Consider the following 1,084,160-nt stretch of genomic DNA (forward strand, 5'->3'; position numbering starts at 1 on the left):
CAACAACAGATCGGTTGCTTTCCGAAAACGATGATTTTCCAAACGTTATTTTGTCTCGTTAATTCAATTATTATACTGTGGATTCATCCGACAAAAAGAATAGATAAAGTACGAAATGGAATTTCGACAGCCAGAGAGTGTTTGCGCGATTTCGTATCCGAGTATGATAACAGATTGACCAATTCTCGAGGATGAAAACACAACTGAGCAAAATACGCAGACGGTTATTACATAAATTATCGGGTGAAAGAAAAACATTTTATTTCTTGCGTTTCGTTTTTAAGAGCATTTCTTCTTTTAAGGGATATGTCAAGTACAAATTTAGTCACTTTTGAAAGAACCGAATTGATTTTATTTCTATAAATGCACAAACACCGTGTCTTCGAAATCGCATGTTATATTCGATTCATCAATAACTTATGATATCACTTGGAATTCTTTCTTGAAAAAAGAAAATTTTAGAGCAAATTAAAAAAAATTAGCATAAAAATATCAAAGTTCAATCTCGAAATAACCACCATAAGATTTCATTGTTAGTTTTGAATCGTGTGAAAAGTTTTGTCCAAAAAATGTAGGTCGCGATTGAAATAACGTTTCATTGCCAATGAAAATAATGATTTATTTCAAAATTGCTCTTGGGTGCAGAAGTCAAACGATTGCGATATGGAAGATGAAATCTATAAATCGAAATATAAAAACATACTTACACAGCAAATACGATAACGATAGTGTGTTTATAAAATATTTTTCATCGAGGGGTTCCTTCATGTTGAATGATGCAAGTTCTGCTGGGGGTCTCCGATCTCGCAATAAATATTGTTTCAGCAATCATCTTAGAGGCTCCTCCACTTTTTTCTCTCTGGTATTTAGCTCGACATTGCGATTTATATGTATTATCATATTACACTTTTTGTCCTCGAGTGAATTGATAAAGTCTGCCCGTAATTTTTTCTTTTCGTGAAGTCGGTGACGCACCAGGGTTCATTTGACTCCTTGCACTCTTCGGACGTCGATATATCTTTTAATGGAAAAACGTAGACGAGAGAAATAAGCCAACGTGAATATCCCCTGCGAAGTTCATTATCTTATCGCACTCCGAAGCATGGAAAATAACACGTTTGACGTCGATCGCGGTGAAGAAACCGATCAGCAATTGATATTGCACATTATTTTGAGAAGTTTAGATTTAAAAAAAATGTTCTTTCATTTATCATTTGAAGTTAATTTACATGTAATTAGATTCAATCAAATCAGGCCTTTAATACTCAGCGGAAAAGTATTTTTATCAATGTGAAAACTGAACACACGTGTTATTCTTTTCGGATCCTCGAAATAGTATCGTCATTTTTATTTTTGGCTGTTTCTGCGTAAGCCTCTCCTCAGTTAACGATCTTTGGAATTCAGCTCCCTGGGATTCTGTTTCCCGTGCACAGTCTCCAAATCTAGATGTGATTTTCCCGGCATCGCTCCCATAACAATCTCAACATAATGTTGGGCTCTTCCTATAGCCTAAAAATAAACGAAATTTATCGAATACAAGACGCCGTTTTTTATATGGGAAAAGAGGCAAAGTTTGTTTCGCAAAAACGATCGAGAAACGATATAGCTTTGCGCTTTGTTTTCGTTTCGATTTCACTACATCGTATCCACTTAAAATAACTTTTTCTCGTTTCGTGCTGCGTCAGAAAAAAAGAAGTTTGCTATCGAAAAACCGAACCACGGTTTTTACGCTCGAAAATTTATCGTCAATTTGTATCATGTGTACAAATCACAGTCGAAAAGCAGATACGAGAGAAAAATGGTAAATAGTGTGACACAATTGAACATTCAGCGAAAAATAATTCGATATTGGAAAGAAATTGTACAACGAGAAAATTTCGACCAATTATCCTTAAAAAAGAAAAACTAAAAATGCCTACGTGAGCCATGTAATCATTTATACGAAATTCAGAGTTCAATCTTAAAAATGTTATCCTCAACGCTACCCCGACCGTTTTTCTTCCCCATTCTGTGGCGGACGGTATTTCGAATTGAATGCAAAACGAAGACAATACAGCTTGTTTGATATGCGAACTAAAAGAGAACAAATATTGCATTCTGACGCCCGTCCCTTATTTTTATTCCAATATGGAATTTATTGTTTTCTTACCGTGCTATGCGCCTGATCTTCGCTGCTATAATTTTTTATCGGGAGAAACTCTTGACGATAAGAGCAGCTGCACGAGCAAATGTTTCTCTCTTCCTTCCCTCCCACCGGTCCAGTGTTACGTCACGCAAAGTACGCTCGTTATCGCGCGACCGACCACCAGCAGCTCGGAGAGTCAATAATCATTGTGAAAAAAATACATCTTAGTTGAAAATCGTGAGAAACATTTTTTCTTCTTTTCGGGATCCGATTCGTGTTCACTTATCTTGTTTTAAGGTATTCCTTTCACGAACCCGAAATCCCTACAAAAAATTGATTTTAATTTACAGTAAAGTACAACTGCATCCAAATAGATTGGCCAAATTTCAGGTCAGGTTATTGATCATTTAATGAAGAATTAAAATTAATGTTAAAAATCGTAAAATTTCTACGGGAGCTTATGGAGAATCCGTCATCACCACATTTCTATTCAATAATTCGTAGACTGAATAGCTCTAAATTCCTGATACAAACTGTCTCACGAATAGAAAAAAATGTAAGGAATCCATAGCAACGATAAAAATAAAGGGTTATCGAATGTTTAAAAAAGATATCAACGATGGAAGTTGGAAAAATGGCAGAAGCAGAAGCTTTTCCCATATAACAGCGACTTCTCAGAGGTTAGGAATCAGTTCAAATTTCGAGTGCCCTAGTTTGCGACACCAAAAAATACAGCCCTGCGAAAGGAATACCTTAAAAGCAATATCAGAACATTCTTTACGGTGGCCAGAGACAAAAAGTTCCACAAATGATTCTAAATCGTAATACAATATGAGCATAGTTTGATTTGCGATAAAAGGATTTGCGATTTGAGTGAAGAATGAAAACTGCAAGACGAATTTAGTGAATCGCGTTGATATATCATTTTCCAACTGGTACCATTTTCAAAAGTACATCGAACAAATAAAACTTGAAATCCGTTGATGTATAAGGAATTGAGCGAAATTGGGAAGTACACAGTGGTTAAATCAGCCCGTGTAACCGAGGGTCATAGGTTATCGCTCGAGTTGTGATAGAATAACGACGATACTGGTATCGTTGAAAAGCAGTAAACTCGATGAAACCGGTTCAACCAATGCGAACCCAAGACCCGAATCGAGGATATATTGGAAGCACGAACCGCTTTTGCCTCGCGCTTGTTTTCTTTCCGAGATAAAAGGATAAAAAGTCGATGAGCTATTGTTTTTCTCACATGATCGGAATTAGCTGCACTGAAATGGTCGGCAGCCTGACGCACGTATCTCGGTTTTGTGCCGAGAAATGAGTTGATGATAGGCGATATTGAGATGAGAAAAAACGATATGCATGCAAAATACACTTTGTGTGTGTGTGTGTGTGTGTGTGTGTGTGTGTGTGTGTGTGTGTGTGTGTGTGTGTGTGTGTGTGTGTGTGTGTGTGTGTGTGTGTGTGTGTGTGTGTGTGTGTGTGTGTGTGTGTGTGTGTGTGTGTGTGTGTGTGTGTGTGTGTGTGTGTGTGTGTGTGTGTGTGTGTGTGTGTGTGTGTGTGTGTGTGTGTAGAATCCGGTGATTGCCCCAAGTGAAGTCGGGACAACGGAAAATTCGACTCTGTACATCCTCAATTTTTTTCTAACCTCTTCCAACATTTCACATAACATTGAAAACCAAAACGGTCAGAGTTCTTCTTTGCTCGCTCCAAATGCAGATTTGTTCAGATATTCAAACATTTCGAACATGTCGATCAAAGGTGATTGCTTTGGTTAGTTTTCCAATCAGCATGCACAATACCTTCATGAGTTTGCATATATCGCGGCTCGATTATAAAAGTTATGATACAATCCAAAGAGTTATCCCGAATTTCCAAGCACACTTGGAATGTTTCAGATATTGAGTTATCAAGGGACGAGGGAAGAGACGTTGTACTTAGATTTTTTCGAAAAATACTGGAATGATTGAATTGCTTTTCAGAGAAAAGAGGCGAATGTATTTTCAAGAAAACATAAGAGAGCTGGTGAATTTTTTTTTATAATGAGGCAGAAGTTTCATGCTGTGATTCGATCTTTGAAATCTAATATAACCACTGAGGAAAAATAAATGAAAGAGAAACGACAGATTTATATGAATTTGTATTCCTATCGGCTGCAAGGGTTTCGGTATTCCTAGCGGTACGCTGACCCCCCCCCCCCCCCCCCCCTCCATTGATGCAGATACAGAAATTACCATGCGTATGCCTCCACTAAGAACATTCAATGCATTCATTACCTAGTTAAGGGGGTGATCAAGTTTTCAAGTACTAAGGACTTTCACATTGTATGGTGTTGATTAATATGGACTGTCTTCATTAGGGTGGTTATTAATAAGGTTATCTTCTATTTTTCCCCATCGCAGGAACTTGAATGGTTCTTTATCGATAAAAAAGAAACCACACTAAATTTCAGGTCTTTATCTCAATCCTAAGTCATGTCCCCGGACTGTAAAAATTTCCCATTTAAACAACACACGGTTTTTTGGGTTTCATCTCCATCTATTTGATTCATGGCTGCGTTTTGTGATATCATCTTGTAAAACTACGCTTGATTTTTAGATTATTTTATGCTTTAAAAAATCTGTTTTAGGGTTTTTTTTGTCACTCCAATTGCTTTACAGATATATGTCTTGAAAGTCATTCTAATTTCGAAAATTGAACTTTTTTCCTACTAATAAGGAAGTTGAGGCCGTAAAGTCATTTTTTTACACAAAAGTTATGATCTGTACCTTGCAAAAGTTAGGTCACTTTACAGTTTGGCAATGTTGCATACACAGAAGATTTGAGAAAAAAAACGAAAAACTGGTGAAAGCTTAGTCGAAAACACGGACGGTGACGATCCTAGCCTCAAAAAACTCCACGGGAAACAGATTATTATTATTATTAATATAATCTCAGCAAATCTCCTAATAAATCTGAAAAAATTGACATTATTCAGCAAGCCTTGTTCGTGTTGCCAAAAAATTTCATATTTTTAGCATCATTTTTAACAGAGATATCGCTGAATGTGTCTTGACTTCCATAAGGTTACATGTTATTTGGCCCAAATTGTTATTGATTTTTCTCAGAAACGACGCTCCTAAACTGTCTGAAAATTTAACTGATTTTTTTTACACTTCACTTTATAAGATGCAATCAGTTTAAAACCGATGACATTATTTTCATTCTAATACCTCAACTTCCTTAACCAAGGGCCCTCTTCTAATTGAAAGTTAAAGTTAAGTTTTCAAGATATATTTAAGTTTAAATTTAATTCAAAAGTCGGTAAAAAATTAGTGAGTTCTTTTCATCGGGCGTTTATTCAACTTTTTCTTGCCGCGTGCTTAATTGTTTTTTAATCCATGTTAAAAATTTTCTACTATTTGTTCCAATTTTTTTTTTTTTTTTAATCGATCTATTTTTCCTAATAATAAGAGTAACTAAAAAGAAATTCGAACCGGTAAAAGAAGAAAGCTCCGGGGAGGGGAAAATATAGAAAATGACGTTATTAAGAACCACCCTAATCTTTATGTATTGTTTTTATGATTAATTCTATCCTCTAGATAGTATCGCATAATACGTGCAAGATTCTAAATGTCGATTTTCTCTTGTAGTAGAACGAACTTATAGGAATTTAATTAATAAGCTTAAAAAATATTGCACTTGTAAACAACAACGTACGTACAATACGTACGTACTAAGAAAATCGAACATTTAATTTTGTCTGCAATGCATCGATTCACTAGAAGAAGAGCAACAACCACTGTTCTCCCAGTTCGAAACTGCGAAACTTTTTATTTCTCAGTATTTTATTGAAGCATAGGTTAGGTTTCAATATTAACATTAACGATTCTATTAAATATAGATTAGGGCATTAATTGTTTAGTCCCTTCAAATCGTTTCGCAAAATAATATTAGTATTATTTTATGCAAAGTTCCAACTGCTTGGAACGTCAACCAATTCGAACAATAAACTGACGAGGAAGAATGTAATGAAAAATTTGCAAAATCGAATGGAGATAATTCAGATTTCACTTTCCGTCTGTGTAACACACACTGTTGGGACTAAAATTTTTCAAGACACGTCGTTTATCCTATCGTTCGAATTTTCTCTACCAAGCACGCAGAGATATACGAGTTCGATGGCGCAGAGGGACGATAAATTACCAATGGTTATATATCGAAAACGAGGAGAAAGAAAATAGCAAATAAAAAGAAATTGTACGGGTCCGAGAGACTTACTCGTACGATCACGACCCACGCAAAACCTGAAAACTCTCGATACCGTCCAGCCTCGCAGCGATGTTGCATACTTGGATCTTCGCCAAACAACTCCAAAAATCCCACTTCCGAGATCACTCTAACAATTCGTGGCTTGAATTCTTCATTTCTTTTGTCCATTTCAGCCGCGTGCAGTTTCAGATGGCTAGCTTACATACCATTAATTAAGGAAACCTTATACCCTTGAGTTTTTATTTTCCATAGCTCTTTGGTGTACTTTATTACTTTTTGACAAATCTAGTCAATTTCATTAACTGCTGTTTTTCTTTAGCGAAATGAATTTCTTGACATCAGGTAATTGAATGTCGTAATTCTGTCGCATTATTATTAATTTACAGTCTGAGTCCCCACAATAAAAAAGACATAAATATAAACATTTTTTTGGATATAAAAAAATGTTTTCAGATATGACATATTTGAGGACTCTTGCAATTTAGTGAAATATTTGAGAGAATGATGATCAAGATTATTTGAAATCTAAAGGCATTATCGGACGGAGACGTATTGCCGGAAATTCGAGAGTTTCTTATTGACAACAATGTTACTCGTCACTATGAAATTCACGTAAAAATCATAACCGAGGGAAATTTTTCCATATACGGAATTTATGAAAACACTCTTGTCAAAAGGTTTTTTTCGACGCGCATATTTTTCCTCAAGCGAGATTGATTTTTCTATGCGAAATTTGATGTGCTTTCTTTCCATATGAAGTATCAAGTTATATTGCTGAAATGCACGTATTGTATGTCTCATGTGTATACAGTAGATTCATGTCTCATGAATAGTAATACCTAACAGATTTGAAGTTAGCCAACAAAAAAGCGCAACTTCCAAATTTTTGCATACTGTGTAATCCGACTTACGTCCTTTTATTCAGAACAATTTTCTACGTGTCGTGGTTATCGGTCTCGGAGGGAGAAAATCTTACGACCCCGTTGAAAAATCTTCTTCACGATGTGAATTTATGGGCTTTGATGCACTGTTGCGAATACAAACCCAGTTTACTATACTATTCTTTCATTAGACTCTTCTTATACTATGCTAGTTCAGTCACGTGGATTTCAAAACATTATTAAAACAATTAAAACAAGATACTAGATTAATGAGCAATCTTTTGAATAAATGAATGAATTATTCCAATCCTTATTAAATGGGGTTGATGATAATTTCGATCGGTCGATGATCATCTCACTGGGATTGAACAAAAAATCTACATGGTTTTGTATCGATCATCGAAAATTATTCAGAAGATTAGCTTTCCAATAATTTGACGTGGGTTGGTTACTTTCGGAAACTTGAATATTGTTTTTTTTTTTTTTTTCGTTTCTAAGAAAAGCTCATCGAGATGTAAATATGAATCGATCGAGTTTTGGTATTTTCGTTATATTAGCATCTCAGCTAACAAGCTTACGCAAAAAGGGACAACTTCGCGGAAAGATGGTTTCTGGTTTAGGTGAAATGTTGTTCGGTTGTTTATTCACCGAGTGTATTTTAATAAGGAGATTTCGCGGGTGAGAAAAACCATTTTTTACACTCCAGGTGCACTATACTTTTCGATGGGAGCCATGTTTGCTGGTGAAATGTAATATTCGGTACTCGTAAACCTCGAGGGGTGAATCTATTCAGGGTGGTAAATAGACGGATCTCTCTTGAATTTAATCGATGTTTTACAAATATAGAAGAGGATTTCTCACAGTGTACATTTCCCGTGGTGAACACGCTCATGTCGCTACCCAATAATATGATCAGAAAATATCAGAATGAAAGAAACAAGAGTAAAAATGAATTTTGATGAAATGAAAACGAAAAAACGCACTGTAAAGCTGGAGTTGAACCAGTGAATTTGTTAAGAAACTTGGATCTCTGAATAATAATTACATCAGTTTTATTTTTAGCAATAATCCGAATTTGATTGCCAGCGAATTCAGTGTAAACAATTACGAATAGCAATCCATGCTGAAACACATAAAAGCGTAATGAGTTTTTAAATTTCAACCCTATGTTTTGAAATTCGACACCTTGTTGTGTTGAGTTATTGGAACGTTGACGACTTCTATGTTGTAACGTTTATGATTCGAACGACATTTATTGAAAATTCAAAATAGAATAAAAGGAATCAGCAAAATGTTCGTATAACCGTAACAAGTTCCTTCCAAATCGCTGGCGACGAAATATCAAACATTCGCTGAAGGACCGTAGCGTGACGTTCTAGAATTGAGAAGAATTTTAGTATCAAGCGAAATTGCTATCTTACGGTGGAAAGGTGTCAATGTTCGTGTTTCGTGAACTTTAATAAAATACACTGCTATAGTGCGAAAGCTTTTGAACTCGATCGACGTCTTCTAAGGGAATATAGGTATTTTAATGCTTTTACGAAGCATATAATTCAATAAAATATGAGAATGACATTATCGGAGGACTTATTCGTCTATAGGAAAATGTGCATCGATATATTTTTTTCTCGTTTATTTATTCATAAATCTTAGAATTGAAGCGTAATGAAATTTAAAAAAAACTACTTTCATTCAATGCACAATTTTTTTTTGTGTTCCGAACTATAATTTGGATACTTCTCATTAGCTTTTTTCATTTATTCTCAAATCAGCTCAATGGAAGCATAGCGCTTATATAAATTACTTTCTTCATTTGTAAAGTAATACTTTGAAATTTAAACTTATAAGTCGTTGAACGTATAAAACGAATCAGCTCATTGTCGTCAGGTCAACAAACATGTCGAGAATTTTCAATTCTCATCATCACCGCTTGGTTCCATAATATTTGATTAGCGGAAAAAATTCTACGCGGACATATTACCATAGCTAAAATAACCGAGGACAAAACAACTGCGGACTAAATATCTGCCACCATTTTACATGTATCACAATCAACATCATTCCAGATCGATTCGTATAACGATAGTATATTGGAGAATCGGTGGAATCATTGGACGCGTGGAAATAGTAAGGTGGGTATTTATCATCTCGAGATATCTGCGTGGAATCGTTGGACGCGTAGAAATAGTAAGGTGGGTGTTTATCTATCATCTCGAGATATCTGCGTGGAATCGTTGAACGCGTGAAAATAGTAGGATGGGTGTTTAACATCTCGAGATGCTGCGTGGATTACATGGAAACACATATTATACATAAATACATGTTCTAATCAATAGTCGAAAATATATGGGTAGCAATAAATAACAAACTACTGTCAATTGATTTGCGAATTGAAATAAATTACAATCGATTATTGCATATGTCTTGTGTAATTTATTTATGGGTGTTGTCTTCAGTTTACTCTCTTATATTAATATAATGTGGCGAATATTTTATAGACGGTTATTTTTTTTACACTTGTTTTGTCCTTTGTTATTTTATCTATGGTTATTTTGTCCACAGTTATTTTGTTGCGGATCAAACTTCATGACGCGTTACCGCTTCACACTTATATATAGTTTTCGAAAACCATTAATATCGTGAAAAATGATACCGTTCATCATTCATATGAATACTGACATTTCATCAGAATCAAGACCTACTTTATAAGTACACATGATAATAACTAAGCATCACGCGAACCATCGATGAATGGAAATCGAGATTTGCAAATTGAATACGAAACTGATTGATATACGAAAATGGATTTTGTTTGAAATGTGTGGGCTCGTCGATGACGTTCCAGCTTAGACGGGTTAGAACGTTAGTCGTATATTGGAATGTCGTAACGTTTCATCTATGTCCAGAAAATCCGATTGATGGTTGGCTATTAGCGTGTCAGTCAGTCCATCATTGAAGGGTGCAGTCAAAATGATTCTGTTCATTTTGGCACGTATCGTATGGAACTCACCTACCTCAGGACTTCTATAACGTTGACATTGATTGAACCAATCAGTGAAATTTGGTTGTGAATGCACGCAAAGTACTGTTGTGTAGCTAACAATTAATGGTACGTATATTCAATCGGATCTATTGGCTCCATTTTGAATCTACAATTATCACTAGAGAGTCAATAGCTTAGCTACGAGTGATTGAATTTCTACTGCAAATATCCGAGAGAGTACGCATTTCTAGGAACAATTATCGTGTACACAGTTGTATATTGGGTCTATTGGAACGCACGGAGAATCCGACATACTCGCAGTCTTCCACTGCACAAAGGAAGAGTCTCTTTGATATCGGTTTTGTAGATTTACTCGAAAAAGTACACGCATGCGGCATTTGTAATATTCGTGTACGTGTTTATTTATGCACCTACGTCGTGTACGCTCGAACGTTTGCAATCACAAGTTCTTGGAAAGTTTGAAAAACTTTACTAGATACCGGTTCGTACGAATCAGGTCAATGATGATGCACGTAAAAATTCTTGCTCGTCGTTTAAATTGGTACAACGATTATAATCATTGAATTATTCTCTCTCTCTCTCTTTCTCACTTTGAAATACTGTTAAATGTAATTTATCAATCATTAAATATTCATTATATCAATCAATATAAATTTAGAAAGTTTGAATGTTAGATAATAAAACTATGCTTTTATCAGTTCATAACATTTTCGTGAAGCGTTATTTCCGGGCCATGAGTTTTTTTTAAGAGCATCGATTTTGCATAACGTATTAAGCATTTTGGGATTTTGTGAAGCAAGATTATGTCCCTATATCAAATGAGAAATGGTCAGCGAGAATACACGCACTCAACTTGCATAAATTTGAGAAGTGTTGAGGTAATTTTTTATGAATTCACCAATTTCTGAAGCGCTTCCACGGGTAAACAGCGTTTAAGATAACAAATTGAGAGTAAATGCGATATTTCCATTCGGAATGAATCATTTGAAAAACTCTATTTAACAAAGAACTATTGCTCCGAGTATTAATTTTTTTTCCTCGGTTTCTTCCTCCCCCCCCCCCCCCCCCCCCCTCCCGGTGGTAACACGAGATTCGTGGCTTTGTTCTACCTTTGTTCCGTACAAGCCTCCCTAAAAGTCTACTCTTTTCATACTTTTTTCTACCTCGTTTACAATGTACAGTACGACATATTCGTTGGATAAAGATGACACATTGCTATCTTTCCTTAAGAGCCACAAGGACTATGCGTTATTTTAAGAACAGCGTGAGTAACTCGCCGAAGATCCTATCGTATCTTTCAACTCGAGAGCCTTTTTCATCCGTCATAAATTTCAACAAGACACTACCTACATTCAAACCCTCGAGCATCAAGTTCTCGTGACGCATACAAAAGGAAAAATCATGGTCAAAAGCGTTAGAAATTCGTTATATGAAAACGAACATTTGCATAACAGTAGACATTTTCTCGAGATAAAACTGACTTGATTTTCGTAACAATTATGTGATAGATTTTTACCTCCTATTAGATTTTTTTTTCTTCAAATTTGCCCAGACTTTTTGATGGCAGTACCTTTGAGGTTCCAGATTCTTCATTGGAATAAGATGATTTACGAATTAGAAAGATGCTTGACGATGCTAATAACAAAAAAAAATAAGGGAAATAACGTTTATGAGGTGGATGCGTGAAAATTTCCACTTCAAAGAATCTTCTATTTCCAATTGCCCCAAGTGGACGCCACATGTCGGCCATAAACCCTCTGTCCGCCCAGCCCTTTACCTGCGCTGGGCCTAGCGGTGCCACCCCCCCGCTCCGGTCTATCTTTACAAAAAAAGCGGCGCGTATTATTTGCGATGCAACACTTTTAGTGGCTCGATCGATGGAGGTATTGATCGAAATAGTCGAAATTTTCTTTTTTGAGAAAATGGTAGGTCGGGAAAGTGAAAATTTCGATTTTCAAAACCAATTTTTTCGTCGTTAGATCGTTAAAGTGAAATATAAATAATTATCGGAAATCTTATTCCTTCGATAAATACCTGAGAAGAATGTGCTTAAATTTCAGACGAATCGGTTGAGCCGTTTTTGAAAAATGGTGCTTGGCAACTTCGAAAATACCGTTTTGAGAAAAACACGTTTGAAGCTTAAGAGTATGGATCAGTCGACTAACCTCACTTGGAATTTTTTAAATTGAAATTCTTTGAAACAATTTGATTGATTAAAAAAAGGCTCTGTCAGCCTACGCAGAACGATGGCAAAAATGGACTGACAGAGCCTTTTTTTAATCGGTCAAACTGTGTCAAAGAATTTCGATTTCGAAAATTGCAACTATCTCTCTCGCACTGACGGTTGTGATATACCGACTGATCCATCCTCTTAACAGTACCTTGTAGTTTAGCAGCAAATCAATTATTGAATATCGACTTTTCTCTAACACTCATTACTCCGGCACATGAAAGTTGTACACACATGAAAAGTTATTGAATTCTTTCATTAGTTATATCCAAGATTTCGCAAAAAAATATCGATCGCTTTATTTCGTGCATATATTCAAGAATACATACGTATTTTAGTTTTTGAAGCTTACCGTTGAAAATCTGCTGAAATATTAATTATATTTCGCGCCTCGTTCTCGAGATTGCAGTGTAGTTACTCCCCAAGTCCGCTAGATGCCACAACGTTCAGAGTCTTCACATAAAAAAACTTTGCAAAGGGGCGCTCGTCCCACGAGGTGCCCTCGTGCTTCATATTCTTTCGTTGTTCGCTAGAGTTAAAATTAACATCGAAAAGAGGTTAATTCTTTCAGAGAAATTTGTAAAACAGTGGTGAAAAAGTTGAGAATAGAAAATTGTCGAAAAGAAAACGCATATAGAGGAGTTTGATGAGATAAATAAAAGATTAAGGTCATTACAAGAGTCATTAAAGAAGCCACAAGAAGTGGACGAGGAATAGGACGAGAACGATACACCCGAACAAGGTGACGAGGAGAAAAATGGCCGACAAATCGAGTTGGACGGTGACTACGCAATTATAGATATATAACACATACACCCATATAAGGAATCAAAAAATATGGTAATACGAAAGCACGACGAGCCTGCACGAGAGGCAAGACAGATCGTGGTACTATCCTGATGAACTTATATGAAAGATAAGTTAGATCAGAGATCCCGCTAATGAGCAGGCACGAGAGGCTTGTCATATCAGACGAAAAAATGGCTAAACTCGTACGAGAGGCATGATGGCTAGTCTCCAAGAACCGGTAGAGTCGAAGGAAAAGAACCTTGACATAGCAATTCTCCAAGTATTAGGCAAAGACCCGTCAGTTTCTAAAGCGATAGATCTCGATTTGCACACTTCTTTAAACAACGGGTGGAACCCTAGCGGATTGTACGACCAGGCATTGGTCTAAAAAAGTATAAAAACGACCGAAATTGGTCGAAAACAACCGAAAAACGACCAACTTCGATCGTTTTTCTACTTTTTTTGACCGATGCCTGGTCGTATAATCCGCTAGGGAAACACTTTGTGTCTCACGGCATTTCGAAAGACGAAAAAGAAAAACTATTGGAAAAATACGCAAGGAAAGAGGGACTTCCAGCTCCAGAGCTAAATCAAGTGATTTTGGGCGTATTGACGGAATCCGGGCGAAAAAGAGACGGCTTCCTAGTAGAAGCCCAACGACTCGCGGGCTCAGCACTTATATCACTCGGAATAGCGATTTCCTCTTTGCTAGACGAGGAAGAAAGTATTGATAAACTAGCTTTCCTCGGAAACCTAAACGAGGCAGCAAAATTAGTGTCTGAGATCTATTTTCAACAAAATGAATCTCGAAACGTTTTCGTCGTACCGGGAGTCAGCAAACAGGTAAAAAAACTGCTAGGCAAGACCAAATCTGACAGTTTCTTATTCGGCCAAATTTGAGGGAAAAAATGAAAGAGCTTAAAGCCCTCGAAAAAATTGGCTCAAAAAGCACATACACGCAAAGAGGTACCAATCGGAGCCAAGGACCGTCAAGGACAAACTTCCAGATCGAGACCAAAAAGAAGCCAATAAATAATAAAGTAAGTAAATTAGCTGGCAAGTTAAAAAGCTTTAGAAAAAATTGGCAATCTAAATACAACTCACTCGCAAGAGAAATTTGGCAATGGGCAGAAGAAAGGAGAAATTTTTTATTTACATCATATATCTGTTCGGCAGAAAACGTAGAAGCAGATCAGCTATAGCGAATAAAAAATACAGATACAGAATGGGAATTGGCGGAAAAAATATTTTAAAAAATCAGTTATTCTCTAGGAGTACCAGAAATAGATTTGTTTGCATCGAGCACAAATGTCAAATGTAAAAAATTTTGTTCGTGGTTGCCGGAAAAAAGTACCGCGGCAATTGATGTCTTCACGATAAGTTGGTCGAATCTCAGTTTCTATGCTTTCCCCCCACTCTCCTTGATTCTAAGTGTAATTGCAAAAATAAGGAGAAAAGTACTAGATTGACCTAACGTTGGTACCCCATATTTATGAGTATCTATGTAGAAGAACTTTTAAGATTCGGTCCTGATGACCGTTTATTATTATGCCCATACAGGCGAATGAAACGTCTAAGAGTACAAAAATTGATTTTGCCTAGCGGCCAAGGTCTCCGCAAGGTTTTCTTAGAAAAACACGTTCCCTCAGAAGTAATGGAAATTATTCTGTCATTTTTAGCGTCATCTACAGCCAAGCAATATCAAACAGCGTGGAAAAAATGGGAAATTTTTTGCAATAAGAAAAATTACGATTCTAGGCCCCCTCGACAGACACTCTTTTAAGCTTTTTAACTGCCTAATTTAAGAAAAGAACTTCTTATAAGAGGATCCGATGATTAAAAGATTTATAAGAGGCCTATTCAAATCTAGCCTGTCCAAGTACTCCTTAACTTGGGACGTGGCGGTAGTATTAGATCATATGTCATCAGTACATACATTAGAAAATCTATCCATAGAACAACTGATTCAAAAAACTATGATGCTGTTAGCACTGAGCACAGCCAATAGGGCGCAGACGCTCATGAGTATAGATGTTAGAAATATTGTTAGAACTAATAGTGAATTAGAGATACCAATCATAAAACTATTAAAAACATCTGGACCAGGGAGGAAGCAACCCGTACTCGAAATTCTCCGATTTAACTAGAAATTAAAATTGTGCGTTGACATGTGCGTGGAAAAATATTTAGATGTAACAGCAACCTACTGAGGCGAAGAGAATAGCCTTTTTCTAGCAATTAAGAAACCATACAAAAAAGTTGGTGCTCAAACGATCAGCAGGTGGATTAAGAGTGTCATGAAAAACAGTGGCATTGACATTTCGTTATTTTTGGCACACTCCACCCCTCACGCTGCTACTTCTGCAGCTTTCAAAAAAAGTGTGTGCTTTGACACTATCAGAAAAACGGCAAGGTGGTCCGAGAAGTCCCAAATATTTGCGAAAACTTATCAGCAACCCATTAATGACTAAGAGTTAAATTTCGCTAATAATATTTTTAATAACGCTTAATTAAGTATTATAAAAACAAGAAGAAGATATATTTAACCAATAAAAAACGGCAACATGTGCAATGATGTTGCGATGGTTAAACGGATTGTTGTTATCTCTAAACAACTACACTGTATTCTCGAGAACGAGGCGCGAAATATAATTAGTCGATCGAGCCCCCCTTCGGCGACTAATAAATATCTGAACTATCTGAAGAGAAATCATTCAGATTACTATACAAGTGGATTGGTAACGGTTGGCAAAGTTACATTAAATATATTTTCACATGTGACCTTTTGACCCATGTGTCAGTTCGACCTTTTGATCATATTTTATCGATCGTTTCTTTCACCGCGTTTTATTGTCAGTTTTTACAAAACGACCATTTTTATACCAGTTAACTTTTTAATCGTTCATTTTTTCATTTTCCTCCACTGCAATACTACTTTGGACAGTGAACTCACTTCATAACCCGTAAAATTTGTAAACAAAACTGACAGCGTGATATCAACAGCAGCGGCAGCTGTTGCACCATGCTAGTCAAAATGAACCCTTCAAACGTTTTTTTTATAATAAAATTGTATAAAAATGTTGGCTCTATCGATTATATTTCTATAATAATAAAATTATTATTTTAAAGTGAGTTTCGTCTTTTGAAATTTTCGAAAAATATAGTTAGTGCAAAGATCACATATCCGTCACCCATCTACCTTAAAGATTTTTTCTTTCAAGTTACACGGAGTCGTTTATTTCAGGGCTATATAAGATAAATTTTCTGCGTCATCAGCAGCTTCCAAAATCCTCATTTGCATGGTGTCGTCTGTGAGTCGTTCTTCCCTCGCCCGCGTGCTTTCGAGCGCTCTCGAGTCAGATACTGATTGTAGTCAGATTGTAACACAACAGCGATTTTGTACTATTAAAAATGCCAGCTGCGATGAAAACTGTCATTACCACGATTTCCTCTCTCTTGGGCGCTTACTTTGTTGTAGCGCTCCGAACGTCCTTTCAAATATGTGTGTATTTTCTAGAATATTCGCTGAATCGGTTTGAAATTTTAACGGAATATTTTTCAATTCGATAATGCACTTTAAAACAATAATTTTTTTGATATTTTTTCATATGCCCGTACCTCCGAAAATATTCGCTAGATTGATTCGAAATTTTCAGGGAATATAATCACCTTTTTGTACATTCCAAAAATCCAAAAAAATATCCAATTCCAGTTTAACGAGAAAAACAGTTTGTATGAACCAACAGAAATTTGTTTACTTACCTCGGAAGGACTACGCATTAAAGATAAACGAAAAACTAGTCTCCAACTGTCTGATGTAGACTTTTATTTATAACAAAGAAAAGTTTTTCTTTCCGATACAAGTTCTTTTTTCTTTCGAGAATCCCGCGCGTTTTTTTTTCAACATATTCACTGAAGCCTCTCAGCTCAATTATCGAAACTCTAGAAGAATTTTGAAATCAAAGAATTGTAGAAAGAGTCGACAACGTTTATGTTTGTTTCTGCACACTCTATTGTGAGAACAGCACTACACTACCATCGTACGCGCAGCATATTTTTGGGTCCCATTGGGCTGGAAATTTAAATTATTATCTTATTTGTATACAAATTATTATTTATATACCTATACTTGAAAAATAATGTGTACATTTTTCGTTCAGGAATTTGAAAACATTGAATGACGCTTTTTGTTACCCGGTTTAGTCTGGATATCCAGCATCAACATTCGTTTTTTATTCGTCGTTAATTGCACAATATATATGACGCTGAAGTTTCCAACGTTGGAGTCCACCGAAATGATCTAAAAAAACTCATAAATAATTCCAATAAATCTCCAATCTTGTTCCCTGCCGCATTTTCAATTCGTAATTTTTCAAGCCACATCAATAATTCGTGAAATAAAAAAATAATGAATTATAATGTTTTTTTCCTTCATTTCGTTGAACTCCAACGTTGCAAACTTCAGCGTCGTCAATATATGTATACTACGCTGGTTTTTGTTCTTTATGTTACAGAGATTCGAATATTGAGGGCATAAATGGAAGGAGGCGTAACATGAGAATAACACAGAATATCCGCTTATTGATTTTTATCGGTCAAAAGTCTCATTGAAAATCAAATATGTATTTCTAAATATTTGGAATTCCAATATTAAATTCGACGAGCAATCGAAAATGTATCCTTCTATACGCTATTGTGAATTAGTGTTGGCTCGAGTATCCAAATGAAATTCTATTTTTCATGGAATACTGAATGGTTTTTATAGCCTTATCGACATCAAGACTTTTCGCTTGAATATATCTTTTCATGGACCATACCAAACTGTCATACCAGACCGAACCGTTATCATTCGTGCGTATTAGCAAATGATATGCAGTAATATATTGCGATTTGAGTGGAAATTCATGTTTCTAATTACATTTATTTTATTGCAGAAAACGAATGCACTTGCCTGAATTTCCTTGTGAACTTTTCCTTCAAAGTTTTCATCAAGAATCTTAATTCTCGTTTTAATCGAAATTCTGGAGAGTTGTAAAAGTTGCAAACTTTGTATAAGAACTATTTTACCTCGTTTCTAGACGAATTATGTGCCTTCCGAGATCATGACATTAGTAAAGAACTGTCTTTCTCACCCTATCAGAGTTAAGAGTATTTTATTCCAGGAAAACCGTCACGTACTAATTCGCTTTTACTTCACAGCTGAGAGTGTAAAAGGAAACCCAGTCTCGTCAGATTGGCTTTTCTCCAAAAACCTGACCATAACAATGAAATTCATTCCACGTCGTACCTCGGACTTTTCCATATTTCATTTTTTTTTTAATTCTGAAGGAAAAAAGTCGTTGGAATAATAACTTGCAATAATTGTTTAAACATGTTTTCCATACAGATTTTACAAAATTTTATCATCGAGCATTGCTCTGTAAGAGGAATTGGAATAAAAGCATAATTCGGAAAAAACCTAATTCGATGCATGACAAACTAAGGTTAATAGTGAGACGTAGCGAAAAATGAATACTTAAAATGATTTTAATCCAAACATGAATAATTTGTCTGAGTCTTAAATAAATATTTAACCGCATTGAATGCAATACTTTCCTCTTGAACTTAACAATTGATCGAAATGGTCTATAAATTGCGATCGTCCATAAAAGTGATATCTCATAGAAAATTATACATACAAATGGGAATGGAAATTTTAAGAGGTGCAATTTCTAGCACAGTACCCATATAAGATAAACTCTTGTAACGTTTCGAAACTTTATCCATAGATCCTCTGATTTAGCATGAAATTCAGTTGGTCAAAGGTGAACCAGGTTAACGCCACCTTTTGTTTGAATGACCGTTCAATTATTATCCGCTCAACTTGATAATGCTCATTTCAAAGGAGAGTATTTTCGTTTCACGTTAATTTTTTTTTTCTATCTTCGTGAGATAAATTAACTTACGAATACTTATAACTGTTTTCATTTTATTTTATACCATCATTTAAACCGTTGAAACTTGCATCTGATCAACCGTGTTCACCCATTCAACAGAAAAGTCTTCGAAATAATCACGGTCAATAACAAATTCTCCGCGTTCATCTCGAATGATTTTTTTCAAAGCTGTTAAACATGACATTCTAAGAATCGCTTGATGAACAGTTTTCATAATTCAAAAAACATCCGACGAGAAACATTTATACATTAATTGTTGACGTTCGCTGTTTTTTAAAGTCAATACTCATTTTTAAATAGTTATACTAGTTACGAATAAATAAAGACTTTTTCATATATTATTATTAGCTTTTCTCTAGTTTTAATTATACATCGTGTCTCGCCGTCGATATTACAGTTATAGTACCGCTATTTCTGCCTACTTAATGCCACGATTTTGAAATTATTCAAATTTGGCGCGGCCCCGCTCGGTGACGCCACCACGCATTCTTTAACACTTCTTCGTGCGGAAGACACCACAGGCTAGAGTTTTTCCATACAAGTTGAATCACGCATTCGAGCTTAAGGTAGTTCTGTACGTACACGTACAAGCTAAAAGTTTGGGCCGCGGCGTACAATGAAATCCAATGTTTATACGGTCTGCCGGCTACACGGTTTTGTCAAAGTTTGTACACTCTGCCTGTTTTACACAATTACGCCTCATGCACGAATAGGTCCTTTACACGTACAGAAAGTGGCACTGTAATCGTGGCAACAACGCCATTCTCCAGTATTACTATAGCATTGCGCGTCAAAATGTCAATGTTTTCCAAAATCTTATTTATTCGTCACAAAAGAAATTAAAAAGTGTTCAAAAGGCAATTCAATCGAGAAAGGTGGTCGAGCATTTGAGAAAAAAGCTTAAATTCTGTTTTGTATTGCGCCTATTAGTTCGCCGCACTGTATACTGTTGCTTGTTCGTCATTGCTGTTTAAGTTCCTTTCCGCATCAAGTAAAATTGCGTTCATTCATTAATCGATATTTCCCAAACTAGATGGTCAAAAATTCCCATTTAAAAAATCATTAATCGTACAATAGTACTGAATACACGACTATGGTTTTATTCTATAGTGGTAAGATCCGTTTAGCGTCGGTAGTAAAAAATGTAAACAAAGTGCTATCTAGTGACGTGTTAGGTATAAACATGGCGTACAAAATGATCCATTTTCAATCGCGAATATCTCGAAAACTAAATGGTGAATCGATTTGAAATTTCGACAGTCGGTCAATTAAGGCTATAGGTTAATACGCCATATTTGAATTTCAGCTGGTTCTTAAGATTTCAACAAAAGTACAGAACTACCTTAAAATGATGGAGGAGATACTGAGCGGCATAATCCGCCAATCCCAACCGCCTTCAGCTAATAATAATGTTCAAACCCTGGAAGAAAAAAAAACATAGCAACTGCATCGACAACAATATCAGAAACGATTGCTGCTCTGGATCTTTCAGCCCAAAACAGTAAGTTTGAAATTAAATTTCATATAGTTCGTGTGAATAAATTGATGGTTAAGGTTATGTTGAACATAACCCAAAAACCGATAAGTCTGACAATCGAACTTTTATGGGAGAAAATCATTGCGATACCAGCCATAACTCTCAGAAGATAGTCCATTAGACGAGGACGTTATGAAAATTGGGATTGAATCCAATGCTAAAAAAGATGATTTGGTCTTGTCTCTGTCGGTATGTCTTTCAGCCATGTTCACCATCCAATGTTTTCGACTTTCAATATCTTAATTGCCTTACTAACTAATTCAACATTGAGGCAATACAACTCATCTCTGAAAGAGCGGTCGTATAACTGTGAATCGAAGCAACACGACCCGTTTGATACGAGTCCCAATAAAGTATTAGAGTTTTTAACCAAAAAATTAAATGATGCAATCCCCCCTAATAACGTCAAAAAATATTTCGATAAACATTCATATTTCACGATTCCTGAGGGAGAAAAACGGCACCATTGGCCCAAGCTCGGTGCAGTACAGCGCCAACTATACGCGATGGTTGGACGACCGTTGGCGATACAACTTGGCCAACCGTAGAACCATGATTGGAGTGATAGCTACGATCCTACGGTAGGCTAGAGCTCGGGACCAGTATCGGCCCAGCGTTAGTCTGGACAACGGCCCAACGCTGGGCCGATGTTTGCTCAATGCTAGCCCCACATTCACCCAGCGTCATTCCCCAGCGAATGCCTGTTATCGATTATTCAATTAAATAATATTTATATTCAATCATGCTTATTTTATCACTCTATACAATTATCCGTCATTGTGAAAATTTTGATTAGTTAAAAAAAAACAGTTTCGTATATTTTCTTTAGAGTTGAAATTCTTCAGAGGGGATTTGAACTGCCTACCTACAACTTTCCTACTTAATGCCTGCCTAGTTTGTCCGAGACGCTAACCACTACACTATCGACTACTTCCTATTTTTACATCAACATTCTCCAAATAACATTTCGGGCCCATTCTGGTATTGTATCATATATGTATATATTGAAATAACTTTTCTAATTCTCAACCAATTTAGACCAAATTTGGTACACAACCATAAAATCTCCGGAAACAAAATTTCATGTAATTCGATAACTTATTAGCTCGTACGAATTTTGGTAAGAAAACTAAAAAAAGTTTATCACTCAGCCGATTAACTAATAAAGTCGAAAAAATTAAATGAGTAATCTGTATATTATTAAAAGATACACGGCCCGTCTTGACTCTTTTTGCCTACACTTAACTTTAATACTTGGCGTTAAGACGCTGCCGCGTCTCTAGATTATTATTATTATTATTATTATTATTATTATTATTATTATTATTATTGTTATACAAAAATTTTATTTCGTTTGCAATATCAAAAAAATGAAGACAACAAAACATGTGTCCACTAAATATTATATATACTGAAAAAAAAAAATTACTTCAAAGATTCGATTATTTTGTTGAGTGCGAGCAACAACATATTCTTGGATTAATAACAAATTGATTGATGAACAATAAATGGATGACCAGAAGTTAATCATCAATGGCTGCCGTTTGCAAGACAGTGTTGGCTGAGCCTAGGCTGATGAGCAGATACCGATTATGTATCTAAACCCGAGGTACGGAACAATGACGGCCACCAATGGTTGGCTGCCAGTCATGAACTGACACCGGCCAAAGGGTGGACGATTATCGGGTCCCAATGCTCAAGTTCGGCATTGGCTATAAGCGTGGGCAACTATACTGGCCCGTGCTCGGGCCCAACGCCGAATCCCAACGGTTGGTTGCCAGTTATGAACCGACACCGGCCGAGAGTTGGCTGATTGTTGGATCGCAACGCCCAAGTTTAGCATTGACTAAACGCGGGCAAACATGCTGGCCCGTGCTCGGGCCCAACGCTGAGTCCCAACGGTCGTTTACCCAATATCGAGCCAAGCATCGGCCATTAGGTAAACATCGGCAATTTTTTCACGGGTCGTTCAAACTGCGCTTAAATAAACCTAAGTACGACTCAATCTGGGATACCAAACCCGTGTTAGAACAATTAGGAAAGCCTTTACTCTGGAGACATTGGAATAGCAAATTCTTACCGATAAAACTATCACCTTGCTGGCAGTAGCTACATCTCACAGAACTCAGACTTTTCCTTCAATTTCAATAGACAATTTCACTTTTATGAATTCTGATTTTGAAGTCGAAATTCAGCACAATATGAAGATGTCCAGACCGAGAGCTTATCAACCACTATTGACACTTCCTTTTTTACGAAGAAAGACCAGAGAGATGCGTTGCTAAAACTGTTCTGAGATACCTCGAGGTTACACAACTCTTAAGATGATGGATCAGTCGGTAATCACACCTCGAATTTTTGAAATTGAAACTCTTTGACATCGTTCGTCCGATTAAAATAATAAAAATGTCATCGTACGCAGCACGATAGCAAAAATCCGATGACATTTTTATTTTTTTGATCAGACGAACGATGTGGAAAAATTTCCTTTTTAAAATTTGCAACTATCTCTCTCGCACTCACGGTTGTGATTACCGACTGATCCATCATCTTAAGGTTGTTGCTAAATCTTTTGAGAGGGTGGGGGTAAGGGACGGAACTCCTATGCTTATGCATTGAGTGACGTCAGCAATGCCAACTTATAGATAATGAATGATTATTTTTAATTCAGATGAACAATGCGAAAATTTTTAACTCTGTGAATGATAATATTGATTATAATTCAGAAATACGTTCATTTCAATCACCCAAAGTTGATAGAAAATTTATTCTCGATGATTGAAAATTGCGTTGAAATACCAACAAAGTTTGGCAACGGTGCGTATGATTTCTTCATATGCAGCTGTTGGATTGGATGCAGTGAGACCTATGCCTTTGTGTTTTCGTGTCATTTTTTCGCCCGGCGATGGAGAAACAAATTCAAAAAAACCTCAAACTCATCGATGGAATGATCGATTTGTCAGTTCTCGCGTTTATAAGCATCGCACTATGCTCATCAAAACTGCAAAAAAACGAAAAGTGATTTGTGACGAGAATGTCAAAAGTTTCGAATCAATTGATGTCGAGGGCCGTCGCATTGTAAAAGTGTGAATCATGAATCTGTCACGGAGTTGCTCCCGTTAAAGTCGTAGTTGCAACGTTGCCGCATTTCTACACGGCAGTCTCAGTTAACCCGATATGATCGTAATGCAGTCACATATTTTCGGTGATTTCTTGTTATTTTAGTCGGTAAACTATCTGTTCTTTTCAATAAAATCATTCTATATATCGTCCTAATCCGAACTGTCGTTTTTCAAATGAATTTCTTCATTAATAAGAGTGATATAAGCAAAAAAGTGTGAAGGCAACGACTCTGTCCCATTCAACAGATGTAATGAAATTACAATTTTGCTCAACTTCAACGTTTAATTTCTCCGAAACTAGTTCGGTAACCTCAGTTTTCCTTGAAACAGTGTATTTAGGAAATACGTATCAACAAATGGGAAAATTTTCATCAATATCTATTCATCTCAAAAATTTTAAGCAACAACCTTAACCTCTCGACGGACCGGAAAGTCGAAATATCGGCTCGTCCTGTGATATGAACTTTGTATATAGTTGATACGCGATACCAGACATTAATTTGGGCACTTTTCAAGGGCGATTTCAACTTTCAAATCCCGGACCTGTAAAAGTTAAAGAAAACAGTAAAGACACTTTTCATCTCTACCCGTAAACCTCATGGTGCAGTTTCCTCTCAGACTATAGGAAGATGAATAAAAGATTGCTTAACACGGTTTGGTGTCAACAAAAGTTCAAAAAAACACAACGTGAGACATGCAGCCACTTCAAAAGCGACAGAACGAGGAGTTTGTATAGAAGTTATCAGAAAAACAGTAGGCTGGTCTAAAGAAAGTTTTTGCAATATTTTATAAGAGGTTAATATTTTGGAATATTTATAAGAGGTAAAAGAGAATATTTCTTTTGCTTCCCCAGTACTTCAAGTACTGATAAAATAATTAAATAAATAAGATTCTATCTAATGTATCAATATGTTTTTCTAAAATATATATTGTGACAATTTTTATTTTTGACGGTTGTCACAAATAAAGAATGTGAGAAAATAGGACTCGAGAAGACAATTTCCTGTCTCGTTAGCTCGTTACTTCGGCCACGCATCGACTATGCAAATCTTTTGTAGAATTAAAATTATGGTAAACAACTAATTAATCCTACGCGATTTATTTTGTTTTATTTTCATGCGAGTCGTCCCGATAAATTAAAACAAGGATCGGAATTTAGTCAGGAGTTCATGATTTGAAGGACAGAACATTTGAAACGTCGGCGTACTTCGAGCAGGGCTCGTACGCAAAATACAATCACGTCACACCAACACACACAATTACAGATTACTCGCCACGGAATGTTCCCGAAAGTTCGAGAAGATCGAGAATTTGAAATTTGTAAGGAGTCATCAACATCGCTACATCGAAAACTCAGGGGAGTTCCGTCTAGAGGGGCGTCAGACCTTTTGAGAGTTTCAGGATCTTCGACAAAAATTCGAGATATGACGTCGGAATATTCCTCCTTCCCGTTATTATTCGCTATAGTAAACATCGAATTTGGGATAGGGGTTTTAGAAATGGTAAAAAGATCGAATGATTAATCCCGCGAAAATTCGGGGCCCTGTCTAACGCCCATGGTAAAGATTTCGTGCGACGTACCGGTCGTCTAACGTATGAAAATTTGGAACGAAGAGGGAAAGGAGGGATGATAACGCGCTGCGTAACGAGGATTGATATCCTCAGATTTTCGTGAAGTATCGAGCGGGTGAGACGTGTGATCTCGAGGGCGTGTAATGCCGTGAGTCTTACTCTATTCATTGTCCGTTTTGTTCAGTGAACTCTCGAGGAATGATTATCCCGGAAATTATTGTCCTTTTTGACAAATTTCGTAATCTTTTGGAAACGGGAGAAATTATTCACGATCGATCCCGATATGAAATTGAAACTCGAGGAAAACGCGGTCACGGTGGCGATTCAGACATGTGTGATTCAGCCAGTAGTATTTTTGCTCGTGTTCCGATCTCGTGGATCTCCCGAGAAAGATTGTTGTTCGGGCTAATTGCGTGGCCGACTCGAAAATTTCAAATTTGGTTAATAATTGTTTTGTTCGAGCAAAGTCGTGGGAACGAGTCGGGAAAAAGTGTGGAAGTGCGAGTGAAAAAGAATGAGTGGATCAGGATTGCAACCGCGTATGAAGAGTAATTAATGGCTCGGCTGAGTAACCGAATATCGGGGGCTCGGTAATTTTGTTCATCCCGTAATTGTTTAACATCAAATTTTCCATCTTAAATATTTTCTGACCACGAGTAGACCCGTGACAGAAAGGAACGAGCTCGGTATAATTTGTAGAGTGTGTAGGTTCCCGATCAGAAAGGTGTGTGTGTGAGTTCGCGACTTTTTCTCCCGTCTTTATTTCGCGGTTCTCCCGGTAGAATTCTCATCGAGAATTAATTATTATAGAATTTTGAAAAAGTGATTGTTAATTAGTAATTAAAATATCATCCATTTAATTTTTGTTTTGCCAGTTATTCTCCAGTTCACCCCGCCCATTGCGCTGTAAGCCAAGCCGGCAAATCATCATTTTCCTTCGATCATACTGTGTCACTTCGGTGGCTGGCGCCCATGAAAATAAGATCTTTTCTCGAAAATATAAAATAGTATGAGCGGAAGAATTTGATTTTGTGGCACTTGAAAAATCGGTCACAATATGTATATACAGGGTGATTTTGAATAGCATATAAACCCGTGACCAGCGTGTTCGGGACGCGATTTTGAACGAAACTGCAAAGGGATTTTTTTTTCAGAGCCATAGTTTTTAAATGGCAAGCATTAGAATTTGCGCTTTTTGAACCAATAGGAAGACCGCTTTCATCGATAATACGCGATGCCTCAGTTAGACTATACTCACACATCAAAGACGAAGAGTCTTTTGTTTGAAAGGCAACGTCTCGCGGTACACCTTCCACGCGCAAAACTTTTGTCCTTCGTGTAGAGTCAGCATGGAAATTAATTGACGATACTGACGTAACTCATCATCGGTTGATGTTTTATTTTTAAAATCACCCTGTATATGAATATATATACTTTGAAAAAAAAGAGAACAATATTTTGTACTCTAAAAATCTACAACTACTGTAATCTCGATGGCTAGACACGACGTATAATTCAACGATCAAACGAACTTTTCTGTACATGAAGTTCGATCGTAATTATACAAGGGTCAAGCCAAATTTGAACAACCCGAAAATCGTGGCATTAAGTGGGCAGACATAGTGGTACTACAACTGTAATCATCTTCGGTAAGACCCTTGTATAATTACTATCAAACTTCACGTACAGGTACGTTCATTTGATGATTTAATTCGTTCATCAGAAATTTTCTACTGTCTGACGACGGCCATGATTCTCTTGTTCGTTTGTATTTCATGCTGTTTTTTTTACAGATTCTCAAAATTTAGACCTCTATACTTGAAAAAGTTCGTTTCTTTCCTCTGGTCCATCACCTAAAAAAATTAATATTTGGTCACAGTTTGCTATGAAAATAAACACCACGTGCAAAAACTGAGAATGAATTACCTGATATCTGAAAAATGATTTCAAACACTCTATGGGCCTAAAATGGAAACACAAAAAATATGAGATACCACACTCACAGGCGAAAAGTGTTTTAATAAACGTTAAATTCTTTCGGCACAATTTTCCAGTCGTCAATTCGTCCTTTAATCTTAGAGAATGTAAAATTATTTGCACTCTTCAAACTCTCCAGTACTTCCACATAAAGTAACTTCAAAACTCAATATACATATTTTGTTCTTATTAGGATTCCACTATATTCGAATACTATTGTTCGTTGCAATGTAGTAATTGAATTACAATACGAGAAAACATTCACCACATATTCTGAAATATCAATAATAAAATACGGTACTGGACATTATTTATAAATTCGTGGCTGCTCAAATAGTCATTGACATGCTTATTCCACTAGAAATATCGGTTCTATAGATATTTATGTCTATTTTCGTCATTGACAGAAAGCGTAACTGCACTCGTATACGTATGTATAAATGGATCAGCGTCAGTGAAAGGTGATCAAATTATTTTGATAAAAATTACCACATGAAAATTGGCTCGATACCTTGTGAAATTTTCACGAATTTCCTAAAACTTCATTTTCAAAGATTTCATTTGTACCAGGCGGAGTATAGTAAGAGATTTGATGCAGTGTGCATTAAATTCGTGTTCGTATTTGCAAAATTCAATTTTGAATTATGCAAATGATTCGGTTTAGAGGTAGTTAGGAGAAAGCATCGGTCAATATATCAATATTAAATGATAATACTGCGGGTATCACGGCGTCTGTGGCCACCAAAAATCGTATGATAGAATATGATTTTTATTCGGGAAGAACTTAATATCACGGAAAAACGCATTTCCATTTTTTTTCATCTTTCAATTTGATGTCCACGTATGACCGATGTTCATCTCCAACCCCGCAAACGAAATATGTACTGACGATATGCAGTCTTAAACGTAACACAGTTATCACTATAATTTGATTAATATCTTGGCGATACACCCTGGTTCATAGAAACACGGATGGATTATATTTCAGTGGACGATTTTTCCTTGTCCGTTGATTCATTAGAAACAAAAAAATTGGACTTTTTTAGTTGTGATCTTTGGTATAAATCGAGACACAAAAACTTCTGTCTTAATCATTATATATTCACAATCTCGTTGTTTTCGAATGATGTTGCTGTTGATAATTATCGTCAGACGGGGATTCAATCGTGTCGAGAATGCTAGGCTTCATATCGGCCATGTTAAGGCCGTTTAGCGAAGTTCACGATGGCTTTCCAATCGTATTTTGTCTCGTCATGGTATGCGTCGTGGATGGACTATCGTGGGCCGAGCTCAATCGCACTACCGAGCTGTGAGGCACGTGCGTATTGTGACCATTCTCAGTGTGCGCTTTGTCACCTCCTGTACATCCCATTCTCAAACCTCTGCCGGGACCTCTGTTATTGCAGATTAACAATTCTCGCATACCTTTGCGAAAATTTCGCGAAAGAAATGCATACAGCAACGGATTCAGGCAAGAATTCATGTACGATATGAGAAACGTCGAGAGCGTAAATATCGTACTGAAATCAGAGCCGCTGTCGTAATTTGGATCCCAATGTAGCCATACTATGCGTGCTTGTTGCGGTAAATTACATACTGCGAACATTATTACCACGGCAATCAGCATTCTGCAAAACAGAACGTACCATTACTGCATCATTGATTCATCGAAATGAAGCTTTTAAATGGTTTCATTAAACCGCTTGAAATGAGAAAGAAAATGCAAAATGAATCTTGATGATTTGCTTTTTACATGATTTTTAACTATAAAAATGTATGGCTCTAACGAGGATTCGATTACCCGAAAAATGGCCCAGATACCAATCTTTTTTCTGGGGAAACGTTGATTAGAAAAAAACAAGTATTTTGTGCCACAGAGATGGAGATATCATGTCAAACCGGTGGACTTTTTTCTTGACCCCCGCGAATTTGGTAAATTTTTTTTAACATTGAGTCTAAAAGGCATTCCGAAATTTTCTTAGATTTTTTTGGATAGCTCTTATTAAAAAAAAAAAAAAAAAAAATCAAAATAAACCTTTTTTTCAAAAACTGAAAAAATCCGCGATTATGTGCAAAACATTTTGAGCTGTCGCTCGTAGTTGAAGTACGATTTTTTCTGTGTGTTTATGGGTCATTGGCATTGAAAAAATTCCGAATAAATCGAAAACTACTCATTGCGGGCTGGTAATTCATTATTTTGGTACTCAAAACTAATATCCTCTATGATTAACGCATATAATCAAATCAAAATTATAGACTACCTACGAATTTCAAATAGTCATAGCTACTAATTGATGAAAAAGAAAATAATTTTTGCAATTTTTTAAATAGCCCGTTTTTCGCCAGTCTTGCGCATTTAAATTTCCTTCAATTATATTCTTCAATCTAACTTTTTGCCTCCACGTCTTATTTCCGGTCCCTTGGCTTGTAATTTGGCACGAGTATGCTTCAATCTATTTTGCTGTTCAGTCACTCCGCTGAAACTGGATGTTATTGGGCAATTTAAATGGAAACTTTACATCAAATATTGCGAGTTAGTGTGAAACCTCCGAAGTTTTCAAGTTGGTTGATAGTCGATCAATCAGATCGAGAATCTAACTATAAACGGAAGGACAAACCCTGTGCTTTGTGCGGAACGCAGGATACGGTGACGTTCAAGGGTGTGATTTCGTGCAACTACAGCCAAAAAGTTGATAGAACTCCGAAATGAGAAACGTTGTCAATCGATGTTGAAGAATAAACATTTCCTTTGAATTTTTTTAAAAATTGTTTCGGAAATTTCAAAAACATTCTTTTTTTTTCGTTTCTAGAAAAAATGTATCAAATTGAGAATTATTGCTAGAATTAGTAATTTTTTTCCGTTTTTGAGAGTTGAAATAAAAAATCATTCTAGACATTTTGGAAGTACCCTGCTTTGCCCCGGTCTCCCTTTTACATTTTATAATAGTGTGCATTAAAAAGATGATGACAGTTTTCTGATTTATTGTATGTTTCCATTTAAATTCAACGCCACTCATCAATAGAAATGATATTAAGTGAGATCATCGACGGTGACTCGTATTTTTGTTAACTTTAATAACCAGTTTAATTTGTACAGCTCAAAATTCATCCACATATTTAGAAATAGTACATTGTGTATCAAGGAGGCAAAGCAGGACTTTTAACGCCGAGTACTGAAAACATCGCGTGAGGCATTAAGGAGGGTGGCTACGTTCGTCGAATTGATAAGAAATTGATCGAATTTGGTGATAATGTTCTTCAACATCAAATGCGAAGACACAATTTTTTTCAAAATTTTCTTCTGCTTAGTTATCGAGTAATTACGCATTAAAGCAGATTTCTTATGCCCGGAATGTATATCTATATATATGGAAACGCTATGCTTATACACGTGAACTTTAGTGATCAATTACTCGATAACTGTACAGAAGAAAAATCTTAAAAAATTTGTATTTTCAAATTTAACTCTAAAGAATATGTTCACCAAATTTTATTAAATTCTTATCATTTTGAAATTTTTAATGTATTTTACATGGTTTAGCATGGCAACATTGTATCGTCCCTAGCCACCCTCCTTAAAAGCCCTTGCCTCCGAGGTGCACACGATACTTCATATAACCAAACCACATTTCCGAGCTTTTTCCAGCGTACCGCTGGCAGGCTCGAAAAGCGAGGAAAACGTGGTTGCGTTATATAAAAGTATTTTTTTTCACCATCGGTTTTCTGGGAACAAAAATTCAAAATGTGACCATTTTTCGGACCTTCTTAAGGAGTTTCGGTACAGGCGATACAATGTTGCCATGCTAATCCATGCTAAAAAAATTTAAAAATTCAAAAAGTTCAGAATTTTATAAAATTTGGTGAACATATTCTTTAGTGCCAAATTTGACAACACAAATTTTTTAAGATTTTTCTTCTACACAGTTATCGAGTAATTGATCACTAAAGTTCACGGGTATAAGCATAGCGTTTCCATATATATAGGTATACATTCCGGGCATAAGAAATCTGCTTTAATGCGTAATTACTCGATAACTAAGTAGAAGAAAATTTTGAAAAAATTTGTGTTTTCATACTTGATGTTGAAGAACATTATCACCAAATTTCATCAATTTCTTAATATTTAGATTTCTGTACCGAAACTCCTTAAGCTGACGTAACGCCTCATTTCCTGTCATTTTCTATATATAAGATACGTGGAGTATTGCAAAATGCTTGTTAAACCAAAATATTGCAGATGAGATTTTATGAAGTTTAAAAACTTTTAGCGATCAGTAAAATCTCTGTACGTTATGTGAATGAGTAATGTTAGCTGATCGAATTTTCTAATTACTTCTGACAATATATAGCCAATTTTATATATAGTCTTCGTTGATATTGAACTAAACACAAACTAATTACACGCCAATCCTATCGTAAGTATCCAAGATTTAAGAGTAAAGCAATCCAACTTCTCTAACCCTTCTTTTTCCTGTAATATTCTAAAAACAGCTGCTATTTGCGAACTTTCTCACATCCCTTGGCTTCTGTTTCCAAGTGGCTGTTTAACCCAGCCACCCTTTTCGGATCTTTCACCCTAACTCAAGGAAAGTAAAAGAAAATCGTTTTTCCGCACGCGCGCACGCACGCAAATAACTCGACGCAGCGTTCGGAGTTCTGTCGACTAAAAAATACGAAAATTCATCAATAACCAAGTGTTCACTCGTTTATAGGGCCACGATACGAAATATGAAAAATGACGGTGAGGGTACGCGGAGATTTTCTAAACGACGTTAAAGTTCAATAACCAGTATTTCATGTATAACTATATTTTATCGTATAACCGTCTAAACTAATCGGATACAGTAAAAATACGGCTACGAAAGAATTATTGAAGCCAAGCTTTCGGTCATGATCGTGCGATATGAATTTTCAAGAATATTTCATCTGACACTTTTTATCAACATGACGTGCAACTTTACCTGATGACTCCTCGTCGTGCTCGCAGTGCATTTTTACTGGAGGCGTGAACATGTTGAACTCTACCATTCCGTGTTCTCGCAACGAGGCCTGGTCTTCCGAATGCGGCACCACTTTTCCAAAGACCAACCGCTATTTTTGTGTACAGACAACACATAAGTATCAACGGAAAGAGATAAAGCAGTATCAAATTCACCGCAGCGAGAACATTCCTATTGTGCTTTTTGATATTTGCAATGCACATTATGTCGATGTTTCCGGTATTTAACTTATGAACGATCGTCTCGACGTATATAAATTTAGGAGCTGCGTAAATCGCAGCGAGAATCCACACGATACCAACTATCGCACGTAAACGTCCTCTCGTTCTCATCGAGCGACATTTTATCGGATGCACTATGGCGAGATATCTCTCCGTACAGACGACCACTAAAATCATTATACTTGCTGTGTACGATAACGCGTTTACGAACATATAAGTTTTACACAGAAAATTGCCTAATGGCCAACTCGGCATTAGATAGTTCGTCAGGGTTTGATACACGCAGAAAATTCCAACACAGAGATCAGCAACCGCCAAATTAGCGAGGAAAAAATTTGTGATGCTCCGTAATTGACGTGAAAATGTTACCACGAGGATCACCACCAGATTCCCTGCAACAAAAATGAGAATACGATATTCGTGAATGCTTTTCATAACCGTAAATTCAAACCGTTATTTTTTCGTTGAGTCGTCCATTCGGATCAACTGATATTTGGAGTCTGTATGCTATCTGTGAAGATATTCATTGTAATTGGCTTGTTTGGAAGTAGCCATCCTTTATTATATTTTAGTTCAGAATTTCATTGAATGTTTTCTCGAACTAGTATTGGGATAATAAAATCTTACACTTATCCCATTATTTTGTTACAGCAGTGGCAAAAAATACACCGACTCTTGTCAAACTAGTGTTCAATTATTTCTGCTAAACGAGAATATCCCTCGCTCTGAACCAACTACTTCCGACGCAATCTAAACAATCTCGTGATAGAAAATGATCGGATTATGTTATCGAATTCGAGTAACGACGTTAGAAAAGCAATATTTAGGATCGATATGAAGTTGGAACCGAACGAGGAATTTCAGGGGCTGGAAAGCTGTTTGTGTTCTCGAAAATGAATCATTCTTGATTGTAGAGCCAGAGTATTGATGACCCATCAATTCGATAATCTCCCAAGGGCGTGGAACCCGAGTACACAAACGAAGAGTGAACGAGAAATTATTTTACTGCACTCATAAGAAACGAGCGCTCATATTGCCAAGTCCTTTTCTTTCCTGCGAACGATTGACAGACAATTTACAGCTTCGCTTCAACTTCACCGTGTAAATATACGTAAACTAATATAAAATAAATTGTTGAAAGGAAGATGAGTCAGACGACAAACCGACACAATAGAATTGAAAGAATAGAAGAATAAGAGGATATTATATAAAATTCTTTTCTCTACTTTTCACTCTTCGTATATATTCAATATTAAACTTTGTGCAGTACGGCGCAGTCTTCGTGATCTCCTACTAGATGAAAGTTAAAATGAAAAAACTACAGAAGATGAATGCATCAAAGTTACGAGATATTCGGATTACGGAATAAATATAACTGTATACATTGGCATGAAAAAATATGGTTGACTTTTTCGAAAAAATATTCCTCTGAATGGGACACAGAGGAGGTCGGAGCAGGTGGTGATACAATGAACAGCGCTATCTTCACAATTGCAACAGCGTATACATAATGTAGTATGTAATGGAACGCCTGAATTCAACGTTGGATCAACCCTACTTGTGGCAAGGATAATGCGATTATATCTGCCCGCATTGAAAGGCTTCGTATCGAAGTTGTTCTCGTCGGGAAGGTACCCTCCTGCTTTATCACCTTATACATATGTGCAAGCACTCGAACATGTCGACTTTATTAGCTTCCGTCCGAAGCTTTCGATTGAGCTTTGTCAGTAAATTGAATAGATTCCAATTCAACAACTTTTTTCATTCAAATCAAATGATTCTTGTGACTGATTTTGAAAATGATGGGGCATAATAATAGAAATCGAAGGAAAGTTTCGAAATTCGTAAAACTCCAAGTTTCGTTTGTCCATGAAGTAGAATGTGTAGTGTTTTTCGCATGAGTTTCTACGAGGTATTTCTTCATAACAGCTTCTGCTTGTTTTCGCAAGACGACCTAGATATATATAGAGCAACCTTACCGAAAGAGGCCGTACTCAAGTCACTTTTTGATCCAAACCACTCAAGCTAGAAAAGAGGATCGTTTACCGGACTACATTACGAAAAAATATCGTGCTTTCCAAAATTTGGCTCCATAGTTTTTGGTTGATCTTAACCACTTTGACTGCACGAGTAGTGAAGGTGCTCAATTCCGTTGATTTCTATAAATATATTATTCTGAACAACTACTAGATGTCAACATTAGACAAATGTCTAATATGTAAGACATTATCTGACTATATATAGTAGGGTAATTAAAAAAAAAAATCGATCGGAACCAAGCTCGAAAGTTTGGTTTAGGTACCAGAATATACCAGTTAAAATATGGGCCCTTTATATTAATATTAAGTTAGTGTGAATCTCTCTTGCCGATTTTCCATAAGGATAATACAGGAGTAGTAATTTTTTTTCTTTCCGATTTTTGTAACTCATGAACGATACGTTCTACGGTAAAGTTCTTGGCATATTTTTGTAGAGAATCGAACGCTCTACAAAAAAGGTCTGATGTCACTTTTCGGTAAATCAACTCCGTCAACGGTTATTCGGGGTCAAAGACGAAATTCACGGTCAATATACCCTTTTCTTCAAGAACTCTCAGATTTTTTAATTCGAAGGGCTTAAAACGGACTGAAAGTGTATTTGAAAGTTCTAAAAATTTGAAAAAACACAACTACCGATAGTACGATCTGGAAGAACTTGTAAATGATATGGAAAGAATATTCTTTCAAACGATTTGAGCTCGAAAGTAGCAGCAAGTTCCAAGAATGGAGAACGAGGTATATTGACCGTGAATTTTGTCTTTGACCTTGAATAACCGTTAACCGAGTTGATTTACCGAAAAGTGACATCAGACCTTTTTTTGTAGAGCGTTCGATTCTCTACAACAATATGCCAAGAACTTCACCGCACAACGTATCGTTCGTGAGTTACAAAAATCAGGCGGAAAAAATTGGTTCTACTATGTTATCCTTATGGGAAATCGACAAGAGCGATGCGCACTAACTCAATATTAATATTAAGGGCTTATATTTTAATTGGTCTATTTTGGTACCTCAAAGAAATTTTTGTGTTTGGTTCCTGGTTCCGATCAAAAATGATTTTTTTTTTTTAATCACCCTAATGTATACTTATAATTCGAATGGTTAGACAACTTATTCATTTTTAGGGGAAAATAATGAAAGCAATTGATAAAAATGCAAGCACGAAATGCATAACTGAATGCTTGAAATGATTATCCTCATAAATGTTGGTAAATAATAATAATCAAGGTTCCGTGCAAGTGACCTGTTCTAATTCGAATCGCTAGAATGAAAAAACACTTGTGGTAAAGCTCTATCAGTTGAACTTTTGTAAAATCTATTATTAAATTTCCAATTTCCATCGCTATAGTGTAACGTAACATTCTTGCCTACCTGGCCTGAACGTCACCACGCATCGGTTCGAACTACCTTAAAGTTAAGGAGCAAGTATGAAAGAAACGTGAGAACGTGGAATTTTAATTTTGAAAAATTTAACAAATTAAGTTCATTCAAATTAAGACAATTTTATACACGACAACTTTTTTCCTTTTTATCAGATTTGATTTCTTTTTAATTTTTCTTAACAGTTCGTGATCGCCTTCGTCGATTCAGCGCTCGTTTCAAAATGGAGATTCAAAATTGGAACTTTTCAAAATTTTACAAAAATACAATTTATCGAAAGAAAAAATCTCTGATTTTGCTAGAGTAAAAAAGAATGATATAAAAAATGAGGTCAAGTTACGAATGCGAACCCTAGGCTACAGGATCGAAACGTCGCCGAATCTCTCCAACATCCGCGAGGTTAGGTAATTTACTGTCCACGAGATATGGGTTCGGAACATCGCCGAATCGCTCCGATATCTCGTGCAACGATAAACTGATGTTGTTAGATCAGATGTTAGAATGGATCCTGGACTACGGGATGAGAAGATCGCTGAATCCCTCCAATACTCTAGGCATCCAGGAAAATGTAGGTTAGGTTTTAGTTTGGTTGGATCAGAGAAATAGGTTGAGGTCAGACTTATTTAACTCCGAGTCAGAAAACTGAGGAAAGACTGTCTCATGAATCATTCGCGCACCAAATTTTATACTCCGCTCAGTCGTGACTTTCGGCGTCCGAATTTCAAGTGTCAAAAGCCAATATGGCTGCCGCCGCTTTGCATGATGTACTGAGAGCTCTAAACAAATTGTTCTAAGAATCAAATACAGTCCTTCATTTTTTGAATAATTTAGAAAAACTGTGATTTCAAAGATTTGATTTCATAGAAAAAAAATTTTAACATAAAATTTCCCGTATATCGCGTAATATGTCTTTTTTCATATTCGCACGTTACAATGGTATAAGCAGTCTAAAATGTTGATCCTCCGGTGCAGCTTTGCCGCGATTAATGCGAGTTCACGGTGGTCACGGTTCGCACTGTCGGATAGTCATAAATTCCCATGCTTCGAGAGCAGCAATAATAACAGGTTTTTGGGCTGTGATAATAACAATGGATAAGTTTCAACTGTATAGCGGCTGACTTAATGCAATTGTACACACACATACGCACGTGCGCGCTCGTATACTTGTTGCTATTATGATAATACCCAAAGGATTTCTCCTTGGTACCGTGCCAAACGCTTCAAAGATTCTCTTCAAGGTGAATCTTCCTGATTCCTTCGAAACCTTGTTTTTGTACCAGAGAAATCTTACAAATCGCCTCATTTAGAATAAAATCGTACTTACATAAGAAACAATATCATCTGTTCTTGCTTTACAGACAGAAAAACAAATTACGGCATCTAGAGTCGCTACCGCGACTCTACATACCGTCAAATAAGTACATTTTTGTTTAAGCGAGTTGCTCCTACAGGCTCTTTACAAGAGCGATAGCGTTTCCAATTGTTTTGAAATTTTCTTTCTGTAATAAAAAAAAAAAAAAAATAATTACACAAGTTTTACGATATTGCAAGTTCCTGTATTTTTTAATTTTTTTTCTATCGATTGTGAGCTCTTGCAAATCTGTACCTTAACGCATTCGAAAGATAGTAATTATTTATTTTTTAATTTCATCAAAAAATACACAACATCAAATAAGGCAGTAGGAATATTCTAGCTCCATAACGCATACCTTCATGTGTCCGCGACAGCGTCCTGACGCTGCCGCGTCTCTAGATATTTTTCTTCTACCTATACACTGTATACTATATATTATATATAATGACGGATGGTGAGGTTATGCCTACAGATATCGTGATATGTCTTGTATAATTTTACTAGGGTGGTCCTTACTTGGGGTTGAAATTATTTTTTCAAATTCATCGCCTGGTTTGACTCCAAATCACTAAAAAAGACACCACATAAAAGCTGGGGTCAGTGAGATGATGGGAAATGGTGCCGGCAAGTCCGGTCATTGTTTTTACTTCAATCAAACCTTTGGTTGCTTTTTCTCTGGCTGCTATTTTTTTTTTATCTTGAAAGCACGTCGAACCCTCGAACTGTACTCGACGCCTTGCTCAATCGTCATTAAGAACAATCATTCAAATATTTATGTAACAAATAGTCATTGAAAATCGAAACTGTGTTATGAGTATTGCCAAAATCTGAGAAGTAGGCACGTCGTGTGCACACCTCTGATTATTTTAATTGATTATCTTTTGGTAATGATGTAGAAGTGGGGCACCACCTTATATAATTACCGAAAGTGGTCCATATATTTGACTAGAGCCGATACTATGTATTCTGACACGCTGAATTTCAATCCGGGGTTAAATTGTCTAATACACCTTCAAAACATTGAATAGATCGCAACAAACGGTGAAAGTGGACGAAAAATTCGGAGAACCGCAGTTATGAGTATGAGCGAAATTTTATTGACACTGATCAAGTGCCTTTTTTTCATGGATTTCGTCACATATAATCCAGATTCCGTGAATGCTAGTCATGGATACGAGAGTGAAATGCAATAGTGATATTAATGAGGCGAGAAAAGAACTTGATGAATCATACACCGTCCTTCTTTTGTAACACATTCTTTTTTGCTTAGAATAATCTATGCAGCGGGTTTTGCTATATCTTTCTATTTTCTCTCTATACCTCGTTCCAGCGTCCAGTAAAAATCTACCATCGTGTTGATATTTCACTTTCCTTGATGCGGGCTCTCCATTCCACTCGTGTCTTGATGGTTTGGGTAAATTTTTGGAGCAAGAGAGATAAGAAGAGAAAAAAAAGAGATATAGGAGTGCTCTGGTCATTTGAAGAAAAAGAGTGCGTTACAAAAGAAGAACGGCGTAAGATCAATGAAGTTATTTTCTCACGACATCTCTAGAGCCACAGCATTTCACTCTCGTATACGTGATCAAGATGAGCCGACTCTAAATTTGGATTTGGAGTGGGTCAAGCGATACATGAAAAACATACATAGGCTAATTCAAAACAACATTCTCATATCCACTACTGCTATTTTTCACAATTTTAACGCATTTCCACTGGTTTTCTGCAACTTGACCGAAACAAACATACTCTGGATTCGAATTTAGCGCCTGGAAAAACAACAAAAAAAGTATTCGATCCGAGTCAAAAAAATTTTTCGCAATTTTCACCTATTTCCACGATATTTCGTAACTTAAATGAAAGTTTATAAGTATATTGGTCAATCTAACCTCTGATTCAGTTTTACACTTTTATATGTTGAAATAAATATAGAGAAAAATGGGTGTAGATGAACGTGTAGACTGCTTTATTTTGTGTGCCAGTGCTATCTTCAAAATTTCGTAACATGGCGAAGAGATTCATAACTCTCCACGATCCTTGTCTCAATTTTTCAATATATTTCATAAAATTTCAGACTGAGAGTGCACAAAGAGTAGTCAAATAAACCTGAAATACAGCATGAATGTTGTAAAAAAAACTAGAGACAAGTACATTTATGCCCTTAGGGCAGTCACTGGTAAACTGATGAAAATCAATAGTTGTAAGACTCTCAATTCAAGAAAGAAAACATTGTCAAATAAATGCAGAAATAGTCAAGCACATCGGATTACGAACAAAAAAAATTACATAAGAAGAAAAATTGGACTCAAAAAATTACAACCACAAAGTATGCAGAGAAACAGGAATAACTGTAATTTCTGTAGTAGATTGTGGAATTTTTTTAATATTGGTAAGAGCTAAAAGTCTTTGAGCTGTTGTAAGAATAAGCAGGTTCATCAATTTTTCAGTAGCCTCTTTCAACTTTAATTCAGATAAAGAATGTAATTTTTCTATGCAATTGAAAACCAGAGTTACACTTTGACACAACCGATAATAAAATTATCAGACGTAATTTTGTTCCATCTTCTGTTCTTCTTCTGTTCTTGTTCTGGGTATTTGAAGTTTCCGTGATCCTGTGATCTTAGAAAAGATTTTCGAGTTACTTTTTTCTTGATATCTGAACAGATTTTTTCTATTTCTTTCAATTCTTTACTTTTCCTTTCAAATTATCACCATAAAGCTACACATAAGAGATTATTTTTTCTACTACTCGCTTCACATTTTTCTTGAGCTGTGAAATGATGAACGATTTTCTGGCAACTGACAGTTGATAAAAAAACGTCAGATAGAATCTGTTCAGCATGGTTTATATAATCCGTGAGAGTTGGCTCGTCAACTCCTTCTTTAGGAGGATCGAGAATTAAAGAAACTGCTGCCCCCATTGCAACTATAGCAGTGCCGACGCAATTTTGTGTATCCAAAAAATGTGCATCCCTTTTCTTGGCATTATCCGAAAGCAAAGGCACAATTACTAAATTTAATTTTGCGGCTTCAACGAAGAAAGAACCCTTCACGATAGTATAACCCCAAAATTTCATTTTTATTTTACTCTGGGAGCCCCTCATTTTTCCATTTTAACCACATGTTGGTCAATCCAGGATGATATTGGGTTTCCATTAAATGATAATCTTTTGGATCCGTTCCCAAAATTTTCAAAACATCGTCCTTAGATGAATTATCATCAGTAGAAAGTTCCGGATCCCACAAAGGATTCCAAATCTGCATGCTCTTCTTGCTTTCCGGAACTTTCTTTCAAACTTTCTTCATTATCTAAATAGCAATGGAATTTGGGATATCACTTATCGTGAAAAAAGTGACTAAAAATTCTTGTTGAACAAGTCACCAGGAAAATTTTTTCTGAACTGGTCGTGAAGACCCGACAAATCGTGTGGGCATTGTCTCTCGACTTTCGTATAGAAAGAAGAGATTTTCACTTACCGATTATATATCCTCCTCGGCCATTTTTTCTAATATTGAGACAGATTGACTTGGACTTTGAGTAATTTGTTTTTTTTTTGAACATTTACTAGCGTTTCCACAAACTTTGTCAATCTGTCAATCTGATTTTGAAATTGCGAAAACTTTTCGTCGAATTTCCGTTTGGAATGATGCTCTTTCCGTGAGCTAGATCTTGAACGTTTCTTTTTCTTATGCTCCGGCATCTTGTAGACGAAAAAAAAAATACTTTTTATGTCTTGAAGCTTCGGCATAACAAAACAATATGAAAATAGAACCGCCTCAATAGCAGTACGAAGATGGTTATTCATGATTCTTTTACTATAAAGTGGTGTTACGGTTTAAATGTTATTAAGTTTTCGACGTGACAGGCATGACTACAATTTTTATCGTCGAAAACGAGATACAATATATAATTTTGTATTGAATCTGCATTGAATTTCTACAAAGATCCAGCAAATTATAGAAATAAGCTTCCACCTGGTTAAACACTATCAGAAAGCAAAATAAAACTATCTTTGACCCTCAATTATCTGAAAGATGTTCACACATTGATTTAGCACCCATTCGCTGATTACAATCAGTCTGATGACGTAGAACAAACTTGAAGAGTATAGAACAATATTCTATTGCACGATTGGCGGAGATAATTAATTCTATCTTTCGTGGAAAAAGTATCGAAACTGCAAAGGATAGCCAGGCTGTGATTTTTGAATTATGCGACTGTTTGAATAACTACTCAAATCCATGCACCTATCAATGAACGTTTGTATTAGTTCTTTATAGGAATGGGAAATCCCTCCGATATTTGATTCCGCAGACATAGTTCTCTTCGAACTCAAGGCGTGTTAAAGCCGTCGATAGATAAACGATATCGTCAAATTATCTTTTAATCAGTACATAGTTTTGTCAACGCTCAGTAAAAAAGTAAACTAAAATACAACGTCAAATTTAGAGTTCGAAGAATAAATATTGATGGAACGTGTTCCCGAGAAGTTTTTGAAGCAGGTCGACATCGAATACTGTAAATTTTTTATTCATCCATGTACAATTTTTTCGAGAGTGGATTATTGATTTTACCTTCGCGAGTTATGAAGCAGCAAGATGTGATATATTGTTGAAAAGTTTTAATCGTGTAAAAGCACATGAGTATTACATACGAGCTTTACACTTCCTGTAATTACTATTTACCGACACATGAATTTTTGCATGTCTCTCGATCCAATTCGGTTGATTTCAGAAACAGCTCAATACCTAATTTTCTCACTATTTTATAAAATCGTTCTGCAAAATAATTCCGATTGGATGAAACCCATTATTTCGAAACATTTAAAGTTCGTTTTTGATTAAAAAAAATGGCACTCTATAGAATAAACATTCCCGTTGAGCTTAAATTTTGAACATTCATTCGATCTTTTCGTAGAACAAACTTTTTTTTCAAGATGCATTATTTGAATTCCAGTAGCATTAAGATGTCTCGCTATGAGGATGTTTACAATATATGAGGTTTGCGTGGATGCGAAAAGAAGTGAAAAAATTTAATAAAACTGCAATCTGAGAGTTTAGTCATCCGTTTTCAAATTTCCATTGTTGCGGAAACAATTACGTAGAAAGATCAAAGAACAGGAGCTGTTGACAGTGGTGGGAACTAAAATGTTTTCTTTCAATGGCCGTTCGGTATATTATTTTTATATATTACAATCTTTCTTTGCACACCGACATTTTTTTATCAGGCGATGTTGTAGCGGCTCGATTTTAAGAACAGAAAGAAAAAACTTGCTGCATTTTCGAATATGAGTGTTTCCGAGCCGTTTGTTTTTCAAATTGTTTGAACGGCGAAGAAGTTTGATAAAATAATGTGAATGCAAAGGACGTTTTTTTTTCGATTTTACTTTTTATATCAGTGGCGAGTCAATTCGTGCGTCCAATCCCGGCGGGATATGATAAAAATTGTGCATTAAAATCGACTGATTTTGTCAACTTGTGACATCACTCACAGTACATTCACTGTGCGATAAAGACTTGTCGTTACGTATGTAAATACAAACATGTTGAAGATTCGTCATTCTCACTGAGCTTATAATGATAATAATTTTTGAATATATAATCGCTCCCAGTTTGTGAAAATTTATAAACAAAAATAACCACTCTTTGCTAACGATCATGTTTTTATACGAGATTGAGTTCAACATTGTTATCATAGTTCATTAACACATTTTCAATACACCAGCTCAGCGTAAAGAGCGTTCGAAAGTGGTAATTTAATATGATTTAAGAGAGAAAAGAATTTAAGCTGTTTTAGCTGTCGTAAATGTATTATACAAAATATCGAGAAACGCACCTCATTTGTGCACAATTGCGCTCTTGAAAACTCCTTACTATGTTCTCGGTAGGGACTTCATATTTTTTACGTTCATGTATATCCATATATATTTTCTTCTCAGATTCAATTAGGAAGACTCAGGGGACTACAAAATACCGTGTGGCAGTTGGTGTCCCCGAATTTCGAAGACAAAATTTTCAAAATGATACACTTAAGTAAGTCCTGCGTTTGGGAGATTGCGTATATGAAGAAATGAGAAAATTGGGGAACGTCGGGAAAGTAATATGATGAAAAATATGAGACGAAAATACGAAAATTAAAAAAAGGTCAGGTGTTCGTACGTGTTTTCTCTTTTGTAGCCGTTATTGTTAGTATTCATTGGTAGCTTTCATAGCTGTAATTGTTCGTTTTTGTTAATTTTCAAACTATGAATGTGTTATATAGTAAAAAAAAGCTCCTATATTGGCGAATAGAACGAATCGTAATCAAATAATGAAGTGATGCAAAACACGTTTTTTCAGTGGGAGCTTTAATTGAAAACTTTATTTTGGTCACAAAAAGTTTGGGAACAAACGGTTGGAGAGAACAAGTTCCTATAAAAAAATTAAAAATTCGTGGATTGTTATAAGCGCTTAGATTGTTACGAGGTCGACTTTTGCCAAGAGCCGGCACATTCTGCACACACAGAAGTCGTTCTCGGCTACTATTCTCTTATATTCTTCCACCTCTCACTTTTCCTTCTTTCTTCTAATGTTATTTCTCACACTGTTCACATTTGAATCTATACAACTCCATTCGCACCCACAGAAAAAGGGTATGGAAAATGAAAAAAATAATGACAAGAAGTAAAAGAAAAAAACGCGAACTCAGTGATTTTCTGCATTTCAAAAAATTTTCAATTTACTGCACGTCAAGTGCTCGTGCAATGCTGTCCCACGGGATAATCCCAACCTCTGGGAACCCCGTAGGGTGCGAGCTCTTTCACGCGTTTCCCTAGTGTTCCGTGCTATCCCTGGACCTTCAACGATTTTCCGTCACGTGACCTCAGGGCTTTTACGACACTACCCTGTGACTAGATGGAAAATGACCAGAATTATATCGTTTTCGCATCCGTCCAAGCAGAACTATGGTATACCCTCTAAAAAAGAAAAACCTCACGCGGCCAATTACTCATATTGTTCGAGGGGAAGCTGTACTTGAATTTCTATAAATTTCAGCTTCTCTTAGAATATTTCATAGTTGAGGTAACGAAATTACGGCAAAAGTTGATTCAAACGTATTTAAAAATTAATAACCCATCATTGAAGAGTACTTGATTAATATTTTTATAGTTTCGGCTTCATTATTTCCTTTCTTATCGTCTATTTTTTTGAAGAATTCATACATATATTTACCATCAATGCACCAACCAATATTAAATAATTTGGTTCAACGGTCCCTTGTATTTGTCGTTAGGCTTTCTTTTTTTTTGTTCACTGAGACATTTTAGCCATAAATCACTCACCGTCAAAATACTTTATCACGACATTCACTGTACGATTGGATAAAATAGAAAGACGGACCTGGATGATAAGCAACCCTAAAGCAACCATTTCCTGTGATGCATGGAACGGAGTATCTTGAGACGTGGCGGCCTCTCGATACCAAGTATATTAAATAAAATGAAAACGTTTGACAAGGCAGTTCAAATTTCCCTTGACTTACAAAACTGAATTGGTTGTGTCATTTATAGAGAATTGGTCCGGTGAAAAAAATGGCACTATCCCATAGCATAATAGGATCAATATAGGATTCTCAGTAGGATCATCAGTAGGATAACTTCCGGAAACGTGTTAATTTGCAGATGAGATCATTGTGGTGCACACGACCTTCTTTTATTTTGATGATTGATTTATAAAAAAACAAAAAACGGAGGAGCCTTTCATTAGAGAATTGAAAGGAGAGCTGATGGAGCTTTGAGGTTGCTTTATATTTCGCGGATCGGGTTTCTCACAGTTCGGTTAATGTCTGTGACCATTGATCGAAAAAGGACCGATTGTGCGTCCCACACGCAAAATATAGAATTATCTCTTATTCTATTATTTATATTTTTTTCTCGAAAATGTACAACAAAAAAATTTCAAGCTTTCGAACAAAATTCTTGTTCTTTTTATAGTTTTTCATCATAAAAACCTGAAGCATAACATCAAAAACACCATTAAAATAAATGTGGAAGTAGTAGGATTCGCAGATTCACGGAGTTCATAGCATCAAACCCAAAAATGAAGTTGAAAAATAGTCCACATTGAAATGAACATATAATAATACCACATATATCGAATACCTGGTATGAATCCTAGACATAAGCTAGCGGGAGTTTTTAAGGCTGGAGTTTTCCGTATGTCACGATTACAATTACTAGAGAATCATTGATTTTTTACATAACTAGGGTATATTAGGGCGCGCTGAAGCTCGCGTATAGGGGTTTATTAGCGCTGCTGCGCCCAAGGAAAGCTTATAACCACTCGCGTATACACCACTGCCAAATTGATAGTAAACAACTGTGAAACTGACCGCAAGACTCCGAATTTGAAAGCTCCAGCGACCAATCACAGTACGAATAGAGCGACAACAATGCCCCTCGTTGGTGACCAACTTCGGACGTTACTCACCAACTTTTTAGAAGGGGACTTCATTATTTACAACTCTATCGTTGCATCATTCAATATCTGTTAAACAAATTTATATCGTTCTATAAGAAAAAATATGATATCTCCAACTAAAACTTTTAATCAGTGGAAAAAAGAACACCAAAAGTATTAAAACGTGGCAACTTTATCCTGTAGCATAAAAACTTCATTCAAACATAACTTCTATTTATTCCATTTCTCTTAAAAAATATAATCATATCATTTCAAGCAAGCCTTCGGATGTTGTTTTTTTTATTCCTCTTGAAAAATAAAAAAAAAATTTTAAGCTTTTGAACAAAAAAATGCATGGTTTTGCAAACGAATCAATTGTTAAAATAATTTCAGTGAAGAAACTTCCGAACGACTTGTAACAGCAGCGACTTTTAGGGAGAATTCGTTTTCTCCTAAATGAACACTGAACCCCAAAAAATGAAAAGAAAAATCAAAATAGTACAACGAAAGTAATTTAACTCATTTTAATAGACGTATTAGTGGGTCTTCTGATTTTCAACAGATCAAAATAAAATAAACAAGTCGATATTTTCGAAAAAAAAATTTCCTGATTACAAAAAATCGTTAATTTTAAGAAATTTTTAATAGTTTTAGATTTACCAGGTGATCTGATATGTTATGAAAACATAAGAGGGTCTTCACCGAACTCATTTTGAAAAATGATGCACGCCAGCATTCAATTTTCTTTGTAAATTTTTCAATGAAAAATAAAAAAACCTCACCCGTACTTGGTTTGTTTAAAATGGTATGATTTCATTTTCGTTAAGAAATAGAATAAATAAAAGTCACGTTTGAATGTAGTTTCTATTTGAAAATGATATTAATTATTTCGAGTAGTAATATTGTAGATAAGGTTGCGACTTTTCAATACTTCGCGTTTTTTTTTATTTTTTTAAAGATTTTTTCAATCCTGAGAAGTAATGAAACTGTTTAGAAGCTTTCTTCCTGCATTGAGCAATCACTGGATTATCCGCGGCATTGATAGCGTTTGTTCTTATGTCTCAAATGTTCATTACCTGTGATCCAGTATTTATCGTTAAGCTCCTGCTATTGTTCTTATTTTTTGATCTTCTCATTCTTGTTAATTTATTCATGAATGTTTTGAAATGAAATGTTTGCGATCTTATTTTAACAGTATATTTATGCCAACCGATCTATCTCGAAAGTTTTTAATTTCATTAGTTCATTTCATTCATAATTATAGAATAGAAATTTATCATTTACTGAAAACTCTGAATTTTTTTAACGAAAATGAAGTGTTACAAAGAGTTAATATTTTCAACAGCAGAATTGGTAGGGTTGGTTACGATGAAACGATAGTCGCTCCACCTTTTGAATCGGTAATATTTCGTGTCTGTCTGCTTTAGCTCGTGCATATAATAAAAAATACTCTGAGTACGTGCTAATTGCCTTTTCTCGCTTTCTCTCCGGTATACAAACTTCAAAATTCAAATTCTTAATCACCGTCTTTGCATTTCATGTGGGCATTCAGTTTTTCTTAAACTCATAAATAATTATTTTTTTTCCTAATTGCAAGTATTATTACAATTCAATTCGTTCATTTACTCAAGCAAAAATTTGGTGCAATGGCATGTTCAAATATTTACTATTGAAGTATTTTATACAGTTCTTTAGCTTGCATTTTCCGACGGCAAAAGCGATGTGATCGGGAAAAATAAGTGTGCTCAATATAACATAAAAATTGTGGGCTCCCTTTCTATGTTTGATAATGGTATGCTTTGTATCTTGAACATGTCACCATTTGCTACACCGAACCTCGCGAATAGACGATGAATGAAACACCTTTTCTATTGCGCATTGCGGTTCTTTCATGAATGCTGCCTACGTGCACGCTTTACGATATATGTATAAATAACAAATGCACGTATTTCCATAGTACATTTCGTACCATCAGAATATGCTACATTTTCTATTTCTGGTGTTCAAGAGCTTTGTAAAGAAAATAAGAAGCTCCTTGTGCAACTTAATTTGTTTGTTCATTCGCTTCTTCCGATTACGTTTTTCATTTTGTTATTCAGAATTGTAAGTATATGAAACGATATTTTGAAATTGGTGTTCGATGCGAAAACCATTGAATTATAATTCACATCTCGATAATATAGAAGTTTGCGTAGATCAATGTTATTTACATTGATAAAAGAACGAGACTAGTCTCTTATACCGCTGGGTATAATATGTATTACAAAAGAGTTTTGCGGACTGATGTAGAGCTGGGCGAATGGTGTATCAGTAGTGGAAGTCCCGGTGAGGTCAACCCACTGCATTTGGAATTTTCATATACTCTCGAGAGGGGAAGAACTAGGAAAGTCGATGTTGCATTCGGAATGATCGCTTCGCAAGTATAGAGCACTGCGTTTCACAGCAGTAAGGGCATTTGCGTTGTATGTATGCCCAGAGAATATACTCTTTGTCGTCAGATATATAAAGAAGGCAAATATCTTATTTCTCACGCGTGCACAGAGATAGTGTAAAGAAATAGAGGGCCGTAAAGATCGTAGAGGGGGACAGTCTGCGTGAGATGGAAGAAATGCATAGATGTTCTCAACATAGATATTACTTACGGAGAAAAGATACTGCTTTGATTGAAAATAAAGGTCATGCGCATGTCAAATATCCGAGCTGAGGAACATCTATTCGAACTGCGCGCACAAAGCGAACTGCGAATTTATATTTCAATTATAAGAAAGAGGTAAATAAAAAAATGATGCTATGGGGATGAGATTTTATTGCATCTAAACGATAACTCAATTGTTTTTTAAGTGAAGGGTTTATATTAAAAAGGGTACATAAATACGAAACATTATACTTACTTAGTCAGCGTCCTAATCATTATTTTCTCAAGTGTTTCCTTCCCCTTAAAGGATAGACAGCTCAGAGGAAACGTGGAGATTTTTCGAGACTAAAAAATAATTACTAGGAGCGTAGCTAATTAGTAGCGTACATCTAAAGTTACGTAATTTAACCCGAGCAACCAGGAAAACTTCATCAATTTTCCGAAGAATCACTAATGATTGTTTACTTAGCCGCTTTTCTCATATTTTCAAATTAATTGTAATATCGGTAGGAGAAAAATAAACTTACGAATCAAAAACTTTAGCTCTTGCAATAATCGCCTGAAGGGTTTTTCTGCTATATATTCTATGTATAGTTTAGACTCCTTCGTTTTACTTTCGTAACTCTAGTACACGTACCGTTGTTGAAAAAAAAACGTTGTTATTTTTCATAATTCGATGAACATGAGATAAATGATTACGAGATATACATCTTGAAAAATATTGGAGCGTATTACGACATGCATGTGAAAAAATGTCTTGTTATAACATCTTTCGTATACTTTCTAGCCAATAAGACTGTTGCTTTTCCAAAAACTTGAATCCTTCCTCAATTGCAATTATCATTGCAATTGACAAAAGTCATTGAAATAGAGTATCAGCGATCTGTTGATTTCGGTTTTTACTCGAATTACAATTCATTCGACTGATCAATTGAAACACAATTAAATGTACCACATCTCTAACTGTATAAAATCTGTAAATATACAATAAAATAAAAAAATTAAACAAAATTACGGTATTTCCTGTTTTTTAAGGTAATAAAATTACGTTATTCTCTAAGTTATGTCAAAAATTCTACTTTTTCACTCAGATATACTTTTTCATGCATCAAAATTCTTAAAATGAAAAAACTCTATCGAATGATTGAGATAAAAGATCCGTGTTTTCCAATAAATTCTAATGCTACGACATTGCTCAGAACTTTCAATAAGTTGACACTGAATTTCAAGTACATAGTACCCTCATCATGCATCTTGTCCGACTACATAGTGATATATTCCACTAACGCTCTAGAATCTCTAGACAGTTGCGAATAATACCCTTTATATATTCTAGCCATTATCAATATGTGTTACATACAAGCAGAGTGTTTGAACATTTTTTTTTTCCGTTCAGTAATTGAAGGCTCGAGATTCTGGAAAGCCTGGTATAATTGAAATAGGCAATCTACCGCTGTGAAAAAATAGAAAAAAAATAAAGGAAATAAAAATTGATATTAAAGTGCTCGATACTTTCGCGTAGAGCCAGGAATGCATAAAGGCGTACGATGTGGATAGAGGGTAGAGGTAAATCGATTTTAACGAGAATACCTTGGCTCAGCGAACACGTGAAAATGGAAATTTAATGTACCAGTACCAGCGCAGAATTGCAATGGCTTTGTCTCTTTGGGGTTTTAACGTTTTTCTCTGACGATTCGAGTCCCACTCCGGTTTTCATGTGTAAGTGTTTTTAAGTATTTTTGTATTCTATGGCATTTCGAAATTTGTTTTCATGATCTAATATCACACAAGAAGTAGTGTACCAAAGTTAGAAAATCTGTTTCGCATAATTTACTGTATTACGTGAGTGTTGCAATGGCAGAGCACGTATTCAACGTTTACTAAGTTTCTCTCACTGGCGTCAACTAAATTTCACGGTACACCGGAAACACAGTCCTGGGATTTGCGGGGTAATTTCATATAGACTTTACATAAACTTTTTTGTATCATTGGTGTAGTGGAATAAAGCTATATTGCATTCTTACCCAATTTTTTCGAGGCATAACCCATAATGTTTAGACCATCATTTAGTTTTCTAACTGCACACTTTTTCCATTTTTATTAACATGCATGGCTAACTCGATAACCAAACTTGTAGTTCCTTGTATATCTTTAAGAGGATGGATCAGTTTGTATATCGCAACCGTGAGTGCGAGAGAGATAGTTGCAAATTTCGAAACCGAAATTCTTTGACACAGTTTGACCGATTAAAAAAAGGCTCTGTCAGTCGATTTTTGTCATCGTTCTGCGTAGGCTGACAGAGCCTTTTTTTAATCGATCAAACTGTATCAAAGAATTTTGATTTCGAAAATTTCAAGTGAGGTTATATAGTCGACTGATCCATACTCTTAATAAACGTAGTACCTTGCACTGGAGGGACGTAGTAAGTCCACGTTTCAAATTACGTGCCTATGAGCCACGGAAATGTATACATGGAGTAATAGGTTTTGTACACAGAATTAAACGAACGCGATTGATATGTCATAGCCAATTATTAAGCGAATTCACATGATACTTGTTTCACGCGACATTATACTGTATATCTTGATCCTTTCAAATTCAGACCTCTTGAATTTAAGCATGACGTAAGTTTCATAAAACCTTAAATATACCATGAACGCTGCAAAAAAAAACTAGAGACAAGTACATGTATGCCCTTTGGGCAGCCACCTGTAAAATCATGAAAATCAGTGGTTGGAAGACTTAATTCAAGAAAGAAAACGTTGCCAAATAAATATAGTTACCAAGCACATCGGATTATGAACAAAGAAAAATTAAAAAGAAGAAAAATTGAACGCCATTAAATTGTAAACCAATAAAATTTATTATAATATCTTCAAAAGTGATCGATTTATAAAACTAAAATGAAGAAGTGAATAAATTACGTGATTGTGTGGGGGTTTCGAAGCAATAATGAACACCTCACAATATATATCTGATAAACTTTATACTTTATTTGTACACTTTATACTTTGGTTATTTATCACCGTAAAAGACTGTTTTATTTTTAACTCTGATTAATCCGCCGCAGCTTTGGCTGTATCTTATTTTGGCGGGATCAATCGTCAATTAATCGGAAAGTGATCCGTTGTTTTCGCTGCCGCTTTTTCGACGGAGCGCTTTCGTCGACGAGCTGATGCTGACGCTCCGCGTCAAACTCTAGAACTTGTGGCGAGGTTGCCACAATTGTGATATTAAATTCTTTGCCATTCTCCGACATATAGATATTCTCCGCCGTTGTACGGTCACGAATGACTTATTTGTATATAATGTAGAATTTACACACTTGGCCACTTGGCCACCACTGTCGAGTTGAGACCCTACCTTAAAAACAACAGCTCGAAGTGAAAGTAGTAGCGAACAACTCTGTGAAGTTGTCGGTAATTAAGCACTACGGTTGATTCGATATGGAAAAATAAGTTTGAACGTAAATATTAGTTTTCTAAGCGAGTTCACCATAGATTTTAACAAACTATGTCTTAGAACACTGTCCGTCACATGTAGAAAACACAAGCAAAAATTGGTCGAGGACAAGTGTGACTGTTCCAAAGAAAAGTTGCTTCAAAGAAATCCCCCCCCTATCAGCTGATCGCAGTGAAACGCATAACTCCCGTCTTGGTTTTTTTGCAAGCCTGCGAGCAAGATCAACGATTTTATCTCGAGTAGTTGATAGGAAAATTCCCAACATTTTCGGCAGTACGAATTCCGCCGACCTCGTACTCTTTTCATAATTGATGCAGCGGAGGAAAAGAACTTGCAATACTTGGTAAGAAACAATTTGTATATCTTTCATAGTAAGATTTTTAACGGTATACTAGGGGCGAAGGGGAGCCTATTCCATTCACTTGTCTTGTATAAATAGTAGACTCGTCCAGTTCGAATGATTCAATATGAAGTCCATTTCATAATGGATATTGCATATATTGCAAATATTCCGGAGTTATCGATTTTTGCTTAAAAAATGTATATCTCTGGCTATAATTATGATAATGTCACTTTATAGGGGTTATTTTTTCTTTTTTATAGCGCTCTTCCTAAATAAAAATAAAAATTTGAAAAATAATTTTTTTAAACGCTTTTTCGGCTATATTCACTCAAAAAATTATTTTATCGTTCAATGGGACAGTTTTGATTTTTTTCAAAAATATTCACAAAATTCTACGTTAAAAAACTACATTTTTGAGCCGTGTTGCAAGATGAGCTTCAAATAACTTCTAGTAAAAAAAATTTTTTAAATAATTTTTTTTTCTGTAATTTCAGTTTGTTTTACTTCTAAGATCACGTAATTTCTTTATTTAGTCTCAAAATATATAACTTTTCTCTTACATTTCACATCTTATTTGATTCACTAACTTTACAGACTTTTTCTTTTATTTCTTATTATTTTGAATACTATGCGCTTTTATTCCCGTTGATCTAAAAACTCTTTTTACGGTGACACGACATAATAGCACTTGACAAAATATCACACAACAAAATATTATAATGACTATTCATCGAAGCCAGGCATGCATTTTTCAAATCAATTGATGTTTGATACTGTGTATACGTGTGAGTGGTGTGTATAAGACAATGGTTAACGGTACGTAGGTATGCGAGAATGTCGGATGATCCCTGATACACAGGGGCTATCGTGTGTAAATGATTGTACTGAGAATTTAGTATTAAATCTATACTCGATTGGCAAAGATGCCATTGAAATTTCTGAATTAAGAAAACAAACGACATGTAAAAAATACGATGATGTGAAATTATAATTTTTTGAGCATATTGATGCGGTCATAATGTGTGCTAATTTGTAGTGTTGCTCTGCATGTGTGTGTGTGTGTGTGTGTGTGTGTTTGTCTGTTTGGGTTTGTTTAGATTATTATGATATCATGTTATGATGATGTTGATATCGTTGTTGATGATTATTATCATTTGTAACGATGATATTTAGTCGTATAATATTTTATTGTGTGATCGAACGTCATAGAACCTTTTTTACACCAATTGTGTTATCGGTATTGAGTGTGGCAAAATGAATTTGTTGTTTGTTGGGTATTTAGAGGAAAATTTAACTCTTCATAGTATCTATATATCTGACATTTAAATGAACATAAACATTAAGTATCGGACCATTAAAGAGAACATAGCAAAAAGTACTCCAAGGTATACATATTCTTTTGTGATTTCAAGTGGCGCATCCTTATATTTTATTGGTTTAATTTTTTTTGTATCTATCTGCTTTTTGAAAGATCATTACTTTTGTTTTACTCGTGTTGACTTCCAGTTGGTTTACGTTACAATTTTGCTCTAGTGTGCTGAGTTTGTTATGCAGTTCAATTACATTGTTGGCCGGAAGAATGAGATCATCAGCAAAAAGCAGGATTTCCATTTTTTCTACAATACGTGTATGTTCGTTGTTTATAAAGAACTCTCAAATATCTGCCAATAATAGAGAAAAAAGATTGGGCTCGCTGGGTCCCCTTGAAAAACACCCTGTGTGATAACCCTATATCGTCTTTTTTTCGAATTTCTTTTTTCGAATTCATTTACTTTATAGAGTTTGTCCCAAAAAATACCATGCCTAACCCAGTCAAAAGCACGCCGAAAGTCCACGAACACTGCAATTAACTTGCCTTTAAGACGATGGATCAGTCGGTAATCACACCTCGAATTTTTGAAATTGAAGCTCTTTGACATCGTTCGTCCGATTAAAATAATAAAAGTGTCATCGTACGCAGCACGATCGCAAAAATCCGATGACATTCTTATTTTTTCGATCAGACGAACGATGTGGAAAAAATTCCTTTTCAAAATTTGCAGCTATCTCTCTCGCACTCACGGTTGTGATTACCGACTGATCCATCATCTTAAGTTGCGATAGCGCTAAGTCAATTTTTGGCTTTAGCGTGAATATATTATCTTCACAAGATCTATTTTTACGTAAGCCCGACTGTGATTCTGCTAGTATGTTATGCATTTCACACCAATCTTGCAATCTTTTGGTAATAAGCATTGTAAATAATTTGGAGATTGTGTTGACGAGAGCAATGCCCCTGCAGTTAAGCGGGTCGTCCGCTTCTCCTTTTTTATAGAAGAGTATTATTTCGGACTTGCTCCAATTTGTCGGTACTAGACCTGTAGAAAAGACTCGATTAAATAGAGCAGTCACATTATTTAACCATTTGGGTGGAAGTGCTTGCAAAAACTCCGACGAAACCCCATCTGGACCTGGTGATTTATTAGATTTAGTTCTTCTGAGGATACTTTTAATTTATTCGACCGAAAAGTTTTCATCCAACGACGGGTTCACTCGCTCTACATATAATTTTTCTGCCGCCTCTCTTGGTGGCATCAGCTGTTTGTAAAAATTTTGCCATGTTTTTATCGCAATAGGACATTGATTGTATGTTTTTCTTTTTAATTTCCTATATGTAGTCCAAAAGGTTTTGGCGTCTTTCGAGTTTGAGAGCTCATTCTGGATTTGTAGCATGACTTTTCTTTTTCACTTTGATCAGCGTGGTGTAGACATTTTTTGCTGTTACCTACTCTTTTTCCCAATCAAGGTCTCTATTCCTTACCCAAGAATGATATGTCTGCTTTATGCTTCTACGCAATCCCTATCAAACCACGGTTTCTTTTTGTTGTTATATGTATTTTTAGCTACATTAATCAAATCTAGCTTATAAGCGGTTGTCCAAATTATGTTCAAAAGATTTTTACTTACTGCATCTACGTCTAAGTCACACCCTTCTGCGGATGTTATGGCGTTTATTTCGTTCCAATACTCTTCGTGTTTTATTTGATTTCATTTCAAAATTGGTACACGCAATTTATTCTCGGATTCTTCTTTTATCGGACATTGCACAGCAGTATCTAGGTCTACTTTTACTGGTAGATGATCCGATATTCTCTCATTTAATATTGAAAAGTCATTGCAGATATAAAATCTTGTAATATTCGTCCAGACGTAATCAATTGTAATGTTACTTTTTTCGAAAAACGTTAACCCCCCCCCCCCTTCCCCCCCTCCCTCTTGATTTGATATTGATCGTCCGTTCAAGACAAATAAACCAAGTGCCTCAAATTCGTTTATCAATAATGATCCATTTCTGCTTATTTGTGTATCAATTGTTTTTCTCATTTGTGAGAAACTTGTGTCTTTAATAATTGCTTCATCCCGTTGGTTGAGGTCACCAATTCGATCATTGAAATCTCCTCCTATTATAATGGCTGCATCGTATCTTTTGTAGAGCTCGTAAATAAAATCTATTAACATTCGCAGCCTATCCTCATAAAAATTGTTTCTCAGATATATGTTTAGCAATAGCACTTTGTGATTCCCAATGTTAAATAATCTTGCAATCCTGATATCACTTGTGTCTAATATGGTGAAAGATGGCACTTGTTCTTTATTAAATTAGCATGCATGAACCTCCACTTGCCCGAGTAGCCTTGCGTGTGATAAGTTCAAAATTATCCATTACCTTTGGTAACCTCAGTTTATTCTCTGTGCTCCACGTTTTATTTAAATAAATTATTGCCGATTCTTGCCAAATTACCTCGGATGGATTTGTAATAGTATTAACGAAATTTTGTATCCCATGTACATTCCAAAAGATGATGCTCTGTTTAATAAAATTTGGAGTATTAATATTTTCCTCGACATATGTGATATTCGATGCCTCTACTGCATCTTCATTCCATTGTGATTTTTGTACATTAGGCTTGTTTTTGAACTTAGCGCATCGCTTATGAGCTATCCGCTTGATTTTGACGAAAATTCTCCGTTAGCCCCACGCCTTCTTTCCAAGTGTAAGGCGTGTTGTTGATCCACAGTCTTCCGAACCCAGTTTTTATGGCATGTCTTTTTGCCTCTTCCTTCTTCGCGATCCTATGGATTTCTCTCTGCATCTCTCTCTTTCATCAAATGTCAAATCATGCTTTATGGTGATGTTTTGGAGGTTGACGTTGTTTTTTTTTCATCATCAAGTGTTTTTTCGCCTCAGAATTGTTTATTTTCACTGCTAGCATGATAATTTTTCCTGCTTTTCTTGTGGGAGTCACTTCTTTTACACAATCTCGCATGCCCATTCCTGCACTAAGGAAGTCCTTCACTGTCTTTTTCGGCGAATCCCCTATGATCACCAGCCCTCTGATAACCACATTATTTTTTCTGCTTTGTTTACTGCTAGCGCCACCAGCGCCTTGGTGCGTATTAACACCTTTAACCATTTTTTAACCTCACTTTTGTTCCGAGAATATACATCAAAGAAAACAATGCAATTAGTTTTAATATTTCAGAGACACTTTCACTGGTTCCCCTCAGCCCGGTCTATTCGGAGACACTAAGACCAACAATTAAGATATTTTGCTTCTATTTTTTGGGCATTTATATGATAGCCATTCAACGATCTCCAATTACAAATATGATTTATTAATTAAAATAATTTACAAGAAAAGGAAGTTTCCGGAAAATCTAACTGGAATGAGCCATTCAATATTTCGGTTATCAATTACATGAAATTCAAATACAATTGTCTGTTAACGATAAATTCCAGTGACGTGATGGATCGATACTTAAACATAATTTTCTACACTTTACGATCAAACGTTCGACTTAAACTATGGATCTCGAGATTGAACCAAAAAAAAAAAATTTTTTTAATTTCTCTCGGCAATTCAAACTAATAAACGACAACGACGAATTGCGAAAGATCAAAATCACATGACAAGGCGTAGTTAGAATTTCCCAGACGCATGCGTACCTCGAAACAATATCGCTCTTTTTACTCTCAAAATTTTCTCAAAATGTTACTCGCGAGTTCAACAGAGTTCTATCAGTTACTAAATAAAACGATACGAAATAAGAGCGAAATGACGGCTCTCACCGCTACGGTTTCAGAAGAACGAGAACTGGATAAGAACCACGGATTCTCTCCATCGACGATTCGGGGCGTCGAATTTTTGATCGGGTACGGCAACGGTACGAAAAAAAAACATCTTCCATTATTGCTGTTCAAAACTCGAGTCTTCGATAATTGTACCGAGAGCACGTACGCAAACCGAGGTTCTTACCTTCCACTCTTAGCCTATACTCGCGAGAATTTCAACCGTGTATTTTAGAATTTTCGAGAGCCTTCTCTCGCTGACCTGACCTCAGCGATATGTTTTGAATTCGATGACTCGCTAGCAGCAATTCTGACGTTACGCTAAGCGCCCTTTTCTTGTTTCGTTGAGCGGCTATTTCGACGGGTCGTTCCGTTTTATTGGAGATTCAGGACGAAGCGCGAAAGTCCTCTAAATACTGACATGAGAGACGTATCTTGAGTTCGACAGCTAGAGTGGAGGCGTGGAGTTCTCGTTGACCTTGAATTTCGCTAGTTGAATATATGGATCTTCAACTGATGACTTCTTCGCATTGTCGAATTTTCGACGATATTTTTATGGCAACCGCCGTTCGCTCGTGCAGCATTAAACATAATTTAAAATAAAATTAATAATCGGTCCATTTTCACTTATTTTGTAACGTGTGCAAAATTACCACGTCACATTGCACACACCAATGAACTGATCAGTTTTCAAACGGTCGAAGTAATATACTCGCTGTGTATCTATACTCGAGATTTGATAATTTTTTTTTTTAGTTTTTCACGCAACCTAAAATTTTTCATGACAAGTTCATAAAATAAAAAGAGGGTAACAAAAATAGAATTAAAAAATATGGATTCAAGGGTTTTTCGATGACAGTTCTTCCAGAAAGTTGGTTTTTACACTGGCAATTTTTTTCCAGTTCTGACAATTTGCAACGAATAAGGAGAAGCTAAGAAAATTTCAATTCCGAGTAATTTCAATATGCTGCAACGTCGTTTTTTACAGGATGCTTCCTTCATGGCTTCAAGATTACCCTTTCGATTAGCGTAGAAATCTATGCTGATCTATTTCCTTTGACTTAGAATTCTCTTCTATTTTCAGACTTCTTCCTTCTATCAGTTATCCTTTGACTCCATCTAGCTTCCCTTACCCTTACCGCTTCACGTGCAGAATCGACCATCTCATCTATAACTCGTAGTATATACATGCCATTTTCTACTACGAATTTCGAACTCTTGTTCTTATTTCTCTATTATTTTCCATCTTCTAGCTCCTACCAATCCTTATTCCGGTTCCTCTTCTTTTTACCCCTCTTTTATCCCTCGTTTACCCTTGACTATAATGTTTAATTGTCTGTAATTCCCGTCTGCGTTCGACACGTACCTGTCGTCTAATTGAACCGAATACTCCTTGCGATTTCTTAATTGTCGTCCAGTAATTATTCTTCATCGATCGTTTAGTCGGTAAATTCGTTGGGCAAGCGACGTAGAAGAGGAATAAGAAAGAACTCTAAAGTAAATGGAGCTCCGGGTTTCATTCGAGTTCAAAAACGGTCTTGAAAGATGCTGGAAAGGCGAAATTTAGACTCGCAATTTTTGACCCGTTGGAAGATCAATTATACGGATTATTTCGCTGCGATCAAAAAGTTGCGATGACTTTTCCCTTCCGGACTTTGCGCCTTTCGAAATGAAAATATTTTAGGGAATTTCCTGTTTTTTTTTTTTTTTTACATTATGCGGATAACCCTTCACAAAAAGCGTCGGCTATATATCATGTCATGAATAATGCCGTTTTGATGTAAAATCATAATCGCATCTTTTCGATCATCTCTTCATCCCTTCGAGAATTTTTGAACTAGAATAAAATAAACTTTACACCGGGCGTTGAAAAAAACTAGATGAGGGGCATAATAGAATTTCAGACACAAAAGTCTGCTGGATTTATATTCGACAGACGCTAATTTTTTCTTTCAAATATTCCAATCCATTTTATAATTTTCTATTCGAAACATTTTGCCGCACACTACAATTTCTTATAGTCTGGAAAAACCTATTTGAGTCGAGAATATATATTTTTTTTCAGTTCTATTGAAATCAAAGTGCCACTTTTGTAGTTTATTGGACACGAGTACGATTTCCGGGGCGCCAAGTTGTGACGGTTGTTTTTGAAATTTTCGACAAAAATCCAAACATTTGTTAGGATAAAATTTTTGCTGTTTCAGCTTCTTTAAAAAGATATTAGAGTTTTCAATATAGAAAAGCAAGCGTACGATTTTCAGAGCGCCACCAATATTTAATGGTGAATTCTGTTAAGTGTTATTAAGACAAACGAAATCTCAAGAATAAGGAAAATCGATAACTCGATTACTTTACGAGTTTTTTTTAGAAAAGCGAAGAATATGTTATTTTGTCGTTTTTGCGGATTAATATTCTCTTATTGCGACGATACTAATTCTCACTACGTAGTCTTCAACTTGAATCCAAAAAGACACTTCTCGAGAATAGCCGAAATCAAAATGTCACCTTCAAAGGGTGAATGGAAATTGATCGGAGATACGGCACATTAAAAAACTATGAATTTTCGAATATTTATAAATATCGAAAAAGACAATTTAGAGAGATAGTTTCAAAATTGTTTCAGTAAGCTATCATAAAGAAAGAGAACAGTTTTGGAAAAAATAGCCTTTTTCTAATGGCTAATATGAGGATTGTCGGGTATTTTTTTTCCTGAGTATAGCCTTTTTCACGTGTCCGATTTTTATTAAAATCGATTCAGCTGTTGTTGAGATTCTTCTTTTTTTTTTAATTTTTTTTTGTTTTTCTCGATTTATTCCAAAACTCAAGTTGATAGAGGTTTGAAACTTGTAGGATCTTAATATCACGTTAGTACCAACATTCCCTCAAAGGATAATCCACATACCTTTTTGGGGCCGATGGGTTGTGCTTAAATAGTCCTATGGCCTTTTATTCTTGAAAATTTTTCTATTTTGGACGAAATATTCCGTATGAACCGTCAAAACTTTGCGCCCCGAAAATAGTACTGTTTATTGCATTGTTCTTCGGAAGTCCACCTAAATTGTAAGGAGGTTTTTTTTCGAATTGACGATGATGAAAAATGCGATAACGATGATTCGAAAATATCGATATTCCTCGTACTTCTTCTATCGATAATTTTTGTTCAACACAGTTTTTTCAGTGGATATGTATGAATAGCAATGTCTACATTCCGACGAGCATAACAATTTTTCAACCCGGACGGCCAAGAACACTGACCGAATTCACTTACCTGCATCAGGGAATAAGTGCTTCTGCGGAAGTTCTTGCATTTTACGGAGTCCGTTCCTCTCGTGAATATTTCGACAAATGAGATTACCTTCTTCCATTGTATATAAAGTGCACTACGTGGAAACCCCTTATTTTATCTACTCCTCCGTGTTTAATGGCTTTTCTGTTCAGCTATTTGAAATTTAATTTATCATTTGTGTTTTTTTTTTATTGACCCTTCTGTGGAATCTACGTTGGTTTGAAACCACTTTTTTGAACTCATATCAATCAGACCAAACAAATCAAATTGTCGTCAAGATTCAAACGAATGCGGATACATATATTAACAGGAATTAGAATGCAAAAAAAAAATCATCTCGAGAAGATTGTGAACCATGAAAATCAAAGCAATAACTTCAAGCGCCACGTATTGTGTGTCTTTTTGAACGGAACTTGTTTGTGATTCTCGTTCTTCATCATCCCTGAGGGATTCTCCCGTTCGCGGATCCGTCAGTTAGAAATTGCTAAAAGTCGTTTTATATACTCTGCCAATTTCAATAATGAGTATTACAACTCTGAATTTCATGATATTTAAATCCTGAAAAAATCACTAATGGACAGATACGTTTTGGAAATTGTCAGGGTACAGAGTTCGTCTGCCAAACAAAAGTTGAAGTCATTCATGATTCTGAAGCCGATATCCTAGAAAGTCTTACCAGCAGTTGGATGAAGTACCTGCGAACTATAGTGGATTCACTTGTTGCTATTACATTTTTATTGCACGTTATCATAATAATCTTTGTAATAACATGTACCACGTGCATAAGTTTGTTGACCGTAAACAATGAAAATCTCTGTATGAAGCTCTGGTATGTTTGTAACGCGGGGATGCGTGCGATGATTGTGAAGTGAACTGCGTGTGCTGCAGTTTTGCGTCAAATTTTATCGTAGGGAAAATTACTATTCTCGTGTTCTCTGCTTGATGATATTATAGTGAGCGGATAATGAAATTCCATCTTAATTGTCGGTGACCGCAATGTAATCGACGTTAATCTACCAAGAGCTTTCTGGGTACTCTACTACTCGATCTAATTCTACTTTAAATCTCTTACACCGTGTCTTCGTCATTTTTTCAAACTACTTATCATTATCATGGCGTAATGAAAAATTATCATTGGTTGACTCAAACATAAGTTTTGATATATCTTAGCATAAAGATCAGATGGTGTGTTCTCTTTTCTCCATGATTATCTCAATAATATTTATCAGCTCATCAAGAGTCAAATCATAATTATTTATAAAAAAAAAAAAAAAAAAAAAAAAAATAATAAACAAGTAATTTCAAAAAATTTTCTAATCGTTTCTGTGTTCGTAACTACACTTCATAGCTTAGTTATACACAATGTATATGAGATGCAATTACAAAAAAGCACCACTGGTAATACTGATCATTCCGAAACCGAAAAATGATGAAAACACGAAACAGCACATTTTTCTCGGTTGTTTCACGAAGGCGACGATGAAATACTAATTTATCGCCCAGTTGATTTGATGGAGTGCTCACAAATTCAAGTATTTTTTAATCGTAGTGCAATATCGATTTTTACAGTGAAACTCGACAACGCAATGTTGAAGTTGCCGAACACACTGCTCGATGAGCATTTCACGGCAAGTTGTTATTTTTAAATTGAGAATGCTCCCAAAGGTGGCATAATGCACCGTTGGAAACATCAAGAATTTTGTTACAACATACTCATAACGGTAGTACGCAAGGGAAAGCTATAAAGTTGTGATATTTAAATGAGGAAATAAACCGGAGAGTTCTCAACATATTGAGAAGATAGAAACAGCAATAGTTCGTGTAGGGTTACTTTCATTAAGCAGTTATTAAGGATTTCGTTCAACAGTAAGTACACGTGTCGCATAACCGCCGTTTTTCTTAAATGAACGAGCACCTTAAATGTACATTTATCTTCAACGGATTTCTAACCATCTGAAAAATACTTCGGACAAATAGGTTGTATAATATAACGAAGAAGACATTCGTAACAACGCTTGAGTTGTCTACGTTGTTCGAGAATTCAAGGACAATTACTGCAATTAAATTTTGCTTTGCTCTTTTTGAATTAGCTCTCCAGCATCGCTTCAACATTTAAGGGGGTCACTCCATGGGACAGTCGCATTTTTTAGGGTTTTTTCGCGATTTTTTTGCTGCCAGGGAAAGAGACTTTTGAAATATATAAGGTTTATTTATTGGTATTTCAATTCTATGACAGAATTTTCTAACTTTGATATCTCAAATAGATTCGGTGTTACACTATTCCGATTCTGGGGGATTGGTTTATCTGAAATCAAAAAACTAAAAAACGTTTTGATTTATAAAACAGTGGCTATTGCCTTTAAATTACAAAATTTCGATTTAAGAATTAAAACTTCGTGTTATAAGGCGCGAAAATCCTTCAATTTTTAATATTTCTGCATGATTTTAGTTTAGGCGATAGTCACTGTTTTATAAATCAAAACAATCTTTGGTTTTTTGATCTTATGCAGATAATGCAATCTCCCGGAATCGCGGAGACCATCAAGAAACACATGGGTTCCTGTGGAGTAGTGTAACACCGAATCTACTCGAGATATCAGAGTTAGAAAATTCAGACATAGAGTTGAAATATCAATAAATAAACCCTACAAATTTCAAAAGCCTGTTTTTTCCCCCGCCATTTTTCCATAAAATCCAACTGGATTTTTTTGGAAAAATCAACACCATGGATTATTTACGAACCATTTTAAGAATTACGTGTGCGTCGTACTAGTCAGTTGACAGTCTTTCGATATATTTTAAAAAAAATTAGCCCGGTCATTCATATATAGAACAATATTATTAAAAAAAGTTTTCTCTTAATTTTTCATTTGTAAAGAATGTTTAAGGTAGCTTTGTATCTACATGTACGAACCAAAACCAGAGTACGAAGAAATTCAATGCTTATACTGCGCTGGCAGCTACACGGTTTCGTCAAAGCTTGTACACTCTGCCTGTTTTACACAATCACATTTCATGCACGAATAGGTCTCTTACATATATAGAAAGTCGCGCTGTAATCGTGGCAACAACGCCATTCTCCTGTGTTACTGTAGCTTTGCGCATTAAAATATCAGTCATATCAGTGTTTTCTGAAATTTTATTAATTCATCGCAAAAGAAGTTAATAAGTATTCAAATGACAATTCAATCGAGAAAGGTGGTCAAACATCTGAGAAAAAAGCTTTTACATTGTTTTGTATTGCGACTATCAGTTTGTTGCGTCCTACATTGTTGCCACGTCGTCACAGCTGGTCATACACCTGTTCTGTGGTTCGTCAGTTGATATCTCCGAAACTAGATGGTCAAAAACTTCCATTGAAAAAAATATTAATCCCACAATAGTAGTGAATACACGACTGACTTTATATTAAAGTCTTAAGATCTGTTTAGTGTCGGTAAAAAAAAGTAAACGAAATGCTATCCAGTGACGTACAAAATCATCACGTACAAAATGACACATTTTTAATCACGAATATCTCGAAAACTAGATGGTGAATCGATTTGAAATTTTGCCAGTCAGTGCGTGAAAGCTATTTATCCATGTTTAACCTTCACCATATTTGAATTTCAGCCTATTATTGAGATTTCAACCAAAGTACAGAACTACCTTAAGTTGAGTTCATTCTAGAACATATTTCACTCCGAGTCTTTCACACGATTTAATAGTACATTACGAAAAAACAACGTTTGACAAAGTTGAATGTAATTAGTTGACAGATTAGATCAGAGATAACCATATATAACCCTAAAAAGTACAGTAGTCACTTTCATTGACAATATATGATATAGGTTGCGCTATATATGATAATTGCAAAATTTCAAGATTCTATAACCATTTGTCGTTTTCAACTCAACATTTCTATTCAGATGGCCGTTGACCCCCTTTTTTTAATGTACCATTAGATTCCTCGCGATTCAATTCGTATAAGTAATGTCTTTAATCTTCGACATTTATTTTAGAAATATATCAAATTTTGAATTGCAGATAGTTGAAGGAACCAATAAGTTATTATGGCCATAAGCGACATGTTAATTTCTGTAATTTTCGACTGTTAATCCTTATCGACTGTAAACAGTCGATAAGGAGTCTTAAAAAAACAGCCCTCGCGCCTGTACATTCTTAAGGTTTATCATCAATCGGAACGTAAAAAAAGTTAGAATTACGTTTTCGTCTATGTATGAGCCTAGCGTATTGGTTTTTCCTATTTCGATAATATTCCACTGAGGAATTTCCACCTAGATTTGAGCAGTTTCAATGATTACTGCGTCTTCGAAGCGATTACTCAGATTCGCTGAATTTGTATATTAAAGTTGCATACCGAGTTAACTTTGGGTGTATGCCTTGTCTACTGGAATGAATATCTTTCACGTTGTACGACTTTGCCCATGCTAAACTGGAGAGCAAATTGGCTAATCCATTACATATGTAACAACTAGCCGACGATGTTACCAACAGTAACACTGAAACGCTTGACTGGCTTCGACTCCTCTTACTCCTTCTACAATTTAACAGGCCCAACCACTAGAATAAATTGCACTTCTACCTCGATGTCACAAGACCGTGCACCTTGGACGCGGTTTTTCGCAGAGGAGAATTATTGCTCTTGATACGAAACCTTACATTGTTCGCGGTGAATATTTTAGGCAACGAATTATTCAATGTCCGTATGTGTATGTACATATAGAAACGCGGTTCATCTTTTCTTATTAAGCCATTCCAATTCCTTCTGCAGTAACCCTAAAAATATGATTAAACGTCGACTTAAACTACTAAGAAAAGAGAAGCAAACAGCAGCAGAAAAAAAGACTGTGCTCAATCGTTGTGAATTCAAAATTATTTTCTTAAATCGAACTTTTACTTTCTTAGCCAATTTCACAAATCTGTGTTTCCGATAAAGGGAAACTTCGCTCTTAACAGGAATATTTCACTTACTTTCTACATACCTTTTACTTGAATCAAAAGAGATCAAGTAACTATAATATTTAAAAAATCGTTCGTGATGTTGAGAGATTATACTCTGCCAACGATGTGATGGCCGAAGAGGGTTTTATGAATGAATGAAATGGATAAGAAATAAATTTTTATTCGTTGACTTGGTATTGTTGATGAGAAAGTGCACGGGTTAGTGGTTTGGAAGATAGAGATGAGCTGAAGTGGGTTATGACGCTTGTCGGGCAGTCGAAAGTACGGTCCTTTGTTCTTGCATTAATTGTATCACTCTGCAAAGAGATACCAAAGCGGCCGGCGCATGTCAGGCGTGCGGCGGCTGGTGAGGATCGAGGATGAGCTGAGAAATGTGTTCCCTAAGGTTGATACGTGGGAGACGAAGTTGCAATGCTAGCTGGGGAGTGAATAGAGCACATTTGAGGTTGCGGGTGTAACGTGAGAAAGGATTTATGAGGATTAAGTTACAATAACAAATGAATATCATTGTATTCAATTTTCATCGAAACTTCATCTTTATTTATTATTTATTGCTTCACCGAGAAAAAAATTTGCTTGAATCACTTGAAAAATGTTCAGTTCAACTAATAGTACATTATAACACTAGGACGAAAAATCTTTTTCTGACGAGTGTGTAGGCCGAGCCGAAGGCGAGGACTGCAATCACACAAGTCAGAAAAAGTTTTTCGTACGCGTGTAATACGAAATTTTATATTACGAGGTGCGGAAATGGGGGTTTTGTGTACGCGAAGCGTACGCAAAAGTGTCCATTTACGTACCGCGTGATATAAAATATTTAGTCCCATATGCACGACAAAATATTTATTAAATTTCACAAAATATTTAGATAATGATTCAAATAGATATCGATTTGGATTAACAAAATTAAGAGTTATATGACGATATTTGGGTTACTCTAACATTATATTTTGTTGCTATGAAAATAATTGTATTTTGATTCTCCGTAGACTTTGTTGTAGTAAGAAAACATTCAGCTGAATTAATAAAATGATATGCCATTCAAACAAACATTTTATCTCTGTTAACCAAAAATCTACAGTCCTTATGTAAAGATAAAATCATCAAAGTGACAAAATATATATTTACTATAAAAAAGGATCCTGTCATACAGCCTGAAAATACTGTTAATCGAATTAGTAAGTCATGCAACTTTTAAGAACAAATCAAGACTGTCACATTCAAAAGTTTCGTGGTTTTAACATACGTTGCTTTAACCTCTAAAGGACCGGACAAATCAATATATTGGCTCGCCCTGTGATTTGAGCTTTGTATTTAGTTGATACATGATACCATATTTCTGATCATTTTTCAAGAGCGATTTCAAACTCTGATATACGTTTTGTAAACAACATGTCAAATGGGCAAAGTGCAAGGCTTTTACATTTGACATGAGACCTCATAAAGTAGAGGACTTATGCTCCTTTACCTGAGGAGGAGAATAGAATGATTGGAAGTCTTATAGGCGTACGGGTGGTGCTCCGCTGGCGCGAAAGCGTCCCATCCGTAGCCCTCTAGCGGAATTCTGCCACACTAGAATTCGTACTAGGCTATGCCGTTACAATTTACTGTTAAGGATGAAAAAAATAACTATTTATTCCAACAAAAATTTTGTTAGGTCGTTACAAAAATAATAGTTATTCTGAACTAAATCATTGACAAATTAATGGAGCTCTTATCCATGCTAGAAAATTCATATGGACTAATTATCTGTTTAATTATTCAACGCGCTTAGTTTCAAGTAACAAAAATAACTATTCGTTTCAACAAGAATTTTGTTTCGTGATCACGAAACTTAGGAATACATATACGAAAAAGGTTTTTCGTATGAACAATTGAAATAAAGAAAATCAACTATTTGATCAGGCAGAAATTTAGTTAGTTAAAAAATAAGTAAACCCGTTTAACTAAATTATACACAAAATATACTGAGCTTTCTTTCGAGGCAGACATCTGTACAGACAATTGATTTGGTTCGTTATTGATAAGATTTAGTTAAGCTGCACGAATAAAAAATCTGACTATCAAAATTATTTGTTATTTTCCACAAATCATGTTGGCTAATATAATAATACATTTCGACAAATTTTGGGTTATATTGAACTGATCAGTATAATTCGATTTACAAAATATTTATCATTCTTAACAAAACCGTTTAGATACATTAGTACTTCAAATTCAAATAAATATATCATAAAAGTGTATGTGAATTGAGTAAAAATAAACAAATGTTTTGAGTTCTTCGAACAAAAGATTTGGTTTCACCCGTTTAGTTAATTCACATAAACAAAAACTTAGTGATTCGGTTAAATGAACTATTCCTTATTTATCGTAAGCGGATGTTAGTTAAATCAAGCAACAAAAATATCAACTAAAGACATTTAGTTGTTACAACGATTTTTTTTTCTCAGTGTAGTCAAAATCATCATTAGATCATCGAACGCCTATCGCTAGACAAGGAGATTTTTGAAGTACACTTTAACAGAAAATGATTATCATGAGCATTATATAAAAAATAAAAAAATGTTTATTTTATTGAATTGAATCGAATATAATCTAATTTTCAATGATACAAAGATTTTGGTACCGAGGGTAAAGTGGTACCGAAAACTTCCTTCCTCGTTTCAACACTTTAAAAGCTTGGTTGTATATCAAACTGTTTCAAGCCTCGACTTTCTCCGAGATAAGTGCTGCCCGCCTAGAGAGGAACTTCACCTACCATATTTTTTGCCACAACGTGAAAGAAAGGTGGCGTACTATAAATGTCGTTTAGTAGTCACGTGCAGAAGCAGACAGGTTTACGGTGCAGTTTTAGAGGTTAGATGCACGTGCACCATTTAAGGTGTACGGTGGAATTTACACGAGAGTAATATGAGGACATGCATTATATAAATGAAACTTGTATTTATTGTTATTCATGTTTTCGAAAATATTCTTGGAATACAGAACACACAAGAATACAAGTTGTACAGTCGAAACGTGTGCATCGCGAAATACCATGGCAGTGTTTGTAATACTCACCGCGAGGAATTTTTTTCAGGACACAATAAAAAAAACTTTATTATTACAGAAAGTATTCAACAAGATCGAAGATGAATGGAGTTTACCTACTGTGACGTAGGACAGAAAGAATTGAAACAAATTTCGGTCCACAGCCTTTCGCAATGAGAACAAGAGTCCTACGGTAATATAATATCCGGAATAACTAGACTCGGTTCATTAAATTATATGATATGGGTTTGCGAGAAATAACGATGCTCAGGCTTTCCCAAGTTGAAACGCGAATATTCAACGAGTCCCTAGCATGCCTTGCCTTGTTGGAGGCACCTCATCATTTCTGCAGACTCCAGGTTATGTTTGCTGCTCTGACGGACAAGAAATTACTGTATGTCCTCGTTTCAAATGCAAGGTTTAGTGCAGATTTTTTGTTCACACGCTACATTTCTCTATTGAATTCTCAATAAAATTAACTGTTATGCGTAACCCTATTACGCTAGGTGAGCCAACAATAGAAGAAAAGAGGTTTTGAATGTTCAAAATAAGTATTATGCACAGTTATTCGCTTTTTTAAGAGTTTTCATTGTTTCAATTTTTTCACGATTGCCAAACGTGATTTTTTGTCTCACCAGACGATATCAAACTCAATTAACTCTTATAAAGTATCTCGCCCCATTGTAGATACGACTCACTAGCCTTAGAAGACAACACATTAAGGATGGTTATTGAAACCATTATCCAGTTCCAATGCGCCCAATTTGAGCTCAGAAGAGTTTTGTGAACTTTCATTTTGATTCGTTCATTTTCTCGTTTTGTACCCCTATCCAAAGTTTGTTCGCATGACCGGGAAACTTGCTGAGGTAACCTGCACAGTTCCATCTTATGCACTGCATCTTGCCATGGATTTGCATTTCTCGCTGCAAATGGAAACGAGCATCGAAGTTCGTCGAATCACAATACTATTGCTACTGTGTAATTTGACATAGTAGTATGCTGTTTGAAAATATTTACATTGAAAATATTCAGATGATTAAAAAATCGTATTTTACGGTAATTGAATAATTTAACGAACTTACCAAGTGAAACTCTATTAAACTTGAAACATGTTAACTATGACACAGTTTGACCGATTAAAAAAAGGCTCTGTCAGCCTACGTAGGACGATGGCAAAATTCGACTGATAGAGAAGTGCATTTCTGTATTCTGACGTTACAGTCAATTTTGGATAAAATTAAGCTTGCTCTGATAAAAAAATTGTTTTCTGTGACTTTCTAACATTGCTTGAAAGTTTATTGGTCATTAGCTATAGCATTATCTTAGGTTAATTGATACTTATACATTTGCGTTTCATGCGAAAAATAGTAGACGTCTTAGTTCTTTCTTTGTCGAATGTTCTTTTCTTCCACGTGAAAAATGCCTTCATTTTCCATTGTCGTTTAATAAATATATTTGAAACGTATCTAGCTATCCTTATGCACAAGGAAAAGGAATGACAATCGCGGAAAGGGGAGGAATGCCGGTATAATAATGACAAAAAGCACAATTACTATTTTGATAGTAAATCATCTCGGATTTACAGTTTGGAGAAAGTTCAAAGTACATTATCAAGTACACTCCCGACCAAAAATTTTTACCCACACTAATAGTTCGATAGCTTGGTCAAAAATCAATGGAATCGAATTTAATAAACGTCATTTTGAAGGGAATAAGTTGAGCTTCAATTTGCCGCCTTTTAAATTTTTTTACAATTTTTTTTTTAGCTGGCACGCGTTTTAGAACAGCGCCGTTTTTCGACAAATTTTTGGCCTTCGTAAACCGGCTGTCAATGTAGTAGAAATTTTTTTCGGTACTTTCCTCCCAGCTTTGAAGGGGATAGAAAAAGCTTCATTTTTATTTTTTTAAAAATATCGTACGATTTTTTTTCGCACGGTTATCTTAATCTCAGCAAAAAATTAAGAGTTTCAGAAATTGTGGCATATTTCGAAAACTTTGGGGGTTCCGAGGAAATGTCAAGAGGGTAAAAAGTTGTGTCGGTTTATAATATACTTTGTCCAATTATTTTAGATTACGTTTTTGAAAATTTTTTTTTTTCATCTTTTTGGTCAGTTCTCGACTGACAATAACTCGAGAAATATGGGGTTTGGGCTAAAATTTCAGAAGGGAAGAAAGTTTCAATTTTTAATTTTGAACTAACTGACATTTTTTCAAATTTTTTTGTTGATTTTTTCAAAACAAGTGAGGTACTTGTTTTTAGATTTCATCCCAATCCCCATATCATTTCGATAGAAAACATTATTCTCTTAGTCTCTTACCTTATTTACACCTGTTTCTTATCGAAAAAGCCGCCTTTGGATTTGAGGACTGCATTGACGAGTCGTACCATTCGCTCGATTAATTTGTTATAATTATGTGGCTTGGTCCAAACTCGCCCAAGCGTCCTCAAGCTTTCGCCACAAATCGCTGGCAGAAAAAGGACAGGTTGTTCTAATTTTCTGATCGAGCTTCTCCCACAGAAGCTCAATCGGATTCAATTGAATTGATCTCCTAACTTAAGTTAGGAGATTATGATGGTCAAGCCGTATTAATGATAGCTCCTTTTTTTCTGAGAGCACGTTCTTCTGACGTGAACTCGTCATTGAGAATTGAAAAATAAAAATTTGGGTTCTTCCGTCTACGTAGTATATTCCTCCACTGACACACTTTTCATCCATGATGTTATAGCACCCATTGGTATAGTCTTTTTTTTTATTAACTAGACGCAGTAGCGGTTTTTTACAACAATACACTGCTGGTGTCAACTAAATTTGCCAAGACATAATAAACAAATGAATCGAGCGAAACAGGTGTAAATAAGGTAAGAGACTAAGAGAAAAAAAAGTACCTCACTTGTTTTGCAAAAATCGACAAAAAAATTTGAAAAAATGTCAATTAGTTCAAAATTACAAATTGAAACTTTCTTCCCTTCTGAAAATTTATCCTAAACTCCATATTTCTCGAGTTATTGTCAGTCGAGATCTGACCAAAAAGATGAAAAAAAAAATTTTCAAAAACGTAATCTAAAATAATTAGAACAAGTTTATTATAAACCGATACAACTTTTTACCCTCCTGACATTTCCTTGGAACCCCCAAAGTTTTAGAAATATGCCACAATTTCTGAAACTCCTCATTTTTTGCTGAAATTAAGATAGCCGTGCGAAAAAAATCGTATGATATTTTTAAAAAAATAAAAATGAAGCTTTTTCTATCCTATTCAAAGCTGTTATGGAGGAAAGTAGCGAAAAAAATTCTACTACATTGGCAACCGGTTTACGAAGGCCAAAAATTTGTCGAAAAACGGCGCTGTTCTAAAACGCGTGCTAGCTAAAAAAAAAATTGTAAAAAAATTTAAAAGGCGGCAAATTGAAGCTTAACTTATTCCCTTCAAAATGACGTTTATTAACCCTTAGTGTGCATCTGGGGTCAGGTTGAACTCAAAATTTTTTTCTCACATGAATAGCATTTACAGATGAGCATCTCATAAGTAAAACTCCCAATATTAAGAAATCATTATCTCTTCTCTAAAAGTAGGGAGCATAGCCACTTCATACTCCAAAACAAATACACTTTTTGAAACGGTTGCAAAGTGGACTATTTTCCCCTTAAAGCATGGACCCTTGTCTGTAAAACTCTGTAGGGATATTTTTCAAAACTCAAAATTTAATTTTTTACGAGAGATTTAACCGAAAAAGTGCTTTTTACGCGCACTATCAACTTTGAGCACGTTTTTGAGCAATGAAAAAAGATTTTTTTGGAAATCCGACTCTGCAGCCTTAAAGTTGGATTAATTAACTGCAAAACGTGACTAAATCTTTTATTCCGAAAAGCGCACAGTTGCCGAGATATTCGATGTCAGAAATGACCTGGGGTCAAAGTGACTCCATGTGCACGAAATGTCTCGCTCTGAAGGTGTGCACACTAAGGATTAATTTCGATTCCATTGATTTTTGACCAAGCTATCAAACTTTTAGTGCGAGTAAAAATTTCGACTGGTAAACCCAAACTTTTGGACAGGAGTGTATATGAGAACCAGACATTGCAAAATTTTACCATTATAAATGAGTATGAACTGACCATTCATCTGTAATCGGAGCCTATCATGTACCTCTGACCATATTTTGTGGAAATAACTTTGATTTGAAAAGTTGTATATCGAAACAAACTCGTGTATATAAAGACTCGTAAGCACGAAAGGTTTATTGTACGCGCGCTCATGAGTTTTCGTATGTATTCTTGACTCATTTTTTATGTTCCCTTTGCACGTGGCCTGGTGTATTTTGAGTGCATTGACATCGTTTCTGAGAATCTCATTGCCAAAATATTGGTTCTTGAAGAATCCTGTTTTACATGCTGATACTACACTGATCAACTGAATTGCAATGAACCAACTATTGGCTATACAACTTTGATTGAAAATCGTAATTCAGGAGCACCGCTATGGTGTCCTTCGATTTTGATAGCGTATATCGTGTTATTAATCTATTTATCAAAATAAAAATCAAAATATTCTACGAAAAAATGAATCATTAATAACTTTATACCGGTTTGCGATTCTCAAAACAAATTCAAAATATTATATTTTAGACGAAAAAAGCTACCTCGTCGAAACATTAGAGATGTTTATCATAACGGTACTTCCCAACGTAGATAAAAAAAAACTAATATATCACCAGACTATGTAAGTAGTTATGAAACTGAGATTAATTCAATGCAGATCAGCACAGCCTTCAACTTTTGAGTTTGAGCATTTAGGGGACTCATCCACAGGGATACGATAATAAACGTACGAAGAAAAGGGATTCATAGAGAATTGTGTAAGAGAGTAAGAGGTGAGTAATTCTTCAGCAAAGATAGATATATAAGAAGCTAAGATCGGGAAATTAAGCCGTTCCTTTCTTTCAAGCGAACTTCTTCATCAGTTGAAGCACAAAAGCGCATGGAAGGTGAAAACTTTCAGGTGCAGGGATCAACTATAAGAGATCGGATTATGGTAGCGAATAGTTCACTCTATGAAACAGAGCAAACTTTCAAAACTATACAAAGTTGTGTCCTGCTGAATATTTTTATTCTCTTAGTCGATATCGTTTTGTTATTAGATTTTCTTCGTGTATTCCATCATAATAAATAATTTGATCTCGAATGGCGTAACGGGTTATGTCATGAAGATTCGCGTAGGACTTTTATGATAATTGGGCCATCTATATTTCTTTTCATTTTTGCTAGTATACTCTTCTTACCCTCAGTTTTTTTTCAATTTTTGCATCTACCGATTTTCAATATGAATGGATGTATTTCCATATTCATCGTGGACGTTTAACTCTGCATACATCATCCGCAGGAGCTTCAAATAATGTAAATTCCTGATGTGATTTGACCCTTCATATTCCAATAGAAATATGGAGTAGCTATTGAGGCTAGTAGCAACACTCAAAGCAGCTTCGTGGAGAGTTTTCATATCCCTGCGTTCTGAACACGTAAAATCCAGTGAAAGATCTCTCATGAGACTTCATTAACATTCAAAATATTTTTCAATTTCACTTTATCGGCTGGTGAGAAGTTTTTTAACGTCCAAAAACTTCATCTGGAAAAATAAAATCACGTTTAAAAGCCCTACGAATATCATAATATTTTTGCCTTCGGAAAACGTAAACAATTTCAAAGTTATAGAAGAGTGTCAGTTATTGAAGTGAAGCAGTGCATCCTGGACTCAGTGTACGTATTGACTACTTTATGTCCTAAATGGTATTGCGGCTGTTCCAAACCACCATTTGTATAAAAAGAGGCATGTATCATCGGGAAAGTAATATTTTCATTCCGTTCTCACGAAATGATATAGTTTACAAAGAGGAATAATAACTAAAGTAAAAGAAGTTATAAAAGGACTTCAGAGGAGTGGATTGGTGGAGCTTTTATCTCTCATTCCAACATGCCCTTCCAGTTACGAGGGGGTTAAATCGAAAAGTTTCAACAGCATAATAACCTCAACCACTGTGCGAATCATCTCGTTGCTTGGATCAAGCAGTTCAAAACTTGGTCGTCTTGCTATTCTTTCATTCTTCTTCTCAGTCCGTCTTAACAACTTTTTACTTTTTTAATTCTTCCTCTCCTTTGCTGTCATCGCACTACCAAGGATAATTTTAAGTACTCTCTCCTTGATTCGACGACTCGATGAGAATTCTATCTCGAATGATTTTCTTTTCGTTCGCTTTTCGTTTTTGCATTTGTTCAGAGAGCTCGAAGTTTCTCAGCGGCACGATATTTTATATACAGTGTGATTCCGAGGGAGAATTTATTTCACATTAAGGTAAGGCTTTTTCGTGTATACGTATTTATGTAGTACTCGAGTTATCTGAGGAGTTTGTATGCATAATACTATACTAATCGCAATAATGGTAATTTCGGAACGTAACTCATATTATGTACAGTGATAACATTTGACTTGAAATATTCAAATACTTATCGTTCTAATACTTTTCATTAGACACACTATTCAGAAATATTTAAATACAAGTGTTTCCAAAATGAAGTTACGGGAGATGACCTCAATAACTCATTACCCATTCTTATTTCGAACCAATCGTTTTGAAATACCATTTGTTTCGATACGAAGATGTACCTATTACGAAAAATAATTCTACCGAAAAAACAATTAAAAGTACACATCAATCCATGACTAAATTGGAAACGGAACCCGTCGGAACCTTAACGCGACGTCTAGAAAACACGTATTAACGTTTCGGTGTACATTGGGACTTAAGGATTAAGGGGGTCACCTCATGTGGCAGCCGGATTTTGGGGGTTTTTTTGCGATTTTTTTGTGCCGAGCAAAAAAAAAACATAAACTTATGAAATTTGAAGGATTTATTTCAACTCTATGATATAATTTTTTAATTATATGATATCTCGGATGGATAAGGTGTAAAACTACTCCACAGGAACCCATGTGTTTCTCCATAGTCTCCACGGTTCTGGGGAATTGGTTGATCTGAGATAAAAAAACCAAAGAGCGTTTTGATTGAAAAGCAGTGGCTATCGCCTGAACTAAAATCATACAGAAATATTAAAAATTAAAGGATTTTTCGCGTTTGGAACCATTTTTGAAAATTGAAATGGTGTGTTTCAAAGAGCGAAAATCCCTTAATTTTCAATATTTCTTTATGATTTTAGTTACTGCTTTACAAATCAAAATGTTCTTTGGTTTTTTGATTATGCAGATAAACCAATCCCTCGGAATTGTGAAGACCATCGAGAAACATATGGGTTCCTGTGAAGTAGTGCAACACCGAATCTATCCGAGATATCAGAGTTAGAAAATTCAGTCGTACAGCTGAAATACCCATAAATAAACCCGTCAAATTTCAAAAGTCTATGTTTCTTTTTTTCGGCGTAAAAAAATCACGAAAAAAACTCTAAAAAACTCGGCTGCCACACGCGGTGAATCCCTTAAGCACAAATGCAAATGTGTAACGCTCACACACGTAGGCGTAAAAAAAGATGAGAAACACGCAAGGGGTGAGCCCAGAGAAGTTGTCGTACGAATACGTGTAGACAATCGAAATTGGACAGCATCTCCACCGAAAGACATTGCAATATCCCCCAGTATGGCTAAAGATCGACCTTTCACATCACGTGTCTCGAAAAGTCGAAGAATTTCAATCGAGCTTGCACGAATCCTTTGGAGCATAGAAATGCTCCTTTGCTTCCGTTACATCCTAAGAGTAGAGTGTTGGGATCTTGTTGAGCAACGCTCCGGAAAACTGACCGAGTGCTCTGTATATTTACAGAACGTTTCAATTCATACCTCACTAATATATGTTTATATGTATCTATAAAATCGATATGAAAATTTATGCATGAATATCTCGATCGGGGATATGTCTACTCGCCATGTATTTGGTTCACGATTCTGCCAAGCTCGATGGACAATGCGTTACGATGATACTAAAAATGACGCTCTTCCCTTTAGTTTTCTATGCACACGTTTCAAACTGACCGTTAAATTGAAGTGCAATGGGGTATTATTGATACACAATGAGATGTATGGTATTACTTCACTCATGAAATACACATAACAGCATCAAGAAAACTATCTTTTTGGGAAAAATTACCGCCGTTTTGAAATAACTCAGGTGATATAACAAAATTTTAATGACTAATATTAACATTCCTGAATTGTTGTTTGATACAATGGATATTATTCCGTGGTTCATTGTTCAAAATTATTAGTACAGCTAATCAAGAGAGCGATATTTTTCGTAGAACTAAGAAAACAATAATGATAATTTAATTGAAAAATAAAAACAGGGACTCCATGACGTAAATGCGTATAAAAACTGTAACAACAAAAATGCATGATGAAATTGTAATGCAAACAAAATACCATTTCAAATTTTCTATAGCATTGATCTCTCGAATTCAAACTGGCTTTTGAATTCTATCGATCACCTACTGTTTATCTACAATATTGAATTTCCACTCAACAATTCCTATCCTAACCGAATCTTCGTCTCTAGGTTTGAAATGTAAATACGCTATAGAGTTTTGTCAAACAGCGGGACCGGGTACATATGGTTTTAACTGTGTTCGGTCGTGTTCAGAACTACTAAGCCGAATTCAAATTTACTGGTACTTTTTTTTTGCAAATTGCGCTGTGACGTATATAAACTGAAGTTGCGTGTACAAGCTTGGAATTCCCAGGTTGAAAACGACTTGACAATTTAATGAAGTAATCAACGGATGACAACCATAAATTTACATTTACGGAATTCTTATTTGAAGAGTAAATGAAAATATTTATCATGGCATAATGAATGTGTTATGGAAAAACGGCTTTAAAGTTGGCGGTCTGACATATCACGCATTATCTATAAATGTTAAAATCAGGAATTTTTAAAAATATTTTTCGAAAGTCAATATATTCAAGAATATTTTCTTTAAATTTTAAATCGATTTCAGCAGTCAAACCGTATTTTCCGACCCTTAAATGTAACCATCTGAGCGCGGTTATTCGCCTTTACAAAAACGTTGGAGGCATTTATCTCGAAACTATATTTTTACAACGCTTGGCGCTAAAATTTCCGAAACTACGCAACAGATTCTTATAAAATTTTTACCACATATTCTGAACACCAATAGTAACCGGCTGAACTAGGATTTAAAAAATAGTGGAAACATACAATTTTGTTCTTCCAGTTTTTTCGCTGCTATTTCATTATGTTGCATGTATATTAAAAATTCTAATTCAGCCGGTGCATAGTGATATATCGTATCTAAGAATTCAAGATTTTTCTGCTTCAGATTACCTATTTTTGAAACTTCGGTAAATATTTAGTATCGCGGCATCACCCATAGCCGGCTTGAAAATTGTTTTCAGACTTCGTTATGACTTGAAAACATCGCTCATAAAACTAGTCACGTTATGTTAGCGCATGACCTTTTTATAATTTTTTTATTTTTTATTCATAAGCTGAACGAAATCTTATAACTCCATGAATATAATATTTTTTGGCATTTACTGAGCATCAAAATTGACGCACATGATGCTGAAATAAACATATTCCAATACAATTCGAAATCTCAAGTTTATATAGACATTGATATGTGTATGCAAAATTGAGATTTCAGGTATTCGTAAATCAGTGTCCTCATCATTATCGGTACGGGTTTCATCACAATCACTTGTGCTATAATATAACTGTCTAACAATTTTGTCTTGCTTCTTCAGTATCTCAATTCGGACTAAATAATTTTACTTCCGCATCCTGGTTTATGCTTGTATGGAATTGAAAAAATACCGTTACTCCTATCGTAAACTAAACCTACAAAATCTGTTACCTTTGCCGTATTTTATATAAAGATAATTTGTGCACAATAGAAAAGGGTAGTTGTCGATCTGGCGCACTGTCTCCGTATGGCGCGGTTGGTGACCGCCGCTGTCTGCCTGCTTTTAAGAAAATAAAAGTTTTTGCGCTCTAAATATGTAACCCTCACATTTTTGAAATTTGTCAATTCTGTGAAGCTTAAAATATTCCTGCGGTTTCAGCTGATGGAATCAAAAATAAGAAAAAAAGATTTTTATTTTCAAATTTTCGCGTACATAAGGCCTTATGTAGTGCTTACTGAATTTTTTCTTTCGTATGATAGGATTGTTCATGTTTTTATGTCAGATTGCCAATATATTCCAAAATTTGTTGAATAATGAACAATCGGAAAAACTACGAATGGAATGATCGTCAGTGAGTTTTCATCGCTGCGATGACTGATGCACTTGAATACGTCTTAAGCAAAAAACCGGATCAGAAATAGATTAGCCTCCCCCCTGTTCACAAATGGTTTACGAATGTGAACTAATGATAACGATAAAAATTTCCGACTGACTCGAGTTTCAAATCTATGATGGCGTTATCTAAAATAAAATATGAGAATTACCCGATGCCCAAAGATTGATCAAAGCAACCAAACGAATACAGTTGATAATATTTTGTAAAAAGTTTTTATACTGGATCTTGTATCTCCGAAAATTCTTTGAAAATACGACATTAATTGTTCCGCTGAAATGCTATTCAAGCAGATAACTAACGAAGTATTTTGAACGTGACAGCTGGCACTCATTAGATCTGATTGGAGGATCATTAAATCTTATTGGCGTTAGTTTCGTATCAGGTAACACAGGATATATTTTGTCTCGCTTGCTTTCGCCTCATTATTAATGAAAAACAGTTGGAAATCGATTACTCTTTCCATCGCTTTCTCGCCCGCTTACCCTTTACTCATCCCATCGAAAACAACTCCCGTATAACTTCTGACGCAGAATGAGAGATCGCAATAAAAATAGTTAGCAATCAGTCAAGAGATGATTCTCTCAAAATTTGAGCTGGGAAGAAAAAAAATTTTAATGTCATCCCAACGGCTTTCAAAATTTTTTTTTTCAATTTCTTGTAAAGATCTTGATTTAAAAAGATGATTCTATTGTGTCGCAGATTGATATGTTACCATTTCATGAAAACATTATTTTCCCAAAGTTTTAATCGCCTGAAGATTTTTTTAGAGGTGCCGCCAGTGGAGCTCATATTTTTTCGTAATTTTGGCAGTAAATTATAAATATCGTTTTGTTCATGTATCAACTAGCAAATATTAGAACTAAGTGAAAAAGTGGTATTTACAAAATTTTGTTCCTCTAAAACAATATTTATAGGGGACCCCACCGAATTTGAGATTGCAGTAAAAAAGAAAATTTACCCATTTATTGATTTCCTATTGTGTTTCAAGCAAAATCAAACTTCCAAAAAGCAGGATATTTCCTCAGATATTCCGTTTTACCCCGGTCTCTCCTATCATGTTTTGAGTTTTCATGATTTTTACAATAATTGACTTCTAGCTACGCCTTCTGATAAGAATTCTCGTGCAAGTGATAGAAGCACACGTAAAGGATTGTCATAGCATGAGAACCTGAATAAAAATCTCTTGAAAAAAATGTTAACAAAAATCAAAATTAGAAATAAGTTTAAATCGAAATGAGAAAGTGAAATCATTGATGATTATTTTCAGTAAAATGGGTATATTACATTTCGATTGACAATCGAAAATCTGCATCAACCAATTAGCTTCATTTTATAGTCTTAAGGTGCATTTAATTTGTATCCACTGCAGTTACATCACGTTATACAGAGTGTATAATTTGTAATCTGGGACAGTAGTACTCGATATGTACATGTTTAACGTGGAATACTCGTGGGACAGTGACTTATGCGCCACAGGGCACACATACGATACGATTTATGCTTTAAGGTAGATGCAGCTGTAAAGGCTCTGACGTGAAAATTCCTTTGTGTAAATCCCAATGTGAAAATCTCCAGAGAACCGCAACATACAGGTCGTAGAAATTGTCTTTTTTACTGTTCTGTTTTCTCATTTAACCTGTTTCGGAAAACGAAGGACAAATCGCTAAAAAATGAATTATTTGGAGGTGCATATCAAAAGCTTATAACTATAATCGATGGGCATGAAAAAATATTCCAAATATTTAGCGGAAGGAATTCATTACGATCATGGGATAGTCTATTGATTTTATTGGGCAAGGAGGAGAATTGCATCTCACAGCTTCTCTACCTCTTTCGTCATCATCATCCGAGAGCGAACACTTTTTCATTAATTTTGCTATTGAATCGTTAAACGTAAAGACAATTGCCCCACATGTCAGGAATCGGACAAAAAACAAAATAGCATACATGTAAATTTCACTTGTGTAATGAGGAGGAGAAAGAGCTTATTTATCAGAAACGCTGCATCGGCTGAGGCGACGAGCCAACTTTAGAAACGTTTCTTCTTTATGCGACAGGCTTCCTTCTTATGCTACGAAAAAGAAGATTCTCTTTCACGGGGAAACTTGTTCTTCCGGAGTGACGATGGATGGTTAGACTTACGTAACTACTTTTTTGTGCTCATTAAACTGAAACAAGGATTTTTCTCTTACAAATTCACGTGGTTCACTATAAATATGGTTAAATATTGCCACTTCAGAGAATACAACGTCGGATCCTGTCTAGGTTTGCTCCAGCGTTTTCATTATTTTACTTGACAATATTTTTGGTAAATATTTGCTTTATTCACTTTTCCTAAAAAGCATGGAAAATTATTTTTCGAGCATTATTAACAATAAAAAATAATATTGCGATCAATTTTAGGGAGGGGGAAGGTACAAAAACCAAAAAAAAAAAATATTTTGAAAAAGTCCGAAAGAAACTTCAGTTTCTTCGCTATATTCAAAGATGTTCCGGAGTCACCCAACAACAATTGTTTGTTGCTACAAATACAATAGAATAATATGAACGATAGTAAAGTTTACGTTGTATCATTCAATGGAATGAAAAAAAGTAAACAAAGGCATAATGTTCACGTGTCTGGCCACAAAGTATGAATGTCAACGATTTCAATTTGAACAGTATATACGGAATAATCATGTGTGACGGGTGTTCCTTGTCGCTTACAGAAGCAATCGTTAAATTTCAAACGGAATCTGAAAGTATAATTTTTTTGGAAAATCACGGGGTGTTTGAACGGGAAGTGATCCTGCCGTGCTCGATAAAAATAACAGATTTTGGCGTTGCCAAAAACAGTTTACAAACTAAGGAATAAAAAAATCATATGTTGTTTTTTCCCGTTTTCCCTCCTTAAAATTAATCGCGATAATATTTTTTATTGAGAATAATGCTCGGATGTGTGTGCGGAATCGTTGGATGGGTTTGAATATAGGGAAGAAACTGAAATTTCTTTCGGACTTTTTCAAAATTTTTTTTTTTGGTTTTTGTACCTCCCCCCTCCCTAAAATTGATCGCGGTATTATTCGTTATTGATAATAATGCTGGAAAAAAATTTTAAGACTATTTTGAGCAAAAGTGAATAAAGTAAATATTTACCATATTTTTTAATAAAATTTTAAGTTCTGGAATTGATACGTCCTTTTCTTATATGCCGTAGAGATGATGATTGTAGTATTCCTCACTGCCTTCTTTTTCTTGCGGAGATTGATTTATAAAAAGACCAAGAACACAGGAGCAAAATTAAGGCAAAACTGAGACGGGTAGATTTTACTGAATGTAATGAAAATAACGAGATTGTACAAAATTCAATAGATATCGGTCAAGCCGCAAACGAACACTGTCGAATCGAAAAGTTTCATAACGGTATAGTAAAACACTTGAACTATTTTGCACCGTCTAAATCGAGTCTAGCGACCGTTTGTTATCAGCGTATCAGTAAGTACTTAACAGTGGAATCATTCAAAGTGACTGCTAGATAGTTTTCAACACTTTGTTCCAAAATGTAGATCGATGGGGTTATAATAGACACATTCATTGCCTCTAAGATTGACGACTGGGATAAGGTAACGTTTATATCCACCAATGAAACACCGCTCGTGATTGGTATTATTGAAGAAAAGAGTGACGAGGATAGAAAAATATGTAAAACTACGAAATCGGTAGATGGGAAATTGATGATGCCCTTTAAAAAAGATAGTCATCGGCGATTGTTAGTGACCGATGTAGTACAAAACATACATATTGGCACAATTAAAATAAAAAAGAAGCAATCAAGTATATAATTTTTATTCATCTATTAGAAATATCTGAAACCTACAGAAATTACTTCTTTCTCTTATCAAGAGACACGGTAGCGGCTCGACGCCAAGTATTAATTTTTCAATATACACGTCGCATCATATGCCAAGTACATATCTCTTAGTTTATACTAGCATATTTATTGTTACTCAGTTTCTGGTGTAGTGCCAGCTGCTGTTGACAGTTTGTAATCCAGGACGAAGAGTTGGAATCCCGTACGCACGCAGCTCACATTTCCGTATTTTCAGTAGGAAACACGAAAAACTTTTTCACAAAAGCTCACCACGCACACAGCTCGAATACAAAAAAAAGAGAAGATCCTCTACACATTATATAGTTAACCTGGTGTACAAATACTTATGTTCTATGTTCCACCTTCATCGCCAGTGGAGTACGTTAACTAAATTTGTAAATATGTTGATTCAATACATTGATGCACAAAGTGATGTCGAATACAATGTACTGAACCTTCAAATAAGTTTCTTCGGCACTTTGAATTGTTTCTAGCATAAGAGTATACATATTTGTAATTAGAAATGAAAACACCTCATACATAACTGCAAATTAATGAAATAAACAAATCAAGTCAATTGGTTTGTTAGCCTCAATAGTCTTGACTGTTTTATGAATTTTCTGTAGCCAACCGATAGACTGCAATGTATTTTTCTATTTTTATCAGTTTTGAATATTGAAAAGAGTTTTTGTCCATGAATTTAATGTCACCTGAAAATATTTTTTCGACTCCACATATTTTTGTCCGAACGTGTATCTACTTATATGATCATAAATATTGAGCGCAGCGTACACGATTTAGAGCATTCAAATTACGAACCCTCAGTTCAAGCACTTCTTATGAGAACATGACCAATATCTAAAGTCCTCCCAATGAGAATTTGCATGAAGAGGCATGAATTCAACCACTTTGCTCCACCGTACTTGAGTCACTATCAATCGACAAAAAGCATATCAACCTCTATCAATTATAATTCCTTCTTTCGAAAGATACGAAGGATTCATAGGTACACAGGATTCGATCTACCTTACCATGATTCTTGTAGTTTTCAATCACAAATAAAACAAGGCATTTTCTGTTTTCCCAATATTCCAAAAGATTAGTTTGTTGTTTGAAGAAAATCTGTAGAATTCTCAAACATACTGGAATTTCCTAAAAACCTTCTTATCAACGATTTTCAATTATTTTTATATGGAACATGAGAAATCTGTTTTCTTGAATCGTACAGGAATTTCTATAGAATTCGTCCATGGGAATGGCTCGAAGTATTTTCTGAAAAGTCTTGCATTCTTCAGAAAAGTTTTGGTGAAATTTTTCTGTAAATAATTGCAGAGTTTCAGCTGCAATCTGTCTCATCATATACTTTATCAATATATTTATTCGTTTATTTTTTCGATGTATTCTTGGTTGTCTAAGTGTAAGTATTGAGCAATATTTATAATGGTGGGTCGCAGCTAAAGCAGATATTGAGGACAGATAAGGAACATGAGAGGCAGAATCATGTTCATTTAAGGAGTTTCGGTACAGGCGATACAATGTTGCCATGCTAAACCATGCTAAAAGCATAAAAAATTTCAAAAAGTTCAGAATTTTATAAAATTTGGTGAACATATTCTTTAGTGCCAAATTTGACAATACAAATTTTTTAAGATTTTTCTTCTACACAGTTATCGAGTAATTGATCACTAAAGTTGACGTGTATAAGCATAGCGTTTCCATATATATAGGTATACATTCCGGGCATAAGAAATCTGCTTTAATGCGTAATTACTCGATAACTAAGTAGAAGAAAATTTTGAAAAAATTTGTGTTTTCGCACTTGATGTTGAAGAACATTATCACCAAATTTGATAAATTTCTTAATATTTAGACTTTTGTACCGAAACTCCTTAATATGATTGCGGGCGAGTTCGCATCACTCTTAAACATTCCAAACCTTTTTCATTTCCTTGCTCAAAACACAAGTAAAAAACGAACAAGAGCAAGCATCTTCCACGATATGCCATTTGGAGAATAGCGCTTTTTTACGTTATCAAATATTTTGCAATGCATTCGGGATAATACATTCAGCGGTATACTAAGAGAGCGATTTGAATATTTTAGGAATTTTTACCGTTCGTCCTGTTCAAAGCAATCCACTTTACCCATATTTTCGGCTACCGAACGAAATTTCCCATTTTTACATCATACAAAAAATGCTAAAATTATGGGAGGCCTCGAATTTAAAAAAAATTCCCATGTGTAGAGAAAGTGTGGTCTGTTTTGAATACTGCAGGTGGTACGGAATACTTGAATTTTGAGAATACTACTAGTACCATCTCTGTTTTTATGACGTAAACTTATTGAAGTAAATATAGCTACTCAACAGAAAGAGCCGCTTTTATGATATTCACGACGTGACGGATAGAAGAAAACAGCCTTGATGTACATCATTTTTCGGGAAGAATCCTATATCCATTTTGACCACTCAAACTATTCTGCTAAATTTATCTACAAACCGTTTAAGCTATTTATTACTGTTATAACTTTGTGGCTTAGCCCTGATAGTCTAGTCAAAATGCAGGAACGGAACAACTTTCTAACAGAAATCTGCAAACTTGCTCTAAGACTAATTTGATGAAGTTGAATCAAACGGTGTAAATTTTTTTGCATTCAACTCCTGGCAATATTGAAAAAATAAGGGTTGAAAGTTTAAAACGCGTATAACTCAAAAACTATTGACATTTACGATTGACCTAAATTTTGATGATGTTCTTAATTTTTGTTTTTCATTGCTTAAAGTTATTAAAGCTTGATAGTTTTTAAATGATTTCATGCAGCTTTTATTATCTCATTTTGCTTTTTTGTAATGCTTTTCAGATATTTCTTAAAAACAATCTGGTATTTCAAATAAAGTATGCAAGAACTTCTTCTATTAATTGAACTTCGATTCTCTACGTCGGGAGTACAAATCTGTAATCAGAAATTCTTTATTCTTAAACAGCTCTGTCGTCAATGTATTCCATTTTAGGATAACTTTTTTCTGCTCTCAACAGCTCTGTTCATATAAAACAAATGACAGTTATCAATTCTAAATACGTGAAATAATTAACAATCGTTAATTATCAATTGTGCATTTATTCCATATAAATGTAGTAGTTCTGTCACATAAATTACTATAATTATTTTATTATTAATGAAACAAAATTTGGAAGTTTTCGAAAACAGTTGGAAGTGCTATCGCTCCTGTAAAGAGTCTCTAAGAGCGACTCGTCAGAACATAAATATACTTGTCTCCGTGTCACTGCCGCAATTCTCGATATATTTATAAACAGCGATTTCATAATGGAGATTACCATGAATAGAGATATTTAGACTAGAAATATATTTATGCACGTCTTGTCTCAGTCGGTCCAAAATTTTCTGTATCACACTCGGCGTCAAAATTCTGCCGTGTAGAAATTTCAACATAACGATATTCAAAAATGTAGTTGTTTAACCCTTTCGGACCGTATGTTGCTTCTACGCAACACGCGCTTCTAGCCCCAATAAAACTGCATCGGTCAGTAAGGTCGGGGTTCTAACTGCCTATTTCCATGAAGCAAGGTTAGATTGCACTTTAGATACTCCTAAACCAAGAGATAAACTGCTTTAACTCATCGAAATATCAATACAAAGTCGGCGTTTCATGTTGAGTTGGCGTTGTGTGAAAAGGTGCTTTAGTTTTCGCAAAAGAAAAGTGGGTATAAATTTTTTTTTCGTACTCCAATCGTTATTTCTTTTCAAAGGGAAGCTAATATGATGTATTTAAGGTATTCGGTGCTAGACTCATTCGTAAATGTTCCTGATTTTGCTCCTCAAGGACCTGGTGCTGCACGCAGCGAACATTCAAAAATTCATATTTCCCAACAAAAAAACCGAAATGTCACAATGGATTCGGAAACTAGAAAGTATTTTGAGATAAAATTATGAAGGGAATCATTTTCCGTCAACGCGAAATAGGTCTCGGTCTGAGAGGGTTAACGTTATATATTTTTGATTAGTTTAATTCATTCATAACTTGATAAATTTCATGTGATCTCTTCATAGAATCTTTTTTTCAGTACATCCGACGAAATAATTGATATTGAACTTTCTGTATCATATCCTCTCAATTCGATACATTCATATCCAGAGAAATCGGCCTTTCGTTGCTCATTCATGCGCAAAAGGGTAAAATGGAATGGTTTACAGACAACCCCTGGGTCTTCTTTTTTTCAGTGTTTTTTTTTTCGTCTAGGAAGATGTGAGCTCGATTTCCCATCACTCCAAGATCTGTTTTCGTTCGGTTTAAATTTCAAGAGCATCCTCCTTCTTTTCCTTTGAGAATGATACCGTAGTGGTCATAACTATATCATTTGTATACCCTCGACCTCGAATACATAGTGATATATTTAATCGAGGATTGAACTGAGAATGGAATAAGTAAATGTCATTGTTTTCATGACGTTGTTTAAAAGGTAGGAGTCGCGCGACAGTCGATATTAGATGAACTCCTGATTTTTAAATTTTATAATTTTTACGTGATAAATTTTCATATGGCTGAAGGATTTAATACGTTACCGAAGATTATATCAAGAAATTTACGATCAAAAATGGAAATATAGCACGGCATCTTATGAAAAACCCATCCCGCCAACTGATTGCAGAATTCATTTCCTTATCGATCAGATATAGTTTATGTTACAATTGCTCCTCATAGATTATATTATAAAGATTCCAATGTGACCATAAAAATATAGGACCATCGACTCATTCGAAGAGAATTTTTAAAATAATCTTGATGAAAACTCAGAAAATGGCAGGAGATTGACCACCATGAAGTGGCTCGATATACTTGGCAATGTTACGTGTAAGCATATATACGCGCATGAGAGCGTAGATCGGCCATGGACGTCCAAGAATGTATACATATATGTATACTTTTCGTGATATACTTTATATATTAGGGTGTGTCGAAAAAAATCGATATTTTTTTTCGGGCTCCACAAGCATTTTTCTTCTTGTTATGCCAAACGATGAAGCTAGCCAAAAGGACAGCTGAAAATAAAATTATTTCGGCCGACCCACCGCATACTTCGATTTTCCATAAGAATAACACGTGAAAAAAAATTTTCGGTAAACATTGTTCCATATCATCTGTAAAAAAAATTGCACAGATATTCTACTGACGTATTTTTGTAGAAAATTGAATTTCCTGCAGGAAAAGTCGTTAGAGTCATTGGCCTAGAACCAATCGTTCAACGATTACAGCAGTTTGAAGTTTCTAACGTCACCTAGCCAGATTTCGCATGTATCATTCCCTATTTTTGAGGTCACTCCTTTTAATGGTACTGTTTAAATTGGACTGAAAACTATTTTTAAGTATAGTTTTTCAAAAATAGCTTCTAGGATCGTTATCTAGGCAAAAATATCGGGTACATACTGTTCTCATTTGTTTGAACGAACCACATAAATTGTTTGTCTTTCCACTATTTGTTTGAATAAATTATAAAATTCAATTAACCAAACCAAATACACAGATACAAATATACATAGGAAAAGAGAGAGAGAGAGAGAAAACAGTTCAATTTATTTCCCGTGCTTACTATTGAATTGATTAACTTATTATAATTACATGTTGGCGTAATACCGAACTGTTTGAGCGCTGTAAGCGCACACGTTGGCGTAATGCCGAACTGCTTCAGTCTTAATTTTTTTTAAATATAAAAAAACATAGGCTTTAGCCCAATTTAAACAGCACCGTTAAAGGGAGCGACCTCAAAAATAGGAAATGATACATGCGAAATCTGGCTAGGTGACGTCAGAAACTTCAAACTGCTGTAGCCATTGAACGGTTGATTCTAGGCCAATGACTTTAACGACTTTTTTTGTAGGGAATTCAATTCTCTACAAAAATACGTAAGTAGAATATCTGTGCATTTTTTTTTAAAGATGATATGGAACAATGTTCACCGAAGTTTTTTTTCACATGTTACTCTTATGGAGAATTGAAGTATGCGGTGGGCCGGCCGAAATAATTTTATTTCGGGCTGTCCTTTCGGCTAGCTTCATCGTTTGGCATAATAAGAAGAAAGATGCTTGTGGAGCCCGAAAAAAAATATCGATTTTTTTCGACACACCCTAATATATATATATATTGAAAAACCGAGTCAAATAATCATTCATAAGATATTTCTAATCATAAATTATTAAATATGATCTTGCATAAATTTATACGAATCCTCTTCTAAAAAGTTGGTGAGTAACGCCCGAAGTTGGTCACCAACGGGGAGCATTGTTGTCGTTTTATTCGTGCTGTGATTGGTCGCTTTGAAATCTCGAATTTAAAGTCCTGCTCTTAGTTTGATAGTTTCAACTGTCAGATTGACAGTTCGTGTATGCGCAGTTGATTATATCAATCAACAGCGTTTAATTACATGGCCCACAGAGAAACAGCACATTCAAATAAAAAAGTATTCGTATTCGAGTGTAAAATAACATAACCCATGTTTTTCAGGCTCCAGTTTTTTTCAGCACGAAAATAGGAAATAATATTTACATTGAATTGAAATGCGAATTGCTTTTTATTTCGTACTTCGAATGGTAATAGATTTATCGTAGGATGATTATGAAAATATACGAATTTTCTCAAGGTCCGAAATTTCGTGTTAATTTTACAAATTTCAGTGACGAGGTCGACGGTTTGTGGTAGTCAAAATCCAGGTCGACTTAATAGTGATTTTTTATGCCCAGATCGACAACAACTACATGGCTTCTGTTGTCTAGGTTGACGACTTCATGTTTTTCGATGCCCAGGATGACGTTTCTACTTCCTGTCTACGTCGACGGCCCCAGATTCCACTATCTAGGTCGACGGCTCCATAGTTTTCAATGTCTAGGTATATTTTTCCTTGGTTTTCGATGTCTAGGTCAACGGCTCCATAGTTTTCGATGTCTAGGTATATTTCTCCAAGGTTTTTGATGTCTAGGTCGACGGTTCCATAGTTTTCGATGTCTAGGTATATTTCTCCAAGGTTTTTGATGTCTAGGTCGACGGCTCCATAGTTTTAAATGTCTAGGTATATTTTTCTTTGGTTTTCGATGTCTAGGTACATTTCTCCATAGTTTTTAACATCCAGGTCGACGACTCCATAGTTTTTTATGTCTAGGTATATTTTTACGTGGTTTACGACGTCTAGGTCAACGGCTCCATAGTTTTCGATGTCTAGGTATATTTCTCCAAGGTTTTTGAAGTCTAGGTCGATGGCTCCATAGTTTTCAATGTCTAGGTATATTTTTCTTTGGGTTTCGATGTCTAGGTACATTTCTCCATAGTTTTTAACATCCAGGTCGACGACTCCATAGTTTTTTATGTCTAGGTATATTTTTACGTGGTTTACGACGTCTAGGTCGACGGCTCCATAGTTTTCAATGTCTAGGTATATTTGTACGTGATTTACGACCTCTAGGTCGACGGCTCCATAGTTTTTAATGTCTGCGTATATTTCTCCATAGTTATCAATGCCTAGGTTTGATAGGTCTCGATATCTAGGTACATTTCTCCATAGTTCTCGATGTCTAGGTATATTTCTCCTTGGTTTTTTATGTCTAGATATATTTTTTCATAGTTTCCGCTATCGAGGTTGACGGCTCCATAACTTTTGATGTCTAGGTATATTTCTCAACGGTTTTCGATGTCTAGGTCGACGGCTTCATAGTTTTCGATGTCCAGGTGTATTTCTCCATGTTATTTGATGCCTAGGTATATTCCTCCAAGGTTTTCGATGTCTAGGTCGACAACTCCATAGTTTCCGATATCTAGGTGTATTTCTCCATGGTTTCAGATGTCCAGGTATACTTCTCCACAGTTTTCGATGTTTAGGTATGTTTTCATACAGTTTTCACACAGTTTTCGATGCCTAGGTATATTTCTTCATGGTTTTCGATGTCTAGGTCGACGGCGGCAAAGTTTTTGATATCTAGGTCGACGGCTCCATGGTTTTCGAGGTCTAGGAGGTCGACGGTTCCATAGTTTTCGATGTCTAGGCCGACGGCTTCATAGTTTTTGATGTCTAGATATATTTCTTCATAGTTTTTGCTATCGAGGTCGACGGCGGCAAAGTTTTTGATGTCTAGATCGACGGCTCCATGGTTTTCGAAGTGTAGGTCGACGGCTCCATAGTTTTTAATGTCTAGGTATATTTCCCCATAGTTTTCGCTATCTAGATTGATGGCTCCACAGTTTTCGATGTCCAGGTATAATTTTCCATAGTTTTCGATGTCTAGGCCGACGGCTTCATAGTTTTTGATGTCTAGATATATTTCTTCATAGTTTTTGCTATCGAGGTCGACGGCGGCAAAGTTTTTGATGTCTAGGTCGACGGCTCCATAGTTTTTGATGTCTAGATCGACGGCTCCATAGTTTTTGATGTCTAGGTATATTTCCCCATAGTTTTCGCTATCTAGGTTAACGGCTCCATAACTTTCGATGCCTAGGTATATTTCTCTACAGTTTCCGATGTCTAGGTCGACAGCTTCATAGTTTTCGATGCCTAGGTATATTTTTTCATATCTTTTGCTATCTAGGTTAAGGACTCCGTAGGTTTCGATGTCGAGGTATATTTGTTTATAGTTTCTGCTATCTAGGACGACGGTTTCATAGTTTTCGATGACCAGGTATATTTCCCCATAGTTTTCGTTATCCAGGTCGACGGCTGCAAAGTTTTTGATGTCTAGGTCGATGGCTCCATGGTTTTCTTGGTATAGGTCGACGGCTTGATAGTTCTCGATGTCTAGATACATTTCTCTACGGTTCTGGACGTCTAGGTCGACAGCTTGATAGTTCTCAATGTCTAGGTATATTTCTTCATGGTTTTCGACGTCTAGGTCGACGGCTCCATAGTTTTTGATGTCTAGGTATATTTCTGTACGGTTTTCGATCTCTAGGCCGACAACTCCATTGTACGTATATTTTTCTATGGTTTTCGATGTCCAGGTATATTTCTTCATAGTTTTCGCTATCTAGGTTGACGGCTCCAGAGCTTTTGATGTCCAGATAAACTCTACGGTTTTCAATGTCTAGGTCGGCAGCTCCATAGTTTTTTATGTCCAGGTATATTTCTGTACGGTTTTCGATGTCTAGATCGACGGCCCCATATTTGTCGATTTACAGACATTAGGGTGTGTCAATAAAAAAATTGTTTTTTGTCTTCAAAGAACATCCTTCAATTGTTCCAGTGTCATAAAATATGATGCCTGTCCAAATTTCAGCCCTTTAAAATATTTTTTAGAGGTCGCTCATCCCGATTCTCTCTGTTTCCCATGTAAATAACCCGGGGAGCACATCGCTGGCGACTTTGGAATTTTGCAACCTGCAGACTGGTCCATGTCTGATCATTCCCAAAACAGGTTTTTGTAGGAAATCGAACGCTCTATAAAAAAAATCTCTTATCATTTGGTAATAAATATTCTCTTTCAACAGTTATTCACTGTCAAAGTTGAACCGATAGTAGATTTTTAACTTTTGCTACTTTTCCAGCGAAGCTGTTAGATTCATCAGAATACATTGCAAGAACTTTTTTAAAAATCACGTCATTCTCATCGAAATTATCTCAAAAAAAATTCAGATTGTCAGAAATTAATAATTTTCTGCTTTCCGAACTCATTGTTTGAAGGCGAATGGCGTTTATTATTTGGAAATACTTTGTAATGTTTACTATGGATGGAGATTCTAAAAGACGTTAGAATTTTTTTAATTCTCTGTCAAATAATTTTTTTTATTATTAAAAAAATCGCCTGGAGCTACACCGTAAATGTAGGTCCTATGTTATCGGCGGAACGGAAAGACTTATTGCTTACTTCACTCCACTTCACTTTACGCGTTCGCTTCGGTTGACTTTGCTTTGTTCTGATTTATTAGAAAAAAGTTTAAGGAAGGATTTAAGTGAGTTTGTATCTAAAGATTCGCTGACATTTTTCAAAACTTTCATGTACCCCACGACTTCCTGGGAGTCGATATTTCACTGTGGTCTAACCACAAATATATAAAGAGAATGTGGAATTTTTTTACAAATCTGAGGGTGGTGAACGGTGTTGCAGAGTGTAGTATTGCGTCAATAGAACGATATAATCATTGTTTAATGAATCATGAGGAACAATTGCAGCATTTTATGAAGGTTGTTCAAGAACACCGCCAACGTTTCCCAGATTGTTAAAAAAAAATCTGAAATGAACATTCTTTTTTTCATATGGGCGTTTGTTATGTTTATTCATTTCTATATGTACGCTTGCAGATTTTCAATAATGCATGCTGTCAAGATGACCCCACTCAATGAAAAAAGTCATTCCCCTCCAAACAATGAATTCGGAATACAGTAAATTATTAATTTATGACAATCTGAATTTTTTTATGAGATAATTTTTGTAAGAATGACGTGATCTTCAAAAAAGTTCCTATAACGTATCGTGATAAATCTAACAGTTTCGCTGAAAAAGTGGCAAGAGACCTTTTTTATAGAGCACTCGATTTTCTACAAACACCTGTTGTGGGAATTATCTTACATTGACCGGTCCACGAGTTGCAAAATTTAAAAGTCGCCAGTGATGTGCTTCCCGGATTATTTAAATGGGAAATAGAGAATCGCGATGAGCGACCTCTAAAAAATATTCTAAAGGGCTGAAATTAGGATAGGCGTCGTATTTTATGATACTGGAAATTGAAAGATGTTCTTTGAAGAGAAAAAAAAAAAATTTCGACAATACGGTAAGAAAGAAGAACGTGAGACGTTATTTCTAGAAATTCCTGCCAATGACAAATAAAAGTTGAAAAAGTGCAAACATCATTAACTCATTGAAGGGAACACTTTTCTATTGAAATTTTTTCAAAACTGATAGACAATCTAACGCTTTTTGGGATCGTTAATTACGATTCTTGTATCAGGATTGAAAAATTTAAGATGGCGGACGTAATATGGAGACTGTTAGATCAAGTTTGAATTTTGGAAAATTTGAAGAATTTTTTTGAAAATTCGAGCGTGCGGAAAAAACTTAAAAAAAATGATGGTACTCAATATCAAGTACAGGTAAAACAAATTTTAAGCACTTGGAGACTCCTTTTAAGAATAACCCAATTTGTTTTGAAAAAAAAACATGTATTTTATATTTAAATTATTTTTTCTCATAAGTATCTCATAATATATGAGCCCTGAAGAATCTATAAAGTACTTAAAAGTATAAATGTATTGCAAAATACAACGAGAAAAAGGAAAAAACTTGAGAAAGAACGTGGTACATATATGTACCTTCCCTCAAAGTGTTAATGTAAATGAAAAATAAATACAATAAGATTAAAATAGATTAAAATAGCGATCTAGATGACGCTTAATGAGAATAATGGGCTATTTACATTATTTTTTGAAGTTATCGAAAAAATGGTACACAGGATCTGAATTTTAACCTCGAATATTGGTTTGATAGTTAAAAATACGTAGGAAAAGTATTACGGTATCCGCCGCACATCCAACTTTTTTATTTTGTGTGCCTGTGTAATTAAACATATCCGTAATATTGAATGAAAGGCAGAATTCTATAATAGAAAAATTTCCTCTTCTTTGAATCACAAAAAGTGACAGACAGCTTACATATAGAAAAATATTAGATATTGGGGTGATAAAAAAAAAATAATTTTTATTTTCGTTCGAAACCAAGCTCACAAGTTTCGTTTAAATATCAAAATAGACCAGCTAAAACATGAGTCCTTAATATTAATATTAAGTTAGTGCGCATCGCTCTTGTCGATTTCCCATAAGATACCAAAAAGTTCTTGGCATATTTTTGTAGAGAATTCAACGCTCTATAAAAGACGACCGATATCACTTTTCGATAAATCGACTCGGTCAACGATTATCCAAGGACAAAGACAAAATTCAAGGTCAATATATTTTTTTCTTCAAAAAACTCTCAGATTTTTGAGTTCAAAGAGCCTGCAATGGACTGAAACTATGTTTGGAAGCTCCAAAAATTCGAAAAAACACACCTATCGATAGTGTGATCTGGAAACGCCAGACTTTTGCCAAACCGTAGCTGAGTATCAGCCACACCGTGGACCCAAAGACTCGACATACAGTAGTCACTTAGGAGTCAGAGGGGAGCCAAGGTGTAATTTTTTACTTGGGTAGATATCGAAAATTGTGGAGCTGTCGACCTAGCATCGAAAATAGTAGAAGAATATGCCTAGAAATCGAAAAATATGGAGCCATCCCTCTGTACTCGTGTTTATTCTTATTGAACTGCTCCGAAATAGGTTGGCTTCAAGATGCTGTCGCAATAAAAGGAGCGGTTCAGCGCTACCAGAAAACCGCTCGCGCGCTTCAGCGCGCGGGATGCACCCTAGTACAGTTTAAATTGCCCTAAGATTTATTCAATACAGAAAACCTTTCTTATAACCTATTTTATTTCGACGATTAATAAATAGTCATTTGACCATAGAGTCGCGCGACTCTTACCTTAAAAGATTCTCAGATATTCATTCCCCAGTTTTTAATTTAATATTTTTATGTTTCTTTCGGGCTCACAATCAGTGAAATTCATTGTCATTAGACAATTAGCCCTAATTTAGCACCATTTTTTTACATGAGTAAAAATGTTTTACCAACACGAAGATGAATCTCAAACTCGTGAGGAAAATTCGAAGCTTAAAAGTTCCAAGCTAATTTCTCAAAGTTCTTTTTACAGATAAGAAACGAAAAGGATTGTGAAGTCAAATAACGGAACTTCATATCTTGAAGTTTTTTATTTTTCATAGTTTGTTCGATTTTTTCTGTTTTGCCGGGAATTCATAACGCTGTGTAAACTAATCAATATGTTTTCGAACGAATCAATCCAATTATGAAATTTTTTTCAACGAAAACTTTGTTGGGTAAAAAAATACGTTGCCTATTTTATTATTAAAGGCCAGATACGTGTTGTAAAAATATTTTCGGAATAATTATGAATGAAGTGTGCTTATTCAGCTCATTTTCAGATGTCATCGCTGCATGGAAAACTGCCCTGGAAAAAAACCTCCACCATAATTAAGGAAGTTGAGGCTGTACAGTCATTTTTTTTACCCAAAAGTGATGACCTGTACCTTTCAAAAGTTAGGCCAGTTTACAGTTTGGCAATGTTGCATACACTTTAAAGAAAAGTTGGGGGGAAAAAAGACGAAAAACTGGTGAAAGCTCAGTCAAAAACACGAACAGTGACGATCCTAGCCTCAAAAAACTGCACGGAAAACAGATTATTATTAATATAATCTCAGCAAATCTCCTAATAAATCTGAAAAAAATTGACATTATTCGGCAAGCCTTGCTCATGTTGCCCAAAAAATTTCATATTTTTAGCATCATTTTTAACGGAGATATCACTGGATGTGTCTTGACTTCCACAAGATTACATGTTATTTGGCCCAAATTGTTATTGATTTTTCTCAGCAACGATGCTCCTAAACTGTCTGAAAATTTAACTGATTTTTTTTTACACTTCACTTTATAAGATGCAATCGGTTTAAAAGCGGTGACATCATTTTCATTCTAATGCCTCAACTTCCTTAAATCGTATAAAAGCTAATACAGTGAGCTGGGGTGGGGGGGGGGGGGGGGGGTGAAAAAAGTATCCAATTTTAAGCATTTTTTTAGACGCTACTGATAATACAAAATAAATTTAAGTTATCGGTAGCGTCTAAAAAAATTCTTACAATTGGTCCTTTTTTCACCGAATTGACGAACCCCCTCGCGAACCCTTCTCTTAAAATAACTAAAAATGACAACGATCAGTATTTTTATTTCTTTTCTCAAAAGGTTCGAGAAATGAAGAAATTAATTCTTCTCACCTCCCAGGTAATCAATTCAAGATGCTGATATATAATTATAGAAGATTGATTTTTGAAATATACTAGGACATTTAAATCACTGAACCAGGAAAAACGAGAATGCGGTGCAGTCCGTTTTTTACCCTCATTCGAATTCTGATACCATTACACATTTCCCAGATAAATGAAATCCATATTTATTCCTTCGATGACCTTCAAATTCATTTATGTTAAACTTAAAGGTATATACGGTCTACACGAGGAGGCTTTATGCAACGAGTTGAAGGAATGCTAATAAGAGATTTCTATCGCGTGTGTTGAATTTCAAAGGAACTAGTGTAACACATTTTGTATAAGGTATTGTATTTTACAGTGCTGATAATGAAGTTGCAGTTGTAACACTTGGATTTATGGTGGAACTTTTTCAAATTTGTGGACTTCTTGTTGTGGAATAGTGAGCTTCTTTGAGAAGGCTTTTTGCCGGATGTTAAAGTTGCAATAACCCTTACGGCGCTCCGGCCTATCTGATTCGCACCATGTCAGTCTGCATACCGTATCCATACACATGTATTTTTCGAAGTAATCATTCACCCTTTTCTATGGATCGCAGGTACCTAAAAGTCCATATAAACACATTTAAATATAATTCTTCACGCATATGTATTCGTTAATCTGTTAGTTAGGAGGGCGGGGCATTAAATCTTAACGGACGAGGGACTTGTCCAATTACCTGGTTGCGTGCGTGTCTATTACGCTCATATATCGACGCTATGCCCACTTTTTATAAGTAGACATTATTAGATAAAGTAGCGTGCAAAAGTTTTGGGCCACTTTTCTATGATACGTAGATTGATATAAAATAGCCACTGTATACAATTCAAAAGTCTAACTATTCATCCTTTAAGGAAGTTGAAGCGATATATATAGAACATCATACGAAAAATACATTAGATTACAATACATTATTCCAAATTAATGAATTGAAAATTTACGTGAATCTTCTTGAATAGCGCTTAATTATGTGTGAAAAACTTGGAGAGGTTTCACCGCCTGGTAATCGAGATATTCGTTATTGAAAATGACAAGGTTAAACATGGGCTCTTATGGAAGCTTTCAAAAAATTGCTAACTTCAACAATAAATATCTCAATTTCACGACGGTGAATCATCGGCATATCCCGCCAGAAGTTTAGTACTGTCTTAAGCCTTCTGTTTAAAAAATTTTAATGTGCAAAGTTGGAAAATAGTTTTAACATAAGATACACTTCAACCTCCTTAATGTACCGTTTCTCAAATTGCTAATATTCGAGGTGGCTTTCAGGGTACACTGTACGGAGAAATTTACTTTTTTCCCCTAAAGGAATTTAAATAATAATTCCATAACAAACATAAATGTTTTTGAGGAACAAAATTCATTTTTTTCCTTGTTTAACGAAAATAAATCAAAATTTCTATTTCATAACTTTGATTCATGAATTATGAGAGAAAAGAAATTTTCCAAATTAAAGTGTAGTTTCCTCGCCTTTCCGTAGCGCGTCGCGTCAAGGACTTGAGCGCTGATTCTCTTGGCGCGCGATTTGAATGTGATATTTAATACAATTAAGGTAATTCTATCGCTTCAGTCTAGTCATACCACTGCTACTAGTTAAGACTTATAGTAATTAATATTATTGACATATGGAAAAAAATTATTTCTTATACGCAAAATTTTCCATATGTAATCCTTTAAATGAATGTTTGTATTGAATTATAAAAATTTAAAAAAAGTTAGTCCAACGATTCACGTAGTTTCCCCAGATTTATGTTTGGCAACACCGGTTCTCTCCGTCTTTTTCTACTCGACCACACGTGAGTGTTTAACCTCTTTTCTGCTGATCTGTCAAATTGAGGTTAGGACTACACTCAGCTGATCCCTTACTGTCATGTCTCTTTATCATAGCGAGTCGTAGGAAATCCAATGCCGAAAGTTCAAATTAAACTTAATATTCCGTAAAAAATAGGCCGATAAGGGCAACTTTTTTTGGGAGTATTAGATTACTACAAGTGTTAAGTATATGAATTGCAATTTTTTTCCGGAATTTTATGGATTTCTAGGCAAATATACCCTTTTGTAGCAACCGGAAGTTAGGTTTTTGTATGCTGTTTTGAAATTCCTTCACGAAAACCACCAAATTTAATAATTAATTTCTCTGAAATTAGGTCGATAACCGACACTGAAATTTCACACAGCCCTTTATTAAAGGTTTAAGTACAGCATAAATTTTTTTTTTTTTAATCTTATGAACTAAGCCTGGCGATAGAATTACCTTAAAAGGGTAGTGCGGTTTCAATATATCGAAGAATATGCGTATCCACATGTATTTTCTCTTGAAACTTTTCCATACAATTTAATTTTCTTTTTAAATACAAGTTAGAGTTTGATTTGTTCGGACATTAATTTCACATTTTGTTGAATAACAGGATGACGGAAATTCAATTTTATGTCAATCGTAGCGGTCACAAAAATTCTTAAATTTTGATTTTTGTTATAAAATAAAAATATGGTAAAAAAAAAATATTGCAAATTTGATCATTTTCTTATAAAATAAAGCTAAAATTCATATAAAAACGAACTTTTGCGTATCTTACGGTCGAGGCTTTACCCTTTATTGCATTTTACTTATACAATTCTAACGAGTTGGAGCCAACGAGATGGCTCCAAGCCATGAGCTTGGAGGCTCAACATTGTCCACGGGTGAGATAGGTAAAATGTAGTAGCACTAAAGTTGTTGTTCTGGCTTTCAAATAAGCTGATCTCATTTCGATCTCCATCGAAAAATTCAGTCGTGAATATTGATTCAAATTTGAATCTGAATTATTTCCGCTATAAAATTTTTTTTTCCTCTCGATTTGGATGAAAATGAGTGTGATGAGAACGGGCGCTTGTTTTTCTTCCATTGATAAATTTCGTTTCAATCTCTGGCTTAGTTATGTAATTATAGATCATCAGGATTGCCTTCATTTTATAAAACACCTGGAACTGCTATTGTTTTATTGAATTCTTGTTATATTCATTTTCCGTGATGTTACCAAAAAAGCAAAAGAGCTGTGATTTTCCTCATTTCCAGGTGGGTATCTTCAAAAATAGAAAGATACTATGAAGTTATCGTAAATAAGATAAAATTGTATAAATATCACATATGTTTGAAATATCTATATATTTTCAATGATAATAACTATTTCACGCCTTATCTTAAGTCAAAAGGTCAATTTATTGATTGAAAATAAACATTTCAATTTTAAATGAAAATGTTTTTTTTTTAATATTAAGTTTTCTATGCATGTTCTTAGCCGAATAACGAAACACATGAACAATGCGGGGACTAACTGCCCGATGACGAACTGAGACCCTACCTGACAGTGGAAGACTCCATTAAATGTACGGTAAAATATTCTCGCGTCAATATACGAAAAACGCGTTTTGGTGTAAAAGTACGTTGACTTGCGGTTTCCGTACGCTGAAACTATTGACTTAACGAAAAAAAATGATTAGTATACATAAATTGTAGGAAATTTCCTCTAGTTTATTTTGTTACATAACTATTTTCACCGTAAAATGAGTCGGAAATGAGATATTGCCGAAAAACTGATTTTAGGCGCTATATTTTCAAAATGGCGGCGCGAGCAAAGTTAACCCTCTCAGACCGAGACCTATTTCGCGTTGACGGAAAATGATTCCCTTCATAATTTTATCTCAAAAAACTTTCTAGTTTGCGAATCCATTGTGACATTTCAGTTTTTTTGTTGGGAAATATGAATTTTTGAATGTTCGCTGCGCGCAGCACCAGGTCCTTGGGGAGCAAAATCAGGAAAATTTACGAATGAATCTAGCACCGAATACCTTAAATACATAATATCAGCTTCCCTTTAAAAGGAAATAACGTTTGAAGTACGAAAAAAATGTGTACTCACTTTTCTTTTGCGATTAACTAAAGCACCTTTTTAGACAACGCCAACTCAACATGAAACGCCGACTTCATATTGATATTTCTATGGGTTAAAGCGGTTTATCTTTTGGTTTAGGAGTATCTATGGTGTAATCTAACCTTGCTTGATGGAAATAGGCAGTTAGAACCCCAACCTCACTGATCGATGCAGTTTTATAGGGCCTGGAAGCGCGTGTTGCGTAGAAGCAACATACGATCCGAGAGGGTTAAAGGTTGATCGCAGTGGCACAGTCAAAATTTGAAAAGAGGAGGTCAAAATTTATAAGTCACCAATTTTCAAAACTCCCGGAAAACTTTCCAGGTAGAACTATACCAAATGACTAGACCATAATGCTGGAATTCGCAAGTATTTTCCCGAGGTTAGTTTCTCGTCATAAAATTAACGAAGAACGTAATAAATTGTGAAATTATGAAATAAAGCAGTTTTGTTTGTGAAATATATTTTGATAAATTAGAGTGATCGAAGTGTTCAATTTTAGATATCAAAGCCTGACCTTGCCCATCCCTCCCGCTGATTGCCAAGCCGACAAAAATGATAGTTTTCTTTCAATCGCATTATGTCGCTTCAGTGGCTGACCCCCACGAAAATAAAATCATTTTTCGATTTTAATAGATAATGTGAATAAATGAGTACGATTTTTATGACGCGTGAAAAAAATTTTGCTTACAATACATATGATAGAGGTAATAATAGTTTATATTTGTCACTGATAGTACATCGAAGAAAAAATTTAATTATTCGATATTGTTTTTCCTGGATCAGCAAACTGTAGCGATCAAATCAAATTTGTTGATGCAACAAAACTTCTACCGATACAACGACGCTTTCGTCATAATGCACAACGTTTGTGTGAGTTAAAAAGTCATCGGGTAAAATGAACGATCGGGTAACCTCAACGTTTATTTCATTTTATTCACAAAAAATTTGTTGATCAAACAAAAATTTTGTTACATCAGCCAGTTTGCTTTCTCATAGTGTACGAAATATGGCTTGTGCACGAATAAAGTTTAAGAAAATTTAGTTTATTGGATGTTTATTATGTGAAATTGGGAGACATCTATCTAATTGATGATTTTTCCAATGTCCCGGAGTTTCGCATTAAGCTGTCAGCATTGAAACTGTGATTCGTATGTTATTGAAAAAATCTTTATTCGAAATACTAAAATGGAGTAAGTATTGATATTTTTTTGTATTATTTTGGATATAATGAATCCCTAAATGGTATTTATAGTTAAAGAAAAAATTAGGAATTTTCTAATTAAGCCTTCTTAATCCTTGACAATTGGATGGTAAAATCGTTATAAAATAAATCACGAATGGTTTAATGATCATCAACTGAAAATAGACCATTACTTAAGGGAGCAGCACAAATCTGGCAGATACTCAATATATTAGTGGACGTGTGATTTACTAGGTATTACCGAAATTTCACCGAAACACGTGTGGTTCGCGAACGATAAAACGAGATATAAGAGACGAGACTGGAAGAGAAAAAACACGGCCAAAACGAGAGAAGCTTGATGAGCTAGATTTGCTCTACGGCCAATGGATCTGCGGAAAAATTGGAAAAACGTCAGAAGACCGACAAAAATACGAAGCCAAATTGATGTCTAACGCACAGCAGTGTTTATTTTTCTCCTGATCGATCACAATGAAGCAATTATTTTCTCCACGGTCAATCGTGATAAGGAAAGGCACTGTAATGTTCACTTCAAGCTCATCTACTCAAAAAAAAACTAAAATTTCATTTGCTGGTCCCCATTATAATATTATTACAGTTTCCCTCTCTTGCATGTCTAATTACTAAATTATCTTATTACTAAAATGAAGATATTATGTTCCCTGACGTCGATCGTCCTTTGTAATAAACAAGATAAAGACACGTAAGACGGGCAGGGTGTCAGCTCGACCCAGAGCTACTCTCTACTGTGTCAAACTGTGCCGCGCAACTCGCTATTTTTCAACTCTCCAAGCGTAGCAACTGTACCCTGTGCAATAAGTGCCGCCGCTCGAGTATCCCCACTTTCCACCGACTGGCTCAGGTACACATGTACCGTGCCCATCGCCTCTGTGTAGCAAGTCACTGCTGAAACTCTCCAACTGTAAGCAACTCTACCCTGTGCGAGATGCTCCATCGTGTAAACTCTCCCATACACCAACCCCCTGATACGTAGCAATTCAACATTTCGAACAAAATCGCCCGTACCTAATGAGCAAAATACAGCAGCAAGTAAATTCGTCTTATATATGTTTCGACTAGCCGCTCCATCAGTTTTCAACTTTATCGATTGGTTTCACATGATAATCGCATGAACTGCATTTTATAATGCTTTTATTATTGAAGAATGCCGTGGATAAAATAGTTCCGCTATCCCTAAATCATTATCGATATTGATACATTGTAATAAGAGAATTGGAAAATCATAACCTAATCGTTCGAGAGAAATTATCCCACGAATAACACTATCGTTATTTTATGTTCTCGTTAGAAATTCTAAAGTTAAGTAGAGTAAAATTCAATTTTCAAGTCCTGGTTCAAGTCAATAACGATTTGTTGCCACCCACAGCGAATTGCAATAAGCAGAATACATACGTAGGGGAGAGATATATACGAAGCGGAATACTCCCCCCCCCCTGCCCTCACAACCGCAAAGTACATTGTTCGAAAAAAAATCTCATATATTTTATCATTCAACTAGTGCGTTGAAAAAAATAATATTCATTGGAATTGCCGATATTACTGAAATTGAAAAAAAACTATAAATTCATAGATAAAAACATTGAAGTTCAACAAAAATTTGTTCATACAGTGTTTTTTTATTTACAAACTTTAAACAGTAAAAATTCTTCACACCGTTCGTCTGATTGGCGTCCAAACTTGTATGTCAATTATTTTCACCATTTTTCTTTGCGGGCTAGAACTTTTCGTATTTCTGTTTTTACCGGTGGTACCAGATATCTTCCAGGAAGTTCAAAACAAGAGTTTCGGAAAAATTAAAGGATGACTCTTTCATGATTTTGAAATCGTCATTCATGTTTTTTTTTCAAACTCATCATGTCGATCTTCTTTTCATTACGAGCTGCTTAATATAACGGGATCTCGGAATAACACTACATTTTCTCCGTAGACCCAGTCCTGCGTGGGCGCGAATGGGCAAAAAATTGATCGGAAAAATCTCAAATTTGAATGTGTATGTATATTTTAACGTAACGCTCGTGCCGACCCCGGCCTGAACGCCACCACCCGTCGGTTCGAGCTACCTTAATAAAAAGGAACAAGTACGAAAGAAACGTGAGAACGCGCAATGTTGATTTTAACAATTCGGATTAATTCAAATTTTATCGATTTTATAGGATATTCCGATTTGGATTGATTATCTTGAAATATTCGCGATCGCGCTCGCCGATTGTGGGAAATTTTGTTGCGCTCACCGTTTTGAATTAATCAATTTTAAATTACGCGATTTTCGCTTGTTTCCAAAATAAAAAAAATATAATTTTCGATAACTTAAAGTGTGTTGATTTGATACAATAAAAAAAATTATTATTAAGTTAAAGCGATATAACCTTAAATTCGTACCGCAGTCTTTTGAATTATTGACAATTTACAAAATTTACAACATTTACAAGAATCTCGGTTTTATCTGACTCGGACTCGATTAATTTCAATTTTGAATTTAAAAAATCATAATCAAAGAAAATTTACAGAATTCACAAATTAACAAATTAATTTACAAACAACAAAAAAAATCATCCCTGATTCTAGCAACGCAAAAAATAACAAAAATTGAGGTTATGTTAAGCATGCGGACCCCAGACTACGGGATCGATACGTCGTCGAGTCTCACCAATATCCTGAGCATCCGCGAGGTTAGGTAATTGATTGTCCACGGACCACGGGATAAGAACGTCGCCGAACCTCTCTAATCTCCCGTGCAACAACAATTCGGAGATTTTTATAGGTTAGGGATTGAATCCAGGTCTACGCGATCGATACGTCGCCGAGTCTCACCAATATCCTGAGCATCCAAGGAAAATGGGATAGGTTTTATAGGTTTGGGTTGCTAGCATCAGGGCTAGCAACCCATATCAGGGCTAGCATATTTGGTTGAGGTTAGCCTTATTGTTCCGAGTCAGAATTTTGAGGAAGGACTGACTGCCGAATGAGTCGCGCAGCGCTTCTTATACCCGTTTCCTCACGATAAAATCATCAAACGCCAAATTTCTCCATTTCTGACCTGTTCTACGCATCTTTTTGTAACGTTGTTCTGGATTAGCCCGCTGCTATGATTCAAAGATTCTGATTGGTCGCTCGTATTTAAGTAATCTCGACCACATGATACGCGAAATACCGCTTTTATGATTTGTATCATTATTTTACAATGAAAAAACAAAAATTTGACTGAATTAATTATTTAACCATTTTTACAGATATTTTATCTCATAACAGAATTCAATTGAAGAAGATTTAATTTGGTAGAAAAAATGTTGTTTGCTACGCGGCTTGTTCGAGAAGATTCGATCTACGCATGCGCAGAAAAGCACATTTTCATTTATTTGTTTTCAGGAATTTATTACAAAAATTTTATGTCGCAAATATCTTTCCTCGATTCGTTATAGTTTTCCGCTTCATTTCCGCCTAGTTACATAATTTTCCGAAATCGCTTTGAATTTTAATTGATAAAAGAAAAAAATATTATCGTTCGAGTTTTTAATACGTGGCTCCGCTAGTATCGCGCTCCACCACTTGTATCGAGCATTTGTATTGCCCACCAGTACGGCCACTGCCGACCAACACTGACGTGGTCCGCCGGTAGCTGTACGCGTTCGGTAGGCAGGGTGTCAGCTCAACAGTGACGCGGTCCGCCCGTAGCTGTATGCGTTCGGTCGGTAGGCAGGGTGTCAGTTCGACCTAGAGCTACTCTCTACTGTGTCAACTGTGCCGCGCAACTTGCTATTGTTTAACTCTCCAAGCGTAGTAATTGTACCCTGTGCAAAGTGCCCAACCGTTTCAACAGCACCTAGCTGTATCTGGAACTTTGTATTTGGAGTATCGACGACAGTCCAGCAACTGCTGAAACGCTGCGACTGTACAGCCAGGACTTGGTTCCAATTGTAGAACTGTACAACAAAGTTGTCAACTTGTACAACAAAGTTTGTTGATGCTGCGATACTCGCTGAGCACAGGAAAGCAAAAGATAAATTTCAAATCCTCCTGACCGATCATAAGTTGTGAACATGTACTACAGAGGCTTTAAAGGTGCAACTAAACGGTCGAAAAATCCAAGAAAATCATCTCTATTAGAACCATCGAAACAAAAACTTGTGTATGATATCTTTAGTAACAATGAAACGACCACGAACAAGCGCACAAGAAAAAAAGAACGCCGAGCCCGATCATCAGATGACGGAGATCACTATGAAAAGCAGGAAGAAATAAATCAGCTCAACGATTATCGCAGCATCAGCAAATCCTGTTGTAACATTTTTCTTAAACGAGTGAGTTCTTGTTTCAATACAATTCTGCGATTGTATCATCAGGACTTGTTTCCAATTTTACTGGCATCTTTGTATCTGGCCTATTGTCGATAGTCTAGATACAAAGCTCCAGATACAGCTAGGTGCTGTTGACTCAGCTGGGCACTTTGCACAAGGTAGAATTGCTCCGCTTGGAGAGTTAAACAATAGCGAGTTGCGCGGCACAGTTGACACAGTAGCGAGTAGCTCTGGGTCCAGCTGATACTTTGCCGATCGGTAAAAACATCGTGCCGGGTCGCGATGTATTTCAGGGTTATGTTTGAGTTCGAGTCGATTCGAGTTGATAGAGAAAGTGTTACGCTACAATATATATATATATTAGCGTGGTCCTTATTTGCTGTTGAATTCTTTTTTCTCAAATTCCCCCCTTGGTTCGATTCTAAATCACTAAAAAAGATACAACAACAAAGCTGTGGTTAGTGGGATGATGGGAAAAGGTGCCGGCAAGCCCGGTCGTTGTTTCTACTTCAGTCAAATTCGTGTTTGCTTTATCTGTGGCTGCTATTTTTTTATATGTATAAATCACGTCGAGCTATCCAAGTGTACTCGAAACCCTTGTCAATCATCATTAAGAACAACCATTCAAGTATTTATTTAACATATAGTCGTTGAAAATTCGAACTACAATATTTTCCCGTATGCCCAGGAATAAATCATCAAATGATTATTTATTCTTTGCTCCTGAATTTCGATAATAGACAACTTTTCTATCGTTTTTCTATTCTTCGAGAGAATTATATTTTCTAAAATTTCTAGATAATTACTTCCTCTGATATTTTCTACATGACCTGATGTAAACGGTTCTATTTGCATGCTATTACTGAATTTATATATCTGTCGTTTTCGGGATCCATTGCTCAAAAACAGCCTTTTATGAGGGCCGATGAAACGAAGTAATCTTGTTTCGTAGGCTTATGTCAGTTTGTCGGTGTTTTGAAGTGAATTCTTACATCTGAGGAATTTTTTTATAACGTGATAGTCAGGCGCTATGTTGAGAGACACGGAATAAAAGAACTGTTTTGAGAGTTTGTTTGTCAAAAGAAAGTCGAACGCAACGCCGAAAGAGTTTTGATGAATAATTCGCAATAAGATGCAATTCCTGAACCATCGGATTAGCATTTTATATGAAAGTTATTAAAGAAGAATGATTATTTAAGAAGATTAATATTTAAGGATAGAATTTGTAGTTAAAGTGGCTTGGGCTATGCCGGGAAAACTTAAAATATATCAGGAAGAATATCGTGTTAGGTAGACGCTGTGCCACGAGACATGATATTCGGAACGGCATCGGCTTTCCCAGGGAAGTGTGATAGTTGGACTCTATGCCGCAGAGACTATAATAGGAAAACACGCAGAGATTACAAAAGGAAGAAAGATTCGAATAAAATGATAAATAACCGGCCCCAGCAGAAAAATATCACTTTTATATAAAATGCCTTTTTTTCAATCGATTCGGACTTGCCGGCACCATTTCCCATCATCCCACTAACTCCAGCTTATTCGTGGTGTCTTGTTTTATGATTTGGAATCGAACCAGAGGGGGAATTTAAAAAAAATTTTTCAACCTCAAACAAGGATCACCCTAATATATATAACGGTGGCTGTGCACTGATTTTGCAGCACCACACTCATATATTTTTTATACTCATCTATATTGCATTATTCTTATAACATACAATAATATAACATATCTTGTATGCGTTAATAATAATTTATATTATCTTTTCATTCATCACGAATTCACACCAGCATTTTTTTTAATTATTATCAAATATCACGGAAAACAAAACTGCACCGTGCGTTTTGCTGAACTCAGTGTTTGTAGAAAATATTGAAAGCTGTGAGACCGTCCAATTCATTTTGCCGCTCACAACGGTTATAAATCGTACTTTCCATTGACATGAGTAAAGTACGTATTTGGTTTTTTCTTCTATTATAAATGGTAAAGATTGGCTCCATGAGCTTATTTTTAATTTTTTTTTCAAATTTTTGGTTTCTACAACGACAAAAATTGATTTGGAAAGTTAGAAAAGTTTCTCTGTCGGACAAAACTCACAAAACAATGTTGAAAAAAAAAAAGAAAACCAAGACAATGTTACACAAGCAAGAGAATTTCACGGAGAAAATGAAATGTGTTTTGTTTTCAACAAAAAAACATCTTATTAATAAAAGCATCAGAGAAGAGTCATTTTCAACAATTATGTAATTTAGCTTTGATAAGTACACGAAATATACGAGAGGATAATGGATTCATTTATAAAGGGATAATTCAACATCGTTCATTCTTTGGATTTCATTTTCATTTTACTTAATAATTCACAGCCATTTTTGCTCACAAATCTGTCAGCAATACAAAGATAAAAAAATATTTGTTCTCAAGTATCGTACGTTATAGTACGTTATTAAAACTTTTTTTATAAAATGAAGCACCTCAACTAATACCATACTCCAATGGCCGTCGTGTATGCAGTACGACAAACAGAACATGTTGGTGTTGGCTGTGCATATTCCTCAACATGGATGATGAAATTATTAAATAAACGGGCCTCGTTTTCGGCTTTTACTTCTTTATTCCGTTGATAAGACCTATCGCAAAACGCGAGGTGTCCACATGGAACAAAAACCATTACTGGTGCAGCCCCCATACAACCACGACATACCGTCAGTGGAAAAGTAACGTTTTTTTCTTGCTCAGGAGGGTGAGCTGGGATTTTTTGCTGTCCACGAGCAGCCGGAATTTTGCCAATTTCTAGATAAACGGGCGGTTCGTCGTAATGAGCAATATTACCTTCCGGCTGCAAGGGAACCATGGGTGGTTCATTATAATAAGGAATATTATTTCCCGGCTGCTCAAGAACAATCGGTGGTTCATCATAATGATCACCATTACCTGCCGTTTGCTCAGGAATCATCGGCGGCTGATTGTGCTGAACACCTCAGGGCCGTTCGGGTACAACTGGTGGAATTTGAATATTTGCTTCACCTGCTGAATAGACTTACGAAATAAATGTAAATGACGCTATAATAATTTATGACATCCTCATACCATGTTGGCTATAATTATTTATTGTTAGAACGTACCTAGGTTTTCACGCCCTTGTTCCGATTTGTCCGAACTGTCGTTTTCTGTGAATCATACATAGATGAATGGAGGAGGTTTTGTGCTAAATCGTATGAACGTGCGTGTAGATGAAATATCTCTAAGTATCATTATTCAATATATACTCTACTGATGGAATTTTTGGATCAAAGTTCCAAAAATTCTCTGCGCTGTTTATTGTGCTATTTTGTGACATTTTATTTATTATTGTGACATTTTATAGAATTCATTTTATAGAATACAATTTAAATTTGCGTATAGACAAATTTCCCACGATTTTTATACGACCAATACGTGATTTTAAAAACTGCCGTTTTCCGGATTTATACATATTTTTACAGCTCGACGGAGTTTTTAGTTGAAATTTTCGGTTCCCATCTCTTCAACTGAATTCTCAGAGTATTTTCAAGGGCTTTCTTCTCGATTAACACGATGTGTTTTAAAGGTCTTGAACGACTCTGTCGCAATCGTTTTTATGGTCTTTTGCGAGTCCAACGTTTCATCGAGAAACTTATGACTAAAAAAGAAAAAAATATTTTTTGTTGTTTTTGAAGTTTCGATTTTTTTTAAATTTCAATCAAGAACTCGAGAAGAAGAAGGAAGAGGATCGCGAAGGAATTTTCTTCGCGTACTCGTGAAGCCACAGCCTAAACTTATTTATTCGCCATACGTAATTGCTCGTCACAGGTTCGTGGCAAAATCTCGATTAGAGAGCTCTTAGTGAAAGTAGCGATGAACACGCAGCCTTATGTACTTGACCAACGAATAAAACAAAAAATAATGAGTTGAAAAAATAATACTATTTAAGTGAAAAAATATATATGTTGAGTTCTTTTTTTTTAACTTTCTCAACTTTTATCTGCATTGTCTTTTGTTTTCTCTTAAATTCAAAAATAGTTGCCGCTCGACAGTAGTTAGTATTTTGAAATTTTCAATCTTTGGAAGGATAATTTGTTTAAAGTTATTGTGCAACGACTGCGGAGTCATATGCAGCAAGGACTGAAAAATATAAAAAATTACAAGTGCCATTTCTAAATTGGAATTACAAGGAGAGATGAATAAATCTGTTCGCTGTTTGCGCTAATTTCGCAACTTACCCCGTCATCGGTCATCTGGCGCCATACAACTAATCCCTTCGCTTTGCTGACTTTGCCTTTCTTGAGCAAATATCTTATCATTATTTCTTGTTCACTGATGCTGAACGGGCCGCCCCTCTCACTGTAATTGAAATTTCATGGATTAAGCATCACAAAATTCATCCAAGTCATAAAATTATTCCGATTCACCAAAACTTTGCTGGTATCAAAATTTTAGTGAGTTTACTCACTACTCTCACTACTACTCATTACTATTGGTCTGAATATACATTTCTTCAAATTCGATTATTTTTTAAATTCACATATATTCATTTTCATGAAAAAATATACCGCGAAAATCTTAGGTACGTCAGTTTTTTTCTGGATCGTGTTTTATTCCATGCATCGTCGTCGTCGTCATTGTCGTCGTCAAGCTCATGATTGTGATCGTTTTCGGGATTTCGAATGCCGCTCGGGCCCGCTTCGCTCTCCTCTTCCTTAAACCGTCTCCTCGTCGGACTCTTTGGAGGTTTTCTTTCTGCTCTGTGAATAGTTCATATTTTGTCCATGTTTATTGTTATGTCTTTGGTTCATTTTTTCCTCTTTTTCATAGTGATCTTCGTCATCCGATGATCGGGCTCGGCATTCTTTGTTTCTTGTGCGCTTGTTCGTGGTCGTTTCATTGTTACTAGAGATATCATACACAAGTTTTTGTTTGGATGGTTCTGATGGAGATCGTTTTCTTGCATTTTCCGACCGTTTAGTTGCACCTTTAAAGCCTCTGTTGTAAATGTTCACAACTTTTGATCGGTCAAGAGGATTTGGAGTTTTATCCTTTGCTTTTCTGTGCTCAGCGAGTATCGCAGCTTCAGCAAACTTTGTTGTAACATTTTTCTAAGACGAGTGAGTTCTTGATTCAATAGAATTCGAATCGCTGATGACTAACAACTGCTGAGACGCTGCGAGTGTACCGCGCCAGGACTTGTTTCCAATTTTACTGACATCTTTGTATCGGGACTATCGAAACTACGGCAAGGTGTCAGCTCGACCCAGAGCTACTCTCTACTGTGCCAACTGTACCGCGCATCTCGCTATTGTTTCACTCTCCAAGGGTAGCAACTGTACCCTGTACAAATTGCCCAACCGTGTCAAAAGCACCTACCTCCAGGTACAGCTAAGTGCTGTTGACAAGGTCGGGCACTTTGCACAGGGTACAGTTGGTACCCTTGGAGAGTTAAACAATAGCGAGTTGCGCGGTACAGTTAACACAGTAGAGAGTAGCTCTGGGTAGAACTGACACCCTGCCGTAGTTTTGATAGTCCAGATACAACGATGTCAGTAAAATTGGAACCAAGTCCTGGCGGTACATTCGCAGCGTCTCAGCAGTTGTTAGCCATCAGCGATTCGAATTCTATTGAATCAAGAATTCACTCGTCTTAGAAAAATGTTACAACAAAGTTTGCTGAAGCTGCGATACTCGCTGAGCACAGAAAAGCAAAGGATAAAACTCCAAATCCTCTTGACCGATCAAAAGTTGTGAACATTTACAACAGAGGCTTTAAAGGTGCAACTAAACGGTCGGAAAATGCAAGAAAACGATCTCCATCAGAACCATCCAAACAAAAACTTGTGTATGATATCTCTAGTAACAATGAAACGACCACGAACAAGCCCACAAGAAACAAAGAATGCCGAGCCCGATCATCGGATGACGAAGATCACTATGAAAAAGAGGAAGAAATGAATCAAAGACATAACAATAAACATGGACAAAATATGAACTATTCACAGAGCAGAAAGAAAACCTCCAAAGAGTCCGACAAGGAGACGGTTTAAGGAAGAGGAGAGCGAAGCTGGCCCGAGCGGCATTCGAAATCCCGAAAACGATCACCGTCATGAGCTTGACGACGACAATGACGACGACGACGATGCGTGAAATAAAACACGATCCAGAAAAAAACTGACGTACCTAAGATTTTCGCGGTATATTTTTTCATGAAAATGAATATATGTGAATTTAAAAAATAATCGAATTTGAAGAAATGTATATTCAGACCAATAGTAATGAGTAGTAGTGAGAGTAGTGAGTAAACTCACTAAAATTTTGATACCAGCAAAGTTTTGGTGAATCGGAATAATTTTATGACTTGGATGAATTTTGTGATGCTTAATCCATGAAATTTCAATTACAGTGAGAGGGGCGGCCCGTTCAGCATCAGTGAACAAGAAATAATGATAAGATATTTGCTCAAGAAAGGCAAAGTCAGCAAAGCGAAGGGATTAGTTGTATGGCGCCAGATGACCGATGACGGGGTAAGTTGCGAAATTAGCGCAAACAGCGAACAGATTTATTCATCTCTCCTTGTAATTCCAATTTAGAAATGGCACTTGTAATTTTTTATATTTTTCAGTCCTTGCTGCATATGACTCCGCAGTCGTTGCACAATAACTTTAAACAAATTATCCTTCCAAAGATTGAAAATTTCAAAATACTAACTACTGTCGAGCGGCAACTATTTTTGAATTTAAGAGAAAACAAAAGACAATGCAGATAAAAGTTGAGAAAGTTAAAAAAAAAGAACTCAACATATATATTTTTTCACTTAAATAGTATTATTTTTTCAACTCATTATTTTTTGTTTTATTCGTTGGTCAAGTACATAAGGCTGCGTGTTCATCGCTACTTTCACTAAGAGCTCTCTAATCGAGATTTTGCCACGAACCTGTGACGAGCAATTACGTATGGCGAATAAATAAGTTTAGGCTGTGGCTTCACGAGTACGCGAAGAAAATTCCTTCGCGATCCTCTTCCTTCTTCTTCTCGAGTTCTTGATTGAAATTTAAAAAAAATCGAAACTTCAAAAACAACAAAAAATATTTTTTTCTTTTTTAGTCATAAGTTTCTCGATGAAACGTTGGACTCGCAAAAGACCATAAAAACGATTGCGACAGAGTCGTTCAAGACCTTTAAAACACATCGTGTTAATCGAGAAGAAAGCCCTTGAAAATACTCTGAGAATTCAGTTGAAGAGATGGGAACCGAAAATTTCAACTAAAAACTCCGTCGAGCTGTAAAAATATGTATAAATCCGGAAAACGGCAGTTTTTAAAATCACGTATTGGTCGTATAAAAATCGTGGGAAATTTGTCTATACGCAAATTTAAATTGTATTCTATAAAATGAATTCTATAAAATGTCACAATAATAAATAAAATGTCACAAAATAGCACAATAAACAGCGCAGAGAATTTTTGGAACTTTGATCCAAAAATTCCATCAGTAGAGTATATATTGAATAATGATACTTAGAGATATTTCATCTACACGCACGTTCATACGATTTAGCACAAAACCTCCTCCATTCATCTATGTATCATTCACAGAAAACGACAGTTCGGACAAATCGGAACAAGGGCGTGAAAACCTAGGTACGTTCTAACAATAAATAATTATAGCCAACATGGTATGAGGATGTCATAAATTATTATAGCGTCATTTACATTTATTTCGTAAGTCTATTCAGCAGGTGAAGCAAATATTCAAATTCCACCAGTTGTACCCGAACGGCCCTGAGGTGTTCAGCACAATCAGCCGCCGATGATTCCTGAGCAAACGGCAGGTAATGGTGATCATTATGATGAACCACCGATTGTTCTTGAGCAGCCGGGAAATAATATTCCTTATTATAATGAACCACCCATGGTTCCCTTGCAGCCGGAAGGTAATATTGCTCATTACGACGAACCGCCCGTTTATCTAGAAATTGGCAAAATTCCGGCTGCTCGTGGACAGCAAAAAATCCCAGCTCACCCTCCTGAGCAAGAAAAAAACGTTACTTTTCCACTGACGGTATGTCGTGGTTGTATGGGGGCTGCACCAGTAATGGTTTTTGTTCCATGTGGACACCTCGCGTTTTGCGATAGGTCTTATCAACGGAATAACGAAGTAAAAGCCGAAAACGAGGCCCGTTTATTTAATAATTTCATCATCCATGTTGAGGAATATGCATTGGAGTATGGTATTAGTTGAGGTGCTTCATTTTATAAAAAAAGTTTTAATAACGTACTATAACGTACGATACTTGAGAACAAATATTTTTTTATTTTTGTATTGCTGACAGATTTGTGAGCAAAAATGGCTGTGAATTATTAAGTAAAATGAAAATTAAATCCAAAGAATGAAAGATGTTGAATTATCCCTTTATAAATGAATCCATTATCCTCTCGTATATTTCGTGTACTTATCAAAGCTAAATTACATAATTGTTGAAAATGACTCTTCTCTGATGCTTTTATTAATAAGATGTTTTTTTGTTGAAAACAAAACACATTTCATTTTCTCCGTGAAATTCTCTTGCTTGTGTAACATTGTCTTGGTTTTCTTTTTTTTCAACATTGTTTTGTGAATTTTGTCCGACAGAGAAACTTTTCTAACTTTCCAAATCAATTTTTGTCGTTGTAGAAACCAAAAATTTGAAAAAAAAATTAAAAATAAGCTCATGGAGCCAATTTTTACCATTTATAATAGAAGAAAAAACCAAATACGTACTTTACTCATGTCAATGGCAGGTACGATTTACAACCGTTGTGAGCGGCAAAATGAATTGGACGGTCTCACAGCTTTCAATATTTTTTACAAACACTGAGTTTAGCAAAACGCACGGTGCTGTTTTGTTTTCCGTGATATTTGATAAAAATTAAAAAATATGTTGGTGTGAAGTCGTGATGAATGAAAAGATAATATAAATTATTATTAACACATACAAGATATGTTATATTATTGTATGTTATAAGAATAATGCAATATAGATGAGCATAAAAAATATATGAGTGTGATGCTGCAAAATCAGTGCACAGCCACCGTTACATGTATTGTAACGGAACACTCGCGCGATGGCCCGAGCTCGTTAAAACTAACGTAACTCCGCGATCTTTAGATCGCGGACAAAACATCGCGGCGACCACGCTCGTCATTGTTGACAGGTGGCGGCCATCTTAGGTCGGTAGGCATGAGCCCGAGCGGGGCAACCGTCACCGCTCTGAACTTAGCCGCGCTATATTTTACTGAAATTAATTCTTTTTGCATTTTTGTCATTTTAAGTCGCCCAAGCACGTAATTACAATCAAAATTATCAGAAAAATAACACGAGTTTAAGAAAAATGATTACAAGTCAAATTAATAACATAAAATCTAATCACAATGAAAAATGTAAAATTCAACTGCGACGCATGCGCGAGCAGAGCGTTAATGGGCTATAGGACGCGTACGTGACTTTTAGCGATTGTAATTATTCGAATCATATTGAACGAAGTAACAATGCCAAAACAAAGAAGAAATTAAATAATAACTGATCAAATCGAAGTTATTGTTATTGAAAATCGGAATAAGCTGAAAATCATAAAAAGCGGTAGTCCGCGCATCGTATGTGAGCCCGCTCAACCAACGGGCGAGCGTGAATCATGGCAACTGGCCAATCAGAGTAGGCGTTACAGAAAGGTGCGCAGAACCGATCGAAAATGGAGATTCTCGGCGCTCGAGAATTCTATGGTGGGGAACTGGGTATAAGAAGCGCTGCGCGACTCATTCGTCAGACAGTTCTCCCTGGCTAAAAGATCAACTCCGACCTCTCGATCGTAGCGAGGTATTAAAACAAGCCGATTGAAACCACATAAATAATCTATCCGGTACATACCATGACCCAGTTGGAAAATTTTATTTTATAAAAAAAAACACGTTAAAAAATTAATTTTGCAACTTTTTGTCATACAACCTTTTAAAATTGCACAGAACATGTAACTCTGATTTTTTTTCGCCGCTAAATCTTAAAACTGGTAACTTAAAGCTTCAAAATGCTTTTATTTACACTTTACTACGATCATTTTTCACTGAAATACACCATTCTGAAAAATTATTAAGAATTCGGAACAATTTTTTGATTTTTTAATATATGACATAAGTGTAGATTTAAATTACCCACTGAAAGTGCACGTGGCTTTCTGTTATTAAATAATCCACGGAAAACACACCGTTACCAAAAATAAAAAAAAAACAGAGAAAATTCGATTGTTAAAACCCGAAAAACAAGGAGATCAAAAACCATTGCATATGTCAATGGGAAACTTAAATTTTCCTAATAACAAAAGTTCTATTCCACCTGAATTTTATTTATACATGGGTGGAATAATGTTCGGCGAATCTTGAAGAGGGATAAATGTTGAACTACTGTGTTTCTCGAAAATTTGATGATGTTTTATAAATGTAACATAATGATTGCATTACTCTTAGGAAGCCGGTAAGGCAGAATGATTTGGGCAACAATGCGCTTCAAAGGTTACCATAATAGCTAGATTATTACAATTCCTTAAAACCCTTGAAAATTTTTTTTTGCAAATTTTTGCAAAAAATAGCGTGCTCATGATGGACGAGGAAACTATAAAAACGTCAGTTGCGAGCGACAGTTGTTGGAAAGACATCTGAATTTTTTTTTCACTCGCCCTTCATCTCTGCAAACAACCAAAAACCTGATAAATAAAACGAAAGTCCCATCGCTAATCACTCATAAAAAAAGTATGTTGAAGCGTGCGTCCTTTTTTTCTGAGCTTCACATTGATTCTATATTATAACGGCGGAGTGTGTGAGAAAAACTTATTTTTTCTCCTTTTTATCCTTCCAATCCGTTTACTCGATGTTTCAACCTTTTCCAGGCCCGTGCTTTTTTCCCTGACAGTGTAACACATTTTTCTTTTTCGCTTTTTTGTATGTCACCACAAGCTGCTCGGTATGATCGGCACGTTTTGGTGAAAATCCACTTGGTTACTTCGTCTGAATGTTAATTATATGTGTATTTTTCTTTTTCCCGAGCAGTGAAAATATAATTCACTGCATAGATTCAGATTGAACAATATGCATAGATATTGGATATTTTATCACCAGTCATCATAACATTTTATTTTCATTTTCTTAGAGCTCTATGCGTATTGTTCATTCGTATTGTTTATTGACCTTTTAGAAGGTCAAGTTAAAGTAGATCATGCCCGTAAGACCGTATTTTACGGGTGTCTAAATTCGGTCGATTTTTACTTCCAATTTGAAGATATAATTACTTTAAATTAATCAGAGTTATTAATTCGAAATTGAAAATACATTTTTTCAACTTATGTTTTAGCGAATGAAATTACAAAAGCCATTAATTATTTGAGGATCCGCTACTTACTGATCGCAAAATTTTATTCGTTTCTAACGAAAATACTACAGTTTTTTACGTAAAAAATCGCATTAGCGAGAGTTAAGGGAAAATACAAAGGGAAATGGATCAAGAAAAAAGTTTTAATAAAAAGACAGAAGGCTATGACAAGAATGGTCCAAGCCAAGAAGAAACGAAATAAGCAAATGTGAGGTTGTGTGTGAGGTTATGAGTGCTCATTTTACCAATTTCATTCAATCTTTAACGTAATGTATCTTTATTACTATTAAGACAATCTTCTCGAATTTTTTCCCAGACTTTCATTATATACTTCATTGTTATTGTGTACGTTTTTCATAAACTTCTTAAGAAGCGTTCATTCGTTATATGGAAAGATAAACGATTTTTTACGCATAGTACCTATAACCCTGTGCATTTTCTTCATATTCAAACATGTTTATCTCAATAACCAATAAGACGAACCCTTTAAAATTTGAAAGTCGACTACCCATTTAAACTCTGTAAATTTCAAGACTTTCTTAAGAAAATCGTTTCGTGTATGGACTACTTTAAAAGTAACTAAAAAATAGAACGTTTCAGTAAAGATCATATTTCAAAAAAATCAAGTCATAATTAATTATTCAAAAATTGAGGGCTTCAACTCAATTCCGTATCAGATAATTCGATATCTTTATTAGTGTATACAAAGCATACTGGAATTCGAGCTTGAAAATGAATTAAAAATTAAGAAATATGGCGCGGCGGTGAATGTTATTGCGACATTAATCGATGTAATATGAATGTAAATACAATTGCAGCACGATTAGCTCAAAACAGGATCGATAAATCTTGTAGCAGATGAAGAAATATTTATCGATCGTATGACATGGTTTTCAATATCGAGGTATTTCCCAAAAAAAATGAATGGATTACCCAAACATCTCGGTTGATTTTACTTTATTACGATGTTGTTCTCCGATAATACCAAACTAAAAGCATCCAATCTATTTATTCGACAGCAGATACCGCGATATCAAAGTAAATGATAAAGTGAAAAAAATAGCACTGGACCCGATTCACCTTCTTTCCCTACACATAACTCGGTTGTCATTCATTCGAAGCTCTATCGTATCATGAAAGCTCAAACCCATGGAACATTATTAAATGTGCTGTATGAAAATTTTGAGAATGTGGAGTTCAAAAGTTCTTTCAAGTTTATCTACTTAAGAAACGCTGGAAAGAAAATAAAATTTGTAGTGAATAAAATGCTTGTTGAAGATCATGAAACTGCGATTTTAAGAAGTTGATTGTTAAATCAATTGTTAAACGAAAATAATATTCCGATGAATAAATTTATACCTCCTTTCTCGTTATTTCAGTTCACTTTAGAATGACTGATAATTGTTCGTTCAAATTTACATTGGGAAGTATCGCGATTTTCACAGGCTCTGAATTTAATCTGAAGTTTCTGCTATTTAATTACATATCACACAGTAAATGATCATGACAAGTTTTACCACATAGATTTGGATTGACACAATATATATTACAGCGGATTCTTTGCACAAGATAAAGCTCCAGTCGCTTCAACATGAATCGAATGCTTATTTAACGAATCGGATAAAAAACGTGTGTTAATCTTGTTAACGAGGGTTCAATACCGACAGTCTGAAGAAGCATTGAGTTGAGTGGAACGAGATGAATTGGAAGTGACGGTGCACCGTTCTTAAAGTCGCTTTTCATTGAAGAAAGATTGGATTGCTTACTCAACCGGATAATCTACGGATAAGCATTCTTTCAATCATCAGGGGCAATAGTATCGTACCTTTTTGAAATACTATATGATTAAAAAATAGATTTATAATATTCTCCATCGAGATCTTTGGAATAATTTAAATGGAAGCCTAGTTGAGTACAATTTTAATTCGTGCTTGACAAACATTTGTAAAAAGTATTTAAGAAAAAAGTTAGTGTAAATGTATCTTGGTTTGCGGCTTTTGTACGCCGAAACTATTGATTTTACGGATAAAATGGTAAGCGCATAAACAATGGGAAATTTTCCCTAGTTTAATTTGTTGCATAACTAATGTCACCGTTTAAAGTAGTTCTGTATGTACGTAGTTCCGTATGAGCTAAAAATTTGAGCCGCGGCGTGCAATGAAATCCAACGCTTATACGGTGCTGTTAACTACACGATTTTGTCAGAGCTTGTATGCTCTGCCTGTCCTACACAATCACGCCTCATGCACGAATTGGTCTCTTACACATGTAGAAAATGGCACTGTAATTATGGCAACAACGCCATTCTCAAGTATTACTAATAGCGTCAAGCGTCAAAATGTCAGTGTTTCCCGAAATCTTATTTATTCGCCCCGAAAGAATTTAAAAAGTGTTCAAATGTCAATTCAATAGAGAAACGTGGTCGAACATTTGAGACAAAAGCTTTCGTATTGCTTTGTATTGCGCCCATCAGTTCGCCGCACCTCACACTGTTGCCACGTCGTCACAGCTGGTCATGCGCCCGTTCCGCGTCATGTAAAATTAACACAATTCATCAGTTGATATTTCAGAATATTTCAGATAGTCAAAAATTCGTATTTTTTTAAAATATGAATCCCACAATAATAGTTCATATACGACTGGTTTTATTTTGAAGTAGAAAGATCCGTTTAGCGTCGGTAATAAAAAATGTAAACAAAGTGCTATCCAGTGCCGTGTTAGGTATAGGCATCGCGTATAAAACGACCGATTTTTAATCGCGAATATCTCGAAAAATAAATAGTGAATCAATTTGAAATTTTGACAGTCGGTCCGTGACAGCTATCTTTACACCATATTTAAATTTCAGCCGATTCTTAAAATTTCAACAAAAGTACAGAACTACCTTAATGAGTAGGGAAGGTGATAGCGCGACCAAAAAACTGTTTTTGTTCGCCATTTTTCCGATATGGTGGCGCGAGCGGCAAAGGTACGAGGTTTTAAAGTGAAAATTTGAAAAGAGTAGCTATATCAAGTCACCAATTTTCAATACTTCCAGAAAAATTTCCAGATAACTCCCTTTTTGAGCACCACCAAAACCGATTATGGAAGCGATTAATTTTACGACATAGAAATTAGAGAATATATAGGCCAACAATTTACTTTTTATCGCAGGATCAACTTCGCCGTGGAACGATATATTAGATGGCTGAACAAATTACCTCATCGCGAAAGAGCAATTGACCTGTATCAACTTCTCGAAAATCTTTGCTGCAGGTAATTTTCGAATTTCGTTCCTGATATGTCTACACAGTCTTTTCCTTCATAATCGTTATATTCGTGGGTATAAACATTAATAATAATATCTATAGTATACATATGTCATGGTAGTGTTATATGTCATGAAATATTCCTTCCGCTGAAATCTATCCAAAATTTTTGGCGACACCAACCCCTTTTTCAATATCAACCTCATTCACGATATTTGCAATTCAGAATCATCCCATATGCTTTTATATTGACTCTTTGATTCCATCATTGGAATACTGATCAATCAATTATTTGAACAAAGAGATTTTATTTGAAGACGCATCGAGCGTATTCTATTTACATTATTATTTCATACCAAATCGATGATGTGGACCATTTATTAAATAACTGAATTAATGTAAATTGATCCAACTCATGCAATCTTCTACAACATACAATTTTCAGATTGATAAAACTTTCAAAAAGATTGTCCATTTACGACATATCTTATTTAGCTTATTATTTCTCTATTTCTCTGAAAGAGGGAGAATTCAAAACAAACATTGCTATGGGTTTCAGAAATGTGTATCATCGCTATCGCGGGCACAATAAAAAACGGGTTCTACATACTTCGATGGATTTGTCTACAAATCGAAGCTTTTTTTCAGCAGAAAGCGAACGTCTGCACACGTGGAATACACATAGAGAAAAACTTAATCAGAAAATAAGTCTGAAATGTATAGTGAGAAAGAAATCCTCGCAATATTCGATGGCGAATGCATCCTTCATTTAGTTGTTTGTCGAGGTATCGTAAATGATTGAGCTATAATCTGAAACGTTCACCACGCCTGAGCGCTCAAAGTTCCGCTCTATACGGTATCCGCAGACCGCATTGGAGTATACATTCAACGTAATGATACTACAGCAAGAAGGAGGAAAACAGAGCAGGAGTTGCTGGTTATCGAGCACCCTTTCATCGCCATTTAACATTGGGAAGCATTGGCGCGGTTTAAAATTAGAATCACCGCAAACTCTTACTCCTAAATTTTTAGGAACACAATGTTTACACATTTACACATCGTGTTGGTCGTCTATCATCATCAACATTAATACAACCAGGACGTCGCCGTCTCATGGCCTTTATCTGCGATAAGTATATCATAGTTTTAACAAATAATTATATCAGGTATGAAATAATCGCTATTATCGACGCAGGCATAACCGTGAAAAGCCATAAAACAAGAAGACGAATACTTTCTCTTTTTCTCTCTCTCTCTCTCTCACTTTCTGTGATTTAATCAGTATCGTTAACCCTCATTTGCTAACAATCACTACACGTAAGAGTATGAGAACACAATCTAGACTCTACATTACGACTGTTTCTTGTGCAGAGTATGAGACTCATCACCATTCCAAGATCGTATAATGAACCACCAGCGAAAGAGCTTCGATAGCTGATATCTCTCTCGATAAACCAGCATCACCACTCTGTCAATCCCTCCGTAATCATGCACCAGACTCAATTAATCGAGACGATAATGTTGATACACCGCATCTTTTACCAATACGGTTTTGTTATTCAGCGTCCGACCACATTTCAATAGCATGTAATACAATTTGGGTTGAATTTTCGTGTGGAAGTAACATGGAGAATAACGAGTTAAACATCAACGATGTATGTAATTGGTATTCTGTTTGAATTATAGCTTTAGGAAGGTCTGCAATATTAATTAAGATCGAATTTATATGTACGTAGTCCAATGGCTGTAGTAAAATTATCGATCGTCCTTCACCAAGTCTGCAGGGGACGGGTCCAAGTTTTTGACGCACTGTACCGCCCCTAAAATTCCCAAGTGCTCGAATCCTTGGTGCTTTAATATCCCTGTTCAATCCTGTCGAGTCCAAAACCCTCTGAACTGTGTCGCATGGCTTAAAGTCGCAGTTCCCATTTCAACACAAACCAAATGCCCACGAAATATGGATATTCTCACGCCATAATATGACGGCAAGAAGAACATTTATATATCCTGGCCAATCAGGAGACTGGACTTCTACTGATGTCGAATTGGGACCCTGCTTTGAGGATTCACAGAGAAAAAAACCGATCGCTCCGACCTCTCACGTTCTCTAGTCTTAATTCGATTCCCAGCAAAATTAGAGCACACTCGCAAGTGTTGTACATTAATTCAACATGTTGAAGCAGTAAAAAATCTTTACTATAATGGACTCACCGAAAAAGCAGCATACGAAAACGATCGAATAGAGCGTAATGAATATCACTTTGACATCAGTCCTATCGAAGATATAGTCGTCCCTCATAGACACATTTCCAAAGTACATTGGAATTGTCTCATTCAAATCGGTCGCATTCTCGTAATTATCCATTGTTAATTTCCTTATGTTATTCTGAAACAAGAAGAAGAGAATTCAATGGTTTCATACATGTATCATTGTATACAACTTGACAATCATGTGCCACAAATTAACTTATATGTCAATGAAATAGGTGGAAAAAACTCGCACGAAGATTATTCTTTACGCTTTCAGATGACGTAAAAATTTTTCCTAACTTTTTGATACTTGAATAGTTCCACAATGTGTCGATGTTTTTTGTTATATTCTATATAGTTATCTTTATAGTTGTTTCGTAACTATTTGATTTGGAGTAGACCAATTTAAAATCTCATATATAAATATCGTCTGATTCGATATTGGATGAAGGACATCATTTTATTATGGTGTAATTTTTTTGAATCACTCATCTGGACCAAGTCTTTCAGAATGAAAACAGCCACTTTTTTTAAACTTCTGACTGCTTGCAGGTCTAAAAAGTTGGAAGTTATGCGTTTCACTGCAATCAACTTATAGGGGGAATTTCTTTGAAAAAACATTTTTCTGGAACGGTCACACTTGCCTTGACCAAGTTTTACTTGTGTTTTCTATATGTGACAGACAGTGTTCTTAGACAAAAATAATAATAATATGGTCAACTCGCTTAGAAAACTAATATTTATGTTCAAACTTATAAAAAAAAATATAATCAAACATACTTGATTATCGACAAGTTTACAAGTTGTACGCGGCTACTTTCACTTCGAGGTATTGTTTTCAAGGTAAGATCCCAACTTTACAGCGGCGAAATAGCCGAGTGTGTCAACTGTACATTATATATAAATATACAGTGAGTGATGAAAGTATTCGTACAGAGGATATGTTAAATCAAATGTCCTCTGAACGAATACTGTCGTCGCTCATTGTACCTATATATATTGTGACGTGACATTTTGCCCCGCCACTCGTACGTCGACCAGTGGACGGGGTTTACGGCCCATTTTGACGACCTTTCGACTCATCGGGTGTTGGTCGGAACCGAACTCATCATTGCGTAATTTATAGATTTAATTTTGAGAAACCGCCTACATTACCGATCTGAGAGATTTTAGTTATATTTAGCTACCTTTTACCTACGTGGCAGGAAGAGAGAGAATTTTGTTGTCTATTTTAAGTTTAATTTGACGTTTATTTAGAGTAAAAGTTTCGTTGTCGTTTTGGGATGTTTGGTGTCGCCTTCGCTGCTAGCGTTGCGAACCGTCTTTTATTGTGACAATGCTTTGCTGTTGCTCGACCCGATCTTGTTCGCGAGAAGCACCCTCCCACACCGTCTTGGAGTAACGAGTATCATTCTTGACCAGCGGACGGCTGAGAGGACACGCTGGCATAGGCCATTCGTTGAACGCCGCCCGTGCCTTTCCCGCTGCTGTAGCAACCGAGAGTTGCACCGTCGGCTACACCGTAAATCCGGGTGCCATGGTCCGTGCGATACGGCGCCTCGTCAGGTGGGATTCGGAGGAGTTTTCTGAAGCCAAGGTGCTGTATTGCCTGGTGGTTTTTGTCGTGGGTCCACCACGACTTCTATACGTCCGAAGTCGTAAGAGAGGCCTCCCCTCGGTCTTTCAGAGCTGCCCGCCGGATCCCCAAGAGGAAAGGCACCCGAATCACGGTAATCCAGTCGGGAGGAATGTTTCGAGTGGACGGGAGAGGCGAGAGCAACAGGAAGGTAAATCATCGACGTGTCGCGCTTCGTAATTTGAATTCCCGCGAAAGCGTGGACCATGAGCCCGTGCTCTAGTTCACGCCTAGCGGGTAAGCGCTGCGGTTCGTGGACCAAGTTGTGGGGATGGCGCCGAATATTGAGGACCACTCGTTCGCACAAGGAGTCTTGTTCCGATCACCTCACCGGCGAGTCAGAAGTCGAAGCCTGCTACCATCGAGGCCCTCTTTCCGTTTCCAAATGTGCGACGAGTGATCTTCTCGGTAAGCCCACTACTCTTTCTCCACGAGTTCTTTGTTAGAGTTGAGCCTACCTTTTTCGGAATTTAGTTCCGTTTTTTCGAGTTTTGTTGCCTGGTGGCCTTTTCTTTTGAGGGAGACATGTGTGAAGAAGTATCGTGCGAGATTGGAGCCGATACTTCCCGTGTCTCCATTTTTCGTATAGTTTATGCAGAAGCTCAGCTCTATCAAAGAATTCATCCTTAATTTGGTTCAATCCCGTATTGCATTATTTCGAGAAAGTTATAGGGACGATTATTCGTTCGATTTTGAGTAAGCGCTGCGTATAACGCACAGCGAATTTCGAGTTATCTTTTGTCTTTCTCTCCCTGCAAGTGTTGATGGCTCTAGCGAGCGCGCTCGCCGCGCGATGTTTTCGTTGCGTCTCTCTCATTCTCATTGTCGCGTTCGGAATGTACGGCGGTTAGACAAGCCGTTGTTTTTCAGTATTTTTCTTTCGAGTCTTTTGTATTGCGCCTCCTTTCTGATTTTCTGCTGTAATATTTGTTGCCTCACGATCGACGACTTTTCTGTTATCTTTTTCAAGTATTCTATTGTGAAATTCTGTTAATTTTCCTCGTCGATCATAATTTCGCCTAACTTTTGCCTTTCGCGTTGCGCCTGAGTATTGTTCCGAATCGCGGAGCGCTATCTTTCGCGATCTTTGTCGCCGTGGTGTAGGTTAGCTCGCGGATGAATTATTGGGTAAAGAATTACCAGGTGTCGATTACCTTTTGCCTTTGCGCTACCTACGACACTGGCGTAAGTTACCTGGGATTGTTTCGCAATGGTCACTTTGTTGCCTCCCCTGCCGTAGTGGCCGCCGTGTTACAATTTCCGTCATAGCAGTTACCTATTACCTGTAGTTACCTTGCGAACTCGGGTAGGTCGTTTGCGGCATTTCGTTACCTGCGTGTAATTAGGGTTAACGCGAAGGCAAATCAAAAATATTGTTCCTTCGAGTTATTATTTTGTTAAATGGCGAATCGAACTATTGTTTTCTGAATTATCATTCTGTTTAAAATTAACTGGCGTGATTTCCCATTTCTCTCTTTGTATAATTTATTATCTCATCTAAAGTGTTAATAAATGGCAAATACTGTTCTGAATTTTATATTTTGTTGTTGACTATTTCTTTTGTGCTTCGTAATTGCTACTTTGCCCCAAGGATCCCCCCCTCTACCTTGTGTATCTCAGATGAGCTGAGTAGTCGGGCCGCCCTCGGTCATTCGTTCCCCTCGTGTACTCTAAGCCCTAGTTTTGCGCTGTGTTACTATCTCGAGAATCGACAAAAATAAAGTCGACTAAATCGACGGTACTTTGTACCTGGCTCCCAGTTCATTCTCGCAGCCGGAGAGTCATACGGGAAGGAGCGGGTGAGCCAAGAAGAGACTCGGTCGTACCTCCCCGGGAAAATCTTGTTACAATATAGGGTAATATGGGGCAAAATGGACACTTAAGGATTTAAGCAAGTTTCATTGAGGAGCATATGGTCTTTCAACTATTTTTGAGTCCCAAAATCGATGCCCAGTCCTTGTTTCCCGAATTTTATAAAACGGATACAACCTTCAAGAGGCATAAAAATCAAAATACGGAAATTTTTCAAAATGTAGCATTTTAGCAGACAGAAAAAAAAGCTCACCAAAACAGCTAAGTCCTCGTCTTTTGAAGACGTTTCTTGCATTTTTTGCGAAGGGTCATATATTCGTCGTCCTCCGAAGATTGGATTTCCTGTGTAACATGCAAAAAATGGGCACACACCTCGTGCACAATTGTTGAAGACGAAGATGTCAACTATGAGTAATAAAAAACCTTTTTTCTTTATTCGTACTTTGATTACTATTGTGGTTTTTAAAAATGACTCAAAAAAGCGAATAGATAGTGAGAAAGTAGTTTGGGATCTATTTTGCTCTGAAACTTGAATTTTTTGGGGATGTTACCGTGGAATTCAACAATTTACCATGATTTATGGTCAGGACATGATTTGGAACCGAAAAAAATATTTTATCCATTTTATGAAATTTCAGTTTCGGGAAAGTCCGTTTTGCCCCGGAATTCAACTTTATGGCGCAAAATGGATACAGTGTCCGCTTTGCCCCATATTACCCTATATATAAAATGCAGTGCACAGCAACCGTTATATATATATAACGGTGGCTGTGAATTTTGCAGCACCACACTCATATATTTTTTATACTCATCTATATTGCATTATTCTTATACATACAATAATATAGCATATCTTATATGTGTTAATAATAATTTAAAGAATAGTCTCGGCGAGGGCCTCAGGCCAGCAGACGACAGGACTGTCAATGTACTTGTCCCGAGACTGTACCGAGTCTCTTGATATTATCTTTTCATTCATCACGACTTCACACCAGCATTTTTCTAATTTTTATCAAATATCACAGAAAACAAAACTGCACCGTGCGTTTTGCTAAGCTCAATGTTTGTAAAAAATATTGAAAACTGTGAGACCGTCCGATTCATTTTACCGCTTACTACGGTTGTAAATGGTACCTTCCATTGACATGAGTAAAGTACGTATTTGGTTTTTTCTTCTAATATAAATGGTAAGAAATGGCTCCATGAGCTTACTTTTAAATTTTTTTCAAAGTTTGGTTTCTACAACGACAAAAATTGATTTGAAAAATTAGAAAAGTTTCTCTGTCGGACAAAATTCACAAAATAATTTTGAAAAAAAAGAAAAACAAGACAATGTTACACAAGCAAGGGAATTTCACAGAGAAAATTAAATGTGTTCTGTTTTCAACAAAAAAACATCTTATTAATAAAAGCATCAGAGAAGAGTCATGTTCAACAATTATGTAATTTAGCCTTGATAAGTACACGAAATATACGACAGGATAATGGATTCATTTATAAAGAGATAATTCAACATCTTTCATTCTTTGGATTTCATTTTCATTTTACTTAATAATTCACAGCCGTTTTTGCTCACAAATCTGTCAGTAATACAAAGATAAAAAAATATTTGTTCTCAAGTATCGTACGTTATAGTACCTTATTAAAACTTTTTTTATAAAATGAAGCACCTCAACTAATACCACACTCCAATGGCCATCGTGTATGCAGTACGACAAACAGAACATGTTGGTGTTGGCCGTGCATATTCCTCAACATGGATGATGAAATTATTAAATAAACGGGCCTCGTTTTCGGCTTTTACTTCGTTATTCCGTTGATAACACCTATCGCAAAACGCGAGGTGCCCACATGGAACAAAAACCATTACTGGTGCAGCCCCCATACAACCACGACATACCGTCAGTGGAAAAGTAACGTTTTTTTCTTACTCAGGAGGGTGAGCTGGGATTCTTTGCTGTCCACGAGCAGCCGGAATTTTGCCAATTTCTACATAAACGGGAGGTTCGTCGTAATGAGCAATATTACTTTCCGGCTGCAAAGGAACCATCGGTGGTTCATTATAATAAGGAATATTATTTCCCGGCTGCTCATGATCAATCGGTGGTTCATCATAATGATCACCATTACCTGCCGTTTGCTCAGGAATCATCGGCGGCTGATTGTGCTGAACACCTCAGGGCCGTTCGGGTACAACTGGTGGAATTTGAATATTTGCTTCACCTGCTGAATAGACATACGAAATAAATGTAAATGACGCTATAATAATTTTTGACATCCTCATACCATGTTGGCTATAATTATTTATTGTTAGAACGTACCTAGATTTTCACGCCCTTGTTCCGCTTCGTCCGAACTGTCGTTTTCTGTGAATGATAGATAGATGAATGGAGGTGGTTTTGTGATAAATCGTATGAACGTGCGTGTAGATGAAATATCTCGAAAGTATCATTATTCAATATATACTCTACTGATGGAATTTTTGGATCAAAGTTCCAAAAATTCTCTGCGCTGTTTATTGTGCTATTTTGTGACATTTTATTTATTATTGTGACATTTTATAGAATTCATTTTATAGAATACAATTTAAATTTGCGTATAGACAAATTTCCCACGATTTTTATACGACCAATACGTGATTTTAAAAACTGCCGTTTTCCGGATTTACACATCTTTTTACAGCTCGACGGAGTTTTTAGTTGAAATTTTCGGTTTCCATCTCTTCAACTGGATTCTCAGAGTATTTTCAAGGGCTTTCTTCTCGATTAACACGATGTGTTTTAAAGGTCTTGAACGACTCTGTCGCAATCGTTTTTATGGTCTTTTGCGAGTTCAACGTTTCATTGAGAAACTTATTACTAAAAAATAAAAAAATATTTTTTGTTGTTTTTGAAGTTTTGATTTTTTTTTAATTTCAATCAAGAACTCGAGAAGGAGAAGAAGGAGGATCGCGAAGGAATTTTCTTCGCGTACTCGTGAAGCCACAGCCTAAACTTATTTATTCGCCATACGTAATTGCTCGTCACGAGTTCGTGGAAAAATCTCGATTAGAGAGCTCTTACTGAAAGTAGCGATGAACACGCAGCCTTATGTACTTGACCAACGAATAAAACAAAAAATAATGAGTTGAAAAAATAATACTTTTTAAGTGAAAAAATATATATGTTGAGTTCTTTTTTTTTAACATTCTCAACTTGTATCTGCATTGTCATTTGCTTTCTCTTAAATTCAAAAATAGTTGCCGCTCGACAGTAATTAGTATTTTGAAATTTTCAATCTTTGGAAGGATAATTTGTTTAAAGTTATTGTGCAACGGCTGCGGAGTCATATGTAGCAAGGACTGAAAAATATAAAAAAATTACAAGTGCCATTTCTAAATTGGAATTACAAGGAGAGATGAATAAATCTGTTCGCTGTTTGCGCTAATTTCGCAACTTACCCCGTCATCGATCATCTGGCGCCATACAACTAATCCCTTCGCTTTGCCGACTTTGCCTTTCTTGAGCAAATATCTTATCATTATCTCTTGTTCACTGATGCTGAACGGGCCGCCCCTCTCACTGTAATTGAAATTTCATGGATTAAGCATCACAAAATTCATCCAAGTCATAAAATTATTCCGATTCACCAAAACTTTGCTGGTATCAAAATTTTAGTGAATTTACTCACTACTCTCACTACTACTCATTACTATTGGTCTGAATATACATTTCTTCAAATTCGATTATTCTTTAAATTCACATATATTCATTTTCACGAAAAAATATGCCGCGAAAATCTTAGGTACGTCAGTTTTTTTCTGGATCGTGTTTTATTCCACGCATCGTCGTCGTCGTCATTGTCGTCGTCAAGCTCATGACGGTGATCGTTTTCGGGATTTCGAATGCCGCTCGGGCCAGCTTTGCTCTCCTCTTCCTTAAACCGTCTCCTCGTCGGACTCTTTGGAGGTTTTCTTTCTGCTCTGTGAATAGTTCATATTTTGTCCATGTTTATTGTTATGTCTTTGATTCATTTCTTTCTCTTTTTCATAGTGATCTTCGTCATCCGATGATCGGGCTCGGCATTCTTTGTTTCTTGTGCGCTTGTTCGTGGTCGTTTCATTGTTACTAGAGATATCATACACAAGTTTTTGTTTCGATGGTTCTGATGGAGATCGTTTTCTTGGATTTGGCGACCGTTTAGTTGCACCTTTAAAGCCTCTGTTGTAAATGTTCACAACTTTTGATCGGTCAAGAGGATTTGGAGTTTTATCCTTTGCTTTTCTGTGCTCAGCGAGTATCGCAGCTTCAGCAAACTTTGTTATATCATTTTCCTAAGACGAGTGAGTTCTTGATTCAATAGAATTCGAATCGCTGATGGCTAACAACTGCTGAGACGCTGCGAATGTACCGCCAGGACTTGTTTCCAATTTTACTGACATCTTTGTATCTGGACTATCAAAACTACGGCAGGGTGTCAGTTCGACCCAGAGCTACTCTCTACTGTGTCAACTGTACCGCGCAACTCGCTATTGTTTAACTCTCCAAGGGTACCAACTGTACCCTGTGCAAAGTGCCCGACCTTGTCAACAGCACTTAGCTGTACCTGGAGGTAGGTGCTTTTGACACGGTTGGGCAATTTGTACAGGGTACAGTTGCTACCCTTGGAGAGTGAAACAATAGCGAGATGCGCGGTACAGTTGGCACAGTAGAGAGTAGCTCTGGGTCGAGCTGACACCCTGCCGTAGTTTCGATAGTCCCGATACAAAGAAGTCAGTAAAATTGGAAACAAGTCCTGGCGGTACACTCGCAGCGTGTCAGCAGTTGTTAGTCATCAGCGATTCGAATTCTATTGAATCAAGAACTCACTCGTCTTAGAAAAATGTTACAACAAAGTTTGCTGAAGCTGCGATACTCGCTGAGCACAGAAAAGCAAAGGATAAAACTCCAAGTCCTCTTGACCGATCAAAAGTTGTGAACATTTACAACAGAGGCTTTAAAGGTGCAACTAAACGGTCGGAAAATCCAAGAAAACGATCTCCATCAGAACCATCGAAACAAAAACTTGTGTATGATATCTCTAGTAACAATGAAACGACCACGAACAAGCGCAAAAGAAACAAAGAATGCCGAGCCCGATCATCGGATGACGAAGATCACTATGAAAAAGAGGAAGAAATGAATCAAAGACATAACAATAAACATGGACAAAATATGAACTATTCACAGAGCAGAAAGAAAACCTCCAAAGAGTCCGACGAGGAGACGGTTTAAGGAAGAGGAGAGCGAAGCTCGCCCGAGCGGCATTCGAAATCCCGAAAACGATCACCGTCATGAGCTTGAGGACGACAATGACGACGACGACGATGCGTGGAATAAAACACGATCCAGAAAAAAACTGACGTACCTAAGATTTTCGCGGTATATTTTTTCATGAAAATGAATATATGTGAATTTAAAAAATAATCGAATTTGAAGAAATGTATATTCAGACCAATAGTAGTGAGTAGTAGTGAGAGTAGTGAGTAAACTCACTAAAATTTTGATACCAGCAAAGTTTTGGTGAATCGGAATAATTTTATGACTTGGATAAATTTTGTGATGCTTAATCCATGAAATTTTAATTACAGTGAGAGGGGCGGCCCGTTCAGCATCAGTGAACAAGAGATAATGATAAGATATTTGCTCAAGAAAGGCAAAGTCGGCAAAGCGAAGGGATTAGTTGTATGGCGCCAGATGATCGATGACGGGGTAAGTTGCGAAATTAGCGCAAACAGCGAACAGATTTATTTATCTCTCCTTGTAATTCCAATTTAGAAATGGCACTTGTAATTTTTTTATATTTTTCAGTCCTTGCTGCATATGACTCCGCAGCCGTTGCACAATAACTTTAAACAAATTATCCTTCCAAAGATTGAAAATTTCAAAATACTAACTACTGTCGAGCGGCAACTATTTTTGAAATTAAGAGAAAACAAAAGACAATACAGATAAAAGTTGAGAAAGTTAAAAAAAAAGAACTCAACATATATATTTTTTCACTTAAAAAGTATTATTCTTTCAACTCATTATTTTTTGTTTTATTCGTTGGTCAAGTACATAAGGCTGCGTGTTCATCGCTACTTTCAGTAAGAGCTCTCTAATCGAGATTTTGCCACGAACTCGTGACGAGCAATTACGTATGGCGAATAAATAAGTTTAGGCTGTGGCTTCACGAGTACGCGAAGAAAATTCCTTCGCGATCCTCCTCCTTCTCCTTCTCGAGTTCTTGATTAAAATTTTAAAAAAATCGAAACTTCAAAAAAACAAAAAATATTTTTTTCTTTTTTAGTCATAAGTTTCTCAATGAAACGTTGAACTCGCAAAAGACCATAAAAACGATTGCGACAGAGTCGTTCAAGACCTTTAAGGAGGGTGGCTACATTCGTCAAAATGATAAGAAATTGATGAAATTTGGTGATAATGTTCTTCAACATCAAGTGCGAAGACACAATTTTTTCAAAATTTTCTTCTGCTTAGTTATCGAGTAATTACGCATTAAAGCAGATTTCTTATGCCCGGAATGTATACCTATATATATGGAAACGCTATGCTTATACACGTGAACTTTAGTGATCAATTACTCGATAACTGTACAGAAGAAAAATCTTAAAAAATTTGTATTCTCAAATTTGGCACTAAAGAATATGTTCACCAAATTTTATTAAATTCTTATCATTTTGAAATTTTTAATGTATTTAACATGGTTTAGCATGGCAACATTGTATGGTCGCTAGCCACCCTCCTTAAAACACATTGTGTTAATCGAAAAGAAAGCCCTTGAAAATACTCTGAGAATCCAGTTGAAGAGATGGGAACCGAAAATTTCAGCTAAAAACTCCGTCGAGCTGTAAAAATATGTATAAATCCGGAAAACGGCAGTTTTTAAAATCACGTATTGGTCGTATAAAAATCGTGTCTATACGCAAATTTAAATTGTATTCTATAAAATGTCACAATAATAAACAAAATGTCACAAAATAGCACAATAAACAGCGCAGAGAATTTTTGGAACTTTGATCCAAAAATTCCATCAGTAGACTATATATTGAATAATGATACTTAGAGATATTTCATCTACACGCACGTTCATACGATTTATCACAAAACCACCTCCATTCATCTATGTATCATTCACAGAAAACGACAGTTCGGACGAAGCGGAACAAGGGCGTGAAAACCTAGGTACGTTCTAACAATAAATAATTATAGCCAACATGGTATGAGGATGTCAAAAATTATTATAGCGTCATTTACATTTATTTCGTATGTCTATTCAGCAGGTGAAGCAAATATTCAAATTCCACCAGTTGTACCCGAACGGCCCTGAGGTGTTCAGCACAATCAGCCGCCGATGATTCCTGAGCAAACGGCAGGTAATGGTGATCATTATGATGAACCACTGATAGCTCCTGAATGGCCGGGAGATAATATTATCCATATTGATGAACCATCGATTGTTCTTGAGCAGCCGGGAAATAATATTCCTTATTATAATGAACCACCGATGGTTCCTGAGCAGCCGGAAGGTAATATTGCTCATCACAACGAACCGCCCGTTTATCTGGAACTTGGCAAAATTCCGGCTGCTCATGGACAGCAAAGAATCCCAGCTCACCCTCCTGAGCAAGAAAAAAACGTTACTTTTCCACTGACGCTATGCCGTGGTTGTATGAGGGCTGCACCAGTAATGGTTTCGTTCCATGTGGACACCTCGCGTTTTGCGATAGGTAAAATTCTGATCATTTTGAAATTTTTTCTGTTTTTCGCATAGTTTAGCATGGCAACATTGTAAGCCTGTACCAAATATCCTTAAAAGAGAAGGCATAGGCCGGTTGTCAAGGTCGTCAATATTGTCATCGTCGTACATCGAACTTTCGAGCAAGGGTCGCTAGCTCGAAGCCCTCACCCGGACCTGTCTCGCCTCGCGATGCGTCAAGAAGCATCGGGAATCTTCGGAACATCTCGGCTGTCAAGGATCATCGTTTGTTGTCGATCGTTCAACCGAAATTCGAAATTGAGCGAAATTAAAAGCTTCAAGAAAAATCTAGATTCCCGCGGGTAGGCGAAGAGTGGGTGGCTAGGACTCGAAAACTATAAAAACGCGATCCTGTAATTGTTCGAGGACTTTCGTTCTGGAGCACACCGTGACTTGACGTATCCTCGTCGCCAACCTGCCAACCTGTCAAGAATTCGACATCATCGGAATTATTGGGGAAAACTCCGTGGTCTTTTCCGGAGTCCTTCTTGTCTAAAACCGTAGTGGTGAGCTATCGTTTCGCTTTTTTTTGTGTTTTATTTCGTATTTTTCGTTATTGAAAGAACGCTCTAAAAATATTGTGAACTGAATAGCGTATCGATTTCGAGCTCGATATTGTTTCGGGGTAACGTTGGCACTTGAGAGAAATTGTTTTATTATCGTTTGGCGCGGTAAAATATCCACCGCTTTTCGCGTTGTTAATTTGAGAATAGCCGAGAGGAATCCATCTTCTTGTTCCGCAGAGTCCGTAGGTTAGGAAATCTGAAAGTTAAAATATTGTAACTCCGTAATAATTATATTTGAAACCAATAAAACTATATTTATTGTAAACCAAACTTTCCGTAAATCACCTTTAATTGAAAATTAACAAATCAGTTATTTTCTTTTGTTTTCTTAGTTTGAATAAATTATTCTTGTAATTCCGGAATATTGTGTTTTGCATGTGAATTACTTTTGTCTCCGTTTTGACCTCGCCCCTCTACGACTTCGTTATTCTTATACCTACTACCAGGAAAACCCTAAGATCTCATTCTCGAGAAATTTCAGATAAAAAATTTGTTCGAGAAATTCTCGAACTGGCGCCCAGGGATTCTCGAGATTGAGGCATTTGTACGATTCGTGGGAAAAGTCGTTACAATAGATATACGCGAACAATGCGGTGGCGAGTTACCCAGTGTCGAGTTGACACCCTTCCGGTTATCCTTATAAAATAAAATGATGAATTTTAAAAAATGTGAAATAAAAAAATATTTGAAAAAAAAAACATAAAAACTCACGAATGAAAAACACCTCCACTTAAGGAAGATCTTGCGTTACTTGTGAATCAAAAAAGCAACTGAACTTTTTTGCTCTCTTGATGATCAAAAAAACGATTAAAATTTATTCTCGCAAGTATTAAAACTTTGTGTATCTTATTTGTCAAGATTACTAAATTTTGAATATTATGATAGCGGTTAAAATACTTTCGTAAAAGTGTGACAAACAAAGTGTGACAACAGCCATCTTCTATTTACATGCGTATGCATATCTATATTTTAAACCAACTGGCTCATGGGATTGTCGAAACTTCCGCTGTTTATGCCGTTATTACTCGTTAACCTCAAAAAGTGTTTTTTTCTTTTTCCATTCCCAAGTTATTTTCAACGTTAACAAGGGTTTTTTAAGACATCATTGGTCTCTAAAAACATTATACTTTCTTATTTTCGTTTTTGGCTCTTCAAAGTTGAGAGGATCCTATTATATTGAATTCAAAACATCACACAAGGAGTGTACCTGTCATAAGAGTCTGTGTATAACCCTTCAAAAAATGTGATTTTTGTTCATTGATTTCTCGATAACTAGACGGTAGATCCTCTAATAATTCCGGGAATAGACGCATGGTGTATATTTCTAGCATATTTCAAAATGTCAAGTCTTAAAGTTGGAATTTTCGATTTCCATTAGATTCGCGTTAACTTCCTTAAGGAAATAGTGGTAAATTTTTAAAAGCCTGAAACAAAATAGATATCGGTATTTTCGTCGGGAGACACTCTGATCAAATCATTGAATAAGAAGTAAAAATATCTCCCGACGAAGATCCCGACATCTATTTTATTTTCTGACTTTTTAAAGTTTACTGCTACTGTTTTCTTAAGTAAAAGAGTTTTGCAGTCGGGAGTTTTTATGTTTTTTTTTTTAACATTTATTTGATTACTGAATCTCCTCGATTATGGTGAAAATAAAATTGAGGCTCCGTTCAACTGGCTCAAGATCTCTGACTCAGAGTACCTCTATTGATAATTTTTCAATTTAATGCATGAAGAACTTAACTGTAAAGTTTCTGAAGGCAGTCGCAAAGATTCATGCAGTCCTGCTTATATTGCGTCTAGGGTTGAAAAGATTTATGCTGTCATGTATCAAAAGATACAGGTATCTCTGGACAAAGGAGTTGAAAAGAAATTACTAAGCATACGATATGTCTTGAGCCTGTGTCACATTATGCATAAATCAACCTCTAAAGGAAGAGGTGTTAATTTTTCGAAAAATTTACGGTGGGCAAACTTGAGACATTCGTTGGCGAGTCTTGACAGTAGTTTCCCTCATTCCTTTGCAACTTCAATTACGTGACCGCACGTAGAAGTTCCGAAGGAAACTTTTGCCTCCCTCTCAAGACACAGCTGGCCGGAAGGCCTAATGAAAGTCTCTGCATCTTACCACCTCGCTAGTCTACAACACAAGCACTGCTTTCGTATATAATAACTAGCATCATCGTTCACATATCACACAAACTTGAACTCAGCTTTATGTATTTTCTTTACCTGTTATAGGGCATAGCATATATATTCAAGTTTTTAGATCAGATTATATGAATTATAGACCTCTATACGAGATAATGTTCATCTTTCGAAATTAGTTTCGCTACCTAATACTCGTATCTAATTAACTACGATTTCTTAACCCTCTCGACCCTCGCATCTTGAAACACATGAGAACGATATTAATTACAATCTTAAGAACGCTGTATTTGCAATACCATGAATCATTTATTTCACTCTTGGTCAAGCACTTTATTACAGCAATTCAAAGTAGTATCATTTTTCTTATGTTTTCTAAATAATCAGAAGACGCGACTGCAACTTTCTGAATAACATTAATTAATCGATTCTTTTGAACGACGATCATAGGAGCAGTGAAAACTTGAATTTCCACATTGCACGATGGATGCTGAAATTAGTCTCCACGTATTTTTTATTTTATTTTCTATCGATCGCGAACTTTTGCGTAATCTTCTGTAGCTGTAACGTCTGTAGCTTAATGCATTGGAAAGATATTAATTATTTATTTTTTTATTTCATCAAAAAATTGTACATTTTTTCGCACACATTTGTGTCGTTCACTTATTTTAGCGACACTAGGGATATTCTAGTTACATAACGTTAATATATACCTCAGGTTGCGTCGAAAAAAATATCCAGCTCATATCATACATAAAAAAAAAATTTACAGATATTTTACTGACGTATTTTTGTAGAAAATTGAATTCCTTACAAATAAAGTCCTTAGAGTCGTTTGCCCAAAACTAACCGTTCAACGGTTACAGCAGTTTGAAGTTTCTAACTTTACCCAGTCAGATTTCGCATGTATCAATTTTTATTTTCCAGATCGTTCCTTTTCATGGTGTTGTTTGAATTTTGCTCAATTCTAGCAAAGCAGAAAAAAAACAAAAAAGTGAGGTTAGGTTAAGGATGCGGACTCCAGACAACGAGATCGATACGTCGCCGAGTCTCACAAATATCCTGAGCATCCGCCAGGTTAGGTAATTGATTGTCCACGGACCACGGGATGAAAATGTCGCCGAACCCCTTCAATGTCCCGTGCAGTAATAATTCGGAAATTTTTAGGTTAGGAGTGGATCCTGGACTATGGCATCGATACGTTACCGAGTCTCACCAATATCCCAGGAATCCAAGAAAAATAGGATAAATGTTATAGGTTAGGTTGGCTAGTATCAGGGAGAATGGTCAAGGTCAGCCTTATTAGTTCCGAGTCCGAAATTTGAGGAAGGACTGCCCCTCGAATTAGTCGCGCTCCGACTTTTATACCTCCCCTCAGTCGTGACTTTCAGCAGTTGAAAAGTCAAACGTCGAATTTTAATCTCAAACCTTCTTCTGCGTATGTTTAATCACCAATTTTCAGATTTTTAACTGCAATGGTTTGTACGTGAGAACAGTTTGAAAAATGCTATGACGTCATAAATCGACATATTCGCGTATATAAGAGTACGGCAGGGCTCGCGCTGGCTTTTCTTTTACACTCTCGTTTTTCTTTTAATACTTGGCGTGGAGCCGCTACCGCGTCTCTTGATGATTTTACGATTTTTAAAGTAAAACTTCTATAGGTGCACTGGGCTTGGGGACTAAACTGGTGAAAGTGTAACGGAAGTGTTACGAGAACGTGTTACGAAAGTAGTACTACGAAAAGTGTGATTGCGCATGCGCTTGTATATTTTCGTTCTCTCTCACACTCATCGCCATGGGCTCGTGTGATTGGGCGAGGCGAACGATAATTGAGATACGTTGATAGAGATAGAAATACCTAATACACAATGTAGGCCCATCGTCCCAACTCTTACATTTAGTCTTGAGCCCTGATCTGGAAGCATTGTAGAAGAAAGAGAGGGAGTGGTGCGCACGCACATTTTCTTTCTCTCTCTCATTTACGCGGTGTTAGTGAGTTAGCCTGCGTTATATGAACGTTCATAGAAGCCCTCTTCGCTTCGTGCGCGTGGGCGGAACCAAAAATCTAATACTACTACACTAATAGTATTAGTGCATACTGCCAGCGCCACCATAAAGGGGGCTCCGGCGTTTTTGGAGGCATACAGCACTATACGTATACACGACGGGGACGCTCACTTTCAAAGTAGTACGTGTAAGCGCACAGAGCAAATAGGAGCAAGCGATAGAAATTGCGGGAGGATATTTTCTTTTTCTCTTTTTCTCATTGCCAGTTCATGAAATATATACATCTCAGTAAAGCGTGTGTGAGTTCTGAGTTCAGTAGCGTTAGACGAACGATACAAAAACCAAGCACGAAACAATAAAAATGAGTGGTTTTATAAAAAATTAAAAATTACAATCTACAATAATTGAAATACTGTTTTAATAAAGGGAGTAATCCTCTACGAAAAAACACAAAGAAGTTTGATTGTGAAACGAAAACTTTGATTTTTATAGCTTATGAAATTTTTTTTTTATCGATTCAACTTTTATCGATCAACAAACGGTGAGAGCACCAAAACGGTTGCTCCGAGCTAATTGTTCATAAGTACTTTTTTGTTGGGGAATCGATTTTCTGTAAAAACATATTCTTGTGGTTTATGTGTGATTTTTTCCCCGATAGATATGATACGATTATCAGAGGTCTCAATATTTTCCTAGTTTATTCTGATGGAAAATTTTCAAACGCGATGCGTCGTTCGAAATAATGTTTGGTGAGCTCTGCTTTTGGAAATCTTTTTTTTCACCTTAATTCGACTTTCTCGGTTGGATGCAGAGGGGAAAAAAATATCCATTTTTTCCGCATTTCTGTACGTTGCGAAAAAAGTTTTACTTCAAGTGTGTGGTCTAAAGCACGCTCACTTTTTTTTATTGGCTTAGCACCCGCGCTTTGTGACATTTTAATTGGTGCGCCGAAATTTTGTAATCTCGAAAGTTCGTTTTTTAAGTTTTTGGAATTATCTTACAACAAAAAAATCAAAATTGATTAGCATAAAGTATTTAAAGGTTTTTACAAAAGTTTCATTTTATAATAAAATTTAATTATAATTAAATTTAATTAACTAAATTTATTATAATTAAATTTTGTTAATTTAATTAATTATAATTAAATTTTATTATCAAATGAAATATGATCATCATCATCAATAAAAAATGACAAAAACAATGTTACTCGCGTTGCGACTTATTCGAGAACGTTCTATCTGTGCCTGCGCTGTAAAGAAACATTTTTATTATAATAATTTTTCGAACTCATTGCCAGAATTTTATAATGGGATTATTTCTCTTTGATTCTTTGTAATTTCGTTCATCATTTGAGCAAAAGCGACCGATTTCGGTCGTTTTTCTACTTTTTTCGACCGTTTCCTGGTCGTACAATCCGCTAGGGTAGTTAAATTATTTTCTGAGATTGCGTTGATTTTACATTAATAAAACAAAAAAATGTTTTAGTTCGAGCTTCTAACACGTGGCACGTAAAGCTTTCATAGGGCAAAAATGATATAAAGCACTTAATTTACGTCATGTGATTTATTTTATTTTATTGCTCATGCGAGCAATTCTCGGGAAAGGAAAAGAAGTTGGAATTAGAAGAGCTGAGCGAAAGACTGGAGAGGAGAAACATTCGAAACGTTGGTGTACTTCGAGCAGGTTTCGTACGCAAAATCATAAAGAGGCTACAGAAACATACAACCATACCGCTCTTTTCATCGAATATTCTCGAAAATTCGAGAAATCATCAACTTCGAATCAAGATATCAGGGGAGTCCCGTTTAGAGGGGCATCAGACCATTTGGAGTTTCAGGATCTTCGGTCGAAATTCAAATCGTGAATCGGAATATTCTCTCTTCCCGCCCTTAGTCGTCGTAATCATCATTATACTCGGGCTAGGGTTTATTGTTAACATCGTAAATTAAATAATTGGTCCCGCAAAAATTTGGGACCCCGTCTGACGCTTATTTGCCGAATAAATGCAGAAGTTGCCAAGTACATCGGATTATGAAAAAAAAAAAAAAATGACGAAAAAATAAAAATACAAAACATTACAAAAACGAATGCCGACCAAAAAAATTTCGAAAATAAGTTACAAATGCAAAAAAAATTATAAACCAAAAAAACTGAGACAAAGAAAAATTCGGCCGTTATACTTAGAGAATTTTTTTATTCTTAGAGAATTCGAGTATAACGTCAAGTACAACGGCCAATATTTTTTCGTTTCAATTTTTTGGTTTATAATTCTCTTCCGTTTGTAATTGTTTTTGGAAATTTTTGTGATCTAAATTTTTTTGGTCGCAATTTGTTTTTGTAATATTGTGTCTTTCTATTTTTTTTAATTGTAATTTCTTGCCTCCACTTTTGTTTCTTGAATTAATTAAAATAATGCTGTATTTCAGGTTTATGAACTACATTTTGCTGTATCGTTGCAAAACCATGTCATGTCCATCCTACGAATTTAACAAGAGAATATTGGAAAATCGACCCGTATTTATCTTAAACTATACGTATTTTGAAGTCTCGCTTGAGCTTGAAGCTTATCGATTTAAGGTAGTTCGATATTTACGTGCCGTATAAAAAATAGGGTGCCCTATGTGTATGAACATTATTCGTTGTGAGATATGTTTCAAAAAGCGTTCAAATTATCGTTAATGACCAGTAAAAAAATATATGCTTACGATATTTTACGAAAATTTCATAATTACTCGTGATTTTGGAATTTTTATATTTTTTATTCTTCGCATGCCCCTGCTAGAATACATTTTCATGCCATATGCACATATACGAGCATACAAATGATCGCTCAGAAGCACGTGAATCGTGGCAACACTGTACATAGGCAGCTGTCCAAGACAAGGGCAGCATCCTAAAGTATAGCGATATCCATGGCTTGTCTCACACGACAGTGTTGCCACGTTGCGAACCTTGAAATTTTCCCACGCAAATTCTCATACGATTTTTATCACAATCATCTTTTTCTCAAAAACTAGACGGTAAATCATTTTTTTTTAGAAAATACTCTAGCACTGTGTTTTTTAAAATCAAAATCGTAAGAACCGTTCTCGAGTTATTTCAATACACATTTTTGTTTCACGATTACCATGTGTTACGATGGAGAAACTACAGAACTTTAACTTGCAATATCTGTAAAACTATATGATAGAACTACTTTTTTTTTTAATCGATTCGTTAGATTTTTTTGGCGCGACGAATATTTTTTCAAAATCTCCGTAAGAAATCGGGTTTTGCTATTGAACAATCTTAAGTAACAGTTACGTTTTCAATCACGAACTGATTGAACCATAGGCGCGATGCTGTGGGAATTTCAATCAAGAAAACAAAATTCTCAATAACTAGCGTTATACAATCATTCTCCTGTAAGAAGCAGACTCTCCGCACATAACAAAGGGTGACGTAACTCGAAGGTTGATATAACCATTTTGAAAAGCACATCAAATCACCTTGACAACGTCGATAAAGGACAAGGATTTTCAGATATTCGTTTTATCCAATTATCCTTGAACTCTTCCTAATGGTTCCACCCAGTCTCCCTATATGAAAATTTTTGCTATACGGTGTGAGAGTGACCTAAAGCTCAGCCAATTACCAACTCGCGTACAAAAACAAACGAATTAACGTTAAGCGTAAATAGAGTAATTAGAAAGATACAAGGAAAATGAAAGAATATTGCAGTTTCTTGCGGCAGTCACAACCGTCTGTTATTATTACAGAGTCACGTATTATTTTTGGAATATTTAACTAAAGTGAATAATAAATTTTTCCGAGAAACATCTGCACTGGAATTTTAAAGAAATCTTTTTAACACGGTCTCAACTCATTCGAAGAACATATATATGTACTTGCATTTCAGGTATGTCGATAAGACCCCGTCGAAGTTGAGTTTCGAGGTTAATCGGATTTACCCGTAATCCACAAGTGCATCACATACTCCATGTGCGCCTTAACACGCCCACGACGAAAGCTCTACGTTATCCGTATGTGTCACGTTGCGTGCAAATGGATCGTGTGCCCTCTAACAGGTACTGCGAGTTTCCAACAAATCCGCGTTGCAGGAAAATAAAAGATGAAAGACTTGAGTGCACGCGAGAAATTACATTAGATTTCAAACATCCAAATCCCGGGGGACTCTTGAAAAAACCGGCCTCGGTAAAATGTATCATCTTACGTGAAAAATTCATATCATTTTCTGTTTGCGGTTACGAATATTTTATCTTAAAAAATTTGGAAAAATAATGAATCATGAATTTAAATGAAGTGAGCGATGGAGGCAAATAACTTCACTTCTAACCTATCTAAAGACGCGGCAGCGTCTTGACACCAAGTATAAAGAAAGTGTTTGACAAGGCAAATTAAGATGGGCTAGTGTATCTGTACTCGAGATTGGCCGATTCCCCGTCACTTAAGAAGTTGAAGTGGTCGCCATTTATAGAGAATTAATCCGACGAAAAAAAATTAAACTCCCATAACATGATGGGATGGATGCGCTTCCGATTATAGGATTTGTTTTTTGTAACTTCCGGAAATTTGTTAATTTGTAGTTGTGGGAAATAGGCGCTTCGATTACAATTTTTCTTCCCCAGTATACGGTCACTTTCTGTTCCTCCTTCACCTGTATTCCGCAAAAGTAAAAACCGAGAAGAAACGCAGAACCGCAAAAAATTGCGAAATCGCAAAAAGATGCATTACGACGATTACGCAAGATTCATCCTTTTCAGAAAAAAAAATCAAAACTTCTGAAAAGTAAAAAAAACGCCAAATATTAAAAAGTCACAACTTTATTTATAATATTACTACTCAAAATAGTAGTTAATATCGCTTTAAAAAAAACTACATTTAAACATAAATTCTATTAATTTTGTTTATTTACAAAGTAAAAGTAAAATCATCATTTCAACTAAACCAATTATGGATTATGTTTTTTGTTTAATTTTTTATTGAAAAATTTACAAAAAGAAATTCAAGCTTTTGGACGTGCATGATTTTTTGGCCAAATAAATTCCCAAAACCATTTCGGCGAAGAAACTTTCCATCAGCCTGGTACCAGAAGTGATTTTGAGAAAAATTCGGTTTCCTTCAAATAAACACTGTATCCGGAAAAATAAAAGTAGCAGACAAAACAGTAAACTGAGAATAAAGAGCACAAAGACTCGTAGGAATCTTGAGCTCTGATAAAAAAAAATATCACATTCCTAGAAATAAAAGTAAGACTAAAAATATTCAAACAAAAATAAATGAACTAATATTAATCGGCGTACTACCAAGAGTCCTTTAATTCCGAATAGCACAGACACGAGGCTATATGTATTGAAACGAAAAACTCATGAGATGGCACGAACCCGCCATAATTTCCCGAAACATCGCGACAACCCGGTTCGATCGCGAGCAACAAACGACCTCGTTCGTCCTCATTGACATGCGGTGGCTGTCTTGAATAACGATACAAATGTCCGAAAAAAAACCTCGAAGACGGTTGTTTTTTTTTCTTGAGAGGCATATTGCCAAATACAATGACAATAATAGAAAAACTGTAGGAAAAAATGTATCACTGCCTCTCAAAGGGTTAATTGTAAAATCACGCAGAATCGAGGGAAATTTATTTCGATCCTGATTTTATTCGCGAAATTAACGAAACGAAAATGTACTTTACAGCATATGCGCAGATATCGAAGGTCCGAGAAGGAATTGCTGACGCGAGAGCATTATTTGAATCGTTTTCAATTTTAAATATTTTAATTTAATTGCGAAATGAAACGCGTTTAAAAACTAAATTATAAAAAATGTTGCCTAAAAGCAAAATTTGACGTCCGTCATACTGGATCCGCCATTCTTAACTTTACAAACCCAATGCCGGATTCGTAATAAGCGACCCCTAAACCAATTTTTATCAAAATCGGTGCAGACGAAAAATTCGTGACTGAAAAGGTTAAAAGTGATATTAGCTATTTCGAGTAGTAATATTATATGTGAGGTTGTGACTCTTCAATACTTGGCGTTCTTTTTTCCACTTATTAAAGTTTTATTTCTGGGGATATTTCAATACTTCAGTTGACCATGTGAAACCGTATAGATTAAAAAAAAATTCAAGCTCATTTTTTGTATTTAGAGCAAAACGTACTCTTCCCGCAGACTCAAAAAGTGTATAATAATTACTAACCAAAATTACACTCTTAGTTCTGGTAAAACCAAATAGGTGTAACTCAACCGTTACTATTTATAGGATTGAGCCACGGTTTGGGGAGCATATGCATGAAACATGTTGAACTGGAGACTATTCGGTTTTCCTCAGAGCGTGATCCTTTTTTCTCGCTTTTACCGCTCCGATCATGATATTCAACGGACCGTAAAAGTGTCTTTCTGTAATGGATGATCGATTTATTAAAAAAGAAGCATAAAGGGTATTTTATCCAATATTGAGCTCATATTCTCACGCCGAAACTCCTGACATTGATGGCCAACGGTTGAGGAGATTCCATGAGCAACGTATTTTACGAAGAAATAATACTTGCTAAGGGTTAGGGATGAAATACAAGATCAAGGATTCAAAAATGCATCTGGAATTGATGAAAGCAATTGAAAAAAACGATTCGAACGTATATTAAAATATTTCTTCGTCTGAATTCAACGCCTGTTGTGAAATTTTCTCTTCACTCAATTCGCATCAGGAAAAAAATGAGTCTGAATTCGATGCAAAGCAAATGGAAATCTGTTTCTCTGGTATTTACCTCTTTAAATTATTCTTACCACGATCGTATATAAAAAAGTGTTTTGTATACACGTACTCCAACGCCATGTATTTCATGGCGATGGAATCATTTCTTCAAATTTTTTCTATCCCTCATAGCAAATGGGTCAACTATCTTGTTTCGGTTTTCTATCTCGTTCCAATTCTTCTTTAGCTCTTTTTCTTCCATTTTTCGAATAGTAATATCGAATAATCGAAGACAAAAAGGAAACAGTAGCAAAGACGAGAAAAATTCTTTAGCGTTCAAAACCGATAAGTTGGGTACAACGAAATCAAGGGATTATACTCGATCACCGGTAATACGAGCAGCAAAAGACTTTATGATTGATTGGAATCGAAGGATAAAAAATTGAGAGGTTCTGCTAGATGACAAAAGTTCATGAGTTGTAGCGATATGCTACATGAGAGTTAGAAAAATGTATGAGCAGCTACATAAAAAAATACTGTAAAAAAAGCAGCACATTAGCTGGAAACAACAGTGCTTCTTTTCTTTGATCCTCGACCCTACCATTTTTTTTTTCGTGTCACGGTTTCCTTCCATCCAGCCGGATTGATTCAAGCTACTTTGGAGGTCATAACTTTTAATACAATCAATATTTTTTAAGACGTTTCAATCGAAAAAACAATTCAACCTTTCACAAAGGAAATAGTATTAATGGCAGATAACTGGTTTTAGTCTGTTTCATATTTTTTTTAAATCGCCTGTTTTTCCGTTCAAAAGTTAATTCAGTTAAAGCTCATCGTCAGTGACTAATTGAAAAAGTGATGTTTTTCTTTCGAATACTTCAGATATTGATTAAACGACTGGTTTCCGGGTTCATGTAAGATTGAAACTTCTCATACAAAAAATCGAATCCAATCAATCATGCTTATAGCCCGGGCTTAGGTTTAGCGAGAAATCATTCTGTGTCAGAAAAGTTGTGATGATAAATTGAATGGACGCGATAAAAATGTTACAAAAAATCAAAACATAAACCATGGTTTCTCCTTCAATACAGTGGTATATTTCACATCAAAATATGACGCAATAAATAACAATCAATATTTTTAAACTGAACTATTTATTGATGACTCAATCAAGAATATATATATATTTTTTTACTTTTGAGCTGGGGACTATAAGCTGCTACATGTGTTGCAATAAATAGTTGTGATGTCGAGCTGGGTCGGGGTTTGTTGTTAGGGGTTGCATCCAGCAATGCACGTTACCCTATGTTGCTTTGGTTGCGTTTATTCAGTCCGGAATCTTTCTCGTAGATCCAGTGGTTTGAATCAACCAACAATATAACCAAGATATTCCATTGATACGGTACTAAAACGTAAATGCCAATCCATGATTCTCGAACCCACTGGACTTGAACTCTTTATCATAATTAGTATGTACCAAGTCCAGTTAAGTTCCCTCTTAACTTGTTCTTTATTCTACAAGATGAAGTTGATTTTGCTACTTTACATTTTTTACTTTAGATACGTTCGTTTTTACCCACAACATTTGGCACAGGGCCAGAAGGGGCTATGAACGTCTGCAGCTGGTCTCTTCGGCTGATATATAAGATTTCTGCACACATACAAATTACATGTAACGTTGGACACGATTAGTCACTTACGAGGGTTGTAGTGGAAAGGAAAAAGTGCAAGAAGCCTCGTGAGCGTTTATCGTGGGATTGGAAAAATACGATAAAAATGTTATAAAACTTAAAAATTAGATGAACCTACTGAAAATACTAAAACCTAATTAAATTAGTGAATTTTGAGATTAAAGATTGTAAGGAAACAGAAAACGTAAGATTATTCCAGAGCTGAATGATATAGTTATGCTGCGGAATTGATCAGTGTAATAAACCACACCGAAATCACGAGCCATGATTAGATCATAATAAACACGTTGACATGCTACAGGAAGCATATAAGCTACGATATTGGACAACATGTGATCATGAATTCAGAGTGACGATTACTGATGGTGCATATTGTGACGTGACTCGTAACGTTGATGACGTCGCGTCTGGTCGTCGTCAATCTCTCCATAATGCGATGACCTTGATTCCGTTTCCCATCATCTGAAACCTCTTTCTTCTATGAGAACGCTTCTACGATTAAAAAAAAAAATATAATAAATGAACGAGCGTTTCAAAGTATGTATAAAATATTTCAGCAGTAAAAGTTGTAAATCAATTTTCAATCATGAATTTCTTCAAATATGTCAAACTTACCGTTCCGTTCGGTCCTTAACGAGACTTCGATTTCGGCCAATTCTTTTCTATGACAAAACTTATCTGGATTCTTACTGTATAATTACATTTTTACTCTATAGAAATATTTAGATTGTTGGGGCGTCAAAATATGTATGTTAAATGAATCCAACCTTTGCAGTATTTTTTTTTTTTTGCATTTTATACACACACACACATGCGCGCGCGCGCATAGATGAACAAGTTTAGAATGCATTTGCAATCTCACGAATGTTTTCTGATAAACGAATTCGAATGCGGTTGAGCATGATATAGTCTGAAGACGAGTGGAGCTTTTTGTTGAAAAAAACAAATCGATCGCACCCCTTCCCATTTGCGTGTTCGATCGCACATGTATGAGTAGAGCTATATATAAGACAAAACGCAGCCCTATACGTATGTATGGCTGTATAGTTGGAAAGTATATCGAGTGGTAAGGAACGAATAGACGTATACTACATGATTTAACTCGGATACTGGTCGTAGGTTACGTCTATTCGTACATATGTTTCTATCCAAGTACATATATCTCTATCGGTACATAGATATATGTATAGTGTATGCACTCAATGCAGTTCATACCCGCAGGAACGATGTGGTCAAACGGAAGAGAAATAGACGTTCGTAAGTGGATTCAGAGATGCTCGATATGGGTCTACAAAGATAAAAGTTTCAGTCCGAGGTGACTGATATTTCACCCTCACATGTCTGCTTCCATCACCGAAAACTCTCAAATGTCAAAAAATTTCAAACTCGTAACGTTGTTTGCGATGAAGCTTCCAGAATTTCAAACACCTCATGAATTAATTTCGTCTGTACTGATTCATAAATGCTGACAGAAACTCTCTAATGATGGAATCCGGATCGCTATCATTGATGACACGTCACTACTTGGTAGGAATGATACTCGTTTGATTGCAATAGTTTTTTCTCATATTTTTGATTATTACGTGCTAAATTATTGTTCATTTCGATAATCCGATTTGAAACTACTTCCGATTGTAAATTTTCTCTTGATTAGAACGAATATAAATTTTTATTGTGTCTAATCATATAAATGTCGTTTTCACGGGGAATTCTGATGATCCAAACCAAACTGGTTTAAGCCGGTAAATTTACTATTGCTCATGTATTTACTTTCTCCGCTGGCGATATATTTTTACCCAGCTGCATCAAACATGTACATAAATAGTTTGGAGTCCTTAGATCCCTAGAGAATTTTTCCTAGACAAAACCTATTATACTTCTACGATACAGTCGATGTAATCAGGTGGCTAATAAGACTACTGGGAAATGAAATTGGCTGGATAACAAGTTCATCCGTATGTGCATGGTGTTATCACAAATTCAGAAGACTCGATGTATCAACATTGCAGTAGCTCAATCAAGATTCTTTTATTGTTCCTCAATGAAATAGCCCGATATATTGGTAAATCTGCATATATCATTTTTCACTACTTTCTTGATTTTTATTTACATTCATACCCCCAATAAGTCGGGTTATTCCATCAACCAGAAATGGGCTCCTATTCGATTTGTCTACATTTGAAATCCCCATCATGTGCAGTTACTTATTTTCTGGATTGATTGAAGATTTTAATGGTAATTTTAGGATTTATCATTATTTTATGTAAAAAATCCATTAGCCGCTTTCAAAAAATCGGAGTATTAAATTTAACCTTTAAGAAAATTCTTCAACCGATCCATTTAACCAAAAGTGATTTGAAAGTAGGTATGTTATTTTTATGACATCCTGATGTTTAATGAACAAATTGACTTCAGAAAACTCTTGGTGTGTGTTAAAATGAACTCATTTTGTTTAAAGCATTTTTTGACTTCTGAAATGAAATAAAAGGTTAATGAGAGTACAGCAATTAAATTGGAAATTTACATGAAGTTGATCTGGAGCAAGCTAAGCTCACACGAGAAGAGAATCATCACGAAACTCGTGTGAGACGATGATGTACTGTGTCTTGCTCAATGATGAGAATTTAAGAACTTGTTGATGAGATATATCACTATAGAGTTGAGGTAATCTATTTGAGAAGTTTGAGAAAGAAATTCATTACAAGATTAATTGAAATAGAGAATAACACGAGTGATCAACTAAATAGAGAGTAGAGTTTGTCACACACACAAACGAAGTAATATTGATCTAACAAAAGTACAAATGATAACGAAAACATGTTTAGATTATCTGATGACATACACTGATGACACAATTCTTTAGAGTAAATGGATAAATAGAACTGAAGACTATCGTGATTATATGGATTGATTGAATATTTCGATGACGTTTTCTTTACGTCCTTTTTTGATGATCGTCAGAGAACAACTACTGTCTCCAAGTAAACAATCTTCTTCACGTCGTTTGTTCTTTTATATCTATATTTCTCAATATATATCTGAACTACTAGTCAAAAAAAACAGTGTGACTATCTTCACTGTCAGCGCCAATCGATAAAAAAAACAACACTCAATTCAAAGAAAGATCGGATCATCAAACGAACAAACTTTTTTATTTTATAACATTTTAAACAGGGTGTTTCGGTGACATCTTTCTTTGCAGGCAAACGAAACATAACCATAGTTGGCCATAAAGCATCGATAAATAAAATGTGATCACGGAGTATAGAAAATTATTTTTTTTCCTCTGGTTGTTTTGTTCTTTTTCTTCCGTTGAGTACTTTATGGACGGATATTTGAGTTTTATTTTTTTTTATTCTCTATCGAACTTTGAGCACATGTATTTTTTTTTAACAAGAAGTGAACCTTCGTTTTAGTGGCTGCCGAGTTTCGATGGTGTTTCATTTATACAATGAACGAACTCAGCTCCAAACTTGCGGTTCGAAGAAAGTAATCAACATTGAGCGGAGAACCAGACTTTTGCCAACTTTTTTCAACTTTTTCCCGAGCAACGAATTATGAGGTTATATACTTTTAAATATTTGTGTTAATTAAAAAATATCAACAACTGTAATATGTCAATATCACTTCAGCTTAACTATTCGGTCTGTTTATTCTTGACGCATGCCCCAATTATAGTGAAATAAAATAGGAGAGCATCATTGCCAAATGAAAAATTTATTCACAAATAATATTGTCCAAATAAAAGCGAACCGTTAATACTTTAATTTTTCCATGTATTAATAGTTTTTCATTATATTTTATCATATCCCACTTTCATCAGAATGATTCATCTAAAAACTGAACATTTGCAGGGAACGAAGATGAATTACTAAAGGGATTCTAATCTATTAAAAATTTGGCACTGTGCAGGACAAACATGCATTTGGCATTTGGCAATTGGAATACAAACGTGTGGGATCGTAGAAAAAAATAAGTTTTCAGTGAGATCTTCAAAACGACTATGAGCCTGAGAAACTTAGTGATCGATATTCGAGAGACTGAATTAACCCTGTAACAGGCAGAGATATGAAGATTATTTTTTAGTTTCAGTTACCTCACGCGCATCGTATATGCCAATGTATGTATTTGGTCATATAAATGCATTTCGCATGTGGGCGTTCCGAGGCGTCTTATCATGTTACCATCCATGTAAACATGATATAGCCAAAATATGTATGTATATGTTTGGTTTCATGCCTGATGAGATAACAATAAAATAGAAGATTGAGTCAATCCGTATTTGAACATTTTCAAACATTTTGAATGCTTTCTTCTTTTTCCCCTTTTTCGTTAATGTCAATTCTGCCAAACAATTGCGATCCGTCCGTGGTAAAAAAACGTGATATAAAATATTGCACGATGTATAATATTGAATGTAATGATCTCATGGCAGGAATGATAAGGGCAAATAAACTCCGCAGTATTTATTATTCTCTCACTTATTATTGTACGCGGTAAACAATTTTAATGCCGTGAAAGATCTCCGATAGACATCGACTGGTTCGTTCTCTCACATAAAAACCGTCAAGGTTTCTCAATACGTGTCCAACGATAATTTCGAAAAACTTCGACCGCTTTTTACATGAAATCGGAGCACACGTATAGTACTTTAGAAATATTATTTTTCAGTTATATTGCGTTGAAAATTGTTCGTTTACGCGCCGTCGAGCAAATGTGAATGTCTGATTTTTATCACTTCAGGGTTTTCAGATGTTTATGAACTGTCAGTATTCTAAGCCATCACTAGGCACAAATCGACTATGAGAACTTGCACATGACCGTTTGTACACTTTCACTGCCTCATCGCCTTTCCATTTGATCAAAATAACGAAGATGATTCATACTTTTGAAGAATATTTTATTTTCAATATGATTTCGATATTTTTGAATACATTAAAATTTGTTGCAACGCTCTACATGTTTAAGGTAGTTCTGTATGTACACGTACGAGCTAAAAGTTTGAGCCCCGGCGTACAATAAAATCACATTTTATTTTAAAGTCGTAAGATCCGTTTAGCGTCGGTAATCAAAAATGTAAACAAAGTGCTATCCAGTGACGTGTTAAGTAAGGAATGGCGTACAAAACGACCGAGTTTTAATCGCGAATATCTCGAAAACTAAATGGTGAGTCGATTTGAAATTTTGATAGTCGGTCCATGAAGGCTTCCGCCATATTTGAATCTCAGCTGATTCTTAAAATTTCAACAACAGTACAAAACTACCTTAAATACAGTTCATATCAAAATGACACGGGCATTTCGTGAAAGAATTCAATTGAGAAGTACGATCTTTTTTCACATACATATATATATTTAAACCTATTGTAGGTGTGGGGTTTTTTCGTCTCTTCGATGTAACTGGATGGATGTTAGTGTCGCAAACTGGCGTTTACGAGTTTACGTTCCCATCTAACAGACATTCGAATGTCATCGTGCGCGTTTGACGAAGAAATTCAAGTATCCACCAGGGAAAATGTACTTACCTTCAGTACGAAAATAGTGATGAAAAGTGGGCTAATAGCCAAGTACAAATTTTGTCGATAATATTTAGCACGATAATCGAGGTTCACACTACAGTTACATTAAAAATCGCCTGCACTATTTACTCCACGTGGAATTGTAAATTGTCTCCTCGTTTTTGCTCTGATTTATTATTTAGTCGACTTACGATTCGCAATAAAGCATTCACAAATGTTTTATTCAAATTTAATCACGGTATTTGATCCGCTTTTGTTGAACTTTAGCGCTAATGATTCTCGTTTGATTGTGTAGTTCTGAGACATTTCAACACCCGCTGGCTTTTGCGTAGGAAAAATAGACTCTCTTTTCGCAAGTGTCACATGAAATACTAGTTCATCTCTCTTTACCAGATCTGTGTGTGCATAAAGTTTCTCTAACTAAAGCTATGACGACATCGAACGACATAAATTGCGATACGAGACCCTGGCATGCTACTGAAATAAGGCGATTTGCGTTTACCCAATATACGAAGTCTCTAGGATAAATGCGGACACGAGCGGAAATACAGAATCACATTGCTGTGATACGCACAAACGCATCATTTGTTCAGTTGGAATATCTCGTATGGCAGATATTAAAATCGTATACGAGCAATTACGTAGCACAATGAATAATTATGAAAAAGAAACGAAGAGCTCGAATTTGCCTTTTTTAGTCTGGGGAAAAATATGTTTTGTTAGCCATCACTGACAAGGGAGGATATTTATACCAATTTGTTGGGATCCTTTATATTTCGTGTTTTTTTCTGAAAATGTATCAATGCCAAACAATTGGAGGTTATGTTTTAAAACTTTTCAGAATTGTCAATTTCGATGGATAATTCAAATGATTTATGGTTTATTTATTTGATGGATAATTACTTATGTTAACGACAGTTAATTTTTCATTATTCCAAATCCTAGGCTTCTTCAATATGTCGTGAAATGGACTATCCCTCTTATGAATATGATTCTACCGCGAAGTTTATCCATAATCGTAAATTTCTGACAGCTTCATTCATCCGTTCCGTTCGAAGTTTAGATAGAAAATTATCGAGAGCACATCGAAATTTATGTGCTCCGAGACGTGTGAGAACTAAGGGAAATCCCGAGAGACGCAAAGAGCGAAAACTTGTGCAACACTCATTTGGTTTAAGAGTGTTCAAATTATGGTATATTTTTGGACAGAAATGGCAAGTTTCCAAGTACATTTAGTGTATTTATTGCATATAGCACAGCATACAGATGGTACTTTTCTTTACGTCAGAGCGAGATTCAGATATGATTTAATGGATTTTATGTGAATGGCCTGGTATGGATATTACTTACGCGTTAATATAGATTTTTTTTTTATGAACTTTCTTCGGAGTATAAAATACTATAAGCGAAATAAGCTTCCTGAGTAAATTATGCCAGCCAAATCGTTTAACATATTCAAAGCTTTTAGGATTGAAAAGTAATATTCTTCATTACTATCGCTCCTACGTCAACCATGGACTAGCGAAGGGTGTGGAAGAGATATTTGTATTAAGTTTGTGATAAATACTCTCGCAGAATGTCAGCCTTGACAATATTACTTTCATTATCATTATATGAATAATCTTTTTGTTTTCCTCTGTGTTATAATAATCAACTGAATAACAGAATACAGAATTGTTAACACATATACTTACACTACCGACCAAAAGTATGGAATCACTCAATAACAATTCGAACCGCACTAAAGGTTGATAACTTTTTGAACAATCAAGTATTTGAATTTAGCAAACGGCTTCTTGAAGAGGACAAATTTTCTTTCATATCCCTCGTTCCAGATATTTTTTATGATTTTTTTTTTGTATTTGGTACGCTATTTTGAAAGTAACTGTTTTCCGGTGTTTTTTTGTCTGTTTAGAACTGGATGCATGATTTATGCAAATTTTTCCCGTTAATTTTCTTTATGACAACCTTAAAGGGAGGAGCAATAGCTTCAATTTCGTTTTTGACAAAGTTTTGTACGATTTTTTTCGCAGAGTTATCGCATTTTTACCTGAAAATGACCACTTTTTCAAAAATATGGTTAAACCCGAAGATTTCGAAACTTAAATGAAATTGTCAAGAGGGCAAAAATTTGCAGAAGATCGTTCTGAATCGACTGGAATTTTATCAGAATTTTCGTTCGATATTTCTTTTTTTCGGCAATTATATATCAACCCATTACATAAGTTGTGACTTGACTTTCTATAGTGATGAATGTTTCGTCTCACCTATTTTGATGAAAATTGGTATTCGAAAGTTTTTGGGATTACTGATTACGAATCCGATTACAAATTTTCAAAATTTGTTAAATTCAACATGGCGGATCCAATAGAGCGGATGACATTTTCAGAAATCGATCCATTAAGCATAAAACTTGTTACTCGGTGGTTTCGGAATCGCTGATGACGAATCCATTCTCAGATTCTCGAAATTCAAAATGACAGATACAATCTGGCGGACGAAAATATGCTCACTCCAGAAAATACGCTCCAGAAAATGACGACTCAAACCTGTACGGGGTCATTGTTCACAAATCTCATATGAATACTTTTTAATAATGATAATATAAAAAAACAAACGAATTTGAAAAAAAATATGTAATTAGTGTTCTTTAACCTTTCCGAGGTTGATTGTGGTGTCTATGATCGTAGATACCGTTTCTGACTATTTCGTCCGCAATATTGGATCTGTTATTTTTAATTTTTTAAATCTGACGTAAGTGCATAATATGATAATATCGAGTCACGATGATCATGATACGGGCTGCAAGTCGAACACACACTGTGAGCGCTCTCAGCGCTGGAGAACATACGAGAGGAGAAAAAATAAAAAAAGAAAACTATCAAATAGAATAATAATTGTTATACCTGTGTCTCATCTCTCTGCAGAAATTTGTTATAAATATAAAAAAAACATGAAGGTAACTGTCGAGCCTATTGCGCACTGCTCTAGTTCTGCAAGCCGTCTTTGAGAAATCTTCAAGTATTTTCAGACAATTCGTCACAGACTCCTCAAGTTCAGAGGAAGATCTGGATTATCTCGGTATGAAAGTTGAATTTTATAGAATCCCAAAATAATCCCAAAACTATTTGTTTATGAGTGAGTTTTTTTATATTTTGAATCACCAACGGTTTCAAAACCCCCTGAAAGAAGCATGCATATGACCAAACAGGAGTTTTTTCAAAGGTCACCTTATTATCGAGGATTGATAGAACAGGAAAATAAATTGAAAGAAAACTGAACAACACCAAAGATACAGGTAGATAGAAAAAAAAGAACGTCTAGCAATGTGAACACCGATGTTTATTTTGTAACAATTTATATTCTGTATCCACTGAATCATGGATTCTGTGTCGAAAGTGGTGCAGGTGGACCGGGTGGACGTATGATTCTTATGCAGCGGTGCATCCAAAAATGAAGCATGGGCTCCAAAAATATGTCTGTGATTACTGTACACGGTATAATGAAAATGTGAAAATTTCTATAAAAATGCTTTTCGACTTTGGAAATGATACGAAAAAAAGAGAATTTTGAAAAAAAAAATTTAGAAAAAAATATTTTAACTCAAATTAGAACAAGAAGTTTTGAATGAACTTTGAAAAGCTGATAACCAAATTTCGAGCTGAAATTTGGCATACATCTTCGTTTGATACAGAAAAACTTCACTCCAGAGGATTTTTAGCGCAATTGAATATTTTCCGAGATATCGAATTTTTTAAATTGCTTTCCAGCATCGTCAGGTATATATGTATATGTCATGTCATATCCCTCGTGTGATTAATATATACCTAGCTCTTTGATCACACATACACACACACGTGCGCGCACACACACAGCGAGATCTTTAACACGTAGAATTGGTTTGGTAGGTCCGGAACATCTTTCGATGTGCACGAATTTGTAATTTTTTTCTGTTCATTGATTTCTATATTTGTATTTATAGAAGTTTTGTACCTGTAGAATTAGATAAATTTAATGCGTGTTTTTTGTTCATTTTCGGACAAATAAAATAATTTAAAAAAAGGGACAAAAAAAAATCCATAATTTTTCGGATACTCCGTTTAGTCCCGGTCTCCCCTATAGTTTTGATATACATATGTCAAATGTCAATGTTTTCAATGATAGTAACTATATTTTATGGTTTATTTTCAGTCACATAGATCGATTTTTTTAATAAAAAAGAATTCCAATTTTTAAGAAAAAAATCGTTTTTATTTACGGTGAATTTATAGTGAATTATAGTTGTCGAAGCACATCCTCAATCGAATAACGAAACCTTGCAATTTTTCACTGTTCAAAAAACATTTTTGACATTTTTGAATGTTTCAAAAAACATTCTCACTTTGGGTTTGAATAAATAATTTTGCGTAGAATCATCCTCACCAATTCTTTGATATTATCAAAAAGAGGATCAAGAGAATCTACTAATAAAGGAAATAAATACATTAAGAAATTCGACTTTATTCGTGTGATTATATAGCAGTGACCACTTTTTTAAAATTCGAAATACAGGCGAAAGATTGGGAAGGCAGAAGGGGGAAGGGAAAATAGGTAGAAAAGAATGTAAAAGTCGGTAAAGCAGAAATTGACAGAGCACAATCAGCCATCAACTACCTGAAAACTGAAGAGAAAAAGGGGCAAAACATAAAAAAAAAAAGGAAGGAAGAAAAAGAGCATGAAACGGGATAGAGAGAGGGAGAGAGAGAGAGAGAGAGATGTTACGAAAAGCAGAAATATGGGGCTGAGAGGAAACGGCAGATAGAGATTTCTCCCTTCTGAATACCACGAAGTTCGTGTACGAGCCGTAGGAGTCGCACACATCAGTGCCAGGATGAACGTAGAAAACAGAAACAGTCGTTAATACAGTTGGATTAAAAAATAACATTAGGCAAGTTGATTTCCTTAAGTTTAATTTTTCATCACATTTTTTTGTTCTCCATCCCGGTCAGAATGTTACGAAGTGGATATACTTATGAACAATTGTTAACAAAAGTGTGCACATAAAAAATGTGGAGTATATTATTTGCCAAATAAAGTAGCTTCTTTCCATTATCTTCTTATACGAAGCAGGTGGGCGAGTTATGCACTATTCATCCCGATTAGCTGAGTTTTCGATTTTTTACGTGTGGAACACTGCGTGAAAAACTGGGAAAAATTCACTGATCGAATTTAAAAAAAACTTCCAATTTGCGGTGCTAATGGTTCTCATGAATAACTGAATACGACCACATGCGTATTGATAGATATATATGACGATGATATAGATAACCTGTTGAATATATAACGAAATCCGCAATAGTGTCATCGTCGTCGTGATGTCGGTGTATTCTCCGTGATGGAGAATAGCTTAGTGCTGAAATGAGTGGTATGCACAAATGAGGAAAGTTTTTTACTTCGTAAACATAACCTCTAGAAATTCATAATCGAATTTCTGTGTTAAAAATTGATTGATTACGAGAATTGGGCATTATTAATGCAAACGAGAGTAAAGCAGAAAATTTATAACAATGTTGATTACAACACATGGTACGACTCCATCGCACGTTGCACCATTTCAATATTGTACTGGAACAAAAGGAAAAATTATTCGACACAAAATGTATAGAGTTTCAAATTATGATTGAGTTTGAGCGTCGTCGGAAAACTTTTCGGGCGTTTACTCAACATTGGACTAATCGAATTCATTCGATTTGTGATTCAAAGAATTTTTAAAGTTCAACATTTATAGCTGTCAAGCTCGTGCTTCTTTATTGATTAAATATTTTTCACGACAATCGAATTAATCGAATTCCAGAAGGATTGGGATTTTCCCAATACGTGCCACTACTTTGACTACTCGATTCTATATATACAATATGGTTTTAAAATAGCTGATACTTTGAATCAGACTCTACAATAAAATCGTTGCTGTTCAGTCTCCCCCCTCATCGAGATTACGGACTGCGTGCCCACATATATTTTCATGTACAAGTCTTCCACTATACAGATAAGAACCTTGACACTCAAGCCTATGTTTCAAGCGTTACAGCACGTCTCGTTCGTGGAGATGCTGTATCACGCATGCACCGTGTAAAACAGTTCAGTACAGTTATAAAACGTTGAACATTCGTGGTCTATTATTTTCTAGTATCCAACGTGGCTGCCGACACGTGCTCGTACGCCTGTCTGTAAACATGTGTATTCTACGGTGTAAGGAATTTACTACTATGAGGTATACGCTTTAAGTTATGAAACGAATCTGCAACTCAACCTCAAAGAGCGAACGTTTAAAAGTGAAATAAGCGAAGAAAGAGAGAGATAGAGAAAAGTTAATACATTAATACAATTAATACAGGTGTGGCAAAATCGTGGAAAGTTTTGATATGGATGAAAAAAACTGAGTGCATCGTCCCACAGGTTTATGAGTGTGCGAAAAAATGTGCTCATATAAAAGCAATTTGCTGTGCACACTCGTTATATTTTACACGTTAAGGGCATGTGCGTGTGTTCATTATGTCAAATACAAAAATTCGATAATTAATGAAAATTAATAATGTATCAGTTGAAATATGCAGGATTTGCTTCTAAAAGCTACAAAACGCGTTATTTTCATTCAGGAAATTCCGCTCCGAGTTTCACCTGGTCTGCACTTACAATAAACTCGTATTCTTAATTATTTCAGCTTCTTGCAAGAGGAAGCTCTCAACATCATATAAAATTCTGCCAGAATAGCTTACAACTTTCTACTTGTAGCTTTTTTCTTAATTCGTATAATCCTTTGTTTTTTCCTTTTAAACTTCAAATGTTATTAATATTTCTGAAAGATTGCTGAAGAAAACGTGAAATAGTAACTTGTTTGAATTCGGTTAATTAAATGACCCTTCGAATGATTAATGATCAATATAAAACAAAATTAAACCAGAGTTTCAGTGAATTGACATTTCATTTATTTCATTCGGTACATTGGGAATATATTTTTACTTTACAAAGTTATTATATATCCAATATATATATCGAGACATTGAAATTCAAATAAAATTTTAAAGATTTCATTTGAAAGATTTTATTTAAAGATTTTTATTTTTTTCAAGCTTTTCGGTAAAAATTCGTTGTCATTTCAATTTCACTATAAATATCTGAGCTTATGAGTTCTCACACTTTTTGTGCGATGTCAACATACACGTGACGTATATATGCACTTTATATCGAATGGTTTAAGCGGCTTAAATTACATAAAAGTTCTACGCCATGTGCGAGCTTTAGCACGAGATGACAAAGCTTCGTATATCAAATTTTTGCGAAATAATCGCCCGGATTATGCAGTCACATGTGAGCATGATCGTGTACCAGTGAAAATGGATGCTCTTTTCTCACAGAAGGTTGAAAACGTCTCTCAGCCCGAAAAGTTTGCGAAGGTTGAGCTTTGTTCGAGAAATCCGTTTTGCGAATATTTTTTAGCATTTTTTTCGGACTTACAGAGTACCTTTTACATATAAAGAAAATAACGATAGAAGGAATTGTTTGTGCTCGGGCGCAACGATTTGTAACGCTCCGATTGCCTAAAACAGATAAACGAAAATGTTTTGAAATTTACGCGGTTATATGATTAGAAGAACTCACCACCGTACGAGTAATTAAAAAACAATCAATTTCTAATTAGTATGCAGTATTTCAAAATTTTTATGTTTTATCGATAGAGACGCCTTCTGACCACGCGTTCCAAGTTTGTGGATAGTACATATAAAGCATGGAAGCTTTACAAAATTGAGAATCATTTTTACCGTTTGATATTATACGATTCGAAAATGCATGTGAATCATACGGAGGCAGCGATGAAATTTTAATACATTTGTTAAGGCAACACATCTCAAGGTGAATTCGAGCCGTCGAACACGCAAAATCAAAAAACGAAAACGGTTATTCGTCAATGTGAACACACGCAAAGTAAACGAATATTGAACTCGAATTGAATGGGGCTGAAAATGCAATACTCATGAGCCATTACTTATGGATGTGGTTGTTGACAAAGGATTTTTAAAGGTGTTAAAAGTGATTTAATGGTGTAACGGGTATTGTCAACTTGGATTCTGAAAGCAGTTTCGTGGACGAGAATGAATCCCGACTAATTGGAAGAGAATTTCATGAAAAATCACACCAAGTGATTTGACCGTAAAACAGAAGTCGAAAGAGCTGAAAAAATGGAATTTGTGTGAATAAAGGAAAGTTTGAAAGATTTCACGGTTCTTTGAACAACGTTCCCATCGGATGCTGCTCGCGCAGTGAAGTATATGGATGTGAGCTTATCAAGGAAGACCAAACGAGATATCTCATCGTTGACGAATTTTAAAAGTACACGAGGAGACTGAAGAATTTTGATTCTCCATTAGTGACACCTATTCGTACGATTTTTTTTTTCGTTATTCTCAAACAATATGGCAACTGGAGGTAAGTTCTTACCTACGTACACGTCTCGTTTATCCTCACAATGTCTTCCTCATTTAGTAAAAATCAAAAAAAGAGCACAAGATTGAGATTTAAGGCTCTAAAGCCGATGGTAAGCCATGTAAAAGAGAAAAGTCAATAGTTGTTTGATTACTCCCTGCATGACCACTAAGACCATTCAAAGATGCTCCAAAAAGGGGGAGGTCACATGATAGCAGTAAAAGATAAAATGTATTGACCGTCACATGGTTCGGCAGTGCCTAGTATTTAAAAAAAAGGAATAATTATCATTTCACCACTTTTCTTACCATTTATTGGTGATATCCCATGAGGACATGTAAAAAAACCCAATTTCGAACACACAAGATATCAATTAACAAGAGCAATATTTTTTCTCAAAAAATGAGACCCCTTTGAAAGGTATGAAAATAAAAGTTGTATCTTTTGAATGTTACAATAATTCTTGTCGTCGAGGTTGGCGCTGTGACAAAAACCAGGTTCTTTCAATGTTAATAAACGTCTATATTCAAAGTTGATATTTACGATGGTAATGCGCTTAACATTTTTTCCAGTCAAATATCGGAAATTTATAAGACTCGGTTTAATGGCTTCGTTTTGAGAGAGCGGCGACGAACACCGCAGAAGAGCTCCTAAGCGCTCACTGTGATAGAGCTGCAGCTTCTCCCATTAAAGCTTTAACAACTCATCTTTGATCATATTTTGCAAAAATTTCCTATTCCCCGAGTTATTTTAAATTCAGAAAATACGAGAGAAAATATTACAGTGTTAATAGACGGATTGAGGAATATCTATGGTACTATGACAAAAAGTCAACTAACTAATATCACTGATGTCTTCGATCATAACTACAAAATGGGTCGTGATTTACTCAAATGTTCAAATTCGAACGATTGAAAAGTGGATCAGAAATTGATGCCAGCTGGAACGAAATATAGTGATGAAAAAACGTTGATTGAAGACGGAATAATTTTTTTTTCGCATCCAATCATACATAGATGATCGTAATTTCCAAAAACAAGGTAAAGTGAAATGGAACGAGTGCATCGACGTTAATGGGGACTTGCCTAGAAACATAGCAGCTAATGACAAAAATCAAAAGATTCAAGAAAAGGTATATCAAAGCACGTTGAATAAGGTGGAAAGGAAGTTCACGGAGGGGGGGCACTCTCACGGATCATCCGGTCTCGTAGGGGTTGAAATAAACGTTTGCACGTAACCCGTCCATCCAGTGTACCTTCGTGCAAAGCTCGCTGCGTCACGAAAGGGGCTGAAAATCACGACACGCCAAAGGCTAATGTTGACAAATGGATCTGTCCCTAAAGCTTAAAATGAAAATAAAATATCATTGACCATCCTACGAGAAATATTAAAATAAATGGTTTTTTCTTTGCAAATTGAAGAGTATGCCTTTCGCCATTCATTTCAACGTACTTCATGCTCACATAACTCCTTCTACGTATGTCATCGTGCAACACACAACGCGTCGCCAGTACCAATAAAAAAATCTGTTAACACGTCTAGCCTGTTATTATGTTTGATCCAATTCATTTTTTTCGGGTCGATTATTCAACCATTTGCTTGTACGGTAACCTCATAAACCAAAAAGCAAATCTCCGATGTCACGCTCGTTTTCAGCAGCTGTTGGAAAATATATTAAATTTTCGATCTATATCTTATACGTCCTATCAATTATTTCTTTGGGTGTGATTTTTTTTTATTTGGGTTAAAAATTATTTGGTCGCGTACGAAGTGAAGTTGATCTATTTCGACTGCTATTATTCCAGACGGAAAATATCCGATATTGAAATTTCGTAAATATAAGGGCTAACCGTATCTCAAGAATTTTTCCAACAGGGAAAATTTCTCGGAACCGATGATATCTTGTTCCTGTTACGCAATTAGTCGGGCAATTTTTATGCGTATATCATTAAATGAGAGCTTTCCAACAAATAAAAATATAAAATAAACAAGCCGGATTCCCGCATTTTGATGATTAAAGTAAGCGCTGTATTCGCATTTCTACTCCGCATTGTAAATGAGATCATGGAGGGACAGGAAGTGAAGAAAGTCAAATAAAAGCACTTTCGAACTTCGAACCCTTATCTAAAACGACCAGGACGAAAAACAAGTTAAAGACAGAATCTCCATTACACGTAATGTCTATCCACCCCATCTGGCCTATTTCAGGCTTAATTATCTTGCTTGTCCCACCAAAACGTATACCTGAGTATGTAAATTGTTATATGGTTGTATACAACAGACTAATTTCAGTTGCTCTGCTCGGCTCAGTTCGATCTCCTTTGAGACATAATTAAACCCGAGTAATTTCTACTACAATAAGAATTTTAATCGTTCATGTTTTGCCAAATCATATTTTCATTAGTTAAGAAAAAAAACGTTTCGAAGACATTCTTCGATCGTTCATACGTTTCTCTTGATTTTCAATATATTTGAATTCTACATTTTCCTCGTGCTCGCATGCTTCTATTTGCTGTCTGCTATCTCAATTTTATATAGATATATGTGCCGTTGAAAATCTTGCCATCAGCACACGTACCGCTAATCAGCCCGATACAGCAAAACACGAGACGCAAGAATATTTTTACTGAATGCTCGCTATATTTGTGTGAGGTTGTGCGCATATGACACATATCGAGACACATGTTTGTATTTGTAATGTATTTTGTGACGTCACAACGCAACTGCATGAACGTCTCGATAATAGAAACAGTTTCATGGATTTCCTCATTCAACATTTTTTTTGAAAAGAATATTTATTCAGTGAATTATGAATTAGTGCAGATCGGGTCTGTATTGGTATTGGAATTGAAAAACTTACGTACCGAATGAAGAAACGAAATTACTCATTTTGTTACTCCTTGAAGACGTTCAGAGTTCTGGCGACGCAAGACCAAAGTTTTTACATCGATGATTTGCGTCACTCTCTCTCTCGCTCATGCTGTTTCTTCCCGAAGGTGCCGAGTAGAATGGAATGGAATGGATTTCTTGAAGTCGAGGGAAATATTGAATTCCATTTTTCACTTCCCAGTCAGCCGGTTTATCAAGATACGAAAGAACGTGAGAAAGATAGTTAAATTCTTAGGTCCGCTTGATGGAAGATGAACGGGTCTCCGCAGATCGATGTGTCACACTTTCGGATTTTATTTTTATGCATTTTTCCAGACACTGCACTTCATCTGTATTTTATAGTATGTTATTGTCAAGAGATTTCTAAGCACGCCTTCGTATGCGAGTACATCATCAAAATTCGGTTATTTTAAAACAATCTTCGTTTTACTTGTTTTGATTGTTTCCTTGATCCGTGTATTATTTCAATGAAGCTAGTTTGGCGGACGGACAATGAAGTGTATTTTCAATATTTTCAAACGAATTTATTACCGGTAGAGATAAAATCATTCGTCGTGGAAATACGGATATGAAACGTTCAACGTTGTCGTTTTAATATAAAAATGAATCAATTTAGAGCAGAAATATATTTAAGAGCTGTCTGTGCTTCGTATAGATACATAAATTGCTTCGAATTGAAATCAGAGTATACTTGGAAAACTGTCGCGTCTCTTGATTGATGTCTCCCGTATACGAAGCTTGTGCTTACAAAACTTTTGTCGATTCACTAATCATTTTTTCCGTCTCGCAGAGCCCTTGTTAATCTTGTTAAAATAAATATGAATAAATTAATTTTTTTATTCCACATCTCGTTTAATCCACTTCCACAAAAATCGCGTTGCCGACGTCCAGAATTATGTTCACACGACCGCGCGTCCAATGGTCGTTTCGACGAACATGTTGGCTCCGCGTAATAAGCTTGTGTGCCGCGTGCTCGAAGAAAACGTTCTTTTCTTCAAGACCGTCTTATCAATGATTTTTCGCGAGCAATGCATACAGAAAAGAAGAACGCGATGATGTAAGGGAGTATAAAGTAGATCCTCTTACAGTTTCCCTTGATCACGGCTAATGCACGCTGACGCAAATGTAATTGAGAAAGATATTTTTCTTTAAATTTATGTTTCAAAGATTTTCCATGCTGATGCTACTCTTTTAACGAGTCACTTGTTTTCTTTTTTATTTTCTCTCCTAATCACTCGCTCTCTCCCTTCGTCTTCTTCTCATCATTTTCTCACATCCATGAACATCTCGGAATGGCGTCACATAAAATTAACTCAATTCGTCTCTTCTTGCTCCGTCTCGGTTTCCCGCTCTATCTCTTATTAGTTTATTCCGGAGGAGTAATACCTCACACAACTAACAAACCCGTCGTTCCGGTCAAGTCTTTGCTAAATAAGATCTCATGACCACACCGACGCGTCACTTTTATTTTCTCGATATCCTTGTAATATCTGCTGAATACATTATTTTCGCAATATTTGCACTCTTCCATTCTGTGATTTCGATTAGTTTTTTTTTGTTCGTGGGTTAACAATTTTTGTGATATCATAATACGACGATGGGGATTACGCGCAAAACGGTTTGGGAACATCAAACATTTTTTCGTATCTATTTTATCTAGGACACTCAAAATTCACGCACGAGTTTTGGGATTAAACGCGCATTCGTTGAGAGTTTGCCGAGAAGAGCCCTTACTATTTTGCGAGCACAATTAATGTTTATTCCTTCAATATCGAAGCAATTATTCATTGATTCTCCTCAACATCATTGATGCAATTGTTGCACCATACTTCAGCTCACTTTTTATGAGATTTTAGTTAATGAAACATATAGTTGGGATTAATCTACTGTGCGGTCGAGATGATACTCATCATGAATTATCTAAAACTTTTACCTGTTCGATGGTTTATTTATTTTCGCATAGCAATTCGAGCATCCACGAATTTCAAGTTGAACTTATTTATTATTCCCATTTCAAATATCTTTTCAGTTATCCTTACCTGTCACAATCAAGAATTGCTCACTCGGAAAAATTGACAGCTGTGACGTTTCTACTCAAGAAAGACTTTAAGTTCTACATGGGTTGGATCGAAGACAAAATGTTTGTTAGTATTTCAGGATGGACAAACCTATAAGGAAAAAATTTTAATACACTTAAGTGGTTGGAACATAATCTTATTCGTAATTCGCGCCAGACATCAATTTATCTTTGAAGAAAACCTCAATTTATGTAATTATTTTCGATCAACTCAGAGCGTGGTATTTCAATATGATACGTCGTTGGCCAAACAATCAGACGTCAATGAGGACACCAATAATAGCGTTGATCAAACTCAACCCAGCTCAGAATCTGACGGTGATCAGAACACGAATAAAACTACTTTGGTTTTCATTATTACTATTATTACCATCATTAATATTTTTAAAGATACAAAAAAGAAAGCTATAAACGGGTCAGCTGTCCTACGAAGCATTTTCATCGCTACATTGTTTCAGCATTCAAGTGTGTGCATGCATTATAACAATATGTCAAAATGACGATCGTTATAATAATCGCAATGTCAAAATTGAGTTTTTTATTCGGTTATTAATATATGCCATAACCCCTTTATATATTAACGCATCATGATATTTGAGGTTTTATAACACGTGAGCTCAACGTTTAGAATAGAAAATAATAATTTAGATGACGATTTTATGTTTTTGTTGCAACGTTAGGAGCTGCAACGCGACAGTATCTCAGAATTAATCTCCTATTTTTATTTTGTTAAAGCTGTTAAATGAGCCCCTGTTTAGAGCCAGGCCCGCGTCGAGTTCGCCGTTTCGCGCGGCACTGACGGAATCCTCGGGCACGCTTTCCTGCATTCTATTTCGAGGCGAAAGTTTTGTCTCGCGCACGCGCCTTTAATCATCTTGCTCCTCACAAATACACCGATGAATTAAGGTGGTTCCTCCACGAGACAGTTAAATTAGGAAATTATTTAAATTTGGCATACGTATTGTTTAACATATGAACAACACCTCTATAAAATTTTAACAAGTTTCACCATCCCGAACCCGAGATATATGTTATTGAAGTTGACTCAATTAACACGTAACATATGGACCATGCATAAGCAAACGGCACATTATTAATTCTACCGCTAGTACTAAAATTAGGAAGTTTATAAAAAACGAGGAGGAGTTAGAGCAGGATATCACAGATATTGTGAAAAAAAATCAAGGTGATTGACCATCTAGTTTGACAGATATAGCCTCGAGAAGTACGAAGGTTTAGGCTGCATACGATATATTTTGCAAGCGAACAAGCGAATGTCGTCTGTATAGACAACCTTTTCTGTGTGTTGAAGCGTAACCTGGATAGTTCCGTCAAAAAATTTACTCACGATGTCGGATCAAAAATACTTTTAGAATAAATTTTACGAAAGCAAATGATATTTGTACTATATCTGCTGGCACCGAGTACGTATATAGGCTCTTTACAAAGTTATTGATTACGATCCGAACGAATTATCAAGCCTTTTAATATGCAGACAGTACATAACTTTTGGTTGGGGCTGTCGCAGAGGATCAACCTTAATTCCATCTCTGGACACAATAAATTATCTCACCCCATTGAAAAAAATGTACGTCAACGTTATAAAAAACGCGCGAACGTTTCGTTTCACTTATCAGCGGAACTCAATTTGTCGCTGAATGAAAATCCTTTTCGATGAGCATCTTAAAAAATGACATATTTCCCACGCCATTCCAATTTATGAAGAAGATTATAGATTTTTTTATATAGGCAATTTTCAGAGCTCTGACTTTCAAAATGATTTAAAAATTAATAAAAATATGCCATAATACTGTATTCGAATATTTTTAAGAAAAACCTGCTGTATTTTGAGTACAAAGCAAGCCATCGTTTTTCCCATAATTGCAATCCAACGTTCAACAATAATGATCGAATCTATGTTTCATCAATTCATCGAAGAGAAAGAACGTAATTACGATAAACAGAAAGCTGGAAACAAAGAAACATCTTAGCCAAATCTCTTATCAAACAGAGCCATTATATAATTATTTATTAATGAACGATTTTACAATATCTCGCTGATTATCCTTTCGGATTTCACGTGTTTGGTTCTAAATGTTATCGATGGATTTCAATCCGCACGTTTCACGCGATTAAATTTTACCGGTTTCAATCACAGGAGCTCAAGTTACCTAACGATTCAAATCGTCATTGTTGTATAATAAAAAATTACGTAATTATTTTGCGTTTTATTCACGCGAGCAATTCCGTTATGCACAAAGTTAAAGCCACCCTAGAGACCGAAAATAATAGATTTATTGCGGATCGTTTTTCAGGGATACTACGAGTGCAACGAATTTACAAAAACGCGTTTTTATTCTATGTATTCATGCCTGTTGACACCAATTTTAATAAATCGATTCATTTTCAAATGGTGGTTGTGCAAAATGGCACAATAGATCATTAATTTGTATTGGTTTCAACGTTATAAAACATTATTCATATTCTTAGATTTAGATCGATACAAAATCATTCGACTTTCGTTTTACGAAAAAGCAATGGTGTTTATTCAACCTCTGAATTCCTCCGTGGGGAATTCGAAGAACTCAACGTGCAATGTAACGTACAAGCATCTTGCGTATTCGTCACGCACGCGAGAGCGTCTGCGGGAGCTTTTTCGTGTCTCTTATACCCGCGTACACGTATACAAGAATAAGTTTACAGAGTTTTATAACGACTTACTGAGGAGGCCACGAACTCCCCGAAAGGTCTGTTTCGAATTTCGAATGTCAAACATGAAATCTTCTGAGGAGATGGTTCGACTCTTCTCTCTTTCAATACTTTATTCAATCAAAATTTATCCTTGCAACGAAACAACAACACGAATAAAGCAACAATATATAAGAATCTTTCAAAGCAACGCTGAGCATACGAATCGATTTATAAGAAAATTGCTATACTTTTCCTTCTTAGGAATAAACAATTTTCTATCGATTTTTCATATATCGGGAGTTTTTAAGTTCATTGATATTTTTTCGCCCGTTCGCATGAGCTCGAAGATAAGACCGCAAACATAATTATCAGCTCGGGATGAAAAATGTGAGAAAGTGAAAATTTTCTTCAGAAAGATATTTTACCACGAGAAAGTCAATTTCATTTTTAACAAAACTTTTATCACATAAGGAAGCACTCAAACGTAAATATGCATTTCAAGATCAAAAGATCCAATCAACGATATAGATATAAATAAGATTATAGCTGAAAAGATGAGTACTCGAAAAAATGAGATATTAATACTACGAATAAAGAAAAACAGTCAACGTTTACTTGAAATTCGTCGAGTTCGTTTGCAAAAGTTATCTACCCCCCTTGGAAAACCTTTGCTACCTGATGAATAAAAGTTGTTTTGCTGATTACACAACGTGTCCGATCGTCTTAAAAGATCGACAAGTTTATTCTGATAACGCTCAAGACGGATTATCAAGAGAAGCGGTAGCGGCTTTATATACACGCGAAGCACCAATTAAACGAAAGGGACTTTCAGTTCCTTCATCGTATTGCTTGGAGACAGGCCAGCGATCTTCGTACTCAGCGCTATCAATTAATCGAGCTCATTCTTATGTCAACTGTTAGCAATTATTTTGCATCTCAGTATATCGAATTGTGTTTTCATTACTTTGTACAGTTTTTTTTTTAGATCTGTTATAAACGGAAACAAATATAATCAGAGGATTAATTTCGATTATATTTTAATGTATGAAAGTACAAATGTTTGAAACCCTTTGAAATTTTATAAAACGGTACCCTTAACTTCCCAAAGTGCCAGTGAGTATACAGACACGTTGCTTTTCTCTCGATCAAGAACATCATGAAATTGAAAAATCCCGACGGTAAATCTCATTAGCAATGTAACTGAATGACAAATGAAACATCCATCGTATAATTTGAGAATTGTTCCGCATTTCTGTTTTACAGTGAAGTTCGAAATTTTTGGATTCGATTATATCAAACGACGTTTACCATTTATCGATTGGTCACGAAGTTACAAAAAAACATGGATACTTCAAGACGCTTTAGCGGGCATCACGGTTGGGTTAACCGCCATCCCCCAAGGCATCGCTTACGGTATCGTTGCCGGTCTCAACCCCGAGGTATCTTTGTTAAAAATCAAATTCAAATGAATAATTATACACAGTAAAGAGATAATCGATGAGAATACAGAGCCGGGGTAACCGAGATTTCACGCCCAGGAAGTTCTCAAACATTTGAACAAAGTTCGACCCGCGTAATTAAAGTTCTGAAATTGTCAGCTCTGAGGGGCTTCCATATTCGGAGAAGTGGGTGTAACAATATGTGAAAACACGACAAAATAGAATTTCAGATCGGGAACGAATATGGAATCCAGAAATCACGAAAATTCACTTTGCGTATTTATTTTATTCCTCTTTCCAAAGTTTTTTACTTCATTTTTTGTGAAAACGTCGCATCGTTTGTTGTTGCAAAAAAAACGATAATTGTGTTCCCAGTATGGTTTGTACTCTGCGTTTATGGCTTCGTTCGTCTACATATTGTTCGGATCATGCCGAAACATAACCATAGGACCGACAGCAATTATGGCGCTTATGGTACAGCCCCTTGTTTCGAAATATGGGCCGGACATGGCGGTCCTTATTTGTTTTCTCAAAGGATGTATCATCACGATTCTGGGAATTTTCCATCTCGGTCAGTATCCTGTAAATCCTTTGTTACATGAAAAACCATGCAATCATCTTTTGTACGTATTTGGCCGATTTGATAAAAAAAAAACCTTCAAGGAGTTTCGGTACAGAAATCTAAATATTAAGAAATTGATCGAATTTGTTGATAATGTTCTTCAACATCAAGTGCGAAAACACAAATTTTTTCAAAATTTTCTTCTACTTAGTTATCGAGTAATTACGCATTAAAGCAGATTTCTTATGCCCGGAATGTATATGGAAACGCTATGCTTATACACACGTGAACTTTAGTGATCAGTTACTCGATAACTGTGTAGAAGAAAAATCTTTCAAAAATTGTATTGTCAAATTTGGCACTAAAGAATATGTTCACGAAATTTTATAAAATTCTGAACTTTTTGAAATTTTTTATATTTTTAGCATGGTTTAGCATGGCAATATTGTATCGCCTGTACCGAAACTCCTTAACGAAGACGGTATTGGAAGGAAAAAACAGTTTTGGCAGTTGGAGAGTTTCTGGCTACATAGCTGTGTAATTTAGCAACACGCAGTTTATATGTACATTGACTAAATCCTAGTGAAAATAATGAGTCGAACTTTAACGATCCATTAGTCTCCTTTTCACGAGCGAAATCACTAGGCTTCGATCGACTGACCTTTTATTAATTCCGATTTTCGGTATGTACACTCTCGAGAAAACTTTCGATTAATTGCGATCTAGGCAGCCGACTATAAAGTGACTAAAGAGAACGGATGGAAGTATCAATCCACAAAGGGTGAATTTCCATGCTTTACATTACTGATTGATTTGCTCAGGTTTCTTATTGGATTTTATATCGTTGCCCGTTATTACCGGCTTCACTTCAGCTGCGGCAATCAACATCGCTGCGTCTCAGTTTAAATCCTTATTGGGTATTCCTGGAAGAGCTGAAGACTTTCTCGACGCTGTTAAAGCAATATTCTCCAATCTCAATAAAATAAATCCTTGGGACACTTTACTCGGCCTTTGTACGTTAGTGATTCTCGTGCTTATGAAGGTAACCATTATTGTCATTATCATCATCATCGTTGTTGTTGTTGTTGTTGTTGTTGTTGTTGTTGTTGTTGTTGTTGTTGTTTCATTACATTTCTGACAATAGTTGATTTTTTTACATTTATTGGCACGTTGATCACTCAATAATGTTATTGCATTTTCATATTAGTCATAAACTTGTAACGCAAAGATATTATTACACAACCTTATAAAAGGTTCATCAACAATTCAAAAGTTAAGATACTTTCTATGAATTAGTTTCCACACGGCAAATTATAAAAATAATACTTTTCTGGTTTCATCGACCATCAAAGCTGTGTGATCCTGATCGCTTATTCAACAGTTTTTAATTGATTTTCACTGCTCTCAATTGCATAAACTCATCTTTAATTCACATTTAATTTAAATATATGTTTTTATTTAGCATTTATTTATAATTGATTGTTAATACAGAATATTCCTGGTCGAAGAATGGGTACGAGTTTACAAAAAATCGGGTGGATCGTTACCCTCGCCCGGAACGCTATCGTAGTCATAACTGGTGCGATTATAGCTTACATCTTTTATGTAAACGGGATGGAACCTTTCAAGCTAACGGGTAACAAGAGTGAACTTGAATTTTATGCTATTAAAAAATGTATAATACAATTAGAACCATGATAAGGATTCTATTGGAATATTCATTAAGGTACGATGGGTCAAGGGCTTCCACCTTTAGCACCACCTCCGTTTTCAACCACATTTAATAACGTGACTTACCAATTTTTCGACATGACGAAGGCTATGGGTACGACTCTTGTTACAATGCCTATCATCTCTACTATTGAACATATAGCCATTGCCAAAGCTTTCGGTAAGTATTTCATCAAAATTACGTGAAGAAAAACGATAAAAATTCCCTTGATACAAATCCTGAAAATTCATTTTAATAAAATCAAAATTGTGCTTGAAATGAAATAAAATTTTTCCCATCGAGCCATTTTTTCTCATAGTCGTATTTGAATACTGAATTAAAATTTTAACATGACGATCGCAATGCTGTGTAGGACAAATGAAAACAATATTTGTCCATACGTGCCAATGTATCGTCTTGAATTTAAGCTCAAAATTCAAAGCTCGAAATCTATTCCCGTGCAGTTTGGCTCGGATTGCACGCGTGTATCACAAATGCAAAGGATTTCTGATAATATGAGTTTACGCGTATGACCATTTTGGAATTAAGTCGATTGCCGAGACTTAAATTTTTAAACGTTTAATCATCGAATGAAAGAGTTCACAAAACGATTTTTTGGGTCACGAAATGAATAAAAGTTTCCCGTTTTCGCATTATTTAAGGAAATATGAAAATCGTTGTAACATCGCTCGAACGAATTGATCTTGATGATGCGACGAATAGCTTCCGCAGCATAAGGTTTGGAATTTTGTACAATAGCTGAGAGTCTGTTAGCGCTGCTCGTGGTAGCACTTCCGGTTATACATCTCTTGGCCAAGAGGTTTGAACTTTTTATCTCATGGATATGAAATCTTGCCAACGATGAGTAATGCACCAACATTCTGATCCTCCCTGCACATGTTGAGAGTATGAAAGGAAAAAGAGATGGGAATAGGAGGAGTTCATAGGTATATAACTATTTAAAGTGAAATTTTATGTGGCTCAGTAGTTTTTTAGAGGGTTCACGAATGTAACATGTTGCGCCATATACTCTCTCGACTCGATGAATTCATGAATTCATGCGTAGCATATCCATTGTCGGAGCGGAGCAGAGCGATTCATCTCCATAAACTAAATCAGCCACACGGAGAAAACGGATTCGTTTTATATAGCGAGGAATATATTTTTATTCAAGAATTTTAAAAGTATTTCGGCATCGATTACAAACAGCATAGTATTTTTTGAATTTTCCAATTTTTCATCCCTTCAATTCTAAACAGCTTCATGAGCATAGCAAAAAGTGATGCACGTGCGAGAACTATATTTCGTTTTGTTTTCGAGTTTTATTCATCATGTCCAGACTAGCACTTACTGATAAGTGGAAATGGATTGTAAATCACAAATTTTCACTGTCAGCATAGTAAATTCTATGATAAATGCACGAATATACACCGAATACGTGTGACATTTTACCATACACATCGTTTTTTTTTTCAGGGTTGCCCGAGCATACTTTACAATATAAACATTTGAAGTGACTGAAAAGATTTTTTACTATGCTTATAGAGAAAAACACTCTTAAGTCTTTTGAATAAAAGGGATGAGTATTGGTCTTTTTACTATGGTGGATAAAACACTTCTTATTACTGCTCTTTGAAGTAATGCTGCAATCCAGTTCTATACTGTCCCCGAGATACTATATTCTTAGTACTTTCCTCTAGAATTTTCAGCCTCGTTTTCTCCGTGCACCAGTCCACCAGTGAATCGAACTTGCAACTAAAATTTTGAAATTTTTTAACTCTAAAAAGTTGTAGACTTTCGGTAACTTAGTTATTTGTTTTTTAACCCTTTCTAGTGACACCTCAAGTTTCTGGCGTAATAGTCACACGGGGTCCAAAGTACCCCACTCACTTTGGGGGACGATAAATAATTGAAAAACTGTAAAAATAATAAAATAAAAATACTGCAATGTATTTAGAACCTTTAAGAAACGACCATAACGATTTTATTCTATTCGTGTTATTTTTAATATTAAAAAAAGTGTCAAAGAAACGAATGCAGGAAAAATCAACTCGTTCTATAAACCTGAGAAATCACGTTTTCTGGTAGTATTAGTTAAATTTTCCACGCTGGGGTGGATCGGACCCCAGATCTTCGATCTTCGCACGGTCTGACTTGATCGACTACCAAAACTAAACTAACGGTCCCTTTCAAATAATAATGATGAGGCTCTCTTTTCAAAGGTTCGAACTTTCGACCGAGGGAACCACAAGTCCCATTTTCTCTAAATTTCCATTTGATATCGTCGGTCGAAATAAGGCTGGGGTCCAATATATACCCCGTGTGACTATTGAGGGTTAATTGTATGAGTTATCATTGATTACTATAAATTTTCTCATCTTGACATTTGGACAGTGTAACGATTCTCTCATTATTTCTTGTGTGTTTCATATTTCACCAGCAATGGGTAAGTCCTTGGATGCAACGCAGGAAATGTTGGCTCTTGGAATATGCAACATCTTTGGTTCGTTCGTAAGGTCGATGCCAGTCACTGGTTCCTTCACCAGAACAGCGGTGAATCATGCGTCAGGTGTGAGGTCACCATTGGGAGGAATATTCACGGGTATAGAATCTCAGAATACAACAATTATGGTTTGCTTTTCTCAGATGGGGTGGATATAATAAAGAAAAAAAATGTCTTCAGCTTCCAATCTATTTTTCAACAATTCAAAAGATTACCGAATTTCGTTCTTCTTGCGCTGAGATATTCCACTTGATCTTAACGTTTAAATGAATTTTTCAATTTTCAATACGACGCACGAAGCGAAACAAAAAAAAATACTTTTTTCAATATATCACTGTTCAATTCCGCGGAAGCACGAAAAAAATTATTCCACCGTATGTTTTGCAGGTATTCTCGTTCTGTTAGCGGCAGGCCTGTTGACTTCAACGTTTCGTTTTATACCCAAAGCCACCTTGGCCGGTCTCATTATATGTGCCATGTACTATATGTTGGATTTCAAAACTTACAGCTTACTATGGCGAGCAAAAAGTGAGTCAGAACTGTTTTTGAAAGCATGATTTATATATACGTATATAAAAATTTTAGTGCTAATAATCACTGGCAAGCTACATCAGCAGCGTCAAATGAATTGCAAGTTATGAATAGTTTTCGAAACTTCATTTGTCAAAATTAGTGTACATGCTTCAGATTTTCAGAATTATTTTTCTTCTCATTCCTTACATTTCAATATGAAAAAAAAAATCGGATAATAAAATGAATTGTCATTGAGAGCGGTAAATGCGTAATCGCGGCAGATGGCTCGAGTAATCTCCCAAGTTGAGCGGTCCGCCGGGGCCTATACCTGACTGGGTGACTTAGCTATGTACCGGGTTCCCGCATCAATCCCTGAGCGGAAGGTAGTTTTTCTGAGCTTTAGATGATCCGAACATGCAAATGCGATACTATTTACCAAAAGTTGGGCGCTGAGGCGATGGGACGGGCTCTTATGCACGGAGAGACTTTTAAAGCAAAAATGACCATGTTTTTATAGTAACGTCGGACCACATCGATATTATAATAATAATCGCTACAGAGTGTGTCAAATAATGGAAAAGTTTGGGGAACCATTACCACGATTCATAGTAAATAACGCGCTGTACTATATCAAAAATTAATACCGAGGAAATTTTCATCAAAAACATAGTAAATAATGAAATGATTTGATGAAAATTTCTCTGTGCTATACGAAAAATTGCATAGTTTCGTATTTTCCCTTTTACCGCACTGAATTTTGCTCAATAACATAGCAAAATTTATGTGCTCACCAATTAAATGAGGCGTTGCGAGTATAGACATGAAAATTAACCAGTGGCACATAGTAAAATTTCAAGCAATTTGTGCAGTCCAATTCACCAATTTTTAACATTTCGCCAAAGACACGAACGAGTGACATTCGGATATCGATACGTCGTTCGATGTAAGAATGTCGCAGACCTAAATTTTGCCTGTCGTACATAGTAAAATTTGAGAGAACGGCTTCCGACATCAAAATTACTATGCACTTTGGTGAAATGTAATAGAATAGCGATATATAACAGCGCTGCTACAAAACATAGCAAATTTTTCTAGCAAATTCATCCGAAATATTCGTATAAAAGTCTCTTCGTGTGATGGAACCCGAAAGCGCATGTCCAGAAACAATAAAAATATAACAAAATGAATTTACGTTAATTTGTTAAAAATATTTTCTTCTTCCTTGCAGAGCTGGATTTTGTTACTATGCTTGTGACTCTCGTGACCAGCGTCTTCCTCGGCCTGGAGATCGGTGTTATAATCGGTATAGTTTTGAATCTAGCAACATTATTGTACTACTCAGCCAGGCCATCAGTAAATATTGTAATTGAAACGGTAAGTCCAAGGAAACCGAAGCAAACGGTTATTAACATGCGACATTTAATAAATATCAAACTTTATAATAAAACTATCGTATTAGCCGAATGAGAAACGCAATGAAAATAATCACAAAGCCAAAATAAAAGGAACGAATGAGAATTCTTTCATTTCCGCATATTTAACTGCCAACTCGGTATTTTTCATAGCTTCTACACCATATTTTACAAACTTTCAATCACAATCCTTTTTGCGGCTCTGTGACCTGAATCTAGTGAAGTTTTCAAATGGAACAATTTTTTTCATGTTTATTTAAAAGATCGATGAACGAAGCGTAGTACACGTCACACCGGAAGAGGCAGTCTCTTTTCCAGCCGCGGAGAATCTTCGAGCGAGTATAATGAGCCTTTCGGAAAATAATCTGGGCAACGTGATACTCGACTTTAAGAACCTGAAGCGGATCGACGTTACTGTTGCCAAGGTAAGCTCCTCAGGTTACCCATTTTTCACTTTTTATTGCCTGATTCAAAATCACGAATCAACAAGGAACAGGTATATAAATATTCAGCGGTAATAGGCAGATCTATTAACTGGGGCATCGCACGTTTCGTCGTCCTTGACGACCCTTATTATGGTTGCAATCAGACAAGTAAATACGGGAAGCATATGGAAATGAAAAAAGTGCTCCGCTGGTAAAAAATTGCTTCACTGGAACATCGGTAATCCGTAATTGAGGAGTGCACAAGCGATTAATTGGAGAATGGGTTCAATTCACATTTCATTGACGACCGAAATATTTTTTACAATATTTCGTTTTATTGAAAAATCAAACTTATTAAATTTTAATCGAGTGATCTTTGGTTTTGTTTCGCCACAGAAAAATGCTTGATTGGCTAAGATCAGAAGTAATAATAAGAATACGGATATTAGTGATGAATAACCATAGAAAAATAATTCTGTAATTAGTGATGGTGAGAAAAAACAAAGAAGCTAACGGCAGTAATCGATATGTCGAATTTGGTTATCAAAATCCAAAACACGTGCAGAAGTGCGGTAAAGTTTTCAACCAGGTCATCGGGAAATATGAAAACTTTTTGTTGAAAATGTTATATTGAACGAAACTGCTAGCATGAACGTGCAATTCTTTTTTGTTCGCTGACTTACGTAAAGCTACGTCATTGTACAGCGAAGTTATTGAATCCTTGTGATACCATCAGTTATTGCACAATAAAGCACCGCAATTTCTTTGTTTGTCGAGAGTATGTAAGACTTTTTCTTATTTTTTTTTTTCAGAATATGAAATTGCTCGCTCACGATCTCGATTTAAGGGGCTATCAACTCATATACGTAAATTCTACGACCGATGTGAACGACGTGATGAAAATTGTTGCTCCTGAATTAAAGAATGTGTTCAGGATAGATAATGAAGAAACTGCGGGAGACGATCCATAAAAATGAAGATGAATTTCTCGCTATTGGTACGAGACAAAATATGCCATTAACGTTGTTATCGCGATATTTCTCATTTTATATCCAAATGTTTATTTATTGGCCGGAAAGTTCATGCTCGAAAAAATCGTAACGATGAGGAAATTACGTCGGATCGGCTTTTTCACTTGGGTTCCGGACAAAAACGTTCAACTGAAAATAAACGATGAAGACTTCATTTTTTCAGTCGAGGCTCACGGGTTGATAATTGCTCCGATGCGAGGAGCATCGTTTTCAATGCGCAGAACAAGTTTTTCGTTCGACTCATCGAGTCATAAATTTTTCAGAGTTATTCAAATGGAACGAAGACTAAACATTTTCACGATCTTTCAGCAGTTTATTTCGTTAGATTGCAGTGAAATTCATTTTTACGATAAAAAAATGAAATTACGGAACCAAGTGATTTTTTGAGACTTTTCACAACTCACCGGCAAAAACAATGTAGATAACGAAATTTATTGTCTGCACACGATTTAAAGCGAGTACAGCGATAAAGATGAGGCGTCGGATCGTGATTTAATTATAAAATGAATTTCCGTAGTCCTCCAGGAATGTGCACTTTATTGCGATACATTTCTCTGTTTAATTTTAATTTTTCTAGAGGCACGATAATGTTATTATTTTAAGTAACAATAAGAAATTGTCTTTCCTTTCGGATGTAAAATAAATGATGTACAAAAAAATCTCAATTTCTCTTTCTTTCTTGATAGAAATGAATGATTCATGTTCTGTAACATATTAGTATAAGCTTAATTCCGAGAAAAAATTGACACTCAATTATCGGAGCGAGCTGGAATTGTAGGAATTGCTGTTAACAATCCTGAATGCTTTTTGATGAAATGATTCTCCATCATCTCACCATCGTCAAGGATCCAATAACACATTTTGCAGTATTTCCGGTGATGAGACTTCACGTGTGTCGAGAGGGAGAAAAGAGTTGCTATTTGTTCATGACAAAAATTGCACTCGAAGTTTGAAATCCGGTGCACGGAATAATTCTAAATGAGGAAACGAGTGTTTTCTTTTTATTCGTCCATTTTTTAGCTATAAATGTAGTTTAAATTTAAAGTTTAACTTAGTAAAGAATTCATAGATTATCATTCGAAAAAACATTAAAACTGTTATCAGATATTGTTTTTTATCTTGGCCCAGTTTGTACACTTTCCTTGCGAATATGTCTTTCAGAAGGAATTGGCTGAGATGAAAAAAAAAATCAATAAAAACACCAGCTCCCCTGGTAAACTTCAAGCTGAAATGGAAAGCTTCGTTGTATCGAAACATTTACCATCGTCGCATCTCCACCAGCCTCGATATAATGATTTTTCGCGATTGGTGATCGAATTGTTATTTTAGGAATTTTACTTTGTCGAAGATGTTCTGGAATGTTGACTGTAATAATTCTTGCTTGCTCCACCTGTTTAAAAAAAATTGACATTAACAATGTACATAGCGATTGTTATGCACGTTATAAACCTTCAATGCGTTATAAAATCAACGTATTGAAGGCAGTAAGATTGAAAAATAAATGAATGTCTCTAAACCTTTTTCCATGGATTTGCACATACTCGATCAGCAAGTTAAGATATTTAAAAATCATAAGCTAATGTGAATCGATGAAAAAAGTACGAAAATGCTTCAAACTTTGTTATCCCCAGGCGAGTTAAGCTCCATAAAGTTTCATACCTTATTGGCAGCCTGAAGTGGCCGACGAATGTCATAAATGAAATCCTTCTTCGTCATCTTTTCACTGAGGCTTCGGTTACATCTCAAATTATATTTCGAGACATCGGCACTTTTTCCGCGATTTACTTGTGATTGGTATTTGAGATCCATTGCTGACAAAGATTCGCTTTTGAACTCCTCCTCGGGCTATTGGCTTGTTTGCTTGTGATTTCTAGTACTTTTAATATATTTAGTATTTCATCTGTTTTCGTTTCATAGTAACTTGGAAGGAGAAGAAAAACGGTGTCGAAAGAAATGAAAATCGATGTAAGAGAAGAGGAGAAAAGGGGCAGAAAAATTATTTTATCATATTTTGTTTTGTTTTATAAAACAACGCACGCACGCACGCATGGATCGAATTTTGTTTCTTTAAGATGATGGATCAGTCGGTAATCACAATCGTGAGTGCGAGAGAGATAGCTGCAAATTTTGAAAAGGAAATTTTTCCACATCGTTCGTCTGATCGAAAAAATAAAAATGTCATCGGATTTTCGCGATCGTGCTGCGTACGATGACATTTTTATTATTTTAATCGGACGAACGATGTCAAAGAGTTTCAATTTCAAAAATTCGAGGTGTGATTACCGACTGATCCATCATCTTAATGCACACCACCATGATTTAGGGCCGCACAGAAATATGCAGATTATTACTTTTCATTACGAAACGTATTTTTATTCGCATTGAAATTGTAAATTACACGTGATTCTTAGAGGTAATATATATATATATTCATCGGTAATGAAATGAGAGAAAAGTTCATCATTCGAATATCAGTGAAAATAATCAAATTGTATGTGTCTCCGGTGAAAAAAGAGAAACCTGCTGACGTTGTTAAATATTTAATTGAGCTAAGCTGCATCCAAAAAAATGATGGTATTAGTAGAAATTTTGCAATTAGCGCGATAACATAAGTAACATTAACATCGTACCCACAAACACTGCTTCAATTTATAAAACATGTATGAGTTTGTGTGTGTGTCTGTAAACCGATGCCCAAATGAAACCAAAAGTTTTATACAATGAAGGTCGAATTAAATATATTTTCTTGTTCGTTATTTGTTTCTTTTTTCAACATTTAGATCTAAGACAACCTGGAAATTCATTCAAGTATTTCCCGTTTAGTGTTCCCGTACTTTATCTCCCCGCCACTTTCTTAGATAACGTAATATTGCGCGTTTTACAACGGTCACGGCGATACGATTGTTTTTTCTTTCTCAACTCGTTTTTATGACATAACAAGTGGAACAAACGTCTAAAAAATTATCGTATATACAAAAAAGGTATATCACTCAAAGAAAAATCAAAAACTCTCATGACTTTACCCATTTGTCTATCTGTCACAATCAGCTGCATAATAAAAATTTAAAAAAAAAAAAAAATCTTATGAAATCGTCTCTCTCGCGTTACAAGGATAAAGGCATGACTAGATCGATCGGAGCATTAATACAACATCGCGCCGAAAATTCACCGTACTAATTTGTCTTTCAATTATAATTATTTATAGTAATGTTGATAGTAATAATATTAATAATCGTGAAAATGGTGATCGTAGTGATATCCCTCACATCCTGCAGAACTATCATTTATAAATCAGGACGATGCAAGCATGTCCGACAAGATCTAAGTTTTGTTGTATTTTTCGTTGAACCTAATTGTTTTTTTTATTTAACGAAGATTACCGATGTGCCAATTTTTCAATAATTTCTATAATCATCTATTGGCCGTGCTACTGCACTGTCACAATAGTTCTTAATCCAGGAAAATATTCGTAGTTCGTAACGTGGAACGTAAAATAAAAATACAATTTCGATATTGCACAGTGTCAATATTTTCCATTCAAGATTCACATTCCTCTTACAGAGTGTGAATTCGTCTTTGACTAATACAAATAAGACATATTTTTGACTTGAAGGTAAAAATTAGTTTAATCCAAAGGTACTATGTGGAGACGCTGGAAAATGTAGAATTTCTCGGATTACTCAACTTAATTCCAATAATACAAATTTTTCAAGAAGAATTTCGCACTTTGACACCACAAAATAATTTTATGGACATAAAAATATTGATTTTCCGTAGTAGATAAATGAATTTTCCACGAAAACTGTGCGTTAGTGTCATGGTGTGAGATTTTGTTAATTGTATTGTATTGAAATTAAAAAAAAAATAAAATAAAATAAAATGGTACGCACTTCAAGTAATAATTCTTCTAAAAGGAAGAATGCAACCGGGTTTTTATCGATCAGAAGATTAGAAGGCTATCTTAAGGATATTTGGTACAGGCGATACAATGGTGCCCATGCTAAACCATGTTAAAAATATTAAAAAATTCAAAATGATCAGAATTTTATAAAATTTGGTGAACATATTCTTTAGTGCCAAATTTGACAATACAAATTTTTTAAGATTTTTCTTCTGTACAGTTATCGAGTAATTGATCACTAAAGTTCACATGTATAAGCATTGCGTTTTTCCATATACATTCCGGACATAAGAAATCTGCTTTAATACGTAATTACTCGACAACTAAGCAAAAGAAAATTTTGAAAAAAATTGTGTTTTCACACTTGATGTTAAAGAACATTATCACCAAATTTGATCAATTTCTAATTATTTAGACTTTTGTACCAAACATCCTTAAAGAAATTATCTTGAGATGTCAAATTATGCAACGAATGGTCACAAAACCCGCGAAAAGATTTGACTCGGAACGGAAATAAATGATAAATATTACACCGATTAACTCAACTTTCCGACCTTTGTAAGAAGTTTCCCAGACTCCTCATAGACAAAGAATTTATCAACTCAAGATCATTTTTTAAATAAATGTTCCAGTATAAAAATATTTTTGAAAATTAAGAATACTTATGACAGTACAATATTGTAATGTTGTCGCATAATTAATAACTCGTGAAACCCATGAACAAAATTTAATATTTCTATTCTTCGTAAAGCAAATCGTAATTGTCTTTTCCATTTATATTCACGAACAAATTAAGAAAAAATCCACTCTATTCTTTCTCATTATATTCGGAGAGTTTAAATATTTTCCTGATATTCTATTCCAACTGAAATTTGTATTTCGAATGACGTAATTTTTCCAATGGTTTTTTTTCGGGATCATAGATTCCATATAAACTTAATTGTGTTTTATTTTCTTTTCATCGCAAAAAAAGGAGCGGTACTCGGATGCACATATCATTAGGCTCTTTATTGATCGTTGATTTTTTCCCTATCTGGTTTCACTTCTTCACTGCTTTTCGATTCTTGCATTATCGACGAATAACAAGAGAGGCTAAATAAACGCTCTGAGCCACGCACGCTATATCGTCTATTAATCGTTCGCGAATGCCGTAACGAACTCGAGATCGTGGTTAAAGAAAAAAAAATTCGGCTCTCTTTTTCCTCTTCTTTAATCTTCAATTCATTAAGGGGTTATCTTACCGTGATAATTTCATCAATTGCATTATAAATCGAATAAAATTGAAAAGAAACGTTGAATTAAAAACTTAATTATCAAGAAGATTTTGAAAAAAAACCTTTCAAGAACTGCTATTTGAAGTGATGTGAACTTCATGAATTTCATTCCTGTTGACCATTGTAATGAATAGATGAATAGATGATGTTTTATCTATTTCAGAATTTAGGCTTCACTATGTACATTCTTTAAATCAGATTTTTTTTTTGAATATTCGTACCATCGCAAGAATTACTTGAAAAACGAACTGAACATGAAATGAAGTCGTTTTTAGACAATTGTATCCAGAATATTTGACTTGTTATCCGAGCATCACGGTAGAACAACCCCTCAACTTGTCTAATCTAATTTATTAACGTATATTCCACTCGACCAAAAACACGTTTTTTTGATCGTTGAGATTAAATCACTCGTAGTCTCAGTGTATTCGTTAAATGGATAAAAAATACTTTATTCCTTGAATAGTTCATCATTGCACCAATTAGCTATTCTGTAGCCGAACTTTGTGTTTTGATGGTGCTAGGAATTCCGTGCGTTTCTTATCGACGAGTCTTGATGGTGCAACAACGGCGCACGCTCTTGTCTTACTTCCGGCAAAGTTGCTAATTCTTGGACTGGATTTCGTTGCCATATACTTCGCGTTGCCATTTCGTGATAGCCCCGTCTTCTTACCTGAAAGGCAAATAACGCTTTACATTTCCGGTTCGGTACAGTTAGGAGACAAATGAAAATAATTTTCATCTTTAAGTGACTCCAAGGTTAGAATTGCATGTTTTTTCTTTCAAATGAGAATAGCTAGATTCAGATATTGTACATTCTTTATACATTTCAGAGTAGAATATTTTTCGAGGCTGTACTTCCGGATAGCGGTTACCTCTGATTGGCTTTAAATTTGGCACAGACCTTCTTTTTGACTTCACAAGAGACCCTGTAAAAGGATTTTTGGTGCATCGTAATATTTGCCGAGATATTTCATTTTTCTTCGGAATTTTATTCTTTTTCGAAATGAAAATAAATGATTGTGGAAGTAAACTAAAAATTTAAGAACATTTTTTTCAAATTTCTTTGCAGGAAATTATTATTTTTTTCTTCAAAAAGCCTGCGGATCTATTTTTCAAAGATATATATTTATTCGAGTGTCATAACCGTTTTAGAAAGCAATCAAATTGAAATAGTACTTCAAATGAAAAATTATGTTGAGCTTGGGTTGTTATATTTTTTTGCTCACGAAGAAATTTGAAATACAGAAATCGTTAATATCCCATGAACGAATGATGAACAATGGTGAAAAAAAAACAATGGTACCGGTTCAATTTTGGTAATGTAGCACCGGGAAGGGATGGTCATTATTATGAGAAGTGCCAATGCCGTTTTTCCAAACAATTTCCAATTTATCATCAAGTACACTGACCCCTAACTTCATAAATTTTGGCATTCTCCGTTCCGGCAAGCATTAGGATATTCTGCAAACTATACGGATGCTCTTGGGTACTGAGATATCGGGTTTTCAATACAATTTGATTGAAATATTTATCATTGACGAAAAAAAGTTTGCCAAAATATAATCCAGCTATTTTACATAGAAGATCATGAGAAGTCGAAGACATTGATAATAGCAAAGATAAAATATTATGGCAATCGTATTTATTTCAACGTAAATCTTGACCTACTTGTCTATGGTGCAATTCGTGCAGGTACAATGTAGATAGGGACATATCGGCAGCTGTGAATTCAACGGGTACGGAAAGATCGGAGGTCAATTCATGTCCGGAGCCAAAAACGGAAGCTCCGAGAGATTGATTCGACAGTCCTTGTTGAAGACCATATAACAAGCCCCGTTCGTTGTGGAACGGTCCCTCGGCACGATTCATACCTCGTCTTATGACGTGGGGAAAAGCGTCAGATCTCGTGCTTGCCGAATCGTCAACACCTACGGATGTCGCTGACATACCACCGCCTTGATTCGCGAAATTCATGCTCGGCACGCTTACGTGATTTATCATCGTGGTCCGCACTATACTTGCTACGATATCGTTGTACTAAAAAAAGAACAAGGGGAAAATCAATTATTTCTTTTTTGCAACGTCATTGTGAATCGTGAGTCGTAAAGAATTAGGGGGAAAACTCGCATCAAGGGATATTGGCAAGATTTTGGCACCTGTCGTGAATAATAATTCATGAAAATACACATATGTGATATCTCATGTGGTACCGGCGGATTTTTTCCCTGACCTCCGCCACTTTGGTTAATTTTTTTTTTTTTAATATGATTATATTAAGTCTAAAAGTCACCCTGACGTTATTTTCAGATTTTTCGGAACAACCATTATTTAACATAAATCCCAAAAAAAACGCCCCTTTTTGAAAATCTGAAAAAAAATTCGCAAAAGATGGTGACCGTATGCCAAACATTTTAAGCTATGTTGGAAAACCCCGAAAAAAAATCGAGAAACATGCACTCCGGGCCAATAGTTAAATATTTTGGTACTTAAAACTAATTTTCTTTACAATTTTCGAAAAATCAAATCAAAATTATAGACCTTGATCAGCTAGAAATTGCCAATTCCCAATATAAAATGATTAAACGTACAATATTTGAAGCTATTACACTGGTCATGGGAGGATCGGAAGGAACTTATTTTTTTGAATGAGCAAAGCCAACGTTGTGGCAAGAAAATTGCAATGATATTATATTGGGAATCGGTAACTACTAGCTGGTAAAAGTCAATAATTTTGATTTCATTATTCGAAAATTATGAAGAAAATTAGTTTTGGGTACCAAAATATTTAACTATTGGTCCGGAGTGCATGTTTCTCGATTTTTTTCGGGGTTTTCCAACATCAATAGCTCATAAACACACAGAAAAAATCATACTTTTACTACGGGCGATGGCTTAAAATATTTGACATACAATCACCAATCCCAATCACAATCACAATTTTTGGGAATTTTTTCAGATTTTTAAAAAGGGGCGTTTGTTCGGATTTTTTTATTTTTTGTCGAAAATGGCTGGTCAGAACAATCTGAAAAAACGTCGGGGTGTCTTTTAGACTCAATATAATATTATAATTATATTATAAAAATTAACGAAATTGGCGGGGGACAGGAAAAAAGTTCGCCGGTTTCACATGGAATACTTCATATATAAATGAAAGAACAATGGGGAACGTGAATAACTCAATGTAAAACCAATGTAATCTAAACGCTACAAAACGTAATATGAAAAGTAACAGATATAGAATGAAAATTTTTCGAATGTACCTCAGGTCCTAAACTCGAAAGGCTATTGAGACTGGTAAGCAATGGATTCATGTCACCAGGAAGAACGTTGACATCCTTTTTAGCGCGTTCTCTCAGGGCAGTGACAAAATTTTCAGCGTGACTCGGTGGTTTCCATTCTGGATTGGTGAGAGTAAAATGTATCAGTGACAATTCAGTTTTTCCATCTTCGGCTTGCGTGTACTGATTTGACATCGGTACGTTGAGTCCGCGCGGAGGTTCCTCTTGGCCGTAATTATTATCGAAACCATCTGTACGATCACCGTTCGGCGTAGTGGGTAATGTTTGCCACATTGGATTTCCGTGTCTACGTACATCCATCTGTGCAAAACTACACACATCACCGACCCCGGTGACTTCAATCGTGAAATTTCGATAAAAATCAACTATATCAAGCGCTCGCTGACGCATGTGAAAGCACAATATAAATGGTGTGAGTAACGGTGACAAGAGTTCTTCGAGAAGATGTACAGCGCGATATTGAAATAGCTGAGCCATTTGTGCACGTGTCATTTGCGTATGAGCGTGGCCTTTCCAACTGTCAGGACGATAGTGCGTGTGTGCCAAAACAGCTGTCAACAACGTTTCCGGACACCAAACGAGATTCTCGTCTGGTATGAAAGCCCGAGAACAAGCCACGACCGCTCCGAGTATCGTCATTGTCGTGAACACATGCTCCACCGTTAAGACATCCTCGTCGTAAATCGTCAGTATCAGCAACACCACCAATATACTACCAGCCACAAATGCCACGTTTTTCGCTATAACTGTCATTACCGGTGAAGTGAATATACTCATGTATTTTGAGGCTGGACGATAGGCACGATTCAGGCGTGCGTTCAACTCGTGATCGAGCTCGTTGAAGTGACGCAAATACAAACGACCGTACAAGGACCATGTTCGCGAACCCAGAGTTCCAGGCTCTCGTTTGATCAACTGATGTAAAACAAAACAGAACGAACATTTTTCTCATTAGCTGCTCCTTCCCACTCGTCTTTTAAGAATACAATTTTTTGTCAGATCTTACCTCACCGTAATTAAAAAATGAGTATAGAATTTGCCACAACAGTATGAGCGGACAAAGTATCAGATTAGCTACTCCAACCCACAATATGTGTTTGGATAGTGCACGCGCTAATTCTTGTCGTCTATTCAATTTTTTGTAATCTTCCTTTAGATGCCAGTTGTTTTCAAATGGTGACCATGGACCCCCTGTTTCGAATAAACATTTCAAACGTGTTATGAGTTTCATTAAAAACAAAAATTTTTCTCACTTTTCTCACAATATAAATTTTAAACATAAAATTTTGTTTGCTTTGAACTTCTAACTCTTTATTTTGTTGCTAGAAGTAGCTTCATTTATGTCATTAACTTAAAATGAGACGTGTTCGAAATTCAAAAACGGCAAAGTGTGCCAAATATTTTTTTAGTGTTGGCTGAGGAAAATGATTGAGCAATTAGAAGCATCAAGGGATGAAAAACATTTTACAAACTATGTTCTTTTGAAATCCGTAACACAAGATGAATAAAATACTAAATACTTTGTGGAATCTCTGCTGGAGAACAATTAAAAGTTACTTACAGAACAACAGGAGTTCCATGTTGTATTTGAGCCCTCTCGTCATGAATATAACTTCACCGATGATGGGAACTTTGAGTCGGACCGGCAGAAGTGATTTGTTAATCATAGCGACGAGATAATTTTTAAATCTCAATATTCTATGATAAATATCTAGTTCAGAGAGTTCACGTTTGTGTATGCACATTTCTTGTTCCTTTTGAACTTCCCGTACACGTTTTTGTACCTCATGCCAAGTAAGATTGTCGAGATCGTTGTCATCGATCTTGAGAGCAATATTAAAAAACAATTTAATGTCCCAAAATTGAGTCAAATGATAAAGTACTTTGACGAAACGTAGGATCCAAAAGATGCCTGCTACGAGTATACAGATCCAAGTTATCAAACCCATTGATGCCAGACAAGCACTTGATGACAGAATAGCATCACTAATTGTTGTTTTGTGCGAATTGTCTACTTCCTCATTTCTGAAAAAATATCAGACAATTAATATATTGTCTTAAAAAACGTGAAAGCCCGATCAATCTTTAATATTTATTCTTTGCCTGAACTGAAAATGACAATTTCAAATTTTTGCACATTCAATTTTTGGGCTGCAATTTTTTTTCTTCCTACAAATGACTTTTAATATACTTTTTTTTTTAAATTCGACTGATTTTATGATTTTTGTCATTTCTGAACTTACTTAAAAAGCACCGCGTAGTCTACACAATGAAACAGGAACGTTGAGAAAATAACAACGAAAATGAATTGTCCTAGTTCGAAGAATTCTTGGAGCATCATACAAGCAAAACCGTGTTTTTGATGATAATGATACATTCTCGTGAAAAAGGAATCGAGATCCTCTATATGATTCCATCGTGCTTTTCCACCTTCTGGCACAACATGTATCATCACACCAGAGTCTTGAGGTGTTTCGTCTCGATCCTCATCACCGGTCTCATCATCAATGTCCCTGTGATGATCGAGCTGCTGGTAGCTGCCATCAAGTACAGTTGTCATCTGCAAATCCAATAAATATAAAATAATATCATTAACAACAAAGACCATACACAATGAAGGAAGGAATAATAATTCAGGTTGCGTTTTCATTCTTTGTTTCTTTCTAATTTCGAACATTGAAAAATCCAACATGAGTATCTGAGAAAACAACATATATTGACATAAGGAATTATTCTTGACAAGGGATGACAGAGTGTATACATTATATTGCTCTTATTAGTTATTTTATGAAGATGAAATAAATGAAAATTCAATCTTTCAGGCAATTCTACTAGCCTCCCATTCACACTCGTTTTTTCCACATCGCCTTAAAGGGTTCTCTCAATTTAGGCTACCGCACCTATAAAAAAATCACAAATAGTATTCCACCACCAAATTATAATCTATGATGAACCCGTTTTGTTGAAGTGCAAAGTAGTTTATTTATTAATTTATTTTTTTTCAATAGAACCCATGTCCTATATGCACTAGAGGAATAAACTGTTTTCTCATTGCAAAAATTCTAAATGGAAGCACAGGAAAAAGGTGACATAAAAATTACGCATATAATGAAAAAAAAAAAAAAACAGAACATGCAGATGGGGAATGAAAGGCGCGAAAACCAGAGAAAAAATTCGTATAGGCTGTTTCTTCAATAAAATAAAAGCGTGTGTCCAATTGGAACAAAAGCAGTTCTTTATATTTATTCAAATTTTATTTTGCATCGCTAGCTATGAAAAATTGATAGCTATAATAAAATATGGTATTCTATTCGATTTACCATAACAACTAATAGAAATATCGATAATCATTTAAACTACTGAGGAATTGCTGCAAATTTTTACCACTACGAAAAAATTAACTTCATTGATATTTTTGTGGATGAAAATTCATGAAAATTTTTAGCTAGATAGAAAATTGATCATTGATTGGTATTCACATTTATTATTTAGTTAACCATGAGTTTAAAGCCAGTGAGAATTTTTAATCGGGACAAGCTTCTCGCTAGAGCCTTACCGTTCTTGCTCTGCGGTTTGGCTCCACGCAGGTAATGACAGTGTCACGTTTCATTCTCTCATGTCATTTAGATTTTACTTAATCTACTCGGCAGTTCGACAGTCTCGCATCTCCATACATCTAAAATGCAATCGCCATGTATGAATGCCTCATTGGCAATGGCGGATCGTCAAATGTTTTGTGAATGATCAGGCAATTTAGAGACAAAGCATTTGAGACTAATTTTTTTTAGTCATGAATGTGTCGTCATAGACGAGATGAAAATAGACGAGTACTAAAATGTTACAGGAAAATTTGTGTACAATGTTAATTATTAGTACGACAATGGAAAAAACGTTCTCCAATTCGTAAATGTGTTAAGATTCAACAATACTCAAATATTAATACATGTTAGAACTGAAAGAAAAAAAGTTTTCCTATTCTCTTTGTTTTTTCATCGCAGTTGCATTTTTGTTACAACACAAAAAGTGTAATTTTCAAAAATCCAATTTCATCCGAATTTCTGATTTCAGAATTTTCCAGTATCACATATTTCTCATGATTTTTTTTCTTTCAGTATCGTACACTCAGCAAAATAATAAATTCATCGATGAAAATAGAAACGAGATGATTCGACCGACGTGTCATTTCGATGTTGAGAAACAGAAGTGACACGAATGTTTTGGCAATACAGCTGATCTCCATAAACAAAGCGAGTAGAAGCTCTCCCTACCTTCGTTCAGCGATCACTTTTTTATTGTTCCTTTCTCACGTATTTATATCCAATTTTGTTTGTCATGCGGATTATCGTCACTCACGTATTAATTGCATGACGTTAAATTTTATTTTACTCGTTAATTTAGACATTTGATGTTTTAATCAGAAGAGCCGAGGTTGTTGCGTGCGTCTCATCATTTTTCGCGTATATACGTTCTTTTTTTTTGCTAGCTTGTTTCATTTTTTTTTATGATGATATTGACATACAACGATACAAGTGACTGAAACTGAACACTAAGTTGAAGGCTATCTACTATTCCGCTTTCATGGTAAAACGAACATTTCAACTAACATCTGTCGGTAATTTGGTTATTCTTTTTACCAACTGATGCAATCTGCATAATCATAAAAATGAATATAGAGGGAGATCACTTTTCTATGGAATTTTATTATGGTTTTTGGTCTGAAAGCCAGGCAAAATGGCATATTAACTACAAAGAACTATTCAAGGTATGACTTCAGGAATTTGATGGTGACAGACGATATTGTCGGATTTTGCTTCACATACACAAGACATCAGCGATTACTTATGTGGATAAAATGGGAAGTACAAGATGCCTAACATTTTTTAAATTGGTTAATTCGAAAAACTTTGCAATAAAGGAAAAAATAAATATTACCCTGATATAGCCTCATGCATTTCGTCAGAAAAAAACATGTATGCAGACGAGTTATCTAGAAAGAAAAACATTGATACAAAATGGGTGATTAATTTAGAAGCGTTCACTAAATATACAATCTGAATAATAAATGTTTTATGCCTTTACAATTCATCGGTCGAGTTTGAGTTATTTTAATGCTTTTTCGCCGTTTTCGGTAATAACTCAAAGTACTTATTAAAATAACAGAAATAGAATAGATGGGATTCTAGTGATGTTTGATCGGTCAAATCAAGTGTCTGGTATTAATTTTTTCCTCTTCCTCTCACTCTCTTTCTTTCGAAGAGATTATAAGCCACCTTGAATAAAAAATTGAATCCCAATCCCTCTTTAAAGCATATGAAATGGCAGTGGATGTGATGATAGGAGCAGAATCTATGACCCTCGCTTTTTCATTCTTTACTATTTCACTCCATACGCTGTGGCCATCTGGTGGACTCGAGAATCACTACGTAATTGTAATCACTTCCAATATGATTTTTATCAGAAGCAAAGCTACGCTCGATTTAGTCATATGGAATCGAATAATAAATGGAGAAGGAAAAAATGGAAGTAGGATTCTCAAAAATGAGGAAATCAACAACAAAGTTGGTTAACTTAACTACACGTTTAATAGAAATATTTACACAATTTCTAGATATCTCGGATCAATAGAAAAAAAAATAGTATAACATCAGGCACTTGGGCATTTCGATCTGAGAAAGATAGTTAAGGTATCGTAACGCTTATTACAGGTTGGGCTACTGGAATCATATATGTATACGCTAAACGTCGTTTAGTAACTTGTCGTCGAAGCGCTGATGCGTCCCTCGATAACGTGTAATCGAAATTGACTATTAAATAAAGTAACTCACACAAGCGATGTATAATGAAATATAGAATGATAGTTAAATATTATTGTTATTGTCGTCACCATTCTTATAATTGTTTCACGATGTGTTACAGTATGCTTTGATTTAGGCAAATGCACCGTGAACTCGCTTTTTCTAAGACAATAACAGTCTTCCTTGGGTCAGGCAACACTTGAACCGTGTACGCGGTTTCAAATCGCATATTGTGTTTCTGCGTCGCATCTCTTTTAGCTGCAACGATGTAATTACTTCATTTCTCAATACAGAGCAAGCCGATCTCGCTTCATTGAATTGTGATTACAGAAAATTGTAGTAAAAAAATGTACAACAGATTTACGAAAGTCAATGGTCCAATCTTTGCCTGTTTCCTCGTTCCTGACCAGTATGACCTCGCTGTATAGATTCTCGCAAAACGTTATTTTTCGGTTCTCGAGAACTGGAGCACTCTCCTTGGGCATTTTGTAGTAATGTTTATCTTGTGTAAATCAATAGGTATAATCATCAAGTAACCGCAAACTCGATTATTCGCCACAATCAGTCTATTGGGCTGATGATTTTTTGTCGTGGACCGAAGATTAACTAACCGGTCCTACTCGAAAAATGATCAAGCCAGGTTCGTAAGAGTTCGATAAACCGCTGACGAATTATACCAAAATACGTCATCACTCACAAGTACCTGGATGGATTGCTAAGTTGTATTTATTTCCCGATATATAATCAATGATTTACTGCTCGAGTACTCGTGGTGAAATGAAGGTTTTATTCGACCGATGGTCTCTATTCTCGAGAAATGAGCTGTCCGGGACGTCTCGGAGCTATCCTGCGTCTAGGTGCCAAAAGACTACTGAGACTTCTGGTTTCTTCGTGCTTCGTGCTAGCAGCGGTACTAGTTTCCGGCAGTGCTGCTTCTGTCGCTTCGACTTCAGAAACCGTTTCTGGTGCTGCTTCATCCTCATAATTCTCGGTTGTTTCGGTCACTGGGGCTTCTGTCGTTTTACGTCTCGGCAGAAGGGGTGATCGTCTATGAGAAACGGCGACCGGTGAACGAGTCGTCGATTTTGGTTGAACTTGGAGCCGATTCCTCGAGCGCAGTTTATTCAAGGGATTCGCAGTAGTTTGACGAGCTGGTGGATTGGTTTCAGCTGGAGCCTGTGGAAGCAATTTTTTTTTCTAAATATACCATTACAACGCAATCTAAGATCAATTGTCATCGATTGGTTAAGTTGTCAAGTGTTACTAAAATCAAGATGGAGTTTTTACTGAAATGTTACAAATGACTTAGAGACTAGCTTGATGATAGAACATTTCTTGATGAAGCCTAACCCTCAAGACGAAACACTGACTAACAAAGTAACGTCGACTTTAACGAGTTTAGTCATTTTCAGCTGCCTGAGGCAAGTCTTATTGCAATTAGTTGCGAAAAGAGCAACCGGTATAGCTTCTAAAGGAATGTGACGAGATTTCGTTATTCACTTCGGTTTTATTAGCATAGAATCTTTCGTGACGGCGAGTCGACATAATGGATGACCATAACTTATCGTTGCACCGCTTGGTATAACGATTAAATTGGCGACTGGAAGCATTAGATGAAAAAGCCACCGGTCCGTAGACTTGCGTGAAGCCAAATTGAAAGTATATGTATTTACAATGTCTACCCTGGCTCTTATGAAGTCAGAGACTCTGAAGAGACGAACCGAACAAACGGAGAAGCGAGTACTTCATACGTTCGCAATGACATTTTCAAAGGCCATGCAGTGAAAGTAACTCTAGTAGAGAATCTGCCCCGCGTTTGTGTCAGTGTTCGCGTAACCTCGGACTTAATCTCGTCTATCTTTCTTCGGACCGGGATAAACTTCGTGGTCGCCAATAATCTTATGATAATACAACGTCAAGTCATTTATCACAAATCTGTCACTGCTGGGTGAACCGCGTGAAATTATTTTGAAATGAACACTTATTTTTGCATCGTTTTTCCAAAGTTGCAATCGAAATATGCAATTCAAATAATATACTGTATTATTACACTAGTGTAAGAAATCGAGAATGATCCAAATTGAAAAAAAAAATTCAGGAGAATGTCCAAAGCAAAAAGATTTATAATTTGGCAGTACAAAATACTGACCTCATGTGTCTCCTCCTCGGTGCCTTCACCGGCTGGCTCTTCAATAGATCCTTCGGAAACTTCAGGTGCAGCTGTAGTCGAAGTCGTGCTTTGTCCAGGTCTTGTCCTTAGATTTACTCTTGCGCCGGGTCTGACAGGCCGTGGTCCAATACCCGGAAGTCTTGCTCTAACTGAAGATTTCGGAGTCGTAGGTGCATCTTGGACAGTGTCCGTTTGGACATTTTGTGGTTTTTCCCCAGTGTCTTGAGACTCTTCGCTCGTTGCTGGCAAAGGGGTTGATGGTCTTCCACGTCTTCGATTGACGTTAAGTTTGTTGAATCCTGGTCGTGAAATGCCGGTATTTCCATTCGCAGGAGATGACAAAGTCGAAGGAACGGATGTGGTGGTTCCTGACGTCCTGGGCGCTGCACCTCGGTACCGGTTTCGTCCTGAAGATGGCTTCTCAGCATTTGAAGTGCTCGTTGAATCTTTTTGTATTTCTTCCTCAACTGGCTGCTTTTGGCCTGGCCTCGGCCGCTTGAAACCACCCGCGGCGGAACTTCCGAATCGATTCCTAGTTCGCGTGGTTGGTTCTGCCGGCGCCTCGGTTGTCGTCGTTCCACTTCCGCTCCCATTAGGCTTGAATCTTAAAAAGCAAACTCACGTGAAAAAGGTATAAATGAGAACAGATAAAAGTTTACCAACTTTTTCATATCAAGTTATTCGATTTTTAGGGACAACTTATAAAGTCAATTTTACCGATTTCTCGAGCCAGCACCACCTGAAAGACCAGGTCTCTTGAACTTTCCTCTGCCAGGCGGTTGACTCGTAGTCGTAGTTGCTTCGGTGGTAGTGGTAGTTGTCGTCGTTGTTGTTGTTGTAGCTTCTGTTGTGGTCGTAGTCGTAGCCTCAGTTGTTGTAGGACTAACTTCTTCAGTCGTAGTTGGCACATCGGTCGTAACATCTTCGACATCAATAGTCGAACTTTCATTACTTTCATCAGCAGCCCCAGCTGCATCTACGAGATTGCTTTGGCCTTGCTGAAGAAAAGCATACAGATCAAGCGCTACTTTATCCATGGCTGATGAATATTCTGTTGTGGGAGTTTCAACAGTTATCCCTTCCGTCGTAGATTCTAGAGGATGCTCCCGGAGTTTATCGTCGCTATTGGGTTTATCAGAATCTCTGAGCGTAGGAGATGACGACGTCTCAATCTTTTCCTCTTCATCTTCCGCGCTGTCAGGGAGAAGAGGCCTTGGAGGCTGTCCTCGGTTTAGCTCAAGTTCAACGGCTGGTGATTCACTGATTGGTCTCCTTCTGGTAACCGGAACAATGTCTTCCGATACTTCGACGACTGGGGCAGGTTCCTGAACCCTCTGTGGTCTCCCGCGTACTCTTGTAACCGGCTTTTCGTCACCATTCTCGTTCGGTGTTACACCTAGGAATCGCACGGGTCCTTTAGGTAAGCTCTGCGGAAATTCTGGACCTTCTTGATGAGTTCGGAAACTGCTGGAGTCGACCAGATCAAGACTCGGCCTCGGTCGGTTGCCACGGGCGCGGGTAGGTTCAGTTGTTCCTGTGTTATGGTTCGATCGAGATCTGTATTGTTTTACAAAAAGAATATACATTCGTTACTTTGCGTCGATAGAAGTAATCGGTGAGAAACAGTGGATGCAATAGTTATTTACAGTGATCTCGGTGGGAAACGGGTATTCGTTGGTAACCTTTCTTCAGATACATCTTCATTTTCTCCCAATTGTCTGCCACGGTTACTATTCCTATTGGGAATCACTTCGTTGGTCGCCGGTTCTACAGTCGATGACCTTTCAACGTTATTATATTTGCTCCTGTTGCTGTTGGACCCACTACGCCTCGGTGAAGTTGTAGTTCCCCTCGGGCCTTCCTGTTGATTGTTCGTTGAGGCGCTCGCTTTATCCTCTTCTTCTTCGTCATAGTAGTAATATACGTACTCGTACTCATAATCTTTCCCATTAGGCCCTTTTTTCACCTAGAGACGAACAAATTAGGGGAAAAAGTTGTATATTTTAAGATAAAATCAATAAAACGTCATGTATTTAATATATGAAATCAAAGTAATTCATCGAACACTATTTTTTCGAAATATTATGTTGAGTTGTATAAACTCACCTGGATACGTGAATTTGAACCAGCGGGGACAAGACTTACATCACCAATATCATCGAAATTACTATTGGCGTACGGGGTCCAATTATTCTTGTTATCCTCGCGGATAATATTGACCGGAGCAAAGTCGAAAGAACGATATTCCCTTTCTGTAGTCAATACTGGTATCATTGTCGTTGGATACTCATCACTATTAAGACAATCGATCTTTAGTATTTCATAACGCATTTAATTCTATGTACATATGCTACTTTGATAAATTATAAATTACATTGAAAAATATTTTACCTGACTTGAACACCGGGAAGTAATGAGTCTCTGTCGTCCTCTTCATCTTTAGCTCTGTAAGTGTCTAGTTTTCTAATCCCATCTTCTTGTAAAACCCCAGCACTGCTAAAATTCTCGAGTTCTATGCGTGCTTGTCTTTTTGAGTTGTTTTTCTCATAATCATCAATATTATCAGCTTTTTCAACTTTCGTATCTAGCTTTTGGAAGGTTTTCACATCTTTGGCATGCTCGGCTTCTTCAGCCACGACTCCCCTCTCATTTAACTTTATCACTCCTTCGGGTATTTTATGGGATGTGACAAATTCTTAAAGAAATAATAACAAAAATAATTAATTTGCTGTAGATTGATAGACACGTTCGGAACAAACTTATTTGTATTAATCGTATCTTGTTAGTTGCAACATTATGATTAACGTGGATTACCTTCAATGGAAATCGGTCTCGTCTCACCACTAGATGATCGAATGTCCACGTATCCTTGTCCGGGTTTCAATTTCTTCGTTTCTTCTTTAGCGAGCACACACGCCACCGCGCAACATATTCTAAAAATAAGAGATTAAATTCAGTTTTTTATACGAAAAATCAACATTTTTCATACTTTAACAATTTAAATTTGCGTGTGATCAATTAATTGTTGTAAGAACATAAACCCCAAGTGAATGCCTGGAAAGAATAAAGGCAAAGTCACCACTGAGGTGCTTGCAATGCAATGCATAGGATGTGTCGCTTTGTTAAAATATTAAGCCCATGGAATGTTTTTGCATGGATGCCTGCAATCGAGCACGATGTAGAGAAAGTTAACGTCTGGTTCGTATGCCATGAGTAGCCAAATCAGTAGCGAAAACCGTATAATAGCATCGTCCTCGTGTATACAAGTCTGCGGTAGATTAAGTTCATTAAGAACATGATTTCTAAAACTTTGAGCTCGAAATCCAGACGTGAGTTGAATAGAATTCCAGTAAGTTTTCCCCACTCTATCTTTAAAATAACGTTTATGAATTCTGCAAAATTTAATTAAGGAGGGTGGCTACATTCGTCAAAATGATAAGAAATTTATCAAATTTGGTGATAATGTTCTTCAACATCAAGTGCGAAGACACAATTTTTTTCAAAATTTTCTTCTGCTTAGTTATCGAGTAATTATGCATTAAAGCAGATTTCTTATGCCCGGAATGTATACTTGTATATATGGAAACGCTATGCTTATACACGTGAACTTTAGTGATCAATTTATTACTCGATAACTGTACAGAAGAAAAATCTTAAAAAATTTGTATTGTCAAATTTGGCACTAAAGAATATGTTCACCCAATTTTATTAAATTCTTATCATTTTGAAATTTTTAATGTATTTAAGATGGCAACATTGTATCGTCGCTAGCCACCCTTCTTAAATTTTATCCGTTGAAAACATTAAGGAGGGTGGATCACAAAATCGAAATAATCAGAATTTGATAAAATTTGGTGATAACATTCTTTGGCATCAAATATACAAGTACAATTTTTTAAAAATTTTTTTACCACGTGGTTATCGTATAATTGAACGTTAAATCGAAGTTCTTATGCACGAGATGTATATATGTAAACTCTATGCTTGTACACGTGAACTTTAGTGTTCAATTACTCGAGAGCTACGTGGTAGAAAAATCTAAAAAAAATTATATTGTCTTATATATTTAAAAAAAATACATTAACCAAATTTTACTAAATTCTTATCACTTTGAAATTCTTAATATTTTTAACATGGTTGAGCATGGCAACATTGTATCGTCGCGATCCACCCTCCTCAATGTGCATTCCATTCGTGTAACGATTTAGAAGTGTGTTGACATTTTGATTTTGTTTTTCGGCGATTTCGTAGTCTAGACCAACAATCTAAAGTTACAAAAGTTGTAAATTCCAGCTCTGTTATTATTTCTTCGAGCGGCTACTTGTGAAATTGTCGATATCGTCAGCTGTGTCTTATAGATGTCATGAAAGAGGCAAAAGATTACGATTCCAACCTCGACGTAGTAATTGCTTTGCGAGACGAGGCCGTTTACCCTCGATCGACCAGACGTTCGACCGTTCGACCTCACTCTCTTTTCAGCCAAGGCTGATAAATCGCGATCCCATACGCTCCGAACGCGTACGTATGTTCTACAAGCCCCTCAAAATACACCCATGTGATGGGAAAAAGTAATGTCACTCGTGAGTTATTTCCATCCATCTCCCTTCTTGTAATCACTGCACAATCGACAAAATGTTTTATCGTTTAATCATTTCCGACAAATACGTGGAACTAAAGTGAGCTAGTACACAAAGGAGCCATGACACTCCTTATGTATAGTCGAACAAATATTCACAAGATGGAATTTTAGAATCGTACAGTGTGCTTTTCAGCCGACTATGAAATTAATGAATAAAAAATTCTTGTCCGCTTTACTGATTTTGGAATGTCTAATGTTTACAATTTTGGAGCTCAACGAGTTCAATCAGAAACATTTGATTTACACTTATAATTTTCACATATAAATTTGAAAATTTTTTCACAAACAACGATTAGATAATTCCGTCAATTCCTGTTTAGTTTAACTCCTACTAGCTCACTTCTGTATGCGTGGGAAATATTTTTACAATTGGTAAACTGTTCGTAATCAAAATGAACAACAGTTTGAATTGAATAAATTGTCTACTTTATTGTATTCCCGTATGCACTTTAATAAACTTACGTAAATTAAATAAAAGTCTTCACATTTTTAAGTACGACCTCATGTTGCGATTCGACTTTTTAATGCTCAAACATAAATTTATTCAGTATATCATTTCGTCACGAGATTTACAGAATTTCGGTTGCAGTTTTATATTCAAATATATCTTGGGCGTTAAAACACGCTGAGAAGTGAAACTGCATAAGAGATCGTTTCCATGGACGGACACGAATGGGAGAGACTCGGCAGCAAATTTACATGTTTCATATAAGTATATACAACGCCCACGATCGTCCAGGACTCTTTCACCGGCATGCTCTTCTGTCTTGTTAGTTCTGTGACAACTGGAAGTTCAGAGAGTAAAAAAGGTGGTACGAGAATTTTCTCGGGCCACCGTGGGTTAACCACACGTAAAGATAGAATGTTAACAATATTTATTCGCTTCGCAGCATAGTACCCGCGCGAATCATTTGGAGGCACAAACTCTTCCGTGAATTTCTATCGATACTTTTAATTATCGTACATAAGAATTTTCTTCCATGAGGTTTTTTCGTACAACTCATCTAGAGAAGAATTCCTTATTTGATTTCGCGTCAAATGAAAAACAAATTGACCGAAATAACAAGGGTTGTAAGAAAAAGGAAACAAATTTCAATCGAATACGAATAGTAGTAAACGCTCAATCGACTTGAATCACGTTTATTTATTTATTTGTTTATTTTCATTAGTTATTTTTGTATATTCATTATGGTACATACTGAAATAGTAACTCTACCCATCCATGCTAACTAAATCATCGACTTATTTGCTCATTTACAAACGATGCATTTCTGTTGGTAATTCACAGTATTGAGAATCTCCACTGTAGCTGCAAACTCGACGTAATTGTTGAATATTATGGTCAATAAATGGAAGATGAGTTTCTGAAAGCTACTGTTTACACGGTTCTCCACGTTTTTAGCATTAACGTCGAAAGTTTGACCCTAATCGAATTTTCTCTATTATGATGATTGAGTACAGTAGACCGAACAGTATTTTTCCTACTACTTTTCATTTTACTACGTTCTTAAAACACAAAGCAATGTCGTTGGTAAATGTGACTGTCTCGTACCAGTAAACACGTAATAATTCCGGTTTCGAATCAATGCCATATAAAACCTCTGCTTTGATGAAATCTTTCGTGCAATAATAAACGCACATACACTTTTACTATGAACGCATCCTATATGTGTGCAGCTTCCGGTAATCGGATTCAAGAACAGCTAGATGTAGCATATCACACCTTTTATGCGGCACTGAACAAATAATTACGATAAAAGCTTGGAGTAATCGGTATTCAAGATACACATTCGATACATTGCATGTAAGAAATATGCTTTTGCATCAACCGATAGTGTATCATCACGGTATCGTACGGAGAAAGCTGTGTCGTAGAGGATTATCACTCTCATAAATAAATATATATGTATACATTTGCATACGTGTAGAAATCAACCTGTGTTGTGAGTTTAAATCTTCGTGCTCATGCTTTCTGCATACTTAATACAGTTATTGCAAATATATCACACTTGCATTAAATTCAGTGTCAATTTAGGGACCATGTCCTCGACGTAAGGTCTAATTTTTTCCTATTGAATTAACTACTCCGTGCCTTGTGTATAATTTGTACTAAAATTTGTCTTCAGTGCTCCGCACGGTCTGTTTAATTTAAAATCGAAATATTACATGTGCCATTGGATATGTTCTTCACAATTAAGCAGATACATCAACAGGGAAAATGAAAATTGTAACGATTGCCACAATCTTTCTTTTCAAGTGTATCCCTCTATCGATATGCATCGCGATTTTTTCATTTATATTTATCATGTAAATCTGTACAAACATGAAAAACGTAGACGCAGAAAAACTTGAGTTAAATTGGCGTTTACGATAGAGCTGCTCAGCCTTAGTAAGATTCAAGCAAGTATCGTGATCGCACCGCAGAAACCTCGAACCACAGTTTCGTTTTCAATTTATCTATTTCTCAATAACGCTGGACTGCAACTTTACGAAAGCAGGAGACAGTGAGTAGAGCGTATATCAAAGGGTGTGCGTACCAACCATGTTCACCATAAAATTTTTACTCGTTTGATATAATCGACAGAATGGATGACGAAAAACTTACTAGCTTGATGCTAGCACGTAGAGCGAACGAATTTCAACTCGACGATTGTTCAGCACGACCCAACGTCTGCTGCAATGAATTTATATGGATCATTGACCGCTCGATAATTCCATTCTTTCATCACTTTTTACCACTATTCGTCAAATTTTATTGCGTCAGATCGTGAACACGATGGTTTATAGATAGATAGTACAAACTGTCTTTTGATGTTTTTACAGCTGGTATATTTGCGTTGATTGTTTCACGTGTATTATCCCATTATTAGCAAACAAAACTTTCTTATTCTCAGTCATTGTAAACCAATAGGTTTACAGTGATTGTTTAATGATTTGTGCACTGGAAAAAAATTTTGTTCATCAAACATAATCCGAGTAAATGGACAAAAATATAGGAGATTCAACTGTATATTTTTGTGAAATAACAAATGATTTAGTTTATTCATCAATAATGACACAGTAGGATCTACTATATCTTCAACCAACTGAATGGATTTCGTTCGACGAATAAAATTATTTCTCAGTGAACTAAAGATTACTGAATAATGAAGTAAAAAATACATTTCTTATGAGTGTCGGTTTAGTTGTGAAACAATGAAGCTTCATGGACTGCAAAAATGGAAACGATGTGGTTTCACTTATTTATGTTACCGTGAGATTTTTCCGTATATTATTGAATGGGATTAGGTATAATGACGAATATATTCGATCGTTTTGATAGACTCATATTGACTGTTTTAACCCTTAGTGTGCACACCTTCACAGCGAGACATTTCGTGCACATGGGGTGAGACATTTCGTGCACTTTGACCCCAGGTCATTTTTGACATCGAATATCTCGGTAACTATGTGCTTTTCGGAATAAAAGGTTTAGTCATTTTTTGCAGTGAATTGATCCAACTTTAAGACTGCAAAGTCGGATTTTCAAAAAAATCTCTTTTCATTGCTCAAAAACGTGCTCAAAGTTGATAGTGCGCGTAAAAAGCACTTTTTCGGTTAAATCTCTCGTAAAAAATTAAATTTTGAGTTTTTAAAAAAATCCATACAGAGTTTTACAGAGAAGGGTGCATGCTTTCAAGGAAAAATAGTCCACTTTGCAACCGTTTCAAAAAATGCATTTATTTTGGCGTATGAAGTGGCTATGCCCCTACTTTTAGAGAGGGGATAACGATTTCTTAATATTGGAGGTTTTACTTATGAGATGTTCATCTGTAAATGCTATTCATGTGAGAAAAAAATTTTGGGGTCAACCTGACCCCAGATGCACACTAAGGGTTAATCATATATGAATTGGTAGTTCCATAGTTTCTATAATGTTTTCGTTCCGTGTCTATACAGTGGTAACACGAAATAGAGAAATGTCATGGGCCCCGGGGGCTCATTTTAGGGTACACCGATTTGGAATTATTGTCGATACCCGGGAGGCACGTTTCTTTTAGAATTCGTAATGCTATATGATAGCCTGAGTTAATCCTCAATATTGCGTAAATATGCGTGGTCACCAGCAGCATCACGGAGCGCCGAGGGCGCCTAATTCTTTTTGCGAGTCGTAAAAACGTGGATTCTCTAATTTAACGATGGTACTGTCCATTCGAATGGTTGAGAAAAAATAAGTAACCGAGTGCTCTGGGCTCCGCTAAGAATTTTCCCAATAGACCGGCCCCGGTCGCTCTTTCTCAATATTGTGAGTAGTGATTGGTCAAGACAAATCAACGATTAGACCGATAGTTTATTACGTGAAAAGTTGAGCACAAACAATCATTGCCATCGAATAACGTACAGGATATAATTTACTGAAATATCGGATATGGTTCGCTCGTTCTTTACTCCTAGACTCGGCGTTGCCAATTTTTAGATATAAATTTAACTGAATCACACTCATCATTCCTCAAATGTCGATAAAAACATGCATGATCGACAGACATGACCGATAGCAATTGATATACATGTTTTTGTTCAGTTGTTGTTTTCGAACTGCGAAGCTTCCGGTATGAATGTAACTTAATCAAGTCCATAATTTGAAAAAAATGATTATGTACATGAACGTCAAAGGAAAGGTAAGTATTGCTACTCTTGGATGTTTATCGGGGTACATAGAAAAGGTGGCGGATTTAAGCGTCGCTCTCGAGGAATTCAATCTATCGATAGCAAAGTAAGAGTCCGTTAATCCACATTAGAAATCGCGTGGATGGTGGTGGCATTTTATTGACCTTGGACTCTCGGCTCGATTTGTAACCGGCAAGCGGAGCACAGTAGCCGGTAGATTATACGATACGTGTACACTGCTATCTCTGACTTTGCTCACATGACGACGGTGACTATCGCCGCCTCTCACCTCATTCACCCGTGAAACGTCACCGTCTCCTCCACTTTCTTGCAATCGTGAAAATATCGTTGCTCACGCATTCACCTTCGAGCTACGGAGAACTTGATCGATTTCATCGAACTGTGGAAAAAAAAATCACCAAGAAAAATCTATCCCGCCTTCCTGTTTATCGTGGATAGAGGTTTTTACAAATTGCTTTGACTTCTATACTCCCTTATATTTGTCTTCCAAGAGTCCTTAATTGTCGCGGTCGGAATTTAATTAGAACAGTTCAGGAGAGACGTGCGACTATTTCCCCATCAAAAATTTCTGACGATCCAATAATTTGATGTTTATATCAAGTTTTTTTTCCTGCTTCTCTATTTCCCATATCTATAAAATATTATGACCCATTTTGACCTTATGATTTTATTCAATTTTTTTCTCATCACATCCGCGTACTATATTCGTATTCCTTTTTCGCTCCAATCTCACTCGATCAACTTGAGATTCGAGGGACTGTGATCAGCGAAAGTATACCTCTTGCGTGAAACACGAGTGGCTCTTTACTGGACCGATATTCTACATATATTCACGAATATGCGGTATAATATATATAGCCGATGCGAGAACAGGCATAAACTGTACCGAATATGCCTTCTCCTCTCGTGTGATATCAAGGAGCGGTAACGCTGCTGGTGAAGTGAACTCTCTCTCTCATACGCGCGCACACACACACGCGCGCACACAAACGAGCCCAGGAGAAAGGAGTGTGCGGACAAGAGTAGAGGAATAAGTCGAGGAAAAAAAATTCGTATACACGTTCGACGATCTCCGTGCAACGTTAGGTCGGCGACGGCGGGGTGGGGATGAGAGAGTGGCGGGGGGGAGAGCGAAGAACAAGGCTTAGTGGATTGATCAACGTATAGTCAGACATGAATATATCAAACTTCGTTGTCAAATCTTCCGCATCCATTTTTGTGTTCCATACGTATAGTGCATTACATCACATTTCAACCATGCATATTTGTAAATTTAATTATGGAATCTGATGATAATGAAAGTAATGAGAAGTTTCTAAAAACACCAATAATTGTTACTCTGGAATACAAAATGTATACAAACTTTTATTCGTTAGTGCGGACCCGTTTCTTGTAGAAGCAACGTTTACACCAACGAGGAGGAATAAAAAAGTGTATATTGACCGTTGGTCAATATACTCAAAGGGGTTGTAGAAGCTGGTGAAATTTTGAAAAATTTTACCATATGCTCTCTGATATTTTTAAACCATTTACCAGTACGGGATTTTGTTTGGTCAAATTTCGACTTCTTTCCCGACGTTTAAAAGATAAGGTATCATCACTGGATGAAATTAGTCTTTTATATTCACATAAAATGTTTTGATATTCATGATTGATGAGACGCATGAATTTTTAAGGAAGAGCGTGCCTCCTTCTAGCATATAATAATTATTGGTTGGAATGGAAAGCTTTTTATCTCGAATTCCTAAGCACTTTCATTTTCATTGAATACGTAAGCGGATGAGTGGATCTCTCGGCTGGAGCCTATTTACCATTTAACTTTGGAATCCTGTTTTCTGGCAGCTACATTCAACGTATCGCATCGCTTCTTATAACGTATGCGTAAAAATACGTACGTAAATGTACGCTCACATATGAATAAATAATTCGTTTTATTGGCAACTTCTGAATTGGGATCTCGGAGAAACTATATCTTTATTTCAGATGTTATATAAAGAGTAGCTAATCAATGAAAGATGCTATTGTAATTTTCACCCATGTCCAAATCGTAATAGAGTTATTAAAATAAACAAATTTTTCACTCGAAAACGATTAATAAAATGTTTTTGCAAGTACTCACAGAATGGGGCTCTTGAGCCACATATCTCCACAGAGCACTACTGATAAACAATATTGTTTAGTCTTCACTCCACGCTCGTATCAGCTTCCAACGAATTTTTATTTTGTTTAAAAATTTCTCGACGGTTCACCGATTGTCCAGTGGGATGCCAATGCCGTCGATGATTACTCTGACTCGACGGGGATGAACTTTTTTTAAATACACTTTCTGTCACTGTTAGTTCATTATCGTTATATGAGGCACGATTTACTCATCGTATATACTCCGGAATTCGGCACGAATCGATAGGTAACGGCAAATAATTATCCCGATAGAAAGAGAAGGAAATTGTACTTTCTTGTAATCATATAGTTATGATTTTGAGTGCTATTCCCGACTGACCGATTTGCAATGATAATCGCCGTAAAATTCGTTAGAGTTTGCCACCGTAACGAGCGCGTTATATCTGGAGGAGATTCGCTGTGGCGACGACGATGATGGCGACAACGACGACCAAGTCGTTAAAAAGTAAAAGTAAGAGGCAGTCGAAGGACGTGGTGAGGGTATGAGAACGCCGGCGAACGGGGACCTCTACTTATACCGCCACCCACCACGACCCGTCGTCGATCGGGTAAACCCCACCAGGAGGCCCGTGAAAAGTCGACCCAACATCGTTGGAACATTCGACAAGTCGATTCCGATGAGGCCCATCGGTTCGCCTTATTACGATTGAGTTTCAAGCAAAACTTCAGAATCGGAAAACACTTTTTGAAAATAATACTTCGGTAATCTGACGATAAAAGTAACGACGTATCGAGATATCGAATTATCGTTCTGATATTTGAAGTAAAGACCTTGCCGCCTCTCCTGATATGAGTATACAGAGCAAAAATGATAGTCAGTGAAGTTCTTATGGAAGTCCTTCATATCCTTCAAATACACAGTCCGAGTAGAATCTGAATTCTACCAGTGCTGGTCCTACCTTTGGTTCCAAGTGGAGATCTTTCAGTTTTCCGGATCTAGTCGTGGTCTAGTCGTGGTTGTATAATTGTATAACGTCAACCCAAGTCCACGTGTTCGTCAGAGAGTGTTGAGTGCAAACGAGTATTACAGGTATAGCAATCATCATCAAGTATTGTGTGATATTTGAAAGTTATCAATTTTTAATGATGGTTGAATCGTGGCAGAATTTTTTGTAAATATTTCATACGAAATGCGCTGAAATTACTGCAAAAGATCGGTTCTCCTTACTGGGCAGGAACTGCCGAGCACGAATGAGTGACACCCAACGTCATAAAATGACCGATTACTTGTTATTTTCGTTCGGTATTTTATTTTTTTAAGCTTGAAAATGAAATAAGAAAAGAAAAGGTGAAATAAAAAATCGCACAGTCGATCGACCTTGGTCCCAATAAATTTGTTGCCAAGAACAATCTGGTTTTACGAAGAATCTGCTCCCTCGTGTGTCTCCGAGATACTTTCTCATATTATATTTCGTTCTCTCCGCCGCTGTATATATCTTTCTAGTATCGGAGTGTGTATTCAACTGGGGAAGAAAGGTTCGGTGTGAAACATGTGACGACTCTTTATTTGCCAAAATTTGGAGGTTTGTCGTTGGCACACCGAAAGAGATGTTTTCGTTAAGTCTTAGTTGTGGCTTGTGGAACCAGTTTTATTTCAAGAATCGAATAATCTGCTGCTAGCTAACTATACGAGAAGACCAGTTTTGGAAGTGTGATGGTTTCGCTGAATCTTTTGTGCTTATCTGCTACCCCCGCATAAATTTTTTCTTTTTCAAAAAAAAAATGTACCCTCGGTTCGCACGATCATTTAAATCGGTCAACTACGATTCTGTACTTCAATGATAACTCTTGTTTACGATGGGTAATTAATCAGATGCTGAAAAAAGGTTCTTCTGCACGTCTTTTTCCCAAGTTTCATTGAACTAATATCTGCAATCATGATTCTTTCAGTATCTGCTTCAGATGTAGTTATTAAAGTAATAATATTTTATTCCATTGCGTTGGCATTGTTCTAGCATAATTTCTGTGAGTTATAATCGTCTTTCGGATGTGTAGATGAATTTGTTGAATGTATATAAATGCAAGAATACACGCGGAGGGCGTTTCCTACCCACGTTTTGTCGGTTGTCTCGTTCCCGCTGAATAGAATGACGCCGTGGAATGGGATTATGACTAAGTAAGAACTCGCCTCTGTATTCGAAAATGAGTCGAGTCCGAATATATTAATAGGATGAGCGCGATCGTGCTTCACCTCACGGACTCGCGTTGCTTCCCCCTTAATTCCCCTGTCTCTTCTGAAATGAACTGCAGTTTACGATAATTTATTCCAATCGTATAGCAATGTACATCGGAGACGAAGTAACAACTGATTGATATTCCGCTACTTACTTTTGTGACATATCCGTCCGCAGGTGGTACGAGAATGAAGCGTTTTTTCCTGGATGAACCATCGCGCACACATGCTGTACGGATATTCACTGTTGTTTTTTTCTCTGTCGAAGGTTGACTATGAAACGGTCATTGGCTGCAACCATGTCAACTGAACGATTTAACCATATTTCCAGGAGCTCAAACGGAGTATAAGAGAGGCTGAAGAGAATGCCTCAAAATACTTAACTTCTTTTCTCTCTCCGAAACTCATGCATTCTTACCAATTTCATGGTGGGATAATGATATAGTAAGACTTGGATAGTGAGAAATGAGGTTGAAGACGAAGGCTATTTCCCCTATTTCCGAAGGTTTTTGAACAAGCGATAGCAGAACAAAAATAAAATTTTATTGATACGAACATCTTACCGAACTTGCCAAATACTCAATTTTTATTCAAACATTCCAGCACTGCATGTTGAAATCTGTGACCGTCAAATCACATATACGTTTATGTGACAGTTAACTTTCGGCGAATAAGATGCAATATCGATCTAGGATTCAACCTTTCCAACTGAGGAGATCGAGTGAGGCTTATCATTTCTCGTGTAAACGAATTTCATGGTGTGCGATAAACAATTATATCCGTTGTCTCCTCCCCCCCCCCCCCCCCCCCCAGTTACTTCCTTCACTCTCCTATCGCAGAGGGACAAACGTATTGAGTGAGAGTTTGTCGAGAGAGTAAAACAGAGCGGGAGAGAGAAGGAATCTCATGACTTCTGGAATGCAGCCTCCGAGCTCGAGCCGACAACGCTTCGTCGTGAGCTCGCAATGCCGTGTGGCTCGAGTAGTATATGACGCTTGCCTTGTAGAACCCGGATGTAATTTGAGGGCACATGAGGTGAGTTGCAAAGGTAAAGCTCTTGTCACACTGAGGTCTACCCGCGGAAAATTGTCCAAATACAAGATTCGTTATGAACCATTCACCAGAATTACAACAAATTGCAAAAAATATGGCCATTTTATTCGAAGCATAAGTAAACGAAATAAAATAATGGTACTTCTTTTGAAAAACTATCTTCTATTGATTTGCGAAGATTTTAAAGAAAATTCTTTCAATTGTGGTGAACAAAACGAAACAGATAAAGAATTTCGGTTAATCTGATCACTTTATTTAGTGGCTCAATCAGTTGCTCACTATGACGAGGAACGCGTATGGTTGAAGCAATAAAGTTCATTCTCCTTCGCTACGATTTGACTCGAGAAAAACGTGAGATGATAGTGGTCTTGATAATATGAAACGTTACTTCTTATTGTTAGTGAAAGAAGAAATTGAATAATATTTTTCCGCAAGCGAGAAGCTTCAATTTTTCAACATGAATTATTATAAACATACGCATATAATAGCGTTAAATTATACTTTCCACGCAAGTGACACTCTACTCTTTACACGATTGCCTTTTCAATGTTGATAACGTTGGTCATATTTTTCGTGTCTAATGGGCTGTGAGTGAAATGAAAGAAGGCTGCCAAAAGCGGTTCCAGCGTCGAATCCGCGATCACAGTAGAAATGGAAACGAGAATACGTGATGGTCAGACGTGCGTGTGGCTCTCCGATTCTCGAGACAAGAGAGCCTCCGACGATTCGAAAGAAGGACCTTGGCTGCACTTTCGCGGAGGACGTGGACTCGCGCACTGAATCCCAATGGAAACGACATCGATGAATATCTGCTTTAGCTTTTTTTGCGTACTTCTGACTCGACACGTTGCGGCCAGCGAGCTTTCTGTACTATCAATAAAAATCCACAACGCTCACTTTTTCATTTCGTATTGTATTCCGCTCAACGAGCTTAACAAATAGCTTGACGATCAAAAATGTTCCATCACAAAGCTTTTGAATATAAATTAAAAAATATTATTTATATATATATGAGAAAACTTGTCAGCTTTTTATAAATCCCAATCAATTCATTTAACCATATAGATTTAATCTGAAGATCCCGATATGATAATGAAATTCGTAATGCATTGAAATGAATGAATCTCCTCGAAGACGTTATTTTTTATGGCGTAATTTTTTTATTCTACAAAAATCCAAATACCAAAATGGGGCGTTTTTTTCATATTGATGATTGGTAAAAAAAAATTATTTCCGCGTCAACCGAGTATTGGTTAAAATGTAAACGTATTTGGTGTTTCTAATTTTTTCGATATAAACGGATATCTTTGTATTATCAGAATAAACATTTTGAAACTTTTATGAATTAGATTTCATAGGATTTTATCGAAAGGTATTTCTATAATAACATACTTGGCTTCAGTTCGGTGATTTGGGAAAAGAGGGAAATGAGTCTGTTGAAGAACAATAGGGGATACGCGATTATCATAAATATACACATATGACATCGAGCAGAGGAATTCCGTACGACAAACTTGTTGACTCCAGGGTGCGAAAAAATATGAGCACCGTTATCTGTATACGTTCATTTGACGCAAATACAAGGCCGCTGCCGACACACTCAATCGCCGTTACAATTGATGGATATACAGATGCATGGAACACAGATGTAAACGAAAACGTCCACGTGTCCACACGACAAATTGTAATTTGACTTTCTCCAAGTTCCGTCGTATAGGGAGCGTATGTATAAAGTGGTTATGTGCATTAGCAGCAAAGTCACAGCTTTTGTGCTGGATTTTGTAGGCAGAGAACACGTTGGAAGGCGACACAATGGGGATTCATCGTTCGATGAGGATTAATCATGAGGGTTAATAAATCTACCCAATTTTTTTTCTACACAACACGGTAGCGTGCTTTGAATACTCAATGTTTTATTTATAGTAATTAGTATAACCGAAATTCCAGTTTCAGTGCTTTCCTACGGGTACAACATTTATGTTTTTGACTATGCATGTATTGAACTTTTGTAAATGCTGGGTGTTATGGATTCCAAGTATAAGGAAAAATGAAAAAAGTCCTGAGTAAAATAGTTCCATGTCGAGGGCAGCAGCACTATATGCTTGTCAAAGTAGGTGAGTTTGCTAAATTGTCGTATTGATTCCAATGGCATAAAAATAATATTCAATAAATTTCATTCATTTAGGATATTTCGAATAATGCAGTGCTGGTCTATCATCCATCGACATCGGTTTTGCAATTGTTTGTGCCGACGGATTCACTATAATTTTGAAATAGGTTTGGTTTGTCTCAATTCGTATTTAATAAAAATGTAAAAATTAAGAAACTGTCAATTTCTTTAAGTTCCTATTTATTTATTTATTTATTAGATAAATGATTTTTTACCTGAGCAATTTTCTAAATCATGTTCAAATGAGGTCGCAAATATCACATTTGCCATAACACATGCTATTGTTACATATAATGATGGATGAACACCTCTTGTTTACGGATATTTTGAGATTATTTTTCATTGCAGTTATATGGAATGTAATACTTTTGTTTGAAAAATGCTTTCGTAACAGAAGAGCTAAGAACATGAGTTTTTCAGATTAATAATAGCGTGAAAGAACCCGAGAACTTATCGCTTCGTTGGTTTCTCATCGAATTAAATTTCGTTGAGATTCACGCAACTGTATAACACGCACAAATGTTGGATAAATTCGTTATTTCCGTGACTGGATCGCGTACAATTTATCTATGGTACAATTTTTATTTTGCAATTTCATTCTTCTAATCCGCATACATTTTTGAGAAACTATCACGTAATATTCAGATTTAAAAAAATTGCCACGCAACCAAAATTTTCGGTGTTTCCGCTAATAAATCACGTAATAAAACAAGTAACGTCTCGGATAAATTAAACGATGGATAAGCATGTATTCATTATTTTTACGTACGTATTTTTTACGGAAGGGAAAATATTTAACACTTGTTGAATATTGTTGAATAATCAATGATGAAAAAATATAATTATATAAAAAATATCTCAAAATTTATCTAGTCAAATATTTGTCAAATTAGGTGCGAACGATAATAATGAAGTAGAACTAACTTTCGATCAATCGATCCTTTATATAGTCTCACTATAATTCATTAAGGGGGCATGAACAATGGAAAATTAATAAAAAAAAAATAAAAAAATGTTCTCTCATATAAATAATTAGTTAACATCCCAAAGAATATATATCTCAATTTTTAAGTGAAAATTCGAAAATTGTGGCAAAAACCTCGTGCACATGATACACTTGATTTTCAACATGAAGTTGTACGACTAAAAGCAATACTGGATGCTATTAAGGCACTTATCTCTGCCCGGACGCTCTTTTCGATTAAACTCTTCCAAAATTTCAAAAGTAAAAAATTACTTGAAGTCTTTTTTTTACCGCGTTGACAGCCAAATGAAGAGAGTTTTTATGCTAGCGATTTGATTAAAAAAGAATTTTGTAGGGAAAACGTTCTTTTTCAGCCGGACCTAATAGAGTCTTTAGGAAGGTTTTTCGATTTTTTTTCTCATATAAAGAATTTTCTACTGGAAAATTCACGAAAACCTTTCAATATGTGAGCTTCAATATTGTATAAAATTCAAGCATGATTACATAAAACGCTTTCGAGATATTGTTGGTCATTGATTACTGCAGTGCACACACAAAATATAGCTCGATCGAGAGGTGATTTCGCGGTTCTTTACTGCGGGATTTCTTTGCGGAGCCGGATATCAACTTGACCCACATTCATCGAATGGACAAGAGAAGCGCCAGACCCAATAAGATTTGTTTTCATTTTTTTGCGCTCTTATTCTCTCTCTCTTTCTCCCTCAGTCTCGATCTCAGTCGATCGCTCACTCGCGCACTCAGGAGCGTAGATATAGTAACCTTAACATTGAAGTTCATACGACGTTCCTTCTGCTATTTCACATTTCGCTTAATCCCATGTTTTGCTCTCTCTCTCTCTCTCTCGCTTTCTCTCTTCCTCTTTCTCACTGCATACCGCTCTTTTTATGTCTACTAATTATTGAGTTATCGCGAAAGTTCCGTTTGCTGTCTCCATACGGCTTTTTTATTATGCAGGAACAAAACTTTCGCAGGGCAATCGAGAGTTATCCCTGCAGTTCATTCAATCCAATTGTATTAATTATTCTCAATTATTCATATGTGAGCAGACATAATTTACATCTGTTTAAGTAGGAGCTCATGCATTTTCAATAATAAGGATATGCTTCTCAAAGATTATAGTTTCAACTACATAATAATTTGAAAATTCCGTGGCATAAAAAGCATCCTCTCATCAGAAATGAGGGGCGGTTGTCATTACCGTTCAGTAATACCGATACAATTTTTCTAGCATTAGCAATTATTTATTCTTCGTATTGAAAGAATTGGCTTACTTTTTTCTTCTATTGTACTGTGAATCAAAAAATTTTAGATAATCTGAAAGTAGCATATTAAATTTTTAACGAGGAAATTCAGTTGTGTACTGACCGAAGATCCTTATAGTCTGCTCAATGTCAGAAAATATCCTTGTATATGGAAAAGAACGATTGCTTATGTTTAGGTTTAATAACTTTACATTAATTGTAACGTTTGGCAATTCATATTCAGTGCTGTCGTAACAAGTATTTATATTAGTAAAATAGAAATATAAATTCAACTATTTTTAAAGTATCCATCCCATGTTAATGAGCTGATCTCAAGTGAAAGTTGCCTCGGTATTACAGGTTTTCAATAGCTTGATTATTTCCAAATTACATTCGTGTGCCATTCGATCCAAATGTCATTGCTGGATCGTACAGAACTGCTGATGATCCCTCATAGGTAGACCGATTTTTTGTTAATATCGTTTTACCACACGTTGAAAGAAAATACAATTTTTTCAATTGCGCCTTTGAAAAAGTATTTCAGATAGTCTGTTCTTCAATCTTCGATAGATGAAAAAAGTGAGCATATTTCGTATGCGGTTTTACTCTTTGACTTCAATATTTTAATTCGATAAACGTACTTTGGAAAGGAAAAAAATCGTCACCGCGAACTGGGAAGGTTAAAAAATTTCACTACGAAATTTCCTTCGATCGAACAAACGCTGAAATGTATTTCAATTAATTAGAAATTATTATTATTATTCAATGTGGACATGTTTTGCATCATGATTCTTCAGTAATGCTATCCTTTAATTTATAATGGTAGAAAGTTGAAAGTTTTTTAGTTTATTAGACAAATTATTGTCATTATAAAAAATGGTCGTATGAAAATGACTCAGTTCATTCGGGGATCGTTAATGAATAATTCATGTGTGTACATTGTCTTTGATCGATATCCATTTTTCAGTCTTGTGAACCGCCGTATATGAGAATCTCTCACGGTTGAATCTGCTCGACATGATATTGTTATAAATTTGTGTCGATATGTATCTGTGTGTTCGTGGGATCGAATTCGAAACAGCATGATCATAGATAAAGACTGGTCTTTTCTCATTTTTTATGTAATTTCTCATCTTTTTCCATCTTATTTAGTCGAAGGCAAATTAATTTAAATATTGTGTTCTGATTTAATGGGAAGTTATTTTTTTCTCCATTTTCAAAATTCTTACTATCAAAAATAGGAGAAAATTTTCTACAAAAATGTTGGAAATTTTGTCCAGAAACTAGGCATTTTTTTGTTTTATATGCAATTACATAACGGTGTATATTCAATTTATATGCAGTGAAGGACGATTGAATGGCGCGATTGGAAGCTTTGACAGTTATCCTGCAGTGTCCCACGTACATATTTATATATAGATGAGTGTATCAGGGAAAGCGAAAATAAGGATCTCCGCCCGCGGGAGAAAGTCCTTTGCACACCTCCGCAAAGCATTCTGTTTCCCTTCCTCTCTCTCGCTCTCTCTTTTACTCATATACAAGTCCGCGAAAACACATTTTACTTCTCATTTGTATTCTTACGTTTTTGCGCATTAGCTATCTCCGTTCGTTTGTTGATTTCACGCAGCGAGGTCCGTCAAGATGAGTGCGCGAATGGAATTATTGTATAGGTGTAAAGTGACATTCCAGAAGCAAGAAACGATTCTATATTCTATAAATTTGCAATTCAATCTTATTGGTATAGTGAAATCGGTGATATATTAAATAAAAAAATGTGTATAATTTGATATACCGGCTGTTGGAACAACTGTTAAATTGAGAAAAAAAATTAGGTGGTAAATATCAACTATAAAAATCTTTGGATTTTTCATTTTGTCCCAATACCGGAGTACATTGTTAGGCGCAAATGAGTCTCTGAATGATCTATTGGCGTTTTCAAATGGCGATTCTCGAATCACACCGAGTTGCTGTAACTCACAGAAAATCATAAACATACAGAATTCATTTATTTTTTTTATAGATAATTATGCTTTCAATAAGTTAACAGTCTACTAAATTGCGTGAAATCAATTAGAAAATAGATGGCAAATTGTTCTAACGTCATACAATTCATTCTTCCATATGCACGATTTCATTTTGGCAATCGTATTTCTCCTATCTATTTTAAAGTGAAGTACCATCAAAGCAGTCAAATCAAACAGAAACGCTATGCTGCTATATGAATATATAGGATATATATTATTTATAGAACCTTTACGAATGAGGAAATAATTGGCAATTTCTCAATTAAGGTAGTCGGGTGAATATTCGCTATCCGAGATTATACGATGACATTTTTTGTAGGTAAAAATGAATACGTACTGGATGGATTGGCAACGTTTGGCAACGCTGTATTCAATATATGTTCACATATGTGACGGCAGTTCGATCTTTTGGTCATATTTTGTCTTACGTTTGCTTCGCCACGTTTTTTTTTCAGTTTTTACAAAGCGACCATTTTTATCCTGGTTAAATTTTTTATCGTTCATTTTTTTCATTTTCCTCCACTGCAGTAAACCTCCACTTTGGACAGTAAACTCACTTTAGAACTTATGTAATTGGTTCAAAATGAACTCTTCAAACGTTTTTTTAATAATAAGAATGTATAAAATAGTTGGTTTTCTACCAAAATTACAATTTGTTTTCCATTATCAAGGAGGTAGTGGTTCGAAATGTTACAAAAGGGCGTTTCACGCCAAATCGGACCATTTAAAAAGTTTTTATCATTCGTTTCCTCAATTTTTTGATATTCTTTAATTAAAAAAACCTTTTTGTTGAATTTTGGGATTTTTAAAATCACTTGTTCAAAGAATATCGATCTAAAAAAAAATCGCTCTTTTTTGATTTTTTCTTCATAACTTTCTTAATAATATGTTCCAAATTGAAGCTTTTTTCAAAATTTTCGTTTTCAAGTGGCCTTCACCGAAAGAAATACAAAAAAAAAGTTGAAATGTTTTTAATGATTTCCATGGTTGAAACATTAAATGTTGTTTTGGGAAGCGTGCATCGTGGGTTTTTTCTTTTTTTAATTTTCCATTTTAAACTGTTTTTATACTTTTAACAACTTTTGAGACCGGCCCGGTCGTGGGCCCTCCGTAATAACTTTTGTTTACGATTTTCGAATATATGAAAAAAAAAAATTCTTCCTACAAACCGTAATATATAAGTGTTTAAATTCGGTAAGTAAACTTTAAGTCCGTTAATTTTGTGTTTTTATTTGGAAATGAAGAATAAATTTTTTATACTTATTCATAATTATTGCTATGCATTGAAATTGGAAAACTATGTTGCAAGAAACATGGAATGAAACTTATCTCCTGAAGATTTTTAAATTTATAGAATCCGAGCGGTTTTGATTATTTGTTGGTTATCGTGTAAAGAAAACAATGGGATCCTCAAATTCATTATTACCTTTATCGAACTATGTTTTCCAATTTCCATACTTATACAAATGAATAAATTACGTAATTGTTGTTACAAAGAAACAGCAGCGCCACCACGTGAGAAAGCCATTCGTAAGGTAAGCAACGCTTTTGAAACTGAATGGCGATTCATAAAGATATTATTTCAGAAATAAAAAAAAATACTTTGCGACAAAAAATAACATTGTAAATAAAGTTTTGAAACAATCACGTTAATTACAATACGTTTGTTATAATTGTTAATAAATAAATTCAACGTTCACTTATTAATTTTATAGACCTATTAACAATTCAAAAGTATTGAAATTCATTGAAAATGAGTAAAGAATGCGTGTACGGTGTTTTCAAAAGAGTTTAAAAACGTTTTCAAAAAAATCGCGCGATAAACTGATATTAAAAAGCAGCAATTAATATTCCAATAATAAAAAAAAAGAATAAAATCCACTGTTTTTTAAAATATTTCTTTACATAAGTGTCATGTATAAAGAAACATTTAAAAAAAAGTTTCATTTTGGACAGGTACTGAACAAGTAATAAAAAAATCTTAAAACTCAACAGAAAGGCTCTTTAGGATACTAAAATATATTGAAATATTGAGGAAATTAAAAATAAAAATTTTTCAAATTGTCCAACTTAGCGTGGAATGCCCCAAATATATAACTTGTTACATCGTTTCATCCCCGGCGTTGAATTTATCATCCGATTCTCCGTTGCGTGTAAGTTCTTCGATTTCAGGTTCTTCGATCAGTTTAGCACGTAACACGACACTTGAGTTCTGGCATTCGTATTGTAAGTGTCGTAGCAGATAAATAAATCCATGGCAGCGAATGAACAACAACATATGGCAACAAAAATCGGCTTCAATGTGTGGTTTGTCGAAATATTTTTTTTAACGAAGGAAAATTCTAAAGGAAAGCGTTAAAGATGTGCTGAAAAACAACTCTCCATAGATCGCAGTCGATTTTTTGCTCGCTGCACACACCTCCGAATGAAATGACAGCGAGAAGAAATAGAGCAGTGCATAATGCACCGTTAGCTCGTGCAATAGAAGATGATAATAACTTGGCCACGTCCCAAGTGTGCTCTCTCAGCGTTGCACCCTACAATTTCATAATTATTTCCTCATTTCGCAATTTGCTCGATAACTTCTTCATGTTCTGGGTCTTATATTTTCATATAAGTATTTATATATTTAAACACGTAACGCGTGTGCAATACGACAGAAAAATTTCTCACCAATCGAATTGGCATAGATAAGATTAAAAATTAACACGTTCTCAGACCGAACGGTAGTAACAATTTTGGCGTACTAACATTCCTGCAGTATAAAACATAATTACTGTATTCTTCGTCCCTTTTATTTATCAATTACTGTACAGGATTTTACACGGCGAGTGAATTCATGATATTTCATTTCTTTTCTGGGAGTGAAGTATTCTATTTTCTTATTCTAATGTAAATTTTACAGCACAATGAAAGTACACGTTATCTCGTATAAATCTGATGAAAATAAAATGTTACATAGACTTTTCGTGATCATGCAGTGACAGAAATACACGGCGGTTATGAAATTCGTTACCATCGTATTATTTTTGCTCGCCGTATATATACGAGAATGAATTCAGCGAATATGGCTATTCAGGCTCAGACAAACCGTCGCAAACTTTCTGAATTTGAGAACGATCGATCGAAGAAAGATTTTTTATTACTTTTTTCATGCCTCATCACACAGGCTTTGACCTGGTCTTACCATCCTGACATTACGGAAAAGGTCAGAGAAACTTGTACCTCCTCGTATTTCTTCCCGTGCACAAAAGCGTTGTATACTATGTACGTATACATAACATGCCCCATCATCCCTATGGTGCATACGCTTTGTACCTTGGCGATGCACGATACTCAGAGTTCCTTTATTCATGGATATAAAGCGCGATCGCTTGGATTCATCACAAGCGAACGCTTCATCGAATTATGCAATCAAGAGTTTTGCCGTTCCCGCTTTCCATTCTGTAAATCTCAGTACATAATAATGAACTTCTAATAAGTGGACACTTAACATTAGAAAAATATATTTATTCTATTCAAATACAATTTGATGCTCTCCAATGAATTTTTATTTAACGTAGTGTAATTTCGGCCCAAAATAATGAATTCAGCTTCCATTCAGCCTACCATGTTGCATAAGAAACAACGAAGTTTATGTATTATTTTGAAAACCCCATGGAGTCAAGCATCATCGTAATAAAATCGAATATGGTATAAAAATTGAAACTGCATAATTATTTGCAAATTGACGCAACAATGAAAGGAAAAATTTATAATAAGAAGACAATGTGTCTCTGCAAAGATTGGTTTGCGAGTCGAAGAAAGAAATTGTTCGAGTAAATTTTTTTTTTCAGTTCCACGAGATACATTGAAAGATCGATTATCGATCGTGTTCACTATGCAGTCAGATAACTTCTTTTCCATTACCTACTTGCAATGAAACGTGACTAATTCTCTATTATACGATTGAACCATATCATTTTGACTTCGGAGTTGGTGGCGTCACGGTAGTACAATGAACGAGCTAAAAATAAAGGGATTTATTTAGCATGTCGAGGCTCCGTGGTTGAGTTCCTCTTCCAACTCCGTTACAGATCTTCTACATTTCAAACGTTACGAGATATTATCGAGAATGAAACGGGAAATGCATGACGGAATGTTGTCTGCGTTGTCAAGGATGACCGCTTAGAGAAATGCAGATCTATGCGAATGTTTCTTTATAGAAGTACCAGGATGGATAAGTAATGTCATTATATTATATAGAGGCAAACGATTCACACATCTGTCAATAGATACGGATCTTAAATGATAATGGTGCATTAGAAAGACATGCGTGACTGGATGCATGGAATTTTAAACTCACAATTCATTAAGGAATTTCACGGAGGAATCTGAATAAAATTACGCAAATGGTTGGTCTTTCATTCCTCCTGTCGGTCTGACATTTCAGGCATTTCTTCGAAAGCGTTCAGAGTGAGACGCGATTGCGAATTACATCGAAATTGTTATCACATTATTTCACAGAAATGCTTCATTCTTTCGTGAAGTGAAAACCATCTTGGCCACTCGCCTGATTCCATTTCGTGACGGTAATCAAATTGATTTTTTTTTTTTTTTATTGAATGATCGATCAATTGCATCGTTATTTATTTTCGTTCTTCTTCGCCAAATAGTAGCTTCACAGCTATTTATTTAATACCGACACATAATATTTTATCATTTAAAACGAAGGAATTCAAAATGGTTGGGGCTCTGGTTATTCGGTGCTGGAATGGAATGTCCCACACGAAGGCCTCACCGACTTTGTCGTCGTCGAAAGTGAGAAAACAAATGGCAGATGCTCTTTGTAAGTGAAATGTTCGTCGGATGCTTCCCTGGTGCTCAAGGCCGTCGGGGTCTCTCCTTTCCTCTCACTTTCATTTCTCTATATACCTTGCGCTACAACACACACTACACATATCTTCAACTTCATCGTGTTCTCCATATCGTCTTATCCCGCATATTTTTATTGCTGCTCGCGAAAGAAGAGACACCATATTTTTTCATTCGCAATTGAGAAGGTCCTGCTTTGGGAGTTATAAACACATCAGTTATAAATTCACCACTCTCCATGTTTTCAATCGATTTCTACCGATAGATTAATTAGTCAATTTTATGGAGGCTGGAAAGTTTTTGTCAACTGTACAAATAGATTTTTTGGTTCCAGAATTATTCATAGTTTTGAAGATAAAAGTTTCTTAGTTTGTGAATGAAAAAATAAGTTATGGAGAGTGAGCCATTAACGATGGATGGGGATTTTCAAAATTAGATAATCTGTGGAAAACGTTGTTACCGGGATGCGAATTAGGAGAAGCAAAATTGGAAAATGTAAAATTTATAAATTTGGAAACATCAAAAATCAACAGTGAAAGTTTTTATATACATATTTTTTTATCCGGATTCCATCATTTAAAAAAGTCTTAATGGGTTTTCTTCTTGATTGCAGCCTTTCCCGGATTTTTCATTTATTCTTTCTCAACCGTTTTTTTCATGTATTCTGAATTAATTACGATTCGGGCTTCGATTGTACGAATATGTGCGAAAAATGACTCAATCCGTAGTCAGATGAATTTCCCGATTAAATCGGTTTCTCGAAAAGTGAAATATAAATTCATTTTATCAAGCCTGAATGCGAAAAAAAGTGCTGGAATTTATCACTGTAAGAAACATTTTTCAAGTGTGCATTCGAACGAAAAAAGTGATTTTTTAAATGCAGACGTATATTTTTTAAAGTCCATCAGTGCTTCGAGAGTGCCTAAAAATGATAAATATTGTATACCATGAAAACGGATTTTTGATACTTCAAGTATATCATGCTGAAATCCTGAGTATTATATTTTTTTATGTAATAGAAATTCATCAGGTGTACATCTTCGTTTTTCAGAATAAATTCAGAATGAATTGCAAGCATGAGGTGAGTAACAAATCGACCTATTCGATTATTCGATATCAGAAAGTTTCCATTGTTCCATATTTTTTTTTGATCAGGCAAAAAAGTTCATGTCGAAAGATCATGAGTGTATACTCTCACCTTTTTCTCGATCCTCGAATCATTAAGCATTCCGTTCCGTCCCATTTTTTCGTGAATATTTTATTTCGTCACATCCGATAAATGTGTGACTGAAATACCGTGACTCCTACGTGCTGAATAAATTGCCGTTCATTGTGATCACCGTATCAACAAAAGTGTACAGGTCTTAGGAAGAGGAGAACGCGCAGATGGATCTTAAAAAGGTTTCATATGAAACGCCTCCGGTGTGCATTGCCAAAACTAATTAGGTTTTCATACAAGCTATACATTTTTTTTCTCCTCTTTTCTCTCGTTTGATACATTCCCGGAAAATGAGCCTAAAAAATTTATGAATTTAATGACGACCCAATACACCCATTTTTCTTGAGAATTCCTCTCATCAAATCCACTAGGCTAATATTACTCTCCATTGCTTTCAACTTACTTCATAGAAGAAAAACGCATTTCCAAAAGTATGAGGATTCTATCAATTCTGTTAATTGCCGAAGAACCTTACGCCAATAGATTATATTTCAAATAAATACAACGAACAGGAATAAAAAATTATTCACATAATCGTATCGGCGATATTTTATGTTCTGAATGTGTACGGTTTCCATATTTTTTTCACGCAGTAATCGGAAAATTTCGATCGATGTTGCCTTAAAAAAAATTTTTTGAAAAAAAGCTCTGAAATGTTTCAAATCAGAATACTCGTTGAAGAAAAGAAAAAAATTCATTCTCATTTATTCGCTCAGACATTTTTCCGTTTTATTCGTTACCAGTTAATTTATATTTATACAATAATTCACGTGGTAGGTGATTGGTAAAATAATAACCTATTGATACATGCGTTCCGCGAAATTACAGGTGTTTTCATTTGTACAAACTGCTACATTGCTAATCGTTCATTTGCTATTGTCGCTCCACATCTTTTTTTTTAAACGTCTCAGGCAATCGTGTCAACGAAACGTTCCCCAGCGATCTGTGTTTACCGCGAAGAGTGTACTTTAATGTACTGGAAGTTTATACTTCAACGATAGCTTCAGCCTTCTCGATTATTATCATTAAAAAACTACTCTTTCTTATTCTTACGTATATCCGAACATTTAATCAATGAAATTATGAATCTCTACATCAGTCGGAAAGTTGGCAATTAATTAGGACCTTCCTCCGAAACTTCTATCACAATTATCTCACGTTGTGGAAGAAGAAGATATGAGCTAATGAAAAAAATAGAGATATGTGGATAAAATTGATATAAAAAAAAAACCAAGTGATGTATTTGTAACTTTCGTTGGAAAATCACGCTTGAAAAGAACACTCTTTTTTTACTGTTAATTCTTCAAAATTGAATTTTTCTCTTGAACGATAAAGTTACGTTTTTTTCTTCTACATTTCCATTTAAATGTTCCCTCTCAACCTCTGCGATAAGGTTTAGGTTTGACTTGAACTTCCTCATGCTGAGTTTCTTCCACCTCCTCTTGGAGAGGTTTATTGCCCCTCGTGTTACCACCGAATTTGCCGCGAGTTGATGTCCTTGACGATGCTTCAGCAACTGAGCCATTCCGGCTGCGACCACCTGAAGATGATCTGGAAAACGAATAGAAAAAACGCTCATGATTCCCTTAATAGCGCTTTATTTATTTGGACATCGCTTGGAAAATCTCATGTAAAAACGATCAGGCTTACTTAGATTTCGATGAGGTAGGTTCGACTGATGATTGCGTTGTCGATGGTGCGTGAGTGATCACTCCAACCTGAGCTCTCCTCCTTTTTAGAGCTGCGAGCAAGTCATCGTTCGATCTGTAACCAAAAACAATGACAAAATTATAAGCTATCGTAACCAACAAACTATCAGTCATTTTATTGACAGCCCTGTCGCCTGTCGTCTGCTGGTAATATATTTTATAAAAAAACAGTCGCTGTCATCAAAAATGCGCGTCCTTTCTGTACAGATTGTAAAAAAAAGAAACAGTTAATGACTTTTGGGAGAGTCTTTTCAACAGCGTTACAGTATTGTCCTTTTAAAAATCACGTTGATTTATTTTACCTGAATGGCCTGATTCCACCAGCGCGAAGTTTTTTCGCCGACTCTGTTGTTGTAGTTTGAGCTTCTTCTTGCTCCTGGCTATCTTCGAACTCTTCGTCATTTTTTTCGTCCGCTTCATCGGCTAATTGTTCCACTGGTTTAAGTGTAGTTGATGTCGTCTGTAAAACAATTGAAAATATTTCTCATCAATGTGATAGTTGCAGGTACTTACATTGGTACGATCATTCATTTGATAAGAATGAATTCATTTTATTCTGGTCGAATTGAAGAAATACGAGTCGATGCAAGCATAATAGAAATTCCGTATATTTTGTCACACTGTTCAGGAGCGACTAAATCAACTTGGAGATGAAAAGATTGAGCGCGTTGATATTCCAACCCGATTCAAAATATTAATTCTTGCTGTAAAACTTTAATCGCGATATAAGAGTACAATTGTACTTACGGCTGCAGGCTTCCTCACTGCAGGTGCACGCCCTCGCGGAGATAGAAGGCTGCCAAGTCTTCCAGCTGGTCTCGCCGGTGCTTGAGTCGACGAAACTGGTGATGGCTCTTCCTCGTAATCATACTCCTCCTCGGCAGCTCTGCACGCAGCCACCAAACAGAGAGCCAATAATCTGCAAAAACAACAATAAATGGATTGTTGTTGAAAAGGAAACGCTCAATCTTGTGATACCAAACTTTATCCGGATGCGATTTTCTTGCAATTGTGGTCAACACAAAGTTGAACGTTTGAAGGACCCAAACACGCACCGCAACCATGGCAAAAATCATCTAGCAGCCGTTCTAATAATAATTGAATCCTATTCTGTTTGTTTATTCTCAAGCTACTTCTACTCTATTGTTTCGAATCGTTTCGTATGTGTAGGTAGGGATGTGAGTTTTTTCTGATTGAAAAGTAAGAATTTTCACGTTCGGCAACATCATCGCTCGAGCACTATCACACGAATGAGATGCATGGTAGTTTTTGACCTGTGACATTCACGTGCCTCCAGTACCTCACTTTCTCTGGTTGGCCAATCTTGTGGTACGCGATATAGCAGTCTCAGCATACGACTATATACACTTTTACAAACACAGACGGAAAAAGATATATGAAGTAACTTCAGATTCACGACATAACTCGTGAATGTCAAGAGAGAATTTTGTTTTTTTTTTATGACACAGACGAAGCTATCTTTAAGAGGATGGATCAGTCGGTATATCCCAACCATGAGTGCGAGAGAGATAGTTGCAAATTTCGAAATCGAAATTCTTTGACACAGTTTGACCGATTAAAAGAAGGCTCTGCAGTCGATTTTTGCCATCGCTCTGCGCAGGCTGACAGAGCCTTTTTTTAATCGATCAAACTGTGTCGAAGAATTTCGATTTCGAAAATTCCAAGTGAGGTTAGTCGACTGATCCATACTCTTAAATTATTCAATTCACATTAAGACTGAAGTTTTTGCTTCATCATTTCGATCATGCGTGGCCAGCTTGAAAAACTTTGAAAAACTGATTAATTATAATAATATATTCCGAGAACGGGATCATTTTGAAAATAAATTCTTGACATTTTTGTGTCTGTGGAATTAACGAGATCGACAGGTCAACGTAAAGAAAAACTTTTACCGCGATCCTATATGTACATTTAGTTTCAGGTGAATCTTTAATTTCTTGGCGCTTTCACTGCGACCATCATGTATTTACACGTGTGTGTCTACGAATTCGTGCTAAAAATTAGAATAAGATTCGGACGAGCGTGTACGTAGCTGCTACATTTATCGAATCCGGGAGTCAACACGAGGAAGAATATTTTTCACCAATGTACGAATATTGGATCGAGCGTGGGAAGAAAAAAAAACTCGAGAAACTTTGGTCGTTCGATATCCACAATTAATATTTGACGGTTTTTCAAAGATTTTTCTCACGAGATATCAGATTAAATTAATCCACCGAATTATTCCTGAGCAAAGAAAGGGAACGCTGCGACGTTTGAATTATAAATATACCGTGCTCCGATGAGTGCTGCAATTAAATGAATTTCCATTTGAGTTCATCACCAATGTAGCAACGAAATATGAACTATCGCGAGCATCTTCCCTAAAAATTATTCTTGGAATTATTTCGATTAAAAGTGAAGAAGCAAAATTGATGAAACTTGAATTTAAAGACACTCGCTCGGACACCTTTTACTTTCAGTTTCGTTAAAAATGTCAACTCCATACGGTCTCTTCGTATGCGACAAATACCCACACATGCATGCTCGGGACTAAAAGTTTCTCGAAGAATTGTGAAACGAGAGCCTCAGGTTGGGAAAATGCTAGTCAAAGTGAGGTTTATTTATTCATACACATGTATAAGCTGCTAATAAACCTTTTCAATATAGTACTATAGATACAATATTCGAACGCTATCACAACCAGGATGCAATGGAAACGTTACTACAATTTTTAAGTTTTCATTATATTCGTGCAATAACCTTAGCCAAATCCCAATATAATCTCAGTAGCAGGTTCTTGATGAAATCAATTTTCTTAGTTATAAAAAACTTTCGTAATTTTTTATATATTAGCATGACTTTATAGCACAACCGAGGCTGTCAGATAAAGTCGATTGACAGATCCACTGACGAGAAAACTCATCGCATAATAAAGATTATTTTCTTTTTATAATACACGCGCATCGTCGCTTGATGAATTTTTTCCTATGTGATTTCCTAATAATCTACGAAACCTCAAATACATCATATAAAAACATGAATACTGGTTTATGTACCGAACTATTAAAACGAAACTGGTTACACCATTTTTATGGCGTGGAAGACTCATTTTGAATTTTTCATTAATTCACTATAATTCGTGAATGAAGTCGCAGTTTGGAACTGTGATAATTATAATTGAGCTACCGCATCGATATTTTTCCATAATATCAAAAACCGACGATCAATTTGTGACGATTTATCGTCAACTGTCGTTGATTCATCGAAGTGATGAAAAGATGTACGAGATGATTAAAAAAATACTGAATTGAAACTCGATTCACGTACGTACGCTGATGATCGTGATGGGCCCTTCAAAAGTGTCTCGCTGGTACACGAAGCGCGGTTATGCTCGTGTTGGTTACAATCGAAATTACGTCACGCGGAGTAACGGACACTCAAACCTTAACGGTTAAAACTTCCATATATTCAGCAGCAGTATTTATATATATATGTATACGTTATAGTATGTATGAGTACGAATACCCACGGATTAACAATGAGTAAGCATCTACACATCGGTATACAAGAGTCACGTCTATCGACCAATAATTTGCTTAACCTTCTCACGGCGTACGAAGGAACGATTGTTATTGCAAATTGAGATTGACCTTTCGAGCTTCGATTCTGTTCCGACGACGACATAACAGTTTTTCCGATGTATCCCTTCACAGCTTGACCCGGAATGCAATTTGAATTTTCAAAATGCAAAAAAGGGGCATATTTAGAACTTTTACGACTTCTATATAAACGTGAAACGTGGATAAAATAATATATGAAAATTTCTCCTCCGGAATTGAAACCTGAGACTCAGTAATCTTACTTTCTCGTCGATCATTTTCTTCATTGATTCTTAACCATTTTTGGAAATCATAAATTGTTTGACTATTTTAGCACGCTTTACAGCAGGGCGACAGAGAATTATCTCGACGTAAATCTTTCATTGATATTATATTGTCGATTCATCATTTAGTACTCTTTAATTTGCATAATTAATAAAGCTATCTAGATGGACTAATGGTATTTATGAGAGTTGATATACGTTGATACCGTGATTCTTGCTACCAGAAGCAATAATGTCAAGGAAAAATAACGGCAGTTCAGCTTCAATGATAAAAGATTCATCAATCTTTATATTTTTTATCAGAACGATGATCAGCATACGGATAAATAAAATGTAAGTTCGTTGACGAGATTTTCTATTCTTCCACATCGGGAAAAAAGTATATGTACACCGGTATATGCAATATTACGTCGTCGTTTCCTGCTGGTGTTCGTGGTGCGCCACGAGAAATAGCTTTGCTTAAGTCGATAAAATGTTGTTAATCGTTATTAAACTGCCACACCAAGAATGGATGATTAAATGTATACTTAGCTACCATTTGCGACAATAGAGGATAATTGTATTGTTTTGCATCCATAACTCCCGTAAATCGAAAGTTTCAAAAGCTTCTGGAATTTATCAGATTATCAGAATCATGGTCGGAACAAATTTTCTAAATTTCCTGCTCTCTTTTAAGACCGAAAATTACCGTCACCATTTTTTTCAAAACAATGTACAAACATTTATTTTATGATCAAATGATGCAGCGTCAATTAACGTATATCCCCGTTCATCACAATTCGAGGAGTCAATGACCTGGTACAAGCATAGAACATGCCCATTTTTGGGTATTTGTACGTGGCGAGACTGTTAATCTCATCATATAAAGTATGATGAGTGAATATAGCCTTTATTCCAACAGAAAGCGAGGTCGATGCTCTTCGTTTAATTATTAATATCTCCAATATTTGTAAATAAAATGGAAAACTTTGACTGAGATGTATTTTGAAAATTCGATCTGCAAAAGAAATGTTCAATTATTTATCGATTCTCCGATGAACAGTGATCTAAATCGTATGCGGTGTTTAATTTTAGGGCGTTTCCCCAAAAATTATTGATGTTGAAACTCGATTCATGCACAATATTTCATTGCGAAATTTTTTAATTTCTCCAAGAACGTCGAGAGTAAGTTGCAAAACTATCTTTGCTCCTCTACAATTTTTCAAACAATAATGCTTCAATGGGAGAAAATATTATTGAAATCACTCTCATAGTTCCGTACAGAGTATTATGATCAACTTTTTACATTTAACTCGTAAACTCAGATAGACCGTTTCAAGAAGTGGTAAAAACATAATTATTGCGATAGTATGTTTATAACAGACAGCAAGTACAATTTTTTTTCGAAAGTTACCGTTTCGTACAGTCTTATTGAATTTTATTGAAACACTATTCAATTTTCAGGCTTCAGTTGGTCATATTATTTACACATTCCCCAAGAGACTTGAAGTTCAATTATGAATATTCATCTATATATTCTCAATTCGCAATAAGCTGTACAGAAAATGTTTCGTAGCCATGTCGGCCTTGAGTCATTCGTCATATTACAGTAATCTGACAGTAGAACAGTTCACTCAATGGTCAGACCGAGTCGTTCGGAGACACTGACGCTATAAGGACCTTGACAGTTCTATGAATTTTACGTTTCGCGTAAACATTGAGTGGAAAGTGACAAATATCTCTGTATTTGCAAACATCACAATTTTTCATGGGAATGACAACGGGGATTATTAGCCAAGATCGATGCAAGAGCTCTGTATGATCCATGATGAATTTATGATAAAATTGTGCCGTGGAGCAACAATGCAGTAAAAATGTCACATTCGATTGAATACCGTCATAAACGCGGGAGATGAAAAGTGTTGTTTCTTGCTACTCTTCAAAAAACTTTGTACCATCCCATATTAATGCTTCTGTCTGTAAATGTCTGTGAAAACGCATTGTCTTTTTAACGTCATTATACTTGATTATCATTTCGTCTCAAAATTATTATTTTCGTAAAGAAATCCTTTCATGAGGACATAAATTACAGCAGCTTACAAAACGGGTTTTAAAGATGTAGGAATGTAGAAAATCGCGTCAGAACATTTTTGCATATTATTTTGGCCGTTTTCATTGAATTTCAAAGTCCGTATATTGTTCACCTAATATATCGTGCCTCAAGGACTTGCCAATGAGGATCTTCAATTCGTTAGGAAAAAGGTATCAATGAAGCGTGCTATCTTGTGAATGACTGTGGATGAGCGCAAGAATGAAAACCACCGAAGCATTTTACATGTTGAAATTGAATATTGAATCACGTGATGCAATGAAAATTATTCCGACCTCGGTAGAGTGAATTTTTTTTCTTGATTTCGAACATTTTTTATTCGCTCTGCCCAAGTTAATTTCATTCGTTCGTTTCGCCATACAGCCGTTTAATACGGGAGATAAATTTTTTTTTCTTCGCAACTGCAACGATATAAATTAACCTAGAGAGTAATACGCGCCATAGCCAGCACAGGACACTAGAGATCTTTGTATCGCTATGTATGTTACAATATACATGTATATTCCACTTTATAATGTTGGCCACACCAGTATACATAGTTCGAGAACGGCTCTCTGAGACGCGAGTTTGATTTTCAGCTAAAACCACTTTCCATTTTGCTACACAAGCAACCATATGTTTTCACTATCGTGTATACCGTTCACTCGACTCTTTGGCCATATCTCGTGGTCTCTTTTATTTATACACTTTATTATATATATGTATATACGTGTGTATGTATGCGTGTGGGTAAGCGTTCTTACTGGGCAGCGACTTTATAATTAAAGAAAACGATGGAAACTACGAAAAAAATAGAAATAAAAAAAAGAACCATCGCGTCACACCGCGTAATAAATCGAGAAATTATTCGTCGTAATCCTTGTCGCGATAACAAACGAGCACAGCCGATACGATAATAAGGCGACTACTTCCGGACAAAATAGAAAGAGAAAATTGACGTGAATTTTTCTTTCCCCGGAGAAACTGCATCCGGATCGTTTATTCGAAGGCTCCGACGGTTAAATAATAAAATTAATATAAAGAACACTCACATATTACGATGCTCATTTGAGCTCAAACGGTGAAATTTTTGCTCACATATCTGGAATTATGTATGCAACTATTTTTTTATTATTAATTTCTAATGTATAAATACTGGAAATTCGTATTGTTTTTCGACCCATGAACATGTTGAATAATCTTTTTTCATATACAATAAAATTTCAATCATGCGTGCATCCTTCATTTTCATTTCGATGTTAAATTATCGCCGCGTTATAAGGTTCGAGGGTATTCCGATCGTTGAATCGGCGAAAAGGCTTGGATGAGATTCAACCCAACAGGATTAAAATGATCGTTGCATTTGTTATTGAAATCGCGATAAGTGATAAAGTTACCAGCTTATAGGTTTATGACATTTTTCTACTTTCCCTTTTTTCTCAATAAATCGGAAGAAAGAATATATAAAAACAAACATGCAAAATGGTACTCACACAAAGAGGGTCGGTCTCATGATGCTGCGAGGTCCCGGTCTCGGTCTTGGTTGCGACGGAAATGACAGTCCTTTCGTGGAAGGAACTCACCGGCCCGTAACCACGAAGGTGGAGCTCTCCCCAGGTGAATATAAAATAAAGAAGAAAAAAGAACGAAGCACACACCACTGCAAGCGCGGAGGCTGTGTACTTTCGAGTGCCGTGGCGAGTTTCCCCTTCTCTCTATATATATGGTACACGCTACCTCTACACTCCGGGACGACCTACACCACCAAATCGCATGTATATTAGTACACAAGACTGGTATGAAACCCCATGTGTTACGTATTCCTCAAACTCCTCGAACTCGATCCTACCCGAAATTCCTCCTGCACAACTTGTATAGCTGAAGATACAAATTCTTCGACATTGCATTCGTTTTCGAAGCTCCTGCTTTCTACCCTGTTTCTATTATTTTACGTTCTTACCATTTTTAACACTTGCCCAAGATATTTCGAACAACGAGAATATCATGGCGGCTTGTGGCTCCATTTTTCTGTTGTCGAGATCATATTCTTTCAATTACATATTAGGAAATAGTCGTTTAAAACGTTTGTATCACGATGAAATTCTAAAGTCATCTATGAAGCTCAAGCAATCAAGGATTATTCTCAAAACGTTTGAGGAACCAAAAATACTTCCAACACGTGAAAAACAAAGCAACCGTATCGGACTCCAAAGTACAGGTATACGATTCAATGAATCATCTATTTTGGCATTACCCAGTGAAATTAGAAAAAAGAAAAGAACACCGAGTCAAGGAGCTCCCAGTGACGACTTGACTTGGCTGGAACGCTTTTCTTGATTCAAAACGTAAAGCCAGTGAAAGTAAAGATACGGTTTCGTAGATTGTCCGAAGGTAAAAATTCCATGACACAGTGTGTCTCTCCTGCCCCGCGATCATTCATTTCGATTTCAATTATGCAAAGGCGAACGCGCGTTTGCTACAACTGGCACTATTATATATAAAACACCGCTGTATATATGTAAACATTTATCATAATATATCGCGCGGTTATTCGGAAAAACCCAAAAATACACAAATATTTTTATAATTTGAAGTCAAGACTGAGTATCAAGATCGTGATCCTAGAGACTTGAGTGTCTGCTTAGGTTGGTCGTTCTCGAAATCTATTTATAACTTATATAAATGAATTTTAACAAAATAACTTATTTGATTTCGGTTTATGGTGAGAGAAAGAGAGAATGAAATTTCAAAAGAACAGAGAAGATGAATATGGAAATTTCAAGTATATAAGATGATCGTAAACTGATTGTATTTAAATTCAATTTATTGTGAAACGGAAAGTATAGAAGGTCAGATGAGTTTGATTACTGCCGGGAAGTTACGATGAGCGTGCATATAAATAACCGAGTAACATAACTTGCTGAGTAGTCGTGCACCTTCTAATATCAGCACGGTTTTTGATAAATCCTTATGTTAATATCATTGATTCGTTTTCTATGAATATTATGAACTAAAAAAATGTGATAACGATTTGATAGTGAGTTTGGAATAGCTTCAATGTAGTGTTAAAATAGCTTATTTGTGCGCTCATAACGACTTGTTACACGACAGTGATGAAAAAAAAGAGAAATTTATTACTTTATCGAATGATGCCAGCTTCCTTATTGATCGAATGATCAACTATTCTTACCGTTTTTATCTATTCATTCCTGAATAATAGGAATTGGAAGAAACTATCACCGAGGACGATGTGTATGTCTCGTTACTTATTCTTCAACCTTCAACCAAACACTCGTTCAGTCTTTATTCCATGATAATATAACAGCTTTGACATTGAGACTAAATGAAAATTTACTGATTGTTTAGCGAATACTTATAGAATTGGAGAGTGAATTTATTTCTCTGTTTAACTTCAAGAATAAGTGAAAATATACTTGGAAATTTACGCTCCGTTGTACGATCTTTTTCAATTTCAATATGTGAAACATTTAGTCTATATTTTGATCTACTAATGGAATTTTTATTGCATTTCTTTGGAGTGAAAGTATTTTGAGATTATCATTTTGAACGCATGTCTTATCTTTCAATTCCAACCTGAGGCAAATCCTTGAAATTCCACAAAATCTGGTATTCCGAAAGTTCGAGACCTGAATGCAGATAAAGAAACAGGATGCCGGACGAACGATGCAAAGAAAGTAAATGGAACAAAAAACGATGAGGCTGAAAGGACGAATGCCGGGTGACGCGGCTCGAAGAATTTTTTGATGGACGATGCTTCTTCGATTCGCGGAGCCGACGAATCAAAAAGTATCGTCGAGGAGAATAATTCTTTCGTACGCCAAAGTCTGCAGTGGAAATCAGTGTTACTTGATCTTCCTCGATGATATTTAAATTGGCATTGAATACTTGGCTTATTCGTCGGCCGTGTTTATTCTAACCTTTCCTCATTACTCGACTATGTTTACGAATAAAGCACGAGACAAGGAGAGGTTCCACGGTCCCTTTACCCTTGCATTCGGGACTGCATTTCGCTATCATGAAATTTTTTGTGACAAAAGTACCAAATGCTAATGCTTTTATAAACTTACTGTGTGTGCATACATGAAACATTCTGAATGCTTGTGTGCCGAAGCAACTCAAAACCTTTGAAAAAAAATGTTTCAATTGCACTACGCAATTACGTATTGAAAGACGAGAGAGCCGCACATACTACCTCGTACAACATGGCCGACCTATGAGATTTCGATCTTTCAATTCATCTCCCTTGCATGTAGTGTCTCTCAGAGATTTTGGATGTAATATTTTTTATTATTTTTTTCTCTTCAGCTGGCAGATTACATTTCTCCGAGCCCAAGTATGCGGCGCCAGTACACGACGGGGCACAAGACTACTCCTTCGATCTCCTCGGGCCATAAACGTATATGTATATGTACATATGCGTGCTACGACAATATGTTTAAAAATAACAATGATAATAACAATAATTCCTGTTATAAATGCGACCTGTTACCCGCTATCTTTCGCACACGAACCTGACCCGTAAATTCGAGCCCATTCCTTTTTTTACTTTTACACCTGTACTGGCGCCAGCTTACGAAACCAATGGAACAAAAAAAACAACCACATTTTTCAGACGTTGATTTGAAACATGTTTTTTGCGTGTTCTATCTAATTAGAGTGAAAGATATTTTGGAAAGTAGATCACGTGAATTCTTCGCGACATATTGAACATTGAGCATTCGTCTTATTTTGGTTAATTATTGCCATATACCGATGAGGGTAATGTAAAGTTACCGGATTTTCAACATACTTCGAATTGTGCTGAGAATTTCAGGTATGTCTACCCGAAAAAATTGAGTTCACCTCAAATATAAAAAACTTTTTTTAAACTGTTTTTATACATTAAAAGATTATTATTTAGTTCAATTAATGAATACATGTACGATTCATTATTGATGAATAAATATTCTTATTCAATGCAGATCTTGCAGACTACCGAGTATCATGAATCCTATTGTGATACATTAATACTAATGTAGGTCGATGAATTTCGATGTAAAAAAACTTTGATCGGTAATTAATTAAAGGTTCCGTTAAAAAAATGTCATGCAGTCAGCGTCATCTGTCGTCCGTGGCTATCTTTATCATGTTCCGCTGCTGGTAACTAGAAACTTACTATCAGTCGATAACTTAACTCGAAAGTAGCTCAAGTCTGTTTTTATCTACTCTAATGATTAATCCATATTTCATTGCAAGAGATCCTATTGAATAGTTAGTCAGGACGGTAGAGAATTCGAGCGATTTACCGATAGAGATCGCTCTGAATAAATTGGATATTTTAAATCTTTTACTGTTTGAGTTAGCTTTTTTTTTTAATATTTATTAATGTCTATTAACGTTTGACCAATCGATCTTCGGTTCCAGTTCTACCTAGATAACTGATATATTTCGAAAAGTCTCGTTCCAAAAATCAACCGTACCGTGAACAGCACGTTTTTTGTTCATCGACACGTGTTTTAGCGTCTCCATTAGCATTAAACGCGATCGATGAATTTTTCATCGACGGAGTACGATTGTAATTCCAATCATGCATTTGTCGATAAAAATATACACCGTTGTATGTGAGGTCGTGACGTTTCTACCTTGAAAATAGAATGCGAATCGGTGGATCCTTGGCAAACGGAACGATCATTGATCATGAATTGAATATGCCAAGACGCAATTATCACGTTGATCTTCGAATATGTGAGGTCAGCCGATGTACGAATGAAGAATATCAAACAAACGAGATTTAATTTTGCTCCCTAATAACATAATGAAGATGCATTATGACGTACGTATTTTGAATAAATTATATTATATACGCGTATCAGTCGAAATGAATAAACGATAATGGGTCGTTGAATTTTTCTCTTTCAATATTCTTCAAGTATAGAATCACACGTGAAATATTCGCTTATTTTATTATTTCTGCTCCCCCATGAACTTTTATTCCGAATTTGAGTAGTTATAGGGTATAGAAGCAGATACAAAAATTGAACACAGTATTCGAAAGCTCTCCGATCAAGAATTTGACCAAATCATTCCCACTGGGTATCCAAAAAAATGTACTATGCTTTAATTTACCAACTATTTCGGTCGTACATTCAATCGTATTATTTTATACTTCTTGCGTATAAAGAATAGTGTATTTGATCGTGGAAAATTTGATTAGTCGCCTCGCGAAACGAACCCACGATGAATGTATGATAGACCATGAGAATTGTGTATGAGCGTTGAAGAGCCGATTCAACTCATGAAGGTGAATTCGTGTTCTTCGAGAGAAGAAAGAAAAGGAACGTACTTGAATCAAAGATGGAACGAGCGTGTCTACCCACATCGGTGTGCACAGAAAACAAGCACAAATTACGCATTATATGGGTCAACGTACTACATAGGGCAATAAATGCGAATTAGAATCATCAATTACCTGGCGATTTATGCCTCGTTGCACATATACTGGCGTCACTTTCATTGAGATTAGCTATTTTCCTCTCGAAAATTATTCAGAAAATAATCATTACTCGCTAGTGCGTGGGCCCTCGATACCAACCAACCCATCACTCTGACAACAGAATCGCGTCAAATGACACCACAATAATTTTGAGTTATTATAATTTTGCAAACTAATAATTATGTATTGAAAATTTGCGAACATTCGTATGTAATGCATCCGATGGGATTTGGCTTCACGAACTAATATAATGACGAATTGCTAGAAGGAACTCTTATCGCCAAGAGCATAAAGCACAGAATATCTTCAATAGTTTTTATGAAATAATCATGAGTCATATCGTCTCAAAGGATTATCATCGAGAATATGGTACAGATACGTAAATTAAAAATATCATCTAATCGTAAAGAATTCGTGTAAAGGAACGTGTGTAGCCCAATTCTACGCACGCGCATCGTCGCACCACGTCCGAATATTTACCCAACCTGAGGCTGAGCAATTCTCCCGTTCAGTATATTAGTCATACATTATTGGTCAAGTCACATAGGTTAAATCCGTCCTAATTCCAATGTACAGAATGACTTAATTAAGCATTATCATTCCACATATTGTTAGTTTGATAGACGAATGAACTAACAGAAGATCGAAATTATCCTCTTTTCCGTGACTCTGTCATTATATCAGGTAATCATCCATGTATGCATAGATTTCAATGTTGCAAAATGAAAGAAGACCTTGTAGCAGTTCGGGTACTGGAAGTAAAGCAGTTTTGTTGAACGAATAAAACAGAATTATTCTCGTATCTCGTTAGATGAAGATATAATTCATGTGGGTTTTGAAGGCTTGTCAAGGCGCACGTCAAAACTTTACAGAAACTATGAAGAAAGCAACTGCGCATACACAATACATACAGGGCATTCCACACTCCGCCGCTCAGAGCAATATACCCCAATCATATTTCATTTGGTCGAGATTTTTTCTGCTAATATATTGCTGCTAGATGATAATATTTTCGTTTTTAGTTTTTATCTCAATTATTTTTAAAACGATTTTTTTTCTTGGAAATGTGAAACCAAAGCTCGATGGGTTTTTGTCGTGAATTCGAGTTTCATGCACGGTCTATAAAAGATCCTTCTTTTAATTAATCATGATTCCGAAAAAACTATTGCCAAGAAAAAATCATCGTCTGAAATTCAAGTCTCCTTTTATTGGTACTTAAAAATAATAAATTCTTGAAACATAGAAAACGGTCAGGGTTATGCACTGGATGGCTTTGTATGTAACGCCCCATATGTGTGTGTATCGAGTTCGATCAGCCCGAAAGGGCGTAATGAACAAGAATTAATACAGCGAAAAAGTCTATTTCTGTTCTTTTAGCTGTTAGCACTAGATAAGTATGAGGAATATGATGAACACGCTTTGAACGATATTCTAATGGATTGAAACACGTTGATAACAAAGCATTCACCAGCTTCCTCAGCCCCTGGATGTGCCATGATGGTGACAAGATAGCTGTGTCAACATCGCGGCAGATTTCGTAGTTAGTTCGTTTTTGTTTCCGCATGATTTATACGAGATAAACGATGATAACTGAAATAGTGACTGAAATAATACGAAGAAAGAAGTACATCTATTCAAATGCGGATACTCTATTGAATCACATCTCATTATAGAATTAATAATGGTTCAACGTAAATTTAAGACTATCGCTTAGTAATTTCACGTTATGCATAATCTACCGAATTATTAATAACTTTTTTTCATACTTGTTACACATCCATGCTATAACGATTCTTTACATTTCGACTCTTCCAATACTACGGAATAAGTTGGAAGGTTATCGTATCAGTAAATATCCGACTAGCACCTGTCACTGAGTATTTGGATGTACTACCAACTTATGCTTACTCGAACTGCCGGTTAATTAACTCAATAGCACTTCAGATGTCTAGATTCGTAACGAGCTGGACGATGTTATATGGTGCTCGCGTCGTTCATCCAATGACTCCAGCCCCTCTTAACCCTCCTCCATGTAATTGATCTCCACGGCAGAATGCTTGAGGGAAACGTTCATATGAGTCCAAGAGCAGATATTCGCGTCTCGAGATGATTCGAGGGGGTTGTACCTAATACGAGATGATGGCGAGTATAATTGGATCGGAAGGAATAGAGAGAAGAAGAATTGGTTGATATAAACTAAAACCAGAAAGTTTCATTCAAAACCGAATTAGTGAGCGACACTTTTATTTGTTCTTAAATTTCATTGAAATTTGGTTGAGCGAACTTAATCTTTGCTTCTTGACCAATGTTTCTGAATGTTTTTTATTCCATATATATACGATGATAGTTTGAGCTCAGCAGCGCTATGTTATTAAAAAAATAAAAAATAATTTTTCTTCAAATCTCATAAAAATGTGTCTATTTTTATTTGATAACAAGTGAAGAATGTGACAAACACTGGTAATTTGAGAAGCAAATATAAATGGAAAATCACGGTCATGGTAGTTATTGAAGAGTTAACATTTTGTTTACTTTTCGATATACAGCTCATGTTAAAGAATGCCGGATGAAAAGAAATCAGGTGACCGGAATTCGTTGGAATTTCCCATTTGGAATGACATTATCTCTGACCTAGGGGCTGGGTACAAATGGAGGACACGAGAAAAAGCAGGCCGAGAGAATAATTTTTGCAAAGCTGTGGCAAAGCTGTTGCAAAACGTCTTGGATTGTTGTAGAAAAAAAAGAGCGCATGATTAAAGTTCGAGAGCTGGTCACGTGCAGATAAATGTTAATTATTTCGCGCCGAGACGCTCCAGTGTTTCTCGAAAGCGAAAATAAAACTCGCTGGAGTGTTGTGTTCATCCGTTCGTTAAGGTTAACAATCTGTGAGTAATTGACCGAAGAATTCGTTACAATATTTGCTATGTTCTCTTGATTTTTTTGGTTAAGTTGTTTCGAAAATAAAATAATAAAACCAGTCTTGCAAATAATTGAACCGCTAGGGAATGTTTACGAAATATCCAATGTTATGTCGAATGTTGGATTACAGAGAATGATGTCATTGGAATAATGAAATGATCTCGCAAAGAAAGTTCAAGGATGAACGTCAAATTTTTTTCATCTCACATGGCTTCGGAGACCCCATCAAGGCTGACTCCTACATCACGTTCACTGGATATGTGAAGGTATCAGAAACAATGATTTACATATTTCTAGACGCATTCTCACTCACTAAATATTGCCGAAATAACATGTTTCATAGATGGAACAAGAATTATTTCGTACCTTACGTTGACTTTTCAGTATTTTCAAATATATGAATGAGCATCAATGAATTTAGTTCACGTCTTCTTTTTTGAGATTGCTTCCTTTTTTACTACAATTCTTTTTTCATAAAACCAAATTGTCAGCCCAAATAAAAATTAGTGGGGAAGGTCAAAATTTTATTGTGAACTCGACAGGTTGTAATATGGTTAAGATCTTTGGTGACGGCGACATGACATGATTCTTGCTTATCATATATTATTTTTTTCTCAGCCATTACTATTACGGAAGTATGAGATTTTCTGGTACCTAACCAGAAGCCTCAAATTTCTATATTGGATTTTATGTCGAATAACTTTGTATTAGACATTTGTAAGATAAAGATATAGTTTTGTTTATTAAAAAAAAAAAAAAAAAAAACAGTTACACAACAAGAAAATTTTACATTTTCTAGCACTCCACAACCGAGTATTCCAATGATTGAATTCACAAACTATTAGAGAGATTTCTAGAAGATCCTCTGTAGTAGTTTTCGGGATATTCGATAAGTTTATAGTATCGACACAGTCTTGGATACAAATATGTAACAAGAATTTGAATAAAAATGACGAAGAGCTCAGCATCTCCACGAGCCTCCATAATTTAAAGCCACAAATATTAGTATGTCCAGACCTCTCGCTGGTGATACCTACAAACACCATTCCATATTTGATTAAATAATTTTTTGACGTTTATGAGAACATTCGTGATAATAAAAATGCTCACGCTCGACTGATTGCAGTATACAGGATAGAACTCCGGTCTGTTTGCCTTGCGGGTAATCGAACGTTATAAATAGTAATACATGCATATTTTAATATACACGAACCCGTATATTGTTAATGTATAGTGAAGTAGTCATCCCGTCTCAGAAGAACACGATCAAAACTGGTTTACCCATTAACAGTTGTACTAATTCGCACCTAACGGTACGAATCCCTATTGGCCATAGAACGCTTGTTCGACTGACCTGATCTAGAATACGTTGATTTTTCGAATGTTTTAATTTTTTTATCCATCGGTTAAGTTCGCAGATATGTAGAGTAGCCTCTGAAAAAGTGGTAGAAGAACGATGGGAGCACAGAAATATGAGTACGACGAAGTTAACAAAATCCCCACGGAGCCGGATGTAGGATGTATCTGATGAATGCTTGCAATTAGGCCGCATGGAAGTGTGGAAATCACGAATAATTAATTCAATTACAATAGTGTGAGTTAATGGTACCACGTGTTACGACAATACCACCAATTTCTTGTTATCCCTAACCTAATACCGATTATAAATGGCCTGAAACAACGGAACATCAATGGATACGATGTGGGAAAAACTGTCAAGTATCACGATGTATAGGATGTGTTGTGTTTATATAAATTCATTGATGAGTAGTTGAGTAAAAAGATCGAAGCGACAAAATGAAACCAGCAATGAATATCACACAACTGAGCATCATCTTTCACGTTGAACTGAACTCTCAATCGTTTTTGTTTTTTTTTTACAATGATCAGCAATTACGCCTCTAGTATATAATAACTTGCTTTAGGAGCAAAATGAAGATTATCATATGGATTTAGGGAAACATCGCTCATTAAGAATGAGGCCATGAAAACACTGGAGTATTAATATGAACGAGAGACACCGCGGCAACTTACACGGTAACTTATTCGTCATGTGCTATAAGGTGATTTTCACATTTTTTACAGAGTGATTCAAAACTGAATGTGCATTTGTATGCTGTATCATCGGAAAACAACAAGAGTATCTTCTGGATAATTTTGTATTGGTACGAAATCGGAAGTTTCAAAAAACTGCGGAATTCGTGGTAAGTAAACTGTTTAGAGGTGTTCAAAACAGTCGTTATTACTGTACTTGAGCAACTCTGTACCAATGGCCCGAGCCTGGAATCAGAAAAGTCTGACTTTCCACACTCCTCATATTCTATTTTAGGATCTCATGAAAAGAGAGCACGTACTCCCCATCAGTTGACGATAAAGTGAGAAAAAGAATGCATAAAAAGGCTGAACGGACGTTAATTCATGCGGTGAAAGTAGCTTCTTGTTCGTGTCGAAAACGCAGGCACGTATTTATACTTATATACGAGCAACAGGTAGATAGAGGTTCGTACCTTTGTGGCGCTCTTCGATGTCTTACGATGAATTTAAAATTATAATCTCGGGCTCAAAAAGGAGCATAATGAGCATTTACTATTGCGATATATGTTTCATACATAATAATCGGTCCAAATATGTCAGTGCCGAAGATAAAATAGAAATATATGCTACCACTTTTTATCGATATTCATTCAAAATGAAATCTGGAAAAAATCATTGAGCAAATTTTTATGTAGTCATATCGCGTATCTCCACATTTCCTGATTTACTACTTGAATAGAGTAATTCAAGCGAACTTTAGAAATGCTCGACAATATTAGGTCCGTGCAAGCTTTTGGAGGGGATAAGCGAATCTACCCCAGCGCCGGCGGTGGTGAAAAGGAACAATAACCCTGGAAGTTCTCCGGGCAGGGTGTCAGCTCGACCCAGAGCGACTCTCTACTGTGTTAACTGTGCCACGCAACTCGCTATTGTTTAACTCTCCAAACGTAGCAACTGTATCCTGTGTAAAGTGCCCAGCCGTGTCAACAGCACCTAACTGTATCTGGAGCTTTGTATCTGGACTATCGACGATAGTCCAGATACAAAGATGTCAGTAAAATTGGAAACAAGTCTTGGTGATACAGTCGCAGCGTCTCAGCAGTTGTTAGCCATCAGCGATTCGAATTGTATTGAAAAAAGAACTCACTCGTCTATGAAAAATGTTACAACAAAGTTTGCTGATGCTGCGATACTCGTTGAGCTGTTTCATTTCTTCCTCTTTTCCATCGTCATCTTCGTCATCCAAAAATTAGGCTCAGCGTTCTTTGTTTCTTGTGCGCTTGTTCGTGGTCGTTTCATTGTTACTAGAGATATCATACACAAGTTTTTGTTTCGATGGTTCTAATGGAGATCATTTTCTTGGATTTTCCGACCGTTTAGTTGCACCTTTAAAGCCTCTGTAGTACATGTTCACAACTTTTGATCGGTCAGGAGGATTTGAAATTTTATCCATTGGTTTCCTGTGCTCAGCGAGTATCGCAGCACCAGCAAATTTTTTTGTACAAGTTGACAACTTTATTGTACAGTTGTACAATTGAAAACAAGTCCTGGTGATACAGTCGCAGCGTCTCAGCAGTTGTTAGCCATCAACGATTCGAATTGTATTGAAACAAGAACTCACTCGTCTAAGAAAAATGTTACAACAAAGTTTGATAATGCTGCGATACTCGCTGAGCACAGGAAAACAAAGGATAAAATTCCAAATCCTCCTGACCGATCAAAAGTTGTGAACATGTACTACAGAGGCTTTAAAGGTGCAACTAAACGGTCGGAAAATCCAAAAAAACCATCTCCATCAGAACCATCGAAACAAATACTTGTGTATGATATCTCTGGTAACAATGAAACGACCACGAACAAGCGCACAAGAAACAAAGAACGCTGAGCCCGATTATTGGATGACGAAGATGACGACGGAAAAGAGGAAGAAATGGAACAGCTCAACGAGTATCGCAGCATCAGCAAAGTTTGTTGTAACATTTTTCAACGAGTTAGTTCTTGTTTCAATACAATTCGAATCGCTGATGGCTAACAACTGCTGAGACGCTGCGACTGTATCTGGACTATCGTCGATAGTCCGTACGACTAGCATTGTGTTATTTAAAAAATGATTATTCTGAATTGTTTTTAAACATTTTCTAACACCCAATCGTGTAATTCATTTTGTTTGAATATGAGAATGATATATTCATATTCACTGACTACTCGTGAATAACCTAAAATGAATCGTACAAGTGTCATAATAACATATGTATGAATTATACTACACTTATTTATTTCATTTTGAGGATAATTATCGATTAATGGCTGTTGATAAGTACATGTAAATTGCTTCCAAAAAAGCCATTTATTTGAATCAACTCCATTTTTTATAAAATTTCCAAATGGCTCGCAGCTAAAGTTTCCAGATTTTTCGCGTTTTTGAGCTACCAGAGGTCGCCGCCGCTGACTTGAACGAAGCGAATACGGATATCTAGACGTTGGCCGATGGATAGCATCATGAATATTCAACCAAATTCCGGCCGAATCACGTGAACTCAACGAGTATCATTTTTTTCGAATCAAACCCACCGTATACCATTTGGAAGAAAAAAAAGAATTATGAAAGAAAAGGAAGATACCCGTACCACCGCAAATCGTTTTATTCAGAGAAAGTATAGTCTCGGCGAGAGCCTCGGGCCAGCAGCAGACGACAATGTAGTTATCCTGAGACTCTACCGAGTTTCTTGCGCATATTGACAAATTTAATTTGAAACGAACCGACATCATAAGTTCTTTGACTATTGGCTAGTTTGAGGAACATGTTCCACAAGGAAATAGTTGCAAATTTTATGAATCTTCCAACAATAACCATCCTTTCCCATTATACTTTTTCTTCCGAACGACAGTTTGAATATAATTTATTTGACACAAAGTCACATTGCTACATCATTGCTTAGTCTATAAATTATAAACTTTTTTGAAGTTTACAGAATCTTGAACTTTTTTAAAAAAGCTGATATAAATCATAAATTTGTCAATTTTCTACACAATTCATGAATACATGAACTGAATCGATGCTGGTTAACATAGTGGATAAAAATGATGATAATGAGCCGCAATCACATTATAACGAGTAAAACTTAGTAAACAATATATGCTAAAGATCCATATACTTTATTTTATTACAAGGAGTTTCACAAAATGTACTTGAATATTTTTATATTATTTATATCAACTTGTCGATGGCCGGTAATACGATTATAATGGAATATTATAATTTTAAAGACCCGTCCAATATCGCTTGGACTATCGGGGTAATGCTATCAGAAGTACGTGGAGGTTCCAATGTCGCATGTCGCTTTACAGGTGGAACTTTTCCGGGCTTACTAAAGAAGAAAAAAATATCAGGCTATCAGCAATATCCGAACATATTGTCGGTAATACCATTTGGGTGTATTGCTATTTTATGCGACGGCTGAATGCAATGAATCAATCGCATCCTGAATTATCGTTTCCTCCGTAATAATGTTCCAAGTGGACGTCACGATTTAATCTCATTCAATAAAAGCCATGTCACAATGGAGAAAAAGTATGAAGTTTGTTTTACGTCGTTCTTTTTTTTCCAAACATTGATACTCACCGGTCATTTTCACCGCATTTTGGACAACGACAGACACACAGGCCCTCGATTAAAGTATAATTTTTTGATGCATCTGGCAAACAGGTATTCAAGCAGCTCTCTTTCGAGTCGAAGTAATTTTTAACTGAAGTATCACCATTCCATACGTATTCCACGCATATATTTTTCTTATGATTGAAGCCCCATTTTTGTACGTTAGTTCCATCGGGGAATCCAGGCTGGGGTATTTGGTAACAGTATGCTACAAAAAAATCGATACTTTTACATCTATAGGCTTTCACGAGCAGAATCAATTTCACTGAAATGTGAAGATTTTTTGAGTAATATTTACCGGGTACTTCCGCCGTGGTGAACACTGATGCGAAAGCGAAAACGCTTACGGCAACCAACACAAAAAGGTTTGCGACCATGTTGATAGAAATGTTTTAAATTGCTGTTTTGATACTTAATATACTTCTATTTCACATATGAATCGTACTCCTTACTGAGCTCGAACAGCGTAGGTCGATCTTTTTATACAGCTGTTGCGCGGAATATCGAACTAAAAGTTTAGGACCTGTTGTAAATCAACGAGAACGAAAAATCGGACTGATTTGCACAGCGATAACGCCTTGATCCGCAATTTGAGCTTTTTCCAGGTACATGGCAATTCAACCCGAGTCGCTATACCCCAATTTAGCTAGGAGTCTGAACCATTATAAAACTTGGCACCAAATGATTATTTTCCAATTATTATTACACGTGTTACAATTTCGGCATGAGAAACGCGCTTCGTTATGAAAGTATCTCAAAAAAACTTTTAAAATTTGTTGTTTTTATGAATGCGAATGTTTGTTTCTCACGAACGAGTTCAATGACTACGGTTATCCAAGGAGAACGGTTGAACTTTCATTAGAATGTTACACAAAACCGTATTCGACAACAACCAAATAACGGCTTAACATGCTCAGATGAAAACCGTTCGGGATTCATACTTCGATTGCGGTGTAGTAAAGTTACAAAAAATACATAAGAAGTGTATCAATGTAGTTTTCGAATGATAGAGAATATAAATTCTGGCTAATGGATAGTTTTGATACAGCAATAATGAAATCTGACAAAAAATCATCGCTCGAATTCGCTAAGTCGAATCTTACGTATTTTTTTATTGCTTGATATGCTATCGTAAGAGTAGCAAAATCTTCACAATTTCTTAATTTGCTAACTGAGAAGAGTAAATAGAATGCGAATGTCAGGAATATACTCACGTTTGATTTTCGTTTGCCAGAGGCTTCGTTTCGTCGTTGAATTTAGCAATGGTGACGATAACGAACTCCACGTATACCGTGATTTTGGCGATTGGATAGCATTATAAATAATCGACTGGGTTCAGGCAGTGAAATAAAGGTGTGCAAAAAAACGAGGAATTCTAATAGTTTTCGTTGAAATAAAAACATCGTCGTAAAAAAACGCTTGTCCGAAAATTTGATGCCAGAAAGCTTGAGAAAGCTGTTCCACAGAAATGTTGAATTCATTTTTATTTTTCGAAATATTTTGAACGCGGCTACAAATCTATATTAGGGTGGCGCAAAAAAAATCAACTATTTTTTTTCAGGGTCTCCTATGAAATTATGTTAATTTATCATGTTTCAAGAGCCCCCTCCAAAAATCAAGTCGCGTCGCGATGTTTTTCGAGGTTAGGTTCGGGTTCGAGTGTTTCGCCACAATATTTTGAGTTAAAAATTTCAGAAACTCATTGGTTTTTCTGTACAAAATTTCACTGTATTGAGCAAAAACATATTTAAATAAAAAAAGTCAAATTTTGACTATTTTTGGAATTTTTAAAAATTTTGAGCGACTTTTTAAAAAAATTTTTTTTGAATTGATTTTTGGAGGAGGCTCTTGAAAAATGATAAATTAATATATTTTCATAGGAGACCCTGAAAAAAAAATAGTCGATTTTCTTGCGCCACCTCAATCTATATTAATCTCGTTATAACTGATAATACAATTTTTTATTTAAACTATAAGTGTGACAAAATTCATCGGTTTCGAAGAAAAATTTCTTGATACTTCCATATATTAATAATAATCAACTCGATGATTTGGATTGATGCATTCGTCGAAAAAAATGTTCTGAAAACAACTCAATACCTTGAATGTAAGTCCACGTAACTTCTGAACTCTCGTCATCGACGAATGTATATTCCTTGTTCGGTCATAGCGGTCCATCAATAAATTGAAACCTAACAGTACCGATAAGAAGATGAGGAGATTTTTCCCATTAGCCCCCCAATTTTCCTTCGATAACGGCACATCGGACTACTTCGAGGCTTGATGGTAGGGTCTGATAGCAACATAAAAATGCATCGTTTTCTTAAAACCGTGTTTACGACTGAGCGTGAACTTGTTAGGTTCCGATTTTAAGAGAGATTTTTCGCGAATTACTGTCCAGTGCTTTTTTTCTTTTTTTGACGACGCGTCGGTCAGGTTTCTGTGAGAAGGTGTGAACGATCTGGGAAGAAGTAAAATCGTCAGTGCTAGGAAATATGGTGGTGGTATGATAGTTGGTTTATTATGGTCGTAATATGAGAAAATGAAAATTTTTTAGACGACGAAAACAGTCGAAAGATATAGTTTTATGGCCTCGCCGAGGCAGCCGGTCGTGAAGGATGGTTAAGAAAAGTTGTGGTTATAACGGGCCAAGAAATTAAAAAGAAACAATTCGAACCTAATATAGATCAAAGTTTATTAATTTCTTAAATGACAGAGAAGCAGAGAAAGATAGTGTGAATAAGTTTGTGATTTTTCATTTAGGTCTAGGGGAGAGCAGGGCAAAACGGGATACCTTAGGAAATATTGAACTTTTCAGAAGTTTGAAAAGCTCCGTCTATTTTTTACTCCCAAAAACCAAGAAATGTAATGAAATTCTTTTCAATTTCGAAAAACAAAATTTTCCGGGGCAATTTCCTTAAAAAAATTGAGAAATTTGTTTTTCCCATAATTTTCATTCCATGCACCTTGGGGGCTTTTTTATTTTATAAAAGTTTGTATTCTTCATTAACCAAATTATGGATTCAGTGTTAAAGTTGTGCGGAGTGGGCACATGATTTGTGTGCACGTGTGACCACAGATAATGGTCCGCCAAAATAGAGGCAAAGTGGCTGCGAGGCAAAGTGGCCACTCGAGGCAAAGTGGATTTTTCTGAAATTTTAAAATTTGAGACAAAGTAGATTTGCCAAAAGCAGAAGATAATAATAGAAATAAAAATAGAAGATAATAAAGAAGTTTTCAAATTTTTTTTTTCAAAATCAGGATGTATCTTTAAGGTTTAAGAAACTGAGATGTTTGTTTCATTCGTATGAATTTGATTTTAATTGCATCGATAGCTAACGTCATCATCATCATCATCATCATCATCGACACTTACGCGTTAGGTGCATGAGAGCCCACTTTTGACATGACGTGCAGTGGATCCAATCTTCGATCGATTTCGACTAGAGTTCTTCGCTAAAAATACAGGAAACGTCTAACAAAGAAAATTTAGCGACTCTCGCAGTTGTGTTCTTCTTGCCAACTAACAGTTAATTCGTCTTGATATGACGGCCAGAATTCGAACGTAACCTTCAACAGTTCTCGGAATAAGCTTTGTTTCCGTACGCACTCGCATGTTAAAATATTAAAATGATAATACGGACTGTGACGACGTTCTTCTTCTGTTAAAATAAAAAGTCAAGAAAGAAAGAACTTTTAACAAAATTTAAAATAAATTAAAAAATGGGGCGAAGTGACACCCAAACAAAATAAAATCAAAAAATATTATAAACATAACAAAATTAAATCATCGTCGGGAGAAATCTCTAATCAAATCAAAGAACTAGGGACTTCTCCCGACGACGATTTGATTTTGTTATGTTTATAATATTTTTTGATTTTATGTTCGATTCCATTTTTTTAAATTTTTATCTTCATTCTTTGTACAATCATTCAACTTTGACAGTTACATATATTTAAATTTTCATTTTTGTATATAAATGACTTACCTACCATCAATCAATATAAAGCACAGGAATCAAATCTCGAGGGAGTTGCACTTAACAATTAAATAGTTTCTTACCTATCTTAAATATACTTCATCTATTTTATTTCAGTCTTTTTAAAGTTTACTACGATTTTCTTAAGTGAAGGAATTTCAAGACAAATCATTTTCTGGAAATATATATATATATTTTTTTACAATTTCGTTATTTTCCAACATTCATTTTTTTCGTTCTCCTAAATGTAATTTGATTATTTTTGTACTACTTTCGTTGATCTTATATCGATCTAAAATCTTATATTTGATGAGCTTTAAGATAACTCCTGTACTGTATGCTAGTCAAATGAGTGCTAAATTTTCAAAACGCTTTATCGTATCGATTAAATTTACTGTTAATGGATATGCGTTCAAGCATATTTTATTCACGTGAAAAAATATTATTAAAAATGATAGTTTTGCAAAACTATTAACTGATAAATGCAAATTTCCACGATAACACATTTTCACAGGTATTTTTTAACCGATTTTATTGCACTAAGTATTATTTATTACCTTAGCTGATCCTCTACGAATTCACCACGTAGATTTTTTCTTTAAATGAAAAAGTTTCTTCGCTTAACGAACAATTAGCTACAACAGTGAAACGACTAAGTTAAAAAAAAAACTACATGGTGAATTCGTAAAAAATCGGTTAAGGAATGAAATGAGACTTGTTGCAATAAAATCAGTCAAAAATGCAGATAATTTTTTGAAAAATACCAGTGAAAATGTGTCATCGTGGAAATTTGAATTTATCAGTTGATTATTTTGCAAAACTATTGTTTTTCATATTTTTACATGTTAATAAGATATGCTGTAATACAAATCCACTAACAATGCGTTTAATCAGTACGTTAAACTTGGTTTAAAAGTGTTTTGAAAATTTAGCACTCATATTTGACCAGCATGCAGTACAGTAGTTACCTTAATGGAGAGAAAACTTTGCCGCTGGGGTATAAGCCATATTATTGCAAATTGTAGCATAGCCACCCCAGCGGCTTAGTATAGTCATTGACTTAATGCAGTCTTGGGAAGATATAATTCCCTGTGCTGGATGCAAACTGCATGGAATCCATTGCAAGTCAGCCATATCATCTAACATTGTGTGTAGCTTGTTTAAAGCTTTGGCTCATAATTAATCAAATTCCAGGATGTAAATGAACTGCGTATAGCTTCAAAAAAACATAACCTTCAATAAAAATTTTTTTGGAGTTCCGAGCAAGCGACAACCCCATGAAGTATGTTACTGAATACAGTCTGGCGGCATCATCTGCTGTTCTATTGGTTGAATCGATGCGATTCAACAGTTTCATTTTGTTATGCTAATCATTTTATAAACATACATACGATCGTATTGAATCATTGCTAAGAACCATGCCCACCAGTAATATAACATATATTCCAAAAACGGTTAAGTAATGTTTGGCCGTTTGGACAAAAATTCTGCATGAAAAATTTGTAAAAATCAGCTGATCGTGGTCAAACGTATAACGGCAATAACTCCTGGCTTTTTGCCCGTGCGGGCAGTCGGGAGTTGAAAACCAGATGAAATGTCCTCTCTCAAATGAAAAATATTTAGAGGTCGCGCCGGCGACTTTTTTACATGTTTCCCCCTCAATAATATTACGTAAACGCCGTGATACAGAAATACGATTTTGTTTATGTCACAAATTCATAAAATATTCTAAGGAAGAGTTTTTTTCATAGAATTAAAATCACCTAAAAAAATGTTCACAAACACTTACAGTTGATATTCAAATTATAGTAAAGTTATTGGAAGTGCCTCCAAAATTTTTTTAGAACGTCCCAATTTGGCAGGGATCACTAAAAATAATCACTTGCATACAAAATGTATGTATTCAGAGCCGATGACCGACCCGTTATATAGGTGTGGCCCGTTTCCAGTGTCGGCAATATAGATAAAATCAATATGTATATGCACGTGTACACGCATTGATGCACGTGAATGGTTGTACAGCTTTGAAAGTTGAACGAGGTACCTTTCCAATCTTCCCACAAACTAAGCCTGCGTCGAAAAGTTTTCATAAACATTATAATACACTTTCATTGAAAGAAATTTATCGTAACTAATCGAAGTATTCGTTTTTGAGACAAATACATATATTAGCGTGATCCAAAAAAAAAGTTTTTTTTCCTATCATCTCAAAAGTTTGTAGTATATATTACAAAAATTCTCCGGCAAAGGTAGTTTCATATTTTGATTCTACGAGACGCTCAACGGATTTTGGTTTTTCCATATAAATATAACACGTAAAAAATTTTTTTTTCCGCTTTCTTCGAATAAAACTATTGAAATTTTTTTTCCACAATTTTAATGGACGTGTTTTTGTCGAAAATTAAAATCTCTACAAAAAAGCTCAGATGTGATTTTCTCATAAACCTAATAAACTTAATAAATAAAAAGTTGCGTAAGTAAACGTTTCATAAAAAAATTGTTTGTGAAACGAAAAATTTGATTTTTACAGCTTATGAAAATTTTTTTTTTATCGATTCAACTTTTATCGATCAACAAACGGTGATACCACCAAAATGGTTGCTTCGAGTTAATTGTTCATAAGGACTTTTTTCTTGTGATTTTTTTCTAGAGAGTTATGGTACGATGATCAGAGGTCTGAATAGTTTCCTGGGTTCTTCTTATGTAAAATCTTCAAACGCGATGCGCCGTTCGAAATAATTTTTTGGTGAGCTCTGCTTTCGGAGATCTTTTTTTTCTGTTCATATGGACCCAAATAGACAATATCGACAGCGGGGATAACGACACGCAATTCACGTCACAAGGACAATCTAAACGACGCGTTCCGTGCTTAATTTGTTGATTAAGCTGATAAACAGATGCAACAAAAAAAAGTGAGAGTGAGAGAGAGAGAAATATACCAATCTTATGGTATCCACCCAACATTCGTTCGATCCATTCTAAATGCATCGGATTCTGTCAAACTCTTCAAAGTTACCCGTTACAACTTCAATATTTTATTCGGCCCTTGCAAATCATTAAAAATCTGCATGATTTGTACACTGAAGCAGTACCATCAACGCGGTTTTCCGAATGTCGTGGGTACGAGGTCTTACATGCATACGACTGTAAATCGCAATCGTTAAGTTTAATTGTTAGCTAGAACAGTTGCGCAATCGATAGTAACCAGGTAGATTTGTTTCAGTAATCGCTTTTGGGTATTTAACTAATCTTTGATGTGATATTTATGTAGCATTTAACGCTAAGACAAAGATATGAATACACATTCATAAATGACTGATACTGGAATTGACGCAATTATAGTCAACTATTATTCATAATTTAGATTAGTTTTTCCTGACAGTATGAATATCCTGCTTTGTTCTTTGCTCAGTTTCCCCGACTTGCTTAGGTAACTGAATGTTTTTTTTTTTTTTTCATTTTTTGCGGATAAAGAATTTTAAAAAGTTGAAAAAAAAAAAAAAATTTTTAAAGTGTTCAATAGGTGGTTGTATTCAATGGCAGAAATTATTGCCTAGATTCACGTGGGAGTACCGTAAATGCATTGATCTTTATATACCTCTCGTTTTTATGTATGCGAATAATAAAAAAAAAAAAAAACATTAAATTGAGTAGTTTTTTTTCAGGCTCACGCACGCATATCCTCAATAGGATTATTTCATGGTTTGTGTAATGACAATTTTAAATGGAGACAGCATCTGAAATAAAAAATTTATTTGTTGGTAAATTCCGCAGTACGTTTCAATATTGAGTAATATGATCGATTTACGATTCATTGATATTGCAGTGTCCTACTAGTTTAATTAAACATTTATTATTAAAATATGCATGACGATAAAGTACATATTCGTCATTGCATTTTATTTTAATTTAATAATAAAAAAAAATCGCAGCCGAAACTTCAAGAATACTTAGCGAAACGTATGGCGAATCCCTTGTATCTGAACGTACGTACCAAAAGTGGTTGCAGTGATTTAAAAGTGGCGATTTTGATTAGACGACAAACCTCGTTCTGGTAGGTCTCTAACCCTAAAAACAGTTGAACACAGTTGAAAACAGCAAGCCTTGCTGAATGAAGACCCAGCTCAGATAACGACAGAACTTTTTGAGAAGCTTGACGTCGATAAGTCTACTGTGAACCGTCACTTACATGCCGTTGGAAAAGCCCCAAAAGAAGGAAAGTGCGTGTCTCGCCAACTATTTGGGAGATCTGTCCTTCAGAGATTAAACATCTGTCTATCTTTGCTCTCTCGTCATCGTGAAAAGTCTTTTTTATGGAAAATAGTGACTGCGCACGAGAAATGGATCTACTTTAAAAAATCATGGCTTGATCCGGGTTAGTCCTCAACATCAACGGTAAAGCACGATACTCAAGTCCAAAAAGCTCTACTCTCTATATGGTGGAATGACAAAGGGATACTTTATTACTACTCGTTGAAATCTGGTGAAACAATTACCGCAGATCATTATAGTGCATAACTAAAAGAATTAAATAAAGAAATCAGTGAGAAACGACCATTTTCTGGGCATGGTACTCGCCCAGTCATATCGCTTCCTGATAATGCCCGGCCGTACGTCGCTTTCATCACTAAAAAAACGATATTACAACTAAACTATGGGAAGTTCTACCACATCCAGCGTATAGCCCAGATATTGCTCCAACTGATTAACATTTGTTTCGATCCTTGCAGCATTTTTTGTCAGGATAAAAATTTAAAAACGTTGAAGAAGTAACAAAAAGTAGTGGATGATTTTATTGCATCTAAAGATGAGAACTTCTATCGCCGTGGTATACATTTGTTACCCGAAAAATGGGCAAAGGTTGTAGAAAGTAATGGAGAGTATTTCGATTTAAAATTGTAATTTTATTTGATGTATTTTTGTGACATAAAGCAATAAATTTGCAGCGACGTATTAACAATGTGAAACTCAGTAAGCAATAGTACTGGTGTATGTGCAAATGTGCATTATTTTATTTCGACGATTTACAGAGTGTGTATGTATAATTAGATTATTCATATCGAGTTGTCGATGTTTCATACTAATAATGAAATTTCAAATTTACGATGGAACCCTTAGAAAATCAAATATGCTTCCAGAAGATTTTGTGGGTTTCGGTGTCGTTGGTTGTTTTGCGCTTTCCTTTTGGGATATACTGAATAAGAAAAAAAAATAAAAAGAAAAAAATGTTTTTATATACACCAATATTAAGTATAAACGATAAAACCTAATTGTACTTGAATATGTGTTGCTAAATCATTCTAAGTGCTAGATGGATGTAATCAATCAATCTCAAACTGAACTATCATTCTCTCCTTAATAATGACTTTGGTAAACATCACAACTTAATAAATACTGTCAGTGATACTCACTTGTTGGAATTGCAACTTGGACAACGACAGACGCAAACCCCCTGAATTATAGTAACATTTTTCATAGCATCCGGCAAACAGGTGTTCAAGCAGTTCTCTTCCGAATCAAAGTAATTCTTAACTGAAGTATCCCCATTCCACCAGTATTTTACGCATTTGTTCTTCGTGTGCAAGAAGCCCCATTTCTCCACTGTAGTTCCATCAGGGAATGCGGGTTGGGGTATTTGATTACAATATGCTGTAATAAGAGATCGGTACTTAAACTTCTTTCACAAAGAAAATCGATTGCACTGAAATCGCGTTAGGTTCCATTTTTGGATCATATGAAAGCTTATGTCCGTATAACTTTTTTAAGCTCATATAAAATGAATGAAACAGGGCAATTTGAGGAATATTTTAAGTAATATTTACTCGGTACTTCTGCCATGGTGAATACCGATGCGAAAGCAAAAATGCTTGCAGCAACCAACACACAAATTTTTACATCCATATTAATAGAATGAATTTTGAATCGCTGCTTGATACTTAACGTTATATATCTCTGATGCGAATTGTACACTTCACTGAGCTCCAACAACGTAAGTGGATCTTTTTATACTAAATTGTTGCGCGCAAAATCGACCGAAAAGATTAGGACCCGCTGTAAATCAACGCGCACGGGAAATCAGACTAATATATAGGGTTCTACAATTTGACATTTTTCGAGGTAAAAGGTGATCCAGCGCGAGTTTGCGCCTACATTTCAACCATGAGTCTAATCTGCCATAAATCTTGAGACCATCTAATTATACTGCAGCTATAACTATGTGTGTATCATTTTCACGTATGCTGGGTTATTGTATAATGTAGAATGACGACGAACGCACTTCGCTATAAAACTATCATGAAAAACCTCTATAAGTTGTTTCATGTATCAATTCAAATGTTTATTTTTTACGAGCAAGGTCAATATAGTTATCGTAATACCAAGTATAGATGCTACAATGTTTATTGTTACCGTTGGCATTCGTCGAATCACGGGCTCGCATGTTTGAATGATATAGATCGTGATAAGCAATGTACACCCTACAGCGGAATACCTAAGCGTTGTCCTTCGGGGTTCATACACGCATATTCCTTAACCTTCTACAGAAGATTTTAAAAATAGAAAAATAATTTTCATCTCTGAACTGAGATCTTACTTCTTTTATTATTGCGACGAGAGGTTGGGTTTTTCCATATGTGATTGAGTATATTTATAATGCCAAATTCCTTGGGCTCGACGATTAAAGAATATACGACCAACAAAAACTTTTTAAAAGTGGAAAAAATTACGCCACATATTTAAAAAATAATGATATCATTTCAATAAAGCCAAATACTAGTGATAATCGTTTTTATGTTTTCTTGAAAAACTTGGAAAAAAGAATTTCAAATTTTGAACAAAATCTTGGCGTGTATACTTTTATTTTTCAGAATTTAGTTTTCATTTGAAAGAAATAGAATTCTCCCCAAAATCGCTGCTCACACGGGTGCACGGGGAGTTTCTTTGTCGGAATTATTTTGGAAATTAATTCATTTGAAAAACCATGCACAAAAGCTAGAAATTTTTCAAGAGAACATAAAAACAAATATCACTCGTACTTGGCTTTATTAAAATGACATCATTGTATTTTTAGTATACAGGGTGTCCCATTTTGATCTTACATCTGACTTTTCTCGGAAAATATTGCTCGGATCAAATATTGTGTGGAACAAAACTTTTAGGGGTTGAAGGGGGACGTTTGATAAAAATTGGTTTGTGGATCCAAAATTCAAAATGGCGGCGTTAGAATGGCCGACATGTTTTTTTCGAATAGAAACATAACTTTTTTTCATCACCAAAAAATTTTTCAGCGTAAAACCAACAACTTTTGTTGGAAAAATTTTTTGATTAAGTTCATATTTTTTAAGTGAGAACATCATTTTCAACTATTTTAGAGGTATCCAGGATGCACCGCGAAGAGGTCTTTAACGTACCAAGTGCAAGTGCGTTTGCGTGTGCGTCTGCATATGCGTGCATACGTGGAGGTGCATATGTGTGTGTTTTTTATTTTCATTTTATTTTTCAACTTTTTTTAAAAAGAGGGGCATGCAATGCCTTTATGCCCATAGGTACGAGCTCACAAGGATTAGGTCTCTGCGGTTCGTCACTACCGCAGTATTTTCGGACTCCAAACCCTCCTTGTGAGTGTACTCTGATCCCTCCCTAGAGATGTTCAAAGATCCCTCCATTCATGTTTAAACATGCCTGAACTCTTCTCTCAAAACCATCAACTGGGCGTAGGAGAACATCTCTCGGGATCGCACGGCAGGCAGCTCTTATCCGCTCCTTCATGTTCTCTCGTGTTGTTGGAGCTTGACGGTAGACAGCGTCTTTTAAGTACCCCCACAAAAAGAAATCAGGAGACGTAAGATCTGGTGACCTTGGAAGCCAATTTACAGGACCGTCGCGACCAATCCACCGTTGCCCAAATGTTGTATCCAGATGATTTCGAACAACATGAGCCCAGTGAGCGGGTGCACCGTCTTGCTGAAACCACATCTGTTGATGTGTTTCCAAATCCAGATCTTCTAGCAAAAGAGGCAGTTCATTTTGTAGAAAATCAAGGTAACGGACAGAGTTCACATTTCCCTCGAAAAAATGGGGACCTATTAATTGCCCGTTCACAATACCACAACATACGTTCAAACTCCATCGATGCTGGTAATCGATCTGTCTCAACCAATGTGGATTCTGATCAGACCAATACCGAAAGTTCCATCGGTTCACTTGACCACGGTTGTTGAAAGTGGGTTCATCACTGAACATAACGTATCGAATAAAGTTCCTGGATCGCTCGATTTGTCTCGACGTCCACCGACAATACGCCACCCTTCGCAACGGATCTGGATTAGGAGTGTCTTGGTGGAATTGTAGTCGGTACGGGTGAAGTTTCGCACCTCTCAATACACGCGCGGTGCACTGTCGATTTGGGAAACCCCAGTCGTTCCGAGATCACTTTGGCACTCAAATGAGGATCAATTGCTATCATGGCTAAAATAGCCATGTTTCGTTCGGGCTTCATGCAATCCACCAAAATTATTGACGTTTGGGAAATGTCGACGGTGGCGGATCATCCGACCTGCCCTCGCTCGCTGCTCAAGGGTTCGGATTGTCTGCCGTGATGGGTGACGACGATCAGGATATTCACGTCGATACAAATTTTCAGCTCAGAAGTAATTGCCCCGACACCTCCCTAAAATAAGGAGCATATCAACGATTTCGTTGCGACTGAAATCAGCCATTGTTGCTAATTTTCAGAATTTTCCTCTAATTTAAGAACTTTTAAAAATTTCGAGAATCAAGAATTTTTCTCTGATTTCAGAATCTTTACAAATTTTCGATTTCGTCTCTTGCTAATGGCTGCGGAGTCAGAAGATAAACGTTTCAATTAATTTTTCATCCGTGGGCGATCACAATGACTTCTAAAATAAAAAATTCTTCTCTGATTTACAACTCAAAAGTAAGCGTAAGTCTCGCTTACGTGAACTTATCTTTAAGCGTAAGCCTCGCTTGCGTGTACTTATCTTTAAGCGTAAGCCTCGCTTACGATTAAAGGTAAGTTCATTTTGTAAGAGATTAAAGAAAACATCATTGGTAGTACTGACGTAGTCTGACTTTGCGTAGTTCTCTTACTTTAGAGTTTTAAATCAGAGAAGAATTTTTTATTTTAGAAGTCATTGTGATCGCCCACGGATGAAAAATTGATTGAAACGTTTATCTTCTGACTCCGCAGCCATTAGCAAGAGACGAAATCGAAAATTTGTAAAGGTTCTGAAATCAGAGAAAAATTCTTGATTCTCGAAATTTTTTAAAGTTCTTAAATTAGAGGAAAATTCTGAAAATTAGCAACAATGGCTGATTTCAGTCCCAACGAAATCGTTGATATGCTCCTTACACGCAAACGCACTTGCACTTGGTACGTTAAAGATCTCTTCGCGGTACATCCTGGATACCTCTAAAATAGTTGAAAATGATGTTCTTACTTGAAAAAAATGAACTTAATCAAAAAAATTTTTCAACAAAAGTTTTTGGTTTTGTGCTGAAAAATTTTTTGGTGATGAAAAAAAGTTATGTTTCCATTCGAAAAAAAACATGTCGGCCATTCTAACGCCGCCATTTTGAATTTTGGATCCACAAACCAATTTTTATCATACGTCCCCCTTCAACCCCTAAAAGTTTTGTTCCACACAATATTTGATCCGAGCAATATTTTCCGAGAAAAGTCAGGTGTAAGATTAAAATGGGACACCCTGTATACTTGTCGTAATTTTTCCACTGTTAAAAAGATTTTGTTGGGGATATCATATCTTTTTGAAATTTTTCGCGTTTTCTCGCGGTATTTCCGAGAGATTTCGATTATTTGCGGTATCGATTTTTCGCTTGTGATGATTAAGTCCGCTCCTCCGTCAGGGCTCCGCCTCCTGGACTCCTGTTGGGGGCTCTGTCCCCCGTCTTCCGCGTTTGGATTTTATATACCTACCCTGTTGGTATATTCATTCAAATTTCAAGTATTCCGCGCAAGGCGTAAACATTGTCGTGTAGAAGAGGAACGAAAAGTAGACACATAGTTAGACATTTTTCGATTGTGAAATCGGAGCTCTTATGAGACTATGCTTTTATGAGACTATCATATTTTTCATCCGACCGATTCTTTAAATTGGCGACCACTTCAACTTAAAAAATCAGGGGAAATCCCCCAATCTCAAGCAAAGATATACGGCGCCGTCTATACTCGTTGAATTCGTTCACTAACATCTACCAGTAATTCTCAAATATATAAAAACTTCCATCATACAATTGCAGAGTTAATGCGAATTGAAGTTACGGAGTTCATCAATGCCTATAACATGTCTCCGTGTACCGAAACTTTAATGAAAATAGAAAGAAGATGGATCAAGACAATTCTTTTCTGCATGCTTAATCCCCGTCAGATAGAGATCAGAATATACCACCCTTGAGATGTTCGATTAGTGGCCTAAAAAACGCGCTTTTGCGGATATTTTTTTAGGATAGAAAAAAATGAGGAAATATATCTAGGGAACTGTTTAGATTACTAGCAACAACAACGATTTTGATATCTAATGATGCTTGGAAAAAATTCAGCCATAGCAACGAATAAACAAAATCATTGTAACGAAGAGATGCTTCACATTTCGATATGTCAAAATGTCTTTTTCGGAAAATTGAACTTTCGATGCATGTGTTATGAAAAAAATAGTATTTTGTGAGAAACATATTCAAACGCAGCTGATTTTTGTATGCAATCATCCAACACTTTTCAATTGCAGTCTCTAATCGGTGGAAAAGATGAAGCTGGTAATTTCCGTCGAAAAAAAAAACCAAACAAAAATTGTGAAATTCAAAATTTTTTCATGCGAAAAATTTTCAATTTCATATTTTTTCTGGTTTTTCTTAGTTCACCTAGAAATAAAAAATATATGAAAATTAAAATTTTCTTTGGCATTTTATTTCTGATGGAAATTATAAGCTTTATCTTTCCCACCGATTGGTGAATGCAATTGAAAGGTATTGCACAAATGTGCATAAAAATTGGCTGCGTTTGAATATTTTTCTTTGAAAAAATTATTTTCAATGTTCAAATATTAGATTTGAAAAAAATGAAAATCTCTTCAGCTTACTAAAAAAATGGTTCATCATTTTTTCCCATGAGCCTTTTTTGTTCCAGATAAAAGAGAATACTGAATCGAAGCTTGAAACTAACAAGCCTTGGTTCGTTTTGATTGGTTGTTTAGTTTTCTTGCAATCACGTCCGTTAGTTCATAAAAGTTCAGTGCTATATTTTTCAAGATATTGCAAATCAATTCCTATAATTCAAAATATATATTCTTAGACACAATAGAAATAGATTTAAGCAGTGAAATATAAATCGATTTTTTGAACCCTCTAAAGCAGGATTCTGCCTTAGTTGGAGATACTGGTTCAATTGAAACACCAGTTATACATATATTAAGCACAAGCGTTCCAGTTGAGCTAGATGGGTGAATATTCGCTATCCAAGATTACGCGAGGATATTTTTGGTAGGCAAAAATGAACACGTACTGGATAGAATTGCAAAATTTCGACGCACGCTTTTTTAATAATAAAATTGTATAAAAATGTTGGTTCTTTACCAATTATATTTCTAAAATAATAAAATTATTATTTTCAAGCAAGTCTTATGAAATTTTCGAAAAATATAGTTGCTGCAAAAATCACGTACTCGTCACCCATCAACCTTAACCCTGGACAATCATAATATCGATTTTTCTTATAATTCATATCTTAATCAACCACGAAAAACTTGAGGCTCTATGACGTAATGAGTGTCTAGATAAAACATACAGTTTTATTTATTTTTACTATTAGCCCCCTTGTTTCAAACGAAGACTATTGATATTCTTATTCCTCAAATGCAATCTACTGGTAACTTTTCTTCTTTGCCAATCGAGACTTTGCATTAATAATTAACCGAGATTGCCTGTAATTACACTCAAACGATTGGATCTTGTGACGACTGAAGGTCGGACGCATGAAGTGAAAGACGTCGTAATTTGGACTGCGGTTGGTTCGCGGCGCCGGCTCGATAATATTTCAAAGATGCGTTCAAAATAACGCGCAATATTCGACTACCGCAATACTTGGCAGAATCAAGGTAACCGAAAGAAAATACATTGCGACCATCGTTGTTAGAATAGTGACGGGACCACATCACATTTACGTGCACTAAAAGGATCAGGCTCCACGCAAAGACTGATTGATGAGGGTCTCATAATGAGGAATATCGCAAACGCATCAGAAACATATAATGAAATCGTATCCACACATATAAATTCGATAGATTCATTCACTACGATATGGTTACTGGAGAAATCGAATACTACTGTTATGAATAAAAGCCAAGTGAATTAATTAAAAGACATCGGATCATGCACTTTGGGAGTTGGCTGCTACATGATCTATCAGCGATATTGTATCTGTAGCTTCTTTGAGTTTCATCACTTAGGTTATTTTTCCGTACCGAAAATCATAAAGTTTTGATCGCACCCTGCAGTCTCCGTAAAAACAGTTCATGGGTTCATGAGTAAATGAAATAACATATGAAACGAACAATCGTACAAATAGGGGTCCGTATTACCACATTATTAGCTATATAGCATCCAAGAATCGTTTCTTTATGTGCAATTTAAAATAGACTATTCAGGATGATCTCGGGGAGAGTAATTGTATCGTCGTTGTAGATAGAGCCTGCTTCGATATTGAAATTATTCACTGCACATTTCAACATGAGCGCATGAATGTGCGTGTGAATATGCGTGTGGATAAATTAAAATAAAATAAATACACTGGCATAGTACATATTGTCGATTGATTTTGACGACCATCGTGAGTACCCGAAAACTAGAAACAAGTACATTTATGTCCTTTGGACAGTCATCTGTAAAATCATGGAAATCAATGGCCGTAAGACTTTAAATTCAAAAAACAAAACGTTGTCAAATAAACGCAGAAGTTGCTAAACACATCGCTCTACGAACAAAAAAAAAATAGAAAAGGAGAAAAATTGGACGCAAAAAATTACAACCACAAAAAATACAAAGACAAAACATCACAAAACAAATTGAGACCTAAAAAATTAAGGTCACAATAATTTAAAAAGACATTTAAAGAAAAATAAAAAAATTCTTGATTACCTCTTCTTTCGGATCAATAGAATCTTTGCAAGTCCGTTTGTCTTTTTTACTTTTGGGCCAGGCAAATTTCCGGATCCCTTCCAATTGTACAGCGAGACTCTGCAAGACTGAAGTCGAAAAAAAATATGCACTAGTTTAGCTGATAACCCAATTTTCCAAAACCCAATCACGGTGTCGAGGACGAGATGAACGGTGATGTGGGAATCGTATATCGACTCGAGGAAAATACGAGACATTCCTGTTTGTCCAATAAAACTCGAATGAACGAGGAATTACTTATCACAAGAAAAGCGAGTACAAAGTGTATCTAACAAGTTCTCATACTTTGGGAATCCATGAGCTTGGTTCGTTACGTCAAAGTCTCCAAAACTTGTGTGTAAAATGAAAACAAAAACTACCAAGCGGAACCATCGATGCCAATTGACACAAAACAATTTGGCAGTGCCTGGTATTACTCTAACTCGATTACATACCATGAAAAAATGACAACATTGGGGATATTATTACAAGATTCTGCAATTGAAAACATCCAATTACTGTTTCATTTTGGAAAAACGTTTATCAGAAAATCTTTCAATCACAAATCATATTACCGTGATTGGATTCCATCCAATAGTCGTAAGCTTTTTAAAAGTCCTCTTTAAATTCAGCCTTTGACTAGAATTAAACCTTTTCCTCAGTCAGTGTTTTTCCAGACAATGCGTTTGCTTCTCGGCTCGATATGATGTTCGTAGTCCTTGATCTCCTTCGTCACTTCTCACTCCTGTATTGGGTTATTTTATTTATATTTTTCAAGAGAAACTATCCAATTTTTGGTAAATAGCATAATGACAATAATAACGATCATCTACAAGTCTGATAATATTCAATTTTGGGGAGAGCTGATGAAAATTACTGCCATGATAAAAATACAGTGGCATGTTTTTTTTTTCAAATGTTTCAGAATCCAGACTACATTTTCGAGGTAGAAAAAATATCTAATTCATTCTATTATATATTATATTTTATTTCACGGTCGATCCGAAAAGCATCGGGAAAATCATTGGGAACAACTTTTTTTTCTGTCTTGTACACAAGCTGGCAGTCTCTTCTGTAGCGCAGTTGATTTTCTATTGCACACAACACTCTTGGATTCCTCTGTCTTGACGTTTCGTTTTCTTTTTCACTTTTTTCTTGCCACTTTCATTGTGGAAACCTTAAAAATATTGCTCTGATTGTCTATATTTTTTTTCACAACCAAAAAATCATGTATCTAGAGTCGCGGCAGCGACTCTGAGACAAGTACATTTATAAGATATGACGAGTTGCTGCCAGAGACTCTTTACCGGAGCGATAGCGTTTCCAATTGTTTTCGAAAATTTTCAAAATTTCGACATATCCGTGCGAACTGTCATATCCGCGATCTTGATAACCTCATTAGCATACACAAAATAAACGCATCACTAAAAATACCAACGCTGCACGGTAAATACACTACCAATTGCTAATAATATTATTTTTGTCGTATGGAAAATCCAAAAAAACATTTTTGAACACAACGGTGAGCCGTCACTTTACAATTATGATGATATTTTGAAGCGTGAACAGATTCACGGAAATACATAAGTACACAATGTGTATTATGGCACCAGATTTGTCACTAAACGAAAAACAAATAATCATCAAAAATGCGTGCGAAAAAATGCAACATTTTTTGATGAAATTAAAAAATAAATAATTAATATATTTCCAATAAGCTACAGAGCTCGTAGAGATCGCGATCGAAAGAAAAAACAAAATTAAAATTATGCCAACTTCTGGTACTCTCTGAACTACTGCAATTATTTAATCATTAAAGAAATCAATTTCGAAAGTTATAGAAAACAGTTGAAAAATAAAGACTCTCTGGAAGCGACTCGTCAATGTACCTGTCTCACAGTCGCTATTGCTACTCTAGATAAGTATACAAATACATACGATTCCTTTCTTTGCGTCACGAATGATCGAGCTAATCGATTGATGGATTTAAAAAATTACGTAGCAGGATAAATTGATCGACCATAAAAATAATGCGCTGTTTGCCAAAATCTGCCCTTCCTACCCTCCACACGCAGTTTCCTTTTTTTAATGATATCAATATATACCCTCGGTACACCTAACCGACGAGAAAATCTTCCTTGACCTCGAAGCAATTCTCAAAGACTGAGATAGAGAGGATCCGATAAGGCTGATTAGTCAGCGGTCCGCGCTCTCGATGTTCAGCCACCACATCGAGAGAGCCACATGACGAAGAGACCTCTCTGTTGCCGTTCTGAGCCTGTCTCAATTGTGTATATAGCCAATTCCGTAATGGGATACGCCAACGCGAGTCTCACTCCTGACTATATAGTTTCCCCAGGATCTCTCCAACATGAGCCCCGACTACGCGTTATTCCGTGAATAAAACCCTCCAAGGCTAGGCGTTATTAACATTATCGTGAGAAATACAAGTCCTTGTCTCCTCTTCATTCACAAATAAAATATTTTTACGTTCGTACTATCATTAGTTTCATCATTGATACAATATCACATCATTGAGGTTGTGGTTTTTGAACGCGATACTTTTTGAATATATCGCGGCGATAACCGACCACGAAACATTGCTAACATTTTCTCATGTTATCAGCAACGCGATCAGTGGGCATTTTTACCTCTTTCTAGTATATACGTTCAAAGTGAAACTTGAACAAACCAACTTTTGGCTTATACGGATTTGCCGGTGAAAAAAAAGTAACAACTTCCTCCAGTCGACTCTATTTCAATAATCACAACGCGAACCTGTCTGTTACTGTGGAACAACGTAATTATCATTGTATCGAGAGTAGATTTAGACTTTCTGGTGATATATATTTCGGTTTAACAAGCGTATGGGATTTAAGTTTAAAGGCAACCGGGGAAGGCTGAGTCAAGTTTTTTGGCGTACATCAAGTTTTTTGGCTTTGATTTTTTCTTTTCCAAACACCTAAGCATCGAAACTCTGCTGCGTCCTTTTTTCATTACTTTTGCGTACGATAAAGATTCTTTTACCATTTCTTCTTGAGCACATTCTTCAGCTGATTTTTCTAGCAACGAGTTCTTTGTGAATATGTCGATTTTCTTCCATATTGATTTTTTTCTACTATTTTACGATGGTCCAGGTATCTTAGATATGAGTATGATCAGGAAAAAATCTGTGCATAAAAATAAAATCACAAATGACGAGGGCTTCTGCAAGCCATATTTTTACTCCGCGTACCGATATTTCCATTACGATTCACACCCACATGGTTGTGGAATTAGGATACCTGACTGTTTCAAACAGGATTCTTCATCTAATTTGGAGTTCATAGATTCATTCATTCTTCATAATCAGAGTGCATTTTTCAAATTGCCATGGAATGAAAAAAATAAAGAGTATAACAAGCTTTATTCTCGAACGAGAACATACCTGTGAAAGAGTGAAATTTACGCAGTGCAACGTGCGATATTCAATCAACAAGTTTTTTTATTTTCTCAAGCAAAGTTGTCTCAAGATTCACTGCGGAATTGTATTAGCCTTAATCTATAATCTCGCTGTATATTCTTGGATAAATTTGAATTTTCCGAATGCTCGAAGAGGCACGAATCTTCCGATGAAGAAAAACGTAGAAAATTGAACTCAACGTGACTTATTGAATGAAAGAGAATTGATGGGTACGATGGAACCTAATCGGAATGCTACGCAAGCACGTTTCAAAGTGGTGAGTTACCTAGCTACTTAATCCACAGAAAATAACTCGATGAAATGTAAGTAGGCCCCTGAACGCCTGGCGATATAAGAATGCAAATTGTACAATGGGATGCGATGAAGAAAAAAGAGATTTGAAAACTGGAAAAAGTACAATGAGGACGATGGACGGGTGATGAGAACAGAGGACATTGACCGGATGCCATCGTGTTCGGAGGCGCGAAATTCCCTGTGACATCTGATGATGATGTGTCAGATGAAGAGAATCCGTAGTGAGTCCGAGTCCGCGCGTGAACTTTACCTACAACACCATCACCCGTCACGAGTGGCCGAGAGGGAGAAGAGAGTTTAAATACGGTGAGAAGTGCTCGCGCTTGTTCAGTCCGGCAGAAACGCTTCAATCCGATTCATCCGGATCGTTGCGCCTATTTTGCCGATATATTTTATTTTTCATTTTACCGATAATATATCAATGAAAAAGGATAATATTAATTAAAAAAAAAAAAAAAAACGTTTGAACAGCATGCGTTAATGAAAAATCGTTCAATCTATGACCAAACAACGCTGCAATTGTTCTTTTCGATTGACCGTGTGTGCTCGATCGGTGTTTCATGTGTGTGGTATGTGGTAGTGTCAAAGGAAATTTGAAAAACTAATTCTACCTCCGGAGAAGAGATATCGAGGGTGGAAAATTACATATCGACTCTACGCGACCGCTATGACCACTAGTATGAAGCAGACAGTCATCAAGTGAGTTTTTTTTCTATTGAAATGACTCTTTAAATATCTCCTTCATATCCTCATTAAAAGGATTAATTAAGATTATAATTATGAGCAGGCAAGTTTTTTCTAACGATTCAATCAATATTGGCTGAAAGATATCTATACCGTAGTACAACGTTTATGTTGTTTTCCATGGAAGTTCAAAAGTATATATTATTAGGGTCCCTAAATAGCTAAACCATTGAATTTGAATCTAGTTATAGTCATTAACAGATCTACGTGACCAGTGATAATTCTTGCGGCGAGCGACGCGTACGGGATTGACTAAATTTGGTTAGATTAGTCCGTTATTTTTATTGTTATGACAGTACTTGTACTGACACCGATATTTTTTGCCGGGGCAAAACTGCATAAACAGTTAATCCAACGTAAAATTTTTGAGTTTTTAAACATCTAGAGAATGGGTTAAAAAGTTCTTTATTCGACATCGAATGACCCCATTCGACTACTCGTATGATACAAATTGGCTCATTATTTTTTACTGCCGAGGAAAAATGAGTTCACGCCATCCACTTTGAATGAAACTCGAGCGTTTGTTTTTGAATGCACCACAATCGTATAAACTTTCAACGTTCAGATTCAACAACGCACGTGCATTTTTTCATTTGGCTTCGATAAACAAGTTTTGTCTACCAATTACTTTGTCGATGCGGAATGCATGACTTTGTTTGAACACTCTTGGCTTTGTCAACATCCTTCCATTCAGTTTCATCGATGAAGATACACAAATTTCATTTTCGTGTAACATCCTTGTGACGAGTATTGAGGAGCTCAACTATTGCGGTGATTTTTTTTAATAATAATTATTATTTCAGATTTAAAAAATGGTTGCTTCATGCACAGTTACATACGAGATCGTTGTTCAATTGAGAAGAAGAATGGTTTAAAAATATTTTCAATTCCGTAGCATTTCAAAGGACAAGTCCCGCCTGATCTCGAGATTATGTTGAATTTTTCGATTTTTACTTTTTCACCGGCAAAAACATGTGAAACGATAGAACTTATTTATTGTGAAAAGTCAAAGAATGAACTTGCATTTCTTTTTATCGAAATAACTACCCAGTTATTTTGAGTAATCATTCCCACAATCGCCCATGGAAAACCGGTTTGTTTTCAAAATCTCCGATGTTCTCCAAGTTTTCTCCATTTTCATTCGTTACAAACGAGTGCGATTTCAATTCTCGAACCTATGTCAACATTGTCGTTCTCTGTTGTTAATGAAATAAAAACAACTTACAGTCTAAAGAATAAGTATCGGAATCACGAGTGTAATCCGCACTCAAAGTTCTCCATCTCAAATCCGTTGCAACGTCTTCCTCAATTTCATACATTAAATATAAAAAAATACGTTCACATTTCCGCAACCAATCATATCTACGCAGAGTTACATCAAAGGTTACATAGTGATTCTGGGAACCACTTGCGGATGTTCCGCAAGAACGGTGATAATTTTGAAAAACCAGAAAAAGAAGGGTGTCAATTGAAAATTTATATTCACAAATATAACCATTTACTAATTATCTTTCAATAAGCGAGGGAGTGATAGTCTCAACGTGCAAAGTTCAATAGTCACATCACTCTTTATAATCATACAGGTGTTTTCTCTTTTATACATGGATTCGGAATTTTTTCGAATGTAATCGTTCATTTGATATTAAATGACACACCGATCTTGACTCGATTTGTTTCGTTTACACTGTCGAATTAATATATTTTTGGGAATCGAATGAGAAATTGTTGGAAGGACACAATGGTATTGACTACTTACATATATCGATAGTATACATGCAAATGAGGTATATACGTAAGTCGAATGAGTAAACGAAAATCACATTAAAATTTCATTCGTAACCAGTCTGAAAAATGAACCGTCATTGTTGTTTGTCGGTATGTGTTTTATTGTTTTTGTAACACGTGTATTTGAAAAAAAATTGAGAAGTTGCGGCACGGTAAAACGAAGCGTAAGTCTTATTTGTTGTTGAAAACAAAAAATCAATTCGTAACATGTTGTCGAACCATTGTGCGTGTTATTTTTTTTTCCTCTACTTCTTTTAACTGCTTGATTGCATAATGTTCAGGAATAGCAATGTCTCCCAGGAAATAATACGTTGTGGTAATGGTTTCCAGGAAATAGTTGTCAGAAATCATAGCGATTTTCAAGTGTTGTTCAATCTTCCCGACTATCCAAAGCAGGAAGAAATGGTTACGTTGTCTCTGGATATTGTGGAATTACCATGGATGGGCTACGGGAACGTGTTTATACTGCAACTGTGTTTACTGCAAAGTTGAAATTGAGAATCGGGCAAAAAGCATGTGCATCAAGATTTGTATACTATAAATTGCCCATTTTGATGGCGAAACTGGAAGCATTCAGAATTTTTTAAAACTATCTTCAATTACACTAAATAATAACAATTATAAGCTTAGCGGGCTTGTATATAGCTATGATCTTTGTGCTATGACAGATTATTTGTCTCTCAAGTTTCGCGTTGCTGGTATATAGTTAATGCGATTTCGGAACGAAGCTGATTTCAGCAAGAGACATTTATCGTCTGCTCATTAACGTTAGCCAAAAAAACTTCGTGGACAGAAGGAATGTCATATTTTCCAAAAGGCTTAGCTATTTTCGTTGATAATAAAAAAGATGGAATGTCATTTGACGATCCACACAGTCCACCGCAGGCAATTTTATTTTCGAAAAAACCTAAACATTATTAGATGCCTTTACCGTAAAATGTACAACGGATTAAACATTTGAGCGTGATGATTTATTGACGACTACGTTGTACACAGGCGTTCAAAATGTATTATGCAAATTTCCTTTCGTGTTTTACCGTTAGCTCGAAGTGTGTTACGAACGGTCCAGCCGAAGAATTCACCGGGATGTTCCTTAACTGGCAAAAAACATCGAGTGCCCGTGGAAAAAAACCTGTTGTAATGGGAAAAAGTATCCTGTTATTTTCTTTTCTGACCCTAAGAAATGAAAGTTCTTCAGAAGGGATTGAGTGCCCGGCGCAAGATGCAGGCATGTTTCAGAGGTCGGTGGCCGCAAACGGCACGGCGGTCGCTCCGTAGATTGTAACTTGCAGGAGAAGGGAGCTAACCTAGTGTCAGGTGCACCTGTATATATACATACATACGAATCTGCAAGTGCTCTTAGAAGTTCGAGATTGCCATCCATCTCGACTAGAGCCGAGATACCGTTCGTCCGTTACGCAATTGTACACTGTTTAATAACTCTGTACAGACGGTTGTTATCAGCAAAAAAAAAAGAATGAGAAAAAGTGAGATAGAAAAATATTAAACCTTAGTTAAGTAGAAAAACTCAAGCTCGCTTTCATCCACTGGTATCGATATGAGTATATATAATAAAAAAAATCTTTCCTGCTATTCATTATTCTTCGATGCAGTACTACGTGGCGGAACTTTTTTCATATGTTGCATAATATAACTTATAATATAACTCGTTACATGGTTCACTTGTTCGACAGAGTTCACGGTATATACGTGATTAATTAAAACTTTACTTTAATACGTTCACATTCACTTTTACTGAACGTGTAATCACCATTTATGTCGTGAAGAATACAAAAATTGCATTTACTCTGGACCTGAGTAGAACGGGGAACGGGGATACGTAATCACCCAAGGAGTAATAGTGACACTTTCGAAAATTTAGCACTCGTTGCTAAACACAATATCGAACGGAACTGAAGAAATTTCGAAAACAGATGTTACCCAAAATATTCGAAGTGAGTTTGACAATCCATAAAATTCTATCCCCTCTATTTGTAATTATATTTCAAGTTATTCACGTTTTGTCTCGTACGCAATAGGCATCGCGCATTTATCGCACCGATAAACTACTAAAATCATTCACCGTTATACTTATCAGGTCTCCGCAGCAGCGTCGATTATGTAAATAACGGTTTTGTTGACCGCCCATAAGGAGCGATGAAAAAAAAACGAATGCCGTAGAATGTGGGACAAGTACATGGAATGAGCCTCTGTCCCCCTCCTCTCTCTCTCCCTTGCTCCCACCGATGACGGTTCAAAAGGATTATTGCCAGTAAATTAACGATAAGTTTGCTCCCTTCGGATGCAACGCCTCTTGATAAATTGTGATGATTTTCTTTGCTGACTGTATACAAAAGAAGAACTCTATTCTATTAAAAAATGAGAAAAAAACGTTGAGCACATCTTTCTCACGTTTTGAGCTCGAACAGTGTTCAAATTGCTTGTGACTTCAATATAAATATCTTTTGGATTTACACACTCTCCAAAGATACTGGTCAAAAGACACTTAATTTCAGGAAAAAAAAAAACAGAATCCCGTTGTTCTATTCAGCCGGAAATAGTTTAAACATACGTTCGAATGTTTTTTTTTTTTTTTTAATGATTGAGAATAGAGTCCCAATTCATTTTCAATTTTATATATTATTATTATCAAAGTATACGATAATAATGGCTACTATATAATTCAATGAGTCTAGAAAACGTACTGATAATACTGATTTTCACTGACGTATTGCATTTTATCTTTGTAAATGCATCCATATTGTAATTGCGTCGTTAATTGTTAAGCGCGCTCCTTTTCGACAGAACGTAAATAGCACTTGAAATGTGACGAGCTCGCGAAGTCTGGTGTAAAAAAAAATCTCGTGGTGAGGTGAATCACGAACAACTGCGGATCGCACGTTCAGTCTATTAAACTCATAGTTGCCTATAGGCATTAAGTGGAATCTCGAGCATTTTGCATAATTTACAGAGATTAACGTAATCCTTTCCGTTCTGTATCGTTGCATGTTCAAGATTTCGTTTCGAGCGTTTCCCTGGTATCTGACGATACAATCCGCATGCCACATGGATATTTTATCTATTCAACTGTTCACATAATGTTGCACTGATCATTATTTCGTCGTTGAACTATGAAATTAAATTTGTACTTTTTTGGTGCTTGGAATTCACCCATTTTTCATATTGAATAATTTATTCCCATCCGTACGAAATAGAAAGCTTAAGGTGGTTCCTCCACGAGACAGTTAAATTAGGAAATTATTTAAATTTGGCATACGTATTGTTTAACATATGAACAACACCTCTATAAAATTTTAACAAGTATCACCATCCCGAACCCGAGATATATGTAATTGAAGTTGACTCAATTAACACGTAACATATGGACCATCCATAGGCAAACGGCACATTATTAATTCTACCGCTAGTACTAAAATTAGGAAGTTTATAAAAAACGAGGAGGAGCTAGAGCAGGATATCACAGATATTGTGAAAAAAAAATCAAGGTGATTGACCATCTATAGTTTGACAGATATAGCCTCGAGAAGTACGAAGGTTTAGGCTGCATACGATATATTTTGCAAGCGAACAAGCGAATGTCGTCTGTATAGACAACCTTTTCTGTGTGTTGAAGCGTAACCCAGATAGTTCCGTCAAAAAATTTACTCACGATGTCAGATGAAAAATACTTTTAGAATAAATTTTACGAAAGCAAATGATATTTGTACTATATCTGCTGGCACCGAGTACGTATATAGGGTCTTTACAAAGTTATTGATTACGATCCGAACGAATTATCAAGCCTTTTAATATGCAGACAGTACATAACTTTTGGTTGGGGCTGTCGCAGAGGATCAACCTTAATTAATATTCACTGATACCGGAAGAGGAAACGGAAGAAATAGACTTCACGATCGTGTGTTACATCTATCTTCTCGTATGTATCAATTTGCGTGATATTTATATTCTGTGGTTGATTCAGAGAGTAGCTGAGAAGCACGGATACCTCGTTACGTAAAACAGTACTAAAATTACCGACCAAAATATGGGACACACGTGAAACGAGGAGTAAAAGAGAAAAAAGTCCCATTGTGTTTCACCGAGTTGGCGTCTCTCATTCGCAAATGTTACATTACATGCGGTAACTGTATTTGAAACGTGTTTTCATGAATCTAGTATAGCATTATCTATACAGATTTTTTATCGTTTTTACACTATAAGAATTCATCATATATTCATTGCACATATAAGCTTCTAGCTTTTCACAGACGTAAATTAAACCATGAAAATTTTATATAGCAGTAATTATCTGTAAGATCATGCGATTGTGCACTGATTTTTATTATAAAAGTGCCGCTGAAAAAGATTTTTTTATAACCCCTTTATCTAATTTGACCGACGCGATAAAAACTGAAACTATCTTTATTTCGAATAGTACTGAGAGGGTGATAGAAGCTCGTGAACAATGCCGGAAATGTACTTCCCTCGTAGAAACTAACTGAATCCAAATCTACAAAAGTATATGTATGTGCCTGTAATATGAAAGTTGGCTCGAACCTGTGTTCACGGTGTCTCGTTAATAAACCATGCAAATTCTTCCAAACATTTCTAAAAAGTTCTCAAATCAACGAAATTAAAAATAAGTTTGATACGATTCCAATCCAATCAACTGCTATTATTGCTATTGAAATTCACAACACAACGATTAGGTTGTTTATATCAGTAAAATTGAAAAAATCATATGTGGTTTGGACAAGCAGATTAATTGACTGGTGGATGAACAAGTGAGAAAAACAAGTGAAAGTTAGTGTAATTTTTGGAACAACGCCTGTATTTCAGCTAGTCGCGGTGATAGCCAACAATGTAACCATAGTTAGCGTCACGCGAAAACCAAGATTTACACTACGATGTGTAGCACTAAAAAAAATTTATTTTACATTTTCCTGACGTGACGTATTATTGAGAAGTTTGCATCCATGGACACAATACTATACTTCCAAATAATATTTAAGACAAAAGGGATTTTAGATTGTTTCCTTAAGATTCTTTCATTTTTAAGAGTGGCGAGTCATTAATTCCACTTGTAAAAAAATGAAGTTTTTTTTTTAAATACAATTAGTCAGTATTGACAGCCATGTCATCATTATTTGGCTTTATTCTAGATAAAAGTTGAAACGTTGATCTGAAAGATCGCTGGCTCAAAGTCATTGTCAGGATATATGGCGGAACGTGGATAGTGTGGATACGATACGTACAAGCACTCAAAGTAAACCACTTGCAGGAAGCGTTGTGCAATGAAATCCATCGTAGAAATATGATGCTGTGCTTCTTCGGTCACAGTATAATCAGACCAATTTGATAATTGAGCGCAGGAAATTGTGGCGAAAAACAGCATTCCGTCGCCGTTCAACGTGTTTAAGATTTTCTTCGTATGTGCGCTCGCTGCTAAACCGCTTGAAGCATCTACAAAGTCATGCAGGAAATAAAACATCGCGATCTATAACGAGAAAACGCCTCCACATGCGAGTTTCCTTCTTTCAGCAAATAATCTCAAATTACCACTATTGAAACATCCAACCAGCACGTGCAAGGACAATGCCAGCTAAATATAATGCTTTACAGGATTATGGCATGATCGTCAGTTCATTCTTTTTTATGCGGTAATTATGCAATTTGAGTACTTTACCGAAAATCGATGTAAACTGTTTTTTATTCAGTATAGGCCGCATCAATTAGTCACCACTAATGATATTCCGTCGGGGGAGGCTGACATTTTTTATTATTTTCATGACTACAAAAGAATATCTTTTTGTGCACGTGTGCGCGTGCGTATATGCGCGTGTGCGTCTGTCATAAAAAAGCTTTTAGATATGCTAAAATACTCTATTGTATCATGTATTTCTGGAAACTTTGAAATTTCATAAGTTATGATGGAAATAGTAGGGGGGGGGGGGGGAGGAGGCAATTCATGACGAAAAAAAAATTTAACTATTTTTCGAAAAATAAACGCTCGATAGCATCTCGGATAGCTGAAGTAATGCACGTCGACGACAATTGGGGATATAGAGAAGATAATAATATATCATATATCACTTTCATTATTTAGATACTAAAAACTGGATCATTGATGGTTACTCGCCACTATCGTTATAACATAACAAAATAAAACGGCGGTAATGCTTTGGTCAACTAATATTTGTTCATAACACTTTGCTCTACTCATTTGAATAAATGGACCAGGCAACGTGGTTAGCATAATAATATCGGGTATCGTAGCTTTACAAACAAAAGATAGCATTTCGTTCCTACCGTGAAAAGATTTTAAGCTCTTTATTCCCTCTTTTTTCTTCGCAGTTCTTTTCGCGCATAAGGTAGTTAATGCTGAAAAATTCAAATCTCTGTTTGTCTTACATTTATTTACACCTTACTTTATCTTCCAGGAAATCGTGACTTCGTCATAAATATTCTTTTCCAGACACCTCCACATCTGACTGTTGAAGAATCTTAAACGACTAAAGTAAACGTAAAAACACAAAGTGATTTTACGGTAATAAAAAATTGAGAAATCCATTCCGAAGCTTTCATCGACTTCAGAAACACCTATGACCAGCAATCATGATAATTAATTGCAATAAATGACGATGATAATGTGCATAAAATGCGTCACTCTTTAAGAGTGTGTTCGCGGGTACATGTGTGAAGGAAGCAATCATGAATTTGTGAGACTCCCTATCTCTGTTTTGATATCCTGAAGTAATCAAACTTTCGGTGATGGGCTTGACACGATTGTGCGTCTAGTGAAGCGACTAATTTGCGATCGACCGGAGCTTAATTTTCATGTCCCTGAGGTTGAATATCCAAGCCATAAATCAAGTATAGATTGACCGATTAGATTGGGTATTACGCCGGGATTGGATTACAGAAGAAATCCCTGCATGTGCATATTCGAATATTATAACATTTATAATATTTTACTATAGAAGAACCAAGTCGAATAATGGAAAAGAATGCTGTGCCATACTTTTTAAGCAAACCGTCAGTTATTCTGTATTCATGTCAACGGCTGGCAGATTCGAAAGTTGCGTTCACGACGTTGGCGACTGCGATCGTGCGTAAAAATACAGGTTTTCTTATACAAGGCTCGAAAAATGTATCGGATACAAAACATTTCTAACGGGCGAATAAATGGACTCGCACGTTTATTATTTTATCACTAGAATCATTTTATAATTTAAAAGGCATAGTGCAATTTACAGCTTGCACGGGAACATCAAAATCGTAAAACAGACGAAGCGCCATTATTATGGCCCTACATATTATTTTAAATTAGTCCGCTGCGTCAAAGTATATAAATCTTAATGGGATCGTGTGGTACTGTGATAGCATAGAGCGAATGATGAATTATTGGAATGTTTCATAAAGCATTTGAATCAAGAAGCATGAACGAAATTTCGAGAAGTTTTAATTAATCGGTTCGATTCTGCGTGAAATGTTTCGTATATAATACATAACATATAAACAGACGAGGTCGATACACTCATTTTATATACCCTGCCTCTCCTCGAGTCGCTCGACTTGCACCATTATGTACTCTGTTCGATTGGACCGAGTACTGCACACTTAATACACTGCGTTTAAACTGTTTACCCGTTTGAGTCTCGGCACGAGTCGCTGGCGGGTTCCTCATCGTCTTTCTATTGTATATACGTGTTTACAAAATACCATCGTTAAAATACTGTATGAGCATACACAGACTGTAGTCAGAATGAATTACACCGTGGGAGAATCTTCGAGTCTGACATCTCGTGCTCTTTTCCATATACCTTTTCTATAACGACTAAACAACCCTAATGAGAAAAGTACTATATGCCATAGATTCGATGTATTCTTCAAGATTGTTTAGTTACAATTTTCACCGATTTCTGCTAGCTCATTCGCAATACAGTTTTCCTACACAAACATACAATAAGAGAATTTGAGCTATGTAACTGCCCGCTGATTAGGTCAAGAGACTCATGGCCGTTTGCCAATGTTAAAAAAAACTTCATGTTTTTATAATGATTCTTTGTTCTGGAATAAGTATCGATGATAAGTGCGTATAAGTATACAGAGCACTCGAAATGAAAACTTCACACCGTACCATATTTTGGCTCAAACACGCCCTCATGTAAGATTCCTGTATGTTTGGAAGATACGGAAATATGATGATCTCTATGATGAAGCACGAACCCTGAAAGTACGTTTTTTTTTTTATATTTTCAATTCCATATGGACAGTATGAAAATTTTAATTCTATATTGGACCTACGTAATCATTGAAACCTCATTTAATTAAGAATGCTCTCAACAAGAGGTGAGAAAAAAAATCACATCCGTGTAGTAATTAACATAATATTGAGAATTGAGAAACCGCAATGGAAAGAATTTATATTCAAAATATATATGTATATATTTATTTATATCATATGTAGTATTGTATGAAAAGTATAATCTGCATAGATAAAAAATATATATTTTTATGATTTACCGAATTCGGTATATTAATCAGGTATTCTGTAGTTATTAATGACATATTTTTTAAATATTTAATATACATTTTTAATAAATAAAGAATACATTTTTTTTCAATTTTGGATAATTTTTTTTTATATAAAAAGTATTGTAATAAGCGATCGAAAATACGTTTTTTTAAAATATAAAATATGTATTTTTTTGTATTGAAATGACATTTTTATTGAATTGAACATATATTTATCATATACCAAATGTGTATGATTAATCTATGGAAAAATATATAGTTTTGATGTTTACATGATAGTTTAAGGTTACATGTTAACGTCTTAATGTTATCTAAAAATTTTAGAAATGATAATATTTATTAATCAAAAATGTTTATATTTAATATAAAAAATATATATCGTTAATAACAACACAATACATTATTAATGTACTGAAATCGACAAAATCATTGATAAAATAAATACATGATTCATATATTTGTATGCATGAAAGTTTAGAGAAAATATATTTTTTGTATATGCGGAATATATACTTTTTATACAACACTACATATATTTTAAATATAAATTCTTTTTATGGGGGAAATCACATGTCCATCGAGAAATTTTAGCTATATTTTGATTGTAAGGTACCGAGGTATGATCAATTATCTTCGGGCGCCCAATGTTCTTTCAAGAGACTCGGTAGAGTCTCGGGTGTTCTTGTTTGGTGAGAAACATGAATTTCGTATAACGTTTTTCAAAATATGCTGTTAGGCCTTCTAAATCGATAAAATAATCGATCATTTTATAACGACCCAGACATTTACGACAACGTTTTCATGTGTATTTAATTGTGCACAGCGATGAAACGTTCACGGATCGCTCACATATGTTGCAACAGTTTACGAATTTTATCCGTGATGCTCTGTTACGCTGTTGATATTCAATAACAGTACGAACCAAAATGCGAGCATTGAAAAACGCGTCATAAATTAGCACGAAGTTCAATTCATTTTCTCAGATTACAAGCCTCGAACAGACTTTTTCGTATTTTTTTCGAGATGTGATACCATATCGTGTTACAAAACTACTGAAATATCCCCTGTACAAGTGACTAAGAAAATTAGAAGTCTACAGATTGCTTAAAAACATGTTAGAAATTTCGGAACGATTCAGTGCCCAGTGATCTTCTACGTAAAAAAACTGAGCCAACTTTTGTTGTCTCCAGCTTTTCTAATCCCGGAGAATTCATTCCTAGAAAAGAGTTTATCCCTTTTTGAATTTCAATCAACCTCGTAATCTGCTTAGCATTACGAATCTATTTGAATAAAAACGAATTTTGGCGAAAGGTTTTTCAGGCATTTCTACCTTTTTTGTCTATTCTTCACTCTTCATTTGTCTTGTTCATCTGTCCTTTCTCAACGTATTGCATATGGAGAGAGAAAGAAGCTCGCGTAAATTTCAAGGACCACTAAATGGTACTAAGTGCTCTTCCGTGGCGCCAGCCATTTCCTCTAAGTGAAATTTTATAGCAAACGATAATCCACAGCTGGGGCGTTTTGCGTTCTACTGGCTCGTACATGCATCGTAATGAGATCATAAATTAACGCTCTGCAAAAGATCGATTTTCTACTTCCCTATAGCATACAAGATGTAACGTACTTACGAATTTTCTTGTGTACGGATTTTCCGCACGTGCAAGGATTTTCTTTTCATATTTAACAACGAGACTTGAAAAATATGAGGAGCTTTAGACTCATCGGGGGTCGTGATATGAGACTACTCTTTTACACTTCTATTGCAACAATGATTGCTCGATATTCTTTTCTATTTTCACCGGAATTATTTTCCTGTTCAATGTTTCAATCACTTTTTCGAATATTCATTATTTTTCGAATTCCCTTTTTCGTAGTGTACAGAAACATCGGGCTTTTAAAGATTATAAATGTTTTAAAGTTATAATCACTGTGCCGGAATCGTACCGAGTTCTCATTTATCAAATTATAAGCTCTTGAAAATGATAGTAAATCTCTTGTCACGCGACAAAAGTGTCGAGTGTTCCTAACTCAATTGACGGTTTAACATCGCTCATCTCCATAAGGCGGTCTCTCCTTGAGAGAAAATTTAATCTAGCTTATAGTTTTTGCATTTAGTTAATTATTACGTTGCCAAGTATGAAATACGTTTTCCTTTTCGATGATCCTTACGAAATTAGTCCACTATACCAAAGAAGGTGAAAAGATTTTTTTGTGAAAATACTAGAATTATTGAATGATTGATTAATCTTTATGGTTTAGAGTTTTCTCAAATAGTATTTATACGCTTATTGATGAAGTGCTATGTTGTCACAACAAAATTATATCCCCTAAAGAACAGCCATTTTTTTATTTCACATGACATGTCCAATGATAGTTTTTGCTCTCGTGACTATTTGCAAAATCGATGTGATATAGAAAAACAGCAATAATTACTTCTGACAGTTTTTTTTATCCTATCGTTCAGTTGTGTTATTTCGTTATTTAATCCCTAAATATTCAAAGGACATATTCGCTCATTACGCAACGATGATATTGTTTTAGAAATCCAACATGGTGGAAGCGCCGTTCAGCCCTAGAACGAGGACTAACGGTGATCGCCGTTTCTGGCATTCTTTTATGCATTGCCCTTGCAGTTGGCATTGCAGTGGTCATATCAAATTCTGGTTCATGTGACGTTCCAGGTTCCAGAGCAGGTATGACAAAACCAATTTTATATCATTACCATTTTGTTTCATTTGTTCATTATTTTGAAAAATATAATGCTTCATTTGAAATTCGCAACATCTAAATCACTAAAAATACAATAATGAAACCTTAATATAGATAAATTCAATAGCAGAACGAATATTGCGATCGGTTTCTATGAACTTTTGGTATGGACGTCTGAAAGGTTCAGAAAATTAAAAAAAAAAAAAAAAAAACAAACAGTGTTATCAAGATAAAAAGGATCGAATAAGAAAAAAATGTTAGATGAAATAAATAAATGGCACAATCCAGTGATATATTAGGTACATTTTAGCTGATGAATCATCTTCGAATATAGATATACATCAAACGGGTTGCGAATTTTTCCAAAATCCATCGGTTCTGTAAACCAAACAGATCAGTTAGTTCGATTTACATTGACGTAGAAACTCGTATGATATACGCAATAGATGACCCGACCACGCATCGAGATATTATTATGAAATGACTAAGTTCATTGAAATATACATTTTTTCGAATACCGTAATTCCATCAACGCTCCAATAGCCATACTGCACTGTAATATGACGTCATACGAACAAATTTAGATCTCTAATCGAGACATGAAAATCGTTCCTATACATATATACGAATGGATTATTTATTTTGTTTGAAGAGCCACCCCTAAAGCACCATCTCCTAATAGTTTACGTTGCCCCACTTTTGAGTATGCAAATATCTGTGCTGAGTCAGCACTAAGTAGCATGGTCAAGATCGTTTTATAAACTCGATCAAGAATCATATTACAACTTTGAATAAGATTCGGCAATATTGTTAATCCAAAATGTCTGTCTCAAACTTGACTGTGAAACATTTAAAAACCTTTCCTGTAAAATGAAAGACGTGTCACTAATAATAGAAATGTAATTTCACCATAGCTCGCTAATATTAAAGAGTCGACATATTTCGCTTAAACCATAAATTATATGTATTGCATGACTGTACAATGATACAATTTTTCATAATATACATGCGCATATTATGCTTTTCATTTCATGCCATAATAAATCACCTTGTCACACTGCATCTGCACATCCACACCATCGCAAAATTCGACGATTAGTACCTGCTAAAACAGAGATGCTCCCATCCACAGCCGAAGCTCTGGGAGGTCAAGGACCACGATACGGGATACAAACTGTTTGTAAACCGGGAGAATCAAAAAATGAATGTAATTCAACGGGTTGCATTCATGCAGGTTCGTAAAAGTGATTCCAAACTGAATGATCGTATTCCATTATTGAATCTTGTTTTCTCACTGATATTAGACACTCATTGGACGAATAGACAAAAAGTTTATCTTCCGTGCAATTAAATCTTTAGCATCCCGGATCCTGATGAACATGGACCCTGACGTCGAACCTTGCGATGATTTTTATCGATTTGCATGCGGCGGCTTCCTCAAGCGAACGGTTATACCCGACGATAAAACCAGCGTAAATACTTTTAGCGTTATTAGTGACGAGTTGCAAGAGCAAATAAAAGGAAGTATCAAGGCTGAAAGCGAACCCGGTGAACGCAAGCCGTTCAGACTCGTTAAGACTCTCTATAAGTCTTGTATGAACAAAAGTAAGTTTTGAGGTTCGATGCATAGTTCGTAAATTGAAATAATTGCATGTCAGAGTTATTCATGAAGCTGAATAACCGTCTGTTGATGTACGCACTTGAATCGAATTGCACGTACTACGTTAAAAGCTGTTGGAAAAAGGTAATATTGATGAGTGAAAATAAAATTGTAGCAGCGATCGAGGCCGAAGGACTTCAACCTCTTCATGCGACTTTGAAGAAACTCGGTGGTTGGCCGGTTCTCGATGGTGATTTATGGAACGATGGTGACTTTGATTGGAGAAGCTCTGTATACAAATTCCGGGATGCTGGATACTCTGTCGATTATTTCATCGATTTCAGCATCGGTGTAGATTTGAAAAACAGCACGAAACGAGTTATCGATGTATGTCTATATAAGTTTCTCCAGAGCATCGTTTTCGATGTAAATGAAATAAAACAATCCGCTTTATTCTATTTTCCTGTTTATTAGCTTGATCAAGCAGCTCTGGGACTATCTCGCGAATATCTGTCGAAGGGTTTCGAAGATAAAATCGTCGCAGCTTACTACAGTTATATGGTGGATATCGCCGTTATTCTTGGAGCTCCGAAAGAACGTGCCATGCAAGAACTCAAAGAGTCATTGCGTTTCGAGATGAAACTTGCGAACGTGCGTACTCATTAACAGTAATTTATCTTCCAGCTTATGAATAACTTAAGATCCATGATCTGATAAATTTGATAATTTTCTAACATCGTCGCATAATTAGAATTGAGTATGCTAAAAGTTCGAATAGTCCAACAGCAGAGGCTACGAGATAAACTTTCACTTTCTTTTATATTTTTATAGATTTCATTGCCGAACGAGAAACGGCGTAATGCAACTCAACTGTACAATCCGATGACACTTACGGAACTGACGAAAAACTATCCAAGTATACCTTGGAAGGAATACTTTAGCAGATTGTTACCACCATCTATCACCATTGAAGAAGACGAAATTGCAATTGTCGACGTACCGAGTTATATTAGCAATTTTGAGAAGTTGATATCCGAGACTCCAAAAAGAGTTCAAGCAAATTACGTGATGTGGAGGGCTGCAGCGGCTTCTGTAAGCTACCTGAACGATGATATACGTAAAAGGCAGTTGGCCTATTCTACAGCAGTCAGCGGACGTACGGAACGTGAGTCAAGATGGAAAGAATGCGTTGACATAGTTTCCGAAAGTCTTTCGATTAGCGTCGGCGCTATGTACGTACGGCAATACTTCAACGAAGACGCTAAGAAAAATGCCGTCGAAATGGTGACGGACATCAGAGAACAATTCACAAAAATTTTGAAAACGGTATGTACGAACGAATCTACTGACCTCATTCAAATAATAAAAAATTTTAAATTACAATAGTTATAAAAATTTTCCAACATAGGAAGTAATTCTTTACGAAAAACTACCCAGAAGTTTGTTCGTGAAACGAAAAATTTGATTTTCACAGTCTTATGAAAAAATTTTCTTATCGATTCTACTTCAAACGGTGACAGCACCAAAACAGTAGATCCGAGCTACTTGTCCATAAGGACTTCTTTTGTAGTGGAAATCAATTTTCTACAAAAATATATTCTTATGATTTTCGTGTAATTCTTTCCTGGAGAGTTACGATACGATGATCCAGAGGTCACAGTAATTCTCTGGGTTATTCTTATGAAAAAACTTCAAACACGATGCGCCGTTCGAAGTGATTTTTTGATGAGCTTTGCTTTTGGGATTTTTTTTTTCACCTTAATTCAACTTTTTCGACTGGATGCAGAGGAAAACAAAAATATCGTTTCTTTTCCGCACACCCTAATATATATATTTTAATGGCAACGATATATTTATATATATAGGTCGACTGGATGGATGAAAAAACACGTAGAAGCGCCCTCGAAAAAGCAGCATCTATGTCCAGTCATATTGCTTATCCCGATGAGTTGTTAGACGACGACAAGATCGAAAAGTTTTACGAAAATCTCGAACTCTCCGAAGGCAATTATCTCGAAAGTATTTTGAATCTGACGCTATTTGGAACGGAATACTCGTTCAGTAAACTGCGCAAACCTGTCAATAAAACTGATTGGCTATCCCACGCGAGACCGGCGATAGTTAATGCGTTTTATTCTTCGATCGAGAACAGTATTCGTGAGTATTCATCTGCTGTTTTTAACTGTTGAACATTGCTGAATATGAAACATAGATCAATACTCAATGACGCATCTCTCGACAGAATTTCCCGCTGGTATTCTCCAAGGTGCTTTCTTCGATAACGATCGGCCAAAATACATGAATTATGGTGCCATTGGATTTGTCATCGGTCATGAAATAACCCATGGATTCGACGATCAAGGCCGGCAGTTTGATAAAAATGGCAATCTCGTAGATTGGTGGGAGTCATCAACCAAAGAAAATTATCTCGAGCGTGCGTCGTGCATAGTCAATCAATACGCAAATTACACTGTCGAAGAAGTTGGCCTCAAAGTGAGTACTCTCACTCAAGTTTACCGGGTCCAAAAGACCCGGTAAGAAAAGGAATTTTCAAATGAGACTATAACAGTTGACAACTATTTTGTGTTGGTATAATGGCTAATTTGACCTTTTTTTTTTGAATTCTTTCAGTTAAATGGTATTAACACGCAAGGTGAAAATATCGCGGACAACGGCGGAATTAAAGAAGCATACCTTGCATACAATAGTTGGGCTGAGAGAAACGGACAGGAAGCAAAGTTGCCCGGCATCGATAGGACGCCACAACAAATGTTCTGGATAAGTGCAGCGAACACTTGGTGCTCGGCATACAGACCGGAGGCATTGAAACTTCGTATCACTACAGGCTTCCATAGTCCCGGCGAATTCCGAATTTTGGGTCCGTTGTCTAATATGCCCGAATTTGCGAAAGATTTCAATTGCCCTCTGGGGTCCAAAATGCATCCTAAGACGAAATGTTCCGTTTGGTAAATATTTTACCTACAAGCTCGTTTGACTCGGCTTGAAATTTTTTTAAAATGACGATAACATTCGTCAATGAGATGTTATCCTCTTTTGTAAAACAACTTTGAAAACAATATCATCGTATATTGTACGAAATAAGTTTACGATTGTTCATGAATCGAAACATCATAACGATTCTTTCGAAATATAAGCAAAGGTATTTGTGAACAATTTTTGAGAGATAAACAATGCTCTTTCGTTTAAGTTTGAATGACACTCCGCAATCAATTCAAAACGAATAGCCAATTTTGTAAGTCGACAAACGTGACATCTTTCAACCTATCCTAAAAAGTCTTACATATTACGTTCTCCAATTCGATGTCGCCTTAGACTTTTTTCTGTAACCTCGAAACTGTACAGAAAATATCTGTTTGAAAAAATGACATCGCAGAACTGTTTTCTCTACTAAGGGACATCGCATTATTCTGACCATTAAAAAATGGAGGGAATCTCAGTTATGTCAATTTCAGCATAAAACTTGAATTTTTTGGACACCGACTATTCTTTAGCAGATACACGAAATATGAGAAGAAATCCATTATGAATGTCCCTTCGGCTCCAATTTTTTTTTCGCAAAACAGTATTTCGAGTTGCGGAGCTTTACCGAAATTTTGTCAGGATAATGATTGCACATACAATTACCGTTTTATCCAATTGAAATCGAGTTGAAATCTATATTTGTAAGCTAAAAGTTGATGAATTTTTGTCTCTTAGAGACGTTTATCACATATTATTCTGATCTATTTGAATGGGAGCGTTCCATTCTAAGTACGATTAAAAGTCGACAAAATGAAAAATAATTACGAAATGATATTATTTTTCGCACTGATGGAAGAAGGAAAAATCAATGGACTCGTAATGGCGAAAAAAAAATTGTCTGATATGACTTTCATCGAAACGTAACCACGATAGATACATGTAAATAGTATGAATGAAGAAGGAAGGGACGATCAGTTGAATAACCGATGCATTACGATTTGGTGAAAATAACGGTTCCATAAGTACTACAATTCGCGTTATACGTGACAGATCTCCGAAAATGAACTTTCGGAATAATACAAAAACACAAAGACGCACGTGTATATACATACGTGTATTTACATGTTATTTTGGTAAAATCACAAGACAAATGATTGTCTTTAAACATTGTATGTGGGTTTGGCTTGGCCGAAAAGAAAATGAAAAAGCGCAAACCGTTTGACTGAAAAATTGTTGGAAAAAAGTTTCGAGTTATCGCTTCGCATGCACAAAAAATTAAACATTTTTCTCATAAGTACTTAGAAAACGTAGTATTAAGTTGTGAGTCGATGTAGCCATGAATTACATAAGAAATGTATTACATGGTTTGAGCGCATTGTAATTTGATCCATATATTTCGTATTGCCTTCTACAATAGTTTTTCTTTGTGGAATAATACATTATTTCGTTCTTTCATAGATTCAAGTTTTGTTATTGTTCAAGGTGCAACTGCAGTATTCATTACAATCAACTTGAAGCGTTCATCATCAAATGTACCGGTAAAACGGAAGCAAGCTGTATCTATTTCACTTTGTACTTGTTAGGAGACATTTTTTAAGGGTACAATAAAAATAACTCGAAAAATACCACTTCTCACTTCGAACCGTTCCCATTCCTCAATAAATAACATGGGTATTCCATATCAAGTGGACCACCCCAATTTTTTACAATCTCAAAATGACTTCACAAATTTTTGGTGTGTCGTTTGAAGTGTCAGAAATATCTACAAATAATTTCCAATGTTTAACTGCTCAATTTTACTTACAGTTTTTGTTTTTCCGTTTTTCTTCGATTCTCTGTGTATTAAAAACTGATAATTACACAAAAAAATGTCAAAAAATAAAATTTCGGTTTTTGCACATACTTTCTAATTAAAACAATTTTCTTAATGGTCCACGTTAATTTTCGCGCAATGTTCAAGAAAGTTAAAAAATTTTATTTATTTTTTTTTCATTAAGAAAGACCCTTTTTAGAAAGCTGAAAATTTGAGAGGTATTTGTTTTTCTTGTCTATAAACCACGAAAAAATTGGCGCTGTGGCAAATCAATATGTACCCACTGTTTTGTGTGTTGTTACGGAAAAAAGCTTCTGATTTTATTATTATTGACCCTTTCCGTTATGGTAGGTCACCAGTGACCCACCTTGATCTTACCAGTTTTTTATTCTTAAAACGATGTTCCGATCGTTCATAATTTTTTTTCTACTGTTTTTGAAAAATCTATCGCCGAATCCACTATTTTGAATTGAAGAAATCTAATATCGGATTCGTAATCAATGAACGAAAAACCCTCTACATACAGAATTTGAGAAAAATTGATGAGTTTTTAGAATTTTAAGTCCAACATGTTGGATCGACGATTTTGAATTTTGAAAATCCAATGCCAGATTTGTAATCAGTGATCCAAGAAACCTCTAGATACAAAGTTTCCTGGGAATTTGATGTATTTTTAGCATTTGACGTTCGCCATATTGGATCTGCCATTTTGAAATTTGAAAATCCATTACTGGATTCGTAATCAGCGATTTAAAAAATCTCGGATACCAATTATCATCAGAATCGGTGCAGAGGAAAAAAGGATGAAAAATTTTTTAAAAATCCAAAAAAAACGCTTAAAAGTCTTGCAGGTTGCAAATGATATCTTTGTGAGAGACGCAACTCTGCAAAATAAAGAAAGCTATTTTTTTTTAATCCATCGTGGCTGGATCGAAACATTGTTTTCATTCAACCCCATAAAATATTAAATAATTGATAAAAAAAAGTTTGTATAAAAGAGAAAAAATATGAGGAATAGTTTCTGAGAGGATTTAAAAAAAAATTGAGAAAGTCCCTTCCATTGGAATCGACATTTTTTTGCTTCACGCTGATGAACAGTAAAGGCGTTCGGCATCTATTTTTTCATGCTTTTTTTTCGAAAAGTGCAATAAAAACCCAAGATTAAAAAAAAAAAAACTTATTTCGGTCCATTATTTCCAAAGTTACAAGGGTTTAAAAAAAAATCACAAGCTTTTTTCCGCAAAAACACACAAAACAGTGTGTACATATTGACTTGCCATCGCGCCAATTTTTTCGTGGTTTTTAGACAAGAAAAACAAATACCTCTCAAATTTTCAGCTTTCTAAAAAGGATCTTTCTCAATGAAAAAAAATAAAATTTTTGAACTTTCTTGAACATTGCAAGAAAATTAACATGGACCGTTAAGGAAGTTGTTTTATTCGAAAGTGTGTGCAAAAACCGACATTTTATTTTTTTTGTGTAATTATTAGTTTTCAATATACAGAGAATCGAAAAAAAAACAAAAATTGTAAGTAAAATTGAGCAGTTAAAAATTTGCAATTATTTGTAGATATTTCTGACACTTCAAACGACACACCAAAATTTGCGAAGTCATTTTGAGATCGTAAAAAATTGGGGTGGTCCACTTGATATAGAATACCCCAGCAGTAACCGCACGATGAGTTATTGTATTTCCAGTGAAGCGATTTAAAATGTGGTTCACCTCAGAATCAGCTTCTAAACTCTTGTCAGCTTATTATGTCAACGAGAAAAAAATACATAGAAAATTGAAGTAGAAACAAAATCTCAATTTTTGCAACACTCTTTATCTCTGCTGATACAGTTACGTTAATTTTTTTGGTCAACCTCTTTTTTTCGAACTTTTCGAGTATTATCAAGTGTATGAGAGTCGTTAACAAATTCGAAATCCGAAAATTTTAGCTTTTTTGGTCTACTACAACCTGACGAGTGTCATCGGCGTTCTTGAGCGTCATCTATTCGATGGATTGGATTTATCGTTTCGTTTTATCTTCTGAATTGTGAATTATCATTTCAAAAACATGCTTCTCCAAAAACAACGAATTTTCAATAAGGACACCTTCAGATTATACAGACAGATAGCGGCTTCTGTTCTTCCATTCAAATCGTTGTTGAAAAATATACAAAAATGGGGCCATGGATGAGGTGTTGTTAACACGTTCCGAGATATCCAATATCTGCAGTGGATTCGAATACATGAAAAATACACGTTTCGAGTCATAATCCGACGAGAAGAAAGAAAAAACGAGTTATATTTGCACGTGGAACGTTTCCCAGAGGAGACGCCTGTTTTTTTTGTTTGCGTATACTATTTGCAAAATATTATAACAATAGCGGCGCATTGTTAGGAAAAATTCACATTTATTCTATTATAACAACCATGGTATAAGAGACGTTTGTGAAAGCGAATAAAACATACGTAAGTACAAACGGAAAATCATTTGAGCCGCATAAATGAAAAATATCTATTTTTTATTATAATTCAAGATATATCGAATCGTCTTCCGCACGATGTGTAAAATGTGTAAAATTCTTGACTGGATCGTTTAAAATCAAAATCATCGAACGTCACGTTAGTTATCATCAAGATTACTAGTAAGGAAAAACAGGGGAGAGTAAACTTTCCCCATGTAGATAAAAATTAATATTAAATAATATAATCATTCAGCATGCTGGAAGATCATACAAGAAATCAAGCTCGATACTTCGGACAAAAGGTTGTTGAAGATCTCAGGGCAAATAGTTGGAAATTGAATATTCAATCACCTCGGATTGCTTGATTTTTCTCAACATTTTAATATTTCGAGATGTATCCACATGTTTCAGATTTTCTAAGGGTTCAAAGATGAAAGCTTTAGTCCGTAGTCTCACGGGAATAGAAGTATCAATTGTCTTTATATTATGTATTTCCTTAATGACAGAAGAAACCGTAACCAATATAAACAACAACTTCAACTCGACTGCAGGTTGGTATAAATAAACTAAACTCCATAACTTATGATACTAATTCCGTCTATTGCAATAGTACTTTTAACCTGGCATGTTGCTTCCTGAAAACAGTTTGGTAAAAATTTAATAGACTCAAAAGTATTATATCCGAGTGTATGAGAGTATGACAGGGCTCGCATTGATTATTCCTTTTGGGCTGCTGGCAGAAATATTTGCATGATTGCATTCTCGAAAAACATCAGGATGAAAAGAAAGAAAAACTCATCCATTTATTGACAAATTGTTTTATTGTTGCAGGTTATCATGAAAATTTGTGCCTGACGCCGGAATGTCTTCATACTGGTACGTGACAAAATATTACGAAAAGTACAATGATTAAAAACATTTGATTTTTTATTCGTGGGCGCCAAGGATTGAAAAATAAGTGCTTTAACGATATTTCATTATGAAAATTGTCGTTATGAAAATTATAGGGATTACATTAATGAAGTTTTTTTTTATCTCGACGATTCGCTCTCCAGCATCTATGATCCAGAAGAATATAGATTCCAGTGTCGACCCGTGCGACAATTTTTATGGTTACGCCTGCGGTGGGTTCATTAAGAACACAATCATACCTAACGACGAAGGCAGCGTCAACAGCTATATGATCATTCATAAAATCGTACAAGAAAGACTCAAAGCAATCATGCAGGCTGAATGTGTACCAAATGAACCGAAACACTTTGGGCTAGTGAAGAAACTCTACAAGGCGTGTATGAACACGAGTAAGTAATATGATATATTGTTGCGAACCATAACATTGTTCCAAAACTTGGAAAAAATAATTAAATTATTCGTTATAAATCGTACTATATTGTAATATCGCATTTTTTTCCACATTGTCACGTCGATATTATTCCATATAATGATTGCTCTTGTAGCAACACTCAAAGCATTTTGTTATGCGTAATAAAACAAAGGGATTTATATTGTATATATTTCCATTCGGAAAAAAAAAAAAAAATTCGAGTATACAAATTTCCAATGAATAAGAAATTGCTCTATTTCCAGAAGTGTCATATTCGGTGCAATTCAATTGCATAACAAAAGAACAAGAATGGTAAAAAGTGGAAGCCTCACTTTCCACAATAAATACGCGGAAATCGTTAGCGATAAGAATCGGTCGTGTTCATAAGAAAGTTAAAAAAAAAGTGTTGAAAGAAAGAAAATATGGGTAGTAATGATGAAAATGAGATTTTTTTGTAGGAGCAATCGAAGCAAGGGGATTCGAACCTATTCTCAAGATTCTCCGATACTCTGGTGGGTGGCCAGTTCTCGATGGTAATTCGTGGGAGAGTAATGAGTTTAACTGGATGAAATCGATCCATAAACTTCGCGAAGCCGGTTCTTCTTTCGATTATTTCGTCAAGTTCGACGTTTCCGCAAATCCGGTAAACAACACTCACCGTGTCATTATTGTACGTTTATACTTTTCGTATGATCAAAGTAAACATACTGTACAGTGGCATGTGTCATATTGTTTATCATTGTATTTCGCAGCTTGATCAACCGAGTCTTGGAATCGATAGTGAACATGTTACAAAAGACTTTGACACCGAGACGCTCAAGGCTTATTACAATGAAATGGTGGAATTTGCTGTAATGCTCGGTGCTGATAAAACTCGAGCAACGAAGGAACTCAGAGAGTCGTTGATGTTCGAAATGAAACTGGCAAAAGTAAAAATTTTATTAGATTTTACTTTTATAAGGATACAATTGAGGAGGGTGGATCACGAAATCAAAATAATCAGAATTTTATAAAATTTAGTGATAACATTCTTTGGCATCAAGTATGCAAATACAATTTTTTTACTACATGGTTTATCGAATAATTGAGCGTTAAATCGAAGTTCTTATGCACGAAATGTATAACTGTATATATGTGAACTCTATGCTTATACACGTGAACTTTAGTGCTCAATTACTCGAGAGCTATGTGGTAGAAAAATCTAAAAAAATTTATATTGTCTTATATATATTTGAAGAATACATTTAAAAAATTTTTTTTTTTATTTTAACTTTTCCAGCGTTAACTATAAGCTGCTATCAATATAGCATTAAAGATATTTGGTACAGGCTTACAATGTTGCCATGCTAAACCATGCTAAAAACATGAAAAATTTCAAAATTATCAGAATTTTATAAAATTTGGTGAACCTTTTTTTTTAGTGCCAAATTTGACAATGCAAATTTTTTAAGATTTTTCTTCTGTACAGTTATCGAGTAATACGCGATCACTAAAGTTCACGCGTATAAGCATAGCCTTTCCATATATATAGGTATACATTCCGGGCATAAGAAATCTGCTTTAATGCGTAATTACTCGATAACTAAGCAGAAGAAAATTTTGAAAAAAATTGTGTTTTCGCACTTGATGTTGAAGAACATTATCACCAAATTTCATCAATTTCTTATTATTTAGACTTTTGTACCATACATCGTTAAATAGTTGTCTTGTCTTATTACAATGTTTTGGTTTAGAGGGCATATCCATTGATTTGCACTGCTCTACGTATCGAAGAATACATTTACCAAATTTTATTAAATTCTTATCATTTTGAAATTCTTAATATTTTTAACATGGTTTAGCATGGCAACATTGTAACGTCGCGATCCACCCTCCTTAAGGTACTTGAATACTGAGCCGGTTGTACTTTCAATTCGCGTATAAATAGGCAATGGTTGACGTTGGGTCGATGTTGAATTTTAACGGTTCATTAAAAGAAACAGGGCTTGTGGGTTACCGCTGAGGACCCCAGCATTCACCGACGCACGCACAGATTATAGAGCACCGAATAGATTTTCGGATTATTCAACAATGCTAAACTGTTTCATAACGAATTTCCCACCATAATTCCAATAGATTTCATCGCCACGCGAGAAGCGTAGAAACGCAACACAACTGTACAATCCCATGACACTCTCACAACTGTCGAAAAAGTATCCAAACGTGAAGTGGAAGGAATATTTCAATAGATTGTTGCCATCATCGATTATCGTTGACGAGGAAGAACTCGTAATCGTATACGAGCCGAGTTACATAGCTCATTTCGACAAGTTGATATCGCAAACGCCAAAAAAAGTTCAGGCAAATTATGTTATGTGGAGAACTGCCAACACGTTGAAAAATTACATGAGCAAAAATTTATTTGCCGGATTAACCGATCGTAATACGAGAGCAGAGGAATGTATTCCTACGATTGCTGAACTTTTACCGAATGTTGTTGGCGCTATGTATGTTAAGAAGTATTTCGATGAACGATCTAAAAAAAATGCTGCCGAAATGGTTATGGATATGAGGAAACGATTCACTAATATTTTAAAAACTGTGAGTACCTTTGCTACAGCTATTCGTATAGCTTATTTTGGCTAGAATGATGCCCCACACTCGAGTGTTATCAAATATAAATAACATGGATCGTTTACGAACTGGAAATATTACTGTTCTACGTAGAACTTTGATTCAACTTCTTGTCATTAAGATAATTTTATAGTTAGACTGGATGGATGAAACGACACGAACAGAGGCGTTGAATAAAGCGACAGCAATGCAAAGTCATATCGCGTATCCGGATGAGTTGTTGGACGATGATAAACTCGAAAACTTTTACGCTAAACTCGAATTGTCTGGAAACCATTATTTCGAGAGTGTATTGAAGGTAACTCTCTTCAACACCGAATATACGTTGAGTCAGTTGCGAAAACCTATCAACAAAACTGAATGGTTATCTCATGGATCAGCGGCCGTCGTAAATGCGTTTTATTCTGCAGTAAAAAATAGTATTCGTGAGTACTTTGATTCATGTACATTGATATATACAGAATTTACATACAATTCATATACAGAAGCATGACATTTACACGGATTTTTCATTCTAAATTATGCACAGAATTCACTGCTGGTCTCTTGCAAGGGACTTTGTTTGCGAGCGATCGCCCTAAGTACATGAACTATGGTGCCATTGGATTCATTATTGGCCATGAAATAACACACGGCTTTGACCGCGAAGGCAAGCAGTTCGACAAGGATGGCAATCTAGTTGATTGGTGGGCACCGGCGACTGAAGAAAAATATCTCAAACGCGTACAGTGTATAATTAATCAATATAATAATTACACCGTTCGAGAGGTTGATTTAAAGGTTGGTCATTTTTTTTATTTTGAAAAGTTTTTGCTTGTATACTTAATGGATTAAATATGTTTTACCTTCCGCAGCTAAACGGTGTGAATACGTTGAGTGAAAACATTGCAGACAATGGGGGGATCAAAATCGCATATCAAGCCTACAGCAGTTGGGCTGCTAAGAATAACCCAGAAAAACGATTACCTGGAATTGATAAAACTCCGAAGCAAATGTTCTGGTTGAGCGCTGCAAACGTTTGGTGCGCCAAGTATACACGTGAAGATTTACGATCACGTGTAATCTCAGACGTGCACAGTCCTTCCGAGTTCCGAGTTCTCGGCTCATTTTCGAACATGCTAGAATTCGCTAATGACTTCCAATGTCCTGTCGGTTCGAAGATGAATCCCATTAAAAAATGTTCATTTTGGTGACTAGAAATTGTACCTAATCCCCACAACTATCGATCCACGAAATCCGTTGGCATCACACTCTGCGTCCAAGCATGAGTGAATTACTATTTCCATGGATATATTATATTACATGAATTTCCGCGTGTTCTTGTAAATCAAATAAATTTATCATAAATAGGGTAATGTGGGGCAAAATGGACACTTAAGGATTTAAGCAAGTTTCATTGATGAGCATATGGTCTTTCAACTATTTTTGAGTCCCAAAATTGATGCCTAGTCCTTGTTTTCCGAATTTCGTAAAAAAAAAATTTCGGGGCAAAACGGACACGGCCCCTTAGAGGCATAAAAATCGAAAAACCGACATTTTTCGAAATACAGTCGTTCTAAGCGACTGTTCCCGAATAGAATGTCAACTCGGTAATATGGGAAAAGAAATGGGACCACTCAGGCTCCATTCCTTGGATGTAAATGAAAAGAAATGAGTCAAATCTTATATCCCATTTCTTTCATGTTTTTGAGGAATGCAAAAAATCAACTTTGGGTTCACCGTGCTGGGGTATATTCCGTGTTCGCACTATATCAGAGTCCCACCATTAATTCATGGCCCTAGTTTCCGGAATTTCTTCAAAAAAATTTTCCGGGGCACAACGGACACAGAGCCTCCAAGAGGCATAAAAATCAAAATATCGACATTTTTCGAAATGTAGCAGTTTAGCAGACAGAAAAAAAGCTCACCCAAGACAGCCAAGTCCTCGTCTTTTGAAGACGTTTCTTGCATTTTTTGTGAAGGGTTATAAGGGAATGTGGGGCAAAGTGGGCACCCTAAGCGATTAAGCTACATGTATCGGTTTACATATGGTCTTTCGTCTACTGTTGTGTCCAAAAACTGAATCCCCATGCTTATTTTTCATATCCTTAAAAAAAAGAATTATGGGGCAAAGTGGGCACCTGCTCCGAAAAAAAAAATGCTCAAATGACAATTTAAACTAATTTTCACACATGTACAATCAAATTGGAAGAAATTTGAATTTTTGAAAAAAAAATGAAACAATACATTTATTTAAGTGCTCACTTTGCCCCGGGTGTCCACTTTGCCCCACATTCCCATATTCGTTGTCCTCTGAATATTGGATTTACTGTGTAACATCCAAAAAATGGGCACACACCTTGTGTACAAGTGTTGAAGACGAAAATGTCAGCTATAAGTGCGATTTTTATAAAAAATGAATAAAAAACCTTTTTTCCTTATTCGTACTTTGATTACTATTGTGGTTTTTAAAAATAAGTCAAAAAAGTGAATAAATAGTGAGAAAGTAGTTTGGGATCTATTTCGCTCTGAAACTTGAATTTTTTGGGGATGTCACCGTGGAATTCAACAATTTACCATGATTTATGGTCAGGACATGATTTGGAACCGAAAAAAAACTGTTATGCATTTTAGGAAATTTTAGTTTCGGGAAAGTCCATTTTGCCCCGGAATTCAACTTTATGGGGCAAAATGGACACTGTGTCCGTTTTGCCCCATATGTCCATTTTGCCCCATATTACCCTAATTAAATTACTTTGTTTCAAAGTGGTGCCACCAGATTTAATCTGATGGCACGTGTTAACCGACTCTTAAAATAATACATTTTACAAGTGAACTACGTTACGATCTAATATCGAGAAAAAGTTGTGTAAACCAGCGGACGTGTTTTTTTTCTTTTATATCCTCCATTATCGAAACGATTACGAAATTGATACTTAGCATGCAGAAATTAAAAAGCACGTTTTTTCGTTCTAGATAAGATTATTGAAAAAGGTATGGAACCATTCTTGATAACGTATTAGCAGGGAAAGACGAAACGTGCATTCGAACAATAAAACTACTCGATTGTACGATAAAAAGTTGTTCAAAAAACGAAATAAAGATATTTTGTCATTTTCAGTAAGATATCGGACGTAAAAACGATCAAGTCCCTGAACAAAAACCGGAATACATCAAACTTGAAAAACATCAGCAAAAGCACGTTTTGTCTCCAATAAAACATTTTTCAAAGGAGTTCTTCAAAATTCATATCATGAAGATGTGTCACGTTCTCATTACCCCTACTTACAAACTCCAGAATAATTTTTTGAGAGTTTACCTGTTGGTTCCATTTCTTAATCACGTATAAGTGCAATAGCTGACGATCCATGGCTGTGTATGAGTAACAAATAGCTAATCTACGATTTGTGTGAACTAGTTTCACTCAAATACTATCAGAGAAGTAACATCCATTCAAAAGCAGACCCGGATCGGAAACACAGAATATTCGAGAAGAATCGAATCTGCCATTCGGACGATAAATATCTACGTACGGTGAGATATCAACACACAATGCTAATTGACGATCCGCGCTAGGGAAACGGAACAAATACATTTTCAAAAAATTTCTACAAGAAGCAGATATGAAAACCGACAGATCAGCGATCGTTTGATTATAGAGCGGTTTCTCAAGCTCTATCTTCTGCCAAAATTAAGATAACTATAGAAAAAAACCCGAAACCCTTTTTTTATACGGATATGCGGGAAAGAAATAATTTTAAACTTTTAAAAAACTACAAAAAGAATTAATTTTTTGTAAAAATATCGCTATCAATGTGGACCTTTTCCCTAGTATCGTTTTGTGGTGACCACTAAAAAATTTAACTGAATCATCCGCAATCAAAAAACCAAATAAAAATCTTTAGTTTAATAATAAATGTAGTCCTTAATCGTAGATTAAAAAAAAACATTAACAAAATAACGGCTACTGACAGAAAATTTCCGATTTTCGACCAACAAATCACTTGTTTATTATTTAACAAAAAAAATCATTGTCAACAAACATGAACATCCTACGAGTAAGGACTAGTTGTTGGAAGTATTAATAAGGGGAAAAAATTGCATCGAAATCCATCGAATGGTTGTTAAATTTATATAGTTGTCACCGACTTGAAAAACATAGTTTCGAGAAAAACTTTTACGATGTAGCAAAATAAACTCATAGTTTTTGAGTTATAATTTCTTTTCAATTTCTGAAAGAATTTTTCAATTTTCTACACTTGATTTATGTATAGAATTAATAATTAAATAATTACTTATATCGAATCATCAATTCCTGGCTCAAGAAACTGGGCTTCTGCCGATGTAGAAGCTTCCAGAATGTCTATTCGCTGTTGTCATCAAAGCATTCTGTATTCCCGGGTATTATCATTTACGCGTTTTTCAGCCACATGTCTATACACTAAGAATCTATCTGGGTACTCGAAGTCTCTCCACTAATTATGCGATATCTCGGAAACAATTCATCGGATTAATTTGAAATTTTCAGAGGGTATTTTTGAAACATAATACTTGAAGAAAATGCAAAAAAACTAAATCGATTTTTTGAAAATTTTGACTACATCTCACTTCTTAATAGAAATATAAAAAAAAATTCCGTAAAGGGCCGTAAGTCCAACAACTATCTGAAAATTTTCATCCAGAACTTTCGCCCCATGATTCGCATGCTCATTTTTCCGCAGTGCGCTTAATTGACAAACCTGCACATTTGTGCAGGTTTGATATTTAGATACGCACAATTTTAATTCAACATTGGAAAATGCATCTACGTTTTGGAAATGACAAATCCTGGAAATCAATGATTTCGGCTCGCTGGTTGTCTGAGCTATCCATGCTCATTTTATGTTGTACACCATCACTTACCGAAGGAAGATCGGTGAAAAATCCTCGCAACGTCTCGTATTCAACTATAGGTCTGTACATATAAAACATAAAGAATCAATTGCGTTTTATCTTCACTCGTGCATCATATTATTCTGTAATCGAACATTTGTATCTGCATATCATGTACGATATGATAAGTAGCAAGGTATTTAAGACTGTATGAACATCTGTAAAGAAGAAAGAATTCTTCAATCATGTATCGAATTCAATTCGATTCTGCTTCAACGGCAGAATAATCCTCGTTACGTCTCTACTCGAAAACAACTCTGCTCCTAAAATCTTCACTTTGGAATGCATAACATCTCTATGTCTACTTATGTATGATCCATAATCTTCAATATCTTATGATAAGATATGCTCTTAAATCATCATAAGTAGAGATATTGGTGATTAAATATCACGCCGGGGTAAATATGTTAAAGAGGGTAGCTATCGTGAATGGCTACCGATAGAATTGTTAGCTAGCCCATGTATATAACTATACTCGTCACAGCTCTATTCGATAACAAATTCGCTCTTTATATATATTTAGAGGAGAACTGTTGTTGAATACATTAACTGACAGTAGAATTGTTGACTTGCTGCAACATTACTTAAACTCTCATAAATCTACTCAATAACATGTCCACTCTAAAGATATTTATTTCATGCACGAATAATGTCTCTATTCTTTAACATGTCTAAACGGATAATATAGTATTAATTTTGCAAATTTGAGAGTAGGACTTTTAGGAGCAGCGTTGTTTTTTTAATAGAAACTGCTTCCGACTTTTAATGATTTCAACGATGCACAAAATGATATCACATGCGCATCCATTCAAATCCATTTACTGTAAAGATCACAAAATTAATTGTGATGGAGGTCGATGTAATTTAATTTTCAAGATTTTTTATTTTTCGCTATAATATTTTGTTACTAGTTATGCCATTGCTTCATGTATTTAATTGACATCCTTGCTGAATTTATTGTATTATTTCAAACAATTTCATGATGTGCGACGTCATCAAATACGACGTTCTTTTATGCTATAAGCTCGATCCGATCGAGGTGAAGTTTCTGAATCCCAATTATATCATATCCCAGCTAATCACCAGGATGAGTGTTCAACACCTGAATGTATACATACAGGTGTGTGATAAAATTCAAATAACTACCACAATAATGATGGTGATGATTTGTTAGTGACAATTATAATACTAAAATGATTAGTATCACAGTTAAGTGGTGACTGATATGAATAATTCAATCTCTTTAGCTTCCATGATCCTGAGGAATATGGATTCCAACGTTGACCCTTGCGATGACTTTTATCGATATGCTTGCGGTGGTTATATCAATAAGACAGTTCTTCCCGATGGTGTAAGCGAAATAGAGCCCACTCTTCTTATGTATGCGAAATTGCATGAGCAAATAAAAGCGATGATCGAAACAACAGTTCAGCCGAATGAACCGCGACATTTTAGATTGGTGAAAGATCTCTACAAGATTTGCGTGAATACAAGTGAGTATATTGTATTGTTGCAATATGCAGAGTATCCAATAAAAATTCACCTATCTGCCCTAGCACGCTTGAAATGAATATTTTAATGAGGACTATTGACTTCTGGCAGAATTCTATAGAATCTTTTCAACCATGGCGGGCTGTCAAAAAAAATGCGTTATACACGAAAATTCTTCAAACTTCAAAACCAAAATCCGTATTCGGGGATTTTTGGAGTCGCTAATTACGATTCCGCCCTCAAAATTTTGAAATTCAAAATGGCGGATCCAATATGGTGGGCCGAAAATATAAAGAATCCTTTGATGCAAGCGAAAGTGGGTACTCGGGGGTTTACGGGGTCACTGATAACAAATCTGCACTCAAAAATTACAATAAAAACGCACAAGTCTTCACTTACATTTTATCTAGTAAAAGGGTTAATATTTGAAATTTCGGATCCGCCATTGTGGATTTCCAAATTTTAAGTGCAAATTTTCCGACCGTTTAATTGCACCTTTAAAGCCTCTGTAGTACATGTTCACAACTTTTGATCCGTCAGGAGGATTTGGAATTTTATCCTTTGTTTTCCTGTGCTCAGCGAGTATCGCAGCATTATCAAACTTTGTTGTAACATTTTTCTTAGACGAGTGAGTTCTTGTTTCAATACAATTCAAATCGCTGATGGCTAACAACTGCTGAGACGCTGCGACTGTATCACCAGGACTTGTTTCCAATTTTACTAACATCTTTGTATATTTGGACTATCGTTAATAGTCCAGATACAAAGCTCCAGATACAGCTAGATGCTGTTGACACGGTTGGGCACTTTGCACAGGGTACAGTTGCTACGCTTGGAGAGTTAAACAATAGCGAGTTGCACGGCACAATTGACACAGTAGAGAGTAGCTCTTGGTCGAGCTGACATCCTGCCCCCCCCCCCCCCCCCCCCCCCGCGTACCAATTATCGCTTTCGATTAACCATTTTTTCTATTTTTGGTCCGCCATATTGGATCTGCCATTTTGAATTCCGAAATTTTTAGGGTACAATCGTAATCAGCGACCCCGAAAACCCCCGAATACCAAATTTCAAGTTGATAGTAAGCAAAATATCGTCGACCCGAAATAGTCACGTCATCCTCAAATGCTCTACCAGTGAAGGGGTTAATAAAATTGGAAAATCCAGTTTCAAGAGTATTCTGTAGTCTCGGTATAGAATCTTTTTTAAAAAGTTGGAGAATCCGGTATACGTTGAAATATGATTTCAGCCGCTATAGAGGCAGCAGGACTCGGAGCCCTTCACGACCAATTGAAGAAACTAGGTGGGTGGCCAGTTCTCGTTGGAGATGCATGGAAAGAAAATGAATTCAATTGGCAAAGCACAATTTACAAATTTCGAAAATTCGGTTATCCTTATGATGTCCTAATTGGTTTCGGCATCGTACTAGATTGGGAAAATGGCACCAAACGCATGATCGAGGTATGCGTGTTTTGCTCAATAAAACTATTATGTATTTGCTGTATATAATTACACAGCCACACAAAAAACAATCGATTTTTAAATTCGGGGATGAGACAATCCTATCCCGTGGTATTTCGATCTGCTGATGACGAATTCGGGGGTTGTTTAATCTGAACGTGTCAGGATCAAGGTCATTGAAAGCTCTAATGAAGTAAAACCATCAAAGCTACTAAAAACTACTAGAAATATAGGGTTTTGGGGTCGCTTAATCCGAATTCGGAAAATAATTTTAAAAAGTTCTCAGACGTTCTGGTCTGCTGAGGGCCTGTGATGGCTTTGTTTGAGCGTGTTCACAATGCCACCAGGGGAAATTAGGCAGGAACTGGCTGTATCGGCGAAGGTTTTCTGCAGTTTCCCTTCGACCGATCAAGCAAAATTAATTTCAATCCATGATGAATAACATACCTAAATCAATCATTTTTTTAAATACTCATAACTACGATTTTTTATAGTTATTTGAGGTTTCTCGCTATTTGCTCAACGTAATGATGATCTAAGGTCATGTCAACCCTGGATATTGATCTAGTGTATTAAATTATATAAAAATCATGCATGATATAGGTCAGAACAAACTTTTGAATACTGAAATAGTATATTACGCACCTAGGGAGGGAAAGTAGACTACTTCAAACCACGGGCAGAATTATCACCCGAGCCGAAGGCGAGGGTGATAAGCACGCGGTTTGAGGTGGTCTAATTTCACTCCCGTGGAATGTATATTATTTTTCACCACACATGCACCGAAAATTCAACCTTCCGATTTCGGAAAGTTGAACTTTCGGCGCATGTGTGGTGAAAAATGCTATTTTTTGACATTTTCCGTGGTTTTCGCAATTTACTCAAAAATTGGTGGATGTAGGCGTTGAATTGGGCCGAAATTCGGATTCAGCGCGTCGAAATACATGGAAATTGATGGGTCCGGTCAACTGACTACTTTTTTGTGTGCTGGTGAAATTGTACAATCCTGTAATCAATTTTGTTTTTTCTTATATTTCATATAGATTGATGAAGGAACTACCAGACTTCCACGTACTTATCTGTTGGAGGGCTTAAAAAATGAAATTGTTGTTTCGTATTACAAGTATATGGTTGACGTAGCTGTGTTGCTCGGGGCTAATCGACGTCGCGCTCGAATAGAACTGATAGAATCTTTGCTTTTTGAAATGCAGCTAGCAGACGTATGAGCTTCTTTCAATATAATTCGTAACCTGTTACATTGCCATCACTGAAATCATTTAAGTTTATAGTATTTAATTCGTCTTTAAAACCATTGTAATCTTGAAAAGTAACTATAACCATGATTTTTTCTACATTATTCAACAGATTAGCTCCAGAAATTACCACAAGCAACTATACAATCCAATGACGCTCAAGGCATTGTCGAATATCCACCCTCGTATACCGTGGAAAGAATACATCACCAACTTATTGCCTTCATCAATCACCGTCAAGGAAGACGAAGTATTTATCGTACGCATATCGAGTTATATTACTAAACTGGAAAAACTACTGTCGGAGACTCCAAAAAGGATACAAGCTAATTATTTAATATGGATCGCCGTAACGGAGTCGATAACTTATCTAAATGATGCCATAAGGAATAGGAAACAGCAGTTCCCAGATTTGACTGTGAAAAATACCAAATTGCCAAAAAATATGGCAAGGTCAACCGAATGCACCAAAACTGTTTTTGAGTTCTTTCCAATTATTACGAGTGCTATGTACGTTCGAAAATACTTCAACGCTGAAACGAAAAAATCTGCTGCGGAGTTAATAATGGATATCAGAGAGCAATTCAAGATTGTTTTGAAAAAAGTACGTATGTCTTGTTCATCTTTATCGAAAAAAAATGAACAATCGATGGAACAATCGCCATCAGCTACAAAATTAGTATAAACATTTTCCACTAGATTCAAGATCTTTAGTTAAAAGAAATACGTAAATAAACGATCATAAAATACTTTGACAATTTGTAAACTAAACCGATATCATAAGAATCACGATGTTGAAGTTTGCAACGTTGGAGTCCAACGAAATGAACAAAAAAAATTTTCAATTCATCAATTATTTATTTCATGAATCATTGGTGTAGGTTGAAAAACTACGAATTGCAAATTCGGTAGGGAGCAAAATTGGAAACACTACTGAAATTATTGGAAAGTTTTTCAGATCATTTCGTTGGACGTTGCAAACTTCAGCGTCATTGACTACGTTTACACGGCTCTCTTATTCCGGTTTTGTATATACAGACGGGCATATTTATATATATCGACAGATATGCATTTTGTATATTTATATTGATATAACTAAACCGGAATAAGAGAGCCGTGTAAACGTAGTCATTAAGAATCGTGGTTTTACAATACCTCAAAGTTACGAGCAATCATTGGAAATGCGTGGCCAATCAGGAATGCGGAAAAGGAACAAATCAACATGCAAACGGTGCATCGGAATAAACTAAACTAATTGTACGGACCAGAATTAAATATGTAATTAATGATTATGGCTCTTTTATCTACATCGCTGATCATTTTTTGAAATTTTATAACAATAACTATAACTATAATTTAAGAATATTTTGGAAGATACGATTTTTTAAAGAAATAAGAAAATATCTTGAATAACGTTGTCAGTATTGAACGTCGTGTCTCGATCGTGTCACATTAAATTTTATTCGAATTTAAAATTCAATAGGTCGATTGGATGGATGTAAAGACACGAGAAAAGGCGTTAGAAAAAGCTACAGCGATGGTCAGTCACGTCGCCTATCCTGAAGAACTGTTGGACGATGAGGTGCTCGAGAAGCTTTACGAAAAACTCGATTTGTTCGAGAACAATTATCTCGGCACTGCACTCAACTTGAAATTATTCCATACTGACTCGCTGTGGAAAAAATTTCGCGAACCCGTCAATAAATCTAATTGGATGAATCATGGAGTGTCTGCCGTGATAAATGCATTTTATACTACAGACGAGAATAGTATTGGTGAGTACATCAACTAAAATAATTTTATACCATTCCGTTGAAGATAATTAATTTTCCCAATCAACACTAAATTGGTGGATGAGATGAGACACTGCCTGGAAACCGAACTTGGTTATTCAACTGGTTCGTAGCTTCAGGTTTCTCAGGAGAATTCAATGAATTTCTTATTCAGTCGTACCTACTGGAAAACCTCTATAGTAGTGGTGTTTGTGTTATGTGTTATGTCTATACCCACCCAGACATGGCCATAATTTATTTCAAATGATTTTGATTAGACGTTTGCTACATAGACGCAAACTACAATTATTCGTCATCACATTTTGAAAATGACATTGAGTATTTCCAATGGCTGATCATATTCGGTTATATGGCCAACCGCGCCGTACTCTATATTGCCAAATAATTTAGGCGGTGTTCCGTGATTTTATAGACATTTATCCTCCGATTGTTTAAGGCATAATTCTGTGACTCTTCGAAAAGTTAATCAGTCAAGTCGCTGTCATTTTACGATGATGGCACTGACCAAGTATTTTTCATATTTTGATCGCAATTTATATAAAACCCGCATATAATAAAATACTATTGTAGCACCGCCTACATCAATATATTATATCAATATAGTATATGATAATTTACCAAGTGTAATTGAAGCCTGCACGAAAATCCGAATTTGTATTGTATACAGAATTTCCTGCGGGTGTTCTACAAGGAGTTTTCTTTCACAAAGACCGACCGAAATATATCAATTATGGTTCAACTGGATTTATTGTTGGTCACGAAATAACACACGCATTCGATAATGAAGGCAAGCGATTCGATAAAAATGGCAATATGGTCAATTGGTGGGTTTCGTCTACGGAACGAAATTACAATCGACGTGTAGAGTGTATAATGAACCAGTATGGAAACTATCACGTTCCGGAAGTCAACCTAAATGTGAGTTTTTTTTCTTTTATTTTCTCGTGAACTTGGACCCAATTTGACCAATTGATTTTATCGAATATTTAAACAACCGGATGAAATTTTGTTTTCAGTTGTTTAATAATTGATCCTATTTTTTATACATAATTTAATTGCAGCTGGATGCTTACAATACGCGAGATGAAAATGTGGCCGACGTAGGGGGCATCAAAATTGCATATTTAGCATATAAAAGTTGGGTGAAAAGGAATAAACCTGAGAATAAATTACCCGGAATTAATCGGAGTCCGGAGCAAATGTTTTGGATAGGCGCGGCTAATGTCTGGTGTTCAAAAATAACACGTGAAGCTCTCCTTGAGGGTATTATCTCAGAACCGCACAGTCCCAATGAGTTTCGAGTTCGTGGATCCTTTTCGAATATGCCAGAATTCGCTAAGGATTTCAATTGCCCAGAAGGCTCCGCAATGAATCCCAAAAAAAAGTGTTCAATTTGGTAAATTCTATACGTGTTCTGAACCGTCTATCAAGCATATCTAACTTTACATTTTTTTTATTTATCCTAAATCGAACATATTTATGTCGAGGTGGACAAGTAAATGCGACAACACCAACCTCATAACGCATTACCAAACATAAATATTCGCTCTTTATCACCGTTTAATCGTAATTTATGATATAAGTAATCGTTTTGAAAAACACCTTTTTTCAAGATTGTATTCCTGGAACAGATTTTTTTTTATTCGTCACCGAATTCTCACCTAAATAAAAAATGTAATGAAAATTCCATTAAAAAAAAATGTGAAACCAACTGTGAATAATTTTAATAGAACAATTCAAAAAAAATTCTGAAAATGAAAATTTGCAAATTGCTTCCTCAAGATGATCAAGATGCACGGTGCTCAAGATGCACGATGCTCAAAGCTTACTCTATGAGGTGCTATATTTTTCATTTTGGCTTCCTCATAGATGAAGCTTTTAGCATTGTTCTAAAAGCTTGAGAAAGCAAATTGTTACTTTTAATTTTTTTTTAAATAAAATTTCAACTCATTTATCGACGATTAACTTTTCCAAATTTCAAAAACATATATCAGCTCTATGATTTTTTTCTAAATTTGTATTTATAATTCAATTTTTAAAAGGTTTATTACGCAAAATTATATATAAAAATATCGTTATATTATTTTACATTTTAGTTAGTTTTTATCCAAATATGTTCATGATAACTATGCACATCCCCAATAAGCATTTATAACGATATGTGTAAAAAGATAGGATCTCTGAAAACTGTAAAGCAAAGTTGAAAAAAATACCATACTTGGTATTATCCAAATACGATCACTATAATTTCAATTTTTATATTGTTTAATATTTTCTCGTTCAATGTGAACGTGCTTAAAATGTCTTACAATTTTTTAAAATAATATTTATAAGATATATTTTCCTTTGTGAGTGTCTGTGTATATTTGTGTACTATAAAATTGAAACACATATAACTTTGTTTTCAAGCTTCTGTTTTCAAGAGATGTTAATCTTTACAACTTCTCGAATCTCTGCATTTTTTTAACATAATATTAATACATCACGAATTTCACGTCATTTTATGGGAAACGCAAACTTTTTTTATATTTTGAAAATAACAAAAAAGTATGTGGTTACTTACAATCTCGGCTCGGAGTCGCAGTCAGTTTTTAAATACAAGTCGGTTTTTCAGTTTCGTTTTCATCAACAGTTTTTTTAAATAATTTTTTCCGTTTGTTTGGGTGCTTGTTTAGTGAAAAGATGATAAAATAAAAAGTATAGCACCTCATAGAGTAAGCTTTGAGCACCGTGCATCTTGACCATCTTGAGGGAGCAATTTGCAAATTGTAATTTTCAGCTTTTTTTTTGTATACAAGGAAATAATGTATTTTCTCTGAAAAAAAACAGTTTACAACTTTCAATTTTCATCGTTTTTGTATTTCCATTTAAATAAAATAACTCCGACTACTTTGCTGGAAAGTATACATGAAGTACCAACTTATACACGATACCTTACAAAATTTCCAAAAATTAAAGCGGTTATATGATTGTTTGAAAAACTCATATTTTTGTAAAATTCAAAAAATCATAAAATTTAAACCGCTCAACCGATATTTCCCAAATTCAATATCAACCTTCCTATTATGATAATCTATTTATAAAAAAAAATAGTAATAAATCTTGAAATTTTCGGAAATTAGAGCGTCGAAACCCTTTTTATGAAAATCTCAAAACGTCATAGGATTCGTATTTTTTTTACAAATTCTGACAAAATTATCAGAGAATGAAGAGCTTGTATAAATTAATATCTGTGCAAAACGGTAGCCCTGTATCTCAAATCGTTTTCGAGTTATAAGCGTTTGAATTTTGCAGTGCCATACATGCACACGCACGCACGCACGCACACTCACACATCCGGACATTTTTGCTAGATATGATTTTTCGATGTTTTGGGATATTTTGAGCACATTGACATTGAAAACTGGAAAAAAAAAATTCATCATCACATTGCTTCTTCTATGAGAAAGCAAAATGAACACAAAAACACCTTTTATCCTTGAAACTCGTCTTAATGGAACTAACATCATGTTTGCAACGATCAATCGAATTTATTTCCATAACTGAATTTCACTCCCCAGTGCAAGTGAACCCGATGTGCTAAGATGTAAATTGAGCTTTAAATGTTCGAAATAATGACCCCTGGAGAAAAAAAAAACTAAAAATTAGTGTTGAAATATGCATAATATACATTGCATATATTGCTCAACTACAACGGAAAATCTCCGGACTCATGTTCTAAAAACTTTTCAATCCCGAGATCTTTTCTTTTTTATCGAAACTATTACGAATTTTCTTGCATTTATGTTGAACTTGGAAATAAAAACATTGTGTTTTAAGTGTAGAAATTTGCAGACGATCTTAACGTTTTGTAAATATTTTTTAAATTATCATCGGGGAAAACAAACACTAATTCAAACTAACACGCTCCACATATACGTTTTTAATGACAACGTAGTTTTACTTACTTTTGTTGTCATATTTGCGGCCACCCAACTCATATAGAAAGTTATTCGGACTCTTATCGAAAATGACGATTGATCACATTCACAAAATATAACATTCCAATAAATTTCCAAGATCGAAACTTTGATATTTATGTAGTTTTCGGTCATTGGTCTCCCTCCCATAGGCAAGTATTTCAACATGCCATCCTCGACACTCCCCATTTATCGGATAATCCCACTTCACTGAGGATTTAAATAGCGTGTGAAAGGTTCTCATTGTTGTTCATTTCGGTAAAAACGTGTAAGAGCAACGAAATAAGTGTTCATGATTCCCAACACCGATCAGCGTCTCTTAAGAATCATTAATTTGGAATCAAGCGATACGAATAAGCAACTGTAGGGTGCAACTACTGAATAAACGTAAACGAATGACGAACCTACCAGCGGGAGCAAAAATGACCATACGGTAAGTTTTTTAATCAAAAAAATTTGTATGGTTCCTATTTCCCATTCGATTTCCATCTTCATTCGCGATTTCTTGGTGGTCACCTCCGAATGATTTGCCCTGCGGTTGCTTTTTCTGAATGTACTACGATGTTACGTTTGCGCGAAAGTAAAGGAAAACTGAAAATCATGGTACATGAGGCTCTTTGTAATAGAATTTTGCTTGAATAGCACTATCAGGAACTTAGAAAAACTGCGTTCCGATCGGCGATTGACGTATGGCTGTAAGCATTCATCAAACCAAATATCGGCCAGACTTAAGAAAAGAACGTAGATAGATGCTCACAACGTTTTTTTTCTCACTGATACACCAAGTTTCATGACCATCGAGATGATAAAAAGTTCGTGTCACATTGCCAACATTCTAATGTAAATTCTCATTTCTTTTAAAAAGGGGTGAATGAATCGGAATGTATACACCGATATTCAGAATCTTCGAGTTTTCTATTCGTGCATGAACAGTATTACAAAGTGCAAGATGTCGTGCCGATTGTAATTTAAATAATTGTAATATTCTGGAACCCGAGCCGAGAAGCAAATATTGTTACCGCGCGTAACATGAAGAAATACTGGAATTCAGAAAGTGCCGAAATCCCACGTATTATAAGTGGTTTTTAACTTTTCTTATGGAGATTTGGATTGCTTACATAGTAAAACCAGTTCAATATCATAAAGTTATTATTCATTGAACATCAATGGAACTTGTGAGGATTCTAGACCAAGTTGTTATGTATCGTCTTGCTCACAAAGCAAAGAATCAATAATGACCAATGACAAAAGGGGTCTATAATTTAGTATGCTGAAATACTGTGATTTTATTAACACAATTGAAAACGTTTATTAATTTTTTCTGTCCTCCGGGCCGAAGTTGCCGCATTCCGCCTGCGTCGGACAGAAAAATCGTATACACACCTCGGGCAGGAAAAAGTAAAGCCTCAGACCACATGTTTGTCAACCTCGGCTTCGCCTCGGCCGGCAATTACATGTGATCTGAGACTTTCCTTATTTTCCTGCCCTAGGTGTGTAATATACTATTAACCTGTTTAAGCTTCAGCGGTTCAGTGTAGTTTTCGGATCTAATATTATAGCATTACTGTTACTGGTTATAGAGATAAGTGTGTTTTCATTTTTGAAGAAAAACGAAAGCATGATATTCGCCTGAATGCTTATGTGGAAGTGGGACATGCCACCACCGAGCTTGGCAAACGGCTAGATTCCTAATTTAGTAATCTGAAGATCGCGACGAGTACATAGAAAATTTTCGAAAACAATTGGAAACGCTATCGCTCCGGTAGCAACTCGTCATAACATAAATGTACTTATCTCTGAGTCGCTGCCGCGACTCCAGATTCTTGTAGAATAACAATCGAGAAATATATACCAGAGCTCGATACATTTCGTTAATTTTTGGTTGGAGACTGATAAAATGAAAACTTCAAAAGGAATGAATAGATTCGAATAAATGGAAAATACTTTTCCAAAAACTCTTTTAAGTAGTAACATTTGTTGTTAAAATATTCTCTTTGTAATATTGACCCAAGATAAGAAAACCCAATAGGATCATCGTATTCTTGGCCCATACGTTCGCATGCGCTTCCCATAATAGGAAACGATCGAATGGAAATTTTTATCGTAGAGCATGATAACATTGCTGTGTCGCCGCGCAAACACTTTGACATTAGAATTAAAATCGTTCGATCATAAACATGCCATGACTTCATAAATCATAAACCTAAATATGAAAAATAGTGTATTACGAGGCCATTAATTTCTCCAATTCATATATGAGCACGTTACCACTATCAGAAAATTCATTGGATTTCATATTGCAACGTAACACTTCCCGAACGACTCGAACGAACAAAAAACCGGACCCAACCTCCAAAAACATTGGGTCGCGTCGTGATGTTTTTGACAATCACGTACAGCGGCCGCGTCATGGCCTCTGCACATTGCGCGCAAATGATCGGCGAGCGATAGCCAATGAGAGCTCTGCTTTTTCGGACGACGTCTGGAAAAGTCAGAGGTGGTAGAAGCCATCACTTTTGGCATGTGGCGGTCATAACTAGTGAGTGACAGTAGTGACACACGGCCCGAAACAAAAAACAAGCCGTGGCGTGTGACACTTGCGGCGCCAAGTATTAAGAGGATGGATCAGTCGGTATATCGCAATCGTGATTGCGAGAGAGATGGCTGCAAATTTCGAAATCGAAATTCTTTGGCACAGTTTGACCGATTAAAAAAAGGCTCTGTCAGTCGATTTTTGCCATCATTCTGCGTAGGCTGACAGAGCCTTTTTTTAATCGATCAAACTGTATCAAAGAATTTCAATTTCGAAAATTTCAAGTGAGGTTACCGACTGACCCATCCTCTTAAGGAAGTTGAAGCCGTACAGTCATTTTTTATACCCAAAAGTTATGACCTGTACCTATCAAAAGTTAGGCCAATTTACAGTTTGGCAATGTTGCATACACTTTAAAGAAGAGTTGGGGAAAAAAAGACGAAAAACTGGTGAAACCTCAGTCGAAAACACGAACGGTGACGATCCTAGCCTCAAAAAACTGCACGGGACACAGATTATTATTTATATAATCTCAGCAAATCTCCTAATAAATCTGAAAAAATTGACATTATTCGGCAAGCCTTGCTCATGTTGCCGAAAAAATTTCATACTTTTAGCATCATTTTTAACGGAGATATCATTGAATGTCTCTTGACTTCGATAAGGTTACATGTTATTTGGCCCAATTTGTTATTGATTTTTCTCAGCAACGACGCTCCTAAACTGTCTGAAAATTTAACTGATTTTTTTTACACTTCACTTTATAAGATGCAGTCGGTTTAAAAGCAATTACATAATTTTCTTTCTAATGCCTCAACTTCCTTAATAACTTAAACTGAAGCATCGAAAATTCGTTTTTTTGTTTCATTAATTAAAGTCAATGCGATTGTTGCGTTAATAATTAATTTAAGTAGGCTCAAATAAAGTGGAAAAAATGCTGCAAATTAAAGTTGCAAATTGCTTCCTCAAGATGGCCATGATGCTCAAAGTTTACTCTATGGGGTGCAATATTTTTCATTTTGGCTTCCACATAGAGTAAGCTTTGAGCACCGTGCATCTTAACCATCCTGAGGAAGCAATTTGCAAATTTTAATTTGCAGCATTTTTTTTGTATACAAAGAAATAATGTATTTTCTCTACCTTCTTTTACGAATTTTAATTTATCTCTTTGTTCAAATTCATAAAAAAAACTAAATGACGAGCCATCAGAAAAAACAGTTTGCAACTTTCAATTTTCATCGTTTTTCTATTTACATTTAAATTAAATAATTCCGACAACTTTGCTGGAAAGTATAAATGAAGTACAGACTTATACATAATATCTTACAAAATTTCGAAAAATTGAAGCGGTTAAACGATTTTTTGAAAAACTCATAGTTTTGTAAAATTTAAAAAACCATAAAATTTAATCCGCTCAACCGATATTCCTCAAATTCAATACTAACCTTCCTATTATGATAGTCTAGTTATAAAAAAAAAAATTATTAATAAATCTTAAAATTTTCGAAAGTTAGAGCGTCGACACCCTTTTTATGAAAATTTCAAAACGTCATAGGATTCGTAATTTTTTACAAATTCTTACAAAATTATCAGAGAATGAAGATTAACATCTGTGGAAAACGGTAGCCCTGTATCTCAAACCGTTTCCGAGTTATAAGCGTTTTAATTTTGTAATACCATAACACGCGCACACACACCCACATCCGGGCATTTTTTCTAGATATGATTTTTCGATCTTTTGGGACATTATGAGCACATTGACATTGAAAACTGGAAAAAAAAATTTTCATCATCACATAGCTTCCTCTATGAGCAAGCAAAATACACGAATTCGAGTAAAAATATGCCTATCATAAAATTTTGAAAATAATTTTGTGAAAATATTGAAACAAAAATGCGCTTTACAGCGCAGTTTGAGAACACATTTTGCAAGTTCTTCGATAATTCAAACGGATGCGGTACAAATTTAAGAGTATATCGTGACAATTAGAACAAATAACAATATTTTGTTGTATAGAACACTTTTGAATTGTCATTTTTTTTTTACATTACTCTCTTGAAACGACCGATTATAAAACGAGCAAAAGACGCGTAATTACAAATTGATTTAATCCATAACGACGAGCGCAACATAATTTTCGACAATCGGCGAGCGCAATCGCGATTTTTTAAATAAAAATTAAAAGAAACAAACTAGCATGAATGAAAATCGCTTAAAATTGAATAAAATCGAATTGTTAAATTTTTGAAAATATAAATTCCGCATTCTCACGATTCGTTCATACCTGCACCTTTCCATTAAGGTAGCTCGAACGGACGCGAGATGGCGTTCGGTCAGGTCGGCAAGAGCGTTACATTACAATATATTATTCAATAATAATTTCCGAAACTTTTGTCTGAAATCTTCTCTTGAAAATTTCATAATTCGACTAAGTCCACGAAAGTTAAATCGATATTTCGTGCACATCTATTAAACGTTTTAAGTTACACTTATATATGTTACAGATATGAGAAATGTCAGAAATCAACAGCCGTGAGCCGGTCGTTTGTGGTATTAGTGGTATCTCTACTCCCTTTGATCAGTACTATCTCCCTGGTAGACGGAAGAATCGTGAGAGATCTTTGCATCGACTCGAATTCAAGTACTGGTTTGAAATCACATACTAATATGACCGTAACCTGACTTATGCATAATTTTTTTTTTTTTAATCAGCTGTATTCTGTTGGACGAATTAAGCAATAATGTCGCGTAGAATGCAAATTAGAGTCGTGATTTTGAAAGTTGCTGGCATATAAGACGCAGATACTTCGTGGGCGTATCTCATTCTATGATGTAATTCGTTTCATGTAAGTCAGCAGATTCCTTAAATTGGCCAAATCATCCTTTGCCCATGGGATCTCAGAATTGAGACTGAATAGGTACGATAAGATTATTTGTGGACGGAGGGGATAGTGGCTCGTTCGACTGGTGGAGGTTGATTTTTCATAGTCGATCATACATTTTTTTACTTTCGATTGCCTTGGGACTTTGTACTCTGAGGTTTCTGGAGTTTTTAATTACGATTCTGCACTCGAATTTCGGAAATTCAAAATGGCGGATCCAATATGACGAATTAATAACACAAAAAATCGTTTGACAACAGTAAAAAGTGGTACTGAGAAAAGCATTAGGGATCGCTGATTACGAGTCTGCATTCAAAATTTAAGACAACGGGATCCAATGAGAATTGCGGCAACGTTTTTTTGTCGTCTCATATCCATGATTACCGTAATAAAATTTCGGTAGATTAAATTTTTGTGAAAAATTTGTAAAGATTGTGGAAGATTTCTATCCGTGAATTTTCATTAATAAAGCTTTAGCGGAAAAATAGAAGTATACATAGTGTTGTGATAAACAGCGCAGAAGTTCAAATATGAAATTTTCAAATACCTCTCAAGAACAATTTATTCAGGAATTGTGCATAATTTAGAAAACTCAAAAATTTACAAGTTCACATTTTTTATCGCTATTTACAGTAACTATAATATTTGTATCCGCGATCGTGAATTTCTCCTAATCATTTTCGATCTTGAATTTTTTGAAATATGATTTTTAATTAAACGGAAAAAGATAGGAAAGTGGAATAACGAAGTTGGAATTATTAACGAAATCGTTTTAGAAATCGATGTTCTGTCGAGAAACGGTCAATTTTCATAATCCCGTCAAATTTTCTAAAATTCAGGTGTCAATTTTGACTAATAAACCTATGACGCATTTTTAATTACGTGAATTTGACATTAGATTCGCAATCAGGGAATCCAAAAACCTCACAATAAAAAAATTTTCATCAATATCCTCGCCGTGACGTTTTGCCATTCGACATCTTGAATTTCGAAAATCCGACATTGGATTCGGAATCAATGACGCCAAAAACTCACTTCAACTAAATTTCGAGTTGTTGCCTTGGATAGATTCTTGAAAGACGAGTTTTTCCGACAAAAGACGTCATTTTTTTACGCCAACGAGACTATATTTTCATGTTTTTTCACACCATTAAAGTAACTAAAAAATTCAAAAAACCGGATCTGAATACGTTTTTCTAGAAATAAATTGGAAAAGGTTAAAAAAATTCAAAGGGTTAGAGCAAACTCGGGTCAATTTGACCTCTTATTCAAGGAAAGTGAAAACTTTTTTTCCATGGAATGGTAGTTACCGTGATTCATTGACATCGTTGTAATAGGACAAACCTATTTAATTATTAAAAAATTCGAAAATAGATGTTAGTTTTTTTCTCCTAAATAAGTACATATATACATTCCGTATGCAGGTGAATCCATATATTTATTCCGTATAAATGAAATCCGTAAAATTAGTTATTGAGCTACTTTGTTGGAATTGTTGGAAGAAAGCCTAAATTCATCATGACCTCGTTTGATGCACCAGATCATGTGATTCGATAAAATAGACTTAATCTTAATATTTTTTTCCAATGCACAATCTAGGCCATCTCATGATGCATTCATCGATTGAAAAACTTTTATATATGTATAAAGATTTTGTGATATGTTTGAGACTCAAACGCTTATCATGTTGTGCAAAAAACTTGAATTTCACTGAGATATAAGTGCTGAAATTCAAATTATGGCAATTCCAGGTTATGATGATGATATTTGTCTAACACCGGGATGTATACACAGCGGTAAGTGATAAGATCTAACTCCACAAAAAAAATGAGTTTTCAACTATATCAATATTCGTGGCAACCGTTGCGAGGTTTGATGGTTAAAATTAAAAGTTAGTTTCCATCAACATTATTTGTTATCCGTGGTTGTTTTATTATGTTCTCTATAACCAATTTTAGTAAACATTTTTTTAATGCAAAAACTTGAATCCTTAGCATCTGCGATTCTGAAAAACATGGACTTTAGCGTCGATCCTTGCGAAGATTTTTATCGATACGCATGCGGTGGCTTTATCAACGAAACTATCCTTCCCAACAGCGAGTCTAGTGAGGGTAGCTTTTCGATTGAATATAAGAACGTACTTGAACAGATTAAACTGAGACTCGGAGACGAAACTGAACCCAACGAACCGAAGCACTCCAAGCTCGCAAAAACTTTGTATAAGCTCTGTATTAATAAAAGTAAGTATCACATTGTTTCAACAGGAAAGTTTTTCTCCCCTTCGTGAAAAAAAAATTTTGAAAACTACTTCCGTTCTAAACGGAATTGCATGAGAATATCGACCAATACTTTTTCAGAATCACGTAAAGATGAAGTAAATACATGAAACTCACGAAATCAACTCATCTTGATTGTCTTCTTATAGATTCAAAACTACGAGGATATTACTAGAATAAATCGTTGATCCCATATATTTCATTGAAATTGGAGATTTTGTTCTTTTGCAGCGGAAAGAAAAGCCCTCAAGAAATAACAGATTCTTATCGTGAATCCTTATCAAAGGGGCACGCTTTGATCATACGAAAAACGTTCTCTTTTGTTATGAATTTCTATTGAGCAAGTTTTTTTTGTAAAAATTAGTTCAGTGGCGATAAGCCCTTATAAGAACTGTGCTTAAATCATCAAGCACAATATAAATCATGGAAGCTTGGAATCTTGTTATCATTATGGTCGTTTTTCTTCGTAGCTAAGATAAGGTAACTGCAATTATTTATAACAATATAAAGTGTACAACGAAATATTTTTGTAGCCGCAATCGATGCTGTAGGATTCGATTTTCTTCGTGGACAACTGGATCAAATGGGTGGATGGCCAGTTCTCCTTGGGGATGCATGGGATCAAAATGAATTTGTTTGGACAGAAATGATTTATAAATTTCGCGAAGCTGGCTACGGTTTCGACAGCATCATCGATTTTTCCATCACACCGGATGTGAAAAATAGCACGAAACGAGTAATCTATGTACGATTACGTTTAAGATGGGCAAAAATTCAATCAACATGCTCCAAATGATGCTCCATTGTAATTCGATTTTTTTCTCTTCCGAATTCCATAGATTGATCAAGCATCACTCGTACTGGACCGGCCCGTTTTCATGGAGGGCTTTAACAATTCCATCATTGATGCTTATTACAGTTACATGGTTGACATAGCCGAGATGTTTGGTGCCAATAGATTTCGTGCCCTGACTGAACTCAAGGAATCATTGGCTTTCGAAATGAATCTAGCAAAGGTTTTTGTCTCTGTTTTGTAAAATCAAATAGAAGGTTTCAAAACATGCGAAGGTGTGCGACACATTATTTCGCCAACAGAAGTGTTCAGCCGTCTTTATAAATTATATGCAACAAAATTCTTGCCAAAAAATATATTCAGAAAAACTTTTCTTTTTCACTGAACAGATTTCAGTACCGGATGAAGAACGTCGTAATGTAACGAAACTTTATAATCCGATGACAGTTTCGGAACTGACGAATAAATACCCAACTATACCTTGGAGAGAATATTTAAGCAAAATGTTACCATCATCGATCACTGTTGAGGATGATGAAGTCGTGATCGTAATGGCGCCGAGTTATTTCGACAATTTGGAGAAGTTACTGGACGCAATTCCAAAAAGAGTCCAAGCGAACTACCTCATGTGGAGAGCAATCGCGGAAAATTTACGTTTTCTGCATAATGATGTACTCAACAGGCGGCAGCAGTTCTTCACTGTCCTGTACGGAAACACTGAACGACAAGCAAGAACCGATGAATGTACTTCAACCGTTGCTGAGCGGTTATCGATAAGCGTCGCTGCTATGTACGTTAAGCAGTATTTCAAAGAAGATGCTAAGAAAAATGCGGTCGCTATGGTGGCGGACATCAGAAGACAGTTTTACCACATCTTGGGTCGTGTATGTATTCATGAGTGCTACACAGAAACTCAGGAGCGGATATTTGCCAGAATAAAATTGAATCGACATAATTCATCAGTGAAAATGCGATTTTACTGAAGCGATAATATATTTTTTGAATAAGTTCAACAATTCATTTTGTTTTGAATCATGTAACGATAGATCGACTGGATGGACGAGAAAACACGAGTAAAGGCGTTGCATAAAGCCTCAGCGATGGTCGCCCATATTGGGTACCCCGATGAGTTGCTGGACGATAGGAAGGTCAACGAGTTTTACAGGAATTTCGACATATCCGGGGACAATTATCTTGAGAACATATTGAACCACAATAAATTAGAAGCTGACCGGACGTTTGGCACATTACGTGAACCCGTGAACAAAACTGAGTGGATTAATCATGCTAGATCCGCCGTCATAAATGCGTACAACTATCCTCAACTCAATAGTATCGGTGGGTATCTCGATTTATGATTAATTTGAAAATTGTTTATTATATTAATTTGAACTAACGCGCGATAACCGTTGCGCGCACCGACATTTTCGATATTCTCATTTTCACAGAATTTACCGCCGCTATTTTACGAGGTGCTTTCTTCGACAACGATCGTCCGAATTATATGAATTACGGAGGCATCGGATTTATCATCGGCCATGAAATAACACATGGCTTCGATGACGTGGGCAAAGGATTTGACGCAGATGGTGAACTCGATAATTGGTGGGATGCAACTACTGATGATAATTTCCATCAACGGGCACAATGCATAATTGAACAGTATAGTAACTATACCGTTCCTGAGATCGGCATGAACGTGAGTTCTCTTCCCATTATACTTGAAGAAATAATCCACGGGTATGCCGAAAAATAAAAAAGTTCTCGGAATTTTATACGCAGTATAGGCGTAAACTGAATTTTTTTTACCAATTTTTTGTGGCTTAGAATCGTAAATTTTCTGCCATTTTTCTCTTGTTGTGTTTTGCAGCTGAACGGCATCAAGACCCAGGGTGAGAACATTGCCGATAACGGAGGTATCAAGATCGCGTATCTGGCGTACAAAAGTTGGGTAGAAAGAAATAAACCAGAAAAAAGGTTGCCCGGAATTGATAGAACTCCGGAACAAATGTTTTGGTTAAGTGCTGCCAATGCTTGGTGCGCGAAAGTGAAACGCGAAGCACTTGCCATGGATGTCGTTTCAGAGATGCACAGTCCTGATGAGTTTCGAGTCTTCGGACCGTTTTCAAATATGCCAGAATTCGCTAACGATTACAAGTGCCCGAAAGGTTCAAGAATGAATCCCGAAAAGAAATGTTCCCTCTGGTGAATTATCACTGGGTTCTGGTTCCCAAAACGAATAATAATGTAGTACTTTCGTGAACGAGGAAACTTCTAGTAGTGCCGTTTCAACTATTCCAGTTTATGGTTTCTATGTATTTCAACGTAACCCCAAAAATAAAACTTTTTTATTGCACTTTAAGTTTTTAAATCGTTTTCCAAATTTAAACTCAGCCGCCGAAGTTTGATATAACGATCAAACGAGCCCGCCGAAGGCGGGCGAAGTTCAATCGTTATTATACGAAGACGTCTCGTTCGAAGATGATTAACAGTAGTAGCGTCAACTATGCCCAAATCCACAACGTTTAGAGAGTTTTATCCCAGAATTTTTGTTTCCTCCCGTTATATCAGCACTCCTTTGTTTCTCGTATGAGCGCCTCATTATTTTAGAGACTTCATTTTTTTGAAGAAATAAAAATAAAAAAAATGTTAACATTGATTTGATGATTACTGGGTCGTTTTGGGTATCATTTTCTGGGAGGGAAATAATCATCTTCGAACGAGACGTCTTCGTATAATAACGCCTTCGGCGGGCTCGTTTGATCGTTATATTATACTGTGACGTCTCGTTCTCGATGATTATTACATATATACAGTAGATATTCAGAGCTCATGTTATTTTTTTTTTTTATATATATAGCTTTTTTATTGTATCCAATCTCAACGACAACGAAACATAGTGAAACAATGATAGTGAGTATTTTATGTTTTAAGAATTGAAAGAGCAAACGCATTGTTGTCGTCTTGAATAGGTCTGTTGTAAAATTTTCCGAAAGTGTTAGATTTTTGAGACCATCCAACTGTGCGTCGAATCGTATCAACGTTTACTCCCTTGGTCTTTGCCTTTGAAACAGCAGCGTGTTTTGCACTGTATGCAGTGAACTCCGCTGTATTGACTCCAGCTTTCTTTAAAAAGGTTTTTATCCAATGACCTAATGTTTGTGTGACTAACTGCTTTATAAGGCTTAATGGTTGAGATGAAAAGACGCTTATTCTCTTGTCTTACTTCTTTGGTCCGATCGATGTATTGAATAAGAGTTCTTGCTACGCACAGACTTCTATTTTCCTCAAAAAAGGGTAGAATTAAGTTCGGTTGATAAGCTCCAGGTTTCGAGGTCTTGATTAATTCAGGAATTTTTATTTCAATTCCTGACTTTGTTTGTTTTATATTTTCAATGTTGATTAAAGACATCGTCTGTAGACTATGTGCTGTAGTCAAAACCATCAACGTTACTGTTTTTTCAGCTAGATCCTTCACGCTTAACTGCAGTCCGTCAGGCAGTCCCTCAATGTAGTGAAGTACTGGATCCACGTCCCATGTGGCATATTTGGCCTTAGTGGAACGTTTCCTAAATATGCCTCTCATAAAACGTGACATTATTTTTTCCTCTGAAACATTTCGCAGCGTAACGAGTGCTATTGCTGCTCTGTCTGAATTTAATGTGCCAAATTTTGCTCCATTTTTGAAACGTTCTGTAAGGAACTCTATGACTTCTAGTTCATTTGTATTGAAAAAATCGTAATTTTTCTCTTTTGCAAACTTCCACCACTGTTTTAGTGAGCATTCGTACTGACTGCTTCATTGTAGATCCTGCGATCGAATCGACCATAATATCTGCTTTATCTTGTGAGAGTCCCTTGTTCAAAAAAGCCTGCCTAATAGCCTTCCTGCCACCAGGGAAAGCGACTTTGCCAGCGGGTGTGGGAGTGTTCTGCACGGAGACATCAAAAGTTTATTTTCTGGATTGAAAACAATCGGTGGTCCCCTGAGCAACAAGTTAAATAGAGGATACCAAGGTTGAGTGGGCCAATTCGCTACCACGATTACCCCCTCGGCTTTGTCGTTTATACATTTTTTTAAGGTTGCTAAAATTATTGAAAAAGGAGGAAACGCATAGAATTTCTCATTTGTCCAGGAAATTGTAAATGCATCTACAGCATGTACATCAGGATTAGGGAGCCTAGAACAGAATTTTTCGACTTTCTTATTCAAATAATTTGCAAATAAATCAATTGTGAATGGTCCAAACTCCTTATTTATTTTATCGAACGCTTTGTTAGAGATTTCCCATTCTGTATCTATATTTGTGATCCTGGATGCTGCGTCTGCCTGATTATTTTCTCCCGACGGGATGTAGGACGCAAAGATACTCAATGAGCTTGATTTGGTCGACTCCTTCCTCAGAATCTTCTAACAGTAGTGACACAGCCGCTCCAAGCGAAGGAATAGCTGTGCCTACCGACAGTTGAGTTTCCGTAAAGTGTTGGTCTCGTTTTTTTGAGATTTCAGTGAGTGCTGCAGCCACTTCTAAATTTATTTTTGGTGGTTCAGCGTACAATTCTCCCTTTCTCGAATATTTTTTAAGTAATGCCTTTTTGGTATCCTCTAACAGCCCCTCCTTTATCCATGTACTCCATCGATTTTTAATCTCACTGTGGAGCTTAATTGAATTTACAGGCATCAGATTTGGATCTTCCCCTAAGATCTCCAAAATTTCACTGTCAATTTTTGTTTCTTCTATGACTTCTCCTGTTCTGTCTATATTGAAGGTTAGTTCTGCATTGTCACAATTGTTTTCAATGTCAAATTGTTTTCCAGCGTCAGGCTGTTCCTGATCGTTTTGTTCATTGGAGTCATGAATTGGGAAATAAAACGTAAGGCTCCTTATTTCAGTACATTGAACTATTTGTTCTAAGCTCAGTAATATTCTTTGGCCTTATTTAGGCTTAGGTTATTTCTAATTGAAATAAAACCCGATCTATATTTTTCTCGTATGGAGATGAAGTATTATTTCTTTGAGCTACCTGCCTTTATTAGGCGTACGTGAATCGTGTGGATTACGTACCATGTTTTCTCGTGTGGAAAAAACACGTGTTTCAATGTCTTCTTATGCCAGTTAATTCTTACCTCAAGATTTTTCGTTAATTTGTTCCAGATCTTTCTTATTAACGAGGCAAAGCAATATATCAGACAGAATCTGGATCTGTTGTTGCATCTTTTCGAGTTTTTCTTCAGTATCTCCATATTTTCTTTTGTGATCTCGTGATCGAGAGCGTGATCGTGTACGTTTTTTATCCTTTCCCATTTCTTTCGTTATACTAATTAGAATAGGTCATTTTCCTCTTGACGTGTGAATCGTTGGACACAACGAAACGTAATGAGGCGCTCATACGAGAAACAAAGGAGTGCTGATATAACGGGAGAAAACAAAAATTCTGGAATAAAACTCTCTAAACGTTGTGGATTTGGGCATAGCTGACGCTACTACTGTTAAGATGATGGATCAGTCGGTAATCACACCTCGAATTTTTGAAATTGAAACTCTTTGACATCGTTCGTCCGATTAAAATAATAAAAATGTCATCGTACGCAGCACGATCGCAAAAATCCGATGACATTTTTATTTTTTCGATCAGACGAACGATGTGGAAAAATTTCCTTTTCAAAATTTGCAGCTATCTCTCTCGCACTCACGGTTGTAATTACCGACTGATCCATCATCTTAATCATCGAGAACGAGACGTCACAGTATAATTCGAGCTCGAACATATGATCGCCCATATATATAGTTTTCATGCAAGTACCACGAACTTGTGTTTCAATATTGAAATAACCCGAGTACTACTGAAGTTAAACTAATTATACTCAAATTTTAAAAGTTTATAAACTTGTATTTCAATGAATATTGAATGGAGAGTATATTATTTTCCTGACTTGAGTAAAAACGTGGCAGTGCTCATTTCACTCACCGCTTATCGTTCGAGGTAGTTGGTCAATGGCAATATCCGGATTCGCCGACTAGTTATATATTCAGTCGTAAAATTGTCATAAATATCGGATCTCCTTTGAAAGACAGTGGTTAGAATAGTTCAGAAACATTCACCGCGATGGAAGTCCCAGCAGCACCGAAGACTGATCTTTTGAAACGCATCTTTATTCGGTAATACCTTTGAAAATATTTAAGAATCCGATAGCTTTCAGTCACGCATGGTCGTATTATATTAATTTGTAGGTCATCACGAACGAACTATCTACACAAAATAACGGTTAGAATATCATTTCGAATATATAACGATGTATTCATCATGCTTTTCAGCAATGATTCGGAAAATGGACTATATCGTCGATCGATACGTAATGGACTGTGGATCATTGCAATTTTAGCATTTATTGTTTGCCTTGCTTGTGTCCTCATGAACTGTGTCATAATTACGAAATTTCGTGAGTAAAAATAGTCGTGTTCGTACGAACACCGATATATTTATTTTCATTTTCATTTATATTGTAATTCGAGTGCTCTATTTTCATATTCATTCGATAAGAAAATCGGAGTTGAATTTCATTTAAATATAAAATTGGTGTGGATGATGTGGGACATATGCGAAAAGTCGAAAAAAGAAAATCGTATTTATTAGAATATTGTTTGAGTTTTGCTGACCAAACCGAAATTTAATGGCTCTTCACACATATATCTGTCATGAATTTTTTGTTTTGCACGTGTGCGATTGCATTTGTACAGTCAACGCAAGTTCTCTCCCTGTTGGAATGAAGATAAGTACACCAGGGAAATACACGGAAATTGTACATTTTGTGGACACCCTGAGTGATAACTTGACCGATGTTTGCTTTGAACCGGAATGCATTAAAGCAGGTAGAAAACGGACGAAAATTGTCGATAAAAGCGCATATGAGGTATTCCAATGTGGAACCGGTGGACTTTTTCCCTGATCCCCGTCAAATTGATCAATTTTTTTTATATATGATTATATTAAGTCTAAAAGACACCCTGACGTTTTTTCAAATTTTTCTAAACAGTTATAAAAAAAAACCGAAAATCGCCCCTTTTTAACCCTCTCGGACCGTATGTTGCTTCTACGCAACATGCGCTTCCAAGCCCAATAAAACTGCATCGGTCAGTAAGGTCTGGGTTCTAACTGCCTATTTCCATCAAGCAAGGTTAGAGTGCACCATAAATACTCCTAAAGCAAGAGATAAACTGCTTTAACCCATCGAAATATTAATATGAAGCCGGCGTTTCATGTTGAGTTGGCGTTGTGTGAAAACGTGCTTTAGTTATCGCAAAAGAAAAGTGAGTACACATTTTTTTCGTACTCCAAACGTTATTTCCTTTCAAAGGGAAGCTAATATAATGTATTTAGATTCATTCGTAAATTTTCCTGATTTTGCTCCCCAAGGGCCTGGTGCTGCGCGCAGCAAACATTCAAAAATTCATATTTCCCAACAAAAAAACTGAAATGTCACAATGGATTCGGAAACTAGAAAGTATTTTGAGATGAAATTACGAAATTATGAAATTATGAAAATTATGAAATTATGAATGGAATCCACAAAAATCAATGCTAAACATTTTAAGCTATCACCCGTAGTGGAAGTGTGATGTTTTCCGTGTATTTATGAGCTATTCACGTTGAAAAATTCCGAAAAAGGTCGAGGAGCGCTCACTTCAAGCTAATAGTTAAATATTTTGATATCTAAAACGAATTTTCTTCATAATTTTCGAATAATCAAATCCATATTATTGACCTTGATCAGCTAACGTAGTTATGAATTCTCAATATAATATGATTATACGTACAATATTTGAAGCTATTACACTAGTCATGGAAGGATCGGAAGGAACTTATTTTTTTGAATGATCAAAGCCAACATTGTGGCACGGAAATTGCAGTGATTCCGTATCTCAATTAATGGCCGCTTAAAGCTAGTCCGGCGTGGCACTCACGGCGACAAACTCGGATGTACTAAAGTCTTTGTATACAATACTTCAAAAAAATAAGCACCACAAAGTTTTGAAAATTCAAGTTGAAAAATGAATAAAAATGTGTCAATCTATTTTTTTTTCCAAATCTAGAATAAGATCCTTCTATAATCGGTGAATTAGCTTCAAATATTGTGCAGCATATACAATCATATTATATTGTGAATTCGTAATTACTAGCTGATCAAAGTCCATAATTCTGATTTAATTATACGAATATTGTGATTGAGATTTAGGTATAACAATATTTAACTATTGGCTCAGAGTGAGTGTTCCTAGATTTTTTTTCGGAGCTTTTCAACGTTAATAGCTCATAAATACACGAAAAAAAATCATACTTCAACTACGGGCGCTTGCTTAAAATGTTTGGCATACAATTATCGATTATTGAGTTTTTTCAGATTTTTTAAAACGGGCATTTTTCAGATTTTTTTCAAAAATGACTGTTCAGAAAAATCTGAAAAAACGTCGGGGTGTCTTCAGACTTAATTTAATCATATGAAAAAAAATTAACCAAATTGGCGGGGTCAGGGAAAGTTCAAGGAAAGTACCTCATATACACCATTCTAAATCTTCCAATTGGAACACATCATCGTATTTGAGATGCGATCGTGCGTTATCAAATTCTAGCATCTTCGATTTTAATGAAAATGGATCATGGCACGAAACCCTGTGACGACTTCTACAAATTTGCTTGTGGCAGTTTTTTGAATTCAACGATTATTCCCGATGACAAAGACAGCATAACGTCTTTTACTGCTCTTCGTGATCAGGTAGCCCAGCAATTGAGATGGATCATTGAGGAACAGGAGCAAAAAAATGTATCAAACTCGGTGAAACTGGTCAAGAACTTATACAATTCGTGTATGGATAAGGGTAAGATCTGAAGAGCTTCATGTGATTGACCTACGATTAAACCTATTAACGAACGGTCGACAAAAAACAAATAATTTCAGTGATTGTAGATCAAAAGCGTAAAACTAAGCGAGCAAAAAAAATTATATCGATTATGGCATTGTTGAGTATTCTGAAAATCTTTTGAAAATCCTTCTGTCAGGTTTCAATCTTGCGTACAGAATATCAGATTTTTCAAAACTCGTATAATAATAGTATCAATTCAAATTCAATCATACGAATTTAAAGATCAATCTGCTCACTCAAGTATCGGGAATATCGGGAGATTGAAAATGTCTTTGGTCATTCTCATATTCAAACATTTTCCGTTCATTTCATACTCTTTTTTGTGCAAGTGTTTGAACTTCGAAATGGTTTACAGGTATGATCGAAGCTCGAGGTTTAGAACCCTTGAAAAATACACTAAAAACACTTGGTGGGTGGCCGGTCATAGATGGTCCAAGATGGGATGAGTCGGCCTTTGACTGGGTGAAAGCAATCGAACCATTCCGTAAAGTCGGACATTCTACGAATTTGATAAATTTGAAAATCATTACTGATCCAAAAAATGCAACTCGACACGTTATTGCGGTAGGCTGAGAATAGACTCTTAATTCTTCGCGTTCAATAAAAAAAATACAACGACGCTGAAGTTTCCAACGTTGGAGTCCAACGAAATGAATGAAAAAAACTTTGTAATTCACCCATTTTTTATTTCACGAATCGTTGGTGCAGCTTGAAAAACTACGAATCGCAAATTTGGCAGAGAACAAAATAGAGAAATTACTGGAATTATTGGAGTTTCTTTCGATCATTTCGTTGGACTCCAACGTTGGAAACTTCAGCGTCATAAAATACATATATAATGAGTGTATTTAATGTTGATTTCCCAGCTGGATCAACCAAGTCTCGGACTTTCTCGAAAGCATTTGATTCAAGGATTACAGGGAAAGGCTGTCAACGATTATTACAATTACATGGTTGACATTGCTACAATTTTAGGAGCTTCGAAACGACGGGCAATGAACGAACTTCGAGAGTCTTTACTATTTGAAATTGAACTTGCACGAGTACGTAGAACAATTTTTATGGATCCAAACTATTATGTTATTACATGGTTCAAATTACTTCGGTGAGACCCAAAGTCAGCCCAAGTAATGCGTACAAAAAAAAGAGTAAACTACGATAATATTCATCGTCACGAAATTCAAATTCATCTCGCACCGAAAGATTATTAAAAAAACAACTCGATCATCAGAGAAAAAATCGTTGTTGTAAGTTGTGTTGACACTTTTTTGATCGATTTACACCATCATTTGTTTGAGGCAGGAGCAACGTTATAGCGTTGATATAAGTATCACCTGTACGTTTTCACATAATTTTCTTTTTTATAAGAACAAAAAAGGTTGGATCATTTTTCGTTCGTAGATAAACGTGCCGAAAGAAAATCTGCGTGATGCATCGAAGCTTTACAACCCAATGAATTTAGTCACTTTGGAGCAGAACTATCCTCGTCTTCGATGGCGAGAATATTTGGAAAATAGTTTATCAGAAAAAGTTCACGTCAATGATGAGGAATTAATTGTGTTAGCGGTGCCACAGTACATAGCCCATTTTGATAAACTTATCGCTGTTACGTCGAAAAGGACACAAGCCAATTACATGATGTGGCGGGTAGTGAAAGCTTTAATCGTCTTCCTCAACGATCGAATAAGCAAAAGACATCTCTTTTACACGAAATCTCTTAACGGCAGGAGCAAACCTATGCCGAGATGGAAAGAATGTGTTAAAATTGTCTCACAAACTTTACCAGTCAATGTTGGAGCTTTGTATGTTAAAAAATATTTTAACGAAGCAGCCAAGAAGAATGTTGTTGACATGGTCATGAATATAAAACAAGAATTCGAGAAGACTCTTGAAAAGGTGAACACAAAATGAAAATAAATAATAGTTAAGGAGGGGGGATAGCGACGATACAATGTTGCCATGCTAAACCATGTTAAATACATTAAAAATTTCAAAATGATATGAATTTAATAAAATTTAGTGAACATATTCTTTAGTGCTAAATTTGACAATACAAATTTTTAAAGATTTTTCTTCTGTACAGTTATCGAGTAATTGATCACTCAAGTTCACGTGTATAAGCATAGCGTTTCATTCCGAGCATAAGAAATCTGCTTTAATGCGTAATTACTCGATAACTAACTAAGCAGAAGAAAATTTTGAAAAAAATTGTGTCTTCGCACTTGATGTTGAAGAACATTATCACCAAATTTGATCAATTTCTTATCATTTTGACGAATGTAACCAGCCTCCTTAACAAGTTTATTGTACGGAACCAAATCACTAATTATTCTCGAACACGAAGCTTAAACGGAGAATTGCTTTTAATGAACAAATACGTTATCCATCGATTCAAATTGCGAAATTATTTTCAGGCAGAATGGTTAGATGAGAAAACGAGACGAAATGCTTTAGAAAAGTCAGATGCAATGACGCATCACGTTGCTTATCCGAATGAAATTCTGGACGATAAAAAAATAATAGATGAAATGAAAGACCTCGAACTCTCACAGAATCATTATTTTGAGAATATATTAAAACTGAAGAGCTTTAAAATTGAGCGAGCTCACGTGAAATTGCGGAAACTTGTAGACCCAAATGATTGGATGAGACACGGCCGAGCCGCCGTCGTAAACGCATTTTATTCGCCGGACGAGAACAGCATTCGTAAAATTTTTTTTTTTCTAAATTCTAAAATACCATAAAAAATAAACAATCTCTAAGTTAAAACATATTTATCACGTCGTAGAATTACCCGCTGCTATTCTTCAAGGCGCATTCTTTAATCACGATCGACCGAAATACATGAATTATGGTGGAATCGGTTTTATTATTGGTCACGAGATAACTCATGGCTTTGATGATCGCGGAAGACAATTCGATAAGAACGGAAATTTGTTCGATTGGTGGGAAGGTTCTGCAAAAGATAAATATCTCAAACTTACCAGATGTATTATCGATCAGTACGCCAATTACACTGCCGAACAAGTTGGGCTACACGTAAGTGCACTCTCAACTTTTATTTACGTCAACTATAAATAAATATATTTTATAATAATACAAGAAATATTATGAAATATCAGAATGAAATCGCAGTTGCATATTGAAAGACAAGAATTGTCCGGAATTGAGGAAAATTAAAATCTTCGGCAGTTTAGCTAATGGAGAGAATACTTGAACCGATTTATACGTTATTCATTCCCTACGTACCTAATCCTATTCTGGACAGTTGAACAACATATTAACCTTTAAAGGACGGATCTGGTCGAAATATCGACCACTAGTTTGGTCAGGCACTTCACTTGAAAAATTCATCGATATTATGCACAAATTTCGTGTAAAAAGAAAGGTCGATTTCATCGTAAAAATCCCCGTCCTTAAAAGGTTAAATCACGAGATTATGGTACCGAAGAACAAAATACGGGATAGCAATGAACGTAATAAAGAAATGACTTGATACACACACAGGTGAACGGCGTTCTCACTCAAGGTGAAAATATTGCGGACAATGGGGGTGCAAAATTATCTTATCACGCTTATCAGAATTGGATTGCACTAAATGGGCCCGAAAAGAAACTTCCAGGACTTCCGTACACACCAAGACAAATGTTTTGGATAAGCATGGCTAGCGCGTGGTGCTCGAAATACAAGAATGAACAGCTTGCGCTACGTATCAATGAGGATTATCATAGTCCTGCCGAGTATCGAATCCTTGGAACTCTATCAAACATACGAGAATTTTCAGAAGATTTTCATTGCTTACTCGGTTCGAGGATGAATCCAGTTCATAAATGTATTGTTTGGTAGATTTTTATTTGACAACACTGAATGTTCGATGCTTTAAAAGTGAAAATGTTATTTCCTTCATAAATAAAAATACATGATCTACATTTACTTTCGATAAAATCTTTCAGTTCCAGCTTTTTGGTATTTTGTTTTTATTATATATTATATTTAAGATTCTCGAGACTAGTCAAAAGAAAATCTTTTCATTGATTGAAACATCTGATATTATCTAATTTCGACTGGTTTCTTCTTATAGACTCTTCATTCCCAATTTCATGAAGGACTTACTCTGAAATTTATGAGCTAATAATATGTTCACGCAAGTAGAACGATGATTTTGGAAAAAATTATTCAAATTAGGATCCACAGAGGGAGGTTCTCTTGAATAAAAACGAAGGATTCGATTCAACACCTTTATATGTATATTTGAATCAAAGAATACAAGACCCGAATCTGTAGTAAAGTAATCTCAATGAAGAGAAATGTGGTTTGGAGCGAAGGGAACTTAGGGGGATCAATGAACTGACACCGATTCTTGTGAAAGCGGTGCAACGGTTTATTAATAATGAATTACTAATAAAACGTGTATCAACAGCAGAGCTGCCGGTTGAACTTAATTTTGTTGCGCAGGAGGTTTGGACCAGTCGACGCTGAGGATAAGATGATCATATCCATAACCATTGAGATGAGAAATAGCACGAGCAGCTTCGGCTTTCGTTTTGAAATGCACGTAAGCGAAACCTTTGCAAAGATTCGTAGTGCGATCCTTAGCAAGAAATTGTTTTTGAACGTATCCGAATGGCTTAACGAGTTCTTCGAGATCAGCTTCGTTGGTAGACTCGGAGAGATTGGAAATACGAATAGCAGTGGTGTCATCGCGACGCTGTGTTTGCATTGCATCACCACGGCGATTACCTCCATCTCTCATACTTGGTGGAACGTACTTGCTGCCTTGGGCTTTGCCTATGTCGCTTATAGCGCTTGGAGTTCCACCCGGACCCAGAGCAGGTTTCTTGTCGTCCGGCACTTTGCCACCAGCCAAAACAGTGTCCTTGTAAGGACATTTTGAAGTCCAATGCTCACCATTACAATTACGACACTTGACGATACCCTTGTCACCCATGCTCTTCAGTTTGTCCAAAGAATCATCCTCAACTTTATTTTCTTCCTCTTTGCTTGATATAAACTGCATGAAGACATCTTCAGCTCCAACTGTTGTAGCTGGATTGGGACCTGGTCTATCATCCGCAGAGTCTCCAAATTTCGCCCAATTTTTCCTGACCGCTATTGTCTTCGATACTATTCTTCTTTCAACCTTATATGTACGCACAACCTTCACCTTTTTGTTGTCATCATTGAACTTGTACTCGGTTAGTATCTTAAAACCATTTTCATAAACTTCTGATGGCGGCGGTAATGTGTCTCCTTCATCGTCTACCTCATCTGCCCAACTTGATCCTATTTCGTAAGCAACCGGCATTTCTGTGGAATCATTATTATATGTCTTGAATAATATATGCAATATTTCCCAATTACATGGCTGAATAATCTAATATAGATTTTAATAATTGTATTCGGTTCACAAAATATTCAATTACTATAGTATCCCTTAAGTGACTTGCAAAAAGTATAAACTAATCTTTTTAATATTTTAATATTTAATATTTAATAAATGATAAAGTATTTTAAATATTTTTCTTCTTGTGAGTATTGGAAAGCATTTATACATGTTCTAAATACAGATGGTCTATGTTACTGTTAAGTTTAATATGTACAAAACTCATTTCTTTTACCATATTCAAGCATATTCTGCAATGATCAATATTAGAAATTGAGAATCAACATTGAGAAAGCAGTAAAACTCCAGAACTACTTCTTGTCATAATCAACTTCGAAGGATTTTCAACTCGTTGCAATATTTTTTTTATAGGGATGGTACAGATTTAATAGAGGGCAGGTAGAAAGTACTCGTGGTGCCTTTAATGTCATAAATTATAAGTTTTTGGGGTAGCACTTTCAATACTTTGAAATATAATCATAATAATTTAATATATATATAATAATACAATAATGATAAAAGATTCCCAAAAACTTTCACTTTTCATCACTAGTGGCGCGGTAGTCTACTTGCACCATCCCTATAGTTCATTAAAAAGATAAATGCATTGAATTTAGAGGCTCATTGCTATTAATGGGCTAGTAAAAATTTTTGGAACATTAAGCCAGTTTCGTGATAAGTACGCTGGATGGTACATGGCTAGGTAAGCTGTCACCCGCACAGAATTCACAAATTCAAACGTTAATGAAACATAGGACTGCATTTTAAAGCAGATTGCTCAATAAGATTTTTGTAAATAAATAAATCTGCAACAGAACCTCTAATAATTAATTTTCACTTGTAAGTCCAATTGATCCACTGGTTCCAAACCAATGATTAATAAACAGACAAGTTAGTAGCGATGAAATGAACGGATATCATATTTTGAATAAACAAATTACACTGCTGGTCAGTCTAAAATTTTGAGTTTGACAATTTTTAACTATTTTGTTTTCTTTGAACACTACTGCAGCGTAACAAGTGACTGATCAATCATTAGTATATGTCAAAATTATCATTGAAGTTGATTAATGGTTGCAAAAAACACATTTATCAGGAAGATATAGTCTGAGACTTTCTATCAGTTCTTTTCAAGCTGGAAAATAAAAATACGCCCGGAGTTTCGTCTAACGACCATTGACAGAATGGATGTTTTGAGGTTATGAAACAACGCATATTCTTCGATCTTACGTCAATTATGCACAACACAATAAAATATAGATAAAATAGGTAAAATTTTAAAGTCCAATCTAATTGTAAATTTACCGTAGATACTAAGAAATAATGCTTTTTGTTACAAAAAAAAAAATAGAATTTCACGTGCTCTGTTTCAAGTTATACACCGTTGAAATTTTTTGAACAAAGCAAACGTTTTTTAAAATTAATATACAGTCCAAAGAAACTTACCGGATTGATTCCTTCGAAAATTGTCTTTTCCAAGCGTGCGTTCACACCGTGATTCGGGAATAAAGTTGTGAATTAATATAAATGCAACGTCTCGCCTGCGTTACAATCCACGCAGTCACAGGTACAGGCGTCACGGGCGAAACAGTAATGGTTTAATGGTGGATGACGAATGCCACCATGGCCGCAACCGCAAACGTGGTGAACGGCGCCGAACGGCGGACTACTGAAACTGAACAATATACACAGTGACTACGTTTACACGGCCCTCTTATTCCGGTTTTGTATGTACAGACTGGTATATTTATATATATCGACAGATATGCATTTTGTATATCTTTATTGATATAACTAAACCGGAATAAAAGCGCCGTGTAAACGTAGTCAATGACTACGATCTTATATCTACGACGCTCTTATACCAGTTTTGTTATATCAATATAGATATACAAAATACATACCTATTGATATATATAAATATACTCGTCTGTATATACAAAACTCGAATAAAAGTGCCGTGCATGTGCCGTGTAAACGTAGTCTATGAATTGCGAAGCATCTCTTCTTCAGCAGCCAGAGAGGACTACCGGAGAACAACGTGAGCGCCTCTAGCGGGAATATACTAGATTCATTCACCTCTTCCTTCCCTCATCTCGTGTTCGTGTCATGGCGGATTGGCGGATGGCGGCGCGTATCTGCTTTTGGCGTTGCCCTTCTAAAGTTAGGATTTAATGAAATGTGTTGAAACAATTTTAAAAACAATTAAAAATGTGCCCCTTGGTGTCAATCTGATAATCACGACGAATGTCAAAAATTGTGCATTTTTTTCGCGCTAATGCGTAAAACTCAAGATTTTACAATAAAGAACGCAACGCGTGATTGCTGACTGTTGAAATGGATCAAGCACCGGGAGGTAAACACGTATACATGGTGATACCATATCCTTTTTCTTTTCACTCGCCGGGAATCTGACAATTTTCCGGTTTATTTACTGAATTTTCAACTTGAATCTCCCATTTTTCATTCAATTTTTTCACTTTCATAAATTTTTCAAATGCTCTTTTCCATTTCAATAGTACTTTTACTGTATTCAGCGCCGATTTTTACAGTTTCATTGTCGCACTATTTACTAACCACAAAAATACGAATTCCATTGAAATTTCTGTTCCAAGAATTTCTAGCTATTGTAGTAAATTATTTTTTGTAAAACAAAGATTTCATTGCTTATTAAAATATATCGTTTATGATTTCGATTTTTTCAAATAGATTAACATTAAGAATGTGATGTATGTTGCTTCATCAAGTTTGTATTTTTTTTGAGAATAATTATTGAAAAATCGTTATTTTCCATCATTAAAAAACATAGTGACGGGAGTAATTTGCGTAAATGCCAAAAATAATATTTTCTTCGTTGCTCCATTTTTTTATCATGTGAATAGAAAAAAATCTCAAAATTATTTCTTCACTACTAACAAACATCTGTTTTCTATATCTCATATCGCAATCAAATATCAAGTTTTACTTTCGGAAATTGAAGGTATTTGAAATTTTAATGAAAGAAACTCTATTGATATGTGTTGAAATTTCAATTTTAACTTCCATTTCTTACGACGCTGAAGTTTGCAATGTTGGAATCCAACGAAATGAACAAAAAATAGATTTACAATTCATTATTTTTTAATTTCACGAATCATTGACGTGAATTGAAAAATCAGGAATTGGAAATTTGTCAGGGAACAATATTGGAGATTTACTGCAATTTACTAATTTGGAATTATTCAAGAGTTTTTTTTACATCATTTCGTTGGATTCCAACGTTGCAAACTTCAGCGTCATCATTTTTTCTCATTGTTAAAGCGCAATCAATTTGTATCTACTGAATATTATACAATAATTTAAAAATCTTAAAATTACAGATATAGAACTGCGCAACATTATCGACAAGCTAGCACAGTTTGTGGCTCGTAATGGTCCAGAATTTGAACAAATGACCAAAAATAAACAGAAGGACAACCCAAAATTTAGTTTTCTGTTCGGTGGAGAGCACTTCAATTACTACCAATACAAAGTGACTACGGAACAAGCCAGTAAGTCAGAGAGAGGAAAGCTGTTTGTCAGCATCATGAGAATCGTGGAATAACAGAGGCACCCTTGTGGTTTTAAATATATCGTGAAAGAATGTTATTTATATTCTATACAATGAGCGATCAGATAAGATTTTTATAATCTATTTGTGAATTTTTAATCCAATTTTATGTCCTCTTTCCTTTCTCTACTTGTTATGATTTGATTATATGAATTACAATTTAGTTGACTACACTAAGGTAAAACAAACAATGTACTCTTTTTAGTTTGTAACAAAAAATGTTGAATCATTCAACTTTATAAAAAGTGAAAAAGAACCTGTTTATAGAAGCCGCAACAGCTACTGAGTTGAACAAAAAATATAATAATTTATAATAAAAATGTATCAAAAGTTCACAAATGGAAGTATAGTAAATGAGTAATTGATATAAGTATTTCAAAAACTACAAAGGTGATGAAAAAAAATGGGACAAGACTGACTATTGGATTTAGCACGAATGATGGAAGCGATTTTCCTTTTTACAACCTTATATAAAATAATTCCATTTCTCTTGTTTGATTTGATTCCTTCATGTTGAATGAAGATTAGTGGGTAGAAAAGAGGTAAATTGAAAATTGAAAATTTATCCAAGCCACATAACTAAAAAAGGAATAACGTTCGGCTTAGTAAACACCTAAAAACACCCGGATCTGAATACAGTAGAAAAGTCTCTCGCTCAATGACGAACAATGATATAAGAAAAAGAATAACTCTGCTTTTTGTTACTACTGTGTTGTGTATAAAAGTGTACTTGTATGTATGAGCGTGTGCATGCGCGCGTGAATATTTTGTTTCGTCGATGATCGGTAATTATTCGATTATTTTTCGTATGACCTCGATCATCTCAATAACAAACTGTGATTCGGCTCTTCGTACACCTCACAATAATCCACCGTCATTCGTTTACAGTTTTAAAGCAAAAAGGAATAAATCCAATGCAAAATGCAGACCCACGTTTAAACGTTTCGCAGCAGCAGCAAACAACGGCTACGGGATCACAGCCACTGAATAACGTCAATCTAACGGCGTGCCCGAATACACAGAACAACGGCTTGAGCCAAGTTCCGGTTGGTATCGGATCGTCGGTTAATTCGGGGAGTTTGCAATTGCCGCCGGTTGTTGGTGGACAATTGGTAAGTGGACGAGCTGGAAATGCTGGTGCAAATTGCGTCGGACAAGGCGTTCCTAGCTCGATCGTCAACGTCAATACGCCGATCGTTCCTAGTGGAGTCGTGGGAGTTCCCACAGGAGGCCGAAATGTTCAAGCTGGTATTAACGTCAATGGGCCGCCCGGCTGGCTTCAAAATGAACTCGCTAATCTACAATCGCAGCAGACAACGTTGCAGGATCAAGTACGACAATCGGAACAAAATCTTGCGGCTCAGCATGCCGCACTCATGGCTCAACAACAGGGAAGAGTCGAGGATGCCGTTAGACAAGCTCAAGAAACTTCCTTGCAGACTAATGCCTGCGAAACGAATACAGACCTCGCCTCATTCGATACCGTCTTACAACCGATCATCGAAAGCTGCACTAAGGATAGTATAAGCGCGGGCAAAGCATGGATACTTCAAAATTCCATCACTGCCTCCAGCAATAGGGTCATTGCTGAGCATCTGCTCAAAAAGTAAGTTAAGCTTTCATCGACATTTTCGTAACTCTTATTTCTAAGTTTCATTCATTTGTTTATTGATATGACGAAAGAAGTGCATTTTTTCAAGTTGCTGTTTCAGTAAATTCGGCTTAACCGCTCATTATTAATTTCCCCGTACAATTACAAGCCCCAGAATATGATGGATGAAAATAAAAATCTTGGTGTGATCTTCGAAAAATTGAAATGAATGAAAAAAAAAACCAAACAAAAGCAATATGGTGAATCAATGGATTAGAACTGATATTCCCTTGCATATAATTTGAGGATGTGACAGAGACAAGACTGCACCTGTTATGTTTTTTTTTACATATATTATAATACGATGTTGGTAAAAGTTGTACTGCTTGATATTTTGTACTGAGAAAACGTGTGTTTTAGAGTCATACAAGGGGCAACGTTTACTCAAAAACTTCATGTCATCTACTTGGTAAACGATGTTTTGCATCATTGGTGAGTCGTGAGAACGTCATATTGTTTATGAAGACATTACTTTCTCTTTTTATATTTTTTCCTGCCTCGTAATTTTTGTTTCGCTACTGGGCACCAAGATGCTCCGTTTAACACGATTAATTCTTCAGTGCACGAAAGAAATCGGTGGATCTTCGAAAAGCTATGGAGAGTGTCGTAGTCCCAATGTTCTGTAATACTTCACTAGCAGCCTCGGAGGATCAGTTAAACAAGCTGAACAAGTTGTTGAGTCTATGGGAATCAAAAAACAATTATTTCGACGAAGGTATAGTCGAAAAGTTGAAACAACCTAGTGGCTCGTGGTCCGAATATCAAGCAGGTCTCGTTGCCAAATATGCCAATGCTATTACACCCATAACAACATCAACCAAGCAGACATTTGATAACTATCAAGCTCAGCACCAGGCTTTCGTGACACATGCCCTACGACAGATATCTACTATTGAACAACAAAAAATAGCTATAGATCAACAGTTGAAGGCACCTCCGCCATCGGCACCTACAACAGCCCCGATGGTAAACAAAAGATTTTCTATCCAAACTGAATTTTTCGATGTTCTAATAGAATTTCCGCTAACGCATTTCTCATAAAAATTTATTTTATTCTAAATCGTTAGATTTTTTATTGACAAATACACACGTTTATATCGTCTCAAATCTCTTTACTTTCGTAATAGTGACATTATTGCCTGATACATCGCGGGGTCCGAAACGACTCTGATTATACATTTTTAAAAAATGAATATGAATTTTTGGGTTGATCTCTGGTTGAAATATCGTAAACTGGGGAATCATTTTTTTTTTTATACTTTCAGAATCCACCAAATATGAACCTACCGCCTACACTGACGGGTCCACCGCCACCGCCGTTGAGTGGCGATCTAAATTTTAGTCAACCACCACCTGGTTGGGGGGTCCAACCAACTGTACAACCACCACCTTTTACGAACGTGCCACTGCCTGATTTTACGAAACCTCCGCCCGGATTTGGTCTGCCACCGATTATCCATGAACCATCGGTCGAGGATCTTATGCCTAGTATGCCTTATTTCGAATTGCCAGCCGGCCTAATGGTTCCTCTTATAAAATTGGAAGACGGCGAGTACAAACCTCTGGATCCGGAAGCTATTAGATTACCACCACCGGCACCACCCAGCGAACATTTGGTTGCTGCTGTTGAAGCGTTCTATGCTCCACCAAATCACGACTCGCCGAGAGATAGGTAAATGTGAAATTTTTTCAAAGAATTATATCTTCCCAAGTATTTTTAGAGACTATGAATATATGGAAAGGTGACAGGAGCAACAATTGATTCAGCGTCTCAATTTTTTATTTTTGACAAGTACGTCGTCCGATGAAACAACAAATCGCATTTGATTTTTATTAAAAATTTTGTGTGGCGACAGATGTTCCACAATTTTATAGTATCGCTATCGTTCAGAAACTCGAAGTTCGTTCGAAATGTCCAAGTGAAACAATTTTCTGATTGTATCATCCAAAGGTTGCGGATATACAGCTATACAAACGGTCATTTTCAGAGTAACGAATTTTTCAGCTATAGGGATGGTGCAGATTCGATAGAGGGCAGGTCGAAAGTACTCATGGCGTCTCTAATGTCATAAATTATAAGCTTTTGGGGATAGCACTTTCAATACTTTGATGGAAATATAATCATAATAATGTAATATATATATAATACAATAATGATAAAAGACCCCCAAAAGCTTTCACTTTTCATCACTAGTAGCGCGGTAGTCTACTTGCACCATCCCTATTGCGAGCAATCAGATAAGCCCCAAAATATGAACAGTCACTTCATAATTGTATCGCTGAATTGTACGATTAAAGTGTAAACTTACAAAATTCGGTAGGTTTCTTTTCTGCGAGCATGCTTACGATTAGCCTGACACGTGCCTGTACGTGCAGTTTTCCCAAATTTTTCAATTAATTTTATGTTTTCATAATAAACATTCAATTGCATGATGGAAAACAATACGCGTTCACTGAGTTCTGACTTTTTCAAGAGCCTGAGAATAAAACATTGGTCACTTGGAATAAAATAGGGAAAAAATAAAAATGGATACGATTGCAACATTTTTTTTCATTAAACAGTGACGGTTGGGAAAAATTAGGACTTTACGAGTACTACAAGGCGAAAAATGCAGCGAGAAAACGTAAAGAGGAGGATATAATGAACGGTGTGAGAGATAGATCCAGATCGCCATCACCGATAACGAGGCCACGATCGAAAAGCCCCAGTCCGCCAAAGAAACGTTACAGAAGTAAGTCGCGAAGCAGGTCGCGATCGAGATCACGAGGGAGAAGTCGATCGAGGTCACCCACGGCCAATCATCGGCGTAACAGTCGAGCTCCTTCCCACACGAGCAGAAGCAGACGACGGCGAAACAGCAATAAGGAGAGAAGTCCGGAGAGACGTGGCGAACGTCAAGATCGTAGTCCGACTCCACCAAGCTTCTTGTAAGTAATTCACGTCCGATTCATATAGCAACAGACTTATTTCGGAGTGTTAATATTTCATTTATCGAAATTTCGAACAACACTTGGAGTACAATGGGCGATGAAATTATCGAAGCCTCAATTGCCTCAATGAACGATTAATTGTCAAATAGTTTGATGGTGCTGAAGTATAAGAAATTTCAGATGGAACATCATTCCGAAAAGTTGTGAAATCCTCAGTGTACGAACAGTATAAAACTAACGCAAGCAAAAAATTCCATTTGTCTGAATTTCAACAAAATTGAGGTGCTTTAAAATTTTTCAAAAAAGTTCATTTAACATGCACATTTGAAATGAAAACATTGGAAAAAAAACGAGATGTTTTCAACGCTCTATGGTCAAATATTTTTCACAAATTCTCTATTTCATCCTCCATTGTTATTGATGTTGAACATTATTATAGATCAATTGAAGAAATAAAAGAAAGAACATTCATTAACACGAACGAACGCGCGTTTCGTTCGTTTCGTTTCGTTTCGTTTCCAATCATTTTCAGAAGCAGTACTTATCCCGGTAAAGGAACCCAAGAGGCGACATTGGACGAGAGCAACAAAGGTCATCAATTGCTACGAAAAATGGGCTGGGGCGGTGCGGGTCTGGGTGCAAACGAGCAAGGTATCGAGGCTCCGATATCCGGCGGCGAAATAAGAGATAAGAACGATCAGTACAAAGGTGTCGGTATAAATCTTAACGACCCCTATGAAAATTTCCGCAAGAGCAAAGGTCAAGCGTTTATAACAAGAATGAAAGCTAGAGCGGAGGAGCGTGCCGAAGAACGAGGTGACCGCGATTGATGCACCGATAAACCAAGGTTTTATCGCGTGATGGATGAACATTTTTGTATCAGTGATAAATCAGAAATCAGCAACCGCGAAAACTACTGTTTTTTTTTCTTTCGTTTTTCATTTTCTATTCCTCTTCCGCATCGAGTGACAAGCACGAGGCGCGAAGACCAAAAGACAAGACCACGAGGAGCGGTGTTAATTATTTACCAAAAACACATTTCCTTGCTCTTTCTCGCGGAAGATCGTCGTCCGGGACGAAGTTATTTATTTTTTTAAATTCTTCGTTCAACCGTTAAGTTCCGTTGAAGAGCATGAAGCAGCAACAATCTGTACTATACATGCAATGCTTTTTTTTCTTTTACGAGTACTAACATTTACGGACGATAATCGCCGATCCAACAGTGTGTTTACCAGTTTCGTTTAATCGTGTTTTAATCGGTTTACCTATGATATTGAATAAAGTGAGAAAGTGCGAATGAAAAAAGGACGAAATCAAAATACGTGCGCGCCCCCGTCGCCCCCCTTCACACACACGCGCGGGGACACACTCAGGCGCGCGCGCTTTTTCGTTTTACGAATTTGATGATTGGAGGACACGTGCATGCAGCTGAGAAACATCCAAAATTAGATTCTTGTATTCCATCTCGTTTATACTAGATAGTTTCAACAAAGAATTTTCTTCGTCAAAAGCGTTGGATTCAATTAACGGGGATTGAAACATAACGTTATTACACATGTACATTTAGAAATGACAACAATGAAAGAACGATATCGAGAAACTGTAAAAAACATTACGTGGGAAGTATGGAAAATAAATCGACGAGAAGTTAACGAATATTTCACTACTCTGTATTACTGCATTAGTTAATAAATAATTATCATATTGAAACTCAATGAAAGAGGAAAGGCAACAATCATATTTATTCAGACTTTTCCACAAATTTCTAACTTAATTAACCCCTTCACTGATGAGCTCGTCATATGCAATGCCGACTTGCTAATACCTGGTGAAGGCCCGCAATGTGACGAGCCGTCCAAAAAACTGGTTTCTAACCAGCATACAATATTGGTTATCAATGGTATTCCCGGATTTTTAACATTGCTGATTAAGATTTTGCTAGAAAAACGAAAAATAAATTGTGAACATAAAATTTCGCATAATTAAGGATATTATTGATTGAATAATGTATCACGGTATTTTGTGCATATTCATTCGTTTCTTCCGATATCAATTCGCAATTCTCAAACGACTCGAAGTGTGCCACTAAGAGGCTATACGGTATGATTTCACTTTTTATTATTTTTCCATTCTGTTTTCAATTTTGGTTTGTTTTTTTTTTTCATTTTTTTCATTTTTTTTATTATCGAGGGAATATTCTCGATTTTGGAATTTGGAGGGAATTTCCTTTCTTCCGTTCACTCTCAACAATGCTCCATTACGAAGTTACGAGCAGAGCTCGGATAGAAACCCAAAAAAGTACGTGGAAAAAAAACCGAAATGAAAATTTCAAAAAAATGAAAATAAAGAAATCATGATTTTGCTTTTCGATCTACTACCTTTCGGAACACATATATGTTCCACGAGTTGAAAATTTTTTTGCGCCGTCGTCTCGAGCTCGAGTACCAAAAATGTCCACTTTACTCTCAAATCGTTTAGCAGTGAAGGAGTTAATTCTAACCAGTTCAACACAAAAGCCAAAAAAACACGTTTGATAAACGCTTGCCCTGGCTACCTGCGGTTCATAGTCGATTATAAAATGAATATGAATTTCATCAGAGTTTTTATGAATATCGAAGAATTTCCTTAAAAACATGTAGATCTCTTGTATAGTATATTTTCCTCACACCTCAATTTTCGTCGTAATCTTCGTCATGTAAATTACTGTTCATTCTCCGAAGGACATTCTCAAATATGGATGTTGCAGTTTATCTGCACTATTTTTTTCTCCATATTTAGTCAACTTCACCGTTTCACTGTTTGTCGCGAAACAAAATTGATCCGTAGATAAATGGGAATTTTAAATGATATACTGAATAAATGGCATTGAAGTGTCAACGCACGTATACTCCACACGATGACTTATTTTTTAGATTCTTGGAACACTGGTAAAACGTGTTATCGCCATCGACTCGTCGGTCACGTGTCGCATGAAAAATAAGGAGAGAAAAAGTAAAAAATAAGGATAGAAAAACGTTCTGAACGCGATCACGAAGAAGGCTATATAGTGCGTTGAATTGCAGGAGGGGATGAGAAAGTTGTTGCAACAGCGCCACGCGTGGGAGATACACGGTACAGAAAAGTTAATCCCTACCACGAAACAATCCGAGTCTTGAGACACGAGCCAAATGTATGACGTTGAAATTATTGCGCTCGAAAATTTTTTTTAAAATTATTTTTACAGTATTCAACTGGTTTTTTGGGCCTTCGATGCATCTGCGTTATGTCTCGCATCTATTTTTCAGAATTAGTCCTCTTAGAAACAAACAAAAACATTATAACTTGTGTAATTATTATGCTCATTGTTATTATTATTATTGTATTATTAGAGGGTGAGCTTCAATAGAATTGATTCATTTCTCTAGGGAGATACTTTTCAATGTCCAGGATAATTTTAATTGACAATCTTCAATGCAGATGCCAATTGCAGTGAAATAATGGCCCACTGATCAAACGTCAATATTTACCAATCCTGGAAGATTGGTAAATGAAGAAGGATACATTCACTGTTGGTATGCCTTTTTTTAGGACGGGAGAGGGAAGCACAAGTCTAAAATATACAAGACTGTCAACAAAGTCGACGAACCGACATTTTATTTCGAAAGTTTTTTTTTATACGATGAATTGTTTCCAAATTATGACAGAGGTTTCACAAGGACCTCGAAATACTGACCTCAGTGAAAACGATTGCGCACAAGCTGTGCACAAATTACGAGTGCAGACTTAGAAACTGGCCTTCAAAACTGAAAAAAAAAATAAAACAACAAAATCTGTCATCTATCGAATCATCAAAATTATCCAATGTTATAGTGCGTAACAGATTGTAATTTTCAAGTAAACAAAGAGGAAAAAAATATTGTGAGCATGCCTGAATAACTCTGTGATTAAAACTCGTTGAAATTGTTTCCAATATTGAAATTGAACGAATACATTACAAACGCGTAGGTCTCGGGTAATTAAATTTGTAATGAAACAAGTACCCACAATACCAGACATTCGATCGATGCGAACTCGAGTTTTAATCGACATTGCCTTCTTGAACCCCCTACCCTCCCCCAATATAAGTGTTGATAATGAAACTGAACAAATCCGGAGTGAAACCAGTTTTGCAACGATAAAGACCTCTCGATGCCAAGGAAGCTTGTAAACAAAGCAATGATCGAAATATAGTTGTGTCAATTGACGGGAAACTAAAAAAAACAAGTGAATAAAAGTAATTTTTATTTTTCATTTCACGACACGTTTATTGTGCTTCGCTTTTCATGATGGTACATTCATTTTATTATTTAAACCAGTAGAATTTTTATTTCAATTTTATAAGACCGGAAACTGTCTTGAAAACTATTTTTTATTTATGATTTTCAATTTTCGCGCGGAAACGCTAGCCGCCATGTTGTTTCGGTTTGTGACGTCACTCCGTTAGTAAACAATACAATTGCGAAAGACCAAATAATAAGATTTGTAAAATTAATAAGTTATAGTGGTATATCATTGGTGTCTCGTGTCTGAATGCAATTAATACAAGTGTAAAAATGCTACAAAAATTGTGGATTCATCGCCACCATCACCATATTTATCATTAGTAGATTTGTACTTTCTGCTTTCACAAAACCTTTTTCCATAATGCGATTTTAATCACATGAATGATAAAAGTCCACAAACGTGCATAATAACTTGTAAAATTTCAAAATAACACAGAGCGCACAATAAGAATCTAGATTGTTTATTATCGGAGTGACGTCACGTAGGAATCCAATATGGTGGATGGCGTTTCAGACATTTGAAGAACAGATGAAAAAAGACGATTTTTAAAATTGAATTATAAAATTTACATTGCATTTTTGTGAATAAATATTGACGTTTCTCGTTTACTTTTTACGAAATCTATCATAATCATGCATTTTTATATATTTTTTTACATGGTGTAAAATACCCTATTCAATCATTTTATTTCTAAAAACAAAAGGAACGTCTCACACGTTTGTCAGTCGAAAATTTGATTTCGACGAATACATGAAAAAACAAGGATTTGCATGAAGCACGAGAAAATCTAGCGAGCTTCGAAACGAATATTGCTGTAAGGTAAACTACTTAATGGGTGGCCCTCAATTGAGGAAAACGTGCTTCCCACTCGTACACAGAAACAGAGGCTGACCAATGGTTGGGAGTCGTCAATTACAACGATTTCCTCATTTGGTGATATTAATTCCGTAAAATTATAACACTGTGTTTCGAATAAAATATTTTTGAATATAGCTTCCAGAGGGACTCTGCGAATTGGGGGTCTTCCCTATAACATCTTCAAAGTTGATGAAAAATGAACCCAAAAAATGATTCCGATAACAGCCAATCATCCGGATTTGAGATATCGAATTTTAAAATATTATATCCACTCTTACTATATTTTTATCGATCGTACTATGTTCTTACTATACATATACGTCAATGTTCATTTTGATTACGATTATCCTCTAATAAAAAGTTCATGAGCTCGAAATGTATCGAATTATATCGAAATATCGAACTCTTGAAGCCTCTTTATTCGTGCTGTGATTGGTCGCTTTGAAATCTCGAATTTAAAGTCCTGCTCTTAGTTTGATAGTTTCAACTGTCAGATTGACAGTTCGTGTATGCGCAGTTGATTATATCAACCAACAGCGTTTAATTACATGGCCCACAGAGAAACAGCACATTCAAATAAAAAAGTATTCGTATTCGAGTGTAAAATAACATAACCCATGTTTTTCAGGCTCCAGTTTTTTTCAGCACGAAAATAGGAAATAATATTTACATTGAATTGAAATGCGAATTGCTTTTTATTTCGTACTTCGAATGGTAATAGATTTATCGTAGGATGATTATGAAAATATACGAATTTTCTCAAGGTCCGAAATTTCGTGTTAATTTTACAAATTTCAGTGACGAGGTCGACGGTTTGTGGTAGTCAAAATCCAGGTCGACTTAATAGTGATTTTTTATGCCCAGATCGACAACAACTACATGGCTTCTGTTGTCTAGGTTGACGACTTCATGTTTTTCGATGCCCAGGATGACGTTTCTACTTCCTGTCTACGTCGACGGCTCCAGATTCCACTATCTAGGTCGACGGCTCCATAGTTTTCAATGTCTAGGTATATTTTTCCTTGGTTTTCGATGTCTAGGTCAACGGCTCCATAGTTTTCGATGTCTAGGTATATTTCTCCAAGGTTTTTGATGTCTAGGTCGACGGTTCCATAGTTTTCGATGTCTAGGTATATTTCTCCAAGGTTTTTGATGTCTAGGTCGACGGCTCCATAGTTTTAAATGTCTAGGTATATTTTTCTTTGGTTTTCGATGTCTAGGTACATTTCTCCATAGTTTTTAACATCCAGGTCGACGACTCCATAGTTTTTTATGTCTAGGTATATTTTTACGTGGTTTACGACGTCTAGGTCAACGGCTCCATAGTTTTCGATGTCTAGGTATATTTCTCCAAGGTTTTTGAAGTCTAGGTCGATGGCTCCATAGTTTTCAATGTCTAGGTATATTTTTCTTTGGGTTTCGATGTCTAGGTACATTTCTCCATAGTTTTTAACATCCAGGTCGACGACTCCATAGTTTTTTATGTCTAGGTATATTTTTACGTGGTTTACGACGTCTAGGTCGACGGCTCCATAGTTTTCAATGTCTAGGTATATTTGTACGTGATTTACGACCTCTAGGTCGACGGCTCCATAGTTTTTAATGTCTGCGTATATTTCTCCATAGTTATCAATGCCTAGGTTTGATAGGTCTCGATATCTAGGTACATTTCTCCATAGTTCTCGATGTCTAGGTATATTTCTCCTTGGTTTTTTATGTCTAGATATATTTTTTCATAGTTTCCGCTATCGAGGTTGACGGCTCCATAACTTTTGATGTCTAGGTATATTTCTCAACGGTTTTCGATGTCTAGGTCGACGGCTTCATAGTTTTCGATGTCCAGGTGTATTTCTCCATGTTATTTGATGCCTAGGTATATTCCTCCAAGGTTTTCGATGTCTAGGTCGACAACTCCATAGTTTCCGATATCTAGGTGTATTTCTCCATGGTTTCAGATGTCCAGGTATACTTCTCCACAGTTTTCGATGTTTAGGTATGTTTTCATACAGTTTTCACACAGTTTTCGATGCCTAGGTATATTTCTTCATGGTTTTCGATGTCTAGGTCGACGGCGGCAAAGTTTTTGATATCTAGGTCGACGGCTCCATGGTTTTCGAGGTCTAGGAGGTCGACGGTTCCATAGTTTTCGATGTCTAGGCCGACGGCTTCATAGTTTTTGATGTCTAGATATATTTCTTCATAGTTTTTGCTATCGAGGTCGACGGCGGCAAAGTTTTTGATGTCTAGATCGACGGCTCCATGGTTTTCGAAGTGTAGGTCGACGGCTCCATAGTTTTTAATGTCTAGGTATATTTCCCCATAGTTTTCGCTATCTAGATTGATGGCTCCACAGTTTTCGATGTCCAGGTATAATTTTCCATAGTTTTCGATGTCTAGGCCGACGGCTTCATAGTTTTTGATGTCTAGATATATTTCTTCATAGTTTTTGCTATCGAGGTCGACGGCGGCAAAGTTTTTGATGTCTAGGTCGACGGCTCCATAGTTTTTGATGTCTAGATCGACGGCTCCATAGTTTTTGATGTCTAGGTATATTTCCCCATAGTTTTCGCTATCTAGGTTAACGGCTCCATAACTTTCGATGCCTAGGTATATTTCTCTACAGTTTCCGATGTCTAGGTCGACAGCTTCATAGTTTTCGATGCCTAGGTATATTTTTTCATATCTTTTGCTATCTAGGTTAAGGACTCCGTAGGTTTCGATGTCGAGGTATATTTGTTTATAGTTTCTGCTATCTAGGACGACGGTTTCATAGTTTTCGATGACCAGGTATATTTCCCCATAGTTTTCGTTATCCAGGTCGACGGCTGCAAAGTTTTTGATGTCTAGGTCGATGGCTCCATGGTTTTCTTGGTATAGGTCGACGGCTTGATAGTTCTCGATGTCTAGATACATTTCTCTACGGTTCTGGACGTCTAGGTCGACAGCTTGATAGTTCTCAATGTCTAGGTATATTTCTTCATGGTTTTCGACGTCTAGGTCGACGGCTCCATAGTTTTTGATGTCTAGGTATATTTCTGTACGGTTTTCGATCTCTAGGCCGACAACTCCATTGTACGTATATTTTTCTATGGTTTTCGATGTCCAGGTATATTTCTTCATAGTTTTCGCTATCTAGGTTGACGGCTCCAGAGCTTTTGATGTCCAGATAAACTCTACGGTTTTCAATGTCTAGGTCGGCAGCTCCATAGTTTTTTATGTCCAGGTATATTTCTGTACGGTTTTCGATGTCTAGATCGACGGCCCCATATTTGTCGATTTACAGACATTAGGGTGTGTCAATAAAAAAATTGTTTTTTGTCTTCAAAGAACATCCTTCAATTGTTCCAGTGTCATAAAATATGATGCCTGTCCAAATTTCAGCCCTTTAAAATATTTTTTAGAGGTCGCTCATCCCGATTCTCTCTGTTTCCCATGTAAATAACCCGGGGAGCACATCGCTGGCGACTTTGGAATTTTGCAACCTGCAGACTGGTCCATGTCTGATCATTCCCAAAACAGGTTTTTGTAGGAAATCGAACGCTCTATAAAAAAAATCTCTTATCATTTGGTAATAAATATTCTCTTTCAACAGTTATTCACTGTCAAAGTTGAACCGATAGTAGATTTTTAACTTTTGCTACTTTTCCAGCGAAGCTGTTAGATTCATCAGAATACATTGCAAGAACTTTTTTAAAAATCACGTCATTCTCATCGAAATTATCTCAAAAAAAATTCAGATTGTCAGAAATTAATAATTTTCTGCTTTCCGAACTCATTGTTTGAAGGCGAATGGCGTTTATTATTTGGAAATACTTTGTAATGTTTACTATGGATGGAGATTCTAAAAGACGTTAGAATTTTTTTAATTCTCTGTCAAATAATTTTTTTTATTATTAAAAAAATCGCCTGGAGCTACACCGTAAATGTAGGTCCTATGTTATCGGCGGAACGGAAAGACTTATTGCTTACTTCACTCCACTTCACTTTACGCGTTCGCTTCGGTTGACTTTGCTTTGTTCTGATTTATTAGAAAAAAGTTTAAGGAAGGATTTAAGTGAGTTTGTATCTAAAGATTCGCTGACATTTTTCAAAACTTTCATGTACCCCACGACTTCCTGGGAGTCGATATTTCACTGTGGTCTAACCACAAAGATATAAAGAGAATGTGGAATTTTTTTACAAATCTGAGGGTGGTGAACGGTGTTGCAGAGTGTAGTATTGCGTCAATAGAACGATATAATCATTGTTTAATGAATCATGAGGAACAATTGCAGCATTTTATGAAGGTTGTTCAAGAACACCGCCAACGTTTCCCAGATTGTTAAAAAAAAATCTGAAATGAACATTCTTTTTTTCATATGGGCGTTTGTTATGTTTATTCATTTCTATATGTACGCTTGCAGATTTTCAATAATGCATGCTGTCAAGATGACCCCACTCAATGAAAAAAGTCATTCCCCTCCAAACAATGAATTCGGAATACAGTAAATTATTAATTTATGACAATCTGAATTTTTTTATGAGATAATTTTTGTAAGAATGACGTGATCTTCAAAAAAGTTCCTATAACGTATCGTGATAAATCTAACAGTTTCGCTGAAAAAGTGGCAAGAGACCTTTTTTATAGAGCACTCGATTTTCTACAAACACCTGTTGTGGGAATTATCTTACATTGACCGGTCCACGAGTTGCAAAATTTAAAAGTCGCCAGTGATGTGCTTCCCGGATTATTTAAATGGGAAATAGAGAATCGCGATGAGCGACCTCTAAAAAATATTCTAAAGGGCTGAAATTAGGATAGGCGTCGTATTTTATGATACTGGAAATTGAAAGATGTTCTTTGAAGAGAAAAAAAAAAAATTTCGACAATACGGTAAGAAAGAAGAACGTGAGACGTTATTTCTAGAAATTCCTGCCAATGACAAATAAAAGTTGAAAAAGTGCAAACATCATTAACTCATTGAAGGGAACACTTTTCTATTGAAATTTTTTCAAAACTGATAGACAATCTAACGCTTTTTGGGATCGTTAATTACGATTCTTGTATCAGGATTGAAAAATTTAAGATGGCGGACGTAATATGGAGACTGTTAGATCAAGTTTGAATTTTGGAAAATTTGAAGAATTTTTTTGAAAATTCGAGCGTGCGGAAAAAACTTAAAAAAAATGATGGTACTCAATATCAAGTACAGGTAAAACAAATTTTAAGCACTTGGAGACTCCTTTTAAGAATAACCCAATTTGTTTTGAAAAAAAAACATGTATTTTATATTTAAATTATTTTTTCTCATAAGTATCTCATAATATATGAGCCCTGAAGAATCTATAAAGTACTTAAAAGTATAAATGTATTGCAAAATACAACGAGAAAAAGGAAAAAACTTGAGAAAGAACGTGGTACATATATGTACCTTCCCTCAAAGTGTTAATGTAAATGAAAAATAAATACAATAAGATTAAAATAGATTAAAATAGCGATCTAGATGACGCTTAATGAGAATAATGGGCTATTTACATTATTTTTTGAAGTTATCGAAAAAATGTACACAGGATCTGAATTTTAACCTCGAATATTGGTTTGATAGTTAAAAATACGTAGGAAAAGTATTACGGTATCCGCCGCACATCCAACTTTTTTATTTTGTGTGCCTGTGTAATTAAACATATCCGTAATATTGAATGAAAGGCAGAATTCTATAATAGAAAAATTTCCTCTTCTTTGAATCACAAAAAGTGACAGACAGCTTACATATAGAAAAATATTAGATATTGGGGTGATAAAAAAAAAATAATTTTTATTTTCGTTCGAAACCAAGCTCACAAGTTTCGTTTAAATATCAAAATAGACCAGCTAAAACATGAGTCCTTAATATTAATATTAAGTTAGTGCGCATCGCTCTTGTCGATTTCCCATAAGATACCAAAAAGTTCTTGGCATATTTTTGTAGAGAATTCAACGCTCTATAAAAGACGACCGATATCACTTTTCGATAAATCGACTCGGTCAACGATTATCCAAGGACAAAGACAAAATTCAAGGTCAATATATTTTTTTCTTCAAAAAACTCTCAGATTTTTGAGTTCAAAGAGCCTGCAATGGACTGAAACTATGTTTGGAAGCTCCAAAAATTCGAAAAAACACACCTATCGATAGTGTGATCTGGAAACGCCAGACTTTTGCCAAACCGTAGCTGAGTATCAGCCACACCGTGGACCCAAAGACTCGACATACAGTAGTCACTTAGGAGTCAGAGGGGAGCCAAGGTGTAATTTTTTACTTGGGTAGATATCGAAAATTGTGGAGCTGTCGACCTAGCATCGAAAATAGTAGAAGAATATGCCTAGAAATCGAAAAATATGGAGCCATCCCTCTGTACTCGTGTTTATTCTTATTGAACTGCTCCGAAATAGGTTGGCTTCAAGATGCTGTCGCAATAAAAGGAGCGGTTCAGCGCTACCAGAAAACCGCTCGCGCGCTTCAGCGCGCGGGATGCACCCTAGTTCATATAAAATGTACACTTTGATGATTCCTGGTTATTTTGAGGACATTCATCAATATACTCACTAGGGTGCTTAAAAAAAAATCGATTTTTGTGGGCCGAAGATGAATTTTAGTACATGTAAAAAAAGTGACTTTCCCAAAATTTAAGATTAAAAAAATATTTAGCGCTCCCTCAAACGACTTTTCTATGTTTTTTCCTATTTTGAGAAAAATCATCATGGAAAAACTCTAAAAAAGTCATATGAAATGTTATGCAAACATAAAATGCACTTTTTTTCTATTTGAAATTTGCGAAATTATGTTATTCAGCTGAGAATATGCTACAAAATATTAAAATTGAAACAGATGTTTTCTTTTTTTGAAAATTGTAGTATTTTTTTTAATCAATAAATTGGTCCATCAGCTCAAGATAAGCCGTGGAATAGCGACATAAAATGATGACTGCGACACCGAAAAATTCATTTGTCGCAGTTCAAATTTTGCGTGTGATATCGTTTTAACCCCCTCTTCACACATGAAAAAGCTCGATATTGAAATCGCAGTGTCTCTTCCGAAAAACAGCCATTTTCTTTCTATTTTTTGGAAAAGTCAAACGATTGCAGTTGTAGAAATGTTCTCAGCTCCACTTCGAAATCTTATCTCGAAAATCGTCTAACCGTTTGTTGAACAATTTTCTTTCGCATTTCAATAGCAAATAATTCGATTAATATTTCAATAAAATCGATTTACTAAATTGTATTATCTATATCGAGTTGATCGATTCGTTAGTGAAAATTGAATTAAGGTATAACTGGATGGATAGCTCGACCAAAAATTATATCTGATTGGAATTTCCGTACTTCGTGATGCAATAAAAATCTGAAAAAATTCAACAACATTTGGAAAGCTATGAACAACAATTATCAATAATAATATTGCCCAAAAGTTAATAACAAATTGTTTAAACAATTAATTATTCAATAATTTTGCGGTGACCTATTGTTTTTTTTTACGAATCAAATGTGTGTATTTTTCCGAATGCTCATGATTTTTTTTAGAATTTTCGTGGATTTTTGAAATTTCTTGAAAAAATTTTGGAAAAAATTTTTAAAAATTTGAATTTTGGATATGTTTTAGAAGACATATTTACAATTAGTTTTGAAAAGTCTCAAGATTACTGAATCAAAAATGTACAAATAGAGCCACTTAAAAAATTGAAAAAAGGGAATTTCAAAAATCCACGAAAATTCTGAAAAAAATCATGAGCACTCAGAAAAATGCGCACATTCCATTCGTGAAAAAAAAAACAAGTGTTTACTGTAAAATTGTTAAAAAAATATTTATTTAAACAATTTATTAATAACTTTTGGGAAATATTATTATTGATAATAGTAGTTCATAATTTTCCAAATGTTGCTGAATTCTTTCAGATTTTTATTGCATCATGCAGTACGGAAATTCCGATCAGGTACAATTTATCGGCTGGGCTATCCATCCAGTAATACCTTAAGTATTTAAAATTTTTCATAACAAAATATAGATGATGAGTATACGTGATTCAAGAATATTCTTGTGATCCGGCTTTTGAACTTCATATTTTGCATCGAATGGTTATAGGACGTGTTGTCATTCCATTTTTTTGTTCCAATGTTTGTCAGGTTTTGATCAAACGTGATAAACATTGAGGGAAAAAGAACAGCCGATATTTCATACCCATGCATGACATTAATTGAGGCGAAGGAGTTTCCGATGATTCAGAATCGTGAAACACGTGTTACCACATTTTGAGTCACATTAACCTAAAGCAAAATTTTTTGATAGTGAAAAAAGAATGCAAAATATTGAAAAGGCGCAACCTTCCATATAAAATTATCACTCCAAATCGTTGATATCACTTTTAAATGAAAATCTGTTGAATAAAATCTGTTTTTTTCTTTTTTTTTCAACAAATAACCCCAGGTCATTTCAATCAAGCCAAGTACGCGTGGTGTTGACTTTTCAAATCTTTTCTTGAAACTTTTAAAATGAGGCGAGGCACGTTTGTAAAAATCATCCATGCCAAGATTTGGTTCAATAAATTATAATTTTTTTAGTAAATGTTTCGAAAAAAAATTTGAAAATAAAATATCACGCATACTTGACTTGATTGAAACGATGTGAGTTTATTTTTTCGAAAACAACAATAGACTTTGTAAAACAGTTTTTCTTTAAAAGTAGTAGAAACTAGTTTGAGTTGTAATTTTATAGAAATGTTTGCGGGTTTTTAATATATACTTGATGTTTTTTTGTTCACTTTTAAAAAGTCCTCTCCTCGCTCTCAATTTTTGTATTTAGGTTCATTCGCGGTTCCGCGACCTCCCGCGGTTTCGCGGATTTGTGATGTCCACGCAGTTTGGCGGTTCATTGGATATCGCAGACCTGCTTTTTCTTACGTCTTTTCACGATTTGGCGGCTTTTCACGGTGTCTCGTGCCGTTCCACGATTTTTTGGAGTTTCTCATGTCACGGAGTTTTCGCTTCTGCGTCTTTTTACGATTCCGCGGATCTTTGCAATTCTTCGCGGTTCCAAGACTCTGTACGCGTTTTCTGGTTTCTCACGGATTGAAGGGATCCATATTTTTGCGATCCATTTCGATAGATCCCGCAAAGTCGACGTTGTTACACTGTCTCACGTTTTTCCGGTTTTATCGAGGTTTTTCGCGAGTTTTTGCGGCTCCGCGTTTTTTCGCGATTTTTTTTCGCGCAACACATTATGGGATTATTTGATACTCATGAATATTAACTTGAAATTTTAATCGTCACTTTAGCCCTTCCTAGCTAATACCTGCGGGTAGGCTCTGCAAACCCGTCCCTCGGGTTTGAATTTATACGTCAAGTATGTACATTTTCTTCGAATTATATCGCGAGAGGGGAATGGAAACTAACTTTCACAACTACAAATTAACTTATTTACGGAGATTAAAGGAAAAAAAAATTATCATCGGAAGTACATTAATCTCATTCTATTGTGGGAGCTTAATTTTTTTAATCAAACCAATTCTCTATAAAAAAGAACGATCTTATGTCACTTTTTTCCCGTCTTAACAATTCCATTCGTGTTCCGAAATTTTCGTGTTTGTCCATATTTTCTAAAAATAATCTTTTCCAGGCAAAAATACAAAACTCTGCAAAAAAAACGTATATGAAATTTTTTTAAAAACGGAATTAAAGCCATTGCTCCTCCTTTCAAGGTTGTAATAACAAAATTTAACGAGAAATCGGCCATTTTCAAAAATGCGTACCAGATAAAAAAAAATCGTAAAAAATATTTGGATGTATATTTGTCCTCTTCAAGACGCCGTTTGTTAAATTGAAATATCTTGATTCTTCAAAGAGCTATCAGACTTTCTCTGCGTTATGGATTTTTCTCCTGTAATTCCATACTTTGCTCGGCAGCGTACATCTTGAGGATTGAACAAATTATTTTTTGCATTGTCTATAAGAGAACAACATTTATTTAACGTTGTTAATGAATGAAAGAAAATAAATAAATGAAAGAAAATTATCGGAAATTTATCGACTGCTACAGCTTTCTCATTTATTTTTGAGCATTAAATCTGAATGTTACGAGTTTTATTTCAAATAACTGCATTTATCAAATGTTATAATAAGTTTTATTTCTATATACATACGTTGTGCGATAATTTATATAGTAGGTATTTCGACAGAGTGAGAGTGCCGCGTTACATTCCACGTGATCAGGAGAAGGGCACGCCTCGGCTGCAAAGTCACGCGCTCGATCACGCTTTACCCTTCTCGACACGCGCGAGCAACACGGGCGCACAGGCGCTTCAATGGAACAGCATTTTGTAAGAAATAAAAAATCAAACGTTCAACTTCACGTATACTTATCCGCGTGATTAACGAGTATTCCCGATATTTTGGGTTATTCATATAAGATTATGCCTCGTGCATTTCAAGTATGGACAAGGTAGAGTCTGAACAGTGCATCTAGTCTCAGCAAAATCACTGTGCTCATAGTCTTGAAATTTTCTACATCGATTAGGCAAGTTCCTCTCATACGATGCTATTTTTCGTCTCATTAGCATGCGTCATGTAGTTTTATACCGGGTACTTAGGCTACTCGGAATAGAAATTACACGGAGAGACTTTTATACTAATATTTCGGATGAATTTGCTTGAAAAATTTGCTATGTTTTGTAGCAGCGCTGTTCTATATCGCCATTTCATTACATTTCACCACAGTGCATAGTAATTTTGATGCCGAAAGCAGTTCTCTCAAATTTTACCATGCACGACAGGCAAAATTTAGGTCTGCGACATTCTTACATCAAATGATGTATCGATATTCACAAATGATGTGCCACTGGTTGATTTTCATGTTTATATACTCGCAACGCCTCATATAATTGGTGGACGCATGAATTTTGCTGTGTTATTGAGCAAAATTCGGTGCGGTAAAAGGGAAAATACGAAGCTATGCAATTTTTTCGTACAGCACAGAGAAACGACTGCTATGTTATCTCCTAAATTTTCATCAAATCATTTCATTAATTACTATGTTTTTGATAAAAATTCGCTCGGTGTTAATTTTTGATATAGTACAGCGCGTTATTTACTATGAACTGAGGTAATGGTTCCCCAAACTTTTGCATTATTTGACACACTCTGTAGCAATTATTATTACAATATCGAAGTGGTCCGAAGTTGCTATAAAAACATAGTAATTTTCGCTATAAAAGTCTCTCCGTGTAGTATCGCGTGTGTCCAAGAGGTTTTCAAATCTGCCAAAATATTATTTTTTTAGTAACTTTTTGAGTTTGGCATCATTGTCGTCTGTTGAATTTATTACGAAGAATTTCACTGTTTCGTGATATCTCCATGTTACAAGCGTTCCAGATTTCAAAGAAAGAGGAATGTGTTCCATTACTGAGTATGGGAATGAAAAAAGTTGAAAATTTTTTATTAATGCAAAAAAAAAAGCCTGGGTGTGTACGTCTTTTATATTGCACTTTGACGTTATTCATCGACTCACGAGAGGTGTACTATCGACGAGCCCTGATCACGGACGAATCTTGTTTAACCTGTCGCAAAATAATGGAAAACAGGGCGTACTGTGCGAGGAGAATGTGACTTACTCTATAATTACAAGTGAATGTTCCAATTGAGTCAAGGCCATCTCATCCTAGTTGGGCGATCGTGAGAAGTGCGATTGTATATTTCATTATGAAGAGAGACTCGCGATCGCGATTAACGACAGAAGCCCCTTACTTTTGATTGAATTTATTGCACGATCGACTCGCCTTACACAGCCTTTGCACAATTTGCAACATATTTCACAGAAAATTTAAAAGCTGTAGTTTCATTTTCATCCATCCCAACGCTTGATGTAACATTTTGTAAGATGGCATTATTCTCATTTATTGACGTGGTGACAGTCTTTGCAAATGTAGACGTATCAAAAATTGAAAATGTACAAATTTTCTTAAAGTTAACATTCGATATTTACATTTGGTGTTTTGGAGTGTTTTCGAGGTTAGAAATATTTTTTTTCCGACAATTTATTCTTCAAACAAAGTGTTTCCAGTAACTACTACATTTTATTATGATGCTTCGTGGACGTTTTGATATGAATCAAAATTATTAAGCAAGTTAAAGCATTAGAATGAAAATCATATCATCGCTTTTAAACCCATTGCATCTTATAAAGTGAAGTGTAAAAAAAAATCAGTTAAATTTTCAGATAGTTTAGGAGCGTCGTTGCTGAGAAAAATCATTAACAATTTGGGCCAAATAACATGTAACCTTATCGAAGTTAAGACACATTCAGTGATACTCCGTTAAAAATGATGCTAAAAATATGAAATTTTTTGGGCAACATGAGCAAGGCTTGCTGAATAATGTCAATTTTTTCAGATTTATTAGGAGATTTGCTGAGATTATATTAATAATAATCTGTTTCCCGTGCAGTTTTTTGAGGCTAGGATCGTCACCGTTCGTGTTTTCGACTGAGCTTTCACCAGTTTTTCGTCTTTTTTTCCCAACTTTTCTTTAAAGTGTTTGCAACATTGCCAAACTGTAAACTGGCCTAACGTTTGAAAGGTACAGGTCATAACTTTTGGGTAAAAAAAAATGACTGTACAGCCTCAACTTCCTTAAAGACGAAAGTGGGAGATATGATATGACTTTTTTTCCGGGTGGCACAAGAAATAGAAAACATTTCATGCACGTTTACACCTATCCTTTTCTGAACGATGGAATGCTCACCTTCTTCTTCGATTTTGACACATTCACCCATAAATAGGTCTTCGCAAATACCGCAATTGTTCGTTGATGTATAAACATGAAAACAAATCATAAAATCATTCGTAATTAACACAATAATCATAAAATTAGAATTCACCGAAAACTTTCATTTACGATGTTTTTTTTTTATTTTTTTCTCGAGTTTTCATTGAAACTAAATATTATTTATATTGAAAAATAATGTAGACGTTCGAATAGAGTCGAAAGAAAAATCAAACTCTTCGAACATTTTTCTGAATTTTTTTTTTCGTTTAACTGATTGATGATGAAACGTTCGAGTTCATGAACATTGAATATTTCTCACGAACACCAACATCATAAAAATTTTTTACCAATCAATGTTTCGGGAATCCAGAAGAAAGGTATTCTATGAAAGCTAGACTTTTATAAATTATGACTGATTCGATGCGTTTCAGAAAAAGTTGACATTTTTTATATTTCCTCAAGTTCCGTTACCAAAAGTAGATTTTTTCTCTTCCAGCTCTCCAAACAATGTGCATCGATAAAATCTTAAAATAATGGGTGCATATTTTTGTTGAATCGGACCCGCGAAGAAAGTAGGAACTATTTAGCGCATAGCATGCACAAAACGTTTTTCAAACTGACTGGATTATTCGCGATTCCTGCAATCTCACTTTTGTAATAATAGTTGTTAGAGAGGTCGCTGCAATTACGTTATCACACGCATACCACATGCGTCCAAGTATTGCAGGTTATGTCACCCGGAATCCCCATGGAAGTCGCCTGTGTGAACAGCGAGGAGCTTTCTCTAATTGTCAAAGTGAATGATTGCGTACGTGTGCTGTATATGTGCAAATTTCAAGACTACTTAAGGAGTTTCGGTACCGGCGATACAATGTTGCCATGTTAAACCATGCTAAAAACATAAAAAATTTCAAAAAGTTCAGAATTTTATAAAATTTGGTGAACATATTCTTTAGTGCCAAATTTGACAATACAGTTATTTAAATATTTTTCTTCTACACAGTTATCGAGTAATTGATTACTAAAGTTCACGTGTATAAGCATAGTCTTTCCATTTATATAGTAGGGTGGAACAAAAAAATCGACTTTTTTTTCAGCGTCTCCTGGGAAAATATGTTAATTTATCATGTTTCAAGAGCCCCCTCCAAAAATCAAGTCAACAAAAAAATTTTTAAAAGTCGCTCAAGATTTTTAAAAATTCCAAAAATAGTCGAAATTTGAATTTCTCGATACACCGAAATATTGTCCAGAAAAACCAATGAGTTTCTGAAATTTTTAACTCAAAATATTCATTTTAAAAGGTCGCTCATAATTAATTTCATCTTTTATATGCTTTGCTTTCGATGCTTCGAGAGACCTTTAAATATTTATATCGATTATTCATTTTAATTTTCACTTTCAATAAGTAAGATAATGGTTAGAAATACATAGTGAGATGGAGGAAAAATCTGACGTAACAAGATATGATTTTACAATAGGTCGATATTTTTATTTAAACAATTCAAACAATTACGAGAGCTAGTTAGCAGAGAAAATGTAATTATGAATAGAGCATGTCCGTTTAATCAAAGCATTTATTGACTATCATAATGAGTGAATTTGGTACAATACTGAGTGATGTTTTGAACAATTTGTTTTAATAATTATCAAGTAGATTTTACCAACAAAAATACTTCGGATTGTTTGCGAACAAGTACTTTATAATTGAATGAAAGCAAAAATAGCGCAGGCTCAAACACGGTTTGCTAAACCGGTAAAAAAATTTCCGTGTTTCTGGTCTATTACCTCCATTGTTATATACGATTTTTCCTCAGTTTCGTAGTGCATTTTCATCGATTATCTTACTAATTGGAACTCAAAATTCAAATTGATGAATTCAACTCAAATGAATATTTTGAGTTGAAAATTTCAGAAACTCATTGGTTTTTTCGGTACAAAATTTCGCTGTATCGAGCAAAAAAATTTTTTATTATAAAATTATTATTTATAAAAATATTTTATTTAGAGCTGATTTTTGCAGGGGGCTCTTGAAACATGATAAATTAACATATTTTCATAGGAGACCCTGAAAAAAAAAATAGTTGATTTTTTTGAGCCACCCTAATATATAGGTATACGTTCCGGGCATAAGAAATCTGCTTTAATGCGTAATTACTCGATAACTAGGTAGAAGAAAATTTTGAAAAAATTTGTGTTTTCGCACTTGATGTTGAAAAACATTATTACCAAGTTTGATAAATTTCTTAATATTTAGACTTCTGTACCGAAGCTCCTTAAATTCGTACGCAAGTGCGTATGTTTGGCTCTCACAGAAGTCCATGTCAGCGTTAATTGGGTTACACACCGCAAGATTTTCGACTACATAGTACCGAGCACCGAAAAATGTTGGAACAATGCTCGAATCATCGAATTACTTAAGTAGGGAGTTTTGTTTTTGCGAATAAATCGATCTCGAACTCCTGCTCGGAAGAATCAAGCATCGCCACATTTTTCTTCACATTCCATCATTCCTCCCATACAACGACGAATAATGTCTGTAAAAAAATGTTGCGTTGATTTTCTAGCGACCGTAACGTGCGTGGTTTCGAGACAGGTAAAGGAGGGAGCACGGCGCAGCAAGGCTCGATTTATTCCGAACGATGTAAGACGACGGTACAAAAAACGAGAGAAAGAGAGGGAGAGAACGAGGCAGGGAGGGTGAGAGTAGAGGACAAGACGAAAAAAGGAGGGTTACGGCTTACGGAGGCCCGAGAAAAGAGAGGTGGATCCGAAGCGCGTGACGGTACACGTGACCAGAAGCACACGGTGCTCGCGTGACCGGCTCCATGACGTCACGCGCACGTGTCAAATAGCGTGGTTGGTGAAGTTGCGGAGCGGGTTTTCCTTCCCCTCTTTTCAAACGATGTATATCGTGTGAGCGGCGGCCTCAGTATCGTCTCAAAGCTCTTCAGCGCCGCCGTCGTTATCGCGAACACCTTCCTTTTTCCCTCACTCGTATACGCGTTCCGCGAAGCAAATCTCCGTTCTTGAAGCGAACTTTCGTCGGGAAAGCGAAACGAGACGGCTTGTTTTTTTCTATTTTTTGTCATCACCCTGCCAACGAGTTTTCGGTACATTTACTACGCGCTCGAACACGCGGCACTACCATTTTTCAGGGCCATTCGATTGCAATTTCTTTTGGCCGGACCAGACCTGAATTAACAAATGAAAAATAGAAATCGCAGAGAGATTCCTCATGTTCCAATGTGGAAGAGCTCTTTTTTTTCGGAAATAAACTTTAGTGGTCGATTTCTCATCGTAGAAAAAAAATTTACGAAATTCCGTTTCTGAAATCGAGGATCGGCTACTCACTACGAAAATTTTCCCGCCCGACTTGATGAGCGATTCGCACTGATGAGACACATTTTGGCCGTGTGGCGCTTCTCATAAAATATCACGAGGGTGAGAGACTCATTCCCGACACTCGACTCGCAATCTCTGTTTTTATTTTTTTTTCGCTCGGTAAACATTCGATGATGTTGTACGGCTCATGTTAATAATGCACTGGATAAAGAATTTCGTTGATTGAAACCAATCTCGTCTCCTTCATTTAAAATATTTAGTTCCATACGAGCGGCAATAAATTTCTGGGTTTTGCAAAATTTTTTTTTTGTTTCATTTCAAGACGAAATCATTTTTACAGACATGCATGTTAAGGCAGCAAAATATTAATAAATGTTCTCCCGAACGATTAGCGCTCAAGTTTTTACGCAATTGAGATTAAAGCGAAATAATTATATGTCCGATCAAATAAATTCTACCAATTGATCAAACGACAGCTTTTGGCTTATGGGATTGGCTTGATTTATAGGAAATTTTCATGAGGTCGTTGAATGAACTAAAGTATTTGCCATGCAGCATGAAAATTGTTAAAATCGTCAAATTCTCGTCCAACAAAATGGATTTAGTGCTATGAAAACAAAAAATTACTGAGCGAGGAAACCGACAGTAATTGGTTGCAGTGATTATAACATGATATAGAAACAATATGAATGGAGATTTGAATGACTAATCTAACGAACGTGCAGTAGAATAAAAAAGTTTATACGAGCTTCATTGTCCTTTCATTGTTATCAGCTCCAGACAATCGACGATGAGAGAGTGCAACGTTTAAACGTTGCTTATCGTTATACAACTGAATACAATCAGTGAAACGACCAATTTAGTATTTTATAACGAATGAGGTACGCCATCATTTCAGGAGCAAAGAAATCTAACAAAATTTTCCGTTACTTTGTAATTTTTTTTCCATTTTCATCAAAACACGTAAATAATATCTCTGGCAACAAGAGTGTTCATCTCAGCTACCATCCTACACCATGAATAACCTTATGAAATGATTAATGTTAATCGCGCGAATGATCAGCACCGCATTAAGGTGGATGAAAAGGTGGTGGAAAATTTCAAACGACGAAACTTGCTTGGAAACAATAATTTTATTATTTTAGAAATATAATTGGTAGAGAACCAACATTTTTATACAATGGGCATGAAATTAAACGAATATTTAGTTGTACGAGATTGATGATTTTTACAATTGTATTTAGACGGAGCTGTGACTTTGGATCAAGCATCAATCGCATGGCCCGATAAAACACGTTGCCGTACCTGCGTCTCTTTGGAATTACTCCTACCACAAAGTTGTGACGACGATTCTTTTCTCGCTCATTCCCTCTCGTTCTCACTCTGACTCTCTCCGGGGCTTTTTGCTTCTCATTCCGTCGCGTATCCCCCCGACGGTATGGGAGAATTGAACTGGGCCGCGACGATGTTATACGTGCACCGCAACGTGCCGGGGAACAATACGCGTACGCACACGAATCTGAATTTCCATTGATCTATCAAACGCTCATAAACGAAAGAAAAAAGTTGTCCAGTCACCGGCCGTTTCTGAAAAAGGGCTTTTATAGTATCTCGATGATTCAAGGTCGTTTGAGCTTCGAAGCGCCATTGACAGCGATGTCCAAGTAATTGGCAATGTTATCGATCGAAAAAAAGAAATATCAAATTTCAATGACAGACTGATGAGAATCGCGAGTGCGTGAACCGAGTGAATCGACGTGACGAAGAGAAAAAAATTTCGTTAGCTCTCCCGCGAGTAATTGGAGTTGAAAATTGCGATTTTCAACTGAGGGACTCGTTTTTTTTGCTGTACGAGAACACGCGGAAACACGTGCAGTAGAAAGTGAACTCCAAACTTTGGTCATAGGTTTGCTAGCAGTGATGCGAGTCGCTATTATTAGTATAGCAACGATCGCCCCCCACTTGGAATTCATTGAAGAGAGAGAACATATTTGGAGCTCGGATAGGGACTCTTTTTTTCATTTTTCTTCTTAACCCGCCTGAGCTGTGAAATTCAGGGCTGATGATGAAAAAACACTTGACCATACCACCGGCCGAACTTGCCCCGAAGCCGAACACGCTGCTCTCGTCGTGTTAGTCGTCGTAGATGTATCGAGGAATTTCGCGGGCAAAGCGGAGTCAACGGCCTTATCGGGTGAACTCGCGACGAGGGCTTCCTCCCACCGCCTCTCTGCCCCTCCCCCTTAATGCTCCCTGCCTCTCTCTCTCTCTCTCGCTCACTCTCACTTGAACATATCTGATCACGTGAAAAGGTGTATAATCTGCAACACGAGCGACAAACCTTCGAGAGAGAACCAGTTCAACGGAGAGGAGTAACAAAAAGACGAGGAAGAGTAAGAAAGAGAGTGATACAGAGGTCCCGAGTGGGAACCAACATCACGTCACGAATTTCACGAAAGTTCGATCGAGCCAAAAGTGATATTCATGCAGAATCATAAACACAAATCTGGGACTTTCCATAGTATTTTAATGAATCACAACTTTTTTTTGCCTTCTTCGTTTTCGACATTATAGCAACGAATCTAACAGCTTCCATCTTAAAACGAATGGAATTCAGTTTCTGAAAAAAGCAGATTTACTCAAAATATTCATCGATTTAAATATATAATTCCTGCCAGTTTGCTCGAGATAGAAAGATTTCGATCGCTAAAAGTTAACACATTTCGTTACGAGGGTTATCAACGCTTCATTACGGATAAAATAAATCTCAGAATCGATAAATGTCAAGCGATAAATTCTCATTTTGAGTTCTAGGCTTAGTTTGATAGGCTGAAAAGTTCAAAAGCAAGGAATAACTGCAGAGCGAAGGGCTCCAGTACGTTAATCCTTCTTTATAATAGGTTCGAAATAATAGGTTGAAATAACGATACCGACCGAGCTGTCTTTAAAGCGAAGTGAAAAAAGTGAGACGAAAGAGTTTGGGAGCGCGCTGGCGCGAGAGAGAGTCGCATTCTCGCCTGCGACTCCCCTCTCAAAACTCCTGAAGTAGATAATGCGACTGTGCGACAGACGTGACCAGACGCTCGTAACCAAGTGTGGTGGAAAAGCTCACGAGCGCGAGTGTCAACGATATCAAACATCGAACGTAACGACCGTTGACTTTTTTACTCGCGCCGAGGAGAGCGATTTTTCGTACTCTTTCCGTGCTACAATATCATCACAAATATAATTCGTTCATACATATTTGTCGAACAAAAACGTGTATAAGAAAAAGCTCTGTATAAATGCGAGAATTAATGAGTGTGAAAGGGAAATTGAAGATCGATATTCTATTTTGATACTTTTGTTATTTTATCACCGAGCTCCTGCTAAATCTACGCTCCGATTTGTCATGTTATTACATTCAAAATAAACATAACAATTCAAATACCAAATGAATAATCTGTGAAGAAAAATATCGACAGAACTGAAAGAAAAAACGGATTTTCGTAGCCACGTAGAGAGTGAATTTAGTGAGCAACGTGAGGAGAACCTTTCGACGCGTGCATCCCAGTGATAACAACTTTGAAAGTCATATATCGATATATTATTTTCTTATATATTAATATATACATAGATATGTGTATAGATATTTACATGTGACAGGGCGATATTCTACAGCGTGTGCGTCAGCAAAAATCTGCGTAGTGGACCAGTGCACAAAAGTGATTTGATTAATCAATGGGAACCCAGCACCCATAGTGAGAGTGTTGCTTTTTTTTTTGCTCACGTATTTTTAGTTCTCGTTCAATTTGATATCAGTGTCGATGGGTGCTGGTTCATTTGTGTAAACAATTTCAACGTTATTTACACACATTCTCGTTCGATTGCGATTTTGAATTCTGAATTTGTCCGCGATTGTCGATCGGATATAGTCGAGCCCTTCCGTCTTTGAAGATCGAATCGAAACAAAGATATTTTCTCGACGTTATCTCGTTCAGTATTCGTGGAAATACTTGATGTCGTCTTTAATTCTGTGATTGCGTCTTCAAAGACAAGCAGATATAACGATTTGGGCGGATTTCCAAACAAGTGTTTCGATCTGGTGGTTTTTACGAGCCCACGGCTGACGCACGTGTGTCACTTCGATTAGACGCTTATCGGATATACCGACCGTATTCCACGAGCGACATCACCGTTCTATGCGGCAGCATGATGGAGACACAGAATTATTGGGATGAGAACTCGACCCACTCGATGCAGGTGAAATACGAAAGGTGAGATCATCATCTTCGTATACTTTCACGTTTCGCAGTACACTGTTATCGAAATTATTTCAATATTATTGTTCATATTTCAATACAGTTTATAATATATTCTCGGAGTATTAACGGAGCAAGGTCAAACGGCATTTGAAAAAGAGGGAAGACTAAAATTTGATTTTCCGTTTGCAGTTTTGTCACAAAAAGGTGATTGATATTACCGTTCGCCATGATTTATCGATCGCGTGAACCCCCGAAATTCGAACCACGCGTAGAAAGTCGGAATTCACGACAATCGTGCAATTTATAGCGTCCTTGAAACTGTGTCTAGCCATTGCCACAATACGGAAATTTATTCCGGGGTTGGTTTAAATAATAATAAGAATTGTATGACGTAGCGCAATTCACATGGCTGTCGTCGTTCCAGGGTTAAATCTATTTGATCCTGAAATACCGCACGTCGTTATCACTGCTTTTTTCTCTCTATTCGTCAATACATCAATTGGCGCTATGAAACAATGATTGCAGCCCCATGTACGATCGATATTGAGATTTTGAGGAAAAAGTAAAGTATGTTTCGCATTCGGGAGGGTAGTAAACTGCCCAGTCAATAACTCCGCGAAATAACGTCATGTTTTTTTTTGTTTTACATCATCGCTTATTTATTATTTCAATCAAAATTCTTCCCCCATCGCCCGAGGACGCGCTGATCGTTGGTTGGTAATTTCAAAAATGCATTGCCAAGGTGGAGTCCGGTGTACGTTCCACTAACAAGGTCGCACATACACACAGGCCAATGACTCACAAGCAAATCGAGTGCTGATAACGAGCTGATAATTTTTTCACAATATTATCGTCTACGCCGAATAATCCGTGGATAAATATATTATACATTAACATAGTATGCATGCGTCAGAGAAAGTTTGTCATTTTGGGTTGACCGAGGTAATATTTTGAAAAACTTGATTACTGCTCGTCTATATGACTGATTGACTATATGGTTTTATGGTTGCTGTTCATGTTAGCTTTCATGATATTGACCTATACCAACACGGAGAAAAAATTTCACTGAAAACTACTATGGTGCCATAGAAGTAGGCTTCTATATCGATAATATTTATTAATTCTTACGAATATACATAGTAATTTTTTGTGAAGCGACTCGATGAAAATTGATGAGTGATGTCAAAATAAATACATCGGTACACATGTATACCGGTATATTATCGTACAATCGCGAATGAAATTCTGCTATTTGCCATAGTAAATTTCTAAACACTTTGGCGTATGATCGATGCTTGTGTTCGAGCTCCTAAAATTTTACTATGTTCAACTGTAAATTTCAATTATGAAAACGGTATAGCAAAACGGCATAATAATTCTACTTGACAGTTCATCATCGAGTGAACATAAATTTTACAACTTTTTCTTGGTGAACTATGTTAGGAAAAAATAGCACAGTTTAAACCTTTGTCACAACAAAATACGGAATTAAAAAATTTTCATTCAGAATTGACTTGGGAATTACAATATTTTTGGTAAAAACCTTCAAAATGGGCGATACAGAACTCCAATACCATGGCAGCATAGTAATTTTTACTATTTTTTTCTATCCGTGAATGACTGACCGAGCAGGCATACTGACATTAGGGTTAATTTTTAACAATCATTTCGACGATCTCCATTTTCTTTTCAAATTCGGAGTGACGATTAATGAAAGTCTCAGGCCTTGATCTTTTTGTCGATGCGATAAAAAATAAGCGGTAAACTTTCGACATCCTTTCTTGCGATAACAAAAGTTAGTATGATATGAAAACATTTCGCGAAAAACTTGGAGTTTCAATTGAGTTATTTCGAAGGATAAAATCTTGGTTGTCGGCCGATTGCGTTATTATTTCGTTTCAAGATCGTTCGATCAAATCTCGCACTTTGCGTTCGAATCTTATTCTTTCTCGTTTTGTTACCTTCGCGTAGTTATTCACGTGACATCGATATTGTGTATCTTTCCTCTGAAATAGGCAGCCATGTATGGCAGGGATAAAAAAAAATCCCGTAATTTTTTCAACTTATCTGGCGATATAATTCAACAGCTATCCTGAATCCGGAGAATCTTTTGTAATGGTAATCCGAAGGAGTCCTCGATTATTTTGCTCTGGATCTTACACTTTATATAAAGAAATTTATCAAAAAATTGGCACTTCGAAGTACACAGGTGGCTTCTCAGAGACTCAACTTCTTTATCTCAAGATAAATCCACATTTTTATTCCGTATTTCGGATAGAGTTTCATCGATTTATGAACGTCAATATCAACATGAAATTATACATAAAGCGGACATTATATTAAAATTCACATACGGTGTATGACCAACTTCAACGAGATATAAGTCGAGTACTCAGTCGTCGTATTATCTCGATGACTTTGACAAACCTTATTGATGCGAATCAATGCACGATCGTGTTTGCGATAAAATTTTGCAGCGATAGAATTTTTTCATTCAAAAAAGTTGACACTACGATAATCGACTTTGTTTTTCATAGAAATTATATTGCTATAATGACAGGCAGGGCTTTTGGTTAGTTTGAAATAAGAAAAATGAAAGAATGTCATTTGTGTGATATATTATGACCTTCGTAATAAGGAGGACTTGGGTAAGCAATCGCACCTCTTTATTGAAATTCTTTCCCAAGGAAATCCAGTGCTGGCAGGATGCCGGATGTATTGATCACTTCCCAACCTCTTTGTTGTTTCATCTTTCACCGCGTTCATCGTTTTGTTTTCCTTATAATACGTTTTTCCAGTATTTTCCTTCAAGTATGGGCTCAACTCTGCGAGACTTGCACGATTCGAATAAGGTTATAACAAACACTCGGGAATGATTGAACCGATTCTGTCGTTGGTGGGCTGATAGCTAAATCAATTTGAGCGTATCGTCAATGGGAGATGATCTTAGATAAAGATAAGAATCAACATTCATTGATATTGACGATTCTGAATTCCGAACGAAAATGCGCCTGCTGTGAAAAATATCCATGCGCACATTATCGATTAAAAGGGAGAAAACGGTGAATCACTTGTTTCAATATATTTGTCGATTCGTCGATTCAGCAAATGTCAACGCATTTTCATCGCGATTCTACAATAACGAATGCGTCATCAATTCTTTTGATTTCTGTTCGCGTACATGTATATGTGACAAAGTGTCGCCATTAAACTGGTTTCCTCTCTCTTGGACTCATCCCATCGCGCGACTCATGCCCGTAAGATTTGGCCATGATACTCGTGCGCGAATAAAAAGCTTTCACGAGGTCAGAGAGGGATGAAAAGGCGACTTTTAAAACGTGTGCGAAGTCGTTTGGATGAGTGACGCGAGTCGTACATATACAACGACGCTGCGACGACGACGCCCAGTGTGTATGAGAGACGATCAGGGACAAATAAAAGAAAAGGAGCAGAACAGATGCCAAGCAATTACGTGTTCAGGCGTCGCTACGTTTCTGCAGACCCTTTCGACGATTTCATATATATGTACATTTAAATGTAAACGTATGGGCTCATTAGGCTAATACGGAACGACGCGGAAAGCGCGGCCATTGACACCGCGGCGACTTTATGGATCGATCGAGCTCTCGATTTATTCGCACTGAGCGTCGTCTCCCCAGGATATTATCAGATAACGTTCGACGTAAATTTTATCGTTCGCTCTGCAGAACTTGCGAAAATAATTGAGCCTCTGAAAGCTCATGGTCGTTGAGAAAGCTCGTTTTTTATTTTGTGTGCGTTCCGGTCTTTCGACGGAGCCGTTGATTCGAATGATTGAGCCGCGTGATTATTCTCCGAGTTGAATATTGGAGAGTGATAAATTTGAACCCGAAAGGATTCTGTCGCCCGAGACTTCTTCCACCGATATTAAATAGACAAACGCTTGAAAAATGTTCCATGGCATACTGGAAGATTTGATTCGATATTTTAATAAATTCAGACGCGTTATACGGGAGCTTTTGGTATCGAAAAGGTCGAGGTGTAAGAATTCTGGATATCTCGAGATCCAGATATACGGCGGACTACCTATCGAAGAGTCTAAAAATACAAGACCATCATCCAATCCGGCATGCGACGGAGAAAGAGAGATAGAGGAAGAGAGCAAAAGAACGATTAGGATACACATGTTTGATGCAGAAAGTACTGACGTAAGTGGAGAAGCTCACGTGCGTCATGGAAAGACTTCGCGACAAAATTGCTGAGCTCTGGTAACGAAATTCGTAATATATATGCATGTATTCTCAGGGAACAATATACGTAAGTTCAAAAATACATGAGCGTGAACGAAACAGCTTACGCACATTCGTTACAGTGAGTAAATCACGGTGACAATATCATACTGATATCGATCCTTATAATTGTTCCAAAGAGTTAGAAATTCGGCTCGATTCCTATGTTGAAAAAATATATCTTTGGATGCATTTACACGAGTAAATATGTGAAATATATTTGTTGTTATTGCAAAAAATATATTCGAAGATAAGTTTGCATCCAGCTCTTCAGGGATACGTGAAAAAGGCGTGGGTTAATGCAAATTAAGATCATTGCAGCACCGTCCTTATTATACTACACCGTCTTGTTAATAATTATTATTCACTGAAACTCACGAGATACAATTACCATATCCTTGAGTAAACATTAATTGGAATGATCGTTCTGCCAACGAGAGCTATTTATAATTATACGTCTGTGTTTAAACTTAAAAAAATGTGCTATCGTTCATCGGTGCGTTTACTTTACACAAATAAGAGAAGAAAAAAAAACATTCGATGTATTTTCTGTACCACTGAGCCATCCAAATAAATTTACGTTCAACTTTTCCGTGTACGAAACCGGAGAGAAAACGTGCTTCTGATACGAGCGTGACATCTTTGATAGCCCAAAACTTTCCGTTGTTATCACGCTACCACACCTCCTTAAAATAAATCCGATAAGCAGCTCGTCTCTTTTTTCCTGTTTGTGCGTATTTTCTCATTTTCTAGATTGTATACGCTTCGCAACTTCCAACCTATAACTTTTTGAGATACTTTCTATAAAGAAGAGGATTATAATGTCATTAAAATCGTAATGGGGAAACAAAATTTTGCAAATTTTATGGTAAATTTGGATGAATGACTTGGCATGGAGAAATTTCGTAATTTATCAGTACAATAATAAAACTTCATTTTCTTCCTATTATCTTCATTTGGGTTTCAATATTTGAAAAAATAAAATAAAAACAATGAAAGTGATTCTTTATTCACCTCGACTCAGTGTTTAAAATGCGAAGTTCTTCGGAAAAAAGTTTTTGTTTTACGTTCACGTTACTTTAACGAGCGTTTTTCGTTCTATTTTCCATATATCTTCGCAGGATTATTAGACTCACGTTATTCCCCGTCATAAATGGCGTTTTACTTTTATGATTCGCTGTAACAACAATAATGGCTTCCTTGTTATTACTGATTTTCCGGAAGTTCTGCTTCCTGGTAAAAAGTTACTGCTTTAGAAAATGGCTTTGAAACTTTGTTGAACTTGGAACTTTGCATAGCCATAAAAAAAAAAAAGAAAAACGAGTGTCGGCACATTTTTTTCGTGATCGGTATTTCATTTTCGTAACTCAGCTTCTCATACAAAATCGAAAAGTGTTCCGTTCTATAAACAACAGGCGTGCAATTTTGATTGTTTTCATTCATTCAGTATCAGAGTGAAAAGTAATCGAGTCATTTCACTCTGATGATTCGTTACAGATAATCCGACTCAATATAAATGTAGCGCGAATAAACGATCATAGATCACTCTTACCGAGTAATTTTTTGGGTAAAAACGTCTATTTTTTTATATGTGTCGGCTAGGTTTCAACATGCGTTTGTTCTTCTCATAATGCGCCTGATATTTTTTTTCATGAAGAGTAGAATATTCATGCGATGTTCGCGTTCTAACCCACGTCGTCCGATCGATTGCCATGAGCTTATTATGGTTATTTTCGCCATGGACACAGGAGCATCGGAAGATTATAGATTTTCCGCTCAGCCCGTTTTCAATGCTGCGGAAGCACGAGCGTGGAAAAATCAGTACTGAGAAATTGTCGCCAACAACTTTCGCTGACACATGTGTACCAAAGCGCTAGCTTTTAAATTGAAAAAAAAGAAATAGAACTGCAATGAGAGGAGGAAAAAGTCATCTGGGCATATCCGCACAAGCCAATGATCCGTATGGAAACATTCGGTATTGCGGTTGTATGAGCATCTATGAAAGCATCGATAAAAATAAGTTCTAATGGATTATTTAGTCGTTTGATAATTTTGGTTACAACATAAAAAATGTACATTCGCAACGACTCGCATGCATTTCCTTCACCTGCAGTCAATTTTGTACGATGTGTGAGGATTATGTTTTGCTCGACTGCACAGTTCTGAATTTTTTATTGAAGAATTGAAAACACGATAAAGGCACTCAAAATGGGTTATCAAAATTCTTCAGGTGGGGCATACTCGACTTTTCCAATGAGAACTCATTTGCTGAGCGTACATGAGACGGAAAGGGATAAACAAGCCTTTTGAGATTTTTATAAATTGCGTGCTTGGTTTTGGCCCCCCCCCCCCCCCGTTTTTATCTCGAAATAATCAGATCTCACAGGGAGCATGGAAAATTTAAGAGATAACGAAACACTCGTCGGTTCCTGTGATAAGCGTTTGCGCGACGACGTCAAATGTACACTTCTTGTGGTGTGAAATTTTAATCGCTACATGGAAATGTACCTGATCGAGTGCGATCTATAGCTCCATTTGTTAAGTGATCCATTCGAGTGCTGTGATCAATAACGACGGATATAGTCGGAGAAATGTAGTAACTTGAAGCAAAGTATGAAAAAGAGATGTATAAAAGTGCGATTCGTTAAAAAAAAAGCGCAACAAACAACCGAACTATCTATGGACATTGGTTAATTTTTGATCGTGTTATTTATCTGATCGGGTGTTCTTTTTCATTTGCTCCACTTGATTCCACTTACTTCAAATTTATTTCCCTTTTTTTACACAAAATTATTCGTTGAGAGCTAATGTCTCTTTGTGCATCAACAGTTTTCATCACGATTGTTTGGAGGCAAATCCATACAGCTCGACTATCTAATTTCTATTGTTGCTAAAATATTATAAAAAAGGAAATAGGTTATGTAAATTATACGCTGCTGTAATATTTCTCTTTCATCATATGTTGCCTCTCGGATTTTCTTAAGACATCGTTTTTTTCCAGAAAATGGAGAACCCAGACACACCGCTCACATATTTTTACATTATTATAAATATGCTCCTGCATGTATTAGTATATGAAAACGGATGCCAAATATATTTAATATTTAAATGAAATTAAAAAATATTCAATTTGGTGTGTCAGAAAAGTGAGACGGGCTTGATGGTTATATCGAATTAACGAAACCACCGTCATCTCGAAACGGGATCGACAAAATCCAATTTTAGTCAGGCCGTTATATTATATATTAATGACAAAAATTAAAGGATTAAAAAGCAATTTTGAAAAGTCGAGTGAGAAAAAACGTTGACGATTTTTTTCCTTTTTTTTCAAGTCCACGGTCTTCAAAATTTTTGTTCCAATTGCATTGTGACTTGGACCGGATAGTTTGTTTCTTTAGTTTTAATTAACCAATCGTCGCGTAAAAAATTTATAAAGGTATTTCTGAAAACTGGAAAAAACCTCCCAGCAGGCTCTGCGGCGATCTTGAAGAATTTTTTTTTATTTCATCCTTGACATGAACTTGAAAAAACATGAAAAACGGTCGATTAGTTGATTAGTTAATGATTTTTTAGAAAGTCAACAGCTAGTTTTGCATGCAACGATCATGAAATGAATAATGTTAAGTGTGCATTTTATAGCTTAATATTATACCCCGAAAAACCCTGCGAAGTTACATTTCGATCAAACGAACCGTTTCCTCGTCACAAACTGTGAAACTTAAAAAAAAATTAATGGGTCACTTTTTATTTACTCATAAACATGTCAGAACTATGATTAAGTTGAAGAAAAACTTTGAGCATTTCCCCTTTTTATCCACAAATACCGTTAAAAATGATAGAAAAAAAAAATTAAAAAAAAACGTTATGTCGAAAATTGAATTTTTTTAAGTATCCACTACCGTCAGCATCACCCAAAGAGTTTTTCGTGTCATATTTTCATTGCAAACAACGTTTCAGACGATTAAAGTGAGTAAAAATAAAAAAATTTTCAAAACTCTTGATTTTTTGTCGAAAACAATTTTTCAAACACTGTCCAATCATTTTCAGCACGATTCTCCTTTACCGTCAAATGTTTTTGATCATCATAGCTTTGAATTCAATTAAAATGGAACTTTTAATGTAATTAAAATAAAAGTAAATAACCCAAATCGCGTTTCGACTCTGATCCGTACCTGTTGAGGAGACAAATCTTTGATAGGTTGTCACATGAATTGGAACACTTGGAAAAACAGTTTTTTTCAAAATTGTCATTTTTTTCGTTGAACAAGTTTTCCTTTCTCGTTTTTTTTTCGATTTTATATCATGCCAACCCTTCAATTGTTACGAATATGTATAATAAAAATTCAAAAAAAAAAATGTCTAACCCTCTAATTTCTGCCGAATGGTTGTCGAGTGGTTTTGCACGAATGCTTACCGGGGTAATATCAACAGAATTCAAGATCCGCCTGTCCTTAGGCATATTTTTCGTATAGAAGTATCTACATTAGGCAGGGAAGCCTCATCGAGGAGTGCGCATAGCGTGAGGTTAGGCAACGATTATTATCAGAGCTCTCAATAGTCGGCTCGGACGATCGATTGTATCAATTCACAACTGAGGCAAATTCCATAGTGACTGGGTCATCGGCGATTGCCAACTTGTAAAAAATCTTGTTTCCCTCGTGTATCAGTGAATACTCGTATCAGAAAGTGAGCAATTCGAAACCTTTTTATCTTCAGTTTATGAAAAAATAATAAGAAAGAAATTTGGCAATTCTGCTTGTTGGAGTGGTAAATTGACCAAAATACTGCTCCCTCAAAAGTGTTTGCGCACGAAGGCAATTTTCGTATCGTTTCACATTTTTGTATAAGAGATTCCAGCATTGAGTCGAAGTGGAGTGCGTGAAACGACAAAATAAGCAAACATCTATGGATACATTCATATTTATTTTTATATATACAGGAAAGTCTTATGCATCGATTACGTATCCATGTTTTTGTGCTCTACCAAATACGTTAAAAAGACTGCATGAATTATTTCGAAGATCTTAATTTCGAAGTGGAAAATTTTTACCGCGCCACGTGTGACATTAAACGACAGTTAAGGCTTGAGAGTTTGATACAAGAATAGTGCACGGGTATTGGAGATCGCGCGAGATACTAACGTAGTAAGTGGAAGCGCACGTTATACTGCACGAGAATTACCCGCTCTCTGGTGGGGACTGTATCCTCGATGGTCACGTTGCTTGCCACGCGCACTCCTATATATGCACATTTATGTAGGTTACTATACCTCTCATTTGTTTTTTTACTTTTACGACGAACGGGCTCGATATTCAAATACGATTCGTATGGTCGATCCACGCTGTTCACTTGTGCTTACAGTATGCTTACATCAACCAAACTAACAATAAAAGTATAGATTAACCAGATTTCCTATGTTCGAGCGGTAGACACTTTTACATCCTGAGCTTTGTAGGCTAACAATGCCAGTTGAAACATATATTTACAACGTAATTATCACGAATTCAAAGATTCTTGTTAAAGTTTCTCTCTAAACGCGTTCAATTATTTATCATTCACCGCCTTGTAGAAAATAATATGCCATTGTTGAAAAAGTGAATGTTAATATTATTAATTGCAAACTCCAAAAATGATACTTCAACAGACACATATATATATAGAGAGAGAAGGATGAATTTAGTTCAATTTCACCACAAGGGACGTGTAGACGAAGTGAAAGTTAACGATTAATCATCGTATAACCCATGTAGATTGGTCATAATATCGGAATAGGTGTTAGCGTGTGTATTTAGTAGAAGATAGCAGATTAATTCATTTGCGGAAGATGATATTTGCGAAATTCAAAATCGTTGCAGTTTTCAATGATTTTTGTCACGGGAAATAAGATGAAAATAATGTTAGAGAAAAAAAAATATTGAATGTTGATGAGAGAGTTGGATAAACTTTTGGAGAATATGGTTGCTCTTTAAATGAGGAATGAAATCTATTTATTCGAATAGTTGATTATTTTGAATTCTCTGTAAATGCGTGTATAATCATGTGAGATGTGAATGGTCGCGATCATAAATATTTTGGTGACGATACATGACGTATATCATCGAACTACTGAAACTATAGGCGGTTGAATTGCATATGCTCTGCTCACATATGCTCTACCCGGCGTCGCGTATCGATCTCGCTACGAAGCAAAAAGTCGTATGTACAAATGTATATGAAAATCTTACGATACTTCGGTGTGCCGCCGCCTCTTTTCTCTAAATCGCTTGGACGCCCATGAGGAATGCCGAGACGTTCTGACGCGTGGACGTGTTGCATTTGACATCGGAATTCACGAGACCCTGAGAATTATGGGCACTTCGACGAGGGGTTAAAAATTTCCCCCCGATCCAATCAAGCGTCCTTCATCGACCTTTCTTGAGTCTGTACGTACACGCACTATTGCAAACTGCTTGAGCGCCCACTTGGTAAAAAGAACGGGCCATTATTCCCCGCATACGGCCAAGCCTCACTACGACGATAAAATGAGTGATGGTCTCCGCTTTCATTCTTTGTCGTTCGTTGTTACTCCGACAAAACTGGTGCATTGATATAAGGGCAACAATGATAAAAAATGCAATTCGGAAGTATCCGTTTTTTTGAATTTCAATAGTTATGAATTCACCGAATTTCAGTGAAAATGGAGAGCACTTCCGCACAGACTATTAGTAATAATCCTATTTTTTCTGGTATATATTCAATAGGTAAGGGTAATCATGCACTTTTTCCGTTTTTAATTTTTCGATTTATCGTTGAGTCTAATGCGAACCCATCGAAGGGAGTTGAAATAAGAATTTTCTCTCATCAAAGTTGGCACCCTCCTCAGTGCTGGATTCAATTTATTGTAAGCGAAACTTTGGATGCGACATTATCAAAATAATACCATTATGTGCCACTCGCAAAAAAATTCACTCAGGGGTGCATTTTTTGAGGATTGTGCATCGTATTACAGATTAAGGAGGGTGGCTACATTCGTCAAAATGATAAGAAATTGATCAAATTTGGTGATAATGTTCTTCAACATCAAGTGCGAAGACACAATTTTTTTCAAAATTTTCTTCTGCTTAGTTAGTTATCGAGTAATTACGCATTAAAGCAGATTTCTTATGCCCGGAATGTATAATGCTTATACACGTGAACTTTAGTGATCAATTACTCGATAACTGTGCAGAAGAAAAATCTTAAAAAATTTGTGTTGTCAAATTTGGCACTAAAGAATGTGTTCACCAAATTTTATTAAATTCTTATCATTTTGAAATTTTTCATGTATTTAACATGGTTTAGCATGGCAACATTGTATCGTCGCTATCCACCCTCCTTAATACAAACAGTCGCATTTTTATCATTATCCATACCAGTTCCGATCTATTTCTAGACTACTTGAGTTCATTTCTGTCCAGTAAAGTGTTTACAAACGATTTAAAGTCCTATATATATGTATATATCAATGACCAATGTAGTCTCACGTCAGTGGTGAACTTGCAGCATATATTTTCTTTTTACCACGGCCTCGCATCGCGATAAAAAGACCTAGTGATCCTGCATGTGCCTTTTTACAACCTCCTCCCACATTTTTCGTGACGTCGCACATTGTCGAGACGCCGTAGCAGTTGTTGGTTGCGCATATTCGTGGCAAAATAATAGTTCGATGGACGACAAACGATTTTCTGATAAATCGCGTGAAATATGTGAAAGCTCGTCGCATTTGTTTCTCAATTTCTTACTGTACGTCTGCTTACCGGCACTAGTCATGTGAAAGAAACGTAGGTAGTTCGTAAATTTTTACTAAAGTTTAGTAACGTGCGCATGATTATCGCCTCGTGTTTTCACTGCGATTTTTGCTCATTGTATGGATTAAATTGAGCTTCCCAAAAACTGATGCTACATTTTTATATTGATCAGTTATATTTCCAAAGTATTCTCTTGGCAAGATATAATTAATTGAAATTCCAATGGTTGGCAGCGCAATTTTAATGCCCATAGTTTACTTTACATTCCATCGAATTTTTTCGTTTTGCCTGCATATAGTTTCCACTCAAATAATTACCGCAATTCAAGTAGAGCGAGTTCATCATTTTATGTGTTAACAATCTCTTTAGATGTGATAAAGTTGCTGTGTAAAATCTATTTGCTGTCAGGAAAGTAACATGAATAAATGAAAAGTTCGAACAGTATAGGAGTCGTAGCAGCAACGGAACGGAACGGTGCATGGATGCTTCAACTTGTCTGTTCTTCATGTAAATAGGCTTCAGTGGATTTTCCTTATAAAAACTGCATCGCCAGGCGTATTAATGTCGTCTATATTTAGTACGGAAATGATAGAAAATGATAGGAAATGCTAGAATTCTGACTGCAACTATATCCTATCGTTGTATGTTCCGCTATCTTTCTCTTTCCCATAAACTTTATTTCTAAAGATTGTATAGGTGTCCCTTTGTTAGTCCCATTAGTCCTTTTGTATAACAAAACCATAAATATGTATCAAGGTGCGTCAAAGAAATTTTTTTTTCTTTTTTCTTCAAAGAACATCTTCCAATAGTTCCAGTATGATAAAATATGAAGCCTGTCCAAATTGCAGTTCTTTAAAATATTTTTTAAACCGGGGACCCTATCACTGACGACTTTTGAATTTTGCATGCTCTTTTTTGCATTTTGAATGCTCTAAAAAAGGTCTCTTGTCATTCTGTAATAAATTTGCTCTTTCGACTGTTATTCGCTGTCAAAATTGAACCGATAGTAGACTTAATTTTTGCCACTTTTCCAGTGAAACTGTTAGATTTATCAAGAGCCTCAGTAGAATCTCGGGACCAGCACATTGACAGCCCTGTCGTCTGCTGGCCCGAGGCTCTCGCCGAGACTATATTATCTCTGAATAAAGTAAATTTCGGTGGTGGGTCATAATAAATTGGAAGAACTTTTTTGAAGATCATTCGTCGTTCTCATAGAAATTATCCCATAAAAAAATTTAGATTGTCATGAAACTGATGATTCTGGAACAAGTGAAGGATGTTCTTTGAAGAGAAAAGAAAAATAAATTTCTGACGCATCCCAATATGCATACGGAAAATTAAGCGGAGTTTTGAAGGGCAAACAATATTTCGATCGGTGCTCTTGAGAGTTCGAATTTTGAAACGCTTCGACTTAATAACTTTTTTTCAAATTTTCAAGTCTGTCTTCAGTGGCTGGGATGAAAAATTGAAGATTCAAAATGTACGAACTGAACAATCATAATGGTATTTGATGTGCATTAAACCAGGACGTTGGAGATATAGTTGGGGTCGTTGACTTGTACAAACTTCTCAGTTTTGTCATTTACTCATCGTAAAATATCGTGATAACAGTCTTCATTTCCATTCTTCCAAAATTACCCATGATATATAAAAACTCACTTGAGCAATTATTACTACGAATAACTATTGTATGTCTATCAAAAAGTATGATATCTAAAAAACTATAATACCCGTGATGCATACCATATTGAGTCACACGAGGAAACATTCGATATCTGTATATATATATATAATGTATATACATATTTATAATACCGATATATATAAATAGGAGTGACATATGTCTCGCAGAGCCAACGATCTGTTGACACGCCGAGTCTGTTCTTTCAGATTTATGACGATACTCGTGACTCCTGCGTTGGCTGATTAGATAAGCCACGGACAAGTTATGTACCTGATATGGCTGGTCGGAAAATTTTCTGGAGTAAAAAGTCAAGATCCTCCACGAGCTCTTAATTCTTTTGATTATTAACCAAGTTTTCATCCTTAATTCATGCTACAGTGATTTGTTCAACATGTTTATTTTTTTTTAAAGTTGACGTTCCGGCAGAAAAGTTTTACACTTTCATGTAATTTCGAATGTTTTTTTTTTAAAACAAATAAATTTAAAGTAAAAATAAAAAGTATTGATTTTAATTCTCATGCCTGCTGCCAAGTGGAGGGCTTCATGATGTCTCAAGTGCTTTCTGTCATATATTATTTAGACAAAATTTTCTGTTTCCAGCTTGGAGGGTAGATCATGCAAAGATGAAATTTATCGGATGGGAATTGGCAGCAGCTACTGCGAGGGGAACCTCAATTTCGCTACCGCCTCCGAAGATGATGAGGTTTATACGAAGAAAAAGGTTTCCAGGGTACGTAATGATTGAGAAATATTTTTTCGATTGCACGCGGTCTACGTTTAGACACTTATTTCATCATAACTGTAGCTGACCGTACGTTGCATTTTAATCGTTCATACGAACGAAGGATTTAGATGAAGTTAGTTAGGCCATTATGTATTATTGAATATATCTCTTCGAGTCCTAGGTTTTTTCCTTCTTAATTACTCACTTTTCATCAAACCAATAACAATATTTCTAGAGACATACTTTTTAATAGCTTTAAAACCCTTAGTGTGCATCTGGGGTCAGGTTGACTCCAAAATTTTTTTCTCACATGAATAGCATTTACAGATGAGCATCTCATATAAGTAAAACTCCCAATATTAAGAAATCATTATCTCCTCTCTAAAAGTAGGGAGCATAGCCACTTCATACTCCAAAATAAATACACTTTTTGGAACGGTTGCAAAGTGGACTATTTTTCCCTTAAAGCATGGACCCTTGTCTGTAAAACTTTGTAAAGATTTTTTTCAAAACTCAAAATTTAATTTTTTACGAGAGATTTAACCGAAAAAGTGCTTTTTACGCGCACTATCAACTTTGAGCATGTTTGTGAACAATGACAAAAGATTTTTTTGGAAATCTGATTTTGCAGCCTTAAAGTTAGATTAATTAACTGCAAAAAGTGATTAAATCTTTTATTCCGAAAAGTGTATAGTTACCGAGATATTCGATGTCAAAAATGACCTGGGGTCAAAGCGACCCCATGTGCACGAAATGCCTCGCTCTAAAGATGTGCACACTAAGTGTTAAACCTATCGAGAGTAAAAAAAAAACATTTTCATTTGCTTCTGAATTGTTTAACAAACAGCTGAGAAAATATGAATTTTCTGAGAAAAGTTAATTGAAATTTTTTATTTCGGTTTCCAAATTATCTGCAAGTATCAATATGGAGGATCGTATGCTCGACGGTTATCCTTTTCAAAATACATAAGCGATTGGTATTTTTGTACCTTTACAAAATTATTATACACGTGCAGGCAGCTTATCGGAATTTATCGATCGTATAGTTCATCTCATAATCGCCTGAGGCGTATTTGGCGCCGGAGTGTACTGACGCGACTAAAATGTAGAAAATTTTTCGCATTCAGATATCGCGGTGGATCGTATATTCATATACCTACGTAAATGAGCGACACCGCTATTGTGAAATGAGAATTTCTATTTCGGGTGTACACGAATCTTCTCATTGATTTCCGCCGTGACGCGTATCCTGGCTGACAAAACTTTGGCAAACCTGCCAACTTTCATTCACGAAAATGCAAAGCCTTATAAGTAGTTTCGTTTTCGTTCGTTTTTCGTTCTTATTCACGACGAAATATATATGTATTGTTATTGAAATTGCAATACCCATCAGAGTAACATTTTCTTCAATTTTAGCATTCGAATTCTTGCTCTGATCATATTTCCGTGAATTTTATCGCTTTTTTTATTCTCGAATATTTTTCATCTGCTCAGCAAGGAAAAATATTGAAACGAAATTGAAAAATTCAGATAGACAACAAATGAAAGTTCGCCATGGTATTATATTTCTTGATGACGGTAAAAATTGAAAATTTCATGGTCCAGTGAAAAAAAGTAGCTTTATGTTTGTATAACGCGATCGATCTTTGATCCTACTTTGGCTGATCGCGTATGCAGTGCGTAAACGATGACGTAATATATAACAATAGCACGCACCTGAAATTAATCATTAAAATAAATTAATGGGAGTGAATGATTTTATTGGTTAATAAATGTAATGTGTATTCGGGGCGTATTCGCCTACAAAACTTTCTCATTTCGCCTTCATCGTGATAAAATATATTTATATCTGGAATCGATCGATAAGTTTCGGACGAAACAAGAGTATTCGATGAAAATACGATTCTCGTATACAACCGCAGCAGTAGACTCTAAATGGTTCAATTCCATGAGACATCTTACATAATTTCATTTTCACAAATGCACAATTATATGACGATGGTGCATTTTAAATAGATGGATAGAAAATGGCGAACGCCCATGAAATTTCGAGACATTGATTACGTATTCAGAGAGATCGTATAGCGATAATAAATATACTTCACAAATACTGCAGTGTTTGGTCGCTTTATTTACTACGAGAAGAAATAATTTTAGTTTTGTATTTTCATTTTGAAGAAGCTGAATCTAAAAACTCGAGCGTGCTTTCAAATATAATTTTGGTCGAACTTTGGTCCAGGAAACGTTCTCATATTTCATCTGGACCAATCCGTGTTAGAGCATTTCGAAGCCTCTGCTTCGAGTTCCGTAAGATAATCTCTCTCCGCGTAAAGATCTCATTCTGAAAAAGAACTGTCTTTTAATCTCGTTCGTTTAATTCGTAACCGCGTGTGATTTCTACATCGTGTGTCACCGACCACGTTGCAAATAATGTGTTACCGAAACGAACGTCGCCGCGTCTATAACCTGCTGCGGCTTATGTAAACTGATCGGGGAGAAGTGCGACAATCGTTTTTTCCCCTGCTGTACATCATCTCTCTCATCCTCGCTCTTTCACCGATGCATCATTAGTTATGTTGCGCGATGCTTAGTAAATCGTATCGTTATTCCTGTGCTGCTGATGAAATCAAATCGACGTTGGAAAAAAATGTGGAGGAGAGAAGTAATCTGTAAAATAATGTACAATTTGCTACTTCGTAAGTGCGATATGAAAGTTTGAAAATATTTTTTCGTGAATTATTGGAATTCATTTTGAAATAACGAATAGGCCGCATTTCATTGAGATTGGGTCGACGGAGGTGCATGAACGAATGAAACCTCCTATTCGACGGTCGATTAATCAAGCGTCGACGATACTCTTGGGCTTTGTCGGTCATGGCTCTGAATCCCAGATTGTCCATGGTCATCGTTTCATGTACTCGATTCACGTGCAAATCACGTTTAACGAAAAGGAAAAGTCACGTTTTCTTTGGACTGCTGAAATTAATTGAGAAACTCGTAAATTCAATGAACCTGTTAAAAATCAGTCTGTCCAATGAGAATGGAATGGGATTTTCATTAGACGAGTATCAAGTTATCCAAAATTTGACGATTCGTAACTTTTATACATTTATACTCACATTCAGTTTTTCATTCATACATCGCATTCCAGATTATAAGTTTCGTACGTAAACAAGTGTTCGTAACGTCCGACATATTTTTCTCCTCGCATATATTATCAAACTCGAAGACAAAGTTGCCCGTTACATGCGGAGAATCATTGTTAAGGTCCGATCTTTCAAACGTTTCATTGACTCCATATATTGTGTAATTAAAAAAAAATTAAAGTCTCGAAGTTCTTATTTAGTTGAAAGGCCACTGAATTAATCAGAATTCAAGTACAACGAAGTGCAAGGAATACATCGTTGTTTGTGGATAAAAAATAGAAATAGAAATGAATAATCTACTCGATTTTATTTTACATCGCGAGAGCGTCACTAGCATTTCAACAGCGCAGTAATACTCAAGAATACTCACGCATAGTATAAGCACTTACGAATGTATTCACAATTGGATATATATACGGATATTTAAAACCACTCAAACACTCGAGAATTCATTCGCAAACGTTTTTCCATTCGCAGTAATATTTGCAGATGTGTAATAAGCTGACATGTCTTTGAGAACACTCGAAGTACTGTACAAATGCTTGAGTATGGTGTTGCAGATGTTAACAAGCGCACGAATTTAACTTTTAGCAAGAATTTTCTCGAAAATGAATAAAAAAACAGACGAATGTGTATGCGCGTTTGCGTTTATTTAAAAACAAATACTTCGTGTATTTTTGAGACTCGTTTCATCTGTATATTGGACTGAGTTCCGATTCAATAATAATTCACATTATTAAATTTCCCATAGGTGCTAGTTTCACATTCAAGAAGATGAAAATCATTCGCTTGACGACAATAATCATAACTTGGTCTGCCAAGCATCGTGGATTTTTTATATGTTTGTTGGTCGTGCATGCATAGTCACTATAGTTGAGGCCCATGTGACTTTTATTATTCTTTCGATGAATCGGCCCCGGTGTCTCGCGTCCATTAATAAACGTATATAATACAAAGATGTTTGGTGTCGAGACCTTCTACAATTCCCCCGTTGTCTCGTATTCGTTGGTGTGACAAATATAAATTTCGTGGTCTCGCTATACCCTGCTCTGCTGTCTGCTCGATGCAATTGATATTCATCCTCGCAGTGATTTGTTTCAATAAAAGCCTTAATAAACTAAACCTCCCAGCACATGTTGACGGTTTTATTTAGAATATTTTTTCTAATCATTTCTCGTTGCGATTATGATGACAACAATTATAAGAATTTAATAACCGATCGAGAAAACAGAGTGGCCGAAAATAATGACTCGAACACCGGCGTAAAAGATTTATTTTCTCGAGGAATGAATTTCGTTAAGATATTCTTGCTTTTGTTCGGGTTAAAAAACGATGTGTGCCCGGGTATACTGTCCGTGAAACGTGTCCTTGCATACGAATGTCCTGTCGATGAATTCACTAAAAAAAAAAAGCATCGTCTTATTTTGCACTCTGTTCAGGTTTCTTTCTGGCCAATCGCGTCAACAGGCAGTGTATAGCGTGTCAATATCAATTCTTGTGTCCAAAGACCACACGTGTATATCACGACTAAATATGTACTCTTCGTGTGCTTCTTCTTTCCTTCTAATTCTTTATTCATCGTCATTTCTCACGCGATGTTCAAGCGACATCTAACGGCCTTGTACTCAAATTGGCATATGCTTCCTCCATCATTGGAAAAGAGACGCTCTGCATTTGCATCTTGGAGTCAAAGGGGCTTATTTAAAATGCAGGAGGATGAGAATTTGTGTTTCTTTTTTTTCGTCAGTCAAAAGTCGAACGAGTCAAAAATAAGTAGCAAAACTATACTCGTCGAGCATGCAGTGTTTTCCGACGCTATTTTTGCACGTTCACGTGATCGATGTCATATGTGTTCGGTTCAATATTTTTTCTGCAAATGCTCAAGGTTCGTCGGTCATATACAACACATCATTGCACAAAGCATTATTTATATCTGTTCTGTTTGAAAAAATAACGATGCATAACGTTAGTCGGACGTTTTAACTTTCGCACAGAAATACAGTAAAATAGTATTTTTCGACGTAAGTGGATCAATACGCTTTGGGGAAAGCTAATTTTACACGGAAGCAGTTGATATTATTAGCCGTATCAATGAGACGTTATAGAACTTGGAAACGAAAATCAATTCGAGCTTGTCCTGGACGAAAATAACGTGTGTGTTTCAAATGTATGAATGATCATAGTAGCGAATGAGTCAAACGACAATTTTAGCCGTTGTCATTTGCCGAAAAACGTCACAGGGATGTTGAACGTTGGTGGATTTAAGCGGGTCTCGCGATGCTACTTTAAAATAGATGTTTTTCGGGAATAGTTTAGCGTATGGTAAAAAACGGGACAAGAGATGCGGGAGAGAAAGACTGTACCGTTCTCGTATGAAACGGTCGTGGAAATTTCTGAAAAACGTCAACGGCGGCAGGGGGGAAAAATATATGTTTTTCCTGACGTCAGATTTCAGTTCAAGATACCACCGAACTCGAATATGCTTCACCGGGATTTTTGTTTTCAATCGGAATGAAACGTTGATTTTTCTGTCGAATGACAGAGTACCCAGCACGTATATATCCGAGTCGCATTTGAAACTACGCGCTACGAACAAAATGTTTTTCAAACATTGTCGTTCGATCTTATTTTCCGAGGAAGAATATTTGACGATTGAATAATTGGGCCATTTTATGAACAAAGGAATTCATTACGACGATTTTTTGAAATTTTGCTTTTCTCGCGGATCAATCTCGTGAATTATATTTTCTCGGAGTCATACACCGACCAAATTCTTCGATTGTTATTATGCTGGTGTCCACATGTTCTTTTCAATTCACATCTACCATTTTCGCTTCCTCATAGAGGAAGCTATGTGACGATAAAATTTTTTTTTTCCAGTTTTCAATGTCAATGTGCTCAAAATGTCCAAAAGCATCAAAAAATCATATCTAGAAAAAATGTCCGAATGTGTGTGTGTGTGTGCGCGCGTGTGCGTGTGTGTGTCATGGCACTGCAAAATTCAAACCTTTATAACTCGAAAACGACTTGAGGTACAGGGCTACCGTTTTGCATAGATGTTAATCTGAACAAGCCCTTCATTCTCTGATAATTTTATCAGAATTTGAAAAAAAATACGAATACTACGACGTTTTGAAATTTTTTAAAAACGTGTGTCGACGCTCTAACTTCCGGAAATTTAAAGATCTATTACTAATTTTTTTTTTATAAATAGATAATCATAATAATTAAATTTTATGATTTTTTGAATTTTACGAAAATATAAGTTTTTCGAAAAATCCGCTTTAATTTTTGGAAATTAATTTGGAAAAGTTAAAAGTCGATGAATAACTTAAAATTTTATTAAAAAAAAATTTTAAGTAACAAATTGCTTTCTCAAGCTTTTAGAACAATGCTTAAAGCTTCATCTATGGGAAGCCAAAATGAAAATTATAGCACCTCATAGAATAAGCTTTGAGCATCGTGCATCTTGACCATCTTGAGGAAGCAATTTGCAAACGAGCATTGATTTTGCGACAGATATGCAGATATTCATAATATATTCCCGAAACCGCGACAAATATTTTTTTATTCGTCAGCGAGCCAACGACTCTGGAAACCGATACAAAGATCTCTTGGTAACTTTTTATGAGTCAGCACTTTTTCTAGTATATCGACCAAAGTAATCGTTAAGCGATGTACTGTCACAACTTCGATTCGCCATTGATTACACGCGAGTATCTCGCTACATCTCATGGAATTGAGATAATCTTTTTAAATGTTAGTATTTACATAATTAAAATATTGTATATTCAATTCCAAAGTTCTAACTAGAAAGCTCGCGGTCCTGAAAAAACTAAATTCCTATATTTTTTAGTTTTCGTGAAATTTAGTTTTTTTTTTAAATCCTACATTAACTAATGATAAATGAGATCTGAATGTATGACGTAAATATTATTTTCAAGAACGCTAAAGTCCAACACTGATGAGCTGATTATAAGTATGCTCCCAAATGACGAAACCTTCCGTTGAGTTGAGTTTATATAAAATATTCGATACCAAAAAACGAATATACGTTTCATCAAATATGTAAGACAGCAACTTTGTAGACCTCAAACATAATTATTTCTCAATGAAAACTCTATGGAAAGCATTTCAAACAGTAGTTCCAGTTTTTTTCTTACTTCCGGAACGACATTATTTTTATTTGATGTGATCGATTCCGCGATGGGAGCCACCATGATTCTCACATATCTAGAAAGTGGGATGGGTAAAAATTTTACAAAAATAAGTATTAAAACAGGTCATTCGATTTCCCGATTTGTAAATATATTTTATTTATATAGTCATTTTGGTGCGGTGTACCGATTTGAAAGAAATCTTTAACCCGGACGGGTGTCCTTCTCGTATGCTATTTCTCGTGGACATCTTCGTGACGATGAGCGTCATATCGTATACAGAATAAAAACATTATTAATTGAGAAGCACGAAGATAATCCGATTATCGCAGATTGTTACACACACCGTCGTATCAATTATCGTTATCTTAAATCCTTCGGTTATCAGGTAGGTTTAAGAAAAACGGGTTCAACCGAACCAAAGTTTGGGAACTTTTGATTTCGGGGTATATAAATACGTGTTATCGCGTTAACTATTCTTTCCAGAAGTTGTTTAATGCCAAGAGCTATGTATATTCGTATGCCTACGTCACACAGCCGCCACAACAAGACAGGTGGCCGAAGACTTTCCGATCACACACGTTGAAAAGTTCGAAGAGTTTATATTGAAGCGGCAAGGTCTTGTACGACCTGTACAATTGTATTTATAAAACTTGTCATTATTTGCGCGACAAAGATAGAACTTTATTTGTACAGAACAGACTGTCGCACTTGCTTGTTTACTTTATATTTTTCTCTCTCCCTCCCTCCTCCCCGCCTCTCTCTCTCTCTCTTTCTCTTTCGCACACACGCTTTTCAACTTCGCTCCATTTTTCCCTCCGCCCATGCGGTGACACACTCCGATACATCCGTATTTACGTCAGCAGACATTGGAGCTGATTGTAACAATTTGTTTCTTATTTTTGTGGTTCGCGTCGTCGTTTTTTTTTTTTTTTTTTATCGTTCCTCGTGGATAAGCAATTCTGGTAATCATGCACGTGATTCGACGGCGGTAATGAAGTGTGGAACCATGCTGCAAGTATTGATAGTGCGCGCGGTATGGATAAATGACGCGTAGTCACGTGATTGGCATACAAGCCGTATTGGTGCACCAACGTTTGTCTGTCCACTTCAGTACAAAAGCGGGATGTTCCACACTTGCGTCACTTTTGCTTTAACTTTCTCTCGGACTTTCTCACTCTCTCTTTTTTTATCTGAATCATGGTCACTTTCCATCAATGCAATAAATCAATGTACTCGCGCTCACGTTAATTGTTCAATATGTTACGTTAACAGCCTAAGAACGAAATTTTGACGAAAGCGCGAGAGTCGGAAGTAAAGCCGGAAGCTAATCAAATTAATTGCATTCCTTTTTCCATATCTTCCTCCCTTCTTTTCCAAAGTTTGACCTCCGCCCTGTACTTTACCAGCGTCCCAACAATCTTAAATTCCAAGCTCACGCTTATCCCTTGTCGAACGAAAACGAACGAGCCACGAAAAGGAGAAATAAATCCTCCGATAAAAACGCCAGCGAAACTGGAATACGCGAGACACGAGATATCCCTGAAAATGTTACGGGAAGAACTGAAGTATTCGTGAAAATTTTGTATGAAAAAAAAAAACAACTATACCTAACACTGTATACGTCTTGGAATGTATCTTATCGGGCACGGTTTCAGCACATCATCGGGCAGTTGGACCCCGCACTGTTCTTGTATATATATATATATATAAATATAGACATACGCGAACAATGCGGGGTCTAACTGCTCGGTGACGTGTACTGAGCCTTTTATCGAGTGTTTTTGTTATTATTGTTATTTTAACAAGGAATCCGGTGAGTCCCGGTTATCATTCGAAAATACTCCGTGGTCGTCTGGGACCACCGCGGTCATCTCTCCAGTTATACGAAGAGATAAGTCTTTCGCTCATTCGTTTATAACGCGTGCAGAGTTCAACCGGACTGGTTATAACCGGAAAACTCGATGATAAGTTGGCCCCGATTGGCATTTTTCAATCATTATTTCTTTCTTTCAATCATTATTTTTTTCACATTAATGTTCTCCGTGTCAAGTATCATTGCTAACGTCATTCCTTCGGATCGTTTTTACTTTAACCTCTGCGCTACCACCCCACCGAATATGGGTACCTTTTATTTTTGTTTTGTGTGTTGGCATTCTCATTACCGTCACGCGCCTGCGTCTCGCGATTCCGCGTATTTAAGGTACGTCGATAAGATTTATTATCAATAGCGAACATTTAGCAAATGTATCGTGTCTTTTATACGATACGTATCTTATGACCACAGATTATCAAGAATTCGTTATTGAATGAATCAGTATACGTTTTGTTTATTCATCACGTATCAACATATTCAACAACTCGATAAAAAATACTCATGGAAAGAATACGCTGGAAAAATCTTTTCACCCTGTTTCGTGCTGTCTTGTAAAATCGATAAAGCACAATGCGATAGCAACGCTCAGTTGTTGAAAATTGGCTGAAAATTCAATTATGACAAAGCTACGCTTTTGTATGCTCAATGAAAGGTTGACCTCGTTTATTGACCACGTGTTTCGTAACACTAGGCACACACGTGCCAATTTGATGAATATTTCAATTATTACATGATCAAAAACTTATTGCTATTGAAATAAAAATAGTTTCTATAGCATAAAATATTTATTCAATCGAAAAATATGTTTTTGAAAAAAAGAAAACTTTCGCACATCTCGTGAGAGCAAAGATTCACATGCAGAGAGTTTTAAGAAGTCACGCGTAAGTTTAGTTACAAGGAAGCGCAAAGTCATCGGTCATGACATTCCAGTTATATCCGGAATTAACGATAAACTTGTTTCTCGACATCAAGAACTCTTCTTATCGTCTCGACCTCGGTGCTTTGCTGGGGCTTTTTTCTCTCAGAACTCTCGCGACTCAAGATCCACTCGCGACTCTCTTCTTCGTCCCTCTCGGTCTTATAGCTTCAACTTTTATTCCGCCCTCCTATAATGGCTTGCCGCGGACACACAAAGATGTTGTGATGTAAGGTCGAAATAACAATGCTCGGTTTGCCTTTTAAGTCGATGAAAGATTAATCGAGATGTTAGTTTTTTTCGGCAACTCGTCGACGAAAATAGTTCCAAAAAATAAAGTCGATTTCATGGAATCTCATTTGTTGAGTAACGACCTTGTTTCATTAGTGATAATTTGTTCTTGAACCCTGGTTTAACGAACTCGTATTTTCTCTTCTCATGATACACTATTGTTTCGTAACAATTTGTTCTGTAATTAAATGAACAAAGTTTCATTTTTGTTCAGTTCAACATTTTTTTCGAAATCTCTTTTCGGGTCAGAAAGACAACAAAGCGTGTTGCTTAAACATGAGCACCCGGAATTAACAATTCATAATTATCGGCTGAATTTTTAAATGGAGCTCAATTGAGTTGTTTGCGATGTACTCGAACGTAACTTTTGTTCAGGTTTGATCAAATTCCAAGGTGTGTAAAAATGAACGCGTGTCTGACTCTTCGAAACATTTTCTACTTCAAAGTAAAACTGCATTAATAGTTTCCACGTGTATTTGTAGCAACGTGCTGCGGAAAACTTTCATTACCAAGCAGCTACATTCGTAGGTATTCCATTTTGTTGGAGTGTAGCTCTCCCACAAACACTTATGTGTACGTGAGGAAAAAAATCTGAACGTGTATAAAAAGTATGAGAAGTTTGGTAAAAATCTGATGAAGCACGTTGGAGATCGCTCGTGTCGTGATCGCATGTCGCACATGAAATCATTTCCAACGCATCGGCCTCACGTGTTGTTCGTAAAGTTGTCGCAGAAAAGGTACACGTGATTTTCTGAATGAAGCGAGTGCTCGAGGGGGTGCGGGGGTTTTTAAACCTCGGGAGTATTAAGATGACGGTCGATGGTCGTAACCGACGTTATTCCAACGATTCAGCAGCTAATGCACGACGCATCGATATACAAATATACAAGTCTTACGTAGTCGAACTGTTGGAAACGGATGGCGCAAAGGTTGAGAACCCCTTGCTCTCGTCCGATATCGTTCGAGACTGATGCATAACTTCGTCGCTAGCTCCACGCGGTCTTCTTCAGTGTCACTCTCGCTGTCGCGACCGAGCAGCAGACAAAAAGCTCGGTGCAGTTTACTGAATTGACACTCGGTTCAGATGCCGGGAATAAAAACTGATAAATAGCTTTGAATATAAATAAATAAGGAGGATCGTCGAAAATATTGTTTGTGCATTTCCAACAAGAATAATGTCCAATAAAAAGTTTTGAAATATCTCCTTCTCGTTAAAATTGCTGATACATCGTCGACTTGTTTGTTGTATCGTCTAATTGTTTCTGGTTGTGTTAGTGATAATTAACCGGCAAGTACCTCGCGGTAAATGATTTAAAAAAACTATTTCGAGTGCGCTTGTCCGTATGCAATTTTCATTACGATCTTTTGCATCTTTATTCGGTTCGGTGACGTTTTGGCTGTGTAATTCGCCTCATTTATTCTCAACATATTGAAAGTGTTTCTGACTCAATTAACGCGATGGTCACTCACAGCATGGAAAATATTTTGAACATGCAATATTACGTTCCAAGTAGTAATAACGAGGCCTCAGTGTACTCGCCACCTTCGAGAAAACGGCGATGTTTAACCAAAGAGGTGTGATTCTTTGCATATTATTTTTATTTTGCTTCGAGAAGAAAATATCTGGTTTTGTTTCTCCGCATTTTTTTCGGTAGTCTCCGCGACGATTGTGTCTTTTTTTTAGCATAAAATTTTCCAATGACGTCGTTCAGATATGTCGGAGACGGTGCGAAAGATGTTATAGAAGTTGCCCGTGCGCGTGGGCTCACAATAACATAACTTGCCACTTACCGAGTTGAATATCCTCGATGAAATTTGTGATGAAATTTTTTCAGCTATTTCTATGTATATGGCGATATTTTTTTTTGCCCTCAACTAGTTTGTTCTTTTTATTCCCCGTTCATTCGTCAATTCATTCAAGTTTTGAGTACAGGAGTGTTCGATAAAAAATTAATTCATCAAAAAATTGAGATACCAGTAAACAAATATTGAACATATACGAATTATATTTATTCGGAAATTTATTTTTATTCTGAATAAAATTACTCACAGAACTGTGTTTTTTTGTGTTGCAGCAAGACCCCATGTCTCACAGAATAATAGAGAAACGGAGAAGGGATCGTATGAACAATTGTCTTGCCGATTTGAGCCGACTCATTCCCGCGGATTACTTGAAAAAGGGTCGAGGACGGGTTGAAAAAACGGAAATTATCGAAATGGCAATTCGTCATATGAAACACCTCCAAGGACTCCGTCAAGGTGAATGGATTTTCATTATTTTCATGAACTACGGATAAAGATTTTTTTTTCTCATTTTCATCCATTGCGGTTGCAAATTTCGTTTTGTTCTGGATATCTTTTATTTCTTTCTTTTTTTTTTTATTCTCATTATCATCGAATTATGCGATTTTTGTTTGTTAGATACGAAACATAACCCAAAAACGCCGATCCATTCGCACGCCGAAGACAGTGTTGACAGCATTTCGCATTCGGCCACTTCGTCCTCAGCGGCTGAGCACTACAGGCTCGGTTTTCAGGAATGTCTCAACGAAACGATGCATTTTCTTGTTGATGTCGAAGGATTTTTCGCTCAGGATTCTCTGTGCGTCCAATTGATCGGGCACCTTCAGCAGCATTGCGAAAAGATTATTGCAACAAGTGAGTCTAGTCTCAAGCTTCATATATTTTTTCTATCATAAACTCAAACTGTCTCTTATTGAATTCCTCGATACACTTGTGAATTTGTGCAAAACTGTGTCTTCCTCTCTTCATGTTTTTTATTTTTATTTTTATTTTTTTTGATAATGTGAATTCTGTATCAATCCATGATATTTCTGTGATTTTCTCGAAGGTGATAGACTCGGTTTTCCACATTCGGAGATGCCAACGTTGAACGGTTCGTCGAATTCTGGTTTTGCTCACAGCACCATTCCAACGTTGTGTCCGCCTAACAGTCACTCGGATCATGGGTCGAGTTCGGGTGTCAGTTCGTTCGGTGATACGGAACGTTCATTAAGACCGATCATTCCACCGCCAACAATAGTCAGCGACGATAGCAATCACAGTACGCACTCACAGATTCCACCATCAACTTCTAGACCAACGAATTACAAATTTAAATCTTCGATTAAGCAGAGATTCTCGGCCGAAAGAATAAAATCGAGTCCGCCTCCTTGTTCTGAGAAATCGCACGGTGTACCGATATTCGCCCTTCACGATGCTGGCTCCTTTTATGTACCACTGACCATCGAATCCTCGCTCTTAAGGCCACATCTCAGTTTCCTACCGGATACAGGACCTGACCAGGTACTTCATCCGGTCACCATATCCGTCAACTTCAATCACTCGTCACCACCTGCCTGGTCGCATTACAGCCCAGTCCATCACAGTTTAACCGACCACGAGCATCTCTAATAAATTTATATTTTCGCGATAGCTGTAGCTTCCGCGTTTATAAAATTGTCTCGCTGTTGTACATGGGTGACGAATGAGCGCATGGGACTAATGAAGGACGTTATTTTATCCGATATTCTCTAACTATTGCGTGAAATATCGGAGAACAGGTTGAAATTGCGGTTAAATATTGTACAGAGAATCTTTCAACGGAACATGTGCGATGATCGCTTTTCCTGCGATGGCTGAAACATTAAGTCGATCGAATGGAGTTGTACGAGTTTAAACGAGCGTTTTTAATTATATCGGATAATTTACCGAATGAACTGATTACTTACTCTTGTAAGAAACGACCACGTTGCCCAAATAGAGAGTTTCACGAGTGTAGCTATACTTCAGTTGACAAGTATTGCGAATTTTAACGCATAAGTTGAAACGATTAATTTGACGGTCATTGTTGCTTCGTCTCTGAACTCGATTGAATATTACGAGCGTAAATTTTTGAATGAAACATCTGTCGTGTAGAAAATGCTGATTGAACGAAATCGCCGATTTCGCAGGGCACTCTCAATCAAACGAATCAAATGATTGTACTTACACAGGGAAAATAAACGATGAACCAAGTGTTTTATTGAATAATTGAATTGACGAAATACTTTAACAGACAATTTGAATGATCCAAATGTGATATATTGCCGCACGGAGACGTTTATAGCAAATGTATTTGTCTTTCATACAGTTGTCACGCCTTGTTTTTTTTTCTCATCGAAACCACCGAAAATCATAAATTTACTATTTTTTATAATTTTTCGATTTTTTTCCTTCCATTTGTCCGAGGCGGCGGATTCAAAATGGGACACTTACCGAACAGTATTAATTCAACACGTCCACTATTCGTCGTATTTCCCGAAAGATTCGCCACGCCGTTATCAGCATGTTATTCACCGAGTTATTTCGGTATGTTTACTAGCGCTCTAATGACTTTTGGGACAGATCAGTGCTCCACGATTAAAACTTTTTCTAACGGTGATAAAAACGAGACACTAACGAAGTTAGCGAAAGTTTAATACATGGCGGGAAAATAGTATGTCGTTTCTGGAGTAATATTATGGGAGAGAAATGGGGCGTGCATATTACAAAAACAGTTTATAGTTTACTGTCAATACCGTCCATGATCACTGAAAAAAGCTCGAACTGAACCGAACTGAAATAATGTAAAAAATGAAACTAGGCAGCTAATGAAAAAAATAAATAAATTTGTAAAATAAAAACAAATTACTATGAATTAATTGCTATGAATGATCGTCACAATTGTGAATTTGTGAGAATTGAGAAAGTGGCAACTATAAATTTTTTATCTTGTAAAACCAATGTTAAGCCGATCATACGATTTTTCGTTTTTGTTTGATTTTCTTTCCAATAGGCTCTTCGAAAACTCGTGTAATGAATGTGAAGTAGTAGGTACTCGGCACAAAAAAAAAACTTGACCGTACTGTTTTCTTCAATCATTTTGTAATAAAAAAAAATGCAAATATAACATACGACGAAACGACACATCGATAAGAAAAAAAAACGGCCCGTTCCTCCAGTCGCATTCGTATATCTGATGATTAAATTGCTTCCGAAACCAAAAGCGCGTTACAAATTGCATGGAAAGAATGAAAGTTTGATCTAGAAAGGGTAAAAGTTTGCTTGACGCTCTGTACTCGTCGAGGCCATCAGCAACTGAAGACTGACTGAGACCTGCATTACATATTAAATTCTTATAAGTTCGTTACATAACACGCCTAGTTGTGATCTTGAAGAAGAATCCATGAAATATAAATTATATTTACTGCAAATCTGGTGTCTTGTGTCCAATTGGTCATTCAACGTTGATCCTGAAACAGTAAAGTTAGTACGTCGAAACAATTGATTTTTTATAAATGCATCGTTGATCGAATTAAAAAGTTTTAGTAAAAATATAGCGATGTCTACTTTGATAAATAAGTTTTTGCAATTATCTCGGGCCTCCATCGGCGATTGCTGTGCAGAAGAGCATTACGGAGGAGTGCGGTTGTCAGCGACATTTATGAGGGATATGTGAAAAATAAAAATTAGCCATTGAAGCAGACGTGGCATCAGTAGAATAGGATCTGATCGTCGAAGCTTGAAAACGGTGTTCGAATATTTGAAAAAAGACCAAAAGTATGTCTTTTCGAGAGCTCTCTATAGTTGACCAAGTAATAATTTTGTTACTGCAAACGAATGCTTTACGGCAGAATGATCGAAGCGGTGTTTTTTTTTTTTTTTTTTTTCGAAAATCAAGAATGTTGTGACTGCAAACCTTTAGCTGAAATTTGTGAAGGAATGAAGATGCATAGATCGGTAAACATCTTTTAATGAAACACTTATAATAGTATTTATTTTGACGATTTATTATGAGATCTTAACAGTTTAAGGGGTGGAAAGAATCACAGAAAATGTCACCAGCGGTGATCTCGCTAGAGTCTATAGTTTTTTTTAGCAATTTCTACTGGTCCGGAAAATATTGTTTCCAATGTTAACCAATTTTCAACATAGAAAGCTAAAAGTCTTTTTTCTACGCTTTGGGTATTGATTTTCTCGTTGAAACTCAATCGTTTCGAAATATGCGAGTAAAAAATTGATGGCGTGATCCAGATTGGTTGATTTCCCAAGATTTATAAATGGAAATGCGATTCATCGTTATCAGACTACTGGTCTCGATATAAATGTCGTCGCTCCAATATTTCAATTCCACCTCGAAATTTTCCATTTTTCTAATAAGCGATGAGAAATCATGCTTTCGATTTACTTGTTTTGCTCAGCCTCAACGCTGTTGTAAAGTTGCTCTCATCGATTCATTCTTCCTTCTCAATTTGACAGAAACAACAAAGTAGTCTCAAAGCAGTAGTCTCGGATAATACTGATTATACAACAACCGTATACAAAGACATTCAATCGATAAAGTAGAGTTTTTTGCCTTTTCATTTATTTCTCCTTCTATTCAAATTCAATATGCGACTTATCGTGAATTTTAACATATGCACGGAGTACGCGGAGCATGAGTGAATTGTATTCGAAGATTCGGATAAATACGAGGATTCAAAACTACGGGATAGTTCAAGAGTGGTCGTAAGGTACACATTGAGATGCCACCTTTAGCGTTTGAGTGATGCGAGTTAACTGGGATGGCAATGATTCTCGTTCTCGTTCTTGCAAATTTGTTCATTCGATTGGATAATAACCAAGAGGAACGAGTGTCTTGCTGCTTCGAACTTCCGAGGAAGCTTGATGGTTACTTTTTCTTCTGGGCTTTTTCTGCGGCTTTGGTTACTTTGCCCTGAGCATCCTTGAAATTAACGCTCTGAAAAGAAACAAACAAAAAAAAAAAGAAAAATTGAATCTGGTGAAAATGTAGAAATCATGGCTTTCTCGAAAAATCATTATTATAAAATATTATTCATGCATATATAAAACTTTTTCAAACGAATATAATTCGAATTTCACTCGTGAAGTGAAGAAAAAAATAAAAAATAAAATGATAGTACACGGAGAAAACGAGGCCGAAAATTCTAGAGGAAAGTACTAAGAATATATAGTATCTCGGGGACAGCATATAACTGGATTGCAGCATTAATTCAAAGAGCAAGTAATAAGACCTGTTCTATCCACCATAGTGAAAAGCCCAATTCTCATACCTTTTATTCAAAAGACTTAAGAGAGTTTTTCTCTATAAGTATAGTAAAAAATGTTTTCAGTCACTTGAAATGTTTATATTGTTAAGTATGCTCGGCCAATTCGGAAAAAAAACTATATGTATGGTAAAATGTCACACGTATTCGGTGTATATTCGTGTATTTATCATAGAATTTACTATGCTGACAGTCCAAATTTGTGATTTACAATACATTTCGACTTATCAGTAAGAACTAGTCTGACACGATGAATAACACTCGAAAACAAAACAAAATATAGTTCTCGCACGTACATCACTTTTTGCTATCCACATAAAGCTGTTTAGAATTCAAGGGGTGAAAAATTGGAAAATTCAAAAAATACTATGCTATTTGTAATCGGTGCCTAAATACTTTTAAAATTCTTAAAAAACCATACATTTCTGACTATACAAAACGAATTCGTTTTCTCCGTGTAAAGAAGCAGTTACTCTTGCCAAGATAAAAATATTTGCCTAGGAACAAATAGTATCTCTAGCATATTTGATATTTTTAAAGAAATTTTACCTTGATGACACCAACAGCAACAGTCTGACGCATATCGCGAACAGCGAAGCGTCCCAAGGGCGGAAATTCTTGAAAAGCTTCGACGCACATTGGTTTGGTAGGTTGAAGCACGACTATCGCCGCGTCCCCGCTTTTTATACTTTTTGGATTTTCCTCGGTCGTTTTTCCAGTACGACGATCACATTTTTCTTTTATTTCAGCAAACTTGCAAGCTATGTGAGCGGTATGACAATCAAGCACTGGGGTATAACCGTTACTTATTTGTCCTGGATGATTGAGGACGATAACCTGTGCCGTGAAATCGGAAGCTCCACGAGGTGGCTGATTTTTTGAATCCCCCGCCACGTAACCTCGCCGCAATTCTTTAACCGAGATGTTTTTCACATTGAAACCAACGTTGTCACCCGGCATTGCAACTGTCAAAGCTTCGTGATGCATTTCTACCGATTTCACTTCGGTCGTCAAAGCGGCTGGTGCAAAAGTAACCAGCATGCCTGGAATTATCAAGTTGTATGACTCAGGGGGTTATTTCAGAAACGTTTCATATCCCCGCTACACGGCGGGTATAGACGTCGATCACAAGTTACATAGTTGTCAAATCGTATGTTTCTTTTAAAAATGAATAATTTTATTGGGAGCTTGCGTATAGGGAGATTATTCTCACAAAGTGTATTTCTCTATCTTTAAAGGAAGTTGAGGCATTAGAATGAAAATGATGTCATCGCTTTTAAACCGATTGCATCTTATAAAGTGAAGTGGAAAAAAAAATCAGTTAAATTTTCAGACAGTTTAGGAGAGTCGTTGCTGAGAAAAATCAATAACAATTTGGGACAAATAACATGTAATCTTGTGGAAGTCAAGACACATCCAGTGATATCTCCGTTAAAAATGATGCTAAAAATATGAAATTTTTTGGGCAACATGAGCAAGGCTTGCCGAATAATGTCAATTTTTTCAGATTTATTAGGAGATTTGTTGAGATTATATTAATAATAATCTGTTTCCCGTGTAGTTTTTTGAGACTAGGATCGTCATTGTTCGTGTTTTCGACTGAGCTCTCACCAGTTTTCCGTCTTTTTTTCCCCAACTTTTCTTTAAAGTATATGCAACATTGCCAAACTGTAAACTGGCCTAACTTTTGAAAGGTACAGGTCATAACTTTTGGGTAAAAAAATGACTGTACAGCCTCAACTTCCTTAACAGTCGGTGTCACATTGTGTTACGAAGAAAAACCATTTTCGAATGAAAAAAATTACCTGGTTTAAGAATGCCGGTCTCGACACGACCAACCGGTACAGTGCCGATTCCACCAATTTTATAAACATCCTGAAGTGGAAGACGGAGCGCCTTGTCGGTTGGCCGTGATGGTGGTAAAATGGCGTCAAGAGCTTCTATGAGTGTTTTGCCTTCACCATTTCCATCTTTTCTTTCAACTTTCCAACCCTTGAACCAAGCCGTTTTGGGTGATGGTTCGAGCATGTTGTCACCATGCCAACCGGAAATTGGCACAAATGCAACGGAAGAGGTATTGTAGCCGATTTTTTTTATGTAAGAGGAAACTTCCTTTTTAATTTCATCGAAGCGCGTTTCCGAATAGGGCGGTTCGGTCATGTCCATTTTATTGACACCGACAATGAGCTGTTTTACGCCAAGAGTAAAAGCTAGCAGAGCGTGTTCTCGCGTTTGACCATTTTTCGATATTCCAGCTTCAAATTCACCGATTCCGGCTGCCACTATTAGCACAGCGCAGTCAGCTTGACTCGTGCCTGTTATCATATTTTTTATGAAATCGCGATGCCCCGGTGCGTCAATTATGGTTATGTAATATTTCGCCGTCTCAAATTTCCACATTGCAATATCAATTGTGATGCCACGTTCTCGCTCGGCTTTCAGTTTGTCCAGCACCCAGGCGTATTTAAATGAGCCTTTCCCCATTTCCTGAGCCTCTTTCTCGAATTTCTCTATTGTGCGCTTGTCTATGCCCCCACATTTGTAAATGAGATGTCCTGTCGTCGTTGATTTACCCGAATCAACGTGACCAATTACCACGATGTTGATATGTATTTTCTCTTTCCCCATTTCCAATGAGGAACGTTTGCCTGAAAATATGAAACGAAATTAATCATCTTTCGTTTGCTTTGTTTTCGATCAATTATTTATTATTCTCCCTCATACAGTTATGCGACATCATTGTACAAAGGCCGCAAAATACCGCACGTCCATTTCTATCTTCAAATCACTAGTCATTTCCCGCCATGATTACTTTTGAAAAATCTCTCGGTCGTCTTTGATAAATAATTTTTTTTTCTTCAATACTCGAAACAGCATTAGAAATTTTATAATTTGACTATAAGCCGACTATTTTTACAAGTTCTTTAAAAATCATCGAAGAAAGCGATTCATTTCTTCGTCACTTTTATTGCGAATTGAATTTCATCACTTTCAGTTGCATTAAGTTGCATTAAGGGGGGGACTCGAATCTGTAGTAACCCCGAATTTAAAATCGCGCACGTTTCATGTAAATAATGTGTAAAAAATTACATCCATCATAACACAATTCTATGTATTATCAGAATGAGTATGTTTTTCAATGATAAATTTCGAAAAATTTTCATTTTACCATGACATTTTGGAATATGACTATATCTATTGTTTTTTGGATGCTTCTTACTATAAATTCTTCGAAAACGGCTATATAGCGGTACTTGTCAAAATTCACCGCTCTCTCAAATGAGTTATTATTAGTGTAGAAAATTAACTGTATCCGGTGATTCGAACTTTCTCGATTAACGAACTTTTAACCATTTTCTCCGTAATACTGATCCATCCGGATTATCAAAGTTAATTTGAAGAATTGTCAAGGCATTAATACTAAGTGTGTGTGTGTTTATGTGTGTGTGCGCGCGCCCGCGGGCGTGTGGGAGAAAAGGAGAGGGACATGGAGCGAAAAAACGAAGGGATACAGCAAAGACCCGGAAATCAATATGACGTGACGGCCGGTATATTCACGAGACGGTCATATGCATAAATTCGATCCACAAAATGTGCCCTCGATTTTGCCTGATAAGAAACTAACAAAACAGTAACCGAGGAAAATGACTTACCGGTTGAATGTTCGTTGGTGTTTTGGAGACGCAAGAAAATATCAAATAATCGACGTTTTTAAAAAAAATTAATATCGAATCTCCGATTGCACTACTTCGGGTACGTGAAACAACGACGACACTCGACGAAAACGCGCTAAGAGAGAGAGAGAGAGAGAGCGAGCAAGCGAAAACCTTCAATGGATGAAGAAAAGCTTTCTGACCGCCGAACGACAATGAGAAAGGCTGGCAAGATATGCGCCGACGCGTCGAAGATGGCCGTAATATGCCGCTATGCTTTAAACACTTTTCATTGGCTGGATTTAGCCCGGATATATTATTTACTTTTTCCCCATCTTCTACAAATCAGCACAGGTGCAGATAATAAAAAAATTTCATAAAAAGAATTATGAAACCAATTGTAAATAATTTCAACAGAAGAATTCGAAAAAAATTTCACAAATCTTGAAAAAACATTACATTAAAAAAAAAATAAAAATTTGTAATTATTTTGTTAAGTGAAAAAAAATCGAATAAAACATGATGAGAAATAAAAAACCGAAATATCGCGCTTGAAAACATTTTGAAAAACGATGCCCCGTTCTTCTAATCTTATTGTAACAACTAAATCAATTAAAAAAAAAATTTCATCCAAGTTATGTGCACCATTAAAATTTATGATATCAATTAGAGGCCAAGTATTTTCTAATGAATTGAAAAAAGTGACCACTTGAGTTACGTGCAGCACTAAAATTTATCATATCAATCAAAGGACAAGTATTTTATTAGTAACTCCAAATTTTAACATTAGGAAATTGTTCTAAAAACTTTTAAATCCAATAAAATCACATGAAAGCTAGTCATTTGTATAACTCTATGGTGGCAGGACTTATAAGAAAATCGATTGTTTTCAGACTTTCAGGATCTCTGGTATTATTCACAAAATTCGACGTCGATTTAATCGATACAATGTATAAGCGAACCGACCAATCACAGAACGAATAAAACGACAACAATAACTTTCGAGATATACATCGTTACTTAGAACTTTTTATAAGAGGATAAGAACCAGGATTGCAACAAAATGATGTCATAAATAAATGTAAAGTCAATATATATCTACAAGGAGAAATTTCCCAATACTAATATACATGCTCTATATCAGCAAACATTCGAGAACCGATTGCGATCGGAGTAAACTAATCCGCACTGTTTTCACAAAACTTATATAATACATTTTTTTTATTGTCATATAAGAACTTTGAATCGAATTTATACATCTGGCTCTGTTTCTCCGAAATTTAATTATTAGATGGCTGTTGTTATTCGTTTGCTTATACCATTAAGGAAGTTGAGGCTGTACAGTAATTTTTTTTACCCAAAAGTTATGTCCTGTACCTTTCAAAAGTTAGGCCAGTTTACAGTTTGGCAATGTTGCATACACCTTGAAGAAAAGTTGGGAAAAAAGACGAAAAACTGGTGAAAGCTCAGTCGAAAAAACGAACGGTGACGAAGGTGACAAAAAACTGCACGGAAAGCAGATTATTATTAATATAATTTCAGCAAATCTCCTAATAAATCTGAAAAAAATTGACATTATTCGGCAAGCCTTGCTCATGTTGCCCAAAAAATTTCATATTTTCAGCATCATTTTTAACGGAGATATCACTGAATGTGTCTTGACTTCCATAAATTGTTATTGATTTTTCTCAGCAACGACGCCCCTAAACTGTCTGAAAATTTAACTGATTTTTTTTTACCCTTCACTTTACAAGATGCAATCAGTTTAAAAGCGATGACACCATTTTCATTCTAATGCCTCAACTTCCTTAAAAACTGACAGATGGTTGTACAACCGGAATAAAAGCACCGTGTGTTAAAACGTCACATAATCCGCTTCAGTTATTCTTCGCACTGTGATTTAACAAACATCACACAATTCTGCTTCATTTAGTTATTCCTCGCATTTTGATTCAACAAAGGATTGTTTCGATTTTGTACACTTATCGAAACCTCAAAAAGTTTCGTTGACATGCACCGCGTTGCATGTTAACCGCGGTCACCTCATCATATTCATGATATCATATGATCTAAGTTAGTGTTGGTACAGTCGGAACAACCAATGAGAGTCCAAAGGGTTTGAATGAACGTTTATACAGACACGCATTCTTCAATGTGTTTCGGAAAACAACCAGCAATGACAAACCTTAGAGAGCCGCGAGGCCTTTGATCATGTGTATAACGTGAAACATATTTTTCACCTGTGCAAAGTTTTTTCTCAGCAATTACGCCACTGATCATGTTGGTTCAGGACTCATTCGATAGGCATTTTGAAAATTATTGTCCGAACCAATTTCTGCCTCTCGATACATCTCGTAGGCTCTGTAATTCTGGAAAATGACATGCCAATTTTACCCCCACCACCGCGAATCGGTTTATTCCGAGATAATATAGTCTCGGCGATCTCGGGCCAGCAGACGATAAGGCTGTCAACGTACTTGTCCCGAGACTCTACCGAGTCTCTTGATGATGAAAAAAACTTTCCTAGATCTTGTTCGAAGTGAAAATCCGCTGATGCAAGTGTCAGCCGAGGCTAACATTTTTATTTCTCACGCGGTCTTTGTTGAGTTCGTCGTCATTTTCGAACAACATTATAAGAGGATGTCATAAACCCTTCGACGATCTAACGAAAGCATTAGACCTGATGATGAGGTTTTTATAATCGAGGTTTCTTTGATTAACTAATCTGCCGACCCTTCATTGAAGCAATCTCCTGCTCATTCTTTATTAAAAGTGGATACGAAATTAGAAGCAATTCGAATAATTTTTGAACCCTACATTTTTTTATCAATTCACTGAGAACATTGCAAACAATGGAAACTGTGTGTTCTAAATGAGAATTAGTTCAGGCTTGGTTTCGCTCGATTCATCTTATTTTATCTTCTGAACTCAAAATATGCGACCCCAGTTCCGAACCATCTTTCAATCGATATATTTACATTAAGCATTTTTCATTTAGCATAATCGTACATTAAGCATAATCGTAGTGGAAAAAAAATTAAATTATTCAATGTGGTCACTGACATAAAGCCGTCAGTGGTACACTGAAAATGTTTCTTCAAATATTAAGTATCATTCGCGCAGAACTATATTGACCGATATAAACTGATGGAAAAGCCCCCATTTGCGCATGCTTCAGGGTCGGTCGAAGATATATCTTTATCGAAGCTTCGCTCTTTGAGCAAAAAAGACGACGTCGCGCTCCCCGACGTTTTTCCACCTCATACAAAAACTCCGGTTCATTGTGCAATTAACACCGTTCAATGTTACACTGAATGAACAATTATTTCTTTGCTATAAATGAACGCGAATAATCGAGACCGTGGATTAGTACTCGCATACAAGTGAACAATAATTCCAGTTTTTTCCTTATTTCACAGTAAACAATGCCAAAATAATAAATTGTTGAATATACTTGCATTTCGTCGTTTGTTCTAATCCCCTTGAAAAATTAATTGTGCTGTTTCGTAAAATATTTTTGCTATACCTGTTTTATTGTTATTTCTCCTCAACCCGAGAATAATTAGTACGAAAAATGTCACCTACTTCAACAGTTATGACGTTGTCGTCATCGAGACACACAGTTGAGCGTCGTGCATCTGACCAGTCAAAATATCCGCAGCAGATTCCCTGACTAAATACCAATGATTATTAATGTGCAGTCTAAATTTGTCGACGTGAATAAATGGGAGAGGATCGTACGATTTTAGATTTCTCCAATCTTCCCACACGACCAAAAACATCCGTACTATATTTGTGACATTCATTTATCGTGGCATTATAAAGTTTATTTCTAGAACGAGTTCGTATTTCAGGAAAGAACCCACACACTTTGACTCTTTCACTAGGAAATTTCTTATCGTGTACGCGTCATTTCGCATTCTCGCACTCGCTATAAATCAAATGCAAAAAATCATCCACTTTTTCTGTTCCTTTCTTTCTTCGGGATTTTCTCGAACGCACAAATCTCGAAGGCGCGTGTCAATGACATTCCAAAATTCTGAGTTTATTCGCGGACGAGTATATTGTCGCTGTCACACATGTCACGCCGTCGTCGCCGCCGCCGTCTCTCCGTTCTCCAAGAATTTTTGGCACTCTTCGTTTCCGTGTGTGCAATTTTCACTAGAGATATTAGTCACGACTGCCTCTTCAAGTGCTCGACATACAAGCCGGCACGATCGTCGACAACGAGTATACACGAAACTTGTGGGGGAGATGCAATCGTATAGCTTTTGTGTGACTAACACGATCCGTCGCATTATTGTCCGTCATCTGGAAACGAGCCACTTTTTCAATGTCAAGGAGAAAAATTGAATGCCCCACGAATCTGTCGAAACTTAAAGCTCTTATCTGGTGCAATTTATTCTTATTACCGGAAAAGACACACTCATACCATGTTGAGAAAATTCTCTTGCGCGAACCCAATCGATGAGATTTTTCAATGAAAGCTCCTACAGCGTTTTTTATCAAAAATGGATTGCGAAAGTTATGAAATTAAAATAGTCTGAATGCATTGAGAAACCAACTGTTGCATCATTTTATTTATTTTTTTCTTATTCATTATTACAACGCCCTCGTCGAAGTAAGTTTTTGTGCACGCGAGTGGAGGCGAATACGTTATTTCGTTTGATATAAAAGCGACCATTGGTTGGGAAACAAAACAAATAAAAAATCCACTGAAGTGTTTTTCTATCAGCGAAAAATGTTAAGAATTTGTACAATTTTATTTTGAGGTTGCGACCCGAGTGTGTTCAAAGGGTCAACGAGCACATGAGAGCAAATTTTTCGCCCCCGAAAGTTTTGAGCCGCAGTGGCCCTCTCGGTCGCCAGGGCCACGCTTTCCTTGAAACACTTACGTTGCCTCTGTTTATCGTTTATTTTAGAGTATATTTAAAACCCCCGACGACTCTGAAAAAATCGTATAAGCTGGAAAACTTGTTTCTATCAAGGTCGCTCATCATCGTCATCATGAAAATATTTTTGAAGAGCTTTCAGTTTGGAAAAGCAAGGAGTGTGCGCTGCATGCGAGTTCTACAACCGATTGCTAATCAATGAAATCATTAGCTTTGATCAAACTCGGAAACTTCATCAGCCATGCGAGTGAAATGTTTAACGTAAAATATGAGGATTTTTATTATTATTTTATTTTTTCCCCAAAATTCGGTACATTGCACCGGAGCATTGATCGAGTAAAAAAAAGGATAACAATCGTAAATAAATGTGCATTCTCTAAATTTCCGGAGCGTTTTTATCTGTAAATATTATACGTATCGAAATAGCGAGCTCGGAGCTATTTTTTTTTTTCGAATATTCCTCATCGTTTGGTTAATATCAGAATTAAGAAGAGCCAGAAGACATACAGAGTCCATACTCGCGGATTCGCATAATTACTCAGGTATTATTCGTGGGTACTGTGCCAACCGTTAAGCCGAGAATTGTAGCTGCGCATTTTGTTACGTCGAACGAGGAGGTGGCTACACTCTCTTCGTGAATTTTCACGCTCTCTCCTCTGGCACTGAATCCACTGGGAAAAATAATTATCTTTCTAGATATATATTAATCCGTGCGAATATCCTCCGTATTACGTAATATAGCGCATTTTATCAACTTACGATATATTATTCTCAATATACTATTTCAGACTTCTCAATATAGCGGAGACTGCGTCAAACTGGAGTACCGTTAAAATAAAACGGGGTAACTCAAAAAATTGTGAAAATTTTTCATTCTTGCAATTTGGCATATTTTCCAAAAAAAAAAAAAATACTTCAAAAAGTAAGAAATAGAAGAAATTTAGAAAAAAATGAAAATTGGAAAAAAGTAGAAATTCTATAACATTCTAATATTACTTTTCCGACTACTTTTTACAAGGAGCAGTGAAGGTGCATTGCATTAAAATTCCAGTGGAAAAAAATTACAGTAACTTTTTAAGGGTACCCGAATGGTTCTCAAGAAAAATTATTTCTTTTTTGTTCGAGAATAGTAAAAACATTACAGTACGATTTTTTATGTTTTTATTTAATTAATATTTATTTAATTAATAGATGAAGCTTCTCAAACTTCTAAAGAGCAGAATATTTGTCAAAAGCAGGGAATAATATTTTATACATTTTTAATAACGCAATTGTTTAACTTTTTGTAATCGTAACGAACAGCTAACGATAAATCAATATTGATGATGATACACAGAATTGTGTCTGTTACGATGCATCCTGTGACAACAACTAAATTCCATATTAGCCTCCCGTTAATTATTTATTCGTTGAGCTGTTTATAGCATGTTATGGCAAACGTGATCTGTGGTTTACCAATAATGCAAGTAAATTTTCTGAATTAGGTTGTTTTATAGTCGATGCAACATATAAGCATAATAATGGACATGTGATGTTCCATGGCAAACGTGAAAAGTTGTCAATAGTTAACTTGATCCTTCCTTGTTTCTTCCTCCTGTATGCGCCACTGCCAGACTTTTTGTGCTTTTTAAAGTAGTTCGGCCGTTCTATGACTAGTCAAGTTTGCAACCACTTCATGTTGATTAATTTTAAGTCTAAATTATTAATCAAATTAATAAATACTTACATTGAGAATATTTTTATCATAAAAATGTAATACAATGCTTTAAAAATATCATAAAAGATAAAATTTATACTCCAACTTGACTAGTTAGTGATCGAGTCGATACCGGTGACACTTGAAATACACATAACTTAGAGAACATTTTTATTGTGCGAAAGAAAGTTTATATCGGTGTCACGGCACCGAGAAAAAGGAATGGTCAATTCATGAAATAAAAGCGAAGCTACTAGACGAATAAAAGCACGTGAGTCAGTCTCAAAAATGAATTTGATGAAATTCCCGCGATTCCCGAATTTGCCCGAAGTTCAATCAGCCGTTACCAGCAGTCCCAACGTAATGACTGGCATCCGGTTTCGACACCTCAAAAACTCAAGTTTTTTCATGTTTTCTTTCTCAAAAGCCCCGTAAGATAATGTTTTTTTTTTTAAAGAAATGGAATCTGTGATAAATTTTCTTCGCGATAGAAACTTTTTCGAAGCTCGAACACCGTACAATTTTTTCACAATTAATATTATTGTGAGTTCTCCCATAGGGTACCGTGTTAAAAACTCAAAATTATAAATGAAATAATTCAAAATTTTTCCCCGTAAGAGGTCCCGGAACTGTGCTCATCGTTATCAGAGGACCTTAAAATATCATTTACTGCAAAAAAAATAGACCTTCACCGTACTTTATCGAACGGCCGAACTACTTTAAAAATGGCACCACGGAATAAACGGTATTTTTTCTGTCTTGAAAACGTAATATTTTGTTTGGCTACGGCACCATTAGATCTATCGCCCGTGAGCGTTCTTTTGACCTGAAATTGCAAAATTCATTTTTCGAGCAAAATGTGATCGCGTTGAAATACTGAATCTAACACATCCGCTTCAAGCGCAGATGCAACATTTTTAATGGTGTTATTGATATACTTTTTATTTATATAGCACCGTCGTAAAGAAACATTGGTAAAAAAATTTCCATTTAAACGGACGACGATCTTCGTGATTTTATGAATTTCTAGTAAAGGAGTTCTTGCAAGTGAATCGTGTAGCTGAGCGAGTACGTACGTATATTTACAAATAAAAGAGACTTCAAACGTATTTCAGTTATTTCAAGTGTTCGAATTAGTAATGAACAGTGGCACCTATGATTTTTATAAAATTCTTTTTGCATGGTGAAGCAGTTAGCATATTATCAAAGATTTAGGTAGCAAATTCGCATAGATTTTTTATTTTCGATCTCATTTTATTATTCGTTAGCTCATAAATTATTTTCCACTGCACTGTACAGGGAACCCGGTATGTAGGAAAATCGTTGATGTTGACATTCATAGCGAACGTTATTTTTGTGGATCGCCGACGACTGGGGAACATCGTGGCGTATTTTCGTCATCCACAATACGCATCTCTCAATGAAACGCACTGCTCCACGATCTACTCCAACAATATTCCGTTTGAAGAATTCACCGAATATGATCCTAATATTTAAGGAGTTTCGGTACAAAAGTCAAAATATTAAGAAATTGATCAAATTTGGTGATAATGTTCTTCAACATCAAGTGCGAAAACACAAATTTTTTCAAAATTTTCTTCTACTTAGTTATCGAGTAATTACGCATTAAAGCAGATTTCTTATGCCCGGAATGTATACCTATATATATGGAAACGCTATGCTTATACACGTAAACTTTAGTGATCAATTACTCGATAACTGTGTAGAAGAAAAATCTTAAAAAATTTGTATTGTCAAATTTGGCACTAAAGAATATGTTCACCAAATTTTATAAAATTCTAAACTTTTTGAAATTTTTTATGTTTTTAGCATGGTTTAGCATGGCAACATTGTATCGCCTGCACCGAAACTCCTTAAAGCGACGAATAACAATACGAGTATTGTCGTGTGCTCTTGCAATGTATGCGTGAGAATTCCACGCCAAGTTTGGTCAATTAAATCTTTAGTATAACAAAAGGTCAAAAACTCGTTTGCTCGAGAATTTTGTTTTCAAGAGACGATTCTTCGCAGCGTTAGAATTATTAACCTTTCATGTTTTTCCGCCCGTCCGCTGCTAAAAATCGACGGTTCAACTGTTGTTCAAAGTTGCACGCGTGGTGGATTGATCAATCTTAGCAATAGGTAAATAGAATGAGCTTTTTTAACATAACGAGACTAACGATTTTCCATCTCCCCTGAATCATCCTGTATATGAATGAGATACGAAATTTATCGCAAGAGCGTATAAAATGCTCTTGGGATCTCACACTGGAATTATTTATAGAGGCGAACCGCGCGTTCAACACGTGTTGCATGAGCTATCTTAACGATCCAATTCCTCGCCGGCAGATCTCTTCTGAACCACGAGCTGGACTAGCTTACGGAGCTTACATCTCCCGCGCGGGGTTCAACGCAATTCGAGTTTCATTTTAAATATTCCTTCGTTTTACTCATCATGGATATACGTGACTCGAAATCAATCAATTTTAAAGAGCAAACGAGGACGAACGCATTTGGAGCAGATCTCGCAGGCTTCTGCAGTTATAGTTATCGCGAATAATCATAGATCGAGATCAGCTTTCAGGATCATAAAGAAATATGATTTATTACCGTTGCAAGTTACATAAATATATATGAATTCTACTATACGCAAACGACAACGTAATTAAGAGAGGGAGAGAGGAATATTGAAAAATTAGGTTGGCAGCGGTGCGGCTAATCTACATGTGTATAAGCATACGCCTTTGGATGCCCCGCGCATTCCACAATGTAGGAGCATAACTTCCTTAAAGACGTAGAAAACAGTTGTGATGTCTCAAGAGTTAAACTAAAAGGCGAATACTTGAGTGGCGTTGGAGGCTGCGGACTATAATCATCATTGATTGGCCATTACTGGGGCATCCGGAGAAAAGAGGCGGGCGAGATGTTCTACTTTATCTCAAGGGTTATATCTATATTTATTTTTCAGTGTATATAAATAGGAGTGTAACGACACAAAGTGTGAACTTGGTTTCATAGCGCGTTGAATTTAATCGAAAGTCAAAAATTTTCTCATTTTCAATCCACGCACTTTTGAAGTATTGTTAAAATGATCTCATTCTTGTTCAGAGCAATTTTTTGATTTCTGAAATGAAATAAAAGGTTAATGAAAGTACAGTAATTAGATTGGAAATTTATATGAAATTCATCTGGAGCAAGACTAAAGCTCACACGAGAAGAGAAACAAACTCAAATATCACGAAACTCGTGTGAGACGATGATGTACTGTGTCTTGCTCAATGATGACAATTTAATAACTCGTTGATGAGACATTACTATAGAGTTGAGGCAATCGATTTGAAAAGTTTGAGGAGAAAATTCACCACATGATTAATCGAAATAAATGAAAAACACGAGTGATCGACTGATTAAAGAATAGATTCTATCACACACAAACGTAGTAGGATTGATCCACCAATAGTGTGAATCATAAAGAAAAGATAAGGTTGTTTACATTACCTGATGAAATCCTGACCAAATGTAAATCAAGCACAAATCAACCTTTATCACTCGTTAGCTCGATTACCCAGATATGCGCAACGTTGATCACCACAAGAAATCACCTTCTCGATTCTGTACAACTTCAATACAATTTTTTAGTAAAGAAGCAAATAGAAGTGCAATAATCGATATTATGTGAATTAATTGAATTAATGACTAAACTTTAAGGCTCTTTTCTTCGGTCGTTGAAAAACAACTGTCTCCAAGTGAACAGAACTTCTTCACGTCGTTTGTTCTTTTATATCTATAGTTTTCCAATCTGAACTGCTAGTCAAAAGAAAACAATGTGACTATCTTCACGGTCAGAGTCAATCGATAAAAAACAATACTCAATTCAAAGAAAAATCGGATCATCAAACGAACAACTTTTTTTTATTTTATAACATTTTAAACAAGTACACTTGTTAATTATTTATAACGATGCCGCGTGCAGTAGCGATTGGTACTAAAATCTTTCTATTAACTGCATCGCTGATGCGCATTACAAATGATTTATATGTGGCGTATTTTTGTAGTTGAAGTTGGGCAATAATTATTCTTTTTGATGTCAGTCATTGCTTGCAAGTGATCGATGATAGTTAATTAGAAAATGATGTTGAATTTTTTGGAACATGAGATTGAAAGTAACCTGTAACGTGTGCTGGTGATTTGACGAACTTATTTATTACGGAAGTTCTTGGTATATGATGTTTTCGAATTTTCATAAGACTATATTTTCCAAAAATGAATAGACCCTTGTTCGTACGAGTAAAATTCTCGTTTGCCCTTATTGCTTTGCTATAAGTCGGCGGGTGAATATGCACTCGAGGAATTTGCATTTACTATTATAGTAACCGCGCTTGGCTCGTGTTTTCCGCTCGCTATGACGTCACGTTCATTCAGACGCAGACGACGGAAAAACAAGATCTAATTCAGGATTTCCGGCCAGACGTCCACGCATAAATGATTCTGTATCAAGGTATCTCGATCGAATATTTCTTCATAAAACAAGTATGTGGATGCGAAAGAGGATTTTCTGCCCTTTATAAGGCGTGCCTGTGTGAATTGTCATTCGACAATCAGTATATTCGCATTATTTTATGTAGATTTAGCATTCGTCGAATCGATGACGTTGGTTGTTTAGAGAACCTGCATATTTTCGTTTTTTCTGCCGTTCAAAAGTTTCAGGCCTTCGTTGTGGGAAATCTGACAATGGAAGCAGTGAGAAAAGTATGCGCGTGAAGCGGGACTTACACAAGGTTGAATCTTTGTTAATAAAAAATGACTATGTTTGTTCTCTTTCGCTTTCGTCTACATGGAAATTAATTCTTCAGAATACCATGATGTTTCATTGAATTTTACGAGTTGTTTGTCGGTAAAAAGATTTTAGATTTTCTCGCTCAAATTTTTTAACGACGGCTTTAGAATCGAAAGAATCTTTTGACGAAGAACAGTTTTAAAATGGGCGAATTCAAACGTTTTACAGCTTTGATTTTGAAACAGTGTCAAGAAACTACGAAAATATATTTTCGCAGAATGTTAAATTTCACGATCGGAAATCATGAACGAAAACGTGAAACGCGTAGTTTCTTCGCACTATTTCTAAAATTTTAGAAGAACGAGACAGAAAGAGAAAAATGAGTGAGCATGAGAATTTCAAGAACACACCAGAAGATCTCGAAGCATTTTTACTTTGACTCAGTCACGTGATTTAGGGAAGCGATTCGGTTTGGTATGCACGGTGAATCTCCGTTTACATCGTCGTTTATACGTTTCCGAAATTGTAAATTGCAAAAAGGAATATGATGATTCGGTCGGGGCAAGAGATTTGCCACACTCGGGAGGATAACGGTCTCGTGTCAGATACTCAAAAAACTTACGGCCACGCAATAGTCACGTGACTTTTAAAGGAATGGATGGTTTTGCGCTTGTGCCAGAGGGCCAAATGCTGGCCAATCCTGAACACGTGTCTTCGTATAACATTATCGAAATACATGTGCGTGATTCGACACTAAAATATTTTGCAGAATGACTCTATAGATACATATTTTATGAATCCACGGCTCTGATCATTTCTACACTGACGAAACGGCGTTAAGCAATGAGTTCAATTCAAATAATGGTACATATTTACCACTCTATTTTTGTCAGCGTTCCGGACTTTACGAATTTATGGTACCGAATGATTTATACTCAGCAATTTTATCAAAAGTTTTGACATTTTTAAAGAATGCGTTCGCGTGCACGAACAAGTGAGAAGGGTTCTTTTTTCTCCATTTCCGATGTCGACATGACTCACGTGTTTTTTTTTCTCTTTCAATTGTACGTAATTTTTATTGCTCGATTATAGTAGGCTTCGAATAAATATTGGAAAGGTTGCCGATGCCGAATTTTCTAAACGCAAGTGCATTGCCTCACATCGCAAATTGCCACCAAACGACACTGAGTATTTGGAATGTTTATTATTATTTTATGAGTCAATTCTTCGAGGCTGACAAATCTTTCTCATTGTTTCAAAGCGACGCTATGACTAAAATTTCGCTAAAACTCGATACAGCGGCTAACCGATTCATCGACCCATCACAAAGACATAAATCATGATTTATAAATCATGCTTCAGAGTCAACGATTTTTCGATTTTAGTAATTATAAAAGCGTTATAATTGATGATTTTTCGCGAGGCGCCGTTGTCTCTGTCTTGTGAATTGTGACGAACGGCTTCCGGAATGACCACGAATTTTTGTTCGTTGGCAACCGATCAAACGTCACGGGAGAATTTCGTTCAAAATTGGCTCCGAAAAAGCTTACCTCTTATCTTGCTCCCCTCTTTTTTCTCAGTGCCTCTCTCTCTCTTTCTCGCTCCCTCCCGTTTTTTACGAGGTTTTCCGTGTCTCACTGTTTCTCTTCCCACCTTCTCACACGTGGTGCACACAGTTCAAATATTCCGTGTTTGTGGGTGCTCCGGACTTCGCGATCTTTTCAGTGCGGCAAAATTTACCGGACCATGTGAGAGTCATAGAGAGGGGGAAAGTTTTTGACGGAGCTTCCATATAAAAAGACGATGGTCCTCGAAGATACCTTATTCACGGGACGCGCGTCGTTCACGCGCCACACAATTTTAGCACCATTGCAAAGAAAAAATTGAACGCGCCAATAACATAAACCATTGGAAACCCGTTCGTTTACCGATAAATCTTTACCGGCTCGTGCGCGCTCCAATTAACTCGTGATTTATTCCATTTCGTACAAATTGAAACAGTATTTTTACCATTTTCGTTGTCTATCTATTTTTATCAGATATACGTCCAACGAATTTTCTTTTGTAAAACCTAACACTGTAAACTCCGTGCAAACATGTCTTCGGCAATGTTCGTAAGTAAAATTAATTTGAGCAATAAATCATGAATATTTGTGTGGCTCATCGATCACTTTCAATCGATAAGAAATCCAATGATTCTCTGAAACATTAATAATTCTAATGTCAAAATATCTTTAGCGTCGAGCCGTGTCAATAGAAGTTCTGAAGCCCTGTCAGGTGATAATAAGTTTGACGTATTTTCGACTTGACTGTACGGATCAATTAATTCTTTCGAATTCTCTCTCTCTCTCTCTCTCCCTCATCTTTACTTCAGTCATCTGTTACGATACATTCTTACGACTTTCTTTTCAATTTTCCAACCTCTTTTTTTTGGCTATTCATTTCCCCTGTGCGTCTAATCGGCTGTCGATATCTGAACGAAACGAATTTAGTATTGCAGAGTTTTTTTTTCGTATTTTTATGACGCGACGAAGAAATGTCTTTATAAGCATTACCGCGAAATGAGTTACGTCTTCAGATGAAAAGCTCGTTACTTTTTGTCACTCTGCCACCGCGGTGTCGTTTATGGTCAGGGCCACAGTCCGATGTCCCGCCGACAACATTGGAAACTTTCCAAATTATTTCGGATTCTTTTTTGTGTGGTCCAATAAGTATGAAACAACTTTCAAGAGCTCGTTCTTTCTCTTTCTCTTTCTTCATCTCTTACTTTTACCTCACTACGCCGTAGATCGAATTAACATAGCTTCGCAAGTTGCATCCGTTGACCGCGAGCTTCGCTGTTGCATTAACCATTCGAGAACTGACAGCCCATCTGATAAACGCAATTGTCATTGTCGTCTTCGCAATTTCTCAGTCGTCGCGAATATTGCACGGCTGTGCAACATCTCGTGCCTTTGTGATCGTACGATTTCCTCGCGCACACTCGGCGATTATTATTCTGGTTTGTTCGTTGTTTCTGTTAATTTAACAACTATTCAAAGTTTGATATTTCATTCTTAAAGTGCTGGATATTTTGAGCAACTGAACCATCTGCTCAAGCTATCTGAACTATGGGTCAAGTACTGACAGTGAATTGACTCGAGAATCATTCGATAACAATGTGGATTCAGTTTGATTTTGTTATTAGACGTTGGATTGAGTAACTAAATCTCGTCAGGCGATGAAGAACCGTAATTGGCTCACCTCGATTCTCCCAATACTCTGCTTTCTTCCTCTCGCCTTCTTCTTATCTTCCACCCTGTCTCTCTGCGAAACCAGGAAGTTAAAATTATCGACAGACTTATATCATCGCGAATTAGAGAAGCCCCGACAGTTTTCCAAGCCACGTTGCTTTTTTATACTCGTGATCACGGTTACGCTTGCGTTCTCATAACGAGACGAAACGTCGTGTCTAAACTCCGGTGTATAGTTCGGCCCGTGTTGTGACATTTTTAGTCTGGTTCATAGTCGCAGCTGAAACGTTGCAAGAGAATATTGACGAGTGCGTTGAAATAGATATGCCGTGACATTTCCATTTTATTCAACGATTCCTTATCGTTCATTTTACATAACCTTGTGCAATTGTCCAGAATAAATTTCAATTTTGAAAGAGTTAAATTTTAACAAATGTTATTACAATTACTGGAGTTTTACAATTACACAGTAATCGAGCAGAGTCGCATCGATTAATCCGAAGATTACGACATTCTTCTATCCTCTCGAACATTTATAAAATTTTACCCTTATTCTGCAGGCATCGTTTTTATATTCACTGTCACAATGTTCTCGGTGTTTTGTTTTCAGGCCTTCAATACATACTAAATTGAATTATGTCTTACATTACGTAATTGATATTTGTTTTGCAGTGTTCCCTGGGTGATAAAGTGGCGATGTTCAATCAACACGCGAGCAAGCACATGGACGGCCAATCGAAAAATCCCTTCACCAGTGGTCTAAACCTTGAAAAACCAAAGTTTTCAAAAGAGGAATACGGAAAGTGAGTTTTATACAAGGCTCGTACGCATTCTCTTTTTGAGGGCGAGAGAATATTCGAAAAACATAAATAAAAATGATTTCTCTTCGTTCTTGAATTGTTGCGATCCTTTTTAGGCCAGCAGCTGGTTCTCTCTCAGACATTCGCGGTCGCAAAGCAACTGCTCATGTTCTCAAAGAAATTCTCGAACTGTGCGACATCATTCATCAGAACGGTACACCTTGTAAAGACCAACCGGAAATAACAGCTATAAGATTCGGTGACCTCTTCAATATTTACGTTGCCATCAGCGACAAATGCGTGGGCTTGCTGCTCCGAGCGAGGAGACAAAAACTGCTCGATTTCGAGGGCGAATGTTTGTTCCAGGTACGAAATATTTTTTGTTACGATTCATTTGTAGAAATAGGAGTTTGTCATCGATTCAATGACAATCTCTGTTATGCTATACGGCCAGCTACAATCTCATGGAAACGCAAAATATCTTTTGAATGATTGTATATTCAATGCTTATTTTTTCTACAAATTACAGAGGAGGGACGACGACGTGCCAATATTCCTCGTCAAACCGATCGGTGAAATCCGACAAAACTTCAAAGAACGAATTGAAGAATTGAAAAAAGATCTGCCGAAATATTGAACTCGTGCCTAAAATTATACGAAAGCGCCATTCACTTCAGCCTTTAAGTAAAGTTTGATGTTTCGTGCACGAAGAACTTTTTGCCCATGCGAAGCATTCGAATGGTGACTGACGACCCTTCCAAGAATCTTGTTGATTCAATGTACAAATCATCATCACTTATCATTTTCCGATCTACAAATAGCATGAAGAAAAAAAACACGTTAAGAATCGAAATTGTATTATATTGAAAAAAAATAGATGTCAGCAGTTTCTAGAGTTTGATAAAAGCAATGATGCAAGTATGTAAAAGTTTGTACGTTGCGTGACTGAAGTCGAGAGCATGTAAGAACGAATGGTAATTAAATTTAGGTTGATTCAAAGAAAGAAGAGAAAAAAGCCAAACAATTGATGTAAATATTGCGATACAAGTTACGTAATGAATGTGATATATGTATAGATGTATTAGTAGTAAAGAAATTTTCATAAAAAGTTTCTTCCTAACTTATTTCCTCGTTTACCTTACAATCCAACTTTCAAAATTGATATATACTCAGCAAGAAAAATTGAATGCATTACAATCCATTCCTTTCAACAATGAGCTGTATTATTGAATCTTGTTTCGAATTGCTTACTGGGGCACCGTAACCCATCGATTAATGATCCACTTTCACAATCATTTTTTTGAAAAATGATTGTTCCCAATAGGGATGTAACGGAAGACTCCCAAAGAAGGGAATCAAAGAGTCAATCTATTGCATAAAAAGAAAAAATATACTTTTTCGAACATCGATCGAGCATTTTTACAAATGCAGCAAACGCCCGCTTATATATATATCTCTCTCTCTCTCTCCCTCTTTTTGTTATAATATTAGTATTACTACTATTATAATTCTCACATAGTTACTTTCCTTCATGCGTTCCTTTATTCTTGCTAGTATGATTACAGTATGATTATCTTAAGTTGTATGAAATTGTTATTCGCTTTTCTATTGCTTCATAGACATTGTCTAAGGCATAATAAACTAATCAATCAATCAATCAATCTTTCTAAAAAAAAAACACTATATTTGCTTATATAATTAAAATATGAATTCACAGTTGTTTGTACATTCCTCGTGTTTGCAAGGAAAAGTCGCATTTTGATCGCGATTCTCATGAAAAGAATATCAATTTTGTACCACACAACAATTGAAAAATTATATAGAAATTTCATACTTTGGTGTCGAAAATGAGAGCTTGTACGAGCATCATTTTTAAAGATACGCCAAACGAATACAAAGGAAACTTAAAATTACGCTTTACCGATAGATTCTTTAGGTATGAGAAAATTACTTCCAAATTAGTATTAGGTTGTTAACCCTTTTAAGGGGTGAATAGATCTGAAAATACGAATGGATTCCTGTAATATATTTTTATCACTGAGAGGGATTTTTTTCTGAATCGCGGGGAGTAGTATAGTTAGGCTGACTCCGCCTCATGTAGGAATTTACCGTACCGACCGTCGGTAAAGTATACTCTCTGTTCTAACCCAAACGGTCGGTAATAAAGATGGTCGCACTAACCCAAACAAACCCAAACAGGTTATCGAAGTGAGCTCTAACCCGAACAACCTCAAACAGGTCATCGAACTAAGCTCTAACCCAAACAAACCCGAACATGCCATCGAACTGGGATCAAACCCAAACAGACCATTGAACTGCGACCAAACCCAAACACTTCAAAGCTCGCGCGCTGGATAGTTCGCGCAAATGCCGATAGGTGGCGATTCGGGTAGTGGGGATCTCGTGTGCGGAGCCTCGGCTGGCCGAGCATATAAGGCAGTGAGTAGCGCTTGGATTTCAGAGAATTTCCGGAGTTTACAATGGTAAGCCTATCACAAAATAATTTTCTCATGTACCTTTTTTGGTGACACGACATAATATCACACGATAAAATATCACCGCGACAGAATATCACACGACAAAATATCACCGCGACAAATTATCATACGACTAAATATCACTGGGATATAAAATATCCCGCAACAAAAAATTACAATGACTATTTATCGAAGCCAGGCATGAATTTTTCAAATCGATTGATGTTTGACACAGTATATACGTGTGAGTGGTGTGTATAAGACAATGGATAACGAACACAATACAACATTGTGTGTGTGTGTGTGTGTTTATGCGCGTTTGTGTGCGTGCGGATGAGTGTTTGTGTCTGTGTATGCGTGCGTGCGTGTGTGTATTTGTACGCGTTTGTGTGTGTATTTGTGTTTGGGTATGTCGCGTCAGTGTGTGTGCGCGTGTTTGTGTTTATGTGTGTTCGCGTCAGTGTGCGTGCGTGTTTGTGTTTGTATTTGGGTGTGTTTGTGTTTGTGTGTGTTTGTATTTATGTGTGTTCGTGTTTGTGTGTGTAGTTTGTGTTGATGTGTGTGTTTGCGCACGTGCGTGTGTTTTTGCGCGCGCGCGTGTGTGTGTGTGTATTTATGTGTATTTGTGTGTCCGTGTTTTTATTTTTAGTCGTGTGATATTTTGTCGTGTCATATTTTGTTGCTGTAATATTTTGTCGTGTGATCTAATGTCATGGAACCACCTTTTTTATAATCCTCATCTTTTGCAGGTGTACAGCAACGTGTGTCTGTGTGGAGGGCATGGGTGGGAGCCCCGCAAAAGCTGGCAGCGGGAGGTCCAGTACTTGCCGCTGGAAGCAGGGGTCCCACTCATGCCCTCCACACAGACATACGTTATTGTACACCTGCAAAAGATGAGGATCATAAAAAAAGTACATGAGAGAATTATTTTGGGATAGACATACCATTGTAAGCTCCGGAAATTCTCTAAAATCCAAGCGCTACTACTGCCTTATAAGCTCGACCAGCCGAGGCTCCGCACACGAGATCTCCACTACCCAAATCGTCATCTATCGGCATTTGCGCGAACTATCCAGCGCGCGAGCTTTGAAGTGTTTGGATTTGATCTCAGTTCAATGGTCTGTTTGGGTTTGATCCCAGTTCAATGACCTGTTTGGGTTTGAGCTCAGTTTGATGATCCGTTTGAGTTAGAGGGGTCATCCTTTTTTACCGATGTTTGGGTTTGTTTGGGTTAGAATGGTCATCCTTTTTTCAACGACGTTTGGGTTTGTTTGGGATAGAGCAGGGAATCTACTTTGCCGACGGTCGGTAATGTAGATTCCTACATGAGGCGGAGTCGGCTTAGCTATACTACTGCGGGGAATATTTTCATCGGTAGAAAACCATGAAAACACATAAAAATATTTTTCAGGTACTAACTTCAGAAGCTTGCAAATAATAGGTGCTCGAAATATGAATCAGCTTTACTAACACCATTGAAAAAAATATTCAGTCAAAAAAAATCTTTTTTGAGATTATCTTTGTTAAAATCGAATTTTATTTTTATCGTTTCAATGTTGCTCCCATTCAATAACTCATCCCCCTATTTAAAAATGATTCGCGTTGTATACACATAAAAAAAAACAGTACAATAAAGTCCGAGAACGCGTAGTTATGAGGAAAAAAAACACACCGATGAATCGTTTTAAGTTAATCGCATAATTTATATAGATATATATGTATATCTTTGTATATACATTCACTTTACAACGCGCATTTTCCGTTTACACATTATTATAGCTTCATTAGGTTTCAAGAGTTTCAACAGTCACAACATACCATGACAGTATCAAAGTAAAAAACTAATTAGGAGCACAACAGAGAATGATCTCTTCGCACATGATTGTTCGGATTGTACACAACGAAGATTATCGGTAAGCCGTGTTGAAACAAATAGAATTCACTTCATTTTTATATGATTCATATTCTTTCGGAGATGGTCAAGATTATGGGATCATGTAGGATTAATATATAATCGAGCGATATAAAGTTTTACGATCGATTCATTCGGCAATCTTGAAGTTGATTGTGTAGTTATTTTTCTTCTCTTTAAAGATTATTTAAATCGGCAGTAGTAGTAGTTTATTTCATCATAATATACGATAATTTTTCTCGCGTTAGCCAAAATTAAATACTTTTTTTTCGCCTTTATCAGTTTGATTGACCATCAAGTTTTTTGGAATTTTATTCGACGAAAATTAACGATTTCGCTTGACGAAATTGATGTTTAAATTGCAATAATATTAATTCAAATATGCAATAACGAAAAACATTTCTTTTCTCTACTGCGGCTATTTGGAATTTGCTTCGTAAATGTACATCCATTTACTAGCTGCACGATAAATGATTATTGGAAACTTCGAGGAAGTAGAATAAAACGAACAAATCAATGAGATCATCTCGAAATTTATAGCATTTTCCCGTTGTTCAGGCCTTGTTACATTCCTGAACGATACGGATCCCTTTAATAATTAGCGGGGTTCGTGGTGCGATAAGAGCGCGTTCGCTTATATTTATCATCATTCTTTGCTCAATAAATAAATAGTACATGTAACGTTTTTGTTCAGGATAATTTTTCATGCTTTTTTAAACATGTGATGTACGTTTTTGAATCAGTTATAGTGCTCGATCAAAGAATTTTTCGTATCTGACAAGTTTTTCTTAGTCGATGTACATAGGACAGAGTAGAAATGCTTGTTTTTCGTAAACACTCGTGGTAATTAATCTACGTTGTGAAATATGCTCGTGGATTGTATTCTATAATTATACGTGTTTTCTATTCCATTCACGAATCCTATTTTATTCACAGGATTCATATTTTCCAGATATTCCACGCAAAGAGGCCAATAACGTCGAGATCAATATTCCTTTTATTCATGAAATGTTGCAAAACACTTGTTCACGTGAATCAATAAATATATATAAAATTTCAGCATATGAAACTTCGCATAATGTCACATTTTCAGTTCATAAAAAAAAAAAAAAACAATTGGAGAGATGAACGGAATTGCTCGCCTTTAGCGTCGTTCGTCCATATTTTGATGGCTGAAATATAAAAATTAAACAACTCTTGTATTTGAATCTCATGTTAATTGATTGAAAAATTATTCAGATCGATCAATATAATTACATCCATTGATTTAGAAATTATGTTTGGTTTTCATATTCCATGTTTTATACGAGAGCGCCCGATTAACCAATTTAAAGTTCAACATTCTTTGTCCAGCAGAAAACCAGGTTGAGATTTAGCTTAAATTATAACAATAGTGATCAACATAAAATCGAATAAATTGACGAGCATTCGATATGGAATATCCGAAGAACATTTTTTGATGACTGGACAAAGCATATTCTACGTGAACGCTAACGAATTATCTTCATCATTCCCTTGAGGTTTGAAGTAGAAAATAAGTACCTTCGTCAAGATTCAATAGAGTATCAAATATAACGCATCGAAATCATGTTTTTTTTTTTCGTATGATGCGTCGTTAACAAATTAATCCTCGTTACACTTGCACGCTTACGTTAATGCAACATTTTTTCCCCCTTCGTGTCAAAAAAAAAGATAAATAACCACAAGCGCATTCTTATGATGACATACGCAAGAGTGATTTTTTTTTATTCGTACATCAAGAAAAATTCGATTATAAAAAACCTTCGACTGAATCTTTGACTGAAATAGCTGTGAATATTTGTTCCCACAAATTTATAATTTTATATACTTAAGAGAAGAGACCTGCATGTGTTCAAATGGAAATATTTAAGTCGGGAAAACGAAGGACAGTTGTACTGTAAATTCATGAGTTTTGTAATAAATCAAGAGACCCATATATATATATATTTATATATATATTTTTTATCTACGAAAGGAAACGCGCGATTATCGTGATCTCGTATTTGCTAATCGCATATAATGTTATATTTACACCATTTTCGATTGAAAAAAAAAAAACAAAAAATTATTATTACGACGAAATTCGCTTTCAAACTAATTCGTTTTTCTCAGGATCCAGGGTAGAAATTGGACATACATCGCACTTAGCAATTATTAATTCTCCTGTGTTTTTTATCGCTAAGAAGTATTATATTTATGGCTTTTACGGACTTGGGATAAAATGTATCCTTCGAGGTTCTCCATTAAATGGAATGATTTTTTTTCTATATATAGGGATCCATCTATATATTTATATATATATATTTTTTATAGTGTAGGAATAATAATTATCATGTCGTGATATCGTGTATATAATATTCTCTATATAATCTTTGCGCAATTTATAAAAAGCTTCTCCTACCTCAAACAATGTTGTCTACTGGCATAAATCAACGGTCGATTAAAATACATATTTATATAGATCATAAAATTCACAATGTTAGATTTAACTTTGTTTCGCTCGCTCTCCCTCTGGAATCCTTTCTCTCTCTCTCTCTCTTTCTCGGTCATTCATCGGGTCTTTTTCTGCCTACCGCGTCTACCTTACAACCAAACATAACACCAATTTAATTTCTCTTTTAAAATCAATTTTATACTGGTTGTTTCGTTTTTATTATCGTTATCGTTTTTTCCGTTGTTAACGTTAATATTATCATTGTTATTATTATCAATATCGTTATAATAACGCAACTTTGTTCGTATTAGTCAGTCTTGGTATATTACATTAAATAACATTTAGGTGCGTTTTAGCTTGCTTACGATTCGCTCAAAAACGTATCTCCTTGCGTATTCGATCGTTCACGACCTTCGCGTTGTGCCGTCAACTTAATTTGCTCATTTATATTTATATTCAACACTTTTTCTTTTCAGAAGTTTTGTTTTTTTTTCGAACTCTTAAAATCCGTACGTATATGCATCCGACACTGTATTGTCGTGGAGACTTTCACTTAAAAATATATTATTGTCTTTTAAAGGGAAACTCAGTTCACTCGAGTTTTCCTGTATTTTCATTTTCTTCTGTCCTTAGGCATGAACATCAAGAATTTTCGTTTTTTCCGTAAAACACTCTCGATGGGAGGGGCAGTATTCTTCGTTTGAGTTTGAAAACTCACGAAATATGACACAATTTTATCATTTCCTATTCGTTGTCCTCCTTTTTGGGAAATTAAGGTGCTTCTTCTTTTCTTATTTAGCGAAAGAAACAAACTCTTTTTTAATCAGTGATTCGTTTCAATACAAGGTAACATCAGGGGACATATATTTATATATCGTCCTTTTCATTCACTCGACGAGTATTTTATTTACCGCAGCGCTATTATTACCTCTTATTGTTGCTGTATGTATCAATAATTATTATCATATATTACCAGTGATATGTATGCATAAATATGTGTTCGTGTAGATATATATAAATATTTTATATATACGCATCACTGGCATCACTTGTAGAATAAACAATGTCAATAAATTTCCTTCTCTTCACGTTGGTATTACATTTCGTTAACTGGCAACGTCATAGGCTTGTCTCGTTGTTAATGAAGTTGATGTACCGAGTGATCTTGTCAATGAACTTGGAAAGGACGACATTATCGGGGTCGATAACGTTGGTATTACTACTTGGTATCATACATCGTTGTCGTGACAAAAATCTATCTTTCGCCTTGTCAAAGGTAACCGACGTTTGTCGACGATGAAGTCGGTAACGCAGGCTTTGATACCACGATGACCGGGCTTCCCGCCAACAAATAATTTTCCATTAGTCATCAGAAGTGTCGTTTCGGTCGTTATTTTGACGGGTGACTCGTCATCGATCTGCACGATCGTTGCTCGTCTCCTTCGAAATGCTTTCACATGATGAAATACACCGTCGTCAATTTTTTCCTGTAAAACGAATGTTGCTTTGAACGAAGTGTAATCTTTTTTCTTATTAAAGTTGGGACATGTAACAAACAAGCGTATGGAAAGTAATAATGACTTTTTGACGCAACAATGAAGACTTCTCTCTTAAACATTTGACGGCAATTATATATTCTGTCGAGTCATCACTATATTTTTGAATCACGTTTCACGTTCCCGGTAAGTAGCTAAGTAACGTTTTTGTAACGACACTTCCAAAGAAAAATATTGAAAATAATTGTAACAAAATAAACGATAGAGCTTGGAAAATTATCGTATCGAGTAATAAATCAAATGATAATTGTTGCCTAATTTTTAGAGGATTTTTATGATTGGTATCACCCGAAATCGAAGGGATTCGTGAAATATTCAATGAATCAGGACTCACCCTGCTTTTTAATGAGATCTGTTCACTTTTGCTTTTATAGGTGAGAACCACATGGCCCTCGTGCAACGATAGTACGAGATGTTCGACTTTTCCCCTACCCATCCAGGCTATTAAACCTTCGGGGTGAGTCGTACGTATTCTTAGTTCAAATTTGTTCGATTGTTGTCCTCTGCGTCTATACGGATGAACGGAAACAATTGTTCGATGATATATCTTAATAGTGATAAAAGTTTCAATAACTTTATAAAAAATTACACGCAGCGATGATTTTCTAAGGGAACGGGAGATCTTCTAATGTATGAGTTACTTTGAAAAAGTAAAAAAAAAAAAAAAAACAGTCAAATTTCGTTAGTAACTTACTCAGCGTAGTCATAATTTTCATACTCGAAGTCGAGATCTTCCTCGAAGTCGTAGTCGGGGTAGGTCTCGTCAACGTACTCAGAGAGGGTAGTGTTAGTAGCAAGGGTAGTGTTAGCACTATAGAAAAGTAATTGAAATATAGTGAAATAAATTAGTAACTACTTTTTTTTAAGGAATCAAATTTAAGGGAAAATCAATTGCATGTTACAGTTTTAGATTCGAATATGTTGATCATATTCAACGTGTATACACGTTATTTTCCGAAGCTGAAAACGGTAACTATTAGAATTAGAAAGTTTGATTCAATATCTTGTTTTGATGGTTTTCACCAAACAACCATTCCCTAATTGCGTGTGTATAATAACGTTTAACTATATATAACGCGAGAAAATTCTAAAAAAGAAACTAAAATCAGAGGTAAACAATGGTTTGACATTTGGCTTTTGAGTGCAACTCGTTCATTCACTAGGAACTATTGAATAAATACTAATTGCGAGAAGGAATTTATAATTGAAAGAGGACGTACCTTCTGCCAAATCGATGTTTGAACTGTAAATAATTGTCACCATCGAATCGTACTGGTCTCTCGGATATTTCTCCACCAGAAACATCGTAGCCCATAACTGAGTTTGATTCAATAACAAAAAAAATCATAAAAATGCGATAAATACCATTTTAAATGGCGGTATTGTTTGATCATTGAATATGCAATAAGAGAATGATGAACGAAATGCTTACAGAACTCGCAATGAAGGCCGTTGTAACTGCTGGCACACTTGCAGAGATAGCTATTCAATAGTGGCAGACAAACGCCACCGTTGTGACATGGATTCTCATTGCTAGGACAGGGTAAACCATCGTAAATCTCAGTATTGTGTTGGGTCACGTTTACTGCAAGATTTTGATACGTCTTCCCGTTGACCATCAATCGTTGTACAGCACCATCCAATCCAGTCCAGGCACCAGCTAAACGATGAACTTCTCTCCAATGTCTGTTTCGAAAAAATCGTTTTGATAAATTACAGTCGTCGAGTCGAGTCCCACTTGAAATTTATATTTGGAATAACGTTTAATGGATATGTATATGAAATTTGACAATTGAAACGTAACGGAATCTGACTATGGAGCTTCGGGAATGAGGGAATTTCCTGTTAAGCAAACGATAGCATAGTGCTATGATGAATCGATGGTTATGAGGTTTAGGAACGAAACAGTCGAATTTCCCTTCAAATTAATGAGAGTTCGAAACCTACAGGAGTGAGGGTACGTAAATCTCAGACAAAAAATCGGCAGATTCATTCTTTCCTAGCTAATTTAATTTGCATCGCATTGAATTTGAACGCTCGAACAAAAGTTGCCGCTGTTTTGAACGACGCATTTGATTGCAACTGCATAAAAATGGCATCTGATTAATATGGGACTCGTAAAGGATCTCGTAATAATTTATATAAATCACTTCACTCTATTTGATAGATTAACCGAAAATGTAATAAAGACAACTCGAAACTATGGTGTACAAGAAGATGAATTATGGAATCATAGAAGCGAAAAAATGGTGTATAATGGGGTGGAGGAATAAATAGGAAAATAGAAAACTGTAAAGACTCACTTGACACCTCCAATGTAGAGTGGCATTTCTAGATTAAGCTCTGTGAGTGGATTCCCTGAAAATCCTCGAGCAATCGTACCGTCGTCCAATTGCAATAGACCCTCCCGGCCCAATCTGCTTATTCTAACGCAATGCCACGTATCGAGAGTTACCGTATCGGGGGATGATATATTGGCTATGCCACTGCCAAGGTTGAATCGGAATTCCAATTTACCTCGTACCATATTTAAGCTTATAAAATCACCTCGACCGCTGCTCAATTGCCCATTATACAGTAACAGTCCGTCATTGGAACGACTCAAAAACCATAGTTCGATGGAAAAAGCTTTTGCCACGCCGTCGAGGCAGGGTAACTCGAGGAAACCATCACCGGTTAATTCGGGAACAAGTAACTCGGTCAGCTCAGAATCCACTGCAAATTAGAGATGGATATTTACTGTATTTTGTTGTTCATCAAAGCAAACGTAGGTCTGACCACTAATGACATTTCATTACAAAAGTCATCAACAATGGTGAGATTATTCATCGTTAAAAGTCTCGAAGTTTCGATTTTTGATGAAATTTCGATGGAGTAGTAGTAGAATACTTACGAATTTCGCAATGTTCACCTGCTCTGCCAGGTGGACACTTGCAAACATAGCCACCTTGTGGCAAAATGTCGCAGGTTGCACCACCTTGACAGGCATTATCCATGCAAGGGTCCAACGATTCCTCGCAATTTTTTCCGGTATATTGAGGTGGACAGATGCACTTGTATTCAGGTGGTTCGTACTTAGTAACCGCGTAATTATCACTGTCATAGCCAGATTCATAATCAAGCTCATACTCATAATCGCAATTTGAACCGGTGCATCGTAACTTTGATGACATCGTCGTATTCTTTTTCTTCGATCTTTTATGTTTTTGTTCATACGTCGTACAATGTGGACCTTTGCATCTTACGATATTCATCCCTCCAATTTTATGTTTACCATTATTATTGGTCCCTTTTCTTTTGCCCTTGACTCTCAGTGGGCTAATTTTACACTCACGTCCATTGCACAAATCATCTTCGAAAATCGGCGAACATGTGGCTCCGTTTTGACATGGTAGAGCTGCGCATGCGTTGTCATTACATTCTCTGATTCTGTAAGTCTCAAGAATTTCTTTGTGTTTTCCCATGTGAAGGTCCACCGTGACTCGGTCGATCTTCAACTTTCGAATACAACCGAGAAAACCGTGACTGGTCCCGATATTCTCGTACAGTCTGAAAATAAATTGGTCTTGGATTCGTTTATTGTTTCACAACGTTTTTACGTTCGAATAATATCATCATCCTCCGTGCACGGTGCACCATTTTTCCCTGCAATTAGAAGTTGTTTGTTGTTATCAGCACCACATATAATCGACAAACCTGGTGTAATTAGTAGGTACATTTCCAATAAATGTGTCCTGATTGAGATCCAACGATTTCAGCATTCCCTGACTTTGACCGGCAATGTCGTCACCGTCGTTAAATATTAAAACTCCGTCTTTATGATATCTTTTCGCAACGATCCGATGATAATTTTTCATCGTCACTTTTTCTGGTGACGTTAAAATAACTGGACCATTTCCAAGATTGTATCGGAACTGGACGAATCTGATAGAAAAATAATGCGACGATTTTAGCAAAACATTACCAATGTTTCTTCCCATTAATTGCGAAATCGAATTTTTTTCTTTTTATTTTGAAGACTGACCCATCGATTATGGCAAGCGATACGAAATCCCCTGTTCCATCGTTCTTCTGTTGATTATACAGAATAATTCCGTTGTCCGCGTACGTTTTGAATTCAACTTCGATGTTGAATTTGTGATAAGCTTTCAGTCGAGACATACGAACGTAACTCTTTCCATCGAATGAAGGTACCTCGTAGTCTCTCTTGTTTATTTCCTCGTCGCAAAGGAGCCCCGTATAATTCGGTCGACATATGCAGGCGAAAGTCGAACTTGGCAAATCGATACAGGTCGACGACTTGTGACACGGGTAAGAGAGGCACGCTTTGAATTCCTCGATCGGTGTCACCGAATCGTAATTTGCTAAAAAACGAAATAAATGTTAATGTTCAAAACGTCATATGATCTTGTGAAATTGATTAAAAAAGAGGAACTTTGTAAAAACTTTATGTTTCAATTATTCTGGGGCGATTAAGAAAACTTTTCCTTCAGCTATTTCCTCTAGCTGCCGAATGAAAAATCTTAGGTCGTTTCATGGCTTTATCGTCGTTTTGTGAGCACACAGCTTTATCATGGTATATTAAATTCTGCATCTCAGAATGTCAATATTTCTTTACTCCCAGTCAATTTGTATGATGGACGGGAAAATATTCGAGACTCCAATTTTCTATCATCCTTGATACGTTGTTCAGTGGAGGAGAAATTTCGTGACAATATTTACCGAAACATTCTTGTCTGTCGCTTGTCTCGGCGAATCCCTCGGAACATATACATCCACCGTTGATACATTCGCTATTTTGTATAGTGCAATCTTTGTCCTCGTTACACAAATCACCGAGAAGTGCTGTGACAACCCGTATGGTAGCGGGGGTTGGTCGCGAAGCTGCTGCTATTCCTGCGATGCAGGAGATACAATAAAACGACTTTGTACAATGAAAACTATGATCTTATCGATTTAATAGTCATTTTCATCACAATCTACGATTATTCAGTTGCGCATCCGTTAATCATCATGAGTTTTACATGAACACAATCTATAGATGCGAATGATCCAGTATGCGAAACACAATCTCAACTAATCGATTCAACTTATTCGAGTTTATCAATCAATGCACTATAATCATTCCGTTGAATAATTCTTCCAAATTCTTATTTATTTGAATTTCGATTTTCTTCTTTAATCTTTAAAGAACAGGTTTGGTCGAAATATCGACCACTTGTTTGCTCGGGCAACTCCACTTGAAAAATTAGATTGGAAGGTTCATTAAACCATACTAAACTACTACTGAATGTCGGATTTCATTCAATGAGTACGAACAATATTCTCCTTTGAATTGAATTAACCGCTCTGAAGGAAATGAAAGCTTTCGAAAGTTCAATAATTCATGAAGATGTTGAATGTTGGACTGCGGTGACATGAAAATAACGAAGTTTTCTAACCGAATATTGAATCGATTAATGAATTGATCGATTATACGTGCTTTGATTATGTTCGATGGTGTTATTACCGTGCTTGAGATTATCACGATCGATGGTAATGGTTTCTTGTTGTGCACGATGGGTGTAATAGTAACGTGGATCGGGTTCAGGACCCAAAAGATGCCTCGTTGATTTAGATAATGGTGATATAGCTGCGGCTGGCTGAGTATACTGAACCGCGGTGAATCTCTTTACTGGGAAATCCGTGTTAACCGTAGAATCGTCTGTAAGCGTTTTTCTTGGTATTTATCAATTTCTTAACGTTCAATTTTTCATATTTTCTAACGTTTCAGCAATTCACAGATCATTGTACTGACATTGACCACGTGTACCGACGGTACCGACGGTACATTGTCAGTTTCAAAGCTGGCAGAATCGAGAAATGCAATTGAGTTGGCATGAATGTTGGAATTTTTTAAACTGGATTCGTAGTGCATAACGTATTAATCGTTAAATCATAATACCCACATACTTTTTCCTACAATCTTTTATCTACCGAACAAACGTGACATTTCATATGGGAACGAAACGGTTTTCTACTCTGTTTGGATTCAACATGACATTCATTTAATTATTTTCTCAATTCTTTGGATACATCTAATTCAACGAACGTGTTCTAGTGACTGGGTGCTTCCACTGCAGTCATGGACGAATGGTTCATTTACGATTGAGCATTATTGAGCCCTATCGAAATATATGAATACAATCCATTGAGTTTCGATGCTTTTGTCAGCTTTATTCATTATGCCGTTTCTGGTGAGAGGCGTATAGAAAGCCAGTTGAATCAATGGTATAGGGATCTATCTGTTTGCAAGATTCAAAGTAATCCATCTGAGAGTGTATACCACGGGCTGAAGAAGAGACTTTTGCTTTTTGTACCAGGAATCCTTACCGGAATTTGAAGCAGACGAATTGTAACCATACTGGACAGGAATTGGAAAAAACCAGATCAGAAGGACGAAAGCTCAAAGAAGATTCTCAAGAAAATTGATTTCGACATCTGTGTCAATTCCTCGAGGGTAAAAAGCAAAAACATTCACACTCTATTCGCAATACCAGTGATACGTTTGATGTCGTCGTTCCGGGTTCTTTTTCTTTGGTTCATCGTACCGTCATTATGATATACTTGCTCGGTCGTCACGAGATCAAACGATACCAGGAATATACCGGCCGTTAGATCTCTTTCTCTCTACTTTTTGAAAGGAAAAAACGTTTTTTTTTCTTCGAGCTCTCCCTGCTCCGCGACAAAATGGCTGCTGTATATATGTGTACTTATGTATAGTTTAACAGCCCCACGAACCGCGACGGACCTGCGCCTCTGAAAAGTTTTTCCTCTTCACCCCAAACGGTTCATCCCCTATTTTCCTCGTCTCTCTTTCACAAATTACGTCATGCATTATTTACACACTGCGAAGTGCTGAAGAATGGCCAAAATCTTGCGATAAGTCAGTACCGGCTTTCTCCACTCTGCTTCATCCATATATAACTCTAGCTCTACCACTCGCTAGTTCCTACCGCGCAGTTGTTGGCCATCTTTTCTATATAAAAGCTTCTTGTTTATGAATGCTCTGCAGACGATTAGAGGAAAAAATAGTTGGTGGGAAGGTTCAATTGAGTGAAATTGTTTAGATCATTTGTCAGCTTCCAATCATTTTAGTTACCTAGTGATGAATCGGTCTTGAAAATGTCAGCAAAAATCGAATCTCCATCATCCGAAATATCAAATTTTAGACATTGTTTCTCGAAAAAGGGTCTAACCTTACTCACCTTTAACGCCCCTTTATTTATTCAATTCGTCAAAAAACGATTCAACTTTGTTTGCGAAATTTTATAAAAAGTTTAAATTACGATTAATGAGGGTGAGATTGGAAATGAGAACAAACTTGAGATTCATTTACACTCATTGAAATTCAATTTTTTTCCTCCTGTCAACGAACTGGCATTCGGTTGAGATTTTTTTGATCGAGTAGTCTTTCACTAAGTTTGATTTTTTGCAGACACGCATGGAAATTTATCCGTTATCAAGAATTATTTGTTAAAAAAAAACCCATTAAAATTATTAGTTGCCAATTACCGATCACGCTTATAATATCAACTTCCGCTTTACATAGTTTTCCTCATTTTTATGGAAACTCATTCTTTAATTGAAACGATGTCACCTTTGCATGAAACTTAAACCCGTTAAACTCCGATAAAGTTTACGAGGATTTCGTAATTGCATGGTCCGTCCTGGCCACGGAACTCGGTTGAAATATTTGCATTTCGTCTGGTTCTTTCAATTTTCCTTCGAGGTCAACATGCACGACCGGGGGCCCAAAAGTCCACCGTTGTGTCCCTTCTGGTTTGGAGTCAAGAAAAATACGAAACTTTCAACTCGAATCATCTTATTTCGCGTGTCTCTTGGCAAAGCTGGGATTTTCTCATAGAGTCCCGTATAGTTTTGTGTCGCCGGTGGCAGATTTTCCTTTTTTTTCCCAACCCTCTGGGAAAACCGCCCTCGGGGTAATGTAATTTGCGATTAACTTGCAGAAGGCCGTGGCTCGGTCGAAAAGTCTTTCGTAGGCAAAAGTTTTTAAAAGATTGACTTGAAGCCCCTGTGGGCCCTCGAAAGAACGAGAGGAACAGGGAGGGAGAGAGAGAGAGAGAGGCAAGAAGCGGCTGTTGAACCCTCTGTCGCTTTCGCCATCGAAAATACGGTATGGCCGCATGTAGCGTACATTCGTAGAGTTTAATAGATTCCATCGGAGCTGATGTTTCGTAGCATAGACTCGACGACTTTCCGTCTCCGTTTCTCTTCTTACTCTTGTACTGCTAGACTTTCAACGAGACGAAGTATACCAAAGTGATTTTCTACGTTTTGGTGGGTTGTTTCTTTTTCTTTCTTATTCTTCTTTACCAGCCGTTTTGTAACTTCGGCGAAGTTAACGAAAGAGGAGTAAACTTTTCAGGACGACAATTGGCTAATCGGTCAACGTGTACACAGAAGTCACGACGCGACGTAATTTTACTGGTGAATTTATTGCGAACCCACTTTTGCCCTCTGAATAGCAATTTATTTCCCTTCTTTCCTCTTGATTTGCCTCTCTTTGTGCGATCGAAGAATACCACTTAGTTGTGCATTTATTCATTATGTACATCCGGGTACACGAGTCGCTTTTTTTTGGGCTATGATGTCACAAATTTGCAACAATTGCTAACCGCTTAAGTTATAAATACTTTGGAACCTTTACGTGCATTTCAATCCAGAGTGAATGTTAACTACTCACTCTGAGAAAAATGAATGATTTAGTGTCAAGCTAGGTCTTCTAGTTCTACCAAACCTTAGAAAGAAATATTTAAAAAACATCTTTGCTCTCTGCCAGAGAGCTTATCAATGTCTTCAATTTTCGTTCTTTTTATATTATCGACAGAGTTACGAAATGCTGACATCAGAAGTCAACGGAGAAGAGACCCACCATCATTGAGAAGCAACATCGGAGCTTATAAAGGCTTGGTAATTTCCTTAAAGCTTTTTCCCTTTGAGGACTGAGTTCCTCGAGTTAACGTCATGAATTTTGAACGATTTACCTACGACCTTATGCGCTATCCTTAAAGACGACGGCGGCTTTTCCTTCATCTCTCCAATCCCCTGTACTTCGGCAAGGTGAAATTACTCTACTTTTGCGTTATCTTATCGACCATCATTCGTTTAGTAGAACTGCACTGATTATTCATGCGTATGAATACTGATAAAAGTATTTTCAATAAGAGAAAAAAAAACTAACCAAAAGAATCCCGCGAGAGAGTAAGAGTTCAAATTTTGATAACAATAAATTTATCGTAATTATTTGAGTATCTGCGTAAAAAAATTATTCTGATTAAGTCCCAGCAAGTTTCATTTTGATATTATGAAAACTGAAATTTCACAGAAGACTTCTAACATGATGATAGAAAGTTATTAGAAAATTATTGTTCACTAGATGTGCGTCATATGAGTATTCACAAGTTATGAATATTCATTGAGGGATAGTGAAACACACAAAGAAGTATCATGCGGAACAACGAACGTGTGTATGATATATCAAGTAAAAACTTTAAGAGTTTTATTAGAATAACTGATTAGATACAATAATAACGTCGTAGAGTTCTTGTTTTTTTTTTTTTTTGGAAAATACCCACCAAAGGTCGATAAATGTACACGCAAATCGAACTCGTGATTTTTCTCCTCTTTAAAGTTTATAATAATATTTTCTTTTAATGCTTTTCTTAAACCTCGGTTACAACGATCACGTTAACAATTTCTATTCCGAAGACAAGCTACAAGAGACCAAAATGCATTACGTTCCTAAATTATGTATCAAGGAGGTTATATGTATATATTATTTATAGATGAATACGTAGGCCTGAGATTTCATCTACCAGGTTAGTCCGATTAGTACGTTATGATTAATTACGTTGTTATTATTTTCTTGATACGCTCTGGAACGTACTCTTCTCGAATAGGGCATAGATAATTTCTTCGTCAATGACTTCAAGAGTCAATTGAAATAATCAAATATGTGCTCGTATTTATCATATGCTCTTAAAAAATGGCTCATTTTCGTATCGTTTTTTTAATAATGCAATATATAAGGTGGCATGTACGGCGCACGCTCGGTAAACCCACCTATGCAATGACCAAAGGCCTGTGTTACGACGTCAGTTTGATGACGACAGGCGTATAGCCGTAGCTCGCATTCGTTATCGTACGTCTGCCCATCGCTGCCACAGACTGGCACTGAAGGCAAATCTGTTGGACAGGCTGATGGACAGACGCAATGAGGACCACCGATCTCAGAACAATTACCACCCGAGTAACATTCCAAATCATTGCAAGTAGTTGGTATCGTGGGGCTCGTGTCAGCTGAAAACAGAACAATGCGTTACTCATTTTTCACACTTTTTCTATTAACATATTTGATGATTGTTTATCAATGACTGTAACTCTATTTCGGGAGCCCAAAAAATATCAGTTCGGAACAGGGTAATGTAGAAAAAATTACAAAATAAATTGTTGGTAAATTATTCAGAACAGTTATTTTAAAGATTTTCTCGTTTTCATCGAGATCTATTACAAATTTCCTCCTCCAATGTTTATGCTCGTTGAACTGTTACACAAACGGACACGAATGAACTGTTACACATACGGGGACTCTGATTCATCGCCCATATATTGATTCGGTAACGTTCTGTCTATTCCGATTTCGCTCTGTTACCTGAATAGCATCCTGTAGGTGTCAGCATTTTATTATGATCACTGCAAATGGTGCACTTATGCCCTTTGGTTTCTGGTTTACAAACACATCGACCAGTCATCTGTTCGCAGTCTTCCCTCACCGAACCGAACAGTGAACAACCACAGGCTGTAGAAAATATGAATGTTAATGTTTTAGTTAAGATTTTCTAGGATTTAACGAGTGAAATTCACAAGGGACCGGCCCTAGAACGTTATTTCTAGGTTAATTTGATTGCTTGGTGTAGTTATTTTCCAGCCACCACATTTCCATGCTCCGAAAACTTTTAATCAATTCTCGACTCACGTATGCATCCTTGATGACCTTTGCTGATTTTGGGGAGACCCCAATATCCAGGCATACAATGATTGCACTTGAGACCACCAACTCCTGGTTTACACTCGCATTGTCCCGTCTCGGGATTGCAAGTGTCTGACACGCTGCCCAACCGATTGCAGTTGCATACGCTCGGACAACCCGCGCCGTCTGGTCCCAGAGCGGGAGACTTACCGTCGGGACAACAACCATGCCATGAGTCGATACACTTCACCACTTGGATTCCCTGAACTGCAAAGTAACAACAATCATGGGGAGTTGTAAATCACACGTTGAGGTATACCAGTCTTGCAACAGGAGCGTTCAAAAGTTAACATTCCGGTTAATTTACTGTGAGAACTTGCATATATCTCACGGGATTATATCACAACGATCGCGGTGAAACCTTACAGAAATTTGAAAAGACAATATTTCCATTTAGCACGATTACCGTGGAGAGAATTTTTTTTTCATACAAAAAGTGCTTATTAATAGTGGATGTCGGGTGTCAGCATAGGCAACAAAGCTTGCTGGATGATTTGAGATAATTGTTTTAATTGTGCCTCGTTTGCCACAATTAACCCACCTTTTTTACAGCATCGAGCAAAGCGTGGTGTTTGATGACAGTAGGAATTACTAGGACAATCTTTTCTGTTGGGTCCACTTCCACAATCGTATTCCTTGCCATCGGCATCAGTTAACGGTGTATCACCGTTGCACGGTTTAACTTCCATGCCTATTACAGAGATATTTATTCAGATTGGGCACAAGTTAAAGCGACAGTGAACGATTAGCTGAGCTGAAGATAATAATGCATAATATAATGATCACGGGCCAAGTTATCATGCAGTGTAAATCAGCGATTAGCGTGAGAGGAAGAAAAAAAACGATAAAGAAGTTTGGGTCACGTATTAATAGGATTTTTCTGATTCCATCGAGACCTGAATTTCGAAGACCACTCGTTATTCACTGTTCATTCGGACGATTTGATTTTTTCAATCAATTGTTGAAAACCATTATTTTTTCGACAATTGAATCTCGATTAGTCGTTTTGACGAATATAATACAAAGAAAGCAAGCAATTTATGGGCAGGAAGGATTTTGTTGATGTTTAGGATCATAGAAGTATTCGATATTCTGCAAAGTCCATCGAACCTTGACAGAGGTCCAAGGGTCTGAGCCGGAGTTCTTGCTGTCTCTGACAGGCTTCCATCTTCATTGCGCAAATCGATGGATACGTTTTGAGATCGCTTCCACAAACGGGTATAGCGTTCTCAGGTAATACCGAGCCACAATCAAACTTGCAGCTACATCTCGGAAATTTGTCCGGTCCTAGCTCGCAGGTCGCTTCAAAGTCACAATGGATGTCCTTACAGGCTTCACGCTCCTGCGTAACTGTAACCTCGGCTATCGTCGTTGGTAGTCGTGTTATCGTTGGTGTAGACATGGTCGCTGTGATGAAGCGAAATGTGCCGGTTGTTAATGGGTTAGTGCTTCCGTGATGATCACAGGTTAGTGCTAAGCTTTGGCCCGTGTCTCGAAGTTAACGAGGCATTTCGCATCACGTGCGCCAAGAACCCATGAAACCCATATGGATCTGGATCTTGGCTTCATTGTTCACTCGTTAGGCTTTATATGTTTTGGTAGATCTTTTAATATTATATATGCGAATCATGCGCAATATTTAAAAGATAATTGACATCGTTGTAAAATATATATTAAATTTGGAGTTTTTTTTTCATCGTTAAAAATATTCATCTGAAGTATGAGCATTGCATCAATATGAATTACTTCATTCGATCAGCGTTCTAGGATCCTATTTGATTGTGTACTAAATCAACGGAATTTTGCTGAATCAATAGCACTCGAAAGTATGATTTTCGCGTGGTGAATTCTACTTCAGAATTTGATAAAGCGGATGAGAGAGAGAGAGAGAGAGAGAGAGAGAGAGAGAGAGAGAGAGGAAACACGTCTTCGTGAAACTTACTCATTGCAGCGACGGCAATTTTCTCTCCGCATTCGCCGTAGAAAATAACATGGAGAGGCGGAAGTTTTGGATCTCTTTCGCAAGCTGCGCGTTGTAACTCGCACTCGGATCGATAAGTTTTCGCGTCACTTCCACATGCCATCTCAGTTGTGGATTCCGGACAACTCTCTGGGCATATGCAGTTGCCTGCTACGCAACGTGCACCATTCTCGCAATCGACGTTCGAGCATAATTCTACCACGAGAGAAATCGATCAAGTAAATAATTATAATTTCGTCACCATTTCTACAAAAGTATTATTTGCTAACAACTTTTCAGAAAGAATCAAATGTGTCTTTTTTCTAATCAACTTACCACAGTCACCTCTGTAATTAACTGCAATGTGCGTTTGGGAAGCGCAAGAGGCTTTCTTCATGGCACACTCACTGACGTAAGTGACACCATCGGTACCGCATACTTTTGTATCGGCTTCATTGTCCGTTGTCTGAAAAATGGAAATTAAACAAATAAGGAAAAGCCACGTAACCGAATCAACTATGATAATAAGAATTATATGGATTATAATTATATCAATGTTCAATAATCAGCTTTATTGTTTAAATTTATTTTGATGACACTATTTAAGTATAAAGAAAATTTTGACAAATTTTGAAATTTGAATCGTGAAAGGATAAATTCCGTTTTCTGAATGTCCGTTATTAATGAAATTTAATGTTGCTTTAAACGCTTGGTATTTGTCATTTCTGCCTTTACACATTTTGTGAACGATGAAAGAAAAAAATGCAAAAACTGCATACGATATTAGGTTAGAATCGCTGAAATCTGTGAGAGATTTTGTTTGTTGACCCGGATGTCTAGGTCATCGTTTCTTTATTGCCAAAATCAGAAAGATACAGGAATATGAAATTCTATAGTAATAGAATTCTGAGGGGTAACAGAAAAGAGATCAAACAACGGGTTTTCCCTCAACAAAGTTGAAGGAATTCGATGAAAATGCTGACAACGACGAGAATACCGTCTATATGGTATTGAAAATCTATAAGGATCGACGAATTCGAGAAGCGAAAAATGTAGTCAGCTGCTGCTTTTCTCACCGTTTACCCTTACGTAAAAACTGCTTTGAAAGTTATTGAGCAAACATTTTTTTTATGATTTTGCACCGCATACATTTCGAAAGAGTAGATCAAAAGGGAGGAACGTTGCTGTATTGCACTTGCTATCCCAGCGAGTGTAATAAAATGTGACTTTAATCAATGATTATGCGGAAGTGAGCAGATCATTTCTTTAGAATTCGGTTCTATCAGTTGATTCAGGAATTTCAGTATTTCAGGTTTCTTATCGTGCTCGATCAGGAATGAGCACCAGACATAATTTTTACAGTCGGGTTCTGAAGCTTTTGGGAACTTCGAGGGGTTCAGTTTTCGATTATTTTACACTCGATAAGCATTCATTGCAAGTAAGCTGACTCAGTCATATACCGATAGAATGAAGGGAGTGATGTGGATAAATGTGTATTACCTCAACTACGAATGAGATTCTTATTTTAAAGTCTGTTTTGGCAGAATTAGCATCAAATACGATGGAAAAAACGAATGGATTTGGACTTTTTTGAAATGATAGTTGCGACGTGAAAAATAAAAATAATCGAGATAGATTTTTCAGGTCGACGTTTAAGTTTGACCAAAGCGTATATTCAATCGTTAATACATGAAGAGCAGGGCGATTTCGGATTTGCAACGTTCTGCAAATACGTTTTACCAGAGGTGAATGGCGATTCTTTCGATCTGGCTCTTTTTCCAGTTCGAAGCTCCAAATACACATGCGCCCACGATTGGCCTGTCTTTCAATCTCGTTCCACATATACGTCTTTCTTTCGTACGTTCGAAGAATTTCCAATGACTTGACAGTATAGACAGATATGAGTGGAGAAAGATAAATTGTCATTCTTGATAAAAATATTGAATACCACAAAAGCATAGCAATGAAAATCTCGAGCAAGATCGAAGGTAAAAAAGGATTGGTTTTTTTCTGTAATTTACAGAATTGCAGCAAAATATCATTAGCAATAGAATTCAACGAATGAAAATATGTACGAAGGAAAAATAAATGACGAACCGCAAAAAAATATTCTCGTTTAAATATTAATCGAGGGTTGCTCAGGGCTTCGTATCAGAATATACAGAGTTGCTACGTACAATATGTAAATGACTTTCGAAACCGTCGAAATTTTGGAAACTTTCAAATTTGCATTTACATGCATACGCAGATATTTTCAAGGCAGTAGAAATATATGATAACGAGCCATTGTTGTTCTCAAACAACGCTTCGTAATATTTATATATGTATATCGGCATATATGCCTAAAGTTACCACAAAAGCAGTAAAACTTACCGGCTCGTCGCACTTGCTTGGACAAACGCATTTCGCTTCGCCACTACTGTCGCTTTGACACTCGCCATAATACTCGCATTTCTTGTTCTCGCACCCGTCTGAAAAAAACAAATAAACCGTTTATCGTTTTAGTCGTATCGATTTCATTATAGGAGATACCTTAAGCGTGGAACATACACGGAGTCAAATGAAAATTCACTTCTGATGAGAAAGCAACTCATTGATGACTCGAGCAGGAGATGTAGTTTTATGTAAAAGTGATGAGCAGATTCAAGTATGGAGCGAAGGTAGATCGGGGAAGAGAAAGAGGGAGAGAGCGGTGGGTGGGGAGGGGGAGGAGGACGACAGAAAGAATGGAAAGATAGAACTGTTGATAAGGGAAGAGGAAGTGCACAGTAGGGTGAGAATGCAGTAAGCAGAGGGAAATAACTGACAACGCAAAGGTACTACGTCAGTGGAAGGGATGGAAAGAGAGAATGGGTACGGGTGCGAGAGAATGACGGAGAAATGTGAAGATTTGAAACTAGAACGAGACAGGAGCAGCGGGTGGTAGACAGGTGGAATGGAAGTCGTGAAGTTATCTTTAGAATTCATTGAAATCCGACGGAAATCTCCGGAGGGTGAATTCAGTGTAGTAGGTGTTTCTGTGTATATATATTTAAAACTTATATACGACGTGTCCCAAAAATCGCGCTAAAGTTTGCTGTGAGGCTTTGTTTGATTGTGAAATTCCGAAGAAAAGGAATCGCACCATTTTCATCTTTGATGAATTCTTGATGAGATATTAACGAAAATAAAACTTTCTATCCGGTGCAGTACTACGATGAAAAATAGAAAGTAGAGGACTGTATGCATACAGCTATGGGTTTTGTCAAAACATATTCTATCTTGTGTTCCATTCACTCGTTTAAATAAGTAGCCAATTAACTGGTATCGTTTCATCAATGCGCAACGATAAATTATTTTGATTCCTCGATAAATCCTTGAAATACCCTTTGTATATGGAAAAATATAGGTTAGTTTTGCGATTCCTAAAAGCAGACGGTTTGGTTCTATTGTTGCCGAGGGGTGTTGAGTCACAAGAGTGGCGCACCCGTGATGCCGCTACCGTTTTTCCCTTATGTGTAGTACGTAGAACGTCGTTCCGACGCGCTGCTCTGGGTTTGTAAGCCGTAGTGTGGTCCGCATCACATGCATATGCAGCATGCATGCCTCGAGGTAACAACTCATAGCGGTGGCTGAACGCGCGCACTCTCTGAGGTTCAGAAAACCCAACCTTATTGCTATCACTGCTGGTGCTGGTGCTGGTGCTGGTGCAGCAAACGAACGAACGAGAGAAAGTCTCCATGCATCGTTATACACATGGATCCACGTTTTAATTTACAGAGTAATTTACTCGAAATGTCACACACGTCTCGACAGTTCATCATGAAGTATTCAATGTTTTTATTTGCACTCGTGGAGAATAGTTGAAAGCTTTTAGCTAATGACGCCTGATCGTCCGCACCATTGGAAACGCTGAAAATCCATTTTGACAATTGTCAAGCAATGACAGATACGATATTGCATGGTAATCGTTTATTTCTCAACCGAGCTTTTTTAAAATTCTAAAAAATATATAATAATTCGTTCCATCTCTTTTTATTTCGAACAAATTCGGACTGAATTTGTCAAAATGTTGAGTGCTCGGCGAAATGAAACAAGAAAGAAGGAATGAAATACAAATCATATACAGCTGAGCAGAAAATAGATTATAGAGAGTCTCCTTATTTGAATAAATCTCGTTTCAAGGACTTGACATATTTTTCGTCATGGACCTCTTTTCCTTTGAGACCGATCTTATACTTATTACTGATAGATTCGGAGCAATTACTTTGCTTTCTCATATCCTGAATACGCCATTTTCTATTCATTTATTTTTACACGTTAAATTAATTGCGATGTTTTCCAGAGATAATTATGTTCTCATTAAGATAGCACGCACATGGTTTAAAAAGATTTGAAGCTACCTTGTGCTATTTGCGGATTTCCTGAATCCTTTTGTTACATATTAAGTCTGGTATTTTCTCAGTGCGCTCCAAATGTGGATCATGTTAATATAGAATATAATCTAGCGGGGATGATTCGAGTCCCAGCGGATCGGGTGAATGTCGTATAAGATTATTTCACTAGCGTGTATCTCTTGTGGAACCGTTCTGAACGTATATAGTGTTGCATGTGTGTGTGTGTGTATGCATATGCTCGTCTTACAGTGCTCATTAGCCATAATGAGTGGAAGAAATTCCCGGAACTCATGAAAAGTGATTTTTGTGAAATATTATACTAAATCTAGAAGATGCGAAAACGTTTTCGGATTTTACGAAACAAATCGTTGAGAGTTGATTGGACTAGCTAATTGTTGGCATATTTACCGTATGCGATACGATTTGTTTTCTTCCCAGTTGACTAAATCAGGAATTTCAAACTTTCAATCGAGTTAATACGATGGTACACGCCAAGGACACAGAATATAACGACATTTAATAACGGTATTAAAAGTAACATTTTATCGGAAGCTCTTTCAAATACTGTTACCTGCTTCGGCTATGAAAAGAATGTCACTTTATGTTTATCAAAAGAAAACTAATAATTGTACAGAGTGTGATAAGGTTTCTCCTCTTTTAACATTTCGAAGTTGGTTGTTAACGAGTGCAAGCGATGTATGTGTGGTGTGTGTACTTTTCATGACTTTTTACAACGAGTACTCTCGAAGCCTCGTTTGACCTGGCATTTATACAGCTCGGTGCTGTCCTTCTTTCCTCTCTCAATCCACGTTTTCATGTGCACTGATATCCTCGAGAATTTTTTTTGCCCATGTAGTGAGACTCAAATGAATCGTTATATATAAAATTGAAATTTTGTTATGGAAATTGTCGTGTAAAAGGGACAAGAGGGAGAGGGGAGACAGCAATGGAAAAACGTAAAAATGAAAAATCTGTTGAAAAAAAGTTTGGTCAATAGCACATGCGGAAACTCTTGTGAAACTTTACGAACGCTTATTATACGTATTGGGTTAGTTATACAGTTAATCATGATTTAATACCATTGAAAGGTAGTGTCTACTCGTGTAGATTCACAACCAACTCAAGGATTATCGATTGTATTTCCAGTGGATCAAACAATTCGCAACCTCTATTATTCAGTAAAAAACAGTACGTTTTTAGTTAAACTCTTCGAAAATCGTATAAATGCGATTTAATACTCACTGCAAAGCCCTTGATACAAAACCCGTATCTCACGACGATGCTGACAAGCTTCGAGCCTGAGCTTGCACTCGTTCCCGTAACTGATACCGTCATCACCGCAGACCGGATGAAACTCCACTGAGCACGTAGGACACTCGCAGGTAGCTGTGTCACCATTTTCAGCGCAAATTGCTCCCCATTGGCAGATCTGCGAAGAACATCGAGATCGGACACGAATATGTCTTTAGACCTTTTGCACCGTGAGTCTTAAACCTGACTAAAATTCACAGCTCAGTGAGACGTGCTTACGACTTGGGCGAATTTTCGTTCCCAAAGAATGTGATAAATTCTTTTTTCAACATTTTCAAGATTCAAACACATACATGTGTTAAAAAGATTTTCTTATGGTCAACGGTGAGTGAAAATAAAAAATTTCAAATTTACGAAACCAAAAAAAATATGCGATAGATCGATGAAACCAACCATAATCGACGTAAAATTATTTCGATAGATTTCTAACAGTTGAGAATATTTGTTTTTCATTCTCCTGGATATCGAGCGACAGAAATAACTCCGGTCAAATGAATGCGATTTTGAGTTCTCTGAAAAATTAATCTGGGTGCCTGATTCGTATGAATCACAATGAAGGGTTGAAAGTGGATACGTTCGGAAATATAGATGACGAATCTAGCGTAGCTACACGTAAATATTTTCACTTTGCCTATAACTTTCTATTTTATTTGATATCATATGATTCATACGATTCTACTCGAGTGTAGCGCTTGTAAAAACCAGTTTTTAATTCCACGTTATTTTCTTTTTTTTTGTACGCGATATCCTCACCGCGGCATTTTCAATCGGGATAGTTCATTTTTACATTGGTAATCCGTCGATACTTCGATGAATCGTAAAACAGTTTGGTAAATTATAATGCAGCTTATTCACGTTTGTTTATTGTTTTTTCATTCCAACGAAAAATTCACGTCGTAATCATTTGCGGAGGACATGTTTTATATATTCTCGAACATATCATGCAACGGTGGGTTATTGATGATGAGACGCTCCGATACATTAAACCTGCTAACTATACATGAGAAACGATATTTTTTCATACGTATGTTGAAGACTCTTGAAATGAAATTGTGATCTCTCTGGCGTATTCCGATATGTAGCATCGATGCATTGAATCGCTGTAATTAAAGTGACATTTCATGATTCGCTCCGCGCTTGCGTTCTTCGTGTTTTTCGTCACGAACACGCATTTACCCTCAAACACTCTTCCATGCAGAGATCTTCCCGTAATACAAGTTCTCACAGGCGTTTCACTTCGATACATCTATCGAAACCCTCGAGTCTGCTAAATTATGTCGTCGTCGTCGTCGTCATCGCCATCGACGTTGCCGTCATTGTTGAGCGATTTACACGTCGCTTCCTAAATATATTCATGCTACTCCGAATTCGAGTCCCATCGACGCGACAAATTTAACGACAATAAAAATCGCATAATGGAATACTTCATCAGAAATATGAATGATGCCTGAGAATATGCTTGATAATTCTGTTTCGTTGTTTTTTTTTCTTTAAGAAGGGTGGATCACGAAATCAAAATAATCAGAATTGAGCATTAAATCGAAATTCTCATGCACGAGATGTATAACTGTATGCATGTAAACTCTATGCTTGTACACGTGAACTTTAGTGTTCAATTACTCGAGAGCTATGTGGTAGAAAAATCTAAAAAAAATTGTGTTGTCTTTTATATTTTTAAAGAATACATTTACCAAATTTCATTAAATTCTTATCATTTTGAAATTCTTTATATTTTTAACGTGGTTTAGCATGGCAACATTGTATCGTCGCGATCCACCTTCCTTAATCATGCCTGTTTTGAGCACGTGTTTATATAACGAATGAAATTACAAAGAAATCATTGCTATAGTGTATTTATGTCCGAATTTTATTTTAGCTCATTCGATATTTCTTATTTAAAATAATTGTATTAATAACATGATAAATAATCTAGGATACCTCAATGGACCTTCAATTATACATAAAATAGTGTATATATCCCGACAGATATAGACGTGCCATGATTTCAAGATTCACCGACCAGATTTGTCCTCATTTTGTATTCGAGTTCGATTTTTCCGTAACTCATTAATCCAGGGCGTTTTAAGGATAGAAAAGTCTCCATAATGAAGGGGATACGAAAGGAAGGGAAAAGGGTCAGAATCGACGTTGCACGAAGCTAAGAATAAAGACGGTTTCCGGAGGGTAGAAAGATCTCATCGTTACAGAACTCAAGGAGAGACCAAAAATAAATGAGTATCAAGGAGAGAACGAGGACAACGAGAGGCTCGATTTAACGAAAGCAAAATCTCTTGAAGCAAGCTGCAGCAAAGCTCGAAAGAGGAATATTTTATTTTCGAAATGCTTGACCCGGAAAAATGAATAACTCTTGAGTAAGCATTTCATCAGAAAATCAAAAATAAAACTCATCCATTGTTATCAAAGACACGTTGAATTGTGATAATCATAATTCATTGATTCATTTTGCAAATGTAGACAATTATTCCATAAGTGTGCACTTGGAATAATAATCAATTGTACTCTGTAATAACTACGTACAAAATGTCAGCGAATTGTTCTGGAGAGTGTAGATATTAGGGTGATGCAAAAAAAATCGATACTTTTTTTTCGAAGCTCCAACGGAAGTCGTTAGTACATAAAAAAAAGTAATTTTTCCAAAATTTCGGATTTAAAAAAAAATTTTTAGATAGTGCTCATGCCACTTTTTGATATTTTCTTGTTTTTTTCTCAAAAATCACGAAACAAAAATTTTTTTATCGCTTTCATAGCGGAACGTGTTAGTGCTTCATGGAATCATAAATCTTGTAGAGATTTATCACTCTAAAAAAAATTTTGAGGCTACCTCGCATAATTTATTTCTTTTTCGTCTGTATATTTAGCTATAAATTTATGGGTTAAAAAACGTGTGGCTACAAATAACTAATTCTTGTCGTTCTTCCAAATGAAGGGGTGAAAGTGTTTTGCAAAAACAGTTTTTCAAAATTTTGTCGAATTCAAATGCACTCATTCAAAGTCTGGTATTTCAATGCAGAAGACATTATAACTTGTAAATTTTCTAGTTTTCCCATTTGTTATAGAAATTAGTGAAATATTTTGACTGAATTTTGATGGAAAATAAATGTATAGGCTAATGAATACAAAATGGCAAACATTTTTAGTTCAAAACTGTTTATTTACAATCAAACTATTTGAGTTTGTACAGGATGGCAACTTTGTATAATAGATTTATTTCGGTCTTGTTAATTAACATTTTTTTTTATATCCGCAAAAATTACGAGACTGATTTTGGAAGTTTGATGAAAAATATTTGCGATTTTGCATCCATTAGTCTCCATTTTTTTCTCACAGAATTCGGTCAAAATATTTTTCTAATTTTTATAACGCATGATGAAATTGGAAAATTTCCAAATTTTAACGTTTTCTGCGGTGAAATATCAGACTTTGAAATAAAAAATTTGAATTCGGCAAAACACAACTTTATTTGACATGTTGTCATTATTGTACGCTGCCCTAGCAAGTTTTCGTGCATAAAAAGAAACATATTATGTGAGGTAGCCTTAACATTTTTTTTGAGAGTAACCAAATTTTATTAGATTTATGATTCCATGGAGCACTAACACGTTCTGCTATGAAAGCGAAAAAACAAATTTTTGCTTCGCGATTTTTGAGAAAAAAAACAAGAAAATATCAAAAAATGGCTTGAGCACTATCTAAATTTTTTTTTTAAATGTGAAATTCAGGGAAAATTACTTTTTTTATGTCCTAACGATTTCCGTTAGAGCTCAGAGAAAAAGAAATATCAATTTTTTTCACATCACCCTAGTAGATATATTTTTAATATCAATAAATAAATATTATTGCTATATTTTTTTCTTTAAAAATAAATTACTCTTTGATATGCGTGATCATACACCTGGATGGCATTAGTGGAAAAAAAAAAAATAATTGAGACTTGCAATTAATTTGTCTTGAGCGAGATCGTTACTATTGCCAGTTTTTCATTACCTGGAATTTCAACACGTTCTCGAAAACCTGTCACGTCACGAAATGCATGCGATTATAAAAGTGCGGATATTGATATTTTTCATAATACCCGCAGTTCAATGAGACTCAAGAGATCGTGGTTCAAGCTCTACTGTGACAGTAGTGTTCACATCTCCTCTCGCATCGCAATACCTAATTGATCATTAACGAAACAGAGAACTTTCATTTGTCAGGTGTTTTTATCCTATAAATAAAAATTGGTTGGACCTTATACACATTTTTTACATTCTCCAAAAGACTGTAAAAAAAAAACTTTTCAATTTTTTTCGTGAGATTTTTTGTACAATGATGTGTTGAATCGGCGTGGACAGCAAATCTCAAAAATTCAACATCTGAGGATATAAAACCAAAGAGATTCTTAAAATTGTTATTGACAAAATGGAATTTGAATCAAGTCGTCGGGATAAAAAATCTTTTCGTTTTGCGGTCAACGCCGATTCAAGGAGTGTTGTTTGCAACATACCATTGTACAAAAAAATACCATGAAAAAAATTTTTCTCCAGTCTTCTGAGTATGTAAAAGATTTGTACAAAGTTTTATGTAAATCCATCGAACCAATTTTTATATACAAAATACATAAAAATAGACAAAAAACACTTAAAATTTCAACGTTTACACCGTTCATAGCCCTTAATAGAGTTTCGCTTCGTAACGTTTTTGAGTGGCAGGATAACCCCTAATTGCTACACCACACAGAAGTCTGTCGGGTGTGCTGACGAACTGAAAATTCAGGTAATTCAATTGGATTGGCAAATGTAACAGAAACACTGAATTCTGACAATTTTACCTACAGTCACGCAGTTCAGTCTAACAGCACTGAAAAAATTGATCATCTTCCTCCGGATTAGTCTCTGTCAAATCCTTCTGATTCTTCAGACTATTATATTTGGCGACTTACTTTTTAATGATGAGTGGACGAGTACTTTTATTCAAATTCTTTTGCACATTTTTCCATGCGAATATCGATAAAAGTTAACAAAACTGATTCCGACTCTCTGGCGAATAAAGCTGGTAGATAATTTCGGCTGACCTATTGATCTGCCGGATGCGACAGAAATACTCCTGTCACGTTCAATTAATCTTGCCAATCCCTCTCTTAATCTTTTATTATAATGGACCTATTCCGGTAACCATTTTTTCAACTTTTACGAATATTATATAGCAAGGCATTAAAACTAGCAACCAATAAGAGTTGGTAATGAAAAACTTTTTTTCGATCTGATTCATTGTTATGGAGCTGTCGAAAAGTTCACAACAGAGAAAAAATGCTTCGAATCATAATTGAAAGGCACTAACATATTTCGATGTTTCAGAATCTCAACGGAGGCATTTGCATTGAGCTGTTATCAAATCGGATGTTCTGATCAAACGTACTTGTGTCATATGACCAAATAAGTTCGTTCAAAGGTGAAAAATATTTATCGAGTTTCTAATACGATCATCAAATAAAATTTTTTACACACTCGTATCTAAAAAAGACACCCATGTTTGAACTCAGACACTTGTATTCAAATGAATCGCTCACTGATTCTGAATCTGTACTCACTATTTTCCCACTAAATAAAAATTTTCAGTGACTTTTTTTTCATAAGTGATCAATTTGGATAGTGTTGAAAAAAATAATTTCGTTGTTTTTTCACTGCAAGTTAAAACCAACAATAAAAAAAAATAATAATATTTTCGTTAATACACGAGTCCAAAGTGCAGCGTGTCATATCAATTGGAATGCCAGAATGGATAAGTTTGAAAAGTAAAAATTTGTATGCCACAAAATTCTTAACACATTACGTTCAATGTAAATAAAGGAAACAAAATAACCCTTAATCTTACTTTTTCGGAGCATGGTCCTCTAGATCCACAATTTCCGGTATAGGCCACTTCGATTGTAGTGTTCATTGAACAAGCCTGTCTTTTGAGATCGCATAGCGAGGGATAAGTCTTCCCACCTTTCGCACAAACGGGTCTCATAACCGGTTCGCACTCGGAACCACACTCGCATTTCGCGATTCCATAACGATCAATGGCACACTGCTGGACTGTACTGCATTGTGCTCTGTCACAAGGATTTGTGCCTGCAACGATTAAACGTTTACGAAACAATAAAAATATTTTGAATGATTTGGCTGTTACAAAATAAGCTCGTTGATATTGTTCTTATGAAAATTCGTTCGATAAAATTAGATCATCGGGCTTTGTCGGAAACCATGCAATAACCAATTAGCAGGTCAATCTCGTTTGAAGGACAAAATATTTGTTAATTAAGAGAAACGTGTCAAAAGGAATAGAAAAAAAAAACATACAATTAGTTCGAGAATACTCACCGGATTTACAAGCACCGGGATAAATTTTCCTAAGGGGCAATCGTGATCTACAAGCTTCCTGCCGGAGGCTGCACTCATTCGAGTAAGTTTTACCGTCGCTTCCGCAAACCGGGGAAAACTCGAGGCTACACTGCTCGCCGCAGCGACAGGCGGGCTGTCGAGATGAGTCCAGCTGGCAAACTTCCGGCTCCGAGCACTCGACGTTCCCGCAAGGATCTACAGACATCAAGTACCCGAAGCAAACCCTCGTAATTAATACTAATGAAAATCTGTATACACCATTTCTTAAGTACAAGCAATATAATGTCATCGATAAATCTTGTTGAAAGAAGAGAAATCTCCAAATGAAATACAAGCAATGTTTGTCTCGAAATCTGAACATATTTATATAAATGCTTGTCCCCGAAAACGTGAAAAATCTTCACTTTGGTACGCTGAATAATTCTCAATAAATATGCACTCTTGCAATAGTGTCAGCTTCAAAATGGCATGGATTTTAGTCACGGGAAATTTAAAAAAATATCGTTGACGCCATGATTTGAGGTTAGTTTATAAGTTGCGGAGGGTCTTAAACATTACTCGTAAAGCATCACGCGATAAGAAAGAAAGTCGAATTTCGTTATCCAACCATAAGCAGAAGTGTTTAGTTTGACATGTGGTTTTCCTGTGGTTACTTGGCTGAGGCAGCAAGTTCCTCGAGGAAATACAGCTTTGCTAGCGCCCTTTCATGAAGAGAGGCACTATTGCTATCCGAGGCAGTACAAGTCTCTCATAGTTGTGTCGGTGGTGATGCCTACGATGTTTCTTGGGTTAGTTTAAGTTACGGTCTAGTGGAGCGACTAAACTCTCATCTAAGGATAGCCAAGGCTTTGGCTGTTTTTGAGATGAGCTATATGTTCTCTGTAAATCTTTACCAACCCTGTAGAAGCCTTATGCTTATATAATCTTACACCGGAAGCTCAAATTACAGTACATCAAGTTTAATCTGAATATATGCGCGTACGTAATTAAAAGCGTCATTTATTGGAAGTGAACCATATCAATTTGAGGTTCCATTAATTGTACGTGGCATTACTCTGTAATCGTAACCAGCGTATCCTCTAATAAAAAGTTCATGAGCTCGAAATGTATCGAATTATATCGAAATATCGAATTCTTGAAGCCTCTTTATTCGTGCTGTGATTGGTCGCTTTGAAATCTCGAATTTAAAGTCCTGCTCTTAGTTTGATAGTTTCAACTGTCAGATTGACAGTTCGTGTATGCGCAGTTGATTATATCAACCAACAGCGTTTAATTACATGGCCCACAGAGAAACAGCACATTCAAATAAAAAAGTATTCGTATTCGAGTGTAAAATAACATAACCCATGTTTTTCAGGCTCCAGTTTTTTTCAGCACGAAAATAGGAAATAATATTTACATTGAATTGAAATGCGAATTGCTTTTTATTTCGTACTTCGAATGGTAATAGATTTATCGTAGGATGATTATGAAAATATACGAATTTTCTCAAGGTCCGAAATTTCGTGTTAATTTTACAAATTTCAGTGGCGAGGTCGACGGTTTGTGGTAGTCAAAATCCAGGTCGACTTAATAGTGATTTTTTATGCCCAGATCGACAACAACTACATGGCTTCTGTTGTCTAGGTTGACGACTTCATGTTTTTCGATGCCCAGGATGACGTTTCTACTTCCTGTCTACGTCGACGGCTCCAGATTCCACTATCTAGGTCGACGGCTCCATAGTTTTCAATGTCTAGGTATATTTTTCCTTGGTTTTCGATGTCTAGGTCAACGGCTCCATAGTTTTCGATGTCTAGGTATATTTCTCCAAGGTTTTTGATGTCTAGGTCGACGGTTCCATAGTTTTCGATGTCTAGGTATATTTCTCCAAGGTTTTTGAAGTCTAGGTCGATGGCTCCATAGTTTTCAATGTCTAGGTATATTTTTCTTTGGGTTTCGATGTCTAGGTACATTTCTATATAGTTTTTAACATCCAGGTCGACGACTCCATAGTTTTTTATGTCTAGGTATATTTTTACGTGGTTTACGACGTCTAGGTCGACGGCTCCATAGTTTTCAATGTCTAGGTATATTTGTACGTGATTTACGACCTCTAGGTCGACGGCTCCATAGTTTTTAATGTCTGCGTATATTTCTCCATAGTTATCAATGCCTAGGTTTGATAGGTCTCGATATCTAGGTACATTTCTCCATAGTTCTCGATGTCTAGGTATATTTCTCAACGGTTTTCGATGTCTAGGTCGACGGCTTCATAGTTTTCGATGTCCAGGTGTATTTCTCCATGTTATTTGATGCCTAGGTATATTCCTCCAAGGTTTTCGATGTCTAGGTCGACAACTCCATAGTTTCCGATATCTAGGTGTATTTCTCCATGGTTTCAGATGTCCAGGTATACTTCTCCACAGTTTTCGATGTTTAGGTATGTTTTCATACAGTTTTCACACAGTTTTCGATGCCTAGGTATATTTCTTCATGGTTTTCGATGTCTAGGTCGACGGCGGCAAAGTTTTTGATATCTAGGTCGACGGCTCCATGGTTTTCGAGGTCTAGGAGGTCGACGGTTCCATAGTTTTCGATGTCTAGGCCGACGGCTTCATAGTTTTTGATGTCTAGATATATTTCTTCATAGTTTTTGCTATCGAGGTCGACGGCGGCAAAGTTTTTGATGTCTAGGTCGACGGCGCCATGGTTTTCGAAGTGTAGGTCGACGGCTCCATAGTTTTTAATGTCTAGGTATATTTCCCCATAGTTTTCGCTATCTAGGTTAACGGCTCCATAACTTTCGATGTCTAGGTATATTTCTCTACAGTTTCCGATGTCTAGGCCGACGGCTTCATAGTTTTTGATGTCTAGATATATTTCTTCATAGTTTTTGCTATCGAGGTCGACGGCGGCAAAGTTTTTGATGTCTAGGTCGACGGCTCCATGGTTTTTGAGGTCTAGGTCGACGGCTCCATAGTTTTTGATGTCTAGATCGACGGCTCCATAGTTTTTGATGTCTAGGTATATTTCCCCATAGTTTTCGCTATCTAGGTTAACGGCTCCATAACTTTCGATGTCTAGGTATATTTCTCTACAGTTTCCGATGTCTAGGTCGACAGCTTCATAGTTTTCGATGCCTAGGTATATTTTTTCATATCTTTTGCTATCTAGGTTAAGGGCTCCGTAGGTTTTGATGTCGAGGTATATTTGTTTATAGTTTCTGCTATCCAGGACGACGGTTTCATAGTTTTCGATGACCAGGTATATTTCCCCATAGTTTTCGTTATCCAGGTCGACGGCTGCAAAGTTTTTGATGTCTAGGTCGATGGCTCCATGGTTTTCTTGGTATAGGTCGACGGCTTGATAGTTCTCGATGTCTAGATACATTTCTCTACGGTTCTGGACGTCTAGGTCGACAGCTTGATAGTTCTCAATGTCTAGGTATATTTCTTCATGGTTTTCGACGTCTAGGTCGACGGCTCCATGGTTTTTGAGGTCTAGGTCGACGGCTCCATAGTTTTTGATGTCTAGATCGACGGCTCCATAGTTTTTGATGTCTAGGTATATTTCCCCATAGTTTTCGCTATCTAGGTTAACGGCTCCATAACTTTCGATGTCTAGGTATATTTCTCTACAGTTTCCGATGTCTAGGTCGACAGCTTCATAGTTTTCGATGCCTAGGTATATTTTTTCATATCTTTTGCTATCTAGGTTAAGGGCTCCGTAGGTTTTGATGTCGAGGTATATTTGTTTATAGTTTCTGCTATCCAGGACGACGGTTTCATAGTTTTCGATGACCAGGTATATTTCCCCATAGTTTTCGTTATCCAGGTCGACGGCTGCAAAGTTTTTGATGTCTAGGTCGATGGCTCCATGGTTTTCTTGGTATAGGTCGACGGCTTGATAGTTCTCGATGTCTAGATACATTTCTCTACGGTTCTGGACGTCTAGGTCGACAGCTTGATAGTTCTCAATGTCTAGGTATATTTCTTCATGGTTTTCGACGTCTAGGTCGACGGCTCCATAGTTTTTGATGTCTAGGTATATTTCTGTACGGTTTTCGATCTCTAGGCCGACAACTCCATTGTACGTATATTTTTCTATGGTTTTCGATGTCCAGGTATATTTCTTCATAGTTTTCGCTATCTAGGTTGACGGCTCCAGAGCTTTTGATGTCCAGATAAACTCTACGGTTTTCAATGTCTAGGTCGGCAGCCCCATAGTTTTTTATGTCCAGGTATATTTCTGTACGGTTTTCGATGTCTAGATCGACGGCCCCATATTTGTCGATTTACAGACATTAGGGTGTGTCAATAAAAAAATTGTTTTTTGTCTTCAAAGAACATCCTTCAATTGTTCCAGTGTCATAAAATATGATGCCTGTCCAAATTTCAGCCCTTTAAAATATTTTTTAGAGGTCGCTCATCCCGATTCTCTCTGTTTCCCATGTAAATAACCCGGGGAGCACATCGCTGGCGACTTTGGAATTTTGCAACCTGCAGACTGGTCCATGTCTGATCATTCCCAAAACAGGTTTTTGTAGGAAATCGAACGCTCTATAAAAAAGATCTCTTATCATTTGGTAATAAATATTCTCTTTCAACAGTTATTCACTGTCAAAGTTGAACCGATAGTAGATTTTTAACTTTTGCTACTTTTCCAGCGAAGCTGTTAGATTCATCAGAATACATTGCAAGAACTTTTTTAAAAATCACGTCATTCTCATCGAAATTATCTCAAAAAAAATTCAGATTGTCAGAAATTAATAATTTTCTGCTTTCCGAACTCATTGTTTGAAGGCGAATGGCGTTTATTATTTGGAAATACTTTGTAATGTTTACTATGGATGGAGATTCTAAAAGACGTTAGAATTTTTTTAATTCTCTGTCAAATAATTTTTTTTATTATTAAAAAAAATCGCCTGGAGCTACACCGTAAATGTAGGTCCTATGTTATCGGCGGAACGGAAAGACTTATTGCTTACTTCACTCCACTTCACTTTACGCGTTCGCTTCGGTTGACTTTGCTTTGTTCTGATTTATTAGAAAAAAGTTTAAGGAAGGATTTAAGTGAGTTTGTATCTAAAGATTCGCTGACATTTTTCAAAACTTTCATGTACCCCACGACTTCCTGGGAGTCGATATTTCACTGTGGTCTAACCACAAAGATATAAAGAGAATGTGGAATCTTTTTACAAATCTGAGGGTGGTGAACGGTGTTGCAGAGTGTAGTATTGCGTCAATAGAACGATATAATCATTGTTTAATGAATCATGAGGAACAATTGCAGCATTTTATGAAGGTTGTTCAAGAACACCGCCAACGGTTCCCAGATTGTTAAAAAAAAATCTGAAATGAACATTCTTTTTTTCATATGGGCGTTTGTTATGTTTATTCATTTCTATATGTACGCTTGCAGATTTTCAATAATGCATGCTGTCAAGATGACCCCACTCAATGAAAAAAGTCATTCCCCTCCAAACAATGAATTCGGGATACAGTAAATTATTAATTTATGACAATCTGAATTTTTTTATGAGATAATTTTTGTAAGAATGACGTGATCTTCAAAAAAGTTCCTATAACGTATCGTGATAAATCTAACAGTTTCGCTGAAAAAGTGGCAAGAGACCTTTTTTATAGAGCACTCGATTTTCTACAAAAACCTGTTGTGGGAATTATCTTACATTGACCGGTCCACGAGTTGCAAAATTTAAAAGTCGCCAGTGATATGCTCCCCGGATTATTTAAATGGGAAATAGAGAATCGCGATGAGCGACCTCTAAAAAATATTCTAAAGGGCTGAAATTAGGATAGGCGTCGTATTTTATGATACTGGAAATTGAAAGATGTTCTTTGAAGAGAAAAAAAAAAAAAATTTCGACAATACGGTAAGAAAGAAGAACGTGAGACGTTATTTCTAGAAATTCCTGCCAATGACAAATAAAAGTTGAAAAAGTGCAAACATCATTAACTCATTGAAGGGAACACTTTTCTATTGAAATTTTTTCAAAACTGATAGACAATCTAACGCTTTTTGGGATCGTTAATTACGATTCTTGTATCAGGATTGAAAAATTTAAGATGGCGGACGTAATATGAAGACTGTTAGATCAAGTTTGAATTTTGGAAAATTTGAAGAATTTTTTTGAAAATTCGAGCGTGCGGAAAAAACTTAAAAAAAATGATGGTACTCAATATCAAGTACAGGTAAAACAAATTTTAAGCACTTGGAGACTCCTTTTAAGAATAACCCAATTTGTTTTGAAAAAAAAACATGTATTTTATATTTAAATTATTTTTTCTCATAAGTATCTCATAATATATGAGCCCTGAAGAATCTATAAAGTACTTAAAAGTATAAATGTATTGCAAAATACAACGAAAAAAAGGAAAAAACTTGAGAAAGAACGTGGTACATATATGTACCTTCCCTCAAAGTGTTAATGTAAATGAAAAATAAATACAATAAGATTAAAATAGACTAAAATAGCGATCTAGATGACGCTTAATGAGAATAATGGGCTATTAACATCATTTTTTGAAGTTATCGAAAAAATGGTACACAGGATCTGAATTTTAACCTCAAATATTGGTTTGGTAGTTAAAAATACGTAGGAAAAGTATTACGGTATCCGCCGCACATCCAACTTTTTTATTTTGTGTGCCTGTGTAATTAAACATATCCGTAATATTGAATGAAAGGCAGAATTCTATAATAGAAAAATTTCCTCTTCTTTGAATCACAAAAAGTGACAGACAGCTTACATATAGAAAAATATTAGATATTGGGGTGATAAAAAAAAAATAATTTTTATTTTCGTTCGAAACCAAGCTCATAAGTTTCGTTTAAATATCAAAATAGACCAGCTAAAACATGAGTCCTTAATATTAATATTAAGTTAGTGCGCATCGCTCTTGTCGATTTCCCATAAGATACCAAAAAGTTCTTGGCATATTTTTGTAGAGAATTCAACGCTCTATAAAAGACGACCGATATCACTTTTCGATAAATCGACTCGGTCAACGATTATCCAAGGACAAAGACAAAATTCAAGGTCAATATATTTTTTTCTTCAAAAAACTCTCAGGTTTTTGAGTTCAAAGAGCCTGCAATGGACTGAAACTATGTTTGGAAGCTCCAAAAATTCGAAAAAACACACCTATCGATAGTGTGATCTGGAAACGCCAGACTTTTGCCAAACCGTAGCTGAGTATCAGCCACACCGTGGACCCAAAGACTCGACATACAGTAGTCACTTAGGAGTCAGAGGGGAGCCAAGGTGTAATTTTTTACTTGGGTAGATATCGAAAATTGTGGAGCTGTCGACCTAGCATCGAAAATAGTAGAAGAATATGCCTAGAAATCGAAAAATATAGAGCCATCCCTCTGTACTCGTGTTTATTCTTATTGAACTGCTCCGAAATAGGTTGGCTTCAAGATGCTGTCGCAATAAAAGGAGCGGTTCAGCGCTACCAGAAAACCGCTCGCGCGCTTCAGCGCGCGGGATGCACCCTAGTTAATATCAAACAACCGTTCAAAGCGATATCGACGAATGTATATTTTCCACCGGTATATGATTCCCTTAACCTTGGATAATATTTATACATAAATATCAGATCAAGCAAATATTTACGTTGTATTTGAGACGAGAGATAAAAATAAGACTCAGATTTTATTCCGAAATCATTTGAACCGACATATAAGTTGACCTCTTTTTTTATTTTCCCGTTATTTTTTTCTTCTCATGAGCTCATAAAGTTTTTATTGTTTGTTGATGATAAAATGTGTCATTATGCGTGACAAAACGAGAAAAAAGTATTACGCTGATCGTTAAAGCGTTGAGAGAGTTGGCTAAGATAAATGCTGTTTGGATTAAAATAATTTTCCGGCAAGGCTAATGTGAAATTTTTTTTTCGATATTATTATTCGTGGCATAATCACGCAAATCATTTATAAGGAAGCAGCAGACATCGAAAAGAAGGAAAATTGTATAAAAAGTGTCGTACGAAACCACCGGAGAACTGCATAGCAAACACAATTTGAATAAATATCCTAGACAGACAGACAGACTGCTTCTTTCAGGAAGCAATTCATGACACTAAAGGAAAAATTTTCATGATTTTCGTGATCAACCACAAGTAAGTCAATTTTTCCAAACATGCCAAACGATTTTGCTTCGAACAATAGTCAATATATGTTTGCGTTCTTATATCTTTTAGTAACTTTCATAAAATATTTCATTGAATCTTTATGATAAATTTATTGGGATCGATGTTTCATTGCATCAATATCAACTTGTACTCAGATGATTCGTTTTATATCGAATACTTCATAAACAGTCAATAAAATTCAAAACTGAAGAAAAATGTATACAATCTTATGGGGTGCAACTTATTTTAACTGTTCAGAAAAATAAAGTTTTTAATATCTGGCATGGAGATATTAGGTCTCCAAATATAAAAATTTTTCTATTCACGAAGTAATATGGAGCACCAAACGATAGAAGCTACCTTGCATGGTCAATACCAACCATACTGGGTTGCAACCTCTTCCGATGCTACTATATAGAGCCATCATCCAAGTACATGCCTACAAGAAATTCACTAGACCAAAACTTGATTGATCCTCGTGGCTAGCTAGTCGTGGCTAGATACATACGTATCTGGACTTGTATAGGTGCTAGAGCAATGTTAGATAGATTCGCAATCCAGTGTGGCCACACTTGCGGTTGGCCAGTCGCAATCTCGTTTTATGCTTTATCGAGAACTCCATTGGCTTCTTATGAGTACCGAATTTACCGCTCTTACGGTTAGCCAGTGGTGGATCCGTTTCACTCGATATCCGAAATCATTTTCAACGATCATCATAGAGAATCATTATTAAACCTAGAATGACCGATTGAGGAAACATCTCCTTCTTTAAACACTGGAAAAATTGCTATTATTCAATTCGACTTGACCAATTCGTTTTTCCGAAAAAAAAGATATTGAAAACACGAACTTGTGTAATTACGAAACCGTTTTATTGTTTCTCTAATAATTGTAAAAACACGGAAACCCATCCTTCCAATTCATTGCATATATTCAATCTAGAGTCGCGGCATTGACTCTGAGACAAGTACATTTATGTTATGACGAGTTGCTGCCAGAGACTCTTTACCGGAGCGATAGCGCGTTTCCAATTGTTTTCGATATTCACCGAAAGAATTTGCTTTTCTGCAGTTATTTTAATACTTTCTACAATATAGAAAAAAAAAATCTAAATGTTAACACTCTATATACATTATGTTGACATAAATGAGACTCATTGTTCGCGCAGCGCGCCGTCTAGCATCAGCTACGAGCATGAAAATACTGTAAAAACTATTTTGAAAGGAGTTATCTTACAGACTATGAATTGACTTTATATATATATATATATATACTTATTATCGTATCCCCGTATAGGATTGAAAATTCTGCTTATAACGCATGTGTACGTGCGCGCGCTCGTATATGCCTCGGCATGAAGCATTTTGCAAGACATTTTCCTCGAGCACGCGCGGAAAGAGTAAAATTCATGGGAGATTTAAGAGAGCACACATTTCGAATCAGCGGAGCACCGGAACGAAGGAAAATGCATTGGGTTGTCCCTTAAGGGTACATTTCCACTTCCGGTTCCGTGAGATACGTCACCGGTTTCAGGAAATACGAACCGAATAAGGTCGAAGGGGAGAGAACGATAAGAAGACGGAATGAGTGGGAGGGACAGTTAGCTTTCTATTTACCTTCATATGGAGACATATGAAGGTACGTGCGCGTATGTGCTGCACGAATGATGAACGCATCCGGTAATAGGTGTGACTGGTTTGATGTTAACAAGAGCTCGGATGCTTCCGGCTGAGCTATGTTCGCACTAACCCACATCCGTTCGATCTACCTCCTCTATCGAACTATATATACACACAAGTATGTTGCATATAAGAACATATGTCTACATGCGACAGTCAAACACGTGACGTTCTATATACACACCTGCTCTGTTCCTATTATGCGTAGCGAGAGGGTGAATTCTCAAACCGAGTCAATCTGTGGAATACAATGGTGGATACGAACGTTTCGTACTTTGCAAGTTTCTAAGATGAGCCAGTGGAGAAATTAATTTTGCCTGAAGCTTCGTCACCTTGAAACCTCATTTTCTCACTTCCCCGTTGGTAAGTTGAGTAAAAGGATTAACACAAAATTCACAGGATTGATGGATATTTCGTGGAAAATATGAGCTACATCCGGATACATTTCCTTCTTTCATGGGCAGCACAAGATTAAATATTTAGGCTTATGGATGATGTGATATAGTATTTTCTGTTAGATCAAGGCTTTTTCCAAATTAAGGAAGACCACGCGAATCTAATGGAAATCAGAAATTCCAACTTTAAGAGTTGAAATTTGGAAATATACTAGAAATATACACCGTTAATTTATTCACGGAATTATTATACATTTAGGCTCTTACAGCAGGCACGCTAATGAAATAGAACCCTCCCAACCTTAAAGAACCAAAAACGAGAATAAGAAAATAGAATGTTTTTAGAGATCAATGACGTATTGAGAAACCCTTGTTACCGGTTAAAATGACTAGGGAATGGAAAAAAGAAAAACGCTTATTTGAGGTTAACGAGTAATAACGAAATTAATAGTGCAAGTAACAGGTTTAAAATATAGATATAGCATACGCATAGAAACAAAAAATGGCTGTTATGTCACCCTTTGTTTGACGATTGTACTATGAAAGTATTTTAATTGCGAGAAGGAATTGTAATCGTTTCTTTGATCATAAAGAGAGCAAAAAAATTCAGTTGCTTCTTTGAATCAGGAAGTAACGCATGACCTTCCTTAAAAAACATCACGTAAAATTTTTCATCACACGGGACTAAAAGCATGGCGATAAAGTTCTATGATTCTCACATCGTTGAATATTTACCAACAGGGCTCATAAATTTTCGATCAATTTGAGTAAAATATGCTTAAAACGTAATCATAACATCACCCTCATTACGTCAGTGACGCGACTCAAGAAAATTTTCAACGGCTATGGTAACGTCTGTTCAGTGCTATACGTTCTCCACTGCAAAATATTCTACCTGTAACTTCTAAATCCGTACCGGCCCTCGCGGTGGTAAAATTATATATGCTCATTATCACGAGAGAATTACTAGTATGCTACAGCCATACTTTAGTTTCGAACGAATTGTTATTGGACTCACTCATATTAAATTCGGAAACGAAAACAAGTATACTCGCCATTACTATTCTGACAGTAAATATAATTATCTAGCAGTACATGAGGGAAAGCATGGAATTAGTACTTTGCAGAATAAGACCGTACTAGCTACAATCGGATTAATTTCTCTTCTTACCGAATCCGAGTTCAGGATTTTAAATGATTCAGATGCACAACGAAACTCCCTCTCTGAATGTATAGTCACAGTGCTGACTTTGAGCAACAATTAAAATCGTATGTTCGTGTCTACACTCAGTTAACGTGAGTATTTTCACCTGAGCTTTGTAACAAGGAATTGTAACGCTTCAAATTTAAGTTCCCAATCACTTGTTCTCCTTTCTACTTTCGACGAAGTTTCCTTTCTAGATTCTCATTCTTACTGTTCTGAGCAAAACCGTACGTTGTAACATTTTATTTTTTTCAAAATGGTCAAACTTGATATGTTCATTTGGAAACAATTTCGTGACTAATCGATTGTTTGAAGAAACATTATTCGAAAATATTAATGTTCACAAATAATAAGAATACTCGAAAATATCTTAATTGTTGAATATTCGTTCTCCGAAAAATGTTGTATCAGAAATTTATATTTTTTTCCCATACTTCCCATTTTTCCCAATGATTCTGAATATCATCTGTGTCTTCTGCATTCCTATTCTCGGAAGATTTCATCTATTTGGACACTTCTCGATTTGTGAGAAAATAATTAAAAATCGAATATTATCGAGCATTTCAATTATCAGTTTTGTTTCTGCACGAATAGCGGCGAGACCAAATGAAGAAGAGTTTAAAAGTGAATATATCGAAACAGGAATGTTTCAAGCATACACATTAAATAATTGGGTCACAAAGAGCACAGTTAATCAGCCTAAGAATCCAAGTCGTAAAAGAATACAAGAATGACGAATAAAGTTGTAGCAAGGCTATTGAAACCCAACTTAGAGAAATATGACATCTGGCGACAAAGGGTGAAAAAAGAAGGAATAAGAGTGGTCAGTTAATACGTGTGTTCTTCTGTGGATTTTAATCAATTGCAAGTCAATTTGTACAAGCTGTAAAAATGCTTCCTGTAAATATTCGTCGCGTGCATGACCGAGAAAAAAATTTTGATTAGGTTGTACACGGGTGTGACATTTCATCCAAAAAAAATATAGAGTTGAGCTTTCTAGGTTCATAGTTTAAACCACATTATATAATATTATATAATATTTTAAAAACTTATAAACATTCTGACAGAAAATGAATGTGACACCTAAGAGATGTTTATGTGTCACTGGAACTTTTCTGCGCCATATTTAATAGACCCCACCCAAATGTTGGATCCCAATAAAAGGGGATATCTGGTCACAATTTCGATGGATCATCATGAGATGATGGAGTGAACAGACGAACTGGGTGATTCCGGCAAACACGTGTGTTAAAAAACTAATAATACCGGTGCGATGCAAAAAACAGATTAATTCGAAGGTCGCAAAAGTTTGTTCTTCAATCTGGTTCTATTTCTACATATACATATTCCCTTACGTAAGAACGCATAGAACATGAAAAACTTTCGTATACGCGTCTTATTATCCATATTAGTATTGTAACGACTTGCTCTGTAACTACTTTGAATGTATAATAATAAATTGAGTTCGTGAATTATAGCGCTTGAAAAGTTTTTCGATGAATGCAACATCGCGCAACTAATACGAAGGTCCAAATTCAACTTAGGAGCAACACACCCGAGACTTCTGTTCGTTCAAAAGTTAATACCTGTAAATACATGAAATATTGCTACTTTCTCTGAACACGAAAAAATCTCATACTTTAAACTTTGGATGCGCGTCGACGGGGTTTCAATAAATGTAAAATAGACGATTGAACATTTCTTTAACAAGTGACTGAATGTCAACAGGCAACATCTTATACTACCGAAGAGCTCTTCGTCCGTGTTTCTGAACTTCGAGGAGACGGTTTCTTCAGCACTTATAGCACAGTGGATTCAATTTATAATTCTTAGCGAACAATCCATAGCACGTTGGATGTTCGAAACATTATTAAACGAAACATTTCGAAGACTAGAATATTGTGACTAAAATTTTGTAATGATTTAAACATTAGTTTCCGACCAGAAAATCTAATGAGGGCTGAGCGAGGCATGAAACAAGCGAGCTGGCGCCATGCAGTACCATATCAGAACGCCTCGCGCAATTGTGACATGAATATTTTACTTGAATTCTTATTAAAATCTTCGTGCAGTGATGTTGGTTAAAGTTAAATTGAATTTCTCATGTTTCTCTCCAGGAGTGATTAATGCTTCCACGAAATCTGAGCAGAGTTTAATCGAAATGAACATTTTTTCGCCGCGGTGAAAAAAAAGGTAATGCATAGTGCCCGGAGCAGGCTATTTATAAGGAACGTCCCAACGCACGAGTGGGTTCTCCATGTCGCTTGTGATAATTTTTTTCTATTCTCCTATTCCGTTCCGGAACACAATTATTCGTGTTTTTACGGAGTGTTGTATAAACTAGATAAACGTAGTTGAATATATTTTGATGGGCCAGCTATTGAATTTTCAGCAGAATTGAAAAATTATTTAAATTCAATTTTGCTGTGTCGCAAGTTCACTGTTACTCAAGTTAACAGTTACGTAGTTGTGAAGTCGTGGCATAGTTGCTTCGACATGAAATATGACTTTTATTCCTATTGCAGTTGAATAGAACAACAAAAAAAGAGTTCAATAAAATTTTTTTTTTTTTAATATTAAGTTTTTGAACGATGTTCTCAGCCGAATAATGAAATTTTTCAGATTCCTCTACAGTGGAAGACCAGGTTTTCAATGAATGGTGAAATATTTTCCGTTAAGTATACGAAAAATGCATGCTAGTGTAAATGTATCTTAATTTGTGGTTCTTGTATGCCGAAACTATTGATTTTACGGAAAAAATGGTGAGCTCGTAAATTATAGGTAATTTTCTCTAATTTAATTAGTTGCATAACTATTTTCATCGTAAAATGAGTCGGAAAGGAGATGTCGCCAAAAAACAATTTTTGGGGGCCATTTTTCCAATATAGCGGCGCGAGTGGTAAAGATACGGCGTGGCAAAGTGGAAATTTAGATTAAAAAGGCAGTGGACTATTTCACAGGACCGGCCGACGGCAAGCAGGTGATCTAACTAATAGATCACCTTAAGTAAACGCAATGTAACCAAAATAGCACGAAATAAGAAGAAAAAAAATACCAACGACATAATTGCGTTGAAGAGATCAATGTTTTTTCATTCCACTATTCTCTATACTATTGCGTGAGAACAAGAAGGGCTAGCCAATGCAGATGGAAAATTGTTCAGTTTTCCCTCAAAGATAGGTTTTGTAATCCACCCAAGCGTAACTAATCTTTCAGAGCATGGTGCGTTCCTTTTTTCATGCTCACGACCTTTATTTCGATACGTTCGAGCGTGAACCGCCCTCAATGTCTACCGGTTGGGCTCTCGTCCATGGCGTGGGCAGGCCCATTTATTTGTAAGCTCAAACTCGGATCCGATTCATAGCTATGCTCCGTTGGATGATAATATAAGGTGCCCAGGATAAGAAGAGGAACGTAAAAAAATGTAGGGAGAGCAAATCGTTAGCTTCTTTTGTTATTTTGAGAGAACGACGATCGGAAAATAACCTCGTTCATTCCGTGAAAATTGGAAAAATAACCATAATTAAATGATCAAACGAACTTGCATGTAAGGAAGTTCGATCGTAATTGTATGAGATGCCTCTTCCGATAGATCATGTTGTAGTTCCCTCTATCATGACCAACATCTGCACACATTTCACAGCTAACTAGCAATGTTATGTTTGGACTGTTGCCCCATCAACTGTTGTTATTTAATATCATTATTTTAAAGTGTTGCTACAATTGTGGGTAGACATCTATGCGATGACAAGGGTAAACAGGTATCTTTCACGTGTATTGCAGGGTGGGCTATGATTTATCGGAAGAGGCGTCTCATACAATTACGATCTAACTTCCTTACAGGTAAGTTCATTTGATCGTTTAATTCTATTTCGAGTCTCTTCCGATAAATCACGTTGTAGATATTTACAGCGAAGTGTGGCCACTAAGTACCTATAAAACTAAATAAAAAATTCACGTGTTTATGAACTGTTGTAACATTATTATATTTCTTTAAACGTCGCAATTAAACATAAACTAATCTCCTATAACTGCTTCCGCGAAACTTGAGCTGTTCGAAATAATTGGTAAATCATAAAATCTTGCAAACGTCTTTGATGTTTCCGTCCATCCTGCTGCTTTTTTAATATTATCTATATTGACACCTTTTCATTTTGCGACGGAAAACGACGCATGACCCGTACTATGCGTCGAAAAAATATTTGTATCTATGCCACTCTTTCCCAGCATACTTTTTATCCATTTGGCGAGCGTTTGCGACGAAATTCCACTATTTGTTTTCTTTCTCGAAATAAAAAGACTTTCATAGTAATTTTTTACTTTCTTTGTCCATTCTATATATGGCCCATTCTTTATGTGATTTTATACATGTAAAAAAAAGTTTTTAGCTAAACTTTTAGCTCATCTCCACCCGTTCCGGAGTTATCAATTTTTGCTTAAAAAATGTATAACTATGATTATGATAATGTCACTTAATACGGGTTGTTTTTTTTTCATTTTTAACGCTCTTCCTAAATAAAAATTTAAAAACTGAATAATATTTTTTTCAATACTTTTTCAGAATTTTTTAGTCAAAAAATTAGTTTCTCGTTCAATGGGACCCTTTCAATTTTTTTTCAAAAAAATTCACAAAATTCTGCGTTAAAAATCAAAATTTTTGAGCAAGATGAGCTTCAAATAACTTCTAGTAAAAAAACTTTTTTTTTCAATCATTTCGATTTATTTTTCTTTTAAGATCACGTACTTCCTTCAATCAGTCTCAAAATACATAACTTTTCTCTTACATTTTACATCTTACTTGATTCACTATCATTGCAGACTATTTCTTTTATTTCTTATTATTTTGAAAACTATGCGTTTTTATTTCCATTGATCTAGAAAGTCTTTTTAGACTAATTGTGTTATCAGTATTCGGTGTGGCAGAATAAATTTGTTGTGTGTTGGGTATGAATTGAGCACTTATAAAACAATTCAACAATTTTTTCTCCATTGATTAATACTCAGTTTTAATTTTAAAAATACTCACGTCCTTACGTGAGTATTTTTTGTGGGCAAGATAACTCTTCCATGAATGACATTGTATAGTAATATCCGTTTTAATTCGGATGTGTTTCAGTGAAGCACTTTTTTTAGCTGTAGTGTGTTGAAAAATAGAATAACAATTTATTCAGTTATGATACCAATTTTTGGATTGGAGAAAATATTTCGTTTGAATTATTCAGACTCTTTCTTAGGTATGAAATTTTAATTTTATTTCGCAACACTAAAGTCGCTTTTTTTCTTGGTAAAGAAATTTGCATTATCCCCTCATTTTTTCAAACCGCATTCTTTATCGTGTGATTCAAATGCCTTTTTTAATATTTCTATCCCGTTCCCCTCCGTATTTTTTTTTGCATTCGAGGTGTTGAAAGTTTATACAGCCGATCTCACTATCTAAATTTTTTCTGACCATAAGAGATAATAGAGCAAACTGTAAAATACGATCAAAGAATTTTCAATATAAAATCGTTTAAGCAATAGTAAAAGCGCTGGTCATTCTGTAGAGCGGAAACGGTAATTTTTGCTCACAAGTTTGTGCTCGGCGAAGGGTGCCAAGCACGTTTGCACTCGAAGATTATTCTATGAGTACAAAAAGTATGTACCTTTTCCAAACTGGTATCTGTGAAAAGTCGTGAAAATAGCGTGCAGCGTAAAGAGTCTCCGTCGAGATGCTCACGAGTGCTTTGCGGAGGGAAGCTCATCTTCTGTGAGAACTTTTGACTTTGTGCTAAAGCTAATTTGATTTATCTTGGCATCGTCACTTAAGATTCAAATCCCGTTGGCTCAGTCAAGGGGCCTCGGTTACTCTTTTTTCTTATTACTCTCGCCCTTTCTTGGGCATAAATTTACGAGGAAATGAATAATCGAAGCAAAGTCGATTGACCTTTTTCTGTTACGTCGTATGGGTAATATACTTTTATAAACGATTAACTTGTTAGAGTCTTAGATTTAAAAAAACGAAACCAATATTAAATTTGACTAAATAATTTATTTCGTTTGTGCTTACATTTTTTCAAATAGTGATTTTCAAGTAACGGAAGATGTCTCTAGTCGCGTATTCGTCAGTTTTCTAAAAGTCAAATTCAAGGAGTGGATGGGGATCTCGTTCCTGTACAAACTCGGGGCATCCAATTTAAGTAGGCTGTAAAGAGAAAACTGAACCAATTGTTATGGCAAAAGAAAATGCAAAAGAATCAAGACTTATTTCACCGAGGAGCAGGTTAACTTCTCAGGCTGAAATAACAAGACTTAAGGATGGCCTGCATAACCTTTTGCGCAATCCTACAGCCAGAAGGTGTGCTACCAACGAAAAATTTCTTTCAACTGCTCGGATATTACGTTTTAAGGTATAGCACAAATCGTCTGACAGAGCGATTTTGAGAAATTCGATAAAAAAAAAAAATTTCCGTTACCATGGGAGTAATCTTATAATTATTCCGAAAGAAATGAATGGATCGAAATTTTGGAGTGTCAGTCGAAGCGCAAATACAAAACGGAGATTTTAAGCCTTGTTGCATTGAAATCTATGTAAAATTGACGTCAAATTTCCATTTTTAAATTTTGGTCGAAAAAAGTGATCGACTATACACCGGTTTCGTCAAATTTTGGTTAGCCGGAACTACGTCTTACTGCGCGATCGTCGTATTCTCAATCATCGATTGCCTTGCTCTCACGAAGGTAGCCCTGAATCGTTTGACAGCCGAAACTGCGAGCTCGTCCGGCAAGCATAAATTTCCCGGTTTCATTACTTGAAAAAAATCGGGATGTTGCTTGCGTTGTGGATTATGGAGAAAAGTGTTGTGTTGTGCGGAAACGTAACAAGTATTGAACCGGGATTTGTAGAAACGATTATTTGTGCAAACAGTGCAGGCAATAAACATAATATAATGGTTAAGCGCTCGAAAAAATGTATATCTTTTTAAGGTTGATGGGTGACGGTTACGTGATTTTTCCAGCAACTATATTTTTCGAAAAAAATAATTTTATTATTTTAGAAATATAATTGGTAAAGAACCAACATTTTTATACAATTTTATTATTAAATAAACGTTTGAAGAGTTCATTTTGACTAGCGTGGTGCAACAGCTGCCGCTGCTGTTGATGTCACGCTGTCAGATTTTGTTTACAAATTTTATAGGTTGTGAAGTGAGTTTACTGTCCAAAGTAGTATTGCAATGGAGGAAAATGAAAAAATGAACGATCAAAAAGTTTACCAGGATAAAAATCGTCGTTTTGGAAAAATTTACAAAAAAAAACGTAGCGAAGCTAACGAACGACAAAATATGACCAAAAGTTCGAACTGACCTCATATGCGATCTTTCATTGAATGCAGCGTTGTCAAACGTTACTGATCCATTTGTCGTGTATTCCGAATGATTTTTTATTAGATATTTTTTCATATTTCAGCCGATTTTCAATGGTAAGCTTTAAAAACTAAAATACTCATGTATTCTTGAATATCCACGAAATACAACGATCGATTTTTTTTTGCGAAATTTTGGATATAACTAACGAAAAAATTCAATAACTTTTCATGTGTGTATGGCTTTCATATACCGGAGTGTAAGTATAAGTGTCAGAGAAAAGTCGATATTCAATAATTAATTTGCTGCTAAACTACACGGTAACTAACGTCGAAATTTTTCAAATCTATCCAGTACGTAATCATTTTTGCCTACCAAAACTATCGTCGCGTTATCTTGGATAGCGAATATTCACCCATCTACACGTTCAACATCGCTTATTGAAGCGAGAACCCAGTGGTTTATTACCGCTCGAGATTCCAATTTTTATTGAACTACCCAACGATAGAAATCGTTGGAGATCTACAGAAGAACGATCGTTCTTTCTCATAAACAATATCATTTTTTTATTTATTTACACCGCTTTCTCAAGCGAGAACCCAGCGGTTCGCTGAAGATTTTGATTCTTATTGAATTACTCAACGATGAAAATCGTTGGAGATCTATAGGTGAACGATTGTTCTTCAGATCTAAAACGTGTAAAAATTAGATCCACAATAGCATGAAGAGAAAGCAGTTGGATGGGCACATCCAACCACCTCTTTTCAATGGCAGCATTTACAATTACGATTACGCTTACAACAGCTTCTTCTTATCCACTTTCATCCCTCTTTGTCCGTTTTTTTTCTTCCTCTTTCTCATATCTCGGACCTTCTTAATCCTAAGCAAACTCTTCTTAAGGTACCCAGTTCCTAGCGAACCTAACACTGTCTGTCTCTGATCAAACATTTGTCTTTACTACTCGGTTGATTAAACACCTCGTGAGTTTGTACTGCGTTCCTAGACGAAGTGGGCGCTCTCGTCTTTCTATCGTCCTATCGCACCAGCACCGTCAGAGCCTGTTGAAACGAATGAACGTTGGTGCGAAGGTAGGAACTACGGAAGAAGAACACTCGGGTGATTCAGATGTGGAGCCGCGATGATGTGGATGCCGGATTATATTCTTGCGTTCTCGTTCTGATAATAGAGGAGGATGCATTTCGAGAGTTGAGCGGTAAATCCTGGCTGCTAACACTGCCTACGACAAAGCACGAAGCATCAAGTATGCGTGGTTATTTCCTATTCTTGGCCGCGTTACGGCGCGCTGGATATTCTCTATAGATCATATTTTCCTCAATGCTCCGACTTCGCTTAGATTTTCGAAGGCCGCATCAGTCGTCCGATTCCATTATAATAGAAAGTGGGTATGCATGAAACAGGATCCCAAATCTTGTCTGCGGATATTGTTAGTGTAAACATGTCATTCTAAGCCAGGATTGAGGTCGCTCAATACAGATATTAAGATGTGTCACATAACAGCCTGACGTCTTCATTAAAATAGCCGCAGAGTCCCTACGAATATGACACTCGAAATGTGGAAGATTTTGTGTATAGGACTAATTTCGCTCTCGGGTATTCTATTAAACAACAATGGCTTTCTTAACTAATAAAACGGGTTTTCGAATATCTGCAGCAAATTAATACGTCCAAGGAAGAAACATTTCTACAACCGAAAATGGGAAATCGAAAAACTGTCTCCGTCCCGTTTTTTATCAGAACCTCCTGGATCGAAATCCCAGAAGTATAAAGAAATGTATTTAAAAGCGGTTTAGTTATAATATATAGTCGATCTACTTTTACGTGCGCGAAACGAGGAGTAAATGCAAAATTGGTATAACGAGCTTTCATGATAAGTCTGTTCGAGTGAAAGAGACGCAGCTAGTGGCAGCTCGAAGAGTCGGTGCGAGGCGTAAGTAGTATGAGGCCGAGTATAGTCAGACTATGGTCAGGTGCTTGTGTTACGGTCGCCAAACGAATCCCTGTATAATTAGCGAATCGATCTTCATGACTACGATATACCTGTATTTTCATTTAATTATAGTTCCGATCGTGTTCTAACATCTCCGGGCACCAACGAAACTCCACTTATTCACACTATCCCTATACGTATAAGTGTACTTATCTATATACATATATGCACATGTATTGGATGGATGGTACATGTCTGAGTGGACCTGTTCTACGGTACATGCGTACGTGTTAGTAGTCTACGTTTGGGTCCACGACTGATACGAAAGTACTAGTACACCACACCGCACTAACTCTCTCGTAGCCTCTATCTAATACCTACTACTCCTCCTCCTCCTCCTCCTCCTCCTCCTCCCCTTCTCGCCCATTTCCCCAGACCTTGCCACGTTGTTCGTACCGCTAATTTATCATTGTCCGCCTGTATGCGAACGAAAGGAGGAGCGTGGGACACGCTATATTGCCGATTTCAACGTGTTATCGTCCCTCGTTGTACCGTTCACGGCTTTAACCAGGATTCCGCAACGAACGAGGACTCGTTCGTTTTCGAACTCGAACAGGGAAGAATCAATAATATTCTTTATTTTTTAAACTGCACATGGAATACGTTTTATTTTTTTATCGAAATTTTCTCCAAGAAATGTAGCGATAAAAACTTTTGTTAATGTTGTAGAGAAGTATCTGGCCTACGATCGGAATTAAGGAAAGGCATGAACTGATGAGAAAGAATTTTTTATATTGCTAAATTCGCAGGAAACAGAGCTCAGGTTTAAACGAGTAAATTAAGGAATCAGTCATTATCGCTGGTTTTTCTGTGTCCTTACTGCAAAGGTTTGAGTCAGGATTGGAATTTTTTATTTTTATATCAAACGCATCATAGCTCAACATTGCCACATCGATTTCCTTCAAGTTCGGAATATTTAATTTGTATTCAAATATTGAATAAAATAAAAACGATTTTTTTTTCTCATTTAGTTTTCTAGATAAGAGACGCAGATTATACACTTTTGGAGCAAAGAACCACACTTATATAAACAAATAATCGTTACAAAAGAAATAATCGAAAACGTTAAAATGCCAACAAAGTTAGAAGATTCGATTCGCAAATTAGGAAATCATACATCTCGAATTGTATGGATCACCGTTGTGTAACGCGTCACAATTAATCGTCACTAGATACTGCAATACGAATACAGTACATATATTCGAAGTAACATTTTTTTTTACGTTCCATCCCACCCACCAGAAAATATAGTGTAACCATGCCTTCAGGCAGTAAAGTTATCGGTATTAAATTCTCCTAAATAAGTAAAAGTTTATGAATTTATTTCTTTACATAATATATACTATCGTCTCAATAAAGTAAAGGATTAAACGCTTTTGCTAGGGTTGTAGAAAATCGCAAATATTGATTTTTATGCAAAGGACGCTTATCATTGTACAGTGTATAACGCTTTAATACAGAAGATAAATGTACCTGGTGGTGCAAAGATAAAAATTTTAATCAACTAATGGGTTATTCGTTGCATGCAACGTCATATAATCGTTTCTTCCGCTCGCGCGGCTTGAGGAGATACGCTTCATTTTCGATACTAATTAATTGCAGAACTAATCGAATCGTAGAGCCTCCTACCCTTCTGCCGGTAAATACTGGATGCCAATTGTTCTGATGAATCGACAGAGCGTACTGATTTCTACTAATGCTTCAACTCAAATCAAATCACGTGAAGCTATTTTATATTTATATGGTTTTTTTTTTATCTCCGTAGCGTCACATTTTTATCATTCCGCTCTCTTACCACGCGATATCGCAGCATTTTTCTTTGCAATCGCGTGTCAGGTCCTACAGTTTTAATACTATCGAGGTTGGTTGTCGAGGAAACGACAAAAACAGCACTGTGCGCCAGGAACGTAAATGATGATTGGTACATTTTCAAAATGAAATCATTTCTTATTTTTTTTCTTATGCATTAGAATGCCTCACTTTGTTTTGTACTACATGAAGAATAAATAAGGGCATTTTCATTTCTCTTTACATTCACGTACACTGTGTTTCATTTTTTATAGAATAACATTTTTTTTTCTCGTCTGATTCACGAACTAATGTTATGTAATGGCGAAAATCTACAGCTTCAATATAAAGTGAACATCTGAGAATTGAAATCATCCATCTACGATTAGAAAACTAATGCACGTGCCGATATATAAAAAAGCTGACAATGAGCGAGTCCGTCAATTATCTGTCAAATAGCGTTAAATTCCGCATGCATCTCATCGAATATGGGAACCAATAAAAGCAATCAGAGATGCAATAACGGCAGATTATTTAGCCGATTCGTGGGTGAAGTCAGAGACGAATTGTGGACTATGTGAAAACAACGGACGCTTGCTGGGTGGATTTTGTATTGTCAACTGGTGACGTTCCACGCATGTATATAGAACTGCTCTCGTATTTTGCTCTTATCTGTAACGTTATTTTTGTTGGTTGTCATATTGTAAAAAATAGCTACTCTACATTACGTTGATTTCATTTATGAGATAATATATGGAACGAATGTGTGGATGCATGGTTTGGACTAAAAATCTGTATCAACTGTGATGCAGGCGTCATCGCGTCCATGATTTTGCAATTCGCAAATATTTCATGTTGAATTACGGATGTGATTGTGATACAAATGTATCCATGCAAATTTGCTGCAACGTTACTAACCTCGGGTAGATTTTCTCATTATTTGACCTTCATTTGCAAATATTTGTAATCTTTATATTATGGAGAAGACGATTTATCGTCCATGGTAGCTTCACAACCACAAAAAGTTCTTTTCATAATTTGACTTTAGGCTAAACTTGAAGATTCCACACGAGCTAAAGAAGAATGGTGTGCATGCGCAATAGCCACAAGTATCTTTCACATTTCAACCTATGTAGAAGGCTACTCCACTATCTGTCAGTTTAAAATTTGTATTTCTCAGCTAAAGTTTTGCTACGTTGGAACCATTTATGAATTGATTGAATTATTACTGATTCGTTGATCTGTGGTGTGACAGGAGAATAAAATTTCTTTGAGATCAACGCTCGACTAAAACTCCTCGAATGTGCCGAACTTGTGTCCACACATTGTCAATAATATTAGGCAAAACGAATTTATTATAAGTTCATGAAATCTCACGTTCATCGAAGACTCGGCGCGTCGCTCATATATTAGAATTACATCTTGACCGACAAGTGCTCGAAGGATAGAGAAACAATAGCGAGAATCATCGCTCGGACCAGAATAAAGCTAGTTCCAGGGTTGACATATGCAATTATTGATTTTCGATGACTGGGGATCCAGCTATCGAGAGCGGGGAGAAAAGCGGATCACCAGCATTTGTTTCTGGAAGAAAATTAATCGCTTCGGTCTGAATCTGATAAACTGCGATCTAAATCCTTGAAGACTTCGGTCTCAATTCTTGTAGATTTCGGTCAAAATTTTCGCAGAGTTTGGACAAAATTTTCATAGATTTCGATAAGAAGTTCTTGCACGTCGGTCTCGGTCGAAGTTAAAATTCGACATTCTTCTCGTCTGTTGGGCGGACGTTCGAACGATAATAGATCTTATTGGTCGAAAGTGATTGTCAAACCATTATCTATTAATCAGTTAAATTGTGAACTCGTAAGAAAGAGTTAGGCAACCACTGTTTGATGGAATTTCGTCAACTCTCGAGGAGTTTTTCTAACATCAAAAATAATTTCAAGGAGGAATATTATGAAATAAATTGTCAAAGTCGCCAAGGCGTGTCTTCTTATTTTCTTGTCGTCAACAAAAGTTTATAAGTCTCTAAAGAAAAGTATGATTTGTCAGCTTTGGATACCTTTCCTTGATTTGATGATTTCCTTGTGACTCACTTTGATTCATCAGTCTCGATAATTCAATAAACATTATAATTGCTAGAATAATCTAGCTGGCGCCCGACATTAATTTTATAATTATTAATAAAAAGCCCTGACAATAGAGGGACCACGGCCGCGCCAGGTGAAGGAAAGTATTCGGTCTCATCAGAGGATTCCGTATTCTTTTTCGAAGATTGCTCGACTTGAGTATTATTTCAAATGTCGTTTCACTGGTGAAGCACTTCCCTTCGGGTCGAGTATCGATTCCTCATAATTGTTTATATTTGCAGAACAAATCTGTATTGAATTGGGTGAAGCTTGTAAAATGGGTCACAACAAAGTAATTTTTTCTTCTACCGTTCATAACGATTGCAAGTATATGCAATGATTGAATGTTTAAGTTGAAGGAATTTTAGTTAAGATTTTTCTTGATGGCTAAACTAAATTGGTTGCACAATTTCATTTCGAGAAAGCAACATAACTTACCTCATAAAAAAATATTAATTCTTAATTGTGCTGTGCAAATTTAGTTGAAATAAGCGAGTAATAGAAAAAAATAGAATACATCTCACCGCATTTTCCGCGAAATGCGACACTGACGTTGGCTCCGCGGGCACAGGCGGATCTGTTCAAGTCACAGACTGTAGGATAATCGATGCCATCCGTGCCACAAACTGGTCCAGATCCCTCGTGATCTCCGAGACTTGGACAGCTCTCGAGACACTCGCACTTTGCTTCGGTTCCATCTCTGCTTCTGACGCATTGCGACCCCTGAGAACAGTTGAGTTTGTTGCACGGATCCTTGAGCTCTGTAATGAGAAAGGAGTGAAGAAAACTGTTTATTCCAACAGTTCCGTAAACTTTTTGAATTGCGCACTCTGCCAATGTTTAAAATTAAGTTTATAAATTTTTAAATACAGTCATGGCAACGTTATTATTCATTAGTGCAAAATATTCCTAGTTTGCAAGGATAATTAAAAATCTCTAGGATCAAAAAGTTGCTTCTCGACTGATGGATAGCTTCAAATGTATGTAAAGATTATTATTGAATGATCATCGGTCGGGGCATTGATCTTACCAGTATTCTACTTTGAGTGACATTTAATCGTAGATACCTTTTGGAAATACGTAGCATCCCTGTGACACGGACAGGGTCGCAGTAAGGGCCAGTACAGCGAACATGTTCTTTAGTTTTATGTTAAATTTAATCACAAAACTGCAAAAAATACTGCAAATTATTCAGAAATCGAACTTAAAAAACACTAACTATATTCATATTAACCAAAAAATTAATAACAAGTATCGAAAGTTTTTTTTTGACGGTTACAGGAATCGAATAAACGTTGATATTTCAAAATTCACATTCCGTATCTCAGTTCGTGTAAATTATATCTCTATACGCTGAGTGCTTTTTTCTATTTATTTTAACAATAGTGCAGCCGATTCTCAACATTTTTTTTTCTTCTAAATGTTAGCTCGATTGAAAAAAGGATGCATTATAGAATAACGAATAACAGGCATTGTGAATCGCTATTCTATATAATAGACAGGGTGGTACTTTATTACAATTCGATCGTTCGTCATCTTATATTGACATACAATCCGTTCGTATGTCAATTCAAGCTAAATTCAATTTTGTTAAAAAGAATATTTTAAATTTGCAAACATTAATTGAAACTTAATATGCCAAAATGAAGGAAGAATCATTGCTTAGGAAAATTGGCCGAGAGTCCTAAATAAAAATGAGGCCAAACAAAAGTTTCGGCAGATTTGTTTGTGAGCTGGAGCATCGTAGAAATCATGTGTGCCCGATTATTCGTGTATGTGTATACGTGACATGTTGAGCAGAGGTCAGGGGAAAGAATAATTAGTAGTTGTCGGGCTAGTGGCTCGAAGGGATGAGATGGGTAAGGGTTTAACCATCCTTGAGGGGCGAAGCTAGTGGTAAGGTAGATTAGCGGTTGGACGTGACCATTAAGTGGCGGGTAACGTTCCGCCAAAAACTACAGGTATACTTTATGTTAAGTAAAAACGATCTCATCGGATATCCGATGGAGACTTCCCTCGAGCTTTTTACGTGAAAAATTATACCACCATGAAAATAAATATTTTTGTATGAGAATTTTTATTTCTCTTTTCTATCTTCAAGTTGGTCCATTCGGTAAAATCTCTGATCGCCTATTAATATTCCATAAATATACTTATAATAATATTACTATTTTACCAAATTTGGTGTTCTTGCTTTTTCATAATAATTTTCAATATGAGTTTCTCTGGGAATCAATAATATTATAGAGTATGAAGGGCAGGGGAAATGTTTGATGAGGGAAAATAATTTTAATTTCCAAACTTTTTAGTCGATAATATACATTAATTAGCCACATGAATGATATGTAGATATATATAAAAATATAAAATTTTTAATTCGCATTTACCATCAGAAATAACTAATAAAATTTGGTAATCCATTTAAGAACATTTTCATTCTCAGGCACATCCTACCACAGCGAAGCCTTATGTATAAATGAATTTTTTATCTCGAGCGTATTTCTCTATTGTCTTTCTTCTATTTTTTAATCAGTTATATTTTGCTTCTGCACTCGGTTATAGTATAGAGATTACCATATATATGCATGTGACACAAAATGAGCGACAGCGGAAACATTCGGTCTAAATGCATCGAAACCAGGAAAGAGGTTTCATTGAAAATCGATAATCAATCCAACTCGGAGCATAGTGGACTGGTAGTATACCACGACAAATTTCATATTAACGACCACTCTGTGTGGTAATATATAATATAAAAATAGCATAAAGTCCGAGGTTCAATTTGTAGAGGAAATATGATAATTAGGCTGGAACATATCAACGATCACGTTGAGTTGAGATTATCACTCATTCGAATCGCTCACTTTACATTAATTTGATAAAGATCTATAGAGGGTTACTTACTCTGCGAATCCACAATTTCATGCGAGTATAACATACATAGCCCATAGAAAGGTATCGTCGGTTGAAGCGACCTGGGATTATAGCATGCACACAAAACTTAAAACTTCAGTTGCCTCGGTACTCTCTCTCTCTCTCTTTCTCTCTCTCACAATTACGTCAAATCCTTATTTGTATACATTAATTAATTAAGTACTACTCGTAAGCATTATTGATATTCAGATTACTTTAGTGTAGATTTTCTTCGAGCTCTACCTCTAATTTTGTGAAATGTGAACTTGCTCTATTATTTTCTAACTCGTCTGTACTTCATTTTTATTTTATACTTATTCTGTAAGCTTTGCCCCATAGCATTGCTAGGGCATAACAAACTATCTATCTATCTATCTATTTATCAATCTATCTATCTCTTTCTCTCATCTTGGATTAATTTGAGCACCGGGTTAAGTGGGTGCGAATAAAATGAAGAAAAGAATAATTAGTTATTTACGATAACGAGACGCATTAACTCCTTCCGTTGGAAGAAAAGAACTCGGGATACCTAAAAGTGTTTATAGTTTTATGAAACCAGGTAAATATTCAGCTGTAAATAAGCCCTTCCCTATAATGAACCTTTGAAACGTTTTAGGGAAGAACCATCATAATCGATGGTTTGGCTGAAATAATTTCTATGATATTTCAGGTAGATGTATCACTGCAATACAATGAAGAAAAAACTGCATCAATACTTTATTGAATTCATTACGAATAGCTTTTTCACCTTACTTCGAGGTAGACAAAAAAGATTTTGGTGAAAAGAACGTCATATTTCACTTCCTCGCTGCATCGTGAATTATTCTTTATCTCATCCGTGTGAAAAGATGAAAGATTATTAGTGGAAAACCTCGAGTTTTTATCTAACATGTTACTCAAAGTCTGTGGATGTGGAAAATGAGATAAAAATCAGAAGTGCTGGATGTTCAAAATCTGATAGGATTGACACTCACATGCACTGTGTGGACGACTTGAACATATCAGGGATCGGAGCTTGTCTGTGTTTTATTGTATAAGTACGTAGTGAGGCTATGTACCTACCAAGACGTGTCAAATTAGCCTCATTAGAAATAAACTTTGAACCGAAGTTGCTATATGCATACATTTCTGTTTTGCATACATATGTATATATCTATATAAGATCTAAAATGCATCTGTGGCGTTATTGGAAAGTGCAGGGCAGAGAGAAACTTGTGCGCATCGGTAATGGAGCCTCATATTCATATGTCTCTATCTGCTTGAATCTCTATATAAAATGTATTATTTCACTCGCTGCGTATAAGGTTTCCGATTTTGACGAGGGTTTTTTCCGTTTCAGACTTATGGCCGAGGGGACAGGACAAGGGACGCCGTTTCGGTAATCGAACATGTCCATCATCTTAGCCGTGTCACCATCGAGAGTATTCTATCTTATATATGGAATCAAATCCTTGTCAATAAGTTTAAATATGACGATATTCCATGGTATGGCACAAGAAATATTGACACTAGTATTTTTAAAATAGAACTTGAAGATAACTCAGTCTCTGATGATATGCAATTCTCTGTTTCCATACATACCTTCCTTTATATCGATTTATAACATTTATTCGAGAAGTATTGAAATTGATAAGTTTTGGAATGGAATTAACAGAGATATAGGATGAAGTTAAATCTCTGTTTTTTTGTTTGTCGTTGCATGTGTATGTGAATGTGTCTACCGTGAATGTGAATGAATAAACGCAATGTGAGCGAGGAAAGACAGCACATTTGCGTATCTCGTATGAAGATTGCAGCTCCGCGACATAAATTTGATTTTCATTCTCAAAACCGCTCAAAACTTTGCTTTGTACACGTATATCTAATATCAGGAACAAAGCATACAGGGTTGAAAGGGTGGGCGGATGAATTCTCCACAAAGAACATTTTTGTATCCGCTGACACGCGGATCACCATTTCATGGAAGATGAGAACGCCTTTTTACTTTGTGATGTAATTTGTTTCAACCCTTCTCATTGCAAATTCCCGTACAAAAGAGAAATTATTAATGCAACCCGATGGACAAATTTTTTTACCGACAGTCAGCCTTTGAAGGCGCGTCGAACATCGCATTCATATTAAGGAGTTTCGGTACAGGCGATACAATGTTGCCATGCTAAATCATGCTAAAAACATTAAAAAATTCAAAAAGTTCAGAATTTTATAAAATTCGGTGATCATATTCTTTAGTGCCAAATTTGACAACACAAATTTTTTAAGATTTTTCTTCTACACAGTTATCGAGTAATTTATCACTAAAGTTCACGTGTATAAGCATAGCGTTTCCATATATATAGGTATACATTCCGGGTATAAGAAATCTGCTTTAATGCGTAATTACTCGATAACTAAGTAGAAGAAAATTTTGAAAAAATTTGTGTTTTCGCAGCTGATGTTGAAGAACATTATCACCAAATTTGATCAATTTCTTAATATTTAAACTTCTGTACCGAAACTCCTTAATGAGTACAGATAGAAAACTAAAAAAAAATAGAATTTCAGCTTATTTTGTGCAAAGACGAGGGTTACGCAGATGTGAAATGATACAACGAGAAAACCCGATCCAATTTTTCTTTGTACTATACTATTATTGGAAAAAGTTTTCAATTTTACATAGTTTCATCAGTAGGTTTATCTGTTTCATCTGATGTAGGTTGCGGTATCAGCGTTTTTATTTTTTTGGGCAATTCGATCATTTAGATTTTCCTACCCTTGATTTTTAAGCTGGTAAATGAGAAAAGAAAAACTAGATTACAAACATGCCTGAATAAAGGTTCATCACTTTTTTTTTGATAAAAAAAAAGTTTTTCGTGAAAGAGGAACCATAAATTGAGAGCGGGATGGGACGGGAGGAAAAAATTCAGATGAAAATTCCACCAATGTGCTTCACCGAGTCTCGGGTGTCAGAAGGGTAGATGATGAACGAGCCTGATCGTGAAAATGCGCAATCGGCCGTTCTCGATGACCAGTTGCGAGCTCCCTGCAGATTTCTCCCTCCCTCTCTCCCTCTCTTTGTCTCGTTCTCTTTCTACTTTTCCTCGATGACCCACATGTAGTATAGTTTGAATTCACATATTGTTCAACACGAAAATGCATGAATGCGCGTCAAGGCGCGGGGAATATTGATTTTATTCAATGGTTCACAGACCACCGACAATCGCCCATCATACCTCTATAGGCCTTTCATTCTTTTTCTTTCTCATTCTCTCACTTTCTCCCTCACTCTCTATCCTTTTATTAGTTTATGCGTGACATCTTTCGCTCTATTTTCACTGGTCTTCAACTTTTTTTGTTTTAATCGCTTGTCATCCACCAGAAACCGCAGTTCACGCTTCAACGCGTCTATCCAGAATATATTCTGATTTTCACATCTTAAAATCGTGCCCGCTGAAAACATTTAGAACCGTAAAAGTAGCTCTTTCGAAATAGTTATGAAAATCAATACGGGAAAGATCATTTTCACAAACGAAATTTAAACCGACTTTTTTTTTATTACTGAGCGATGTCTTTGGGCGATGAGATTTCAATAGAAATGCAGATGGTTTCAAGTATGATTACTCTGAAATGCAACGTTGATCCGTCAAAAATCATGATAAATGCATTCGTATAAATCAGCAGAAATAATGTTATGCATTGAAAAAAAACGCTTTCCATCAATATCAAAATAATCGGAATATTTTAGCAGGCAAACACAAGCGGATACAGCCTTTTTCCGAATGATCGATATCTCGTAATTCGTACAGATAGCTAGATTCCTATGGATTTCATGTTATTTTTTAGATAAATAAGGTGAAAACGTTTTTTTCTCTTATTCATAAATATCTTTAGAAAAATAATATTTTGCAGAAGGATTTCGATGATAACGGAGAAAATTTATGGGAGTACAAGATCGAACACTTGGTTCATATAAACGAATGTAAACTTGATACGAATATAACTAAACTTATAGAGAGAGGACTAATGACAGGAGACTAACTGTCAAAAATGAATACATGGATCTTGAGAAAAAGTTCCGACATACACCGAAATCTAGACATATAAAAAAAGCATCGCAATTACGGAACAGTCAATACTTCGAATAAAGTATTATTATGTTTCTCATTAGCGCAAGTTTGCATGATGAAGAGCAAACGTGATTTCGTTTCTAGAAGTAAAACTTCAGAAATAACTGACATAGATGGTTCGTAAAGTGCGAAGCTTAATCCTTGAGTGTAGAATTAGCATCGCGGTTTCTTAACTCACGATTTCTTTTCAGTCCGGCTCATATTTCTCGCAAATTCGCCATCGTCAAACGTTATTTCTTTAGGGGTAATTTGCTGAAACATGCGCCAAAATTTTCTGAAACATTTGTACACCAAGGTGCTGCTGGTATACATAAAAAGAGAAAGTTCGCTTGCAAAATTCTGTCAAAACCTATATAAGTAAAGGTGTTTCAACAGCAAAGCTCTTTTCGACGACATTATTCGGACGTCAGACAAATGCACATGTTTTCACAAACTTCACGAGGTAGCCCTGCAAAGCAATGAAACAAGATAATGGCAAAACAAGAGGCCTCAACGAATTTGCCAAAAGTAAAAGATGCAAGGTGCTTGAGATAAATGAAGGGGGCAAGGATCGAGTAAGTGAGACCATGATTGTGGTCCATTTACCATTTATATCTTTATCTTTACTGCTGCAACTTTGACCATCTTTTTTACTCAAGTTCTCGCGGTCTTTTAAGCCCAATGCTGCAGTTATGTATCCGTTATTCCATTGAATACCAAGTTAGTGAAAGAACTAATAGCCGTGCAACGCACACAAGATGTTGACATACGTCCCCGTCTACGTGACTCTTGAAGTTTGAACTAACTCGTTGAATGTATTTCCTTCACAAGTTGGAGTCAGAAATCAGTCAACTTCTGCACGAGACTTATCGCATTTGACCACATCGGTGCTAGTTTTACTTATCTCAAAGCTGTATCTCTGTCTTCTTTTCTCGCTCTCTTCATCTTTCTTCCCTTGTCACTTCTCTGCTGGAGGTTCACTTTGTCCGTACCTTTAGACTACGAGAGCACACGCTCCGTGGATGGGCGTTGCACACCATTTAGTCGGTGGGCTTCTTATAGATCGCGTCTGAGTCAAGATACCCGCTTCTGTATTATCTATGCTAATCAGCGTAGCACACGCGCAAGTTGAACATTGCCAGATTCTTGATGCACCGCACACCGGTTGCAGTCATCGGGGGGCCGGCAGAGAGGAAGAAAGAGCGAGACAATGAGCAGAGAGCGAGGCAGAAGACGAGAACCGCCCGAGTTAATAGGTTCAAGCATTGCCAGCAACTTCCGGAGCAGCTCAACCAAGATTTACGTTGGAGCGATTCCTACTCGAATGGGGAAGGGAAGGTGAAGCTTCAAAGTATAACTTTTGTGCCCTATAATATACATGGCATACGTGTTAACAACAATATATGCATATAAACATTAGAGTGTCTCAAAAAAATCGAATGTTTTTTTTTCAAAGAACATTGAAAAATCGTCAGAGTATCTCTATAAAAGAAGACCCTCTGAAAATTTGAGCTCTTAATATTAATATTTAGAGGTGGCGCTTTGTAACTTTCTATTTCCCATTCAAATAACATGGCAACATTTTTTTTCAAACTTTGGAATTATGTAACCTGATAACGAGCTACTTCACAAGTAAGACAATATCATTCCTTATAGGGAATCGACTGTTCTACAAAAAAGGTCTGATTGACATTTTGCATAAGTCAAGCCGTTTCAAAAGTATTGAGCCTCAAACATCAGAATGTTTAAAATTATGCCTTCTTTTTCTCTTAAACACAAAAATATCAATTTATATGTATTAAAGGCCCAATATTATTAACTTGAGCATAACAGTATGCATACATTTGATAGAATACAGATTCAAAATTCTTAATAATTTGACAAATGATCATTTTTATTGATTTTTAGCAAAAAATATTTACTTATCTAAAAAATATGGTAGAAGTTGAATATACATTCATTTATATTATATATCAATAATATATTTACTGATAATATAGTCATATATACTAATGTGTTAATAGTCCACTTTACTTCATATAAATTTTTTTTCTATTATTCTTAAGTTAATAAGAAACCTGAAAAACAGCATGAATGCTGTAAAAAAAATAGAGACAAGTACATTTATTCCCCCTGGGCAGTTACCTGTAAAATTATAGAAATCAATGGATTCATCAAAAAACAAAATGTAAAAAAAAATGCAGAAGTCGCTAAGCGCATCCGTTTACCAACAAAAAAAATTACAACAGAAGAAAACTTGGACGCAAAAAATTACAACCGTAAAAATTACAAAGGCAAAACATTACAAAAATAAATTGTGACCAATAAAATTAAGATAACAAAAATTTCAAAAAAAATTATAAATCAAAAAATTGAAAAAAAAAATTGACCGTCGTACTTGGCGTTTTACTCGGCTTTCGAACTTTTGAGTATAAGATACAGGTAAACTAGATAATATTAAGTAGAAAAAAGGTATATAAAATGTATTATGACACCAGATTTGGCACTAAAGAAAAAACATGTAAACATTAAAAATCTGCTCGAAAAAATGCAACATTTTTTGATGAAATAAGAAAATAAATAATCTATATCTTTTGAATGCGTTAAGCTACAGAGTTCGCAGAGGTCGCGATCGAAAGAAAAAAAATGAAAAATTCGTAAGCTTGCAGTATTCTCTGAAATGCTGTAATTATTTAATTATTGAAGAAATAAATTTTGAATAATATCGCTCCTCTCTGGAAAACAACTGATCATAACATAAATGTATTTGTCTCAGATTCGCTACCGCGACTCTAGATTGGGCTTTTAACGTAGTTCGATAGCTAAGTGCCGTATAAAAAATAAGGCACAGCCCCCTTCCTACGTGAGCATTATTCGTTGTGAAATATGTACCAAAAATCATTCAAATTATCGTTAATGATCAGTAAAAAAATATATGCTTATGATATTTTACTAAAATTTCATAATTGCTCGTGATTTTGGAATTTTTATATTTTTTCTTTTGCGTACGCCCCTGCTAGAATACATCTTCATGCCGTACGCACATATACGAGCATACAAATGAACGCTCAGAAACGCGTCAAACGTGGCAACACTGTACACAGGCAACTATCTGAGACGAGCGCAACGTCCTAACATATAGTTATAAATAATCATTGCTCGTCTCACGCGACAGCGTTGCCCTGTCGCGAATCTTGAAATTCTTCCACTCAAATTCTCATACGATTTTTATTACAATCATTTTTTTCTCAAAAACTAGACTATAGATCATGTTTTTTTTTATTTTTTCTTCAGAAGACGATCTAACACTGTTTTTTTTTTTTTTTTTTTTTTTTTTTTTTTTTTTTTTTTTATAAAAATGGTAAGAACCATTCTCGAGTTATTTCGATACACATTTTTTGCTTGATGATTACCGTGTGTGTTCAGATAGGGAAACCACAAAACTTTAACTTTTTTTTGTTTCATCGATTCGTTAGATTTTTCTGCTCGACATATATTTTTTTCGAAATTTTTGTAAAAAATCGGGTTTTGGTATTGAACAACCGTAATAGATATAAATTGATTTTATTGTGTTTAAGAAAAAAAGAAAGTATAATTTTAAACAATCTGAAGTTTGAGGCTGGGTATCTTTGAAACGGCTCGACTTACGCAAAATGTCAATCAGACCTTTTTGTAGAGCATTCGATTTCCTATAAGGACTGATTTTGCCTTATTATTTGTGAAGTAGCTCGTTATCAGATTACAGAATTCCAAAGTTTGAAAAAAATGTTCCCATGTTATTTGAATGGAAAATAGAAAATTACAAAGCGCCACCTCTAAATATTAATATTAAGAGCTCAAATTTTCAGAGGGTCTTCTTTTATAGAGATACTCTGGAGATATTTCAATGGTCTTTAAAAAAAAAACATTCGATTTTTTTGAGACACTCTAATAAACATAGCAACAATACCATCATGTTTACTAGTAGCTTTGACAAAAAAGATCTATCTCAAATCTATATATGTGCTGACATACGTCGTCGATGACAACAGCGATAAAAGGGTAGGCGATATTCTCGTACTGTTTTTCTGAATGGTATTTGCCAAAATGGGCATTCGTTGTGTCTTATTCCATTCAGTTGAGGTAAGACACGACGTGAATACTCGTATAGCAGAAACAGTAAATGTACCGTTGGTAAGACACATATCTATGAGTCGTTATGTATGTAGATGTGTAATGTGTTCATTCACATCTTCTAATATTTTGAGGATCCCTGTGGAAAGATCCACTGGAAAATATGAATGTCTTTTTTTTTCTTTTATTCATTCATATTTATTTTTTTGTCTTCGTTCCTTTTCTTTGTCAGTAGACCGCACATGTTGAACCAGCTGTTGGAAAATAATGTTGAACTCGTTTGTTTCGTCAGACAGTGATTCGTCTGAGTGCTGGGTCAGACGTGAGAAAATGGTGGATTCTAGCATGTCCTCCATAATCCTACAGAAAAAGGTAAAAAGATAAAAGAGAAATGAGAGCGAGAGATACACAAAATATAAATGAGAGGAAAAACTGAGCTACAGAAAAAGTGCTTGCACTTTGTACCTGCATGCTTAGCGTAATAGTGTCTGGTATGTCCTTTTTCAGTATAACAAATGCTGCTCCTATCTGTATGGTTGTAAATGTATGTTAGAATAAGTGCGTTCAATGTATATAACTTGTAATTGAAATCGGCAAGATGATATTTATATTCATGATCATCGCGAAATTTTTGGCATTCTTTCTCAACCAGTTTGACAATTTTATTATTTTTCGAATAACGGGAAATTATTTCAAATATTTTCTCACACCTGCAAGTACGTAATTTTAAAAAGGGAACGGTTAAGATCGATCGTATACATGATATTTAATCGAAACTGGAATTTCATATGTATAATTATTCGAGTATATATTTAGGTTGTACCCTCGAAAAGAAATATTCTACGATAGGACGTATTATAAAAACCGGTCTGACCATACGCGAATATTTTTACTTCTACCGACTGTAACCGCATAACACATAATATTACACGTCATTTTTTTAAAATGAATATGTTTCGTGTGTTTTGGTGAATCTTACGAATCTTATTTGTAGATCGTTATTTTTCTATTACAAGCAAGAATATTTACATTGATTTCCAAAATTTCAAGAAAAATTATAAGAAAAGAATGAAAAAAATAAAAAATACTCACGCGACCCAATTTTCCTAATTTTTGAAACCTCGTTAGTTTTGAATTAGAGAGCATTATCTTCAGTACTACCCTGTCCCATCCATGCGGTATTATTTCACATTGAAATGATTATCGATAGTTCTAATTAACTGAACCTAGCTTTTTAAGCTCCTCTATTTTCTATCGATTGCTCCTTGCATTACCAAATCCTGCGAAACCTCTCATTTATCTTTGATCATTTTTTTATCTCTTATTCCCACTTTATATTTCCAACTAGAAAAAACTTCGGTATTCGTTGCAATGAAATATGCAAGCTTTTGGCCTCGAGCTATAGAACCGCGAGAATTATACATGGCTGTATATCTCGAAATTTAATACTATACCTATATTTATACTGGAGTGCTGGCAAGCTGTTTTATTTTCATTCCGGTTTAGTATCACTCTATCAATTAATGGAAGCTGCAGGGCGAGATACCGAGGAGCTCATGGCTGAATTGGAGCTTTCATTGGAAACCACTGATTTGCTTGATCAAACCCCTTTTCTAATCTACGTTTAAAGTAAATCATAAATACGTTTGCCTTATATACGTTGAAAATTTAACGGTTATTTTCCACGTATAAAATGTTCGATAAGCTTTTTCCTAATTGAAATTGAACACTTTCATCAGTTCTATAAAGAACAAGAATCTCAACTGCGTAGTTGCGATAATTGTGGAGATAATATATTTTCTAGTCGGAGATATATTGTTCCTTTAAAAAGATGCCTGTAGTTTTGTCTAATTTGTATTAAGAAGAATTTGCCTGTTCATACTTGAGTTGCAACTGTTTTTAATAGACGTGATGAGAAAAGTGTGAATAATTTTGATTGTTTTATTTCTGTAACATTCTCGTATGCGAATTCCGATATCTTCGTTTTCTTATAATGCTCTTATACATTAGAAAAAAAAAGAGAGAGAAAAAACGCAGAATCTCCAAGCGAGCTAATTTTCTTCTTGATTTTAACAGAGTAATTTCGAGATACGGGTTGAACGATTGTGTAATTAATTCAATGTTGGTGCGAGTTAGTGTTTGAAACACGACGACATTTATTCGATCGTCTCGCGTGACTTAGTACAGTTTTCCGCACTCGCGAGGGATGAAGCACAATCTCAATCTTCGTTTTCCCACACACGGTGTTTTCCGTATGAAGGTTGTTTTTTGTGCTTCATTCGCGTTACGATAAATCGTTTCTCTCTCCTCGGCATCGGCTGCGACGTACAGAGTTCGCCGTAATACGGGTAATAAAGGTGAGCAAAAGCAAGAGATCTCGCGTGTTTTTCCTTAATTTTCGTCGCACAGTCAAGAGAGAAAATATACTTCATTATTTTAGGGTCTCTTTTTTTCTCTGGGAGATGAAGCGAAAACGCTTGTGCGAGAGAACAACCGAGATATGATCGTCACTTTTGAATCACCCCCGATTATATACGTCGTCAAGATTTGCGTGCTATACGCTGAACCGCCTACCATAAACTCGTGTTTGCATCGAACCTACTATTTAGTTGATTTTCTAGCGGTTTTTCCGAATGTAATTTCGCGTTATAATTACTGTCAGCTGAGCGCGATCGAATTTCCTATTTACGCGGTGCAAATAAGTAGCTCTCTACGCGGAATCGTATTATGAAGCGAACATTATTTTAAAGTTTTTATTCTTATATCGATTGATTCAAACAACAATGATGCATTTTTGAATTCCCAATTTCATCAAATGATACGTCAGTTTTATCGATAATTCGAAACATATTAAATATAAAATCGGTTGATTATTTAATACTTTTGACAAAACATACACCGCGATAATAATGATTTTGGATTGTGAACGCACAAATACGAACTCCTTGAAGTATTATGATGATGCATACTTCAATTTCGTAATTGAAGTATCATCATAAACGTAAATAAAAACATTTTTTTCCTCGATATATGTACAACCAGTCTGCGCATCGAAGTTACATGTGCACATAAACGTTGAAGCGAATTATGATTATCGACGATGAATCCATATTTTTCTCATTATATAACATTAATATTTGTCTGTACTAGAAATCCGAAGGAAATGATTCCATTGTATGCATAAGTATTTATTTTCACTTTATGAAAATTTCCTCTCAATTATTCGTCGATAAATATGATAACGTTATTTCGCTGAATTTTTGGCTCAGTGATCAGGGGCGATGATTAAATTTTCCTCACTTCGATTAACGAGCCTGTTCATTAATCATTGTTCATGCTCATTCGTATCGGAAGCACATAAATAAAATGGAAAAATAAAACGAATTCGCGTAAGAAGAATTCGTAAAAGACTTCAGAAATCATAGTTTAGTGGATATTTTTTTATTCCTCAGTCCGATTCCTATGGTTGTACGTCAAGCTACGCTCATTTTTCATATGTATTGATACGGATATCTTTGCATGAATGTCCCAGTACTTTAATGAGACCAAATTTACATCTCATTATGAGAAGCGTGATCAATTTGAAGAGAATGTGAGTAGAGGAAAGAAAAACACAAACCGGATGATGCATGACTTGTGCCAACACGATATCCTCAGATTTTTCAAAAAGCTCGGGGCTTGGAAACGCTTGGTTCGAAAGGGGAAAAGTAAAAAAGCATTAATTCCAGAAGAATCGACGAGGCTTCAAGATTAAAGGGAAAGAAGGGGATGGTATATAGAAAGTATAGAGAGACGTTTTGTACGTGAGATGTGCATATATAAAAGTTGAGATAGCGTTTAATTGTGTTTTAGTCAACTCATTAGAAATTGTCGGAGTACATACTTGGTCGCACAAGTCTTTCGCCTACGGTAGTATTCTACTGCTGAAACACTTTGAGCTCACTCGGTGACTCAAAGCTTTGACCATACTTTTCATATAACGCGAGGCAGCATTCCCGTTTACGTACGGTTTCATTCTTTGCTTTGCTCCTTCCCCATCGTTGAACGTTTCGTCGGTGGAGTCCGTTAGAGTGAACTTGGCTCGGGGTTATCGAAAACGTTGAAAGAATATATACTCAGAACGTATGAATGATCTATCCGCGTGTCACAACATCATCTTTTGATCTCATTCAATAATTGAAAACGGTAGTCGCGCTCGTTGTGACATTTATTTGTGGCTTTTGCGTGCAGAATTTTATTTAACGAAGTTCGACTAGAATGGCTACGTGTCAAGAAGGCGGAATGATTAAACTACTTTTGGAGGGGGGGGGGGGGGGGGTGGGCGTGCGCACGAGATGTGAGAATCGGAAAAGGCAACGTGCATATTTTTATTTATCTGGAATTTTTGAAATTCTTTTTCAATATTGCTCATTTCATTTCAGATGAGAATTGGAAATATTTTCACAGCTTGTGCAAATATTTAACCCTTCCAGAATGAAAATTCAACACGCACCGTTCATTCACGAGCGAGTACGCTCGGATAATTATTGTTCATTCCCGTTGTTTTTACGTTCACGCTTTTTTTCTTTTGCACACACGTTCGCATATCGTTGATTGTCAGAATGATGAAAAATAGTGGCTATACAGAAAGGGCGTATACAGAGGTGGAAGATCGTCATAATTATATCCCGATTTTCGTGCCAACAACGCGGGGATATAACAGTGTTGGGAATCGAGGATTTGCATAAATCAGAATTTTCATTGTTCAAATATTTAACGTACGCGCGAATCGCTTTTCCTCCCTCCGAATCATCTATATCTGCGGATTCAATCCTATAGACAAGTTAAGCACGAATTCCACGAGGTATTATTTAATGATATGGTGGATATGTGTGTACTGCATCAATGAGAAATTTCATCTCAGTTTTACCAACATTCTATCACCTCTGTGCTCAAACCGCTTGATCAGTTTTCGATCGTTTGTTATAGGACGGGGAGAGTATATGCACACTCAACGGATTTTTTATTCGTAGAGTTTTTTTTTTTTTTTAAAGAAGAGCAATTGTTCCGAATGAACTTGTGGACTAATTTTCGAGTGAAAATTACTTGGTAAAACAGACGAGATCCGAATAAATCACTTCGTTCCCACGTAGCGTATTATCGGTATGAAAATTTAGGTAAAGTGAAGAAATGTTGTGAAATGTTTAATGAATTCGATAGTTGTTACGTTGCAGAACAAAACTTATGCATATCCAGGTGACGAATGATATGATTAGACGTCGATTGGATCGATATACACATTTGCAGCCTTTCAAGGGATGATATATGTAAATGGAGGATTTATTGTGCAGAAACAGAGAATTTATGGCAGAATAAATTAAAGGTATCGAATTTCAAACGGAACAAATCCACACCCTCCATCCGATTAAGTTGAGAATATTGGCATAAGCGACGAAAATTATCCCGCTCTTCAGTCTGCATTAAATTATCATTGCATTGTTTATGGAATTGTATACTAGGTATACAGAATTAAGAGATTCGAGCAGAATCGAATTCTCGAATATACTGCGGTATATGATCGATTCGACTCGCCAAGTGGACTGGAGTTTGTGCTCAATTCCGGATTAAAAAAAACTCTCAGTGATGACAAACCTACTTTTTCAACTTGCAAATATTCACTGATATCACCCATGATGCTATGAATACTAACTGGATCGTTTGTTATTTCAAAATTATAGGATTCATCAACGAATCTTTAATAGATACGACACGCCTATAGTTGATGTGTGTTAACGATGGGCATGGGGACAAATCTTGAAAAAACATAAAATTTTTTCCTAATGATATGGAGGAAGCCGTGCATGACAAAAATGGTGGATGGTATGAGTCAAAATCATGGACACTTAGAGTGATTGTGTTTTAAGTATATAGTTATAGGGCAAGTGTGTTTTGTAATATTTCCTGTTAATTTCGTACGGTGACGTTTTTAACGCCCCATTTATTGAAAATTTGAGAAATGCTCAAGTGTTTCAAGTAATTTCCGGATAAAATATTTCGAAGCAACGTGAGTTTTGGAAGAGAAATAATGTTGACTCTATGGAAGAGATAGACTGTTGTGTATCACGAAAGCGTCGAACGTTATCAATTTCGTACGAAGATAATTTATTATAGAAATAGACTTTGTATCATGTTATTCTTTATTCTGAATAAAAGTTTGTCCATTGCTATTCTGTATGTCACTACGCGAAAAGTATACGTTAGAAAGTTTAAGACTCTGAAAGGCGTATATAGGTACGAGTATTTCACATGAAAAAGCAGCCAAAAGTATAGACTGCTAATGGAAGACACGTGACGAGAGGATTGGGATATTCACCGAGAGAGGTCACGGCGTTCTTTCAAAATGGCGAAAGCTCGTTGCACGAGGTGAGAGAAAGAGATATATGACACTGGGACGAGCGTGGAATACAACATATCGGTTTATGCTGGTGGGATTCTTACTCAACGTAATATATAACAATAGTCCAATAGAAAGACGTTTTTGGGGCTTGAGGGAGAGCGCGGAGGGGGTCAGGGGGCGAGAACCACCCCCGTTACAATACAGAGTGTCGTCCGGCTTCTTCAAACCTTTTCTCCATCGTTCGTGTACGGGTAGAGATCGGCGTGCACACACAAACTCGAGACACACGTGACGTATTGAACTCGTGTACAGGAAGTCAAACAGAAATGGAAAATAAAAATAAAAACATAAAATAGAAAAGTATAAAGAAAAGAATAAGAAGCGAAAGAAGTAAGGCGAGAGTCACCCGCGATTTTTCCGAGTGTCGACGACGAGTTTTGTCCCACCACTCACTCTTTCTCTTTTTCTTCGTCTTTTAGGCCCCTTATATCTCTATATCTATTTCCTTCTCTCGCAAGTTCCAAGCTCGTGGATCTTTTGATACCGCGCTCGCGTCGTCGCTCGTAGCCAACGGGGGGTTTTCGCTTCACGTATTTTCGTGGCACTGAGATTCGTCGTCTTTGGCGAGCTGCCCCCGAGAGGCGCTGCGACCCTCCAATATTGATTTTCTGACAATGTGGAGAATACACACACACACACACACACACACACACACACACACACACACACACACACACACACACAGAGGAAGAGGGAGAGAGAGAGAGAGAGAGAGAGAACCCTATGCCGGTATAGCTGTGGCTCGCTTGCTATCGGCCTCTTCTCGCTCCCTGTACGGATGCTGCTCTCACGCGGTGTGATGCTGCGGTATCTGCCGCTGCTATGTTCCTCCTATGATATCCTGACACTGCCAGCGCCTTCGATTACACAGTCGCTGTCATATTATATATTGTTGCTTGTGCTTCCAACTCGATAATATGTTTTCATTATCCCCAGGCTACTCAACGAAAGAATAATTCAATTAATAAATAAACTAAAGAAAAATTATTTCGATTATCTTCCCCGGTATTTGCTTGTACGTTTTACAAATTTTTTGACAATTTTGCATAGACTGACAGAGAGAAAAAAAATATTGGCTGAACAAACGTCGTCTCCGATGCATATTATCTATTAACTTCTCGTAATTCTCATTTTTCATGGAAATCACTGACACATATAGTTGTAAATCCCGTAGAAATTGTTTTCTGGATTTTATGAAGAAGTGATTTCACGCTAGTGGCACAACCATCAACGCCATTAACAACCAATAAAATGTTTTTGATGCTATCATAAATGCAGATAAATTGCGCGAAACAACAATATGGGATCATACAAATCATCATTCACATATACATAATTATAGATTTTTTTATGTTAATATGTTATTGAATTAAGAGAGAGAGGGTGAATGTTGAGACAACGTTTAGACGAAAATTTAACTTCAATTTTTGGTAAATTATTCGGTTGAGAAGCCCATTCATAAAACTCTTGTGTCGTTGTGACTTGCTGATTAAAAGGTAACTGAAGATTTGCTCTGCTAGCAGCCATCCTTTTCACTATCCCACCTACACCATTACAAGGCCCCTTACCGCATATTAATGTTAAATTTTCGTCTAAAACTCAGTATAAATTAATGGAGAAAAAATTGTTGAATCGTTTTATGAGTGTTAAATCCATACCCAATACACAACCACAATAAATTCATTCTGCCACACCGAACACTGATAACACAACTATATCGTAAAAAGACTTTCTAGATGAAGGGAAATAAAAACGCATAGTATTCAATATAATAAGAAATAAAAGAATAAATCTGTAATGATAGTGAATCAAGTAAGATGTAAAATATAAGAGAAAAGTTATGTGTTCTGAGACTGATTGAAGGTAGTACGTGATCTTAGAAGAAAAACGAATCGAAATGACAGAAAAATATAAGGTTTTTAATATTTTTACTAGAAGTTATTTGAAGCCCATCTTGCAACATGGCTCAAAAATGTTGTTTTCTAACATAGAATTTTGTGAATTTTTTTGAAAAAAATCGAAAGTGTGACATTGAACGAAAAACCAATTTTTTGACTAAAAATAGCCGAAAAAGCATTAAGAAAAATTATTTTTCCGTTTTTTAAATTTTGTTTAGAAAGAGCGTTAAAAATAAAAAAAAAAATTACCCGTATTAAGTGACATTATCATAATTATAGTCAGAGATATATATTTTTTAAGCAAAAATCGATAACTCCGGAATGGGTGGAGATAACAAGCTAAAAATTTAGCTAAAGACTTCTTTTTACATGTATAAAAACATACTAAAAAATTTAAAAAATCGGAAAAGGTCACCGATGCAACGTCGTTGAATTGACATCGAATCATCTACATGTATCCTTTAGGATACACATTTTAAGAGTGACTCTTCCATAAGACCTGCGTTAGAAACCTAGACTTTGACATTTTTTTCCTTTCTCAAATGATCTGAAATTTCGCATGCGTCAATATTGTTAATTCAACTATAAATACTAAAAAAACTTTTTTCTGGTCTGTAGGCATTTGTTATCGAGGATTCTTAAAAAACAAAATTTTTACGCTAGACGTTGTAGATTTGAGCACAGCAGACGCTACTATTTGGAATCGTCGAAAATCCATTGCGTATGTGTGTCTGCTACGTTCATTCTAGATACAGTATAGAGGTTGTTATTGAATTTTAATGGAAGGAAAGTTTTTGTAACATTCATATGAACAAAGCTACATACGGGTTCAATGAGAATCTATTGAACTTTGTGTAATCATTAATCCAATAAAAGTGGAAATAAACCGTAGGAAAATAATTTGCTGATTCAAATAAAATATCAATGGTGGATATGACTGCGTGTGGAAACTTTTATTATTGGTATGATTATTATTATTATTATTATTATTAGACCATTTTAAGCAGCTTGGTACAATAAAATTGAAAATGGGAATTTTGTTCATATCGCTCGAGTAATTGGTATTGGAAACTTATTCAGAGAAATGACAAAAAAGCTTTTAGTTCCAACAGATTAGCTTTTGTGCACCAAATGGTGACGTATTTATTCAAGATGATGTATCTCACATTGAGTTATATATACATATACATAGACATAGGAGGATGCATAAATACTCATACACCTGGATATACGAAAGGTCAAGCCCACAACCCGATTCACCCCTTTCCGCCTATTGCTCGACCGTTCTCAAACCATAATCCACAACCTCTGCTCTCAACGTGCAGCCTCCGGGCGAATATTCTCCCTCGTTCCTTTCGCATTCGTGAAATTTTTCGAAGCACACACTACAGGGAAAAATTGCACGGTCAGTATATGCGTCACTCCTGTAAGAGGACTGGGGATAAAAAAGGACCGGTGTGTGAGACGAACTGGCAGAAAATACTGAAAATTCTTTTCAACCATCCGAGAAAAAAGCATCTTTTTCCCTCTCTTTATATCCTGATGGAAGTTTTTTCTCTCGTCGTGCTTTGCGAACCAATAATAATCTAGGAAACGTTTCATTGCTTCTCGTTTTTTTTCTTCTTCCAGATACTTTTCTTTCGTAAGACCGCCTCCCCGCCCCGGGTGCTACTAAGATCGACGGAAATATATTTATTCGAGATTGATACGTGTTTATTTTCGATAAAGAGGCAATATCGAGCATTAAACTTCGACGGAAATTGAAATATCATTTTTCCCTCGCTATATCTCCGTACCCGTATTTTTTACGTGTGTGGAATAGCGTGATAAGAAATACCGTCGAAAAATCCACCGGTTCATTATCACAGCAATTTATACGACATTCGAGTACCCTAATGAACGATACTAGTATTTTAGATGTGAATCTATCTATACCTCGTGTATAAACTTCCCTGTATTTATCAACTTACATTATTCAGTACTATTCGTGTGCACATACCCGGAAAAATCTCTCTCCGAGTATTGAACATTAAAGTTGAAAGAAAAGCCATAATGAGCCTTTCTGTGTTAATTTTCAACTTCGACCCAACACCATACGAAAACGCATCCACCAATTTAAATTCTAATGTGATTCTACGAATTTAACGGGAGCTTTCATTTTATTAATGTAAGATGTATGTTGAACTACTTATAAATGTTGTTCACATAAATTGTAATAAATAACACATTTTCATTCGTCTATTTTGATATTTCTCTCGCTTCGACGGCCTCTACAGGAGATTCAACGCGGTTTTTACGAATCGGAAGACAAAGGCACTTGGCTATTCTAAGTAACTGCCTTGCGGCTTACTCCTCTTTTCACCCTACGCTCGACCCCATCTCCTTTTCATCCCGACCTCCTTCCCGTCTATCTTTCTCTCTCACGCTTTTTGTCAGTGCCGAGTTCTGGCAAGCGGAAGTTCAGTGAGAAAGTTGCCACAGAGCAAAATCCCTGAATCGTCGTCGTTCTCTCACCGAGACGGATTACAACTTTTGTCGCACGGGGATGCACGAGCGTCGGACTGAACGTGAAAGGGACACACGCCATTGCCTAACGACATTAAAGACACTCCCTGGTCCTACGGAAATTTCCCGCACCCTCTTTTTCTCACTAGAGAACTTCATTATGAATAACCTTAAGTCTCTCACAGTTTGAACACATGCGTCCGAATATCCTGAGAAAGTAAATAATCTTTAGCTTGTTCGGGCAAGAACTTTTGACATTTCATAAATGCTCGTGGGAGTATTTGTGAAATTAAATATATGCGAATTATTATTTTATATAACGTTAGCTGATTGAAGCGTGTATTCAGTACACTCGTTGGCTTACACGAGGAGGAGATATCCCTTTACAGACACTACAACGCAAGAAATCTGAGAGCAATTATTCATAAGAAAAAGACATTTGAGAAAACGTCAAAAAGTCAAAAACTCAAACATTATTGAGATGTAAAAGATAGAAATTCATTTTTTTCAGAAATCAATGAAAATATGAATTTCTTACGAAACATTGAATGAGTTTACGACAAATCTGACGATATTAAGAATACTTATTTGTTTAGAAATATAACGGTATCAAAAGCCACGTTTCGTGACACAAGAAAATCTGAATATTTGTTTTTTGAACGCTTTTGAATGCTGGATTTCAAAAGCTTTATCGTTCACTGATATTTTCCTCGTCGCTTTTTCATTGGAATTGTTCCTGCGTTTAAGCAAAATATAGATACACGTACCAACTTACACGGGTCAGCGCATTTATGTCACGAGACAATATTTCTGCGGGACGAGGACGAATAAAATATGTTGCTCTCCAAAGATGTATCCTTCTGGGAGAAGCTGAGGGCAAGGACGGAATAAATCCGAGGAGATCGTAAATATTTTTACACGAGCAGGATAAAAGTCGTAATTTTATATTCACGAGTCTTAAAGTTTATTACGAATTTTTTGCTTACATTGAAACGAAAGAATCTTTTTGTTTACATCATCAGTTCATATTCATAGCGAAGATTTATCTCTCAGTATTTTTATAATTCGATCGAGATTCAATGAAAGATCATCTACATAGTTTTTGTGATTTTCGGACATATGTCCAAGGTAATGATGATAACGTGTGTACGTAGAATATTCTTTTGCTCACGAAACTCATGACTTTTGGTGTGCAACTGATTTAAATAATCAGTAGGTCGAATTTTCACGCACATGTAAAATAACAGCGATGAAGCCCAAAGTTGCCACGATTTTTGACTTTTCTTCAGCGATATCGTGCCCTCATTTCACCAACGCAACGATAGTACAATCGGTCCAAGCTCTGAATCTGTATTCAAAAATGTTTATAATGCTATGGATATGAAACTTTCAGATAGCAACATGAACGCTTTGTATTACCGTCGAATGGTATCTAAATCAGTTTAACATATGATGCATAATGTAAACGGTGAATTTCCAAGAAGCCGAAGTAAAAATGTCACCGTGTGTGTACTTCAGCTTCCGGAAAATTACCGTTTTCTCGGGTGTAAAAACATTCTTCCTCTTTTTCGCTATGAGTGTTCAACTTTCTGTTCAGACGAGCGTTCAAATGCGAATTATTCACGTACTTTATTTGCCCGTCAACGCTCACGGAAAGAGAAATGTTGGGACTACGGTGAGACGCGGGTTGGAACGGATGACGAAGATACGAGGGTGAAACTTCTCTGGAAGATCTTTTCAATCAGGGCGTGAACTATAACTGCGTCTTCGCCCTTTGCAGACGGTGTACTTTTTTCTTTGGCACTCGGTGTTTTTAGTTTATGAAATATCTAACTGAAAATAACAAGCTTTGGTGATTCACTTGAAGTTGAAGACATTTTTATTACGTTACAATTCAAATTTTCTGAAGCATTTATCGTATAACTATAGAGCGATACGAATCGAATAAATTAGAATCCTTTTATAAGATTATCTACTAGTGTATACCGAAAAGGAATCCTGCGATGAAAACTTCGTGTAAAACTCTTTCGAAACAATTTTATCCAATTGGATCGTATAATTTTTGTAATACGATGATTGCCGTTTTAAGAGATACTATTAATACAACGAAACCGCATTTGAGAGGTTACCATGAGATGAGATCTCTCCTCTTACTGGCAAGTTAACATTTTATGATTCGTGGATTTTTATGTCGATTACACCGGCACACAAAAAAAAAAGTGGTCAGTATCTTGACCCTGACCCATCACTCTCTACATATTTTGGCCCGCTGAATCCGAATCTGGGGTCAGATTGGCCAATATACCTCCAAAATTTCGAGTAAATTCCAAAAAACCGCAAAAATTGCGGAAAATCGCTGTTAAAACCAAGATAAAAGTTCAAAATGGGTCAAAATCGCTACCATGAGTATGGGAAAAGTTTAATTGATCTAGGCAGAGTAGGCTCTTTTTGTATTTTGATGCGGTGAAACCGAATCCAGAGTCTATTTAACTCGTACGTCTCAAAAATTTTGCGTCTATTTAAAAAAACGGCTAAAAAGATTTTTTACGAATTTCGAGGGGCCCAAACCGAATCCAGTGACTAGTAGTCCCGTTCATGTATACTTCCGTCGAAGATCGTGAAAAATAGCAAAAAAATGTCAAAAAATAGTTTTTTAAATGGTTTAACCATGCATGATTCGTCTTCAACTGTATAAACAAAAAAAAAGATCTATAAATTTTGTATGCAATAAACTAGAAACTGGGAAAAATTGTATAAAAATGTTGTATATAAAATTATTACAGCCATGATTGTTCTTTGATTTGAATTTTGCTTAATTGATTTTTTTTTTTTCATTTTCTGCAGGTAATGAGAAGAAAAAAATGGGTGGGGGTCAAAAATTAGAACGACAAAATAGCTTCTGTATATCTATAAATGCATATATAGATATACAGAATGCCTTGTTCGCTATTTTGTCGTTCTAACTTTTGACCCCCACCCAGAAAAATCTTCATCGATTTTAAATCGTCCTCCTCTTGTAACGGATTCTTTTCTCTTTAAATGACCTATGCAACGGGTTTCCCTTCCTCTTTATACAATCTGCTATCAAATTGACACTTCACCTTCCTTGATACCGATTCTCCATTTCGCCGATGTCTTAATGAAATCTTTCTCCTAGTTCTTCATTTGGATCTCCAAGGTTTTCAAGAAAGTAGTCGAGGTGGGAGTGCAGAAAGTGCAGTTTGAGATTTTCCAAATTTTTAATTTTCTAACAACTCTTCAACAAAATTTTGGTAATTCTCATTTTTCTTATTTCCCAGAAAGTTCTGAGAAACGTTTTTGAAACTTTGCCATGTTGCCTTTTCAGTATCGTTCATTTTTTTTATGAAATTTCCCTCTCCAAATAAAGTACGAATTTGTGGTCCATTAAATATAGCCTCCTTTAATTTCAGATCACTCATCGCGGAAAACTTTTCTCCCAAATACTGGAAACAATCGCCATCTTTGTCCAGAGCTTTGACATACTGCTTTATAAGCCCAAGCTTAATGTAGAGTGGTGGTAGCACATATTTCGAAGAACCGATCAATGATGTTCGTATGACATTGTTGCGGCCTAGATCGAAGTTTGTTCTTGTTTGCCATCCTTTCTGAACATAATATGTTCTTTCCTGTCTCTACTGTTCCATAAACATAAAAAGCAGGGATTTTTTGTGAAACCCGATTGTTGATCTAAGAGCAGTATTGCAATTTTGAGATTGCCACAAATTTGCCATTGATGTTCCGAGTACTTTATTTTCCCCAATACGATTTATTAATTTTCGTAATTTTTTTTCAGCTTGGTCGAGTGAGTTATTGGAATAGGAGCATATGTATTTCCGTTGTGGAGTAGAATGGCTTTAGGATTTCTTTTTGACGAATCAATTAAGAGTCTCCACTCATCATTTTTGTAACTCTTTCTCCCTGTCACGATAAAAGTAAGCTGATGTTCTTTTTGATGGCAAGTTTTTCTTTTTCAATCCTAAATCTTGGCAGTCCTAAATCTTGTATGATCATTCAATTCTTCTTGGTTGAAGGATTCGAGAGCTTTGCTTTCATCATCTGGGAGATAATCGCCATGCTCGGAATTTTCAGCTTGATAGATCTCGTCAACTTTCATTGCTATCTCTTCATCAGAAAGTTCCATATCCATCGGTTCAATAGTTACGATTTCGTCCATAGCCACTATTTTTGCTGATTTCTGGACTGAAGAAACGTTGGCGTGCACAATTTTCACTTTTGGAATTTTTCATGAAACCAGTGATATGGGTCATACAAAAATGGGAGTTCTCTTGACCACTTTTGATTGGTGATTGGTGCAGACCACATCATAGGTTTTGTGAATTGCAAGTACTCTTGCTTTCTGGACTAGCGTATTAACATTGTCTTACACCGACCACGAACTGTATGGGGTATCCAGACCGCATTTTAGTCTGCTATTTTAATATCGGAACAAATCTCAGATTCAAATTCAGCAGATCAAATTACATGAAAAACAAACCCGATTAAGATCGACGACAACTTTTATCATGCTTTTAACAGCGATTTTTCGCAACTTTTGCGGTTTTTTGGAATTTACTCAAAATTTTGGAGATATATTGACCAATCTGACCTCGGATTCGGATTCAGATTCAGTTCAAGGTACTGACCACTTTTTTTGTGTGACGGTGTTATCAATAACCCGTGAAAAACGGCACCATTGGCCCAAGCTTGGTGCAGTACCGCGCCAACTATACGCGATGGTTGGACGACCGTTGGCAATATAACTCGGCCAACCGTAGCACCACGGTTGGAGTGATAGCTACGGTCCTACGGTAGGCTAGCGCTTGGGACCAGTATCGGCCCAGCGTTAGTTTGGACAACGGCCCAACGCTGGGCCGGTGTTTGCCCAATGCTAGCCCCACATTCACTCAGCGTCATTCCCCAGCGAATGCCTGTTATCGATTATTTAATTAAATAATATTTATTTTCAATCATGCTTATTTTATCACCCTATACAATTATCCGTCATTGTGGAAATTTTAATTAGTTAAAAAAAAAACAGTTCTTTATATTTTCTTTAGAGTTGAAATTTTTCAGAGGGGATTTGAACTGCCTACCTACAACTTTCCTACCTAATGCCTACCTAGTTTGTCCGAGACGCTAACCACTACACTATCGACTACTTCCTATTTTTGTATCAACATTCTCAAAATAAAATATTGGGCCCATTCTGGTATTGTATCATATGTGTACATATTGAAATCACTTTTTTAATTCTCAACCGATTTAGACCAAATTTGGTACACAACTGTAAAATACCCGGAAACAAATTTTCATGTAATTCGATAACTTATTAGCTCGTACGAGTTTTGATAAGAAAATTGAAAAAAGTTTATCCTTCAGCCGATTAATAATATTAATAATTAATATGACTATATTTATAATTATGACTATATATTAATATAGTCAATTATATTAATATATATAGTCAATATATATTAATATGACTATATATTAATGACTATATTAATAATTAATAAAGTCGAAAAAATTAAATGACTAATCTGTATATTATTAAAAGATACACGGCCCGTCTTGAATCTTTCTGCCTATACTTTACCTCAATACTTAGCGTCAAGACGCTGCCGCGTCTCTAGATTATTATTGTTATTATTATTGATATTATTGTCGTTATTATTATTGTTATACAAGAAATCTTAATTCATTTGCAATATCAAAAAAATGAAGATAACACAACATGTATCCACTAAATATTATATATACTGAAAAAAAAAATTGCTTCAAAGAGTCGATTATTATTTGGTGAGTGCGAGCAACAAAATATTCTTGGATTAATAACAACAAATTGGTTGATGAACAACTAATGGATGACCAGAAGTTGATCATCAATTGCTGCCGTTGCAAGACAGTGCTGGCTGAGCCTAGGCTGATGAGCGGATACCGATTGTATATCTAACAATATAGCAGGTACAGATTTTAAAAAATAAGGCGAGCAGTATTAACCCGAGGTATGGGACAATGATGGCCTCCAACGGTTGGCTGCCAGTCATGAACCGACACCGGCCCAAGCGTGGGCGATTGTCGGGTGCCAATGCTCAAATTCTTCATTGGCTATAAGCGTGGGCAAATATGCTGGCCCATGCTCGGGCCCAACGTCGAGTCCCAACGGTTGGCTGCCAGTTATAAACCGACACCGGCCGAGGGTTGGCTGGTTGTCGGGTCCCAATGCCCAAGTTTAGCATTGACTAAACGTGGGCAAACATGCTGGCCCGTACTCGGGCCCAACGCTGAGTCCCAACGGTCGTTTACCCAGTATCGAGCCAAGCATCGGCCATATGGTAAGCATCGGCAATTTTTTCACGGGAAGTGCGACCGTGCTGGCTATTGGGAATATCTTTGAATAATTAATTTGAATGCCCCTTCGCCTCAATGTATGAGCAACCTCTAAATGAGGACGTGTATCACTGCGCAAACGATTTCGAAAATTCAGTAGGGAATATTGATTGAGTTGAAATGGACATAAACGTGTAGCCTTCCACTATTCACATTATGCCATATATTACAGGCATATAGAGCAAAGCACAGCCTATAAATAATCATTAAATGTGTATACTCATAATTTTGGTGGGTGGATTGAAATAAACTCAAACACACACGAGCCTATAGCCAGCATAATTGGCATTTAATGTGACAGGGTTCTTTTCCTTCCAAGAGATACCGGAAGTAGCACTAGGTATTGCAATTATACGACTTAATTCATACATAATGAATATTAATTGCTATGTCATGAAAGTAAGTGTCTTTGCAGATGTTTATCTTTATTTGTATTTTTTATCGTTAATTTGCTCTTTCCAACATCAAAAAAGATGGCGGTTGAAGAAGTTCGAGAATATTTTATTCGTATTGGTCGTCGATAAACCATTGATACTTGAGAGAATGGTGACAAAAATGGTTGTCAGGAACAAATTAAGTTAACTAATCATTTGTTATTTCATTGTTCGATCAATTTTCAGTCTTCTTCCTCATCGTCTCTAACATAAGCCGCCTAAATCTGCTTGAACTTGTGTTGCAGGGATTTGTGCTTCATATATCTCTTACTTATCCTGATCCTGAGCTTACCTAAACTTGACCTTACGCAACTGCGATTGAAACGCAATCGCAGCGACCCCTGTTAGGTCTAAGTCGGTAATAACAACAGATCCTGGGCATAATCATATTCCTAAACGTACGAAAATTCGCGCAGGACTCCAAACATCCATAACGTTAAAGTCAGATGAATGAATTGTTTACTTACTCGTACTCTCCTTAACTATCCTAACCTTCAATGAACTTTCGTCACATCCATGTTTCAACGAATCGTTTCCAGACAAATCATAGAATTTTCGAATTCAACGATAGAACTGAGTGGACTCAGATGAGCGTTTATATCGCTCAACAGTTACTCAAACCCTCAACGACCGGTGTCATTGACCATATACGACCGGGCGGACACTAAAATTTTCAACCACTTGATCGCTTCCGTACACGTAACTACTGCGGCTATTCAGATCTCGTTGAATATATATTTGTTTGCGTACACATGCATGTCCAACGAGATCCGGGTACCTACTACATAATTCCTGAGCTCTCTGTAGCCGTGCTAAGACAAGCTTGATGGTAGTACGTATATGCATCTACGCTTAGCTGAAATGTATGAGTGGCAAAATGCATTCATGTACGAGTTGTTTTTGAATAGATGACTTGCCACTTGCTGAACTGTTGACTGGATTCAACATACCATGAAATATTATTTTAAAATCGTGTTCTATCTGATCATGTAACGGATTTTGCGCATATTTTTTCTTTTTAATTTGGCGAAGTTCAACACCGAATATTCGAAAAAAACGCTCAACGCGATCGAGAATCACGGGAAGCAGAAAAGTACTGCCCACTCCAATACGGAGAATAGTTATTATTTCATTCAAAACATTTTTGACGAGCGCATGCAATGATTGAGGTCTCGGACAAACTAAGGAATTGCTCAACCGAAACTGGCAGTCAAAATCCCCTACTATTAACGAATATATACTCTGAAATACTTGATGCACGTTTTCGTTTAAGTCCCCTTAATTTACGAGGAGGATGCGACATCCGCAGTCGTTTGGTTATCGATAGTTATCCAATGTTTGACCGGATACGACATTAAAAATAGTAAAGAGTCTCTCTGCATGACTGAATAACTATGCATACACACGCATTAACATAATATGTATGTATGGATTTGTATCTGTATACACACATGTGTATTGGGTGCCCCGCTTAGTATGGGATACATAGTGAGGTACCAGAACGAGAGAGGATTCATCGCCTGGTAAACTGCCGCACGCTTACGTTACTGCTCTACGTGAAGTTCCCCTTTCCGGGAACACAGCTCGAGTCGTGTACATCGAAATTGGACGGGAAATTTAGTGTTCGTAGCGCTAGCTTTCTCTCTCTCTCTCTCTCTCTCTCTATCTCTCTCTTTCTCTCTTTCTCTCTCACACACACATCCCCTGCACGAATCTCGGGGATTCCCTTGCATCTCTCAGGTTCTTCCCTCTTTCTTACTTCTCTTTCCTAATCTCGCTTGCCCTCTCTTTTTGTGCGCTATAAATGTCTCTTCCGGCTCCAGCACCTCATCCATCCCACCGCCTCGGTAGCGCTCTACGCCAGTGCAGTGCTGCAGTATCACGTCGTCTTTTCGCACGTTTTCGCGTTCTTCGGCAGGGCCATGAACAAATACGTGTGCAGAAGGAATTACGAAAGGTATGGTGATACACACATTTGGCATTCCTCACCAACTCTACCAACGTTCTGCCCTCTCGCCCCAAGGGAATTCGTCCATTATTTTTCACGTCATCGTTTCAAACCTCGACGACAATCATTTACCTTTTGTCACTTTTTTTTACTCGTTGACTTTTAGAGTGATTTTTCTATTATTTACAGCCAGATTTCTTCCAAGTCGACAGAAGAGACTGTCTCCCTTCCAATCTCATTATGTTCAGATTCTATATACTGGAGTTATGAACTACAATTGGATACACTGGAATAATAGTGCAGTCGAGTACAATCGAAATCTATAAATCAAATATTGTTCGTATTGATTGTGAACTCGTATCACGTGGATTTTCCTCCCGTTTTCTGTACACGAACGTACAATTATGCAAACAAATGAGTATTCAGTTGCATATCGATAATCTTTTTGCTCGTTAAGTGTACACTCCCTACGCAGTCTTTTTGGCCGCTCAATTTTCTTATCTCTCGAAGAAATACGAGAACGACGTGTGGCATGAATGATTATTCCCTATAGCAATTGCGATCCATTCAACTAATCGTAAGTCTTTATGAAGCTTTGATCACAAATCGTTTTGAGTCATAATTAATATTATGTAATCATAACGAAGTTTAACCGTTGAGCAAAATGTTTTCAATTGTTGCGGAACACACCGTCGCAAAATATGATGATCGAGATACTTTTTGTAAATATTGAAACGAAGTCGAGCACGCGTATAAGGGTTTCTATTCGTTTTGAAATTGTATTGAAGGTAAGGCAACGTTTGACGAGAATGCATAATTTCGTCTTCAAATGAATGGAAACTTTAGAATAAGCTCGGCATAGTTTTAAATAAACGTTTTCAGACAGAATATGAAAAATTAGCTAAGAGAAAATTCGACACAGATATAATGTAGTTCGACGTAAATTCCTGCGAATTTAAATGGTTCACATCTCATGTTAAAGATCAATCTCACAGTGAAAATTCACTGAAAGAGATTTAGAAAAAGGACGGCATACGATAATTTCTATTTCCTATGAGTACTCTTTGAGAAGAGTAGCTTTGTCGTGAAATACATGTGTAGGTATAAGCGACGCTGTTAGCGCCATCTGCGGAGTTCACGCCATCTGCAGTGAGATTAGTTCGGAAGCAAGCGTCGTTGTAGCAACAACGTACGAAGTGTGTGCAGCCTTGATTGTACGCAATAAAGAAAAGAGAAGAGATAAAAAGCGTATTAATTGCCACCACCTAGCCTCATCGAAAATCCCTGAAAGTCCTACACTCTTCCATGCGGCCAAATAATCTTAGCCCTTAATATAGCTGCTCCTCTTCAATATCACCGCATTGCGTTTGATATAATAACACTTTTTCTTATCCAGACCTGCTCCGATCTTCTCGCTACTTTCATGAGACTTTCTCGCCGGACATCCAAGAGCTTTCCGCAAGCATGAAAAACGGGTTCCAACGCGATGACGGAGGGTCGCTTCACTTCCGGAAACGGTAGACTTTTAGCAAGTTACACAGATACTCACAACTGGGTATTTAACCCCTCCACACTACTATAAATCTAATATAAGTGAGGGAATATATATATTTACTTGAAGATATGGGAGTCAAAGCACCCTCAGTGTTTGGTGAGTTATTCGTCTGCTATATTTTTTATTATTTCGCTCGTTTTCTCCGTTACCGACGAAGCTTGCTCTCCTGAACCTCTTTACGAATCGAATGACCGGTAAAACTTCCACATACTCCTTTCGTTGGCGGGTTTGAACTAAAACCATTGGATACTTCTGGAAAGAAACTCGAGCAAAATTTACGACGATCATTTCAGACGCGCAATGTATATACGAGCTTCGGGTACGCTTCTACGACAAAATGGCCGTCAACAAAACGGAGATCGGGTTACGCGAAATTACCCCAGTTTTGTAGCTTGACCTCTCGTCAATCGGTAAGTAAAGTGTATATTAGAGACAAAATGAGTTCATAAAGATAATTACTGATTGTGAGAGACGTATACTAGTCAAACTATGCCTTCGTATCATGTATATAGATATCGTATGATACCGAATAGTAGTTCGTCAAGTTGATGGTGGACAAAATCGAATGAAATTTTTTGTGGAGCAATAGAAATCTTTGAAAAAATCGAAAAAAAATCGCATTAATGTGAACGTTTTTCAAATCAGCTAAATACGACTATAATTAGAGTTTTTAAATTTTCAGAGACGCGTGGCCCAGAGATGAGATCATTTGCAGTTTTCTGTCCGAATAATTGGACCAGGATAAATAGCTTCCAAATTCACTCCCAGCATAAATAGCATAAATAGTAAATGCACAAATTAACAATCCACCATATAAGTACAAAGTCACCAGCATGAGAGGTAATGTGGACCAAATTTATTTAATTCATTAATCTCATCGATCGTTGACTCAGTCGGGGAAGGCAGCTGAGGTATCGCACACAGATTTCCCACCTTATTCTCCAGGTATGTACTATGTAATTTATTCAGGTGGGCAAACCCACATACATTCCCTCTCAGGAGTTAGCGAGAAGTGGATATGTGTACGTATATATTATATTATATATATCTGCTACGTAGTTTAGTCACTATAGTACGTAATGTAAATATACGACATTACAAGGCCATTGTGCGAAACATAAAAAAAAAATTTTTTTTGTCGGTTGTAGGTTTAGCCATTCAGTTACAATTTTGTCGAGGACAATAATTACATTTATTGAGAAAACTTTAAAGATTTCGGATGTTTCTTATTCTTTTTCTTTTTTCAGGAATTAGCGAGGTTTCGGTGCCGGCGAGCGCTCTCGGGATCGAGCGCTCGCGCCACCGCGGGCGTCGCTAGCTCGCGGGCTCGGGAATTTGGGAAACGTGAGACAATGGGCATTTTCGTGCTCTAGTTCTCACGCTCCCGCGGGTGTCAGCACGTACTGGACACGCAATTCGGGTGCGATCGACGCGACGTGTGGCGCAAGCCCACGGCGCGTCTTCATCGACCTCCATATTGATTTCATCAGTCTTTGATCTGGTCGTACAGCGTGCTGACGTGCTCCGTGTTCTTTATATTTCTTTTCGGTAACATTTCACTGATTTCGGGTTCTCTTTCTAAAAATATTGTGCTCATCGCATTCGAAACTTTATCGGCTACAATTTAAATTTATTTTGGGACCTTTTCACACAGGATTTCTCATATATATTTCGGGATTATCTTTCGGGCAAGCGTGAGCACGCGTTGGCTTTTCTTTCGGTATCGTAGAACGTGTGTTCGATGACGACGACCGGGTCACTTCTCACCGGGCTAATATTCGGGCCAATTATTTATTGTCGGGATATTCCTTCATTGTTCTTTTCATCATCAACATCAAATAAAGAACCATCTTTTTACACATTTTACACCGACCTGCATTGCGTCATTTATTTTCCCACCAACGCCAGATCTTCATGTAACATTATTCCTATTTACCTCCGATTCTACGAAATGTTGTCTGAATTAATAAGATAATCCCGATACGAATATTCCAATATTACGTAATGTTGATTTATTCAAATTCTTCCTTTAACAGTGTTCAGTCAATTCACATTAGAGAACTGATTAAAGAGGCGACACTTTTCATCGAGAGTTCCTTACTGACATAACATGATGGCCGCACGCCAGAATTTTATCCGAGTAATCAAATTTTCAAAATGACGTTCGGAGCCTCTGGATGAACACGAAATCTACCAGACTTTTATGTAAAACTTCGTGAATTCGGCGAATCATCTCTTAGAGATAATAATGTCGTTTTTAACAAAACCGACATAGGTGTTTAATTGATTTTCTTCGTAGGGGCATGATTGGTTTGCCGAGTTGATCCGAACTTTGACCAGCATATACGCTGTAAACTGAAGCTAAACTAGCCCGATTACATCCTCGCCAGCCGCAACCGGGTAGCGTATTGAGTACATATAGACGACGTTCGCAGGAAGATGGACCTACGATGGGTGGTTGGCCTGACCGATATAGAAGCAGAAGGAAGGAGAAAGAATGATGAAGATGCGAACAAGTAAAATGATGAAGAGCGAAGGAGTAGTGAAAATTAGTTCACGTTTGTCTCCTGTTCTAAAATTGATGTATTAATCGGTTCCTTTTGTTGAATGTTTGATATAAATATATCTAATATTACTGAATAAACGTACATGAATTTATAAAAGTAGTAAGTCAGATATGGAACCATACCTGGGCAAAGGTTCAGTATGTAGAGCCTACATTAACACAACTTAATAATGTATGTATGATAAAGTGAGTTATCGATGTGTGACGATATTTTTGGTGACCCCTTTACGATCAGTGAAATTCAATCGAACTCGAAGTCGTTTTAGCTCGGCAATAAGCTCACCGAAGGTTTCAGGCTGCAAATTCATCATTGATTGAATTGTTCACATATAGAATATAGAGTCTGATAAAAAGCTGATGTACGAACAAGGATAAAATGAAATCGGCAGATTTGCATGGTTTTCTAGGAAAAAAATGTATTATTGTGAAATTCTTACTGCGACAGTGGCATTTTCTCGAGGTAAACGGAACTTTGTTAGATGAAATGAAATTGGGACACGATGTCGTTGAAGTGCTCGATATAGTGACTACACTGTTCTAGGATCATTAACATATAATTTCATACAAAATGGAGCTTATAACTTGCATTTTAACAATCCGTTAGTATGAGTAGAAGATCTTACTATTTGATTTGCAAATTAATTTCATATTAGATTCAATATATCGTAGAGGTATATGAAATATAAAGATTTTTGAGCCTCAGTTTCATTTATTCTTCTTATTATTATTGAATTTGTTGATTCTAACCCTTTAAATAATACCGGATTATGCTTGTCCTACCCTACGAACTATATACTATCGGTGAGTTTTTATGCATGCGTGAAGTGTGAGTAAGGATTTCCGGTTGAATCTCACATACGTTCGTGATAAACGGATGTGAATGGTGAAAATGAGAGAGGAGAGAAAGAGAGCCCGAAGCACACAAGGGAACGCATGGCGCGGCATCAGACTCGGTAAACGATTGTAGACGAACACGCTGGAGGGTGTCGCGACCATAAAGGCTATAGCTCCATTTCAGTATTATACGGATCGTCGTGGGACGTCGAAGGTAAATGCTAGCGATGGGCACAGAGAGATAGAGAGATAGCAAAGTATAGGTCTGTATGAGACAGTACTATCGAGACGGATAGCCTTTTGGAACATTGAACGCATCCTGTCCTGCTAAACATCCTCTATTCCGACGACGCTACCGATCGTACGGGAGAATTCCCAGGGAAATTCTATTCCGGCCTTTGGGAATATCCCTCGTGTCCACGGAGCTTGCAAACTCCGTTTGTCACTGTAACGCTATCGTTAAAGCAACCAGGATACGTTGTACGAAAATTTTCGCAAATCCTTCCGACGGATTTCAATTATGTTCGCAAACGATAGCTGAATACATTGGCCCTCAAAATATACGCACTCACCCGAGCGATTGAAAATTACTCATATTTTCATGTTCTATCAACATTCGAATTTATTATGAAATTTATTAAATAAAATTGTTTTATTGTTTCTTCCTGGCGTAGGTGGCAATGAGATTTCATAAAACTTGCTTTTTTTTCTCGACTGCAACACTACATGCATCTGTGATGATAACAGTCGCAAGCTATCACAAGCTCAACGCATACTATATTCTATAGAAGAAAAGAGTACTCGAAATGAAGGAGTGAATTGTTGAAAGAACAAAAGGTTCTTGAGACAAATGTCAAACGACATCTTAATTTGTCCTTTTTTGTTCTGATAGATCGTTCACATCGCAAGAGAGACTATAAGCAAATAAGAATGTTGAAGTCAATTCAGTATGTCAGCTTGCTCCATCTGTGGAGCAAGAGACGTAGTTATGCTCAACACAGAGTAAGGCCTCAAGAGAATGAGGGTTATTCTTCTCTGTATAGCAAAGCTGGGTGCTGGAATTTTTTTTGCTCTTGGTAATCCTCAACTATTCTCCACAAAACCGGAAGAAACTTAACAGTGTCCCTCCCTCCGTCCATCTCTCTCTCTCTCTTCTGCAATCAGGGAACTACTGAAGTTCCAGAAGTCTTTATCATCAGCGAATAGTGTGTATATATTGATATACATCTATATATAATACGTATATATATGTTTATAATGTATATGTTAGTAACGAGACGGAACGTATAAAACCGGAAAGGAAAGGATCACGAGAGACGAACCGTTGGGAGGTTAGATCTCATTGTTCGCGAACGTTAGCGAGGATTCGGAGACCGAATGAAAAAGCCAATGGTTAGGGGCAAGCCACGATCCGGAAGGGTCTCATAGTTAGGTTGGTGTTCTCCTTTCCTGGCATCCGTTAACTTGAACTCCATTCCGCATCGTTTCTGACGAATTGAACCAATCGACTACAGGGTTCCTTGCCATCCAATGCCAGCTCATTTTCGTGATCGGTGTTCGTAGTACACTCGCGGGAACCTCTGTGAATCTGTGGTATGTCACTATCGTACCACTTTCCTACAGCAGAAATCTGTTGAAAGAAAAAACTCAATATCGATTGGATCACATCCTCGCACTACCATTTTGACCAGGGAAAATTGAAGAAATTTTTCAAACTTGGTAGCTGTTCCAACCGAGTTGACGGAGACAGAAGAAAGGGGAATTGAGTTTGAAAAACAGTTCCGTGGATAACGATGCGTTTTTTATTTATCTTTCATTTAGCATCAGCAGAACTCATCTGAAATGGATAGTCAGAAGATTCTCTTAGACATCGTTTGCTCGATTTGTTTTTACTATTCAATGCATAGTTACTAAGAACAAGTTAGATTTAAATTCTCAGAAAATACTATGAAAACCTTTACAATTTAAGGAAGATTCCGAATAAAAAGTGTAATGCCATTGTTCCGTAAATTTGAATAAATGTTTAACATTTACTAACTAGTTGCCTGATCCAACTTAAGGTTCGTCAAAAACTCGTTGAAAGAATTTGATTTAATTCAAGGTCGCTAATGCATCATGATCAGCACGAATGAACTTTGAATGACCCACCAATGACTCTAACGAATTATTGAATGCCCCATTATTTGTCTCTCATGATATCATCAATTTATCGAATCTCATTATAAAACATCGTTTAATACAACTGTGAAAATCTTTTTGAGGCGGATTTTTTTCATAACGAGACAGTAGTTGAGGCCAATTTCAAATGTCGGTATCACGCGCCCCCGTTATTTAACCGAATAAATTGTATTTTCACACAAAACTAATTAATCGAAAACCGTTGTCTTGAGAGGTAACATTTCTGAACTGCAACGTCGCTGGAAACTTCGAGTCTTTCGAGGAAAACTACAACGGGTAGAATAATTACGTGTCAGAGAAAGCAAAAGAAAGAGATAGAAAGAAAAGGGAGAGAAAGAGAGAGGAAAAAGGGAGGGTGACGCAAGACTTTTTGTTCCTTTGAAATTACAGACCCTTTGTTTTCCCTTCTATCAAATGTTCTTTCGGAGATCTCTTGCAACATATATATAAACTAACTACTTAACTGTTTCATCTCCATCCCTATCCCGACGTCTTTGTTTTTTGTTCCTTTCATTCTTTCACACTCTTTCATAGTTCACGAAGGCTTCGTCCTTACGCCGTTAACAATTTTTTCTTGTCGGCTTTTTTTCCTTCCCTTTGCACTCTCTTCCATTTTTTTACCCTCCTCATGCCCGGTTCTCTCGTGGAAACTGCCGACCAACAACTTTCGGAGCTACGCCGACAAGTTAATAGCAAGATTTTTTCCGACCTCTCTCTCTCTCTCTCTCTCTTTCTTCATCGACTCACTTCATCGTAATCCCTGGGCTTTCTGTTCACCAATAATGGATGATATGAAGGCCGAAAATATCCATGCGTTGCTTTACGTCCAGAAACTCGGTCAACTCCATATTAAATATCGATTCATTTGGTTGTGTGTCTATAGGAGAACGGACTTCGAAATCCAAATTTAAACACTTATTTGAATTTTATAAGACAGGCTGTCAACTCGACACCGGGGAAACTCACCACCGCATTATTCACGTATATCCATACATATGCGCGAACAATGCGGTGGTCAGTTGCCCGGTGTCGAGTTGACACCCTGCCTTTTATGAAATACAAATTCATCTTAGAGGAACCTCTGAGATTGGAATAAAACGTGAAAACAAACGCACATGTTTCTCATTTGTATTTTTTCTTTAGTTTTGGAAAGAAGAAAGAATGCTCACAGGGAAGAAAAAAGAAGAAGTTTCAAAAAATATGTATTTGCATCTCAAAGGGTTTCATTCTACGATCAGTACGAGAGATGAGATCTAGAGTCGCGGCAGCGACTCTGAGACAAGTACATTTATGTTATGACGAATTGCTGCCAGAGACTCTTTACCGGAGTGATAGCGTTTCCAATTGTTTTCGAAAATTTTCAAAATTTGTTTCTTTAATAATTAATTAACCATAGCATTTCGGAGAATATTATAGTTAAAATATTTTTTTATTTTATTTTTTCTTTCGATTGCGACCTCTTCGAACTCTGTAGCTTAACGCGTTGAAGAGATATTAATTATTTATTTTTTAATTACATCAAAAAATGGATCTTTTCATTTACTGTTATGGAGTAAGTACTGATCTCGATAGTAAATGGTTTGGAAAGATTATTTTGATTGTGGAACCTTCGTAATCATTATTATTTAGCAATACAAAAATTGTGGTTTTCATTTGCGACTCCACTTGACGTGAGCTCATCCTTACAAAAAACCCATCACAAATGTGGACGTCAGATGGAGATACGAAAAATCCACATAATGAGACTCGAAGGGATTTTAACGAGTTTGCGATAGCGCGGCTGGTAACATCTTTAGGGAAATCCTAGCGTCGCTTCTCTTTTTTCGTGGCTTCGATAAAAATAAAAAGACAGCGGAATAGCGGGACGATGAAGAGAAAGGGAGGAAAAGTAAGAAAAGCATATCTGCATTTTCTCCCGTAGGACATACCGACGAACCATATACACTCAGCGAAAATTGAGGATCTCGAGAAAACACTCGAGTAGTTCGAGCCAAGAGAAAACGCGAAGATAGTCCAGATAACACCCCTTTCCCAACCTTATTGCTCCCTTTTTCCTTTGCCTCTCTTCGTAGATCTCAAGATAATAGAATAAATTCACTGTTTCATTCGCTACCTAACGGAATATAATGTGAAAACGAAATATCTGTTTTCGTATTCTCGAGAATATTATTTCCATTTGCCACTTTATTAAATTATGCAATTTATGCAGGTACCGAAGTAATTGGCAGCTCTCCTAAATATTTTTAACGTTTTATTCGGCTAAATGTACCTAGAAATTAGTTTCAGAGCGGTTCAATTTTCATCACGCACACGTCTAGTAATCCTTGTACTTTTGTATTGAACAAACCATGAAACTGTTTTCCATGCAACAAGAAAGTTAGAATAATACAAGTCGAAGCATATGGAGATCGAAAATCATAGCTTATGCAATATTCGTTTATCCACTAATAAGAAATATCATCGAATTGAAACACTACGTTTCATAATAACTACGGTTTCATAATAATAATTGGTTTCACCAATACGTCGTAGCTGGTTTCGATACTATGTTACCATCGTTCTGGGCACTATATTGTGCTGCATTTATGATTCAACTTTTATATTTCGAACAGAGATTTATTTTCCTACAATTTTTTTTTCTAACGCGTCCAAGATATTTCACTGAAATTGAGAAGATTGTATACTGAATATTTTTCGAAACGATGTGATTTCTCATTTCAATCAAAAGTTCAATTAATCGTAGATGAGATTTCAGTTTAAAGCATTTTACTTTTCCGGAATCTCCACGGCATAATATAGCGATCAGTAGTGGAGTGCGATGAAAAATACTATAGTTCTCGATTCGTAATCGATATAATCATAGTTGGTAATTGTAGCTAGTATATCGATATACAGAAGTTTTGTGTAGTACTGACGGCAACGACATTAACTCAATAGCATAAATAATTACAATCGCTCCTTTTGCTAAACATCTATTTTTTTTTTGCATAGAAATATATTTATTTGATTCCATCAAAATTAATATTGGAGTTTGTTGAGGAAGATACTTCATCGCTTAAAAAAGTTTGTTCTTCTGTATTTTTGCATGGAATACATTTTATTACGAAAATTGAAACAGTTTCCAGCAAAAGCAGCGATATTGTAACAATTTACCACCCAAAGCGTTCCTGATAAAAGCAGCATCAATTTTACGTGTAGTGTGACACAAGTATACATCTAGACAATATGAAATTGAAAGTTAACTCAACTATGCGGAAGTTTTCGGACAATATTCCTCTGATAAAATGATGTAGAAATTACTCGTTTCATAAAGGACTTTCGAAACGAAATACCTCCAATATTATTGATACAAGACCTTTAGTAGAATGCTTTATGAATTTTTTTTTATTATATGATGTTTTCGCTGTCGATGAGTTCACAAACATAAATATCAATAAGCTCATGAATGCATTTCTCCTATGTAATAACAATGTGAGAACAATGACTTCTGCCAAATTTTCATTTCAATCCTGTGAAGGATTGCAGATATTCGACATCGTCATGTTTCTTCTACAGCTCACAACATTCCCTATGTAACACACACCTTTTCTATAACCAGTGTGAGATAAAACAGGGAAAAATAAATTCGATAATTCGATGAAAAAAAAAAAATCATAAAAAAGCAAAAACAAAAAACAGAGTGAGGGATATTGTAGAACAAACCACAAGTGTCAGGTAATACACCTTAGAGCACTAGATTCGAAACTTTGTGCAATTCAAATCTCTTGCGATAAAAATTGTTGTTTTTCTTTTATTACTTTATGGTGTAGCTTTAAAATTTTATATTTGAATGACCTCTGCCGTAATGAAAACAATTTTTTTTTTCATCCGTGAGAATATTACTTCAGTGCTTCCGATGTTTTGGCAGTCAATTTTTTATAGGCTTTGTGATTGTTACGAGGAAAATTTGAGATGTTTTTCAGTTAAAAAAATTTGAATTTGTCTGTAAAGATATGCTACGTGTTTGTGTATAATACAGGAAAGAGAGGTATGCATACTGAGTGAAATATAGAAGCGAAAATGGCGACAGAAGAGTGATGTGGGCAGGAGGTAAGGCCATTCTGGAACATTGGCGTTCGGACGACATGACGATATGACGTAAATGTCGCACCAGCTGCCACATTATACAAACACATATATCCACCCCTTGATATATCTACGTTATCCTCCTGAGTATTAGACAAAAAAAATAGTTATTGAAAAGTAATTGTCCATTAATGAAACCGTACAATTTCTCCGGCCCAATACTCATTGTCAGTGAAGCTGACAACCTTAATTTGCATGTGAAATATAACAAGAAAGGCAAAACAATATAGACAAGGTAAAAAACAATGGAATGTCATATTTGACTGGTCTAAGGAATAATCATTCTGGGAGAAGATTTAATAAATTAATAATTAAGATATCCCGGAATTAATACCGAAAGGATAAATAAATCTCGTTTCGGTCAAGATATATCACTATTCAGCGGTAATAATTTTTTTTTTGTATGCTGATGTGATTCTTTTAAACAATATAAATGAGATTGGAGGCTATTTAAATTTATTTAAAATCCACTGAATCTATATTTCTTGATTCAGTGTGTTATTAATGAGCTCCTGGTTCCTACCGGATAAATTGTGATAACGGCGACGTGGCAAAGTTGATTTAGAGGTCTCGAGAGATCGATGCTCCGAATGAAGCAGAGGATCGAATCGCCGATAAAGAGGGGGCCTCGAGTAAGTCTCAAAACTGGTATAAAAAGTGAAAAAAGGACCGAGGGGGCTAAAAGGAAAGGCGAAAGAAGGAGAAAAAAAAGAGAATTCATCGAGACCTCCTGGCGAGACTCTCCACTCTCCGCAGGAGGTGCAAAAACTCTCTTACGCCTCGACTGTAATTAGTTTCCGAGTTAAAGTGGCGCGGGTTTCTGTTCGAGGTCGAGAAGAAAGGAGAGAGGTTGCGCCAGAGAAGGAGGAAGAGCACTGTGTGGAAGAAAGAACGAGAAGGAGATAGGGAAACAGAGAAGGAGTATCAACTACTTGGGGGTGGAAAAAACGCTTAAAAAATGAAAAAAAAAGTGAGGTGAAAAAAAAGCACCGGGTCACGGGAGATAAGGCTTTTTTGCGTTAGTTCATGCCAAGTCGAAGTTCCGAGAGTGGCCTGGTATGATCCTCTCGATGGGTTTTCTACGTCCCCCGTGCAACCACTGACACACACGCGGGCGCGCACACAAACCCTCACAGTTCTCTCAAATTCACGAGAGTCGAGGGTGGTGAACGGAAAGTTTTTAAGAGAGCCTGAAGATACAAAGACTATGGAACTATGGACAAGCGCATACCACTGACATCGTTGGACTGCATAAAGTGTCCCCTCGCCCATTATAGTTATATCAATTGTTATATAGCTACTTCAGACTTTTCATACCTATGACTGCACGTCGGAACAGTAAATATTCATGAATTAATACAATCAATTTATTAGTAGGCAATTAATTTTTTTCCCCCAACGTTTATTATAGTTACAGGCAACTTCGAATGAAATAATAAAAACTTATCATAGAATTCATGAACTCACCATAATGAATGTTTTTTTCGATGGACAAATTATTCTAGCGTTTAATTTGAAAGGTTATTACACACAATATTACATGTGGGAAAATACTTTCAATAAAAAATTGACAGCCATATGAAGCGAGATGTGGCAGAAGAGAATAAATATGATGAGAATAAAAAGAGGGATTGCAAACCTACAAAAATGTCTATGGCTAGATCCTTTGTAGGTAATCTATAAATAGACTTTGAGTAAATTGATGCAGTTTTACAAATTTAGATATGAAATCGCATGAAATGTTGATAATTCTTATCCTGAAGCAGTACAAATACATAGCCCGTGCTCACTCGTATCATTAGTTCTTGTGATGAATGTTTTTTTTTTCTATTCTGTATTTCTCTTTGAGAACATGATGTTTTTACAGCAGGGCTTTGACTCCTGGATGGTGTACTCCTCACCCTTCTTCAGGGAATCTTTGCTTGCAGCGTTGGATGCACCGGGATTTCCGCAAGAGTCTACAATTTGAGATCTACGGTAACATTAATTTCACGTCTTGCCGAGAAGGCAATTGCCAGCCACCGTGCGCCACAGTCTCCAACGACACCGTCCCACCAGCCTCTCTTCCTTAATGGTTCTCTTCGCATTCGTTCCTCGCTCATTCCTTGCTCGACTACAGCCTCATACCTTTAATTTATCATTTCCGTGCACGCCAACCATACACACGTAGAAATGTTTCAATTAAGGGTGAAATATTTTTATCATTGCTGCAAATATGCGTACGTCTAAAATGTCGAAAGATTACTAACAATTTCTTTAGTGATTAATGGATTTCTTTTGTTTATGCTCCGAAAATAAGAAAACCGTTACTTTTTGTTATTTCGAATTTTGTTTCACTCATATTAAACATGCCTATTTGTTATTATTTTGCTCTCATTTATCATTCTTATAACAGTGATTTTTTCTAAAATCAGACAAACAGAAGACTCAATAGATTTGTATTGATATTTGGAATTTATTTTTATTTTAACCTTCTTTGCTCTCATCGTACGATTCAGTTTTTTTTTTCTACCGACAAGTAGAAAATGAAATTTTCGTATCTAATGAAAGGAGATTTTTTCCAACCTTTCGACAGACTTGTTATATATTTTTCTATACCCACTTTGAAAGACGACATTATAGCATTACGAGAATCGGTAAGATGCTTTTGGCTTGTTTTCCGAGTACTAAGTATGCATAGCTGAGCTTTCGGGGGTTGTGCGCACAGAACGTTTCGACTTCAACCTCGCTGCTTCGTAACTAAGTTGGCCAAGCGCCATGCATATAGAGAGGGCTCACGCCAATATAAGTGTACACCTTTCCTTTCTTTACTCCCTCCATGTCACTGACATTCACAACGACGGACTAATATTCCTCTGGCTGACAAATGCTTTAATACCTGCCATCACCCATACTAAGCTTCTCCTACCACCTCTGCAACTTTTACCTCTATAATTAGTATTTCCCCATTTCTATATTTCTCCTTCTATTGGGTGTCTCGGAGCTGTGATCGCCACGCAGTTTTATGAGAGCTGATGTATGGAGCCGAATAAAAGATTGTCATAGATTTTCCATCAACCCGTGTTGATTGAGTGTCACTCGATACTCGATGATCGAAACTGATCTCAAGAAACAATGACGATGAGTTTTTCAATAATTAGAATCTAGATGCTGAGGGTTACATCGAGGGGAGCTTATCGGAATTGGAGAGGACGCAACACGGGTATGACTTCTCTTTCGGGTCAAGCCAATTAAGCCCTTTATCCAGGGACGAAATTCTCGTCTCTTGGTATGGAGAGAATGCCGGGGACGATGGTCCGAGAAGCTTCGGATTGTGAAATATAATGAGGAGTTTTAAGAAAAAGGTTTTGTTACTCACGTCGGTTATTTGTCCTTGTGGTTTATTATTATCCACTGAGGTTACACAAAGTTGATTACAAGTTTACACCAACGCGTATTATATTTAATATAATTTAAATATAGTGATATTACTTTGGCGGGTGAGGTACGATATTTAGTTCAGGTACAAATCACAGTTTATCGTTGTACAAATGAGATAAAAGAAAAATATATATTCGCGGAGTTTTGTTTCGGGTTGTGGTGACTGACCAAGTCCACCAGAAATGTTCGCAATCGACAAAGTTCAAACTGGAAGATTTTCCCGGAAACGACAAAGTTCAAACTGGGATGTTCCGCAAAAACGACAAAGTCCAAAATAGAAGGTTTTTGGGTGTCGTGAACGGGGTACCGATGGAGCACAACCTCCGACAGGTACGCTGACTTGAAGTAGAAGACGCTCCGGTGGCCCGGGGTGGTCAGTTTTATACTTGAAATCCCTTCCAAGAGTGCCTCTGAAGATTCCTACTCTTCTTTGTTTTCTTGGTGGTGGGAAAAGATTCCTAATCGTAGATTTGCTGATTGAGTCGCGTGATATGACTAATTTTTGGTACAGCCCATCTCTCCTTGGTGGTGAGAAAAGGTTCCTGCGCGGATCGAGTCCTGATGTGACTAATTTTGGTTCTATCCTTCTTTCTTTGGTGTTAGGAGAGGGTTTTTGATTGCTGGTTTGCTGATAAGTCGTAAAATCGAGTCGCGATCTGGCTCATTTTTGGCGTTGGTCCTCCATCCTCGAGGTGGGAGACGGCTTTATCCACTGATTTGTGGATAGGTTATAAATTCGAGCTGCGTTCTTAGTTGTGCGCAGAGTCCAACGTTCTCACCCCCAACAAGGATTTTGTTCACATGTAGTTGTTGAAGTGAAAAGTTAATGGGGTGGTTAGGAAAATGGTATATTAAGGAAAGTAGCGGATTACGTCATCTCCTGACTCTAATCTTGTCACGTCTGTGTGTCGCCTGCCTTTTTAATGACCGTGTCGTATTAGAGTGGTGACTGAATGACAGTATTCTGATTCTTCTTGAATATGGGTCAGTAGGGAATCACCTATTGTTCCCTTTTTTTTTTACAGATTTTAGATTAATTTTTATTGCAGTTTCCCATGACTGGTTCGAGTTTTATAGCTTTCGGAATCCCTTCGAGAGTTTCCGAACTTTTTCCTTGTTTTCTCCTTGTTATTATTGTTATTATTATTTATGATTAAGTAGTATATATTATTGGATTTACTGTTTATTATTAATTTGTTAAATTAAATCGGAGTGATTTGTAACACTAAGTACACATGAAATTTATAATGATAAATCTAAAATATACAACATTACATACGGAGTAATAATATTTCGTATTCCGAAGTTGATGAGTTTAATAAGTCAATAAATTTAGTAGACTAGAAAACAAAATTCTAAAAAATACAAAATCTCCATGTTAGTGAAATGGAAAAAGGATCGTCTTTTAGGCAAGGCTTGAAGACATTTGTATTTTTTTATTTTCAAAATTGTTTTTAAATTACACACAAACGATTTAGACCGTACCCAAGCGAAAAAAATCAATTTGCGTAATAACGGGCACACTAACTTACAGCTTCATTCTTGTACGAATACCCGATAAGTAGTTGCCCAAGTAAGTAAATTTCTTTTTCGAGGATTTTCCAATTCCGAAAGCTACTAAGTGGATAAAACTTAAACTACAATAAGATTGATGTTGTCTCGCTGTTCTAAATGAGTGAACAGTAAAATATACAAATGATGACTACCTTCGACGTTTTTAATAGTATATAATTTATAGAAGAACGAATCGAAGAAAAGGAGCAGGTTAGGGAGAAATAGTTTCAGAAAAAAACTGATAGTACAACCGATTCGCATGTTGTAGTCTTACAATCGCTTGATCGCGATTAAGCTTCTGTGATCGAGAGAGAAAGATAGTACTAATTAGTTTTTTTTCCTTTCTAGGGGAACGAACTCACGCAACGCAAAGTTGCGAGTTTTGGTCTCACTCAAGTTAGAGTGGAGAAAAAAATAAAAAATCTCATACCCAGTACATTTTCCACTTTTCATCACTACACTCTTCCCCAATCGTTCTGTACCCCTCTGTCTCTTGTTACGGAAAACTTCGGGTTAGTTGAAAATCTCGTGCAATAAGTAAAGTGAGAGTAAAAGAAAGTAGAAGCAAAAAAACGAAATAAAGAATTGAAGGGTGGGATCAAGTTCCCAGTTCAGGTCGATATACATATATACACTTCAATGCAAGGATGGATGGTGAGTGAGCGTGTGCCTGAATGTCTTCATTTTCTGTTGAAAACTCTACCAATGCCCCCTCGGAAATGCCGATAGAACTGCAAGAACACGTAACGAGGGAAAATCGTGTAGGAGAGTTATTATCGACAGAAAATCGTATCGCTACAGAGATAACTTTATTACATTCCATATACTTTTCCGATGCTTCTACGTATCCTACTACTACAAGTGACCTAGACAGAGACAGATAGAGAGAGAGAGAGAGAGAGAGAGAGCCCGCGTTTCTTTCATCCAAGGAATTTCACCCTTTTAAACACAATTTCAACGTATATATTTCGTGTGGTGTATTTCTAGTATATAATATCTAGTTTAATAACAATTCCGTTGAAATTGAGTTTAAAAATAGGCTATCAAGTTGGACGATGCGATGTCGATTTTTTCGTTCGAGCAATCAATTTAACATGAACGTATGTATACATATGTATATTTCTATTAGATACTGCTTAAATGTATATTATTTGTTAAAATCAAGTCAGGATTGGGCAGAAGACGTTTTTCATAAACTCTGAATATATTTGATTTTAATAATAACATTTTTTTTGTTTTTATCTTTTGAATCGTACTTGAATTATATCAAGATTGTTCTCCTCAAGCAGGAATTCTTTGATTCTATCGTCAAGTATGTTTTATTATTGATCAAGAACGAATAATGATGCATTTCTGTTAATCCATACACTTAAAATATGGGCATAAAAAACTTGTTGGTTATTGCTAAGATTTTCTCCATAAATTGGTGCCGTTAGTCGTGCTCTAACGATTAAGTATGCGCACGTAAAAAAGTCAGGTATACATAGCGACGAATTCGGGTTTACGATGGAGCCGAAGAAAAATCGCAAAGAGCAAAAGTCGTTACGAGAACGCATAACTCACCTCCTTATTGAAACTTCCCCGCTCTGAAGAACGGATTAAAAGACTCTTTCACCGAAATTTGTTGAAATTTTGGGCCGTGAAAGGCATCATTCACTTCCTTCCGCAGACTTTTCCTTTCTCTTTTCACATGCTTGAGTTTTTTCTTTCTCTCTAACTCTCGTTCCTACCTCATTTTCGGCAGCACTGCGGAAAAAACTCTGGAAACGCATACAGCATTTTCTTCTACCCGCCTTTTCTCCCTCACTGAACACTCTCTGCCCTTTCTGATCGGAAGTATAGGCATTTTTACAATCCTCTGGTGTATGAGCAACGAAAAAATGTCATCATTTTTGTTTCATGTGTATGCAAAATGATTTCTCATTCCGATATATGCAGGAAACCTATTTCCATTGTACGCTTTGTGTGTAGGAAAAAATGATAACATTCCGTGAAGCACGGTCAGTTCAGAGAATGTGTCCATTCTTTCGAAATATTCTCGATTCTTGTTGACGTGAAAATCTCAAGGTCGGAACACCATCAACATTTTTGATCATACTTTATAGGATATTGTGATTTTTTCAAAGCACAGATGTTGAGAGTCAAAATAACGGAAAAGTTATTTCTTTGCGAATATTTTAACAATATTCATGTTCTACAATATTATAAATAACTTTATCAAGTTTCTGTTCACGAAAAGAACAAAAATAATAATATGATAATAATCAAAATAGATTATTAATAAATTCATCATCGAGAAAATTGTAAGACGCGTTATGTAAACTCTTCACTAATAAACAGAAATATGGTTCAATCATAACAATGATCTTATTACTCTGCAACATTGCGTTCACTGCATTCACATGCATCAAAAACCAATACATTTACATTCAAAAGCACCAGAGGAAACGTGGCATTTTATGCAAACAAGCAAAACGTTGATTTACTATATACGCAATCCCTTAACAAATCGTTGTAACGAACTTTCCTGAAATGTTTAATTACAGTATATACCGCATCTCGTTATATTTGCATTTCATTGTGCGTTCGAACAATGTTTCTTCCGGGCACGTACGCAAGATCTCGTATGTAGTGTAGTTTGCTTTTATGGTTGCAACGGAAAATTTGTGTCGGTAAATTGATTTTTTTTCTGGCAAAATGGAATTTGCTATAAGAAGCTCAGGAGTAAAGAAATTTTCTTTATCAATTTTCTAAGCCTGTCTGGTAAAGCAATGAAACGCTTTTTGAAACGTTTTCGAGAATTGCTGTTTCTAGTGATTTTTTATCTATCCACAAAATAAGTTTATCCACCCATGAAAGTAGAACTGCAATCATCTCAGTATTCACAATATTTTATATAGATTCACAAAAATGGTTGAAGGCAGAAAAGTACATAATATGATTTTTTTTCATTTTTATATGCCGAACGTAAAAAATGTATTGGAAAAATGAGAGGCGAATGACGAATTTTGCTATGTCGAAAAACTCATGCAAGCATGAGAGTCATTAAACTAAAATGAAAAAATCGTTCTAATCATCGTCATTCGTAACATATTCTCAATATCAATTAATTTTTTTCTTTTATTGGGTCTTCCATCTCGTATACCTCTGGTTTTTAGGATCCCCCGTGCCCCTATTCCACTTTTTCCCTCACTATCCTTCTTCCCCTATCCTCCCTTTTTCCATTGCGGCTGCAGCCGACTTACTCCACACTGTATCGCATTTGCCGAGGGCAAAGGGAAACTGCAGAAAACCTTGCCGATACAGCCGGTACTTGGTTGATCCCCTCGGGTGGCAGTGCGAGCACGCTCAAGCGCGTCTACCAGAAGTGCTCAAACATGCCCCTCCTTTACTGTGATACATTGCACCAGCCAGTGCATCGTTAGAGAGCCATAATCCACACGATGAGAACAGTCTACGGAGGCCCCCGAAGCCGTATACCAACCGCACACGTATCACAGAGAGGTGTTAGGCCATGGATTTATAAAGGTGAAGCCCATCTACCCGGGCACAGCAGAAACATTTAAAAAATGTTTCATTGGTGTCTTGGCTGGGATTCGAACCCAGAACCCGTATATTGCGAGCCCGAGTCCTTGTCCATCGGACCAACCACTCTCCCCCAATATCAATTAATTTATTCACTGCATAATTAATTTGTTTATTCAATCACACAATCGATGGAATAATTGTTTTATGAATATTAAAGGTCCACGTAGACGATTCTACATTTAACAACTTTACCCTCTGATTCCATTCTCTCATATTCATTAAACGAATAAAACGCTACTTTCCGTGACAATCGAACATGATCCAAGCAATGCTGACTAATGTGGAAACAGTGACTATTTTGCATTTTATATCGAATCATGTAAAACGATTGCAATCCTTTTTTTCCAATGATATTTTTTTGTGTTTATTACGGAATAATAATTTTCCAGAAAAAGCTCACACGTAATACGTTAATGAGTTTTGAGATATTCCGCTCGACATTATTGGTTTGTCGTGCTGACAAGGAAAGGTACTTTAGTGTTCCCCTCCGATTTTGATCATTTTTTTATATGTTATAGTCCATCGAAAAATAAGAGACACGTATTTTTTTTATTGGCTCAAAATTATTTTTAAGGGATGAAATCAACCCCTAAAGTTGGGCATGTTTTGCATCTGTTAGAGTGTTTCATCTAGAAGCACTTAACCGATCGAAACGAAACCAATTGCAAAATGTTCTACGTGTCAAATAACCTATATTACATGTCTAACTTCTTATGCACCCTTACTGCAAAGGGGTGAACCACCCCCGAATATCCACATTTTTGTCGTATAAATATAATAGGCGTCGAGCCACTATTGCAACTCTTGATATTTGAGATTTTATATCTTCGTAAATCGTTCAAAATAGAAACTTATATAAATAGAAGAGATAACACTTCTGTATAAAGATGAAGCATGCCAAAATATTCAATTCTCTATCTGATTATGATGGCAGCCGATGTACATGCGAAATAGATATTATTTAGTATATAAGTCGATACGCAATGATAATGAGACCAAAATGGAATACGGCGCGCAATATGAAATTTGAGATTTAAGGGGTGTTTCATCCCCAGAATTATTACTATCGGAAAAATCTAAAGACACGTCACCTTTAATTTTTTGCTCTTCAAAATGTTGTCTGTTCCATTGAAATCGAACGACAATTTTTTTTTTATACCAAAAAATTATGAATGTCAGAGGGTGGTTTACCCCCCGCAGTAAGGGTGCATAAGAAGTAAAAAATATTATACAGGATATTTGATGTGAAAAACATTTTGCAATTGATTTCGCTACGATCAGTTGAGTGCTTCTATATGAAAAACTTCACCAGATACAAAGCATGCCCAACTTTTAGGGTTGATTTCGCGTCTTAATAATTAATAGCTTAATAAAAATAATCTTGAGCCAATAAAAAAAAAGTGTTTTTATTTTTCGATAAGCTGCATTTCGTAAAAAAATATTGCAATCGGAAGGGGACAGTGCTCGAAATAAAATTTGACATTTTAAGGGTGTTTTACTACCTTAATTTTTTTAATTTGAGAAAAACCCAGAAACACGTCAATTTTATTTTTTTTTCTCTGCAAAATGGCGTTTGTTTTATTGAAATCGGATGGTAAGTTTTTTTTATACAAAAAAAAATATGGATATTCGAGGGTGAATCATCCTCATGTAATAGGGGTGCATAAGAAGTTGAACATGTCATATAGGTTATTTAACATGCAGAACATTTTGCAATTGGTTTTGTTTCGATCGCTTGAGTGCTTCTATATGAAACAGTCTACCAGATGCAAAACATGCCCAACTTCAGGGGTCGATTTCACCCCCTAAAAATAACTTTAAGCCGATAAAAAAAATACGTGTCTCTTATTTTTCAATGGACTATAACATATAAAAAAATTATCAAAATCGGAGAGGAACGCTAAAGTACCTTTCCTTGTGAGTCATATTGATAAAAAACAGGATTTAATTGTATTTTGAAACTCAATCCTAAACCCGGAAGGACGAAATATTACTTCACGTATAAGTAACGCGAATGCGGGGGATATATTCAGATTAAACTCGAATCGCTATGTTACATGACTAAATACTCCGCACTGAATTTTCTCAATACACTTCGTGCCGTGATGTGACGTATACGGTTCTCTGCACGACACCGTATCGCATTGAGTTGCCGGCATTTGTAATGCTTACGTGCATCACGCCGCGTGTGTACCAGGAAGTTGTGTGGGATGTATCACTTCCGGTCGCACCGGCGTCGTGCGTTGATCGTTGGACTAATTGTCCCTTCTACTTGAGTACATATGTGAACTGTATATAGTGAGCAAGCGAAATATATACCAAACTCAAAAGAAACGTTTTATCAATGGCGATTAGAACGGATAGCTGCGTATCAACAGTCTCGTGACACTTTAAGCTAAATTAAAGACCAATATTTTTATCTGCGGTTGAAAAACTACATCGGGAGTAATAACTCACTTTTAGGACATACACCATCAGAGAGCAAGTTAAACTCCTCTCTGTATTCTTCCATTTTTTTCAGTTAATTAAAAGTGAATTCCGTTACGAAGGGGAAGACTTTGATATAAATTTTAGTCACGATAACGGACTCAAATATATTTAATGTTATGAGACTTTTTAAAATCCGCGTAAGTATCTGTCCAAGCTCTACTGAATACATTCAAAATCTCTGTTTCCTTTCGACTCGACTGAGCATGATAATTGCTGGTTACTTTTTCTAATTAAAAGTCTGGCGAAGCGTGCGGTTCGGTGATGTATACGTCTCTTCGCAAATCGCTGAAAACGAGTAGTAAGATCTCCACGAAAAAACTGCAAAGTTGTGAAATTTCTGAGCATTTGCATTGCAAATATGAACTTTCGTACACGTTAGTTTGTTGAGGAGATTATAAATATTCTTCACATCAAATAATTAAGCTGAAATATGTATTCCAATTAAACGTACGTTGATTCCGTCCCATTCATTGCTTAAAGACGATAGAGCGATATGGTTTTTGACAAAGGCTATCAATCCTCAACTGAAGACGTCTCTCTCTTTTTCTCTCTCTAGATGTACACCTATTAAACCCAATTTTTAAAAACCTCCAGCTCTATAGAAATTATCTGAAAAGAAGTCTGTATTTATACTTGACTTTTTTGCCACGATCATGCACGACTATGGAGAAGGCTCATTGAATTCGAGGAAGGGAAAGAGAAAAAGAATTCTTAAATTAATTTGCGGAGAATCTCAACTTAGTGAAATCTTCTTTTAAGAAGCCTATCGATTATGGGCTCTTTGTTTACATATCCAGCGTGAACTTTCATAGTATAGGGTGTCTATATTTAGATATCACCCTTTTTAAGGTGCACGCGAATCGTTTTCTGTTTATGAGGAAACCACTAGGATGTTTTCACGGATGAACTTATGCGTTCTGCGAAATATTTTTGCTACTGGAAAGTCCGTATTCACGAGAAATCTGGAAACTGGAGAGTGCATGTGGTATGTCTGGATGAGAATTCGTTTGCTTTTTTGCGCGCGCGCGTGGGTGTGTTTGTATTTTAGTGTTTGTATGTGTGTCTATATATGCGTGTCATCCTGAAAGATGGTCGGAATGTTTGTCGCTTCTCTCGAGACGACGACGAGGACGACGACGACGACGACGACGACGATGCGATGTTGAGAACGAGAAGGAAGAGGAGACGACATCGCTTTCCTTCGTTCTTCTCCATTCAAGGAATGAAGATGTATACGAAGAATCATGAAGGAAGGAAGGAAGGTATATGCAGGGTTTTCCTTCGTCTATGCTGGTGTGTCATGGACAGAGCCTCGAGCAGCTTTGCTTCTCTCGTCGAAATGGAAGAACACGAAAATGCTTCGTTCACTGTGTCTGACGATTCGTTTGTGTCTACGTGTATCCGTGAGAATATACACACGTGACCCAAGTATGTCTGTGTATTTTGGCTGTTGCTCTCGGAACAGACAGATCCGGGCTTGCGACGAAGCCATAGGCGTTTATCTTTCTGACCCTGGGAAAAGCCTCGTATGTCCTTCGCACGTGGACGGTTTTAATCTCAGTAGTGACAAAAAGAATCAGGACTTGCGACACGAGCATTGATATACAAGGATTTCTTTCTGTCCACGCTTTCGCGATGCTGTCAAGCTTCTCACGGGCAGAAGAACTAATATGATATCCGAAAATGCTAGAGAATATAAATTTAACACTATTTCGAAAAATTATATTACGCACAGTAGATTTCAAATTCTTCGTCGATTCAGGAATATAAAAACGACATCAATTTGATTCCGCGTATCGTAAAACAGTTTCAAACAGTCCACTCGGTGTTGGTTGATCATTTTTTCATCTGAATATAAATTCCTCCTCATTTTTCTGCTAGCCCATAATTGGGAATGTTACTTCTCTATTTTGCCTCTCTCTCTTCATTGCATTTTCAACTTAAAAAGCTAGAATAGTACGTATTACTCGATTCAATTTGTGCGATTTCAAAAATAATGATAAACTCGAAAAAGACGTCGATTTGGTCGAAATTCCTTCGTGCTACGTAACACAGCGTATATTTACCAATGATGTCGTATTATCCGCGGAATAGCATACGCAGAAGAAAGTGCAGTGAATACGTAGAGCCATATCAGCCGTATTTTGGTATGATCTTCTTTCTCGTCCATTACAAACTCCCTAGAAACGTGCATTAGTTTTCCGTTTAAAATACACAGGAATTTTCTGCGTTCGTGGTCACTATTTTACTGTAGGCCTAAATATGTATGGAAAATCTTGAAATTTTCAGAAATTACTTTACAAGCATGTTGTTACACGGAAAATATTTCTAAAACTCCTACCCTCAAAATCTTGTATAGCATCACCATACTAACCTATTACTGCGCAAAACAATAATTTTGAACACACAATTTCAAGTACACAGTTTTAACTGAGGAACAAAAGAAAAATTCTTCAAAATTTGATATAGGCGGTTTTGAGGGTGCTCTTTTAGAATCTAGCACTTATTTTGTAAAATTAACTTAGAATATTTATAATTTTTGCATTTTTATCAAAAAAGTCAAAAGCATTGTTTGAAAAATCTGAAAAAATTGCAGCATTACTTTTTATGTATTTCGAACCGATTTAAGGGGTGAAAAGGGCAAATAAATTTTCACTCCAAATAAAGACCACATTGTACATACATATATACACGAGAACTGACTGGAGTATGCTAAGTTTGCGTTACCAGGTCTCACCAGGTGAAAAGCTCTTTGCGATAAAAGGTGCTCTACATGCCGAGATGATCTACAGCTTTTTTCATTTTCTGCTGGTACGAAAAACGACATCCATACTGCTGGTCATTCAGCTTATCAGAGATTCGCCTTACATTAGTGTCTTGCATATATGATGTATGTACAGACTTGTTCCAAAAGTGACGCTTAAGATCCTATTGAGACCGGGTATTATTCTCTCGTTTACATTTGACGACTTTACCCTCACCTGACGCGGCCTGGGTTAAGGGCTGTCAGGGCTTAGTTTAAATAATATTACTTGAATAAATATGTTCGGTGCCAGCTAATCCCGTCGGGAGTTAGCAACCAATAATTAATTTCATTATTTCGACTCTATTCCCAAGGTGGGAAGTTGAAGACCCGAAATGAGAAAAATAAGAGGAAGGACAGATTTCGAAGAGAGAAAAGAAGAAACTTAGACAAGTACTAACAATATCTCAGTATAATATATTGGACTTCTAGTTATTTCTCGTTGACAAAATTTCTATGACTCCACTTCGACGTAACGTGGACGGTAAAATGTTTCGATATATATTACACAATTGTATTTAGCGCCTCTTCCTCAAGATCAATGTGTAGTACCCCTACTCGTACTGCTAGATAATCACGAGTTTTTAAAGTCTAAAGACTTTTTTCCACAGCCTCCTGTGATCTCATGCTCATGCTCCTGCTGATATTCATTCTTCTTCTCGTGCTAGAAGATCACGGTTGTCTGTTTGTTATAGCTTAAGAAAAATTCGAGATTTGTAGTAGAAATGGGGAAAAACGTCATAGGGATCGTTCTGAAGAACTGAGGAGACGCGAGGAACAGTTGGAGAAAAGGATTCGGCGGTTGGAACGCTTTGAGAATAAGAAGCGGCGACGTAAGTGAAATTTTTTTTTTTTCAGATAAGCAAAGGAGCTCCATGACAACGAGTCTGTGTTTTCTGGGTAAAGGCTAGTATAGGTTCTAACCTGTCTCACTTTACCTGGTTTACACATTCAAAACTGTGGATGTTCGAGTTCCTTCTTACATTTAGAGGTAAAATCTTTTCATTTGGAAATGAAAGAGCGCTTGGAGAGGTTCTAACCTGTCAAGTATTTGTGACAGGAAATCAGTCGAGAAATGCTCTTCCTCGACGTCGACACAGGCACCAATTCCTCGGGCGCGAAAATAAGAGACAGCGCGTATATAAATTTTAGTACTAAACGGGAAGGGATAATCCTTCTCCGTTGCGGCCTGATTACCCGGAGGACCGATACGAAAGGACACTTTTGCCCCGGATCTCGACTCGAATTGTTGTTTGTAAAGACCGAGGGTAGGGTCCGCGAGCGAGGAATTGTGCTCTTGATATAAGTAGTGATTATTGTCAGCAACTGTCGCGTCTTGTGCAGTTAACATTGTGAAAAAATAGTGCATTCCGGAATAAAGTGGGTTAACAGGAAATACATGTAAGTCTGTCAGCGAGTATTTTCTCTCCTTTCCGTGTGGCTTATATTTTGCTTCTCTTGGACCCCTTATTCCCGCTAAGTTACATTAATTAATAGGGTCGTTTCAATCGAACCTCCCCTCTTTCTACCGGGGCTAGCTTCTTTAACATATTACATATAGAGTACTCGTTCTCTCAAACGAGTTGGCGCCCTAAAATTTAATCGAAAGTATTAGTATATCTGGATGAGCCCTGGCAGCCTCTGACCCTGGCCGCGCCGGGTGACGGCTTAAAAAAGAAAAAAAGAAAAATTTAAGGAAGCCTTTCTCATATTTCAACAAAATATGCAACTCAAAAAGGTCTAACCTGATTGAGGAAGGGCGTAGCTCGTGCATAATGATCACGATAAAAAAGTGCCGTTCAAGTAGGACTAACCGAAGAACGACGGTTGAAGGTTATGAGACTATCTCATTTTTAACAGGTCACCATCACAACTCCGATTCGGAAATGACGTATGACAGTAATGTCAGTCACAGCGGGGATGAGCGTCGTGTAAAGAGTCGTTATTATGAAGAAAAAATGGATAATCTTCACTTGACAGATTCGGATAATTCACATGATCAGTCGCGATCGCGGTCGGTATCGCGATCAAATACTCCACTTCCAGAGGTCATAGAGGTACAAAAAATTACTGATGGCGGAAAACAGAATGAGTCGCTAAAAACGACGAGTTCGAACGAGGAAAATTTGGATCCTCGTATTGTTGAGATTTTGGGAAAAAGAATAAAAGAAGATAGACAGTTAGCCTCGAAGATTCCAAATGAATTAATGGTTCGCTGGGAGGAAATTTTGAGAGCTGGGTTACCAACAGAAGAACGAGAGAACCTCATACAAAAATACCCGCCTCCAGAAAATGCTATTTTCATCATCGATCCTCCAAATATCAATCCTGAAGTCAAGATATCTCTTGGTGAAAATTCCTCAAAAAGAGATGAGAGAATTGTTAGCAAACAAAAAAAGATTGCAGCTGCTCTGGTAATTATTGAAGGTGTTTTTCGCGAGATTGTCAACAGTGGAAAAGGAGAACTGAACGTTATCGAAAAGCTTAGTGACGCAGGACGTATTCTCGCAGATTTGCAGCGAGATGAGTCTCTAATTCGTCGAAGTTTAATATTAGTAAATATTAATACATCTTTTAAGGACGTACTTAATGCTTCGGAACCGGACGAATGGTTGTTCGGTAAACAAATCGAGGATAGAGTAAAAGCGGCAAAAACCTTAAAAAATACTTCGAAGGAATTTAAAATCTCTCGGAAAACGATGAATACAAAGAACTCAAAAAACTTCAGGATCCCGCTCCGTTGCACGACAAATGGTTATCACCAGGAGACGTCGGAACAGGGCGGGAGGAAGCAAGGTTTTTCAAAACGTCTTCGGAACCTTCCGAACACCTCAAAGAGTCGTCGTCGGGAGGAATCCAGTCGTCCGAATTACAAACGCGAGGGTCTAACACGTCGGAGGTGGTGAAGAACTCTGTAAGTTCAATTCCTGGTCGCTTACGTTTTTTCAAACACAAATAGAGTGAGATCACGTCGGATAAATTGATATTATCATGGATAGATGGTTATCAAATTCCTTTTGAGACAAGGCCTTATCAAAAAAGCTATTCTGAACCTATAAGATCTAAAAAAGAGTATTTGGAATTAGAAAAATTGGTTAACGAATTGTTAGAAAAAGGCGCTGTTGTAGCATGCGAGCAATCAAAAGGACAATTTGTTTCTGATATTTTTTTAGTTCCGAAACCGGATGGGAGAAAACGATTCATTCTTAATCTGAAGAAATTAAACAGATTTATTAACACTGAACATTTTAAAATAGAGGATAGAAGGACTGCAGAAAATCTTATCAGCAAGAATAGTTTTCTCGCGACATTAGATTTAAAGGACGCATGTTATACGGTTTCCGTCAGGGAGAGTGACAGGAAATATTTGAGGTTTTCTTTTATAAAACAATTATATGAATTAGTCTGTTTGCCATTTGGCTTAGCGACAGCACCGTATACATTTACAAAGATTTTGAAACCGGTGATAGCATATTTGCGTAAAAAAGGTTTTCTTCTGGTTACATATCTTGATGATATATTAATTATCGGAAATTCTTTCGAGGGGTGCCAAAAAATTGTACACAAGGTTTATGCAACTTTAGAAAGCTTGGGTTTTGTTTTGAATGAAGAGAAATGTCAGCTGTTGCCTGAAAAACGATCAAAATTCTTAGGTTTCATTTTCGATACCGAAAAGATGAATATAGAACTTCCATCAGAAAAAAGAATGAAAGTGGAAGGAAAAATTTTAAAAATTTGTGAAAAAACCTCATGTACCATTCGCGAATTTGCCGAATTCATTGGTACAATTGTTGCATGTTGTCCAGCAGTGAAGTATGGTTTGGGTCATACGAAAGCTTTTGAAAGAATTCGATACTTGGCATTAGAGGAAAACTTTGGTTGTTATGAGAGTTTCATGCGAATTCCGAGCTCATTACAATCCGAATTCTCCTGGTGGTTAAAAGTCATTCGTTAAGCTCATAATTCGTTCAGAAATAAAAAATACAGCTATGAAATTTTTAGCGATGCTTCGCTCTCAGGTTGGGGAGCAGTATGCGACAATGAGAGAGCACATATGGATTTTGGAATCAAGAGGAAAAAAAGTTACACATTAATATCTTAGAGCTGTTGGCAGCTTTTTTTAGTTTGAAATGTTTCGTAAAAAATGAAAAGAACTGTAATGTTCTTTTACGAATGGACAATACAACAGCTATTGCCTATATCAATAAAATGGGTGGCGTACGATTTGAAAAATTCAATCATTTAGCTCGAGAAATATGGGAATGGTACGAACAACGTGAAATTTGGTTGACAGCATCATATATTAACACTAAAGATAACACCGAGGCAGATTTCGAATCACGAAGACTTGAAGACGAAACGGAATATAGTTTGGCTGATTGGGCTTTCGGTAGAATAGTTGACGCATTGGGGAAACCAGAAATCGATCTCTTCGCCTCTCGTGTTAATACGAAATGTGAACGTTATTTTTCATGGTTTCGAGATCCTTAGAATGAAGCGATAGATGCGTTTACGGTCGACTGGTCTGATTTTTCTTTGTTTTATGCGTTTCCACCGTTTGCACTTATTTTACGTGTGCTAAGAAAAGTCCGAGAGGAGGGAGCCACGGGTATCGTGGTTGTGCCAGACTGGCCAGTCCAACCATGGTACCCACAGTTTCGATCTCTCCTTATTAGTGGAGTAGTAAGATTTGTTCCTAGACAATCTTTGCTTTTGTCTATCAACAAGGATCCACACCCGTTATGGAAACAACTTACCCTGGTGGCCGGAATTGTTTGTGGAGAGCTTTCGAATTGAATAATGTTCCAGAGGAAGCCAGAGATATAATGATTAGTTCAATACGAAATTCTTCGTTAAAACAATGTGACAGTGCTCTTAAAAAATGGTGGAGATTTTGCGTTCAAGAAGAAATTAACCCATTTAAACCTTCGATAAAAAATGTTTTAGAAATATTAGCAAATGAATTTAAGAAAGGAGCATCATACAGTTCGTTAAATACTCTTCGTTCGGCCATTTCATTAATAGTGGGCCCACAAATAGGACAAGACCATAATATTCGAAGACTATTCAAAGGAATTGCTGAAGCTCGCCCAGCTGAGCCAAAGTATAATCATACATGGGATCCTCATATAGTTTTGGACTACTTAAAGAGTTTAGAAAGAAATACTGAGATGCCTTCAGAAAAGTTGGCAAGAAAAACAGTGACGTTGCTTGCTTTAGTAACAGGTCAGAGAATGCAGACATTGGCATTGATTCGTATCAAAAATATCAGGTGGCAAGGAAAAAAGATATACATAGAGATTCCAGATACTATAAAAACTTCGGGTTTCAATAAAAAACAACCTCTTTTGACGCTACCCGTTTTTGAAGAGGAAAAGGTAATTTCTCCAGTTACAACATTACAAGATTACGTGGAGCGAACAAAATAATTCCGAGGAATGTGTGAATTCCTTTTTATCACGGCAAGAAGACCTTATAAAGCTATTGGAGCGCAAACCTTGAGTAGATGGGTCAAGATTATGCTACATGACAGTGGAATTGATACAAAAATTTTCTCAGCCCATAGTACCAGACACGCATCGTCTTCTGCTGCAAAGGCAAAAGGAGTTAATATTGATAACATTAGAGCGACAGTAGGTTGGTCTGAACGATCAAAAACATTTGCGAAATTCTATGATCGTCCAATAATGCGATAATAGTTTATATGCGAGGGCAATTCTAGAGGGTTAAGCTTAATTGAATACTTATGTTGTTTACTCAGTGTTAATAAATTTAATAAATGTAAGAACATATACAGACAATTAAATGGGCCACAATGACTTTAAACATCTACACTTCTTGAGGAAGGGATCTTGAGGAAGAGGCGCTAAATACAATTGAACGATTAAACGAACTTACTTGTAAGTGATGTTTGATCGTAATTGTATGTTGCGCCTCTTCCGAAAGATCAGAATCCCATCCCGATTTTATACGAATACATAAAAAGTTATGGATCAAGCAAAATACCCATCTCCTAATAGGAGATTTTCCCAATTGATTGTGGCCATACTTTGAAGATGAATATCAGCAGGAGCATGAGCATGAGATCACAGCAGGCTATTGATCTTTCGGAAGAGGTGCAACATACAATTACGATCAAACATCACTTACAAGTAAGTTCGTTTAATCGTTCAATATTATCCGATAAATTCTGACTGACAAATCGGGCCGGTATATTACCCGTTTGAACTAGAAGTCCCCAATTTGACAATAATTATCTCTCTAGTTAATATATCTTTATATAACAAAATGAGCTCTAATAATGTTCTCGTTCAGACTGCCGATCGTATACAGTGTCCTGTGTGTCGCTTTTCGGGAATATTCGGACTAACATCCCCTCTAGTAATTGATTAGACCGCTGATAGACGCGCAAGCGCTTATGAGTTTGACGAAATCTGTTCTGTTCTAGGGTAATATCTTTCAAGCCCTTGCAAGCAATTTCAACCCTTGGAGAAAGTTCAACTCTAGCTTCCTGTCACTATAATAATGCAGAGATTGCGATTTTTTATATTAAAAAATGCCCATGATTTTTCAACTTTGGTGAGATATTGATAAGAATATTGCTGCATGAAAATATCTATTCCGGAGAATTTAATAAAAAAAGCGTACATGTATGATAGGTGTTGTAGAAAAGCGCTCAGAACTTTAGCTGGCTTGCTTTGGATTTCAAATGAATCATGACTATTTGAAAATGGCTCGAAAAGATGGCTCGAACAAAAAGTTAATAAGCGATCTTATTTTTTGACTGTTCTGTTTATCTCAAGTCAAACGTCTTGATCAACCCATCTATATTGATGTCTGTCACCAAAGTGTTTTTATTCTCAACTAAAATTGAATTTCCTTCAACAAATAGAATTTATATCTTAAATGGTGAGAGTTTTTTCCAAATATGTCTTCATGATAGTTTTCGAGGAACGAGAGAATAGAACAACTGACAACTTTTATCCTTCAGTGAAAAATGAATGAATAAGAGGTCGTGGAAACGAGAGAGAGAGGGAGAGAGAGCCCACACTGTCTGGTAATGTGTGAAACCGGCTGGCCCATCTTTTATCCCGTGGTGAAAGAATCGGAAAGTCTGTCCTCCATAATTCAGGTGTGCGAAATGGGAATGTCGTCTAAGTACGACGTGCACAAAATTGGCCGACGTAGAGGATACGGTAGTAAACTTATGACGAAGACGAAGAAGCTGTACGAGCCGTTAAGTATAGCACTCGAGAAAGATGGTTCGAGACTTTCCGTACAGTATACCATATTAGCCTCTGCACGCGCGTGTGTTTATATGTGTGTGTGTGTGTGTGTGTGTGTGTGTGTGTGTGTGTGTGTGTGTGTGTGTGTGTGTGTGTGTGTGTGTGTGTGTGTGTGTGTGTGTGTGTGTGTGTGTGTGCACGTGTGTGTTAGAATTGAATAGATTTTCCATTCGTCAGTTGGCAGTGCTTTACGAGACATTTTTCGAACCCTCTCGGCAGAATATATGAATTATGCTCTTTCTCCTGATCGTTTCCAACTTACAACTATTTCCTTCTAACAGGTATATATAGCTCTCTTCTATGGTCAAGTATTTTCGTTCTTTAGGAGCGATTTGCACTGATTTCCCTTTTTAGTAAATATTTAACGTTTCAAGATAATATAACGCAATTATTATTTCCATGATTTTGAATTTCTTGTCATTCATTTAGATGAACGATCTCCATTCATACGTCTAGTATCATAGATCAGAAACAAAAAGGAGTGAACTAGTATAATTCTCTACAAGTTTGACCGTGATACAGATTAGTTCTACCAAATGCTATACACTCGTGATAACTGGAATCAATACCTATACCCGCGGACTAATAAAGGCAATTTCCCCGATAACATCCAATTATCTCCATTCTCGATTCTTCTCGCTGAATTGAATTCAATCTACTTTTGTTCTTCCGAGTTGCTCAACGAGCGGGTACGCTAGTGACTCCCTATAGGATCCACTACTATATAGCTTATCTGAAAATGCAGCTAGCGCAAATAGATTGTGTTCGAAGACGATGCGAATCTCTCTCACGCTCCCTCGTTACCACCACATCTTGTTCCTTCGATCGTAACTTTACTAAAACAGAGTACTTCCTCTATGCTAGACATGCTTATCGATATCTTTCCCGTGTCCGTTAATCCACATCTCTGAAGAGCTATAACGATTTCATATGTATATATACATTCTATCTAAATCGGTAACTTCGATGTCACTTGTATGGGCAGTCCTTCGTGCTCTAATGGAGGCTAACTAAAAGCCCTAACTAATTAAAGCAATTCAGTGGCCAGTTTGCCGTGAACTCTGCAGGTTGGGAGATACTAAGATTGAAGTGCCTTCGGTCTACTCTTATTAAACCGATAAGTGAATGAGGTGAATGTCAGTGCACATAGAAAGTAAAAGTTACGTCAAAGACGCTGACCTAATGTAATTAACTCGATCACAGGTTTAATTTTGGCAGTTTGAGAATTGGACGTCACTTAAAGACATTTCGATAAGATTATGATGGAAGTCACTTCTAACAAAATATAGGTGCCATCTTTATATTTGTTGTGACGTTTATCAACGAATACATCAGCAGAAGCAAAACTTATGCATGTCGATTGCGGAATGAAGAGGCAACAGGATATGTGCTGTCCGCTGTACACGTAACGATTACTATCGATGTGCTGTGGCGCACAGCCGATCAGAATTCTTCGCTTTTATCGATTTTAACTACTAGTCCAGGAGGTAGCGTTGCATTTTAGTTAGTGTTCTGATGCCAACCGATTGCCATCTTTTTCAATAGATCTCGGATATAGCTCATAAGTAAAACAAGGGTCAGCTGGCGCACCTGCGCTGGGTGTGGGTGTGGGAGGCTGCAGAAGTTGTAAAAAAGGGGAGGTAAGAGACACTCAGCGATATTTGCCTTCCTGCACTAAACCATCTTTGGTCATGTTTGCAATTTTCAACAGCTGACCCATAATCCCCCACCCACAATGCAGCTGACCATTTTTTTTTATTCATTGAGATGTCAATTATTAAAAAAAAAAAAATTCAGCCGGTGTTCTATTACTTAATTTTTTTTACAACTTCTGCAACCTCCCACACCCACACCCACCGCTACTCGATCAGCTGACCAGTGGTTCTTTTATCAGTCATGTAAGAGCAACTGTCGATATTAATATCAGCTGGCTTCCGATAACTTTTTCAAATGCAACGCTACCTCGCGGACTATACACAATTATTATCGACAACCACTGAAATGACAGTTTTATTTTTTTGTTTAATTTTCACTCCTCATTATGGCAAACTGACTCACGATGTGAAATTCCATACAAATGTGAGTTTTATAATAAAAAAGAGAAATCATTGCCGTATATGATCCTTTCAATAGAGTGGATGAATGCTTGCAGCAATAACAAAGATATTTTGATCACAATGAAAATTCCGCACCACGCTGTATTAGTAGAAACACAATTATATTGGCCATTCAGTATGAGCGCATTAGCTCATTGGTACAAAACGAATTGATAGTACTTGTGTGCGTATACGACCGCGTAAGTACAGGCAACAAGCTTAGTATTATCAGGTGCGTATTTAATACCCAGATCAATCTGTACATCGAGTGATAAAGGATTTCATACTATAAGGATCAAGCTCTTCTCCATCCATGGGAGCTGGACTCGTTGTTTATCCTAGTACCAAGTACTGCAACGGTACGATTGTGTGAGAGAGCTCACCGTTACGAATGAATTCGAAATTTTTAATGAACTAGCTCGGGCGCGCGCTACGCGCGCGTTCTAGCAAGTTTTTTTTAGACAAATATATCATGTTTGTCAAATTTTTAACAAACAAAAATTTAACCGAACTTACACCAGGCGATTTTGATAAGAATGCTCGAGTAATTTCAATCAATAAATGCTGCTTTCTAATGTATTTTCATTTTCCTTTAATGAAATTTCTGACAACACAACTGTTATTAATATTTCTTTCTATAGTTATTAATGAGTTGAATTATTAAATGTAAATGAGACCTGGTAAAAATAAATGAAAAGTAACGCTATGCTAGACGTCTGTGACTCTCTAGTTATAAAATAACCTTTCTTATCTATATGTAAGTGTGTGAGGATCAAATAAAATGAGTGTCACCACATTATCGTCTGAAAAATGGATCCCATGCCGAAAAAATAATAAAAATAATTTTGATAAGAACTTTCTTGACAAGTTTGGTTTTGAAATTACCCAAGAGTTTACATCTGAAATAATATTTTCACCGAGAATAAAACAAACGACTCTGTAATTGCCCTTCGACTACGGGGATTCTGTTCCATCACTTTCTTACACAATTTAATGTTATATCGGCTCGACAAATTCGATTTCACAAAATTCATCTCTGTAAATGGTTTTTAAAGTTAATGGAAACAAGCTCCCTTCACTTTCAATTTTTTCCAAACTTGCATATTTGTTTCTAAGCTGAAATCGTGGTTAGGAAAGTTGTAGTTGGTTAGATATATAGTACTTCCAAGCATAAAAATTATAATCCGACCAGAAATATTGTCAGTTAACTTCTCATGACAGCATATATCTGTCAAGTACAAAAGCTGTATATAAAAAACAGCATATTCAGAGATATTAGAGGCCAATCAGAATACCAATAAAACGACAACAATAAAACTAATAAAATTCGATATTGCGAACACGGATTTTTTTAGTTAGGATAATTAATGTGTATAAAAAAAAACAATTTACGAAGATTTGAATCGGTTTATAATAAATAATTTGTTTAACGTCCTTATAAAAAAAGAATAATTTTTAAGACTCCATATAAAGTACGCAAATCTCATTTTTTTTCTTATTTTATATAACTTAATGTGTTTTGATACATTCTATAATAAGTGAATAAGTTGAATTCTCTGGGAATTCTATGCCGGAATTTTCACCTAGTTTATGAGAAGAATATCGCCTTATAACCTCGCCTTTTATCTCGTCAAAAATTGTATCATTTAATCGATAATAAATCAAGCCAAAACAAGTAAATAAAACCCAAACCCCTGTTCTAGGCTAAGCAAATAAGGTTTCATTTTTGGAAAAAATGATACAGATAACGGTTGATGCCATCACATGCGTAATAGCCCCCAGAAGCTAACTGACCAAAAACGTACTCAAGATTTCTATTTGCAGTCTTTTTTTTTTATTAATAATTTAGTGCAAAAAATCGCATTTTTTGGATTTTTTGCTTAAAAAATAAAAACTAATGGAACAATGTCAATGGTTTCAATGGACGAAATAAAGAGAACTAAAATACGAAGAGAATGAGACCTGAAAAAACCCGATTGGTTCATTATTAAGGGAGAAAACCTGAAGAAAATTTTAAAAAATGGGGTTTTTTCAAAAATTCGTAACGCAGCCTTTTTTTGAGTTGTAGCGCACGATTTTCGCGAGGAAGACGATATTGATAGGTACTTGCTGTATGTAAAATCCAGAGGCTGTCGGATTATTAGTTTTTCTATAATTCCAGTTAGAAGTTTTTTACATCATATTTTTCAACGAGGCTGAACTCTTCTTCTTTCCAAATCTGTTTGATAAATTCCGATCGGACTACTTCCAGAGCATCCAGCCTCGTTGAAAAATATGGTGTAAAAAACTTCTAACTGGAATTATATAAAAGCTATTGATCCAACAGCCTCTGGGTTTTACACACAAAAAGTACCTAGTTTCGTAATTCAAAAAAATCACTTGCCAATTTTACCCCCACCACCGTGAATCGTTTTATTCAGAGAAAGTATACTCGGCGAGAGCCTCGGGCCAGCAGCAGACGACAGGACTGTCAATGTACTTGTCCCGAGACTCTACCGAGTCTCTTGATAAATGTCAACTACTTCGCGAAGAGCCCGCGCTACAACTCGGTTTTCTCCCTTAATAATAAACCGATCGGGTTTTTTCAGGTCTCATTCTCTTCGTATTTTAGTTCTGTATATTTCGTCCATTAACATTGGTTCCATTAGTTTTTCTTTTTTAAGCAAATTTTTTTGCACTAAATTATTGATAAAAAAAAAAACTGACAATGAAAATCTCGAGTACGTTTTTGGTCAGTTAGCTTCTAGGCGCTATTTCGTATGTGATGGCATAAACCGTTATCCGTTATTATTTTTGTCAAAATCTGGTGATTTTAGAACTCTATTGCTTGGCCTACTCGGATTTGTTTAGGTTTGTTCGAGTCTGTTGAGATTTGTTTGGGTTCAGGTAGATTTCTACATAGTGGGGAACCGATATATCTATACGACTGCCACCGATTTTAACAATTATGCGCAACATGTTGAGTGCTACAAATTTTGTAGTTCGTCTCAGTATGTCCAAACTCTTGCTGTGCTTATGAATGGGAGTTCAGAGAAAAATATTATTTCAAATATTCAAAACCATGTGCTTGAACGGACCATTGTTTCCATTTTGAAAAAAAGAAAACTTTACTCTTGATTTCAACGTTGAAGCAAAGAGTTTGTAGAATTGTTAAAAACATTTTTTTTTCATTTTGATATGCAAGTTTTTCTGTGGAATGTGCAAGTCAATTTACGAGAATTTTCATTATGTGCTCAATCAAGGATTTTTATGAATATTTATAAACATTCACGAAGCTTTTTTCATTTAGCACTTAAGTGCGAAAGTATTTTTTCATTATGAATCTCTTCCGCTGGCGTTGAAAATGAATGAAAGCGGAAAAAGGCGAATACGTTTTACCGGTATGACACCCCCGATAAAACACGATTTCCTATTATTCGTCGTAAAAGTACACACGAACCGCATAGCCGTTCTAGGTAACAGCTCGATACAGAATTTTTATCATTATCAAATGGGGAGTGAGAGAGACTCATCTCAAATAAATGCTTTACTATACACTATCCATTCACGAGATTGTGGGGAGTTTTTATTTCTCGTTGTACGTTCAAGTATTCGTATAATATTCATATTCTTTCTTCGTTTATTATACATTGATATTCCGGTTCCCGCAGACGCAATTTTATTCGAAACATTAATTGATATTAATAGCCCTGTATTATACCCACGCATGTTCAGAGTGTAAAAATCAAATGAATAATCGCGATCTGTTAATTAGAGAATTCTACCGTTAATTGGGTTCCCTTTCATGACGATATACGCTATAATAATATAATTATTTATTTCCAAATTTTTCCGATGCATTAAATTACGGCACCGTACTGCTTGTATAATTTGTAATCACCTTTCATGTGATATTGCCTGTATGCAGTGTGTGTTGCCCTTTCTGGGGTTCGTTGTCAACCGAAACGTTTCATATTCTTTCGATACCGCTATACGATTCGTGAGCTAAATCGAATTAATTTGAATATAAAAGATCCGTAACAAACATCCGTAACTTCATTATATCCTTTCAGTGAATTATCAGCAGAACTGTATTCACTTGACAGTAGAATTCAGTCAACTTGTCTTATATTTTGAAAGTAATTAATGGGTATTTTCTGCCGTAACTTACAATTTCTGCTACGCAACTATCTCACACGTTTCAAAAACAGCTCATTGTCAGTGTAAATATTTTATCCGTATATAATCTCTCTTCACTCCCCACTCTACTTCCACTTTACGTACCGTGCTGCTTTTTTGAGTGTTTTCAGTTTCACTTATACACCTGTGTATGAAGACTCTTTTTCCTATCCTGCTTTTCTCCTATGTGGAAGGAAAGCAGACTCGATAGCAGAGCAAACTTCATATTTCCTACTTCCTAACCAGGGATTCCTGTATGATTCGTCTCCCCTTTACCCCCCCCCCCCCCCCCCCCCCCTCGCCATTCGCTCCGTCTCACTCTCTCTCTCTCTCTTTTAGAGAGTTATCTAGATATATTCTATCCGTATAGATGAATATGTATAAATATGTATAAGCTAGTATGTTGAAGGAATGTGAAATAAAACGAACGAATTTACAACATACATACATACATGTATCTATACATATATATTACATACAATATGTGTGAATATAGTACGGCAAACGTACAGACCGTTCATTTTCGAATTACGTTGCAGCAAGCTTCCTTTTTTCGACCTCCAAACCACAAGCTAATCCCAGAGAATTTTTTTTCGTACGATTCTCTTTTACTTCGGCAGCATCCGAACTTTTTCATGTTTTCTTTCTTTCCCTATGCACGTCGGAGCGGTAGACACACGTAGCATAAACCCACTGACTCGAATGCACGTCGTACATATTGATGGCAAAATAAAAAACAGCCTGACAGATAATCATGTGAGTATTATTCTATCCCATATCATCCAAAAAAGCTCTTTTTTACATATCCCGTACAACGTGCAACTAATTTTGTCTGATATATTTTCATTTTTGTGCTTTTGAGCAATCCTCGTTTCTTTTTACGTTTCTTCCTCGCCATTGTTCGCGATGAAGAGTCCGACTACATTTTTTTGGCCTCTCTCTCTCTCTCTCGGAGCAAAAGATAAATGTATGGTGTCCGATATTTCACAATTTTGTTGCTCTAAGTAACATCTTTTGAAACTAAACAGGCGTTTCGTTCAGAATACAATTTAATAAATCAACAAATTTCAGATACGGCCTGAGACGAGTTTAACAAGATTTTGTGAAAATTTTCTGCTCCTTTGTTTACTTCAAATATGACCTCCTACCTCGAACTGAGCTTTGTAGCAAATTTCGAATTAGCTTCTTTCTTTAGCTCCCATTCGACCCGCTATGAAAATTTAAAGCTGTACTTCAATTGTCATTCGATGCTGGACGGAATATGAATATCTCATAAACGCGGGGTATTAACTTCAGGCACACCTCGCAGTGGAACTTTATTCCAAAAATTCAACCATTATTTCTTAACGCACTACAATTTTTTTTTTTATCGCTCGACCAAAGGTTATATTCTCATGGAACAATAAAGAATACCATCAAACTTTTTTATGCATCTGCAAATTTTCTCTGTTCTAATCACGTCGTTAATTCACACTTCTAGAAAAGCTCCCTCGTATATCTAAAATTATGTGCTATGAAAACTGAAGAACGAACTTATGGCGATTTTACCGTTAATACTTGAGAACGTTACAGACATAAAATGAAATAATGGTTTTTTCCCCTATGTTCCCTACTTTTTGTTTTCTCGTTAGATGAGCTTTGTTTTTACGAAAAAGAATTGAGATTTTCATAGTGGAATGTTCAACGGGTTTAGAAGTTGACGTTTGATTTTTTTTTTTATGAGTGAGATCCAATTGAGTATCAATCGGAGCCTTTTGAATTTGAGTCAACTGATACAGTTCAAGTAGATTTTTCATCGTTCCAAATTTTCGCAATGCTTATCGAAATCTCATGAGTTTTTACCGAATATATCAAATATTTGATATTGGAATGAATAATTGGAAAGTGACCAGAAAGTTGAATTTTCACCCTCATCATAATTACTGATAGAAAAAAATTGTCCGTCGATTATTTTGTCGAAGAAAAAATTTGAAATAATTTATCTGTTTCGTATTTTTAACTCGCGCAGAAAATAATTTTTCGAGCATCCGGTACCGCTTGAGACTCGCGAGTGCCTCATTCGCTGAAGAATACTGAGAGTCACACCACCTCTTCGAGCACAGGTGCCTTGCGTGGCACAAAACCTCTTATAAAGAACGGTTGAAACTCGTACTTTTGTGTCGTGAACTCAGTGTGTGTACTCACTGTCGAGTTCTCTTTCCTCAACTCGGTTATCACGACTTCCGAGATGGGACGGCTCGTAAAATTTACCCGTTATCGCTTACAGCCTTCCGGCTTTCCGTTGACTGCTGTCCTATTTTTTCTCATCCCGAACCTTTTCTATCTCCTTCCCTCTTGAATTTTTTTACCTTACATTTTACTCTGAATAATCGCTCTTTCCGTTCCGATACATTGACATTTTTCAGCAAAATTTAATAGTGTTGCATGCTAACAACATAAATGAACTTTATTTTTACCCGGTTGAAACATTAATAATTTCTTTCAATTATTTGAGAAATTAATCAATGAACCAAGCCTCGATGTTCTATGCATTTTACATTGCGGAATTTGTAAAAACTGAATGCCGTCACTGGAAAATATGAATTTCCAAAGACGACATGCACTCAGCGAATATGCCTGACAGCCTGTACAAAGTAGCACAGGAAAAATAGTAAAACAGTCGTGTGTTTCGAACACATGCACCAAGATAAACATCGAGGCTCATATTGAAAGTAATACTTGTGTTTTTACGAGAAAAAAAAATCGCTTCGACGAACGATGCCCTTCCAAAGGATCTGAAACGCACGCTATCCTTCTGCATTCACTCACGAGTGGTGTGTCGTCAATACCTCGGTAGACATTCATACCTTCTTCAATTTTGCAACACAAACCTAAAAATATGAACGACTTTTACACGCGAATATGTATATGTATGCACATTATGGTTTCATATACATTAAGTACAATGTATTTTCAATACTTAACGATATACAACTTAATATATAGGCCCGTTAAAGTTTATCGATTCAATTACAATTTGAATTTGTTAATTTTTAAGCCTGCACTCTTTGGCTGGATAATAACTGGAGAGAAATAAAAAATTACATTCGACTTACATATTGATTTACGATTAAAAAGCTCTGCATGATCGAATGCCGATATATGTGCAGGATTGAAAAAAGAAAAATTTAAAAAATGGGAAGACCCAATGGCTTGGTCATGCGTGTAACTTCGCAGAGAGTTAATGGCTCGGATGTAAAGAGAAATACCGGTCGAAAAAATGTGTCAAAAGTCTATGAAATTGTTTGCTGCTCTAGATAGTAAATCACAAATCAAAGCTCTCTGCGATATAGCTTTACCCCGTGCATTTGTCGAATTGAACCCATTTACTTTTTGAGTGCCCGAATGAAATGAGAGAGTAGAATAAAAAGTGAACTAAAAATAAAAGTGACTCATATACTGTGGAAAATGAAAGTGAAAAACGTGGTGATTCAATGAAAAATGTCCATATACTTGGTTGCTCGGTAAATTGATACAGATTCCAAATGAAATAGTACTTTATTATTGCGTATGGTGTTATTAACGAATTTTCCCGAGTTGCAAATCAGTTTCTATATGGAAAGGTTTTATTTTCTAGGGAAGCACGCGCAGGGTTACAACGTAAATCATAGAAATGACATTGACAAGTGGCAAATCCTTTGGTCTCGTACCATAATTTCGCAGTATTAAGCTGTTCGTTAGATGTTCCATGTTGGGGATGTACAGAAAATACAAGGGATTATCGCGGGTATTAGACAGTGGATGGAAATCCAAAAAGAGAAAACGTAGTTTTCTCGAAACGCTCTCGTGTTCTCGTAATACAGATGAGATGGGTATATGTGCCACTGACAGTGGTCAAACGTCCTTCTCGTTCAACACAAAACATACACACTAAGGTGCAAAATATCCACGCACATGTATGTACGTACAAACCTACAGAAAGAGACACACGAATTCACACATAAAGCTCTCGCTGCAGAACCAACGTTGAGAGAGATAAAGATAAAATATGGTAGTGGTCCAATGTCGACGAGTTTGATGTGCGCCCGATGCAGCACACAGCATAAGAGAGAGAGAGAGAGAGAAAGAGAGAGAGAGAGAAGATCGTCGGGGGGATTGTTGGCGTCAGAGTTGATAGCCTTTGCTAAAGGGGGTTTTAACGAGATACGACAGTGACGTGGCACTCACCGCAAGCACCCTGATGCTGAACCCTTGTGTTCTTCCGCCTTTGACAGCTCGCCTGTCGCAACTGACAGTGGTTCGTGTACGTAACATCGTCCGTACCGCAAACAGGCGCTGGGATCGTAGGACAGTCAACGGGACATTGACACTGGGCACGTCCGCTTTCCGACACAACGCATATCGCACCCCAGGCGCAATACGTTTTCTCGCAAGGCTCTGGAACATTAAAAAGGACAAAAATTGAATGAATATTTCCATCGGTCTTTGCTCAATCGTTAATCAATCTTAGCTTTCTTGGTTCATTCGAAATCGAAAAAATAAACATCTTTCCAATGAGGAATGCTTATTCGAAAGGGATGCCGAAGACACAGCTGATTTTCTATGGAAATATCTACAGTTTTGGATATTCTGTACTTTGTAACTAAGCATTTAATCTATCAATCGAACAGATCTCCCTGAAAGCCGAATATTCTTTACAAATTGTATAGTAGAATTTTTACTGGTTATATGTGAAACGTAGTGTTCGCTCAGTACGTCTGACAATCGAGTCACGTCTTTTAACTTTCTCCTGCTTTTTTTTCAGTTTTCTCTCCCTTTAACTCGCTCTCATCTAGACAATCTTGGGATAGTCTTGAACGAGAGCCAAAGGACTTTTTATACCAAGCGAGCCGCACAGTTTACTCAAGGCGGAGCAGAGCAGAATCTGGACCCACGAGGATAATCCACGAGTAGCATGATCATTAATATAGAAGACCAGTTGATCCGACGATAAAATCTCTTGACTTCCGTCTGGTTCGGGTCAATAGCTTCCCAAGCGAACTTTTTTTTCTTTGTCTCACCCCAAGCTTTTTCTTCGTTTTGTCTTTTTTGCGTCTTTCTTTTCACTGCTCTCGTCAATTTCATTCGTTTCTTCGGAGTTCTTTCAGAAAAATCACTGAGCCAGAATTAGGGGCTTTTAATTCTCTCGTACCTGCTCAGCATTGTACGCAGATATGGTCGTTAAAACCAACAGCTGCATCTACGAAGAACGACAGCTGTTCAAAAGAATTCATTTTTTTTTCACTCATTACATGGTTGTAGTCTCTGAAACAAGAGAGCTCTCAATTCTCTTTTTGAATGCAAATTTTTTTCTCGTTAATAACTGTACATGTAAATCGTAGAATTTTTTGAATGTACTTCAACAATGTGTTTCATCATGGTTATAAACGGTTTTTATTCATTATTACATTTTTTTCTGCATTTATCAGGATTCCCAGTGGTATAAGTCGATATATGTAAATCTTTATTGGAATACGAATATTTTGTATCCAATAGCGACCATCGCTGATGGGATCTTGCGTCTGACAATCGAGGATCAGGGAAAAAACGTTTATATTTTTGTTGTAAAAAGTCGTACAATAACCGTAATTATACAAAATTCAATGACACCACTATGATGAACTGTTGCTTCTTAGTTTTGAGGAAACAGCGTATATTTTTTTTTTCAGTGTCACAATATCAAAGTTACAAGTACGAAGAGCAATTTCTCAATTGTCTAGACATGTGCGTACGAGCGATAAACCCGTACTGCAACATCCAGCGGAAATCCGACCGACATGGCTGTGGTCGTAAGTTCGTGAAGTTTTTTATTTTCTTCTTCTATGTTAAACTCCGGATGTGTACGTTACGAAAGAGGGGTGGTTCTAATTCTTGCAAAGAGACCTACTGTGATGTAATCAGTGCTGTAGGTACAAGCAACCGCCATATTTCACGTAGTTTACAACACTGAGTAAAACCTGTCAAGGGTGTGCAACCACCAGCGCTACGATACAACAACGGAAACGGTGTTTCCGCTGTGGATCGACGGCATTTTACGGCGCTGCGTGCATGCACCTTCGGTCAGCTGCTAGCAGTCGAAGTAGAAATGGTCGGCGTGCGGTCTGACACTCTTTCTCATATTCACTGCACACGGCGAGGTTAACGTTCAGCTCGAACGTACTTGATCGTATTATTCGATTATAGAATGTTTTTAAAACTTATCAATTAAACAAATCAACAGTAAAATAGGTTCAAAACGAAGGACTTTTATGGCGGCGGCGTGGTTTGGCGAAAAGATGTGCATCTTTCGATCGCGGTTATTGACTAAAAATGCTGTTTAACGAATCAGTTGATAATGGAACGTGCTGCAATCAAAGACCTCGATTCTTCGCATTGAACTACAGTCCGCATAGAATTATGCCTGGCAACTCAAAGATCCATGGCGTATTTTTTCTCCATTTACCAGAGCGTTGAATATTGCGGGTAACCGGGCTTTTATGCGTTCTTATGAAACGCGAAATTCGAAGTATTCGAATGTTCTACATACATCTAACTAGATTGTGGAAGTGCAAAAAATGAGATCCGAGGATGAGCGAGAGCGAGAAGTCCTGTGGGGAAGGAGAAAAGGAAACGTGCATTTTGCACGAACGCTTGACGAGGCCATAACCTTTCATACTTTGTATATCTGCTCTCACTTTTACGATCATTTTAAAAGCACGTCTAGCGTTTATATCTGGATGAGTACTACGACTTTCGAAATATACTTGAATACATACACAAGTGTGTGATAACGGACTATCGCGCCCAGTAAACTTTGATGTATACGTGTTGAAGAGAAATAAAAAGCCGTATCCATTCCACCGAAATCTCAAAAAAATCGGTGATCAAAAATTGTGAAGCTCTTAATACTGAATAAACTACTTTCGTACGCAGTGCAATTGCAAATATATGCAAGTTTTTGCAGTCGGGTAGTCTGATTATTATTTAAATGAAAACGATAATACTAAAAAGCGTCCCATGAGATACCGTCTACAGAGCTAATTATAGTTACATTGAAAAAGCTGACAGATCATAATAACAACAATTATCTTATGAGTTATTTGTATGAGCGATTTATAGAAAAAAATGGGAGGAAAATTGAAATTAACAGCGTGCATAGTTCGAGGAAAATCGGCAAAGATGTTTCTCAACTGTATTAGTACTCGATTTTTTAAATATGCAAGAAAAACGTATTGTGAATAAAAGAGTTTCGGATTGGTCGCGGACCATAACCTACATTTACTAATTCGAACTTTTTCTTGCGCTGCTCAATATAACTTTCAGGCTGCAGAACTTCTCAATGTAGTCATAAGAATGTACGTGTACATTTTCGATTAATTCTGTTACAAAAGTGTTTACTCAGTTCACAAGCTTATCCATATTAGCCACACACTTTTCCTTTTATTAGACTTTCCTTTGGTAGCTAACGCAAACGTTCAATTGAAACTTCAGACATATTAAGGCTAAAGATATCTCTTCCTGAAATTAATTAAAGTATTTTAGCGCATTCCTAGTAGCTTACAGTACCTAATTATTGGAGCTCCGATGTTAAAGAGTTTTACGTGACTGTTGCTATACAATATCGGATCACGATTTCGACAGTTTGATCTTTCTGTCCATTTCTGTTTTCGTATTTGAACTATAATTATATATACTAGTTACCGTGACTGTCTGAGGTTATGAAATTTTGGTGTTCAGTGACATTAAACTCTGTATTATTTAATAGCATCAACAATTTCGAATCTCTACAAGTTCTGTGTCATCTTATTATTCGAATATAAAAACTCTTAAACTACCTAATTAGTTTCCTTTGATGGGATTGAATTCGATAAATATCGTGACAATGGAATATTACAACAAAACTATAAAATTTTTGAATCATGGAGTGCAGACGAAAATAATAAAATTTATCTGCATAAAATTTAAGCGGTTGTTATAATGTTCTTGAATGCAGTTACGGTTGTTTTACAATCCAAACGCGCATACAGATTATTTATACAAAAATATACATGTAAGTATCGTGTGCACGTTTCATCCCTTATTACTTCCCTACGAGCGACAGTCATTCGTCATGATCCAGTTTGTCCGGTGCTCGATGCAATTACTTATCTCAGTCGAGTAAGAGAAATTAGGAAAAGTAGCAAAACAATTTTTCGAGTTCTCCGCTGTACCACAGTTAAGGAAGATGATTAGAAAGTTCGCGTAAAAAAATAAATTCACTGTACCAGGAAAAAAAATTTTCCTGGTACAGTGAAATAGACTGGCTCAATACACTGGAACGCCTAATACAATATTGTTAGGAGGGTGGGAAAATAGGACATATGTGATCAATTTTTTTGTGACAGTCAATTAAAGAACTATTCAATTTCAATCATCAGAGTGATTAATATACGAAAATATCAATAGGTTTTTTTTCTACATCGTGATAGAATAAAACGTTTGCTCGGAGACAAAGCTTTATTGTTTATTAAAATTTATAGAAATTTGATCGTTCGTTTTCCATCAACTTTTAAAAGTTAGAGTTGTCACTAATATAGAAATATGATAGTAAGATAACACCGCTCGAGATGGAAAGCAATGAAGATTATTGTTACAAAATCATCAAAGAAAACCGAATCTTCTCTCGTCCTCTTTCGCTCCGAAATCGCCGAACCGTCAACTTCTTTCAAGATTTCGCTCAACGAATTTCATTCGCCAATACTCTTCGAGATCAACGGGTATGGGAACAAGCTTGGCCAGCGTCTATCATCCGTTCCGAGGTCGTCCAATATAAGAGAGTCATCGTCATCATGAATTCAAAGGTACCAAAGAACGGAGTCTTTGGAGCGAAGAAGGCAATGAGAGAAATATCTCGCAACTTTTAGATTAGTAAACTGATGCACGAGATCTCATTGTTATTCGATAGCGACTTTCAAAAAATTCCAAACTCACATATATAATTATTTTTTGTGATGAGTGTGGATTAGGGTGATTAAGGTATCTCTGTATGTACACGTAAGAACCAAAAGTTTCAGCCACTGCGTACAATGAAATTCAATGCTTATACAGTGCTGTCTGCTACACGGTTTTGTCAAAGCTTGTATACTTTGCCTATCCTGCACAATCACGTTCCATGCACGAATAGGGCTCTTACACATCTAAAAAGTGGCGCTGTAATCGTGGCAACAACGCCGTTCTCTAGTCGAGCGTCAAAATGTCAGTGTTTCCCGAAATCTTATTTTCTTCATACCACGGTCGAAAGTACGCACTTTCGGCCCCGATTTCAGGGCCGAAAGTTCAACATTCCTGCATTGGTAAAAAAAATACGCTCGCTGTGACAGCGGGCGCAAATAGTATATTACACTACGAGGGCAGAAGGTTTGATAACCCTGAATTGCGCGTCAAACTTTCTGCCCTTGTAGTGTAATATACTATTATTCGCCACGAAAGAAGTTAAAAAGTGTTCAAATCACAATTCAAACGGGAAAGGTAGTCGAACATTTGAGAAAAAAGCTTTCATATTGTTTTGTATCGCGCCTATCAGTTCGCCGCACCTCACACTGTTGCCACGTCGTCACAGCTGGTCATGCGCCCGTTCCGCGTCACGCAAAATTAGCACAGTTCATCAGTCGATATCTCCGAAACTAAATGGTCAAAAATTCTCATTTTTTAAAAACGTGTAAATTTTTTTAAAATTTTTGGATCGCATTTCCCTCGAGTTTTTCAACGTTTAAAAATTTTTTAAATACCGTTATATTCTGAAAGTTTACGATCAAACAGAAAAATGTTTCAGACAAAAAATTACAGTTTTACATATATTTTGTTAAAAAAATTTTGTTTGAACTTTTCGAGTTTAAAAAATCACTATTTTCGTAAAAAATGTACGAAAATAATTTTTTTCTGTCGGTGAATTTTGATTCATCTCAAAAAATTCCAGAAAGTACTCAGAAATGTCTACAACCAGGTAATTTTTTAATGATGGCTCTATTTGTTGTTCTAGACCTATGCTTTGTTTTATTTCCAACGTTTTTTTTTTAATAAATAAAATTAAATTATTTTCTCCCAAATGGTTTCTTTCAGATTTTTAGATAAAAGAACACTGACGATAATCATAGCAATGTTTTGGAGCTAATTGGAGTATAATTCATCGGTAACGTAAATGGAACACCATTGAATTCGTTCATAAGCTGCACTGTATAATGGCTTGTTAAAAAATTATTCTGTCCAAACATATTTTTTGTTACTGTTGTTAACGTTAATCTCAATGTAAGAACTGGGAATATTTTTTTTAATTACCCTAGTGTGGATGAATGTATGTGATGTAGACAACGTGTAATGTTCCAAATAAATAGATTACATTACAGTCACGTATTACTAACCAACACTGTTCTACTAAAAACGTCATTTTCTAATCGAAATCTTGTTGACAATTATTTTCGCAGTTATTTCATAAATACAATTTGCAATCTGTCGTCCGAGCAGCCACCGCTTCAAATTTATGCAAAGGTTCATTTGCATAGGCCAACTTATTTGTGAGTAAAAGTGAGTAAAAGAAAGTAAAAGTGAGTAAAGAGAATTCTAATGCAATGACTGAGTGAAAGTAAAAGGAAAAGTGCATCGAACATCCTCCCTTCAAAAATTGTGTTCAAGTTGAGTGAGCTACGTTACAGGTGAAGAAACACGTCGGTGTTACGCCAGTCAGTACGAGTTTGTGGCTAGCCAAGAATAAGGACATAAGCGCGAGGGCATAGTACTAGCAAGGTTAGATGTGGTCGGGCGTTCTAATTTACCCAGTGATCCAACAGTAAACACAAAGGAGCATTGCTATAGTTTACTGTGGTAGTCTGACAAGTACTGCTTCTCTACAATCCCTTTAATCTCCCTTTCTGACCCTCTTCACCTTCCTCCACAATTTGATCTTCGTCGTCTGGAATCCTTTCTACTATGAATGGCTGAAGTCCTTGATCATGGTATGTAGTCGTCTTCCATTTTCAGACAACGAGAGAAGCACTGAGAAGCTTGAAAAATACGAGAATTAAAGCTGAATGAAAAATCAAAAATAAAATCATCTTCAGTGGATAAAAATAATAATGAAAAATGAATACAACTGTATTAGCCTCCGTTCCCGCACCTCATCCCTCAATCGCGAATACGTGATATTTGTATGCCATATTGTTTCATTCAGAAGGAAAATAATTCGTTTATTTCCTTCAACATATTTACACTTAGGGCTAAAATTGGATAGGAGAAGCAGATATTAATGAAGCTTCTACCGCTCAATGTTCCAGAAAGCATTGAGTACTCGTGCTGAAACTTTTTGGCCGATTTCCATACACAAAGGATGCGTGGATCGGATTTTCGGTACTTTTCTAGCTGATTCGTCGTGATGCTGGTACATGTGCAAGTTCGATCTATATATGGACGACGAGAGCTACCGTTGAAAGCGAATATAACTATTTTGCGTAGAGGTTCATTCAAGGTTTAACGTATGAATTGCCAGCAGTTACTATTCGCTTGTGGTACGTATAAGCGCTTCATGTATTGTATACGTTAATATGGGTGTATACGCATAAATAAATATCCACGTCTATGTATGAAGAACCCGAGTTGTGGACACGATTACTCGACTGTTCGCTAAGCTCTCAGTGCAGATCCATGTTTCTATGAGAATAATTTATCTTACATTATTCGTACAGAAGTCACGGAGCTCGTGATTAATTCAGCCGATAAATCTATCAGTCAGAGAGGATAAGGAAAGAAGGTAATTCAAAAAGGGTAATTCAATTTCTTAAGATTTTTTAGCATCAGGTCAAACAAGTCAGGGTTTTCGGAAGTTCTCAATAATATGTGTGCGCGTTTGGTGTATGTCTTTGTAGTTCGATGTCTATAGATAGGACCCTGAGTGGTTGGAGTGTAGATCGAATTGTTAGTAGACCCCTGCTATAGAGTCAAACGAAGAGAGATACAATCGCTGAGGAAAAGTACGATGTTACTCGAGACAGTTCGAAACGGAATGGAACTTAATTAGTGACAGTTGAGCAATCGAGTTGTACACAATGTATATACTACAAGAAAACTCTGTATTGAAAGTCGAATTATGTGAACACGAGATGGAAATAAAGAACGGAATGGAAGAACACGGTGATAAGGAAATGAATAATTGCAAAGCCTGCAACGTTGTGACAGAGCCACATTGCTCCGCGTCGTCGTGAAAACCATCTTTATATGAGCGACTCTTACCCACTTTTATAGAAGCGACAAAATCGTTATTTTATTTTCATTATTGCGCGCCCCAGTACCATACTTTCATATAATTTTCTCGAGTCATAATTTTTTCGCCCCCGTCGATGCGAGTCGTCATCGGCCAGCGATCGACCGGAAGTCGTTAGAAAAAATTGCACGGCCGAACAACACAAAGCACGAAAAATAACAAAAAATGCCCCTCCCCCTCTCCTTTCGAGAATATATACATCTATCGAGGACACCCACCTTGCTTTCCTCGACCAAGAGAAATTTTTTCCTCCTCATAAAAAGTCCTCCTCCCAATACTCCTTTAAGTCAAAACTGCAGGTGGATCGGAGCCGAGTCACGGAACTAGTTTGTAACATTGAATTTCGTCGAGGCCAGGAATCATCTCCGCCCCGAGGAAACCATCAAACGAGTTCCCTGGCGTCACCTGGCGAGGTTCCGAGTCCCCGTCAACAGCTATGATAAAAAATATCGTCGAAACTTTGCGCGCAAGCCAAGCTTGGTCCAGGCGGCGTCATCGATTGGACTGGCCGATAACACACCTCGCGATCACCGATCAATCGCCAATCAATAGTCTGCAACTAGCCCTTTTTTCTTTCCCATCCTCATCACCATATCGCATATATCATGCGCGAAAACTGGGTAATCGATAGAGAAAATCGGAATGCGTATGCGTGGATAAATTATTTGGATGGACGTGCATTCCCCGAGAATCAGCGAGGACGAAAATCGATCCTTCACTATACGATCACGATCTCGGAATGGGTGCTATGGCCCTACAGTTTCCGTAATTTTTCCGCGATTCCGGATTCACTTAAATAAGTTCTTGTGCACTTTTTGTTGATACAACAACCACCGTGGTATAAGTGAGAAGAACCGCGAAAGGAATAATCCTCTCAAGTAAGTCGTGCTCACTTCGTGCCACGACAAAAATCACGTGGTCCGCTAGCTACTTTTCTTCGTGACTCGCCGTTCGATTCTCCCGGACAAACATTTTGTTCGTTCTAATTCATCCTAGCTCCTCTGACTCGCGAATGACCTCCTTTCCCTATTTCGCCGCCCGTTTATCGTAATCGATTTTCCGTTACAATTCATCATGCTTACGCGAGTGAGTTCTGTGGTGCTAAAATTGGTTCAAATTCAAGTCCCTTCTTTTTTTTCGAACATCACACGGGAGTTTGTGAGACGCCTGACGCGTCAGACATTCGCGATCCTGAGAATATTTTTTCCATTCTACCGAGTATCTCTGGCCGTTATTTTTGCTTGACCGGGTGAGTCATTATTTACTTTTCGTGCCAATTTTCGAAATTTACTTTTTTTTGCGTTGGTGTTTCATTTATTCATTCGATTTTTCTGCTGATTTTGAGAAAAAAAACTGTAATAAGACATAATAACAAACTATTTAGGAATTATATTAATTGGTTATCAATCGTTAGCTTAAAAATTTGTAACTGTGCGATCCACACGGATCGTGACGACGAATAGTAAACTTAAATTTCGCATCCCGTATCATAGGAATGACAGGGGCGATGTCTTTGCGCCCCTATCGTCCGTCAAAAGAAGGGCACAACAACACCGCCGAGATACGTAACTCTATATCTTTCTCTATTAGTATCTATCTCGATGGCAAAATGAAAAAAGGAAACGACAAAGAAATTATATTTTTATTTGTACCACGGTTTTGGGGGGGGGGGGGGGGCGGGTGCTCGCGCGCGTGTGTGTGTGTGCAGAATCGTACTTATTTGGAGAATTTAATGATCGTGAAGATCGATTTTTATGGTGCTGTACCACCACGAACCGCAAATCGAGTTTCTACAGGAAAGTCGGGAATTTAATTTTTTACAATAAAATAACGCAGTTGGACTGGGCAAACCCACAGCTTACAGCTCGAACGTTTATTGAAAATTTAATGTACAAACGAAATATTTGTATTTACAGAACGTTGCTGACGCATGTTCTTTTTGAAATTCTGAATAAATTTGACTCTTATAATAAATGAAAATTTGAAGGAAGGTACAAAAACAACAACTAATCCATCAAGGGAGGTCAACTAACGTAGCGGACGCGTCGAAAAAAACGAAATCCAGAAAAACCCGTAAAGCAAAAAAGGGAGTTTTTGTTTATGACGGGAGTAAGTGTAAGGCAGGCGCAAGCCGAAGTTCATACCTTCCTCGGCGCATGTGACATTCAGATGGTCCAGAAAAATTTTAATTGTCTATCCCTAGAATATAAAAGGCGCTCTCGAGGTAAGCCACTCATGGGAAAGTCTCGATTTGAGCAGGATTCGAGATGTTATAAAGTTAAGAAAAAACCCGAAGAGTCTGAGAGTCCCGCTACGCTGTGACCAAAAGACTACATTAATAAAATAATATAAGCGATGCGTGATGCGCGTTGCAACAACTCATTAGCTGATCAATATTGACTTTCGAATTTTTGAAAAACTAAACGAATTTCTCTTGATGCAACGGAGCTTAAGAGTATGGATCAGTCGACTAACCTCTCTTGGAATTTTCGAAATAAAAATTCTTAGACACAGTTTGATCGATTAAAAAAAGGCTCTGTCAGCCTACGCAGAACGATGGCAAAAATCGACTGACAGAGCCTTTTTTTAATCGGTCAAACTGTGTTAAAGAATTTCGATCTCGAAATTTGCAACTATCTCTCTCGCACTCATGTTTGCGATATACCAACTGATCCATCCTCTTAAGCGTAAGATTTGACACTTTTACAGAGCCTTAAGAGTATTATCATTTGTTTTCATATACTTCGGTCTTTCGTTGGTTTTCTGGTATACGACTTCCCTCCTTCCTAACCTACAAAAATCTAATACAAATTTAATGCCTTCCGTACATGCTGTAGGATGTTATATTATTCACGGCTAAGCAAACTTTCCATCAGTCGATCTTTTTTGAAATGGTACGGTTAGCTGCAATTCGTACGCTTTTGATGTGTAATAATCAAAGAGCTTTAATAGGATAAACCGTGCATCAACATCTACTTCCTTGTTTTAACAACGTCTTCAGCAGACTGTGTGATCTTTCGCGATCCCATAAGTGCTTTTGGTTATGAGCCGAACAGTATGGCTCTGACAGACTACTCTCCGATAACAACCAGCAGATATCTAACTTTGCATTATTCGAAGTTTGACACCGGGGTATATACGCTTGCTTGAGTTCCTATATCATCTACACTGACGCGTGGGTATTGAAAATATGTCAAAATTTTCATAAATTCGAAACTTGCGGATATCGTGATTGAAGCGACGTATGAAAATGAGATTATCTCAAATTCCTATGACGAATTATGAAATATAATGTATTGGATGAAAATTGCAAGCTCAGAGTAAATATATACACATTAATTTGCTATAAAAAATTTCGATTTATACTGACTGTGATTGGAAAAAGCATCCCTGAAAAACAGATCATATTACTGCTGTAAGCGAACAATAAATTTTTGAGTTTCCCTCATTCGACCAATGCCAGCTCGATTTTCATAAGTTCATTCACACTCTTTCTGTACCACTGTAGAGTGGATAACTATGATTAGCGAGTAGATATCAAACAAAAGGTAAAGAGCGAAAGGATGAGATGTTGATCCTTTCGGGGTATTTTCTTCCGTATTTGACAGCGCTTCGACGTTGTTTCGACCTGTCGGTACTAAGTTTTAGTTAGGGTGAAAATATTTACAACGCTTTATCGATGGCTCTAGCTTGAGTGTCCTATTTTTTTCGATGTTTCTAACGCAAATGCAGTTTCTAACTTTGATAGCGAATTAAAAAATATTCGCAGGAAACAATATACAGTCGATATTTTTTGCGATAGTCCCTCAAACATAGAATGTCATGGCGAAAACGGGATTGAAAGCTTTAGCCATGGTTCCCTACTGTAACGTAATATTTCATTTTGCGAGGTGTCAAGGAGCGTTCGTGTCTTTTGTGTACTATGGGATTATGGATCAGAAGGAGATTAACCGAAACGTGCGAGTCGACGACGCCGTCGTCGGGACTTTGCCAAACATTGCGTTTTATTGTGGAAGAGCGATGCGTCGGGAAGGGGAGGCATATGTTCGTTCTCATTAGAGATAGGCTTATGAAAGTTGCTGGCACTTTGTATGAACGAAGATGCCAATGGGTCTATACGTTATTAACCGAATCAAGTGAACCCTACCAATATTACCCCTACCCAAAATATCTGCACCCAAAATATCCCGCAGGTAAATACCCCCAAGTTAAATTAATATTGATCACAAATTATCATAATCATGATTTTTTATTGTATATATGTATGTATATGCATATATATAACGCATATCATAACAGCAGTTTCCAGGACCTTTTCAAATATAAAATAATAGTTTCTAGGACTATAGACGGATGTGAGGCTGTCCTGGATTTAAAAAAAATGGAAAAATTCTAGATTTAACTCTTTATTTTATTATCTCTGTGCTTCAATATTTATAAACTATGCCAAAAATAAGTATGCTTAGATTCTTTAATTAGTTTATACATATCATTTGGGGATAGTTTTTAAATTACTCAGCCCGTTCTTGATTTACTTATTTATTTTCGATGTACGCATTTTCAAATCGTGAAATTATAATTTTCTGGTCTGGTGAAATTCCAATTCATCATGAATGAAAGTTTAATATTTGGTTACTTTTAATTGATGTATCTTTGTTTTCTATATCTTGATCTATGTTTTATCCACTACAATAATTTATTCGCATTTTTATCGAATTCTATAACGTTTCGGACTAGGGATAGAATTTTCAAGGCATATTTCAGAGTAATAATTATTATTTGGGAAATATCCGAGTGTCATGTTTTTAACAATGTCGATTGGAATAGGTGCGTGAATTTTTCACGACTGTCCACGACATAATAATGGGAAAACAAAAGCATTACGGGAACGTTCCACGCTAATCGAAATATGGAGTACTGAAAAAACGTCGACCGTGATAAAGAGTGATTTTCTATCTCTTTGCTGTTCTCTCATCAATATTACTGTCAGCCTTTTGTTTTGACAGAATATCAAGCATTCTGCTTAGAATTTTTGAATATGAGTACTAGGGTGGTCCTTATTTGAGGTTGATTTTTTTTCAAATTCCCCTCCTGGTTCGATTCTAAATCATTAAAAAACGACACCACGAAAAAGCTGGGGTCAGTCGAATGATGGGAAATGGTGCCAGCAGGTCCGAATTGATTTAAAAAAAAGGCATTTTATATTAAAGTGATGTTTTTTTGCCGGGGCCGATCACCTATCATTTTATTCCAATCCTTTTTCCTATTATAATCTCTACATATTTTCCCATTATAGTCTCTACGGCATAGAGTCCAACTATCATATTTCCTTGGGAAAGCCCACCACGTTCCGAATATCGTGTCTCCGGGCACAGCGTCCAACTAACATGATCTTTATGATATTTTATAAAAGTTCTCTCGGCATAACCCAAGCCACCTTAATTATAAATTCTATCGTTAACTATTAATCTCCTTAAATAATCATAATTCATTGATCATTTTTATATGAAATGCCTACATAGAACATCCGATGGTTCAGGAATTGCATCTTATTGTGAATTATTCATCAAAAATCTCTCCGCATTGCGTTCGACTATCTTTTGACAAGCAAGTTTTCAATCAAAACTATTCTTTTATTCGGTATCTCTCAACATAACGTCTGACGATCATGTTATAAAAGAATTCCTCAGATATAAAAATTTATATCAAAATATTGATACATCGATTTCTCTTCAATCGGTGATGACAACAAAGTACGTCGAGCTCCGCTTATTTAGACAGAACATTGAGATGCTCTTGATATTGCTTCCTAGATACATCTCTTTCATTATTCTTGACAAGCTGACATAAGTCTACGAAACAAAATTATTTCGTTTCATTTGCAATGAAAAAAAGGCTATATTATTAAGCAATGTAATGGAAAATTCAGTAATGGCATGCAATAGCACCATTTTTCCTTCAGGTCATGGAGAAAATATCAGAGGAAGTAATGATCTAGAAATTTTAGAAAATATAATTCTCTCCACGAGTAGAAAAACGATAGAAAAGTTGTCTATTATCGAAATTCAGAAGCAAATAATAAAAAACCATCCGCTGATTAACTCCTGGGCATCCGGGAAAAAAGTGCATCACAGACAAAGCCAATCAGTTGAAACTATCGGAGGTGGGCGCATGATGCGCTTACTTTTCAGAACTTGGCAATAAGCATAACGTAGTTTCAATTTTCATCTACTATGTGTTATGTAAATATCTGAGTGGTTGTTCTTAATGACGATCGACAACGGTTTTAAGTACATTTGGAGGGGATTTGTGATTGGCGTGATTTGTAGATAGAAAAAGAATAGCAGTCAAAAAGAAAAAGCAAACACAAATGCACCTGCTTGCTGGCACCTGTTCCCATCATCCCATTGACCTCATCTTTTTCGTGGTATCTTTTTTAGTGATTTGGAATTGAACCAACGGGGGAATTTAAAAAAAAGCCCAACCCCAAATAGGGATCACTCTAATGAGTACACTTTAACACGCTTGAGAGATTGGGCGTTCATGTACGATATAACCAAATGATTATTTACCGGGACTAGTGCATTTTTGCAGGACAATAATTTATTTGTTCTTGGTACTTGAATTTGATGAAAAAAATGAGGTATAAACAACATACATCGAATTATCAGAGTGCCTAGCACGGTATAAGGCACTTTAATTGAAGGGTTGAGAGGGGAGGTGCTTTGAATTTCGCGATTCTACGAGTAGTAATTAAGCGATACCTCTCGTCCATTGGCAAATTACAACGTTCGGTCGTTAGAACTTGCCAGGAGGGCCTGGAAGAATTTGCGTACAGCAAGTATGAGCGCTGAGTTCGTATATGTACTTTATATTTCATGGTCTGACACGCCATGCTACTGCGCACACTATATAGTATATTATCCTGCTGCTGAAGTTAAAAATCGATTTTACGGGAGAGTGAGCTCGTAACTGATAGAACTAAATGCTGCTCAAGGGTTTCTCATATATGTCTACATATTCATACAAAAAACAGCAACGTTACGTTGAGCTCTCGTGCTTCGAGGGCTTACTTTTGTCGTGAAGATTCGTGCGTGCACTTTATTTCAGCTCACGTGCACGAAACGTTTATGTACAAGCATAAAGCATCATATTGATGGGAGGCACCTCAGTGATCGCCGGTAAAACAACAATCCACGAGTGAGGATTCATTTTCATGAAAACCTTTATGTTTCAAAAAAAATTCCACCGAACACTCGTCATACTTTTTGTCACGAAGAAAAGGTAAAGATAGTGGCTCAAGATATTGGCAGTGATCCATCGCAGAAAAATTGACTTTTGGTGTTGCATAGGAAATATCCACTTTAGAACTAAAATATATGTGTCGAGGACACAGATTTCAGCAAACTAACTCTCGGTCAACCTGTGAAGGCTTTTTCTTGATTTTCCACATGCAGTCATTTTTATGACACTGATGTAATATTTTAATTTCGTTTTATCGGCTGATCTGCCATTCATAGTCACCAACAAGCCGTGGAACTAATCAATGAATAATGACTCGTAATATAACCTTCTATTCATTTATGCTTAATTACCGTTATCAAAGCTTGGTTAATATTCGTAGAGTTTGACGGATAAGCGGGAAACTATTATACAGCAATCGCTATAGCAGCAGGTATATTGAAGTGAATACCACGATCTCTCGCTAACAATCTCGTTGACGTTTTGTCATTAACAGAGTGACGAGCTGGTCCAGTAGAAAGTCAGCGTCGTAGCGTCTATATCATTATATCGTCGGTTTTCAATTGTAAATGGCCGTACAGTTTAATTGACCGAAAGGCTATGAAACGCATCGATCTCTATGGATGTTAAATGATATGTGATGTAAACATTCAGGGCATTCCGTAGCGAATTGATCAACTAATGTGCGCTACTAATATCCTCTTAGGTGGGTATATTTATATAAGTTGAAAAATTAAATTAGAAGTAATATCTAGAAAATTCATATATATTACAAGATTGCAAGACAAGTAAAGAAGATGTTTTTGGAGAGTATCAGTATCATGTTCCGTGAAGCATTCACGAAAATTCAAATCCATATAATCCATATTTGATGGCATATCGCATCAGTTACTACTAATGTAATCATCTTAACGTCATCGCATTCAATCAACAATTTATCAGAAAATGAATGCCGTAAAATGTTTTTCATTTAAATGGCATTCTTTAAAGTCTAAATGAAAATGATGCTTTCGATATAGCAGTAGCAATGTATTGGAAGGAATTTGCGATTATAGAAAGGGCATGATGCGTTGGAGATGACGGGTCCCATAGCATTCGTTGTCGTACTGCATACTTTATATGTACGTGAGCTCACCACTCAATTTTCCAGGCGTAGCTACTGATCGTGGAGCAAGGGCCACTAATCAGGCTGTTTCCACTTAATTTGCTGGGGTAATTAACCATTTCATTCGCTGTTGCGAATGCTCGTGCGAGTAGTCTTCGCATCATTCAGAATCCATACTTCTCTTCATCTCTCTTGCTTTTAGGTCCCTAACCATTCATATCATCTCAGTCAAACTCAAACCAAACCTAAACCCCAGATACCCCATTATTATTCATGGAGGCCTATTGTATTCGAGAGGACCGCAAGGAACGTTAAACGCGTTATATATCGAAAACTTGAGCAGGCATATACCTATTTCAAAGTGCGCACACAGAGAAATAGGGATGCAAAAAGGGGGAGGAAAAAGGAGGGACATAGTATAACGACACCGAAATATAAAAAAGGGGGAAAACAGACCAAGAAAAGTATAGAAGAAATTGAAGAATGATGAACAGTATTCTACTTTATCAAAAGTGTAACATAGCAAAAACTTTACCACAGTTTCTGCTGTGGAATCACAGAACAATAAAATGGTGTTTTCTTTTGTTCAAAATAACAACGCTTTCAAATATTGACTTTTTAGGACGTTTTGTCTTTGAATGGAATTTTCAGAAAAAAATATCAAAAGATCATACAAATTCATCTACAACGTTTTTTTTTTGAGGTTTTAGATAAAAAACGAGAATCTTAGTCGGGATGGGGATAAAATATCAGAATAACTAAAATTTCGGACTTGAGTTTATAAACTTCGAATGACAATATAGAGACAGATTCGATTAGAACTTTGAATGTCGAAAATAAATAAAATAGAAACTTCAAGTTTCGAAGCATGTTTACATCCAAAATAGAATGTAACAATCTCCTGCAGAACAACGACTAAAATATCATTTTTCCGAAAATTCGACTATCACTCTTTCGATTTATAAATGTCTACAATCGGCAATACTGTGAATATTCACAATTTCGAAAATATAATAACGAAAGACCAAATATTACTGAGGTTGAAATACTGAAACACCAAAAAGTCGAACGATCAAAATGGCGAAACGTTAGAAAGTCGACCCGTGAAAATAAAGAAATGCAACAAAGCTCAAAATATACGCATCGCATCACTTGCTTACTTACTCGGACTGGTAATCTCCAATTTCAAACATCGCCATTTTAACTTTCGCCTTTTCGAGCCATCGCCATTCCGCATATCTAAGTTTTAGAGGCTCGAAAAATTCACTTTCGACTTTTTGCTACACTATATTCTGGTCCATCTATAAAACAACTACTCTCCATTTTGAATTACAAAATAAATATGAACTTTTGACTTTCGTATGGTCTGTTAAAATTGCATTTGAAATGAAAACTATCGAAATATATATTTTCGAGTAAATACGGATTCAAAGAAGGAATATATAAACGCGTAATTTGCTAAATAGACGATCGAAAATAAGAATTTCTAATTACTTATTTTTCTCCAATCTGATATTACAACTTTAAAAATTTCTAAATATCGACCGTTCTACAATTTGGTTATTTGACATATTGAACCCTACCCCATTTTAGTATGATTATCATTTTTCATTTTTCTTTCCTCCATAAGAAACTTTGAGATTTGCTACAAGTTCTCTGAATTTTTTAAAGTGGGATCTTTTCGCTTTCTATTCTTTTGAATTTCAATCCAGCTTATCTAGAGTCGCGGCAGCGACTCTGAGACAAGTACATTTATGACGAGTTGCTGCCGGAGACTCTTTACCGGAGCGATAGCGTTTCCAATTGTTTTCAAAAATTTTCAAAATTTATTTCTTCAATAATTAATTAATTATAGCATTCCGAAGAATATTATAGGTTGACATATTTTTTATTATTTTTTTTCTTTCGATTGCGACCTCTTCGAACTCTGTAGCTTAACGCGTTGAAGAGATATTAATTATTTATTTTTTAATTTCTAATAACACTACTCTGAAAACCTTTTAGGATATACCTAAATGTCCGAATAGGTCAATTTTCGAAAGCGTTATGTCACTTTTAACAAAATAACGCCATTTTTTTTTAACAATTCATAACTATTTTAGGGTCAGGAAAAACATTTGAAAACATTCTGAAAAATTTCTTTGGTACAGTAGAAAAAAATAAATAGTATATTACACTACAAGGGCAGAAAGTTTGATATTCCTGCACTGCGCGTGTGGTGTATACTATTTTTCTTCATACCCGGTCGAAAGTACGATTAAGTACAATAGATTCACGGCAGATTAATGATTTGATGCCTGCCCCGACATTTGCGGCACGAGCGAAGCGAGTGCAGCTGGTCGGGGGCAGGCATCAAATCACCAGCTTTGGGGGCAGCTTTGAAATTAGAGAAAACACGGTTAGAGACAAGTCATCGATGACAGTTACGGCAGCTTTACATACAGATGTGCGTGAAAAAAGTTTTTGCTTCCGCCGTCACTCTGTTGTTTTACCAACGGAAGAATCTCGGTCTTTCTGCATCGAAATCGATGCGGGATGTACGTCCTTGCGACCGAAGTATAAAGAAAAATCAAATATAATCATGATTCAGACAAAAAAATATTAATTCAAACTTGTACCACTTTTTTAAATCGATTTATTTATTTTTTTTATCGGAATCACATGAATAATGAAAATTGTTGACTGTATTCTTATGAAATATACGCAGTTTTTGTAAGCATGAGATCGATTGCTTGAGCAAGATTTCGATGTTTGCTCCGATGAATAATAAAAATTATTCACAATATTCCCATGAAATACGCAGTTTTCGTATACAACGGATGGGCTCGTTGACAAAAATTTCGGGATTTGTTCACTCGCATGAGTCGCAGTTTCATTTTGCGGTTGTTCAGTCTCTGATTTTTTTGAAAAAATTTTAATCGGCGGTTTCGTTAAAAAATGTGTTGGCAGTGTCGATTGGCGATTATTGATCACAATTTTTCTGTTGTTCGCGGTTGTGAAAGACGGTGTCGGTGAACTATTTAAAACTTCCGGTTGATCCAGATTATCAATTTGAGCTAGATCCTCGTCATTAATCTCGAATTTATCCGAGAAGTTAATTGGGTTTATTCCTGCATCTGTAGATTCGTTGTCATTTTTGGTCTTCGGTACTTTCGGCGTTAAGTCGTTTGTTGTCGAAGTTGATGGTTGTGAACGAGTTGGAACGGATATCGATGCGTGAGTTATGCTCTCGTAAATCTTTTCTCTGTTTTTTAAGGAATTTTCCACATACCCTATAAATGAATAAATTGTTTATAAATAAAATTTTAATTGAAAAAAAAATATCGTTCGGATATTTAATAGAGAATTGAATGTAAATATAATTTATTTGTTTGTCAATGAGTATTTTTAACAATCTAATTAAATAAACATAAAAGTGACCTTGAGCAATTCCAGTCGACTTCCATCCGCCTAGTTGCTTAAGCATGGTCGTATTGGCTCCCGAGTTAGCAAGAAGAGTTGCGCCAGTTCTTCGGAAACAATGCCCAGTATAAGATTTTGAATTCGGTAAATTTAAACAGGAAGCTATAGCGTGCGGTATTTCTCTAATTTTATTTCTGCCGATGACTTGGCGTTGAATTTTTCCATTGTGGTACTGGATAAACAATCTGTCCGTAAATGATTCGTTGAGTCTCATCAAGATGCATTCCTTGGCTTTTTGATAAAAAAGTTTTCCAATTATAAACTGGCGAGGAGCATCATTTTTTGTGTCATTGATGGACACAAGATATTTGTTGCCAAGATCTTCAACATCTTGCACCGTCAGTTTAGTGAGCTCATCACATCTCAGAGCCCCACAAATTCCAAATACAAGGATAACCATAAATTAGTGTAACAAAAAAAAATATAAATTTATTAAGAAACTCATACAAGTAAATGACAATACTCACCTTTGAAACTAAATGGGTGTGGTCTGATGCATCATTCATGAATTTTGTAATTTCATCCCACGTGAACACTGGGGATTTTTTCGGTTGATAACCTTTAGAATTATTTTTCATCAAACTTTTAAAATTTTGGAACTTGGTTAAATCGACATTGTCTCTTGTGTTTAAAGTTTTTTTTAACATCGACCAAATGCACCATAAAGTTGACGGCTTCAGTTTTTTGGTCAACTCTTTAAAATAAACAACTAAATTCGTTTCTTCTGAATTTGACAAAGAATTTTGATGTTCTATCTGCCATTTTTTGTAGTTCTCGTAGACGAGTTTGTACCGATCAGCCGACTTTTTTGGTAAAGTTTCCGTTTGTATAATTAATTCCGCCTCCGCGTCAAAATCTCTCAACACCTCTTCCTCGTCCATGGAGTCATCAGTGGAAATCACTTCGTTCATTATTTTATTTTAAACACTGATTCTAATTCCAAACTGAACTAATCTAATGAACTGCTGAGCTGATGAATTGCTCTCAATTTCAAGAGAAATGACAGCTTTGACATATTGAACGAAAAAACACGGTTAGAGATAAATGATCGGCGGCAGGGCAGGAAAAAATTTTTGCGCCCGCTGTCACAGAAGGCAAGCGTGTTTTTTTTTTACCAATGCAGGAATGTTGAACTTTCGGCCCCAAAATCGGGGCCGAAAGTGCGTACTTTCGACCGAGGTATGAAGAAAAAAAGTTTCAACCAAATCGAAAGTCGATCGGGTTCAAAAGTGGTCCATTTGGCCTGGAATGCCCCATATATAAAGATATAGAATATCTATCTTACTCTAAATTTGGGTGGAATCGTCGAGCTCATATCTAAAAAAGGACTAGTTCAATTCAGAATCCCAAATCGATTCTAGACATGAATTCCATGGACCAACGTCAGCGGAACACCAGGAGAACCGATCTTATATGATCATATATAATCAGGGTTTCTCTTCGTCCGCGGTGGTTGCTATCGAAGCTAAATTAAGACGCCATATAATCGATCGTGAATCAACACCACAGCAGTTTGTGCCGAAAGGATAAATGAGATAAGTGTGATTCCAACAAATATGAAAAATGTAAAAAGGAATATTTCGTAATTCCAGATTTTTGTCGAAAAAAAAATTACGGTAAATAACGAAGAAACTCGGTGTTTCACTAAATGTGAACCACGTGCACCAACCTGTGCGCGTAGGTTTTCTACTGTAAGAACCGGAGATGGTAAGAAACATATATACTGGGAACAAAGCCAAGTAGAACTAGAGATATAAAATGCTACAAAGATTTATTCAGGATAAATAGGACGAAGGAGAAAACTCGGCACAGCTTTTCCACCTTTTGAATCTCATCATTTATTTTTCAAATAAGAATCAGTTCCTGTGTATTATACTAAACAGTCACGCACCGGTGAAAAAGAGTCACGAGCTTCAGTTCTTCGGAAATGCGCAAAAAGACTGCGGAGATAATATAAATGTCTAGAAGAAAACTGTTGCCTCCTCATATCATGCGGCAACTATAATCATGAAATGGAGTTCTAATAAAAAGACCGGAACACATAACACGTATGTATACATGTATTAGATGATATTAAACATGGATATTTTTGAAAAGTGATTGCTGTTTTCGGAAAAACTATTTCGACATTGTAAAATTCACACGAAACGTATTCGAATATGTTTCGAAGTGAACGTTTTGAATCTATCTCTTGAGTAAATATTTTTGAACTTTTGTTTTGCTTATTGTAGAAATGAAGCTGTATGTTCCTCTGATGTAATGAATTCTCGTACATAGCATGATGTACAGCAAAAAAAAAATTTACGACACGCGAAAAGCGACTTCTCAGAACCTGAGTATCCTTTTTTCACTGTATTCGAGTTGTGTGCATACTTGCATAAAACAGACGGGTAAAAAGAATGTTCCGTTTTCCACAAAATATACAGCGGATATATACCACATAGTGAAACGGTTTGAGTGTGTGCATCCTTGCTCGTTTAAGCAAGAAGAAGGATTCGCTTTGCTTATTATTTTTATTTTCTTTTTCTTATTATTATTCTCACATCCAACTTTAAATGTTCTTGCCTGTGAGAAAAAGAGTTTTAAGGATCTTTTACGAGCTTCGCACCATTCATTTCTTGCACCCCCCAGGTTCATAGAGTTAAAGAGGGTGATACGGAAAGAAATAAGGGGTGCAATAAGGCGTTAGAGAAGGAGTGAAAAAGAGGGAGGGAAAGCGGAGGGATTGAGAGAAAAACGATGGAGTGAGTCGTTTTAGAAACGCGGATGTGTAAGCTGGGTGTAGTGGCAGAATATCCGTTATATTCGATAGGTTCTACTATACTTTCCCTTGACTCCACTCCTTCATCTCTTTCTCTCGTATATTATGTACCGACCATGGATACGAGAATAATATCCGGGTTTATATAGATATATTTGTATATGAATATATGAATTAGGGTGATTCTTAACAAGGGTGTTTTCGAATTTCTTTGCTCCCAAGGGCTCAGATGCTCCCAAGTTGATAAAAAATAATTCCCTGAAAACTTGAGCTCTTAATATTAACTCAAAGATAGTCAGATTCTTAGGGAAATAACATGAGAAAGATTTCTTTCGTTCTTTAGTATTATAGAACTCTGGGACAAATAAATTCGAAACTTCGAGTCATACATATTTTCATAGAGAATTTGACTCTCTACAAAAAAGGTCTCTTATGATTTGTAGCTACGTCTATCGGTTTAACAGTTATTTGAGCTAAAATTTTTTTATCATTATCAACATTATTAAGGACATTTATCGTTTTAACCACTTGTGTTATAAAAAATATTACATATTTGTAGTAATTTTTTTGTATTTATAACCAATATATACGTAAATACAATTTCGTTTTTGGAATTGGTTTACCTGTATCTTCCACTCACAAATTTGAAAGTCGAGTAAGACGCCAAGTACAATGGTCAATTTTTTTTTGTTTAAATTCTTTGGTTTATAATTTTTTTTCGTTCTTAATTTATTTTTTAATTTTTGTGATCTTAACATCTATTAGCATTATATTAATATGTTAATAGTCCACTTCACTTCATACCAGTTTTTTCTGTTATTCTCAAGTTAACAATGAATTTGAAATACAGCATGAATGGTGCGTAAAAAAACGAGAGACTTATACCATTTAGGCAGTTACCTGTAAAATCATGGAAATCAATGGGTTCATCAAGAACATCGGTTTAGGAACAAAAAAATTACAGCAGAAAAAAACGTGGACGCAAAAAATTACAACTATAATAATACAAAGACAAAAAAATACATTACAAAAACAAATTGCAACCAACAGAATTAAGATCACAAAAATTAAACAATTAAATACGAACGAAAAAAAATTATGAATTAAGGAATTTAAACAAAAAAAAAATTGACCATCGTATTTGGCGTCTTACTCGACTTTTAAATTCGTAAGTGTAAGATACAGGTAAACCAATTCCAAAAACGAAATTGCATTTACGTATATTGGTTATAAATACAAAAAAATTACTACAAATATGTAACACAGTGGTTATTTGATGAATATCCTTGATAATATTGATAATGATAAAAAAAATTAAACTTTGAGCTCAAATAACTGTTAAACCGATAGACGTAGCTACAAATCTTAAGAGACCTTTTTTGTAGAGCGTCAAATTTTCTATGAAAATATGTATGACTCGAAATTTTGAATTTATTTGTCCCAGAGTTATAAAATACTAAAGAACGAAAGAAATTTTTCTCATGTTATTTCCATAAGAATCTTAGGTTGAAATGCGGACTATCTTAAACAAATTTTCGAGGAATTATTTTTTATTAACTGGGAAGCATCTGAGCCTCTGGGAGCAAAGAAATTCAAAAACACCTCTGTTAAGGACCACCCTAATATGAATATATGCATTGCCTTCGAAAAACAAACACCTGACCATTGATGGTGTTTAGCAACTGAAAAACTTTTTACAAATCATAAAAAATTCCCTTCTTGCAACCGTGAAGGTTGCAAGATGTATCTTAAGAGGGATCGCAAACTGTCCGAGTATCTTCATGATGGTATTTCGGATAAAATTATTTACGATTCCTATTGTTCTATCTATATACAATTGTTTCGATGTTCAAGCACTTCGTCAGTCGTTCGCGGTACTTTTTTTTCCTACTGAGGAATAGTATTTACCACGTATTGGGAACAAAGACGGAACAAGGGAGTCAATTGACTCCCTTGTTCCGTCTTTTCCCGTCTTGTAATTGAATTCAGTTACATATCACATTTTTGTTTTCAAAGTTTGATGTTACATGAAGAATACTAATTGTTCTAATAGAATTGAAATATGTACAAATTTCCCTCAGACCAGGTATGAACGAAGGGACTACCAGCTTACGACACTTTCCCTTTCATTTATTTCAATGACCAGATTTTATTATTTCTCCATTTTGGCTGTCAGCTTAAAACTGACGGACTTTTCACGATACATTTTCCCTTGTTTGGAAAATTGCAGCGGAATAATTCTTGTCTTTTTAACGGAATAAAAAACTCGAGGTTTATAGTCACGATCCATCTCTCTTTTTTTATGTTCTTACATGAACCATCGTAAAAAGAAGTAGTAGTAGGACCGATAAACGGCAAGAAATGTTTTCTTTCTACCTCCCCCCCCCCTTGTTACTGGAGCGCTTGTTCCATTTTTTCCTCCCTTCCGCCCTCTGTTTTAATACTCTGCACGATATCTCTTGCGTTTTCCTTCACCACTTGGGTACCTCACTCAGAACCGACGGCATTTCCACTCACTATAGTTGGACTGTTTCTACGAAGTGTGCGCGCGAGCGTTTGCGTGTGTGTGTATTGCGGCATGCGCACGTGTTGGTGCGCATAAAAGGCATTTTTTTCATTTCAACTGGTCGTTGTGGAGGTAACGAATGATTTTCCCGATGAGGTGTTCCACTTTACCACCAGTAGCTTCTTCATTTATTCCTCCCGGAGTTTCTTCTATACTTTCTTCCATTACGTCCTGTTAATTTTTTTTTTTTTTTTTTTCATTCCGTACTCACCCTCGTCTCAATTACACAATGAGTTTTACCCGCTCGTCTCTTAACCAAGAGTGTACGAGCTATACCATTCACATTGAATCTCCCGTGGCTCGGTTTCTCGCTCGTGCCGCAATCGACGCGTTTATTTGTTTACGTGAAATTACGAAATTTTATTAGAACGCATTTCGCATCTTCATGACCACGAATGTACATGTCTGCCATGTTCATACTACTCATAAATTTCATCTCAATATGTCAATTTATATATTTAAGAGGGTGGTTACATCGCAAACAATCACTAACGAAAACAAACGAAAATTTCTTAGGTGTTATTTTTATCAGTCAGTCGAACAAATTCGTTCCCGGAATCAATGGTATGAAATTTTTTAAAAATTACAACGTTTGTATCATACCGAGAACAAGGCACGTATTGTTACGTCATCGAGTATATGTTTTGTCCTAAACGCTCAGTATTTCGACAAGGTTTTTTGAGTTGAAATTGACTGAGAAGTTATCATGGTTGAACTGAACAAACTTAATTGATGAAGATTTTAATCCTGTGGCTAACGTAAATGACAAAGTGTTGTTAGCTGCTGATCAAAATTCTGATAGCACATCGGTACAGAGATATAGAAAGCGAGGAGAATGAGGAGGTAACACGGGAAGATGGCTTGAGATTTGTACAAGAGCAAGGAAAAGAATGTAGAAATGTACAAGGGGAAATAGGAAAAACGATTGTTGAGATTTATACACGAAGATGGATATACAAACATAAATAAGAACGACGCGGCTTTACCATGAGTATGAAAAGAGACAAGGACAATACTCGATCTTGGGCTCAGGCAGAAACCCAACGATAGAATGAAACGAAAAGGGGAAAGTCCAGCAGCATATCTATCTCGCATTGTAGCAAGAGCGGCATCAGCCACCAAGTAGAAGCATCAAGAAGCGAGCTCTCATGGCAAAGCTTCGAAGGCAGACTTACCGCACCTTACGTTTTCTTCTTTTATTCTCATCCTTCTTCTATCGCTCAAGTCTTGAGAAAGGGATAGACGGACTTTCGCCGCATCCACGACCCTCGAGATCGATCGGGTTGCCTTTCGTGTGTATACGGCTCGGGAGCACCAGTAGCAACATCCGGTGTACACATTCTATTTCGCGCTTTGTTTGCTTCTCAGCTTCCGCACGAGGCTTTACGCCGGTGACGTGCACGCGAGAGCACCTACGCGCTTATATTTTCTCGAAGAGATAAAGCCCACAGTGTCTCGGATGAGGAAAAAAGTGGGGAGAACGAGGCGCGTCTATTCGATAGAGTGACAGGACCATCAGCCAAACGTTGGAGTTATCACAAGTGAATGTCAGCGTGAAATAGCGTCGCAACACGCATATAGGAGCAATTTATGCAGACAAAAAACCAGACCTCGTTACGAATTAAAATTGAATTCCAGTTCAACACTGACGAATTGGTTTTATCAAGATTGGCAATTTTTCCGGAGGAATATTAATCGCACATGAACTTTTTCAATTCCATCTTATCTCCCCTGTACACTTTTGCGTTTTTTCATTCTATTTCAACAAATGCTAATCTGAATTCTGATTATTTATCCACCTAGAAAATTTCTTAGGTACCTCTTCAGGGTACTGTCAGGTTACCGTGCTGCCTTGTTAGGGCGCTTATAAGGCCACTTGATGGTGCCTTGTTCAAAAATGTTACGCCCTGACACATATGACCGGGAACAAGGTACTTGGTCAAGTCCTAATCCGGCTAACCAAGATGGAGTCTGATTAAAATTTAAATTATTAAAAAAATATTTAATTCACCATTCATATTTTTTCCAATTGTACACAGTTACTTTTTACTTTTTGGATTACTAATGATAATCAATTACGCAGAAAAATTTTCCTACCTAACATACATTGGAATTCGATATCACTTCGGTAACTAAAGATCTAAACTGTGTACGCACTCTGTCACTATGCTATCGCCTCATTCTAAACGACATAAAATCAATAAAAAAAAAAAAATTGTTGAAAAATATCTCCATGATATTTCATAATGGTCGTTTATAGCAATATTGAAGTTGACTAAAAGATGGAGTATAAAATCAACAGGGTTTTGTCAAATGGCAATGAGAAAATGTTCAGAAGAAAAATATAGATGACATGTGGTTGTACGAGTGAACAGTATGCGATCTTACAAGAATTGGTTTTCGATAATACATAAGTGGGTCGCCAATAGAATTAATTTTATTAGCTTAGTTGAGGATGACGTAGTTTAGGATAGCGTCAGTTTAAGAATATTTGGTACAGGCTTACAATGTTGCCATGCTAAACCATGCTAAAAACATAAAAAATTTCAAAATGATCAGAATTTTATAAAATTTGGTGAACATATTCTTTAGTGCCAAATTTGACAATACAAATTTTTTAAGATTTTTCTTCTGTACAGTTATCGAGTAATTGATCACTAAAGTTCACGCGTATAAGCATAGCGTTTCCATATGTATAGGTATACATTCCGGGCATAAGAAATCTGCTTTAATGCGTAATTACTCGATAATTAAGCAGAAAAAAATTGTCTTTTCGCACTTGATGTTGAAGAACATTATCACCAAATTTGATCAATTGCTAATTATTTAGACTTTCGTATCATACATCGTTAAATCATCTTTTTCAGCCAAAGAACAAGCGAGATTTGCTAACGTACAAATTTCGAAGAATGAAAATAGAAAGAAAAAACCTGATTTTTTATAAGTACCTTTTGCGCCCGTATAAATCGAAGGCTACAGTCATAGAGTGTCAGCTTTTGAGCTCAACCGGTCGTTCCTTTTATTCTTATCAAGCTTCAATTCCCTTTTTATAAAGTAAGGTTGTGACGCGTGAATTAGCTGTTCATTGTCATCGCTTTTCCACGATTCCGATTGGTTCTTGAAACACGACCATTGCGGGGTTAAATTAATTCGGAAAAAGCAACGTTCATTCGTCCCGTCAAAATGACAGCTTGGAATTCAAACCAATACATTCTTTCAATAGTTATTAATGAGTTTAATTATTAAATGTAAATAAATCCTGGTAAAAAAAAGGTACGCTATGCAAGAAGATGACGCGCGCGGAGCACGGCGTCTGTGACTCACCTAGTAAATTCATAAAATTTAGATAATGTTTGGATGATATCAAATATCAAATTTTATCATATCCGAATTATAATTATAACAAATAATGAATATAAAAATTAAAAAGGATACGTTCTCCAATCTCAAACCGTGGCGGAGAGTTTTTTTTTTTGGCTGAATGGAAATAAAGGTTTCATTTAAAAAAATACGAAGATCCGTTGACCATCCGAAGACCCGAATGTCCAACTAGAATATGTCTTTCACTGTTTATAATCCCGTGTGTCATAAAAAAATAAGATTTTGGATTAAAGTGAAACGGAACAAAGAACGAATAAATCAACTATGTATTTTATACAGATATAGAACTGGAGTGGAAGAGGCGAGAAATTTATGTATGATGTATATACATATTCATTGAATAATATGCTCAAAAGCACGTGCGCGTTTTACTGTTGCTATATATATAGTGACGTAGTACTGTGCTGTGAAACAGGCACTTCGATTATCCAAACGTTAAAATTCAACGCGCGACTGACCGTCAATGCTGAAGGTATTCTAGAATAGTCTCGTTCCCCAAACCTTTTCACGTATTTTTTTTATGTAACCTCATCCTGTATCTTCTTGGTTTCTGCACCATTTCTATTACTAAAGTTCAAAATGCCAGGTTGAATCGAAATTAGCATGAGAATTGAACAAGATTTTCAGCTTTCATATATGGAAAAATAATGGATGTTTCGAGATTCGTTCACGTTGCAACAGTGACCTCATCGTTCACGTTACCAAGGGTACAGATGAATGTGAACTAGAACAATTTTAGAATTCGTCATACACACACTTCGGAAATGTACAATGCTCTTTTATTATCAAACTTTGCTAGATGGTTAGAAGGATAATTTTCTATGTATTCCAAAGATTTTTCTCTTGTTAAGGAGGGTGGATCGCGACGATACAATGTTGCCTTGCTAAACCATGTTAAAAATATTAAGAATTTCATAATGATAAGAATTTAATAAAATTTGGTAAATGTATTCTTTAAAGATATATAAGAGAATATAATTTTTTTTAGATTTTTCTATCACATAGCTCTCGAGTAATTGAACACTAAAGTTCACGTGTATAAGCATAGAGTTTACATATATACAGTTATACATCTTGTGCATAAGAACTTCGATTTAACGCTCAATTATTCGATAACCAAGTGGTAAAAATATTGGAAAAAAATTGTATTTGTATACTTGATGCTAAAGAATGATATCACCAAATTTTATCAAATTCTGATTATTTTGATTTCGTGATCCACCCTCCTTAATCTGTAGTGATCATTTTATTAGTCACATTTTAACGATATTTCTGCACGTGAAAGAATCCCGCTTAGAAATTTTTGAGTGTTTACTTATTTATGATAAGGTCATGATCAGATTATAGAATAGGCAATCTTATAAGTTGTTGCCTAATGTGGTTATTATCGGGTTTTCCAGAATAACTGTAAAATCAGGTAAATCGGAAATGGTTCTGATCGGGGTTGCCAGAATAAGGCTCTACCAACGGATACTTCAATAAAGCAAGGCTCTCGTCTGAGGCTGGGCCAAATCAAACCGTACTCAGGCATATTTTATTAAGCCTGATTGCATAATAGTGCCTGATTAGAGCTTAGCACAATAGGCCCTTCCAAGGCCTGCCTGATGAATTATACAAATACAAGTGAACAAAAAACTTTGCGTTGTCGAGTCAAGAATATATATATTGTAGCGTAGCACTTTTCCGAACGACGCGAATCAACTCAAACCCGAACGTAAACCCAGAAAACATCGCGATCCGGCGCAATGTTTTGACCGAGCGCGTACAACGGCCGATGAGCCGCGTCACTGTTGGCCGGCGGCGGCCGTACTGGTGGGCAATACAAAGGCCCGAAACAAGCGGTGGAGCGTTTACAAAAAAATTGTACGAAATTTTGAAAAATTTATTGTGATCAGGTGGGTTGAGGTGGTTTCCTGTATGTTTAGCGAAGAACTCTAGTCGAAATCGATCGAAGATTGGATCCACTGCGCGTCATGTCAAAAGTGGACTCTCACCTAGTGCGCAAGTGTCGATGATGATGATGTTAGTTATCGATGCAATTAATATCAAATTCATGCATACGAATGAAACAAACATCTGTTTCTTAAACCTTAAAGACACATCTTGAGTTGGAAAAAAAAAATGTTGAAAACTTATATTATCTTCTACTTTTGTCAAGTCTCCTTTGCCCCAAAATTTCGAATTTCAGAAAAATCCACTTTGCCTCGAGTGACCACTTTGCCCTAGTTTCCCCATTTTGGCGGACCATTATCTGTGCTCACACCTGGACACAAATTATGTGCCCAATCCGCACAACTTTAACATCGAATCCACGATTCGGTGAATGAAGAATACAAACTTTTATAAAATAAAAACGCACCCAAGGTGTGTTGAATGCAAATTATAGTAAAAAAAAATTTCACAACTTTTTGAGGGAAATTGCTCCGGTAAAATTTTTTATTTTTTATTTTCTGAAAATTGAAAAGAATTTCATTACATTTTTTGGTTTTTGAGAGTAAAAACTAGACAAAGCTTTTCAAACTCCTGAAAAGTTCAGTATTTCCTTAGGTATCCTGTTTTGCTCCGCTCTGCCCTATGCACAGTAGTGAATGAAGACACAATAACGTGTGCTATTCACTTCAATAGAATAGAAAATATCATTATGAATTTTCTTACTTAAGAAAAAAAACAAATAAAAATAAAAAAAATAACTCAGAATCAGTGATATTCACGCTTAATAGCCAATTGATTGGTTCTTGTATTTCCGTTTTCATTAACATGGATTTCCAAATAACCCAATCGCAAGACAAAGGGATGGAACGCGGTAATTTATCGATATAGTCATTAACGCACAGGACATTGTCGATGCTATATGCTGTGAAGGATTTTGGAAACGTCAAACTAAAGCGCTAGACGGGCTGTGCTTAAATTCGACCGAAAAATAGACATAAAGGTGGTAAAAGTGTAAGGTATATTCACCCCGTTCGTTGGTAATTGTGCGACCCATAGAAAGCATGAGGTATAGGGGTTACATGAGCTAACTCAGCACTTGGGATATTTCTTTGAATAGAGATCTGTGCCGTGTGATAGCATGAAGAGTACCTTAGAGATGATCGTCCCTCTCTTCCTTTCACACTCTCTCTCTCTCTCTCTCTCTCTCTCTCTCTCTCACTCTCTCACTCTCCCTTTACCCCTCTGTAGACATATGTTTCCTATCTGGATTTTTCTTACTCTCTTTTCTCCGCCTTCGCGTAGCCTCTCAAAACCCCTTTGCCATTTCTCTTTTCTCTTCTTTCAACCCTTTCGCTCATCTGACTCTTGCTAACGAATACTCTCGTCCTCTTTGCAAAACTTCCCTTACCAGCTCTCATTCGCTTCGTGGCCTCTTCATTTCTCGTAAGGTGCTAAAGCACTGTATTCTCTATATCATGACCATACGTTTCTCATAGCTAGGGAAAGAAAAGATCAAACTACATGAATGGGAACATAGGTGGATACATACGGTGGAGCTGCTCCACATACTCCTCAGAAAAACTCATTATTTTTGAGTACCTTCAGTTCTGAATAAAAGACTGTTAGTGTGCACATATGCCTGTGAAAGCAGTTTTCATTCAAGGCTTTGGGAACTACAGATGCTGGTGAATATCTATTGGTAATACACTTTATGCGATTCTAGTAGTTTCTAATAATTCAATAAATAATTTTTTATTTTATTCATGTTTACTAAGTATATGTTCAGAAATTTTTATGAGCTCGCTTTAATCTCACTTTTGCTTAATTTCACCAATATCCATGTTCTTGTTGCTTTATTGTTGCTGTAGGGTATTTTAGAAATTTCGGTAGACTGAGCAACGTTATTGAGCAGCGACCCATGGAAAGATTGGTTTAATTTGAAGCTACTTAACTTGAGAAATCGCCGGAACTCCACGTCCATCGATGGCAAATGAAAATTCGATCTAAATGACTAGTAAACAACCGTTAAACGTAAATACAATCATGCTAGCCTGAGTTTTGATTGATAGACGATTGGATCCGAAGGCGAATTCAGAATATATTCGTGACCAGATGATTTTGAATATTTTTAGTAATACTCAAGTGGAAGCAGCGTAAAACCGTAGCGCTTACCACGTAGCATACGCAGACAGACCCCTAAATATCAATCTGCAAAATCTCATTAACGATAATTAGGCCGCAATCTCTGGCTGTGATCGCCTCACGGATGTACGGGCATGCGGTTAACGCACCAGTACCACTTGCAGTTGCATTCCCCGGCTAACCGACGCATGTACAATGCACACTCTGAGTCTATACCACTTCGCATTTGGCTACGGTGAACAGCAGCCTGCATATGTATCTAATGATCACGAACGGAAGAGCCTAATTCACACCAGGTTGCGCGTTAAATTCCAGGAGATGCGCCCTTCCGTATGTGGTTCATGTCCACGTTTTAGGTAATCCTGACCTCATAAGTGATCTTCATTATATTACGGTACGTTACCGTGTTCATATATAATGCATACCAAAGTCACATCGGCCATTGATTTTCATGGCTGCATCGCATCATTTTTCGTAGAGCTAAAAGAGTTTGCATATACGGGAAAAGATTACTCATAATTGGAAATCTGAAAAGTTTATTTGGATAAATTTAGGGTTGAACATTTGCAATGAATTTTCGAATAACATTTTACTCATCATGAGACGTTACCTGATTTAATGCCATCCTAACAGCATTATTGCAATGTCTCGACATCGTTGACATGAATAGTACGCGAAAATAATGAACGAGCTTTAAACGTCTTCTCGTAGTAACCACTCTACGCTATCCGTGGCAATAGGAGTAATTTTATTATTACATTTCAACATTTGATGTTTCGTGTCCACATTACTCATGTGAATCGGCTTCTTGCTTTTCCGTTACTTCGTTTTACGACTGTTTTCCACCGTAAAGTGTCCCATGGCGGATAACGCGGTTACGTCATCATCACGGACACAACACAATGAAAAGAGGGTCCCGAACGAGTGTAAAACTATTCGTTTGTCCGAAAGTGCCGCTAAGGGAGATCTCAGGTGCGCCCGATGCAACGATCGAGTGAGAATCAACCAAATCGTTATCGCATTTACACTGGCTAGTTGTTTGCCCACCTTTCAATCGACATCTATATTTGTTTCATCCTTAAATAGACGTATTCAATGGATTTTGAATGGTCCACCTTGTTTTTTAAATTTCGTTAATTTTTTTTCACACAGTTTGATTTTTCATTATTTTTTCATTTTTTATTTCAATTTTATTTCAAGTTATCTGCTTAATTATAGGTTATTGCCAGCAACAAGTTCTTTGTAATTCCTTCTTCCCGTGTTTTCATGTACGAGTTTTAGGGTAATTAACGAATTTTTACAAGTTTCACTGAGACGCATTCTAAGTTTGTTTGCAAACCTCTACGACTAGAACAAAAGCGTTAAAGCGTATGCATATGAATATAATTGCCATAATACGCTCTTTCAAACTTTGAGCCCCTGGCTATCATCTTTAGTATATACCTGAAATGCTCGGAATAAGAGGCAAACAAGATAGTCACGAGGTACGGGTCATATTAAGAATGCCGATATTATCGTTGACATTTTCGTAAAAGTGCTTGAAACCCTTTTGGTGCACAATTTATTAACAAGAGAAAAAGTTTGAGGCTCCATATCTCTTCGGTTGTTTTTTACATTTTATCATACCCGAATCCGAGAAACATCTACGAAGAATAAGTATAAGTGCTAAAGTTTATAAAACATATTGAAGAACTTGGATCAAACCTGTTATTATTATCTTTTTTTTTTAATTGAAATAAGGATCGCACAAAAAGTCCGTCGTTATATAATTCATTAATGAAAGTAGATATAGCGATGCCAAGTCTGATTGCATTCTCCATTTGATGCAAAAGTCTGTTTCTGTTGTTTCTGATTAAAACAGAACCTTTGAGGAGATAAAAAATGTCAATATAACCGGTAGGTCGCTGACGAACATCGCTGGTTTAATTGCCGATCACTTCAATATTGCTTTATTCAATCTCGTCTATTATACTCTATAGGGAGAAGATAGTTTATAAACGTTGCTAGTCTCATTCCAGTTGTTGACTAAATAATTTGTATTTTGTATAATTCAGATCTTTCTCAACTCTTTGCGCGGCATTCATTTGTTGTTCTTCGTGACGTGACGTATATTTACTACTCAGGATGCTAAATACTTTGCTTTCTCGCTTTGCGTTGTCTCGTTGAAAAGTTTCGTGTCCCTGGAACATGGAATTTCGATGTTTCACTGATAACACGATTCCCCAAGACCAGAAAATCCGTTTAAACTTTGAAGCGGTATTGCACGTCAGCGAATAAGATAAAAAAGATTGACAGAAATTTGATTGAGCATAGTATGCAGCGAAGCTCATTTTTATTAAATTACGGACGGATTATATTATTGAGTTATTTTATCGATACTTGGGATGAATAGATTACGGCTTATAATTGGAGGAAGGAATTCTGTAAATCGGATTACTCATACTCGATAGAAATGTTCACCGCAGCAAGTAGATCCGGTTCAAGAGCGATACGTGATGTAATTGTCATATTATATCAGATTTTCCTACTACCCCTACGAAAACTATGGTTCAGAAGTTTTGAAAATTCAAACTCTCAAATCCGATTATCGTGACGCGAATAATTTTCGGACTCCATCCAATGTTTTAAAAGACACCCGTAAATGATCAGGATGTATTTTGCTCGTTAAATCGAAAAAAAAAATAGTTGAAAATTAAATATAGATAAATTTTGGAATATTAAAGCGTGTAGTAATATTTTAATTTATAAATATTTGTTTTCACTTTATATTTTTGTATGGACGATATCGATGTCAATTTTTATTCGGTTTTCTCTTTTGCAATTTTCACTCTAATTCGTGAAATTCAACTAATCTTTGAATTGAAACTGAGTCCCCTTTGGCTCTTGTCTTTTGCTCGAAGACTCCAATCTCCTCTCGCAGCTGTTGACGATGATTTCTCTTTATTGTCTTGAAGTGCAATATTTTTAGTTGGCCAACCCGCTGGTGTTACTGATTTCTCGAACGGAAATCGATCAGTTGATTGTCTGGAGTGAAAGCAATAGAGCTAACGCAAGTGGATGCCCCGAAAATCAAGTGATAGAAATCAGCAGATACTCCATAATCACTAGAGCTATTAATTTCATGGATTCGGCGGGTGTATTTTGATATTCGTGTTACAAGCTTTACAAGAAAGCAACAAGAGCGAGAGTTAAATTAAAAACAAATTATCAGAGAACTAGAATGTTAATTTTCTGAATAGTTGTGCATTCAATCGTAACAAAAACTAAACGATTGTTGAGAAGCGGAGAAATTGGCTTTTTGGTATCGAGCAGAAGAATGATCCGTTGACGATCCCTATAGAGATTGATGCGTAAATGGATAACCATTAAATTCAACATCAATCACTGTCAACGGCCGAGAATGTAGAGCACTGAAGAACGAAAGGGATCGAGCAATAAACCGAATACAGGAGAAAAAAGCAACGTTCTAACATTTCTGTATCGACGAGCTAGGAGAATCCTTCCAAGTTTCCGAAACCCTCAAGGCATCAGATACGAGGATATTGAGGGAATCAGAGACAAATTGTTCATTTTTAAAGGAGCAAAAGACTGAAAACCGACAGATTCTCAAACGTTTAACAATTTTTCAACTTTCAATTTCGCTAAAATTTTTTCCTCCGGGCGTCGTGGTACCAATTCGATCGAAACTTTCTACACATAATTTTTCGCATCATCCTGTCATTTTTAAAAATTCTATAGAAATTCTAAAAATAAATCTAGATAGTTTGCCCGGCTCTCCGCTTTTTGCGGTCATAATTTGAGGGGTAGAGATTTGCCAAATTTAGTATTATTTAATGCGGATACTACGGTGTGCGGGAAAAAATCGATATTTTTTTGCCTCTGCATTCAGCCGAGAAAGCTGAATTAAGGTGAAAAAAAGATCCCCAAAAACAGAGCTCGCCAAAGAATTATTTCGAACGGATTTTCCCTAAGAACCCAAGAAACCATTGAGACCTCTGATCATCATCAACTTTCTTGGTAGTTTTTCGTAGAGTTTTTTGTACCTTCTTTACTAAAAAATTGTTATAACCATGGTAATTTAAAAAGTTTTATAAAATCACTTATTTTTATAATTTTCGTAGTATTATTTTGGATCTTACAATGAGATCCAAAGAAATGATCTTGTGTGCGATAAAAAAATCGGTCATATCCCATTATTGAATCACTAGAGGACAGGTCGAGACAAGTATTGGAAACGCGGCAAGCTTTAGAGTTGAAAAAATTTTCATGGAACCAATCGTTTATTGATAACATTTAGTCATGAATAAGTAAAAAAAATGACGAAAAAAACGGACTGGACAGTTTGAATAACCATGAGATTAAACAGTGAAAAACAGTTTCGAGTAAAAATTGAACGAAAAAATTCAAAATTCCAAATAATATAGTACGGAACATTTCTCCACGACGAGACCAGTGGCAATAGTTCTTAAATTTATCAAAGTTTTTCAGAAAATTCTTTGAAAAAACTCAAAATAGGTAATCAGCTTGAAAATAGATTTTTTTGCTTCGAATTGAAAAAAAAACATGTAAAGCAATAGTTGTTGTGCTGGTTGCATTTTCATTGCTGAAGTGCTTTCATAAATAAAAAAATTCATGAAAAGCATGCATTGGGGGCATTTTTGAAAGAATTATAAAGATTTGAAAATCGGCATAGTGGATTTTTAATTAAACAAATTCCGCAATAACGGGCGGGCCAAAAAAATTGAAAAAAATTGAGAAAGTTTCTCACATAATATAAAAATATAAGAAAAAAATTTAATGTAATCGAAGGAAGTCCTGTCAAAAATTGAGCGATTTGATGTGACCCTATATACACATTTATATAAAACTTTGACCATAATTGGGCTCAGAAATAAGATGAAACATGTAAACATGAACTGCAAAAAGATCATGAGATTTGAGTGGTATTATTTATTTAATGAGTCATCCTAACGAGTGACGAACAGTTCATCGAACGGCATGAGAGAACAATGTTTGTCACGGAGAAGAATAAAGAAGGCAAAGTCCACTTGAGTAACGAAATATAGAGAAAGAAAGTGAAAACCTAAAGGACCAACCGGACTGTCGCTGGAACGGGTGTAAACTCCCGTCTGACTGGCAAATCACGGAGTTCTAGATCGATAGAATAATATACCTCTATATATTTGAACGCGTATGGAGTTGATTGTGATCGAGACAATTGATCTCAAGCTGTGGTTTGAATACTAAAATACGTATCTGAATATCACCCTAGCATCTCATTTTCTCTCGAAGGATTCTCTGTACATGACGTATTGCTATGTCGAGAACCATTTTCACATTATTGTAATATTGACTGCGAATAATTAATTGACTGATGATTGAACAGTGCTGGTGAAGTGCACTCTGACAATAGCTGTTAACCGGATAAATTTTGGATTTATATATTTGGCTATAGATAAAATAATTCGAGTATTTCATTTTATCATGAGCCGCCATCGAAGTGATGAAGAGACTTGACCATTGTCAATTGATGAAGGATTCTCAATCAATTTCGAATGCAGCGTGGTTGTAAAAACTAGTTGGATTCGTGATAGCATTTCTGTGAATGGAATATCCGATGAACTTGAAGAGTCTACTCAACGAGAAGCGTGCTGAGTGCTGCACCGGATGAAGGACTCTTTGTCTCCAAATGGAACATATGATGAATTAAGATTCAGAGACTCTTGTCACTGTCATCGACAGCAAAACGTACCCATGAGCTCAATAACATGAAAAATGCTCTTAATCGAACAGAAAATAATGACGGAATAGTTGATAGCACGAACATTATTATCATGAAATTTATAACTGTTTATTCTATAAAGATCACTCGTCAAGATTGCGGACATCTTTCGAAGAATCTACATTCGGAAGTTTTTTTATGATTCAAACAAAGGAATAATATGAGGAATAATATCAAGGTCATTCCAAGATAAATAAAATAACATTGAGGTCCACTCGTTTTTACTCCCATGAGACAATGCGTTAAACAAAGACTTGACACAATGAGTTACATGAATACAACTGAGATATTTAGAAAATGTTCTTCGAGATACCTCACCTGAAGCGTATGTTCGTTCTTGTTACACAAGATTGAGTTGAAAAAAGCGAGCGATTCCAGTCAATTAATTATATATATGCCTTGAGGATGATTTTGAAATTCGTCCTCTCCTGTAATTGATTCAATGCGAGCTGAACAAAATGAAATATGGAAACGACTTGGCATGTGTAATTCAAGACTCGATTTGCTACACATCTCGCGATGCGTTAGATCGATAACTCTCAAGTGTTCGATTACTATTCTTTTCCTTTCTACTTATTTATTCTCGTTCAATTTTTCCTAATAACCTGAACTGTTGTTCCACAATGCAGAGAGCTTCCGAAGAATGCGTCAAGGGCACGATGGTATATAAAATAATCGGGGACGCTTGTACGATATGATCTCGAGAATGCACTATGCTTTATATAGAGGAATGTGAGTAGATAGAGAACAACGATTGGTGAGGGCGTACGAGTGAGACAAGTCGATGGGAACGACCCTTCTGGAATTGTATTGCCGGCACTCCGTCATTCGAAGGGTCGTGCACCTGACGTTTACTGGCGTTCGGCTTTCGATCGTACGCGTGAAAGTGTATGCGTCCACGTCCACGGTCGTGTATGTGCATGTGTGTGCGTTTGCGCGTACATGCGATCGGAGTGCGACGCTTTGTCGAGTGACAAGGGTTCTATCCATCGAGAAGGGAAGGGGCGGAAAGGGGAGGGGACAAAACAGGGGGATGACGCCCGAGTGTAGACCGAGAAGTTTCGATGCCTGGTCCATCGGTCTCTGCATTGCTTGCAGTTATCGAGAGATCCCGTATACCCCTTTGAAGCCTCCAATTCATACGTACACACGCGCGTGTACAGATATACCTCTTCGTATTACCAGGCATGTCCGCATTCCACGAGTTGGGCCTGTCAAATTTTGAGATTCGATCATGCGATGACGAGCCTGTCCTCTGCAGAATATTCTCAGCTCTTGTTCCTATGGATCAGCCTAATATGCAAACTTTACCAGCTGGTTGCAAGTATATAACCATGATATCCATTGATCATCAATGTTGACATAAGAATAAATGTTCATGAGTGGATTATATTTTGAATGTAATCTTTTAACCCTCCAATGACGACAACTATAAATGATTGTTAATACTATTACAACTGTCATCAGCTATGAATTTATATTCATGAAACTTCTCGTTGATCAGGTAAAACAATATTGAGTTGCAATAGAGAAATACGTTATCTAGGAAATGTGTCAATTAGGATAATGAAGAAAGTTATTGTTCAGTTTTAACAGTAGTTGTTTGCAGTTATTTATGTACAATTTAATTATTTGAATCCGATTATGTGTTTGAATATTGAATGTGAATTTTTCCACACCGTTGGACATGATTGATTCAAATGATAGTAACTGTTTAGCCCTTACCATTTCAGGACTCACTTCGAGAACTCTTTCAAGGAATATTCCTGAACATCGTTGGAACAATGATCTCAGTTCAACTTTCGGAAAGTATCATGAACCAAATTCCTTGAATAAAGTAACGGCAAATATCTAAAAATTATACGAAGAGATCTGGATTATGAGATTTGTTAGCTCAAACGGTTGATAATGCATTCATGTAATTATTCCTGTTTCGAAACGCGAATTATGGAATCGAATGAGATTGGGATAGAATTTCGGTAGGATGTAGTATGGTGTACTGTGGAAATCGAATAATTAAATTAAAGAGTTGTGATTGAAGGTAGTAGCTATGACATTGAAATTATTTGGAGTTGATGCAGGAATTACAATAAGGTATCCATGCGAGTCTGATATTAACTCGGGACCTCACATCATAGCGCCTTCTCAATAAAAAAAATCGATTGTTTTATGAAATATTAAGATTGTAGGTATATAAAATATTTTCCCGCAGTGAAATATAAAAATTTTAAGGAATTTTGATCAAATTAACAAATCATGATAAACACATAAACATCATGATTAATTTGCATGTTCAACAAGAAACAAAGATTTTAGAAAGGGAAATACACGTTTTTAGTTACAACGTATAAGAATTTTATGCAAAAGTAATTTTCTGATTCTGATATTTGCTGAATAATCTTGTATGTCGCATTACTTAAAACTTCCAGAAGTACACGTGCATTGAAAATGACAAGGAGAGACTTAACAGTAACTGTAAAATTTTACGGGTGGGGTAACTTAACTCACGGAAGTGAGCTGACTACCCTGACCCACGTCGTCGACATATCTCGTGGAATTCAACCACCTCATTTGCATTTTTTTCAGAAGTTCGTGCAGTGCTTGAAGAGTCCGAAGGATTCTCGCAAAGGGCCTTACTTTTTATATGAAAAAACGTGCCGACAGCTATTACGAGCCCCTGAGGTTTTCTCTAGGGAAACGCAATGGAGCAGTCTGATGCGATCTGCCAAAGGACTTCCAACAAATTAAATTTTAAATTGTCAAACTCGAATACTGACTGAATGAATACAGAAAGCAGGACTGTTTCTGTTGGCTATAAGTCCGTGTAGCTGCGTTGAAGCTCTTCCACGTTGAGTACAGTGAAAATGGAAAAATAAAACCGGCAAATTTATGAAAACGGATTAAGAAGATTTTTTAGACTCAGTTGTGAAACCCGCAATAGAAAAATTTTCTAAATAGTAATGATCATTATAACATATTTGAGAGTCGGTGTAGCTTTTCAATCCTGGAATGACTTATGTACATGATAAATACGGGTCTGAAAAAATCGGTGCACGAGTAGATGAATTCACGCACTACTTCAATTTGTTCAACTGATTGCAAGTATAAAAGGTGCAATCATTTTCACTAAAGTTTTCTGTATTTTGCATAGAGATGCAGCAGATTAGCAAAAAGCATCCGAAAAACGTAATTCTTTGTTAGCCTTTCAATTATAAGTGCATCTTAATTGTGTGGTTTCAAGATATCTGGCCCTGCAGTTGCGTGACTCTACATTATCATATTTAGTGTTATCGCAAATTAACTTATCTTGTTAAGTATAGAAGGGTTCTTTGAACTATACAATCAAGCTGTCCTTCGACGACGCGAGGAGAGATGTAACGCGTTTAACTATGTAGCCCTTTGTAGCTCCCACACAATGGTTGAAGTCCATGTTCTCTAAATACATAGACGCTGTAGACCAAGGTTTATATCCTCTTGTCTTGCAATTTCGTGCTAGCTATGTACGAGTACCTTTGTTCACAACCAATGCTATAACCCCAGGGTCCTCTAAGACTATGCTTACTTTTCTTTGCCTCTCAATATTCGGAATTTCTATTGACCAGCTAAAGATATTAACTATATCAAGAGACGCGGTAGCGGCTCGACAACAAGTATTAAAAGAAAAAAACGAGAGTGTAAAAGAAAAGCTAGCGCGAGCCCTGCCGCACTCTTATATACGCGAATATGTCGATTTATGACATCATAGCGTTTTTCAAACCGTTCTCACAGACAAACCATTGCAGTTAAAAATCTGAAAATGGGTGATGATTTTTTTTCGATTTTTCTCTTTGAATTGATTCTTGTTGCAAGTAAATCTGTTCACTCAATCCCGAGATCTGATGATTTAGACGATTAAAATCGAGTGTTTCGGTATGCTCTAGTCGCTTGGAGTCAGAAAGACTTAAGTAGCATTTGTTTACATTTGGACATACGTCATTTGCACGAAACATGACTTTTGTCCCGTTTCGTTTCGCCCAGTCCACTGAACGCGACTATCCCCTCTACTTGCGCCCGATCTTCTCACGCTCTTTTTAATGGTACTGCACCGCTGGTTTAGATATTTGCATGCAACAAGGCACATTTTAAAAGGAAGGCATTAAGCTTTACTTTGGTGTATTCGAAAAGTCTCTACGATTTTTTTTACGGGTACTATGTCATTTCGAAAAACATTAATCTTTTGGCTCGGTGGATTTTTTTTTTCAATTGGGCCGCGAGTTCAGATAAAACATTTTGTCCTCTATTTTTCATTTTTTTTTGTTTTCATTTATTTTCCAGTGCAACCTCGAGTACATTGATCGTGGTCTCTACAACGAAAGGGTTTTTTGAAAAATTTGGAGACAGAAAAATCTTTTACTTCTCCAGTTCCAACGCATTCGAACTTTCTCAGATTTTTTTGCAAATTTTTTTCATTAAAAAATTGCTGCTTTGAACGTTGATACATTGATCTGGGATTTTCGAGAACTATAGAGTCGTGTTAGAATATCCAGAGTGGAAAAAGTTTCATTTTTATATTTGATTTTTTTCATTATTAACCGGTTGACTGGTAAGCTTTTTTCAGTTGGTACGGATAGGAAGGAATGAAATTTTGGATCCCTGGAAAAATATATAAAATATAAAAAGCATATTTCATTTGCTTATGTGGGCAAATGTCACTAGTAGCATACACATAATTTCAGTTTACCATCGTTAAGAAGGTAAACTTGATATGAATGATAGTGATGGTAATCATGTTAGGGATCTATTAGTTAGTAGGTCAGGAAACCCCTAGAATATGATCATCATATATATATAACGATCTTCAGTATCCACGACGCTCGATCTCTATTGTAACAAGCTCTCTAGGGTTCAGGTCTGACAGGTAGCTTTGATGTTTCAGCCTGTAGTCGAATCTGATGAAGCATTCAGTCGTGGAAATTAGCTCTTATGGGAATTTCTAGTGGTGCTTCCTACATTGTTCCCTTAAGAGCCTTCCAATGAAGTTTAGCCTGAATCGACGAAAAAACAAACTTCCTTATATTGAAAAATCATTTTCCGTATATACACTCATGATAATTCGTATCTTCACACAAATAAAGTCATGAACATTCTAAACCCGGTAAGAAAACAAATGTCGACAATTAATCTGGATAGGCCGAATTTACCCGGATCGCTGTGATCGGCTCGTGATGAATTTCAAAATTCTATTATTACGGGTTAATGGTTATTGTTAGGTTGTATACTGTTTTTACACAACCTATTAATTTGTATTAACATTTTCAATTACTCCTGCATGTGTAAAAATGGCATATCTGTGGCTGTTAGTTTTTTGTAATATTTTCCAGGTACATCTCACGTAGGATAATTCATATTCATTGAGGCTGAAATTCGCATTTCATAAGCATAGCAGTACAAAAAAATCATTCGACCAATTTAAAAAAAATGTAGTTTATTTTTGTAACGAATTATTGAATCTCCCAGATAAATTCTCAAATGGGAAACTACCGAGCAAGAAGTGTACGGTAAAGAAAATTCCGCATCGCAAACATAAATTACCAAATATCAGAAATGTCTGTCTTTTCCTAGAAGCTCGGAAGAGCGAAATCATTGGAGAATAATTTTAAGAACGGATCCTTCGACATTCCAAGAAAATATTAACTTTTGCATTAAAACATGGTCCACGACTTATGGACTTGTTCAAGCCAACATTATGTAGAGTGTCGATTTGTAAGTAATCATAAATACAGCCAATAACACTCTAAAAAAACCGCAGTTCGTTTGCTAGAGGGTTTCAGTAGGTAATGAGGATTTTTTTTTACAACAGCGAACCTCGTCAATAGTTCGTGAAGAACTTTCATTTTTTAAACCAGATCAGGTTTACGTAGCTCGGAAAAGCCAGAATGACGATTCATACTGGGCGCGAAATTTGATATTGTGGCAGTGGTAGGATATATAGCTCAGCTATTTATGTACATCCAGTCATATACATGTAGATCGGGATGCTCAATGTCTCAGCTACATTCATAGTTGTAAATATACGACAGGCTCTCAGTTTCCCAGGGCACACAAGAATGTTCATAACAGAGCGAAGGGAAAGGAGTTTGTTGTTTGCTCATCGCTCTATCTCTCATAGACTGTGTATATCCCATTCGGGAACATCGTAAATGTGTATAGCCTGAACATCCGTTGTGGAATTCCTTAAAGATCCAACCGAATATTCGACGGTTTCACGAGATTGTGCTATATTGTACGATATCAAAATACCACTTAACAGATTTCATAAAACAACTATGTAAGCCTTTACAAGTAACATTATTAATCAAGATAGTTCCGGCATTGCGAAATTGACGAGACTACGATGGCGCGTTCCAACTTATTCTCCTCTTCTAATATTCAAGCTCTTTTTCTTGCAAAAACTCTTTTAAAATTTTACGGCTCCCTAGACGTTATTACAATACTGGAAGAATGCTCAGAATAATTAAAGTTCATTCTGTGATTCCCAATGCTGATAGTCTTGAGCATCCACCGCAAATTATTATTGGGACGCAATCGAGAATAAAACAAAATCCTGTTGGACCATCGATAGTAATATTCTGATAGCTGGGGGTCTATTCTCGACTCACGGGAAACGTTTTCCGTGAACGGAATACAATCCGTGAACGGACGTAAAGTTCCGTGTATCACTTCCGTTGACGGATTGAAAGTTGCTTCGAAGAGTCATTTTTTGTAGCGTCGATTCGTTAACGAAAAAGTTTCGTATGGGGAACAATTTCGTGGACGCAGCGCTCTTTGGGAAAAAAATTATTTTCGTTCACGAATACTATTCTCAAACGTCGAGAATAGCCCCCTACGGTCACATTGGTCATCCGAATAGCTGGGATCATCAGTATCCTTATTTACTAGTGAATGTAAAATGAATGATTACCGTTATTTACTATTCCAACACTGACAGTTATACAAATACTGGATATCTGCCAGCATTCATAGATTTCACCGTTGCGTAACATGGTACAAAAAATGCTTATATAGAAACAGGGGCGGCGTTTCTTGAGGAAGTGAACTTGGTGCCTTGAGTTGGGTGGTTCAGTCAGGATCCTTGTTCGCAATGGAAGTTGCACAGTTCAGGGTGGGGGGAGGATGTAGGAACTTGAAGTTTATTAAGATTAAGCGCTTCATTCGTAGTAATTCAAGCTCGGTTTATACATAAATATACACCAGAAGGATTTAAGGTAGTACAGGTTGAGAATGTACCTGCGTTCGTACCACAAGTAAGAAGAACAACACTATAGTAGCTTTGCCACGTTTTATACCAAGCAAGAAACACCACCAACCACGGTCATAATTATAGCAAACGTGAGGTGGAGAAGGGGACACGGGAAACACGGCGTAATAATATTAAGAACAGGCAGGGTAACAGCGTGACAGCACAATTTCTCATACCTCGAGGTGAACTTTTATTGGCTACCAAGGCCTGTAAATGTTTTACGAAGGAATTTCATCTGAGATACATCGGAGTAAGAATAGCTTGTACGATTTCATTATTTACGTTTCAAACTTCTTTTTGACTTTTACAAGAGTTAAATGAGAGAACACACTAAATATGAAATACCAATTTTTCAGATGTCATACTGAAAATTCTCATTGTGGTTAGATAGGCTCAGTACATACGAAGTTTTTATCTTCGACACTTTAATAATTTGTCCATAAATACCCCCGTGATCTAAATTTCTGTCCCAATAATCTCGAAGGTAACTGACACGACGAATGCTCATTGAAGTAAAGAAGACTATGTTGAGTTTACGCGTGAAGACAGAGTTGTGAGGTATCATTCAGCTTCCCTTATAAATTTAATGGTAAAGCATACAATGCGTGTAAAATTATAGAGGTCAAAAGAAAGACTAGAAGACAATGGGTGACAGGGGCAGAGGGGGAGGGGAGATATTCAAGCCAATAACTTTATATAAGCATCTTCCTTACATTCTACCCTTCATATAAGTTAATATGTACTACTTAAAGAAATTTTTAAGAAAACATCAACGGTGAAAGGAAAACGGCAGAACGGTAACAAGCTATGTTTGATCTTGGGTCAAAGGGTGCACAGAGTACTGAGAAGCATTACTTTCGACGAGAACTTCTAGCTTTAAGCATTTAGTAATAATTTACTTTTCATTTGAATTTATTAAATTTCTCAATTTTAAAATCTATGAAGCTTGGAAAGATTACTAAAAAAATTGTCATCGAATTCAGTACGGTGTCGTAAAAAAAAAATTTGGTTTCCTTTGTGATGTCATTGAATATCAGTTATGCGAGTTTTTGTCATGTCTGTTATTTTTGCAATAACTTCTCGTACATGTATGATTTCGTGTGTCACGAACCTCAATCGATACTGAAAATTAAACCCTGCCAAGGGTGATATGCGAAACGGGAACGATGATGTACGTACCCTCAAAGAAATTGTGAAGTCCATTTTCCTGACTCGAGGCATACAAGGCCTTTGTGATACACGCCTCGGGATATTTCAATAGATGACTAAAACACCGATGAGGATTCACGTACTATATACTATGACGGAAAAATTGTTTTCGAGGGACGAAGGCAGAAACATAGAGAGCGGACCCATAACAGCTTTTCATGTGTTTACAACTAAAATTTTTTTCGGTTATATATAGATTTTCGGTTCACGATGCACTTTTTTTCTTAAAATGTCTTCATATTTGTGGCGTTATCCAAATAATCGTCCTGTTCATACAGCCCAGGTGGACTCTAAAACTGTCGTAATGTGAATTTCAATATGTGGCATTGGTATACTTTTTCACGTAATCAGTTCAGATGACAGGCGACTATCATAGTACATATTGAAAGAACTAAAATTGGAATATTATCATGATAGCAATGGCAATGAGGGACACTCTGAAATATTTCAACTTTTAGCAGCAATAGTCAAAAACCCTATCATTTGAAGTTGTTCCTCGTTTCCTTTGTTAGCAATACTAGAATATTTCACTTTTGAATTTTTTCGGGTAGACTGATCGGATTTTCGGATATGCTTCGCTCTTTATTGGTTTACTTTATGTCTGGATACTCCTTCGCCATACATTATTTGTCTTCCAAATGAATTCAGTTTGCTTTTATAGCAGTCGTTTATTTTATTCTACCCTCCCCGGCGACGCTGGGCTTCGTTAAAACGCTAGATATTTTAGGCCAAGAATGAAGCACACCATGGAAGACAGCACAATCATTAATTGAGGAGAATTTCAAGTATTCGAGTCCTCATTTGGTTCGAGACGGATGCACATTCAAAAATTATACTGAAAAATAATGCTATTAAAAATTTTTAGTGATATCATCGTTGTGACAGTTTTCTGATGGTCTGACGAGTCTACGTGTTTATACTTTGAAACTATGGAAAAGGATGTACTACCATAATTGAACGACGTCAAGACATCAAAAAATCAGAAAAACGAAGTTGTTAAAATGTCCATTTGAGTACTTTTAATTCAGATAGCACTATTGGGATTGAAGCGTAAATGGTTCAATCCCAATGCGGGAAAAGTTAAATATTTTCATTAAATACTCATAATCATCGTCACTTCTATTCTTTTGACCGAATATTATGTTCGAAGTGTATTGGTTTATTATCTTCATGGAATATTCGTTTTATTCTTTTGAGTGGATATTGTGCTTGAAAATAGAGCCTTTTGAATAATAATTATTGATTCATTTGAATTAGAGAAAACTGGGACTTGTTCAGAATAACTTGTGTATGTAATCGACGAAGTAATTGCTCGATAGATCGGCACCTAAATTGAGAAGTTCTAACATTTTAATTAGACGTGGTTTGAGAAAATTTCTGACTTTTATCTCTTATGTCTGCCGAAGACTTTACGATGCCAATAACGGTAAGGTATGGGAGAAATAATGTCCTTATATTTGCAATATACATTCACGCTTATGTTTATTAGAATTTAGTAACAAGTCAAACTGCAACATGGCTCCGCATACTTGGACTTCGTCCTCGTGTTTCACGAGTAATATTATACAGAAGACATATAACGCATCTACAACCAGCTACAGTACTACGATTTTCAACTATATCGTGAAGTTTGTCGACGCGAGAATAGCCCAACAGCAGTTTGGAACCATTCGCAGATAATTATGATCCAGGGTTCTCTGAACCGCTCTCGTTCTCTGTTTTCTTATCCCAGCCTCTGCTTGTTCCTTCATCTCTTTTTGTCAGTTCGTCTGTATTTCTATGTCTATCTTGCTCTCAGTATACAGACTTGCTGTTTGTTACATTACGAGCGAGAGAAATTCTTGACGTTGCCAGATGGTAAACGGAAACAAGGAAGCCAGGAATTGTACTGTTCCTTATGGACGAGAAATTCTTAAGAAAACGTCATAAAAGTTAAGACGTTGTACGATGGGTACAATGATACTTGTCCCATGCACAACGAAAGATTTTGCTTGTCGTATGCAAACGAGCACTCAGCGCTACTCCAACGATAAATTCGTTATGACTGAAATATTAATAATATCTCGTTTTTTATGCATAGTAGTTTCAGGAGGATGACCCAGAAATAACTCCTATACATCTGCCCAAAACGCAGAAACTCGGATTCTTCGTATCTTGTTGATTCTTGTCGTATCCAACTAATTTATATTATGCTGTGTATGTTATTATATTCATTATAATGAATATTTTTTATCTATCCTAATGAATACTGTAAACGTGATAATTCTCACAGTGATAAATCGTCGAGTAGTTTCTTTTAATAACTTATCATAACTTCATAAGTATACGTTCGAATAACCGTATTTGAAATTATATGCCAAATATTCGGGCTATTTGGACTTTGACAGCGAGCTCTGAGGGCTCGAATTTTGAATTTAAAATTGAATTTGAATTTGAATTTGAATTTTGAATTTGAATTTGAATTTGAATTTGAATTTTGAATTTGAATTTTGAATTTGAATTTGAATTTTGAATTTGAATTTGAATTTGAATTTGAATTTTGAATTTGAATTTAAATTTGAATTTGAATTTGAATTTGAATTTAAATTTAAATTTGAATTTGAATTTGAATTTTGATTTTGAATTTGAATTTGAATTTGAATTTTGAATTTGAATTAAAATTTGAATTTGAATTTGAATTTTGAATTTGAATTTGAATTTGAATTTGAATTTTGAATTTGAATTTGAATTTGAATATGAATTTGAATTTGAATTTTGATTTTGAATTTGAATTTGAATTTTGATTTTGAATTTGAATTTGAATTTGAATTTTGAATTTGAATTTGAATTTTGAATTTGAATTTGAATTTGAATTTGAATTTTGAGGCAGCTACTGAAGGTCAATACTGCTAACGTCGTTAGACGACCCCTAACAAACCCGGTCAATGTTGTCCGAAAGATTTTCATCGCAAGTGTTTAGTTTTCGAGATATTAAAATGACAAATTTAAAATCAGTCAACCTGTGTAGAGGCGAGTACATAGACATCCGATCATCATTTTATTTCACCCTACAGAAGTATATACAGTTAAAGGTTTTAGCTGTACAATTCAATTAAAATTAATTCAAGAGGCTGAAGGACACACCGCGATTCCCTCTTACTCCGAGTATAATTATCGTAACAAGTAAATCAATAATTATTGAGAAATAATTATGTCGGCTGCGAGTCGGCTATTGAATTAAATGACAATGAGAAATATCATTTACAGTTACGAGTCAATAGTTTATTTAGACTTAGTAAATATTTAATTAACATACATATCAGAATTGAAAAATCGAACACAAAAGTGCGGATCAACCTCATTCTCGTGAGTGAGAAAAAAATATTCTAGTACTTGCAGTTATATCTTGATAATAATGGAAATATTTTTCTTTTCTAAATTATATTTCAGTCGTATCTTCCGTATCGTAAATGAAGTTTTTCTATTCGAATAAGACTTTTCATTCGCGTAATATAAAATGAGATGATGTATAGAAATTTTGTGGTTTATCGCAAAGTCTCGTTCCATATTATGGTGTAATTCAATTAAGGTATACACATAATGTTAGTTTACGTCTTACAATAAAATGCTAGCGCATATACATCATACTTAAAGTTTTTTATTCCTAAGTAAAATGATGTAAGGAAATCAAAAATTTACTGTGTGTTAAGTATTCACCTAAGGTATTACATCTAAAGAGAATATTAATTTGAAATAATAAAAGAGACTCGTAGTAACCGCAAAAGGTAAACGTAGGAACAGTTGGAAATATAAAAAAAAATTCTCCAATTTATAATAAAAATTTGGTTATATATATAAACAGCCGATGAAATCCAATTTCTCAAGTATCTCAGTTATTTTACTTCCTCATTCACTATTCCTGTTCACCTCCAATTGTTGCGTGCAGAGCAGCATAATTTAATTTAGAATTTATATTTCTCACTCTTTCGTAAATTTAATGCTAAAGAATCTGTTGAGCCCATAGTGGTGCGTCAGGTACGGCAAATTCTGCGATACCTGATGGCCATAACAAGGGTCTATAAGCGCTTTGTGGGAATGCGAATGCACATATTTTGTATAGACCAAAACAAGCAACTGCAAAATTTTTTATATCTATCGTTTGATGTCCTTTTTATTATTTAGTAAATATCCGGAAGTGCGGCTTTTCCCAAAAATTTTTGAGAAAAGCTACACTTCCGAATATTTACCTGTTATTTTCTTACATTTTCTCGTCAAAACGCTCTCCAGGCATCAAAAACTTATTTTGTTATTTGGCGAATTTAAGTTTTCGTATTGTGTTAAATTGAGTGCACAGATTCATAGTTGAAAAAAATTTTTTTTTTTAAGTGTTAACCACCGATAAGTTTCAAACGACTCTTTCATCGCGTAATATTAATTTGGCGCATGGATTCCCGTTAGCGTCTGGTCCTTTAAATAAAAAAGAGATGAGGGAGTGACATACGGGACAGCAATGGATTTCGTAAAATTTGGACGCGTGTATACACGAGTGGCTAAGCCATGTCTGTCCTTTCAGCTCTTCTGCCTTAACAATAACTGTAATTTGTTTGAGTTGGAAGTTTTAGATCTACAGAATGTTGTATTTGGACTATGTTGGAAACATAGACCGTCGTAATGATTGCAAATGTTGCTGCGTGCACTACCTCTCGAATGGGCAATCACCATAGCTGAGTATAGTTTATTGTTACCGAGTTTTGTAATTCGTATTAGTTCATACAGTCGTGGAGCTTGTTATTCGCAAAAGGACTGTTAGATAATAGGAGATGAGCGTGAGTTCCCTCGTTACCACACTGTAGACTTTTCGATGTTAACCCACTACGTCCGGCAGAGTGGTTAGTACACTCTAGGCGCTCGAGCGTATAAAATGTGAATAATCCACTTAGCTCCGTTCCGTTATAACCAAGCAAAAAGAGAGAGACACAGAGAGGGAAATATAGAGAGACTATGCGTAATGCGCTCTTTATTAACGTCAGTATATATTCGGTACTGAAGGTATCCCTTTTGTTCTTTTCTCATGTTACTCTATTAAGGAAGTATTACATTCATCTCTGAGCAATAACCAAGCTCCAAACTTCCTCGGTATGAATTCTCCATTCCTTTATAATTTAATTTTCAATATTGGCACCGTTTTTATTGTCCACATGCGGATACTGTAGTTTCACGAGTTGATCGATTATTGTCATAAACATTTTTCAAATATCGATAAAATTTTCGAGTATTCGTAACAAGTACGATAAATAACTCTAGAATAATAGATGTGTTCTTTTAAAAATTAAATGATATTTGGGAAGCAAAACGTGAATTATTCATTAGGATAGTTTAGAACATACGATGTGCAAATACCTGAGAGCGGTACACGAACGTCACTGATTGATGAGTCACAAGGTCATTTAAAGCCTGTGGGAAGCTTACGAAAACTAACGAAGATGGCAAATGCTTAAAATCGATTTCAAATATCCTATATGAACTGCCTTTCGTATATATGCTATACTATAACATCGCATAACAACCGTAAGGATAATCCAAGATTATTCCCTTGAATGATGGAATCGGAAAGGAAAGCTGCTCCAATGCTCGTTTCCAGTACCCAGATCATTCATCGCTCTCTAGCTCTCTCTCTCTCTTTCATTCTCTCTGCTACCTCTTTGTCATGTGCTTCGACTATAATCCATATACCATGGAAAGCCGGTACAGACGAAGAGGCTAACGCTTTCGTCTTCAGCCGACTCCAGAAATTCTAATAATTCTCGGCTGACTATCTCTTGCCATCGTCGTTATCATTTTATAAGCATCCTAGGCGTTTTAGACCCCGTTCAAACCCGTACCGTATATATAAAAATAGCCGAAACCCTCATAGGGATAATCCAATTAAACTTTACCGCCTATGGTTCCTTACAGAATTACTTTTTTTTCCATATTTAAATGGTATTCACACTGGACTGTAGCGATAAAGTTTAAATGGACTTCGAGTGTAAATTGAAGATTAAATTTCGAACGGCTTTCAGCACAGATTAAAAAGCGTACGGGAGTTCATTGATGCGATGAAAATTATAACCTGAATATTAGAGTGCTCGGTGCTTAGTGTTTCAAATGTTTCCTTGATTATTTTTAATTGTTCTGCACAAATTAGAGGATAGAATCGAGATTTCACGCAAAGCATAATAATCAGCGATTTATATTCAATCAGCAATAGAGAAAAAAACGTGTTTTAGTGATTTTTTTCTATGGAAACCTTGTTCAGAGTTGTCTTACCAGGGAAAAAATCAATTGTACTACTATGAATTTTTTATTTCCATAGTACTGTTTACAGAGCTATATTATCAAACTGATACCCAAATATTATGTTAAATATATAATGAATAATATGTAAATATACAATTTTCATGATTCACCATAAAATCAGTTAACTTATGAGTTCCAAATTAATATCTTTATTCTAATTAATATTATTATATGATGTGAGAAACTCATCAAACCAATTCAAAAAGTCTAAAAAGATTTAATTCCATTGAAACAAAAATTTCTGTATATTATCGGGATGTGTTTGTAATCATACATACCTTAATAATACTCAGCAATACTTACTTTTTAATTAATCAGTGAGTTCGTAGACTGTCGGATATAATCATTGATACCTTTGGGAGTGTATAAAACATAGATAGCAGCGATTTGGAGTACCAAACAAAGATGACATTCGCAATATCGCGCATTCAAACATCAATATTGGACTTCTCAATCGCTCGAGCGATGGTCTATTGTAGTATGGATCCTGCTGATTCTACAGTAACGCATTGGTGTGTTTAGCCTCTACGACTTCTCAATGATCGATATTAAGAAAAAAAGTCCATCATATGAGCTTCATATGTTCGGTCTTGTTCATACAAGTCTTCCGAACATTTAAAAAGAAACGATTAAGCAGATGGGCACATAAAAAAATTTAGGTTCTCTTGGAACGATGAAAATTTCCATTGCTATTAGCGGCTCGCGAGAGTATACTGTTCTTTCGATTAAGCTATTTCTAAGTTTATCAGTGAATAATTTGCAATCCGTAGATAAATTGCTTCGACTATAATGAAAACCATAGTCAATTTGATCAAAGTTCAACTGTATATGATGTCTTTGTGAGTACCTCGCTACGCGAGTGTTCGAGAATTTTAATCAATAAAGAGCGGGCGAGAAAGACAAACGAGAATGCGGCGTTTTTGAATACGAAAATAGTAAAATATGCATTCAATAATAATTCTCCGAAACTTGATTTACAATAGTACAGAAAAATCTGCTGTAATTGCGTATTTTTGTTTCTTTTCGTTATTATGTTTATACTCTGATAAATTTTGTAATAAGTGAGGCATTCTTTTGTCTTCTCCCCATGTAAAAATTAAAAACTTTCATTTAATTATTAAATGAAGTGATTAAAACAAAATATCAAATTTTCACTTAGAAAACAATAAGCTAGAGATAAAGATAAAATTTACATCAGAAATTTATAAATAGAGCGAATCCGAACTATTCCGGCCCTCCTTATATAAAATAAAAGAAATTCTAACCAAAAATCTCGAAACCCAACGTAATTGAATGATTCCGGCCTTCTTGGATAGAAAAAAGATGTAAATGAGGTTAGGTTCTAGTGTGAAAAGGATAGGAAGGTTGTATCTTATTATTTATTATTTCCTAAGTGTTCATTGCGTATGCGAGTTGTGTATCAGAATTTGAGACTGTCTGATGGAGCTTTCGCACTCGGCCTTTTATACGCGTTGAAACAGAAAGAATAGTAATAATAATAATTTTCTGGAATTTGACCAGTTTTATGATTCGTTCCACAGGTTTAAGCTAGCACCCGGGATTCCCCATCTGAATTCGTTTATTGCTACATGTTAGTCAGTACGTGTAATACTTAATGTATCACCCAAGTTATATTCAAATCGAATACATTACTTTGAATGAATAAATAACAGATAGACAGCAACAAACAGAGCGTCGTGCGTTCACAGATACAAATAAGATGTGTGTGTTTTTTTCAATCCGTGCGTGAATTCAGCAAAATTTCTTTTCCATTTCTTTGAATTAAAAGACGAAAAATATTATTTGTCCTGGATCCCGGAAAAAAAACCCAAAAGTTTCCAATTTACTACCTCTAATTAGATAGCTCAGATTTCCATCAAATTAGAGGATTGTTAATGTCTTTTGAATACATCCTTGCCCTGGCAGTGACCCATGGGGCAAACGAAGCTTACGACACAAAAACATAGTGAAATCATAACAATATAAGTAAATTATAATAACTATGGCGCATAGCTTAAAACGTACTTAATAGCAAAAATAAATTATATAATAAAATAATAGCAAAATGAATAATGTAAAGTAACGCAAGATTAATGACGCATAATCGAAATCAAAATAACACACAATGAAAATGAAATACAAACACAAAATATAACAAAATAACGCAAAAATAGAATACAAAATCAGAATAAAATCAATAATACTAAATATGACAAAAAATAACTCAAAATGCTGATTAAAGCCAGAGAGAGAGAGAGAGAGAGAGAGAGAGAGAGAGAGAGAGAGAGAGAGAGAGAGAGACGTGGAAAAGCGAATATACAATATGACATGAGAAAGGGACTGGTAGCAAACTGGGTCGAACAATTCTCTCCCATGTAATAAACGGTTGAATCTATCCAGGGTTCGATGTAGCGTAAAGTAGCCCGAAGCGGAAACCAAAAGTTTGTCAGTGCGCTTTCCGTCGGTCGACACTGATCGGTATCGTATGCTTAAATACATCGAAGCTTTTCTACACAAATCTGGTTTATAGAGAGGCTGAACAGAAGAGATAGAGAGAGCGGAGAGAGGAAAAGGTGCGGCCATGTGGCTAACCTTACACCCTCAGGCCTTCTGGAATTTCAATCAGAAGACTGGAAGTACTCTTGAGAGGATGTTTTAGTTGTACGATTAACGAGTGAATCACAGTATACACATGCATATTAATATTCGTATATATCTGAAGTTTTAAGTAATAAATATAATAAACGTTTTTTATCATATTTTTCCAAAATGCAGTATGTGGGAAGGAAGTGGAATTGTTACTGTTATACATCAACTCAAGCTGCAACTTTCTTAGCTAACCTCACAGCGATAAAAATGGGATTGAGTTATATGCTTATGTTGTAGAGTTTTCTTTCACCTGGTCTGGTAAAACAAACAGAATCAATTGGAATCTTAATTACCAGTAAAAAGAAAAATCAATGAAAGGTTCATTTGAAATATTGAATTATAAAGTGTTTATACAAGCAAATATAACCTCGGAATAGACCTGTGCAAAGCAATTTTCTCATTATTTTGTGTCAAAGGTTCAACTGAGTTTTGGTTACTTCAAGTAGTCGGCTCATAAATTAAAACAGTCTCAATAGAGATTTGTGAGCGAAAATTACCCAGACTACTTAAGTAACGAAAATAATGCACAATTCTCAAATGTAACCAAACTTGGAATCAGTCAGTTCATTAGCGAATTGATTCTCAAATAGGCGAAATGGATGAAAGTATTTCATTGACTCAGTGACAATTAAATGCCATGTCTGAAGAGCGAAACGAACTCTACTCAAGGCTCGACAGACAGTCATGATGTCAGAATATGTTGAGATCGATAGTTATATTAATATGTCATGATGTAAACAGGTTACCTGGATTATTTTGGATAAATGAATCGGCTCCAATAATAGATTTTGATGATAAACTTCTGATCTTTTGTTAAATTCAATAATTAGAACAATCAAAACCTCACTGAGCCAATGGTGATTTTTATTTTCTTCAAAACAATTTTAATTAACAAAGATCAAACTTTTTCTCGGGAAAAAACAGACAGAACTAAAACAAAACTAAAACATTTTCAACACGAATAGAAAAAATAAAGAAAATACAAACTCATTTCTCTTTTTCTATGTTTTCAATCAAAACTCGCCATCCACATTCACCTTCTTTTAACAGCTTATAACACGAAGAACAATATTCGTGCAATTAGAAGGCAAATTATTATCAAATCAGAAATTGGATATCGTGGTGAGGTCCCGTAGTGACTGCATTTTAAATAATTAGAATTTCTTTCCAATCGGAAAAATGTACATATAGATATCAATGTAAAAATGCACCTTGTACAGCAATTGAGTTCTTTCAGGATCAGAAATTAGTGTTTTATTAGAAATTTTCATTTAACTTTTTTTCCATTTTTTTCAATTTTTTTGTCATCCGTTATACCTGGCTAAGTAAGTTCATGGCTATATCAGAACATATTTTACTGTCGTCTGACTAGATAGTTAAAAGGAAAAGATTTTATCGAACAGAGAGGCGGAACTTTGCAGCATATTAATACTGCCATTATATCCACGACTTTGGGAAACTCGTAGATCTTGTCAAATTCGAACACTCGCGACGTCCTACTTTCGATAGGGTACACATACGTATATACAGTAATCAAGTGGATTCGTCTTAAGTTCGCCGGTAAAAAGTCTTCGATGGCCGCCAGATCTCGCAGGGAGTGTTCCAAGATTTCCTAAGTTCTTGCGATTCGTAACGCTTGAACGAACTAGAAATGCCGTTTGGTCGATCGATATGGCGGGATAGGAAGTCAGGAATGAACGGAGAAATGAGGTGAATCTTTTCTTAAACCCTGTTGCCATGCCAACTCTTGCGCAATTTCATGAACAAAAACTATCATAACGAGATTTGCATTGAACCTCTGAAGCTCAAAATCCCAAGACGGTAGGTATAGATTGCCGCTTTAGATCATTTTTATGCTACATATCGCAACGCGCCGAGGGGAAATATCTCAATACTGCAATCAATATTACTTGTTTTCACCTATGTTGAGCATACATTGTGGTTAATGAGGAAAAAACGAATGCCAGAAGTAGTCCGTTGCACTTTCTGACCCGTTGCTTTGGTTATCTTCAGCAGTCAATATTTATACACCCCGAGCCTGCTGCAAGAGGTCTCTTAAATGTTCTGGCTGGCTGCAGTTGCTGCTGTAAAAGTGAGACAAAAGCTCTCTGCGCATGATATATATGCCAAGGTATATCGTGAGCCTGCATACACTCCACATGCCATCATTCCCTTTCTCTACCGTTACGTTTCATCATCTCTCTCTCTCTCTCATTCCACCCCCCCCCCCCCGTCTCTTTGTGTCTCCTTTCCTCTCATTTTCTCCTGCTGACTATTCGTTTCTCTCTCCCCTCTTTTCCTTTATCACTCTATATCTCTGTTTCTCTCCGTCTTTCTCCATCCTTCCATCTTCTCATATTTCTGACAACACGATAAAGCAGTACTAGAGATAGGTTGAAGGGCATAGGGTTGTTGAAAGTCTCGGGAACTCCTTAAGTGTTCTTCGTCTTTGCGGAAGATTCGTGCGGTTCGTAACTTGGATCGTCTCTCAAGATCGAACATAGAGCAAAGATTTTGCATGACGCTGAGACAGGTCGGTGATCGTCACCAAATCTTTGCAAGAAGTTTCCACTACATGTCTGTCGTCTTCTCTTCTTTACCTTTCTTTCAAGAGGAATTTTCCGATGACGCAGCATAAGATAATTATTTCTTGGCAATATGTGGGCAAGGACCCTCTATGTGTAGATGTTCTAATAAAAAAAAATTAAGAGATACTACTTAATATTTTATTTGAAGATAGGCTCAGTAGACGAGGCTCATATGAAAGAGGAGAAAAACGAAAAGCCAGATCATGGCAATAAGAAGAGATTTAATTATGTCGAAAATGAACTTTACCTTCGAGTTGTGATGAGAGTTATTAAGTTGGCAAGTGAGTTGCTATAGGAAAGCATCCATCATTTGCATAATATCAAGGAAATCCATGTCAAGAAGTTTATCGAGAGCTTATATTTTAAGAAATGAAATTTGTTGTAATAACATAAATCTTTTTATCCAAACGATTCAATCTTCGGTATTGACGTGGGATTATACTCGGATTTTATCCGACGTTGGAGCTTGCTTCAAAAACTCTCTGCCTCCCTGCACATATATGTATGTATATACATTATATATAATACATGCTTCTACAGAAAGCACTTCAATCCGTTCGGAACGTCACATCGGTCCAACTTTCTGAAATCTGTTTTCCTTCTCCCATGTTTCGACTGCTGTGCTCCATATCTCGCTGTAGTTCGTTCACAGTCGAATATGTGTTTATATATAGATATAGGTATAGGTATAAGATGTAAACAAATGTGACACATTACGAGTATGGTCCAGAAGGACACGCTTGTTTTATGCAAATTAGATTTGACAGTTTGAATCAGAAAATTTAGATAACAAAATATCGTCAGCTTCGGCATTTTGAACGGACCAGGGTCTCCACGAATACATCTGTATCGAGTACACATCTCTAACCTCAAGAATAGGTGAATACTTCATCCGGCGATTCCCCTCGTGCTCAGCGTACTGGGTCTCGCCTACACATACTATATTACATTTCCACATCCCTCATACGTTATTCTATACATAGCCCAACAAAAATGCATACATACATACATCTGAGCAGATATACTGACACACAGTTACAACTCATGGTGGATCAAGAATCCGCGAAACTACTTGAAATTCACTATGTGAAATACTCTAGCTAGCTCACCGTTCCGAAATGTTTCCCTTTCTGCCTGAAAAAGTCTTCGCGTGTGTGAACATGTTCACCAGAACAACTTGAAAGAATCCTTCCCTTTTTCCAAGGCTTAATATTACGAGATATCAAATTGGAAACTTGATTTTCCCATCTTTCTTTTTATCTTTCTTTTGCTCTTTTGCTGTGAGCTCCCGCTGTTCTAGGCACAAAACCAAAAGTTTCTCATGAAATATATAGTTTTATGAAAAATGGCAGCAGTTCATAGGTGTACATTAAAATACGAACTTTTGGGCTGGTGTGTTCCATACCCGCGTATGAAATCAGCGATGGTTATCCAAGCGTGAGATCTTTGTTCACTTAACTCAGCGAAGAATAATGTTGTGGAACCCGATCTAAAATAAAAAAAATACCGATCCGAAAAACCTGATCCATAGTGAAAAACGCCGAGGCCCGATTCGACCGTTTTTCACGATGGCAAACAACGACCGACTGAGCGCGTTGTTGTTGATAGGTTGTGGTCATTTTGGTTAGCGATGCAGAGGCCTGCAATAAGCCACAGCGAGCGAGAAATCTATTAAATAAACCGTTTAAAGAAAAAAAGGGACATTCTAGCAGAAGTCGCTAGACATTTTTAAGCGATCCCAGATATTTTGAAGTATTGACTAATATCATCCTTCGAAAGTATAAAATAGGTCAGTGAATAAAATGGCAGATATATAACTCGTAGAAGTATTTTTAACATGTCGGCGTTGAAAAATGCGTTTTTTTCGTAGTTTCTCCCCAATGAACGGTCCTGAATCCGTGTTTATTGATTCCTACAGCGTTGATACTTATGGCCTGATGTGAATATACGAATATCTGAGTATAATGATGCCTACGGACCCTCCCAGAGCGATCTAGTTGACACTAAACGAGAATATTGGGCTATTCACATCTTTTTTGAAGTTATCGAAAAAATAGTACACAGGATCTAAATTTTAACCTCGAGTATCGATTCAGCAGCTTAAAATACGTAGGAAAAGTAAAGCCGTATCCGCCGCACAGCCAAATTTTTTATTTTGTGTACCTGTGTAATTCAATTTTTTATCTTTCCGTTTGTAAAATAAATCGGTAAAGCATAAAAATAGCATTTTCACGTATCTCGCGGTCGAGATTACATGATACCGACGAATTTTCATCCTGTAGTCCTCGGTCCATTCTAATATATTTTCCGATTTATTGTTGCACGGGGGGTATCTAAGCGTTTCGACGACGTCCATAGCCCATGGACAGTAAATTACTTAACCTCGTGGGTGCTCAGGATATCGGAGAGATTTGGTGACACTTCGATCCCGTAGTCTTGGGTTCGCATTCTTAACCTAACGTAACATTTCTTCAAATTCTCTTTAATGTTTGCTAGAACCAGGCGATAGATTTTTTCTTGTAAATAAATTGTATTTTCGTAAATTTTGTAGATGTTTCTTGTGCATACTTTTTATTATTATTTCTCTTTTCAAATTACCAACAATGAATCCCGAAGCAGACTTGATTATTTTTGTAAAATTTGGAAATTTTGTAAAATTTTTATATTTCAAAAATTTTTTTATTTTCAAAATTTTTATATTTCAATATAACCGCAAATGCGGTTCAATATAACCGCATTTGCGGTTATATTGCGACAAGTAATCGAATAAAAATTTATTCTTGTATAAAATCAAATACACTTTTGAGTTATCGAATATTAAAAAATTTTCATTATTTAAATTTTGGATTTAGCGTAGACGGCGTAATTGAAAATCAATTTGATTTGAAACTGCGAGCAAAACATAATTTTCGATAATCGACCAACGCGATCGCGAACTTTTAACAAGAAGAAGAAAATTAAATCGGTAAAATAGAAAAACAAATTGTCATGTGAAAATCGCTTTAACCTGAATAAATTTGTTGTGTTTAATTTTACGAAAATTTTAATTCGGCGTTCTCACGATTCTTTCATACCCGCTCCTTAACTTCAAGGTAACTTTAGGGATGATTGTTCTAATCATACAATCGCCTTCCGAGAAAGATGGTATTTATTGTAATTATCTTTTTTGGCGTGAACTGCTCAATGTAGATCGACTTTGATTTGTTTTCAATTCCCTAAAAAGCAGTTTCACACTGGTTCAATCATAGATAAAGCAAAATAACGAACAGACGTATATAAAGGTTGGCGACAGCGCGGAAGGATTTTACAGTCCTGGATTTTACCCTCTCGTTTTTCTCGGAAATCCGCTTGTATTTGGGATTCTGCACGTTTCATTGTATTCCAGTTCCAATGTTGGAAAAAGGTAGTCGTAGACACAACTCCTAAGTTTCCACGCATACATGGCATTGCACATTGAGTGGTTACATGCACGCCAGGAGATAAAATTCCGTCTTGTATTTAATGCATGCAAATTGGCAGGTGGACCTCCGGGGTTGAACCTCTTTGTCACCCCCTGCCACCATTTTCTCGACGTATCCCGATGGGCTCACATATGCATGTTGTGGGATTGTGCTCAAACTACTGCAATTCAACCATTCTATCGTGTAATTCGGAATCTGAGAATTTTCTGGACAAACACTGAGTGTATATCATTTTTATATTTATATTTTCATGCTAGTACATATATATCCATGAAAATATTACCGAGAACGACGAGTGTCGAACAAAATTGTATATACCTGAGCCAATTGGACTGTCTTTTATCCATTCTTTTTTATAGAATTTAAATAACTGCGCATATTTATGCCCATTGTTCGAGTGATATTGTGTACTGTATCTCAACATACGCGTACTCGAATGATGTATATACATGCAAATAAAACTCGGAGATTGGATATAGAAAGTGCTCAGCTAGTTGGTAGCTCTCTCCCGTTCGCATTCCCAGTAGAGATTCTCCACGAATTTACCTCGTTTCCTGTATTTCGTTCGGGTCTGTACGTTAACAACATACTACCATACTATATTTGCGACATTGTTGTAGCGAAGAATGCAGAATAACCGTTGAGGCTGAATGAATTCGTTGTACTCGTGAAGCAGAAAATTTACATGAAAATGAAGCAAAGGGATGAACGCAAAATTTTCTATATAAGTGTATAATAAAGTTTTCACTCATTTTAAAAAGTTCTTTTTTTATATTATTATAATATTGCGAAAGTAAAAGAGGGTGACAGAGGGAAAAAGGAAGAGAGAGAGAGAGAGAGGGAGAGATAAGTACATGAATACATCGCAGCAACGAAGCTGAACTAAAATAGGAGAGGAACACGTAGATGTCAACCGTAATTAAAGGCCATTTACGAAATTCGGGACATTCCATGGACACCGAACTTCATCAAGTTAGTTGGAGCAAATCGAAACAATGGCGAGTTTACTCAAGGGATTCCATACCCTTCGCTCTTGTAACATACCAGAATGAGAAGTGTGCTTTCGAATCATATGTGTACTTTGGCTTGTACCGTGTCCTCGTCTCTATTTGATTCGTTTAATAATTATGAAAGACGTTATTAAAGATTGTTCACTTTGTTCCCAGTGTGGCTTTCTAATATGTATTTATACATTTGAAAGTACATTGCTAAGAATACAAAAATTCTGATACTCCACACCAACCGTTAGCGTTATTGCGACGGCGTTAACAGATTAAGCCGTTGATTAAATTGGGATATACGATCTCAAGTTTCTTGGTAATCTCTCATGTCACTTCCTGTATCTTGATCCACCAAATTTCTAGATCTCCTTTTGTGTGTGTACAAAGGAACGAGAGTTCGCTATAACTCAACTAAAGTTGAATTCTGGATGTACGATGATAAGTTAAGACGACGAAGAAGCGCGGAGAGTCAGAGACATCGGTGATGTCTTGCGCCCGGGTGAAGTGACAACGAACTAAATCAAACTATCACTGCGGCTTACCCAATTCTGACGTACACTCCGTAAACATACCTTCCCTTCGAGACTTAATACGGTGGGAACAAACGAATACGGAACTCCGAACCCTAGATATCCGTCGTATCATGGTTAACCCTCGATGACGAGAAAACTAGTAACAAGATACGATCCTACTGTTAACTATAAGTTTTCATTTCATAAATTCATACATATTCCAGTATATAATCTCAAAAATCAATTATGAAAAGTACCAGTTCATCCTCCTGTTCAATGATTAGTTGGTAGTGTAATCCGAGTTGAAATGCTTCTTAATAAAACTTGACAATTTGCGAATAGCAATTGTCGAATAGCACAGTAAAATATTACGACTGCAGTATTCGAATATAACAAACATCAGTGTCGAAATATTTGAACATTTATTATTTTTCAGCCATTAAAAATCGTGCTATCAGTGAATAGAACTAATTTGGTGATGAAATTCAATTCTCGAACGAGTAACGTATCAGCAACTTTCTGTCGATTATTCTTTTCTTTGTGTGTCCTTTTTTTAATTCTAACAGCTGAGCATGCGTCAGTCAATGGTTCAAAACGTTAATTAGCTGCGGAGAGATGATAAAGATAGCCGTACGGGGATAAGTTCGAATTTCAACCGGATTGCTATCATTATCCATACTACTACGTGCAAGGGGACACACAAGTAAAAAGCTCGCAGGACGGATCGCCCGTGGCCATTGTTCACGGGACGATGGGTCTGCATCCGGCGAGATGCTTGGAATTACCCAGGAAGCACACCACAGCTCCACGACGGATTTCCGGTACCGGACTAGGCCATACTTGTGCTCAACTGCGAGAGTTAAATTTCGAGAGTTTCAAAACTCGTAAAAGTTGAAGAGCTCCTCAACAAGCTGCCAGTAGTGCAGACGTATCACATAAACCTATCGCGACTTCAACATCGTGACGTGAACTTTTCACAGTTACAAAATCGGATCGGGCAAACAGCAGGCATATTATACTAGGCTTTGTATGATGTGCCGTTTAGGTGCGACATGGTCTTAAGGAATTATCGAATTCGACAATGAACGAAGCTCATTTCATTTGAATTAACTCAATTACCTAAATGTCAACTTTAAATGAGTTCAACCAGTCTACGCTGAATAGCCGCTTAAATATTTTTTCATTGTAATGTAAAGTACAGTTGTTGCTACTCAATTCGAGAGTGGGCCATGTTTATATTACTTTTATTATCCTTGTTATTATTGTCGCAATGAGATTCCTTTTCAGACATAGTTTTCTCTTTTAGCCACGTCCTGAATACTGTACCAGACATGCTTACTTTCTATGCTATCTTCCACACCACAGAAACAATCTCTAGGGTATCCTCGAGTCTAATAACCCGTAGAAACAAGTACGTATATATGTACGTTTGGACGAACAAGTTTTGCGATAAAATTCCCCTCGGTGAACTTCATAACCAAAAGAGAATTGAGAATGCTCCACCGCTTGTTAATTCCATTTTTTTTTTTACTTTCAATTTTCTTTCTTTTATTTTCTTTCGGCTTTTGATTACGTTCCTTTGTCAGTACAATATCTTAACCTCGAGGCTCATAATGGATGCACATACTGTTTGCCTCATAACCGAGTAGAATTGATCAAGAAAAATTTTACACTAAATCAAAAAACTTACTAAAATTCGTTTACTCTTGAATTTGACTCTCTTGTTTATCGTTAATGATCGAACGGGTCTTAATCCTTCAAGAAATGAATTTTTTGGGTCTCAATGAAAATTATACGTCAGAAATGTAATCGGAGTAGGGGGATAATATATCTGCTGTCTGAACAGTCCCAACCGACTGCCAATAAAGCATACGCTATTAATATGTCAAAAAATTTATTCCGATTTCAATAAAATTTTCTTCGCCGTGCTCAACAAAACAAACAGCTCTCATTCAATGAGTTTTGGTTCCATGCAATAAATACACATTTTTTTGTATTTAGGGTGACGAGATTTTTGTTTCTTTTAAAAAATCAGGAAAACCATATGACATAATTAACAGCTTGAACGAATTAAGGGGGATCGGCTATCACGCAAAGATAAAGATACGGACTTGAAATTTTTATGAGTTATAAACAAAGACTATACGCAGCTATTCCCGAAGTTTGAGCAACATTGACCGTTTCGTTCGTTCGTAATAAATTCCCGAAGTTGTCCATTTTACTGTATGAAACACGTCCCCTTATGGAGGCAATCGACGGAAGTTCAGAAATCACAATTTTGACACTCTCACAGTAAAGTTAGGTAATCCAAAAATCGAATTTCGGTAGATGAGATATAACGAATGTTGTAAAAAATCGAGAGATACCGATTGACCGTCTCAATTAATTACAACATAACAACAAAGTTTCACTTCGCCCAATAATTGTCGGAGAGAGAAATAGTGGGGGCTCAGTAAGCCGCGCGGGACATGAGCTAGACAAAGACAGCCTTATGCGCACGCGCAGGCCCGCGTGGCTCACGGAAGCCAGCCTAACAGCTGATGCGACTCCCAAGTCGTTGAGAATTTAACTATTCATTTTATTTCGACTAAATTAATTATTTATCAAGAAGTTGGGACATTATAAGCAATCGTAATTGATAATATGAATGTTCAACATAAATCAGGATAACCGTGAATAACTTTAATTTAAGCTCTTTTTTGACTTCAGAGAAATAGCCGATCCCCCTTAAACAAGAAGTAATTAATAATTCCCATAATACTTGTGATTGAACCGCGAACTGTTGAACTTCATTAGCCTCATGGATCTTATCGTAATTACGAAAACATTAATTATCGACACGTCCCACGCTCTATAAATTTTCATAATAACATTGATTCCTATTTGGAAATAAATAGACAATCTTGGGGCTTCTCTAGGAAAAAATATTAGACGTTCCCATTGTTGACATGTACAAGGACAGTATTGGAATCAAAAATCAACAATAAGTTTGTTGAATATTGAACTAATTAGGGAAAGAGTTTCCAATCCGATGTCAAAGTGATGATATTTCGTTCCGTCTGCACGAGAATGCTGATGTCTCTAGCTGAAAGTGGAAGTTACAAAATCAGTTACAAAAAAGTTTGCAACGTTGGAGTCCAACGAAATGATCTAAAAAAATTCTCCAACAATTCCAGTAGTTATCCAATTTCGTTCCTTGCCGAATTTGCAATTCGTCGTTTTTCAACCTACACCGATGCTTTGTGAAATAAAAAATTGGTGAATTACAAATATCTTTTTTTTCGTTCATTTCGTTGGACTCCAACGTTGCAAACTTCAGCGTCGTCAAAATCACATCATGAAGCGCGATAATAGTCATCTTCTAATCAAATTTGATTCCGTTCGAATAAGACAAGAAATAATAGTTTCAAAGACGTAGAATTGATGAATTAATAGGTTAGATGAAGTAAAAACATATAAGTATACCTCTGAAACGTCAATTTTCAGAAGAATGTCAAACCTTTATTTTTCGCAATATGATTATTCGGCATTTTTCGACGTCAGAATATCCGTGGTTTGAACGTGTTAAGTTTCAAAATGGCTAAAGCCTTGCGTGAATCTGGCTCACCTGTGCGCGAAAAAGGGAACGAAAGAGGCGATATCAGACGCTCACGAATTCTCGAGCTGACGCCATAAGATGCAAGGTATAATGGATAGAGATAGAAGTAGTGATGTAGGCTCCTGGACGATGTTACTAGCAGCGACTGAGAAGGACGAAGCATACATATAAATCGAGTAACTTAAGCCGGTATAATGGACTATCGATTTCGTGGCAGAGCAGAAACGCCGCTAGCACACGAACAGCTAAAGGCATGGCAAAAGGGGTGGTTCTCTACTACATCTGTAGGTATACAAACATATATATGAATCAGCTACGACGTTTACACACTACCGAAGCTTCTCTCGTGAGAGCGTCGTTCGACTCGCCCCCGAGCGTTTATTTACTGGAAAATTAACCGTAAGTCGAGGTTCCGTGCCTGGACGGATTAGAAAGAATTGCTTTTCGTAATAGTGTCGAAGGCACTCCCCTTGCTTGGTTCATCGTATACTACGAAGTTCGACTATCCGTTCCAGAGCTTTCTATATTAATAGTTAAAATCAGCCCATTATCTAAAAGCTTTATAAAAAATTATTACACTTTCATTAGTTATCAACATAATATAATGCCTGTCAAAAACCTTTATAATTTAATAGTTCCTAATATAATTGATCCGAAAACAAGATAAGCATTGATCATCTGGGTTGTTATTTTCGTTAAACTGATATTTTTTTTACTGTGTTTCATATCTGAAATTTCTATTCTACCATGTTGCCTAGACAAGGGATTCGTCATAATTTAAAATGGTGCCTGTAGCAGACAGAAGACTCATCATCAGTAACTAATCATTTTTAGTGGAACGACGCTAGAAAAAAATATAAACAATTTTTCATTTTTTCAATATTCTGCAAAAAACCTATGATCGTTATTCATTTATAATGTTGAAACCACAAAAAATCAAGAGACTCGGTATAGTCTCGGAACAAGTACATGACAGCCCTGTCGTCTGTTGGCCCGAGGCTCGCTGAGACTATACATTCTCTGAATAAACCGATTCGCGGTGGTGGGGGTAAAATTGGCATGTTATTTTCTCGAATTACCGAGCTCAGTAAAGCGACTATTGGTTTGGACACTAATTTTTAAAATCCCTTTTGAATGAGCCCAAAATCAACACGATCAATGGCGTAATTGCTGAGAAAAAACTTTGCACGGGCTCAAGTTTATGCAAAAGTTACTAACACATACGGGTTCGACGTGTGCGTATACGCGTTCGACGCAGCTAGTGGTAGTAGAGTTATATCTCAACGCATTCCGATTGGCTCACCGATCTCCGCTCATTCCAGCTGACCGACCATGTTCAGACTTCATTAACATACATACAAGGTGTCCCATGGGAATGTGTGAAAACCAAACGAATGATCCCCACCCTGTCGACCCTCTTAGAGGCCCTACATTTTACAAGTATATACCTGAGGTTTGTTAGTTTCATTCTAGCTGCGATAGAAAGCGAACGGCGTTAGTGAAAACGAGTGAGCTTACCATCGAAAAAAAGTTTTTTCTCATTGAGTGCTTCTACGCAAGAGGAAAAATTTACAGTGGCATTTAGAGGTTTCCGTACTAAGTAAGTTCGGAACTAAAAGAGTTTCAAGCGAAACTATTCTTAGAAGGTAAGAATCACTTTTTTTATATTGATTTTTCTATAACACTCGATAAATAATTTTTTTCTCGAAGTTTCCGCAAATTCTAATATTGTTCTTTTTTACAGAGAAATTGATAATTTATACAATACGGAACTCTGCAGAACCGTAGAAAAGATATTTACCAGGCCCTTCAGTCTCGGTAACTACGGGAGACGATCGATGAAGTTGAAAAATATTTTAAAGAAAATCCACATTCTTCGATTCGCAAGGCTGAAAAAGCTTTGAAACTGAGTCAATCAACTGTGCACAGGATTCCACATTATTTTCTAAGAATGCACCCTTACGAAATAACCACGCATCAGTTGTTAAGTAAAGATATAAAAGAAAAGAGAAAAGAGGTCTGCAACACGATTATGCAAATGTTCGAAAATTAAGAATTGGGTGAAAAAGCAATCTTTTTTGTGACGAAGCGCATTTCTGGATGAGAATGGTTACGTCAACAAACAAAATTATTGTTTTTGGGGCTCGCAAAATCCTACAGTCGTAATGGCAACGTCTCTTCATCCCCGAAAAGTGACCGTGTAGACAACCGTATCAATGAAAGGTACCTACCTGTATTTCTTTGAATCTACTGTTACCGGAGAGGCATACAAAGGAATGTTACAGACAAAGTTATTTCCTTATGCGAAGAAAAGAGGTCTCGTTAAATTTTTTTATTTTATGCAAGACGGAGCAGCTCCTCATAGCACACAAGAAGTTTTTGAGTCTATCAATAAAGTTTATGGTGATCGAGTTATTGGTCTAGGGTATCCACGCTTTGCTAAAGGAACAGGATTAGAGTGGCTACCTTATTCGCCAGATCTCAATCCCTGTGATTTCTTTTTGTGGGGCTACATTAAAGATCATTGCTATGGAAATTACCCAAAAACAATAGATGATTTAATTAAAGAAATTAAGAAAATCGTCAATGGCATTTCAAACGATACATTAGAACATGTTTTTGATGGTTTTAAAAAGTGTTTGAATATTTATGCCAAGTCAAATGGTTCTCATTTCGAAAATATATATCATTAATATCTCACATTCTTTACTGTATTTTTTAATTAATAGTTTGTACTGATAGTTCTTCGTTAATATAATAAAATAGACGTGAAATTAAAATGATGACTTTCCTTTGTTAAAAAACATTTAAATTTTCCCAGTCCCTTCGTTACTTAAAAAATAATGATTCATTAGTTTTCACATATTCTTATGCGACACCCTGTATATCTGTATCTATATATTATACAACCATCTATCAGTTTTTGATGGTACATATAAACAACCGTAGTTTCGACATAACGAAGTGCGGTATAAATTTTAAAAAATGTTCGTCATCTACTGAAGTGCATAATATCTATATAATTTATTAAAAATGGTGGTGTGGTGTCATAATATTAAGAAACCTAAACGTCTGGTGACTTCGACGTAAAAATTCGACGGTGTAAACGAAACTCTTCGCGTTTCCTTTGAGTTAATCAAGAAACTCGGTTGAGTCTCGGGACAAGTACATTGACAGCCCTGTCGTCTGTTCCTATTAATTTACAACACGCCGAGGGGCGATAAATATTGCACGTACTTTCCGCGTATAACCAACAAAATGAAACATAACCTGTGTGTGGGATCCAAGAACAAGTAGCAAATTGAACACATTCAGGACACACTACCAATATGAAAACGCTCGTTGTTAACAAGAAAAGTTGTCAATGTTTGTCGGCGAATTCGAACGGCACGAAAAAACTCTGCCACTAAGCTGTCGCAGCAATGATATCGAGTTGTAGGGATAAAAGAGTATCCTGATTGTCACATTTTGTCAAGAACCTCCATCGACGATGGCTCTGGATGAAACGAGTATTTGAGTCCCAACTAACAAAACGACTATCGATAAATGGGTAAGTTTAATGCACTCATTCATTCTAAATTCAGAATCCATGACCATCATACGGGGTCTCAGTGATTCTAATAAATCTTCGCAAACAATCTTTGTTTTGTTGTAAATTTACATGTTCAAGCTGTTTCTGCATCAATATGTAATTAGATTTTGTTCATTACAGTAGTTGTTTCATCATTCAGACCGTACAATACAGATTATATAATTCATTGACTGTTACTTCTTTCCAGAGTATGACTCAAAAAGGTTAGTAATGCGGTGGAGATTATTGTGTCGATAGCACGCATGAGGGAGATAGTGGTCTTGCAGCCTGTAACAGAACCAACATCAAGGATATAAGGAAGACCGGTCATAAGGCTTTATCATATGTTAAACTACAGGTGGCACGTTTTGTCAGGCACAGCTTTCCTTATGATGTTTTAAAAGCTTATAAATTCGAGGACCTTGGACCCATTGATTTCAATCAAGAAATCAAAATACTTATAGCTCGACGGTGTTCTTACCATCCTGGTTCAACGTGGATCTGGAAACTGAGGTTTGTTTCTTTACATTAATACTTTCAATGCGTTAGAAGATTTACAGAATAAGAAAACGTAATTATTCAGGAATTTATAAAACTTTTGCAAGATTTCCGTTTAAAAAATTTGAGGCGGAGTCATGTGATTGTCATGTATTTCCATGTTTTTCTCTATCATAAATGACGATTGTGATTTGAGATTGAAACTTTATAATGGACCAGACAAGTACTTTTAATACATATTCAAACATAATTTGTACCGATCCAATCGACGTCGAATTTTGTGAATAATACCAGAGGATCTTGAAAGTCTGAGAACAATCGGTTTTCTTATAAGTTTGTGCCACAATATAATAACAAGTGACTTTACCTTTGATGTGATTTTTTTTGTATTTAAACGCTTCTTAGAACAATTTCATAATGTTAAAATTCAGAGTTACTAATAGAATACTTGTCCTCCGATTGATATAATAAATTTTAGTGCTGCATGTAACTCAAATGATAACTTTTTTGATTCATTAGAACTTTCTCAAGTTCCTGATAGTTCCCGTAGGAATGGATATTTTGAATTATCATTAAATACTTGGCCTCGAATTTTGATCTCAGATAACCCAATCCTCCAGAATCGCATAGAGACCATGAAGAAACATTTGAGTTCCTGTCGAGTATTTTTACACCGAATCTACCTCAGATATTGTAGTTAAAGAATGCTATCATAGAGTTGAAATACCAATAAATAAGCCTTTCAAATTTCAAAAGTCGATGTTTTTTCCTCGCCACTAAAAAATCGCGAAAAAATTCCAAAGAATCCAGCTACTCCACGAGGTGACCCCCTTTAAAGAAGAGACTAAAAACTCAAAGATATAAGAAGTTGAGCGATGCTCTAGCTCTCTCTTTCTCTCTCCCTTCCTCTGGATTTAATTAATCCATTGAGTAGATGAAAGTGGAATTATAATGGACGGTGGTTTGATTGCTGCAAACCTTATTTATCTGTTTTACAAACGAATCAACGTTGAAAGCTCTCGAAATTGGATCCTCCTCTATAGCTCGATCTTCAATTTGTCGGATGAAAAATTTCCTTAAGGAGTTTCGTACAGGCGATACAATGTTGCCATGCTAAACCATGCTAAAAACATAAAAAATTTCGAAAAGTTCAGAATTTTATAAAATTTGGTGAACATATTCTTTAATGCCAAATTTGACAATACAAATTTTTTAAGATTTTTCTTCTGTACAGTTATCGAGTAATTGATCACTAAAGTTCACGTGTATAAGCATAGCGTTTCCATATATATAGATATACATTCCGGGCATAAGAAATCTGCTTTAATGCGTAATTACTCGATAACTAAGTAGAAGAAAATTTTGAAAAAATTTTTGTCTTCACACTCGATGTTGAAGAACATTATCACCAAATTTGATCATTTTCTTAATATTTAGACTTCTGTACCGAAATTCCTTAAGCAATTTTTTAGTCTATTGACATTAGATGTCATCAACGAATTGTTTGGTCCCGTAGAATTTGAAGATTGCAGTCATGAAATATTCGCGTCACTGTAAAACGTGTTGAGACTCATTCGATCAATCATACGATTCAGAATATTCTCCTGGCTTTCCGGAAAGCTTGAAACCTGCTTGACTCGTTCGTGCTTCTGAATATAAAGATAAATTTTACTCATTAGAGTGACTGTGCACAGTTCATACCACTCGGTATAACAAAGCTGATTCAAAGAGGAGGAGGGAAAAAATCCTCGGTGGAAATCGCTGTTTCTTTTCTCAGTATATTGCCAATTTTATTTGAATCATTGATACACCTGGCATTCAGAAACCCAACGTCCACTCGATTCAGTGCATCCTGAATATACCCTATCGCCCGACGGGCACGCTCTAATTGATTTCCCGTTCCAATTAGACTCCGCAGAGATTACAAAAAAAAAAAAAACGAGCAACCCACACACAGACCTCGACAGCGGTTCGTACGGTACTGCCACTAGTATATTTATATTAGATAGGTCGAAGTCTCAAATGGGATATTTTAACACATGCTTTCTTTTGATCTCTCGCATTTCTCGCTTTTTCTATCTGAATTCCGTCTTCCTAATCCGGTCTCATTTTCATGGAATTCTCCTTCCGAGATACAATTCTTATTCCACGGCTATATAATGTAGTATGGAAAACGAAAAATAAATTTAATCATTGGATATATTTGTCTGAGATATAACGCGAAAAAATTACGATGTTAAATCAAATGAATTAATCGTAATTGAGGTTGACGCGGATAAGAAATCCCAATTTTTTCAAAATCAGGAAAAAATAATAAGAAACAATTGAACAATAAAAGACGCTTACGAATTAATCATTTAATCAATTTCAAGATGTATTTGATGGCGCCTAGCTGAAATTAAACAATTCAGTCGACACATTTTTTACAGTTTTTCTACAGTTTTTTTTCATACCGGACGTCTTTTGCGAGCTATAAACAAAACATTGAACACTCCGTTATATTAAAACGGAGAATGGATTGAACGTTTGCGATAAAGTGATTGCGAATACGAACACCAGGTATATGCATAGAAGTTGTCGGTATCACAGACCTTTCTCTCCATGGTCTTTTGTGCTAGGGATATAATGAGGACATTCGTATGTGCATTAGGAAGTACCCGCGTACAGCTACATGAGGGTCACTTTTCAGTGAACCCAATATTGTATACTCACACACGCATACAACAGAAAACCGAACACTGATATATGCAGCTTCCTTCTGTGCAGGTACGTATAAACTACAGCTGCATTTCGAGAGACGCAATACACAAAATCCCGATGAAAGAGGTTACACACCAGCAAAACAGATGCCAGAGAGATCGTTCAGGGTGAAAGAGCGTAAAGTATTGTATACTCATGAGATATAGGTTTCTGCTTTTTCTCCTACCGTTCCGAATCCTAATCTTTGAGCTTTCCGAAAAACGTGGATAGCTTCTCGAGACTTGCTTTCCCATCGTCGGAGCCCTCATTCCTCCGTTCCCTTCGATCCCAAACCTCACTCTATTTCTTTTTCTTGACTCCTTCTTCTCTCTGTTTTATATTTTTTCGCCATGAATATATGTTTCAACAAATCTAAATATACTTATTTATGTGTATTAGGGTAATGAAAATTTTTTTTTTTCGATGTCGCGACAAAAATATTTAGCCTTTAGTTAAGAGTTGATTATATTGCGACGTCTCGTTCTCGATGATCGCGTAGTAGCGAAAAGTCTCTAGAACTTTTTTTACGGGTACTACGTCATTTGGAAAACGTTAATTTTTTAGCTTCATTTTTTTCGTTTTCAACTGAACTACGTTCTGCGATAAAAATTTTTTAGCTGGAAATGAAACACTGAAACTTTTTTCCATCTTGAAGTTTTATTAAAAACCCCATCGTTATCGAGTTAAGAGAATTAATGTACTTGAGGTTCCACTAAAAAATCGATGGAAAAAAATTGTGAAAATTTTTTTTTTCATTTCCATTGGCTGAAACAATCGCAGACGCAACTTTTTCACTTTAGAAACATCCTATGAACTCTAATAGTAGTCTTGGTACGCGGCAATGTTCAAAATTCGTCTTTTTTTACTAAAAACGAGATAATTCTACGAAAAAAAATTGTATTAACCTTTAAGGGACGGGTCTGGTCGAAATATCAACCACTAGTTTGGTTGGGCATTTCACTTGAAAAATTCATCAGCATTGTGCAAGCATTTCGTGTAAAAACAATGTAGGTTTCAACGCAAAAATCCCTGTCCCTGAAAGATTAGTTTTCGAGATATTCAAAAATCAATCTTGGAAAATTCGTATAATTGTAAAGTTCGGAATTTTGCATAACTTCTGAAAAAAAAATTTCAACTTTTTCCCTTTGGCAGGACTTTGTTTCATAATAAAAGAAAACTTCTGACATAAAATCATTCAATTAAGAAAGGGTTAGTTCCAACCATTTGTCGATTCGACATGGAATTACCCATATAAATGTTTTTCTTCAACTTACGATGGAAGACCAACACTTAAGAGGGTTCATTCAGAACCCATACTCTTGCTCCAAGAATATATATCCTGCCGAACTATACTGAGATTAAGTCCGCGGAGTCTAATCAGCTGAATTGACTGCAATGTACCACCCTTATCTGTGTCCTTCATTTGCCCTTCGTTGAGAACGGGAGCTTAAGTGAACGAGCACAAGCTACCACCAATCTTTCTTTCCATCCCTTGGTGGTATCCGTCGAAAAATGACCTGCGGAATCTCTCCAATGCACTGCCATTCGCTCCAATAGGAATTTATGAATCATCTAAAATTAGATTCTTCTCAATTTACATACAGAAGTTCGATTATTTTCTCTTAAATGTATAGATATAAATAAATGATCAGGATCGAAATTCAGATTGAATGACTTTAGACTTTATCGTAGACAATTAAAATTTCACTTCCTCATAAATGACATATGAGTATTAGTCGCGGAGAGGGTGGATCTCCCGGTAAATTAATTGATTTTGCAGATATAGATTTTAATCTTCATGATTCTTGGTTCTTTCGCAATGCTTCCTCCGGTCTGCTTTCCATTTGAAACTAATGTTAGGCTTATACGTTCTACTCTAGATGGACCATATTAATCTACTCGGTACAAAACGAAGTAGGAATGGTTAGAAAAAATCACTTACCCGCGTTGTTACTGGCGAAATTTAGATCCTTACCTGCAATTAGAGAAAATTTAACACATAAATATACATTACTGCTATCGCATAGTTGCTGTATGTTATTATGCTAAGTTACTAGAACCGAACAAATTCTCTCGCAATAAGTGTGATTAGTCTCGCAATAATGAGACATTCAGTTAAGATAGTTCTGTATGTACACGTACGAGCTAAAAGTTTGAGCCGCGGCGTACAATGAAATCCAATGTTTATACGGCGCTGCCAGCAACACGGTTTTGTCAAAGCTTGTACACTCTGCTTGTCCTACACAATCACGTTTTATGCACGAATTCTTACACATATAGAGAGTGGTGCTGTAATCGTGGCAACAACGCCATTCTCTAGTATTACTATAGCGTCGAGCTTCGAAATGTCAGTATTTCCAGAAATCTTATTATTTATTCATCATCATCGAAAAAGTTAAAAAGTGTTCAAATGGCAATTCAATAGAGAAACGTGGTCGAACATTTGAGAAAAAAGCTTTCATATTGTTTTGTATCACGCCTATCAGTTCGCCGCACCTCACACTGTTGCCACGTCGTCACAGCTGGCCATGCGCCCGTTCCGCGTCATGTAAAATTAACACAATTCATCAGTTGATATTTTGAAAACTAGATTGGTCAAGAATTCTCGGTTTTATTAAAATATGAATCCCACAATAGTAGTGAATACATGACTGGTTTTATTTTGAAGTCGTAAGATCGATCCGTTTAGCGGAGGTTAATAAAAAATGTAAACAAACTGTTATCCAGTGATGTGTTAAGTGTAGGCATCACGTACAAAATGACCCATTTTCAACCGCGAATATCTCGAAAACAAGAAGGTGAATAGATTTGAAACTTCGACAGTCGGTCCATGAAGGTTATTATTACACCATATTTGAATTTCAGCCGGTTCTTAAGATATATATCAACAAAAATACAGAACTACCTTAATTGCATTATCTTCCCCGATGTATAATATAAAAATTGATGTGACTGATCGTTACGGGAAAATATTGTGAGTCTTTTAGTTAAATATATTAAAACAGGATATTCAAGATTTCTAATTTTCCAGTCATTCAAAATAAGTTTCAATCGATTTTCATAATACTCCCTGATCTATACAAGATTTTAACCTCTCCTTACTACCGATTTTCGTTTGTTTTTAAGCATCCACTGAAAATTTTCTAAACATCCTGATCTGAGAAAATTCAGTTCCTTGAAAAGTAGGATATTCGGCAAGGAATGGCTTATTTCTTCGCACGACAAATCGCTTTCCATTGATCTCCGAAAAACTCGTCTATCTCAAGCGAAGGACGGATATCAACGACCCCTTATCGAGAGTTTCTCTCGATGCACAAAACGGGGTTTAAGACTGTTTTTCGGCATTCGAGATTCTGACAGTGGAGGAAGCGATATAAAAATCGGTGCACGACCAATTTCGGAGACAGTTCCTTCGACCTAAAAGACCACTTCGGATCTCCTGAATAGATTTAAGCAATACACTCTGCTCTCTGGAAAATATGAAATCTTTTCTTCCTCATTTACCCTTCGGATGCCTGGAGTACCGGAGGAGTTTGGCGACGTTCTCATTCCGTGGTCCAGGGTCCAACCTTTAAATTTTCCGATTTTTTTCGTTGCCCGAGATATTGGAGCGGTTCAGTGATGTTTCAATCCTATAGTCTGGGGTTTACATCCTAAACTGCGTGGCGAATGGGTATCGACGGCATTCGGCGACATTTGCAGCCCAAAGCCTGAGACACGTTCTCACATTTTTTTTTTTTACTTTTTTATGTTGCATTGAGCAGAGCTAAATGATTAATCATAATTTTTTTTTAATTATTAAATTCACCTTTAATTGACATTTAATCTGCATTGGTTGGGTCAAAAACAAATTAATTTATTCAGAAAAAGTATAGTCCCGAAGAGAGCCTCGGGCCAGTAGACGGCAGGGTTGTCAATGTACTTGTCCCGAGACTCTGCCGAGTCTCTTGATGGAGAAAACGAGGCCAAAAATTCTAGAGAAAAGTACTAAGAATATAGTATCTCGGGGACCGTATATAACTGGATTGCAACATTAATTTGAACAGCAGTAATGAGAACTGTTCTATCCACCATAGTGAAAAAATCAATGCTCGTACCTTTTATTCAAAAGACTCAAAAGTCTTTTTCTCTATAAGCATAGTGAAAAATATTTTTTCAGTCACTTCAAATGTTTATATTGTAAAGTATGCTCGGACAACCCTAAAAAAAAACTATATGCATGGTAAAATGTCACACGTATTCGGTGTATATTCGTGTATTTATCATAGAATTTACTATGCTGACAATCAAAATTTGTGATTTACAATACAGTTCTACTTATCAGTAAGTGCTAGTCTGACATGATGAATAACACTCGAAAACAAAACAAAATATAGTTCTCGCACGTGCATCACTTTTCGCTATCCACATAAAGCTGTTTACAATTCGAGGAACGAAAAATTGCAAAATTCAAAAAATACTATGCTGTTTGCAATCGGTGCCTAAATACTTTTAAAATTCTTGAAAAATAATATATTTCTCGCTATACAAAACGAATCCGTTTTCTCCGTGTTGAAAGGAAGTGAAATTTCGATTATTCAAAAGCTATTACAAACCAAAAGTAGTAATCAAAAATAAAAAAACCAATCTTTGAATAATTTATTAAATAAAAAGTGAACATACACATCCAAGAGGCAGTGGCATGAGTTCGAGTTTGTGTAGCGTCTAAAACGATAAAACAAGAAAATTGTAAAAAGCAGAAAAAACTCTTGGATTTCGAAGAAATAAAATTTATATTTAAGGGGTTAGTGTGACCAGGACATCGTTAAACATGGGTCAATTTCGTTTATTAATTTTTAAGTCACATAAAAACTTGATTCAATCGTTGAAAATTAGTTTTCGAAACACAGGAGACACAATTTGGGTATTTTTTATGCACAAAGTGGCAAACCTTAATTTATAAAATATAGGCGTACGGGAAAATAAAAATAAAGCGTAAACACAGTGAATTAAATAAAAACGGAAAAATTCTTTATCGTTAAAATAAGTCATTTTTGAAATTCATTTATTGAATGTCACACAGAAAATTGCACCGTTTCTTCGAGTCTTTCGTGTTTTCTCGTACCTGATTCGTTAAACAACGCGGACAAATAAAAACAAAAACAAAATTTTTGAAATAATTGGTCATGCGACCGCGATAGAAGCGCATTTTGTAAATTAAGCCAAAACAAATTATCGTGTAAAAATCAATCTAAACGGAATAAATTTAATTTTTCAAAATGTTGAAAACACGAATTCCGCGTTCTAACGTTCCTTTCATATCTGCTCCCTTTTATTAAGGTAGTTCGAACTGATACGTGGCGATGCTCGGCCAGGTCGGCAAGAGCGTTACGTTACAATATATATAAAAAGAAAAGGTGCAAATTAGTAGATACATGCGAAAGCGTGTGAACTATTGGATCGTGAAATTACGCGAAATTGAATTAGTTTTTTACATTGGATCTTATGAAAAAGCATTGGAAAACGCAAAAAGCATTGAAAAACTACCGTTAAAAAAATCGCTTTTTGATAAAACGAACACAAATACATGAACCAAGTGTCAAGATAACTCTAGCGAAATTCATAGCGATTTAACCGTACCGAATATCTGCAATATACAAAAGAAAATTAATAAACGATGTTAAATTTATCTCCCTTTCTCTCTCTCTCTCTTCTGGCGGAAATAGCTCTACAAGCGTAGCAACATCGTATCGATCAACGCGCTCTCGTTTTACTTGCGACTTACACTTACAGATTGCCCTCGAGCTCAGGCCGAGTAGGGTAGCCAACACTTAAAAACGGAAACTATAACTTGCATTGCTTCTGTCAAAGTAACTATTGTGTAATATTTACAAAAATTATGAATTCGATACAAAATCGATGTCACTGGGAGAGGCTTGTCGGTCGTATGACCATTTTTTTTCATCACACCGAGGCCGCAGTTTCATCTAGAGACGCGGCAGCGTCTTGACGCCAACTAGGAAAAATTTGTTGGCAGAGCGAGTCAAGACAGACCGTATATATCTTTACTCGATATTGGTAAATTTCCCCTTACACGTAAAGTTGAAGTGGGACCGCTATTTGTTGGGAATTTGTCGGATTAAAAAAATGACAGTGCCATATGATAATGTGATTTATGCGCTTCCTATGATGGAATTTTTTTTTTCTGTGACATTGGGAAAGGGGTTGAAATGCAGTTGTAAGAATTAGAGTGCCATTTCAAGATCGAAAATTTTCTTCATCAATATATGTCTATTCTCCGGCCCCCTTCCACGGGAGAAAGTTTTGCCCTTGCGAGAAATTCTCGGAATTTGAACTCGAATCCCCTTGCGCAGAATTCATGGAATTCGAATGAACATATCAACACATTTATTTACGGGGGTCCAGGGCGCGGAGCTCCTGGCGGGGGGGGGGGGGGGGTCAGGGAGCCCCCGAGAGTGACGAATAAAATTTTAATTTAATCATCCGAAATATCGAATCGCGAATTCATCCAAAGATGCATATTCCCCCCCCCCCCTTTACTCTGTCCACTACAACGTGACCCCGTGGAACCGTGAAATACCACAAGAAAACGCGAAAATCAGCAAAAATATAAAAACGCGCATACAGAACGACTCCACAGGTTTTGAAAGTCCATGATACGACAGACCGTTCCAATCTGAAATTCCACATCACCGAGAGAGAGAAAGAGAGAGAGGTGTAATAGTTAAAGAATCATTGATTTGTTTACTCAATTTCATAATATAGAAACGCGGTAGTGTTTTGACACCAAGTATTAAAAATAATTTTTTTTTTCAATTTGTAACTTATTAGTGGAAAAATTACGCCAACTATTAAAAAGTCGTAACCTTGTTTATAATAATATTTATTACATTTTTTCCTTTAATTATTTATTTTGTTTCTTTACAAAAATAAAATCATATCAATTCAATCAGGCTAAGTACAAAGGATGTTTGTTTTTATTTTTTTCTATAAAAATATAGAAAAAAATCAAGCTTTTGAACAAAAACTTTGCGTGTATGGTTTTTTGAAATCGCTGAGTCTGCACAATAATTTCGAAGAATAAACTCTTCATAGGCCTGTGTCAGCAGTGACTTTATTGAGCTTTATATTTCATTAAAATTAACATTAAATTCAGAATAATAAAAGTAAATGTCAAAATAGTAAAAACGAATGTAACCGAATTCATTTTAAGGAAGTTGAGGCCGTACAATCATTTTTTTTACCCAAAAGTTATGACCTGTACCTTTCAATAGTTAGGCCAATTTACAGTTTGGCAATGTTGCATACACCTTAAAGAAAAGTTGGGGAAAAAAAAGACGAAAAACTGGTGAAAGCTCAGTCGAAAACACGAACGGTGACGATCCTAGCCTCAAAAAACTGCAGGGAAAACAGATTATTATTAATATAATCTCAGCAAATCTCCTAATAAATCTGAAAAAATTGACATTATTCAGCAAGCCTTGCTCATATTGCCCAAAAAATTTCATATTTTCAGCATCATTTTTAACGGAGATATCACTGAATGTGTCTTGATTTTCATAAGTTTGCATTTTGTTTGGCCCAAATTGTTATTGATTTTTCTCAGTAACGACGCTCCTTAACTGTCTGAAAATTTAACTGTTTTTTTTGCACTTCACTTTATAAGATGCAATCGGTTTAAAAGCGATGACATCATTTTCTTTCTAATGCCTCAACTTCCTTAATGCGTGTAATAGACTGATAAATGTAATATTTGGTAAATAGAAGTTTGAATATCCAAATAAAATTAATAAACTTATTTTAACCCGCATGGTATTTAGCCCTTAGATTTCGAAAATCATAGACACGAGACTAGATGCATCTATATAATTAAATTCAACTTTCCTTCAATTTGCCTCTGATACAGGATGATGGAGAACGTGCTTATCGAATTCATTTTAAATAGGAGCAAGAGCAACAAAAAAGACGTAAAGTAGGAAAATTTGAGAAACTGGTTTGCCTGGCCTACTTGGGTATATTTTGGAAAACCATGCACGCCAAGTTTTTGTTTAAAAGATTGATTTGTTTACTAAATTTTTAAAGGAAAAAATAAATACAAACATCACTTATACTTAGCTTGATTGATTTGATATGATTTTATTTTCGTAAAGAAACAAAATAAATAATTAACGGAAAAAATGTAATAAATATTATTATAAACAAGGTTGCGACTTTTTATTACTTGGCGTAATTTTTCCACTTTTAAACAGTTTTTATTTTGATGTGTGTTTTCGTTCAATAGATTATACCGCTGTCTCGGTCAAATATTCCACCAGGACTCCTAGTGATTATGCATCTTTTCTCAAAAACACTGATCGATATTTTTATTGTCATTCTATCTCTCTAAAAACTTCGTATATAATTTTTGGGAAAAATCTCAGAATGAAATAATCACCAAAAGACGGAACGTTTCTGCAAACATTGTTGCATTGAGAAAAAAAAGTATGACGTCGACGTGAATAAAGAAAGAAGATTCACTGAGCATTCAACAATAAGCCACCTTAATGATGGCTCCGAGAGTAGCGATTTCTTTTTCAATAGGTTAGATAGCGCAGCAGTAACAGCTAGTAGAGAAAAGTCGATAGAAAAGATCGCAGGAATTGAAGAAAACAGAATAAACAGCCGTCAGGCATTCCCCTCTGCATCGACGTTACTGTCTCAGATCCCAATGTCCTTCCGAATTTTCTATCACCAGACTTCTTTTCACCTTTTCTACTTTTCGTTTTTCCGTTTTCCTTCCATTCTTTTTCCCTCGTTCGTTCATACTACTTTTGACCACTCGATGGCCCAAGACCAGTTCAAGCTGTCTTCTCAGGCTGATTTTAACTCTAACCGGCTTCAACTTGACGCCATTTACGGTTAAGGAGCTCCTCTCGTTGCTCCAAGTTATATGTCTATACATATAAATGAATATATATATATATGTATGTGAGACATTCCACATCAAATCAGACGGTTTGAAGGATTTTTTTTTTTTTTTTAATCCCGACTGCAAAAAAAGACAGAAGGACCAAAAAGACGGAAGTTATGCATTTCACTGTGATCAGTTGATAGGGGGGGGGGGGGGGGGGGTATTTCTTTGAAGCAACTCTTCTCTGGAGCGGTCACACTTGTCTTGACCAATTTTTGCTTGTGTTTTCTATGTGTTTGTTCTCAGAAATAGTTTGTCAAAAACTAAATGAACTTGGTTAGAAAACTATTTCACTATAGAAAACTATATAAACACAACTATAGAAAACACCATTCAGAAAAAAAATTTCTTATTTTTGTATTTTGCAATATCGTAGTGTTACAATATATTATAGTTATAGATATACGCAAACAATGCGGTGGTAAGTTGCTCAGTGTCGAGTTGACACCTTGCCGGTTTTCCTTATAAAAAAAATGAGAAACTTTAAAAAGTGTGAAATAAAATATATGTTGGGATTTCCGTCGGAAGGGACTCCAGTCAAATGATTAAAAGATGCAAAGATATCTCCCGACGAAAATCCCACCAACTGTTTTATTTCAGACTTTTTAAAGTTGACTACTATTTTCTTGCGGAGGAATTTTTCAATGAAGAGTTTTCATTTACTCAATTTTCCGATACATTCTGGTACCCTTAAATAAAACAGCTGTTTTGTTAAATTTCGAGATATTTTTCACAGAATATCGTCAAGGCGTCAAGGCTACAAAAATGTCATCGGTCAATAAGAATAGAGGATTCATGGCAACAGACCAAACAGACCAATTTGTTCGGCATTCGAGATTCTGACGATATAAAAATCGGTGCACGACCAATTCCGGAGGCAGTTCCAGAGTTGAAATCGCCCTTGAAAAGTGCTCAAATTAGTGTCTGGTATCACGTATCAACTATATACAAAGTTTATATCACAGGGCGAGCCGATATATCGGCTTTCCGGTCCTCTATAAGTAAAATTTTCCGATTTTTTTGTTGTTCGCGATATTGGAGTGATTCAGCGATGTTGCAGTCCCATAGCTGGTGGACATAAAATGACCCCACCTCGTAGATGCTCAGAGTATCGAAGAGATTCGGCGACATTTCGATCCCATACTAATGCAAATACATTAAACCTCGTAACGTCCCCGAATCGTCTTTAAAATTCGATTTATTACAAACATAATAAACGGAACGTGAGTTTTAATGAAATGGATCTAAGCCGGTGAGCGTAAATCATTTTTGACACTTCGAAAAAATAAATACTAATAAACTAATGTTTGAGAGTGAATGAGAACAAACTTCATTATTAGACTCTACTCTCACTTGCTAACCTAGTTAATAACCCACCTTCAAAACTTATACAATTGTGAAATATTGAACTTCAGATAAAAAAAACACAAAATATACGAAATCGACATGAAAATATTGAGCCCCATCGTATTTAGCGTAGGTACATGTTCCGCGGAGCAGAAAACTGCATAACACAGTATACGTTGCGAATGAAATGAATCGACAAGTGACTGGTAGTCATTCCGACAGGTGTCAACAAATTTAGCCATTTATTCGACCGTGCAACCAGTAACAATTGAGCGTTCCGTCGTGCTCGAGTTCAACCACCAATTTGTCCAATAAATTGAATTGATGAGAATGGGACCGTTCACACTTAAAACATACAAACGTCTGTGCGAAGTTGGAGACATCGTCACTAGCGAATCAAGGGTATGTCGAGGAGTTGTAAGACGCGACGAAGTCTCTTGAGAACTTGTGATTTGGAAAAAAAAAGCTGAAGGAATAGGTAGTTGGAAGACATTGCGCATTAGGAAAGTGATGAAATTGTGGCGCTGCGAGAGCAAGGAAACAATTCCATTCTTCAACAAAAGATTTTTATCAATAACTTCTGTCAAGATTTTCATATTCTACGGGTAGGAAACTTCTATAAGGATTGTCTCTGCAGAAAAAAGCTTTGCATCTGCGAGTACATTTCTAGAAGTACTGTCTAGAAATGTCTAGAAGTATTGTCTCCCAAATTCTATATTTTATATGTTGTAACGACTTTTCTTGTAAGTCGCACAAAGTACTCACTATCGATAATTTCTGGGCGCCATCTTGCAAGATTTCGTAAACAAATTTTATTCAAAATTATTGAGAATGAGTTTTTCCAATTTTTCCGGTCGTAGCTGTAAGTAATAGTCAAATTGGTAGAGGGACGAGGTCTTAGACATTGATAAAAGTTTCAAACTGAATTTCCAGAATATTTTCCAGAATTACAAAAATAAAAGTTTATTAAATTAGATTCGATACAATTTTGATGAAAAATTCAAGTGTTCCGGAAAGCAGTTGGTGACAGTAATGCAAGGGTTATTTTCAATATATCAATAATTTAAGTTGCTTATAATTTGAACTGATAACTTTGACTGTCGGATTTCAACAAACGTATGTCAATAACTTACAATCTATGGACTTCGCGGAGCTAGAAAAAGACGAATTCCTCTCGGCAATTCTTGAATACTACAATGTGAAAAGCTGTTGTGTTTTTACTGTGCAAAACGTGGGAACTTATTCTCCCAAACGCGAACATTACCCCGAAACGATATGGCTCTTTTACGGTAATTTCTCATAACGAAATAGCAAGCTCTTTTTCAATGAAAAACACAAAATATTCACGAAAATGGAAAGCGAAACGATAGCTCACCGCTCCGGATTCAGTACGGGAAACTCCGGACAAGGACCACGGAATATTCCCTCGAAATTTCGGTGATCCTGAATTCTTGACGGGGTCGGCGACGGCTCGATAGAAAGCGTTGAGTCAAAGTTGCGCTCTAAAACGAAAGTCTCCCTTGATTACGGGGTCGCGCTTTTATACTTTTGGGTCCTAGCCTCCCACCCTTTGCCTACTCGCAGAATCTAGATTCTTCTCGAAATTTCGCTTCAACTTGAATTTCCTTCAATTCCCAATTTCGCTAATCGTTTCGATGATGGTCGTTGACCGCTGCGAGCCGAGATATTCCGAAGATCCCCGATGCCATTCGACGCATCGCGGGGTGAGACGCTTCGAGCTAGCGACCCTTGTTTGATGTTCAACGATGAGAATATTGACGACCTTGACGTCTATGCCTTCCCTTTCTCTCGTTCGCTCCATAAAATAAAATAATCAAAAATAAAATTACATTAAGGAGAGTGGCTAGACTCGTCAAAATGATAAGAAATTGATCAAATTTGGTGATAATGTTCTTCAACATCAAGTGCGAAGACACCATTTTTTTCAAAATTTTCTTCTGCTTAGTTATCGAGTAATTACGCATTAAAGCAGATTTCTTATGCCCGGAATGTATACCTATATATATGGAAACGCTATGCTTATAGACTTGAACTTTAGTGATCAATTACTCGATAACTGTACAGAAGAAAAATCTTAAAAAATTTGTATTGACAAATTTGGCCCTAAAGAATATGTTCACCAAATTTTATTTTATTCTTATCATTTTGAAATTTTTAATGTATTTAATATGGTTTAGCATGGCAACATTGTATCGTCGGTAGCCATCCTCCTTAACGCTGAATTCTCCAAAAAAAAGAGATGTTCATTTTTATCTTGTTACAATGTATATTTTTCGATACTCGTATTTTTCGCTAAACAAAAATATAAGTATTAATGAGACAATAATCAATATAAATGTTTTCAACATTTCCATGACAAAAGCTGCTATTTATTTTTCTAAAAATATGCATGAAATATCAGTGGAACAATATAACCGTTATCTAAGCTGTGTCACAGACGACGAGTTAATTGTTCCGACTAGTCTGCTATTCGGAAGGTAATGAGTAAAACTCGACTTTTTTCCAAGAGTGATACCGCGAGTAAGAGCAGAAATGAAAAGAGATAGGAAGGAGTTGATGACGCACGGTATGTTTCATATCGGTTTGGCCTTTCTATTTTCTTCTTGTGCTCCGCTCCCTCATCGTCCGTTGTGCGTTGAAGTAGAGTGAGAGGTGAAAATGAATTTTATTATTTTTCGCGTGATTGTCTGAATGGGTGGAACACGCCGGCTGGAGATTGGGAGTAACGTGGTTGACGGCACCTCGTGTGCGAAAGGGTCCTCGAAATCCGACGACGTTAAAAGGATAATGCAGAAGTTTAAAAAATGTGTGGAGGAAGCATAGAAAATCAAAGAAAAGAGATGGCAAAACGAGAGAAGGGAAGGAAAGAAGGTCGAAAAAAGGGAGAATGAGGAATCGAAATGAACAGGAAGTGAAACTGATGTGGTGAAAAAATACAAAAGCTCAATGAAAAAAAAGTGTGACGGTTCAGAAAAGAGGAACAATAAGTGACAAAAAAGTAGACGCGTGAAAACGAGCTGCTGAAAAGGTGTGAAGTTAAAACGTCCAGGCATTATCTGAAAATATATAATACATCAACCACGTTTAAGTATGGACGTGAAATATATGCATACGTAGAGAATTTTTACCGGTATAACTACCAGAAATCATTACATATGTTTTTTCAAAGTATATAATGTAATGTCGGACGTACATAGTATTTTCTAAAATAGTATATAGGTGCCGATATCGTGGGACTCGAATGACAAGATGTCTATGGATGAGCAGACATAGGCAAGAGCCTCGTACAAATTCCTACAGACATTTTTGTATCTACGAATTCACGGAATACTATATTGACATACGAATATACGTACAATAATACGATATAGTATCAAACTATCTCCGTGATATAGTTGAGCGACTCGATGAAAAATTGAATGTCTTTCGCGTCCATTGTTCGCAGCATCGATCGTCTGACTGCTGGAGTTCAACAAGGTTTTAGTTAGGGGGAAAAAATGTCGAGATGGATAAAACGAAGAGCGAGGAGACGTCGAAAAGCGTGCGATAAAGTAGCTAAGTGAAACTTGGACGGTGAAGGAGCACTTTTTTGTGCTTGCTCTTCTGAGAAAAAACAATATCTCCACGTTGTCCGAAACTTTCGATGGGCAACTGCACAGTAATTCGTAATAATATGATCGCTTCGCCAATTAAATTTACATTCTCACATATTTTTTATCAAATTGAAAAATACTTTTTCATTATCAAGCCAATTAGAAATGAAGCCTTTTTTACAAACTTTCCAATTTCAACTGATTAAGTAACGGGCATAAAATGCACTTTCGTTTCACATTCTTCCTTTTATCAATCGAGTCTCGATGAAGAAGAAAAAATTATAAATGTCGGTATATGTCTCTCGCGAAAACCGTAGTATTTCAGAAATTGAACCCTTCTCCGATTGAGCTACTTGAATCTCTCTGCAGATTCGATTACATTGACTTCTACCTCTTTATATTCTTTGTGCTGCTGGGATCTCTCGCAGGAATTTCTCGAGAACGGGAAGCAAAAAAAAAGTATTTTTTTCATCAATCCATACCACTAGCTCCTCGTTTCATAGTTTCCAAACCAATGGAGAATTGCAAGCTCGCGAATATGACAGTTTTCAACACTGGCAAATATATATCTATGGATATTCGTGTTACTCTGTATATAACATAATATATTACCATGGACCGGCATTAGTATTTTTCGTCTTGGGAAAAAGATAGATTTTGCGATCGGTTTGTAATCGTATTCGGTTCATTCCAAGGCTTGATGTCATTTTGATTCTGGTACGATTCACTTTCTGCTTCATTGCCGAAGCTGTTTTTTATTTCGTTTCCTGTTGGGCTGCTTCATTTCACGTTCGCCCGACTTTCATTCCCTAACCAATATTCCTCGGCGCCGTTCCTTATTCTTTCATCGCACGAATTCATGGACGTCGTTTCAATTTCTAAATATTCTCGGTATTAAAGGTTTGGTGACTAGAAAATATATTGTAAAATCGCGCTGTTTCGATCGCGCGAAACAGTCTTGCGCAGTCGAATCACCCTAGCGACGATGCCTAGCTTTCCGCAGGAGCGGCGAGGGGAGAAAATTGTGCTTGGACGACGCAACGAGAATGCACGCTTTACGCAGCAGGACATTAAACACCGTTTCAGTGAATCTAATGAGATTGACGATAACATGTATACTGTTAAACGATCACAAAAACAGTACCGGTTCTAGATTCTCGGATTGTTAACAATTTATGTTTTTACCCGTATGATATAGAAACAGCTCGACATCCTTCCAGGTATACTCCTAGCACAGTCAAAACTCATATACGCAAACCCGATAGAGCGAGACTAAGGCTGATTTTACGCTTTATTCGTTGTTAAAAAATGATTAACTCTTAAGTGATTGTATTCGTATAAACGGAGGTTTTTATGCTTTTAGGCTTTTTCCAAAAGAGCAAAGAAATTATCAACCGTGTTTACGGCTCAATCCATTGAGCCGAACGACATTCGATCTAACAATAAATATTTTCTTCGAGAATCCGAAGCTCCATATTTCCATCTATCAAAAACTTACACCGATATATATGGCTAAAACTACTGATTTTTTTCTCACGTTTTCGGTTGGGATTCTTTTAAAATACCGCTTCTCCCTCTCTTTTTTCAATATATTGTAACAACGCGGTTCAGCCTTTCGATCAGTATAGTTGGAATCCTGACGAAACCCACATCGGTGTTATGTTCGACTGTTTTCTGTATATGTCAATGGATGGACGAAAAAAGAATAAAAAAAGTAACAACTTTCAGAAGCACTGAAACGGCCCTCGGGGATCGAAAGATTCCTCGTCGCGCCAATTTTCATCCACTTTTCCATCCAACACAAGAAACGAGACTCGCCACAGAACAGAAAAGTCGATTTTACTCGCACAGAGACTGTAACGGATTTTCTCTCCCTCCCATTCACCATCACGGTCTTCAATTTGCTTGGTCTCTTGGTTTCGTATGTTCGCCAGGATTTTAGAATAAATCGTCGCACCCTATACGCATGCAAATTCATCTTTTATTAAGTTAGGAAGGTTATAGAGAAGTATACAACGTGATTTAACATTTCACCTCTGAAGTAATTTGATTTTGGCATGATATTCGTATATCTTTTTTCAAATATCGTCGACCTATATCACCTAAAAATTGGAAAAAAATTTCGGTAAAATTTCTCAGTCGGCCTATTTACAAAATACTTTTTTTATTACTAGCAGTCAATATATATAAAAGAAAAGCTCGAGTGACAGAAAGCTTTGGCTCGATGGTCCAAAAAATTCGACCTTGGAATACCTCTGATCGTGGCGATGATAGTTCGACCCTGCTGGGAAACAAGATGACCGGAAGTTGGTTGAAGGAAAATAGTGAAAAGGGTCGTCGACCTCGTCGATCTCTCACGCTGTTGAACAGAAGGAGAATAGCGACACTCCCACTGCTAGCAAAATATAGGTACGTGCTCGGGTGAAGGTAATAATTCGCGGTTTTTGCCGGTCACCAGAGCGGACTAGGACCCGCAAGTTCACCATCATGCTGAGCCGAGAAAAGCACCATCGTGCGCGCAGTGCGACCGGTGGAAACGTTTAGATAAAAAATTGTTACGACTCCCAGGGCTCTTCATCTCCGGGCTATGGAACGAAGAACGAATGGCAAAACTGCTCCGTAGAAATATATATATCTTTCTTGTTCCGTATTTTCTTTTTTTCACCCATCTTTCAAATTATTTGTCGCCGTTGGGCTAGGAGAATTTTACACGTAGGAAATGGACTTTGATATTCAGGGATGACTTGAAGTTAGTATATCTTTGGAAAAAAGTTATACGCGTAGCAGTAATCAGGAAAATAGAAGCTGCTCGAAGGACCTTTTCAAAAAACTATACTGAACCGACGTGATGCTAGTTACAGCGTTTTTTTTTATGACAACAGTCTTATAGGAACTATATATAAGAAGTATTTGTTGTGTCGACTCTGTAAATTGTAATGGGAATTTATTTTCTTTTTTTTGAAGAAATCGGTTTCTTTTCGAGTCATTACTTTTTATAGGGAAAAATAAATTTGATGCATTCATGCGCCTTTTTATCGTCTATACCAATCGGATTCATGATGTTAATCATGATCGATAATACACTTTGAGAATACTTTATTTCTCGTATTCTTTTTGTTCCCTTTCGAGTCATTACTTTTTATAGGGAAAAATAAATTTGATGCATTCATGCGCCTTTTTATCGTCTATTCCAATCGGATTCATGATGTTAATCATGAACGATAATACACTTTGAGAATACTTTATTTCTCGTATTCTTTTTGTTATACTGAGTCGGATCCTCCGTTTTATCCACGTTTCGCCATATAATCGTTTTACTTCGATAAATCGTTTTCTTCAAGGGGAATTTCTCTTGTGGATCGTGGAAACTTCGTAGCAGGAGAAACTTTGAAACTATGTTATAGCATGAGAAAGCGGAAGAGAAGGATCCCGGATTGTTCATCTGAATAGCAAACCGAGACGAGTGAGAATGCATCCACGGGCAATCGAGCGTTATCGATTTGTTTGTATCTGCGAATATTTGACTAACGACTCTATCAAGTCTAATAGCAGAGGCATTCGGAGTTTGAAATATAGCTATATGTTGTCACCACTAGCCCCCGTGCCGTTTTGTAACGTTAATTGTGAAAATAATTAGTGCTCGATGCCGGTGAAATTCGTTCGATAGACAAATTCTCGTTTGAAATGGTAAGGTATACAAAGTGACCCGCCATTGTACTTGTGGAGGGGGAATGGTCGGGGGAGGTCCTCCCGCTGCAACCCCGATGAAAAAATAACAGTGGTCACCCCTCCCTCCTTCCTCTGATTTTTTTTATATCAAAGTTATAATTCGATTCAAAGGTACACGGAGAGACTTTTATGCGAATATTTCGGATGAATTTGCTAGAAAAATTTGCTATGTTTTATAGCAGCGCTGTTCTATATCGCTATTCTATTACATTTCACCAAAGTGCATAGTAATTTTGTTGCCGAAAGCAGTTCTTTCAAATTTTACTATGTACGACAGGCAAAATTTAGGTCTGCGACATTCTTACATCGAACGATGTATCGATATCTGAATGTCACTCGTGTCTTTGGCGAAATGTTAAAAATTGGTGAATTGAACTGGACGAATTACTTGAAACTTTACTATGTGCCACTGGTTAATTTTCATGTTTGTACTCGCAACGCCTCAAATAATTGGTGGGCGCATGAATTTTGCTATGTTATTGAGCAAAATTCAATGCGGTAAAAGGGAAAATACGAAACTATGCAATTTTTCGTGTAGCACAGAGGAACGACTGCTATGTTATCTCCTAAATTTTCATCAAATCATTTCATTATTTACTATGTTTTTGATGAAAATTCGTTCGGTGTTAATTTTTGATATAGTACAACGCATTATTTACTATGAACTGTGGTAATGATTCCCCAAACTTTTGCATTATTTGACACACTCTGTAGCGATTATTATTATAATATCGATGTGGTCAGACGTTAATATAAAAACATAGTAATTTTTGCTATAAAAGTCTCTCCGTGTATATAATTATACGAAGTGACCTACTCGTGGTGGGGGGAAGAGAGAAGCCTCTAAAAGATACACGCGCGCGCGCACACACACACACACACACACACACACACACACACACACACTGAAAGTGCTCTGAATCCACCCAATGATTCCGTACACGCGTTGGAAGATGTTCAAGATCCACTCGACGATTCCACACAGACATCAACGGGTGGGGGTCGAAACAGCGAACGATCAAAATAGCGAACAGGCATTCTGTATATCTATATATGCATATATAGATATACCCCCACCCGACATCAGCCCACCCGAAGATTTCGCACACATCGTGCGTGTGTGTCCTGAACATCTTTCGTTGTGTGTATGGAATCATTGGATGGATTCGGAACACTTTTGATGTGTGTGTGTGTGTGTGTGTGTGCGCGCGCGCGTGTGCGTGTGCGTGTGTGTGTGTGTGAGTGAGTGAGTGTGTGGAACCGTCGGGTGAGTTCAGAAAATTTTTGATGTGTGAGCGGAATCGTTGAGTGGGTTCAGAGTACTTTCGATGTGTGTTCAGACCAGATGCGTGAATGGGGGGGAAGGACCTTTCCCTCGCCATACGTAAGAGAAGTCAACTTGTATAATTAGAACTTAAACATAAAAAATCAGAGCAGGGACGGTTGACCGCCGCCATTTTTCATCGGGGTTGTGGTCAGGACCCTCCTCCCACCATTCCCCTTATCGCCCCCCCCCCCAAATATGGAGGGTCACTTTGTATACCTTTAGCTCTTTCAGTGCAACGCTCCTTTCGTATCGACATAGTAGAGATCTCATTGGTATGGACTCATGTGTTCTATCAGCGTTAAATTTTTAATCATTTCTGCTCGGATCACCTATGGCATCGGTCACTCAAAGGAATTTTTTTTATTTGACACAGTTTTTTATCATATATCGTCGATAGGCCCGTGAATTCGATAAAGATAAAAAACTTGAAATTTTCGCAGTTTTACACAGAATACACTAACCCTTCGATTATTATGATTTTTTATGATTTCTAATCGTTACACAGAGTGGTTGTTTTTCATTGGCAATCTCACTATCTCTTTTTATTATATCCAGGATAATAAACTTATTTTAACATTGTCATCGATAAACGTGCTTCTCGTCATTCCTCGTTGAACACCAAAAGAAAGTAAAAAAAAAGCAAGTACCATTTTAGAAAGTGGTTTTATTCATATCCGATTTTTTCAATAATTTTTGTTCATTTTTCTAATGGTGAAATCCTCCAGAGATTTTTTTATGTCTAAAGCTGGTTTTATGAAATATAGTCTGCAAGTTTTATTACAAAGTTCTACTCCATTTCCAAGAAATACAGAAGACCATTTCATTATTTCGATTTTCATAAACTGACTTGTTATCATATCTTCACGTTACCCTCGAATAATTCCATTCATTTCGTCATAACCTTTTATTTTCCACAGAATCCACAGATAATCATGCATAATCCGCACATTTAATATATCTAACAGAATTTTGATGAAATTCTATACCGCTTGATTTTTCTTCAACGCGGTTGTTGCTTGTAGAGTGTCTTTTCTCTTATTTTTCGCTTTTCAACCCTTTCCCGAAGTCAGTAAACGGCGAATAATCGTCCGTGGAAGTGGGTGTCGCTGGAAGGGTTGATCCTTTTGTTAACCTACGAACAATGCGCGCACCAGCGGTCTTTTCCGCGTCTGACCGCAGCCCGAGCGTTACTACTTGGAAATTTTCCGGTTCACACACGACCATGCCTGAGCACAGAGAGGCGGATACACTTCTGAAAAGCTTTTCTGGCGATGCTCGTTTTCCGTATGCGGTTTAACCGCGAACTTGTATCCTCCCTGAGAAATGGCTGCGAAACCGTTATCGTGTGCAGTGTAATCGTGCACGGATTTAAAAAAAAAAAAAAAATACAAAAAAAGTGTTTAGTGGAAGTTTAGGATAGTCCATTGGTTCCGATGATGGACAAAAAAATTTTCGATTTTCGTTGCTGCACTCAAATAACCATATTATTTCCAGCAAAGCTGTTCTTAATGTCTGACCTTTTCAGAACACTGGTTATAAACATTTTTTTCTCATTCAGTTTTAGCAAAACAGAATGATGTAAATTTTCATGATTTTTTTTCTCGAAAGTCTCAATTTAACAAAGAAATGTTACGGAACAAAGTGTTGAAAATCACCTAAACAATACGTGTGATTTTTTTCAAAAATTTTCTAGCTATTTTTGTATTTTTCAATTTTGACAATTTTTTGAAAAATTTTGAAGAAATTCACACATTTCTTTTGGATGATTCTAAACATTTTTCGTTATATAAAATTTTTTTGTAAAGTTGAAACTTTTTGAGAAGAAAATTATGAACCTACTTATTATGCGATGGAAAATAAATTTCCATTTTTCGAGGGTAAGAGGTTTGGAAATTTTTTCCGTGTAGCAACATGTTTGTAAAATAATTTCTGACAATTTTAAGATTTTCCAAACGTATTGAGGCCCACAGTAAAATCGTGACCACAAACGCAGAATAATTCCATGTATTTTAAACGGAAAACTTCAACCCCCGTGGTCGAGGGTTAAGCATTGTTTTAATAATCTAAAAAAATTACAGCATTACTTTTCATGTATTTTAAACCGATTTAGGGGGCGGAAAGGGTAAAATAAATTTTGACCCCAAATAACGACCACCTTAATGTATATATGTCGAGTACTAGCTAGATCGCCTCACCAATGATTACTATCTTAAAGTTAGTATTATAAATATGTTATAAAAGTCAATCATCAGACAAGGTGAAAGTTGGATGCGGATAAAGGGAACGCACTCCATATAACCGGAAACACCCATACTACGTGAGTTTGACTTCGCAATAATGTGCCCCATTTCACCTTTAACATGTTCAGTGTTTTTTTTTTTTTTTTTTTTTTGGAAAAACTCATGGGAACACCGAATTCATTTCCGTACTTCAGCGTCCATTGAGCAATATGCGTGTACGATGTACAACTGAATTCTCGTATGAGTGAGCGAGTGCGAGTGTGAGCTTTAGAATAAATTACTATTCCACCGGGAGTAGAAGAGAATATAATGAATAATGCCACATAAATATGCTCCCATGTGAATGAGCGGGAACAATTTACGAAGAGGTTTAACGAACGATTTGTTGTTATTGACATCGACTCTTGAATAATGTAAACTTTTAGTCGCTTTCTTATCTGTGAGTATTTTACTTTAGCTCAGGTACTCAACTATAAAGTAAATTAAAGGTGACCTCGGAGAATGAAGAAAAAATAGTCGAAAATTACTATCACTCTGTAATTTTTACAATAAATCATATAAAGGAACGATAATTAAATGCGTTTGGGTATGATTCAATATTTCATTCCGAGTTCTTAGATCACTTTTAAGTTATTAGAATTTGTATATCTACTTCTCTTCGATATGATACAGTTTCTGCGCCTTATTATGGAACGAGTCTGTACCGTGGAGTAGAACCTTGTACGTTTATTTACATAATTCAAGCCCTATTATCAGGAGCATCGAATCTTGGTTACAGAAAACAAAGGAAATGAATTATTTTTCAATTATTTTTAGTACACGAGATAGTTTGCAAGTGATCAATTTCCCAACGAAAAATACAGCTCACCTCCTTTGGCATACCCACTGAATTGAATATTCTGAATTGTCTGCTGATAGATTGAAATTAAATTGAGAATAAATGGGAATAAAAAACAATCGTTATTGGCTCATTTGAATATCTCGGGATCTGCGACTCTAGCGCACCAACCCTTATCCCAAGGCCCTTGATTATACTTTCTATATGCGTTAAGTTCACGCTCGCTTCATCCTTTCAATGCCATATCGATAATATCTTTTCCAGACGAATTATTTTATTTCCATTGCCCGGACATATTACGTTTGCGTATTATATCCGAGGAACATCTGCGAACCGTCGTATGCATTCGTGGTAATAATTTCAACTCATCACATTATCATTTCTCGTCAAATTTTCTTTCAACGATACGAAGTATAAAATCGAGTAAGTTATTCAAATAATTCGATCAATGAGAGGAGAAGCCGCTGTCTCATCTCTGTCAGCCCCGTTTTTTTTTACGTCATTGTGAAAGATATTATCATACGTATATGTTATAAAATTAGAAACCTCGAATCACAAAAAAAATATTTTTATGCCAATCAAAGTATAAAACAGAAAGGTGCAGAAGAAAATAATTTACTAATCAGTTTTCAAAACAATATCGAAACAGTTTTTGATCTTAATATAAATTTTCTGGACGATCGGAAGACCAAAACCCGCAAGGAAAGCTCATTTTATAGGTATATTATTTGGAATTTGTAAAATTTTAATCTCAAGAAGATTTTCATTCCTCGAGTAGTACGAAGCATTACTTTTTTCGTTTATTTGCATCCTCTTCGTGTTGCGTAAAGTTTATTTTTGTACACACATCATAAGGAGGATGAATCTTGACAAATTTTCAGTGATCTCAGGGGAATCTTGGCGTTAGAAAATCGAGGTTCGTGAAAATTGATTCTAGAGAGCGAGAGAGCGAGAGAGAGAGAATATAGTGTGAGGACGAGGATGAGAAGAAGGGAGAAGAAATGGGCCGCATGTGTGTGTGGCCTTGTTTACTTGCACCGACTAAACGGTATACGGGATATAAGCGGTGATACCTTTATCGCACCCCTAATCTTCGGGGGTCGTAAGCCCAATATTCTGTGGGTTGCCATGTGGCAGTGAAGGTTTTCCCTGAAATCCCTGTGCGGTTTAGCACTAGTAGGTTTCGACTACGATGTATCATATAGCGTTGTTCATGTGCTAAATCTGCGTGTCAGTTTTGCACATTTTCGAGTTCTATTTATCTTTATAAGAAAAAAAATATTTAGCAATCAATAGAGCAGTATTCAGCTAGACAAAATTCATTCATTGTGAAGACCTTGATACGTAATTCTATCAAAAAGTTAAGTTTCAGCTTCTGTGAGCTTTGAGTCAGAATGATTCTTGTATAGTAGGGAAAAATCACGCATAAACAATGCATCAGTAAAATCTATCAAAACGATAGAACAGTCAAATGAAATTTTCAATGAGTGCCAAACAAAAAGGAACCGGAAAACATAGCCAGAAGGGAGCTCGTTTTTTCTCTCGTCATTATTTGTTATACCGGGAAGTGAATTTCGACGTGATCACGTCACCAACTCTGATGACTTTCAAATTAATTACGGGTACGGGTTACACAGAAACGAAATGCACAAATACGCCCTCGCTGTAACGTTCTCGTATATATCGATATACGTGCTTGTCGGAGTGACTGATAATTATAAAGTAGTTTAATTAAAAACGTGACCAGTGTGTATTCGATGCACATAGTTCAGTGACGTTGCGAAACACGAGCAGGGGCGATAATTATACGAGAGCGAACGCGGAACGCCGAATTTTACCGGCATATTTTCCCTGACTAGAGAACATCACGGTTCCCGCCGGTCTCTGCAACGACCTCTTCCCTCTCTCGCCAGTACCGCAGTCGGTAATACATAATTTATCTTCCGTATACGAGCTCTGGGCTAACTCCACCCTTAACTCCTTTTACCACTACGCTCTCCATTGAACGGTTGGACATTACAACACATAGTGGCTGTCCAACGTCGACGAGTCCTATTATATGAACGTTGAATAGCACGAAATTGCCAAAAATAGCTGGAATCCGTTCCGGTCGTTCATGCACCATTACGAATACTATAAATGCGTTCGCTAGACCAAGCGAACCGTTATCTATTGCATTGCATATGTACATGTGTATACAGTTCCTACGTAAATACGATATAACTGTTATTGTCATTCAGTTCTGATTCGTCCCTCAGTGAAAATACAGAAAATTGGATTGCGAATCGTTCGTCGTCAACGTTGTTGTCGTTGTTGTTCCACCACGTAAAATTAGTTTCAACGGCATCAATGTTCGCAAAACGAATATTCTGATTTGAATTTTTTAAATCGCGACAAACTTTGTGCCAGTGGTGCCTTTTGTTTGTATTTCAAATGTGTGTTGCCTAACGAGCGATGAAAGAACTCGTTATTCCCAATAATTTGAACCAATCAAAAACCACGTGTCCATTAGAATCTATATCTATTATTATTTCATAACTAAGATCGATAATTTTCTTTCACACCTCCGTAAGATTCTTGAGGATGTCTCAAAAAGTAGGTTTAACGTTACTTTCCGAATTTCGAGGAGTTATTCTACCAAATCTTCAAAGCCCCAAAGAACTGTCTTTAAGATACCTAATCGGCTTCGCGATGATACCGCGTCTCTAGATGACATTATCGTCAATACCAGTAAAAAAATGAACACTACTCATATTTTTTAAATGCAATACTTCAAAAGCATGATAAAAGTTTCATTATAGAAAACTTGTAACATATTCTGTATTCACAATCCACCTTCTCGATGGGATACAACCATCATACAAGTTGACATCATTATATTTATACACGACCGTGATGAACTACGTAATACTAGGATTGTCACGTGCTCTCTTATAACTCGCGCATTGTGCACACTCGAAAACTTCGGAAATAATTACAGAAACCCCTCGGCAATTGAGTCGGATAGTAGCTCACTGGTTAGCTTTTTAGTCTAATAGGGGCTGCTTCAGACGAACAAGTATCTCACGTTCTTTCTCTCTCATTTAAACCATCGCCCATCCACACTCCACTACTCACCCCTATTAATGGGAAAAGTTTGTTTTTATCTTTTAAATGCTTCCCGCAACACCGCTAGTTTCAGACTTCCAACTTTACTTTAGTGCTTTCCATGTAAGCAAAAATGTGTAGTCACACACAGCCAGTTAATTTAATGTTATTGCCAAGGTGAGTTACAAAAAATCTAAAAACAGGGGATATAAATGCAGTGTTATAATTACAACAGTTCACAGCCTGCCAACAGTTGCGTCAAAAAAAAACGTTAAAGTTCAGGAAATTAAACATTCGGAGACCAGTTTACTAAATCTCATATGCTCTCAGGTAAATCGAACGTCAGCTACGTCGCGGAAGCGAATGTTTTTGTGCAGGTGTGCATGAGCATGTATAGGTCAAAATCTTCGTGAAAAGATGGTGGAATGTCATAAATTAACAAATTATAGGAATATATATTCTGGATTGTTAACCATGAAAAATTGTCTTTTATCTTGTGTGTGATATCAACAAAAAAGTTTACGCTTACACCACTTCAAATAATGGATTGTAGATGATTCTGTTAGAGTCATTATAGAGATTCAACAAAGTGGCAGTTGGGTAACATCGAAATAAGCCATAACTCAGAGTCCTTTGCCAGGTCTCAACGATTATCCTAATCGTAAGACTCTACCTTTACTCATCCTCTCTTGCTCTTTACTTCGTACAGTGTAACCGCCAGGCACTGTTAATTAATCTTCTCGATTTCATCCGCAAGATGATCCTCGTCGAGAGATGCACTGCTTCCTCATCTCGAATCCCGTTTCTCCCGAGCTCTCCCCACACCGCTACTTTTCTGGCGATTATTTAGTCTTTCCACTGGATAATTAATAACATGTGACCTAACGAGGGCTTTCGACAAAATTTTCAATTCAAGTGTTCCTCATAAATATACACTCAAAATTCAAATCCTTGAAGTGGACCCACCCTTGAAATGGTACGTCATAGAAGTGCGTAACAACAGGAAAAATGCATTTTCAATAGTCCAATCATCTCAATTTGGAGTATTTAAAAAAAACAACATAATGCTATGAATATAGGTTGTGGACCATATGATCAGAACCAATTCTGACGGTTATGGACGAGACAATGTATCATGTGTAGTTTTGCAGTTAGAATTAAATTCACATAGCAAGGAATCCCACAACTGGTCTTATCATCCACCGGTTGGTTATAATGGACTGCGTTCCAGATGACAAGCATTTGGGTTTTATATATATAGACTTTTTCTCCAAAAGTAGATTATAAAATAAGACGATTCCCCAAATTTATAATTAATTCATGCAATCTGAGGTGGCTGTAATTTTTGAAATTGTTATAAAGTACATTTTTTAGCCATTTTCATGATTTTCTCATGCGAACTCTATGAGGCTTAAAGACTCGTATGAAGCGGCATTTTTCTTCTTCAATCTTCCATTTATGAGAAAAAAATCGTTTTTCACTCCAAACAAAATCCTCTTTTCTTAAATTATTATGGCTCAAATTCATCATCTAGGTATATTCTGTCACTGCAATACGAATATTTATGCGGTATTCTTTGTAAGACTGACAGACTTTTTTCCCTGATCCCCCCCCCCCCTATTTTGGTTAATTATGTTTTTTATATGATTATATTAAGTCTATAAGACACCTTGACAGTTTTTTCGATTTGTCTGAACAGCCATTTTTGAACGAAAAATCCGAAAAACGCCCCTTCTTAAGAATCTGAAAAAGTTCCCAAAAACCGGTGATTATATGCCAAACATTTTAAGCTTTCGCTCATAATTGAACTATGATTTTTTCTGTATGTTTATGGGCTATTAATGTTGAAAAATTCCGAAAAAAAACGAGAAACACGAAAAAGCGAGAGCATCGGCAACGTTATCCAGACTATTTAAAAGAAAATTTAAATAATAATAGTTTATATTAAATTTATGAATAAGTTATGAAAAATTATGAACAAACATTCTCTGACAGACTAAATTTAAGATAAACATAAATTTTTCGGCAATCTTTTCCAATAAGACCATTAAATCCGCTGAAATGTACTGAAAACGGTTAAATTTGCGATAAATTCAAATTCAACCTCTGATAACCTTTGAACTATTGGGTTTAACGAAAAATCATTGCCGTGAAATTTTTACAGTTCTTAAATACTTCATACAAAGACATACCCCGTTTCCAGAATTTTATTATCTTTTGCGATTTAGGGCTCAATATCCTGAATTCATCAGCGGAAATAATTTGTCACGTCATTAAACTGAGTACAAGTATTCACTTCCATGGCATGTGATTGCACACACCCTACGTTTTTTTATGTTCTCATTTTAACTTAATTGATACAAAATTAGAGTAAATTTATTATGTGGAATTCAAAATGTCACTAATAATGTCATAAACGTGAAAAAAATGTGAAGAACTGAAACATTTCAAAAATTCACAGCTCACTAACCGGTCAGAACTCATTCTAAAAATTTGCAGTGTTTTTTGGGTATAGAATGAGGCAGAAAAAATTACCAGGTGTTTGAGAACAGAAATTTTTCAGGAATCAAGTAGTTTTGAGAGGCAGTGTATAAAAAGGAACGTGGTAATATATAAATATTCATATATGTAGTGATAGAATATATCTAGATGAAAAATTTGAACCGTCTTAAAGCCGTCTACTTGAAAAATTATCGCTGCGGCAACGTTTAAAAAATACGGGGAAAATTTTGTAAAATCAATAATTTAAGATAAGGGTGCTAATTCAACCGGATTTTTGTTTCGAGTAAAAAACTGTTTTTTTTTCATATAAGTGGAAGATTGAAGAAGAAAAATGCCGCTTCGTACGAGTCTTTAAGCCTCATAGACTTCGCATGAAAAAACCATGTAAATGGCTAAAAAATGTACTTTATAACAATTTCAAAAACTACAGCCATCCTAGATTACATGAATTGACTTTAAATTTGGGGAATCGTCTTTTTTTTATACCCTGCTTTTTGGAAAAAACTCGCCAGCAAAATCGCTGACCCAAGCGCGCAGACTGCGGTCAAAAAGTAATAGGTCTACCCATATATATTCGTTAACTTGACCATCGTTATATCAATATGGACTAACGAGCCATTGGTGAACGCAATCGGTATTTTGTATGATTGAGCCATACAATGAACGAGAAACGATCGTATCAACGACGAGTTAACAAAATCCTTATGGGGCTCGCGTCATAAGATGGCAGGATAGTAAAATTTTCAATAGTCGAGAATCATTCCAGACGCCCGGTATCTCAACTTTTATTGAGGCGCTGTTGATCAAGGAACATCTCTTGTAGAAAAACATCCCTTAAGGAATACTTCAGGACACTTGGAAAGTAGGCAAGTACACTCTTGGGCGTGTGATCATCATTGAGCAAGTAAAAACTAGAACATTTTCTCGAGAACCTATACACGCACATGTAAGATAATTCTTGTAAATACCTATATATGTAACCCTTATTGCGGTATGGTAATTCGTGCCACGATGTACACCGCAAGCCTATGAAGGTAAGAGTTGCATTCGCATATCAGGCTTAACATGTATTAACATACGTAAGGCGCTGTCTTCTGTTTTCCACAGCGGAAAGGAAGTGTGAAGAGGAGAAGAAGGCCATGGAGCTATAACAGGCAGAGCCACACCAGCTGTACATTATAAAGTCTAATACAATGTACTTATGGCACGGGTGAACTTAACACCGGAGCGAGCACCGGAAACGTGCCGCACGTTGTAAATTAATTGCTGTGCAAGAGGCCCATCTCTCTAGCTATCCTTATACCTCTGGTCCTCGTCAAGGCAATGCATGGAATACAGAGTGGAAAGATGTTGCAAGCTCGGAAGGGTACTAACTATACCAGAATACTGTTTCGGCCATACAAATATTTCATAAGTGCATATGAAGAAAACGAGTACGCGTGGTACACGTGTTTAATATATAAATATACACATATTTCTACCTTTTTACGAAATCTTTAATACTATCTGTATTATAAGTGAGGTAATGCCAGCTATCGGCCAGCTTGCCAACAAATGAACTTGAACCTCCACAACGGAAATCGTATCGAGAAGTTAAGAGTCAGTTTCGTGCACCGTCAATGTGGGAATGTATATAAACATAGAAAGTATCTGTTCAGGCTCGAGTTACCGTTACCGTCATTCTTTTCTGACGGCAGTACGTAGAAGACGAAGGGTAAACGAAGGTCAGGTATTTCGAAAAAATTATGAACGGAACAAGGAAGACATTTTCATAAGAAATTATAATGGCACGTAATTAAATAGATGTTATTTGTGATTGACGATGAATTTTTTCTTAAACTATACCTATGAAAAACCGTACGACCTTACAAGCTCCATAATCCCGATACTTTTACGATAGTTGTGACGTGATTACTTTTGGTATTCACAGGACATCGTGTTTGTATGAGGGGTAGGTGGTAATAGAAAGTGGGGTAACACTATCACGGAAAAAACCTCTCAGTGGAAATCGTGTGAGCGAGAATCTCGATATTGCTGGTGGCTCGAAATCCCATCGGTAAAGGAAGAGTTACACATACGAAGTTTGTGTGAAATGTCGTTACGGGGAATGCGCCGCTGTGACGAAATATAAAAGTAACGTATGTGAGGAACTTCCATGAAAGTAGTTGAAGTGGAGCAGGATATTCGAACTGAAGACCATGATGAGAACGAGACAACGCAAAGGTGTGTATACATATGGATAAATGAAGGCGGTCCAGAGAAAGAATGGGTCAGAACGAACGGGAGTTAAACTCTACAAAAAAACGAAGATTAACCTTTTGTCTAGTAGTCCGCTCGGGTCTCCCTTTGTTCGAGTTGAGCACTCTGTCGCAACACCCTGGTTTTGTCCATGAACCCCACCGTTCAACCAACTTTGCCTGCTGCCCTCCTCCCTTCTACTCGCCGCTACCACCACCTTTCTTTTTCACGCAGTTTACATATAGCCATGTTTTCATCCTTACACTCAGGCAGCTATGGCTAACTTACATTCACATGTCCGATAGTGCACCTAACACGAAATTTCGAACACGGAACTTTTCTGTTCTCATAGTGGATCTTGACTCGGATACATCTACAAACCCTGTTTTAAAGTTAAATCCTGTCGCGACTTTTCGCACAAAGCCTCTCTTTTTCCTTACTCTCTAGTCTCACATCCACTTCTATTCAGTATATCCTTACTCATGTTCAAAGAAAATTTATTTTTACTATGGTTACGTTATTTTTTTTATTATTAATTTGATATTTCGTCTAGCGTATTCTACGTATTTATAAAAATACTAAACATTACTAATCTCTATGTACGTACTCGATGTATTACAGTATAATTGAAGTTCCTCAGTTCGTTGTGTTGAGTCAAAGATTAGTAGTTAATTGTACGCAGTATCGAGGGTATTTGTAAAGATAAATCAATACATGAGTCGTAAAAAATGAAATGTTCCCCTCTGAGTCAAGTCCAATTCAACGGGATGACTAAAGCAATTTCGCAATGTTGAAATATTGGATGTTACCTTCGTGGCTAATCATCGGACGATCATTAGAGCTTTTGCAGACAGCTGAGAGAGGCAGAAAGGTATGAAAAACTCAGCTTGCCAAGTAACCAATTTCAGTCATGCCAGTGATCCCACAGAAGTGGAAACCCCTGGAGATTACTCAGCAAATGAGCTCTTTTATGGTCTGAAATCATCGTACGCCACTGTTACTTTACTCCCTGTAGCACATCCTCTCAAAAGCTTGCTTTTTACCACTACTTCCGTCAAAGCTTATAAGTAAACTTGATCATTTTTCCATTTGATCAAGAGTTCCTACCGAATTGAAAGATATTAATGTAAATTTTGAAATCAATTTACGAAATATTCAATTCTCAATATAATACAATTAATATTTTATTACATGTCAAAAAAAAATTGATAGCGGTTATGTAGGCATCTCGAATTACTTCCTTTCTCTTTTCTTTCACTGTACACCTTCGGTCGGAAAGCATCGTACTGAAATAAAGTTCACGCTAAGTTATAGCGTTGGGAAAACTAGCTCTATTTATGCGAAAGTAGGAGAACGGTAAGAATAAAAAAAACAAGATACAGGTGAGAGCCCAAAAGAGACGTGAAAGGAGTGGTAGAATTTAGTGTGCGGTCATCACCATTGGTATAGATTTTTGGTCCGAGCTTCCCATCACAAGAATTCCACTACTACGTAAAGTCCGATACATTCCACTTAGGACTAACTCGGGCCAAGGAAAACCACTGTGATATCCACGGGAAATTCATCGCCTGACGTTTGCTCGAAATAATCCGAGATGGTATGTTATCATACAAAGTATTTTTACCAGCTTGAACGAAGATCGTAGTGAGATTGATGTAGTATACAACTGCTGCATAACGTTCAAATGCGTACTCGTAAAATCTATCTCTGCCTGACAGCTATAAATATAATCTTGGCCATTATCCCTCAAACGGTCGACCCTTTCATTTGTTATTTTTTCCTTCGAATATTCACCTCGCCACTCCAAATTTGCTAAACCACAACGTGGTTTCGATTCTCAAGCATCCCCTAGAATTTTCGCATGAATTCGTGGGTGCGTCAACGAAGAAGATTCATGATGACCGAGCGACTTCCGGAATACGAATCGACATTGACGCGTTTTACGCTCACGAGCCACATTCGTTTTCGGGTGCAAGTTACATACAAAACACACCAGCTTTCAAAGGATGGTAGAGTTGAATCGGGAAAAAACTAACAAACAAGCAAACCACCGGCAAGGTCCATCGTGTAGAAGTTGTAGAATGAAAAAAAAACGAAAAAAAACAACCAGAGTGAAATACGGCCTAGAAAACCGAACGGTCTTCATAAATCCAGCACGTAAATCAGTCTTTATGGAGTTCTCCCTACCTTCCTGAATTGGACGCTGGAAGTTATTTGAAACGCTACGCGGCAACGACCACCGGAAGTGCACCGAGTCGTCTGCCATCGCTGTTCTCTACCAGTGTTTGTTCCTGTTCACCCTCTTACTTGTGTGCCTTCTCAATCTGCCTTCATGTATATAACGATGTTTTTTTTTTCCTCGTATATTATAACGACTCCTTTCGGATCAAATCGAATCAAATGATCGACCAGTTGAAACGAATTTTCAAATCGATTTGCCAAACTTTATTCCGGATGTGTTTCATTGAATCTTACACAGAAATCTATTGGATTAAAAACAAAATACAGATGTGTGGTCCGGGAGATAACTTGTCAGTTCGGAGTAAAAAAATGAAAGTGAGCTTTATATTGAATGTGAGACTGAAACATTAGAAAATCTAACCTACAAACTATTATAATAATAATATGATATATAGAAAGGAAGAAAGAAACTAAAATCAAGTAGCGTGTTAGAGGTTCGATTATCATGCACAATTACAAAGCATGACGACGTATTACAGGGATATATGTTTTCAGATCTTTTTTCGCATAATTTCGATGCATGTAACTTAGATTTTGTAGCCTTATCCACGTGGTCCGAATATAATTATCGAAAGAATTTTACTCGTAAGGCTCGCTGTAAAGTGCTATCGCTGATTGCTCCGGTTCTCGTTCTCTCCTTCGCATCGTTCCATTCAAAGCATTTTGGTTTCATTCCGAAGCGCTTCAAATTATCTCAGAATCTTCACGTACGACGTCAAGGTCTTCGAGTTTAAATATGGACACGGTTTGTGTTTTTATTTATTAACCCCCTCATTGGTGAGCCCGTCATACGGCGGGCTGTCGAAAAAAATGTGTTATATAGGAAAATTCTTCAAACTTCAAAACCAAAGTCCATATCGGGGGTTACCTGGATCGCTGATTACGATTCCGCCCTCCAAATTTCCAAATTTCCAAATATGGCGGACGATAAATTAAAATCATTCGATGAAGCGAAATCTGGTACTCGGAGGTTTCGGGGTCGCTGATTACAAATCTGCACTCAAAATTACATAAAAACGCATGAGTCTTCACTTACATTTTATCTAACAGAAATATCCACATCAATTTTGAACCATTTTTACTAGTAAAAAGGTTAATTTTTTAAATTTCGGATCCACCATTTTGCATTTCCAAATTTTAAGTGCACATTTATAATCAGCGACCCCAAAAATCCCCCGAGTATCAACTTTCGCTTTCATTTAACGATTTTTTGTATTTTCGGTCCGCCATATTGGATCCGCCATGTTGAATCCCGAAATTTCTACTGCATAATCATATAATCAGCGACCCCGAAAACCCCCGAGTTTCAAAAACTATTGCACCGACAAAAAAACGCCTTTGCAGTTTTGCTTAAAATTGCGTTCCGAACACGCCAGTAATGGGTTTTCCACTAATTCTGAATCACCCTGTATAGTAAGCAAAATATCGTCTACTCGAAATGGTCACTCCATTCTCAAATGGTCTGTCAGTGAAGGGGTTAAGGCACGTAATGATGGTTAAATGAAATGTAGCATGAGAGAGAAAAAGTTTCTATTACCGTAGCGATATGTGAATATAAATATAATGAATACGATTGCAGCATACGAGATATGAGAAAGATACGGGAAATAGAAGGAATCGCTGGAAATACATCCCGATCGAGTCAGGGACGAAAACAGTACGGAAATCCAGAGTTAGGGAAGTTTGGTTCTACCTATACACTTCTGTACCGTGGAACGATTCATCATCGATTAAACGGACGTAATGCGGCATTGTTGGCGGGAAGTGCCGCCATGGCTATATAGGGCGCAGAGAGATAGGTTAGATATATATTTGCGGGAGGTCATGCCGGGATGCAAGTGAAATCGGGGTATTGAGTCGCAATCAAGCGTGCACGTAGACTCGACTCGGGCACGGTTTTACCTCTTTTCCATGGGTACTGTTACAGCTATCGATATGCTGCAGGGCCATCCGAGCCACGAACCGATACCGAGTGCATCGCCTCCCTCGTCGCGATTGGTGAGCAGTGAGCACAGAGGAAATATAGAGTCTATGTGCGTCGTTAGATCCCAAAGGACATGTACTATCATGTACAGTCATTTCTATCGTAGACCTAGCTCTCGTATGTGCGGAAACCCTATGCTCATTTTCGAGCTACAATCAGCTACATATCCGTGTATTCATTCAAAGTCAACGACGATTAGACAATATATGCTGGCATATTAACGAAATATCGTTCGTCCTTCGTTCACGAATGCTTGTATATTGAAGGATGATTTGGGTGGTTTCGACTTCAACTGGATCGGATCCTGTCGTGGCTCTTGATTAAGAGGCTATATGTCAGCGTTTGAATGTAATGTTAACGGATCGCAAATATACTGTAACGTAACGCTCTTCTCGTTCTGGCCCGAACGTCTCTACGCATCGGTTCGAGCTACTTTCATATTAACGACCAGGTATGGAAGAGACGTAAGAATGCAGAATTTGAATTTTGAAAAATTAAACAAACTCAAATTATTCGAATTTAAAACGATTTTACACACGACCATTTGTTTCTTATTATTTTTGTTAAAAAATTCGCGTTCGCGTTTGTCGATCATCGATGATGATATTTCGCACTCGTTTATGAGAAAAATCGATTTTTACTTACGCGTTTTACGTTCGGTTTTAAATTTTGATAACGTAAATTCGAAATCATTTGATAATTCGAGAGTGTTTTTGATTTTATACAACAAAAATTATTATGTAATTATTCGTCGTGATATAACTTTAAATCCGTATCACGACCTGTTGAATTATTTAAAATTTACAAAAATTACAATTAAATCCAACACGGGCTTTGTTTGCTGAAAATTGAATTAAAAAATAATAATAATTTTACACAAGAAAAAAATATAAAATTTACAAAAATACAATTCATATACAAGAAAAATCTTCCCTGATTCTAGCAAGTATAAAAAAGAATAAAAAAAGTTAGGTTAGAAGGAGGGTGGATGGCGACGATATGTTGCAATGCTGAACCATGTTAAAAATATTAAGAATTTCAAAATGATAAGAATTTAATAAAACTTGGTGAATGTATTCTTCAAAAATATATAACTCGATATAATTTTTTTTTCTAATTTTTCTACCACATAGCTCTCGAGTAATTGAACACTAAAGTTCACGTGTATAAGCATAGAGTTTACATATGTACAGTCATACATCTCGTACATAAGAACTTCGATTTAACACTCAATTATTCGATAACCATGTGATAAAAAAATTTGAAAAAATAGTATATTACGTCCCTAGGCCCGAAAGTTGAATTCGCCTCGGCCTTCATATTGCACATGCCAGGGCATCCAACATTTGGGCCGTGGGTTGTATACTATTTTTCTTGATCCCGTAGCCGAAAGTACGTTCAATAATTACTAGCAATCATGAGGGGGGGAGGGGGGCGCCCGAGGCGAAGCCAAGGTTTTGCTGGTCGGGGCGGGCATTAAAAACATAAGCAAAAAGTAAAAAAACACACACGAAAATATCACACAATAATACAACAATATTATTAGAACAAATAAACAATTCGCTGATAAATGTCTGATTTAAAGTCCCATGATAGTTAACAATTTCTATGTGAATATTTCCCGCTATACTATTTATATGAATATGTGCTGCTTTCCTATGAACCTGGAATCTGGAAATACAACACTATTCCGGACGACCACATTCATTTTATTAGTCCGGTTACATTATTTTCTGTTTTTGTATCTGGACGAACAAATATGTTATTCGTCCAAATGTATGTTATTCGTCCGGGTTCATGGCAGTACAGCGCATAACATGAATGATGAAAGCTACGCTATACGCGCCTGCTTGAAGCAAATAATGATGCTTGGCAACGAATAAACAAAATCATGGCAACGAATACAGGCTTCACATTCATATATCGAAATGTGTTTTTCTGTCCTCTGGGCCAAAGTTGCCGCATTCCACCTGCGTCGGACAGAAAAATCGTATACACACCTCGGGCAGGAAAAAGTAAAGCCTCAGATCACATGTTTGTCAGCCTCGGCTTCGCCTCGGCCGACAATTACATGGTGATCTGAGACTTTCCTTATTTTCCTGCCCTAGGTGTGTAATATACTATTTTTAAGAAAGGATCACCGGCCGCAAAAATATCGTCAGAGCGCACTGAAGTTAGCCGAGTCAGCCGGCCACGAAAAATGCTCTTCCCGGGCTGAAATGCGGCCGGAAAGTGCGTACTTTTGGCTAGGGGAGCAAGAAAAATTGTATTTGTATACTTGATGCCTAAGAATGTTATCACCAAATTTTATCAAATCCTGATTATTTTGATTTCGTGATCTACCCTCCTGAAGGATGCAAACCCCAAGCTATGGAATCAAAATGTCGAAGAATTTCTCTGATACCGTGACCATCTGCGAGGTTAGGTAATTTATTGCCCACGGGCTATGATATTGGAACATCGCCGAATCGCTCTGATACCCCGTGGAACAATAAATCGGAAAATAGATTAGAATAGATCCTGGAATACGGGATGAGAACCTCGCCGAACCCTTCCAATATCTTAGGCATCCAAGAAAAATTAGGATGGATTACATTGTTTGTTAGGATGAGGTAGAATGTTTGAGGTCAATCTTATTTTGCTCTGAGTCAAGGAACTGCGGAAGGACTAACTCACGAATCAGCTGTGCACGGAATTTTATACCCCGCTCGGTTGTGACTTTTAGCGTTTGAGAGTCGAATGCCGAAAAATAATCTCGAACCCCAATCTGCGCACGTTTTTAATTTCTGATTTTCTACTGATTCTGCGCTCGCGTTCTTGATCATGATTCGTTCGCCACTATTACGTAATTCCGACCGCAATATGCGTGAAAGTGTTTTTTATGTTTTACAGATTTATTTTACACCAAAAAGATCAAAATTAAACAGTATCAAGTATTTGATAATTTTCCGAGAAGTTTTATTCAACAACAAAAACCACATAATAAGAATTTCGATCGATCGAAATAATGCGCTCGCGCGTATGCGTTTTATTCTCGAACATTCAACTTTCGCATATGCTCCAAAGTCCATTTTTAGTTAATTGATTCCCCAATTTTTCGAATAAATTTGAGGTAGTTCTGTACTTTTGTTGAAATCTTAAGAATCGGCTGAAATTTAAATATTGTGTAAGATAGCCTTCACGGACCGACTGTCAAAATTTCAAATCGATTCACCTTCTAGTTTTCGAGATATTCGCGATTAAAAATGGGTTTTCTACGGGATGCCTATACTTAACATATCACTGGATAGCAGTTTGTTTACATTTTATATTACCTCTGCTAAACAGATCTTACGACTTTAAAATAAAACCAGTCGTGTATTCACTACTACTGTTGTTCACTACTACTGAGAGAGAGAAAGAGAGAGAGAGAGAGACTCGCGTACGAACGAAAACGTGTGTTAATTCGGTGGCCAGAGCCTTGATTCTTACGTTTGATCTATAAGTAGGAAATTTATAAGATATCACGGCGTCTATCCATAGATATATATAAATCGATCACATGTGTGCAGTGCATACATATATTGTTTAGTACATGTGAGACACACGGATGTGGTTCGTAAATCTCGAGCACCGTGGTCTCGAGGGAACTATGTCTCAGTCACACACCGACCCCGACCGGGAAGACTTAAAGCGTTCTAGATGGCACAACCCCTCCGTTTGCCTTTGCCCCTTGAGCTATTCCCAGACTGCTCTCGACCACTCGTCAATCCTTTCTCTCTTTCTTCTTCGTTGATGCTCTTCTTCGCCGCGTTCATCTCTCACAGTTCTCTTTGCAGTTTTGAGCTAAGTTAATGCTCCTCTAATCCGGTTATTCAAACACTCGTGTGCGAAACTCAGTTGAAATTGGAAAAAAGTTTTGAAAAAAGGGTCAGGGAAAAATCAGGACATTTTGGTAAACGAAAAAAGAGGAGTATTACTTGCGAGCCCCTTGGGACGTTATTCAACTTTTGTGGAGTATCTCTTTGATTGCATTAATGCGTATATTTATATTTATATATATTGTAACGTAACGTCCTCCTGAACGACCCGAATCGAGACGAACCGAACATAACCTCGAAACATCGCGACGCGGCGCGATGTTTTGATCGAACACGAACAACGACCGGCGGCCGTACTGGAGGGCAATACAAAGGCCCGATACAAGGGGTGGAGCACGATACTAGCGGCGCCGCGTATTAAAAACTCGAACTACAATATTTTTTTCTTTTGTTAATTAAAATTCAATGCGATCTCAGAAAATATTGTAACTAGGCTCAAATGAAGCGGAAAATTATAATGAATCGAAGAAAAATAATTGCGACATAAAATTTTGTAGTAGAATCCTGAAAATAATAAAATAAAACTGTGCTTTACTGCGCATGCGTAGATCGAATGTTCTCGAACCAGCCGCGACCCAAACAATAATTTTTCGACCACATTAAATCCTTTTTAATTGAACTTTATTATGAGATAAAACGTTTGTAAAAATTGTTAAATAATTAATTGAGTAAAATTTTGATTTTTTCATTGTAAAATAATTCTGTAAATCATAAAAGCGATATTTCGCGCATCACATGATAATTCTCTCGGCCAATGGCGAGGTACGAATCATGGCAACGAGCCAATATATAGCGAGTCCCGTTATGAAAAGATACGTAGAACCGATCCGAAAACCGAAAATTCGGCGTTTGATAATTTTATGATGGGGAACTGGGTATACGAAGCGCTGCGCGACTTATTCGGCAGGCAGTCCTTCCTCAAAATTCTGACTCGGAACAAAAAGGGCTGACCTCAAACATTCTTCCTGATTTTGGCAAGCAACCTAACCTATCCTAATTTTTCCTGGATGCCTGTAATCTCGGAGCGATTCGGTGACGTTTCAATCCCAGAGCCTGGGGTTTGTTCCTTAACTTAACCTATTTTTATTCCTTCTTTTGCTTGCTAGAATCAGGAATGGTTTTTTTTGTAAATTAACTTGTGAATTTGTAAATTCTGTAATTTTTTTTGATTACAATTTTTTAAATTCAAACTTGATACAACTGAGCCCGAGTCAGATTTCATTTTTATTTTTGTAAATCTCGTAAATTCCTCAACATCATCGATAATTCAAGAGGTCGCGGTACGAATTTGAGATTATATCGCTTTAAATTAATAATAATAATAATAATAATTTTTTTTATTGTACAAAATCAAAAAACTTTGAATTATCGAAATCTTTTTATTTTTTATTTTGAAAATGAGCGAAAAACGCGTAAATTGAAAATTGATCAATTCGAAAACGGCAAGCGCAATTAAAATTTCCCCAATTGGCGAACGCACTCACAATAACAAATCAAAAAAACCAATGATCCTGTAAAATCAATCAAAATTGAATAAATCGGAATTGTTAAAATTTTCAAAATCAAAATTTCGCGTTCTCACGTTTCTTTCACACCTGCTCCTTTTCTTTAAGATAGCTCGAACCGACGCGTGGGGGCGGTCAGGCCCGAGGTCGGCAAGAGCGTTACGTTACAATATCTTATCTTAGTTTTTTTCTTTTTTCTGTTTTAAATTATATTTCGTGTTTCGTTCGAGATGATTAACTTGTAGTACGCCTTCTCTCGTATGATGTCACCACTAGATTGAAAGCTAGCAGACTTAATCTCTTTGAAAACACACCTCTTTTCATACTTTTTTGAATTGGAAGACCCAAATCGACTCTATTAAAAATGTTTTACTACAATTAACTAAAATCGGAGCTACCATAGTTCTCCATAAGCTCATAAGCTAGTTTTTTAAAATGCTCCTATTTAGATTTTTAGCGATTTATATAACTTATACCACTTCTTATCAGTAATACTTCTTGTTTGATCCGTCATGGAAACATGTTTATTTTATATTACTGATGTTATGTCTCATACTATATTTTATTACGCATTTCTATATATTTCATAGTTTACCTTCTGTTAGACTTTATCTTTACCATATTGTTACGCATTAGGGTGGTCGTTATTTGGGTCACATGTGAATTTTGCATGTCCCCTCGTAAAAACACAATCAAGGTGTATAAAAAATAAGGTATGCAAATTTTTAAGACGCCCGGAAAATTTTAAACTGTGCCTCTAGAGGCTTGAATTTTGAAGGCAAAAATACATGTATTTTGTCATGCTCTCACTCCATCGTTTTTCCTACGTTTAATATTGGCGAGAAAAATCTAAAACTCAGCACATATATTGCGAATATTATAAGGTATGAAATTTATTTTTTTTAGATTTTTCCAGCAACTATTATTATAATTACCAGCTACTATTACCAGCTATTATTACAATTACTTATTTTTTACTTTTTAAGTCATTCCCGTCAACCGTTGCTGGTTGTGTCTGTTGCTATTTTAATAAAAGTTTCGACTATATCTATAAAATTCCTTACCTAAAAGTTCAATTTTTGTGAAAGCCCTGGAAATTCCCTAGAACTAAATTTGAATTTCAAATTTAAACAAAAAGATAATTTCAAATAAATGAAATAAATTATTGTAATTAAAGATTCAACTCTTATGGACAATAAAATTACATGTGTTATATTTTTATACATCGAATTATGAAAAATCATCGAATTTCGAATCGTACGAAAAATTAACTATAAAATACCATTTGGTAATATATTTCCACGTAAACGTTTGACGGACCTCTTACTTGGAGCTGGTATCTTGATTTTCTTTACAATGAGTTTGTTACAGGTGATCTAGAGGTATTGAATGTAAACAATGTTTAAAGCGGTCCGTCAAACGCTTACGTGGAAATATATTACCAAATGGTATTTTATAGTTAATTTTTCATACGATTTATTTCATTTATTATTTTTTTGTTTAAATTTAAAATTCAAATTTAGTTCTAGGGAATTTCCAGAGCTTTTACAAAAATTGAACTTTTATGTACGGAATTTTATAGAAATAGTCGAAAATTTTATTAAAATAGCAACAGACACAACCAGCAATGGTCGACATGAATAACTTAAAAAGTCAAAAATAAGGTTATCTGTGTAACGCTGCTAATTATAATAATAGTTGTTGGAAAAAACTAAAAAAAAATAAATTTCAAAACTTATAATATACACAATATATGTGCTGAGTTTTAGATTTTTCTCACCAATATTAAACGTAGGAGAAATGATTGAGTGAGAGCATGACAAAATACATGTATTTTTGCCTTCACAATTCAAACCTCTAGGGGCACAGTTTAAAATTTTCCGGGTATCATAAAAATTCTCACACCTCATTTGTTATACACCTTGATTGTGTTTTTACAAGGGGACTTGAGAAATTCACATGTGACCCAAATAACGACCACCCTATTACGCATGCATATAACTCTTCTTTGGTTTTTAGCCCTAAGGACATTGTCCAGGACAAATATACATTCAATCAATCAATCAATCTTAAGTCCCAAAAATGATTCCACCTTCTTGTTTCCCGAATTTTGCGAAAATAAATTATAGGACAAGGTGGTCACTCCCTTAAATTGCGATAAAAATCTATTATTGCCAACTCTCATTAACGGGCTATATACAGTTTCAAGGCCGAAAAAGTCGTTTTTCACGATTTTTTTCTGGGAAAGGGCTTCGTTTGAGTAAACGGAAAATTATTAGGCAGTGTAGAGGCATTCATTAGCTTCAAATCGAAATTTTTTGGCAATAGAAATATTCATTTATATTGTTCGTGTAGAAGATCTCCTGGAGGCCCTCGAAAAACAGGCGTCCGGCGGTGAGCACGATATCTCGGGTTTAGGTTATCTGAAACGAAAAAACCAAAAAGATTCTTTTAGGGAATAGATGAATGCAGGTAATGAACGAAGAAAAAATTGAAATTTTCATTTTTGAGAGAATGGTGGCTTCGGAAAGTGGAGACTTTGATTTTTCACTTATTTTTTCATGTTTAATCGTTACAAAAATATAGAAATAATTATCAGAAATCTTATTCCTTCGGTCATTACGTGAAAAATATATCTTAGAAGATTATGTCCAAATTTCAAACCTATCTGTTCAGCCGTTTTCCAGAAATCGTGCTCACCGACTTTAAAAACACCGTTTTGAGAAAAACGCGTTTGAAGTTTCAACATTGGTTCACATATTTTTGGAAGCTTTTTCTGTCAACTTACATAGAGTCATCTGATCCAGGGCCATATGATGAATCTTTCTCGTCGTCAGCAGTGTCCAAAATCCGCAAATGTTGACGTCTGCGAGCTATTCCTCCCTCGGGCGTGCTCTCGTGCGCTCTCAAACAGGGCATTCTGATGCGCTCCGCATCCTCTTTTTGACGTAAACATGGGTATTGGGCCCAATTGACAATCCCAATGCTACATTTTACTCCCAAGGAAACGATAGACCCTCGACGTTATTGTTTTTTCTCCGAACACAACGAAATGGATCAACTCAAGTATCGCGCGCCAAAACAATAGCTGCTACTCTCCTTTCTCGAGCGCTCGCTTTGTTATCGCACTCCGAGCGTCCTTACAAATATGCGTGTATTTCGAAGAATATTTGCTGGATCGTTATAAAATTTTGAGGGAGTATTCTCATATAAAAAAAAATCGATTTTTCGAAACTTTTTTTATGTACTTGTATTTTCAAAAATAGTTTCCGGATTGATTTGAAATTTTCAGAGAATATAGTTAGGGAATATAGTTAATTGTTGATACATGCCAAAAATGCAATAAAAAAATCGATTTTTTGAAATTTCTAACCGTATATAACCCCTTACAGATGCTGTAATTTATTGCTCCCGCATAAAACATTGAAGACTACGATGAAACTAAAATAATATAGGGATGGGACCCTCCCGCGGATGGGACGACAAAAAAAATCAAATTCTCGATATATTTTCCCCAATTTATTTCTCATGCTCAAAATGGATATCAACTCCACTTCATTGAAGATTGAGTGATCCGTTCGACTATTGTTGGGCCCTAAAATTCTTTGTCCTTCCTTTTTTCCCCAAATCTAGCTGAATAATTATTTTGGGGCAAAGTAGCTACCTTTTTCCATCCGTCGTATCGCACAAATTTAGTGAGCAGAATACAAAAGACCACCGCAAAAGAAAAATTCTCGTCTGCAAAGTACATTGCTTGTATTTTTTCTGATCAACTTTATTCGTATCTGTCCGAAGACTGGATTTACTGCGAAATACGCGTTAAATGGGCTCACACCTTATGCACAGATGTTGATGAAGATTTCCTCACTCGTTAATGCGATTTTTGTCAATCAAAATGAAATAGAAATTTATCAGTAATTCGCATAAAGATATTCATCTTCTGTCTTGAATAGCTACAAGTACCTCGAAAAACAAAAAATTCTTACTGGCCCTATGCCCCAGAAATTGGAATTCCGTGTGTGGTCACTTTGCCCCAGAATTCGAAAAAACTCCAAAAAAGTGGGTAGCCACTTTGCTCCATATTCCCTTACTTTTAAAGCCTGACACTATGCGAGGTGGTTTCCGCGACAAACCGTTGCTATTAAGGCACCAATCCATAACCAGACCCACCCCTCTGCAATACGTGCTAGCAGCAGTGTGGTTCTTGCTTTTTTAAAAATTCTCATCGTATGCGGTCCATTTTGTCATCTTAGTGAAAAATAAATTCAAATTTACTTCAATACAAACGGTTCTAGTGATTGATATGAATTCAAATACCTGCCGCCATCAAATATTGCAAAAAGAGGAAGTTGAATTCAAACGTAAATAGGTGCACCGTATTATTGAAAATCAATGCAATATTGAATAAACGCTCTGGCGTTTCTGACCGATTTCTTAACCCATTGAACTGTCTTAACAGCTGTTCAATTTTTTTTATCACAACGGTTCTTATGAAAACCGGTCGATATACAAATATATTTGAATGAATCTGATGATGTCGCAATTCTATCTTTAGTCTTGTTTCATCAAAAGTTTCTACCATGCTTCAAGAAACCATGTATAAAAGATTTATATGAACATTAAAAAAAAAACTAATGGGATAAAACTGGAGATTTGTCGCCTTCTTAAAAATGAATAGAAAGGTTTAAATTTGTCGGATATTTGGTTCGCCCATTTACCAACTGACATGTGGTACGTCACATTCTCATCCTCAGCAATGTAACCCCTTCGTTTTGGTCTCAGCCGCTATGTTGCGCGTTTGAGCACGTTGGAGCTAGGAGGGTGGTTGGTTCCGCTATCGCTCCCGATGTAAAATTTATGACCGGAGAAATAAATTCACTATCGGAAACTTGAAAGTCTCGTCGATGTGGAATGAGATGAGAGAAACTAGAGATGACTATACATTCATCGGTGCCATGTGCACCAATTCTCCCGTCGTATGTCCACTCTATTTACTGTAGTTCTTTTGACACATTTTTAACAATTTAGCTGTCGCTCTGAATTATGTTAACTGCTAAAGTGCCTAGCAATAATAACTCTTTCGACTTTGTTATTTTCAATCACCGCTACAGTTTCATTGAATTTTCTCCCAAGGGGTCGGTTGAAAATAAATAAATGCAATTACCTAGTGGCTCAAATTCAAAATTTTAATTCCATCCAGTGCGATTAGAAGTGCGGTACGCATGACTACATTTCATTCCAAATAGACGCAAACTATATTCCATCTTATCTGATTCGGATGCTCCGATAATATTGTGGTTTGCATCGATTAATGGAAATGAAATATCAGTTCAACAAGTTTATCCCCGGTGTATCGTCTATTGACGATATCCTAACCTTCCTTTTACAGAGAGTTAGGTGATTGATATGAATAAATTGAATAAAACAGTGGAATTACTTTGCAGAAAAATAACAACAACTATTTTATTTGGTATATAGTACAAACTGCTCCAATGTGGACAGCTTGAAGTTCCTTATGACTCTGATTTACAAAATGCTTAAAAATAAGGAAAGAAGAAAAGTACCCCTTCTTACCAACTAACAAAAAATTTTGATTGGCTACTGTAATAAGAAGAGAGGAGGAGGCAAAATCTATGTTCAAAAAATGTAAAAACTACAGAATACTCAAATTCTTTGCGTAGATTGCCGAAACGAGACATACCGACTTTCGCGGAGCTTGACGATGCTAATAACAAAAAAAAAAGGAAAAAACGTTTATGATGTGGATACGTGAAAATTCCTACTTTAAAAAATCTTCTATTTCCAACTGCCCCAAGTGGACACCACATGTCAGCCATAGACCCTCTGTCCGCCCAGCCCTTTACCTGCGCTGAGCCTAGTAGTGCCACCCCCCGCTCCAGTATATCTTATATAGTAAAAATATAAAAATATAAAAAAGCGGCGCGTATCATTGGCATTGCAACACCCGGATATATGTTTCAGGGCATACCATTTTTGAACAAGGCATCGTCAGGTGGCCTCGATAAGCGTCCTAACAAGGCACGGTAACCTGACAGTAACTTGAAAAGGCGCCTAAGAAATTTTCTCGGCGGGTTATTACTTTTATTACTGTGTTTTTTTTAAACTTGTTTCTTATATTCGATTCACATATATATAATATATATATTGTATATATATTGTCAAATAATGTGATAAAATTGTATAAATATCACATAAGTTTGAAATATCTATATTTTCAATGATAGTAACTATTTCACGCCCTATTTTGAGCCGATAGATCAATTGATTGAATGAAAAAAAAAAAAACACTTCAATTTTCGATAAAAGTGCTATTTTTTTAAAAAGTATGTTCTTAGCCGAATAATGAAATTTTACAGATTTCCAATGGAAAAAAAATGTTCTAAAAGGCCACTTAGCCCGATGACGAACTGAAACCCTACCGAGTCAGTGGGAGATCGAGTTTTCAATTCATAGTGAAATGTTTTCCGTTAATATATGAGAAACGGTTGTATCTTGGTTAGCGGCTCTCGTACGCCACAACTCTTGATTTTACGGAAAAAAATAGTAAGCATATAATTTGTAAGGAATTTTCTCTAGTTTAATCTGTTCCATAACTATTTTCACCGTACAACGGAGATATAGCCAAAAAACTCTTTTTAAGTTTCATTTTTCCAGTATGGCAGTGCGAGTGGGAAAGATATGAGGTGGCAAAGTGTAAATTCAAAAAGATCAGGACGAAATCTATGAAGTAAGCAATTTTCATAACTCCCGGAAAACTTTTCAAGTAACCTCCTTTTATACCACCAAACGACTAGACTAAAGGTAGTACGGACTAAATTCAGAAATAACTTCTTGAATAAGTGAATTCGTTAGCAATTTCGTGAAATTCCGGTGGATCAGGCCAGCTATAATAAATACACCGCGATTGAGTTTTTTTCACAAACGGGAGTACCTATAGTTTATCGCACGTTTGCAGATTTTTGATAAATATATCTAATTGCAAAAAATGGGTGGTCCGTATTGCAAAAACAGTTTATTAGATTGAATACTACCGCAGCAAAACTACACGATACTAAATTTGTTTACTGGAAACCCATACGCGGATGATTCTGCAATACGGTGGGTAAATATTAATACAATATGGTTTGGGAATTTTTCTTTGAATTTTCTTGTATGCTTTAGAAGGGTTAGAAAATTGTTTGATTTTTGGATAAAAATGATGGCATTTGTTGTAAAATATTCTTAAAAGTGAACGAGGAAAAACTTACCCTCGACTACGGGATGACGTGGCTTGTAAGACATGTCTGGAATAGAAAAAGGATTAGTGATTAGTATAATTAGTTCATAGATCCCTTTGTACATGAGTTATTTCGAGCCTCATATATATTTCTCATTTTTTCATCTACATTGTACTTTGAAAAAATTTTCTTTCGTGATTAGTAATCTGATAAAATCAAAATTCGTTAGACCGAGCAGCTTGCTACTGCAAACTCAAAGACTATGATTTATTATTTGGTTTTGTTTCCTATTACCGGTGGAAATTTTTATACCTTAAATATCTCGGTAATTATTATCGACGTCGCGAAAAAATGTTCTAGACAAAAATTGTACGGGGCGAAGGGGATCATCATCAAATCCGACCAATTTTTGTTTCATTTCTGTAGAGACGCCGACGTACAGTGAAGGTCACCTTCACCTTTTTAAATGGAACGATACATTTTTTTTAATCATCTTGTAGAGCATTCGCAAACTGCATAAAAAACACTGAGGAGTTAAAGTCGTTCAAGATAATTTTCATGATCAGTATCGATGAAAATAAAATCGATATCAAAAATATTTTCAATTATCCATTCTATTTTAATAGACGTTCAAAACCTCGATACATTTTTTAAAGCGGTAAATAAATTCTTGCTGCACATTTTCAAGTTGTTCTGGAGTAATTGATCTACAATCACGTAGAACCTTTTGTCACATGTTTTCTAGTGTTGTGAGAACATCCTCATAAACTTTATGTTTTAAATGTCTTGCACTTCGACTTATTCAACTTGAAGAAATTTTGCTTATACTGTTTTAATGCCCAGTTACTGAAGACACGTCATTTTTCAAAATCGTTATCATCCAGTGCTTGATGTAACGAACCATGGTATGGATAGAATTTTTTGGGATTAAAAATTCACCAAACGCTTGTAATGGACAAGATGGACTCGGATCTAATTCATCGACAACTAATATGTGGATTTGCTTGTACTACATCCAAAACTGCGATTTCAGCTTCTTCATTTGATTTACATTTAATAAGATTTCTTTTCTGTAAAGTGACACTACCTGATTCGATAAATAATTTTATTATGCTTTCAAAATTTCGTCTGGAAGGAATGTGACGATCAGGATATCTTTCTGCATATAACCGTTGTGTGCGTTAAGTTCCTTCCCGCTCTTTATAGAATAAGACCATTCCATCTTTTTCTGTTATAGTATACATCATAGATATCGCACTGATATCGATACTGTAGCTTGTTATACTGATGCTGATTGTAAAGCGATAACCGCCGGCTAAGATTAACACTTCGATAATAATGGTTGTGTTTTACCCGATAGAATGAGAATGCGTAGAAGGCGAACGTCTGTGTACAAGCACCAGGGACAATTAAACCGTACACTGTTCCAATGAAATTAAAATTTAAATAAAATGTAAATTTAAAAATCTTTTTGGTACCGATTCGATTTGCATCGATACTGATCTTAAATTACCTCGAACGACTTTGGCCTCCGAGTGTTTTTTATGCAGTTTGCGATACTCTATAGGATAGTTGAAAAATAAATGTACCGTTCCATTTAAAAAGTGGATGTGATTTTCACTGTGCGTCAGTGCCTCCATCGGAATAAAGAAAATTGTCGCATTTGATGACTCCTTTCGCACCGTACAACGTTCGACTGGAACATTTTTTCGTGGTATCGATAATTACTAAGATATTTAAGGTGGTTAAGTTGGGTGAAATACCCTGTATATTGAAGTTTCTAACAATCCAGGAAATCAAACAATCTGACGAGATGTAATACATAGTAGAATGAACTGAGTACAATTTATAAAAACCGATAAATCTATCCATATTTCTAATGATACCGACAGACCCCCACCACCAATCAAGTCACAAACGATTGCATTGCCGAAAAAAAATAACTCGTGCAATTTTTTTTTTCTCCGATACCATATGAGACTTGATGGTTCGAAAATTAACGTGTCTACTAGAGAACCGTACACGATTCCCAATTCACCGAATTAATGAAAAAGCCAGAATAATCCTAAGATATCTAGTAGGGAGCGAAGCAGTGTATAAGAATTGAAGCAGTGGGTGGGAGATTAATAAGACATCAGAGTACGCCAATGTAAGCCGTTGAAACTTGGAATAATTATCCCCAGCCGAGGGGGCGGCCCTTGATGCAGCTATGACCGAATTCTCCGTCTAATGAAGAGACTCGCTCACCTGCAAAGGGGGTTGAGAATGGGGATCCGTAAGCGGCGAAGGGTAGAAGGTAGAGATGAGAACGGACGTGCATGACGTGGAAAATAATTGGAAGTTTTGCGGGGTGGAAGGGGCGCGAGGTGGGTGGACGTGAGAGAGTAAACGGTGGATGATGATGGTAGTGTTATAGTTGGAGGTTGGTTGCTAGTAGTGGAAGAGAATTGAGTTAAAAAGAGGGGGTTAGAGCGTCAGACTTTTGGTACTTCTTTCTTCCTTCTCTCTTGCTCTTTCTACAGCATAGGAAGGTGGCAAAAGGCGAAAGGACTAGCCTTTCTCCCTGCTTGCTCATTTGCCATACCATACCGCACACTTTCATCGCTCTCAATCTCTTTGCTCTCGCTCGGTTAATGCAACGATGCAAGCCTGTTACATATACTTGTATATATAAGACTTTTCGCTCGACCAGGCCGTTCCTAAGCAAGCTTTAGAACTTTCAACGTAATCAACTTCTCCGGAGAGTGATGCTTGAAAATAGATGGTGCTGTTTTTTGTGCCCATGGCCGATCCATGGACTAGCACCGATACAGAATCGCATTTGTTCAATCTTTTACCTCTCCTTGATATTATATATGCATCTTTGTATATCCCCTTACACCATCTTGCCATTACTGTTCACTTTTCAAATGTCACTTTTTTGTTCTTTTTTAGATTCTCCCGGAGCTTTTGCTGAAGTGCCTTTAATGACAGGCTCGATTAATTGCAGTTCCTGCTTGCATCACTTTTCTTCATTCAATTTTCTGATCCACCTTTTTGTCCTTTAGCCTCTCCGTCATTTTCATGCCATCGACACTTTCTATGTCATTAAACTTGGCGTAAATATTCTATCGAAGGAATGGGAGTAGCAGACTATTTATCAGGACGATTGACGTATTAGTATTTCGCCTGGTGTAATGGAATATATGAGTTAATGTGATATTGGCACTAATTTTTTTGAGATTGATTCATATGAGTCGCATTAGTCAATGAATGGATAGGTAAAATGTTGTTCTATATTATAAATTCGCTTAAATGTAGCGAAGGTGTATTTACAAACGCTTAGAATTGAATTGTAAGAAGAATAGACGTCGGCGAAATTCCATATACTGCCCGGTGCAAATTTGAAGAACAGTGAATGGACGCAGGTTCATGTAAATATGTATGGGATTCTCAGGATACTTCAAACCACTTGGTGCTACCAATGTTACGATATGTATGCAAGGGACCTTTTCTAGCAAAATTCGTACATGCTGATATGACGACGATATACCCTTCTACGTAGAGTCACGAGCCACCTAGAAACCACTCTTGACCCTTCCTACTATCTATGCCACGTGGCAGCCATGTGCCATCATTTCGACCCTTCAACCCTTCACTCATGGGTTGCAAACTCACGTTTTGCCATTCGGGAGATACCAAGCAGATCAGACCTTTCACCATAAAAAGCGAGTGAATTAGCAACAAAATCTAACAACTAAACTGAACTAGATTACATAAGAATGACAGAATCTCAACAGAAATCCAGAAACCGTCAACGTTAGAGAAATAGAAGACATAAAAAAAACTGGCGAAAGACACATTTGCGTTTATGAATGATGGATATAATCGACTTCAAAAAATGATATTTCGAGAATTTACGAGATTTATGAAGATTCATCGGAAGAATTGAGCTTAACTAATCATTATGTCCTGAGAAGAAAAGTCTTACGTTTTTTCTTTCAAAATTCGATGCTATTCATATATTTCAGTCAAAACGTTTTGTCAACCATTCAACTCAGAGATTGAAATCAAATAAGAAAAATTGTACTGTTAACAGCTCAGAATGAAAGTTCTTCACAAGTAGTCCTCGAAGTAATGTCCTCGTCATATTGGAGCTTTCACTTTTATTTTCAGTAGGTTCGTAGATATGTAAGAATGATTAACTTAATAATCGCAGAGAGCTTGCTTATGAGATCGATCGCAATCATTATACCGACAAATTTCTCGGAATTTTACAGAAAGCGATAATGATTTCCTTTGCATGATTTTTAAGTATGGTCCTTCTTTCTTAACCAATTTCAGTAATGATTCATATCTATGATCCACTTTAACACGTCGTGTAAAAAGAAAACCGCAATAAAAACTCCACATCGTACTTTATGAATGAACACCAAATAAGAACTCGTAAAAGCCTATGAAGCAAAACCCGCACGTGCAAGTATTCAACGGGATCATTGAATTCCATGAGACCCTTCCCAGTACCAGATTAGCCCTGATTTCTTTCATAGACTTAGAGTGGAATTCGAGACGAGAAATAAGTAAAAATATTGTAGTAGGGACTGCGGCGAGGAGGATTTTTCTGGAATAAGAAAAAAGTTGTCAGTAGCGAAGAGAGGGCTTATTCTCATTAGAGTTCCATCGTGGTTGCGCTTACACTCCATCTTACACCATCCCATCCTATGTTCAAGTTCTTTCACACTGGACTGACCACATCTACGTGCTGTGAATGTGAGTTTTTTTCTTGTGCCAGAAGCTGGTAAAGTAAATCGAATTCCTTATTGGAAACATTAATTTCTTTGTTGCGTGTCCTGAGTAGAAAATGAAATGGATAGAACACGCAAATTTAAATTTATACGTCTATTTACGTACTCCGATAATGCTTCCTATCAATCACCATTCACGATATTAATCTCTCACATTGTCATGTGTAAGAACGGAATGTTCACTACAACAACTCGTCTCTTGAAATGGATCCTTACTTCTAAATACTCGAAAAAACCCATATAAAGCAACCAAGCTCATAAAAAGATACCCCACATTTTGCGAGTATAGTGCCAACAAAAATCTTTTACTTTTCAATCAATTTCCAAGTCTGATTCTATAGGCATTGGAAAATTTAGGAAGTAATTGAAATGCATTATGGGATTCTGAAAAGAACAAAAAATTTGTCATTTTTTAAATCTAATGATTCGTTACTCAATGGTGGGTAAATAAATATCTGCTGAATCAATCGCGTTCTTTTACAAAGTACTCTAAGTACAAAAAAATAGTACATTATAACACTAGGACGAAAAAGTTTTTCGTACGCGTGTTATACGAAATTTTATATTATGAGGTTCGGAAATGGGGGTTTTGTGTACGCGAAGCGTACGCAAAAGCGTCCATTTACGTACCGCGTGATATAAACAATCTTGTTATGCGTTCAATGTATTCAAAACTCAGATTTAGAAGAACAAATCAACGCTGTAGCGACAGCTGAGTAATTCATTTTTGATCGACTTTTATTTATTATACTAGTAATATAAATTTGGGCCCGAAATCGTGCCCATGCAGGAGAGACATTTCAGGGTCAAGAGATGCTAGAAAATAAAACGACGAGTTCAGGTGAAACTGTTCCGACAGGAGGTTATATTATTTTTCTTGCTCCCCTAGCCGAAAGCCACTTTCTGGGCGCATTTCAGGCCAGGAAGAGCATTTTTCGTGGCCGGCTGACTCGGCTAACTTCAGTGCTCTCAAAGACATTTCGATATATGAATGTGAAGCCTGTATTCGTTGCCATGATTTTGTTTATTCATTGCCAAGCATCATTATTTGCTTCAAGCGGGCGGGTATAGCGTGTAGTTTTCATCATTCATGTTATGCGCTATACTGCCATGAACCCGGACGAATAATATACATTTGTTCGTCCAGATGCGAAAACAGAAAATAATGTAACCGAACTAATAAAATGAATATGGTCGTCCGAAATAACGTTGTATTTCCAGATTCCAGGTTCATAGGGAAGCACATATTCATATGAATTGTCAAGTATAGCGGGAGATATTCATATTTAGAAATTGTTAACTATCATGGGACTTTAAATGAGACATTTATCAACGAATTATTTATTTGTACTAATAATATTGTTGTATTATTGTGTGTGTTGTTTTACTTTTTGTTTGTTTTTAACCCCTCCCCCCACGATTGCTAATAATTATTGATCGTACTTTCGGGTATGTGTAACGAACTGTTTAGCAGATGCTACATTTTAAAATGTAAGAATTCCGCGCGTTAGGAAATCCCTCTCTCAATTTTTGAGGATCGTCGCTCGCGCATGACCAATTGATCCTCATCGGCGGTCCTCGCAAATTATCGCTCGAACTCGCTCTCTTTCGTTCCGGGGAATTCATCGCGACAAGACCTCCGAAATCGCTCCATCGCCAACGAGACGATAACTTACAAGTCGCTACATGACCAGGAAATTCGGAATGGCCATCCGAATCCCGAGACCATTATTCGATCTGTGAGGTGTCCCCAGAACATTTAGAAAGAGCCAACGTGGGAGTCAAATACGAGAGATAAGCGATTATTCTTACTAATATTGTCGATCTATATATATATATACTTATCGCATTATTTAATCATAATCTCGCCATATTCTTAAAAACAACTACTTCGCAATTGTCTTTATATACATGTGGGACGGAATGTGTGTGTGACGAAAATATATCTATATATACATATGTACAGACGAAAAGAATTTTCTTCGTATTTTATTTTCATGCACAAAAATAAAATATAACATATGGGACCAAGAAAAATAGTATACAACCCACGGCCCAAATGTTGGATACCCTGGCATGTGCGACATGAAATCCAACTTTCAGGCCTAGGGTCGTAATATACTATATATATTAGTTCATAATTTATATATTAGACAGATAATACATTTTAGTTACTGTTGCATAGTGTCTTCTTGTCACTCTTTCCTTAAACCGAGGCTCTTGGAAACTAGAACTGCCATCTTGGTAGCCCAAGAAATTTTACAAAACGCAATGAAAAAGGGGTTTGTCCCGCATTGCTAACAAATTGTGCCAAAAAGCACCAAGTTGTTTTACTCTAAAGTTTCGATCGTATGTATATAACCATGACTGTTGGATAATCGAGGGTGAGACTCAACTGAGGTGCATTCGTTTATTTCGTATAATCGAATAATTACAGTGGTTTAGCCGAAGCTAAACTCAAATTTCTGAGCGAGAATATTCAGGAAGCAAATCAGCTATGTACTCATAGTCATATATTGAGCGTTTGCGTAATCCCTTAGAAGATTGATTGCGACCCAGGCTCAGATGATGGGGTATATTAATCAGATGTAATTTGTTTTGAAATTGCCGAGGACAATCTAAACTTTTTGCTTCTGTCAAATAAGTCTTTAGACCGTTCTTGTGTGACTCTGACAGGTTACACTCAAATTTCGACAGCAAATGTGTTGCGAAATTGAACATGTCCCTTTAGCGCTAACTGGTAAGATAAGCTTTTTTAAATTACACACTATATTATCTCTGCTGAAGGATGTTTTTTTTTTTTTTTTTGGAAGATTGATAATGAATAATCCGAATCATTAGGGCACAAACTCAAATGTTTTACGTCCACTGGGTAGTATGAATCACTAAAACATATTTTATAAGCGCTTCACTTGAAATCTAAATTTTAATGAGCACGGGAATTACATATAAATAGTATCGATTTAAAAAAGAGAAAAAAATGGTTAGTTTCTCAAATAGAACTCCAAATGTAATATCTCGTATTTCACAATAGTTTCCTCTCATTCAACATCGAATGACAAATTATAGCTCAGTTTATACTCAGATTTCAACCGGGAGATTTGGTAAATATGAGAAAGTTATTATCACTATTACCAGCAGCACGTAATAATGTAATAGTACCCGACTTAACCAGCTGCAATTTTCTAGGAAGCAGCACACGCAGTAAGACGAAGAAGAAATAATGTTTTCTGGAGGAATCTTCTTCGCCGTCTAAACGATGGTGTTGGCCGACGGTGTGGAAAATTCAAGGCAATGGCGTGGGTGGCCTGGCATAGCTAGCTGGCAAACTGGTAGGTAGGTTCTGACGCAAAATTAGGAACTCTTGCGGGACAAGTAGCCGAGCAGAACCGTCTCGGCAGAATCCACACACAATACCTGTACATATATGTATACACTTAAATGGAGATAAATACATAGATATAGTGCTACCCAAGAAAGTACTGGTGCTACGAATGAGAATTTAGTATGTAAGGCACGTGTTCACATCTGCCTTTATGAACGGTTCCCTGCGATTCTCCTTTTCGTCCTCATTCTCGTATAGAAAAGAGAGCACCACATGCCGAAGCATCTGCAGTCTCAGTTGGGGAGGTTTTCAGAATGGAGAGTATACACAAGGAACCATAAACTTCAGCGATGTTAGAGTATAGCAGGTCTGATTCAACGTTTGAACATTACGAGAATCGAATAGATTATTTATGGATGCAAAGCTTTCCTTGGACACACTTCATTGGACTGCCAACGATATGAGTTGCTGGCCAATACCATGGCGATTAATTTTTAGTTTGTAACAAACAAACGACTGAAATTACGTTCTGGTTGAATGTCAAAATTCCTCTGCTATTGAAGCCAGCTAATGAGGGAGTGCAAGAGACAATTAACTTGCAAGGGAAAATCAAAAAGGATAAAATACGTGCGGTGTTGGGAAGACGAAAAGAATAGGAAAAGACCACAAATAAGTGCAAACTGGATAGATGAGAGACTCGTGCGAAATTGGATCTTCAGGTAACGGTTTAATTGCTAGAAGGTACTCGACACCTCAAACCAGAAGAGCAGAACGTAACTAGGTTTTTGCCGTTACGGTTACGCCTAACACACTTTCACAGTTTCCTTCTTCTTTTCTTCCTCCCTCACCTTCTCTGGCTTTTTTTGGCACTGTTTCTTTCTCTGTTTCTCATTCTTTCTACGATATACCATATTTTCCTTTTTACGAGTTTACTTACTGTGAACCTCTCACTCTTTTACCTTCTCATATATCCTAACAACTTGCTCATTCATCTACTTTCGCTCTCCCTTCCATATAAATGGAAAATACTGTACACGACGTTGGCAGTAGCTCTAGAATTTGTGGCACGTTAGTTTACCTCCCCACGGAGCTGGTGAACGCTTCGTGTGTACACTCCGCAATGTCGTCTCTGCGTGCTATGGCAATTCATTCATGCTTTTTCTTGTCGAAGGAACTGACAACCATCCGATGTAAATGCATGAGCGAATTTCAACGTGGCTCTACAATTAATTGTTCTCCTTTTAAATTTTCATTCCGGTGAAAATGAATATTGCTATAATAATCGTTCTTTCCACAAAAGAATAAATACGAATGATTTCTGAAAACTGTGAAAGCATCGTTCATAAAAAGGTGAAAAAATATTTAATTTGCGGAGAACTTACAAAACAGATGATGGATAAAAAGTTGAGAAAATTCTATTAAAAAAAATTTTAAAAATAGCAATTTCTTCAGAAGCATTTAAACGGCGAAAATGATAAGGAGCTTACTCACTGTTATTTTAGACTAGCAGACTATGGTAATTAAAATTCAAGTGAGGTGCAGGATTGCTTTTTCGTTCCTGTTTCTCATATTTGGTTATTAAATTTTTGCGATCGATTGAATTTAACTGCGGTGCAAGACAAAAGAATACGAGTACTTACTTACGGTGTATTATCTACAAATAAAGAACATGAAGTTGACTTTCTCAAAGGAAACTTGATGCGAAGCGGATCGTATGATTCTCCTATGTAATTTCCTCCACAGCCTTGTCATACACCTTGAAGAAGCTCCATGCGGATTTCGGAAAGTATAAATTTCCGCTTCTCACGGTGTTCGACGTAGATAAAGGGCAACGACTAATCGGAGTTCAGTGGTGCGCAGAATTCGTTTGTCTGAATATATATATATATATATATATATATATATTCCTCACTCTCTCAACCCTTCACCAAGAGCTTGAACCGGAAGCAAAGTGAAATTTTCCAAATAAATTATTCTCCGTTAATTAAACCATCGTTGAGAAGAATGGGATCCTTAGCCATGCGTCTGTGAAGCCGAATGAAATCTACATCATTCGTGGAAAAGAGAGTGAGTAGCGAGGTTAGTTTTAGTGGCGCTTTTTGATAAGAAACCGGGAAAGTAGCGGAAATTCCCAAGTGAGAAGAATTGAGGAAGTCTAAAAAAAAAAATTTGTTGGCAAACGATTGAGCGTAGCGGCTAATAGAGTAAAGGTTTTTAGGGTAAAATACTTAAAAAAGTAGAGAGGTAACACGCGTGTAGCCAGCAAAAGAAAAATGAAGAAGCTAAAAATTGGGAGTAAGGAAAGTGAGAAGAATGAGAGATCTTGGCTTGGTCGACAACCGGAGAAAAACGGTTGTGAGTGAGAGATGAAAAGGGGTAAGGGGCGAAGCTATACACTGTCGAACAGGGGTGAAAGGCTTGGGATTGCTCGACGGAGACTTCCTTCGCCGGCAGGGTTCACCGCCCCGAGATTAATGTTAACTTCACTTCAGAGTTAATAAGTCTAACACCGATAAATCCCTGGAACTTCTACTCTCTTTTTCCCCCTCTTGCCCTTTTTCTTTTCTCTTCCGTGTAATGGCGAAGAAGAGAGACATCCTTGGGGCGCAACTGACAAGGCCAAAGTCTCGGGCTCAACGGACTACGGTATTCGATCTTTGCCCCTTTCTAAAAGACCACAGACGTCTCACGTCTTCATAGACTCTAACCCTCACTGTTCTATATTACAGATTTGCTTCCCTCATATTATCGGGTTACTTTTTCTTCCCGGTATTAAAACTGGTTAATAGCGGAAAGATACGTAAAAATTCTATCTTCCGCTGATCTCCGATGAATTTGTTTCAGATATCAACTCAAACAGCTTTGTGTCAGGTTGTTCAACAAAATTTTTAATATAGAATTATCTAATGATAACGAAAACACGTATTGGGAAGAATATAAGAAAAATGATACCAGTATACGTAGGCGTAGATACATAGGAATAAATATATTGTTAGAACATCCAAATAGATTTTAGGGAAATCCGGTAAACGAGAAGGCTGACACGACGTCAACGTCACCACTCTCGAAATAGATCGAAAGAGGGCTCTCTCTAGTCTTTTGCTGGTTGGTGTTCGTGTGCCAGAGCACTTCTCCAGCAAACTCTAAACGGACCACAGTGAAGCTGATCTGACCAGAGTTCGGTGGATTCGGGGACGACGCGGTAAATGTGTTGTCCTGACTCACGGTCGCATGGACAATATCGAGGCTGATTGCTGGCCGTGCGGGCGCAAAACTTTACCCGAAAATAAAGCGACGAATACGCTCGGATGCGCCAGTCGATGTCAATGCCAAATTCAGCCACTGGGAATGGTCGAGTACTGCGCGAAAACGCTTCAGCCTCACCCTTCGCGATAGCTTTTCGTTTTTTTTTTTTTTTTTTAATATGGCAGCTCGCCACGGTGGCCATGTGTAGCGATATAGATTTTATTGTATCCGAAGAGAATTATCGGGAATCCACGAGAGTTTCAATGTGAATGGACTATCTGCATTTTTCGATTTTGTCCACGAAATATAGTTTTATGAAAGTTAATAACGAATACCATTTCGCCAGTTTTATCAAGCGCACAAACCCATGACGTTTTTATGAGAACGTCTCCGCAAATGAATCATATTTTTAACATTTTATACCTGACACCACAAAAATTTGCAGTAATGATCCCCTTCTTAAAAGTTGGTGGCCAACGGGGCGCATTCTTAATGTTTTATTCGTATTTTAATTAGTCTGCCAAATTGGACAAGGAAGAAGCTTTCAGTGAGTAATCCGAGATAGCATATCAGATTACACCTTTGGCTTATACAGAATGGTACGTGAATTAATATATCCAGTAGATATAACCTCAATGAAAGACTCCGATAGTGCTCAAAGACACGTTCTCAACCCCAAAGATCACATCAGCAAAGACGCCAGTGCCAAGAAAAGAGAGAAAGAGGAGATACGACCGTGCTACGTTTTACCGTTCTCTGATGGAAGTGAAGCTGTATTTTTGTCATATTCAAATGGGATAATATGTAAGCGTGAAAACGTAATGTCGATCAAATAGATGTAGATTCCATACTTCAAGAATTTTATGAATAAGAAAATCGGACGTTTTATATTCTGGGCGAGTTATATAATAGGAAAAGCAAGAAAAAAGTTCTAAAATGTGAAAGGTTGGCAAGATAGAGCGAAAATCTGCACAGATGTATCAGGGGTCGGGACTTTTTTTATTCTACTTAGTATCTTGTTTTAACGCAACGCTGCAAAATATTCGAAACGATATTCAATACATGATTGCTATATATGTATATGGATATCTAGCGGTAAAACGCATATTCTACGAATGGGGTGTAAAACTTTCACGTATGTCTAATGTGCGTACAAGTTTTATAACCTTATGTATATCTCTATATGATATACAAAGAGTTCTAAGGCATGACTTGCATTTTTTTGCTGATGGCTGAACTTTGAAATCTATATGGTTGACAACTTCGTCCAAGAAAAAAGTGAACTGTTATTTGTTGACAAAAAGTGACAGTAAATGAAATGTAGATAATTATTTCATCATTCCTCAAATTTGGTGATAAGCAGTCAGAAAAACGATATATCCAATGACTATGCGATGAAAAAGTCCAATCTTGAACAAAAAGTTCTCGCAACAGACAATCCGAATGGAAGATCTTTTGACAGAGTTTCCTAGCACCAGTGGACACTATGACGGATTGAACAGAAATAATGATGGAAGATATCGAATCAGTTCATTATATTTTGTTGTCAAACGTAGACCTAAAATATTAAGGTGTACTATTAAGACTGAAAAAGTTGGCTCCCCTTTCGTTGTGATCTTTCCTCTTATGCTAGCTACAAGCAATATATTTTTGGTCCCCGAATGAGACAGATCCTTTTACGAATCTTTCTTCCTCAACACTTTTCTTTAAGGTATATTTCTCTACTCCTATTTCGTCCTTACGCTTGGGCGCATTATAAACCTACAACTGTTCAAACTCTTGGTCGTTGGCGGTGGTCCGTTTTTCTTTCCTACTCTTTCGTTGTCTTAGCTCTTCTATGCGGGGCATCATCTCACTCACTCCCTGGTTCTCTTTACGGACGGAACACATTGTAATTCCAGCCGAACAGTTTCGCTAGTAGCAAGTCCCTACGTGACCGGCATGTCAAATTTGACACATAAAACTGCAGGAGAGACAGTTACGCCAACGGGTTAACGTATCGCTCGTACGTGTCTCCACAATGTCCTACCGCGATATAACATCAGAGCTCGTGATGTCCGTCGTTTTGTTACTGGTTTCTCCTGTTTGTTGGCTTTCTCGTTGTCTCCGCTGGTTAAGCTCAACTCTGTCGGCGGGCTAACGCGTCAGGACACGGGACACACCCATAAATAATTGCTATCGAGACTCATTTACGAAAGATCAGTTCCAGAACGTTTCGGTGTGTATATATATCATTGGAACAGATAACAGCTTTTCCTACGGAAGATGTTCCCAGTAAATACGTGCTTGGACAGAAAAACGAATGCAGTCCTCTTCAGTCTTCGAGGAAATTACTGACAGAATGCCCGGTCAACTCAAGAAAGTTTGCGAAAAACCGACAGGTTGAAGAAGACAAATTCGTCTTTGTGTCAAATTTACCGAAGAAATTACTAACACCCTTTAGTGATCCCTAATGAGTCTGCACGTTGTCCTAATTATGGATGAAGTTTTTTTACCCTCGACCCTTCTAAGATGTGTCACTTTTTTCAATAGAGAGAGAGAGAGAGAGAGAGAGAGAGAGAGAGAGAGAGAGAGAGAGAGAGAGAGAGAGAGAGAGAGAGAGAGAGAGAGAGAGAGAGAGAGAGAGAATAAATCATGGCATACAGAATGATGTGATATGGCATATTGTGTAATTATAGCTAATGAATACACTTTTTGTGACTCGTACTTTCCAGACTGAATTTTTCATCTAAAGAGAATCTCTGCTCGATTGTTTTATATTCGATCATAATCAATTTGAATTTCATTAACTGAGGATTTAAAGTAATCGTGCTCGATACTCCGCGCTTGTCGAATAGATTGTATTTTTGAGAGTAATTAAAAAAAAATCACCTCAAAAAGAAACCTTCGCAACTACAAACAAATTATGGGAGCACAGCTCCTTCCTTATAAAATATTATTGCATGAATAATTGAAAATAACTTAACCACTGTTATGTACTTACAATTAAAGGAGAGAAGTACCCCAGCAACGAAGACAAATATCACGACTAGAAGAATAAGAAAAAGCAGAAGAATTGTAGGTCGACACCAAGGGCTTCGTGGAACTTCGGTCTGCCTGCTATCTTTAGTTCTCTTTTGGTCGACAACCGTCGATTCACCGCTGACATTAACGACAACACCTTTGTAAGTATACTGCGGTGTTTTTTTGTCAGCCAAAAAGCCATGATCGTCTTCAGGATCAGAGTAAACGCCGTATGCTTCGAAATTGTTTTTTCTATAACCATTCGTCTTCTCCGATGATCCAGCAGCCGCAGTACCCGTTGTGGAATCACGATTTTCCTGATTCTGCTTTCGTGAATAAACCGATGAGCTCTGTTGTTTGTGTCCAAAGTTTGAGCTCATTTCACCAATTTTCAGGGTTTGCTCATAGGACTTGGAGGAAGGTGGATCTTGGTATCGGGCAACAGGCTCATACTTAGACTTTTCGTAACTCTTGGACGTTGTTAAATCATACTTTGAATCGGATGATTCGAAACCTTTCAAGCTTTTCGCACCGGTATCGTAACTGGAATCATCATATTTTGGATCAAACGATCGACCACCAGAGTTTGGATTGGAATCATAGTTGGCATCATACGCTTTGCTTCCTGATGATTCGTATCTTGGTAGTGTCCCATACACCTTACCGATCGAATGATACTTGCTGTCATATTTTCGGCTACCGCCAACGTCCTGCTGTTGGTTAGAAAAGGAGCCAAGTTCGTAGGAGGAATCTCTGGTCTTTATTCCAGATTCGTAACCTTTCGTACCTAGCGTTTCGTAGCCCTTAGCAGTTATGACAGGCTCGTAAATCTTAGAAGAGGTATGATGGTGTGCCGTTTCAGGCTTCTTTGGCTCTAGTTTAAGCGTCTCCTCAGCATAACGAGCAGCGTACTCGTAATCCGTAAGATCTCGAGAATACCTCCTACCATCTTCCTGTATATCCGACGTGTAACCTCGTAATTTGGTAGCATCGGTTCTTTCATACGGAACGTCAAGGTCCGATTCTTGATAACTTCTTTCCGTTCGCCTATCGTACCTCAGATGTCCTTCTTCATGATATATCCTAGGGTTATCGTATCTCTCGAGATTTTCACGGTCGTAGTTTCCGGCAAAATGCGTCTTCCGATCGAAACTGCAAGATGAGTATCCTTGCCTTGATTCATTTCCATAATCGCCACCACCCGGACTTGAATAATTGTTCGATAAATTTTGTCCGTCCTGGAAGCTGATCTTCGACTCATATTCCAGGTAACGGGAGGACCTTCGCTCGCTACCATAGTCCATCGAGCCCTCAACCACGTTCGGTAATTTGCTGCTTAAATTTTCACCTGTTACGGCCAATGTTGCCTGATGACAGATCTCAGCATGCTCAACCAAATTTGGCAGCCGCGCCAAGCTCGACGAGCTACCTGGTGTATTCTCTGTAAGATCCAGCTTCAGTCCGTTTACTGTCTTTCGCATTTTCTCCAATTAGCATGATCACACGGGATCTTTTGAGGTCGGTTCAACGGATCGAAATTTTACTTGTGCATCTCGAATTCATTACTATTACCGTGCAATTCTGATAAATATCCCGGATGTCGTACAGCGATCTCGCTCTTCGGAGAGGCTTAGTTAGTAGATGTTAGGGTTACGGTGTTTGTTTTTACCAGTAGAAGACATCTCTGCGGAATAAACAGAGAATAAAATGGTGTTAGTATTTTTAGTAGGGATGAAAGATGAAGGTATTAATAACTGCATGCTTTCACAGAGCAAGAGTAATTTTTCCTCTAGGCTTAGAAGACAGTAAATATCAGAGTGCGAAACTTTAAGGCAACTTTTTTTTTACCCATCGTGCCCGAAAGTCTTTAATAAATGTTCGAAAACAAAAACTTTCTTTGTAGCAAATTTGTTTATCTATAAAGTTGTCATTTAAATCTCTTCTCCACATTTAATAACTTGGGCGTCACAACAGTTGAAGTATAAATTTTCATTTAAAATTCACTTTTAATAATGATACCGAGAATAGTGTTGAATTTACGGACGTGGTTCAATGAACTTTATTGTAGAATATCAAGTTTCCCACGAAAAACCACCCAGAAAATATAGCTACATGAAAACTAGCAGAGCGGTACCAATAATAATGAAGACAACAGTTTTTCTCGATGCTATTAAATAAGAAACCGTCAATTTCAATTCGTGACCGCTAAATATTATTTGACAACGGTACCCTTTCGCGAGGCTTCGTTTTTGGACATTTGCTAAAGACTATCGGGCACGATGGGTAAAAAAAAGTTGCTCTAAAACGATGCACCCCAGTAAATATATGCGTTTGAGAATGACGTATAAGAGCAAGAACGTGTCAACTAAATTATGCTACGGATGATCATCAATTTATTTTCGATGAACATAGATCATAGTTAGGCATCATTAACAGCATTGTTGATAGCGTTATACCATGAACGAATTAACCAGCAATTAATTAGGTCGGAGATGACTAATTTAGCTTAGTTAAAATATTCATGTCATAACTGAACGGAATTCAGATGGCTTATATCGTTAATCAATATTGAACATAGCTGTATGAGATAAAGTTGAATAAATAATATCCTAGTGCTTCAGATGACTACATGTGACCCATCACCAAGCGATATGGCAATGATGCTCATGATTCTCTAATAATTTTTTTTCTAGACCGAAACTTCAAACTATTGTGCAATCCAAGCTTAGATTGACTTGCACCAAAAGTAAATGCAACGTGGTTCAGTAACATGAAGTGGTTTACACCGAGTTATCAAATCAATGCATGGCTACGGTCCCACTAGCGTGAAGTCGTACCATGTGGAGAACGGGCGAACAGTCGTCAACCAATACGATACCGCAATTCACCATTTTCTTTATTCCTTTTTTATTCTGTATCATGCAACCCTAATGGTTGAGCCTGGTATTATCTCCCCTGATTTATCGATCTTAGTCGTGGCCAGCACGCAGCATTTAAACGACACTTCATTCAAATTTTTAGTGATAATGTTGCTCGCAATGATAACATGTGAGCAAAGTTGGTTACAGTCTCAGAAATATTGGACTCGATACTCCATCTCTGGTTAGTTTACAACTAAATGTCTTAAATTTCTCCAGAACGATTTATATTTTCCTCATTGTGATAAATAACTTTTTATTTCATAGTAAAATGGAATCTTGCCATTTAAAATATTATGTTAACTGGATGATTAGCAACGAATTCCTAACTCTACATGTGGCAAATAACTCTACTTGGGTGGCAAATATTTACGCGATAAAGTGCACTGTATAGTTTTATGAACGTTGGATCCATGAAAAAGACATGCAAAACTTAAAAAAATGTCATGGCTTCATTTTTACTGGATCTGTTTTTTGTTATGGTTCCAATGTGGTAAGTTGATTTGAACAGGGTACTTGTCACTTTTTATACGTATTACGAAATCATGAAAATATTCAAATTTTAGTGGAAGAAGATTGGAGATAAACACATTATCGACATCGAGCTAGTGGTATTTTAGAATTTCATTCTTCCGCGTTAAATTTCATTATCGAAGGTCTACAGGCGCTGCGGAGCTTGCAACAATAGCGTTGCCTACTATAAAACAGGTGCAACGAACTCTACAGCTGCTCTAACCTTCGAAATTAGTCATGTTTGGCCATTATTACAGAGATGCCAGTGGCCAGCGCACTCAACTAAAGGTTGAAAACTATTTTCTGCGGACGTCAAGCGCACAAGCGTGAATAGTTAAAACTTTTCAGTGAGAAATTCCTATTGCGATCTATACCCCTTTCTGCTATCCCCTCCGGTTTCTCGCGAACTTCTCGGACTCTCGTTGGAATCGTATTAGTCCGTTGGCCCGCGGGAACATAACTGTTCTATCCCGGACATCCCATATTGACATACCGCAAATAAATTTGGGCTTTTTCATCGAATATAAGACATTTCATATGAATTCATGAGTTTTTTGTCGAAAAGCCGTGATCAACTATGATTATTTTATTTTCGTGAAAAATACATTTGAAAATCTGCGTTTATGCATTTTCCTACGCCGGTGATATTTTCAATTATGCAGCCAGTTGAATCTTCTTATTTTATTCGTTCAACTTTCTTTCGTTTTTGTTTTCATTTTACTATGGTTACTCATTTTTGAATATTTAACCTCTAGAGAACCGGAAAGCCGATATATCGGCTCGTCCTGTGATATGAACTTTGTATATAGTTGATACGTGACACCAGACACTAATTTGGGCACTGTTCAGAAGTGATTTTAACTTTCAAATCCCAGCCGTCTAAAGGTTATGACTTGTAAAACTTAGAAGCTTAGTATGGGGCTGTACACATTTATTTTATTTCATTTCCAGAAAATACAAGGAAAAAATGAATGGAAATAGCTTTGAAATTTCCATAGCCAACAGCGTTTCCACTTCCTACATTATCTTATCCGAAGGCGAGCTCACAGGACCCTCAGAACAACGATGGCGTTGCATAGCCATGCACATTGGTCGAATATTTGCGTCTATGAGAAAATTGGAAAATGGGAATCGATGTTTTTATCTACCCGATAATGAAATTAAATACTTGAAATTGTTGGAAATATTTAGTAGAAAATTCTTGCTTTCAAAAATCTGTGAGAAAGAATCTGTGTGATTTTTCTTTTAAAAATACAATTATATCAAGCGAATGTATCATGGATAATTGAAAAAAATCTCATGCAATTTATTTTGAGTTATAAGCGTTGGAAACGGAAAAAATTTCGTTACTCTTCTTCCGCGAAGACTTGATTTTTTCGTAAACTGATTTAACAGTGTAGCGACAGTCTGTTATATACGTGTTTGACAATTTGGCACACTGCAGCAAGGATAAGCAACGAGCAGCTGTCCCAAGCTAGTAGGTTCTCTCTTTAGCCGTTTTATACATTTCCATTTTCCGCGAGTATAACGTTCAGGAAGAGGGAGAGAGTGCGAAAAAATAGAAGATATTTCCTATTCTCTCTGATTCTCCTGAGTCGCTTTCATCGCTGTTTTTTCACCTATGGCACTCTTTCGCTCTCACCCTCATCCAACGCCCAACTTTTGCGCGGTTCGTTCTATCTTTCTCTAAGTTCGCATCAACAACAGCCACTCCTTCTCTTTCTATCCCTCAACTCCCTCTTCCGCTTTCTACCAGATCCTCGTCCGGGGTGCATAAAAACTTTTGAATTATTTATGTTTTCCCGTGTGGCGGGCCCGCAGTCGCAATGCGGGATGCAAATGCATCTCCTTTTTTACGCCCCCTTTGAATGTTTAATGTTAAAAGAGGAGGGATGACCATCACCCATTCCCGCTTCGGTTCACCCATACCCCTAACTGAGAACGTGGCAACCTGCTAGTACTGTAAGGGAGTCAGACAAGGAACTGTTTATACTTGTACAAACTAACGGGAACAACGCGAGCGACACTGTCCCAAGTCTAGATGGTATAAAAGCAGACATGGGAGGGATGCTCCACGGGCGATAAGAAGAAATCAACGAAAATCACGGTATGAGAAATCGAAAAAATGTATCATGAACGACGAATGATAGGAGTTTCGTATTTAAGAGCATGCAGTAAATTCTGCTATCGTCTGTTCCTATTTCCCCCTCCCCCCCTCCCCATTTGACCAGTATAGGTAGAGACCACGATTAAAAGCGAAGCGCGTTTGCTCGTGAGCTTTTTCAGAAAGGAAGTTTAGGAGCATGAATGATTCATCAGGACACTTCCGAGCCATTGAGAAAGCCGTAAACAAAAAAAAATCACACGACTAATATTATAGCACCAACCATTCCAATAATCAACGACAACCTGGGTAATGGTTCCTTTTCAAGCTTTTCCGTAAAAATGAATCTGAATAAGAAAGTACGTTCAATAAGTCTTTTCGTATTATCAATTCAGATTGTTCCCCTTCCTGATCAGAGGTTCAAATTGCTTGGAACAGTTTGTACTGTATGTAACGGGGAAATAGATAACTTCTATTTGAAGTAATAGCTAATGCTGTATATTCATTTGAAAGTGAGAATAAGCCACCGACTTCCCTCTAATATGAATTTAACATTCCATTGGACGGTTGTACCATCCAATACCAACCGTGAGAAAGTCGAATATACCAAGGATATCTGTGTGACCGTTGATATAGGATCAGTTTATGCAAGAACGAACGATAGTTGAGATAGTTGAACCACATTGGTCGACTTGGTTTAACAATTGATTGCACGAGAGTTATTTTCCTCAACAAAGTCGGAGGACCAAGAGCTATGAAGTAAAACGCATGCGCATGTACCAGAATGTTTGACTCGGCACGAGAATTGCTATCATTACCTGAAACGTGAAAATCTCTGCGTGTTAAATTCCTTATTCGAATTCCTCGACCTCGCCACAATTGGGTATGACTCTACCTGAGGGTACAAGTAGTATACATAGATAGAATACATCTTACGGACGAGAATTCACTAGCACTGAAAAGCTTTCGGATTACAATCAACGCAGATCCGTTCGTCAACGAGTTTCATTAGAGCTCAGTGTGACGAAAAACATGGTGAAAAATCAGATTCGGTATCACTTAGAAATTCAAATATCTTTCATATTTACAATTCCCGATTGCGCGCAAGGCAAAAAAAACGAGAGTCATGCGCTTCACTGCAGTCAACTGATAGGGAGGATTTTTTTGAAGCAACTTTTCTCTAGAACGGTCACACTTGTCTTGACCAATTTTTGCTTGTGTTTTCCATGTGTGACGGACAGTGTTCTTAGACATAGTTTGTTAAAATCTATAGTGAACCCGCTTAGAAAATTAATATTTATGTTCAAACTTATTTTGATATATCGAAGATGAGCATATAAGGTAGTGCTCGATTATCGACAACTTCATACGGTTGTACGCTGTTACTTTCACTTCGAGCTGTTGTTTTCAAGGTAGGGTTCTAACTCAACAGCGGCCAAATGGCCAAGCGTGTCAACTCTGCCTTATATATATTGTAGATATACGCGAACAATGCTGTGGTGAGTTGCTCGGTGTTAAATTGACACCCTGTCGATTTTCCTCATCAAAAAAAGATGAACTTTAAAAAGTGTGAAATAAAAAAATGTTTTAAAAAAATATAAAAACTCTCGTCTGAAAAACTTTTCCATTGAGAAAATAGTAGTAAACTTCAAAAAGTCTGTCGGTAGTTTTTATCTTTTTTTAAAACATTTTTCATATTTGATAGACAATAAAACAACAAAATTACATTGTATCTCCGTACCCGTGCGATGATCGAATTAAACATCGACCAGAGGTCAATCTTAGAGCAGAAAATTCTCGACTGCTCAATTTGTAGGAACTTCAAGATAGCGGTTCAACAATTAGAATAAATACATTGGTAAATCGATTTTGTATGCAATCGAAAGAATGTGGAACTAGTGATCAAAAATATAGTAGACTTAAAAATAAGAAGACTTGACTTATTATCGGTCTATTTTTTTCATGAGAAATACGTTTTCTTCGACGTTGGTGCAGCTTCGATTATAGTCTAGAGAAGGGATGAATCTTCAAAGCAAGATTATACGGAAACCCAGGTGAACGTCGGTTAATGGGATTGTCGGGATTATAGAAGTAATGTAGAAAGAGAGACGGAGAGGTAGTTAGAAAGTAAGAGAAAGAGAGCGAGAGAAGTAGAGAGAGAGAGAGAGAGAGAGAGTTGCATAGAGGGTTGCTATCAGTACAGTGTGTCACCGCGTGTTCTGATAAGGCATCCCGGTATGTTGCGCCGAGTTTAGTGTATATATACCCCGGATGTTTTCCCGACGATGCCACCGCTCTGTATACCCCTCGCAAGTTGGGCACTCAACCCCTTAGTAAAGGAAAGACTGAGTACGCCCCCACGCTTTCTCTTTCTCCCCTGCTTCGATCGTAGTACTGGTAGAAGCTCAACGTTAAGCACGTACGGGGTGTCCACCAATTACGTACAGTACGCCGGAGACCTTTGCAAGCTACCGGCAAAAGCTTCTACTCCCCTTCGATCCAGCCTGTAAACACGCTCTATCTCAATCTCAATTCCACTACTACTCGAGCTCTCATCAATTGCTTGTACTTCGATCGACTACCCCCCAAACCCACGATTTTCCGATAGTTGGAAAAAAGTAAAGAAAATAAAATAAAAAACTAGAATAGCAGGATATACCAGAACGACCAGAATCAAGCTGCACAATGTCTATAAGTACGCTCACAATTGTACCTTGTCAAAGGGTTCTCGTACGCTTTATCATCAAGTGACTTACACTCGTTGAGTATTGATCATGTTTTTTTACAGCCCTTTTTGAATTTTGCTCTACTTCGCTTCATCCATTCGTTACCACATCTTCCGCCCCTTTTAATTTATAGAGCTAACAAATGATCAAGAACGCCAGAAGAATCAGACCGGAAGCGATTGATGACTTTTGCGATCTAGAGATGATGTCAACTTTCCTGGATTATTAGATAATTGGCAAAATTTGACAATGTTGCGCTTTAATTTGTAAATACATATAATTAAAAAGAATGCTAATTCCTGTGTGGGATAAGGTTCCTTCAATTTGAATTATGAAAACACACGATTTTTGGATAATAATGAAAGGTTTGCACATCGAGGAACGTGGAATGAAAAGATACAAAGATTTTACGCAATTTTTTGCAATAACATATCGAGATGGAAATAAATGATGACGAGATATGCCTCCGATTAGCCGAATATTTGGTAATAATGCGGACAACTGTATATCTCTCGATTCAGTGGAACAGAGTTTGTGACAAGGGTTTAGCGGAGAGTTCGAGAGGTTTCCAAGTCCCACGACGCGTTACGAGGATGCTCTTGCGTTCTCGCTAATCGAGGTAATATATTCACGGGGATGATTATCTGATCGTGCCGCTCTGGCGAATCTCTCGATGTTCACATACCCATTCCGAAAGCCTGAAAACCTAAAAGGCGTAACAACGACAACTCGATGCGTTAAACGCAGTTCGTTATAGCATTATGCTTACCAGAAACCGATTTATTATTTACCGAATCTGTATATTTCTAGGTAATCCTGAAGCATCGAAATTCTCCAACCGGAGAGATACATTACAGCAGTGTGATATCACGATTCATAGAGATCTCTTCACGCACAAAGTTAGAGAAACCTTTAACAAATGTTAGTTCCAAATGTAGTATTGTACGATCGTATTATTACAGCTGTTTAACCCTATTGAATATTGCTAAGATGCTACATTATTATCATTTCGTTATGCCGCGTTTTCTGTCATTCGTTAGTTATTGACAGTAATTTCATTTTATTGAAAAATTTGGAAAACTTCTCAAATACGTGATTATTCGTTACATGTTGTAACACCATACATAAATTGTTTTTATAATATATTAATAAAATGATGTATTATTGATAGCTAGTTTAACTGACGAAAAGGTCAAAATCACTCGACACGAATAATTATGAATTTGATCAGTTAAACTAAATATGAATAATTAACCCTCCATGGTCACTAGGGGTCAAAATGACCCAAAGTACAACTTTAATATAAACATTATGAATTATTGGCGCCTGAGGAAGCTGGTTTCTAAAGCTATGATTTCTTTTTAGTGTCAAATGGTTTTTCCTTAAACATGGCCTCATTGCTAATTTTTTTTCGCCATTTTGAAAATTGGATAAAATTTCTTTCCCATTATATTCTTATTGGAAAAGGTTCTAACTAATATCTTGAATTTTTATGTGTCGTTCGGAACGATACTGGCAATGCGGCAAACGTTTAAACATGACTGGGGTGATCCTACTCCGTGTGACCATGCGTTTTTCCTAGAACGTGTGACCACGGAAGGTTAACGGATGAACGGAAACGTACAGTAATAGAATGATGAAAAATTTCAGATCCTAAAAATTATAGATCGGAATATTTTCAGTGCACACAAAGAGCACAGTTCAACTACATTTTTACATTTATTGATTTACATGTATTTATGCAACAATTTATATGTGTATACTTATTAAGACAAACACGTAGGTGTGTAAAAGACGGGACCTAACCTTTAACAACTGGCAAACACATAACACGGCATCGTTATCCCGAAAATTCGTTTTTCTCACCATGAGAAAGAACGTAAAGTCGATCTGGGAAGCGAGATTGCAGCTTCGAGAGTCGTAAAGTATCATCGGAACTCTTAAATTATGGCCTCGTGTTTCCGTAGCACGGGCTCACTAACCCCTACATGATTCTCGACCCACTGAAAACATTATATATTACGTGCCCAAAGAAGTACGAGAAAAAGTATATTTCAGATGGTTCTCCCAGTTAAAAGTTCATTTTGTCGTTGTGGTCGCGATAACCTGCAATGGTGCGTACATCCGAGTTTTCGATTGATTTCTTTTTATTTATTTTAATAGGACGTGATCAAATGCATACAATAATTGGTATTGATTCATTTCAAAGAAATATATGGGTCATTCGATGTCAAATCAAACACTATTGCACCTAATCCCTTTTGATTTGGCTAAAACTTGGTAATTTTGTTTCACTTCACTATAGATATTTCTAAAAATTTTTTCAAACTTTTACGCAACCCAATGTGACAGGAGAATAAAATTTCCTCGGAATCAACGCTCGATTAAAACTGCTCGAGTTTATATACTGAACTTGTGTCGTCACATATGTGTTGTCCCTAATATTGAACGTTTTTAATGTAAAATAACGCCTAATAATTGACTTTTTTTTAATATAAATAACGCATAATATTAGGCGTTATTTATAATAATTTCATGAAATCTCACGTTCATCGAGTCAGTTGGCCATATTAGAAAGAAATCGTCTTTAGCGGCGTGAAACGAAACTACTTCTTGTAAGTATAGTCTGAATCTGTTTTTCATTTGAGTCAATTAGTGTTTCTAAATGAAAATGGTTCATTTTTTCTTAATATACGATAATAATGGAATGGAAAATCATCGCTATCATCACGGATCCTGTAGTATTATACGTTAAAGCGATGATTTATTCCTGCACCGTAATAACTCTCTAACAAAATCGGCGACTAATAATATTACGTTTGGTACGATCGCAATGCGCACAATATAAATTCATAATAACAGGTGGAAATTTGATACTCACCGTGTATCGTTAATTCCATTACACGCGTATACGATACAACGGAATCAGTTTATTATTCTAGAAAATGTTAACTTCGGCACGTTAAAATTCAACTGTAGAATCAATTGGAATTCTTACATTATTTTCGTGCTGCTTTTTAAAAATATAATAACGATTGTATCGAGGAGGAAATACAGCAACTACCGCTCGATAATACAGCTCGATAGACATAAGCATAAATTCTGGGAGGCAAAATACTGGCATATTAGCTTCTAAACAATAGTATATACGTATTATTCAAAGCATTTAACTCCAATAATGCGCTAAGAGAACAATACGAGGCATTGCATTTCAGGTAGTGGATAGAGTGGCGTACGTTATACGCGTTAACCTCGCTCATAGGTAGACTGAAACTGTACTTCCTTCGATCCATGGATTGCTGGGTCACATGTGCGATACTCCGCTCAGTGCTGCACATGCCGGAGAGTGCATGTTCGCTCCCCCTTATACATATCCCTCAAGCTTCTCTGCTCATAATACAATTGAAATAATGCAGGTAGTTATAGTCTAATGTAAGCATAACCACCTCCACAACTACATTATTCTAACATTCATGCTCAAATCTTCGTGAAGTTGAAATCGTAAAAAAGTCCAAAAATAGCATGAACTTTATACAACTGCTTACTAATAAATGGAATGGATGACTTATATCATGCGCAGATCGTGCAAACTACAATTCTGGGCGTTGGAGTACATGAGAGTATGGTGTTTTATTACGGTGACATCGACCTTGTATTTGAAACTTGTAAAAAATATTTAATATTAATGTCATCTATTCGATGACATCCAGAGTAAACATTAATTTTCAAATACAGAAGCAAGAATGACGACGGGGATTTTCGACTACGATGTCATCAATTAATAGTAGATACATTAGGATGCATCATTTTAGGGCAACTTTGTTTTTATCCATCGTGCCCGAAAGTCTTTAGTTAACGTCCAAAAACGTAGCCTCGCGAAAGGGCCGGAAGGTTGATTTAGCGGTCACGAATTGAAATTAAAGTTTCCTATTTGATTAGCATCGAAAATACTGTTGTGCTCATTATTATTGGTACCGCTCGGCTAGTTTTCATGTAGCAATATTTTCTGGGGAATTTTTCGTGGAAATCTTGATATTCTACAATAAAATCCATTGAACAACGTCCATGAATTCAATATTATTCTCGGCATCATGATTAAAAGTGAATTTTACCTAATTAATTTCTTGTTTTTGGATTCGACACAGAAAAACTAGCTTTTAGACACCACTAGAAAGTACTCACCAAAAATGAGCTCCTAATATTGAAGGGAAGATTCTCCTCATCACGGTTTTTTATTTTTATTTCAGTCTCATATAAAAATAACCATATTTCATCTTGAATCGATTGTTGAGTCAATCCCTGTCACATATTTTTGTAGAAAATTAAACGCTCAACAAAAAAAATGCTCTTACACTTTTTTCACTAAACTAACCGTTTACCGGATACTCGGGGTTAAAGGTTGAAGAATTTATTGAAAATTTTCATTTTTCATTTTTAGTTTGGTCACTTGCTGAAAAATAATTATTGTCAAATAAATACAGCATATTTCTATAAGAAATTGAACGCTCTACAAAAAAGGTCTGTGCGTTTAATCGATTACTCTGTCCGTTTAGCAAATATTCATCTTCAAATCACAATGCGTTCCCATTTTGACAGTTTTTTAATAACTATTTTAAATTTACCCGTACATATTATGAATTTTGAGAATGTTCATAATAATTTGCGTTTATGTGGCCGCAATTCGGGTCACTTTTTTTCGGAAATTCCTCTGTGGAAACATCATCAACATTATTTTTTGCCATAATTTTGGAAAATTTTGATTTTCTGTCAACGATTGTTCGAATAAATTGTTAAACCAAATTAATTTTGCAAAACTACTAACAAATTCGTATTCAGCAACCCAAAAAACCTTGGACATCGTATGTAATTTATGTATCAACTCTAAAATACTCGTTCTCATCACAAAATTTGAATACCTTGAAAATTTAACATTTTATTTTAGTTATTTTACCGTTTATTTACAATGGCGAGCCTAGGGGGAGAAAAACTAAGCACACACTACGAAAGTACAAACATCGAGGACACAGTTTATGCACTTGATCATTGTATGAACAGTATGATAAGGCTTTCGAATCGTGGATTTAAAAAAAAATGGATCTTAAAAATTACTACTTTTTTGCTTTATTTTGAAAAAAAATTTGATAAAAAAGGGTTTAACCAAACTTTAATGACACTATTGAAAAGAGCGACCTCATAAATAGTCGACAAGGTAGCTAAAATCGTGTAGTAAGTCGTCGAAGATTTTCAAAAAACGTATCCAAACATTGACAGAGGGACTTGATTTGAACCACTTCATCGATGAAATCTCACGTAATTTCAGGTTTTGATGAGTTGTTGATTACGGCTCGAACTTTGTCTAAATGCATCAAAGTAATGTTTAAAAGTGATTCCATTAACCATGATAAAAGTACAAAAAAAATAAAAAATATGGTTATTTTTGTAACGGTTAAAATCATGAAAATAATCTTCGGAAAAGTCTGATGAAAAAATTCCCTTTCGTACCCTTCAATATAAACATCAAGTGTGCTAATTTCAGATTTTTATCGTCAATATTATGCGAGGTAGAAAATAATTAAGTAACAAGTTCAATAAATACACGTTTTTTGCGTTTAAAAATTAAAATCTTTAGGGACACCCGTTTAAATTGTTCTAGCGCTTTTAAATTTGGTACACTTTTTTTTTATTCATGTTAATGATGTTTCCACAGAGGAATTTCCAAAAAAAGTGAGCCGAATTGCGGCCAATCTAAGGAATATGTTTAATAAAGTTTACAGACCATATTCTAAAACATGGAAATTATTCCAATTAGACAAAAAAACGTGTATGAAATTTACTTTAACTCTCTCTCTCTCTCTCTCTCTAACTTAGAAAGGGTTGAATGTACGATTTCATAAGACCTTCTGCTGTAGCAAATTTGTTTACAAAGTGTTGTCTACAAAGTTGTCAATTGAATGTTTTCTATACATTTAATAACTCAGGCTTCCCAACTATTTAAAATAAGTATAAATTTTCATATAACATTCACTTTTCGTAATGATTGCGAGAATAATATTGAATTTACGGACATGATTCAATGAACTTTATTTCAGAACATCAAGTTTCCCACGAAAATCCATCCAAAAAATATAGCTACATGAAAATTAGCAGAACGGTACCAATAATAATAAGAACAACAGTTTTGTTAGCCCTAATTAAATAGGAAACTTTCAATTTCGATTCGCGACTGCTAAGTATTCTTTAGCAAAGGAACCCTTTCACGACGCTTCGTTTTTGGACATTAAAGCACGATGGGTAAAAAAAAAGTTGCCTTAAAATGACGCTAAGATACATTCTTTCCGACCTCGGGTCTGAATCCCTTCGAGCTGAAATTGCTAGTTCTTTTCGGGCTGATATAGGTTCCGCTTAAATAAATTTTTTACATTAAATATGTATACAGATGGTTTTCTGGAAAAAATGCTAACGCATTAACCTGTATATCCAAATAACCGTTAAAAAAAGAAAGTATCGGATCAAAATCTTTCGGTCAACAGTAGGAAAAAATAATAGCCGGTCCGAAAGCCCATTGGGAAATCGGAACTGGGATCGTAATAAAATTCGTGCGGAAATAAATTTTACGATTCGATCAGCATCAAGAGGATGGATCAGACGACGAAATGATCGGACGCCTTCTCCCCTTTTTAATGGTACTGTAGAACTTGCTAGAAGCTACTGCATACCATTGCTAGACGTCGCGGCGCACATCTTCCTCCAAATTTCAACGCGCTGGGCGCATTAGAAACTTTATGAAAGACGGGTATAAACAATTTTAATTGTTTAAACCCCTCGCAGTATAAACAATCTCAATTGTTTCAAAGTGTTCTCTCCAGTGGGAAAAACCACTGGGTTCTCGCTTGAAAAAGCGGCGTAAAAAATAAATAATTGATATTGTTCGTCAGAAAGAAAAACGACTGTTCTCCTATAAATCTCCAACGATTTTCATCGTTAGGTTGTTCAATAAGAATTGGAATCTCCAGCGGTAATAAACCACTAGGTTCTCCCTTCAATAAAATGTGTAAATGAAGATACCGTCAATTTTTGACGTGAAAAGTAACGCGAAATGATGAAAATGTGGAAACTAAAACTGACGATAGATTATTGGAGGAAATCTGTACACTTATTGATGGTATTGATGGTACTTATAAAAAAAAAAAAAAAAAAACTAGAACCTCAAATGATGGGTTTCTTGGGCTGTCTTTCCTATCCTATACAAAATAACAATGTAATATTGTACATGATATGTGGCACCGTATAGTCAATGTGTATGATGATAAAAAAAAATTATACGATCTAGAAATACATCGAGAAAATCTGAGAAGAGGGATCCGACGCGACAAAATTCATCCGAGGCTAAATTTTATGACTCTATTCGTCAAGTATAAGGGTTGGTGTGTAGAAGAGCAAGAAAATAACTAGGGTGTTGAACACAAAAATGTTTTACGGTGAAACAAATGTAGAGATCTTGAAAAATTTATATAGTTCATGCCAGCCAATAAGAGAGAGGGTCACGTCAGCGAGAAGTTCTTCACCCCGATTACGATATTCACCCTCGTTTTATCAGATCGTACAATTTTTAGGGTTGCGTAGCTGATTTCCTTATAAAAGTATTACGATTTTGGTGAAAGATCGTGATGGCTTCGATCTAGTATCTACCCTAGGTAAAACAGAAAAGTCAAACATTGGTTCGGGAGTTTTGGGAAAATAACAATAGAGTCTCTGGATTGTAACTACGGCTATATAAAAAATTTTCAAAACGAACGCCTAGCATTCGGAGAAAATTCTAGAGTTTTCATCCTCGTTTTATTTTTTGTTTTTATTGTTTCTTTTGTGTCTTTTTTTTTGTCTGACGAGCGAGAGAGAGACCAACCCCTGAATGAAACACTCTAGCGAATCCAAGAGAACGAAACAATAATTTGGGGTAAAAAAAAAGGTAAAGGAAAAGAATGAATCAACAGAAGAAAGCGAAGCAGAACAAATAAAGAGATGAGAGAAACTACAACTGAAAAGAAATCAGTACAATGAGCGAGAGAACGAAAGAGAGAGAGAGAGAGAAAAGGGGAGTATATGGGCAAACATTAAACATACAATAAGGAAATTACAGTCGTATGTATACCATGACAAATCATGATTCAGTATAGTAGAATAAGAGAAATTTATTGATGCATAAACGTGATGATTGTTTGAGAAAGTGGAAAATAAAAGCAAACTGCAAACATTTTGGTAGTCATTCTTGCATATTCAGTGGCCAGCAGATGATGAAGGTCCGTCTGTACTTTATTCATATAGATCGCTAGCTTTTATCTTTAGAAACATTCATTATGCTGTAATAGTTTTATTTAAATTACGTTTAGGTTGTATCGGTAAAAGTAGTGGAGCAGAGTACTGTCAAAGCCTCGACGGCCGCAGTATGCACAGCTCTAATTCATTGCCACTTTTATCTCTTTTATGTTAGCTTCCTCCCTCCATTAGAACTTCCCACATTTATCTGCAAAATTTCACAACCTACTTTTTTTCAATGGGCACAGGGTGGCTTAACCAGAGGCCGTTGAAGCCCGAAGGGAAAATCGCGAAAGATCGTTCTTTTTGACGGTTTGGTCCTCACTCTTTCGTGATTCAAACAATGAGACTGCGCACTACAAATTGCCTGAGGTGATGAAGAAAAACGAGGATTTCAATGAATTGAGGAACTGAGCTTGCATTGTACGCAAAGCAAGAGATTCACTAAGTTTTTTCCTTCAACAAAACGAAAATCAAATGCCCAAAACCAACTGTTTATTTTACTAAATTCATACTGCGAGCTGTGCGTTATCGTGCAACAAGTTCACGTATTGTTGAAAAAAATTGTAATTCCATGGGTGCAACGTAGTGGAGGAATTTGAAATGTTTCACATGGTATATCACATATATATTTTGATAAAAAATTGCTCTAGTCCAGAAACACAATTGATTCCAACGAGCGCTTAATCAAGATTAAGGCAGCTTTCCATTGTTCCCGTACCATGCGTAATTCTCTAGAATGATGTTGAAAAAAAAAGTGATCAAAACGAAATTCGAAGTAGAGACAAAATGGAGGAGAACATATAGCTATGGTCCGAAATATTAACGAGATAGGTATAATATATTTCGTGAGATAAGGGATATCTCTTGTAGAAAATGTCGGAAGAAGTAATGAGCCTCCATTGCAGTGTCGCACGTCGCATCAACCTTTCTCCTGCCCTTTAATAAATCCATAGGAGTTCTAATGCAATTGCATCCTGCAATGCTTTCTGCACTGGAGTGAAAGAATGTCTAAATGCAAAAATTCAAACCATTATATTTTCAAATATCCATTTCCAAACTTATTTTTACTGTTATTAATGGCGATTTCTCACCTTCAAATTTCATACATGCTCCTATATACCTGTATTCTCATTCACCTTGACACAGTATATGTACATTGAGAGTCAAGTATAGGCAGAGGATTTATACCGTCAATTCATAAAATTAGTGCCCCGAACCGGTCCCTCGAGGATTGCAAGCAGTCGCAATGAGGGTGAGTCAGGGCGGCTAGCGTGCATGCGAAGAGCAGAGCCAGCCTCCTGCCTTTCTAGCGAGCGTGGAGTGAGTAACGATAATTGCTCAGCGTAAAAAGCCCTCACCAATCGTACACAGACTAATTTGATCGGCAAACGGTTCATCGGTGCAAGTTTGTGAATCTATGTCTATGCGTTATATAATGAAATATTTGAACGTGTGTGCATGGCCAAATTTTCCCCATCCCCCATTTCGTTAAGGCATTTTGTCTTCGCTCTCCCGTTATTCTCCCTTTTCCGTTCACGCCAATAGTCGCACATGCGACAATAAAGATGGCAATAGCTAGGGGAAGGTGTCGGAGTTAAATCCTCCCGAGACTAACTCGTCTCCTCATGGTACCTCGAAATCTCAAGGTTTGTGATTAACGTCTGCTGAAACCCTAAAGCATACAGCAGTTTAGCGCGCTTTTCTCCTGGGAGGAGCCTTATTTCCATTCTCGAGGAACGTAAATTCACGTCTGAAATGGGCTCTGTAAGGAAAGAGAATGATAGATACAGAAAAAAAGGGAGATGAAGAAAGAACGATCGGTAAAGACGAAGAGGAATAGAGAAAGTGAGTGGAAGGGAAGAAGGAGAATGGGGTGATAAGTGGGGGAGGAAGAGCGACTGGCAAAGTTGCCAAGAGAAATTCAGAATACACTCATACTCGGCTTTTGCCAATGGTACGTTCGGTAGGTATAAGGAGAAAGGCAGGCGGCGCCTATGTGTCACAGTCTCAGGGACGACGTTAAAATGTGTTTGTGCCCTGGTCACTGGAGCTCGAAAGGTCTGCCACTCTGGTATCACCGAGTGAATGACGATAGCTCTACAACGAACACCTTCTTTCTCTCAATATCTCTGTTTTTCTTTGGGCCTTTTCCTTAAGATCTACGTTTTGCTGCTTTTAGTAGCATATATAGATATAATCACAAGTAACACATACGAAAATACATCTGTATTTGTATAAAATACTGATAGTGAGGTAAAAATAACAAAAGGAATTTCTGACGCTTTCAAAAACAAATATCTTTTGTAATCATCACAGGAAGTTGACACACGACCGCTCTCAGTCGCAATGTCTGCCAGCCATAAGAAAATTATGTATGTAACGTGACTCGAATATTTCACAATCAATTCTGGAAACAAACAATAGTAAAAAGCTGCGAATGAAAATCTTGATGAAATTTCTAGGAACAACCACGGTTACTGTTCAGGAACAACCACGGTTACTGTTCAAGAATATACCCTGAGTTTATGTTGAACCGGTAGATGAATCCAAAATTTCTAAGATCTTTGGATGCTAATGACCCAATATTCGTTTTAGACATCATATTTCATCGTCGTATATGAAATAAACTTTGATTTTTTACTCTTTCTTGAAATTTGACGCATTAGTGAAATCGTAAAAATGTAACCCAGGCTAGTGAAGGTTTTCGATGTTGTTGTGACGAAGGCGTGAAAAAGAGTTCGTACGAGACACGACATGTTCACAATGTAATGGAACTATGCATGTGTATAAAACACACGGAGAATCATCTATAGCTTTGAATGAGATCTCTCGTAACATTTTTACAATCAATAAACGCCTTCCTAAAAATGGGTGACCACGTACCCGTGCGAGCCGGAAAGCTCCTACTCTCACGAACCGGAACACTCCACGACAAAGGGGTTGAAATCACCGTCACTATAGACGACTATACTATACTATTTGAACTGTTACTACGTGAGCGGCGAATATAATATCCATATACTCAACATATATACAGTGAGCGACAAAAGTATTCGTACAGAGGACATTTGGTTTAATATATCCTCTGTACGAATATTTTCGTCGCTCACTGTAAGTGCTAACTCAAATTCTATAGATACCATATTGGTGTCTCGAATAAGATCAGCAGGATCGACATCAATACCAAAAGATAATTCCGTGTAAAAGAAAAATTGATCTTACGTATTGAATACCCAAAATAAGTTATACAAATTTAAAAAGCTCAATACTCCATATAAATAACAAACATACCGATCGATAGTTGAACTTATCATGGGACTTATCAGATGCATTTCTCTTCGAAAGTTCGATTTTTGCTTTGTAGCACTTATTGAACGTTCAATAAAGTGCCTTCCACATCAGATTATTATTCGATCTCCGGGAAAGGGGGGTATGAAAATCCGAAAGTTTGATCATAAAGAGAAAGTCGAAGAAATTCAGAGAGTATGGATTGTAGAAGCACTTTGTAACGATACGTTCATATGCTCGAAATGGCTGCCCCCCGCAAGGAAAATTTTATTAGAGACAGGAAAGTAGCCAACAGAGCGATGAAGAGAGATAGAGTGAGATAATTAAATAATCTGAGTTTTAATGGATCCCTTGCTGGTAATGTAGATTTCGCGCTAGGAGGGGCTTATAGTTTCAAAGTCTACATGTGTGTATATGTGTGTATCGAGCTTTTTATGTATCGTCAGAAAAATGTGGAAGGTAAAGTTTGAGCTAAAATTTATTAAATGCTGATTAGAATGGAATAAAATTGGAAGATGGAAGTTGTCTAAACTGGCTTTGTCATATTCTCCGCAATGTAGAATAGTATGAAGTTTGCATGAAGTCCTGGTTCAATAAGAATATTTTGATAGTGATTGGACATGGCACCTGCATCAAATTTGAGCACAGTATCGTACTTTCAGTTGTAGAAAAAGCAGAAAGCTCATTTTTCTAGATCATGCTTCCGCGTATTATCGATTCTCATAAACTAAGGCAACGCCTCGATTCGTCTACTTCATAAAGATATGAACCCGACGCGATAATGGGTTCTTTCAATGCTACTTCAGTTATTCAAAGTGGTGAAACCATATATTTATCTTGAGTGAATTGATTTCGATTAATGTATAGATCTTTTTGAGGGGCTATGTATAAATTTTAACAGAAGGCTTAGATGAATTTGATTGATCCATACATGCACTATACTTGGAAATCGCAGATAAATGTTTATATAAAAATATGATTCTAAAACTATCGAATTTCGGCAATGATTTACACTGTGCTATCTTTGTACAGATACTGTTTAAATATCTAACGCCTAGTTTCGTGAAATGATTTTGGGATAAATAAAACGAGTGTATAGAAGTGAACATTGTCCGGAATATAAAGTCTATTGAGAATAGTTTCTCGCAGACTCGTTTCTCTATGGAGACCATTTATCCAATAAAATATTCAGTCCATGTGTACGTATGGGGAGCTCTCGTGAGGAGAATACGGGTGAGGGGGGGGGGGGGGGGAGGGAGGCATATTTCTTTGCCAGAAAGCGTTACAGGAATATGTATATGCTACAGATATCGTGGCGACTATAAAAAGATGATTCTATAACAGAGGAATTTTATATGAGCATGGTCAATCGACCTGATAAGAGGAAAAACGGAGGAGTTATTTTAGCTTGATTTAATAGTAGTTGCAAATGGAGAAGAGAAAGTATGGATATCACAAGTTGGTTGCCGTCGTTCGTCATGCTTTTTTACTATCACGTTTTTATCAAGTTCTTTTTATTTTTTTCCAACATCAGTTCAGCGCATCTTATGTTTGTAGGCATAGAAAAAATGAGATAAAAAAGTTCTACAATCGAAGCCGATGGAAAAAAATAAGTAAAATACCACGACAAGGTGAAACATTGTGACCACTGAAGTAGAACATAAGCAATACGGCTGTATTCATTGTTTACTCTTATTCCCGCAGTGTGATGTAAAATTAATAGAAAAATATCGTACTTTATTATTTTTTCATAAACTTTCTGATGCACGTATGGTAAAAAAAGTAAGCTCGGAATATTATTTTGTTATTCACATTCACCCATACTCAGTGAATACTCAATCAATAACTAAAATAAATAAAAATACATAAAATAATAACAAAAACAATCAAACGCCGAAGTGATTTCATATCAATATTCATAGTATAGAAGCCGTGAAATATTTTAGTCAGTTAAGATTTCTTGCACGCGCCCATTACATTTATGTACTACATACACGTATGTAAATTATCGCTCCATATTCATGCCGTTTGATGCACTTTCCAATCTCGCATTCGCAATCGCACGAGCATGGGTAACATTTTCCACCTGCTTCAAATACTTGGGGTGCTTGCAATTTATGTATCGAGTGTTTTCAACGCGTTTTCTAATCTTACACTAAAGTTGATAAAAATAGCAAATTTGAGAAAAAATCAAAGGATAAAACGAAATATGGAAATGAATGACGCTGCGATTGCCGCTAGATTTTATTTGAGCGGGGTTCAATGAGATGCCGTTAAAGCTCGAAAAAATGAATAGGTTTCCTATGTCATCAGAGTCATTCTCTCTTCCCGCCGTCATTCTTCATAATCATCCTTATACTCGGGCTATTGTAAACATCGTAAAATTAAATCATTAGTCCCGCGAAAATTCGGTGCTCCGTCTACCGCCCATTAGAGAAAATTGATAAGACGGGCTTGTCACCGGACAGGTAAAAATCGGAAAAGAGGGGCGGTAACGCACCGCGTAACAAGGATCGATCTCGTTAGATTTTCACGAAGTATCGAGCGGGTAAGACGTACGATCTAGAGAATGTATAACACCGTATGAGTTTTATCCCTTCATCGTTCGTTTTTTGTTTAGTGAGCTCTCGTTCAGAATATTGGCTGCCTGGAATTATTGTCGTTTTGGCTAATTTCGAATTCTTTTGAAAACAGGAGAAATGAATCACGATCGATCCCGTAAAATAAATAAAAACTTGAGAAAACGCGGTCATGGTGGCGACTTCGCGACGGGTTGATTTAGCCGGCAAAATAATCTTTTTACTCGTGTTCCGATCTCGTAAGATTGATCTCCCGAGATACATTGTTATTTAAAATAAAACCGGTTACGTGGCCGTACACGGAAATGTCAAAATTTTTGTTGTTCGTAGCTGATAATTGTCCTTGAAGATTCTCGAGAAGTAGTCGGGAACGAGTGTGTGGAAAAGTGAGTGAGAAGGAGAGAGTGGATCGGGATTTCTGATGTGTGCGACGGGTGGTAGCTCGGCCGGGCTACGGAATATCGGAGGCTCGATGATTTTAATCACTCCCGATAAACTTTAAAAGTTCCATCTCTATTAATTCCATCTTTAATAAATTTCTTACCACGCGTAGAACCGTGACAGAAAATAACGAGCTTCGTATAGATTGTAGCGAGTGTAGGCTCCCGAACGAGTGTATGGAGTGTGAGTTCGCGACTTTTTCCCGTCTTTCGAATCTTCGTTTCGTAGTTCTTCCAATAGTAAAAATTCTCATCGTGAGTGACTCATGTAATTTTGACGTTTGTTTGTTAAAGCGTGCAAATAATAATTAAACATTCGCCATTTAATTGTGTTTTGTCCGTTATTCGCCGGTTCATCCCACTCTTCCTGCTCTATGCTAAGCCGGCAAATTCGAGGGCAAAATATCACTTTATCCTCCGATTTTACTGTGTCGCTTCGGTGACTGGCGCCCACGGGAATCAAGAGACTCGGTAGAGTCTCGGGACAAGTACATTGACAGCCCTGTCGTCTGCTGGCCTGAGGCTCTTGCCGGGATAAGATCTTTTTTCTAAATTATAAAGCTGTATGAGCGGAAGAATTTGATTTTGTGACGAGTCGAGAAAATTTTGGTTATAATATTGTAACGTAACGCTCTTGCCGACCTGGCTTGAACATCGCCACACGTCGGTTCGAGCTACTTTAATGAAAAGGAAATTTTGTTGCGTCCGCCGTTTATGAATAGGTCAAATTTTAATCACCCGATTTCGCTCGTTATCAAAATGGAAATAAAAAAAAAATTACGATAATTCAAAAGGGTTTTAATTTTATACAATAAAAAAGATATATTATTAATTTGACACGATATAACCTAAATTCGTACCATGACCTCTTGAATTATCGAAGAACTTACAAGATTTACAAAATTTACAAAGATCTCGGTTTTATTTAACTCGGACGATTTTAATTGCAATTTCGAATTTAAAAAATTATAATCAAGAAAAATTTACAGAATTTGCAAATTTACATATTAATTTACAAAAAAAAATCATTTCTGATTCTAGCAAAGCAGAAAAATAACAAAAAGTGAGGTTAGGAGAAGGATGCGGACCCCAGACTATGGGATCGATACGTCGCCAAGTCTCACCAATATCCTGAGAATTCGCGAGGTTTGATAATTGATTGTCCACGGACCACGGGATGAGAACGTCGCCGAACCCCTCCAATGTCCCGTGCAACAATAATTCGGAAAATTTTGAGGTTAGGAGTGAATCCTGGACTACGGGATCGATACGTCCCCGAGTCTCACCAATATCCCAGGAATCCAAGGAAAATGGGTTAGGTTTTATAGGTTAGGGTTGCTAGTATCAGGGAGAATAGTTGAGGTCAGCCTTATTAGTTCCGAGTCAGAAATTTGAGGAAGGACTGCCTCCTGAATGAGTCGCGCAGCGCTTTTTATACCTCCTTCCTCACCACAAAATCATCAAATGCCGAAAATCTCAGTTTTAGGTCGGTTTTGCGCATCTTTTTGTAACGCTCTATTTGATTGGCCCGTTGCCATGATCCATGCTTTACCATTGGTTGAGCGGATTATCGTACGATGCTCGAAAGTTCGTTTTTATCATTTGCAGAATTATTTTACAATAAAAACATGAAAATTTGACTTAATTATTTAATAATTTTTTTTTTTTATAATTTGGTCGAAAAAATGTTGTTTGCGTCGCGGCTTGTTCGAGAACATTCGATTTACGCATGTCCTGTAAAGCGCATTTTTATTTTATTAACTTTCCGAATTTATTTCCAAAATTTTATGACGGAATTATTATTCCTCGATTCTTTATAATTTTCCGCTTCTTTTGAGCCTAGTTACATTATTTTCTGAGATCGCGTTTATTTTAAATTAACGAAACAAAAAAATGTTTTAGTTCGAGTTTTTAATACGTGGAGCCGCTAGTGTCGCGTTCCACCGCTTGTTTCGAGTTTTTGTATTGCCCATCAGTACGGCCGCCGCCGGCCAACAGTGACGCGGGACGCGGTCCGCCGGTCGTTGTATGCGCTCGGTAAAAACATCGCGCCGTGTCGCGATGTATTTCGAGGTTAGATTCAAGTTTGAGTCGAGTCTAGTCGTTCGGGAAGCGTTACGCTACAATATATTGTTGAAGAAAATTTTCGATCGTGAAATTGCACACTCTAATTTTTACAACTTGTGAGCTCATCGCATTCTCTTTGAATTTGTCGGTCCGAAAAATGACGAACTTGGATGGACGTTAGTTCATCAATGATCTGGAAGGAGTGGGGAATTCGGCGCCCTAGGTCTTCTATGGTCGATATCTAAGCACGCTCGCCGAGACCATCAGTAACAACACAAGCTTTTTCTCTTACACTACGAGATCTCAAAACGACTCGATTTCATTGAAGTCCCAATTCATCACGGCCCGCTGGGCATTGTCAATTTTTCCTGCCGAACATCCACGGGGATGAGATTCCGTTTTTCTATCTTTTGGACTCCGTCGCACCCGGACTGATCAAGGGCAAGAATACCGACGAAGAACGGACATTTTTCAAGATTAATACGTCAGCACTGTGAACGTATCAACTCTCTCTCTCTTTCTCTTCGCGTCGTACAAGCGGGTATGGAAGCGTGCACGCGTGCGAGCGTGTCTGTGAGTAAAAGTGTGTAATTTTCTTTATGTAAAATTAAATCAAGGTTATCGAGATACCGTTTATTGACTCTGATCGATCTCGAATTGAATTAATATCTATATATTGTGACAATTTTTATTTTTCGAATTGTCTCAAATAAAGATTTCCGAGTGTAATGACCGAGGAAAAGGATACCCGTCCCGCTCGCTCTGTACTTCAACCATACACGACCACGCAAATCTTTTATAGGGCAAAAATAAAGAAATTGTCAAGAGAAATTAAGCTTTGTAATATTTTTTTTTCTCTATTATTTTCATGCGAGCCGTCTCGAAAGTCAGGAAGGAAAATTCAAATATAAGAGAGAAACAACACTCACAACGTCTGTGTATGTCGAGCAGAACTCGTACGCAAAACATGGTCACATACACAACACACAGACACACCAGCTCACGTTAAACCGTCGTGGAATGCTTTCGAAGGTTCGAGAATATCCAAAATTCGAAATTACTGGAAGCTAACAATGCCATACACCGAGGTTTCAGGGGAGTCCCGTCAGAAGGGGCGTCGAACCCGTCTATTAAATTTATATTATTATATCTGGCGAAAATGCCGAAAACCATCGAGAAACTCCTCTCCGCCGTCAAATAACATAATCATCGTTTTATACGGGCCAGGGGTATTATCTAAACATCCAAAGAATTAATTAATGGTTCCCGCCGGTTCCCGCGAAATTGTGGGGCCCCGTCTAACGCCCATTATTAAATTTAGAGTGACGTACCTGTTACCTAACGTACGGGAGGCTGGAGGGGAGGTAGGGCCAAAGATGTACTGCGTCGATCGATCTAGCCAGATTTTCGTGAAGTATCGATTGGGCCGGACGGAATATCGAGAGCTATAGTGTGATCTGTGAGTTCACCCTTTCTTTCAACGACTTGCCGTCTTTGAACTCTCGTGAATTTTCCCGTTTTCATTGTTAACGTGTCGAGTTTCATAATCGACGTACTGAGGAAATTTAACCGATTAAATTATTCTGTCAAAAGAGCCGATAATTATTCGAGAAATATGGTCACGGCGACGGCTTCGCCTCGCGATTTATATCCAAGCTCGGAGTTGTGTAAATTTTCCATTCGTAGCCGCGTTTTCGTCTTGCGAAGTGGGTCTCTTTCTTTTTTTTTTCTTCTCCTTTTGTTGTTTTGAGACTAAAGTGATTGAAGATTAAAATTATAGCTTGTGTGGTCGTGCGCGAAAATCTCCGTGTCGTGATAGTTGTGCGAGAATTCGTGGGAAAAAAGTCGTGAATATTTGAGTGAGCTTGAGTGAGATAGAGTGAGTGGATCGGGTTCGCTTACGCGTGCGAGGGGAGAACAGCTCGGCCGAGTAACCGATTAGCGGGGCTCGGTGATTTCTTTTGATCCCGTAAATCGTTAATACATCGTAATTTTTCCATCTAAGAATTCCTGACCACAAGTAGCTCTGTGACAGGACAAAACGAGCTCGATATTAAATTATAAAGTGTGTAGGATCCCGATCGTGTGTGAATGTGATTCGCGACGCTTTCCCCCGAATTGCGTGATAGTCCCGTTAAAATTCTCACCAGCGATATAAAAATTTGTTAAGTAAATAGACGAATAAACGAAGTGTTCAACTAATTTTTAAATTGTAACGACAAATTGTGAGTTGAGATTCCAAGTTATTCTTCCTTTCGTCCACCCCCATCCAGCTGCCAGCCAAGCCGGACAACAGTTTCTCTTTCTCTTTTTCGTCGAGTCGCTCAGCGACTGGCGCCCACGGAATTTATCCCGAAATAAGAAATCGACGGAAAAAAGGGTAGAGAGTTTTGTGACAGAATTTGGAAATATAAAAATTTCGGTCACAATATATATATCCATATCCAATAAAATGACCTAATGTTCTCCTTCTATTTTGTTCTGATTCCAGAATTGATTTTTCGCCCCAACATTTCTTGTTCATGATTATAAAGTCCTTATTGAATCCTCGACATTAAGCATAACTTATAAACTGTATTTTAACCCTTTTCCTAATGTCACAGCAAACAAATTTTTCCATCACAGGAAGCGCATAAATCACATTATTATGCGGCTTTGTCATTTTTTTCATCCGACAAATTTCCAACAAATGGCGGCCACTTCGAGTTCACGAGTGAGGGGAAATCGACCAATCTCAAGTAAAGATACACGGGCCATCTTGATTCGCTTTGCTTACATTTTTTTTTAATACTTGGCGTCAAGACGCTGCCGTGTTTCCAGATATACATTGTGACGTGACATTTTGTCCCGTCACACCCGTATGAATACGTGTCGATCAGCGGACCAGCTCAGTTCTGACATCGCGCGTCGTCTCGCCTATTAGACTCGGATGGAGACTTAGCAACTTTAGTTTTTTTTAGCTAATTTTAGTTTATTTCATTGAAATGATTAGTAATTACTTTCAGAAACGCCAAAAATTACATGTTGTAAAGGGAAAGACAGTGCCTACCAACTACCTATCGTACCTTTATCTCTTTCATCTATGGCGTTTGACTTCAAGTCTGTCTTTTCAAGTTTGATTGACTTTGAGATTTCGTAACTAACTTTTCTTTTCTATCTACCGGTCTCAAGTAGGAGAGAAGCGTTTGTGTGCTACCTTTTCGAACGTTTTTGCGGGCTGATTTCTCGTCGGCATTTTGGGAACTGAGCTCCGGATTACCGAGCGGAAGTTCAGAAGATTACACTGGTGTTTGGCCTTTTTGAACTTCTTCCGTGACCTTTTCACCGGCGCAACCGAGAGTGCCGCCTCGTCTACCGTCGTCTGCTCGAGCACTAAAGTCCGCTAACTACGGCGCCTCGTCCAGTGATGTTCTGGATATTCTCCGGAGTTGGGGTGCAGTATTTTGCCCGGTGGCGTTCGTTGTGGGCCCACGAAGAATTGAATAGACGCCTGAAATAGTGAGGGAGGCTTCCCCCTAGCTCTACGGACGGGAAAGTGTGCAAGCTGCGATCGAAACACCGATCGTTGGCGGGATCTTTGTTCGCGGAATCGTCGGTTTAACTGGCGTTAGCTTTTTTCAGAATCAATTTTAATATATTCTTTGTAAGAAGCGCGATGCGTCGAATGGCAAAATTAGTTTGCGCCTAGGGTGTGAGAGCGCGACCCATTGCGGGGGACCGTAGGTAGAGAAAGAAATTCTGAAATTACGCGCTAGCTCACGTGCTAGTCCATCTTTATCTGAGCGGTGGCAAAGTCAGTACCTACGTTTGGGCTTTATGTTTCTGGATCTCTTCGGTAAGCTCGCTTCTCATTTTTCTCTTCGCGGACATTCTCGTGTTTCCTTTTCCTTTTGTTGGATTATCTTTCTGTTTTTTGGGGATCAAATCCCTGTATTTATCATGGAGATTTCGCCTGTTAAGATTGTTTAGAAGCAAATCACGCCTTAGGAAAAAAATTTGAAATTTTTACAGTGCATAGTCGAACATTGGAACTATGTCTCTATAAAATTTCAAATCAATTTGGAGCTTATTTTTGAAGAAAAAAAATCACAAAGTTCTGTACTTCTTAACGGGCGACTGCAATCTCTAATGGACGGAGCCATGCGCTATCTCAGTAATCTTAAGATAAAACTGATCGTGCCATTAAACTTTAGTTGAAAAACTAACGGAATATTCCCTGAAGTTTTTCGCTTCAATCAAGACCAAGATTATTAGCCTCTGGAGATTTTCTTCAGAGAAATTGTAACTTATGTTTCAAAATCGCGTAAAAATTTACTCAAAGGGGCCGAGAATATGACAGGCATGACAACGTTGGACTCTCAAGACAGAGAGAAGGAGCGGAAGGACTAAGCGAGAGTGGATATCGAATCTGTGCGCAAAATTTGAAAAATTAATAGCACGCATGACGCTTTAACCTAGAATAATTATCATTAAATATATATTGAAAAATAAATTAAATTTATTTTGATTATGTTTTTGTAATCAATTATGATCACTCAAATCAATCATATAAAACATTTCACCGCTGTGTAAATTTTCGAGGTTATGTTACCATATGTTTACACCAGCTGACAACAAATTTTAGGCCTACGTTACGGAAACTGGCGATAAAAGAGGCCCTAACGTTGCCGCGATTTCTTCCGATTTCAAAATCTTCCGTTGTCGAAATGTTTAACTATTTAAGATTAAACAAACATGAGATGTGATGATAACATTGATAAAATCCTTATCTTACGCAAATTTAAATCATAGCTGACTAGTTAAAATAAAAAACTAATAGATCGAGAGCCTACGGGGCGTAAAAAAAAATAACTACGGCGCCCAATGTATCCCCACTTTGATCCATTCCCACCCTGCTTCTAAACAACCTTAATAATTCGTCGAAGAGAATACAAAGAAAAAGAGACGAAAGAACATTAGCTCTTCGTACATTTCCAGCGATTTTTCTAATTGGCGGGCAGCTCAATATGAATTGAACTCCAGCGGGAAAAATCACTGGGTTCTGGCTTGAAGAAGCGGTGTAAATAAATGAACAATTGATACTGTTTATAAGGAAGAATAATCGTTCTCCTATAGACCTCCAATGATTTTCTTCATACCTCGGTCGAAAGTTCAACATTCCTGGATTGGTAAAAAAAAACACGCTCGCTGTGACAGCGGGCGTAAAATTTTTTTTCAGCCCTCCGGGCGGAAAGTGGCAACTTTCGGCCCGCTGCGCGGGCCGAAGTTGCCGCATTCCGCCTGCGTCGGACAGAAAAATCGTATACACTCCACGGGAGTGAAATTAGACCACCTCAAACCGCGTGCTTATCACCCTCGCCTTCGGCTCGGGCGACAATTCTGCCCGCGGTTTGAAGTAGTCTATTTTCCCTCCCTAGGTGTGTAATATACTAATTCTTCATACCTCGGTCGAAGGTACGCACTTTCGGCCCCGATTTCAGGGCCGAAAGTTCAACATTCCTGCATTGGTAAAAAAGAACACGCTCGCTGTGACAGCGGGCGCAAAAATTTTTCTCTGCACACCTCAGTCGAAAGATAACATTTCTGCGCTGTCAAAACTGCACGCGCTTCATTTGTCTCGGCGGGAGCAAAAACTTTTTTCTTGCTCCCCTAGCCGAAAGTACGCACTTTCCGGCCGCATTTCAGGCCGGGAAGAGCATTTTTCGTGGCCGGCTAACTCGGCTAACTTCAGTGCGCTCTGACGATATTTTTGCGGCCGGTGATCCTTTCATTTCGATATATGAATGTGAAGCCTGTATTCGTTGCCATGATTTTGTTTATTCGTTGCCAAGCATCATTATTATTTGCTTCAAGCGGGCGCGTATAGCGTAGCTTTTATCATTCATGTTATGCGCTATACTGCCATGAACCCGGACGAATAACATACAATTGTTCGTTCAGGTGAGAAAACAGAAAATAATGTAACGGAACTAATAAAATGAATATGGTCGTCCCGAATAATGTTGTATTTCCAGATTCCAGGTTCATAGGAAAGCACATATTCATATAAATTGTCAAGTATAGTGGGAAATATTCATATATAGAAATTGTTAACTATCATGGGACTTTAAATCAGACATGTATCAAAGAATTATTTATTTGTACTAATAATATTGTTGTATCATTGTGTGATATTTTGTGTGTGTGTTTTTTGACTTTTTGTTTATGTTTTTAATGCCCGCCCCGACCAGCAAAACCTCGGCTTCGCCTCGGTCCTGCAAAAGTCGGGCGGGCGCCCCCCCCCCCCCCCCCCCACTCCCCCCCTCGCGATTGCTAGTAATTATTGAACGTACTTTCGGCTACGGGATCAAGAAAAATAGTATACAACCCACGGCCCAAATGTTGGATGCCCTGGCATGTGCAACTTTCGGGCCTAGGGTCGTAATATACTATTTCTGCATTCCGAAAGGTTTGACGTAATTATTTTTTTTACTTTTGACGTTTGAACCGATATTGCTTACGTGTTTTTTGAAAGGTTGTGTCTAGTCATCCGCAAACCGTACGAATAAGGTTATGTTATTCATTCGGAAATATGTTATGGAAATGCCATATTATTTCCAAGCACTATTATCAAAACAGTACAAATCCGAACGAATAACATACATTTATCCTTCCAGATGAAATCAATGTGAAAGCCAAAAATAAAGTGACCAGACTAATAAAATTAATATAGTCGTTCGGAATAATGATTTATTTTCAGGTTCATAGGAATGCAAATATTCATATTAATTATCTTTGCTAATATCTTGTTTTTTTTATGCCTGCCCCCCCCTGCCCTTCTTTTTTGAAGCCGGTGTATAGTCGATCACTTTTTCAACCAAAATTTCAAAATGGAAATTCGTCGACAATTTTACATTGATTTCAATGCAACAAGGCTTAAAATCTTCGTTCCGAATTTGCTCTTCGACTGACAGGCCAAAATTTCGATCCGTTTATTCCTTTCGGAATAATTATAAGATTACTCCGATAGTAATGGAAAAAAAAAAATTTTCACCACACATGCGCAGAAAGTTCAACTTTCCGAAATCGGAAGGTTGAATTTTCGGTGTATGTGTGGTGAAAAATAATATACACTCCACGGGAGTGTCACACCTCACCTTCTGCTCGGGTGACAATTCTGCCCGCGGTTTGAAATAGTCTACTTTCCCTGGTGTGTAATATACTATTATCGAATTTCTCAAAATCGCTCTGTCAGACGATTCGTGCTATACTATTGTGTACGCAGTTCAATTTTTATGAAAATCAGTTGAGCAGTATCAACGAATTTTACAATCAAAAATTCGATACCGGCGAAGCGACTGATCCATCCTTTTAATCGTTGAATTTGAACTCTTATACACGACAACTCTAAAAAAACCATACTACATACGTACCTACGTCTCATAACATTGTCAAAAATGATAAGAATTTAATGAAAATTGTTCGGAAAGATTCCATAAATGTTCGGGAAAAAGTTTTCCAAAAAGCGAAACATTTCGTCTGCATAATTATTTAGAAACGATCTCGCGTAAACGCGTCAAGGGTGTCAGCTAAAGAAAACCGAATTGGGCGCTTGCAATATTTCAACATCAATAATCATTTATTTCCATGTATAAGCAAGCATAAACTTACCCCTCTTACTGTCTGTCCCGCGAGGTGTGTAACCACCCTCCTTAAGCGCTCTTTGACCGAATCGAAATGCCTCGTTGGCGGTTGCAAAGAAGTTTCTTATGTATTTATAATGAATTACTGCGCTCGTATTGAAAACTTCTAATGCCGAATACATAAAGTGCAGATAGCATGATAGAGCTGATAGGTCAATTTTTTTATTGAAAAAAGATTCAATTTTCAAAAAAAAAATTTTTTTTTCAATTTTGAGATTTTTAAGCATGTTTTCAGCCGAATAACAAAATTTCGCATTCAAAAAAAATTGGTCTTCATTTTCGGAGGGTGGGGGTCCGTTTTCCCGACTATTCCACTTTGCCCTACTCTCTCATATTCAACAAAGAAAGTGCATTTTATGTTTGCATATCGTTTCATGACTTTTTTAGAGTTTTTCCATGATGAATTTCCTCAAAATAGTAAAAAACATGGAAAAGTCATTTGATGGACTGCTAAATATATATATTTTATTTTAATCTCAAATTTTAGGAAAGTCACTTTTTTATATGTACTAACATCCCTCTTCAGCCCACAAAAAAAAATCGATTTTTTTTGGAGCACCCTAATGGTCATAGAGCTCGCACTGAAGCCATGTCCGGCTTAGCTACTAGCTCAAAAGAACTGGACTTGAAAGCACCGCTCGGAACTCGTTGTTCCTGCGGGATTATCAAACGAAATTCTACAGACGTTGATGAAAACGCCTCCGTGGGATTAGAAAAAGTATATATTTACCTCGTGTCTTTAACAAACTCCTGCATGTTTTTACAAACGTAGGTACGAGATGGATGTGTGCACATAATGAGAAAAGGGTAATACTGAAAAAAAATTAAAGAATTGGGTAACCGAGAATTCTATTGGAACGACAGAGAGTGGTGTGATCAACACGGAGGAAAAATGAATGGAAAACAAGAAAGGTGAAGGAAGAAAGAGAAAAGCACCTCATAGAAAGTTAACACGCGGTAATTTCGAAAAATATCCATGAGTTTTATTTCAGGTAGAAAGCAGTTCTCTCCAATAAATTGAGAGTATTAAAAACACAGGGGAAAGTTCACAAAAGGCGGAAAGTATGATGAAGGCAAAGGCAGCTTTTCTCCCATGACCATTTAACAGCGTCAATTATCTTGCTCATCATCCCCCGTGAGAAAAAATATGCACACAATTGATTGCATGCACTTTGCATGGTTCAAATAATACATCAATCGAAGAGATAGAGCCAAACATTTGACTAAAGCAGGGTGACCGTTGGCTAGTATCTGAAATGGAAGCCTCGAGAGGATTGTCACAGCATGGAGAATATTGAATGAAGCGAGAAATAAAGGGACCGGGAGTAGGAATGAACAAGAGCCGCACGAGATAACCTAATGTCTGCTCGTATTAGCATCAGCAGCTTGATGAAGGGTAACAGGCGGAACCATAATATATAGACATGGAGGGATACTAAAATCTGTACTTATCTATACACCATTTATACATGACTGTAGAGGTACAAGGAATGATGTATGTTGCGTTTTCGTGTGGTAACCTGTTTACTTTCTGCCCTAGACTAATGTTTCGATTAATCTATCTCTCAATTACCTATTTAATGTATCTACAGATGTGTTTATATTACAGCCGAACCCTGTAACTGTGGACTTTCGTTATGCATCAAGTAGGGTATCTCTGTCATTCTATTTCGGCCAAGTACTCGATGAACGCCGGTATGACTATTTACTCCTCATTATTCCTTTTTCTTAATTCCTTTCAAAATTCTTCGCTAAGAGCAAGTCAGCACTTTTTCATCATCTCTATTTTTTATACTTAGTCTCACTGCTATTGATTTTCCCTTTACAGACAAGACTGCCACAGCGGAGCTGCAGGTGAAAAAAAAAATATGGTGAAATGAAAAACGCACTGCTAAGCATGTATTTCGAGCAACATATTAATATCCAGCAGTTATTTACTACGACGTCGACTATGTTGAAATATGAACATCCATTAATGAGTCAATCGAACAAATAAATCTCAGTGAAGCTAGGAAATGAAGAAAATTGTATGTTTTCTACTGTCTAGCAATTGTGAACTTCGTACCTTACGGAGGTTTTACAAAATATTTTAGTCGAATATAATATTATTGTAGCAAAGATTTCAGCGATACAGGACAAATTCCTGAATGATGAAAGTTAATGGAAATACTGAGCATTGTAGGGTGAAGTGGAAATATCCAAGTAATAATAGATCATCGAGCAATATAAAACATTCATTCAATTTTTCTCGTTCAGTGAGATGGTTCAAGTTTGGGGAGATATATAAATTGGAAATTTGAAAAATGTCGTTACCGAGAACATTTTCAAACAAACTGCTACCAAATAGTCATAATACTCTAATAGCATCACGTTACTGGAACGTACCGTGATGTCTTTATAATGTAGAAATGGATTTCAATAAAAAAACATTCGAGCACGTATGCACATGCATTGCTCAAACCCGATTAGGGAAACCAGGTTTTCTCAAGCGATGTCTGTGACATACGTATTTTCTTTATGCTTCGCAGAATTGACTATTTTAGACGAAGATTATCCTTGAAGAAACTTTCTTTCGTCTTGACGTCGGATCCAATCGTTGACAATAACCAGATATGTTTACTCAAAATATATGGGCATTTATACCAGACTTCATGCTACAGACTCATGATACCTGAGCATTGGTTCAATTTATTTTTATAAACTTTCAAGCAACCGTGCAAAATGCGAGTATGATAGGATATATTATTATTTCCGATCCAAAGAAAAAATTATGCACACCCGAATATAAATAGTGGAAACATAACGTAAGACATAATTATTCAAGTTTATTTTTGATTGTAATATGATATGATGTCTTATTGTGAGAATCTCCATGTACTTTATAAATGAAATCTAGAGTCTTTTTTAGCTAGATAAAAGAGAACTTTTGTATTTGGTCCATAAATTCCATACGTTTTTTCGACAGTCTCATATATTTTGGGTGTGCAGATTAATCGATACTGTAATATCGCTGAAACAAGGGAATACGTTGGAAGTCAATTCGTGTATTATGCAAACAGTGACGATTTGATGAGAAATCCTACAGTTTGATTTGCGATGCGATAACCACTGTTTTCTGACAGTTCTGTCGCTCTTCAGTCATACTGCGTTATTGTCACTACCGGGGAATACCAAATCTCGGATTCCTATCGCTCTCGATGCTCTCACGTTACTGATAAAGACGAATCGATTTGCAACTAGTAGCACGTCACTGTCCTCACCACCGTTTCATTCTCTATACTTGAATATATATCATATACGTTTGACTATATACATACATAGATTCCCATCTATGTACGTAGATGTAACACACAGCCACATGGGATCCTAGTTGACGTTTCGTCTTCAACGTACTCGATCAATACTTGGTTGTGCAAAGTATTCGGTAATAGAATGAATTTATTTGAATAGTAAAATAAACGTTTCTTGAAATTGTGTAACTTCTAAAAGATTTTTTTTTCAGCTGAAACTAACTCTCAAGCACATTTTTTTCGAATAATTTATTTGTTTTTTTCTGGAATTATAATTATTGTTAAAAACAGCATTTAATTATGACGTCTATATTTCATTCATTTTTACTTAATAAGAAACCTTAGGAAAAAAGGTTGGGACAAGTACGTTGATGCATGGCCCCTTGTTTCCTGACCATATCACGAAAAATGATAAAAAATTCGATAAAAAAATTATGAAACCATCTGTAAATAATTTCAACAGAGCAATTCGAAAAAAAATCACAAATCATGAAAAAATATCATATTAAAAAAATTACATAAAAAATTATAAAATGATAAAAAAGAATCGTGTGGAAGGCTACATGGTTTATATTCCACATTTATCCAGATCATTTCATATCGCAGAACGATAATTTATTGCTCAATCAAGTGTTTCAAATATATAAAGAGAGAGAGAGAGAGAGAGAGAGAGAGAGAGAGAGAGAGAGAGAGAGAGAGGAAGAGAAGGAGGGAGGTAGAAAAAGATATAGAGGGAATGATTGATTTTATTATGCGAACGCGAAAATCTGATAAACCCTATGGCCAACCCTCACTTGGCCCTGACTTTGAACTAGCGTTACCTATCAGCAGTACTAAATGTACGATCGTTAACCAGCGCGGACCCAGTGCCGGGGAAAGGGAAACGTTCAGGATGATAAGCTCGGAACACGCAGACCCTTAACATGCCCCAATCACCCCACCAGAGCTTGATCGTAGTTTTAATCCGGATATATATTTTTGATATGGGGGAAAGCTACTGTGTTGATAAACCTGAGGATATGAAAGCGAGTAACATTTATTCTCGGTTTCGAAAATAAAGCCCAGTTAATCTGTCGTACAAATGCATAAGTGAATAAGTGCTCTTCCATCTGCTGGATAACCTATTCGTAATTCCATTAATTGACTTTTAATCATATATTGTTATAATACTAAAATATATGTTCATTCGGAACACTTGGAACAACCAGGGAAAATTTCATCGCGCACCCAGAATCACTGTTGCTAAGATTATATCTAAGAAACTCAATGAACTGCGTGATTCAATTGGGAATCCGTTACCTGTATGGTTGTAATCTACTATCGTTCCTTGATACAATGGTCATTACAAGATTAAATGTTTAGCTCCAGATATATTGGCCGATTGCGTGAAGAGAAACCTTGATGATAAAAAAGCGTGATAAATAGCAATTTTAGAGGGTTATTAGCGTTACTCTAACGTCGTATCTTATATCAGACGATGATTTTTTATTTCGTTTGACCACTCACGATCCATTAATACTACAAAGTGGTTGATTTTTCATTTTTAGTATCGATGGAATCAAAACGTATTTTTCATTATCAAACAGTCAACAATTAGGAGTCTGAATACAAGTTTCGCAAATCGAGTAGTCTCTCAGTCGATTTGTTCGGCCAATCCCCGTTTTCTACCGACCAATCTAGACCTTCGGGGTCCCTTTCATATTTTCAAACTCCTTATCATTTTTTTATTTCACTTTGAGAGTAATATTCACAGTTACATCTTCCAGATGTCCTTGTGTACGTTATTCGTACACATATAGGCCTGACGAAATGATGGAAATTCTGTATCATCACAAGCATCTAAAACTCAACGGATGTGTGAATCTTGGTTGACAAATACAGCAGTCGGGAAAATGCTGACGATCACTCATTGAAATACTGTCTTCACACCAAGCCGAATAAAGTAGAAGACGACGAGCGATCAACACAATCGGCTTATTTCTCGACAATAACATCATTTTCCTTACGTTAGTTAATATTAGATAAAAACGAGGCAGTTGTGCTACCATAATTTTCAGGTTGAATCACGATTCCCAGCTGTCACTGGGTTCATACTTGTTCAGAGATAACTCAATAGGTTAACGTCAGAAAGCATGACAATTGAATTATATTTAGAAATCACGAAAGAGCGAATCACACGGTCTGACCATCCAAGCGTCTGACCTACTATCGACTTTAACCACTTGGAGCGGACAAATTCATTTCCACATGAATACGTTTCTCACCTGGCATTAAAGATTAAATACAGATCCTGTATATATCAACGAACCATATAGTATCGCTGATCATATTTGCCGATTCAAGGATTTACCGATACCGGCATAAAAAGCTGTCAATTTGATTCGATTCCCGAAAGCAGTCACGTCTCAAGAGTAAAGTTATTCAAAAATTAAGGAAAGTTGTCTCACTGAGCTCAACTTTACACTTTTACATTCGTTCTTAAAATTTGTTGTCGGATGAACTTGCTTTGGATAATTTACTAAGATGCCGAAACACGGTATTATAACGGTATTCCTGTATTGTGTTTAATAAATAATTAAAGTTTGCAATAGACATGACTGGTGACATGAATTTTCCCTTTATAAAATTCCTCAATTATTATATTTCCGTAAACCTCACAATTTATGTGTAAATGGCATGTTATTGGATGAATTGATGAAATTTTAACATGCCCGTAGGACTGTATTGGATAAAAAATTATCAATGAATTATGTACATGTGTTACAGAATGTAACGATGACATCGATCATTCGATGACCTCTATGGGCACGGATGCATGGGGTTTAAAATATATTATTTATGATTCATAAGTGTCATCGTGTACGTCCGGTTCATATATTCGAGTGTATTAATGATGGTGTCAACGAACTGCGAACAAATCAGTGATTTGATCACCCAGCGTGCGGTTTTGAACTCTCTTGTGGTAAACAGTGTATCGATCAATACAAACCGAATGCAAGAGATAGTTCCGTAATTTTTTATCCACAGACAAAATATCCGCGATATAATAAACGTAGATAAAAGAACCGGGGACAGAACAACCGCTACCACTGCACATACAGCATAATCATCATTGTCATTATCAATATTAAGGAGGCTTCGAATCGATTTTATCGATTTAGAACGATAGCATATTCGAGAATCGTGGAATCGGTAGAATCATTTAACGCGTGGAAATGATAGGGTGAATGTTTAACATCTCGAGATGTCTGCGTGAATTATATGGAAACATAAACTATACATATTTCTATCATTAGTCAACAATATATAGGTGGCAATAAATAATTGACTAATGTTAATTTATTTGTGAATTAAAATAAATTATCAACCATTTTTGTATATATCTTGTGTAATTTATCCATGCATGTTGTGAGTTTCACTTTTATTCCATATACTTACATGTATAGTCAAATTTATAATTTTCTTTGATCACACTCGTCACGTCATAATTAACTTACTCAAATAATAGTTATTCAAATTCGTGAACAATTTCAAAGTTCTTTTTTTAACGTCTTTCATTTCTTTCATAATTTTCGATTTTTTTTATTCATTCCCATACCTCAGACTCTCAAACAAACAATGTTTGTCAAAGATGCAATAAAGAAAACTTATGTCGTTTTTTTTTATACGGTGAATCCTACGTTGGCTGTTGCCCGGGGGCTGGGGATGGGATCAATCGGCGATGAAATGGAGAAACGATTGGAGCTCGTACTATATGATTGGCCAGTCGACGTTAGAAATAATCCTGAGACTCCTGAATAATTGTTATTGACGATCCAGGGCGATGATGCGATTGATGAGAGGGCAATTCCCCTTCTCTCTTTATTTACTCTCTTATATTAATGAAATGTGGCAGTTATTTTGTCGCGGATATTTTATCCGCTGATCAAACTTCGTGCCACGCAAGAGATAGTTGCACTATCTTCGCGCACTGCAAATATATTGAAACATTTTGTTATTTGGGCGGTGTTTAATTGCCCAAATTTCGATCTATAGTGACGCAACCATGCGAAGTGCAATGCCTTGGTATGTTATCTCCGTATTTGTACTTGTACGGATAAACGTTTTGTCAACATATCGAACGGGCTAAGTGCAACGCCTTGATATTTGATGTGAAAGCTTTGCAAAATCGAGGGTTAATACTCCATTATTTCTTCAGTTTGATACCATTTTGGTAGGAGTAAGAAGGATAATCGGAAGGTTGGGAGCCTTTTAGGCGATGCTTCGCTGACGCGAGAGCGTTTCATTCGTAGCTCTCTGGCTGATTTATGCCAGACCAGACATCGTGCCAGAAAATAAGCCTGTTCCATTACAACATACATTATAACAAGATTTTCCTAAGAAGGTAAGATTTTTTCTTCTTCGCTCCCTCGCCTCGTCTTCTCGTGCAACCTTCCCGCCATGAAGATAGACTGGGTGCCAGGTCCGAAGTTTCGCTGAATTACTCGATTTAATTTTGGCCACCCTCAAAGATCTTGAATGTCTGAGGTGCACGAGAGACACAAGTGACCTCAGAGGATACGATCCGGTTACTCGACTCAAACTGAGAAAATATCAATACACGACAATAACAAAAAATAAGATACCCGGCACAAAACGAAATTCATGAAACATCTCATAATTTATTCGATAAGACCAAATTTACAAATACGTAGCTAATTGCGATGATTATTTTAAACGGAAACATAATTAAGCAGTTTCGGTACATGTTAATAAATATTAAGAAATTTACGAAATACCGAGGGACATCGTTTGTCTGCGTCAAAACAGAGAAAGGCCTCGATACGCTGCTCCAAACAAGACTAATCACGCAGACAGGTCCTTGATGTTCGGCGCTTTCCTCACCACTAGGCCCATACACCGCAGCGTTCACACGCTAGACGCGAACTGGAGCGCACTTGTTCACGCCTCGCGTTTTCGCAACGTTTCCAAAATTTGTAACGCGTCAGGGAATAATTCCCCTTGTGCTAGTTACGCATTAACAAAGCCTATTAATTCCTTATCTTTCTTTCTCTCTCTCTCTCTCTCTCTCTCTCGGCTTTCCGATCCATTCACGACCCTTCTCCGAATTAATGACCGCGATTAATGATGTCTGAAAAAGCAGAGGGTAGGCCGCCGTTATGACCGCAGGCGTCTCATGAAGTCACGGTGAGCCCACTCAATAATCCACTAGGAAGTGCAGGACGTTTTCTTTAAGAAACTTTCTCGACTCCACCGAAGGAGGCACAGTATTGCAGGGGACCGTGGTATCCGAATCTACGGTTTCCGGATACGGCGCAACTCTCGGTTGCTACGGCGGGAAATCGTTCAACGAATGGCCTATGCCAGCGTGTCTTATCAGCCATTTGTACAACAAGAATGATGTTCGATGCTCGTGGATTGAATGGGAAAACGAGGTCCTTGCAGACGAAAATGGCTCGGGGAAAAAAAGGTAAAGGCAACAACAAAAGAACTGCTCGTGAAGCCAGTTGTGGCGGAGGCAACACTAAATCTCATTTAGCAAAATAAAATGCTTCAAATTAAATGGAAGCAAATTTCTCTCTCTTCCTGCGAGACGTAGATCACGGTATGTTACTAAAAGTAACTCAAGATTACTCAAGGTAATGGTCGCTTCGCAGGTAATGCAGGTATGCAGACAAGATCTTAACACTAAATTATAATTATGCAACGAAAAGTCTCAGTCCGATCATCGCCCAACGGGTCGATTTGACGGCAAACATGGGCCGTAAAGCCGGTCCACTGGTTGGCGCGATTCGTGCGAGTAGCGGGGAAAAATGTCACGTCACAACCCTCGAAAAACGTCTCCACAACGAGAGTATGCGAATACTTGGAAAGTATCGCTACCATGGTTGAGTGATCGTGATGATAACTGGATGATAATTTTGTTTCATTGGAGTAGCGATGACGCCTCAAGATTTGCGAAAGTCCAATCTGTCCATCAAGTATTCGATAATATTTCCTACATCGTCATATATTCATGACGGAATAAATGATTTTATTTCAAGAAAATCGGGAATGCATGGTTACCCAAAAAATCCACGGTTGCAGGAACATTAGCTATGAAAAAATTTATGGAATCGTTTGAAGAAAACTTGTGCTAGATAAATTTGTGTTGATATAATTGAGATGGAGGAATAATTTCCTCTTGGAATTTACAAGGGTGATTCATGATGCTCAGATAAGTCTGCTCCTTTGCAAAGGAACAGAATATTCTGGTACCACGGGGAAGTCTAAGAGCTAGTAGCAAGAAGAATCTCCGGGGATTCGTTCAGAGATATGTTTCACTATGTGGAATTTCTGGAGTTTCCAATGTATGTACGTGAAGCTCAATGTATATACGTGAAGCTCAATATATAAAGCGTCATTATTGAAGAACTTGTTACAATCGTCTGGTCGTATAACAGTATTCTCCGTCAGTATTGGGAAAAGTACATAAGAAGTAAGTGAATATTAGGTGAACGCATCCTTGAAACTTTGTATGAGACCATACAAGAGGACAGTGAATAAGAGAAAGGTGTGTGTCTTCGGGATAATCGAACCTGGAAAAGGGTATCAAAGGTTCTCAGCATTCTCAATAACATCTTTCTCTGGATGCAGTATCCAGAGAAAGTGATAACGGTATTCAATATATTCTTTCTCTATCTATATTAATGTACTTTCTTACTTTTCTATATTTTCGTCACCAGTTTAACATGAAAAAAAAAAAAAAAAAAAAAAAAAATAAGCGTACGTATAAAATATTTGTACACGGACAGGTATGTCATAATAATTGAAAGTACAAAAAAAAGCATCTATTATTCCAATAATATTCGTAGGTGCGCAATCTCGAAAATGGAATCTGTTTGGAATTAATTAACGAAGATCAATCTATAAGATTGCTTTTTTAAGGGTTACATCTAGTTAGCGGTCGAAAAAAGACGTGTTTTTGTTTTGTTTCGAACTGTTTTTTTTTTTTTTGTTGTGAAGGGTACATTTTTGATTATGTTTCAAAATTTTTTTTTGTAAAAAAGTCACAAATATAACAGATATAATATATCCCGAACCGCTGTTAAAAAAAGACCTTCCGCAGTGACCACTGTAACTTTTCCACCGATCATGCATTTGCAATAAAAAACCAAATAAATTAATTTTTGTATTGTATTGTCAAGTCTTCGATCGAAGGATTTGAGAAATTATCAATTTTTGAAAAAATGGTCGCGACGATCGAAAGTAAAAGTCTAGATTTCCACGCACCACACATCTGAGAAAATTAATCAAAATAGTCAAAAGAACCTTTTTTTCGAGGGGGAGTCCACTCTACCCCATACATATATTTTTTTTTAATAGAATATGAGAAATAAGTGTGAAAAATCAATTTTTTAATACAGCAATAGTTGAGAGCACGTATGTAAACCGACACTAGCTTAACTGCTTATGGTGTCGCCTTGCGTTCTTCTAAGGGTACCATGAAGTTATCTAAACGAGATAAAATTGTTTAAATATCACATGTGTTGAAAATATCCATATTTTTAATGATAATGATTATTTCACGGCTTATCTTGAGCTGATCATTCAATTTATTGATCGAAAAAAAATTGAATTTTCAAAAATACATTTTCAGCCCTCCGGGCGGAAAGTGGCAACTTTCGGCCCGCTGCGCGGGCCGAAGTTGCCGCATTCCGCCTGCGTCGGACAGAAAAATCGTATACACTCCACGGGAGTGAAATTAGACCACCTCAAACCGCGTGCTTATCACCCTCGCCTTCGGCTCGGGTGACAATTCTGCCCGCGGTTTGAAGTAGTCTATTTTCCCTCCCTAGGTGTGTAATATACTATTTTTTTCCCTCCAATTTTGAGTCTTTGAAGCATGTTTTCAGACGAATAACGAAATTTTGTAGACTTCCAATGAAGAAAAAAATGTTTTAAATTTTCAGGGGAGTATTTCGCTTTGCCCGCCTGTTCTGCTTTGCCCTACTCTCCTCTATATTTGCATGCATGTATGCAAAAGTGATGTGCTCCAAGATGTGGTACAGGATGTACAAGTTACCAAACAATCAACACTAATGTGGTTAAATCTTGTGCTCACCACGACAAGACCAACTGAGTCTCCACAGAAGCAATGACTTTTCGACGATTGTACTCAATGTACTAGGCGTTGTCCATCCACGAACTTTCCACTGCAGCTTCTGGATTTCTACACTGACCGCCGCCAGGCAAAAGATTCCGAATCGTTTGACTTTTAGATTGTATAGGGAGCCGCTGGTCTCGAGCTTCGAACAGTAGTCGATTCAAGTATACAAATATAAGTATACATGTACATACATATATGACATCTAGAGTCGTGGCAGCAACTCTGAGACAAGTACATTTATATATTATGACGAAAATTTCGAAAATCTCGCTCTCTCTCTTCCTGAGTTCGTCTCACGGGTGACATTGTTCCGCATCTCCGTACACCGAAAAAGCTCACAAGTTACGTCACAAACGATCGTTTACAATTATTTTCTTAATTATATTTTTTGTCAAACGATCAACGAAAACTGAACACGTGTCGGTGGTTGGACTGCGACATGGTTGGAAAGAATGTGACATGAGTGTGTTTGCGATAATCTCTGTGTTTGCGAACCGAAGTGAATGCAGAACTCAAAGGCTAAAACATTGAAAATCATGTGACAGGAAGCTGGATTTGAACATTCTCCGTCCTCCGTCGTTCGGCAATTGTATCCAAACGTAGCTGCTTTAAACTACGCAGTTACGCTGATATGCGTCGAGTATTAGTGAGGGCTTGAACTGGATGGATTTTATCGAAACCTACTAGCGCCTGTGCGTTGATCAGTGGTGGAACAAATCGATAATTGGAGGGGTTTACTGTCCTCCGATTGGTATCATAAATGTCAGTACTGCACGTAACATATCGTTAGATAGTAACTTTTTTCATTCATGAGAACATTTTTAAGTTTCTGATGCGTCCCGTTGGAATAAATATTCCGAATTATTATTGAATACTTTGCCTTGAATTGATATAATTTTGAATGCTACACGTAATTTGGATTGTAACTTTTTCAATTAATTTATGGGTGGAATAAGTGGGAAAGAATGGGACATCGGTTTTCAAAATATTTATTTTTGTATATGTTTTTTCCTGATTTGTAAATTTGTTTCTCAATGTCGTGCTGAAATAATTTTTAGTAGGGTTTATAATTTTTTTAATACAATTTCTTTTTACACTTTTTATATGTATAATGTGACAATGTGGAATATTTTATTACGTGTTTCGTTGCTTTACTGAATTGTAGACCATTTATATTATTTGATGATACTCCATTTCACCATTTCTTATAATGGTTCTTATCAAAATAACCAGTATCGCTATAAATAATTAGACCGGAACTGGGTAGTGAGAAACATAGGATGTAGTCTCAAATTAGGATTATGTGTATTCATGTGTATTCAGACAACTCCAGGATGGGAAACAGCAGCTAGCAGCTAAGAGAAACCTCCCCTCGGGAACTCTCAGATTAAGGTCATTTCTCAGGAGAGGCCATCAGAAGAAGATGAGCGCAGAGGGATGGTGAGAATGGACTCAGGAAAAACAGCTAAAGAAATACCCAAGTGAAGTCGGCGATAAGAGAGAGGTGGAAAAAAACGAGGAGAAGAAATAGAAATAGATGGATGGACGGAAGAAAAGAGTGAGATTTTGTGGATTAGATTATTCATGAGTCTCCGTCTTGATTCGGGCTGATTTCCGATTCGATTGTACGCCATGTTCCAATTTCGCGGCCTTCCTTCCTTGATCCGCAGTATCAATTTGAAATTAGCCAGGATGCTCTTCCAAGCGTTAGAGCCAATTTTGCAATCTCAATCTTCCGTTATCCCATCTTGGGAACACTTAGATAGCAAATGCATGACTTATTAAGATACAACTAACCTCTGAGACCGGCTAGCACCCATTCGATATTCAACTCGTACTATACATAGGCTACCCTATGGATTACTAATTGGAGGTGTGATTTTAGAAATCACCAACGTTCAATTATTCCTATAGGTCATCAGTTCTCAATTTTCTAGCACACATCGATAGTATTTGATCCTTCCATGAAAATAATCAAATGATAAGTGATTTCTACATGGTGGTAATTCTAATATCATTATAATTCGTTCTCAGTATCACATACTCAGATTCCCATAAAATAGTCCATATTCAAAATTTTTTTGAAAAACACGATTTTTTTTTTCATAAAACTCTATTTGCTGGTTAGCTTTTAAATTGCGTAAAAGAAGGATTAATTTGCAGCTAATGAATGCGATATCTTTCAAGCAAGTGTAAAAATGAATTGCAACTTGCACAAAATATCGTTGAAACAGTTTGGAATGTGACGTGTGACATTTTTGTCACACATCTTTGTCAATGAAGTGTGACAGAGTGTAATTGTGACCGTGGAAGCGCCATGAATGACCACACTTCCTGTGTATGGAATTATGCTGCGGCTGGTTGGACATGCGTCCGATATGTGACGTCGAAAGTCGCTGACATACCGTTATAGAATAAGCACTGGATGACCAGAAACTCACTTGTTATAATCAAACAGCAGCCATCTCTTTGTTTATTGTTTAGCGTTCCTGTTCTACTTAATAACTCACGCAACTGTAAATATTCACTTTGAGCCAGTTGATGCCAACCATACGGAATAACGCTCTAAATAATGGAATAAAATTGTAATCCTTATACAATAGAAAAGGATTGCAATAAAAATTTTCTAATTGTATTTCGAACCTCTTCTGATAGATCACGTTGTAGTTCCCTCTGTCATGACCAAAATCTTCACACATTTAATAGCTAACTAAGAGATTTTTTCTCTTAGCAACGTTATGTTTGGTCTATTACCCCAACAACTATTGTTATATAATTTCATTCTTCTTCCGGGTGCCGAAAGAACCACACGCTAATAAAAAAATCAGTAAAAACGTGTGATACCAGTGATAATTCAAGAGGAAAAGACAACAAGAAGCGATTAGAAGAAAGGATCAAGAATTTAGAAAGATTTATTTCCGCCAAAAGACATCGGAAAAAGAAAAGGAGTAAGTGAGTAATTTCCCTTTTTCTATTTAGATACGTTGATCCATCGTTGCCATTCATCCGTGTTCATCCCCGAGTTCTTCGTGTAGGCTCTAACCTACACGAAGATGAGATATTCTTCAGACTTCGGAAGAATTCGTTTTCTCAAACACTCTAAGGCTCAAACCTAGAAAATGTTTGGCTCAATGGACTCGTATGCTTGAAAGGCTATAACCTTGAAAGCGTTATTGATATTTTAATATACTCTAGTAGGTTCTAACCTCTAGAGTTCGCACGTTAACGTGCGAGGAAGATGAGCGGAATTACAACGAATTCGTCATTACAAGACGAAGTTACGTATCCGAGTCAACGGAGGAGAGAGGACGACGAGTAAGGAGTTGATACGATGCAGATACTCCATCAGACACTTCGATTGTTGAGGTTACAGAAGAAGATGCGCAATATCTCTGTGATGATTCTCAAAATCTGGACAGACAACGGACACTATAGACGAGTCACAAAGGGAAAAACAAAATACTGAAGAATCGATGATCGAACCTGAAGTGCTCGAAATTATGGAAAAACGTTTTGATGAAGATCGGACTTTGGACGAGGACATGGCGAAAAAGATGGTAATTCAATGGGAAGAAATACTGAAGAAGGAATTACTTCCAGAGGAAAAAGAAAAAATTATTAAAAAGTATCCACCCCCAAAAAATGCTATCTGTATTGATCAAAGGATTTAAAAATAGTTAAAGTAACACCAGCAAATTTGAGAAACTCAAAAAACGGGAAAATCCCGCTCCACCGATCAGCGGGAAAGTATTATCAGCGATTGGCAAAATCGAGCGGAAAGAAGGTACCGTTCGTAGCGAAAAACAACATGTCGAGGTAAAGAGACAATCGTCGAAGGGACAATTGGAGCAACAAGACGGACAACCGTTCTTATCGAAAGCGCTAGAAAGTGAGGTGAGAAGGATAGCTGGCAATTTAAAGAATTTTAAAAAGGAGTGACAAAACATTACATCCGGTAGTAGGATTCTAAGTTAGATCGAAGGTTATAAGATCCCTTTCTTAAAAAAACCTCAACAAATTTTTTCTTCAAACCAATGCTCTTTTTCAAGTAACGAGAAATTAATTTTAAATGAATTGATTCAGAAAGGAATTATTGAAAGATGTAAAGCGGTTTCTGGTCAATTTCTGTCTTAAGATTTTTGTGGTCACAAAAAAGAACAGAAGTCATCGTCTAGTCCTTAACCTTAAAAAATTAAATATATTCGTTCACACTGAACATTTCAAGTTGGAAGATCGGAGAACTGCTGTGAGTTTAATGAAGAAAGATTGTTTTATAGCAACCATAGATCTGGAGGATGCATATTATGCAATTCCTGTTGCAGTGAGCGATAGAAAATATTTAAGATTTCGTTTTGAAGGCAAACTTTTTGAGTTTACGTGCCTTCCTTTTGGACTAGCTTCGGCGTCGTACGTTTTTACAAAAATTTTAAAATCTTTAGCAACGATCTTACGTATCAGAGGTTATACCTCGGCAATTTATCTAGATGATTTTTTGATTTTTGGACAATCGTTCGTAGCGTGTGAAGAAAAGGTCGAATGACAATGGATTTAATTGAAAAATTAGGCTTCATAGTTAATCGTGAAAAGTCTCAACTTGTTCCTGCAGAGCGTTGCAAATATTTGGGGTTTTGCTTTGATACAGAATATATGATTTTGGAATTACCGGAGGATAAAAAACGAAAAGTGAAAAGAATGATAATGAAATTCCAACGGGCCAGGAAGTGTAAAATTCGAGACTTCGCACGATTTGTAGGCACAATAGTAGCCTGTTGTCCAGCACTCTCTTATGGTTTTGTCTACACGATATTTAACTCTTTTAAGGAATAAGGGCTGTTTCGAAAGTGAGATAATTATATCGGAAGAACTTCAGACAGAGTTTGATTGGTAAAGGAATGCAATACGTAAACCTCAAATGCCAATTAAAACCCCGAAATTTCGACTTGAGATTCAGAGTGATGCTTCAACGTCTGGTTGGGAAGCAGTATGTGCATGGTAATAAAAAGGTTCATGGTTTTTGGACTTCAGAAGAAAAAAAATCTCATATAAATTTTTTAGAATTAACTGCAGCTTTTTTTGCGATTAAATGTTTTGCCGGTCATATGTGATCGGCAAATTTTTATTAAGAATAGACAATACAACGACGATAGCTTATATTAATCGAATGGGAGGTACGCCCCTTATTAACCTAAGTTCACTAGCGAGATCCATTTGGGAGTGGTGCGAAAAAAGAATGATATTCTTAACCATTAGTTCGAAAGAAAATGCAAAGGCAGATTTTGAGTCGAGACGATTGGAGGAAGAAATGGAATACGAATTAGCGGATTGGGCGTTTAAAGAAATAGTTTAAAAATTTGGTTTTCTAGATATAGATTTGTTTGCATCTCGAGTAATTGCTTAATGTCAAAAATATTTTTCGTGGACTCGTGATTCAGAATGCATCGCTATCGATGCATTTACAGTACCGCTATACCTTCGACCGCTATAATTCCTAAAGTTTTAAGAAAAATTGAAGAAGAGAAAATAATAGTCATTGTTGTGGTCCCCAAGTGGCCAGTCCAACCATAGTATCTCCAATTCCCGGGCATTCCAAATAAGACAAGTTCTGGAAGAAGCTTTAGATATCAGAACAGCATCACTTCGTCCTTCATCGATAAGACAATATGGAAGTGAGTTAAAAAAAATGGTGGAAATTTTGTGAGCTGCGCGAAATCGATCCGTATAATACGTCAGTCGAGAGCGTAATAATATCTATTCTTACGGAAGAGTTTACGAAAGGTGCTTCTTATGGAACTCTCAATTGTTTGCGTTCGGCGATTTCTTTGATAGCGGGTCCTCATGTAGGTACAAATCATTGTATTTAGCATTTTTTCAAAGGCGTTTACGATTATAAACGATTATTATAAATACGATTATACAGGGGACCCAAAATCTGTTTTAGACTATATAAGTTCTTTAGATAAAAATGAAAATTTATCATTGGAAATTTTGGGGGAAAAACTCGTAACACTTCTTGCGTTAGTTACTAGTCATCGAGTTCCGATCTTTTCATTGATAAAGTGGAAATTTATTGAAAAGAATAAGGATGAAGTATTAATTCGTATCGTAGATAAAATAAAAACATCAGGAATTAACAAAGTTCAGCCGTTGCTAAGATTAGCGAGATATCGGGCTGATGAGAAGATATGCGTCATAAATGCGTTGGAAGTATACATAGAACAGACAAAGAAATTAAAAAATGATTGTGAAAATCTGTTTATTAAGAGAAAAAAGCCACATAGTGAAATTTCATCGCAAACGCTCGCTAAATGGATAAAAAATATGCTGGACAAGAGTGGCATCGATATGAATATTTTTTCGGTGCATATAATACGCCTCATGCGTCATCTTCCGCTGCAAAAAGAAAAGGTGTTAATATTGATAATATTAAAAAAAGCAGCAGGATGGACGGAAACATCAAAGACGTTTGAAAGATTTTATGATTTACCTACTATTTCGAATAGTACAAGTTTCGTGGAAGCGGTTATAGGAGATTAGTTTATGTTCAATTGCAATGTTACAAAAATATATGTTACGTAATGTAATTATGTTACAACAATTCATAAATACATGAATTTTTCATTTAGTTTTTTGCCTATTTAGTTGGTACACTTCGCTGTAAACATTTACAACGTGATCTATCGGAAGAGGCTCGAAGTGCAATTAAACGATCAAAAGAACTAACCTGTAAGAAAGTTCGATCGTAATTGTATTAGATGCCTCTTCCGATAGATCGAAATCCACCCTATAATAAATACGAAAGATAAGTATTTACCCTGGTCATCGAAAAGATGACTACCCAAGATTATGGCAACACTTTAAAATAATGAAAGCAAATAACAACAGTTGTTGGGGTAACAGCCCAAACATAACGTTGCTAAGAGAAAAAATCTCTTAGTTAGCTATTAAATGTGTGGAGATTTTGGTCATGACAGAGGGAACTGCAACGTGATCTATCGGAAGAGGCATCTCATACAATTACGATCGAACTTCCTTACAGGTAAGTTCGTTTGATCGTTTAAATGGTTTTAACGGTAAGCATGAAATATTTTTGGATACGTAAGAATGAGTTGATTTTATGGGTGTTTTCCACAAAACTAATACGATTCAATAAATCAAATTTAACTTTTTATTACATTTCGCATACGCTCACATAAAAAAAATTAATTTTCGAAGTTAATATTTTGACATTTTGAAAAGATTGAATGTACATCTATGTCATTTTAATGCATATATGAGGCAGATAGAGAGCACTGAAAAGAATATCAAACGCAATAGAAAACTGAAAAAAGATCAGAGAGATGAGTTGTTCGTTCCGAATGAAAATGCAAAGGATTCCTGTTAAAGATATACGCTGAAGTGAGGGTAGTAAGAGGCGTTTTGTGGTACAGAGGATTCAGAAAAAAGAGAAAGAAAGAAGGAGCTTGTTCACAAAGGCAATCCCGTCACGGGTTACCGCGCTCACGTGAAGGATTCTCGAATCTTTGCACAGTTCTCGGCTGTGTCAAGCTCTTCTGCCTCTTATACTGACTCTGGGCCAAATACATGCATATCCATATCGTGTGTATTCATACGGCCGGAAGCAACAGAGCATAAGCGAAGAAAACGGAGGGAAGAGGGATTTACTGCTCTCGTAACTAGAGGGCAAAGTATGTGCTCTGTTGCTAGCATCGAGGCAGATGAACGAGACGATGAACGTAATGGTTGCTTCGAGACAAGTTGACGTTCACAGCCGTGCTATCTTCCCCTTGATTACAAGCAGTGGAACATTTTGTACGATGTTGCAGAGATCACACCTGTATGGGGTGATATTGACTTCGTCAGAATAAATCCATTATTTCAACTTACTCGTCACATGAATTGCGACCGGTTTAGCCAAATTTTTTTAGTCCTTGTAAGATTAATAATATAGGTACTATACAGCAATGTATTTTCTCACAGATTTTCAATTATATACTTATGCTCTTGCCTATAGTACGTCTTCAAATTAACACGCATGCCGTGGTGAGATGATATAAGATTTTTTTGATTTATGACATGATTATAAGATGATTTTGGAGAAGCGAAGATTTACGATGTAGTAATAGGAAATGAATGAGAAGATGATGTGAATCTGAATGGGTGTTGCAGAGGGATGTGATAATGACAAGAAAAATCGAACGAAATCAATACATTCATATTCCAGATAGAAAAGAAACAAATTGCTCAATAGAAATGAAGAAATTCTCTTAGATAGACCGCGGATGACTGGAAAATACAACGTGAATTGTTGGAGCGGAGAGTATAAAAATAAATAAATAAATAACGACGACATGGGAGGAAGAGAGGCAAGAAAAAGGGTGAAGGGTGCAAAAAAAAGGAGAAGAAAACATATTGCGCTCCGACGAATGAACGAGTGTTAGATGTAGGGAGACACATGGATGTGAGGGTGAATGAGACATTGAGAGGGTGCAAAAAGAAATAAGCGAAGAAGAATGAAGATAAGAGCGTGGGGATGCTCCGGTCTAATGCTCATATAGTATATACCACACTAAAATTCTGCATATGAAGAAACAAAAACGACTAAAAGCGTTAGAATGTGAGAGCAAGAGAGATAAAGAAAACATAGGTCGAGGGTGAAACTTCGATGTCAGTCGTGTCTGACGAGAAGAGCACGCTTTTGCAATAATGAACCGCTCCTCTCTTGTCTTTCTTTCTTGTCTCCCCGTTGCTACTAAAAATACGAAGACAACGGCGACGACAATGACGAGAAAAAAACACTTGTGAAAAACACGTATACGACACGTATATGATAGGGAGGACTTGTATGTTAACGTTACTCAGCAAATACGAAACAGGATAACAAAAACTGAGTAACTGAGCCGAATGAGGTGACATTGTTCCTTACGCTAGTGTACATATTTTTTAATTTTTTTTGTCGATACAAGTACGTTCTGCACCTAGTTACAATTTAAGAAAATCATTGGTTCCTAATCTATTTCATTTCTTTCACAATGTACCCCTAGGTCTATTAAATATTTTATTATACATGTTGTACTTTGTAGGAATTTTTAAGTAGAAGTATAACCAAACCAATACAATTCTCATATTTTTCAATGTAAAAAGCTGGAAGCATATATTTTAATCTTCGAAACAAAAATTCCTTTCTCGCATATTGTAGTGAGCAGGAAATAAAAGCAATGAAAAATATATTGGCACCACTTGAATCAGTGCTCTGTTTATATCCGGTAAATAAGTGAATTAATGCATGTTGTAAAATAAATGAAGAAATTCTCAGGACTCTGACATACTTGAAAAGAAAATTTCTGTTACTGTTTTATCATGAGCGCAAAATTCATTCGACACTAAAGCTCACGAATATTCGTGGACTAAGTAAGGTTTACCGATGATATGCGACTTCGGGTTAGCGTAATTGCTAGCAGTCGTTGATCGTACTGGAAAAGCTCTGCTCTGTGAAATTTCAGACACCTGATGTAAATACATAGATATGCATTTATACCATGGAACACGCAACTTGTGAAGTACAAGAGTCCCTTTAAATTTTGTCGAGCGTGGGAAAATGGAAGCTCCGGAACAAAGGAGAACCGCGGAGAGGAACACGCACGATCCGTGTCATCGGATTTCCAGCGAGTATTGTACTAACAAGCGAAATTTTTAGTTGATGTGCTGATTCAGAGGATCGACCTTCACTTTGAAATACGCTTTTGTAAATTATTAAGAATTTGATAATGTAGACGTTATTACGAGCTGTAAATATTTTTAATGCAAAAGCAATGCATGTAGCGGAAACCTACTAAATCTCACCGTTATTGCAATCGTTTCATCTAAACATCATTCAAGCGGATTAGCGGACTGTTATTATTTTATTGAAGTTACATGGGTTATACGTTATAACGGAAAACTTTACAAACCCTTGAAGATAAATTAAATAATTAATAAGTAACACGTAAATGAAGTAACATTCAATTTATTAGATAATAAACTTTCACATAGCGATCAATTCTGTTTGGCTCCAATATACACATTAACGTTCCGAAAACTTAACGATTAATTTTGTATTTCTTTTTAACTTTACGAATTGAAAGAAAAGTGTACAAAAATTGTAAAGTTTTCATTTCGTTGTGAAATTTTTCCACACTGATAAAATCCAATTCTATTTTCATTTTTATGAATCTTCTCCACATTATCAATTTATTTTATTTATATGCGGACTCATCATTCATAACCTCGAATAAAACAAGTGTAATTATTGGCGAAGGTAAGTCGATATTGTCCTGACAGCTGGATATATAATGCCACACATTTATTTAAGTGCACGTGTATTACATAGAAATAAAACGATAGATAGTATGAACTGACATCCCACAGAAACTTTCCTTCAGGAAAATGAACGTGGGTGAGGTCGGAATTCGCTGACTTTTCGAATCTTGGCTTTTTCCGACTTTGGGAAGCCTATATCCGTATGAGATTTGAGATATATCTATACAGACAGGCTCAGATTCACCGCGGTCAAAAGGTTGAATCGGGACTAGCCATCAGCCGTGACCTCCGTGCTATTCAAATCTGTTGTCTCTTAGGAACACGCAGGGTACAATCAAGTCAATTATTTTGGTTGACCTTACCGCATCTGCCATCAACATATAAAGCTACCGGTCGAAAGGTCAAGGCGAAAAAAATATTGGCATTTATCGCAGTTTTCCGGATCTAAATTTATATTTTCGTCGGGAAGTTTGGACGTCGCAAATTGTCAACTCCATCGCAAAACTATTTCCCACATGGAAGTTTTGTACATGAGAAAAACTGTACTTATTGAAAGTTTATACGAGTGGATAACCATTTATATTTTTTCTCGACACAATTATAAATGATCATTCAAATAAAATCACCACATGGAAGTATTATGTGATAAAAGTCATACTCGAGTAGGAGAAAAATATTCGAAAAAATATGCATTCAATGGTCAAGCAAAAAAAAATGGAATTTAAAAGATATGAAAATAGATCGTTCGGTATGTTCTTCAAGAAGAGGGTAAACGGATGGCTCGTGGTAATATAAATCCTGAAAACTGAGCGAAAGTTTTTGTGGCGTGTCACGCTTACGAACGGTTCCAAAACTATGCTGAACTCTTTCTCATTAATTTGTAACAGTGTAACGAGTAGCTCCGATAAAAATAGAATAGTAATCTTCCGCTTGATGAAAAATTTACGGTATGCAGATGTCGTATAACTCTTTGGACGGACACGATAAATTTTAAGCTCAATAGATCTGCGAAGGGGTAACATCACAAAATATTTTCATGCCACGAAATACGTCGCTGAGTGCATGAGGTGAATAATATTTCGTCAAGGTTTTATTTTTAGTAAAAATGGTGCCTGTTTTTTGAAAAATATGGAAGAATTTTGATAGAAGAACAAAATCCTATAATATAATTCGCACTACGCATGTTAAAGATAAAATAATTTTGGCAAGGGAGAATTATCCGTGACATCCGTTCCTCAGTAAAGACTCAACGAGACGAACGGAAGAGCAAAGCAAACCAGGGAGTACAGAGAGAAGACGACGTGGTCTTGAGCGCAAAGGAATCTCTATATATGGTTCAACGTGAACTAGGCTCCAAGCTTAATGAGGTACAGAGATAGATAGTAAGAGAAAGATTGAGAAGGAGAGCAACAGAGAGAGAGAGAGAGAGAGAACGAGCGTTGTGGATGGGTGAGATACTTCTAGTCTTGGGTGTCGTGATGAGAGATGGAAAATGCGAGGAAATGTTGGAAGGGAACGCACAGGAACTCGGAAGAACTCTTGGGACATCTAGAGGCAAGTACTTGCCGAAAGAGGATGCTGCAGTGCACAACATACGATTGCTGGCTAGCAGCCTCTCATGTATTTCGTACGTGAGAGAAGAGGGTACTGATGAGTTAGCAACGAGAATAAACAGTGTCATGTACTCAGTTTTAAACCAAGAAACAATATTATTTTAGCTCGCATAGAGGGATGATATTTTATACTGCACTTCGCATCATTTCACGAATGATACGATCACAAATTGTTATTTCCTCAAAGAATTCAATTGAAAAGAATTATATTGATCCGTTGTTTTTCGGAACGGAGAACGGAGGAAAATTTCGTATTCGTCGTCACGACACAGTTTTAACTTACGTCTTTTTCTCCTGAATTGATATTGGGCCCAATCATTAAGGCCTGTGCACAGTGTAAACGTTGGAATCTTAGATGTCAACAAAAAAGATGATTTTGAGTAAACGGGGTTTATTCCAAGAGCAATAAATTTTTTTCTTTACACCTCGGTCGAAAGTATGTATTCCCGGCATCGATTTTAAAGCCGAAAGTCAAAGATTTATGTTCTGTCAAAACTATACGCGCGCTATTTGTCACAGCGGAAACAAAATTTTTTTTGTGCGTTCCAGAAGGTTTGACGTGATTATTTTTTTGACGTTTGACGTTTGAATCGACATTGCCTACACATTTTTTGAAAGTCTGTGACTAGTTATTGGGAAACCGTGCGAATAATGTTATATTATTCATCGGGAAATATGTTCTGGAAATGTCCTATTATTTCCAAGCATTATTATCAAAACAGCACTAGATTGCTACAAATCCGAACGAATAACTTACGATTATCCTTCCAGATGAAATCAATACGAAGGCAAAAAAAAGAGCATGTGAGCGTTAAGCACTCTTTTTGATTACTTAACATTCGAATTTTCACTTGAAACTTGAGATAGAAATTCCTTGGGGTGTAAACTAATGATTTATAAAAAAAAAATTTCAAAATTTTGCACTCTTCATAGGCCTTAAAAAATAAAATAAAAACTGTAAATCGTTACTAGTAAAGGGTGATCTCGAAAAAAAAAATTTTCAGAAAAGGGAAAAACTTCGTTATTTTTATGCTACTGCCAGGACATTCGATGCAATGGATTTTCTTTTCGCAAGCTTTTATGTTTGAGTCAAAGCTGTAGGAAAGCACGTAGTTGGTTCTCTTCCCCCCCCCCCCCCCCCCCGCTATCTCGCTCTCTCCGTTTCATTCCCTCGTGGCTTCGGATGGACTATGTATCCGTCTTGCTATGACGGAACCGACGGCTCTGCATACAAGACATGTCCATTTAGATGTTTCCTCTTTCACCCTCTTACGAGAGCCTAGCGTCCTCTCCTCTACTCCGCGTCGTGAACCCCTCGTGCATATAGTCAGAACACCCCACACTTCCCACTCTTCCCTTCTCGTTCCTCTTACTCCGTGTGTCATGTATAGATATCTACCCTTATATGTACAATATGAAGAAAGTAGTACGAGTGTACGTATCCGAGCAAACGATATTTATATATGTATAACAGTATGAACCAAGATACATCCATTCCTGCAGAAAAACAGTGGATATACTACTAGATATGTACGATATCTTATGTATAAAACATTTGATATAATTTTCGACCACTCTTCGCCTTTTTGTTCCTCAGAATGGGTTAGCCTATGTAAATATACATTGAAAATCATTCGTGATTCTTTTTATGTCTTCTAGTAATAGTTATTTTCATCTAAAAACATTCGCCTACGTAAATCAGTGAAAAATATATTCTGTTCGTTCTTTTGCCCTGTATAATATTGGGATAATCGCTGAAGATATTATTGTTCTATCATGCAAGCGATTTGTGAGCAAGAACGTCTCGAAACTAAAAAAATCATCCATTTTTTGGCCTGCTAAGACAAATCTAGACCGAGAAAACATGCACAGATGCGGTAACATACAATAGTAAAAGATTTGAGCAATGCATGCATAAAAGAATTACTTTCGCTGGAAAAACTGGAATGACAAGCAACCAAATCTATGGGCTCCATAAATAGAACTCGAAGGTTTTTGTTGATTTCCCTTACACGTTTAATTTTTTTACGTTTTTCAATGGTTTTTTGGGGGATTCTATGGTTTCCAGAGCACCCAGTTTTGATCGTTGATTCTTGATATTTCGACTAAAATATTGAGAATTCGAAGATTAAAAAAAAATTGCCGTTGTGATTTCGTTAAGGAAATACGAGCACTATTAGCAATAGATGAAAGATGGCTAAAATGCTCTCTCGTAAAAGCGAAATCTTTCTTCTGTTACTAATAATAGATATCGGCCAGGCAAGGTTTCAAAAAAATCACTTTTGAACTGCCTCGAAAACGTAAAGTAATTGATCGGTTTGATTCATACACAACTTGACACTTGTAGATATAGACTTTTTTCTGAATAAAACGATTCACGGTAGTGGGGGTAAAATTGGCATGTTCTTTCATTGAATTATGAAACTCCAGAGTCATTTGAAGCCTTGGAAAATTGAACTGGAAATTGATTAAGAAATTATTTTTCGATTGAGCCTAAATCCAGCACGATTGGTCGCGTTATTGCTGAGAAAAAAACTTTAAACGGGCTTAAGATTATGCGCAAGTTACTAACACATTCGTGGATTAATGTATCTGTTAAATACTACCCCGAAACATTAAATAATATTATGTAATCGTCTATATTGTGCAATATTATTGAAGATGTATGGAGGAGATTACGAAATCTTCCGCGCCTCGATTTAACGATTAATTTTGAATATGTGTCGGTTCGGCGTTTTTAAGGAGTTATGCCGAATCCTCTTTAGCATTCTGCCATGCTGCGAAGCATTTTTACTATTTGTTACATGCTCAACGATCCCATGTACTCGTGTAAAGAAGTTTAAAATTCGCCCAACAAAATTTTTTAAAAGAATTCCGTTACTAATCCCCCAACTCCCTGCTAGGGGACCTAATATCCTCTAACTAACAGTATCCATAACTTCTTAGGGACGCCGAAACGCAAGATATTGCAATCTCCCCGTCGGGTAAATGTACAGAAGTGCGGTTTTTCCCAAAAATGGCGATAACAATTTTTTTGCTCTCATCAGTTAATAGCCATCCGAAGTCGAAAGAGTTTCATAGGATCCAGTTTTTTTAAGCAAAAGATCGGACGTGAGATTTTTTAATTTTTCGATTTTCTAAGCACTATAGCCATCAGTTTTGGCATTGCAGGTATGATTATACATTTAAATACAAACAATTGACTTACACACTCAAAGATATTGCGAACCCACTGGACGGTTCCGCATACATATCCAAAGGTGTTCCGAACCCAGCCAACAATTTCTGCACGTCCAACGATTCCTCACCCACATCCTCACCCATATTTCGAGGAATTTAAAAACTCCATAACCCATGGATTTAATGAAAAATTTCAGCCTACCCTGACGAAATACTTTATTCACATTATTACATAAGAACAGATCACAAAAAAAAATATGTGAAAATGTGGAATTTTTAAATTTCTTTTGTTATTAATAAAAAAAAATCATGGTAAAATTTCAGCCTCCGCCAACTTAATATTGCTTGTTAATATGTTTTCCATTTATAAAAAACATTAAAAAAAAAAATCAGCCCGAGTACAGGTGGAACCCCACTTCTGCATAATTATCGTATTTTGAGTCAAATATATGATGGCTGCATCGTCAGAATAAGGGATCGCGAGTATTATAATAATGCTTAATTTTTTTCAAACCCCCCTTTTACCGCCTTAAAAGCCGAATTTTTTATTTTTATCACTCTTGAAAAAAATCTTATTTCGGGCCAAATGTAAAGGCTGCATGGTCAAAATTTGACAGTCTCAAGACCTCTGGTTCAAAATGAATAGAGGAACAAAAATTTTAATATTAAGCGATATTTGAGTCCCACTACTTATACTTTATGCAAAATTATATGACTAATTAATTTTTGAAATGCTTACGTGAGAATGTCGACCTGACAGCTTTCGATCATATCATTATCACTTATGAAGCGAAGCATTTGTTTCGTTTTCACTTTGAAAAAGATTACATTAACTTAAAAACAATATGATCCGCAGTACCGCAATATGAACATAAAAATTGTATACAGTCGAATTCTTCTCATTTGGCATATTTTTAAGTTTGATCTTTCTATGTGACCGACCGGTGACTTCCGTTTTTCTCTCATTTTTTCTTCATCTCAGTGCACATATTTTTCAAATCCACCAAACCGTGGAACGAAAAAATGGAGTCTATGGTGTCTTCAATAGAGAATGGCCATACGTTGAAGCTAGCATAGCGCACAGACTTGCAAAGCCACCGAGAAAGGATCATGCTCGAGTAAGTGATTCTAAAGTGCATTATAAAAGTAGACCATGTTAGGTAGATGTATATGTTGAATATATATATGCAACGAATGCGTACTCGGAGCATATATTTCCACGTTAAAAAAGGCTCGATGGGGATTTTCCAATGCATAATGCCTCTTCGTTTTACAATGAAAGTCGAATAACTCTGCCAGTAAAACAAAAAATAGACAGTTTTTCTCCGAACTTTTACGAGCGTATACGAAACATATCTGGGGCAGTTCGAAAGACGTAGAGGCGTATTATATTTTATTATTACTGTATTATGATCATTAAAAGTTATACAAAAGACTTGAAGTTCAAATTATATTCTAATTTTGATGCATTCTTCTATAGGTAACTTATTCCTACGGAAATAAAATTGCATGGGCGATGATCCGAACATAATTACGTTACATTTTCGAGGAAAGACCTATTATACTCGAACAATTTTAATAACTTCTGTACTTGCTACTTGTTCAGAATGTCAGGGATAGATTTAATGAAAATACATAAACTTTATAATGTGAATCAAAAGCCGAGACTAAGAGGTAACAGAACGCTGATCTTTGAATTTCCTAGAAATTGAGCATTTAGCTGGGAATAGTACGAAAGGAGGACTCTCGTAAGTATAGTTACTATTTACCATGGAGCAAAAAAGAAGGGGTGTGTCTTGATGTGTATGGAAAATGAATTAATAACGCAAGTATTGTACCGAGGATGAGATCCTTTTGGTACATCGCCGGGTTCATTCGATACATCGATCAAGCTAGTCATGGTATTTCAGAATTGAACATATGAGTTCTTTCTGCTTTAGTCATATTTTCGAAATTTTAGCCACAGTGCGCAATAAGATAAAACGAGGGAGCGACTGAGAGAGAGGGAGATACAAAAAAATAACAAGACGAATGCAAAGAGAAAGCAAAGGAGAATTCAAAGATGAGAAAGAGAGCTAAAAAGGGACGAAGCAAAGGTAGTCAAAAAAAACGATGGTAGCAGCTACTCGAGAGGAAGAGAACTTGGCAAGACGTATGAGAAAAAGTACGGGAAAAAGGAAAGGAAGACGAGAATAAGAGAGAAACAGAATCGAAAGGTAGAAAAGAAAACAAGTTTTATCATGGCTCTTCTTTGAATATAGCGTTCATTCTTAATGGTACCTTAACGTTCTCGAGCAAAGGTTCAGTTTAGAGACAAAAAGTATATTCAACGCGTACTTGGAGAGAATACGTGAAAATAAGAGAGAAAGCCAATAAAACCTGTATGAACTTTTTTATTCGAGCGTCGAGAAAAAGATTCATAAATGAGCAGGAAAATTATATAACAGAGCACCAAATGCAGTTGAAAATATGGTGCAATTCGAATTCATTATTAGTTGAAATGATGAAAAAATTTATTACATATCAAAATTGGTGCCTGAAATTAGAAAAATTCAATCTTATTATTTCTTGCTCGAGACAATGCATGGTAACTAAAAATGCTTCCTGACTGAAATTTGTGCGAATTCAAAAATTATATATGAATATATTAGCCGAACAAATTTCCTCCGGAATCAATGGAAAAGTTAATTTAATGAATATATGAAAGTAAATGACATAATCTCAATGAAATAAAAAAAAGATTGCTGTTGTCAATTAAAAAACAAATAATTAATATCTCTTCAACGCATTAAGCTACGAAGTTCGAAGAGGTTCGCAATCAAAAGAAAAAAAAATGAAAAGTACCTCAATTTATAATATTCTCTGAAATACTATAGTTAATTAATTATTGAAGAAACAAATTTTGAAAATTTTCGAAACCAATTGGAAACGCTATCGCTCCGGTAAAGAGTCTCTGGCAACAACTCGTCATAAAATAATGTACTTATCTCTGAGTCGCTGCCGCGACTCTAGATGATAAATATATCGAAATCAAGATGCGGGAAAGAATTCAAAATGTTAAATGAGAAATAAAAATCGATTCTCATATTATTCATTAGGTACTACGAGGGTTCTGATCGTTCTTCACAGACTTTTGTGAAATTATTTAGCGTTAGAAACTATGTTCGACGCAATAGTTTATTTCATTGAACTTCAAGTTGATTTTTTTCGATAGTATTACAACGAAATTTTTTGAAAATGTATACTATAGAATAATCTAGAAATATCGTATGGAAATATGAAAAAAAAATTCAAGTACCATGAATTCAGATTTCCTTTCTTTCTAACTTAGTTAGTGGTTTCGAAAAATTAGATATGTATTGAAATCCGTAAAATAAATAAAAAATTGACGTCAATACATTCGGTATCTGTGTCGTTGTCCACGATTACGGATTTGATACAATTTGAAAATAAAACTTCCTTCAGAACTAATCTCGAAATGACTTATGCTCAGAAAGGGAACGTGGGAGTTTTTGAATAACACACGAATTCGTGTTGATCTTATTTCGAATTCGTATTTGTGTGCGTATGCGTGCGTGCGTGAAAGTCGTCACGAGTGCACAAAGTCTTTTACTCGTAAAACGCCTCTTAATTTTTGTCAGTACTCGATTGATATTCGAATTGTGTCGTTCTTGATGAAATTAAGTCGATCTTTATATTCGCTGTAACGTACCCTTAAAAACCCAGGATTCGTTCTTTCATTCGTGTTTCAAGACAGTGCGTATGAAAAATCGAAAAAATTATAAAAAGAAAAAGAAAGGTCGTTGCGAGAAGAATTTTCCAAAGTAGACCACACGGTCAGAGCACACTTCAGTCGACAATTACCTTCAGCGTTAATTAGAATTATAAGGCAACCTTAGACTTGAGGGAGCGACTTGATGGTGACCTGGGCCGATCCAAGTAATGTGTATCCGTATAATACGTGTATGCGAAGGTGTAACTGGGTCTCTGAAAGTTAAAAAGCTACAAGAGCTTCGGTACCACGCGACTAGACGTCGCGTATAATACACGTACATCCGCTATGTTCCAGAAGCCGTCTCTCCACCCACTTTCATCGTTCCTTATAGCCGCATGCCTCAAGGCTTTCGCTGTGTATTCCTCGCAAAGCTCGAGCTCGCGTGCGCGTTATCAAAAGCCGTGGCATAAAGTAGAAGAGGTCTCACGGGCGAAACACTAAATTATAAATAAAAAATTATTTTACATAGCCACGACTCTCACGGCCGGGTCGTATACCTCGGCTCGTAAACACCTAACCCTTTTCTATCCAAACCCTCTTTCCAATCTTCTTAAACACCCTCGTTTCAACCTCGATTCCTCATCGATCTCCCTCCCCCATACACATATGAATTTATGAATCGTATCGTTTTTTTCTGTTCTATCACGCACGATGGGATATGAGAGAAGATTCGGGAAAGTAAGGTGTACGAGTCTCTCAAGATCCCATGAGTTTATGTCCCCCTTAAACAGTTCACACATATTATCCAACGTAGCAGCAAAATGTATTTGACTACATACATGACCATACACTGTTCTGCTTCCATGCTTATTCTTCTTTTCATATCCCTAGATTGATAGAAATTATATTCATTTCGTTATGCGTACATACATAAAGTTTATAGAGTCAGTGACACCGTATCGTGGAGGCGTTGGTTACCACTCGCTTTTGCCGTTTGCGTGGTAAGGCTGCACAAGTGCTACTTTAATATAACTTATGGACCTAGTGAATTCTCATGATTATAATTATATGCTCGTAAGAATAAACCCTGACTTTGGCTTATGCAAAGTTGCTGATGGAAACAATTAATGGCAACAGCTGCTTACATCAAAACTGCTTACTGAATCGACATTAATACGAGGTTCAATAGGGGAATAACCGAAAAACCTTATTACGCCTGCTAGTTTTATGTTTTTCTTCTAAATATAAAATAGATATTTAATGACCTAATTCGTGATGCCCGTAGTAATAGTTACCGTTATAGGTGTTTTAGTAACCACTGCTATAAGATAGTCCTTAAGCTGTACGCAAACCGAAGTTCGAGTACCTTGGTCTCGCTATCTATTACATCCGAACTTCGCTTTAACGTTGATTGCAATACGTTTTATACTGGTACGTGATGAACACACGTCCGTAAAATATATACACAGCACGTTTGGAATAAAGCGACACTATACTAAGTATCGACGAGCCGATTCCGGAGTTTTAGTAGTGCCTGTTTAATAGGAGCTTTCACGATAATGGGGGAGGAGAAAGGAATAATGCCGTTGAAGATATCTCAACGCGATACGGTATGGATCTCTTGCGAGGACGGGTGACTCTCAAAGACTTCTTGAAACTTCGATTACCACAGCAGTGTGTATCCAAAGTATTAAAGCTGTAAGTTTTGCCAGTTCATACAAATTTCCTTTTCACAGGATTTTAATCACGTCTTATGATTCGTAAACAGATGGCATGCACTTGGTTTAAATAATAATGAAATAATTCCTTTCCCAGTGGCTTTTCCGTGATCTGATTGTAATAAATTTATTCCATTATTGCAACATTACAATTTTCGGAGTGTAACGATAGAAAGGCTATACGGTAAAAATGAACATATGATCGGGCATTATTGCATTCAAACTCAGAACGGATTTTTCAGCCGGCATCAATCACACTATGTCGTAATACTATTCAAGTGTTTGAACCGCATGAAAAATAGTCCGATCGGCTAAAGTGTCCACCCTAGCCTGTCAAATATGTATATCGCCTTTTATTTACAAATAGGATCGGAATAATTAACGATCGGTGGTATAAGGCAACATACAAACCTCCAGACATTATGGCGATCAAAAAAAATCTATCTACGTGAAGTGCTTCCAGTAGTTTGCCACACAGACATGAACTATTTGTCACAAAGTTTACGTTCAATCTGATAAGACTTTCTACGAGATTATATATAATTAATCGAGTTCTTTTTCTGCCTTGTACATGAAAAACGACAATGGAGAAGCAAAGAATAGTATATTAACCGTTTTTATACATAGGGAATGCGTGTTGAACTACGATTTACATATACATGTTCGTGAGAGAGCGTTCGATCGTAACCCACATGCAACAAACAAAACTGTGATAAGAGAGGGAGGGAGCAGGGGGCATTAAAAAGGAAAATATCGACAATTATTCCGGTTATCCACGGTGGTACAATAAATGAAATGCTGTAGCATATTGTTCTTCACTTGGAATTGAATTTAATGCAATGTAGCATCCCTGCAGCAAAACAGATTCGAATAACTTCGATTGGCAAGTGCAAAACAAACAAAAGTTCAACTGTGTGTCGAATTCTCACAATTATTTTCTACGATTAAGAATTCTATAAAAACAAATAGCACGAAATGCCGATATGATGCAATTAATCACGTAGAGTAATATGCGTTGAAGTTTTTCTAACCGTCTTCTAGAAAGTGGCATCTTCTTAAAAAAAAAGCATCAGTCCCCGTTAATTACATCAGAGCCACGCGTCAAATCCAACGTAAAGCGTTAAAAAGAAAACGGAAGAAAATTTGAGATCCAGAAAACTCAAAATTATGAACGTTCTTTTCTATAGAGCTTCATTAATGAAAAAAGCCCAAAATATGTGGGATCAATCAACTCAATTACTTCTTTGGTGGTCCAGCCTTCGATCTGAATGGACGATTTACAAGAAAGCTTAGGGCTCTCGATTCAGAATTTCATGATTTCGAGATCGAGTTTACTCAGGCCATATTTTATAATCTCTCATCGTTGGTGGACCGCTCCTCACAATCCTTGCAGGACCAATGAGCTCGGCCATTACATTGAGGGTGCGTTCGACTCGAACGGTTTCGCGCTCAAAGCTTGAAACTATGATAGGACGTTATTACAATAGCTTTAGCTTTGAGCGGCTTCCAGAGCTGAGAGAACTCGAGCCGTACCCACTCTGAGTCTGACTGACATGAGTCGAGGACGCTAACTGCCTCTGTACGGCCAACCATATTCTCTCTCTTGTGAAGGGGTAGTTTTAGATGAAGCACTGACCGAGTATTCTTTCATCATCTCTCTTTGCGTACGCTTTTTTCTCCGCTGATGCTGTGGCCCAAATGGAAAATCGATGAGAATTATGAGATATGCTCATTTCACATTTTTCGAACGTATATATTTTTTTGAATATTCTTCAAAGTAATTTTGATGCTCACGCTTCTTTGATCAAAATAACGACCAACATGGTTTTTCTTGATGAGATGAAAATTAACGATCCGTTCGAAATAGTGAATTTTATATTTTCATATCTCATGGCAATGCACAATATACAATGGGGAAGATGATTCTCGTATGCACCAGTCGAAACTAGATATTTGATAAAAATGATCGACCGAAAACGAATATGAAAAGTTTTAGCCAATGTTAAATCTTGTAAAAACTGTATACGGATCTATATAGAAACTTTTATATACACGTAAATAGATGTATATATTACATAGCGTAGGAAGACAGTGTGAATAATATATTTTTCTCCCGGGGTAAACGCGTTCTTTACCAAGCTGTATCGTCGTCTAGAATCCTTCCAGTCTTTTCTCTTTCCCCGCGGAAAGTCCCTGGGAACACCCTTTTTGGCATCGGTTGCTACCACCACGCTTCTCTGACCCCAAGGGAATATCCTCAAGACAACGTTCGTGCAGCTCTTTGAAGCTGTACAAGGAAAAGCAACTTCTCCACCAAACTTTTTTCTAACTTGTCCCACGCATTTCTTTTCCACAGATCCCATATATATACCTTTGTATATATGTATATAAACCCAGGCATATATGTTTACATACATTGACATAGATGCACATACACAAAGATTCTTCTTGCGAATGTCGAAGAAAGATACGAGATTAGAAAAACGCCTGGTTTTTCCTAAACCGTGTGGCATGCTTTTTGACCTACACAAGGTCATTTACTTAATCTTCGTTCTTAGATTCCATGTAAATGTGAATGAAATCTGCCAAATACGCTCAATATGTATAAGTGAAACCAACAGATATTTTAGGCGAAATATTCCATTTGAGTAACTTGCTGCAATGGAATGCTTTTTAAAATTCCTTTCATTGCATTATTACAATTGCACGTATATAACATATCTAATCAGTGCATAATTAATTCATGATGATTATATTATCTCATAATGACACAAATTCACCAAGTGAATACTTGATCGAATTTTATAAGTAAAATATATATTATATAATTAATTAATCGAATTTCTAAAGTTGCCTTGCCCGGTAGAAAATTTTTCGATTGATTGATATACTCATTATTACAATGATGAGTCTTTCCCATGATGTATATTCCGTATGTCCCATGCCTTTTTCTTAATAATATGACAATCACGAAGCGGCGTCAACGTCTTAAAATCGACTTCCGGTCCAGACGAATGTGCACGATATGAAAGAAAATGAACCCGCCTGTGCTAAAAATACAGGGTCACATGAAAGGGTAGCAGAGCTCGAGGGCTCAGAACCACTTGTTAAGGAAGGTGTGTAGTTCTGTCGAGACCGGTGGCGTAGACCATCGTCAAGCACGAAATCGCTCTCAAGGAGGGCGCGCCGTGCAGCCTTGCGTGCCGACCTAATAGAATTGGAAAAGACGCGCGAAATCCCATTTGAACATCCCGTCGTCCCATTTGCTTTCCATTACCCAAATATCTATAACTATATAAACAACGAATCGGCTACACAGGTTCGGAAGAAATCTTGCGTCATCGCCATCCTTTTTTCATGCTCTCTCCCCTTTGATGCAGAGATCATTGATACTACTATTCTCTTTCACTTAAGGAGGGTGGCTACCGACGATACAATGTTGCCATGCTAAACCATGTTAAATACATTAAAAATTTCAAAATGATAAGAATTTAATAAAATTTGGTGAACATATTCTTTAGGGCCAAATTTGACAGTACAAATTTTTTAAGATTTTTCTTCTGTACAGTTATCGAGTAATTGATCACTAAAGTTCAAGTGTATAAGCATAGCGTTTCCATATATATAGGTATACATTCCGGGCATGAGAAATCGGCTTTAATCCGTAATTACTCGATAACTAAGCAGAAAAAAATTTTGAAAAAAATTGTGTCTTCGCACTTGATGTTGAAGAACATTATCACCAAATTTGATCAAATTCTTATCAATTTGACGAACGTAGCCACCCTCCTTAATGCTCTTCGAATGGAAGTGATCCATACTTCAAAATCTGAGACATCAACAACTTTATCACGCGGACTCTAACTTATATAGCTAGACTCTCTAGAAACAGTTTGGCCATGTAATATAGAATACATATAAACATAGAAGTAGACTCGAAGAAAATAGTGGAAATCAATCAATCCTTTTCGAGATTGATGTGGAAGTAATCGATGCATGAAACTGGACATTCAGCAATCATTTCGGTATACGCGCGTATGCTTAAAAATCACTTGCATAAATGACTGACCGTTCAGCGTATAACCGTTTTATTTTTTTTGTACCATCTTTTCATCTGCTTTCAGGCTCGAAGCTTTCGTTGAAGAAAGTAGAGTCCGGGGAATCACAAAGGCAGGGACATTCTGAACCGTGTGTAGTTCGAGATTCGAGAGTCCAGGTGGGACTTTTCGTTCTTCTTCAGCTTACACTGGTCGTTTAGGTGTACAGAAGGGCCCCAGAGTGGCCCTCCCTGTCATTTCCAACAGTGCCTAGACACACAAAGCTGTAACGGCGACAAAGACGACGACCTCAGCGACTCCGACGGCGCCATTAACGGGAGAAGCTAGCAGCGGTTCGTCCTCTCAAGTTGTAAAATTGTACGACCTACCGGAAAATCCACTACGACTTTGAAGAGACTTCTTACTCGCTCGTACACCATCAAACCTCTATTATGATGCTGCACCATCTCGCTCTCTCTCTCTCTCTCTCTCTAACTATCTAACTCGCTTTCCTTTTGATATACAAAAATACACTCATTTTCTGCTACCTTTTCAACTTTTTCTAACGTTGAATTTTTCAAGAAACTCGGTACAGCTTGACCCACCATGAATCGAAAATACTTAATAATGATGGAGACACATAAATCCAGCAATTATTTCATAACACTAGTAATGAAAGCAATTTGACCATACACCAAACTGGAATGATTTTCCGAGGAAAGAGAGTTACCACTCCCACTCATGTTTTCTTCATTCATTTCCGCAGTGCGAAATGAATTTTCAATATATGCTTCCATTTAAATTGAATGCAAACATTCCCTCATCATTAGACGATGAGAGCGCTGTTATTAATTAACTGAATCGTTTCGATCAACCTCAACGCGGTTTACTCATTTTGTAACCCCGACAATGCTAGCCCCTATTTGTGGCCGATGAACAATATTGGTTATGTCATTTATTCAAACTGGTAGCTGCATCAATTGTTATCATAGAACTATTATTTACTCGTAGTTCATCACATCCGCATTTGTGTTACTCAGCATTCGTCTGCGATTGCATGGTACGTGATATCCGAAACAATAAAAATAATAAATTAATTCACAATATCTGATTAATAAAAAAAGTTGACTCTCATTCGGTAACCGCTTTCGTTTCGGATAGTACTAATTAATACTTAAAACTCGGTGAAAAATACAGCCGCCGATACAGGCCGGGGTTTCCACAGTTTCCTTTGATCATCGTGTATAAGTGGCATACAGTATACAGTACATCAAAAAAGAATGGAACAGTGAAATGAGAGGAAAAGTGGGGCTAAGATGATGGAATGGGCTCTTAAAAGTTCAAAAGTGTATACAGAAATACAATAAAAATAAAAATAAAGTAGACACCACATCGTTTTCGTAAGCTTGGTCAGAACTGTACGCTTTTCAGTAGTCATATTTGCGGACATTAAACAAGTATGCAAACACAAGATTTCTAAGATAAATTTGCACTCAACGAGAAAAAGGCTCCATCTAGTTGTGTAAGCTATGCAAATACATACGAAATACTGTACATATTAGGTCTGATGCTATAGATGTGCCAGTATAGCGCACCCGTGCAGAAAAAAGTGCTTGGCTTCTTGTTGCATCCAAAATAAACGGTGGAAATCCTTGAAGGATACGGTTGGCAATCGTTGTCGAACGGAGACGAGCAAACACGTTCTCAAGTTCGGCAAACGCCTCTGCTTTGGAAAACCAGGTAAAATGTAGTAGATATAAATATATATACAAGATGAATACTTTCTTTCGAACAGTCCATTTTCAATCCTCGTTGAGACAGCGGCGCGGATAGAAACAAATTCACGGAAGGAACGTCTACGTAATGTTGGCAAGCAGTGTCACCCTGTAAGCATTGCTTCTATACAACACAGTAAAATATATATCTGTTCAGGAATTGGCGAGGCTTCGGCGAAAGCTTGATTGCGATTGAGTTCACGCTCCGCCGCTGACATCGCTAGTCCCGAGCTACAGAAATTTTGGGACTACATTATCATAAGTTGATTGTTCTTATGGAATCGAGGCGTCGCAAAACGCACGCGCGAAGTACGTTGTCATTAATCACTTTCATTAATCGATCAGTATTTGATCCGGCCGTACAGCATGCTAGGCTGACGTGCTTTTTCGGCACTTAAATTCCTTTTCCGCAAAATCACCGGCAATCTTCGGTTTACGGAACAAATATTGTGCTCAGTAGATTCGGGATACTTTCTATACTTCATTGTATCTTACTTTTCGGGAACTCACAAGTCAGGATTCTTCATATTTTTCGGGATACATTCGTGGAATGTATTCCGTTAAACTCATCGAACGCTTGTTTGACGACGACGGGGTCATTCTCACCTCTCATCTTTTTTCGGGCAATTTTCAGGATCTACATTCACTGTCGGGACTCTATTTCATTGTTTTATCCCATCGACAACGATCGAATAGAAGTATCTTTTACTTTTACCGGCTCCCTCACCAGGTCCTAACGCAACAATACCCGTGTACATAATTCTGTGTACTACGAGCAGCATAGACAAAACGAAAGAGATTGCCAATTAAAAAATTAAAATCCGAGAGTGTACGTACACAAAAATAATTCAAAAGAACGAGGACCAAATCTGAATTTTTACTTTTTGATCATTCCACCACTTACTTCTGCGTGAAAGGGAAGCAAATAATTTTATTCGTAATGTGTAGCATGGTAGAAAAACATGGAAAAACAAAATGAATATGAGAAAAAATAAAAAAGAGAGAGAGAGAAAGAATGATGATGATTAATTTATTATGGCCTAGTCACAGACTTTGGGGAAAAAAAGAACGAACTATTAATATAATAAGTAGTAGCAATACAGATTGCAGTAATAGTTTAGTGTAGAATATAATTATATAACTACAATATTATGCTCTCAAACAGAGATATAAACATATAGTAATCACAAATACTGAAGACACGCAGTGCGTTTATAAAAGCCGAAAAGAAAAAATGAAATATACGTTAGAGTTATATTTCGAGTGTAAATACGAGTTCGAGATTATTTTTCAAGAATAATCAAATTATCGATGATAATTTGAAACAACGCATGAAGAAACAACGAAAAAACGCATGAAGAAAATTGAAAGGTTTATCCGATATGAGCTACTCTTTCAGATGCTGTATGCGCGCTTGTTAAATCATTCTCTGAACGAATGATAACAGAAGGCTGCTTGTCCGCCGTCTTGGCAAATATCTTGGGGTTTGAATGCTGTGCATACTTGAAGCATAATTTCGCTCTACGAAAAACTTGTATGTTCGTTGCGGAAGAAATACGTTAACCAAAGTTTTTCCAGAACTAGCCTTAGCAAAAATCTCATTAATTTGTAGATCTCGCTTTATTTTTTTAGCCTTAATTACGGTATCTCTAACCGCCGATGAAGAGAGAGAGAGAGAGAGAGAGAGAGAGAGAGAGAGAGAGAGAGAGAGACAAACAACGAAAAAGACTTGCTGTCTGATACGGAGTTATTAAATTAATTTTTTCACTCGATTTTCCGAACAGAAAGAATGTGTGAGGATAAATCACTGATTCGGAAGGCATTGAAAAATCGGCAAACAATATCACCGGAAGGATAATTTATATCAGCAGAAAGACCTTGATATTGAGATATCATTCGTTGGACTATTATAGACTTCAAGTTGGGACTTCAGATAAAAAATTTCACCACGCAATTCAACATTGGTTCGTTTCAAGTCAATGATTTCAGTTGAATTTTGAGCCACCTTTTCGACAATCTTGGGGATATCTATCAGGAGAGCATTAATCTCTCTAATCGCCTCTTGTTGTTCTTTCATGAATTCGTTTACATTAGTTTCAAACATAGCAGTAGTTTCTAACTGTTCAGCAGAAAATTGGGAAAAATTTTCATCAGTTTTACGTAGCACTGCAGCGATAGATTCAAGAGAGACATAACACGAGCTTTCAGATATTATTTCGTTTAGTTTTTGGGATTTCCCCAAAGTTGCTGTAACAGTATCAGGAACACTATATAGACATCTTGGTACGAAGTCAGGTAGTTCGATAGAAAACACTTGTTGGATAGATGTACTATTACTATGGAAATTTTCCAAGGACTGATGACAACAGTTCGTTTACGCACTCCTGTGATATGATAAACGTCCACCTTAACGATCGAATTGGAAGGTCCCAGTTTTTCGCACGATTACAAGAGAGGCGCACAGTGCAAATGACGAGCAGGTATTCGGTCAGAGAAGTCACTCTATTATCCAGTATATAGATGAACGATTAGGTTCAATATCTATCACTGATAGATGTAGAGGTGTGTTGACAGACATGATGAGTGCGTTATTGTAGAACGCGCGCATGCGTAGAAGATAAAACCGGTGAATAATGTCGGAAGAAAAACGTAAGGACCAAAAACAAGTTTGCGAAAAACCCACAAATAAGCACCATGAGTTGAAAATCCGTTCGTTTTTAATTATCCCGTGGGTTTTAAGCAATATACTGTGCGTGCTAATTTGCAGAAGAAAACGCCCGAAGGCAAAAAGTGGCAGAATCATGTCGAATGTAGGAGTGTGAAAAGTACTTATACTATATCACAACAGTAGGAGTTAAAGCCCGCGACGTGTATTGCACACGCCCGGAGTTCAATGTCCTTAATGATCACGTTGCACCTTTGGCCACCGCTCGACACCTTGCGATTAATGACGAGTAGGTGTCATTAATTATCATCGACCGAAATCATGAAGAATAGAATCGATTTTAAACTCATGAAATCAAGATATTTTCACAAAATTTACACTAATATGACTCTCACTGATAAAATATATATTTTCACGGTTTTTCAGACATTTGAGAGAGAGAGAGAAAGTTTATGTCCTGCTTTCTAAACAGTGCTTTCTAAACAGTGAAAAATAACTTGTTCCTTGCAATTTATGATATTTGAATAGGTAATCTACCAAGAGATACCAGGTAAACAACAACTTTTTAATTCTTTCCCGCGGCCTAAAACAGCTCTGCTTGTGTCAAATAAATTATTGCTTTCGATTTCAATTTTTATATTCAATATTAGTCGAAATACTTGTTTTGTAATTTTCATTTGGAAACAGTTTTCACAAATTCAATAAAATATTGTACCTCAACCCTGCGTGGGCATACCAAAAAGATTTTCACGACGGTACTTTTGTTTTACGCATTGACGTGAGTTTTCATCATTTATGCGCATCCAGAATAATATTCGCATATAAAAATAGTGAGCGTGCTTTAGACCACACAACTTAAGTAAAACTTTTTTTTTCTGAAGAAAAGATCCCCAAAAGCAGAGCTTACCAAAAAATTATTTCGAACGACGTATCGCGTTTGCAGATTTTCCATAAGAATAACCTAGGAAACTTTTGAGACCTCTGATTATCGTATCATAACTCTCTAGGAAAAAATCAAACAAAAACCACAAGAAAATTTTTTTATAGAAAATCGATTCCCCTACAAAAAAAAGTCCCTATAAATAATTAGCTCGGAGCAACAGTTTTGGTGCTATCACCGTTTGAAGTTGAATCGAAAAAAAAAATTTCATTAACTGTAAAGATCAAATTTTTCATTTCACGAACAAACATCTTGATGGTTTTTCGTAGAGGATTACTTCCTCTATTAAAAAAATGCTACAATTATTATTATTCAAAAATTTTTATAAAATCACTTATTTTTATTTTTTCGTGCTTGTTTTTCATATAGTTCGTGTAACGCTACTGAACTCAGAACTCACACACGCTTTACCGAGATGTATATATACATTTCATGAACTGGCAATGAGAAAAAGAGAGAAAAAATAAGACGACAGGGCTGTCAATGTACTTGTCCCGAGTCTCTACCGAGTCTCTTGATACGCGCGTAATTTCTATCACGTGCTCCTATAGGGCTTCTATCAACGTTCGTATAACGCAGGATAACTCACTAACACTGCGTAAATGAGAGAAAGAGAGAAAGTAAATGTGCGTGCGCACCACCATCTCTGATTGAATATAAGAGTGGGGATGTTTTCGTTTGCCTCGCCCAATCACACGAGCCCATGGCGATGAGCGTGATAGAGAACAGAAATGTACATGCGCATGCGCAATCACACTCTTCGTAGGACTGCTGTAACGCTCCTGTAACACTTACGTAACATTTTCACCAGTTTACTCCCCAAGCTGAGCGCGCCTATAGAAGTTTTACTTCAAAAAGTCTCGAGACTCTGCACTACGTAATAGTTGGTGCAAACATTTATTCCTTTTTACTTTGTTACATTTTTCGATCGAATTCTTTTTTTTGTGTAACAACCCGTGCACACGCACACACACACACAAATAGATCCTTCCGTGCCATCGATGGATTATCGTCATTCGTCGTTCATAAGAACATAATATTTGTTTATAGTTTAGTATCAATGATGAGAATAGGTATGTCAGTCATTGAGCTCAAGAATTGCGAGATATCTCCCTCGTAGCCCCTTCCCTTATTATTATTTTTTTTATTATTGTTTTCTGAGTGGCGAACAAATGGAAAAGAGATTTTTTTATAAAATTAAATTCACGATTAATTATTTTACTTTCAATATAAGACGAAAAGAGCCTCACTTTTAAAAATTGTATAAAATCGAAAAGCAAAATCGTTTTTCTGTTTAACTGCAAAATTATTGTGAAAAGTAAAAACTAATAACGCACTTTATCATTTTTTTATCGAGTCATAAAAGAAAAATTATTTTGTTTAAAAGCGATCGCAAAACTATGTAATATCGAAAATTGACATTTTTTTTATGCGACAACGAAACAACACGTGATTCAAACTGGAATCTTCTTCATTTTCGTAAATAGAAACTCGAAAAATCATTTTTGAATCAAAATTTTTTGTTACTTTCAAAGTTTAAAAATACCGCATTTTCGTTTTTCTTCCGTATCCGCTCTTTATTTAAATAAAAAGTTCGAATTCACGAGTGACAGTGTGCACTAGCACAAACGTTCCGTTACAGTATAGTTGGTCATGATAATTAAATATTCGGAAAACCTCTGTAATGGCTTTCATCGCGTATATTTATCGTACTTCGGAGCGAACGTTTAACTCAGGTCCCAGGCATTTTGTTGAATGATTTTCAGACTTGAGGCAGATGCACTCGACCGAATAATCATTCGGAACTATGAAACGTTATCGTACGCTTTGAGGAGCCAATTTGCTGGAAGTGCGCGCGTGCATTAAGGCAATTTGTGCAAAATGGGTGAGGGACGGGGAGGGGGGCTGAGCTTTGGAGGAAGAGAGATTAACTCACTGTTGCTGGTAATGATCCAGGGCAATAGCGGTTACACAATAAAAACCTAGAATTGGATCCGTGATATTTTGTGAATCCCTTGTTTCATTAATTGCGAACAGTAAATTTTCCGGTAACGTGACAAAAATCTATTGATCAGAAATACAATATCAATTTAATCTCATGAACGGCTCTCATGATTACAAATCAACGTTTATGAGAACCGAAAACTGAAAAAATAATCTCTTCTAGGCAATATCCTCTTTTCGTATACTCGAATAATAGAATAAAAATATTCTAGGTTTTATTAAATTTTGTCAAAGAGCTTACGAAAAATATTGACTAATGTGTAGATTCGGCATGGCAAAGTATGGAAAATACAAATCTTACCAAAACATCGATAAAAGCTTCAAATATGATAATTCGAAATAATTCAGATTATTTTTCGACTCAGGTGAAAAAGTTTTGAGATGCAGCTTCGCTGAAGGATTCGAAGCGACGATGTACGCCGCGGAAAGAAATCGTCCTCTCGCGACGAGCTACAAGACGTGCGTCAATGAAAAAGTCGTCCCTCGAAGATAAAAGGTATATAACATATATGTGTGTGTTCCCATATTTTTTAACGTACATGGCTTATATTCTTTAAAACGTTTATAGATATAGTATACATTTAGAGTTTGAGAAGGGACCGTAGAATCGTTCTTATACACCTGGTGTATACCTTTGAGAATTTCGTGTATTATGCAGACCGGATTCTCGCGGTCTTTCGAAGCCGTTCAAGCCAAAAGATGATCGAGCGGTATGGGGGATGGAGGCACACAGGCGTTTCCGGACCGCCGTATATGCCATACGTTAGAGACGCCACTTTGGCTGCGCTTTGGGGTTAGTCTCATAAGTTTTGCATGAGCATTATGCGCAAAATGCGAAAGAAAAATATGGGCTGCGAGTGTATACGAATGAAAGTATGTATGTGTGTCTATATAAACGGTTGAGAGCCTTTTCAGACGGTTCTGGCAGAAATTCGACGGAGCTATGAAAATTACACAGTGAGTTCCCGCCCTTCGTTCGTTCCTATTTTTAACCGTGGTAAACCGCGCGTAGTATTTCACGAAATGGAAGGGAGCACAAAATATCCCTTAATCGAAAATCTATTCTATATCCCAATAAGTATGAAGGTATTCATGAGACTCGATGCAGTACGTGCCTTAAACGGACGAGAACGTTTCTTCGCACGTATACCATCTTTTGGAAAAACACTTGGAGAGAAACTTAATGTAAAACGAATAAATCCGTAAGAATCCAATTAATGCTGACTAATTGAATTTCTGGATAAATTTGGAATTTGTTCAAATGAAAGGAAAATTGCTGTAGAAACAAGATATAAAATGTTTATTCACGATAACCTCAGCAATAATATATGAATAATTTATCAACAGCTATCGACCGCGTTCTACGATACTTCCTGCTGAATGATTCGGAGCGCACGGGCGTACACGAACCTTTTTATTTTTTTTATACTAATTTTTGAAATGCATATTTTGAAGAGACCGTTGACTCCATAACCCGAAGAGCATAAAGGCCCGTCCTCGTTTGTGCAGTTTAACGATCCTCGATAAGACTTTTTTACTATTAAATGGTTGCACTTTGTCCTTACTACATACATTTAAATTTGCATTCTCCAAGTGTACATATAAATATACGGCTAAATACATAGGAGTATATTTATGTAGCACCGTTTTCGACGTTTACATGCATACAATTCGTCACAGAATGAAAGCAGTTTTTGAAAGAAAGAACGGGTGCAGCACACCGTGGCAAGATGGTAATTGGATAAGCTAATTAACTTTTGAAACGCAACTTTGTCATGCTCTTAAATGGTGCTCGGACAAGCTTGTTTCTATTTTTTCATTGCCATTTTTTCTGCTCCCTTCCACGTATAAGCCGGTCTACAGATGCTCTACGAAGCGCTCTATAGAAGAGCTTGCAGGTTTACACCGAGTGCATGAGCATTTTCGTTTTTTCTTCTCGATCCAGATTCGCTTCTCCGGTGAAGAAGGCTTGTCGTTGTCGTGGAGCTGGCTCCCTCCGCGAGCGAAAAGAGACAAGCCACAACTCCTGAGGCTCTCAACTATCCCGTTTTCACAGTAGTCGTAGTTAGTGTGAGAAGAGATGTAAAAAGCATTTAGGGAAAAAAAACATAAAAGCCTCTCTGCGCCTCATCTTAATTGAGACTGCGAAAGAGAAGGAGAAAGGAAACTAGTGAATCCTGAGAGCAGGCCCGCCGCCACTCGATGAAACCGACCGAGATGGCGGAGGCAATTCTCATCAAAACTGAATTTCCACGGCTGGTCTCGCTTTAATTGAGAGCACAAGGATGTTTTTTTTTCGCTACGGCAGATGCAACGATCGATGCCGTATAATTATCTATGGACAAGCCACGAAGAAGTTACTATTCACGACTGATTACATATTCTCGTTATTTATTTTTTTTGTTTTCTGTTTCCACTGAGGTAATCGACAAAGCAATGAGAGAGATCGTTAGTGGATGTTATGTAAACATTTAAAAGTAGCAGTACCCATTCTAAAGCTTAATCCATGTTCAATTGCATTGTGTTCACTGATTAGTGAACGATTCATCAACAATTTAGATGATGAATTTTCCTACTCATTGCCTTTTAGTTTTGCAACAAAATTAGCATGAATGTATTGAATGATGGGCTGTTTACTTTCCTGCTTAATGAAAAAGAAAAACGAATATTTCCCGTGAGGCATTTTTCGCATAGTGGTTTATCGTGTGGAACAATAATTCTGCTGGATATAATTGAATCATTCGAGTAAAATAGTGGGAAATGATTCAGAACTGGTGGTTGGACCATTTTTTAAGTATTCAGAAAATCCAATGGATTATTATCATTGGTTTCGAGATAGGTTATATTTGACTAATTATAACCGTTTTAATGAAATCATATTGACCGTCTCGAGAACAACAGCAATAACATGACGACGAGGTTTCGTGAATTCTTTTCATGTAACAATGTATTTTGAAAATACATTGAGATGCTATTGAATGAAGAGTCTCAATGACGCATGACGTATTTGTACGATGGGCGGATAACAGTTTTATAAACATGGAATGCACAATCTGGAATTTACTTGTTACTACGTACGAGATCCGGAAGATAAATATGACTTGTAATTTATACAATCATAAATTGTAAACCATATAATTTTTGCTCATAGTATTGTGGGCTTTCAATATTCCAATTGTAATGGAAAAAAGGAGCGTATGGTTAAACGACTCGAAAGAGATAAGATCGGTGTTCAGAACCTTGAAATACGTCACGACCTGCGATTCGTTACACTGAATATCGTAAGACAGTCTTTAATAGCAACTGTAATATATCCTTGAAAACTCAAAGCTACATGCCTTTTTTCTGGTTGGTCTACAAAAATGCATGAAAAATAATAATAATAATAATAAAAATCAGGGATCGATATAAAAATCGTCAGTTTCTTCAATTGAGCCATTATTCACACTTCTCTTTGAATTTTTAACAAACATGATCGCTTTTCCGGAAAGCGAGAAAAATCGTGCTCGGGAGCGTTGCAGTAGTTGATCCCAGCGCTCGATCAGCCGCGAACGGATTTCTCGGGGGTTTTCTCCTGGTATTCGAATCGAGGGAAAGAGGGCATAGTAGAGTAGACGACGCTCATATATCCATATATAAAAGTAAAGTATTCGCCGATATGTCGATATATGTGTGCGTACAAGTACAGCCGCAGGGTCCACGAGGAGAAAAAAAAGTAAAGTAAAGTGGAGCAAGAGAAAGGGTAGACGTGAAAAGGTCCTCTCTTTTTCCAACATTTTTCAGTGGGACTCGAGAAAAATGGGTCCGAAAAAACGGTTCCTCGTCGCTTCCCGGAACCGTTTTTTTTCCTCCCCTATCCTTCGCTATATCAAACCAGCCGTTTCACCTCATTCCACTCTCTCGTGGGCGTGAATACGATTCGAGTTCTAGCAAACAAAAGGTCGTAATCAGGATTGTTTTTTCCACTGAATTACTCGGGTTACGCCTCTTTTCAATTGAAATCTGATGTACATCAAAATACATGTACACATATAAATATACGCACATATAATGCCATGAGCGGATGTGTGTGACCTGTCCACTGCGCGTGTCCTTTTTTCCCTTGTTTTTTCTCCCCTTTTTTTGACGATTTGTCGGTTGGTCGAAAAACGAAAGAAAAAAAAAACCAAATCTGGCGGGATGAGGAGAAAAAAAGAACTCGACGAGCCGGTGGTGCTCGCGTCGATAATTCACGTGAGCACCGGTATTCTCGTGGCCTATGCCAGCTTGCCTGCTTTGTTCCTATACATGCAGCTACAACCCCTCCCACGAATCCCTCTCACGCAAAATGAAATTGCTCCTTCCATCTCTCTGCAAGCCTCCACTGTTCGTTCCGTTCGCAGTGTCTCGGTATATAGTCGAACTATCCAACACTAGGGTGTGTTCTCTTCCCTCTAACCAGCGTGGAAATCATATACATGCGACCATCCCCCCCCCCCCCCCGCCCGCCCTTCCTTCCGGCTCCCGCCCCCGCCTGTCTCCGGTGGCTAATTAAATTTCGCGACTCCAGTGTGCCCAACTTTATGATCCGCGGGATTATGCGGGGGGGAAAGAGAGATGTGAAGAGTACAAGAGCGGCGAGGGAGGGGAAGGCGGCGATGCTACCACTGAGAATCCTTAACATTGCAACGAGCTTTTAACGCGCGAGTTTAACTCTCACGACCAACACTGCTCCTACGCTCACGACAGTCGGCTCCGTCACGTCCTACATTAACCTAACTATGACCTAATGAACTACAGCTCTCAGATGTCCTCGTCGTACAGTCTTCCAGAAGGGGAACTCGATGCAATTACTCTCTATGTATTCGAGTGATGCACTTTCCTATAATGAAGACGAAAGGATAGTAGCTTGCATGTTCGCACGATTATCATCCATTCGCGCCTTTTTCCTCCCGTAAATAATGTCAATTTATTATTATTTGCGAGCTTTTTTTCTTCAACTCCCTTCAGGATTGATATTTTTGAGCAACATTTTTTCAACGATGGTACAAATCTTACCCTTACCACCCTTACCGCACCGTACAGAGGTTCAAGAGAAGTAACGATTGGATTTTACGTTGTAGATGTTTAAGAAAAAGTATAGCAATTCGCTACTCCCGTCAAGTTTATTTAGGATCACGTCGAAAAAATGCATGCATCAATCGCAATTTCAATTCAGTAATATCTCATTTTTCTGTTATATTTTAATGTAGAATAAAGCTTCCATAATTTTTTCTATTCTTAAAATATTTCATCATTAAATAAATTCGTCATGCCCATCGCCGGTCCCTGGTGAAAATTTTTAACGTATTCACACGAATTATATGCCGCCAGGAAAATGGCAAAAGTTCATCGTGTGGAAGCAACGCGAAATCATATATTTACGACGATATATGTCGAAAGAATATGTGGATATGTAATATCTTGGACAGAAAAAATATAGTGGGTGGTGAAAAAAAAGGGAGAAACCCATGAGATGCGGCCGAGAGGGTAAAGGAAAACCCCCAAAGTGAAAGAGAGTCACGTTAAACTTATGTATAACATGCGATACGCGAGGTTGGAATAAAAGTTGGAAATAAGTATGCACGGTGAAGTTAACACTCTTATAATTATAGTTGGTGCAATGGTCGTAGAGGCTTTATCCTCCCATCTCATCCTGGCCAGGGAAAGCCCTTTCTCTTTTTCTTTCTTTCCCTTTCCCTTTCCATTGCTCAACAGTGCGGCGTCTAACAGCTTGTGCTCATTCCGTTCACCATCTCACTCTAACACCAGGACGACCGACACGACCGCTATACCGAGGCGTACTCTAATTGCCAATGAAAAAGCTCTCGAGCTTGCTCGCGCCTCCCGGCGGATATTCTACTTCGCAAAATTCATAAGCAAGATATTAGCACGGTCGGGACGAGAGTACCGTAGAAATTTCCTATTTGCTCTGTATACCGCGTTAAAACCACGGAAAAGATATAGTTCTCCGGCCATAATCTCCGCGTGTATATTAAAATTTAAGTATTACGTCTGTTCTTTCGTTTGATTTAAATTGCGTAAGGTTGGCTCAGATATAAAATATTCGGCTAACATTATATTAAGCTATCCTGTAAACATTGAGAATGGATAAATAATTCGTCACGTTCGCTAGCTTTGTGTCAGTTAGAATGAACTTCCTTGTTGCTTCCTGTTAACATTTTCGCTCAAGGTGAGTCTAACTCTGTAAGCTTTCATTGAACAATTCATATACTAATTCGAGTTTGTTCATACAGGGTTACAAGGATGATGGTTCAAAATTTCGTTCTCCTTTTAATTAAACTCGTACCACATTCTCTTTCCAGTTTTCACTATGCGTATGGAGCTTTGTCAAGTGAAAGCAGTCATTCTTTTGTGCTGCTCCTCTAGTACCTACTGTTATTCCATGGTACATCGAGTAGAACCATGCAATACACCAGTGCCGAGAATTTCAGTCGCCGATACGAGTACAGTCTGAATAGGCTTTAAAAAAGTGAGCTTTGATATTTAACTGGTATAGTAGTGCCTGGTGCACAGAGATAGACCGATTTGTACGGACGAAACGAAAGTCCACCAGCAGGACGGAGCGTTGTTCACCTATCGCAGTTTCAGTATCTACTAGTGGCGCGAATAAAGCTCACGCCAGGCGGATTTTCGCCGACGAAATTCCGACGAGTACCGAGTTTCTCAACTCCCTCTGCTGTTCACTGTACCGCATTTTATACGGTATTTTATCGTTTTTATTGTTTTTTATTTTTTCACAATCCCCGCATTTTTTAACGATCGAATCCCAGTGTAACGTTTTTCTACTTTTTTTTTTCAAAGCTCAGTTGATTCTGTCCCCGTTGCGAAACTTTCAAATTGCAAATATTCTCGAGTATGCAAACTCAAATAATGTACCCACAAAATTCTTCTAATATCGGTGACGGATGCATATGTAGAGAGTCCGTTTTTATTTCGTAATATATATATATATAATCCGTATTCAACATTTTTTTCTGATTCGGTGAGAAATATCTGTTGCTTAAAGTTAATCAGTAATCGAAACGTCAATATACGAATAACTAAAGACCATGCACAGATTTGATAATCTGCAGAAAAATCTGACTTTTTTATCATAGAAAAATATTCAAAAATGACTGTAAAAAAAATTCATGGGGCTTACCGAATATTTAAGCAAGGAGATAATTATTAAAAATTGGGCATTTTAGGAGCAACAAATGGACCGTGACTTTTGAATAAAATTTAAGAGATCGTAAATTCTGGAGATAAAAGAAGTAAAGTCATCTACGTATTCGTTGAACATTTTCCTTTCTACCGGCGTTATAAAAATGTTAGGTCACCGAAACTTTAAGAATGAAATCATAAATTAATTACGATTATCGCTCATGATTTGTCGTTGAATACTAGGTCTGATACCACCACGGCAATACCGCCTGATCAGCTGTTTTATGTCGGTGTATATCGTGTTTAGGTTTGACGTGCTTACATTAGTATAAGTCATTCCACGGTCGTGTATACCTTCTCTCTAGATATAAAATAATAAAAAAAATTGTTTTTTTTTCTTTTTTTTAATATTTCATACAAATATTGAAATCACAAAAATTTTTGCAATCACAAATAATGTTGCAACCTCAATGTGACCTCAAATCTCGAAATAAGTTTATTCACATTTTATATAGAGTAACACATGTGACAGTGAAAGAGCATCGGTTTTACGGCAATGTAGATATCTCTTCACCAACAACAACGTTGCCAGATCAAAAAGCTAACTAGTCAAATTTTTACTAATAACTATACGTTTTCTATATAATTGATAATTGCAATGGACTAATTAATAAGTTATGTTAATTTTTAAATTTATAAATTTTTGAAAAGATAATGGCACTAATTCTTTATGATGAAAAAAATATCAGTTGTCCAACGCTAATGTGGTGTGCATGATCTAATTTAAAAAAACGTTAGTGCTATGACGATATTTATCTTTTGAGATCTTATTAACTAGAAAAATGAGAAAGCACATGATCTCGGTCGAACGGAAGAGGAGAAAACTGCAATGTAACGAAGCTATGTAGGAGAAAGCGTCAACCGAAAGGGAAGTCTAACCGTGTAGCTCGACGATTTAAACAACACACGGGCACACACGCGCGTGCGTGCCCGTGTGTGCGTGTGGATTCCCATATTATGTAGTATAGAAACTGCTGAAATTTTTGTCTCAGTACATCACTCGTGCTCTCACGTTCACGTTTTTCGTAACGTGAACTTAACTTCGTATTGCTGAACCGTCCTTTTCAAGCTTTTTTACAAGCTACTGTTCTCTTTCATCATGGCTCTCGCGCTCCTGCACATTTTTATTGCCGTTTTCAATTTTTCTCTCCGAACAACGGTTTAGACTTTAATCTCAAGCTCGCTCGAGCGTGTGGACGTGATAAGCCTGTCGTGAAAAAACGATGAAAGGTACATTTTGACGTTAGTATTATTATTATTATTACTTCGAAGTAAAAAAGCATATATACCGAATGAAAAACGGAAAGAATATTTAATAAGAGTTTATTCTAGTACATAAAATTTCATCCGAAAAACTTAAGTGTAAGTTTGTGCCACAAGGTAGAAAATACAATTTCGTTTTTCACATAATATTTTCTTGGCGCTAAATAATCAAATTTGTTGAATTCAACGGGGTTTGGAATCGATACCTGAATTTCAACCGGTTTTTTTTTCAAAGTCAAGCGAAGAAATATCGATTTGCTTATTTTACTACACTTTCTTTCTCGTACACGGGGGAAGGAGGATTTATTGTTAGAAACATATTGTATATCGATATATTAGAATTGTAAGTTAATCGGGAAGACGGCACGGAGGAAGCATGATTAAGATGATAATGACTCAATTTTAGTTCTCGTTATACGTACACAAACGTAAACATTCGTGTCTACATCTACCTCTATACATACACGTACAACAAATCCGTATACGGGGCTTCATTACGAGCTGGAACACGGCGTGCCTGGGTGCCTCAAAGTTTCTACTCCAATCAGACCTTTATCTCTCCGTAGTCATCGTTGCAATGGGGCGAAGGCAGTTGGGGGTGTACGGGCTGAAAAGGTGATAGAGGATAGAGCAGGGAGCTTTTCCAATCGATTCTGTCGATATATCGAGCCAAACTTTCGCCTATAACGGGTGAGCAACGAGTCGGGGATGAAAAAGGGGTCTGACGGGGTTAGTTTCTCGGGAAATTGACTCGGGATCAGGAGCATCCAGTCGGCTCGTCGACTCGACTCAACACCCCGAGGATAACTCTGCTCTCCCCTCCTTTTCGCGCTCTGTCTTTTTCATCTCACCAATCTTTGAAAATTCGATTTTCTCCCGTCTCGAACTATCGAAGCGAAAATATCTCGACACTGATATCTCAACTCTGAGCCTTACACCCTCACTCGTTTCTTTCTGAAAATTGCCAATAAAAATACGTCATTCTCCGCTATCTCTTATTATTCTTCCACCCCCCCCCCTCCGCGCCCCACTCCAGGCTCGCCGCTCCCCTTTTACCTGGTCTACGAACAGTCTCCGTCTCCGCAATATTCTTTATTGACTTATTGACCAGAGTGGTTCACAATTTCCTTCATATCATAGAAAATGGTTAAAAGCGACTCGGCGAGGATAAATTATTACGAAGTATTCACAAAGAAATCTTATTTTTTATCAGTCACCGATTATCCTATATTCGTGAACGAGTTCCCATTGAAAGCTAGTTTTCCACGCGAAGACTTATACCGACAAAAACATCTGACTCTGTAGTACGTGGAAACGATTGGATGTCACGATTACCTTTCAAATTAATAGAAAATGAAGTAATTATATGAACAAAGAATGTCTTGAACCAATAGAAGAGTTAGTGAAAAACTTTGAAAAAATATGAATTTTTAAGAAGTAAGATTTGAAAAATAGTAAAGCTTATGGAGAAAAATCGTTGTATTTTGTTAAATGAAAAATGCTCCAATTGGAAGCAGAAGAAGAAAACGATAGAGTGAGCATATGGAATATGGTTCTTCACACGCATACAATGCAATGTTGCAATATGCACGAAGCTCTTTCATTTTTCTCTCGCGAGGCTGGTAATGTCGGCAAAATGGGGAAAATCGTACAAACTGGACGAAAGTATACGCCCGGAATTTCTATATTTGTGTTCGTTAAGTTGAGCTATCTCGTCGTCTCATGAAATCGGAAATTATCGGTGCGTATACACGAAGATCAGGAAAAAATAGCTGACCCGAGATTTCAAGCAAAACGGAAGAAATACGAGCCCGACTCGTGAATGAGATATCGAACCTCTAATTAAATTTAACAAGAAAAACTTGAGAAGAAATCATGAAATTTTGAAAACTCACACTTTTTTTTCTATATCCGCGCGAAACCGAAGCAGAAGTGGAACATCTGAGCCAGAAATGAAATGGAAAAATGTTGAAGGAGAAATGCATGTATACTCCCAGGTAAAATTGAATCCCATTGAAATTTGAATACGCTTTTTTCCTGAGCTGGGAAAATGAGATGATGGAAAACCTGCTTCCATCAAACTATTGCAATACGAAATGTAGAACTCTTAGTATTTTTTCTCATGAAAATCTGGACGATTGCTTTAACAAATATTGCATCATGCAAAAATAAAGTTACGTATAAATCGTTATTCAACGTATTTTTTTTCGTTAAATTTCGTGTTTTAATTACTCAGTCTTGATATGACCCTCTTCGGAAAATGGAAAGTTTAGAATAGTATATAGACAGTTTGCAAAGTCCACAAACACTTGGCTACAATACAGCTTCGCGCAGTATGCGAAAGTCTGTTGTGGACATAGCGGAAGGGTACTCAGGGATGGCTTAACTTCGCTTTTCTGTATAACGACGTCGCGATAAATATTTACCTGTCATCCTGCTACGTCGACGTGTCCTCCGTATTCGTCTTCTTTTTTTCTTATTTTGAATTAACGCATATATTTCAGGTTCATACTGTTATCCATTAAGTTTATCAACGCATATATGCACATGTATTAGTTTTTTAAGGGATACTTATTGCATTATCATAAATTTCACGTGAAACTGTATTCTGTCGTAACATCACTTTCACACGTCTTGCATCTGAATAAAAGAGGTAAATCCATTGGAATAAAACGTATCAAATCAACTCGATCATACGAGTCACAACACAACAACACTTACATTTTACAACGTTAAATTTGTCCTAAACTAAGCTCGTTTCGATAGAAAATCGACCTCAGTTGCCTCGTAGAACTTTGATATTTAAATAATCGATCAGCTACGAACGCTCTCGGTCTCAGTCTTTGTATAATCATTCAAACGACACTCTTTTCTCTCCGTTCGTCTTATTGCTTTTTGTATGGTTAGTTGTTCACAATTTTTAGATATGACGACGATGAGGAATCACAGGGCGTTGCGAAACACAAAAAGTGATATGTTATATCGTGTCCACAAATAATGCAGAATATGTCAAAAGATATGTGTCAATTGTTTGTACCGTAGTTTTTAGAGGACTTTAATAAATTGGTGGGCTCTGCTTTTTTACAGGGCCTTTTCATTTCCTACGGATACAGAAGTCTCACGATCGATATGCTGTATTGTGTGACCCACAATGTGATAGAGTCGACGTCCGTTTAAACCAAGCCCTCGAGGCCAAGGGCTTTTTTTCTTGTTCTTACATATACATGAATTTATATCGACTTTATATATTATTAAAGTTGAGCATCAATTGGACTTTTAGGTTTTGTTTAGTTGTGATTTCCACATTATCGTGTTTATCGCGTGAAAATACCTTTTGCCAATTATTTTGTTTTAATTTATGAAAACGATTGCAATATCACGAAGGCGGCAGGAATGAACGATTGATGAATCCGCTATGAAATCTCAGCTCAGACTGATTCGATCATTTGGAGTTGCGACCAATAGTGTCATTCTTCTCGTCGGTGCAACAAGATTCCGAATGCCTTCAATTTTTTCCCGAACAAAAACTTTAGCCATGGAAGAAAAACGTTGCGAAGAGTAAAAAAACAGGAATAAGAATCGACCGAAATATTTTCACCGATAATACGATTTATCGTGAACTGCCGCCTTCAGAAGAACACATATACCGGTGCCAATTTTCACTCTATGGCCAATCAACTCGAAGCCACGGTAGTTTGGTATTCACTTTCTCCATCTCGTTTTCTTGGTCTCAAGACCGTTTTCTCGGCTACTCTACATGGTACGTACGTTGTACAACGAGACTTCGAGCCATGAATTTTCCCTGCAATCTCTCTGAGAACCGAGTCCCTGAATTTTTTATCTTGCCAACGATACAATTACGTGGGTTCCAAGGGATGCGCAGTTTTTTCAGTGCAACGCCGACGTTCGAAGCACTCCGAGAGTATGAGCTCGTTCATTAAAAAGGAAAATATCGATACACGAACGTCTCTTCAGTCGCTACGAATTTCGAGAAATTTGATCGATTTTTATTCGAAAACCCGCCCGGGAATGAAAATCGAAACATTACTCACTATAACACATGTTTAGATTACACTTTGCCATCAATGTGCATTAAAATTTTGACAAGTCGATGTTTTTTCTTAATGCGGATGCACTCATCGAAGCGACCTATTTAGTCAAAAAATGGAGACACATGAAACTATAGAGAAGCGTGTATTTATTATTTTCCATTGTTTCCAATGATAAAATCCATCACGAGAAGGTGGCGATAACGAGAGAAAAAAACGCGCGCGTCAACCCGTGATATTGTGACACCGGTTTGTGGGCACGGATTGGTAAAAAGGACGCGGGATGCGCGAAGGCACGGCACGCGAGTTCGCCGGCCGACTGAACCTCGGTACCGACTGGTAGCCCAACACCGGCCTCACGAAGCTGGAACCGCGTCTTCGTTCAACTAGTTCCCTATCTCCCTCAGTCACGAGAGGGTAGTTTCCACTACGCTCCTTCTCCCTCCTCCACCTCACCATCGCTAACGTTCAACTACCCTCCCGTCTCGTACAACTATAGACATAGAGGTACACAGGCATAGAACAGGGTTATTCGTATACACGTCGGCTGGGAGTGGAACTAGCTGCGACGAAACTTGGCGAGAGGGATGGAAAATGCGCCTGCGCTTTCCCCTTCTTTCTTTTACCCTGCGTGGTAGTTCTATCGTACCAGAATTGTCGCAAATTTTCTACTTCCTCTTGGGCACAGTGCTTCCTATATCTTTATTTGTGTGTCTTAAACGATAAATCGCTTAAAAATAGACGATGTGTATTTCGAAAAGATTCCCGGATGCCGAAACTATTTTTTATGCAAATTCACGCGGAAGAGCTTTAAAAGACTCGACAGTAATACGATCATAGTCTTATTTTCAAGTGAATGCAATCCAAATAAGTATTTCCGAGAATTGCATAATTTGGAAAGAAATACTCAAATCTGCAACTTCCTCATAGTTTACATAATAACGCAATGTTTTCAGGATTATTCAGCCGATCCGATCGGTGTTTATAATTAAATCCGTTCTACAAATGTATCGTCCTGAAATTGCCTAACAATTCGCCCGCGCGCGTGTGTGTTCGACTTTACGAGTTTATTGGTCATGTACATTAGCTGGCAAAACCACGAATCTTTTATCCCATCAACCGCAACCCTATGGATCCTTTGCTCGTGAACAATAACAATAATCCAGAAGATACGCTTACGCACAAATACAGAGTTACATAACCAACCATATATAGTTGTCCTTATATATGTATATAAATCTATGTACACGTACAGATATGTACGTATAGAAGAGGAGTGTATCGAACGAGCAAAATCGGTGAGGTGCGACCGACCGAGCGATCAGTTTAGCTCCGACCAAATTGCCAATATTATCAGTTATCGGATTATTACCGTAAATTGTTCGGTGCTTGCCTTTACCAAGAACAGAGCTTGATATATTATATATATGTGTGTGTGTGTGTGTGTGTATATATATTATATCTTCACAAGGGATGCCCCGAAACGGTTCCGACACCTCTTTCGCACAGCACGAATTTTGGAGCCTCAATTTTAGGTACAACAGCTTGTTTATATGTGGGTCATACCACATAAGCGTATCCCTTGGAGGATCTTTTTGTCGCTTGATCCTTCATTTAACCATCTACGGAAACTCAGACGCTTCGATAATTTTTTATTATTCCGTATAACACAACAAATGAAATTGTATAATGAAATACAAAAGTTGTCTTTTCAACACTCTTTCCGTAGAAAATATATATCAGATCATCGATAAAAATCTTCTTGTACCATTTGACGAAAGTTGAAATAAAAATATCAGTGAGATGAGGATTCATAAAGGAGATGTTAAAAAGTAATCTTGTGACCGCGCGCACGAATTGCGTATAAACGATGTTCATTCATGATTTGTACCGTCTATTAAATGATTTTTTCCAAAAATTCATGCATCGATTTACCTATGTCATAATCTTGTGAGGAAAATGTATCCTATAAACGCCATCTTCTTAGCTTCGTTATCCAAAGTTATGTATCCTACAAAAAAATCTACGATCAAATTGAATATTTTTAGAATGGTATTTGTGTCATTGCTTCTATGCATTTTTCATATACATATGAGAAATTTGATCTGCTGGAACCTCTGTGTGCGTCGAAATTCGTACACATCCTAAACTATCCCGGCCCCTGCCCATTACCCGCCTCGCCGGTTTGTTCGCGCTATCTCTCTTTTGCCCCGTCGACTCGATATAAGCAGCAACATTCTGCGACCAGGTGCGCGACTATTCCCGTAAGCATACAGTAAATTTTAACTTAGTCGAACTCTATACACCATCCTCGTCGTATTCGCCGTCGTCGTTGAAACGCGAATGCAGGTGGAATGAGGTTTCATGAGGGTCTCTCCTGCTTACTTATACACTTGTTTGCTGAAGGGAAAAACTTATAGAGAGAGAGAGAGAGAGAGAGAGAGAGCAAGATGAAAAAATAAGACACTAAGTACAAGTGAACGATCAAGGTGAGAAGTTTCCCAGCGATCATTATATGCGCTGAGCTTCGAATAGATCGGTATCGGTAAATGTAAATACACTTGAGTAACATCATTTGTCTTCCACTACAAAGGGTAAAGTCTACGATTATAAATATATACTGCGTGTTATCCGCGTGCTGTAGCATGATCTTATGAATTGCTATATAATTTCACAGCTTCTTTCTACCTCTAATCATGTCATGAATTTGAGAAAAGTTCAACGGAGAAAAAAATTTCAACATATTTACCAAGTACAGAAAATGCAAACAAGGTTTATCGATTAACTAAATGAACAAGAATTTTTTAACCAGATATCTTGTTATTCAATAGAAATAAGTTTCATCAAAGCGTCGCTGATCCAGAACAATTTTATCTTATATTGTTAACTTTTATCTGATAGATACAGCGCTGCCTATTGGTCTTGAAAATAGTAAAACCATTTCAATTTGACGTAACATATTATTTCCAAAAGTTTTTCTATCGAATTGTACGAATACATAGTATACATATATACAATTTTGTAGAATATTTTCTGGCATGCCCGTATTTACGAGACGCGAAAGAATGGAAAGAAAAGATTCTCGTCGCGTACTCGCAATATCAGCAGCAAATATGTACCATGAGAGCATGAGCTCACGTGCACAGCGCTTTGGTTGCACATTTATTCCAAGTCTGAGGAAGCTCGAGCATGTCCGATATTCAGCCGGATTTGTGATTACGAGGATAAAAATGGAGAAGAGTCGAGGCTAGGCTCGATGCAGCCTTCGAAGAATATAGCTAATGCACAATCACAGTGAAACGCGTAAGGAATGGGAAATTCATCTGTGTATACGTAAAACAGAAATTGCTTTGGAAAGATGAGAACAACAATGAAAAAGAAATAACGAACGGTAAGATGTCATAAACTGGAGCAGCGATTGAGCCTCTCTCTAAATGACGCATACAAAAAACATGTGAAAACAGAAATTCTAGCTGGATACTAAATTATTAGTCTAGACATTTGGTCACGTAAGAAATATAAAAAAATGCATTATGCCTAAATCATACACTATTTTCTAATGGGTGTCAATGGGATAGGAGCTCTCCAGTGAAAAATGGAATCGCTCCCATGTCAAGAATTTATATTTCAAATATATGTAGCATTGTACATAGGAAAAGTATATAAAAATATAAAAATATATATTTTTTTTAACTTTCATACATACAAATGTATGGAATCGTGTATTCATTTTATAGATGATTTTGCCGATTTCAGTATATTAATCATGGATTGCATGTTATTAAATGATATATTTTTTTTATGTATTAAGTATACATTTTTTATAAATACGAAATACATTTTTTTCAATTTTGTATTTGAATGTTTTTTACGTAAAAAGTACTATAATAAAATCGATCGGAAATAGGTTCTTTATATGAAACATATATTTCTTTGTATTAAAATTACATTTTCATTGCACTGAACAAGTATTTATCATATACAAAAAATGTACCATTAATATATGGAAAAATATATGTTTTTGATGCGTTTACATGCTAGTTTAAGGTTACATATTAACGTCTTAACTTTATCTAAAAATCTTAGAAATTGTCATATCTATTTATCAAAAATGTATATTTCATATAAAAAAATATATCATTATTAAAAATACAATATATGATTAATGTACTGAAAATACATGATTCATATATTTGTATCCATGAAAGTTTTGAAAAAATATATTTTTTGTACATGCGAAATATACTTTTCGTACAATACTACATATATTTTAGATGTACATTTTTTTCATGGGGGTATGGTCAGGCGGGGATGATTCAAAGGTAGAATGCGGGACTGCGGGAATGCGGGGGGGAGAAATGTTGATATCAAGCTCTCACCGAATCTTAAAGGATTAACAGTCAAACGTACCTCGAGGTATTCTTGAGGATACGACTTGACTTTTCGCACTCTTATTACCGCTTCACTGCCCTAAGCAAACAGACTTTTTCAACTAAATCGCTCTCTTTCTCTCTCGTTTGTCTATATATGCGCTCGCTTCCACTGGTCCTCTTTTCTTTCAGGCTGGCGTCATACGCGAATAAAACTTCTCATAAGTTAACCAATAGAAAGAAAACCTAGATCATTTGAGCTACAACTTTTCACCCACAATACGAATCACTACAAAGTCACATTTTTAATCACTTCATTTTTATCTTCCGGTCTAGTCGTGAATGATAAATGAAACTCTCATATAGGAGTACAAATAACAAATAGTGAAAACTTTTATTATTATTTTGGTTTGGTCGGGTATATGATCCTATATGAACAATTTAGTTAATAAAAATATAAGGTGACGGATTAATACGGAATCCTTAATTTTTTTAAGAAATGATAAAAAGCCTTGAACGCCTTGTAATCAGTCTTTCTTAGTCTCAAATCTTTCGCGACCAACTGCCAAGCCTTATCATTAGTATATTTCTATACTGATTCATCTTAAGCCTCTCGTCTCGATAAACGCATACATGAACGAACGGTATCAAGGAAATTCACATACAAGCAGGCATGTGAATTGCCTTATACTTGCTCATCCATGGGATCCCAAGAGGACGCGCACCGTAGGGAAGCCAAAGAGGACATGAGGGAGACGCAAGCGTCTGCCTTACTGCGATAATATGTTAATCAGCCACTTACGATGTTAATTAATGAGCAGAGGCAGCGTGCCGGGGTCGATCGTCGTATTAATTCGAGAAATTCTTGATCCTACTCTCCCCATGTACTCCACCTTACCTTATCTACCTACTCGAGCCGTGTTTGCCTCGACGTCTGGAAATTTTACGTTGAAACACAATTTTCATCTTTCAACGCTGAAAATCACCATTACAAACTGCGATGTTGAGAAACGTATAAGAAAAACATGTTAATTGAATATGTCGTATAAAACAATACTATTCCGCTTCATCATGAATAATTATTATTGGAACAGGAATGAAATTTTGAGATTTAGCTTCGAGTTGAGATCATCGAGCTGATTACAATTTCCCTCAATTTTCTGCTTAATAAGATATGATGCAGAACGGAATTTTGCAGCCTCTCTGCTGACCGGCATCACGGCTAGATCACTGCTGCGGTTTCATCTATTAAATGGGTCACCACCAACTTTATTACACGTTTGAATACTAGTGATAAATTTCTGCTGTGAGAACTCGATCGATTGTAATAAACGCCTGAGTATCCCTAATGACTACTGACCCCTCGTAAAAACCTCCTGATATAAATGCACAGTTGAGTTTATAGAGAATTTCAACATTGATATATGTATAGACGAGGCATTTAACGAGCTCGAGTTTATCGAGGATTTCATGCAGTACACAGAATGTTTCAAAGGACGTTATCAACGGGCATCTACGCAGCAATTCAATTTTCCTTCTACTTGCCCGACCGATCGCTCACGTGTCCATCGAATAATTTGTCCGACGAAAGTCCATCACTTTATTCGCATTACGGATACTCATACAATCGTGAATGGGGCAGATAGTCATTTACGATCGTGAGGTTTGAATCGGAGGTCACAGGAAAGTGCTTCAGGATACACGAACTAATCGATTGAGATAAGCTATTGTCTTTCATCGCAGTCGATCCACCAAAAATGTCTGATCAAAAAATTATAATCAGGTAGAAAAATAATATATTCAGCTCTGTTACTGTAATAATGATACAGTTGCAATCGCGTTCATCAGTATCAAAAATGTTCCCGTTGATACTATTTTGAACAAAATTTATAGCAAAATTTGTCTATTACCCAAACTCCCAACTTCATTTTTTTTGTCATGTGAATTATAAAAGCTTTGCGTACCTCAATGTTTTCCAGATCATAATAAGCAATTTAAATATCGATTATATTTCTCCCTTCTCCCCTTCGTCGTTCTTGAATCATGGGAATAAGTGCACAAACAATCACTATTGAAAATAATATACAATCTGGGTAATCAGAAACTAAATTATTCGCAAAAACTTTTTTTACCCCTACTTTTCACATGATAATTTTTTTTCTCTTATTTTCGTTCTTATGCGTAGTTTATTATCTTGGTCTACGGTGAACCACAGTGTTGAATTCACAAAGCAAGTAAGATGAAAATGTAATGTACAAAATAGCTCTTAAAACAGTGGAACCAAGGTTTATGCACTCAGAAAAACATTCCCAATGACAAAGACTATGAGATTGAAAGCAGACTCCTCTGGGTCCGTAAAATCTCTTATTTCGTTCCCCGTACTTTCAACCCAAACAAAAACCAAAACAAAAAACAGAACGAATTGCGGGTGATTTTTATTCATCTACTACCCAACTAAAGTACCTTGCAGGTTATTCTTCACTGTTTTTGTCTTGCTTTAGTTTTCCATTTATATATATACTTCCACATGAAGGGCATTGCGTGCCACGTGGATCACTTTTTTCGTTCACGTAGGGCACCATAAATGTAATTTTTTTCGAAATAATTTTTTTTTTTTTTCAACCGCAATCATCTTTTTGAGACATAGGACGTATCGAATTTATTTTTTGAAATGTTCGTTTTTTATGGAACTATTTTTAGACAAATATGGAAAAAAATTATTAGTGAATATTTCTCATTTTTCATATATTCCGAAGATATGAAAATGATAGAAAATTGATAAATTGTAAGATTAGTCCAGTCATGTGTAGATTTGGTGCTATATTTTTTAAATGTTTTCAGTGAATTTCATTTCGATTTCACAGTAGTATTATTCAAAATTATAATTTGATTATACAAAGCATCTTAAATTCCTTATTCTGTTCGCGATAAGCAATCATTTTGTTGAATCATGAAAAATAATGTTATTTGGAGAATATGATCGGTAGTAAGTTCTTTGAATTAGAGAAAAAGAATGTGATTTGCTAGAAAGAATAAGATCAGACTACAGTTGGCACGGGTTTGATATGTCGCTTTGGTGATCGCTCAGGTCAAAGCAGCCTTATGTAAAGCCTTGGATAAGAATGAATACTTATTGTAAATCGCAAGTTCGTGAACCGATCATTGAGCAAGTTTCCCTGTGCCCCCAATTGTTACATCATATGTACAACATATAATATTTTCTTCAATCTACAGCGTCTATGAGTAGCTCTTTTGACAAGGAAAGTCCCATATACAGATGTTCCTCAACTGCCATACCCATACATCTGCCAAGGATTCGTTCAAGCTCGTTCTTTTTCTTTTTTCGTATCTTTGAACGTTTACCATGGAAAAGAAACTTCGAACGGAACAGCTCTGCTCGTCTCTGTGGAGCAACGACTGAACGGCAACCGAGGAAAAGTTATGTGAGCATTCGTGGGATGAAAAAAAACGAGATAAAAGCTCAAGAAGAATACAAACTAGCAGTGGATGTTTTGGAGAGCGACAGAACCAGGTGACAACGCAATTTTCTGGCGTTACCGCGGCCTTAGATTTTGATGCGCGCGCACGCCTCTATGTGTGCGTGTGTGTGTGCGCGCGCGCGTGTGTGAAGCTATATAGATATCATATTTATATGCTATGCAAAAGCAAGAAGACCGAGAAGGTATGGAGAGATTGTCTTTCGTGAAGCGCTTAAAATTTGCACTTTTATGCGCTGATGGCAAGCACATATAGACTCGAATAAAGTTAAACCCAACAACGATACTTCAAACGGTACGATGAAGAAACGGAAAGTCAGTTTTCAACTCCGAAAGTTCAAGTTTTACGTTCAGGCTTTGACGTTTTCTGAAGCATCTTTGGTTTGACAATCGCGTTGACTAAATTCCGAAAACTATGAAGCTGCGATATGTCACTAATGCTTCATACATATGGGGCGTTCCACGCCAAGTCAGACACTTTTCAAATTCGCATTTTTTATTTGGTTCATTTTCTTTTCTCAGGAAGAACTCCCTCACACGAACTCACTTGATTTATTTCGAATTTTTATCTCAACATTTTTGTCATCTACGAATTTTTTAAAAATATTCCATTTTTTTATCTGAATGTATATAACTTAGTGAAAAATCAATCGAAACTAATGCATCGGGGGGTCAAAATTTTTGTTTTGGAATGGCCTTTCGTTTGATAATACGTCAAAGCTTATCAACGAACTAATTCAAGCAATTATATCCGTTTTAAGTCAGAATTTTTTTTGTTCACCGTGTTAGTCCCCCTGAATTTTCTTCAAATTTTGTATAAAAAAAGTTTATTTTTTTGATGAATTTTAAGCCTAGTTACATCGTGAGAAAATGCTCCGTTCTATTTTTTTATAATTATAATAATAGCTTCATCTCCAATTATGTACAAAAGCGTTCATAAATTAATTAAAGCAAATGCATGAAAGTCTTAAAACTCGTGATTTGGAAAAAATTTTTACTTAAACATACGCGAAAAATTATTAAAAAATTATTTTTCAATAACTTTTTTCAGAATAAAAAAATATTGAAAAAGTCGCTTCGATTTCTTTTATAATTTTTCGTAAATCTGTAATCACTACCATTATATAATATTTATCAGTTCCATTGTATATAAAGAATTGTTATGATGATTCTCCCAGCTCCAAAAGCTGAAATAAAAGAAATTTAGTCGTGGAAAAAATTAAGCAACCCCATGTGTATTGCGAAACCGATATTTTCATTTTCTTTCATGTTTAAAAATTTTACACAGACGGAATTTGTCTGGTCGCAAAAATAGTTTCACCTTTAACGCACCATCTCCGGCTGGAATCACACTATGCAATCTTTGGGTTCCATCAATCGCCAAAAAATTGAAGCATCAAAGAATCGTGAAAAATGAGAACGACATAACGCTCGAAAACAATAACATATAAATCCTTGACCGCTACAGAGGACAAGTTGTTATGCCTGTATATTTATGGATAACAGGCCACTGTTCCGATAACCACGTATGGCAGTCATAACACGAGTTCGAGCCACGTTTTAAACAACTTCAAAGATTTATCTCGCGAAAATTAAATATTGATGAATATTGAATGAATAAATTGATAGTTCAATAAAATGTTACAACCGATAAAACTAAAAGCATAAAATAAATAATTCGAAAGAAATGTTAAAAACCACTAGGCTGAAACCCAACTTAGTTTTAAGATATGAATTCTTGACAGATAAAATTATAAAATCGTTATATTTTTTTTTTCGAAAAAAATTATGAAAACATAATTTTTCAATAGTTCATCACGTATGTTTAAGTGAAAGTGCTTTTCAAATCATGAATTTTTAGCCTTTCATGCATTCACTTTATTTAATTTATGATCGCCTTATTGCACTTCATTGGAGATGAAACTATTATTATAATTATAAAAAAATAGAACGGAGCAATTTCACACGATGTAACTAGGCTTAAAATTCATCAAAAAAATAAATCTTTTTCATAAAAAATTACAAAGAAAATCCAGGGGAACTAACACAGTGAACAAAAAAAAATTCTGACTTAAAACGGACATAATTGCTTGAATCAATTCGTTGATAATCTTTGACGTATTATCAAACGAAAGGCCATTCTAAAATAAAAATTTTGACCCCCCGATGTATTAGTTTCGATTGATTTTTCACTAAGTTATATACATTCAAATAAAAAAATGCAATATTTTAAAAAAATTCGTAACTGATAAAAATGTTGAGATAAAAATTCGAAATAAATCAAGTGAGTTCGTGTGAGGGAGTTCTTCTTGAGAAAAGAAAATGAACTAAATAAATATTGCGAATTTGAAAAGTGTCCGACTTGGCGTGGAACGCCCCATATACATCATCTCAAAACAGACGTTCCTTTGTTATGCAACTTTTTCAAAGTGAAATCTATTCCCCTCGATTTCTTATCAATTATAGATGGATCGCAATCTAACTAAATGGAACAATTTCCTATTACATAGATCATCGAAGAAAGACTGGACTCGATCTCTAAGAATTAATCGAATTCTGCCTTCATTGATAATCATTTTATTTCTTGGCCATTTGGAAATAGCCCGCAAACATGTTCCAGCGCTTGTTACATCGGAATTTATCATTCACCTGTTATAGGTTATATGAGTTGCAAGAACAAGAATTGAAGCCTACTCTTAGGGTCGTATACGAACTTTACGGTATACGAGGCAAAAGGATTTGTCGCATATGCGAGACGTACGTACGTGCGATGTAGCCTGACATGAGATATTGTAGAGCGCTTTTATATACGTTATACGGCTAGAATGAGAAAGGGTGCGACAGCTAAGAAGGGGTAGGTTGATGCACGCATAATTGACGATTGTACCCTCTGCGCTCTGCTCCTCTCGAAACGGTATAATATATCACGGATGCTTGAGGGTACGAATACACGTGCGACGATGAGCCAAGAAACTCGGGATCTCTGTATGCATAATGGGTGCATATTCTTCCCTGATTATCACCGTCGTATAGACTTGATTAAATTTCTTAGACCTCTTTTATGCCCTCATGTACACCTAACATCATTGAGAAAGGATTTTTTATCCTACGGAAAATGTCTCAATTTCCAATTCGCAACAAAGTGCATGATAAAAAAATAGGAAATAAAAATGTTAAAACGAATGAGGACAAGTAAAAAAAAATCATCGAAAAAGGCTTTCACTAGAACAGAGATCGACATTTTCTGTTCATTGGTTTAATTCCACTTTTGTTGCAGTATTTCAAATGCTTTTACTTATTCTTATTTCAAACATCATGTTGCTGAACTTAGGGTTGTCGAAATTCTAATGAATGTAAAAGGACAAATTGTCCAATTTTAGTGATACTAATCTTGTGCCTAGATTTATTTTTATAATGTTCTGTGTTTGCATTTTTGGTGGTTGTAATTCCATATTTTTCTGCTTTTGTAATTTTTTTTATTCCTGATTCGATGTGCTTCGCAACTTCTGCATTAGTCTTACAGTCATTGAGTTCCAGGTCACATTTTCCACGTATACATGTTTACAAGTCCATGATTTTACAGGTTCGGCTTAACTCGTCAATTTCATTAAAAATAGTTTTTTTTATAACTTCTCATAATGAACTGCTCTCTTGAGGAGAAGGATCAAACTACTTCTCATTCGTCATTAGAATTTCTGGTACGATCTAGTTCTTCGGATGACATGTTTGTTGAGAGATTTTTATACTAATGTTTTATTGGAAGGGTTTTATTTCGGGGTTTCGTTTTTCATTGCAATAAAAGCGTAAGCAGTTTTTTTCTAAGTGAATTGGTTTTTTGAATAGTTTTTGTAAACATAATTTTTTTTCTTACAATGGTTTTTCATATCTTCTGTTGAATCAAATTTTAACAAGAGCCATTGTGCAGCGAGCCGCTGGAGTCGGGTATTCTTGGAATGACTGCACAAAGGGCACAAATATATTTGTCTCTAGTTTTTTCACAGTATTCATCGTACATTTTAGGTTTTTGAAAGTCACTCGAAGTCACTGTTGGCTTTTGGGATACGGCGGAATGTCAATCTTGTCACTAAAAACGCTGGAAGTAAAAGTATGTGCGTTAATGGCCTCGAGGATGGAGTAGTCTCAATTTGATGTAAATAAAAATTGGTTAGAAACAGGTAGTGAACTTTTTACTGAAAAAAAATTATTACTTCGATTAATTATTATGAGTCAAAGCATTCGAAATACCATTCAAAAACATTTCGATAAATTCAGAAAAGTTTGCTTTTATGATATTTAATAATACTGTCGGCTGTTTTCTTGTTGCACGTCAACAGGCGTCCATGCAGTTCCTTGGAATTGGAAAAAACTTTATGTATCATTAGAAAATGAGTGAGTAAAATTAGTTGTTGACGAAATTTTTAATAGGTTTTCGATATTTCTCTATCCAATCGATATGTAAAAGAATAAACATTTTTTCTTCCATTTCGAAACTTATGAAATCTTTTCCGCTGCACAAATATGGAATTCGAATATGTGCTTTTTTAAACTATCGGAATTTTGTTACGAAACGTAGCATTCGCAAAGAAATCAAATTTTTATACGTATTTTTGGTTCCTATACATATGACTTCGAAGTTATTTATAAGGATTCTGAGGAACTGAGAAAATATGTAAGAATCTTTACTGTTTTCGTAAATTGCTTTTTTTGCATATTACATAATTCCTATTGAAATAATTCGCAAGGCGATATCGATGTTGGGATCGAGGCAAAAGTATAAACGAGCAAAGGATGAAGCTTAGAGAGCTCTCATTTGCCGTGGCCGTACACCATAAGACTTCGGGACGTTGATCAGGCTTCGCGCCGTGTACATTCCTGTTAGATACAGAGAAAAGGAGAAGGGTGAATAAGCAAAAGAAAGACCGAAGAAGAGAAGCAATTGGAGGAAGAGGAGAAAGCGGCAAGGCAGAAGGCAGCGGACGGGTTAGACGCTCAGCGTACGGAGTTAGATAAGGATCGATTCAATTACCCATTCAATTACCCGCGTGAGGATTCGTGATGGGCCAAAGCCACGAAGCCAAGTTGCTCGGACAAAGTGAGAGGTGAGAGGAAGTACCGCGGATTCGATCTCATTCCACCCTATTGAATACAAGCCCCAATTCGGTTCTTGCGCGCGTATAAAGCGAATGAGATGACACTTTGGTCGATGAACGTTATATATAGTATATATACGAGGTTGATAAGAGAACGAGCGATGGTCGTATAGAGAAAACCGAAAATTCGTCCCTATGGAACGTGCTGTAAAATGACGCAATATAGCCTGAGAACTATGAATCTTTGGGAACATATTGTTGCTTTCCTAAAAAAATTGTTTTCATATAATAATAATATGGCATGAAAATGAGAAATCATAATACAATAAAATACTCATTCGAAGCCATCATAAAATAAAGCGGTTATTCGAGCATTGTTCAGCTCAACAAAACGCAAGACACTCGACGCTGGAGGAAATCGTTAATCGTGACAGGAATTACGAAGGTAATAGCGTTGAGAATCCCCGTTTCAACGAGCCAGCATTCGTATAACCTCTAGAATCGCGATGTGAAACCAACGATAAACCGTAAATCATATCCAAACAACAATAACGATGCGCCTCCCGTGTGTTCATACACAAATTGCGAACTAGCTTTCAGCCTGATCTCAGGTTGTACCTCTTTGTCCGTAAGTCTACCTAGTTGCTCAACGAGCGAGACACTCGACTGTCTCGAGTACACGAAGCCTCTTGTCACGCGTCCGTTCACGGGAGTTACACCAACCACCCTGTTTCACACTCCTACGCAAATGCACGACCTATCTTACCCCCTTTTCTAGATGAGTCTCCTCAGATGACCCTGGTTCAAGAGGGTTTCTGGAGAGTTTACTGTGTACAACTACTCCCATTGCCGCAAACAACCCTACGGCCACTAGTAGCTAAGAGAATTATGTTGTAACGTTGTTTCAACCTTCTTAGAGGCTTAACCAATGAGTCCTGGCGCAAAAAGCTCCGGTAAGGAAAGTTTTACTCGAGTATATTTAGATATTCCATTTCTGAACGAGTCAGCGAACTCAAACTCATTTTTTATGACCTGAAAATGACTTCATAAAATGACTGATTCAATTACTTGGAAACATTTGAATAGTTCACGTAATTTTCAATTAGCTGTGCCGTTGTTTCAAAAACAAGTCAACTAAATACCCCATTTTATTTCATCAATGAACAAAATTTGATTCTCATGAAGGATTTTGGCAACGAGTAGAGATTTCGTATCTTAAAGTCGGCCCATTCTATTCGAAAGGAATTAGTTCATACTGGTCAATGACTAGTTCCCGAGGTTTCCCTCCGCATAAAATGCGTACACACGTTGATGACTTGATGAAACACGTGTATGCTGTGTGCGAGGAATGGGAAATAGCGAGAGAAGCGATTCTGCGTAATTACTCCGCTGGGCTTGAAACTATGTAAACCATCGGAGAGTGGAAGAGAGAAGTAGTTACGAGACTGTCGGTAGACATCCAAAATGTTACACCTCGTGTCTCATCGAAATCGTGGGCAACGCGTCGAACCCGTGTCATGAGCGAAATACAATAGAGATAGAGCTACGAGTTATACAGAGAACCGTCGAGGCCTGGATGATGTTCTGTAGGGCCGAACGAACCTTCCCACAGTTACCACCTATCCTACGTAGCACCAATTCCAGCGAATAATGTGTAATGCAGAACGGATACAAGAGTTTACCTCAGTCCTATTGTCGTACCCGTAACGTAAATTCCATGAATATTATATCATACCCAAACCTTCGTGTAAGTTACCAACAAAAGCAACATTGAGCTGCAATTCTACTGTAGATTCCATGATGTCAACCAATGTCATCACAGAAAATATCTGCTAGATTATGCAAAATTCATCACAATCAAACCCTAAGGGGTGGAAACATTTGCGTTCCTTTGGTCAAATTAAATCGCAAAACGAAAATATATGGAATAAAGTAGGTATATATAAGAATTACAGAATTTCTTGCAGTGTTGAGCCATTTGGATGAGGACTCGAATTAGTTAGCTTCAGCTGCGGAGCTCATAGGGAAATCAATGTTATTGAAACGCATTATGCTTTGCATGCATATTAGCAGCAATACAATATCAAAACTGAGAACTAATGAGTCAATAATCTTAATGCGATGAATGCCACGGACTAACGTCAATAACGAGGATCTGGATCTGGGGCTTCATTCGACCACCTGGAGAATGTGTTTATTATACTCGTCTATTACTCAGCAATGTAGTAGACTGAATGACGAGGGGCTTACTAGCAGAGAACCTAATTGCCCACATTACTTGGTTTGATACGATTGCAAACAAACACCGTTAGGGTGCGAACACTAAAATAGCAGGAGCATGTGCTAGTGATAGAAACATCGAAATGGAAATCGAGTGACCTGCTTGGTGAACGCCGGTGGATATTGATTCGCTACGGAGACCTTCGAGAGGGCAACGTTCCAGTAGCTCCGGCGAATTATGCGCGATATGGCTATCGACGTGCGTCACCGAGGCTTACCTCGGCTCTACGTTCATGAATTCTATGCTCCCGCGTACCATCGACGTTCGCGAGGATAGGCAATGCCATCGCGACATCTCTGTGAGTAACTTTGACCATCGCAAACCAAGAGTATGTGTGGACATTTCGTACTGCGGACACGATAAAAGGCGAGGTGACCAGCTGCATTCCCCATTCTCGAGAACATTGTTGAGTGTGTGCAATACCCCTACCCGACGCTGGTGCATGTACGCTCAGGATATATACGGGGTGAACCTGTACGTAAACCACGATGAACCCGCAGGGTGCAACGTTCCTCACGTACCAACTGAGCCACCAAAGGCCACTTCATCGTTCCTTCCTCTGGAACATGTGTCGTTATAAGGTTAGCCGTGTGTGGTATACGACAGAGGAACCTGCAGGGATTGTCGACGCTCTCTCATGTAGCTACCTCTCTTTCTCCGATTCTCTCTTTCTCTCTATCTATCTTTCTCTTGGAACGCGTTCGGAGTGTATACTCGTGTGTTTTCATCTCAATATAGGCTTGTCCGTGTTTGCGGCGCGGTTCGTCCGCGCTTCGCAATTAGCCTTTGTCGCGAATGTGCAACGAACGGATCGCTACCGCTAGCGACGGTGTGCAGGGATCACAGGGTTGGGTAAAGCGGAGAAAGCTCGTAACGGTGGGAAAACCAGAATATAGCTTCGTGCAACCCTTCGCCCATCGCCCTTTCGTTTCGTACAATAGTACGGTGATGTGTAGAAAGTTGCACTCTCGGATCCTATGCACACATCCTCATCAAACCGTAGCTGGCGTATCGCGGCATGCACAGCTATATAAACGGTAGGTGGGTACGTACAAGGGGAAAAATAATTGCAAACTTTGCCAGGCACAGCATGAAGCGAACCTCACTCAACATGTGAAGCTGGTTACCACCTTCAACTTTTTTCACCAACGTGACTATAGTTGAGTCTCTTTGTAACACCCCCGTGCAAATTACAGGGGTGCATTTTGTCCCTCTGTATTCCTTGAACGTTCACAATGATGGAGGCGTTAGGATTTTAAGTCTGTAGAAGATTTGGTAGTTTTAAAAGCTAGAATATATCGTACTATGCAAAAAAATCTGACACCATTTAAGTTTATTCGCTAACCGTCCGAATGAAGTTTGCGTTTTTAGGCCTTCCCATTCAATAATGATTATCACTCCAGATTATTATCGTATAAAATTATTATGTAATCTTTTTTACTGATTTAAATACTCCACTTTCCCTACCCGGTTTGCCTCCCGAAACACTAGCAAAACCTTACCTCGCGTTTAGTCCTGGCGTAGTATTCAATTCCGAGAATGCAATTACTAGACATCGATTTATATTTATTGAATTTGAATATGAGGTGACGTGACATTTTTCCCCGCCACTCGTACGAATCGTGTCGACCAGTGGACCGGGTTTACGGCCCATTTTTGACGCCTTTTCGACCCGTCGGGTGTTGCTCGGAACACGACTCACCGATGCGTAAATATAATTTGAAGTTTTAAACACCACCTACAGTACCGACTCGACAGATTTTAGCTACCTTTAGTTACCTACTACCTACTTTGTCAAGAAAAGAGAGAGAATTTAGATGATTTATTTTGAGTTCACCTGACGTTTTAATTTCAGTAATTTCATGTAATTTGAAATATTTGATGTTGCCTTTCACCGTTTGGATTTGCACCCCGTTTCTGTTATAGCGATGTTTTTCTGTTGCTCAACCCAATCTCGTTCTTGAGAGGCACTCCTCTCACGTCGTATCCGAGGACCGAATATCACTCGCGACCTGTGGACGGCTGAAAGGGCACGCTGGCATAGGCCGCTATAGCAACCGAGAGTTGCACCGTTCGCAAAACCGTGAATTCGGGTGTCGGCGCCTCGTTCGATGGTATCCGGGGGAGATTCCTGGGGTGGAGGGGCTGAAATTTCCTGGTGGATTATCGTGGTGGGCCCACCGTGAACCCATTGGCTACTGGGTCACGAGGGAGGCTTCCCCTTTACCCTTCAGGGATCCCCGCTGGACCCCCAAGAGGAAAGGGACCCGAATCACGGTAATCTAGTCGGGAAGTGTGTTTCGAGTGGACGGGAGAGGCGAGATCAACAGAAAAAGTAATTCAGCTGAGTATCGCATAAAAAGTGTGACGAACATTCTCGAACGCACTTAGTATTTTGAAATTACCGCGAAAGCGTGAGCTACGAGCCCGTGCTCTAGTTCACGCCTAGCGTGTGAGCGCTGCGGTGCATGGGCCTAGAGGTGGGGATAGTGCCGAATATCGAGGACCGCTCTTTCGCACAATTAATCTTCTTCCGATTACCTCACCGGCATACCACCAACACCTCCCGAATATCGAGGCTCTTTGTCTTTTTCTTGCGCGACGAGCTGGCTCCTCGGTAAGTCCTTTTCTCTTTCTCCCCGAATGACTGGTGCAGTTGAGCATTTCTGTTGAGTTTTTCGGAATTTAGTTCCGGTTTATTTGTCGTTATATGGCGTTTCGGGGGACACGTGTGTCGAAGTATCGAGCGAGATTGCGGCCGATACTTCCCGTGTCTCCACCCTTTTGTAGTTTTGCGGCTCAACTCTACCAGTCAATTCGATATTAATTTGGGTCCATTTAGCATTGTTTTATCTGACAAAAATTATATTGTGAATTATTTGTTCGAGTATGAATTTTGTGTGGAATCGCTAGATCTTACGTGCAATAGATTTCGAGTTAGTTTTATCTCTCTCTCCCTGCACGTGTCGAGGGCTCTATAGCAAGCGCGTTCGTTCGCGCGATGTTTTCGTCGCCTCTCTCTCGCTCTCGTTGTCGTGTTTCGGGCTGTACGGTGGTCAGCAACGGGTCTATTTTTCAGTATTTTTCGACCATTTCTTTTGTATCACGTATTATTTCTCATACAGTTTGTAATCTTCCTTTCATTTTTCGCCTGACTTATTTCATATTACCTATGTCGCCTTTTATTTGGTCAATTATTGTATTTTCTGTTATCTTGCGTATTTTTGATTGTCTTCTGCCTTCGTGTATTATTCCGGATTGTGGAGCTTCGGCGTTACCTTTCGCATGGCCGAAATTCCAAGTTTTATTGCGATCGAAATATTGTATGGGGAATTACCTGGTGTCGATTATTATTATTATTATTATTACCTATTACCTTTAACTACCTTGCGAACTCGAGTAGGCCGAGTATGGAAATTCTTATTTACCTGTCGGCGCGTACTGCCAATGCGAACTCGCAAAGAGAAATTATTGTTTATCTCTGAATTCTTACTTTGTTAAATTCCATTGATGCGATCAAACCTTTTGTTTTGTATAATTTGTTACTTTAAATTCAATTGTGAATGAATGACGCATCCTGTTCTGAATCTTATCTTTTGTGTGAATTATTTTGTTTTGTGGTGAAATTATTACTTTCCCTCAAGGATTCCCCCTCTACCTTTAGTATCTCAGATGAGCTGAGTAGCCGGACCGTCCTCGGTCATTCGTTTCCCTCGTGCACTCTGGACTATACTTTTGCGTTATGTTACCATCCAGAGAATAAGCAAAAAACAAGTCGAGTAATTCGGCGGTACTTTGTACCTGGCACCCAGTTTATTCTCGTAGCCGGAGAGTTGCACGAGAAGGGGCGAATGAGCTGAGAAGGGACAGATACAAAGTGAGGATCCAATAAATAAAGCATAAGATGCGAGATCGAAGCCATTGAATTTGCATGGAAACGAATGAGACTGAAATGAATGGAAAATGAAAATTATTTTATAACTCGCTGTAATTCAAACGGATCGGGAGACTCGATTATCAACTAAGCAATGAGTGTTTTCAACCACGAATTGAAAAAAATACCTTAGATTAAACTTTGAACTTTTTTGAATTGTCTTATAGAAGAAAAACCAGAAATTATTTGTGAAAATGATACAAATAAAAGGTACTTGTTCTTCTCGCAAATAGAGATTAACCTACCATCGCGTCGCCCTCAAACCTAATCTAAAGACGTGGCAGAGTCTTGACACCAAGGATTAAAAACGCAAGTCAAAACGAGCAGCGTATCTATCTTCTATCTAGAGTCGCTTCCGCGACTCTGAGATAAGTACATTTATGTTATGTTGAGTCACTTCCAGATAGTCTGTACAGGAGCACTAGTGTTTTTTATTTGTTTTCAATAACTTTCGAAATTTATTTCTATAATATATATATATACATAGATTTTTATATATACATAGATAGCCCATTTTTCCTTACTTGTGAAGTTGAAGTAGTCGCCATTTGTTGAAGAATTGATCGGAAGTCGGAAGAAACAAATGAAAGTCTCATAAGATTATAAACGAAAGTTGAAAAAAACGTTGTAAAAGTATTTGAACATAATTTTAGTGTTTTGAAAGTTCATAAATACAACATTTTCCGCTACCATCCCAGCGATCTTTCAAGTTTCTAATTTTTTAAAATTTCGACAAAAATATTGAAAAAATTCTCATAGATAGAAAATTTAAAAGGCATAAGAAAGGTGATGGATCAGTCGGTATTTGCAGATCGAAATTTCGAAAACTGATTTCTGCCGCACTGTTCAACCGATTGTGTTGAAATTTGAACTGTGAATACACAGCCACAAATGGGCTGACATGAGGATTTTTGAAATTTTGATTTTTTTTTTGCATTTTGTATTACCATCTGAATAATTATAGAATAATTCAGTAAATAGGGGAGACCGGGGTAAAACAGGATACCCGAAAAACGAGAGAATTTTTTTGTTTTTTTTTCAATTTTTATACTTGTCCGAAAAGAAAATGCAACATATTTTTTCCAAAATATCTTGTTTTTTCTGGGTTTTGATTTTTTTTTAATTTGTTTTTTTCAAATTCTCTTTTTTTTACATCACTTCCAAAGTGAAAACGTTTTTGCACAGATATACAAAAAGTATTTGTATATCTGGGAATACTGCTTCGCAGATATGTTTACGGACCATCATGTGTGGTTACACACATGATTTTCCGCACAATTTTGGCACTGAATCCACGATTCAGTGGATAAAGAATACAAATTTTTACAAAATAAACATTAGCAATCTTCGTTATTATTCATATCGCCAGTCTTTTTTTTTTGCATCGATCCGTTAGATTTTCGGAATTTTGAGTCTTCTAATTTCTCACAGTTCGGAATTTCAACCCAGCCCCGCTGAGAGCGCTCGAAATGCATTCGAGTTACCGTTATAAGCGCTGAGCGCGCTCAGAGGGTGTGTTCGGCGTACGTTAGAGCGTTGTAAGCGCTGAGATCGCTTTCAATGCTTACGGTGGTAAGTCGGAAGCACGGTTACGGGTGCAAAATGCACACAATGTGCATTGAATTAAAATCATAGTAAAAAAAAATTTCATGAGTTTTTGAGGGGTACCCCGTTTTGCTTCGGAATTATTATTATTATTTTTTTTAATTGAAAAGAATTCTAGTGCATTTCTTCGTTTTTGTGAGTAAAAAATAGACAGAGTTTTCCAAACTTCAGAAAAGTTCAATATTTCCTTAGGTATTCCGTTTTGCCCCGGTCTCCTCTATCTATCAAATCGTAATTTGGCGAATGTCAGCCAAACAGAAATAAAATACACACATTTTGAGCCTTGTTGCATGAAAATCGATCATGAAATAAAGGAGTAAAGAGCTTTTAAAAATTTATTGAAAAAAATTATCGACATTGGTTTATCGAAATGTGCGCGACCATCAGTTTCTGGAAAGACAAACGAAGAAGCATAAGAAAAAGTGACGTTTAGTATACGTCATAGATTTGACAGAAAGTCTTCTTGTGCAGTTTAGTGCTGTGGAAAAAATGTAGTGCTGAAGAATAGAGGACAAAATATACAGAGGCTTTAATATGCTCGATGTCTAAAGGTACATGGGTGGATACGTCGAAGCCCTGGCCTGCGAGCGTGTGGATATCGAAATTTTGGAGAAGATTGGACGAAAGGGAGCAAAAATAACTGGAGAAAAAAACTGCGAACGCGCGAAGATGCGAAATTTTCAATAATTTTGGTAAATTTTCTTATTTTTCAATTTGACTGTTTATCGATGTCTACCTTGTTTATCTGCTGGCGAGTTCAATTCTCATTGAACAACTGATCGATGAAAATCGTTAGAGATTTTCGGAAAGAACTGACGTTCTCCCGGATAAACAATATGAATTGTTTATCGAATTCTACCTCTTCTTCGAACGAGAACCCGGCAGTCTTCAGTGCTGGAGAATTCAATACTTATTGAACAACCCATCGATGAAAATCGTTGGAGATATTCAGAAAAAAATAACGTTTTTCCAGATAAATAATATGAATTGTTTATCCAATTCTACTGCTTTTTCGAGCGAGAACCCGTCAGTCTTCACTGCAGGAAAGTTCAGTACTCATTGAACAACCCATCGATGAAAAACGTTGGAGATATTCGGAACGAAAATGGTTCCTTCGTATAAACAATATAAATTGTTTATTCCATTTCACCGCTTTTTTAAGCGAGCAGCAGTTTTTACTGCTCATCCATCGGGTTCTTCGTTGAAACCTGATGGAAACCTCGCGCCGCGACATCCGTCGGTAGTCTGCAATAGCTTATTTCGAGTTTTGCAGTACCGACAGTGGAGAGGAGAGGGCGACGACACATGTTATCGTGAGATCCATCACTTTAAGGACGTATGTAAAAAATATCGTGTCAAATTTTGCATGAATTTGAAATATTTAATAGAGTTGATCACGCTGCATCGATTGAAAAAAAGAAAAAGGTACTCAGCCGATGGTTAAAAATAAATATTTAAGAATTAAAGCCACATTTAAATCCGTGTCATTTGTACCGGAAGTTGACAAATTCGAACTAAAATGATAAAAAAGTGTATGAATTGTTGGCAACGCACGGCCACAAAAAAAATTTTTAGAAACTTCAAAGTTTTATCGATTTTTCCACGTAAAAAAAACCCACTGTTTCCGATGTTGTGGAGATATTTGGGGTTAACTTTTGACGTTTCAGCGGCGTTCTGTAGTTAGTACGTTCGCCATATTGAACATGTAATTTGATTGGCTCGTTTGTGCTTGACCACAGTTATCAAATTGGATAGTAATTTTATTAAAAATCGTAAATTATGATTCAAAATGACATAGTTTTTTTTATTAAAAATTATAAAATGCAAACAGAAATGATTCGCCATTGACATTTTAACATAAGACATAACCTTAAAAAATAAATAGCTGTACTGAAGAATTGACCTTATATACATCCTTAATACTTTGATGTAAACCCCATGGCTTTCGAGTTAAGGGGTTTCAGTTGACAGTTTCGATTGGAAACGACTGGACGAAAATTCGGAAGAAATTTCAGTCGATTCAGAACGATTTTATGCACATTTTTCCGTTTTGACAATTTCATTTAAGTTTCAAAATTTTCGAATTTGGCCGTACTTTCTAAAATTGATCTTTTTTAAGCAAATATATAATAACTTGACGAAAACAAATCTCATGAAACTTTTTTAAAAGCAAAATTAAGTAATTTTGAAAGCGAAATGTTATGAAAAAATTTAGAGGGAAAAATTTCCACAAGTCATGTGTCCAATTTTACACGACTAAAAAAACATCAGAAAACAGTCATTTTCAAAAATGCGTATCAGATCCAAAAAATATCATAAAAATATTTGGAAAGAGGGATATGAGGGCATATTTGTCTTTTGACCTGCAGTGTATATAGTATGTTTACTTTGTGTTCCCCTCCTACAAGAGAATGTCTCTCATGCGGAATAATTCAAAAAATGAAACGAGTATACGAATATGGTTGGCATATAGAATTCAAACGCGGGCAACAGTGGCTGCAGGGGAGGAGGGAGCAGAGTTGCCGCAAGTGATGATTAAAATTTTAATCTAATTATCACAAGTATTAAATTCGTCAAATTTTTGTTTGAAAGCTTAAAATTTTTTTTACAAATCTTTCAAAAAACTATAAAAAGAATTATCACTTGTACATGACTTGATTGAAATAATATCATTATATTTTTGTAAATAAACAGAATGAATAATTAATAGAAGAAACAGAATCAATATTATTATATGCGGCTTTTTAATACTTGGCGTTATTTTTTCTACTTATAAAAAGTTTTTACTGGAGGCATAAATGTGACAAGTTTCGTTAGGAAATCTAGTAACCACAAATTCCTAATATTCAACGTAGACTTTCTTCTTCTAAGATAATGATACGATCTTTAACCTGAAATCGATGGTTTCCAAGCTTAATTTTACAATGCAAATAAACTAAATATCGGTTAACAAAAGACATAAGAACTTCATCGCAATATAGAATGAGATTCCCTGACATGATATTTCATTAACTTTTTGTATATTTATTTAATTGCAATCGAAAACTCTCTTGCATTGCAGTAACAAACAGTTAACCGATGCCATGCTCACTATTGCAGAGAGCCCGTTGTTACACATTACATCCGATGACATATATATCGTTGAGTGTATGTTTCCGTGAACTGGGGAGAGGCGGGGGCTGGATTGTGCTGATAAAGGACTTAGTGTAAATCGTAAGCCTCTCTCTCTCTCTCTCTTGAACTACCGCGAATGGACGACAGCTCAACGTACGAAAGCACTGATACTGTACATTCCCACCTCAGATTCTGTTCCGTCAGACTGTGTAATTATCACCAGGAATATGGATAGGTTTAACGATACGACAAATGGTCAAGATTCATTGGGACGATCTTTGAAAAACAACGTACCGACTACTGTTGCGTGCAGAGCAACATAATTTAAAATAAAATTTTTTACTCATTACTTTTCAGTAAATGAAATTGTCAATAATTTGTCAAGCCACAGCGATCCATTAGGCACGCCGGGTTCTTTCATACTTGATGGCCTTAAACAAAGGCCTATAAAGCCCCTCATGGGAATGCCCATGCCGAAATTTTTTGTAGCCCGAAATAAAGAACGGCAAAATATTTTGTATTTACGATTTTTGCCTGGTTCTTTGAACAACTCAAAAACCTTTCAATATTGAAAAAAAACTCTTCCGTGAGAAGATTTCGAAGCCTCATTTTTGGATTTTTTCCTAGTTTTAAACCAATCGTCAATCGCCTTAATTTCAAAAGAACATGGAAGTCTTGCCTCCCAAATCTCCAATTACTAAAACAGTCTAGCGACAAATTTTAAAGTATTCACTTCGCTCTTCAAACGCTGTCAATATCTTTGTAAAAACGTTGTCTTATTGTGTTACATTGAATGTAGAAATCCATAGATGAAAAAATACAAATTTATCTAAAGTGTTAACCAATGATAAAGTTCAAACAACTGTACTAATCGAGAGATAGATTGGAACCCAGTTACTTTTTGCAGTGGTCCAAAATCGAAACACTTTTTTTTAGTAATTTAAATGTTCCTAGTATACGTAGATTCATCGTCAAAAGATGTCGACAAATTTTCTTATTCAGATTGATCACTGTGAATGACATCTATAACTGGAAGTCATACATCACTCACGATTGAAAAACCTGCGTGCTTACAGCTCATAGGTTCATTTTCCCTGGGCAAATCGACGGACAATAAGTCGGGAATGACTCGAGCGACAACCATATTCCCAAAGGCAAAAGTGTCTGAGAAGAGAAGAGTAGAAAATACGCAAGAGAAACTGTCTCATTCATAAAATGGACGTATTTTCACTGTAAAATTTTAGCTCGTTTGTATTTTAACCGTCACTATCGCTTCATAAAACTTTTCAATCTGTCAGGGTCTGCTTTCTCGATTTTATCCAGTTTTTCACATGGAAAAGAAAATTTATCGTACCAAAAAATGATGACCATCATTACGCATGTAAAGGCAAAGACAGGTATTGTGGCCAGGCTTGACAGGTCCACGTCTATGACACGGAGAAAAAGAAATGGCATATAATATTTTTTATCAATTTGCAAACGTGACCGTAAAAGCCGCAAAAAGTTTGGGTACCTTTCAAGATAACAGTCTTTTTTGCTCATGCCCCTCTCTCTCTCTCTCTCTTTCTATCTCTATCTCACTACCCAGTGGCTTCCAAAGAAAAATTCAACAGAAGCTCAAGTTCTTTACCAACGTTATTTCCCTCAAAAATTTTCACTGACTGAAACGTCACTATTGGTCCATGCGGACTGAAAGAACATTCCTGCCGCTTTTGAAGACTGGTGAATGGTTTCTTTTCGAAAATTTTTAATATAAATCTCATGCTTTGCCATATCTTCGAATCATCCTCGCACTTACACACACCACGGTTCTGTTGAAGCAGCAACATTCGCATTTTCCATATATCCCTGAAAAAAAGTTGTCTGGGGTCCGAAAGTATTGCCTATCTACCCTTCGTGACATACATGCATCTTCGTCCTTTTATAGCTCACCCTCTGAACCTTACTGTGGACCTTGTGTTACTTACTTTATTCATCCCTTTTGCACCGGCAGTTCCCTTCTTCGTTCCATCTTCCATTCACCATACACATCGTACTCTTGACTTGCCGTAGATTTATATTTATATTTCCGTTCGTCTGTTCTTGGTAGGCGTGGTAGATCAAAACGTATGGAAGACCGAAGTGGTTTCTTTCGCTTGAAAGGGTGCGTCTGACCAAATGGAATTTTTCCACTTTATTTTATAGTGCTCAGTGTGTACCGGAAAATATCAAATTCCACCGGACCGCAGAACCCCTTTCCATTCGGATTCCGCCTTTACCTTCTTTTTTATCCCTTTAGGTATCGTCTTTTGTCGATTCGTCGGATATATCTATTGAGCGTGCATTGTTCTTGCTGATGCAAAAATGTTAAACATTTTGTCAACAAACACTGTAGTTACCTCAACTGAATAACAAACCAAAATACATCCACCACTCACGAGCTGATTTAAATCTATTATTTTTCAATTTATTTAGTAGTATTTTAAAAGCTTTTTTCAAAGACGTTTTATTCTAAATCAGCGTAAGAAGAAATCTTGTAAGACCCAATTTGAACACTGATATCATTACTTTTGAAGCATTTCACAAATACAGCGCATCTCCTATATTGTTGAGCATTTTTCATTGTGACGGGGTAGAGAATGGAGAATAAAAGGACAAGAGAGTTGTGAAGTAGAACACGAGATGGTAGCGGCGTAACTGCTCTCGGCATAACGCGATTACGTGGAACCTTGCAGCAGCCCAGACGTCTTTCGGTATGTGTGCAAATGCGTGCATGTACTATAGAAAATTTATGACGCGCCAAATAGGGATCGATATCCCAGTCGAGAGATCGGAAGGGTACGAATAAATTTGTCGGAAGCCGTACGACTCCGGGTTTTCTTCATGGATCCGTTTCCGCTCGATTCAATCCGCATACAGCACTGTATCGTACAAAACGTGGATATTCAATGGAAGATCGACATTTAAAAGGTTCAAAAATTCTTCCCTCAAACTCATGTGTCTTACATTTGTTGACTACAACAAATATACTATCGATATTGACTATGAAATTATTTTCCAACTGAATTTTCGAAAGCTTTTTTTCATATAGTTATCAAAATCAATACGAAATCACAGACACATTGAGCGTTGAAAGCGTTGCAGCTAATGGGACATAAAAGGGAAGTTTACGAGTGAGCAGAGGGTTTTTCGTGGAAGTAAATAATGATGTTATTATAGTATCGTTGGATCAGCACCTATTAGTTTTTCATAGTTGAAATAACACACTTTTCTGTGTTATTTCGTGCAAAAACCTTATATTTACTTTTTTGAACTACTTAACATTTGATGAAAAGTTCCAATGAATCACCCAATTTCTTTAAATCGTTACAATTATTCATCGATGATGAGAGGAAAGTTGTTTATGATTTACTAATGATGAATTTGTGAAAAATCTGGATTAACGAATGTAATAATCAGAATTGTTTGCTACTGTATAGAATAGCAACGGTAATTATAAATAAGTGAAGCATCTCACGTTTTCGTCGTCCTGCAAAATGTTCAGCCAATTCACTAGAGTTTTATGATTATGAAATCGTTTACGTTTATTAGTTGAACGTGTAGTTTCTTGGAGATGGGGCAAAGTATTGGACCGAGTGGACGGAGTTAAAACGAAGCTTGATTAGGCTGCGGCAACTAGTTTCAATGGATCGTACAGGAAAGGGAGAAAGTCTCATACCCCTCACCTTCCACGAGCATCACCAACTTGAACCATATTAAATTGCGCTTGAGACAAGCACGCGTCCATGGGTCTCGTGAGACGGCACTTTCTACTCCCTGTTTTACGGAGAAAGCGAGTTCCCTTTGGTGAAGGGAGAGATCCCTTCTGAACTCTCTGCAGCAAGCCGATGTGTTCACAAAATGGCACTCTAGTAGTTGGCGGATTCGGTGAAGTTCGACCAAGTCACACAAGTGCTAAGGTGCGGTATCAGACGCCGACGTCAGAGGGCACTAGACGCGGAAGCATTGCTATATTCATAAGGCAAAAGGCGATAGAAGCAACGCGATATATAGCTGGATGATGGTGAGAGCAAGTGCACGACCTCTTAGGAATTTAATATACGCGTGTGCCATATAGAACATGCGAAGATGAAGGTAGTGAGTGAATAACCGTTGTGAAACCAACTAAGAATAGTATGACTCTCAACATCCCATTCGGTCTTCATCGTTGTTGCAATGAAAAATTATAGTTGCACAAAAATGACATGCCTATGCTCTCATTCGTCATAATATTGATTTCGAATATGCATTTTATAATTGACAAGATAATAGAAATCAACATGAGGAATCATTGGTAGGAGGTCATGTATAGAAATTAAGTGGTCGGAGCCGAAACCTTTTTAGACTTATTTAGCTCGACGTTCTTCTAGGCAAGAACGGAAAAAAAATCCACAAACATATTAACAACTTGAACAAATAGAAATACAATCGGTTTGTATAATAACCACATTTGGTGTGGTAGTGATCGATATCCATACAGACGTAAAAGATAGGAAAATATATTGCAGTGCATGAGAATTATAATGTGTTTCCTATCGCCCTTGTTAGATTATTTTAATAAAGACGACGGTACATCAATGAGTAATGCAATTTTATAAAGAGAATCAGCAGTCTAACGGAAATTCGAAAAGATTCATTGTGTAGTTTCTATGGTCACATATGTATGTATTATGCTATAATACATATACATATTAGGGCGATTCAGAAAAAAAATTTTTTTTTTTGTTTTCGATTGCAAATAGTCTTAAAAGTTTCTTGTTGGTGTAAAAAGACTCCAGTTAAAATTTGAGCCCTTGATATTAATATTTAGATAGTCCGCATCGCACTTTTCTATTTCCCATAAGAATAACATTGGAAATTTCTTTTTTACACATTCTGATATTTACTGCAAGCCCATTGTGCGTCATATAAAAAATCTCTTCACTTATTCTTGTAGAAAATCGCACGCTCTATAAAAAAGGTCTCTTAAGATTTTTCGTTAAACTTAATAGTTTAAAATTTATTAGAGGTCAAAGTTCAATCTATCACAAATTTGACCGTTTTCAGTACATTATAGCGGATTTTATGGTTTTATTGGAAAAGATTGGCGAAAAATTTGTGTTTATCTTAAATTTAGTCTGTTAGAAAATATTTGTTCATAATTTTTTGTAATAATAAGGCCAGCGAAACTCTGATAAAAAAAATTAAAAATAACGTTCAGTATTTGATGAAAATCATATTTTGAAAAAACAATACACACTGAGGAACACCAATATCTATTTTTACAAAAATCAACAAACTAAACTACTTCATCCACAACTCCACCGAGTAGAAAAATAGTTATATTACCGATATAGGGTCTAAAAGTTATTAGAGTTCAAAGTTCAATTTATCGCAAATTTAACCGTTTTCAGTACAGTACAGCAAAAACTTCATGGTCCTCGAATTTTAGTCTCTTACACGTTCATGAAGAATTTTTTACAGTAATCCAAAAAAATCGAATAGTTTAGAAAAATTTATTAGTAGAAATTTATAAAATTTTTTATGTAAAAAAAATCTCGTTAAGTAAAGTACTGTATTTAATTGTTCTCGTTTTCTTCTAGTCTCCGTACATGTTTTCAAAATTATTATGGTTAAAATCAATTTTGAAAAAAAGTTGAGCAATCGAGTTGTCTCATACATATATCAATGTGCCGATAAAAAAAAACTTTTAAACTTAACGAAAAATCATAATAGACCTTTTTTGTAGAGTGTGCAATTTTCTACAAGAATAAGTGAAGACATTTTTTATATGGCATACGATGGGCTTGCAGTAAAGATCAAAATGTGCAAAACAGAAATTTCCAATATTATTCTTATGGAAAATAGAAAAGTGCGATGCGGAATATCTAAACATTAATATTAAGGACTCAATTTTTAACTCGAGTCTTTTTACACCAACAAGAAACTTTTAAGCCTGTTTGCAATAGAAAACAAAAAAAATTTTTTTTTAATCGCCCTAATACATATACATATACATACACATTAGGGTGTGTCGAAAAAAATCCATATTTTTTTCCCGGCTTCACAAGCATTTTTCTTCTCATTATGCCAAACGATGGAGCTAGCCGAAAGGACAGCTCGAGATGAAATTATTTCGGCCAGCCCACCGCATACTTCAATTTTCCATGAGAATAACACGTAAAAAAAAATTTCGGTGATTATTACTCCATATCATACGTAAAAAAAATTTCCCAGATATTCTACTTACGTATTTTTATAGAGAATTGAATTTCCTACAAATAAATTCCGTAGAGTCATTTGCCTAAGAACCAACCGTTCAACGGTTACAGCAGTTTGAAGTTTTTAACGTCACCCACCCAGATTTCGCATGTATCAATTACTATTTTCGAGGTCACTCCTTTTCAGGTATTACTACGGTAAATTCATTACCACGTATTCAATACCGGCACTTGCGATTTTTTTTGAGCATCCTTGTTGATACGACATTTTTAAAAGGCTCCAAACAAAGGTAATACCGTCACCACCTTCTTTTTGGGCATATAATCGTTAAAAGTTTCAATCAAACGCTTACATGTTGTGAAGAAACTGGTAATATCGATAGCTGCAAGACTGAGTTTTTCCAATATCTCTACATCATATAATGCACCATGGAAATTTGCATTAGTTTTTACATTTTAAATATCCTCGGCTAATCTTTCTAGCTTGAACATTCCTGGTTCTTTTCGCTCGGAGTATATTTTTTTTTTAAGAACTAAACATGTTGCATCGAATGTAGCATTGTGAGCAACAAGTAAACAGGGTTTTTTTTAAATAGTTTTAAGAACTAATGGAAAGCAATAAGAGTATCTCTGATTGGAATGGAATCGACTTTTCGACTATGCAAATACAATTCTCCTGCAACATTTTTCATTTCAGTCACTGCAGATGCTCTCGCGTCTACAGGCTGAGTTGGGTTTATATAAATACAAAATGTGGAACTCCCAGGCTTAGCTGCAATTTGCAATATATATCTGCGGAGTGGGATAACCCAGAAGTTTCAAGATCGAAATAAACTATACTGTAATTTTCGGAGATTAATTTTAAATGTATATTTTCGGACGGGTCACAGTAACTTTTATAGACGATGTCCGTGTCCAATTGTAAACCGCAATTCGACTTGTACTGTATGCCTTCCGCTCTCTCACTATTTTTTAGCAATTCAGTATTTAGTATTTATTATTTATATTTATTAGTATTTATATATTTATATTTATTATTAATTTAGTATTTAGTATGTAATTTTTAGCTTATCTACGCGCAATTGTTCGTGTGCAGCTTTTGTATGAGGCAATTTTGATCGAACCGTTCGAGCTTCTCCGTATTAATCCTTTCTTTTCGTTAATTCAGCTGTGTAGATACCTGGTATCATTTGTGTTTTTTTTTCTCACATTACACACATATGTTTCACCTTCGTTACACAAGCCGCGTAGCGATAATCGCATGATTCGCTCAGAGAAAAACAATCGCATCTACGTGCCCTCCGAGCCATCATAGAGTTCAAGCTCTCGTTAGTTTGACTAGACGCACGAACTGCAAATTTCAAAGCGTTGTCGGCATATTTACTCAACAACTTTATCGATTGTTCGTATAACTATTTTTTAATTGAACTCGGTGTTTGCCATTTTTTTTTAAAGCTGCGTTCACACCACTCTCCACAGTTTTCATGAGAACCAAAAAAAATGATTAGGCAACTTGCGTAACGCAGCTGCAAGATCGGAGGTCTTACCTTCGTTCTACGTACAGCAATACGCAAAGCAAATTTTGAAATGCTCGATGACATGCTTGCCTCTGAGTTCAGAAAAATGAGAACGCAGTGAGTAGAGCTCGTTAGAGAAATTTTTTGTCGAACGATTGGAGTCGACCCGCTTGAATACATGCTCTGATCTTTCTTACCGTATTCCTGCTATTGTCGAACTATCTTCATCCCCGATAACAACGCGAACATTAAGCTCTACCTCCTTAAGATTACTGCTGTGATTCACTAATTGAGCTCCTACAGACGCTTCTATGGCCCTTCCATCGTAATTTTTCCTACAATCAGGATCTTCCTTAGGATATCCTAGATCATATTTTTGCATTTTCGATTGCGTGTTGTGAAACTAAGACGTCATAAATCGACATATTTGCGTATATAAGAGTGCGGCAGGGCTCGCACTGGCTTTTCTTTTACACTCTCGTTTTTTCTTTTAATACTTGACGTCGAGCTGCTACCGCGTCTCTTGATCTAAAATTTTATTGCCGAGTTGCCCGATTATTGCACTGTATCCGTTCAAACTATCGTAGCTGTGTCCATTGCCACGCTTACTCCAGCCCATGTCATAAGATACGATTATATTTACAACATGACTCAAAGCACTATCAAAATCTGGTCTATTATTGTCATCGATCCTAGGGCACATAAACTCTGCGAGAGGGTAAATTTCGTCGGATATCTCCTGTGGTCTAGAAAAATTAAGCATAAAGGAAAATAATCATACTGTAGTACGAGGAATAGCTGAGGACCACTTTTCATCACGAACCACTTTTCAATTAAAACGTTTTTTATTTCATAAACATTAAAAATAGTTTACATTTGTATTTATCTTCTCAACCTAGACTTTTTATTGGAAAGTGAGGAGTTCAAGGCGTGGTATAATCTCCATAAATTAATTCGTTTATTTATACAGCAAATGTGATATGTAACGTATGCCATAGAGATAAAAAAACCAGACGAATCGCGGTCCAATTAACAAAAATAATGTATTAATTTCATGATGTCGGCATTATTGATTGATGAGCATAACAAAAATTGTCCAAACTCGAGTATAGATACACTGCCTATCTTGATTGCCTTTCTAATACTTGGCGTCAAGACTCTGCCACGTCTCTAGATTTACGTATGATTATATCGAAATTTCACATAAAAACAATATTTCATTCTAATCCTGAAATACCATTGTTTGTTATGCAACAATTCTATTAATATATTTTTCATTAAATGAAGCTTATTTATGCCAAAAGAAAGAATGAAATGTTTTGCCACAATGACAGAGAGCTTAAAATTTATCACGCAGCTTATGTATAAGCTCTACGACTAAACGTCGTTCTTCTGCTGCTGCCCTTTGGCAACTATCCTTTGCAGCTTCTCCAATAATCGGATCGATTTCACGTTCGTATCGTTTGAATGCCTCCTCACTCATGACCGGCATATCGATGCACATTGTAATTTTTCTCAATGCACTGCAGCCTGCTCCCGAGTGAACAGCGCCTACGAATTTATAGTTTGAGGTTAGAATTTAAAATTAGATTTTCATATCAGTCAATAAAATTGAAAACTCTCACTTTATATTTATGAAATTAGTTGAAAAAAAAAATATACATCTTTAGAGGCAGATCAAAATTATGTGGAATAATAACATACCGAGTACTACTGCAGTGTTTGCATCATAATAGCGGTGACCGTCGTAGAAGTGACACTTGCTAGAGTGGCTTCTTGTTTCTGCAGAGCAAGTATCACACTTCAGGGTCCAAATGTAATGAAAACCCATAGTTTTTCTGCGATGATATGCTTGAATGCCAATTGTTTATTACAATTACTGCATATCATATTTTTTTCGACTTCATCGGGATCAATCAATCGCATGTCCTCGGCTCTTCGACAACTTTCATATCCGGTTTTTTTTTATTCCGGTCAATTATTTTTTTCTGTCAGCAACCACAGTCTTCTTTTTCAAACTTTCCTTTATAACAGATTAAATTTTCTGTATTTACTTTCAACATCACTGCACTTTTGTTTTCTAAGAAAATCTTACGACACGCATCGAACTCTGGTATACACAGGATAATGGCGTCAGTAGGTAGACTCGTAGCAGCTGACGCTGCGATGTTGCCACGATCAGCCTATGCACGATGCGCCTATCGGTACAGAGATGAACGCATATGAGTATATGAGTACCAGATCAAAAGTAGACGCTGAATTACACAGAACGAGCATGATAAATTTACATTTTTCTAAAAAAATATAATACTAGGCATTTGAAATAATCATGCATGCATCAATACATAAGGTTGAACCGATTGGAATTGAATCTATTCGAGAATTGTGGTAATCTAAAAATAGTGCGAGTTGCTGACATTTGGAACTTTCCGGTCGGTAGTTATATCTTAATAGTGCTGTTTAAATTGGACTGAAACCTATTGTTAAATATAGTTTTTCTAAAATGGCTTCTAGGATCATTATCTAGGCAAAAATATCGGGTCCATACTGTTCTCATTTATTTGAGAACGTGAGAGAGAGAGAGAGAGAGAATACTGAAATTTATTTTCCGTGTTTACAATTGAATTTACAATTGAATTGATTAACTTCTTATAATTACATGTTGGCGTAATGCCGAACCGTTTGAGCGCTGTAAGCGCACACGTTGGTGTAATGCCTAACCGTTTAAAGTCTAAAACTGCTACTTTGTTTGCTTAATTTACAAAAAATATACGAAAACATAAGTTTCAGCCCAATTTAAACAACACCATTGCAGAGAGCGACCTCGAAAATAGAAATTGATACATGCGAAATCTGGCTGGGTGACGTTAGAAACTTCAAACAGCTGTAATCGTTGAATGATTGGTTCTAGGCAAATGACTCTACAGATTTTATTTGTAGGGAATTCAATTTTTTACAAAAATATGTAAGTAGAATATCTGTGAAATTTTTTTTACGTATGAGATGGAGCAATAATCACCGAAGTTTTTTTTTCACGTGTTCTTCTCATAGAAAATTGAAGTATGCGGTGGGCCAGCCGAAATAATTTCACTTCGAGCTGTCTTTTCGGCTAGTTTTATCGTTTGGCATAATGAGAAGAAAAATGCTTGTGCAGCGGGGAAAAAATATCGATTTTTTCGACACACCTTTATATACACGTATACATAAAAAGCATATATCGACAAAGAAAAATGAACGTTGATTTTGAGGCAAATATGTAAACGTCTATGAGAAACTGTCTATGTAGAAATTGCGATCGTTATATAGCAACAAGGCAGAAGCCAACGACGAGAAATACACAGAGAGCATTCACGCCCGTGAGTATGGAGCAGGCCACGCGGCGAATATACACAACCCGTTGCTCTAATCTAGGGTTAAGCCACGTTGGGTTAAGTTAGACGGGACCCAACCGGTATTAGCCGCACCGGAGAGACGGGTTACACCCTACTCTTCCGTCCGAGACCAGCAAACTTTACTCGAGTCTCCGCTTCCACTATCAATATACACGTAGCACGACCTTTCTCGCTCGCTTCTCTCGTCCGATATGTCTTTCGTTTGTTATTCCCTTCTTCCTCACTCAAATAGCCAGTTCTCGCCACCGGTGCGGCGCAAGACCTATATGTATGAGCATATAGTTCTTACTGTGCTTGACGGGACTAGCCTGAACGACCCCGCGGTGACCCGCAGTACACTCACCAACCAGCTCTAACATAGTACCTCTCTTTCTTCTGAGCTGGTTATTCCTCGGCCTTACGTGCTGTGCCTGAGATAACTCGACTAACGTTTTCTCCCCAAAGCTGTTGGCCTTCCTACTAACACCTCTCACGACCGCGTGCTTCGTTCCGCTGCACACGTGCGACGCATAATTTTCGGCAGGAAAATCACACACGGTTTGAAAAGCGCTCTCGATCTTTAAAGTTGCATTGCCGCCGGCTTTTACCGCCGGAGGCGATGCATGTCGGAATATAGATTATCCGACATTGATGCAGAATCAAGGAAAACTCTTCCAAATTATGCATAAAGACAGCTTGTGTTAGCTCAACTCTGAATTCTCCATGTCACCATAATTTATCGAGCTTCCGATTCTGAATTAGTTGGATAGCAGTTAAATTGTAGATATTTTCCTCGTCATTTTTATCAAATAAAAAAGATACACGGTTAATAAACCAAAACACTTTCGTTAATGACAATACATGACCATTCAGAGCTACTTCAATAACCTCGCGTGATCAGACATGTTTGACTCGTTTTTGCTACGTAGATCAAATTCGGTTCTACGTCTCGGTTCTAAATCCCGTTTTTCTTGACATTTCTTGTATGTGTCGTAGCTACTTAGGATGAATGACGAATATTCTGATAAACGCATCAAAAGATGTTATGAAATCTTTGAAAGGTTTGTAGAGAAAAAGTGACGCGGAGCGTAAGAGAACAAAATGCTAGAAAAGTCTAAGCATCGTGCTAGGATGAATCAATTCATGCATTATTTTCGATATTTGGTAGAGCTTCCGCTAGTATACTCATCGCCCGTGTATTGATTGAGCCTTGCAACAGCGCCATCGTTCCTAACACAGCACCAAGGGACCGGAAAGAATACTGTCCGTGCGATCGCGATAATATAATACATGGAACTTGTTCCGTACAACTCCCGTATCTGTATTGCATCGTCTATTGAAGTGTGACTACATACTTATTTGCACCGTCAAGAACGACTATAATACCGTCTATCTCATTATAATTAATCTTACCAAATAAGTATTGCATGGTCGCGTTCTCATTCATTGTGTCGCGCAAGTACGATCATGCACCGATGCTCTACGCTTGAACTCACCTAAAACAAAAAAAGAGAACATACATTATATAGATTCATTGCTGTCAAATTTTGTATTATATCATTTCTACTGAATGTCATTGAATAAATGTAAACGTTCAGTCACGAAGTGGTTCCGCCAAGATACAAACCTGAGACTGATGTGAGAGGAATAGGGCGGAGAAAGTGAGAAAAACTCGGTGTTTTCAAGCTCCCACAGAATATACATAACAAATAAATCAAATGTAAAGGAGATGATAAATCGACGAGGGTGAAGACCCCCGAAGTATATGGTTGCAATGAAACGCGATCAATCACCCAATAGACCTACGAATTTTCCGTGCCCACATTTTACTCGGAACTGCTCTTCAAAGTATGTCCTCGAAAACGGAGATCTACCAACAAAGGGGTGGGGGTCGAAACAGCGAACGATCAAAATCCCGTTTCGACCCCCACCCCAACAAAGGTCTCATGAAGCACTAATCCACGACTAAACTCATTTACCGAGTACCATTGGGAAGAAGTGATTTGGACTCTTCGATAAGTTATTCAATGAGGAATTATTGGTTCGGGTGACTTAGCAAGTCACTAGCAAAAGCCACTTTCCGGATGGAAAAAATTCTATAGAAGACATCAAACGCTCGGCCGATTGAGTGATCGTTTCATCATATTAACGGTTGTGCCTCTAAATTTTCGTCGATCTTCTAATTTTATTGAACAAAAAAACCGGAAGCATTACGTTTAATGCACACATAGGGAAACTACAGAATAGGTTGGATAGACGAAGAGCAAAAGGGGTCATAAGGACTTCCGCATAGGTGAGCGCAGCAGGATAAATCCGCAAGAGCCAGGTTTTCCGTTGCGCTGCCAAAGTATAACTTTTAATTCGCGTGCCCCACGCAAACCAATCTGTGTCGTGCGCACTATACTATTACTCCTGATAAGCCAAAGTAATTTATTTACCGTGTGGAAGGGAATGCCATCACGCAAGGCTCGAGTACATTGGCTTTTTCAAAGATCCCCCACGGAGAAAGAGGACGACGAGTCCACCCGTCGCGTTCGCGTCCCATTCCGGATTCTTTTTGTATTTCCACATCTCATTTTGCATTTTGTTTTTATTCCCAATATCTTTCTATAATTTGTTTCGAAAGACATTGTTCTGCATGATTTTCCAATAGTACGCATTGCAGGCGCATCCGTATAAGCATCCAATTTTCAACCTTCATGTAGATCGGCTTTCATAATCAACAAAAATTGTGGCATTCCTTAACCTATACTAAATAGTTAAGCGGGGTAATAATGTTTTTAAACTTCAACGATACTGAATATAATTTCTTGAATCAATCTCCATCGAATTAAGGGTTAATTAGACCTAGCTTTGTGAACTTCATAATTTATTCGCCTTCGAAGAAATTGGGAAAGATAAGAAATAGAGCCAATGGAATAGGGTATTGAAAAAAACACCCGTACATACGCGTAGTAAGTCCACCAAGATAAATTATGATTCTACTCATACAAAGATTTGAAAATTTATCAATCTATAAAGGTAAATACTTTTTTTTACCTATTTTTTTTATTTTTCCTACGTATGAACTTGCAGTCTTCTGTAAGCCAATCTTATAACTTCAACTCAACTCCCCAAAGTTTCAGATTTCCTAATTTTTTTGCTAATGGAAGATTCGATCGCCACGCATGAATTGGCCTCACGTTAATTTTAGTTTTTTCTAATGCACGAATTAATCACATTTGTACGAAAAGAAAGGGAAACTCTCGAAAATTCGGCCGCTATACCATATATAGCTTCAATCAAATAGCGACATCAGAGTTTCGCATTAGTCTGCTTCCGTTTGAGGATCGATGTGCATGCTGGTTAACCAGTCACCGAATTAAATATTGGTCTCGTCTGAGACTAATTCACTCTATAGATCGACAAAAGCATATATTGATCACACATTCTTCAGTATTGACAATGAAGTTTTTTCATCGTCCACCTAACGATAAAAAATTTTGATAAGTTTTCCTAATTATTGTTCTATGTAGGATCTCAAAATATTTTTTGGGCTCTTCAATGGTGCCCTTAGGGGCTTTAGAAGCCTTTTTAAAGGCTTCTAAAAACCCTTTAAAAAACTCAAACCGGCTCAACATCAACCAAGTGTAGCACAGGTTGGCCAATGTTGAGCCCATTGGAAAATTTTTTCCTAGGTAAATCGTCTTGAGCTTATCTGGATAAGTGTTATCTCGAAAACGGTAATAAATTTCATATGAGAACACGGAGATAAAAGAATGAACAACTGAACTAAGAATGATCAGTCAACTATACTTGACGTTATGATAAGACTATTGTTTGCATCGACGGTACACTTGATTAATGTGAATTATTTATCTACCGATCATTACAATTCAAAACTCGCTACGCCACAATCAAAATGATTGTAAACAACTGAACCGATACTCGTCTTACATCATTTAGATAAACCTAAACTTCTTTACTTCAGAAATACTCCATTCCGAAATTGAAGCAATAGGTCGTTCTCCCGAAATGCTTATTTTTCTTGAACAAAACGATTCTGATAATAATGAGAATGACAGGTCATAATTCTTGCTCTAGCCTAGGCAATTGTGCAAATAGAACACCAATAAATTTTTCTAACAGAGGCGAATTTAAATGATCGATAATGTGCTTTTGGGTGATATAAAAAGCAGAAGATAGAGACTCTCTTCACAAGTTCTTAGGAGTTCACAACCGTCCGATCTTTAATCTAATCTCAAGTTTGAATACACGATGGAGGGACTTCGCAACTTCGCCATTTGGTTACTCGTCTTCGGACTCGTTGGGGTTTACTCTCAGCACTATGAGAAACCTGTTGTCGACGATTTGGAAATTCAAAATTATTATTCCGGCAATCATGAAGTAAGTAGTGCTTGAATTAATTCAAAAATAATCATGAAAAAACGACTTGAGAATTTTTGTTTATTATTTACAACATCGCCGCTTATTTATCGATGTACTTTTTGTTAAGTGTAAAAAAAGGATGAAAAAAACTTGCTACAAAGAATTAACAATAAGCGAGAGAAACAGTAGTGCAAAACTGCTCGAAAGAAAGACAAATTTTTATCGGGAGTTTCGAATAATTCTTATGATTCTGTAAAAATAGTGAAAAATATTGACCTTCGGAACAAAAACGATAGAATTGCTTATGCTTTTTATTATTGATCTGCAATGGAGTAACGTTGTTTTTTGCTTGGTGAAAATAATAAATAACAACCGAGAATTCAAAATAATAAAAGCAGGGCTCGTTTCCTTTTCCTATTTAATTGACTTTACTGTACCGAAACTGACAATTTTTTTTTATTAACTCCTATAATACGTTGCAATCCAAGCTGAAGAAACTCGACTAAAAGTAATTCAATTTGAGCAACTTGTTTTAGTTGAATTTTCTATGAATCTTATGAAAAGTGATTATGAACGAACGACGATGTTTCGGAGAGGAGTTGGAATTTGGTTTGTTTATGTATTTTCTACTTAGAAATTGAATTTGAAAAGAATTGTTTAACTAAATATAAACGACTTTTATCGATACCTGACAACATTTATTTCTGATTAACTGCAGGATTTAGTCAAATTCGAAAACAATATTCCGCAAGATGCCGATTATCATACGCTTAAAAGATCGAGAAGGGGAGAATCAAATCGTAAAGCTCCCATACCGCCACCACGACCAACTCCATCTGACCTGGCACAAGCACACAGAGATAGGGCTCAACCAGTCAATGCCAACGGCAATAGAGATGCTACCGCTGCTGCTAGAGCTAGAGCCAACGCTGCGAATATGAGGGGCAGGCAATAAGATAGCGATATAAGATACCGCTATAATTGTAAATGTTTCATTTCATACTTGGTGCGATACTAAAACGCCGTTACTCTACTCTTCAAGCTAAGATGTAAACGAGTACAATCTTTATCCCTTCAACACCGTTACTACTTGGTCAATACTGATATATTGTACTAGTAAAAATTTTTAAAGAAACATTAAACTAACATCATCGCGATATGTCATTATTTCTTTTTGTCTTTTGGAAACCTGACTTCGTGAACCACGCCAATATTCACCGTTGCAAAGGATAAATTTGTACTTCTGTAGTATTCCAAAGCGTTTGCAGAACCGGTATGCCACCTATCAATAATAAGTTGATTGATAAGTGGCTTGGAACTTTTGCACGCCATTGTATATATATAACGTAAGCTGAGTCCAGAAGTCAGATCCGAAAAGTTGACATTTCCATGTCATTCTAGCTGGTTTACTTTGAACTGAAGATAAGAAAGGGCGAATAATAGAGAAAACTATCATCGAATTGGGTGATGGATGATCATGGGGATAGATCGGGCTTTGGTTTCAGCTTGGTACCGTGACATTATGGATGGGGTCCAAGGAACCAGGCCATACGAGACGCACACACGTCATATGCGCCGGAAAGTCTAAGCGATAATATGACGCTCGTTGTATAATTTTAGTTTCATATGTATAGGACGGATACCCATACTGTGCTAAAGATAAGTCTCTATCTGAGTAGAACACGGAGAGGAATATCAGAGCTGGTTGAGTGAGTTGAGTGATCGATGGACGTCAATCGTGGACCAAGTTTACTAAAAACATACATCCACTTTCAAATAGCATATCGGGAGGAATATTCGAAATTTTCTTGGTTGCAATATAATAAAACTTTCAAGTGGTAACCACGTGATAAATAAATTACGATCTTTTGGGCAAAACTGGTAGATCCATAGATATTCCATGCCTGTCACGAAAGAAATTCCATTCAATCAAAGGAAATCCAGCAGGGCACAATAAGTTTGTCTTATTGAATACCGTTATCCGTTAAAGAATAAATAATTAATATTACGGTAATAAATGCAAATAGTACCATAAAATGTGGAGATAACGAAACACGATGGAAGAATTCTGTAACTACTAATCATGGAGATAGAAGTAAAAAAATGGCGATTGCGGTTCAGCTTATCCGACGTACAAGTTGTGAACATTCCACGAATGCACCGTGTGAATAAAAAATCCTCGATATCCGGTTGAAATCTATATAATACTCCATATACAGATGTATATAGATATATACGCAGGCGCGCGCGTGCACACACCCACATAGTGCGCAGAATACGTGACCCGTACGATTCTACCAGACCGCAAAGTGGTATCACAGGCAGCTACATTATCGCAAGGCGAGAACTACACGATGAACAGTGAATAACCCACGTAAGTCGCAAGAGTTGGGTGAGCCGGCTCGACTCCTTGTCGCTCGCTCATCTTGTATTGCATGCATAGCCCATGGCATAAAGCAAAGGCGCCGAGCGAAAAAGAGAGAGTGTACAGTAAAGAACTCATCTCGACACGCCCTCGCAAGTCGATAAGAACGCGACGAGATGTTTTCTCGCTAGGAACGCAGCGGATTTCTCCGAGTCTGCCAGCAACCCAAAAGGTATCCAAAAGAAATAAGTGGAAGAGAGAAAAGGTCTCTGCATCGCTACGAGAGAGGATCCTACGGCTCATCCTCGTAAATATAAAACGACTGGCCTGCTGCACACCTTTCGAACGATAACCGGCGGATCTGGTTTCGTATGATGACGTTTCTCACGTTCAGAGGCCATGATGCTCTAGGAGAATCGTCTCTCTGCTTCTTCCCATCCTTCTCTCACTATAATCACCAATGAAATAGTCGCCTTTCGCCCATGCGCAAAAGCAAAACGACCGTGAAAGACGACCGTGGCGAAGTAAAAACTGTATAATCTGTTCATGAAGGGACGTTGTAGATCCCACCATTATCTCCCATTGCAACGATGATAAGCAAGGGCCCCTTATATTGATAGCTTTTCATAGGCTTTTAAATGGCAATTTACGTTTTACGTAACTATAAGAGGTAACACGAGATTTATTACGTAATATTATAAGATAGTATCTATGAAAAAATAGCTTGAAATAGAGCCCGTTTTACTCATGGATGATCAACCACTGCTGGACATATTAGCAGTGATCATTTTTTTCGACCGATCCCTGAAAGTTTTGATTGTACACTTAACAAAATTGAAAGATCGAATTACGTATTCGGGTGAAACTCTCTTGCTCTTGCTATTCGCAATCCCTCATCTATGTCAATAAATTAACTTTATTTCGAGTGCAGGATTGAAGTAAAGTTGAATCTTCGAGGGAAAGGCTTCTGCATCTTATGTATATCTAAACGGCTACATTCGGAAAAATAATAAGTTTACGAGTTTGAAACGAGCCAAACGATGTCGTGAATTACGATCCCGAAAAGTGGCACTTTTTTATCGACTATAAACATTCTCTCCGGCAATCGCAGTTGAAAAAGTCTCTTATTTTTATCGACGACCGTATATTTTATCGGGCTGCAGCGAAACGAAAACAAAAGTCTCATATGAAACGAAACCACTCGAGATGTTTCACTGATTTTGGCCAACGTAACGGTCAATTCAAAACCGCGACCGTAAAAATGTCGATTTAAGATGGCATTTTTGCGGATCCCTCTGCCATCCACGGCGCCTCAAGAGATCAGTTCGAGTATCCATGATTCTTTCCCAACCCTCGCTTATTCCATTTTCTACATTTTTATACCGATCAATAAGTGCAATCTATGCCCATAGACAGAAAAAAGCGACCATTGGAAGCCGTTTCGTTTCCTCAACGGGGCGTCTGAACCCAAGGGATTCCAGTCGTGCATATGTACCCTCCTCTCCTCCCCCTCGTGATATCGGTTATTCTACCTATCCGATAAATATATCCCTGATTTTTATTTATGACTCGTTAAATTATAAATTATCGAATCGATGGCCCAAGCACGTTTGTTAGGGGCGTTTTGCAGGACCAAAATCAGCATGACAACACACTACTCTGATGCATAAAACTACCACGTTCAAGGGACCGAGTGTGTAATATCTTATTTACACACATATATCGACGTGGACATAAATATAGCACGATTAGATACCACACCTTAAACGGTATACACGATAAAATACTTATATTTTTGGAATCGTATTCTCGCTGCGGCTTCGTTAAAGGATTCTTCATGAAACGATAACCAAGTAGAGTCCCGCGCATTGCACGCGGCTCCGATGATGAGAGATTGGAAGATCTCGTTAAGATCTTTGGCGTGCTACGCGATAATCCAATCTCTATCTACGAGGCTCGTGCGTTCTTTCGACGCTTACCTAATTGGGTAATGAATATATGTATATACATACAAAACACTGCCACGTCTCTCGATTTCGCTGCTCTCCTCTTATCATCATCATAGGATGAGATCCTCGTCTGCTTCTTCCAAAATAACCGCGAAAGATCAAAACTGCCGATTTTTAAAGCGTTTATTCCCATGATTTTAATCAACTCAAAACACGTCCGATTATATTTATATATACGAACGTACGTGTATAGCTTCTGAATTTCAAAGCAATGCTCATAATACTAAAACATGATAGCTCATTATGTACATTGCATAGAAACTCTTTGACACAAACACTTTTTGACAAAATTCGAAGAATCTCTTTCAAGCGACAACCATCTTTTGGAGATTCATTTCTGCGTGGTAATATTTTGTTTGAGTGACAATATTTTTCGTATAATTATCTGTTCAGGATTGTGTAATAAATTTATAATAAATATAATTTAGTATTTTTATTTTAAAAGTTTGTCCTGAACTTCCGGCACATTTACGAATCTATTGATCCTACCCCTTAAAAGTGAAATAAGTCTTAGAACGAGTCTGATGTTAGCGATTCACTGCAAGACCTTTTATAACCCTCCATGAATTTGTCCCAGAGCGCAACAGGCGGTCTAGCTTTGAATGGGTGTACTCGCTATAAACAAGCAGTCGGTATATACTGTGTACAATATAACGTATGTGCTTATAACACATAATATCTTTGCCTACATTATCGGAGCCCAAATTCGCGACGATGTTTTACACCATTCCGGTTGAATCTCTCAATATCGTTTGTCGTCTGCGCTTTATGATCCGATTATTCATGAGGTGTGCGAAAAATCTTCTACTCTTAAAACTTCATCTGCGCATATGTAAAAACAAAAACGATTGGGATTTCGTTGAGAATTTTATCATAAGTAAAGGACAACACCTGTTATTTTACCAAATAATTTCGAACGAAATTTGAAAAATGTCTCCTCCAATTGAAATTTCATGATCAGAGATATTTTAGAAACGTCCATCCGTTAATTTTTGACCGTTCACTTTGTCCTCACCTTCATTCTCATACATATAAAAATCCCCATTCGTTCCTTACTTTCTCGAAATCGCGCTGGAGGCGCCGCAGCTGTGTTCTCCTTCGCTATCCAATAATGACGGTATATAAGTTCGGAGTGCACGGTGCTTCATCATTGCAGGACGTTCGGAAGCTAGCGGGAGAGCACCCGTATAGTTTCCGGTTAACATGCGCACGCGCGCGTGCATACTCACGCACACACAAGTACATAGTATACAGGGCACAAAATATAACAGCCATCGTAGACTTTAGCATACTTTTGCGTACGAGATGTCCTCCCAACGATACCAAAAGATTGCAGAGCAATGCGACGAGGATTGAGCTATAGAATTTATTCTCGCATCGTTGATAAGATACATTGAAAAGTGACGGTCAATCTAATGCATTACAACGAAAAAAGTTTGAAGTAGGGCGAGCGTGTACCAATAGGTGTATAGACTCGTGTATTATCGCTCGATACTTTTCACTCCCACCTTTCCTTATCAGTAACCTCGATTGGAAATCTTCAATTGATTATTATTCCATCCGCAAGGCATAAAAGATAAAAACGGATAGACGTCTTGAGAATTTCCGAATCGATATTCGCAAACTCCGGCAACTATTCGACCAACCTGTATATATACAGGTATTGCGCGCACGGATGGATAAATCGATTACACCAAGCCAATGGGGTAATTCATACATGTAGCCATGTACAGATATATATGTATTACGTGCACTTTTACTAACTATAAGTAGCGGAAGGCTCGCGTTCGGCGATCGTTTATCTGCTCAGAGTATATGGTGTACAGTCGTAAAACGTTCTTAGTAATAATCGGTCGAACTCTCTCGCAGAACTTGGCGCACAATGTTTTAGCACTTGTGGCACAGGTAGCTTCGACTCGAAAAGGCAACCGCACGTATGAAAAACTAGGATAAGATGGGAGATAGAGTATCTTCTACGTACACGCAAACCAGGTAATATAAGTGCTTGCATTGGCACTCTAGAGCAATTGTACACTTGCACTCTTCCCCATTTTGCTACACCGCCATGTGCATGTAATGTAGATAGCTTTGAAGATATGATTTTGCAACGCCAAGTACTTCCGCGGCGGCGAAAACGTTTAGAGAAATGGTAAAACGAGGTTTTGAATGTATTACGATTCGTGAATCGTAACCTAAATTTACCAATCCGGGAACAGACCTTTACTAAAATTTTATTGTCCAGTTATTATTTGGACAAAGATCTTATTGTTTTTGAAATATAAGGAAGCGATGCAAGCTCTTAATATCATCGTATTAAATCATTTCGTACAAACAACTCCCTTCGTGTGCGGTCCAAATAAAGTATATTCCAGTAACCTCTCGACCCTCATCAGCGAGATCCTTCTCATATTTGCGAAACACACCCCCATGCCGCATTCATACACGTTATTATACGCGTCTCATGACGCTAAATCATAAAACAGTGGGCAGCACGCGTCTAATTATCGTTGTACCACCCCACGGACGCTTACGAGAACTTTTTATTACTTGTGTCCTGGTGGCCGACTGACGTTCGGCTAGGTATATGTCCAAGCGCATGCAAATCGTCGTAATATTTTTCCTCGGACTTAGAATATTTGTATAAATTAACTCTTTCGTCATGCGTTCCGCGGTTCGTATGGTGTGAATGGTTCCTATGGTCGAATAGCATGTAGTATGTATATAATATAACAATTAAGTATCTTCAAGCGATTATCAGAGGTAAGATATTTTTGTCAACTGCTTCGAGTGGCTCTCATTACATCTGAATTTTCATTATTGATTTTTATTCCAAGAAATGAGATTAATGTCCGCATAAGATAACCAGATACAAATGACGTGTGCCGTAAATAACAAAAACAATCAATAGCATCGCGGGGCCGGCCAGCCAGCACGCGATGTCCTTGATGTAGCCATGCAGCCATGTAGTATTCTTATTGCTCAAGGGTTATAAAGATCGCTACTGCTTCACACAATGATTGATATCCAGAGTGCCAATACCAAATGATCGGTCCTCTCAGAGAAATAGAAGGTATTCGTTTCTATGAGCTAGCTAGTGTGGGTGGACGTGCGGTATCTACAGATGTACCTACCGGGGATTGCTTCCGTACTGTTGGTAGCTGCTCCGGCATAAGGCAGCGTAAAACTATACTGCAAGTTACTACTGCTTCTTGAGGTACACGTAACCATTGCTCTTATATATGCCACTCCGAGCCTTCTCCCTGCTTTTGATTTATGAACTCGTTGGTTCTCGAGAGCTTCCAATACAAACGCGTGACATACATAGAAATTCTCATATACTCCTCCTATAAATAGATCTTGGCCAAAAACAATAAGCAGTTTCATTATACTGTCTCAACTAGATAAAAAATTCGCGAATTTCCATGAAATTAAACAAGATTTTTCTATTGAAAAATATATTGAAAAATATATTTTCATAGAGATCACGGCGAATTAAAGCAACCGAATTATTTTCATCGTTATCACATTTTTGTACTATATTGCACAATATTGGATATCGATTATTGAGCAATGCTCCTTTATGTAATGCGTTGAAGAAATTTTTCATATAAATTTTAAGAGATGGTGAAAATTTGAGAGTAAAAGATGGTTGAATCGTAACGAGGTTTTGAAATTTTTTTGTAAGACCATAGCAGAGGGCTGTGTATTGGTGAATAAATGTGAAGTTAAATATGAAACTTTGGGTAATAATTACCTTCAAAAATATTTAGATTTTTAGAATTAAGAAATGAATTGTATATACCTGCAAGGTGAAAAAAGCATGGAGAAACAGCATTTGAGACATAGTTGTGACAACAATAAAACTTCACAACGTCATACCATATGAATGTCGTAATATCGGTTTCTTGGGCTTAAATTCCCAACAGCCTTTGCGAAGCGCGTGTGCTTTCAGTACGGAACTATATATTTGTAAAGACTGTTTGAATTACCATGTCCCATTAGATCATCAGGAGTGAGTACGAATTGAGCAGTCTCCCACTAAATGAGGATATATTAAGGATGTGCTGGATGTGCTGATAAGAGAAAATATGAGTGAGTGAAAGCGCGAAAGCGCGTGGCCATTAGCAACTCTCGGTAATTAGAATTTCAGAGGTGGTCAAGTTGCCGGGGCTCGCGAGAAAAATTGTCAGAGAATGAAATGAAAAGGATGAAAAATAAGAGTGTACGATGATACGATATTTGTACACATAAAATAATTAAAAGCTGTGCTCCCATGTAACTGAAGAAGGCGGCGGATATGTGGAGTTATCAACATTACTCTTTGGTAGCATTTGCAGCACCTGCAGATTCGTATCACACTCCCCATGGGCAAGGGAAGAAATACATACATGTATAGATCGCATGCTAAACTTTACGATACTCGGGGATCTTCACCTTTCTCTTCTTCCTTGATAATAAGGATATTTTGCATACATTAACGACTAATGGAGGGCAATAACAGTGTATCGCCGTAGCGTTATTTGGGCGGCTTTTGTCGGCGAGTTCACCTAATGAACCAAAAAATAATATGCCGAAATAAAACATTCAAAAAATGAAAAGTGAAAAATTGTAGTTTACCTGAGAAATCAAAAGAATTATTTATATAATTCACTATTCGAATCATGAATACTAATAGGTTTGACGATTCGTTTCGAATATTGACCAATCTGAACATTAAATTCGACGGGTTTTCTAAAATTAGTACAAGAATCGTGAGAACAAGGGGTTAAGGGTAAACACATAATGCTTGCTTTGTGGAAGTGGCTGAAGAGCAGAGTATGGCGAAGACTCCGCACACTTTGCCACTCGAGAAGGCCCTTAAACTTTCCCTCTCCTTTCCGACGCTTGATTTCTCGTGTGAGCCGCCTTTTATCGTTGAATTCTTTCACGCATAATGTGCTTGCACTTTACGCCCAAAAACGTGTGCGATATCCTTCCAACATGGGAAGCGACGAATAAAACAAAAAAAGAACTGACCATAAAAAGAACGAGATGAATACCGAAGCCAGAATTCGCGTGAAATTGCCGACAAGATACGAGGCCAAGCAGCTCAAGAGTGCAAACACCTTAGAATTCATTTTCCCAATCCAGAAAGCCACCGAAAGATTAGCAAATCACCTTGCACGCAAAGCCACCGAAAAAATATGCGAGCAAGCAAAGTTTCGAGGAATAATAAAACAGGAATTTACCGAAAACCAGATTCCACGCAGAGTAGCTAGAATGAGTAGTGCCGAAAGCGTGCCAGGTACGTATTATATTCGCCACTGAAATTTCGTCCCAATCAAGTCATTGAACGCGATGGCAATAAAGACATCAAAATTCTGGAACACGACAACGATATCTCGAGTTCTCGTGTACAAGCACCGCGTTAATACGTCTTAAAATATTACCGCTTATAAGATAATGTGTACGCGGTAGAGATATTCCTTCTTTTTCACTACCATCATTTATTCCGCATCACAATAACCAGCTCGTGCGAGACTTTCACTATAAATCCGAGCGAAGAATTCGTCGTCAACACGCCGCCAATTCGTGTGTACACACGTGTCTTACTCTTCTTTTATCTTTTACATGCCTTTGAATCCTCAAGTAAAATAGTTTCCCATCCGACTAACGATGTATGGACGAGAATATGAGGCTCAGCGGCGAGAGGGCCTCCATATTTGTTTGCATAGTATCGTAAGTGATAGAAAATATATGATGGAATCATTAGTCAACGGATCCCCTTAGTATTTCTTCAAAGTATCTCATCAGATTCCTCGTACGCGTGAATCACGAAAAAAAATACTTGCGCGTTTTCAGTTCCCGCATAAATACGATGACCCATTGGGTACTTCATCGCGTGTTTCCTTGCTCATACGTTGAGCAATCGAAGTAGTAACTATAGTTTCTCAAAGTTCATTTTCGCCGAACTAACTTTGCTGAAATTGAATAGTGAAAAATCGTTTCGAGTAAAAATTGAACAAAAAAAAATCGAAATTCAAAAAAATATAAACGAAACATTTTCCCACGATGGGACCAGCGGCAGAAATTCTTAAATTTATCAAAGGTTTTTGAAAATTTTTTGAAAAAAATCAAAATAGGTTGTCAGCTTGAAAAAAGATATGTTTTGCTTCAAATGGAAAAAAACATGCAAGGTAATCGTTGTTGCCCTTGTTGTGTTTTTTTTTCGGAAGTGCTTTCATAAATGATAAAATTTAAAAAAAAACATCGCATTAGGTGCATTTTCGAAAGAATTATGAGTATTTAAATATCGGTATGGGTGGTTTTTGAATAAACAATTTATGGGGAAAGGGCGGGCAAAAAAAATTGAAAAAATTTGAGAGAGTTTCTCACATAATGTAAATTATATAAGAAAAAAATTTAATGAAATCGAAGGAGGTTGAGTCAGAAAGTGGCCCATTTGGCGTGGACTGTTCCATATTTTTCTTTATATAAATAAAATAATTTTTTATAAGTAAATTGACTTAGAAATGCTTTTTATAGCATATATAATTCAATTTTTAAAAAATGTACTGCTATTTATGTGGTAAATATGTCTTCGATTCAATATAACTATACTGAAAACTGCGTAGAACAGCACTGCATCATATATTTTTTAATATCCAAAGCACCCGAAATTATTGTGATTTTCGGCAGGCTGTGAAAAGTGATGGAAGTTTAGACCCAGAAATTCCTCAAAAGTCCTCACCTAAATTTTTATGAACATTGGAGTTGATAAAAATCCGTAGTGCAGGGTCAAAGTTAGCGAATTTTCGTAAAATTTCGAAAATGAGTAACTTCGAAACGATATCTCTCTAGGCCTCTCCATGCAATCCAAATTTTTGACATAACTCGCTTGAAGAAAAACGAAAAAAATGAGCCATATTAGAAGTCAATTATTGACCTGTCGAAAAAACATCGACTGGTATAACATTGAATTGTGGGTGGTCCAATCATCGACTCTTCGTTATACATGGTTCTGTTCGCTAATCCGCATGTTCAATGTGACAAGTTCCTCGCTGAAATATACGAATTCTAGTCAGCGAGTGCCGAATGGTGGTATTTTCTCTTTTGAATTGAGAATTCGGAGGACTCGACGTAACTATTTTATATACTGGCACAAGTGACATCTCGACAAAACAGAGTGTATAAAATTGTTTTACTTTCTTCTTTTTTTCGAATTTCTTTCGTCTTTTCAGGTGAGAGACGCGATCATAGAATTCTCAAATTGAGGGCTATTAGGGCTCATAAGGGACACTTAATCCCCACCGGGGTCCACCATTTTTAACCTGGTTCCTCGCGTTTCGTTCACAGCATAAAAGAGAAAATAAGAGTCGACGGTGGGCCATTAGTCATGACCGAGCATGTGTATCTATATAGCGTCATAGCAGAGCCTGCTATACGTAAATTTTTATGACACCACGTATACGTATACGTAAACCTGTTCCATTCGTTCGCGCCCTCGCTGCTACAACTATACCATGACACTATATATATGTATATATATAGCACCGCTATAAATGGTCATTCTTTATTTTTCATTCGTATCTTTCGTTGCCGAGCCGCCTGTCAATGTCGTAATTGAAAAGAATCCAGTACAAACCAACGAGATATTGACAATCACGATATTCTCGTTCTCGATAAATACTGCTCTCGGATTCGACGAATACAGCTTCAACTATAAATTTGTCGTATGAAACGTTTGTTCGCAATTTCATCGAACTTTATCGCCAATTTAATTTTATCGTTTTATTGATTTTGATTGTTTTGTCAAGTTTCTCCTAAAAGTTTCATTTCCATTCGCACCTCGAAAAAAATCCGGCCAGTGGTAATATGCAGTCTTAACAATTGATAAGTATGAACAATGGCCCAATGTTGACCTCTTGCAATTTCAATCGGTAAAGGGTTCAATGTCGAATACTTCGATATCTATAAGTATACTGACTCAATCGAATAGCCAAAAGATAAGATAACAGCAACCACAATCTACGTGACAACCGCGTCAACCATTTTATTGATGAAACTATACGCATTTAAAGTTCTTGGAGAAGGTTCCACAATATTTGCAAAGATGTCTTTGCAAATTTTTGCAAGAGGGTAAAAATATTGCAAGAGCATTAAACCATGCACTAACAAATGCACAGTAACACTATGTTCTATGTACTTGAGCATACATGGAAATATTCGGTAATCATTAAAGATCCGGTTGGTCCAGAAAAACGTGTGATTTTTAAGTTCAAAGCGACTTCGAAGTTAACTGAGTAAACAGATACTCGATCACGAAACGATATTCGACTCTTGAGTGAGGGAAAAATCTTGCTGAACGACATGACGAACGGCCAACTCCCAGAGAGTACTCGAGTGCATTCTTTATTATCGTTGCTTTTCTCAATATAATATCCATGTCGTTCGTCTTTCAATCGCCTGTCTTACTCATGTAGTATGTAGTACACGAAGCGAAGAAAAAGATAAAACGAAAAGAAAGAAGGAGAAGGAAGGACAGTGCTGGGGACTAACAGCAGCGGGGTGGTGACAGGGGCAGCAGCGAGTGACATTCGTGGCAAGGAATTTCACTCGAGGCGTCAAACGTCTTATTCAAATGCGGAATAAACGTCTCGTCCACGAAATTCAAAAAGGAATAATAAGGTCACACATATTTTTTTTTTCAGTGAAATGAAATAAGGGATATCAGCGTGAATAAACGAGACGGTTTCATAACATCAGCTTGAAATAACAATTTTGTTTTAGCACGAGAGCAGTGAGTAGCGGCGTGTAAGTCGACATTCCGAAACTTATTTCGTTAACTTTCTTCGAAAAGCTTGAAAAAATGATAACTATTTACATTAAAATTAAACGTGTAACAAAGCATGTCCATTGAAGAACATAAATCACTTCATATTTTTATATATTCACGTAAACTTTTTGAAATAATGAGTCAATGATCGAAGTATATTATTTTCTGAAATGTAATCGTTTATTTTCCATCATATGAGCAATGCTTCGTGATGTTGACCGATCAGTGTAGTAAAAAGGATGAAATGTGCATAAGAGGAAATGCAGCAGCCAAAGGTGCATAATCTAGTGAATCCGTGCTCTTGACACGTGGATGGACTCGAATATATATTGCTTTTCCCAAGGGCTATAGTAATTTTGAATCCTCTAGAAAAGAGGCTTGAATATCTGACAGCAAAGTCAGATCTTAATTACACCAGGAGATAAGCGAAAGCCGTGCATGTTCGCGGTGGTTATTCTCTATGGGTTTTCTTTGTAAGAACTTTTAACGCTGGTTTTATATATGCAGCTCCCAACTACTAGCATATATATTCGAACACTATCGAAGATGCGTGAACACTATCATTACCTGAAGAAATATTAAGAAATTACCATAAGTATGTATTCTCTTGTGCAAGAATTTGTCTCAAATACACTAACACAAGTTCTCTGGAGGCGTTACACAAAACATTTCACTATTTCCCGCCCTACTACAGTCTTTCTTATTCTTATTCTTATTTCTTATTATTGATCTATTCCATTTTTATTCTTTTTCGACTCCTAATCGCTGAAAATCGCTTTGAAAATAAATATTCCAAATATTCAGGAGCATTAATTCTTTTTATTTTTCTTTTTGGTGGTTCACGCTACTTCATTGGCAAATAAAAAGTACATACTTCTCGTTCTTGGGCACAAAATTTTTTTGTATCGTAAATAATCGTTCGTAAAAGCGATCATTACAAGAAACGTGATTAATTTCAGTAGCAGCCATTGATTTCATGTTGCATTTTTCTACCAGATCATTAAAAATCGGGAATCGTTATAAAATTTATCCCATTTCAATTCTACATTTGTTTTTGTTGTATTGTTGGTTTAATGACTTTTACAATATTTGTCCAGCAATAGCAAATTCAGCGTGTCTCTCGCGTCGCAAAATCTTCTGCTTTATCGTTGGTTTTTTTTCACCAAGATGAATAAGAATAAAACCGCTATGTTCAATATACGACGTGTCTTGTGGCTCGGCAGCGAAAGCGCGCATCACGTACACTTAAGACAGGCAGAGCGATTCTTCTCGTGAACACACTTCTGTCGTTCGTTCGGAACGGGATCTACCACACGCTTAATTGCTGCTTCTCATTTACATAGAGGCATCTTCTCCAGGGGCCGTCGGTAGCTCTTGATGCCACTGGCAATACCGTATGGAGTTAAACAGGCTTTTATAAAATATATAAAATATTTTTGTCTATAAAGAGTACTAATTATTATGGTTAGTACTCATGCATTTTTTCGTCATGTTATTTATGAATTGTTTCAAGCTGTTCCAGAGTATACTGAAGCTATACTTGATGGATAAAATATTCCAATGATATATTTATCGATTCATGTATTTTCGAAACTTTCATTATTATTTCTTGTGGCGTCGAGTGGTTTTCGACTTCTGGTGGTCGATATTATAAAAACCAATGTTTCCAAGTAGATTGTGAAAAACTTTAAACTTGCCTGCTTGGAATGGAAATAAAATGATGTATCACCCTTTTATCTCATTTCCGTAGCGGTATGCATTTGATCCATGATCGATGCGAAATCAAGTAGCTTAGTAAATTTGCCCTAGGCTAAAACAGCTTCAGACGCGACTGCTTAAGTACCTCGCAAATCTTTCTTCCGATGTATATCATTATCTGATCAGCTTTATGGAATTTGTAATATACATACAACAGGCCTTTATTAGTGAAAAAGATCGAGACCAGAAGTCAAGGATATGGTATAAGTGGATCCGTTCATTTTATTGTAAAAGAATTTACGAGGCAAATTCCAATGCCGAAAGATTCCGAACAAAAGAGAAGAAAACGGATAAAAATATACAATTGATGCCTGCAGTTACGGAACCACAGAATATACTCGTAAAAAAAAAAATTACTCAGTTTGAGTTCACGCTCATCTGTGCGGCCAATAAAAAATGAAAGAAGCAAAAAAGAAAAGACTCAAATAATTATTTTGGCATCCAAAATTTCGAAGAGATTTTTAAGCTGAATTAATAATTTCACGGGATGAAAATTTTATCAAATTTCTGCATTGATTTTCACCTCTTTGCTCATACACTTTCGAGGGAAGATTGAGAGGCGTGTAGCAGATTTACATGGCCGATCAATCCGATAAGATCAAACTAGGTAGATACGTGAGGCGTGATTGTATTCATCGTGGATATTTTAAAAACTTAACGTCGATTTTTATTCTTCTACAGGCACGAATATAAATTATCACATAAATACACTTTTTAATGCCAAAATACTCGTGAAAAGCTAATAGAAAATATGTTTCTGTAACTTAAGCAGCAATTACGATGAATGAACGTGACCGTCAATATATTAATGTTAATGAAGATGCATTTTTCGATCGAATTAATGAAGTTCAGTTTATCGAAAAGTATCACTTCAATATCGTCATGTATTTTCGAAGACTCAGTCATGTGTATTCATTCGAATAGAATGCGTTCTGTTTAGTAGCTAGACCACATTAATACATTGCACTATATTTTCGGTTCGGAACCAATTTCGAGTCTCTGTACTGACCCATCCCAATATACAAATCTACATCCACATTCGTCTCTGTTTTCAAGTAATTATTTTAACAACCGTCCTCCGCCTCAGCGCATACTTCTTTGACCGCGAACATGACTCATTTGCATCATGTAATTGTCTTGATTATACCAGAGAGCGATATTCAAATAGCCGTTGATAATCATCATGAACGTGCCTTCGTGAGATGTCTGACTGTCCTCGTTATTCAGTAATGATATTCGATGGAAAAAAACACATTATGTTAACAAAAACATTGCACTAAACTATCCGAATATTGTATCCGTTTGTCGAGATTTTACGTGCACGAATAACTGGATGTCAATATAAGCAAACCTTCTATCTACCAAACAAGGAGACAATCAATTAACAAATTTTTAACGGCAATTTCAAGTGATGAAATTGTATGAATTCACGAGTACTGAACGGTATTTTTTGCAGCTGCGGAAATTCACGTGAAAATTCAATAATTTCACCCAGTATGAGATAGAGAGAAGACAGAGTTTGAAAACTTTGTGAATTTTACAATACCAGTTACACTCAGTAAAAAACTGTTGGTCAGGTAGTAAAGCTCGTGACTCTTTCGACGTGTTTTATTCCCCGACCGGTCTATCGATCGAACTGAAAAGGAAGCACATTCTGGGATAAGCATTGGCGTTGATGAAGGTTTTAAACATTTACGAGTGCTACGTTGAAGTAGAGAGATATAGTCCGACGAAATCACCAACTTTGCAACTATTTGTAATAAAGTTCAATGAAAGGTCATAGGGGGTAAGCATAGCAAAATTGCCCCTGAGGAATATTTAATTGCCACTTCAAGGATATGTAGGTACTAATGATATATGTACCTTAGGGTGGTCCTTATTTGAGGTTGACATTTTTTTTTTCAAATTCCCCCCCTGGTTCGATTCCAAATCATTAAAAAAGACACCACGAAAAAGCTGGAGTCAGTGGGATGATGGGAAATGGTACCGGCAAGTCCGAATCGATTGAAAAAAAGGCATTTTATATAAAAGTGATGTTTTTCTGCTGGGGCCGGTTATTTATCATTTTATTCGAATCTTTCTTCCTTTTTTAATCTCTGCGTGTTTTACTATTATAGTCTCTGCGGCATAGAGTCCAACTATCACACTTCCCTGGGAAAGCCGATGCCGTTCCGAATATCATGTCTCGTGGCACAGCGTCCAGCTAACACGATATTCTTCCTGATATCTTTTAAGTTTTCTCAGCATAGCCCAAGCCACCTTAACTACAAATTCTATCCTCAAGTATTAATCTTCTCAAATAATAATTATTCTTTAATAACTTTCATATAAAATGCTGATATAGATCATCCGATGGTTCAGGAATTGCATCTTATTCCGAATTATTCATCAAAACTCTTTCGGCGTTGCGTTCGACTTTCTTTTGACAAACAAATTCTCAAAACAGTTCTTTTATTCCGTGTCTCTCAACATAGCGCCTGACTATCACATTATAAAAAAATTCCTCAGATGTAAGAATTCACATCAAAACACCGACAAACTGATATAAGCCTACGAAACAAGATTACTTCTTCTCATTGGCCCTCAAAAAAGGCTGTTCCTGAGCAATGGATCCCAAAAACGACAGATATATATAAATTCAGTAATAGCATGCAAATAGAACCGTTTACCTCCAGGTCATGAAGAAAATATCAGAGGAAGTAACGATCTAGAAATTTTAGAAAATATAATTCTCTCGACGAATAGAAAAACGATAGAAAAGTTGTGTATTATCGAAATTCAGGAGCAAAGAATAAAAAATCATGTGATGATTTATTCCTGGGCATACGGGAAAATATTGTAGTTCGAATTTTCAACGACTATATGTTAAATAAATACTTGAATGGTTGTTCTTAATGACGATTGACAAGGGTTTCGAGTACACTTAGATGACTCGACGTGATTTATACATAAAAAAAGAATAGCAGCCAAAGACAAAGCAAACACGAATTTGACTGAAGTAGAAACAACGACCAGGCTTGCCGGCACCCTTTCCCATCATCCCACTGACCACAGCTTTGTTATGGTGTCTTTTTTAGTGGTTTAGAATCGAACCAGGGGGGGAATTTGAGAAAAAAGATTTCAACCCCAAATAAGGACCACCCTAATGTACCTACATTTTGAAATTTTCAGATCTCTAACACAATGCGTTGTCGAGAAGATGAAAAAATACTAAAAAATGAAAAAAAAAAAAATTTTTTGGGAATGGCTCAATTGATCTCAATAAAATTTAAAAATATTATAGGGGAACAGCAGCCTACAGTTCTTCGTTCATGTGCATAATCACAGCTATACCTTGATATTCTCTTGCATCTTGTTGTATTCGGTTTGTATTTTATGAAACACCTATATTTCTTTCTGCTCATGTGACGTGACTGAATTGATATTTTTAAAATGTTAGTCTTATCTTTGATATAATGAATATTCAAATTGCCCGATTCATTGTCTGATTTCTCTAATTCTTGACTAATAATCATTTCAGAGTCATTCTGAGAAGCATTTCCAACGATTTTTTCGACTTTTTTTAAATATTCTATCATTAGACAAGTAGCACATATGACATCCCCAATGTTAATATCAGTGTCGAATAACGGTGAGAACTCGTCGATGTTTTCTTTAGATGACACAAACTTGTGATTGCCCTTTTTTTCTTAAATAAGCAAAACAAATACGATACTGAATAGTGATAGTTTTGGACGATCACATTTTTGAGGCAATTGGAAGCAATTAACAGAAAACTTTATAGCACTTGATGTATCAGAATTTTATCGAGAGGAGTAGTGTTAAACTTGTTACGGCATATCGAAGAATTTTTTATTAAATTGCGAATCGTGGATTTTCATGCACTGTGTGGCACGTCTGCTATCTTTGTCTTGAAACAGTGTCATTTCGCGACTTGATAATCGGCCTCAGCACTACTTTTGCGACTTGGCTTCAACAGTACAAGTCGCTTTTTCATTACCATTATTACTGGTATTTGTGGCTTTCTTTATACTCACGTGTGGGCAATATCCTTTGTTAATTAAACTTCATTGCTTATTCAAAAAATTATTTATAGATTGTTATTTCTATCATAGGTGCGGACCAATTATTACGATCATTAAAAGTAGCAAAAGTGTAAAACCATTCTAAATAAATGCCATCTTATGGGCATACCAAGAACTGAAAAAAGGTGATGCTATTTTTTCAAACATGAAAACATACATTAACATTTAATTGTATAAAAACTTTCGTTGCTTATTTTTTGAATGAATCAAGGTAAGCAAGTCATGATTGAATTTTTTTAACACCTTTTAATAAAAAAAAATTAAAAGCTTTGTTGACTCAAACTTTAAAAGTTTTTATAAAGTAATGATCCATAACCATGAAAAAACAGAAAATTCACACTAAAATACGATTAATATTTTTTTTAGTAGAGGAAAGGAAGCTAATTTGGAATATACAAAAAAACGTGTATAATGCTATCCCAAATTAGCTGCACTTACTCTATGGCACACCACTTTGAATCGATCGAAAAAATATATATTATAGAAAATGGTACGAATCTTCTAAAAAAAATTATTTCGTAATTTTGCTCAAATCATATCATACTGAAAAAAATATTTTTAGATTTTTTTTTCACTGAATAATGAAATCTTACACGGCTGTAAATTTGTCCTGAGACCGTTTATATATGCCCCTATAAAACATTTAATTTTCATTAAGATCGATTGAGCCATTCCTGAGGAAAATTTCTTATTCTATTTTTCAGTATTTTTTTATTTTCTCGACGACGCGTTGAGTTAGAGATCCGAAACTTTCCGAGATCTCGGTATATCATTAGTACCTACATATCCTTGAAGTGGCAATTAAATATTAGGGGCAATTTTGTCATGCTTACCCTTTATGCCCTTTTTTCTTTCCAGGCGCACACTCGTTTCGAGGCGTGATAATAGTTTAGACGTCATATCAACGCGTACAAAGAAAACTCACAATTTTTAGCGTTCCTCACTATATATGCAGATTTGACCTTAAAAAAATTCGTATCAGCAAATTTTTCACCGCATTTTCAAAACAATGCTTTACGTGGTAGAATAATCCGAACGCAAATTCATTTTTTCACACATTCATAAATGTACATTCCACGTGTGAGCATCGATTTAAATGAAAACGACATATCGCGTATATAAGCCGATTTTACGGCCCACTAGGATTTCACCTTCACCCATTTTGAAATTTACACACGTAGGTATAGGTATCCACCCTAGTGGAATTTCGATAATTGCTAGATCGTTAAGACAAGGCGCACCACCGTGTTTGCTCACCATAACTATAAAACGAACCTTCCAAAGCGAAATCAACATTCCTAAAGAATGATCCGAATCGTGAAACTTTTAATATCTAGGATAACGCGGGTCTTATTTTTCCATTTACATGAACTCGACTCTGGTAATCCTTCCATTTCGCATATTAATTGTAGCCTCCAGTTTGTCATGCTCTAAAGTATTTTTGGCGGTTCTTCTGCCAAAAAAAAACGTTCCGATGTTTTTCCCCTCAGTTTTCTTCGCACACGAAATCATTGAGTGCTGACGAATTCCGTCTGAAAAACGCGACGAAGAACACACACGCATAGAACTCAGTGGATGGGGAGTACATTATGTTGAACAACTAAATTGTCGAATGATCGAATGATGATAAGAAATGACTATTTGATAATGAAGAGATTCTCAGCGTCTCCCTCGCCATTTATTAGCGCAGTTGAGAACGATTTTCTGATGGCGGTAAGACAACCCTGGTTCTCTCCTGCTTTGACACTATTCGGATATCCCTCGTTATTGCAGCTTCAGTAGTTGCCGCTTCCAGCTCCGGGTTCAATTTCGGAGCATCGATCAAAGTGCAATTTTCAAGAATCGGATTTTTTTTACAAAATTTTCAATAGATCGTTTGGCGTAAACCACTTTTTTAAAACCTCCAACCAACGCTCGGGGATGCCTTTGTGCATTGCTTGCCTTATGATTTTTTCCCATGCGATACGCTTTTCCGTAACCTTCAATACTTCTTCGACAGAACCTCTGTATCATTAATTCCTCCTGTTGTACTTTGATCGCCTGCTACAATGGAAAATCGATTCTTTCGTCGCAGAATAATATCATTCGTGACTACCCGTACACCAGTGTTTGCTGTGTCTCGCTTTGTCAAGAGATCACTCGAAGTTTCTTCCATTTACTCAAAATTTTGTATTCGATCGTAATTTCCTACAATCAAAACGTTCCACATGATTCATTCGGATTATATGTAATCCAATGACAGGCTGCAGCCTGAATATGTGTTATTAGCATAATGATGCGTAACAACACATTTGTGTGGCATAATTTTTGTTTATAGCAACCGTTATTTCCAAAAACGTTCTTTGACTGAGCTACAGTTCTCCTGATAGCTCTATACAAAGATTGACAGAATGCCCGTATCGTCTTTATCGTATTCGATTCCAGCAGTAACCTACAACACAGATTAAGCCCCAGAATACTTACTGGCATCATTTATACGCTTGTCATTGCTATGCGGCAAACTGCATTCCGACGATGCTGAGCTATATTTTCTGGAATTTCTCTTCTTTTTCGGCTTCTTTGAGCAGAGTTTTCTTTCCAAGTGCCTCAGTCGATCTTCAAGATTTTTTTCATGGTTTTCCTTATCTAAATTTCTATGTTTTTTCGTTGCAAAATAATTCTGAAAAACATAAAAAGCGGTAGTCTGCGCATCGTATGATAATTCTCTCAACCAATGCTTGAACGTGAATCATGGCAGCGGGCCAATCTAGAACGACGTTCCAAAAACATGCGCAGAACCGATCTACACTTGAGATTTTCGGCGTTTGATAATTTTATGGTGGGGAAACAGGTATAAAAGGCCGGGTGTCAGCTCGACCCAGCCCAGAGCTACTCTCTACTGTGTCAACTATGCCGCGCAACTCGCTATTGTTCAACTCTCCAAGCGTAGTAATTGTAACCTGTGCAAACTGCCCAGCCGTGTCAACAACACCTGGCTGTATCTGGAGCTTTGTACCTGGACTATCGACGATAGTCCAGATACAAAGATGTCAATAAAATTGGAAACAAGTTTGCTGATGCTGCGATACTCGCTTAGCACAGGAAAGCAAAGGATAAAATTCCAAATCCTCCTGACCGATCAAAAGTTGTGAACATGTACCAGAGACTTTAAAAATGCAACTAAACGGTCGGAAAATCCAAGAAAACCATCTCCATCAGAACCATCAAAACAAAACTTGTGTATGATATCTCTAGTAACAATGAAACGACCACGAACAAGCGCACAAGAAACAAAGAACGCCGAGTCCGATTATTAGATGACGAAGATGACGATGGAAAAGATGAAGAAATGAAACAGCTCAACGAGTATCGCAGCATCAGCAAACTTTGTTGTAACATTTTTCTTAGACGAGTGAGTTCTTGTTTCAACATAATTCGAATCGCTGATGGCTAACAACTGCTGAGACGCTGCGACTGTATCACCAGGACTTGTTTCCAATTTTACTGACATCTTTGTATCTGGACTATCGTCGATAGTCCAGATACAAAGCTTCAGATACAACTAGGTTCTGTTGAGACGGCTGGGCACTTTGCACAGGGTACAGTTGTTACGCTTGGAAAGTTAAACAATAACGAGTTGCGCGGCACAGTTGACACAGTAGCGAGTAGCTCTGGGTCGAGCTGACACCCTGCCGTATAAAAAGCCCTGCGCGACTCATTCGGCAAGCAGTCCTTCCTTAAACTTCTGACTCGGAGCAATTCAAGGCTGACTTCAAACATTCTTCCTGATTTTGGTAAGCAACCTAACCTATCCTAATTTTTCCTTGGATGCCTGGATTCTCGAAGCGATTCGGCGACATTTCAATCCCATAATCCAGGGTCCACACCTAACCTCTAAATTTTCCAAACTTCCCGTTGCACGGAGTTCTCGCAGCGATTCGGCGACGTCTCGATCCCATAACACGTGGACGGCAGGTTACCTTTAACCTTGCAGATGCTCAGACTCTCGGAGAGATTCGGCGACGTTTCGACCCCATAGCCTGGGGTTTGTTCCTTGACCTAACTTAATTTTTTTAATTCTTCTTTTGCTTGCTAGAATCAGGGATGATCTTTCTTCTAAATAATTTATATTTCTGTAAATTATATTTTAAATTCAAACTTGATACAACTAAGCCCGAGTCAGACAAAATTTTTTTATTTTATAAATCTTGTAAATTTTCGATAATTCAGCAGGTCGCGGTACGAATTCGAGATTATATCGCTTCTTATTAATAATTTTTTTTGTATAATATCAAAACCCTTTTGAATTATCAAGATTTTTTCTATTTTTTTTTAAACGAGCGAAAATCACGTAATTTAAAATTGATTAATTCGAAACGGCAAGCGAAACAAAATTTCTCACAATCGGCGAGCGCAATCGCGAATATTTCACGACAATAAATCAAAAACGAATTTATCCTGTAAAATCGATCAAAATTAAATAAATCCGAATTGTTAAATTTTTCAAAAATCAAAATTCCGCGTTCTCACGTTTTTTTCATACCTGCTCCTTTTCTTTAAGGTAGCTCGAACCGACGCGTGGCGGCGTTCAGGCCGGGTCGGCAAGAGCGTTACATTACAAAATATATTTCCATTATTTTATGTTCTCATCGAAAATCACTCCGACAAAAATGAGAGCATAGAAAAGCAATATGAAATTGATGATCTTATTCGCACAATGAGGATGAATTCATTCTATTAGAGCGAATACCGTAATTGAATTTCTTCAGTTCTCATTCGAAATCGAGTGTGCAGTGTGTACATGTACATATATGATATGAATGCAATACAAAGTAACTGCCGTGTGGAGCTTGTACTCGATTAATGAGTGACGTTACAGTAGACGTCTAAAACAGTTACGGAGCAAAGGATATCGTTATTTTATTCGGCGTTAACTGCATAGCACTCGTTGATTTTTCTTTATCTCGAGATAGTGACAAAAGTACCGATACCATTTAATAAATTAATAAGTTGATACGCATTCATTATAATGCTCGACGGCTGTGACCGGATACGCGATAACGTCGTCCTTGAATTTATATCGAAATGTAACAAATCTAACTACTACTAGCGTGCATGCTCATAGTCATTCATGTATGGTCGGTATTATACAGTGAAGTACTCAAATTCTCTATTTCGTTACATGCGCCCTCGTAACTATTCGATTAATTCGCATCTGCGACGTTCAGTGCAAGCTTAAGTCCTCGTAAACTCGTTGGATTCGCCATACACGCTAGTATAAAGCACTCTACAGTCATGTATGCTGGTAAAACGTATACTTGTAAGATATACGTGGGCAAGTATGGCAGTATGGCATTACTGTCCTTTTCCATTAACGACAGCGCATCGAATCCCTTACTGGACGTGTCGCACGTACACCTACTACTCACTATATTGTTTCGTATACGATCATTCAAAAAAAATATTGTTTCGTTTATAGAATATCTGAGTAATTACAATAAATGGTAGTTATTCTGGAATACAGGTGGCGTCTTGAAAATATTAACCCTCTCAGACTGAGACCTATTTCGCGTTAACGGAAAATGATTTCCTTCATAATTTTATTTCAAAATACTTTCTAGTTTCCAAATCCATTATGACATTTCAGTTTTTTTGTTGGGAAATATGAATTTTTGAATGTTCGCTGTGCGCAGCACCGGGTCCTTGGGAAGCAAAATCAGGAAAATTTACGAGTGAATCTAGCACCGAATACCTTAAATATATCATATTAGCTTCCCTTTGAAAGGAAATAACGTTTGGAATACGAAAAAAAATGTGTACTCACTTTTCTTTTGCGATAACTAATGCACCTGTTCACACAACGCCAAGTCAACATGAAACGCCGACTTTATATTGATATTTCGATGGGTTAAAGCATTTTATCTCTTGGTTTAGGAGTATCTATAATGCAATCTAACCTTGCTTGATGGAAATAGGCAGTTAGAACCTCGACCTTACTGACCGATGCAGTTTTATTGGGCCTGGAAGCGCGTGTTGCGTAGAAGTAACATACGGTCCGAGAGGGTTAACAAAATAAAACGTTTGTCCTCTCAAAAACCGTGTAATGGTTGCGCAGTATAAAATAAAAGGAACTTACATCTGCATTCGAAGAGGAATTCGGAGGGCAGCCCTCGTTAATCACATTTCTAAATCGAAATGAACAAACAAGTTTTCAGTTATTCTGAAGTACATTAATTCGATATAGAAATTAATCATTCGTTTTGTAAAAAATGATTAAAAGTGAAATATTTACGATGTTGAATTAACGTTGCTGCAGCTTTAGTTCTGAGCGGTTTCAACAAATTTCTGCCTTATTTTTCTTTGGTTCTTCCACTTGAGCCTTTTTCATTTCATTTAGTCATCTTTAAGACAATTTAGAGTAACCAGTTGAAGTAATAGCAGATAATCATGCAGAAAGTACCGTGCGTACGAAAAAGTTCGCCTCGATACTTCATATCTTGCTCATCTTTCTTCTATCCAATTTTTCTCTTATTGAAAACTATTGGATTATGGAAGCAGGTTTTGAAATAAATGGCACAAAGTTTAAGCAGAGCAATTATATATTTTATTCAATGAACTTTACTCTAAGAGATCTATCGATTAACTGAGCGTTGCAGTGGTCGAAAAAGTGACTCTGACTCTAACGACAAAGGGCCTCGTGTCGACCTCTTTCTTGATCTGTATATTCGTTATATAAACAAACTTATAGGACTGCGAGCACGCTCTCATGTGTATTGTTTAATATCAAGTTTTATTACTATGCTGATGGATTATTTTTGCTCATATTCCAATAAAAACCTTGACTTCTTATCACATTTATAACTGGTTTCATGATTTTAGTGAAAACGTATGGACTTGTCGATAAGCCAAATGATAGACATTTTAATTAATACATTTTTCCGTTAAAAAGGAATCGTAGATATTTATGATATTTTTTGTGTACATGTACCAAAAAGTATGCGTCTCTAAGGTCAAGCAATGCCATAAATACATTTGGCGTGATTAAGTTTTTTATTGACCTAACATCCTCCATTTTAAAATGAAGAGCTTTAATAAACCTGTTCAACTTTTGTAAGTTTAGTAGTATGAAGCGATTTGAACCGTCAGGTTTTGGTACCAGAAAAATGGGGGATAGAAACTGACCGACGCATTCCTCACATCTTTCAATCGCATTTTTCTCTAGGAATTTTTGGATTTCAATTTCTAATAACTCTGGTTCTTCAGGTTTCCATATTCGTTGTTCAGAAGGCCGAAATTGTACTGGAGTCTCTTCAAACGGAATTTTATATCTTTTTACGCAAGTTATTATAATTCAGTCGTTCGTTATTTTTTGCCATTAGTCGATAAAAACGCTCAGCCTTCCTGCTATGTTTCTTACCTCTCTTATTTCTTTAACGATTCCTTCGTCATGGAGCGATTTTTGGGCCCTTCCAGTTTTTCTGATTTTGAGTTCGATAGGAAGATTTGTTCTCTGGAACCTTGATATTCTGGCATACGGTTTCGATCGTCTTAACCTCCTTAATCTGTTCCGCTAAGTTATGCCCATAAAGCCATTCGTCAGAATGATTTGCCTCCACTACTGACTTCACGCTTTTTTTCATTATTGGAGTAATGAACGACTTTCTTCCTACAGACTGCTGATGAAAAATTTCATTCAATAGATTTCCACTATCGGAAAGAAGCTCGATGAGTTTCATCTGGTCGACCTCTTCAACGGAACAGTCGACTATCAACGTTATAGCTGCGCCAAGTGATACTATGGCTGTACCCACACATTCTTGGGTTTGAACAAAGTGTTTGTCTCTTTTCTTGGCAATTTCTGTCATTACAGCTCCGATTTCTAAGATTAGTTTAGGAGGTTCGGCATATAAGTCGCCTTTGCGAAGTATTTTTTCGTCAGGCTTTTGACATCGTCCTCGGACAACCCCTCCTTCATCCAAGTCTGCCAGCGATTTTTAATCTCTGGATGAAGTTTGATTCCTTCGTCTTTCGTCGCATTTGGGTAATTTCCCAAAAGGTTATTTCATCGTCTATAATGATGTCATTTGAATTCTCTTCGAGGCCTTCTTTGATTTGAGACGAACCATCTACTGAGTCTTGCTCGCAATTCTCATCGTTATCCCCACTCTGTGTGTTTAGCGCGTGACTGTCATACTCCTTATTGGAATCGATCTTCTGAAATACAATTTTTCTTTTTGAGTTCGTAAAGAATTACTATTATGTGCTCGTATAGAGCTTTGATGAACTTGTTTTTCTATTCCCCTTATTGGGTGACAAGATTCGTGTGAAACCTGTCCACTGTTTTTCGTGTGGAAATAGCAGTATAACGAAAAATTTTAATGTAGTTCGTGTGGAACCTGTCAATACTCCCTGAATTCAGATGGAAAAATTATATTTTTTATACTATACCTGAGCCTTCATCCATAGAAGATTTTTCATCTTTACTTTTTACGTGTTTCTGCCCCATAAAATCTGTGACTAGCTTTGTTAGGTTATGTATCTGTAATTGAATTTTTTGCAGTTCTGCATCAGTTCTGGCGTCTGCCCTCTTTCGCTTTCGTGAAGGGGATCGAGAGTGCTTTCTCTTCTTCTCCTTTCCCATTGTTTTATGTGTTGAGGTCATTATTTTCCTGATTAGTCACTACATGAAGCTACTCTTTTGTGCGAATTGGTTGAGCACAACGAAACGATATGAGGAAACGGAGCATGCAGCGCCATCATCGGATATAGGCCACTACTAAAAGCGGAAAATTTAAAACTCTAAAGTTGTGATAATTGAGCATAGCTGACGTTACTACTAGTAATCATCGAGAACGAGACGTCACAGTATAAATTTTCATCAGCTCTGTTTCCAAAATTGTATCATCAGACTTGTAGATGATTATTATCATTGTTATCATGCTATTTTATCAATCATTGGATATTTTTTGCTTTCGAGAATATAAGTAAAACAACCGAAGACAAGAGTAACAAAGAAGCGCAAGGGATTACAAACATATAAAGCAAAAAAGTAAACGCATTATCTGGAGAAACATTCAGAAAAAGGCTTAATTATCTAGTCAAAGGGTTTACGCATTAATCTGCAAAGAAAATGAAAATAAATCTTGCAGCTGAGTACTTACAGGCTGTGGTGATATGATCCATTACTGATATGAATTTAAAGAGAACTCTTCAAAGACTCACAACCATGGGATGGAATCAAATCATTTGAAATGTCATTTTGTAAAGATTTTCTGGTAAACCTTTTTCCAAAATAAAACAGTAATTGAATGTTTCTGACAGCAGAATCTTGACATAATATCTCCAAAACCAACGAAATGTGGAAGAGGTCTGTCACTGCACCATCAATTCTTATTTGTCATTTATTCATGGTACCCTATCAAATCAGAGCAATGCCAGGCACAGTAAAACCGTTCTGTGTCTATTGGCATTGATGGTTACGCTTGGTAGTAATTTACCTGAAGAATTATTGGCTCATCTTTCATTTCACTCAAATTTTGGAGACTTTGTCGCAATGGTTTAAATCCACGCGTTCCCAAAGTCTCAAAACTTGTTACGGACCAGCAAAGATTTTGTTGATGCCAAATAAATAAAGGTAATCAAGAAATGTTCGCTTTCTCATCATTTTCAATCATTCACTTTTTAATAAATTATCATCAGAATATTAACCGCAAGGTCGATAAATTCGTTCAACGTTGTTTCAATAATCAAATAAGTATAATAGTAGAAATGAAAACGAAAATTTAATTAAAATTCTACAGGCAATTGATTTCTGAGGTAATATTCAAGTTTCAATCCAATTTTTTGACGTCGATAGATTACAGCGGAAACGAGCACAATTTCCTGATAACGCTTTTGCCTTTACATCGATACGGAGTGATTTTACACGATCACAGTTTGGGTACATCTGCTCGGAAGAACAATCAATAGGTGAACACGGTTTTACAGTGCCTCAAGCACCCCATGGAAATATCTAAAGCCTTCGGACCTCACAATAAAAATTCTCATCACTTATCCAGATCTTGTGAAACAACCTCAACTGTCTATACGGAGCCAATCCTTGTGAGCCAGGGACTTCAAATGAGTCGATACTGGCATTAAGATTCTTGGGTCACTTGTTAGAATCAGAAAATCCGGAATATTGTTCAAAATCTTATTTATCAGAACTTTCGAGTTCACAATTACTTAATTTTGTATGGAAAAAAAATTCAAACAAAAAAAATAATGAAGCAAAAAATTGAAACAAACAAAAAATTTTGCCGTTGTGCTTGGCGATTTTTTTTTAGCTCACATTATCCAATTTATCTGTATTTCGCGAAATCGAAAGCACAATAAAACGCCCAGTGCAATAAAAAAATTATCAATTTTTTTTGTTTGTAATTTAAAAAAAAAATGTTGTGATCCTAATTTTTTTGGTCACAATTTGTTTTCATAATGTTTTGTGTTTGTATTTTCTGTGGTTTTAATTTTTTGCGTCCAATTTTTCAGCTTTGTAATTATTTTTGTTCGTAATCCGATATGCTTGGCAAATTCTGCATTTATTTGACAACGTTCCGTTTCTTGAATTAAAAGTTTTACAACCATTAATTCCCATGATTTTTCAAGTGATTGCCCAAAAGGCATAAATGTACTCGTTTCTAGTTTTTTACAGCATTCATGCTGTTTTTTAGGCTTTGTACATTAGTGCAACACAGTACTAATTTCGTCATTAATTCATAATTCTGATGCCTTCATGAATAAGAATAATCCTTATATGGGTATATCGTATGCTCTTTGAGTGCCTCGGGCAATAAAAAGTGTTGGTGCCGAGCAGGAAAATAAAGTCTTCTGTGAAAAAGATGCTAGCGAGGATGGATGTTACAGTTTTTCTGTGAAGCAGGCTTTAGTATTAGAGCAGAAAAGGTATTTTGCTACTGTGCCACGAAAAAGCTGTCTTTATGATTTTTATATCAATATATCCCTTCATGAAATTAACAAAAGAGTATAGCCGAGTCATATTTATATAGTTGTCCTTTTTAAAGAAAAATTCAATCGACATCCATGAAGCTTTCTTACATTTGGGAGACTTACCTGACGTATGGAACTTTACTACTCAGGAAGCCCATTCTTCAAAAGGATCAACTAGAAAATATGACATTATATTCGAGACTCGTTTCCGAATAATTACTACTACGTAGTACCACTATGAGGTACATGCTTTTGCCACAAACTCCAGCCCCAAAAAAAATGCCTCCTCGCCACCACCCGGACCTCATTCTGTCATATGTTGTTTTGTGCACGAAGAAGCCAAATAGAAATAAGCTTTTGAGTGTATTTGAGTAGTTAAAAACGATTTTTAGTTACAAAGAAAATTGAAATAGTGAAGTGGGGAAAAAGAAAAAGAAAATAAATAAATAAACAATTGATATTGTTTATAAGAAAGAGCGATCGTTCTCCTATAGATCTCCAACGATTTTTATCGTTGGGTAATTCAATAAGAATCAAAATCTCCATCGGACCGCTGGGTTCTCGCTTGAAGAAGCGGTGTAAATAAATAAACAATTGATATTGTTTGTAAAAAAGAACGATCGTTCTTCTGTAGATCTGCAACGATTTTCATCGTTGGGTAGTTCAATCAAAATTTAAATCTCCAGTGATAATAAACCACTGGGTTCTCACTTCAATAAGCGGTATGAACATACCGTCAATTTGTATTGTTGTGTACTTACGTACAAGAATACAAAATATGTACGATTCAAAAAATATACATTTTTTCGACCGCTTCTCACATTTCAACGTTGTGAGGTTAACCATTATACACTACTGGAAACAATCAAAGGAACAAGACATTTTCGTCGATTTTTTCTCAATATTTGAAAAGCTGTATCTCAGTCAAAAATAGTAATATGACGATAAATAAAAAAGCATTTTGAAGCTTTGTTCTTTGACTTTGAAGATATCCAGTCATTCTTTACTCTTAAATTACGGATACTGAGAAATTTCATGAAATACCTCGAGAGGAAAAATTTGCAAGTTTTTAATTTTTTTCACTAGTGTGCACAGTCTTGAAAAAATTTTTGCAACCCGAATCAATACAAACGTCGGGTAGCTTGTTCATTTACCTTCAATTTCGTTTTTTAGAATTCTCCGTGCGATATTTTTCTCGAAATATTGATGGTTGAATAAAAAAAGACATTTTCGTATTGAATCATCGATATCTCACCGAAAAACCACCGCACAGGAATTCCAAGATGGTTTTGGAAACTTGAATGAACGCACTATAAAATGCTTACCCTATTGACGAGGAAATTTCTATTGTTTCATTCTCAATATTCGTTTGAAAAAAGAGTGAAAAAATGTTTTTTTAGAGCTGTTCAGAAAATCGACTGCAAATTTATGAATATCAATGAAATCACTCATGTGAAGCATAACTTTTAGAGCTCGACGTATCCACAATAACTCTACCAATTTGTAAGTTGATTGGGTGAACCGTTTTTCTGTCCTGAGAGATCAAAGTTTTGCAAAAAATTAAAGGAACACGATTACTGGGCCTAAAAATGACTCAAGCATTATTAAAATGAAAAAGACGACTTTTCGTTGACTTTTTCTACAACTTCATCAAATATCGCCCAAATTAAAAATACGAAGAAAGGAAAAAAAACCAAAATTTCCAAAAAAATTCGATTTTTTTTTCAAGTTTCCGTACAATTGAAAATGCACGTTTGGCCCAATTTTCAAACGATATTAGTTCTTGTTGTCACTACCGCCGGCATTTGCGTTACCCAAAGCGTACCGTGGGAGAACGTGTCAAACCCTGACGAGATAATCCTTACGAGATTTTTAAGGATGTTTATCTTTTCCTGGTTGTCGATGGCATGTTTTGGTTTCCCAGTGCTGAACATAAGCAAAAGATACGACCGATACACCAACGCTCAACCTACCAAATTTACATAAAAATCATGTATTGATTGCGTCCAATTGTTTTTTACGAGTGAAACTTGAAAAAAAATATCTAAATTTTTTTGGAAATTTTTGTTTTTTTTCCTTTCTGCGTATTTAAAATTTGGGCGATATTTGATGAAGTTGTTGAAAAAGTCAACGAAAAGTCGTCTTTTTCATTTTAATAATGCTTGTGTCATTTTTAGGCCCAGCGATCGTGTTCCTTTGATTTTTTGCAAAACTTTGATCTCTCGGGACAGAAAAATGGTTCACCCAATCAACTTACAAATTGGTAGAGTTATTGTGGATACATCGAGCTCTAAAAGTTATGCTTCACTTGAGTGATTTCATTGATATATCGATGATTAAATACGAAAATGTCTTTTTTTATGCAACCATCAATATCTCGAGGAAAAAAAATCGTACGGAGAATTCTAAAAAACGAAATTGAAGGTAAATGAACAAGCTACCCGATGCTTGTATTGATTCGGGTTGTAAAAATTTTTTCAAGACTGTGCACACTAGTGAAAAAAATAAAAAACTTGCAAATTTTTCCTCTCGAGGTATTTCATGAAATTTCTCAGTATCCGTAATTTAAGAGTAAAAAATGACTGGATATCTTCAAAGTCAAAGAACAAAGCTTCAAAATGCTTTTTTATTTATCGTCATATGACTATTTTTGACTGAGATACAGCTTTTCAAAAATTGGGAAAAAATCGACGGAAATTTCTTGTTCCTTTAATTGTTTCCAGTAGTGTATTATGTTTATTGTCCGCACTGTTTGCACACATAATTATTCCTACAAATTCCTGTTCAATGCTCGTTACGTTTCCGCACAACACAACCCTTTTCTCCGTAATCTACAATGCGAGCAACATCCCGATTTTTTTCAAGTAATAAAACCTGGAAATTTATGCTTGCCGCACGAGCTCGCAGTTTCGGCTGTCAAACGATTCAGGATTATCTTCGTGAAAGGAAGGCAATCGATAATTGAGAATACGATGATCGCGCAGTAAGACGGAGTTCCGGTTAACCAAAATTTGACGAAATCGGTGTATAGTCAATCACTTCTTTCAACCAAAATTTCAAAATGGAAATTTGTAGTCAATTTTACATAGATTTCAATGCAACAAGGCTTAAAATCTTCGTTCCAAATTTGCGCTCCGACTGACAGGCCGAAATTTCGATCCGTTCATTTCATTTGGAATAATTATAAGATTACTTCCATGGTTATGGAAAAAAAAAATTATTTATCGAATTTCTCAAAATCGCTCTGTCAGACGATTTGTGCTATACCATTGTGTACGCAATTCAATTTTTATGGAAATCGGTTGAGCAGTGTCAACGAATTTTGCAATAAAAAATTTGATACCAGCGAAGCGACTGATTCATTCTCTTAAGTGTATCGTTAAAGTTGTAATAAAGAGTAAAAAATCAAATTGTGATGAATGAATATTTGAAGAAGTCCGAGCTAAACATCTATGAGAACGGGACTCAAAACCTACTGTAAAATTATCATAACTCAAAGGAGGTCAAAAGTCTATATCGTAAAATTTTCCACAACAACTAACAAAATGCAATGATATGACAAAAAACATCAATTAACTTTTCGTAAATCAAAAGACTCGGTCTTCTGATTTCTTCAGTCTGGTGGTCAGGAATTCGTTTTTTTTCGAGTAAAAGATTGATTCTTACGGATGCCTGGAGACATTAATACGATGCAGGAGTAACACGTTATAAAGTATAAAGCGATATATAATCACGACAAGAGCAATGAAGCGAACCGTGGTGCTCATGTTCCGAAAGGTTCATTGGAACATTGGCACGACGCGAAACGCGGCACAAAATGCTCGTACAACTCATAATCGTTTGCTGGCGCCGGACCATTTTAAAATGTGTAACCCGCACAGTAAAGTATACAGTTGCAAATGTATAATGACTCAACGTATGTATACGTATATGTAAAGGTGACATAAAAAAGTGAATGTGTATGTTCGCAAAGATATATTTTATTAGTATGCATATAATGGTGTATACAGTAGACGGCAAATTGGAACGCATGCATTTAATCGCTCATGGTGGACAACACCAGAATATGCAGTTATGTGCATGTAGTGCGAAAAGCGATCTAACGCCTCAAGAAGGTACTGGTATAGAGCGGCAGGTTACCAAGCGTCTCGAATCGTTGAATCTCTTATCACATGCGTAGAAAAAAAATGCAACTGAGTGACGGTACAGAAATCGGAGCTTTGCCAGAATAGAATAAAGTAACCGGAATTTTGAGAATTGAGATTGAACCTATAAAGTAATTGAAGAGAGAAAGAATTTAAAAAGTGACAGAAGGGAAATATGACTAATGACTCGGAACCGAGCAATTGCAAAAAAAATTGCAGTTCACTCGAACAACAAATATAACACGGGACAAAATGAGCATCGATCTCTTGGTCAGATTGTAGCGGAAGGAGTTGACATGAGAATATGAATGGCGTGTAATGTAGGTGCGGTGTTACTAAACAAAAAATAAGAGTGCAAACGATGAAAATGGTAGTGAGAAAACGAGCATTGGTTTCAACGGCGATGTCGATGTTAGCTTGCGTTTTAATGATTAGCTGCGAGCCTTTCGGTACTTCCCAACCGCGCTATTTTCTTCAACTCAAATATCGGGACTGAGAATGAATATCAATCATGATTGCAACCGGTATAATTTCCTGAAGTCAATGATGTACGAGTCAAATGCGATGAAAAATAGAAAAATAAAACGGACGTAGTATCTCAGCTTGGAATTTACGAAAAATTTAGAGAATCGAGTCGCTAAGAATAAAATTCATGCCATAGAACGGTCGTTTTTGGCTTTGACAAACACGAACATTATCCAATGGACTGTGGGTGCATGACTAGTTTTATCGCAACTGTTTACCATGGAGACTGTCATGTTTACGACTAATCAAGCATTGTTATTTAAACTGTCATTAGTTTCAAAGAGTTTTGAGGACTTTAAATTCATTGCGCACCAATTACAAGTGAATTTCTATTCACTTGTAATTGTAGCAATGATTGACATAAAGAAAAGCATAATGATTGAAATTTGGAAAGCTTGCGAATCATTAAGATTTAACACCTTCTCGGAGCCCTTTGCTGTTTGCCAGTCAAAGATAATAATATGCAAATAGCGTTAATAATGGACTATTCGCGATATCGATGACGGATCGAAATAACGAAACAAAAGCACATTGGGCAAAATGTTTAAGCACCAAATAACTGCAATGTTGATGTACCTGATGAGTATTTCGCATTCCAATCCCCTTCTCAAGTCCCCGGTCCCTCTGTTCGTCGAACCACCCTCTGCGAACACTAAATGCTCGGCGCACTGTGAAATTATTCCTCTACAGGACTGATCTAACTAAACCGTAAATGGGCATGCTGTGATTTTAAATAGCTGTCATTTTCTGTATGGTATTCGTTGCCATGCCTCATCGTGAGCTCATTGGTGAATGTTAAACTTCATTTTAAAAATTCATTGGCCCTCGGAAACCAACGCTAATGAAATAGCGAATCCTGATCATGTTTCATGCACATCAATGCAATTAACACATTCAAAATGCAAAAGAAATAAACTGTAGAGGATAAAGCAACATCCGAAAACTACAAAATCACCGCGACACAAGACATCAACATCCTTCATCGTACTCCCTTGATATTGCATTTTTTTTTTTTAGGTCCGTGTTTCAGAAGCAGGATTGACGACCGACGGTTATTAATGATTTTTTTTCGATCCTACAGAACAGAGCAATCTATAGCAATAATCGAAAAACATTGGTCAAAAATTAGCTGTATCAGAAAGCCGTTTGTCATACAAGGGATAAGTAGGTGATTAAGTCTTTTTATGCATCATATGACGTTTAAAATCTGAACATATTATGCTCAACGCTCGAATACTAAGATGTCTAAAGAAAAAATGCACTCGTCAAAATCTTGTCTATTTTGACTATGAAAAAAGAATTCTGCGCGAAGTGAAGTGAAAGGCGACGTCACGTAGTTGTCGACTTTTAAAATGTGACGCGTTGGTTACACACGGTTAAAAATTATCGACTCTTGCAAGAATCAATTGTCAAAAGTACAGTGCTCGTTCGTTTTCTAACGAAGAGGATGTACTAATAAGAAAAACTAAGATAAGAGAACTCTTTGACATGAACTACGTCAACGCAACAGGGTTCCCTTGGTTCCTCACTGTAGTAATTCTTATAAACTCAGACTCAATCACTTGATTCCTCTACAAAGACATGAACCTTTTTATCTTTTCACATTAAGGTGATGGATCAGTCGGTATATGCAGATCGAAATTTCAAAAGTTGATTTCTGCCGCACCGTTCAGCCGATTGTGCAAATGCCGAACTGTGAATACAGTATTGTGCCAAAATTGGGCTGACATGAGAGTTTTTTGAAATTTTGATTTTTTTTTGCATTTCATATTACCGTCTGAGTAATTGTGGAATAACTCAGTAAATATCCATCGAATCGCAATTTAGCGAATGTCAGCCCAACGGTAATAAAAAAACACACATTTTGAGCTTTATTGCATTGGATGCAATAAAATTTATTGAAAAAAATTATCGACATTGATTTATCGAAATGTGCACGACCATCAGTTTCTGAAAAGACAAACGAAGAAGCATAAGAGAAAGTGACGTTTAATATACGTCATAGATTTGACAGAAAGTCTTCTTGCACAGTATAGTGCTGTGGAAAAAATGTAGTGCTGAAGAATAAAGGATAAAATATACAGAGGAACGTGCTCGATGTCGAAAGGTACATCGGTGGACACGTTGAAGCCCTGGACTCGCCTCGAGCATGTGGATATCGAAATTTTGGAGAAGATAGAGCGAAAGGAAGCAAAAATAACTGGAGAAAAAAACAGCGAACGAGCAGCAGTTTTTACTGCTCATCCATCGAGTTCTTCGTTGAAACCTGATGGAAGCCTCGCGCCGCGACATCTGTCGGTTCTGCAGGAGCTCATTTCGAGTTCTGCAATACCGACAGAAGAGGGGAGGGTGCGGCGACACATGTTATCGTGTGATCCATCACCTTAAGGCAGTACAATCCCTGGAAGAACGTTTATGTATAGCTGCGATGCTTCTGCTTCTTTAGAATCGCTTAAGAGAAACTTCAAAGAGGTGGAACACACAGATATAGAAAACGGGACTTGGTGTCATAAAGAGGAATGCTTTTCGTTGCTTCATTTGCCTTCTCATACACTGGTGCATACGCACACACAAACACAAACGTTGATCGAAATATACACTGAGTCCCAGGATCTATCTGATCGATAACGATCAATGGTCATCGTTGTACAGAATTCCTCCCCCCCCCCCCTCCCATTTTTTCTGTTTTTCTCCTCATCGTCCAAAGTGCCATTAATATGATCTATGCCCCAGCTCCTATGACTACCGATCAGAACAGATCCAATCTACTCTTCCTTGATTTCATGTTATTCATTTTTTTGCTTTCTTTTAAGGCCTCTTGCCGTCGTTTCAATTTTTAACATTCTCTTTGCCATTCTACTCGGGTTATAAGAATCTTTGGTGCGAATCATCGCCAGACCTCTTTACACTCTTTATTACAAGCAGAAGAAGATAGGTGACTTCGCGTCCGAAGGACTTTTGCCGACAATGTCGCGGCCGCTGCTCCCTTACTTACATATAGATTGCCTTTACCTCGAAGTTTCTTATGCCGCACACCAGAAATGTATTACAGATCGTACCATGCGTCAGCAAGCCACCGGAGAAGCAGCCAAGTCTGTCCCTTCTCACTTGCTTCTTTCCGATCGTCATGGATAGGAAACAAAAATTGCATTTGCATACCAGATATACATACACGCTTCGTAACACAGAAACGCATGCGTCGTCAACATTCCTTCATCGAACGCCTACCAGTACGATGATTATATAGTTGTCCTTAAGTCTTCGGCTGTTAAGTCATTTTAAGACCCATTGAACCCTTTTTCTTATTGCAAAATAAAATGTACATGGGCAGATCCATTACTTTTCGACCGTAGCCTCCACGCTTGGGTTAGTGATTGACTGCAAATTTTTTCCCAAAAAGTAGGTTATAAAAGAGACTACCCCTCACATTTGAAGTGAATTCATGAAATTTTGATGACTAGAATTTTATGAAACTTTTAAAGTCAATTTTTTAGCCATTTTTACGATTTTTTTATGCGAAGAAGCGTAATTTTTCTTCTTCAATCTTCCATTTTAGAGAAAATATAACTTTTCACTCCAAACGAAAATCCGGTTTTTCTTAGACTAGGGTATACCAGCGCGCGCTGAAGCGCGCAAGAAAAGCTTATAACCACTCGCGTATACACAACTGTCAAATTGACAATACATAATTGTCAAACTGACATCAGGACTCTGTATTTGAGAGCCCCAGCGACCAATTACAGTACGAATAAAACGACAACAATACCCTCCGTTGGTGACCAATTTTGAGTGTTACTCACCGACTTTTTAGAAGGGGATTACTATTTTTACAAAATTTCTCGTATTTTTGAAATGCTGCCGGAGCAATAATGGATGAATTTCCGAATACTAATTAGGTTAATTTAGCGTACCCCAGAATATGAGATAAAAACGTCGCCGAATTTCTCCGATACCCTGAGCACCTGGAGATGATATAATTTATTGTTCACGGGCTATGGGATTGAAACATTGCCAGATCGCTCTGATACCCCGTACAACAATAAATTGCAAAAGTAAGGTTATGATAAATGGATCCTGGCCTATGGGATAAGAATGTCGCTGAACCCCTCCGATACTCAAGGAATCCAGATTCTACATCATACTTCAGAAGGGTTTCTTCAGAAGAATCGCTTGTAAAAAGAGCCGTACTGTATGGCTTTGCCGTTCGCACTCATAGAGAGGTCCACTCTATTGTCCGGTGCAAGCGTCAATATACGGTAGGCTCGAAAACACAAGTACGTTGTGTGAGCATGTGTGCGTTTGTTTTCGTTTTCCATAGCATGCACCAGCACGTTACGTGAGACACGCGTGCACACAACACACTCTAATGAGTGCGACAGAGATGTATGCATATCCCTCCATCCTTCTTTATATCCCAGTGGTGCTCGATAAGCCAAATTTTGTCTTAAAAATCATTTTTCTCACTTATTTTTTATTATCGGAAATTAATAGGGTGCCTTCTTACGTATTTTTATCGTCCGAAAACGATGGTACAAGTATTTTTTCAATCAGTATGATAGTTTTCGAGTTGTAAGCGTTTTAAACTTTTAACCCTTATTTTCTCAATGTTGCCGGGGGTTGATCCCAAAATAATTTATACCATTCGATTCAGCGTCATCAAATTAGTCTTAGATCAAGTTTGCAGATTTCCCCTTGAAAGTTTCCCCATTCCTGCATTTTGACTGGATTATTATAACTATTGGTTTAGAATACAAATAATTCAATCCACAATAATTATAATATTATTGTAAACCAAGCAATAATTTCAACAGAAATTGCACATAAACACGACAGCGATCGGTCTAGCCAGCCGATCCAAAGCCCGAGGTCTGACCTCGATAAAAACGACTTCAAAAGTCTATAGGAGTCGAGAAACATCTCCTCTTTATTATTAAGGTAAGAATCGCGCGATTCTATGGTCAAATGACTATTTATTAATCGTCGAAATAAAATAGGTTATAAGAAAGGTTTTCTGTATTGAATAAATATTAGGGCAATTTAAACTGTATTCGTATAAATTTATACAAGATCATATTTAATAATTTATGATTAGAAATATCTTATGATTGCTTATTTGACTCGGTTTTTCAATGTATACATATATATTAGGGTGGTCGTTATTTGGGTCACATGTGAATTTCTCAAGTCTCCTCGTAAAAACACAATAAAGGTGTATAAAAAATGAGGTATGCAAATTTTCAAGACGCCCGGAAAATTTTAAACTGTGCCTCTAGAGGTTTGAATTTTGAAGGCAAAAGTACATGTATTTCGTCATGCTCTCACTCAATCGTTTCTCCTACGTTTAATATTGGTGAGAAAAATCTAAAAGTCAGCACATATATTGTGTATATTATGAGGTGAGGAATTTATTTTTTTTTAGATTTTTCCAACAACCATTATTATAATGTATTATGATTATATACTATTATTATTATATAATATATAATTATAATTATAATTAAATATGCAAATAAAAAATGCGAATTTGAAAAGTGTCTGACTTAGCGTGGCTGACGCCCCATATATATCGGTTCTCTTCTCACCTGACAATCGAAAGATATATCCTAGCCTCCAAACTCGCCGGCCATCACGAAAAGTATACATATATTTCCTTTTAATACTTGGCGTCGAGACGCTACCGCGTCTCTTGATATATACATTCTTAACGTTGCCAGGTATATCGAGCCACTTCATGGCAGTCGATCTCCTGCCATTTTCTGAGTTTTCATCGAGATTATTTTAAAAATTCTCTTCGAATGAGTCGATCAAGACTGCGACGAGGATCACGATTTCGACACACCACGACACAACAAAAGAGGGGGGAGTTTCGAACCCGACGAAAATCCAAAAATTGACCCATCGAAGGTCAATAAATCAAAGGAAAAAATAACTTCCGGTGGTCGCTGAACGCACCTGAGAGCAGGGGACGCCGTTCACTTCGTGTGCACTTGCCATCAGCAAAAGGTGAAGCTAAGAACATCACAACACCCTTGGAAGCTTGGTCCCTATTATTTACTCAAGAGATGCTCGAAATGATTGTTCAGCATACCAATGAAGAAATCGATCGAAAACGTGAAGCAAACGCAACAAATACTCATTCGTATACTAAAAACACTGATATAGTCGAGCTGAAGGCTTTCATCGAATTGTTTACTTTACCTGTGTGGAAAAGAACAATCACACAAATTTCGAAGATCTGTGGAGCCCTGAGTTCGGGTATAACTTGTACAAAGCTGCTATAACAGAACGTCGATTTCAGTACCTTTTGAAAAATCTTCGGTACGATGACAAGAATACGCAAAATACAAGAAGAGAAGAACACGCTTTAGCCCCCATAAAAGATCTGTGGGATTTGTTCATTGCAAATTGCAAGAAATACTATTCGCCATCTTCTAATTGTACGATCGACGAACAACTTCTCGAATTCCGTGGCCGTTTTTGTGCGAAAGTATACATTGCTAATAAATCGGATAAATATGGAATAAAAATTGTCACCCGCAACGACGCCCGAACGTCGTACCTGCTAAACGCTGAACCTTATGATGAAAATGTGAAGAAAGCCCCAGGAGAAACGGTGCCGAGGTATTATATCAAGAAATTAACAGAGTCGATCCACCATTCTCAACGCAACGTCATCTGCGACAACTAGTTTATGTCCGTGATGATTGTTCAAGAGATGAAGAAAAATTACTTCTTGATAATGGTTGGCACATTGCGAAAAAACAAGCCCGAAATACCATATCGACGTTTACACAATCAGCTGCTGCCGGCACAGTGCGGTACGCCTATGCCGATGGAATGACGCTACTTTCTTACTGCCCGAAAAAAAAAATAAGGTAGTTTTGCTATTATCCAGCTTGCACATAGCCGACCGAATCGATCAAAAAATCGGCAAGCCAGAAATCATAGGTTTTTACAACTTTACCAAAAATGGAACGGACACGTTCGACGAGCTATGTAAAAATTATACGAGAAACCGAATCACTAAACGATGGCCCATGCGCTTATTTTTTGGGATGCTGGATCAGGCAAGAGTGAACAGCGCAATACTATATAATTTGCGAGAATCCAATCCCATGTTGGCTCATTGCGATTTTATTAAACAATTGGCTCGAGGTTTGTTGAAGCCACATTTAGAAGCTCGTCTACAAAAACCCTCTTTACAGAGAAATGTTAGGAACCTCCTTAGCAATATTCTCGGAGTTAATGAGCGTGAACCCTTTACGACGGGGAAACTACAAAAACGAAAAAGGTGTTCTGTTTGTAGTAGGAAAGAGAACAAAAAAAAACACTGTACTGTTGCGTTTTGTGCGAAACACCGGTTTGCAAGGACCATCGCATACATTTTTGTAATAATTGCGCGGTATAATTTACTTTTTGTAACGAAAAATTATCTTTTTGTTCATTTTATGACATGCATGAATTCATAAAATATCCCCCATTTTCAGGTACTTAAATGATTCAACTTTTTGGAAGGCGCGTAAAGAATACTACAGCTGTTTTAAAGCTCATAGTCTAGACACTCCGATAAGTGACCCAAATTTTTTTCAGATTTTTTGAAAGCCTAGAAAACGTTGTAAACTCGACTGTTCCCTAAAATACACCGTGTTCACACCGTGAAACGGAAAATATAGTGTTCACACGGCGGGTTAGAGAACATTCAAAAATATTTTTTAATCGCTCGTTTGAAAATGAGAATTTTAAAAGATTTGATATTTCAAAAGTGTTACTGAGTTTATACAAGAAATATTTATTTGATTAAATTGTCATGATATGACCTTAAATTCGTACCGCGGCCTTTTGAATTATCAAAGAATTTACAAAATTTGCAAATTTTACAAAAACTATAATTAATTTGACTCCGGCTTCTATATTTTCAATGTTGAATTTAAAAATTATTCACACAAGAAAAATTTACAAAATTTACAAACAAACAGTTTCTATTCGCAAAAAAAATCATCCCTGATTTGATCAAAACAAAGAAAAAAAAAAATTAGGTTATGTTAAGGATGCGAACCTCAGACTATGTGATCGATACGTCGTTGAGTCTCACCAATATCCTGAGCATCTGAGAGGTTAGGTAATTTATTGTCCACGAACCACGGAACAAGAACGTCGCCGAACCCCTCCAATGTCCCGTGCAACAATAATTCGGAGATTTTTAGGTTAGGAAATGAACCTTGGACTACGGACTGCAATCCCGGAGGAGAGGTAGGTTATGTTCTTTGCTAAGATCAGGAAGAGTATTTGAGCTCGGCTTTATTTGTTCCGAGTCCGAAATTTGAGGAAGGACTGCTTCCCGAATCAGTCGCGCACGGTCGTGACTTTTGGTGTTTGAAGAGTCAAATGCCGAATTTGAATATCAGACCTGCGTATGTTTTACTGCTTTTTTTCCGTTTTTGTGTTTTCCAATTTTTTTTTTATAACAAAATGGTCGAAATTAATTAGCATCAATTAATTATTTAACAATTTTTAGATTAATTAACTTTAACAACAAAATCGAAATTATAAGAATTTAGATTGATTAAAAAAATGTTGTTCGTGTCGCGATTTTTTCTCAAACATTCAATCTACACGTGCGCTGTAAAGCGCAGTTTTGTTTAGCTCATTTTCCGAATTCATTCACGAAATTTAGTAACGAAACCAGTTTTAATTGATTCCTCGGATTCTTTCGATTATTTTGAGCCTAATTATAATATTGACAATTAGTCCAGTCATTTGATAGTTTTACCTGGAAAGTTTTCGGGGAGTGTTAAAAATTGGCGATTTTATAAATTTTGACCTTCTTTTTCCAAATTTTCACTTTGCCATTTGGTATCTTTACCGCTCGCACCGGAAACTATCTACCCGTTATCGAACTGAGACCCTACCTAACAGTGGAAGACCCGATTTTCAATGTACGGTGAAATATTCTCGCGTTAATATACGAAAAACGAGTGTTGGTGTAAAAGTACCTCGGTTTGCGACTCTCGTACGCCGAATTTATTGACTGCGAAAAAAATGGTCATTACATAAATTGTAGGAAATTTCCTCTAGTTTATTTTGTTACATAACTAGTTTTACTGTAAAATGAATCGGAAATGAGAGATTGCCAAAAAATAAAATAGTAAATTAGCGGCGGGAGCGGCAAAGATACGAGGTAGCAAAGTGAAAATTTGAAAAGAGGAGGCCAACATTTATATAGTCACTAATTTTCAAAACTCCCGGAAAAATTTCCGGGTAAAGCCCTTTTTGAGTCCCAAATGACTGGACTAAATGATTGCGTTGATTTTTAATTTACAAAGCAAAAAGAACGTTTTTCGATGTATGGGATCGCTTTTCTACCAGTTGGCGTCGCTAGTGCGCCCCCCGGCTTATTTCGGGCCTTTGTATCGCTCGTAACATCGCGTCGCGTCGCGATGTATTTTGGGGTTATGTTCGGTCGCGTGTTACGCCACAGTATAGATAATCTGTATGGCACCAGATTTTTACTAGTGTCCCTAGATAATAAAACAAATAAACATACAACATATGAGCAAAAAGATATTCAACTTTTAGATGAAATTAAAACAATAAATAATAATTAATATCTTTTCAATGCGGTAACCTACATAGTTTTAAGAGATCACGGTCCATAGAGAAAAAAAATGAATGTACGCGAACGTGCTGTATCCTCTGAATGATCATAATAACTTTATTATCGAAGAAAAAAATGTCAAAAATAGTTGAAAATGGGATAGCTCCTGTAGAGGGTCTTTGGTTGCGAGCTCACTTTCATCAATGTGCTTGTTTCCGAGTCGCTACCGCAACTCTACATTAGAAATAATATCTTCGGTTTCAAGTGTACGAAACAGAATTCCATCTACACAAAGAAAAATATTGGAGTACAGATTACGTAGAATTGTTTAATCAAATCATTTAAAATGGAACTAAAAAGTACAATTGAACAGAGCCATCGGTTTCTGGATATATTCTTACATGAGTACGTGTCAATATAAAAAGGCAATACATGAACGCACAGTAATGCAGTGAAATATACGATATATCCAAGTGAAAGAGTGTCCAGAATTCTCGACGGCATTCCAACCTACACACGTGAGCAAACGGCCTCTCGGAATAGGTACATATACCTAACATTATACACGATTTCATTCTCGAGAAAAACGACAACGCGGTCTTTTCGAGCTACCAAAAATACCACCCAAGGTGGCGACCACGATTTTCATTGGGTTGCTCGCTTCATTGGCACGACGACGTGTCGTTGCGTCGTTGGAGCGATCGACCGTATTACACTGTACGCAGTATAACGAGAAACAACGCCGGTGTGCTTCCTATACATGCTGCATCTCTCACGGACTTATTATATATTGCTTGTTGTTGCGGGCGGGCGGGCGGGCTCATATCGAAACGAGCGCGTCTCCTAATACGAAATTTACGAGGAATCCGTAATGACTCGTGATGCGAGAGGTCCACCAGGGACTTTTTATACGAGCAAGAGCAGTATTGAGAAGGAGAAGAAAAAGAGTCAGTCGTTGAGCCGCCTACACAAACCAACCACAAATACTCAAAGTGTATTCTCTCTTTCTTCTTTTTCTCTTCATGCTCTTTTCGCTCCTTTTTATTCAGCTGCAAAAGAGTCAGAAAAGGTCTGCAAAGAAAAAGAAATGGCTGGGAGAAAAAAAGCGAGAGAATAAGAGTGAGAGAGACCGTTGGCACACGATGGGCCAGCACTCGACCATTGAAAATGGGGGGCTGGACCAACGGCATTAGATACGGCGATGGAAAGATGAATTGATTCCGATTGTGTTCGAGCCCTTTTCTGCTTCTGGTTTGTGGACCGTATAATTTTGACTGTCAAAATATCCTGGTCCTTAGCCCGCTTGATTTCTATATATCGAATGCGGAAAAATATCTGCGCAGAACCTTCAAGTTGAAGGCTTGATGAGGGAACAAGATTTCATTAAGAGACATTAATAAAAATGCCTATATGCAACAATTCGAGTTTAACAGTGATTCGAAGAAAAAATAATCATATTTCCATGCAGCGATCGTGACAATGGATAATGTGCACCGAACATTCTTATAACGAAACCGGACGACCGGCCATTCCGGAGTCAAGGACCATTAAGTCATTTCGTTGAATTGGAAAGAAACACAATAAACTATTCGTTCCCGTGAATTTATTTGCGGGAACGTTTCTCTAGCATAATTTAAAATTTGGAAAAGGTGCGGCTCGAGAATGACTCAAACAGATTTGAAAATGATTTCTCGACGTGTCAGGAAAAAAAAGGAAACTGATCGGAATATTCGTAAAAATAATATATATTACTGGGAGCTCAAGGGGAGCGATGAGTTCTCAGATCTGTTGCTCGTTTTTTCTTCTTTTTCCAACAGAGTCCCGTCGAAATTTGTCGCTACTCACTCTCTACTACGACCATACGCCATTTATAGTTTCAGACGTATGCATACACGCACGGATATATACAAATGGTATCCATATTATACTACACCCCCACCATTATTTCTCATCCCCGAGCTGTCATCCGTTCTGATCCCACCCAACCGACGAAAGCTAGCTCGGTATATAATACGCAGCGAAAATATTCGTCGGGGTCGATGTAATTAATGACCGCGTTGCTATACGAAAGGGGGATAGAATAAGACGCCGCCACCCATGGATCTTCGGGGGAATACGCATACAACGCGCGTGTAGCCTCGCTCCCTTGTCCGTTTTCTCGGCTGCAGATCGCTCGATTGTTCGCCGACACTCGCCCAACGAAACCGCAGAAGTAATTATTATTTCGAAGAAGCATACATACATATTATGCATCATTAGCGGACTACTCGATGAGTCCTTTGTGTTTAGACAGCTTCGAAAAATGTTGCCTGATCGCGTGAGACGTTAAAAAAAGGGCAGGATCGATAGAGACAATCGGATATGTACTACAATAATGTGTAATTCCACATTGTCAGTCTCTTCGACAAGATCGACAAATTGATGAATTGATGAATTGAATTGTTAAAAGAAATTATCATTTTTCATAGCTCAAAAAATATGAGAAACGCTGTGCATACATAATTAATGAATAACACCAGTGAATTGCAAAGTCATATATGGGAATTGAGATATCTTGAATTAGAATCATCGCGAGAGGGTCGCTTACGGAGTACGCATCATGAGACTGAGACGATCGATTCGACGGAGAAAAAAGGTCAAACAGGGTAACACATGCATGGATAACATTCTTCCGATCTTATTGGAGATAACTTGCAGATTCAAATGAAAATATTTTCTAGAAGTATCCAGCTTTGGTCCGGAGCTGTCTTTTACAATGAATAATGCGACGATCAATTCTGAAAAGCAAGACGCAAACCAATTAGGCGAGTATACAAGACAGGGAAGAAGTTGAAAATGGAGTTGAATCGGTTCAGGACTTGAGCATCGATTCGCCAAACAAACGACTCAGTTATTTCATGTCTCGTTTCCTTATCTCTCGCACTCTCTCATTTTGAGCAATTTTTTTTTATTCGTCGAACTCTTTTGATTGTTTTTTTATTTCGTCGAAATGGCTTGCTCACTTACGATGTTTTGCATTGAAAAAACAGTGCAAAACAGCGAGGAGAAAAATGAACGGACAAAAGAGAAAAATAATATGAGATTCACAGGAGGAAAAATCTGACGATAAAAAGACGAATGCATTCAATGATGCGAGGGGAATGAAAAAAGAGAAGCATGGATATGCGGCGAGATAAAAAAGTCAAGGGAGTTTTAGAGCCAATATGACGCTGGCGAGCAACCGTGAAAGGGCGTGATGGGGTGTGGTCAAATTTGTGAGGGGTTGCTTTGACTCGCATTTATATTTCATAAATTATATTCCTGACCTTGGTGCGGCACGCAATAGGACTCCCAGGCTCACCGCTCTTTTTCCTACTCTTTCGCTCTTTCGTGATCATACACACAAAAACTTTTGGTCGTGACGGCACACCCTTAACGAATTTGAATGTGGCGCTTGCACACATTCGTTTTACAAAAAAAAAAAAAGTGGTCCCTAAAGACATCTTTAAAGTGTCTCCGGAGGTCTAAATTGACCCTTCATCCATTTTGATCTCACGAGAAACGCGGCAGGTATTTTCTAATATATTTTTCCAAGCCGTTATAGAAAAGGTTCTAAAAACGAACTTAAATTTAAAAAAAAAATGCCGTTCAATTCAATGCCGTTGCTATAAATTCAACCAAACGATCAGATAGAAAAATTTACAACGATGTACAGCACGAATGTTCATCATTCAAATCGAATTCACTATCACTACTGATTAATAGGGCGAGGCGAAAATAGATCCGAGAAAATAAAGTTTCGGAGGAAACAGAGGAAACGAAGCAAAGTGAAAAAAAAAAAACATTCTTCAAGACCGCAGGGATGCTGGTTTTACACAAATTTATTTTCTATAAATTACCAAAGCACACGACAAGCCCCGAAGGCTGTTCCTTCCAACAAAACTTTTTGGACCATGAATATCGATGGGCGTCCACCCACAGCGCAACGTAAATTTAAATGAGCCAACACCCTATCGGACTTTTAGGAGCATTTAAGTGTTTCGAGAGAATCCTTTAAACGAATAAACACTTTAAGAGCGTCAATGAAAAAGAAAATACCTGAACACCCCAACTTCCATATCTGGCTCTGAGATCTCTTGAAATCTCACACGGTCGTTTTAAGACACTCACTGGCTTACGGTGTTCGATCCTTATTCGAACCTTTCCTTGGACGATGACAAAAGTCCGTGTTGAGTTGAACTATTGCCCGGACCTGACGCCTCGTTAAATTCTGGGTACATCGACATTGAAGACACTGTTTCATAGATTGTACGCCTGATCGACATCATGACGAATGGAAATCTTTAATTTTTTATTTAAAATCAACGAAAAATTAAGTTTTCATAAGATTAAAGCCGGCATCAACTCAATGAAAATTCTTGACTCTATATAAAATATTGAATATTTTGATATTCGAGATTTTCATTACGGAAGACCTTCCAGGAATTTCAATTTTTACATTTTTTTTTTTGCTTTAAAAATTCATTTACAACCTAAAGAATATATTTTCAATGTTTTCCTGGCATTGTAGATTAAGCTTGCGTAACTATAAATTGCTTTTATTTTACAAGAACGAAAACTTTAATCGCGTTTTTTTTAAACATTGTTTTTCCGCACTGTCCAATATGACTTGAAAATTAATTAGGCTATCAACTTGAAGTTTTCAACAATAGGGTGGACCAAAAAATCGACTATTTTCCTTAACCTTTGTTACCATGCAAATATCATTAAAGATGACAAAGAAAAAATTCTTTAAAAGTTTGAGCTCTTCATTAGTGTTAAGAGGTGCCTTTTTATGATTTTTCATTTCCCGTTTGAATAAAACAAGGAAAAAGTTTTATAAAATTAAAATATTTATAATTTAAAAACACACCAGTGTACCGTAAAAAGCAATACATGTTCTTGCAGATAATGAAACGATCTACAGAAAAGGTCTTTTATGGTTTCTCGATAAATTCACTAGTCCAAAAGTTATTTAAGGTCAACCGCAAATAGACATTAAAAAAAGACACAAAAAAGCGGTTTGTACTTTGAGCGGAACCCATTTATCTCTGTGCATTTTGACTCCCTGAACCCGAATTCGGGATCAGATAGGTCAATATACCACCAAAATTTTGAGTGAATTCCCAAAAATCGCACAAAAAAGGCGAAAAAAGGTAAAGAGGCATCTCTTTACGCTACATATACAGGGTGAGGCACTAACTATTGCCACCTTAAATATCTCGGTAATTATCGACGTTACAAAAAAATATTTCAGACAAAAGTTTGATGGTGCGAAAGGGGTCATCAAATGCGACCATTTTTTTTCATTTCAGTGGAGGCGCTGACGCATGGTGAAGTTCACCTCCACTTTTTTAAAGGATACGATACATTTTTTTTCAACTTTCTTGTAGAGCATGGCGAACTGCATAAAAAACATCCGGGGGTCAAAGTTGTTCAAGGTCATTCAAGATCAAAAAGTGACATGAACTTTATTTTTATGTGAAATGAACTTTCTTTACATAAGGTGCGTAGAATACAGATTGCGTAGAATTTCTTATCACTTCGGCACTGACCAAATCACATGCTCGAACAATTCTCTCTCGCATATCGTGCAAAATTTGACAGTAATTTGGCCGTAATCTTACCATTCCTATTAGCGTTGTCTTGTATGTAAACAACGGTACCTTTGTTTGATAAATACGCTGTATTTACTAAATACGGCGTACAAGTGTTTCAATTAACACACATTCGCATCACATTACATTCAAGACAACGATAGTAAGAATGGTAAGACTAGTATCAGTACATCAAGCGAATGTGAATGGTGTATTCCTTTGAAGAACAAACCGATATGCTTCTAATTTACGGAGAATGTCAGAAAAATGCAGTGAGAGCTAGAGACTTATACGCTGAAAGATATCCCGAACGTCTTCATTCTACACGCCGTACATTTCAAATTTTGTGCAATAAATTGAGAACAACTGGGTCCTTAGCCCATCGGAAAACTAACCGACAAAAGCGAGTTTCTAACGAAGAAACGGAAATTGGTGTTCTTGCTACTGTGATTCGAGATCCTTGTGTTGGTTCGCGTCAAATTTCGGGGGAATCTGGTGTAAGCCAGAGAAGTGTTTTACGTATTCTGCATCGCCATAAATATCATCCTTACCACATTAGTCTCCACCAAGAATTAACTGGTATGGATTTCGTGAATCGCATTGAATTCTGCCGATGGGCTCAACACCAGATTCAGAGACATGACTCATTTATTAATCGGATTTTATTTACTGATGAGGCGACATTTACGAATCATGGAAATATTAATTTGCATAACATGCATTTTTGGGCAACTGAAAATCCATATTGGCTCCGGCAAGTTGCACACCAGAGACCGTGGGCGGTGAATGTATGGTGTGGGATTATTGAGGACAGAATTGTAGGCCCTTATTTCATCGAAGGGAATCTTAATGGTAGGAAGTACACCACATTCCTTCAAGAATCATTAGGTCCGTTATTGGAAGAAGTACCTTTAGAAACTAGGAACAGAATGTGGTATCAGCACGATGGGTGTCCGGCACATTTTTCGCTGATAGCTAGAAATGAGTTGCAACGGAGATTTCCAAATCGATGGATTGGACGCGGAGGAGGTGTATCGTGGCCGGCTCGTTCACCAGACTTGACGCCTCTGGATTTTTTCTTGTGGAGATACTTGAAAGATCTTGTTTACAAAGAACGTCCAACTACGCCTGATGATATGCAAGAGAGAATTGTTCGGGCATGTGATTCGATCAGTGCCGAAGTGATAATAAGTGCATTGATTCCAATGGCAATCACTTTGAACACCTTATGTAAAGTAAGTTCATTTCACATAAAAATAAAGTTCATGTCACTTTTTGATCTTGAATGACCTTGAACAACTTTGACCCCCGGATGTTTTTTATGCAGTGCGCCATGCTCTACAAGAAAGTTGAAAAAAAAATGTATCGTACCCTTTAAAAAAGTGGAGGTGAACTTCACCGTGCATCAGCGCCTCCACTGAAATGAAAAAAAATGGTCGCATTTGATGACCCCTTTCGCACCATCAAACTTTTGTCTGAAATATTTTTTTGTAACGTCGGTAATTACCGAGATATTTAAGGTGGCAACAGTTAGTGCCTCACCCTGTATATAGATACGCTAACGAAAAAGATTAAAGGATCGAACAAATTTTCCTAAATTTTAGTAATTTTTCAGAATGCTGTATCGCAGTGAAAAATGGTCGTATCAATATTTAAAGAAAAGCATTTCGAAGCTTAATGTTTCTAGTTTCAAGATTGTGTAACAAAAAATAACGCTACTCGTTCTGCGCAATTTCGAGAAGTAGTGTGAGAAAAAAAAATTGAACATTTTTATGTTTTTTTTAGCTTTACCCAATGCACACCATGTGGAGGCTACACAGTCGAATTTACGCATGTTACACCCGTTTGTGTGGGTGCGTACGTACGTGCTTGCGTGCGTGTATCCGTGTTAGACCGGGAGATGGTGACAGAAAAATCCAAGCCATTTCAGACCCGTATGGCGGCCCTTAAGAAGGTCGATTTAGGTAATCGGAGATACGACAATAAATCCTAGAGTTCGCCATTTCTGACGACATAGTTTATTCGTTCTGCAATAAGACCCCAATCGCGAACCCTAGGATTATCATTTTCGTGCCTCGGATCACCTGAATCGACTTTCTAAGGACCGCCATATCTGTCTGAGATGACTTGAATTTTTCTATCAGCATCTTCCGGCTTATGCGTGCTGGCGCGCGCGCGCGCGCGTGTGTGTATGTGTGTGTGTGTGTGTGTGTGTGTGTGTGTGTGTGTGTGTGTGTGTGTGTGTGTGTGTGTGTGTGTGTGTGTGTGTGTGTGTGTGTGTGTGCGTGTGTGTGTGTGTGTGTGTGTGTGTGTGTGTGTGTGTGTGTGTGTGTGTGTGTGTGTGCGCGCGTGCGTGTGTGTGTGTGTGTGTGTGTGTGGGCGTGCAAACAAACCCTTACATGTGCTACGCACTGGGTAACGCTAATACCGACGGTACTAAAAATCAAAATTCTTCCAAGTGTTGAAAGCTTCAACAAAACAAAAAAAAATTTTTTTGAAAGGAAAAATTTCGGAATTTTTTGTGTAAAGTTCTACTGTATCTGTGGAAAAAATGCAGAAAGCTCGAGAATTTTTTTTTTTCTCATTGTAGTCGTGATTATGACGTCCTTGAAGTGAAAAAACATGACACTTTAATTTTTTGAATAGTTTGACCGGTTGCAAGGAGGAAACCGTTCATTAGATCGGAATCCAACTTTGCAACGGTTTTGGGGGTATCTTCAGCTGTAAAAGTCATACTCAACATTGGTCATTTCACGATTATTTTCATTTGAGCTGTTGACTTCCTGAAAAACTACAAATTACCTTTTTTCCTGTTTTTTCAAATTAACGACAAAGATGAAAAAAAGAAATTTTTCGTCAATATCGCAGCGAAAACTCATACAGCATTCATTCCATTTTTTAGAACTCACCTTGAATTTTTTGTGCGACCATTCATTCCCAAAATATCGTCGATCAAAGACAAAAGGGGGCTTTTTCATTTGAAGTTCAACATTTCAGCAAAAAATGGTCCAAGCGAGATTTCAAAAAAATCAAATTGAAACTGAAGAAACAAGCTATTTGATCTATACCACGGCTTAGTTGAAAAAAAAAAATCCAAGTCTTAAAAAAAAAACGATAAAAATTTTCAAATTTTGTTTCTTACAATACTTCTCGAAATTGCGCAGAACGAGTAACTTCACGTCATTTTTTTCACAAGATCTTGAAAGTAAAAACATTAAGCTTCACAATGCTTTTTTTTTAATCTCGATAACGATCATTTTTCACTGCGCTACAGTATTCTGAAAAATCACTAAAAATTAGGAACATTTTTTTGACCCTTTAATTTTTTTCGTTAGTATATTAATATCAAGAGTTCAAACTTTCAGAGAATTTTTCTTTGGCATATTGAACGATATGTTTATGATAACTAGGGGAAAGGAAGATAGTCAATTTTTTCGACCCACCCTATTACACTGATTCTTTAAGGTATTGCCCTTCGGATATAACTAAAAGTTTGTATTAATTATTATTGAAGATGTCGTTTTTAAAAATTTGTTTATAAAAAGTGTAATTGCTTTTGTTTAAATTTTTATTGTTTCGTTAAAAATAGACACACTCAAAGCAAAATAACTTGTTATTTCAATGAAAAATTTTTATCGGTTGAGTTAAGGGACGAATATTCCACAATGCAAATAAAAAATAAAAGAACCCATATTTCTGCAGCTGTAGCGCCGCCATTTGATGTTTTTTCCTTATAAAAAAAAGGTGGGTATACATTTCAACATGTAAAAATTTTAATATGTATTTTCATTCAATGTAATAAATACTCTCAGGTTTTGTAAAAATTATTGAAAAATTTTTTGTCTGCGTAGAGTCTTCCACCCTTATTTCGGGAAAAATATTCGATACATTCTCAAAGAAACATTAAACCTAGCGTGAAACTTAGAGTAATGAACATAGTTTTCTCCGATAAGGGAATAGCAAGTGTGGATGCAGAGAGATCGATTTTTCTTACGTTATCGAACAAACTTGACGCTAGACTGATTCTTTCGTATCGCAACATTGGTATACTAAATATCAAAGTCCCTTGGCGTTACCACTTTCCATCTAACGGTTAGTCGCGTGCACAAGAGGATAACCACGATTAACTTATCGAAGGTGACACTCGAGGACTGTGTCTGACGTATTATAGTGGCAATGTGCTCGGACTTGTACTATATCGCAGGACTTTCTCAGGGGACAAGGCTAACGCACAAATTCATAATGAGAGATCTCCCAGTAACTTTAAGCATGAAAGATTCGCAAGCTGCTATCTATATTGATCCATGGTCACTTAAAATCACTTTAATTTTATTTTCTTGCTCCCCTAGCCGAAAGTACGCACTTTCCGGCCGCATTTCAGGCCGGGAAGAGCATTTTTCGTGGCCGGCTAACTCGGCTAACTTCAGTGCGCTCTGACGATATTTTTGCGGCCGGTGATCCTTTAACATTTCGATATATGAATGTGAAGCCTGTATTCGTTGCCATGATTTTGTTTATTCGTTGCCAAGCATCATTATTATTTGCTTCAAGCGGGCGCGTATAGCGTAGCTTTTATCATTCATGTTATGCGCTATACTGCCATAAACCCGGACGAATAACATACATTTGTTCGTTCAGATGCGAAAACAGAAAATAATGTAACCGAACTTATAAAATGAATATGGTCGTCCGGAATAATGTTGTATTTCCAAATTCCAGGTTCATAGGAAAGCACATATTCATATAAATTGTCAAGTATAGCGGGAAATATTCATATATAAAAATTGTTAACTATCATGGGACTTTGAATCAGACATGTATCAACGAATTATTTATTTGTACTAATAATATTGTTGTATCATTGTGTGATATTTTGTGTGTGTTTTTTTACTTTTTGTTTATGTTTTTAATGCCCGCCCCGACCAGCAAAACCTCGGCTTCGCCTCGGTCCTGCAAAAGTCGGGCGGGCACCCCCCCCCCCCCCCTCCTCGCAATTGCTAGTAATTATTGAACGTACTTTCGGCTACGGGATCAAGAAAAATAGTATACAACCCACGGCCCAAATGTTAGATGCCCTGGCATGTGCTATATGAAGGCCGAGGCGAAGCCGAGGCCTTCATATAGCACATGCCAGGAAATCCAACTTTCGGGCCTAGGGTCGTAATATACTATTTCTTGCTCCCCTAACCGAAAGTACGCACTTTCCGGCCGCATTTCAGGCCGGGAAGAGCATTTTTCGTGGCCGGCTAACTCGGCTAACTTCAGTGCGCTCTGACGATATTTTTGCGGCCGGTGATTCTTTCTTTCGATATATGAATGTGAAGCCGGTGAAGCCTGTATTCGTTGCCATGATTTTGTTTATTCGTTGCCAAGCATCATTATTATTTGCTTCAAGCGGGCGCGTATAGCGTAGCTTTTATCATTCATGTTATGCGCTATACTGCCATGAACCCGGACGAATAACATACATTTGTTCGTTCAGATGGGAAAACAGAAAATAATGTAACCGAACTTATAAAATGAATATGGTCGTCCGGAATAATGTTGTATTTCCAAATTCCAGGTTCATAGGAAAGCACATATTCATATAAATTGTCAAGTATAGCGGGAAATATTCATATATAAAAATTGTTAACTATCATGGGACTTTGAATCAGACATGTATCAACGAATTATTTATTTGTACTAATAATATTGTTGTATCATTGTGTGATATTTTGTGTGTGTTTTTTTACTTTTTGTTTATGTTTTTAATGCCCGCCCCGACCAGCAAAACCTCGGCTTCGCCTCGGTCCTGCAAAAGTCGGGCGGGCACCCCCCCCCCCCCTCCTTGCAATTGCTAGTAATTATTGAACGTACTTTCGGCTACGGGATCAAGAAAAATAGTATACAACCCACGGCCCAAATGTTAGATGCCCTGGCATGTGCGACATGAAGGCCTCGGCCTTCATATAGCACATGCCAGGAAATCCAACTTTCGGGCCTAGGGTCGTAATATACTATTTCTTGCTCCCCTAGCCGAAAGTACGCACTTTCCGGCCGCATTTCAGGCCGGGAAGAGCATTTTTCGAGGCCGGCTGACTCGGCTAACTTCAGTGCGCTCTGACGATATTTTTGCGGCCGGTGGAGGTGAAACCTGTATTCGTTGCCATCATTTTGTTTATTCGTTGCCAAGCATCATTATTTGCTTCAAGCGGGCGCGTATAGCGTAGCTTTCATCATTCATGTTATGCGCTATACTGCCATGAACCGGGACGAATAACATACATTTGTTCGTCCAGATGCAAAAACAGAAAATAATGTGACCGAACTAATAAAATGAATATGGTCGTCCGGAATAATGTTGTATTTCCAGATTCCAGGTTCATAGGAAAGCAGCACATATTCATATAAATTGTCAAGTATAGAGGGAAATATTCATATAGAAATTGTTAACTATCATGGGACTTTAAATCAGATATTTATCAGCGAATTGTTTATTTGTTCTAATAATATTGTTGTATTATTGTGTGATACTTTCGTGTGTGTTTTTTTACTTTTTGTTTATGTTTTTAATGCCCGCCCCGACCAGCAAAACCTCGGCTTCGCCTCGGTCCTGCAAAAGTCGGGCGGGCGCCCCCCCCCCCCCCCCCCCTCACGATTGCTAGTAATTATTGAACGTACTTTCGGCTACGGGATCAAGAAAAATAGTATACAACCCACGGCCCTAATGTTACATGCCAGGAAATCCAACTTTCGGGCCTAGGGTCGTAATATACTATTTTTAACATTTTCAATAGCTGTAACGTTCGTTTCCAAAACAACTCCGATTTATATTAACTGTGTGTTGATTGAAGAATATTGAAATTTTTCCAAAATTCGTTACCCTGTAGGAATCGCTCGTCGTTATAATAATATTTCATTTCACGTGTGATAAGCGAGTAACGCTGCGCCAAACACTCGTCTCTGCAGTATGCAGTCAATGCACGTAGCGATACACTTCCACATACTGGACTGGCTCTGGTGGCCCTGCATCATCCACGGTCAACAGCCGGCAACAAAATCCTCAAGCTGCCGTAGGGTCGTATTACACACAGGAAGCATGCTTTTTATTTGAATTCTTAACACCCGGTACGAAACATTTCTCAGACCTTGAAGAAGCAATAATAAGGACTATGCAATTGAAATGCTGGGACGGCGCTGTTGTAAAAGATCAAACAACGGTCTCAATATGAAAGTTTAACATCTTGTTTGCATGGGGAACCTCGGAGCCTTTTTCACCACTCTTAACATTTTTACTTTTGAGAATGTGTTTTTTTTCGGTTTTGAACCACTGAAGTCTTACGTCAAGAAATGATTCGCGTAATTTGTTGTGTCGTCAAGTGTTGTATCAGTTATCATCGTGGGCTTGCGATTTCATAAACATCGCTGTAATATTCTGTTCCAGTAGGGTCGAAAAAAATTTTAACTTTCAAAAATAGTGAACTTTTCGAGCAAAATAAGAAACCAAACGGAGATTCTGCAGCTCCCCCACCACACGAAATCTTTTCTTGCCTTCTACGATGTAATTGTAAGCTGTAGTTCCATATAGATCCTTCTCTCCCTGTCGATATGACGTCATGTAGAGGTATCATAAAGTATAAAGTTTTCGTAAAGCCCCTACACAACTACAAATGCCTGCCGATACATATATTATTGCCATGTGTTATGGCAATAGGATCTTGTGGAGGTCTTGCGTGTGTTGTTCAACAGAGCTCAGCCAGGCAGCCTTGAAATTGTCATCAGTAAAAATAGTAGTCGCGTAGGAAGAAAACGGTAAAACATTCAACTGTTGACTCGTATACGAATTCATTAGTAGGCTACTAATAATACAACGTGCACCACAGTTGATTTTCACTGGTTAATTTCTATATAGACAAGTTTACGCCGCGGGCTTATAATGAAAAGGACTTTCCTCGATAAGGTGAAATAAAAGCCCGTTAGAAAGTATGTCTCGATTAGTTCGTTTTTTCTGGATGTCTGTGGTCCTGAACGTTTTTTTTTCTTTTTTTCACTCTGAGCCGCAAGCGCAAGCAGTCTCTCACACCGTTCATACGCGAAGGGACCAGTAATTGAAAGCTGTTACGCTTGGTATTTTATGAGTTTATCCTCGAGGCATGCAAAAGTCGATTCTCAAAGTAAAATCACAGTGAACTGGCGCTCACGACTCAAGAAGTGCAGCGAGGCAAGAGGTGTGCGAGGTAATGAGGGAACTCTACTAAAATACGAACCTCCTAATTAAAAAAAAAAAAAAAAAAAAAAAAAAAAAAAATTATCAAAAAGCGACTGGAACGAGCACTAAATTGCAAAAAAAAAAACACTTATGCCTCTCTAGGAATCAATAGGCACACTCGGGGAGTAATATAAAACTCAGCTATTTTGCTAAAGCGGAGCTTCGATCTTAGAAATGTCGAAACTCGTCACGACGAAGTCTTATTTTTTCCAGTAGCATGAATAAATCGGATTAGAAAGTCCAATATTGTAAATGGTTCAAAATTTCTGACTTTGGAAAAAAAACGGTAAATATGGTGAATCGAGACTGCAGCTTAAAACTCCACGAAATTTTTTTTGAGTATTCGTTATCACTAAACAACAGTATAACATATCATTTTAATGAGGGAGAAGATTTCCAGCATCATAAAAAGCATAAAAAATCAACATCCAAAACAGATATCGGAACATAATTACATATCGTTCTACACGGTGTATGAGTGGGATCATTGGACACACGCACGCACGCGCGCGCACATACACACCCTTTGTCTGGGAACCGCACACACATCGAAGGTGCTTCAAACCCGGCCAATGATTAGGCACACACATCAAAAGTGTTCCGAACCCACACGACGATTAGCGTACTTTTTTCGATGTATGTGCGGAATCGTTCGATGGGTTTGGAGTACCTTCGATGTGTGTATGGTTCCCGGACAGGGGTGCGCGCGCGCGTGTGTGTGTCACATATGTACTGTACATTTTACCTTTATACCTGTATTACTTTGTATGGTTGATTTTTAAAATTTTTTATGGTGTAGGAGTTCCTCCCCTTTCTTAAAATTTCATGGGATATCATTTTTTCATGATAAAAAATGTAAAAAAAATCGTGCAGTTTTGAATTGCAGCCCCAATTTGACATATATTTACCACGAGGTTTAAAGAGTTGACTACACAAATTCAATGAATCTGATAAAAAAAACTTTCACCCCATGAATTTTGTATTCGCACCTGTGGCGTGGCCAATTTTTTATCGAGCTGTTCGAGCGCTTAGCGAGGCATGATCGAAGCGATTCAAGGGTCAAAGGGATAATCGAGGTCCGTCAATTATCCTGCGAAGAGGTTTCTCAGTAGCGCTGAGTGCGAATGAACACTCGAGGTCACCGGTGTTATGGCATGAGCGCATTATCGTCTCTCACTTACTCAGACCTTCACGGATCTCTTAACTTTTTACTGTTTTTCTCATAGTGCATAAAAAAATTATCTCATAAACTGCAATCTCCAAAAGGAGTGAGCATTCTTGAGGAACAATCTCTGCCACCAATTTTCATGAAAAATTCGAGTTTTTATCTTTCGGAGTAAAAAATAATAATATTCGCGCCTCTGATGCAATTACGAATCTCTGATAATACCATAAAAACTTTCTACGGCAAATATATATTAAAGAAAAACATGGGCTGAGGTGGAGGAGCCTTTCTAGCAGAGATTCGAACGAGCACTGGGAGACTAATTGACGAAAGGGTATAAAGAGAGCCTGGAGCAGTCAAAGTCACTATAAGGAACGGGCAAAAAATTACAAGAGTAAAACTGAAGAATAAAGAAGAAAAAAGAAAGAAAATCAAGGAAGCCGAAAGAAACTGACTGACAAGGCACCCCCGTAAATATCGAGACACGGGTCGGTATTAATAGGGCCTTTCGAACGCCTCAAGAGCGAATAAATTAGGATGCTCATCATGCGTACTATATATATTACTACCGAAGGGTTTACATATTTTTTCCAAAGCAGGTTTCGCTCCGTTCAAAAAACAAATGTGCCCCATTGTTTCCTGTACTAAAAAACGTTCTGCCTTTGAAAGAGAAAATTCAATTACATAATTGTTTTTCCTTCAACTGGAATTATTGCAACGCGAATAATAAGCATTGCCTTTTTTATATTATATTCAGAGAACGTTGCGGTCACTGTTAGGCCCAGCGTAGGTAAAAGAAATTCAGTAGACATAGCGTTTATTGCCGACATGTAGCATTTGGGAAATCGGGAATTGTTTTGAGTGAGACTTTTCTATACGTATCCTGCTTTCTTTATCGATAGTTTTTCCCCTTTTTTTATGAAAAAACGTATTTCAATCTCGACCAAAGAGGGCTGGTCGCTTTTCGGCAATTGACGCGATGAATTTCGAGTGTTACTTAGTTTTTCTATTTTTTTTTTTTTTTTTGAATATCGGTTTTCACTCCCTTTTTTCCATTATAACAACCAATCAAATTTTTGCGTTTTTTTTGTAGGAAGGGGTACTGGTCCTCTTCCATTAATTTAAAAAACTTTTGTAAAAACAGATTCATAACGAATTTCGAGCTGCTCACATCGGAAAATCTTGTCTAATCTGAATAAATGCGATTGTTGTTATTTTTTATGAAAGTAATTCAACTGTTTTTGATTAATTTATTTTAAACTACCCGCCTAGAAATTTGTTAGGGTTCACCTGTTCATGATGAGGTCATGATCAGGTTTTGAAACGGGCAATCCTATTGTTAAAAGCCTGATGTGGCCGCTATAAGGTTTTCCACAATAATTTCCAAAACAGCCTAATCTAAAATGGCCCTGATCGGGTTCGCCTAGATAAGGCCTTTTTGACCGTTATCTCATTCAGGTCCTGCTCAGGCTCGACTTAATCACGCCATATGTGGAAATCCTTATGAGATTCCAGCTGGAATCTACCACAATACTGCCTTGACAGTACTTGTTCTATTAGGTCCTTCCAAGGCTTGCCTTATGACTGGCACAAACGCGTATTCGAATAGATGGTGAATAAGTTATATTCCATTCGTGTTTTATACGAGATCCGAGTGACAAGTTTCCAAGTGATTTTCAAAGTGAGTTTCCATATATTTGATGAAGTTTTATTCTATTCGTATTTTATAAAAGATCCGAGTGACAAGTTTTCAACTGAAATCAAACAATAAAAAAATTGTATCTGAACATAAGTTGAAATGAATCGAGATGACCAACGTCGGTATAAGGCGCGTATGCGTATGCGAAGATATCGCTCTATGCGTAAATTTTCAAAAGGTATGTACAATTTTAAAGTGATTTGCATTAATTATATGAACGAATTAGAATTGTTGACATTATACAAACGAGCAAAAATTGTGTTGAGAGAATTATTGATACAAATTTGTGATTTTTCTCTTGGAAATTCTAAAATTGTGCCAATCTTAGCACACCAATCATTTTATTTTATTGTTCAATATTTCACAGATTTACATAGCCCGACAAAATTCGCCAGCGACGAGAAGAAATCCGTAAGCGTCAAAGATTTTGATCAAGCTGTTGACAGAGTCATCAACAATGCCAAGGATTGGAACGGAAATCGGGCTATACGCTAAAAAAATGCCCAATAAACGCGTATTTTTAAGAATATAAAATTATACTCTTTATCCACACGTTCCTCAAATTTGACAGTTTATAAAACATAATTATTAAATTATAGGTTACACATGTAAAAATATTCAAAAAAAGACTTATAATTTACATGATTGATTTAATAAAGATTAATAAAATAACGATGTCTTCTAGAAGTCTATGTGCACGAGATTTTCATGTAGGACAACCTGACAGTAGCCTAGTCGAAAACCCTGATCACCGCCCGGTCAGATAACCTGATCAGGGTCTGTAAACGAACGTGAACCGACCCGGACCAGGGCGCCTTATTCGGGCCTGACCAAGCAACCTGGTCACGGCCATTTGTTTCAGGGCGTAACATTTTGGAACAGGGCGTCATCAGGTGGCCTTACAAGCGCCCTACCAAGGCAGCATGGCAGCCTGACAATACCCTGAGGAGGTACCTAGGAAACTTTCTAGGCGGGTATCTAATTCTCCATAGAATGAAGGTTAGGGCATCGTCAAGGAACGATACAGGAATTATACACAATAGAATAAAAAACCAGCAAATTCATTTACCATATAAAAATGTATTAGCTTACTGAATTAAACAATTAAAGTCCAATGTTTTTTCCAGACAACCGCTCGTTTCTCCTTTCACATGATTCTATACCAGTAGATTGAAAATAGAACGGTTTTTTTTTCATTCTGCCTCGTAACACGTATTTGGTTCAGGAATAACGGCAACGCTTACGAAAACAAGACAACTGCGGACGAGCCGAATAGCGATAAATTACAAGTTGAAATGGTTCGTGATAGGCTGGTTAACATTCGGGGGCCCAGGCATTTATAAAGGGGTTACTGTCATTCCTTGAAGACTTCAATGTTATATACAGTTTTTTTATCTTAATATATATTCCGAAACCCTTCTCTGCTAGTAGAAACGTTAAAATTAACAAATAAAAATAATCTATTGAACAAATCAACGACGAACTAGTAGTCAAAGATGAGCATTCGTCGAAACCGACAACTCTTTGAAACCTAGCCCGATAACGTTGAGTCAAATATATTTCATTAAGGTAGCAGGGAAGGCTCTTTAAGTATGTGTCAAAATAAATAAACCACTCGTGCACGCTCGTTCAAACAAATTGGACGAAAGCCCCAAAAGAGAATCAGGTTGCACAGAACTGCTTTCGGCGCTTTTTTGCTACGCCCGATATTCCAAAGCGGTGACGGCCTAGTCAAGAGTTTTCGTGAAAAAAAAAAACTATATAAAAAACGATCTCTACATATTAAGCTCCTTGCACGCGATTCACCGTCTCCATTCCAAATAGAATATGCGATGGCTTCATGAAAGTAATCATGTGTGCTGTATGCCACGGAACTTCGCATCGTGGATACGGGCGCGTACGAGATGCATTAATTATTCTCTTCAAATATACTAATCGTCAAATCATAAAACGAATTATTCATCTATAAAGAATTATTAATCTCTGAGAAAAACATTGAGAGAAAATGAAACAGGAAAATTTGGGTGTAGAAATATACAGAAATTAATTTCAATGAAAATCACATGATTTTACAAATGAAATGACCCATTGAACTTTTGATGGATGGATTCAGTAATTTGTTGTATTATGAATATTACAGCATTGAAAAAAAAAAACAGAACACTCATTATCAGATAAATCCTGACTCAACGTTCTATAGCGCTTACCTTTCACCGACACATACGGCTTATGAGAATATAGCAAATAAATGAACTAATTCGGCTGTCAGAGCCAACTGTGAAAACCATAAAAGTTGAAATAACGAAAAGTTCGGGGGATTGGGCTTTTCAGTTACACACTCACCATCGAATGCATACGCACGTTTCGTCGTTTTTTCATCGTAGACATTCTATTTTTACTACGTAAGCTTCGTAAGCTCGAAGTAACAAAAATAGTCGAAATAGCTATGGTGAATTTCGGTGGTTCGAAGGGAGTTTATACAAAATACAACGAGTGCCGCTTCAACGCAGCACAATTGTAGAGATTTTTTCACAGTGGATTGTGTATTGAAAGCCTTTATTCCGGCCTCGAGCATGAGAGGAAGGCATAATGAAAAAAAAGGAAAAACTGAAATATCTGAAAACTTTATTTTTTCCACAATTATTTAATCCGAATGTACGATAAATTGCAGTATTTTCCCGGGAACAGCATCGGATAAAACTTCGCAGAAATAGAAGAGTGCTTAATATTTGTCAGCGAACAATTGCTATTCCATCAATTAATTAAATCGTTATTACGAAAAAAAGAAATAGAAAATTAAGGAGTTTCGGTACAGGCGATACAATGTTGCCATGCTAACCCATGCTAAAAAAATTAAAAAATTCAAAAAGTTCAGAATTTTATAAAATTTGGTGAACATATTCTTTAGTGCCAAATTTGACTATACAAATTTTTTAAGATTTTTCTTCTACACAGTTATCGAGTAATTGATCACTAAAGTTCACGTGTATAAGCATAGCGTTTCCATATATATAGGTATACATTCCGGGCATAAGAAATCTGCTTTAATGCGTAATTACTCGATAACCAAGTAGAAAAAAATTTTGAAAAAATTTGTGTTTTCGCACTTGATGTTGAAGAACATTATCACCAAATTTCATCAATTTCTTAACATTTAGACTTTTGTACCGAAACTCCTTAAGGAAATTTTTGAGAATCAAGGTAGTGTTATCCCGTGCAATTACTATCCTTTACTTTTTTCCAATGATTTATTGCGAGATAATTCTTATCTCTGTGCGTAATCGAAGCTTGCGATCCAAGTTGGTCTATCGTGTTGTTTCTCCTTGTCGCAATTGCGGTCATGCCTCGCTTGATTTCAATCTCACCCAATGAATCCCGATTTAATCCGGTTTTTGTTTTAAAATATATAGTCAAATATAGCAATTAGAGAAACTCGAGAAGGCTTTCAATAACGAATAGCGGGAAAGCTGGTTCAATAATTGTGACTTATTTCTTTTTTTTATATTGAAATTACTTTTACATTGATGTGGAATCTACAAATCTATACGGAAGTAAATGATTTTCTATTTATGCAGATCGGTTTCCTAGAAGATTTCACTGTCATTGGTTGAACGCCCTTGGTGGCGTATACTTCAAGATAATTTCTCACTTATACCAAGTTAAAAAATGCAATCTACTGTCTAAAACTCTTGCAGAAGATAATATTAACCCACTTGATCTACGCAGTAATTTCGTTCGAGATGACTGGTCAGATTTAATAGATAAAAACTACAATAAATAAATGAATTAATAAACTGCTTAATGACGATAAGTAATAATGCAAAGCTCGAAGTAAAATCAGACAAAAAGTCCTCAAGATTGAATATAAGCGAGAAGTGAATCACCAGTCAAAATTCTTCAAATTTCAAACATTCTAGCACACGAGACGAAGTAAAAAAATGATCGTTTACTACGTACAAGTTCAAAGATTACGATTTCGACATGCCAGATTTCGAAGTGGTCTAGTCTCATAAGCACTAAAAATGATAAAATGATCGTTATCCGGTGAATACCAGGTTCTGCAGTTGTCAAACCATCGTCTAACACTCGCGATGAAGGAAAAATAAAATCAAATAGAAAAATAAATTTGAAAAAGTCAGCCACGCAGAGGTGCGTCGATCGTTGTTGAGAACGGCATACCATAAAAGAGAAGGCCCAAGTTTTTGCATGTGTGCAGTCTGGCGGGTTCAATTTTTCAAGGAGCTCGGCTTACAAAGCGTGCATAATGCGAAGTCGCGCAGTCGCTCTCGTGGTCTCGTGCAATCAGAGCCGCCTACCCAGTTACTGCAAAGCTTCAAGGGCCGACCAATAACCCATGAGCAACACAATATTTCTATATATAAACATGGAAATATATAAATGTATACTATATACTAAATATATACATAAGATGGTAAATTGAGCAGGTATAGCAACCCACCCAGCTAATCCTTTAGAGGAAAATTTCCTTGGTCCGTCTTTCGATCTTTCGATCTCTTGACGCGCCCTACCCTATATATAGAACACCGAACACATGTATCACAAGCATCAGACATATATAAACATTTATGTCACGAGCAACCACAACGTCGACGGCCCTCACGACAAATGATGTACCATTTTCAAAGCGTTTGCGAATGGCCGACTCGAAATTCTTTGTTGGCATTCTTAATGGCAATTATGAATACACTCGACGCCTCCAATGAATGATGAATACTGCAGATAATGATGTGTCAGTGCAACCGGTTTACCCGATAACCTTAGTTTTCTTTCAATTTCCAGCTATATTGCCAAAGAATAATAATATTAATAATAATTCGTCAGTACAATTAATCTTGTAAGCTATCTCTTACAAAATTGACAAGAGATTCGTCTGACCAATGTTTTATATCCGAAGATCGTCAAAGTTTCGTTGATCGAAGATCGACACTTTTTGGAGTTGTGATTAGGTTATCATATGTCCCAATAAATTACGATGGATATTACTTTTTTATTTTTGGTTCGACAAAATCATGTTGTTACGTTATCCAGGCTCAGAACGCGTATGATGTTGAAAATGATTAAGAGTGCCTATAACGTGGTACCGTAGTAGAATGATTTCTGTGATTTCACTCAGCAGCCGTCGATCCGGTCGGTCTATGACATTCAATGTTCAGAGAAATAACCGAGCGAGATCCGAAACCCGGTCGGATAGGATGATTGGTGTAAAAGCAATTAATGATTCGATTCAGACCAGATTCGAAATGTATCTGAATGTTAGACTATGCCATAAATCGTTTTGGAAGCTGTAACGATCGGTGAGGCTCGAGTCTCGATACTAAGAAATACGACACCATAGGAAAGCGAAGAAGACTTTAATGTCCGGTACTAGAAATGAATCACGCAAAAAAATAATGAGACATTATATGGACATATCGTATAGCAATAACAATGTCTAGTTAAACCAGATCCAGGTCAATATAGAGCGATAATGCAATCTGAGCAAGCACGCAGTCGAGATAAATCAATCGAAAAATATAAAAATGTATTTGGTTTCAACACCAATATTTCCAATAAACTTGAAAAATCGAAGCAATCGAAGCGAGATGAGGTTTCGATTGTTTTAAAATAATAAGAAACGATTTGTGTTGATTTTGCAAAATTTATTCGAATTTAAAGTCGTAAGAACAATAGAAAAATGAAAAACTTCTCGAATTGTAAATGAACCAGCACAGAAGACGCTCACAAAGGCGCTTATGTCACGAATATTTAACGCAGAGAGCACATCAATTTACATAGTTTAAAGGATCGCTCAATTGATTTGGATTCAATAAAATACCTAGAATCCTTAGCACCAATTGTTAGTGGCTAATAAAGGAAACGAATCAAGAGAAAGAAAACCGAGTCATTTATACGTTGCGTATCCATAGCTCGTTATGAATATAAATAAGTAAGAGAGAGAGAGAGAGAGAGAGATAATGATTATTTATTTGGTAGGATTTATGTACGAACCAGGAGATCTATGGGGATTAAAGGAGAAAACGAGATCGATCTTTTAGACCCGCATATTGCTAAAGATCAAATGATGGTCTCAAGGCAAAGTTACTCTATACAATAAAATATTAATACTACATTCATTTCTATATATCCCGTAGTATTCATACAAAGGACTAATATAAAAAGGTGCATTTACAATCTCTTATTCAACTGCGCGTTCGATACATCTGCTAGAAGATTTAACCTCTTTTGGCCTCAGGTTCCCCGGTCCCGATACTTATCAAACGAAGAGAATCGTGATCTTCATTTCTTTCATACGCCTGCAATACTATATACTACCTACGTAAATACGTCTTGTACAGACTTTGATAATTACACCCTGGAAATCGGCACCGATCGGAATATCGGAGTTCTTTGCCTTGCCGAACAATAACATCACTCTGACACAATAATATTTCACTTCTTAAAATAGCCCAATAAATTTCACACTTTTATATCCATGCGAGCATTCTTTTAATTGGTAATAAGGAGCAGAGAGAGAGAGAGAGAGATGCGAAAAAATAGTACACGGACGAAAATGAAATGACCTCAATAATCAATTCATGAAAATCTATCAAGTAGCGGAAAGTTGTCGCTACCGAGAACAAAATTTCCAAAATTTCTTTTTCTCTAGGAATATTTAATATTACAAAGAGAGTCACGCAACAAAACGCTTCGAATAATAATCAACGATTTTATAAAACAAGTATCAGAACATTATTGGTAATGTGCTTAAACGGCGTTGGCGTATGACAGTTGGAAATGATGTCTCGGAATGAGTGCAATACCAGGGATATAAAAAAATTTATTTAAAAAAGAGAGGGAAAGAACTAATACCATCGCATGTAAGTCGAAAAAAATTAATCACAGCGCACAGCACTAGGATATTGTTCGAATCAATGCAACACAGTTTACAAAAACCGTGTGATGGCTGAAGAACCCGTCACTGCTAATCGTTTGAGCCTTTACGCGACGAGCAACAACGTCTTATGTCCTCTGCAAAGATTCACTAAAATTCATAGGGCCAGAAAACCATAAAGCGCTAAATACAAAAATCTGAATTGATTATTTTCCCCCGATTAATCATTGATAAGATATTCATTGATTGGTAACCCAACTGAATGCCTAACTCTCATTTACGATCTTGTTCTCTCTTATCATGATACATAAGGAAAAAGAAACTTTTCTTCCCCCGAATAATAAACACATAATATCGATCTTCCCTCTAAACTCTACATGTATAAATAAAATTGAGTACTGGCAAAATCATTCGTTCGCTCGTGTCACAAAAAAATAATGCTTGATAAAAAAAAATAGTCTCGAAATGCCCGTCTGAAATACACACCTGGTTACGGGCGATAGAGCTAGCCAGTTATGCAGTTAACTCTCGCAATTCGTTCGTCTCTCTTGCTTTCTGCCACGCTTTCTGGGCGTGTCGGTGTTAGCGAGCTCGTTTTGCTGTACACGGGGGTTATGATACTCCGATTCTACGCACACGGTACGTAGATGCATACAAGTGAAATAACACCAGCATGAGACAACTCTACGACAACACCGGTGTCGCGTGGGCCGAACTATATTATACCCCAAGATACTGCGGCCCGGTTTCGCGTGAGACTCAAAACACTTCGTCGACGGATGAAAGCCGAGAAGGATGTATGTGAAATTCCACGGTACTTGAATCACCTTACTTTTAGCGACGGTCAAAAAAATTATCCAAAGTAACATTGGAATAATTCTGCAAATTATTACAGCGCTTAATAAAAATGATGAAAAATTGCTTAAACCCATGGATGTTCCTAGTTTTAAGGAGTCTCTAGAGACTATCGGTGGATAAACTTCTGAAAGCCCAAAACCGAATTTTGCGATGAAATTTGGCATACACCTTCTATTGAGCAATACAAGAGTCCCCTTAAAAGGATTTTTGGCGACTCGCAATATTTTCCAAAATACTGAATTCTTCCTGAATAATTGAAACACGCTCTGATATACCTACACGGAGAGAAAAAAATAGTAAGAATTACTATGCTGCCATGGTATTGGGCTTCTATATCGCCCATTTTGAAGGTTTTTACCAAAAATATTGTAATTTCAAAGTCAATTCTGAATGAAAATTTTTTAATTCCGTATTTTGATGTGACAAAGATTTAAACTGTGCTATTTTTTCCTAACATAGTTCACCAAGGAAACGTTGTCAAATTTATGTTGACTGGATGATGAACTGTCAAGTATAATTATTATGCCGTTTTGCTATACTTAATACCGTTTTCACAATTGAAATTTACAGTTGAACATAGTAACATTTGAGGAGCTCGAACACAAGAATCGATCATACGCCAAAGTCTTTCGAAATTTACTATGGTAAATAACAGAATTTCATTCGCGATTGTATACGACAATATATCGGTATACATGTGTACCGATGTATTTATTTTGACATCACTCATCAATTTTCAACGAGTCGCTTCACAAAAAATGACTATGTATGTTCGTAAGAATTAATAAATATTACCGATATAGAACTCTACTTCTATGGCACCATAGTAGTTTTTAGTGAAATTTTCTCTCCGTGTATATATATCTCTTGCCACGCGCTATTGCTGCTTTCACAGGCACTTCAGTTTACCCTCACACTCGCGCGTTGCTACCCCCACTCTTTACATGCCACTACTCCTCTTCCATCAATCTTTTGATTATTGTTATCAAAGTTATTTAAAAAATAAAACATTTGTTCAAATGTTAAACTGTTAGGTCTCGGATTTTATAAAGGAAAAAAATCCCAGGTTTTGGTTACAGCAAAATTTGAATTTTATATGTGACTGAAGTATCTTATTATTTCATTAAATTTTTTCTCAAGTAGATTTTTTAAAAGGAAAAAAACCGGGTTTGGTTACAATAAGTTTTGGATCTTATATAAAATTCAAACCTTGCTGTAACCAAATCTTGGGGTTTTTTCCTTTAAAATCCAGAAAATACCTGGTTTGAACGATGCCATAATTTTTAAGATTGAACTCTATAAAATTCAAACTCCAACTCCTAAGTCATAATCTAAAAATCCGCCACTAGCAGAGTGGGGATACTGACCGAGCGAGACGAACGATATAGATATACTCGCTCGTGTTTAAAAAGCAAGTTTAACATTTAATATCTCGGTAAATATTGCGAGTCGCCAAAAATCCTTTTAAGCGGACTCTTGTATTGCTTAATAGAAGAATAGAAGCTGGTACTTGATAATAATATTTTGGAAATCACATTGAAAATTTAGGAAGAAACCGATTCATTTTTTTTTTTTTTTTTTTCAAGCGATACGGAGCATTTATCAAGTTTTCAGACAAGCGCATTCCAGCACGGTTCAACAACTGCACGCACACACTGAACAATCGCGCGATCCCTAGAACTCCGACAAACGAAGGCGCGCATATTAGCTCTTGTCCCGGTGACAGTGGATTCGCACGGACCGGTAGAGTAGTTATGTCGTATGCTGAGCGACGAAACGAATGGAGTTGGCAGGTCGAGAGAACGCCCATTACATCGAGCGAACAAACGCACCGAGAATCACGCAAGAAATACTTCAGAGCCAGACAGGCTGTGACAGAGAAGCAGGAGCTCTCTTTGCCGAGCGAGAGGATGGAAGGCATTAAAAAGTACGTTGCAACCGAGCTCGGAAACGCATATGTATTTTTCTACGTACATTCGTTTTCCTCTCTTTCTCTCAGAACACGCGCCACTTCGCTAGATCTACGTGGTCGTTTGGGTAAATGCGTGGGCGCTGTCCAAAGAGTATGCGACTTAAGAAAAAGAGAAAGAGTCGTGTGTGGTTGCTGTAATATCCAGATGCTGTGTGTCACCATATGTCCTCTTGCAGCCTCTCCCTCTCACTGTCTCTCTCTCTCTCTCTCTCTCCCTCCCTCCCCCCGGCATTTTTCTTCATTCTAGTTGAGCGAAACACTGATTGTAAGAATGCTGAAGGCACAGATTTTATTTTGCTTTCGAAAAGCAAGCTAGCTTGGTTCTATAAAATAAAAAGACAATTTGGAAGTATCTTGATCCACGTCAGCAATATCAGGTGTATGCAGATCGAACGAGTCCCTCGACTTCTCGATCTCTTCTCGATTTTGCGACCGAGAGATTCCTCTTATTTGTAAATAATTTAGATAAAGTCTTTCCAAGGGGAATAGTGTAATTTAAAAAGCCATTATGTTTGATAACGTCACACATCTTACTAATACAGTTGAATAAAAATATTCGTCCTGATTCTACGGGTCTCGCACCTTCGCGGTGTTTTTTACTTGCCGCAGCATTAAAAAAGTAAAATTGAACATGGCTTTCGTGCAGCAGTATGCACTTCTATGAAAATATATAAGCAGATTATCAAAGTTATAAGCATTGCGAATAAACTGAAAAACAAAACACTCGCACTACGATTATTGCACTTCCTATCGACAAGTTACTTCCTCAACAGCCCCCTCGTTCATGGAAGTTGAAACAGATACGAAGAACTTGCTCAAATGCGATCGGAAACAAAAGATCTTCCATCACACTCGCTAATCGGTAACATTGATTGCACAGACTTCTAAGTAATGTAATGAATTCATGCATGAAAACAATCCTATCAAGTCGAAATAAACTTTATCTTGTCACACGACATGAACTAATGGGAAAATCACAAAATTTGTCAGTACACGAAGAGACTCTTATACGAATATTTCAGATGAATAGATAGAAAAATTTGTTATGTTTTGTAGCAGCGCTGTTGTATATCGCCATTCTATTACATTTCACCAAAGTGCATACAGTAACAGGCTAAATTTAGGTCTGCATGTGACATTCTTACATCAAATGATGTATCAATATCTGAATGTCACTCGTGTCTTTGATGAAATGTTAAAAATTGGTAAATTGGACTGGACAAATTGGTGAAATGTCAAAAATGTTTCCATTGTTGAGTCGCACCGTCCAAAAAGAAGTAAATTTTCTTTTCGACAAAGATTTACTTGACAAATACCGCTTATGAACGAAGCGATTGCTTGAAAACGAAAATACGAAGCTATGCAATTTTTCGTATAGCACAGAGAAACGATTGCTATGGTATCTCCTGAATTTTCATCGAATCATTTCATTTTTTACTATGTTTTTAATCAAAATTCGATCGATTTTCATTTTTGATATAGTACAGCGCGTTATTTACTATGGACTGTGGTAATGGTTTCCCAAACTTTTGCATTATTTGACACACTCTGTAGCGATTATTATTGTAATATCGATATGGTTCGACATTACTATAAAAACATAGTAATTATTGCTATAAAAGTCTCTCCGTGTATTATGGTAAACAATTGTCACCATCAAAACTATTGGACGCATTGTCTGAACGGTTTATTTATAAGACTCGAAAGAATGGAATTCTCGTTACTTAATCGATCTTCCACGGTATGATTATGCTTTGAATAACGAACGATTCAATAGTGCAATATTCATCTCGGCAATAAAATATATCTCATGTCTGCCACCGATACTGTCGTAAATAATTCACACGCCCGCTCCTAGTTGATCAACGGAAGAGAAATTAGCTAGCGTTACTAAACGTTATGAGATATTGAAACTAAACGTTCACGCAGGAGTGTTCTGCCTTCGGGGGAAATGATTAAGTGCATACAATATTTTATATGTACATATGCTATAGTTTTACGTAGATATAAATGTTTATGCACGGATTTTGATACGCGCATATATGCAGGTAAGCGCGACGGTCTATTAGCGTTTTAAATGGTTGTTGAACATCTCGTCGTTGACAACGAGTTTCAACGCTGAATCAAAACGACCGAGAATACCACTTTTCTGCAATAGAAGAAAAAAATCTTTGACAGAAAGTGAAAAAAAAGGTATAGCCAATGGAGCTTAAATTATAAGGATCGACGCGATCGTGTCATTTTTCCGGAAGGCCTTTGGATATACCCGGAAGGCATCACTGGATAATCTTATGTACTCGTGGGCCCGTAATCATGATACGTTTATGTGCACAGAGGCGAATAGACACTGCGGTGTCCGGTGTAGCGGAGGCTTGACGACGATTATAGCATCAACGAAAATATCTACTGATGTACCACAACGGAATTGAATAAAAATAGTCTGACGATGGTTTTCCATGTAAAATTAAACGAAAAATACAATTTTCTAATAAGGATTATTTTTCAATAAGCGATCAGCCTTTTTCGTTGATTATATAGCGCCTTTCAAGCCACTTTGTTTATATTAATATAATCCAACGACTGGATCATGCATCTTATGCACATAAATCGGTATAGAAGATCCTTCAAGATACATTAACATGGCAAAACACGAACTGGCTCGGCGCCCTTTTACCCACGTTGTATGTAACTTGATCCATCATAAATGAGCAAACGACATACGGAATCTCGTTACACGCTCTTTATCGTTCGTCCTGCTTATTCGTAATAATTATGGAAAGTTTTCTTCCTAAGGTTTAACTCTCACCCGCTGATAATAATTCAATACAGTTGCTTGATTTCCCATTCAACGCATTCTTTTTTTTTTTTTTATTGCCAACCCTCATACGAGATACTTATCTGCACGTCATAAGGAATGACATATGCGTCATGGGGCTTTGGTGTAACCAATGCATAATTGATGCAGGCACGTTAATGGAAAGAAGTTGAGCAATCTAAAATTTTCTTATCAATGTTTCGTGTTACTTCAACTCCTGTATCGAACGATCTTTTCATAGAATAACGCGTTAAGAAATAACTAGATTAAATGTTGAATCCGGATAGATTTTATTTTGTGCATGATCAAATACGGAATTCTGATGAATGCCCACTATTTTGCGGGTATAAAAATCGTCTAATCCCCCGAATATAAGGTATCGCGAATCGCAAGTTGCCTTCGCCCTTTACAAACTAAGATTCTAAATTATTTCGATCTGTCATTTTCAACCGTTATACTTCTCCTACAACTGTTGTCATAGTAGTGCCAGTTATCAGCCGCGAGCTTATTTATACTGATTATTTGTTCACATAAGAGCCCCGAGCTGGTCGTTTGAATTCGAGAAAGGCGTATCACGGTTTGATGACGAAAGTGCGTCTAAAAATAGGGGATCATACACGACCTTATTTAATTAATTCAATAATGAAGTTTCTTAAAGGATATAAACGCTCACCTCTAACTGCTGCATTGAGTCGATCCAAATTTGCCAAAGTCAATGGTATAGGTCCAAAATTCATCACAATTTTTCCAACATGACGTAGATCACCAAAACCCGAATCTCTGCGGGCCATGAATATTCCAGTATAACTTCGTCGAACGTAAGACGCGCATGTATCGTTGAGCACGAGTTCGAGGGTCGTATTGAGAAATCCTTTTATAGCTCTTTTCACCCTCACTCGAGCCGAATGTCCTCTCCGCAATTCTTTTATTTTACCGGTAAATATGTAATCAGCCTGATGTATCTTGTCGAGAAAAATCGTTTCGTTTTTTATGTCTGCGGTAAGATTGGCACGACAGGCGAGCAATTCGCGCGTCGTCGGTGTTGTCGCAACAGCATGAACACCGAAGATCGACAGAACGAGTAACGACGTTATTATTCTTAAAGTTTTTGCCATCATTGCACCTGTGACAGTCGATGATTTCTCACTCGTAAATTCGTCGCTTGTACGACGCGTCCAGCACCGCGATTTATTCAAACTGATCGGAAAGATATGATCACTTTTCACTTGCTTACGTTCATTCGACGATAACAACATGGCATCAGAGTTATTCCAGTGGGATTGCGTTCCGATTTTCGAAAACACTTTATGCAGAAATTCGATCGAAATAAGCAATTTCGAAGTATCAGCTCAACCAATTTCCGTCGATACCAATTTTTCAAAGATAATATTTGTATATGCCAAGAAAATTTTTTCGAAAATATATTTATCAAGTACTCCTCCAATGTTGAATTTTTATTCTATTCGACTGTGAACAACAAGATCAAGTTCTGTCATACTCAACGTCGTGTATAAAAGTCCAAATATTTTCCGAAATTTTTCCCATCGAGGTTACTCAAGTAATATACATTGAATAGCTCAAATCTCAGAGAAGAAAAAAAAAGTATTCTCGAGTATGCTTGCGGGGCTCGTCGTGCACCGTCCAATTCTCGAGCGACTGTTCAAGTGGGGAAGAATGTGGGATATTTGTACCGACCACTTGACCAACGATTACGAGGGCGGCTTAGCCCGTTATCCGAAGTGGACTCTGGTTGATTTTTTGTCAATATAACAAGAAATCTCGGTTCCAAAGATTTGAGAAATCAAAAAAAAATAGGAGTTCCTGTCGAATGCTAATAGAAGTGCCAGTACGGTTGAAATATTAAATATGGCACATGAATGTTCTGAAAAATTTCGATACGTTTATGAACGTGTTACGCATCGGTGTAATGGAAAAATTTTAAAAATTAAAGAAGAGGGATGACAAGGTGGACCAAGTTACGATGGACCCGGACACTTCTTGTTCGAAGACGACTTCTGATCGAGAGATATCGCTGGAAAGTGCGCCCCGGCGGCTCATACGTATAAATATAGATAGAGTAAGCAAAAGGCGTCAAGACCGCGAGAGAGTCTTCTAAATGGAAACGAGTCCGATCCTTCCCGACTAGAAATTTTGGTAAGGATATCCTGGTTTTGTGTAGGGTCCTGATAAGGTTATCCGAAGTGTGGTATGCCTTATAAGGTCCTCATGATATCCGTGCATGGATAACCTTATTAATGTACACTGAATGATTTCCACAAAAGGTTCATCTATGGTTCTAGTGTGGAGAACCTGCCTGAGGATAACCCGATAATGTTCTCATAAGGATTAAGTGTGGACAGCCTGTGTAAGGTTCACCTGCTAGTTGCCTGAAGAGGTTTAAGCATGGTAAAAAATAACGCAGTAAATAAATGTTGACTGCGTGTGACAAATTTCGAAAAAGATGAAAATAAGTAACTTCTCGAAAGCAATTAAAAAAAAAAATAGAACTATATGTCACTGTAATTGTTACTGGATTTTACGTTAGAATGAGATTAAAATGGGATGAGTTACATGAATCGAAACAACTTATTAAAATTCAATTTTGTATGAATTTATTAAAATATTGTTCAAACATAACGGCTGTGCGATTTGAAAAAACGATGTTAATCATTTTTAATCCATAAACAAAATAGCTATGTTGTCATAGCAAAAATAGCTTGTTGACTTTATAAGTTGCAGAAAATTTTGAAAATTTATTTTGAATAAGGCGCCTTTGTTTGTATAGCATTTGCGAATCCGTGACCCTATAGCTTTATAGCTGATGAACGGTTACTTCGCTATAGCGCTGCTATGATAATAACACGCTTATTCTGACTTAGTTTCGTTGGGTCGTGCCTTGAATCGCTTACGATAATTTTATTCTGGAAAAAATAAATAAAGAGTTTTGTGGTTTTATTCAAATAAGTTCAATTATATTCAAAAATTTTTTATGTAATTTTGAATTTCCCCATATAATGAAAGTGATTAAATAATAGTATATTTCCGTTTCTCGTCACCCGTGGAAAGTTTTCAAGATTGTTAATTCTTGACACGATGATTAAAAGAAAAATATTTGAAGTGAAGATTTTGTTTCGCCACCAAATGTTTATTATGTCGAAAGTTAAATATTATACAGTTTGATTTTAAGTAAATGAACTGAGTGAAAAATGATATAAGTGTACATGAATTTCTGAACAAGAGTTGTTCGTGCGGTACGCTTTAGTTCATATTATGGCTGATGAAAACGAAAATTCACGACGGAGAACTCGAGAGTTGACGCGGTTAAGAGTGAAAAAATATCGTGATATTAACCGTCAAATGCCAAATACTTCTCAGGGATCTGAAGAATTAGGAAATTTCTCACAACAAGATGATCAAGGTGAAGGAAATCGTGAGATTCCCATACAACTTAATAATTTGAATACTGATGACAATAATGATCATCATAACAAAGAGAGTTCTGGTTTAGAAGGTCAAATTTTTGATGTTGTTTGTGATCTCAACGGAGAATTAGAAGAACACAGAAGGAATTACGAAGGATTGGGTGCCGAAGAGGAAGCTGAAATTGATCATGGAGATGAATATTGTGGTGATGATATAAGCGTCGAAGATGATGAGTCTGATAAGGAAACAAGCAGCGATGAAAATGAAGATGAAGAATTTGAGACCATTGAGGAAATACGACGATGGGCTTTGACAAATCCACCGATACCTCATTCTCGTTTAGAGGGATTATTAAACATATTAAGACACAATTATCCGAATTTACCAAAAAGTGCCAAAACATTTCTAGGAACCAACAGTATGAGTTGTGATATTGAGAATTTTGGTGAAAATATAGATGGACAACTTGTTTATTTTGGCATTGCTGAAAATCTCAAGAGCACTGTCAATCCAGCGTTGCATGAAGTCAATTCAATTGAATTACTTTTCAATGTAGACGGATTACCCCTCTTCAAATCAAGTTCTAAACAAATTTGGCCAATTCTTTGTAAAATTTTCAACGATCCTGATGTTTACAAGCCATTTCCAGTATCCATTTGTTGCGGTGATGGAAAACCAGAAAACTTGAATAAATATTTTGAAAAATTTATTGAAGAAATAAACGTACTTCAACGCCATGGATTCTTTATTGATGAAGAACATTTTGACGTCAATATTAAAGCATTCATATGCGACAGACCTGCTCGTTCTATCTTGAAATGTATCATCAATGCCGGAGGATATTATGCATGTGAGCGATGCACAGTACGCGGACGTCGAAAGGATGGCCGTACCATTTATTCAGCAACTGCTGAAGAGCTGCGAACAGATGCTGCTTTCCGGGCTCAAAGTAATAAACACCATCATAATGGGATCAGTCCATTGACTCAAATTGAACCGCCAATTGATTTTATATATCAATTCCTATTGGACCCAATGCACCTCCTTTTTCTCGGTGTGATGAAAAAGCTTTTCGAGTATTGGTTAGATGGTGATTTAAAGACAGTCAGACTAAGTAATATCGACAAAAGACGATTAACTAAATTATTAACAGAACTTCATTTCCAAGTACCAAATGATTTTCAAAGAGCAACAAGATCTCTCTCTCAAATTAAAAAATTCAAAGCAACAGAATTTCAATTTATTTTGTTATATGCTGGTCCTATTATTTTTAAAAAAATACTTCCCAAATATGTTTATAGACATTTTTTATTCCTGCATATTGCATGTCGAATATTATGGTCTAGTGACTTAGCCACTAGTAAATGGAAACATGCAAAATACTTACTGGAGCTATTTGTTTTCTTTGCACCAACAATATACGGAGAAAGATCTCTTATTGGAAATATGCATGGTCTGATTCATTTGGCTGATGATGTTCAGTATATGAATTGTCCAATGTCAAAAATCACTGCTTATCCGTTTGAAAACACATTGGGAAAAATGAAAAAATTGTTGCGGCATGGAAAAAACCCTCTCGCTCAATTGTGTCGCCGCTTGAATGAAATTTCCAAGTACCAAAAAAAGCCAGAAAAACCTAAAACGGTGCAAATATTACGACAATTACGCCCGAACAATTTAGGTGAAGTAAATGTGAAACGGGTACAATTCAAAAACTCAATCATCACGGACAAATACCCAAACAACACAGTTTTATTGGCAAACGATCGTGTTTTCCAAATTGGACGTATATACATTCCCGTGGATGGAAATGTTAATTCTCTTATGATAGAAGGAGAATTCATGCGTAAAAAGAACTCAGTTTATGAACAACCGTGCAGCTCGGAAATATTCAAAATGTGGCGAATTTCGAGAAAAAAAAATGGTAATGCTGCAGTACTTTACCTCAACGAAGTTCAACGAAAAATGGTGCACGTCTGTATTGACAACGTAAATGAAACAAAAATGTACGTTATGCCTTTGCTTCATTAACGCGATTAAACTTCCGTTGTTTCACAGAATGCATTGAAGTGATAAATATGTTACGAAAAAAAAACATTAAAAAAAATCCATAACCGTACTAAACACTGTTTTTTCGATCGATTATTGTGGGTTCTAGATTTGTGAAAGAAAATAATGTTGGAGAAAAAAAAATTACTTTAGTGACCATGTTGATAAACAACTGCTTGTAGAGCAGTGTTGTTACACCAGCGCCACCGTAGCATCGCAACGCACGCGCCGCGCGCCTGTTTACCGCGTTTTCTATACGGGTTCCCGCGTTTTTGGCAGGTATTCCCACGTTTTTGCCGCGTGCTCGCGTGTTTCGTACATCGTTTCATTTACACGTGCGGGTAACACTCGGGTTATTGATAGTGGTTATTTTAATTTGCGGTGTTAATTGTGCGGTGTAAAAACAAAAAAATAACAAAAAGTGTTACAAATAAATATCAGCCACGTGTTTCGTCATTCGAATTGTTTCTCGTTTTTCTCGTCATTAAGAAAAAAAACTGAAAGAGTGACACGATGGAATATAAATATAGGTTAGTGATGTTCATAAGTGATAAAAAAGAAAAGGAAATCGATATTGTTCCTACGTCGTGGCTCGAAAATGATGAAGCTACAGACACATTGTTGTGCAAATTTATGCCGCAACCGTATACGAAAAAAACAATATCCATTCTACACAAAATGTTAAAAAACTGTGAAAAACCACTAGACGAGTGGCCCAGTTTTCCGGTGGATCTCCGAGGAAGAGCTTGTGAGTTTCAATAAGTTTTTTTATTTGATTTAATTGATGGCAAAACATTTTGTGTTAATAATCATTTTTCTAGCTACTTATGAAGAAGCAGAAGAAAAAGCACTTTTACTGGAACAGAAACCGTATGCTTACTCAACAGATAGTGAGAAAAATGCGAAGAAAAAAGCAATTCAGGATAAAAAAAGTTTTAAATTCAAATCTCTTCCATTGAAAGATAGTTTGGTTTTGGAAAAACTGAGTGACATAAGCTTCGACCTCAATGATAATTTGATGCCCATCGAAGGTAAGACTATTTTGTAACAAACAATTTCAAACTTACAATGAGAAAAGATTAAACCTCAATTTGTTTTCACTCTTTGTAGTATTGGAGAAAGAAAAAAGTAAAAATGTAACTCAAGCAACGAAAACTGAAATTCCAAGGAAAAAACCATCTCGACAAAAGCTTTCCGATCCTGTGGAAAGTTCTGAGAAAGAATCTAGCGACAATACTTCATTAGAGAGTTTGAACAATTCTTCTATCGCATCACCAATAAAGCAAAATTCTCAAAAAAGTTCAGGAAAATTTGTCGCTATTAAAAAAAAAGATATACTCTCTGCGAGCACCAGCAAGCATTCCGAGGGCTTGAATTCCTTTCAAACTGATATACATCCTCAAAAATGTTCAACAGCCTTTGGGAATGCCAAGAAAAATTTACCTTCGACTAGTACTAATCAGTGTTTCGAAGGTGAGATAAGACTTTATAAAAATTCCAAACTCATGTAACTACTTTGATCATTATCGCTAACTATATAAACACTATTTTTTCAGATCGGCTGTTCAAATTCTTTGGGGAAAAGCTGAATTCATTGAATTATAAGATTGGCCAAATCCAAGGACAAATACTTGACCTGTCAGCGGCTTTAAATTCCATTCAAAACTCTATCCAGACAATCAAACCAACAAATGATGATATTATTGATTGGAATAAAAACTTCACTGAAGAGGTTCTTGATTTCTCACTTCCATGTCGAAATCATGATGAATTCAATAAACTCAATGAAGAGATAGCAACGAGTGAGCAGTTTCGGAAAAAATTGGTAAATTTTGAAATTTTCTTTCTACTGTGTTTTTGTATAGTTTCTTCAAATGATTTTTGAACTTGCCAAACTTTTAAAAACAGTTTCGACCTTGATTTTCACAGTTTCAAACATATTCTTACAGATACGTCAAATACTATTGTCTATTAATAAGAAAACTGGCCTGCGGAGAAACATGGGTCAAATAATTCGAAAATACATGTCACGCGATTTAGCTCTTTCGTTCACAACATCGAAAGCAGTAACTGGCAAACATGTGTTCAGCGAATCCAAACTATACTTGTGTCTTAAAGGTAAATAACATGGAGTTTTCATATTTAAATTGAGTCTCTGGTTATCGCTCATTATAATAAACAGGCTTTTTGTTTTATTATAGATGCAGTTTCATCAGTTTTCAAAGAGGAAGATGGTGCGAATTTAACAGAACCAACATTTAAAGAATCTGTTCGAATCGTTTTTAACAACGCTAAGGATTGGGACGGCCAAGGAAATATTCGAAAAAAAAATGCGCAAAAAACTTGAACGTCACATTAAAATATCACGAAAGATTTAAACTGTAAGTTTCCAATTGTATTGTTCTTTTTGTCAAAAAAAAATTGGGTTGTATTAATATATAAAATTTAAAGAAAGGAGTTAAGGATATTATTCTCTTACTTCTTTTTTTTACAACTTGGTAATTTGGTTCAAATTTTTCTTGCCCGTGCATACATACGTAGAAATAAAATTTCTTTAATAAAAAGAACAAACAATTAGAAATGTACATTTTAATTGATTTCATGAAAAACAATGAATTACTCTCAGTAATTCATGACAATGATAAGTTACTTTTTTCTTTTTCTACAAGAATAATTAATTTCTTTATTTACCACCAGGAAATAATATATAAAGCTAAAGCTAAAAATAATCAAATTATTTTTTTTTTCATGAAATTCTTTTTTTTATTATATTTTTTTATATTTCTTGGTGTCACAGTACTTTTTCGGCAAAAAAAATGTGGTAAAAAATAAACTAACAGAATAAAACTGATTGAATAAAAAAAGTCTATTAATATATGTAGTACTGATCTTGAAAAAATATATTATAAGATAACCCTGCTTCTCCATAGGTATTTCAAAAGAACCCGATCGGGACCTTAACAAGGATAATGATATTTATTTATATTATAACCTCGTTTTCCGACAAGGATCTCCAAATGAACCTTTTCAGGACCTGATCGGTCTTCCTGATCAGGTCCTTATGTTCCAGAATCGTTACAAGACTTGCTAGGTCCTGATCAGGGTTCCTAGTCCGGACCTGATGCTGAAATCGGGGATACCTGATCAGGACCACCCATAAAATTTCTAGTCGGGTTGGGCAACAGGTTGGCGCCGCAACTCTACCCACGCTTCTTCTCTCTCGCTTTACCGCGAGAGTGAGAGAGAAAGCGACAGACGGATAACATAGAGGCACTACGATTTCCAATCCTCTCCGTTTTACCTAGCACATACACGATACGTACACGATACACAGTCACGTGAACGAGCACAAATACACAAATACACACTGAATAGGCGTTGATCCCTTCGGCGCGACGCCCTGATTCGATCGGTCACTTTTTTTTATCGATTATATATCTGCACTCACTCCCTTGTCACGGGCGAATAAGATGTCTTCGCGCCTTTCCCTGTGGGACCCAACTCGAGGTATCGTACGGTCAGGAATCGTGAGAATATTAAAAAAAAAAAAAAAAAAAAAACGAAAAAACGAAAAAAGAAGAACAAAATTTCTCGCGGGTGTGAGATTGAAAGACTGGAACGAGTCAAGGGAGCGACGACGACTGCAGGAAGTCCAGAACGAGTCCTGTCACCGTTAAGGACATGAATATACATTTATGTTCTGATACTTCTGATGTATGAATTCATATACATATTGGATGCTACACCAGTGAATGCGAGACGCACGATCGAATCGTGACGAATCGTTAAGCCAATCGTTATGCAGAAGCGCTTATTTTTCAACAGCTTCGCGCTCATCCCTCGAAAAATGTGACTTTCCGCTAAACGACCGTAGCTTGGCGAGGCAAGATCCTCATTTGGGATTATCATCGGTAAGAAATTTAATGAACGCTACCTTTTCGTGTTACCATGCATCAGTCACACGCGCCACAAGAATTAATGCGCGCGTGATTAAGAATAGGAAATCACGAAGCCAGGGAAATATACTTCAGTGAGCAATAATTTACTTTCACTGTGCAAGATACACGCGCGAAGAATTTCATTAGGGAGAAGGTAGGAACGTAGTGTAGCAAAAGATAATCCCATGCAGTTATAAACGTCCACCGAATGCCCGATACTTCAGTAAAACTTTACAGACTTTGACAGGTTCACTGCACTTTCCACATTTAATCTTACGTTTTTTGCACCGATAGCCAATTCAAAGAATTGCACTTTTTCACTGTTTCCCGCTAAATTCGAAAACTTCGTTTTGAAAAATATCACGACGCTGACCTTAATTTTTCTTTGATCTTTTCTTTCGGGTTTTGAAAGCTTTTAAAGCAGTTGAAACGCCACTGTCGGAGAAACGCGATTGTGACTTTTTTATGAAGCAGCTGAGCAATGTATAGCTACGACACGAGCACTATAATGTCGTAGCGAAGAAGACCGAAAAAGCAGATGTACCGGTGTTCAACCACAGAGCCAAGTCGTAAAATTTCTTGGGGATGATTGCAATCGCTTTTCCATCCTCTTTCGTTGCAGTGCCAGTACACATACACACGACACACTTAACCTGACGATCATGTATGGAGATGTGTGCAAGAGTATCCAATTGTTATCTTTCACTACACATACACACACGCGCACGCACGCACACACACAACGCGTTCGCGAGAAAGTTCGAATTGAACAGATTTCGTGCTAAGAAAAAAAAACTCCTGGATTCTAAAGTGGTTGTAGACGCGAACGAAATGTCCAGATGACTAAAATCTATCACTTTTATAATGGAATCTTAGATTTTCAATCCCCTGTTGCAAAATAACATTGGAATACAACAGTCCAGAATATTCGAAGCGTCGACAACATGAAGAATTTCTACATAACTTCGGAACCAAACGGTAAATGTCCATGGCCTTCGGTCATTGCTACAAGTCACTTCGAACTCATCGAAAAGTATCAACATTTCGCAATTGCAACGCAAACCTTGCCACTGTCAATTAATCCGTTTGATGTTTGAAAATGTTTACGGTCTGAGGCGAACTGTCATCCTCGCGAAAGGACAGCATGACCGTCGTCGAAAAATTCACGTACAGTTCTTTAAGAATACTGAAAACCAAAGTTCCAAAATATTAATCGAAATAAAGCTGACAGCTAGATCGGTCAAAGCGATCTTTGAAGTGATAGTTTTGAACCCCCGATCATTGGAGATCAACTCTGTCGATACTGCCTTGTTGTTGAAGTAGTAACTTGACACGGATTTACAATCAGTATGGAACGATCGGTCGCACTGTCGATAAACTTTCAGTAAGAAACTAACCCGACGCTCGGTATGAAATACGGCGTGAAATTGGCACGTACAGTGAACAAATAAAAAATCAAGGAATTCCCTTCGCGTTAGGGTACGACTATCGTTCGCGCTTATCCACTGTCTACTGTCGGACATACGACGTCCACTGTCCTCTCAGGGGGGATCGGTACGAGCGCGTGGTCCCGAGAACGCGCTGCCGGGGCAACAGTTAAAGATTGACAAAGACAAAACGATCACGAACGATCGTGGCTAAGAAAGATCGAGAGAGAAAGAAGCAACGGAGGCAGTGGTTGGATGGTGGTGGTTGGTCGCGTGGAGGCACGCGCTGGACCGTACACGGCAAAATGTGGATGCTGGCTGGGACCATAACGTGTAGGCGTGTATACATATACATACATATTTATGTGTATACACACGTGCACGTATATATTTCCTCAGACCTGTGTGCTCGAACGTACGGATGAGGAAGCGAGATGGAGATCAACGTAAACTAAGATCGAACGACTGGCTGCAGCACGAGTCAGAGAGGAACGGAGAAAAAAGCTCGCTTATAAGCGCAACGGGAAAGAAAGCGATGAGGTCGACTTAAGGAAAAGAGAGGGGGCAGCAAGGAAGATATGTAGATGCCAGAATCCAAGGTAGCAGGGTGAAAGAACGAGACAGAACTATAAGATGTTGGTGATGACTCAAGCCGAGAAGGAGAATGCTTTTTCTCGTGAGTGTGTTGTTCTCTCTCTCTCTCTCTCTCTCTCTCTCTCTTTCTCTCTCTCTCTCTCTCTGGTCCTATTCTTCTCTTCAACTTGCGTGTGAGAATGCGTGTGCCAGATGAATCTGTACGGGTAATGGCAGGCAGTAGTCCGACGAAGATGGAAATACAAGAAGTAACTCCCACTATAAACCACTATACGGGGGGAAATGGCTCCTTAGGCGTGCACTCACAAGACCATGAGCATCGACGACACACGTCATGTGCGCGTTCCCAAGTGGCACCCATGTGCAATATCTTTTTACCACAATCCGAATGAACATTTTAGAATAAGGTGTAGTAGTTTTATGAAATATATAATAGAAGCTGAGAATGGGGTGTAAAAGATTTTCTAACGGGTATGATTGGTTTTCAATATTTTAGCCATGAGGGCTAAGATTGATCTCATTGCGACGAGGTTTATCAAAAGCCCTGGTCGATGCTGGTACGATCGGCAATAAATTCTGAACCGTTTGGCCGGTTGACGAGTTGCACACACGCATGGCGCCGCTCAAATAAGACGATCTAATCGATAAGTGCTTAACGAGGAACGGAATATACTCGACTTTATAATTCATGACGATCGATAATGATCCAGGCAAGTCGAATCAAGGACTGCGATCCAAGCACCGTCAGCGGTTTATAACTGAGAATGCCACACACGTTATTCCCTGTATCTATGATCCGTCTTTCTTCCTTTCTTCGTATACCTCGGTGCTTCTCTTGTTTTCTCTCTTCTTTCCTTTTTATCTTCTTTATTCTCGCGCGCCCCTTTTTTCCACACACGCAATCAACGATCCATTACGTTCCCTTATGCACTTATTTCTCTTCAATTCGTTAAAAGTACGTTTCCTTTCTCCGTTCATTGTCCCTCTTTTTACTCACACGTACATCGAGTGAACGCCGGAGTCGTGGCAACGAGCGGGCATGAGGCCATGAAAGATCCATACACCCACATCAAAGAACAGGAGAAAGCCGTACGCACGGTCCTCGCGAGCACTGATGGGATTTACACTTTTAACGAGTTCGAGAAAAGGCTAATGGATCGCAGCCTATCGATCGAGTCCTCGTACCCTTTTTGAATCTTCGGTAGCATTTTCTTCGTCCTTATTTTCCACACTGCAGTGTCTCTCGTTCCATTATATTCCCCATTTCTTGGACAGTCATCCTCGTTCAATGTTCAAATAATTTCATTAATCAATTTCATATGATTCGATAAGAATGGAAAAAGATGTTTGAAAGTTCATATATTATCATTATTTGTTTTTTCACATAGTCATTACTCCGGAGAGCATCACTTTCGACATTGTTCTTCGATTATACACATTTCTCCATTGCTTTCCACACTATTGCACTCCCGTTAATCCTTGCTGGGCATATGCCCGCAAGAGTATTACTTTCCCCCCATGATGCTTTTTGTTCCATTCTCAGCATTCTGAGATTTCGAATGAACTTTGAATATTCCCAACATATCATTGTTTTTTTTTGCCGTTTTTGTCAAAATTTTTCGATCCATCAGTTTACCTCTGTGACTTTTTTTCGAATTCATGATTACTGCCATACTCCCCTAAAAAGTGATCGGACATTGATCCATACTGCAATGACCATACTGAAACAAACTTATTGTCACATGTTTAAGGGAAAGGCGTTGTTTGCAATTGCATTATTAAGAGGGATGTTGAGGAAGCTATTGATGCTAAGTGAGCTTGTTCCCATAATCATAAGTCGCTTATCGCAGTCATTGCTAAGAATACATTACAGAAGATAGATCATCGAAGAACATACGCGTTTTGCGCACGGTCCTTATTTCTGAGAGTCTCACGTAGTATCACGTATTCTATAATATTATCGGTTGATCCGTAGCGAGGATTTCTATATCGCCTGATCTTAGGATGGAGAGATAAGGCGTGGGACGTCTGAGCCCATATGTAGCAATCGCTAATATACGTATATGAATATAATCGAGCTGAAACATTCGAAGAGACTTAACTGAGGTTGTTTAGCATTTCAGGATAGTCAGAATTTTGCCATTTTGTCTATCAGCGATATGAACGAATACATTAATGTATTTCCGTGCGCATATATACGCATAAAAGCACGTGTCAGTTTCTATGTGCTAAGTTGGTCAATACCCTTAGCGCTTTCTCACGTGTGTGTTACGAATATGTGTCTCTTTCAAGAATGTATTTGTCGAGTTTTTCGATGTCTAAGATGCTGGACGGTCAACAATTCTACCGCATGTACAGCTTGTTACGGTAGCATGTCTCCAAGCACTGATAAGCTCCCACATAATCCATACGGTCATGCAACAAATCAGACTCGATGAGCCTCACCGAATTTTTTGGCCATTGAACATCCACTGTTAATTTGAGATCAGCCTGTGCACAGTTGAAAGATTATTGTTTATTTTTTCGTTCCATTTAAGACAATGATGTATTTACAAACATGGAACATCGAATGCTATATTCCAGATAAAATATTTCATGAACTTTAGAAGATGATATTTTATTCCTCAACGTTTGTAGATCAATTTAAATTTATTAACGCTTGATCAAATTTTAAATCAAATTTACAACTTTGTTCCACCATTATATTTTGTTTGTCTTAGTCGGCTCACCCGATCTTACTATGGTAACGCCAATATTTTATAGTAAATATTATTATGATGTGCCCGATAGTTCGAAAGGATGAAAAAACCATGTAAACCGGAAGCGTGATTGTTCGATGCCAGAGGGAAGAACACGAAACGTTCGGCGATGACGTTTCACTGAGGATGCCAAAGAGAATAAATTGTGAGACGAAAGATGCTGTAGCTCTGGGATTCTACAAGTCATCTTGGACAATGCTCGTGTGGGACCAGCTTCCAGATCTTTTTAATAGCCGCGGATACACGTCCGAAAGTAAAAAAATGTTAAATCGAAACCCTCACAAAATGGGACATTCGATGTTAAATCATTGCTGGGATATCGAATCCTGCATCATAAGATAAACCAGAATAATATGAATTTAAAAAAAAACAGCCAGCAAATGAAGTTCGCAGCATTCGAATAACATCGAGGACTTTTTCATCTGTAGATAAGGCTTGCTACTTTTTCGTTGTGACCAATTCCCATTGATTTATGAGACCAAAGCTTTGATTAATTGCGAAGAATCATTGAATTCTTCAGCACAACATTTTATCATTTATGCTTCTACTTTGACTTGCTGAAGATGTTGAAAAATAATACTCGAAAAATCGTGCGTTATTTCCGAACAGTGCTATCAATGTTACTTATTCGCACTTCGCACTGCGGTGGAGAGTACTGAGAAATCCTAATAATGAAAACAAAAGTTCTGCGGTTTTCCTGAGAAAACCCATAATTGAACATTATAACGAAACGCAACTGGATATGCTGGTTTATTTCTAGATTACTTTATCATTCAGAGTGCTGGAAAATCAAGGGTGGTTAATATGACATAAAATGCCCCATATGGAATGCGTGTACAGGGGGACAGAATGAATACCATTTACGATTGCGTTCATGCGAGCGCACAAAGCCGGGCAACTTAAACGTTCGCGTGCACGCTTGTAATGCCGACGTCGTTAAACCTTTATATATTTGTCAAGAGTATTTGAGTAATGTCCGAGGAACGAAGAGATCAAGAACTCGACGCTTTCTTACTCCATTTCATTTTTTCTCACTCATACTTATACATACGCGCGCGAACGCGTGCGCGCTCGCGCATGTGTTTCCGACTTTTCTTTTCAACGATCGCCTCATCTGCTTTGCTTTTCACTGTTAGAGACACCCGTCTAGTCTCGCACTTCAGGTGATCATTTCTATACTAACGACAATTACGTTTTACCAAGTTTCCTTTTCTTCGTCGATTTAATTCGTGAGCAAAACTCTCAGCAATCGTATTGCAATAGTGCGCCATCCTAGAGATGATTGCGCGTCGCGCGCGCTTGAGGCAACCTCGCTTCCCGTATTCGAGGTTGCAGAATACCAGCATTTTCGTTCTATCGTGAATACATTGATTCAATATTAAAATGCATTAACTTCCGATTTGTGACAGTTGATGTAATAATATTCTTCAAATTTATTGACACTTTATTATACTTGACGTCACATCATACCACGTTATTTATCGATTTATGAAAAGAATCTATGAACAACGATACAGCTTGGGCCCGGATTAAGGATCGTGAATATTTAATTTCCCGAGATGACTGCTTTTCGGAAGGGTCAATATTATTGACTTTAACGATATTTAAGTGGGTAGGGTAACACTTTGAAATATTTTGCGTAAAATAAAAAAGAAGAAGTCAAGTACACGCATACACCAGAATTTCGAATAAAATGTAATATCGGAGAAATGAAGGGAGCAACAACTTTTGCCTTGCACACATTCATTTATTATTTTATATCTTTTTTGTTTCCATGACATGATAAATATCGAAAAACAAATGCTTGGCTCTATTCGAACAGCACTCTTTGAGGCTCGATCTCAGATATTATAACGAAGAATCGAAGCTCGAAGCTGACGAACGAGAGGAAGAAACAGCATAAGTGAGAAAAACAGAGAAAGTGAGAGAAAGAAAGAGCTCCTCCTGGAGAGCAGTCTCTTCCCTCTCAATTATAAGGACGTTTCTCCTCGACCGTATTACGGACCGCAATAACTTTTAGTTTCCTTCGGGCTTGGAATGTCCAATGAATATTTATCATAGAGTCGGGCCATTATTCACTGCGTGACGAGAAATTAATAATCGATTTTGCCGGTCAAACTGGAGCGATAAAAATGGTCGGTATGTGTCGTCGGAGAATGAAATATAAATCGTTGAAGAAGCGATCAGAAAGCAAGAAGCGTTCGAAATACCAGACCGAAGAGTATTCGAATAAGAATAAGAAGATTAAAAGGACGAGAGTGAGAAAACGGTAGCACTTACCTTGACGCCCTTCTCTTTTCTGTGGACCCCACGGCTAAGCAACACGTAACGCGGGCGCGTGTCTTCTTTCTCTTTGCCACTAACAGTCCTGTCCAATTGTCTGTGTTCATCTCCTACCCTCATCTATATGTATATTTATGTATGTACGTGTGTTACATTAGTTCTTGTTTATACACACACAAGTTGAAAGCCATCGAAACCCATATAAAGAGTGGCAGGTACCAACAAGGCTAGAACCCGAAACACCCACGCCAACACAGGATGCGGTATACACACTCACGTTGCGCACGATATATTCTTACTCTTTGCAAAGTCGTCGTATATTCGCGAAGCCATACACGAACAGGACGTGAGAAAATTACGGGGAAGCGATCGACTTATAATAATGGCAGCAGATATCACAAAAAGTTTTTCCATTTCTTCCATCATAAAATCATCGTTGGTTAGTCTATGATTTTTTTCGCTCTTCTTCTCTACTGCAACAATGGAAGATCTACAGTTGACACCTTCTGATTAATCTCGATATTGGCAATGCTAAAAATGACGGAGAATTTTAAAGCAATTGTTTGATATTGAAAGGATTTCTATGATGGCTATTCCCTCGTATTTATATTAACGTTTTACATTCTATATGAATATATGAACTATACGTTATAATGAATAATTTATTAATAATTCTTATTCCACTCATGCATGTTCCTTCACCTGCATATTGACTCGCCTTTCGTTTGGAACAACAGGTTTCGAAATTTCGTTTAATTTTACAACTTAGCTTGAGTTTTTATAACAAATACTGTTACAAAAACACGTTTTTCAAAAATCCAATTTGAATATCTCAATTATTTTGAAATTTGATTGCGTCGGTAGACGCAGAAGTAAATTGAAAAATTCCGTGACGTGCGAAATGCTCGGGGCTGTTTGTGGGACCGAGAATATTGCAGTAGGGCAACATATAAACGCGTGTACCAACTTAAATAAGCGCGCATAACTCGATTCACGTCGGCACAGCATTTCAGAAAATCTCCTCTTCGTGATATCATGCCAGGGCGGTAGCAGCCGTGAGAATTTGTAGTCAGAACGATGCTGGTACATCCGAGCAACCCCGCCAAGATGCGTTCTCAAAACTCATATAGGAGATGGTATACTTTGATCTCTCGCATTAAAGGCAGTTTCGCGGTACAGTCAAGACCATGGTTCTTGACGAAGCTTCATATTGACCCCCACCACGCAAAAATGTAAAAGCCTTAATTATATCCTAAAACAAAAAATGATGGAAGCACTATCTAATTGTCGACTTGTGAAGAAAATTTAAAAAATGTCAAACTGTGCGAATAATTTGTGGATGCCATACAACTTTTTGCATCTTAAATCAGAATTTTGTATAATTTGACCAATAAGTATAATTGAAATTAGCTATTAGGTATACAATCTGTATATTCGATAAACTTTTTCCCCTAGATCCATTCTTGTCAGATCTCACAATTTCACATTCGAAAGTATACGTACTTTCGTTCTAAATAAAGATCATTTATATAAAGAACTTTGTTTCCTTAAAAATTGTATCAACGAAAATAGAAAATTGAAAATGCATTGCAAATATCCAGATACATCGTATGTCTATGCGACCGGTATTCCAAATAAGCAGTAAATATAGATATTCTGCAGTCTAAGCTTGACACCATCGACTCTCACATATCTTTTGGAAAGTTATAAAATCTTTGTTTTCTATTTATTTTTACTTTAGGTACACGGCTGATCTGACTGTACCGCCGGAGCCGCCTCAATATAAACGTATAGTCTTCCATCACGGAGTGCAATTTGCATGAACGTATTTCGCATACATTTACACATTTGTGCATGCGTGTGAGAGAATCTTGTGCGTGTACTTAGCATAAGTCTCGAACCTGAGGCGCTCTCTCATCGTATTTCATGCGCTGGCCTGCGTATAACCAATCCAAGCCTTGTGTAAGCATGTTCTTTCCTTCCCTTCTTATATCCCTTTACGTTTCATCCATACAGGGTGATTCTTTCGACCATGGAAAATTCCGGATATGCACAGCCTCCAACTTTTTATAAGTTACATCTTCTTCGTATTTTCATTTTAAAAATCATTCATTAAATAACTTCTGTACCACTCGGAAAAGGGAACAATCCCTAATCCATTATTTACTAAAGATACTTCCAAATATAATTATGTGAGAAGCAAACTTCGAGCGCGTTCGCGAGTAAAATATTGCTCAATGACATTGCATGGAAATACAATATATTTAAAATATGACGAATGTCATCTGACGTGAGGTTTTCCAGATGGATGATAATTTTTTTTATTTTTTTTTATCGTTGACAATATTATTAACGTAATTATTATAAATACGAAATGATGAGTATACGGTCAACATCTTAATGCGTTATTTCTCATAATTCATAACTAGCAAGCGGAGTACTTATACCCCGCTCACTTTATAACGGAGTAATAACGCCGAAATAAAGTCTTTATACAAGCGCAAGCTTATCAGCGTAATTCATTCGTACTCATCCGGCTACCAGCTCGTGCACGTTGTATCGCTCGGAGCGCACATAAGAAGCAACGTGTCGCGTACGGCATATGGCGGGATTACGCGTATTTTATATCCTTCGCACACTCATCCTCGACTGCATCCTCGTCGCTTTTGCGGAAGACGAAGCGCGTTCGTTTACACACTTATTTTTACCGAACAACAGACAAAATTTTTTAATAGACATATACAAATATCAAGAAAGAGTTTACTAAAATTTGGACGAACGAAGCTCGCTGCTTCTATTTCATTGATATGGCGAATAAATAGATAATTTCATAAATTCCCTAACAAATGAGGACGAGCGATACTCAACATTCAATAGTGAAACACTTTAGTTTAAATTCACAACGAGTTCAACGAAATTCTTAAAAATAGGAATTAAACCGATCTAATGCCGATATATATGCGAGTAAACTATTTCATTGCCCGCATGAATTGGAGCTGTTGAGGATGATCTATTGTACGTTCCGGATGAGTGTGTGTTCTACGCTTTTTATTATCTGCACTCTCCGATGGACCTCAACATCTTGTCTACAGTTTTCTCATCGCGTATAGCTTTGCCTTCCACCTAAGCGAGAAATCATGCATGAACAAATATATCTACATCGTCTGTATAGACTTGCGTATACCGATCCCATATAGAGACAACTCATCTCATGCTATCTGCTATCTACTTCATTGCCTGTATACCTATTCGTGACGTGCGCGTACAGTAGAATATGTACATAGTAGTACTACGACGCCTGCTTTTCCACGAGAGACGAAGGCGATATTTCAACACGCTCGTATCACTCGAGTTATAAACTCGGCGGTAAACTCGCGCATCGTTTCGTACTTCGAACTTCGCGCGTCTTATTCAGAGAGCAAGAGAATCTTTGGTATGTTTATATATACATGCAAATATTAGCGATTCGGTACACAGGTATGTATTGCAAGTATTCTGAAGAATTTATATCTCAGGCTGTTTTGCCGATATATTGAAAAGGCCGTGAGTGCTGTGGTTGAAGTTGTTGAAAAAGTGTCTAAAGGAGTGGCATATGGAGAGTCAACAATAAGTTTGCTGACAATTAATCGAAACAAACTTACCGTGGCCATTGTAAATTCAATCCGAAGAAAAATGAAATGTCCGTCACTGTGGAAACCATTTTTGATGCTCAACATCGATTTAATGACTTATTTGTAACGAAAAAATCGTCAACCAGGATGTTTATTTTCTATTTATTTTCGTCATAAATATTTTGACGTCGTGAATCATATGGTGAATGAAATGTTTCAAGAAGAAACAGCATTCTTAGTTGAAGAGGCGCAAGTGCGAATCCGTGCAAATTTTATCCAGACTCCACACGGTGTTTTCGCAATGTCGTTCCTTATCTTTTCTCCGAGATGCTCTTAAGATAATTCGCATGCTCGACAGATATTTCTGAGTGAATAAGGTGAACGAATAAGAGAGGCTGTCGCCACGATGGTGGCCCTGCATTATTATTATTATTACCGTTATCGTTGTTGTTATTGTCGTTTTTTTTCATTATTTGCGAGTGCGAGAACACGAATAAAAAGCTGAGGTATACAAGACTGATAAACGACTGTCCGGAAAATGTCCCAGCTAGGATGAAATACGATCGAGAGAGAAATCACCGGGGCTGACTTAATTTGGGTCGTTAGAAGGACACCACACATTTTCACGTCCTTCTTTCGTGTAATATACCGCGGTCCTTCCCCCTCTTTTGCTCCTTCACTCTCTCCCTCTCTCTCTCTCCTTCTTACCCCTTTACCGCACGGACAATAAGTCATTTTAACGATAAGCGCACGGTGCGCTCGAACAAAAACCTTCGTGGACATATAGCACGTATAATTTATGCGAATGCTAATGCTCTCACTCTCAACGGTGGTCTAACCATCCGAATTCAGGGATAAAATTGTTAAACCCATCGTTCCCGATCTAGTAATCGGATTTATTGATCAGTCCGAGAGTAACGCTTTCAAACATTGTGTTCAACAAACCGATGAAAACAGAAATATAGTTAAACCATCTACAAAAATAAGATTTTGATTGAAACTATAGGCATGCCAAACATTCGGTAAATTCGATCCAAAAAAAACCAACTCGAAAGTTTTTTGTTTCGGGTGTGTAGAGAATCTGAACATTGTATAATCAAATCTCTTCTATGAAGCTTGTATTTAATTAATAAGCCCTTCTTAGTAGCTAATCTCAAGAAGAACGAACGATAAGTAGTGCCGCGGTGTACTGAATCAACAGTCTTCAAGCTTTTAGGTATACGAGCGGAAGAAAAGTGGAGAAGAATTTGCGTGCAAGAAGTACGCGGGGGCACAGTCGAGAGTACATGAGAGTGAGAGAGAGAAGGATAAAGAGAAGGGGTTGTTGTGGCCCCCCGAGGCAGCGAGCATAAATCGTCATGGACAGACAGCATGTTCGACTAATTACAGATCCCTGATTACCGCTCGCCCTCGGTGGGCGCGACTCCTTAAGCCTTACGACTAATAAAGAAAAAATAATATTAATAAACGTTAATATCGCGTCCGGGCAATCTCTCCCCGCAGGGCAAAACGGTGTTTATTAATTTATCGGCCCAAGATCCGATAAGAGGCCGACTATGGACCCCAATTTTTTCCTCTTTTTTTCTTCTCCCCGGTGTCTAATCTGCACCTTTTGTTACTTCCGCTGAGTCAAAAAAGGCCGTACAAAATCCTCTTTCATGTTTCCTAAATCTAATTTGTAAAGTGTCGAATGTATTCTAATGCCTGGCACAGTCAATGAAGCTCCGATGCTCAGTCATCGCATCAAGAAATTTCATTCAAAGAATAAGATTCAAAGGATGACTATGTCTTCGACTCGCGCAGAAGAGAACGGTCAATCATTCTCCAGGACTCGAAGTTTTCTTATGATAAAATATCGTTTTTCTATAAATATTCTCCTATCTCAACCTATAAACTCTCTGTATGTCGAAGATGTCTGGGCTACGAAATAAAATTTTTGTCACGAAGCTCATTTTAAAAAATGTACGAAAACACGTTATTAAGAAAATTAATTGCGCGAGGCAAACCGATCATTATTTTTTTTTCATTACAGCGTGAGGTTCAAAAATTTTAATTTCCAGCATAATATTAAAAAATTCAATTTGTAATTTCACCAAAACTTTTCGGCCACCAACAGCGATGGATTGTTTTGGGTGATTTTCTGTAATGGGCTCATTCAGAAAATGATCATATGTGTCACGTGTTGAACCACGCTCACAAAAAGATACCGAGAGTCTGCCCGAGTCATTTCATATTATTTCCAATAACGCTATTGCGTTGCTGTTTCCTGATACGCCAATCTATGACCGCAAAGGTAACGCTTCTCATCAGAGTCAAGAATTACAGTGATGGAAATATACTTAATTGCAAAGGAACAATTTAGCCTGGGCGCGTGATAAGCTGCAAGGGCATCGAAAGTGGTGTGCGAGTATAAAATCGTTGCTCAAACGATCTCTCGGTTAAATCAACTGGGCGGCTGTAGTAGATTAAGGATTATTAGACGTCCGAGGACTTTGCTGCATGGTTATATATTGAAGTACATAGACCTTCCACTACGTCTGCGGAGAGACTTGCTGGCACATTGGAACGGTCACTTCCGCGTGGGATCTCACGCAGGTAGGACACTCCGAACAAGACGAATAAGATGAAGAAGAGAAAAGGACGAAATAAAGAATAAATCGCTTGAGGCCTCACAGGATGAACAGAAACGAGACGCGTGCAAGCTTTCGTATAACGTGACGTTTTGGTTATACCTACTCACTTTGACTAGAGATTTATTCACAGCATTAGATTCAACTAGAGTCAACGTTCTTTCCACTGGAGATCTCCTTAATGAAGTGTAGCGAAAACCAGCATCTCATCGCGCCGCGGGATAATGTTTTCACGGATAATTAATACACCCTCTTCACGATAGTCCCGGGCGGGCGAGCGCCTCGTTGATGAGCCGAGCTCATCTCCGCAAAGCCGCTTAAACCAGCTTCTGATGAATATACTTATATATAAAATATATTCGATGAAACCTATTCATTAATTATATTCTCTATTAATTCTAGCCAATTATTAAAGACACGAGAGAAATTAATTTGCCGTTGTATAAATAAAAGCAGAGTAATGAAAAATTCGACTATTGAATTGCTGAATAGAAACTAATCGCTATATCATAAAAACTCGTCATAACGGTCAAGTACATCGAATGCACTTGAATCGAAGTTTCTCAGATCACGAAGCACCTAGTAAGTTGGCATGAAAAAATGATTGAGCCTTTCTCCAATAAACATTAAAAATGCCTTTAGTCGACGATCTACGTGAGTATGTCACGATTCAGGGTTCCATCATCTCGAAACTGCTCCAAATTTTTTTATATCATCCTTCCCTACTTATATAAAAGCAATAATTTATTTAAAATGTTATACGCACCCGCACACGCATGTGCAATTATGATCACCAATTATCTGATGAATAATATTTGACATGAGCGGAAACCCCCAAAGAATTTCGAATTTATTAACAAGTTTGGAGATGTCACTGTCCTTATTTTCGTTTATATAAAAAATGTTCGACCGTACTGGAGATCAATATATATAACAAAGTTATAAAGCAAACCCATCACGGTTGCAATTCGATCGATAAATGGGCATGCTTACAAACACAAGAAGAGCCAATAAAAAATTCGAACGATGTGTGTATTCCTGGATAAATTAATGGCTACTCTCAGTGGCAGGTGCAACAAATCGCGAATTACAGATTCCTTACGGCAAATGTAAATCGCTCTATAAATTCACGGCTATGTACTGTTTAGCCAATTAGCAAGGAGGCTAGCAATATCTGCATCTGTGTTGATCGCTGATGCGCGGGTTAAGCCAATAGGACCAAAAAGACAATGTTGTTTTAACACGCGTACGTTACCTCAACCGTCGAGTTTCCTCGTGTACTGATATCGTTACTGTTTGTATTTTGCTCATGGCATCCTCAGTCGCTCGCGCATCTGACGCGCTAAAGCTTAACGAAGATCGTGCCAATACACCACTGTAAACACGAACGTGCACCAACACACGTAACTAACCTCACCTCCGTACCCAACACGCAACAGCGCGGTGGAAAGAATTTTTTTTATTTAATTTTTATTTTTCTCTCAATTTGAACCCCATGACAATGGTAAAAAATTCAACAAGAGGACGAAAGTGCACGTGTCTAGTGACGTGACGAGCATTATCAGTTGCTGATGAAGTATGCAAATTCGTACATCCATCTTCCAAACCGGAAGTTCCATTAGCGCGTAGAAGCGCTGATAAAATATGGACTGGTACATAAATAACAAAACATGTAAGCTTCAATCAGGGACACTTAAAAATCGATTTTTTTTTAATTCACATTTTAATGGAAGATTTATTGATGTTCACTTTATGGAGATTGGAAAAATTTTAAAAATTTTGTAAATCGGACACTTTATAATAAAAGGCTGCACTGCAACATTGTATAAAATAGTGGGAAAATAGTTATTATCTCTGCGTGAGCTCGGTCGAATGAACAGTGAAGAAGTTCTCGGAGGGTTGATACGAAGGGCTTAAAAAATATAATATTTTCAGCCTCTTTGCATGAATCCTTTATACGAATTAAATTAGTTTATCAGAACGATCAATAGCGTTGCAGTGAGTGTATTAAGGATTAACGAAGGACCACCCCAGGAGGATTAGCGAAATCAATATCACGACGTTAGCATCATCATGCTGGGATTTGCAAGTCTGATGGGCGTCAAAACAGAGAGACGTTGAAAGTTCTACCAACGAGTTTAGGAACCGGGGGCCGAACAGTGGATTATCTGTGAGAGGAATGTTAACCGGCGACGGGCGCGTGTCTCGTGCTAAGAGAAGAGCTGCGATAGAGACGACAGCTTCACGCGTGAATACGAAAACCGGTATACTCAAGATAGAGAGCAGCGGCTCTGCTCGCGCGAGCGGGAAGAGCTCCTGATGACGAATCTAGGCGTGTCTAGAGAGATGCGATTACGACATTACGAGTGGTTGGACCAGACGAGACACAACTCGTCCTTTTGAATTAAACGTCCTTGGAATCATCCGAGAAGCAAACGAAATGGAATCGGATGCGCACTATAACCCCACACTTCAATCGACAACTGAAGCATTCAGTTAAAAACGTATTAGTCAATTATATATATGATAATAATTCAAAACAATATGCGCGGAAACGATATACCGGGCCCCAATATCACTACACGGTCTAACGTTTCCATGCTGAATCGTAAAACCTATAACCGAATGGATGTGCACAATGACGCAGGATAAAATTTCTACTCCGAAACTCATTCGGAGGGGGCCATTTCAAAAGCAGCCAGGCATTTTGATCAGCTGCGATAGAAAAGTCCAACGGACCCGATGAGGATATTCTCACAATTCTTTCCATGCGCGTTGGCGGGTTATGGTGTAGATATTTAACATGACGGTAGACATACATAAACTTGCAAAGCGTCTTGCCGTTACGTTCTTCTGGAGCATACGAAAAGACGGACCGACTGTGCGCGACCGATAAGAGAATCAATCGTGTTTGCCAAAAATCATCGTAAATTGGTGCTAACAGACATTCTGACATGGCGTCGAATGCGAACGGGCCTCCAGGAAAAGCTTTTACGCTTCGACGGACCCACACTTTGGTCAATGGTTCGTGGGCCAAAGTGGTAAGTGCTGTTTGGACGAAACATAAAAATGTCAGCAATGGCCACCGCATAGCACCTAACCGCTATGAATGTTTTCGGGCCTCTTATGTATATATGCTCCGCGTATGGTCAAATAACGAGCTATCTGCTGGACTTCCCTTCGAGAGACGAACGGAGAAAGAAAAAACAGACGAGGAAAAAAAGAGGAAAGCTTGATATCCAACAGACTCTCCTCGCGCCTCTCCCGAAGGACGAAGAAAGAAGAATAGCGGAAGATATATGATTGCTGCGCGTGATGCAAAAAGAATAGGAACAACAGCCGAGGGAAATATGTGAACGAAGACGTTCCTCGGGCCCATGCTTACGCGAAATACCAACCGCGACGTTTCCCCGAAGCTTCGTATGCGAATATACGCCATCAAAAGTCTCTTGTTCCTCGTAGCTTTCCTTAGCTGTTGCTTCGTCTTGGCCGCTATCGGTGCATGATTCCTCTTTTATTTTGGTTACCCTAGACCGTCTTTTCCAGACTTTATCGTGCTTCCTTTCCTTCTTTCTTGTATAGAACGATTGCCAACATTAAATTCACTTATCAGACTGTCCTATCTTATATAGAATATTTTCTGTATTGTGTGTTTAATTTTTTTAAAAGTCTTATTGTTGCACGGAGCTTCATCGGATACTGGAACGACCCATAACAATATTGTTACCTATACTTTCCGAATAGAGCATTGTTTGTATCCGGGACCTGCTCCGAGACGTCTCAAATTTATTACTCCAGAGGATGCAAGAATTCTTATCGCGAAAAATAAATTCTAGAACATCATGATGGAGCATGTAAAAATTTAAATTGTGAAGTTTTCCACCCGAGAAAATTCGAGCAAAACCGAACGTCGGAGCAAAGCGTTCAAATTTTATTTTCAAAATGAGACCTGAGGAATCGAAGAACCTTGAAACGGTTGGTATTTATCATTCTAAAGCAGCAGCCCACGAGCACCTCGGCCATAGTAAAAGTAAACTTGAAAACTCCTCTTTACCTTACTGAATGAATAAATATAGTTATAACAATGAAAACACCTAGATATTTAGTCAAAACAATAAATTTTTCGAAAGTAGGAATTAAAACCATGGTGGCAGAGTACCATGCTGCTCGTTATGATGATTCGAGATGAGTAACGGAGTGTAAATAACTAGTGGCAACAGTAAATTTCAACGAAAATGCACTGCATGGAGAGAGTGAATCAGAGAGTTGCGAACTTGAATAAAAAATCTTGTAACATTCAACCTCCAAAGTGAAACTTTTCTCTTATTCAACATTAACACCGTTCACTTACAAAGCGTATAGATTAAAGCGTCGGAATATTCGGTGATCTCAAGGCCAGCTTATCATTTTGACACGAATCACGTGATATATTTTATATTTCCTCGCAATGGACGTTTTTCATACAAATCTTTATATTCTCCATCATCATTCGATCATAGCCTGCTTAGTCGGGTCACCAAAAAAATACATCCGCCTTCCTTTCAATCCTCATCCGCCTGATCTGCAATCCAGATTTCATTAACTTTTAGACGAACGTTAACCTGTATATGGTGGACATTCAATGAGAAGCTAGCAGCACGGATGCGTAAGAATGTTATGGATACATGGTAGTATATTATGTGCATAGCCAAGGTCTATTGGGCTATAAAACATTTTCTAATTTATTTCACGAGCGAGTGCAGCAACTTCGGCAGTAAGACTCGATCTCTCTCGCTCGTTCTTCGTCCCGCTTTATATGTCTCTTTGCTTGTCCTTTGCTCGTTGGTGTATCTCTTTGGGCAGGCAAGGCTATACGTATCCAGAGTTATAGTTGTCTCTACGTCACATGCATACGCGTATGTTATATACATGCAAGCGCGTCTATATTTCTCCCTCTCACTGTGTATACGTACCTACCGCCGATGAGAGAGCTCATCGCATTATCCCGGATAATTTTCTCCGCCAACGAGAGGCGGGCCACCCCACAAAATTCTCACAGCTATATAGCACGATGTACGCGCCTCTCTTACACGCGTAAATCAAATCACCTCGTGCGCATACGTCGCGAGTTCCTTCTCGGGCGGTACGGCTTAGTACAAAATTTACTGGCATCCGCTGGTCGGCTGTGTTCGTAATCGTGAAAGTAAACTCCGACGATCGTTCATCCCATCGAAACGGGGCTAACTTCATCCATCGTTGAAATTTCCCTAAAGAAATAATACTCAGAACAACTCATCTCCTACTGAAAAATCTTTACTCGCAAGAATGGTCGTAATCATCCGACTCATGTTATACTGTAAATATATTTCGAGAAATCATGAAGCTGGTAAGCTGCACAAAAAAAAAAGATTTATTCACGAGTTCCACGTCACTCATCGAGTTCTTTACATTTTTGGGCAACTCTCCAATCGCAACATACGTTTGCTGCCATCGTCAAATTATATACATCAAAATACACGATCGGAGAAGAATGAAAAATTATTGCTTACTTCAATTGAGAATTTTCTGCAAAAGTACCTCTGTGAAAGTGATATTGACAATTAAATCATAAATTTACCTGGAAATACCTGGAGATATAAGCTCTTGAAAAAAAAAATTGACGGATTCGATTAAGGTTGTTCAATACCAAAAGCCGATTTCTGACGAAAGTTTTGAAAAAAATATATGTCGCGCAGATAAATCTAACGAATCGATTAAAAAAAAAAAAAAGTAGTTCTACCGTTTAGTTTTTCAGATATTGCAAGTTAAAGCTTTGTGGTTTCCCTATCCGAACACATGGTAATCGTCAAACAAAAAATGTGAACCGAAATAACTCCAGAACGATTCTTACGATTTTGATTTTAAAAAACACAGTGTTAGAGTATCTTCTGAAGAAAAAATTAAAACAAAAAACATGATCTACCGTCTAATTTTTGAGAAAAAAATGATTGTAATAAAAATCGTATGAGAATTTGAGTGGGAAATTTTCAAGGTTCGCGACAGGACAACGCTGTGAGGTGAGACGGGCAATGATTATCACTATACTTTAGGACACTGCACTCGTCTCAAACAGTTGCCCGTGTACAATGTTGTCACGATTGACGCGCTTCCGAGCGATCGTACGCTCGTATATGTGCATACGGCGTGAAGATGTATTCTAGCAGGGGCGTACGCAAAAGAAAAAATATAAAAATTCCAAAATCACGAGCATTTATGAAATTTTAGTAAAATATCGTAAGCATATATTTTTTATTAATAATAATTAACGATAATTTGAAGGATTTTTGGAGCATATTTCACAACGAATAATGTTCACACAGAAAGGGGGCTGCACCCTATTTTTTATGCGGCCCTTAGCTATCGAACTACGTTAAGGAGGGTGGCTACACTCTCGTCAAAATGATAAGAAATTGATCAAATTTGGTGATAATGTTCTTCAACATCAAGTGGGAAAACAGAATTTTTTTCAAAATTTTCTTCTGCTTAGTTATCGAGTAATTACGCATTAAAGCAGATTTCTTATGCCCGGAATCTATACGTATATATATATATTGTACACTATGCTTATACACTTGAACTTTAGAGATCAATTACTCGATAACTGTACAGAAGAAAAATCTTAAAAAATTAGTATTGTCACATTTGGCCCTAAAGAATATTTTCACCAAATTTTATTAAATTCTTATCATTTTTAAATTTTTAATGTATTTAACATGGTTTAGCATGGCAACATTGTATCGTCGGTAGCCACCCTCCTTAAGACAGTGGGGTAAAAAGTCTCAATTCACGCTGCTAGTTTTCAGAGAGACAGAAGGAAAGGGAGAGTATACAGATATAAAACAATTATGATCGGAATGGAAAAAAGAAACAACATATAATGGACATACGCACAGTAGTGTATTATATAGCAAGTACACCATCGTAGAGAGAAAGCATAGGAATACGTTGATTTCTTATATATATTCACTATATATACGAGCATTTATATTACGAGAGAAGAAACCGCGAAGTTGTAAGGGAACGAAAAAATAGCGAGCAAATATGGGCACGGTTGTTTCTATGTGCGCTTCCCATTAACAACACCCACGCATGATCTTACTGCTGCTGATGCTGCTGCTGCTGCTGCTGCTGTTGATACTCAGGAGCGTTATACACATATATACACTAAAGTGGAACACAGATAGGGTAAAGACGGCGACAGACGAATCGTATATATGGAGACCGCCCGCGTCTGATGAGACGAACCACAAGATACGAGACACCCATATAACTCCTTAAAGATTCTCTAGGAATTTATTCGAGGGATATCATAATACCATAGTCACTTAAATGCAAAAAAATATCAGATTCTCAGCCTCCGCTGAGCAATGAGACGTGCACCTCAAAAAACACCCAAATATGTGGAGATTTTTTAATGAGTTGAAAAAACAATACATCTAATTGGATCTGGATTCATCTGATTGGAAAATTCAGCGATATACATTAATTCAAGTAAACGCAGTCGCAATGTTCATCGAATATTTTTTATTGATATTAGCCATGAAATGAGAATAGTGTGAGAACAAATCCTGTGAGTATGTTGAAAAGTGTATCCAACATTTTTTGAAACAAGCTAGCTAATGCTATTCACACGCATGTCTCATAATTCACGAAAATACATCGAGAGCAATAAAATACACAGTGGAACATCACAGCAGCAGGTAATGTAATGGCAAATGGGGAGAACAATAAAAGCCTGAAACAGATCTTTGAAAATGGGAAGCAAGATATCACTTGATCGTCGCGGTAAAAGGATTCGATTTTGCTCATATATACTATTTTATTAAGGTGATCACGAGAGGCTCTTAACTTTACCATGCGACCACCTGTTAAATTTTCCTTAAAGTACTCTAAATCATCAAGAGTTTTATGACCGGAACACTCGCCTATTGTCACAATGATTTCAAATCGTTCTCACAAAAAAATCGCTAGACTGTAAATCTCAATTCTTTTTTCATTGATGTTGTTTCAATTTTTATCTTCCAATTGCTTTTTGTTGCAACTAAATCGGTTCAGCCAATTGTGAGTACGATGATATATTCCTCGTTCTTATTTGATCTATACCCGAATACGGAACCATACAGAATCACATGCAAATATGGGAAACGAAAATTCGCTTGTCTCGAATTTTTCACGAATCTTGAGGACCTTTTAGTCTCTCGAAGGAGTCCGCAAGTATACGCATGCCGGAATAGAGAGTTCAATGCTGAAGCGTGTAATACATAGAAGAAGGAAGAAAAACTAAAAGGAAAAAAAGAAGAAAGAATTGTTGGGCGTCTCACATCGCGGAGAAAGCGCAGCAGCATCCATTCATATGTGGTATTGCACCGTCAAGCTACATGAACACACACACAAACACACACACACACACACACACACACACACACACACACACACACACACACACACACGCACGCACGCACGCACGCACGCACGCACGCACGCACGCACGCACGCACGCACGCACGCACGCACACACACGATATATTATACTCCGCCTCTGTCGTTACTAAGGTAGCAGGGCTCGGGAAGATGAGAGTCACACTACCCGAGGAATGTATTGTATGTACATATGCAAATCCGAGTACACAATAATATTGTTGTACATGCCGAGGTGCATCCAACGTGATAAAGATCATCACAATGGACCACTATCAATAAAAAAAAATAGAGAATGCCTTCATCCTTCTTGTAAGTGTGTAAAAAATGCGCTCGTATACATAATATGTATATATGAATGTAAAAAAAGTCATGTTGACGTATATATATGTATATGGAAACACACAGTATTTTCGTAGAACGTATACGTACATAGTTTTTAATGGCGAGAGTAAAAAGAAAAAAAACGAAAGGGAGAAAGGTTTAAAATATTTTTGAGCTTGAGCTAAATTATTTCTAGAGGAGAGACTATAGATGGTCTTTCGCGAAATTCGGAAGTACCTTAAGGCTTTTGAAATGCTTTTTATCTTGCTCTTTTGTAACGTACAGGAACGTACAGGGCTCCATGGGAAGTCATACAAAAATATATGTATATTCATATTTCTGTATATGTATATATATGCGAAGAGACGGGCGCGCCAGAACGACAATTTACTTCATACCGTGTTTATAAAACTATATGCGGGGTGTGTACGTTTACGTACTATATAACAATAATATACGATCGCGAAGCGAATAAACAGGAACGTAGTGATCATTGGAACATACGGTGCAATATAACGCACGACAGCAACGCACTTATCCTTTTTTCCTACGTGAAAATCCTCATAAATGTTTTTAAATAAAAACCATTTTAACGAAACGCACCCAACCAGAGGCGCGTATTAAATTGGGTGATATAGCGCTCAATGTATTGTATCGAAACACTGCGTGTGTGCTGTTCTGAGTTATCGAACGACCGCATTGAAATCTCGTGGAACTATTCACAACTTGCATCTCTGCTTCGAGCCATAAAGGGCACACATGAAAATCTATTCGTCGAGGCTAAGTTCTCGTTTACTCCGAAATATGTGCTGATTTTTGCAAAATTTTGAGACCCCATATGTGCTGCTGCGAGACGAGTTATTCGAATAAAGCCATTTTTATTCGTGAAAAATCGAGTCTCACGAAACTCTATGAATTTCCAGTTTCATTAGGAAATCAGTGAATTTTTCATTTATACGAAAAAATAATAGCCTTTAAAGAACTTCGATTCCTCGTTATAGCTTTTTTTCAATTGTGTCGACGTTCACAATGTTTATGTCAATTTCATTTTTATAGCTTCATAAAAATTATTATTTCGTTAATATAGCGATTGCACTTTGCATATCTTGAAAATGTTCTTTCTATAATGTTATATAGGAAAGCAAACACCGTCATGAAGAATCTAAAATTATTTTATAATATTCATTAAATTTGGAAAATGAAACGATACATATATTTATATATTTTCTCCCTTCATTTTCATACTTTCGCGATCAGCTAATCGAAGAAGGAAAGAAATCTCAGCGATATATAATAGCCCATATAGCATCGTGGCTACAGCACGTCTTGTTTTAGTCTCGAAGTAATCAACGACATATTCGTAACGAGTAGAGCAATTATGAGGGGCGTGGCTGACACGTACGTCTCGGACAAGATGCAAGAGTACAATTACTACGTGCATAACGTGTCTTACCACGCCGGCAAGTACTAAATCGTTCGTCATCAAAAAGCGCGACCATTTGACATACCGTACGAACTACTTAACCAGCTCATAATCACTTCGAATAAACACATTAGAGACATGAATAGCGGGTATATGGTTACTTCAGTAAGGATGAAAGAAATTTCTCAAGGTTTAGAAAAAACGAGTTTTCAAATTCAATCTTGATTAAATTGTCGTGCCAATTGCGAGAGAATAAGGGATTCATTCAACACGCTCTCTGCACGCACGGAAATGTCTCCAGATACTCCCTTAATAGTTTTCTACTCTAGTTTCATGTATTATTATTTTATTTTCATTCGCGCTAAAAATTGCACATTTTTTCGCCTTCTGCTTCTAAAACAAGACCTAATGGAGCAATGCCGATGAGTCGAAAAAATTGAAATACGAAGAAAACAAGCGATGGCGAACGACCCGAACGGTCAATTATTAAGAAGGAAACCCCGAAAAAAATCGTTGTGATGAGCTTTTTTCAAAAATACGAAATGTCACCGTTAAAAAAAGCCTCTTTGTTTTATGAGAAAAAAAATAGAAATGAAATGAGGAAACTCGAGTAAAAAACTGTACAGTTAATAGTATCTGAAAGCCGGTTCCGCGTTTGATGGCACTGATCATATATTCGGGTTATATATTTCTCGAAACCTGGTGATTTTAGAGGTATTCTGCTTGACCGACTCGGCTGGTTCGTTCCAAGAGAAATATAGTTGTTGACTCATTAAAAAATGAGAGGTCAGGGACGATAACCGAGGGTGCGTGGCAAATAACTTTGTGTTTAATGGAAAAAGCTGTGCTTAGATACGCGTGTATGAATAACGTATATTCGTAATATTGTCTGCGAAATGGGTGCACACAACTTCGCGACGTAGAAGTACGTTGAAAAGACTTATGTACGTAACGGCGTGTGTATCGTTATAACGTAACTCATCCTGAAGCCCGTTTCGTCCGCGAGGTTGTAACGACGTATCAAACATGCAAATGAACCGACATAATTCGTCGTTTGCGGATAGCAGCAGCGAGCTGAGATTCTTGCCAAGTAAAAGGCAAACGCCTGCAATATTCTCTCTAAGATCGATGAAAGAATTCTATCTCCCTTCTCCATCACTCTTTTTGTCCTTCATATCGAAAACTTACGAGACAGCGTGATCGGTACAATGATTTTTGCTCATGGAAACTCGATTTCAGAAACCCACGTATCGTTGATTTTCGTTCTGATAAAATGCATACAAAAAACGCATGGTAGATTGATATCTAGTGCAATGGATTGTGTTTTATGTGTTTTATTATTCGTACCGTGTCTATAATCTCAGCTATCGTAAACTCTATCCATATATTTAGAAATAACCAGCAATGAAAATCTAGCTGCTTTCCTGACAATCAGACTCCAATGGACGTTGTTGGAATCGATCAATTATATTTCGTATCTCGTTCTTCGAGACTGCATAGTAGCAAAATCTCCTCTTTTCCGTACTATGTCACCACGAGTTTTAGAGTGAGAGAGCGAGGGAGAGAGAAATTTCTCCACTCTCCTCGTGTTGAGAATGTCAAGTGAAGAATGAGAGAAAATTTCTGGACTATATAATTGGGAAAAAGATCAATAATCGAGAAAAAGAAAATAAAAACAACAGGAAAATGTTCGTCCTCTCCCTAAACTCATCAATTTGTCAACAACAATGAAATAGTTACCTCAATGACCTCGACAAAATGAAACCCAATGTGAGAAGAATTGAGAAAACTTACATGGCAAAAACTTGATGCTATACAGGTGAAGACGAATATTCGGAATAATAAAATAGCAGGGAATGGAGAAAAGATTTTGAGAATGAAACTGAAGTAGAATAAAAAATTCTACAAGTCTCAGGAACAAATTCTTTCGTATCACAGACCAGAGAATATCCCGTTCGTAAATAGTTTAGAACGCTTGCTGGTCAGATCAATAACTTGAACAAGAGAAAAATGAAATATCGTATGATATAACGATTCGAAATATGGACGTATCGCATATAAAAAAAATAATACAATTCTCTATCAAAATGTAAATGTACTCTTAGCATTTACTATGCAATTTCGAAAAATGAGACACGGAACAGATAAAAAATTTACTTAGGAAGCAACTTTCGATCTTCATTATGTGGAGTGCCTCGTTCGTGATGATTACATTGCACCAAAAAAAAAATCTATTTTCACTCCCATGTTTGCAATTCAGTATTTTTTACACTTTTTGACACGCTTTGAAAAGTTATAAAGCATTCAGACAAACATGAGAGTAACTTCACTTGATAAATTCGCTCTTCTATTTATTTAACTTTTATTTTCACACTCGATTTCAAGATTTAGCCGCATACTGACGAATGTTTTTGCGTTAATTGTGCGAGTGAACGAAACGGGTATTGAATTGGACCAGATCGACATCTGGAGAAAAAACAACGCAACATTTACAAAATTGACATTGGGTGAGAAATCAAACGGTACAGCTTCCAAAAGCAGCCAAGATGAATGTTGCAGCTCGTCTACAGAGAATACACGTAAAACGTCATATCTGCGTTCATATTCCCATAAGAACTTGCATTGCACGCTCGATCTCGAGACTTCCCCGAGAAAATGCAAATTCTCATCAGATTATTTCGTTCCCCGTCTACAAACTTAATCTTATACGGTGAAACTGACTAGCTTTTATCGGAATCGTTCGTTGAAGGCTCACTTGTAGCAATTGAGTGTTAAGAGGGTCAGCTTCATCTCGCTGTCTCAATACACGGACGTAAACACGGCTCTATTACTTCGCACTTATCTCATTCACGTTCTTTCGTTCCGCGTATCCGATCTCTGAGACTTTTCACACCGACTCTCATATATACTGTATCGGCAGGATGTACACGCGATATATATATACGTATACGCATACGCACGCCCTACACTTTTGCATCTCTCGATGAAACGGCGTGTACAGAGCGCAAACGTTTGCTGTTGCATGCAGTTTTATACGAGAGTAGAAGAAAGAGGAGAAATAAAAAATGAAAGCAGGGCTTGGAAGGGAGAGACGAGGTGCAAGACGATAGCGTAATTGGCTCGTGAAATTATCTGATTCGAACCCACACACGCCCCGGAGCACACGGGGCACCCTTTTCAGTGCCGAACCACCATTACACAGATACATTGGCTGAACGAATCGAGTGCGCTTCTCTCGTTGAAACTGGCCGCGAAACAGGCGCCGATCTCTTTCCATCTCCCGGTTGCTCATTTTTTTGTATTTCGTGTTACAGCAGAGAATCTTTCCAGCTGATCAATGAGCATGCTATACGGCTTCTTTCGAGAGGCTTGAGAAATGATGGCAAGCATTGGTGAAATCTAGAATGTTAATTGTGCATTGATTGTGAGTATATTTGTGATGACAAAAAAAATGTCCCGGTATTCCAACGATTTGAAATACGAATAATTCGATTAATAATTCTCATAAACTTGTTGGTAATCTCGGTAAGCTAATTTCGTATTATAAATGATCTTCAGTGTCTGCCTAATGCTACCTATTCCCGTGAATGATGGCATATAAAAACTGCTCCGAGCATCAATAGATCGGCAGGTCGATCGAATTTACTAACGTTACTTTCTTCGGAGTGATGGTAAAAAAAAACAGTTCACGATAGACGAAAAGACTGTTGTAATGAGGCATTCTCCGCGGTATATTCCGACCAAATCGGACAGTAAGCAGAAAAATATCAAAAAATACAGTTTGATTCGCGTGTCACGAGTGTTACCTCCCACACGCGACAAGGGAAATGGAACCATGCAGAGAAAGCCGCTCGCAGGCGAGCAGGCGGGCGCGCATATACTCTTTTCGACCGAATTTACGGCAGCAAAAGTTCTCGTATGAGGACCCCGTGGGCTCTTCGCTCTCAAGTGTAGAAATCAAACCCGGCAGGTATGTATACATGCGAAAATAAGAACCTCCGTTATCCCAATTTTTTTTCTCTCCATTTTTCTTTCCTTTCTCTCCGCTCGTTTTTTCATGTATCTCATTCGTTTCATTTATTTATTTATTTCCATGAAAATACGGACCAGACTCGTGTTTATATGGCCGATGCTTCGAAACACTTAAGGAGGTTGAAGCGTATCTTATGTTAAAACTATTTTCCAACTTTGCACATTAAAATTTTTTAAACAGAAAGCTTAAGACAATATTAAACTTCTGGCGGGATATGCCGATGATTCACCGTCGTGAAATTAAGATATTTATTGTTGAAGTTTGCAATTTTTTGAAAGCTTCCATAAGAGCCCATGTTTAACCTTGTCATTTTCAACAATGAATATCTCGATTACTAGGCGGTGAAACCTCTCCAAATTTTTCACACATAATTAAGCGCTATTCAAGAAGATTCACGTTAATTTTTAATTCATTAATTTGGAATAATAAAATCTAATGTATTTTTCGTATGATGTCCTATATATATCGCTTCAACTTCCTTAAACCCTTCTGCTCTCTTGCAAATTTTCTGTAGACTTTTATAATCCTATTCGAGTTTACTTCATATTATTTATGATCTTCTTACATAGCGTAACTTTTTATTTATTTTTACCAGGATTCATTTCCATTTAATAATTCAACTCATTAATTCGAAGAATTTTCGAGAAATCGAGTCGAACAAAATGCGATATCGACAAAATGTCAAAGATGGTTTGAATTCCAAGCTGTCATTTTGACGGGATGAATGAACGTTGTTTTTTCCGGATTAATTTAGCCCCACAATGCTCGTGTTTCAAGAACCAATCGGAATCGCGGAAAAGCGATGACAATGAACAGCTAATTCACGCGTCACAACCTTACTTTATAATATAAATCACCGCGCAGTATTATTTCCCTAAACAAACACACTTCGCTTGAAAAAAAATATTCAATTTCATTTTATTTTCAAATATTTGTTCATGCTAAAGAATTTGATTGATTAAATTTTGAGCACGTTCGTTCACTGCTTGCTGTAGTGAAATTCTTTCGACGGTATATTTATTCTTCATATTTCACTCCACTCATCGAAAATAGACTCATACTCATACAAATGGCTGATAAATATTGAAATACTCAATATGAGGAGTGCAAGATTCGCCGAAAGCTCGCATCCTCTCAACTTAAATTAATATTGCATTATGTAGATTTAATGAACGATAATCGAACATTTGTGTACACCACGGTATTGTGACGATATTCCGTATACGGTAGGGCATTATATATAGAAGTCGCAGGATCTCGATCATACAAGCTAGTATATACAGGATGAATCATTTAACGTGACCACCTCGAATAATTTCTAAAATAAGCGTTGTATGAAAAAAATGTTCAGACATAAGTTGCACGGTTTTAAGAGGCACATTATGTGGTACATATGTTGTTTTTATAGGTGGAGACGTTTCGAAGATTTGAAGGTCAACTTCATTTTTTTAAGCGAAATGCTATATTTTTTATATCAAAATATGGTGGAATATCGAATTCTGAGTAAAAAAGTATAGACCTACATTAGCCCTAAACTTAATAGTTAACAAGTTATTTCACTACATTCCTTCCATTTACCTATGATACCTATATGTAAAGACGGAAAATCGTGATGGTATTGATATTAGGATTATCTGAATAATGTAATTCATGTTTTTTTGCAGAAAATGTATTTTAACAAATGTTCGAAGTGATGGCCATTAACCTCGACACATTTCCGAAGACGTAGAACTAATCATTCTCTTGATCTTCGAATAGTTTCTGGTGTGATAGCGGCGCTATCATGATAGTGATGTTGCAATGCCAGTGTTTACAATCATCAGAAACATCTCCGGATATTATTGACATTATTGTTGAAGATCAAGAGAATTATTAGTTGTACGTCTTCGGAAATGTGTGAAGGTTAATGGCCATCACTTCGAACATTTGTTAAAATAAATTTTCTGCAAAAAAACATGAATTGCATTATTCAAATAATCCTATTGTCAATACCATCACGATTTCCCGTCTTTACATAGGTATCATAGAGGTAATGGAAAGAATGTAGTGAAATAACTTGTTAACTATTAGGTTTAGGGCTAATGTAGGTCTATACTTTTTCACTCAGAATTCGATACTTTACCATATTTTTATATAAAAAAATATAGCATTCTACTTAAAAAAACAAAGTTGAACCACATAATGTGCCCCTCGAAACCGTGCAACTTTTGTCTGAACATTTTTTTCATACAACGCTTATTTTAGGAATTATTCGAAGTGGTCACGTTAAATGATTCACCCTGTATATCTACATTGTCGCGATTACATTCTTAGATATAGCTCCATATGGAACATACATATGTCGCTGGCAAAGCAAATAAATATAAAACGCGACTATACGGACGATAAAGACATTGGCGAATGTGCATCGAATCGCTCGCGATATTCGCGATTCGTAAATTTTGTCAGAGCGACAGATACGATCGGAGAGCGCTCTCTGTATACCTGCGTAATTTCTGATGCTGTCCTTCGACTCCTACTATATGCAGTTGGTACGTATAATTCCCGTGCTACTATTGTACACATAATAGCATATTTTATTAATTCTTCGATTGCGCATTTACTCCGTGTATCGGACAAGGATGCAAATAGATCATTTTTTCGCGAAAATAAGCTAGCTTTGATGGATGAGCAAAAAAAGGAAAGAGGAATAAGAAAATACATTTGGAAAAGCGACGACGAGATCAACTTTGTGTGTAGGAGTCAGGAAATAAGATATACTATAGCATCTAGATTTTTCATCTTTTTCAATATATTATGTATGTATTATACATGCATATAAACGTATTTCAAACGCGATATCACATCCAGGATTCACTGTCGTTAATGAGAAAGCAGGAAACTCAAGGGAGTGTCGTCCGAGCCGATCTCATTCCCGTCGTTGTAGCGCATGCATATTTATATGTATACGATAAAGCGGCACAAATTGGCCTCGATCGTCGCTACAAATTCAACGAGTCCCTCCATTCTCGCACACATCTCCGTTAGACGTATATACAAGAAACATGTGGTCATATCGTTTACATACTTCGATACGCAAACGAATATCATTTCGATACTCAATACGAACGAAAAAGGAAAAAATAATAGAGAAATCGAGGTGGAAAAATAATGAAGAAAATTGCTCGAGCATGTATACGCGTAATTATGGGAAATATTTCTCTTCCCATTTCCTTCAACGGAAGATAATAAAATTTATAACGGAATTTTCAATGCTACGTATTTCACCGGAATGAACTGTAGAGTACGAGGTATTCAGTTTCATTGAGTCATTCGATTTAATTATTATTTAACGTTCTTCGAGAGAAAGCTTTTTAGTTTAGTATATAAGAAGAAAATATTAATAATGTACCCGAATTCGACGGCAGTTGACTTTTCAATCGAAAATTCCATATATTTTTCTTAGTTCAACTTGAAATGAAACTTATCATAAGATACGTTACGAATGTTATAAAAGCATAATGAATAAACTTCCACTAATAGCCGTAACCATTGAATACTGTACTTGCGACGTATGTAACTACGTTTGGACGCTGCGAGCAGTAACACGTATAATAAGAGCATGCGCGCATATAAAGATAAGTTGAAAGTCTGGAATTCCATTTATTAGGGGGACGAGCATTAAATCTGGTTTTTGGTTTTAGTAAAAATGTTAACGTTGGAACGTCTGTCTCACGAGGTGGGTCTTTCACGCGCATCGTAAATCGTACGTGGGTGGACGACCCACCGAAAGCGAGAGAAAAAAATACGAACGAGAACATTTTTCAGAGAATCATGATGCCCGGACGAGAATCGATTGGAACGAAAGAAAAAGAAAGAGAGAGAAAGAGAGAGAGAGAGAGAACAGAACTAGAAAGTCCGGACATATTGTGACGAGTTGCGATAGAAGGGACAGACGAGAAGAAACGTGAATGATCGAGCGCCGAAGATATGAAGATACACGTCTTCGAAAAAAGAAGCCTTTCCGCCATGGCTTTTAACACGCGGTCATCCAAAAGGTTTCGTGAGGAAATTATGCACGTATTTTTATTTAAAAAATATGTAAATATTTATTGGAAACTTAATTTTTTAAAATGATCTACTCGCTGGACATCTCAATTGGCATCTCAATGATCCACGGGTATATTTTTCATCTGCTCTTACCTTTCATTTTTGCTTTTTTTCAATAAACTGCGATTTCACCTTTGCAGTGGTTATCTAAATTCTGAAACCAAATTTTTCTGTCGATTCTAGTAAGTAATGCAAGGAATTTATTATTATAGAAATTATTCAGCAATCATTTCGAATCGATGTTTTGCTGTTTTGGACCGAGAAATCACGGACCGCGCGAAATATATATGAATTCTTCTCTCTAACCAACGAAATGAACAACGATGAGTTTATAATATAAATTTACAAACATTTCACAAAGCCCCGAAATGAAATTTTCTCTGCCGGAGTTAATAACAGTAGCGATGCCGGGACCTTGTTTATTCCTATGAAAATTTACAACCCGATGAGTACGAAAACAAAAAATATATGGCGTTTTAAACATTGAAACACGCAAATTCTGACGTTATTTAATATCCATTGGGATATTGAGAAGACACGCTCGTTGATCGGATATCGAAAAATCCTCCCGGCAGCCAAAGAGCTAGAACTCGGGCGCCATAACTCTTGCGTTTACGACGTTGATCGTACGCATATATACGAATACAGTCGTAATACCATGAATCGTTTTGCCTCATTCGGCCTCCTACCTTTTCACTGTTTTTTTCACCCTTTTTACCTTATTTTCACCGAGAACGCTACGGAGTCCGACTTTTTTCATAATTTATTTTTCTTGCCTCCGGTGACAGTTGTTTTTCGCCAGTTCAGCGCGATAACTGGTACTTATTGTGCAGAGATTTGCTATGTCCCGGAAATCATAATCGCACATACGGAGAGGAGAGCGCACGCTTGGAGTAACATATGCACTCGCAGGTAAGCATCGATTATGCCAGCACCTCGTTCCTCTCTCCCCCGAGGTGTCAAACACCTTGTATTCTTTTTCTGTATTCCTTTTTAAGGAGGGTACAATGTTGCCATGCTAAAGCATGTTAAAAATATGAAGAATTTCAAAATGATAAGAATTTCATAAAATTTGGTGAATGTATTCTTTAAAAATATATAAGACAACATAATTTTTTTTAGATTTTTCTAAAACATAGCTCTCGAGTAATTGAACACTAAAGTTCACGTGTATAAGCACAGAGTTTGCATACATACATATTTCTCGTTTGCATATATCTCGTGCAAAAGAACTTCGATTTAATGGTCAATTATTCGATAACCAAGTGGTAAAAAAATTTGAAAAAAAAATTGTATTGGTATACTTGATACCAAAGAATGTTATCACCAAATTTTATCAAATTCTGATTATTTTTATTTCGTGATCCACCCTCCTTAAATATGATTTTTCTTTCGCCATATTTCGTCTTTCACATCGCATTAAAGAGATCACACTTTTAAATCTTGATGCGAAATATCACTGTTATTTATTCCGTCATTATTCTGTTGAATTGCCTATTGAAATATTAGGTTTACCAAAAAGTTTTGTCCTTTTCTTTGTATTTTGTTTTATTCCAAAAACAGACAGAACTTTCCGGTAGAGTTAACATTAACGAATGTTACTGTATGACTGCGTACGAAGAAGACACTCGGTTAGGGAATTGTTTGGTTATTGTGTCGTTCGCATTCGATTCGCTCATCGAAAGGTTCGGAATGTCGTCATCAAAACGCCCATTACGAAAGTGGTGATAATGGTACGCGAAGGTGGTCGAGGCCTCCTTTATTGTTGTTTTTGGAGAATCGTTCTCCTTTTTGGCTCGTGACGTCTTGTCGTTTCTTAAGTGACACATTCGCGGTTAGCCCGCGGCGGCGTATACGGTATACGCTACGCAGGTTCGGGTATACGCAGGTAAGCTTTGAAGGCGTCATTACGTGACGCGAACGACAGCCCACTTAAGTGCCCCATTTATATATCTTGCACATGCGCAAAGTGCATGAGTGCATGTGTGCCTTTGTGCGTGTATATAAAGCTGTGATTACTGAGCTGAGGGATTCGAAGAGTCCCTGTCCGCCGTGGTCACATCCGCACACGTACGAGAATTTATAAGCTAATAATATTGCTACCACGGCAGTAAAGGGCGTTTTGCCTCTTGGCACATACCCGCGAGTAGCGTGAAAATAATCGCGTACAAGTACAAGCTGGGGCAGTGAGAATGGTCGGTCGGGAAGTAGATCGTCATGCAGGAGCTACAACGGCACAAAAACGTGCAGCGCAGATTTTATTGCTTCAACCTTTTTTCGAATCTTTCTTTTAGTCATTCATACTTTCATGGATGTGGAGTGAAGCTATTTCTCGTACTTTTAAGAAGAAGACTCTTTTCTCAATTCTCAACGACGAAATAAAGTTGGCTAATTAATATAATGAATTGCCGTTGTAACCAATATCTATTTTTTTAAATGGACATTCAGCAAAGAGAATTTACTGGAAAAGAATGAAAAAATGGCTTCGATCAATCTTGCTTTGGACGTGTTAGAAATAAATATCTTTTTGAAATATTTTTATTTCTATACGCAGTTTGTGCGAGTCTCAAGAGAGATTCGAATTCTCCACGGTCATCGCGATGTTTGGTGAAGCGTTTGATAAACTGCGTCAAGGCAATTAGGACCCGCCGGGGACGACGAGAAAAGTCCGCGTGCCCGGTCGGGTCTTCTCGGCTCGCAATCGAGGTTCGATAGGGTCCCAATAAATCATTCGCAGTACCCGAGCTGTGCGTGTGCTCGGATCTTTCCGGCCAATATAACAGTAACAAGGCACGTGTGAGAATCACAGAAGCATATCTCAAGACTGTTCGCTTTGTTATTCGCCGTCCACGAGTGGCTTAAAACACGCAAGAATATTTACTTATTCTTCGAATACATTTCTCGTCGAGATAGTATTAACTCGTCGTCCTCTTCCAAATTCCGTTCGATCATTTATTTTATTTATTTCAATAGTCACATTGCCTTTTAGACATTTCAATACCAATATATCTAATAGTTTCACCGAAGAACGAGACTTCGCATTTTCTTTCATTTTCTTCAATATTCTCACCATTAAGTCGATAACTGAGCATTAATCTCATGTGTGCATGTTTTCAACGTTATTTCATTCATATTATGAACCTTTTAAATATTTAATATGTAACTATGTAATTATCTCACTCTTATTCATGTAAAAAAAAACGACATTAGCTTGAATTTGCACATTTTCAACGCGCACGCGCTTCCATAATTTGATTAACCGGTCGATAGTTGCGCTACTTCACCGAACTTCGTTAGTCGCGTGATGAGAGATTCTTTCACAACCATTCCTATGTCACGCTCCCCTATCCAACCGCACCGTCCTATACCTTGAAAAAAAATGTGAGAGAAAATCTCATAGCACGCGACTATCGACGGGTTAATTCCAGTCAGAAAGCTCAGTAAATTTTCATGAGAAATTTCCATCGTGATTGAAGATTGCGTTAATGGCCATCGTGTAAGAAATGTTTATATTAAAGGATTTTTTTCACTCTATGAAAATGGCTCGATCGACCATTCTCCGGTGGAAGTTTTCTCGGATCGCTGATAATAATGCGTTCGTTCGTTATCCGCCTGTAACCGAGGAGGCAATCCTTAATCCGGGAATCTCGAAAATGGAATAATATGTAAAATTCTATAAATAGAGAACAAGATAAATGAATGGAGTGTGAATTTACTGGTCGTAAAACAAACTGATAATATATTTAATTTACTACAATAATAACAGTTCTTAGGCGAATTTTTATGATGTCTATATACCACTCCCCGAAATCTTTGTCCACGAATAAAACATAAAATATGCTGGCTCTTTTTTTCACTGTACATAAGCGCTGTTCGAGTACCTTTTTTTCATTTGGAAGCATCACATTTCTATAAATCTTCGAAAATATAGCCGTTCGGTATAAGCAGCAATTAAAAAAGAAGAAAAAATAAGTAATTTGCATAATCAAGCAATATTTCATTCAACGTAAATGTATAAATGAGTACGTGTTTTAAGTAATATCTCATACCGTATGAAAGGAAGAATTTTATTGCTCGATCGTTAGATCCGCGCCATGGTTTCGGCCAAAAATCTTTTGAAAAATTCTTTTGCAACGTTATATACCGTCATTATCGTTGGCGTTAAGTTCTCTGGTTCTACTCAACGCAATTACGTTGGCATTAGATAAGGGCATTTGATGTTCACTCGGGACCGCGACATTAAAATGCAATGACGAAAAACCGCGGAAGAACTTTGATGCGAGCCGCGACTCAAACCCTTATCGTAATTACGATATGATTATAACAAGAGCAATCAAAATTATGGCGACTAAGCATTAAGCTAATAGCGAAATCGAGGCAAAATAATTGTCAGCTACGTATCACGTCTCGTCCTAACATACCTGTAAAGCATATAAGGACGTTTATGTGTGCATATAGTAACGACGTCAGGATCGAGGGTCGCGTTACACGAGGCAGAAGAGCGCGTGATCCACATGTAAAAGTCCACGGCTCGTACGTTATTCTAGTCGCGTACACGTTCCTGTCGAGAGCCGGAGCACAGGTGAAGATCCGAAAGGTATTTAACAAGAGAGATAACGCTAATTAAACGGAAACCGCGAAAATCAGCGCTTCGTCGTCGTCGTTCGCACGCTTTTGCTCCAGCTCCAACATGGCAATGCAGCTCCCAAATACTGAACTAATCATCAAAAGCTAGGACACTCAAAAAACATTGTACAAACTATTATTTATTCCCATTTTAAAACGATGAAAACGACAGAATAAAAAAATTTTCTTCATTCTTCCGATATTTCCATTGTTCCAGAGCGAATAACTTTTCTTCTTCTTCTTCTTCTTCACAACACACAAAAAACTCAATGAAATATATATATATATAAGATGCCCTATCTCGACCCGATCGTTCATAGAGGATTTAAGATAAAGATATTCGGGAAAGCTAATGAATCTTAGAAAACGAGTAACAAGGACGTGTCTCACCTGCCTGGTACGAGAGACTGATTTATCGTTCAGGCTAAAAAAGATCAAGATCCGACTTCAGTCCATTTGACAATTGGTGCAATCGGAAACTCTCGATTGCCTTTTCTGAAAGCTTTAGTTTGGAGTCAATGGAAAGAGAAAATATACAAATATAAAGAGTTCTATTAGCTCTCTGCTCACTAATTTCGACGACGGATCTTTCAACGAATACCTTTTCTCTTTCTAAAAGAGAAGCAAGGATCCTCAAGGATTCCAACTTGGACACCACATTCATTTATCATCTACATTTCTTCTGCGGGATAAAAGTAATCATCATCAGTATGATCATTATTATCATCCTCATCAACATCATCATCATCATCATCATCATCATCATCATCATCATCAGCACAGCGTTAATCCACGTGAAGTATGCACGCATACTATTGGCTAAGCCGCCGTAGCTTTATAATATTCTGTCTCTCTTTTTCTTTGAACGGCGCGAGCGCGCACGCAAAGCGTGGGCGAGCCACGCGACCGAACGGGTTATCCACGTATCTCTCTTACTCTTCCCTACCAGCACACTCTGTACCCCGGCAAATACCTCTCTGTACTCCTGTCAGGCCCACCGTGAGCTTCACCGAAAGTGATGCGTGGCACGCCGCTCACAGTTGGGTTATACCCTGCCATATAAGCTTGAAACCACAAAACGACCAGAGGCTTTTACTTATTCTTCACCCTCCTTTTCCACTTATTTCTCTTATTTTTCAAATTTATTTCCTCGCGTTCGCCATCTTATTTTTTGGCCCCATCCTCATCGCTTTTCTCCGCTTCTTCTTCTCCTTCATGTATCTTCCTTTTCTTAACTCTCTTTTTGCTGCGCCGCTTAACCATCCCGAAACAACTCACCGAAGCCTCTGAATATTCAAAGTTAGCCAACCAAGACTTTTTGTGTTTAACATGAGAGCCTCCTCAAAGAAAAGGAGTCGGCAGGACCACGTCCCAACCTGCTGCTTCATCCGCATCGAACAAACAAGACTTCAAAGATTCGAGGCCCTAATAATGCGTAAGAATCATTGAAGTTTCAACAAATCGTGCTAAACTTCATTCAAATTATCCAAACGATTCGAGCATTCAAGGTACTATGTTTTGTGACGTAATACCTCATTAAACTGCCTAATTATGTGTAACGCTCACTTACAAGGTCTTTCTCGCATTTTGCGAGACGATGTATATGTGGATACTTCGGAAAAAACACTTTCAGTGACGATTGAGTGCAACGAATCAATTGAAAAAATGAATTTCGTTACAATCAATATTGAAGAAACATTAATAAACGGGTCTCCCTGAAACTATTATAGTTGGCCTGTACGAGTGAAATGTTGTATTCAAATATTCAAACTTATATCATGCAAACATTCAAACGTAACGATACTATGAAATGTTTGGAAATCGTGGGCACTTTCGATATATTATTTATATCCAATAATCAATTCATGACATTTACTGGTAATAAAAATTTTAATCACGCTTCAAATAGTACTCTACAAGAACGATAGCTGAATATCAAAGTCTCGCTGGATGTGTCATCTCCAAATGTTAATGATGAAGATTAAAATGAAAAATAATCCGACCAACGAAAGAAAGAATTCACATGTACTATACACAGGTATACGTATATCTTTCTATGTCCTAAGTATCTCGACATATTACGGTTTAATGGATTATATTAATAATATTTTTCAGAGAGTAGTCGTTCGCTAATGAATCCTCACTGTAGAAAAACTATTTTATGAAATCTTGATTCCTCTAGTGGCAAGGCATTTAAACAGAGATAAGCATATAGATTATCATTTTATATGAGAGATAAAAGATGGAAATTCTATTATATAATAAAATGTCAGTTGGGGGACCCATAAAATGTAATTTCGTTAAACGAGAACCGACCAAATATTTAGCTAATAAGACGTTTTGAGCCTCAAACCGCGCGCAATCATGAAATATTCTTTACCCACTTTCGGCACACCTTTGAAAATAAAAACGCGAAATGTGAGTGCACAATAATATGTATAGAGAGATCAGAAAATATACGGAGGTGAGTAAACCAAATAATCGAATTCAATTGATGACAATTCTATCGTTATGAACACTTAAGAACTGACCGCGTCTCAGGAATTTTTGTCGTTAATCGGAAATGATTTACACATAACATCAATCTGGTCCTTGGTGAAACAGAAAACTTGAATTGCTCGCTGAATTCCGACTTTTGAGTGTGCGAGAAGAATTTTCAGAACGCTCTCATTGTCGTTGTTCTCTTTAGAAAAGAGACGGTAAATGTTGGTTTCACGTTCTACAAAGGTACCGATGTATACGCGATATCTATGACGGAGACTGGCAAACTAGCAGCATTACACTCGTTGTAAGAGGAAAAGAGGGTATTCGAGCCGCTATTAAATGAGAAACCGGAGATTCCTGGACCAGGGTCTTGAGAAGAAATAAAAATCCGTGGAGAGAATGCGAAAACGTGAGAGTTACAAAAATCTACGAGAGCCGATTCCCTCTTTTTTTCTCCGCTCGCTCCTCTCTCCTTCTCTTTCTCCCTCTCTCGTCGTTGCATGCCTGATCTCGCTTCATCTTTCTCTATACTTCTACTACCTTGGTTGCCAGCGTACTTGCCGCCTCTTCGCGTATCAAATAACCATGCCGCCACGTGTTGTCTGAAAGAGTTCCGAACCTCTGCATCTCTACACCTTGTTGACTTTTAATCGTGGACATTAGTTATACTCTCGCAATGGGGGGTGCTTTACTCTTGCGCGCCCCCTCTCGTGAAACTGCCGGGCACGGTAGTGTCGTTCTCAACGGTTTCCCTAGACACGGAAGACCGGTAGCCGAACATGTGCCGCGTACACTTTTTTGGCTGATTATATTTATATATACCAAAGACATTATGAACAAAAACCCTGCTTTATCTTCATCACGTTCTTATAAGCATTAAGAAATTAATGACTTCGATATAGGAACGTGATTCCATTGGTTTCTGTATTATTAGGATGCTCCTTATTTGAGGTTGAATTCTTTTTTTCGAATTCCCCCCCACCCCCCTCCCTCGGTTCGATTCCAAATCACTAAAAAAGCATCACTCCAATCCTTCTTCCTATTACAATCTCTGCGAGCTTTTCTATTATAGTCCCTGGGACATAGAGTCCAACTTCTTTGGAAAAGCCCGCCCTGTTCCGAATTGAAAAAAAAAAAAAAATCTCGCATCGATTTTCGAAAAAGTAACCAACCTGCATAATTAATAAAAATTCAAAATAGCGGTATTTTGGTTTATGATCTCTTACAATGTCTTTACAAATACTTACTTACGCATGTCTTTAAATAAACCATGTAAAATAATTCAATTGAGTAGAAAAAAAAAAAACAAAAAAAAATGCGTAATTCGTTACCAGTAAAAAAAAAATCAATTTTCAGGTGGCAATGATGCCTGCTATATAATTGATATAATTATGTTCTATCGTAGGGTTTTGGAAAGCGTAAAGAATCAACTTCAAGGTACTATGCGTAAATCGCAAAAATATTGAGTCATTTACGAGTGTTTTCACTTTTGCCGAAAAGCAAAATTTCTCCATGTTTATTAAATGGGAAATTTAAGTGAGATTCGCGACCTCTAAGAAATTAGTTAGAGGACTGATTTTTTGACACGATATTTTTTTCATCGAATACTAAAATCTGAAGGGGTAGGAGCGAGGGAAAAAAAATTTTTTTTTTTGAAGCACCCTAACCTAATATAAGATCTCACAGGGAGAATTTGAAGAGATACGATGGTGTGGGTGGCAGAACTGGTAGAAAATGAAAAATACGAAAGTACAAAAAGGAGAAGAAGAAAAGGTGGAGAAGAGAGAGGAAGAGAATGAATGAGAAACGGGGGTTGAGGATGAAGTTTGCTGTCCTCTCTTGTCCCTTTCTTTTTGTCTCTGTCCCTCGCCCGCTTCTTTTTTTTACTCTTTTTCCCTGCTTGCCTGCTCTTCCTTTTACGCCCATTTCGTTCCCTCCATCTCACTCTTTCATATTTCTCTCCTGAGACTCGGCGAAGAAAATCTTTTGGCAACAAAGAAGCTGCTTCTTCTTCGGCCCCAACGAGATACAACTTTGGAAGGCCAGAAATGCGTATGTGAGGTCGTTCCATATGCATGGAAAGTCATATGTATACACCATTTTCATTCTTCAATAACATATATAAGTGTATATCTATAAGAATACTTGGAAAGAATGAAAATTAAATATTTGTATCATCATTTAGAAAAGGCTATACCAATCACAGTTACATACTTTAGCACAAGAATAGTACTCGTATATAAAACACCTTTGAATAAAATAAATGAAAAATTCCAAATAAAGTCAGAAAAAATGAGTTACTCACATAAGTCGGAATAATAAAAATTCACTTTGGATTCCTCGATGGAACTTTTAAAGAATGGCCAATCAACTAAAAAAGAGTTTAAAAAATGAACGCACCCTTTTTATTCTCCTATTGCCCGCTGTAATAAAAAATTATATTTTATTTTTGTGCCCAAAAAAGCAGATGGTGCGTCTGTAATTTTGTGGTTGAGTACGAGATTCGAAGTATTGCACACGACAAAAGGGAGGTCGCAAAGATTATAGATCCTTTCTCAACAGGCTTGCCAGCACCCTCGTTCACAAATTATATCATCCGCCTGTAAAAACAGGATTGCCAGGGAACTGCTGGAATATATATGAATGCAGCCAAATTACACTCAAGCGAGGGAAGAATATTTATTCTCATCCCGTTGTGTATCCTCATAATTGAATTTATCGATAAAACCCCTACTTCTATGCAGACCCTACAGCAACTTCATGAATCCTGGGCTTTAAACATCTGCTCGCTAAAACTTCATTGCAGTTACTGCAACGAGGTAAATATTTGCTGCTATTCGAATTCCTGACACACCGCATATGATACATAATCTAATTTGCAGACACAGCTGAGATAAAAAATTATACGATGCCAAAATAATTAATAAGGAATATACATGAAAAAATCCTCGCTTGACAGAATTTGTTGAAAAGTTAATGTTTCCATTGTGCCCTTTTTTCTTGGCACTTCTTCCATAACCTTGTTGTGAATAAAAGTGTGACATCTATTTCGCATTGAAATGCATGCTGCTTTGAGATGAGAGTAGGTGACGATTGTCTTGACAAACGAAACGATTGAGCTAATATTTCGGTAATCGACATTATTTCCGATCCTTGATCCGATAATACGCGAGGATTCAATTTTTGTTACTGAGCATTAAAAATTTTTACTCGGGCTGTAGCAAGAAGAACATCATTTGTATGTTATTGAAAGATTGATGAGCATGAATAACGATGGACTAATTTCAGTCCTGTTCCGATAGATTTTACATGGAAAGAGATCGATAACGTGAGGTTTGAGCTCGAGGAGAATCTGATGAATGCAACGTGGCGTGATGGTGTTGGCCACATTTACTTTGGTGATGAAATCCAAAATAACTGAAACACAAATTCTTTGATTATACGTATATTTGTATCGAAAGACACGATAGTGGGTCAGCGCCAAGTATTACAAAAAAAACCAGCGTGTAAAAGGAAAGCCAGCGCGAACCCTACCGTACTCTTGCATACAAGAATGTGTAGATATACGCGAGCAATGCGAGGGGTCCAACTGTCCGGTGACATAGTGATACACTGCCGAAATTCCTAAAGATCCGATGTTTTAGACTTGAAAAATAGAAACGTTTCATTATTTGGGGAAGGTTAATTTCCCAAATATCAGAACTTATCTCAGGCGGATTTGCCTGAAGCGGGTAAAACCTTCAGATTTCCCCATGTTGCAATCTCCGAGGAGTCTTGCTCGAACTCGACCTTCAAGAACGAGTACTTTCGTCCGGGGTGTGAAGCATCTAAGCTTCCCTGTGTTACCTTATCGTGACGCAATTGGGCATAGTCTCTCGCAAAAGGCGTACCCCAATCTTCTCGTCTATCGAGGAATAATATGCTCCGTTATGAAGAAATGTTTTAGTACAATTTGGTAGGAATAAGGAAGCTGATTTCTGTGAGACCAGAAATCATGCCAGAGCCAGGGAGCCACGATTCGTTTGCGAATTTCAAATACTTGGAGTGACAAAATTCGAGCCATAATAAATCCTCTATACTGATTCCATATTCCATAACTGTGGCTCCTTTGAGACAAGTACATTTATGTATGATGACTCGCTTCCAGAGAGTCTTTACAGGAGCGAGAGTGTTTTTTAGCTGTTTTGGATAACTTTCAAAATTTTTATATATTCCCAAGATTTGATTGAATCCAACACCGTTGAGATGCAATAGAAACTAGAAGATTGTTTATTATTTTCATAAAAGCTATATGACAGAATCCTAAAACTTTTGAATTTAATTAACAGATGTCAAAGTTGTATTTCTAAACAAATTTTCAGCTCATCCGCTCAAGCTGGTTTTTAAAAATTTTATTTTTTCTACCGATGAAATAGATGAATTTTGAATAACTAGCGATGGAAAGAGAACTCGAAATGGTAATTAGTTTGAGAGAGATCCATTGAATTTTGGCAGATTTATTCGAAGAAGATTTGGGGCGTGTAAAATTTGCATAGATGTTTTAGACCCAATAGTTGTTGAAGACGCAGAAGGTTCTATACTGGACTCCTGATCAACTGTTAATGAATTGATTTTTTCAATAGTTTCGTGATATTTTTCAAAATAAATCGTACATGCATATTCCATTTTTGATATAAGGGCTATTAGCGGGGTGGGAGGATAACGTTAAAATTTTTTTTAAGATGCTCTCGACATGGGTGCTGACATTACTGCTTTTTATGGACCGAGAATCGACAACTCTGTGTAGGTATGAACAAATTTTTCATATTTAACATTGAATTTTTTAGTACACAAAAATTCGAAGCAATTTTCTGACACTTGTCATTTTTTAAGCTGATGAATAGGTTAAATCAAAATCTATTCGTCCGATTATCTTGAAATTTAGTATACTACTTCCTTAAATAATTGATCAAGTATCTACGGGAGTTTTCTTTTATTTTTCATAATTATTAATTTCCTAGTGACAAAAAGACTCATTTTTTAGGCGAAAATCGATGTTTTCAGTTCTAAGAGCCAAAAAAAATTGAAAAATCGAAAAAAATAAAAATCCTTCCGTACATACTTTGGGAAAACAATTATCTTATGATAAAATTTTGACAATTATCTCTATGATAGCATTTCTGCGGCGGATAGATTTTTTACGAAACGTCTCTGAAGGTTTGCTACCACCCGATTAATCATTGATATTTGGGTTTAAAAAATTCAGAAAATATTGATGTTCATTAGGGTGATGCAAAAAAATTCGATATTTTTTTCTTATTGGAGCTCCAACGAAAATCCTTAGTACATCAAAAAAAAAGTAATTTTCCCAAAATTTCAGATTTTTAAAAAATTTTTTGGATAGTGCTCAAGCCACTTTTTGATATTTTCCTGGTTTTTTTCTCAAAAATTGCGAAGCAAAAATTTTTTTTTTGCTTTCATAGCAGAAAGTGTTAGTACTTCATGGAATTATAAATCTAATAAAATTTGTTCACTCTCAAAAAAAATTAAATGGCCACCTCGCATAATTTATTTCTTTTTTTCTGTATATTTAGCTATAAATTATGAGATTAAAAAACGTGTGGCTACAGATAACTATTCTTGTCGTCCTTCCAAAAGAAAGGGTGAATGTACTTTGCATAAAAATAGTTTTTCAAAATTAAATGTTATAACAAATATTTTTGCGTTTTCTCAAGTATTTAATTTCAATTTTCCTGTATTTTTCATAGACATAAACATTCTTATGCACGAAAACTTCCTAGGGCATCGTACAAAAATGATAGCGTGTCAAGCGAATCTCTGTTTTGTCAAATTCAAATTCATTATTTCAAAGTCTGATATTTCACCGCAGAAAACGTTAAAATTTGGGAATTTTATAGATTTCTTGTGCGTTATAAAAATTAATAAAATATTTTGACCGAATTCTGTTAGAAAAAAATGGAGACTAATGGATGCAAAATCGCAAATATTTATCAAAAAGCTTCTAATATCGGTTTCATAATTGTTACTGATAAAAAAAAATTAATTAACAAGATCGAAATAGGCCTATTGCACAAAGTTGCCTCCCTATACAAACTCAAATAGTTTTTGATTATAAACAAAGAGTTCGGAACTAAACATTTTTGCGATTTCGCATTCATAAGCCTACATTTATTTTCCATTAGAATTCAGTCAAAATATTTTACTAATTTTTATAACAAATGGGAAAACTAGAAAATTTCCAAAGTATAACGTCTTCTGCGGTGAAATACATGACTTTGAAAAAGAGAATTTGAATTCGACAAAACACAGCTTTATTTGGTATGTTGTCATTTTTGTACGATGCCCTAGCAAGAAAAAATTTTTCGTCAATAAAAATATATATCTGTATGAAAAATACAAGAAAAATGAAACCAATCGTTTGAGAAAACGCAAAAATATTTGGTATAACATGTAATTTTAAAAAACTATTTTTTTGCAAAGTGCATTCACCCTTTCTTTTGGAAGGACAACAAGAATAGTTATCTGTAGCCACACGTTTTTTAATCTCATAATTTATAGCTAAATATGCAGAAAAAAAGAAATAAATTATGCGAGGTAGCCATTTAATTTTTTTTTGAGAGTGAACAAATTTTATTAGATTTATAATTCCATGGAGTACTAACACTTTCTGCTATGAAAGCAAAAAAAAAAATTTTTGCTTCGCAATTTTTGAGAAAAAAACCAGGAAACTATCGAAAAGTGGCTTGAGCACTATCCAAAAAATTTTTTAAAAATCTGAAATTTTGGGAAAATTACTTTTTTTTTGATGTATTAACGATTTTCGTTGGAGCTCCGAGAAAAAAAAAATATCGATTTTTTTTGCATCACCCTAATGTTCATACATGATATTATGATGTCATAATCAATAAAAAAAAATTGCATTACCTGTACGATCTTAAAATTCTTTAAATTGGGCCTTTTTTCGACAAACTAACGTTACACCCCCCCCCCCCCCCCCCCCCCCCGCCGCCCCTTCCCCTCTCCTAACTCTCGATCTTTAAATTCTCATCTTGATAAAACAATATATATTGCTTCATGCTTGATTCGTAACTTTTCTCACTCTTTCTGAAAAGCTTGAAGTCGTGCTTCAATACGACTGATGTCGAGTTATTGATGTGCAATTCGATTAATTGCGTGCTCGATTTTCATGCTGTCTCCTTCGTGTAATATATCAGAAACAAAATTTCTCGATAATAGTAGATTCGAAAGAAAATATTTTATTGTTTGAATCATATGAATGTAATTTATACCCTAGTATATTGTTAGATATTGACAATACCAAAATAAAAATATAATAACTATAGTAAATATAGTCATTGCCAATGACCATGTGATGATGGTTTTGAAAAAATTCCAACTTATTGAATTTGATTAGATAAAATTGATGTCCTTCAATAGTTTATTATCGAGATATTTCAGATAATCATAAGTTATAATCCAAACAGCTTGTTGATACATAACTCAGATTTTATTCATTATTAAATAAATAAACACTTTTCAAATATTTGAACATATTTTAAAGTTATTTACAACAACTCAATTGATTTTGTGTTGAGTTATAATTCAAACTAATAAAATTGAGATTGAAAAATTTATTTCTTCTTTTCAACGAATCGTTTTTGAAACCGGTATCAAAAGGTCAAGGTGCCCATCACAGCTTCCGTTATTATTCAACGGCAACTTGAAATGGAATAGTCTTTTTATTAAATATTAAACAGAATTCATCAAGAGATTGTCGAAAGTTAAACTTGCCCATTTTTCTTTATATCATATGCTTGGATGTGCAATGTTTCTTTATAAATTACCAATTTTCATCCAAATTTTTTTTTCTTTTCCACTAACAATACAAGTACAACTTATTTTATATATAGGCGCTTCTAACTTAAAGTCTGTCAAATTCCTTACAATATGATTTACAAAGGAGCGCTATCTACCACGGAAGTTACTCTGTGAGAGTTGAGAATTTATCTCAGAAATGAATGAACCACGAGGGAAATAGCCTATCTCCTAAGTCTTTCAGCTTATAGAGCGGATGGACAAGAGAAAACTCTGAGACACTGTAATAACCCGACATGGCTCTTTAAGCTGATTAGTGTCATTCCAGATTTGTACTTCTTTGCAGGTAGTAATTCTGCTATACTTACCGCCTGACGTGCCGGAGACGGTGGGTATAAAATCTTTTAGTTTAACGGAGACCGTGCGATTATTAAATATCAGGGATCGACAATCAATGATGTAACCGCAGGAAAGCAACTTCACCAAGATCAGCTCGCAACACAATGGACGAGTCTTAACCTCAACCAATATAAAACGAGAACGCCTACGAGTAAGGGCTATCGTAAGCTCCAGTCACCAAGTCAATTTCTTCATTCAAAAACGTCTAAATTTTTCTGTGATTTATTATTTCCATCACATTGAACATAATTCGTAACCAAATGTAATCATTTTAAATTTCATCGGTGAATGAAATATATTTAAAAAATGATCTTGCTTCGTAGAAAAGATTTAAATTTGAGAAAAAGCATTGATCAAACATCCATCCAATAAATGATCTGAGCACCGCAATTGCCAAAGTAAAATGAAATATTTCATTTCAAAATATGTGGATGGAAGATCCAATTTTTCAAGTCAATCAACATAGATAGTGAAATTCATGATTTCAATGAGTTTGTGAAGAAGAAGTATTATTGAATGATAACGACGCCGAATTTTATGTGCCATCCATCATTGGTATCCTGAGAGAAAAGATATACGATGTGTATATATAAATATATTTGATATCGGCGATCTTGAACCTGTTCACCAGCCTTACTCGAGATGGGCACACCCATATGAGAGCATCAGTAAATGAATTTTAAATCAATTCTATATATGCTTTACAGGTTCAGAGAAGCATCAAAATTTCGAATCCTTTGGTTAAACGATGTTTCGAGTTATGGGTAAACTTAGCCCAAGAACACGATCTACAGCAACTCATATCAAATCTACGTAAGCACTATAATCAATCTCTATTATCGTTATCAAAGAATTTAGAGATAGTTGATGCATCAATCACGAATATTGCTAACAATAAAATATTCTAATTCTCATAACAGCAAAGTAAATGCGATGTTCCATCTTACTTGTTTCTTTCTTATCTCAATTTTTTTTCCACTCTTTAACACACGTGTGCGCGCGGTTGGTCTGACGAAAAAAATTGCTAATTTTTTTCCTAGCTCCACAAGCATTTTTCTCCGTTATTATATGCCAAACCAAAAGATGTAGCCTAGCCAAAAGAACAGCTCGAAATAAAATTATTTGAACCGGAAAAGAACATTTTTTACTCCATAAGATAACTCAACAGTATTGTTCTGATATTATACCAGTTTTGTTTTCTCCTTGAACTTTGCTTTTCAAAATCGAAACGAGCAGCTTATACCCAGGGTTATATATCTGAAAACGAAAAATATAAATGGAATTTTTTTCCTATTAGTAAAACTTCCTTTTTCGTTAGAACTTGTTCGAATAAATGAATTTTGTAAAAATAATAGCAAGTTTGTAATCGGAGTAGTGAGAGAAAGCCCCCCACCAAACCCCGATGAGAAATGGCGGTGGTCACCCTTTTTGATATTTCATTTCCAAGGTCAAACAATTTATGTAGCGTTTCTTAAATTATCCACTTATTTATCTATCAAAATGAGTAAAAACACACACGCAAACACAAACGCACATGCACAAACAAAAACACACACATTGAATTTCGTGTATACAGCCATGGATGTTTTGAAAAAATATGATTCCAAATACTGTCGAGTGTATCGTTGGGTATATGCAGTTTCATTATATATAGTTGCATCTTGAACATCTTTCGATATGTGTGCGGTTTCGTTGGATGGGTCCGGAACATCTTTCGACGTTGTGTGGAATCATTTGGTGGGCTTGGAACGTTTTTAATGTGTATAAAACCCCAGCGAACAGGTGTGTATGCGCGCGTACATGTCTGTTTCGGGGGAGGGGTGGGGGGGGGGGGGGCTGGGTCATAACCCTAAAAGTTGAGATTTGCAGGTTTTGAATTTCATGAGTACAATTTTAACACTTAATAAAAATACAATTTTATTTAGAGGAGGGGGGGGGGGGGGGTATACCATCGTCTCATTTTGCTGGGGTTGTAATAGGGGGGCTTTCCCCGACCGCTCCATCCATCCCTCCCCCTCAAAAGTTGCACGGTCACGTTGTTCAATTTTACTTAATTTGAATTTTGAGGTATAAAACCAAAGGAGGGGGGGCTGGGTGACCACCGCCGTTTTTCATCAGCGTTGTAGTGGAGGGGCTTCCCCCATCAGTCCCCTCCACAAGTGACGGGAGTCACTTTCTATAGCTTTATTCAAAAAATAATCAAATCCATACTTCGTTAGTTTCAAACATAAAAAAAACTATTCATTTCGTATATTCAACAGGTACTTTATGTTGAATAATTGCATGATAAGACTCCCGAATCACGGAATGAAAAAGAAACGGATCTAGAAAATTGCTACTATCTCTCGCTTTATTTTGCAAAAATATCATGAAAAATAGATTTTAACATGATTGATTAAAAGCAATCGGCTTTGAGGATTTTTTTTGTAGAGAATTTTTATTCACCACGAAAATACATAAGCGAGATATCGTTGACATTTTTTGTACGGATGATATACAACAATATTGACAAAAACTTTTTTTCACGTGTTATTCTATAAGGAAAAACCGAAGAATATAACTTCATCTTTTGGCTTAATATAAAATAAAATATGGAGCCAAAAATAAAATATCGATTGTTTTGACTCAACCTAATATCTAGAGATGCGGCAGCGTCTTGACGCCAAGTATATATTCATATATATGTATATATACAATATACAAACCCACTTCCGAATGTCACGACGCGATAAACGTGCATTGAAAACACGCGTCTTATCGGGACGTGTCTCTTTGAAAGGTCCGATAAAAACTTACAAATTAATTAGAGGGAAGAAAGGTGGAATCTGAATGGTTGCAGACAACCGAGCAAAGATGCGTCTCATCGAATCAGTTTTCTTTTTATTTTGCTTTCCTTTTTTTTTTTATTGCGTCGATCTACTGAACAAGGACGCTTATCCCTGGCGGCAAGGACGCGGAAGATCAATGACGAAGAAGCAACCAACGATTTTTTTATTAACTCGAAGACTCGTTAGTATACTCTAGAGGACGTCGTGCTGTGCTTCGTTAAAGACAAAAACAAGAATGGAAAAAATAGCGAGGAAGAGAAAACAGGGAGAACGAAAAAAGGGTGAAACGTCCGGCGCGCGTTAACCCATCGCTAATTTATTTCAACGACAGTTTGTCTGGCTCCACTTTTCTTTTTTTTCATCGATTTATTGGTAGTTCGCGACCATTCCTTCCAAGCTCTTTTGCTGCTGCAACGAATATCACCCCAGACATATTCCATAACGATCACTTCATTAAGAACGAGCGCATTAAATATATATGCTGGTTACACAACAATGAGAGCCACGCTTGTCATGAAAAATTCTCAAATGAAAGTAGCAATGATTCTCGATTTTTTCTACGGTTATCGAAATCAAGTTTATTTTACATCGTTTGGAATGAATTCGTCTTGAAAAATCAGAAGATGATATTGATGGGTCGAAATGCGGGGAAAAAACTGTGTAGTAAAAAAAATTTTTTTTTCTCTCTACCCTGTTCATCGGTATGATCGTCTGACTGTTAGGCAGTTTGCCTTGGACGGAATTTACCAGATCGAGGAATACTCGAGTGAATAGTTCATTTATGGATTCGATCAAACTCCTCGCATCCACTTGCTGACGTCAAAGTCGAGAATAGGGTCACTATATGCGGATGCACTGACAGCGAGCGTCGTCGTTATTATACCAAAATATGGTGGTCATTCTGGTCGACGGGAAACATTAAATTACCGAAATAATAAATCGATAACGGACCAGTGGATTGAAAAATTATCTCGTGCTCTATCATTAATTGCTGTGACTCTTCAATTGTCAACAGAAAAATCCATCCAACGATACACCACGTTTTAAAATTCTTTTGATGTAGTTCGAGAGCAGGGTTTTTCATCTCAAAAAACACTTGAAATGGTTCCAATCTTCTCACGTGACTTAAGGCTCGGGCAGAGTGAGACGCCAAATAATCGGGCAACGAACTAATGGAGCCGAATTCCAGGTGGGAGACGAAAAATACGTTTTTGACCGCTCTCGAAGAGTCTTTTGTCGCGATGGAGCAAAAACGGTTGCGTGACACGAAGACGTTTTTGCTTGCTCGGTTCCGTGCGAGCATCTTAAAAAAGTCACTCGGGTTACGAAGATCAATCGACCCAACCGACAATCGTCACTTGCATGTATACGTGGACAAATAGTTGCTAAATATGTTTACCGAAGATGTTCCACTCTTGCGTGCCTTGTCCGGCTGTGCGCTCACCTTCATTCGAAATTTTTGTTCCAGACCTAAATTAAGGAGGGTGGCTACGTTCGTCAAATTGATAAGAAATTGATCAAATTTGGCGATAATGTTCTTCAACATCAAGTGCGAAGACACAATTTTTTTCAAAATTTTCTTCTGCTTATTTATCGAGTAATTACGCATTAAAGCAGATTTCTTATGCCCGGAATGTATACCTATATATATGGAAACGCTATGCTTATACACATGAACTTTAGTGATCAATTACTCGATAACTATACAGAAGAAAAATCTTAAAAAATTTGTATTGTCAAATTTAACTCTAAAGAATATGTTCACCAAATTTTATTAAATTCTTATCATTTTGAAATTTTTAATGTATTTTACATGGTTTAGCATGGCAACGTTGTATCGTCCCTAGCCACCCTCCTTAAGTCGATCATGCAGACTCTGTGCTGATTACCAAACTACCGACATATTTACCAAATAGTTTTGACATTTTTCCCATGGAAATATTGAAATGCACGCTTACGTAAGTATTCGATTTAAAAAATTATGAAAGTCAATAAACGGTTAAAAAAAAATGATGAAAAGAAAATATTTAATGAGAATTGTGGATCTTTTCCAAAAGCGTTTTATCGATTAAACCAATGAAATGCATGAACGTGTGTGTCTTTCGTTCAATATGCTTGATTATTATCGATCGATTGGATCGATCCTCGTAACTTATTCTGGTTTAACGCGTTCGAAATGATTCAGAAAATTGAAGTCGATTCGATACAGTTTAATGAATAACCATGCAGTAGGCCGAAATTTAACTAAAATTTCGAGTATTTGCACGAGGCTAATTTATGGATACAGCGAAGGTGAAAATTCTTATAACCTGGGCGTGGCAAATTGCTGCACGCAAGTGTCTCTAATGATGCGAACAAACGAGCGAGTGGTCGCGGGCGTTTGAGCACCAAAGAAGAATATCATGAGATGCAGAGCGAACAAGAATACGAGCAGGCGACGAGGACGAGTCTCCGTAGTAAGAGCGTATGTCGAAGAGTGAGAAACTACACGAGCACAACGACGACGTCTCGTCGTGTGGAAACGAGACAGAATGTAGCGATAAAATCTGAGGTTAGTGCAGGCAAAATTGTCACTGAAACTGCTTTAGTCCGAGAGAAATGATATATAGTACAGTAGAGTGTTAAAAATAAATGAAGGCAGTAAATTGTGGAATGGTATTTATTGGAATAAATACTTGTACCGTGAGATCTCTTTGGCCCTGAAAATAAAGTACAGGAATTTGTTTAAGGGTGTATAACAGGTAATCGAAGAAAGCAAAAAGCCTTACTTTTTTTCATCTTTTCACAGACCGAAGGTATATATTATATTATCGTGCAAAAAATGTATTCCCGTCGGTGAGAATCGTACGACGGAATTGCTTAAATTTTTTCATTTTTCAAGCTCCTCAGTTTCCAATTTTATAGCATTATACGACGACTCTCGTGTCTACTTGAGTCATATAAAGTAGCGTAGTATTTAGCAACATTCGTTCGAAGCTGGTTGTCTTTGCACGGAGCGTTTATACATTGCATGGTCAACAGAACTCTTTTCACTCCAAAACGTCTTTCCTCCACGGAGAACATTTATGACAGGATTGTTCCAATAACTTATTGTTACTTTTTGACTGCAATGATTTCTTGAAAAGCAATGAACTCCTCTGCAACGCTCATTTATTCGTCGTTCTCGCGTCTCGATCTGCTGCGCATTAATCATATACAAGGGAGAATATTTTTCCTCATACCGTGCTATATCGAAGACCGATCCCTTCCTCGTCGCCAACGCGATACTTACACGTGGGCTTTACATGATTCATCGGAAGAGCTCGAAGATACACTTCGAATACTCGATATATCGAAACGGAAAGGAAAAAAGATCTATAATTCAACAATGTAACTCAGTAATTTCATAACATTTCGTTTTTTGTTCTATTATTAACTTATGGGAACTTTTGGGATGGCAAATTAACTTATGGGATGGCAATCGTTGATGGAAACCATGTATAGGTTTACGAATGCGTTTGTAGGTTTTCCTAGATTCTCTATTTTTCCGAAATGCTCAGAAAATTACTTTTATTTTTATATATTTTCGGAATATATTACGAAAACTGCTCCTCAGAATAAGTACTATGAATCAATATATAAAAATTATAAAACCATTTCGGATACTTCGACCGATCAACAATCCACGCGACGAAATTCGAGCTAAATCTCACTAATTCCGACATATTATTCTCGTGGCTTTTTTGACTTGTATTCTGATTCGAACCCAGCTTAAGCGGACACTCAAGATCAAGTACTCGAGTGCCTGGACCGACTGGTTCGTCCTCGTCCATCGATCTCTCTTGAATTAATCATATATATCTTCAACAACGAATGTGGTCACTTGATTTTCTCACCAAGGCTTCGTCTCAATCTTTCTAATAAGCCTCCTCCAACTTTCGTTCTTTTTCCTAGTTTTTTTTTTCAAAATAAGACCTTCGACATGTACCACGCAACAGAAAATAAGAAAAACTTGTGCAAAAGATATTACGTGTTCCAAAAAATTCTCAAACTAATTGAATAACTCATGAGTTTGGTCGATTGCCTAATTATAATCAACAAACATGAACTCTGTAAGTCCAAATTAATAAAAAAAAAAAAAGAAGAAGAAATATAAAATAAAGTACTCCGTTAGTAAATTCTAATCAAGATAAAAACGGAACACGCGGTTCATTATCGACGTTCACATAATGAATTGACCATGTACACAAGGGATTTCAAAGAATAATATCACCTTTCTATATACGTAATGCACAAAGAAAAATATGGTAGAGAATAGGTCAAAGAATCGAGATGAGAGATCCGAGTTTCAACGACCTGAAACGAAAAAATATCAGGTTGGAGGAACGAACGCGAGGGTTTCGCCCACGCAGTCCCTTGACATAACAACTTGTAATATTTATATGTATATATTATATATATAAATATATGTGTGTATATAAGGATATACGGGTATATAAATGCAAGTAAAATGCGTCTCGTACACAATATCTAGGATCCTTGGAGCGAGAGGATAACTTTTACTAAAAATTGAGCGAAAGATATCTGGCAAAAAAACGGTGTAAAAGATGTTCGCTTAGGCTGAAAAAAGCTCTAAATATGATAGCAATGGTAAACCGAAAGTAATTTCAGTCGATGATTCAAGTATATACAGCTTTTTTTTTTGCTATTTCTAATCGATTCTTTTGAGGACCTCTGTACATACGCGATACGTAATGAATAATCCAATCGCACTTTCCAATAATTTGGAAATTTTCAAACATCATTTTTTTTCGATCAGAACACAAAAAAACAGATGAATAAAAATTATGATTAAGAAGTGCGGCAGAGGAGACTGAATCACACGCGCTCGACCCTGCAATCGTTTCACTTTGAGGTGTCAGTATGTGCATGACGAGGACGACTCACGAATGTATGTCTTTATACATACACGAACATAAATACAGCGAAATATTAGATTCCAGGTGGTACAAGAGACGTGCACTTCCTAGAGATTTATAGTTAGTTTGACAAGCTTTCCTCCCCACATCGCACAAAACAGCATTTTTTATTCCAGACGAAATGACCGTTTGTATATAATAAAATGATCCGCTCGAGTCAATAACCGTCGAACGTAAGAGGTTAATGATAAAATCCTCGATAAAATGATCAAACTTTATTCCCGACGTGCTAACAGAACAAGACTAAATCCGAAAGTAACAGCGTACCCGTATAAAAAAGACAAGATAAAGACCTGCATTCGAAAAGGTCTCGAATTTCAACCGATACATACATATATCTCTGTATAAAAATAATCGTGAAGTCCCGCACGACGAAAAATATCCAAAATAAAGTTTAGACCTCTACACGAACAAATATTATATACCTCTGATCCACCAACACCAACCCAAATTCACCGGATGTAAAGCCATTAGGTTTCAGTGGAGAAGAAACCTCTGAAAAACTTTGGTGGTCCACGTAACACACAAAAGGGACAAGGATGGAGCGCGAGATGTGTGTATCTGAAAATCTATAAAATCAGCTGAACTCGATTTTTTATGTAGTACACTTTTCCCTTTAATAACTTCAATGGACAAGCGCGCACGTGGCCGCGTTCATTATAACACTATATAACCAAGACTCTATGTATGGCTATTTTATATATACCAGCCAGTTTTTCTAGACAAATATATCATGTTTGTCAAATTTTTAATAAATTAAAATTTAACCGAACTTACACCAGGCGATTTTGATAAGAATGCTCGTGTAATTTCAATCAATAAATGCTGCTTTCTAATGTATTTTCATTTTCCTTTAATAAAATTTCTGACAAAGCAATTTAAGGATATTTGGTACAGGCTTACAATGTTGCCATACTAAACCATGCTAAAAACATAAAAAATTTCAAAATAATCAGAATTTAATAAAATTTGGTGAACATATTCTTTAGTGCCAAATTTGACAATACAAATTTTTTAAGATTTTTCTTATGTACAGTTATCGAGTAATTGATCACTAAAGTTCACGCGTATAAGCATAACGTTTCCATATATATAGGTATACATTCCGGGCATAAGAAATCTGCTTTAATGCGTAATTACTCATCGATAACTTAGCAGAAGAAAATTTTGAAAAACATTGTGTTTTCGCACTTGATGTTGAAGAACATTATCACCAAATTTGATTAATTTCTAATTATTTAGACTTTTGTACCATACATCGTTAAATAAATCAAGTCATTGACTGCATGCAACGCTTCCTGTACATCAAATAAGGTCTGGATAAAATGTAAGTTTAGGATTGTATAAGGGAACCATTAGAGACAATTTTATAATGAATACATATCGTGAAAATTAGAATTAATATGTGGTTGTTTTAATATTGAAAAACCATTTTATTCCGTTTAGCTGTACTTTTCAGGCACTTTAAAAGACGAAAAATAACTTCATTATGATGACTAAATGTTGGTTTTTTCTTACATGTTTTTCATTTCCGAATAAACGTATGGAATTTTACAAATTAATAAGTATCACGTATTTTCTGACATGTTGTATGTTTATTCAGAATTTTCGAATCACCAATTATTAAAATTCCAATCAAATCCAGTAAAAAAATTGAGAACGGAGATACTACGTTTTAAGTACTCTTTAAGCAACATTAGCCAATCTATTTATAAAATAACCTTTCTTATATATATGCAAGTGTACGAGAATCAAATAAAATAAATGTTTGTAAATCATACTGACTTTAATGGTAATGAACCGTCATTTGAAACATTTAGTGTAGTATTGATATATTATTAAAATATTCTGTAGGTATCACCACATTATCGTCTGAAAAATGAATCCCATGCAGAAAAAATAATAAAAATAATTTTAATAAGAAAATTATTGACAAATTTGGTACATCTGAAATAATATTTTCACCGAAAATAAAACAAGCGACTCCGTCATTGCCCTTCCACTACGGGGATTCTGTTCCATCGATTTCTTACACAATTTAATGTGATATCGACTAGCCAAATTCAATGTCAGGAAATTCTTCTCTTTAAGTCATATTTGAAGATAATGGAAACAAGCGTCTCTCACTTTCAATTCTTTTCGAACTTGCATATTTGTTTGGAAACTGGAATCATGGTTAGGAAATCTGTCGTTGGTTACATATATAGTATTTCCAAGCATCAAAATTATAATCCAACCGAAATATTGTCAGTTAGCTTCTCATGACAGCATATGTGTCAAGTACACTATGCCGTCATTAGTAGACTAACGAAAACTATTAAAGAGTCTTTTGACTCTTTATTTTCCTAATTTTTAGTGATTTTTCAGAATGCTGTAAAACGATGAAAAATGGTCGTATCGAGATTTAAAAAAAAAATCATTTTGAAGCTTAATGTTTCTAGTTTCAAGACTTTGTGGCAAGAAATGACGTGGAGCTACTTGTTCTGCGCAATTTCAAGAAGTAGTGTGAGAAAAAAAATTTGAAAATTTTTTTATGTTTTTCTTCAAGTTCATGAGCTTGGAATTTTTTTTTCAACTAAGCCATAGTATGGATCGCATAACTTGTTTCTTCAGTTTCAATTTGTTATTTTTGTAACCTCGATACGACCATTTTTTGCTGGAATATTGAACTTCATATGAAAAAGAACCCTTTTGTATTTAATCGATGATATTTCGGGAATGAATGGTTGCACAGAAAATTCAAGGGGAGTTTTGAAAACTGGAATGAATGCCCTACAAGGATTCATTGTCATAATGACGGAATATTTTTTTTCAATCCTTGTCGTTAATTTGAAAAAACCCGAAAAAAAAAGTAATTTGTGTAATTTTCAGAAAGTCAACAGCTCAAATGAAAATAATCGTGAAATGACCAATGTTGAGCGTGACTTTTACAGCTAAAGGTACCCCCAAAAACGTCGCAAAATTAGATTCCGATCCAACCAATCGTTTCCTCGTTGCAACCAGTCCAACTTTTTTAAAAAATTGAAGGGTCACGTTTTTTCGCTTTGAACAAGTCATGATTATGACTAAAATGAGAAAAAAAAAATTCTCGAACTTTCTACATTTTTTCCACAGATACCCTGAAATTACACAAAGAAATTCCGAAATTTGTCCTTTCGAAAATTTTTTTTTTGTTTTTTTGAGGCTTCCCTCAAACATTTGAACACTTGGAATATAATTGTGATTTTCGATCAGTGCATTAGCGATACCCAACGCGTACCACGTGGAGGCTGCAGGGTCGAATTTACGTGTGTGTCTGTGTGAGCGCGCGCGCGATCATTTTTCACTGCGATACAGCATTCTGAAAAATCACTAAAAATTAGGAAAATTTTTTTGATCCTTCATTTTTTTCGTTAGTGTATATGTAATCGTTAAAAGTCAAAAGCTATATGTAAATAACGACATATTTAGACGTATTAGAGGCCAATCAGAATACCAATAAAACGACAACAATAAAGCTCGTAAAATTTTATATAGCGCACAGGGATCTTTTTAGTTATAAAATACGTTTCTTTTTTTGCTCTCAACAACAACAAAGGTATCTTCGCCGAAGCAGAAATCTATGTATACGTCGACATCCGATCTTTGATCGCGATATCTAAACGTGAAATGTTGAACTATTTTGATCGTTCGAAAGCAAGCCCCGCGCGATTCAGTCGAGAAAATTGTGAAGAATTTTCTTGCACGGCATTTATTCTTATATATATACCTTCAATCTCACGGAGAGAATCCACACTAAAAAAAATGTGATCGTGCGTGTATAAAGGATAACTTGATTTTTCCACAATCATCAGACGCACGTTTCTTCCCAATAACTTTAAAACCTTGCATACATTAAAGACCAAAGACAATGAATAAAAGCAGATGAAAAAACGAAGAAGAAAGAAAGAGAATGCTGGAAACGCGTGGCCTTGAACGGTCCTCTTATTACCAGAACGTCTTGTCCACTCTCTTCTCTCGTTCTCTGCATCTCTGCGTTTTGCGAGCCTCTCGTAAAAGCGTGCGCGAAGCGTGTGCGTTCTCTCGCGAGAGAAGTACAAAGAATAAGATACACCTATATATTATATAGAAGAGAAAAGAGGGACTCGCGAATGCCGCCTGAATGGGAAGCTCCCTTCGGGTACAGCTACAATTTTATACCTATATGTTGTATCTTTGCATTTAAACTACATATAGACATAATATATACATGTATGCACTGGTCTGGGTACTCACGCGTGAGATGCACGATCGTGGGTGTCGGTCCCACGCGTCTAGGTGGGGCCGAGGCGCTCACACGCCGTTACCATCGTGAGGCATCACTCCTTTGCTGTTGTCTCACTTTCTTTCTTCTCTCTCCCTTTCATCCCTATTCCTCTTCTTTCCTTTTTATCTCCGTCTTCCACTCATTTTTCTCTTCTCTGACCCTTTCTTTCTTTTCTTTCTATCACTTTGTCTCTTTTCCTTCACCTTTCTCACTCTCTCTTGCTAGCCTCACCCCCCCCCCCCCCCTCCCTCCCTGCCCATCATTCCTACAGGAGGTCTTCTCATCCCTGTAGTCGTATAACTCCACAGTTATTATATATGAATGGTAGGTGCAATCGACTTCGTTGCCACAATGAGTAAGATCGAAAAAGTACAAATGAATACTTCCATTCAATCTCTCAAGTGCAACAACACCAATTTCAAAACCCATTAAAAATATCAAATATATGTAGTTCGCACAGATATGCATGGATCCGAATTACCTATGTTATGTGTGTATATACTAGAGTGGTCGCTATTCGGGGTCAAAATTTATTTTACCCTTTCCACCCCCTAAATCGGTTCGGAATACATAAAAAGTAATGCTGTAATTTTTTCAGATTTTTAAAACAATGCTTAACCCCTCGACCACGGGGATTGAAGTTTTCCGTTTAAAATACATAGAGTTTTTCTGCGTTTGTGATCATGATTTTACTGTGAGCCTCAATACGTTTAGAAAACCTTGAAATTTTCAGAAATTACTTTACAAGCATGTTGCTACACGGAAAAAATGTCCAAAACTCCTACCCTCAAAATCTTGAATAGCATCGCCATACTAACACATTAATGCGCAAAACGACAATCATGGACACGCAATTTCACGTATACAGTTTTAACTGAGGAACAAAAGGAAGTTCTTCAAAATCTGTTATAGAAGGTTTTTGAGGGTGCTTTATGAGAATCTGGCATTTATTTTGTAAAATTAACTCGAAATCTTTATTATTTTTGAGTTTTGAATTGAAAAGTCAAGAATTTTTGACGTTTTTTTTCTTTTAAATCGATTTTCGTTATTGTTGCTGCAATTAAATAGCCATGTTATTGCCAGTAAAGGTGTCCTTAATGTCTGACCTTTTCAAAACACTGGTTATGAACTCTTTTTTCTCATTCAGTTTTTTCAAGATGACGGTTCTTGCAAAACAGTATGATGTAAATTTACATGATTTTTTTTCTCAAAAGGCTCAACTTAACAAAGAAATGTTACAAAACAAAAAGTGTTGAGAATTATCTAAACAATACGCGTGATTTTTTTCGAAAATTTTCTAGCTATTTTTGCATTTTTCAATTTTGACAAATTTTAAAATATTTCAAAAATTCTGACAAAATACACACGCATTCTTTGAATGATTCTGAATATTTTTTGTTATATAAAATTTTTTTGTAAAGTTGAAAGTTTTGAGAAAAAAAAAATTGACAGCAAAGCGGAAAGAGTTTTTACCCCAGCGACGTTATTCAAATTAAATTTGTAGGGAAAACGTACGTTTTGAGTACGACGTTACCGTTTTTCGATAACTTTTTTTTTTATAAACAATTTTCCTCTGAGAAATTCACAATAATTGTGATTATTTTCTTCAAATGGTCGTCATTTTTGTTTTTAAACAATTTTTGAAATTTGCTGTCAACGCTGATTCAAGGGACGCCATTTTCAACACACCGTTGTACTAAAAATACCATGCATGAAAAAAATTTTCCAGTACTTCTGAGTATGTAAAGGATTTGTACAAGATTTTATTCAAATCCATCCAAAAAAAAAATTCCAACGTTTGCTCTGTTCATAACTCTTAATAGAGAGGAAGTTGACACTTTTATCTTAAATTTTTTACTGTTTATGGAACAGTATCATTTCAGACATTACTCTAATCGGGTATTTTGAAATGGGATATTCAAGCGGTGTTACGTCACTCTTTGACCTACACTTCGTCATATCAAATTATACGTAATTGACCTTAGACCCAGACAATCACTTTTTTGAATGTAAATCCTACAACGGAGTCAAAGATGAGCTCCATATTTTTTGACGAAGTCAATTTCATCGTTGACGATAATAAGGTTGAATCAGGGACCTGAGATACTCTGGGTTTTTTCATAACGACGAAGATAAAATTCGTTTGAGTGAACATTCAACGTGGCAATATTTAAATACTCTTCGAAACGATTCTGAGAAAGAAATTCCTTCGCCGAATCAAACCCATTTTGTTAAACAATTTTAATTTTCTCAATGGTGAATTATTCTCTTGCACTCAACTCATGAACATTGTTGTTTCAACAAGAATTTACTTAGCTGCACCGAAGCTTCGTTATAGTTCAGTTCGCAGCTTGGTTCAGTATTCACTCATTATTTGTTTTTATCCCAAAATATTTCGGGTGAGCAGTTGGTCCGATGGACAAGGGCTCGGGCTCGCAACTTGCGGGTCTCGGGTTCGAATCCCTCGGCCATAACAATTGAAGAAAAATTTTCAAATGTTTCTGCCGTGATCCCAAGTGGTTGGGACTCCACCTCTAGTGGTGTACATGTGCGGCGGTGTACCTGGGTGTTTACTGCTCAGCGTGCTCGCGCCTCGCACTGTCACAACGAGGGGATCAACCAATTAACGGCTGTATCGGCGCAAGGTTTTCTGCAGTTTCCCTTCGCTCTCGGCAAATGCGATACAGTGGAAGAGTAAATTCGGCTGCAGCCACGATAATGAAAAAAGAGGAAAAAAGTGAAAAGACTCAAAAAAAAAAGTGGAATAAGGGCTAAAAAAAATATTTTGTTGTCCGTTTTTCGCATGAAATATTTTGATTGATAAAAATGGAATAGTTTCGAAAAGATTCTTTTCTCACTACATAAACCCAAGTTTTTATTTTTTGCGCTCAAATTTTTTAATTTCCGTTGCCAGGAGATAAAAAAAAAACAATAAATAATCGATTCCGGTTTTTCACATTATGATCGTTTACGAAAAGTTGCTCGTCGGGACGTTATTTTTATGGAGATACTTTTCGGATTGGGACATCCAAGCAGAGGCGTTAGTGGCGAGATATTTTAGCAGGAGCAACTGTTAAATTCACAACGGTTAATACTTGATCGCAAATCGCAAGGCACGCGAAGCAATACTGAACAATTGAGAAAAACTCGGTATTGATTTGATTGCTGATAATATATCGTGCCAAACAGTGAATTTTTGTTGTTTAACCTGATGTCGGCGGTCCTGCGTTAATACGGTCTGGGAACGATGGAGTTTCGGTGCTTCCGATTTGCCGTGTCGGATCGGACAATCTTCCCATGTATAATATCACTCCGGTTATTTCGTCCTCGATGAAGAACAAGAATGGATGGTCGGCGTTGAACGTTTGCTCTCCCATTTTGTTGCCGATCTGGACCTCTGGGTATCGAGGGAGCAAACATCGTGGAATTTTCATGAGAATTTTACACATTTTTACTCCAATGATTCTTAAGAGTATGGATCAATAATAATATAATAGTTCATTCTAAGAATAACTCGAATTTACATTGGCTCAAAGATTAATCTCGAAGCAGTTTTCGATCTCTAAATTTTCGGATTGACCAGACGATTTACATCCGCACTGTGGTTGGACGGCTTAAGAAAGTTAACGCGAATCTAATGGAAATCGAAAATTCCAACTTTAACGCTTGACATTTTGAAATATGCTAGAAATATACACCATGCGTCTATTCCCGGAATTATTAGAGAATCTACCGTCTAGTTATCGAGAAATCAATTAATAAAAATCATATTTTTTGAAGGGTTATACACAGACTCTTATGACAGGTACACTCCTTGTGTGATGATTTGAATTTAATATAATAGGATCCTCTCAACTTTGAAGAGCCAAAAACGAAAATAAGAAAGTAGAATATTTTTAGAGACCAATGATGTCTTAAAAAACCCTTGTTAACGTTGAAAATAACTTGGGAATGGAAAAAGAAAAAACACTTTTTGAGGTTAACGAGTAATAACGGCATAAACAGCGGAAGTTTCGACAATCCCGTGAGCCAGCTGGTTTAAAATATAGATATGCATACGCATGTAAATAGAAGATGGCCGTTGTCACACTTTGCTTGACGATTTAACTACGAAAGTATTTTAACCGATATCATAATATTCAAAATTTATCGATCTTAACAAATAAGATACATAAAATTTTAATAATTGCGAGAATAAATTTTAATCGTTTTTTTTTATCATCAAGAGAGCAAAAAAGTTCAGTTGCTTTTTTGAATCACAAGTAACGCAAGATCTTCCTTAAGACTGTTTTCCCTCGCTTTTGTGGAACCAATGATTTTTTGGTAAAATTACATGTTTTTAACGAACAAAAATTGTATTTCACTTTTTCAAACTCAAATAAATCAAATTTTCTTTTTATGATTACTAAATAAATTATGATTATTTCAAATCGTTATTCTCTTAGAACCAAGCGCTTGCTCGTGACTGGCCATTTCTGTTGGATCCAGCATGCCATTGGGTTTTTCTGAACAAGTTTTATCTGAACTCTCTCAATTGTCTTTTAAACTGAATTTTTAATTTGTTTTGTTTAATTAAATCTTCCCTCGTATAAAAATTGTGTTGATTGAGGCGTCGAAACTTAAAATGGGTGCAATTATGAAAGAGAAGAGTTTTTCTTTATAAAGCCTTCACGCTAAGCCACGGAGAGTCGCGTCGAGCGGCTAAGTGCGAGCTCGCGTGGCGCGAGGTTCAAATGTCATATTTACACGATTTAAAAGGGAGTGCCGTTTCAGTATATACGTATACTGTGGTACCAGAACAAAAATATATAGGTATATAAAATGTATCATGGCACCAGATTTGTCACTAAATAAAAAACAAATAAACGTCAAACATGTGTGCGAACACCCGACCCATTTTTTGATACAATTAAAAAATAAATAATAATTAACATCTCTTCAACGCGTTAAGTTACAGAGTTCAAAAGGTTCGCAATCGAAAAAAAAAAAAAAACGTCAACTTAGAATATTCTCTGAAATACTATAGTTGATTAATTATTAAAGAAACAAATTTTGAAAATTTTCGAAAACAATTGGAAACTCTGTCGCTCCGGTAAAGTCTCTGGCAGCAACTCGTCATAACATAAATGTACTTGTCTCAGAGTCGCTGCGCCGCGATTCTAGATTCGAGCACGTTGAAGAGGTCGATTCTGTTATTGGCGGTGTTATTACGATAATCTTTCGCGGGGTTCTCCGGATATCACGAATTCATGATCGAAAGAAGAAAACGAGAGACTGGATTTAAAAAATGGACAAAAGTTTCATGCACAAGTACGTTGGTATACTCACGTATGTATACAAGGGTTAAAAAAGAAACGATCGAAGGCGTGAAGGTGTGAGAAACGAGCCGTTCATTCGGCCCCAAAGATCGGTAGGTGATATGCCGATGTGGGCAAAGAAAGCAGAGGCGCGAAATATATATAAGCTACGATCGCGGCTTGAAGCGTCGCGAAGCAGCAGCCAAATGAAGGTGTTGAAACGGGGATTAAAGTTTACGCGAGGTCCACACACGCGCACACACACACAAGTATATGTAGTATATGAAAGTGTGCACGAAGTACTCTTTTCCACGAAAATACGTGAGATAGACTCGCGAGAACTCGGCACTTAGGGCCAATTTAACAACAGGACTCTCAGTCGTGTCGATGATCGAGGTATGCCTGCGGTTATATATAATATATCGACGAAGATGCAATTTTATACACCGTCAAGCTATAGAGAGCAATCCGCACGCGCGTGTCACTCTCGTGAATGAAGAGAGTATTCTCCGCTGTATTTTTTGTACAGAACCTCGCAAAATTCGAATCCACAGAAGTTCATCAAACAAGAAAACAACGATGATGCGAACATCATTCGAAAGTCCAAATTGAGGACTCCCCTCGTAAAATTATACAACCCTGTTATTTGAGGAAAGGGAGTTTTGCATCCAATTTGGAATTTGTACTACATCTTAACAAAAACTTACGTCAAAGCAGGGCGTCTCTAAACCTGTTTTTCCATTCGAAACATTGAGGATTATCGTGTCAGCAATAAATGATCGGCATTATTGAGCTTATTTCTTAACAGACGGTTCAATCACTTCGACGAGATAGTTTATAGCGATGACTGATACGATAACAATATTAATACAGTTTACGATTTTATGACAAGCCAACTTTGTCAAAAATTGGTTTTTCTCACAGAGTGTACGGTGCTTAAAATCAAAGTGTATGTATAGGGGAGACCGGGGCAAAACGGGATACTCGAAAAATGAGAGAAATTTTTTTGTTTTTTTTCAGTGGATAAAGAATACAAATTTTTACAAAATAAACATTGGCAATCTTCGTTATTATTCATATCATTAATTTTAAACTAAATTGCAGAGGGTCCGTTCGAGGTACGTTAGAGCGTTGTAAGCGCTGAGAGCGCTCACAGCGTGCGCTCGACTTACGTTCGAGCGCTGTAAGCGCTGAGATCGCTTTCAACGCTTACAGTGGTAAGTCGGAAGCACTCGGGTTACGGGTGCGAAATGCACCCAAGGTGCATTCAATTAAAATCATAGTAAAAAAAAAATTTCATGAGTCTTTGAAGGATACCCCGTTTTGCCTCGGATTTTTTTTTTTTTTCTAATTGAACAGAATTTCAGTACATTTCTTAGTTTTTGGGAGTAAAAAATAGACAGAGCTTCCTAAACTTCTGAAAAGTTCAATATTTCCTTAGGTATCCCGTTTTGCCCCGGTCCCCCCTATATATTATCGTTGCTTATACTACCATATGGTAGTAACTTTGATATATACCTGTAGACATTGTGAAGGTACATAGGTATCGCACATACACACATAATCGTATGCAAATTATCGAGCGGCATCGCCTTCTCGGCGACGTGTCCCCAAAGTTTCGCCTTCTGAGATTATACACTTCGGGACGAGAAATTTTCACGGGACATTGCACGGACTGCGCCAAGTACTAAAAATATTCCAGGGTGGCAGCTGAGAAGTGATCAAGCGGTGTGCATGTACAGGAAAGATATTTGTACGGTTATTCCATGTCATGATGCACATACCATTCCTCTGCCGCATTTTTTTCACCATTAGCTTCTGTATGGATGTAGCCCATATTATATTATAATAATAACGCGCGACGCTTGTATTGGCTCTTAAGAGGATGGATCAGTCGGTATATCACAACCGTAAGTGCGAGAGAAATAGTTGCAAATTTCGAAATCGAAATTCTTTGACAGTCGATTTTTACCATCGTCCTGCGCAGGCTGATAGAGCCTTTTTTTAATCGGTCAAACTGTATAAAAGAATTTTGATCTCAAAAATTTCAAGTGAGGTTAGTTGACTGATCCATACTCTTAACAGATTAACTTTGAAAAGTTAATCTTTTCTTTTAAAGATTAACTTTGAAAAGTTAATCTTTACTTTTCGAAGTTTTTATATTCACTGATTTTACTTCTTTTTAAGAGGCGTGACAACTATAAAGGAATCGTATTTTCATGCGAGTTGAAACCTTTTACAAGCAATAATGGCGATGATTTTAATTATTCGTTCAGCAAATTAAATTTTTCAATGGAAGAGAGGAAAATTCGTATGCTATGAGATATTATTTTAATTTTCTATTCCTTTTTTTGAAAAGCTCCATTTGTTTATCTGGAAAATTGATTTTTGAAACTATCTTCTTCTTCTTCTCTTTTAATGGATTCCATGTTGGCATAGATACTGTCAATGATTTTCAATGTCCAAGGAGACGTTTTCATGGTATTCAGTGTCTAAGACGACAGCTTTATGGTTATTGGTGTCCAGTGATATTTTGCATGGTCTTCTGTAACCTCAAAACCTCCCTTGTCAATGTAGACAATTAAATCGCCAACCTAGAAATCGAAAACTATAAAAAAATTCTTCTAACCATCGGAAACTATGGAGCCGTCGAAATTGACATCGGAAACCATTAAAAAATTCACCTCAACATCGGGAACTATGGAACTATCGACCGGAATAGCGAAAACTATGAAGCCGTTGACCTAGACCTCAAAAGGCATGAAAAACCATACCTAGACGACGAAAAGTATGGAGCTATCGAAGTAGGCATCGAAAATAACGTTGGAATATACCTAGACATCAAAAACTATGGTGAAATACACGTGGACAACAGAAACCACAGAGAAATATATCTAGACATCAAAAACTATGGAGCCATTGACCTAGACCATGAAAACCATGGAGAAACATATCCAGACATCGGAAACTATGGAATTGTTGACCTAGCATCGAAAACCATGGAGAAACATACCTGGACATCGAAAACTGTGGGGTCGTCGACCTCGACCGCGCGAAAACCATGAAGAAACATACCTAGACCACGAGAATCATTTGAACCCATGAACTTTTAGAAGAGGACTTTTTGCATTCAAGAAAAACATCATTAAATTGCATATTAAACGAAATCTGACAAATTTTGAAGGTTTACATAAATTGATGTTATCATATCATGGAGGTAGTGTCTGTGAAAATAAACAGATCCGAAAAATTGTGAGTCAAAGTCTTGTGAGAAAAGAAAGTTTGATGGCGATAGTACATTGTGTAGTACAAATACTACATACAAGACTAAGAAAGAATATCACGGTGCGCGAGTTTATACTTATTGAATGCAGCAAGAATTTCGAGTAGGAAAGCATGAGAGAATATTCACAGAACCCCTGCAACTTTGTACGATACTTCTCGATATTGATAGTTACACGACCGCAAGGCCAGCCGGGCCTTGTACAAAATTAATTTTATACACGGCAAGAGTACCGATATATTTTAAGCGGTTAGTGCATAAATCAACGATCGAGAATGCATTAGACTTTCTCGGTGTCTCCATCTTCCTCCCTCCCTACACCTCCTCTCGTCATTTTACTTACACGAATATACTTTCACGCGGCTACGATGACGCGTGGAACAGTCCGCAAACTCTTTCCAAATGATCGATTTCGTTGAAATATTTAAATAACAATTCATTCGATAGAAATATATAAAATTTTTCGATTACCAATTCCAAGTTTCATGCGAATCGGTTTGTGAATAGCACGGACAAGTTTGTGGTAAAAAGGAAATAACTTTTGTGTTGAGAGCCATTGGAGAATTTTGTTGGTGAAGATTTTTCAATAAACATTGCCAGAGCAATATACCACTGAACTTTTATGTATCTGAAACCTGGCCCATAAATGGACCCCGCGGTCATGATTATATATTTTTTCATTTATCAAGCATAAAAAAGGGCTTTTTAGAAGCGAAAATTGAAGGTTTCCACGAAGATAAGCGTGCACAAAATATCCAGTACAAATATCACACGCAGCACCAGTGAGAACAATGGAAAGAAATTGGAAGGAAGAAGGGAGACTGCGGGAATGTTGAAAGAACAAGATGGACGGAAAGTATTCTCAAGAGGAACGAAGAGATAGCAGTTGGATGAGAAATCGCGAGAGAGAACAACGAAAGGACAGATTGAAATTTGTGAGAAAGAAGATGAGAGAGAAAAAGAAAGAAGAAACAGAGATAGGGCCTGGACCTCGTGTCGCTCACACCCACGCGCGCGAATTAATATGCCAAGATAAGGGAGCGAGGGTGCGAGTGAATATACGATTAAAAAATCACAATGATTCGAAGCTTCGAGGGCTCCATGGGAAACGAGAGATGAGCCTCAAAAAAAATGGGAACGACGAAGGGCGAGACAACGATCAGAATAACCCTGATTAGCTAACGGAAACCATATTGAAATTCATGCGAAATTTATATATGTGGGAAGTGCTCATGAAACTTCGTGTGTGTTGTTTTTTAAAAATTTAGACTGTAATCAGAAGAACACAATGACAATGCACTTTCGCAGCAATGTGTTTTATAGACTTTAAACTCAACGGCCCTTTTACACTATTGAAATAAATACAATGATCATACACGGGATACATTGTTAACAAGCTCACATCCCAGTATGAATTTATCTGCATGAGACGAATAATTTTTGAGAATCCTCATTTAAATTCCGTTAACCTATAATCAATCGCCGCGTTTTATATTTTTGTGCACGCATGAGAGCATACGCGCATGTGTGTGTTGTTGAAACAGTATTGGTTATTTACTCACTTTCCCGTCCGTTCCAAGTTCTATAAAAACTGCTTTTAATCGTATGAACGTGAACGATAAATAATTATTCGAATAACAAAAAGAACTATAGGAGTTAAATTTGCACACATGGCTCCATAGTTATTCGTGAATCATAAAACATCCTCCGTTTTTTTTAACTTCGCTTCAACATTTTCTCAATAAGATATAAGCTCATTTCCGAAACGTTTCTCATCGAAAACATCAATGGAAAATGCTTCATCAAATAATATTCCACCTCACGAGCTATCGAGTTTTTTTAACAAATTTAATAAACTCTTTTTTATTTATTTTCCTGACCTGCTCATATATAATCAATAGAACCAAAGCTTTTTTGTAATTTATTCATCAAAATCTATTGATCCGTTATCTAATAAGTCGCAAGTGCGATAATTTGTAAAAACAAGACATGACAAAAATGTGCAGAATGATTGGGCTCCATATGGCAGCAAAAAGACGAATCCCTTTCATTCGAAATGTTGCGTCGACGTGGTTGTATCGTCTGAGCTCGTTAGGAACACAACGATCCTTATCGTGGACGAGACAATTTTCTGACGGGTTAACGGAAGAAAGATCAGAGATTCATACACCTTACGTGTTCCAGGTCATACCGAGACGGTGAAGCCGAGATTTATCTCTTTGCATCGCACACATGAGAGTTGAAGAGGTCGAAAGATTCACGATAAGCGTATAATGAGCGCGAAGCAAAAACACTTTGAGATATGATTTTGGTCAAAGAGACCGACAAAAGATTCCGAAAAAACAAAATATTTTAATTACGAATGTCGAAACATTCTTCGGGTTAATCTTCCCTGATTTATACCTGCATCAATGTGCAAATGCAGATATCTGTAATACGTGGATATGTGAAAAATGTAAAATGGATTGGAATAATAGAATGCTCGTTAGTGTCATTGCAATTGAATTCACAATTGACTCCTTTTTCAAATATATTTCTGGAGAATATCCGAGTATGAGTAGAGTCAACTTAGTTTGAAAAAATAAATCTCGTTGACGTATAGCTTGTACAGAGCATTCCAAGTTGAAGCCTCAACTTTTATAATAGGTAAGCTATTTGACAGACCTTTTAACAAAAACTTTTTTAATAATCTCTCACACTCAGAAGGTACGTTTTTCTGGCGTGCAGAAAATATAACGTGATGTCAATATAGCTCTTCATTTCGAAGACGTCAATTGGGCAAACGTGGGCGTTTCTAATGTAACGAAAGTTCGGAAAATTTTCGTTCGGAAAATATAATAATCGAATTGTACACCGGCTTATACGCGAAGGTGGGAATTCCCATTGCTAGAACTCGTTGTCCACGATATCCCATAGAGCCAAAAAAATATCAGATATAAAAAGCAATGAAGAAGATTCGGTCCCTACACACATGTTGAGGGTGGAACACACATGCACACGCACATATAGACTCCCTAGTGCTTTTAGAGCAGAAAAAAGTTGGCTATGTAACGCAAACAAGGGAACAAAACGGTAAAGCTAAACTCCAACCGCTTTCGTGGCTGACATCAAATTTTTATGAAAGAAAGTATCCACGCAAGTGCTACTGCATGATGAAAGGAAAGAGGACTCATCTTTCGGTGAAAAAAAAAAATTCACAAGATTACACGGAGAAGGACGCTCGTGTTTCGCTGTATGTGTATGTTTCACCCGACGTAAAAGACACGAAAAAAGAAAGAAAAGCTTATGATGAAAAGAAGAAAGTGGCTGGAACACGAGCTCGAAAAATTATCCACGTAAAAAGTTTTACCAAGACCTGAAATACTCTGTACTACACATAAACTATGAAAAGGAGACAGACTTGAAAAGAGCCAGGAAAATTTTTGATTCGGAGGAACAAAAATTTTCTCAACCGCATTTTCTTCATGCAAATAACAAGTTTTTTCTATATACTACCTATAACTCTTATTCAAAGTTTCCAATCTTCCACAAACAATGAACATTTAGCAACAAAGTTTCTAGTTCGTTCTTGTTCATTTCATAATCGACAAAAACTTGAATGAAACAAGAAAGCAGAAAAAATCGAATCCGAAGATTCAAACTTGAACCTCGTTCAATAGTTCCTCCTCCCTACATAAACATCGAACTAAACCGTAACTAATGCCTCATATGGCGCCCAGGCATTTTCGAAATTCATCAAAATAGAATTAAGCCAGCAAACCGCCCATAATAATTCACTCGAGTACGTTGGAAGATCACATCGATCGCTTGTGTCCTAAATTTTTATCTCAGGTTGCACTATACCTCAAGTTCCAAAATAATGACACCGTCATTGGCCCCCCGAAAAAAGTGAAAACCCTTGCATCTCTCCAGACTCCGAATCCAAACAATAATGATAATGAAAATTTTTTCATCCAAGTTTTTCATTTTATAACATGGACATATTATTGCTTTGTATGTCTCCGTTTTGTATCTCATTTATATCTTTATATATTGGATTTTTGTAAAATCTCTTGTCATAGACAATGCGCATGTTTCTGGAAAAAAAATGATTCTTTTTTCAACACAACAATGGCGGCTGTAAAAATAGTACGCAAATGATGAATTTATTAAAACAAACTGTACACAAATTAATCGCGAACATAAATATTCGTTTCTCATTTCTCAATTTAATGCACTAACCGCGCGTAATCACTGAGGCCACTTACGATGCCTTTTCCTCCCCACACCGATTAACGAAGGAACTAAAAACGCAATAACATTCTTTTTAAGGAGGGTGGCTACACTCGTCAAAATGATAAGAAATTGATCAAATTTGGTGATAATGTTCTTCAACATCAAGTGCGAAGACACAATTTGTTTCAAAATTTTCTTCTGCTTAGTTATCGAGTAATTACGCATTAAAGCAGATTTCTTATGCCCGGAATGTATACCTATATATATGGAAACGCTATGCTTATACACTTGAACTTTAGTGATCAATTACTCGATAATTGTACAAAAGAAAAATCTTAAAAAATTTGTATTGTCAAATTTGGCCCTAAAGAATATGTTCACCAAATTTGATTAAATTCTTATCATTTTGAAATTTTTAATGTATTTAACATGATTTAGCATGACAACATTGTATCGTCGGTAGCTACCCTCCTTAACATAGCAACAAATAAGAATATCCCATGAGATTCAACGCTCCGTTATATGGCGTGCAATGCGAATTTCAGTAATGCGTGTCAGAAGGCGAAATCACCCCCGCCGTGTTCATATATATATATATGTGCAAATAATTCATTATTTACCCCGCAACTGTACGCGCATCACTTAGTACATGCAGTAAAAAACATGTGTCAAATACGTTAATGCAACTCGAAGCTAATTATAAAATGACGATACGAGCTCTGCGAGCGTATAAACATCGTAAAGTTGCCGAAAAACACGCAACCAATTATCTACCACCCGGTGAGGAAAATTAAAGAAGGTACGAACGCTGCGTGTCCTACGTAAAGCGGCAGCTCTACTTTCAGCTTTCCGGATAAAATGATAATCGACCGCGGATTAAATCAGTTTCAACGCTTATTCCATCCTTGCGAAATGCCAATAACCATAAAAATGTTCTTTAGAAATGTATGGTGAAAATTAAAACCGATGAAAATGTACATACAGTTGAAAATTAGATGAATTTATTATAAATAAATAAAATATATCGATAATATGGTCTGGAAAATACCATTGCACAACATTCATTTCCGCATGGTTAATGAATATTTGTTGTCTTCTTCTTAAATCAATCCATTTCAGTTTTCATTAAAAAATGACCGAAAGAATACGTTCATCCGCAAGTGTGAAATCGACCGTTTGAGGTCTACAAAACCATTGAGGAATGAGGAAAGGGAATGAAAAAAAACTTATGTGTAATGAACGTCGTAATCCAATGGATTGTTCCTTGCATCATATAAATCGAACCTCATCGTACTTATACAATTTATACACTCTACAACATCTAACATCTCTCGTGATGGTGATGCTCTTGTTGTTACTGCAACTCTTGTCTTCCCCTTTATAAATTTTCTTTTCCGCACATGTAATATAAGGGAGCGTAAAGCTCAACAAAATGAGGCACGCTGAAGGTGCTGGATAAGTGTGCGGAAAAAAAAAATTGCAATTTCGGTGTTCTCTCTCGCCGTGCGCACACGCCTGAACCATTAACATTGTTACGCGGGTGGCGGCGGGTCTCGGACGCGAACGTGGTGAGATGTCGGCCAAAAAGATGACCGTATAAGAACTCTCGAGTTTAATTTTAATTTAAAATCGTTGCGCATCCAAGAGCGAGACCACCTACGAACCATACCATTCAAACCCCCGATTCTCGTCTCACTTCGTAAATATTATAATAGAGAAAACAGACGATATAAGCGTACGTGCTACGCCGCGAGAAAACGAGAGAGGAAGATACAGGAAAAAACTAAGAGGAAGAAGGAACGCAGGAAGAAGGCGGATAAATAGAAAAAAGTTTCATAAAATCGAAATATCATAAGAATGCAACCGCAAAAGATGAGACGCAAATATATATGACCATGCACTTGATGACTCAACGCAAATCTTCAATTCATATGAAATCATTGAGATTATTCGTATCTGCCTGTGTCTTTCATGTGCTATTCCCATGTTCAACTCCATTTTGTGATATAAAATTAAAGAGTAAAAAGATCTTGAACGGGAACGGAATATGAAAGGGAGTTTTGAAAATTCGTAGGGCACCAGCACCGAAGTGTAGTAAAGGATAGAATTATAAAAACCCGTAAAGAGTTACAGTGGAATATCGGAAAGTAGAAATAAAAGGAAATACTATTTTGAGAATTTGGTTGATTAGTCCTCTAGGGCCTGCATGGGCCTTTCATCGCGGACGCTTCTCTGTGCTTGACACACGCTCCTGCTTCAATAACTCTCAAGGGAAACCGTAACACGCTCGTCTTCCATCCTTCCCTTCATCGATCCTATTGCCTGCAGAGGGCTTTGAAGCGGACCTTTACATCACTAGAATCAATCTCTCATGTCATCGAGATATATCTCACATAGAGATATGATCGATTACACGTGACTGTTTACAGAGTCTATTGAATCGGTGACAGGCCGATAGAGACCCCCAGGGACGAATAACACGAGATGACTTTTTACTCCATGTGATAGCCCGATACATATCTCTCGTTACATTCGAAACATTACGGGACGGGTTTCATATTAGCAAAAGGAAAACTCTTTTCTACCGTAAATAACGTGTGTGCGCGCGAATAAGGAGTAAATCTGTCTTTTACGAAATAAGGACGAGCTCCAGCTAAGCAATTCTTGCAAATATAGAGTTGTTTTCTTCAGGATCTTTCAAAAAGTTTTACGAGCAGGAGGCAGCTATATTTGCTGTACTCCAACAACGAGCGCATATAACTCAGGATTGCAAAAGGAAAAATAAAATAAAATAACAACCCCTGCTAAGAAACATTGAGACTACTATGAGCAGCACCAGAGGATATCCTGGTGCACGAACGATTCATAGATCACGATCGATTGCTCGCCATCGCATATACAAACGCAGCAAGTATAGCTAACCTCGATAGAACAAACTTCGTCGATAAGATCCAAGGTGCGTACAACAAAAACACAATCAACGCTTTACTTTGGTGTCTTGTAACGGCGAGTTATGAGAAGTATAACCTTCGTTGCAACGTAGTTGGCGGCCTCGCACATCAGGTAGCAGCACGACATCCAGCAATTGCGGAGGCTGTACAGTCCGATCTCTCGGAATCCGCTGCAACTATCTTGATAATAATTTTCATTCCATGGAGAATTTTCGTAAAATAAATGTCGTCAAGGCGTTATGCTGCGATTGATTTATCCTAAAAGAGAGACTCATTTACTCGTTAATGATATCATTCGTTAATAACATCTCCTGAACTCATAAACTTTGAATAGTTTCAACAGTTGCTCAAGCAACAGTGGATGATGAACGTGGCTTGCAGATAAGGCGATTGACGCGAATCGTTAGTCAATCGGTATTTCAGTTGCGTTTGCTTATACAAGGACCGATTATACAACTCGTTTTACAGTACTGCATTTACAGTTGCTGGTCGAGGTAGAACATAGTAGTAAGTGGTCATGTACGAACCACAAGTGAGGGCTGAATCCCTCGAAGTCGGGATAGCCATTGTGGAGACCTCCCACCGGGCACGAACAGCGGCTCCTTGTCATCGCTCACGTTCTCAAAGCATGAGGAAACGGTCGTGTATGCCACCGTGTGCCTCCCGGGCGATGACCACACATATGACCGTGCGATACCTTACTATACGAAGAGTGACGCTGAGATGAGTGTAATTACTTCGTCGTTGAGTACCAATCGCTGTGTGTTAAGAACAGGAAAAGTCCAGTGGAAACTACTTCCATGCGGTGGACACATATTCGCAATCCTTTATAACACTAAATACTTTGACTCGGAACATTTTAAAGAGGTTCATCCCTAAAAGGTAACGAGACATTGATACTTTTTCGAAACTTCTGCGGTCGACTGGTTAACGTACTGCGACTAGGCTGAATTGAATTTCGAGTGAAGAATCGTAGCAGACAAACATAGCAAAATATATTCAGCTGAAATTCGATTGCGTCTCAAAACATGCGAAACAATTGCAAGCAAGCATTTTTCACAATCCTCGCGTCATACGATGACACTGCAGTTGATTATTTACTGTCACATATCTAATACTGCGAAATGTATTCACAAACACACAAAGAAATTACGTTTGAGGACAGATCAATAGCATCGGAATGAATTTTATTTTATTTTTTTTTTCCATTCTGTTCCATTCTCTTCTATGAAGTGGAATAGAAAAACTTCATTTTACACTCAACACTGTACACCTAAATATCTGCTGCGTGCAAAGACTTAGCTGGATTTACGGAACAAGCGAATTTTCAATGTTATAAAAAACCCTCTCGCCCTCGCTTTTATCTCCGAAAGAGAGCATCCGATTCGGAAACATAATTTATGATTCCTCAGAAAATTAATAATTTCAGTCTTTTATTCACGCTCTTTTATGCGAGTCCGTTGTTTCGCCGTTCGAATGCTTTTCTTCATCTGGAAAGGACCAAAAAAACGTGGGGGACATCGACGGCTCTGAATGAAAACAATGATAACGAAAAAAAAGGTTAAAAAATGTAATTTTGAATCAGCACACCGGTGACATTGTGACAGAAGAATAGTTGGTCACCGGCTCGAACGATTCATTGCGAATTCAGTGTCAGTGGACACAATGGCAGCGCATAACACACGTTGAATGACCATGCACCGTCACGCTCTACCATCGCAATCCGAATAAAATCTGTGTGGGTAACCCAACGGCGTAGAAGCTGTATGTAACTTAAACCGTATATATTCACCTATATATGTGTAAATATATATTGCAGTTCATGTACCACGCGGTACCTTTTAAATCGCAATTTTCTACGCGTTTGTTATGTATACATGCAGGAGCGGGGCTGTCGACCCGTTCAGAGACAGAGAAAGAGTGTTAAATCATCCATGTATACCGCAGCCTCTGCTCACGCAACCAGTAACGATAAAATAGATCATTCCGACCGGTTGGTATTGCCGAGTGTGCAAAAAAGAGAGAGAGACAAAGAGAAAGCGCGAGCTTCATCTTTTTTTTTCACTCCACGCGTATCATCATTGTTGTTGTTTTCGTGATTTTGTGTTATCACTATTATTATAATACCGCGATACGCAATTGCTGCATTCGAAACGCATTTCGGGTTTCGTTGACTCGGTTTCAATGTTTCTTTCATTATAAAAAGGCAGCAGGTGATAGAAGTTGAGAATTAATTCGATTGATCAATAACGCGTTACTAAAATAAATAGAGAATCCGATAACTATGACTGATTTTGCGAATGTTTCGCATTTTTCTTCACGCTCTCAGCTTCTGTCGAGTCGTCTCATAGTTGCACAGACCCTTCAGTTATATCATAATATATATGAATTTTTCTATAAAGTTCTCTGAAATTGGGAGACAGAACGGAAATCCGGTTGGTCACACGCACCAAAATCTCCATTGCTGTGTGGAGTCCATCACAACTCTCTCGGCACGAAATCAGTGTGCAGCGCAATGGACGAGCTGCATGGAAGCGCCCATGCTTGCCCACGTGTCGTCCACCCACATCTCTAATACAATGAGCACGAGGATTTATGCAACGGCTCACTTTAATATAAAGGCCAATTTATTTTCCTTGTATTAGTGCGCTTGTAACGACTGCCAATGTACCTGTATAAGATACATATGCATAAATGCATACATGCGTACGTAAACGATTGTACGTATGTATGGGCTTGGCGATACATGTGTACGTGTGTTGGTTCGTACACTGAGTGCAATTTATGCACGATAACTTCTTACAATGGCGAAATTTATCGTGAAAACAATGCCCAAATGGTTGGGGAATTTATGTCCAGCCACCGCGAATCTTTCTTTACACTCACGCTCTGTAACACCGAATGTGTATGTATACAAAGTTCCCACATAAATATATACACTGACGGGTAACTTCTTTTGGAGAAAACCTTTTGAACAATCCGAAATATGAAAAGTGTAACGTTATTTTCGGAGTTTTGGAGATTTCTTCTTTCACCGTAGACAAATCAATAAATCCATATGATCGCCGAAAGATTATTGTTACGCCGATTCTCAAACGTAGGTTCCCTAAGACACCAGAGTGTCCAGCTTTCTAGATATAATCCGAAATCGTGATACAATGAAAGATTCTTCAACTGAAATAACGGCAAGAAATGTACTTTTAGGCTATAAACTAATGAAATATCGTGTGATACAAAAAAATTATTGGATGACGGACGGTTCAGTTCGCATAAATTGTCCCGTGCACATGCATATACGAAAAAAGATATTTGATCCATCCATGCAGCTAGTGAAATCACAAGAGGCATCGCGCATCGATTCCCCAATCAATTTTCGGCAATCTTCCGTTGGGCCATATACGAATACACTTCTTTGTGCAAGAATGACTGTATACACCCTTGCCTTTTGGCGTTTGTATACCAACTGCTTTGGGACCATTACGATGAAAGATGTGTCTTGCTTCGAGGGAACAACGAATATTTATCGCTGACAAAGTACCGTAGCGGGCAACGTTAAAAAAAAAACAAAATGAAAAAAGAACAAAATTTTGATGCGTGCACTCGAGGGATCCAATCGTTACTTCTCTCTGCCAATAACTCTTGCTTGTCTTTATCAAATGTATTTTCAATCATTAACCTTATTGATTTTATTTTTCTCCAAATTGGTGAAATACTAGCTACTCGAACCAGTGTCCCAAGACTTCTGTTCTGGAGAAGCTCATTATAAGTAACCATTATTTTTTTCTATACTGAAAGTGAATGGATTTCTCATCTTTGCAACTTTACTCACTAACTCCCTTTTTTATTCGTTTACATTAGCGGAATGACTTTAAAAATATTGTCACCGACCTAGTTATCTCTCCTCGGAATGGTATACTCACTCAATGAACCTTACGCGGAGACAGAAATTATTCACTATTTGCGGTGAATGATGACCTGCTAATTGGAAAAAAAAAATCTAAAAATTAACGAATCCTGTAAATAATTCTTCCTGTTCCGACGAAATCACATGTATCCGAATACGAAAAACAATGAAAATGGGCACGAATGGCACAGCTTCTTTTGGACGAAGTACGTAAAACCACGATTTGTAGTGGTCCCACCCATACACGTGGGTATCAGCGAGACAATGCTCACAAGTTATAACGATACTTATTAGTTCAATGGTGGGCGATATATACGTACACGCATGAGCTATGAAGTGTGCATGTGTGCGCATGTGCGAGGTAATAACAAAGTTAATTCACAGAGACCTCCCTCGCTCGCACTTCTTTTCACTGCTACTTGTGCATATACGAGCTTTCCTACCATGTAACCCATTGTAAAAGTTGAGGTGACGAGCCATGAAGACAGGCAAGCGGCAGCCGCCTACAGTGCGTGGACAAGGTGCCAACTCTGGCACACTGAAGAAACTAAAATAAAAAATAAGTCAATTTCCCATGATGCCCATTCTCATATGATCCGTACGAAATATTCCGTTGCTCATATCCGAAAATGATGTAATATACTGTGCATTGTTCTAATATATTCTAATATATATTCGAAACATTCAATACACAAATTGCTCTATTCAATGCTGAGATTGTACTGTTCGAAAAAAAATACTCCATTTTCAAATACATGCCAAATCTTTTGATTTTGAACTTTTTTTTGTATTTTGTGTGTCTCTAATCAAGCACGCAATATGAACACTTATGATCTCGATTAAAAACGTCGTGCGTATTAAATTTACTTAACCGGATAACTCCGTCAAGGTATCAAGATTGATATGATGTCATAAACAACTATTCAAAAACACCGAAATCTTTCAAATGCATAAACGAAATTATCTTAGCAGAAAACAATGATGGAAATTGTCGTATTTTTGCTGACTCAAATATTTATCTCCCCTTGGACACATGTGACAAGTCTCCAAATAACCAGCAGCTGCATATTTAACGTGTGTAAAATAAATGTCATATGCCAGCACATATATATATAAAATGTTTGCTTGCCTCAATTGACAATGTGTATTGAAGCTCTTGCCATTCTCATGCCCCGCTGCACAAAGCCGCAAGCAAAAACGGGCCCCAATGTTAGATCAGTGAGTAGTTTGTGCTGCAAACCTTCCTCTTACGTGAAAAAAATATAGTCGAAGAGCCCGTTGAATACATTGATTAATCCAAAACTGACTCTCAACTCATAAAGTTGTGCACATGGTACGCTCGAACATTGTACTGAAACCTCAATTATTGCGGAGCCGGTGGTGTATAAGGACGGGTTTTGTGGGCGACTTGGTCCCACGATGTCATACCCCAAAACCATATTGTTGGGTTTAAGCATATAATCTCTTCCGAATTCTCTTACTTTGAATAGTCCGACATCGTTGAACGACAACGACGACCAGTTCGACCAGTTTTACCTCGCGTGTGTCCTCAGTTAAGACTCCTTAAAAATGTCACCCTCTTCACACATATTATTATTGTTGTGTTTGCCATTACCGATATATTTATTATTATACTTCGAGGGGTTATGTGAAAAAATTTTAATGGAATTGCTCGAAAAAATCATATAGTGGAGTCCCAAGCTGAAATTCACGAGGTTAATCTATACGTTCTTGACCAGAGCGTGAAAATTCGTTTAAACACTGGATATTTTCCTATTTTCCAAGTATTTAGTTCAAAGAACAGATTAAAGTGATGCACGCAAAAGAACCGTCGGTGCGATTTTACAATAAAACGCGCGTATCATCGTGAAGGAGTGCACTATCAAGAGACTCGGTAGAGTCTCAGGACAAGTGCATTGATATTATTGTGCTCGCGGAAACCGTCATGTGAGGACAAGTTATCAAGGACACATAATTATTGAATTAAGGTCAAAATGAGTCTAAACTCCAATACAATACTTATAAAACAAGTTAAGAAAAAAGGTTTCCTTGAAAAAATTACAGAGTCGACGAGTCATGTGCCTCGAGACCAATCTTCGTCTTTCGTAAAAAAGAGTTGAACTGAAACTTTATAATATTAATGAAATCGTGTATGGTATTTCAAAATCTACAGAAAAATCTCATTTTTTTTACACAACATAAAAAAATATTCAAAAATAACTAAAAAGATTCAGGGGAGATTACCCAAGATCGAAGCGAGAAAGCAATTTTAAAAAATTGGACATTGTACTGGTAGCAAATGGACCGTAACTTTCGAATCAAATTTAAGTGTAAACCCAAACAAAATAATATTGCATATTATATCATTCTGAATTGACACAATACAATATAAAAAAAATTTGGAACAATTTTGAGGCGGAGCCCCGATTCGAAACATTTACCCTACCTATATTTCAATGAGATAAAATCACACGATTTTCTCCTTCGCAGGTTCTGCTGAAGAAGGAAATGACGAATCACAGAAAACTGCCGTTAAATCCTACAACTTGAACTTTACGTTCGAGAAGCTTGACCTGCGTAACTGGCAGCCGATTTCTTATGCGTATAATTTTGTATACGAAATTACCGTTTTTTCATTTTCTCGTACGAATTGTCGTTTGATGCTTTCAACTTTTATGGTCATTCCGAAAGCGTGTGAAATGTTATCAACTGATAGCCTTCCTACAAGGCAAAAATAAAAAGTGGACGCAGGCGAAGAATCAAATCGCGATATCTGCGTGTCCTATAGGGATTCGAATTTACTAGCGCATCATACACGCACGCACACACATACACGCCCTTACGTACCGTTTTAACCTGCGGCATCGCACACCATACGGTCTCCACCATGGTGCGGTACAGATATAAACGGCGATAAATCAAACACCCTAATCAGGACGGTTTCCCTTTCTCAGTGCACCAATCACGGCCTCAGTTTTCGGTGAATTATGGGAGACGCCATGTAATATTCGCTCCTGAAGAACCCTCGCGGGAATAAACTCTCCAGCCGCGAGAACGGCCATAGAAGAACATGATGGAGATGAAGAAAATGAAGAATTTTTTCGTTAGCATATTACAGTATGTTTTATAGGCAAATTCACGACCTTGTGACCTTATCGCGATTTCATATTCACCTCCGTCCACTTATATCTCAACCGCACTCTTTTTTTCTGAGATTCATTCCGCAAATTCAATGGGCAACCTGAGTACAATATCGAGATACCTTTTCGTGTCAAATTTAAGATCTTTGATGAAATTAAAGATAAAAATCTTTAATCTTCCGACGGGTTTTGCATTCGGAAGTTTGTTGCGTACATGCAGTTTCAACAGAACGTTTGGAAACCTAACAGCCTCGAATAAAATGGGAAATGATGAACTATTCATCCCATCTCGTCTATATCTCTTGATCACGAAACTCGGATCAAGGAAATTATTGGTGTAGGAAAAAGGCTTTGAGAACCTCACACACAGCCTTAATCCAGAGAAGTTCTCAATTGCCACGAAACGACGTAATTCCACTTTAAGCAGCACGGAAAGGCATTTGAACAGTGATGATCATCGTGCTTCTATAACCATTTACAACGATAAATATCAATCAGGCTTGAATAAACTTGGAAAAACTTGACAAAATTCATTCTTGAAGGTGTGATCAGTGTAAAAAAATTTTATTTTTATGACAAACGATGAAAACTCTGGAACGTTAATAGGTTACATTCAACTCCCGTAGAACTTGAAACTTTTGGAGTATCGTAATTTTCTCCGAACAGGCTATCCAAGAAAATTGAAATGAAACCTGGAAGATGTTCGAAAGGGGGAAATTATTCATTCCTCCAACGGTCGTTGTGATAGAATCCCCGAAAATTCAATTTCAATAAAAAAAATTATACCATTAAAAAATAAGACCGCCAATAAAAGATAGAAAAAAACCGATCGCTTCCAGCCAATATTTGATCCGTTAAATTCCTTTGGAAAAGCACTCCGAAGTAATCAAAAAGTTTGAAAAAGTAACGAAAAAGTCGGGAAATTAATTGTAGGAAAAGACAAACAATTTCTTAATCGGAATCGCCAAAATGTAATGAGAGCAAATTTTTACAGGCAATACTTTAGAGAAACAAATAAAATCAATGGTCGCAAGACTTTAAATCCAAGAAACAAAACGTTGTCAAATAAATTTAATGCAGAAGTTGCCGAGCACATCGTACTACGAACAAAAGAATTACAAAAGAAGAAAAATAGGACAAAAAAAATTACAACCACAAAAAATACAAAGACAAAACATTACAAAAACAAATTGCAACTAAAAAATTACCCACGGAAAAAAATTATATACCAAAAAATTGAAACAAAAAAAATTTGGCCGTTGCACTTGGCATTTTTTTTCTAGCTAATATTATCTGATTTACCTGTATCTTATACTCACAAATTCGAAAGTCGAGTAAAACGCCACGTACAACGGTCAAATTTTTTTTGTTTCAATTTTTTGGTATATCATTTTTTTCCGTGGGTAATTTTTTTTTAATTTTTATGATCTTAATTTTTTTTACTTTTTTTTACTCATTACAAAACATTTTGTAATGTTTTGTCTTTGTATTTTTTGTGGTTGTAATTTTTTTTGTCCTATTTTTCTTCTTTTGTAATCCTTTTGTTCGTAGTGCGATGTGCTCGGCAACTTCTGCATTTATTCGACAACGTTTTGTTTCTTATATTTAAAGTCTTACGACCATTGATTTCCATGATTTTACAGATGACTTCCCAGAGGGCATAAATGTACTTGTCTCTAGTTTTTTTACAGCATTCGTGCTGTGTTTCAGGTTTATTTGACGACGTTTTGTATACTCGAAATCTGAAATTTTATGGGATATATTGAAAAATTGAAATAATGATCATAGAATTGAAACATCTGATCACCCAATTAAGCAGTTTATATATTCATCTACACCCATCTCTCTCTATATATTTATTTTGACATGCTGAAACCGAATTCCAAAATACCGTGAAAATAGGTGAAAATTGCAAAAAATGGTCGGAGCAAAATTTTGTTGACCTAATTCTAGAATTAGGTCAACAACACGAGAAACATTCTAGAATGTTTCTCGTGTTATCGTGGTTGTTTTTCGAAAGTTCTGATAAACAAGGTTTCAGACAATATTCCGGATTCTCACAAGTGACCCATGAATCTCATTGCCAGTATCCACTTATATATTTGAAGCCCCTGGCTCAAGGAATGTCTCGGTATGAATCAGTTGAGATTTCACACAATCTGGACAAGCGATGAGAATTTTTATTATGAGGTCCAAAAGCTTGGAATATTTCCATGAGGCGCCCGAGACTTTGTAAAACCGTGTTGACCAATTGATTTTGTTCTTCCGAACAGATGTACCAATATTGCGATCGTAGAAAATCACTCCGTATCAGTTTGAAGTTAAAAGTATTATTAGGAAATTGTGCACCCTTTTCACTGCAAAATCCATCGACGTCAAAAAATCGAATTGAAACTTGAATATTACTTTAGAAATCAATTGACTGTAGAATTTTAATTAAAATTGAACATAACGCTAAACGAGTTTATTAGTTTTGCAGTTTATATTCTGTTTTAGGATGTTTTATCAAAAGGTAATGATTAAAAATTTTTTATCACCCCTTCTTTCAGATCAACAAAATCTTTGCCAGTTCGTTTGCCTGTTTTGCTTTTGAACCAGGCAAATTTTCGGGTCCCTTCCTATTGTACCGCGAAACAAAACTCTGCAAGACCGGAATCGAAAAAAAAACACGCATTAGTTTTGCTGTGGACGAATTTTCATGAGAATTGAATAAAGAATAAAAAATGTAATGTGTTAAATTGAATTATTGTAAAAATAGATATATTCAACAAATATACCCATCTATAATATTCAATTCAATTCTATACATTTCCGTTTCGATTCAATATTTATATCATACACAATACATTTTATTTGAAAATTTATTCCGAATTAGGGTGCATTCCGTGCGATTAATCGTGTGAACAGTTTTCTTGTAGCGCTGCAGCGCTACTTTTATTGCAACAGCGTCTTCAAGCCCACCAATCTTGAAGCAGTTCAATAAGAATAAACAGGAATACAGGGGGATGGCTCCATAGTTTTCGATGTCCAGGTATATTTCTCAAGAGTTTTTGATGTCTAGGTACATTTCTCTACGGCTTTCGATGTCGAGGTCAACGGCTCCATAGTTTTCGATATTTAGATCGCCATAGTTTATGGGGTCAAGAACAATCTCTCAATGATTACCATGTTAACACTGTTATTGTCATTGTTTTTCGATGTTTGAGAGGACGTTTCCATGTTTCATTATCTTTTTCATCTCGTATCATGTTTTATTAGGTTCCAGTATCTAGATTGACAGTTTCATGGTTATCAGTGTCCGATGATATTTATTCACGATATTCTGGGTTCTTGAAATCTCCCCTGTTATTGAAGACCATGGAGTCTTCGATCGGGATATCGATAACTATGATGAAATATATCCAGACATCGAAAACCATTGAGTCATCGACCTCGACATTGACAGCTATGGGGAAAATACCTACTAGACATCAAAAACTGTGGAGCCGTCGACCTGGACATCGAAAACTATAGAGCTATCGACCCAAACTTCGAAAACCATGGATCCGTCAACCTAGACATCGCAAACCGTAGAGAAACATAGCTAGACACGGAAAATTATGGAACCGTCGACCGGGACAGCGAAAACTATGGAGAACTATACCTGGACATGAAAAACGATGGAGAAATATACCTAGACATCGAAAAACATGGAGAACTATACCTAGACATTAAAAACTATAGAGCCGTCGACCTGGATAACGGAAACAGTGGAAAAAAATATACCTAGACATCGAAAACCATGAAGAAATATATCTGGATATCGAAAACTATGGAGGCGCCGACTTTAATGTCGAAAACCTTGCAGTCGTCGACCTAGACATCGAAAACTATGGAGCCGTCGATCTGGACATCAAAAACCATGGAACCGTCGGCCTAGACATAAAAAACCATGGAGCCTTCGACCTAGATATCGAAAACCATAGAGCCGTCGACCTAGACATCAAAAGCCGTTAAGAAATATACCTAGGGTCGAAATCTATGAAGCCGTCGATGTGAATGACAACAACTATCATGAAACATACCTAAACATCGAAACCATGAATACCTAGACATCGAAAACTATGGAGAAAGATACGTAGACATCAAAGACTATGGATAAATATACCTGGACATCGAAAACCATGAAGAAATATACCTAGATATCGGAAACTATGGACCCATCGACCTAGACATCGAAATTCTTGGAGCCGTCGACTTAGACATTGAGAATCGTGGTGAAATATACTTAGACATCGAAAACCATGGAGCCATCGACCTGGACATCAAAAACTTCGGAGCCGTCGACCTAGAAATCGAAAACTATAAAGCCACCGACGAGAGATGGATTTTACTTGTGCCCTTGGTGAATAGGGGTCGAGATCGTTTCTCTACTGCGTATGCACCGACACATCATTCTAACCTCGTACGATGACGCGCGTAATTATTTTTTCCCTGCAAGCTTTGCTCATATAAAAAATAAAGAATGTACGAATGTACATTTGGCGCATTCTTCACTTAAATTCACTCCAATGCTTATCACCAACGATAAGCACGAGTAAACAAAGCCCAATCCAACGATTTACTCGATAGCATCATACCTACTAAAAGAACATTAAACGATAGCATCACACCTACAAAAAGAACATTAAAAAAAAGATTCGGCCACAATACGTGACTCAGATTTCTTGGAAAAACGAACATGTGGTATGTCACATATCCGTTAATCCCCGAATGATTCGATAATATTTTGTGAAATTGACAGCTTAAATTTTGAATACAACGGGGAACTGTCACTTTCCAAATTTTTGAAGCATGAACAGATTCATGGAAATATATAGATATACAATTTGTATTATGGCACCAGAAAAAAATATATAGATATATAAAATGTATTATGGCACCAGATTTGTCACTAAAGAAAAAACAAATAAACATCAAAAATGTGTGCGAAAAAATGCAACATTTTTTGATGAAATTAAAAAATAAATAATTAATATCTTTTCAATGCGTTAAGCTACAGAGTTCGTAGAGGTCGCGATCGAAAGATAAAAAAAAATAAAAAATATGTCAACTTGCAGAATTCACTGAAACACTATAATTATTAAATCATTAAAGAAATAAATTTCGAAAGTTATCCAAAACAACTGAAAAACATCCTCACTCCTGTATAAAGACTCTCTGGAAGCGACTCGTCATACATAAATAAATGTACTTATCTCAGAGTCGCTACCGCGACTCTAGAAAGAGTTTTTCTCCTGAGATTTCCGCACTCTGATTATCAGGTTGTTTCCGATTTTCGCGACAACCTGCATGTATATTATTATATACGAATGGTTACGAGAATTCGAAATACGTGCTCGCGTACACCCGACACTCTCTCGTTAATATTATTTCTTTGTATATTATATTTATTCATCATCGAGTGCATTGAGACCCGGAGTCGCTCGTTTCCTTCGGGTCTCCTTAACTAAAGCTCCGACGCGGATGCTACGCGTGGGTGTGCATTGAACCTGGGCTCTTTGTTAGATTCTCACGACGCTCTCATAAATAATATTCACACCGAAGATTACGTAGCATGCGTGTTACTGATCGCTTCCTGGGTATGATTTTACCTGACCATGCAATAAGAGACCAACAATCCCCAACGCTTGAATCGTCACCGATCCTTTTTCGATACTTTACTCGTTCAAATTAATTTCGAACTACACGCATTACGAGTCAAAATAAACATTGATGAAGAGGTCACAAAGTATGCTGCTACAACTAAAACACCCTTGAAAAAATATTCCAAGTTATTCCTATGACGACTTTTTATTTGAATTTTTTTCACAACCTATTCGACATTTCTTTTATTATTTTACACGTTTTTTCCTACGAAATAAAATTATTTTTCAACAATTATAACAACAGACACATACAAATAAAAATTGATGGCTGCATTCTATTATTTATTTCAGCATTTTTCCAACCTCAATTGATTATTCTTCGACCTATTCGACGTATTTCGCTTTGACAGTTTCGATTGACTTATACGTCACCGCGAGATGGGACATCCAAGTTTCATCGAATCCTTAATTATTTAATGACCGTCAAATATTCCGCTCATAAAATTCCTGAACTTGTATTCGAAATACCGAGCACCACAACTGTTTTGTCAACACGTCAAAAAATGTTGCAAGAACATATGGGAAAGTGCGACGGAAAATTTACCGAATCTTTGCTGTCTGACATGATAGAACGATTGCCCAGGTTAGAAAGTATAAAATTCTAATACATGATGAAATCATTGAATGAAGAAGAAATTATGGAATTCATTCACCAGCCAAAGAACGTTTATCTAAATGCACTGTCTAATCGTCTGGTTACCCGTATATTCACGTTGCTATTCGTGTCCGGATTATATATTACCGAGAATTTATTATCGTAATAGTATGTACTTCTTTCGTCATATGGCACTGCTTTCAACAAATTCATTTCACGCAAATTCATTTCCCGCTATAATTAATATTTTGTTAACGTTTTCTGACGTTCTTTAACATTTTCGTTTCTATAACATTTTTCCGGATGAATAACATAACGACTAGGGTGTGTCGAAAAAAATCGATATTTTTTTTTTCGGGCTCCACAAGCATTTTTCTTCTTATTTTGCCAAACGATGAAGCTAGCCGAAAGGACAGCCCGAAATAAAATTATTTCAGCCGGCCCACCGCATACTTCAATTTTCCATAAGAATAACGCGTGAAAAAAAAACTTCGGTGAACATTGTTCCATATCATGTTTAAAAAAAATGCACGGATATTCTACTTACGTATTTTTGTAGAGAATTGAATTCCCTACAAAAAAAAAGTCCTTAGAGTCATTGGCCTAGAACCAACCGTTCAATGGCTACAGCAGTTTGAAGTTTCTAACGTCACCTAGCCAGATTTCGCATGTATCATTTCTCATTTTCGAGGTCGCTCCCTTTAACGGTGCTGTTTAAATTGGGCTAAAGCCTATGTTTTTTTATATTTAAAAAAAATTAAGACTGAAGCAGTTCGGCATTACGCCAACGTGTGCGCTTACAGCGCTCAAACGGTTCGATATTACGCCAACATGTAATTATAATAAGTTAATCAATTCAATTGTAAGCACGGGAAATAAATTGAACTGTTTTCTCTCTCTCTCTCTCTTTTCCTATGTATATTTGTATCTGTGCATTTGGTTTGATTAATTGAATTTCATAATTTATTCAAACAAATAGTGGAAAGACAAACAATTTATGTCGTTCGTTCAAACAAATGAGAACAGTATGTACCCGATATTTTTGCCTAGATAACGATCCTAGAAGCTATTTTTGAAAAACTATACTTAAAAATAGTTTTCAGTCCAATTTAAACAGTACCATTAAAAGGAGCGACCTCGAAAATAGGGAATGATACATGCGAAATCTGGCTAGGTGACGTTAGAAACTTCAAACTGCTGTAATCGTTGAACCATTGGTTCTATGCCAATGACTCTAAGGACTTTTTTTGTAGGGAATTCAATTTTCTACAAAAATACGTCAGTAGAATATCTGTGCAATTTTTTTTACAGATGATATGGAACAATGTTCACCGAAGTTTTTTTTTCACGTGTTATTCTTATGGAAAATTGAAGTATGCGGTGGGCCGGCCGAAATAATTTTATTTTGAGATGTCCTTTTGGCTAGCTTTATCGTTTGACATAACAAGAAGAAAAATGCTTGTGGAGCCCGAAAAAAAAAATATTGATTTTTTTCGACACACCCTAATAACGACCTTATTCGTACAGTTTTCAGACAACTAGACACAGGCTTTTCTAATCAGTTCATCGGTTTATCAAACTCCCTTCGAACTTGTTTTGTCATGCGCATCGAATCGACATATATTCGTCATCGAACTCATAAATTTTGATCGATTTTTATTGTGATAAAATAATCTCTGTTTACAATTGAACGTCGAGGACATTCCGAGTCGAGGACGAACAAAGACATTGGGAAATGCTGCTCCATTGCGAAAGAGCGACGTATCCGAGACCCATGCCGAATCTGGCATTGCCCTCGAGGGAGGTGCGGTATTTGAATATATATAGATATAGCCGGACTTTTATATATACAACATGTATACATATGGGTCTCGTATTATATGAGGGACAGAGTGAATCGCTCGAACTCAATTACTTGGGTGGAGGAAAAAAGAAAGAAAGGCAGAGAGAGAGAGAGAGAGAGAGAGAGAGAGAGAGAGAGAGAGAAAGAGAGAGAGAGAGAACTTAACTGCAACGGAATACATGGGCGATAATTAAAAAGTTATTACGCCCAGGCTCGTTTCTACTGGCATCTTTACTCGGCGAGCGCGAACCACGAGCCTCTTTACCAGAAGAACATGAACCTCGCCCTCCTCACCACTCTTAACAAGTAAAGAAAATTAAAAAATACAAAAAAAGCAAATCAAAGGGACAAATACCGACGATTAACGAGCTCGCGTTCCCTCGGGATAATCAGTATCTTCACTACAATATTGTCTCTTCATTTACTGCTTTGTTTTTGCTTCAGACTCGTGCGCAGCCACAAAACCTCGGAGAACATCATCATATCTGCGCAACTGGTCCGGGTGAACACGTTTGATCCTTTAGGCAGAAGAGACCTTATTCGACGATTGCAAACATATTTATGGTCATTATTTTATGTTGTTTATATCTATCGGTTACTGGAAGGAATGATCCCTTTGATCATTCAATAATACTTCTTTTTATATACATCCGTTAACAAATCAGCTGAATCTTTCGACGCTGAAACAGATTTGATGATCAATTCTATAGTTCAAAAACATTGTTGCCTACCTCCGTGCGTTGGATTTCGATATCAAGGAAAATCCTTAAAAATTTATTAAAATGTCAATCAAAAATACTGAAATATTAACGAAAAATAAGAATTCACTACAGTGTTTATCAAACATTATATTTGACGTTTAATACTTAGAACACAGTTTCATTATAATCTCGAGATTACATTAAATTTCGATTATAGATACGCTGCCCATCTTGACTTGCCTTGTCAACATTTTTCTTTTTATACTTGGCATCAAGTAGTGTTGCTAAATAAAATCGAGGATATGAAGATGACATTGTCGACACGCCTCCGAGCTTTCCTTTTTGACAACTAACACAACGTATTTATATATAAATGGACAGGTCCATTATTTTTCGACGGCAGCCTGCGCACTTGGGTCAGCGATTTCGCTACCGATTTTTTTCCGAAAAAGTAGGTTATAAAACAAAACTATCCCCCAAATTTGAAGTCCATTCATAAAATTTTGACCACTGTCGAATTTTTTGAAATTCTTAAAATAGTATATTACGACCCTAGGCCCGAAAGTTGGATTTCCTGGCATCTAACATTTGGGCGGTGGGTTGTATACTATTTTTCTTGATCCCGTAGCCGAAAGTACGTTCAATAATTACTAGCAATTGCGAGGGGGGGGGGGGGGGCGCCCGCCCGACTTTTGCAGGACCGAGGCGAAGCCGAGGTTTTGCTGGTCGGGGCGGGCATTAAAAACATAAACAAAAAGTAAAAAACACACAAAATATCACACAATAATACAACAATATTATTAGTACAAATAAATAATTCGTTGATACATGTCTGATTCAAAGTCCCATGATAGTTAACAATTTTTATATATGAATATTTCCCGCTATACTTGACAATTTATATGAATATGTGCTTTCCTATGAACCTGGAATCTGGAAATACAACATTATTCCGGACGACCATATTCATTTTATTAGTCCGGTTACATTATTTTCTGTTTTCTCATCTGAACGAACAAATGTATGTTATTCGTCCGGGTTCATGGCAGTATAGCGCATAACATGAATGATAAAAGCTACGCTATACGCGCCCGCTTGAAGCAAATAATAATGATGCTTGGCAACGAATAAACAAAATCATGGCAACGAATACAGGCTTCACATTCATATATCGAAATGAAAGGATCACCGGCCGCAAAAATATCGTCAGAGCGCACTGAAGTTAGCCGAGTTAGCCGGCCACGAAAAATGCTCTTCCCGGCCTGAAATGCGGCCGGAAAGTGCGTACTTTCGGCTAGGGGAGCAAGAAAAATCATTTTTTTAGCCATTTTCATCATTTTTTCATGCGAACTCTATGAGGCTTGAAGACTCGTATGAAGAAGCGGCATTTTTCTTCTTGAACCTTCTACTTTTTGAGGAAAAAATAGTTTTTCACTCCAAACGAAAATCCGGATGAATTAGCACCCTTTTATTTTTACGAAATTTCCCACATTTTTGAAACGCGAAAAAATTGACATTTTGTCAAGAAAAATTTTTAAAATAAATTGAAAAAATATCTGAAAAAAAATCAATAAACTTCATTTGATTTCTGCTACTTTCAGTATATTGTAACTAAAAAATTTTAAAGATGAAAAAAAAATTCTCGCAAAGTTATATCACTTTATTTAAGACTATATTTGATTTGTTAATGTTGATGGTCCAATAACGAGCTTCTTCATTGTCGTGAAATTTTATCATCTTTTACTTTTCAGGACTCAACTCCTTCACTGGTAGAGTTTTTGAGAATGAAGTGACCATTTCGGGTAAACGATATTTTGCTTACTATATACTTGAAATTCAGTAGTCTGGGGTTTCGGAGTCCATGATTATGTTTGTGCTCTCAAAATTTCGGAATTCAAAATGGCAGATCCAATATGGCGGACCAAAAATACAAAAAATCGTTAAATTAAAGCGAAAGTTGGTACTCGAGGGTTTTTGGGATAGCTGATTACAAATCTGCACTTAAAATTTAAAAACGCAAAATTTCGAATTGCCAAATTTTAAGTGCAGATTTGTAATCAGCGACCCCAAAAACCCCCGACTACGGATTTTGGTTTTGATGTTTGAAAAATTTTCGTATATAATGAATTTTTTCGACAGCTCGCCATATGGCGAGCTCACCAGTGAAGGGGTTAATTCATCGGCGAAAATAATTTGTCGCGTCAGCAAAATACATACAAGTAGTCACTTTCATGGCATATGATTGCACACACCCTTCATTTTTTTGTTTTTATTTCAACTTGATACAAAATTAGAGTAAATTCTTTACGTGCAATTAAAAAAGTCATTGATAATGCCATAAACGTGAAAAAAAATACGGAAAACTGGAACATTTCAAAAATTCACAGCCAACCAACCAGTTAAAATCCATTCTAAAAATTTCCAGTGTTGTTTGGGTATAGAATGAGGTACATTCCCTGAAAATTTCAAGCCATTCCATTGAGGTAGAAAAAATTCCCAGCTGCTTGAAAACGGCAGGTGTTGAATCAGTGAGTATTTGCAGATCGAAATTTCGAAAGCTGATTTTTGCCACACCGTTCAATTGATTGTGTTGAAATTTGAACTGTGAATACAATATTGGTGCCACAATTGGGCTGACATAAGGGTTTTTTGAAATTTTTTTTTTTTGCATTTCGTATCACCATCTGAGCAATTGTAGAATAACTCAGTAAACATCCATCGAATCGTAATTTGGCGAATGTCAGCCCAACAGCAATAAAAAAAAACACATTTTGAGCCTTATTGCATGAAAATCGATCAGAAAAGACAAACGAAGAAGCATAATAGAAAGTGATGTTTAGTATACGTCATGGATTTGACGGAAAGTCTTTTTGTGCAGTGTAGTGCTATGGAAAAAGTGTAGTGCTGAAGAATAAAGAATAAAAATATATAGAGTGCACACGATGTCGAAAGGTACATCAATGGACACGTCGAAGCCCTGGGACTTGCTGCGAGCGTGTGGATATCAAAATTTTGGAGAAGATAGAGCGAAAGGGTGGAAAAAATAACTGGAGAAAAAACAGCGTACGAATATGCGAAATTGTTTATCCAATTCTACTGCTTTTTCGAGCGAGAACCCGGCAGTTTTCACTGCAGGAGAGTTCAGTACTCATTGAACAACCCATCGATGAACATCGTTGGAGATATTCGAAACGAAAATGGTTCCTTCGTATAAACAATTTAAATTGTTTATTCCGTTTTACCACTTTTTTAAGCGAGCAGTAGTTTTTACTGCTCATCCATCGGGTTCTTCGTTGAAACCTGATGAAAGCCTCGCGTCGCGACATCCGTCGGTAGTCTCCAATAGCTTGTTTCGAGTTTTGCCGTACCGACAGGGGAGGAGAGGGGGTGGCGACACATGTTATCGTGTGATCTATCACCTTAAGAAGATGAATCAGTCGGTATATCGCAACCATGAGCGCGAGAGAGATAGTTGCAAATTTCGAAATCGAAATTCTTTGACACAGTTTGACCGATTAAAAAAAGGCTCTGTCAGTCGATTTTTGCCATCGTTCTGCGTAGGCTGACAGAGCCTTTTTTTAATCGATCAAACTATGTCAAAGAATTTCGATTTCGAAAATTCCAATCGAGGTTACCGAATGATCCATCCTCTTAAGAGGCTGTATATAAACAGAAACGTGGTAATATATAAATATTCGTATATGCAGTTATAGAATCTACCTAGATGAAAAATTAGAGCTGTGTTTAAAGCCGTCTACGTGTAAAAATTATCGCTACGACCACGTTTCAAAAATGCAGGAAATTTCGTGCAAATAGTAATTTACGATACAGGTGCTAATCAACCAGATTTTCATTTGAAGTGAAAAACTATTTTTTTCTCAAAAGTAGAAGGTTAAAAAAAATGCCGCTTCATACGAGTCTTTAAACCTCATAGAGTTCGCATGAAAAAATGACGGAAATGGCTAAAAGATGACAGCGGTCAAAATTTTATGAACGGACTTCAAATTTGGGAGATCATTTTGTTTGATAACCTACTTTTTTCGGAAAAAATCAGCCGTGAAATCGCTGACCCAAGCGCGCAGACTGCGGTCGAAAAGTAATGGATCTGCCCATATATATGTGGGTCATTCCACATCAATTCAACGACGTTGCGACGGTGCCCCTTCGATTTTTTAATTTTTTTCATATGTTTTTGTACACTACCGGGCAAAAGTACGGGGACGCTAGTTGAAATTTCTTAACACACTAAAAGTTAGGTTACTCAATAAAAAAAAAAAGATTAAAAATTTTGCAAACGGAATTTTAAAGGGGACACATGTAGCTTCATTTTACGCCCTTATGAAACCTTTTCCAATTTTTTTTCGGTCCGGTACATACTTTTGAATTTGGCAGTTTTTCAACTTTTTTTTGGCCCTTAAAAATCGCGCGCACGTTTCGTAGAAAATTTTTCCAGTGGTACTCACCATAGAAATCATAAAAGGGAGAATACTAGCTTTAATTTCGTTTTTTAAAAAGTCGCGCACGATTTTTTTTGCCACGTTATCCGATTTAAAAAAAAATGGCATCCTCAGAAAGTACGGCGTAACGACAAAACCATGAGGTTTAGGTGAAATTGTCAAGAGGGTAAAAATATATATTCTTTTATTTCTTATTATTTTGAATACTATGTGTTTTTATTTCCGTTGATCTAGAAAGTCTTTTTAGATTAATTGTGTTATCAGTATTCTGTGTGGCAGGATAAATTTATTGTGTGTTGGGTATGGATTTAGCACTCATAAAACAATTCAATATTTTTTTCTCAATTGATCGATACTCAATTTAGGACGAAAATTTAACTTCAATTTTCGGTAAATTATTCGGTTGAGGGGCCCATTCATAAAACTCTTGTGACGTTGTGATTTGCTAATCAAAAGGTAACTAAAGACTTGCTCTAGCAGCCATCCTTTTTACGATCCCACCTACACCATCGCAAGGCCCCTTACCGCATATTAAAGTTAAATTTTCGTCTAAAACTCAGTATAAATCAATGGAGAAAAAATTGTTGAATCGTTTTATGAGTGCTAAATCCATACGCAATACACAACCTCAACAAATTTATTCTGCCACATCAAATACTGATAACACAACTATCGTAAAAAGACTGTCTAGATCAATGAAACTAAAAACGCATAGTATTAAAAATAATGAGAAATAAAAGAAAAAATCTGTAATGATAGTGAATCAAGTAAGATATAAAATATAAGAGAAAAGTTATGTGTTCTGAGACTGATTGAAGGAATTACGTGATCTTAGAGGAAAAATAAATCGAAATGACAGAAGAAAAATAAATTTTTTACTACAAGTTATTTCAAGTTCATCTTGCAATAGGGCTCAAAAATTATTTTTTTTAACGTAAAATTTTGTGAATTTTTTTGAAAAAAAATTAAGTGTCCCATTGAACAAAAAACCAATTTTTTGACTTAAAAATAGCTGAAAAAACATTGAAAAAAATTATTTTTGCTTTTTTAAATTTTTATTTAGAATGAGCATTAAAAATGAAAAAAATGATCCATATTAAGTGACATTATCATAATTATAGTCAGAGATATACATTTTTCAAGCAAAAATCGATAACTTCGGAATGGGTAGAGATAGAGAATTTAGCTGAAGACTTCTTTTTACAAGTATAAAAACATGTTAAAAAATCGAAGAGGGTCACCGTCGCAACGTCGTTGACTCGATATAAAATGACCCATATATACGCTTGGTTGGCAAAGATGGATTCGTTCACATTTGAATACTATAATAATTATGAAACGAGATACAGTAATGACCAAATAAAGAAATGGAAGTATCAGTGAAAATTAATTCAGCCGACAGAATACTTTGGAAACGTTTTGCATGGAAGGTCTCAAGTTGAAACGTGAAGAGGGATTGCGATTAATATCAGGATTGAAAAATTCTCGGGCTACTCTCAGAAGTTTGTATTGTTGGCGAGGATTCGACGAAAACCAAAGGCCGATCGTTTCTCGCGATAGTAAAAAAGGATGTTTGATAACGTGCTGTAACCTTCTCCTACGTGAGAGTGTGTGGTGGCAAACAATAACTTCCTTCGAGGCTCTTACTACTATCTCATTAAATTACTCTTACATCGCGACACCGAGTGGCAACCTTCTTCTGGAAATGGCCAAGTAAGGCTCGTCATAATTTCTATCAAATATTTATGCAACTTACGATTCGAATTGATTTTTCATCACATGCTACAATATATCGTACATCACTTCTGTAATGAAAGATATTTATTAGAGATTAGATATTATCAAAAAAAAATTATAGTACATTACGATACGTGTGATTCGGGTTGTCTATCATTTAGAATTCTCGCTACGCTCGGGCGCTAACTCCACTTTATTACGCATTAATAAAGTATCTGAACTAACGAGACTATCTTATACTATTTATGTAGCTCGTATGATATAAACCCGCCTATACTATTCGAACCTGAAGGGGAATCGGGAAGCAGAGAACCCCAGAAGGAAATGGTTATGTTTTTTCAAATAATGTTGGAATAATAATTTCACTAATTCATATATATTTATTAATTAACAGAAAAGTAGGTACGGAACGCGGGGAATCATATTAATTTTTCAAACTCCAATAATTATAACAGTAATTCAACAAACTTAAAGAAATTTTTTCAGCTGCTTTCGTTGATTTAAACGGTCTTGTCCTTAGTCGTGCATGTTCGTTTCACATTTCAATTATTGAATCTAAGATTGCTCCTAAAATTCTGAAAATACAAGCTCACATCTGAATGATAAAAACAAGCTCTTTATTTTGGCTGCTTCGGTTAAATCGTGCTCGCCTTTGAAGTTGAAGGAATCGATAAGCAGTAGATCGTACGATTCTCTAACACAGTTGTAGTGTTATCTCTAGACGAAATCACTTTTTTTCTTAATAGAAACATAAAAACTCTAGAGGTTGAAGCATCTTCATTTGAGATATTTTTACAAACGTAGACTCCAGAAGTTGATTGTTTATGATCTGATACTACTCTAGTGAATTTACCAACTACGCTTTCATGGTAAGTGCGTTTTGGACAAATCAATATATGAGAAAACCGTGGTTGTTTTGATGATATTTATGGTTACATTCTTCTAGATACCATAACTTTCAGATATCTGACTTTTCCTCCAAAACATACCACGACTACTTGGTAAATTCGCCAGGAATACCAGCAGCAACAACGCTTCTGGTACGTTTGGTTATCTCCATCGTACCAGTACTTTTCCGTACAAATCTTTTTCTTATTTTTTATGTACTCGAAAGCAACCGTCGCTGGTTTCCAGCCCCCGTGTCGGAGAGTGGCCGAAGCTGTGGTCTATGAAAATATGAGTATGGGGCAGATTTAAATATTCTGCTCTCCTTTAGCATCAATCCGAATTTATTACTTCCAATGACTTGCTGGATGCATGCCTCTTTCGCGTATCGAAGAAAAAATCTACCAACGGAACAATTTTCCGATTTTGCCTGTAGATATTTCCATCAAAAGCGAGATAATTTTTAACAATTTACTACTTCAAGTTACTACATAAATTCAGGACGTACATTATTAAAGTTTTACTTACCTTTTCGCATAAATATACATCATCAGGTGCTTCGTTTAAAAATTTCTAAATGTTTTCTTGTAAAAACAACTTGCGATTTTTCGGCTGATACAATAAACTTTTTTTTTAAACTCCGTCAATTTGTAGTAGCGACCGATATCAATATATGATCATAAGTGCTGATTGTGCATTTTAACATGGAATATAGTGCCCATAGGCTCGATGCAGCGTACTTTTTCGATAATTACGCAAAGTATGCCAATACAGTACATCTTCGCAATGAGAATTGGATGTATTCTTTCTCTTTACGTCATTTTTTGAATGTCTTATACGTTGCTATATTAGGATGTGTCATTTTAGGGCAACATTTCTTTTTCAATTATTACTTCAAAAATCTTTAGTTTATACTCAAAAACAAAGCCTCACGCAAGAAGACTTATTGAATAATATTTAAAAGTCCCGCACAGAGAGAAATATTTTTGTTAGAACAACGTGAGCGACACGCTATTGGCATCAAATTTCAAATGTTAATATGGTGACAACAAATTTATTTGCTGCTGTAACGGAAGTTCTATGCTGAAGTATCATTTGCTACGGGAGGATAGAACTTTTGCTGTCGTAGCGTCCCAAGTATGAAACCGTAACATATAATATTTGCTGCCCGAGCAAATCGTTTTTCTAGCAAAACACAAATGATTAGCTACCCAAACAAATGATTTTGCTGGCTGAGCAAGTAATTTTGTAGGACCGGCGCATAAGATTTTTTCGCTCAAAAATTAGTTTACTTCGATACCAAAACATAAATGCGAGTAAAATTAAATTATTACGTACAAAAATGAAGCGAAAAAATTTATATTGGTGGAGAGTTGATTAATGGTTCAAACCTATTACTTTTCGAACATAGGTAACGGGCAAATTACAGATAAATTTTCCTACCTGGACCGAGACTTGAACCTTTCCTACCTACGCACCCTATCCACTACGCTACCGATCGCTTGTGAAATTTGTATGTTTGTTCTGCATACTTATGCTACATAAGGAACAATCGTAATTTTCAGAAGCTCGAAAAGCTTTATGTTTTTCTCACTCTTAAACGATAAGAAATGCACTGAAATTTTTGCAATATTAAAAAAAAAAAAATTTTTCATCTCTCTTAAAAAGCCCTTAAAAATTTGTGAAATTTTTTTCACCGCAATTTCAATACATGCGCCTTAACAACAGTTTTTTCAAAAAGCACGTGTATCCATTTTGCCCCATATTACCCTATATCATTAAATCTTGACAAATAATCTTCGAGACAACTGAATTTTTCACAAAAAAATCGTCGTAAATAGAATTTCACCCATAATCGTTATATGAGTTTTTTTTCATACAAAATTGGGTTTGATCATTAATTATTCAAAAATGATTGGTTTTAAAGAACTCGATCAAGAAACTTTTTTTGTAGAAAAATGAATTCAATGTTAATTACATGGGAAAACTTCAAGGTCGATGATGAGGGACCTGCAAATATTGTTCAACAACGGTCTCCTTACGCGAGGCTTTGTTTTTGAGTATAAACTAAAGATTTTTAAATTGACAATTGAAAAAAAATGTTGCCCTAAAATGATACACTCTACTACTATAGATAATTTTTCTGTATAAGCAACAAATTCAGGGTCACAGACTCTTGATTTTGTTATTTTTTCTACAATATGAGACTGTTTTTCTCTCCCTCTCTTGTCAATTGATCATTGTGAATAATTTTCAAGCTTCAAATGAAATTGAAAAGTTTTTTTGTCTTTTATGCATCCGTGAAGTTAGCCGATTGATTTTCGCGCGGTGTAGAAATAAACTACTCAGAGGTCACGAAAAAGCGTAGCTTAAGTGCGGGTTTATATCACACAGTGCTATAAAATTAATACATGAGAGCAATAATTATCTCTATCAAATATCATTAAAATATAAAAGAAAAATTTGAATTTTATAGTTATTACTTTTTACTTTTTTTCAAAGATTTAAATCTTATTACGAGCTATGTGCCACGTAGAAACCGTATGTCGATGAAATTATTTTCAAATTTTATCTCACACATTCGAGGATTTTTTTATCAAAAAAATGTGATGAGGAAAAAAAATTTAGTCGTAGATAATTGTTCCTAGTGTCCCAAATTTGTGATCTTTTGCATTTCAAGCGTTATTAAATTTGTGAGAAATATATACTTTCCCCTTATTAATTATTAATATTCAAAAATTTTCTTTATTAACAAGAAAATTTGGGTCAAAATGGCAGTGGTTACAATTGCTGTGCCAGGAAAGCGAAACGCCAATAATAGATTACAATGGACGAGGAGGAAACGTTAATTATTCGATTCCTGATATGGCCTGGCAAGCGACTCGGATCTTGGCTCCAGCACTCAAAGTTCAATTGGTCATCAGTGAGGAATATTTGCGTACTACTCAGTCATTCGTTACGTACAATTAATGGAAATCGATACAATTATTGAAATAATTGATAGATTATATGAAAGATGTTGGAATTCAATTAGATGGATTCTCAAATACGATACTTCGAATAGTTACTGAAAATATTGAAATTCGACAGTCGCCAATCACGTTACAGCTAATAACGTCAATCTAACTTTTCAGTCGATATCCCCGAATACGATCGTCACAAGCTTTTCTTCACAAAACATACGCCTGTTCACACGTTCATTTTATCATCAGGAATCGATTTACATTTCCGACAACCCTGGTACATCGACTGCACTTTCAGAAATATCTGGTTTTCATTTCCGGATACCTTGGGTACTCTTGAGCTTTGAACGAATATTATTTTCATTTTATGGGCATCCCTGCCCATAAACTGCAATCAACTTCAGTTCTGATTTTGACAGGCGATTGAAGAATTATCAAAAATCAAAATCGCTGATGAATGCTCAATGAATAATCAGACGATTTTCTATTTTCGGATAAAATCAATACATAAACTTTTTCAAATTGGTTCATCCGAATGTTTACTTTTATTTCATGATGTTTGCAGTCTTTTTGTACCTTCAATTGTGGCATCATCGAGAAAAACTGGATCATCTACTTTGCAAACTCTTTGTCAATCTACCCGAGTTACAAATGTTCGAATTCGTCGGTGAAATAAGAAAATTAAGAACCCTATGCACGATGTGTTGTCAAATACAAGCTCGCCAATGCAGTAATTATTATTTTTTTAATGTTGATGAACACTTTTGGTGATGAACAACTTTGGTGATGATGTGTATTTTTATGATCAAATCTGTTATATCCTACTCAATGCAAATTGATACGTTCATTTGACATTCTAGAAGTCAATCATGTTGACCTTCAATTGCAAACGATTATGAACAACCCTAATGACCTTACCGTGTGGACGAGAAGTATCGAATGTTTACTATGCTGTTTCAAACAGGATTTCAAAGCAATGGGAGTTCGCTTCCAGATTTTGTATTATCCTTGTTGAGAGCTACCTTATCTCGAGTACTAAATAAAAAAATATGAATATTCGACTTGAATTCGCCGATTAATGACTCTCTAGCGATCAAAAAGATAGCCTAACGTTGACTAACTACTCTTAAATAGGTTGATAATAGCTTGAAATATGGTTGATGAAAGGAGAACCGATTTGGAAATCTTCGTTGTGAAAAATGCGAACGAAATTTTCGATCATTATTACACCGCAAAGAGACAAATTTCGAAATATATTTTATTGTTAAATGACACGTGTTCAACTTATCGAGCGGAGTATAAATTTTCAACTACAAATTTTTCATAATAGAAAAGGTTTTTCACAATGCATAATACTGAAAATCTTTAAGCCCATTTGAAAGAAAAAAAAAAATAATTTTCAAGCGTTCGCAAAAATTTTGTAAGATTGATATTTCTATCCGATTTGAAGAATGCAGTTTCGAAAAGAGAATATTCAAATTCTCACACAGGGCTGAAAGGTACTCAGTCAGTCATATCGAGTTCAACTCAAAAAGCGATCAAAAGATTTTCTACATTTGCCTCTGTAGATATACGAATGGCTTTTTCGATTTCGTAACGTAACTATAACGTGGCCATTGAATCAACAGTTGGAAACATTTATTCAGACAACCATTCAGTAACGGTCACGAGTAAGTCACTGCAAAAAAAACAATTTCGATATAAGTAAAGTATATGCTTTAGCTGATACTCTTTTCATAAATTCACAAATTCAGATGTTGTAAGCGGGAGCCAACTGAAGAATGAAAAACTGACATACGTGTCCAGAATGAAGCAAAATCACTGAATCAGTGGGGGACTAAAATAAAAAAAACAATAAGAACAAAAGAACGTACTTTCGTAATATGCACGAGAATCTGATCGGATGGAATTTGTGAGCAAATTTTTCGTTTATAAAAAACAAATCATAACTCAACATTTTTAAAAATACAATAGATACTCATGAAACGGTATTGATCAGGTTCATCGAACATATATCCCAATTTCAAAAAAATCAAAAATAAGGAAATAAGGAAAATTGACAAAATTTTCAACTCCAGTTAGTTCAAGTATTTCAACTAAAAATTTTTAACTTATTTGAAGAATTTACAAGTTTGCATATCGTATTTGGATAAACCATGGTTGAGCATGTCAATTGACCAACCTCGATCTAAACCTACATTTATTAAAAGCATTCGTGAAAAATTTTATTGTCACATAAAGATAAATGGTTATATGTTAAAATAACACTGCGACAAAATAACCAGACAATATAACACGCAACAAAATACCATACAACAAAATAACCTCGTTGGGTGGATTCGGAGCAGCATCGTTGTGTGCGTGGGATCGTTGGGTGGGTTCAGAGCACAACAAGTATTGTTGATATGTATACATTTATACATAGAAGTATATGTGAGAATGAAATAGGTGATTTGAAAGCTATGCTTTGTTTTGAAATTCAGATGGTAAACACATTAGGAAAGTGTTAAGAGACATCATAAAAGCAAACAATTTGCTATACAGCCCATATCGCACGTAATCTTTTAAAATGTATTTTTTTTTGTATTATTTGCATTATTTTGTCGTGTGTTATTTTGACGAATGTTATTTTATCTTCATGTTATTTTGACAAATGTTATTTTACACGAAGAAAAGCACGAAGAAAAAAACCCGAAGAAGAGGCTCGATTAATGTTTCCCTTTTATCAAAATAAATATGCCTATAATTCATACGTTATCATTGTATCAGGCCTCAGCCGATTCTTGTTGTTCGAATTTCGGATACTTCGCCTCCACTTCAGCCCAAGCAACTTTCCCAAACGACAAATCTCTGACAACACTCGGAAGTTCGTCGAGCTGAAATATCATCACCGAAAGAGTTTATAAAATTAGTATCTGTATCAAAGAAACTGTTTTTATTGAAATTTCATCTGTCGTACGTACATTTATTCGTACTTGTTCCATGCTGTCTCTCTCCCTGAGAGTAGCACTATGCGGCTTCTTTTTCAACGTGTCAAAATCAATCGTTATTCCAAATGGAATAGCAATTTCGTCTGTTCGAGCGTATCTACGACCGATACTTCCTGATGAATCATCGACTTTGTGCGAAACGTCGACCCTCGTTAGATCTTGAGCTGATAAAATTAAAATGCTTTTTTCATAACTGAATGTTTTTTTTCTGCTTATGAAAATGACACGAATATCAGTATAAATCAAGTGCTGCTCCGTTGAAAAAATAAAAAAAAAGAAAAAAAACAATTCCAAATCGATATACATCCATGCAAGTCTTCAGAATTGTACAAATCGCAACATTGGATCGCCCACAACATTGCTGTTACAGTGAATCGTTAGTAAGGTCGTCAAAAAAATTGATTTGTTTTATGAATTGGCTGAAAAAATACTTACACAATTTTTTAACGAAAGGAACAAATTCGATGTTGCCGCTCAACGGCAAAACGGAACATTTTAGAGGCGCGACGACAGGTGGTAAACTCAAAAAAGTTCTCATTTCATCACCGTCGCGTTTCTTGAAGTTGTGTTCGAAAATGGCGTACATGATGCGTCCTATACCGAAAGAGGGTTCGATAACAGAAGGGATGATTTCTTCAACGTGCATAGTTTTCTGATAGCGCTTAACTGCGACCATGTCCTTCGTAATTTTCACGGTATTTCCGTCGGCCAGTGTGAGCTGATATACATCAGCGGCTTCCAACGATTTCTCTAGAGTATCAACAGCATTTTCGTCAAGAGCGCTTAAAGCTTCGAGAACGAATTTGGCTTCTTTTCTGAAGGATTTTCCAATAACACTGCGATTAGGAGCAGCCTCGACGACATCGACGACTTTTGGTTCGATCAAGCGCTTCTCAGCGGCCAATCGAACGCCCGTCGCTTTAGTATGTTGAGTCAAATCGTAAGCCGATCTATCCGCACAACCTACACACTCGATCCAACCGTAAGACGTTAAACATTCGGCGTCCCAACAGTCGCAAGCATAATGTGCCATTTCGTTGCTCATGTGTTGTCGGAAACGTAATTTAGTCGGATCGACTCCGACTTTGAGTAAAAATTGTTGTATCCTTGCCATGAAATAGCCCAAGGTTTCATTAGCAACGAGACCGGTTGCTACCGCATCACCAATCTTCAAACATTCAGCACTTTTACCATCCATCTGATTACAGGCCGAATACATCAATAACTTTGTCTCATTAACGTCAGCGAATTTTGGATGCGACTTGTCCTTAGGGTCACAAAAATGCTCTATTTCTGCCATTGTGAACTCACGGACTCTGATCAGCCCTGAACGAGGTGAAATTTCATTTCTGAACGCATTTCCAATCTGAGCCGCTGCAAAAGGCAACTTTTCTTGATTGAACTCTAACAAACGCTTGAAATTTACAAATATTCCTTGTGCCGTTTCTGGCCTGAGAAAACCTTTTATAAGGCCGGTGGGACCGATTTGAGTTCCAAACATCAAATTAAATTCAATTGGCTCTGTCAAATCGTTACCGGACAATGGCGATTTCATGCCAAACTTTTTCAATACTGCAGCCATTTCGTTCTTCGTCATACCGTCCAATTTCACGATAATATCGCGACACTCTTCCCGCTTTGCATCATCTGTTTTTTGATCCGCTGCTAGCTTCTCCAAATGCGCTTTTATGAGATGATCAAGCCTAAAACACTCGCCGGTCTTTGTATCCTTCACCATCAAATCAGCAAATCTATCTACATGACCCGAAGCTTTGAGCACCGGTTCAGGCGTCAATATAGAACAATCCACCTCGAGCATCTGTTCTTCCAGAATGAAAAATTTTCTCCAAGCTTCCAATATGTTCGCCTTCAATGCACATCCCATCGGACCAAAATCATACTGTCCTGTTATTCCACCATATATCGCAAACGATTGATCGTAGAAGAAACGACGTTTTAAAAGATCCTCCATTCTGGACCTATCAAAAGTCGCAGAATCTGGAATAAATGATAATTCCTTGTCCTCCAGTATCTTCTTTCGTAATTTCAACTCAGCCACCGCTTTCTTAATGTCCAGTTCTGGGGCTCCGTCAATTTTGAGCTTGCGCACAAAATCTCCCTAAGTAGAGAAAAGACAAAATTTGCGTTAGATGCTTCGCGTTTGTTACATTTTTTTTTCATTTGTTTGTGCACCTTACAATCGACAGAATGACATTGAAATTCATTGATGTAATGATTGAATAGTACAATTTCAAGCATGTATTATTGAACACGTTCATAGTGAAAACATCTGTAACAATATAAAATAACAATACTCTCTAAAAAAAAATGAAACGATCCAATAATTGATCGTGCGAAGCTGTCATGCGAGATAAACGAGATTTTATTAATAGTTTTCCACAGTTAAGTTGAAAAATTCCTTCGAATTCTTCGATAAAATCTCATGCGTGTGACGAAATTATGAAATAGATATAAGAAGTGATCATCAAAAAAAAACAGCTGTCAGGCGGAAAAACATGCTTTTCGTCGAACCATAAAAGTGAGGTTAAAAATGTCGAACAATAATATTGTGACCATATGGTTATAACAAATAACCTGCTCTTTGACGCTTGCTCGCAAAGGAGCAAGAATTTCTTCGGTTTTAGGATCCATCGTGTCCAATGCAAGGTGTAATTTAACTTTTCTATGCTTTTTTGCAGTGCCCCACTTCTCGATGCCGGATAACCTACAACTTGTTTCAAAATTTCGCGAGCTTATGAAAGGAATCTGACTTTTTATAGAGAAGTGAGTGGAAGATTGTTTTGTTAGTGTGCGAACGAAACAGAGAATGGTGTACGGTAAAAAACTCATTCGAAAGAGTTACCCTCGTCAGTATTAACGCGTCACGACAAGAGATTGTGTAAACCCGACGTGTATATCCTCTTGGCGAACTGAGAGGGGGAGTACATACTATAAAACTTGGAATTGGAAGCATTTTTTTTTCCAAATCACCGTTCAACTTTTGAATAGGAATATTTAAACGCGGTTGTACAAAATGATATTTACACCGTAATTATTTCTAATTACGCGTTCAGATCGAAACAATAGATCTTACGATTTGTTTTTATTCGTTTATACCCATAATATAAGTAATTTTCTTTATAATACAATTACTGTCAAAAACGATTTTTGAATATCTTTATTATTCGGAGAGACTGTATACATTTCGAACGGAAATTTGCATTATATGATTTGATCATAGCTCAAACCCACCAAACATTTCAATTTGCGAGATAACTTACAATTGTGAATAAAATATTATTTGTGCAGAGAATTTTCGAGTTGGAGAACAATCGTAGGAATTTGATTGAAATTATGATATAGTACACATCGGCGGTAAAAGATGTGATCGTATAATTTCTTGGTTCCCGCGATGCTAGTTCGAAAAAATCATGTAATAAGTCTTCAAAATTGACTTTCACAATGTGAAATGATTTATTTTTTCTTTTTCAATGAAAAGTGTATTTGAAAAAAATTGGTTTTCCAGCGGAACTAAACGAAAAAAAATATAGTACGAATAATAAAAAAGAATAAAAATAAGATGGCGACGAAATTGAACTGAAGTCACTCTCAAAGTTTCTTGTTTCGTACAAGAAAATTAATTAGAATGGTGATCCTGATAATAAAATATAGATGAGAAATAAAAATAAATTCGGAAATACGATTTTTTTTTCAAATAAGCATTATCTAAAATGGGTAAAAATGATGTACACCAGAGCAAATTTTTCAAAATCTTGTAGTTGGGAAGTCCCGTTTAATTACAGCCCTATGGTCTTGACATCCATTGACAATTTCTTAAACTAAGCATTTACATGCACAATTTAATTAATTAATTTTTTGTTTTAATTAATATTTATTTTTTTTCTTTTCGTCCGTATTTTTTTCTTTTCTTTTATTTATTCGCGTTGCAAAACGACTCGGTCCTTTTGCGACTGCGCAGGGTCAGACATAAGGTGAGAGGCAGTAAACAAGACTTATAGAAACAAGAATATATATGAGCTTTGATTTCTCTGTATAACAATAATATGATTTAAAAAAACGATATCGTCGATGTGAACAATTAATTTTACATTAAAACGATACTACACGACATAAGAAGCCGTTTGCTATCGTTAATGTATCGTAATAAATTAAGTATGAAATGTAAATAATGGGTATTTACAAATATGTAAATGGCAAAAAAAGGCTTTAACAAAGACAAAGTATTTCCATGTATCTCGAGCGATATATATATATTTATATATAGATGTACTTATACGCCTCGTCGAGGGCTATGCTTTTCTTTGGCTGGATCGTCGTCGATAAGAAAATCAAAGAAACCGATGTCTCGTTAAACACTATATATCATCGTCCTCTAATACCTGTACACTTAGAATCTATAAGAATCGTTCTCTCGTTTTACAACAATATATGAATCGAAGTAATCGAGACATCATTCGTGTCATTTTTTCTTGTTTCTCACGAGACGATCTCACCAAAAAGCCGTAGTACGATCGCGCGCATTATTATCTAGAGTCGCGGCAGCGACTCTGAGACAAGTACATTTATGTTATGACGAGTCGCTGCCAGAGAGTCTTTACCCGAGTGGAGCATATTACTCAGCGCGAATGTTGAATTAAACTCGTTTCTTTGTAAATGCTTTCTCTTATTTTTTTCCTCACGGATGCTGTATTATAATTCGTCTATAATAATCTCGGGGAGAGCCAAGATGGAATTGCGCAGGCTCAGCATTAGAATTTCGAAAAAATTATCAAACATCTCGGAACCATGCCCCTCATCATTTTCCACTACCAGAATTTGAATTTCATATACAATATTCTTTTCATCACTTGCTAAATCATTTTTTTTATGATATAATTGGTTTTTGAAAGAAAAATACTGTTATGAGAATAAACGTAAAAAAAAAAAAAAAATGACAAAATTGATCAGTTGCGTGAAAGACAAAAAACTGATTCGAGTAATGATTTTTGTTTTAACATATGAAAGCAAAAAAATATGTGTTTACATGGGATTTCTTTACTGTTTTCAACTTTCTAACAGGAATTCACGAGACTATGACGAAGTATCACAGTACTGATCATGAAGAACCACACCGCGAATTGGTTATCGAAGCACTCCCCCTCCCCCCATTTCGTTATCTACGTGTCTCGTTGATAATTAATATATTAAATTGACGAGACATTCCTAGTTAACAACAATCCTACGCTCCTAATGTAAGATTAACTATTTATCAATATTCTATTCATTCGTTATTCCAACTTATTCTTTTCTTTCATGTCATTTTTACTTTTTCATTTGAGAAATCGCAACGTTTAATAGATATAGATAATACGTAGTCATATACAACTTGCTAAGGATGCTGTAAACTGGCTGCTAAATGTTTCGAGTGAATACTGTACGAATAATGCGTGTAAAAAGTCGTTAATGCCACTCGATCGACTATAGACTTTTTTCATATTGTATACCGATTCGATAATTCATTGCGACGACACGGCGAGAAGCTCAATAAACCAGGATATTAAATAACGCGGTAAATCGACCAATTATCATGAAAAATCCAGCTCGCGTACAATTTTTCGCCAATTGTTTTTCATATCTGCGATTGCCATTTATTACAACGTTTTGTTTGAAAAAATTTGCAAATATTCCGAGATCAAATCTTGGAGATTCTCAACTACGTTGTGCTGTACAAAATCATAATTATCTTACTACCGACGTATTTCACAGTGAGAGGGATTGTCACGAGCAGCCTTGATGCGGCAATACCAAGTCGATCTTCTTTCGATAAAAAAAAAAAAAATGTTATTCATCAGCCACACATTCTCTTTGCCCTTTAGGAAGGATATGTTCCGGGCCCTATTTTAAATCAAATGATCTTGCTCTAATGTTCTTTATACGTATATATAATATATTATTGCACTACAAATATACGAATGCAAGCGAGATCGTTTGAAATGTGTTTTACAAAAATAAAGTAAAGTTAATTAATGCTGATCAAATTTTGGCTCAATATGAAAAAAAAGTGATAATAAAAAAATAATTAATAAACAAAATAATAACTGCTTTCGATCATTGTAGTAATGAGACGTAATAAAAATAAAGTTTCATTGCTCAAAAACCAATCCGAGCACGATCATTGTTGCTCGGTGAGAATGCAATTTCCTTGATTTGGATAAGAATTAAAAACTTTTTAGTCAGTGGAAAATGACGTGGCAAGTCCATGCCTAAGGATTTATGAAACAATTTATTTAATTTTATTAATTAGAAAATATAATACTTTTTTCAACGATCAAAAGCCAAGCACCTTCAACACAAATTACATTGAGAACAAAAATTCAAATCAGCAAAAGAAAAAGATATAAAATGGAAGGAACTTCGAATCGCTGATCGCAGCAGGAATTCGTTGGGCCCAATCCTCTCACGGTGCATCGCAAATAAATAATCGTTTTGAATTGGTCGAATTATCGGGTTGAACAACTTTTCACTTAAAATATCTACCATAAATGTATAAAAAATGACGACCCATGTCATGTACTTGTGCGGTGTGTAAGTGTGAAGTTTTTACGATATCATTCTCAATATACGGTATTACCCATTTTCATATACGAGAAAATGTTTTTAGTATCGGATGTTAGCTAAATTTTTCTCGTCAACCATGCGGCACGCCCAAAAAATTTATACTGGTGACACTGGATATAATAATATAGAGTTATAAAATTTCGAATTTTATGCTCTCCGAATGCGGCGAAACGCATGGAAAAATCGAACACAAATATATATCAATATAAATGAATAGACGAACCGAGAGACAAAAGTTATGAAGTAAAAACACCGAATAATTTGTGCCAAACTTGTTTGTTCTCTTGCAACCAATTGCCTTCTCATTTTTCTTCAATTTTTCTAATAAGAAAAGTAATCATAATAATGATAGTAATAATCATATTGATGATAATAATTATAATAATCGTTAAGTTGTATATAGTCAAGACGTACGCACATGCAAAGCCGAACGGTATTTGCCGCGTAAGTGTTCGTATTAACATCTCGACACATTGCACAGTTCGGAACAATCAGTGAACTTTTTTTTCGATTTTTTTTTTCGATTCCCTTCAAGTAATCGAGCGAAAGTATTGAAGTGGCTATGCAAATAACTCGCATATAGCCACCTCTCGTCGTCGTAATCTCTTAAAAATTATTAACAACAAATGTGTTTCATAATTTATAGTTCATCGAGATTTTTCATTTGTTGCTCGTCTCGTCAGTTTCTTTCACTTACATACAAGATTCGATGGGGCACGTTTGCATCGTTGGTTACACCACGACGGCATCCCATTCGATCATCAGCGATTCCTTCGTCATTTCATTTTTTTTTCTTTATACGTCGTAATTTTCTTCGTCCGATTTACTGTGTCGGAGGCTGCGGTTCACCGGGTATGTTTGGATTTGTATACGGCGGCAAAAAGGTATAATTTGGGTAAGGGGGCGGTGGGGGATGAGGAAACGGAGGATAGTAATTTGTCGGATGCGTCGAAGGTGGTGCGTAACCACGATGTATGTAAGGATCAGCTGCCGGAGGTGGTCCATGGAAGGCCGAGTACATTCGCGCGTAGTCCGTGTTGTAAGTCGGTCCCCCATAAGGTGCGTAGCCAGGGGCTCCTGTTGTTACAAACATTCGTGAAATATCAATGCAATTTTTCAAATTTAGAAACAGAAAGGTAACAAGTGCAATTGAAACAACGCTTGAAGAAACACGCGACGAGAAAAATTAAAAACCGTTAGTGGAGCTTAGCCAGCTGTGCGTAATCTCCAGATTGGGCTTGTGAAAGCGACATTTGATGGGAATTCATTCCAAACATGAGGAAAACATACGGGAGCAAAGACAGGCGCTATGAATTACGTGCAAAAATGATAGTTCGGATCATATTCTTTATTTATTTATGCTTTCTCTTCATTCTCATAATCTTTTATTTTTCAAGTAATTTCCCTATTACTTGAAGCCAAAAGAAATAACGCGTTTTCCCATTCGTTGATATAATACAAAAGTAAGGCAGAATCGCATTAATTTAGACGTATTAAGCAATAAAAACTTGTATAATTTCCTATTTAAACGTTTAACTAAAGTAGGCTATGAAAAAAAATTAAGTCAATAGTAATATCACTGGTTCATTTTTTGTGTGAGACCGGTTTAACTACCAAATCCTTTTCATCCCATCCATTTTTATTCATTCATGCGAAATAATGGAACTTACCACTCGGTGGATAAGCCGCGGAGGAACCCGGAGCGGGTGGATAATGCTGCGTGTACGGATCGTAAGGTGCGGGTGGATAAGGCCCGGGGTACCGGCTACTAGCGGGATGACTAAATGCAGTAGGAACGTGACCGTCGTCCCTGGTTGAATTAGCCGCTGCTGCCGCTGCTAAACCGGGCGTTGACACTCCCCCATCCGTGTTCTTGGTTTCGTTTGATTCGATGGATGATTTGATAGATGGTCCCGTTAGCTGCGAATAACCAGCGGATGCCCCGGGTAATAATGTTCTTTCGTCAATGCCTTTCGCATTGAGTTCAGTTTGTGCGCCAGTTTTGACAGTATCAACTCGTGGCGGATTTGGGGGGTGTGGGGCAACACCAGGAAAATACGTTCCATACGGACTCGGCAAAGTTCTTGCTCGCGGATCCGCGTAATCGTAATACCTCGGATACTGAGCGTATGGATAACCCTGTGGAAGAGCATGAGGATCACCCTGTGGCAATTCTTGTACTCGTGGTGCCTCTCGTTCTTTTGCGGTAACGGGATTTGTTGGAACGGAAGGTGCTGCGCTATTGATCGGATGCGGAGAATCAACTATATTTTTTGCCAACTCTCCGGATCTGTGAGCATTTGATTGTAAAGGCTGTGGTTGATGCAAGTGTAACTGTTGCGACTGCGTCTGTTGTTGATGTTGTTGTTGTTGTTGTTGTTGTTGCTGCTGCTGCTGCTGCTGCTGCTGTTGTTGTTGTTGTTGTTGTTGTTGTTGTTGTTGTTGTTGTTGTTGTTGTTGTTGTTGTTGTTGCGGCTGTTGTTGTTGTTGTTGCTGCTGTTGTTGCTGCTGTTGTTGGTGGTGGTGGTGGTGGTGGTGGTGGTGTAAGTGGTGCTGGTGGTGTTGGTGTTGTTGGTGGTGATGTGGTTGTTGGTGATGTTGCTGCATCATGGATACCGACTCTGGAACAGAGGACATTTTCAGCGATCCCGACGACGCACCACCATCCTTTATAACAATCTCGTCACCCCGGCCATCACGTTTCTCCGTTTGGCTCCCAAAGTTATGACCGTAATTTATCAAATTAACGGATTTCGTACTTTCCTTAGTGTCGTTTTTCCCAACGACGCTGTTACCATCGAGCTTTAAGGAATTTTCCACATTAGCCTCGTTACGATGTACCATCTGAGTGTTCCCCGTTACGTCGGGATTGTAGACTCGGGATTTATCATCGTCATGCTTCTGCACCGAATTATCGACTTCATTATTCGAATCACGATTAGAGTTTGTAGGACTGTACTCTGGATTGGAACTTGCCTCGGCAACAACGTCCTCGAGACGAACTTCCTCGACCCGCTGATCCGTTCTCATTTGGCTGTCTGACGAATTTGAATTTTCACCAACCGACGAATGGTCCAACTGCTGCTGCTGCTGCTGCTGTTGTTGCTGCTGCTGGTTCTGATGTTGCTGTTGCTGCTGTAGCTGCTGTAGCTGCTGCTGTTGTTGCTGTTGCTGCTGCTGATGCTCCTGTTTCATTTTACCGATTCGCTGCAACGAAACCTGATTCGTAAGTGTCGTTATATTACTGATACGCGGCTTCGCCGCCCCCGTCGCTACGGGCTTTGAAGTTTTTCCTATTTCTTTATCCACAAATGGTTTCGCCGGAACACTTCCTGGCCTCGACAATGGCCTCGTACCACCTGGCGATGTCACCGATGTCGCTTTCGGAATTATCGATATTGCCGAATTATTCCGTAATGGAAAACTCACTTCGGGCTTTGTCGTTCGCTGTGTTGCCGCCGAAACTCCTAAAAATTTTCTTTTATTTTATTATACGAATTGTTATAACAATTTTTTTTATATTATTATCATTTACATATGCTCAACTTAGCGCTGTAATAATCATTTTGCGATAATAGTGTTGCGGGATATTTTCACAATGTTCGAACTAAAAATTATACAACAAATGAAAGAACGCAGTTTTTTTTCGAATTTAATGATGAACAATTTTTCGTCGATTTTTGTGCATTCTTCAGTGTTTTTTGATACCCTCAAAAATTAATCAAGCATACATATTACAGAGTTTTATAAATAAAACAGTGAAACCCCATAAATTTCAAAACATTGAATCGACAGTTGTTTGAATTTTTCAATTTTTTGTAATTAAAGAGAATTTTTAAACCGAAGGCATTTTTCATTAATGATCCAAAAACAGATGCAATCAATTTGTTCCTAAATTGAAGCACCTTCACAGTTGATTGTATTATTTATTGTCTCTGTGATTAGTGACAAGAAGGAAAGGCTGACGTTAGCAACGAAGCAAAAATGATTGAAAAATTTATCGCCTATTGGCACTAACAGCGGATAATAATTTATATGATTTTTATAAGATTATCGAAGCCTTGAATAGATCAATTCGAATAATAAAATGAAATAAACCTTTTTTCGGTTCCTCTTCGCGTTTCTGTTGATTCAACTTGAGGGCGGTTCGTATAGCTATTATTTTGCCGGATTCGAGCTGCATGTAAATTCCTTTTGGACTCTTGAGCACCATCACTCGTTGACCAGCTTTGAGTACAATGCTGCCCTTATCAGGAGAATTAGTCGGTATAACAACATCCAGTGGAAGAGTCATTTCTTGAGCACTCATGCCTTGTCTTTGCCAAACTTCTGCCGGGATCCATCGACTTCCGACGATTCCACGATTATTCAAATTTTCAGCTCCTCGTTGCTGCATCGGGCGCACCGACGCTACTGGTTTTTGAGTCGTTCCACCATCCCCACCCCTAATCGCTCGGATCTGTAGTCCACCGGCTGTAATAAATCAAACAATTATAATACATATTGAACTAAACGAGCAACTATAGTAAAACCGCTTTTGGACCTTAAATTTAAAATTATCGACAATTTTACCGTAAGTATTTCAGCACTTTTGACATTCGTCGATGATTTCTATAGCAATCGTTTTAGTTTTTTCAGTAGTGGAAAAAATAAAAATGATTTTTCAGAATCTTTGTACATACGAAATACAAAATTTTTATCTGAAATTTCACCTCGGGTAGCTGTATTTCCAGGAACGTAACTGTAACTCGGTCTTGAGGAATTGGCGGCCATTTTCTCGAGTTCGTAACCCCGTCTAGCCAAACGTTTTTCAGCTTGACTGAGTTTCTTGTCTTTACGATCGACGAGAAGACTCTCATGGTGAAAGGGTTGCTTGGTCAATAAGGACGAATGTCTTTCTAAAACGACGTGCATCACTTCGTCAGAATAATTGTCCTTCGTCTGGGAGAAATCTTGTACTTGGCTATCCTCCTCCCAGTCCCAAGATAGAGTGGTAGCTTCTTTGAGGGAAAGGTGAGCATCCGGATTGCATTGATCAACGACACGATCCGCCATTCCCTGTTTACTTATTTGCCTATCATAAATCTTTCTCTCGAGGCAATTGTCAGTTACGAGACGATATACGAAGCACGGTTTTTGTTGTCCGTATCTATAGACACGACATACCGCCTGTGTGTCATGGCAGGGATTCCACGACGCATCAAAAACTATAGCACGATTAGCACCAACCAAATTGATACCCAACGAACCCGCTCTTGTTGACACCAAAAACAAATGTATCTTTGGATTGCTATTGAACTCGTTTATCAATTTTTCTCGTTCCAACGCGCTCGTACTGCCGTCTAATCTATAATAATTTACATTTTTCACCCAACTTTCCGTCCGACCGTCCGGATACTTCAAATTGTTTCTAGCTAGAAAATCCTCGATGAGATTCAACGTGAACAGTGATTGAGAGAATGCGAGGACACGATCACCCAGACGTACGGCTTCCTCCAATATGCAAAAAAATAACGTCATTTTCGCTGACGCGTCTATCAGTCCCGGTACATAGCCCTTCATTAGATCGGTCGCCTGAAAAGCATTTTTACATTTTAATTGTTTTTTTTTTTCATTCGAATGCGTTTTTTCAATAACAAATCAATTCTGAACATTGTACGATGTGGAAACATTTCGACTGATGTAATGAAACATTTTATGACTTTTCACCCCAAAGACGAATCCTAACGTTTCGAAAAAAATGTCTACAGTCAACGCGTCGCTGATCAATGTTTGTAAAATATTCGAAGCAACCGTTTTCTTTCCAAATTTTGTTAACCAGCCAACTTTTAAAATGGTGATGATGAAATAAAATTTTTCGCTAAGGAACTTGTTATAATCATCAACATGGCTTGCCACGACTGCAAAGACTCGGAGACGAATAATATTTCTACATCTTTTGTCCACTTAAACTGAAACTGTTCAAGATAAACTTCTCCTTATTCCATACAGATTTGTAAGTTGTTGGAAAATTTCACCGTCGTTATTTTTCATTCACAACATAATTTTCCAACGCGTAATCTTCTGTTTAGGTATGCAAACTGGACTAGTCTAGATTTTTTTTTTTAATATTCCCCATCGAATTGAATAAATTTATAAAAAAAAAAAAAAAGGTTTGTCGTACATACCCAATCGTACGGTATACCAGGCTCCTCCTTCGATCCTGGCGAGTACTTGAAATCCTTCTCTTCGTCTTTGGCCATAATTTCATCGTCCGATTTTTCTTCTTTGTCTTTTTCCATAACTTCTTCTTTCTCGTCTTCTTTAATAACATCGATTTGTCCGATTTTCGAATTATTTATCGCACACGAAGCAACGGTTTGCTGTGGCCTTGGCATATTGGTGCACTGTGACTCGTTGTTACCGTTGTAACCCGTGACGGTGGTTGGATTGTTTTGAGACAAACTTTGATTGGGGATACCCGAAGTCGGATCTTTGGTGTTTTTGTCATAAAGTGCTTGGGTTTGTCCTCGAGACATAACATTAGCTGGTGAATTTTTGGTATCTTCGGAATTTTGGGGACCACCGAAAGCTTCGTAAGAGCCTTGATTCCCGTAATTCTGATCGGTATAATAATTGTTTGTATAACGATTGGAAGTGGGTTCACGGAAGTACTGATCTTGATTGGAGTGTTCTTGACGAGCGGGTTGCGCATAATTACGTTGCCAGTAGGGATCATCAGGATTTTTGTTGTACTGTCCCGATGGATTCGAACCGTTGGTGCCTTCGGGCGTGTAACCTCCAAGCTGGGCATGCGGTTGATTGGTCGAGTGCGAATTCTGTATGTAATTAGCGCTAGGATTCGGTGTTGGATTTGCTCCTTGACGTTCGATCGAATATTCATGATTCGCTCCGCCAGGAGTCGATGAATAATTCTGCATTTGTTCTCCAGAATTCATACCCGGTGTTGGGTTCGGTGAATTATTATAACTCATCGGTTGGTTTTGCGGCATGGCTACTGCTGCTGTTACCGCTGCTGCTGGAGTTTGTGCCGGCTTGTTGGGGCCGTATCTGTGCGACTGTGGCTGCGAGGATGGTTGTTGTTGGTTGGAGGAATAATTGCTAGACGAGTTTGCCGGCTGATTCGTGGGAGTAGCCGAGTATCCCGCGGTTTGTTGATTCGACGACTGCGGGCCGGCTGGTCTAAGATGATTTCCCGTATAACCGAGAATCGTGTTTTGCGTCGGTGGAGTCGGGCCCTGCCGATCACTGGAGTAGCCATGCGGCTGTTGAGACAAAGTACCAGGTGCTACAGGTTGACTCGCACCGTATCCTGCTGCAGGACCGGAAGGTGGATTGTTTTGATTCTGTTGATTGGCCAAGTAGCCGCGTACCGGATGGCTCTGTCCCGGTATGGCTCCCGGAGCAGGCGCGTTAGCAACATATCCACCGGACTGATTATTGGCCGGTATCGTGCCACCACCCGCCGCCTGATGATTAGCTGAATAACTGTGGGCTGAAGTCTGGGGCGAAGCATTCGTTGTGCCCGGATTACCGGAATAGCCCGGAATAGATTGTTGTTGATTCTGCATCGGCATGGCTGGATTTTGCGGGTTCGATGAATATCCGTGAGCCATCATTGTCCCGGGGGTGGATTGATTCTGGGTAAATTCACGACTTTGACTGCCAGTAGACGTCGCAGAATTTTGGGGGGTTTGATTCGTCATGTAATTGCTCGGTTGACTTTGAACGGCGGTATTGCTTGAATTTTGTTGCTCATTTCCCCCCTGATATCCGAGGCCTGGATTCTGCATTTGCAGATTATCCGAACGCCCGTACATCTGATTGTTAGCTTCACCGCTGCTGGTGGCTGAATAATTCTGCGACTGATTAGTACCGTAAGCGGAATAATCGCTTATCGGAACATTCGAGGTTTGCTGTTGCGGCGGCATAGACGAAGAAAAATTTCCCGGTTGGCCTGCACTCTGAGAATAATTCGTCGTTTGATTCATATTCGGGGGATAGCCACCGCTACCGCCGCCGCCACCGCCACCGCCACCGCCACCGCCACCGCCACCGCCACCACCACCACCGCGTGCCTGCTCTGGAAAACCGTACGGTCTTGGAAACATTCCTGGTGTTTCGTAATTACCATTTGGCCCGGTTTCAGGTGGTCGAAAATCAACCGTCTGTGAAGAGGGTACGGTGAATCTCGGATTACCACCGGACGTGTCATTATTATTCCCTACGTAGGTTTGTTGGTTCTGATAATTGTGCGTTGCGCTGCTGTATCCCGGAGTTTGCTGTTGGGGATAGGTCTGACTAGGGAATGTCTGAGTAGAATTGCCATATCTCGGTTGTCCCTGCTGATTGCCGTAAAATTCACCATATTCGCTGTGATTCCCGTCGTTACGATAATAATTATTTTGTTCGTTTGCCCGATAATTTGGATAACCTTGAGGATAGTTCGCTTGTTGCGGAGTATTAGGATAAACGGAATTGTTAATCTGAGCTGAATAATTGGGCGTAAACGGTGCGGAGGGTTTGATGCTGAGATTCCCGTGTGAATTTTCTGCTTCGTTGAGATTGTCATTACTAGAGGACGAAGAAGAAGTCGGTGGTACGCTAGCAGCAGGTTTATTCTTGATACTCGTGGCAGCTAATTTTTTTCCCTTTTTCGACTCGCCCTTGGGTTGACGAGTTTTTCCACGTTTACCACCGGGCGCCGGCTTTTCACCGATCGTTTCCTCCAGATCTAAATCATCCTCTTCGTTGGCCTGTCTCTTGCGCAAAAAATGATAGAGTATATCGGGATGATTCCAAATTTTGCAGCAAACAGCAAACGCCTTGAGAGGATTCGGTACCGCGCGTGTCTTCACCACCTGATTCATAAATGTATCGTATAACTTTCGCTGATGCGGCGTCATTCTTACGAGTAAAATATACTCCTCTTTGCGCGGCAACGATATTTGCAAAACGGAATGAGATCTCCTCTGTACGAAACCTTCGAGAAGAGCGTGAAGAACGTGAGCTCGGTAGCGCATAAGCCTGATATCTTGAGGAGTCGAATCTATACACTGTCCATTTTGTATGGGCCGCTCGAACATGTTGCAAAATTCACTCTTGGTACCTAAATAATTAGGTCTAACGAAATCGACCATGCACCAATATTCCAATAGGTTATTCTGCAACGGATAACCCGTGAGAACGATTCTTCTTTTGGTTTTCATCTGTTTCAAGGCCATGCTAATACTAGCGTGAGAATTTTTTATTCGATGACCTTCGTCGCAAATAACCAAATCAGGTCCTGGACTTACGAGAGCACTGTGCATATCGTCCAGCAGGCCTTTGTTCTTGTCTTCCTCCTCGATATCGACGGTGTCTTTGAACGGCTGATTTCTCTTTCTCTTTGCTTTGTTCGGTTTCTTGAGTGACAGCTGCCGATATAATTCGTAGCCGATCAAAAGGACACCGCCGTTTTTCTGCCAGTCGTGTACAACGCGGGCTCGAGCAGCCATCGTTTTATGAGAATCGTTTAGAATATGAAGACGGAAATGTCGAGGTCTGAGTGTCATTCCGATTGGCGAATCTACGCTGTCGGGAGTTTCTACTTTTTCCGTTGTCGCTGGCTTTTTCTCGTCCAAAGTTTCTTCCTTCTTTATTGTATTATTCGTAGCTGAGGGTGTACTTGATCCTATTTCTTCTTTCTTAATATGCTGCATGTTCCCATCCATATTTTGGCTTTGCGAAGGAATTCCTTCTTTCTTTATTTCATGCTCCATTTGCTGGTGATGCGGGGGAGCTGGAATTGAAGATGACGGATAATTACCATATACTTGACCACCACCGCCGCCGCCACCTGGAGGACCACCTTCGTATCCAGGATACATGGGCGTTGTTGCTGATCCGTGCAGCATTCCCGACGTATACGCTTGTCCGCTGTTATTGCGATTCGTCACATCCGGATAAACGGATGCTGACAAAGGTTGACGAGCTTCCATTCCCGGATACAAATCACCACTCTGGGGCTGACGATTGTCCATAGGATAGTTCGTGACCTGCGCCATTGACCTTCCAGGCATCGAATGGTGGTGATGAATTTCTTGTTTGACAGGATCGTAAGCTTGTACCGATTGTCCGTATATCGTATTTTGGGATATTCCAGAATGATAATTCGCATGCATATGAGAACTCTGATCCATAGGAATTTTGTTAATTACACCATCCTGTCCGTAATGGGGCATCATACCGTGATTCTCGTACTGTTGATGGCCATATTGATTAGTTTCGCTCATCATGTGCTGCGGATGCTGAATACCTTCGTGTCCCAAACGATGAGCTGATTCTGTACTTATAGGCCTGGACATGTTGGAAATATCAGTCTGGCTGCCGATCTCCTCTTTTATTTCCTGTTTACCGTCAGTCGTGGATTCGGCTTTTACACCGGTTACAACATTATTTTTAGTCTCTTTAAACGCTAAAGCTGGATCTTCGTATGGTAACCACATGTTGAACTCGGCAAGCCAATTTTGTAGAGTATTTATCGGCATGATACAAAGGACCGTTTTAGCCGTGGTACATCGAAAAAATATGTCACAAAAACTGGCAACTTGAAGGGTTTTACCGAGACCCATACTGTGAGCGAGTATGCAACCGAAGCCAGAACTATTCTTGTACCTCTCGATGCTCTCGACGATATTGTCAAAGAGAAATCGTATGCCGCCAATCTGATGTGGTTTTATAATACGAGCGACCTGGGGTGCAAGATAAACGTCGGGCTCGGTGTCAGGATGACCAACGTTTATTAATACGCGACCGTGCTCATCGGGCAAATTGTATCGATCGTTCGTATGCATACCCGAGTTCGAAGGATCATCCTCGTTATCGGTCTCTTCGCCACCGCTAGGGTCGCTCAGTACAATACAATCGTCGTCGGAACTCTCGCTCGAACTTGATATGGTCACGACGTCTTTACCCTTTGCCGGTTTGCCAGGTTTTGGCATCCCCGAGGCTTTTCTTACTGTGTGCATCTGTTTATCGTGCAACAACGCTGCTTCGTCACCTTCCATGTCCGAAAGCTCCGAGTCCGAGTAATAATCGGGATGATCGAGCGGCTCTTTTTTCGGTACTACCGGTGAAATACTCACGGACGGGGTCATCATACGAATTCTCTGCTGTAGAACATTCTGCGGTGTAACGCGATTCGGTACGCGCGATATCGAAGTCTGCGAACCCGATTGACTTATCCCTCCTCGCCCTTTCTGCCAACGCATACCCTCAATCGGACGCCTTCCCATTTGTCCTCCTTGCATCCCCGAACTCGTTTGTGTTCCCGTCCCCGACGATGAATTTACCTTTAGCATTACGCTACTGGGTACTCGTACCTGCGACGACGAAGATGTACACGTACTTTCAGATATCGTCGTGTTACCCTGATTCTGTTTTCCCTGAAGTAGACTTATTACCCGCGTCTGGGTTTTGTTATTTTGTCGATTAATAGCTATCTGACGCTGTACCTCACGTATTATTCTCTGTTGTTCCTGAACCCGTCGTAAACGCTCCATTTCCTGTCGCTGAGCCGACAACGTCGCCTCGTCTAGCTGCGTCTCATCCATTACTTCTCGTATGTTTCGCCTCATGTTTGCCAATTTTTTTTCCGCTTTTGTCTCGCACTCCGAATCGTCATTTCCATCCTCCCTTTTCTGTTTCTTCTTCGTTGTTGTTTCCGCATCTTGATCAAGACGTCGCTTGTTACCGTCGACGTCTTCCTCACCCCCCGACATACTTTCGGATTTGTCATTATCGATGCTCTCGCTATCGTCATCCTTCAACGGTTGACCAAGAAGATCCGCCTCTGTCACCTCTTGTCCCTCGATTGGGGCACCTTTTTGTGTATATGTGTGTGTGCGCGTAGTTTTATGAACAAAAAAAATCATTAGTAATGGTTGCGATATGAAAACATGTGCCTTCTTTTAACAGGATTGTAGCAACGATTGTAGATTGTACCTCATTTGTTTTTTTTTTTTTATTTTTATACTGACCTTCCAACGGCAATGTATCCAAAATATTAACAGGTTCCGCATCATCATCCGGAGAAGACGGTCGCGAATGCTGCCTCTCAGACTCCATTCTGACGCCGATTTGTGTGTCTATCGTTTCGTCCAAATCCATGTCGTCGCCTGATCCCTCAGAGCGCACCTCTTCAATATCATCCGGTTGAACAGTCTCGATTTTCTTCTCACGCTCGACATCCGTCGATTCGACGCTCGATAAATCCGAGCTATCATCGTTGGCTGTTTGCGAGCCTAAATCGTTGATCGTCGTATTATTTTGTGTCTCTATTGGCTCAACTAGTTGATCTCCTGATCTTGGACTACCTCGCGGTGTCACACGTTCAATAATTACGTCGCCAATTCTTGTTAGGAAACTATCTAAACTGTTTGACATGTTTTGCAACCAACCATTCAGCTTATGACAGTTTGGCTACATTGATTCATAATCCATAATGCTAAATGTTTATTTCACAAATGAAACACCTGCTCCAATATTGTAAAAACTTGCAGAATTTTGTCTGCTTCTTATGTTTTGCTCTTAATTTTGTGCTTTCTCTATGATTCTCAAATCTCACATTGTTGTTTCGTTAAAGGAACGATCTTCGGTCCGAGCGAACAACATGCCTGTGAAAAATAGATCCAGTGTGAAAATATGACAAAGTATTAAATGCAAATATTTGGAACATTGTTGACACATAATTTGCAAAATATTGAGCAGTGTTTAACTTGCGTCTGAAATCACTAACGGAAGTCTTACCAAGTAATACTCATATTCAAATCCACATTCCATTTATATGAAATAAAACAGAATTCAAGAATATTGAGCTCATCGAGTAAACAAAAATTGAAATTGCAAACAAAAACTCTTTCTTGATCTAGAGGTTTGAACTTGACAGAAAATATTTGAGCAAACATACTAATGTTCTCCATAAAATGCAAAGTATATATGCCTAAACGGCTACAGGCAAAAAATAAAAAAACTCAACAATATCACAAAATTATTAGTTTTTCAGAAAATTGTCTATTCGATCATCCAAGTCTGACAAGAATCAACTTTTTTTTTACAAACCAAAATCTAACTTGGAAGAAATATACCGAACGAGCGTCTCATGTTTATGATCATTCAAAACTGTTTGTAGATCTGAATCAGACAAGATATGGTTATCATTTTCAACGAGCTTTCTCACAAAACTCAGAAAATAAATTTGTCCAAGTACTAACAATGCGAGTATCCGTCGAGTAACATTTTAGTTTCATCCCATCAATTTATTTGGGAGTTGATCTTCCAAATATGAATAATATCTTGCAAATAGAATTGCTTAAAAATTTTTTCATTATTGTAGGCAAACGGTCCACATGGATTCCAACCTCTACTAGGATAAACGAGAATATCGTTGTTTCCATCCAATGATAGAAAACATCAAGATCGTACATATCTATACCTTTGTTGTCTATGGGCGTTTGACAAATTAAAATAACTAGACTTGGAATGAAACATTTTAAATTACCTAGGATTTTATACAGCAGGCAATATTTCTCTACCATTAGTCATTCCGATAGATGATGGAAAAAGAACAAAAAGTAAGCACCAGTCTATCCTTGATTAATAAAGTGACAATTGTTTAGAAAATTTTGAACCAAGTCACATACAGTTACGAGGACAGGGTGACTGGGAACAATAAATAATGATTGACAACAAAGGCTTAAAGGATTGAAAAAACAGATGGCAAAGATCATGCTTGAACTAATGTCTAAAGACGAAGAGAGTATAATGTAATCTCATATATTTAGCACATGATTTTGACTTAAAAGAACATACTTGATTGTAAAAAATTCTCTAAAGAACACAATTCTCGGAAAGTCATAATGAAACATGAACCTAAATGACTGAGACATTGTGAATAACAAAGTTCAAAAATATGTTCACAGCACAATTTATTATGGAACAGAAAAACAAACAGTGTATAGACAATACATGATAGTATCAGAAATCCTTATTTTTTTGTTCTCCTCAAATTCTTTTGACAGGAATATCGCCGCATAAAGATTAAAATAACAATCTTGGCTACAAAAGTTATGATATTTGATTAAATAAAGCGTTTTCAAGACAAGAGGAAGCTCGGGGGTGGGAGCTGTCAAACAAGGAAAGGGTGGTCAAAGGAGACACACATGAATGTTTGTGTTTACGGATAAACGGTTTTTTCTCTCTTCTTCCTAATGTGTACATGCACACGCAAAGATTCACGCAAAATGACGACGTACCTTTCGGGTCGAAGAATCGTGTGATCGCTTCGTCGTTCATGAATCTCAACGCACACAACCGTGAACGTTTCGAGTCGTCTTAATTAGTCGTTTAATTGGGTAAAATAAAAAATAATGACACACACACACACTCCATGGACGCCATAGCGTCGTTGTTCTCTGGGGTCCGCGGCAATCTCGCTGCTGTATATATTCCACCGTGGGTTCTATGTTACCGAAAAATTACCAAACGATAACACCGGAATACTTAATACTCGACAAATATATCCCTCTGATATAATATCAGAATTTATTCACGCACGATTTCAATCCAGAAACAAAATTCTATTTCTATTTTCTTTTTTTTTTCCGACGAAACTCGCGCGAGTAGTATCTGTACAGATTCAGAGGCAAAATTTCTCATAAAACTTTTGCACGCGTCGTTCTACTGGCTTATCGCGGCATTTTTCCATCTCTCTTTTTCTTTCCTCATTGCTCTCTCTCTTACTCTTTCCCGCATCGCCACTCTGGCGGCTACTTCTCAGAATGACTGTACTCACCACTCGAATCTAGAAGACGAACGCCATTTTGTAAAGTACACTACGTACTTCCGTTGGTAATGCCGGAATTCTTTTTTTCCGCAATTTTTATTTTTCATTCGCAGCTCGCAATCGTATTTCTGCAAAACCATATTTGAAGAAAACCGGTCAATTTATCGGAGAAAGATTTCGAATCTTTAATTAAAATAAGCATAAAATGATTCGAGAAATATTTTTGGGTATCCCAGGAACTTCATTATAGCGGGAATTTTTCAAACGGGTCAACTTTGATGATCATGCAACTAAATTATATCCGTCGTGTATCCACATTGTTTTTTGCATCTTTGGTAAGTCTTCGCGCTGAGCAATTTCAATACTTCTTTTGAACTACAACATGCAGAATGCCAGGGATGGTTTATCCACTAGGCCCGATAGGCCCAGGCCTAGGGCGCTGTGGCAGAAGGGAGACGCTTTTGAAGTATAAAATCGTTTAATTTTGTCCCAAAATAATTAATTTTTTTCAACTATTTCGTGAAGAGGGGACGCTAATTTTGTCAGACCTGGGGTGCCAATTTGTGTAAAGCGCCACTGCAGAATGCATAATATCAATAATTCAAAAAAATGCTGATACTTCATCATAAAAATATATTTATCACAATTAAATCTCCAGGTTGACTGTACTTAATAATTACTGCGATAAAAGTTCCTGCTCACACTTGCAATGAAAATATACAAGAGTATGAAAATGGATAGTCAATAATGGAGTTGTCTCGATGCTGCAACTAAGATGATTCATTTAGACACTAAATTTTAACATAAATTTCTGCACTTGTTACAATTAAAATATAAGTCTTTTCCTTATAGCATTCATACAAAGATGCGTCGCTCTAAAAATCCATGTTCAATTGGAACGCAAGAATATTCGATGATCCTAGTACTCTGTTGAAAAAGTACTTCAAATTGGTTGACGCTGAAAAACAAGCAGCTCAACTAGCCGTTTGCAATTTCGGGTCTATCACTTTCAAACAAAAATATAAACATTATCAATTAGCAGTTTCACAGGCATCGATCCAATCGTTGTAAACGTCCAGAGGCTCCGACAATAAATTGATCGTCGTCTGAAAATCTTCCGCGCATACCCTGCACGTTATTCTCGCCGTATTTCGAGATTTGTCCCTGGAAATTGCGTAGACGTGCAGTTTTCAATTCAATAACAACAAAAATGGATTGACGCAAATTTTTTTTTCTTACGAACGCCGGTATGATTGTTTTGTTATACTTACATGTTAACCTCGCATGATTTTTCGTGATTGCAGAATGGACAATTGAATTGAGTATCCAATGGCATGATTGCCTTTCTTTTACTTGGAGGCTTTCTCTTACTCTTTCTACGTCCCATTTCGTTGAAGAATTATCAAAATTAACGAATTTAACAGCGACGACAGTTATAACGAGTAAACAATACAACATACAACGCGTTTTTCGTCGCTCGTGCTGGTTTAGGCGGGAGGGGCGACGGGGGTGACACTCAACACACATCACTCAAAGATATAGGGCGTATAGGGCTTATTTATTTAGCACCTCCCAAACAAGTGTGATTGGTCGAACGTTTCAGGAACTCGGTTTTCATTACCAACGATTAAAAAACGTCCGTAATGGAAGTAATTGGTCCGGGCTACTTAAACTTAGCCCCCCTATTTCGACTTTTTAAATTTTTTCTAACGCGAATCGTTTGAGGGTCGTTTGACGGTGTTTGTTTGATCAATTAAAACGTTTGTTTGATCATAATAATTCTAAAAAACGAAATTGAAAATTTGAAAAAAGTTAGCCCCAATTTTTTAATATTTTTATAGTAGCAAGGTCTAATTAGGGTCAAATCGACGGGGAATCGTTTGACGGTGATGAATATACGTTTGTTTGATCACAGTTATTGTAAAAAGAAGAAAAAAAGACATTCCAAAAAATGTTTGATGATCGGCCATTTCACCCAGAGCAGTCAATCTCAAAAAATATCGCTGTTCTTCTAATTTTCACTGAAACCATTTCATAATCGTTTGGTAGTGATTGTTAGATTAATTGAGACATTTAAAAAATATATAATCACTCTAAAATAGGAAATAGAAAATTTCGTCGAAATCCGATCGATTTTTCTGATACACCCAATAGATGCGAAGAATCGTCTCGGAGCATTACGAGACCCCATATTGCAACTCTTGGACATCAGTTCTTTGCGACTTTGCGAGGTTATCAATACAAAAGTTTTAAAAATCTTATAAACTCTTCGATTACACGAGCGATACGAAAGTGATACTATTATATTTTATGAATGAGAACAACCAATAAATTACCATTGTTGCAACTTGATATGCTCTTTAATGAAAATTATGATATGAAGTTTTGTATCCTTCGCAAATCATGAGTTTGTATATTTCAAAAATTAGTATATTGATTTATTATATCGAATTTTGAAAGAACTTTTTCCTATCATCCTTTTGTATTCCTATAGTCATTTTTTAAATTTCAGACTTGCTGGAGTCATCCAATCCACGCCAGGACTTCAAAATAGAATATAACAAAATGGAAAAAGCATAAATAAAAATAATTAAGAAAACTATAAAAGTGGATAGCTGTATAAGTGATTAACTGCATATAATAACATAATATATTGATATTAGCTTTGCCCGGTTGTCCCTCGCTCTAATAATAATCTTTCAGTCTTTTTGAATCTTCTTAATTTTTTTAACTTTTGTTATTTGCAACAAACAATCCCCTAGAGTAGTAATATGGCGTATTGTCGAAAACGTTACGAACAGATGTAATTTCATCACAACAATAAAAAGTTTTGAAGAATTTAAAGTAATGAGTTTGAGGAATGTCAAGAGAGTAATATATATTTTCTCAAGTAGAGAGGGAAAAAGTTATCTAATCACCATCATTGACATAACAACATTGTATTGTACTGCAAAAAGTACAATTACAGAGAACATTTGAAATTTTTATAGAAAAAGATATTTTGATGGCAATTAAGGAGTTTCGGTACAAAAGTCTAAATGTTACGAAATTGATGAAATTTGGTGATAATGTTCTTCAACATCAAGTGCGAAAACACAAATTTTTTCAAATTTTTTTTCTACTTAGTTATCGAGTAATTACGCATTAAAGCTGATTTCTTATGCCCGGAATGTATACCTATATATATGGAAACGCTGTGCTTATACACGTGAACTTTAGTGATCAATTACTCGATAACTGTGTAGAAGAAAAATCTTAAAAAATTTGTATAGTCAAATTTGGCACTAAAGAATATGTTCACCAAATTTTATACAATTCTGAACTTTGTGAATTTTTTAATTATTTTAGCATGGGTTAGCATGGCAACATTGTATCGCCTGTACCGAAACTCCTTAAAGTTTTTTATCAAATTTTACATGGTTTCGTGACTGCAAAGCACCGAAAGACCTCACTCCTTCCCTCCTAAGGCTAGCAAAGCTCAAAATTCTCGAGGGAAAACACGACTGGCGAAAACTCCTGACAGCGGATCTTCTGAGAAAAAATTTCCAGAAAAACGTCAATGATTCAAATTTCAACGAAGTTTCCATTCGAGATAAAATCGACAATGGTCTCTCAAAGTTTCGAGCATTGAGTAATTCTCATAAAAACTTACATTCCTTTTTTACTATTTCCTGCTTCTAATGATACTGACGAATTTTTCGTTGAATTTTGAATCTAAATTCGGAAACTTCAATCGATAATAATATCGACGAACTTCCTCATTTCTGTAAAGACACAAATTTTCGGTTAAAGGAGGCGAATTTCATTTTCATAGTTCAAAATTATGAATGGGGACCGATGTATTATTAGGAGTTTCTTCTCTTCTTTCCCTCGCGAATTTGACAACTGAGGAAGAAATAATTTTCATATCAATATTTATTGTGCAAAATGTATGAATACCTCACGAAAAAAAATCCTTTTTGCGACTAATAATGTTGTTGTTAAATAAATAAGAAAAAAAATGAGAAGCACCAGAACCAATATTTGTCACGAATATGACTAGAGGACTAAAGGAGTTGGAGATCAAGAATTTTGGTATTCAGTTGAAATCAATTATTTTGTTCCAAATCCATATTCTCATGAATATTTGAAAGGTTTTATTTGATTTTTCATAGAAATTGTCGACATAGATGCTTACGCCTAGCTGGAATTTATTTACCAATAAATATAATCGGTCATTGAGTCGTTACAGAAAAAAATTATCAAGAAGATTGAAAAAAGCGCATTATCTGATAAAAATTGATTAACTAAGCTCAGTATATAGATTTATAGATTCTCCTGTTACCGAACAACGATTTCGGTCGAAATCTTATGTAGACAAAAAAAGCGGATGAGATCAAGTTTTTTTCAACTTTCACGAGTTGGAGTCTTTTTTTGATTTTTTTCCGTTTTTTATAACTCTTTTTTTTTAGAATTTGTATTTATGTCGATGTTTACGTGGCGTCGGAGACCGTGGACTGTTCAATCGGTGGTTCCTGGATGTTCGCGAGGACAAGAAAAATACTGTTTAAGGCATCCGGCAAATCTGGAGCGGTAAAGGAGTCACGGGTGCTTATTCTTGTACGGAAATCACGAACGACACTTGCTCCATGGCGGTCTGCTTTGTGATCTGTAAAAATGATGAAAAATATGGAATCAGCAGTTCTCTAGTGTAAATAAACGATTCTTTGAACCATTTTTCGCTGGGTCATTTCCGCCCGAGCAAAAACTCACTAATTTATATTTCATTTCTTATCATTACTCTTTGACGCATAACTCGCGTTTATATTCAAATTCGTGAGAACCGGTGGTGTCAGATGCTCAACGAAAGCTTGGAAGCAGTTCTGCGACAAGAAATTTGTTAGGAAATCTTGGATATACTGGTTCAAATTTCTATGATGTATTGAATCTTATAGCAGATCTAGATCCTCCTCTTCTTCATCCTCATCAACGATACCTTCAATTCCAAATATTTGAAAATTAGATTTCCGAAAAATGATCAATTTCCTTAACATAGAAAGTTCAAAACTTATGAACAGTTTGAAAGGAGCCGGAAAATACTTACGAAGTAAATCAGAGCCGTCGTCTGGATCAAGTATCGTGTCTCCACCGTTCTCGTCATTCCCGCTATCCAAAGCCTGCATCGTTTAAAAAATAATTGTTTTTATGAATATAGAAAATAATAACTCAGTCAATTTCTCATTTGACAAAAGATAAAAAATACAATACGAACCTCGGTGTCATTTTTCACGGCAATTGCTTCCACATCAGCCGACAATTCATTTACAAAATTTCACAATTGTGACAAGCACAGGAATGATAGTCCACTGAAAAGGTAGCGTGAGAAATTTGCTTCTCGTTCTAACGCCGCCTTCGTTATGTAAAAAAATTGACTCGTTACTTTTTTCTCATTGAAACTCAAGTAAATCCAAAAAAACCAAAAATCTGCGAATCCGTGAATATCTGTTCACCTTTGACTGTGATCTCGTTCAATCTCGTGTCATTGTTAGTCACACGGTGCTCAAGGACGTTCGACAACGCTGTCATCATTATTTTCCTATCATAACCACTGAAAAACAGATATTGCCACTCTATAAGCGACCGGACCGTTCTAGTGAAATATATTGTTAAATCTCTTGCAAAGTCAAGCCTGCATGGTTTTGGGTGTGATAGTTCGCAGTGCCAAAGAATCTGACAGTGGTGAACCCGAACAAAATAAATCTGAAATGAAAATCAATAGAATTTCGGTCATTTGCAATGAAAGGGGGTAGCTTTTTATTATGACTCACCGGAAATTGAAGCTCTTTGCTGAGAATATTTGAGGCAGCAGAAGACGGTGACCTTGTGTCTCGCCCCATTGAAAGATGATAACGCCTCCTAACAAATACGCAAGAATCTATATTCTGCTTGTCCGTCCAGGATGACGTCCTGAAAACTTAGAACAGAACTTGTTCAATTCTCTTGGCAATCTTGTTCTTCACTTCTCACCCTTGTTCTTCACTCTCGTAGAGCGGATTGATATATATCATTGTTCTACTCATATTCATTGGAATACTTAGAGCTTAAGTTATTATATCCACTGTATAACGAGGGAATGAAATTTGTCAAAAGAAATGACAAACAAGAATGATTTTGTCAATTTTATTACCTTGCAATCCAGGTTGAACTTGATTTTCCTGAAGTAATACTAGAGGTAAAACTCTGATTGCAATTAAACTGCAGCTCTGTAAATCGCCGGATATTTCCTGATACTTTGGAGGCTCGCTCTTGAGGAAAAAGATTTTTATGAAAGATTATTTCAAGAATTATTAATTATGACCATTATTATTATTAATAAACACTAATTAATCACATCACTGATAATTACCCTATTTACTTTTAATTAACCATGATTCATCATTTATTGAATTGCACTCCGCACGCAATAGCTCTTCGGGGATCATAACCTAACACGTCAATATACGTGCAACCTGGGCAACCACGAAAACGTGCGTATATCTATATATTCATATCAGCGAAATTTGTAATTTCGTATTTTAGAGTGATTATATTTTTTAAAAATGTCTCAATTGATCTAACAATCACTACCAAACGATTATAAAATGGTTTCAGTGAAAATTAGAAGAACAGCGATATTTTTTGAGATTGACTGCTCTGGGTGAAATGGCCGATCATCAAACATTTTTTGGAATGTCTTTCTTTCTTCTTTTTACAATAACTGTGATCAAACAAACGTATATTCATCACCGTCAAACGATTCCGCGTCGATTTGACCCTAATTAAACCTTGCTACTATAAAAATATTAAAAAATTGGGGCTAACTTTTTTCAAATTTTCAATTTCGTTTTTTAGAATTATTATGATCAAACAAACGTTTTAATTGATCAAACAAACACCGTCAAACGACCCTCAAACGATTCGCGTTAGAAAAAATTAAAAAAGTCGAAATAGGGGGGCTAAGTTTAAGTACCCATTGGTCCGTCCGTAGACCTTGAAACGCTTGAAACCTTGAATTCGTGTCTGTAAGTTGGCTATGATTTCGACGTTGAAGCTAAAGCCAAAAAATAACAAGAGTGGGGGATCTGGAGTGTCAGACCCCTGAGCCATGTAAACAAATATAAACGAAGACAACAACAAAATTTATAATTATTGAAACGTTATCATTGAATGAAATGATTTTTTGAGGTTATTGTCATGAGTCTGAACCGTCTGAACGTCAGATCACGTCAGATCTCAATATCGAAAGCAGCTGTTTCCGAAAGCTGTATACGTGTTATTTAAAAAATACGTTTAACTTCGTACACCTTAAGCGCTAATATTGACTAATTTGAGAAGTAGTTGGAAAAATAACGATATGAGTATACATTCTACTGTCGCTCCTCAAAAAATGGGGCCGATGTGGCAACAGCAAGTTCTAGCTCTTGATGCAAAATACAACACATCAAGAGCTGCTAATCATTCAACAGTAGGTGCGTATTAATGAACGGTGTTTCTACCGTATGAAAAATGTAATTTATTGTAATGCTGCTTCTTGTACCAGGGTTGCTATACATTCGTCGTCGAAGTCAATTATTACGTGAAAAAGATCCAAAAAATACAGAGACACGATTACAGTATTTGAAGCACAGAGCAGAGTTATTGCGCTTACGTTATGGGAACTTGTCGGATCAAGTGAGTCTAGGATCACGAATTTCAACAAACGTATGTCCAACAGAAACTTCTTCAAGCAATAACTGTCGACAAGAAAATATCATGGGTTCTCTAGAAATCGAAAATCGTTTCGCTTGTGTGGGCATTCATCATATTTTTGAACACCACACAGCGCCTATCTGTGCACTTAAATTTGCAAACAATGACAGATCAAAATTGTGTTGTGCCTCATATGATGGAACAATTTCCATATGTGACATTACCAAGGAGTCGCTAAGTGTAGTAGCTCTTTTGGAGGGTCACAAAAAAGCTGTTACAGCCATAGACTGGAGCATATCTAATGATCTCATTGTTTCTTCGTCTCTTGATTCCACTCTTCGTCTTTGGAGAGTTCAGACTGATTCACCACCTGTTTGCCTACGGGTAGTCGGTAACCGGCTTTCGTGCGAAGTTTTATGCTGTGCTTTTGTACCAGCTAATAACAATTTAGTGGTTGCCGGTACTGCGAAAGGATATCTACGGCTTCTTAATGTATCAACAGGAATTTATACACCAGGTGGAAGTTGCGCAATTGGAGGAAAAGTCAGAATGATACAAATCTTATGCAAACTTTAAAATTCCATTAATGAAGCATAGTAATTGTAAGTTGATTGTTGTTTTTCGTTCCAGATACTCTCATTGGTGTGCGAAGAGAGTGGTGGTTCTCTAATGTGGGCTGGCAATGATCGGGGTAACATTGTTTCATTTCGTCTGGACTCGGGAACGGGAAGTCTTGTGAAACTGACTAGAATGAATGGTCCTGGTGGAGCAGTGACCAGTTTATCTTGGCGATCCTGGCTTTCCAGAGAAATTCCATTGCCCACAATATTGGTCAACAGTGCCTGTAATCTTGTATCCCTTTATCTAGTGGCAAATCGGTTGGGTGGTTTGGCTCTTTGGCGACAATATCCAATCAAGCATCGGTAATACACCATTATAGCGAAACCTTTATAGGGTCTTTTTGAAGAAATTGATGCATTTATTTCAAATTCTGTTCAAAGATAGAGTAAGCAATTCGACCGAGATACCAATTTTTAACGATCTGCTTATTTTTTTAATATCCAGACAATACCCAATACGATCGACATTTTGTCCGCAAATGGGTGCTTGCTTAATGGCAAGCGGTTCCGAGGATGGTTCTATTCACTTTTTAGACTCAACGCGAGACGGAAGTGTGGATCGCGTCAATCGGCTTCATGGACATTCAGCCCCGACCATTGCTCTTGCGTTCAATTATGACGAATCGTACCTCGCAACCGTTGATCACCAAGGAATAGTTATTATTTGGCGTAATCAACAGCGAAACTCGTGATGATCAAAGAAGGGTAATCTAAATCAGCATTGATTTATACTTGAAAAATACAATTTCTTAATCTTTAGTGGACGGGACTGGTCCCTTTAGGGACCACCTGCTTGGTTGGAGACTTGTCCTGAGGTATACATTCGATTTATACATATATGAATTGCACGATTTGAAAGATGTCGATTTGAACTGAAAATTTCCCGTCCTCTAAAGGTTAATCGGGTTTTGTTACACTATGCATGTATATTACACATCTCATCCACATTCTCGTTAAAAATTCATCAAATTCCTAAGTACATTATTCATAAATGCAGAGTTCAACCTTGATTTTTAATGAATAAGAGAACAGAATGTGCATTGAGGAGTAGCAATATAAAATGTCATCTTAATGTACTAAAAGTTTACGATAGAAGAGAAAGTAGATGAGAAAAATTATATGAAGGGATTTGTAGTGAAGAGTGTAAAAGAAGTCCGTACACCGTATATAGTAATATATTAATTGTCCTATATTCAAATGCAATAACTACAAATTATATATATATATATCGCATTGTGATCGTGACATGATGAGTTCTCAAATGAAGAGAAAAAAGTTTTATCTGTGTAAACTATATCTGCGATACTAAAGCTTCCTGTTTTATAGAGTTACAAAAAACGAATGAATTCTTTAGAATATTATATTTTTGTTTAGCGACATGTTTGTCATTGGGCCGGATTTAATTGACTGTTTATTGTTGGACAATAAATATTATATCAAGTTGGAGATTTATTCGTGACGGAGTGAGCGAAAAAATACATATGCACATGATTGTAAATGAGCGAAAACATTTGCGAAATTTTTTTATCGATAGAGGTCAATTATTATATTTTATCGAAACACCTCATCTCCCTTTGTGGACTGCAATGCATATTAGTTTGCTCGTTATTCGCGAAAGATATCATTTCACATAATCCGTGATCATCTTAGTCCATTACGCGCACATCACAAGTAAGAATATCAAAATTAGCTCGCTCTACCGTTATCACATTTTTTTTTTGCTACGCACCAATCCAAGCTCATTGCAATTTTGATTCTCACAGAACTTTCTCTGGAATTATTTTACGCATTGTTCGCCGCTCTCGGCTTCCTTTCTTTTAATAAAATAATACTTTTAAAAAATGAGAATCATGTAGAGAAAGAGAGAGAGAGAGAGAGAAAGAGAGCCTTTTTTACCTCTAGCAAAAACAAGTTTGAAAATGAGGAGTCAAAACATTCTGTTCTTTGAAGAATTTATAATACCATTTTTGTCATCCCTTTTCACATCCCCTTAAATAACTAATCAACGAATACGAACCAGATCATGAAATTTCGTTTGACCACAACGTAGACAGAACGAACAAAGAAGATAACGGATAATAATAATAATAATAATAAATTCAACAACGTTTAGGCACGACTGTTTGTCAACGCATATTCCACTTTTTTCTCATTCCCCGTTTAATAATATTTACACGTGTAGCAAAAGATTCCGGCCAAAAAGACGACCAATCTTTCAGACGAGATTCTTCGACCCCCAAAAAATGTACTCTTTCGAATTTAAATGGTAGCTTGAACATTTCAATGCACCTACTTTTCTTTTCTCGGATCGTTATCCTATATTATAAGCTATTTACAAATAATTAAAAATTGATGTTTTTGTTTTGTGTATTCCGTTAGATATTTATCGCGTAGAGAATAGTTCCGCATGTATTTCAGTGCGACAAAATCTATCATTTCGTTTGTCAAATATTTAGGACGGACTCCGACAACACGAGTCTCACCGCGAGACGAAAAATTCGCACACTTCGTTTTTTCTAGAGATCCTAATTAATCAGATTCCTACCTTTTCTATATTTTGTTTTTGTAACAACAATGTTTCCAAATGTTCAATAATATTTATCGACAATAATAATTAAATATTAATGATTATTATTTATAAATAACAATTTGCAAATTATTATTGTAGATCAATAATTATATTCGCTTTCTATAGCAATTTTATCAGTTGTGCTGAAATGCCGGGTTGGACGGCTACGATTGCGTCAACGATTGGACCATTTCCGTTTCTTTGATTTCACCCATGTTTTTCCCATTTTTCGATGAATCATTAATCGATGTGCTGACGACGAGTGCACTGTTAGCGGTATCGTTACTACTCGAAGGAATTACAGCTGCTTCCAAAATTGATATTTCTAAATGTTCATACTTTCTTGGATCTTTCCGCGTCTTCCATTTCGAAGATTCTTCTTTTTGGTCCCCGCAGTTTTGAAAGTTTTCATCCGTTGACCTGACCTCTAGCATTTTCTCATCGTTACCAAAAGTCGTTGATTCTTTCACATCTTTCACTTTATCATCAGCATTTTCATTCGCTACTTTTCCATCATCTCCGCAAACCGCTTCATCCTTTTTTTCCCTTTTATTGTTGTCGTCCTCGTCGTCGTCTATTTTCGATGTTTCGATCACAGACAAATTACAGAGAATTTTCAGATTTGAACTTTGTTCAACAACATCGATATCGGAACACACTTTTTCTTGCGAGTCGATTCCTTCTGTGTCACAGAGTTTATTTTCCGTTTGTAGTGGATAGTCCTTATTTATCGACGTTTTCAACTTTTTCGTTTCGTTATCACATTTCGGAGTTTTCTTGCCACTTTTATCAGCGCTTTCATCAATATTGTGAGAATCGACTTCGAGTTTTGTTAAAGATTCTTTTCCAGCACGTTGGCTGTCAGGACTGGGAAAATCCCTTGCGGCTTCCATCATATCAGCTCTATCTGGATTTTCAAGATTTTTCAAGTTCCCCAAATGTTTCTCTGTTTTGAGGGAAACTTTCATTTGTTCAGATATCGTTCCAATGTTGTCGACATTCTCGGATTCTCTAGGTAGTATCTCTGATACTACTTCCCCGTCAGTTTTTGTCGATCCATTGGTAGACAATAAATTTAGTTTGAGACGATCTCTGGTGTGCCTCAGCTCTCCGAGCTGCGCCTGTTGTTGGCCTTCGTTAAAATCTGTGCTGCGTGAATTCCCATTGGCTTGTGGCAATGAAACTTCCAACGGTCGATCGTCGATTCGGTCTACCTCATCTTCAGAAGGCCGTAGATCCAGGACGTCTCGAGGCGACGTCAACGACGACGAAGACGATATCTGGTGTTGACTCTCGTGCTGTAACAACGTTGTGCTCGCTCCAGGAAAGAACTGGCTCACGTACTTACCGTCACCACTTTGAAACTGGAACGGTCGATTAGAACTACTCACGTAAAATTCTTCGTCCCCTTGGAGAAAAAACAAACAGATTCCAAGTAAAGCAAGAAATGAGTAAGTATCTTTGATTATCCAAACTTTGGTTCATTCATTTACCGGCACGATTCGTCTCATCGTATTCAATCGGGTAGATATCGAGACGTGCAGGTTCGTTCATCATGTCTTCCCAGTCTTGAGTTGCAACATAAAAACATGGACAGCTCCATTAGAAGTAAAGATAAATCCACGTTTACAATATAGTATAGGAATTTGTTACAGAAATAGGAAAAAAAAAGACCCAAGTCATAATAGCAAACCAAAATAACGGGAAAAATTTTCAGGTCAATCAAGTTTTACATCCATTATTTTAAACGTCGGTCAGCTTCGAAGGCAGATGGAAAATTGAATTCGAAAGTGTGTCAAATTTATTTCAAATGTAAGCTGCAAATTTTATGTGCAAGTTTAAACATGATTTAAGATTGATTTACCAGTGTACGAAGTTGGTTCCCACGTGGTCGCAACTTGCCCCTGAGCATTGACCACAAGAGTCTCCTTTGGATACTCGTAGACACAGTGATACCGTTGCTTCTTGAACCAAACGCTTTTCTTCTGATCCTGCGTGTATAAATTCTTCACGATCAAGTAAAAAAAAAAAAGATTTTTTTTTAATCTATTCAACAACAACAAAAAACCAGTTAAGGAAACGAATAAAGTGCACACAGCTTTTTTAAAACAAAAACGAATTATCTTCAAATTGAATAATGTTTATTATTTGTAATCGAAGAAAAATATATGATATTCGATCATTTTAAATTGAGTAGCTTTACTGAACGAATGAGAAAAATAAGTGACCAATGATTTTCCGTTTTTTCATCAAAAGACATAACACGACAATGCTCATATATAATGAATAAAAATACAAACTGTATTTTTCGTCTTTGTCGGAGATGAAAGTTTAACACACCTACCAATTCATCCTGGCGGCACGTTAAGTACAATGTACACACTTTCTTATTAGGTATAATTTTTCATTGTAATATTTGTCTAACATGTAAAACGTAGCTGGGACGATTTTGATGACTAATAATCAAGACGAGCGTCAACTGAGATTCAATAACGAGCGTAAACTCACCCCAGTCTTAAGATTTTTCTCAGGAGATCTAAGAGCAGACCGATGAGGAGCCAACGTCGCATCCCAGGCTGACGGCGTGAACTCTTCCTCTTCCTCGTCATCTTCCTCCTCGCCGTCGTCACCTTCTTCCTCCGCTTCCTCGTCTAAATCGACTTCGGTCTCGTGGGATTTTGGCTTAGACGGTGGACTGCGAGTTGCAACTTTCTCCAAATCCCCAGCATCATCGTATCGCTGGTAAAATTGAGTGAATACGTTTGACGAGCATGAAATTTTTACAATGTTAAACTAAAAATGAAAAACTTTATTGAAACACGAAAAAAATTGATAACTGATCTTTTTTTTTATAATAATTTGTGAATGGATTATTTCGCGATTAGGTCACTATTAGTGAAAATAGGGTTAATGCCAAAGACGTACGCTTTCATAATTGCTCACCGGATTTTATCATTAAAATACCTTCCAAACGAATTCGCCAGAACTCGAACTATTCTCTTCTTCATCGTCGTCTCCCTCTTCGACTTCATCTTCACCCTCCTCATCATCCTGACTGTCCCAATCACGGTCGGTACCGAAGCTCGTGCTCATAAGATCATCCTGCATTTGCAGAGGGAGTGGAAATTGTTGTTGCCATTTGCTCTCTTCCTCGGGACTTGGCAGAGGTGCACCTCCGCTCCCCAACCAAGTTTTTTTATTACCGAAGCCTCTGTGATTAATCACAAAAAATGTTAAAACACAAAGCTTGGGTATCGAATTTACGTAATGATTAGTAGCAACTTCTTGCTTTTTTTCATTTCATCATTCGGAATGTAAAATCAATTTATGATAATTGATTATTCGTAGCGCGGTATATTGTTGAATTGAAGGTTGAGAATGAGAAGTGAATTACAAAAAAAAAATAATATTAACCCTTAATAGTCACACGGGGTATATTGGAGCCCAGCCGTTTTTCGACCGACGATACCAAATAGAAATTTCGAGAAAATGGGACTTGTGGTGCCCTCGGTCGATAGTTCGAACCTTTGAGAAGAGAGCCTCATCGCTATTATTTGAAAGGGCCCGTTAGTTTAGGTAGTTGGTAGTCGATTAAGTCAGACCGTGCGAAGATCCGGGGTCCGATCCACCCCAGCGTGACAAATTTAACTAATACTACCTGAAAGCGTGATTTCTCAGGTTTATAGAACGAGTTGATTTTTTCTCGATTTCTACATCAATTTTTGTGAAAAAAATCATTTTTCCTGCATTCTTTTCTTTGACATTTTTTTTTTTAATATTAAAAATAACACGAATAAAATAAAATCGTTATGGTCGTTTCTTAAAGGTTCTAAATACATTGCAGTATTTTTATTTTATTTTTTTTTTTACAGTTTTTTAATTATTTATCGTCCCCCAAAGTGAGTGGGGTACTTTGGACCCCGTGTGACCATTACGCCAGAAACTTGAGGAGGTGTGACGAGTAAGGGTTAAGTAAAATCTTTGCAAACCTGTTGAAATGGTTTTGTGGATATTCAAGATTTTCTTCATCGGAAATGTCGCCGTGGGAGGTGTCCCTGTCTTCATCTTGTTGAGAATCTAAGGTTCCAACGTTACCCCCATTGGCACCAGCTTCAACGATGATCGCCCGATTAGTTAGGGTGTCAACGACAAGAACGTCCTCGGACAATGCCGAAACTCTAGACGCGATTGAGGCATCGGCGGATTCTTCTTTCGAGAAAAGAGACTCGGAAGTTGCAGCGCTCTCGCGCTCTTCCAAAATGGGACTCAAAGGAGTTCCATAAATATTATATCGAATAGATATATCGACGCTCGAGCGTTCCGGACTCGAATCAATTTCTTCATCTTCCCCCCAATGTTTGGCAGTCGTTTCTGGATTTATAGACGCCGTTGCCGTTTCCGTCTCATCGTGCGGATCGAGCGCCTCGACAACTGGCATTTGAGCTCGTGGCAGTTTTTCCGTCAACTCGTTTCTTATCGCCGTTACGAAAGCTTCGTCGAGACCAAACGAAACGTATGAATTATCGCTCTTCAACGACATCGTCGAGCTATCCTCCTCATTGTCGTCGTTAATCTCGTTGATATTTTCTCTCCAAGACCATTGTTCAACGTCCGAATTTAATGGATCGCGTTGTATTAGTGCATCAACGGAAATATTCGAACCTCGATTCTCATCGCGTATCAACAGTAATTCGTTCGAAGAACATACTATTTTATCGTGATTTTCTATCGTTGAATCTCCGTCGTCTGCTCTATCGACGAACGTACATAAATTTTGACTATCTTCGGATGAGTATTCAAAAGCGTCATCTCCCTGAAAATTTCTTCGTTCAGCTCCATGCGGTAAACATATTGAGTTTTCCGTTTCGGTTTCCGTTTTTTTTTCTTGAGCTTCGAAACTCTCGTTCGTTCGTAATTTGTCTTGATTTATTGATTCGAAATCGGTGATCAGTGTTTCGGCCCGTGTAGAAATTTCCGCAACGTCTTCGCTCCGGCTCGACGAAAATTCCTCTTCAATTGACGGACTCGTCAAGTTGATTATCTCGGAGTCACTGCCAGCAGGAGGATTCTTCAGTTGCGTATTCCTAGAATCTTCCTCAAGCGGTAAATTCGAAGAGCAGTTTTCCACATAATTTATTTCGTTGGTTTTACTGTCTATATTATGTGATGAAAAACTTTTCGATTCTTGAGAAAGGACTTTGGAGATATCGTCGAACGAAGCGACCTTATTCAGAGCATCTTTATCGGAAGAACTCGTCGAGTCGCTGACTACGATCTGAAGATCCAGAGATCCATCCGTAAATGAATTGCGATCGGTTTTTATCGGCGAGATTTCGCTGCTAATTGATTCGTTTTTCATGATATCCGAAGGCGTCTCTGAGGAATCAATATTCAAACGAATCAATTCGGCTGAGGAATCCGTGCTCGGTGATTTATCAGAAGTTTTTATCGGAGATTCGCAGCTTGAATGGGCCCCTCCTCCCACCATTAAATCTTCTTTTTTCGAACTCAAGCGATTCTCCTCGATTTTTATTGAGCATTCGTCGCTCACCGAATCAACCTCCATGCTTTCCAACAAATCAGCCGAACTCGTATCATTGAAGTATTCAAATTTTGAATCTTGATTCGTGTCGTCCTTGGAACTGAAAAAATGATCCAAGAAATTAGCATCGCAAGAATTAGCTCTGACCGTCTCTAGAATATCCGTCGATTCCGTAGAACCGTGGGATTCCGATATCGATCTAATTTTTTCAGCAATCTCATCGGTGTCCTCAAAATGTAATTTTTCATTTATTTCCAAAGAGATTTCGGTGTCGTCAATTTTGTCTGGATCACGGGAGTTTCCGTAATACTCAGCATCAAGAATCGTATCTAACTCAAACAAAATTCGCATTTGTTCTTCTTCGGCCGAGGCGGAGAATAGCGGTGACGAATTTTTCAGGTTTACGCAAGAAATTCTCGTGCCGAGTATTTCGATACTCGATAGTACCTGTGAACCTGGAATCGGGGACTCTTCTTCCTCGCACGATTCTTTGTCACGGAAACCCGAATCTGAACTCCGCTCATCGTCCGGGGTTGACAAATGTTTACGATCTTCCTCATCGTCGACTTCGTGCGACGATCTTTTCATTATCCCAGCGGGTTCAAGTTCATCGCCGACTGATGACAAATCTTCGTCAGCATTACCGACCGAATAGTTACAACGAGATTGTGGCGTATCCGGAGCGGAGTCTTTCACGTCATGTCTCTCCTCGTCGAGATCTTCGCAAGTTGACGAATCTTCATTGTACTTTCGACGGAAGGGTGTTTCCGGCGCAGATAACGAGCCTCGTAGGACAACACAATCATCCGGATAATAATCCGTCTTTTTTCTCATTTCTTCTTTACGCCTGTCCCGTAATCGTTGACCCGAAATCGAAATAAGATTATCGTTGCGTCGTGGAGTTGCAGGAGCCGATAAACAGGCCGCTGAAAAATTGTATCGTGTACCGGAAGGACACGATGAAACAGGGAAACTTTGCAACGATTTTGGTGTGCTTGATCCAGAGTTTGAATTTTTTTTGTGAAAACCGGCGTCTTTGTCGAGCGGAGCTGTTGACGAATTATCAAAATAGAGCATTCGATCTTGAGCGTATTCATGAAAAATAGTGACATTTTCAACGAAAAGAGGGTTTTTCTTTTCCAATTCTTCACCCAGAGCGTCGTTCCACAATTCAACGTCGACGCTATTCGGCCCATTGCCAGTTGTGTCGGTCAACAAAGGAGGAGCCTCACGACTTTCAGATACGAGAAATGCATCCGAAGGGGCTTTATCTACTGGGTTCACTGGTGTTGAACTACGTTCGGGAATATAACGCAAAAGTGGAAGATCCGGATTACCTTTGGAGACCAATCGCAAGACGACGGGTTCCTCGTTTCGCAAAAATTCTCTTGTATCACTTGAATTTTTGTCACCGCTCGTCGTATCTTGCTCAATTTTTTCAACAACGCGTTCTTCGTTTTGAAAACTATCGTCTTTGAGATTGGGCTCACTCGAATCTGATGACAGAGGATTGCCGCCAAACGATAATCTCAATATCGGAGTTTTTCCCTGATGACTGGTGAGAGTTAATAATTTGGGCTTCTCGATAATTTCGTTAATTTCGACACTTTGTACGATATTATCTACAATTTTCACGTTTTCATTGACCTTGGAGTCAGTATTTACGTGATCCATCGTACTTTTTGTCGTTCTCGTAACGAAGCTATTTGCAACATTAGAGGGATCGCGTAGTTTCCTCAGAGCTTCGTCAAATTCGTCGGCGATAACGGCACCGCGGCGGAGATCACCGTCGCTACCCGACGGTGGTAAACGTTTTTTCATAGGCTTATCGATGTTCTGCGGTCCCAGCGAAGATTCGACATCGGAGTCTGAATCAATGTGGACGAGAACCATGAGATCGGCTACTGACTTCGATTTTTGTTTAACCTTTTCTGTATAAGCGCCACGCTCGACGCGACCCCTCCAACTTTCCTCCTCGGTCTCTGATCCCGACTCGGTTTGACAAATGGTTTCTCTTATGCTCGCACAATTAACGACAGGCTCTTCTTCGGGTCCCAGACGAAAGTTGGCTCGTAGAGAATTTTTATCAAGGTACGAATTCGCCTGGCACAGCCCGGAGTCCATGCTCCCTCTGAGATCTTGTAAACTCGCACTTTTATCGACGGAGCATGGCCCATTTGGCTTTAAATTTTCCCATCGTTGCTCGAAATCTTCCATCTTTTTTCCACATAGTATTTCTCGCACGTTTCTCAGGCTCGAACGCTCGGTGGGCGCAAATTTCCACGTTGCTTCTAAAGCTTCTCGAAAATTTGCCGGCAAGTCGTGTTTGGCGATAAATTTATCAACCAATTCAACAGATTTCTCGCTTCTGGGGGAAAATATTAATTCGATAACTTGCTCATCGCAAAGATGGTCGTAAGGACGCTCCGCCCAGCTAGCTATTTCCCACAGCAGCACACCGTAACTCCAAACATTCGCGTGCGGTGTAATTGCTCTCGTTTCGATCGTCGTTTCCGTGCATTCTAAGCTTTCCGGGGCTGACCATCGTATCGGCAAGGCACGATCACCCACGATGTAATAATCGCCAGGATATTTCTCGACCCCGACCCCATAGTCGCCCAATTTAGCGGTTAAATCATGAGCCACGAGACAATTTCTTGCAGATAAATCTGTATGAGCAAATCCATTTTCGTGCATATGTTCGAGGGCGTTGGCAATATTCAGCGCCATTCTCATCGGTACATTTTCCTTTCGGAGGGCATCACCGGTCTCGCGATTTTCCAGCAAAAAATTTTTCAGGTCTCCAACGGGACAAGATTCAAAGAGCAAGAGAAATGGATCAGTCTCCAGGCAAAAACCCAAAAGTTCAAGAACGTTTGGATGTCGAAGTTTTAAATACGGTGTCGACTCCCCGAGGAACCACGATTTTTCTCTGCTCGTTGCACCTTCCGTTAAAATCCTTACGACGACACCACGGTTTTTCCCCAACATCGTGACGTTTCCTTCCTCGAGTACTGTCATCCCTTCGACTACTTTGCCAAACCAGCCACGACCAATTTCACGAAGATATTTCAACTTTTCGCGGGGAAAATTTTCACCTTCGTACCACTCGTTTTTCCCTCGATTACGTGATATTTCATTCTCTTCATTGTCATCATTGTTATAGAGCGATGACGATGGCGGTTTTAAAGCTGATCTTCCATCCGTATAATTGGACAACAATATCTCATCAAATAAAATCTTCTCTCTCGATGGTGTTGAAATGCGTCGTGGTACTTCGAGTTCGAGACTCGAGGAAGGCACACGCTCGATTGTTGTTTCCGTTCCCGCTGTACTTCCATCCTTGAATTCCTTAAAATTCAACAGAATTTATATGTAACTGTAACATATTTTATTGACAGTCATTTTCCAACTATTCGGGGCACAAAACTACTTCTAGGCTCATTCTTCTGGGTATTTAATGCTAAAGATACATTCTTCGATCGTGATATTCTGTTTATAATAGAGGCATATCAAGCGCTTTCATTTTACTAGTAACTTTCTATTTAATTGGTAATTTTTTTTTCGTTCACCGTTACCTTGCCTGTTGCAGCATCGTCCTACAATTGAAAGAAAGAAAGAAAAATATCGTTTGGAGTTTTCTTCAATGGCGATACTAACGCGCTTTGAATTATGAGAAAAAAAAAGCGAGTGTCATTATGTTTTATGAAGAATCAACCTTTATTACTCAATATATCACTCGTCGATCCTCCAAACAATCAACATTTTTGTTAATTATTGCTGTTTATTCGTAACTCAAATTAGTTTCCAGCAACAAACAATAAGCAATCAAACGGTTAATGATTTCGCATTCATTAACGAATGTTAAAATCAATCATCTACACTGAAAATTACAACAGCTTGCTTTTCTTCATCACTTTCACTTCCTTTATAATCAACCACATCGGTCAGTTATCCGTAGATGTGCAAAACTTTGTTTCGATAACCTTAAGAAATATATTCTGTACCTGAAATCCTTTTGGACGGCGCTGTCTCTGACAACAGAGACATCCGACAAGAGTAGATGCTACAACGACGAAGCTCAGAATCCCAAGAGTATATTGGGGCCAATATTCCCATTGTACTTTCCAGAAATCCGAGTCTTTGTTGAACGAAGGTTTCATCAGAATTTTTGGAAAAAAAATTGTTTTTCAAACACTTATGTCTATATATATATAGGTTCTGCGTGTTATAGGAGGAATCTATCAATGATAAAACTTCATACGTTCTTAATTCTTAAATAAAAAGTTATTTCTTAAATGAGGGAAAAAAAAACATCCACTGTTGTGTATATTTTGCATCTTCGACGTTTGATTTAATTTCAACTCTCTAAGAGTGTAGAAAGTTGTTAATTATAAATAGATGAATAAAATATTAATGAAGGGAAGGTGAATGAAAAAATTAAGTTTTCAAAACTTTTTTCTCATAGTTTTAAAACTATCAGAAAGAACAGATATTTCACATGGATTCATTTCACGTATACGTTTACAAATAACAAAAACATAAGTTTTGATGTGCTATTTGAAATATTTTTGAATAAAATAAAATTGATCATATAGTTGAGACCCTACCAAGAAAATTGATACTTTTACTATCAAAAAAAAAAAATTTTTATTTCTCACAATAATTGAAAGAATATTTATTTAAATTCGTATTAAAAATTTCACTTATTCATCCAATATTAATTATGAGAGGGATTGAATGCAACTTTGGAAAGAGTTCGGATGCACTATTCTAAAACTGATGGGAGAATAAAAATTTGGTCAAACATGTTCTCTCAGCGCATATTTGTGGTCTGTACCTGAGGCCTGTGATGATTCAATGGGAAAGGCAAAAAGTGTTGGCACACCTTTCAAAAGGTACCAGCAAATCCACCTCAAGTCAACCATCGCAGTTTATCCAAAATACTTTCTTTTTGTCCACTATTCCATCATGACGAGGATAAAAAAAACATTTTCATCCCAAAATGTCTAGAGCACTGTCAAATTTCTTCCACTTCTTGCTACTAGAAGATCCACTTCAAGTCGATCATCGCAGTTCATCGAATATAATTTCTTTTCGTTCACTCTTCCATCATGATAAGGAAAGCCAAAATATTTTCTAGCTACTTCCAGCTTTCTTCCACTTTTTGTTACTAAACGGTCTAGCGCGTTCCAGTAGGAGAATTTTCTTTGATGATATAAAAAACATTCAAAAGAATAAGCAATCACGCACAGTCACGATGAACCTTAAAATTGTCGAAGAGAAATATAGCGAATATCAACAATTCATTAATTGATCGTTTATTGTAGTTATGTCGTGTATGTAAATAACCTGGAACTATGTGTATGGAGGGCAAGAGTTTATCGCGCTCACGAAAAACCCGTCATTTTGCATTCCCATACATTACGTCTTCTATTGTTAGATTTTTTCTTTAACTGTTGATTCGTTAGTAGATAAAATAAGATTATTGCAATGATAGATTAAAAAACTTGCACACCAGTGAGTACGGGAGAAAAGAGAGGGAAGAAATAGATGAAAACGATGTATCAAAAAGACACGGTTCGTCTAGCAGGTAGGCGTGTTATGTGCATCTGTGTTTAATCACACTCCGATATATCACATATATAGTAGCAAGTTAAACACACTTACACGCACACACTCACATGTATATATTTTCTAATTTGCAAGGAAGCAGAGCAAAGCCAAGATCAAACTAGCAAGCACCCTTTACGCTCCACTATTCTTCCGCTGTCAAATCTCATCGTTCATCATTCACTCTAATTGTTTTTTATTCAACCACCATAGTGTCTCAATAAAGGAGCTATCAGTATTATTATTATGGTTATATTCATTACTTTTTCCCGTGCACTGTTTTTCGTCATTCGTTCCGCAATTTGCCGTCGCAAGTCTCTCAAATCTCTTTTTTGGGTTACGTTCTCTTATTTAACATCCCCCTCCGTCTCATCTCTGGGAGACTAGAGGGAGGAAGGAGACCGAACCGACCGAACGTATGGTAAATGGTCCCTCAAATGCGTTTGATTAACGAAATTTTTACCGTGGCGCTAGCATACTACTTTCACCACTCAAGAGGAAGGGGTTCTGTATATATTTGGCAGATAAAAATGATAAAACTCTTATTTTCTTATTCGAATGATTATCTAATTGTTTTCGCAAGTTTTCGAAGTTATTGAAATAGTTTTCGAAAGAATAATACATCAAATATTCTTTCGAAAACTATCGCAATAACTTCGAAAACTTGCGAAAACAATTCCATAATCATACGAATGAAAATAAAAAAAGTTTTATCACTTTCATCTGCCAAATATATCGAACCAAAGAACATAGATTGGTAGGGTCTAATTATTTATTTACATGGAACGGAACAGGGAACAGGGCCCGTGTTAACTTTTAGCACGGAAAATACAGTTCCACGTTCCACCATGGGCTGTAGAGCGCGCAGCAACGTATCCATGTCAAGTTGGGTCGCTTTGACGACGGGTCTGAGCCTTTGAGGTGCTTTGAGGCGTCATAAAATAACATAAAACGACGAGAAATATACTCAATCCATAACCTTGGTTACAGAATTCTTTCGAAATGTCTAAGATTACGGGTTATGATTCTCATAGTGATGGCCCAGGTTTCGTTGGTATACGATTTTGTCAAGAGTGTAACAACATGTTATACCCCAGAGAGGATAAGGAAAACAAAGTACTCATGTACTCGGTGAGTTTTTATAACCTCAAAAATATTTATTCACATTTTCATAACACGAATACGTATAACGTATGACTATCGACATTCTGAATTCATATCTTGAAACTTCAATACATCCCGATTGACTCACAATTCAACATTTTTTAAAATTTTGCAGTAGTTATCCAATGTTTACTTTGTCTGCTAAAGAGATTTTTATCGATTTCCCATTTGATGATCAAATCAAAACCGATGATGGATCGATAAAAGTCAATCTGTTGGTCAATTTTTGCAAACCAAAGTAGCTTGCAATATCTCCTGGTAATGTCTTATGGGAACCTAAGCCTTTATAACCTATTTCAAATTATGCTTTTTTTAAAATTACTATATTCGTCAGATCTTATATTGAGCTTTTTTGTTTCTATTTTGCAAACTAAACATCGGGAATAAAATCACGATATCTTACAAACAATCTATTAAAGTTTCAAAGTTGTTGCAAAAAATAATAAATTTAAAAAGTTCCCATGTACAATAAAATATAAAAGTATTTTATTATTATAACTATAGGCAATCAAATATTTATGATAGGTAAAAGTCGATGGTTATACAGTTTTGAGATTGTTTATATAGTATGAAAAGATCAGATTTTTTTTTCTTTTCACCAGTGCCGAAATTGTGATTTTAAACAACTAGCCGACAGCAATTGCATCTATGTGAATAAAATTATGCACGAAATTGAGTGAGTAAAATCTGCCATTTACGTTGGGTTACATGTTTCTATTTTCGTTAAAATTTGTCATTGCATTAATGAAATTCATTCTCTCAACTTGAATAGCGAATTGACACACATTGTAGCAGATGTCATATCAGATCCAACATTGCCAAGAACAGAAGATCATCCTTGTCCCAAATGCAATCATCGAGAATCAGTATTCTTTCAAGCACAGACACGAAGAGCTGAGGAGGAAATGAGATTATATTATGTCTGTACAAACCCGCTTTGTTGTCACAGATGGACGGAATAAGCGCATAGAATCTAAAAATATTTTATTTCTACAGTCTACACTAGCTAAGCTACTTTGAGCAAATAAACGTTTATGGAGTAAAAAATTGCACAATCATCATTCCACAAAAATGCATATATTTGCAAATTGTACCATAAAAAATTTAGTAAACATAAAGATTTGAAAATACATCAACCACTATTTCGTACTATGTATTCGTTTCGAAAAAACTTTCATAAAAAAATACACACACATTTGTTAATTAAGCATAAACACAGTGATTTTATTAACTCTCAATTCAGGTGCTTCGCAATAGTCGTATTGGAAAGGATAATTTCTGTATTAATGGATTTCAACTTATGCTTAGTTGCAAGTGACGAGGCGTGCTTATAATATAATTTATGGATAAGTATAAATATTTAGAAATAGAAAAATATGCCTTGTATAAAGTTCAGAGATTTATTAAAAATTTGTCCCAAATCTAATACTCAAATTTATTTTCTATCACCATATGTTCAAAACTGAACGGTTGTAGATTTTCTCAAAAGAATTCTATATTTATATTTTTTAAATTCGAGTTTTATCTAAAAACTATCTGCAAGTTACTAACGTTTTGATAAAATGGTAAATAAAAAGAAAAAGAACATTTTTATTCAATCTATTGATCGAAGCAATATTTGTTCCATTACAAAATTTAGTGGAACAGCATCATCTCAAAGTGTTGTATATTGAATTATAACGTAACTTATAATTAAATGGAAACTTTTTCAATTTGTTCAGTTGTTCCTCTGTCAGAATAGAATTGGGAGGATGGGGCATCAATTTTTTAAATGTTTTTAAGCGGGGTCTTTGGGTGCTATAGGATTGTAATGTTTTCGAGTGGCGTATTTGATTTGTTTTCACGGTTTAAATGAACTTTTAGTACGGTTCGAAATTTTTCTTTCACTTTTTTTTGTAGTATCATGTGGAAATAGGCGATCATGCATCATCAATGTACTTATCCGTATTTTTTTCCCCGAGAGGGGATTTTTATGGTTTATCATCAAACTCAAAGAACTTCGAATTTGGCCCGTTTTTTGGGTAAGACCTAAGTTCTGTCAGATGGCGCTCACGTAGTTTTGTATTTTCGGCTTTAACCTCCGTAATTTCTAACTTTCTGACAGACGTTAATTTCGATCCGACAAACACCGACGGACGTCCGGCTAACGAATGCGTTAAGGTGATCTATCACTTGCGTGGTGCTTGCGTGAGTGCGAAAGAGATAGCTGCAAAATGGTTGCACGGTTTTCTCAGCACCCTTGATTTTTTGAAAAAAATAAAAGCTACACTTCGTTCTCTAATAAAATGAGAATAGCGTGTAACTCATATTTTCTTTAAAATATCAATCTACTCAGAATAAAAAACGGTCACCTTAAGATGATGGATCAGTCGGTAATCACAACCGTGAGTGTAAGAGAGATAGCTGCAAATTTTGAAAAGGAAATTTTTCCACATCGTTCGTCTGATCGAAAAAATAAGAATGTCATCGGATTTTTGCGATCGTGCTGCGTACGATGACATTTTTATTATTTTAATCGGACGAACGATGTCAAAGAGCTTCAATTTCAAAAATTCGAGGTGTGATTACCGACTGATCCATCGTCTTAAGGTGATCTATCGGTTGTCCAGTCGATAAAAATCCTGCTGCACGTTTCATTCCGAGTAGGTTGATATTTTAAAGAAAATATGAGTTACACGCTATTCTCATTTTATTAGAGAACGAGGTGTAACTTTTATTTTTCTCAAAAAATCAAGGGTGTCTAAGCAAGCCGTGCAACCACTTTGCAGCCATCTCTCTCTCTCGCACTCACGCAAGTGATAGATCATCTTAAAAAAAAGTCAAGAATCCAGAACCGGTCGGCCAAGTTCATGGAGGTTCGGCTTCGACATTAAGATGAGACTAGATGGCGATGCCGTAGCCTTCTCTCTTTTCATCTGAATAAAAAAAAAAAAAATTCGGCATTGAGTTGAGACAGTTTACGCGGGAAAAATGTTCTCACTTCACTAATTGTTGGCGCTCCTCCTTCGTCATACACTAATTCTAAATACAAAATTCTGTTTAATTTGTCACTGTGAAGTTCCTCAACAGTAATTACCTCAACCCATATTTGAGAAAAATTCGACAATGACGAGTCCCATGAAACCGCCACGAACTCCGCCTGCTCAGGACGATGAAAATTCCATCAGAAACTTGACGCCGAGGAGACAGCAACGAACACCGAGTTCTCGTGTTCCGTCAATTCGCGGGACACCGAGCAAGCAACCAACTCCCGGTAAACAAGGTTAGTCATACATTTTACAGCGTTATTAAAAATTGTATTTTCCAGATTATCTTTTTAGGATTTTATAGAAAAAGTTACGGATTTTGAAACTTTAGCAGTTTTTATTTCTTTTACCCGGTATAGAAAATTCACGTTTCCATAATGTTACGCTTTGTTATATTTATAGGTTCATTATTTTTTCGTGTCATTTATTTGTCAAAAGTCCTGCCTTTATGAACAACAATATAGTTTGTAAGATTCTAAGAAACATTCTTCTCATTTTCCATTGTTATTTTAAGATTGCAGTTCTTGCCTTATTTTCCTTTTATTAGTCGCTTCAATAGGCCAATAATTTCCATTAACTTCTTCCATACTACTTTACTAGAAGACTCCTAGTAAAGTAGGAGGTTTCAAAAAAGAGAGAGAGAGAGAGAGACCTACGAATATAATACTTAAAATCTGGAAGGTTGTGCTGAAAACATTTGAGTTTCCTATCGTGACAGTAGAATTTTATAGCAATGTATTAAATCATGATTTGGATATAAAATTCTGTATAGATCAATTATTTGAGCTGCCATGTAATACCAAGTTGTTACTATGTCTCTTAATAAATTCCAAATTCTTGTCTTCTGATAATAGCTCAGAAAATCATCTTTTTAAATAAAGGGAACAAAACACTATCATAAGCAAAAAGTTAATGGAAATATTTGTGATTGTTCCCAGTTCTCATTCTTGATACTTTCTCTATGTATTCAAGAGAACATATTTTAAACTCTACTCTCCAATATTCTCTATATTCACTGTGAATACCAAGGCATAACCAAATTTGTTGCAGCAGCTACACCACAAAAAGGTCCAGGCAGTTCAGTCGGTGTTGAGACACCTCTGAGATGGGGAAGTCGAAGAACGCAGGAGACGATTGCAGCTTCTTCGGAAGGTCCTTCATCGCAGCCAGCTTCATCGCCAAATCGTATACTGCAAACCAGTCCTTTGCAAGCTGGTATGAGCGAAATCGATTTGTCATCACCGCTGAATTATGGTACACCAAGCTCCCTAGGCTCCATAAGAACCCCCAGGAGTGGAATTCGTGGTACTCCAGTGAGACAGAGATCAGATATTCGGTCGGATAAAAGAGTTCGTCAGGTCAATGTCGGCGAACCAGTTAGTATAGTATTTTTCGTTAGATTTTGTTTTTTATTTATATGCTCTCTTAAATAACAATAATCGAGCAACCGAATGTTGATTGATCCGGCAGATAATGGAAGAGGCGAATGAAGCCCAGCCAACGTCGGAGAGTGAAAATGCTGGACCGCAGCTGGTCATCTGGGGCACGAATGTTGTTGTGAATCGTTCCAAAGAACAGTTCAAACGTTTCATAAATCGTTTTATTGATCCGGAGGCAGAGAACGACGAATTACCGGACAACATGAATCTCGCTGAGCCTCTTTATTTGCAAAAATTGGACGAAATTCACACCCTGGAAGAGCCATATTTAAACGTGAACTGCGCTCATTTAGAGGCTTTCGACGAGCAACTCTGTCGTCAATTGATCGCTTATCCACAAGAAGTCATTCCCACAATGGACATGGCTATTAACGAAATGTTTTTCGAGAAGTATCCAGCGGCTGTCTTGGATCACCAAATTCAAGTTCGTCCATTTAACGTCACAAAAACGCGAAACATGCGACAATTAAATCCAGAGGATATCGATCAGTTGATCACGATAACCGGTATGGTGACACGAACGTCACACGTTCTACCTGAAATGAGAGAAGCTTTTTTCAAATGTATCGTTTGCTCGTTTACTACAATGGTGGAAATCGACCGCGGTCGTATCGCTGAGCCGACCGTTTGCACCCACTGCAACAACAATTATTGTTTCTCGCTCATTCATAATCGCAGCCATTTTTCGGACCAGCAAATGATCAAACTCCAAGAATCACCGGATGATATGGCAGCTGGTCAAACTCCGCACACTGTTCAATGCTTCGCCCGCAACGATCTCGTTGATGCTGTTGCCCCAGGCGATCGGGTCGCCGTTACCGGAATATTTCGGGCACTTCCGCTCCAAGTGAATCCTCGGGTTTCTAACGTTCGTGCTGTTTACAAAACTCACATTGACGTTGTACACTTTCGAAAACAAGACTCGAAGCGCTTGTATGATCAGGAAGAGGGTAAAGATCACGCTTTTCCTCCCGAAAGAGTTGAATTGTTGAAATTACTTTCCCAAAAGAAGGACGTTTACGAAAGATTAGCTCGAAATATTGCTCCGAGCATATACGAAAATGAAGATATTAAAAAAGGTATTCTGCTGCAACTTTTCGGTGGTACGAAAAAAACTCACTCAACATTTGGAAGAACTCACTTCAGATCGGAACTTAATATTCTACTGTGTGGCGATCCTGGTACTAGCAAATCTCAACTTCTGCAGTTCGTTTTCAACCTGGTTCCGAGGTCGCAATACACCAGTGGAAAAGGTCAGGATTTATTTTTTATTTAATCTTCCACCATTATTGCATTACGTTTGTCTTCAACAGATAATCAGTTCTCAGTAGGGTGATTCGCTTTAAGCGAATATTTTTTTTTTCACTCCCGCAGCAAAATTTTTTTCTTTACGCTGATATTAAAAATACCCTGTCCAAAGCGGAGCTCTTAATTTTTATTCTAAGTACTTTTTTTTTTATTTTGAAAATTTCCCATTTAAAATACACGTAAATTTCAATTTTTTTTTCTTCAATTTTTATAACTCTGCGGCATTTAATGGTATCATCATACCCACAAATAGTTTTTTCTTCAGAATTGCAGCGAAACCGTAACTCGCACTGGTGAGCTATAGCAGGTTGCTAAACCTGATTTTTTCATGAGATTATCATGAGATTAGTCATTATCTCGTTAATAACAACGAGAGGCTCAGAAAAAATGTGAAGGGTGAAGTTTTAGGAAATATAGAAAATATAATGAGCTCCGCTTTGGACAGGATTTTTTTTCAGCGTCAAGTATGATATTTTGCTGCGGGAGTGAAGAAAAAAAATATTCGCTCAAAGGAATCACCCTAGTCCTTAGTCTTCAGTCTTTTGCTAAATTCGTGAATAACGATACGTATAAACATTTTTCCGGCTATATCAAGTTTTTGATATTTCTTTCAACATTATTTACCTCGCAAATGGAGAACTGCATCGGCAATAACATAGATACAACTTTATTGTAAAATTCATCCAACAGGTTCGAGCGCGGTTGGTTTGACTGCTTACGTTACTAAGGATCCGGAGACTCGTCAATTGATGCTGCAAACCGGGGCACTCGTGCTCGCTGATAACGGTATATGTTGCATTGACGAGTTTGACAAAATGAATGAGCACACGAGATCTGTTCTACACGAAGTCATGGAACAACAAACACTGTCGATTGCCAAGGCTGGTATCATTTGTCAACTGAACGCACGTACAAGCATATTGGCTGCCGCAAATCCATGCGAATCTCAATGGAACAAGAACAAAACTGTTAGTTCAAACACTTTCATTTTCATAATATATATATAAAAATAATCAATCGGAGCATGAGGTTTCAAATTTGATTCGGATAACCAATCAAACTTACAGCAAAATGCAAGTGACGATAAGTTATTCCATTTCTTTTTTATAATAAAAGCTCGATACTTTTTAGGTTATCGAGAATGTAATGTTACCACACACGTTGATGTCTCGTTTTGATCTTATCTTCCTGATGCTCGATTCGAACGATGAAATCCTCGATCGTCGTCTCGGCCGACATTTAGTCGAGCTCTATTGCGACACAGCTGTGGAAGAAGAGGACGATTTGGTCGATATGAGTATCCTCAAGGATTATATTGCCTACGCAAAAGAACACATTCAACCTGTTCTCAGTGAAGTGGCTCAACAGAAACTCGTTCATGCATACGTAGAGATGCGTCGTGTTGGCAGTGGTCGAGGACAAATAAGTGCGTATCCAAGACAGCTCGAGTCTCTTATTCGTCTTGCCGAGGCACACGCGAAACTTCGATTCAGTAATACCGTTGAACTCGAGGATGTCGAAGAAGCTTGCAGGTATTTGATTTATCGCCGAAATGAGCGACTATTATTATTTTTAATATTTGTTACACCTATAAATATATTGGAACCATGATTAATTCCCTTCAATTTTTCTCAATAGATTACATCGCGAGGCACTCAAACAGTCGGCCATCGATCCGCTCAGCGGAAAAATCGATATTAGCATTTTGACAACCGGAATGTCTTCTGCTGCCAGACAACGTAGAACCGAATTGACGGAAATTTTGAAAAAGCTCATAGACTCCAAGGGCAAAGTTCAAACTCTGAGTTATCAAAAGGTATTCGCCGAACTTAAGGAAAACTCGCAAACCGTAAGTATTTTTCGTACAAATTTACGACGTGGAAATTGATTTCAAATTATTTTTCATTGTTTACAATCAATCTACATCCATTCGTGTGTTCTTATCGATGGATCTCGCGTCGAACAAAGAAGTTGAAGAAATGAAAAGGAAAATGCTTCGAATTTTCTTTGGATTTCCAATACTTCCAATAGACATAGAAAAAAATATAACAATCGATGTGAATTCTGTGAAATCAATTCCATTTGGTTATATTGTTTTTTTTTCTTATACAAATGATGATTCACACATTAATAGTTATTTTTCTCAAACTATTCTTTTCCCTCTAACTAGTTGGTGACCCGAGAAATGTTCGAAGACTCCTTGAAGCTACTACAGGACAACGGTCTCGTGATAGTGACGGGAAAGAATACGATTCGCATCTGTTGATTGCCTTCTGAAAGGATAATCGATTTTTTTTTACCTGCACGATAAAAAAGTATTTTGGAACTCGAACGTAATATTTGTAAGCCTTCTCGTTTTGATTACGAATTGTACAATTGTCCACGCCCGATGGGTGAAATTTCCGTAAACTCTCGATTCGATGAGTTTGATAATAAAGTATTTTGATAATTTTTGCGAAAAAAAGAACGGAATTTTTGTACCAAGGTGCGTAAGTAGAAATACAATATGGGTATAGCGACGAAACTCCCCTGGGCATGAAAAATCTGCAGCTACCCGCATACCTGCGACGGAGAACAGTGCAATGAGCATTTTTCTGTTCAAGGCTGTCGGAGAAACTTGGGATTAAAAGGTTCTCTCTCACACACCCGCACTCACGCAAAGGCATTATTCTTCTGTCGGTTATACGACTGAAAAGAGAAAAGAGAGAAAAGGGACTGAGAGGAAATGTGAAAACCCAGGGCGGACAGTGAGGGTTAGCCGCGATGAGACTGATTGTGCCGGATGGGTCCTTCTAAGAATGAGCCGCGCCTAATACCCCAGGCTTTCTAAAGAGCACGTAATACCTGCACACCTTTTAGCAGAAAGCCCACCCTCTATGCAGTTTTCGTTATTCTTATATATTTCTCTATGTTGTTTCACTCTTTCACTCCCCAGGTTCATCTTCAACCGTTCTTGTTTTTTAATCTGGCTGCCATTCTTCAGTTTTCCTATTTACAGTCCAATCCTGTTGAGTAGTTGAGCGTTATCGCTCACACGAAAGACAGAATCTTCTATTTCTCGCCTTATTTCAAAACATTTGCCGGGTATCGATAAGTCATGATGTTATTTGGGGAGAAAAAAAAGATCCATTTAGATTTTTTGAACGGTCACTACAATTATATTTCAAAATGATATTTGTTTGGCTCACATGGAAATCTAAATTTGCGGCGTTAATGGCATATTGAAAATAATTCCAACGGTTGAACCCGTACAAAACAATGCTCTAATTACGGTTATAAAACGAAACCAATTCGATTCGAAACTCTATTAAAAGCATTATTGCCCATATTTCGTAAATTATTTTATTCCTCATCGGAATATTGGGTTTTTATTTTAGGCATTCAAAAGCCGAATACATATTGAGGTGAAACAATTACTATGTTCTCGAAATACAGTTTTTTATCGTGTCAATAAAAATTTGGGATATCCAAGCAGTAATTATTTACAACACGCGCGTTCATAGAAATTTCTGTACTTCACACACACAAAATGTAATAACTCGTGTATTGAATAATGAAATGAAAATGAAAGGGAATGTTTTATGACGGTCGCCTTCTGAGAAACCGTGCAGCAAATGTCGAAGGATTTAGCAGAGTGTCAATTGAACGCATTGTTCGTATAAATATACTATAAGCGAACAATGCGGTGGTTAATAACCCTGCCGAAGGATTTAAATTCAATCAAATTTAGAACTGTTCTTGACTGTTGTAGACATAGTTTCACCGTCTCTTGAATCTATCCTCCGTTGAAAATTCTAAGACCGTTCAAAACTAAACTTTAAAGTTTTACAAAGCTAAAACAAAAAGTACAAGTTTTTTGCGATGATATTTAGAAACTTGAGCGTTAACGAAGAGCCTTACCAATCCCGTCAGTATAACTTCATCGTGGCTTTGATCGTTCGTTAGAATAATTAGGCAATTCAATATTTTCAAAGACATTTCGAATACGTATTTAAAGAAAGAATTTAATTTCACAACCGACTACATATTTTTCTTTTTCTTTTTATTGCCAAAAGTGAGCTCCGGTCAAGTGACCTGCGTCGTAAGTACAGCGAAGGGACTCTAGAGCGAGGGGCTGTAAATCAACGAAGCGCGGTCTCCTTGGCCATATGCATCGAGAGCTGCCCATTTACTATTTGCGTCTTTTCCGAAGCGAGTATCCAGGCGTCCTGCAGGCCAAAAACTACAAGCGGAAAAAAAAACTTGAAGAAATCCGACCCTACCGTAGCCGTAGGATTTTCCTGACGAATGAATACGAGCACGAAAACTAGAAAGTTCGATGCCAAATTTGGAAAGTTGGGGAGCACCGGAAGTTCTCAACTCGAAGATACAACGTTGAAATTATCTCGCCCACGTTTCATTTTGCTACTCGGGAAAACCCTGCTCCTTTCGAAGTTATTGCACTTGAAAATAAAGAACCGCGTCCCATCGCATATTAAGGAAGTTAAAGCGATATTTATAGGACATTATACGAAAAATACATTAGATTTTATTATTCCAAATTAATTAATTGAAAATTTACGTGAATCTTCTTGAATAGCGCTTAATTATGTGTGAAAAATTTGGAGAGGTTTCACCGCCCTAGCAATCGAGATATTCATTGTTGAAAATGACAAGGTTAAACATGGGCTCTTATGGAAGCTTTCAAAAAATTGCAAACTTCAACAATAAATATCTCAATTTCACGACGGTCAATCATCGGCATATCCCGCCAGAAGTTTAATACTGTCTTGAGCTCTCTGTCTGAAAAATTTTAATGTGCAACGTTGGAAAATAGTTTTAACATAAGATACGCTTCAACCTCCTTAATACACGACTTTGTTTGGGTTTGTTTGGATCGTTTCGTTCTGTAATTATGTAACTGCGAAAACATCGCAAGCTCAGCTTCTTAGAGTTGCGAATATATTTGTGAATCCTGTTTTAATAAGGATGAGATCGCGATCAAGAAGAAAAAATACGTATAACGATACTCTTCGAAGCAGAATATACACTACTTGTATTCCACTCCCTCGTCTTGAGGGACTCTAGGTACATACTTACACGGAGAGAAAATAAAAATAGTAAGAATTACTATGCTGCCATGGTATTGGGCTTCTATATCGCCCATTTGTGAAGGTTTTTACCAAAAATATTGTAAAATTGTAATTGCGTAAATTGTAATTTCCAAGTCAATTCTGAATGAAAATTTTTAAATTCCGTATTTTGCTGTGACAAAGGTGTTTAAACTGTGCTATTATTTCCTAACATAGTTCACCAAGGAAACGTTGTAAAATTTATGTTGACTCGATGATGAACTGTCAAGTATAATTATTATGCCGTTTTGCTATACTTAGTAACGTTTTCACAATTGAAATTTACAGTTGAACATAGTAAAATTTGAGGAGCTCGAACACGAGGATCGATCATACGACAAAGTGTTTAGAAATTTACTATGGTAAATAACAGAATTTCATTTGGGATTGTACGACAATATACCGGTATACATGTGTACCGGTATATTGACATTTTGACATCACTCATCAATTAATAAACATTACCGATGTAGAACCCTACTTCTATGGCACCAGAGCAGTTTTTAGTGAAATTTTCTCTCCGTCTTCGTACACCCGGCCAGAAAACAGTCAAGCTCTTCATAGCCCAACTGCCAAGCAAAGCTCCACCTATTTCGATTGTGTTTACAACTCAGGACAAATTCGAGAAAAAGATGAAGGAATGAAAGAATGTTTTTTCGCTTTAGCTCGACGAAAATCTGAAATTTCGGAACGAACGAAGAGACGGAGAATTAAGAGGCGAACAATAAAATTTGAATGTTTCCATAGGAGCTTGGAATGGTACCGAACGGTACATGCGAAAACACCTGCTCGACGCGATTTAAAGAAATGACATATTTCCGTCCTGCTTTGTCGTTTGACTACGCGTTTCCAAAGTTTTTCGGTACCCGAACATCAAAGCAGTAAATCCGTAACTCACTGTATGCGGCATGTACTCGAGGATGAAGAGGCCGGGAGAGAGAGAGGGAGACAAATAAATGTGAAATTCGGAGCTGGCTTCGACATTTTTTCTCAGAACAGAACGAATTTGCATTGTCGGTTATATACTCATCCAATATTGTTCTTTTCCGGTGGTCGAACCTCCCTCGAAAGGCCTCGAGGAATAGGGTTTTCTTGCCGGATTATATTTTCGTTTACGCGTGGCTCGCCACAGGATATCTTTGGATTTTGGACGTTCGTTCGTACATCGAAATCTCATTTAAATCTCAGGCGAAAAATAAAAGGGGATTTCTATATTTAATTCTTCGAACGCTGTCATTGTCAGAGCATAATCGTTCAAATTTATATTTGGCGTGAAAGAAAGTAAATTACCTGAGCCTCAAATTTATAATGGGTTTGAAATATAAATGGCCGTTCAATGCATACTTTCTCTGCGTCTAGTTTTTGCGCGTTGCCGAGACGAGAAGAAATCGGAGCATTTTCTTCGTCCAAAGTTATCAGATTTCTTTCGTTTTTTCCTTTTTTTTTCTGTGAATCGCGTAACATCGAACAGAAGAACTTGTACGAATGTGGAAAAAGAAAAACCCTTGAAAAAATCCTGTTCTGTGGGATTTTGATCTTTATAAATGGAGAAACAAACGTTTGTTGGGATCGATGTAACCTCGATTTCATTTTTATCCGAAACGATTTTCCCATGGAGTAATATAAGTTCGTTGCAAATTAAATGTGTTTATTTACAGGAGAGTGTTTGCAAATATATATAAAGGCAAACGGTAGTACGAAGAGAAGAAAGTATTTCGAATCGCGGTGTTCGAAATACGAGCTTTGCCCATACCTACCATGAAATCACCCGATGCCTACCATAAAGAGAAGAATAAATGACAGCAGCACGGAAAAGCCTTTTTATTCACTCCTGCACCAAAATCGGTTTGAAGCGAAACGTAAAAAGTGTAGAAATCCCAGGACTGTAGTTGAGCAGTCACCAAAACGTTTAATCATTTTTCTATGCCTCCAAACTTCTGGCTTTCGATTTTTTTCCTGGTTTCCTCCTGGCTGGGTACTTTTGTAACAGACGTTCAAAATTTTACAAAGTTGTTAATTTTTCTCTCGAGAATAAGCAGAAATCTCAACAACGGAACAAAAATATCGGGGAATGCGGGGCAAAGTGGCCCACACAAGGAATTTAAGGAGGGTGGATCGCGACGATACAGTGTTGCCATGCTAAAGCATGTTAAAAATATGAAGAATTTCAAAATTATAAGAATTTAGTTAAATTTGGTAAATGTATTCTTTAAAAATATATGCGACAATATACATTTTTTTAGATTTTTCTACCACATAGCTCTCGAGTAATTGAACACTATAAAGTTCACGTGTATAAGCATAAAGTTTACATCTCGTGCATAAGAACTTCGATTTAACGCTCAATTATGCGATAACCAAGTGGTAAAAAAATTTGAAAAAAATCGTAGTTGTATATTTGATGCCAAAGAATGTTATCACGAAATTTGATCAAATTCTGATTATTTTGATTTCGTGATCCACCCTCTTTAAGGAGTTTCGTCGACATGAGCACTTTTCATGTTTCCCAAAAATGATTCCACCTTCTTTTGTTTCCTCAATTTTGCAGGAAAAAAAAATTTTGGGGCAAATTGGGCTGCCTTTTTCAAGTCCGCCGTATCGCGCAAATTTAGTGAGCAAAAAACCACTGAAAGAGAAAAGTTCTCGTCTGCGAAGCATTTCGCTCGCATACTCCGAAGACTCGATCTGGAACTCGAATCCTTTCTTTTGTCCTGAAAACCCTAAATCTACTAAAATAATTGTTTCAAATATTACTTTGGTAAGTTGGAATTATACACGATTCTTATTCACGTTTTTGTGATGAAAAAACTAAAGAATCTGTAAAACATTTATCAACTGAATGTAAACTACATAAACCACAACGCGATATCCTCTTCGTATACTCCACAGCTTTAGAGACGATTCCCGCAGAGTTTTTATTAAAAATTAATACACGCCTTTGTTACTTGAAGCTGCAAAAATCGTGAGCTTTTGTACTTAGTAAGATAAATAAACGAGCTCAGAATTATAAACCCATAAGTAATCATACATGTGAGATACACTTGTAAAACAGGCAATTTGTAATATAGATTTAAAATCTTAAATACATAAATATTATTATTATTATTATTATTATTATTATTCACGTTTTTCGGGATAATAGTGTACGCGATGAAGCGGGATTCGATGAATCACGCCCCAATGAAAGCTTCTCTGTACGATAAGAAAAGTGTTGTTGAATAAAAATATTGAAAAACGATGAGGGAACCCAGCATAACACGATGATAAGGGTTTGTTCCACGATTGACATATATGATGCCGTGCGGACTCGTTAACGCGTATGCACGAAATCTACAAAAGTTATTGTTCCCCATGAAAAAAAAAAAGCGTAAATTGAAAAAGAATAAGAAGACAGGAATGAAAAATGTGGATTTCGGTCGGAATCCGACGTACTCGTACACGTGTAAGCATTCGCGGATGACGGTAGGTATGATCGACCGAAGCAGGATATGGTACACACGAAAGTATATCTGTAGACTGTTGGGTCTATGTACCGCCTACGTTTTATCGGTGGGCGTCCCGACGGAGGCGTCGTACTACGTAGCTGGGTGCTCTTGAACTGACCTTGAAAGCGCCCACGCAACGACCGAACGTTCGAAAATGAAAGAGGGTGAGTCCAGCAGGTTCACGCACGAGATGTGCGCTTTGGGTTCTGGGGCTCGCGGGGCCAACGCGCGAGGACTCGGGAGGGAGGACTCGCGCTCGGTTCATCGACGTCCCATTGCCACCCGCAGCTTCCCCTCGTAGCCTGCCTCATGCACGCGTTTGCGCCTTCTCTCTCATTCTTTCCGAGTCCTCGAACTCTTATGTATACGAAGCACCTACCCGGGCTGCTCTCTGGTAGCGCGCCGATTCATGCCTCGGGATACATCTCTCATGACGAGGGCACAACGATTGACAAAAATGTAGTCATGTAGCATACACGAATTACGACGGAATTTCACCGCGCTATCGATCAAATATCAGCCCAAATTTTCACCCCTTGCTTCGCGCACTCTTATGGGGTGAGCAGATTGATCGAGGCGCACGCGGTTCGAACCTCGCGTGCGGGGCGGGGTCGCATCCGAACGATCAAATTTTTTATTTTTTCTCGATCATTCCATTCGAATGAATTTTCGTCCCGTTTATGCCAATTAAGGAGGGTGGCTGGTGACGACGATACAATGTTGCCATGCTAAACAATGTTAAATACATTCAAAATTTCAAAATTATAAGAACTTAATGATATTTGGTGAACATATTCTTTAGTGCCAAATTTGACAATACAAATTTTTTAAGATTTTTCTTCAGTACAGTTATCGAGTAATTGATCACTAAAGTTCACGCGCATAAGCATAGCGTTTCCATAAGAAATCTGCTTTAATGCGTAATAACTCGATAACTAAGCAGAAGAAAATTTTGAAAAAAATTGTCTTCTCGCACTTGATGTTGAAGAACATTATCACCAAATTTCATCAATTTCTTATCATTTTGACGAATGTAGCCACCCTCCTTAAGCGATCGTACTGTTTTGGATCTCAAGATTCGCTTTTTTATATACCGTCGAGTCGCTTCAAAATTTGTATTATGTGTTAGAAGAAGGATAACAGCTTCGGATTAAGGCACTTGCCTCGATCGAAGTGACACGCAGCTAGGCTAGTCTTTATTCTCCTTGCATGGTTGACCTTGTAGATAACATTGCCCCCCGTCCCTGCTACGGCGCATCGCGCTTCCACCAGGGTACGTCGCTCGGATCGATATAGGCAGCACCCGCGACAAAAGTTCTTAAATCAAGGTTTCGGTGGCAAGCCCTGACGTCACGCGCGCCGGTTGAACCTCTCGGGCCTCCGTCGTCGAGATCTCACCCCGCGCGCGCGCGCTCCGGCTTCCGCGATTCCTCTCTGCTTTCACCCTCTCCTCTCGTCCTGCTCATCCCGCGGGCGCCGTTCGATCGAAAAGAACGCTGACATTTCGACCGTTTCTTTAATATGAAAAACTACACACGCGCGTTAATTAAATAAATTATTTTGATGCCGCTCTCCGAACAATTTTAGTATTTCCAAAACAGAGCGCGATATACGAAAACGAAAACGAAATCCAAAAGACGCGAGAAGCGTCTTGGAAGACTTTTCTCTCTCTAATGTTATTCGATCCATACGCGCTGCATTATCGACACATTTTCGATAAGCGCAATCATAGAGGCAATTGCACGAAATTGTGGATCAGCGACGCGAAAGAGGCTTCGTGATAAATCAGCGGACATGCGAGCCTCCGACAGGCAAGTACAGGGAACGTCAGTGCGAAGAAGGGGAAAGAGGTTTATGAATGGGCGACGTACCGCCGATGTCCGCGCTCGTAGAATCATCGTGGGTGTCGCGGGGGTGCGGAGAAGGCGCTCCGCACCGTGGCTGCGCTGGATGACGACGCGCGAGGAGAACCGCGAAAGCGGGGAACTAACGGGGCGCGGGGAAGTTCGCAGGGAGAATAGAATGACGATGGGAATGAACGAGCTCCGGCGAGTGGCGGGCGGGGTGCAGGGGTGCGGGGATGGATAAACTAAGCTGTGACGCACTGACGCCGGCGCCCCGGCGCGCTGTGCTGTAACAACGATCGAACGTTGCAGCATCGGCAGCCTCCGCGCGTGTCATCGATATACACATGTAGTACGTCCATTCTCTCCCGATTTTATTTACTTTTTTATTTCTCGAAGATGACATTTTTTCAATGGAAAAGCAAGTTAGAAGGATTGCTAATTGCCGATTTGAAAATGCGCGCAACGGCGCGCCGACACGGAGAGAAAATTTCACTAAAAACTACTACTATGGTGCCATAAAAGTAGAATTCTATATCGGTAATATTTATTAATTCTTACGAAGACGAACATACATAGTCATTTTTTGTTAAGCTACTCGATTAAAATTGATTGATATATTATCGTACAATCGCGAATGAAATTCTGTTATTTACCATAGTAAATTTCTAAACACTTTGGCGTATGATCGATCCTTGTGTTCGAGCTCCTCAAATTTTACTATGTTCAACTGTAAATTTCAATTGTGAAAACGGTACTAATAAGTATAGCAAAACGGCATAATAATTATACTTGACAGTTCATCATCGAGTCAACATAAATTTTACAACGTTTCCTTGGTGAACTATATGTTAGGAAAAATTAAATAGCACAGTTTAAACCTTTGTCACATAAAAATACGGGATTTAAAAATTTTCATTCAGAATTTACTTGTAAATTACAATATTTTTGGCAAAAACCTTCAAAATGGGCGATATAGAAGCCCAATAATACCATGGCAGTATAGTAATTCTTACTATTTTTTTCTCTCCGTGGCGTGGAGCTAAACGAACACCGAGTTTCATTTATTTTTGGTGCAGGGCAGCGCGTTCGATAGCCGTTCGCCTTTTTTTTTTTCAAAAACGCATCTAACAATGATGGCGAAAGTTTGAGGCGCGAGCGCCGGGTCTTTAAATGCGGCTTTTGATTGTCTCGACTCGCATCTTAACTCTCGGGTGTCGAGTCTCCATATATACGCAGATTTAATTGTGTCCCAATATTATGAAATATCGGAACGAGGATAAACGGGGAATTGAGATAATTTGGGTGGCGCGCGGTCTCGCGCGCGGTGGGGCTGGTTTAATCACCTTCGGTCGACGTCGACGCTACGGGGAGCATGCACGAAGAGAGAGGGCTGCGTAACGGCGGGATGTGGACCGGACGAGGAGCAGAGGGTGCCAGCGAGGGTAATATACGCTCGGCGGTGTTACCGGCATCGCTGACATTGAACGCGGCTGTATACGAGCCCCCGCCCTGGCGAAAGCTCTCCATTCATGTTTTCCGAGAAACGTTGAAACGCGTTTGCGGCCGCGCGCGCGCATCGCGCCTTCATCCGACCCTCTCAATCGCTTTCCCGCACAGCACACTTGCCCACGTCGTGTACGAGAAAAAACTGGCTTTTCTATTCACGAATATGTACTGCAATTTTTATTCTATTTTTTTATTATATTTTATACCAATTCGCGAGGAAGCTGCTCGCATCACTTTCTTATTTCGATCAATTTAAGGAAGGTATGGATCGCGACGATACAATGTTGCTATGCTAAAGCATGTTAAAAATATGAAGAATTTCAAAATTATAAGAATTTAGTTAAATCTCGTAAATGTACTCTTTAAAAATATACGAGACAATATACATTTTTTTAGATTTTTCTACCACATAGCAACTCTCGAGTAATTGCGAACACTAAAATTCACGTGTATATAAGCATAAAGCTTACATATATACAGTTACAGGGGAGACCGGGGCAAAACGGGATACCCGAAAAATGAGAGAAATTTCTTTGTCTTTTTTTTTCAATTTTTATACTTGTCCGAAAAGAACATGAAACATATTTTTTCCAAAATGTCTTGTTTTTTGGAATTCGATTTTTTTTTTTTCAAAAAATTCGTTTTTTTTCAAATTCTCTTTTTTTCACATCACTTCCAAAGTGAAAACGTTTTTGCACAGATATACAAAACGTATTTGTATATTACTGTATACGTTTGCGGACCATCATGTGTGATTACGCACCTGCACACGAATCATGTGCCCACTCCGCACAATTTTGGCACTCAATCCATGATCGAGCGGATAAAGAATACAAATTTTTTACAAAAAAAAACATTGGCAATATTCGTTATTATTCATATAATTAATTTTTAATTGAATTACAGAGGGTGCGTTCCGACGTACGTTAGAGCGTTGTAAGCGCTGTAAGCGCTGAGATCGCTTTCAACGCTTACAGCGATAAGTCGGAAGCACTCGGTTACGGGTGCAAAATCGCACCCAAGGTGCATTGAATTCAAATCATAGTAAAAATAAATTTCATGAGTTTTTGAGGGGTACCCCGTTTTGCCTCGGATTTTTTTTTTTTTTTTTTTTTTCGATTTAACGCTCAATTATGCGATAACCATGTGGTAAAAAAATTTGAAAAAAATTGTATTTGTATACTTGATGCCAAAGAATGTTGTCACGAAATTTGATCAAATTCTGATTATTTTGATTTCGTTATCCACCCTCCTTAATGAAAATTCATAAAATACAATTAGTAAATATTAGGTATAATGGAATAGAAGTGTAAACGACAAAATTTCCAAACTTTCAGCACCTGCCTGCCGGCGACGAATTGACCGCTTCCGGCGCAGCTCGCATTTCCATTCATTATATTTTCATTAATTTGAAATGCTATTTATTACGTTTTTTTCTCTATAATAATAATCAGGCAAGTTACTGTGCTATTGCGATTAGAGCTGGCGGCGGAAAGCCTGGCTCTGGATTCGAATATCTCGTCCTTACGACGAGGCGTTCTCCGATGCAAGTTTGAATAAAATATTTATCGATATTTGCAACTCTTGTTTTTGACAGGTACTAAAAAATATATTGCACAAGATAAAAACTTATCTATCCCATAAGTTATTCACCGATGAAATATATTGAAAACAAGTTGCTGCTTATACACATATCTGCAGTTTACAGGATTTGCTTATCGATTAATTATTATAGTTTCCGTGATTACATGTAAATAACGAATGGATTATATACGCAGAAGCGGCGCTTATGATGTGCTGGCCAAATAGTCCAGTCAAATAATGCAGTAACGGAGCAACTTTCAAGGGGAAATCTGCAAACTTGATCCAAGACTAATTTGATGACGCTGAATCGAATGGTGTAAATTATTTTTCGATCAACCCCCGGCAACATTAAGAAAATAAGGGTTAAAAGTTTAAAACGCTTATAACTCGAAAACTATTAAATTGATTGAAAAAATACTTGTGCCATCGTTTTCGGAGGACAAAAATACATAAGAAAGCACCCTATTAGTTCTCGATTATTAAAAAGTAAGTGAGAAAAATGGTTTTTAAGACAAAATTTGGCATATCGAGCACCACTGGGACGTAAAGAAGGATGGAGGATATGCATACATCTCTGTCGCACTCGTTAAAGTATGTTGTGCGCATGCGTGACTCATGCAACGTGGCTTGTGCGTGCGGTGCGTGCTATGGAAAACCAAAACAAACGCACACATGCTCGCACAGACGCTACGTATTTGTATTTCCGAGCCCGGACGATAGAAAGGACTTCTCTACGAGTGCGAACGGCAAAGCCGTATAGTGCGTCTCTTTCTAAAAGTGATTCTCAACGCGTATTTTGTCAATATTCAATTGCATTTTTTCCATACTTGGACAGTATTTAAAAAAAACAATTTTTTCTGCAAACTTCAATTAAACCCTCCTGAAGCGTATAGAATCGAAAGAACCCGAGTTATCTACAAATTTAATATGTTTTGAAGCCTTCGAAGTTCCGAGGTTTTCACCCCGAGGTCACTGTTGTTTTTTACTATTTAACCATTAATTTTTTAGTTATCGGAAATTAATAGGGTGCTTTCTTACGTATTTTTGTCGTCCGTAAACGATGGTACAAGTATTTTTTCAATCAGTTCAATAGTTTTCGAGTTGTAAGCCTTTTAAACTTTTAACCCTTAGTTTCTCAACGTTGCCGGGGTTGATCGCAAAATAATTTACACCATTCGATTCAGCGTCATAAAATCAGTCTTAAATCATGTTTGCAGAATTCACCTTGAATGTTGCTCCATTCCTGCATTTTGACTGGACCAAAAGTGCGAAACGCAGCTACCGCAAGGCTTAAATTTCATTTATGAAAAAAAAAACATTCATTCATTTTGGCATCGATGACGACGACGTCGTAGACTGCATCAACGACGCACCAGAAGTAGAAAACAAAAAATAGAAATCGCTTGATCCGTAGAATGTGTTCCGTAATTGAATGCGAATATGCGACAACCATTTTTTACTCTTGTGCAGCTGCATGATTATTTTGGCACGTGCCGGGCCTCAGATATAACGACTCTGCTTTCGAAGATTTTCCACCAGCACAAGCCTAACAGTGTCTTTGAGCTCACGCTAAAGGTATCACGCGTTCCATACAACGACCGCAATCACGCGGCTGACAACTAATTCGTCCAATTCCGACTCGTAACAAAAAATAAAAATATAAAAATAAAAAGATGACGATCGGATGCGTATGTACCGATTTTGTCGGTTTTGTTCGAACTTGTGATTCCTTCAAATTGATATTTTTTGTATGCAAGCCTGAAAATGTTTGTAAAAACAAAAACTTCTGTATGAAAATTAATATACATGTATAGGAAGTTCTTACGCGGACACGGTATGCGAAATTTCAGATACGATTATTGAAATCCAAACTGGGTATTGGTGCCAGCACAAAAGTCTAGCCCATGATAATTACTATACTTGTGGATATGAAAATTAATGCACATGCGATGGAATTTTAACTTTCATGTATATAAACATGAAAAGTTATTTGCTAATATTAATATGCTGTTGTATATTAAATTTAATATACACACGCTTAACTTTAATTACCAAATCGTTATTCTCCTATATTTTTGTTGTTGATGTAGCTAAAGATACGACGAAAAAAATATTATTTTATCAATTGAAAAATTATTTTTCACTACCAGTGATGGTCATCACAGTTTCTGGTACCTCTAGAATCATTTTATTTGAAGAAAAATTCCTACCTACATGGGGAAATTTTTAAAAGGTCAATTTCTTACGTTCCGTTGCGAACATTACGTTCACGTTTCGGCGCGAGAACGTTTCCAGCCCACGAATATTGTTGAGCAAAATGTTTTGAAAATTTATCCGAATTTGGTAAATACTATTAAAAAAATGTAATGCATAAAAATAACGACTTGGGAAAAATTCTTTGGAACACTTTCGATGTGTATGCGGAATCGTTGGGTGGGTCTGTATTGTAAAAAAAAAATCATCGCGAAAAAATAAAAGTTCCATTTAAATCGATCTTTCTCGCGCCGAAATACAGCACCGAAATCGTACGGACGCGTATTTGAGACGTCTATACCATGTCCTCGCGTTCAAAAGACGTTCTCAATGCGTCTATACGATTTTGGTCTGTATATGGGCCGCGCCGGAACGTCCTCGCGCCCAAACGGCTGGCGCCGAATCAGTCGCGCCGACTAGTCCTGCTCCGTATGAAGCGGCATTTATCGTCTTCAATCTTCCACTTTAGAAAAAAAAATAGTTTTTCACTCCAAATGAAAATCCGCTTGAATTAGCGACCTTTTCTGAAATTACTATTTTTACAAAATTTCACGTATTTTTGAAACGCTCGTTTCTGTGAAATACTTACTTTCCAACAGCTCAGAATTCTTTCTACCTCAATGAAATGGCTTGAAATTATATCAAGGAATGTACCACATTCTATGCCAAAACAATATTGAAAATTTTTACAATGAGTCTTAGCTGTTTAGTGATGAGCTGTGAATTTTTGAAATATCTCAGTTTCCCGTAATTTTTTATTCCACATTTTTGCCATTATCGATGACATTGTGAATTTCACGTAGCAAATTTTGCATCAAAATTAAAATGAAAGCATAAAAAATATGGAGTGTGAGTTGAGAAAGACAGAGGTAGAAGGATTCGAAAGATGGCTAAAAAAAACAACAGAAGCGGTGGAAAAGAAAATAAATTGAGAGCACTAAAAGGAAAAATGAGTAAGGAGGTAAGGAATTGTTTGAGTATATGAGAGAAATGTAAGTGAAAAGAATAATTGAAGAAAAGAAACGGAAAGGAAAAAGAAAGGTATTCTGCAAGTAAGCGGGCGAGGGGGGGGGAGGCTACGTAAAAACCCGAAAAGGGATACTGTACGGATTTCTGACGCGACAAATGATTTCTGCGGATGAATTAAGGATATTAAGTCCCAATCGTAAATGGTAATAAAATTCTGGAAATGGGGTATGTCTTTGTACGAAGTATTCAAAAGGTTGTGTAAAAATTTTACGACGAGAAGCTCGTTAATGAACAATTCATTCATTAACAAATGAAATGTAGTCTTAAGAAAACTTTGCGATAATTTTTTTTACCTCTCAATTTTTTTATATTTCCAATACACTAAAAGTAGCGGAAACAAAACGAAGTTTATTTATGAATGTTTTTTTTTCTTTTGAAAATTGTCAATTTTTTAATAATTAACGAGCTTTTCAGGGGTGGGGTTCAATATGTCGAATAACTGAATTGTAGAACGGTCGATATTTCGAAATTTTTAAAGTTGTGATATCAGTTTGGAGAAAAATAAGTAATTCGAAATTCTTATTCCCGATCGACTATTCAGCAGATTGCGTGTTTAATCAAATATTCCTTCTTTGAATTCGTATTTAGCCGAAAATATATATTTCAATAGTCTTCATTTCGAATGCAATTTTAACGGATCATTTGAATGTCAAAAGTTCATATTTTCGAATTCAAAATGGAGAGTAATTGTTTTACAGACAGACCAGAATATAGAGTAGCAAAAAATCGAAAGTGAATTTTTCGAGCCTATAAAACTCAGATATGCAGAATGGCGACAGCTCGAAAAGGCGAAAGTCAAAATGGCGATGTTTAAAATTGGAGATCACCGGTCTGACAAGGAAAGGTACTTTAGTGTCTCCCTCCGATTTTGATAATTTTTTTATATGTTATAGTCCATCCAAAAATCAGAGACACGTATTTTTTTTTTATCGGCTGAAAGTTATTTTTAAGGGGTGAAATTAGGGGTGTGCGAATATTCGAACTCACAAATTATTCGAGACGAATCGAATCCCATTATCCGATTCGAATTTCGAATAATTCGAATAGTTCGAATAATTTGAAAAATTCGAATTTCTTCATAAATTGAGTGCTCAACTATCAAACTGAAATATATTAATTTCTTATGAATTTTGAAAAATATTCAACAATGTTTAAAAAAAAAAATTACTTTCCTTTTCCAGTAATAGGGTATTGCACCTTTTTTTGAAAACTCTTTTAAAGTAATCCTGAGATCGTAATAAGCCAGTAGAAACGAACCAGTAAATTGAATTATTTAATTGAAATTAAAACAAATGTCTTAAATTTGTCTTAAATAACAAAATATTGTAATACAAATCATTCTTCAAATAATGATTATTCTTTAAATCCTTCTTCAAATAATGATTGAAAATAAAAAATAAATGATTGAAAAATCTAGAGTAAGGCAAAACGGAACACTCCCCCGAAAATTTAGAACACTTTTTCCTCCATTGGAAATCTGCAAAATTTCGTTATTCAGCTGAAAACATGCTTCAAAAACTCAAAGTTGGAGGAATTTTTTTTTTTTTAATTAATAAATTGAATTATCAGCTCAAGATAAGCCGTGAAATAGTTATGATCATTGAAAATATGGTTATATCCAAAATATATTTGATATTTATACAATTTTATCTCGTTTACGATAACTTTCATGGTACTCTTGGAAGAACGTGGGATAAGAGGACACCATAAACTAATGTCGGTTTACATACGTTCTGTCAACTATTGCTGTATTAAAAAATTGATTTTTCACACTTATCTCTCATATCCTATAAACAAAAAAAATTATCGGGCAAAGTGGACTCCCTCTCGAAAAAAAGGTTCTTTTGAAGATTTTGATTAAATTTCTGTGGCGAAATTGTGATGTGTGGCGAAATAAAATAAAATTTAAATTTTATGAAAAAAATGGGCAAAAGTGGCCTTTCCTTTGTGCGAAAAAATTTTTGTGTCCACTTTGCCCCATTTTTTTTACTTATTTTGAATATTGTTAAAAGTTCTTCTACTTTGCCGCATTTTTGAATTTATTTTATATTTTTATGCTGAAAGTTCTTCGTTTCTTGACGTTCTATTTCAACAGTACTTGGTTGAAATTTATGAAACGAAATTGATCAATGGAAGAAAAACAAACGCACTGTTTTCATCACATTCATTTTCGTCTGAAATGTGTAAAAAAATCTTATGACTAAAATAATTGAGATTGAAATTTGTGTCAGAATCCACGACTGAATTCTTCGATGGAGATCGAAATGGGATCGGCTCATTCGAAGACGCTAGGAGGAACAACTGCTATTGTTTTGTAGAACAAACATTATATCCATTTTCCATGGTATTACCAAAAAATGCTGCAAATTAAAATTTGCGAATTGCTTCCTCAAGATGGTCAAGATGCACAGTGCTCAGATGCACGATGCTCAAAGCTTACTCTATGAGGAAGCCAAAATGAAAAATATAGCACCTACCTTCTTTTACGAACTTTAATTTTCTCTTTGTTTAAATCCATAAAAAACAACTGAATGACGAGCCATCAGAAAAAACAGTTTGCAACTTTCAATTTTCATCTTTTTTCTATTTACATTGAAATTAAATAATTCCGACAGCTTTGCTGGAAAATATAGAGGAAGTACAGACTTATACACAATATCTTACAAAATTTCCAACAACTGAAGCGGTTAGACGATTTTTTGAAAAACTCATATTTTCGTAAAATTCAAAATGTCATAAAATTTAAACCGCTCAACCGATATTCCCTAAATTCAATATCAACCTTCCTATTATGATAGTCTATTTATAAAAAAAAAAATTATTAATAAATCTCAAAATTTTCGAAAGTTAGAGTGTCGACACCATTTTTATGAAAATTTCAAAACGTCGTCATATTCGTATTTTTTTTCAAATTCTGACAAAATTATCAGAGAATGAAAAGCTTGTATAGATTAACATCTGTGCAAAACGGTAGCCCCGTATATCAGACCGTTTTCGAGTTATGATCGTTTGAATTTTGCAGTGCCATAACACACACATACACACACACACATCCGGACATTTTTTCTAGATATGATTTTTCGATGTTTTGGAACATGTCGTGCACATTGAAACTGGAAAAAAAATTTTTCATCGTCACAAAGCTTCCTCTGTGAGGAAGCAAAAAGCAAAAAAATTGTGATTTTTCTCACTTTCAGGTGTGTATCCTTGAAAAGTAAGAGTAGCATGAAGTTACCGTATTATATAATGAGATTAAATTGTACAAATATCACATAAATATGGTAGATGTATCCATATTTTCTATGATAATAACTATTTCACGGCTTATCTTGAGCTGATAATTTAATTTATTGATAAAAAAAAAAATCAATTTAAAAAAAAAAAATTCCCCACCCAATTTTGAGTCTTTGAAGCATGTTTTCTGCCGAATAACGAAATTTGGCAGATTTTCAATGGAGAGAAAAATGTTCTAAATTTTCGGAGGAGTGTTCCGCTTTGCCCGCCTGTTCCACTTTGCCCTACTTTCCCCTATCTTTTTTTTTAGCAATTACATAGAAGTTTTAATTTATAACTCTTAGGAAATTCAGTTTATGCGAATTTGACAGATTCGATATTAAAACAAATACTCTAATTATTACAACCGAGGAACAAAAATTTTCATCGATATCCATAATTGTTGTTTATTTGGCAATAAACAAAAATCATTCGAATATTCGGTTTGAATTTCGACTCGAATATCATTATTCGATTCGATTCGATTCGAACGCTATTGGCACTTTCAATGAAACAGACAACATTTCGAAGAGCGAAAAGAATTCAAGTTGACGTGTTTTTGGATTTTTTTTTTTTTTGGATGATAATAAGACAATTGAATTGAATTTAATCATTTCGATGCGCAAAATGAAATTTGAGGTTTTAGGGGTGCTTTACCCTCTTGGTTTTTCTCTTGAAAAAATCCAAAAACACGTCAACTTGAATTCTTTTCGCTCTTCGAAATGTTGTCTGTTTCATTGAAATCGAATGAAATTTTTTTGTTTTTATATAGAAAAAAATTATGAATGTCAGGGGGTGAATCACCCCCATGTAATGGGGGTGCATAAGAAATTGAACATGTAATATAGGTTATTTGACGTGTAAAACATTTTGCAGTTGGATTCGTTACGATCGGTTGAGTGCTTCTATATAAAACACTCTACCAGATGCAAAACATGCCCAGCTTTGGGGGTCGATTTCACCCCTTGAAAATAATTTTGAGCCAATAAAAAAAATTCGAGTCTCTTATTCTTCGACAAGCTACATTCTTATAAAAAGAATACTGAAATCGGAAGGGAACAGTGCTCGAAATAAAACTTGACATTTTAAGGGTGTTTTACCCCCTTAATTTTATTGATCCGAGGAAAAACCAAAAACACGTCGATTTCATTTTTTCTTTGCTCTGCAAAATGGCGATTGTTTTATTGGAATCGCACAGTATCGCTGACTGTAGTAATTTATGAATCGAAAGAGTGATATTACAATTTTCGAAAAATCGATATTTTAGTCATCGTCCTATGGGCGATTGTTACATTCTATTTTCGATGTAAACGTGCTTCGAACCTTGCAGTTTCTGCTTTTTATTTATTTTCGGCATTCAAAGCTCTAGTCGAATCGCTATCTGTCTTCATATTATTATCATTCGAAGTTTATAAACTCGAGATTTCAGCTGTTCGAAATTTTAGTCGTACCAACATTTGATCCCCACCCCTTTTCAGTCGTCGTGAAATTTTTAAACGACCTCATGAATACTTGATACAAAGGGGGCATTCGACTTGGACGTCTACAACCTGAACAACGTTGAAAGCGTTTGTAACGTTGGAATAAACGCAGTTGAAACGCGCCGCCGTTGAAAGTGTTTACAACGCCAGGCCGAACGGTAATTATTATGTTATTATTAACGTTGTCAGCGTCGACATTTTCAAAAATTTATAATCCTTTGTGATTTAGGACTCAACGTCCTCGCAATTCATTGGCGGATATCATTTGTCCCGTCACCAAAATCCCTGCAAGCGAGTTATCCGCGTTTGCATTGCACACCACCCAACGTTTTTTAAGTTTTTATTTAAACTTGATACAAAATTGGAGAAAATTTGTCATTGCGTGCAATTAAAAGTGTCATTGATAATGCTATAAACATGAGATATTTCAAAAATTCACAGCTCACCGACCAGCTAAAACCCATTCTCCATTCTAAACAATTTTAGTATTGTTTCGACATAGAATGAGAGGTACATTCTCAAAAAATAATTGCTCCAACAGCGTTTCATCAAAAGTATGAGAAATTTTGTGAAAATAGTAATATTTAAGAAGAACGTGCTGCTCGTTCAACCGGATTTTTATTTGGAGTGAGAAAAAAAAAATTTCTGAAGTAGAAGATTGAAGAAAAATGCCGCTTTATGGGAGTCTCGGAGAAATGGCAAAAAAATGAATTTTTAAAAATTAAAAAAAAAATCCTACAGTCATGAAAACTTGATGAATTGACTTCAAATATTTGAGGGATCGTCTCTTTTTACAAGCTACTTTTCGGAGGAAAAATCGGCAGCCAAGTCGCTAACCCAAGCTGCGATCGAAAAGTAAAATGAATATCTGCCCGTAAAATTGGACCGAGAAGCCTATCGAACATTGGACCACGAACCAGGTAAGAAGACGGTTTGCCAGCACGCAGCAAGAGTCTCAAGAATATTCGAATAAAATTTGAAATGAACGGTCGCACAGCGACTCATCATCGTATAAGTTTTCGAGAGTTAATACCGGCATATTCGCGTTCAAAGTTCAAAAACAGCAGCGGGTCCTTTGCACGAATATCGAACAATTGGAATGCGTCCAGTTGTCTTCGACGCATTCGCATATATTCGCGCATATTGTTGAACTTGCGAGTGTCATGGCTGCTGCGAGGTGACGTAGTTCAATGTCGTCGCGGGTCGACGTCGTCGTTAGATAAAGCTAGAAGGGTTGGTGCTCGCGTCCTAGGCATATCTAGCTATGTACAGGATAGTGGGCTGGCTGGGTTGCGTGGGAGAGACGACAGTGGATTCAAGCAGGGTTCAAAGGAAAAAAGCATGGTCCTCGCGATTCGCGATTCGATCATACAGAACGACGTTTATAAAAAGTTTTAAGTAAAAACGAAAATATATCGAGCACGATGAGAGGTCGATAGACACCAAAAATTAAAGTTCGCTTGTCCTCTGCGACGAATGGAATTTTTGTTCTGTTTTTTTGCAAGAGAATCGAGGTGCCCAAAACTCAATGGAATGAAAATCTTTGGTTGCGACTACTTTTAATTTTGGCGCATTTATTCGGGGATTCCGCTTGCCTTAAAAATAATAATTGAATCGAAAAATGCAGCAATATCGAATCGTCATCCGGGGGAATAGTGCGGCGCGCGATGAAATTGTATCGAAGAGTGGGAAAGAGGGATCCGGCACGTATAGAGCAAGAGAGCATCGGCGATGGGGGAGGGGAGAGTAAGGGTGAAAACGAGTGGGACGTCAGTGTGGGGTGAGTGAGTACAGAGAGGGATGAAGAGCCCGAGGAGAGGGGAGAATAGCTTTACCCTGAGCTTCGGATCACGGCGAGAGTGACGAGAGAGGGAGAGAGAGTGTCGAGTGTCGACGAGCGAGCAGCACAACGAGCAACCGGCGTCGGCTGTCGATCAGTGTGATTCAGGCTGTGGTGGATGAAAGTACGGTCCCAAAAATATACTTTCGTTAAACGGTCGTGCGCTTCCGAGAGTAAACATTTATTATTTTATCGCCGATGAAATATTTCATCTACTACGAAAGTATATTCCAGAAAAAATACGATCACGTATAATAATATTTAATAATAAAAATAACTATAATGATAATAATGATCGTGATACGATGTGCTTGAGAAGCATTCGGAGAGGCATAAGGAACTCGTAAAATATAATATTCGAAATATCCTCAAGGATATATTTACTTATCATTGGTGGCGAAATTCGTTTTGTTTTCGTTTTGTGACACTGTGAACGTGAAAGTACGTAGTAATTCGCCGGTCTCTGTGCTCTCTCGAAGAAAAACACTTGGGAACTACATCGTGTTATGAAAATATTTCTTCTGTGTAAGGTATTTATCATATTGAATCGTCCTTTTCGTAATCTGTAATCGCGTTTAAGCATTCGTTAGCTAACTCGAGCACGGATTAAGAATTGTTTTTTACTCCAATTTTTAGTCTGTGAAATTCGTGTTAATTCGATTTGTCCAATGTATTGGCGATTGGCCGGTTTATAATTATTGCATTTTATTGCATAAATTGCCACCAAGAAACCTTCGTTGTATTATATTCGTTGGAACCAGCAAACATATTCATGTACGTTATAACAGTAAAGAAATCTCCGTGTATTTGTCTTCGCGGAAGTGGTTTATTGATAGAAAAGAATGTCTTGTGACGTAACAGATACTTCCGGACTTGTGAGGAATTTCGAGACGAAAGATCGAGGACGAGTTGGAAGACGAAAGATTTTTTCGCCCCGGTGTTAAATATTCAGGACGAAAAATTATATCCTCCTTCTCGATATTCTAAATTCTATATTTTCTAAAACGAAAATTCGAAAATCTCAATTTTAGATCCCAAATTACTGCCCAAGCGCTGTGATTTTTTTTTTTTTTTTTTTTTTTTACTTTTACTTTCGTATCGTACATCGACTGCAATGAAATTTATTGTCATCGTTTTTTTGGCTTTTGTCGTATCTAACTGTATTTATGTGAAATTTCGTGCTCCGCCATCGATTGTACGGCCGAGTTTATACACTTGGGCTGCCCGTGACATTGGACTCGAACGAGAGTGAAAGCTTACCTTGAAAAGCGGCCGCGAGGAGGAACAGTTCGATACTCTCGCCCAACTTAAGCTTTAAAGAGCGCCACGGGATCTTTCACATTTCTGCGTCGTTCTCGTTTGAATTTTTTCTCTGCTTTATCTCATTATTTGCTTACCCGCCGATAAAAACACACTTATATTCATATATTCTCAATGTTATTTGCATTTTTAAAAGGACGATCGAATATTTAAACGTTTTTATTTCCCCCCCGTAAAAAAACGAGCATTATTTCCTTCAGGTTGAACTTTTCCCCATCTTTGAATCTTTGAATCCATCTTGAAGAAAGGTGGCAAGCAAAAAATCGAGTGCGGGGAAAGAATTTGAAAAATTTTTCTATTCTCTGCCCTCTGGTCTTGGTTGCAAATAATCTTGGCCACTTTGAATGATGGAAAAGTGAGTTATTGATGCGGGAATAAGGAAGAAAGTATAGGACTCGTTACTTAGGGTTCGGAAGGACCGCGAGGATAAATTTATTGCGCCGCAATATACCTTGGCAGACGTTCAGCTAAAGTTTTATTAGTAACTATACCTACCCTAAAAATGATCCCAACTCCGGACTACGATTCGAGCCCAACATATTCGTTCGCAGACGTACTCTTGTGGCATTAAAACTCAAGCGTATTGAAATGGAAAATCGTTGAAGGAAAGTTCCAAGAAAGAAAGCACTTTTTGTTCTTGGAGAATGGAGTAAATAAAAAATCGCATATAGAACGTTCACAATGGGCGTGGGTGTATCAAGCTCTGTCCCTAGTAAGAGCGGTGTGTCTGCGAGTCCGTGTACAATCATCCGCGTAGGCGGGTAGTTTCTGACGTCGGTCCGCTAGCGTTCGGCTTCCTTCCATTTCATCCCCGTAATGTACACTTGATCCTTTTTCATCTGAATAACCCTCGCGGCAAGTTACTATCATAACGATATGAAACTTTGATGAAATTTATTTGGAAATTGTTTGAGAAAGTATCGAAAAGGAAAAGCAACAAGATGTGTCACGTGTCCGCGCGAGCAGCCGTGCGGGTATGCGCGCGCGATAGTTAACAAAAATCCATTTATTTTACACTTTTAAATAGCAACCAATATTCCAGAAGACGCGCAACTTGTATCCTCCGGACGAACGCGCGAAGATTCGTCTTGATTCGTATGATTTTCCTCTTTATAATTTGCTCTGCTGTATCTGCTGGGAACTCGTATCCATGACGATCTCGCTCTTCGCTCGTCGAGGGGATAGAACCGTCGCTTTCCCTCTCTTTTTCTTTCTTTCTTTTTCTCGCAGTTAATGCGTATACTTTCTCTCACCCACACCCCTGTACCAAACTTTATCGTCCTCGGTTCCCACCCCCGCCCCCTATCCGCTATCGTAAATTTCTCGTTCCACCGTGCTGCAAACGTGCGTGTACCTACATTTGATTCTTTATTAAAACAGCTTAATCAATTCTCTTCATTTTTCAAGGGCAATCATTTAGGAGACCGCTATTTTCGGTGAGAATTCCATTCAATTAAAAAAGAAACGTCGAAAAATGTTGTTTTTTTTTCTTCTCTCACAATGCGGGTTCGAATGAGAAGAATTCCTATTTACGAAATCACGAGCGACAGAACTGCTGCGCGCCCTTTCGGCCAATTCGTCGTCTTATTTTTCACCCTCGAATTATTTATTTCGCGAAAATTGACGAGAAAATAAATGTTTTAGTCGTTCGAAAGAAAACGCGTCAGCAGGTATGGCTCGTGCAGAGAGGAAACCTGGCGTGAGCGATCGATTTAATATTTATTATCGGTTTTCGAGCATTTCGAAAAATGTGCTTACGTATCGTCAGCACGGTGCGTCAGCAACGGGCTCTTTATATATTCCCTTCTCATCCTCGTTACATCCATTTACTGTTTACTTAACAAGGAAAATAAATGAATGATTGAAAAATATTTATCATTAAGTTTTAACAAACCACGCGCCCTCGTCTCATGAGCGTTAAGTAATGCAATAAATAATAAAAACCGAGTGCATATACACTACCATCCTCCTCTCCGTACGCTGAGCTCGAAACGTTTCTCGTTAGTTTGTACTTTTTTTTTGCTTCCTAAATTCATTCAATTGTTTTATTGACGAGCATTGAGGTGCGGTCTATATCAGTAGCTGAAAAGTCGTTAACAACAGTTACATCTTGTTCTATGATAAAATGTTGATCGCTTGATGAGACTCGCTTTTGATATTTTCTTTCAAATATTAAGCTACTTTGAATAAACCGTGTAACAGAGGATTTTAACCAACCAAACTATTGATAGATTACGTTAAGGGACGCTGGAGTTTGAACAATCGTTGTAAGCCTCGTCGTTTGTGGGTTTCAGTTGTTGTCAAATGAGTTTTATTTCAACAACGAGAGTATAATTATCTTTCTCGAGATTAATATTTAGGATAATAGTTATTCATTACTCCAAACTTTTCTGCGACTTGGCAGATACCAAATGATTGAATCTCAGGTTGCTTCGATTCGTAAGAAAATTCGAATTTATCGAAAGCTCCCGCGGTTGACCGCTAGTCGACACATTTTTATATTGACTATCATTGCTGAAGGATTGACTAAACATTCATTCAATCCTCCGAACTAAATATCCTCCTGATCATGACGAAATTATAAATAAATTACGAAAAGAATATAAAACGTATAGACATCACTATTCATTGTGCATAAAAATATGAGACTCAAAGCTTTTTTGAAGCGTGGAAATACTTTTTGTTAAAAACACTCACACACGCGCGCGCGCGCGCGCGACGTAGCGCTGGGCATTCCTGGTTCTTTGTGATGGATGCATCTTTGAAGCTCCAAGTTTCTTCTTTTCGACCTCCGGAAGCCTCCAAATACATACTACCAGAGTTTTGCCTCGGTCTTGAAACATCCCGACTGAAAATTCACCTTCTGCTTTGGTTTCTCTCGCTCTCTCTCTCTCAAGAAGCATGTGCAACACCCAAACAGGCTTACGTGGGGTCTGGTCAGGGCCTGCTTGGGCACAATCCACATAGTTTTGGGATAGGAAAACGGTAGGGTCCTCATGAAAATTTCTCGGAAAAAAGATCCATCTAACGTCGAAAGGTCTTTTATACTGTTTCTATATACAATATATATATTCGAGTATATACCACCACAAACTAAGTTCTCTCGCTCAGGAACTTTGTACGTTTCCTACCACTACACAAACAATGCTTCTTGGAAATTTGATTCTCTCTCTCTCTCTTATTTTAACGTTTCTCGCTCGCGCTCTTTCTCTCACTACTAAGTACATTCCTCGTCGAATTTATATATGCGCTTGATTATGCGATTTCATTTTTCAAGAGCAAGAATCTATTAAAAATATATTTTTTCATCTAAATGCCGTCATGCTGCTTATACAATTCCCGAATACGTTTGATCGATTCGTTTTTTTAATAATTATAATTATATCGAACAATAATGGTGTGAAATAATGTCATTGGATGCATTCTGATGAAAAAAAAGTGAATCAATCGTCGCATAGTCCACTTTTTTTACTCAAAATAATGCCTTCCAGCAATTTCGAATGTAAATATTCGCTATAATTCAATAATAATGGATGCATATTTTAAACGACGAGATAAAGAGAGATTACAGTCTCTCGACCCAAAATATCCTACCTTACTTTAATAATGCAAAAAAAAAAGTTTTAACTCCGTAATTACTGTTGGATCCGTTCATCATTTCATTCGACAAATAAATCAACATATAATCCGTATTCATTGCATTATTGTTCAGCTAATGCTCACTTGAATGTTTCATGGAGCCATCGTCAAAATGATAAATAAAAAACATTTTTCGTCTCTATTAACGAAACATTTCTACAAGAAGAAAAAGTTTGTGACTATTTTACGTTCATATTCTCGACAACTTTGAAGCGAAAATGTGTGATACTAGTGTAAAAAGGACCTGTTGATATATGATGAATCGAGGAAAACAGACAAATATTCAAAACTACGCACGAGCATTGGACGAAGCTCCATTTTTCCGGCCCTCTCTTAGACTCTTTAATTATTTTCTTGAAAATATTATCGTGTTTACGGAGATTATTCTGAAAAAATAATCCTTACGGATATTTATAAATGGCATATAACAGAATTCAGTATTTCGAATCCTGCGTAGATAGTGAACAGAATTCTGAGACGCTTTCGAGCAAGGCCTCCGCGGCGACATTCGTCAATACTTAAAACGAAACTGGCTCGAAAATACGAAAAGAAGACCAAGCTCTGCTCATTTTTATCTCTTCCTCTCTTTCTTCCTCTCCCTCTCCCTCTCTCTTTGCCCGTCTTTCTTGCTCGCACAGTTTGAGCGACGATTTTCCCACTGGTTATTGATTTCCAAGGGCTCCGCGTGAACGCTCCGGGACCTTTGGGACCCCGATCTTACTGGGCCCGTTTCCGAGCCAGGCCCTTCCCTCTCCCAGTTTTTTTCCTTACCTAGAGTCCTAGAGAATGCGCAGTTGCCTTATATATGCTTGAAAGAAAAAAATCTCAACCGTTCTTCCACCGAAAAATAGTTTCTGAAGCTAACGCGTTTCTAAAGCTGCCTTTTATTAATAAACATTGGAGCTTTAATTGACTTTATCTTGAAAAAAAAACTCATACGCGATGCGTCGATGATAATTTTGAGAAAACGAGAAATTCGTATTCTTCTTGTTTCATGTTCCTAAATCTCTTAAATTTAGTCATCTCGAAATAAGAATGTTCCACAGTAAATTTGTCCATTATAGATGAATAATACAAGAATCAGATTGTTCCTTCCAATTTGCAATTGTACGTCTTATATTGCAATATTTTACAACAAAATATATTTCAATATTTAATAATAAGTCTCGTATTTTGGTCAATAAATCTAATTCTCGGTATTTTATAAAAAGGAATTTATGTCGAAAAGCAATAAATATACTTTGAGCTTTAAAGTTTGGTATGTTTTGGTAAATGACGGAAATAATGTTGATTGAGTAACTTGACAGAGAAAAAAGCATGCGCGCTGTCGATACTTAATCCTTTCGACTCGCGTAAAAATAATTTTTCATTGCAGTATATTAAAAAAATGGCTAGACTTCCACATGAAAAGGGTTATCTAAAATTGTACGCGTTTTGTGAATATTACAGAAAGAGGAAAAATCGTCGAAAAGACCGTGGCCGATAAAGGTGTAATCGTTGGCCGAAACAGCCGGTGGACTTTTGAGCCCGGAAGCAGCCTCAAGATGAGTAATACTCACGAAAACGTCTACAATCGTGGTACAAGTCCTTTCGGGGATTTCAACATGCATCGGCGCGATCCAACCGCCAATTTCAACATATGCCTAGCCCATCCAGCTAACAACGTAAGTTATTGAGATTTTTGAGTGAGAAAAAGCCTTAATCAATGTTGAATAAATAATTATTATCCGATCGAACGATCGTTTTAAAAATCGTATATAAAAACAACTGCATGCGCAACGCAAAGGACGTGATTTTATTCTTATTTTGTACGAAAATCTCAATAAAATCTGACCATTTTTAAATAATAACCCGAAAAAATTTCAATCGAATTTATTTAAATCAACAGCGCGCAAGCGTTTTATCACCGTGGGAGAGAATGAATTCGGGGTATTCGAGTGCCAGTCCACCTGGCACGACGTCCTCGTGCAGCAGCGCAAATTCGTACAGTTACGGTAGTCCACCGGAGGATGACCTCAGTGTCGATTCTCTTTTCAGCAGTCTTCTGCAGGCCGTTAACAGCAGAAACTTTGGTTCGAATTGCGACGTGACGAATCCATCGGGCGAAAGTTTTAACGTTTCAAAATGTGCCGTCGACTGCATCGATCCACTCTGCGACAACTGCATCAGTGTTCGCCAGGTATAAGTCGTTTATTTTTTCTTCTTCTTCTTCTTCTTCTTGAAATAATTCGCGAATAGAATAAATAAATTATTTCGCACATTTTGCCCATCGAAAGTAGTAGCAGCAGCGAATTCAAATAATTCGATGAGATAAGAGAATATATGATTTTAATTTGGCAGAATCGTGGGGACGTGAACCATTTTATCGAGCATTTTGGATCGTTGCAACGAGGTGCGTTCGAAATATCGAATAGTCCACCCCCCTCAGGAGCAGTAGCATCGATGTTACAACCGATCGGTACTCCATCGTCGTCGGGTTCGCCAATTTCTTCACCCCGAAAGTACTTGTGCGAGATTCATCATGAGACACAAGCTCTATGGTGCCTGACTTGCAGTCGTACATTTTGCGGGGAATGTTGCATGAATCTTCATCACAGTCACGTGACGATGCTTCTAATGGAAGCGCTCGAAGGAGCCGGTGTACAAGCGCACAAAGTGATGAGCGAAGCAAGAGTCGGGATTAATTCACTCCGCGAGGACCTCGAGGCTGTACAAATGGCTGCGGAGACCCTCGAGCAAAAAGCAAGAGAAGCTTCCTCGGACGTCATGCTTTGCGTCAGACGCGTTGCTTCCGCTCTTGAATCACGAGAGAAAGAATTGTTGGGCAGAATCGAGAAAGCAAGGGTCGCCAAATTCGCTTCCCTCAAGATTAGAGACGAGGGCTTGAGAAACGGAATTGTCAGACTTTCCAAAGTGGTTGATAAACTCGGAGCAGTCATGGACGCGTCGACCATCGCTACAAACCCGTTGGATCTTCTAGTCACCAAAGACATGGCTTCGGCGGAGGTAAGAAACTCTTGGTTGCATTCTCGCTCATCAATGCGAAGATTAATAATTCAGGTTTTCCTTCAGGTATTTCAGATTTATCAAAATCGACAGAATCTTCCGCCAACGGAGGAAAACTGGATTTCCTTTTCGGGACCGGAAGGGAATGTGTTGCAGGCGATCGCGAATTTTGGCTCAATAATGGTAAACAATCCAGGACCGATCGGTGATCGGCGCGCTGTCAGAGGTCGGGGGGGTTCGCCACAGCAAAATTTATGCCAAAACGTTCAGGTCGCGCCGCGCAGCCCCGTACCCCGTGGGCGACCAATCGCGCTAAATAGCTTTCCCGTAACGGTCAGAAACGGAAGAAACGTACCCCCGTTGCACAAATCCGTCAAGGTAATCGGCACCAATGCCGACCCTCAAGAGAACCTTTGCCGACCTTGGGGAGTCGCTTGCGACAAAGACGGTCACATTATCGTCGCCGACAGATCGAACAATCGGATAAAAATTTATCGGGAGGACGGTAGCCTCGTCAAACAATTTGGATCTCACGGCAGTGGACCCGGACAATTCGACAGACCGGCTGGAATTACCGTCGATGCTAGAAAACGAATTATCGTTGCTGACAAAGATAATCACCGAATTCAAGTAATTATATATATGATTTGTTCAATCGATCGCGATATCGCACAGCAGACCCACTTGGAATAATAAATTCTAAAAGACTCGAATTATGTTCAATTTACAGATACTCACGATGGAGGGACTGTTCCTGCAAACATTCGGGGAGAAAGGCTGTCGCTGCGGGCAATTCAATTATCCATGGGACGTCGCCGCAAATACAGAGTGCCAAATAGTCGTCTCGGACACGCGCAATCACCGGGTTCAATTGTTCAGCGCTGAGGGAGTATTCCTGAGAAAATATGGATACGAGACGACGCCCAGCATGTGGAAGCACTTTGATTCCCCGCGAGGGGTAGCTTTCAATCCAGAGGGTAATGTCGTTACAACGGACTTCAACAATCATCGCGTCGTCGTAATCGATTCCGACTTTTTCAACGCAAAGGTACTCGACTGCGATACTACCGGGGGTGTTAAACAATTTTTGAGGCCACAGGGAGTGATAATTGACGACGAAGGTAATTTAGTCGTAGCCGATTCGCGAAATCACAGAATTCAAGTATTCGACTCGGCTGGCGCGTTAAAATGGAAATTCGGCACTCATGGTAACGGGCCTCAAGAGATGGACAGGCCGTCCGGTATCGCCTTGACTCCAAGCGGAAAAATAGCGGTCGTCGATTTCGGCAATAACCGCGTTTTGTTGATTTAAATATTCGTCAAACGATCCATCCCGCCCAACATGGGGCGTCTATTTATCTTAATTTCCCAAAGAATCGAGTTTTCCTCACGATCAAAGTATTTTTAACAGCCCCGCGATCCTTCGTAAGAAAGTAATACGAAAGCCGCGACGGCTCGTTTGTGTTTTACTTTTATTTTTATATCATTTTTTCTTTTGACAAATCAAAAAGACGGATTCGTTGACGCGAATCGAATTGTTCGTTATTCGCTCCGGCCGCGCGAGCAATAACCTCTGTCGTCGATTTTTCTTCATTTTAATACGGAGACGCAAGGCCCGAATGACGGATTTACGTGAGAAACAGAAAACGGCCATATTTTCTTACCGAATGTAAATAAGATCTTTTCGCGTAGCACCGTCGACGGATCGAACAATCATGCACCGACGAATCACCGATTCGTTTCACTCGTCATAGAACGAACAATTACGTTTCAAGAAAAATTTTCGAGACGGCTAGTAAGCTTCGGATAAACGTACCATTAAGGAAAAAAAAAACAAATACAAAAACAAAAACTTTCCGTCGTTAGTGATAGTTACGATAGTTTCGACGTTTATTTCTCTTTTTACCAAGTCAAATTATGATAAATGGTTTTGAGTTCTTGACGGCGCACAGGACAGCTCTCGGTCAATAGTGAGATATTGCAATGGAATCATTCATTTTGCAGAATAATAAGAACGTTTTGTTCCCTCTAACAGAACTGACGCATACTTCCAACTAGCATTCACAAAATCCTTAAATTAGAAGATTAGACATCGGTGTATAGCTACCGGAGTATATCGGGATCGAGTAACGAGGAGAAGAAAGAACCTGTATAATTTTGTGAAATTTTGTGTCTTTGTGTCTTCCTCCCTCCTCTAACACTACTCGCGAGTATCAACTAATTTATTAGAAGCTCGTATCTCGCGTGGACGGGGGGAAGAGAAGGAATGCTCTCCATTGAAAATGCTCTCTTAATAGAATCTTGGACGATTCATTACTATATATCTATTGATTGACGCGATCGATGATTTTTTCACATCCAAATTAAATTAAGACTGAACCGCAAGACTGAACCTTAATGAAAAGAGAGGATAAACGAAGAATAGGGTTTAAAACAATACATTTCGAACGAAAAGACATTTGAACAAAATGAAAAAATGAAAAAAAAAAAAAAAACAAAAACAAAAAAAAAACAAAAACAAATTCAACAAAATATACGAGTGTTGATTTTTTTCATTGCAACGTCGCGTTCGCGACACGCCTAAAATCAAACGTTTAGTAATTAGCGTATACGCATAATTTCTTTTTTTTTTTTAACAAACTTTCGATGAGTTACCATTGCCACTGCTTCTTTTTACAATGTTCTCGATTTACGTCGATCCTATCTAGTACTATTTGCTCATTCCTGTATATGATTTTATATTTAGTATACAATAATGTGTTGGCGCGCGAACAGGTAAATGCAAAAGGGATGCGATTCGACTGTCAGAGGGATTGCTTGCGATGAAAGCGTTGTAAGGGCATGCTCGTATGATCGCGGATACCCCGAAAATTTCGCAAAATTCGAAAGAGAAAATGCCTCCCCTCCGCTGGCTAACATAAAGTCTCCAAAGATGCAATTTTTTCTCGAACTCGAGTCATCGCGGCGTGCCAAATCAATCGTATCGTACTAAATATATCACCGCGAGATCAATTCGAGCGGAATAGATGCGAATGAGGCTTCTCCAAGGAGCGTCCATGCTCCAATGAAAAAAAATTAACACGCTCCAATTATTGTCATAGGGACAAATGATTACAATCGCATTTCCTCATTATTGATACTTGAAAAGAAAATGCTGTCGTCACGAGTGACGGCAATTCTTTCGGTCAGATGATTTCTCATCGGAATCGAGCGACTTTTTTTCGGGGGGGGGGGGGGGGGGGGGGAGGGTCAGCGGGACATCTTACATTTTGGCTGTTAGAGACAAGAAGGTTGGCTGAAATTCGTGTGATTGTCGAGAGTGAAGGTATTTTTGAATTTGACGCGTGGAATGTATACGCGTAATAATAATAATAATAATAATAATAATATATATCGCTTCCAAAGTTTTGGCTAATTTGGCTAATAGCAAAGCTTCCACTACTGCGTATACAGATGAATATACGAAGGGGGAGAGGAGAAAATTGAAGAGACGATGGTTGCCACGCGAACCTAGTCACACATTCCAAAATACTTTTTTAAGTCAGGCGTGAACAAAATACGAACAATGAATAAGCGATGTGAGAGAGGAGAGGGGAGATTACGCTGTTAGAAAAATAAAGTTTCTCTAGCGCGTGTCAAATTGGAAGAAACGATTCGTCTCTTGAATTTCCCTCCTTATCAACAAAATCGTCTCTTTTAATTTAAGCTTTTTTGATGACTTTATGAAGGTCAAGAATCTTCATTATCAGAATTTTATCAGTCATCGTTGGTAGCCGACGAGTGCCTTGAATCGTGTCATAATAACTAACTTGTTGAAATCGTCATTATTGATATCAAATACCAAGTGATTTTTGTTAGTAAGGCTTGTGGAGTCCAAATCCGTATCAATTTAACGAATACCTGCAATAATAACTCTATAAATGATCGTTTATTGGAATACTCGTTTTTTTTTTTTTTACATAGTGTTGTAATAATTTCAATGATTCTTAAACGCCACGCAATTCATCTTTATATTTATTTATTTTTATTTTTTAGTATTTTTTACGAATTTCGATAAATTCGAATGATTATTGTCGCATTTGAGACTTTTTTTTGGCGAGCACAGCTTGTTATTACTCAGAAAAATCATATAATTTTCCAGCCAAATAACCACTGCTGGGACGCTGCAGTTAATAATTTTTTTCTTCAAATAATAATTCATCATAGCTATTTTATAAATGTTATTAAGTATAATATTAAATGACTGATGAAATTCTGATAGCTAATCTTTGTTGGAAGTAAATCAACGTAACTGCAATATTTATAATGACAAATGTTTAATGATTTCAAAGACATAGCCTGCCAGTATGCGTTTTATTCACAGTATTATTCTTCCGAAATAGGCTCATTGTATTTATTGAGTCGGTGCGACTAACGTTCCTTGTTGAATTCGTTTAGTATTATATTTTTCTCCGCTCAATCATTTTAATTATCGGATAAACTAACAATTTAATCACGAGTATACGTCATAGATTTATTTGAGTGTGATTGTCAATGAGCGACAACGTTTGTTTTGTCGTTCAACTTAAGAGATCAAAACTGAAGTAGGCAACATTGAAACGAAAGAAAACGAGGTCAATCAAAAAGTGGTACATTAAGAAACTTTCGTAGCACCACGAAATCACTATAAATTTGGAAATATTATGAGAGCGCGTGCGCAATATAAATGAACATATCCCTCACAAACTCGTATATAATTCACGCATTTCAGATGTTTTTTTTTTTTTTCTTCTTTCTTTCTTCGCCGCGATAATATACGTTGGTCGGTTTTTTTTTGTTATTATTCTATCGTGAATAAAAAAAAAAAAAAAAAAAAAGAAACAAAGGGAAAATTGAATGGCCAACAAGAAAGAGAAATGTAAAATGAGCCAATTGTACAAAGCTGCAGCCTGAGATAGCGAATTTATGTCCTACATTTAATTATATACAGACTAGTGATCGTAACGTTAAGAAGATGAAGAAAAAAACAAAAAGTAAAAAAAACAAAAATATAGTAGTAATGATTATTATACTGACAATGTAAAGCATAAGATTGACGTAAATTTCGTCCCATCGAAATTTGAAATTTGAAAAAAAAATGGGTATTATTCGTCGCCGTGAGCAGAGATGGAAAAACAAACAACATTATTCTCGATGTAGAAACAAACATTGAAATTGTAAAATTGTTGAGATAAGATGAGCGGTCGAAGGAATAAAATGCATGTTATTTTATTTTTGTTTTTCCTTTCGTTAACGAGCCTTAGAACTTTTTAGAGCGCGTTAGCATGGGTGCGAGGCGCGAGCGAAATAGGGAAGAAAAAACGATATTATATAGCGGTAGAAGACGTTGCAAGTGCAACGTAGATGTGAAACTGTTTCGGATAAGTCGTTGGCTAGCTTGGTTACGGGATTTGTATAAAATTTTAGTAAAACTTTTAACAATAAAAAAAATTCAACGCGATCAATTTGATTAGACGAGAGGGACATGACCTGAAGAGTTTTGTTTTTTTTTTTTTTCTATCTAACGCGCCCCCATAATGTATAATACTACAAACAAGATTCATATAAAAATCGTTATGTAATATACGAGCAGAACTATTCTAATTCTTGTGCTTTTTTTTTTTTTTTTTTTTTTTTTAAATATTTATCAACGATTATCTTTTTGGAAAAAAGACAATTTCATTGTGGATACGAAGATATCGAGATATACTTTGCGAGTTGAAATAATTCAAATGGTAACTGCTCAGGTCATTCGCCTACAAATTCTTGCGAAGTGGGAAACAGAAAAGTGAACATCGGGTGACTGCGCGTTGACTTGAATTAACAATAAATTATATAGATTATTGGTACACCCCTTAGATATTATTGAATTACGTAGCGTTGGTGAAATTTATGGGGGAAGAAAAAAAGAATATTTGCAGGTGTATCGACGACATCCCGAACAGGCAGAACGGGGACGAGTTAAAACGATAATCACGCGAACGTTGAAAATAAGATACATACTAACAACTTAAAAACAACAACAACAACAATAATAATAATAATAATAATAATGATAATGATAATGAGAACAACTCTCTAACGCGTTGAATAATTACGAAATAATTGTATGTATAATTGATAAATATTGTGAGCAATATTCATGGGGCGCCTGAAGGAAAGATCGAGTTGGACAAATGTATGATAAAAAAAAAAGAAGTAATGT

The 1,084,160-nt window shown here is 36.7% G+C and overlaps 30 protein-coding genes and 5 long non-coding RNA genes across 88 annotated transcripts; 18 read left to right on the forward strand and 17 right to left on the reverse strand.

The window, feature by feature from the left end:
- Positions 1 to 27,449: 27,449 nt before the first annotated feature.
- Positions 27,450 to 167,165, reverse strand: TrissinR (Trissin receptor). 10 transcript variants are annotated; one of them, XM_043412595.1, is made up of 7 exons: positions 166,741 to 167,165; positions 166,333 to 166,461; positions 165,139 to 166,226; positions 164,269 to 164,622; positions 123,052 to 123,226; positions 32,389 to 33,040; positions 27,450 to 29,055 (listed from the first exon to the last, which is right to left on the reverse strand). In XM_043412595.1, the coding sequence occupies exons 5-7, from the start codon at positions 123,203 to 123,205 to the stop codon at positions 28,647 to 28,649; spliced, it is 1,215 nt and encodes a 404-aa protein (XP_043268530.1). In that variant the 5' UTR covers positions 123,206 to 123,226; positions 164,269 to 164,622; positions 165,139 to 166,226; positions 166,333 to 166,461; positions 166,741 to 167,165; the 3' UTR covers positions 27,450 to 28,646. The 10 variants fall into 10 exon arrangements, with proteins under 10 accessions (XP_043268530.1, XP_043268521.1, XP_043268502.1 ...); XM_043412586.1 differs by having other exon boundaries at positions 165,042 to 166,226; XM_043412567.1 differs by having other exon boundaries at positions 164,985 to 166,226.
- Positions 129,233 to 130,958, reverse strand: LOC122411461 (uncharacterized). Its single transcript, XM_043420299.1, has 4 exons — positions 130,903 to 130,958; positions 130,308 to 130,499; positions 129,978 to 130,098; positions 129,233 to 129,396 (listed from the first exon to the last, which is right to left on the reverse strand). Exons 1-4 carry the CDS (start codon positions 130,956 to 130,958, stop codon positions 129,394 to 129,396), a joined length of 372 nt encoding a protein of 123 aa, XP_043276234.1. The 3' UTR covers positions 129,233 to 129,393.
- On the forward strand, positions 131,824 to 133,948 carry LOC122406844 (uncharacterized). The gene is made up of 4 exons (XR_006260093.1): positions 131,824 to 131,937; positions 132,147 to 132,267; positions 133,696 to 133,740; positions 133,836 to 133,948. It is a non-coding gene; the product is annotated as an uncharacterized lncRNA (long non-coding RNA).
- On the forward strand, positions 158,985 to 179,322 carry LOC122406792 (sodium-independent sulfate anion transporter-like). Of its 3 annotated transcripts, XM_043412518.1 has the most exons (12): positions 158,985 to 159,194; positions 160,820 to 161,407; positions 170,325 to 170,500; positions 170,876 to 171,071; positions 171,884 to 172,104; positions 172,554 to 172,698; positions 172,789 to 172,953; positions 175,214 to 175,375; positions 175,664 to 175,804; positions 177,018 to 177,163; positions 177,465 to 177,626; positions 178,439 to 179,322. In XM_043412518.1, the coding sequence occupies exons 2-12, from the start codon at positions 161,395 to 161,397 to the stop codon at positions 178,595 to 178,597; spliced, it is 1,686 nt and encodes a 561-aa protein (XP_043268453.1). In that variant the 5' UTR covers positions 158,985 to 159,194; positions 160,820 to 161,394; the 3' UTR covers positions 178,598 to 179,322. The 3 variants fall into 3 exon arrangements, with proteins under 3 accessions (XP_043268453.1, XP_043268446.1, XP_043268436.1); XM_043412511.1 differs by lacking the exon at positions 158,985 to 159,194 and having other exon boundaries at positions 160,634 to 161,407; XM_043412501.1 differs by lacking the exons at positions 158,985 to 159,194; positions 160,820 to 161,407 and adding an exon at positions 169,075 to 170,239.
- Positions 179,263 to 180,466, reverse strand: LOC122411522 (uncharacterized). Its single transcript, XM_043420427.1, has 3 exons — positions 180,317 to 180,466; positions 179,919 to 180,047; positions 179,263 to 179,631 (listed from the first exon to the last, which is right to left on the reverse strand). Exons 1-3 carry the CDS (start codon positions 180,464 to 180,466, stop codon positions 179,407 to 179,409), a joined length of 504 nt encoding a protein of 167 aa, XP_043276362.1. The 3' UTR covers positions 179,263 to 179,406.
- Positions 180,467 to 181,004: 538 nt separating this feature from the next.
- Positions 181,005 to 191,616, reverse strand: Atg9 (autophagy-related protein 9). 2 transcript variants are annotated; one of them, XM_043419152.1, is made up of 8 exons: positions 191,403 to 191,616; positions 190,691 to 190,810; positions 189,378 to 189,694; positions 188,696 to 189,159; positions 188,141 to 188,325; positions 187,096 to 188,049; positions 185,504 to 185,872; positions 181,005 to 184,505 (listed from the first exon to the last, which is right to left on the reverse strand). In XM_043419152.1, the coding sequence occupies exons 2-8, from the start codon at positions 190,742 to 190,744 to the stop codon at positions 184,353 to 184,355; spliced, it is 2,496 nt and encodes an 831-aa protein (XP_043275087.1). In that variant the 5' UTR covers positions 190,745 to 190,810; positions 191,403 to 191,616; the 3' UTR covers positions 181,005 to 184,352. The 2 variants fall into 2 exon arrangements, with proteins under 2 accessions (XP_043275087.1, XP_043275095.1); XM_043419160.1 differs by lacking the exon at positions 190,691 to 190,810.
- Positions 191,617 to 192,697: 1,081 nt separating this feature from the next.
- LOC122413964 (mucin-5AC-like) lies at positions 192,698 to 207,053 on the reverse strand. Of its 2 annotated transcripts, none has more exons than XM_043424676.1 (8): positions 206,526 to 207,053; positions 197,914 to 198,032; positions 197,491 to 197,794; positions 197,206 to 197,392; positions 196,746 to 197,065; positions 195,817 to 196,656; positions 195,079 to 195,703; positions 192,698 to 194,105 (listed from the first exon to the last, which is right to left on the reverse strand). In XM_043424676.1, exons 1-8 carry the CDS (start codon positions 206,546 to 206,548, stop codon positions 193,734 to 193,736), a joined length of 2,790 nt encoding a protein of 929 aa, XP_043280611.1. In that variant the 5' UTR covers positions 206,549 to 207,053; the 3' UTR covers positions 192,698 to 193,733. The 2 variants fall into 2 exon arrangements, with proteins under 2 accessions (XP_043280611.1, XP_043280621.1); XM_043424686.1 differs by lacking the exon at positions 206,526 to 207,053 and adding an exon at positions 204,675 to 204,694.
- A 15,933-nt stretch (positions 207,054 to 222,986) lies between these two features.
- LOC122405650 (uncharacterized) lies at positions 222,987 to 231,649 on the reverse strand. The gene is made up of 5 exons (XM_043410583.1): positions 231,463 to 231,649; positions 224,763 to 224,934; positions 224,318 to 224,475; positions 223,957 to 224,070; positions 222,987 to 223,857 (listed from the first exon to the last, which is right to left on the reverse strand). The coding sequence occupies exons 1-5, from the start codon at positions 231,480 to 231,482 to the stop codon at positions 223,683 to 223,685; spliced, it is 639 nt and encodes a 212-aa protein (XP_043266518.1). The 5' UTR covers positions 231,483 to 231,649; the 3' UTR covers positions 222,987 to 223,682.
- Positions 231,650 to 253,980: 22,331 nt separating this feature from the next.
- Positions 253,981 to 263,078, reverse strand: LOC122412169 (uncharacterized). The gene is made up of 4 exons (XR_006261299.1): positions 262,811 to 263,078; positions 262,218 to 262,324; positions 254,462 to 254,699; positions 253,981 to 254,244 (listed from the first exon to the last, which is right to left on the reverse strand). It is a non-coding gene; the product is annotated as an uncharacterized lncRNA (long non-coding RNA).
- Positions 263,079 to 266,333: 3,255 nt separating this feature from the next.
- Positions 266,334 to 285,975, forward strand: Nep2 (Neprilysin 2). Of its 2 annotated transcripts, none has more exons than XM_043418957.1 (10): positions 266,334 to 266,691; positions 279,601 to 279,752; positions 280,868 to 281,002; positions 281,128 to 281,373; positions 281,544 to 281,755; positions 281,843 to 282,019; positions 282,200 to 282,694; positions 283,234 to 283,525; positions 283,611 to 283,861; positions 284,000 to 285,975. In XM_043418957.1, exons 1-10 carry the CDS (start codon positions 266,660 to 266,662, stop codon positions 284,336 to 284,338), a joined length of 2,331 nt encoding a protein of 776 aa, XP_043274892.1. In that variant the 5' UTR covers positions 266,334 to 266,659; the 3' UTR covers positions 284,339 to 285,975. The 2 variants fall into 2 exon arrangements, with proteins under 2 accessions (XP_043274892.1, NP_001401531.1); NM_001414602.1 differs by having other exon boundaries at positions 280,901 to 281,002.
- Positions 285,976 to 288,334: 2,359 nt separating this feature from the next.
- On the forward strand, positions 288,335 to 295,657 carry LOC122413147 (neprilysin-2-like). Of its 2 annotated transcripts, none has more exons than NM_001414588.1 (10): positions 288,335 to 288,621; positions 289,029 to 289,168; positions 289,449 to 289,493; positions 289,673 to 289,918; positions 290,400 to 290,611; positions 290,694 to 290,870; positions 292,057 to 292,521; positions 292,688 to 292,979; positions 293,084 to 293,334; positions 293,409 to 295,657. In NM_001414588.1, exons 2-10 carry the CDS (start codon positions 289,048 to 289,050, stop codon positions 293,745 to 293,747), a joined length of 2,148 nt encoding a protein of 715 aa, NP_001401517.1. In that variant the 5' UTR covers positions 288,335 to 288,621; positions 289,029 to 289,047; the 3' UTR covers positions 293,748 to 295,657. The 2 variants fall into 2 exon arrangements, with proteins under 2 accessions (NP_001401517.1, XP_043279259.1); XM_043423324.1 differs by lacking the exon at positions 288,335 to 288,621 and adding an exon at positions 288,642 to 288,797.
- Positions 295,658 to 295,861: 204 nt separating this feature from the next.
- Positions 295,862 to 305,180, forward strand: LOC122413107 (neprilysin-2-like). Of its 10 annotated transcripts, none has more exons than XM_043423289.1 (10): positions 295,862 to 296,067; positions 297,255 to 297,485; positions 298,541 to 298,585; positions 298,713 to 298,958; positions 300,203 to 300,414; positions 301,458 to 301,634; positions 301,780 to 302,271; positions 303,151 to 303,442; positions 304,128 to 304,378; positions 304,522 to 305,180. In XM_043423289.1, exons 2-10 carry the CDS (start codon positions 297,332 to 297,334, stop codon positions 304,858 to 304,860), a joined length of 2,208 nt encoding a protein of 735 aa, XP_043279224.1. In that variant the 5' UTR covers positions 295,862 to 296,067; positions 297,255 to 297,331; the 3' UTR covers positions 304,861 to 305,180. The 10 variants fall into 10 exon arrangements, with proteins under 10 accessions (XP_043279224.1, XP_043279215.1, XP_043279169.1 ...); XM_043423280.1 differs by having other exon boundaries at positions 295,862 to 296,062; positions 297,302 to 297,485; positions 298,490 to 298,585; XM_043423234.1 differs by having other exon boundaries at positions 298,490 to 298,585; positions 304,522 to 305,179.
- A 9,574-nt stretch (positions 305,181 to 314,754) lies between these two features.
- Positions 314,755 to 318,223, forward strand: LOC122413163 (neprilysin-2-like). 2 transcript variants are annotated; one of them, NM_001414558.1, is made up of 7 exons: positions 314,755 to 315,075; positions 315,645 to 315,856; positions 315,951 to 316,127; positions 316,294 to 316,788; positions 316,951 to 317,242; positions 317,353 to 317,603; positions 317,775 to 318,223. In NM_001414558.1, the coding sequence occupies exons 1-7, from the start codon at positions 314,808 to 314,810 to the stop codon at positions 318,111 to 318,113; spliced, it is 2,034 nt and encodes a 677-aa protein (NP_001401487.1). In that variant the 5' UTR covers positions 314,755 to 314,807; the 3' UTR covers positions 318,114 to 318,223. The 2 variants fall into 2 exon arrangements, with proteins under 2 accessions (NP_001401487.1, XP_043279278.1); XM_043423343.1 differs by lacking the exon at positions 314,755 to 315,075 and adding an exon at positions 315,565 to 315,591 and having other exon boundaries at positions 315,663 to 315,856.
- Positions 318,224 to 321,932: 3,709 nt separating this feature from the next.
- Positions 321,933 to 328,754, forward strand: LOC122413098 (neprilysin-2-like). Its single transcript, NM_001414561.1, has 10 exons — positions 321,933 to 322,065; positions 322,222 to 322,346; positions 322,645 to 322,776; positions 324,535 to 324,780; positions 325,181 to 325,389; positions 325,692 to 325,868; positions 326,227 to 326,721; positions 327,240 to 327,531; positions 327,614 to 327,864; positions 328,333 to 328,754. Exons 1-10 carry the CDS (start codon positions 322,013 to 322,015, stop codon positions 328,669 to 328,671), a joined length of 2,319 nt encoding a protein of 772 aa, NP_001401490.1. The 5' UTR covers positions 321,933 to 322,012; the 3' UTR covers positions 328,672 to 328,754.
- A 295-nt stretch (positions 328,755 to 329,049) lies between these two features.
- LOC122413218 (eukaryotic translation initiation factor 3 subunit G-like) lies at positions 329,050 to 332,224 on the reverse strand. Its single transcript, XM_043423413.1, has 3 exons — positions 332,113 to 332,224; positions 331,655 to 331,883; positions 329,050 to 330,132 (listed from the first exon to the last, which is right to left on the reverse strand). The coding sequence occupies exon 3, from the start codon at positions 330,128 to 330,130 to the stop codon at positions 329,264 to 329,266; it is 867 nt and encodes a 288-aa protein (XP_043279348.1). The 5' UTR covers positions 330,131 to 330,132; positions 331,655 to 331,883; positions 332,113 to 332,224; the 3' UTR covers positions 329,050 to 329,263.
- Positions 332,225 to 332,304: 80 nt separating this feature from the next.
- Positions 332,305 to 340,094, forward strand: LOC122413089 (calcium homeostasis endoplasmic reticulum protein). Its single transcript, XM_043423211.1, has 8 exons — positions 332,305 to 332,564; positions 333,568 to 333,738; positions 334,686 to 335,403; positions 335,809 to 335,880; positions 336,009 to 336,414; positions 336,714 to 337,120; positions 338,011 to 338,376; positions 338,912 to 340,094. Exons 1-8 carry the CDS (start codon positions 332,546 to 332,548, stop codon positions 339,207 to 339,209), a joined length of 2,457 nt encoding a protein of 818 aa, XP_043279146.1. The 5' UTR covers positions 332,305 to 332,545; the 3' UTR covers positions 339,210 to 340,094.
- Positions 340,095 to 341,976: 1,882 nt separating this feature from the next.
- LOC122413237 (uncharacterized) lies at positions 341,977 to 366,863 on the reverse strand. Its single transcript, XR_006261530.1, has 2 exons — positions 366,559 to 366,863; positions 341,977 to 342,161 (listed from the first exon to the last, which is right to left on the reverse strand). It is a non-coding gene; the product is annotated as an uncharacterized lncRNA (long non-coding RNA).
- On the forward strand, positions 359,274 to 393,958 carry LOC122413195 (transcription factor cwo-like). 5 transcript variants are annotated; one of them, XM_043423368.1, is made up of 6 exons: positions 360,458 to 362,045; positions 362,553 to 363,908; positions 378,215 to 378,344; positions 390,800 to 390,983; positions 391,146 to 391,382; positions 391,576 to 393,958. In XM_043423368.1, the coding sequence occupies exons 2-6, from the start codon at positions 363,844 to 363,846 to the stop codon at positions 392,136 to 392,138; spliced, it is 1,179 nt and encodes a 392-aa protein (XP_043279303.1). In that variant the 5' UTR covers positions 360,458 to 362,045; positions 362,553 to 363,843; the 3' UTR covers positions 392,139 to 393,958. The 5 variants fall into 5 exon arrangements, with proteins under 5 accessions (XP_043279336.1, XP_043279303.1, XP_043279310.1 ...); XM_043423375.1 differs by having other exon boundaries at positions 362,567 to 363,908; XM_043423383.1 differs by having other exon boundaries at positions 360,458 to 361,316; positions 363,298 to 363,908.
- A 555-nt stretch (positions 393,959 to 394,513) lies between these two features.
- Positions 394,514 to 409,688, reverse strand: LOC122413178 (elongation factor 1-alpha). Of its 2 annotated transcripts, none has more exons than XM_043423360.1 (4): positions 409,552 to 409,688; positions 397,618 to 398,460; positions 396,362 to 396,855; positions 394,514 to 395,484 (listed from the first exon to the last, which is right to left on the reverse strand). In XM_043423360.1, the coding sequence occupies exons 2-4, from the start codon at positions 398,438 to 398,440 to the stop codon at positions 395,416 to 395,418; spliced, it is 1,386 nt and encodes a 461-aa protein (XP_043279295.1). In that variant the 5' UTR covers positions 398,441 to 398,460; positions 409,552 to 409,688; the 3' UTR covers positions 394,514 to 395,415. The 2 variants fall into 2 exon arrangements, with proteins under 2 accessions (XP_043279295.1, XP_043279288.1); XM_043423353.1 differs by lacking the exon at positions 409,552 to 409,688 and adding an exon at positions 399,466 to 399,777.
- Positions 409,689 to 412,633: 2,945 nt separating this feature from the next.
- LOC122413225 (actin-binding Rho-activating protein-like) lies at positions 412,634 to 415,971 on the forward strand. 2 transcript variants are annotated; one of them, XM_043423424.1, is made up of 4 exons: positions 412,634 to 412,944; positions 414,736 to 414,866; positions 414,980 to 415,229; positions 415,393 to 415,971. In XM_043423424.1, exons 1-4 carry the CDS (start codon positions 412,927 to 412,929, stop codon positions 415,498 to 415,500), a joined length of 507 nt encoding a protein of 168 aa, XP_043279359.1. In that variant the 5' UTR covers positions 412,634 to 412,926; the 3' UTR covers positions 415,501 to 415,971. The 2 variants fall into 2 exon arrangements, with proteins under 2 accessions (XP_043279359.1, XP_043279368.1); XM_043423433.1 differs by lacking the exon at positions 412,634 to 412,944 and adding an exon at positions 414,214 to 414,371.
- Positions 415,972 to 419,019: 3,048 nt separating this feature from the next.
- On the reverse strand, positions 419,020 to 770,459 carry LOC122417151 (agrin-like). 3 transcript variants are annotated; one of them, XM_043430457.1, is made up of 28 exons: positions 768,555 to 770,459; positions 681,586 to 683,289; positions 667,278 to 667,313; positions 622,490 to 622,522; positions 546,672 to 546,881; positions 473,597 to 473,833; positions 448,368 to 448,583; positions 447,877 to 448,118; positions 441,934 to 442,120; positions 438,689 to 438,786; positions 436,652 to 436,781; positions 436,298 to 436,531; positions 435,466 to 435,762; positions 434,897 to 435,046; positions 434,302 to 434,562; positions 433,978 to 434,124; positions 433,389 to 433,625; positions 428,773 to 428,967; positions 427,986 to 428,150; positions 427,288 to 427,627; positions 426,960 to 427,187; positions 426,157 to 426,812; positions 425,567 to 425,978; positions 424,696 to 424,949; positions 424,484 to 424,580; positions 423,958 to 424,074; positions 423,598 to 423,772; positions 419,020 to 423,194 (listed from the first exon to the last, which is right to left on the reverse strand). In XM_043430457.1, the coding sequence occupies exons 2-28, from the start codon at positions 683,084 to 683,086 to the stop codon at positions 422,937 to 422,939; spliced, it is 7,113 nt and encodes a 2,370-aa protein (XP_043286392.1). In that variant the 5' UTR covers positions 683,087 to 683,289; positions 768,555 to 770,459; the 3' UTR covers positions 419,020 to 422,936. The 3 variants fall into 3 exon arrangements, with proteins under 3 accessions (XP_043286392.1, XP_043286383.1, XP_043286401.1); XM_043430448.1 differs by having other exon boundaries at positions 427,986 to 428,159; XM_043430466.1 differs by lacking the exon at positions 423,958 to 424,074 and having other exon boundaries at positions 427,986 to 428,159.
- LOC122417199 (uncharacterized) lies at positions 506,865 to 508,123 on the forward strand. The gene is made up of 2 exons (XR_006262244.1): positions 506,865 to 506,915; positions 507,667 to 508,123. It is a non-coding gene; the product is annotated as an uncharacterized lncRNA (long non-coding RNA).
- Positions 770,460 to 787,883: 17,424 nt separating the features above from the next.
- LOC122411591 (uncharacterized) lies at positions 787,884 to 994,182 on the forward strand. The gene is made up of 8 exons (XM_043420556.1): positions 787,884 to 788,032; positions 982,845 to 982,964; positions 988,954 to 989,271; positions 990,242 to 990,335; positions 992,959 to 993,140; positions 993,313 to 993,473; positions 993,709 to 993,873; positions 994,004 to 994,182. The coding sequence occupies exons 1-8, from the start codon at positions 787,884 to 787,886 to the stop codon at positions 994,156 to 994,158; spliced, it is 1,344 nt and encodes a 447-aa protein (XP_043276491.1). The 3' UTR covers positions 994,159 to 994,182.
- On the reverse strand, positions 835,307 to 884,967 carry LOC122417190 (uncharacterized). Its single transcript, XM_043430519.1, has 2 exons — positions 883,745 to 884,967; positions 835,307 to 836,767 (listed from the first exon to the last, which is right to left on the reverse strand). The coding sequence occupies exons 1-2, from the start codon at positions 884,325 to 884,327 to the stop codon at positions 836,751 to 836,753; spliced, it is 600 nt and encodes a 199-aa protein (XP_043286454.1). The 5' UTR covers positions 884,328 to 884,967; the 3' UTR covers positions 835,307 to 836,750.
- Positions 888,863 to 891,078, forward strand: LOC122417181 (uncharacterized). Its single transcript, XM_043430506.1, has 6 exons — positions 888,863 to 889,291; positions 889,365 to 889,574; positions 889,654 to 890,016; positions 890,100 to 890,368; positions 890,493 to 890,661; positions 890,745 to 891,078. The coding sequence occupies exons 1-6, from the start codon at positions 889,057 to 889,059 to the stop codon at positions 890,888 to 890,890; spliced, it is 1,392 nt and encodes a 463-aa protein (XP_043286441.1). The 5' UTR covers positions 888,863 to 889,056; the 3' UTR covers positions 890,891 to 891,078.
- A 205-nt stretch (positions 994,183 to 994,387) lies between the features above and the next one.
- On the reverse strand, positions 994,388 to 999,073 carry GlyRS (glycine--tRNA ligase). 3 transcript variants are annotated; one of them, XM_043430483.1, is made up of 5 exons: positions 998,729 to 999,073; positions 996,569 to 998,252; positions 996,107 to 996,297; positions 995,897 to 996,019; positions 994,388 to 994,821 (listed from the first exon to the last, which is right to left on the reverse strand). In XM_043430483.1, exons 1-4 carry the CDS (start codon positions 998,981 to 998,983, stop codon positions 995,909 to 995,911), a joined length of 2,241 nt encoding a protein of 746 aa, XP_043286418.1. In that variant the 5' UTR covers positions 998,984 to 999,073; the 3' UTR covers positions 994,388 to 994,821; positions 995,897 to 995,908. The 3 variants fall into 3 exon arrangements, with proteins under 3 accessions (XP_043286418.1, XP_043286429.1, XP_043286411.1); XM_043430494.1 differs by having other exon boundaries at positions 994,388 to 996,019; positions 998,729 to 998,864; positions 998,997 to 999,064; XM_043430476.1 differs by having other exon boundaries at positions 994,388 to 996,019.
- Positions 999,074 to 999,894: 821 nt separating this feature from the next.
- On the reverse strand, positions 999,895 to 1,017,565 carry LOC122417139 (uncharacterized). Of its 3 annotated transcripts, none has more exons than XM_043430425.1 (8): positions 1,017,046 to 1,017,565; positions 1,014,772 to 1,015,407; positions 1,008,919 to 1,014,614; positions 1,007,464 to 1,008,325; positions 1,006,850 to 1,007,224; positions 1,005,728 to 1,006,218; positions 1,004,422 to 1,005,652; positions 999,895 to 1,003,828 (listed from the first exon to the last, which is right to left on the reverse strand). In XM_043430425.1, the coding sequence occupies exons 2-8, from the start codon at positions 1,015,175 to 1,015,177 to the stop codon at positions 1,003,575 to 1,003,577; spliced, it is 9,315 nt and encodes a 3,104-aa protein (XP_043286360.1). In that variant the 5' UTR covers positions 1,015,178 to 1,015,407; positions 1,017,046 to 1,017,565; the 3' UTR covers positions 999,895 to 1,003,574. The 3 variants fall into 3 exon arrangements, with proteins under 3 accessions (XP_043286360.1, XP_043286369.1, XP_043286351.1); XM_043430434.1 differs by having other exon boundaries at positions 1,004,422 to 1,005,372; positions 1,005,511 to 1,006,218; XM_043430416.1 differs by having other exon boundaries at positions 1,004,422 to 1,006,218.
- A 623-nt stretch (positions 1,017,566 to 1,018,188) lies between these two features.
- On the reverse strand, positions 1,018,189 to 1,019,120 carry LOC122415527 (transcription elongation factor 1 homolog). Its single transcript, XM_043427708.1, has 2 exons — positions 1,018,847 to 1,019,120; positions 1,018,189 to 1,018,739 (listed from the first exon to the last, which is right to left on the reverse strand). Exons 1-2 carry the CDS (start codon positions 1,018,960 to 1,018,962, stop codon positions 1,018,607 to 1,018,609), a joined length of 249 nt encoding a protein of 82 aa, XP_043283643.1. The 5' UTR covers positions 1,018,963 to 1,019,120; the 3' UTR covers positions 1,018,189 to 1,018,606.
- Positions 1,019,121 to 1,019,263: 143 nt separating this feature from the next.
- Positions 1,019,264 to 1,020,419, forward strand: LOC122415536 (uncharacterized). The gene is made up of 2 exons (XR_006261942.1): positions 1,019,264 to 1,019,982; positions 1,020,088 to 1,020,419. It is a non-coding gene; the product is annotated as an uncharacterized lncRNA (long non-coding RNA).
- Positions 1,020,420 to 1,021,688: 1,269 nt separating this feature from the next.
- On the reverse strand, positions 1,021,689 to 1,024,121 carry LOC122419482 (uncharacterized). 5 transcript variants are annotated; one of them, XR_006262905.1, is made up of 8 exons: positions 1,023,961 to 1,024,121; positions 1,023,742 to 1,023,859; positions 1,023,383 to 1,023,528; positions 1,023,065 to 1,023,314; positions 1,022,827 to 1,022,964; positions 1,022,659 to 1,022,731; positions 1,022,356 to 1,022,550; positions 1,021,689 to 1,022,223 (listed from the first exon to the last, which is right to left on the reverse strand). XR_006262905.1 is itself a non-coding variant. In XM_043434083.1 (5 exons), the coding sequence occupies exons 3-5, from the start codon at positions 1,023,449 to 1,023,451 to the stop codon at positions 1,022,048 to 1,022,050; spliced, it is 495 nt and encodes a 164-aa protein (XP_043290018.1). In that variant the 5' UTR covers positions 1,023,452 to 1,023,521; positions 1,023,742 to 1,023,859; positions 1,023,961 to 1,024,121; the 3' UTR covers positions 1,021,689 to 1,022,047. The 5 variants fall into 5 exon arrangements, 2 of the variants coding, with proteins under 2 accessions (XP_043290018.1, XP_043290017.1); XR_006262904.1 differs by having other exon boundaries at positions 1,022,328 to 1,022,550; XR_006262906.1 differs by having other exon boundaries at positions 1,022,328 to 1,022,550; positions 1,022,827 to 1,022,993.
- A 464-nt stretch (positions 1,024,122 to 1,024,585) lies between these two features.
- On the forward strand, positions 1,024,586 to 1,027,348 carry LOC122419481 (WD repeat-containing protein 13-like). The gene is made up of 4 exons (XM_043434080.1): positions 1,024,586 to 1,025,062; positions 1,025,134 to 1,025,825; positions 1,025,913 to 1,026,205; positions 1,026,348 to 1,027,348. The coding sequence occupies exons 1-4, from the start codon at positions 1,024,948 to 1,024,950 to the stop codon at positions 1,026,592 to 1,026,594; spliced, it is 1,347 nt and encodes a 448-aa protein (XP_043290015.1). The 5' UTR covers positions 1,024,586 to 1,024,947; the 3' UTR covers positions 1,026,595 to 1,027,348.
- On the reverse strand, positions 1,027,069 to 1,040,021 carry LOC122419480 (uncharacterized). 9 transcript variants are annotated; one of them, XR_006262903.1, is made up of 11 exons: positions 1,038,854 to 1,039,673; positions 1,038,021 to 1,038,154; positions 1,037,592 to 1,037,612; positions 1,032,461 to 1,037,364; positions 1,031,436 to 1,031,682; positions 1,030,980 to 1,031,210; positions 1,030,812 to 1,030,824; positions 1,030,336 to 1,030,462; positions 1,029,965 to 1,030,039; positions 1,029,863 to 1,029,879; positions 1,029,724 to 1,029,769 (listed from the first exon to the last, which is right to left on the reverse strand). XR_006262903.1 is itself a non-coding variant. In XM_043434073.1 (10 exons), exons 2-10 carry the CDS (start codon positions 1,038,939 to 1,038,941, stop codon positions 1,028,636 to 1,028,638), a joined length of 7,086 nt encoding a protein of 2,361 aa, XP_043290008.1. In that variant the 5' UTR covers positions 1,038,942 to 1,039,221; positions 1,039,890 to 1,040,021; the 3' UTR covers positions 1,027,069 to 1,028,635. The 9 variants fall into 9 exon arrangements, 8 of the variants coding, with proteins under 8 accessions (XP_043290008.1, XP_043290009.1, XP_043290007.1 ...); XM_043434073.1 differs by lacking the exon at positions 1,030,812 to 1,030,824 and adding an exon at positions 1,039,890 to 1,040,021 and having other exon boundaries at positions 1,027,069 to 1,029,879; positions 1,030,336 to 1,030,477; positions 1,038,854 to 1,039,221; XM_043434074.1 differs by lacking the exon at positions 1,030,812 to 1,030,824 and adding an exon at positions 1,039,759 to 1,040,015 and having other exon boundaries at positions 1,027,069 to 1,029,879; positions 1,030,336 to 1,030,477; positions 1,038,854 to 1,039,221.
- A 372-nt stretch (positions 1,040,022 to 1,040,393) lies between these two features.
- On the forward strand, positions 1,040,394 to 1,042,216 carry LOC122419483 (DNA-directed RNA polymerase II subunit RPB9-like). 2 transcript variants are annotated; one of them, XM_043434085.1, is made up of 4 exons: positions 1,040,394 to 1,040,547; positions 1,040,617 to 1,040,757; positions 1,041,393 to 1,041,466; positions 1,041,563 to 1,042,216. In XM_043434085.1, exons 2-4 carry the CDS (start codon positions 1,040,629 to 1,040,631, stop codon positions 1,041,750 to 1,041,752), a joined length of 393 nt encoding a protein of 130 aa, XP_043290020.1. In that variant the 5' UTR covers positions 1,040,394 to 1,040,547; positions 1,040,617 to 1,040,628; the 3' UTR covers positions 1,041,753 to 1,042,216. The 2 variants fall into 2 exon arrangements, with proteins under 2 accessions (XP_043290020.1, XP_043290019.1); XM_043434084.1 differs by having other exon boundaries at positions 1,040,414 to 1,040,757.
- Positions 1,042,217 to 1,043,726: 1,510 nt separating this feature from the next.
- On the forward strand, positions 1,043,727 to 1,049,027 carry dpa (disc proliferation abnormal). Of its 2 annotated transcripts, none has more exons than XM_043423190.1 (7): positions 1,043,727 to 1,044,052; positions 1,044,867 to 1,045,192; positions 1,045,287 to 1,046,508; positions 1,047,254 to 1,047,531; positions 1,047,695 to 1,048,095; positions 1,048,202 to 1,048,412; positions 1,048,734 to 1,049,027. In XM_043423190.1, exons 1-7 carry the CDS (start codon positions 1,043,896 to 1,043,898, stop codon positions 1,048,827 to 1,048,829), a joined length of 2,691 nt encoding a protein of 896 aa, XP_043279125.1. In that variant the 5' UTR covers positions 1,043,727 to 1,043,895; the 3' UTR covers positions 1,048,830 to 1,049,027. The 2 variants fall into 2 exon arrangements, with proteins under 2 accessions (XP_043279125.1, XP_043279134.1); XM_043423199.1 differs by having other exon boundaries at positions 1,044,870 to 1,045,192.
- A 20,986-nt stretch (positions 1,049,028 to 1,070,013) lies between these two features.
- On the forward strand, positions 1,070,014 to 1,080,455 carry wech (tripartite motif containing 71 protein wech). 3 transcript variants are annotated; one of them, XM_043427301.1, is made up of 6 exons: positions 1,070,014 to 1,070,497; positions 1,076,381 to 1,076,595; positions 1,076,820 to 1,077,110; positions 1,077,272 to 1,077,937; positions 1,077,992 to 1,078,567; positions 1,078,668 to 1,080,455. In XM_043427301.1, exons 2-6 carry the CDS (start codon positions 1,076,476 to 1,076,478, stop codon positions 1,079,247 to 1,079,249), a joined length of 2,235 nt encoding a protein of 744 aa, XP_043283236.1. In that variant the 5' UTR covers positions 1,070,014 to 1,070,497; positions 1,076,381 to 1,076,475; the 3' UTR covers positions 1,079,250 to 1,080,455. The 3 variants fall into 3 exon arrangements, with proteins under 3 accessions (XP_043283236.1, XP_043283225.1, XP_043283246.1); XM_043427290.1 differs by having other exon boundaries at positions 1,070,015 to 1,070,502; XM_043427311.1 differs by having other exon boundaries at positions 1,070,016 to 1,070,502; positions 1,078,004 to 1,078,567.
- Positions 1,080,456 to 1,084,160: the final 3,705 nt, after the last annotated feature.

This window comes from Venturia canescens, chromosome 1 (assembly GCF_019457755.1).
Source record: "Venturia canescens isolate UGA chromosome 1, ASM1945775v1, whole genome shotgun sequence".
NCBI classification, from domain to species: domain Eukaryota; kingdom Metazoa; phylum Arthropoda; class Insecta; order Hymenoptera; family Ichneumonidae; genus Venturia; species Venturia canescens.

Bases quoted from the DNA above. Each gene is read 5' to 3' on its own strand.
- LOC122417181 (XM_043430506.1), top strand. From the start codon at position 889,057: ATGGAATATAAATATAGGTTAGTGATGTTCATAAGTGATAAAAAAGAA. The intron at 890,017-890,099 runs GTGAGATAAGAC...CTATTTTTTCAG, and splicing joins TACTAATCAGTGTTTCGAAG to ATCGGCTGTTCAAATTCTTT. The intron at 890,662-890,744 runs GTAAATAACATG...GTTTTATTATAG, and splicing joins ACTATACTTGTGTCTTAAAG to ATGCAGTTTCATCAGTTTTC.
- LOC122419480 (XM_043434073.1), bottom strand. From the start codon at position 1,038,941: ATGGTTGACTTGAGGTGGATTTGCTGGTACCTTTTGAAAGGTGTGCCA. The intron at 1,031,211-1,031,435 runs GTATTTTAATGA...CAATTTTACCAG, and splicing joins CTGGCGAATTCGTTTGGAAG to CGATACGATGATGCTGGGGA. The intron at 1,029,880-1,029,964 runs GTAAATGAATGA...TTTTTCTCCAAG, and splicing joins CGATGAGACGAATCGTGCCG to GGGACGAAGAATTTTACGTG.
- LOC122405650 (XM_043410583.1), bottom strand. From the start codon at position 231,482: ATGAGACCGACCCTCTTTGT. The intron at 224,935-231,462 runs GTGAGTACCATT...TTGTTTTTGCAG, and splicing joins ATGAGACCGACCCTCTTTGT to ATTATTGGCTCTCTGTTTGG. The intron at 224,476-224,762 runs GTAAGTACAATT...ATTGTTTTACAG, and splicing joins CAGTGAGGAAGCCTGCAGCC to ACGACATCAACTACACTTAA.
- TrissinR (XM_043412532.1), bottom strand. From the start codon at position 126,833: ATGCAAGAAACGTCTTCAAAAGACGAGGACTTAGCTGTTTTG. The intron at 123,227-126,791 runs GTGAGCTTTTTT...TTCTTGTTTCAG, and splicing joins ACGAGGACTTAGCTGTTTTG to AATAACATAAGGAAATTAAC. The intron at 29,056-32,388 runs GTAAAGTTGCAC...TCTGTTTTGCAG, and splicing joins GCACGACGAGGAGTCATCAG to AATGCTGATTGCCGTGGTAA.
- LOC122411522 (XM_043420427.1), bottom strand. From the start codon at position 180,466: ATGGATCTCAAATACCAATCACAAGTAAATCGCGGAAAAAGTGCCGAT. The intron at 180,048-180,316 runs GTATGAAACTTT...TTTTTTAAACAG, and splicing joins CACTTCAGGCTGCCAATAAG to GTGGAGCAAGCAAGAATTAT. The intron at 179,632-179,918 runs GTAAATGTTTCG...TTCCTCATTTAG, and splicing joins CTGGTGGAGATGCGACGATG to AATTATTCCGTGCACCGGAT.
- LOC122413218 (XM_043423413.1), bottom strand. From the start codon at position 330,130: ATGCCGGTTGCTTACGAAATAGGATCAAGTTGGGCAGATGAGGTAGAC.
- LOC122406792 (XM_043412501.1), top strand. From the start codon at position 170,218: ATGAAATTGAAAAATCCCGACG. The intron at 172,954-175,213 runs GTAAGTATTTCA...ATATTTCACCAG, and splicing joins AGCCATTGCCAAAGCTTTCG to CAATGGGTAAGTCCTTGGAT. The intron at 175,376-175,663 runs GTATAGAATCTC...TATGTTTTGCAG, and splicing joins ATTGGGAGGAATATTCACGG to GTATTCTCGTTCTGTTAGCG.
- LOC122419483 (XM_043434085.1), top strand. From the start codon at position 1,040,629: ATGTCTAAGATTACGGGTTATGATTCTCATAGTGATGGCCCAGGTTTC. The intron at 1,040,758-1,041,392 runs GTGAGTTTTTAT...TCTTTTCACCAG, and splicing joins ACAAAGTACTCATGTACTCG to TGCCGAAATTGTGATTTTAA. The intron at 1,041,467-1,041,562 runs GTGAGTAAAATC...CAACTTGAATAG, and splicing joins AAAATTATGCACGAAATTGA to CGAATTGACACACATTGTAG.
- wech (XM_043427301.1), top strand. From the start codon at position 1,076,476: ATGAGTAATACTCACGAAAACGTCTACAATCGTGGTACAAGTCCTTTC. The intron at 1,077,111-1,077,271 runs GTATAAGTCGTT...TTAATTTGGCAG, and splicing joins ACTGCATCAGTGTTCGCCAG to AATCGTGGGGACGTGAACCA. The intron at 1,077,938-1,077,991 runs GTAAGAAACTCT...TTAATAATTCAG, and splicing joins AAGACATGGCTTCGGCGGAG to GTTTTCCTTCAGGTATTTCA.
- LOC122413195 (XM_043423368.1), top strand. From the start codon at position 363,844: ATGATGGAGACACAGAATTATTGGGATGAGAACTCGACCCACTCGATG. The intron at 363,909-378,214 runs GTGAGATCATCA...TTCTGTTTCCAG, and splicing joins ATGCAGGTGAAATACGAAAG to CTTGGAGGGTAGATCATGCA. The intron at 391,383-391,575 runs GTGAGTCTAGTC...ATTTTCTCGAAG, and splicing joins CGAAAAGATTATTGCAACAA to GTGATAGACTCGGTTTTCCA.
- LOC122417151 (XM_043430448.1), bottom strand. From the start codon at position 683,086: ATGCGAAAGACAGTAAACGGACTGAAGCTGGATCTTACAGAGAATACA. The intron at 435,763-436,297 runs GTAAGTTTCACG...GCTTCATCACAG, and splicing joins AATTGCCGTCGCTGCAATGA to CGACCATGTCTACACCAACG. The intron at 425,979-426,156 runs GTAAGTATTCTA...TCTAATTTGCAG, and splicing joins AGGTGAACATTGCGAAATTC to TGGATTCTGAGCTGACCGAG.
- LOC122417190 (XM_043430519.1), bottom strand. From the start codon at position 884,327: ATGTTGTTATCGTCGAATGAACGTAAGCAAGTGAAAAGTGATCATATC.
- LOC122413107 (XM_043423280.1), top strand. From the start codon at position 297,332: ATGCATCTACGTTTTGGAAATGACAAATCCTGGAAATCAATGATTTCG. The intron at 300,415-301,457 runs GTATGCGTGTTT...TATTTCATATAG, and splicing joins GCACCAAACGCATGATCGAG to ATTGATGAAGGAACTACCAG. The intron at 302,272-303,150 runs GTACGTATGTCT...AAAATTCAATAG, and splicing joins TCAAGATTGTTTTGAAAAAA to GTCGATTGGATGGATGTAAA.
- LOC122413163 (NM_001414558.1), top strand. From the start codon at position 314,808: ATGCAAAAACTTGAATCCTTAGCATCTGCGATTCTGAAAAACATGGAC. The intron at 315,857-315,950 runs GTACGATTACGT...CGAATTCCATAG, and splicing joins GCACGAAACGAGTAATCTAT to ATTGATCAAGCATCACTCGT. The intron at 317,604-317,774 runs GTGAGTTCTCTT...TGTGTTTTGCAG, and splicing joins TTCCTGAGATCGGCATGAAC to CTGAACGGCATCAAGACCCA.
- LOC122413964 (XM_043424676.1), bottom strand. From the start codon at position 206,548: ATGTGGCTCAAGAGCCCCATTCT. The intron at 198,033-206,525 runs GTGAGTACTTGC...TCTTATTTTTAG, and splicing joins TGGCTCAAGAGCCCCATTCT to AATATGTTGCGCGGTGGCGT. The intron at 197,795-197,913 runs GTAATCCACGTT...TATTTCTTTAAG, and splicing joins GAGACCGATTTCCATTGAAG to AATTTGTCACATCCCATAAA.
- Nep2 (XM_043418957.1), top strand. From the start codon at position 266,660: ATGACCACTAGTATGAAGCAGACAGTCATCAA. The intron at 266,692-279,600 runs GTGAGTTTTTTT...ATATTGTTTTAG, and splicing joins ATGAAGCAGACAGTCATCAA to AAATCCAACATGGTGGAAGC. The intron at 281,756-281,842 runs GTATGTCTATAT...CCTGTTTATTAG, and splicing joins GCACGAAACGAGTTATCGAT to CTTGATCAAGCAGCTCTGGG.
- LOC122415527 (XM_043427708.1), bottom strand. From the start codon at position 1,018,962: ATGGGACGTAGAAAGAGTAAGAGAAAGCCTCCAAGTAAAAGAAAGGCA. The intron at 1,018,740-1,018,846 runs GTAAGTATAACA...CGCAATTTCCAG, and splicing joins AAATCATGCGAGGTTAACAT to GGACAAATCTCGAAATACGG.
- GlyRS (XM_043430483.1), bottom strand. From the start codon at position 998,983: ATGAGTTTTTTACCGTACACCATTCTCTGTTTCGTTCGCACACTAACA. The intron at 998,253-998,728 runs GTTATTTGTTAT...TTCTCTACTTAG, and splicing joins GAGCAAGCGTCAAAGAGCAG to GGAGATTTTGTGCGCAAGCT. The intron at 996,020-996,106 runs GTACGTACGACA...ATGATATTTCAG, and splicing joins TGGAACAAGTACGAATAAAT to CTCGACGAACTTCCGAGTGT.
- LOC122413098 (NM_001414561.1), top strand. From the start codon at position 322,013: ATGGAAGTCCCAGCAGCACCGAAGACTGATCTTTTGAAACGCATCTTT. The intron at 322,347-322,644 runs GTGAGTAAAAAT...GCATTTGTACAG, and splicing joins TGTCATAATTACGAAATTTC to TCAACGCAAGTTCTCTCCCT. The intron at 322,777-324,534 runs GTAGAAAACGGA...ATCAAATTCTAG, and splicing joins ACCGGAATGCATTAAAGCAG to CATCTTCGATTTTAATGAAA.
- LOC122411591 (XM_043420556.1), top strand. From the start codon at position 787,884: ATGGGCCTAGAGGTGGGGATAGTGCCGAATATCGAGGACCGCTCTTTC. The intron at 788,033-982,844 runs GTAAGTCCTTTT...TTTTTGCTTCAG, and splicing joins CGCGACGAGCTGGCTCCTCG to ACTCGTGCGCAGCCACAAAA. The intron at 993,141-993,312 runs GTACAATTAATG...ATCTAACTTTTC, and splicing joins ACTACTCAGTCATTCGTTAC to AGTCGATATCCCCGAATACG.
- LOC122411461 (XM_043420299.1), bottom strand. From the start codon at position 130,958: ATGTCAGTAAAATTGGAAACAAGTCCTGGCGGTACATTCGCAGCGTCT. The intron at 130,500-130,902 runs GTTAGCCATCAG...AACTATTCACAG, and splicing joins TTCGCAGCGTCTCAGCAGTT to AGCAGAAAGAAAACCTCCAA. The intron at 130,099-130,307 runs GCATATTTTTTC...TTTCAATTACAG, and splicing joins ACGTACCTAAGATTTTCGCG to TGAGAGGGGCGGCCCGTTCA.
- LOC122413225 (XM_043423424.1), top strand. The intron at 414,867-414,979 runs GTGAGTTTTATA...GATCCTTTTTAG, and splicing joins TCAAAAGAGGAATACGGAAA to GCCAGCAGCTGGTTCTCTCT. The intron at 415,230-415,392 runs GTACGAAATATT...TACAAATTACAG, and splicing joins AGGGCGAATGTTTGTTCCAG to AGGAGGGACGACGACGTGCC.
- LOC122417139 (XM_043430416.1), bottom strand. From the start codon at position 1,015,177: ATGTCAAACAGTTTAGATAGTTTCCTAACAAGAATTGGCGACGTAATT. The intron at 1,014,615-1,014,771 runs GTCAGTATAAAA...ATACACAAAAAG, and splicing joins GGATACATTGCCGTTGGAAG to GTGCCCCAATCGAGGGACAA. The intron at 1,003,829-1,004,421 runs GTAAGTTCCATT...TTGTAACAACAG, and splicing joins CGCGGCTTATCCACCGAGTG to GAGCCCCTGGCTACGCACCT.
- LOC122413089 (XM_043423211.1), top strand. The intron at 335,881-336,008 runs GTGAGTCGTGAG...TTAATTCTTCAG, and splicing joins AACGATGTTTTGCATCATTG to TGCACGAAAGAAATCGGTGG. The intron at 337,121-338,010 runs GTAAATGTGAAA...TTCATTAAACAG, and splicing joins CACGACTCGCCGAGAGATAG to TGACGGTTGGGAAAAATTAG.
- Atg9 (XM_043419152.1), bottom strand. From the start codon at position 190,744: ATGAAACGTGACACTGTCATTACCTGCGTGGAGCCAAACCGCAGAGCA. The intron at 189,695-190,690 runs GTAAGGCTCTAG...TTGGATTTGCAG, and splicing joins CAAACCGCAGAGCAAGAACG to ATGACAACTGTACTTGATGG. The intron at 188,050-188,140 runs GTAAGATCTGAC...GTTTTACATCAG, and splicing joins CATTTTTTAATTACGGTGAG to TTGATCAAACGAGAGCCTGG.
- LOC122419482 (XM_043434083.1), bottom strand. From the start codon at position 1,023,451: ATGGGGCGAGACACAAGGTCACCGTCTTCTGCTGCCTCAAATATTCTC. The intron at 1,023,315-1,023,382 runs GTGAGTCATAAT...TTTTCATTTCAG, and splicing joins GCAAAGAGCTTCAATTTCCG to ATTTATTTTGTTCGGGTTCA. The intron at 1,022,224-1,023,064 runs GTGAACAGATAT...TCATTTTTACAG, and splicing joins GAACGAGATCACAGTCAAAG to ATCACAAAGCAGACCGCCAT.
- LOC122413178 (XM_043423360.1), bottom strand. From the start codon at position 398,440: ATGGGGAAAGAGAAAATACATATCAACATCGTGGTAATTGGTCACGTT. The intron at 396,856-397,617 runs GTAATTTTTTTC...TGATAATTCCAG, and splicing joins GACCGGCATTCTTAAACCAG to GCATGCTGGTTACTTTTGCA. The intron at 395,485-396,361 runs GTAAAATTTCTT...GTTTCTTTTCAG, and splicing joins TTGCTGTTGGTGTCATCAAG to AGCGTTAATTTCAAGGATGC.
- dpa (XM_043423190.1), top strand. From the start codon at position 1,043,896: ATGACGAGTCCCATGAAACCGCCACGAACTCCGCCTGCTCAGGACGAT. The intron at 1,047,532-1,047,694 runs GTTAGTTCAAAC...GATACTTTTTAG, and splicing joins AATGGAACAAGAACAAAACT to GTTATCGAGAATGTAATGTT. The intron at 1,048,413-1,048,733 runs GTAAGTATTTTT...CCCTCTAACTAG, and splicing joins TTAAGGAAAACTCGCAAACC to TTGGTGACCCGAGAAATGTT.
- LOC122419481 (XM_043434080.1), top strand. From the start codon at position 1,024,948: ATGAGTATACATTCTACTGTCGCTCCTCAAAAAATGGGGCCGATGTGG. The intron at 1,025,063-1,025,133 runs GTGCGTATTAAT...TTCTTGTACCAG, and splicing joins TGCTAATCATTCAACAGTAG to GGTTGCTATACATTCGTCGT. The intron at 1,025,826-1,025,912 runs GTCAGAATGATA...TTTTCGTTCCAG, and splicing joins GTTGCGCAATTGGAGGAAAA to ATACTCTCATTGGTGTGCGA.
- LOC122413147 (NM_001414588.1), top strand. From the start codon at position 289,048: ATGAAAGCTTTAGTCCGTAGTCTCACGGGAATAGAAGTATCAATTGTC. The intron at 289,494-289,672 runs GTACGTGACAAA...TTCGCTCTCCAG, and splicing joins GCCGGAATGTCTTCATACTG to CATCTATGATCCAGAAGAAT. The intron at 290,871-292,056 runs GTAAAAATTTTA...TAATTCCAATAG, and splicing joins TCGAAATGAAACTGGCAAAA to ATTTCATCGCCACGCGAGAA.